The sequence below is a fragment of the Pongo abelii genome, chromosome 8, assembly GCF_028885655.2.
Source record: "Pongo abelii isolate AG06213 chromosome 8, NHGRI_mPonAbe1-v2.0_pri, whole genome shotgun sequence".
Taxonomy (NCBI): domain Eukaryota; kingdom Metazoa; phylum Chordata; class Mammalia; order Primates; family Hominidae; genus Pongo; species Pongo abelii.
The window spans coordinates 34,647,324-35,625,334 of NC_071993.2; the positions used below are offsets into that span (position 1 = coordinate 34,647,324).

The 978,011-nt window shown below is 41.4% G+C and overlaps 1 protein-coding gene, 2 long non-coding RNA genes, 2 other non-coding genes and 2 pseudogenes across 40 annotated transcripts; 4 read left to right on the plus strand and 3 right to left on the minus strand.

Moving 5' to 3' along the window:
• Positions 1-84,872: 84,872 nt before the first annotated feature.
• On the minus strand, positions 84,873-797,888 carry PARD3 (par-3 family cell polarity regulator). 34 transcript variants are annotated; one of them, XM_024253526.3, is made up of 25 exons: positions 797,738-797,888; positions 674,524-674,625; positions 495,109-495,289; positions 448,040-448,218; positions 427,973-428,104; positions 379,535-379,626; positions 377,042-377,125; positions 362,255-362,380; positions 360,664-361,046; positions 356,286-356,425; positions 353,207-353,335; positions 350,803-350,841; positions 338,449-338,637; positions 337,522-337,692; positions 327,863-328,013; positions 321,578-321,767; positions 317,295-317,356; positions 316,132-316,176; positions 311,010-311,237; positions 298,126-298,357; positions 265,178-265,288; positions 250,783-251,025; positions 106,641-106,761; positions 94,907-95,034; positions 84,873-86,877 (listed from the first exon to the last, which is right to left on the minus strand). In XM_024253526.3, exons 1-25 carry the CDS (start codon positions 797,855-797,857, stop codon positions 86,484-86,486), a joined length of 3,972 nt encoding a protein of 1,323 aa, XP_024109294.2. In that variant the 5' UTR covers positions 797,858-797,888; the 3' UTR covers positions 84,873-86,483. The 34 variants fall into 34 exon arrangements, with proteins under 34 accessions (XP_024109294.2, XP_024109286.2, XP_009243532.3 ...); XM_024253518.3 differs by having other exon boundaries at positions 317,208-317,356; XM_009245257.4 differs by having other exon boundaries at positions 317,205-317,356.
• Positions 457,168-471,800, minus strand: LOC129048424 (elongin-B-like; annotated as a pseudogene).
• Positions 797,889-835,233: 37,345 nt separating the features above from the next.
• On the minus strand, positions 835,234-871,797 carry LOC129048426 (uncharacterized). Of its 3 annotated transcripts, XR_010141398.1 has the most exons (6): positions 871,601-871,797; positions 868,643-868,733; positions 851,834-851,909; positions 846,610-846,793; positions 844,236-844,354; positions 835,234-835,515 (listed from the first exon to the last, which is right to left on the minus strand). It is a non-coding gene; the product is annotated as an uncharacterized LOC129048426 (long non-coding RNA). The 3 variants fall into 3 exon arrangements; XR_010141397.1 differs by lacking the exon at positions 851,834-851,909; XR_008510761.2 differs by lacking the exons at positions 844,236-844,354; positions 846,610-846,793; positions 851,834-851,909.
• On the plus strand, positions 871,739-887,605 carry LOC129048428 (uncharacterized). Its single transcript, XR_008510763.2, has 3 exons — positions 871,739-872,013; positions 873,800-873,992; positions 887,423-887,605. It is a non-coding gene; the product is annotated as an uncharacterized LOC129048428 (long non-coding RNA).
• A 22,013-nt stretch (positions 887,606-909,618) lies between these two features.
• On the plus strand, positions 909,619-909,725 carry LOC112135387 (U6 spliceosomal RNA). Its single transcript, XR_002916668.3, has one exon. It is a non-coding gene; the product is annotated as a U6 spliceosomal RNA (small nuclear RNA).
• A 20,826-nt stretch (positions 909,726-930,551) lies between these two features.
• LOC112135299 (U6 spliceosomal RNA) lies at positions 930,552-930,656 on the plus strand. Its single transcript, XR_002916601.1, has one exon. It is a non-coding gene; the product is annotated as a U6 spliceosomal RNA (small nuclear RNA).
• A 20,780-nt stretch (positions 930,657-951,436) lies between these two features.
• On the plus strand, positions 951,437-952,660 carry LOC100438293 (peroxiredoxin-2-like; annotated as a pseudogene).
• The last annotated feature ends 25,351 nt before the right edge of the window (positions 952,661-978,011 follow it).

The following is a 978,011-nucleotide window of genomic DNA, read 5'->3' on the forward strand; positions in this document are numbered from 1 at the left end:
CAGAGACTGCCAATGGTCCCCCAATATCTCCTCCTTTACTTAAGAGAATGCCCAGTTTTTGACGGCATGGACCATTGTAGAATGAAGAGTCATTTCCCAGCCTCCTGGCAGCTGGGAGTGACCATGCGACTAAGTTCTGTTTAATGTGATATGGCAGAAGCGACTCATTCATCTACAGGATCATGCCCTAAAAGGGACAGGCATGCCCTCCTCTTTCTCTTTCCACCCCTCCTGATAGCTGATATGCAGACTGGATGGTCAACCATCTTGGACAGTACAAATAAGAATGATGAATACTTTAGGGATGGCAGAGCCCCTAGACAGGAAGATCCTGGGTCACCCTATCAGCCCTGGACATGAGATGGAGAAATAAACTTCTCTCTTATTTAATCCACTATTTATTTATTTATTTATTTATTTATTTATTTTAGAGAAAGGGTCTTGCTCTGTGACCCAGGCTGGAGTACAGGGGCACTACCGTGGCTCATTACAGCCTTCAACTCCTAGGCTGTGATGATCTTCTTACCTCAGCCTCCCAAGTACCTGGGATTATGAGCATGAACCACAGCACCCCACTCTAATCTACTTTATATTGGTGGCAGTTAGGGCAGCTGGATATTATTTCCTACTATTGCCAGCTATTTCCCAGCACCATGTAAATACATACCCTGGTAGGTACTCAACTCAGATCTGAAGTTCCTAGAAGTCAAAGACTAGATGTGCTCAGTTTCTGGCGTGAATGTGAAAAGTGTAGTAAACGCTGGAGAAAGAGTTGAAGGTGATTATGGCAACTAGCAGTGCCTCTGCCCGGCCCTCCTTCCCCACCTCATGGGGCAGCTGGTACCTGCCTTCCTCCTGGAAGCAGGCCTCTGCCCAGGGCTACCTCATTTTTGCCAGGGGATAAAAGGCACTGGCTGCCTTGGTCTCACCAAGGCTGTGCTGCAATTGAAATGAGCTTCCTCTTGGACAGCTTGTTTTTTTGTTTTTTTTTTTTTGAGATGGAGTCTCACTCTCTTTCCCAGACTGGAGTGCAGTGGTGCAATCTTGGCTCACTGCAACCTCCACCTCCCGGGTTCAAGCGATTCTCCTGACTTAGCCTCCCAAGTAGCTGGGGTTACAGGCACGCACCACCACACCCTGCTAAAATTTTTGTACTTTTAGTAGAGATGGGATTTCACCAGGTTGGCCAGGCTGGTCTCGAACTCCTGACCTCAAATGATCCACCCACCTCTGCCTCCCAAAGTGCTGGGATTACAGGCGTGAGCCACCGTGCCTGGCTGAGAGCTAGTATTATTATATAAGGCACAGGTGTGGCTGCTAGGACACAGCAGAATGATAGGGCCTTCGTGCCACTGTGCCAGGCATGAGTGTGGGCAGTCCTAACAGCAGGACTGACACTTACACCCCAATACCCCTCACCTTGCCCCTTACCTCCAGTGTCCAGCAATTAAAAGGTTAGTATATAACTTCTGGCTAGCAAAGCTCCCTGGGAATTTGATTTGAGGCTAAATCTAGTGTCCATTCTTATGTATTGGGCTGTAAGTATGTGAATAATGAAATATTTCAAGTCATCTTTGCCTGTAGGTGCTGGACAATATTTTCCCACCCACCTGCATAATCAGGCCACCTGAATTGTCACAACCATGTGTCCTCTCTGTTTCTTGCCTGTTTTTCTGTGTTTCTATTGGAACTGGAGCCCCATCCAGTCTAGCCTGACACCCTACCACATTCTTGCAAATTATCTTTCTTGCTCATTGGGCCCTACCACAATTGAAAACAATTCCTAATTCCATTCCCCTGCCTGCCAACTTGACACATACAGCCATGCACAGCCCATCCAATGAGAGAGCCTTGACTGACACCTGCCATAACCACACTCATGCATGTTCTGTGGATTGTAGTTTAAGCTGTGCATTGAGAAGACTTGGGCTCAAATCCTACTTCCATCAAGTAATGAATGTGACCTTAGGAAAATTAACCTTTTTTTTTTTTTTTGAGACAGACTCTCGTTCTATCGCCCAGGCTGGAGTGCAGTGGCGTGATCTTGACTCACTGCAACCTCCATCTCACAGGTTCAAGCGATTGTTCCACCTCAGCTTCCTGAGTAGCTGGGATTACAGGCACCCGCCATGAGGCCCGGCTAAATTTTGTATTTTTGCAATTTTGTATTTTTGTAATTTTGTATGTTTCACCATGTTGGCCAGGCTGGTCTTGAACTCCTGATCTCAGGTGATCCACCTGCCTTGGCCTCCCAAAGTGCTGGGATTACAGGCGTGAGCCACCGCACCTAGCTGGGAAAATTAACCTTTCTAAGGCTCAGTAGCTTCATCTTCAAAATGAACAGAATAATGCTTGCCTTATAGAGTTGTTGTGAGAGTTGAATGGCACATAGTAAGCATGTAAGAAATTATAGCTGCGTGCAGTGGTGCATGCCTGTAATCCCAGCTCCCTGGGAGGCTGGGATGGGTGGATCACTGAAGGACAGGAGTTTGAAGCCAGCCGGGGCAACGTAATGGAATCCTGCCTCAAAAAAAAGAAAGCAAAGAAAGTCCAGGTGTGGTGGGCATACCTGTAGTCCCAGCTGCTATGGAAGCTGAGGTAAGAGGAACACTTGAGCCCGGGAGGTTGAGGCTGCAGTGAGCTGTGATCACGCCACTGCACTCCAGCCTGAGCAACAGAGTGAGGCCCTGTCTCTAGGAAAAAGAGAAAGAAGAAATTAATCCGTTTTGTGGAGCATATATTCAAATGGGGGAAAGATACACATTTTAAAGTGTTTTTTCAAGATCCTGGCAAAGAAAAAAACATTTTTTTTTAAAGAAAGTGTAGCTTCATGACCTGAGCTCCCCCTCCACCTGGCCACCACTCCATGGTCACTGAGCTGCTTCTCAGCAGTCAGGCAGCCTCTGCGGCTGAGATCTTCTCCTCGAGCCATCTGGTCCTGGCCTCTGTCGCTGGTCTACCTGGCAGTGTTGCCAACCCCCCACGTGAGTGTGCTCAGTGCCACCCATACCCCGATGACCTAATTCATGGAAGGCCCCCAGTATGTGTTTAAGGAAACAGTGAACGAGAGAATGAATTAAGTACAGTGCTGGTATCCAGTGTTCTCAAAGATGCACCAAATGTCGTTTCAAAGCAAAAATCCATCCTGATTGCTGCAGGGAAGGCGCAAAGCTGGTAAGTATGGTGGCCTTCACCAAGGGGTTCTCCATCCTCTGTCCCTCACTGTCATTGTCAGAAAGGACGGTGTGAGTCGGTGGGCACATCATCTCTTCATCGCCACACTCACAGTCACATGCTAGGCCTACCAGGAGGGAAGATCACGCTTGCTTCTCAGTTCCTGGGGTTGACCTGATGCGAACACTCTGGTGGCCTCTGCAGTAGGCATGAGTCAGTTGAAGCAATCTGTGCTCTGCTCCCCAGGTGGGACTGTCTCCTTTCATCACCCTGTGGTGTCCTGTTCCGCCAAGGGGCCAGCCAGCAGGAGAGGAAGAAGGGAACAAGGATGTGCGTGCCACCATGAGTCCCCTGCTAGGAAAGAATTCCCAGGCCCTGGCACAGAAGCTGGCACCAGCTGCTCCTGTCCTGGGAGCAGCCTGGCCTCTGAGAGCAGAGAAAACTGAGAAAGTAGCAGGAGTGGGAAACTTACAACATAGCACCTGCCCCATGGAATGAGACAGGGCCCCACTCGGCCACCACAGTGTGTCAGCCCTTCACGCTGCCCTACGGTTTAGAACAAAGACAGGTGTTCAGGTGGCTTTGCTCCAATTATCATCTCGACCTTGCCTTGGGGAGCTGTATAAATAGCTGAAAACATTTCTTTTCCCCTTTTAATTTTTTTAGAAAGAAAGGGTCTCGCTCTGTTGCCCAGACAGGAGTGCAGTGGTGCAATCACGGCTCACTGCAGCCTTGACCTCCCAGGCTCAAGCGATCCTCCCCTGTCAGCCTCCCAAGTTGCTGGGACCACAGGTGACTGCCACCATGCTCGGGTAATATTTTTTACCTCTCTGTAGAGACAAGAGCTCATTAAAGCAGGCCAGGCTGATCTCGAACTCCTGGGCTCAGGCAGTCTTCCTGCCTTGGCCTCCCAAAGTGCTGAGATCACAGGTGTGACCACTGTGCCTGGCCTCTTTTCCCCTTGCTGTTCTCTATTCTCAAGTGTAAATGTCAAGTCTTGAAAAGAATTTTCATCATTTTACAAAGAGGTGATAGCTGGGTGTGCTTATAGTCCCAGCTACTTGGGAGGCTGAGGTGGGAGGATCACTCGAGCTCGGGAGCTCAAACCTGCAGTGAGCTATGATGGCGCCACTGCACTCCAGTCTGCACAACAGAGCAAGACCCTGTCTGTAAAAAAAAATTAAAAATTCAGAAAAATTTTTAACATGTTACAAAAGAAAGGGGGGTAGGAATGAAAATGATGTTAGCAACGGCTGCAGTGACCCAGGAAAAGTAAGCAATTTGGTGAAAGAAGGCTGAAGATCAAGATAGATCGAGCAAAGGGAAGAATTAATTCTGGAAGAACAGTTGATGGTTTTACATAACCAGACACACACAGGCCAACAACACCCTGTAGGGCTCACTGGTGCCAGAACCCGTCTGCATCTAGCCCTGCTTGTGGTGTCTACAAGAGACACAGATGATTGAACTTAAAGTTTGAGTGCATGATGGCAGGGTCAGAAATGCTATCAGAATAGTTCACAGTGATTTTTCTCCCATCATCTTTCCTATTTCGTCAGTGGCTCTAAGGATAAGCAAGTGTCCCTGGAGAGGTTCAGTCCCATCAGGTGTGTGTCCCTGAGCTGCAGGATTCCCCCATGGATGCTTACTCTCTTCTTACATCTCCATCTGCCCGGCCTTGCTCCCAGCACAGGGAATGTTCCTGTAGGACTGTACCCCGCAACCAGGCCTTGGCAATCTGGCCTAGAGGGCAGGCATGGCTGGAGGGCAGACAGGAGATTAGTGTGGCTGTGCAAGTGGGGTCTCCCTTGGGCTCTGCTCCCCTTAAGCCCAGGCCTGCATTGCAGAATATTCCACAGACTAAGCAAGTGATATACCAGAGAAGGAAGAGCCATTTATTTCAATACTTAACTTTCTTCACTGGATCAGTAGATTAATTGCTGGTGCATATTAGCCTTTTTCTCTGCGTTGTGTTACACAGACTCTTTAAGGATAAGGTGCTCATCCGAGTCATGGTGACTTTTGCACAGTGCAGAGCAGGGTGCCAGGGATATATTGGGATTTAGAGTTTGAGGGTGGATGCATGGGCTTTGAGTCTCTGTTTTTGAGTCTTGTTCCCCAACCTAACCATCCTCTATCTATGAAAATGTGACTTCCATCTGTGGCAAAGGAGCATGAAAGTTTGCCAAAATTTTCCCTGCTGCAGAGCTTCTCTCTGGCCAAATATGACTCAATCGAGTCTTAAGCAAAAGGCCTGGAACGTCTGTCACTTCCAGAGGCCTCATGCCAAGCACAGGATGTGAAAGCTCACTTCTTCCTTCTACTGCCCACTTACACTGCACAAGAGAAATCTCGCCTCCACTCTCCGGTGACCTTCCTCTCAGAAGCACAAAGGCATTAGCTCACTTTGGGCTCAACATTGCCAGCAGTCACAGATTTCTGCACCATGGTGTCTCCTCTCTTTCCCTGGAGGGAATCCCAAACTTGCTCTCACCTTGGAATATTTTTGGGGCCCTGTGAACTGGATAGGAATGGCAAAAGGACTCAAAGTAGCTAGGCTTCCTGCATTTCCTTCTGAACCTCCTTGCTACCTCTAACTTACACTGGAACACTAGACATAGAGCCAGGGCAGTGTCTAGCACATAGAAGATGCATAAATGGTTGTTGAAAGTTTGGGTGCAAAGACATAAACTGTCGTGGATTTTCAAGTGCTCATGAAAGATTGTTAGACGGCCTTTCCTGCAGGATACCTCCTGGAATCCTGTTAATTGGATTATTCTCGAAGCATGGATAACAGCACAATAAGTAAGTATCTTATACCTAAGATATATCCATATAGACAAACAACTGTTAAAGAATTACTTTCTCATCATTTCCATTAAACTCAACTAATGTCAATTATATGACTTCTCTACACAAAGCTCTATGCCAGCTGCAAGACCAGAATGAGAAGGACAGAGCATCTGTTTTCAGGAAGCACAACTCTATTGCAAGGATGAGTTTACCAGGCCAATGGCTTCCTGCTTAGTTAACAGGTTCTCAATGCATCTTCATCATGATGAAGATGATGAAGATGGCTATCTCCAAAGTATGGAATTGTGTCAGTATTGATGTGAGGCTGGCTCTATGCTTTGAGTTTCTATGTAACAAACTGCAACTAACTTAGTAAGTAAACAAACAAAAACCTAGTTTAGGAATATCTTTCTGTTACAAACAGCAAAGCTTCAGCCAATCATAGGCAGCTAACTGATCACCCCATGCCCAAACAAGGTAAATGCCTAGCTGTAGCCAATTAGATGATTTCTCTACTTTGCTTCTCTGTTCATCCTATAAAAGCTTGCTGGTCATGCTGCTGAGTGGACCTCTCTTCTGGTTCTGAATGCTGCCTGATTCATGAATTGTTCTTCGCTCTGTTAAATTTAATTGTCTATGCTGAGTGCAGTGGCTCATGCCCAAAATCACAGTGCTTTGGGAGGTTGAGGCAGGAGGATGACTTGAGGCCAGAAGTTCAAAACCAGCCTGGGCAACATAGCAAGATCCTGTCTCTACAAAATAAATAAATACATAAAAATAAAGACATTTAATTGTCTAATTTTTTTAACAGACCTAAGTCTTATAACACCCACTAGCACGATTGTTCCTGGAAGTGGGGATGGTGGAGGGAGGCAGGGTCAAGGTTGATATAGGAAGTGATGTTACCCTGGGCTTTGAGTGAGAGCTAGGGTTTTCCTAGATACCAGGTATGTATGGTGGGAGTGGGGGTTGCAGGAAGCAGGGTTAAGTGAGAGTGCAGAAGAGCAGACTTTCCTGGCAGGGGAGATCCTGAGCATAGCCACAGAAGAGTGAAGACACGTGAGTTCTTTAGGAGCAGTGACTAACCTCACATGCCTGCCTTCAGTGAGAGGTGTGTAGGGGATGAGGAGTGGCCACAGGGGCTGGAATGACACAATGGGCCTCATTAGAAATGGCATTACTCATCATGCTTGGGAGGCGTCCTAGAAGCAGGTAGGGTTCCCCCACCCAACAATTTTATTTTATTTTGTTTGTTTGTTTTTGTTTTTGTTTTTTGAAATAAGGTCTCACTCTGTTGCCCAGGCTGGAGTGCAGTGGTGTAATTAGAGCTCACTGCAGCCTCCAACTCCTGGGTTAAAGGGATTCTCCTGCCTGACCCTCTGGGGTAGCTGGGACTGCAGGTGTGCACCACTATGCCTGGCTAATTTATTTTTTGTAAGGATGGTGTCTTGCTTTATTGCCCAGGCGGGTCTCAAACTCCTGGCCTCAAGCAATCCTCTTGCCTTGGCCTTCCAAAGTTCTGGGATTACAGGTGTGAGCCAGCAGGCCTGGCCAAGATTTCACTTTAGAAATGATGTGATTATATCTGTGTTTCAGAAAAGCTAACCCTAGCAGAGGCATTTATTTCACCCATTTTAAAACTATAAGAGATTAAGTATCTGCTCTCTTACCTCCAGTGTCAATATATTGATATTGATAAAAAAAAATGGCACCATTACAGGGAAAAATAAGATGCCATCAATGTGCTTGTGTAAAAGGCTGTGCTTTACAATTACCCTGGCCCAGAGGGACCTTCAGCTTGTTACCGAGCCCAGCTGAGTACAGGTAGGAGGGGAGTCTTTTTCCCTTTCATTCCCAGGATAGGTGTCCAGAGCCCCACCTCCTTCCTTAAGCATTTGCAGGGACATTTTCAGGGAGGTCCCCGACTTGAGGCTAATCAGAATGCAAAGCATTGGTGGAGGCACAGACAGGCCTCCATCAGCTGAGCAGCCATGGGTGGGATGGTGGGTGTGGCTCACCCTAGGAGAGGCAGAACATCCATGAATCCTCTTCCCGACTGCCTGGTCTCATCTCCTATGGGGCCTCCAGACCTTCACTCCATCCTCCCTCTCTTCCTGGACCACCCTAGACAGTTGTGCAGGAGGCTGAGGAGAGGGAGGATGAGGTGAGGAGCCATGTTCTTACTCATAAGATTCTCTCACAAATGAGTCCTTGCCTTTCCCATTCAAATTTCATTAAAAGTCCAGAAAGAGGCATCTTTTTCTCTGCTTTCTACTCTCATTCCCACTTCGAGATCAATGGTTACAGAATCGTCCCACAGCTTGAATGAGGGTGAGAATAAAATGGGAAATGGAAAGACTGGAGAAAATTGATATCATATTATTATTCTCCAGCAAAAGGATTCTTGGAAGGTTATCAGGTTTTATTAACATGTCTACTTCTTACACATATGAAACGCAAAATTCTTGAGATTCATCAAATGCTTTCCTATGGGCTTTTAAATGTATCAAAGTCACCAGAGCACAGGTATTGATAGACTAGGAGCTATTAGTAAATCCATCCAAATCTGAATTAATGCAGTTGTATTTCACCCAGATACAGCTTCACAGTCCTTATTATGGTCATTGACCCACCTGGCTAGTTCCTCTTCCATGGTGTCACTAAGTAATTACGCTCAGAAAGTATTTTAGATCACCTTTCTAAAAAACGAACTCAAGATAGATAATTTACTTCACCCCTCATCTCTAAATCTTAATCCAGTCTAAGCATATTCATATCTCTTTTAAATTGTCTCTTTAGTCTCCTTAAGCTTTCTTTTTTTTTTTTTCTTTCTTTTTGAGACAGTCTCACTCTGTCACCCAGGCTGGAGTGCAGTGGTGTGATCTCGGCTCACTGCACGCTCCGCCTCCCCAGTTCACGCCATTCTCCTGCCTCAGCCTCCTGAGTATCTGGTACTACAGGCACCCGCCACTAGGCCTGGCTAATTTTTTGTAATTTTAGTAGAGACGGGGTTTCACCGTGTTAGCCAGGATGGTCTCGATCTTCTGACCTCGTGATCCACCTTGCCTCGGTGCCCCAAAGTGCTGGGATTACAGGCGTGAGCCACCACACCCGGCCTAGTCTCCTTAAGCTTTCTAATCTCTTTTTTCAAAAAAAAAATTGCTCAGTTCTGAAAAATGTCTCTCCTGGCAGCATACCTGGTCTTGTGAATTCTGTCCTGGATGCCTTCCGACTGTGGAGATTCCACCACCTGGAAACCACAGGACGGGTAACCCCACAAGGAGCTTGACGTCTTCCACATCCCTGAGATACCGAGCATGTTGGTAGAATCTCCAGAATGCCGTAACACTGGTCTCGCATCCTGTTTTACCCACTAGTGTGAAGGTGTCAGAAGGTTTTATATCTGTCATACCAGATGACATGGTCTAAAATGTTTGAACAGGATCACCCTAAGGGTGGTCCACCCAGAGATTCCCAATGACACAAAAATTGTCCTATTTTAAGATGCACTCACAGCATGACTGGGACAACTTTTTCTTCACTTTTAGCCAAATCTTAACCTTGGATCTTCACTAAGTCCAGAAAGGACTTTTCCAGGAGTCATCAGAAGCTAGTGAAAGAGGCTATTGGAGATTCTTGCCCTGCATTTATTTTTCTAGACCTAATATGTATATTTTTGAAAACATATTATTCCACCTGGTCATCCAATCTAGGTTTTTTTTCTGGTGATCGAATGGTTTGGGAAAGATGCCCTTGACTTGGGTTCCATTCATTTCTCTCAAACCTCAAAGGATTATTATTATTATTTTAGTATGCTTGTCACCGTACAGTGGTTTTTGCAAAATTATACATAAATGGAATCAGTTACTCACATAGTATGGTAACAGGTAGGAGTTCCCTTAATCCCTTCAAAACACTATATATGCAAGAGTGAGTGGGTGCCTGTGTGTGTGTGTGTGTGCGTGTGCATATGTACAATTTCTTTTTTTTTTTTTGAGATGGAGTCTCACTTTGTCACCCAGGCTGGAGTGCAGTGGTCCAGTCGCAGCTCACTGCAACCTCTGTCTCCAAGGTTCAAGTGATTCTCCTGCCTCAACTTCCTGAGTCACTGGGACTACAGGTGTGAACCACTGAGAGGTGAATGGCTACTGCTATAGGAACTGGAATAGCTGGTTTATCTAGTTCATTATCCTACTACCACACACTCTCAAAGGATTTCTCAGACAGTTTGCAAGAAATAAAATCTAGCCTTACTTTATAATCCCAAATAGACTCTTTGGCAGCAGTGACTCTCCAAAACCGCCGAGACCTAGACCTCCTCACTGCTGAGAAAGCAGGACTCTGCACCTTCTTAGGGGAAGAGTGTTGTTTTTACACTAACCAGTCAGGGATAGTACGACATGCCACCCAGCATTTACAGGAAAAGGCTTCTGAAATCAGGCAACTCCTTTCAAATTCTTATACCAACCTCTGGAGTTGGGCAATGTGGCTTCTCCCCTTTCTAGGTCCCGTGGCAGTCATCTTGCTATTACTTGACTTTGGACCCTGTATTTTTAACCTTCTTGTCAAATTTCTTTCCTTTAGAATTGAGGCCATCAAGCTACAGATGGTCTTACAAATGGAACCCCAAATGAGTTCAACTAACAACTTCTACTGAGGACCCCTGGACCAACCTGCTGGCACTTTTACTGGCCTAGAGAGGTCCCCTCTGGAGGACAGTACAACTGCAGGGCCCCTTCATCGCTCCTATCCAGCAGGAAGTAGCTAGAGTGGTCATCAGCCAAATTCCCAACAGCAGTTGGGGTGTCCTGTTTAGAGGAGGGATTGAGAGGTGACAGTGTGCTGGCAGCCGTCTCTCACTCTTGGCGCCTCCTCGGCCTTGGCGCCCACTCTGGCCGCACTTGAGAAGCCCTTCAGCCTGCCGCTGCACTATAGGAGCCCCTTTCTGGGCTGGCCGAGGTCGGAGCCGGCTCCCTCTTCTTGCAGGGAGGTGTGGAGGGAGAGACGTGAGTGGGAACTGGGGCTGCGCGTGGGGCTCTCGGGCCAGTGTGAGTTCCAGGTGGGTGTGGGCTCGGCGGGCCCCACAGTCAGAGCGGCCGGCCAGCGCCACCGGCCCTGGGCAGTGAGGGGCTTAGCACCTGGGCCAGCAGCTGCAGAGGGTGCGCCAGGTCCCCCAGCAGCGCCAGCACTGTGCTCGAATTCTCGCAGGGCCTCAGCTGCCTCCCCGCAGGCAGGGCTTGGGACCTGCAGCGCACCATGCCCGAGCCTCCCCAACCCTGCTGTGGGCTCCTGCATGGCCGAGCCTCCCCAATAAGCGCCGCCCCCTGCTCCATGACACCCAGTTCCATCGACCGCCCAAGGGCTGAGGAGTGTGGGCACATGGCACAGGACTGGCAGGCAGCTCTGCCTGCAGCCCTGGTGCGGGATCCACTAGGTGAAGCCAGCTGGGCTCCTAAGTCTAGTGGAGACTTGGAGAACCTTTATGTCTAGCTAAGGGATTGTAGATACACCAATCAGCACTCTGTGTCTAGCTCAAGGTTTGTGAACACACCAATCAGCACTCTGTATCTAGGTAATCTGGTGGGGACTTGGAGAACCTTTATGTCTAGCTAAGGTTTTGTAAATACAGCAATCAGCACCCTGTGTCTAGCTCAAGGTTTGTGAATGCACCAATCAGCACTCTGTATCTAGCTAATCTGGTGGGGACCTGGAGGACTTTTATGTTGAGCTGAAGGATTGTAAATACACAAATCAGCACTCTGTGTCTAGCTCAAGGTTTGTAAACACACCAATCAGCACCCTGTGTCTAGCTCAAGGTTTGTAAATGCACCAATCACTGCTCTGTGTCTAGCTCAAGGTTTGTAAATGCACCAATCAGTGCTCTGTATCTAGCTAATCTAGTGGGGACTTGGAGAAATTTTGTGTCTAGCTTAGGGATTGTAAACCACAACAATCAGCACCGTATCAAAACAGATCAATCAGCTCTCTGTAAAATGGACCAATCATAAGGATGTGGGTGGTGCCAGATAAAGGAATAAAAGCAGGCTGCCCGAGCCAGCAGTGGCAACCCGCTCGGGTCCCCTTCCACACTGTAGAAGCTTTGTTCTTTCGCTGTTTGCAATAAATCTTGCTGCTGCTCACTCTTTGGATCTGCACTGCGTTTATGAGCTGTAACACTCACCGTGAAGGTCTGGAGCTTCACTCCTCAGCCAGTGAGACCACGAACCCACCAGAAGGAAGAAAATCCAAACACATCCAAACATCAGAAGGAACAAACTCCAGACACGCCACCTTTAAGAACTGTTACACTCACCATGAGGGTCTGCGGCTTCATTCTTGAAGTCAGTGAGACCAAGAACCCACCAATTCTGGACACACTACCATGCCCATGTAATTTTTGTATTTTTAATAGAGATGGGGTTTCGCCATGTTGGCCAGGCTGGTCTTGAACTCCTGACCTCAGGTGATCCATCCACCTCGGCCTCCCAAAGTGCTGGGATTACAGACATGAGCCACAGCACCCAGACAGAATTTATTTTTTTGATACAAGGTCTCACTCTGTGGCCCAGGCTGGAATGATGTAACCACAGCTCATGGCAGCCTTGACCTCCCAGACTCAAGGGATCCTCTCGCCTCAGCCTCCCAAGTAGCTGGGACTACAGGTTCACACCACCACACCCAGCTAAATTTTTAAATTTTTTGTAGAGACAAGATCTCACTATGTTGCCAGGGCTGGTCTTGAACTCTTAGGCTCAAGTGATCCTCCTACCTCAGCCTCCTAAAGTGTTGGCATTACAGGCATGAGCTGCAATTTTTTCTTTTTTTCAGATGGAGCTTTGCTCTTGTTGCCCAGGCTGGGGTGCAATGGCGTGATCTCCACTCACTGCAACCTCCACCTCGTGGGTTCAAGTGATTCTCCTGTCTCAGCCTCCTAAGTAGCTGGGACTACAAGCACATGCCACCACGCCCAGCTAATTTTGTATTTTTAGTAGAGATGGGGTTTCACAATGTTGGCCAGGCTGGTCTAGAACTCCTGACCTGAGGTGATCCACCTGCCTCAGCCTCCCAAAGTGCTGGGGTTACAGGTGTGAGTCACTGCACCAGGCCTGCAATTTTTTTTAACCTAAAATCTCATCATTAATAAATCACCCACTTGGAATTAAATGTGTGTGTGTGTGTGTGATTTTTGAAGAGTTTTATTTTTAGGTGTACCTGTAATAGGCCTACCAGATTAAGTCACTCTTTCTGCAAGTATCAGAACCCCCTGGACTATTCTTTAAAACTGCAGCTTTCTGGGCCTTTCCCCAAGCCTCCTAAATCAGAATCTTTGGTGGCAGGGGCCACGCATCTGTGTTTTTAATAAACGCTCTAAGTGATTCTTAAGAACCCTGAAGTCTGACAACCTCTGGATTAAATAGTAAGAGTAGCTATCATTATTCTAGCATATGTAGTCTCTCCACAAAGTAAATAAATAAATTTAAAAAAAAAAAAAACTAAAAAGAAAACTAAAAAAACACCGTGGTCTATCAAGACTTGGTCTTTCTGTCAACTTGAATTCAAAGAAATAGTCTTGCCAGAATCCACAAATACATTTTTTTAGAATAGATTCAATGACAGTGACAGGGCGTGATTTTTAAAGAATAATTTATACCAAAAAGATTCCTAATAATCTTTTGCAGGCATCTCTCCTGCTTCTCCAATTTCCTTTTTTGTTTGTTTGTTTGTTTTTGTTTTTTTTTTTTTTTTAAGACAGAGTCTCTCTGTGTCGCCAGGCTGGAGTTCAGTGGCACAATCTCGGCTCACTGCAACTTCTGCGTCTCGGGTTCAAGCGATTCTCCTGCCTCAGCCTCCCGAGTGGCTGGGACTACAGGCGTGCACCACCACACCCAGCTAATTTTTGTATTTTTAGTAGAGACAGGGTTTCACCATGTTGGCCAGGCTGGTCCCCAACTCCTGACCTCAAGTGGTCTGCCCACCTTGTCCTCCCAAAGTGCTGGGATTACAGGCATAAGCCACCACGCCCAGCCCCAATTTTTCTACTTTCAAGGAAAGAAAAAAAAGCTATTACAAATCTTTCCTTCTTATGCATTGAAAAACAAAAGTTAAAAAAAAAAAAACTTTGGGTATTTGAAGCAATGTGAATGGAGCTGTATATTAAATATTATAGCTAGGTGCAATCATAATGGTGTGGTGATATATTTGAATGTCCTTGGTCTTTGGAACTACATAAGCCAAAGTATTTAGGCATGAAGTGTCATGACATCTTAAACTTACTTTCAAATAGCTCAGAAAAAAGGCATATATATGAGTATGTTTTTACATATATGCATATATGGACACATATACACATAAATGTATGTATACATGCATATGTGTGTGTGTGTGAGAGAGAGAAAGCAAACCTGGCTATGGCCAGGTATGGTGGCTCATGCCTATAGTCCCAACATTTTGGGAGGCTGAGTGAGGAGGATGGCTTCAGGCCAGGAGTTTGAGACTAGCCTGGGCAACATAGCAAGACCCTGTTTCTACCAAAAAAAAAAAAATAGCAGGATGTGGTGGAGTGCACCTATAGTCCCAGCTACTCAGGAGGCTGATGTGGGAGAATCACCTTAAGCCCAGGAGTGCCACTGCACTCCAGCCTGAGCAACACAGCAAGACCCCATCTTATAAAAAAAAATTAGCAGGGCATGGTGGTACACACCTGTTAGTCCCAGCTACTTGGGAAGCTGAGGTGGGAGGATTCCTTGAGCCCGGGAGTTCAGGGCTGCAGTGAGCTATGGTCACACCACTGCACTCCAGCCTGTGTGACAGAGTGAGACCCTACTAAAAAAAAAAAGTAGCTAAACGATGATTGGTAAAACTAGGGTATTTGCTCTGGTTTTTTTCCTTTCAACTTTTCTGTAGATAAAATTTTTTTTTAATAAAAAGTTGGGGAAAAACAAATCTCTTTCTGTTTTCCTTGCTGCTCTCTCCCCTACCTCCCCTGTCCATTCCCACATCTCCCACCCTCCAGCTGGAGGTGACCACCACCTGCTTGACTATGTCAGACTCTTTGCCACCACTGGGGGACCCAAGGGTGATGTATTTCCCAGGTTTCCCTTGCAAGCCACAGAAGTAAGCAGATGTCTCCCCAACCCCATCTCCTCCCAGAATCTGACTAATTTTCTTTTTTCTTTTTTTTTTTGAGACGGAGTCTTGCTCTGTCACCCAGGCTGGAGTGCAGTGGTACTATCTCAGCTCACTGCAACCTCCACTTCCTGGGTTCCAAGGACTCTCCTGCCTCAGCCTCCTAAATAGCTGGGAATACAGGCATGCACCACCATGCCCGGCTAATTTTTGTATTTTTAATAGAGACAAGTTTGGACATGTTGGCCAGGCTGCTCTGGTCTCAAATTCCTGACCTCGTGATCCACTCGCCTCAGCCTCCCAAAGTGCTGGGATTACAGGCGTGAGCCATCACACCTGGCCTAATTTTCTTTCAAGAAATCCTAGCAACTATGAAATTCTCCACCTTGTAAAACATGGGGTATGCTACTCCATGAGTTTCCAACTCACAGTTGACTGAAAAACTCCAGGGTGTTTAGCAATCTCAAGGTCCTAGAGAAATGTAATTCTTCAGACAGCCCAGGGCACTCTTGGATCCAATTCCATTTTTAGGTGAATGCATAGAGGAAGCATTGGTATGGTATTTTTGGCCTCGAAGGGCTATGAGAATGTGCAAGAACAAATATCTTTTATTTACCACTAAACCTGCTCATCATTGAAATTCCTTCTCCTCCAACCACTGTTCTCTAGTAAAGTATTAGTTTTGGATTTGCTCACACCATCCTTAGCATGAGATTGTTATACAAAAACATGCTTGATCAGCCAGAGAGGAGAGCTTTGACGATGTTCTGGGAAGCCTCTTGGCGTTGGCATCTGCCAAGAGGGGTGCCCAACCTCCTTGCAATTGCAGCTCTTCAGAGAGCTCACACGCAATAGGCCCTGAGCCCTCAAAGTCAAGTAGGAAGGTGAGATGCAGCATCCAGCAGCCATTCTGGGGTATTAAGTAAAGCAGGCAGCTGGAATTTCATAGAGTTTATTGATGCTAAGCAAAGCCTCATTAGCAATTCCATGATAAATGTCACTGGAGTTAAATGCCTTCTGGTTATGTGTGAGATATCAAAAAGCAACACCTCAACACAGAGCCATGCTGAAGGAGGTGGGTAAGGGGAGGAGGAGGAGGGTGGGAATCCTCCACCAAGGAGAGGAAGCAGTAATTAAGATGGAACACAGAACTTAAATCTGAATAAAACAGACACTCGTCTCTTAGCCGTACTTTGCAGAGAGCATTTCCTATTCCTTAGTTGAAGTGAGAAATCAGAAACTAACCATGGCAAGCCAAATAACTACCACCCAAAGGTGCGCAAGTCCTACTCCGCAGAAGCTGTGACTATTACCTGGCAAAAGGGACTTTGAAGATGTGATCAAATGAAGGCTCTTGAAATGGCGAGATGATCCTACACTGTCGGGTGGACTCTGGAATCACAAGGGTCCTTTTAAGAGGGAAGTAAGGAGGTCAAAAGAGAAAGAAAACCATCTGGCAATGGAAGTAGATAAGAGTGATGCAGCCACACAGCAGGGAAGGCCGGGAGTCTTTAAAACCTGGAAATAGGCCAGGCGTGGTGGCTCATACTTGTAATCCCAGCACTTTGGGAAGCCAAAGAGGGTGGATCACCTGAGGGCAGGAGTTCGAGATCAGCCTGGCCAACATGGTGAAACCCCATCTCTACCAAAAATACAAAAATTAGCCCAGTGTGTGGCAGGCACCTGTAATCCCAGCTACTTGGGAGGCTGAGGCAGAGAATTGCTTGAACCTGGGAGGCAGAGGTTGCAGTGAGCAGAGATCGTGCCACTGCACTCTAGCCTGGACAAGAGCAAAATTCCATCAAGAAAGAAGAAAGAAAGAAAGAAAGAAAGACAGAAAGAAAGAAAGAAAGAAAGAAAGAAAGAAAGAAAGAAAGAAAGAAAGAAAGAAAGACAGAAAGAAAGAAAGAAAGAAAGAAAGAAAAAGAAAGAAAGAGAGAGAGAGAGAAAGAAAGAAAGAAAGAAAGAAGAAAGAGAGAGAGAGGGAGGGAGGGAGGAAGGAAGGAAGGAAGGAAGGAAGGAAGGAAGGAAGGAAGGAAGTGGATCTCCTGGAATCTTCAGAAGGCATCAGCCCTGCAGACACCTTGATTTTAGAAGTCTGACCTCCAGATCTGTAAGAGAATGCATTTTTGGTGTTTTGAGCCGCTAAATTTGTGGTAATTTGTCCTAGCAGCAACATGAAACTAAGCCACCAACCATGTCCATGTCTATTGCATATGGTTTATTGCATAATGGCTATGTTAAAGTTAGCTGGCTGGGCGTGGGGATTCATGCCTGTAATCCCAGCGCTTTGAGGGGCTGAAGCAGGAGGATTGCTTGAGCCCAGGAGTTTGAGGTCAGCCTGGGCAACATAGTGAGACCCTGTTTCTACAAAAAAAATTTTTAAAATTAGGCTGGAGTAGTGGCACACACCTGTAGCCCCAGCTATTTGGGAGGCTGAGGTGGAAGGATTGCTTGAGCCCAGGTGGTTGAGGCTGCAGTGAGCCATGATTGTGCTGCTATACTCCAGTTGGGGCAACAGAGTGAGACCTCATCTCAAAAAAAAAAAAAAAAAGGCAACTGATAGCAAACTGCAGCTCTCATTTCTCAGTGTAAGTTCAGTATTTCTCATTAAGCCCCATATTTTATGTTTTCATAAAATTTTCCATTAATGAATTCTTTCAAGAAGTGATGTAAGCTATAGAAGGGTTATCTGGAGGTTGTCAATCCTGCACACCATAGCAATCCAGGCAGGCTCTGACAGTGAGAAGAGAGGACTCCATCAGTGCTCTCTAATGAGGGCATCGCCATCTTGACTGCAGAGCCCAGTCTTGAGATCCAAGAACTGGGGGGAAACCTGGAGGCAGCTTAATGGGGTGTCAAGGAGGCCAGTGGGAGGCAGTCTGATGTAGCAGAAACACAGCACTCATGCATTTGCATCTCAGCTCTGCAATTACCAAGTATGAATTCTGAGCTTCTATTTAATCTAAAAATCAGAAATAGGCCAAGGGTGGTGGCTCACACCTATAATCCCAGCACTTTGGGAGGCCAAGGTGGGCAGATCATTTAAGGCCAGGAGTTCGAGAGCAGCCTGGCCAACGTGGCAATACCCTGTCTCTACTAAAAATACAAAAATTAGCTGGGCATGGTGTCCGGCACCTGTAATCCCAGCTACTCGGGAGGCTGAGGCAGGAGAATCGCTTGAACCCCGGAGGCAGAGGTTGCAGTGAGCCAAGATCACACCACTGCACTCCAGCATGGGTGAGAGAGCAAGACTCAGTCTCAAAAAAATAAAATAATAAAACAATAAAATAAAAATCAGAAATAATAATACTTACTGGCCAGGCGCAGTGCCTCGCACCTGTAATCCCAGCACTTTGGGAGGCCAAGGTGGGCAGATTGCTTTAGTTCAGGAGTTCAAGACCAGCCTGGGCAACATGGCAAAATCCTGTCTCTACAAAAAATACAAAAATTAGGCGGACATGGTGGTGTGTGCCTGTGGTTCTAGCTACTTGGGACACTGACGTAGGAGGATCACCTGAGCCTGGAGAGGCTGAGGCTGCAGTGAGCCATGATCACACCACTGCCCTCCAGCCTGGGTTATAGAGTGAGACCCTATGTCAAAATAAGAAGAAGAAGAAGAAGAAGAAGAAGAATACTGACTAGCTTTCTTGAGTGGATGAAATTAGATGATGGAAGCAAAGTTCCTAACATGGTAACTATTACAGTTATTGTTTGTTAATAATAGTAAATGACTTTCCCAAGTCCATACAGAGTGTTTTTGTCCAGAAGAGGATGTTGTCTCTGGTGTCACTTCGCAACACAGTGCATTCTAGGACACCAAACACGACACCATTTCAGGGTTCGCCAGGCTGCCTTTGACTACCCCAGAGCTTCTGTCCCCCTGGCTTTCTGTCAATTCCATCCTTTTTCTGGCCACCCATGACTGCTGCCTGGATTGCCCTTGGTCCATTGAGTCAAACATTTGTATGATGCAAGCTGCATGAAGTGTGCTGAGAGATTTGTGCTGAGAGATTTGAGGGAGTGGGGAGGGACTTGGATGAACAAGACAATGCCCCTCCCTCAAGGAAATGATATTTTAGTGGGTCTAGACAAGAAAAGAACGGACATTTGTGATGTAGAATGAGTGAAGAGCCATCGGAGGCAGAGTGAGGTGTCATAACCATGCACCAGCAGATGAAAGGCTCCCCAAGGAGAGTGCTAAATGAAGTAGAGACCCCTGAGACCCCCAGGACCATGACAGATGGTGGAGGGACAAGGAGTATGTTATAAAAGCAAGGAGCAGGGACATCTGGGGCCTGCCTGGACCAAGGGCATGCTGTCTGCGTGGATGGAATTTAGGGACATTGTGGACACACTTCCATCCACTCCACTCAAAGTGTGAACACCCCCATCTCAGTCAGGACAGTTCTGCTCCATTCTTTACAGTCAAGACAGAGTGCTGAGAAGGGCGGGTTTTACTTGATGCTCAGACACTTCTCTCTTCCTCGGTGTAGCCAACAAGTAAATACAGAGCTGATTTTCTTTTTTCTTTGTTTTAAAATTGTTTTTAGAAATGGAGTCTTGCACTGTTGCGCAGGCTGGAGTGCAGTGGCACCATCACAGCTCACTGCAGCCTTGAACTCCTGGGCGCAAGTGATTCTCCTGCCTTCACCTTCCAAGCAGCCAGGACTACAGGCGTACACCACTGTGCTCAGCTAATTTTGTTTTTTATTTTTTGTACAGACGAGGTCTCACTATGTTGCCCAGGCTGGTTTCAAACTCCTGGCCTCAAGCGATCTTCCTGCCTCAGCCTCCCAAAGTGCTGAGATTACAGGTGTGAGTCACTGCACCCTGCCCAGAGTTGACTTTCACTCTTAGGAAAAGAATAGCTTGAGCTGCTTCTCTTAGTTAAATGATTGTAGAGCCAGCAAGTTCCCATCGGTGTGAGGAAAATGCAGAAGAGACACGTTTGTGGCTGGAGGAAGATCCCAAGAGGCCCCTTGGCATAGACAGTTCTGCAGAGGGGGTGTGCCAGCGTCCAGGGGGAGTCTAGGCCCTTGGTGTCCAATTCAGAAACTCTGATAAACTGGCTGGCACAAGCCAGGGGAGGGACCCTGACTGTGGTCTGTGGCTGGAAAAGACCCAGAGGATCCCAACAGGATGTTTACAAGAGGGAAAAGGGAGCCAAGCACAGTGGCTCACACCTGTAATCCCAGCACTCTGGAAGGCCGAGGCAGGATTGCCTGAGGTCGGGAGTTTGAGACCAGCCTGGCCAACATGGCGAAACCCCATCTCTACTAAAATACAAAAATTTAACCGGATATGGTGGCAGCACCTGTAATCCCAGCTACTCAAGAGGCTGAGGTGCGAGAATTGCTTGAAGCAGGGAGGCGGAGGTTACAGTGAGCCGAGATCGGGGGGTGACAGTGAGACTCCATCTCAAAAACAAAACAAAACAGAAAAAGAGGGAAAGGGGAAGTTCTGTGCTGGGAACTGGGGCTCAGCAGGGGCCAGGCCAGCATGGAGCAGCATTTTGGAACAAATGCCTGGGAATGTGGGCATGAATGAAAGGGGCGGCCTTCCTAAAGCCCAGTGAACTTGGGATATACAACCGAGACACACTCGGGATCCAGGCCAAGCTGTCAAGCAGAGGAGAGCCGTCCATCAGGCATCATTGCAGGATCACTTTTCCCAGTGACAACTACCTCATTCTGAGCACAGAAGCATCCGTGCTAAACAACCGATCAGGCTCTCAGTTCTTTCTCTGCCTGCTGTTTGGAAGCAGAGCCCAACTTTTTTTAAAATTTTCATTTTATTTTATTTTAAGTTCCAGGATACATGTGCAGGACATGCAGGTTTGTTATATAGGTAAACGTGTGCCATGGTGGTTTGCTGCACCCATCCACCCATCACCCAGGTATTAAGCCCCACATGCATCATTAGCTATTTATCCTGATGCTCTCCCTTCTCACCCCGCCAACAGGCCGCAGTGTCTGTTGTTCCCCCTGTGTCCATGTGTTCTCATTGTTCAGTTCCCACTTAAAAGTGAGAACATGTGGTGTTTGGTTTTCTGTTGCTGTGTTAGTTTGCTGAGGATAATGGCTTCCAGCTTCACCCATGTCCTTGCAAATGACATGATCTCATTCCTTTTTATAGCTGCATATTATTCCTTGGTATATATGTACCACATTTTCTTTATCCAGTCTATCATTGATGGGCATTTGGGTTGATTCATGTCTTTGCTGTTGTGAACAGTGCTGAAATGAATGTACAAGTGCATTTATTTTTATAATAGAATGATTTATATTCCTTTGGGTATACACCTATTAATGAGATTGCTGGGTAAAATGGTATTTCTGGTTTTAGATTTTGAGGAATCACCACACTGTATTCCACAGTGGTTGAACTAATTTACACTCCCACCAACAGTGTAAAAAGCGTTCCAATTTCTCCACAGCCTTGCCAGCATCTGTTGTTTCTTGACTTTTTCATAATCTCCATTCTGACTGATGTGAGATGGTATCTCATTGTGGTTTTGATTTGCATTTCTCTAACAATCAGTGATATTGAGGTTTTTTTCATATGTTTGTTGAGCCAGACTCTTAAGACTCCCTGAACCCCCAACATCCCCCGATGCTGAAGGTGATGGAAGTGTCTCAAAGAGAAAAGCTTAGGCTAAAACTAGTGATAGGTTATGCAACTATGCGGAGAAGTAGAAGAGTGTTTATCACACAAGTACCAGCTGACCAGAAAGATCCTGCCATTCCCATAGGTACTGGTCGTGTGAGTGGAGGTTGCAGCCAGGCCGACATTTACATGTACACCTGCACCAGTCTCATCACTGTGACATGGTGACTTCCTAAGGGACTCTGGGTGTCAAGCATGCATGTTCAGCACGGAGGGTGACAGCCACCCCAGCTCCGAAATGCTTTCAGAGGAGAATATTGGCGAACAAGCACTTGTTAAACATCTTCAGAATCTTTCCTATAACAGGATCTACGTGGATTTTATTAAATGCCTGAGTAACACCCTCATCCATTTGTCTCATTTGTATTCAGTCCTAGATAGAGGTCCCCTTCTTCCATGGCTTGTCACATATTATTTTTTAATCAGATAATTTAACATCCAAAACTTCACTGGTATGGAAGAAAGCAGAGAAATGTAAAGGAGATCAGACTGATACCAGTTGGTCTTCTGAAGTTCAAGCCCGAGCGCTGAACTGAGCATCTGGCTACATTCTTTGGTGTCTCAAATTCACTGAGGTCAATAACCATCCTTTCTCATGAGCACTCCTCATTTCCAATCTGTCTCCCCAACTGCACAACTTTGTGTGATCAAAGAGGGAAAGATGGCTCCTCAGATGGACCCTCAGAGAAAGATAAGATCAGGCCCACAGGGAGGCCAGCCCTGTGTTCCTTCCACCTAGATGGTCACTGTCAGAGGATGCACAGGGAGTGTGGTGACAATGGCCCAAGGCTACTGACCTAGGAGGCCGTGTCTTCCATTTTGCGAGGGAGACACTGGCAGACAGCTGCTCCCAGTGTGTTTGTGTGTATGTAAATATCCACACACTCATTCTGAACTCCAAGAGCTGTCTGGCCATCTGCCACAAATGCAGCTTGCATCCCGATGATGCAGCCCTGTGTCACAGATGGAGATGGGGCAAGCACCGTGTACCAGAGTCTTAGATCTGGGCACACAGAAAATCCCAGAACTGAATTTCAGAGCCTTTGAGGTTTTCCCTTCACACTATTACAATAAATCAAAACCACAATTCAAATTAAATCTTGTCTCATATTTCCATTGTTCTAAATGGGGCAGGAAGACCCCAAAGTGTTATTAACAAGACAAGGTTGAAAATGCCCAGACAATAGGGTGTCCAGATACCCTTTCTCTCTCTTACCCAAAGCTGTTCTCCAAACACAACCAATAACTCTCCCTCTCAGATCCAAATCAGCAGCCCATTGAAAAAGTTCCTACTTCAGATCTCAGAGACAAAAGTGAATAGCCAAGTAGAGTCTCAAATAAACCCTATTGTCCTTCTCCCACCCTCCCTCTCTTCTTTCGACCTCAAAGCTTTGCCGTCTTAGCTTTTCCATCTTTCACTGGATTCTCAGCACTGCTGTCTTGTTTCCATAGAATCACAGAAGTCAAAGCTAAAAAATACTTTGCGTATTTCCCTTCACACAAACCCCCAAGGGCAAAATGTTACCAAACTCCTACTCTTAGATCCACAACAGACTTTTCTGCTGGGAGCCAGGCGTAAACATGGAGTCACGCGTGATTATTGAGTTCTGTCATCCACACCAGAAAACAGCAGTGGCAGGAGAAGGCGGCTGCGGGAACATTTTCTCCTTCCAAAAGAGCTTTCATCACTCTACTTAGCTTTCATTTCTGGCTCAAGCTTAGAAGCCTCCAGTTCAGTGTCTTTCTAGGCAGTCTTGTGGTCCACTCTATCACCAATAATGCAGCACCTACACCAAGCCGAGGAACACACAGAGAGACGGCTGGGGCAGAAGACAGAGAGACAGGAAATCTCCATGCAATTTGGTCTTGTCTGTGCCCCCATGGGGTCTTGGGCCCAAGCTGTAGTGCCCAAGCCTATGGCAAGCAAGCAGGAAGGCAGTTGTTCAGGAGATGACGATCATTCAGAGCATCTGCCTTGGAGCATCATTTAGTTTTGTTCAGCACCATTCACAAGCCCGCTACGTACACGAAAAGATGTAAAGAGGCATAATGTTCCATGGAGCGCTTTTGTTGAATGCCTGAGTTATCACCCCCCTTTCGGGGGTGGCTTCTACCCATCTGAACACCCGGGAGGTCTGCTTGGCCCCAAAGTCCAAGTTTCTCGGTGTTAGTTTCAAATGCCTTACAAGCCGTACCCCCAACTATCACCAAGAATAAGCCCACAGAAACCTGAGAAAAGACTCCCTTTTCTCAGTGGAAAGTAGCTTATCTTTGTCTGTTTCAAAGTTGGTGCTAATTGTAATTGTTGACTGTTTTTGTCCTCTGATTAGAGGAAGACAAAATCCAGTTACCAGCCATCCCTTCCTTCTCCCAGACCAAAGTGTGCCTACCTCTTGTGCCATTTTGGGGGGGTCTGCTTGGCTAGTTAAGGTGACCAATTAACCCATAAAGCAGTATTAATAAAGTATGAAGATTTTTTATGTGCCCCAGGGTGCATTTTAACACCTTCAGTATCTTGATACTAAAAGTGCTGCCTAAAGATAGAAATGTAGGGCATTGAAAGCTAACTAGTGAGAGCAATATTGAAGAATCCAGTATAATGATGGTAGATGACCATCAGCTACTCGGCAGGGTCCTGTGTTCAGTCTTAAACAATAGAATTGGCAATATCAACTTGATTTTCCACAAGTCTTCACATGACATCATCAGTTTCACGTCACAAATGGGAATGGTGGGGCTCTAGGTGATACACCAGACAGATAGACAATAGGGACATGATAATGGCCCCAGACCTTTCAGCCTATCAGTCAGGCAATGGTGGGCATGTCACATGGCCAAGGACAAGTCTTTTCTGTTGGACCAGCTCACCGGGGCAGCTTGGTCCATTGCCCCTGTCAATCAACAGAGTGCGGGTTCACACACAAAAAACAGGTACTTCATCATGAGCTGTCCAATTTCAAAACGATAGTCATTTTCTCTCCACATCAGTCTGAAAACCAGCCCCATTAAGGATCATGATCAGACCATATTGATCACTTCTCTAAGCATCTCTTCAAGGGACTTCTCTAGACATACTTGACTGAGCTGGATTTAATTTAAGCACTTTGCTGTCCACAAATTCTATCAGTTTAGCCTTGTGAAAATTAGGACATTATGGCTCCAGCTTCCCTAAGGAACTCTGAGCACTGATGTTCTCAATGCCCTGCACCTCCCCTGCTTGGGAACGACCACCCCTCCTTGCCAGGAGAACCCGGAGTTGCTGGCACCTTCTCATCCATCAAGCACGCTGTCTTGCTACCCAGATATCTCTCCTGAAAAGCAATGGCCTACAGAGTGAAAACTAAGGCCATATGCCCAACACTCTTAACACATTCCGTCCAACTCTGAGAAGCAAATTTTCCATTTACAAGGGGAGAAGAATGAAGCCACTTGAAAGAGCCATATCCCCTTCTCATCTAGTTTTTAAAAAATCATCTTTGCACAAAGAAATGACAAGTGCTTGAGGTGATAGATACCCCAATTACTCTGACCCATTATGCATTCTATGCCCATCTCAAAACATCACATGTACTCCATAAATATATCCATCTACTATGTACCCATAAAAATTAAAAATTTTTTAAAAATCATCTGTTGCCTCCAGAGAGGGTCATTCTGGCATGCCTGCTGGTCTGATTCTGTGAGTCATTGACAGTGGGGCAGAGTGGGAACTAGGGATATGCGGAGGAGATAGATTTTCAGCCCCTTTACTTTCTCGAAACTATTTCCTCTCGTCATGTGAATGGAATTTTTAAAATGATATCTAAAGCACAGTAGGAAAATAATGTAAATCAAGTGCTAGGAAATCCTTCCCTCCAGGCACCATTCAAAAACCAAACTCATTTGAGAGAAGTTCCAGGGGTTCGGAACAGTTGAGAGGGGGCTTGCTTTAGCCTTGCTGGATGACATCAAGGCAAGAGATGAGAGTGTGCGGGGGATCAGCGCGGAGGTCCTGAGCTCAGAGCAGGAGCTGTGAGTCAGCCTTGGAGACGCCCACTGCAAACAAGCATTCAGGCTTGTCGAGATGATTTCTAGAGGTTAAGTGTAGGTGGATCTCGTGTTTCAGATGCTTTCAGCGTATTTTGTCGTCTCATTTGTTCCATTAAGGTTTATTTAAAAGAAAAAAATCCAGGAAGCTAATGTCAACAACTAAGAGAATTTTGTAAATATCATTCCTCCCACTTCAAGCAACATTGCCTACATCAATGCTCACCCATACGTTGGTAATGCTTTTGAAAGGAATTATGTGAAGACAACAGTCTAAAGTTCCTATTATTGCAGAAGGCTTTTACCAAATATCTGCTTTCATTTTACACTTCTGAACACAAGGAACCAGGACCATGCTTTTAAGTGTAAGCCTTATTCTGAAATGGATGAGTAATGTTGCCAAGAAACCAAGAAGCCAGTGGGCAGCAAAGCAGAAACGTGATGTGGAATAATGACTTCTGTGCAGTTCCTCACACTTATATAACATCTTTCCCTGCATCCATGGGGGGCAAGCATGTATGCTTAAATAGCCCACCCAAAGGGGGTAGAAAACTCTTAAACAACAATAAGAGCAGAGCGTTCCTCTAAGGAGGGTATGGTTGTAGTGAGACATCAAGAAACAGTCAGAGGCTGGGCATGGTGGCTCACGCCTATAATTCCAGCACTTTGGGAGGCCAAGGCAGGTAGATCATGAGGTCAGGAGTTCAAGACCAGCCTGGCCAACATGGTGAAACCCTGTCTCTACTAAAAATACAAAAAAAAAAAAAAAAAAAAAATTAGCTGGATGTGGTGGCGGGTGCCTGTAATCCCAACTACTCATGTGGCTGAAGCAGGAGAATTGCTTGAACCCAGGAGGCAGAGGTTGCAGTGAGCCAAGATCTCGTCATTGCACTCCAGCCTGGGTGATAAGAGCAAAACTCCATCTCAAAAAAAAAAAAAAAAAAAAAAGAAAGAAACAGCCAGACATAATGAAGAGGCTGAGTGAAATGGTAGTCTTTTAGATAACACTTGGATTGAAAAGGAGCTGTGGTTTTTGTGTTTCTCACTTAAAACCAGAGTGTTATTATCCTTTACCATTGCATCAGCAGGAAGCATTGAAGGTTGTGAAAGTTCTTTTGGTTGGTTGGTTGGTTGGTTGTTGGTTGATTGGTTGGCTGGTTGGTTGGTTGATTGGTTGGTTGGTTTGTTGGTTGGTTGATTGGTTGGTTTGTTGGTTGATTGGTTGGTTGGTTGTTGGATTTGGGATACAGAAGCAAAGAAAAGGGAGGAGAAAAAGAGCAGTCAAAACGCAGTTGATGAACAGTGTGCAGCTAGGAAGGAAACCTCTGCTCCTGGTGCTCCACTCAGAGAAAATAAAGAGTGCTATTTCACTAGGACCACAGCAAAAGCATCACAGTGTAGTACGGAAGTTTCTGTCTCATCCTAAGGATGGGGTTGAAGCCAGCTCAAGCTTGGGACTGTTTCAAACTAACTGAGATAATCTTTCCAACTAAGAAAAGACTTGTAATCCAAATTATAAAATGTGGTGTGGCCCTTCCTCTTCCCTCCCTTCCCTGAACTATGTAGTCTTAGAGCTATCAGGTGGGGTAGAGCAAGGGTTGGAGTGAGGGAGCTGCAGCGGTCCAGAGTGATGAAGAGGCCAAAAAGGATGAGGAGGACATCTTTTCAGATGGGTCACCTGCAAAGGGTATCAAAGCCCAAGCAGGGAAGGAGGGTGTCCTCCCTTGGAGGGCAGTGGTAGGGGAATCAGTAGGGGATCACTGTGTTCAGAAGTGTAAAATCAAAGTAGATGTTTGGTAAAAGCTTTCTGCAATAATAGGAACTGTTAACTGTTGTCTTCACATAGTTCCTTTCAAAAGCATTACCAATGTATGGGCGAATGTTGATGTAGGGGTGAGCCTGGGTGGGGTGAGGGGATCTCTGTGTGGGGATGGCTTCAGTAAGCACTGGAAACATACCGAGGAATTGAGCAAATAAGAAAACAAGCAAACCAAGAACAAGAACAATTGAGCAAATAAGGAAACAAGTAAACCAAAAACAAGAACAATGGGATTCAGGTTTTTCGCTGTCAAAAGAAGGAAGTTATAAATATGTAAAGAGAGGAACTGGAACTGAAAGTATTGATATGATTCCTTGGGATTTTCAAAATAAATGGATAGATAAATAGACTTTGATATAGATGTAGACATGAGTATAAAGGTAAATGTATATATATGTGTGTGTGTGTGTGTGTGTGTGTGTGTGTGTGTGTTTGCATGTACATACACTGATCCCCTACAAACATATATACCCTGTCACTCTCTGTCCACTGACAGGGTAACATTGCAATAGTAATGGGCACACCCAGCACCCAGAAGTTGGCCTCTAAATACCTTCCTCCTCTGAAAGGAACCAGGGCTCCTTGGGGAAACGGATGATTCCATGGCCAAGGTAGGAAAAGTAAGAATGAGTTGAAACATCTAATTGTTCCAGAAAAGAAGGAAGTGTTCAAATAATAACTGGGGACAATGAGTCACAGAAGCCAAACCTAGGGCATTTAGAGAATCAAAATAATGTTAAAAATGGATCATAACTGATATGGTTTGTATCTGTGTCCCCATCCACATCTCATCTTCAATTGTAATCCCCAGTATTGGAGGTGGGGCCTGGTGGGGGGAGATTGGATTTTGGGGGCAGATTCTCATGAATGGTTTAGCACCATCCTCTTGGTGCTGTTCTCATGATAGTGAGTGAGTTCTCATGAGATCTGGTTGTTTAATAGTGTGTAGCACCTCCCCACCCTCTTACTCCTTCTCCCGCCACATAAGATGTTTACTCCTGCTCTGCCTTCTGCCATGATTGAAAGCTTCCTGAGGCTTCCCCAGAAGCAGAGGCCACTATGCTTCCTGTTCAGCCTGTGGAACCATGAGCCAATTCACCCTCTTTTCTTTGTAAATTTCTCAGTCTCAGGTATTTTTTATACCTGTCTGCGAGAACAGACTGAATAGATTGATACAATAACTTAATAAGTAACAAAGAAAAACAGGAATCTATATTGATAAATACGAATAGATTGAAAGTTTATGGAGCAACAGTATACTTACATAATTCCTAGTTCCTCTACTCAAACCGCTTACTAATTACAAAGGGTAAAAGAATAAATGTGATGTGGAGGAGTCCGATAGATATCATAACCAAGTATCGAAGTCAACCTCGCCATTAATGGGACAAATTGGCTGAAGTTGTGTACCTCCTAGTAGGATGCATTAAGAAGAACACAGTATCATCTCTGTGATATTTCTGCCAAAAATACATGATCAAAATCAAATCATGAAAATGCATCAGACAAGGGTCATTCTACATTCATCTGGCCTGTAATCTTCAAAAATGTCAAGGTCCTAAAGTCAAACCAAGACTGAAAAACTGCTCCAGACTGCAAGACTACGGTGACATGACAACCGAACACAATGCCTGACTCTAAATTCTATCCTTCTGCTATCCACATCCTTACTGGGACGACGGGTAAAACTGGAATGAGGTCAGAGGATTCAATTGTAGAAATGGATCTTTTTTTTTTTTTTTTTAAATCAAGTTCTAGGGTACATGTGCACAACATGCAGGTTTGTTACATATGTATACATGTGCCATGTTGGTTTGCTGCACCCATTAACTCGTCATTTACGTTAGATATTTCTCCCAATGCTATCCCTCCCCCGTCCCCCCACCCCACGACAGGCCCCAGTGTGTGATGTTCCCTGCCCTGTGTCCAAGTGTTCTCATTGTGCAATTCCCACCTATGAGTGAGAACATGCTGTGTTTGGTTTCCTGTCCTTGCGATAGTTTGCTCAGAATGATGGTTTCCAGATTCATTCATGTCGCTATGAAGGACATGGACTCATCCTTTTTTATGGCTGTGTAGTATTTCATGGTGTATATGTGCCACATTTTCTTAATCCAATCTATCATTGATGGACATTTGGGTTGGTTCCAAGTCTTTGCTATTGTGAATAGTGCCACAATAAACATACGTGCACATGTGTCTTTAGAGTAGCATGATTTATAATCCTTTGGGTATATACCCAGTAATGGGATCACTGAGTCAAATAGTAAAAAATATATCATTTTTAACATCATTACTTTGATGATTGCATTATGATTATATAAGAGAATGTCCTTGTTTGTAGAAAATACATATTCAAGAATTCAGAAATCAGGTGGGCATGGTGGCTCACGTCTGTAATCCTAACACTTTGGGAGGCTAAGGAGGGAGGATTGTTGAAGCCCAGGAGTTTGAGACCACCCTGGGCAACACTGGGAGGCCCCAGCTCTACAAAAAATTTAAAAATTAGCCAGCCTTGGTGGTGGGTGCCTGTAGTCCCAGGTACTTCAGAGGCTGAGGCAGAAGGATCACTTGAGCTTAGGAGGTTGAAGCTGCAGTGAGCTATGATTGCACCATTGCACTCCAGCCTGGGTGACAGAGCAAGAACCTTTCTCTAATAGTAATAATAATAATAATAATACAGAAATCCTGGGGCATTTTGTCAACAACTTAATCTCAAATGGTTCCAGAAAAAAGAAAGTACTATGTTTGCAACTTTTCTGTAATTTTGAGATTGTTTCAAAATTTCTTTTAAAAGAACCTTGTAGGGAAAGTGAATTCTACAGGGATTTTGCATAAATTAACACAGCAGTGGGGCTTTCTGGATAGTGATTTTAACCCAACAAGCATAACAGAATTGTCTAGGGAATTTTTTAAAACACCCAGGAAGAATCATCTGAGTTTAACTGCTTTCCTAGCTGAGTGTGCTCTAGTAAGGAAGTTTTGACATGGGGTCACAGTGCTGGCCCATGGCTATGTGTGCCTCTTGTTACAAGGCAAGGGAAGTTTCTAAAGGAAGCTGGGCGAATGTGAAGAAGAATTTGCCATCTCTCCTCCTATTGATATGGTACCAGATTAGCACATAAGTCTGATAACACCCTTCGGAACCTACATGGTTAATTCTAAAAGTTTCGGTCAGAATAACAGCAGGTGCTCAGTCAGCAGCAGCCATTGTCCTCACTGCATGCCAGAAACCCTAACAGTGGTGTCCCAAATCCTCACAATGACACTGCAAGTTGTGTATCAAGGGAGTTATAATGACCCACTGAGTGATGAGAACCTGCCCACCTGAGACTCAGAGAGGCTGAGGCTCTTGCTCAAGATCACACAGCCAGAGGGACAGGTGCAGTGGTTCATGCCTGTAATCTCAACACTTTGGGAGGCCAAAACAGGAGAGTCACTTCAGTCCAGGAGTTCAAGACCAGCCTGGGCAATAAAGTGAGACCCCATCGCTACAAAAAAAATTAGCCAAGTATGGTGGCATTGAGAGGTGACAGCGTCCTGGCAGTCCTCACAGCTCCCGCTCGCTCACGGCGCCTCCTCTGCCTGGGCTCCCACTTTGGCGGCACTTGAGGAGCCCTTCAGCCCGCCGCTGCACTGTGGGAGCCCCTTTCTGGGCTGGCCAAGGCCGGAGCCGGCTCCCTCAGCTTGCGGGGAGGTGTGGAGGGAGAGGCGCGGGTGGGAACCGGGGCTGCACTGGGTGCTTGCAGGCCAGCGCGAGATCCGGGTAGGTGTGGGCTCGGTGGACCCCGCACTCGGAGCAGCCGGCCGGCCCCACCGGCCCCGGGCAGTGAGGGGCTTAGCACCTAGGCCAGCAGCTGCTGTGCTCAATTTCTCGAGGGGCCTTAGCCGCCTTCCCGCGGGGCAGGGCTTGAGACCTGCAGCCTGCCATGCCTGAGCCTCCCCTCCGCCCGCTCCGTGGGCTCCTGTGCGACCCAAGCCTCCCCGACGAGTGCCGCCCCCTGCTCCACAGCGCCCAGTCCCATCGGCCACCCAAGGGCTGAGGAGTGCAGGCGCAGGGCGCGGGACTGGCAGGCAGCTCCACCTGCAGGCCTGGTGCGGGATCCACTGGGTGAAGCCAGCTGGGCTCCTGAGTCTGGTGGGGACGTGGAGAACCTTTGTGTCTAGCTCAGGGACTGTAAATACACCAATTGGCACTCCATATCTAGCTCAAGGTTTGTAAACACACCAATCAGCACCCTGTGTCTAGCTCAGGGTTTGTGAATGCACCAATCCACACTCTGTATCTAGCTCCTCTGGTGGGGACTTGGAGAACCTCTGTGTGGACACTCTGTATCTGGCTAATCTGGTGGGGACATGGAGAACCTTTGTGTCTAGCTCAGGGATTGTAAACGCACCAATCGGCGCCCTGTCAAAACAGACCACTCGGCTCTACCAATCAGCAGGGTGTGGGTGGGGCCAGATAAGAGAATAAAAGCAGGCTGCCAGAGCCAGCAGTGGCAACCCACTCGGGTCCCCTTCCACACTGTGGAAGATTTGTTCTTTCGCTCTTTGCAATAAATCCTGCTGCTGCTCACTCTTTGGGTCCACACTGCTTTTATACGCTGTAACACTCACCGCGAAGGTCTGCAGCTTCACTCCTGAGCCAGTGAAACCATGAACCCACCAGAAGGAAGAAACTCTGAACACATCCCAACATCAGAAGGAACAAACTCCAGACGCGCCACCTTAAGAGCTGTAACACTCACCGCGAGGGTCTCCGGCTTCATTCTTGAAGTTAGTGAGACCAAGAACCCACCAATTCCAGCCACAGCATGACTGCGGAGGCTGAGGCAGGAGGATCACTTGGGCCCAGGAGTTCGAGATTGCAGTGAGCTGTAATCGTGCTACTGCACTCCAGCCTTGGTGACAGAGTAAGATCCGATCTCGATCAAAATTAAAAATAAAAAAGATAACAGCTAAGAGTGTTGTTACTCCTTTCTCTTCCTGACCCTGGATAGAGGCAGGATAGCCCTCCCCCCAGGCATTTTTCACTCAGCTGAACAAGACTCCTCACCGCTTTGATGGTAAAGACCTAGAGGGAAAACATGGAGGGATTTTTGGTGTTTCAAGGATCAGGAAAAAAAATCCCTTCTCTCAACACAGCACCTCTGAATAGGGCAAAGCTACTGCAGTGCCAAGACAGTGTCACTCTCCCAACCTGGGAAGCAGACTAGGGGTTAACCCTTCCTTTGCCTGCTAAGGGGATCACCCACTTTCTCTGCCAAGAATGTGACTGGGAAGAGAAGCTCAACAAAGAAAACTCCAGCACACTGGAAACCAGAGTCCTCCTGCTGTCCCGACCATGTGCAGTGGGAAGAGATGCACACCCCTGTCCCCACCTGCCTGTGCTAAATGTCCTCTACCTTCTCCTTAACTCCCATAACCAGCCTCATCATCACAGCAAATGTGATTAGGCAACTTTTGTTTGGTTGGTTTTTTAGAGAGAGGATCTCACTCCATCACTCAGGCTGGAGTGCAGTGGCACAGTCAGAGCTCACTACAGCCTTGAACGCCTGGGCTCAAACAATTCTCCCACCTCAGCCTCCCAAGTAGCTGGGACCACAGGCGTGCACCACCTGCCCTGGCTAATTTTTTTTAATATTTTTATAGAGATAGAGTCTTGCCTTGCTGCCCAGCCTGGTCTTGCACTTCTGGCCTCAAGCAATCCTCCCATCTTGGCCTCCCAAAGTGCTGAGATTACAGGTATGAGCCACCGCGCTCAGCCTATCCTAGTAATTCTAATGCCTGGACGTGCAAGGTCTTTATATAGCCCCTGAGCAGCACAGAATAGCTATGTTAAATTGTTTGCAATTTTGTGAGATGCACTATATTTACATGAACTCTTAGTAAATTTTCATATGAAAATGTTTATCATTCCTACTGAAATGTATATGAACTGAACGCAACTGGATTTCAGCCCCTGTCCCCGTGTCTTAATTTGATAAACAAGCAATTACCCTTAACACAAGCAATAGGACTTTGATCAGCTTGAGTGTGGGAAAACTTCCTCAAATGAGTAAGGGAAGCTAATATATGGACATTGTAGGCAATATAAAATGGGCAGGAATGCACAGATTAAGTGGTGGAAAATAGATTCACTTTCAACAGTTACCTCCAAGAGGTGAATGGTCCAGTCCATTCACACATTTCACAAATATTTACCAAGAATCTGTTACATATTGGGCACTGGCCTTTCCTCTGAGTATACAGAGATGAACATGACAAACTGGGGACCAGTGGAGTCCCTTCCTCAAAGAAGACCAGCTCGGATGAGGAGTCAGGGAAGTCCAGCCAGTTTGTACCAGCAGAGAATCAATTGCTCAGTCAGTCACCCTGCAAACATTTATAGCTCACACAGTGTTCAAAGCTGGTGTAGATGGCTCATTTCTGGCTCTTCCAGTCCCAGTGCCATTCAGCTACTTAGGTTTTTAGGCAACGTGGCCACACACAAGCACTTCCTTTGGCATATGTAAAGGAGAAGGATGTGAAACTCTCATCTTTCTTCCTCTCAGTCAACAATACAGAAGTCAGGAGCTGATGATTACAAATTCTATCTCAAAGCGGGGCATGGTGTTGCCAGACACCAGCCATGTAAGCTTTGGAGTTGTACAGGGTCACTAATTGAAAATCAGGCATTCTCGTTTACTCTATAGCAAGCTTGTCCAACCCACAGCCCACGGGCTGCATGCAGCCTGGGATGGCTTTGTCTGCGGCCCAACACAAATTCATAAACATTCTTAAAACATTATGAGACTTTTTTGCAATTTTTCTTTAGCTTATCAGCTATCGCTAGTGTTAGTGTATTTTGTGTGTGGCTCAAGACAATTTTTCTTCTTCCAATGTGGCCCAGGGAAGCCAAAAGATTGGACGCTCCTGCTCTGTAAGAAAATGCACATCGCCTAAATAGACAGCTTTAAAAAATATCCTGGAAAGGAAAACTAAGAGTGACCCCCCCTTCCGCAGTCTGAAGAGAGTGAAAACCCACCACCAGCTGGTTCCCAGGGCCAATTAGCTGGCCAGCTTGTACCCTGTCTGAGTGCAATGAGGCAGCCTTCAATGAATTCCACTATTTTTACGGCAAAGACAAACTTCTAGAGTTGTCTGGGATTTATTTCAGGCCCTCTTTATGATGGGAAAGTAAAGCCTCCCTATTTGTACAAGCCACTGCGTGTTTACAGAGAGATTCTAAACAGACTGCCAACCGGAGAGCACAGGGCTGGCCTAGTTTTAAAGAGAATCTTAATTAGTAACACCAGCAAAAATCCCATTTGGACCAAAATTTCATGTTCTAAAAGTTTTCCTCTCAACTTCCCTAAGGCTTATGGCTGACTCTTTATTTCTGGAACAGTCTAGTGAAGAGGGAGGAAGAGAATCCAAGATCATACATTTATCTCATTATATCAAAGGAAAAATTTCAGACGACTCCAAAGTCACAAGTTGGAACATGAGAACGAAACCTTATAAACGTTGCTAAGGCCAGGCCTTGCATTTCCTTGAGAAATCTGTCTGTGTTAGGAACAAATTCACCAAGAGCCTTTCTCTGCTTTCCTGGCCACGCCACAGTCGGGCCTTCAAATTTGGTGCCAGGAAGAGCATCTTCATTTAGAAAACACATCTATTGGCTGGGCACAGTGGCTCATGCCTGTAATCCCAGCCCTTTGGAAGGCTGAGAGAGGCAGATCACTTGAGGTCAGGAGTTCAAGACCAGCCTTGCCAAAACAGTGAAACCCCAACTAAAAATAAAAAAATTAGCAAGGGATGGTGGTGCATACCTGTAATCTCAGCTATTCAGGAGTCTGAGGTGAGAGAATCACTTGAACCCAGGAGGTAAGCGTTGCAGCGAGCCGAGATCACGCCACTGCTCTCCAGCCTGGGTGACAGAGCAAGACTCCATCTAAAAAAAAAAAAAAAAAGAAAAAGAAAAAAAGAGAAAAAAGAAAGAAAAAAGAAAGAAAGAAAAAAGAAAATGTGTCTGCTTTCTAGGTCAGCATTTCTCTAACAGGAATGGGGGCATGAACCACCAGGGGATCTTGTTAAAACTCAGATTTTGATTCAGGAGATCTGGTGTGCATCCTGAGAAGCTACACTCTTAAGAAGCCCCGAGGTGATGGCTGATAGTCTGGTCCATGGACCACACTTTGAGTAGCGAGGTTCTAGATGATGATTGTGAGGCTGAAAACTCAACCACGTTGCTCAGAAGTGATTCCCAAATAAAGTCAGGAGGAGAATGCGATGCTGTAAAACAGTGATTGGGCTGAGCAGCCTAGGGAGGAAGGCACTGTGGCTCCCAGAGACCTCAGCCTATGCACGGCCTCTTCCAGCCTCTCATGGGAGATGAGACCCAAAAAGATGCCACCTGATGCCTGGCAGAACCACTTCCAAAGGCTTTTCCCCATGCTTGCTCAGTGTTGCCCAAATCTTATGCTGCCAAAGGACATGGAATCCATGGAATCCCAGGAGCACTTTAGATTTACTACAGTCTTGCTTTTGGGACTTTCCTCACTCTTACAAATTGGCAGACTTGCCTGACCCCCTTTCTGAGCTGAGCTTTTTTTTTTTTTTTTTTGACACAGGGGCTCACTTTGTTACCCAGGCTAGAGTGCAGTGGTGCAATCTCGGCTCACTGCAACCCCTGCCTCCCAGGTTCTAGTGTTTCTCCTACTTCAACCTCCCGAGTAGTTGGGACTACAGGTGCTTGCCACCATACCTGGCTAATTTTTGTATTTTTAGTAGAGACAGGGTTTCGCCATGTTGTTCAGGCTGGACTCAAACTCCTGACCTCAGGTGATCCACCTGCCTCGGCCTCCCAAGGTGCTGGGATGACAGGCGTGAGTCACTGAGCCCACCACTGAACTGATCTTGGACAAAGGGACTCTGCTTGTCCCCAATTTAGCAGGGCTTGTTATGAATAGTCCTCACTTAGGACTTGGGGCTGCTGGACTCTGTGGTTCTGAGAAGACATCTGGTATCTTCTCTGTCCCCCACACATCACTGATTAGTGGGTTGCTACCTGATTCAGCTTTTTGAATAAATATATTTTCTTAGAGGAAGCAAGGACTAAGATGGAGGAGGTTAATTAAAATATAACGTGGGGGGAAAAAAAACAAGAAAAATGAAAACAACCACTCATGAGTGTGGTTTTTTTGTTTGTTTTATTTTGTTTTTTTCATAGAAACAGGGTCTTGCTATGTGGCCCAGGCTGGCCTCTAACTCCTGGGCTCAAGTGATCCTCCTGCCTCAGCCTTCCAAAGTGCTGGGATGACAGGTGTGAGCCACTGCACCTGGCCGTCATCAGTATGTTTGATGAAAGAGTAGAGTGTGAAACTGCTGGCTGAGATTGGCTTGGTGTTCTGCTTCTATAGGGTGCCATGCAGCCTTCTGTTTTTCTTACATTTTTGGGCCCCCGAAAAATAATCCCAGTTGTGAGGAGGTGGGCCTGCCGTGCAGCTGAAGCTCTTCATTGCATTGCCAATGAGGATGGCTCCTCCCTTGACATCCCAGTTCTTACTAAATCCAAAAACATTTTCCATGTGTGGGAAGGCCTGGTGTGGGGACAAAGGCAGATCCAGGTTCAATGTGAAATGTTCTGAGCACTACAGAACCTGGCTTCTTGAAGTGTGGTTTGAGGACCAGCAGTATTGGAATCACTTGAGAACTTGCTGAAAAAGCAGAATCTCTGGCCCCACCTCCAATATACTGAATCGGAACCTGCATTTTAGCAAGATCATCACGAGACTTTCAAGGGCATTCATGTTTGAGAAACACCGCTGTAGAGTTCCAATGTTTATGGAATCTAACATTTTGACAACTCTCATTTGAGGCCAATTTGTTTGCTCAAGGAACCAGTCCTGAATTAAAATGAACTGGCCACATAGCTTGCAATTCCATCCCATAATCTCTAGTTTGGAAAATAAAACTCAAGTGCCCTTCTTTCAGAGACATTCTTCTAAAGAAAATGAGGGACATGTTTGAACATGAATGGACATTCTCAGTTGTCTTTAAAACATTTTCTAGGACAGACTAAAAAAGGTCCACAAATTCTGCTGCATGGACCATAGCTGATGGATTGTATTTTACTCCACCTCATGTTACATTTGTGGTATTATACCCAAGTCACTCAAAGAGTCAGAGCATGGGCTTTGTTCTGTGTCACTGAGTAACAAGAGTAAGTATACTTCCTCTTCTGCGTGACTGTCTCCAGTCTCTTACTACAATGATCTTTCTCTTCTGCTAACCATTACTGAAGCACTTCTTCTATTAGTCATTTTCCTGCTCCAAATTATAAATAGAAGTGGCTTTCTATTTAGGGGAATGATAAGAAGGTTATTTTGAACGAATCATTCTGCTGATAACGATAAAAATTTTCTGACTAAAATAAATAAACTACCTTCTTAAGGATATAAGATAGAAAGGAACCCATATCCCTGAGAGGTACATGGGGACAGAGCACTTTTGCCTTGAGAGCACTAGCTAATTTGGGAAAACAGGAATTTCATTCTGATCAGTTTATGGTGAAAGAGGGCACAGATCATAGTTCAGAGTTCATGAAGGGTAAAGTGGCTCCAAATAAACTGGCACACAAAAGAGGTACACTCTTAGGATAAGAGTGAACCAAAAGTAACCAATCCTTCTTAAAGATTTGCATCCAGACTCATATTATCTCAAGTTTTACACTTGGTTTAAGTGCCTGAGACTGGAAGTAACCCCAAGCACTTTGCAGAAGCAAACATAAACCCTCTACAGAGGAAGGGACTTTTAGGCTAGACCTCAAATTATTCCTAAACATAATTTTCAAGTACAATGACCAACACTCAGTCAAAGATAATGAGGCAAACAGAGAGGGTGGACACCATAAGCAGGAACTAACAGAAGCAAGAGCTTTTGATATTAGAGTTGTCAGACAATAATTATGAGCACAGTGTTCATTATATTAAAAATCAGAAAATGTTATCTAGAATGCAACCTGGGGAGATAAAAAGATAGAAAACATAGAAATAAGATTAAGAGGCATAGAAAACAAACTGAAATATCTAATATAAATTTTATTTGATGTCCCAAAAGGAGAAGGAAAAGAAGAGGGAAGAACAAATATTAGAAGAAATAATAATTAAAAAATTTTAAGAATAATTAAAGATACTAAACTACAGATTTAAGGGGTACAGTAAATCTCAAGTAGAGTAAATAAAAAGACTCACACATCCGAAATAGGAATGCTTTTACACTGTTGGTGGGAGTGTAAGTTAGTTCAACCATTGTGGAAGACAGTGTGGTGATTCCTCAAGGATCTAGAAGCAGAAATACAATTTGACCCAGCAACCCCATTACTGGGTATATACCCAAAGGATTATAAATCATTCTACAATAAAGACACATGCACATGTATGTTTATTGCGGCACTATTCACAATAGCAAAGACTTGGAACCAACCCAAATACCCATCGATGATAGACTGGATAAAGAAAATGTGGCACATATACACCATGGAATACTATGCAGACATAAAAAAGGATGAGTTCACGTCCTTTGCAGAGACATGGATGAAGCTGGAAACCATCATTCTCAGCAAACTAACACAAGAACAGAAAACCAAACACGGCATGTTCTTACTCATAAGTGGGAGTTGGACAATGAGAACACATGGACACAGGGAGGGGAACATCACACACTGGGGCCTGTTGGGGGTTGGGGGGCTAGGGGAGGGATAACATTAGGAGAAATACCTAATGTAGATGACGGGTTGATGGGTGCAGCAAACCACCATGGCACGTGTATACCTGTGTAACAAACCTGCACATTCTGCACTTGTACCCCAGAACTTAAAGTATTAAAAAAAAAAACCTCACACATCCTTACATCATAGTGAAACTGTGGAAAACTAAAGGCAAAGAGAAAAATTTAAAACAATAAGAGAACAAAAGACTGACAGCTGATTTCTCAAAAGTAACACTAAAAGCTGACAGCCAATGGAAAAACATTTCACGTACTGAAAAAAATTACCTTCAATGTAGAATTCTGTAGCTACTACAACAATCTTCCAAAAATATGGGTAAAGGAAAAAATAAAAACCTGTCAACAGCATACTTGGAGAAGGACCAGGTTTTGTGGGTTTTATATTTTTTTGAATTTCCGATCTGTTATAGACTTGAGTTTTTGGTTTATACCTTGTTCAACAAGTCAAGTAAACTGATTGTGCACTTGAATATTGCAGCAATGTTAAATTGGTATGCAAGTTAGACTCTCATTTTCTGTACTTATGGTGAACTGGTAACAGTTTGCAAACTTACAACCATTCCATGGATCACACTTTCAGTAAAAAGTTTTAAAGGATGCCCTTTAGATGAAAGGAAAGTGATCCCATATGAGTGAGCGGAGATACAAGAAAGAATAAAGAGCCAAGGAAGTGATTGATCTTGTTGAGTTCACACAGGAACAACATCACAGCTCCTTTTAAATAAAGTAAAGCTTGGTTAGCCAAGGTGGCTCATTATAGAAGTTTTGTAACCCAGCTTTTTACATGTGGAAGAAAAGAGTTAATCTCATTGCAAAGAGAGAGAGAGAAGTTTCCTATTCATTTTAAGATTAATACATTGTGTAATGATACACACACAAACTGTTAGGGCTGATTACATTTCCATGACAATATAGGTAGCCGTAAAAAACCACTTAAGAAAATTGCCCCAGAAAAACCTGCTAAAACAAATTTTAAAATCAACTATATTTTCTCTTCAATATGATCATGAATAGCAAACTAAAACAAACTATGGCTAGAGTGACATAAGTTATGGAGTTCTCAGGATGAGATCCAATAGGACATGGCAGGATCAGGAGCAATGCTTCTATTTTGATTACTTTCATAAATAATAATGTGACAGTATAAAAGAAACATTTACAACCCACATCCAGTATTCTTCAAAACAAAGAGGGCTTAAAAATAAGATTCTCATTGCTGACTGCAGAGGAACTGATCCTACCAACTAAATCAGAACCTGGTACTCCACTATTTCATGTTCTTTATATAAGAGTAGCAAAAACATATGTATTTGAATCTTGTCATTTCCTCTCCCTGTCTGAACTTATTAATTTATTTTCTTTTATCTTCATACAGTATTTTCATTCCCTATTCCTCATTAAAACCCATGACATTGTGTGTAATGTGTATATAGTCTCACAGAATACATATTGTTTTTTGTTGCACTGGTATTTTTATTATACACAAATGGTGTTGTATTGTACATTTTACAAATCCGGTGGCACCTTATTTTATCAACTCAGAGTTTCACAGAAGTTAAATTGACTTTTGAAGTCAAATCCATCCCTCCTCCCAGGATGGCTTTCCCCTACATCATGTATGATGTCCAGGCTGGATGCCTAGGCTGGCTTCAATACTTGAGTAGTAGGAATTGCAGCTTTGTAAGGGGACAAATTCCATAATGACAAAGTCAAAACCATGAGTGATCTGATATGGTTTGGCTGTGTCCCCACCCAAATCTCATCTTGACTTGTAGCTCCCACAGTTCCCATGTGTTTTGGGAGGGACCCCATGGGAGGTAATTGAATTATGGGGGTGGTTCCCCCATACTGTTCTCATGGTAGCAAATAAGTGTCACACAATCTGATGGTTTTTATAAGGGGTTTCCCTTTTTGCTTGGTTGTCATTCTCTCTTACCCTCTGCCATGTAAGACGTGGCTTTCACCTTCTGCCATGATTGTGTGGCCTCCCCAGCCACACGGAGCTGTGAGTCCATGAAACCTCTTTTTCTTTATAAGTTACCCAGTCTTGGGTATGTCTTTATCAGCAGCATGAAAACAGACTAATGCACAGTCTCTTCCTTCCCCGGGGATGAATGGGCTACCTGAAATGCCACCCATGGTGTTGACTCTGCACCAGGACCCGCTGCAGCATTGTGGCACAGCAGATGTCTCACCAGGTGTCATTCTGCCATCTAGTTTTCTGGGCTTAGATTTAGGAATTGGCTTTTTCAAGACATACTACCTGGCCTGATCTTTATGAACTTTGCTTCCCTTGGGTCCATTCCCTGTTCAGATGTCCTCCTAGGCTCCTTGGCTTCTCCTGCATTATGTTTTGCCTTCCAGTGTCATTTCCATTCTGGCCCCTTGCATACCCACTCCTCTTTGTCACTATTCCCTGATGCACGCCTGTCGCTAGAATCAAGCACTCTCTTCACCATCCCACCCACACATCTGGCTTGTGTGAGGCCTTTTAGGGCTTTGCTAACACTGCCCTTTTCTTCTAGCACCATTTCCTGTCTCTCCTCCAAGAACCAGGGCAATTTCCACTTCCTCTGTGACGTGTTAGAGACACAGACCAAGGGAGGGGACAATTCCATGATGAAAAGTGGCTGAGGAAAAATAGTCCCAATATAGGAAGGCTAACATAATACGGGGCTATAGCTGTTCTTCGTTGGACACAGCAGATTCCAACTTTAGTTGATTTAAATTATAAAAGAATTTAATATAAGGCTATAGAATATATCCTTGCACATAGAATATATCATAAAATCTAGAGAAGCCAGGTATGGTGGCTGATGCCTGTAATCCCAGCACTTTGGGAGGCTGAGGGGGGTGGATCACTTGAAGTCAGGAGTTCAAGACTAGCCTGGCCAACATGGTGAAACTCCGTCTCTACTAAAAATACAAAAAAAAAAAAAAAAAATTAGCTGGGTGCAGTGGCAGGTGCCTGTATTCCCAGCTACTCAGGAGGCTGAGGCAGGAGAATTGCTTGAAACCAAGAGGCAGAGGTTGCAGTGAGCTGAGATTGTACCATTGCACTCCAGCCTGGGTGACAAGAGCGAAACTCCATCTCAAAAAGAAAAAAATAGAGAAAAGATTTGGCAAACAGGCTGGCAAGCAGGAAACAGAGCCAGGTGTCCCACAGAGCCTGTCATCGGGCTGCCGCATCACCACTGTCACCAGGACATGCCCAGCACCACCACTGCTTCCAAGCCAGGCAGCACATCTTCCTGCTGCACTCATCATTCTTCAACTTTGGCTCTGTCTTGGATGCACTTCCTCAAAGTTTTTTATTATTTAGGGTTTGTTTAAACTTTTTTGTTTCTTTCTTTTTCCAGACAGGGTCATCTTCCTCTGTTGCCTCGGCAGGAAGGCAGAGGCATGATCATAGCTCACTGCAGCTTCTAACCCTGGGTCTCAAGCAATCCTCCCACCACAACCTCCCAAGTAGCTGGAACTACAGGTACACACCATCACATTTGGCTAATTTTTTTAAAAAATTTTTTGTAGAGACAGCATCTTGCTATTGTTGCCAAGTCTGGTCTCAAATTCCTGGGATCAGTTGTTCCTTCCACTTTGACCTTCCAAAGTGTGGAATGACTGGCATGAGCCACCCTACTCAGCTCACTTCCTCATCTGATTGCCAGGAGAGCATCTGATTGATTGCCAGGCCTGGATCTTCTACCTGCACCCCATTATCCAGGAAGTAGGGAGAGGGAGTAAGTGGCCCCTAAAACATTGTGAGTCACAAGTGAGGTACCTCCTCCACCCAAACCTCACATGATCAGAAAGTTGAGACTCTAGACAGCCAGAAACACATCATTCACAGCAGATAGTTTAAAAAGTTGATGGATGCGTCCAAGATGGCCAAATAGGAACAGCTCCGGTCTACAGCTCCCAGTGAGATCAACAGAGAAGATGGGTGATTTCTGCATTTCCAACTGAGGTACCTGGTTCTTCTCATTGGGACTAGTTGGACAGTGGGTACAGCCTATGGAGGGTGAGCAGGGTGGGGCATCACCTCACCTGGGAAGTGCAAGAAGTTAGGGGATTTCCCTTTCCTAGCCAAGGGAAGCCCTAAGTGACTGTACCTAGAGGAGCAGTATACTCCTGCCCAAATACTGTGCTTCTCCCATGGTCTTCGCAACCAGCAGACCAAGAGATTCCCTCCCATGCCTGGCTTGGTGGGTCCCTTGCCCACGGAGCCTTGCTCACTGCTAATGCAGCAGTCTGAGATCAACCTGGGACATGGGAACTTGGTTGGGGGAGGGGTGTCCGCCATTGCTGAGGCTTGAGTAGGTGGTTCTATGCTCACAGTGTAAACAAAGCTGCAGGGAAGCTTGAACTGTGCAGAGCCCACTGCAGCTCAGCAAGGCCTACTGCCTCTATAGACTCCACCTCTGGGGGCAGGGCATATCTGAACAAAAAGCAGCAGACAGCTTCTCCAGACTTAAACGTCGCTTCCTGACAGCTCTTAAGAGAGCAGTGGTTCTCCCAGCACAGCGTTTGAGCTCCAATAATGGACAGACTGCCTCTTCAAGTGGGTCCCTGACCCCCTTGTTGCCTGACTGGGAGACACCTCCCAGTAGGGGCCAACAGACACCTCATACAGGCGGGTGCCCCTCTGGGATGAAGCTTCCAGAGGAAGGATCAGGCAGCAATATTTGCTGTTCTGCAGCCTCCACTGGTGATACCCAGCGCAACAGGGTCTGGATTGGACTTCCAGCAAACTCCAACAGACCTTCAGCTGAGGGGCCTGTCTGTTACAAGGAAAAGTAACAAACAGAAAGGAAGAGCATCAACATCAACAAAAAGGACATCCACACCAAAACCCCATCTGTAGGTTGCCAACATCAAAGACCAAAGGTAGATAAAACCACAAACATGGGGAGAAACCAGAGCAGAAAGCCTAAAAATTCCAAAAACCAGAATGCCTCTTCTCCTCCAAAGGAACACAACTCCTTGCCAGCAAGGGAACAAAACTGGACATAGAATAAGCTTGATGAGTTGACAGAAGTATGCTTCAGAAGGTCAGTAATAAAAAACTTCTCCGAGCTAAAGGAGCATGTTCTAGCCTATTGCAAGGAAGCTAAAAACCTTGAAAAAAGGTTAGACGAATGGCTAGCTAGAATAACCAGTGTAGAGAAGAGCTTAAATAACATGATGGAGCTGAAAACCATAGTACGAGAGCTTCGTGAAGCATACACAAGCTTCAATAGCCGATTTGATCAAGCGGAAGAAAGGATATCAGTGATTGAAGATCAAATTAATGAAATAAAGTGAGAAGACAAGATTAAAGAAAAAAGAGTGAAAAGAAACAAACAAAGCCTCTAAGAAATATGGGACTATGTGAAAATACCAAATCTATGTTTGATTGGTGTATGTTAAAGTGACAGGGAGAATGGAATCAAGTTGGAAAACACTCTTCAGGATATTATCCAGGAGAACTTCCCCAACCTAGCAAGGCAGGCCAACATTCAAATTCAGGAAATACAGAGAACATCATAAAGATACTCCTCGAGAAGAGCAACCCCAAGACACGTAATTGTCAGATTCACCAAGGTTGAAACGAAGGAAAAAATGTTAAGGGCAGCCAGAGAGAAAGGTCGGGTTACCCACAAAGGGAAGCCCATCAGACTAACAGTGGATGTCTTGGCAGAAACTCTACAAGCCAGAGAGTGGGGACCAATATTCAACATTCTTAAAGGAAAGAATTTTCAACCCAGAATTTCATATCCAGCCAAACTAAGCTTCATAAGTGAAGGAGAAATAAAATTCTTTACAGACAAGCAAATACTGAGAGATTTTGTCACCACCAGGCCTGCCTTACAAGAGCTCCTGAAGGAAGCACTAAACATGGAAAGGAACAATCAGTACCAACCACTGCGAAAATATGCCAAATTATAAAGACCATTGACGCTATGAAGAAACTGCATCAATTAATGGGCAAAATAACCAGCTAGCATCATAATGACAGGATCAAATTCACATATAACAATATTAACCTTAAATGTAAATAGGCTAAATGCCCCAATTAAAAGACACAGACTGGGAAATTGGATAAAGAATCAAGACCCATCAGTGTGCTGTATTCAGGAGACCCATCTCACATTCAAAGATGCACATAGGCTTAAAATAAAGGGATGGAGGAAGATCTACCAAGAAAATGGAAAACAAAAAAAGGCAGGGGTTGCAATCCTAGTCTCTGATAAAACAGACTTTAAACCAAAAAAGATCAAAAGAGACAAAGAAGGCCACTACATAGTGGTAAAGGGATCAATTCAACAAGAAGAGCTAACTATCCTAAATATATATGCACCCCATACAGGAGCACCCAGATTCATAAAGCAAGTCCTTAGTGACCTACAAAGAGACTTAGACTCCCACACAATAATAATGGGAGACTTTAACACCCCACTATCAACTTTAGACAGATCAATGAGACAGAAAGTTAACAAGGATATCCAGGAATTGAACTCAGCTCTGCACCAAGCAGACCTAACAGACATCTACAGAACTCTCCACCCCAAATCAACAGAATATACATTCTTCTCAGCACCACATCGCACTTATTCTAAAATTGACCCCATAATTGGAAGTACAACACTACTCAGCAAATGTAAAAGAACAGAAATCATGACAAACTGTCTCTCAGACCACAGCACAATCAAATTAGAACTCAGGATTAAGAATCTCACTCAAAACTGCACAATTACATGGAAAGTGAACAACCTGCTCCTGAATGACTACTGGGTAAATAACGAGATGAAGGAAGAAATAAAGGTGTTTTTGAAACCAGTGAGAATAAGGACAAAATGTACCAGAATCTCTGGGACACATTTAAAGCAGTGTGCAGAGGGAAATTCATAGCACTAAATGCCCACAAGAGAAAGCAGGGGAGATCTAAAACCAACACCCTAACATCACAATTAAAAGAACTAGAGAAACAAGAGCAAACAAATCCAAAAGCTAGCAGAAGACAAGAAATAAGTAAGATCAGAGCAGAACTGAAGGAGATAGAGACACAAAAAACTCTTCAAAAAATCAATGAATCCAGGAGGTGGTTTTTGGAAAAGATCAACAAACTAGATAGATTGCTAACAAGACTAATAAAGAAAAAAGAGAGAAGAATCAAATAGAAACAATAAAAAATGATAAAGGGGATATCACCACCAATCCCACAGAAATACAAACTACCGTCACAGAATACTATAAACACCTTTATGCAAATAAACTAGAAAATCCAGAAGAAATGATAAATTTCTGGACACATACACCTCCCAAGACTAAACCAGGAAGAAGTTGAATCTCTGAATAGACCAATAACAGGTTCTCAAGTTGAGGCAATAATTAATAGCCTACCAACCAAAAAAAGTCCAGGACCAGACAGATTCACAGCTGAATTCTACCAGAGGTACAAAGAGGAGCTGGTACCATTCCTTCTGAAATTATTCCAATAATAGAAAAAGAGGGACTCCTCCCTAACTCATTTTATCAAGCCAGCATCATCCTGATACCAAAGCCTGGCAGAGACACAACAAAAAAAGAGAACTTTAGGCTAATATCCCTGATGAACATCGATGTGAAAATCCTCAATAAAATACTGGCAAATCAAATCCAGCAGCACATCAAAAAGCTTATCAATTACGATCAAGTTGGCTTCATCCCTGGGATGCAAGGCTGGTTCGACATACACAAATCAATAAATGTAATCCATCACATAAACATAACCAATGACAAAAACCACTTGATTATCTCAATTGATGCAGAAAAGGCCTTCAACAAAATTCAACAGCCTTTCATGCTAAAAACTCTCAATAAACTAGGTGTCGATGGAATGTATCTCAAAATAATAAGAGGTGTTTATGACAGACCCACAGCCAATATCATACTGAATGGGCAAAACCTGGAGGCAGTCCCTTTGAAAACCGGCAGAAGACAAGGATGCCATCTCTCACCACTCCTATTCAACATAATATTGGAAGTTCTGGCCAAGGCAATCAGGCAAGAGAAAGCAATAAAGAGTATTCAAATAGGAAAAGAGGAAGTCAAATTGTCTCTGTTTGCAGGTGACATGATTGTATATTTAGAAAACCCCATCATCTCAGCCCAAAATCTCCTTAAGCTGATAAGCAACTTCAGCAAAGTCTCAGGATACAAAATCAATGTGCAAAATTCACAAGCATTCCTATACATCAATAACAGACAAACAGCCAAATCATGAGTGAACTCCCATTCACAATTGCTACAAAGAGAATAAAATACCTAGGAACACAACTTACAAGGGATGTGAAGGACCTCTTCAAGGAGAACTACAAACCACTGCTCAAGGAAATAAGATAAGACACAAACAAATGAAAAAATATTCCATGCTCATGGATAGGAAGAATCACTATCATGAAAATGGCCTTACTGCCCAAAGTAATTTATAGATTCATTGAATTTCTTCACAGAATTGGAAAAAATTACTTTAAACTTCATATAGAACCTAAAAAGAGCCCACATATCCAAGACAATCCTCGGTAAGAAGAACAAAGCTGCAGGCATCACGCTATCTGATTTCAAACTTTACTACAAGGCAACAGTTAACCAAAACAGCATGGTACTGGTATCAAACAGATATATAGACCAATGAAACAGAACGGAGCCCTCAGAAATAACACCACACATCTACCACCATCTGATCTTTGACAAACCTGACACACAAAAGCAATGGGGGCAAGATTCCCTATTTAATAAATGGTGTTGGGAAAACTGGCTAGCCATATGCAGAAAACTGAAACTGGACCCCTTCCTTACACCTTATACAAAAATCAACTGAAGATGGATCAAAGACTTAAACATAAGACCTAGGACCATAAAAATCCTAGAAGAAAACCTGGGAATACCATTCAGGACATAGGCATGGCCAAAGACCTCATGTCTAAAACACCAAAAGTGATGACAACAAAAGCCAAAATTGACAAATGGGATCTAATTAAACTAAAGAGCTTCTGCACAGCAAAAGAAACTATCATCAGAGTGAAGAGGCAACCTACAGAATGGGAGAAAATTTTTGCAACCTATCCATCTGACAAACGGCTAATATCCAGAATCTACAAAGAACTTAAATTTACAAGAAAAAAGTAGACAACCCCACCAAAAAATGGGCAAAGGATATGAATAGACACTTCTCAAAAGAAGACATTTATGCAGCCAACAGATATATGAAAAAATGCTCATTATCACTGGTCATGAAACGCAAATAAAAACCACAATGAGATACAATCTCACACCAGTTAGAATGGCAATCATTTAAAAAGTCAGGAAACAACAGATGCTGGAGAGGTTGTGGAGAAATAGGAATGCTTTTACACTGTTGGTGGGAGTGTAAATTAGTTCAACCATTGAGGAAGACAGTGTGACAATTCCTCAAGGATCTAGAACTAGCAATACCATTTGACCCAGCAATCCCATTACTGGGCATATACCCAAAGGATTATAAATCATTCTATGATAAAGACACATGCACATGTATGTCTATTGCAGCACTATTCACAATAGCAAAGACTTGGAACCAATCCAAATGCCCATCAATGATAGACTGGATAAAGAAAATGTGGCACATATACACCATGGAATACTATACAGCCAAAAAAAGGATGAGTTCATGTCCTTTGCAGGGACATGGATGAAGCTGGAAACCATCATTCTCAGCAAACTATCACAAAATTGGAAAACCAAACACCACATGTTCTCACTCATAAGTGGGAGTTGAACAATAAGAACACATGAACACAGGGAGGGGAATATCACACACCAGGGCCTGTGGGAGGTGGGGGGCTAGGGGAGGGTAACATTAAGAGAAATACCTAATGTAGGTGATGGGTTGATGGGTGCAGCAAACCACCATGGCACGTGTATACCTATGTAAGAAAACTGTACGTTCTGCCCATGTAACCCAGAACTTAAAGTATAATAATAATAAAAAAATTAACTTATTCTCAGCTGGGCACAATGGCTCATGGCTGCAATCCCAGCACTTTGGAAGGCTTAGGCAGGCAGATCACTTGAGCCCAGGAGTTCAAGACCAGCCTGGGCATCATGGTGAAACTCTATCTCTACAAAAAAATACAAAAATTAGCCAGCTGTGGTGACACGCACCTGTAGTCATAGCTACTCAGGAGGCTGAGGTAGGAGGATCACCTGAGCCTGGGAAATTGAGGCTGCAGTGAGCCATGATTGTGCCACTGCACCCCAGCCTAGGTGACAGAATGAGATGAAAGAAAAAAAAGAAGAAAGAAAAAATGAAAGAAAGAGAGAGAGAGAAAGAAAAAGAGAGAGAAAGAAAGAAGAAAGAAAGAGAAAGAAGAGAAGAGAGAAAGAAGGAAGGAAAGAAGAAAAAGAAAGAAAGAAAGAAAAAGAAAGAAAGGAAGGAAGGAAGGAAAGAAAGAAAGAGAAAGAAAGAAAGAAAGAAAGAAAGAAAGAAAGAAAGAAAGAAAGAAAGAAAGAAAGAAAGAAAGAAAGAAAGAAAGAAAGAAAGAAAGAAAGAAAGAAAGAGAAAGAAAGAAAGAAAGAAAAAGAGAAAGAAAGGGAAAATTAGCTCAATCTTTTTGAGGCCAGGCCATATTTCCCAGTCCAATTATGTAATACACATCTTGGCAAACTTGTGAAAACAATCTCAATTCTCTCAAAAAAGGAATGTAAAATATTATCAATATCTGATGAATCTTAAATGAGAAATATCCGCAGCTTGGTGGAAACAGGGCTGCAGCTCCTGCTTCTCTCGTGGTGAAAGATACCAGGTCAGGTTGTGAAAGGTGTCAAGAAACACAGGGAGCTGTGATCACAAAGATGTCTCTTTCATCAATTTTCTTTCCTAGCTTGACTGTGTGAAGACCTTTTTTCATTTCAGAACTCTTGCATGATTCTTTCCAAGGGCCTAAACAGTGACGACTCACTTGCCATTTCTAATGAGGTCAAGTCTCAAGGCCATCCTGTATGAAGTTAAATGTCACTCTCACGAGTATACCCAGAAATATCTCCTACCACTGTCTGTACATTGCTGTGGTCAGAGACGCTTCCAGCTCTGTCTTGGTCGAACAGCGTGGGGGGCAGCCCAGTGAGCTATTATTGGAGAGGTAGCTTAGGAGGGGACCAGGCTCTGGAACTGGGTCTTCTCACACAAGTGGAGCAGGCTCAGGCACCTCACCAGCTGGACAAGTGGGGAGGAAGGAAAGCAGGCTAGTGCAGGGCCGAGTTCACAGCAAGGCGGCTCTCCAGCCAGCAGCCAGCATCATTCTCAGCAGGTGAGAAGAGCAAGATGCCACAAAGACTGCTGGGTACTTAGCCAGCATCCAGTCTTCCCTGCTTCCTCCATGACTGCAACGTGCCATTCAGTGTGGCCATGCGCCCAGGAGAAAGCCTGCACTTCTCCCTGCTCCTGCAGCTAGGAGTGGGCAAGGAGATCTATGTGCAAATCGTTGAATGGGATTTCTGAGAAAGCTCCTCTACGGCTGCTATTCCTTCCCTTTTTTCCTGTGTGGAATATGGACCTCAGAGCTGCAGTTCCTGCAGCCATCGTACTGAAGATACCAGAAACATCCTAGAGATAGGAGGAACTGGGGTCCTCAATGACTCCGTGAAACCAACATGGCTGTACTGGACGGCTCACCTTCAAGCTTTCTTTAATGGGAGCGAATGAACGCTTCCTCTGTTTATGCCGTGTATTTGGGTCCCTGTGAGCCCAACAATCCTCACTCTTACTATGGACAAAAAGAGGCACAGGAACAGGACATTCAGAGTCCCAGGCAGGGAAGCAGCTGCACATGCTGGGGAGGAAGGCCAGTAAAGAGTGAGGTGTGAGCCACCACCCCGCATGCAAGGGACCTGGGCTGCTGGTCATGTTGTCCAGATGGAACTTTGTCCAGGGAAATGGATGACATCCAGGTTCCAGAATGTGTACACAAAACCAGAACCGAGTTCCAGGAACAAATAAAAGCACAATTATGAGGACCAGCTAGGGCCTGATGTCAAAGCTGCATGAGCAGCAAAAGGGATTTGGTGCCAAGTTCTTAAACCCTTCTAGCCTAGAGTCAGGAAGGGTGTAGAGAGCCAGGTGAGGGTCGGCATGTGGGCGGATGTCTCTTGGCTTCGGCCATGGTAAGGGTGAGGGAGGATGCTGAGGAATGGCAAGGCCACAAGAGCAGGCTCCCTCCCTCCCCTCTGGGATGGTGAGGAGCCAGGTACTCCCAGAGGGGTGAGCCCAACAGGATCTCCTCCCATGAGAAGCTCCATCAACCTCTGTCCCCATCAGATTCCATGCCTCAAACAGGACTGAGACAAAGGAGGGAGACAGCAAGGAGCTCCCTACTGCTCACGGAGAGTCAGAAGGAGGTCCTGGGGTCGGGCAAGCTGCTGACTATGCCAGCTCCTGCTCTTGGAGGCACCCATGGAGAATTCTCCATCAGTGGCCCTCCTGTAGTTGACTCCTGTGGGGACAGGTCCTCCTGAGGGCAACTGAATGTTTCCTCAATGTGTTAATTGAGAAGCTGCAGCTGCCCATGATACTAATCTCTATGAAAATGGTGCTAGAGACCTAGCACAGTGGATCCTGCCTGTAATTCCCAACCCTTTGAGAGGCCAAGGTAGGAGGATCCCTTGAGGCCAGGAGTTCAAGACCAGCCTGGGCAACGTAGTGAGACCCCATCTCTATAAATTTTTTTTTTTTAAATTAGCCAGACACAGTGGTGTGCAGGTATAGTCCCAGCTACTCAAGAGGCTGAGGTGGGACGATTGCTTGAGCCCAGGAGGTCAAGTCTGCAGTGAGCCATGATTGCACCACTGCACTCCAGCCTGGGTGACAGAACAAGACTCTGTCTCTAAAAATAAATAAATAATAAAATAAATGGTGTTATAAGTTGTGTTTTTGTCCCCCTAAAATTCATACGCTAAACCCTAATCCCCAATGTCATGGTATTGGAGGTGGAGGCTTGGGAGGTGATTAGGTCATGAGGGTGGCGCCCTTGTGAATGGGATTAGTGGCCTTATAACAGAGGCCTCAGGGAGCTCCCTTACCCCTTACACCATGTGAGGACACAGAAATGGCCATCTATAAACTAGGAAGCCTGCCCTCACCAGATGCCAAATCTGCAGGTGCCTTGATCTTGGACTTCCCAGTCTCCAGACCTGTGAGCACTAAATTTCTGTTTGTTGTATAAGCCACGCAGTCTATGGTATTTTTGTTATATCAACTCAGACTTAGAATAGACAAACACAAACAGCTTTAAGGTGAAGGACATTTATTATTTCCCTTAGCAAGAGGCCTAGAGATAGTTTATTTCAGGTTTGCTTAATTCAGCAAGTCAATTTATTTCAGGTTTGGTTAATTCAGCAGGACAATAAGTCATCCATCATGTCCATGCTCAGTTTACTGACCTTGCCCTTCTGCCTTGTCCGAACTGTCCCAAATGGCTGCCACAGTCTACAGTGCCATATCTATATTAAAGAGGAAAGCCTTTCTCATACTTTCCCTTGTATCTAATTGGCCCAAATTGAGTCATATGACTGCTGCAGGAGGGAATGCCAAAATAAATAGGCAGGGCATGTTTTCAAGTCTTTGTGAGAAGTGGCTTCTGCCAGCAAAGAAGCAGGTTGGAAATGGATGTTAGCAGACAATAAGGGTTGCCTACCATGGAGTTGGCAGGCATTGTTCTGCAAGAACAGCCTACACTGAGGTCTTGGGAGCTTCCTAGAGCCTTACATCATGAGAATTTATCTACATACTTAACAAAGATGACATCGAAATAATAGTTTTTTCTTCACCCAGTCTTGAAGGAACTGCCAGGCAAGGTGTGCTAAACTATCATTGGCCAAGGGGTGGGCCTGTGGTCTTGGCACTAAGAAGGGATGTCAAATGTCACAAGCCACTCAAAACTCTTGCATCTGGTTGGGCATGGTGGCTCATGCCTGTAATCCCAGCACTTTGGGAGGCCAAGGCAGGCAGATTGCCTTGTTCAACCAAGTTCTGAATCTCAAACAAAGTAATAAAAATAGAGGAAATGATGAAAGATACAGTATTCAGACTCAGCTGTCCTTTAGGCTCCCTCATACAAGTCCTTCCAGATCCCTGGTTGTGCAGATTTTTTTTTCTTTTTTTAGGTATGTGAGCCACCCAATATCGTTTAAATAACTCCTTTCAAATTAGGGGCAGCAGTGTTGCTGTTGCTTGCAATCAAAGAACCCTGGCCACCACAGGTGGAATACAACCTGTGACACGTGTTTGCAGGGAGGCAGAGGCAGGTATAACTCCCATCTTGTAAAAACACAACTCTAATTCTATCCACTAAAAGATTTTTAAAAGCCAATTTTTGAACTGCTTTTCTTTTACTCAGGCCACACTTTTAACACTGAAATCAGCCCCTCAAGGTGAAAAACAAAACATCTACTTGAGGTCTTATACTAAGCGACAGCCTCAGCTCAACCTATGCTTACATCTGATTTCTCAGCAAATAGATATGAACCCAATCTTGCAGCTACATGCTAGAAAATTGCCTAGCAAACAATGCATGAAACTTCTCTGTCTCTAAAGTAAAAGAACACATTAATTTTATCAGGGCATTCAGAGCTGGGATTATGTGCCTGCCTCTCTCAATCGCCCCCTAGAGATTTAGCCAAACAATGTCTCTCAGTTGTGAAAAACAAAATAGAAAGCAATTACTATTAGGAATATTAAACTTTACTCTTAGCTTTTAAAATGACACTATAGTCCTTTTTCCAAAGAGTTCTTCAATCAGGTATTCGCTCTGTACTGCAAAAGAAACCAAGGATGCCTCTGTTAAGCAGGGATTATGAGATAAGATCCATAATAGACATCCAGCCTTATTGAAGTAACAATATTTCATTACCCTGCATCAAACTAATGCACCATTATAATGATCTGATCATTAGAATAGTGGTTCATTCAGCCTAATAGCCCACAAAATGTCAGCCTATAAAACAAAGCTGAGCTTAGTTATAGGCACAGATAGCCCACTGTAGGGCCATATCACAGACTGGGGAGAGAGAATCTTGTGTCTGCAATCACAAATCAATGCCTCCACGCCCTGGGAGGAAAATCTGGAAAGACACTTGTGTATTATGACATGCCTGTTGTGAGAAGTGGCCTGATTGTCACTTGGGCGCTGTGCTATTCTCTTACGTCTGCATGGTATATTATCGTACTATAGCCACTCGACCCAATGTTCAATTAAAAGAGGGTTTCTTAGCAACCAAAACAATATTATTGTGCTGTCAAAGGAAAAACACCAGATTAGCAGAAAATCCCGATTCCAAGTTCTGAATCAGGACTTCCGGCCAAACACATGCTCTGCCCTTGACTCAAAGAGGCCTCCACAGCCAACACTCCCCACAGGGCTCTCCTCCTTGGCCACAACGGCATCGCTGGCACCGTGTGGCGCGTGGGTGCCGAGTGAGGCACCAGCCCCAGTGCTGGGCCTGTAAGTGACCAGGTGGGGGGTGTGGGAGGCCCAGAAGGAGCCATCCCAGAAGCACCCGCTGTACGTACATTTACTGTTGCGGTGCAATCTGCAAGGCCCAGCTTGTCCCGGCACCATCCTCGGCCGACCTGTACGTTCCCTCTTTTAGAGGAACCCCCCTCCTGTGCTGCTCGACATCATTTCAGGGGTATCACAGGATGTCCTTGGAGCTCTGCTCTTTAAACAGCTTGGATTCCTCCCCTAAGAGCTGGCAGCCTTCCTTATCCCACGAGAAAGTTGCTGGAGCTACATTTGGGAATGACTCTGTCTGGGAGGATGGACATTGCCGAACCGGGTTCTGTGCAGGAGGGCCTGTGGAGGCTCGGTGGGGAGGGAACGACTGAGTTGAGTCCCCATTTCCCTTCCCCCATCTGCCACTCTCAGCTCAGGGTGTGGGGTGCAGAATGAGACAGATGCCCTCGCTCTAGGACTCTTCGTTGAACCCTAAGTTTGGTAAGACTTCCCTCCCAAATGCTGTCACAATAACCTGTGTGTATTCTTGTGATTTTCATTCACTGTAGTAGCACAGACCACGTTATATACTAAAAATGCCCAGAATTTCTGCTTTGTGGGGATGAGACTTTGCCTTATTCACTGCTTAACTCTTACATGTAACACAATGCCTAACAGGGGGAAAAAAGGTGAAAAACATTCAATTCGCTTCACACACAGCACAGGAAGAGTGTGTTGCCGGGGCCACAGGGGTGCTCTTGGCCTCTGAGAGTTTAGAATCTAGGAGAAAATGAGGATGAAAGTATGGACTCCAGGGAAGCAGGGGCTGGCGGAGAAGTTCAGCAGGCGGTTGGGTGAGCTCCCAAGCTGGGGAAGGGACCAAAGCCTCCAAGTGAGGAGCCCTTCCCAGGCAGTGCCTCTCCCACCCACCAAGCCCCAGTGTTGGGTGTTGGAGGAAACAAAATGTGTTCCTCTCTTCCCTTCAGAGGAGCCCTATAAATGCCGGCTGCTTAAATTTTCACCTATGATGTTTTATGTCTCTCTCTGTTAGGCTGCCTTTTAAAACCCCAACTCAAAATACAAAAATTAGCCAGACGTGGTGGCACACGCCCGGAATCCCAGCTACTCAGGAGGCGGAGGCAGGAGAATCACTTGAACCCAGGAAGCAGAGGTTGCAGTGAGCAGAGGTTGCAGTGAAGGGAAGTCCTTAAATGATCACATTTTAAGTAACACAGCCCCTCTCCTCAGCCAGGTCATATTGGACTATACGTGGACAACTGATCCACAGGCAAGCCAGTCTCTCTACTGATCAATGGCACCTGCCTGGAAAGATATAAGATGTGCTAATCAGATTCTTTTTGTGAGAAATCTGAACTGTGAAACTGAATCAAATTAGCAGCAAGAATCATATCTGAAAGGGTGCAAAGAAAATGCTCCCAGAACACGGGAAGCGCTGCTTGTTTATTGAAGGGATGAAAGGCACTCTGAGGGAGAGTCATGGCCAGCCCATGTTCCAAAGAAGCAGGAACTAAAAGGTACAGACCAGGTGGACAACATGGCGACCCCCTTCCAAACGTCAGCTCGAAACATGCCATATTCTTGATACATGATGCTGCTACTATCAAGGCTAATCTTCAAGGTCTTCCTTCCAGACAAGCAGTAGGTTTTGTTAGGAAGCCCCACATGTGGCATATTTTCCTTCGAGGGTAGATTCGCTCTTATCCTGGCGTTATTTATAGCCAAGTCTTAAGCTTACTGTTTGTGAAACAACCAGCTGAAGAATATAACGAAGCCTGTCCCTGGGATTGAACGTGCAGATCTGCAGATCAGGGGTTTGGACAAGGACATCACTGTGGTCTTCTCAAGAGCCACCATGGGACATTCTGCCACTGTGATACCCACCAATCCCTTCCCTTCCACACTGTGTCTAGATATGAAGAAATACAGGAAAATTTTCCAGGAGGATGAGACCCTATAGAAGGCAGATGCTGGGAAACTTGATGAAAAGCTTAATAAAATTTAGAAAATGATGCTTATTGCCAGCAACATCAGCAGGACTATGTCATCCCTTGACATCCCTGCCCCCGCCTCTGTGTTCTGGTCTTGACCTCTGGATTGCAGGCCATCTTTCTGTTACAGTACTGATTCTTCCTGCCAAGGGATGGTTGAGTTACTTTCCCAAACATCTCTAACTTGGGTTGTGGGACCCACATGCCAAATTTCAAAAGGAACCCTCACCCCGGGAATATGTGATTGCAAACATCGACTTTCCATTTTCTGATTTTCTCTGTTAGCGGATTTCCCAGTAAGCCTCGTCTCTGGAGGCACATACGTACAAACACAACAGCACAAATCGAACCAAAATTCCCCTAGAAGAAGAAAGCCAGGGAACTGTGGAGAGAATACCAAAGACAGCGATACAAGTTGCTTTGGGTGGTTGTAATAGAGGAAGTGGAACAAAGCTCGTGGTTCAGCACCTGGAAAACTGCAGCCCTGCCAAGTGGCAAACCCAGCCACTGTGTCTTCTGGACAGATGCATCCGGCACTGCAGAGTTTCTTCATCTTCCTTGGTATTCGCTGCTCGTGACGTTTGGGTCTGAGGCTGAGGGTTGGGATTTGATACAATAATCTCCCCTGTTTTGCAGGCATGTCATGGATACACGGTTACTCTCTCCATCACCACATTTTCAGATGCCTATAGAAAGTGTCAGGAAACATTAGGTGGAAAAGGTTCTGAAGTGAAGGCTGGTCAAAGGGAAATGGCAGGAAAGAGGCTTTATTTGCCTGTCTGGTCTCCCAGCCACTGAAGTCTGATGGTGCCGTTGGATTCAGGACAAAGCCAGTGGCTGGTGAGGCTGAAGGAGAAAATGCGTGCCAGGCAGGCTCTGGGACATCGTGTGAGCTGTTTTCCACAATCCTCTTCCCTGCCAGATGCATGCATTTGAGAAGGATTTGGGTTCAGCAAGGTGAATGGAATTCAAATCTCTTGTGGGAAAAAATGATAAAGGAACAATGTCTATAGTTCAACGCCTTCCCAAGAAGAATTGTTCAACAAAAGCTGCAATCTGGGCTCCATGCTAGAAGGCCATATCACCACCAGAGGTCTCAGCGTGGCCTCACAGCACAAGCTACCATTGAGGCTGCTCTTATTCTAAACTTGTCCAAATGGAGCTGAGAGAAAAGCGGGTGACCTGGTGGCCCCAGAAGTGCAGGACGGTTGGGGGCTTCTGTAACTGAATGACCAAGTCTCTGCACTCTCAGAACATTGACTTCCTTCACTCTCAATGTCAGATTTAAAAAATACACCTATGAGGATGTAGAACTGGAACTCCCATACACTGCAGGTGGGGATGTAAAATGGCACAACCACTTTGGAAACAGCTTGGCAATTTCTTAAAAAGGTAAACATACACCTACTGTGAAATTCAGCTGTTCTACTCCTAGGTATTTACCCAAAGGAAAGAAAGTTCCTTCCATGCAAAGGCTTGTATATGAATGTTCGTAGTAGCTTTATTTGTAATAGCCCAAATCTGGAAACCTCCCAGAGGTCCACCAACAGTAGATAAATAAATTATGGGGCTGGGCGGGGTGGCTTATGCCTGTAATCCCAGCACTTTGGGAGGCTGAGGTGGGCCAATGACCTGAGGTCAGGCGTTCAAGACCAGCCTGGCCAACATGATGAAACCCTGTCTTCACTAAAAATAGAAAAATTAGCCAGGTGTGGTGGCACGTGCCTGTAATCTCAGCTACTTGGGAGGCTGAAGTAGGAGAATCACTTGAACCAGGGAGGAGGAGGTTGCAGTGAGCCAAGATTGTGCCACTGCACTCTGGCCTGGGTGACAGAGTGAGACTCTGTCTCAAAAAAAAATGAATAAATAAATAAATAAATTATGTTATATCCGTGCAGAGGAATAACACTCAGTCAAGGAAGGAAAGAACAATTGATATGATACGGAAGAATCTCAAAATAATTATGCTGAATAGAAAAAGCCAGACCCCCCAAAAAAGTACATACTATATACTTTTGCTTATATAAAGTACTAGGAATTGGGCTGGGCATGGTGGCTCATGCCTGCAATGCCAGCAGTTTAGGGTGCTGAGGCAGGAGGATTTCTTGAGGCCAGGAGTTCAAGACCAGCCTGGGCAACATAGCAAGACCCCATCTCTTTAAACAAAAATGATTAATTAATTTAAAAATAAAGTTCTTCACATGGACACAGGGAGGGGAACATCACACACTGGGGGCCTGTTGGGGGTTGGGGGGCAAGGGGCGAGAAAGCATTAAGACAAATGCCTAATGCATGTGGGGTTTAAAACCTAGATGACAAGTTGATGGGTGCAGCAAACCACCATGGTACATGTATACCTATGTAACAAACCTGCATGTTCTGCACATGTATTCCAGAACTTAAAGTATAATAAAAAATAAAAATTAAAATAAAATAAAGTACAAGTAGACATTTAAAAAATAAAAAAAATAAAGTTCTAGAAGGTGAAGGCTAATCTATATTGACAGAGAGCTTACCAGTGGATGCCTGGGGATGGGGTGAATGCCAAAGAGGCATTACAAAGGAGCACAAGGAAACTTTGGTGGTGAGGGGTGTGTTCATTTTCTTTATTGCAATGGTGATTTCACAGGTGCATACACATTTCACAAGTTACCAATTACAGCCTTCAAATGTGTGCAGTTTATTATACATTAGTTGTACCTCAGTAAAGCTGTTTTTAAACATATGTGTCTTTCACACTCTTCCTGGAACTGCCTCCTGTTTATCCTTAAGACTCAACTTCAGCATCTGTCACCTTCCTGAGGAAGGGTTCTTGGCCACGGCTCCTTCTCTCTCTCACATGTTCACTCTGCTTAGGCCTCCTCTATGTTTGCCTGTTTCTCTGTAATAATATTTATTAGAGTGTTCTCTAATGACTGATTGGAGTGACGAAGGATGAAGGACAGGGCTTCATCTTTTAGATGTATCCTTGAAAACTGCCATGGGGCCAGGCATATAGATGCTCAGCAAGTGTTTGTTGAATGAATGAATAAATAAAAGAATTTTATAATGCAGGAACACAAAACCAAATACTGCATGTACTCACATATTAGTGGGGGCTAAATGATATGAACTTATGAACACAAAGAAAGAAACAACAGACACTGGGGTCCACTGGAGGCAGGGGGTTGGGAGGAGGGAGAGGAGCAGAAAAGATAACTATTCCGTACTGGGCTAAATACCTGGGTGACAAAATAATCTGTATCACAAATCCCCGTGACACAACTTTGCCTGCATAACAAGCCTTCACATGTACCCCTGAACTTAAAACAAAATTAAAAAAGAAGAATTTCAAAGTATTTAGTTTGAATCTTCTAAAACACTAGACACCTCCTTTGGGACAAAATATATGCTTAACCTTCAATAAACGATGGATGGATGGATGGATGGATGGATGGATGGATAAATGGATGGATGGATGGATGGATGATGGATAAATGGATGGATGAATGGATGGATGGATAGATGAATGGATAAATGGATGGAATGATGGATGGATGGATGGATGAATAGTTAGGGATCTAACAGCCTAACCATACCTCAGCCTGAAGCATCTGAGGCCAGGAGTTCAAGACCAGGCTTTATTTCCCTATGACCTAGAGTTAGCTTCTGAAATCTCCTCTTGAACCCTTCCCAATAAACAGAGCGCCCCCAGGCTAGCAGCCCAGATGCCCTGCTTCCTCCACATCAGGCATGCTTAGGCTCAGTCCACTCCAGAGCCCTGGCTCAATCTGTTGTGACATCAGGACTTTTGCCAGGCCTTTCCACAACAATACTTCACCTGGAGAATGTTCTACTTTGTCATGGTGCTAAGTGCGGGAAAATGGAATAATTTATTCCAGTTGGATGCTTTCTTTTCTTTCTAATAAACCCCAATTTCCCAAATTATAATTAAAAGAAAAATATTAGAGCACAAATAGCATCATAACATTGAATTGCTGTATTTGGTGGACTTTTTTCTCTAAATCCACATCAATAGGCAATTTAACAATAGGAGAAATCTCAATGGCAGTTCAGCAGATGAAATTAACACAGTGCACAGCTCTGGACGGAAATATTTCTTTGCCCATGTAATTGCTTGCAGCCACCCTTGTGTAAAAGCCCCCACCAGATTACAGGATTTGTTGTATGTAAATTGAAGACTAAATGGTTGGTAGCACCTTTCAGCTCTGCAATGCTGGAAATGAGTTTTTTAATAGGAAATTAGATTAGTAATATTTTAGTCAACAAAAATGTGGAAAAATTCTGCATAAAGATGAGAAAATTATTCATGCAAAGAGACTTTTAGAATCAACAGTGAACAATTGTTGAAATTTGTAAATGGTTACTCAAAAGAATTTCTCTACCCTTCCGGTCAAAGTTCAGGGCAAGAGAAAAAAATGATTTTCTTCATACCTTTATCACAGGATTCCACCACAATTAATAGTGCGGATAATGATAGTGCAGTCCCTTTTTCTACAGCTCCCTATAGTTTGCATGTAATCTGGAAGTTTAAATCGGTTGCAGGGTAATTACTTTGCCTTCTGCAGCCTAATGCACTGGTGTGGGCAAGGATGCTTCCTTAGAAAGTTGGCATATTCTGGAAGCCTGGAAAGTGAGAGGTGGAGGTTATGGGGAGGGCGTGGGCTGGGGCAGATAGAGTAGAATCTGGGTATCTGACCTTCCTTTTTCTAGCCAATGCACCTGGCTGGGTTCTAGGAACCAGGGCTAGGCAGGCCTTACTGTGATTCTAGGCCAAAAGTAAGGAGAACATGGAACTAGATCTTTCTGTCTCACGCTAGGAAAGCTGGGGTTGGGAACCCAGTACAGGGCACAGTCCCAGACAGAGCAGTACTTACAGGCCGGGTCACAGAGGCCTCAAATGCCATACTAAGGGGGCACATCAGAGGGTTCTTTTTCAGGGACAGCACCCAGAAGAATCCCTTGAGTAAGGATCATGGTTAATGGAGTGTGAAACTCTTACAATTAGGGGATGGCTCTTTAGGAGAATACATGGCCGGGCACGGTGGCTCACGCCTGTAATCCCAGCACTTTGGGGGGCCGAGGCAGGCGGATCACTTGAGGTCAGGAGTTCCAGACCAGTCTGGCCAACATAGTAAAACCCTGTCTCTACTAACAATACAAAATCATCCAGGTGTGGTGACACATGCCTGTAGTCCCAGCTACTTCGGATGCTGGGACAGGAGAATCACTGGAACCCAGGAGGCAGAGGTTGCAGTGAGCTGAGATTGTGCCATTGCACTCCAGACTGGGCAACAATGTGAGACTCTGTCAAAAAAAGAAAGAAAGAAAGAAAGAAGAAGGAAGGAAGGAAGGAAAGAGAGAGAGAAAAAAAGAAAGAAAGAGAGAAAGAAGGGAGGGAGGGAGGAAGGAAGGAAGAGAAAGAAAGGAAAGAAAGGGAAAAGAAAATTATGAATACTCCATTAGGCACAAGGTCTTGGAAGGGGCTCTGGAACTTAAGCTTCCTGAGTTACCCTGTGAGTCCACCTCTACCCATGAGACAAACTGTAAAGAGGCCGGGAACATTGTATGAAGCTGCGACCCAGGGCTGGGGAGAAAACTACACCAAGAGGTGAGTGGTTTTACTTCCCCGTGGTTGGGTAATGTAGAGAAAGCAGGCAGTGCACCAGTGTCTGGGGCTGGTCCCCAGAAAGGAACCTACAACTGGCTGGAGGTGGCCCATTCAGCCCTTCTCCACCGGAAGCTAGGACGATGGTGCGTGCGCCGCCGATAGGTACGGGCCTTCTAAGAGCCGAGCTCCTCCTTCAAAATGGACACTCAGAGACCTGTACTGGCTGGAATCAAGTGCCCAGGGAGCCCCAAAACAGGGCTTCTGGCTCCCTCCTGCTTCACTGGGGCAGCTCTCCAGGGATGGCTCTGTCCTGTGCCCAAGGCTGGAATGCCTGAAAGAGAGGGAGAAGGGTCTGAGAAAGCAGCTCACGTGAGAGGGAAATTTAGCAGCCAGAGCCATTGAGAAGTGCTGCCAGCCACCCCACACAGCCAGTCCTCAGATTGCTCCGGTTCCATGTCTTAATTGTCATAGTGGAGAGCATTGACTCTAGGAAGAGCCACACTGCCTAGGCTGGAATCCTGGCTCAACCACTCATTAGCTGTGTGACCTTGGACAAATAACAGGCCTCTCTGTGCTTGGTTTTCACATCTGTAATCTGGGTACTGTATTAACATCTACCTTATAGGGTTGTTGTGCATTAATGTCCATAAAGCACTTACGACAGGGTCATCATAAATAGAAGCGATTATTATTCTTATCTGTTCCCTTTTAAATGACGATTATGCAGACCAGTGGATCTCCAGTGTGGTGTACCGTAGCATCACCCAGCAACACTTTTTAAAGTAAACCTTTTTTGAAATACAACGAGCAAATGGGGAAAAAAAATATACAAATCATAACTTTGCAGCTTAGTGCATTTTCTCAAAAGTACCTACCATCCAGACCATGAACAGAACATGGCTGCACATGCAGTACTTTCATAAATGCAGATTCTCCTGCCTCTTTCTAGAATTTCTGATGATGGAAAATGGTCTTAGAATTCCCAGCACCAGGCCGGGCACGGTGGCTCACGCCTGTAATCCCAGCACTTTGGGAGGCCAAGGTGGGTGGATCACTTGAGGTCAGGAGTTCAAGACCAGCCTGGCCAACATGGAGAAACCCCATCCGTGGCCAACATGGAGAAACCCCATCTCTACCAAAAATGCAAACAATTAGCCAGGCGTGGTGGCAGGCGCCTGCAATCCCAGCTACTCGGGAGGCTGACGTAGGAGAATTGCTTCAACCCAGGAGGTGGAGGTTGCAGTGAGCTGAGATCGTGCCACTGCTCTCCAGCATGGGTGACAGATTGAGGTTCCATCTCAAAAAAAAAAAAAAAAAGAAAGAATTCCTTGCACCAGGAGGCATGATGGGGAGGCATTTAGAAGCAGCCTGGAACAGGTGTCTTTCCTAAGTTGAACAATTCTTCCCTTCTCAGCCACATCTTGGAGGAAGAGAGGGGTGAGTCCCGGGTACCTGGGGGCTGCACCAGGTCAGGTGCCCTCCCTCCCAGCTCAGCCTGCCACCTGGGGGTCCCGCTGGCCGGGCGATGGACAAAGTGCAGTGCTAGCCACTGCCTTTGCAGTGGGCAATTTACTTAACCTGTCTTAGAGACTCAGCCTCTGTGATATGAAGATAAAGTACACCTTGCAGGCACTGTGAGTAGCAAGTGCGTTGGCAACTGCATCACGCCTAGTCAATAACTAGTACTCAATTTCATTTCCATTACTCCATGCTTTGAGATATCTCTTGAACCTCTGCAAGAAAGCATCGTCCATCCTGGCCTCTTCCCTAAAAATTTCTGGCTCTTCCAGGTCCCCTTCACCCCGCAAGACTCTTCTTTGTGGCTTTCCTTTCTGATCTCTCTCTTGTCTTGGAACCCACCACTCACTACATTTCTACATCTAACTCTGGAGTCCAGTCAATTTAGCACTTTAATGAATATGGTCTTTGATTTTTGGCTAACTTTTTCCTAATTCTTTCATGTTGTAAATGAATTCTCCTCCTAAACAGTTGGCTGTTTCGAGGTAGGGGCTGTGCCCAATAATTTTTTTTTTTTTTTAATATTTGGCACTGTTTATCCCATGGTACCTGCTCAACACTTGCTGAGTTTATTTGAATTAGTTCTCATCCCTTGATAAGAAGGAAATTGATTGGATCATGTTGTCTTTCTGTGCCACCATTAGGCAGGACTTGCAGGATTGACAAGTTGACAGGTTCCCAAAGACTCTGGACTGGTTTTAAATTAATTAGTGAGTCAAGAACATTTCAGGGAAGCCTGCATGTGGAAAGCACTGAGAGGGAGATGAAGAAAGAAAGTGCAGTCTTCGTCCCTCAGAAGTTGACAGATCAGTGAGCCCAATAATGCGTGAACACACAAAAGAGTTTCCAATGAAGAACCAAACACGAGTGCCCCACGGGAAGCTGGACATGTCACCGAAGAGCCCTGTGTGTCAAGAAACCATGAGGCTGGAGCAGCCAGGGAGAGTTTTATAGAAAGGAAATAGAAATTTAGGTCGGCATAGTGGCTCATGCCTATAATCCCTGCACTTTGGGAGGCCGAGGCGGGTGGATCACTTGAGGCCAGCCTTTTAAGAAATTGGGTTGGGGCCAGGCGCAGTGGCTCACGCCTGTAATCCCAGCACTTTGGGAGGCCGAAGTGGGCAGATCAGGAGGTCAGGAGATCGAGACCATCCTGGCTAACACGGTGAAACCCCTCTCTACTAAAAATACAAAAAATTAGCCAGGTATGGTGGCACGCACCTAAAGTCCTGGCTACTTGAGAGGCTGAGGCAGGAGAATCACTTGAACCCAGGAGGGAGGTGGAGGTTGCAGAGAGCTGAGATCGCGCCACTGCACTCCAGCCTGGGCGACAGAGCGAGACTCCGCCTCAAACAAAAAAAGAAAAAAAAAAAAAGAAATTGAGTTGGACATTGAGGGGTGAGTAGGATTCAAGCAAGCAGAATGGCTGGGGATGGGGAGACATTTCAGTCTGGAGTAATGGCATGGACCCAAGAATCAGACAGAAACGCAGGATGTGATAGAAGGGGAAGTTCAGGGATGGGATGCGATGGGAGAAAAGGCTGGGATGGTTAAGTCTGGCTCATAGAAAGCCTTAAAGCCAAGCTAAGGAAGTTGGATATTTCATCATAGACCATGAGAATCAATGAGACTCTGGGGCTGCAGAATGTCTTGATAATGTTAATTCTGAGAAGGGCGGGTCTGGCTTCAGGGTATAGCCCAAACTGGAAACTCCAAGTATAGCTGGCCCCGATTCATCTAGAAAGTTACCCCATGGCCACAGGACAGCCTGGTCCTGCCCACCAGGGACTCTTCAGGGTACTTCACTTTTCCCGTGTGCACCCACACATGGACATTTGTCACTCACTCACGTTTGGATATTCCTTCTACATGCTGGCCTTTCAGGAAGGCAGCCCCTCTTGTTGCAAAAGAAACAAAAACAAAAGCAAGAATGAGCCATTTGAGAATTCTTGCAACATCTGTGCAAGCTGGGTAATCAACAAATATTCTCTTACCTGGGACCGTATCCTCACTGAGCTGCAGAACCAGGAAAATTAAAGAACGAATCGATTTAATAGGTTTTTTTAGTATGTCCCCCCAGACAGTACCCAAGTATTCCCCACAGTGTAGAATTAAGTTACTCCAAAGTACAACAGCTTCCTGAGAAATCAGATAATTTTAATAATTTAAGGAATTTAGGAAAAATAATAAGCTTAAAAAACAAATTATGATTTGAAGTTATTTATGCAACTTCCATAGAAACACGTTGGGGAATTCACTCAGAAGCATAATGAACCTAAAAAGCTGTCAAAGTAAACATCCCGAATGCATCTCCCTCATCCTCAGGAAGCAATGATATTGTCACTCACAGCAGGCCCCAGGGTGAGCTGGCTCTCTTGGGAACAGGAATGGTGGTCTCTGCTCATGGAGGAGGAGTCGAATCCATAAATCTGGAAAAATTGTTGGGAATGGGGTCCCAGGCTTGGAGTAGGAGGTTCTGATCGAGTGACAAGAAAGCAAAGCATCCCATGGTGAGTTTATACAAAAGGCTTCAAGTGGAGGAGACGAGGGAACAAGGAAAAGGGGATCATGGATGGGCAAGGGACAACATACCAATGGTCTTTCTGGGACACAGATTTTTGTACATCCCTTCTAAGCCCCATGGACAGAGAGTGACTGCAAGGAAAAACAGGGAATACTTTCCCAAGGGAATTTGTGAAGAGTCTACGAATCTACATTCCTTTTTATTTTTTTTATTTTTTGAGATGGAGTCTCGCTCTGTTGCCCAGGCTGGAGTGGAGTGTAGTGGTGCAATCTCGGCTCACTGCAACCTCCACCTCCTGGATTCAAGCGATTCTCCTGTCTCAGCCTCCCAAGTAGCTGGGATTACAGGCACCTGCCACCACACCCTGCTAATTTTTGTATTTTTAGTAGAGACGGGGTTTCGTCATGTTGGCCAAGCTGGTCTGGAACTCCTGACCTCAGATGATCCACCCAACTTGGCCTCCCAAAGTGCTGGGATAACAGGCGTGAGCCACCACACCCGGTCAGAATCTACATTCGGAGGATGGAACTAGGCAGTTGCATTACCAGTTAATCCTCCTAACAACCCCATGAGGTAGGAATTATTGCTGTCCCCACTTGATGGTTGCAGACACTGAGGCTTGGAGGAGTTAAATGACTCACCCAAGATTAGCCGGTCAGTGGCAAAGCTGGGATTCAAAACCAGGTCAGCTGACTGTGGAGCCCACGCCCTTAGACTGGGCACTAAATTGTGTCACAAGCAAGGCTGAGAACAATATTATGCAGAATGGAGGAGATGAGAGGGAGATGGGGCACCCCCATGGGGCAACCTGGGCTCCAGGACACCAGGGCCTTGAGCAGATGCATTGCTGAATCCACAGAGGGCACCTGCTATGGAGGCCGTGCCTTCTTGGGTGGCAGATGGGGGTAAGGCAGGCCAGAGTGAACAACACGAGAGAACCAAGGGGCCCCAGAAACACTGGGGGCTGAGCATCTTCAACATGCAGATGGTATGGAAGAGACTGGTCAGGAAAGAGACAGAGGGAGAAGAGGGCGTGGCACCAATCCTAGAGGAACTCCAATACTTCAGGGATGAATGAAGGGAAGGGATCTCAAATTCAAAAACAGGAAGGAGAGGGTCAGGATTCCCTCAATTCAGCTTTATTCAAATATGTGGAATTTCATGAGGGTTAACTCCCCAGTGCACTCAAGAGCACAGGAGTATTTGCCTTCTTAAGTTTCTCTACTTCAGACTCACACCAACATCTCCTTCCCCATAAGCTCTCCTCCTCTATTACCATTTACAGGAACATTCCATGTTTGCTTTAAGCACAAAAAGGAAAATGAGAAAGACTCGACAGCAAAAGAAAAAAAAAAGTATTCCTTTAAAGCTTCATGCAAAGAATTCATTCCACAAATATTTATTGAGTGCCTACTATGAGAAAAAACCCAGGAGGTGCCAGATTAATTTCATAGTCAATTAATTTCACGAAGTTAACCTATCAGAAATGATGGATATTACTGCCCCAGGTGCCATCTGGGGATGGCAGAGTGTGATCCAAGCCTGAAGTGCACTTGAAAAGATACAGCTGAGCTGTTTGGTCAAACCAAAGAATATTGGAGCACTGGTGACCAAAGAAAGACTTGCTTAGGGTAGAAGTAAAACCAAAGCCAGAAATAAACCTAAAACACAAGACTGGGATTAGACGAATCCTCGAGGTTAGCTGAGTGAAAAGATCAATATGGGGGAATGCAGGCAGCGGAATCCTGCCTCCCAGCTAGGCTGAGAGGAAGGACACAGGGTACACAGGGGATATCAAAGGGCTCCAGCTATTTTTAAAAACAATAATCCAAAGTTTCATCTGGATTTAAATGGATCTGAGCCCTATGGCATGTGGGAAAATCACTTTATAAGGTGTTGCAATACCCCTTTGGAAATCTTACCTTCAGATTCACCAAAATGGAATGTAATGTGTGTCTCTAAAAATCCTGGTAGCAGTGGGGCTTTTTTCTCCCCAGCTGATGATTCCATTTTCACAGGAAGACCGTAGATCTTAGCAAAGAAAACTCTATAAAGAAAATGGTCTCAGAGGAGATGCACAACGATTAAGTCAGGGTAGGGGAGACAACATCTGAAAGGAAAAGAGAACAATAAAGGATCCATTAAAGTTACGCTGTGGCAACAATCAGAAAGTACATTCTGGCAACAGATACTCCTTAATGTAGAGATTTCTTTAATGTAGGCTATTAACCATGCCGCCCACCTTCGGCCTTTGTTCTCCTTTGTAAGAGACTTTTAATCAGAGAGGGAATAGCATTTCCTCCCCTTCAAGGGTGATCAATACTCACACTTGTGCCAAGAGGCCATCTGCCAATGCCAGCCTTTTTGCCAGTCTCTCCTGGACTCAAAAGGAAAGTTGGCTGTCCTGAGCAGAAGATGAATCATAGATGGTCTCCTAATGGCCAATATTATTAAATAGTAACCATGTGGCTCTAGACACCTCTGCCTCTTGTCAGCTTAGGATTCAAAGGGCAGCATAAGCCCCAGGCTCCCATCCCTTGTCTCATCTCCTCATCCTTCCAAGGATAAGCTGAAAAACTTGCTTCCTCAATTCCCAGGATGTGACATGAGTTCTCTGTGTCTCTGGCTCACCGTCAATTTGAGCTCCAGGGAAAAAATAATCATCTCAGGAACACATTCTGGAAAAGTGGTGGTTTGGCCACAAATGAGAGGAGAGAGCCCTCAGGAGGTCCACCCTGTCAAGAATGTCTGCATTCCACAGAAAGTTCGGGTCCTCTTCCTCCCCTAGAGTCTCGCTCTCCATCCTGGATATCAATCAGCAGACATTGTGAAGGTCCTTATTTCTGGTATTTGTAAAAATTCAGCTCTTAAGCAATTCTTTTTCTGATTAAACTTTAAAATCTTTCAAGGCCAGTCAGAAAAGATCAGACCAAGAGTTCATCAATGCAAGAGAACCCTCACTTGGTCTAGCCACTGAATTATGCAGAAGAAAGGGGATGATCAGAATGTAAGGCTGTGGTTTGACAGCAGTCCTGTCCATCTAGGGACCTAGAGAGAGGCACGCCCATCTGTGCTTCCACAGGCAGGCCAGCCAAATTCAGCACTACAGCCATGGAATTCAGTTCCAGCCCCTCTCAGCTGTGGTCTGAGGGCAGTCCTGCCTGCCCAGGGACTTGCCAGGAAACATACCTGTCCATGACTCTGGAGGCAGGCCTGCAGACCTTGGTCTCAGCTGTAGACCCCAAAGCAGCCTGCGACTCAATCCCAGTCCCTCTCAGCCATGGTCCAAAGCAAGTACTTTCTGCCTAGGGGCCTATCCAGTGGCTCAGGGAAAGCCCTCCTGGAGACCCAGAGGAAGTCACACCTGTCTGTGCAACTAGTAGGAGGCCCGCTCTCTGCAGAAGCAGACTGTCATTCCAGCACCAGCCTTACTGACCAAGGAACTGGAGGTAGTCCAGTCTACCCAGAAACCAGATAGAATCCACACCCACTAGAGCCCCTGGTAAGAGGCCCACCAGCCTTGGGCCCCACTGAAGACTCAACAGCAGCCCCATGACCAGGTTCCAGGCCCACTTGACTGCAAACCTGGAGGCAATCTTCTCATCCTGGGTACATGAGACAAAGACTTTACCTATCAAAACCAGACTGTAAAGACTTGAAAAGGTGTGGCTCCTTCAGATTCACAGAAACCAGTGCAAGGCTGCACAGATAACAATCAAGTTACCACCACCAATGGAGACTAATAAAGCTCTAATTTCTGGCACCAAAGAAATGGATATCACTAAATTGGCTGAAAAATAATTCAAAATAATCATCTTAAAGAAGCACAATGAGATCCAAGAAAATGCAGATAGATTGCTAAATGAAATTAGAAAAACAATGTGTGAACGAAATGAGAAGTTTAATAAGGAAATAGAAACCATAAAAAGGAACCAAACAAATCCTGGAGCTGAAGAATGTAGTGACAGATCTGAGAACTTCAATAGAGAGCTTCAAGAGCAGATACAATCATGCAGAAGAAAAAATTAGCAAACTCGAATATAGGTCATTTGAAATTAGCCAATTAGAGGAATGAAAAAGAAAAATATTGAAAAAGAGCAAAAAAAAAAAAGCATAAGGGACCTATGGGACACTATCAAGCATATGAATATATAAATTATGGCAGTCCTAGGAGGAGAAGAGAGACAGAAAGGAGAAGAAAGCTTATTTTAAATTATACTGTCTGAAAACAACTGAAATTTTAAGAAAGATATGGACATTCAGATGCATGAATCTCAAAGGATCCCAAATAAGATAAACCCAAAAAAGAACACTCTGAGACACATTATAATCAAATTGTCAAAAGCCAAAGACAAATAGGAAATCTTGAAAGCAACAAGAGAAAAAACTCATCATGTATACCGGAACCCCCATAAGGTAGACTTCTTGCCAGGAACCTTGAAAGCCAGAAGGGAGTGGGATGAGATATTTAAAGTATTGAAAGAAAAAAATTGCCACCTAAGAATCATATGCCCAGCAAAACTGTCCTTCAGAAAAACTAAGGACATTCCCAGACAAATAAAAGCTGAGGGAGCTCATTACCATGAGACCTACCTTATAAGAAATGCTAAAGGTAGTTCTTCAAATTGAAATGAAAGAATGCTCAGTAACAATATGAAAACATATGAAAGTATAAAACTACTAGAAAAGATAAATACATAGTCACATTCAGAATAATACTGTAATGGTGGTGTGTAAATCACTTTTAACTTTAGTATAAAAGTTAAAAGACAAAAGTATTAAAAATAACTATAGCTAGAATAATTTGTTAACAGATACACAATATAAAAAGATGTAAAATGTGACATCAATGGCATAAAATGTAGTGGGAAGTAATCAATGTGTAGAGTTTTTGTATGTAATTGAAGTTAAGTTGTTAGCAGCCTTAATTAGAATGTTATAAGATGTTTTATACAAACCCCATGGTAACCATAGAGAAAAAAACTTCTGGTAGATACACAAAACATAAAGACAGAGTAACCAAAGTATACCATATAAAGGTTTAACAAATCACAAAGGAAGAGAGCAAACTAGAAGAAAGAAACAATGAAACTAAAGAACAGTCAGTAAACAATATCAAAATAACAATAGTATTTTGTTACCTCTTAATAATTACGTTAAATAGAAATGGATTAAATTTTCTAATCAAAAGACACAGAGTAGCTAAATGGATTTAAAAAACAAGATCCAATAATACACTGCTTACCAGAGACTTATTTTAGCCTTAAAGACACACACAGGCTGAAAGTGAGAAATGAAAAAACACATTCCATGTAAAGGCAAACCAAAATAGAGCAGGGGTGGCTATCCTTACATCAGACAAAATATACTGTCAATGAAAATCTGTCAAAAGAGACAAAGAGGGTCACCATATGATGATAAAGAGGTCAATTTGGCCGGGCGCAGTGGCTCACGCCTGTAATCCCAGCACTTTGGGAGGCCGAGGCAGGCGGATCACGAGGTCAGGAGATCGAGACCGTCCTGGCTAACACAGTGAAACCCCATCTCTACTAAAAATACAAAAAATTAGCCGGGTGTTGTTGCAGGTGCCTGTAGTCCCAGCTACTAGGGAGGCTAAGGCAGGAGAATGGCCTGAACCCGGGAGGCGGAGCTTGCAGTGAGCCAAGATCTTGCCACTGCACTCCAGCCTGCGCAACAGAGTGAGACTCTGTCTCAAAAAAAAAAAAAAGCTCAATTCATCAAGATAAAATAACAATTAGAAATACATATGTATCCAACATTGGATCACTTAAATACATAAAGCAAATTTTAACAGAATTAAAGAAAGAAAGTGACAACAACACAGTAATAAGGGACTTCAATATCTCACTTTCAGCAATGGATAGGTCATCCAGACAGAGAATCCGTAAGGAAACAGCAACTTGAATAACACTCTGGACCAAGAGGATCTAGTGAACATATACGGAACATTCCATCCATTAGTGGTATAATACACATTCTTTTCAAGTGCACATGAAACATTCTCCAGGATAGATCTTGGGCCACAAAACAAGTCTTAACAAATTTAAGGAGATTAAAAATCATCTCAATCATTTTTTTTTCTCACCACAATAATATAAACGAGAAATCAAGAACCAGAAAAATTTTGGAAAATTCACAAGTATGTGGAAATTAAACAACACAGTCCTGAACAACAAGTGGGTCAAACAAAAAAATCAAAAAGGAAATCAAAAATTATCTTGAGACCAAGAAAAACAGAGACACAAAATACCAAAACTTATGGGAGGCAGCAAAAGCAATGGTTAGAAAATTTTAGCAATTAATGTCTACTTTAAGAAAAAAGAAAACAAGGAAACAATCTAACTCCACACCTCAAGAAACCAGAAAAAGAAGAGGATAAACAAAGACCAAGTCAGCAGAAGAAAGAAAAAAGATTAGAGCAGAAATAAATGAAAGAGAACAGAAAGACAAGAGAAAAGATCAACAAAACTAAGAGCTGTTTTTTGAAAAGATAAACGAAATCAATACAACTAGCTAGACTACCAAGAAAAAAAGAGAAGTCTCAAATAAATAAAATTATAAATTAAAAAGAAGACATTGTAACTGACAGCAAATAAATACAAAGAATCATGAGAGACTAGTAAGAACAGTTATATGCTATATATGGGGGTATATTCAGAGAAATGTGTTAGGCAATTTTGTCATTGTGTAAACATTATAGAGTGTATTTACACAATCCTGGATGGAATAGCCTACTATACACTGAGGCCACATAATATAGACTAAAACCTGTATATCTTATTACCATACTGAATACTATAGGCAGGTGTAAGATAATGGTAAGTATTTGCATACTTAAAGAAAAGGTGATGAATTGCACTACAGTGTCACAATGGCTATGAAGTCACTAGGCAATAGGAGTTTTTCAGCTCTATTATAATTTTATGGGATTACAGTCATATATGGAGTTCATCAATGATCACAACATTGTTATGTGGCACACCACTGTATTGAATAACTTAGAAGAAATTGATACATTCCTAAAAACAGAGAACCAATCAAGACTACATTATAGGAAACAGAATATCTGAACAGATCAGTAACAACTAAGGAGATAGAATCAATAATCAAAAGCTTTCTGACAAAGTAAAGCCCAGAACCAGATGGCTTCACTGGTGAATTTTACCAAGAGTTTCAAGAAGAATTGATGCCAATCCTTCTCAAACTCTTCCAAAAAACTGAAGGAAGAGGAACACTTCCAAACTCGTTTTACAAGGCCAGTATGATCCTCATACCAAAGCCAGATAAGAATGCTACAAGAAAACAAAATTACAGGCCCATATCCTGATGAATCTAGATGCAAAAAATCCTCAATAAAATACTAGCAAACCAAATTCAACAGCACATGAAAAGAATCATACACCATGTTCATGTGTGATTTATCCTTGAGATGCAAGGTAGGTTTAACATACACAAATCAATAAATCATATACACCATATTGACAGAATAAAAAGATAAAAATCATATGATCATCTCAATGCATGCAGAAAAAGCTTTTGACACAATGTAACATATTTTCATAATTTAAAACTCTCAACAAAATAGATATAGAAGGGATGTACCTCAACACAATAAAAGCCACATATGACAAGTCTGCTGCTAACAGCTCTTCCTCTAAGACTTACCAGGAAGTGAGGGAATCCTCGGTTCTTGCCTAACCTGGAAGAAAAAATTCAGCCAAGAGATGCATAGCAAGGGTTAAGCAGCAGAGTTTATTGAAGGAAGTTAAAGTACATGCCTAGAGAGCAATGGAAAAAGTTCCAGGCTGGTCCAGCTGGAAAAGTCATAGTAGCATAGTAGCAGTGTTTATTTAAAGAGGCAGTAAGCTCTGAAAAATGAGAGAGTAGGCTGCACAAAAGAAAGAGCCAGCAGCCACTAGTGCTGGGGAAATGCCCTTCATGAGACTCTTACATGATTATTCATGAAGGAGCATGAGGAGGTGTCAACTTACAATCCTGTTTCAGGAGGTCCCTTTGGGCGCACATGCTCTGTGGTTGTACATGCCAGTATACACATCATGTGTCTCATTAGCATTTAAAATCTCCATCCAGGGGTGTGCTTTTTTACTATTATAATGAGCAAAAGGCTATTCTAGAGTGAGTTTTTGGAGGAGTGCATGTGCTTGTCAATGGGGAAAGTCCTTAGCATGGTTACCTCCAGCTAGGGCTTGATAAATCCCCTTCAGGGCTGGAGGAGCCCCAACCACAAGACCAGATGTGATCTTGTCCTTTTTGCTGACTGCCAGTGGGCAACATCTCCAAGACTTCTTTTCCCAGGGGGCTCCCTGGGCTGCTCGTTTCTGGCTATCTGCTACTCTAACAAGATCAGGAACAAGACTCAGGTGCCCACTCTCAACACTTGTATCCAACATAGTACTAGAAGACCTAGCCAGAGCAATTAGGCAAGAAAAAAAATAAATCAAAAGCATTCAAATAGGAAAGGAGGAAATTAAATTGCCTCTGTTTGCAGATGACATGATTGGATCCTGGCTCCTGCCATGTGGTGTTCGCATCTTAATTCAGTCCCCACTCCTCCATGTGAACACTTAAGTTCTGTGTGAGGTTGCACACTGGGGTCATCGGGGCAGGCTCAGTTTCCATGACCTTTAACCTGAGGGTGTCCATGGCAGCTGAAAAACGATTCAGCTTTGCTACATAATCCAAACACTTGGTAATAACTTGTTAATATTGGGGTTATTTCTTCCCTTTCTGTACACACACAGACACACACACACATAAACACACATATGTATCTAAACACACACATTTACACATATACATGCATATTTGTGGCCATGATGAAGGCACAATTTGATATTTTAGTATCTTTTATTGAATATTATATTGTGATTATATTTCTATACTGGTGGAATTCATTCATAAACATTAACTTTAATCGCTATAATATACTACTACATTCTATGCCATAATTTCCTTAGCCATTTCCCTAGTTTGGGATGTTTACATCCAATTTTTCTGGCCTATAAACAATATTTTTTAACAGCTTTGGGCATAAATTTCTATCTACCTTTTGAGCTTCATCAGCTGTATTCTAGAAAATGAAACCTCAGGGTCACAGGGGATCAAGTTTTTGGGATCTTGATATATTGCCAAATTCTTGTTGGATTTTCAAATCCTTCAAGACTCAGTTTACAAATCACTCCTCACAAAACTGTCTTTTTTAATCTTTTGAGACAGGGTCTTGTTCTGCCACACTGGCTGGAGTGCAGTGGTGCAATCATGGCTCACTGCAGCCTTAACTTCCTGTGCTCAAGGGATTCTCTTGCCTCAGCCCCCCAAGTAGCTAAGACTACAGGCACGCATGACCACACCTAACTAATTTTTGAATTTTTTGTAGAGATGAGGTCTCCCTATGTTGCCCAGGCTAAGTGATCCTCTGGCCTTGGCCTCCCAGAGTGCTGGGATTATAGATGTGAGCCACAGCACCTGGCTTCCATCTTAATTATGTCTCCTTTCCTTATTATTCCATCACAGCAACTCTGTTTTCACTGCTCTTGTCACAACATAATGTACTCTATCTAGTAGTGTGTTTACTTAATTAATGTTTGCCCCTGCCTCTGGACTGTCATTTTTATGAGAACATCAAGGTCTCTTCGTTGTTGCTATAGTTGTGGAGATGGGGGTTTCGCCATGTTGCCTAGGCTGGTCTCAAACTCTGAGCTCAAGTGATCCACCCACCTCAGCCCCCAAAGTGCTGGAATGAAAGGTGTGAGCCAGTGTGCCCGGCCCAGGGTGTCTTTAGTTCACCGCTGAATGCCCAGTGATGAAGACATTGTCTGGTATATTGTAGGCCCTGAATGAATGAATGAGTGATGTCTATCATCAAGACACAGACACACAGCAGGGAAGCGGGATTGGGAATTGGGGCTGCTATGATAGGTGGAGTTATGACAGCCACCTCTAGGCACAACGCCCACAGGCTCCCGGTGAGTCCTGCCTCAGCTCCTAGGGGTGGGCAGTGTTTAGAGCTGAGCGTCTGCCTCCCCTCAGAGACCCCACGACACATCCTGCCCCACGCCCCTTTCTGCTTCAGATGTCAGAAGGAAGCCCAAGACCTCTAGGTCCCATCTTTAGGTGGTCTCACCTCCCTCAGGGATTGCGCAGCCCCACCCTATTCTTGCCCTCACTGATGCCTGCCACCTTCCCAGTGGTGGCTGCTGGAGGCTCCCCCAGCACATATTTGGGGGTTGGAAATGGGACAGGTGTCTTTCTTACTCCCGTTGACACTTCCAGGTCGTCGTTCTTCCTTTCTTAGGAATGCCTCCCCTTCTCCCTCGAAGCTTGTAATTAGACCATGCTTTATTTCACTCCTTCTCACCGTCTCCCATAGGCTTGCATTCTGTGAAGGTTTTAGCATTTGAATCGCTGTCTTGCAACCATATTTGTTGTTGATGATGATTTTGGTGTCCTCCAGCACACTGGTCTCCCTGCTCCTTGACTGCCTCACTCTCTATCTTGCCTTCTGCCTCGTGCCCACCACCGTGTCCCAGGCCACTCCTACCAATGTCACTCCTGCCAGTATTCCCTCCAGAGTCTCTACTGAAAGCACCCTAGTCTTACACAACACGGATCCCCCAACTCCAACCCATCTGCTCCTTCTCACATCCTAGTCCTGAATCCTGCTTTATTTTCTCTGCACCAAGCATCACTGTCTGAACGTTACACAGCCTGTCTATTCCCCGTTAATGTAAGACTGGGTTATTCCCTAGTGAGTTTCCAGCATATACATGGCACCTGGCCTACAGCAGGAGCCGTGAATGAATGAATGAATGAATGAATGAGTAAATGAATATGAGATAATTATTTTCCCTAAACTGACTGCATATTCTACATAGTAAATTTCAGGCCACATAAAGTGGCATCTTAAAAAAAAATCAATATTGGCTTCTTTGTGGCCTTACAATTACCTTGAAGAAATCACACACACAGGATATCTCTGAGTATCAATTAGTCCAGTGGGAACCACTAAAAGGACTTAGGATACAGAGCAGAAGATACCAGCGTAGTCTGCAGAGTAACCAGTCCGAGATTAGAAGTCCCTGATGAGCCATCCCCGAATGAATGGAGAGAACATTTCCTGGCTTACGGGAAGGAGAGCCAGAGCCAAGGGAAGTGCCTTGTTCAGCTGGATTAGTTATTGGAAACTCGTTTCCCTAGGCCAGCCAGTCCTTCCAGACACTGAGAGTCTGTGGCTGTCTAGTCTCTTCTCCAGGGGCGTGGGATCACGGGAGATGGGCCTGCTGCATCAGCTCCTGGCTCCTGCCTTCCGGCCCCCGCAGTCCATTTAAAGGCGCAGTGGAGGAGAAGCACCCGTGCTCTCAGGGCCACAGCCGCAAGCCAGTCTTAGAGAGCTTCCAGAGACAGGCCCTCCAGTCCTAGTCGGCTTCCCCAACTCTGCCTCCATGCTCTGAAACTGACCCAGAAAAGCAGGCATGTTAGCAACTGGCAGTGTTTCTCTCTCAGATACGGGAACTGTGCTTGATTAGGATCTTGAGTGAAATGAGCCATCGTTTCATTGGGAATGTCTCAGAGCTCAAAGTTTCTTTCTATGTATGCATAATTAATATTTTACCTCTTTGAAGATAAATTTTATCTATCCAACTCTGTAAATGGATCATTTCCCCTTGGCTATTACTATGTTGTCTCCTTTCCCAAAATAAAATAAAATACAAAGACAAAATGGTATGTAAAAAAAAAAATCCTCGCTAAAAATGATTTACATTTTTATTCCCAACATGAAAAGCTCAAGAATGTTTTTAATGCTTGTCCAGCTTGAAACCCGCTGCAAATGTCTTACAACATTTTGTAACAGGCTTTTCCCATCTGTGCTGAAAGCAGCTGATGATTTAATGCAAATTGTTATTGTTTCACAATCTCCCAGCGATCTTTTCTATTTTGGATTAGCATCCGAGGTCTTTTTTTTGCATCTGCTACAGAAGCCTGCCTGTGAGGAACTGGCGTTTCGTTGTGGCCATTCTGTGTTCCGCAGCGCCCTGCTTTCCTTGTGTTTCAGATCCTCCTCAGTTTCTAACATTTTCACTTAACTCTTCCTTTTCTCAACCTTGAAACCTGACTTAGAAATGAACCCCTTCTGGTCTGAGGGTCTTAAACACTGAAGCACAGGAGGCAGAGCATGAAACCGTGGTCACCAGCAAGGGAGCCCGGGAGGCTCTGCACATCCACATGGAAGCCTGGCTAAAATGTCTATTTCAGTAGACTTTATAAATTTATGACACCCAGTGCCTGAAGTGTGAATGAACCATTATATGTATATGTGTATAATGTGTTTGCATACATATATAATATGTAATTTTATAGTATAAATAGTATTATGATTCATAAAATATTTAAAATTAAAAATTTTTTTTACACAGAGTCTCATTCTGTTGCGCAGGCTGGAATGCAGGGGCATGATCTTGGCTCACTGCAACCTCCACCTCCTGGGTTCAGGCGATTCTCTTGCCTCAGCCTCCCTAGTAGGTGGGATTACAGGCATGTGCCACCACACCCAGCTAATTTGTTTTTTTTTTCAGTAGAGACGGGGTTTCGTCATGTTAACCAGGCTGGTTTCGAACTCCTAACCTCAAGTGATCCACCTGCCTCGGCCTCCCAAAGTGCTGGGATTACAGGTGTGAACCACCATGCCCAGCTTTAAATTAAAAAAAAAAAAAAAAATTGTTTAAAGACATGGTCTTGCTCTGTTGCCCAGGCTGGAGTGCCATGGTGTGATCATAGCTCACTGCAGCCTTGAACTCCAGGGCTAAACCAAACCTCCCATCTCATCCTCCCAAGTAGCTAGGCCTATAGGTGCATGCTGCCATGCCTGGCTAATGCTTTTTTACTTTTTGTAGAGATGGGGATCTTGCTATGTTGCCCAGGCTGGTCTCAAACTCTTGGCCTCCCGCTTGGCCTCCCAAAGTGCTGGGATTAAAGGTTTGAACCTTTCATTGTACCCATAAAATTAATTTTCAAAGGATTACTAATTTTGCAATTGTTTATACATTATGTTGTACTTATTTTCCCATCAACGAAATGTACAATGACCATCAAGTAAGGCATTCAAAATTGCCTAAAGTCAAATCTTTTATTTGATAAAACCTTTGTATCACAAGTAGGGGTCACAGTTGGGACAATGAGTTTTGGGTTCTGATTGAGCCACTCATCACCTGGCAAGTCTCAAATTCTTGGTTTCTCAGTGTCCTCATGTGTAAAATTGAACTACCATTTCTCTAGCCTGCTTCCCAAGGTTTGGGGACTCAAGAAGAAAAGATGGGAATGTTTTGCAAATTGTAAAGTGCTACACAAATAAATCGATCAAAAAAAGTAAGAAGCCAGGAGCGGCTTGTGGACTTTGTGGGTTCATATTTTGCGGGAATGCTTTGGTTGCTGGGACCGGAATGGGGGCCCCTTGGGCCTGGATAGAAGTCAAGCCAAGCAGATAAAATTAAAGCAAGTTTGGAAATGGAGTTCCAAGTCAGGGTATGTGCACAGCAAATTCACTTTGAGGTTTTACGAGTTCAAAGGTTTGCTACATTCCAAAACACCCCACGTTCTTTGGCGAGCCCTAATCTGACCCCTCTCAGGGTTGTCAGCCAATGTTTTTACCCATTTAATTATAACATTATAAACAACTGCAATGGATACGTTGCTGCTGACAACTCGAGCTGGGTAAACGCAAGTCAGATATGAACTGAACCCTGAAACCAGATCATTAGCCCGGGTCACGATTGGTTTAGAAATTTGTGTTGCTTTCCTTCTGTCACTTGCCAGCAATCTATGGCACTATCCCCCCTCATAGTTAGCAGTCAGTTGGGCCCAGAGCCATGCGAAGCTGTTTTTAATGGCAAAACCTTCAAAGTTGTACTTAAAATATTTGCATCATAAAATCCCTCATGGAAGCCAAACCTCGGTTTCAGAAGGAACCTTCTTGCAAGCGGGGAGACTGCCTCCAGGGAGCGAAGAAGGGCCCCTGCTCACGCTCCTTCCTCCCACAGACGATCCGCTGAGGCTGCTGACACCCTGCAGGATCCGATCATTGAAAGGCATCCACAGCATCTAGGAACAAACTCGAAATGGCTTTTCTAAGCCAGCAACGGTGTGAGGTGACTCAGCAGTTCAACGTGCAATTCGGAAAAAAGGTGTTTTCACACATTTAATTGATCCTGTGAGCAAGTAAGTGCTAAGCAGGAAAGATGAGGAATTGTTCAGCTTCACAGCGGGAAGACTCAGTTCCTCGCCTCCTGCCCTCTGCCCCCGTGACCAGTGTTAAACAGACCCATCCGGAGTGGGGCAGGCCAGCGCAGATACAATGTGCTTAAAAAACACACAAATCGGGAAATAAAAACTGATGATTTAAATTGGAGCTCAGAAAGGGGAAAAAAATATGAGAAAAAGCGGTTATCTTCTTCAGAAAAGGATTCTCGATCTTAGGGGATCCAAATGGAATTCTTTAAAGGTGAAATTCCCTGTTGCGTCTTAGCCTTTTTTGGCTAAGATCAAGTGTGAAAGTGAAATTCCCTGTGATGGGGCTTATGATGGGGCTTAACTGAAGGCAACGAAATTTATGGACAGAGGACATCCATAGGCTTTTACTTTGCTGAATGGAATATGAAAGTCTAGGAGAGGAGAAGGATGCGTGCTGGCGAGAAAGATGCTAAATTCTGGAGACAAGAACCCATCTAGCTGGGTGTGGTGGCTCACCCCTGTAATCTCGGCACTTTGGGAGGCTGAGGCAGTGGGATTGCCTGAGGTCAGGGGTTTGAGACCAGCCTGGCCAACATGGTGAAACCCCGTCTTTACTAAAAATACAGAAATCAGCCAGGTGTGGTGGTGCACACATAATCCCAGCTACTTGGGAGGCTGAGGCAGGAGAATCATTTGAACCTAAGAGGCTGAGGTTGCAGTGAGCTGAGATTGCACCACTGCACTCCAGCCTGGGCAAGGAAGCAAGACTCTGTCTCAAGGGGAAAAAAATCCTTCTATGTGGGATGCAATGAGAATCTTTCCTTTCCCCCATAAGCACCAAAGCAGAATATCAGTTTCTTGTTTAAAAAAAATTCTTTAAAGCTTATGTTCAGAATTACAACCCTCATCCCTGACACATTTTTAAAAAGTCAATTTTATTCCACAAGCTTTTGTGATCTAATCATTACTCAGAGCTGAAGGTGGTTTTCCATTAAAGTATCTCCGTCACTCTCACTTTCTGACCTGTGAACGTTCTTATTAGCTGCCTTATTAAGATGATATCCTGTCTCTGAAGAAAAGATTATCTCCTTACCTGACATGTCATTATCCAAGTAATCTTTGTTCCCTCCTCCCCACCCCACAAGAAAAAGCTGACTGTTAACTAGACATTTAAATGTATGGTACACTGTGCTATCGGAAGGAGGACGTTTCTAATGGAACGTACCTGGAGGCGGGTAGTTGAACCTCATGACTTACTCTTCCATGACTAGCAAACAAAGCCAGAAAATAAGAACTACCTGCCTCATCCTAGATTGCTTTCAGAAACACCTGAGCTTTAAGGACTCATCGTATGAAATAAGAAACCCATTAAAATAACCAAATATAGAATGACATATGCAAAACTACATTCGAAAGTACAAATGCGTGCACTTTCTAATAAAAAATACTGGAGCAGGGCAGCATTCTTGACGACTGCCGTATGTGGGTGAAACAAGGGCAATGGCATGGACAGAGAAGCCACCGGGATGCCTGGTCTCCCACCTGCTGTCTCCTCGCTGTGATACTTCTTGTGGCCAACGATCACAAAGAAGATTCCTGACAAAGTGGTTTGCTTATTTTCCACCCCTTTTCAAACTCCATGAAACAGAAAATTCACTGGGTTTACCCTCTCTCATTAGATCTACTGGACTTCATTGGCAGAAACCCAGAGAAGTTGGGGTCCTGCTCTCCACCTGTTCTGGGACAGCCCTGTGAATTGTGGGGTGCTTTTGTAACCCAGGGTCCCCGGGTTTTCTGGGAGCCTGTGGAAAAGTGCCCACTGGTAACTGTTGCACCCTGAGTTCTCCTTGTTTCACAAAAGTTCCAGGAAGCAGCCCAGACCCAGCAAAATAAAAACTAGTTGGATCCAGAGGTGCCTAGTTGGAGGGAACTTTGGTGAACTCTTCTCCCTACTGCACTAAACACCCCGCCCAGGGAGGAACTTATTTGCCATTTTCTACCCATGCGAAGGATGTAGAAGCATGATCAATGACTGTCCCTGCACCACCCTTACTTCACCTCACAGGGGTGGCCAATCTTTTGGCTTCCCCGGGCCACGTTAGAAGAAGAATTGTCTTGGGCCACACATAAAATACACTAACATTAACGATAGCTGATGAGCTAAAAAAAATTTTTTTTTAAATTGCAAAAAAGAATCTCATAACATTTTAAGAAGGTTTATGAATCTGTGTTGGGCCACATTCAAAGCCATCCCGGGCCATATGTGGCCCTTGGGCTGCAGATTGGACAAGCTTGACATACGATGACTCAGCTCACCAGCCCAATAAAAGCTGTTTTCACCTCGTTCAGGGAGGTACTGCTTTTGGGAACTATCCCTGGTGTCCTCCTCACGCGTTGCCAATAATAAAACACTTGGTGAACTCCTCCTTGGCTGTGGTCATTGGACCATGAACCACCAAGTGATTGAACCCTAATACTTTGACCTTTGAGCTGCCCTCGGTCTGACCACAGAAAGAGAAGGTGGATGGCAGTGCTTCAATTACATATAATATAGATATGCTATGCAGTATTATTTTTATAATTTCTAATACAAATGCCTATATACTGTCTTAATGGACTAAGAGTAGAAATGATGCCATAGTGGAGACCGTCTTTTCCAAAGGACAGGTGAGTTCCCCTACCTCCATCTCATCTGAGAGCGGGCTCCAGGGTCTCCCTGGCTCCCCTTTCATGCAATTTTTGCTGGGCAGATCCCAGTGCTCATCTCTACAGCATCCGGGCCAGCTCGTCCTTGGGACACGCCCTCCTAGGGGATACCCTTGAGTCTTAGCAAAAGGTCCTGAAGCCAGGAGGCTGGTCTGCTGAGTCAAGATTGCTTCATGGAGCCTATTTTGACTTCTCTGTGGACCATTCCTACTTCTCTTCCCAGTGCCACTCAAACTGTCAGTTTTAACCCACAGGTCCCTTTGTGACTTGGGTCCCCACAACATGCAATTATTGCCTCTCCTACTCTGCTGTCTGCTGTCAGTTGACACAAATAAGCCATGTGTTTTGGCATTAGCAATGGGCCTCCTGCTCAGGGAGAAAATGAACAAACCTGTCCATCTTCCCTTTTCACTTCCCACACCTGGCATGCTTGAAAGAACCAAAGAGGTGGTATTGCCTCGGCTTGCCATGCACCCCTCATTCCTAATCTCGAGGTGATAGAATTCGGATGTAGTGACAGGATGAGGGTTGCTATGACAACCCACTGATGCTAGGTGCTCCATAAGAAGGCATTTTTGACAGGTCCTCACAAAGCCTGCCATTTGCGTGGGGATCAAATCTCCTATATTTGTGCACAAGACATACCTAGGGACGTAGCACCCTTTATGCCTTCAAAATGCCACACGCATTATTTGTGGGTGTCCCTCTTAAAGAAACAGCAAAGCCTTACTTTGTAATTTGGGAAATAAGAACCAGGTTTGTACTGGAAGTGGACTCGAATCTGAACCTTTCTCTGGGCTCACAGGACTCAAGGCCAGGACTCAATCAAAACATCTGGCTTGCTAGGATGATTCCAAGGGTGCAAAGGGCAGTCATGGGAATATCATGTCGCTTTCTGCTAATTTTTCATTCATTTAGTTTGAGCTGTACTGGCTCCTTCAATTCAGAACTCCTCAGGCTTCTTCAGGCAGCCTGGGCCTTGCAGTGGACTCATGAAGGTTCTTCTCTCTCCCCTTCCCCTCTCTTCTCAGGTGCTCAAGTATGCAATCAACCACCAGTTCCTGTGTTTGCAAACTTCCCACTTTGAGACTTCCAACTGTAAGACTGTATATTGTCTTAACGGACTAAGAGTGAGAATGATGTCATAATGGGGACCATCTTTTCCAAGGGACAGGTGAGTCCCCCCTCTCCATCCTTATCCAAGAGTGGGCCCCAGGGTTCTCCTGCCCCCTTTGATGCAAATTTTCCTCAGATGTGAGGAAACTTCCAACTTTCTCTAAATATATATAAAAAAAAAATCACATCTGTTAATACACCTTTTAAAAAACCCCAGCTAGGCAAGGTTGCCCAGGAACACCAGAGACACCAAAAGAACAGGAAGAAATATGCCTTTTATTAGGAGTCGCATATGTACAGAGAAAGCTGTTTCTCACAGCTCAGGGGAGGCTGTGAGAAAGAGCCACTGTCATCCAAAGTCACCGCGCGTACACTGGTAACACCAGTTAGACACCGCCGCACATGATTAAGAAACAGAACCATGACACAGAAATGCAGAAGAGACACAGGTATGTGTGTGGACACTTCATTTCTAAAAACAAGTCAACACAAAAATACAATGTGCCAATAAAAAAAAAATAGACATATCCATACATGTCTTTTTTTCTGTTTTTAAAGTGAATACACGGTATGCTGAGCTTTCACCTCCAGCTTTTTTCCACATCGGGATTCACAGGCACTTTAGCACCCCAGCCATGGTTTACAATACAGGATGTTCAGAACAATGAAGGAAGATGGGAGCCACCGAGATCCCCGAGACCCACACACACACTCAAATACTGACGCGAGAGTGAGCTTCCTGCCACCACCACTGTGGGACCCGAAAATGTTCTGTGTGCGATGTGTAACGGCTTTTCTTTTGTCTTTTAGGTTTCATGGCAGAATTACTTAGGAGCGTGGCATTGCCAGTCAGACATGCAGTGTGTGGATGCATTAGACAAGCATCAATTGCTTCTGACTTAAAAAACTGTAGAGAGCAGATCAAAATGACTATCTGGCTTATCTCTGTCCCATTCTGTTTCCTTCCTGACAAGCTGTCAGAACAAAAACTAATTAAAATAATGACTGGGATGTACTGGGCCATGAGCTCTTCCTAGGAGAATTTCTTTCTTAGCTCTCCCCTCATGATAGACACAGGGCCAATGGCAGGCCCAGCTTCCCCCGGCAGGAGCCACTCCTGTCTCCCACGTTCCCCACACAGAGCTGTGTGACTCAACCCACGTGTCAGGAACAGGACCGAACAAGCGTATGTATAAACGCAGACCAGGATCATCACTTTATTGGTAATGTTGAGTTATAAGGCAGTTACAAAAGGACCCTGGCCATGGTGACCAAACAATGTTGGACTATGGCTTAGCTTCTGTAATAGGATGACCGACTCTCCCGTCACAAGGAGCTGAGAAAGGAAAGAGAAAACCACACTGATGACAAAGTACGACAAATGGCTGTGCTGTGAAGTACCAGAAAGCCCCAATTTTTGGTGTATGTCGCCCACTTTTCCTCCATCAGAGACTGAGATGTCATCCCATAGCTAAGAGAACTTAGGGGGAGAAACAGGGCCGCACGTCATCCTCCACTTCAGGTGAATTTGTCACTGCAAGTGGTGCAGGGATGTTACAACCAAGCCGCGGACAACTCATGAGTCGGGCCGAGATTCCTGGTACTGTGGAGAGGCGCAGAGCATATGAACGCCTCGAACAGATGATTGTCACAGGGTGGGAAATCCTTCCATGACACAGACACTTGAGACATAGTGGCAAAGACATTAAGGCCTTCCATTTCTTTGCCTACACCGCTTAAAGGCACTGATACCAACAACAGAAATACTCCATAGTACCATCGAGGTTTTAAAAAAACTCCCAAAATACAAGTCTTCATAGGAAAATGTCTTTTATTGCATGACATGAAGCATCCGTTCTTTGCGTGCTCAGGAATAGAAGGGCCTCCCTTTCTCAGGAGTCTGAAGTCTGTTCAGCCTCGCAACCTGAGAAGGGGAGGGGGGCACGTCTTGCCGGAAGGGCCCCTTGGAAGGGGCGTAACTGGGGTCCTGGACTTTCTTATACGAGTCATAGTTGCTGGGCCCCTCGGAAGGAGGCTGCTTCTTCATCTGCTGCTCCTTCCGCCTCTGTTCCTGGCGAAGGAGCTCCTGAGTTTCCAGCATGACCCTGGCATTGAAGCCGTGTCCTCCCAGGTAGCCGTTCCTGGAGCCTTGGTAGCTGGAGTACCTGGGGTTCTCTTTGGCACTCTGGAAGCCTTCCCCGGGGGAGTAGTTCTGCTCCCAAGAGTCCTGGGAGACCGAGCTGGCATTTTTCCTGCTTTGCCTAGAAAGCAAAACCCAAAGATTAGTGTGAGGGTAGGAAGAAGGAGGGAGACAGAGGAAAGCGGGGCAGGATGGGATGGAATATGCATTTTCACGTTTCAACAAATATTCCTGTTCTCTCATCACATGCCAGACACTGCGATAGGGGCTGGAGAATTCAAAAATGACTGTCCTCAGCAAGCGCATAGTCTTAGACAACTAAACTAACAACGAGTCAACAGGAGAGAGAACTAGACGGTGCAGCTATTTAGAAACAGGGTCATCCTCCTGTGTCTGAGAAGGTTGTGTCTGTTCTGCTTAGGGTACCAATATCTCCTGCAATTTAGACACACTGGCAAAGTATAGAAGTATTAGAGGTTTGGCAGCTTCCATGGTAGGAATAATGGCTCGCTTTAGAACATTACAATTCAATTCTAAACAAGCACAACAAATATTTTACACAGCTGCTACCATAATGCCAGAAGCACTAGCTAATATGAAGTACATGTAATGGATTACAGTATGAGTTCGGTTATGAAAGATTTAAGTCTAGACTCCTTTATGATAAAAAATGCAACAGGCAGTCCCTTAAAGCTCTGGCTTTCGAGTTGTGTATGTCAGCAACTTACACTCTCTGGGATACCTGCTCATCGAGATTGGACGGGCAGTCCGGAAGTCTGGAGAGTAAGCACTATTTTCTTATACATTTACCTTCACCAAAGGCCAGGGTGACCTACTTAACTTGCTTTCTGTCGCCCCAGGATAGGCAAGTAAATCAGAGTCACATGGAAATTTCAAATTCTTCCCACTTCTGCAACAGAGTTGGGCATGATTTCCAGGAAACATTATTGTTTTGAAACATCTTTAATTTACTATCAAGTCTCTAGATGGTTTTATGAATTTACAATAAGATTGGCTATGATGAAGTAAAACAATTCTGTGCCAGAAAGGAAGACATGCCCTAATTTTTTTGCCTTGAAAATGGAAGAGGGGGAGAGACAATTGAGTAATAAAACAAAATATATTGCTCCATTTATCAATAAGAAAATCATTTGGCGACAGTATATATTGCTCAGCCCTCTCCATCAACACACACAACACGGCTGAATGTTCACAAAGACTTTCACGGAAGGAAAAGAAGGTCTGGGAAGCCACTGCATCTCCCGCAGGAATGATGCAATTTGCATTTTTGAACACTCACAATTGCGTCAATATGGTTTGGAGTGAAATGCACCCATTTTCCATATGGCCTAAAATGGAGTTGGGAACATTTTCAGTAAGGAAAATGACTGTAATGTCCAGCATCACCTCTGGCTATGATGATGACTGGATGAGCATTCCATAGCATGTCTATCTGGGTCTCTTTTAACGGAAGACTGCACCATTTCTACAGTCAGCCCAGGCAAGAATCCTTAGATGTGATGGAATAGTTTATTTGCCTAAAGCACTGATTATCTTCACTTAAAAAGTCATAAATTAATCTACCCAGAGACAAGACTGTTGGAAAATGCCGGCATGAACCCAGGGATTTGACATTAATCATGAAACTTTAATTAAAACAAGGAACTTGTGACTGATATTACAGCAACAAAAATGGGATTCCTTTATGAGTTATCAGTTTGAAGATAATCAGAAATAGGCTGCAGACATTTCACCTCTTTTTCATCCCTGGCCTACTAAGATCCACCAACCCCCTTCCTCCCCAGCTTCATGGAGCCCCAGGCTTCGCTCTACGGCAGCTGTGCACCCTAAGTGGATTCTGCATCATCCCCGGAAGACACAGTCTTTCTACATTTAAACAGGGAGAATTCACTAAAGGTTTGTTAGGGATGGAAATTACAACAATGTGGGAGAACGAATTTTTTGTAGCTAAAATTTTCTTCAAATTAATCAGTGCAGAGAGAAGGAAGCAGACTGTCCTGAGGTCTGAAGTAAGATATGTGGGTAAAATGCACATAAGACAGACAGACACACACACATGCACACACACACAATTCCTTGGTAAGGAAGTTAGCAGTATCTATATGCTCTTGATTAAGGAGAGAATGAGAAATGCGCTAATTGTAGAGACCAACGGAAGGAAACAGACAATAAGAGTTTCCTGCACTAGGAAACTAGGCATCCAGGCAGCAGGGCAAGGTGGGAGTGGCTTAGGCTCAGAGCAACGTAGATTCAGATCCTGAGCCTGCCACTGCCTGGCTGTGTGACACTGGGCGAGTTATGCTCACTGGGCTCAAGTTACCTTACTTATGAAACAGGCATAATCTCTAACCCTGAAAGGTTGTGGGGAGAAAGAAATGAAATAACACATGTAAAGTGCTTAGAAAAGTGACTTGCACTCAGTAAGTGATTGACTAATAGGTCCCGGAGGAGCAGTTTGAAGACAAAGTCACTCGGCCTTCAAAGATTAGGCTCTGAGCTTGGGTGTGGTGGCTCAGGCCTGTAATCTCAGAACTTTAGGAGGATGAGGTGGGAGGACCGTTTGAGGCCAGGAGTTTGAGATCAGCCTGGGTAACATAGTGAGACCCCATCTCTACAAAAAATGTTTTGAAAAAATTAGCCAGGTGTGGTGGTGGGGGCCTGTAGTCCCAGCAACTTGGGTGGCTGAGGTGGGAGAGTTGCTTGAGCCCAGGAGGTCGAGGCTGCAGTGAGCCATGATGGTACCACTGCACTGCAGCCTGGGTAACAAAGTGAGACCTCATCTCTAAAAGAGGAAAAAAAAAGAAAAAAAGGCTCTGGAGTTAGGGAGGCATCTTTTTGACCAAAGAAGAAAATTGTTTTTAATTTAATTTAATTATTTTGTTTTTGAGACAGAGCCTCACTCTTTTGCCTAGGGTGGAGTACAGTGGTGCAATCTTGGCTCACTGCAACTTCTACTTCCTGGGTTCAAGCGATTCAACTGTCTTAGCCTCCCAGGTAGCTGGGATTACAGGAATAAACCACCACACCTGGCTCATTTTTATATTGTTAGTAGAGACGGGATTTCATCATGTTGGACCAGGCTGGTCTTGAACTCCTGAACTCAAGTGATCCGCTGACCTCAGCGTCCCATAGTCCTGGGATTACAGGGATGAGCCACTCTCCCGGCCAAAAATTGTTTTTTAAAGTTAGCTTTCCCTTCCTTGGTTGGAGGAATTGAGTAGAGATGCCAAGACACAGAAAAGCACAAGAGGAGAAAGGAACCCTTGCTAAGCGAGGGCAACTTCGGCACACTGCTGCAGAGATCAGAGGGAAGCCCGTGTTCTTCCCGCTGTCCTGTGAGCCCTTCGCTAAGGCCACGGGTAACAACAGCAACAAAATATCAATCTCCTTTCACTGAATTTCTTTATAACCAACACATAGGATTGTTTGGTCCTGCAATGAGCCCCTGGACATTGCTAAATCCACTCAAAGCACTTACCGTGGTTTGGCAATAACTATCACTTAAAGATTATCACCTAAAGATTACAACCACCTCCAACATGGCCTGGAGACCATCAGCATGGAGAGGACTCAAACCAAAGATCTGATGCCCGAGGAAAGCCATTAAGCCACCAGCGTGAGGGGGACACAGACAGATGGAGGAAGACAGAGAGAGCGAGGCTAAGAAGTTGGGAAGTAGATTGGAGACATAACAAATGGGCCTCGTGGAGAGAACGCGGGAGGGTGCAGAGACACAGCTTGGAGGGTGAGGTATACAAAGTTTTCAAGGAAGTCAGACCACAGCAGACAGGGAGCCGAGGGAGGGGAGAAAGATGAAGAGGAAATGGAGAGGCAGGAAAAGAAAATGAAGGGAAACACCAAACCAAGATTACCTTACGTCTCTCTACCAGTGCCTGTGACTACACATGCCTCTATTCCATTTGGGGGCTGCCTTTTGGATATTAAGGAAAGAAACTAATTTAGGAATTAAAAAAAGATGATGTCAAAGGGTACAAATCTCAATGACAGAGAAGCAATTTTTCTGTTTGTTCTATTGCACAGCATGGTAGGTATAGTTAATAACAGAGTATTGTACATTTCACAACTGCTGAGAGAGTAAATATTTGAGGTGATGGATATGTTAGCTAACTTGATTAATTGAATTTAATTAATTCTTTTATGCTGTATTCATAAATCATAACATCACTTTGTGCCCCACAAATTATACAATTATAAACTGTCAATTTATAATTTTTTCTTTTTGAGACGGAGTTTTGCTCTGTTGCCCAGGCTGGAGTGCAGTGGTGCGATCTCGGCTCACTGCAAGCTCCGCCTCCCGGGTTCACACTATTCTCCTGCCTCAACCTCCCGAGTAGCTGGAACTACACGCGCCCACCACCACGCCTGGCTAATGTTTTGTATTTTTAGTAGAGACAGGGTTTCACCGTGTTAGCCAGGATGGTCTCGATTTCCTGACGTCATGATCCGCCTGCCTCAGCATCCCAAATGCTGGGATTACAGGCGTGAGCCACCACGCCCGGCCTATAATTTATAATAAAAAATAAATTATTTTAGAAAAAGAAAAACAAACAAACAAAAATCCTACTCTGATTGAGAACTGAGTGTGGGGCCACCACACAGGTCCCTTTTCCTGCCAACTAGTGTTACCACCTAGCCAGTGTTTCTCATTGACATTCCAAAATGTAACTTGAATTCTGTCCATAGAGTTTCTTACTTACAGTTAGAATTTACAAACCACTCTTTCTCATATACATGCCTCTAATTCAAACCACCTTATCTAATGCAACTGATACAAAGCCCAGACCATTTGTTTTATTTTATGCTCCACTTTGTAACTATACTTTTTTTCTGTGTGTAATCTTTTTGGTTTCTAATGCCATACCAACTTGTTGAGACAAAACTCTGTTAATTGTCAACATCCGAAAAGCAGAGGTCAAGTGTCTTTGAAGAATATCACATGTCAGAAACTTGGACTTGACTCAAGCTCATGGAGGTGGCTGCAGTCCCCCCTGACCTCCTGTTTGCTTTCTTTCCCTTCCTTCAGATCTCTGCACACACCCTGCTGCAGAGTGGGGCTGCTTTGCAAGGCATCAAGCCGGACGCAGGGTTCTATGTTCCTAATCTCCCTCACAAACAGGAAGATTCCCATTGATAAATTGTTCTCTAAAGGAAGATAAGAAGATACTGCAGAAGCCTACCAGCCTCCGCTGCCCAAACTTACATAACTCTTTAATTTGAGGATGTCTGCTTTTCTCATATCTAAATAGGATAAAATGACTAAAAATAGGGAGCTACAATTAACCCAGAAGGAAAGCTGTAGTTATTTAGGGCAACACTAAATAACAGCGGAGGCACTAGCGGTAGCGGCTGCAACCCTCCTCTGCGTGTAAATATAGATATCTCTACCAGGCGCTTCCGCAGAGAGAGGCGGAGAAGGGAAGAGATGTCGGGGCTGAGAGTAAAGAACGGAGAGGAATGGGAAGGTGAGGACGAAAGGTTCAGCCGGAATGCATGAACTACTTTGGAATGCAACCAGGAGAAATTCAGTGGAAGCACCTGCCTCTGTCTTTTGCCTCTTCTGAGGACTGGGACCCAAGTGCCCCTTCTCCCTCGCAACTGCCCTGCCTTCCCGGCCCGCCCACCGCTGTCTCTCCCACCTCCCTTTCTCAGCCCTTGGCAGCTCCCACGTCACTGCTCTCATTATACACACTTTGTTATGTTTCTCTTTCAATCCTTAGAGACACTCTCAGGCACGGCCAAAATATATGAAGCCAAACAATTGGCCAATAAAAATAAGAACACAGCCCCTGCCCTGACAACACCATCCACACAAGCTATGAAGTGCCTTGGCCCACCCATGTGGTCATGCAAGCAGGGCCATGCCAGGTGGGCCAATTCGTCCACACTGTCAGCTCACTCTTCTGATGGCATGCAGCCACACAGACTGGCAGGCAGTGGGGAGGGGGCAGGGGGGTGGCGGAGTGGGGGATAGGGTGGATTTTACACAGACGAACCTTGATGTCTAATTCTTCAAGTGCTTAGGCATTTGATTCACTGGGTTGATTCACACAGTGACCACCTCCTAAATGCTGAGGGCAGGAGAGCACTGAGGGGAAATTTGCACCTGTTAATATCCCAAATTTGGGGCCAGGCGTGGTGGCTCACACCTATAATCCCAGCACTTTGGGGGGCTAAGGTGGGCAGATCACTTGAGGCCAGGGGTTCGAAACCAGCCTGGACAACATGGCAAACCCCTTCTCTACCAAAGATACAAAAATTAGCCAGGCGAGGTGGCACACGCCTGTAATCCCAGCTACTTGGGAGGCTAAGGCATGAGAATTGCTTGAGTCTGGGAGGTAGACGTTGCAGTGAGCCAAGGCTGCGCCACTGCACTCCAGCCTGGGCAACAGAACAAGACTCTGTCTCAAAAAATTTGGGAACAGAAGCCCTTGATAGCAACAGGCCTTATAAAATCATAGTTTAGGGCATGGGCAGATTCAGGTTTGAATGCTGGCAAAATGACTTGCTGGCTGTGTGAGCTGGGGGAAATTTACTTACTCTGAGCTGTTTCCTTCTAAGATAAGATTATCTCAAAGGTCCTATAAAGACCGAAACTTTAATGACTCTTACCTAGAGCAGGCTAAAGAACCTGGCAATTCTCCTCTTTAAAGGAAAAAATAATTTAGTACTCAAAGGGGTTATATATAGTCTTATGGATTGAAAAAGAACAACTGAATGAATAAACTGCTACAATAGATGGCACTCACCCCCATGGAGACTCATTCACATCCATGTCCCCTTGGCTGACCTGTGTCCATGTGGTGAAGTCCCTTGTGGTTGTTACAGTGATTATTTAACATGTAAAGAAATTCATCTTTTTGAGACAGGGTCTTGCTCTGTCACCCAGGCTGGAGTGCAGTGGTGTGATCTCGGCTCACTGTAACCCCTGCTTCCCAGGCTCAAGCGATCCTCCCATTTCAGCCTCCCACGGAGCTGGGATTACAGGCATGTGCCACCACGCCCGACTAATTTTTGTATTTTTTGTGGAGATAGTGTTTTGCCATGTTGCCCAGGCTGGTCTCGAACTCCTGGGCTCAAATGATCTGCCTGCCTCAGCCTCCCAAAGTGCTGGGATTACAGACCTGAGCCACTGTGCCTGGCCAGGACTCATCTTTATTAGAAATTGATCAAGATCACTCTACATTGGTCAGTCAAGATAAGCATTTGTCTCCTAACTCCCCAAAACTGTTTTGCTCAAAGTCAAAAGTCTACCTGATATCAACATGGCAAATGAATCTTTTCCCACTTAAAATATGTCTTTGTCACTCGATTTTGAAATACAGCAACAAATGCCTATAAGAATTGTGACTACAGGAGTCACCTGTTTTGGGAAGTTTAAAAAGCTGAATATTTTTCGACATTTTTCTTCTTTACTATGCCTGGAAGAAAAACTTTGATGGAAAAATAGTTACTATTTCAATGTACTGGCACTCAGTCATCCTGAGACCCTTGTGGGCCTTTGTCGGAGAACTGGGCCAAGGCGTCTCCCCTGGGGAGCAGGCAAGTAAGGGTTTCTTGCTTGGTTCCCAGCTAACAAGCTCAACATCCCTGAGACCCTCTAAAGTTAAACATGGGTGACAGCAGTGATGATGGGACAGTAAGAGAGTGAGGTTTGGAACCACGGATCCCACACAACCACGGTGTATGCGGCACTGACTCTCGATCCTTTTATGGAGCTCTGGATTTATGAAGTATCATTTATTCTAATTACCCTATGTGCTAAGCCAAATAGGGGTTATCTTCCCATTCTTCAGATGAAGATATTGTCTTGTCCACAAAGGAAGCAGGAGAGCCAATACTAAGAAGCCAGTACACCAGTTGCTTCACCTTTTTAGGGAGCTTGTGGGTGAAAATACTGGCACCTCCTGCAATGGGCATTTCCCCTGGCCTCGCAGTACGACAGTCCCCACGCTAAGGAACAGTAGCCACCGGACATTTATTGGTTCCTCTGTTGCTACCAGGGGCAAGCTGGAGAGGCCCCAGTGACTTGGGAAGGAGCGCGTTCCTAAAGGGTGGGGGATCTTAAAGGGCCGGGGGGGATCTGGAGACTCGGCCAAGCGTCCTCATACCGAGGCAGAGAGCTGTACTGGCGCTGGGCCTGCTGGGAGCTCTCGCGCTCCTCCTGCCGCTGCCGCTGCATCTGCACCTCCACGGACACCGAGTGCCGCCCGCTCTGCGTCGCCGGCCGTGCGTTCGGCTGGAAGAGGAAAATACAAGCACATCGTTAACCAGAAAGATCTGTACAGATCACACAACTGGTTGACTCCATTTCGATTCTTATGAATTGACTTTGAAAATTTTGAAAATTCTGTGATTTGTTTTTCAAAATTGTTTCTTTGAGAAAAGTGGCATACATATATTTGCTCTTATGAGCCCACAAACACTCAATTTTCTTAAACTGTGATTTTGGCTTTGGTATGTGGTTTAAATTGAAGAGAGCAAACTTTCTAGTCTTCTTTAATTTTTTAATTTTTTTTTTAGAGATGGGATCTCACTCTGTCACCCAAGCAGGAGTGCAGTAGTGCAATCATGGCTCACCGCAGCCTTGAACTTCTGGGCTCAAGTGATCCTCCCACCTCAGTCTCCCGAGTAACTGGGACTACAGGCACAGGCCACCATGCCTGGCTAATTTTGTTTTTTTTGGTAGAGATGGGGTTTCCCTATGTTGTCATAAGACACCATTTACCTCTCTCCAGAATCCACAGAGCAGATACAATGAGAATGAGGCTCTTCCAAAAACTAGAAGATGTTCATGCCAAAAAAATAAAAAAATAAAAATTTGCTACAACTCTCAAAAGTGGGAAAGTGCAGGAGTGCACACTTGTGAGGTGGCCATGTTGATGAATTTTGGGGGGTAGGTATATATTTCAGTTTTACAGCAGGATACAGTATAGCTGATTCCCCTTTTACTAAAGGATGACAGTGAAATTTTAAGCCAAGATTAGTTTAAACTAGGTACCAACAGGTCTCCTGCAATCCACAGATGGCAGCCAAACAGGGAACAGAAATGCCTATCAAAAGAACAAACCCAAAAGCTAATTGCTACTTAAATTGGTTATTAGGTAATGCATTTTACCCTAGTTATTAGGAAATGGTAATTTACCTAGGTTAATCATCCCCTATATAGAACATTTCAATCCTCCTAACTAAATACTTTGGTTAGCACTCCATTTCAGGAGTTCAAGACCAGCCTGGGCACCACAGTGAGACCCTGTCTCTACAAAAAAATTTGAAAAATTAGTCACGTGCAGTGGCACATGCCTGTGATCCCAGCTACTTGGGAAGCTGAGACAGGAGGACCACTTGAGCCTAGGAGATTGAGGCTGCAGTGAGCCATGACCGTGCCATTGCACTCCAGCCTGGGTGATGGTGCAAGACCCTGTCTCAAAAAAAGAAAAAAAAAAAAGGAAAAACAAAAAGGAAGAAAAGAAAAAACATACTTTGGTCAGCAAGTCATCTGGTGATTGGTGCTTCTCACCGAAATCAGACTACTGAACGTGTATACTGCATTGTATAGATCAGGTTTCTGGGATGCTTCAATTTCTCACTGACAACGGTTAGCTTACCTTCTAGATCTGTCCTTTTGAAATAAAAGTAGCTGTGCTCAAAATAGACAATAATGCCTCTACATTTACGAAGCATCCCAATGGTTTGTCACAGCATCAGCGGTAGGCCCCTTAAGTGATCCTTTTCAGTACTGGCCACCCTCAGTTCCCCCTCTGTTATGCAACATTGTGCAACAGGCATAGTCTAAGTGAGGAATGTCTGTTAGAAACAAGTTATTGATTTTCTTTTAGAGTTGAAAGCTAATGGTAGACTTTGCCCTGATAATGATTTTCTAAAACAACAGAGTCTGAGCGTTCATTTGGCGAGTTGTAAGATAACAGGTAGCCTTGTTACCAAAAGAATGGCTCCTATGGTTGGCTTTGGCCAGCACAGAAAGAAATCAAGCATCATCTATTGTTCTCTCTTTCTGCAAAGCCAGCACAACCTTACTTGTTGATAAGCAGTAATGAAGCAATATACAGGACAAACATTTCAAAGCATATGGGCTTAGTTAGTGAGCATATTAAAAATATCCCGATACAAAAATAATGTGTGTGGAGATTAGGCTTTACAATACCCCAGTCTCTACTAGGGGCTTTATAACCACACTCACTGGAACAAATGTGTGTTCAGAGACCCGCTTCACAACACCGTTCAAATAACACATCAGTGAGGACTTCAGCAAGAAAAACACTTCACTGAGCGAGTTCTGCTTATGCAAACAATTGTTCATCAACTGCATTAAAAGAGACAGACATTTTTTTCCATTACACTTGATGAGGCTGGCCAAAAAGGAAACTAAGTTGTTTTCTTGTCACGGTGAGCAATGAGAAGCTTCAGATAAACCACTGGACAGAAAGAAAACACTACACCATTTCCTTTACACCCTCAAAAGAACCACATTTTCCTTTCCTTTTCACTCAGTGTAAGCTATGTGCATGTGTCAAACAGTCTTGAAAGATCTGGCATTCTGCAGCAGGATTTAGTAACCAGCTTTTTAAGCTCGTGCTGTTCTGTGACAAGCTGCTTGTGGAGATGTGAAGGGAAATTGCAAGGTCTTGTAGAAATTTCAGGTGTATTTTTAAGTTGTTTCTCCCATAGGACTGAAAATTTGATTCTGACAGAGAAAAAAGAAGTTGAAGGACTTGTTTTCTCTGCTGTGTGTTTCCTGACACTGTTCACCTCAAACTTTACCAGCTACAAGTATCTAGTTGGATCTGGATACATTCCAATGATGACATTATCAGCATATGGGGTCTGAAAACTTAAAAGGAGTGAATGAGTTTGGGATCGGCAAACTGACATATTTCATACTATCATGCTCACCAGGAAGAAACGTAAACATTGGCCTCACCAGTAATATTTTACTCCATTTCTCTTTTCAGAACTTGCAAAAGGGTGGGTTACTAAAGAGAATCACTCTTACCTTTAAGATAAAACTAACAGGTCACATATTTCAAGGAAGACTGCATACATGACCAGCCCAGAGCAACAACTAAATAAGCTCATCCTGGCAAGTTTGACACTTGGCCTGAATAAAAAATCACCCCTCTAATTCACAATTTAAATGAAGACCTCTTAAAAACAAAAACTGGATGAACAGTATTACAGTGGCAATCTCGGATTTTACACACTGTGGCTTCAATCCCTATGGCAGGAACAAAATAATGTATCTGAGTCCAAGCACAAAAATAAAGTGAAGAAAAGAGGTAATTTGTAACCTCACAGAGAAGTGTATGTTTTCAAATAAAATATCATCAACAACCGCAGTGACAAAGTAACACCCACATAGGGAAATACCTGCGCAGGCATAATTGTAATAACTCTGGAGATTCACCAGAGAAAAAGGCGAAGCTCTGTTCTAACAGTGCAAATTACAAATAACCCTGTGATGAAATTGGTTACAAGCAATGACCTTTTAAATAAAAAAACAACCACGGCTGCCAGGGCCATAGTAACAATAGAGATTGTTAGATGGAAATAAACACATGAGTATACATTACACAGGACGCTGGAGAGCCACGATACGTGAATCTCTTCATGGCCTGTGTTTAAAACCACAAGTGAAAAATATGTATTTTTTTTTTTGTAAATGGACTACAAAGTACTTGTCTTTCTCACAGATTATAAAGGGATAATAGTTTGAGCTTGAGGAAGCTCTACAATGTTGGTATCATTTAGTAGGGTAAAATATAAAAAAATGTTTTCCAGAGTTTTTTTTTTTTAAACATTTTTTGTTTTTATTTTAGAGTCAGAATCTTGCTCTGTTGCCAAGGCTGGAGTACAGTGGTGCAATCATAGCTCACTGCAGCCTCAAACTCCTGGGCTCAAGCTGCCCTCCTCAGTAGCCAGGACTACAGGTATGCACCACCATGCCTGGTTAATTTTTTTTTCTTTTTAATTTTTGTAGAGGCAGGGTCTTGCTGTGTTGCCCAGGCTGGTCTTGAACTCCTGATCTCAAGTGATCCTCCCACCTTCGCCTCCCAAAGTGCTGGAGACTACATGCTTGTAATGGTCTCATACGGTGTTTTATGAATTAAGTCTTTAAGCATTTCTCTTAATTAAATAAAATCATTGCTTCAAAATAAAAATAGAAAAAAATGAAAATACAAAACAAAATATTTAATAGACAGTTAATAGAGTAAAGAACAAACATGAATATCCACAGTACAAAGTTTCAGTACTAATTAGAACTAGGTAATATTGTAAGACTTTGACAGCTTAATATGCAAGTGTGCTGCCACTTATGAAATAAAATCATTGTTATATTAACGTATACATAGAATATTCAATAATTTCAAATAATCTATCATTTTTCTTCTTATAGGTAAGGAAAACAGTGTGTAAGTATGTGTGGGTGTACACGTGTATATATATATCCACACACATATATGTAATATTCTTATAAAGGATCATTTTGAGCAGATTTTCTCCTTAAATTATGAATGATAAAAATCTGTAAAATTTCGTATGTCCAAGGGCACATATAGAAAACAAAAAATAAAATACAAAACATTCGAGCACTTTGAATGAAAACCTGTGATGAAGATGATGGTGAGAATGATGCTGATGACAAAAAGACCAATGGCATTCCCTTGAGATTCACAATCCTTACTTTAGCAATTTACATGAGCTGTGACCCTAATAGGAATTCCATATTCTGATAAGAGTAGCAATTTAAAGATTTGGTAGGGAGCAGAAATCATTTTTATGCCATTAAATCATGTAAAGAGTGTGAACTGTTGACTCTGTTGAAAAGTGGCCAGTGCTAATATTGGTAATTATTTTCTTCAGTAGACTAATGTACAACTTTTAATCAAAACAACGTTAACTTTTGTCTACCCATCCTGCCTTCTCAGCCTTCCGCACCCACCCACACATGCCATAATTATGTAACTATTGACTGAACTCTTGTGGGTCTTGAATGTTGAAAAGCTTAATTGCTACTAAGGACGTGAGTAATGGCTGAAAAGACTGCAAAGCACACCCGTTTCCCTCATGAAGTTTTTAGAAATGAATGTTTTAGTCTTAATTGTATTTGTCTTCACCTCATCTTTCACACCAGTGCTTAGATCTTTTATCCCCGCCCCCATCTTAAGCAATAGGAACACTGAAAATAAAAAGGTTGCTCTACAAAACAAGCCAGGCACTTTAGTATCTAGGCTAATGGCAACCCAAGGTAGCTTCAGGAGTTCCCACCACACAAGGCTTCTGAGCATAGCATGGCCATGAGTCACAGAGCCTTTGGCTGAGGAACAGGTCACAGGGCAGAATAAAGTGCTGACTTTGCGACAGTACAGAGGCTCTCTCCATCTGTGACGGGCACCTCTCTGCAGATGGCTTATCTCCAGGTCTATTTCTTTTTTTCGAGATGGAGTCTTGCTCTTGTCGCCAGGTTAGAGTGCAATGGCGTGATCTCAGCTCACTGCAACCTTAGCCTCCCAGGTTCAAGTGATTCTCCTGCCTCTGCCTCCTGAGTAGCTGGGATTACAGGCACCTGCCACCACGCCCAGCTAATTTTTGTATTTTTAGTAGAGACAGGGTTTCACCATGTTGGCCAGGCTGGTCTCGAACTCCTGACCTCGCGATCTGCCCACCTGGGCCTCCCAAAGTGCTGGGATTATAGGTGTGAGCCACCGTGCCCGGCCCTCCAGGTCTATTTCTATGGGAGGTGACTTCCACCCAACTAGAGCTAGGGTCATACTCATTTCAAGGCTGTCAACTAAGGCAGCATTTTTTGAGTCAAGGCATGGAGGCCGCTATGAGAAAATGACAGCGGATACTTTTTAAGTCTTAAAAAAGATGGAAACGAAAGGAAAACCACCATTTTCTGAAATTCCCCAGGCACAGGGAGGCAATCTAGTGGTACAGAGTGGCTGTGTGCTGTGATTGCCTTGCCAATTAAAGCAGGCAGAGCCCTAAGAGGGCAGGGAGAGCTATTAAAGTCTGAAACAGGAAAAGGGAGAAAAGGACAGATTTTGTTATTCGTTGAAAGACGGACAGCTAGGAAACAAGCAAGCTTGAGGGAGAAGAGGATATTCACATTGCAGAGTATCAATTTTCTACCTGAAGGACTAAACTCTTTCAGTCACTCCCAACCTGGGATGGAAAGGATTTAGCAATACAGCTATTATTAAAGGCTCCATTATCCCATCTATCAATCGTCTCAGCCAGCAAGTCTCCTTGTGGGCAACACTCAGGTATCTGCAAAGTTTTTATGGCATACTGTACTTAAGTCTGCAGCCTGCAATTTAGTTCTTTTAAAAGCAACACTAACTCCTGTCCATATCGAAGCTCTGTGATAATAACCTAACCTCACCTATTGTTCCATTATCTTAAGAAAGATTTAAAGCAACTTGCTGCTTTATTTATGTTGCACCTGGCACTACGTGAGGAAGAAGTTGCTTTTTCTTCTTCTCTTGCTCAACTTGGGAGAGAATTCACTTCAATTATGGAGCTAAGGAAATTTTCTGGGCCTCTGCTCATCTAAAGACCTTTTGTGCCACAAATCAGCTCCCTCAGGCCCAGACATTATTTTGAACAAAGGCCCAGGAACAGGTGCATTCTGTACTGCTAGAGCTTATAGAGAACATTTTCAAAATAGGTGGATTGAAAGGGCTACTTGGATGAATTTTCTGCAGCATCCCGCTCTGTATGTAAAGTAATTGGTTTACATATTTTTCTATATGACACATCTGGCTGCACTTTGTGTGTGGGCATTTCTAACAAGCATGACAATTTCAACTAATATGGGCTCAGTTGTACACATAGCTTGAAGGTGAGTTTGTGGTTCCTTAAAACTAAAATGATTACAAACCATTCCAATGAATGAGATCATGGTCCTATCCCTTCCAAATACAGTGACCCTTCAAGGTCAGAATACATAAGAGAAGAAAAGGATTCCAAGATGCAAAAAGCTCATTTTGTAAAACAGATAATTAAAACCATAGACCAAGCTACATTTTAAACAACTGAGCAGCTCTTCCTAAGGTAACCATAAGAATTGGTATGAAAATTAATACACTAAGTAGAATTCCAGTCACTTTAAGCTCATTTACATGATCAGTAAAATGGAGCAAGATCTCAGTTGCTTGAAAATGAAAACAAACAAAAAAAAAGAAAAGGTCAACTTGTGACCCATAATTTAGGAAATTATTCCATTTCTAAGGTAATCAGCCTGTCATCCAAATAATTCCCTGCTCACTCATTACCGGAAACGCTAATACAAGCCAAGTTGTCTGTCTGAAGTTGCTATGGCATTTTGATATACAATAATTTGGTCCATGACCTTCAGTAGTTGAGTTTCCAAACGTACAAGATTTTTTCAAACATTTTCCCTAACATGATTGTTCATATTAAGTAGATAACATAGAAATGCATTCCAGCCTATTCACTGTTCCCATTCAAAGTTAAAATCTTATAAAGAAACCAAAACGAATTTCAAATCATTTTCACTTTTTCCAATGAAAAACATCTAGAACTAAGAAGTAGGAAACACTCATTTAGCCTCAAACAAACCTGGAGGTCTCGCATGTGGATACAATGTCAGAAACCAGAAATAAACTCATCAATCTGAGTTCTCAAAGACATATGTCTGCTTCTCTGTTATATATTTAAAATATATTCCAACTTCAAAGAGGGGTTCTTTCAAGCCTTTTCTGACCACCGCACTCTGATGTGGTCCTCAACAGCTCCGTGGTTCTCAACACCCCACGCACACCCCTAGCCTACCTCTGCTATATGGTACCAAGTACTCCTTTATTTTGTATCAATTCCACTGGAGAGTTTGGAGGGCATTTTTTCTTTTCGATCTTTGTTCTCCCATACCAACCACAATGCCTGGGACATAGTAAGAACTCAATGAATTTGACGAATTAAGTAATTAGTTAAAGAGTAAATGTCAAGATGCTGGTTTGGAATCCACATTCCCAGGCAAAGTCAAATGGCGAACACTGCTCCTCATGGCATGGTATGGAGAATGATAGCTCAGGCGGGGCTGTGTCAGGTTGGAACTGTGTGCATGTGTGTTAACTATTTCCATATTCAGCTGCTGTTTTCTCCTTCAGCTTGACACCATGCTCATTACTCTTTTCAGCCTCTTTGTGTAAATATGCATAGTTAAGAATGTATTTATCACACATCACAAAAGAATCCTGTTTCAAGAAATGTAGTAGGAATGGATTGAGTCAATTATGCCAAACAATATAAGCAGATTAACATAATTCTGTCATGTTGCTACATGGGAATGACTCAATTTACTTGATCATCTAGGAAAATGAACTAAATACCTTAGAAAAATGCCATTAATAGTAATATTGTTGCAGAAGACAATTAGAGATTTTCCAGGGAACTTGTTTTATAACCCCCCAAAGTTAGGCAAGAATTGATTTCATGAGGTGCTTTTATACCTGGATGATGATCCCACATTGCCAGTTGCCCCATCTTCCTCACCTGAACTAAGTTAAAGCTCTTCAAACTACAGTTGACCCTTGAACACCATGAGTTTGAACTCTGAGAGTCCACTGATACACAGAGTCTCTTCTACCTCTGCCACCCTGAGACAAGACTTACTCCTTTCTCCTCCTCCCCTGCCTACTCAGTCTGAAGACAATGGAGAAGATCTTTACGATGATCCACTTCCATTTAATGAAAAGGAAATGTATGTTCTCTTCTTTATGATTTTCTTAATAACATTTTCTTTCTAGTTTATATTACTGTAAGAATACAGCATATAATACATATAACGTACAGAGTGTGTGTTAATCAGCTATGTTATTGGTAAGGTTTCTGTTCACCCGTGGGATATTAGTGTAGTAGTTAAGTTTTCGGGAAGTCGGAAGTTGCATGGGGATTTCTGATTGTGTGTGTGAGGAGGAAGGGGGATGGCCCTCCAACCCCCATGTTGTTTAAGGGCCAACGGTAGTACTGCTTCTCCCATTTTTTCCTCTTTGCCTCTCTTCCACAAAATTAATCTTCCTCAAACTCTAATTTGGTCACTAAATCGCTTAATGAGCAGCATTTATAGGTTTCTTGCTTTATGTAGAGTAATATATTGTGAGTATTGGGTTTCAGGACCAAAAAGGACCTGAGATCGTCTAGACTTTAGAACAGTGATTCTCAAAGTTGAACTTGTTTCAGAATGAGTTGGAAGGCTTGTTAAAATACAGATTCCTGGGCCCCACCCGTAGAGGTTTAGATCTAGTAGGATCAATGCAGGGCCCAAGAATATGTATTTCTTACAAGTTTCTAGGTGATGCTAAAGGTGCTGTTCTGTGGACCACACTTTGAGAAGCTCTGATCTTCAGCAGCAGCTAACAGGATCCAGCCTCTATAGTCAACCAGAGGGGTTCTACTTGCATCTGCTTTACATTTAGCTTCTTCTTAAACTTTCATTTCATCAAAGGGTTTAGTAACTGACATCCAATCATTTATTCTTTCTTTTCTTTTTTTTGATTCAGAGTCTTGCTCTGTCGCCCAGGCTGGAGGGCAGTGGTGCAATCTCGGCTCACTGTAACCTCTGCCTCCCCGGTTCAAGTGATTCTTCTGCCTCAGCCTCCTGAGTAGCCTGGATTACAGGCATGTGCCACCAGGACTGGACAATTTTTGTATTTTTAGTAGAGATGGGGTTTCATCATGTTGTCCAGGCTGGTCTCGAACACCTGGCCTCAAGTGATTCGCCCACCTTGACCTCCCAAAGTGCTAGGATTACAGGCATAAGCCATTGTGCCTGGCCTGCAATCATTTATTCTAATCTTGGTTGAGAGATAAGAAAACTGAGGCCGGGAGAGCCAGGCCACCTGGCTACTGGGCCAGTGTTCTTTCCTAGCACTATTTCTCTTCAAACTTTCAATCTAGCATTGAAGGCTCTTCCTACATTTCTACCTTTAATCTCCCCTTCCCTTCAACATAACCAACCTCTCAGTTCCACATCAGCTGGGTAGTTTACCCTTCCTCAAATAAAATGTTCCTTTTTTTTTTTTTTCAATGTCAAGCCTTTTTTTTTTTTTTTCTTTGAGCCAGGGTCTCACTGCAGTCCCAACCTCCCAGGTTAAACAATCCTCCCAACTCAGCCTCCTGAGTAGCTGGGACCACAGGCATGTGCCACCACATCTGGGTAATTAAAAACATTTTATTTTATTTTTTTGTAGAGATGGGGTCTCCCTATGTTGCCCAGGCTGGTCTCAAACTCCTGGGCTCGAGCGATGCTCCCACCTTGGCCTCCCAAAGTGTTGGGGTGACAGTATGAGCCACCATGCCTGGCCTCCAGCCTTTTATAACACCATTCTTCCTTCTGTCCTACTCTTCCAAATATCTAGTAAATTATATTCCCAACACTTTGTCTGAACTGAACTTGTCAACTTTATGGACACTAATCTCCGCTCTACTTCTGTAATTCACATGCAAAGATGGCAGGCCTTAGACCTCAACATCGTCTGAACTATCGCCTCTACTTCCAAGATCCTAGAGTCCAAAAAATACACTGTTTTGACCACAACCTCCTAGGCTTCAGAACCCCTAGATCCTGAGCCTTCTTGCACACTGCTAGGCTGTGAGGCTAATCCTTCCTTGAGCTATACTTGCCACCCCACCTGGACCACACAATGCTTCCCCAGTGTCCTTGGTAGGACTCTGGCACCTGCCTTGGCTTTCTGCCATGTCTATCTTCCAATGCCCACTATAGAATTAATCCACAAATTTATTCCTTCTATTCCCAGTCCTCTAAGCACTGCTGGTTAGGTCAAATTACCATGCTGCCTGGACTTCCTAATACCCCATGCTAGAGTTTCCTACCTTAAGCAGCTTATTTATTCACCTCTAACAGACTCACTCTCAAGTCTCCCAAAGAGATTCTTCAAACTCCCCATCATCTCAAAAAATCTGCCCCAACACCTCCACTCTCAGAAGTGCTGTCATCTCTAGGATGAGACACAAGATCAGAACACAGTTCTGGCATTGAGAAAGCCATCTGAAGTTTTTTCACTCTGGTGGCTATGTGGAGGATGAGCTGGAATAAGATGGATTCAACAAATACACAAGGGGGATGCAAAAGATTACAGAATCAAGAATTACTAGACCTGGCACAGTGGCTCACACCTGTAATCCTGACACTTTGGGAGACTGAGGAATGAGGATCACTTGAGCCTAGGAGTTCGAGACCAGCCTAGGCAACATAGTGAGACTCATTCTCTACAAAAAACTAAAAAATTAGCCAGGTGTGGTGGCACTTGCCCATAGTCCAGCTACTCTGGTGGCTGAGGTAGGAGGATTGCCTAAGCCTAGGAGTTTGGGGCTGCAGTGAGCTATGATCGCACCACCGCACTCCAGCCTGTGTGACAAAGCGAGACCTCATCTCTTAAAAAAAAAGAATTACTAAACACTATACTTTGTACATTATAGGCACAATGGAGAAGTGTTAAACAAATTAATTTTGGCTCTGATTCTGAGAAAATGTATCTATAGAAAAATATTTACTAAATTTAAAAAAATGCTTAGTTGAGAGTGAGAATACTTTTGCTATGTCTTGTCATAAGGCTAGTGAAACCTATTAGGCAATGGACAGATGGTGGAACAAGATATAAAATGAAATTAGCAATGATGAAACCCAGATGGAAATGAGGAAAAGGTCAATATGTTAAAGGTCAAAGGAATTTGGCTCCATCTTGTCTCGTTTCATAGAGCATTGAGGTCATAGCTTAGTGGCCTTTGCTGCAGGGAAGTTGTAGGACCATTCACCGTGCTGAAGAACCAATTACTTACCCAGGGTTGCTCAAAGCTATAGGTCCGTCGACGATCTTCTACATCTTCATCCTGCTTTGCTTGCTGAAATTCTTGCCTCAGACGCTGTATCCGATCATGGTTGCTAGGAGTTGATCTGTTACTGAAAGAGAGATGAGGCAGCAGTGAATATCCTTCAGAAATATTATCTGTGAACTGCAGTTGCTAGCAAAACATGGCAACTTACTGTGAAATGATGCCATTTAAGAGAAAGGGAATTTTTAAAACAATATGTGGGCATTTAAAATATGTTTTCATTTTGGTTTTAGGATTAAGGCTTATTGAGGTATTTTAGACAGATATTCAAGACGGTAAACAATATTTTTAGATATATATTTTTTTTCTTTAAAAGCTTCATTTCCCTTCTGTAATCTGGCAAGGTGCTGGCAGGGAAGTTTTTTTGGAAAGGACATTGCATTAAAAGTCAGAAACAACAGGGTCTGGTCCTAGCTTCTGTACCTTCTTAGACTAACGTACTTAATGTTTCTAAGCTGAAGTTTTTTAAATATATGAAGTAGAGATAATAATTTTACTCTAAATATCTGAGTTGTAAAAATCAAGTGAGAGGACACCATGAAATATAGCTGCACAAATGTACAGCAATATTTTCATAATACGAAGTTCCTATTTTTGAGTCATCAGAGGTCTATAAATAAAATGCAATTCTCACAGCAAAAATGAAAAACATTTTAAAAATAAGTTCAAGTGATAGTTTGATTTAACCAGTTACTTAATAACAATACGGCCTTCTTTTTGTATAGTACTGAATTTTGTTTTATTCTCAGAAATACCTTATAAGATAGGTGCAGAAGGTAGTATTTCACACACCCACCCACCCACCCACCTACGCACACGTTTACAAATGTAGTAACTGACATTTAAAGAAGATAAGTGGTTTGTTTGGGGATCTCCCAGCTGGCCAGTGGGGAAAGTGAGACCAAAATCCAGATTTTCTGGCTCCCAGTCCAACCCTCATTTCACTATGCCATGCATATCACTTTGTAAAACACGTATCAGGCTCCAAAGCTCTTCATTTGTAAAATACAAATTTTAAAAAGAGTGTTTTCACAAGAGTAATAGAGATTGATGACCAAAATTAAATCAATCGTAAATCTCACAGCACTTTTGGTCTATGCCATTCACTAAAGCAGTAAGTTTCATCCTATCAGTGACGTGGATGGGAGACAGGGAAATACTGGGTAGGAGAGGGCGGTTCCTCAGCAAAGGTCCCACCCTCAAAAGTCTGGAAACCCATAACCCTAAATGGGAACAGGCATTCCTGTTTTTGCACCCAAAAGTTGCCTTTTTGGCCCACCACGCCCCCCTATCCTGTACCCATATAAACTGCAAACCCCAGGCTCCATGAACAGACAAACAGAAGGGCAGAAGAGTGGCAGAATGGTGCGGCAGAGAAGGGAGATGAGAAGGAGCATCTGAATGTCAAGAGGAGTTTGGCTGGGGATGGCTGGAGAGGAGACTGGGCCACTGGATGGCCAAACTCCAGGGGAAGATCATCTTCCCACCCCATCCCCTTTCCAGTTTCCCATCCATCCCACTGAGAGCCACCTCCATCACCCAATAAAATCCCCACATTCACCATCTTTCAAGACCATGTGTGACCTGATTTTTCCTGGATGCCAGACAAGGGCCTGGGTACCAAGGGGGGCACTGGGCTGGTTAACACTTAAGCCATCTGCAGATGGAAGAGCTAAAAGAGCACTGTAACATGCCCACTGGAGCTTCAGGAGCTGCAGGCACCCACACCTAGACACTACCATGGGGCTGGAGCCCCGGGTCCCGTACCTGCGCATCTGCATGCTCCCCCTCCCCTAAGGGGTTCGGGCACACAGCAGTCGAATAGACAAGCCACACACCCCTGTTTCATGTCCTGTGAGGGGAGTCAGGGAACTCTCTCATTTCATCAGGAAAGCTATTTAAGACCATCAGGCATCTACTGTCTCCACAACAGAACATCAGACTTCTTCAGGACAAGAACCACATCTTCTTCTTATCATATATACCCTCCAAGCTGCTAGCAGAATGGAAAGCTGTAAAGCTATTAGGAAGACCAGGTCTCTTCACAAAAGCATGTTGCCCTGGTTACTCAGTGTGTGCCAGGGTTCTGCTGGCTGCACCCCTCCTGGGTGATGTGATTTGTGAGAGGTAGCTTGGAAAGAGAAATTCTGTCACAGTAGAGTACATAAAATTCTCAAACGGACATAAGTCTACATATAATTCCACATATTTTGAAGAATCCCAAAGGTTTAAGCATCTAAAATTGAACATGTTCATGTACAGGATCATCATGTTAACATCTTCTAAAAATATGGAATAGTCTTTCATCATTTAACATATTGGGAGGGGTCCCTGTACCTTCATGTATCAATTTCACTAAAGCTTCTAGAATATACTGTCAATACATTCAATTTGATTATTTTCTCAGTCAATAAAAGCTTGTCTTTCTTTGCTTTTCTTCTGACAAATCTGAACTGATTGGCCTGGAACATTAAAGGTGAACAGGTCTGTAAACTGAGCTGCTTCACGACACAAGGCTTCAGTCCACGTCACTTCAAAATGCCCCTCCACACTTTTGAGACAGGCAGGTTGTTATTCCTACTGGCTTTAAAAATATATAGTGTCCTATATTGTCGCACTCTCCAATCTAAAAAGCACTCTATGTGAAACCGTAATGGTGTAGGCATGAGTGAGGATGGTTACCTTCATAAGACAAAAGAGACAGGAAAATGGGCATTCCTGAATCTCACTGCCATTTTTCCACCTGTGCTTTTTTGTTCCTGACATACTTTATAGCTTTTATGGGAGGATTATAGGAGGTTTGACTCACAAAGTATTTTACAAATCTAACCAGAAGTATTCTTCTGTTATTTTCATGCAGCACAGAGAGTTTTAAGCCCATAATTATTAGGATCATGAAGTTGAAACCATTGATAAAAACTGACCTCCTACTATTTGCAATTCACTGAAAGTCTGTTTTCCCGACAAAGGGAGTTGACCAAGTATCCTCAATGTTAAATTCTGGTGACACTGGTGTTTTTCACAGCAAAAGATAAGTTCTGGAAGTCACTTCTGCCCTTGTTTCCAAATCTGGGGAGCTAGGCGGACCTTTGGTTTCACCCTCTTTTCCTCTGTTCTTTCTCTCCCAATACTCTAGAGACAGCTGGCTGACTTGTCTGAGACTGGCAAAACCACTTTAATGGCTGAAGTTGGAAAACAGGCTGCAATGGTTTTCATGATTGATGATGATTTCCAAAGACTGGAAGACCGTCAAGCCCCCTTGGGGAACAACAATTGGCAGTCTGAAGGTGAAATTCTGGCTTTGAGAGATGAAACCACTGCAACTGCTCAGTTCTGTCTCTCAGGCCAGTCTATAATAAGCCAATAATTCAAATTTGGACTTTTAAAGTTCTTGGTGAGCTCTTCTGCCAAGAAAGCTAAAGGAAATTTTAAATATTCATTAGCAATAGTGACTCATCCCTACACATCCTAATCAACTTATATTTAAGTTCACTGCCAACTTAAAGTTGGTCATGATTTTTTTGTGTGAGAAATATAATAAAAATACCATCGGAGTTGATCAGATGGGTGAGACAATAAAACCCTTAATGAAGAGTCAGAAATCCTAATCTACAGATAGTCCACATGAGTGGGATCTACACAGGGATGCTGAGAGGAACAGAGAGATACTTTCTGTATAAAACATCCACACAGACAGCTATAAGACAGTTTTAGTCCAATACCAACACTCAGCCTCCGCCGACACATTGGCTTTGTACCCAACTGGAACTTAATTTCATGTTCTAACTAAATGAAGAGGGGTTGCTTTTGGTTCAGTAGTGATCTGGGTTTTGGTTTTTGTTGTTTTTTCCTGACAGGTTTAAGGAAGGGTACCTAGGATCACACACTACAGAGATTCCTAGCCCAGCGTGCACAGAACTATGTGACCCTGAATTATATGGAACGTCCATAATTACTACGGGGATTGCAGTCTTTGATGTCAGAGGCAGACCATGTGGTGTACAAGGCTTCTACATCTTCAAATTGGATACTACTATGTGCTTCCCGAATGTGGCTAAGGATACCCATTCAGGCTAAAAGAAGCAATAAGCCTATCTGCAGGGAAGCACCGAAGCCTGCCCCGCACCTGTGCCCCACAGGCATGCCAACTCAACCACTTCTTAGGTATGATGAGAGGGAACAGCAACCTTACAACAGCGGTTCTCATCTATATGCACTGTGTATATGAGAACCATTCAGAGAGCTTGTTAAAAAATACTGATTGCCAAGGCTTGCCTTGAGAAATTCTGAGTCAGTCTAGTGCAGGGCCCAAGAACTTATACGTATACGAATTCAGAACATACTGCAGGTATATGGACAACACTCTGAAGACAATGCCTGCAGTTAGTAGACTACTGCCATGAAGGGATGCTGGCCTGGTGTTGCTTCTTATTTAAGAGAAGCTGGAAAGACAGTTTTCTCTCCCAAATTTAAAATGTTCACTTACTTTACTTTTGAAATTCTAGGTAAGCCAAATAACAATTTTGTCCATTGGTGGCTAGCCTGTTACCACTGGTTCACATTCTGCAGACACTGCCTATTTTATCTGTTGCTTCTCCAGGCTATTTACTTTCATTGCACCAAAATAATAAGGCTGGTGGTCCTCTAGTAACAGTCCCCCAAAATATGTTAAAACTGATAACCAGGCACTGTCCAGATAGTCTTGTTTCTCCTAAACCGTCCCCTCCTTCCGAGCTGCCTAAGCCTGAACCTGGGTATCCTTCCTTGCAGGCTTGAAGTCTCACCTATCTATTCAGAGGAGTATATGCTGAAAGAGAGGAGTTTGTGATGTGACTGATTAATTCTTCATGGATTAAAAATACTTTAACATTTGCATTTTTAATTATGCAAAAGGAATCTGGAAACCTGGAAGAGATTAGTTTTAAGATCCAGAATTCAATGGAAGGGAGAAGTAACCACTCTTTTTTTAAAGTAAGGTGGTCTTGGTATACACTATGCTTCCCATAGCAGGGGGGAAAAAAGGAAGAGAGAAGATAGACAGGAGGAGGAAATGAATTGTGACAGGTTCTCCACATTGTTCAGAAGGCAGAGATGATTATAAACTCTGGTACAGGAGAAGAAAAGCTGCCAAAGAAGAGAGGAAAATACAGTTGCTCAGGTTTTTCTTTCTTTAATACCCTCTTCTTTCCCTTCCATCTTTCCAAATTCTACCAGTAAGTCTAAGACATCAATCCACTTCCTTGCAGCCTTTCCTCACTACTCCAGCCCATGTTCATCTCTTCCTTTCAGTTCACCTGTAATTGTCCCCTGACCCAAATACTGACTTACAGAGTTTACCAGAATCGGCATGTGTATGGGTTTTTCTCTCTTAGGTTTGTGCCTTCATCATAGCCATTCAACATGTACATATCTTGTATGTCACTTCCCTGTGGCAGAACAAATTGATCAGCAAATATTTGTGATGGATGGATTTAAGGTGGCCCTAATGTCCATACCTTCTGGGGTTCACACCTTTATGCACTCCTCTACCCTTAAATGTGGACAGAACCCACACTTGCTTTTTTTTAAGATTTAATTTGATTTTAAGTGCCAGGATACATGTGCAGGATGTGCAGGTTTGTTACATAGGTAAATGTGTGCCATGGTGGTTTGCTGTGCACTTGCTTCTAACCAATGAGAAATGCAGCAGTGATCATGCAGTGTTTGTGGTTACAATCGTGGTGTCCCTCTTGCTTGCCTCTGTCTCTCTCCTTGCTGGTACTGAAGTCGCAAGGAGCCAAGAATCCCACAACTGCATGGAACAGAATGCTGTCAACAATGATGGAAGCAGGGAAGCTGATATTTCCCTAGTAGAAGCCTCTATGTGAGAACCCAGTCTGGCTGACTCCTTGATTGCACCCTGAGGGAGACCCTGAGCAGAGGATCCAGCTCAGTCATGCTGGAACTCCAGGCCCACAGACACTGTGATATAATCAATGTGTGTTGTTTTAAGCTGCAAAGTTTGTGCTACTTTGTTTTGTAGCAAAAGAAAATGAATACCCCATTGTTGTTGGCCTTGGCCATGTGACTTGTTTTGGCCAACAGGATATCTGTGGATGTGACACAAAAGGAGTTTGAAACTGATTGTATGCTAGGTGTATTCTTTGTGCTCCTGACTTCTACCTTAACAAGAACATGCCCACAGTCTAAGAGACACATGGAGTGAATATGAATCCAACCTGCAGCTTAAAGTCAAGCCCAGTGGAGCCTGGGCTAGATCAGCCAACCCCTAGCCTCTCTGTAGATGTCTGAGCAAAAAATAAATGCTTGTTATTAGAAGCCACTAGGTTAGGCAATTTGCTATGTGACAGCACTGCAGCAATAAACTCTCTAGACCTCCCTCCTCAGACCGCCCCCACACCAATACTACCACCCCATTACTTTAAACAGCATTATGGGGGCTGTACATTCTTGTTAAATTCAAGGAAATAAAGTATGGACGGATTTAAGGTGGCCCTAATGTCCTAGAAACACATAGGCCCTGCCCACAAGTGGAACCAAACAAATGCTGCTTGTTGCAAAAGCATGTTGTTAGAAGAGTGGAATAAAAGACAGGCATCACATTTTATGAGCGAGTTTTACCATGATCATTCATAGAATTAGTCACTGCAAAGTTCTGGTCTCTGGGAAAAATTGCACAAAGTAAATACTATTGCAGAAGATGTAACTGAAAAATGCTCACTGCCAGATCTTAATACATGAAACCAATCAAATGTGCTTTCCAGTGAATACCAGTCTATAGTCAAGAATGTCCCACGGAAATCTATTCAATTGCTTAGGGTGATACCTTTTGTCAACCTCCCCACTACTGCACCCAAAACACCTCACTAGGGCTCTGTGATCTCTGAAAGTCAGCCTCCTGAGAGACCAAGGCAAGAATGTGAGTGCTTTCCTGGAGCCTGGTGAAAATATACCTGCCAACCAGGTGATTCGGTAAAACTGAACTCAAGGGCTCATTGCTGGTTTCTCTTTCTGGCAGAGACTGATGACCTGCTGGGATCTGGGTCAAACACACAACTCACAAAAAGATAATCCCCGCTAATATTTGATTTACTTAGTTTGCCAAGAGCTCAGGACTTAAAAGATGCCCTTCAAATCCACTACTTACAAAAGCATAGGTACATGGTAAAGATTTTTTGTTAACCATATCAGCTTATATCATCTGGCCATTTTCCTTTTGCTATCTACTTCTCAGCCCTAGCAATTTACTTTTTGGCCTATGTACAAAATTCTATTCCAAATGCTAGTGAATTTCACACCTGCACTTGGCATCCAATTACTGCAGATGAAAAAGGGACATTATTCTTTTCCCAATTAAAAAAAATTCAAAAAGTTAATTTCCAAATTGTATCAGCAATCCTGGAAATAATGCAATACCACACTCAAAAAAAAAAAAAAAAAAAAGCTTTTTCCTATTGATACATTTCTATCACTCTGACAGTTTTCCCATGTACACATCACAGGGCAAAAAAAAAATTCTATAGTTCTGCTAGCTGCCAAGCTCTCTGCTTAAGAAAATCTTTTCTCTTTCACCAGCCAGCATTCAAAGTCCTACAACTTAAGAAACATCATCATGGTCTGCATCTCAGCACACATAGAAAGGAGAAGATAGTAGGTTAAAGCTTCTAAGACTCAATTCATTTATACTCAAAGATCCTATTTTCTTGAACCCTGACTTTTCCAAGCCTTGATGATGTCTTTGGGTAACAACGCAATCTTCACAGGAGGTTCTTGCATTTCAGTCCCCTCATTTAAGAAAAATTTATCTCTTTACTGACTCCCTTTATAGTTCCACAAGCGGAAGAACTCAAGATCCAGCCCATTAGTAAAAAACCCACTTTCCAAGAACATTGTTTCGTCTTCACTGGAGAAAAATGAGAGCGCTTTTTCCTTCCTTGCCCAATTACTAGTTCTTCTTGTATCCTGGGAAAAAAATAATCTGGGTTATTTTACTTGTACCAATGGTTAAGTCCAAACTTCAGCTATTTCATAGATGTCATTTAAAGCAGACACCAGGACTGGAGTAGGCAAAAAGTGACTCCGGGAGAAACAGATGTAGGGCAGACCTGTCATGAAGCCTTAGTAACAGGCAGCCAGCAGTGACCACCAGCGTCTCAGATCATTAACCAATGTCTTACTGTGATGTCATGCATGGATGTACAGAGTTGTAATCCTTTCAAAACAGACAGACTGTCAGCATGACAAAGTGGATACAAACAAGTTCTTGAACTGGGATGACTAAAGCATTGGGGGGATAAATGTCACTGAACTAAAAAGGGATCCTATGATACAGAACTACCAGATATTGACACCATTCAGAGAGGCAGGTAAACAACCTGCTTCCCACTTAGATATTTTTCTATACTGATTAGCAATTCCATAAAATATGCCTGATCTCTAGATAAATAGTTCTAATCTACAGATGTCAGAACTGAGTTCTTAATTGCTGTAAATTAGTGAGCAAACACAGGTTTCTCATTAAACCCATTACACCCTGTATGTTAAAATGGAACACTTGTCATTTGCTTTTGTTTTTTGTTTTTTTGGGAATATTTTTCTCCTGGCTTTCAAATCAGGAGCATTCTTGGTAAAATCCTAGATATAAACAGTGAAGCAGAGACATGGTCAGGATATGTGTGGCAGGTTCCTGCCCCTTGAAGTGTTCATTCTTGGAGAAAAAAAAACTTTAAATCGCAATGGATTTGTCTAAATTTTAATGATGAGCAGTATTGTGCCTTTATCTTTGCTTTCTTAAGAAATAGTAAATTGATGTCACCCCCTGTGAAAGCGTTTGCACTTTCTCCCACGGTACCTGTTCAAAGCACACGGTGTGCCTCCTGTCGCCTGTATCACCTGTAGTTTGTGAAAAAGTATTAATTGCTAAATTAAGAGAGAAGGGAAAGAACAGACTAAAATATCACAGAAAAGCAAACTGTGAACTTTCAAATTAGTTAAGCATGAGACCAAGCTGGCTAAAAAGACTGTGGCTATTCACTATGGCTCTGTCTCTCAGGCTGGAAGACTTATGAGGAATGGAGGAAGGGTGGGAGAGTTAAACCAAGAAATGTATCAATTATCAAACTACAAATAAAAATAGCTCCTCTGCACAAGCTTCATTAAGTTTTATCAGCAAGTATCTTGGGGTTTTATACTCAAATCACAGGTCATAAATTCACAGTAAATCCCCCATATGTTCACCAAACACCTGAATTCAATTTCTCTTCTGGTTGTGAAGTAGGAATGTGGTGCCCACATTAATTATGCATGCAAAGTTAGTTTCTAACAAGGGCCGCTTTTTTTTGTGATGCTTAAGGGTATTTATAACATCTGAAATTTTGGGATAGATCCTTCTTTAATCTTACCACTTGTATACTAGTATGTAAGTCTAAACTCTCTTTTCCAAATTTGAACATTGAAAAAAATTATAGTTGGTAAATATCTTGTTATAGTCTTTGCATTTTTCTATGATAATCCCAGACATTTATGATATTGCACAAATGGCCTTGATACTGACTTTGAGGTTTTTAGACAAATATTTCTGTGGTTATGTACAAATCACCCTGAATTATAGAGAAAGTCTAAACTGAGGCTAAGTGGCTATATTTATATATGTCTATGTATACATGTGAAATTAACTACTTAGGAAATATCATGTCATTTTCAGTTTATTTTCACAGTTTTACTCATCATCTGTAATATAAAAAGAATTATGAGAAACTCATGCAAATCCCAAAGGTACTCACTTTGCTCAGCTGATAAAATTCATTTCCAGATTCTGACACCCATGATTTGTTGTCCATTTCACACCAATTTCAGTATAATAAATCATAACAAATTAAAAACATACAGCTATGTTCTCTGGGTTAAAAAGGTGGTCTCCAAAGCTGTTAATCCTGCATTTGCTTCTGATGTGATAGTTCCAGTTCTCCGGATGCTTTATGGATCACAGGGAGGTCGTCTCTCCATCGGAAAGCCTCAGGACTAGATCTTACTCCGAGTCCCTCTGTGGTCTCTGGGTAACAGGGCTACCATTTTATAAGCAACAAAACCTCAGGAATGTACCCCTCGCCCTATTTTATTACTTTCATCACTCTTCCTTATTAGCTTGTCATTGGTCTCAGGCAGGAGTAAGAAAAATTTAGTTTTACTTTTTGAGGGGAAGTCCTCCAGCAACAGAGAACACACACATGCACAGACATACAGAATTTCAAGACCCAACAATAAATACACACAAGAAAGCCCTAGGTAGCTGATCTTACCTAGTGTCACAAAAATGATCCAAGCCGGTTTCTACTCAAATGGACAGCTGAATCTATCACAGCCATACCTCCAATGGGGCATCTGCTGAAAACTCAGCACTAAAGTAACACTGCTTAGCAAGTTTTTAAAAATTATCATTGTCAAACTAATTATCAAGGTTTTGGTTTAAGAAACCATATTCGAATAAGAGTGACTATTGTGAGAATGTGTGTTAAGAGCTTTAAACCTCAAAGATGGTGGACTTCCTCAGGACCCTGTGAGGTACGTGGACAAAGAGCAGGGGCTGAGGTCTGGGCCTCTCAAGTCTCTTGACTCTCTAGCAGGCAATCTTAATATAGATTTAAGCAAGTAAAAGATGAGAGAAAATGTTTTCAGGGTATACCTATGAATTTAAATGCATTTTAGAAAATAAAATGTTGGCTGGGTGGCGGGGCTTATCCCTGTAATCCCAACACTTTGGGTGGCCAAGATGGGAGCATCGCTCTAGCTAGTAGTTTGAGACAAGCCTGGACAACATTGCAAGACCCCATCTCTAAAAAAAAAAAAAAATTAGCTGGGTGTGGTGGTGCATGTAGGCCCAGCTACTTGGAAGGCTGAAGCAGGAGAATTGCTTGAGCCCAGGAGTTTGAGGCTGCAGTGAACCATGATTGCACCACTGCACTCTAGCCTGGGTGAAAGAGCGAGACTCTGTCAAAGAAAAAGAAAGAAACAAAGAAAAGCAACAAGGGAAAGGAAAGGAAGCGGGGGGTGGGGAGGGAGGGAGGGAGGTAAGAAGGAAAGATGGATGGAAGGAAGGACGAAGGAAGGAAGGCAGGCAGGCAGGCAGGCAGGCAGGCATCATTTTTCTTGGCACAATGCAAGAAAGCAGTTATAATGGTTAATGCCCAAAGTGCACTTACTTTTCATAGTATGATTTTCTTGAATTCTCTAACAAATGGCAAGGACGTGTAAGGAATTCTAATAGGTTAGGGAACTGAAGAAACTTTGTGGATTATATTATTCATTCAATAAAACCACTGGGGATACAAAGTTTAGCCAGTTGTGACCCACAGTTGAAGTCTGTGCCTCAAACTAAAATATACATTTTAGGTGTCTGATTAAAGAGCAAATGAAATTCAATGTTACAGGTGAAAAATCTTGACAAACTAAAAAGAGTGAAAAACAGGAATACATTATAAAAATTTGAAATAAAGGCTGGGGGCGGTGGCTCATGCCTGTAATCCCAGCACTTTGGGAGGTCAAGGCAGGTGGATCACGAGGTCAAGAGATCAAGACCATCCTGGCCAACACGGTGAAACCCTGTCTCTACTAAAAATACAAAAATTAGCTGGGTGTGGTGGCATGCGCCTGTAGTTCCAGCTACTTGGGAGGCTGAGGCAGGAGAATCACTTGAACCCAGGAGGTGGAGGTTGCAGTGACCTGAGATCGTGCCACCGCACCCCAGCCTGGCAACAGAGCAAGAGTCTGTCTCAAAACAAAAACAACAACCAAAAACTGAAATAAAAAGGCAATGGAAATTAAATTACAAAACCTGATGGGTTTTGATGACACAATAAAATGATTATCATGTTCTTCTTTATATTAGAAAGGTTTTATCATTCAGGCATAGAAACTAATTATAGAACCATTATTTTAATTCTTTAATCATGAAATGATTACAAAGAATTCAAGGCGAACATTTTCTTTGTTTTTGCTTTCTGTCTTTAATGACAGCATAATTGCAAAACACTATACGAAACTAAGCTATGTTTTTTTAAAAGAAAAAATTCCAGTGCAATGCAGTACTTAATTCTAAATCATGTCGTAATTCTAAATCATGGGTAAATTCTACAGACTTTCTTGAAATGACTCAGAATATTAAATAATGTAACCGGAGATATATCACCTGTAAGTTTCATAAGAGGCTAACTCTGAAACTTCTTTGAGAATTAGAATAAAAGTAGTGAAACATACATCTAATAACCAGTTTTCTAAAAAGAAACCATTAATGAACAGTTTGTATTACTGTTTTTAAAACATTTTAAAGATCATTAAAATATTCTTCCTGATTGATTTTTTTACTTCTATTTATGCTCTTGATGAACTTCATAATTATTCATTAATAATTTTCTGAGCTTTTTTTTCTATTTACAACTTGGCCATTATTTATCTGGAGAGAGGGAATAAATGACATAGAAATGTTAATTAATTTAACTTCTCATTTCAGATTTAAATTATTATATTAGGAAAACAAAAACAATGTGACCATATTGGTTGGGAGTTATTGATAGATTTTGAAAACTGGAGTTATTGACAGATTTTGGAGTTATTGATAGATTGTGAAATGGCTTGCAACATTCTTTTGTCAATTACATTTTTTTCAAAGTAATATTACATGCGCATAGTTTATATTTTAAAATGCTAAAAAGCCTTAAAAGAAACTTCTGCTTCATCACATCTTGTCTCTCTGACCACCCAATCCCAAGACTTTTAAAGCTTTCAGTCATTTTCTATGACATTTCTTTTTAACTCAACCTGAGATACTCAGAATGAATCAATTGTAATTCCTGGTTTGTGATACACTCTTGCTAGTGATGGTTTCATTGCTTACTTTCATTTAGTTATGATTTTCAGTGCCATGCTCAATATTATTAAATGTAAGTTGCCAATATGAATCTATTACACAAAGCAAAAGCTAGGAATTTAATAATAATCCATGTCTAACCAAATTCCTCTGGTATTTAGATATTTCTGAGTAATATATTTATATCACTATCTCCTGATTTATTACTGTTAAACACACCTGTTGACTTCCTACGAAGGTAGATGAAGCATTAGCTCTCTTACACTCAAATCCAAATTCTGACTCCAAATTCCCATCTTCCACATCTTCCCAATATAATTATAGCAAAATTTATATGAAAATGATTTTTCAATCTGATTTTTCAGATTTCCAGGAGAACAAATCTATCATGGCTTATTAAGCCCAATTTTTTTCCTGGAGCCCTCTAACCTCAAAAGCTCCTACCGCATACTCCAATCTGGGCTGCCTGCTCCCTGGTTTTCTGCACAGCAGAAGTCCTGGGGCTTGTTAAAGCACACATTCTGTAGCTGCCTAAAAGGGTATTAGAAGTAAAATATTTTGCATTTGCATGCTTTAAATGTATGTATTCTATCATTACCACGCACTGACAGTTTGGCTAGGTATGGAATTTCAGGTAATAAAACATCACCCTTCAATATTTGAATGTGTTGCTCTATTATCTTCTAGCTTACAAGATTGATGTGAAGAAATCTGATTATATTCTGATTCTCAACCCTTCATTGTGTGTGTGTGTATGTGTGTGTATATATATATATATATATATTTTTTTTTTTTTTAACAGGATCTTCTCTTTCTGGTATTCCAAAACTTCACAATGCTGTGCTTTTTGAAAAAATTGATTTTGCTCAGCACTAGGTGATTCTTTAATCTAGAATCTTAAGTTCTCCAGTTCTGGAAAAGATTCTTGTGTTATTTCTCTAATAATCTCTCCATTATTATCTCTGTTCTCTCTTTCTAGAAATTGTTTTCTTTAAGTGTTGGACCTCCCAGAATGAACTTTTCACTTCCTTTCTTTCTCACTATACTGCTCTTTGTCCTATAGCTCATGTTTTCCTTTATGGGAAACTTCTCAACCTCATCTATCAAGCCTTCTATTGTATTTCTTAATACTGATATCGTATTTATTATTTTCTAAGAGTTCTTTCCCATTTACTCAATAATCCTTTCAATAGACTCCTGTTCATCTTTGATGGTTTTAATATCATTTCTATTTCACAGAATTACTGTTTATAATTCCTTAATATCTTTCTCTTCTCTTAATTTTATGTTTCCTCCAAGTTCTTAAAAAAAACAAACAAACTTTGTTGTTTTGGACTCTGTCTTCCACAATTATGGCTTTTCTGAAATGTTTCACATGTTTTTCTGCCCTTTTATATTTAAGAGTGAAGCACTAAAAAGCAGATTAGTCACTGTGTGCTTCAGGGGGGTTTATGAAATGGTGGACAGGAAGGCTGGGCAGAGCGTCACTTTTTTGGTTGGGAATTCTCATGACAGTGTATACGGACTCCTTTTCCAGGGCAATTCCATGTCTTCCAAAGAGAATCTAGCAATCTTCGGTGCGGGGTGCATAAGCTTGATTCTTGACATTCCAGTGTGATTCTGTCATTCTATATTAACTATGCCCATTTTCACAAAAATAGAGTTACTATTTCTATATCTCATTCTGTTTGTTGTTTTGGAGTGATTTCCAAAAGGAAAAGAGGAAGAAATAGCTTTACTCTCTAATGTTAGACTTTCTAATTTCTGTTATTCTTAATTCTCAATTATTTTCAAATAGCTTAAATATCTTTTCAAGAATAAAACTGGTACATGGATGCTTATATATTTTTTTAAGTAGATGAAAGACATAGATGTAAATGTTCCAAAATGGTAACAGCTATTGGTTATAATTACAGAATTATATCCACCACTTCCTAACACACTTTAGGAATAATTTCTGTATTACTTTTTTACAATATTTATGGTTAATTTGGGGAGTACATTTTTAAAACATTGATTTTGTAATCTACAAAGCTCCAAATACAAATACTGTTGTAAAGATTTAACCAAGTCCTCCAAACTTTTCTCCCAAGCACATGACATGGTGCTATACTCAAACTAGTTTTCCTTTCTTTGACATGTGATGAAAATCACAGTTTGGCTTTAGTTTTTGCCCACATTTACTTCTGCTGGTCAATGTGGTGACTGTGACATACAATTTTTAATCCTCTGTTTCAATCTTTGCTGGTCTTCACTCTTCGTTCTCCTGCTAAAGAGTGACCAGCTCCTATTCTGATCTCTCAGGAGTATCCCACTGATGCTGGTGACAAAGAACGTTTCCCACTTTTCCCACCGCATGCTCCTATCACCGCTATGGAAGCGCATGCCTCTAGAATACAATTTCAGGCTCCAGTACATCCCCACCAGTAGATATCGTAGTTTTGTGGCGAAGGCGTGCAAATCGATACAAGTAAACTGAACCTGATATATAAGTTCCTGAAAATCACAGTCTTAGAAGAACCAAGTGGTAAGCTGATTAGCCAGAGGTTTACTGAAAGCCTTTTTTGTTTCAATCCTTGTGTTTGAAAATCCTTCTTTCTAGAAAGCAATAAAGGTCTCATCCATCTTGAAAAGAAGGAATAATGAATATTTAACTTAAAAAAAAAACTCTTGAGATTTTCATGACTCATTGTTGAGTACTTTGTAGAAAAAAAGGATGAAATTGAGTTCTTTTGCTTTCTCACTATTTTTCTGACAGACCCCCCCCACCTCACCCCAATAACAGCACTTTTATAGGTATCCACCTCTTGTTTCTAAAAGTGTAATTTGGAAACATATTGGCTAACTGTGGGTTTGCTTGGTTTCTAGCTAATTGAGACTTTATTGTATTGTTGCTTAATACATGATTTTAAAATTATACTGCAGCTGATTAAAATGAGAAAAATATATCTTTACTATTGTGGCTGAGTTTTTTCTTTTTTTCTCTAGTTTAACTTTTTTTCCTCTCAATTTCAGGGATTTTCAAACTTCTAAAACAAAAACATATCAATATTTAATTCCAGACTCAAATTCCTTAATACATGGATAAAAACCTTTTGATCTTTATAAGTTTATACATATAGTAAAATTTTCTCTTTATAATGTCTAAATTTGTCTCTACATAATAAAATTTGTCTCACAATGATATCTACTTTAATTTGATACTTTACTAACTTTGTTTTGGAAAAAAATCCCAACTTAATATGATTATAGATTTTTAAAGTATTTGTCTTTCTGTTTATATATATAATTTTTTAAAAAAATCTTTCAGCTCCTATGAAAGGGCTGGGAAAACAGAGTACCAGTATTACCCAGCCAAGGTGCTGCCAGATCATGAGCACAAGGGCCAAAGGTCATAGGAATTCAGGTGCACATTTCAAAACCACCTGGTGCCGCAAGACTCAGTAAGGAAGGGGGCAGTGCCAGCTTCTACCTGAGGACAGAGGAGAAAAGAATGGAGCAAAGCATCTGCTAAAACTCAGCATGATCCTTCCCAAGCAGATTGGAACACTGTCTTGCCTGTATTTTATACTTCCGACTGATGTCCAAGTACTGGTGTGTAGGGAAACTAAGCCAAGACCAAATGGGACTAATGATGTGTTCGGAAGCATCAGAAGCCCAGAATGAATAGAGAGAGATACTGACAAACACACTGACATACATACGGACACAGGCATAGATTTAGATATAAATATCAGCAATTGTCTAACCCAGCCACTTATACTAAAGAACCGCTTTGGGATTCCTTTTCTTGAGCTGGAAAAGAAAAGACTTAGAAAATACATACTGAAATATTAGCCACGTTTGCACAAGCCAACCACCTGACATGCAGCCACATTAAGCCTCAGAAGTCACAGGCCTCCACAGATACCGTTTTGTTTTGTATTTTCTCATATTGTAATGTCTCTACAGACTAGCGCTGATATTGTTTCATTTTGATATCATAATAGTGTCTCCATGGATTTTGGCTGACATTTTGTTTTGACATTATGTTACAACAGACCTCCACTGACATTTCATTTTGTCACCACAACATTGTTTCTATAGGTTTCTGCTACGTTATTTTGTTTTGACATTAAAAATGACATCTCTGTGGTCTCAGTGCAACATTGTCTAGAGAACTTTTGGAGAAGGTATGGGGGTGCATGAAATAGATAAGTAAAGTGGCATCATGCAGAACATTTAATGAAGTTGAAGATGTTTTCCATAGAGATAAATTTATATGATACTTAATATTTGCAACATTGTTTCCAAGTCCCAGGGTTGATTACAATATGGATTCAGTTAAGGTGTTAATTCTCTGTCTTTCCAATAAAAGGAGACCCCACAATCCCTTTTATATGTCAAAAACTTCAAAGAATTAATCCTCTATCCCTCTATTGCCAGAACCAAGTTTTTTTTTTTGTTTTTTTTTTTGTTTTTTAATGAATATGGTCTGAATTTTGTGTTGCAGAACTGTAGGAAGTATTTACGAAGTAAACAACTATAACCCTTTTAATTGTTGAATTTAAGAAACCATTGATCGTGACACATTTTATAAATGGTTAAGAAGACAGAAAATGCTGTCAATTAAAATGCCATTGTATAATAAGTATCTTGATATCAGGGATTTTAAATTGTGAAAAGCTGAATCTTATAATTGATTAAAAATGGTGATGGTATGTATTAAAATTAGCACTACCAGAAACAGCAATAAAAATAATTGATGACCATTTGAGTATTTTTAAATAAATAATAGGATAAAAACATGAATCTTAAACTGATTTTGCAGTTTTAGGTAGAAATCATCTAGTGATTATCCTGAGAGAAGTTTGAAACAGACTTCCCCCTTTCCTGGTAGTCTCCTCTTTCTTCTTGAATTCACAAAATTCTCTATGAACATTTTACTATTTGTAATAAGACCAAGCATATTGACCTCTAAAGCTGCATACTTCTAAATTCTATTAACTTAAATCCCAGGAAAATATCTTTACAATGTAATGATATATCTTCAGATTTGACCAAAAGCCAATATGACAAATGGTCATAATAGGAACATTTCTGTGTCTTTGCAAGCTATATTAAAAAATGTTATTTGATTTGTTATATAATTTTTCTTCTATAATGTATATAGACTTCACAGTGAAATTATATAGCACAATTTAATGCCAGAGAAGGTGTTGCTACAGATGATCTCACATTTATCAAAGAATTGAGCATAAGAAAATTCATGAATCTCAAACAAGTCTTCGTTTGAAAATGCTTATTCTGTTTCACAATTTATCTATTACAAGTATATATGTTAAAAATACTCCTAGAATTCAGCACTAGTGAAAGTATTCTCCACATAAACTAACATATTTCCTCTGATCACAGATTAAGGATTTGATGTTGTTCTTTTTGCCTTGGCTGCCAGGAAACTCTGAGATTAAACTGATGTACAATTATAATTACTCAGTCATTCCAATTAGGTAGTCATATCAATTTTGTAATGTTCTTTTTATCATTTTTGTGTCCTTGTAAACTTCATTTGAACAGCTATTTTAAGAAGCTGCTTCAAATAATTTTTCGGAAATAAGTTGGTCTTAACTCATAGAGGGTCACAATGACCAATTTGTTAAGTATGAAATATAAAGCACAGAGTTTCTTATCCTATTTTGAATAATTTCTTCTGATACCCCTTATAGAAATAATCATATTGGCTTCAAGTATATGTGAATAATATGAGATGAGATACAAGTAAACATCTAATCCAGTGCTGACCACAGAAGAGGCACTTCATAAACACTCAATACGATGAAGAATAAGGACATCTAGGGAGAGACATAGAGTGGGTCATTAGAAACCCATGCCTGCAGCTCAGGAGAGAAGTGAAACTGAAGATATAGCTTTGGCAGTCATCGACATATACACAAAGTGTAATGTAAGTCATGGAAGTGGACGAAATCACAGTGACAGAATATGGAGAAGAGGGCTGGAGATATATGATAAACCCAACCAACAACATTAGAAAATAACAATTTTTACTTTTCATAGTAGTTGAGTCACAGCAAGAGAGAAGCAAAAAAGAAGCCTGGCTTGCTCATGAAGTCAGGATCTTGTGGGATGTTACAATGTGCTGGGTTTGAGAGCAGTATGTGAGGTGACGTGCTGGACTCTGCCGCAAAAGATTCATTGCTGGGAGCAGGTGGGAGATCTGAATCTCGCTGCTCCCTCCAGCTGGGCCTCAGGCTTGGGGATACCTGGGCTACGGCACGTGAATCTGCTTTGCTGGTGAACAGTTTTCTCAGGGGCTGCAAATCCAATTACTTCTATGAGTGCTAAGGTTTCATTAGTTACAAAAAACTCCAAAGTAAATTAAAAATTTGTTTAAATTAATAAAATATGACAGCTCTAATGTACTGTTATCATAATTATCCTCTCCAAGTCCATCTCTAAGACTAACCTTCCTACTTCCTCAATGTGAGATGAATACCTGCTGTCAAATACATGTTTTGTCCCTTCTATAGTTTGGTTAGATTTCTCATGAAAAGAGGGAAAGAAATTGTATCCTTCTCTTGACCAAGTTCACCATATCCTCAGGATTTCTTTGCAGATGAACTATTTAGTTAATGCAGTTTCTAAGGCCCAATGAATAGTATTCTGAAAGAGATTTTTCAAAGAAAGCTGATTGGACATCTTCAATATACACCAATACTTTCCAAATGAACAAACAAAAACTTTGTAAGCTTCATTTTTTTTTTTTTTCCCTTATAACTTAGGACTATGATTCTGTGCAGGATTTAGAAGTAATTATCAAGTTAAAGATGTAATTAAAGATTTCACCAAGAAATGTAGTCTGATTAATGACAACAAGGAGCCAAAGGACAGTAAGCTTTTTGAATTTTTGAGAGAAAAGTCAGGATTTGTTATCAATAACTGTGGCTTTAGTCAATGTTTGGAAGATCAAGATGTTTGGCACTGCAGAGAAGAGAGGGTTTTTTAAAATTTTATTTTACAACAGTTGTAATAAAATCCTTATTCTAAAAACATGAGTGTATATATGTACAGCTCCAAATTTTCCAATTAAAGCTTCAGTTTGATGTATACATTTTTTTATCCATTTTGTATGCATTAGGGAAAAGGCTGTGAGACCACACTCAAATTCAATCCATAAACGACATTGTTCACATCTTGCCAAGTCATAACTGATGTTATAAAGGGTTGAAAAGCTTCAGTTTTAAAAAATACAGGCATCCTCTCCTTTTCACCACAATGTGTTCTTAGAAACCACATCATAAAGTGGATCAGATTTTCTCATAGGAGCAATATTATAATTGGAGGTTATGTTTCTGACCAAGGAGTTGGCTCCATCATATAGCAACAATGGATCACACAGGCAAAGATATAATATCTCTAAATCTTTATAGTAATTTTAATAGTAAAAGTAGATTGCAAGTACCACAAGACAGCTTTAAATATATTCTGTTACTTATTCAAAAGACCTCAGGATTCTATAAAATATACATATATAGTACTAAGGAATTTTTAGAACTTTGGCAAATGAACATGCTAATAACTAAATATTATAATACTTTTGCCTTTTCTTAAAAGACCTAAAATGGCTCTGCAGAGGTCTTAGATCCGAGTTCTTGAAGAGGACGAAGGATGTCTTCTGGTTAAACTCTAATTTTACCCCAGAGACCCAATGTGCTTCTTACGTGATTTTTCACAAGATCTTTCTTTTACTTTGGAAAAATTTCCCTGTAGCTAGCAGGGACTTAAAAAAAAATTCCATCAACCTTAGAATTACAGTCATGCATTGTTTAACAATGCAGCTACATTCTGAGAAATGGATTGTTAGGCAATATCATCATGTGAATATGATAAGAGTGTACTTACATGAACATAGATGATGTAGTCTACTACACAGCTAGGCTGTATGGTGTAGCCTATTGCTACTAGGCAGCAAACCTGTACAGCATGTGACTGCACTGAATACTGCAGGCAATTGGAACACAATGGTATTTGTGTATCTAAATATATCTACATACAGAAAAGGTACAGTACAAATGTGGTATTATAATCTTATGGAACCACTGTGATATGTGCAGTCTGTCATTGACTGACATGTGGTTATATGGCACAGAACTGTATTCCAAAATGCTAGAGCCAGGTCACAGATTGCATCATTAAGTACTTCAATGTGTGCTGATCTCTATCATGGCATCTAATACTTTATGTTTTTTTAAAAGGATTATTCAATCATTTCCCAGATAATTGATAGAACTGGCATAGAACAGTATCCAGTCTGTACTTGGATTGTTTGCTTTCCTGTTTTCCCGTTCAGACACTGGCTGTACATAGCACTGAATGGAAGGTTAAAGGCAGAGAAAAGTAAGATGTAGGTGTTAATTATATGTTGTGGAATGAGTGACAGAATTAAAGAGCATTCCAATGATAAGGTAGCTTTGTGATTATCAGGACCAACCTCTTCGCTTTACTGATGAGGAAACTGAGGCCCAGAGAGATCCAGTGACATGACAAAGCTAATAAACTAGGCAGATGGCTGACTTGGAGCAATGCAGAGGTGTAGGTCCCTGCCCAGGACTACTTCAGCTTGGCTAATATTCTAACATTCAACTGCTAAAGTCTTCCTGATTCACAGAAATTGGGGGAAAACTTTTTTTTTGAAACAGTTTCCTTCTATCACCCTGGCTGAAGTACAATGATGCAATCAAAGCTCACTGCAGCCTTAAACTGGGATCAGGCAATCCTCCCATCTCAGCCTCCTGAGAGGTCACAAGTGATCCTCCCAACTTGGCCTCTTAAAGTGCTGGAATTACAGGTGTGAGATACTGCACCTGTCCAGGAGCCATTTTAATCTGTGTCATATTTGAATTAGGGGAGAGCTCTCCCTCACACACACACACATACATACTCATGTGTGCACAGACACACACACACACATATAATAAACTTTTAGTCCATAATATTCTTACACTGACAAAGCCATCAAAATGGGAAGGAGAGGGGAGAACAGCAGCATAAGTGGCTGGCAGAGGTAGGGAAAGACCAGCAAGAAGAAAAGAGAGAAAGAGAAAGTCAGAGAAAGAGACAGGGAGAGGAAGAGACAGAGAGACAGAAAGTCAAAGAGGGAGTCAGAAACAGAGACAAAGAAAAGGAGTCAGAGAGAAAGAGGGACAGACAAAGAAAGTCAAAGAGAGAGTTAAAAAGAGAGGAAGAGACAAGAAGTCGAAGAGAGAAAAAGAGAGATGAAAGTAGTAAAGAAAAAACAGTGTACCCTATTCCTTTAAAAGTCAGGGTAAATTTCTATCTACCCAGCCAAGGCATATTCTACTTACATGGACCTTCAACCTATATCTGTCTCTCAAACAGTTTGCAAGAAATAACGAAATCTATTCTTACTTTACAATCCCAAATAGACTCTTTGGCAGCAGTGACTCTCCAAAACCACTGAGGCCTAGACCTCCTCACTGCTGAGAAAGGAGGACTCTGCACCTTCTTAGGGGAAGAGTGTTGTTTTTACACTAACCAGTCGGGGATAGTACGAGATGCTGCCCAGCGTTTACAGGAAAAGGCTTCTGAAATCAGACAACACTTTTCGAATTCTTATACCAACCTCTGGAGTTGGGCAACATGACTTCTCCCCTTTCTAGGTCCTGTGGCAAGCATCTTGCTGTTAATCGCCTTTGGGCCCTGTATTTTTAACCTTCTTGTCAAATTTGTTTCCTCTAGAATCGAGGCCATCAAGCTACAGATGGTCTTACAAATGGAACCCCAAATGAGTTCAACTAACAACTTCTACCGAGGACCCCTGGACCGACCCGCTGGCACTTCCCCTGGCCTACAGAGTTCCCCTCTGGAGGACACTACAACTGCAGGGCCCCTTCTTCGCCCCTATCCAGCAGGAAGTAGCTAGAGCGGTCATCGGCCAAATTCCCAACAGCAGTTGGGGTGTCCTGTTTAGAGAGGGGATTGAAAGGTGACAGCATGCTGGCAGTCCTCGCAGCCCTCGCTCGCTCTCGGCGCTTCCTCTGCCTGGGCTACCACTTTGGCAGCACTTGAGGAGCCCTTCAGCCCACCGCTGCACTGTGGGAGCCCCTTTCTGGGCTGGCTAAGGCCGGAGCCCACTCCTTCAGCTTTCAGGGAGGTGTGGAGGGAGAGGCGCTTGCGGGCCAGCTGGAGTTCCTGGTGAGTGTGAGCTTGGTGGGCCCCGCACTCGGAGCAGCCGGCCAGCCCTGCCGGCCCCAGGCAATGAGGGACTTAGTACCCGGGCCAGTGGCTGTGGAGGGTGTACTGGGTCCCCCAGCAGTGCCAGCCCACCGGCGCTGCGCTCGATTTCTCGCCGGGCCTTAGCTGCTCGCGGGGCAGGCCTCGGGACTGCAGCCCACCCATGCCTGAGCCTTCCTCCGCCTCCGTGGGTTCCTGTGCAGCCTGAGCCTCCCCGACGAGCGCCGCCCACTGCTCCACGGCGCCCAGTCCCATCGACCACCCAAGGGCTGAGGAGTGCAAGCGCACAGCGTGGGACTGGCAGGCAGCTCCCTGCAGACCCGGTGCGGGATCCACTAGGTGAAGCCAGCTGGGCTCGTGAGTCTGGTGGGGCCTTGGAGAACCTTTATATCTAGCTCAGGGACTGTAAACACACCAATCGGCACTCTGTATCTAGCTCAAGGTTTGTGAACACACCAATCAGCACCCTGTGTTTAGCTCAAGGTTTGTGAGTGCACCACTCAACACTCTGTATCTAGCTGCTCTGGTGGGGCCTTGGAGAACCTTTATGTCTAGCTCAGGGATTGTAAACACACCAATCAGCACTCTGTATCTAGCTCAAGGTTTGTAAACACACCAATCAGCACCTTGTGTTTAGCTCAAGGTTTGTGAGTGCACCAATCGACACTCTATATCTAGCTGCTCTGGTGGGGCCTTGGAGAACCTGTGTGTCAAAACTCTGTATCTAACTAATCTGATGGGGACGTAGAGAACCTTTGTATCTAGCTCAGGGATTGTAAACGCACCAATCAGCGCCCTGTCAAAACAGACCACTCGGCTCTACCAATCAGCAGGATGTGGGTGGGGCCAGATAAGAGAATAAAAGCAGGCTGCCCGAGCCAGCATTGGCAACCCGCTTGGGTCCCCTTCCACACTGTGGAAGCTTTGTTCTTTCACTCTTTGCAATAAATCTTGCTACTGCTCACTCTTCGGGTCCACGCTGCTTTTATGAGCTGTAACACTCACCGTGAAGATCTGCAGCTTCACTCCTGAATCTAGCGAGACCACAAGCCCACCAAGAGGAACGAACAACTCCAGATGCGCTGCCTTAAGAGCTGTAACACTCACCGCGAAGGTCTGCAGCTTCACTCCTGAGCCAGCGAGACTACGAACCCACCAGAAGGAAGAAACTCTGAACACATCCGAACATCAGAAGGAACAAACTGCAGACGTGCCACCTTAAGAGCTGTAACACTCACCGCGAGGGTCCGCGGCTTCATTCTTGAAGTCAGTGAGACCAAGAACCCACCAATTCCGGACACAATATGACTATAAAGTAAACCTGATACTATTTCTTATTTCACATGGGACCAGCCAATTGAAGTCCTTAATGTACAGTATTACTAGATTAGTACATTTGAGTTATAATAAACAACAAAAAGAAACCATCCTTTGGCCATTTAAATTCAGATCCCCTCAGAGCAAGCCAAATTTACATAACTCCATTGTCCACACTGTATCTTTTATCAGCAGTCAGTTTAATTCAAAAGTCTTGTAGAAAAGATGAATTAAATATTCATCAGAGTCCAGAGAATTTTAAGCATCTATTCCATTATCTTAAATGGAACTGCAGACAAAACGCCAAAGCGAACCTCTTTTTTCCCCCTTACCCTTCAACATAATAAGCCTTTTAGTGTTTCCCCTTATGGTGTAACTCACACCAAATGATGACACTATTTACAGTATCTTCTTTAAAAGGGCATAGCTCCTATGCTTATTTCAGTTAAAGCCCTTGTGCAATTATGCTTTCAAGAAACAATTAACAGAGGAAAAAACCATTTCCCTCACTCCAGCCTTTTTAGAATTGGGAAGTGAGTACCCTTTATTACCACTAGTGGCATTGAAGTAATTATTTAATGTTAAGGTTCAATTCCTTGGGTGTAAATTTTGGTTTTAGTTGACACTAAAAAGAAACATCAATTTATTAGGAGATAAAACTTGTTCTCCAGTAATGGAGCAGCTGCATCCATAAATTTATTGCAGTTTAATGTTCTCACACATAAAAAAATTAGAGTTTTCTGACGAACAGACTTTGCCACTACATGATCATGTGTATCGTGGTGAGGATGGCCTGTGAGACGGGAAAGTACAATGTGAGGCTTCTGTGAAAAAAACGGCAGAAATGTAAAACAATAATACTACTAATAATACGTGTTGGGCAAATACAAGTGAGACCCTCTCCTCCATCCATGAGTTTGAATGAAAAGAAATGCTGCAAACTTAGTAGTCATGGTGAAACCCCACACTGCAGCTTTCCTGGCAACAGACTCACTTAATGATGCCTGGAATGAAGCCTGCTCAGATCCTGAGCAAGGGAGGATACAAACACCTTCTCTTTAAGATAAGCATCACCTGATTTTCCTCATCAACAAGGAACAACAGTAGACAGGTGAGCAATTTAAAAGTAATTCCTATTGCTGAATATCTAGGTCATACTTGCCCTGTAGAAGACTAAAGCACATTCACGGAAGATTTTGTTTCTCCCCAGACAGTGCCCTCATCTTTCACATACCACCTCTCACGTTTCGAGAGAGAGAGAGAGAGAGAGAGATTTATTTCTTTGCATCCATCCCTTCCCCTCCCCGGCAACACTATTCTGCCAATGTAGTAACTACCTCCAGGTGTTGAAACTCATGGGTTGTGCCTGAGCATGTTTCTTTCCCGGTTAATTTGGGAAGACTGATTGAGACTTAGAACTACTATAAACATATTTTTGTAATTTGTAGTGACAATTACCATTGTTATTTACTAAGCACCTACTACATGCCAGGCATTATGCAAATTGTTGAGAATACAGAGGTGTGACAGTGGTTCCTATACTCAATGGTCAGGTAACAATAATAGACAAGCATTAAGTGATAAAGTTAGCATATGCTTTTTGGGGAAAATAAGAAGAGGGAGTGATCATTTCTTAAGGAAATGGTAGAGACCAGGCCAGATGCATTTCCATAGGTTCCCTAAATTTGGGCTGGGTTTGGAGTGAGGAATAGAATGAGTGGTGGTCAGCCTATGTGAAGGGAAGGCAGGTTTAAGAAGTACCAAGTGGTTTCAGGGGTCTCTGGACTGGGGACTGATTATTCTTTTAAAAGAGGCTGCTGAGATGTCCAAATAAACAAGACAGATCGAACACATCTATGCAGCCTCGACGCTCTTCTAAAACCCCACCAAAATGCCAGCAAAGATATAAAAAGTCTTTAAATCACTCAGATAACAAGAATAACAATAGAGGAGACTACAGCAAATGAAAGATAACATTTTAGGAGATGTAAGGCTAATGGATGGGGCTTAGCATATTGGAAAATATAGAACCCTAAGCTTACATGAAGGGATAGAGTAAACAAACGGCTAAGTGTTGGTTCAGCAGAACCCCATAAAGACTTGGGAATTGGAGGTACTGCGTACCTCTGAAGAAGGGTGATGGGTCAGGGCAGAAGATGAACCTTTGGGCATTTTTGCTTTTCAGTTTTTTTTTTCTTTCATCATCTTCAGAAACCACAAGCCCTCTAAAAATGTGTGTGTGTGTGTGTGTGTGTGTGTGTGTAGCATATATATTTATATTAATTTTATTTTGCTCTCGTGGCAGCAACAACAGGATCAATGAAAGGAGCACAGTGGAGCAGTGCTGACCATGGGGGGTCATGCAGGTGCTCTGTGAATTGAGCATCTATTGCTGGGACCACCGTATTCAGAGGCAGGAGGCAGATGCAACACGGTCCACTCACAATGCACAACCTGTGGCTTGGTTGACTTACAATAAGCAGTACAAGAAACACAGCTATTTAGCACAGTCTGAGAGGTCACAGCTCCCACCTGATCTGGAGGCTGCTCCCACTCTGATAATTTTAAGACAGTACTTTCAGCAGGAAGTGGGAAGCCTATGCAAGGCATGTCACCTCAAGGCTACAGTTAAGTATTAAATTGGATGACTGATTCTCATATTTTTCTGATTATTACTGTTTTTAGAGACATAATCTCACTGTCACCCAGGGTGGAGTGCAGTGGTGCAATCATAACTCACTGTAACCTCGAACTTCTGGACTCAAGCAATCTTCCTGCCTCCGCCTCCCAAGTAGCTGGGACTATAGGTACAAGCCACTAATTTTTTCATATTTTTAGAGATGGGGTCTTGTTATATTGTCCAGGCAGGTCTCAGACTCCAGGGCTCCAGTGATCCTGCTTCCTTGGCCTCCCAAAGTGCTAGAATTACAGGTGTGAGTCGCCATGCCTGGCCATGAATCTAATATTTTTATAAGGCAGCCATGTGTTCTAGATTTTGCTGAACATCACAATTTCCAATACTCTAATGCTCATAAAGAGACTGCTCATGGTCAAACTATAGGTATAATTTTTAAGTTTTTTTAAGTTGGAACAAAATGGTCAATAGGGGGTAAGAACTTGAAAGGGTTTGTTTGCAAGTGCTCCCACAAGAAAACTCAGAAGCGATGAACAAGAGTCACCACTGGGCGCGGTAGCTCACGCCTGTAATCCCAGCACTTTGGGAGGCCAAGGCGGGTGGATTACAAGGTCAGGAGTTCAGACCAGCCTGGCCAAGATGGTGAAACCCCCATCTCTACTAAAAATACAAAAAATTAGCCAGGCGCGGTGGCAGGCACCTGTAGTCCCAGCTACTCAGGAGGCTGAGGAAGGAGAATCATTTGAACCCGGAGGGTGGAGGTTGCAGTGAGCCGAGATCGTGCCACTGCACTCCAGCCTGGGTGACAGAGTGAAACTCCATCTCAAAAAAAAAAAAAAAAAAAAAAGAGTCACCACTTCGCTTGCATGAGAAAGTTCCTCATTATACCCCCAAGTCAAGCCCTCACTAAGAGCGCGGCTGCTAGCACTTGCTGGTCCCACTTTGAGGAGCAGCCTCCCAGAGCTCACCCAGGCCCCTGCAGCTTCCATGCTCTTCTCATGAGACCAAACCACTGCCCAGACACTTAGTAAATTCCTTGTATCTTTGGTTTACATGAAAGGAAAGAAAGAACAGCTTCTGCTCATTTCATCTTACTATAAATACCCAAGTGAAGAAAAAAGGTAACCATGAAGGCTCATCCCACTCAATTTATTCCTGTTGGCATTCTTTCAGTGGAAAAAAGGAGGGGGAGAAAAAATCTTGCCCTTGAGTAGGAATGCAACATGTAAAAACCTGTGCTGAATCATGAACATGATTATTGTATGAGAAGATTCAAACTGAATTGTAAAAACCTCATTTTATAGCTGCTTAAAAACCCTGAGAATAGTTGTACATTGATCTCAGCAAACATACAAAAGAACATGCGTTATCAAGGGCAGAGATCTGCACACTTGCTAGGGAAGACAAGGGTGATGCGGGGGCAGAAGATTCTGGCTTGGACAAGGCAAGGTTCCAAGGATGAAAATATCCTTCTGCTGGCTGAGTCAGATGCATCCACACATCTGAGTGCCCTCTGTGCTCAGCTGTCTTAGATTCACGCTGCGTTGTAGCTGTTTGTTTACTGGACTTGCCTCTCTCCGGAATTAAGAAGTCAGATTTTGAGGGCAGGGAGCCAGTCATATTCACCTTTGTTTCCTTAGCCCTGATGCCAGTGTCAGACAAGTAAGTGCCCCATGAACTCGAATAAATAAAGACCTCTGATCTACATTGTCCAGCCATGTGCACCTTTTTCTCCCATTTTTTCTTCTTTTACAAGTATTTATATTCTCTGCACCTCCTAACACAGATTATCATGAGTCCATGTACAATAATTTTCCCCATAAAACTAACTAGAAAGGATTCCCTATTCCCAAATCTGCAAATTTCACAATAAAACTGTTTTGTGTGTGATTCTTCTACCAAACTTGTGACTCATATTTAAAATCTGAAACCATCATCTGCTTCCTATAGAGGGTTCCCTATTCCCAATGACACATGCCTAAATGAAGCACTTGTTTTTCATGGTTCTGATACACATAAAATGGTGACATAAAACATATGACAAAACAAGTATAATACTGTTATGGAAAGAGATGTTGGAAAATTAGAAAAAGAATTCTGTTTATTGTGTTAACTACAATTCTAACCCAGGATTTTTCAAACTTTGACCACAACCTACAATAAAAGTGACATTTCATGTAGCAACCAGTACAAATGTACATAAATATAAAACTCAACAGATTATGAAATAAAACCATTTCTATTTCCAATATACTCAAACATTTTCTATTCCTTTTACCTCATTCTCTTTAAACATTGCTGATGTCAGCCTACTCAGACAATTTCAAAGCCTGACAATGCAAGGTAACTCATGCCTGTAATCCCAGCACTTTAGGAGGCTGAGGCAGGAGGATCTCTTGAAGCCTAGAGTTTGAAACCAGCCTGGACAATGAAGCAAGACTTCGTCTCTCCAAATAAAAAACAAACAAACAAAAACAAACAAACAAAAACCACAAAAGAGAGAGAGAGAAAAGACAAATTAGAGTCATCAAGACCCATGAGGTAGGAGACAACTTTTATGGGAGGCATTAAAGAACCTAGAATCTTCTGAAGTCATCTCTCTCCATTTCTTCTCTCTTTGGCATCTCCACTCCTGTGGTTTTCTTGGATAGCTTCTGTGTGTTTGATTCACGATTATCTTCCATTTCATGTTACCCATGAAATGGGTAAGGCTAAGGCTAGGGTGAAAGCTAAGCAAGACGCAGGGTGGAACCCACGAAGATCTAAAGAAGCGACTGCTGCCCAGACCTGACTGGGTCAGTACAACTTCATTCTGAAAGGCAAGAGGAAGACTTCCAGCCCACCTATAAGAAACTGGGTCCTAAGCCCTGCCTAGTGAGAAAGAGTGTGTATATGGCAACTATCTCTGTGATGATTCTCCTAGAATACTGTCCAACACCACTGTCTGCCATGATGGAAGTGTTCCATATCACTAGTTACTGTGGCTGTCACTAGCTGCAAGTGGCTATTAAGCACTTGATGTGTGACTAATTCAACAAAGGAATGAATTCTTAAATTTATTTAATTTTAATTAATTGAAAGTTAAAGAGCCAAATGTGGCTGTGACTTCCATAGTGGACAGACATAGCCCTTGAACCTATCAAAGATGGGTAAGAGAAGTGAGGTTGAAAGGCTTTGGGACAAGTGAGAATTTGAAGACATTGATGCTGGCCATATCTTTCCATCAGATATTTCCAAGGATGAAGATTGAATTGCAGCATTTTGCATTCTCAAATCTTGAAAAACAAACAAGAATTTATGGAACCAAACAACCACAGAGATTCAACTATGAAATGTATTCACTGGTAATAAACAATTCCTTTCAACTAGAACTGCAGTGAAAGGTGCTGTAGAAACAGTTGCATATTCTTTTAAGTTGAGGGGAGGCAAGAATCTAGTTCATTCTAAAGTTTTGGAAAGACCTAGGTTTTAGATTCTGCATTGTCACTGATTTGCTGAAGACCTGGAGGAGGTTATACGTGTTCTCTTTAGCTTCTACAGCTACTCATGGGCTGTTGAGTAGCAAATGAGTTGGTGTAAGTAGGGAAAGCACTCAATGCTGTGGTTTATGGTGGTTATTCACAACAGTCAATAGTGTGTGCACTCAGGCAGATTTGCAAATAACTCTTTCACTCTGCCTTAGGATAACTACCCATTAAACCACATAGGTAGAAAGAAGGCCAAGTTTATTCATTTTACATCCCTGTAACTCCCAAGAAATGTTGAGGTAATCAAAAAATTGTGGGAGATAGGATAATCTGAATAGCAAATGTTCCAACTTCTAACATCTAGGCAACTAGTAAGTCCTGAAAGCTGGAATATGGCTGGTCAAAATCAGAAGTTCTCTGAACTAAAAGACAGTTTCGACAAGGTCCTTATCCATTAGCGTATCTACAACAAACAAAGCTAATGTAGCTATTTAGCACTTTCTATACATGAGGCTCTATTCTAGGCACTTGGGCCTCACAACGATTCTAGTAGGTGAGTACTATTATGCCCATTTAATAGATGAGGTTAAGAGAGAGAAATTGAAAGCTTAAGTAACTTGCCCAAGATCAACAGCTACTAGGAAACAGAGCTGGAATTAAACAGAATGCACACTTTTCATCACTGCATGAATCTGCCTTGATATGAGGAGTGGACTCTACGAGGAGGGCAGTTATCTTAACATTTTCATCCAGGAACTTGTGTTTAAAATAAGCATGTTAATAGCATCAAGGGTGCATTGGAAGAACTGAAAAATCATAGAGGACTAGAGAGAAAGTAGATAGAATATTATCAAAAGAGACTAAAGTATTTTAACATTTTGGAGTTATTTAATATAGGGGCAATCAGTTCCTTATGTCTTATTAACTCAACAAAATAATCAACGCAACACTGCAAATAGATGGCCTAGAACCATAAAGTAAGGTTCAGTTATCATTTGAATGCACTGTTAAGAAGGCAGGGAATCATTAAATCCTAAATATAATATAGGGAAAAACTTTGATTCTTAAAAGTAGTAAGTTTTGGTTATTTGGATGATTCACTGTATTGAGCACATTGCACACTCATGCAGAAGTAATAAGGTTTCAATTAACAAAGCAGATTGATCTCAATGTCCTCTAAGCACTAATACTCAAGAGACAGTATATAGCTTTGTACAATCAGTAGGCACCAACACGTCAGCCTTCAAGAGAACTTCAGTTTCAACACTGCTGTTGATTACATTTTAAAAAAATGTGCTAAAATAATGGGCAATTGAAACATTCTGAAATTAGATCTAACACAGTGAATAATTGCTGTGCAAGTCACACTACATTTTACAGACTGTGTTCTTGCATTAAACAAGATGCAGAGATTGCCTTTAAAAGGTATAATCTTCTATAATCTTTTTTTCTTTTTGTTGGTGCTCAAAGCAATTGCTTTCCAATGGAAAAAGAAAGCAAGAGAACAATGGTGCACATCCCCAGACTTCTTATTTATTTATTTATTTATTATTATACTTTAGGTTTTAGGGTACATGTGCGCAATGTGCAGGTTAGTTACATATGTATACATGTGCCATGCTGGTGCGCTGCACCCACTAACTCAGACTTCTTACCAACATGTAAACTTTGACTGTTCACAGTATGCAGTTATTGACAGCTGGACTAAAGGACAGTGTCGCCATTAATTTACTGCCATCTCATCTGAAATGGAGTGAAGTGCCCTTAGAACCTGTTTCTAGTACCTAGGTCTAACTGAGGGAGCATGCAGAGGAAGATTTAATCATCCCATATGAGGTTAAGTTTTAGGCCAGTGCCAACTAGGAAGAAGTATTATAGTTAGAAGAGACTCAAGGCCAGGTGTGGTGGCTTATGCCTGTAATCCCAGCACTCTGAGGGACTGCTTGAGCCCAGAAGTTTGAGACCAGCCTAGGCAATATAGTGAGACCTCATCTCTACATAAAAAGTTTAAAAAATTAGCCAGGCATGGTGGTGCACACCTGTAGTTCCAGCTACTTGGGAGGCTGAGATGGGAGGATCACTTGAGCCCAGGAGGCTGAGACTGCAGTGAGCCAAGACTGTGCCACTGCACTCCAGGCTGGGCAACATAGTGAGACCCTGTCTTGAAAAAAAAAAAAAAAAAAAAGAAGAGAACCGAGTTAGAATTAGCATGAAATGGGGAGGAGAGGGAGTGGGGAGGGAGTGCTCAACTGAAATTCAATGCTAAGAGAGTAAAGAATGGATTAATTCAACTATTTTAACAGTGTACAGTAAACATTACACTGTTACCCAGTGTAATGCCTACATGACCTAGGTAAATTTCTACCTGCCTTAATTCTGCTTTACTTTAGGAAACACCATGCCTGAAGTCAAATCCCCTGCATAACCAAACTGGCTAAGACTGGTGGAAATCCAAAGATGCTGGCTCACTTGACCTCTGAAGAACCTCTAACTTCATTATAATCTAATTTTCATGCTAAATGACACTTCCACCAGCACCATGACGGGTGACAATCACTATGACAATAGCTGGAAAAAAACATAAAAGAACAAAAAGGAAAGTGGCAACTCTGGTTCCAAGAAGTTTGCCGTTCATTTCAAGACATGAATATTCCTCCCTTTGCTTTTAGTGCCCAACCCATTCATTAAAGATGCCCTATATCTGTGATTTCCTGGCTCTCACAGGCTGAGAAGCTGATCTGTGATCCAAGCGCCCACTCAATTCCATGGCCATCCAATTAAAGCCTGCACTGCTTGACACTCGCTTTCAGTTTTGTGTACTAGCTTTGAAGCACCAAACAGGGAAAGAGCCCATTTGGGTGGGACCAGCTTTGTCAGTAATATTAGTGTTATGCCTATAGGAAATACAAATATGAATGAAACATAGTCATTGTAGTTGGAAATGCATGATATATATGTACATATGATAGAGGCAGGAGGCAGAGAACTCTCCTAGGCAGATAGGGAAGGGTCCCTGAAGAATCTCCGACCCACCCCGCAAGTGTTTATACCACATGTTTTGTGCAGATAAGGCAACCTGCACAGGGAGTTTGCCTGAACATGCCCAGAGCAGACTAAGTGACCATATGCACACTGGGGGGAAGGGGTGGAGCCACCAGGAATTCAAACCTTATACAAACAGGGAACCCAGCACCATCAGCTTGGATATATAGAAGCCCTCACATTCAACTGTTAAGGGGGGCAACTGGCAACCTGCTTTCAGGACCCCTCTTTTTGCTGAGAGCTTTCCTTTCTGTTTAATAAATTCTATTCCACTCACTCTTCGATGTCTGCATGCCTAATTTTTCCTGTTCATGAGACAAGAACCTGGATCTAGCCAAGCGAAGGAGTTTAAAAAATCCTGTGTCACATACACATGTGAGTATGTATATACACATACTCGTGTTATTATATGCATTTTGGCAGTGCCTACTATGCTGTGTGTTATGCATAAAGTGATCACTAGAAGAGTATGTTTCCTGTCCTTACAGAACTGTGCTAGTAATAAATCAACTAGAATTGTGTTATGTGCTGGGAAAGAGAAGAGAGTGTAACTTGATTAAGCTAAGCTTGCTACATTCACCTGAATTCTGATTTTGTGAACTAAATGGAAATGACTAGTAAGGAAACTCCATAAAAATTTGACCTGATAGGCTAGAAGGGCCCCACAAGGAAGGAAAGTGTACTCTAATGGGCAGTTAAAGGAACCAGCCTGGCCACACACTTCCAACAGGACTGTGAGAATTCAGACCCACTCCCTCAACTCCTGGAGGAGCTGCCCAGATAGATGCCACCGCCACACAGGAATCTGAAACCACATAATTTCAGGGCTGGACATAGTTCAAAAACCAGCAAGTAGGGTTCTGAGTGAATGCTCTACACATATAGGTAGATTATTATATTACATTACATAATTACATAAAAAATAATTACCTAATTACACTAGGTAATTATTTTTGACTTCAGAAACAAATGACTTGTCACCACTACATGAAAGACAATGGCGTTTCAGTCCAATACCCTTGGTAGGACTTAGAGTGGCCACCACTCCTGGGAGGGAGTTGAGTATTCACCTAGGAAGTTAAGTCTTGGGGAGGAGGCTTGTGTTCCTGGCCACTCCACAGCCGGGGGGGAGGAAACACCCACAAGGCGTGGGAGAAAACAATTAGACTAAGATTAGAGCCATCCAAGTTGGAGGAACCAGATAAGGCTTCTTGGGTGAGGTAGCGTAAATGCTGGTTCTTAAAAGAGAACCAGAATTTGAAAAGATGAAGAAAGGGCATGAGATGAAAAGATAGCATAGGCAAAATGTTGTAGTTAAATAGAAAGGAATGTCGGTTTGGCTGGGACACAGAACACTCAATCACGGAAAAAGAGAAAAGAGTGGAGATCACACTAGAAAGAAACAGGGACAAAATCCTTTACAGCGGAACTGGGAACCATTAGCAAACTTTTTCTATAAAGTCCCTAATAATAAATATTTTTGGCCTTGTGGGCCAGTCTGTTGCAACTACTCAACTCTGCCATCATACTGCAAAACTGGTCACAGGAAATGCATAAACAAATAGCCCTGGGGATCTGGTCTGTGGGCATAGTTTGCAAACCCTTCTGTCAGAGAGATGTGATCTGCTCACACACCGCTATGGGGGAACTGCTCAGGCAGAAGAATGAGAATCCAGGATGTTTTGCAACAAGGATCTACTGAAAGAAGGAAGGAGTCCAATGAGTAACATTAATACTCTGAAATAATGAATTCTTGTTATTCACATCAAATGGCTACAAGAGCAATGAACACCTGAGGGAACGAGGTAACAAAGAGCAAAGTAACTAAACTGGATTCATATTCCATTTGTTAGTTTAAGTGATTATTATTATTTTCTTAATATGTCAAGAGTAAACATGCACAAAATATGGTTAATTAAACCACCACACTCATAGTCTTGTGAAGAACAGTGAGTAATACGGACATTGCGCGAAGCGGAAAAATAAACAGCTACTATGGGAATTCAAAACAAAGAGCCATCAACTAAGGAAGAAAAGGAAGAATCGGCCATAAAAAAAACTGCTTCTGTTTTTGTATCCACTTTAAAGATGAATAGGAAAGTTTGTTTATTTCCAAGGTGAACTTTAATCAATGAACCGTTAACATCATTAAATACACTGAAGCATGCGCACCATTTACTTCTGCAAAGGGCAACTGTATGCAACTTCTGAATGCAACTGCCCTCATCATTCTTGTAATCTCCAGGAATTAATCAAAAATGGCAAATTTCAGGTCATTTGATATGATAAGAATACATTTATAACAAATATATTTTGTCACATCTGTAAATATTCCAGAAAGGAAAATTCTAAAGCTTTCAACTAAGAGTAGTATTTGTTGAACTATTCTCAGCAGAATATGACAACGTAAGACAACAGAATTGTGATCATAAGCAGGGGTCTGAATGAACCAGAGACCAGTCATTTCTTTTTCTGCTTTGAGAAACATTTAAGCAGATTCCAATGACAACTTTTGTGGATGTGTTTTATAGTTACAGCAGAAGACGACATGCAGTTTTCCTGTGCAGAAACAATCTAAAACTGAATTGTACGTAAAGTTGTTCTTTGTTCAAAAATCAGAAAGTACTACTTGTAGTTTCCCTCCTAGCTGGACGCACGCACATACAAACATACACAATTATTTCCATAGTCATTTTTGGGGATTAGCGAAAACAAGCAATAGCATTTCTGAAGCACACTGACTAAACGTATTCATAATAGTAATCAAGTAATCAAGTAATACTGAAAAGGTTCTCAAGAAATCACCTGGCCTTGACCCGTTACTTCAGCCAACTGCATGTAAGATAATTTAACATTGATACTAGACTCTCCTTTTTTTCTCTTAAAGATTCTTTGTGGCCCCTGTCAGAAGACTACCCTAACATTTCATTATCTTCTAAGATACAGACTAAAAAAAAAAAGGTTCCTTTAATTTCAACTAATTTCTCTTTATTTGGGTCTCTGGAGAAACGGGGAAAACTTGTCAGACTCATCCTTATAAAACCCTTTGCGTCTCTGAGAATATGAACTAGGTCTCACCCAGTTTTCTCTTTTCTGAGCTGAAATGATCTCAATTTTAACTTAGGTGGAGCGTCACATCCATCCCTTCAGTAGTGTCTGCTGAGCTGGCCAGCTTCTTCACTTCCCTTTTGAATGTGGAGGATATTAAAAATTTTACTGTGGCCTGCCATCACTATCTCTAGCATGCCAGAACATTCTTATATTAAAATCAGGAAACTTCAAAATTTTAAGAGCCAGAACCATGTGTTTACTGGAATTTTCCTCAATGTCTAGCATTTTGCAAGGTGCCATTGGGAGACAAACCTCCTCGTGCCCCAAGAGGAAAAACCACTTTGTTCTTGCACAAGGCTAATGCACAGAGCCAGTTCCACCCCTCTCTGCCTCCTCAACACCCAACAATTTGGCCTTAAGCTCCCACTGCATTCTCAAATGATGTTCTAACAGCTTAATAGAGTGAGTGGCCTGTTTTGGTCTTCATATTTTTTGCAGAACTTGACCCTGCTGGCTCTCCTTTGTTGACTAAAATGTTAATTCTCCATGTTTGTTGAAGAGCTACCCAAATTACTGCTCATCTTTTACATCTCTTTGTTTGCTCCGTTCTCATTCATTGGCTGGTATATCCCATATCAACGGCCATTTTCATGCAGTGAAATCTACCTCATCTAAAAAAACACAACAATTATTCTAATCACCTGGTAAACGTTTCACCCGAATATGCTGACAACATTTTGAAATACACATATACAAGAAAGAGTTATCTTTCTCTCTAACCTTCCTCTATTTCTATTATCCCTTTATCGGTTAATGCTATCACTATTCTGTTTTTAAAATCAGTCACTTGTTTCTTTCTTTCCCTAAACCTTCCCTCAAATTCACTGAGCTGGACTTACAGATACGAAGTACTTTATTGCTGATAAAATATGAAGCTTTGAAAAAGTTGTTCTATTGGAAAAAAATTAATTAGAAAACAAAATTAAATTTAGCAATAGACTTGGTGTGTTCCAAAGCATGGACTATGCTTTCTTAAGTCTTGATGGGTGTTAATTCTTTCCCTGAGTCTCAAGGCAAAATTCCATTTGACCCTGACACAAGCAAACACCAGAAATCTCACTTGCATTAAAAAAAGCTCAGGCCTGGGCGAGGTGGCTCACACTTGTAATCCCAGCTCTATGGGAAGCCAAGGCAAGAAGACTGCTTGACGCCAGGAGTTCAAGACTAGCCTGGGTAACATAGCGAGATCCTGTCTCTACAAAAAATATATATTTTTTAATTAGCTGGGGGATAGTGGTGAGCCTATAGTCCCAACTACTCAGGAGGCTAAGGCGGTGGGGTAGCGGGGGAATTCCTTGAGTCCAGGAATTTGAGCCTACAGTGAACCATGACCATGCTGCTTCACTCCAGCCTGGGTAACAGAGTAAGATCCTGTCTAAAAAAAAAAAGAGCTCAGAAAGGACTCTACACCCATGTACCCTGGCTGGGACTGCCCGAGGCCCCTTCCTTCCTCCAGGATGAGTGTCCACTCACAAAACACCAAGCAAGCACACCCACAACACACACAATAGCCAACCTATAATTCTCCTTAAATACTTCTTTTTTAAGAACACCAACTAAACGAGAACCTTAAAGATTGTTGTAAGGTGTGTTTTTTCCTCCATTCCTCCTTAAGGAAAGGTGGCTGGCATGATTCGGCATCAACATTCCAAATATTCTATCTGAAACTATACACTCTGTTGGAGTCATTATTTGCAAAACAAAACTATCACACTAGTAAAGGGAGTGATTTGTGAGAACAAATTAAAGACGCATGACCAATTTGTCTGGGCAGTAATGATGTAAACCTGCTGTACCACTAAAGATTTACACCTGCTGCAGCGTCGAGCTTGGATTTTCTGCTGTCTAAATCTGCTGCTTATGGGCCTGGGTCTGTGTGTCTGAGGCAATAACCTATCAAGGAAATCTCCCACTTATCCACAATGACCAACTATATGCTGTTCACTAATAAGTATTCATATAGAACTTACCTCCAAAAAGTTTGACTATAATAAATTATCCTTAGCTCAAAATTACACAGAACACCTCAGGGTCACTGTGAACATCAACCATCGTTGCATGGGTCTGCCAGCATGGGCATTTTGGTGTGTGATGGGTTACTATGCTAGACTGCATGCTACGCCATGCACAATTAGTCTGCCGGTAATGCATTTTCACTTTAATGGTCTACACTAGGAACAGCACTGCGTGGTTTTTGTGAAAAGGTGCTCCATAAACGACAAGACATTTTCCTTCTCTGAAGAAATATGAAACATAAAATAAAAAAAAAAACCCCAAAGCCCCAAAAACCCTCAAGTCCTGAAGTTACTTCTGTGGTTAGCAGCAGAAAATGGCAAAAGGTAATATTTAGGTATATGTAAGGAAGAACATCTGAAATGAAAAAATATGAGAAAGCGTATGGAAAGCAGAACCGAATAAAATAGAAAAACGTTTTGCTTAAGGGTAGTTTTTTCTTTGCTATATGCTAAGCTTATTCTATCAACTTCAGCCAAAATAACTTGTTTATGCTTGAACATGTCTCTGCTCTAGGAATGGAAGGTCATTTTATAAGATGTATTTAATTTCTAATTTGTTTTCTAATTTAATTATTTTGATAGCTTCTCATTTGTGTCCTCTGATACAATAATTAACTCTTGATACTAATTGAAATATCCACTGACCCTATGTCCCCAAATCATGGACTACCATGAACAAAAAAAAGGGTGACCTCTGGCCTTCATGTTCCCAGGGGTGCAAGAGTGTTATGTTGAAACATGAGTTTTTTTTTTCTTGAGCAAAGGTCGTGTCATAGTAATGGTTTGATATGGTTTTATTCTTTTCTTCTTTCTTTCCTTAATGAAAAGGCTGCATATTTGATAGAACTGTGACATTCATTTTATAGCTTTGGTATCTGTTGCTGAAATAGTGTTCTGAGATGTGAAGCTTAAATATTTTATGAAAAATACCTCCTCCAACAGAAATGTTAATAATTTAATATATGATAAACTACATATGAAGTTTCAGAAATAGTTATTTAGTGGTAGTTTTATAGTTGATATGAAAGCCTAGTAGATCACTCCCTTGCTGCATACTTTGATTTAAAATGGCAGTTTTTCTGCAGAATTATCTTAGTATAAAACATGTCACTAATTTTAAAGTGACTTTGATTATTTTATTTTTTGCCTTTAATCCAGAGAACTGAGAGCCTGTTGATGAGTGATGCCAACATGTCTTGCCAAAGCATGATTTTGATGTTAAATATTCAAGGCCACACATCGCTATGTGGTTCCATTTAGCCAATACTTCCTAAGACACTGGTGGGCCTCTCTAGGGCAGGCGTGTGATTTGGTAAGTCATCGGGAGGGCAAGGAGCTGCGCTCTGATGTGTCCTGACAGGCTCTCCCCGCACAGCATTCATTGGCTCTGAGGCAGTTACTGAAAAGAGCAGCTATAATCAACAGCTGTGTCCTGATGTTTTGCCAATCTGTGCTCATAAAACATGATGTTTGGTAACATATTTCCAACACAGTTTGCCTTTGTCTTTTCAACACCAAAATTCCCACTTCTGTATTTTCTTTCATCTAAGAATTTCTAAATAGTTTGAGGGCATTAATTATGCCATACAAAATCCTCTCACAGTAATTATTGATGTTCCTGCTTCCTAATTATGTGTAATACCAACAAATCCACTTTCTATACTGGATTGCACCAACACTACCTAGAAATATCTGCTGCCTTGTTGCCAAACAAAGAGCTCTCAAATGTAGAGTACAGAATCTTCTCTGCTCTGCATCTTGCTTTTGCACATTAGATTTTGGTGCTGAGCTTCTCTATGTAAAATGTCTCTTCTGTATACAGTACACACTTTCCCCTTTGAATAGGAATTAAGTTTACTGGCTCCATTTCTTGATCAATTTCAGACAAACCGGGGCTAGGTATATCAAAGACAGGAACAGCTGCTAGGAAATTCAATTTCTATGTGTTGTGCATTGCAGGAAATACAAAGAAGATCTGTGCAATCTTTACTCTCAAGATGCTTACAATTGCACAAGAAGATAAAATATAGAGCACAGTGCAAGAATAAGTTCCGTTTTCCATGATGGTGACAAAAAGAAACAGAAAATAGCTTGGGAGAAGACACGCAGGAGAGCAGGAGATGACAAAAGAAGCTGGATATTCTGGTGATAAACTTGGAGTTGAAAGTTCATCCCTTAGTTTTACTGACAAATATAATGAGAAACTTGAAAACCCTAAGGGGATGATACATGAGCCAGGGGATGGACAGAGAAGAAAACTTTGAGGTGGTCAGCTGTTCCTCCTCACTACTAGGGACCAAATGGAGAAAAATGGGCATGTGGGGATTTAGATGAGAGAAAAAGAATACCTTTCTGACAGAAAGACTTATTAAACACACAATGGAACAGGTTAGAGAAGGAAACGATGAAGATGTCATCTGTGAAAGTCTTTAAAACTGGGATATAGTTTCAACAACCTAAAGAACGGAGTGTAGGATGGCACGTATAGACTCGTGGAAACCACAGTTAAGGCATTATGGCATCAAGTTCCAACAACTGAAGGAAGGTTCCCTGGATACCTCAGCCTGGGGTACTCTCTCTAAGAATGATGGCCATAGTGGGCCACCAGCTTTTTTTACACAGCCTCCCCTGCCCTGCAGGATGTATCTGCAGGGTGCCCAGCAAAGACGAGCCTAGACTGTAACCAGTGAAGCAAGGCTCAGCTTCTGTGTGACATGAGATGACAACACTAGATTCACTTGCAGAATCCTTAACATATACTCAATCCACAAACTCAAGTTTGACATTATTAGACGTTTATAGCTTTTCAGAGCTAATTCAGGATACTTTTGTTGTTGCTATTTTTTGAGACAGGGTCTCACTCTGTTGTCCAGGTTGGAGTGCAGTGGTGCAATCATAGCCTACTGCAGCCTCCAACTTCTGGGCTCAAGAGATCCTCCTGCCTCAGCCTCCCAAGTAGCTGGAACTACAGTTGCACACCACCACGCCCAGCTAATTTTAAAATTTCTTGTAGAGACCAGTCTTGCTATGCTGCCCAGGCTGGTCTAGAACTCTGGTGTCAAGCAATCCTCCCACCTCAGCCTCTCAAAGTATTGGTATTACAGGTGTGACCCACCATGCCTGGCCCTTAGGAAACTTTTTCAGTCATGGGTCTATTAATTCAATAACTTCATTGAGTGCCTCATCTGAGTTAGGTGGTAGACACAGAGATGCACAAGACAGAGACTACCCTGGGGAAGACTGGCATGTAAACAGTTAATTATACACCACTGTGACAAACATTAGGATAGAGGTAAGCATAGAGTGTGTGGGAAGCACAGATTGTAGACACTGACCCTAGACAGAGGGGCCCAGGGAAGGACCACAGACAGACACTGGGTTGATCCTAGAAGGAAAGAGGCAGCTGATGCAGGAGGAGAAAAGCCTTCTTTCTAGATAAAGGGCATGGCGTGATTAAAGACATTCCATGTCACAACAAAAGAGGATTATGAGAAAGCCTACAGCAAGAGGGAAACTGGCAAAAACACCATCTAGACTAGAGTTCTATTTGCCTTCTACTGCCAAGGTTGCTTTTTAAAATATTTAAGTAAGACCTTCAGCCTTGATTAGTGCATCTGTCATATGAATATGTATTTGCTGGCTCCCTGGAATAATGTGCTAGACGCGGAATTCAAATGCTCTTTCATTTACCAATGGCTACTCAGAGCTGTAATCAAGCCAGGTCGTCTTATCTAAACAAACTCACTAAATTTAGGGATAGATGTCTAAATAGAAAACATGATTAATTTGACCATTGTTTTCCTCCACCATAAACACTCACTCTTTATTCATGACATATAGTCTCATATGTATACACACGTTTATACACACTATCCATCCATCAAAAAAAGATGGTATCCATACAATCATTGAATGTATAATTTGACAAGCTAAAACTCAAGCTTTACTGAAAGGCAAAAAGAAGGTTAATGGATCTTTTACATTCGCTGGTTATGCATCAGCTCAAACTGAAACACTCAAAAAAGATAATCGAGGTTGCCTTTTTCAGTTCATCACACATAGAGGCTTTTGCAGCATCATGTTCAGCAATTTTTCCTCTCACCTTTTGTCAACATTGTTAAGACGCTGGCTAATACTAAATATGGACAAGATCTCTGCTGGAGCCCAAAAGCAAAAATTCCACAAAGTGATATTAATTTAACTTGTAGAAGTAAGGGAAAGAAATGTTAATGTATGTTTAGCAAAAATATGGATTTTGACAATGTTTCAGGAAGTGTGTGTCCACTGTTTCAACGCATGAGACTACATCGTCCTCCTACCCCTCCTGTCCTCCCTCAGATGTTAGAAAAGTTATTCACAAATACAGTCTGCACAGTCCTGTATCAAGATTCAGAGTCCTCAGGCCAGGTGCGGTAGCTCACACCTGTAATCCCAGCACTTTGGGAGGCCAAGGCAGGGTGGATTACCTGAGGTCAGGAGTTCAAGACCAGCCTAGCCAACATGGTGAAATCCCATTTCTACTAAAAATATAAAAATAAGCCAGGTGTGGTGGTGCGTGCCTGTAATCCCAGCTACTCAGAAGGCTGAGGCAGGAGAATCACTTGAACCCAGGAGGTGGAGGTTTCAGTGAGCCAAGACTGAGCCACTGCATTCCAGCCTGGGTGACAGAGATGAGACTCCATCACAAAAAAAAAAAAAAATTCAGAGTCCTCAACCCAACCCCCAACTTCTCTGGGTCTTTTCAGTGACTTCCTCCCATTTCTCTTTTTCTCAATCTCTCTACCCTTGTGAAAGATTTACTAAAAAGAGATTTTTTTGGACAGGCAATTGCTGTTGTAACGCAACCTTCTCAAGGGTTAAGTGTAAATGAATCAGAAACATGTGGCTTAAATTTCCCACAAAATTGAATTCATATGGGCTTAGATATAAAAGGGAAAATAGTGTTTTCCAAAACATGACTTAAGTTTTGAAAAACTCAAAGTGCTGGGAAAATAGTTTAGGTATTCACTAAACTTTTAACTATGGTCAGAATCACTCATCCATAGTACTATAAAACTTCATTCTACTAAATAATGTGTCATGCTCAGAGAAAATTGCATCTGTAGAGATTAAACACCCACCTTCACAATTTTGTAAAAAGCTCCAACATAACAGAATGAGAATGGAACACTAAAGGCTTAATGCAAGTATCTGAGACGAGTGATTTCTACCATGTAATGTGCACATGTGTTATTTAGGGATCTTTTAAAAATGCAAATTTTGATTCAGCAGGTCTGGGGTGGGGTGTGAGAGTCTGTGATGCTGAGACTGCTGTGCATGGACCACATTTTGAGTAGCAAGGACTCAGATCCCCCATGCTGTATGTCACAACTCACTGCACAAGTCAGTTTATGCTCTGTTACAAATCTTCTGAGATTCATCATTTGGTGACAAAAAACAAACAAACAAACAAACAAAAACAAAAAAAAAACAAAAAAAAAACACCCAAGCGAAATGACATAAATGAGAGTTAAAATATCCTGCTAAAAAGGTAGATAATTGCTGTGAAATTTACATAACAATATTCACTGATTAGAAGTAATGAGTAATGTATTCATTATTACATATGAACAATGAGAAAACAAATAAGAAACAGTAAATATTCATCACTACCAGCTCTGCTACTAGTTTATATCCTACTCCATCGGGAAATCCTTTTATGAAATCTTCCAAATCACTTCAGACATCAGAGATATTGCCTGTTTTGAATTCAAGCACTTCTTTGTTTACCGCATGGCTAATTAGTCAGGAATCATCTAGCCCTATTGCAGGCATTAATTTTGCACATATGGATGCCTTATTTTCACAACTACATCTGAATCTCTGTGCGGGTATGGGCTGTGTCTTCCTCCTTCCTAAAAACCCCGAAGTCTTGCAACATGGCTTCCTGGTTGACTGTGAAATAAACTGTACATCCTGAATAACCAGACAGAGTACTGGCAAACCTCAGCTTGTAATATTTCAAGGCCATGCAATAAGCAAACCCATGTCCATAGTAACAGGATTTGTGGTGTTCAGGTTGTAATAAATGCAGTTCTGTTTGTCAACGGGGATCAAGAGTTGAGGACAGGAATGAACTTTGGGAGCTGCATACAAAAACATCCAATGATCTGAGAACACATTTAATAATACTTATCCACAGGCTTGATGTAAATATTGTAACTTTTTTCCTCCACCTGGCCCATTTTTCATATATGCAACTTTATAGGGATCTTGTTAAGATGAAGAATGCTATAATTTTCCTCTTGAGTAAACTGAAGTATAGAAGAAACTAACTTTTACATATACCACACCTGTATACCACAATGGCAAAGCTAGGAAAAGTGTTTATCAAACCCTCCAACATCCCAGCCATCATTCTCACTTTTCTAAGAGGAAGACACTGATTTGACTGCCTCCCTAAGGGCAGGTCATCACCAGCTTCTAGAAAATCAGCTTACACACTCTGCTACTGAATAAGCCACCCAGTCACTGCCCTAAATTTCCACATCAGAGCTCCTGGCTTCATTTGCCAAACACCCAAGGAAAATGAAGAAGTTTAACTGGTGAATGTGGCCCCAAGAATTCTAGCTATCATCTCCCATCTCTGTTTTGAGTTTTTCTACAGCCAAATCCCAAGGCCCTAGGTCCCTATCACCAAGGGAGCTTTACCTAGACACTGCTGCACCCCCAAGGTAAGAACTGATGTGATTTCCTCATATCAGCGTGTTACATGGTTGGTCATGAAAGCAACATGTGCTGACTGGTGGATGAACCGTTAGACCTCTGTGTCAGGGATGTCACCAAGCATAACGATGCTTCATTAGGAAAATGTACTTCAGCACACATGTGGCCAACTAGAAACACACTTAAGTGCTCTATTCTAGTGGGGCTGCTCAAAACAGATTTTCGGAAAGATACTACCATCATAAATTCATCCGGTTAGAATTAACAACTATATGCATGAGTACTGCGTTAGGTTGAGCTTGAAAAGAGTGCAAGTGTTTTTCCCTTACTTTTTACTGAAGACACTTGCAATCTAGATGGGAGGATAAGATGTACACACATAAGCAGGTAAGTAGTTTACAGAGCCAAGGATCCCAATGCAAGAGATATTATGAAACTGTATTCACTACAGAAAAATGCTTGTGTTACACATTGAAGGTCAGGAAAAATGTGTAAGAAAGGGGAAGAGCATTCAAGCTTGGGAGCGTGGAGTCCTGAAACCCTGGTGCTTAGTGCACAGTGAGGCCACCTGTCTGGCTGGCATAAAAGGGACAGTATCAGGCAAAAATTTAGGTTGTGGATGAAGTGAGGAAGTCATCAAAGAGCTTGGGTTCTATCCAGAAGATGACAATTTTTCAAACAATATTTCTCAGAATTCTATGAGGCACAGAGGTGCCTCAATATTCTCAAAGATTGATATTAAGAATAATTTATATGTGGTGACTTTGACCTTAAAATAAATTTATACTAGTAAACTAAAATTGTTTTGATTGTTCTTCTATATTATGGGTCTATATAAGATTTTATTGGAAAAAAATAATGACACTGATAATGGGAAACCATCTTTTTAGTTATCATAGGAAAAACAGTATCTGTTATTTTATTTATAATACAATTCGCTTCAAAATTAATTTACGATTCACTGTATTTTTTTTCTTCTTAAGGCCAATTCATTGTATTTTAAAATTAATATACATGCTTATTTTGACACCTGGAGTTCCTCGCAACTAGAATGGGGAAGTTTTTACTAACATCATTATTAATTATATCAATCTGGCTGCATCCCATTATATGATGAGAACTAATTAAATCGGAGCATGTACCATTATGGGATTTAACTGCACATGGTAAAAAAGAATCATTTGCCTTTATATACACAAAACCCACATTAACTTCATGGAGAGCTAAGCATCGAGCAGGGCTGGCAGATGATGTGCTTTTGTCCTTGAAGACTCTGAAGATAGATATTAATTTCAGTTTTGCAACTCATTCAGAAAATTGCCTGGATAACTTGGGAAAGCCCTGTTTATGCTTTCTGCTAGTGTGTGTGTACATGTGTATGCTTATGCCTGTGTCAGAACCCAAAGAAACCACGCCAGCCATAAAGGAAATTAAAAATAAACTTAAATATGCTTCCATATGCCAATGCAGGGGCCCCAGAGACTGAATCATAAACTTGCACATTTAAATTGTCTACATGAATTTTTGACTCAAAAAGTATACTACGCAATTTTATCATCACAGTCACATAAAGTAAAATATATTTTCACCTGGGGAAAAATATTCCTTAGGCAAGCAATGGGCTATTTTATTTAGACATTCAAGTATCAGACAATTTATAATATGAATGTTCTGGATTTTAAAGAGGCTAATAAAGCAAGTACTTTCCCTTGTATTAGAAGGAAATACAAAGTGAATATTATAGGATATAGGAAAGGGAGTTTAAAACAATCAGGTTTATGGGATGACTGAGAATTTTAAAGTAAAATTATATGAACAATTTAAGTGTTAAATCCCCACATGTCAGTTTATTCAAACCCACTTATATTGCTAAACAGAACAGGTGTTTACGTTCCTAAGCTACCTGCATCATACTCATAACAATCTCTTCCCTTCTTACTGAATTGAGGCAATTTTCAAATGGTGACTTCAGTCACTCAGCATTCTTCACACACTGAGAACAGTTCACAAATAGATAAATTAGTAGGTAATTAGTTTAGCAAATACGTTTCTCTAAAACTTTATTTCATATTTTTGAACTAAAAGTGATCATTCTAATTTGACATGATTTTTACCATAAGGTGCCAGTATAAAAAAAGGAGGCTATTATCATGCCGCTAAAATTACTAGGTTTTGTATGCATTTGGGCTCCCTTCTTTGACGTATTAGAGCCAAGAAAATGAAAAGTTAAATTAATTTAATTTTAATTTCAATTTTAAAAATTGTCCTACAATAAAATGGCAGTCACCGACTTCTAAGCCAAGAGGATGCAAAAGGAGAGATTTTAAGTCAAATATGTAACATTATTAAGAAAAATTGGAATGAGTATAAATAAAACGGGGACAGGGCAGAAAAGCACAGGAGATTAAAATTGTAGACAGATGTGCTTGTTAGCAGAAAATCCACTTGTTTATTGAGAGACAGCCTCAATTAGCTGACGGTAGAAGTAGATAATGTGTTTATTGTTTCCACTTTGAGGAATAGTTTTCTTACGCATTTCCAACCAAAATAATGGCCCCAGCGGTGTTGACTTTGTCTCTGGGGCAGCTCCTGCCACCTGTACCATTCGCTATAATCTCCACTCCCGGATCTCAGGCTTGCCAATCATTCTCTTCAGCACCATTAGAAAGAGGCCTGGACTTCTGGGGTAAGAGACTTAGGTTTTGGAAAGGCTGGTGCAGTCAGATCAGAAAATGACTACACTTAAAAACAAACAAAAAATATAGCTTGCAAAGGAGTAAGCAAGGCTGTGCTGTGGAGATCAAAGTCAGCCAATGGTAAAACCCTAAATGACAAAGCCACTGAACTCCCAGGGCTTTCCTTGGTTACAAAATTGTCAATGGAAAGTGCTTTCTAATTGTGCACAATCAAGAGTGTTTTTCTCTTTAAAGTCTTTCCTTAGGAAAAGCAGGTGTGTGTGTGTGTGTGTGTGTGTGTGTGTCAGGGTATGTGTGTGTCGGGGTGTGTGTGGTGTGGTGTACATGTGTTGTTTGTGTGTCGGTGTGGGGTCTGTGTTTGTGTGTGTGTTGGTTTGGATGGGATGATTTACCCTCTCATTGAAGGAACCTATACTATTATTTTGCTTTTATTATAAATGTCTTGGTCTTACAATTTAAGGCTAACATATTCAGGTACGCTGAAGGCAAGAAAGAGCAAAAGGATATATAATATTTTAAAAATATGAAATATTTCAAATTTCACCATAGCCCAGCAGATGTGGAAGGTAGTAGCAAAAAATAACCCATGTGCTGTGCACCGCTTTGACCCCATGACTTTTCCAGCCCCTCCTCATCTCCCTATGCAGCTCCTGTGCTATTATTTTTTTTTCCATTGGGAGCAAACCTCTTTCAGAGCTTTGATTTTCATTCATGATCTGATGGAATAAGATAAAAGATTAGACATATACCCCCCAAATCAGTTTGACAAGTATTCATCAGCCAGATTTCAAAATGTTTAAGAAGGAAACCCTCTACCTTAGACAAAGTAATTAAGAAGAAGAAGAAAAAAAGTCATTCTTCGTTCTCTCCGATTTGGTCTGCTCACTGGGTTGCTAGCTTTCAAGTCTGACCTTTCCTTGATATCCACTTATTGTCCCCAAACCTCAACCCACTGGGCAATTAGAACGCAAGACTCACCTCCCAGGGCTGCCTCGTTTTAGTAGAATGCATGATCAAGGAGTTCTCTTGAAAGAGCAGGAAGCCCACGCCAGTCAAGAGAACATCACAGGCGCTTTAAAGACTGGTGCCTGCGAACCGCTCGTATCCGCCCTTCCAGTTACCAGAGAGACACCAGAAAGTGGGGGTCCTCGCTTTCCTTGGCCCTTTCCCCTTAATCTGCTGCACGTGTGTTTCTTTTCCCTGCTGAGGACTTCTGGCCCTCAGCCGTTCTAATTTCTTCAAGTGCTTCTCACCTTATAAAGTTATTGACACAAATTACTATCACTGGTCCAGAGACATACTATTGCAGGAAAACATAATCTAAAATATATATATCAATGTCTGCATAAGTATTTTCTACTGACTTAGCTGTAAAAAAATAACATATATACAGAAAAGGTTTATGTTTGACAAAAGTAACCTAATTGGAATAACACACTTTTGGCTGCAAATCTCTGAAAATCATGCATTTATTAGAGACAAGGGGATAAAAGATGCATTGTGAATAAGCTAAGCCTTCTCTAATAAAATGAACACTGACACCGATGAACTTGCCTCTGACATAATTACCTACAGCAAAGTTGGTTTCTTTTATTCATAAATCCAATTTCAGCAAGCGGAAATCCTAAAATTTCAGCAACAAAAGAAAAGATGAATTTAGATCAAGACATTCTAGGGATCAAGTCAGCTTGGTCAACAGCCCACAGATCTCTTTGCACCAGACCACAAAGATGGAGGTGCCAACATTTTTTAATCTTTTCAAGGCAAGATAATGACTTTTAATGTCCCTGGGCAAAAAAGAAATGCAGGAGGGATAGCATGTTTCACAAACATTGACCTTTAGCATAAGAATTTATCCCAAGGAAAAACAGGGATAAGAAAGGAAACCTCCTGGATCCCCCTCAAAATAGCTCCTCAAAATCTGCAATCACAACGGAGAACAGACTGGTCCTGCCACCATTAAACTCATCACAGAGATGCTAAACCTTTAGGCACAGGGTTTGGGACCTGCAAAGGAGTAGACATTTGCCAGCTCCAAGAAAGAAAGAAAGCTCTGTGGTAGAATGAAAAAACAATTTGGTGATAATGGATATAATAATTTTAACTTCCCATAATTTGCATAGTGGTCACCTAATAGAATGCTTTCATAACTTTAACAAGGACCAGAATATTATCTTAACTGCCTTACCAGTGATGGAATTGAGGTTCCAAGAAGATAAATGACTTGGTTAGGATGTGACAGGAAACAAGAATTAGTGTCAGGACTTGATGCTGAGTCATGGCTGACGGCCTCTGCAAGTTCACCCAGACCACCAGGCAAACACACTGACCCTGCCCCAAATGCCTCACCTCCCAGGGGAACTGAGGAAGGCAGAGAAGAAAGCAAGGGAGAATACCAAAACACGGAGAAAAGATGTCAATATTTCTCCCTGTCCTTCTAACACAGAAATAGCACATAGGGAATTCATTTATAGCACACGCGTGCGCACACACACACACACACACACACACAAAATTTAGAGACTGTATTTTTAAATTTATTGCAGGTCAGAGGCCCTAAATGGAGGTATCTATAACTAGCAAGGGGCTCTGGAAGGATAGCCCTCCAGTGGAACATTTCTGCTGTGTGAATGCTGCTCTTTCTCCAAATACCCGTGGATAAACTGCCATTCTTCTATTGGGAAAACAAGGAGCAGAGAATGGTTTCCTATCATCATGGTAATATGAGATACCTGAGTGTTTCAGTGGAGGAAAAGCAAAGCTTCATATAAATCAACTCAAAATGTAAACATACCACTTAAATATTAATCAAGGTAATTATAGAAAAATAGTCCAGAAAATCGCTGTAACAATCCAAGATAAATAAATGTCCCTTCGCTAAAAAGAAACTCAGAACTCACTTGTTCATAACCTAACTTGACTTTCTTTGCACAACTCATACCAAATACCATATGCTTGGCTGTATCTGTTTGAAATGAAATTATCTAATTTGAATCCAGCAAAGCTACACAACATGCATATTCAGGTTTATGAAAGGAGAAGACTGAGTCCAAGGTAAAAAGCAAATAAAATAATCACAATATACACCAAGCTGAACCATATTATATTTTAATAGAGCAGGTTTCTCAACTATGTCCTTTGGGAAAAAGCAAAAGAGGAGAAAGGGCACATGTGCAGGTAGCAGGTATGCTTTAGGTGGGACTGTGGTTAAAATGCCCTACTTTTTTTTTAATTTTTAATTTTTGTGGGAGCATAGTAGGGGTATATATTTATGGGGTACATGAGATGTTTTGATACAGGCATGCAATGTGACATAAGCACATCATGAAGAGTGGGGTATCCATCCCTTCAAGCATTTTTTTTTTTTTTGAGACGGAGTCTCGCTCTGTCGCCCAGGCTGGAGCGCAGTGGCACGATCTCAGCTCACTGCAACCTCCGCCTCCCGGGTTCAAGCGATTCTCCTGCCTCAGCCTCCTGAGTAGCTGGGATTACAGGCACCCGCCACCACGCCTGGCTAATTTTGTGTTTTTAGTAGAGACAGGGTTTCACCATGTTGGCCAGGATGGTCTCGGTCTCCTCACGTCATGATCCGCCTGCCTCGGCCTCCCAAAGTGTTGGGATTACAGGCATGAACCAATGCGCCTGGACCCCTTCAAGCATTTTTCCATTGAGTTGCAAACAATCCAAATTACACTGTTCATAAAACTCCTTATTAATACAGGATAGCAATAACAGAGGCGGAGAGATTAGAGAGGCTGGTTCTGGGTAACTGCAGGAAGGAGAGTCTCTCTTGAGTGGTTTGAGACACCATTTTGCTGCGACAGCATGGTCACAACTTGAGAAGAACATAAAAATGATTTAACACATGAAAAAATTATTTAACCATTTCATTTGACTTATACTGTAGTAGAAACATACATGTGTGAACATAAAAACCTCAAAAATTCACATACCGTTAATTCCTACAACTTGGAAAGAGCTAGACTACTGAAATTGGCTTTTCTACTGATTTATAAAGTTTTGTGCAAATTTGTGGAAAATCTAAATCAATGGGAATCTAAGGAAACGACTGCCCTCGTGTCTTGCTGGGAGGAGGAGTCTAAGTGCTGGCCTGCTTGAGCTCTCTAAAGAGAGGGGAGTTGAGTCCTAAATGACAAGAAGGACCTCTCTATCATGAAAAAACAGAACTGCAAACAGAAGACACAGCAAGTGCAAAGGCCCTGGAGCAACACCCAACGCGCTTGTGGAACAGAAGCAAAGCCCAATATTTTTGGTCACCAGGGGAGCAACAAACACAAACACAGGTACTTATGACTAGCTGTGTGTCCTGAGGTGAGCTACTTTACCTCTCTGAGCCTTAATGTAACATGGGGCTAATTACTACCATCTTGATAGACTGTTATGCTGATATACAACTGACACACTATACCTGTGCAACATTACTGCTAACACAATATAAATATTCCTGGCTTATACCTGTATCTTTTAAGGAGAATATTCTGTAGTGGATTTTCTTTTAACAGGTCATTAACTTCTTGAGGTACTTCAAACAAAAGTGCAAAGACCAACAACAACACCAGACCAACTATAAACACTGATCAGCCAGCTCTGAAGCCTTAACTCAGTGGGAAGCTATGATCCAGTTAACAAAAGTTGGGTTTGTAAATCACTGTTCCAAAATACATATCTGTATAATGACCAGTTTGCAAGTTGAAAAGCATTCATATGCAAAAACTCAGAGGGATGATGATATTGATTTTTAGTCTCAGAATTTCCCCACCAAGCCATGTAAAGTGCTGTAGAAGAAATGAGTGAGAAAACATAAAGGATGCTTTCAAAAGGCAGATACAACCCAAAGTGTCACATCACCACAATCTGTCATTGTTTCTCAATATGCATTTAGTAGATACATACACAGTTTTCTATTCTTAATATTTACAAATTTCCTCTGAAATTAGTTAACACTAGAGGTCTCCTGCTTGTAACAGCAACAGGTAGCCAGTCATCTTTTTGGAACCTGCTGACATCTGGTTACATGAGATTGCTCTGAAACTTCATCATTCAGGAAGTTCCTGCAGGAAACATTGTGTTTGACCTCTATGCAAATGACTCTCTGGACTTTCAGAAATCGCTACTGACAGTGCATCTGATGCCTCCAATAAAGACATAGTTCCAAATTTTAACATCAAGATTCTTCCAAGGACAGGGTAAGGATAGAGGGAAAAGGTGCACAGTTGGAAACAGGACTCATCCTCAGAGACTGCCCCAGTTTATCACATTAGGGTAAACCGAAATGTGTCAGATAAGAATTTGTTGAATTTACTTCGGCTAACACTGCTCTCTTTCTGAGTCTATACGGCTGATGAAAAGCCAGATGTTTTCAATCTGGAAAGCTTAACACTACCGCACAGCAAAACCAGCTGGCAGCAGCCTGAGAGAAAGTGCATGTCTTGCTGGGAGGAGGAGGAGTCCCAGTGCTGGCTTGATGGTCCACAGACCAGACAGAGCTCTCCTGCCCCCGGCCATGCCTACCTTGCTATTCTGACAGGCAGCTCCAGCAAGGACTGGCCTCATTAGCATCATCTGTCCTAGAGTTCAAAATACTTGAAGAGAAATACTGATACTTCTTTACACATAGATTTCTCTATGTATACTAGTTAACTCGAAAGTAACCTAAAAATGATTTAACAAAAAATGATCCACTTCATCCAACTTACACTTTAGTAGAGATGTATGTGTGTGTACATAAAACATCTCAAGAATTCATATACCATTCATTCCTACCACTTAGAGCTAGAGCGAAATTGGCTTTTCTACTAATTTATACATGGTTATTGTGCAAATTACTTGAATTTTTGGGACATCTAAAAGAATGGGAATCAATTTTGGAAAACACCTGCTATATCCAACTTCTGAGGACCTGAAAAGTAACCTATCTGTTCCACTGTGATACCAGCCAAAAGATTACGAACAAATCTTATCTATTCAGTAAATGCAAACTCCCTCAGTACCACCAATAAGTGGCACTTTGTTGGTTTAGCTTCAAACTACATTTCTTTAAAAAAAAAAAAAAGTCATGAATACCAACAGTCCTTTAATCTAACAGGCCCGATTTAGTGAGACGTAACTATTGGTGTAAATGGGTTCTCTTATGCCAGGTCATTACTCTCCTCTGTGCACAGTGTCTTTCTCATCAGAAATTCAAATATATATAGCAATGTTTACTCACAAATTACATCAACATTGCAAAAACATTTCAATTATCCTAACATTTATGTCAGATGAGCAGACTGGGGAAACAAAAAATACATGATAGAGAATAAAGAAAGTATCACTGAGCCACTAGACCAAGAGCAGGGAATTGCTTTTCTCATATATAAGCCTTTGGGGGATAACCCCCATGTCTAACGGGGAGCAAGAACTCAAAAACTCCTATCTGTCAAATAAAGCAGTGATTGAGTGAATAAGTCAACGCATGAATGAATCTCTGAACTATTAACACAGCAACAGAAATACTGATTTCTAGTATGATCCAGTTGCTGCGTATCTTTTTGAGACAGGGTCTTGCTCTGTCGCCCAGACTGGAGTGCAGCAGGGTGATCACAGCTCACCACAGCCTCCACTCCCCAGGCTCAGGCGATCCTCCTAATACAGGAGTTATTAAGAAATAATTTTTAGGCAGATAGAAAGGGTAAAAGGACTTCTTGATAAGGGTTTTTCTTTTTAATAAAAGCAACCCCCAAACTGTTTCTTTTCTAACAGAAAGGCAGCTTGAAGAGCCAGGCTGGCAAGCTTTAATACGCAAATGCGGGTGAGTAGAAACTGGGTCTACCCAACACGGCCAACATGGCGATTCCCGCCCTCTTCTCTTCACCAGGTGTACCGAGTGTCATGGCCACCTGCAGATAACACCATGTGTTCAAAACATCATGGTGCTCTGCATTTGCATATTAAAAGTCTAAGGTGGGAGGGCCAGGTTTTCATGGGGCTACATAAATAACACACCTGGTCAAACCAATCCCCTGGGCCCTATGCAAATCAGACACCATCTCCTCCAGCATCCGAATATAAGCAACCACTTTTCTGCCGTACACTGGGTTTCTCTTTGTTCCAAGTCCCCCTCCCTTGTCTCTGTATGGGGGAGCTCTTCTCTTCTTTCTTGCTTGCCTATTAAACTTTTCCCTCCTTAAAACCACTCCACGTATGTACGTGTCGTTAATCCTATCAGCATGAAACCAAGAACCCTGGCGTTCCTCCAGTCATCGGAGCCATATCACTCCAACTTCAGCCTCCTGGGTAGCTGAAACTATAGGTGTGCGCCATCACGGCTGGCTAATTTTTGTATTTTTTGTAGAGACAGGGTTTCTGCTCTGTTGCCCAGGCTGGTCTCTAACTCCTAGGCTCAAGCAACCCACCTGCCTCAGCCTCCCGAAGTGCTAGGATTACAGGTGCGAGCTACTGTGCTCAGTCTGCACATCCTTTTATACTGGGAATAGTGAACTGAGTCCAGACCTTCACGCTGAGGTTTCCGACCAAGTATAAGCAGAGCTTTGAAAATGAAGAGGCAAACAACAGGAGAGGAACTGAATTGCTAGTTGGTAGCCTTCACCCATGGTCATAATATCCAGGTTTGTTTCCCACACAGTCTGATCAACATTCTCCCTTTGTTGTTCTTTCTCATAAAAATTCCACTCAACCTCTTCAGCTCCCAAGCTCGCAGTGTTCTCTAACTTGCATATCCACTCTATCAAGAATCACTGGCCCTCCTTCATGATTAGTTACTGATGGCACCCCCTGGCTCATAGGGGGTTTAGAGAATTAATTAATGTTTGCAAAGTGCTTGTAGATCCACAAGCCGGGGGGTATTATATAAATGCTAATTATTAGCATTATTCTGTTTTCCAATGGGGCAGACTGCCCAGAGCGTTTATTCATGCCTTATAAGAAAACCAAAGTCTCTTTAACTAGGTCTTTCTCTGTTCAAGGGATTGTTGATTTACAACCCCAGCTCACCAATGCCTGCACATCATCCTGTGTTCCAGGCCTTTGGGTTTTTTTTTTTTTTTCCCCTCAAGGAGCTATTTTTATGCCCTTGGTTCTTATGCTCAAAGCCTGCAAAAGAGATCAGAACCTACCACGAAAAACACATCCCATCTCCAGAAAGGAGCTTCACATCTCACTTTCTCATCTTTTGGAGGAGATAAGACAGAGGTCTTGACTTTTAGAAAGTTCACTGTATCCCTTGGTGGGACCCTGGGAGGCCCTGGCCAAATTCTACTTTGAGTGATGACATTCTGCTCACCCCAAGCTCTGTGCTGCTTCAGTTGCACAGAGGAGTATTTATTGCTACTTCCTGCCCTTGAATGTTTTGCAGACTTTCTCTATTCTGTTTAAACAAATGCTGTGTTTCACCTGTCAGAGCCCCATCCCCTGGAATAAAGGAGGCCCAGAAATCTAACACCACAGCTATCACTTTTAGGGCCTAGACCCCTGGTTTATTTTGTTATGTAGATTGGATGAACTATTAATATATCAGGTTTACATGTGTAGTTTCTGTCTTTATCTCTGTTATTTGCACTTCAAACCTGGAAAAACAGTTGAGAGGTTATGTAAGCATTGTCCTGGGTCCTGATCTGCAAATTTCTTTGCCAACTTTTATTGGTCTTTGAAAATTGCATTCCTTTGTCCTAAAGAATGCTGTCTTTCATATCCTGTCATTAGCATTATACAATGTTAGGAGCCAATTTGTCATATAGATCTCCAAACATACTTAAAAAGAGAAAAGGGTTTAAATTAGTCTTCATGTATATTAAAAACAGAAAAAGACAAAAGGAAAAGACTGAAATCTTCTAAAGTAATTCCTTCATTTACTGGATTTTTTTTCTTTTTTCTGTTCATGGGCTCATATCTCAACAGTTACTGGATATTTATTGAATTTTATATGCAACACAGACACGGCATTTATCTTTAAGATATTTTTTGCCTCTCGTGTTTTAGCTCCAAGACATCTAAGTCACTTTGGTAGAAAGAAGCCAGGGCAGGCAGTGCCCACACCTCCTACTTGAGGCTTCATTTCTGAACTAGAGCAGTTACAGAGAACATCACAGGACCCTGAGTAGGCAGCCAGGTAAAATAATAAAACTGAACAAAGTAACATCTTCTATATTATATTATATTTGCATAGGAATATCCATATTACACATTATATTTTAGAGTTTTACAGTTTAAAAGGTGCTTTAAAATGTGCCTCCTTTAATTCTCACAATCCCAGGGGTTACGTATCATCTTCATCTTACAGAGAGGAAACCTTTGCTTCCAAGGAGTTGAGTGGCATGTGTAAGACTGCAGGGCCAGTGAAGGAGCTCAGCCTGAACTTGGGCCCAGGGAGCAGTCAGGACTTGGAGAAGGTTCTCTCTCTCACCCTGCAGCCCAAACAACGAGCAGGGGGAAGGCATCACATGGGGGGAGGAGATGCAGGGAGAAAAGGAAAGCTCAGGCCACGAGGACACAACTTCCTCAAAACCCAGCCCTAAGGCCGACGTGGTGGCTCACGCCTGTAATCCCAGCACTCTGGAAGGCTGAGGTGGAGAGATGGCTTGAGCCCAGGAGTTCAAGGCTGTAGTGGGCTATGATTGCACCACTGCACTCCAGCCTGGGTGACAGAATGAGACCCTCTAAAAAAAAAAAAAAAAACAAAGAAACCCAGCCTGCCTCCAGGATGCTCCCCAATCAGATTCCCAAACACTGGGATTTTCAGGTGCAGGCTGGAACATTGTCCTCTAATGGTTCTGACCCTGAATCTCACCTCACTGTTGGACTGGGAGAGCCATTCTGGAGGAAGTCATCACCAGGACCACAACCAGTTGCAGACTTTATGTATCACAGTTTCTTGTTTTCCCTCTGATGAGCCCAGAGTGAGCTACCATTCCCAGGGAAGAATGAGGGGAGCAGTTGGGGAGCAGGAGGAGGACATAAGCAGTAGCAACCTCAAAGGGCCATGTAAGATGCCATCCTGTGACCCGTCAGCCTCTCCTTCCTCTTCCCTGGGTGCCAAGGACTCAGCCATCTGTCTCTGCCCACAGACCTTCTGGTGTCAGCCCCTCTCTCCTATATTCTTAATGGCTGAAGTCTCCCCTCTCCACTTCAACCCTTCCCAACAGGACTGTGACTTCCTAAAGGCAAAAGCAGGGCTTCATTTTTCTTGGTCTTCCCTGTAGAGGTAGCTCCAAGCCAGGCATTCCAAAAATGCCTACTGAATTTGCTCCTGAAAAATCCCAAGTCAAAAACCTCCCTTTCCTCTCTCCCGCTGTTTAATTGATAGTATGAACTCACAATTCAGTGCTTAAGAGCATTACCTTCTGGAGCCCCAGCACTGGCCCAGCTGTGAACAATGAGTGGTGTTTCAGTTTATTGCTATGTGAAGTCTTGGGTCCAAGTTTTGGGGGTCCCAGGGGTACATGGGGGTAGAGAGTGGAGACGTTAAAGAACTGCCCTTGAAAGCTGCCGAATGCCTTCAAGTTTTACCATTTAGAGATGCTTTAATAGCAGCAAGAGACAGAGTACTGGGCAAGAAGTATAACAGAGCATCTCAGTGCTATTGAAGGGACTCCACCATGACAATGCAGGGAACTGTCATTTAAAATTTCCATCTGTTATAAACATGTCTAAAAGTCCCAGGCCAGAGGCCACACATTCCTGTACCCACCACAAGTACAACAAAAACAGATGCTTGGAAGCTCCACTTTGAACAAAGGCAGGCTCATTCCTAGTGGTGATTAATTTCTTCTACATCTCCTCTCACAGGGGGGAAAAATCAAACCACAATATTCATCAAGACATTGTCTAAAAGGGCAAAACAACAAATTCCATGCTAGAAAGCCTTAGTACAAGCAGGTCACAAAGCATCTAAACAACAGTTTAGGGGTGATGTAAATTTAGCCCCTAAAATGTTTTACAACTTAACCTCCTTTCTGTGATTCAGATCTCCTCATGTTTTACGGCTAAATTGACTTACATGACATTCACTAGCCACGTTGGCGAACTGTTTTCCAACTGAATGGAGATCAGTAACATGTTCCTTCTTTTTCCTGGGCAATGTTAATTATGCTCTCTAAAGGAAAGCAGCAATGCTTTGATTTTAAGGTATTCCACTAAATTACTTTAAACCAACATAGTCAATCTAAGATGAACAATAAATTATCTCTACCGTGGCGATGAAAAACTTCCTGTAACCCTTTCTAGGATGAGACAACTAGTTGTCTGGGTAAATATGGCTGCGGAGGAACGTGGAGCTGCAGATAATTAAAGTGCCTTAGAACACTCGCCAATTGATTTTCCTCTTGTAAAGGTAGCTCAACTGAAATGTTCAGCATAAATCATGTGTTAGAATTATCTTCTGAACTAAGAGCTGAGAGCATATTGATTAATAATTATTTGCACTAACAGACTCAACTAAGGCAATATCATCAATTACCTCAAAAAATTGGCTCAGATCAATCACAATGGAATCGCCTGAGTTGGAAGACTCATTGTCTTTTGTTTGGTATTTAAAGAGATCAACAAAGAGGCAAGGAGGCTCTTGAACAGAGTCCTAAGTAAGCACTGCTGGGTTGGTTAGAAGCATTTGCGATTACTTCTGAATATTATATTGATGTAGACCTTTTTAACTCAGGAATGTGTCTCCCACACTTCCACTGAGTGGGAGGTCTTTAGGGTAAACAAACGTTTTTTACTTATGATCCAGGATAACATGCGGAGTCTAAGGAATGCACTTCTGATGACAAAACACAAAGACACCCGGGCCAGAAAAGAATTGCCCAGGATACCCACCAGCCAACAGTACACGCACATACAAGCTTTACGTACACCGACACACGTGCATGCACACCCAAATTCATTCACAGAATAGAAATAATACTATTCTGAATACCAGAAAATACTTCAACCTAGTTTCACACAATTGAATGTGATTTGGAATGAAAACATCACTCCAAAGGGTTGAAGAATTTGGGGCTTACATTATCATCCTATATTCATATGGCAACTTAAAATCGCTATTTTTTTTTTCAGCAATGATGTTCAGTTCCGATTTTCCAACTCCCCAGAAGATGCTCCACTCTCTTGCCACCATGGCCATTCTAAGAAACAAATCTGACCACAGCACTTCTCCCCTCACACCCTTCCCAACACAGCATGCACTCTGCAACCCGGTATGAGGGGCCTCTGCTTCATTCCAGTCAGTCCCATGGCCCCCAAAGTGTGGTCTATGGACTCCTAACGGTCTACAAGATCCTTCCAGTGGTTTTATGAGGTCAAAAGTATTTGATAAAAATACGAAGACATTTCTTGGCTGGGAGCCATGGTTCATGCCTGTAATCTCAGTGCTTTGGGAGGCTGAGGTGGGAGGGTTGCCTGAGGCCAAGAGTTCAAGACAAGCCTGGGCAACATAGAGAGACCCTGTCTCTACAAAAATAAAAATAAAAATAAAAAATAGCCTGGGCATGGTCCCCAGCTACTTGTGAGGCTGAGGCGAGGGGAGGAGCCCTTGAGCCCAGGAGCTGGAGGATGCAGTGAGCCATGATAGTGTCACTGCACTGCAGCCTGGGTAATAGAGCAAGACTCTACATTACAAAAATAAAAATAAATTTTAAAAATGCTGCTAAGACATTTCTTTCCTTCTTTATGGGGTTAACACTTTGTTAATGATGCAAAGTGGTGCAAAGGCCACAGGGGAGGGGGCAAAACAGCTGGCAACTTGGCACAGATCAAGGCAGCCAGTGTCACCAAACAATACTAGTGGTCACTGCATTTGCCCCTCTGAGCACTTGAAGGAAAATCAATGCCAGCATCACTTAGGCATGCCCTGGATGAGGCAGTAAGTATTAATTTGGTAAATCCTGATCCTGAGTAAGTATCTTTTAAATAGTGTTATGAGAAGGCAAGTACATGTTTCCATGACCTACTGAAGTATGATGTTTGTCTCAAGGAAAAGCACCCGTGCAACTGAGTTGTGAGCTGAACTAGCCACCTGCTTCACAGAACACCACTTTTCCCGAAAAAGGACAACTGACAAAAACCTGTTATTCAGACTTAGGCATTTAAAAAGCCATTTTCTTGAAAATGAGCAAAATGAGCCTGTCCCTTTGAGGAAAACCACCGACGGTATTTGTTGCCAATGATAAAATTTGAGCTTTCAAGTGAAAATCAGAACTTTGGAAAACTTGTATCTACCATCATGATTTTGATGGTTGCATAATTAAGATTTCTGTTATATTTTCTTATTGTATGACAGAGTGTACCATCTGTTGGAGGATTTGCATAACTCAGTGGTCTCATATTTTCCAAGTGACCAATGCATGGTATAAGTAAAACATTCATGGGCAAAAGGGCTATTTGAGGTACAAGAGAGATGAGTGGTTTTAAGGTAGCCGTAAGGAAAGTTCCCTCAGGTTTTAGGTTTCACATTACAATATCTAGTAAGAAACTACCACTTGTCAAGTTTTGATCCAGAAAAATATCTGCAATTAGATTGTATTGTCTTCACAGACATTAAACAACACAATAAATCAGACTGACTAAAGGAGCAAAGAGGAGAATCTTGTCTTCCCTTCATAAGCCAGACACAAAGAAATTTCTAAAAATCTAAGACAATGCCACTGGTCTTACAATTTTTTATTCTGCACAGTTATTTATATAAAATGTATCTTATAATAATACTTAATAAGTTCATTATTGTTGATTTTGAAGGAATAAATGATTTTTAAATTTCCCAGTTTACATTTCAGTGGGAAATATCAACAGATATTTACCCAAATAATAAACTAAATGCCCTTTGAGGTTCTCAACAGTTTTTAAGAGTGTAAAGGGATCCTGGGGCCACAAAGTTTGAGAAACACTGCCCTAGTCTTATCTCTGGGCACCTTCTCACCCAACACAATTTCTGCCCTTGGGAGCCCATGGCCTAAACGGGAGATACACCAGGAAACAACCCTTTAGAGTACTGCATGATAAATGCTGTAACCAGAGGCCTGGAATGCAACAAAAGAGAGCGTGACAAATTCAGCCTGGGAGGGTGAGAAAAGAAAAAACTCTCCGAGGAGTAGGAAAGTGAGTAGGAGTTTTCCAGGCCAACTTGGAGGATGCCGGTGGGGAGGAGCAGAGAAAACAGCATATGCAAAGGCACAAAAATATAAATGGCAGCATAGTATCTCGCGGGTCCTGTAGTTCAACTAGGCTGGTGCATGGAATGCGGGGAGGAGAGGAGACATATGAGTGCAATGTTAGATAGAGCCCAGACCCCTTAAGACAGAACAAAAGTTAACAAGGGAGCATCAGAAAGGCTTTAATCAGGAAATGTTATGTGAGATTTGTGTTTTAAGAAACAGCTGTTTCATCAATGGTGTGGAGAAAGGAGTGAGGAAGTATGTGATGAGATGGGAGAGCAGCTAGGAGGATACTGCATAAACTCAGGTAAGAAATAAAAATGGCCTAATGATAGCATTGGCAATTTGCAAGGAGAAGAGGGCTGATAACGGCATCATTAACCAGGAGAGATTTAGAGCAGAGAATAAGCCACTATAGAGGAAAGTTATCGAGCTGAATTTGGAATATGTTGACTATGGTGAATGTGGGGTATCCAGGAAGTGGGCAGCTAGATGTAGTCTGTGCTATAAGTAGAGGAATCACTAACCCAACCAGTCACTGGCTGAGAGGCAGCCACTGAAAGTATCAAGGAATCAAAGAGGGAGAGGAGCTCTATTTGACTGGAAGGCATCAGGCCCAAGTCCCATAGGAGAAAAATCTCCTGGCCCAAGGAGGAAACACCAACTGTGACCCTTCTGATTAAACCTCAGTGGACTTGCTGGATATTTGGAAACAGATGTCACCAGCCAGAAGATGCTTTTCAATTCACAGTCCTGGATGGTTTGGTCTGTGCTTCAGCCTTGGGGGTGGGGGTGAGGATGGGGTCTGGGAGCCTAGAGGGAGGGAGGATGAAAGAAGTCTGGCACTGATTCAGAAGGATTCCTGGCCCTGCTGAAGAGACAGAGCAGATCCAACTCCCCAGTGAAGAATAACAGTCTCAGCGTCATTTTCTAATTCCCCAGCTCAGACACAGACAGGAACTTCAGATTAGGGAACCTGAGTCTAAGAGAGAATTTGTACACTGCACATGATCAAAACTTAATGAATGATTTCTCATCTGTGAGGCCAGCAAATAGAGACAATAGGCTTAGAGGCTAAAACACGGGCTCAGCTGAAATTGGAGGAATATGCGATCTGGTAGAAAGCAAGAACTCTCACTAAAAGAAGTGGAGCTCAGTGGAACACTTCAAAATCAGGCATTCTGAAAACTAGCAAAAACCACTTTCCTGCTTGTTTTTTGTTTCTTTTGTTTTTTTTTTTTTTTTCCTTTTTGAGACACGGTCTGGCTCTGTCACCCTGGCTGGAGTGCACAGCTCATTGCAACCTCTGCCTCCTGGGCTCAAGTGATCCTCCCACCTTAGCCTCCTGAGTAGCTGGGACTACAGGCATGTGTCACCATGCCCAGCTAATTCTTGTTTGTGGGTTTTGTTTGTTTGTTTTTGTTTTGTTTCGTTTTGGGTAGAGACAGGGTTTTGCCTGTTGCCCAGGCTGATCTCAAACTCCTGGGCTCAAGAGACCCTCCCACCTTGGCCTCCCAAAGTGCTGGGATTACAGGCATGAGCCACTGTCCCCAGCCCTGCTTGTTTTTCTATCTGTCCTTTAGGTTCTTGTGTCTGGGACAGAAACAGCACCAACCTTAGAAGACAGTTTCTGTCTTCTCCACACAGATCTTGTATTTCTTCAGTACTTTGCTTGTTGCTTAATGCTTTGTAAAAAAATTTTTCATCTACTTAAACAAAAGGCTTCTAAACTGAGACCAAATTCCTCTCCTCCTCTTCTGTTCCTGGCACAGCTGGAGGTTGGACTGGACTCACATGGCCCCAAAGAGTAAAGGTGACCTCCTGGACGTCAGAGTGCAGTGAGGCTGTTGATGGCACAGGCCGGCATCCTTCCTGTCTTGCTCCTAGAATGTCCTTAAGATCCAGGGATAACTAGATGGCTGTGATCTGTGTTATCTCCAGGCTTTCTAAGAACCCATGAAATCCAAGTACCACGTGCCATGTCTATGAATGGGATAGAAATAGTGATCCACACATCCACCCACTCTCACTCTCAAATTATCATACCCGCCTCTCTGTTTTTGAGGTGAAGGCATTAAAACTAGAATGTATTTTTATGGCATTCCAATTCTTAGCTTAAACCCAATTTTAAAGTTTAACTGAACCAGGGCAAGCCCCTAAAACTGACTTTTGGAGCTTTGAAGGAAATGGAAGTACCACTAAGGACAAGCTTCTCAGAATTATACAAAACACCTTTTGAATTAAACAAGTAAATTCTTTCCACTGAAGTATCTAATTTGAATTTAAACATTTCTTTACATGCTACCTTAATTAGATGCACGTTTCTCTCAGCATCTTAATTTTATGCATTTTACACTTCTAAGCAGCTTGCTAGTGAGGATTGCTTATTTGCATTCATTTACATACAATTTGCAAGAAATGTTGAAAAACCTAGAAAGGGAGAGATTGTAAATTCATGGATTTTTCCCTAAATAAAAATGTCAGTTCTATGAAGAAACAAACAGTGCATTTTTTTCCCCTTGCTTACCTATAGTACTTTCAAAACTACTTTTAATATTTGTATACACAAAGAGATCCATTTAATGAATATTGGAATAGGAAGATTTTCCCCTGCAAGTTAATAACAATGATGAAAAAGGCTCCAAACTTCTAACAGCCTTCTTACCAAGAAGATGAAACATCCTCAAGCAGATGATGCCTCCTGACAAATATTATTTGCAAAGTGCATCTTCTCATACAATAAGGACATATTTGATCAATTCCGCTCTAAAGATTCATTCCATTTAAAACCTATTTCTTTTAGCAATGGGTAGGTTATTCTGTATGACTTTCACTTCAGTTAACTGGATTTTCTGCACTTCCCTCTCTTCTCTTCAGCTCAAATTTATATTCACAATAATTCCTACCCATCCTTATAAGAGCTCTAAGTGAAGCTGGAGGACCAGCGTGGGCCACCCTTTATGACAGAAAATTCAGTTGGCTGTTTTTCAGAGATGGAGGCTGTTGATACTTTCCTGGTTTTCAATGCCCTGAATTTTCTACTAACATCACAAACTACGGGGTGCTCCTCCTCCTGTGACCTTGGGCATGGGCTTGGACAGGGCTCTGGAAATAGATTTCCTATAGCAGCTGCTTCTGCAAGGACTGCAGAAGAAGCAAAACGGTAGAAAAGCCTCCAACATTAAAACTTTATCTCTCCAATTTCACTGGAACATGGCAGGGAGCTCCCCCACCCAAGCTTCATAAATAACCACTGCACTTCCAGAAGGCTCTCCCTCTACATATTGAGAGTAATTTTAGGTTACTGCTCTGAGCTCCACAGAAGAAAGTTGCTTCTCCAAAATAAGACATACTAAGCAAAATTTGAGTTGTGACATTCTTCTAGCTGTAAAATAATGTTATCCGGCAGATGGAGTTTATCCTTGAGAAACAGTTGAAAAGGCAGACGTGGAAGTTGCCCACCCAGAGCAGTAACAGGAGGCATACCCACCACCGTTTCAGAAAGCTCCTGACACAGCACACAGCAGGTTCAGGAGCTGCCTGTGTGGCCCGAGCTGCTCTTGTATGTCCCTGTGCCTCACTCCTCCTGACGTAAAACCAAGATCTCACAGAGAAAGCAAAAAACAGATGCTGCACTTGAGATGATCTCTCTAAAGTAAACAAATTAGGGAATTTATGCATCAACTGTGGTTTCTGGAAATCAGTTGGAACTGTTTCCTAAAATAACTCAAAAAATCACTATGAACACCCTGGAATATGCCAAAGCTTTTTTTTTTTTTCTTAAATTAACACTTTTTTTCCCCTCCATGTTCAAGGCAGTGTTAGGTGGATAATGGGGAGATCGACTGAAGATGAAATGTATGTTATTATTCATAGTCCCTGAAGGGGATCAATCTCCGTGCTTAAAAATATTTAAGAGTTTCTTAGATAGTTATAGTTTGTTACTTAACAGTTTATAGTTTATGAAGAATACTTACTAGTTTACTGTCATTGAATACTTAAACTATATAGCTGAGGTGATTACATGTATTAGCGAAAGTAAAATTTGATGAACTTTATCTAAGATAAAATTTCAACTTCTTTTTACTTATAAAACAGATGTGCCACATCGGGCCTGGCGGAATAAGCCTGCCCTGATTTTGCACCTTCCTATCTCAAGATATACCAATGTAATTTCTCTATGTAAAATTAACAGGAGAATCCAAATTGCTTTACTTCACAAATAAATATGCCAAACAATGTCTCTTAAGGAAAACTGCAATCAATAATTAACAGAGTAGCTGCAAAATAAGTTGCAAAAAGTTGAACACAATCCAATGTTTATGCTTTCTTTAATAAATATTCATCTTTTCTAATCCTAACTTCAAGTTAAACTTAATTATTTTTGTATGCCCATTTTCAGACTTGTAATAGGATCCTCAGGGCTGACAGGGGATTTTCTTTACCACACTGAGCAAAGTGTCTACTCTTTTCTTTGTTGTTCAAGTAGTGCCTGGCACTTAGAACTGGCATTCTGTGCTTATAATGAATAAAGTGCACATGCACAGAACGCCTGCTACAAATACACACACACACACGTACTAAAACGAGTATTAACTGACAACACACGGTAACATGCTAGGTGCTTATCAGAGAAAAATCCTTTAAACTGACATAATCAAAAGAAACACATCAAAGGCAAACACTTCTAGAGTGCTTATGTATTGGACAGGAAACACATTCTCCATCCTCAAGAAATCAGCTTCAGTTTAAGAGACAAGATGTTTACATAACTAAGAATATAAGGCATCATATGTTCCAAGAAGAATGAGAAGGGACAGAAAGTGACATAGAGGCAACACTGAAAGCATGTATTTAGAGTCATGTGGATGGGCACAAACATCCCAATCCAAATTTTAGGAAGAGGTATGTGATGTCTTCAAATAGCACAGGACAGGGTGTATCATTGCAAACCTGAAAATCTTGCCACTCGCTAGCTATGAAAATGAGGCCAAGCTCCTTAACCACTACCTCAAACTTTAGTTTCCTGGTACGGTACACGTGGATAACAGTGGTAACTCACAGAGCTGCTGTGAAAGTGAAATGTTGTGAAAACTAAACCCATGTAAGGGGCTTATGCAGTGCCTGGGGCACAGAATATGCATTCAAGAAATATTAGCTATAATAGAATGGTTTACTTTAAACTTACTTCACCCTTTCTTAGCCCAATTATTCATACTTCTGCCACGTAATTTGCTCTCATCATGACTCTTCCTATCCCTTTAATCAATTCTGTTGCTGGCCTGTGAGCTCCTTTGTCTACAGCTTTCTAGAAATAAGTGACCCAGACGGAGTTCTGTATTCCTCTGCTCTGCAGGGTTACGTGGTGTACAATGACCACATCTCCACTTTGTGACATAATACATAATACCTTTGAATAGAGTGCATTAAGCTCCGCTTGTTAATACCCCATCAATTCTAGTTAAAGAGCACTCTCATTGGAGAGTCACTTAAAAAAATCACCTTTATTCTTAATATCTTGGAATCTCCTTATATTGCACTGGTTCTTATGTTGATGACAATTTTTGATACCATACAGGATGGTCCTAGCTCCCATCTTAAATTGAACAATGCTTGAAAGAAATGATTTCACGACAGTAGCATTTCTTGTTACTTACTTTTGACTGTACTGTCTTTTGAGTTACAAATACTTTGTGCCCTTTTCTTTTTTTCTTTTTTGAGACGGAGTCTCGCTCTGTCGCCCAGGCTGGAGTGCAGTGGCTCGATGTCGGCTCACTGCAAGCTCTGCCTCCTGGGTTCATGCCATTCTCCTGCCTCAGCCTCCTGAGTAGCTGGGACTACAGGCACCCGCCACCACGCTTGGCTAATTTTCTGTATTTTTAGTAGAGACAGGGTTACACCGTGTTAGCCAGGATGGTCTCTATCTCCTGACCTCATGATCCGCCCACCTTGGCCTCCCAGAGTGCCCTTTTCTGTTCTGTTCTGATTCCTAGTGCAGGTAAGAAGGAGACCAGCCCTAAGGCCTGTGTCTGGGTGAGAGCCCACGAGGTGCCTCCCATGCTAATTCTTTTGATACTGACGTTACTATGAACTGCAAGCTTTGTCTGTCCATCCACCTCACGAAATGGCTGGTGGTATCTGGAGGCCAGGGAGGCATTATGCTTTGCCACCCTGTGCCTTCCCATCTGCACCCACTACATGAGCAATGTTCAGCTCAAAACCAAGTTAAATTAATTTGAAGAATGCAGGGTCTTCAAAAATTGTGTTCTCCCCCCGATTTAAAGTGTGTGTATGTACACACACTTAGCTCATAATCTTAAACGATTTATCACAGTGACCAAATACCATCTATTTTTAGGAAAAATGCTTGCTTGCTTCTCAAGATTGAGTTGGCTTCTGAGTATTCACAGATGCTCTTCATGTGTTAACTACTCAATCTGAGGGAACTGATTGGACCAGGCTTGGAATGAAACCTTCCCCCTCCTGGTTTTTGTGCACGAACTCCTAGTTCAGAATGAACACTTAGGACTACACGTTCTCCTCTCAGAAGAAACACAGGCCACCCGCCCATTCCCACCAAACAAACCTCCTCAGGAATCAACCTCCAAGCTTCCAGCATGTGTTCCTTTGTCAAATCTTCAACAATGTAAACATCGTTAATTTGCATTTAATGACTTTGGGACATAAAAATTGTTCTATCCCTTGTCTCTTACTTAGACTAGGTGTATGCTGCGTGAGCTAATAAATTCAGGCCTCTAGGTTACCTTAAAATATTTTTAACACAAGTTAACTAGTGCTTCGTTTGAATTCTCCACTATATTTTGCTGGGTAACCTTTGCTCCTACTGCAGGAGGTGAGCTGTTATTTATTTATTTATTTTGAGACACAGTCTCACTCTGTCGCCAGGCTGGAGTGAAGTGGCGTGATCGCAGCTCACTGCAACCTCTGCCTCCCAGGCTCAAGTGATTCTCCTGCCCCAGCCTCCCGAGCAGCGGGGACTACAGGCACATGCCACCACACCCAGCTAATTTTTGTATTTTTAGTAGAGACAGGGTTTCACCATGTTGGCCAGGATGGTCTTGAGGTCTTGATCTCTTGACATCGTCATCCGCCTGCCTCAGCCTCCCAAAATGCAGGCATGAGCCACCGCGCCTGGCCGAATCTGCTGTTATTTAATAAGAAGCTAAAAGTGAAAAATGGTTTTCGGACTTGCTATTCACATTGCACCTTCTAACATTAACAATGATAACAGCAAGATTCAGAAATTAAAGTTGTAAAAAATTCAATAAGCCAAGCAAATAGATACTTTCTAGCCAATTTTAAAATCACTTCATTTTTTGATCTTAAGGAACCATATTAAATTCAGGATAATGCAGCTATTTTAAAAAGAAGATAAAAATCACACATAATGCTGGTGATTATGAGTTTCACATTTTTGTCTTTTTTTCTGTAAACAGTCAACATTCACTTAGTGACTCAGCAAAAGACAGATTTATCATATTTCACTAAGTTCCAACCTGGTACCAATTTTAACTAAAGTTAATTAAAAATCCAGAAGAATGCCTATCTGAAATCACTAACTGGTGTGTGTGTGTGTGTGTGTGTGTGTGTGTGAAGAGATAACTGGAAGGATGATCCTAGAAGATGTCAGTGGGAAGTGGGGTCATTGTTATTTTTTCTTTATACTTTTCTGCATTTTAGAATATTTATAATGAATGCTGTCATCTTATTTTAAAAGTTAAAATTATTCTATTTTGATAGAAAATTTTCACTACCTGTCATTTTGTTTTACAACAGTCAACTGAACTGCACCTTGATGTCCTTTATAGATTACAAAAATTGCCCCAGTCAACGCCTTAGAAAGGTGTCAGAAAACAGGCAAATACAGAGGGAAAGTCAAACAGTCAGACTTAACCCCAGGCCTCCCCTGTATTTGGGACTGTGTCACGATGGGTGATCACTAATGTTCAGGAGCCCCGCTCCATTGTGGAACAGCTGTAACAACGTCAGACCAATCTGGTTCAACTTTTATGCAACCAAGCTGTGAGTTGCTTTTCAGTTGCCATGGCCTCTCAGGTTAAAGGTCACAAAACCTGGGCATCCCTAGATGATCCAAGCATGCAACCATGGGCAGAACCTAAGCACTGGGACCAAGGAATGGGACTGAATTAAGAAGTGGACATTACATGGCAGGATCCAGGATCCAATAAGACAGAGCTCTGGCATCACCCCATGACAGGATCCAATCAGATCGTGCCTCCCAGCATCACCTCATCTCAAAATCCAATCAGATCAGACCTCATTATCCTATGCTCATAAAATGCAACCCAGGCCCCAGCTTTGGGAGATAGATTTGAGCATATCTTCCTGTCTCCTTGTCAGTCAATTCACAATTAACCTTGCTTGCTATAAAAACCTAGTGCTTTGGTGTTTGGCTTTCTGTTGTGAACAGGCAAACGGACCCAGTTTGGTTCAGTGACAGGGCTTAGCCTGGAGAAGCCACAGACATCTCACACATGGAGCTGGTGTGAGGACTAAGGGGTAATTGCCCTAAGCTGACAATCCGCAGTGGCTGGTCAGTGAAGGCAGAGCTCAGAGTTAACGAGGTCATGGCCATGGTTTCATGAGGGTGACCACGGAGCTTTGTTCTGCCCTACAGCCATGGGCGGCACCCCAAACCCCAGTTACCTTCAGCAAAGCCTCACCTGCTGTGTTAAGCAAATCTGAAAAACCTGAATAAAAGCATGAATAGATTTTTAAAAAATAGGAGTATCAAACATTTACTTCCTACTAGTTATGGAGCAAGAGCACCTCCTTCCTACTTTCAAGAATAAAGGATGCAAGCTTTCCCTTCTGAGCAAGTGATTAACGAGAACCGGAGAAATCAGTAACTGGGCCATAAAACGAGGCAAGTTCCTCGTTAGAGCAATTTCTACCTGGCTTCTCCTAGGTTCTTTAGCAACAAAGACTATTCGAATGTGTTACAACTGCCCGACCCAAAAAAAAAAAAAACAGAATACCACGTCCATGAAAAACGGTTTAGTGATTCCAGGATATTGTGTTTTACCCTGAATTTGGTAAAGTAGAGGAAATCATCTTGACAGCCATGAAGCACGATGGGTAAGTGAAGATCATGGTCGAGGAAAGTGGATTTTTATAAATGAACTATCTTTGTGAGCTATGATCATGTGGATCTCGGTTACAAATAACAATCGTAATCACAATTGATCTCTAGCTATGTTAAGTGGCTTCAATTCATTATCTCAGTTCATCCTGAAAACAACCTTGTAAGACAGGGAGTTTTATAATTCTTCTTTCATGGAAGAATATAGCTTATAGAGTTTAAGTAACTGGTATAATGTCACCTAGCTAATCAGAGGCAGGAAGAGCAAGACCCGAGACTGCTGACTTCCAACACCTCTTAAGCAATAACAGGAAAAAAAAAATCTTCGTTTTCCTGCAGAGAGTAAACTTATTGGGGGATGGCTGATATTTGTGGTTGCTGCCCAGTGGAACTTTTGCCAAAGACTGAAGAGTTAACAAACCCTCAGGAGAGGCAAGAAATGCAAGTCAGGAAATGAATCTGCGGCAGCAGATGGGGTCTATCTGCCTCCTTGCCTCATCTCTAGTTAAGGAGTCTTAGTCTGTAGCAGAAAGAGGAAACTGTTGCCAGCCCTCCGTCCATCCGTCACATGGCTTAGTACCTACTGAACGCTGATAAGGCATCAACAGCACATCAGTGATGGTCCAGCCACTCACTAGATGGACAGTAAAAAATAGAGGACTAGCTGCAGACACAGAGTCGTGACAACAGGAAAAGGAGGGGACAAAGCATTAGTTACTAGGCTACTGGCTCTCTCCACTCTAGGGATATTGCTGCATTATGGAACAAAAGCTCACGTGCAGACGCCAGGGCTATAAGAGCAGATGGTTTTTCAGCTGGCTGCAGTGGTCGACACAGGAATCTCAATGAATGTAGCTGTTCCTGCATCAGCTTCTGCTATTTCAGAAACAGGGAAGACACTGAACAAACTGTCTGGCAGCTCCTTGGCAACCCCCTGCCCCCCCACTGCCTGCCTTTCCTCCCTCCAATGTATGTGTGAGTGCCTGTGTATACATGCAGACACACACACCTGCCAAATTATCTTTATAAACTGTATCTGTTTACAGGGAGGCCTCTTGGAATACAAAAGGCATGGGATTTAGAGACAGACAGAACTGGGTTCCAATCCCATCTCTGTCACCATGTACTATGGGCCACTCTGAGTCTTTAAGTTCTCATCTGTCGAAGAAAGATGCAGTCATGTACTTTGGGGGAGCTCTGAGGATAAAGGGAACCAAGGCAGGTTACTGAGCTAGCAGTGTGGCATACCGCACTCAATGAATGCTGTTCACTAATACTTCTGTTCGTTGCTGCTTCAAGAAAGGCTAAAAAATCATTTTATTTCCACTGAAAAACTTATTGGAAGAAAACAGTATTCTCTCATTATTTAAAAGCAGTATTTTATAACAAGGGCAGATCCTTATCTCAGCATAAAAAGTTTATTTAAATAAATTATGAAAAAATCAAAGAGAACTATAAATAGAAGGAAATGAAAAGCCATCTATACTAAGGGCATAGAATGCTTTGGAGAGAGAAGTTTCAGTTGCTGGTTCATCTCTTCAGAGTGCTGAAAGTGACTCTTTCAAAAGGGGAGCCAAGTTTTAAAATTTTATCTTTAAATTAACATACAGTAAAATGGACTTTTTTGTGGTATGCAGTTCTGTGTGTTAAAATTCAAAGAGTTGTTCACCCAAAAAAGCAACTCTAGGGTATGTTAAAAAATAAAATGAATTTTAACACATCAAGAGATTCATGTACCAACCACACCATCAGGATACAGAGCTTCCATTATCGTAAAAACTAAAGGGAAGAAACGTGGTTCTGTTTCGCAAACATTCACTGAGCACTCACTTCTGCTGACCCTTGTGCTGGATACCAGGGAGGAAACACTGAATGACAGGATCCCCGCCCCAGTGCACCATTGCTCTTGGAGAGAAGGATCAGGGGGCTTGCAAAGTATTGTTTTTTGTTTTTATTTTTACTATTTTTAGCCAGTCAGATTTTAGCAGTGGGGGTTAACACCAACTTTTGTGACACTAACATTAATAAGTTCTGATAACTACCATCGAACCAGCCTATTTTTATCTTTTTTAGAGACAGGGTCTCTCTTTGTTGCTCAGGCAAGAGTGCAGTGGTGTGATCACAGCTCACTGTAGCCTCGACCTCCTGGGGCCAAGCAATCCTCCTGCCTCAGCCTCCTGTGTAGCTGGAATTACAGGCACATACCACAATACCTGGCTAATTTTTAAATCTTTTATACAGATGGGCTCTCACTATGTTGCCCAGGCTGGTCTTGAACTCTTGGCTTCAAGCAGTCCTCCAGCCTTGGCCTCCCAAAGTGCTAGGATTATAGGCGTGAGGCACTGCATTTGGTGAAAATATTTTAAGGACTTCTGAACATATTCATTACATATACCTTCAACTTTTTACAGATAAGAGGTGTGAAAGAGCTCACTGAGATTGAGAGCCACTCTTTGGAAGAGGAAAGCATCATTTCTAGTCCAAATGTCACACTGCATAAATGACACAGGCATGTTAACAGAGGTACAGAAAGCTAAGTGACTTCACCACATCACACAGATGATCAAGAACCAGGCAAGAGACTAAAACTTTGCTCAACATATCTGAGAACTCAATAAACCATTCTCTTCCTTTTACTCCCTGTTGCTTTTGCAAAGGGTGGCATTTCTTATATGCATCAATATAGCCAAATTATATTCTAGAATCTATTGTTTATACGAGTTTATCTCCAATTTAATAACAGAAGGAAAAAGAAGGGTTTAAGTATGTGCTTAATATGTTACTTTCCTGGCAATACTTGAGGCAAAATACATGAATCTATTTCCCTTACTGTGACACACAAATGGCTCAGATTCAGAAAAAAATACAATGATAAACCCTCTCAGTGACGACGGCTGTACTGAGCTGGCTGTGATTGAGAAGCAGCCACAATGTCTGGCATCCTGAGAGGCTACAGCTTCAATTCACTGAGGTCTGCACTTGAACACAACCAAATGGCCACAGTTACCTTTTGCTAATGCCCCCACACCAGCACCCTAGCCCCACTGCCAGCTGCAGCCCCAGTGCACACATCCCCAGTTTCTCTCTCTGCCTGTGCCAAGAAAATATGATGGTTTAATTTTGAAGGTCGTTTTATGGCAATTTGGAGTGTGGGTACACTGCAAGAGAGAGAGAGCTCTGTTTCTATTTGCCTCTGCCAATAGACAGAAAAGCAAAACACTTCAATCTATACGCCAAACCACTGAAGAATGAAGGCAAAATGGATTAATCACCCATAGCTCATACAGAGAAATTCTCATTCTAGACACAGATCAAATGAATGGCTGTTCTGAGGTTAGTAAAGCTCCCACTGACTCCCAGCCTTCTGCATTCATCTGCAAAGCTTCTGAAGCTTTCCAAATACAGTTGTTGCTTGGTATCTACGGGGGATTGGTTCCAGGACACCTTGTGGATACCAAAATCCACAGATGTGCAAGTCTATTATATAAACTGGTGTCGTATTTGCATATAACCTACCCACATCCTCTGTTATACTTTAAATCATCTCTAGATTGCCTATGATACCTAATACAATGCAAATGCTATGTAAATAGTTGTTACACTGTGCTGTTTAGGGAATAACAAGGAAAAGAATATCTGAACATGTTCAGTAGAGATGCAATCATTCATTCATTTTTTTCCCCAGGTATTTATGATCTGTGGTTGGTCAAATCCATCGATGCAGAACCCATGAATGCAGAGGGCCGACTGTATATTCAGAGACAAGTACCACCAGGAATCCACACACCTGAGTTCTATTGATCTGTCAACGCCTGGTTTTGCAACAGCAGAAGATATACTCAAGTTATAAAATAAGGGATAATGTGAAGACATTTTGTTCATGTGCAACGGAAGTTTGGGAGATACCTAATATCTTTCAAAGAAGGTTCTAAATGCCTCAAAGATGCCTTTCATGTTATGATTACAACTCAGTGGCAGCTAGATTGTAGTTAGAATTTTCCTAAGTCAGAGTTCTATCACTTGATTAGAGGTTTCTGAATAGTAAATGTGTCGACTAAGTCTAGATCTCACTTAGCAAATGGAAGGTACATAGAAAGCTAAGTACATCAACATTTACTGATAGTGTTGACAGTATTGATGTTAATGACAACATATTCCCTTTTCAAAGAAAGTTGCAAGTATTGTGTGGAACCTCTATTAACCTCAATAAGGAAGGCACCAAGTTCAAGAGGCCGAAGGAGAGACCCAGAGCAAGCGAATGACACATGGGGTTTTATTAGGGGATTACATACAGGAAAGAGAGTCCAGTGGCAGTGGGCTGGACAAGATATCTGCTTTACATATGGTCCAGTGGTGGCAGGCTGGACAGCATAACCTCACGGCGCAGTGTTGGCAGGCTGGGTAAGAAAACCACGACCACTTGCAAACAGGATGCAGTTTATACAGCGTTTTCACTTAACACCCTCCCCTTAACGACCTCCACCTCGCAACCTTCATTTAACCCAAAACTCAGGGCCCCAATCCTCCATACAGCTTGTGTTCAACAGAACAGGATGGGGGCTCAGATGTTCCTCACAGACAAGGAACGAATCTCTGGGTTGGCTACTCCTGGATGCCCTAACTTGGAACACACATTCAGATGCATCTGCCATACAGGATCATCCTAAGGGTGTGCTTACGTTATTGCTATCAGATACATTCCCCCTATAATAACAGGATCTGAATTCCTTTTCAAATTATCTTTCTTGATGTAAACACGAGACAGCATAAGATTTTGAACTCGTGGTATCTATATTATGGCCTCATAAGCAGGAATGTGTAACTTCATGAGTAGAACACTTGTTTATTTGGCAAAATTTGGATGTGCTTCTCTTATACCTAATTACAAGTCCATTAATTTTTATAATCATATTAAAGAACTCCAATAAAACTTTCAATGACTCCAGGGGAAGGTAGTTTTAGACAGTCAACCGTAATTAAGTCAAACGATTGTACCTGCATCATTATAGCAACTATATGGAGTAATTTGAGTCTAGGGATGATTATCATCAAAAAAGTTGGAAAACAACACACCGTAAACCTTTGCATCATAAGCACATTTCACCAACATCAGCCTCAGGGCTCTAGTGAAATCAGTTAGGTGTGTTATACACCTGCTGGAAAAAAATCTTTGATTTTGTATTTCTCAACTAAGAGACATCTGATGCTGAAGTCACTGGGACTTTCAGGTGAGAATCAGCAGGAAATGAGATCTTTAACACCTGTTTGTTGAACTTGCCTAATCTGACTATATTTAGCCTGTTATGCTGACATCTGAACTCAATTGATAAATATTCCTATGATGGCCTAAATTCTCTTAACACGCTAGATAGGCCGGGTGAAATGAAAAATGTTTTCATGCGTTAGAAAACAAATTAATAAAGCATTCAAATCCATCTGCAGTGCTTTTAAAAAATTATTTTAAGAAAAACACTCTCCTCTGTTCACTTTATCAGTTTTCAGAAGTCAAATCCACAAACCTTAATCCCGTATGAGTGCGGTAAGGTGTCAGATGCAAAGGCAAGCAGAGGGACTTGAATTTTGAAAGAAGAATGCCAGGCTCTAAGAAGAGGAAGTGGGCGGCCAGGAAGAGGGTGAAGCGATGTGCGTGGTGAAAGCCCGGGAGCTGGAGAGGAAGGGGATGGCGGCAGCAGAGGCTGGGCCTGAAGATGGGCAGGGACTCACCTCCTGCACTTCCTCTTGCCCCTTCACTTTCCTAGCTTCCTCTGGGGTCGAGAAAAAGCCACATATCTTAGGATTTTGACTTGCTCCTGCTGTGGCCATTGTGGTTGGCGGCAGGCAGACCACCACAGCGTATGCTCCGGATACAGTCCCCCCATCCCCTGGGGCTGGGCATCTGATGGCTGCTGCCACTAAACTACAGCACTTCATGGCTGAGGACTGATGCTGATGTTGGGAGGAGGGGCAGCACCTGTGGCAGTGTGGGGTCTCGCCTTCTACCTCACTACTACATCGAGGTCTTGTCCCATACAGCCAGAGAAAAGCAGATCCACCTGGATCATTTAAAAAACCCTTTCACATGTATAAATCACAACAGTCAAGTATAATTTGACCGCCTCTTCACTTAAGACCATGGAGGGGAGGAGAGGCACGGTGGGAGGTCCCAGTGCAGGTGTGGAAGGTGGCTGCTGGGCCAGGAGGAACAAGAACAGTGGCAGTCAGTGGCACAGGCTGCTTGCTGGTCCAGGGCTCTAGCGCCCCTGGCTATTCATTGCACATCTTCAGCACATTGGGGTATGAAACTAGACTACAGGTCTCAGATGTCATTCGCTATGGTGACAATTTCAGCAAATCCAGCACAGGTAGGAAATAGGAAATGGGTGGCGTTTGCCTGGAGTGAGCCCCTTTTATGGCCTTCCTTCTGCTACTAAGATTTGTCAGCTCCTATTGATGCAGGACAGGCAAGCCCCAAAACTGGGGCTTAGCCCAGGAAGGTTCTTGGCTTCACTCAGGAAAGAACTCCAGAGACAGTTGGTGATAGAAGAAAACAGCTTTATTGAGGACATAGTGTTACATCTCCCTGACTGCTCCTGCAGAGCAGAGCTACTCCCTGGGTAGTGGGTGGAGAGAAGCAGCTCGGGGCAGTTCTGCAGTCATGTTTATACCCACTTTTAACTACATGCAAATTAAGGGATGGGTTATTTACAAATTTCTAGAAAAAGGGTGGTAACTTCCAGGTTGCTGCCATGGAAAGCAGTGGAAATTTCCAGGTGTTGCCATAGCAATGGTAAACTGACATGGCACTGGTAGGTGTGTCTTATGGAGAGGTGCTCTCACCTCTTCTGTTTCAACCAGTCTTCAATCTGGTCTGGAGTAAAGTCTCGCCTCCTACCTCACTACTAGATCGAGGTCTTGTGCCATACAGCCAGAGAAAAGCAGTATCACCTATAATTCCACAGGATCAATCCTGGACTCTAGATTACACAGCTTCATCAACTGACAAGCACCTAGCTGTCACTTACTGTGTGCCCAGCTTTAAGCCACCATCTGCCATGGTGTGTGCTGGCACACAGGTATGCTCACCTGTGTGTTTGGTTGGGATGGGTGAGGGCTCTCTGCTTACAATTTAACTAGGAAAACAAGACTTATCAAGCCTACATCAGCAATTCACGCCTCAAACACTTCCTCCTTTATCTCACACAGGGGCTCATGATGAGTTAAGATTCAGTATTCTGATTATCTCCCATTCAAATGGTTGGTTGTTTTGTCACTCTTGGGTGGGGACAAAAAGGTAACCAAATATATTTTAAAAATAAGCACAGCAGCAAGTGTTTTCAATAAGCAACCCTCACCCTAACTGCTGAGAGATGGAGCTGATTTCCTACATCTCTCAGCATTAAAGTAATTGAATGCAAACGAGTCAGGACACAGAAAACTGAAACCCCAGCCGTGGGGTTCTGGCAAAAGCATTTCCAATGGTGGGAGTAGAACAACTGTCCCTGGTCCTCAGATGGAGTGTCAGAGGTCACTACAGGCTGGGACACCATGGATCAAGTTTCACTCACTTCAGGACAAAGCAAGTTACACAAATAAGGCATAGAATCATTCAAGGGTTAAATGCGTACACTACCTTTTCTTTTACCAAGATGATATTTTCACCCTTTTTACAAATCCCCAAAACCACCCACTAATGAAGAGACACAGTAAACTTTATGGACATTCCAATTGATATTTACCAAGAGTTTCGTTTTAAATCTCTTAATCCCTATTTTAAATAGAAATAACCAGCATGAATCTAGTTTTTAAGGTGACACAATTTTCTTTAGAATGAACAACATCGAGGCTTTATTAGAAAACCCAGAATGACTTGATTTTAAGAAGAATGCCTCCGGTCCTTTGTCAGAAAATAGACATTTTTCTGTCAAAAGAGGCTGTTATCTAACTTTCTGTAAAAGAGAAAAAAGTAATGAGTTCTCTCTGGATAATATATGCCTGAACTTCTCATGCAAAGAACACACCTTTTTATTTCTCAAAGCTTGAATACTGTCTGTGGTGTAAAACAATTGTAAGTGCCTTTGCTAATTAATAGGCTGCTTTAGCTACAAATCAGCAGAATTGCATTTTTTAGAGACATAACCATGAACACATGATTTACTTTTTTTCTTACGTGTCTTCTAAAAAATAAAAGTCTCTGTCGTGGACACAAGTCAAATCAGGTTATCATGAACTACTCTGCAAAGTGTAAATAATAACACTCATTAAAGAAGAAGTATTTCAGCGAAGAAAAGTAATTAGCAATAAGGATGGTGCCTAAGTGAAGACCGTCTGCAGGTGGCCTGAATGGGGGCAGCAGAACCAAATTATAGAGGCTTTGCATAACTAGTTATCCAATTGTTCAATAAGAGAACAGCACTATTAGTGACTTCTCACCTAACGTTACTAACACGTCTCTTCAATCTTATGAATCCTTGCCAGGACCACCAGGGGAATGCCAGCCTTTCAGTACGTTTTTAACAAGGCTGTTTACTAATAGATCACACCTCACGGCACAGGCATCTATAGTTGATTTCTTGTGAAATCATTTTGCAGAGGGTTAAGGATGCAGAGAAGAGAGGTAGGCAAAGATGGCTACAGCAATGTGTTAGGTGTGACCCAACGGTCCCCTAGAACTGCTCACGCAGGGCAAGCGTTCAGGAAACAGGAGCTGTACCACCCAGCTATCAGTCTTTGTGAACCTCAAGGAGCCAAGGGCCATCAGAATCCTAGGCGGCCAGGTAGCTATCAGCATGGTGTGGGGCAAGCACTCTTGAGGTCCTCTCAGACATTTAACAATCAAGGGTTTTGATGTCATTGAAAAAATTAAAAAGGGAGCCCACAGTTCTTCAGTGAATATTAAATGTTTGAAATCTCTATAAATAAACAGACATGTTAGAATTACTCCAAGAATTTAAATACCTCAAGTTCTTTAAGCTTTCAGAAATATACTTGTCTAATAGATACATTACGGTGAAAAGTTAAAGTAACAGTATTTGAGAATGACCATTTTAATGCAAACTAAAATTTCACACATAATATTCTGACTAGGAATAAAAAATGTACGACAAAGCAAACTTTAACTAGAGGGAAAAAGATGACTTCAGATTTTCTTTCTACTTGGGTGACCTAGAATCCCTTCTTCCTTTAATTCTATTTCTTGGGTCAAGAGATGAACAGCACTTTCACTGAAAAATGCACTGGTTGTTTGAATGAGAAACAAACTTCATTTCACAGGAAATTTCTCATCAAAAATCTAGCAGAATATTTAGTTGGAGGGTTATTTGGTCATCAGGAGCAGGTGCCCCCAAGGATTCTTTTAATGTCATGCTATTAAATATTCTCGACGTGAACAAGGCAGAGCTGATGTGGAGATGTCATCGGGGGCAGTATCGGAGTTTGAGCGAGGAAGAGAATTGCTTCAAGAAGCCAAGTATAGTTGATTCTGTCTTCTGTGAGATAAATGATATTAAAATTAATGTTAGATATTAGTGTGTCGTGGGGGGCAGTCAAAAATTAACACCTTTTATAAATGGAGAAATATATTCCTCAATTCAGTTTTCCTAACCAAGAGCAAAGAAACGGGTCAGAGAGACATAGGTTCAAATCTTGGTTCCCACCAATTACTAGCTATGGGGTCTTGGCTGAGTCACTTCTCTAAGTTTCTACGTATTCTGTGAACTGTAATGTGGTTTTTTAATAAAGTGCTCACCTCACAGGGATGCTACAGAAACCAAATGAGAAAATGCATGCAAATTCTTGGGAGAGAATGCATTTAGTAAATGTTAGCTATTATTAGTTATCATTAACATTATTATTTTTATCACAAAGTTGTTGTAATGATAAAACTGTATCAGGTAAGATATTTATGGATAGAAATCCAAAATAAGTCACCACTTTAATATTTATATGTAAAGTTAATCCTCAGTTACCAAAAATCTTACCTAGTGGAGATAAGACTCATTGAATTTCTAACATGTATTTTATATGCTGTAAATTTATAAAATTAGCCATACATTGCAAGGCTAGGAAGTTTTAGAATTCATACCAAAATGTGAACATGTGAGTGATACTGTGTCTTTATGAAATGTGCTCAATGCGAGGCCAGGACTAAGGACTTCCCAACATATAACATATAAACACCTATCTTCTCTGTTATCATAACCAATGCAAAAACAGGTCATGTGTGCACTCACACATGTATTGTGCATGTATGTATGTGTGTGTGGTGCAGGTGGTGGAGAGAAGAGGAATTGGAAGAGTATGAGGAATATTTGAGTTTTCTTTCTTTTATTCAGTAAGTTTGTGGTTTAATTCTTCCGTGACATGTTAACATAAATCAGAACCACTCTTTCACTAGTGAATTGCCCCACATACTTTGCATTTGGATGTTGGTTGAGACATTTAGTGGGCAGAGTGGCGATGGGGAGTATTTCTTTTAGACACCACCTTCTGCACTGGAGCCTGCTGGCCTGTGGAGTATACATAACAGCTCAAGGTGTTATGACCTTTCTACTCACAAGGAGGAGAGATACATCCAGCGGTACAAAGTGGAAATAATTGATCATTCTCTCCTGATTGACAAAGTAGATATTAATGATCAAAAACTTGATACCTGGGAAGGTGCTCAGACTATTCAACAAGAGTGACTCTAACTCTGTGGTCTCCTAGAGGAAGTTCACCACATCACTGTCATCACAGCCACGGCCTGGACTTGGTTCTCAGGAAATAGGGTGTCTGGGATGATTTCAACCATGTAATTTCTAGGAAAACTAGAATTCAGTGCACAATGGTCATTTAGGAATACAGACAATTTCTTTCTGACTTGACTTTTCAACACAGTGTGGTGGTAAGGGGTTGGCTGCACACTCTCCTATGACCCTGTGCCCTCAATATTAAAGGAACGTACTGTTTTTCACCTGTTCAGGTGACACCTACCAATCATAAGGGAGGACAGGTGACATGTTTATGGGCTTAGGAGGAGTGAGGAACTGTGTCAAGGTCTTTGCATGTGTTATCTCATTAACACGGATTAACAGAACCTACTTCACTGGGTTGACATGAGAATTGAGAACAGATACACAGCTCTTCAGCCTATGACAGGCTCATGAAAAGCACCGATAAACATTCGCTCTCTTCCCTGGACCCTTCATTCTTGCATTTCTGTGAGGGCAGAGAAATCACTTCCAACCAAGAGATGTGGAAATGTGTCTAGGGTCGTAAAGATAAGAAAGGGGTTGCATAAGGATTTGGGCCCAGTTCTGGCCCATCTGACCCCAAAGCTCTGGTAGGCCCTTGCCTCTGCCAAGTCACCTCCTACAAAGTGTGCGTTTCTTCTTTCAGATCACAGTTATGCCAGCGGGAAGGGAGTGAGGATACACTTACAAATGCTCAGAAGTGAGTGGGGTGTATGCAGAGAGAAGGCAGAAGAAAAAGGGAAAGCAGGAAACGACAGAGGAAAGGAGCAAAGTTCTAGTTAGAAAATGGAGGCCGGGAGTGATGGCTCACGCCTGTAATCCCAAAACTTTGGGAGGCCGAGGCAGGCGGATCACTTGAGATCAGGAGTTAGAGACCAGCCTGGCCAACATGGTGAAACCTCGTCTTCTAAAAATACAAAAATTAGCTCAGCATGGTGGTGGGCGCCTGTAATCCCAGCTACTGGGGAGCCTGAGGCAGGAGAATCACTTGAACCCTGGAGGCGGAGGTTGCAGTGAGCCGTGATCAAGCCACTGCACTCCAGCCTGGGTGACAGAGCAAGACTCCATCTCAAAAAAAGAAAGAAAAAGAAAAAGGAGTAGAGATGCCTGTTCCTCTCCCCAGGAGTCTCACTGTGAGCATATCAGTATCTCCACCGTCCCTGGGGTTATCCCAAAGATCTTCCCAAGGCTCTTTCTGGTATTTGGGGACACTACACTTCCTTCTTTCCATCAAGAGAAAAGGCCACTTTTTGGTATATCACGTAAGATGTTACTTCTTTGGAATCTCAGAGTGCTGTAAGCTTTTTTTTTTTTTGCTCCCATATATTTCTGCTCTATTTTGCTTCCATGTGTATTTCTGCCCTCTCCTCCCATTCTTGTATCTACTAACTTAAGTATGCTCAAATCCCTATTACCCTAATTTAACTGATGATGCTATCAGGTGATCCATGCTGGGGAAATCAACACTTACCATCATGACTCCTCCCCCACCCCGTGACTTTACTCCCCTGTGTTCCCACAACTTCTGCAGTAGAGATTTCTGAACCGTCTCTAATAAAATCATTTCAGAACTTGAAGTCCTGTTATCTAGGTCATTCTTCTGGATCTGGTGGTTGTCAACACCTCTCTAAGCAGGCTTCAGTTTTTCTCATCTTTCTAGCCCGACCCCTGACAGCAATGTCTGCTAGCTCAAATTGGTATTGTTATTTTGTGTTCTGCTCTTTTCCCACAGCTTTGTTTCCATCATTCAAAAGTCTGAATACTCTGCTAGGCTATGAGGGCACAGATATATTGAGAAAAGGGTCTCACTTAGGGAAATAACTCCCAACGTGTCACCATAAAATGTTAAAAATACAAGGCAGACAAGACCAGGACTGTACCCGGTGCGCCCTATAGCCCCTCGTGGAGTAGGGAACAACGGGAAGGTCAGTTGGGGCAGGCGGGGGGTTCTGAGGGGGGCAAAGGCCGCAGAGGTGGATGGAGTTCTGTGGAGCAGCTTGAAAAGCCATTAATAAATCAGGAGTTCAACCTGGTCAGAAAACCCTTACATTGAGGATGAACTGGAAAAAAAGAAACTCACGATTAAAAACCAGTTCAGAGGTCTTGCAAACATCCAGGAGAGTCTAACTTATCTTCACCAGCACTGCCACCAAACCTCAGGCTCAGAGGCATCATCAGAACATTCTTCTCAAAGCCCCTTCATCTTTCTTCATCTATTTCACTCTTAAAATCAGCTTAAGTCACCCTAAAAATTCACTGGCTTCTCTTTGCTCTCCACACTGCCTTAGGCCTTTCCAAAGCTTGCCCAAGTGTTTTATCACATTATCTTAATCTGTTTTGTGTTACTATCACAGAATACCTAAGACCATGTAATTTACAAAGAAAGAGTTTTACTTGGCCCACAATTCTGGTGGCTAGAAGGTTCAAGATTGGGCAGCTGCATCTGGCAAGGGTCTCAGCCTGCTTCAACTCATGGCAGAAAGTGAAAGGGTGGTGGGTGTGTCCAAAGAGACCACATGGCAACAGAGAAAGTAAGAAAGAGTAACTGAGGAAGCCAGACTCCTTTAACAATCTGCTTTGCTGGGAACTAATCCACTCCCACCAGAGCAAGAACTCACCCCTATAGGAGGGCATTAATCTATTCATGAGGATCTGCCTCAATGACCCAACCACACCCACCACGCCCCACCTCCTAACACCACCACACTGGGGGTCAAATGTCAATATGAGTTTTGGTGGGGATGAACTATATCCTAACCACAGCGCAGCTGAAGCCAACCTTTATTTCATTCTCACTTCTTACATTCCACTCAGGCCTGGAAAGCCTCTTGGTCTAACTTGACTCAGTTAATGATTAAATAAATGTTTACAGACAATTATAAGGGTTTGGTTTCCTATTTGGTTGTGTGGGAGGTGTAAAGATAAAAGAGAGGCCTTCAAAGGGCTCTCAGTCCTATAGCAGAGATAAGATGGCTACATAATACCAGGGATAAAGGCGAGGTAAAACCACTGCCTGGCAGCAGAGGACAGGAGGCGACGTGGGCACTGCTGCTCCACAATTCATGAATGTTTCGTGTGATAATGACAAATGATTGACTTTTTTCTGTTATACATTTTTCAACTTATTTTGATTTTTTGCAGGGTATCTTTTTATATTAATTCTTTTGTTTGTTTATTTTTTAGAGACAGGGTCTTGCTCTGTTGCCCAGGCTTGAGTGCAGTTACAGTGGTGTGATCATAGCTCACTGTAGACTTGAACTTCTGGGCTCAGGCAATCCTCCCACCTCAGCCTCCTGAGTAGCTGGAATGACAGGTGTGCACCACCACGCCCAGCTAATTAAAAAAATATATTTTTTGTACAGAGGGGGTTTTGCTATGTTGCCGAGACTGGTCTTGAACTCCTAGCCTCAAGTGATACTCCCGCCTTGGGCTCCCAAGCACTGGGATTACAGGTGTGAGCCACCGTGCCGGCCTTGTATTAATTCTCATGTGTGGATGCTTTTGATTAAGTAGAGTACCTAAATGTATAGCTCTTCAGGGTCCACAAATTGGAGGTGGTGGGTGTTGTGATTTCAGAAAGTCCTAATAACGTTATTGCCATTATTAGTCTGGCTATACATGTGATTCTTATCAAAAAATTTAATAATTCTTCTTGCACATCATCATTGACAAGCTAAACTGACCACAAAGGCCCTTATGGTTTTGAGCAACATAAGCAACATGGGGTGGTGATGCCCGTTTCTGGGCACATGGGAGAGAAAAGCAGCTGAGGAGCCTCCCTTTGGCTCTTCCTTGCAGACACCACCACCAATACATAAATGAAAAGAAGCGGCTCATGCCTCTAATTCCACCACTTCGGGAGCTCAGGCAAGAGGACTGCTTGAGGCCAAAAGTTTAAGACCAGCCTGGGCAATGTAGCAAGACTCTGTCTCTGCAAAAAATAAAAAAAATATATTATTTTAAAGTGTGGTTGTTTACATCGGGTTAATCATTGTATAACGGATATCTGAAAGTATCATACAGAGAGGAGGACCCTCTTTCTCAGGAGAAGCATAACATCAGAAGTGACATTTTGAAGATAATTAAAAATTTACAAAGTCAAGACATTTCAGTAAAGAAAGACTATGAGAGGAATTCTCAGTACTTCGAAGAGTCTAGGCCCCTTGAAAAAAAACCTAAAATGATCAGGCCTGGTTTCCTTTAAGGGTGAGATGCAGTCAGGAATGTAACACGGCTAGTTTTGTTAAGGGTTGTCAGATCAACAGTAATTGCAGTGGCCCATTTTGCTTATTAGGGCCCTCTCACCTATTGGCATTCTGGGCACCTTGCATCAATCCTGCAATAAAACCAATTAAAATCTCATTAAAAGATAAAACCTAAAACTTTGCCAATAAATGCTAAATACACTTTAAATACACTCATTGTGCCTCATTCTTGGAAGGTATAAAATGGAAAAGAATGGTGTGAATGTTGCAAAGGCTTATTGAGGACAGTACCAATCTCAGGAGGTCAGCCTGGAAAATACAATTAAGTTAGTAAACTGTGCCCAGACTTGTCAAATTTCCAGGTCTGGTTTCCATCAGTACTGTATTTGAGGGATTTCCTAAGTTTTATGTGAAACTCTGTTTCTATCTGTAATAAAGTAAGGGAGATATTTCTGAGATAAATATGTATTGAAAAATACATAAAATGTCATGATAGGCAAGCTGAAATGTCACTTTCAAAACTCTATCCTTTAATCCAATTCATAGCACATATGTTTCACAAGAAAGCGTGGAATTTGCTCTGTGAACATCTTTTACAGAAATAAGAAGTTACATTTTAAGCATGAAACTTACGGACAACTTGCATGAACAGAGCTGACCCATCAAGAATTTTGAAGAGTTCCAACTCCATGGATTATAAAAATGTCTTTTATTTACACTCTTCAGAAGTACATAAACATAGGCTTAACTTCTGTCCTTCTATAATGTTTGTAGGACTGCAAGAGGTAAGAATCTTCTAAGGAAAGCCATATTTCCTTTAATCAAAAAAGATAGCAAATTATATTGGCAGTTAAATGAGTGCTTAGCAAAGAAGTGTGTGTGTCACATGCAGGCACAGGTGGATGGAGGAGGGTGTATTTAAAAATAATACCTAAAATACTGCTAGCATCCAAAAATTCAAAACAATTGTCATTGGGTGGTGACATTTGTGGTTTGCATTTGCTTTTCTGTATCGTATACACTTTTTGCATTAAATATATAGTCGTTAGTATTTAGAAAAATTATTGCTCTATGAAAACAAATAAATGGATATTAGAAATACAAAGAGAGTAGCTGACTGAAACTACTTGATTGGTCCCAGAGAAAAGAAAATACCCAAGTTAGATGGTTGACATTTATTTCTTACATCAACTGCATTCCCTCATTTGGGCACAGCTGATGGTCTAAGATGGCGCCACAACATTCTTGATGTCCTGCTACGCAGTTTAATATTTGTATGCAAATATTTAAGAAACATGCACGAAATTGAGCAAGTGGGATATACCACTTTAACAATAAGCATTCATAATGCTATTTGTACGACTACCTGCAGAGAATAACACTGGATGATCTCTTTGGAAATTTTATAAATGGAACACTGTCAAATTTGTAAGCAACATTTTAGACAGCAAATATGTTGCTTGGATTTTAGCCGTCTTAAACACTGCAAGCGGCTTAACCTTATCTCCTAGTGCCACTGCCTTCCTGGAGTAATTGATGCTTGGAGTCCCCAATTTCACATAAACCAAGACACTGTGTTATTGTATACAGCAATCTGACTGCTGGCAGAGACAGGAAACTGCACTGAACCCAGATCAATAGACATGTCAACAGTAAGCTGCTTAATCTAATTCAGCCTATCTCATCTCAGGGCACAGAGTTTGCAATTTTGCTGTTGGGTCCCTCTGGCAGGAAATGGTTTGGAAAGTTTAGTCTTAAGAAGTTTAAGTGATATGCTTATCCTTCAGGCTCTTGAATGTTTATTCAGCAGAATAGCTGCTTTAAATGTTTTATAAATGGCAGTAATGTAAACAAGGCATGTCTGACTTCCCTCACATGTGAAAACTATAATGGTGATTTCCTTGACTATGGACATAAAGATTAACACTACAGCCAATTACACTTTAGAGGAAACTGCTTGGGTCCACATTTTTAGCGAATGCCATCTTTAAACTCTGTCCCCATCCCCATCTTCATTGAATGACATTCTTCTGAGAAAAAGAAATGCTTTGATTTATATAAATATTTGTCTCTTTAACTATATTAGACAAATGACTTCTGTGGTTATGAAACCTCAAACGATTACCCATCAGAGCATCATTCTTCCTCCTTGGAACAGTGTGATAGTGTGGGTGATAGGAAATGGTGGGTTGGGATGGGAGACACAGTGTGAAATCCAGTAACTCTGGCCTGCCTTAGACATCAGCATCTCGGTGGGAGGATGTCCACTCACTGCTTCCCTGTCCCTGGGTGCTCTCACTTGCTTGTTCTTGCGCTGTCTCTGTCTCTCTCCAGGAAGGGAGAACTAGACCGTACACGTCATCACTTGGAAGATAGAGAGTGTTAAATACCTGATACTGCTCACAGCTTTGGTGCAAATTGTCCTTGAATTATCAAAAAAGGAAGGGTACATATCATTTTCTACCCTTGTAAAAACACTCCCTTTGTACAAGTCTCAATACTTGTATGTGTAAGGATAAGCTTTTAGAAAGGCTAATTCATTATCACTGTCATCCTTAAAATGACCATTACAGAGGTGTAACAGGTGGTGCGATCCCACTTCCTGGATAAGGAAATGGAGGGCCGGTGTGTCAAGTGCCACACCTTAGAGCAGACATCAGACTACAGGGATAGACGGGCATGGAACCATGCTCATGGCATGCACTGAGACAAAGCAGTGCATGAGGAGAAGCTTTGTAATCATGAAGTACAGAGGCAGTCATGCATGACTGTGGCCTAAGGGTGAGATGCTTTTGGATTTTGAATTGTGGGATATCTATTCAGCTCATATTTACTGAATTCCTATTGCAGGTCAGGCTTTGTTCTAGGTACTAGGAACACAATGTTGAACAAGACAGGCAGGATTCCTCCCTCTGCGACTCTAAAGAGGGAGGCAGACACCAAAAGGTACATAAATAAGTAATATAGTTTCAGATATTGATGGACACCTTAAAAAATATAATGAAGTCATGAAGAGTGACAGTGGGAACTGGACACACTGGGGGGCAGGAGCTGGCCTCTGAAGACGTGACATCTGGGCCCATGTTTGTGACCGATGCCAGAATACTACCTCCTTTCCACAGGCACCTCCCTGCATGCCCCTACATCCCTGAAACATCACTCACAAAGGAGATTCAAGACAAGGAAGGAACACCATACGCACCTGACTGTTGGTCTTTTAACCTTCAAATGCTTGTAGTTTCCAAATTATGCTCTGAATCTCAGGACTTCTCAACCCACTAGACTCTATTCTGGAAAATTCTATGGAAGTCACATGACATCTTTTCATTCTTAGTGTAGGAGTTGGAGGAGTCGGCACACAGGACCACACTTGGTGCTCTGTCATTGTTTGCTGAACGAATAAATTAATAAATAGGACCAGAAAAATCTCATAATCAACTTCTGTTAACTAACCATCATGAAAAAATAAGCTACAGATGATCACCCTGAAGATGCAAGTTGTGAGAGTATCTCTAAGCACCATTTAAAGCAGACTAGCTTCTAACCACTCCGTCCCCATCCAGCCCTCCACAAACCTACTCAATTCTGAGACGTGCCCAAGTAACAGACTGACTACTTAGCAAATCACTGGTAAAACTGGGAAGGGCAGGAAATACTTTGCCATTTGGGGCACTTCTTCAAGGGAAAAACATAATTTTTTTTTAAGTTTTCAAACTTATTTTAAAGAAGGTGGTGACAGCAATGAAGAAGTTGGAAGAGGAAGAAAAAAAGAAGAATCAGCCATGAGTTGAAAGATGGATTGGAGAGGTCACGGAGGACAGGAGATGGGGAAGGCATGGGAAATGGGGAATGGGAGACGGCATGGGGGAAGAGGGATGTCGTGGGGGGTGGGGGATGCAGAACCAGAAAGAGGAAGAGAAAGGTGAGTAGAAAGGGTGAAAACCTGACTGTTCTATAAACAGTGGCACCTGAAAATAATAGCCCATCAAGGTATTTTAAGATCAGATCCGCATTCCAAGTCCATCAACCAACACCGAATAAATAGTTCAAATCATCACGGGATTTCAGGATGGGCCAAAAGTAGCCATAGTATTTAAAAGCCTAGAGCAGGAAGAAGAACCCACTTTCAATGTTCACGCTAAAAAGTCAAAATCCTTTAAAGGTATAGGAATTATTAGTTCACTTTTTCAGCTGGGCCTGCCCACTTTATGTCAAAATCAAAACGAAAAAATCTAGTAACCCATTTTCTGGAGTTCTCAATAATCTCAGCCTCCCTCTTTTTTCAAGGTCAATCATACAAGGCGGTCTTAGGAGGCTGATATCCCAACTGCGGCAGAGGGGCCTGGCAGTAGGAAGAGTTGCAGAGAACGCCTGAAACACTGAGAAACAAAATACTGACAAACTCCATTAGCAGAAAGAAAATAACTCCAGGAAAAAAAATGGTTCCATTTATTATGGTACATATTTTTAAATTAAAGATGAGGAAGAACCCCCACAAAAGATGCCATTAGCTCTTCCACTTTAGCGGGGGTATGCACCCCCCTCCTAATTATGAAACAAAGCACACCTTCATGCACCTGGTGATTTTTCTATGCAATGGCGTAGTAGAATGTTCAACAGGGATTGTTTTAATAGGGCTGGTAATGAGATCTGGGTGAAAAATCTCTCTGTTAATTTAGCAGGCCTCCTGAGATGTAAAATTTCTAGTTTGCAGGTGTTTCGAAGTTCCTTGCCAAGCCTAACCTCAGCCTGCCCCCTGGTTTTGATGTTAGGATTTAAATGTCACCTGTAAATCTCTTAGTCATTTTGTTCCCATCAAAAATCACTTCTAGTCTCTTCTTGCCTCTCCACTAGTGTGAGTCTATTTTGATTTGCCTGGTACTAACTAAAATGCTACTAAATTTGGCACTGTACTAATCTATAAATTTTGAAAGCAAGACTCTACAGAGTTTAAACCCTAAGATCTTTCCAATCAAAGGCTAGGCGACCTCAAATGGCCAGAATGGAATGGAGCAGCTGCTGTCATTTCATGACCTTTTTGTTTTACGAACACATCAGTCCCTGTAAGCCTACTTAGATAAATGACTTGCAAATTAAAAGAAACATTTTTATGATTCACTGCAGTAGCTTGCTTTTTGGGATACAAGGTTAAAAGTGAACAGTAAACCTTTTAAGGTTATTGAAACTAAATTATTAACGCTGGGTTTCACCTTCCTTTTGTCCTCTTTATGGCATTCTTCCTAATTACTCACTGCAACTCCACTCCTACAAGTTGTAAATCAAATGAAAAAATCTTTAAAGCACAGAAACACCTGATTAAAATATTCAACCATAAGGGAACAACAGAGATGACGGGGAGTGACATCCTGCATTTTTAAAAAATATGAAGCTTCTGATAGCTTTTGAAAAAGTATGTTGTGAAAATTGCACTTTCATCTCCGGAAGTAACCAAAAGAACAGTCCCACGTTTGAAATCCATTTGTAACCTTCAAAATAATGAGCACTTTTCTCTACTTGGATCGCACCTGGTGCCTCACACCCAGAGTGCATTTTACCTGTGCGATTTTGTGCTCAAACAAGAGCTGTTTCAAAGAGGGCTGGTGACTCCTGGCGGAGAGTGAAGTTTTCCTTCAGCCCTCTGAATAGGGGGTGATTGACAAAGCTCTGAAACCAGAATACAGGCACCCGAAATGCAATGGAGGAATGCCTAATTTCACCTTACCTACTCGGGGCCTCAATTTCCTAAGCTGTGAAATGGGGGTGACGGCACCTTCCGCTTAGGTCCTAGTTGGGAAGATTATGTGCACTTCTCAGCACATAGTTGGTTCAATAACATATTCACAGTGGGGACTAATGTGCTACATATTTCATAAAAGTATGGTTCTATGATTCCCCAAACAGTTTGAATTAGTTAAATGGATTCTGACTAATAAAGCCTATCCAATCCCACCTCTTGGTACCCACGCATTACATCTGGGATAGCCACAGGAAAGCTATTGAATGTGAGGAAAGGGCTAGGAATGGGAGCGGGGCCACCTCTGGGAGATGGACTGGTCACTTCAAATGGCCTGATTTAAGGGGCTCCCAAAAGCAGTGCCATCCCCAATATCTTCCCTTCCTGCAGGGCTGGGTGAAACATCTGCTGCGAGCAGGACCTCCTCCGTGGGTGTGCAACCCTGACAGGCACACAGAGCCCATGCATGGAGGGGCTCTGCTGTTCCCGTCTTGCCACTCTCACTAATTTATCTTTGAACTTGTGTAAGTGAAGTCTGATGGGTTAAAGGCACACGTGCATGGTGCATGGGAGAGGCCATCCGGTGATGTGCATGTCCACCGCTTTCCTTGTAGCCCCATTTGTATGGCCACCCTTGACGCCCTATGAGCGCAAGCTTCCCACAGACCAGGGAAGCCTGGGAGTTCCGCAGAGGTGCTGAGAGCCTCAGGAGACCACTCTTTCCATTCAAAGCAGGACTTGCCTTTTTTTTTTTTTTTTTTGATAAGTAAAAATTGTAGCTATTTATGGTGTACAATATGATGTTTTGATATATGTATAGGTGGTGGAATAGCTAAATCAATTAGCATATGCATGACCTCACGTACTTATTTTTTTGTGGTGAGAATACTTAAAATCTACTCTCTTAGCAATCAGAACTTGCTCTGAATGCAGAAAGAAGGCAATGGCATTTTATAAAACATTAATGACCAGGGAGCCCTATCCGTTCCTTTCTTAACAAGTGTGTTATATCTCTGTTAGTCAACCATTTACACCAAAGATGACATAGAAAGAAAAAGATCAGGCAACCTATAGTATCCTTTCTTTTAGTCCTTCCTTACTCATCAGTAAGCCAAAAATCAAGGGCGTGGGTACAATGTCCATGTGTAAAGAAATGAGATACAAACCGCTGAGTTAGTTTTGTGTCGTGTTTCACCATTCCATTAATGTAATACACATGCATGTATAAGCTATGAAATACAAGTTATGTCATTTCAGTGATTCTACATACCAGCTAAATGCTCTTACATTTGCTTTAAAACTGACGTTCATCACAACAATGTGAATACACTTAATGTTACTGAACTGTACCCTTAAAAATGGTTAAGATGGTAAATTTTATTAAAAACCTCTAGCAGTGCACTATATAAAGATGAATGGTAAAATTCATGCTAATGATTTAAAATTTTATTTTATTTTTCTTAGAGTAGCATTCAAATAGCAAATTAAAAACATCATGACAAGTCAGGAAGACCACAGAAGAAAGAAACATGCCTTTTATTTTAATACCTTTAAAGGGATTTTTTCTTGCGCTCTGAATAAGGGGCCCAGCATTTTCATTTTGCACAAGACCTCACAAAGTATGTATTAACGGCTAGCACTGACCAGGAGCCAGTTATTTGAGTTGGTCTTTGTCCCTGGAGTGGCATAAGGACAACTAAGGCTTGCCCGGGAAGGATTAGGACTTTCCCCTTGCCCTGCGGAAAGCAGTCCCTCCTACTAGGGACTGACAGCATGAGGCCCCAAATGGGAGACCCCTTCAAGATCTAGGAAACTTCTATGTACGTACCTGGCTGCTCTCGCAGTAAATGTGAAAACACAAACAGCAGCAACAGCAGAAGCTTTTTGGCGTAACCAGGATAGTAATAAACGGAGAGAGAGAGAGATCCATCTGGTGGTGAAGGGAGAGTGTGGTTCTCACCTACGTGAAGGTACCCCAGGTCTGTGAGCGTCCCCAAGGTCCAGAAAGCACTTGCCAGATGCTCAGAACTGGACCAGCACTTTACTTAATTTCTACCTTCAAAGGGAGGTTTTCTGCTTTATCAGCCCTGGTGAATCTGCTGCCTCAGTTTACAGAGTCACATTGCTCCTCTGTATTCCAAATCACAGCACAATAAATCCAAGAAAGGAAAACAAAAACAAAACCGCTCTCTTAAGCATTTGCTAGCTTTGACCACACTCAAGACACTCTCTGCTCCTATCCTTGCCTGGCCCATCCGGCTCTCCTCTCACCTCTCTGGGCAGCACTCCTGCGCCTATTCAGCTGCTGAAAACCTTTTCGCAGGTGTACCATGTGCCCGGAATTGTTCAGGCCTTCCCCTCAGTCATCTCATTGGGAACTCATAGTAACCCTCTGTGTTCTGTAAGTCCCATAGTTGGAAGAGAAGCAGGTTCTGAGAGATGAAGCTGGACCTGTGGGGTCGGAGAGCAGGGGCAGAGCAGGAGCAGAGCAGGAAACACATGGGGCCTGCAGACCACACTTTCCCATCACCTCATGGGGCTCGCAGGGCAGGAAGAAGCCACCAGGCAGGGTTGGAGGACGGGACGTTACACAAGACAACTGGCCCAGATTCTGCCAATATGCCACCATCAAGAGGGACATAAAAAGGGGAAGGGTGGGAGAATGAACGTTCCAGGTGAGAAGAAACTGAAAAAGACATGACGGCCAAATGCAATGCACACAATTTAACTGGATCCCAGATCAAAAACAAACTACCCCAATTAGGGGAACTTGAAAACAGGTTATATATTAAATACTATTGAATCAGTGTGTTTCTTTATTGTTGGGTGAGTTTCTAAAAATAAACAAGGGACACAGACTCATCTCAGGAGACTGCTTAGCTCTTTACATGGGGGAAGGCGAACAGGGTGAGAGATAAATTTGACCATATCCACAATGTGTGGTTTATTTAATAAGAACTCTGAAGGATAAAAAACAATCAAGAGATACCATATGAGCTACAGACTGCTACAGAGAAATTGTATGGGCTTAGCATAATCAAGTTCATGTCAGCACAGAAATAGCTGAAAACAGTAATAATGACAGCCATCTATTAATAACTTCTTATGCACAAGGTAGGTCCACCCAGCCTCTATATATTTCCTCTTTAACCTTTGTAACATCTCTGTGAGACATGTGTGAACACCGCTTGTATAGAATGGGAAACTGGGGCTCAGAGACCATGTCACACACTCAAGGACACACAGCCAGCAGGTGGCAGCCCCTGGAATCTAACCCAGGTCTTCATGGCTCTAAATCCCAGCCTAATCACTTTTCTAACTGACATGTTTTAAACTACATCAGAGGTGAGACAATAAAGGCGGATATTTTAAAAGCTTGTTCTTAAACCTTGAGCGTGTACTTGATCCTTACAGTTTAATATGGTTTAAACTCCTGAGCAGGTCAGCCTCAGGAGGGAGAAGTCGTCTCATTCTGACAGCCTAAGCCAGATCCTATAATCATCAACGCCCTTATATTCCTGTCTCAAAACAACAAACTTTAAGAGATTGACCTAAAAGCTTTTCATAAGACATAGTTAAGAAGATCAGTATCTGAATACATTGCTCAATGAATCCTGCTTAAGTTGACAATATGGAAAGATAACTTCTCAGCTGGATTGGCAAAAATCTCACAAGATTTTGCAGAGGTACATGGGGGAATTAGAGCAATATTTCTTCTTCTTTCATCAATGTTTTAAGCATATTGAAACTCCCCCTCAGGGGAAGAGACCAGGTGTCACTCGAGTGTGCATGTGTCTTCCACAGGGCACAGGGCACAGAGCTTTACACACTCTAAATCCTCAATAAATATCTATGGAGAAAGGAGACTAGATTCTCTCTCACCTGAATATGCAGAGATAAAAACAAACTCCAGTGCAGCAAATTTAAGATAACTCTCTAAGGCACTTGTTGTTGTCACATCTGTGAAGTAGGAAAACTTAGGTGCCATAACAGGAAGTGCACAGGGCAGGCAGAGGGACAAGTGCCCATCTCTGCAATCAATAGGGGGCTGTGAAACCCTCGGCCAAACAAAGCGCAGAATGACTAGGAGTAAATAGCAGAGGTGGAACTGGTCGCGTGTCTGCTGTCATCTGAGGGTTTCCAGGTTTTCTTAGACATGCTATTTCATTAGGCCTGGAGCACTTATCCATCATCCTGTTCAAGTCCCATCAAATCAGTGTCCCTTTTTATATGTCTATCTCAAAAAGCTACAAAGCAGGTCTACTGAGTATTGTCAGCTAGAATGATTTATTCCTTTTCCTGAACAAGCTGGTTCCCTGGCTCTATTTTCATTGTTGTTGTTGTTTCAAATGCTTGAGTGTTTTAAATTTTGAAAGAGAGACAGAAAAAAAGGAGACCAAGATTTTCAAGGTTTAGAGATGTTAATATTTAATCAAATTTAACCAAAAATATTTTAGGTCCTACTATGTTTCAGCCACTGAAAACACCAAGATGAATAAGCTCATATTCCAGTAGGGAACACAGACATAGACACATCATGACAATACTGGATTTCATATTCAACAACAGACAAATGTACACAGAGATAAGTAGGAGGAAGCTGTATCAGAGTGGAGAAGAGAGGACATGGAAAGTACCACAGAGAGCTTAAATATCCAAGATGGGTTCCGGAGGACAAATGGAAGTTCACCAGGCAGACTCCCCTAGTTTGTTTTTTCTTTTTTTTTTGGGACAGAGTTTCACTCTTGTCGCCCAGGCTGGAGTGCAGTGGCACGATCTCGGCTCACTGCAACCTCCACCTCCCGGGTTCAAGTGATTCCCTTGCCTCAGCCTCCCAAGTAGCTAGGACTACAGGCACGCGCCACCATGCCCAGCTAATTTTTGTATTTTTAGTTGAGACAAGGTTTCACCATGTTGGCTAGGCTGGTCTTGAACTCCTGACCTCAGGTGATCCACCCACCTTGGCCTCCTAAAGTGCTGGGATTACAGGTGTGAGTCACCATGCCCAGCCAGACTGGTCTATTTTAATTATCGGTTAAAACATACACACATGAGAGCAAGATAACTTGAGTTTCTTACCTCATCTCATATACAAAAATTATCTCAAAATGGACCATAGGCATGTATATAAGAGCTAAAACTGTAAAACTTCTGGAAGAAAACATAAGAGAAAAATCCTCATGGTTCTGGGATAGGGAAAGAGTTCTTAGATATGACACCAAAAGCATGATGAAGGAAAATAAAGTTGATAAATTGGATTCATCAAAATTAAAAACTTTAATACTTCAAAAGACAATAGTAAGTAAATTAAGAAACAAGCTACGTTGTTGTTAACGTTGGGCATTAAAAAAATAAAAAATACATAAACAAGTCCCAGACAGGGAGAAACACTGGTAAACCATATATCTACTACAAGACTAGTACCCAGATCTATAAATGACTCTTACAATTCAGTAAGAAGATAAGCAATCTTATAAAAATGGAGGCAAAAGATATGAATAGTTTACCAAAAAATAAATAAAATGGGCTATTAATCAAACAAAAAGACGTTCAACATCATTAGAAAAATGCAAATTAAAATAATAAAATACCACTTCACACTCACTAGGATGGCTATAATAAAAAGGACAGACAATAGGCTGGGTGTTGTGGTTCATGCCTGTAATCCCAACACTTTGGGAGGCTGAGGCGGGTGGACTTAAAGTCAGGAGTTTGAGACCAGCCTGACCAACATGGCGAAACCCCGTCTCTACTGAAAATACAAAAAGTAGCTGGGTGTGTTGGCACATGCCTGTAATCCCAGCTATTTGGGAGGCTGAGGCAAGAGAACTGCTTGAACCCAGGGGGCAGAGGTTGCAGTGAGCCAAGATCGCACCACTGCACTCCAGCCTGGGGGAAAGAGCGAAACTTTGTCTCAAAAAAACCAGACAGACAATAAGTAGTATTGGTGGAGATGTGACTATATTAGAACTCTCAAACATTGCTGGTGGGAATGTAAAATGATCCAGCCACTTTGAAAACCAGTGTGGCAATTTATTAAAAAGTTAAACATAAACTTGGCATATAACTCAGCAATCTCACCCCTGGGAAATAAAACGTGTCCACAGAAAAACTTGTATGCGCAAGTTCATAACAGCATGCTTCATTGTAGCCCCAAACTGAAAAGCCCAAATATTCATCTACTGTTGAATGAATAAAAAAAAGTAGTATATCTTATAATGGAATACTATGAAGCAAAATAAATGAAGAAACTATTGATACATACAACAGCACGAATGCTAAGTTAAATGAACAGATGAATGCTAAGTTAAAGAATCCACATGCATAGCAAAGATTTCACGAAGACTCAAAAGCAGTTGCAACACAAACAAAAATTGATAAATGGGACCTAATTAAAGAGCTTCTGCACAACAAAAGAAACTATCAACAGAGTAAACACACAACCTACAGAATGGGAAAAAATACTTGCAAACTATGCATCCGACAAAGGTCTAACATCTGGAATCTATAAGAAACTTAAATCAACATGCAAAAAATAAACAGCTCCATTAAGAAATGGGCAAAGGACATGAACAGACACTTCCCAAAAGAAAACATACATGTGGCCAACAAGTATATGAAAAAATGCTCAATCAACATCACTAATCATTAGAGAAATACAAATCAAAACCACAATGATACCATCTCACACCAGTCAGAATGGCTATTATTAAAAAGTCAAGGCTGGGCACGGTGGCTCACGCCTGTAATCCCAGCACTTTGGGAGGCCGAGGAAGGTGGATCACCTGAGGTTGGGAGTTCAACACCAGCCTGATCCACATGGAGAAACCCCATCTCTACTAAAAATACAAAAAAATTAGCTGGACATGGTGGTACATGCTTGTAATCCCAGCTACTCGGGAGGCTGAGGCCGGAGAAGCACTTGAACCCGGGAGGCAGAGGTTGCAGTGAGCCAAGATTGCGCCATTGTACTCCAGCCTGGGCAACAAGAGCGAAACTCTGTCTCTAAATAAATAAATACATACATACATACTAAAAAAATAACAGATGTTGGTGAGGTTGTGGAGAAAAGGGAATGCTTACAAACTGCTGGAAGGAATGTAAATTATTTCAGCCACTGGTGGAAAGCAGTTTGGAGATTTCTCAAAGAACTTAGAACTACCATTCAACTCAGCAATCCCATTACTGGGATTATATATATACACACACATATATACATATATATATATAATTTATATACCCAAAGGAATATAAATCATTCTACCATAAAGATACATGCACGCCTATGTTTATTACAGCACTATTTACAATAGCAAAGATAATGGAACCAGCCTAGTTGCCCACCAATGGTGGACTGAATAAAGAAAATGTGGCACATATACACCATGGAATACTAGGCAGCCATAAAAAGGAATGAGATCCTGTCCTTTGCAGCAACACAGACGGAGCTGGGGGCCATTATCCTAAGGAAATGAATGTGGAAACAGAAAATCAAATACTGCACGTTCTCAATTATAAGTGGGAGCTAAACATTGAGTACACATGGACACAAAGAGGGAACAACAGACACCAGGGCTTACTGGAAGGAGGAGGGTAAGGACTGAAAAACCACCTAACCACTACTATGCTCACTACCCGGATGACAAAATAATGTGTACACCAAGCCCCCACGACATGCAATTTGCCCGTGTAACAAACTTGCACGTGTACCCCCGAACCAAAACATAAAAGCTGGAAGAAAAATAAAAAAGAATCTACCTGCAAAAAAGTATACATATTAATGGTTCCATTTATATGAAATGTCCAGAAGAAGCAAATCCACAGAAGCAGATAAGCTGGGGTGAGAACACTGCTGGAATTTTTGTGGATAGAAATGTTAAAAGACTAGATTGTGGTGACAGTTGCACAACTCTCTGAATTTACTAAAAATTATAGACTTGTACACTTTAAACGGGTGAATTATATGATATGAACATTATACTTCAATAAAGCTGGTATAAAGTATTGGTTAGAATGAAAATGGCAGAGGAAGATACGGGATTTTAGGCAGCACAGGAGCTGAATCGTGTTCAACAAAATTGCTTAAATGAAAAAACAGACCCTGTGCTCCCAAATGCAAGCTGAGACATCCCCTCCACCATGTGAAACTCTTTTCATCTGTCCCTTTATTACGCACGTGTGTTTCTGAGGCAGGTTAACTCTGGGATTATATTGAATCTTCTCTCTTTTTTGCTTTTTATTCCTGTAGTCACATATCTCGTCTGAGATCACACTTCTTTCCTCTTTATATCCAAGTTACTCCACCACCCTGGTCTCTGTTTCTCCTGAGTGGAGGGCTGATAAGGACATCATGACAGTGTTTCCTTATCATTTCCTTCAGCCTCCAAACCTCTAGCACCTGGATCCCCTGTCCCTTTGACTCAGTCCTCACAACAGCCACACACCTAGCCAGTCAGCTTCTCAGCATCAGCTATATGACTGCTTCTACACGAGATGCCTCTCCTCCAAATACAGCTTAAAAAATTTTCCTCCTCCTTATTTTATTTAGAGACAGAACCTTGCTCTGTCACCCAGGCTTGAGTACAGTGGCATGATCACAGCTCACTGCAGCCTTGAACTCCTGGGCTCAAGCAATTTCCCACCTTGGCCTCCTGAGTAAGCTGGGACTACAGGTGTGTACCACTATGCGCAGCTAGTTTCAGAATTTTAGAATTTTTATTGTAGTGTAGAATTTTATTGTAGTGATAGGGTCTCACTATGTGACCCAGGCTGGTCTCTGAACTCCTGACTTTGAGTGATTCTCCCACCCTCACCTCCCAAAGTGCTAGGATTACAGGTGTGAGCCACATCTGGCCCCAACTCTTCTTTTCAAATACATTCCACAACTATTATGCCTAAATATGCCTCTTTAATACTATCATTTTGCTCTTGTTCATACATCACTTGGTAATTCTTCTCTAGTTGAGGTAGGGGTGTGTGTGTGTGTGTGTGTGTGTGTGTGTGTGTGTGTGTGTGCGTGTGTTCAACCTGCTCAAAAACTCGAGGTCACAAACTCTGTTCTGCCCCATATTTCTTATGTTTTCAGCACACCTAATCACTTTTTGTTGTTTTCGTTGCTGGGCAATGAATGAACAAGTAAACAACCAAAGGAGAGAATGAGTGAAGTGCTGATGCAACAAAGAAACATTTCTTTCATTTTATTCATCCGATTTGTGCATTTTAGTACCTTTCCTTACATAAAAGTCTTAAGTGAGAATTATTCATCTAGCTTTTGTCATGTGGCTCTCAAACGAATTCCTATTTGCATTTGGACAGCTTAAAAACACTGAAGCTTTAGTTCATATTTATACACTTGGGCAGCAATGAGGTGCGACAGAAAAGGCAAATACATTAGTGTCAAATATGAACAACCTTTCCTTACCCAGCTCTGGGGAGGCCCTGAGCTGAGGAAACAATGTGGCCTTCTGTTTCTATTTAATACATTGAGCAACCACAAATCAAAGACTAACCAATAAATAAATACATACCATAGAACATAAACCAACCTGGCCACAGAAATCAGGAAAGCCTCAACATGTGGATTTCCTGAGCAGGGAGAAACACACCAGGGCTTGGTCCACCCAGCAGCAGCAGGTACTACCTGGAAGAGCTGTGTGCCTCTTCCATCATCCCCTTCTACCTCTACTCCAGACCTCTGCATGAAGGCAGCTTCCGTTCTAAATTCACATTGGTAAAGTTAAGTATTTTGTCTATATTTGCCAAAAAGCAATGTACAAAGACATCTCAATACAGCCAATATCTAGAGAAGAAATACACTGAAAGTTTTCCATACCTAGCAACTCCCACTAGTCACCTGAATATAGGTCTGGACTGGCTCTACCTCCTCCAAATTATTTTTCCTTTAGTCAACTGAATACTGAGGATGTCTTGTCATATTTTGGCCTTTTTCTTCTCAATGCAAACCAACCACCAGGAAAACTGGAAACTCTTTTTCTCTCCATTCTAAAATAACAAGTTTAGAGAGTAGAGAGGAAACTGTACAACTGGCAACTTAAAAAAACAAAATAGGGGCTGGGATTGGTGTGGTGGCTCACGCTCATAATCCCAGTGCTTTGGGAGGCTAGGGCGGGAGGATCACTTGAGGCCAGGAGTTTGAGAGCAGCCTGGGCAACACAATGAGACCTCATCTTTATCAAAAAATTTAAAAATAGCTGGGCATTGGGGTGAGAATACAGTACCAGCTACTTGGAAGACTGAGGTGGGAAGATCTCTTGAGTTCAGGAGTTCAAGGCTGCAGTGAGCTATAATCGCACCACTAGCATTCCAGCCTGGGTGACAGAGCGAGACCCTGTATCTTAAAAAAGAAAACCCCAACTCAAACTCAGGTTACTCCAGTTGTATCCAAAAGTGGAGGTTCATCCTAGCCACAAAAATTTCTCAGTTTGTCATATTTGTTTTAGACATCCACATATATATATACATGTTCAACAAAATTTATTAAAATAGCTTTATATACTCTATTCTTACAGGAAAAAATATATGCATGAGATATTTTTCCTTTTGACATACACTAGTGTTATTAATATAATCTTAGGCAAAAAAAAAAAAAAAAAAAAAAAAAAGAGCTTGTTCATGAACTATTTGCTACAAAGAATCAACTTTTGGTTCCTGAACTATATTATTTCCAGAAGTCACACTACTGGAAATATATTAGTTACCTCTGAAAGTCACAAAATTTCAATCAATTTCAGAATGTCAGGGCTGTCTATGGCATATTCCAAACCTCGGCATTCAAAGTGGCAGCTGTGGCTTACAGATGATCATCTTTCAGGTCCATCTCTAACTGACACAATTTCCACAGGGAAATTGTGCCGAAAACTTGTGCCGAAAACTTGTATGAGGCAAATGTCTTCTACTGAATGTCTCTACCACTCTCCCTGAACAGCCACCCATTGTTCTCTGACATGGACAGATTTGCTTTAAATCTTCATCTTTTTTTTTTTTTTTCTCTTGAAGCTCTCTTGCTTGTTAATGCCCTGACCTTGGCATCTGTGCTCAGATGACAGCTAATGTGATCTGCTCCAACAATGCCGACTATTGGCAAGGAACATAAGCAGACTCAGTGATGTCATTGAACTCATTAGGGATATATTTGACATTCTGGCCCAAGAGAACATACTTATTAAACACAACCTTAGTGATCATCAGTGTGGCCTGTTGATAGTAAAGTAAAACAATACATGTTTTGTCCTCCTATAAAAATAGCACTTTGACCAAGAAATAGGCTTTCTGTTCTTATCTCTTTAATTACAGCAGCAAAGCAAACTAACAGATGACTTACATACCAAGAGATAATAGGCCGAAACACTCAGTGCTATGTTAGGCACTTTATAGAACTCGAATAAAGGTCCAAATATTACTCAATCATTAAGCAAATACTTCATTTTCCCAATCCTGGTTTGAGAGCAGAGTCAGAGGTTAACGCTGCTGAGATAATATTACCAGACATGTCTTATAGGTATTCAATAGCAATATCTAAATTATACTATTAGTCCAGATATGAGATATTTGGGGACTGATAAAACTCACAAAATGTTTCTTCCAAGGACTCCAATCAATTGCAATTTTATGACCCTATCTATTCGGTAAAGATGACTTGACCTGGATATGACAGACAGGAAGGGGAGCTTGAAATGGTTACAGTAACATTTCTGATCTTTAGCATCACAGCAAACACCTAACAGTTTAGGAAACCTGCTAAAACGCTGCCATGTGGGCTTCTCTTTAGACCTCATGAGAGGCAAACCTTTAATCAGGACTTAAAATCCCAACAACTTATCTTCTGAGATTTTTCAAACAAGATGACTTTTATACATGTGAACGAAATTTTCCTCATTTATAGAACAGTATGATGGAAGAAAGTTCAACACGAAAATCATAAAGTAATGAATATTGTGCAATACAAACAAGAACTTGGTCCCCAAATTACAATATAGAGAAAGTAACTGGGAAGGGTAGGTAGGATTATTGCCTCATGGCAGGTATAGTCAAATGTTTTCCTTTTTTCTTTTAGAGACAAAGTCTTGCTGTATTGCCCAAGCGGGAGTGCAATGGTGTGATTGTAGCTCACTGTAACTTTGAACTGCTGGGCTCATGCAATTCTCCCATCTCAGCCCCACAAGTAGCTAGGACTACAGGCACATGCCATCACGTGTGGCTAATTTTTTAGTTTTTTGTAGCGATGAGATCTCGCTATGTTGCCAAGGCTGGTCTCAAACTCCTGGGCCTCCAGCAATCCTCCAGTCTCAGCCTCCCAAAGCTCTGGGATTACAGGCTTGAGCCATCATGCCTGGCCCATCCTCAAATGTTAATTTTTTTTTTTTTTTTTGCCTAGCTCCAAGTAGGCTCTGAACTGAGGAAACAATTTGGCCTTTACATTCCCTTGGACTCTCTGTGTTAGAATGGAGTGCCCTTGCCTCCCGTAAACTCTTCAGCCTACTACCCCATCAGGCATGTAGCCAGATATCCTCATGTGGCTAAATCCATGGACATCATTCTGTTACATCTTAAGCATCTCTTAGCTCCGCTAGAAACAGTGGACCGCTGCCTCCTTCCTGTCTTGGTTTCTATAGGACTGCATTCTCTTGATTTCTATTATTCCTGCTACTCCATCTCAGTTTCCTTTGCTCCTTCTCGCTTCTGTACTGATCTCTCAACACAGGAGATTCCCAAGGGCTCAGAACTAGCCCTTCTCTCTCTTCCATTCTCTCCCTAGATGATATCATCCATTTCCATGGTTTTAAATACCATCTGCATGTTGATTTCCACACCCATAACTCCAGCCTACATCTTCTCTGTCCACCATATTCACATATCTATCCATTTGCTTAACATCAAAAACTTAGCATGTTCTAAACACCTACAATGCTCTAAGCCTGTTTCTCTTACTTTCTCTATCTCAAAAAGCAATGCCCCAGATATTTAGTTGTTCAAGTCAGAATCTTGCCAGTCATTTTTTATTTCCTACCCAATAAGCATCAGGTCCTATAGGCTCTAGGTTTAAAATCTCTCTCTCGTCTATTTATTTCTATCCCATCCCACCTCCTAGTGCAAGCCTCCATGATTCTGTCCCAGGACTGCAGCAGCAGCTCCCTCACACAGGCTTCCCTGCCTCAAGGCTGCCCACCATGCTGGGTATTCACCTACTGTCTGTCTCTGAGCTCCAAGGTGGCCCTTTACACTCTGCACTGTGATGTGGGAGCTGCCTTCTGCAGTTATTATCTCCAGTTACCCCTGTGTTGTCTTTTTCTTCTACTTCCAACACCTGTGTAACCAAGCCCCTATACTAAATCTCATCTGTTTGAAGTACCCAGTGCAATTTCTGATATAACTACTGATATAGAACTACTTTGTAATCAATTTCTGATATAACTACTGATAAAACTACTTTGGCTGATATAACTACTTTGTAATCAATTTCTGATAGAACTACTGATATATAACTACTTTGTAATCAATTTCTGATAGAACTACTGATATATAACTACTTTGTAATCAATTTCTGATAGAACTACTGATATATAACTACTTTGTAATCAACTTCTGATATAACTACTTTGGCTGATACAACTCCTTTGTAATCAATTTCCCTCATAAAAGCCATTGGGGTGTTTCAAAATTATGAATCAGACTATGCTCACAATCTAAAGAACACTATATGGCTCCCCATGACATCCGGAATAAAATTTCATATTTTAGCTTTGCCTCGGTAGGTTCATCTGCCACATACCTCTCCGATTTCTTCCCATACCACTCAACACACTGTAGCCACACTGACTACCTTCTAGTTTCTGGCCCATGCTAAACATCTCCCTGCCTTTTGCTTTGTCCACATAGCTCCCTTCTGCCTGGGTGGCTCTTTCCTCCCTTCTCTGCATGAATGACTTCTTTGCATCCTTCAGTACTCAGCCAAATGTCATCTTCCCAAAGAAATTATTCAGCACCTTGATTATGCTCTTATCATAATGTATTACAAAACATTTATTCATTTATTTTATTTTTTAGTTAACTCCCATCTCCCATGCTAGAAAAGGCAAGGACTTTATTGAACTCACCACTATGTACCCAGCACAGTGACCTCCAATATATATTTGCTCAATGAATGAATGAATGAGTAAATGGATATCATTCTTATGTTTTTGTAAATGAATGACTTTCAAATACCACAAATAATTGGTGAAAACAGAAATAGCTCTCTTTCTTATAAAAATGATTTTGCAAGGCAAATTGATAACATACATGCACTTCATGAAGAAAATAACTTAAAAATACTAGTCCATGGTGGATTCTTTAGAAATTGCTTTATTTACCAAGTTTTGTGCTATTTGTAAATTTTCCTTATCTATTTGCCAAAGCAATTTCTCCAAGGAACTCCTGTGAATCTGACAGTAATTAAGTTACTATTAATTTTTAAAAAATATTCTACAATTCAGATTACTAATTTAGTTAGGTCTTTCTCCTGCTTAATGTGAATTTATTAAGTTTTGCCATATTTTCTTCATTCATTTTTTAAAGGTAAAATTATTATGTTATAGAACTATAAAAATTTCTTAAATTACTAGGTTGAAATTCCCAACAAATCTTCCTGGAACTATAAAAGCTAATGCCAGGGCTGAAGCATCTGAGAGATTTGCAGTCAGCCCAATTCTGCTGCTAAACATGACAATGACTTAGGTGAGAATCAGCTCATAGGTTGGTAAGATTCTAGGCATGCTTCCAGAGTCGACCACATTGACTTTTTGTATAACCTCATTCAAATTGTTTGCCCTTGTCATGTTCTCTCCTACTCACAGATATTTTTGTGATGGATATGGCATTATTTGCAATTGGTGGCTATTTGTGGATAATTTGCTTTTTTTCCCCAATTCATCTATGTGTTTATAAAACGCCACATTAACTACCACTGAGGTTTAGTTACTGAGTTCTAATTACTGACATAAACAAACAAATGTGTGTGTGTGAATGTGACTGGCATGAAATCGGATCTTGCAGAGTTCTGACTAATGATATCCACTTGTGGTCTTACTGGTCTGAATGTGAGTCAGGGATGCATATGTATGAAGAAGGAAGGTTGCAATAATTGCTCTGGCTTTTGCATGTCTTTTATATTTTACATTGTACTAAATGATTTTGATTTGTTCTCAGAAAATGTCTGACAATATCCAGTTCAATGCATTTTCCAGTTGAAATGTTTCCAAACATGGTATTTCTCTCTAAAAATATCCAACCATATAAGTATATTCAAACACTTTTAAAAGTATTTGAATTAACAGAGATACCAAGAAAACTCTGTACAACTAAAAGGGTGTCACTAGGACAATGTCATCTTCTCTATAGCTGGTGAATGCCAAATGTTGGAATCAGAGTTTAAAAAGACATTGGAGATTATACCTAATCCAACCATCTATTGAAGTACAAGGCTAGTTTTGGGGTATGTGACGGCTATAATATGGGTAACCTACAGCTTATGATCTAAGGAAACGGGGAGAAAGAGCACTTACTGGAGGGATGATGACTAAATTTCACAATCTTCACAGCCTACTGTCTGTCCAGTGATATAATATCCATCAAAGAAAACTGCATCTGTAGTAATAGACACCATTTACTGGACTAAACACAGATATTAAAGCTTATTTTTTTACTTCCCACTCTTATTCCATTTATTTCAGTTTCCAGGGCTGCCTGACCGGGACTACTTTAATACCACCTTTACTGAAGTTTTCCACAACTATAATAAAGAACACGTAACACATTTGTGTCAATACAGGACTAAAGATAACATTTTCCGATAATGAGTATATGACAAATAACTAAAATCTTTAATTATAAAAATATTCTTTTCCTTTTAGCGAGGTAGAAACCTTTTGTTGCACTATTGTTGTTTTTCCTGTTTGGTATTATGGAAAAATTGTCTTGCAACCCTGACCGCCTTGCAACAACTAGTTTACAGGAAGGAACAGACCTATACCCATGCTAGTGCTCAAGATGGAAAATGTTAACAGATGTCCAAATCTATTAAACCAATGTGAAATTTTCAAAAGTTTTATGGGATTCAATAAGAAATAATGTGGGGCTAAAGAACTTCACAATTCTCTTAGCACCAGTCAAGTCTATTCTCCTATAAGTGTGGATGACTGCAACTCTTTTCATCAAGGGAGTGCAGGGGTAGAGTGAGAATTAGGGTTCTTAAAAGGATTGGGAAACTAAGAATAATTTAGCTCTTGGAAAATATTATTCCCAATATTTATCAAAGTTGACGTTAAAATAACATAAAATTAGATCCTCTACAAAAAGAGTGTTTAAATTTATCCGAATAACAGAGAAGCTGTAACTGACAGATGCTGAGGTCAAGACATCTAGCCTTTTACAGCTAATACAAAACCTATTACAGCCCTCGGTACACATTGCTGGGTTGTGAGAATGAGCATGTGTCTGTAAACTCTTAACCACAGATTAGAGGCTTGCTTCCTGAGGGTTTTTAGTTTCTTTTAAACAGATGGTCCAAAGTGAGGATGAAGGAAGCTGTTTTGATCCATTGTGTAGGTACAGAATGTTATCTTTGTTTTGTTTAAGCACTACACTGCCTAGAGTTAAATAATTGGGTGAAAATTCTCAGCTTTAACTTTGAAGCTAGAGCACATGGAGACAAAGTGTTTGATAATTTTCCTTAGTGTATTTGCATAAATGTTTACTCTCCTGCAAATATGAATATAAATACAACTATTCTTATTTATTTAGTTAAGGGTTAGGTGTACTTCTATACACACTGTATATATATTTTTAAACAACCATGATAGTTTTTTTGTAGAAATAGGAGAAACGCTGCTGTTTAATAAGTTTAATTAAGGATGGGGGAAATACTCATATGTAAATTTCCATACGATATCTCAAACAGCTTTCAAAAGGCAGAAAGTAAATCTTCCTGATACATCTTTTGATTATATAAACTATGAACATATACAAGTGAATATAACTCTGAAATTTTGATTTACTCAGGGACATTTGATTGTGACATTATTCTGATATGTGTTATAATCCCACATCACATTGTTAAAATAATAAAGCTCAAAGTAGTACTTCTCCATGTACGTAGGATTGGGAATTAAGCATGTTGTCTTTGTAAACTTAGCATTTGAATGAAGTATTTTATATGCCTCTCCTGGGTTGGCTTCACACTGGTAAACGGTGTTTCATCAGGCCAAATGATGGGAAGGGTGGTCCATGAATTTAGTTTATGAATACTGACATATTTCAACCCACAAATAGGAATATAACATTGCATCAAAATGGAGCAAAAAGAGAAAAAAGCAGCAGCCAATAGGAAAATCTAGATGAATTAAACAAAGGCACTTAACTTAATAATGAAAACCCCTCCAACTGACAATGTACTGTACTCCACCTCTAGCCATTGAATTATTAAAATAAATGCATATTCAGATGTTTCCCAAAGATGCTTTCCTTCTCTTTCAGATTCAAAAGAACGCCTCTCTAATCCAATACAATTCTTTTCACGCTGCATTTCAGCAGCTGTCTTTCCTGATTTCTAATCAAAGCTGATGATAACTGGCTTTGGCAACAGACTGTAGTATCCCAAATGAGTAATTAAGGCTATAAATGTGCTCACTTCTTCCTCAAAACCCAGGGTGCATTTCATAGCCTAACAGATTCAGGCTCAACAAGGCTCTCCTGGTTGTTTTAATTTGGTCAGAATTTTTAGTACATTAATAAAAGAATAGCTGAGGTTCTGTGTTAGCATTTTTCAATAGCTAGTTCCCCTTAAAAAATACAAATGTCAGTAGGGCTAACAAACTCCCCTAGTCCCAAACATCTCCCACTTACAGGGGTCCCAGACAAAGAAGGTGGTAGCCAACAATCAGTTTTGACTAAGAAAGAGAAATACATGCCATTAAAAAAAAAGCCTAAGAAAATATTTTCAAAATCACAGACAACGCTTTTTAAAAAACCATGCAGTGCTGAACACTTTAAAATCTTCTCAGAGAAACAGTGGTGACAGGAATAGACGCTCACTTGGAAGATGACTCTAACCTGAAGGAATATGTCTCTCTCTTCTAACTCACTCCACCTCCTATAAGAAAGATTCTGAGTAACTCATGAAATGGAGGAAAAACCTAATAAATCCACTGTGTCAACCTGATTAAAAATAAGCAGCATTTTTTCCAGCTTTTAATAACTGCACTGTACAGCCATGAATATACATGGTTTTAAATATCCATAACTTCAGAATAGAAATTTAACACTGACATATTTTATTTTAAACTTTTTTTTCTTCCTCATGCCACCAGTTTAAGAGCACTGACATATTTTAAAAGGAGAATAGACCTTCATTAGAAATACAGATGGCTATTTTAAGAAAATAATCTAAAATAAGAGAAACAGTTCACCATTTCGGAATTTGTTTGCTTACATGCTTGACATGATTTGTTTTAAATTAAATCGAACGTTTTATTTAAGGTCATGTGAATTCTTAAAGATAACTGGTGAATTACTAAGCTCTGATAGGCCATTTCTTTACTCTGACACCATCCTGAGGCTGGCAGCCCACTGAGTGCTGAGAGGATAAGCAGAAAGAGAATCTGGAGAACAGCTCTAGGCACGGTGGACGATGGAAGGGTGCTCACTGCCTTCTTTCTGAAACAGCCTGGTGGAAATCAGTACCAAAAGCGGAGCCTCTGCCTTGAGCAGAGGGCTCAGGGGAAGAAGTGTCAAGGCAGAGGCAGACACAGCCTGAGAGAAGTGGGCTGAAGTCTACTGTCAGATGGAATCCTGGCTCCCCTAAGATCTTTCTGCTAAAACCAAAGTTTTTAAAAACTGGGGTTTGTGGGCCTGGTATGGTGGCTCACGCCTGTAATCCCAGCACTTTGGGAGGCCGAGGCGCGTGGATCACTTGAGGTCAGGAGTTTGAGACCAGCCTGGCCAACCTGGTAAAACTTCGTCTCTACTAAAAATACAAAAAATTAGCTGGGCATGGTGACGTGTGCCTGTGATTCCAGCTACTCAGGAGACTGCGACAGGAGAATCACTTGAACCTAGGAGGTGGAGTTTGCAGTGAGCCAATAAAATGCCACTGCATTCTAGCCTGGGCAACAGAGTGACACTCTATCTCAAAAAAAAAAAATTGGTGTTTGCCTTAAGTAGAAATACCCTACCATCTTTTGATAATATTATCTGAAAATGAAAAAATATGAGTATTTTTAGAGTTTAAAAATATTTTATTGGCAGGAAATAGGACAGATCATGGACATCAATCATAGTTCATTTTAAGTTGTTACAAGATAGTAGGAAATTGGATAAACAGAAACAGCAGCTAACAATCACTGAGCAATCCTATGTGACAGGAACATTCTCAGTGATTTAGCGTATGACCCCCATCTAATTCCTTTAGGTTGTTTAAGGTACAATTATGATTCCCTTTTACAGACCAAGAAACTGAGGCTTAGAGGTTAAGCAACTTGACCGAGATAAATCCATAAAATGAAACATCATGTAGCCACTTAAAAAATGTTCTCGTAAGAGAATACTGCATGGTCTGGAAAGATGTTCGTGACTTATTAGGTAAGAGGGCACATTACTAAAGAGTTATGTAGAGTATGATTTTATTTTCAGTTCTGAATAAGTACAGATGTGCAAATAACTGTATGTGTCTAAGCATATACTCTAAAATATTAAAAATTATTGTTTTGGGGGCTGGATGATCTTTTCCCTTTTCTAAGTTTTGTAAGTTTTATACAAAAAAGTATCACTTTCATATTCAGACAATTTTAAGCTTTAGTCAAAGGGATCATTCTATTTTTGTATTCAATGATAACAATTTTCAGGAGTTTTAGTTTTTCAGAAGGCATGTGAAATTTTAAATAGCAAAATCTTTGACAGACAGGCTTTTAGTTATAGCTGCCTTGAGGTAAGGTGGGATTTTTGGATTTGGTGAAAAGAAGTTGCTTTAAAAACAAGAAAGAGGAAGCACCATAAAGAGAGGGCTTGTTTTGCTTCCCGGTGGAGCCTCTCTTCTTGGTGGCACACCCAGGAGTCAATCTCCTTCTCCCCAACCTCCCCCTTCCTGTCTCCGGAGTAAGATTTTCTGAGGAGAGGTAAACAGTCCCTCCCACCAAGCAGAGTTCAAAACTGTAGACAGAAGGACCCAGAGCAGACAACACGGACAGAAACTGGCTGAGCGTGCACCGCCAAACAAAGAAACGCTCGGGGGTGAGGAGCCCACACCCTGCACACACACATCCATGAAACCAGTGTCAACTGAGCAGCCACTGTCTGCCAGCCGCTGTTTTGGGGCTTGTAGACACACAGCTTTAGAGGACAGATGGGGTCTCTGCTCTCCTAGAGTTACACTTAAGAGGGCAGAATCAGAAATAGAAAAACACAGGGATGAACAGGGCAATGTGAGATATGGATCCATGTATAAAAAGCATTCAAGAGGGACCACGTGCTTGAGAGGACGTGTCTGTGGTGTGGCTTGGCTTGTGCTTTAGAGGGGACATTGGGGAGCCTGGATAACAGGAAGATGCCAGTCATTTCAAGATCCAGAGCAGGACACCCAGCAGACGAAATGGCAAGGGAGGGGCACTAGCAGCCTAGGACTCTACATTTGGCCTAGTCAAGGCGTGCAAGGAGGCCAGCGTGGCTGGACGGTGAACACTGGGGAGCACTGGTGGAGGGGAGGGTGGTGGGAGACCTGGTGGTCCTGGTGGGCCTCAGCAGCGGGAGGGCACAGGGTGTCTGGTGTTCACAGAAGTGAAAAAGCAAAGACAGGTCCATAAAAAGAGAAAAAAGGAAAAACACAGAACAGAGAAGCGGAAAGCAGCACTGTAGTAGGCAAAAGAAGAAGGAAACAGATTGAGCTCTCAATACAGAGCAACACGTCTTAATCACAGCTGCAATGAAGGGCCATCAAGATGTTCCACAAGAACCTGAAACGAACTGCACAATGGCCACAGGTGCACTCCAGGGTACTACCACCACTTGAGCCTGTGGGAGGACATGGAATTCAGGAGGGAGCGAGGTCTCAGTGCCAACGCCAGAAGAAATGGACCCAGATGTCCCAGACCACAGCATTCTTACCAGGTTCTAAATAAGCGTGATCAGTACTTCAACACTCAAATCACATTTGTCTGGCTTACTCTCAAACAGCTGTATCTGTTTAACTCTCAAGTCAACATGGTTATAACTATCTGTATTGTGCATATTGAGTCTCTTTTTTTAAAAAAAAAAAAAATCTCTTCTCATTTTAAGTCCAAGTAAGACCCTTAACTAGGTATCATTTAAACAGAAATACGTAAGTCCAGGTATACTTATGATAACCAGCTGGCATGGTCAAGTGTAGTCTACTTTCCAAAGTTGCTGTCATATACATCTTCGCATTTGAATTCACTCCTGGAGCTCATGGGAGAGGTCAGTACACAGGGGTCATTATAATCATAGTGGAATATAACACTCTGGTACAGCTTTATGTTTTTATGCATGCTTTCATATATATAATTTACTTGATCAGTCTATCTTCCTTTTTTAATCGGAAAACAAGGTATGATCATGCCTGTTTATGAATTTATTAAAAGGCTACTGATAATCAGGTGACCTTGTCCAAGGCAGCACTCCTATTTAAGGACAGTGGCCCCTCTAGCCTGCAGGTGTCTAAATCCACATCACATGTGAAAGGACATCCGTAAAAGGAAAGACGATGGTAAGAGGCGACTACCTTCATCTGCACCCCTCATCCCCAGCGCCACACCCCTAGACCAGTTCAACTCCCGTAAAATGAGGGGTTGTTAAATCATGCTCCTTCCAGCTCTAAAATGGCAGAAATATATGATTCTAAAAGTTTGCTTTTCAACATAAAGTTTAATGAAAACCAATATTTCATGAACAAAAGTAGCACGTCAAAATATCACTACCTCTCCATGAGAAATGATGACCACTGTAAAGACCTTGTGAAAAGTACGCACATTAAAAATTAAACACTTTGAAAGGTGGAGGCAGGCAAATCATTTGAGGTCAGGAGTTCGAGACCAGCCTGACCAACATGATGAAACTCTGCCTCTACTAAAAATACAAAAAATTAGCTGGGCATGGTGGCACACACCTGTAATCCCAGCTACTCGGGAGGCTGAGGCAGGAGAATCACTTGAACCCAGGAGGCAGAGGTTGCAGTGAGCTGAGATAGCACCACTGCACTCCAACCTGGGCAACAGACCAAGACTCCATCTCAAAAAATGATAATAACAATAATTTATGGAACCAATTCTCCATTTGTAGCCACAATTTAAGAAACAGGAAAATCCATTTGCATTTCTATCTTGTTAGTATCTGTGTTATGCTGGTGTTAACTAATAACATACAATATTTAAAATTTGTGTTACACACAGAACCAATTATAATTACCTAGTGAGAAAACAATTTTATATTGGGAATCTAAAAATAATCTATTTTACCACTACAACAGATCACACATGTTATGAAATACTACTGCCAATTAATGTTACGGTGGTTCACGTACTGACAGTTCAAGTTTGAAATGCTCTCATCCCACCTGATGCCCACATTCAAAACACAGGACCTGGAAAACACTAGATAGATGCAAATCATCCTTATGCATATGTAACGTATATGAAGTACATTGCCCAATATGTCACATTCAGAGATTATTTCATTTTGTTTACTCCATAGATGGCCCACAGTTTTTACAGATTAAATTCCATTTAAAATAAACTCCAAGTTGTTTTCCAATATTTTATGATGTGCTAAAATGAAATGCTTCTTCAAGTAACTGAACTACTCATTGAAGTCTGAAGATCTACTTACCGAAAGAATTTTTTAAAAATCATAATATGGCCAGGCACGGTGGCTCACGCCTATAATCCCAGCACTTTGGGAGGCCGAGGTGGATGGATCACGAGGTCAGGCATTCCAGACCAGCCTGGCTAACATGGTGGAGCCCCGTCTCTACTAAAAATACAAAAATTAGCTGGGCATGGTGGTGCGCGCTGAGGCAGCAGAACTGCTTGAACCCGGGAGGCGGAGGTTACAGTGAGCCGAGATCGTGCCACTGCACCCCAGCCCGGTTGACAAGAGCAAGACTCTGTCTCATATATATATATATATATGGATATATATACACATATATTTTGTCATCAAATTTGACCTGCACCATAATTAAATATATGTATAATACTGCAAGCTGTCACTATGCCAAATGTTTTAGCTAGTTTAGATCATTCATCCTGCACAACAACCCTACAAGATAGTGACTATAATTATTTATTTGTATACAGTTACCTAAATGTACAGATAAGAAGAGAAAGGTGTTAAGCTTCCCAAGTTCTCAGTGCTTAAGTTTGAGAAAAGAAAAATTCCTTGTCAGTATTAGTTTTTCCATGTGGCTGATCAGTTAAAGAATACCAATAAATTGATAAATGTGGTAATAAGCTTAATATTTGTTTCTATTGCACCTCAACTTCAATATTGCAGTACAGTAACAGGATGTTACTTCAGACAATGTCTAATTACCAGTACTTTTGCTTAGAATTTAAAACTAATTGAAGTAAGTTTTGTTTAGTATAAACAGACATCTCAAAAGAGGCTGATTAAGGGATAATATATTTCTTACTCAGGAAACATTTAAAGGAAATCAGCAAAATGTTGCATCTAGTTAAACATAGTGCCCAGTCTTGCCTGAATAACTGCACAGGAAGAAAACACAAAGGAACAGAGATAGTGAAGGGCCTCGAAATAACCTACACACTTTGTTTCCTTTTGATACCTGTTCTTGAATCCAGCAGTATCAGGAGGATATTATATCATGACCACTGGCTTAAGAAATTCACCAAGAAAAAAATGCAACATTATCAATTCTAAATTATGGTTATTTTTGAGGAAAGAAGTCCTAGCAAAAAATTACAGTGTAATAATAGATTTGTAAAGTGATATATTCTGTCCCATGTCATTGATATGTTACTAAAAATCTTATACAATCTAATTTTAAAAATTGAATCATTTTTACATGCTGAGTTCACATGCTATATAAAGGAATCTTCTTAAATAAATGAATCGAGTCATTAAGTATCTTGAAGTCATCATTTTTCATTCATTCATCTTACATACTGCCTTTAAATTCTCCAAAAATGTACACACGCATTTGGAGGGGATAAGGGTGAATGAAGTCATGGTCCTTATCCTTATCTCCTTAAGATAAGTTCTTATTTCCTTACAGGAGAGCTTGCCTTGTACACAGTGACCCCACAGCCCTATGTATGAGACTGTTTTCTAGCAGCAGTGTGAGTCCTAAAAACAGATCTCAGGAAATGCCTTAATGACTTCCCAACATCACCAAAGAAGATGTCCAGAGAACACAGGGAAAAGTACAAACTGTGCAAAAAGTGGAGGGGATACAGATAGCTTCTAACAATCCTGTTTAGACACCCAAGGAAGTCTTAGCAGACACAGAAACTCTGTCAGATCTGAGGATGGGAAGAGATTCATTCCAACTAAAAGTACTAAATTTGCAGAAAAGATGGCATTGGAAAATCAGGAGAGGGCTGCAGCAGGACGTTCCACACTGATGAGAAGGCACACGTCACAGGGGTAGGAAAATGCTAGACGCAATCTGGGATGGGAAAGAGCCCTAGGTGACTAGTTTCGATGAGGATAAATACTGGGGATTGAGTCAGCAGTGCTTCCCTAGATTGAGAATGCCACACCAAGTAAGCTGGACTTGATTCTGCCGTCGTTCTTTGGAGAGGGTGAGTGAGGCCACCCTGACTAGAATTTAGAAAGGTAACGGACAGGACTAAGAGGGATCAAGGGGGCTGAGACGGGTGTGGACATGTAAATGCTATGACTTCATTATGCCAGACAAGGGGTAATACATCCCTGAAACAAAACAAAACAAAAAAAGGAATGTGTGGAGAAGAACTGATCTGAGAAAAAGTATAGAAATAGAATCAATAACACTCCGGAACTAGGTATGAGGGCTAAGGACGGAGAAGCAAGAAGAGCACAGGAGATGGGCAGGGTGCTGGTGAAAAGAGCAGAGAGACGGGACACAGTGGCAGCCACGGTCTGGATAATAAAGACCCTACCAGACCTGTCCCCATTGCATTTGTGATGCTGTCAGGATGCCCAGAGACATGTGTGCAGAGCCAGGCCTGGTGTGTGGCACAGAGCGGCGCTACTACGGTGTCAATGGAAATCATACCAGTGACAGCTGAAGACGTGATAGGGAGAAACCTAGACAAGGGAGTAGGCACATGAGAATGACAACAGGGACAAATGAACTTCCCAAAAGGTGGGGATCAGCAGTGAAGACACAAGAGAGCACTAGAGACCAAGGAAGAAGGGTGTCCTGTAAGTCAAATGTGGACACATTTTCGTGATGGCCTCCAGATTTGGCAATTTTGTCACCTGAAAAGAATCTTCTTTAGTAGAGAGGGGCTGAAGCCCATTTTAAGGGGTTTAAGAGTAAGAATGAGGTAAGGAGATGGTAGAAGCCTTTGGCAGAACAATTGTTCAAATATATTTTAAGGGATTTCTACTTCCAGCAATAAGAAGACACAGTAGTCCAGAATTAACTTCCTACTATAAGCAAATAGAAAACTAGTCAAAATATAGGAAACAACTATTTTCAGCAGGAATTGGGGGCCAAGATGGCTAAGACTGTAACCCCTGAGAAAAGGAAATAAAGAAGGGGTGCCCCACCATCACCTCGGCTTTCTGGGTACTGCAGTGCAGGGAGCAAAACCAAACCACACTGCAGCCACCCTGAGCTGAGGGGACAGAATTAGGAATTTGGGAGGCTAAGGTGGTCAGCATCTTTAGATAGATGATCTGAGAGGAGAGAGCTACACAGAGAAAGAGCTCCAGAAATCAGCACGGGCCCTCTTCAGTCTTTGATTCCCACCCTGGGCATGAGTAAGGGAAAATCCTATAAGCCCAGACAAGAACAACTTCTTTGAAAAGAATAAATACCAGGCAGCCATCAGATGAACAACTGTGGGCCCCCTGACAGTACCCACGCAGAGGAAGAGACTGCATTGGCCATGCTGGCTGAATACCCTGGGTATTCAGTCAAGGAGGGCTACGCCTTGGAAATGGGGCTAAATTAGGCCTTAGAATGAAGGTTACTCTGAAACTGGTCTAAAAGTGATTAAAAGGCAATTTAAAAATAAAAGATTAGCATGTAACTTAACTGCCTGCCAGGAAAGATCCAACACACACAAAATACAATGAAGCCAGGTGTGGTGGTGCACGCCTGTAGTCCCAGCTACTCAGGAGGCTGAGGTGGGAGGACTGCTGGAGTCCAGGAGTGTGAGGCTGCAGTGAGCCACCGCACTCCAACTTGGGTATCAGAGCAAGAGCCTCCTTCCAAAGAAAAAAAAAAATGAAACTCAAGCCCTCGGTAATACAAAACGTATAATGTCTGACATCCGATAAAAAATTATTAGACATAGAAAGGAAGAGGGCAATGTGGCCACAATCAGGAGAAAAATCAATCAATAGAAACAGACAGGATAGACATGGTGGTTCACACCTGTTATCCCAGCACTTTGGGTGGCCGAGGTGGGTGGATCACCTGAGGTCAGGAGTTCGAGACCAGCCTGGCCAACATGGTGAAACCTCATCTCTACTAAAAATACAAAAATTAGCCGGGCATGGTGGCAGGCACCTGTAATTCCAGCTACCTAGGAGACTGAGGCAGGAGAATCGCTTGAACCTGGGAGGCGGAGGTTGCAATGAGCAGAGATCACGCCACTGCACTCCAGCCTGGGTGACACAGCGACTCTGTCTGAAAGGAACAAAACAAACAAAACAAAAAACACAAAAACAGACCCAGAAAGGACATTGATGATAGAATCAGAAGAAAAATAACTTTTAAAAAGATGCTTCAAATACATGCTAAAGAACATAAAAACAGGAACATAAAGAGGAGAGAAATGAAAGATACAAATATTTTGATGGTACCAAGGAGGCTTGGGATGGAATGAATACTTAATTCACTGATTAGATTGAAAGACAACTAATACTGGTTACATTGTTTCATTGCTAGATACAGAAATTGGTGGTATTTTGACTCAGAATGATGTATACATTGGACCTTTTATTAAGAATCGGAAAAGTACAGTCATCATCCTTTAAACCTTAACTGTTTTTTAAAAAAAAGTTACAACTAAGTACTACTATACTCCCATTTTTTACATTCAAGCATTACAACGTCATTCAAAATAATGTAACCTGTACTTTGTACTGATAAGTAACTGATTGACGGTAGTCCTACACATTTTTAGGCATCCCCAAGCAAACTAGGTACATTCCTTTCTAGATCATTTCACATACCACTTGCCTACAGTTCTTTGATGCAACAAATTTCCAATGACTGATGAAAGATAATCTGCACTTTATCCCTTAAGATGGGTGTTTATATCACCAAGAGCTTGGAAAATGGATCAATTCAAGATAAAACATTTTGCTAACAACTTTCATGGTTCACTGGCAAAGAAAAGAAGGCTTATTAGCTTGGCACTCCAGATATGGCCTTGTCCATATGGTAAAAAAAAAATACCAGATTTTTCAAAAGTCAATCAAACCATTCTGGCCTAGCTATTAAAATAAACAGCATGGTCAATAAAACTGGTGGTGTTATTTAAGTCCATCTGTTATCTCCCAAAAGACTGGAAGAACATTACTATCAGAAATTGAATCTGTATTTCTCTTTCAACCCCAATAGCTTCTAACACAGATCATGATGCATGGCAAAAACATATTCTCTAAATATAAAAATCAGGACACAGCTGACATATGGTCTAACAATAGGACAAAAAAATGGAAATACAGATGAATATAATGAGGCTCACAGAGGTCAGATAACTTGCCCAACATCCAAGTAAGTGGCAGAGCCAGGATCTGAATCCAATGCCTCATGCGTCTGTCTACAATAGCACCTCCCGGCACCAGCACACACCTGCACACACAGGTAGAACAGTGGCTGTGAAGCCGCAAAGGCAGGCCGAGATCACAAAGTTAAGGCCCAATGAAGAGACAGTCTATACTGAAAACTTCTTCCAGAATCCTGAAGATCATCATAAGCAAAGAATAGTATTAAAATTCTTACTCACACAAAGCAAGCCATGTTAACTCCAACACACACACACACACACAAAGTGTTAGAAAGCACTATCAATAAATATTCCAAAGGTAAGCAAAATGTGAAGAGTAGCCTTAGTTAACCGGGGATTGATAATTTTAAATGGTGGTTAAAATCTCCTAACATATAAGAGTTCTTTTAATTTTCCATCAGTAGATATTTATATTGGTGGCTCCTGAATTTTTTTAGACTTGTGTTTGAAACAGAAATCTAGGGGTAAGGGAGACCAGCATTATGTTTCATGGAAAGTATCAATAAGTTAATAAAAGGTCTAGTCCAATGAATATACTTACACTTCTGAATACATATACATCTACATCTACCAAATTTTTTCATTTCTAATTTTTAAGAATAGGCATCTCATTATGTTGCCCAGGCTGGTCTCAAACTCCTGGCTTCAAGCAATCCTCCCACCTCAGCCTCCCAAAGTGCTGGGATTACAGGCATGAGCCAGCATGCTTGGCCTGCATTTACCAAGCTTTTAAGGACACAAATTTATTCCTTAACATTTAGCAATTTTTACTCAGCATCAAAACTGGCACAGCTAGTGAAAGTTAATAATATGCACTTTCTACAAACCATTTAACATGGTTATAAAAGACAGACATGCAGCATTTCATAATCTGGAAGAAATGAAAAATACCTATTTACACATTTATCTATTTTCTTTTCTCATTGCCAGCATCAGCCGGTCAGAATTCCAGTCTGTGCTGGGTATATTTTTATGTTTTAGATTAGCTACTCTCCCAAAAAAAACTAAGATATAACTGTGTTTAAAGACAGGTGCCTGGAATTTTGGCGTTTAAGAAGTTCCAACCATATGTCCCCCACCCTGTATGGTCTGTCTCTGGCTCTGATCTGATCATTCATATAAAGTCAAGACACAGTTTAAGAAGAAGAATGGCTCTTTTCTGCACAAGCATCCTATTAATCTGAGGGCCCATCTCTCAACTTCTCTGCATCAGAGCCATACTCCCTAGGTGGCAGCACAGACGCCTGGGATAGCAGCCACTACCTGAGTCCACCAGGCACGCTGCACATCGGAGGCCACGTGCTAGGCTGCATCTAAAGCAACTAGAGAAATATTTTGAAAATAAGGTATATGCATGGATAGCGATCTCATCTGGTGAGCATGCCACACACGAGATGCTTTGTTCTTTCCAATTGACGGCATACTCTAAGAATGTGGCCAAACTATGTACTTCCTGCCTGCTGCATACAATAAATCCATCTTAACTCTCAGAACATATGAAATAGAAAATTTACACATTATCAGCTGTTGAAAGAATTAAAGAAAACTGCCTACACACACACACACACACACACACACACACACACACAGCTTTCCACAGCCTAGAACTCTTAGCTTTAAGTACAGTTAAAAAAAGAAAAAAAAAAGTTGGATCAATTAGCAGGCTTCTGAATGTTGGAAATATCTTAACAGTGTCTCAGAGATGAAAGAGCATAATAGAGAACGAGAAAAAGAGAGAAAGTTAAATTATGTCTGCAGTCATAATGAATCAAAGCCCAGAAGGAGGTCCGCAAATCAGCAGGTTCTAATGAAATATTAAGGTAAGTGATTATTGATGAAAAATGAATAAGGCTTTTTGATTTCAGCAACCTTTAAATCACACCTAGCTAATTAAAACAACTCAAATGCATTCATTTATTCCTTGACGGGCATTTAGCTATCCTTGGGTATACAGAGACTTCATTTTAGGAGGTATGTATGTAGTTGACCCCAGGTAAGTGGAAAAAATGTGCCAGAAAAAGACATCCTCAGTAATAAAAGAAAAAAAAGGAAGCCCCTTTTCAGATTTTGTTTATCATTTCCAAGCTGGAAAAAAAAAAAAATCACTCAGGATATTTCCTGTTTACCATAAAGCAAACATCAATAATAGTACACTACATATTTATTAACATAGAACTTGTTTTAATTAATTATCATATAATGATACAAGGCATTTATAATACTAATATTATGCAATTCTATGGCAGATTTTATTTAAATATATCATAGAGCTATTGAAGACGGCCTTATCATTCCCCTCCACACTTCCAGGAGGAAAGCAGTTCTCTCTTAAGAGTGAGAATTATCCAGGTTGCATCACAAGCTCTGGGAGAATCTGACTCCAGGCCTGAGGCCTGCACGATCTTCAATCACATCCTCTAATATCATAAACCTCTTTCCCCTTAGTCTCCTGTTATGGAAATTAATCTTTAGCTATTCAAGTGAAATACTATACCAAATTACTAAAGATTAAGATGCTTCCTAATTACAGAAATTAATCAAATGTCCATAACCATGCCCATTTTAGCAGCAGTATGTAAGGTAAAGAGGTACAGACATCAGCTGTATCATAAAATACAAAGGTGACAAATCTAACTTAAGTGGTGTTTACACATAAAAGATGCTAAAAATAAGATACAGAATCCAATATCATACCCACACAAAACCAATCTCCGTGGCAAACCTTTTAGCTTTGAAATGCCCTTAGAACTCAAGAACAAAGACGACGGTGATGGTAGTGGTGGCATCATACTAATATTAGCAACTAACACTTATGGGACTGCTCTGTGTGCCAGGCAGTGTTCAAAGTGCCGTACATGTAGTCATTCATGTCATGCTCACAAAAAAACCCCAGTGAGGTAAGTGTTATTATCCCCATTTTGCAGATACAAGAAGTAAGGCACAGAAGGTTAAATGGCAGAGCTGGGATGTGAACTTCAGCTGGCTTCAGAGCTTGTGCTCTTAAAAATACCTACATCACATCTTACCTTATCATCTTATGGTATGGTGTTGTATCAAATCCTCTTTTTCTTTTCCCCCTCTCTCTCTCAAAACTATACAAGTTCTATGAAACCTACAAGAATTATAAGTTTAACATACAATAAGCAAAAGGGACTTTAACACTTAAAATGTTTAACTACATTTTGCTGACAGAAACTCCAGGTTTCTTTTCTAAAAACAGGCCCTCTCTGCTCCTACACAGCTTACAGTCTTATCACACATATGTCCCATAAACTGTCTTTGCTGTGCTGATGAGGAGTTTGGTTTATCCATTCCTTAATTTGTTGAACATATTTGAATGTCTGTGTGGTAGAACTTGGAATACAGCAGTGAATGAAACAGACAACAGACAACACCCCCTGCCCTGCTCCAAAATGCAACTTCATTCTAGTTGGAGGAGACGGATGATAACATTTTTAAAGTGCATTTATGCTGCATCATAATGCCATAAGGACTAGCAAGAAAAAGGAGGCAGGGAAGGGAGTCAGGGTGTGCCGGGGAGGGGGAGAGGAGAGCTGCACTTTTAAATTACCTGCATGTGGTCACGTCAACTAACTCCAGTCACTGCGTGGTGGTGCTGCCTGCCTGCCCCCAGCTGCTGTGCTTTGGGGACAGAGCCAGGCCCCTCAGAGGCAGCTGAGGTCTCTACAGGTGTGTGTTCCCGAGAGCGTGACATTCCACGCAGAAGCACCTCTGACTCACTCCCTCCTAAGGACTGAGGCTCCTGTGACGTCCCAGAATTTGCCTGGGCTGCCAACCAACTTGTTATCTCCTGGTCCTTCCTCTCCCTTCCCAGCTGCTCTCCTTGGAAGCCACACAGGCAAACAACCCTGATGGCCATGGGCAAGCGCTGACACAGTCCAGAGAGGGTACAGGAGAGACAGTTAATGGAAAAGGGTGCTTCCTGTCTGCACACACCTGTCTTTACAGTGATGGGGAAATGGCAGCGGCCCTTGCTGATCTGTGTGTCTCAGCCCTGCATCATCCCGATACAGTGGAGTTTATCACCAGTGCTTGCAGGAAGCATCATTGTTTATTTTACCATTATTCTGAGAACACAACTTCTGTGAATATGTATGTTTATGTGTGTGTATATATATATAACTTTATATATATGTGTATGTGTGTATGTATGTCTATATATATATATATAGGCATAGTCGTTTGTTACACATTTTCAAGAACGGACTAGATATAAAAGTGGGGAAATGGTGCTCTCATGCCCTTGCTGTAAAGGAAGTCATAGTGAACAATCAGAGAACCACCTGCACTTTTAAAAATCAACTGACATACTGTTTCAGTTATAAATGCGTAGGATGTAGGCAACTGTGAACCTGTTGGTCTGCAACAGTGTTCAGCAAGGGTAACGCTATATTTACATCCAGTTTGCCTTGATCTGGTATAAAAGCTGGAAATCTTATTAAAAAACCAAGACAATTCAAAGATGTGCTGGTCTTTACAAGAAACTGTGGGAGTAGGTTTTAGATTTGTCTGTTACAAAGAGAGACTAATGGAACTCTCCAAGATGCAAATAAAATTCCTTACAAATAAATATGAGAAGGAAGGTGTGGACTCAATCATTACTTTAAGACATCTGTCTGTGTATCTGAAATGGCCTAGTAAGGTAGTTTGTGTCAAGCAGGTGCTCAACAGATACTGTCCTTGACTCACATTAGTTCTTTCACCCCTGATGCTCCAGCAAAGCCTACAGGCCCTAGCAATACTGTAAATCATGTGTCATTCACATTCATGAATGGCCAAACCAAGAATGTTAAATTCCTCAAATGCTTAAAACTATATTAAAGACATTGATATTCTGACAGACCTACTCTGGAACTGATCCATACAGTCACAATCACCACCCACAGTGATGAACCATGGTACCTGAGGCCTGAAGCCATCTGGTTGCTACCTTGGAGGGTCTGCAGCATCTCTTCATGGCCTGGGTCTCCCTCATTATCCCACAGGTCTTAAGGCCTCAGTTACCTGAGGTTTCAGGACACCATGAGTGTAGAGGCTAAACAATCCTTAATTGCTGAAATATCACAGAAAGTTTCAAAGAATCAGACCACTCAGAGAAGACACAGCAGTCTGCCAGTGGCTTTTCAGGGCAAGAGGTACCTAGGAACTTTCATAGTAAAGTGTCCATCATATTTAATATTTACCAGGAAGATATAAATCCAGTACCTTAACTAGGTCCCCTGTCTGTCAAAACTAGGTCAGCATGTTGTCACTTACAAGTGGGACCTTAATAATGTGGACACACGGAAGCAGAGTGTGGCATGACGGGCAGCAGAGACTTGGAAGCGTGGGAGTGGGAGGGGGCTGGATGATGAGAAGTTACTTGGTGGGTACAGCACGCACATTGCTCCAGTGATGGGTGCACTGAAGGCCCTGACTTCCCACAATATAATATACCAATGTAGCAACACTGCACTTGTACCTGATGAATACAAACAAATTAAAAAAAATTTAAGGCCGGGAGTGGTGGCTCACTCCTGTAATTCCAGCACTTTGGGAGGCCAAGGCAGGTGGATCACAAGGTCAGGTGTTCGAGACCAGCCTGGCCAACATGGCGAAACCCTATCTCTACTAAAAATACAAAAATTAGCCGGGCATGGTGGCACGTACTGTAGTCCCAGCTACTCAGGAGGCTGAGGCAGGAGAATGGCGTGAACCCAGGAGGTGGAGCTTGCAGTGAGCCAAGATTGCGCCACTGCACTCCAACCTGGGCGACAGAGCAAGACTCTGTCTCAAAAACAGAAAACAAAACAAAAGAAAAATTAAGACAAAGTTACATTTGTTATAACATCTATGATCTCTCTTTTTGTCATTGTAATTGTGTAATCAACATTTAAAAATAGTGACGAAAGGTGAGAATTAACATCTAGGTAGGTAAATGTGTGTGTGTGTATGTGTGTGTATATATAAAAATTTAGCTCTTTCCCATTTAGGAATTCAGGATGCAGCTCAAGCACACCACCCCTTAGAAGCCCATCCTTCCTTAACCCGAGTCAGTCTCCTTAGCATCCTATTTAATTCTTATCACTCTGTACACAATGTATTGAGTGTGGTCTGCTATGTGATACCAGGTGGGGTGACCCTGAGGGGTGAATAGATCTTACTCATTTCCACCCCTACCACAGGCACCTACCACAATTCTTGGCCCATAGTCACCGCCAAATTGTGGGGAAGTGAGTGATCAGTCACAAAGGCTGCCAGATACACTGACAGACAGATGCCTACAAGAACTCTGGGCTTGTGCAAAGACTTTAAACCCTTGACTATTTCACAGGGCTGAAACATACAGACCAAAGGAAAGAAGGAAATAGAAGGAAAAGAATAACTAGAAGTCTGTATCCTCAATCAGCTTTAGTTTTTGTTACAAAGCAGGTATTTTTTAAATTATGCTAATAGCTTGCAAAACCCCCAAAACCCTCCCCCACAAATTCTGTTGCAACCAAATTCTAATAATTTACAATTTAAATCATTTTTTAGGTCTCCCTCCTTTCTGCCACAGACCACACAGTGACTTCGTGAAATAGAGAGAAAACCCTCATTCCTTAAGACTCTTGGCTGCCAACTGCCAGAAAAAAAAATCACCGGAAGTGTTCCAATCCACGCTGTAGTTTTATAGCACCCCTTGGAGTCGTATTGTCTGTACCTTGCTCAACTGGTCTCTACAACCTCAGCACACCCCAATTCCATTTGCATCCTGCCCTTCCCTTCTTTAAAAATCCTAGGTAATAACAGAATTAAAAACAAACTTGAAGTTAAATTTTTATTTTACTACTGCACTGCCTTCTAAGTATGTGATGCAGGTTCAGTGTATTATATAACTTTCAAAAGACTAAAAAATTATTGCTTTTCAAACTTTCTGCCTGGCAATGAATGACCTGTTAAGTAATCAAAGCGGAGGCCAGAGAAAAGAGGAAAAAGATATCTGTTATGTGGCTGTCATGCAGATTTATCTGGAGGGAACTGTTTCCAGGTCATGATCATCAGTAAGTTCTGAAATGGCAAACTTTTTTCCTTTTAAATAACACTTTTCTTCATGGAAGACGACAAACTCTTATTTTTAAAATATATTTTCACAATTCCAGAATTATATGAAGTCAACATGAAACTATAGCAGTATTTTTCACAGAGGTGATTTATAATTATTTTACATGCCACTATTTGTAGCTTTTGAAAATTTATAAAGAAACTTACTTTTCCACTATTAAGTACATTTTTCTATATAAATTTGTAGTATAAATAAGATTTTAAGGGGATTCATTTGAGGGGATCTTAGAATAACTACTTTCTATTCCAATGGTGTTGGAATCAACACATGAATCACATCAAAACAAAATTTAAGCAAATCTGATTTCAAAATTGGAATTAAAAACAATCTATAGTAGAGTTTAAAAAAATAAAGATTTACTAACTGAAGCAGTGTAAGCATTTCATCTGAGTTGCTGGATACACTTTAAAGTTCAGAATATCATATCTTTCAACATATTTGCTAATTATTCACTAGTTCAGACTTTATATTATTTCCTCTACTTAGACGGACATTATCAATCAATTCCAAGTAGTGAAGCTTTTGTCCGAATTTGTGCACATCAGGAAATCCTCTGGCCTCATGAACTTGGTATTTACCATTTCATCTGGACAGTCTGCAGCTTTGGTCATGAGCTGAGCTCCATGGGCTTCTGCTCTGTTGTTTGTTCCACACCTGGTCAGGCCCCAAAGCCTGGCAAGGTGACCATAGCCAGAGCAGGGCCAGGCTGGCCTCTCTTGGAGGCAATCAGTACTTTCAGTTAAAACAAAGGTGATAAAGAAGTGCAGTCTCAGGCTAAGATCAGTTTCTTGCCTGTAAGTGATATTTAATTTACATTTATAGTCTGTAAAAACAGTTAAGCGGCAAGAGACATCCACCCACCTCACCAAAAGGAATCACCTTGGAGACAACTACCTGGTCCCAAAGCATTTTGTTTTAGGAACAAATATTTTCAAATCCCTGTATTCTTAAAGAGTCAACACAAGACCCCCATATAGTCTATGGAATAGAACTAGTAATGAAAGGCATAAACTGATACAGAAAATTCAGTTTAAAAATAGCTGTGAGTTTTACAGAAATGTATATATACAATAATCTACATTAATTCACTCTAACATTGGAGCCCATTTTATGCAATGTCAAATGCATAATCAAAACAGTTATTACATAGCCATAGAACAAATGAATTATGTAGTTACTTTCTGTTCTGTAACGATACAGTAAGTTTATAATTTTCACATTTCTATGTACACACCTGTTTTAATGAAAAATGCTAAGGATATCTCAACTTGCTTGATTGGAAAAGAAAACAGGTATCTTTTAAAATCAACTACTGCATCTCCTTTAGTTACACAAAATCAACCAATGGGGAAAAAATGGAAGAAGAAATGAAACAATAAGAGAAAGAAAGTAATCAAATAGTTATTTACACCAAGGACTTAGGGCACCCAAGGAAAAGCTCTAGAACATCTGGGAAGTTAATTTAAAACTAGATTGTGGATTTAGGGCTCGGTAAAGTCTCCCAAGAAGTTGAAAATGCATCTCACAACAGAACTCCACATAAATCCTCATGAATTTTTATTAATAGTTGATTGATATTCCATCCTTATGCAGGAGCAAGGAAGAAAATAACACAAACTTAAGATCACAAAATATCAACAAGATTGGTACTCGAAGCCATGGGTTTGTGCTGTCTAAAGGACAGGAGAACCAAGCGATGAGGTCGAAATAAAAAGATGAGTTATCTTGCCAAATTGCACATGAAGCAGGATCTTGGAGCTTTTGTTAGAAGGCTAAAATCAAAAGAAATCCCAGGCAGCTCCAGGAGATTTTGATTATGGAATGGCCTAAAATCTCTTTAAAGACCTAAAAGTTCAGTGGTCTACGAAGGGAAAGACATTAAAACAAAAATGCAGATACTCTGCTGGAGGATTATTTGCCTGCTAACGACCAAAGTCTAAAACAGTTTTCACTTATCCCCATATTTCTGCAGAATATTTAAACTTCCTCTAAGGCTAAAATAAATATATAAATAAACAACCCCCATTACACATTACTTCTACAAACAAATTGTGGTTTCGGGCAATGTTAATCAACAAAAAGAATTAAACAAGAAGTCTTTAAAATTAGCCATGACCTTATTTATGGCTTCATTACTTTCAAGATTTCATTTGTTGGGTGGTTTATGTCACCTCAGCCTTTAATTTCATTGCTGCATCTCTAACTATATTAGAATAGCTTAATGGATAGTGATTGCTTGTTTTTAACTCACCAAAATGTAACATTTGCAAAATGTATAACACCAAAGAGCCACGTAATTCACCCATGTATTAGACGCAATTGGATTTATCCTTTTAAACTCATCCTCTAGTATGATGTGAACCAATATGACACAGTCTGATATAATTAGCCTGAGATTGGATGTCTTACAGGCCCATAAATACCATACTGAGGGCTTAGACTGCATCTTGGAGACAATAAGCCACAGAATTATTTTAAGCAAGGGAATGACATGGTCATATTTTGTTTCAGGTACAAAACTCCAGGTACTGGGTGAAATATGGACTTGTGGAGAACAAGACTGGAGATGGGAGAGGAGTCAGGAGATGACCATCAGTATCCGTGGGCTGCACAACGGGAGAGAACGATGTGGAATTACTTATAGCGGCAAATTGGTAGGGCTTTGTCTCTGACTGTCATGGCGGCGGAGCAGGCTACAAAAGAAAGGCTCTGGCTTGAGATGTGTGGGTTGTGATCGCATTTGCTGAGATTAGGCTGTTGAAACTAGAGGAGGTTTAGAACGAAGAATGATGAATTCTGTTTTAGATCGGTTGGGATCAGGTGACTGACAGGCACAGGAAATGTGCATTCCCAGCTGGTGTGCTGGAGAAATCTGGGGCTTGTAAAGAGAGAACTGGGCTAGTGAGATCAGGCATCATCATGCCTAATGGTAGTGAAAACCTTAACCAAGAAAAACATATAGGAAATAGCAGTGGGCCAGAGCTATTTCCCTAGGGAATCCAAAATCTAAGAGGAAAAAGTAGAATAGAACCTCTAAAGAGACAGCTAAAGAATAGTTCAAAAGGGCACAGTGGCTCACATCTATAATCTCAGTGCTTTGGGAGGCCAAGGTGGGAGGATCGCTTAACCCAGGAGTTCAAGGCAGTATAGCAAGACCCTATGTCTACAAAACACAGTGAGACCCTGTCTCTACAAAAAATAAAATTAGCTGGGCATGGTAGCACCTACCTGTAGTCCCAGCTACTCGAGAGGCTGAGGCAGGAGAAGCGTTTGGGCCCAGGAATTTGAGGTTGCAGTGAGCTATGATTGCACCACTGACTCCAGCTTGGGTGACAGAGCAAGACTCTGTCTCTAAAAAAAAAAGGACAGTTTCAAAGGAAAGAGAAAACAGTGCCACAAAAACAAAGAGAACAGAGTTTCAGGAATGCCACAGAGTAATCTAGAATGCAAAGGACTCAAGTTTCATTGAATCAGGCTTCTAGGAAGCCATTAGGAAACAAATACACGATGGGTACCTGCAACAAATCACCACAAGTGTATTGCCTTGAGACAACACACATTTATTATATTATAGTTCTGGGGGTCAGAAGTCTGAAATGGGTTTCACTGGGTGAAAATCAAGGTGTTGGCAGAGCCAAGTTCCTTCCAGAGGCTCGAGGGGAGAATCTGCTTCCTCGCTTTTTTTCCAGCTACTGGAAGCCATCTGCATCCCTTGGCTCGTGGTCCCTTCCTCTGACTTCAGTCAATAGGGCAGCATCTTCAGTTCCTTCCTGACTCTGCCTCTTCTGATTCCCTCTTTCACTGATAAAGCCTTGTGATTACACTGGGCCCAAAAGGATAATCCAGGAAAACCTCTCCATTTGAAGGTCCTTTTCGCCTTATGAGATAACATTCACAAGCTCCAGAAATTAGGGCGTGGGCATCTTTGGGGAAGCATTATCATGTCTATCATACAATGAGAGGAATGAACCAGAGATGTGGGAGACAAGATATGGCAGTCTATGTCAAATGTATTAATAATCCTTCAAGAAGTCTGAATTAGAAGTGAAGTAGAAAAATAGGGAAGCAAATAGCTAGATGGTAAAAAGGGAATTTTTCTTTTTTTCTTTTTGAGAGACAGAATCTCATTTATCGCCCAGGTTGGAGTACAGGGTCTCATTCTGTTGCCTAGGCTGGAGAACATTGGTACAACAATCATAGCTCACTGAAGCTTCGAACTCCTGGACTCAATGATCCACCTGCCTCAGCCTCCCAAGTAGCTGAGACTACAGGTAGGTGCCACCATGCGCAGCTAATTTTATTTTTTGTAGAGACGGGGTCTCACTGTGTTGCCCAGGCTGATTTCGAACTCCTGGGCTCAAGCGATCCTCCTATGTCAGCCTTCCAAGTAGCTGAGACTACAGGTGGGTACCACCATGCCCAGTTAATTCTTAAATTTTTTGTAAAGATGGGTTTTCGCCATGTTGCCCAAAGTGGTCTCAAACTCCTGGGCTCAAGCAATCCTCCAGACTCACCCTCCCAAAGTGTTGGGATTACAGGCGTGAGCTGCCACACCTGGCCAATTTTTTTCTTTTTAAACAGTATGGTAGACATTAACATGTTTACATGGAAGTTCCAGGAGAAAGGCAGAGGCTGAAAACGGGCTCAGAGGAGACACTGACGGAGCAGGTGTCTTGAAGGGGTGGGGCTGGGATCTGGAAGACTGTTTAGAGAGCTGACCTGGAAGGAAGAAAGGTGATCTTCAGCTATTAAGGAGAGGCAAGTGGCCCAGGCACAGATGTGGATGGGCTAGAGGTCTGGAGCTGAGTTGTGTCGTGTCAAAGGGAGCAACAAAGTTTGGAAGAGTTGCTAACATGAATGGAGAAGGAGCTAGCCAAGGCCAGAGATATTAGTAGACAGCCAAGGACACTGAGATCAGGCCCAGGTTGGATGGAGCACCTTAATTAGCAAAGGCACCAACTTGCAGAACTCACATTACAATGAGATTGACTACCTTCGAGAATTACTTTCTCACATTTCAAGAAAAGCAGAGGTAAGTAATACTAAGCAAACATAAATAAAGTGGTATTTGACTTTTTCAGTAGCAAATACAACTTTGTTATATGACCCAACATTTCTAAAAGAGCATATGTTTAATAAGTGCCTATATCTAAGAAAATTAGTTTTGTTCTGTGTTTGCCAGGCTTCCCTTTGACGCAACCGGATTCTGATTTTAACGGGAGGGGAAACAAGTTCACAAAGGTCTTTTCTTTTAAAATCGACATTTTTCTCTTTAGTGGTAAAATGCATGCAAAAAGCATGTGATTATGGTATTTATGTTTCCATTAAGGTGTCCTCAGCAAGCAGGGGGAGTCTAGCCTACTATTTTCTTGCTATTTAGATTTATAGTGACACAGTTCGTATTTTATTCCCATTATATTTGAGGACAACGCACTCCTGGTGGCAAATGATTGCATAGTGACAGCCAGCAAATGTCCATTAAAGCTGTCTTTCTGTAGAATATTTAACTACAGATTCTGGTCTCTGGATATAAAAATACAAATTGCATGGTGTCCTCAAGCAAATAAAAAAACATTATTGACCAGGATTTTATCATTTCTTTGTTAAGAATTTAAAGTGTACTAAACTTTCCAAATTAGAATTGTGTAACCTATAGGAAAAGAAACTTTCTGGTGTCAAGAAACACTGAACATGGGCCAAGCATGGTGGCTCATGCCTGCAATCCCAGCACTTTGGGAGGTCGAAGTGGGTGGATCACTTGAGGCCAGGAGTTCGAGACCAGCCTGGCCAACATGGTAAAACCCTGTCTCTACTAAAAATACAAAAATTAGCCAAGCATGATGGCATGTGCTCGTAATCCCAGCTACTCAGGAGGCTGAGGGAGGGAGGCGGAGGCTGCAGTGAGCCACGACCACACCACTGCACTCCAGCCTGGGCAACAGAGTGAGACTCTGTCTCAAAGAAAGAAACAAACAAACAAACAAACAAACACTGGACAGAATGCAGTTTACGAATATGATACCTGCAAGATGACCTTTTAAAGAAAATGATTATTTGATCATAGATGGACAATGGCCATTATAAATGCCAGGATAAAGCTGTGTCTGACAGAAATGACAAATTATTTCACAGCTTCACGGTTAACAGTAACAAACTAACTCATACTGGAGTTCCAAATTGTTTTTTTTATTAGCCCAAGAGTAATATTTTCCAAAGGATGGCTGCATCAGAGTCAACTGGGGTACTTGTTAAAAATGTGGGTTTGTAGTCAAACTACATCTACTGAATCAAAATATCTATGAGGGGAGGTCAGGATCTGTGAGAAGTGCTCCAGGGTCTTTCTACATATGCTAAGATTAGAAAAACCACTGTTTTAGAACAAAGCCTATTACAGTTTTGGTTTTTTTTTTTTATGTTTTTATTTTTTAGAGACAAGGTCTCACTCTGTCGCTGATTCTGGAGTGCAGTGCTATGATCATGGCCCACTGCAGCCTCAAACTCCTGGGCCCAAGCAACCCTCCCACCTCAGCCTCCTGAGTAGCTGGGACTATAGGTGTGTGACCACCATGCCTGGATAATTTTAGTGTTTTTAAGAGACAGCATCTCGCTGTGTTGTCTACGATGGTCTTGAACTCCTGGCCTCAATTGATCCTCCCACCTCTGCTTCCCAAAATGTGGGGATTATAGATGTGAGCCACTGTGCCTAGCCTTTACAGTTCTTAAGATCATGACTCAGCCTTGCCTGTCCCTCTAAGATATAACTTGATGTAAACAGAAATGCCAACATTTTAGACAAGGTTTGAGACGTTCAAGCCGCCCTATTTCCATGGAGTATTGCAAACTCAGACTCAGTAAGAATTTTATGAAAGCAAACCATGAGGAACTTCAAAGAATTTCATGCAAGTACAAAATAAAAACCTTCAAATTACCAAACCAAAGGCTGAAATTGATTGAGGTCAGGTCCTTATACCATGACCCGCCTGTCACTCTCAAATAAGATATTTCATGCTACCCAGCATTTACTTTATTCTAAATATTTATATTATAGAAGCCATCTGGAATGCTTTATCCTGAATTCAGTAACTCCTAATTTAAAGAGAAATAGTTCATGACGTGACGTAATTTATGGAGGACACTTAGGAGACCAAGCTATTTAATGAAGGAAGTGGCATCAGCAGAATTGCATTCCCACACTCCTATATCTATGTTAAGTATAAAGAATCAAACCTGTCTTTATTGATTTCAATTTCATTCCTTGCTTGTTTCTGCATCTATGTGGCGATGCTGAAAGCATATGTGCTTTCCTGAGAGTAAAAGCCCATTTCCTAAGTAATAGTTGCAACAGCAAACAAATAGTGCTTACTACAGACCATGCTCAGTGTGAAGTGCTTTATATGTCATTAACACATTAATCCTTCCCAAACCTAATGAGGCAAGTACCATTATTATCCCCATTTTATAGATGAGGAAAGTGAAGCAGAGACTTTACACAGCTGATGGCAGAAGAGCCCAGGAGGAAGAGCAAAGTGGCTCACGCCTGTAATCCCAGCACTATGGGAGGCTGAGGCAGGTGGATCACTCGAGCCCAGGAGTTTGAGACCAGCCTGGGCAACACAGCGAGACCTCATCTGTACAAAAAATAAATAAAAATAGTTGGGCATCATGTCATATGCCTGTACTCCTAGCTACTCAGGAAGCTGATGTGGGAGGATTGCTTAAGCCCAGGAGGTTGAGGCTGCAGTGAGTCCAAATCATACTCCAGCCTAGGTGACAGAGTGAGACCCTGTCTCAAAGAAAAAAAAGAAGAGCCCAGGATCAAACTCAAGCATTCTGGCTCCATAGTTCATTCTCTTGTACGTTACACTCAACTGCTTCTTACTTTATAGCAGGATTGTTGGTGGAAATAGGAGTTATCAGAGGATAGCAGTGTCTTAAAGAATTAAGAATAGTTGCTGGCAGACATTTGACTGGTAAAATTTCTTTAATTAGATGCATAACAAAATGAAAGGCAGAAAAGTTAATTGAGCAACACTGGAGAATACTGCTCATTACTTATTTTCACAAAATATTGTGGAAATTATTTGACCAGGGGATAGTTCTCCAAAATATACACAATCTTGATCAAAAGACAATGATTCCCTTTGGGCTCTTCTGTGCAAAATTCATTATACAGATGGTCCTGGACTTGCTATGATTCAACTTAAGATTTTTCAACTTTAGATAGTGCAAAAGTGCTAACTATTCAGTAGAAACCATACTTTGAGTACCCACACAACCAATCTATTTTTCACTTTTAGTACAGTACTCAATAAATTGTACAAGATATCCAACACTTCATTATAAAATAGGTTTCATGTTAGAATAGATGATTTTGCCCAACTGTAGGCTAATGTAAGTGTTCTGAGCATGTTTAAGGTAGGCTAGCTAACCTGTGATGTTTGGTAGGTGAGGTGTATTCAATGCATTTCCAACATGTTATTTTCAACTTATAATGAGCTTATCAGGACAGAACACCATTGAAAGTTGAGAAGCATCTGCATTCAGAATGGTTTTTGGCTTCACGAAATAGAAACCTGATTGCAGGTAACTTAAACAAGTAACAAATTCACTTTTCACAGGTGATAAGAACTAGAAGAGCTGCTCACAGGACCAGACTGCTATCCTCTTCCTTCATGTAGCCTAAACCTTTAGAATCAGGGAAAATGGTAAAGGACAAAATGAGTCAGCCCCACATCACTCAGGAAAAGACTAGCTTTATAGGAAGTCCCCACTCTAGGTCCGCTCCTCACTTAGGAGTCAGAACTACGTCACATGGTCACCTCTTAATGCAAGGGAGCCTGGGAAACTTTTAGCTAGGCACTCTGCTAGCCAGAAAAAAACTGGGATTTTTTTTTTTTTTTTAAAGAGACAGAATCTTGTTCTGTTGCCCAGACTGGAGTACAGTGGTGCAATCATAGCTAATTGCAGCCTCAAATTCATAGGTTCAAGTGATCCTCCTGCCCTGGCCTCCCGAGTAGCTGGGACTGTAGATGCATGCCACCATGCCTGGCTAATTTATTTTTATTTTTGTAGAGACGGGGTCTCACTTTGTTGCCTAGGCTGGTCTCAGACGCTGGGCTTCAAGCAATCCTCTTGCCTTGGCTTCCCAAAGTGCTGGGATTACAGGTGTGAGCCACTGTGCCCAGCCTACGCCAACATTTTTGTGAGTTTTAAGCCTTGTTATTCATATCAAACACAAGGATAGGATCTGCTTCTTTTTAGCATCAATCCAACATGAAAAATCAACAGTAGTAACAGTGACACTGTGACTACAGCCTACAGTTCATGTGATAATAAAATTAAACAGACATGGGACTATTTCTAGACATAGCATGATGCTATCTTATAAAAAGCATTTTATAAGTAATATGTGGAAATTGAGAAAATGTCCCATTTTGATGCCAAATTCACCACATTTAATGAATCATCCCTGGCTATTTCCATGTGGAGCTACCAGATCCATATTTCTGACTATAAGATCAATTAAAATGATTAAGCAGTGAAATGTAGAACACTGCTTCCTCACTGAACAATGAAAATCCCAGAACAGATGCAGGCTACGCGTCAGACTGTCAACTGCCTGCATTCCCATGAAATCCAAAAATTTGAATAGTAAAGGTCATTGGACGCCAATTGCAAATTTTGGTGGAATTTAGTCAGTTGACAGGAGTTTCTCTATTGTGTCTATTCTTCATACAGGAAATAATCTCTGCGGAGTTCCAAGTTGCATGTTTCCACTTGAATAATTACTTTTCAAAAACGTTAGTATAAGCATATTCTAGATCTTCTTACAGGTGTGTCATTTCACTGTCTGAATTTGGGTTTACACACATGAAGGCACTATGGAATGCTATTTTCACTGTCTCCGGTTAATGACAACAGAAGCGGGCTTAACTTCGTGCACACATGATGCCCCTGTGGGAGGTGCAGGCCAAAGGCTGCTGAACAGGAACATACAAAAGAACTGCAGAAATTCAACAGAGAAAAGGGATGGGCAAGACTGTGGGGGTCGGCAAACAAACCCAAATGAACCTGCCATGGAGCAGCCACCACCATATTCATGATTTGTGCAAGAGTTTAGATTTAAGAAACATTATTAGCCACATTAAGTTAATGTTGTTCATTTAAATGTAATGGCTTTGCCATTTTGTTTGTATTTAATTTGTAAAGATGTTTGGCTTTATGGTTGTATAATGGTTGTCAACAGAAGGAGTTTAGTCCTATTTTATTTTTACACATATTTAAGTAACATTATAATCAAAACAATTTAGTTCAATACTGCAGTAGCAAGAGATTGTCTTTCTATTAAAAAAAAAAAAAAGAATTCCTATACTCCTCAAGTCTGAGAAACACTTTTCTATATAGCTTTCTCTCCGACAGGAACAGACAATGGAGGTGATACCATGACATCAAAGCCAAATTCACATTCTGTTAAAGGTAGGTGAAGAAGTGCTTTACAGGTATGATAATTCCCAACTTTTTGGATTAGTAACATCAATCTTTGTTTAACGGACATCTTATTATCTGCAAAAATAATAATTACAAAAAACTAAAGTTTCCATAGTCCTTTTTCTTTTTTTTTTTTGTTTTTTTTGTTTTAATTTCTGAAGTATTTATTGATCATTCTTGGGTGTTTCTCGGAGAGGGGGATATGGCAGGGTCATAGGATAATAGTGGAGAGAAGGTCAGGCGATAAACACATGAACAAAGGTCTCTGGTTTTCCTAGGCAGAGGACCCTGCGGCCTTCTGCAGTGTTTGTGCCCCTGAGTACTTGAGATTAGGGAGTGGTGATGACTCTTAAAGAGCATGCTGCCTTCAAGCATCTGTTTAACAAAGCACATCTTGCACCACCCTTAATCCATTTAACCCTGAGTTGACACAGCACATGTTTCAGAGAGCAGGGGGCTGGGGAAAAGGCCATAGATCAACAGCATCCCAAGGCAGAAGAATTTCTCCTAGTCAGAACAAAATGGAGTCTCCTATGCCCACCCCTTTCTACACAGACACAGCAACAATCTGATCTCTCCTTCCTTTCCCCATACTTCCTCCCCTTCTCTTCAACAAAACCGCCATCGTCCTCATGGCCCGCTCCCGATGGTCGCTGTCTCTTCGGAGCTGTTGGGTACACCTCCCAGACAGGGCAGCCGGGCAGAGGCGCTCCTCACCTCCCAGACAGGGCGGCTGGGCAGAGGCGCCCCTCGCTTCCCAGACGGGGCCGCCCAGGCAGAGGCGCTCCTCTCCTCCCAGACGGGGCGGCCGGGCAGAGGCGCTCCTCACTTCCCCGACGGGGCCGCCCGGGCAGAGGCGCTCCTCGCTTCCCAGACCGGGCCGCCCGGGCAGAGGCGCTCCTCAGTTCCTCCCAGACCGGGTGGCAGCCGGGCAGAGGCGCTCCTCACCTCCCAGACGGGGCGGCCGGGCAGAGGCGCTCCTCACTTCCCCGACGGGGCGGCCGAGCAGAGGCGCTCCTCACTTCCCAGAGGGGGCGGCCGAGCAGAGGCACTCCTCACTTCCCAGAGGGGGCGGCCGGGCAGAGGCACTCCTCACTTCCCAGACGGGGCGGCCGGGCAGAGACGCTCCTCACTTCCTCCCAGATGGGGTGGCGGCCAGGCAGAGGCGCTCCTCACTTCCCAGACGGTGTGGCGGCTGGGCAGAGGTGCTCCTCCCTTCCCAGATGGGGCAGCCAGGCAGAGGCGCTCCTCACTTCCCAGACGGTGTGGCGGCCGGGCAGAGGTGCTCCTCCCTTCCCAGATGGGGCAGCCAGGCAGAGGCGCTCCTCACTTCCTCCCAGACGGGGTGGCGGCCAGGCAGAGGCGCTCCTCACTTCCCAGAGGGGGCGGCCGGGCAGAGGTGCTCCTCACTTCCTCCCAGACGGGGTGGCAGCCGGGCAGAGGCACTCCTCACCTCCCAGACGGGGCGGCCGGGCAGAGGTGCTCCTCATCTCCCAGACGGGGCGGCCGGGCAGAGGTGCTCCTCATCTCCCAGACGGGGCAGCCGGGCAGAGGTGCTCCTCACTTCCTCCCAGACGGGGTGACGGCCGGGCAGAGGCACTCCTCACCTCCCAGACGGGGCGGCCGGGCAGAGGCGCTCCTCACCTCCCAGACGGAGTGGTCAGGCAGAGGCGCTCCTCACTTCCCATATGGGGTGGCGGCCGGGCAGAGGCGCTCCTCACTTCCCAGATGGGGCAGCCGGGCAGAGGTGCTCCTCACTTCCTCCCAGACGGGGTGGCAGCCGGGCAGAGGCGCTCCTCACCTCCCAGACGGGGTGGCCGGGCAGAGGCACTCCTCCCTTCCCAGACGGAGTGGCCAGGCAGAGGCGCTCCTCACCTCCCAGAGTGGGCGGCCGGGCAGAGGTGCTCCTCACTTCCTCCCAGACGGGGTGGCGGCCAGGCAGAGGCGCTCCTCACCTCCCAGACGGGGCGGCCGGGCAGAGGCACTCCTCACCTCCCAGAGTGGGCGGCCGGGCAGAGGCGCTCCTCACTTCCCAGAGTGGGCGGCCGGGCAGAGGCGCTCCTCACTTCCCAGAGTGGGCGGCCGGGCAGAGGCGCTCCTCACTTCCCATAGGGGGTGGCAGCCGGGCAGAGGCGCTCCTCACTTCCCAGATGGGGCAGCTGGGCAGAGGTGCTCCTCACTTCCTCCCAGACGGGGTGGCGGCCAGGCAGAGGCGCTCCTCACCTCCCAGACGGGGCGGCCGGGCAGAGGCACTCCTCACCTCCCAGACGCGGCGGCTGGGCAGAGGCGCTCCTCACCTCCCAGAAGGGGCGGCTGGGCAGAGGCGCTCCTCACTTCCCATATGGGGTGGCAGCCGGGCAGAGGCGCTCCTCACTTCCCAGACGGGGTGGCGGCCAGGCAGAGGCGCTCCTCACTTCCCAGATAGGGCAACAGGGCAGAGGCGCTCCTCACTTCCTCCCAGACGGGGCGGCCGGGCAGAGGTGCTCCTCATCTCCCAGACGGGGCAGCCGGGCAGAGGCGCTCCTCACTTCCTCCCAGACGGGGTGGCAGCCGGGCAGAGGCGCTCCTCACATCCCAGATGATGGGCGGCCGGGCAGAGGCGCTCCTCACTTCCCAGATAGGGCGGCCGGGCAGAGGGGCTCCTCACATCCCAGACGATGGGCGGCCAGGCAGAGACGCTCCTCACTTCCTAGACGGGGTGGCAGTGGGGCAGAGGCTGTAATCTTAGCACTTTAAGAGGCCAAGGCAGGAGGCTGGTAGGTGGAGGTTGCAGAGAGCCGAGATCACACCACTGCACTCCAGCCTGAGCACCATTGAGCATTGAGTTAGCGAGACTCCGTCTGCAATCCCAGCACCTCGGGAGGCCGAGGCAGGCAGATCACTCGAGGCCAGGAGCTGGAGACCAGCCCGGTCAACACGGCGAAACCCCGTCTCCACCAAAAATACAAAAACCATTCAGGCGTGGCGGCGCGCGCCTGCAATCCCAGGCACTCGGCAGGCCAAGGCAGGAGAGTCACAGGAGCCCGAGGCAGGGAGGTTGCAGCAAGCCGAGATCCCGGCAGTACAGTCCAGCTTCGGCAACAGAGGGAGACCGAAAAAAGAAGGAGAGGGAGACCGAAAAAAGAGGGGAGAGGGGGAGGGGGAGGGGGAGGGGGAGGGGGAGGGGGAGGGGGAGGGGGAGGGGGAGGGGGAGGGGGAGGGGGAGGGGGAGGGGGAGGGGGAGGGGGAGGGGGAGGGGGAGGGGGAGGGGGAGGGGGAGAGGGAGAGGGAGAGGGAGAGGGAGCCCTTTTTCTTAAAAATATAAATTATGTCTCTCCTGAGTTGGAAGCATCTCACAAATTATCTAATCACCCTTCTGGGGCACAAATGCATAAAAGTATCGTAAGTCTGACAGCTGCTGAGGCTGTGCTTGAGTTAGGATGAGAGGGGCTTTTGAATACAGCAATGTCTAAGATGTGATTCTGAATTACTTACTGTTTGGTGTAACTCGTCCTCATGACTAAAGTCTCCTCCAGAATGTTTTGCTGAGTGCATTTTGGCAGAAATTAGGAGGCTGAGTATCAGTTTGGGGTTAGCACAGTGCAGGGTACAGACTCCAGGTGGGGATGCTGGAGTCCAGAAACAGAGGCTGTTCTGAGCATGTAAGTGCGACTGAAAATTTGCAGACATTTACATGCAAGATTTAGACTCTTGTAGGGCACTATGATTTAAACTGGGGTTTAAAGCAACCACTTCTGGGCCTCAGGAGCTGGGAAGACAGAACCCATCTGACTCCTGGCTTTGATGTCACGTGGGACTTCTGAGCTGTGTGAAAAACTGCTATGTGGTAGTCTACTATTTTTCAGGTTTTCAAAGTGGATGTGGAAGGTGCTGAAAATGATGAGTGCTTTTATCAACGATCAATAATATGTCAACTAATTTTTTTTTTTTTTTACTTCCTCCAAAAGTTACTAACTGACAACACCAGTATTCTGGTGTCCTTTCTCCCAGGAAAACAATTCCAATGGGACATTCATGGCCTTCAAATGCTGTTTGACCTTCTATAAGCAGCATTCACAAGTATGGCAGAAACCAAGTAAAAGCTTTAAAGAAAATGTCACTGTCACTGATAATAATTGTATTCTTTGGATCCTGACATATCTGTGGTTAGATAATAAGCAAGTGAACCTTCTAGGTGATCACAGCAAAGGGGTCTAAATAAACCATATGCCTCCTATGTTAATTTACATTATTCAGTCAATATAGTCAATATCAAACAGACCTACAGATTTTCATAAGACCATAAGGAAAACCTAAAACCCAACAAAAGCAAAACAAAGCAACAAACCAAATACTCTGGCTATAGCATTTCACCTTAAGATCTGGCTTCACATTTGCTGTTTTTAAAAATACTTCTTCCTGGGTTTGCCTGAGAATTGCCTGTTGCATCTGCAAACCTCTATTAAAAACAGCTGGAAGTAGCTAAAATAGAAACTGGGTGCAAAAGGTAGCAACCAATAACACATGGATGCTATGGATGAAGTACTTCCCATACATCTCTAGCCTTGTGAGGGTTCTTACAGTGCCATCCCCAGGACCAATGGTACCAGCATCAAACCTGGACATGGGTGAGAAATGCAAATTATTGGGCTCAACCTCAGACCTACTGAATCAAAATTTGGGGAGAGTCCATCAATGTGTGTTTTAAGAAGCCCTCCAGGAGATTCTGACACACACTAAAGCTTGAGACCCCCTGGTTTTAATGAAACCTGCTATTCATAATGTTCAAAGCCCAGTTCCTAAATAGAGCAACACTTACAAGAAACCACTATAAGAGATGATGGGCTGAGTGTATCATTTATGAAAATAACATGCATATGTCTGATATAAAAAGAAATGATTATTTGTGAACTAAACTCCTCATGGTGCTTGAACATACAAACGAAAGGGCAGTAAAAGATCGTTTAAAATTGTTTCAGTTAAAATTTTAAATAAATATATAGCCATTAAAACACAAATAACATGCAAATCAAAACCACAATGAGATACCATCTCATACCAGTTAGAATGGCAATCATTAAAAAGTCAGGAAACAACAGGTGCTGGACAGGATGTGGAGAAATAGGAACACTTTTACACTGTTGGTGGGACTGTAAACTAGTTCAACCATTGTGGAAGACAGTGTGGCGATTCCTCAAGGATCTAGAACTAGAAATACCATTTGACCCAGCCATCCCATTACTGGGTATATACCCAAAGGATTATAAATCATGCTGCTATAAAGACACATGCACACGTATGTTTATTATGGCACTATTCACAATAGCAAAGACTTGGAACCAACCCAAATGTCCATCAATGATAGACTGGATTAAGAAAATGTGGCACATATACACCACGGAATACTATGCAGCCATAAAAAATGATGAGTTCATGTCCTTTGTAGGGACACGGATGAAGCTGGAAACGAAACCATCATTCTCAGCAAACTATTGCAAGAACAAAAAACCAAACACCGCATGTTCTCACTCATAGGTGGGAATTGAACAATGAGAACACTTGGACACAGGAAGGGGAATATCACACACCAGGGCCTGTCATGGGATGGGGGGAGGGGGGAGAGAAAGCATTAGGAGATATACCTAATGTAGATGACGAGTTAATGGGTGCAGCACACCGACATGGCACATGTATACATATGTACCAAACCTGCATATTGTGCACATGTACCCTAGAACTTAAAGTATAATAAAAAATAAATAAATAAAATAAAATGAAATAAAACACAAATAACAGATAAATAAATACTGAAGCTGAGGGATACCCCAAATATCCTGACATGATCATTACACATTCTATGCATGTAAAAATTACTCACGTGTATCCTATAAACACATAAAATATTATGTATCAGTTAAAAAATACAGTTAACATTGCACTCCTGTGTGCTACACTGATATACATAATTCAGACCTGTGGTCTGTGGCTGTTAATAAGCAATCTGTTATACTACACTCCTCTTCTCATTTACCAATTCTTTCATATTATAAAGTTATGCCGCCTAAAAAAAAAAAGTGATCCATCTAAATCATAAGTGGAACAAATCATGTCATTCCCCATCTATTTAATTGACACACCTAGAGGCTCTCCTAGCAATAAAAGGACATATCACTTAAGTAGAAGAGTCATAATTTTAAGTTTGCTTTTTATTTGAGTTATAAAGTAGAGGTTGGTTCTCAGGTATAAAACCATCTTCAGAACAAAATGAAATATGTTGGAATCATTAGAAAAGCCATCAAAACCTCTGCTGATCCTTCCATTAGGTTTCAATTTGTGTAAACTCAATACTTTTAGACACAACAGCTTTTTAAAGGCCATTAATAAAAGGCAATTCTGGTTTGAGGATTGATGAATGGTCTACTCCCTTGTCAGAAGCTGTATAAAAGCTGATTTGGAAGCAATACCATGATTGCCCCTGGTGCCTACCTGTCTACAGGTGAGGGTTTGGAATTCCGCGGCTTCTTGACTTGGGCATACAAAGCATCCATCATATGCCCTTCTCGTGGGCTCTGAGGTCTAGCGTTGAGAGCCATGGAACCTTCATAAGAAGAAACTCCCCCATACATCAACTCATCATCACAGCCAAATGTCCGATGAAAATCTTGAATTTCAGCATAGTCACGCTCTCGAGCTTGTCGTTCCCTAAATTCTCGAGTTTTGGCTTGAATCCTATGAAATCAGAACAAAGTTGAAATAAGAGAAATCTTTCCTTTTCTAGGAACTGCATATAGAAACATTCATCAAAATATGTTGTAAAATATATTTTATTTCTTGCAGCTATAGAAGATCAGTGGTATAAATGATAGGTCATACACATTCTAGATTGTTAAGTAATGCTATGGATGCTCAAAAAGAATAATTTTAGATGCCCTTTGTTCATGTCAACAAGATTGCAGTCATAATTTAAATCTTTTTTTTTTTTTTTTCTGAGACAGAGTCTCACTCTGTCCCCCAGGCTGGAGGGCAGTGGCATGAGATCTTGGCTCACTGCAACCCCCACCTCCCAGGTTCAAGTGATTCTTGTGCCCTAGCCTGCCAAGTAGCAGGTATTACAGGTGTGCACCAACACGCCTGGCTAATTTTTGTATTTTCAGTAGAGATGGGGTTTCACCATGTTGGCCAGGCTGGTCTCAAACTCCTGACCTCCAGTGATCCTCCTGCCTCAGCCTCCCGAAGTGCTGGGATTACAAGTGTGAGCCACCGTGCCTGGCCATAATTTAAATCTTAAGTTTAAATTTTCACTTATTAACTAGCTTTAAAAACTCACAAGGAACAGATCATTTCTGGCCTCTACTTGGATATTACTCATGAATTTGTTTAAGGCAAGAAATAATTTTTTTAACGTTACATACACTTTATATATGAAAATATTTATATGTAATATATATCTATCTTACTCATTATTAATACACCATAAACATTCAACCTACTATGAACCTTAAACACGAATCCACACCATAACTCTTCATTAGTGACAAAAGAGGATCTCAGCTTAATGACATCGACTCTGTCATTTTATGGGATGCATACAGAAATGGAGAATCCTTAAATTAAGGACTAGAAGGCATGTATCCAATCAAATTCTGAAGTAAAACTTTCCTACATTACAACTAAGAAACAAACCTTAAATGCTCACCTTTACTGAAGTTACATTTAGTTTACTATGATTTTATTAAACTATTTGGTACAACGTCCTCTTCAACTTATAATATATTGATATAATTTATGCCTAAGTCAATCTTAGTTACCTGGAAATAATTTTAAAATCCTCAATAGAATTTTAATGGAAAAAATATCTCCTTTATATACTTACAAATTTAAATATACACTTAAATGCAGTACAATCTTACTTCTATAAAGCAACACTTTAGACTGAATTTAATCTTTTATTGCAGTTATTCTTTTCATGTTTGAAGTAGACCTCTGATAGCAAAAACAATACATAAACATATATTCAAAAGAATCCAGAAAAGATACCAAAATCAGATAAAGACAGCAGCAAAGAAAAGGAAGAAAGAAAAGAAAGCTATATAGGCCAATATTCCTCATGAATAAGAAAGCAAAAACCCTTAATGAAATATTAGTAAATGAAATTCAGCAATATATAAAAGAAATTATACACCATGACCAAATGGTGTTTACTGCAGAAATTCCAGCCTGGTTCAATATTCAGAAATCAATTACTACAATCCATCATATTAACAGATCAAAGAAGAAAAGTTACATGATTGTATCAATTGATGCAGAAGAAGCATTTGATAAAATTCAACACCCATCATGTCAGAAAACTAGAAATAAAGTGAAACTTCCTAAACTTAAGAGCATCTACCAAAAACCGACAGGTTCCATCATGTAAATGGAGAAAGACTGAATGCTTTCCCTATGATAAAGTAAGGATGTGTGCTCCTACCACTATAATTCCACATAGTGTTGGAAGTTCTAGGCAATGCAATAAGCCTAGAAAAGGAAATAAAAGTACACAGATTGAAAAGGAAGAAATAAAACGCTTCTTACTTGCAAATGACATGATGATCTGCAAAGAAAATTCCAAAGAATCTACAAAAATCTCCCAGAACTAAAAAGCAAGTTCAACAAGGTCAGAGGATACAAGATCAACATGTAAAAATCCATTGTATTTTCCATATGCTGGCAATGAACACATAGTCACTGAAATTAAAAATGCAATGCTATTTATAATCCCTAACAAAACAAAACACACAGATACACATCTATAAGCCAAACTTTAGTTTATGTAGATCTGTGTAAGATAGATACGTTGAAAACTACACAATGCTGCAGCAAAAACAATTCAATGTAATAAAATAGTTTTTTCAACCAATGGTGCAGGAGCCATGAGATATCCATAGGTAAAAAGAAAAGGAAAAATACATTTCATACCTTACTAAAAAATTAACTCAAAATGGGTCACAGGTTTAAATGTAAATGTAAAAGTATAAAACTTAAGAAAAAATGTAAGGGATTCTTTAGGAACTAGTGCGTGGAGAAGGGTTTTTAGGACTAATACCAAAACCATTATCCATAAAACTTTAAAAGTATATACATTGAACATCATCAAAATAAAAAACTTTTCCTCTGTGAAAAGCTCTAATTAGAAGATGAAAAAATAAGTACAGCCTAGAAAAAAATATTTGCAAGGCACGTATCTGACAAAGGACTTACATCCAGGAAATATTTTTTATAACACTCAGTCAGCCTTCTCGGCTCATACCTGTAATCCCAGCACTTTAGGAGGCTGATGGGGGCGTGCTGCTTGAGCCCAGGAGTTCTAGACCAGCCTAGGCAACACAGTAAAACCCTGTCTCTACAAAAAATGCAAAAATTAGCTAGGCATGGTGGCACACACCTGTAATCCCAGCTACTCAGCTGAGGTGAGAGGATTGCCTGGGCCCTGGAGGCCAAGACGGCAGTGAACCATGACTGTGCCACTGCACTCCAGCCTGTGTGACAGAGCAAGATCCCGACTCAAACAAACAAACAATCAAACAAACAAATAAAAACAAGCAAACAAACCCCTGAAACCTCAACAATGAGAAAACAATCCAATTAGAAAATGGCAAAAGACATGAAAAGATGTTTCACTGAAGAGGACATATGGATGACAAGCATGTGAAAAGACGTTCTCCACCACCAGTTAATAGGGAAATGCAAATAAGACCATGATGAGCTATTACTACACACCTGACTGGTTAAAATAAAAAACGGTGACAATACCAAATGCAGCCATGAATGTAGGGAAACCGGGCTTCTCATACATTGCAGTTGGAAATTTAAAATGGTACTGTCACCCTGGAAAACAGCCTGGTAGTATCTTTAAAAATTAAACATATACTTATCACACTGTCCAGCAATTATGCCTCCCGGTACGTATCCCAAAGCTGTGAAAACTTATGCCCAAGCAAAAACCTGTATGCAATTGTTCATTGCCAAATATTACCTTATTTGTAATATTTAAATATTGGGAACACCCAAAATAGCTCACAATGGGTGAATAGTTAAAAACAAAAAAACAAAAAAACTGGGGTGTGTCCATATCACAGAACATTACTTAGCTGTACAAATGAACAAACTAGTGATACATACAGCAACTTGAATCTGTCTTAAGGGCATTATGCAATGTGAAAAAAACCCCAGCCAATCTCACAGGTCATATATGATTTCACTTATATAGCATTCTCAAAATGACAAAAGTATGGAGTCGGTGAACAGGTTAGTGATGGCTAGGGGTTAGCTACAGAGGAAGACCTCTGTGATGAAATAGTTCTGTTTCTTTACTGTAGGAGTGGCTACACTAATGTGCACAGGTGATGACACAGAACTACACACACCCTATACCAATGCGAATTTCCTGGTTTTGATGCTGTACTACAGTTATCTGACTTAACCACTGGGGGAAACTGGATGAAGGATACATAGGACCCCTTTGTATTATACTCATAACTTCCTATGAATCTAAAATTATTACAAACTTAAAAGTTTTTTTAAAGACAGAAAATTGTCACATAGCATTACAAGCAAACTTTGCATTTTCCTTGTTTCTTTCTTGTATCTAGTGTATCACCATCACCCGACTCTTGTTTTCCAATTTTGAATACAGGGGATCAAATCTGTCTGACTTTTCTTCTCTCCCAGCTATAAAAAGTACATAAATTCACCTAGCTCAGTGTTTCTCAACAGGACCCAATGACATTTGAGAAGGGGCTATGTGTCATCATGTAGGACTTTTACCAGAACTGGTCACAGCCACATGTAATCCAGCAGTGTCCCCATGGGGGCAACAAAAACTGCTTCTCATGTTCCCCAAAACTCCCTAGGAGAACCTTATTTCCTGAGGTGACAACCAATGACTTTCTTAACTCATAAGTGAATATTAGGAAGTTAGAAATTTTTATCAGGACTGTTCTAGATTCTAGTAACTCTAAGACTACAGGTTCCACAGACAGAATACCCACAAGAGAAACAGCAACTCAAATTCTAATGTCAAATTTAGCTAAAATTCTACTAGACATTTTTTTAATTTTTACTCCATTTATCCATTTAAGAGCAATTATGACAGTTAAGGATGCTATTATAAAAGCTGGTTACCACTAAATACTAGCTATCCATAATGGAAAGTTGATAGAAGTTAGGAGATAATTTTATTCTTTGCACCATAATGTCTTTTTGACTCTCGATTTGACCAGAAATCACTAGCAGAAAGAGGAAAATGAGTTCTTTCTTACATTCAATGGGATATTAATTTGAAACTCAATTATGATCACTTATCTGACAACCCACTATACTATGATACTTGGTCACCATTCGTCAATCACTTAATCATAGGTTAATATCCAGGGTGACTAGGCATTCACATAAGTCTTGAAGTTTGGCAAACTGAAGGAGTTTGAAGGAACACAACAGACCTAAGTATAATTATATAAATATAAAGCTGAAATTTCTGAATTTGGAGAACCTCCAAAAATCAAAGAGAATGACTCAGACTGATTTATTAATGACTAAACTCTATGATACCTGAAGCTCAATTTACTAAAAGTGAAAAATCCAGCTTACCTATGTCAGAAAATGCATCCCTCTTAAGAAAGAAAGCTATCAGAAAGAGAATAGGAACACACTCTTTTCAAGGGAGGCATAAACCTAAATAATCTCCCCAAACTTCTTGCACATCAGTTTCATTATATTACTGATAGGTTCTGGATTTGAATGTTCTTTTGTTCCAAATGACACAGAAAATAATATTAATTAGCGGTCAGTTTCTAACAAGTCAATCTCTCAAAAGAAGTGCTCAGCAGCATGAAGTACTATTTATAAAGCCCAGATCTTAACTGCCTTCTTTTACCCAAATTTGTACATTATGACTAATCGCCACTAGTCATTGAGCCTAATAAACGTTAAAGCCCCATCTGTAGTACCTTCCAGAAGCACTGATTTTTTTCAAGGCTCCAATAATGAAGGAATTCTATTTGTATTGCTTATCTTGTCATCACCAATAATGTTGTCCCCAAAATTCTAAAACTAGCATCACTGCTTTCCAATGTGGCAGCTTACACTGGTGATGAAAACCTTAGAATAAAACTATAGCATACGTGTGGTCCACCAGGTAGAACTACTGCCGCAAAAGGCTAACGGATCTGGTCAGTAGCCTGAACTAATGCGCATTCTCAAGTTCATTCTAGAAATTAATGCTAACGAGGCTTGCTGTACAAATAGCACTTTAGAGTAGACTTTTGAAACTAGGCATGCACTGTGATTTTCATAAATTTTAGTGGCAATTCACAAGCAAAATTAACAAAAGACACAAATGAATTTATTATATTCTTTGATATTTGAATGTCTTGTTTACAAAGTGAGAAAATGAACTTTCTAACACAACCGAAAGGTTATATTTGCATGTTATGTATTTCCACTCTGTGAAAATATATATTTCAGTAAGAAAATATTTGGCTCAGGAAGAAAACATGTTTGGTGTCCTCATAAAAATAACATGACTTCTTAAAGAAACTTTGAAAAGACAGTGAGTTATCTTGCAGTTGAGCCCTTAATGGATCCAGATGGCCAGGGCTATAAAAGCATACCCCCTTTACTCTTTTATTGTGACCCTGAGGTCACAAATTATTTCCAAGATGTAAGAGTCACTCGTTTTTCTGAACAGTCAGATTGTTGTTCAGCATTCTCTATCCCATTTATCTCGGGCCAAACCTCAACAATGACAGAAGTAACTGATTAGTCCAAAACCCAGCAAAAGACATAAATGTCTATTGCCTTAAACATTTCAGTAAGCCCTTCCTGGTTCTAAAAAGAACTATTCTGAAGTTCAGATTATCACAGGCAGTTGTACCACCTGACATTGATGGACAACATTTATACTGTTTCCTATCCTTGAAAATTGAAAAAACAAATTCAAACAATTAAAACCTTTTATCAAGTCATTTTTAACTTAATAAAGAACTTATCATTTCAACTTGTTATGTTCAAGCATAAATACATCTTTCCTTTTTGTAAAAAAAAATAAAGTGTTCCATTATGATAATGAAATTGCCTTGAACCTGCATAGAAAATAATACACAAAATAATGTAATATACTAAATAAAGTAATAAGGTTAATTTCTTTCCTGCTGTCACTAAATTCATGCTAACAGTCTCTCTTCAGCTTGACATCAATTAATGATTTTAATTCCAGGCTCTTGTCACAGTGTTCACCACCCTTTTCTCTAATTAAAATGGATGATGCTCGATGAAGATAACACACACAAGACTTCTGTTTTTGTAACATTTCTATTCATTAGTATTTTTGCTTTTACAATAAATGGCTTTTTGCAGTAATTGCAGTAGAATAAGATGAAAGGAACCTTTTATGAACATAAAGTCTAGTCTTTATATATCCAGAAAAGGTACCAGGTATGGGAATAACCACCGAAGTGACCAAACTCCTTAGGATGGAAAACCAGTGGTGTCCTTAAACCTCTCAGTTACATACCAAATACCTCCATTCCCAAAGCTATGATGCTGCAACACATCTCTTTTTTCATGGTGTATTTTTTTAAAGACTACAAGAAATAGAAACTGTCTTTTAATGATTTTTAATAAAAAAAAAGTTGTTATGTCTACAGAAGATAGAATATACTAATATTAGTTTAACAGAAAAAATGTTTTTAATAAATTTCAGATTTCTATGTATCAGATAGTTGTTGACTATCTTCAAAACAATGTTCAGGATCTTGAAATCAACTCTTTTGGGAAATATTTTACCCCCAACTTACTGCACTGCCATCCAGAAGCCTCATTCTGGGAACAACAGTTCGTGGATCTTTTCCCAACAGTATTTCTTCTCTCAAAAAGTCAGTATTATAGAAATTGATCAAATAAAACGCAAATTCACGGCGAAATGAAATTTAAGCTACAAAACAACTGGAAAGAATCGTCTGTTGCAAAAGCAGTTTTAGTCCACTGATGGAAGGCTTTATTTGGCCCTCAGAGTACTTCAGCAGATGGCAGACTTCAAAAATACTGCAGCTCAACTCATCCATCCTTTGGGTGATCCTCCCCCTGCCAGGTGAATCTAACAACTGCCCCCTAACAGTAGATAAGCTGCCAGTTTGGTGCCTATGCTGAATTCCCAAAAGAGAGATACTATTCCACTAAATTTCTTACCCTGGTAACAGTTCCAATTTTAAGTGGGATTTTAGTATCTTTGTCATATTAGGGTAAAAGTTGATTGAGAAGAAAGGACTTCCATATTCTAAATGAGCCCTGAAAAAAATTTTCTTGAGTGAAAACAACTGTTTTAAAGGTACACTTCCAATTCCAGGGAAGAATGCAAGTTGCTGAAATACATAGTGGTCTCTTAGGATAGGTGGGAGGGAAAGTTAACTTGCATCCCTCAATGCTAAAATGAGATGAAACCGGTTTTAAAATACAAAATGGTTAAAAGTTGAAAAAGAGATAAAAGAAAATATTAACAGGGAGACTGCTAACCACTAATACAATCACAACTTGTAAAGAATCCAGGCAGTTAAAAGACTGCCCACCTTCCATAAGCCTTTGTGCCTAGGGGGAGAGAGACTGAAAGTGAGGGTACAATTTTTCTAGTTTGCTAAATTATACATATTCTTGGGAATAAGATCTAGCTCCCAAACTGCCATCTCTATGAAGCAGTCACTACTAACTCCAGCCCCACTGATCGTTCCTCTTCCCAATGCTCTGTAATCATCTATTTTAACAATTGATTATATTGTCTTTTCCCCCTGCCCAGAGACAGGGGTCTTACTCTGTTGCCCCAGCTGGAGTGCAGTAGTATAATCATAGCTCACTTCAGCCTTGAACTCCTGGGCTCAAGACATCCTCCCACACCAGCCTCCTGAGTATCTGGGACTACAGGTGCATACCACCATGCCCTGCCCTGCTAATTAAAAAAAATTTTTTTAGGGACAGAGTCTTGCTATGTTGCCCAGGCTGGTATCGAACTCCTGGCCTCGTGTGATCCTACCACCTCAGCCTTCTGAGCAGCCTTACATCAATTTTTTAATGTTAACATGCTTAAATCTTTTTCTCTTAACAAAGGTAAGGGATCCCTGAGAGGGAAAAAAACATTTTAAAATAGTAATTTTAAAAAGACTTATAATATCTGATATGGTTTGGCTGTGTCCCCACCCAAATCTCATTGTGAATTGTAGTTCCCATAACCCCCACGTGTCATGGGAGGAACCAGGTGGAGATAATTGAATCATGGGGGTGGTTTCCCCCTCCTGTTCTCGTGATAGTGACTTAGATCTCACAAAATCTGATGGTTTTATAAGGGGCTTCCCCCTTTGCTGGGCTCTCATTCTTCTCTTTCCTCCCGCCACGCGAAGAAGGACGTGTTTGCTTCCCATTCTGCCATGATTGTAAGTTTCCTGAGGCCTCCCTAGCCCTGTGGAACTGAGTCAATTAGACCTCTTTACTTTATAAATTACCCAGTCTCGAGTATGTCCTTATAGCAGCATGAGAACAGACTAATATACTGTCTGATACACTTAATATATTGTGAAACAACAAAAACAGTTGTCTTATACTGACTAATAAAACACTAGAATAATATTTCCCTAACCAACAGACACAAACACATCTCAACAGATACTCACTCAAGTCATGTTCAGGCTTTCATGGGTATTAAAGCACCTACAATTATTGCCAATGCAGAGAGATGCTCTTAAGCCAAATATATCTAGGACAGCTCTCATCAGAAAGCAAACTGCATTTTCCTACTTCATTTGCAGTATCTGTCAATAAAATCAGTTTCAGATATATAGTATGCCTAAGGCTTAATTTTCCTCAAGTATTCATCTATATTTTTCCTTTTTTTTTTTTTTTTTTTTTTTTTTTAGAGACAGGCTCTCACTCTGTCACAAAAGCTGGAGTGCAGTGGCGCAGCTCACTGCAGCCTTGAACTCCTGGGCTGAAGTGATGCTCTTGCCAAAGTGTTAGGATTACAGGTGTGAGCCAACACACCCAATCAAGTATTTATCGAAGTAGTTAAGTCCTACAAAGCAGGTTAACAGATTCTTAAAAATTCTCATTTACCTATGCAATAAAAAATTTAAAAAAAACTTGAAACTTAGCCTATTGATTAGAATTGACTTTTCTGAAGGATTCACGAGGTCAAAGAAACATGAAAAATGCTGCTACAGGATAGAAAAAATGTTTCCCATAAAAGGTTAATTTTTAAAAGGCAATCTTTGCATGACAATAAGTGATCTAAATGCAAAGATTATTGTTAGGAAAACAAACATGTATCACCTGCTGAAAAGGATCCTACCAACTGAGATGACAAAAAGTTCAAGTAATTACTCAAAGCAGGTATTACTGAGAACAGCTGGTAAAATTAGAAAGAGAGGAAACGGCATGCAGAAAATCCACATAAACTTGCAAAATGACACACCAAGAACGGGGAGTATCCCACTGAAGGACACAGATAGTTCGATGGTCTGGTATTGAAAACACAAGGCTTTGAAAGATGATTAGAACATTGAATAACGGAAAGTTTCAGATCATCTATTTCCTAAGGAGATTTATAAATATTCCTTCTATATTGGGAGGATTTAATAAGAAATTAATTAACTTTGACATATTTCCACTAGAAGCATTCAGTATCCCTGGAAATGTTCCCAAGCACAACTTACTATGCAGATATAGATAATAATATTGTAACAGCATTCAATGGCTGAATAACTACAAAATACAAGCCAGCTAACATTATAAACCTCATTTAATAGAATGAATAACATGAGGAGAATATTATTTGAGAGTTGGGAAATTTGGCCAGATAGCATAGCTAATATTTCATGTTTTAGAACATCTTTCCTTCTTTCTGTCCCTCTTTCCCATTTGTCTGTTCACACAGACCCGACCGTGATCCAGAAAACGTTTAACATGATTTTCTAAGAATGCATAAAAATGCAAAATAAATAAAAATAAAAATAGATGTCAATTTCTTAAAAGTACATAGGTGTGGAAAATGTGTACTTTATAGGAAAAAAAATGATTAGAATGACACAGACGAGTATGTTAACAGTGTGTTAATACAGATAAATTTTTGTGTTCTGATTGTAATTTTATGGGTTTCTCCCAAATTTTTCTGTAGTTTTTAGTATTAGAATAAACTTAGAACTAGAGCTTAAAAAGGTAAATTTTTTAAACAAGTGAGAAAGGTGGGAAAGAGAAAACTGAAAAAGGAGGAGCAGTGGTAAGCACGTACTTTCATAAGTCCACAAAACAGAAGCCAGAAAGTAGAGACAGGTTACAACACTGCTTTAAACTTGCTCACAGTTCTGGAAAACAATCAACTCCGGCTTCTACAGCCAGTTAGAGGAGTAAGCTGAACATGCCTGAACCAGGAGTCAACGGTCTTTACTTGCCCTTGGTGTTTCCCCAGTGACTCGGAATGTTGCGGGATGTCAGTATTCCAGAAAAAGCAAAAGTGAGGGGTTGAGAGGATGTTTTGAGAAGAAATAAGTTTGGAGAATGGTGACTCTCTGTTCCTATCTTGGTGACTCATAATGTACATGAACTTGGTAGAATTTTGAGAAATAACAGAGTAGAAAAATACGCATATACTGGTTTAAACAAGTGTTTCCCAAACATGTAAATAGAACACATTCTCTGCTGCTGAACACTGGGCAATCCTGTACCACATAGTGTATATACTACCATTTAAAAATACATGGAGGTATCACTGGAGCAAAAACAACAGAAAGCCAACATGTTATTTGTGATGCTTGGTCAACAGAGAAATCTATCACTGGGTTTTGTATGAGAGGCTAAGTAGACCTGAAGTTACGTAGATCACTTAATTGGAACATGTTCTGTTTTGAGTTTGGAGCCTAAACCTTTCAGGTGGTGGAAATGAGCCAGTAGAGGCGCTGTCCCTAGGCATGCCTGAAACACAAGTCAGAGGCACGAAGCACTGAATTCACATTTTTGCTTAGTTTCTCAGTCTGTCTCCAATGTAGCCAACAGCATCTCTGAAAAAATAGGGTACCTAGGTTCAGTGCTCCAGAAAGAGAAGTCGAAAATAGCATGTCAGAAAACCCGTTAACTTCCCCCTTGGCATCATGCCCAGACTCCCCGCTTCTCAAGAAGACCATACTCATGGAGGCTCTAGTCTGAGGCAGGGCAGGGCTAGTAGAGCGGAGCACAGATCCATACAGTGATCTTCCTAGTCCATTTCTCCCATATGGATGGCATTTACTCAAGACCCAACCTCACAGTGCTGGTAGCAAGTGACGGAAAGGGAAGGAAGTTAGCAAGAATGAAGTCAAACTTAATCTTGGACCCTGCTCAGTACAATCTAGTTTATTGTCACCATCTAAATAGATCTTAACATTGAAGAAAAAACATTTAAAATTATATTCATAGCCCTTTTAGTTTTCCAATATTTATATCTTGAGCAATATTCAGGATTCACAGATGTATATAGGCAAAAAATGTTCTGGTTTGTGGACAATCATAACTCATGGGGGAATGTTGAGTTTTCTATTTTTATATGGAATTAGCCAAAATAATTTTTGGAATTCAAATAGCTACAGTGGTAAATAATAACCTGAGAGATATTTCACTACTAGTCAGCAGTGAGGGAAAGGTTCTAAGGAGAATATAAGTAGTGGTTTATTTATTTTTATTGATTCCTCCAGTCAAAATTTTTTCAAGGAAGCTGCAGTTTCCATTCTCAAAAAGAACACTGCCAATACCACAGACAGAACAGAAAGAACGACATATGGAAGAAGGCTTGCCCTATTAAAATACAAGTGCCAAACCTACTCCACTTCGTAGTTCAGTCCATTTCTTGCATTCACTTGCTCTATTACAAAATCCATAAGTTTAAATAAAACATACTTGCAAAAAGTTGTTATTGAAATACAAAGTATAATAATTTTCTTAAATTATGAGCCTAATTGATTTTTTTAATGGACCATTCACTTATTCCTTGACCCTGAAAGATTTTTATTTTAGGCCTCCTGTACATTGTAAATTCATTATGATCAACCTACTTCTCAGAAGTATTGCATCATTAGAGGTACAGAGATGGAAATTAAAAGCAAAACTGAGAAGTGAACTGTGCCTCAGGCAAATTAATAATACAAGTGAAACCATTATGTAAAAATCATTGTTTGGCTGGAAATATTTGACTAAGCATCATAAAAGTATTTTGGAAAATGTTGATAGAATTCTGCATGGAAACATAGCAGTCACCTTAAACTGCAAAGAAGAAATATTTAGAAGATGAAAAATAGTACAGGATTAAATTATCCCCTGTGGCAGGTATCAAGATATAGGGGAGGTATAAGGTTTCCGTCACTCAGATTACTCTCTAAGTAAATTACATATTTGCCTGTGGATGAATTCTGAGTTCACACACTTACCTGGTATAGTCTCCTCCTTTAGGGAGACGAAACTCTTCTAGGATAGAAGTTTATACTTCTGAGTCACTAAATGCTATGGCACACACACTAAGGAACACTATGCACCCAAACCCCAAAATAGTGAGTTTACTAATAAGTTTGGGAATCCCAAAATTGATGAGGATTAGAAAGAGTCCTACAAAGCAAGGTGAAATGATTTTTTTAAAATAAAAATTGAGGAAGAACCAGCAGTCTTGCTTCATAAATTCAAAATCCATATTTTTTCCCACATACATTTTCTACCCTGAAAAGCTACAGAGACTCAGAGTAACCATTCTACTCAAGAAAAACCTCAGAGGTATTAGAAGGATGAATGAAAAAATACCCAAACACTAATCTCTTTTAAATAAAACTGTTGTAGGATACTATTTTTAGTTATTTCATTCATTAAGTATTAGAGTAAAAGCATGCTAGCTTTAGAATTATGGTAGGAATACTGGACTTAATCTTAAAGATGCTGGGCTACAGTCCTAGCTATGGACAGTACTTAGCATTATAACCTTCATCAAGGTGCCAGAAACTCACTGAAATCCCAGATTATTCAAAGTAAAACAGGCATAGTACCTCTCACTGTGGCTGCTCAGAAAATGAAATGTGATGACAGAGAGAAGCTCACTGTGAACCTGTAAACTCTAATAACAAAAGTGTGAGATGGCTTTCTCACCCCCTGGAATTATAATGAGAAAAATTCTAATCACTTAGAAAAACGGTTTTCAAGTGCCTGCTTAGAGTAACTCTTTTCATTCCTTTCATTGGTCTTTAAGTTCTCAACATGGAAATGATTCAACAATAGGTAACAATCTATCCGGAAGACATGGAAAACTTAAGTGGAAAATGTCACAAAATGTGAAGATGGTAAAATAGAAGGAGAATCAAGAAATAAGTGTCAGGTTTGAAAGAAAAACAACATAATGAATAACAGCCTCCTGAATTCTTATTATATTTAAAATGTGATATAAAAATTCGGAGTTTTATTTCCAGAAGAGTATTTCTTTAAAATTATTATAATATACTAAATATCCATATATCAGTGAGGCAGGATTTTAAGTACTTTTTGTGTTATTTTTAAAAATCATAAATTCAGTATTAATGTTTATTTATTCATCTAATATGCTGTTCTATTTCCTATGCAAAAGATCTTAACTAAAGCAATTAAAATCCACTTTGATGTCACAAATACATATAAGGTTTTTTTTTTTTTTAAATCTCTCTTTACAATATATTCACCCACAACCATCAATATTTGGGTTGATACAGGAAATATAAAAAGTAATTAAATGTAAAATCTTTACATTAAAAAAGAAGAAAGTAGAAAGAAAAAAAAAAAGAACCTCTTTCTAAGGAGATTTAATCAAGTAACTGAAGTCTACCTCTCCTGCTCCTGCTTCATTCGTATCCTCTCCTCTTCTGATGTAAAGGATTCCTGTATTTTTATTTTACCCGTTTTCTCAATCTTGTCATCTTTTCGATGTTTGCCAAACCTGTTAATAACAAAAAATTCTAACTTGTCAATATATACAAAATGAGCTTTCTTTTGTTTGTGGTAATGACATATACCCAATGAAATGAACGTTAGCTTCTTCAAAACAGGGACCAGGTGTCTTCTGCAGTCAGTAGTTTGGGTCAGGACTAGTATTTTGAATCAGATTATTTTATTCATTTTTAATTAGAACTTCCCAGAGAAAACTCTTGAGGGAAATGATCTCAATAGCAGTTTTTGTTTTAGCAAAACAAAAACAAACAACAAGAGTTGTGGTTTATCCTTATTAAACAATTAATACATCTGTAGGACTAAGTGCTGAATACTTTAGATGCTAGAGGAAGAAAGATCTGCATTGGAGTGGGTTTTTCTTAGGACTAAAGAATGATAATCCACAATCATCTAGTTAATAATCTTTCCATAAACAACTATTCTTTATTTTCACAGCCAGGCTTATTGGAAACATTCATCATAGTTTAAAAACTGAAAAAGGCCATCTTTGCAAGGTTTAAAGTACAACGGATAATTTACGCTGCACTTTAATTAAATTGAAAGGTTTAACGTATTCTCATCAAATACTCTCCTAAATGTGATAAAAAGCAATTGCTGAATGTGGCATCTATGACTTATAAATCCACATCTGATCAAAAACAAACACATGGAACAAACCCATTATTGAAAAACAGTCCACACAAACTTCTGCAGATGGGTGCCGAGCTCTTTAAGAAAACACTAACATTATTCTCTTCTGGCATCCAAAATATCCCAGTTTGATACTCAAACTTGGTATCAATTTCTTTCCCTGCTCTGTTATTTTTCTCTATAAAAGACCATATTGCCTGGAATGCATGCACTCTATATCCATAAGCAATCTTCATCTGTAATGCACTGGTCACCAGATGTTTCAAAAAAGAAATATTTTATAGACAGTCACACAACTAAGCATTCAGAAATAATTAAAGTATATTGAGTATTTCTTTCTGAAGAATAACCGCAATCTGGCTTACTGTGACAATTTCATATCAAAAAAGAGGGTCAGGCCCAGTGGTTCACACCTGTAATCCTAGCACTTTGGGAGGCTGAGGCAGAAGGACTGCTTGAGCTCAGGAGTTCAAGACCAGCCTGGGCAACATAGCGAGACCTTGTCTCTACTAAATATCAAAACAATCAGCCAGGTGTGGTGGTGTGCACCTGTAATCCCAGCTACTCCAGAGGCTGAGGCAGAAGGATTGCTTGAGCCTGGGAGTTCGAAGCTGTGTGAACCATGATTGTGCCACTGTGCTCCAGCCTGGGAAAAAGAGGGAGACCCTGTTTCCAAAAAAAAAGAAAGAAAGAAAGAAAGAAACAGAGAGGAGGAAAGGGTCCCAAAGTTGACATAAAAGAGAAAAAATTATTTCTATTAATGGCTTGGTTGATAGCATCATTTTTTTATTAATACAAATCTGATTTGAATTAAAGTCTTGTCTACATTTGAATTAAAGTATATGTGGGCATACCTCATTTGTTGATTAAAGTAACACTATGTTTGAAAAGGGTCTCTAAATATGGAAAAGCAAGTATTCTTAAAATGTTAAAACAGAAAAAAAGTAAAACACCACCACCACTACTTTAAAAATTACATATATTATTATACAGTAATCAAAAACTGGCTGTAAATTAACTTTATAAAGCAAATCTATCCTTAAAATTAAATTTTTGATCACTGCAATTGCAAAAAAGAAAAAGAGAAAATTCTCCAGAACTGAAATCCAGAATCTGACCACATTTCACAAGGTATAAAATACATGCTATGCATTTAAAACTAATAAATACAAAACATTAAAAATAAGACTTTGCACTATTTTTGTCAATATATCAATAATACCTCAGAATGATGCATAATGATGGGCTTTACAGAATGAATGAATAAATGAAAAAATATTAAAAACTGATACATCTCAGGAGAAGTCAACATCTAAAACTTCACACTCATTCATCAGACAAAAATGTATTGAGCATCTACCATGCAGTCAGGGCTTATTTGGGACACCCAGGCTATAAACAGTAAATAGAGCACATTAGGTCATTTCAACTGCCATAGAGCTTCTACTGCTTATACTCAGGTAACGAATTAGCATATAACACATCAGAGTGCTCAGTGCTAAGGGGGAAAGCAAAGCAGAGTAAGGAGACCAGGAGTGATGGGGAGGGTGATGGCCTCTCTCCTAAGTGAGCAGAGATCTGAGCTAGAGGGAGCCAGCCACATTGGCATGAGTCAGCAAGGCAGAGGAGCAGGCAAGCGCCCAGGCCCTGAGACACAGGCAGGCTGAGTGTCTTTGAGGAATGGCAAGGGCAGTGATAGGCTAGAATGGGAGAGGAAAAGAGAACGCAGCAGGAAATGAAGAAGAGTAGCATCAGGGGCCAGACCACATGGATTTTGGATTTTACTGAGATGACATGAAAAGCCACTGAAGGATTTGGAACAGAGGAGCAGCACTGGTGACATTTTAACGACCCTGGATGCAGTGTGAAGAACTGCAGTTGAAAAGCTGAAACCAGGGAGAACAGTCAGGAGGCTATGGTGATGAACCAGCTGGTGGTGGAGGACAGTGAGAGAAGTGCTTAGTTTCTGGACATATTTTGACAGCAGCACCAATAAAATGTGCTGATGGGGAGGTTATGGACGTTAGGGAAAGAGAGTCACTGATGATTCCAGCGTTTTAGGCAAGCAACTGGAAGAAAGGAGTTACCATCCAGCAAGACATACAGGGCCAGGGAAGGAAAAGGTTTGGAGGACTTGGGGGTGAAGATGTCATAACAGCAAAAATTCAAGGGACAGCATAGGGCTGGATGGATTAATCTGAGTGTCAGCAGACAGCATTTAAAGCCAGGGCATTCGCTTCAGCCTAGAAGTTCTGCAACACTGAGGCATCTCAAAGTATAAAATGTACAAATCCTAACTTCCAGAAAAGTATAAGTTCAAATTTTAATACATCATTTTACTTATAATGAGGTATTCCGAAGGTAAACCATTTTAACCATTTAGTGTTTCTGTTCATAAATCTTTCAAATGATACAATGTTGCCATGTTGACTTACTGATTTTTAAGACACTGTGCTGGTTCACATTCCTACATCCCAAATGATAGAAATACAACTCTGCACCATAATTGAGAAACACCATGCTGTGACACAGAGAACAATCTATTCTCTATCTGTACCAAAAGGTACAGTTTAGTCTTTAAGAAATAGTGTACATATGCTCCTTAAGTTAGTAATGGTGAGGAAAGATTTAGATTGGTTGATTTTGCATGTTTTAAAACAGTTTAGATATTTTCAGCCAACACCTAATGTTGAGTTAATTAGCTATGTTAAAATCTTTGTAGAAAATGGTATTGGTCCTACATTGTAAAGGTTTCAGTTTGCCCACGTAGTCTCATATATATATGAACTCAGTCAATCAACCTTTAACTTTTTCTCTTAAGTACATATGACATTTTTTAAAGAGTAGATCCCTGATTCATCCTTAAGGATTGCATATTTTCCCACCATGTTTGGTATCAAAATATTAATTAGTTTCCTAGACCACCCCCTAATCACTGAAATAACTATTTTATTATTTGTAAATGTATTACCAAACTGTTATAATGCACTTTCCTTTTTTAAGAGTATAGATTTGGCCGGGTGCAGTGGCTCATGCCTGTAATCCCAGCATTTTGGGAGGTTGCCGTGGACAGATCACTTAAGGTCAGGGGTTCAAGACCAGCCTGGGCAACATGATGAAACCCCGTCTCTACTAACAATACAAAAATTAACTGGGCATGGTGGTGCACGCCTGCAGTCTCAGCTACTCAAGGGGCTGAGGTGTAAGGACTGCTTGAGTCCAGGAGACGGACGCTGCAGTGATCCATGATTGTGCCACTGCACTCCAGCCTGGGTGACAGAGTAAGACCTTGTCTCAAAAAAAGAATACAGATTCAAGATTAATGTATGAAAATTAAAGAAACCATAGGTAAAACGTTCATAGGTCAGAATTGGACATTTCTTTTAGTAATTGCTTTAGCTAATAAATTACGTGATTTCTTTAGGGTATACTATAAAATCACAGCATATTACTTTATAATTGGGGCAAAAATGGATCACTCACAGCTGTAATATTTTGACAAATGAAATCAACTGTAAATAAAAAATACACCAGCCATTCTAAAATGTAAAAAAGCAAAAAAAGTATCTATACCCATATTCACCCTAATAGCCAATATTACTGTACTTCCTAATTTATAGTTGCTTAATTCCTGAAAAGGGGAGGCAGTCATTGAAAAATTTCACCTATACATATACTCACAAAGACAGTTTCACAGCTGAAATTGGCAATCAACCTATGAAGACAATCACTTAACAGCAAAATGCTCAAAAACCTGGAAGATATCAATTATTTGTATGTTATCTTTTAAAAGCCATGGATGAATGTCAGATGAGCCACCTTCCAAGAAAAAGCATAGCTGAAGAAATACTGTACTAATGGTTTCTCCAGGACCAAACCCATTCTCAGCACAGAATCGGAGTTTTGCAATCTGCTCTGACTCACACAAATGTTCAAAGAGAAAACTTTACTACCCAGCAGGTGTCAGGCTGAAAGGTAAAGTGGCCACCTACACTGGTACCTCAGGAAGAATTTGCTAGTCATGCCTTAAGTCATATTAACATAGAAGAACGACCTTCTTTTTTGGAGACAGGGTCTCACTCTGTCACCCAGGCTGGAGTGCAGTGGTGCAATCCAATCTCAGCTCACTGCAACCTCCTGGGCTCATGCCTTCTTCCCACCTCAGCCTCCTGCATAGCTGGGACTACAGGTGCATGGTACCTACCATGCTCAGCTAATTTTTGTATTTTTGTTGGTAGAGATGGGGTTTCCCATATTGTCCCTGTGGGTCTTTTTTTGGGGGGAGGGTGTTGGGGGACATAGGCTTTCTCTGTTGCCCAGGCTAGAGTGCAGTGGCACGATCTCAGCTCACTGCAACCTCCGCCTCCCAAGTTCAAGTGATTTTCCTGCCTCAGCCTCCCAAGGAGCTAGGACTACAGTCATCCGCCACCACACCTGGCTAATTTTTGCCTTTTTAGTAGAGGCGGGGTTTTGCCATGTTGGCCAGGCTGGTCTCAAACTCCTGGCCTCAAGTGATCCCCACGCGCCAGACTCCCAAAGTGCTGGGACTACAGGTGTGAGCCACTGCATCTGGCCAGATCTTAATAATAATAATAATAATAACAAAAGTAGAGGGATAAAAAGAAAATACCTTTAAAATGTTGAGAGAAATGAAAAATTGCTTAGTTGCTTAGAGGTAGTGCTGCATTAGGAGTGAAGGTACATTTTTTAAAAATGCCACACTCCACCAGAAACTCCTTCACAGAAAGATGCAGTGAGCTAACCCTGTCTTATTCAGAGCAGAATTGATTGTAACACGTTTTAAATGTATGGCTTTCTTCATAAAGGACACAGCAATGTCTTCATTCAGCTAACGTAATCTCAAAGTTTATCTGCTAAATGGGTTTTACAATAACGCGTTACAAATGAGATCACTGCTGTCTGCCAGATCAGCCATATGTACCATTACAGTCAACAATGATGGACAAAAACTGAACTTGAGGATGAATGGGGAAAGCAAAAAGCAAACAAAATGACAACAAAAGATGGCAACAAATTCTATTGTTTTTATAATGAAATAAATGTCATTGAAAAGTAACTACTGGCAAGAGTTTCCTTGCTATTAAAACCATCATTTGGGTTTTCAGCAAAGCCACATAATTCTCTCTGCAGTATAAATACTACTGAAATATTTTACTATTTAAATAGTAATATTTCTGCTGCTACCAAAATTAGAGGTCTTTAGAAAAAAATTACACGGAATAATAATGCATAGCATCCTGCGATAAATAAAAATACAATTAATTTTGTAATGAATGTGTTTTTCCTAATACCATACTTTGAAACATGATACAGTGTTTTAAAAAAAGTCTTAAAAATCTGCCGCCTATTTAAAAATAGATGAACAGAATATCCGGAACCAATTATCTTGTAAGGTTTAGGAATAGTCTTTAAAATAAGTTTTTCTTCAAAACACCCCACTGAAATGTCACCTAGAAATCTGTTATTTCTCACTGCTAATTACCTAGGTCTTCATGTCTAAGAAGTCTTTGCTACACCACATGTCTATTTACCCAAAGAAATTTGTAGGTTATGTGATACTGCTTGGCTGGGGAAGAGAATTTAAAATGAATCAAATATGAGTTCAATGTCGGCTACCAGAAGCCACATATCCTCTGCAAATGCCCAACTCCTGCCCTGGAGTGGTCAATATAGACACTAGTTCAGTATTCTGCCTTGTGTCTGCCCCTCATTTCTACATATTTGCACTATCACATGATCCATTCTGTCTTTTTATTCAGGAATTCATTTTTTCTTTCTAGAACCTTCCTGTTGTTTTTCAAGACCATGTGTTTGTACAGCCATTGCATAACCTGTCTTTGACCATGGCCAGCTGTGGTAATGCTGTCATTTGTCCCAAAGATCCTTGAGAGATTCCAGCTGCCCAATGAGCTGGCCTCAAGATCCTGTACAGCAAAAGCACATACCCTGTCCTGTGTCATTCCTGTGTCTCAATCCAGTTCTCTGCATAGTCCAGAGCACATTATTCACTCAAATCAAAACAAACCCATGAACTTTTCATATCATTCCTCTATTCCTCTGAGTCATACATCACCTAAATGGTTTTTGATCCAAGTTTCTCTGGGAAACTTTTAATTGATTCTCGTACTTTTTCCACATTCTTGGTGCAGAACTAACTTCCCTCAACCAATTACCCTGGTCTCTAACACAATAACAAACTTATTTTTGCTTAAAGTTCTAATAGGTAATTGCTCTAGATTTTATTCAAAGGAAAAAAAATCTAGCCATATATCTTTGTAGATTGTCCTACTACACTCTTGTCCATATGCACTGAAGATGTATGTCCACATGTTTCTGAAAATCAAAGAAGATTAAAAATCCCACTGCAAGCTAGGACAAGGGATCAGTTCAGCTTGTAGCTGGTTCAAAAGGTCTTAATTGGTCTGAACTTGGATACGCCTAAGAGAAAATGAAATTCCAAGACCTATGAAGTTCACTTTGTGTAATTCCTAAGTGAGACATAATTATGCACTTGTTGAATGTTCTTTTGATTATTTAATTACACTTAGCTAGAATTTATTGAATTCTTATTATGTGCTTTATCTCACTGATTCCCACAACCAGCAAGCAAGACAGGTGTTATCATCCTCATGCTTAGGGGAAACCTCAGTAAGCACAGGGGCTTGAAGGATTTGTCAGGTCATATAGTGAGTGAGTAGTAGCAAAGCTAGAATTCATACCCAAGACACTTTTTACCACAGCCAGACACCTCGTAAGCTTTAGGAACCAAAGACAGTGACTCTGTGCTCTCACACTGAAAGTAGCTGGTTAATAAATCTACGTTTAAATAAATGAGATAGGACTGGGTGCACTGGCTCATGCCTGTAATCCCAACACTTTGCGAGGCCAAGGCAGGAGGATCACTTGAAGCCAGGGATTCGAGACCAGCTTGGGCAACAGAGCGAGGCTACCCTCTCCACCATCAATCAATGAGTAAATCTTGCATTGCCGGTGGAAATTAGGTCCAAAGGACACTGTTCCTGAATAGAACTTATCTTGGAAGGCCAGGGATTTGAAGGCAAGGTCAGGAACTGCTCCTAATCATTGCAAAGGATCAGAAAAACTGCCCACATACCCATTCACAGGATGCTGCCAACCTTTCTAAATGCAGTGACACTCCAAATGTCAAAATCATCTGTGCTGGCATATGCAAATACTGTCAGGCAACAGCAGAAGCACGTCAAACTGCCCAAACCCATTCAGAGGGTAAAATAACAAGGAATTCACTGCATGCAGTTATCATTTGTAATGACGTGCTCATGGATTCTGGCCACATTTTTTGTACCTCAGCCACCATTTTACAAATGGGAAAAAGAAAAAGAAAATAAGTCACTTCTAATATGTCCTTCCTGTACAGGATCCTACATATTTTAGTGTCATTTTAAGAAATCGCTACCATGAAAGAGTACTGATTTGCTCAGCAGTAGATTGTGGCAATGCTGGATGAATCAGCAAAGAGGAGGTTGATTATGAAAAGCAGAAAGCTCCTATCTAGGCAAAAAAGCATCTTGGTAATCAACAATGATGAGAGAGGAGCCTTAGAAAGGGTACATGACAACCTGATAGCGCTTTTGTAAGACAGGATGCTGTTTTAAGTTGGTGGAGTTTGGCAGAGGTTCTCTTTAAAAGGAAATTCACAAACTTGAGAATAATTATTTGATTGTGTACTTTTCATCAGTGCCAATCTGATTAGATTTAATAAAATAAATTTGTATTGCTTGGCATCTTGGGAAAAAGAGGTAACTTTATTATTATTATTATTATTTTTTTTAAGAAAAAGCAGCTTCTACTTAACCAAGCTAGAACAACCTTTAAATGTGCAATGCAACCTTAATGAATAACATATCCCTTTCAGGACTCCCATTAAATGTCCTTATAAGTGCACTCCTACTCCAGCATAGCCTGTGTTAGCTAATCAAGGATGCACTGATATGCCTTGTAACCTGACACTTCAGAAATCCTAGAAGCATATGGAACAAGGAAATATTAAAGCAATAGATGAGGAACTGGAAGTAGGGGGGACACAAAGGGAACCCAGCACAAAATCAATTTTGACTTTACAAGAATCACCACAAACTCCACAGATCTAAAAACCAAACAAATAAACAAAAAACTGTGGGACTCAAACGTAAAGATTTAAGAGAAATAAAAGCAAACACAGTAATCCTTCAAAACACAAGATAAATACACAAATCACTGAAATAATGTATATAATCTATACTTAAAGCCATTCTAGAGAAATGAAAGAAGATGAGTGAAAGCATGTCTTAATTATGATGCTGAAGCTTTTTGGACATCAACTAGCTCATAGACAAGAAGACATAATTTCTGTGGCAAAATATTCCCTCTTTGCAAAAGATATACCTTTGCTTGATGCACTTTATTTTTTTTCAAATTATACCCACACAGGTAATCAAACCACACTAACCCCATAACCCCAAATACCCAAATGCAAATAATAATCAAATTATATTTCTGTTTCCCCCAACTAAATTGACTTTATTATAAAATATATACAAACATACTATATATATACTTTAAATATAGTAAAAGCACAGAATTCTGATTTTTCTAAATGCTTAATTTGGCATTGAAATCAGTCATGTCCACTTAAAATGATTTTGAGAGTGCCTTTCACACAACTACTTCTGGGGATCCTTTCTTTATGACTATACTCCTAATTCCTGCGCTGTTCATTTTAATGCATTATTGTTTCATAATACAATACTACAAATTGCAAATTACATTTGGCTCAAGGAGTGATTATGAAAAATACTATCACTGCTGCCTTTGCTCGAATAACTCTGATAATAATGAGAGATTGATTGAGCTTTAAGCAGCCCAAGTGATGAGAAGGGTCAATTTGAACATTTCTATTAAGCTTCTTTTGTTAAACCCAACACTTTGCCAGGTCAGAGGCAAATAATCATACTCTACATCTGGTTACCATGGTTTTCCTTTTCCTAAAGCAAGGGAACAATTTAGTAAGTGGTACTGCCCTGAAGGCAGTCCCCATAAGAAATGCTAATGAGACCTAAGTCACAAAAACACATCCATTTAAAAGGGCACTTGAAGGAAGAAAAAGGAAAAGGTGGAATGATATTTCACTATACACCTTTCTCTAGGGGGACAAACAACAGGAGGTATTCAGTAACAAAGATAATAATTCGGGTTGCCATCTGCCTAGCTAATCAAATGGCTATCCAGGTTGTAAATGCTTATGAGGTAGTACAAACACGCACAAGGTAAGGATATCTTTTTTTGAGTTATAAACATCCACCCTCAATTAAATATGCATTGTCATTCAAATTCTATGTTTCAACTACTGACAGGAAGTGATACACATACGTACGTTACAGCAACTGAAACACCCTCAAATATTTTCTTACCCTTGTATGTTCATAGAGCAGACTAAAGTCACAGACAAATAATGTGATCATTAAAGTTTTGGGATTGGTGGTGGGGAAGCCCCAGGCTCTTTGCATAGCTCTGGAAACTGAAAGATTAAAGCTTCCCTAAAGATCTCATTATCTGTAAAGTTAAGGTGTCCGTCAGCACTTTTTTCTGTTGATTATTGGAAACAATTTCTTTTGATTCACATTTCTTAGCAAATGCTCTCTACAGAGTAAATTAAGAGGTGCAGATTTTCTTTTTTTTTCATCTTTAAGTTAATTCGCATATTCAGATTCTACATTAGGGAGCTGACATGTTTTTAAGGCCCAATAAAGGGCTCTGTGGACAAACTGCTAAGAATTGGAGACTAAACCTAATTCTTAGAACAGGAAAAAGATTCCCACAGAGGGAGCAGGTTCAAGTCAAGAGGCAAACACCCGCCATCTACCTGTGTCACAATGCCCTTTTGAAGAAAAAGGGACTAGAGGTCACATATTTGCTTAAAATCACCATCTGTGCAGCATGCCTGTATCCTGGAGAGTTTAACACACAGAGAAAGCTGGGCATGGTAGATCACGCCTGCAATACCAGCACTTTGGGAGACAGTGGCGGGAGGATCCCTTAGGACAGGAGTTCAAGACCAGCATGGGCAACACAGTGATACCCCACCTCCACAAAAACTCAAAAATTAAAAAACACATACAGAAAATGATGGTGAGACACCAAAAAAAATGTCAATGGCTCTCTTCCAGAAAAGATCCTTCACTCTTTGTGCTGTGGTTTCTCTCTACCAGGATGTGCAGCACTAAATATTATTTATGACTCAATTGTGGTTAAGAAACCATCTGAAATCCTGGGGTGGGTGAAGCAGCAAGGGGTCAGAACACGGAGATGTGTTGTCTCATCTCCAGTCTGAATGCTGCTCATGTAAAAGGGACAAGAAATTCGGCAAATGTCAAACCAGCACATTCTCCCTTATTTGACCCAATAGTTCAACAAGTGTCCAAATATACAACTTGTTGATTTGTACACTGGCCTGGAATTCCTCTCATCCCATTTCCATCTTCTCAGAACTGTCACATCTGCACTGCCTGCTGTGTGGTCTCAGTCCCTAGATGGGCTCGCTGGCCATCACAAGCAAGGGTAAAGTTCTGGGGGAAGCAGATCCTGTTTATCCAAGACGGCATCCTGGAACTGAAGGCAATGCTTCATCATTGCCTTCAGTCTCATTGTCTGAGTCTCCTCCAGTCAGAGCTGCTTTTGCAGGATATCATTATGTTGCTTTTCCCTGGCTGCAGGTGGAAACTATCTTGTCTAAACTAGTGTGTATACTCATGACGTATTAGCAAAACTCACTTCACTGGGGACAGTATATACACAAATCTCAGAGGGTAGAAATAACCTATATATCTTTTTTTAGCAAAGGAGTTCAGAGACTCTATTGAGGAAATAATTCAGGCATAATTAAGGGCAGAAAACCCTGTGAAAAGGAACTTAGCGAACAACATGAGCAGACAGATGTACCCTGCCTTAAAATTTCAAAAGCCTTCCATACCCATTCTTTCATTTAGTTCTTAAAATGAAATGTGAAGAACGTGGAAAGAAGGAAAACTGAGGCTGATATGTTTAAATGCCAGAGGTGGTGGGGCAGGATGGGGCTGAGCTAGCTGGGTTGGGCAGGGAAGGCTAGAAAGTCTAAATCTCAAATTCTCTTTACTACAGTACACTCATCTCTCTCTGATTTACCTCCACTGCTTTCAATGACTAGGTTCTTCATTTAGATTTACACATTAAGAGTTCATGAAGTAAACTATATTATATTTTAAAATAAGTTATTGACGACCCAACTATTAGCCTTTGCACAAAGAACATGTTGGACTAGAGACAGGGTCTTGCTCTGTTGCCCAGGCTGGAGTGCAGTGGTGCAATCATAGCTCACTGCAGCATCAAACTCCTGGGTTTAAGAATTCTGCCGCCTCAGCATCCTGAGTAGCTGGGACTATAGGCACGTACCACCACACCCAGTTAATTTTTAAATTTTTTGTAGAGACAAGGTCTTGCTATGTTGCCCAGGCTGGTCTCAAACTCCTGGGCTCAAGGAATCCCTGTCTCGGCCTCCCAAAGTGCTTAGATTACGAGCATGAGCTCATACCTGACCAACTCATTATTTATTATACTAAAATTATATTAAAATAAACTTTATAAAGATCACTATGTAAGAACTTTTAACTAGACTGTAAAATACTTGGATGTGGGAAATGTAACTTGGACTCTTAAACGTCTACCAAAATGCATGATGTGATTATTTCTCAGTACAGAGTAACAATCAGTACATGCTGATGGTGGATAGGCTTGAAAGCATCAGACATAAAAGTATCAAAGCATTCCATCTAAGTCCCAGAAGACAAGATCTAACATGCTAGAACAAGAATACTTTGGGGGATATTTTCAAAGCAATCAGAAGAGAGCTAGGCACCATGGCATGTTCCTATAATCCCAGCTACTTGGGAGGCTGAGGTCAAATGAGTTTGAGAACAGCCTGGGCAAAGAGCAAAACCATCTCTTAAAAACAAACCAACCAACTGACCAACAAACAAGACCTACAATACTAAAAAGACACGAAGGTCAGTACAACCAACATTAAAACACCATGATAAACTGCCTCACTCAGCCTGGACATTGTGGCTCACAACTGGAATTCCAGCACTTAGGACTGCTTGAGCCCAGAAGTTCAAGACCAGCCTGACAACACAGTGAGACCGTGTCTCTAGAAAATATGCAAAAATTAGCCGGGTATGGTGGTGCACGCCTGTCGTCCTAGTTACTCGGGAGGCTTAGGTGGGAAGACTGCTTGAGCCCAAGGGTTTGAGGCTGTGGTGAGTTATGATCACGCCACTGCACTTCAGTCTCAGTGACAAAGCAAGACCCTGTCTCTAAAAAATAAATAAGTAAATAAATAAGAGCTTAACTCTAAAATCAGAAAGACTTGGGGTATTTGATGTGTGATAACTGGCACTATTAAATTATAATAAAACTACTGTATAAAGATAGTAACAGCAAAGATAAAATGCAATCATTTTTTAAAACACATAGCACACTGCTGGCAGAAATCATCACTGAATATGTAACTGACACTATTTCCTAACAAGAGTATCTAAACATTCATCTCCTCCTCCATTTCCAGGTAGCTACTCTAGTCTACCTCAGTTTGGGAGCCCATGACCATTTCAGTGGTAGCATTTTCCATCATTTGTGGTCTATTGTGTGTCTTTTTGGTTAAATGAAAATGATCTGGCCAGTGGTGGTTAGTCTTGGCCAGCACAATAAAGTAAGGGTGGACAGCAGCCCAGAGTTACAAAGCAGCTGCACTTTCAGAGGCCCGAGGCCACCTGGCTTCAGAGCAGCGAGCTGGAGAGGCAGGTGCTGAGAGCTGCTCACCCAACATCCGTTCTCTTCTTTCTCCTTACTAGTAAAACCCTGATGTGGCTGGGAGAGGAAATGTACCTATTTGGGATCAAACTACATTCCCCAGCTTCCCTTGAAAACAGGAGCTGAAGATAAAGGACAGTAGTTAAGAGCATGGCCTCTGGAGTCAGAATCCTAGGTTCAAATTCCAGCTCTGCCTCTTCCTAGTGTTATCCTGTTAACTGGCTGTGAAGGGCAATTCATTTAACCTCTTTAAACCTCAATTTCCTCTTTGGTAAAATGTAACCATCCTCACAGATTTATTGTGAAGATGAAATGAATTATTCAGCCCTGTGTGTTGGCACATAAAAACACTAAATAAATATGAGCTATTTTATTATCATTGTTATCCTTAATTTCTGGTTCATAGAAACTGATGAGTGGCACTTCTGGAAAAGATCCGGAGAAAGAAGCTGACTTAGCTAGAGTTGTAACCCTGAGAGTTGTGATGCTGAGGATAGAAACGCATGTGAAGACACTCGCGTTCACAGCAGCCTTATTACAACAGCTAGTGTGCATCGACGTGGGAATGGATAAACAAAATGACGTATATACATACAATAAAATACTACTCAGCTTCAAAAGGAAGGAAATCCTGACACACACTACAACACGGATGAATCTTGAGGACATTATACTAAGTGAAGTCAATCAACAGCAAGAAGATAAATACTGATTCGGCTTATATGAGGTAGCTCAAGTAGTCAAACTCACACAGACAGAAAGTAAAGTGGTGGTTTCCAGGGGCAGGAGACGAGGGAACTGGGGAGATAGCGGCTGATGAGTACAGAGTTTCAGTTTTGTAAGACGAAAGGCGTTCTGGAAATTAATGGTGGGGGTGAAGTGCACAACAATGTGAGCGCGCTTACTGCTGCTGAACTAAACGGCTTTAAAATGGCTATGGTGGTAAATATTAGGTATATTTCACCACGATTTAAAATGATAATAATAATAAAATACAGATTAAGGATGGTTGAATAAAAAGGAGGTGGTGACGCTGACAACACTCTGAGGCGACCATATGATCTTTAGACTTCCAATCCCCAGACTTAATGAGAGAAAATAAAACTCTGGCTTGTTTAAGCCACAAGTATTTGAGTCTGTGCTACAACCAAGACAATTTCTTACAGATCGAGGCATGGAGATAAGCAAGCAAGGAGTGTCTGCTTTCATCTATTTGGCTTCCCAGTGAGAGAAAATAATACATCCTTTGTAACATCTTTGGAAATGCTCCCATCATCAGATCAATACCTAACTTGTTCAGTCTTATAGTTCCCAACAACTGATTTTGCCAGGATGGTACCCTCAAAGTCAACCCACAGTGGCCAACAGAGTGCGAGGAGGAGCCCAGTGCCTCCCAAAAGGCTAAGAGCAGAACTAATTGAGACAACTGCAAATAAACACCAATAGATATTCAGGCCAAGGCTGCTATTCCAGCTGACAAAGACTGTCAGTACTGAAAACAAAAGGAAAACAACAATCCATGAGTCAGAACTGATTTTTATTTTCTCTTCATTGTTTCTGACGCTATTTGGGTGCCCTCCAGTTGGTGATGGCTTCACGCACTTTCTATTATGTTGGCTGTTAATAAGTGCTTTCTCTCTAATCAGACGGCTGTCCACCAGCTGTGTGTATAGAAAACGGTGGAAGACACTTCTAAAGGGAGAGGTCCTTTTCCTTTGCTGACCAGACTAAATGGAAACAGGATAAAAATTCTACTTTTATGACTCAGATAATGTCCATCTTATGAGATAAGTAATGTTTAAAGAAATTCTGTCAAATAGACAGGAGTGTAGCCAAAGAGTAAAGCATAGAACTTTGAGAATAAAAGATAACAAGAACTGCATGGATAAAACTAATTTGAATGTGGGACCTTCTGAAAAAGGAGTTCCATGGGAAAAATGCTATATAAATTTTTCTGTTTGTTCATTAAAATTAAGAAAGATAAAATCTTAGTGGTAACCCATTTAAAGACTGTAATGGTATCTATTACCAAAATTACCAAACAATGGCTAACTGGTTACATGGTCTACCTTTTTAAAAATAATAGTTAGTTCATAATACTTTATTACTGAAAATATAAAAGAAAATCAAAATTGTGTCACAGTAGGAAATACATATAAGTCTACACTTTTCTGGGAAATACACTTTCAGAAATAATTCCAGTTAAAATGTTTCTGAATGCAATAACCGGAGAGTACATAATACACAGAATGACTCACGAAATTAAAAATGCATGTACGAATAAAAAGTTCACATCAATAGTTTGAACATACCAAGGACTTTATGTCCCTTTGGATAGACATGAAAGATGGACACTGTTGCCCTGAAAAAACAAAGATATCTGCGAATCATAGTATATTACAATTTTTTTTGGAAGTCATGGGAATAGAAGCATTCACGAATCTTGGAAAAACAAACCCTGGGAAAACACAGTCCGGAAATGTATTCAAGTACATAGTGGGGGCTCCTGATTATGTGTTATAATGGTTAAATGTCACAATATTGGAAAAGAAAAGCTTCCTAAAAAGGTAATTTTGGCCAGGCATGGTAGCTGACACCTGTAATCCCAACACTCTGGGAAGCAGAGATGGGAGGATCACTTAAGATCAGGAGTTCAAGACCACCCTGGATAACAAAGTAAAAAACCATCTCTACAAATGAATGAATGAATGAATGAATGTGCATGCCTGCGGTCCCAGCTACATGGGAGGCTGAGGCAGGAGGCTGCAGTGAGCCGTGCTTGCTCTGCTGCACTCTAGCCTGTCCAACCTGGGTGACAGAGCAAGACCTTGTTTAAAAAAAAAAAAAAATGGCAGGGCTGGGGGCAATTTTAAAGCTTGGACTTTGACAAAACAATTTACTGACTATAAGTACTTTTCCTGTTCTGTAAGCACGAGAGAAGACTGGAACTAGGCAGCTAATTTAGAGTAGCTAACACGAAGATCCTTAACCCACAGATACCCCTAGGAATGTCGTGTTCAGCAGGACAACTCCCAACATACAAGAGAAAGGCAGAGACAGTGAATGACAGTCTCTCACCACGGAGGGTAAGAAGTGATCCTACAGGCAGCAAAATCAATCACCAAACTTATTTTTCCTGCAACTCTTATTTGTTAAGTATTTACTTACAGATTAATTCCTTATATCCTAATAGCTACAATCCTTTGTGAGAATCTGCAATTAGGATTCACCTAATGTCACCTAAAACGTCATTTCTATTGCTCAAAAACTATGGAAATCTGACACAGGTTTTGTGCCTGTGTTTGTATCACAGTGCCACGAAAAAAGCTCTGCTTCTTAAAACAGGGATATGCGATGTTCTCAACTTGAACAAGCATTAGCATCAGCGATGCTAGCCACACCTGCATCATATAGAAACATTCAAGTATATCACAGAGTGCTGGGTAACCCTTCAAAATAGGTCCAGTTGACACCTACTGACTAATCACTCCATGTAACCAAAGACCAGGACTTTCTGACCTCTCAGCAGGAACAATGTTGACCACATCATTCTAATTAATTAAAAACACATCCTTGCTTTAATGGCTTTAGTGACCGCATTCTTTTGGTTTTCCTCCGCTCTCTGCAGTGGCCTCTTCTCAGTTACCAACAGCTCCTTCCTCTGCCCCACTCCTGCCCTGAGCTCCAGTGATATTCAAAGGGGCCACCTTCTATTACTCCTTCCCTGTATATGCACTTCCCAGACCATCTGTTCACTCACACTGCCATGGTTGCAAGCACCACCTGACATGTCTTTGATTTCCAAATCTCTACAGTGCCAGCCCTTCCCCCTCTTCTACCCTCCAGTTACCTCCAGGTAGACATATCACAGGCTTATGAGACGCAACATGTCACATGTCCTCCAAATAGGATCCTCTTCTAGTATTTACTAGTCGGTGTGTGACTATCCACTCAGCTGACCAGGCTAAAACTGTGGCAATTCTTTCTTATTGTTCTTTCTCCTTTCTTTTTTTTTTAAACATCAAATCAAATAAGCTAGTCCCCTAGAGTCTACCTGAGAAATACATCTATATGTCTCTGTCCCTACGGCTACCTCCATCACTGGCCACAATTTTTACAAAAGCTGCCTCACAGTTCCTGACATCACTCTGGTCTAGCCGTTCAGTTCATTCTACACACTGTGGTTAGAGGAATCTTTTAATTTTCTAAACACTGTAAACTTTATCAAGCTATTCTCTTGAATGGCTACCCACTATCATTGGGAGCAGAGTCAAGCCATATCAAGAGTCATTTATGAGAGGCCACCTGCCTCTCCAATGCCTCCAGGTTCCTCATCCCACCCTCGCAAACTGAGAGGATTTCCACCATCTAAATGATGTTTTTCAAATTTTGTTTTGGAACTCACTAAAGACCTGAAATTGATTTAGTGGCACTTACTTACCATTGAAAAAAAAATGAATTGCAGAATATTAGTATCAACAGCAGCAGCTAATACCCACAAAGTACTTACTTTGTACCAGGAGGAGTTCTAAAATGCTTTGTATCTATTAATTCCCATTAGCTTCAAAACAACCCTGTGAGGCAGGTACCATTATTATCCACACTTCACAACTGAAAAAAGTAAAACACAAAGAGGTTAATTAACTGGCCCCACATACAAGGTTGGTGAGCATACAGCTGGGATTTGAACTCAGGACATCTAAATTTAGAGTTTAGGTTCTTAGCCACTACCCTATGCTGCTGCTCAATAAATATATCACACTCCATCACACTGAGAAGGGCAGGTATCACTTGTTTTGTGAAATGTTTATTTTAGCTATTTGTGCCCATACCTGTACACGAGGTTGCAAGGTAGGATGTATTTCTTCTTACAGATGATATCACAAAAGGTTAAATCCCACTGATGCAAAACACTCCTTTTTCCCCTTTGAGTTCAGAGAAAGAAGTCAAAACCTCTTTCAGACCTCAGTTTTAATGTCATTTTTCAGAAGAAGGCAGATGGCTTCTAGTCTGTGCTAGGCCCATTTGTGGCAAGTTCCCATAATTTTCCCATCTCCCTCTCATGAGGTCCTGGAGCAGGACCTACTTACTCAGTGACTGTCATGTCTCCTGTATCCACCACTAAATCCCCAACACCTCTAACAGTGCCAAGGATGTAGTAGGCACTCCAGTAAATACTTGTTGAATGTATGAAACAAATGGTTTTACCACATCTGCTCCACAACCAAGTTTAAAAAAAAAAAAATCCCCCTGCCCATCGTTAGAAACCATCTTTGCCAGGTGAGCAATAAAACGTTCAGAATTTATTTTACTGCCCAGGTGAATTTTTCTTTTGTGTGTGTGTGTGTGTAAGGCAGGTAAAATTTTATGTGAAAGTGTTCTACCTCAGTGATTATCAATGCTTTGCCACTGTGCTCAAAGTAACATCAGGCAACTGGCTGTTGCTACGGCCTAGAAAGAATATCAAAGGAAAATTTCCATCCTGTTAGAGTACGTACTTGCAGTTGATCTAAACTTTACGTTCTCAAAATTGTTCCAGAATCAAGATATCCTGAGATAAATTAAACAGATGTCATCACTTTCTCAATTAAGGAAATGATTTTATTCTTGACACTGAGATTAAGACCTTCATTCCAAAAACAAAAAAGGAAAATCTTCTTACTACTATAAAAGGAGATAAAATTTTTAAAAAGGAAAGAAATCTGAAATTCTAGGCATTGAAAAGTTCAACTTGGGATGTTTTCCTAATAGCTAAAATCAGCTATGAAAGCAGGAATTCGATAAAACGTCTTTTTTTTTTCTCTCCACAATCTTCAGTTAGCGGAAATTTACAAAGGTCAGGTTTGAGGATCCCAGACAGATGTGAGACAGGTGATGCTGAGCTTGAATAGCCTCCCAAGGAGCAAAGCCCTGAGAGGTAAGCCTGTGTACCCGCCAAGGATCAGGCAATTGTGATCTGGGCGGCACTGACAGGGCATGGGTTGAGGTGGAGAGGAACACAAGGAAACAGGAATGAGCAGAGGATGCAAAAACTGCTAACACAGTCTGCGGAAAAGAAGAATGACCTCATAATTGTTTTGATGGAGAAAAATAAGAGGCAGCAATGGTGGAGCGAGATAGAGGTACAAGGTGGCATGCAGTAAGGAAAGGGGAAAATGAGGGTGGGAACAGGAAGAGGCAGAGAATGCGCAGGACAGAGCCACCTGGAGGGAAGACAGCCGGAGGAAAGAGGGCATTGTTTTAAAATCATCCTCGTTTGTGTTCTGGAGCAGGAACAGCTGCCATTGCATCTACACAGACAGGTTTGAGAGTCTGTGAAGAGGGAGAGGAATGAGACAGCTGGTAAGTTTTTCACTAGCAGTAAAAATCCTTAAGAATTATTTTGGTGCCAGGCATTGTGTTCCATGCCTGTAACCCCAGCACTTTGGGAGGCCGAGGTGGGAGAATCACTCAAAGCCAGGAGTTTGAGACCAGCCAGGGCAACAAAGTGAGTCCCCATCCTTACAAAATTAAAAAAAAAAAAAATTATTTTGGGAAGAGAAGAGACCATAGACAGAGAAAGCTATAGAAATCAAGTAGGAATAAAACGTGAAAGTCAGGTTCAAAAAATACTAACTTCTGCATTTCCAAGCTAGTAACACGTGAGTGCCTTTTTCCATAGCACTCACAATAGCAATGCCATGTCGCATAGCAATCGTGGCTCCCACATAGGTTTTAGGGGTGGCAAAACCTACCCGGAAGGGTAAGAAGGCTCAGGTGGTGCAGGAGAGTGTTAGGAACATGGCCTTTGAGGTTGACCATTGTTCAAATTCGGTGTGACTCTACCACCAATTACCTTGTGACCTTGGTAAGTTCTTCTCCAAACCTTTATGTTTTAGTTTCTTCATTCATAAAACAGGGCTAACATTAGTACCTTATAGGGTTATTATGAGGTGTAAAGGGGTTATTGAAAACAATGTTCTCTGCAGTGTCCACCAGTATCAACATGCAATGAATGAATGCTGACTGCTAGCCACAGTACTGGCTACATGAGAAATAGCTTACTGTTTGCCTTAAAAAGTCAGAATGACCAATATACCACCTAACAAAATCAGAAATGGAATAAAAACTGATAATAGATCATCCTCTAAATTAGCCAGGAGAGTGGAAATTGAGAAACCTTAATATAGCAAGTTAGAAAAATTTTGTAGTTGGTTTCCATCATTTTAAAGTATCTGTTCAGTTCATTTCAAAGTATCTGTTCCTTTGTATGAGCAGAGACTGTAAAGTTCTTCCTTTATTTCCTTTTTTTAAAAAAAGACTAACATTGTTAGATAATATTGTCATTATAGAAGAAATGGAAGGCACAATATAAATATTATAAATGTCATGGGAGAAGAAACTAAGAAGGTGAGGTTGTCATCAGTCTGTCAAGGCATACCTCAGATTCCAGGCCTCCAGGTGTGGAGTGGGCCCTGGTGCCTCTGGAGAAATGTGTGGATACCTAACAGCGGTAGTGAAAGGGAAAGCCCAAGAGAGCCTCCAGTGGGCGAGGCAGAGGTTGTCTGTAAGCGGCCCATGGCTGGGGCCTTCAGAAAGGAGGCCTTCCACCTGCTCATTTGCTTTGCAGCAGCTGCCCACAAAGCTTGTAAAGAGTAAAACCAGTGTTGACTTCTGTAGAAACAGAATCTTACACAACTCCTAGACTCTGATGTTTTCAGGCATAGGCAGACATGAAAGGGCAATTTTAACACAAACTCTGCTTAGATCTATCACCACTCAACTATACAATCCTCAGCCTGAAAACAGGGAATTGCCCAACATGGAATACTTAATCTGGTAATCATAATTATCTTTTTTGACAGTCGTATGTAGAGAATACTTAAATCATGGCTGCGCACGGTGGTGCACGCCTGCAATCCTAGTAGTCTGGGAGGCCAGGCAGGAGGATCACTTGAGGCCAGGAGTTTGAAAATACCCTGGGCAATAAAGTGAGACCCCGCCTTTACAAAAAGTAAAAAATAATAATAAAAAAAAATAGCTGGGCATGGTGACATGCACCTATAGTCCCAGCTACTCAGGAGACAGAGGCAGGAGAATCACCCAGGAGTTCAAGGTTGCAAGGATCATGTTACTGCACTCCATCCAGCCTGGGTGATAGAGCACCCAGGCTGTCTCTAAAAAAATTTTTTTTATTAAAAAAATTCAAAATTAAGCTGGGCACGGTAGCTCACGCCTGTAATCCCAGCACTTTGAGAGGCCCAGGTGGGCGCATCATTTGAGGTCCAGAGTTGGAGACCAGCCTGGCATACATAGTGAAACCCCATCTCTACGAAATTAGGTGGGTGTGGTGGCTCATGCCTGTAATCGCAGCTACTTGGGAGGCTGAGGGAGAACTGATTGAACCCAGGAGGCAGAGGTTGCAGTGGGCTGAGATCACGCCAGTGCACTCCAGTCTGGGCGACAGAGCAAGAATGTCTCAAAAAAAAAAAATCAAAATTAATCTTTTTTTAATTTACAAAAATCATCTATGGCTACTTTTAGCAGAATCAAAGAACTCAATAATAAATCGGGCCAGGCGTGGCAGCTCATGCCTGTAATCCTAGAACTTTGGGAGGCCAAGGCAGGCGGATCACAAGGTCAGAAGTTTGAGACCAGCCTGACCAACATGGTGAAACCCCGTCTCTACTAAAATTACAAAATTAGCCAGGTGTGGTGGTGCATGCCTGTAATCCCCGCTACTCGGGAGGCTGAGGCAGGAGAATCCCTTGAACCTGGGAGGCAGAGGTTGCGGTGAGCTGAAACTGTGCTGCTGCACTCCAGCCTGGGCAACAAGAGCGAAACTCCATCTCAAAATAATAATAATAATAATAATAAACCAAATACCATGATGTAGATCCAAGGAGCATGAAAGGCTGCTCTTTGGGGACTGTGTGTGCAGTCACAGGTATGTACATATACAAAGGCAGAGACGGCAGTGACACTGCCTTCCAAAGATGGGAACGCCAGCACTGTCCTGGTATGAAGACTTGTCATAAATTGCAAAATTACCCCCAACAGACGTTTCCAGCATACACTATTCACCACTGATTCCAAAAGTTTTTTTTTTTTTTTTGGTTTTTTTTTTTTTTTTGAGACGGAGTCTTGCTCTGTCCCTCACGCTGGAGTGCAGTGGCGCCATCTCGGCTCACTGCAAGCTCCGCCTCCCAGGTTCACGCCATTCTCCTGCCTCAGCCTCCCAAGTAGCTGGGACTACAGGCACCTGCCACCACGCCTAGCTAATTTTTTTTGTATTTTTAGTAAAGACGGGGTTTCACCATGTTACCCAGGATGGTCTCCATCTCCTGAACTCGTGATCTGCCTGCCTCGGCCTCCCAAAGTGCTGGGATTACAGGCGTGAGCCACCGCGCCCAGCTCAAAAGTTTTATTTATTCATTCACTCAACACTGTTTTAGTCTGGATTTAATCACAAGCAGACCCTGGGACAAGGATTCAGGACAGTGGTTTAAGGGAAGAAACACTTGGGAGAGAAGTGGAGATGCCACAGTGGGGAAGAAAGGCTGTTACAAAGGAGTGTTACTGAGCCTGTGACACGGTGGGTACGGGGAACACAACCCCACAGGCAAACTCTGGGAGCAGGGTAGGGGCTGCTGCCTCTCGACCTGAAATGCACACAGGAATCCCCAGGGTTGTTAAGCTGCACATTCTAATGTCAGCAGATGTGGGCAGGGCCTGGGATTCCACATTTCCAACAAGCTCCTGGTCTGAGGGTGAAGACTGCAGACCTTATGACTTAGTGCTATAAACCCAAGGGCCATGGGGACTGGGGTACATTTACATTGGCGTTGAAGGCTGCTCCAAGGTGTTATTCCTGGACACATCCAGCAGGCCCAGATGGAAACACAGAGCCGCCTTCCAAGGCTTCAGAGAGGCCTCAGACACAGAGGCAGAGAATGGCCACTGAAGGGGTTTGGCAATGGGCATCTGTTACACTTACTGGGCACTGATGATGGACGCATCATGCAGTCTGCCAGGGATAGAGCAGGGGAAAAATGGGTTTTCTCTGTCAATGTCAATGTATATTTACATCAAATGAGTGGGATCTATCATATCTCAGGTAGGAGTGCAAACGCGAAAAATGATGCCAAAAAGTGGGTTAGAAAAGTGTCAGGGTGGGAAGGAGCAGAGTTTGCAATTTTGGCTAGACTCTCTAAAAAGCTGACTCTTGAATAAAGATGTTAAAGGTGCAAAAGTGAACCTAGGAATACCTGAGAAAAGCCTATTCCAGGTAGAGGAAGGATCAAGGGAAAAGGCTCTAGTGGACCCGGTAGGTTCAGAGAAGAGTAAACTTACTGAAGGAAAGAGCGGTAGGGACAAGGTCAGAGAGGCTGGGATGGGGGACCAAGTTCTGTAGGGCCCTAAGGATTTGGCTTTTGCTCTGAGCGGTGCCGAGGGCTACTGGGGGGTTGAACAGAGGAGGGAAAAGTGACTTCTGGATGTGGTGGTGAGAATAAACTGCAGGAAGCAGGGGTTGAGGCAGGGAGCACAGTGAGAGGGCTACTGCCTAAGCCAGGAAGAGAGTACACGGAGCTTAGACCACTGGGGCACAGTAGCAGCGGCGGGGGGTGCTGAAAAGTAGGATTGCAGATGTGTACCAAAAACAGAGCTAATGGACTTTTGCTTTTATACATTCATAAACTGCTTGTGGGGCATAAGGGAAAATCAGGTGTCAAGGATCACTCCAAAGCTTTGGATCTAACCAACTGAGAAGACAGAACTGCCATTATCTGAGAAAGGGAAGGCTCGTGGGAGCAGTTTGCAGGGAGGGGGAATCCAGCAGTGAGTTGGGAGCGTGTGAAGTTTCAAGTGTCTGGTTGATCTCCAAGTGAATGTGTCAAGAAGACGGTTGAAACTACAAATGAAGAGTTCCAAGAAAATATCCAGGCAGGAGAGGTGAATTTGAGAGTCATCTGCCTATAGGCTGTATTTGGATCACAAAGGCTGTTTCCTGAGAATATCAAAATTCTGTGTTATCAAAAAGAGAGAGAGAGAAAAAAAAAAGGACTTTGGACTGAGCCCTGGGGCACAAGAAGACCTGGAGGACAGAGTATGGCACAGAATTAGCAAAGGAGACAAGACAGGGTAGGCTGGGGAGGTGGAGGGAAAGCTGGCAAAGGTGATCTCAAAGGAGAGCCATGATTAACATGCTGGGTACTGCCAGTGGACCACAATGAGGGATGAAAATGGACCCTGACTTCCCTAGGAAGAGGGAACTGGTGACCTGGACGAGAACAGGATTTGTTGAGCAGAAGGGGTGAAGGAGTCATTGAAGCAAGTTCAAGAGAGAATGGGAAAAAAGAGACAGCAAATATATCAAAGGGTCTGCTGTGGTGGGCACAAGACGACATGAGATCATAGTTGGAGAGTAAGTAGGGCTAAGAGAGAATTTTCTCTAAGATGGAGGAGGTGATAGCATGGTGCAAAACAATGTGAATGATCCTGTAGAGAGAAGAGCAATGCCAGGGGCAGTGGCTCATGCCTCATCTCAGCATGCTGGGAGGCAGAGGCCAGAGGACTGCTTGAGGCCAGAAGTTTGAGACCAACCTGGTCAACAAAGTGAGATCCCACCTCTACATAAAATTTAAAAAGTAGTAGGCACAGTGGTGCACGACTGTAGTCCCAGCTACTGGGAAGGCTGAGGTGGGAGCATCACTTGAGCCCAGTAGTTCAAGGTTCAGTGAGGCATGATTGCACCACTGTACTCCTGCTGAGCAAGACCCTGTCTCAAAAAAAAAAGAAAAAAAAAAAAGGCAGTCACAGATGGATCAGATGGATTTAGAAGAGAGAAGAAATAATCAAAAATTGTTGGGGCAATGTCCTGCAAGAGGGAAGAGAGGACCAGAATGGTTTTTTGGGAGCTTGGCCTTGGCTTCCAGCATGGGATGGAGGTGGGGGCAGAGGTTCAACCATCTCCCCCACCCCCCTAAGAAAAAAAGAGTAGTCATGGATGATGCAGAAAGAATTAAGAATTGCCTGCAAGAGGCAAGAGAGGACCAGAATGGTTTGGCTCTTGGCTTAAAGCATGAGATGCAAGTGGGGAAAAGGGTCAACCATCCAAAAAAAAAAAAAAAAAAATTGCAAGCAGAAAGGTTAATAGGAGACCTGGTTATTTCACTATGATCCAAAATTTAATCTGATTTTAGTCTTTTACTTCTAAATTGGCTACTATTAAACATAGGTCAGAAGAAAACCATTCAACACTCAATTAGGAAAGAGGTCCCCCGGTGAATTCTTTAAAAGATTGTCAGGATAAAACAATTACCTTTATATACTAATTTGTGGCTTGATACAAGTACATTTAGGAATAACATGTACTTGATCTATTATATTTAATGTAAACAATATGGAACGTTAATGGTAACAAGTAAAAGCATTCACAAGGAATATTTCCAACATATGTTGTGGTGAAGATCATTAGCTGAGCTTGTCTTCTAAGTGCATTTTTCAATGGTGCGATAGTATTTATTTACCCTGTGTTATTAGAAAGTGAATAGTCAGTAGCCTTCAATTTTCATATCAATTGCAGAAAAAAGATTCCATTTTCCACACAGCCTGGAATTGAAATTGACTTAGCATCTCCGAACTGTCAAGAATTTCTTTTGCGAAAAGGTTTGCTTTACAGAGACTATAAAGCAGGTGTCATCCTTGACACCTGCATTCTATATTCACGCCACAGGTCTATGGAAAAGAAACGTTAAAGAATGTCAGAAAAGGTCTGAGAGAGGCCCGGCCGTCATGCTTTGTACCTCCTCAGCTTCCTCTGCATTCAGCCTGGGCGCTGTGGATGTCAGAGGTTCTCTATTTAAAACTGCTAACCAGGAAAAGAAGAATACTTGAAGAATATGATATCAGCTACCTTAGAACTTGTCTTTGCTAGCAGGTCAGTTGGACATTTATTTTCCTGTGTTAAAAATGGGAACCTGTTTCAATTCAAATTAATAGAAGCATACATTAAGTCCTTAGGATTTACAAATTCAGAACTCATTCCAAGGAAACCTCCCAGGGTGTATAATCACAAAACAGAGCTGTTCTTTGTCCAGGTGACAAACAAGAAAGCAAATAAAATTATGTAAAATCTCACTGTGTTTCATTTGGAGAAGCATTGTTTTCTATGTGCTTACTTTAACTGCATTTCTTAAATCATCAGCAGATTGCACAGGATGCCACTTGATGTACCAATATGAAACTGGTTAAATTAATCCCCATGGCAGTTAGGCCCAAGTCATAAAAAACTAGCATGACAAATGAACACTCTTCTGTGTGTCTCCTTACTAGAACTGAGGGCTTTCACTTGGGCAGGGGTGAGGGTAGAACTGCAAACTGCTTTCAAGTCAGAACAGAGGTCAAACCTTCTCACAGGCACTCAACCCCATCCACAATACCCTTTATCAGATGGTTTTCAAGACTTCGGTTATTTATTTTTATTTTTATTCTTTTTAATAGAGACAGGTCCTTACTGTGTGGCCCAGGCTTGTCTCGAACTCCTGTGCCTGGAATTACAGGTGTGAGCCAATGCACCCAACCCATGTTTATTTTCAGTAAGAATGCAATACTAACATTTTCAGGAAAAAGAGTTAACTAAACGTACAGTCTCTGTCTCAAATCCTGGGAAGCCATGAATAATGAAACTGTGAATTAAGGCTTCTTACGAGAGAAGGCTTCAAACGACAGTAAGGACCATTGGAGATCCACCTGCACTAGCATTGGATCTGTGATTCGAACACTTGGCGGGGCAGACTCTTTCCAGAAACATTTATGAAAGAGTGTGTGCTCTCTCGACACGTGGTCTCAGCAAACCTTGGGATTACTATGTGCCAAAGTAGCTCTGCTTTTTTCACACGGGAAGAACCTGCTGGTTCAGCCATCTAAGCACAGAAATTTATTTTCCTACACCACCACACCCTCCAAACCACCCATTTTTGGTCTAAACTCTGTAATCCACAAAGGGACTGAAACTTTTGCCAAAAAGGCCCTTTCAAACTGGTCCATCTGGTCATGAATCTATCTGTTGTATCTTATCCCTGATGGGTGACTGTACCAGCCCACACACCTCTTTGCCTCTGCCCTGCACCACCTGTGACATCTGCCTGTGTCCCAAAGTCACTGGTGGTTACACAACACAACCAAATGGGTGGTGGCCCTTTATAGAATCTTGAAAACCCTGATTCTAATATCCAATGGGTGTGTGCTGATGATTTCTGAATACGCCAGCAGTGAGAGGACTATGGTTTTCCACTATGAAAAGGGGCCAATAAAGAAAGAAAAGAGAAAAAAAACACGTCTCTGCCTTTTCAAGCGTAATTTAAACCCCAAGCTTGAAATCAAGATCCAAAAGTTCCAAATGGATTAATAAGGAAATTACTAAACCATCAAACTGCTGATGTCGTAAACAAAATTCGTCAACAGCCACTAAGAATTCATTAAAAGTAAATTTATTGTTTGTTTAAAAAAAACAACAACTGTGCAATATGTGCTGTTCAAGACATGTTTTGAATCGCTTTGTTGTTCATCTCTTCTCGGGCTTCAGTTTGGCAAGGCTAAATGAGAGACACGGTACAGACACACAGTTAGTACAGGTGAGGAAAGCAACAAGAATCTGTGTTTGTTCTTTTCTCAAACGCCTAAGATGTATAATCCAAACTACGACATTCAGTTTTTAAAACCTGATCATGTTCATTGTGTTCTGAAAATGATCATATTCTAAAAAGGAAAAGAGAGCAATATATCTGATTTCAACCAAACAAGGTTACAAACTAAATTATCTATTTCCTCTTCAAAACTGAATAAAACAATGCTTCGGGGACCCAGGTAATCATTTTAAATGTAATTGGAGGATTCAATTTTAATGGTAATATTGCAACATTACTTTTGCTTTAGCTTTCTGCAGTGATAGGTTCTCAGCTATCACATATGGACAACAGCTAGAAATAAATCTGAGACATGTACAATAAGGTCACGTCTAAGAACCTTCAGTTTTAGAGTACATACAATTCTGATATTCAAATGATAACAGTTCCAATTTTGCAGCAAAGCAATATCAAATTACACTTACTCTAGAGCTCACAAAAAGAGAGCACATGATTTTAACTTCTTAATATCTGAGAATACAATATTTTATTATCTTGCTGGTTATTTCAATTTGGAGATTAAAAACTAAGGCAAAACCATGTTGCTTAAGAGGGCTGCTTTCCTTTAAAAACGAACACATTTAAAACATTAAAAAACATATCTCCCTCCTCCTAAAGTACATACTCAATTTCCTCTTTCATGACAATTTCATACAATTGAAGAATTCTCAGAAATATCTTCCAGTATTAAATTTGAATAGCCGAGTGTCTGAGAATCAAACATACACAGACTCAAACTTTGTGCTCCCCGCTCTGCTCTGCAATCTGCACACAGAATGATTACATTTACAAGTCATGTTTACCTGTTTTGTAAGCACACTCAGGTTTCTTAGATACAAAGCCATTTTAATTAAGGTGATAGAAGCTCCTTGTGTGCAAAAGATGTAATATGTATGACGAGAAATTAATACAAACAGGAAAAACTTTGCATTTGTTATTTGATTCCTTATAGATTTAAATTTCTGATTTAAGACTTGCATTAAGGCGGCTTTTGTAGTTCATATACTCCATAATTTATAAACAGAAGAGTGATTCATATGACTCACATTCTTTCCTAGAGCTGTTTATCAATAATTAAATCATCTTTGTGACTACCATTCAATGTGTGAAACGGAAAACCATGCTATCTGTATATGCCAATGACTAAAAATATCTACTCAAGGTACCATCATTTCCTCTGGTACAGTTTTTAAAACAAGGCCTATCTATTTGACTCTCATCATATTTAACCAAATATCATAGACAACCTGCTGGGGTAGGAATAGTATATGAGTGGGGGTTGCAGGGAGGCAACAGGATGATGGGGGTAGGACAGGATGGTAGAGGGAGAAGAGCCTGTGAGCCTGTTTTTAAAGGAAAACATATTATTTCCTCAAGCAGACTAAAGAGAACAAGCTCATGTGCTGCTATATTTACCTACAAAGCTAGACTCCCAGTACCGAATGTCCCTTAGCCTTTTGTTTTCTGAGCTACAAGATAGAAAGAAAAGCATCACACACACAGACACACCCCTACTTTATACTTCAGGCCTGCATGGTCCTCCATACTTGAACCCTCTTGCAAACCGTACTAAGAAATATATATGCACATGCATGTTCTGATTAAGCTGTTTAAAAGCAGCACTGCTAAGGAAACCACGTCCTAGTTTTCTTAAAAGAACAAAGAGAAATCAAGAGACCAATTTTTAAATCTTACTGTAGTCCTCTATGTTGTTAGGAGAAAAAAAAAAAAAGAAACAAACGTAAAAGAATCAACCTGAGGGTATATTCATCTCAAACAATCAGATCCAGTAGGTACAGAAGGAAGGTAGTTTAAAAGAATGTTTTGAAAAATCTAACAATGCTTTAAGAGTCTTCTCAAAGACTAATGACTATCCTCATTGTGTGAAGGAAGGATCAAGAGCCAACATTCAATAACAAAAAAGCTTATTTCGTGTTTAATATATTATTCCGAACTTGTATTCAAGGGGCAATATGTGGCAACCCATTGGGAAAGGGCTGGTGCAGCGGCTTGCAATCTGATAGAACCCAGCCGTGCCCAGGGGCACTAGACAAGATGCTACTACTCTGGTCACAGGTATTTAGATTCACCGTGGGGTGCTATGTTGCTCTGCTGGGAGAAGAACTCTGTTTTGTGGAATTCCATAGACTTCCTGGTGTAAACACTGCCACCATGGCAAATTTTCAGCTACCAGCATGATGTCACTAAACACGGGGCTGGGAAAAGCTGCACAGTCGTCATTATATAGTATTAGCCCCATATCCATGCCATAAATGTAAGTAATTTCAAAAGCAGAGATCATAGTAAAATATAGCAAAAATAATTAGGAAGTAATGCATTTTGAGTATTACCTTTGCTTTTTAGATAATGTATTTAATTTTTAATAATGGCTGTGTTTGACAACGAGCTTGCAAAGTTTCTAAAAATTGATCAATTGGCTCTCACCAGCCAAGGTGGGCTGATTCCAATAAACCACTGATTCCACATACCTAAAAAACTATGAATGTCTGTTATTTTCTTAACAGTCATTCTTAAACACTGGGAGAATATCAGCCTAATTTTTAGGGGGGAAAGAAAACCTTCGGCCCCTGCACCTGCATATAGAATTTTATTTCCAAGAATATGCAGGGTCAACTTCTTTACCATAAAGCTGGCTTTCATTATAGGTTATGGGTAAAGGCTGTAGATACTGATCTACAAAAAGCATCATGTAATGCTTGATAGGACTCCTAGAAGAAAGAGAGTTGTGTGGTGGTGTTCTTCAATGTCCCTTAGAAACAATACACATTTCTCCCACACTCTGCTCTTCTGGCCCCAGATAGAAAGCTCTACCATAGGCCTTTCTTCTGGAGTTGCAGGTTACAGAAAAGGATCACTTTTAATTAATGGAATTCTAAGATACTAGAACTATATTTTTTATTCCAAGACCAGAACAGAGGACTTAAACAGATAAATGTTGGCCAACAAATGAAAACTAACAAGCCGTTAGAGCTTTCAGTAAGACATCAGGAAAGCCCCTGGAAGTGAGAGTGTGCTACAAGTCTCAGGGGAAGGTTTCTCCCATCTTTAACCCTGTAATTTGAAGAAGACAGTAGTACAGATTCTTTCCATGTTAACTGATGGGCAGCAGCCTTATTTCTGTGCACTGTGGAGGTGCCAGTTTATGAGCTGTCAGTCTTCACATACGGAACAAAAAGGCCCTTGGCTAACACAGAAACTGAAATAAAGTGGCAGTTAGAGCAATTTCTTCCTGTATGATTCTTGAACACAGAGTATAATGAAGAAACATGATCTGACTGAAAATGCATTGGGGGGGGCCCTATATAAACTAGAAAAACTCTAATGAAAAACTATGAAAATCCCACAGTTCTGAAGCACTGAGAGACAGAAATCTAATCATATTGAAAGAAAATACTGCTCATAGGCCAGGCTTTGTGTTAATGTAAGTCTAGAGTTAACTCTCCTTCTTCTATGCACTTAATCAGACATCTACAGAACACATCTGTTGAGCTGCATGTGTAGCCTTCAGGCTGGGCCATGGTTCCTCGACTTTCCAGGTCTGACTTATCTATAACTCCCTGAGTTATGGAGGTCAATTTCAGGATTGTAAATCAACTAATTCTATGAAAATGAAAACTATTGTTCACATTTTGCAATTTTTAAAAAAAGTTTTTTAAAAAGAGGGGATCCATAATGCAGGATAACTACTTTTTGAAAAGTCAAACGGCTGTGCTGTATGTTTTCAATTTTAAACCATCACCTTGATATGTTTAGGGGTTTAATTTATGGAACAATCAAGCAATCTTTATATTTAACATTAAATGCCTGAATATTATAAATCATCTTAGATGAACGTTTATGGGAGAGTTTCAGTGCAACTTCTGAACAACTTGTCACTTTTATTGTATGGCAATGATTTGTAAAAAATGATATGCTAAGTAATCCTAGAGTATAATTTAGGGGCACAAAAACAACTGTCAAGAAACAGCCAGAGACCACATTTAATGAAATCTTTACAGACCGAAGTAATAAGTATTAAATTAATCAACACAGCTTAAATGAAGCTCTATTTGTAACTTTTTTTATTAGACTTGTTATTAATGAACCTTTAAATGCTACCACTAACTTGAGCTCTAGGTTTAAATTTAAATAATGAACCATTGTTCACACACAAAAAAGAACAAACACTGCTTTAATAGCCCTTTGTCTCAACGGGGCTTTCACTCTTACGCATAACTAAGATACAGACATGTCCCTCCTACCTCTCAACAATTATTTACATGGTTGGCAAGATATAATCATTTAGGCTGCTAAAACAGTCTGAAAATGCCTAACATGAAATCCATAACAAAGTAAAAATGAAGTAGGAAAAGATTATACAAGAATTTTGGTTGATTTCAAAGATAATGTTTTCAAATCTGTGCTTTCAGTGCTTTTATTTATTTATTTATTTTTTTAGAGAGAGAATGGAATGATCTGTTGCCCAGGCTGGATTTGGAATCCTGGGCTCCAGCATTCCTCCCAGCTCAGCCTCCCAAGTAGCTGGGATTACAGGTGTGCACTACTGTGTCCAGTTTTTAGTACTTTTTGCTAAGCTCACACTCCTGTATGCTTAAGGAGATTCTGGTTTGGGATGGTAAAGACTTACCTGAACATGTCTCCCAAGCCCTTCAGCATTCCCTTCTTGGCTTTCATTTTATCCTTCTCCTTATCTCTATCTTTCTTCTTTTCTTTTCCAGTTTTATCCTTTTTTCTATCAGTCTTATCACCTTTCTCTTGGTTTCCATTCATTTGTCTCTCCAGAGAGTGGGAAGGCTGATCACTGGCTGTGGATACAGACTCTCTCCCTGATCTTGAACTTTCTTCTGTGTCTTCTTCCACTTGGAAGGAAAGAAAAAAAAATAGGGACACAGTGAACCAAGGCAACAAAAATAATAAAGCTAAAATACATTCAAGGACTTTACTTTCCCACACTTTTACTGCAGTATGGCCCTGCCAGCAACATGGATTGCAATGCTGTTTAACTTTGAGTAGAATTAAAATGGAATACGTGATGTGGATGCCTCCTATGTGAAGATCGTGTGCCAAGTCAGTAGTAGCAAAGCAGCAGCTTCCTGGTGGGATGCAGATGCACCCACAGAAACACCCTCTAAGAATCAGACTGTACACTACTGGGGGGTCCAGCAAGACCTTGTTATACAGCACAGACCTCTAAGGGTCCCGTGTACTATATTTGCAAGATGAAAAGAAAGAAAACAAGCAGCCCTTCCCAAAGTGCTTCCTTTCTTCTTGGGTAAGAATAATGCAGATACACTCTGGCCCCTCATTAATTTGCTGGACTACACCATTCAATGTCAGCACAAGGACTTCTTTCCTTAGGCTCCCAACATATCCTGCTCACACAGAAGAGCAGATTATTTTGGCTTATATCTACAACAGATCTGCACAGCCTCTGTAACTTTTCTTTGCATAAGGCCAACATCAGAAGTAAATGCTACTATATATTCTAATCCTAAACAATCTTGCATGCCTATCTGTGTCATGGCAGCTGAACAGACGCAGAGGGAGCCATGAAAATGAGTAAATCAATAAGCCCACTTCTCTGGACTTTGCAGATAAAAGATCTACTTAGTGATAACAACATTCCATTCCTTGAACCAACACTTCGTAAGCACATGGTCCAAGGGCACTTCAATACCCCAAACTTTCTGCAGCTGAAAGAACGACAAGTAACTGAAGTAGGTCTTCCCCTACCAGAAGAGCTTAAACATTTCTCTATTAAGTAAGAAGCAGAGAGGCACATATGAACATCCACTCTCAGAAATCTTTCTTTCAAGACTGGTCACCTAAGGTTCTCCTCCAAATATAATGAGAATTATAGGGGCCATAAGGTTAATTACTCCATGAATTCTTAAGTCATTTTTCTTTTTCCAGCATCAAAAAAGAAAGTATAGATCATTATTTCTGAGTTTCTTATAACAAAGAGCCAAACAGAATGGTTCGGCCTCTTCCCAAACTTTTGCAAAGAACTGACCTCCAAATCAAGTTAATATATCCTCAGTAAAATTCAGTCCTTCCTCTCCACCAGCAAGGAGCACTTTCAATAGCAATACACAATTATCATGGGTATAATAAGGCCAGCTAAAAGGGTCCCAATATCTTAGATTTCTGCTATTAAACCCTCACAAATCTGAAAAGAGACTATCAAATGATGGTACAGCTATGCCCAAGTAACACAGTTGTGTTTTTTTGTTAAAAAGCCAGCTATTTGTCATAATGCAAAAAACAAAGCTCAGAATTTTTATTTTTTATTTTTTTTATTTTTTTGAGGCGGAGTCTCGCTCTGTCGCCCAGGCTGGAGTGCAATGGTGTGATCTCGACTCACTGCAACCTCTGCCTCCTGGGTTCAAGCCATTCTCCTGCCTCAGCCTACCGAGTAGCTGGGATTACAGGCGCCCACCACCACGCCCAGCTGATTTTTTGTATTTTTCGTAGTTTTGTATTTTTAGTAGTAGAGTTTCACTATGTTGGTCAGGCTGGTCTCGAACTCCAGACCTCATGATCTGCCTGCCTCGGCCTCCCAAAGTGCTGGGATTATAGGAGTGAGCCACTGCACCCAGACTTTTTTTTTTTTTTTTTTCTTGAGATGGAGTTTCACTCTGTCACCAGGCTGGAGTGCAGTGGTATGATCTCGGCTCACTGCAATCTCTACTTTCCAAGTTCATGTGATTCTCCTGCCTCAGCCTCCCAAGTAGCTGGGACTACAGGCGCATGCCACCACACCCAGCTAATTTTTGTATTTTTAGTAGAGATGGGAATTCACCATGTTGGCCAGGATGGTCTTGATCTCTTGACCTTATGATCCACCAGCCTTGGCCTCCCAAAGTGCTGGGATTACAGGGGTGAGTCACCGTGCCCAGCCCAAGCATATAAATGACTTCAGAAAGGTTAACCTTCCTCTGTACTGTGAGTTATCTCATTGTAAGCCATTGTCTTCCTCCAAAGGACATGGTGGCTTTTAAGAAAATTTGCTCCTTTTCCTCTCTATTAAGATATAAATAGTAATTGTGCAGGTTTATTAGAAGAAGCCAGTTACAACTAGAAGGACATAGTGAAAATCCATAATCTTACAAATAATACTGAGTTCAGGCTATAATTTTTTGTGATGTACGCAGTGCAGGGAAAGAATATCCTGGCAGTTGACCCAAGGGCTTGCTAATTATGTGTAGCCTTTTCAAATGAGAGCTCCCCCAAAGAATGTAAATATACCTCAAGCAGGGTTGTAGTGTGTTGCTTAATGTCCTTGAACATGGCTGTGTTCTGCTTGTGAGCCAGTACTTCAGCTCTTTGAGATATGGGTGTGGCCACAAATGTGAGATAATTGACCAAATAATTACAGAACAAGTCCCAAAAGTTCTCTGGAGCTATAAAAACCTAGGTCTATTGGTATACTCAAACTAGATAAACGGATGCTAGTGAATTTTGTATAATTCCTGCATGGAAACCTCCTTTCACCTATACTTCCAAAGCCCTTTCTTTGTACAATCTTTTATTATTGCACTTCTCATATGATATCACATACATGTCTCCCTCCTATTCTCTAAGCTCCTCAAATGAAGACCGTGGGGCAAACAGCAGCTGCTCATAAATGGCTGCGTAAATGAAAGACTTTTGGTAAAAACTGACTTGTGACTTTCTCCTGACCAAACTTTATCTAATTGCCAGGTATCACCAGTCCTCTGGCTTTACAAAAATGCTTACTGTTCTCTCATCAAGCCTGACAAGACTAGCCACAATCTGACTACGGTAACACTAGGTAGGAATGCTCATGATATTTGGTTTAGCTCTAATTAGTTTCTGGTATATTTTCATGCTATTATTGTTAGTGCTATATGCATCATTTAATAGATTTTACAACCCTCTACAATGTCTGAAACTATAAACAGAAAAATGAGCTCAATAAATGTAAATGATTTAGTCTTCCACAGCAACCATTATCATAAATCATGAATGGAACTATCAGTAGCGATTCTGTTAGTTTTCTGCCTAATAGTTTTGGCAGAAGTTCAAGGGGCATATGTCGGCTCTTGGCTTGGGAACAGAATAATGGCAGTGCCTTCACAACTCACTATATGCTGAAGTCACGTTTGTTGCCAATTCTTTTCATATTCAAAATAATTTTCTGGTGTATGTAACACAACTTATTTTCTAAAGTATGTGAAATAAAGTAGTATGAAATCAATTATTAGCTTCAGGTTTTGTAACCTCATTTTATAAAATTAAAAGTCCTACCTCTGTTTCCTGCCCCAAGCCAGAGGACTGTTTAAAATGATACTTGCACATCGGAGGATTCTTTATGCTTGTTCTGAACATTCTAAATTAGATAATACATTATCACAGAAACTCTTCTGGGGGTGTACTGATTTAACTAATCCCTTCAAATGCCAACTAATTAAAAATATTTAGCAATATGTAGCTTCATATGTACAAACATAAGATGTTCTTTTAAAGTACTGAATTATATATACTTCAAATTCTGAAATTATTTGATAGAGAAAAATCTTTATCCTGCTTCTATGCAGAAATATTGTAGTTTCAAAAGCTCAAATAAATTGGTTACACATGCTTAATTTTTGAAAAAAATATACATATTCAAAGTCACTGATACACTAGTCAGATTTTAGGTTTTAAAATAAATCTGTACATTTAATACTAGCTTTATAATTAGGTACATAAAATATCTTTATTTCCTTAAACTAAGAAAACATGCATATAAACAATTTTTCAAGTAAGAAAAGTACTAGTAATATATCAGCAATAAATGGCTTGATCTATTGTGTTCATACAGCAAATTACAAGGTAAGAACTAATCATAAATCTACATTTAGATAATGTACTATTTTAAGTGCTATATACATTTCTTGATTTTTTTCTTTAATTTTGCTCATTTTGACAGACTATTTGCTTTCCTTTTGCAGATAGCCTACACAAAGAGAGATGATTATCTCCTGCCAAACAAATAGAAATTTCCATTTTTGACAACATTTCTGCTTGTTTAAACCTGCTCTACGCACTGAACTATCAGCTATGTTTCCATGTGATTACCTATAAAGATGCGTACTTTCAAGTTTCTTTTTTTAAAGAAGCTGTAGCATGAAGCTGCTTATTTCTCTTTAATGTGGCACAGTCATTCTGCAATTAAGACATACCTAATTATCATGTTTTCAACAGATGCAAATGTAGCTCAATTAAAATTCTAGTCCATGTTACAAATTAAGTCACTCAACTCTGAAAGGTATCATGTTAGGACTGGATCACCAACAAGTTTGGGAAAGATCGGGCATTTACGTGTTAATGATGATGGAGAAAATGACTTTGGGTTTTCATTGAAGCACAAAGTTCTGCAGCTTCTGCCATAAATAATCTATTTCTATCTAAACTTTACAAACATTTTACAGTCAAGGTTGACTCAAAGCCTCAAGGTCATTAGAGTCTATTTTTTCCCCCCATTGAGAAGTGATGCTACTGTTGATACTATAATGATTTCTGTTGGCTGCTTATCCAAAATCCATTTCTCCTTTTATTCTTCCTAATAGAACTCTGTGTCCAGGAATGCAACCTAGCTCCAAGGGGTAAATTCATTATTAAGTTTATGGATGCCATACCCCCTGCAGATTTGCCAGTCCAAGGTTATCAGACCAAGAATGGCCCGTTGAACTCAATGGACATATTCCATGCTTAGGGAGAGGGCTCATTCCCTTCTGTTGGACAGGAATAAGACATTAAAAGGCCTCTGAGCCCTAAAATTACCCTATGGATAGCTGAATTATGGAATTATTTTGTGGGTAGCTGACTCATGGATAGCAGAGCAGAAGGGGCAGAAAAATGTTGGGTCTTTGGAGAAATCTCTCTGAAGAACTCTAGAACTCAAGTTATGTAGGAAAATGTATTTCCTTATTGTTTGAGTTGGTCTGAGTTGCACTTTCTATTACATACAGCTGAAAGCATCCTAAAAGGTACACTGCATAAAGCAAGTGTTAGAGCAGCTGTGGAATATCTATTGTGTTATTTGTCTTAAGTGTATAATTTAGCAGTAAATATCATTTTAGGTAGCTTTGGCAATTTTACTAGATTTAAATAATTTGTTTAGATTTGCTACTAGATTAAAATGAATTGTTCAATAGGTATAAATAGAGATATACAAAACGAAAATAACATAGTATTACTTTTTATTTAAAACTCAACAATACTCTCCTCTGAGGGAGAAGCCCCAAGAAGCATCATTAAATACTCACTGAGCAATTAAATGAAGGACTGAATAAGCAGCCAACAATATGAAGAACTGCCCTTTGTTGCACCCATTTAACTATGAACTACCTTAGAATTAGGAATACTTAATAATAGGAACACAGATTCTTGAGCAATTTACAGTTTATATTGAAAGATAAAGGATGAAATGTAAAATTTCTACACAGGATGACTCAGTCTTCACAAGCTATATTCTTAAAACAAAACTTTTAAGTTAAAATGAGACATTCAAAATAGAAAATTTCACTGGATTTAGTAAATCCACTGACCACTACCAATTTCTGTTAGTGTTAGGTAAAAAGGTAATACAACTAAATGAGGACTGGACTTTCAGTCACTGCAAACTCCTGCACAGGAATCAACAATGCTGGGGACATAAATATTGTTTTTATTTCTTATTTTGGCGGAACACTTTGACTTTGGAAGAGAAAGAAAGATGTAGGAAATGAACAGCTAGTGATACACAGATGGTGTCGAATAACAGGATCTGCTGTTCTGGACTCTGACTTTTAACATTAGAATGATGAGCTCTTGGCAACAGAAAAACTTAGCTTTTTCTGAAAACCGAAAAAATAAAACCACACACACACAAAGCTGGCATGAAACAGGAAGACTTTAGAGCTTTTAGACCAATACATGCGGTGAGAATAATAACTGATATGATGAAGACTGTGAGGAGGTAAAAAGCTATGAAGGAATCAGGTGACATTTATTAGTGGTATTGCAAAGTGGTTTCAGCAACTGGGAGAAAGTTCAAATAGATGACTCCTCAGACACTCTACTCTAAAAATAGCTGTATTTCATTTTTTAAAAACCTTTCAATATATGTGGGTGAAGGAAGAAAAACAATAGGATCACTCTTTTAAAGAGTTATTACCAAAAACCTTTCTTCACTTTTACGTGACATTCTAAACTTCTCTTTAGCCCATCCCCAACAAATGAAGCAGGTAAAATGCTCCCACAGATGATGGTAGAATGTCACCTCCATTATCCCTCCCTTCCCAAGACAATGTTGCTGAGCAGGCACAATGAGGGTCACACCCTCAATTTTCTGAACCTTTGCAAATTCACTTTTAGTGTCCAATTGATTTTAACATTCAAATGACGGCCCACAGTGGATGCTGTTTTCTGTCCATGGGGACAATTTAAAATGAAGCTGAAGGCTTTTTAAAAACCAATTCTGACCGAAAGGGTTGGCTACACAATCGAAATGACAGCATTCCTAACCCTACAGTTGGAATTGCCACTAAGAATTTTATTTTAATCAAGGAGTGAGCTTAACGTACACAACGTCTGTTTGAATAACATACAAACTATTATTTATGGTCAAAGAAAGAGATTTCAGGCCACTGCTCAGACTCTTTTAAGTGAAACACAAAAACTAACAGCATAAAAATGTTTAGAGATTATAAAATAGTGAATGGCTAGCAATGCTTGCCTGCTCCCCAAAAGCGAATGTTCTTAACTACCATGAAACATAATCTATATTGAGTGATCCGCAAAAATTTCCTGATGTAAAAAAAATTATTTATACTAAAAAGTCTCGGATGCACTGTGTAGAATCAGCTGGAGCTTAAGAGAAACTAGATTGTTGGGGGAAAAGTTTCTTGGAGAAGGAAGATGACAGTATAATATACACACATTAGAGGGTTGGGGAAGAAAGAAGATACACGTCACGAAGTGTGCACCGCATGGCACAGGCAAGGGTAAGCACGGACACTTGAGGGGCTGTGAGAGTCAGAAGGTGACTGCAGAGCTCACTGGGCACATCTAGAGACAGGAGGCCCAGTTGGGAGACACTAACAATACCTTCTGATATTAAATAACGAGGGTCGGGCCTGGACTGCAAGTAAGGGGTGAGATTAGATTACATGTGGAAAGATTAAGAAAGCTTGGTAATGGAGTGGTGACACAGTGAGACAATGATTCCAAGTTTCTGAGCCTGGAAGTGCTAATGAGAGAAATCACAGCATCATCATCCATCTTTGTGTGAGAGATGCTAAGCCTGTAAACAGTTTCTTCCTTTGCTCTGGTACTGCCAAGCATCATCACTCACCTGGATTATTGTACTACTATCACAGAAATGAGCTCCTTGCCCTGACGTTACTACTTATCATCCCATCCCGATAAGCCACCCTCTACCCCAGAGTCCCATCATATTATTTTATTTAATTCCAGTTACTTGGGAGGCTGAGGTAGGAGAATTGCGTGAACCAGGACCTGGGAGTTGGAGGTTGCAATGAGCCAAGATTGTGCCACTGCACTCCAGCCTGGGCTACAGAGTCACACTCTTTCTAAAATAAAAAAAAAAAGTTAGAAATAAGGATTCTATCATTCAAAACACTTCAGATGTGAATATTCATTGCACTTTCTGCTAAGTTACATTTTACCTAGAAAAAGAAATGTAAGGAATACCTTTGGTTATTTCACAACCATACACCCATACTATGATCAGAAACCTCCTAAAAATTAATCAAAGCTCCCTTTCTTAAACTGCAGGTTAAGTATATGTATCATTTTATTTGCATAAAATGATGTGATAGGTTATTCTTCTTCTTAGCATTTTAGAACAAGTATTTTTATAGATCAACATCCAATTATCCACTAAAATAGATTAACCAAATAGGAAACAGTTTACAAAGTACTCTGACTTTGAAATCTGATCCCAAATTCTTCCACAATAGATTTACTGTAATCCACTGTTTTGCTTATGATAAAATTATACTTAGTTTGCATTATTTTTGCTGAAATAGGTGGTGATGAAAGGTGGCTAGAAGTGGGTAGAATACTGAGAATAGAAAATCTGAGATATCAAAGGCAATATGTTATTTCATAGCTAATAAAACAATAACAAAATTCCCCTAGAAGCTCTCATATTAGTTGATTTAATAATGTAAATTCAGTTTCTTCAAATTTCATACTGAAAACCTAAATTATGTGTATTCTGGAGCAGTGCTTTTCTCCTATCTCCTAATAAGAGCTCTATAGGAAAGTAGGCAAGCTACCTACTTCATGTTTGAAGACAATGCCTTCATGTTTGCAAGGCACAAAGTTTGTCACATTTAAAATTCTGAACTTGATATATCTTAAAATCAATAGGTACAATTAATAGGAGATATTTAGTTTTGCTGTTTCACTTCCTCAACCTTAACAAAAAGCTGTTACAAAACTGACTGCAGGGCTTACAATTTCTGGCAACTTTTAATTATGAAAAAGTAGAATTAATGTATTTTTTAAAAGAAAACAAAGCAATCTTACTGCATGCATTTTCTTGGTAGCAATAGAAACTGATTTATCACAGGGAAAATAGAAGTCGCTTGCTGAGAGCCAGGCTGGGCATGTAATTTGCATAGAAGAGGGAGCAGATTGTCAATGCCCTGACCTGTCAAACACAGGTAGGGCCTCGGAGATAATGGGTCCCAGAATACAAAGCTCCATCTTGATCCAGACAGACGCACACAACATGGAGACGCCAGATGGATTAAATGAGAGACAAAAATGCTGGCTTCTGCCATCTCCACAGGAAGAACGTAAGTGCTGCAGAAGATGACAGATACCAGATACCACATGGATCCCACCCCAGTCTCTTGGCCCCATTGCTGTGCCCATGCCATGATTTCCACACTGCTGAGAAGAGGCCAGCCTCTTCAGTGCCATGAATACAGTCACTGGGGAGGTGCTCGACCCAACTGACAAGAGCAATCAACCATGCCTACGCCTACGTGTCTTACTTGTAAAGAGGAAAAGTGCCACATGATGATAGACACCAGAGCCTGCAGCACGGTGCAAGGAGCTCTCTGTTCCTGCTGACCTCCATAACTAGCTTTTCCACAATGGCCCAGTCTCTAGCCACACGTTTCCAGGGTGCACTGCATCCTCAGGAAATGTCCCATGTGACAAAAAGACCGTCTGCCTAGACGATGGTCCTCTTTTCAGATCCAGGTTCAAGGGGGATGTGGCGTTTTAATTTCTACGGGCAGCTGTAACTGAGTCGGACCATTGGGACAAGAAAGAACTCACTTCCCCTGAGGCCCACTTAGCACAGACAATGGAGGATGTTGGACATGCAGCCAGGGGACACATAGCTAAGGGACAAGCCCAGAAAGGCAAAAATGCAAGAGCATAGCCACAGAGACAGCAAGTCCAGAGACTCCGCTGTGCAGGTCCACAGGCCAGACGCTGAAAATGGTGTGGTTAGGAAGCTGAAGGAGGGCTAACTGAGCCGGCCTTCTTTCCAAAGCTGGAGGCAGAAAGTGCCTTCGCGTCTTCAGTTTTACGTAAGCTGACAGCCACCAGCAGTAACACCACATTTGATAGACAATTTTTTTTTTTTTAAACAAAAACAAAGAGTTTGCTGGAGTATTGAAGATCTAGTGCATACAAGGTCCAGTGTGGGATACCTCACTCACCCACTCATCGATTTGGCAGACATTCATTTAATTCTATGATTTGCCAAGCTTTGTGTTTGGTAATGCAAGATGAAAATAGATGGGGTGTTTTCCACATGGGCCTCGCAGAAGGTGAGGGGGTTAGCATGCCAGATGTAGGGCAGTGAGGGGGTACATAGAATCATGGAATGTTAAACTAGGAGGGACTTCGGAAACCAACTAAACCATCTAAGCCAGAACTTTTACAACTTTTTCCTAAATATTCAAAAACACCCTTTTTAAAAACTAAAATTTACGAAGGATCCCCATGTACAGAAGTGAGTAAAAAAACTGTCAAGGTGGTGTTGGGGGGAAGGTGATGTGATGCTGGTGGCCTTTCCCACTCTCCAAACCCACTGAGGTACTGCTCCTGACCAGAGATCACAACACACCAGTTGAAAGTCAATTATCTAGTCCAAATCTTCAGTTTTACAAATGAAGAAACTAAAGCTCAAGCAGCTGAAGTTTTGACTAAAATCCCAAATTACTTAGAAGAATGTAGAGGAGGATGCAAGTCACCTGAATTCCACTTCTGTGTTCATTCCACCCTATAAACACGATTTCAACAACCAAAACTGGAAAAGTTTGGAATTTACAATAGTTGCCATTCATTTGCCATATGCAAAGTTCAGAAAACTGGTATATAAAAAATACTAAAAACAGGACTTTTGAAAAATACAACATTTGCTGGTTGTAGGTGCAGCGTGTTTTAGGGCACCTGCCACACGTGTATTTCCCAGGTCTTGTCCAGAACTTTATCTTTGGTCTGCAAATTGTAATTTGCCTATCCATGTGTTTCATTTCACTTTTTTTCTCTGAAGGACAGATACATGAATGAACTTTAATATACTGTTATTTCTCATTTTGTTTTTTAAAAAATAAGTTTATATAGGGACAAAATCAGATGCCCATGTTGGTGGGACACTCTGGAGGCTGTCCCTACAGAATTAAAAATATACCTTATATTCATATGTATTCTATCTCCTGTTATTTGAAATGAGTGACATATTGTAAGAGCAAACTGCATTTTTTAAGGAAAATTAAATAACATTTTAACCAGAACAAGAAAAAAGTTCAAAAGCATCATCAATTACAGATACTTAAAAAATATATATCAAGGGGCCAAAGCATAGTAATTTTTGATTAAATATACACCCAAGACAGACAGAAGCAAGCTCTATAATTGTCAAGTAATATTGATTAGGATGGCAAGGAACCATTATTACAAAGGGAAAAAACTCAATAGGGTCGAAAGCTTATATGACTCAGGATCTTGGAGACCAGGTTTGGCAGCAAAAATAGTAAATATGCTCTTCATCCTGCAAGAATGGGCTGCATATATTCACAGCCGGGAGGAAGAGGTGGGCCTGGAGAGGACACCAGGAGGCTGCAACTGGGTCTGGAGAGGCTGACCTAAGGAAGTTCTGGGCCTGGAGAGGCCGCCAAAAGTGGAAAACTGGGCCTGGAAAGGCCCAGTTGTGAGGAATCTGATCATAGTGAAAAAAACTGCCTGGATTTAGATGGAGAATCAGGTGGAGGCGGAGAGAAGTGTAGCAATCCTCTAAGTTATGCTTCGCATATTATATTATGACAGAAATATTCATCTTCCCAAACACATTATATGTATAAGCAAAATACTTAAGTTTTTCCTTATTCTCAAAATGTGATCTTTGTTACTTAAAACTCTTCTTCCCACAAAAGTCTTCCTTAGGTATAAGTAATTTACAATCTACACAAATCATCTCTGGTCTCTGCTTTAGCTTTATTCTATGGTCCCTCCAACTATTCTTACAATAGTTTGATGAGTGAGTCACATTTGAGGTTAAAACACTAAAAGGTAAATTAGTAGTTATGAACAATGTAAGATAATCAACAATTTTCACTATTAGGACTCCTAAGCCCTTTTGCTTCTTGGTAAATATATCAGTAGAATTTTTCCATTATTTTTTAATAGAATGGTTACTTCAATATAAGAAATGTTTAACTCTCTGGAAGGACATATTTGTACCTATCTATAAATTTATTTTTTATTCAATAAACCAAGGAAAACATTCATATTAACCTTTGACTTTTAATAATCTTGGCTTTATATATTTTGCAATTTCAAAATATATACACACAAATATAGCTTGCTAGTTTAGTTATAGGAAAGCAAGAGTAATTCCTGAAAGCAAAAAAAAAAAAAAAAAATACGTTTTTAAGATCACAGATTATTACAGATACTCAATGGAGACATCCTATTTGAGACACTACAAAGTAGTGATTTTCAAACATTTTTATCTCAGGATGACTTTACACCCCTGAAAATTATTAAGCATTCCAAATAACTTTTTTTATATGTGGATTATATCTAGCAACATGGTACTGAATTAAAACTGGGAAAGTTTTAAAATATTACTTTTTAAAAACAAGCAACTTCTTGTTAACAGAAATTACATTTTTACCAAAAAATATATATATTCCAAAAGAAGTGAGAACGGCACTGTTAAATATTTTTTCAAAATTTTTAGTTTAATATTGGCCTATAAGACAGATTCTCATATCTGCTTCTGCATTCAATCTAATGCAGTATCACAGGACATGTGGCCTCCAGAAAACCCCAGTGTATACTTATAAGAGAATGTGAGTAAAGGGCAAATAATATCGTCTTCTGATTATGAAGTAAGAGGTTATTAGACCTCAGAGATCTCAGAGATTCCCCTGAAGAGTCTTAAAAAACCCCCAGAGCTCCCTGGAGCTCACTTTAAGAAACAGAGTCTAATTTTAATTATTATTCTTTCAGCCATTATAAACTTACAGGTCTCCATGCCTTCATCATCATCATCTACCGCAGGTTTATCATAAGATTTGTCGATGGCAGCTCTGAAGCTCTCATTGCATCCCCTGCCTCTGATTATCCGCGGCCGTGGACGATGGAAAGGAATATCCCCATTCAAAGTCACCTCGGCAACTGCGGTCTGCAGACTCTCTAATGAGCTTGACTTCTTCAGACCCAGGGAAGGACCCACATCTCTGCTGGGAGAACCTGGGAGGTTTACAAAAAAAAAAAAATGTTAGTGTGAACTAGTGAAAAGTATGTACCTGAATATGCACTGTCGAAAACTTCAGGTACATAACAATTATTTGCTCAATGATGAGTTCTGGAATGTAGATGGAAAAGACAAAGAATAAATGAAGTAATAGTTGCTAATTTTTATTTTTCCCAAATTTATACTAGATTTGGTCTATTTTCTCTCTTTGCATTAGGAAAAACTCTAAGTCTTTACTTTTTAAAAAAAAAATTCAACAGATGAAATTGTTGTCAAATCGTTTTGCTCCAGTAATAGAAATAATCTAAAAGAACCAGAATAACCTGGAAGCTCATTTGAAAAGCAAGGGAAGATGAGGAGAAGGCTAAGGTAAACAACCAAGAATAAGCTTTGCACTTAATTAAAATCTTTTTTTTTTTTGGCAATTTAAAATTATTTAGAACAGAAGCTAGACATGCACATCAATGTGCTCTGTCAAGTCTCTTCCTTGTTAAACTGCAGACCCACAACACTGCATAAGGAGTAAGACCACGGGGGCCAACATGTCACCAAAACAGTTAGGGCAACCTGGCAGCAGGTAGAAACCCAACCCTGGGAAATATGGATATTCTATAGAAAGAGTAACACAAGCTTTGAACGGAAACATTACATAAGGGCTGTCTCTCAGAGGGAAATAAAAAAGGAGAGACTGGATATGAGTACTTCTATCTCTAGGCCTGGGAACAATATGTTTGAAAAACAGGTGATGGACAGAAGAAAGACGACTTAGCAATTAACCAGAACATTTCATGAGGATGACAGGGACAAATTCCGGGAATTAAAAATTCGGCTCTATTTCCTGAGGATCTAGGGCAGAAGGACCCAAGATAATACCAATAGTACCAAGTTGTGGAAGGCAATCAAAACTGATTTCTTTAACCAGGTAAGACAGCCTTATCCATCACTGCCTGACCTGACACTCAAAGGTAGACTAATTTAGCTTCCGGATGACTGAAATACCAGCTCTACACCACCACCGGGGCAATCCAGGTTATAGAACTGGTTCTTCATATATACTGTCAAAAAGACAGGTGAAAAAAATAGAGGGTAGGAAAAACAAAATAGTTTATCTCTGCATGGGGTCATCAGCCCATATGTTGATCATGTTATTACCCAGAAGACAAATAGTTGTGACATAGGCTTTCCACAGCTCAGAAAATAAAACAGAATTAAAATTACACTGAAAGACTCAAAACAAAATTTAATTTTTTAAGATTCACTGATGTTACATGAAGCTATTTTGGGTAAGAATAGATATGTTTAAAATGTAGCACAAACAGGAAGACAAACACATGATTCTAATGAAGAAATAATATTCCACAAATTGTTGTGCTGGAAAGAAAAAGATGTCATATTTAGCTTTCTCAATGCAGGTTTGTCTATATTTCTTTATTTTATGACAAAAGTTCATAAAATTTATTTCCTTGAATGAGATCCATCTTACTTTTTCTGGTTAGCACTACAATTTTTGACAACTGCATTTTCTAAATTACTCATAAAAGTCATGTCATGGGAAGGAAAATGAATTTTGTCCCAAAAACCTACATAATAAGAAATCAAGGAATAAAAAAGAATGGGAAAAGATCATTCCTGGGCAGGGATATTTACCTTTATAGTTTCTAGAATTAGCACTGGAAAGATCCTTTTGTGAATAAATGCCTATCAATTTTCATAATTTACCAGCTATATTTGGCTTCCATAAACGTGTATTGGGCAAATGTTTGGTGCTTTCTTGAGTTTATTAAGGATATGTGTATGTGTGTATGTATTTGTATGTGAGTATATATCATGAATAAAGATTTCATGCTTCCAGAAAAAATTCTCATAAAAACATCATTTATATATATTAAGCTTTTCTTTATGTAAAGTTAGCTGAGATTTTACTTAGTGTACTGACAGCAATAAAAACTTAAATAATGAATTTCAGAAATGGCATGAGTATGCATTAAAATTGAGTGTCCCTAAGCATAAACACAGGCAAACTTGGAAAGAAAAACAATGGTCAAAGTATAATTCAATAAACGATAATTTTGTAAGCGCAATTCAGAGCTTACCTACCTATTTGTTTCCCTAAATTCATAACACTCTGAAATAACCTTTTGGCAAACTGTTGACCATTGTGGATGGTGGGCCCTGAGTTTGTGGAAGGTCAATGAACTACTCTCTGTATATTTATGTATAGATGAAAACTTTCATAATAAAAAATTATACAAAATGTCAATTATCTACAACTTCTGAATCTGTAACACAGATCAGCAAACTGTGCGTCAAATGTGGAAAATTTTACTGGAACACAGCCATGCCCATGTATTTATATATTGTCTATGGCTACTTTCATTCAACAATGGTAGAATGTAAAAGTTGCAACAGAGATCTAAAATATTTACCATCTGTTCCTTTACAGAAAAAGCTTGCTAACTTTCGATTTATAATACGAGTAACATACACTTTAGTACTATATTTGACCAAGAAACTATAACAAAGGTTTTGAATGATATGTTAGGATTTCCCAGTTAAGTTATTAAAATTCCTAACACATTGATTCAGTCAAGTGCCTTTAGAAAAAAATTAAAAGGATTCCCTAACACTACAAACTTAGCATTTTACTAGTAATGAAAATTGAAAAAGTCTTTTTGTACATAAAATATATGGAAAAGACTGTTTTTATTTACACCATAAAAGTCAGTATCTTTTGTCTTAATTTTAAAACAATATTTTAAGCTCTTACTTTACACAAATCTTTTAGGTCATTAGCATACTTTGCTAATCTTTATACTTCAAGAATGAAACCATTAGAAATCCAATTTTCTTCTTATACCTGTTCTCCCTTGTTATAATTTGTGGAGAAATATTTATCCCCAAAATATGATACAAGATTCCTAAATCTGGGAAAAAAAAGAGGGAAATCATAATCATACTACTTTCCTAGATCTGTTTCCTATTCCTATTTAGTAATATCCCTCTTGCCAAAAAAAAAAAAAAAAAAAGAAAGGAAAGGAAAGGACGTCTTTTGCAAGGGGCAGAGGGAAATGTAATTCAATTTTCATTATGAAAGGCTTATGGCTAGGCTAGACAGATGTTCAATGCTAAAATGCCACTATGATTCTCCCAAAAACCTTTGGACTAATCTATAAAATCATAATCTTTCTTGAAAACTCAAGTGAAGTGACAAAAGAAAAATAAGTGAAAATCTTTTCACTCTCTAATATTAGGGGACAGGGACATAATAAAATATCTACTTTAGGTATTTTATTCATTTAGATGTAAAATCAACAGACCAAGTATTCTGACATCTTTGTAATAGCTTTTTGCCCCAAGATTTTCTAATTTAATTTGGTAGAATAGACTGCACAAAGTGCAAAAAAAAAAAAACAAACAAAAACCAAAAAAAAAAAACAAAAACCAGTTCTTTTTCTCTAGAATCTAGCACAGTTTGATTTTTGATTAGACTATAAAATCTGCCTTGAAACTTATGTAATGACTTTCCATGAAAGTTATCTAATGCATTGAGTTATAACTTGGATATCATTATGTTGTAGATCACAATAAACTGTCCTTTTCCTTATAGTAGCTGTGAGTTGGTTAAATTAAGTATTTTTCTTATTTTACCTAACTGACATTGTATATGAAGTCAGGTCCTTTAACCTGAGCAGCTCAATTTGGTTTTTATGACTGTTTACTTGGATCAGGATTATTGCTTATACTGCTAACTCTGAAAACTAACTACTATTTTACATATGTGAACTATCCCATAACATTTCTCTTTAGCTCTGATTCAATAAACTTTAGGTTTCATAAGAACAACAAACAACTCAGTAAGGGATAAGGCTACGGTTAATTGTCTTGCAATACAGTTAATCTTATGATTTATTAGATGTCTTTTTTACAATCTCTTATACTCCAAAGAATATAACTCCAACCATGTCCACAATAATTTTTACATATATATATGTGGGATACACACTTGTTAAGCAGGCTAAAACTAATTTACTACTGCAAGTTAAAAATGCAAATTGAAGCTAATTAGTGCTAAGTAGTGTAACTACATCATACTGGATACAGATTAAAACACTATTCCAAACTTATAATAAGTCATAAATGGTCAATTATACAAAGCACGTTAACTACACTTAAAAGACTTTCCTGTGATTACTGTCATACAATAACATAAAAATCAAAATCGATGACTATAATGCAATCCCAGTTCAATATAATCCATTGTTTCTATGGAATGATTTGGCAGTATTTTAGAAGTAACGAATTTAGAACAAGCTCACAAAGTTAAGATATGAAGCCATATGCATTATATAGTCTAATACAACGTCAGGTTAATTATAAGCTAATTCCAGCATCAAAAAAAGAATACGCTTTTCTGAATGACTAATGATAGTAATACCGGACGTTGTCCTACGATGAAAAATATTTATATTGGCACTATTGTCTTTCAAATCAAAATCACCACTCTGAAAATCACTTTTTGGATGTTAACCTAGACATCACATAGCTGACTTAAAAACCTAGGAGTCTACCATAACAGATCATGTTTGCAGGATTTTGATTTTTTTAAAATTGGGATAAAACATCCTTACATGAATATAATTAAGAAAATCTAGGTTGTTTCTAGCCTTTTTGAAGCAGTAAATTATATTACTATTTAGTAAGTACACCACTGATAAATTTCTACTAACAGAAAATATTTCTTTTCTTATGTAATTTGATTTCTCACAATGAAAACATCTGCGTAAGACTGGAATATGTATGTTTACATGGCATATGATTGGCAGCTCTATAATTGTGATAAGCTCTGTGGGCCATGGTTTCTATGGCAACAGTCTAACTGTCCATTCTTACCTGCTTTCTGGTCATCCACTGTACTGAGTTTAGTCTCGTCAGCTACTGTTAAAAGGTAAATGTATAATGGTTAGCCCAGTTAGTTCCCATAGCCCATCATGCTTCCACCATTCCCAGATCTTTTTAGTTAGGTGACGATCCTCAGCTAATATTTCATGCAAATACTATGAAACATCAAGCAAACATTCATAATCAAAAAAGGAGGAAAAAAAAGCAGTGTCTCCATGCAATATGCCAGTCATTTCATTTCACAGACATGTGTGTTATATGTTAGCATATCATAATTAGCCAAGGCAATGCATCACCAAATTTTTCTTTATGCATATGATAAATTAATGCTTTTAGTCTTGGAATACAAACAGCCACCAGAGAACAGCATAAGTTACAGTTGATTAACAAAGGTTTTAAATCATTCAGTGTATAAATATAATTAATTATTTTACTTTTTTTTTTTTGGTGGATTTGGATTTAGAGACACTATCTGATTGGTGTTTGAACAACTATGATTATTTTCCTCCTCTCATTTGCTCTTAAATACTTTCTATAATAAATATTCTCAAATTATTACTTTGATTAAATGCCTTATCAAAATATGAAAGCTTCCAATAAATAAACCTTAAAGAACAGCAATGAAAGGAAGACATCATGAAGTAACCAAATTCTAGACATGGATTGAGATAATGGTTTCTCTCCAAAATTTTCTCTTCTAGTTCAAAAATCCCACAACCAACCAAATACAATTTCAACGAAATTGGTTTTAAATAGCCAAAGTGTTAAAACATTTTATTTTGTAAAATAAAGATACATGGACATAGCATGATATGCACATGTGTTTGTTTCCATTCTCTTAAGAAAACATATATATTAACATATTGCATATTATGTAAACATGCCACTTACGAGTAATATTGTTATCTCAAACTGGGAGAAAAACTAATTTTTGCCAAATTGCCACATTTCACATTTATTTTCTCTATTGCTCAAAGTAAACAGACATCTGCTTGGGACCATCAATTTTATCCTGAAAGCATTTAAACCTTATTTAGATAAAGATTCATGGAGATTGTACTCACTACCTAAATCCATGCTTTTTGATTTTCGTGTTTTAACGAAATCCAATTGACTGGCATCTGAAAATTGCTTTGTGCGTTTTTCTGACATACTCTGACGTCCAAATCCTTCTCGTTGAAAAGCAAGAACTGGATCAACATCTGGACTCAAAGAGCTGGAGTGAAGAAAAATATAAACATAAAAATATTTACTAAAAATAGCACACATCCATTTTAGGGAGGTTCATACATACCTGCAAGTATAAATATATATATGTATATTCCTCAAGAAAAATTGAACTAAATAATACAATACAGTCCATTAAAAAAAAACTGTGGCTGTATAGAAGGTGACAGAAAAATACAAAATTAATTTAACATTTAGAGTAACTCTTTCTCCATGTGAATTTTCTCCTTCTCTACTTTCCTCTGTGTTTCTTCACTCTACTTGACAGTACAGAATTACTTCAAGGTGATCATAAAAAATGAGCCTGATATTAGAAAAATTGAATTTTTCAGGAAACCTGTCATATATTATACACAAACACTAGCAGTGAACAAGTGACCATATAAATTGTAATTAAATAGAAGTTTCAAAAACAGTATATTCTAGCCTTATGTATCTTTTATGTTGTTTTAAAGAAAAAAAATATGTCACTATGGCATGCCATTTCATAAGGCTGCAGTTTCTCTGAAATATTAAATCAATAAAGAAACCAATTCAACAAACATTTATTAGAACCTATTCTGATTAAGGCATTGTGCCAGGTACATAGGTCCAAATAACAGATAAGAAAATCCCTGTACTCTATGAGCTCATAAGAAAAATACTAAACCAGAAGTATGAAACAGATGCTGAGGATGCATAGATGAGTGAATAAACAGTATATGAGAATCAGGAAGAACCTGACTAAGTTTAGATGACATTTGATTTGGGTGACACCAACACAGTGGCTCAAGTGGGGATGATGAGGAAGCATATGGCAAATCCCTGGCAACAGGATGTCTTCTGAAGTGTTCCTCCAATGCAAGTGGTTGAAGATGTCCCAGAATCACTCCTGTTTGTAAAAATCTGTGAACACATTCTAAAGTGCTATAAGGTGTTCTAGCCACAGTTCATAATATGAAAAGGGTTTTCTCTGTGCTGGGCACATTGGGTAAGTAAGTATACTAGCTCTACTATATCAGGTCCAGCCACCTTGCCTATCTGGTCAGGTGAGAGAACATCCCTCTACAGCTAACTGAGCACACTAAAAACGCCCAGGGCTCCTTCCACTGTCAGCTGAATTTATGATAGTCTTCCTCGTGTTTCTGATGGAAGCAAGCTTTTCTAACCCTTTATGGTCTTATAAGAACTATCATTCATACTAGTAAAAAGACAATCAACCTTTGGATCTACATCAGAAATGTAGTTGCAATTTACTGTGAATGAAATGAGAGTTGGCTCTTAAAGAGCTATGGTAAAAGTTTGAAAAGTAAGATAGCAGGCAAAAGCCCTGCCACTGGGTAGGGTGACTTGAAATGTTTGGAGCTCATCATGTATTAAATATGCTCAATAAAGAGAATAGTTGTCTCATTCACTTAAAAAGCTAATGAGAGAATTCAGCAACCTAAGGTGAAAGCCCCATTTAAATTGCTAACTACTAAACAAGTCAGTCATCACCCAATGAAGACTATCTCAAATTATCAAATACAAATTATGATGACAGACATCTACCCTCCGATGCCCCTTCACATACTACTATGCTTTGGTGTAAATGGCTTATATGATGACAGCACATACACCCAAGTGAAAAAACACACTTCTAGACGTAAAAAATCCAAACCCATATGACAAGTAATATGACACAATCTTGCAGCAGCAAAATCTAAATAATATATTTCCAATAATTCTTTTATATATTGTCAGTGGATCTCTTCAGTCACTCTGTACATGCTAACTAATTCTTTTTACCTCTTCTAGAATAATTTAAAATTTCAACTCCCTACTTGGGAGGCTGAGGCAGGAGAATGGTGTGAACCCGGGAGGCGGAGCTTGCAGTGAGCCAAGATCGCGCCACTGCACTCCAGCCTGGGCAACAGAGCAAGACTCCGTCTCAAAAACAACAACAACAACAACAAAACCTCAACTCCAATACTGCATCAAACTTGTGAACAGAATGCATTTGAAATACAGTGTTAGTAGAAATAAATTGCTGGTAAAAGATTTTTCAAAGAAATACAAATTGTCACTGTCAATCTTGCCTGAAAACCACATATTGGTGCATCTTTAATTTTATATCCTCTAAAATTATGTTACTATTAAGATTAGAATTTGCTGTTATTTCCTTTCCCCCAGAAACACATTATTAATGTTCTCTCAATTGATTAATGGATTGAAAATAGTATATTCTAAAAAAAAAAAAAGAAAATAGTATATTCTATAAGTAAACAAATAAGTTTAGCCATTTGACATAGCCTTTGACAACTGTGCAGTAAACTACAGATACAATTTAAAATGTCAAATGAGTTTGTGCATTAGTAAGAGTCTTAAAATAACTAAATATTCTTAAACTATGACAAAATTAATTCTTCCCTATCAATATTCCCATTAAACTTATTTCAGACACAATAAACAGTACACTGGAATATTTAACAAGTTAGATTGCAGGAATGACAGCTGATTCTTTAAAGAATGTAACCATATCCTGACCCCTAATGTTATTAAAATTCCAGTTATTAATCCTGTCTTATTGGCCTTTTGTTTTCATAGCATTTTCATCAAGGATTAGAGAAGATATTGTCAGGCTGGAAAAGCTTGCATTTTCTGCTGTGATTCAGAACAGCTGGCATTCTTGTTTGGATAACCCTTCATTCATATTATTTTCTTTGCCCCACATTCCCCACAGCAAAATTATACAAGTCCTCACCATTTTGCAAATCCCCCTTAGGGAAATTAACGCCATAATCTATCGCTTCTAGTTATTTATCTATTTTCACTAATATACTGCTTTATAAGGCCCCAAAGACTATGACCACCTCCACAATTTCTCATCATGGTAGAGATTTAAAGGCTTTTGTCCCTAAGATGAAGACTGCGTCTATCTAATCCTTGATTTCTCTGTTGTTACTTTCATTTTCAGAAAGAGATATGAGACACAGCAGTCAATGTAACACCAACTGCAGATTTCAAATGGGTTTTTACTTTATATTGTAGTCTTCCCTTCTATGTTTAACCAAAAACCTCATTCAAAGATGGGCCATTATCATGCAGGTTTGAGTGTAGTTCTATTTTTAAATCCTGTACTTTCAAAAAGAGAATTTAAAAAGAAAGAAATGAAAAGCTAGAGATGAACTTTTCAAGGTCCCAAATAAGAGGTGTGATTTATTCTAAGAGAACATCTTCATAATTAACAGATAAATGAACTGTATTTTGTGTGTTCATGTGGAGAGTCAGGGAAGAGGACTGGGGGAGTGGTTCACTTTGTTAAGATCATCACTAAAAATGTTAACGCAAATAAATGCCAGTCCCCTAGACACCTCCTATCTAATATTTAATGTTGACACAAGCCAGAAAAACAGCAGGAAGCAGGAATGGCTAAGTGGTGAAGAAACAACACCATAACATTTAAATATGATTTTGCTGATATATTCATAAAAGACCCCAGAGAAAGGGCAATGAGAAAATTCTGGTACAATACTTCACATAGTTTGTGTTAATTATCACTACAACCTTGCGAGGTCATCCCCAAGAGGAGCTTTGCTTTTGCTTATTGATGTATATAATTACTAGGCATAAACATTAAGGCACACATCCACCTTCATGAGCCACACATTGGCTCAGTAGTATCAAATGGTTTCTTCTATTTTGAAAGACACAGGAGAAAAAATAGCAGGGAGTGCCCCAGAAGTCACTATGTTAAAAGCAATTACAAAGCATTTTAAACAGTATGGTTATAGCGCTCTGAAAAAAAAAAAAAAACACTTTAAAAAAAGCCTCCTCCCACTCTTAGAACACATCAACTCTTAGTTTTGCAAAGTTATCTAATTGTCGCCATCAATTTAGGGAGTTGCCAAGAATTTATTTATTTAATTGAAAAACAATGCATCAAATTAACACAGATGTGAAATAAATCATAAACAGTGAAAGTGAAAAACAAATGAGCACGGTTTTTTGATTGGTAGTAGTTTTGTCATTGTTTTGGTTATATTACTGACTATAGCTCTTGAAGGCTAAAACAATTAAATTTACAGGGTTGGGGTATAATCTTTTATTAAAAGAGCATAAGTATATAAAAACCATGAAGACAGAGCATGGCTATTAAAAAAATGATTAACTGTATTTAGCGGTAAGCCACTTAAACATAAAATGGGACTGTAATTAATTCATGTTTTCCAACCCTGGACGATGAGCTTACCAGTCGGCTGAATCACTGATTGCAGCCTTGGCCCAAGTACCAGCATCTGCCGTCACGAACCCCACATCATCATGGGAGCTGGAAGAGGACTGGTCAGAGAGATGTGGAGGAAGCACTGGCAACCTGTCATCTTCTATAATGACAGTGTCATCTTGGGGCATATTCACTGTAGGGGACAGCTGGTATTTACCTGTCCAGTGAAAAAAGAAGAAGAGAAATTCTAGACATCGATCAAAGTGTTACATCTATTAATTTTAATACTTTGCTATATTAGTCTAACTTTCCACATATCTGCTCAACCTGGTAGAACAAAACAGAATTTAGCACATTTATTTTTCATAAATGATTGTCAAACAGAGACCTCGAGTCTATTACTACCTCTGATGCTACAACTATATAGCTCAGGGCAATGCATGCAATTTTTCTGGTTTTAAGTTTCCTAAAGCCAAAGATACTCTCTCAAATGTCTTCTAATGTGAAAATGCTACATGCATTCTAAACTGTGAATGTCCTTTGAAAAATTACCAGGAAATTTACAAAGCCCCATTAACTTGCATTGTTTATTCATTCATTCACTGAGCAACTGCTGCAGAGCAGGTACTGCAAGACACAGTCTCTGTCCTTAAAGGACGTATGCCCTAGTGAAGGAGAAAGAATTACAAGCAGTGATAATTGTATGGTGGTGTAGAGATGAGCCCAAAGCCATTCACTTGTGTTGTAATTGCCTGGGTTACTGGGGGTAGGAAGTGCTGGAAATCTTGGCAAAAGCTAACATGAGAATTAGGTTTTAAATGGTCAATATTATCTCTTCTGCCAGAAGAAATGATGATATTTATTTTAGATAGCAACAACATCATTATTAAATGCATGATGGAGAAAAGCCCATGATGCAGTCAGATGACACTTAAAAGATGAGTATCAACAGAAACAAAGCCTAGAAAAGGAGAGACACCTGGAGTGATCTTGATGCAAAAAATTAGGATCTGAGTGGCCAGAGGTTTTTCAGGCCATGACTGAGGATGTTGGGATGGCATACACAAGCGTGAAGGATTTTTAAAAGTCTGTATTCTATTGTTCTAGACATTTCAGCAAAGGAGCAAAATTTATTTAAATTGCTACATCTTTTCAGGATAACCCACAAAAAGTAAACTTGCTGGGGATTTCAACTGCATTCCTCATTTAACATCAACTACACTATTGTAGTAATACTGTAAGTTCACTGAAAACTCTTCTCAGCATGTTACCAAGAAAAACTTTCTACTTTGATTTCAAATGCACCCATTTTGACAAACTATGAAAATTAACAGCTTATATAAATGCTAATGATAAAAATGTAAATCAAATGTAATACTTAGCCATTTCCCTTACCTGAATTCAAATTACTCATTTATTTCTAATACAGTGTTAGAATATTAGGATAGAAACCTGTTCAGCAAAAGTATCATTCATCAATAAGGTGGGACTTTCTAGCACTATTAGCCAAAGAAATGTTTCCTTCTCAAGACATACTTTTTTTCTTCAAAGTATATAGAATTATAAAACCAGTTACCCCAATGGACAACTCACCACTGATGAGGCATGTCACAATATTAAATACCAAATCCTCACATGGGCATAATTTATTAAAAGGAAATATTACAGTATAATCATAGTGCATTCATTTTTAAACACAAAACTAAAACTTCTGGTTTTACACAATATATTCTGAGAGATGGCCTAATAAGCAATATGGAACACTGAAAGGTGCATATGATTTTTTTTGTAATCTGTTGTTCTGAGTAGAAATATACCTTAACTGTTGTGATACAATATTGTATACATAGATAAATGGCAAGAAATCTTCCTCATAGTAAGAAAATAATTTAGCATTATTTTTCTCACCCATGATTTGAAAGGCTAATATTTCACAAGATTTGAAAACCCATATTTTCCATTTAACATGCTTGCCAGGAATATAGTTTTGGGTTATGGCTCCAAGATTATACCAGGGTAATGGACAGCTAAAAAACTTAACTACATATTCTACTAAGCTCCACCTAGACAATACAACGATCCCTTAATTATGTTTTCTAGTAGCTGGCACATCATAAATGTGAAACCTTCTATGACTTGAGAAGGCTTCAATTTATTTCTGATAGGCAAACTTTCCTCTTTCTTCAACTAGTTAACTAGTGACCTACAAACTAAGTAAACTACTCAGTATCTTGTAGAGGAGTGAAACAATGAAATACAAAATGTTTGTTTACTAAACATTTATTCATTGGCAAATTTACATAGAAGGTAACACCACACAGGATACTAGAGGAAAACTGTGCCAGTGACATGACTCACAATAAAAACATTAATGTTCCATTTTTCTGTGTCAAATTGCTAAGATAAAAATGTTCTAAATATGTCTTCTTAAACTCACCACATATATATGAATATACAAACTACTGAGATAAATTCTAAAATGGATAAAACAGATTTGTTTTGTTTTAAAAAGAAAAATTATTCAGCTAAAAAAGTTGAGAAATAGTTGAAGTCCCAGGCTTACAAATGACAATGTGTGATGTCTTTTACGAAATGGATGTGCTGGTTAAATTAGTTATGCCGATTATCCTTGTTGCTGGTTTTTTGTTTTTTTTTTTTTTGATATGGAGTCTCACTCTGTTGCCCAGGCTGGAGTGCTGTGGTGCGATTTCAGCTCAATGCAAGCTCTGCCTCCTGGGTTTAAGCGATTCTCCTGCCTCAGTCTCCCCAGTAGGTGGGACTATGGGTGTGCACCACCACATCCGGCTAATTTTTGTATTTTTCGTAGACACCGGGTTTCACATGTTGGCCAGGCTGGTCTTGAACTCCTGACCTCAGATGATCCACCTGCCTGGGCCTCCCAAAGTGCTGGGATTACAGGCATGAGCCACTGTGCCCAGCTGCCTTGTTGCTGTTTTTTATTGTTAGTTAAGAGAGACCAAACATTAGAAAAATGTTTAAGGCTTTTCAAAGGAAGAATCCTATGTAGGCAGCCCCACTACAGGTTACTTTCTGATGAATGTCCAGGACTATTACAAAATCCATGATTGTGGAAATTCTGTCAAAAGAGATGACAGTTAGAGAAATCTTGCCTTTGGTCACAATCCTGGCTGACCCCAACAGAAGCTAAGGAAATCCTAATCAGGTGTGACTCATGATAAAGAAAAACATGCATCCAAATTTTGGTTCAGAAGTACAGAAAGTGTGCAACTTCTGTCAAGTTAATTAATGTATTTGCTCCATAACTCCCCGACATATAAGGTAAGTCGGTTGGAGTATGTGGTTTGAAGGCTGTTTTCAAAGATTTAACGTCTTTGATTTTTTTAGTCACCATGGGTGCCAGGATAGAATAAGATCTGGAGACTTTCGAATAACTGCTTACAGATGTAGATAATTATACATTGATACTAATAAAGAATGAAGATCTCAGCATTCCCCAGAGAGGGCTATTTTTAGAAAAAGGAAATAGCCAAAAATAAAGTAAAACAAAAAACATCATGGGATATCAGGACTTAGTTCCTTCATCTGTTAAGTAGGAAAGTGTGACTGATGACATCTGACATCCTTCCAACTCTAAAGGCTCTTCCTTTTGGGGTGTATCTTTTAAAAGCCTTTCTTCAGGGACGTGTTCACACAGGAATGCATCACAAAGCCTCAAAGCTCCGTTTAACCTAGAGTTCTACATAGGGGATTACTCCATATGAAAATTCAACCTGTTAACATAAAATTAATAACTCCCTAAGGTAATCAGCCAGAATTTCAATACAAAGTTCCTTTTGTATCATAGCAAATCATGAAGTAAATACCTCAACCTCCACTAATGTCTACAAAGGAGTGATTCCAAACATATAGAAGACAATCATTAACCAAACAGTCTGAGGAATTTCCATGCACCTAGATACTGTGCAAATCAATAAACACTGTTGTTACTGGTTTAGGCGAATGGAAATCCAATGTCCTAATGTCTTTGGAACTATGGAACCCATGACTCAGAAAAACATAAATCCAAATTTTGGTTCAGAAACTGTGTGATTTGTCAAGTTTCTTAATTTTTTTGCCCCATACCTCTCCTAATGCCTTGTTTGGGCATTCTGTTGGAAGGCAACATCTTGAACAGGATTTCTAACTTTAAGTGGTAACTAATTTCACAAATCGCACTTGATTCTTACGGCCAGTGATACTAGAATTAGGACTGAGAAAGAGTGAGGAATTTTCAAATTTGCAAAACACAAGATGAATCAAAATATGCATATACACTTGTCAGGGTAAAACTATTTAGAATCCCTAGTTCCCGGTACAAATTGTAAAAAATTATCTTAAGAAAATATCCAAATCATAAAAACATCAATTTAGCCTACCCTTAAATAGTAATGCATTTGTCACCCCCAGCCCAAAGTGGTAAAAGGGCATACACATCACAAAACACAGAACTGGGAGAGAAGTTACTGCCCTGGGGAAGCATCTGGAGTTTTAAGAGTTCAGTATATATCTAGCAGAAGAGGAAACAATGTCAACTACAATGCAAACCGAAGAGGACTAATGAAGCTATAGCTAACAAAATCAGGGCAACAGACTAGGAAGAAAATGGCTCTTCAACTCATATATACAGCATTTCAAAAGGTCACTAGCTGAATTTAGGGATTTTTTTGGTTTGAGTTTTAGTTTTAGTTTTTCGCCTTCCTCTGAAGCATCAGGGGTTGGAGGCAGGACGCAGGTTACAGGAACTGGTGGACCAATGGTCTGATTCAGTATGGCATGTCCTATGTTCCTATAATAAAGGGGAAATTACAGCATATCACTTTGTGTGCACACATATCTAGGGACACATGCACACTCTCTCTCTCAAGGGGACTGAAATTTCATCAATAAAAAAATAATTTAACAAAGATAAAGATTTATACCAAAGCCAAGAAAGTATGGAAAATCCAACAGCAGTGAAGAGAGTGGTAAGTAATAAGCAAAGATTTAAAAGTGATAAACTATGTACAAAGCCTTTCACCTGACAGGTGTTCAACCCAACAGGTGTGGCACTCTTCCCTGACATTCACTTATGCCAAGCATGTAAAAAGAAAAATGTTGACAAAGTAACACCAGAAAGCTGGCTTGTCTAAGTTCCACATGTAACAAGATAAGAAATTACATATTTAGCAATTTTTCTAAATTAGAAAGCTAGAGAGATTAGAGGAAGAAAAACAGACAATTCTACCAGACATGTTTATGTATGTTTTTGATCATGCCCAGTAGAAAGTTCTTTGAAGGCAGAGATTGCTTCTTACTCATCTTTGTATCTACAGCAAAAGTATATACGCAATGTCTTGCCAATAGCAGGCTTTCCATAAACACCCACTGATGAATAAATTACTGTTTCAATGAGGCTCCATAATGGAAACTTGAATTGTATTAAATCTGCATTAAATGTACTCAAAATGGAGTTAAATTTAGGGTTTTACTTTAAATGAGAGCCTTGCAAAATATACCAGTAATAAAAGTGTTTTATGTCAGGTGTTATTTTAATCAAAATGGCTTCTTGTGTTTTAAATTTGAAAATTCTCACAAGCTAATCGCAAGATGAGCAACTCAGTAAATCCAACCACTCCTGTGGCAAAGCAAGTCTTTATTAACTGGATCTGTTAGTAGAAAGCTGAACTGCTGCAAAGCAAGTGCTAATAACCTCATTACCCACCGGGGGCCATGCAGATAGGATGGTACTGAACCCAAACAAAGGATGCAGAAGACTAGTTTCGTGATTTTAAAACTAAAGCTTCAGAAAAGTAAAATACAATTAAAATACAGTAACATCCTATTAAATACAAACCAGATACATGTGAATATTTTACATATGTGTGCATATATCTGTATATAAATATTTTTTCTCCCCCTCCAGGCAGTGCCACTGTGAATGATATGTAACTGTTGAATCCTTTTTGCCACAAGCCATTAAATTTTTATTTCTTTTTAAACATAGCTTCACATATTATCTCAAGTAAGTAAAGAATATCTTGATCACTAGAAAACATTTCCATATGATCCCTTTCTTTTTGGTTGCTTCCTCATGTTACAGGATCTAAAAGTCACTTAATGGATTGATTTACCTCTTCACATGAACACTTCCTGAATGATTTTAATAAACCTGTTCTCTTTTCTCTTGAAAACATTATTTTTATTTACATTAATATTACACTAATATTACATTAATATTATACCAATAACCTCTCAGTAAACCAATGAAAGCATCAAAATAAGATGTGATAAACAGAGTTTTACCTGACTCACCCATTATCCTACTGAGGGCAGCATTTCTGCTGGGCGATTCATCAAGCCCCTCAATCCCACTGTAGAGGGAATGGGAAATTCTTCGTTCTCTATCATCCAGCGCTGTTTCAACAGGCAGCTCAGGTCCAGGGGGGCTCCCAGGTGACTTCAGCTACAGAGTAACGGGGATGGGGGCAAAGAAAAATCAGTACCTGGAGGCCCATTAGCAGCACGGAAGAATTACAACAACTTGCCCAAGGCCTGTATCCAACTGGGTACCAAATGAACTAGAACTTTTCACCCTGTACCAAAATAATTTGTGATGACAGCTCTGCCTAATGACCAACTTTCTGTGCCACTTTATACCATGCCTCCCATGAAGTTCTGTCAGATTTCAACCACTGGAGGAAAAATATGTATATTTAAGGCATTTTTAAAATCAGAGCTTGTTGTTTATTTTTCCAATTTGACTGTTAGTGTCTGTTTAAGTCAATTTAAGTTACAGTGTAATTCAGAATTCTTTACTAGATGTTACTCTATAAAAGGCGTGCTTGATCAGAATGGAAGCTGCAATTTAGCTATAGGTCTTATACTTATGGTATGTAAATACATCTAACAATTAGCACACATTTTTCCATGTGTGCTGGTGGAATTATTACCTACTCTACAAGACCTAAAGACGCTATCAGCTCAGGTGTCTTGAACAACACACTGATTTTAAATTCCTCCTGCTAGAAATTAAGAATAATCATGGTATTATCTTTACTGTAATGTTTAAGTACAAGACAGTAGCTGCAATAATCACTTTAGTAGTGTACAGAACAATATGAAAATCGGGACCAAATATTCTAATAAAGCACACAAAGATAGGAGGATTTCAAAAACATATACAATCTAATAAATAAGCAATGAATGTATGTCAATTTTGATGACAATAAATTAAAATGGTATCGGGCATTTCTTAAAACAGCTAGCTGTGTCTAGTAAGTCATATTTTACATAAAAATAATATGAGTAAGAAATTCATGTTAGTAAGGCCTTCAAACAAATCTGTTTTAATGAAGAACAAAGTACATTTAACTACAATCCTCACGACGCAGACTGTGAGGCTCACCACAAGGACTGGTATCTCTTGATGCTTTGGTGTTAGACAGACAGGGAGGGCCAATGTGGGGGAGTGGGCAGGAGGGCAGCACCACACAGCACAGCAAGAGAGAAGGCGCTCCTCTCACACATGAAACCACAACTGTCGCACTTCCTTCAGCTGAACAAATTATTATTCCTGTTAGAAGCTATCATCTGTTTAATATAAATGAGATATTTAATGAAGTTCCGAATTGTAGACTTATCTCTCCCAGTTTGATAAGCACTGGGGAGATTTAATGCATTGAAGGGTCAACACAATTACAATTGGAGGCACGTCAAACTGCAGGAGAATAATAAACTTGCAGCTCTAGTGAATTAGACTCAATAAGGTTTAAATTGTGAAATGAGGATTTGTTTTATTAGGTTTTTTTTTTTTAAATTGTAGATTACAACTGACAGCTTTACTGAAAAGTAAATTAAATATTCAAGGTCTCTGATGTAAAGAAATAAAAGAACAGTTTCTAAAAGAATGTAATGCCTAAATTCCAAGAGACTCTGGGAAAGTAAAAAAAAAGCTAATAAAACGAATACTCTATACCATTAAGAACAAGTATGGTTTTTAAATTAACACACACACTAAAAAGTATACCTACATAAAGACTTGCTATACAAGACTCTATAAACAAATCCTGCTTACTATACAACAATTTATCAACAGACAGATAACATAGCCTCAAGCTTGCCTGAAAAATGTATTTAATTGAACTGTATAATGCTGCAATTTTCTACATGATAAAACCTTTATAAAACTTCTTCTTGAGAAATCCCTAAATATCCCAAAAGGCTATTTTAAAATTTTATAAAGCCAAATAAAAATTCCATTAAAAAGTAGTACATGCAGGTTTTCTAGAGAAAAACAGTAAGACGTCTGTTCAGAAAAAAACCAAGCACTTGAACATTTTCATAGGAAAGATTCTCCACCTCCCCTACCTCTCTACCCATATTTAATTTGCATCTCAAAAGACAGATTTAAATGAAGACATCAATAGTTGACTACATAAATATTTAACAGAAGATACAATGGCTTTTAATTTCTTTTAAAAAAACTGATTGGGGTTACAGTTTTGTTTTAAATCTTTTGATGATTTTTTGTTGTTGCAAGAACACCAGCTTAGGAAATAGAAATGTGTCAGAGGGGGCACCAGCGGCACTGAGGAAGAGAGGCAACCCCAGTGGTCCTGGGAGAATGGCTGGCCTCTGCTCCCCCAGCTGCTCTCACTCCCTTGCAGGCTCCTTATATTAAAACCTTATTAAAATTAAGCTTCAGTTGGGCACCGTGGCTCACGCCTGTAATCCCAGCACTTTGGAAGGCCGAGGCGGGTGGATCACGAGGTCAGTTCAAGACCAACATGGTGAAACACCGAATATACTAAAAATACAAAAATTAGCCAGGCATGGTGGTGGGCACCTGTAATCCCAGCTACTCGGGAGGCTGAGGCAGAGAATTGCTTGAACCCAGGAGGCAGAGGCTGCAGTGAGCCGAGATCACGCCACTGCACTCCAGCCTGGGCAACAGAGAGAGACTCCATCTTGGCAGGGGGCGGTGGGGAATTAAGCTTCATTAGAAGAAGAAATCAAAGTAAGCACAACTGTGATTTTCATTTTGTTGTCTATTTGTGGTTTAATGTGCAAAAATTTTCTTGACTCCAACTAAATACAGAACCCTGTAGCAGTGGCTGTTTAGCCCCTCAGTTCCATCCCAAAGAAAGTCTTTCTACCTATTAAAAAACAAAAATAGCTTTAGGTTGCAGCAAGATAACCCACACTCAGTAGGAGTGTAAAGTGATACAGTCTTTTGCTACAGTAACTTGGAAATATATTACCACAGGGCAAAAAAAAAATCTTCTTTTTAACACTTTGAACAGGCCTTTATTTCATGTCGTGGTCACTATCCCAAAGGAAACAATAAGCTAAGTGAATAATGAAAATTCATGTGAATTTATCTGTAGGGTTTAATAAAATCTCCGTTTGTTGTGAGTATGCATTAGCAAGTCAAATAGTGTCTTTCACCTAAAGAAAATGTATCCCACCATCTCCACTGCAAACACTGAAAAGTTCGTATTGGAATGGCCTTAACCACCTTCAACAAACCTAAAACTGGATTCTCGCTGGTGATTGGCAAGATCATATTATTCAATATTTCAGGTTTTTTTTAGCATATTGTATTTTATCCCCAATGCCTAGCGTAGAGCAGGCACTGGTGGAATAATTAGATTAATAAATTCATTCCTAAAAGTGAGTGAGTCATATTTTCTTTAAAATACACTACCTTATGTGGAAATAGGCTGTTAAAACTGAGGACACGGCATGATGTTGAAATTAAAAGACATTTAACCTAGATTACAAATATACATTCTGGAAAATATTAGCTTCCAGAGGACAGGTGAACATAAAGCAACTAATGAAAAGACAGATTTTAGTTTTGGAAGAGAGTGAAGGAAGATTAGAGTACAGTTTCACATTCTCTTTTCAAACAGGACCACATTTATTTTCCTTCACATCCCCATGAGGGCAATGGCAAGAATCAGAAATGTGAGGTAGGCTCCTCAAGTCAGCACATGGCAGAACCAGAATTTCACCGATTACATCAGATTGTAAAGCCCATGCTTTTATTGTACACTACTTCCCAATGCAACCGGGATATAAAGTGCCTGAACAACACAATCACAGTCAATTAGATCCACTCATCTGTGTAAGAGAAACAGACATTTTGCTTCTAAATTACTTTGCCACCTATGTTGGCCTTGCAGCCATTAAAGCAAATCATTTGACCTCTTTGCATTTATTTCTTAATACAGAAAATGAAGAGATTCATAAATGATACCTTAGGTCCCTTTCCTATTCTAATATACCTTTCTCATTCTAAGAGGATTAAGCCTAGAGAAAAAATTCATTTTAAAGAAGTCCTTGATGACTAAATCCTCCAATATGAGGTCTAAGACAGAAAGCTCACCTGGCGATATTCTCTACTGGCACTAAGAAAAAGCTTTACATAAAATCGCTTCTAACATGGATATAATAAAATGCCTGGAAGCTATGTTAAATTACAGTAATTTCTACAAATATTAATGTCCTTAAAATATTTAAAAATCAGCATAATTCTCATATAGAGGCTATTTTCAACACTCAAGGAATGATGCCTGGCGTTTACTTCCATTCCCCTCCAGTCTCGTTTAAAAGTCTTCAACAAATGTGTCCTTTGGGGTAAGTGAAAACAATTTTTCTCTTCTTACTTTGTGTATTCCAAAACTGAAACAATGGAAAAGAATGCCGGGACTCAGTTTTTCTCTAAAAAAGTGAAACCATCCTTTAAGGGCTTTAAACAATGGGAAGTCATCTCTTTTTCTTTGAAGAAAGAAAAAAGAAAACAAATAATGATTGCTTATACAATGTTTTTAAGTGTAGTTAAGTAAAACCATTGGATCTATGAAAAGAACGAAAGCAAAAGAAATAAAAATTACTGCCCTCAAAATCATTTTGTTTGCCTTGTCTGAGGGTGACTTTGGAATTTCAGTTTCTAATACTAACAAGACCTCTTTTCTTCTTCTTCAAAAAAAAAACGGTAGTGGGTGCCTCCAGTCCCTGGCTAACACGGTGAAACCCCGTCTCTACTAAAAAATACAAAAAATTAGCTGGGCGTGGTGGCGGGCGCCTATAGTCCCAGCTACTTGGGAGGCTGAGGCAGGAAAATGGTGTGAACCCGGGAGGCGGAGTTTGCAGTGAGCCAAGATCGCGCCACCGCACTCCAGCCTGAGCAACAGAGTGAGACTCTGTCTCAAAAAAAAAAAGCCAGACTCTCCAGGGTTGCTCTTCGTCATTCAGCCTGTGCTGATGTGTCAGGCCTGGGTTGGATACCAGCAAAGGATACATAGGAAAGTGGTAGATGGACCAAGCCCTGGCAGTCTCAGAATCCACAATTCCAGCAAAAGAAAATCAAAGAGGAAACCATGATAGTGTGACAGCTGCTGGGTGAAGGGGAGTACACAGGGCTATGAAAATGCTTTGGAAGAGAAAATGGAAAATGAAAGACTGTGTAAGTCTTTGCTAGGATGAGGGGCGGATAGACTCAAGTGGAAGACCTAGAGGTGTAAAAGAGCAACCCATGTCTGAGAAATTACCAGAAACACTGAGTAGCTAGAGCAGAAAGTGCTGCAGAGGCTGTAGGGCACCGATGACAATCAGGCATGTCCCAGTGGGCCCCATGATGGAGACTGGTTGATCCTGGAGATGTGGAAAGCCTCTGAAGGGATTTCAGCAGGGACTGACGTGATCAATGTGTTCTGTAGAAAAATTTGCCGGACTGCAGTGCAGAGAATGGGTTGAGGGAGAAAGCCTGATTGCAGAGAAACCCCTCAGGGAGCTGCAGCAGTGAGCCTGGTGAGAGGATGAGGTCTGAACTCTGGCAGCAGGAGAGGGGAGAGAGGGGAGCGGCTGAAGGAAGAGAGATTCTAGGCCAGGCGCAGTGGCTCACAGGTGTAATTCCAGCACTTTAGGAAGCTGAGGCCAAAGTATTACTTGAGCCCAGGAGTTTAAAACCAACCTGGGCAACATAGTGAGATCCCATCTTTAAAGAAAAAATTAGTTGGGTGTGGTGGTGCATGCCTGTGGTCCCAGCTACTAGGAAGACAGGTGGCAGGATTGCTCGAGCATGGGAAGTTGAGGCTACAGTGAGCCGGGACTACACCACTGCACTCTAGCCTAGGCAACAGAGCGAGAGAGCAAGACTCTGTCTCCAAAAAAGAAAAGAGGGAAATTCTAGAGGTAGAAGCAACAGGCGACAGGCATAGTGACAACATTTGAGAGGTCAAGGGTGATCCCAGATCTCTGCCTTCTACAACAGAAAGAATGTGGTGCCTTGTGAATTAGGTGCCCATAAGACATACCAGGAAATATTTCCCTAGGCAGGTGGACAGAGGGATCTGGTGCCAGAGTGGAGCTGTGAGCTGGAAAGAGGATGATAGTACTCATCCTAACAAGTGGTTTCAGGCGGCAAGGGAGTGGAGATCAGCTAGGGAGCAAGAGCAGAGTAAAAACAAACAGACCTGGTGGGGCGCAGTGGCTCACGCCTGTAATCCCAGCACTTTGGGAGGCCAATGTGGGCAGATCACAAGGTCAGGAGTTTGAGACCAGCCTGACCAACATGGTGAAACCCCATCTCTACCAAAAATACAAAAAATTAGCTGGGCATGGCGCACACCTGTCATCTCAGCTACTCAGGAGGCTGAGGCAGGAGAATCACTTGAACCCGGGAGGCAGAGGTTGCAGTGAACCGAGATCGCACCACTGCACTCCAGCCTAGGTGACAGAGCGACACTCCGTCTCAAAAAAAACAGACAACAGACCCAGAGGAACTTTGAGAGACAGGAACAATGAAAGAACAGGCAGAAAAGAGGAACACTTAGAGAAGACCCGGAGTACGGCAGCAGAAAACTAGAGAGAACAGATAGGAGACACTTTGAGAATGACATAGTGCCTGCAGATTCCTGAAAGGCTAAGCAAAATAGGCTAAGAAATAGCTCCCAGAGAATGTCTCCAATGTGCCCTGTCGCGACTAATGTTAGGGAAATACAGGGCTTTAACATAATACCTAGTGAAGGGAGCTGACAAATAAATTTAAAGAAAACATATTGGACCAGGTGAGGTGGCTCATGCCTGAAATCTCAGCACTTTGGCAAGCTGAGGCCAGGAGTTGGAGAACAGCCTGGACAACACAGCAAGACCCTGTCTCTACAAAAATGAAAAATAAAGAAGACATATTAAGATAATACACAACACTTCCATGTATAAGAGAAAGAAAAATGTGACAAAGAACAAAAGATTTTCTTTTACACATTCTTACCTTCCCTAACTAGAAATTAAATATGCAAACCTTGGATTTAAAGATGAGATAGCAAAATACAGTTTTCTGATTGGCAAAGACTGGACTATACAGCTGAGTAAAAGACCTAGAAAGAAAACTCAGCACATTATTTTGGTTTGAGATTTGTTCAGGACAGCATGATGCTCTATGCTTATATCAATATTTACTGTAACATAATTTACACATACCCTCCCAGTGTGCAAAGGAGAAGGTTTTCCTAAGGTAATGCATAAGTACAACAGCAGAAAAATCATGCCTTATGCCTTATTGGAAACTGAATTGAGATCTTCTGTCTTCATGTAATTCTTTAGTTAAATCCTATCAATACAAAAGGGTTCTTGCTAGTATTACAAAGATAGCACAGCACTCATAAGATTTTTTTGATATAATTGCTTTATAAGCTTATGCTGTCCTAAGAAATAGTAATAACCAGCAATGTATGAAAATGATACCATAAGGAATATTGAATATTAAAGTCTATTACTGTCTATTGCAGCTGTTTCCTTACTTAAATCATATTCATTCACAAAAATTCATATGGAGAAGTGAATAAGACACAGAGATATTTCAGGGGGATTCCAATTTCATGTCTCTTACAGGACAAGAGGGAATAAAATCAGTGCTTTTATCAAAACATTTTCAGGCAGGTACAGGTTTACTTTGTCACTGTTTGGGGGGAACAATAGGGAATAATCTGAATCAGATAAAAGCAGACCACTGATCTTCAGTTCATTTCTGCAATTTAAGTCCTCCTATAGCATTCAATGTTTTCTGTGAAGGAAAACATTGAGAAGGTGTTAAAAATTTTAATTGGCCTCTAAAAGACTAGGGTGATATGTTGTCCAGTAGAATGCATGCCATCTGTCTTATTCACTGCTATGTCCTCAGGAACTAACACATTTTCTGATACACATAAGATGCTCAATAAATATCTGTGGAATGAAAACTGTCCTGTGTAATGGGAAAGTATTCAGGTGGCCAAAAGAAAAAGGCCTAAAAGAGAATGCTATGTTTTGTAAACTTACAGTTGAGACGTTTTCATATAGTGCTTTGTGGGACTTAAGTTAAAAGATCAGCTAATGATCTTGCGATGAGTAAAAACTATTATTCCATCAGTCCAGGAGGGACAGAAGAGAGAAAAAAATATCAGTCCAGCATCCTACTGTGAGGGATTAGCTTTTATATTTATCTTACATAAATGAATGTTTGTATGTCCCACTCTTCTCCATTCTGAGATTTTTTAGTTAAGGTTACCGTTGTTCTCTTGATATCGCAATTAATTTGTTGATTACTGTTAACTCATTCTACATTTGGCAAATAAAAGTAACAAAATAATTCAGTGGTCAGTGATCTTTCAGAATACGTCACCTCTATATTGACTACCAACTGAGCTCGAGAGTGTATTTTCTTTGTAAAATATGCTTGTATCATAGGTTCAGATGAGTGGTCACTGCAACCTGAAAAGTGTGCTTTATAGTTTATTAAACAGAAGTTTAAAAATTAAGAAAAACACTTAAACAACTTAGGTATAATTTTCAGTTTGTATTATTTGCTAATCATTTTATCTTAGTTGATCTTAAAATGTGGGAATCTGAACCCTGATTTAAGAAAAACTTCACATTTTCAACAGCTCATTTTGCACATGGGCAAGTCTGACCTATTTTCTACAGATGGCACATAATTTATAATGGATCCATGAAATTTAGTTTTCAAGCTCCAATATTATCAAGTCCACATATAGTTTATTTTTAACTTTCAAATGTCCTATTATACAACAAAGCATGTTTCTATACAACAAAGTATGTTTTTCCATTATTTGGGAAAATAGATGATCCTACCCTTCAAGAGAGGATGCCCTGTGTCCTCTTCACTCCTAATTCCAAACTGCAACATACATTTAGAACAAGCAGAGTATAATACAATACGGATCACTGAAAAAGGAGGCATTCAAAGAGAACAGACTCAATCCCATAGAGAAACAGAAAATGAGGACTGAAGAAAGAGAGGGAGGTATACGCTATTGATAATCTCACAAGAGAACACCATCATCTAAGAAAGCCAGACTGTGGGCCGGGAGCTATGGCACGTGCCTGTAATCCCAGGACTTTGGCAGACTGAGGCAGGAGGACCACTTGAGCCCAGAAGATGGAGGCTGCAGTGAGCTGTGACCACAACACTGAACTCCTGCGTGGTCAACACAGTGAGATCCTGTCTCAAAAAAAAAAAGAAAGGACAGGGAAAGAAAGACTGTTCCTACTAGGGGCTTTGTAGGAGGCATCCCATTTTAGATAAACAAATGAATAAGCAACTGTTTCTCTGCATGATTCACCTCCCAGGCATAACTCTGCCAACTAGAAGAGAAACTGTTGGCTCTGAGAAGGAAGATGTGACCCTGATTTCAAGAAAAAAATTCAGTTAAAGGGGCTTTTGAGATCCCAGTGTTTCCTGCTGAGTTGGCAATAGGAGTATTAATATCCACTTAGGAATATGTTGATCACAAGAATTAAGAACACAAATCACAATCCATCTACAAAATAATAAAACTACAACAAGCAAAGATAATTTATAGTCTTTTGAGGTAAGGTCCTGGAACCTAACACCCTTTGTCCAAAATTAGGACAGAAATGTAGTTTTATTACAATTTCAGATGCTAGCGCTTTTTTGCATTTCTTACCTCATTGCACTTGCTTATTCTCCTTGCAACAATAAGCTGGATCATTCCTCGTTTATTGCCTTCAGTAGACATAGACCTTCTTAGGGTTTCCATGGCATCTTGGTTTGTCTTGCCCAACAGGGATTCTCCATTTACTGCTATCAGTTGATCATTCACCCGAAGCCTTCCATCCTGGGAAGAAAACAGGTAAAAATAAGTGCTATTAAACAGACTGCTATAAAAGAAGTAGCTTTTCCTTTAGTTAATAAATAAAATAAAAACAAAGCAAAAAAAAAAAAGAGTGGGGAGCTTTAATCCTAATGGATTATGCCCAATTGAACGCTGGCATAATAACGTCTAAGCAGCTATTGTGGCCTGTGTCTATTTCAATCATTTATACATTTGTAAATCAAGTCATTATCATAATCTGTTTACCAAAATAGCATACTAATTCAAAGGACACAAAGTGATTACTTTCTTGCTTCCAGAAACACCCATAGAGGTTATTTAGAAACCAAGACATGTAAAAGCTCAAGGCTATTAGACAGTTGCAGAGAACTGTACCCTAACAAATGGCCAGGAAATTTTCTGTAGGCTGAGAAATAGAGTAAGTGACCCACAAACAGGGGAGGGGAGGGGAAAGATTAACGTCTACTATACGCCCATTCTGTGCCAGGACCTATGCCAAGTCTTTGCATTGATTAACTTCATTTAACTAGCATGTCAATGGGTTGTATGTTCTGTGAGAGAAAAAATGAAAGGTTGAAGTTATGGACTCCATCCCCACGTGACACGTCACTGATATATCTCCTAGTTGTTTGATTGTGAATGTGGGTACCATGAAGAAATGAGAAAACTTCTGTTAACTGTATATGTTTTCAAAATAGGAACAGGGTTGAAATTAAAATTTTTATTAATAGGCATACGCATGGTAAAATTGACACTCACTTTAGATGCTGCTCCTCCATTAATAATGGACTTGACAAAGATTCCCAAATCTGCGTGGTTCTCTTTTGACCGGTTACCTTTCACACTGACACCAAGGCCGGCAGATCCTGAATCATTAAGTGGGACTTCAAACGTCAGAAATTCCCTGGTGCCATCAGGTGTGAGAACAATATCCTCATCTTCTGCTTTCTAATAGGGAACAAAATTGCACAGCACATTATAGTCCAATGTTTCTTTCTCTAAGTTATTTTTAAAGACTGCTAATGAGCAGTTCCTTAATCATAAGAGGCAAAATATTTCCATGAAGGTTCCACAGCAAGATCCATGAAAACACTACATCTGCACCCACTCCAGAAGATTCTTGGAACCAGCTGTTAATATTTTTATATAGCAATTATTCAATATTGAACCAAACTTAAATCAGATTTGAGAAAGATAGAGGGAAAATGTAGTGGAAGGACTAAAGACTAGTAGATTTCTAGAGTTCAGGATTTTTTTGGTCTAATTATATATTCTAAACAACAAGAAAAACAGTAACAATGGGAGTAAAAATAAATATAATTCATTTATCTCTCTTTTTATGAGGAAATTCTGAAGTTATCAATATATTTAATGTTCACTAATGGTGTTTATTCACAAAAAAATAACAAATCCTGATCATACAAAATCAGCAGAAAAAGGTATATGGGTTCAGAGAGCCTCTAAGGAATTCTAACATCAACATCTGTGAGACAAAGTAGAGATATACTACATCACAGAAAACTTTTCCACAATACTGTAGCATACATAATATAGCTGGTAAATATTATTCAGGTTAACTTGTTTAATTAGTTATACATCAAGATTTAACTTCATAGTCACCAAGTATAGAAGGAAGACTTTTAAAATAAAAAACATTTAGGATATACAAATTATTGTTCACCTCCCTTAAAACAGAGGAAGAAATGAAAGCTTAATGTAGAACTGAATAAAATGCATTAAGATGACAGTCTGTCATTAAGAAAGGCTACACTCCAGAAGAAGAAACACTCAGCCTTCTGAGCTCCTCCTCCTCAGCAATCCCGCCCATGACCAAGATTTCCACCATCTCTATACTGGTCATGTCCAAATCAGTAAGGCCAGGATGCTTCTTCAAGCACAAACTCTTGCTCCAACCACATAACGGACATGTGGCACAGGCTCTTCAAGTAAAAACTGAATGGCACATCTAGTCCTACAACCTATTTCTCCTCCTCTTTTCCCACGTTTGAAATATTTCTCCAGCATCTGTTTAATCATTCAAGCTTGACTTATCAAATTATAATTGAAGAATAAGAAATATAATGGTACACAGATATATAGGAATATATACTTTAGACAGATTGTGCTTTTACAGAACGTTCAATAACACAAAAAAAGTAGGTGACTGCATCCTACCAAATTTTTGAAATGTCCTAATAATAAAAATCAACCCAAGGAATTTGGAATTCAAGGAAATTTGGAATGCAAGGAATTTGGGGCATAAACATGCAATCTTAGATGTCTCAATTAGATAAAATACATTTTGAGAGTACACTATCTGTAAGTGAATTTTTTAGATCATCATAAAATAAGCAATATGGTATTTATAAATCTTTAGACCCATAGTAATGTGATGTTTCTAATTTACAAATAGGTAAAGTTAACATTTTATGGTAGGACATCTTTGTGCTATCTCAAAGGATGGCCTGATAGTTTTTAAAGACAAGTAACACTTCAATTACAATAAACTTGCTAATGGGTTAAAAAAACATTAAAACTTATATAATGAAGGACTCAAAATAAGAACCTGAAAAAATACAGGGTAATAGTCATGTTAACTATGCAAAGTAAATACATTTATGATCAAAGTCCAAAGCCTTAAGCCTGCTCATTATAAAAACTAGATTTAAAATATTCCCAGGCTGGGCGTGGTGGCTCACACCTGTAATCCCAGCACTTTAGGAGGCCGAGGCAGGTGGATCACGAGGTCAGGAGATCAAGACCATCCTGGCTAACATGGTGAAACCCCATCTCTACTAAAAATACAAAAAATTATCCGGGCATTGTGGCAGGCGACTATAGTCCCAGCTACTCGGTAGGCTGAGGCAGGAGAATGGCGTGAACCTGGGAGGTGGACCTTGCAGTGAGCGGAGACCACACCACTGCACCCCAGCCTGGGCGACAGAGCAAGACTCCGTCCCATAACAAAAAATAAAATAAAATAAAATATTCCCAGAGAACAATTTTAGCTCAAATAAAACCAATGTATTGTGGGCAAAAAAAGAGCAAATATATCAAATACTTTGATACAAAAGTATCTTTATATACATGCTTTGCTCTATAAACATGAATATTCAATACACTTTTTATTTTGGTCCATGTAGCTCAAAACAAGTGTTTTTGTTGTTTGCTTTTTTGAGACAGTCTCACTATGTCACCCAAGCTGGAATGCAGTGGTACAATCACTACTCACTACACCTTTGACCTCCCCAGGCTCAGGTGATCCTCCTACTGCAGCCTCCAGAGTAGCTGGGACTACAGGCACATGTCATCAAACCGGGCGAATTTTTGTATTTCTTTAGAGATGGGGTTTCATCATGTTGGCCAAGCTGGTTTCAGACTCCTGGGCTCAAGCAATCCACCCGCTTTGGCTTCCCAAAGTATTGGGCTTATGTGCCCAGCCCCTTGAAACATTTACAGAGTACGAAATAATGACTGTGTGGGAATGAACTGCGCTACCTCAATATAAAATCTTTATTTATACTTTACAAGAATATAAAGTATGGAAAATTTTGACGTTTAAAATACAAAACAACATCAATACACACCATAGTTCCCCTTGACTTTAAATTTGGAGGTTACTGAAATAAAAAATTATTCTGTCAATCAGTACTTATAAGCCTGGAAAAACTACATTTGAAAAAATGGAAAACAAGAATATTCTTTCTATGGACACATCTAAGTCTCATCATTCACTATGCTTACTTGCTTTAACTCTGGAAGGTTCTTAATTGTTACTTTCTGATTTGAATCTTCAGTTGCCTTTTCAGTGTTTACTGAGTTTTACATTTCCATAACATTTTACCAAGGCTTACAATTCTCATATTTTTCCTACTTGAAAGATCAGGATAAGGAGCTGGCTGCATATATGAAGAAAAATTTTAATCAAGTTGCAATATTTTCTGATTGCCGAACTCTGAACCTGTTTTAAAAAACAGCATATTCTCCAGTGGATAGTTTCATTTATTATAACAACTGCAGAATGGGAATAATCTTTTTCAGCTTTCTTATCAAGTCTTAAGTCATTATTATCATTAAGAACATTGATGTGAAACATTGTATGTTTCATGTGATATTCCATTATTAATCCATTTGGCTTTTGACATAGACAGAAATTAATGCCAGCTTTTAGAACTTAGTTCTCTGGCAGAAAAATGTTTTTTAAAAATTTTGCTCTACAAAAATCATTTGAAACGGTATATTACTGAGAACGTTCATAAAGTCAGATAGTATAGGAATCTCCATATTCTGATGTAAAATAGAAACTAACTTTCTATCACCTTGCTATTCCATCCAAATTCTGCACCTTATCAAGTGTTTCTCGAATTAAGATCTTTCTACAGAAATGCAAAAAACGTCTTTTCTTTAACTCGCTCCTCATGTCATCTGTGCACAGTCATGTCACTCAAGCACACCTGCCTCACGCACATACACGTGTGTATACCTCAAGTGATTGTTTTCAGCAATAAAGCCTGTCAGTTCTTCCTTTGCCCATTTCTCCATTACCATTTGTTGTCTTTAAATGCCCAGAATAAAAGGGCACCTTTGCTAAGGAACCTGCTGAATGGGTATTGTGAAAGCTACTTACTATCCCACCCTCCAGAGAGCATCAGAAGAGATGTACATTTCTATCTGCAGTGAGACAAAGAGTCACAAGTGGGCACCATCATGGCCCCTTTTTCCTTCTTCCCCAAATAACAGTCCAAAAAACTGAGAATAGAGCTGGCCTATAGGCCCGAATCCACAGTTAATCTGCAGCAAAGGTGTTATCTATAAAAAAGGAAATAAGAGTTGATTGTGTTAAGCAGCAGAAAAACAATCATGGGAAGGGTAATCTCTGAGCCGCAACAAACGAAAATTTGGATGAGAATGTACAAAATATTGTGAAGAGAGGCAAAAGAAACATGGTCTGTGCACAAATGATAGAAGACCATAAAATTATAGGAGTGAGCTCAATAGCCGATTTTTGGCTTTGTAACAAAATATGTGACTCAGGAAAAGTTTTATCACTCTACTATAAATCATTAATTTCTCTCAAGATCTGCCCTTATCTACAGAATTATCTTTTTTTTTTTTTTTTAAGACACGGTCTTGCTCTGTCATCCAGGCTGGAGTGCAGTGGCATGATCATAGCTCTCCATAACCTTGAACTCCTGGACTCAAGCGATTCTCCCGCCCTCGGCCTCCCAAGTAGCTAGCTGGGACCCCAGGGCACACCACCAAGCCTGACTAACTTTTTCTCTTTTTTGTAGAGATAGGGTCTTGCTATGTTGCCCATGCTGGTCTCAAACTCCTGGGCTCAAGCAATCCTCCCACCTTGGCCTCCCAATATGCTGGGATTATAGGCAAGAGCCACCATGGCAAGCTGAATTATTAGCAAATAGCTAGTAAATTAATGCACAAATCCCTAGTAAATTAATAACAAAAAGATAAGCAGTCTGGATCAAACAGGAAAAGGATGTAAACAAGCCATTCACTAAAGAAAGATGAGCAAACCAATAAATAAACCTCCAAGTACAAGGTTCAATCTTACTCGCAAATCAATCAAAGGTTATCAAATTGCTCCATATATTTTCTTTAAATTAATGATATCCAACAAATACTGCTTTGCCATAGAACACTAAAAAATAAATAAAAATAATGATATTTAATACTGGTGTGGTGAAATGCGCATGTTCTTGCACTGCTGGTGAATGTAAAAAATGGTACGATATTTATGGAAACCAATTTGACAATGCTTATCTAAACCTTCTACAGTTTGTCTTTTTCTTAAGCTAGAAATATTACCTTTAGTGATATGGCCTACAAAAATAGTTGTGATCACGTACCAAGATTTAACTGTGAGGATATTGTTTTAATTTACAATAGCTAAAAATTGACATGTATGACAGTAAGTCAGGAAAATTAAGATATATCTACACAATGGAATGCCATTCAGCTAATAAAGTGTCTTAGCAAAATATTATGTAAGACAAAAAAGTATTTGTGACTAAGAAATTGAGTTTTACCCTTTGGGCTTCCATAACTTCCAGTACACCCATCAAAAACCTCCACAACATATTTTTATGAATTAATGTCTGCCTTCAAATATCACTAGAAGCTTCACAAGGTAGGAATTTATGTCAGTCTTCACTCGTGCCTGGGGCATGACATTTATTAACAATAATAGGATATGTGGCTGGGACATGATACATATTAGTTAAATAGGTAGACAAGAACATCTTTTTACTTATTTATTTTTTCTGAGATGGAGTCTTGTTCTGTTGCCCACGCTGAAGTGCAGTGGTATGATCTCAATTCACTGCAATCTCGCTTCCCGGGTTCAAGCAATTGTCCTGCCTCAGCCTCCCAAGCAGTTGGGACTAAAGGCATGAGGCACTACGCCTGGCTAATTTTTATATTTTTAGTAGAGACAGGGTTTCACCATGTTGGTCAGGCTAGTCTGAAACTCCTGACCTCAGGTGACCCGCCCGCCTTGGCCTCCCAAAGTGCTGGGATGACAGGCATGAGCCACCAAGCCAGATCAAGAAAATCATTTTAAAAAATACATTATCTTTGGCTAGGCTCACAGACAGAAATATATATTTAAAAAAATACATTAAAATGATGACACTGAAGTCACAGAATTACAAGTGATTTTAATTTTCTTCTACACATGACTGAATTTTCTACAGTTGATATGCATTATTTTTACAATACAAAAAATCCATTGTATACCACTTCTTTAATTCTGCTTCCTCAAAAAAACACTGCATGGGGGAGGAGAAATTGGTAGAGGGTTATACAGATGGTCCACAACTTACAATGTTTCGACTTAATGATTTTTCCACTTTTGATGGTGCCCATGAAACCATTCTGTTGTTCACTTTCAGTAGAGTATCCCACAAATTAGATAAGATATTCAACACTTTATTGTAAAATAACTTTGTGTTAATTATTTTGCCCAACTGAAGGCTAAGGTAAACCTTCTGAGCACATGAGGTAGGGTAGGCTAGGTTACAGCGTTGTAGGTTAGGTGTATAAATGCATTTTCATCGTAACAATATTTTCAACATACAGTGGGTTTACTGACAAATTTATGGGGAAGTAACCCCATCAAAAATTGAGGGGCACCTGTATATGATGGGCAGGGGCTGCTGCTGGGGACAAAGATGGGCTATGAATGAGCACCTTAGGACAGCTCTAAAAAAACAACCATGCCATGACAGTAAACCATCATAGCGTCACGCAGAACAGAAATTTTCATAGACGTTAAAGACAGAATATACTTATTCAACAAACAGAGATTAAATAATATGCAGGTAGGTATCTGAGACAATATGAACAACCATTTATATTTTTAACTAAGAGAAAGATTTTTTAAATGGAGAAATTATCATGGTTTTTAAATTTTTCTTAAATTTAAGAGCCATGATAAACCTCTTAATAAAAGAATAACCCTCCAAAGAGACTCCAAACTTTCCTTAAGTTCCCCATTTTAATTTATCCCATATGTGAGATGAACATTTCTGTATGTTATTTGTGCTGATATTATAAAGTTCATTATTCTTATTAATAAAGTTCAAATGTCATATCTGGCTTTATAATGCTCTTTTCTAATTTGAATGGTAGATGCCAAATACATTTTGAAAGACTTTTAAATTTTTTGCTTGGTAAAATAATGCTAAGGAAAAAATGTTTTGCACAATTATTAATCTCTAATGTTAACTCCCAAAATACTCACCCAATCAAAGAAACATCAGACAAACTCAAATTGAGGGACATTCTCAAAATAATCTGCCCCTTCAAAAATTAAAAATTTGCTTGGAGTAATTTGTTGTTGAGAAAATATTAACAAACGTAATAGGTTAAAGGAGATTAAAGAGCCATGAGAACTTAGTGCCATACATGATCCTGAATTGGAAACAGGACTAAATTCTATTCATACTTGTATTTCATTCATTCTCTCATTCACTTATGATATAAAGAACATTAATTGGGACAACAGATAATACAATCAATTTAATCATTTTCGTAACTATAACACAGTTACATAAGAAAATGTCCTCCTTCTGGCCAGGCGCAGTGGCTCACGCCTGTAATCCCGGCACTTTGGGAGGCCGAAGCGGGCAGATCACGAGGTCAGGAGATCAAGACCATCCTGGCCAACATGGTGAAACCCCATCTCTACTAAAAATACAAAAATTAGCTGTGTGTGTTGGCATGTGCCTGTAATCCCAGCTACTCGGGAGCTGAGGCAGGAGAATTGTTTGAGCCTGGGCGAGAAGGTTGCAGTTGAGTCAAGATCGAGCCACTGCACTCTAGCCTGGGCAACAGAGTGAGACTTGGTCACACACACACATACACACACACACAAACAATATGGCAGCCTACACTTGATCTATTAATATAACTGTTAGCAAAATAAACCTAATAAGACCCATGCTTAATTTCTAGCTCATTAAATTTCTAAGTTGAGACTCTAACCTTTCTGAAGTTAGCCTATCAAGATGGCTTCTGACCTTCAAAAAAGTTCCTAAAGAATCCCCAATGTATCCCTGTGGTTTCTGTAGGGAAAGCTCAATAACACTTTCTAGAATGCATTTTGAATTCTTGATAAGCATGTGGCTGGGCGCAGTGGCTCAAACCTGTAGTCTCAGCACTTTGGAAGGCCATGGTGGGTGGATCACTGAAGGTCAGTTCGAGACCAGCCTGGCCAACATGGCGAAACCCCGTTCTACTAAAAATACAAAAAATTAGCCAGGCTTGGTGGCGCGTGCCTGTAATCCCAACTACTCAAAAGGCTGAGGCAAAAGAATCGCATGAACCCAGGAGGCGGAGGCTCCAGTGAGCCGACATCAGTGAACTTTGTTAATAAAGCAAGACAAATGCATTCTACAAATAAAAACAAACAAAGACAAATATGATAAAGAACTACAAAATGGGAGAGAACACTAGTTCCGGTTAGGGTAAGCCTCACGAGATAGGTAGAAGTCAGTAGGATTAGAAGTTGGCGTCCGTATGGACAGGCAAAGAAGGTGAGAGCAGGCCGGGCGCAGTGGCTCATGAGTGTAATTCCAGCACTTTGGGAGGCCGAGGCGGGTGGATCATGAGGTCAGGAGATTGAGACCATCCTGGCTAACACGGTGAAACCCTGTCTCTACTAAAAATACAAAAAATTAGCCAGGCATGGTGGCCGGCACCTGTAGTCCCAGGTACTCAGGAGGCTGAGGCAGGAGAATGGTGTGAACCTGGGGGGCGGAGCTTGCAGTGAGCCAAGATCGCACCATTGCACTCCAGCCTGGAAGACAGAGCAAGACTCCATCTCAAACAAACAAACAAACAAACAAAAAAAAAAAGAAGGTGGGAGCAGCCCAAGTCAGGAGAAAGTATTTGCAAAACTGGTCACTGGGCTGGGAAAGGACAGAAGTGGCCATGCAATAGTTAATGGAAATCAATGGTACTAAACGCGTGTTCTAGGAAAGCCTACGTATCAATCCATGAGCAATGTAAAAAAAAAAAAAAAAAAAAAAAAAAAAAACATCAACGAGATCTCTTCCCACTATCTTGACTAATGAGATGGCATCTAACCCTGGATTTCTTTATTACTTATTTATTTTTAAAAAATTCAGTCATAGTTTATCAACCTCCAACATGGAACTCATACTGTATTACCTGAAACTATATATGTAGCTTAGCTTTTTTTATTTTTCCCTCCTCAACATACCAAGTCGCATTAAGGAGAAATAAAATCTGCCCTGCAGATTCTGGTGTCAGACAACCTGAGTTTGTGGCTGGCTCCAAGATGTGGCGTGTCCTAAGGTTAATTCTTTGTTCCTCCCCTTTCAATAGGATAATATCACCAACTAAGTCAAGCTTGTCCAACCTGAGATCTGTGGGCCGCATGTGGTCCAGGATGGCTTTGAATGTAGCCCAACACAAATTCCTACCTAAACTTTCTTAAAACATTATGAGATTTTTGTGATTTATTTATTTATTTATTGGCTTATCTGCTATCATTAGTGTTAGTGTATTTTATGTGTGGCCCAAGACAATTCTTCTTCCAATGTGGCCCAGGGAAGCCAAGATATTGGACGTGCCTGAACTAAGTCATGGACATTGTAAAGATTAAATAAGATAATCCACATAAAGAGTTTCATACAATAACTGATGAATAAATGCCAGTCATCGATAGGACTGCAATGTTAAGCATTAGAGATGAAAGAAACTGTCTTCTATTTTTTGTAAGCCTGTATAAATCACATATAGTTCCTGACAGAAGTAATATATCTCCTGCAGGAAAAGAAAAAGAATCATAACTGTATGCACAGGTACCATTCCTGTGGTTTAAAGTGGATATACCATGATTTGCTCCAAAATCAACCCTGAGAATGCCCAAAATGAAAGTGAGCATTGGACTTGGATTTGTGGTGAAATCATTAGTGCTCCCCTCCTCCCCATTTCTAGGCATTGACAAAATAGATAATTAAAGATTTCACAGACCTAGAACCTAAAACAAGTCATTAAGAAACACTAATAAAAAGAGCAAAAGCCTATCATGGAGTTTTCCTTGAGCAATACTATGTGCCAAGAACTAGCAATATTCAAAAAGCCTAAAACAGATCCTTGGCCAGCAAAAGGTAGAAAGGCAGAGACTGTGTCCCTGTCAATTTCTTAAATTATCATGTTAATATTAAGCCTTTTACAACTCAAAATGATACTGCATACCTGGAGCACAAACAGAGGCACAGATGTGAGAGCACGCATAAAAAATTAAGAAACAAACAATATTTTAAACTAAACTACACTTTTAACTTTGTTTGGGAAACTCATATTAGAAAAAAAAGTCCAAGTGTAACTAGAAGCCAGACACATGTAAAAGTATATATGACTTCCTTTTTTAAGGTGACTCCCAGTCACCATGTCATGCTACCATAAACACACAGCTTGTGAATTGAAATGCACCTTGCATTTCTTAACAGAATACCACATCAAAAGATGCTTCTTTCCCTCTGGTGACTGAGGAATTCACAGCCGATCATCAGTTTCCTCAACACGACTGACTACATGTTTTTTGTTGTTATTTTTAACTTTTTGGTAGAGATGAGGTCTCGCTATGTTACCCAGACTGGTCTTAATCTCCTGGGCTCAAGTGATCCTCCCAAAGTGCTAGGATTACAGGTGTGAGCCACTGCACCTGGCCCTGACTACATGTTTTGAAAGAACATCCCTATCTTTACTACTTAAAGCATCATTTTCCATCTCAGATTGTCTCAGACATTAATAGATTAGTTTGTGTGCAAAGTCATTGTGTTTTCCAAAATATTCTATGATACTTATCCTAAACCATAAAGGAATAGCTCTTCCCCTAAGGATCACATTGTAAATACCTCCTCCTTTTGCATTTATTCTATAACTATTTCATGGTACAGATACAAAAGGGGTGTGTGTGTGTGTGTGTGTGTTTGTGTGTGTGTGTAAATGACTGTGGATCTATTTTGTTTTATAGATCTTTTCCATTTATTTTGAGATATGGTGAGAAAAAGCTAACTTTTCTAAGTAAATGGGCAATTGTTATAAACACTACGTAAACTATCCTTTTAAAGCTACTAATTTGAAGTGCCATCTTTAACATACATGCACATACCTATACACATCATGTTGGTTTCTGTAACCCTTAATCTGTTTAAATGATCTATTTGTTTACCCCGATAACAATGCCATGCTGTTTTAGGTATTGTAGCTTTACATTATACTATGCCACAATTATTGTCTTTTCAAAGAGTAGTATAAATTGCTATTGTACCCCATTTTATTATTTAGAATCAATTTGTCCAATTTCCCCTAATCTAACCTACCCCCAACACATAAATATCAGTGTGATTTTGATTAGATATAATTGCCCTATTTATTTTATAAGCCAAAAATTAAAGCTAGGAATTGTCTACAACACATACTTATTAATGTGGAATATTCTCAAGGTTGTTTACTGATTTTCCTCCAAGATGTAATTTGTCACCTGTTTTTAGAATTGTGGAATATTTATAGGAGGATCACTTGAGCTCAGGAGGTCAAGGCTGCAGTGAGCCATGAAATATGGTGAGATTCTAGATTCAAAAAAAAAAAAAGAAGGAATATTTGTAAAATAACATTAGTTCAAAGTTGCCTGTTTATAAAGCTGTACAGAAAATGAAACCTGTTTATTATGTTATTTAAATTCATTATTTTCTTACTTTTTTCAGTCAACAATGTAAAAATTTTTGGAAAGGGACATATTGACATTACCTACTATGGAAATGACTTCACTAAATTTTCCATTTACAATAGTTTGAGAGTGAATGTTTTTGTGCTCTGTTGTTTGATGTAAAAAGGAAAAAAGATCCTGATTGTTAGAATTTCTACCTTGTCAATATAAAATGCCCTTTTTACTCCCATATAGCGCATCATCACAGAGACTGATAGCGCAATCCTTCCTTTTATTGTGTTAGTTCTGCCTGCTGGAACTAAGCTTACTCTTTTATCCCCAGTCTGTCTCAGGACTTGTTTTCTTAACAGGATGCAACTATGTTTGTATTTTAATGTGAGCTGTGAGTCCTTAACTTTTGTTAAATTATCTCTTTTATAGTTATTCTAACAACTATGCTTAGCCTAATACTGACACATCACTTTAATTTTCCTGTGTATACTTTTTTTACTGTATTCTCTTAGCCCTCCCTTTTTTTCCATGACTGAATCAAGTTTTTTAACTTTTCTTTCCATTTTGTGGCCACTTATAATTTAGCATTTCACAACTCATGAAATACTTTGCATATATGCCAAACAACTAAGCTTTGGTCCTCATTTTGCAAGTGAATAGGAAGTCTCTCTCTCTTTTTTGCGTCTATCTGACCAAAATTAATCACAAAATATACTCCATTTGGGGTGGTAACAATAAGTCACCTTAAAATAAGACCACTTTGGCATTTAATAAACCCATGTATTAAATATTATGAGCCAGGAAAAGGCAGGACAAGTAACTTCATATTAAATTAGTAAGAAGTTAGTTCCATGTATCCTTCCAACATCTCTGCATCCTTCAAAAGACAAAGCTCTTACCGTTTCTTTTGGAATCTGCATCTGGCTTGGCTCTGCATTCTAGAAGAATTGAAGAAAAACATAAATACAGACTGACCAAAGCCATCTTCAACACACAGGGACACAATGATTTATTTTAAAGAAAATTTTGTTGATTCTTAAAATCCACAAAATATATAAAGGGTAATTATATGATGGCTGATGTAATGCTCTGTCTTCCAACCTTTTGCTGATGTGTGTGTTTATGTGTGTGTTTTAAGAAATTTTTCTAGATATACATTTTTACTTGCTCATTCACAGTACATCATGAATTTATTATCTGGAGGAAAACAAGTCTCACCAAACTGCTTTCCTAGTCATGGCACTGTTTCTAATTTTGCTTTAAAATTTTCCCAATCAAATCAAAGTTTTAAGATATAGAATCATTTGATAGCTAGACCAGATAATAACAGTTTGAACCACAGTCTGAACCACAGCTTTATACTTTAAAATGTTGCACAGAAAATAAACATGATTTTTTTTTCATATAATGTTGATTTGCCTTAATTATCTAGGAACTTACAAGGATGATTTATTAAAAAAAGGCACCAACTGATAAAAGTATTTAGATTTAGACACACAGAATTTAAACACAGACACCCCAAACAGAGGAAAATAGTTATGTCTACTGGATTCAAGATTATTTTTAAATGCCCCCTCCCTTTAAATTTTCAGGATTTTATTCTCTTAAATTTTGAAAAGCAGCTGCAACATGCATAATAGACTGACGGCCTACTGGCGTACTCCTTAATGAAAAGCTCACAAGCAATAAATTACATAACCAAGAAAAAAAAAAAAAGTAGGTAGCAGAAGGGAAAAACAGAAGCCTGGAAGATCAAAATTGGACAAGAAGAACCTGAATAACCTTAAGCTGGCTATATGCTGGCACTAACTCTGGAAAAGGCTGCTTAAGAGCAGTGTCTAAGCTTTGGCAATCTAATAATGCTAACTAGTGCACTCCGAGACACTGAGGAAGAATTAAAGCTTCAGCAAATCACATGGAAAGCTAGTTTTTTTTTTTTAAGTGCTCATTTACAATTTAATAGAGACATCTCCAGATTTAGGATCAGGTGGCATTTTAAGCACAAAATTGGATAACAGTGGGGGGAAAACGAAAAACTGAATTTAAATTGAGAAATAATGCATTAAACATTTTTAAATATAAAGAAGTTTTCACAATTTATTCAAAATCTACTTAAGACAAAAGTGTTCACTTTTCAACCCTATCACAGTCTGAAATTTCCACAAAATCCACATTAAGTTTTAAGAGCTGTGTATAACCAGGGGATAAGATATTATGACTAAAATTTATTTTCATTTATAATATTTATAGAAATAGTTTATATAGAGAATAAAATATAGTTATTGTATTTATAATAAAATATAAATTTTATCATAACACATCCATACTTGAAGACACAACTTAAGAGAATTTGGGCTATATGATAAATTTGGAAACCTCGTTTCTAAAACCTTGTCACTCTAGATTATACAAATTAATTTTTGTTTAGAGTTAAGAGCTAGATGAAAAGGATGTATTCCAAAATGATCCAAGTAGAATCTGTTTTGAAATATTTAAAATACCACTCGTACTTGAAATAAAACAATTTTCTTACCACATCAAAAGACAAAGGCAACTCCTCCAATTATGTCATTTTTATATATAAATGAAACCTAGCACTTTTGCAGAAAACCACTCAGAACTATGTACATTTAAGACACTTATTTCATTCACACCAATACCATGTAAATACTCAGATGTATTAATGTATGTATGGAAAGTGAAGGAGATAGGTTGCAAAAGTTGTAAATGCCTTTTCATTTCCTTCATTTATGTCATCCTAAATAACATGACCTATATTTGTATAATTAATAGCCATGAGGCTTATTGCCACTTAGGTCTTTTTATATTTAATAATAATTTTTTTAAAAAGGTCTTCCTTTTCATACAACAGTAAGGAAGCAAGCATCTATTTGGCTTACTGACATGTACTATGAAAATGTGAAATATGAAAATTTGTCATATGCAGTGTGGAAGATGGCAAGCTTTCAGCGACAGTCTGTGGAGTGACAGTTCTGAAATAATCGGCGTCTCTGTATTCAGTCAGTCCATCTGAGGGTGTACAGTGATGAACATTTGATGCCCTTGAAAATATCCCTACAGTCTGATGTTTAAGTACTCCTCCAATCATTACTGACGATATCCATTTCTGAAACTAAGGGAGTATTAGAGAAAAGAATGTTTGTATTCAGTGAGGGCTGAAAGAAATATAAGATCTAGAAACTCCTCGGAAAATGTCTCAATAAACATTTGCCATCAGGCAACTAACCCAGACCCCTGGCCACTGCATATCAAAAATCTTTCATCTACTCTAAATTTACACACCAGTTCCCTTGGGTGGAAGGCGTCTTCCTGGCGAAAGACCAGAAGGCTCACAGTTCCTTCCATCTTGGTGCTTCTCAACAGGGAAACAACTTCCTCTTGGGATTTGCCCACTAAATCTACTCCATTTACCTAAAACAAAACAAAACAAAAGTTTTCAGCTGTAATCCTGTGGAAACAACAGGAAAAAAAAAACACACACACACACTCTAGGACTAGCCATATCTGCTATGGAACATAACTCATTGCATGCACAATTCTGCCATGATCTGGGAACCACTAAGGTTTTGTGACTAATAAAGAAACTAAGACCAGATATCTAGAAGTAAGAGAGGAAGTGGTCAATCTTTAAGTGTTCATCATTAAACCCAAAGTGACAATCACCAGGGCATTGACAAGTACCAAGTAATATTTCAAAAATGTCAAGTTAACACAAAACTTACTGGCTTAGAACAGAGATATTTTGATAGCCTTGTGCATCATAGGTTTTCTTATACCAAAATAAAAAGGTGTTGCTCTTATAAAGGGTAATAAAACCACACCAAAAATATTTTGGTACAGTATTTTCACTTTCAATGAAATTTTACTGATAAATATAAATAAAACACTTTACCTCTAAAAGGTAAACATTAAAGAAACACAACTACAAAACTATTTTTTAGCATGGAAGCAATATTTCAACTGAAATTTTTTCAATGTTATGAGAGAATTCAAGCAGGAAAAAAATTTAAAACAACTTGTTCTTAGGGAATCTTTTATCTAACAGGAATTATAACATCATTATCAGAAAGCACTATATACTGCATAGAAATGAGAGCATATGTTTCCTTTAAAAGGTATTCTACATTTTTCTCTTCAGACAAAAAAGACATTTTGTCCAAGGCAAATAAGTTTATAACTTAAATTGCAGTATCAAAATTTTCCTGTAGTTAAAATATATTTCAGAACATTTCTCCTTCTGAAAACAATCAACCTCATATAGCTCAAGGTACTACTATTAAGGAATTGCAGACAGAAGGACTGAATTCAAGTTCCAGTGGAGACTCTTACAAAATAAAACAAGCTACGACTGCACACACGGGCTAACGTACCACTCAATTTATACCCCAAGGACAAGCGGCCTTTTCAGGATGCAGGACCCTAAACATAATTTGTACTCAAACAAAAGAAAGTGAAAAAAAAATCTAGACAATTAAGTCACTTGATACTTTTTTCTTTGTATGATTCTAATTATCTGGACACTCAGAGAAAATGCACATAAGTATCAATATTGTATAGCTACAACTGTAGATACTAGAAGGTTGGGCTTAAAGCATGCAAAAATGAAGTTTTCATTTTAAGACAAAGATGACAGCTATGGAAATAAAGCCTAATTCGAAAGACATACAGGTTGCAGGTCTTTCTCATTGCTTTAAAGTAAAAAGGTTTTTCTGATATGTTGAAAGTAAAGCGATTATGTGATAAAAGAAAAAAGTGACTCAATAATAAAGCAATTATCTTTAGAAAGAAAGAGGGAAAGAGCCAGAAAAGGGCAGACATATTTTTCTGGACTCAGAAGACAGGAGGACTGAATTCAAGTCCCAGTGGAGACTCTTACAAATAAAACAAGCTACAACTGCAGACGTGGGCTAATGTACCACTCAATTTATACCCCCAGGACAAGTGGCTTTTTCAGGAAGCAGGACCCTAAACACAATTTGTACTCAAACATCTGTTATTTAGCTTCTAACAGTGCCTATTTAACATACGTTGTCACACGCACAGGACCAAAACAGTGGGAATAAAATTTAAAGGATCTAGGCTCCAAATGTAGACATGGAAAAAAATACAGACGGTATCCCTCTCCTCCCCTGCTTTACAAAAATTCTTTAGGAGAACTCAATCTGGAGAGATAGAAATCATATATGAAACTATAAGAAAAAAGGATAGTGTGGTAAAAGTTTACCCTAGCATTAATATTTGAATACTAGTTAATTAGGAAATGCAGTATCTGCTAATAAAAATAGACTATATTTTCTTTAAAAAAACTAAGAAAAATGGTTAAAAACATATTTTTCCATTTTCTCTTTTATGTGCAAATCATCACACAAACACAAATTATGTATGTTAATGTATTTCCAAGGCAGCTTCAAATACCAATGAACCCAAACTCATAAGACATAGAAAAAAAATTCAAAGACGATTTTCCTTTTCTTTCCTGACATTTGACTCTTATGACTCAATTTATTCTCCATGCTGCCATTTCAAGATTTCCTTGCTCCTCTTATCAAGACACACTATTTTCATTTATTTCATCTGTCTCTGTTCTCAATACATTTCCATATTGCCAGACATAAATATAAAGCCATTTAGAAATGTAACCTTACAGACATTTTATATGACAAAATGTTACCTCATAAACCAAATGTCTGAGTAACTAAAAATTTATAACTAAACTAAATGGGGGTGGGCATGGTGGCTGACGTCTGTAATCCCAGCATTTTGGGAGGCCAAGGCAGGAGTTGAAGGCCAGCCTGGCCAATGTGGTGAAACCCTGTCTCTATGAAAAATACAAAAATTAGCCAGGCATGGTGGTACACACCTGTAGTCCCAGCTACCAGGGGGGCTGAGGCAGGAGAATCACTTGAACCCAGAAGGTGGAGGCTGCAGTAAGCTGAGATTGTGCCACTGCACTCCAGCCTAGGTGACAGAGCGAGACTCCATCTCATAAAAAAATAAATAAATAAATGGAAAGATAATTTCTCATCAGATAACATGGAAAAAAGAGCTGGGCACGATGGCTCACACCTGTAATCCCAGCACGCTGGGAGGCAGGAGGATCGCCTGAGGCCAGCAATTCAAGACCAACTGGGGCAACATAGCAGGACTCTGCCTCTACAAAAAATTTTAACAATTAAAAAAATATATATATAAAATAACATGGAAAATCTAAACGTAAAACAGAAACACATTTTGTGATGCATACTTCTGCTAAAATGTATATAACTGAATTTCATATTTTATGAAAATGTTTTTAAAAGTTGGCTCCTGGAAATGGAACATTTCAAGAATTAGGGAACATCCTGCTGGGGAAGTCACTTACCTCTATAAGTCTGTCCCCTGCCTTAAGTCGGCCATCCTGAATAGCTGCCCCCCGGGGGAGAATGTTTTTCACATAGATTGGAGCTGAGCCGCCTATTGTTACATCTCTGGAAGTGATGCTGAATCCCAAACCTTCTGTACCTAGGTATGTGAAGGGGAAGAAAAGTAAACAAAATGAGATAATCTTGAATTTTACAGGTGTATTGCACTAGTATACTCAACCTCAACTTGACATTCTGTAACTTTCACAATGGTCCACATTTCTTCTAATACTTTAAAAGTTATAATAAATTTTTCAAAATAGACTAAATTGTGGAAGGTTTAAATGGTTTACATATCAACAGTTATTAATCTATGAAGAAACAGCAATCTTCTCAAAGACAGATGAAAATTAATATGTAAATATGACTGCTAAAAGTTTTTAAATCAATGTAAATCTTTGAATAGGAAATTCACTACATGAAGAAAGAAAAAAACTTCTGTTAAGACCCACAGTACCTCAAAACTCAAGTATTATTGTGCAATAATGACATCCAAATTTTAAGGGTAGGAGGTATGAGCAAGGGAAATGAAAATGTCCAGGGAGATGGAAAAGAACAGTGAAATGAGAGATGTCTCTAGATAGAGGTAATGGAACCTCCCAAAATCATAATTATTCAAAGCAGTTTACTAAGAGGATAAACCATGAACCAAATTATCTTTGCCTAGTTCACTTCTAATTCACCTAAATCTTACCATGTATATTTCCTTCACAACCCCCCACTCCCAAACAAGGCAAATTACTCAGTGAAGACTCCATCTCAGATCATGGCTACCAAATCTGGGGATCATATTATGCTTAAAGGTACTAAATTAATGATGCATTTATAAATTACTCTGATGATTCACAGAATTTAAATTCTCATTTCTTTGGCAGCTTTCTTGACAGGCAGTCTTACATGCTCAATACAAAGCAGAAAAGCGTTTATATGTCACTAGAATCAACACGCAAGAAGCCAACATGTGCCCAGGAAAAACTGGGAAGATAATGATACATTTCTAATGAATCACATTTTTACAATAATGATTTCTACCCTAAGCTTTTTTAAAAAGTTACTTCTTAAGATATCAGTTTCCATTTCAGTTAAAATATTGTTAAGGCAAATGCTTGCTCATTATGGGAAGAATAAAGAGATCTGTAAAGGTGAAAAATCTAGAAAAGAGCACATTAATCTGATACATCACTCAGTATAAAACTGTAATGAAAAGTATAAAATATAAGTGAATAAAAAATGGGTGAATAAAAATGTAGATTAAAGAAACATTAAAGGAGAAATAAAGAAAACACTCCATAATTATTCCTGTAGCAAAACCTACCACAGTTATTCTCAACATCAAACAAAGCATTTATTTACTTCTAGTCTGAAGTCACTTTAGGGTGCCTGGACTATTAATATTTCTGATGTCTTCCATGCTGAACACCTGAATGGCATATTGTCTATATGAAATGTTTGTAATTGCTCTGGGGAGATTTTTCCATATGTCTGCTTTCACGAAACTCTAATGACTTGCGATAACATTTATTAAGAAAGAATTCTTAATTACTCTCCTTTTGCAATACTAATTTTTTTGAACTATGAATGCTGACTGTTGTAGGAACCTCAATACTATTAAAATATCAGCAATAACCCCTAAATCTGTAAGCTAAAAGTTCAGGCAATGACCTTTTAAGGAAAGATAAGTAGATATCAATTTTCATTTAACAAAGCCAACAAAACATTCTGCACTGACTGAAACAGATTACTGACCTTCTCCTCTGACTTTATTAAAAAGCTAATTTCTACAAAAGAGCAGGGTATTTGAGAATACCAAAATGGCAACAAATATTAAGAAATCATAATTATGGAAGCAAGTACACTGAGGCTATTCTGTTGTCATGTTATATAATATAGCTCCAAAATTAGGCCAAAGAATCATTATACTGACATCTTTTTTTGTACTAAGAGTTGATCCCAGTTTTTGAAGAACTGCTGCCACTCAAAGCACATTAGCTCACTTTGAACTGAATGTGAAGTTTAACACTGACACACCCTATGTTTTTAATGTACTTCACTAATAAATGTAATAACTGGTAAGAAAAAAATCTGCTAGCTACAAGGAAAGCCTGTTCAATTCTCCCACATTCATTATTATTAAAATATATGCATTTAGTCCTAATCAAAGATAATCAGCATTCTTCCCCACATTTATAGTAAACATAATTTTTATATAAAATATTTGTAAGTATTGGCAGCATGCACAAGCAGCATGTGCTTTTCGTCATACATTCTCACAGCTGGTAAATTCAAATCAAGATAGATCTATGGGACTCCATATCATTAAGATTACTCAAGGTCTGAAAAACACTTAAAACCATTGTTTCTCCTTACAGTAATTAAGCATAGTCTTTCTAAATTAGCTTGTGTAAATGCAATCATATTTTTCATTAAATGCTATTAAAATAATATCTGTATTCAAAACAATGGTACTTTTAATGGCAAATCACCTCATTTAAAAAGTTCATGTTATATCATGATTTGTCAAGTATCCTAATTTTTGAAAAACCATAATTAACTAAATGAATATTGCTGTATCAGTGTAAAAAGGAAAAGATATTTATGAACCAGTATCTTTATGACAATGGTGAAGCAAAATACTGTACCTTTGTTTAGAGATCTCAAGCAGAATTTTATTTTTTATACAATTCTATTTGTGGTTTTTGATATGTTTTTGGTTAAAAACAAGGGCCTGTCATTTAAGTAGAGCAAAAGGAGGAAAGAGGATGTGATATTTCTCTCATTTAGGAATTGACAGAGCTAAAGGGGTTTCTGTTGATATGACTCTGTGTTTGCAATGAGGCAAGCTGTCAACTCCTGATCATGTCAACCAAGTATTTAGAGCTTAAAAGCCAGTAACCAGAAATAAGAAACTTGAGGTTCACATAAAGTTCACTGAAAGAATATGAGTTAGAAAGGAAACAGCAGTCTCAGAGTTTACAACCTTGTAAATGCTACCCCAAATGTAAAGAAGAATGGTCTGAATATCCGGATATGAAAAACATTCTAGTAAGAATCTGTGGCCAACGGCCACATGACCTGAGGAAATAATGAACCTCTCCTGGAATCATTTCCATCCAACTATAAGAGTTGATGGTTGAGCCTATAAAAAAAATAAATATTGTTTATAATAATACCATTTTGAAAGATATGATTTAAAAATATATCAAAATGCTCAGCTAAAATGGATCAGGAACAGTAAAAGTGTATCTTGGTGCCTGGACGAAACATTGGGTGAAAATCATAATGTCAAGTTCAATAGTTTGCACTCAACTTTGAAGGAGGCAAACTGCAAGAACATGCTCTCTATACAGAGATCCACTGTATACAGGAAGGGTACTAAAATACATAACGGATGGAAGATGTATGAAGAATCAGCAATCGCCATCATGACTTCCACATCACCATAAGAAAGAGAAGCAGGCCTGGACATGGTGGCTCACTTCCATAGTCCCAGCACTTTGGGAGGCCGAGGTAGAAGGACTACTTGAGGCCAAGAGTTCCAGATCAACCTGGGCAACATGGCAAGACTCCAACACAACAAAAAATTTGTAAATGAGATGGGCATGGCAGCACGTGCCTCTAGTCACAGCACTTGGAAGGCTGACGTGGGGTGTTGCGGGCTACGGTGAGCTATGACTGCACCACTGCACTGTAGCCTGGGCAACAAAGAAAGGCCCTGTCTCAAAAAAAAAAAAGAAAAAGAAAAGAGAGAAAAAGAAAAGAAAAGGAAAAAAAGAAAGGGAAGTAATGCAGTAATACAAGAAAACAAAAGACAAGAGTCAATGGCCTGGCTTCTCAGCAACCTACTATAAACTCCTGGCAGCCTCAAACAAATTGGTCCCTCCCAACATCAAATACTGAGATTGACATGCACTACCTCTAAAGTCCTCCTTGAGGGCTGGACTTAGACAGCAAATGGGGCAGTCAAAATGGTCAAATCCTTACTATTGTTCTGCATTTTGATATTAATGTCCTGAAGCCATTTTCTTTCACAATCAAAAATTTTACTACAGTAACTGCTATCTTCTTCTCATAGACATATTTTAAAGTCTTATTCTCTGCACTTTTACATTTTAATTTCTACAGAGCAAAATAAACCTGAGACATATAAGAAATACAATTTTAAATATGTTAAAAGGTAAGTAACTTTAAAAAATCTATCAGTTCTTTCACAAAATAATTAGATAAGACTCAGAGTGCTTTGGGTTAGTAGGCTGACTTTTAAAATAAATTCCATTTCTACCCTTGTGTGTTGCTACTAAGAAAAGAAATTCCACAAAACAAAAACAGGATACGTCGTACCTTTCTTAAGCTGGATATTAAGCCTCTTGCCTATTTTTTTGGTGTTATAACCACTGCTTACAGTCGTACTAAATACATTCTGAGATGCCGAGGCCGGAGCGGATGGTGGTTTTCCCGAGGGGTGTGCGCTATGAGGTAGTCGTGAGTGAGAGTCTATCTGCTCAGGCGGGTGGTTCAGTCGGGGTACTCTCTGCACCGTGTGAAGCCCTGCACTGTTCACACTCCTGTTGTCAATATACTGGCTGTCAGGGCTAAAACGGCTTGAATAGTAATTGTTCTTCTCACTTTGGGATAGTTGTTCATACTGCTCTTTATTTGCTGCAGGAACCACATGGAACCAAATGATGGGTGTACGCATGGCTTGGCGAAACATATGTTGTGCTCTGGGTTTGAGAAAGAATAGAAAATTAGCAAATTAAGACTGGCAGACTAGAAGATATTATGAGCTTAATTAAGTACACTAATTAAGCAATAAGAACTGACAGGCTGTTGAAATTGAAAAGCAAAATTCTAATAACCCATTTATTAACCAAGTTTGCAGCTCTGATCTATGAATAGCTGTTTCTTCAAATATAAATTTCTCATTCTCTCAATAAAAATAGAAAAATTATCTACAACTACAGATAAAATTCTGTCCTCTCGATTGTAAATCATTAAACATGTTTTAAGTACAACAGAGGTATTATAATTTCAATAACAGAAACCAAATGGAACCTTCTCTCTACAACATTGTCTAATACAACTTGTAGACATTACAAAATAATTCCATTTAACTTTTCAAAGAAAGACAGAGCTTTATAATTATATTTACAATCTTGGAATGGGTTAGATGTGTATTTAAAATTTTTAAAATACACACACACACACACACTTAGAAGACTATAGAAAGTAACTATTAATTATTTATTAAGTTGGTATATGTAAAAATCTCAAGAACAGCAATCCACGCTCAATAATTCAAAATGTTGACAGCTGTGGGTCACAGTGCACCCATACAACCAGCCTGGGAAGCAGCTCTTTCTCATGCTGGTTCCCTGGTCAGGACCTCAAGTTCTTAAGAGTTCTGTTTGCTCCTGCCTTGTTTTATAAGAACTGGCCAACTTTTATGTTTTTCATTGACTAAGGGCCTGAATCAAGATAAAGTGTATCTGAATACAACCCAATATTGTATCTGAATACAACCCAAGATAAAGTGTATCTGAATACAACCTCAAGAGATACAAACAGCTTTACCTGCTTGTCTGTATCTAGAGAAACTGTGTGCAGCAAAGGTGGACGGGTGAGTTAAAGTATGATAAAAATGGGCACACTGTCAATTTTCCAAAAGGGGAGGAACCAGCAAAATTGTAAAGTTGAAATGGGGGCCATACTACTTAAGAAGAGCTATATCCATCAGAGGACATTTTGAAATATAGTCTAATGGTATTAATTACTTTGAATATGTTTAAATTTTTAAAAGCTAATGGCAGAAAATATTCCTCTCCAGTATACAGACTGAGATCACAGCCATGTTGTTTGAAGCATTTCAAGTGACTGCACTCTGTTGTGCCTAATGCAAGTAAGAACAGAAGTGCAGTGAGCACACACTTACTGTTCAAATCTTCTATTTCGAAGGTCGCCATCATTAATCCTGACAATGCAATCATTCTCATGAAAAAGATTTTCATGTTCAGCTTTACCACCTTTCTCCAATCGTTTTACTAATAACCCCAGGGTTCTGGAACATTAAGAATGCAAATGATTACACATGTAATATCTCCACCATGCACACTGCCCTACCACTTTAATGCTGTTATTATATTTACAAAGATTGCCTTACAAAGGAGCATGTTAAAAATCACTGTTCATACATTTTTAAATGACAGACAAAAACCACAACAGTTTAAATGACATGTAAAAATGCATCCCTTCCATAAATGTAAAAAATCATTTTCTGGCTGGTCAGTACTATGTTTCGAGAACAAGCTATAACACTCTCTCTGTTTACAAATGCCCCAAACAGAGCCCGCCTAATGGTTGAGTGGGTATTGCAGTGTGGAGGATGGATAAGCATGTATTTTTGAATGGCTTGGGCAATTTTCTGCTTTAAGCCAGCTGGTACGCTAGCTTAAAAGACGTCTGCAACTCCCATCTTTCTGTGAAAGTAAAGGTAATGAGGAAAAGCTAACCTCATTGCACTGCAGGTTTGAGAATGATAATAGGAAAGATTTCAGAAATAAAAGAGTTTCCGTGCTTTGCATGTGAATTTGACAGTGCTTAGTATCGTGAATTTCAAAACCTGTTAGGTCTCCCAAAAGCAAGTCATTTATTGTCAATATTCCCATTTGGAAAAACAAATGACCCAACAGAAAAACGTCAGTGAGAGGTTCAAATAATGCCAATCACCATTCATCTCTTCCATATATGTACTCACTCAGGTTGAAAGAAAAGTGTGAATGACCTTTGAGAGACCCCCTACTTGCTCTAGAACACTAACTTCATAACTGACAGGACATTCTATACAGACTGGGACAAATAAGAAATACTTCTTTAAATCACAGTATAAGCAACAGGGGTCTTAACCTAGCTCTGATTGCTGCTATTTTTATTTTTTTAGTCTTATTTTATTTTATTTTTTTTGAGATGGAGTTTCGTTCTTGTCGTCAAGGCTGCAGTGCAATAGCATGATCTTGGCTCACTGCAACCTCTACCTCCTGCGTTCAAGCGATTCTCCTGCCTCAGCCTCCTGAGTAGCTGGGATCACAGGCATGCGCAACCATGCCCAGCTAATTTTTTTGTATTTTTAGTACAGCTGGGGTTTCACCATGTTGGCTAGGCTGGTCTCAAACTCCTGACCTCAGGTAATCCACCCGCCTCAGCCTCCCAAAGTGCTGGGATTACAGGCGTGAGCCACCGCACCCGGCCTGACTGCTGTTAATTACTTGATGGCTGGCATAAATTTTGTATCATGATATTAAAATTTTTATATGAATTTATTCTTTTTACTTCCAAAATTTGTATTTTCTTTCAAAATCCTAATAAAGAGACAAAAATGCCTAGACAGGCACTAAAATTGAGAATCCAGTATAAATTAAAATTGAAGACACCCTAATTTTCAAATAATGTCTATATGATTTCCAAGAGAGTTACAACTTGCAGTCATCTGTGTATGTTTTCCAGTAGAAATATACCAAAATAGATAGCTGCTACTTCTATACTTTTCCAGTAATTGTTTTATCTGTTCTATGGGCATTTATCATATTCTTCTGTTATATACATACCTTATCTCTATTAGTGCATTGTAAGCTCCTAGCAGACAGAGAACATAAGATTCGGCAGTTCAAGCACTGAACTAGTAGTAAGGTCTTGATAAATGACAACTGAATGAAGGCATGATTGAGATTAGCTGAGGCAAACAAGTCTATTTCTATAAGCTTTTTGCAAAATAGGATACAAGTGAACAGAATTAGATTCAGATCCTTTCTTCTTGAAAGTATCATTTCTACTAAAGATACGACGAAACCGAAATAAATTAAACTCAGACAAAAGTCCTATTTCACTTGTTATTTTGCAGTTTAACATTTTTACGATATTTATAAGGTCACTGATTAATTTCATTCCAATTTTTATTAATAAATATAATAAGGTGGCATTATACTAGAGTCAAGCCTATCAGCTTGCAAGAATTGTAATTTTAGCAGTTGAGAATCAGCACCTACTAGTGTATGAGTCTAAAAATATTAGTGACTAGTAAAAACAATATTATGTAGGTAATATTTAGTTACTTATTATCATTTATTGCAGTTATATAAAGACATAAAATTATCTCAACTCAAAGGTAAGAATAAAGCACACTGATTTACCTTCAGGAGCAACTTAACTCTTAGTTCATATTTAGGAGAAAGAGATTCCATAATATACCAAACCAAAAATTAAGTTATTGTTTAAATGTGATCATGTCCATAATTTATCTCCCTAGGATTCCCTATTGTTTGTTTCTATCTGCAACTGAACAAAGTGTTCTATCATAGGAATCAAAGGAATTACTGGCCGGACACAGTGGTTCACGCCTGTAATCCCAGCACTTTGGAAGGCCGAGGCGGGCAGATCACCTGAGGTCGGGAGTTCAAGACCAGCCTGACCAATATGGAGAAACCCCCTCTCTACTAAAAGTATAAAATTAGCTTGGCATGGTGGCAGGCACCTGTAATCCCAGCTACTTGGGAGGCTGAGGCAGGAGAATCGTTTGAACCCAGGAGGCAGAGGTTGCGGTGAGCCGAGATCGCACCATTGCACTCCAGCCTGGGCAACGCGAAACTCCGTCCAAAAAAAAAAAAGGAATTATTAAGATATATCTATGATTCCGATGAATGAAGAAGATTAATACAAGAAATTAAATTAAATCACAGTTATTGGTACCACTAGAATATGCAGAAGATATCTGACCACTTCACTTTCAGAGAACATCTTGAAGGAAACGATGTCTCAGTCACCCACAGGTAATCATAACAGAACCACATGTGAGGTGCCACAGCTGTAGTTAAAAGACACCACTATAAACCAAACACACTTTGGAATGTGTATGCTTTCAGTCCTTGCAATAAAAATATGCCCTACCAAGACTCACTCCAGTTAATGAGTTTTTAATTGGTGAAATCATAAGCGATTTCTCAATATGACTACAATATTACTCCAATATAAGTGACTAACAATTAGTATGTTTTTATGTATTATATTTTGTGTAATCTAAAATAGTCCATAGAAAATTTTTACAAAAAAAAATATATAAAGTGTCTTCAATGGAAATTACTTAGCAGTTAATTAGCACTGATCATTTATTTAAATTTATAAAACTATCTTGGATACATCCTTTCAGTATTTATGACAACTTAAAACAGTGCAACTTATAAATCCTTTCACTTTAATTTTTTTTGAGACAGAATCTTGCTCTGTCACCCAGGCTGGAGGTATACTGGGCTCAATCACAGCTCCCTGCAAGCTCAAACCCCTGGGCTCAAGCAATCCTCCTGCCTCAGCCTCCTGAGTAGCTGGGATTAGAGGTGTGTGCCACGACCCCTGGCTAGTTTCTTTGTTTGTTTTGTAGAGTTGGGTTCTTACTATGTTGCCCAGGCTGGTCTTGAACTCCTGGACTTGGCCTCCCAAAAGTATTTGGATTACAGGCTTGAGCCACTGTGCCTGCTGAAATCTGCTCTTTAATTCTAGAAGTAACATCAATAATTTTTTTCAGATAAGTAGATGAACAGATTTATATTCATCTCATAATTTTTCTGTTTTAAACCTATGTGTTTTTTTCTGGTAATCATTCTAGACTAATAATCCAAAGTAGAAAAGCATGTAATGTTCTATTTCTTGAATGGTTGTCTTTCTAAATAAGTCCTCATCAATGGCCAAATGCATTAGTAATCCTAACATACAGTAGAAGTTCTACAAATCATAAATACACCACACACGTACAGAAAATATAATGGAAATTTATTAACTGAGGCTTCAGCAACCAACATTGTTATAAGTCATGAACACCTCAGATTCCTTTCACTCAGTACTAGAGACCTGATGGGGGGCTGGGAGTTAGAGGGAGGAAGAAGACTGCAGAAGAGAAAGAACATCACCCTGACTGACACAGCAAGAGATCAGGGAATCAAGGGAACAGACTGAATTAAGGTGAAGTTAGTAGCCTGCTGATTTCTAAGTACTTAACCACACTATTAGAATCATTCTCTCAAAAAGAATGGATTAATTTAAAAGGAAAGTGGTACAATCTGCAAAATTATCTCATTTACTCCACTAGGTGAAAATGATTGCAAAGGAATGGGAATGAACTATCAAAAGAAAAAAAAGTCACAAGAAAATCGAACTGATAACAGCTAGACTGAGAATGAAAAGAACCTCTGAAGGAAATCAAAAGTAGTAAGAAGAGACACTTTCCTGAAAAATGTGTGCTCGCAAGCAGATGCATTTCCATAGCCCTCATCTGCAACTTAAAGCTATATCAAACAATATAATTAAAAACAAATTTTAGGGATATATTTTGTAAACTCAACTAGAAATCAGAATTTGTTCTAAAGTAATAAAGAACCAACTGCCTATGGTATGGCTGCTGCAACAGTTTTATTAGAGAAAGTAATCAAAGCAAATGAAGTTCTAAACATTTTGGCACGTCAGCGTGCTGGTAGAGAGAACAGTGTTCCCTCTTGGCAGCTAATACCAGAATTTCTTATTGGGGCAACCATGTTCCATCCTAAGAAGAAATCACTTTGCAAAAAATAAAAGAGGTAGGTGTCAGGAAAGGAGGCATTGGAGTAAGCTCTATTTGGGGAATGGTTCCAAGAGCAGAACAACCCCAGATTGGTTATGCTAGGACAAAAGACATAAGAGAAAAGAGTTGGGCATTTATTAGTAGGGTGGCGCAGATTTAAAAAGAAATGACTATAGGGTTTAGGGTTATGTGAAACAGAACCTCCTCTACCTTCCTTATGAATCTAAGGTAAACCCTACTTGGCTTTATGCTTTTCAAGCAAATGGATTTTTCCTGATGGAGCTGAAACATCCCCAAATCTATTCCTCTTCTAGTTTCCTATATTTTCTTCAAAATTTGAAAAGAAGAAAACACTACATCCGCTGCATACAAATATCACTTCTGAATAATTTTCCTAATACAAAAGTATGTTACACGCATATTTCTTTCAAGACTTCATCGTTTTTGAACAATGTTTCTTAAAAAAAAAAAAAGACAAGCAAGGGTACAGTAGCACAAAGCGAGCCATTGAAATGCTGCATCTTTGTACATGATTTTGGATGCATAATTAGAATGTAACTACTTAGATTATACTAAGGATTGCACCACTACATTTTTACAAGGTTCATTAGCCTAATTATACACTTAATTAAAACAAACGCAGTCACACATGTTAACATTTTCAATTCTAAGTATAAATTACAACCAATGATAAAACTGAAAATAAGTAACAAATGTTTTATTGACATCCAAATTGGCTGAGTAAGTCTGAGTTTTGCGTTGATAATGTAAACTACCACAACTGCCACCCAGCTGTATGGAAATGATTATAATTCATCTTAATAAAGGCTGACACAGTATAAACATCACAACGGTAGGGAAGGCAGAATATGAGTGGGCAGAATAGGGTCTCATCAACAAGAACCGCTCAGCTCCCTGAGTACAGCCCATGGGGGGCCAGCAACTACCTACATGAGCCCAGAAAGTACTGCCACTGAAAGCATGAACACCGAAAGGAGAAAGTTTAAAGGAATGCCAAGTTAAAACTTTAAATCTTAATTTTTTTTTTTAGAAAAACTTCAATGAATGAGATAAATCAGGCCAAAAAGGTAAATAAAAATGGAGAATTCCTTTAGATTAGAGCAGAAATCACAGATGTCATATTGCTATATATAAAGAGACATGATTCATGTAAGAGTAAACTGCAACTTTTTGCTCTAAAACCAATGCGTATATTACAGTTCTTTATTATAACAAATGAGTCTGCAGCTGAGAATGCACAATTGAAAACTTTCAGACAAAAGACTATTGATTCAGCAAATAAAGTTAAATTGCGTTTTTTTCAAAAGTAATTAAATTAAAATTGAGTACTCAAAGTTCAAGAGCATATTTATTCTCAGCTAGTTCGTGAAGTTCAAATTGACTGTAATTCTTCATTAGCATATGTACCCAATTAACTAAACAAATGTGTATTGGGATTCTCAATTTTACGATATAATAGTAAATTTTCTCCCAGATTCATGATGTAAGAGGAAAATGATCACTTTCTCGATTGGGTAGACTAACCACTACCTACCTAGACAACCAGAATACCAAGCACCACTGGAGGGAATTTCAAGGCACATAACAAAAGATAAATTGAGTATAAAATCTCTTCTCATGATTTGATCATTCTTATTAGCTGCCACTGCCAAGGACCTTGCTAAATGATTTACATACATTTTCTTATTTAAACCATACAAAAGTCATGATTCCTATCCTTCATATGTAAGGAGTAGGGCTAAGTGAGGCTAACTTGCCCAAGGCCACACTGAGCGAGGTATCCTTACCCAGTCCTGACAATCCCCGTGCCAATAAAACGAGGACAACATAAGGTCAAAGTCAGTCACTGACTGACACAGAGAAGTAATACAAAATTCCCAACTCCAAATCTGGGGAAAATAAATTGTGTTTTCAATACATAATAGAGCAAAAAATGATAAAGAATATCTTAGATTAACAAAAGGGTATAACAAACAATATAATTTTTTTGTGTGTGTGTACACATTTAGTTTTATTGTAACAAAGCAACTTATACACTTTTAACGTTTAAAACTGAGCATCATCTTTCCTTTCCAGCGAAACAAAAAGAAAATTTAAAAATAAACAGGAACAAAATTACAATAGAGAATGTCAATTCCAAATAAGATCCTACAGGTTCTGCTGATTCCCCCATTGAGTGGCAGGGCTCAAGTCATCATTAGGAGAAAATTTATTTTAAAAGTGTCATCTTAAACTGCAAGGATGTCTGTCAAATATCACAATTAAACATGCCAAAGGAGAGGCCATGTTGTCAAAATGCCCACTTAACCCACTCAAACATCTCAAACCCACCCTTTGCTGACCTTCTATAACCTCATTTTTTTTTTAGTTTTTTTTTCTTTTTTTAAATAAGAGAAAGTAGACAGATACATGTTGGTATATGCTAACTGTCCATATTCACAGAGAGACACAGTGTACCCTCTGAGCCTAATATACAGAGAAAGGAGGAAAAAAGCTAGAATTCTATGCACTACTACACAGGGGCCTAGCACCCTCCAGCTTCCAGCAGAGCTAAGGGAGCAGGTTTTTCTTTTTTCCCCACAGAGCTCGGTGGTGTTGATTCCATACAGTTTTTGTTCAGACAGGAAGAGATAAAAATGACAAATAATATAATTATAATCATGTAAATCTTAGTTGAGGGGAGAGTGAAGCTCAGATTCTGCTGAATTAAATGGATGAGTACGGTATGTCTCAAGACCATCCAAAGATGTTTGACTACTAGTCTTGTAGACAGAGAAACATCAGTTTATATTTGAGGGGGAAATTATTCAAGACATGAATGCAGGATGTAAAAAACAAACTTTTATATTTCAGTGATTTTCTGAATATAGATTAATTACAAAATACAATCTGCATATAGATTATTTTAATCATCTTCTAATTAATCTATATTCAGGATTAAACAGAATGCAAATAATAATACTTATGAAATACATATTTTCCAACAGGGTCACTTTTATTTCAACTCAAAAACGCAAAACATTAAAAATATTCTCTTAGTGGCCAGGAGTGATGGCTCACACCTGTAATCCCAGCAGTTTGAGAGGCTGAGGTGGGAGGATCACTTGAGCCTGGAGATCCTGCCACCGTACTCCAGCCTGGGTGACAGAGTGAGACCCTGTCTCAAAAAATATAAAGAAAGAAAGTAAAAAAAAGAATAAATCAATTTTAAAAATAAAAAACATTCTCTTAGAGATGTGATTTCATTTTTCACCTTCATGATGGAATTTATGGACAATAATGTAACTAAGCAAATAAATAAAGAGGGGAAAAGTCATAAAAATAAACTTTAACACAGAAATTGAAGAAGCTTTTTCCAAAGGATGTTGACACTTCACCTGATATTCTGAATACTGTATTGAAGATAAACAGATGAAAAAAATTATTTGGGATAAAAATCAAAGTTAATCAGACAAATCAAATGATGGCAAATCTGTAAAAAGTAAGTTGAGAATAAATTAATAAATAAGATATCTGCCAACATGAGTCAGTAGCAGAAAGCCAGACCCACACCCAGAGTCCCTTCATTTCCCTCACCACCATCTTCACAGGGCCTGATTTTCTAACTGTGAAACTTTAGATTTTTCCTTAAGTCTTATGATTGACAAGTAGATATTAAGAAGGATTGTTCTGTGAGTACATACTGTGAGTAATGAGAGTACATTCTGTGAGTAATGAGAGTACGGTAAATGGGCTTATATGGTTTTTTTCAACTTCCCTTCTTCCTGAGACTCAAGGACATGCACTGCTGGGAATTAATATGTAGTTACAACAAGAGGCTTTCTTATCAAACAGTAAGTGGAAATCAAAATCCTGTACACTCTTGTCCCCCAAAGATATGAATAAAAAACAGAGGTGAAGAAGTTTTAGACATGAAAAATACTAGAATGTAAAACCATCATGGCAGCCATTTTTATTTGTTTGGTTCCCTAGGGCAAGGGCTGACAACTGCAGCCTATGAGTCAATTCAGCCAGCAATCTGTTTTTGTAAATGAAGCTTTGTTTATATCTTGTCAATGGTTGCTTTCATGCTACAACGGCAGATTTTCTGAGCCATGATGCCTAAAATACTGATTATCTGACCCTTTACAGAAAGTTTGCAAATCTTTGATCTGAGATATCAAAGGCACCAAAAATGCTAACTAGTAGATACTAGATCTTAAAAAAAATAAAAATAAAAGTGTATATAAACACCAACATACAATTACTATTTTCACAAGGAAAAGTAATGTGAAACAAATTTAAGTGCCACAGACTTAAGAATAAAGGTAGATGTAAATAAGTGAGAAATGTCCATTATAGAAAAGATCCGGGCCAGGCAAGGTGGCTCATGCCCGTAATCCATGCACTTTGGGAGGACAAAGCTGGCAGATCACTTGAGCCCAAGAGTTTGAGACGAGACTGGGCAACATAGGGAAACCCCATGTCCACAAAAAATATAAAAAATTAGCCGGGCATGGAGGCACTTGCCTGTAGTCCCAGCTGCTTGGGAGGCTGAGGTGGAAAAATCACCTAAGCCCGGCAGGTTGAGGCTGCAGTTGAGCCACTACTCTCCAGCACAGGCAACAGAGTGAGAAGCTGTCTCAAAAGGAGAAAAAAAGATCCAGAGAAGAAAACCTTAGGCCGGGTACAGCCGCTTACACCTGTAATCCCAGCACTATGGGAGGCCAGGGTAGCAGGATCACTTGAGGCCAGGAGTTTGAGACCAGCCTAGGCAATAAATCGAGACCCAGTTTCTACTTAATTAATTAATTTAAAATGTTTTAGCCATAATTGTTTTCCATAGGGGAAAAGAGTTAAGAGTATCTACTTTAAGTTAGACTATGAAGCCCAAGTAAGAATAGTAGTATTTTTTTTTTTTTTTTTTTTTTTTGAGATAGAGTCTTGCTCTGTCACCCGGGCTAGAGTGCAGTGGCGTGATTTCGGCCCAATGCAACCTCCGCCTCCTGGGTTCAAGCAATTCTCCTGCCTCAGCCTTCTGAATGGCTGGGATTACAGGCGCGCACCACCACGCCCAGCTAATTTTTATATTTTTAGTTGAGACGGGGCTTCACCATGTTGGCCAGGATGGACTCGATCTCTTGACTTCATGATCTGCCTGCCTCAGCCTCCCAAAGTGCTGGGACTAAGGTGTGAGCCACCGTGCCCGGCCTATGCCTCAGCCTCCAGAGTAGGTGGGACTACAGGTACCCATCACCACACCTGGCTAATGTTTGTATTTTTAGTATACATAGGGTTTCACCATGTTGGCCAGACTGGTCTGGTACTCCTGACCTCAGGTGATCTGCCCACCTTGGCCTCCCAAAGGTCTGGGATTACAGGCATGAGCCACCATGCCCGGCCTTATTTTGTTTTTGTTTAAGACAGGCTCTCACTCTGCCATGCCAAGCTGGAGTACAGTGGCATGATCATGGCTCACTGTAGCCCCAAACTCCCAGATTCAAGTGATCCTCCCACCTCAGCCTCCCAAGTGACTGGGACCATAGGTATGTGCCAGCACACTCGGCAATTTTTGTATTTTTTGCAGAGACAAGGTTTTGCCATGTTGCCAAGACTGGACTTGAACTCCTGGCTTCAAGTGATCCTTCCACTTCAGCCTCCAAAAGTACTGGGATTACACACATGAGCCATCATGTCCAGCATCAAACACAAAATCTTATCATTTCATGGGTCCAGTCCTTATTTTAGCACACAATTTTATATGTTGCTTTTTATATACTTAACATTATATCACAATCATATATCTATTTCATGAGAAAGTGTCAGAAATACTTCTTAACACCATCCAGGCCAGGATGTATCATTACCGTTTCTTTGTTAATATAGTAACACCATACCTAATATGGATAGTCATGGGTTCATTTGCTCCTGTGCTGATTATGCTTCACTAAGCAGTACCTATGGTCCTGTAGACCAATACCTACAACCAGGTTCTAGAAATATTAAAAAAGAAAAAAAAAAAAAAAAAAAAGCAAGGTTCTTCTGCCAAAGGTAATCACAATTATTTGGCATAACCTTTCTGAAAACAGTGGCATTTGTGGTTTAAATAAAGAGATTATGTTTCCTATTTGTTTTTCAGACAGAGTCTCACTCTGTCACCTAGGCTGGAGTGCAGTGGCGTGATCTCGGCTCACTGCAACCTCTGTCTCCTGGGTTCAAGCAATTCTTGTGCCTCAGCCTCCCATGTAGCTGGGATTACAGGTACCTGCCACAATGCCCGGCTAATTTTTGTATTTTTCGTAGAGATGGGGTTTCACCATGTTGGCCAGGCTGGTCTTGAACTCTTGACCTGAAGTGCTCCGCCCGCCTAGACCTCCCAAAGTGCTAGGATTACAGGCGTGAGCCACTGCGTCCAGCCGATGGTTCTCATTTAAATCAGGAGGAAATGAAATGATATGGATGAAATAAAAATTGATTCCAAAGTAATGAAACATTTTAGGTAAATGTTTTTCTACTAAGAAAATAATTTTAAAAAAGGAATCACTGAAGTAATGAAACTGTGAATGAATAGTTATAGATGAGGATCAGTTGACTTTATTTTTGAATAACATATACAAGGAAATAACTCAAGAAAAACATCATCATGGGGAAGATAATATTGTCTCTCTACCTATTTGTCTCTATTTCTAAATATCAGCAGGTAGTCAACTAAGGCAAGGGTTGGAGGATGAGCTAATTGTCATTAATGCCCCTGATTGAAAAACATTCAACCTAGTCTAGAAAATAGCTTTGAAAGTAAGCAGTGCAAGACTCTTATTTTAAAAAACTTAAGCCAGCCGTGGTGGCTCACGCCTGTAATCCCAGCACTTTGGGAGGCTGAGGCGGGCGGATCACTTGAGATCAAGCGTTCCAGATCAACCTGGCCAACGTGGTGAAACCCTGTCTCTGCTAAAAATTCAAAAACTAGACAGGCATGGTAGCACATGCCTGTAGTCCCAGCTTCTAGGAAGGCTGATGCAGGAGAATTGCTTGAACCTGGGAAGCGGAGGTTGCAGTGAGCCAGGATCTCCAGCCTGTGTGACAGAGTGAGACTCCATCTCAAAAAAAAACAAAAAACAAACACAAAAAACCAACAACAACAACAAAAACTTCATCACACATCAGGCCACAATAAGATCTAAATGGCTGTAAAAATCTAGCATTAACTTCACAAGCTTACATTACTATTTTCCTTAATGACATTTGATATTTGAGGTGGTCTGGGTTGTGTTCCTTCTCTTCAAAATATACAATTGGTATTCTGCATTATTCGTTAGACGCTTTGACTTTGAAAATCTAAATGAGAAAGCAATACTGACATGTATTTGTCACTTTTATAAAAGTAAGTATTCAGTAACTGTTATTCAATTAGTTATTCTCCAAAATTGAGAAGGCCCAAGAATGACTGGAATTTTATATAAGGGAAGTTATCTTGGAAATTTCTACTTATCTATCATGAATATATATTATTGTATTCCTACTAGATATATGTGCAATTTCTTAATTTCACTTAATTTCTTCCTTCCTGCTACACTACATTGCTTAATTTACTCTTGCACAAGCCACCCTGAAGTTGACACAGCTACCTTTACAAGCTATCACCACATTTAAAATCATCTTCCACAACAAGCCATTTTCAGTTACCTAATTCAGACCATTCTTCCCCTATCAGCTCACAGAGCACCTATTATATAACTATATCAACATTTATCACATAATTATAATTGTGTGATTTCTTGGCTATCACTCCATCTAGACTGCAAATCTCTGGAGGAAGAACATATTCCGTTCATCTTTGTTTCCTGGCACCTAACACAGGGATTGTCACAAGAGAAATGCTTGGAAAGGTTTCTTATGAAGTAACAGGAATCCATTTCTGAGCATTTCTGAGAATGAGGAAGGTGGGGATCTCTGGGTTCTTGGAGATTTGTATCTGTCAATCTGAACAGACCACCTACTTTTTCTCTCCCATTGTTAACCCAACTGTGAGGAACCATGACTATCAATTCCACAAGGAAGCTTAACCATGTAACACAGGTATTGGAGAATCACAAACTATTTCTGTTATGCTTCCATATGAAAATTGGTGATGCCTAAAAAGAGGTTATAAAGAATATGTTTTTCTTAAATCTCTTTGTCTCTGTGAAAATCTCTGTGCACGACTTTCTTCATTAAGTGCCAAACTAACAGGGCTTAAAAATGACTCAGCTATAAAAGAACTTCTAGTTCTGCAAAGACATATTTGTTTTCTTGAATCTGTTTGGTGTATCAAAACTAAATGCCATGGTAACCAGAAACTCTGGTGGATTTTGTGAAATGCCTTCCTTTGACTTAATCTAGATAGTAAGTTTATTTTTCCATCTTACTCTCCATTTGCTTTAGGCTTTTCATCTGTTCACTTTACCCTAATATCCTTTCACAGTGAGGTAGAAAATACGCAATAAACGACAGAAAATATAGTAACATGTAATTGAAATGCTGGCTCAAAGCTGGTACAGACACAATTAAATCTCATTTGTGATGAGTTATGTTTCACGGGCATTTTAAGGCATATGCATATTGGGAAGCTATAATCCATGCATTTTACCTTATCTTTCTTTTCCCACTCAGGAAAGAAATGAAAACAAAATTTAACTTTTGAGGTAATTTAGAACTCAATTTCTTACACGAAATAAAGGCAAGGCCATGTCGAAAATAATATTGTTTAACTATAAGTTATTTCAAGAAATTTTAATGCTTCTCTAAAGTTAAAAAAAAAAAAGACTTTTAAAGAGAATTAAAAAGTAAAAGCAGCCACAACTCTGTGAAGATAACACCACTCGAAAATTCCAGGTGAATTTTATACCTTGTTATGTAACACTATCATTCAAGCCTCATTCATATTCCAGCAGAGTTCTAAGTCAAGTTTCAGCTTTAGAACATTGCATGAACCATGAGAGATGAAATCTGAACTCACCACAGTTACTTACACGTAACAAGAAAGTACTACCATTGTTCAATACTCATTTTAAAAAATAAAATGCTTAGTTTAATCCCACACATCTATCTTTTACAACACCCTAGATGCCTGTAATTACTTGACAACAGTTTAAACTATGTTCTACGGTCTCAGTCACTGCTATAAGTCTACCCTCCAACTTCCCCACTTTTTCTCACCATGTAAAGAAAGTTAAAATAAAAAGAAAAAAAAATAAGGTGATAACAATAAAAGAAATAAGTTAAAAATTAAAAAGCCAAAATAGTTCATAAATATATTTTCCCAGGTAATCATTAGAGAGCAAGTAAGAGAAGATGCAATGAAATTAAACAAGTTAAACATGCACAAGTTCAGACTCATGGAAAAGGATGCAGTGCACCTCACTTGTCTATGACAGAGGTCTGCCAAGCCTTTGTTGGAAAATCAATTCATACTATTTGAATACATTAAAACCAAAAATATCACAACAGTCCTTTCACACACAAAAAGGAACAGAATCAAGGAAACGGATATAACATTTGAAGTTTTTAAGGATGCATGTTCTGTAAAGTAATGAAGTTGAGATTAACAAACAGTACAACATTTTTAGACTCTGAATGTTCAGAAATCTATGGCTTGACTAATTTTTTAAAATTTCATATTAAAGGTTTTTAACAATAAAAAAACTCATGAAATTGAAGAACTAAATAAACACAAATTTAAGCTTAAATCAAATTTAAGTCATCTAGATAATTTTTATTGCATTAAGCTTTCCCAAAGAAACTGCTTTTAAGCTCTCCTTAACGTTGCAAATCCATCTGGAGTTCTGACTTGAAAGTCCATCATCAATTTACAGCAAAGTAAAATGTTTGCTTGAGTGTGATGAACAATAAATGTATTAGGATAATTCAAATGCAGTTTCTTCACGTTCCTCCAAAACCTCTCTTCATCAGGCTAAGTGCTTTCTGTGATTATGACATATATATAGGAATGAAGGAGCAGTTGCCTCCCAATGAGAATGTTTCCTATTAAGCATATGCTAAGTCAACACCACTCTCTATCTGAGCATAAATGAAGATAAAACACTCTACATTATGATTCAATTAAAAACCTCCAAGATACGTTACCTGCCGCCTCGAGCACTGAAAGGCACTACATGGATTCCCAGAGGCCCTCCATCGTTGGGGACTTCTACGAGCTTTACCATATCACTGTGAGACAACGATGAATGAGGGAGCATGAACGTGTACTGTAAACAAACCAAAACCAAAACAAAACAAAACAAAAAACTGCAACAACACAGACACACAATAAACAACAAAAGAGAACAGAACAAAAATCCCACCAAGTGCACAGGCATATATATACATATTCTGGAATATAAGCATGGTGATGAAGGCAACATTAAACACTACATACCTGAACACTAGTCTGATGGCATGGAGGGAGAGCAATCATCAGAGATAACTACATTAAAATGACACAGAACATTTCTCTTGGACCGACCCTATTCTTCTGTGTAATACAAGTTTATGTCTTTCAAGTCAAATCTTTAGACTTACACTGAAACTCTTCCATCCCAACACTTATGTCGAGGACTCTAAAGATTAACTGAATAAAGATGTTGCAGCTACCAAGGACTCTAAAGATTAACTGAATAAAGATAGTGCAGCTACAGAACACTTTCTAATTTACAAAGTGCTCTTTTATATGTCACATCATTAATCCTTCCAACAATCCAATGAGACCAAAGTTTTCACTCCTGTAAGTGACAGTCCAAGGGAGATCACCATTGTCCTTACTGCTCACTACTTCATGACAATTCAAAGTCACTATTTCCTAAACCGCTATAAGAGTGCTGCAAGTACAGCTTACAAAACTCCTTTCTCAAAGCCAACAGGCATCTACTACAAATCAAATAATTTTCATAAAATTGCTCGTAATTAATTTTCTTTTTAGAAAGGGAGTCTTGCTATGTTGCTCAGGCTGGCCTAGAACTCTTGGGCTCAAGCAATCTTCTCGCCTCAGTATTCTGAGTAGCTGGGAAGCTATGAAGCTATTTATATTATATGACATAACATGAAGTTACTTCCATTCCAAAACTATTCTGCATAAGGAACATAACCTTACATAATGTATGGATTTGTCAAGTCTATGAATCTTTACTATTAATAAAATAAAGCCTGAGTTTAATGAAAATTGGTATAGACAATGTAATTCTCTAAACTATTTAAATGAGATTTTGCTTTCTTTGTAGATTTTTTCATATATACATATTACATCAAAGGTCTAAGCAGTATTTACCTAACAACCAATATCTGGAAACAATACTTCAATTAAATATCTATTTTAAGCCAGCTGGAAAACAATCAATTATTACCAATGAAATTTCACAAAGATCACAATATAATTTTATGTGATGGAAAATGCCAATTTTTCAATTATGTTTCCAATATAAAAACCTGAAGTTATCCTACGTACTATGAATGTCCTGCATAAAGACAGGAATATTAAGCAAACCAAAATTGAAAATATGTGCACAGATTTAATTACATGCACTAATTAAGACAACATAAAAATTATGCCATACTGCCAAATGGTTAAATGGATTTTTTATTACTTTTATTTTTTTTTTACCAAATTTCATAAAATTCTATTTTGGATACTGATTATCCCATCTGAACACCTATCTAATCATTGGTTTGTAAGCTAAGAATAGCATAACTTCAATAAACTGATTTCATCCCACAGTCTAAACAGAACTATGGCATGGCAAGTACTTTACTAAATGTAAATACTCAGCGTGTTGGTTGCCATACATTCAAACAGCATCTGATCCTAGTGCCTGCTTAATCTCACTCTCTTGGAAGACCAAGAGAAGACAGAATTAAGTCCATGAATGTCAATGTCTATATCCCCAACTTTTGCCCAAAGTCAAAGAAAAAAATCCAAAATGACTGCCCTCCCTGCTCTAAGCTACCAAGGAAACAAGTCCTGAGAATGCCTACCATTTACACGTCAATATTTAAAATAATCAGAACACTGTGGAACAAATAGGAGATTTTTCTTTGTCCTTTTACACTTAAAATCATTTTCAAGGTCCCTAACCTAGGACCTCCCTTTTTCATTAAATATCTTGAGAGATTCTATTTCTTCAAACAACAATAAATACATACATATACACACACTATAATAATTAATGCTAACATGATCTAACTAGTTTTTCAAGTATGTCCACAAATTTTTTTAATTTAGCAAAGTGAAGAACAAACACATGATCAAAATATTGACACACAAAACAATCTGAAAAGAGTTATGGTGTTTACAGTGTTATTAACATGATAAACATCTTCAATCAAATACTATTTTATATTATAATTTAATAGTATTTGCCAGGGCCTGAAACTCAGGACAGGTACACATGAACTTCCATGCTATACTGCTTACATTACATAATTAACTCAAGAGATGAAAGATGTTCTTTAGAAAAACAAATCAATTCACAGCATGTTTTTAACTAAGCACAAACATTCCTCATGCCATATGCTGTCAGAATACTTGCTGCAATTAATGATGCTACATGTATATTGCAAATTTAGTTGAAACCATCAGTAACTTACTCCAGAGAAAAGTTGGGTATATGCTCCAAACCCGTGTCAGCATGTCCAACAGGTTCAACACGACTGTTATCCTCTTCTGTCCCATCCTCATCCTAGAGGCAGCCAACACAAAGAAAAGTACACTCTGTGTTAGGTTTCTTGCTACAGTGTGAAAGGAAACTGGATAAAATGGGAGTCTAATAGGCATTATGATCTTGGTAACTGTTTCCTCTAAGAAGGATGACCTTTAATGATAGGATCAGTGTGTGTTGTAAAAAGCTAAAATTGAAAACAAGAGTCTCATGAGATAGTGTATCCCAGAAGGTGAATAAGATATACTACTGGGATAAGGAAAGAAAACAAACAAACAAAGAAAAAAACTTATCTTTATGCTAATTTTCTTATCTGGTCATTTTTCATTTCTTTTCATGTATATTTTAGGAAGTAATTATATATCACTCCATTGTTACAATGTATTGATAAACAAATATACATGACATTGGAAATGCATGTCTGAAAACAGCTTCCTACTCAAAACAGTTAAAACAATTATAAACCATAACCATTACCAAAAGCTTCAAAGTCATATTTCTCAGTTCTTGATTCCTACTAACACAGCTTGTCAAAAGGAACATGCAGTGGTATAGCTCCAGATTTTACAGCCTTCATCCCGTAAAATTTCACATAAAGTTACCCTAAGCCAATCAACTGATTATTTAGAGGTATCTGTAAAGGCATTAAGGTCTTAGCCATAATGGACCACTTTCGTTTACTTCTGTGCATGAAGGACCAAACAAAAGGACAAGCAAAAGTAACAAAGTACTCAGCCCCCATCCTCCTATGCTTCCTTTGACAAAGGCAATATTGTGTACAAATTGCTCCAATGTGTTGCAGTAATTCAGTAAGCGTGCTGGTGTTTACACATGTCAGTTTACTGAAGTTATACTATTCTTAGCTTACAAACCAATGATTACATAGGTGTTCAAATGGGATAATCAGTACTCAGAAAGGTGCATGTGGAATAAACGTGGTAGTTCACAAAAATAAATGAAAAGCCACCCAAGAATCTACCTTCATTTATAATCTCAGCCACTGTCTTTTCATTAAAGAGTTCACTATTATTAATAGTTAAAAGTTGGCTTTTCAAAACCATTTGAATAATGATAAAGATACCTGACTGAGATCAATGGACTTACTAGCCAGATTAGAACAGTTAAGAGATCCTCAGATTCTCCAAACACAATGATGGAGACATAGTCTTTGGCACCTAGTAGAAGCTCTGTAAATGTTTTGCTAATTAAAGTAAAATCATGCCTAGGAATCTCTGTGGTAATATGTTCCCCAAATGCAACTAAGTAAAATGTATTTAATCTATTTCTTAGAGGTTTATATGTATAATTTGTGTATACATATAATTTGTTAGGTTGATCTTTTCTATTACATAAATTTGACAATGGTGATTTTATTGTGAACTTTTTTCAACATAATTCATAGGTACACACATTGGGAACTTACTAAGCCACCTACATTAGGACAGGAAGTCCAACAATGAGAACAATTTTATATTTTCAATCATGTTATTTGAGAGACTCACAGTAGAAACGTGTATGCCATCAATAGGAACAACAGATAAGCAAGAGTTACAGGTTCAAGATACAATGTCAAACAGTATATTAAATCATTGAAGAGATACTAAGAGAAGGCAAAGCAGGCAGTAAGGCCCAACTGACATTTCCTTTGCGAATCTATGAGAAATAGAAACTAAAGGCACCAAACTTTTCTGTGAGTCGTAGCTGTGCTCTGTGCTTTGTGGATGGTGGAGCTCTGCATGAAGCCAGGCTATTTGATTGATGATGCTGTGTCTTGAGAGGCTCTAATATGTACTTCTTAGTCATCTATCTCCTTTAAGCACCAGCACATAATACATTTCAAAGGTTAACCAGCATCTTGAACCTGCCTGAGAACTGCACTTGGAATGTAAACACGAACTCCCAAAATTATGCTTTTCCAATGGGAGTGGGTGCAGGAAGGAGAGCAAATGTGATTTGTTTATAAACCAGATGTAGGACACAAAAATAATCTTACACATTACAGATCTCTTTTTCAGGATTCATTAATAATTTAAGGACTACTGAAATGCCACCAAGATGTATCACCACTTGAAACACCTATGTTGCACTATGAAACAGCCACATAAATGAAATGCCCCAAACTACAATGATAAAACAGTCACTGATAATTCACACATTGTTCCCACAGTGGCCATTATCAGGCACCTAAGAGCATGGAGAATATTATTTCATGAAGCTACATACGGTGTCCAGTTTGGATGGCAACATTCACTGCCCTGAGGCTGAGCTGCAGTTGCTGTGGAACCTCAATTTAGATTTTCCCAGTATTTGGATGTGTAAATTATCAGCTCCTATATGGTTTTATTCTGTTGTCTGGTACTTTTTTTTTTAAGCTGTGACTGAATGTAGTTACTTTTAGCAAGACCTATACACTGAATTCCATTATAACTACAGTAAACAAAGCTGTTATTATGTATGTCAAATCAATATTTAAGAACTATACAGTATTGGCCGGGTGAGGTGGCTTACATCTGTAATCCCAGCACTTTCAGAGGCCGAGGTGGGAGGACCACTTGAACCTAGGATTTCAAGACCAGTGGGGGCAACATGGTGAGACCCCGCCTCTATTTTTTTCTTAAAGTAAGAAAAAAATAGAACAATATAGTATCAATTTAAACCGTGCCAAAGAACTTTCAGATAAGACAATACAGCCATTTGTTTTTTTTCTTTTTCCTTTCCCTACTTTCCATTTCACAGCAGAGTACAGACATTAAGAGCTTGGGTTCAAGAGTTAAACAGACCTGGGCGTGAATAGCAATTCTATCATTTGCCAATTTTATAACCTTATGCAAGTTATGTACCTTTCCATGTTTCTATCCCTTCTTCTGTAAAATGTGAACAATAAAAACATCTTCCTTGGCTGGGCTTAGTGGCTCACACCTGTAACCCTAGCACTTTAGAAGGCTGAGGCAGAGAATGGCTTACCACCAGGAGTTCAAGACCAGCCTGGGCAACGTAGCGAGACTCAGTCTCTACAAAAAACCAGGTGAGATAGTGCGCACCTGTAGTCCCAACCACTGGGAAGCCTGAAGCAAGAAGCCTGAACCCAGGAGTTCAAGGCTGCAGTAAGCTATGACCATGCCACTGCACTCCAGCCTGGGCGACAGAGTGAGATCCCAACACACACACACACACACACACACACACACACACACACATATACATACACTTTAAAAACTCTTTCTCTTAGGACTATTGAGAGAATCAGTACGAAAATCCTCCATATCACAAGCATTATATGGTGCCTGACACATAGTAATTACCCAACAAATGGTAATTTTATAAACATTATTGAAGACAGAAATAGATAATATAGAAAACATACCTTGATAAATCTTTTAGGGCAATTATGTACAAATATACGACATTTTAAGAGTATATACATGTATTCATCTATTCATACACTGTGCCTTGCAAAATAATTTAATATGAAACATATTACTCGATCAAATAAAAAACACATTATTTATAATTTAGAAACTTGCTGACACCTGATATTTACTGTGCTTTGCTATATACAAAATATTTTCATTGTAAAATGTCTTTAGGACGAGTAAAGAAACCAAGAAAAAGAAAACTAAATGCTATATACAATCAAGTACGTGGCAAGAAGAAGAAAACTCTATGGGGTGGTGGTTGAAGACATTTTCAGAGAGAAAGTAGATGTAAAAAAAGTAGGAGGGGTCTAGGACTTTCACCCTACCTGAAAGCTATAGCTTCATCAACGCTGGCAGAAGGCAGAAGATTCCTGGGTCACAGACAAAGAACTATTCACGACTCATAGCCACACCGTTAGCCAGAGTATCATCCTTTTATATACAGGTTCCTCAGCTAAGATTCTCACAAGGTGATGTGAAGAGGATCCAGGGACACTGGCACACACAGAAGAATCCTAGGCTTAGGGAACCCGAATCTTTTATACAGACAGGGAGTATCCCTGCTTGCTGCTGTCAGAGGAGATCCCATGCCTATCTTGCTCTACAAACATCCTTGAAAAGATTGTCCACAATGAAGACATCTGTTCTGGTTTTTTTATATATATATATATACCTTCTCCTCTTAGATGAGGCATCTGTACAAAATGCCAAGAGAACCATGAGGAGCTATCTCCAAACTGCAGAGTTTAATCAAAGGATTGACAAATGATGTGGATGATTGCTAGCAGACTAAAACTAGGAATATTATTAACAAATGATCTATGATAACAATGCCTTCTGAATAGTGATATTAAATTCTATTAAAAGTCATATCTTCTACACTGAAAAAAAATTCAGTGTAGAACTACATGCTCAAAAAGATCAAGCATGAAAGATAAAAGAAATTTTGAGACTTGCAAAGAAGATCTTTATTTCCTTCGCATGAACACTTTCTTATATAAAGCTCTTTTTGGATGTGCTCCAGCAAAATCCAGAAAACACAATAAGAAATCAGTCAGAACCCAAAGGAAGTCCTAGAACACGGGAGAAAGGGCAGTTTAAGGAAGCAGAAACCAGGTCAGATAAGAGCAGGAGGATGGAGAGGTCTAGTAAGTACATCTCCATGAGAAAAAAAGAAACTAATAATTGGTCTGATATCGTTCTAAAAGTTCTTTCATTCCTCTTTAGTTTTTCTCTTTTTTTTTGACATGGGGTCTTGCTATGTTGCCCAGTTCTGACCTCAGACTCCTAGGCTCAAACAATCCTCCAGCCTAGGCCTCCCAGAGAGCTGCAACTACAAGTTTGCACCTCCTCCCTGGGCTCAGGTCTGATACTTTTGAATATTTGAAAAATAAAAGGCATCTTGACAGACCTGACACAGAATGCAAAGGGAAAATCAAAAATATATACAGAGAAAACAAAGCAACATGAAAAAAAAAATTGCTCCAGGAGAAAAAAAATCTGTAGAAGAGGAAGTATAATCAGAGTATCCACTTGGTTACGCAATGAGCAATTGTCACATTGCCACGTGCTGTGACACTGGGTATTGACTGAACTTAGACTCTGGATGTAACAGCATTGAGAGGATGGGAACAAGAAACTAGAAGCAGTATAAAAGGAACAACTCTCATCTTCCATATGGCAAGTCAACAGATGTCAGTAACTGGTAATCAGGAAAGAGCAACATAAATATATTATTTAGAAACATGGAAGTAAATATCAGAGCAGACATTTAGGGAGAAAGACGGGAACAGTGGCGCAGAGAGGCTATTCGTTTTTATGATAAGTCTTTTAGCATTATGTCTTTATTTTTGTTCTGAAATGCCTGCCAAGGGGGTGGAGGGGCTTCTCGGGTCTAACTAACATGCAGACTGTCAAGGCCCCCACAGACTGCCTGGCATTGGATTGACAGTGCAGGGTGTAAGGCAGGAGACCCCACTTGCCAGCAAGGCTGTATCATGCCTTGTTTTCCAGAGGAGTGTGCACCCAGCAGTCCTCACAGCTGTGCAGGAGCCATTCTCTTGGGGGTCTCTAGCAGACAGCTCAGGCGTGGTGACTCACATCAGGAGGTTGCAAGAGCTACCACGGCTGAAAAGCCTTATGCCCCAGAGAAGCCAGTGTCTCTTGGAACAAAGCAGTCATAAGCTGCTTCTCAGATATTTATAGTTTTTCAAGTCTTGATACGATTTACCAATCAGTGGTTACTTTTGCCATAAAAAGGCAGTTGACATACTACCTTTATTAGGTTTCCAGAAAAGGAAGGCCAAAAAATAACTAAAGTTTAACGTCTCATGCAGAAATTGGAAAAGAGCCAGGCACGGTAGTGTGCGCCTGTAGTCTCAGCTACTTGGGAGACTGAGACAGGAGGATCACTTGAGCCCACGGAGTTCAAGGCTGCAGTGAGTTATGTTCATACCACTGCACTCCAGCCTGGGCAACAGAGTGAGTCCTTATGCCTCAAAAAAAGAAAAAAAAAATACAAAAACTTAAGCGATCCTACCGCAAAAAAAGTACAGGACTTGTAACTAGAACACTTGAGACTAGAATCCTGCCTCCATCTCTCACCACAGAAAACAGGAACACAAATGTTTACAAAACAAGAAATACAAACCATACTGTCTAATTCAGAGGAACACTATAAAACTTAGTCTAGAAACCAGTCATCTGTATATCTACATTCAAACTCTGAGGTCCAAGAAGTAAATATTTTGGATATTTATCACTTGAAAGAAAAGCCTATATTTATAATTTTAAAAATGTTTTATAAAATCTTAAAGTTATACTTCTCTACTTAAATTTCCTACATATCTATCTTTGATTTTTATGTTTAGAAAGCACAAAAAGAAAATGAAAATTCTCATGGTACAATTTACCATATTTTCTGTCAAGTGTTTTTAAAAAAATTATTCGTAACAGTAAAATATTGTAATCAGTTCAAATATATTGCTAAAAAAACACTCAATTAAATGTTCTTTTTCATACTTTTTAGAATCCCTCCAAGATTTTCCTAACTTAATGAGAGACATGTTAACTATTAGTGAGCTATGGTATCCTAGAGAAAATATTTATTAGGATGTTGACAGAGTGAATTAAAGCACTTTTTCTTTGGATTACATTTGATGAAAAATAATTCCAAAGGGAATCTGTTTCCAAGTCTCCTAGGTATCACAAATAGGATTCCAGAAGGCGTTCGTGTTAATGTCCCAACTACTTGATTAACTGGCCGAATCACCAGGAAAAAGTAATTTCCCATCATATATGGAAAACAATTGAAAACATCTGTAGGAGAGAGGCCTTCACAATTCAAAATGATAAATCTATAGCAACCTTCCAAAGAAATAAAATCAGGAAATGTGTAACACAATTTTAATTCATGATCATTATATTCTGCCAGAATAAAAACATTCATGAAAAAAATGCAAATACTTTTTAGAAAAGACAATATTAGATGATATAATAATATATAGCAAAAATAAGATATTTTAAAATTAAAGCTATTCCCTTGTAGAGGGAAATTAATAGTTGTTAACAGTTTTAGACAAAGTCCAGTTCCTTATAACATAAACTATGCTCTACTGAACAAAGCTCAACATCAAATTATTTAGGATTCTATGAAGAATTATTCAGCGCCTGTGATGTAATTACTGTATATGAGCGTCATCCCCTCAACCAGATTCCTACTATTCTTATCTCAAGCTAGTACTGATCAAATGTAGTATTTAACACAGTCCATGAAATTTCCATTTCCCAGAGAAATGAAATGCCTCCCGTCTTGATACATATACAACATGACTCCATACAACCAAAGGCAAAAGAAGACCAGGTGGTGCTGATTTATGAAAGCTATCTAACCACAGAGAACAACAAAAAGTATGTATCTTTGTACCAGTTCCATGCATAATGGAATCTTAAAATGCAGTTCCAATATGTAAGTCTTCTCATTGATTATTAGAATTCCAGAGCATGGAGGAATCTTCTTGGAAGATATTTAGTCCAACATCCAAAAGTACACTGCAATTTGTCTTCACATTCTTCTTCCATTTTGCCTGTCATCAATGATTCGCACAGGAAGATTTACATATTGACGCTTATTAAGAATCACTGAATCTAATAACTAGTCCCAGCACCTCACCTGCCGTCATCTGCTGCATTCCTACACATATTTATCCCAGATGACCACTCAAGCAGATACCACCACGCCAGGAACACTGGCACCGCTTGTTTTGCACGAAGGGCATCTGCACTGCTCAGGGTTCTCCCACCACACACTAGTGACCAAGTGGCCACCCTCTAGTTGACATGATTTTATTCAGACTAATCAATCTCTTTTCAGAAGTGGCTTGCTTACCAGAGTAACACTTATTCTTCTTTTGAAAATAAAACTCATTAGCTATGTATTTGTTGCATTGTCCTTAATTCCCAGTAGATGACACAAATGTGAAACAAAAATTAAGATATTAAACAAATACAATAATTTAAAGTATTAAACATGTTATATTTGATATGGCAGCTGAGCACAGTAATAAAAAAACATGGATTTTGCATGCAGAATCATTTTGACAAGTTACTTAACTTCTCTGTGCCTCAGTTTACTCATTTTTAAACTGTGGAAAATAATAGTATCTATCTCAGAGTTTCCATAAAAATCAAATGAGCTAATTGAAGTACTCAGAAAACTGTCTTGTAACTATTAAGGGCTAACTAGGTGCTCAACACCACCCTCTAGATAAACTTAAAAAAGACAATGGGAATTTGGTAAAATATTTGTTTTAAAAAATAAGTGTCCTTCATCTTCTATGGCACAAAAGGTCAGTTAGAGTGATTAAAGAACACCAGGCTCTCCAGGACACTGTTGTACTGATGTGAGATGATTTCTGTCTTTTCCTCTTACCTTTGGTGTTTACTTCCAGCTTTTTTTTTAGATCATATAGGTTTTTCTTTTCTTACATAGTAATAATAAAATATAAATATTTAATGTATCATTTTATTGCAATCATTAAAGAAACAATTTTTAATGATTCAATATTCTATCGGGTAAACATATCATCATTTCACAATTCACTCATCAAAGAACATTTCAAATCCAGTAACTGACAGATTTCTAAATAAAAACATTTCAATATTTAGGATTCACTTCTTTGGAGGAAGTCTACAACATAATGTTTCAAATGGCATGATCATTTTAAGGTAGCCAGTATCAAACTACTTTCTAAAATGACCAAGCCAACTGATATCATTACCAGCCTCTTATTAACCTGTTCATTTCACAACTTTTATTTTCTGTGTTGGGAGACAATTCTCCATTTGTCTCTTGCAAATCTGCATGTCTTACAAACAGAGACACTGATTGCTTCTGTTCTGGACTTGCTTTTCAAAGATATCTGTACAGAGATAAGCTGTGGGAGACAGAGACAGTGTCTCCCTCCAGGGCCAAGGGGAGTGAGTCTTGCTTACTGCCATTATAAAACATTCCTCAGCTCAGAGTCCTGTCCTGTAACATTACCCATAGAGCATGCAGGCATCCATCTGGGCCCAAGGGCATCACTTCCATAGGTCTAGGGAGTAAGGAGAACTGAACCAAATATGCTGATGCTTACGTTGCATGTTGTGCTAAGAGTAATACAATTTCTCATCTCTGACCTAGGAGCCTCATGTCTTCTGTCAGCAACCATGAAACTGAGGCAGGCTAACTTGTTAGCTTGCAAGTAGGATAAAATCTTAGATCCTTCTCAGTTCTTCGACAGCTGCTCTAATAGACAGAGGTAGGGGAGGAGGGAGATAGAGAGATAGACAAAACGACACACATACCCCTTATTCCCCTTAATCTATCAGCAAAAAGTCTTGCTGCTATTCTAGCTGGAATTTAAGATTGCAAGTGAGATTAAAGATATCATAGTGAAAGTTAAGTTTATATGTCAACTTGACGGGGTCCCATGACATCTAGACATTTGGGCCAACATTATTCTGGGTGTGTCTGCTGGGGTGTTTCTGAAAGAGATTAACATTTAAATCAGTAAACTGAGAAAAGCCCAGTGTCCTCCCTAATGTGGGTGAGCATCATCCAATCATTTGGAGACCTGAATAGAACAAAAAGGCTGAGGAAGAGGAGTCCTGCCTGACTGCTGGGCTGAGATACTGGTCTTTTCTTGACTTTGGACTGAAGTATCAGATCTTCTGGGGGACTAGAGCTGGAGGCATTTGGGCTGATCCTTACACCACTGGTTCTCCTGGGGGTCCTGCTTGGTGACTGCAGATCTTGGGACTTTTCAGACTTCATAATCACATGAGCCAATTCCTTCTAGTAAATGTTATACGTGTGTATATATCTAAAGACACACATATCTAGATAGATAGATAGATAGATAGATAGATAGATAGATAGATAGACAGACAGACAAATAGAATCTCCATTCTACCAGTTCTGTTTCTCTGAAAAACCCTAATACAATCATATTTGTGGAATGATTACGTACACTCTTTGCAAGTTTATCTATCAGGAGTTTTTCTTCTATGTATTTTAACAAAATCTTTATAAGCTAGTCGTGTGTGTGTGTGTGTATGTGTGTATTTCCTCCTTTTTTAAGAGACAGGGTCTCATTCTGTCACCTAGGCTGGAGTACAGTGGTATAATCACAGCTTACTGCAGCCTCAAACTCCTGGGCTCAAGCAATCCTCCTGCCTCAGCCTCCTGAGTGGCTAGGACTAAAGGTGTGCACCATCACACCTGGCCAATTTTTTAAATGTTTGTACAGACTGGGTCTCAGTATGCTGCCCATTTTGGTCTCTAACTCCTGGCCTCAAGTGATCTTCCCACCTTGGCCTCTCAAAGTGCTAGGAATACAGGCATGAACCCCGGCCCCAGCCAAACTAGCCATTAATCCCGTAGATATCATATACATTTTACCAAGCAATGGCATGTTTTCATTTTATGTAAAATGAAGATGCTCATACAAGAGAATAACACTTTTTAAAAAGCGATGTACTCTCTTCATTCCTTTCCTTCCGCTTTAATAAGGACCCACACTTTACCTCCCGTTCCACCTTCCTTTTCTCCCAGCCCCAGCAGACATCCACTATCTGCACTAAGGTGTAACATTTAGAAATATTTCTTACCAGAAATGGTCTTGAGAAAAGAACTGTTTAAAAGTGGTGACAGCACAGAATGTCCATTTCAACAAACTTATTACTAAAATATCTTGAATCAGAGAAATGAATTAAATGCTGGGAAATCATTTCATTAGATTTAATAACCATATCATTTGCTTTTGATTACACAATTTGGCCCAATTATGTTAGTACTTTTGGTTTCCTCAGGTTCTTCCCTTGGGATATAATTAAATCCGGGATTCATGATTTGCAAATGGACTAAAAGAACTTCAGCTCCTTTTATATGAAACATTTTCATATCAATATTTACCAGAAAGAGATGCCTTCAGAGAAAGAGACATAACAATTTTTAGAAAAATGATTAAACAAATGATACATAGGACAAATAAGAAATAGAAAATACAGAAGATATTACTTTCATTTACAAAAAGATTTGAAATATTTGTTGAGGTCATACTGGGGGATCAGAACTGTTTTACTCTTGAAACGTTTACTCTTAAAATGTTCAGATAAAAGAGGATCAAGATGACTGCTTATTTGTTCTCCAAATAATAGACTAGGGTGAACTGGGTTACTAGTAACAGAAATTTTCTCTCTTGAAAAAACATTAGGCAGTACTTCAGATATATATATATATATATATATATACATACATACATACATACACACACACACACATATATATAAGACTTTGTAACTGATAAGAAACTAAAGTCAATTTTAAAATACCGGACTGTAGGTGTAGTTTTAAAAACCATAACACCTATGCATTAATACCCGACTCCAGAGCATGGATGTATTTAATTGTGTGTAGGAACAATGGACAGTACAGTCACACAAAGACAAAGACAAGGAAAGTGGGTTCAGAAGCCTTTCACACTTTTCCTGGAAAGTCAGCTCGGTCTTTTGTTATTCAGATTAGCATTTCAAGGGCCAGCTCTACCTTTTTTTTCTTTTTTTCTACTTATTTGAGAAACCTTTTGAATACCAGATACTATTTCCTATTCAAAACCCTGAATCTGTCATTAGGCAATCTCTAAAATAAGTCTCATAGCTCTTTTATCCAGATTCTTCTTAATCTCTAAGGGTCCCGAGTTACCTGCCTCACAGGTCTCTATCACCACGCTGAGTTTCGCAGGCTTAGGTCTGTCCCTTGGACATTAACTAGGAAACCCACTCCTCATGTGGCCAAAGCATTTTGGCTCTGTTTTCTATCATTCTGAAAATCACCCCTATATATGAGGAATTTTTTTTAAATTGGAATTGCAAGGGAAAGGGGAAACAAGTTGATGACTATAAATATTCTTTAGAGTAGCAAGTCAGATATTAGTAAAATTCTACCCTAAAAGAATCATTAAACCATGAGAAAACTTGTGACACTAGTAATAACATTGCAAATGTCAAAGTAGTTGAGTTAAATAATTGACAAGGTCAAAGAGATTAATAGTTAACGATCTCATTTCTTCTGACAGTGTAAAAGAAATCCCATCTAGCCTGGGCAACACAGTGAGACCTTGTCTTTACAACAAAGAAACACACACAAAAAAACTGGCTTGGAGTGGTAACATGTGCCTACAGTCCCAGCTACTCAGGAGGCTGAGGTGGGAGGATCACTTGAGCCTCAGAGGTCAACACTGCAGTGAGCTATAATCATGCTGCTGCACTCCAGCTTGGGTGACAGAGCGACTCCAGCCTGGGTGACAGAGCAAGAACCTTGCTCTTAAAAAAAAAAAAGAGAGGGGGGAGAAATAAATATCATCAATGTACAAAGTACAAATCATACTTAAAAAACAGAAGCATGTCTACTGTACCCACACGCCCAAGAAGAGCACTGCTACGGCTCAGCTGTTTTCTCAAGGCACTTAAAACCCCATGACATTGCTAGCCATAAAACATCCTAAAGGAACACTCAGTCGGCCTTGCAACTCGGATAGGACTGAGAAGTTGAAAAGGATCAGTTTTAAATCACATCCTCGGGTCAAAACCCTAGGGTTTCTATAAAAGCTGAATCTACTGACCACAGTTAACAACAATCTGGCTGGGGGTGGGCTCACACCTGTAATCCCAGCATTTTGGGAGGCCAAGATGGGCCAATCGCTTGAGCCCAGGAGTTCAAGACCAGCCTGGGCAACACAGCGAGACCCAGTCTCTATTAAAAAAAATTAAAAGAAAAAAATAAACAATCTATTGTATATTTCAAAATAGAAAGTAGAGAGGACTTGAAACATACCCAAGGTGATGAACATGCCCAGTACTCTGATCATTATATGTTCTATGGATATAACAAAATATCACATGTATAAGTATTATATATTTAGAAAAAAAATTTAAAAAAAATTTAAAAAGCAACGTCACTAAGTAAGTACTGGGAAAAGGAAACTGAAAAGACCTCCCCAAGTGCCTCTATATCATAACTCTTCCAGGGACTCATGGAGACAGGAATGGGGGTGAGCAGACCAGACAAGCAGATGCAGACATGCAGATTCATCTGCAGTAACCAGAAGTTTGATCTTACAGGTGAAAGACAAAAAATCAATGCAAGGAACAGACTGTTAAAGCCATGACTAGGAAGAAGAACCACCAACTTCTGGAGGAATAACCACCAATGCGTAGGAACTGGTATGAAGAAATGAGAGAACCAGGAGCGTGCTAATAAACATCTAATAGAATCTCCACAAACAAACAAAAAAAAGGGTTGGGGGGGGAAGCCCTATATGTAGTATTTGTTGATACCTGTTGCACAAACACTCCCACCCTGGCAACCAATATAGTGTCACTGAACACAGAGCTGGGAAGACACATGCACAGCCGGCTCAGGAGAAGGGAGAAGTCAGCCAAGTGAATGAAGTGGTATTTGAGTACCATTAGAAAGAAAAGAAAGAGTTCCTAGAAGATCAATAAATAAGCAAAATCAATAATATAAAGTATCAACACTCTGAATGATACTCATAGTTGGCCAGATTATTGCTTTTATATGTATTGTTTTACATTCTACAAAGCCTATTCATATATCACATGTTTAAATGTTACTTGAACCAACAAATGAAATGCTATCAACCAATGAATTTATAACAAACCAGTCAAACAGCAAAGAACAATTCTTATCTAAAAAGGAACCTGAATTGCATAAAAGACCAGTAGAAAGGGATTAAACACCACAGTGCCTCTGCTCACGGTATGGCACCTCAGTGGGATTAAGGAGACACTTGGAGGGGACACAGCTTGGGGTGCAGTGTATAGGTGGCACTGCACCCCCAAATCTACCCATCAACAAAGTGGTCCTGAACATAGAATTGCTATTTGGTGTTTCACAAGTATACCTATTAAGTGCACACATACTGTCTGGAGAAAGCAGTTTATCTTATGGATATTATACTTAAATACCAAAAACAACTTTACATGGAGGGTACCTTCAGAGGGTAAAGATAGGTAGGAGGACAGAAGGCATTAACTGAGTGGTCATAGATTTAAAAGCCTTCATGAATCTGCCAGACACTATACACACGCTGTTCCTATTCTAGGAATAGAGAACTGCAGCTCAGAGTAGTTAGGTAATCCATCTCCTGTCTGTGCTATCAATCCACGAAGTCTACGTGTATGTAGGTATACCCTCCTCAAAAGAGAGCTACTTAAGAATAGGACACACCACTTGTCAACAGAGTGCAAAATACACATTGCCAAAATCACAAGATGTAAATGGGAAATAGAGTTTACTGGGGAAGGTGTCACAGGTAGGGAAGGAGCAGAGAGAGCCCCACAATAACCCAAATCTTGTCATGTCACAGTCAGCTATGCTTTAAGCAGACATAACTAGACTAGATGCACTCTTAAAAGAGGTCCAGGAGAGTGGCTCGTTTCAGTGACACTTCACACCAATATAAGGAGGGCAGGGGGAACTTTGCAGAGAACATCACTAACAACAAACTACATGAGTTTCCTGCTCAAAATGAGACCATGTCAGAAGAAGGCAGTCAGAAGAAGGCAGCCTGCAGAGACGAGAGGTTCTATAATAACTGTGAGCAAACTCAGCTCTTCATTAGGCACCTATCAGGGCCAGGCTTCCCTCAGGCATCTTTGCACCTACAGCATCTAGCTCAGCCCCTGACTCTAGTGTTTAGTTGTCCAGAATGCACTGGATTACTAAGGGAACAACCTGATGCAAAATGAAAATGAAAACCTAGCCAGACACTGCCCAGTATTAACATCAACATCCATTTGCTAGAGATAGAATATGGAAGGTGAGACTATGAAGAAATAGAGGTGGCTGCAAATAAAATAGTGTACGAATTTTGTGACTTTAAATACCTTTAAAAAAGATCATATTACAACATGAACTGCAATGGCCAGACTGAAATGTCTTTGCAAAATTGTAACAGCAGGAATCTGACATACTTGACTTCATCTTGCTTCTAACCTCCAAGCTGTCCTTCATCATTCCTGACCATAATAGGCCAAGCTAACTTTGGGAGGAATTTAGTTTATAGTTTAACCTTAAAGCAAGGATGATAACAGGGGACCCTTTACTCATAACTCAATAGATCCTGTGGTCCCACCCAGAGGCATGAGGAATGGTTCCCACACCCCTGTGATTTCACTCCTACCCAATCAGCTGCACCCATTCCCCAGCCCCCTGCCCACCCAATTGTCCATAAAAACCCTAAGCTTCAAGCCTTCGGGGAGACTGACTTAAGTTATAACTCCAGTTCTTCAGCATGAACCAGCATTGTGTCAATTAAACTTTCTCTACTGTAATGCCGTGGTCTCAGAGGACTGATTTTGTCTGTGCAGCGGGAAGGAAGAATCCATCAGGCGATTACAGTATTCAGGTAAGAATGAATTCACTCTGCAGTTTTAAAAAAGCCACAGAAAAGAACATGGATTACACTGCATTTCCTATGCTCAAAATTTTTATTTGGGAAAACTTCAGACCTCAAGAAAATTGAAAGAATATGCTCAACATTATATCCCCCTCACCTATGAACCACCAACATTGTGTCTCCTCTCTAATGATTTTTTTCTTATTTTTGAGTCATTATGATTAAGTTGCAATTGAAATTCTTAAAGGTGATTTGAAGGTAATGGATTAATTATTTTCAAAATAAAGAAAATAATTTCGATTGTTTGGGTTTATTTTGAACTTGAGGAAATTTTTGAAAGGAAATAATGAGTGCATTTATCTTAATGGTTTTCAATTACCAACTGCATTTACTACTGTTCAGCTTTTCTGACTTTTCACCACAAAAAGGAGAAAATAGGCTGAGCCTAAATTCCACAGGTACTTTTCAATGTGGTACAAAGAGAAATACCCTTCCTTAACCAAGTTACCAATGTGATTTTATAAAAAATTTCCACTGAGTAAAAATGACCAATGACCCATCCAGAAAAAATAAAGTTCCTCTTTCAGAGTCTGGAGAAAGTAGCAAGACAAGTCTAAAATAAAATTTTAGAAATTAAATATACAACATCTTTTTTCAGTAAAAGCATATTCATAAAAACTTAAGTTCATAAAAATAAATCTATTTCAGAGCTATTCATTTTCAACAATTTGTCCTAACTCTGAAAAAGGAGTGTAATTCTATACTCTAGAAGCAAGAATAGTGAACTTTGAAATTTAAAAAGTAAATTTTAAGTGTCTATCATTTAACTTTTCAAGACAGTAAAGTGCCATGGATGATTATATTATATATTTTTTATTTTCAGATATTTACTGTTTGAGACATGGTCTTGTTCTACCACCCGACTGGAGTGCAGTGGCTTGATCTTAGCTCAATGCATACTCGACCTCCTGGGCTCAAGTGATCCTCCCACCTCAGCCTCCTGAGTAGCTGAGAGTGCAGGCACTCACCACCACACCTGGCTAATTCTTATATTTTTCTAGAGATGGGGTTTCGCCATGTTGCCCAGTCTAGTCTTGAACTCCTAGACTCAAGCAATCTGCCCACGGAGGCCTCCCAAAGTGCTGGGACTACAGGTGTGAGTCACCGCACCCAGCATATATTTTTATTTGCACATTTACCACATTTCCAATGGGAATGTGAAATAACTGTTACTCTGCAAGCCTTAATCTTTTATCTCACAAACATGAGCAAATAAATTACAGGTCTACTTAAATATTCATGATTATTAATCTTTAGAAAATTACCTAAATCTGTTTCAGAAATGTTTAACTCACTAGTCTTTATTGAGTGACTAACTTCAAATCACTGTAGCTGACATAAAAACATTTGCCTAGTGTGTTCCATTTTCAGAAGGCAAGTAACTCCAACCTTGTCCCCTGAGAAAGTTTTAGAATTTCTGTATTTTTTGAAGACAAGGTCTTTCTCTGTCACTCAGACTGGAGTGCAGTGGCATAATTACAGCTCACTGCAGCCTCCACCTCTTGGGCTCAAGCAATCTTCCTGCCTCTGCCTCCTGAATAGCTGGAACTACAGGCACATGTCACCATAACCAGCTAATTTTTGTATTTTTTGCAGAGACAAGGTCTCACTATGCTGCCCAGCCCAGGCAGGTCTCGAACTCCTGGGCTCAAGCAATCCAACTGCCCAAGCCTCCCAAAGTGCTGGGATTACAGGCATGAGCCACTGCACCTAGCCTAGAATTTTTAATAAAAGACATGTGTTCATAAAATTAAATTTAAAAAACAAAATAACTGTTGAATATTAAAATCTTAGAATTTGTCATCAAGTAAATTATAAATAAGAGCAAAGGTTCAGTGTCGAGGGGAGAATGGATAAGAACTAATGCAAAGAAACAGGCCGGGTGTGGTGGCTCATGCCTGTAATCCCAGCACTTTGGTAAGCCGAGGCGGGCGGATCACCTGAGGTCAGGAGTTCAAGACCAGCCTGACCAATATGGTGAAACCCCGCCTCTACTAAAAATACAAAAACTAACCAGGCATGGTGGCATGTGCCTGTAGTCCCAGCTACTTGGGAGGCTGAGACAGGAGAATTGCTTGAACCCAGCAGGTGGAGGTTTCAGTGAGTCGAGATTGTGCCACTGCACTCCAGCCTGGGTGACAGAGCGAGACTCCGTCTCAAAAAAAAAAAAAAGAAAAGAAAAGAAGTAATGTGCAAAGAAACATTATTTAAGGCAAGGAAAACCAATCCATTTCAGTTTGGAGTGTATGTACGTCTATTTAGAAAATGTTTTAAATGTTAGGGAGTTACTAGGCAGTATTTCTCCATTATTAAGTAGTTTCATAAAATATTTAATTAGTGGTAAAGTATATAAAATACAATATTTCACCCTACATTTCTATTCCAACTCTCCCTTCAGAAAGAATTAACCATCATTACAATTTGGAAAACAATTCTCTATTATTTTATATATAGGCCATATCCATATATTCAAGTGCAATTTTTCACAAGAATTAAAACATACAAATTACGTAAAACTTGTTCTAATTACTTAACAACATGACTTGCAAATATTTCAATACCTAGGAATTTATTTTTACCTCAACTGTATTGACTGACTGATTGATTGAGACAGAGTCTTGCTTTGCTCTGTCAGCCAGGCTGGAGTGCAATGGCACAATCTTGGCATACTGCAGCGTCTGCCTTCTGGGCTCAAGTGATTCTTCCACCTCAGCCTCCAGAGTAGCTAGTACTACAGATGCATGCCACCACACTCGTCTGATATTTTTAAAATTTTTGTAGAGATAAAGGCTTACTATATTGCCCAGGCTAAATCAATTTTTTAATAGCTGCAGAGTATCCCCAGAGTGCAAATATAAAATCATTGATTTAGTCACTCCTCCATTAATGGACACTTAAGCCTATTTCTAGCACCCTGTTTTTACTGCTACAATTAGCATCCTTATTCACGTGCAAATATTTCTGTAGATACGTGAAGCGGGATTTCTTTATTCCTACTTGTTTTAGTAAATTATTCACTCTGATCAACAGCATTCAAACTTTTAACAGTCAGTTTATACATAGGAGACAGATGCCCAAGATAAGGGTGTATGATCTTGAAGAGGATGAAACAGTTAAACAAGTAACTCAGAGATCATGATCCTGGAATTCAATGGGCCTCACTATGTTTGCATCCACACAAGTGTTCCTGCTTTTAAGTTTACTGAATATGCAGCATTATGGGCAACTACTTAAATGACTGACGACGGGAGTCCTCTCTCTTGATGGTCACTACCTAATCAACTTTGTTACATATTTTACATGTACATGTACAATAATTCTTGTAGAAATTAATAAAAACACATCACTTGCATGCACAAATAGAAGACAAAGACTACAATGGCAATTCGTACTGTGTATTTATAACAAATATGTAAGCATTAAATCCCACTGTTCGGTTTCTTTTCTCAAATGGCGACGTTCAAAAATATATGCATGTTAACATGTTCAGAACAAATTTTAATAATCTTCAATCTGTCATTTTAAACTGCAAAACAGGCCAGGAGTAGTGACTCATGTCTGTAATCCCAACACTTTGGGAGGCCAAGGTGGGGGGACTGCTTGAGCCCAGGAGTTTGAGACCAGCCCAGGCAACATTACAAGGCCTCATCTCTACAAATAAAAAAAATCAGCCAAGCATGGTGGTGTGCACCCATGGTTCCAGCTACTCAGGAGGCTGAGGTGGAACTGCTTGAGCCTGGGTGGTCACGGCTGCAGTGAGCCATGATCATTCCACTGCACTCCAGCCTTGGCAACAAAGCAAGATCCCGTCTCAAAACAAAACAAAAATGAAATGCAAAGCATAATTTATCTTTCCAAAATGATCCCAAGGAAAACTGCACACTGAACTAGCATTTACTAGTTATTAACGTATATTATACAAGTTATTGTACTGGTTATTAATAATTATTATAACTAGTTATTTAAGTAATAAATTATAATAGTTAAATACAAAATATAAGATTATTTAAATAAAATAATAATTAGTAATGATTCGTTATATTAGTTATTAATAATTATACTAGTTATTAATGTAGATTATACATTTCTATGGCTCATAAACAACTGAAAATGAGCATCCATTTTTTTTCATTCAACTTAAAAGCATAGGGATCACTACCGCTTGAAGTAAACTTTGGGTCCGGTCTATTAAAGTGAAAATCTGCTAAAAACCATGAACTCTTTTCCTAGCTGCAAGCTCATTAAACAATACATCTTATTTGTGAATTCAGACGAATTATCACCCTGAATCATTCACTTATTTATTCAATTATTGAATGCCTATGATATGCTTAGCGCCATCCCAGGTGCTTAGAACAGATGAGTGAACAAAACAGAAAAGATTTCTGCCCTTCTGAAACTCATATTTTAATAGGCAGGGAAAGAAAATATACAATAAATGTAAAGAATTGTATGTATGCTAGTGCTATTAAAAATAAGTAAGGTAAGGAGACCCGGGAATATAGAAGTTTGGAGAGGTGGGGATGTTGCAGAGGCAGCAAGATAAAGTTGTAAAACAGAGGTCAGAGAAGGTCTCAGTGAGGAGGTGAAATTCAAGTAAAGACTTGAAGGACCCAGGAGAATTAAACAAGGGGATATCTGGGTAAAGCAATTTCCAGGCAGAGGACCAGACCAAGGGCCCTAAGGAAGGAACAGATTTCACAGACTTCCCACAGCACATCCAGGGACACCCACTGTCACCCCTGGGAATCTCAGTTTATGAATAATCCACTTTGTCTATGCAGTTATAATTCAGTAGATAATATCATGGATTTGAAAGTTAGAAAGGCTGAGATTTAAAGCCAAGGGACATTTACTGAGTGACCTTTAGCAAATAATATGGCGTTCATAACTCAAGTTCCTCATTCAGAAAACTGATGTAATAATGCTAACGTCTACCCCACAGGATCTGTTTAAGAATAATGTATATAAAGAACTTAGCAGGGTAAAACTCAAGACATGCTAGTTCTTGTCAGATATGAACCCAAAGCACAGGTAACAAAAGCAAAAATATGCAAACAAGATTGCATCAAACTAAACTAAAAAGCTTCTGCACAGCCAAGGAAACAATCAACAGAGTAAAAAGACAAAGCATGGAATAGAAGAAATATTTGGAAATTCTGTACCTGGTAAGAGATTAATATCCAAAATAAATACAAAAAAAAAAACAAACCTCAAGCAACTTAACAAAAAGAAAACAAATAACTCGATTTAAAAATGGGCAAAGAATCTGAATAGACATTTCTCAAAAGAAGACATACAAATAGCCAACAGGTATATGAAAAATGCTTAACATTACTAATCATCAGGGAATTGCAAATTAAAACCAGAATGACATATCACCTTCTACCTGTTAGAATGGCTACTATCAAAAAGATGAGTGATAACAAGTACTACAGAGGACGTGGACAAAGGGAACCCTTGCATTCTGTTGGTGGGAATACAAATTAGTACAACCATTATGAAAAAAGGTACAGGGATTCTTCAAAAAGTTAAAAATAGTGCTATTATACGACCTAGAAATCCCACCACTGGGCATGTATCCAAAGAAAATGCAATCAGTATGTTGAAGAGATAGCTGTACTCACATGTTTATTACAGCACTATTTACGTTAGCCAAGATATGGAATCAACCTATCTTGTTGTTTATCAGCAGTGTTTATCAATAGACCCTGAATAAGAAAAATGTGTAATACACAGATACATACATATACAAACACACACACACAACAAAATACTATTCTGCCTTTAAAAAGAAAGAAATCTATTACTGTGGCAACATGAATGATAGTGGAGGACATTATGTTAAGTGAAATCGGCCAGGGACAGAAAGACAAATACTGTATGATCTCACTTATTGTGGAATCTAAAAACACTGAACTCATCAAAGTAGAGAGTGGAACTGTGGTTACCTGGGGTTAGGGGGATGGTGGGTGGGGTTGTGTTGGTAAAAGTATACAAAATTTCTATTAGGAGGAATAAGTTCAAGAGATCTACTGTACAACATAGTGACTGCAGTTAATAACAACATACTATATACTTGAAAACTGCTAAGAAAACAGATATTAAGTGTTCTCACCACACAAAATAAACGAAGTATGTGAGGTATTACATGTCTTAATTAGCTCAATTTAGCCATTCCATAATGTATATATTTCAAATCAAGTCAAGTCGTGCACAATATATACATTTTTGTCAATTAAAATTTTTATAAAATTTGAAAAGGAATAATTCTTGTAATTAGTTATTAACCAAAAATTACCCTAAATATAGCACAATGATTCACATATACACAATACATACACAACTGAATTTGGGCATGTTTAAAAAAGCTAGTAATGTTATTACTATTATCAAAATTGTTTTTATGAGAACCAGAGTTTCAAGTAGTTACATCAAATTATGCAACAACTACCTAGGTTTTCCAGACCACCTTAAAATCATAGTGGTGTTTTTCAACTCACAGAACCATTATTAAAGTTCAAATATTAACAAACTGGCAAATTTATAATCACATGGGGAATTGAAAAGAAATCATGAAACTCTGGTCCAATTTTTATCTACTTATTCATAGGAAGTCCCCAAGCAATATTATTCCAGCAAAAGCAACTCACCACAGACTGAAGATTAACCCTTAAATTCCCTTTTATTTTTAAGGTCATATATATTTTTATATTTGTAAGTGTTGTTATTGTATATTAACATCTTACCTAATATAATACAAACATAATAGAAAAGTCAAAGAGCAGCTAACAATTGATGAACACTTCCATTATTTTCTTACATACAGCAATGCATGCAGGGGATAAAAAATAAAATCACCAGTCATATCATTTTCTCTAACAAACAAACATAAAGAGTTTCTTAGCATGAACAGAGATTTTAGTAGCAGAATCCCCTGGGATAGGAATCAAGACCAATGTTATTTAATACATTCATAATAATCTGTTGGAAGAAATAGGCAACAAGATGTATTCCAGTAACAGAAAACCATTTAGGTAAGTAGAAACCAGAAACTCTTTGAAAGACTCCAGAAGGAACTAATCAAATATGAAGCATGATGAAATTTGGCTTAGTGATTCAAGTAATCAAGATTCTAACTTTAAATTATTTATTTATTTATTTATTTATTTATTTATTTATTTATTTTGAGACAGAGTCTTGCTCTGTCATCCAGGTTGGAGTGCAATGGCATGGTCTCAGCTCACTGCAACCTCTGCCTCCCGGGTTCAAGCGATTCTCATTCCTCAGCCTCAGCAGTAGCTGGGACTACAGGTGCGCACCACCATGCCGGACTAATTTCTGCATTTTTAGTAGAGACGGGGTTTCGTCATGTTGCCCAGGCTGGTCTCAAACTCCTGACCTCAGGTGATCCACCCACCTCAGCCTCCCAAAGTGCTGGGATTACAGGGGTGAGCCACCGTGCCTGGCCTAACTTTAAATTTTGAGCAAAAAGACCTATTACATGAGCAATGGCTCTCTCCTATCAGCAGTCAACTGGGCAAAAATCTCCTTTACTATTTAAAAAATTAAAACAAAGAAGGTTCCTCTATTTCTCTTAGCATTCCACATTTTATACCTCCCATTTTCTTCACAGCCTCCTAGAAACCTGGGGCATGTCCCTCCATTCTACTGACATTGCTGTGAGCCATTTTTAATGTCTCAATCATATAAAAATCACATCTTAATCATGACCAAGACCAATTTTTTTTTATTCTACCTCCTATCTTCCAATTTTTTTCTGTCTCTACTGGAATAGCCTGCACTTAGAATATTTTTGCTCACCCTCCTAAGCGTTCTCTCTTTTGTCTCCCTCTTCTCAAATCCATTTTCATTATACTTTAATGAATGAAACATTCATTTGGAAGCAATGTGACACTCTAGATCCCTTCTTTCACCAACTTTGCCTCTTAATGTTATACATTTGGATACTTTCACAACCAGAACCCAATCTAAGTGCTATGCACTCTGGCCACTCACAAGCAACTCTCAACACATCAGATTACTCACAAACAAAAATTCCACCAATTTGCTTTTCTTTTCTTTTTTGGAGATAGGGTCTCGCTCTGTGGCACAATCGTAGCTCACTGCAGCCTCGAACTCCTGGGCTCAAGGGATCCTCTCACTTCAGCCTTCCTAGCAGCTGGGACTACAGGTGTGCACCACTATGTCCGGGTAACTTTTTTACTCTTTGTAGAGATGGGGCTCTCCCTATCTTGCCCAGGCTGGTCTTGAACTCCTGGGCTCAAATGATCCTGCTACCTTGGCCTCCCAAAGTGCTGGGATTACAGGCGTATGTCCCTGTGAAAATAGGTGGGGCTGGGCACGGGGACATGCTACTGTAATCCATTTTCACCTAAACTCTGACTTTTTGTCAAGGATTTTAATCCCCTTCTAGTTTAACTCTTACTGGTGCTTCAAAGCCTAAAGTCAATACTATTTATTCACCCAAAGCAGCTTTAGTGTTTTGGGCAGAGTACCCAAATCTCTATTCAACTGTCAAAGTCACTGAAACGTTCACAGATGCTTTACATCCACCTATATTACTTCATCATAAACACAACAATGATTCCAATCTTCTGTGGACCCAATAAACTATCAGGTGTCTGAGAACAGAGTTGAATTTTTTTTAATCAATACTGAACACCAAAGCCTAGAGTCAATACTAAAGAAATATTTAACTGAGCAAAAACAAAATGGCAAATTTAGTATTATATTTTCAACTGTACAAGAAATAGGTTTAAAAACCAGAATCAACTGGTTTTTAAATTGTATCTCTATCACTTACTAGGTAGGTAACATGCAAACAGTTTAGTAAAAGGATGAGTTTTCTCACCTTTAAATGGCAATAGTAATGCCTGCTTTACCTACAAGATCATGAACACTGATATTTAGCACAAACTTTGGTACATGGTGAACATTCAGCAAACTGAGTTTCCTCATTACTCATAGCATTTTCAATATAAATGTTAAACAACTGAAAACACAGTAAACAGAATCCATCCACTTTTTGCATGTGCTTGGTGGCTCACTTTACACTAAAATGTCCTTTTGGAGAATGGTATTTTTTTGTAGAAAAGAGATAAGGAATAAAGAACCAAAATAGTTACAGTGCTATAGAATCCACTTCTATAATTAAAAAGTAAGATAAGCAACTTAAGAACGAATAATTACATGATTATTTCAAAAAATTTACTTGTTAAAATATTTCTAAATAACAGTACCATATCGGCTTAAGTTTAAGACTAATATTTAGTGGCAAATATTTGTTCAAGTGAATGTCCTTTTTCTTCACAAGTACCTCAGTGTTAAAAATGTAGGAGACCTTCAGTAAGTTACAGTTAAAAGATGAGTCACAACCAGAAAAGGAAGTAGAAGAAGAGCAATCCCAGAATCCCAGGCATGTGGATGTTGCGGGAAGTCAGGACCCCGAACAGAGGGACCAGCTGAAGCCATGGCAGAAGAACATAAATTGTGAAGATTTCATGGACATTTATTAGTTCCCCAAATTAATACTTTTATAATTTCTTATGCCTGTCTTTACTGCAATCTCCAAACATAAATTGTGAAGATTTCATGGACATTTATCACTTCCCCAATCAATACTCTTGTGATTTCCTATGCCTGACTTTACTTTAATCTCTTAATCCCATCATCTTCGTAAGCTGAGGATGAATGTCGCCTCAGGACCCTGTGATGATTGCGTTAACTGCACAAATTGTTTGTAGAGCATGTGTGTTCGAATAATATGAAATCTGGGCACCTTAAGAACAGGATAACAGCGATTTTCAGGCAACAAGGGAGACAACCTTAAAGTCTGGCTGCCTGTGGGCCGGGCATATTTCTCTTATTACCGAAAACAGGTAAGAGAAATACTGCCGAATTCTTTCCCCCGTAAGGAATATTAATAATTAACAGCCCTGGGAAAAGAATGCATTCCCAGGCGGGGCCTCTCAAATGGCCACCCTGGGAGTGTCCGCCTTATGCAGACTTAGATAGGGATGAAACACGCCCTAGTCTCCTGCAGCGCCCCCAGGCTTGCTAGGATTAGGAAATTCCAGCCTGGCAAATTCTAGTTAGACTGGTTCTCTGCTCTTGAACCCTGTTAAGATGTTTATCAATGACAATGCATGCACAGTGGGACATGGAAGTTCATTAGTGATTCTAGTTTCGCCCTGACCTTGTGATCTCGCCCTGACCTCCTGCCTTGTGATCTTTTGTTGCCCTGAAAGCATGTGCTCTCTGTGAGCCACACCCTATTCCTACACTCCCTCCCCTTTGAAAACTGCTAATAAAAACTTGCTGGCTTTACGGCTCGGGGCATCACGGAACCTGCCAACATGTGCTGTCTCCCCTGGACACCCAGCTTTAAAATTTCTCACTTTTGTACTCTTTCCCTTTATTTCTCAGACCAGCCGACACTTAGGGAAAATAGAAAAGAACCTATGCTGAATTATCGGGGACAGGTTCCCTCGATATGTGGAGGTGACGAAGGGGTAGGGGGAAGTGGCAACTACATAGCACAGAGACAAAGACACAAACACCCCACATCACCATGTAGAGGAATGGGGGAGCTGGACAGTGAGGTGGAATATGCAATGGCAATAGGCAAATGCTACCTGAGAGAAGGCAGGTAGACCAAGGCTCTTGCAAGGTGAGCAACTCCCAAAAAACGACATCATCCCATAACAAACCTCCAGCACTTCCCCAGTCTTCAAGATAGAACAACTAATTAAGGAAGCATCTCTCCCAATTCCCCTGACTCTAGTGATAATAAAAATTTTAAAGCAGTATGACTTCTAGGATTCTTATGAATAAGCCTAGTCGTAAGAGACAATGCAAAGAGACCAATATAACTAAAAGCTCTTCATCTACTCACAAATACCTACTCAAAAATTGCTTTATTGCTAAAAATGTCTTAAACCAGGTGTGGTGGTGTGTGCCTGCAGTTCCAGCTAGTTGGGAGGCTGAGGCAGCAAGATCATTTGAGCCCAGAAACTCAAACCCAGTCTGGGCCTCATAGTGAGATCCCATCTCTAAAAGAAAAAAGAGGCCTAAAATTATATAAGTTGTCTTTATTTCAAACATTTAAATTTAGAAAACTCATTTATATTAGTGCACAAATTAATTCTTCAAAATACAGTTGAAAATGATGTAGCCCCCTTCACTGTTCAGAAAGAAGAAGACAATAGCTATGTTTTCTCTGGAGTAAAGAGGTTAGAGCCCTGCCAATGGGACAAAAGGGCCAGGAAGGATTACAAAGCCAGTGGTTTTGCTAATTCAAATCACTGGTGGGGTGACAGAATGTAAGAACTATTTATTTCCTACATTATAAACTAAAGGAAATCATGCAGAAACACTAACGCTAAATTTCATGTAAGCTTGCACAAACACACAAATATATACACACATCCAAAATAAAAGTATGAATCAGTCAAGGAAAATTTGTTAGCAATGCAAAATGGCACACCAAAGAAAGAAAGAACTCTTGCCCAGACTGGAGGTAGTAAAGAAAAGAATAAACAATAAACAATTATTTTTAAAACCACAGTATGCATATGGAAATTTTTGTAGAAGTCATAGAGTAGAACGCTTATAAATTCAGGTTGTAAATGAATTCACATTGAAAACATCATACAAATTAATTCCTTTTATATTTTAAAGCCAAAAGTAGGTACAGTGCAGAACTTGAAAAAGACTTAGTTTCTATGAGAAGAAAAAGAAAATAAAATCTCAGAAACTGGGAAAATGAATTTTTATATCCCATGTATGCTGGATAAAATATTCATGAAATGAAATGATATTTAATTTTATATATATATTATATAGTCATCAATGAAGGTTTTAGTGACAAAGTTACTTCTGTCTAGACACCTCTTTGAATTTAAGCAAAAATTAACCTAGATGAGAAGCATTAGAACCACAAGTAAATAAAAATCTTTTATTTTTTTCCTTTTTTTGAGACAGGGTCTCACTGTATCACCCAGGCTGGAGTACAAGTGGCATGATAATAGGTTACTACAGCCTCTACTTCCTGGGCTCAAGGGATAATCCTGCCTCAGCCTTCTGGGTAGCTAAGACTACAGCCCCACTCTAACCCAGTTTTGTTTTGTTTTGTTTAAAACGGAGTCTTGCACTGTTGCCTGGGCTGGAGTGCAATGGTGTGATCTCGGTTCACCACAACCTCCGCCTCCCGGGTTCAAGCGATTCTCCTGCCTCAGCCTGCCTAGTAGCTGGGATTACAGGTGCCCGTCAACATGCCCGGCTAATTTTTTGTATTTTTAGTAGAGACATGGTTTCACTATATTGGCCAGGCTGATCTCAAACTCCTGACCTCGTGATCTGCCCGCCTCGGCCTCCCAAAGTGCTGGGATTACAGGCGTGAGCCACCGCGCCCAGCCTAACCCAGTTATTTTTAAATTTTTTTATAGAGATGGATTTTCATCATGCTGCCCAGACTGATCTCGAACTTCTAGGCCCAAGCAATCCTCCTGATTTGGTCTCCCAAAGTGCTAAGATTACAGGAATGAGTCACTGCGCCTGGCTATAAAAATCTGTTTTATTTATAAAAAGCAGCTTAGCCGTAATGCTAGTACTTCTTAGTAAGATATTAAGAAACACCTTATTGAAAGTGTTTACTATTCGAGTACAATCTGAGAATATGCCAACTGACATGTTCTTAAATTATTGGCTATATGGTATTTTTTCTTTTGTTATCAAAGGATTTTAACCATATGTATGACTACATGAAAAACATAACCATCTAACACATATGAGAAATATAAAGATAATACTGATTATACACTACAAATTTTTTCTAAATTTTAAAAATCCTAACCTAGAATATCTTATAATAGAATAGACTACTGTATGTAATTTACTTATATTATTCTAATAAGGCTTTCCATTTTAAGCAGCAAGTTGACTTCCTAATGATAGAATATGACTATCAAAAATTTGTAGCAATCACTAGGATTGGATAAGCAGCGAGAAGAAAAATAAATTTTATATTAGGCTTGCATGAACTAGCACATGGTAACTAAAATAATGATTAATATTGAACTATATTATTTTACATTATCTTTACTGAAGTCCATGAAATCGGTTCCATCATCTACCATTTTGCAAATAAGAAAACTAAAATAGGAAACAATCAATGATGCCAAAGTCACACAACTAAAAGAAACAGAAATTTTAGCTTTTTCTGGGTCAAGAGCATAAGCTGTCCACTATGGTATTAAAGCTTCTGAACAACTGCATAAGGAAGAAAGAGGCAATTTCCCCAATTATCCAGATGAAGAAATGGAGGCTCACAGGGGTCAGGCTAATGAACGTCTCAGAAAGTCAAATCTAGGCCATCTGATTGTAGGCATATTACACCACTTCCTCACAGGGCGTGACACACAGGGAGCACCGCAACATCTTTTACTCCACAGAAATGAAGAGGAACATGTAGGTCATGTGATAAAAACTGATTGGTGTTTTCTAGACAGATCATTAACTGAAATAAATAATTTGGATTTCCACAAAATTCTACCACACACTTTCATTTTTGGATATCAGTTTTCATTAAGTGACCATTTTAGCCCAGGTTGAGGCCCCTCAAGGAAACTACAGATTAAGTAGCTTACTCCAGATTCCAGTTAATAAGTATGATGCTGAGATCCATCTTGGGTCTGCACATGAATGACACCCCTGATCCTACCCCTTCATTTTCAAGCAGAGTGTCATCTTAGTGTGAGCATCAATACACATGTGATCAAAAACAGAATTAAATAATGAATGACACAATGCTGATTCAAAAAGTGGGGGGAGTCTAGCATTGTAGGAATATCTGAAGTCAGAAGGAACAGAATTGATTTTAAAGGAAGGCACAGCAGTCCACCAGAGCACAAAATATGCATGAGATCATGGTAGGAGATGATGCCTAAAAAAGTTAAATAGAAATTTGTGTCGGGCGTGGTAGCTCAGGCTGGGTGCAAGGGGCTCACGCCTGTAATCCCAGCACTTTGGGAGGCCAAGGCGGGTGGATCACCTGAGGTCAGGAGTTCAAGACCAGTCTGGCCAACATGGTGAAACCCTGTCTCTTCTAAAAATACAAAATTAGCTAGGCATGGTGGTGTGTGCCTGTAATCCCAGCTACTTGGGAGGCTGAGGCAACAGAATTGCTTGAACCTGGGAGGCGAGGTTGCAGTAAGCCAAGATCACACCACTGCACTCCAGCTTGGGTGACAGGAGCAAAACTCTGTCTCGAAAAAAAAAAAAAATGCCGGGTGTGGTGGCTCATGCCTGTAATCCCAGCAGTTTGGGAGGCCGAGGCGGGTGGATCATGAGGTCAGAAGATGGAGACCACCCTGGCTAACACGGTGAAACCCGTCTCTACTAAAAAAAATTAGCCGTGCATGGTGGCGGGCACCTGTAGTCCCAGCTACTCGGGAGGCTGAGGCAGGAGAATGGCGTGAACCTGAGAAGCGGAGCTTGCAGTGAGCCGAGATCATGCTACTGCACTCCAGCCTGGGCTACAGAGTGAGACTCTGTCTCACAAAAAAAAAAAAAAAAAGATTGCAGAGAACCCAGAATATCAAGATAATAAATTTGATTTAACTTAAATCAAAATACAGTAGGGAGTTTTCTGCATGCTTTTAAACTTGCAGGTGAGGCAATCCAAGTGGCAATTTGGAAGACTAAGCAAATAGGAAAACGCAGGATTGATTTCAAAAACGAACAGATGGAGAGGGAGACAAATATTACATAGGTCTAGTCAAAAGGCATATGGCTGAAATGAGAACAGGTGCTGTGAAAATAGAAAGATATACACATGCACATACACACACACACACACACAGGGGAGTAAAGGTATAATATATAGTACCTGGCACTAGGTAAGACTAAAAAATTAGAGAGAAGATAATAAGAGAGTAAGTTTGAAGCCTGGGAGACACAGAGCAAAATTAAAAGAAACAAGAAAAGAATGGCCAATCATAGAATTTTCTGGGTGTAGGAAACACCAGAAATTAACTACTCATGATTTCACAGGGGTAAGGTAATTCTGCACACAGAGGTTGCTATATATGGCCCAGATCCATGGACAATGAGGTTCAGAACTGGCAGTTTCAAGTCACATTGCCCTTTTTATTAGGGACCACTTCCCATCTCAGGGAAAACATAAAGATGGTTTACCTTCACCCATGTTGAATCTGAGTGATCAAAAAGATATCTAGACAGTAGTGACCAGCCAGTCCTTGCAGGTAAGCACAAGTCTGAAGGAATAGGAAGAGGAACTAAAGTAACATATAAGTTCACCAAGGAAGAGCATGTAAAAACCCATCCAGAGAAATGACCAGCACTCATGGAGGTAGAGCAAAAAGAAGAAATTTCTATAAATAATATGAATGAGCTTAGAAACAGAATGTCAGAGGAGTGAAGAGGGAAGCTTCTCCAGGGTGCCACAGATCCAAAGTGCTATTTCAGCCATTTACTAACAGCAGCGGGAAAACTGCACATGTACCTTAAAGTACATTTAAAGTACCTTAAATAAAACATTTACTTTCAATAAAAAATTTCTCTGCATATTTTACCATTTCAAATATATTTAAGAAAATAAGACACAGGATTCTACCTTTTATTAAAATCTACAACCAAAGGAATAACAGTTAACCGTTCAGTAATAATGTGTAATCTAACATAACTTACTCCCAAGTCAAAAGCAAAAACTTAAAAATTCAAATAGTCATTATATTGAGCCACAGAAAATACACCAAGTCACTGCCTAAGTCATGTCCAATATTAGACAACTAAATTACCAAAAAGTTTCACAGATTGCTCAATGGAAAAACCTCTTAAAAATAACAAATACATTATTTTATTTGAATCAAGACCTATTTTTCTTGGCCAACCTACAAAAATATGTTTCTCTTTCTAAGAGTTCAGGACATTAATACCAAAGTCTCAGCCAAAAGTTTATGAAAGTATTACTGAACTGGATCTGTTTATGATTATAATACAAAGTTCTCAGGAAAATTAGTCCCCCAAGGGACTTAAAATATGAGTAATTCAAAAAGCCTAGATTTCTGCTGATATAATCAAACTAACATTCCTTGCCCTCCCCTCAAACTTTCTCCAATTTAATCTAGAGGAGATTCTTGAAAAGTTAAACATTCAATGTAAGAAAATATATACTATCTATGGAATAAGATATTTTTTATCAAAATGGTTGCTGTAAAAATGTTTTAAGAGAAGAACATTTCCAGATATACAAATTACAAGCAGAAAGCCCTTTATAATAACAAATGTATTCAATAAAAGCATGGTTACGCTAGGCTGCAAATGTATGTGACAGAGACCCAATGCCTCCACACATTGAGTCATGCCTCCCTCGAAAACAAAGCAAATTAAAAACTCAGAGGAACAGATATGGGTCCTGCCCTCTTTAAAAAGAAAGACATAATTAAAATGAAATTTGGAAAGTGCAAGGATGGGGAAAGAAGAAGACACTATTATGTGTGCCTCACATTGGTTTTGGCAGGGATCAGGTATGGCTAAGAATAATGAGCTGAAGGAGGCAGGTGGCAGGAGATCAGAACAGCAGACCCCAGGCAGGAAAAAGGGAAGAGTTGGCCAGCATGTTCAAAGAACCAGAGATGCAAGAACAGGGTAGATCTGGAGACTAGAGTGAGTTCAGCAGGGCTGCTTAACCTGGGAATGCACCCTGGAAGCAGCTGCAATCCACATGGTGAAGGAACATCAGGAAGACTCAAAAAGGACAAAAACACCAATATCAACCCTCACACTTATAGAGCATTTCATGTGTTTCAGCTACTGTCTTAAGAGCTTTCCATGACTCATCTTATCTCATCCTCACAATCCTTTGAAATATGTCACAATAGATCATGAAGCTTGCTCTGACACTTAGAAAATTCAGGAGCTTGGTCAGCATAAGACATGCTGTACAATTCCAATCCAGGTTGCTGCAACTTCAAGCAGCTGTTAACCACTTCACCCACGGTGTTCCTGGGTATGGTCAGAGCCCCAGAGTGTGTCAAGCAGTGCTGCTGACCACACATCAGTCTAGCCACAGTGGACAAAGATATAAACAGGGAGGAGGGCTGCAGTGTTGTATAGTGACCCAGGTGAGAGCTGTTGACAGCTTGGACTTTGGAAGTAGTAATGAAGATGCAGAGGGACGAATGAATTTAAAAAGACAATTGCCAAGATTAGAGGCATACAGAAAAGAGGAGGAAAAAGTAAAGAACACCCTAAATATCAATGGCTGATAAACGGTGCAATACCAGGATCCTGGACTGTCTTCTCCTTAGTGAAAATAGCCTCAAAATAACATCATAACTATCACATTCACACAACAGCACATATTCACATTCACACGAGGCTTTGCTACGAGCTGCACAAATTCTATATTTATTTTGATCAAGTATAAAATTAATTTAATTAATTAGAACAAGTTGACATATAAGAGATAGAAAACCAAAATAAATAAAGGTATCAGAGAATGTTAAAAGACATTTAAACATTCTGTCATTCTAAACACTCACATGCAATTTCAGAAATTCCACATTGGTGTCTAATATTAATTTAATACTTATTTATCCTGTGTATACACGTGCATAGCTGTTTCTGGTTTACATTTTGATATTACAAATAACAGAAAAAAAAAAAAGGAAGTCACTGTGGCTATCTCTGGTACTTTCTGTTGTAATTGCAGATGGCAACACTTCATCATCTCAACTTCTTAAACATCAGAAAGGGAAAAGTTTGGAAACATCAAGAACAATCTAAAATCAGTTGCTTCCTAGAGTCAACTAATCAATATATCCAAAGACACAGAATTATTACCAGCCAGGACTTCCAAATACTCATTTAAGCCAATAAATGATGGAACAATGAAAGAAAGAGAAAGACTACCAGATCCGAATAGGTAGTAAAATAATGAGAATACAAATTGCCAACAACCTTTCATGGAATGAGAAAGGTTACAAATGAGACACTAATATCTGTTGACTAAGCCACCAAATAGACCAATACCATCAACAGAAATCTTGTATCTTAAGAAGGTGTGCTTTCTTCAGTGAACCCAAGCAATCGAGAAAAACATAGTATGTTTATGTTTGGCAAGAAGACCACATTCATTCACAAACGTTTAAATACTTCACATAGGTGGCTTCTATACTATCATATAACATACAGTCTAAGACATAACAGGAAAAAAGTTAACACAGAAGTAAATTACAAAGCACCCCACTTTGGGATATACTAAGGGAAGAAAACACTATTCTGTTCAGACAGAATTTATGGGAAAAAGTTACTGTTGAGAACACAGCATAAAACTCTTACTTTTCAAGAAGCACTTAGTGAACCACCCATCTTAAAAAAAGAAAATCTTGTCCTTTTTCTGTCCCCGTCATTCTACTCATTTTCATTCTAGCAAAGTATGCAAAAACAACAACTATCAAATAGGAGATAAGAATGATCAGGGGTAATAACTCAATTCTAGTTGATAATATAAAAATATGAATCAAATACGAGATTTAGAATATGAAAAGAATACACAAGTTATGCCAAAGGTAAGAACTTTCAGAAAGTCTCATTTGATTTATGTGCATTTCACAGTGATTGACATCTGAGCAAGTGCTAAAGAATTGAACTCCATGCTCTAACAGAGCAACAAGAACTCAACTCCCTCCCCAAGATGTCCTTTTCCTTAACTGTTGTTTATTTGTTGGAGGAAATGGGAAGGTTTTGAATGGTCTGTGCTCCTAAACAGTATAGGAAGCCCACTTGCAGCCTGTATGTTGGCCAACTGCATCAACAGCCTTCTACTTTAGAGAATGTGTAAAGGGAGATATTTTAAAGGTATAACTGCATACAACATCATGTCACAATGTGAGGTGATAGAGTGAACAGGGTCTCTTGGGCATTGCTAGTGGAGTGCAACATGGTACGATGTCTACTGAGGTCAGGTTGACAACATCTATCAAAGTTACAAATGTATATAATATTCCTGTACAATGTGTAAACGCACAATTTCATTTTTAGGCATATATCTGTGAGAAACTCAATACAAAATGACTTATCTATAACAGGTTATTTACTGCAGTATATTTATGCAACAGCAAAGGACAGTAAATAACCTCAATGCCCATCAATAAACATTGGCCCAGCTATCCAAAGGAAAATTATCAAAGTGTTTCAAAAATGGACACCTTTTATGTGTCAGTCTGTAACGATTGCCAAGCTATATTAAGAAAAAAAAATCAAAGCACAGGATACTGTAGTAGTATTTATATAAAAAGGTGAAAAGAGAATATGTTTTCATATTTGCTCATAAAAGCATGGTACCATTTGAAAGGAGCCAGAAGAAACAAATAACTGTGGCTGCATACGAGGAGGAGAGCTAGCTAATAGACAGTTGGGGGGAGGGAGACTACTATTTTGCATATCCATGTATAATGTTTGATTTTGGAACTATGAATATATTACCTTTGCAAAATTCAAATAAATATTTTAAAAATTAAAAAAAGAAATAATGTTATCAAATTAATCCCCCTATAGTCTGAAAAGTTATACTGTATCCCATGGGAACAGGGAAGATTAGAATCCTGTGTCTCATACAGATGTCTAATGCACCCTAATGATAATAAGGAATAGGGACACCTATCATCATCAACTCAAAAAAACAAAAAAATCCTCTACAGCCTGTATAGGGTATCCTCACACCAAGATACACTCCAGTGACTAAGAAACTTTTTATGCAATACCATAATGAAGAATATTTCCTCTGTATTTGAAAATGATTTCCAAAGCTCAAAATAATTCTCATATCAAATGTCAATTTCTACCAAATATCCATGTACAAAAAAAGCTTTACTCAGAGAACTGAGGAAAATACTCCCCAAAAGCTATATACTAGGTATTACATATTAATGGTAGATCAGAATTTGTAACATCCATGTTTTATATATTGAACATGTAAGCAAACATTCATTGTTCCTAGAATAAGAAAAAATTCATCTCCAAGAAAAAAATTTTTCCAGTTTGGGGTCTTAAATTAACAGTATAATTTATTTTCATTTGAATAAAAATGAAAAACCCCTGGACTCTCTGAAGAAAAAAATTTTAAACAGCTAAAATCAGCTCGCAAACAAATAAAATACATAATATGTTATGGAGGGAATATTTAACTATGTTATGTTCAAATCAATTGCCTATAAATTATTCAATATAATCAAATGGTTTGTTCAAATATTGTTTTTCCAATTTAACAGAAAACTTATGTCACTTTAGTTATATAAACATGAAGAGTTATTTAATATTTCCTGATAATTAAACATCTTAAATATTTAATTAAATATTTTTAGAGCTAATAGAGTTAACAACTATCTTGGGCCTATAAGAACAGTTTTTTGGCTTTTCCTTTTGTCCCACAAAAATCTCACACAAGTAGCTCATAGTATGTCTTACCCTCTGCCCCCTCACTCCCTCTACAAAGCCTCTGGAGAGCCAGTTGGCTTTCCCAAGGCTAGTGTGATCAGCGGTGATAGAGCAGACACCACTGGGCACAGGCCAGCGGGGACAGACTGAGCAGGCTCGTCTTCTAACACTGAATCCATGCTCAGCTACAAGACATTCTTGAAGGAAGTTCACAAACGATTAAACTTATGCACAAGAAAGGCTGTGCTCTCCATCATATCAAGATTTAAAAAAATAGGAACACTGCATTACTTTGAGAGAACTTACATTTCCCCCCATTTCTTGGTCCTTTAGTTTATAATCATTTTTTTCTTTTTGTCATATGCAGATGCTAAGTTATAAGCAATAATGTCATCAAAATAGTACAACTATTTATGAGGTTTACAAGTGTACATGTCTTCATCAAGTTTTCATTTATTTACCTATAATCTACAGTTTATAGCTCATAATTAATGAAAATCACAATATCACATTATATGGCATTATAAAAGAGTCAATATAGTTCACCCAACAAAGATCCACCCATAATACATGATATCAGAAAACGTTAAGGACATTATGAACTTTTTCCTTTCAATTTATTGAAAGACTATTTACCCAAACGTATATGAGGGTTCACTAGGAGCTACAGTAAACAAGATAATGCCTGGGCCATTTTAGGACAGCAAAACAGACAGAAAGATAAAAAATAAAAAAGAAACAAAAGACAAATTTAGATTCATAAATATCACAGAGAAAAGGATGGTGAGCAAAGAGACAATAATGGAAGGCTGCAGGGATATCACCCGCCATTAAAGGGGGGGATGGAGGAAGGTCCCTGAGGGGAAGACAGGTGACTGCATGAAAGCTAAGTGGGAACCAAGTGTGTGAACTGTGAGGGCGTGCAAGCCAGGCTAGTGCCACAATGAGACAGGGGTTTGCCAGGGAGGACTGGGGTTGGTTGAGTCTATCGGCTGATAGGAAAGTTCTAGCAGAGAGAGAGAAAAACAAGAGACATTCACGACTGCGTAGACAGGAGATTATGTGCATGAGTCTGTAGACAGGAGATTAATACAAAAGCAACGTCCTAATACTGGGAAGGTTTGGGAGACAGGATGAGAGTGAAAACTTTGATGTTTGAGAGGTCAGGGAAGCTTCTGCATGCGAGGAAGGGCAGGGCTGTAAAAATGGTGGTGGGAACCAGGCTTTTATTTTTTCAATGGAATAAAAAGCTAGGTCAGAAGAGTTAATGAATTACTTCGGAGAATTAAAGGGCTTACTAAAGGTAGGAAAAGAGGTGGTGCTTCTCTAAGGGTTAAACTTAATTCCAACACATATCAAGACTGCAATTCCATCTTACGATTTGGAAATGACAGTAACTTGCAGGGGGGGGAAAAAAAAAAAAAAGCTCAGTCTTCCAACCTTGTGAAGTTATGTATTAAAAATAAAAACATTTTTTAATTTTTTTTTTTTTTTTTCTTGAGAGAGAGTCTCACTCTGTTGCCCAGGCTGGAGAGCAGTGGTGCGATCTCGGCTTACTGCAACCTCTGCCTCCCAGGTTCAAATGATTACCCTGCCTCAGCCATCTGAGTAGGTGGGATTACAGGCGTCTGCCACCACACCCAGCTAATTTTTTTATTTTTAGTAGAGACAGGGTTTAATCACGTTGGCAAGGCTGGTCTCAAACACCTGACCTCAAGTAATCCACCTGCCTCAGCCTCTCAAAGTGCTGAGATTACTAAAAATAATAACATGTCAAAAGTATTACGTGCCTACTACAAAGGACAGTAATAACACGGACACATGAAATGAAACCCAAAAGCCTACGCCAACCCTACCCCAATACCATACTTTAATTTCTTTATAATTTGTTCAGCTATTTAAAAAGATCATCTACAATCTCCTACTGCCATTAGAGCACAGAAAAAAATAAATAAATAAATAAAGGAAAAACATGGCTCATATATCTACAGAAGTCACAAAAATACTATAGGGCAATATACCCAGGCCTCAGTGGTGGGAAGAAAACATACAACCATCGGACAAAATGTTTGAACACTGAAGACAGGAATTTTTTAGGGCCATTTCAAGACCATGTTGAAGGTAACTGGGAAAGTCCTGGATAGAAATAGATTAAATAGCTAGATCATAAAATTCCAAAATTAAAAATGACTTATAAAAGTGCTTCAATTTCTAAAAGCAGGCTACAGTGAAAACAACACATTGTAGGCTGAAAATGTTAATGCAATTTCATAACCAGTATTTTTTAAAGAATAGCAGTTGCACAGCTCACGGAACGTAGATGGAACATGGAAATACAGAACAAAATTTCAAAAGCAAATGACATACAGACGGGCGGGAATAAAGAAAGTTATAGTATAAAGCATGTATTCCTTCCATTGTCATATTTAATCACACGGCTCACAACAAAAATCTTTAAGACTGCCTGCAATGAAAATATGCAAAGGCACCTGAAGGTCAAAGTTAAAAATGAAACTGTATCTTTATCTGTAGTGCAAGCTCTAAATGTCTAGTTCTAGCAGCAGCAGTATTCACAGGTAAGAAAACTATCAGCTCCTAACAGATTTCCCCTGAAGGTTAATCCACACACCACCAAAGATTTTTCACTCAGTAAAATTTCTAACTTACTTCCCCGCTGCTTGCACGCTTTTAGCTCCATAGGCCAAATAAGCAATAAATAAAGACAGTTGTAAAATTTGTTTTAAAGGAGAAACTGATGAGTACCCCCATTCAACTGCACAGCCCAGGTCCAAAAGCAAATGAGCGATGCTGTGCCCTCCAAACTCCATTCATATCATGAAGGGACCCAGATGCTTAGCAAGTGGCCAAGCAGAAGCTCTCATAAAGATACTTAGCATTCTTAATGGTATCCTTACATTTAATCTTATTAAAACTACACACATTCGCCAAAAACAAAAGAGAACAAAAGGAATGGAAGCAGACATAGAGATTAACACTGATGTCATTTTTGTGTCACATTATGTTCTTCAGAAAAGAACCAGAGATGATTTTAAAAGGTTAAATTTTATTCTAATTCTGATAAGATGCCACAGAAGCAAAAATCAAATTGCGAAATGACGATGGGAGCATTAGAAATACACCAGGGATGAAAATAAACCACCCCAGCATACCAAATGGTACTTCCAATACACAAGGAGAAAAATAAAATTTAAGAAAATGAGATACCCAATACATGAGGGAGTTGTTGAGGTGTAACCAATAAATATAATGTTACCTAAAAAGATAGGAAAGAAAACATCTTATGAGTGTCCTCAATATACAAGAAACTGGGTCTGCACTGGAATGTGTGCTGTGTCACTTCAGCTTTGCCCACAAAGTTAACATCTGCCAAATGGGTATGATTTTCCCTATTTTGTATACAATGAAAATGAAATTTGCGCAGTTTATCTATCTTTGATTATTTCTATACAACCAGTCTTAGGGGTCAGAAAACAGGACACACTCATTGGAGGGGCAGGTTTCCAACCCTGAAACATGCTTCCCAGACTCACTATGTCTTTTGTTGTTAAATATATGGAAAAGTAAAATGCCATCTGGTACTCCTAAAAGTAACCCTGCACATGACTGGAAGCTCCCCAGAAAATGTGTGTGTCCTTCTAAGAAGAACATCCACCAGAGCCCCACACTCTGGTCCTGTGCTTCCACTGCGGTTTCTAGTCCAGAATTCTTGGATAATAAAAGCAGAAAATATGTAGGGATCATGGAAAATAATGTGTCCCATACATATAGGGTATTTTGATCATTGTTTTTTAAAAAAATAATTTTAACACATGTGTTAGAATACCAGGCATTCTGTCATCAAAGCACAACAAAATAATCTGCTACTGGCATTAATATATCCAGGTAACAAGTCTCTTAAAAGGTTGTTTTGGTTTTATTTTGGGTGTTATGGGGAACATAACAGATTTATCTTATAAAATAAAAGCTCTGGTATTTTATAATGAAAAGTAAATTTAATTTTAAAACAATCTTGATGTTTTTAGTTTCTACATTTGGTGTTGCTAGAGATAAACATGATTATTTTGCTTCTCTACAAATTTTATGAAGGTTTGCCAACTGGTAAATAATATTAATAAATCCCTTCCTTTCCACAGAACTTTTAGAATTTGGAGGCAAGGAGCTTAGTTTATTTTTAACCAAATAATATGAACAATCATTTGGATCCTCATTGACTACAGGCTACAGAATTAACAAACCCAAAAAATCCACATCTAAATTACTATCTGGCAGCATCAGAATCTATCCTTAAGTCTCACCAATGATAGCAGATACCATGAAGCCCTATCTATTCCTATATCAGAATTTCTATAGCTCTTCCACGGTTTAATGCTGTGACCCCTCAGTCATTTCCCTGACCGATCTGAAGCTGTTGTAATCAGATTGCTGAATAAACCACCACCTATTGTAATTAAGAAAATATAGGCATTGTGGGGAGCCCCGGTGGCTCAGGCCAGTTGTCCTGGTGCACAAGGAGGCGAGGCTACGCATTCGAGGCCAACCTGGGCAACATTTAAAAAGCCTCACATCCATTAAAAAAAAAAAAAGAAAGAAAGAAAATACAGGCATCATGGCTCACACCTGTAATCCCAGTACTTTGGGAGGCTAAAGCAGGAGAATCACTTGAAGCCAGGAGTTTGAGACCAGTCTGGGAAACATAGCGGGACCCCACCTGTACAAAAAAATTTTTTTAATTAGCCAGGGGTGATGGTGCACATCAGTAGTCCCAGCTGCTCAGAAGGCTAAAGCAGGATGATTGCTTGAGCACAGAAGTTTGAAGCTGAAGTGAGCTATGACTGCACCACTGCACCCCAGTCTGGGCAACAGAGCAAGAACCCAGCCTCTTAAAGGTTAAAACAGAAAAAAGATAAGAAAACATTATCACTTCATACTCCAGAAAACACCTTCTTTATGTCATCTGGATAGTTCTAGATCTCAGGGAAATGAGAATTTTTTTTTTTCACTTAGAAAAGGCACTTGGGCAAGGAAGGGGATTTTCTTCTATGTAGGCAGATCAGGGGAAAAAAACAACTCTGGTAAGTCATGTGGACACAGGAACTACAGGTTGATCATCCCAGACACCCACCATTTTATAAGAACAAGCTAAAACCTAGGCAAAACTTACTTCCACAATTATATTGACTAGCCTGGAGAAAAATGCATTTTTTAAAAACTGCCTCCATAAAACCTGGATATGCTGAAAAATGTTTCTTCACTAGTTTTTAAATTTACTTTTGCCCTCAATCTTCAAGAATTTGGCTGTAAATTATAATGAAAACAAAAAATTAAACTCATAGAAACTTACCTTTTCAAATAATTTGTGAATATAACTTATATATTGTTTATTGTATTAGTCCGTTCTCATGCTGCTGATAAATACATACCCGAGACCGGACAATTTACAAAAGGAAGAGGTTTAATGGACATACAGTTCCATGCGGCTAGGGAGGCCTCACAATCATTGTGGAAGGCAGAGAGGAGAAAGTCAGGTCTTACATGGATGGCGGCAGGCAAAGAAAGAGCTCGTGCAGGGAAACTCCCATTTTTAAAACCATCAGAGTTCATGAGACTTACTATCACGAGAACAGCATGGGAAAGACCTGCCCCCATGATTCAATTACCTCCCACCAGGACCCTCCTACAATACGTGGAAATTGTGGGAGTTACTATTCAAGATGAGATTTGGGTGGGGACACAGCCAAACCATACCATGTATCATGTGAATATTGTTTATAATACATAAATATTCTGAAAAGTATAAAGAAAAAGCATCACAGCTGCAGAAAGTGACAAAGGTACATAAAATAAAAAGGAAAAAAGGTATCATCATTGCTCCCAAAACTCTGGCCTCTGAAACTTTGAGAATTGACAATGGATGGTGGGATTCCTTTGTGGCTGCCAAAGGTATGAAAATGACGTACACATTGGCATTGTGTCTTCATCAACAAACATTTAAGTTAGTTTTCCCTCCAGTTTGCCTCAGTTTGTATTATCTCCAATTAAATGATGTTTTTCTTGATGGAGAGAGCCCTAAAACATGGAAAATACATGGATTTTGCTCTAAAGGTCAGGGTAGTCATTCCCCTATAACAGAGCTTAAGCAGCGGCTGGAACGTGCCCTTGTGCCTCTTTGCTGTTTCTGCTAATTGGGCTCAGGCCTATTCATCAAGAGAAGGTTGTGAAAATGGCAGGCTCCCAATTAGCTTATGTTTTCCTTAAGGTCCCTCTACCTTCTGGTCCTAAATTCTTCCATTCATGTATCACAAAGTTCCTGCTGTCTCTTCTGTGGAATTTATTAGTTGCAATAAAGTGTGGGGATATAAGAACAAAGTCAGCTTATGACCTATTATCTGCCAATATCAAACTATATTCTATGCTGAGTCAGGGAAACAGTTACCATTAAAAAGGAATTTGAACTTCTTAAAACACTGTCAAACATCAAAACTAAAAGTGTTGTTGTTTTTTGTTTGCTTGTTTCTTGAGTGTCAGAGTCAAAATTTCAGAAGCATAAAAATGTGTTCAAAGTAAGACAACAAACCATTTAGTCTCCGAATCTTTTGTTTCCACTGAGATCTCCCCTCTTATGTCAAGATTGACATAAAAGGATGCTTAAGAGATACACAGTCCTCTAACTTGTGAGATGACTCTGATGCAGGATTCAGCTATGGGCTATTCTGAACAAGGTGATTAGTCACTGAAAACCCCGGCTACTCTTTTTGGAAATCATATTGTGCTTGCTGCTACAGACTTCTAATAAGACATATAACCTATCTTTTCTTATTGAAGTAAAACTAACCAATATTCTTATAGAAAAAGATGCACTATCCCCGTAAGTAGGACCAATACCACCCAAAGAATAAGACACCCCAGACTTCTAGAGAGGCCGGCTAGCTTAGCACTTTAAAGCACTCTTTTGCCTTTCCATTCCTTCTGCTTATTCCCACTGGTAAAGCTGATAAGGTCATAACTGCCTTCAGAAACAGATAATGAGAGATAAGCACTAAGTAGAAAACAGAGCAAAAACAAAACCACTGGAGGCACATAAAATCTAGAACTCTGCTGACCTCGCTCCAGACCACACAACTAAAGGAAGATGGCCATCAGTTCTACCCTGGTGTTCCCAAATTGGAAAGGCAGAGGGTTTTTTTTTTTTTTTTTTAAGCATACAAAATATTTTTTCATCTACATGATGCAATCCTCTTTATTATATGTTTAATAGCAAAAAACTAAAGAGAAAAAGAAAGCCTCAGAAGAGACATCAGGTCATTAAAGTCAGATGACTTTCTGGGAATGGTTAACAGAATAAATCCATAATTAAATGGGAATAGTTGGAATAGATTTCCAGTGTATAAAGCATAACCTAAGATTCCTCTTCTGCACAAACAATAGTGCTTACTTCTGAAAAAATTTGAGAGGGAGTTTTGTTTTGTTTCTGTGGTTCTCGTCCTCTTTGATAGATTTTAGTTTAATTAATTATTCTGCTGGATGTGAAAACATCAATGGCTTCTACTCTTCTAGTATACAGTCTCACTCAAATCAAATTGCAGGAATGGAACATCATTTTTTTACACTTATGCCAAAGAACATGTTTTTAGACTTAGGTACCCTCTCAGTCTACACAGACAACTAACTCAAATAACTTCAACAGAAGCAAATCAAAGCTTGGTCTTTGGTGTGTGTGGCTTCTCAATGCCATCCCTTTGGCTTAAAAAGAAACTATTTTTACAACAAAATTACAAACAGGTCTACAATGACAATAGAAACATATAAGTTATATCTTTATGATATAATTAAGTTGCATCATATTTTAGAAGCTCTAGGCTACCAATCTTTTTCTACCAATTTTGCAGTATTTAAAAAAAAAAAAAAAAGTCCTATTTAGCATACTCAGCCAACTTCTGGTTGTCACTCCCCACCCCTGCCCACATAGCCCTTGCTTGACAGATCTGACTGTGTGCAGTGATGGGAAACTGTGTTTCAGGGAAGGTAAACAAGGGAGCTCCCACCGCAGCCCCAGCTCCAGGGGTCAAGCTCTATCCATCGAAACCTGTACTGGTGCTTTTACTCCCTTTGATTTTGATATGGGCAGAAGAGTAGGGCAATTCCAGCCAACAAACATGATTAGGGATCTGTCAGGAGGTTATTAGGAAAAATGTATTTGCTTTTACAAAGAGCCACAAAAAGAAGACAAAGGCCCTGTTCCCCTTCCTCTGTGCAAGGATGTGGCTCTGAAAGAAAAGGACAAGCTAGAGCACAGAGCTAAGGTGGCCTTCAGGAAGGCTCCCTGAAAAAATGTGAGTGAGATTGCTAAGCTACAGAGTTAACTCCCACATATTCCCTAGCTCCAGACTTCCTGCTACATATATGCCAAACATTTCCTCATCCTAGATTCCAGGTTGTCTGTTATCTGTCCTATTATATTAATACGTTGAGTATTTCTAGGTACCAGGCCTGATTCTAAGCCTTTGGCGGGTATTGTATCACTTGACACGGCAACCCCTGAGACAAGGTCTACAATTATCCCTATTTGCTGGATGAGTAAACTGATGTATGGACAAGTAGAGTAATGTGCCCAAATCTCATATACGGTAAACAGCTAGCAACCAGTCAGTCTGACTTCTGGGTCCATGAGAAACTATCTAAATCTTAAAAACATTTATTTCAAAGTAATAATAAGATACTAATATCAATTAATTTAAAAATCTGAATTATGTTGAGAAAATTATGTTTCCTTCATAGAACTGCCATGGCTGTTTTATTACTTAAAATTATTTCCATCACACAATGTTTGTATGCTAACACTTAATATATGATAAAATTAGGACATTTCCTGTGCCATCACGGTGTGCAAGGCAAGCTGTCCCTTTTTGCTGTTTCATATTTGAATACCCTACATCCACAAAGTTACTTTAGGATCTTTATACCATAAAACATAGCCTGAGATGAAATATGTAAAACACTTATGATTTCTTTCTACAGCTGTCATTAATCTAAATTGAAAAACAATTTATTCCAGTATTTAGTCAACAAAATTATTAATAATTTTAAAAATTAATAAAGCAACTAAACTCTCTGAGTACCCACCTTGTTTTCTATCCATATAAACTTTTTAAAGAAAATAAGTGACTAACTAAACAAACATGGCTTTTTATTAAAAGCACTGAAAAATGCTCAACATCACTCATCACCAGGGAAGTATAAATCAAAAGCAAGGTAGGACATCACCTCACACTGGTAGGATGGCTGTTATCAAAACATCAAAATACGGCCAGGTACAGTGGCTCACGCCTGAAATCAGCACTTCGGGAGGCTGAGGCGGGTGTATCACTTGAGGTCAGCAGTTTGAGGCCACCCTGGCCAACATGGTGAAACCCCATCTGTACTAAAAACACAAAAAATTAACTGGGCATGGGGGTGTGTGCCTGTAATCCTAGTTACTTTGGAGACTGAGACAGGAGAACTGCTTGAACTCAGGAGGTAGAAGCTGCAGTGAGCTGAGATTGCACCACTGCACTCCAGCCTGGGCAACAGAGCAAGACTCTGTCTCAAAAAAAAAAAAAAAAAAAGGCCAGGTGCTGTGGCTCACACCTGTAATCCCAGCACTTTGAAAGGCCGAGGCGGACAGATCACGAGGTCAATAGATCAAGACCAGCTTGACCAACATGATGAACCCTGTCTCTTCTAAAAATACAAAAAAAAATTAGCCGGGCGTGGTGGTGGGCACCTATAATCCCAGCTACCCAGGAGGCTGAGGCAGGAGAATTGCTTGAACCCAGGCGGCGGAAGTTGTGGTGAACCGAGATCGAACCACTGCACTCCAGCCTGAGCGAAAGAGCAAGACTCTGTCTCAAAAAAAAAGAAAGAAAGAAAAGAAAAAAGAAAGAGAAAAAAAGTCAAAATACAAGTGACAACGAGGATGTGGAGAGAAGGAAACCCTGGTATACTGCTGGTGGTAATGTAAATTAGGACAGCCTCTATGAAACAGTATGAAGTCTCCTCAAAAACTTAAAAAAATAAAACTACCATATGATCCAGCAATTCTGCTTCTGCATATATATCCATGATAAATAAAATCACTATATCAAAGACATATTTGCAATTCCATGTACACAGAAGCATAAATTCACAATAGCCAAGATATGGAAACAACCTAAGTGACCTACAACCGATGAATGGATAAAGAAAATGTGATATACACTGCGTGTGTGCGTGTGCGTGTGTGTGTGTGTACACATAAATGTATAAAATGGAATATCATTCAGCCTTTAATAAAAAAGGACATTCTGACATTTGTGACAACATGGATGAACCTAAAGGGCATTATGCTAAGAGAAATAAGCCAAACAAAGAAAAGACAAAATCTGTATGATTTTACTTATAAGTGGAATCTTGGAAAAAAAAAATGAACTCATGCTAACAGAGTACAATGGCAGTTATCACAGGGAGTGGGGTGTGGAAAAGGGAAAAATATTGGCCATAGGGTAAAAACTTTCAATTGTAAGATGAATGAACTCTGGAGACCTAATATATAGCATGGTGAGTCTAATAAACATATTTTATACTTGAAATTTGCTAAGAAGCTAGGCACAGTGGCTCATGCCTATAACCATGACACTTTGGGAGGCCAAGACAGTAGGATTGCTTGAGGCCAGGAGTTCAAGACTAGCCTGGATAGCAAAGTGAGACTGTCTCCACAAAATAAAACATTTTTTTTAATTAGCTGGGCATGGTGGTGTACATGTATAGTCCTAGCTACCAGGGAGGATGAGGTAGGAGGAACACTTGAGCCTAGAAGTTCGAGGCTGCAGTGGGCTATGGTTGCACTACTGCACTCCAGCCTGGGTGACAGAGCAAGACCCTATCTCAAAAAAATTAAATTAAATTAAATTTTAAAAAATTTGCCAACAGAATAGATCTCAAGTGTTTTCACCACACATACAAACAAAATTATATCTACGTAATGTGATGGATAAATTATCTTTTTTTTTTTTTTTTTTTTGAGAGGAAGTCTCACTCTGTCGCCCAGGCTAGAGTGCAGTGGCGCGATCTCGGCTCACTGCAAGCTCCGCCTCCCAGGTTCACACCATTCTCCTGCCTCAGCCTCCCGAGTAGCGGAACTACAGGCACCCGCCACCACGCCCGGCTAATTTTTTGTATTTTTAGTTGAGACGGGGTTTCACTGTGTTAGCCAGGATGGTCTCGGTCTCCTGACCTCGTGATCCACCCGCCTCAGCCTCCCAAAGTGCTGGGATTACAGGCGTGACCACTGCACCCGGCAGATAAATTATCTTGATTGTGGTAATCATTGCATTAATATATACATATATCAAAACCTCATACTGTACCCTTTAAATATATACTATTTTTATCTGTCAATTATACTTCAATAAAGCTGGGAGAAAGCACAATCAAAATTATAAAACACTGGGATTCCCTACTACAAAAAACCCATTGTGAGTCAATAATAAACAACTGAGGCATTAAAAATATAACACTGAAAGAATTAACTCATCATGGGGTGGGGGGAGGGGGGAGTGATAGCATTAGGAGATATACTTAACGCTAAATGACGAGTTAATGGGTGCAGCACACCAACATGGCACATGTATACATATGTAACAAATCTGCACATTGTGCACATGTACCCTAAAACTTAAAGTATAAAAAAAAAAAAAGTGGAAAAAAAAAAAGAAGTAACTCATCAGATACATTCTGAGTCTTCATATGAAAGGAGGACTTTTCTAACTGATGCAACAACGTTGTAAACAGTCATTCTTTCCAAGTCAGAAAACAATTATTTCTGAGTGGTAAACAATCCTGATTTCACGAATTGTAGGTGGCTGCACTGCACAGTGAAACAGATAACTCTAAAGACTGATAAACCTAAAATAGGTCCTCGAAATTTATGAAGAGATAAGTGCCCAAACATGACAAAATACTGCAATCTAAATTCTAAAACAACACCATAGGATATATTCCTCTCGTACAGTGAAGTTAGATGCAACAGAAAGTTTTAATTTGTGTCTTCAGATCCTTCGACTTATTGCCTATCAAAGAAAAGAAGAGCCTTGAAAGTCTACTCACTAACAGCATGATTCTCTGCCAAACATCTGTGCCTCTGCAGCATTACAAACTCTAAAGCCCTGAACCTTCAGAATCTACTGCAAATATTCATAACTGCTCACAATAAACCTGTGATCAGAGACCAGCCAGAAATATCCTGCATTTATGTTAGATAAACTCTGACACAGAGACTGGTACTTAACTAAAGTTTGTTAGAATAATTAACTTTTAATCATCACCAATGATTGAGATGGGAGAAACATCTTTGGGGTATGGGACAGGATGTTACAGCAATGACGCACATAAAAGGATTTGTCATGTTACCTGTTCTTGTTTCTCCAGCCACTTGCCCACCATTGGGTGACTGGCACTCAGAGACGAGCGAGCATTGTCTCTCTGAAATTGGTTAGACCAGTTACTAGTATCCCGTGGGAGGCTTCTGTAGTTTTCATCTTTCTATTCAAAAAGAAACAAAAAGGTGTCTTGTAAAAAACCAGACCTTGCAAATCAGTAATGCACCTGGTTTTTCAAAAGTAGCAGAAAAATGATTCTACATATTTAAAACATCTTTCCAATCCTATACAAAATAGCTGATTGAGGACATTCCACCCAGATTAGACCTCGGAATTATAACTATGTGCCGAGGATAGGCAAGTCTAATAATTACAGCAGGAAGGGTGGCACACACATGGCACACAACAGACAAAACACTACACTTTGCACTCCTACCCAAATCGATCACCTAAACCAAGTAGGTACACTGAAAAGTGAAAAGTACTTCCATACGAGACTTTCACTCTCTCTCAACTATGGCATTTTCTCTTCTTTCCAGTCTCATAATTAAATTATGAGGTACCATCTTAATTCATCAGAAATGCTAAAAATAAGAAAGATTAATAAATTTGCCCTTCAAAGCCTTATGGTTTTGTGATTTTTGGATAAGAGATTTAGATTATTCACACTGTTTCTATTACCTACTTTACAAGATAGTAGTCAGCATTAACTCAAATATGGGAAAAAACTGGCCTATCACAATTATTTGTTACATAACAGATACGTAATTGTTCACTGTGACATGGATATGACAAGTGATGTTTTTACATAAATAAATATTTATCAGCTAAGTTTTTAATACTCCCCAGAACAACCAAATGCTACTTGATATTTCTTTCAAATAAAAAATTATAATAACTTCCTTTGGCTTATGAGCTGTAAAACTTCATTTCAATGTTCTGAAAAGAAATGAGAAAGCTAGTATAAACTAGGGGAGTCAAACTTTTTAGTTCAACGATGAAATCTAAATCATCTCCTACAAGAACAAAGTAAAATATTACCTTCAGTTGGATCCACTTAACTCAGTATACCAAGTTAGAAGAAGTACTAACATATTATCCTTAGTAACACTGTTAAGAGTAATCTGGCTATAAGTATTATATGCGTGATTGATACTCACTCTTCATGTGCTAAACTATATGAACACCCAATACAAACACAGAAACAAAAAAGTGCAATATAATAGGTTTGCAATGTATAACATTTAGTTATAGATCAGGATACTATTTGCTCTTCCTTCATGAGTTCCATCAGGGAATAAAGCTTAAAAATGAATTGATAGTCTTGGGTTTATGTCAATATATGTTCAAACATATGTTCAGACAAAAGGAAATTGATAAACATTTACCAACATAAACTTTGACATGAAACTTTATAAACTTTAAGAATTAACCTGCAAGAAATAAAATCTTTAAAAACCCAGTAGCGAGATGAAACTTTAGCAGCAAGTTTTTTTTTTTTTTTTAATAGAAATGGTAAGGTGAAGACATGGACAAAAACTAACTAAGGAAGCAAACTAGAAACTAACGTTCACCATATCTCAAGATACTAAGAGTCTCTCCTTAAAACTTACGCTTCAGAAAAAAGGAAAGGAAATACCATTTCATATGATAGTCCATTGATATACTGATAAGCTTATTCTGATAAGAATTTCTTATACTAATAAGAAATTCAGATAAGTCATAAAGGGTAAACTTATTAATGACAGAACTTTATTTATTAGTGACAGAACCTTATGTGTCTAAAAAGAGAAGGAGGAATTAAAGTACACTGAAATGCAAGTATAATTTTTATGTCAAAAATAAAAATTGAGGCTATCATTGACTAGGGACCAGGCTTTCATACTCATTTCCCACCATTTGAGGTGATTATTACACCAACTGCTTACTTAGAAAATGAATTATTAACCCAAAAGTATTTTTAAAAATCTACCCTCTCTTTTCAGTAGGAACTGTACTTCAGAGAAATCAACAGTACCAGTTGATGAGGGGAAACTTGTCTTTTCAGAAGAATGCCAAATAATGGAAATAGAACTAATAACAGAATTAGAAATATGACCATTTTCAACTCCTAATGAAATAATTAATTCAGGCAAAGATAATCATACTAAAACTATTATGTTAAGAGTTGACAGATAACTGGATATTTGCATAGCGACAAAATATCACTTGAAAAGAAAAACAGTCTACTTTTGAAATGAAGAGATCAGGCTCCACACAATTCTCACCTTTTGGTGTCTGGAATCCAGTATGCTACTGGTACCCACCCCTCTGCTCCTTCCTGAATCTATGCCATTTTTCCTCTTCCCGTAAATGGTCTTGTTGGCTCTATGGACTGCTGATTATCTCTCTGGACAAGCTCAAAAAGTGCACAATTTCACCACGTCCTACCCTGACAACTTTTAAGCACAAGTCACGAAAACAAAACTGTTTCCTGAATTCATGATCTCAGTTTCCAACAAGAGGTCCCAAAGATACCTCGAAACTGAGCTCCCTATTTTGACTCAGGCACCGTTCCCTAAAATATTTAGAATTAGCTTTACTCTCTTTCCTCCCTCTTTGATCTCCACAGCTTCTAAGTCTTATTGATACAACATTTTTGCTGATTTTGGTCCTTGGCCATAAACCTAGTTCAGGATCAAGTTGTCTCTTACCTGAAATTTTAACAGTGGCCTTCTAACTGGACACAGGCTCTGGCCATATCCTCTCTAACAATGTTCTGCACCACTTTCTGGCAGAGGAGTTTCCTAAAACATATGTTGGATTACATCAAACCTCCAGCAAACACTATAGGTAGACCAGAGGGAATTTCAGACAATGGTGCTTGCTGTACCACACAAACTTCTTCACCTTCATTCTTGCTTTCTTTGAGACCTGTACTTCCAATATCATTTCTTCTATAGAAATACTGAACATTCTTCAAAGCCCAGTTCAAATGCTACTTTCTAAGAAGCATTCCCTGATTCTCAATAGAACTAATCATGCCATGCTTTTTGTTACCACTCTGTTCTAATTTTAATTATGGTTCTAACTTACAATTTAGCTAATTTTTTTTTAATTTATAAAAATTGATATTTCTAATCTTACAGGGAAGCCTGGGCAGATCATCATTCACCTTTAAACCCAAGCACTTAGCGCAGTGGATTACACCAATGTGGATGACTTTTTCATGAATATTTTTTATGTTCCCTATTTCACATGGTTTCAGAATCCTGGAATTTAAAAAGAACATTTTGATAAGTTGTTTTAAAAATTGTTTAGGGAATGCTTCAAAGAGGCATTAAGATAAACTTTAGTAAAATGTATTTTCAGTGAAATGTAATCACTGTATTTTTAGATTTATACTAAAAGATGTATACCACTGTTATATGCCTATTTCAATTTCATGTCACACCTACAGCATATGATGTCTGTGGCAAATGTGATTATTTCCAATTGCACAGAAAAAATAGTACACTGTTTCTCCATGTAAGTCAATTATGACATGCAGTACCTGCAGCACAGCAACATACAATAATCAGATTAAGAGAAAGAATGGCTGAAGATGGCAAGGTCTGCACTTTTCCACTGCACTTGAAGAATTCTACAATTTTATATTTGCAGAATCAACTTTGAGTTCATGGATAATAAAACTAAAACTAACATTCACTCTCATAACAAAGCAATTTTCCTAATTCATGTAAAATCAATAATGAATCCATATATTGACTTATGTATAATGTATGAAAAGTGCAGTTATTTACAGCAATCTTGAATTATTATCAATCAATTGAAGAATTTTTAAAATACATTATTAATTCCTATCTACATATTTGTTATATTTTTGACAGCATCATGCAGGTCCTACTAGCATTTCAGTCATGTTTCTTCCTCCCAGTCCTGAAGTCTGGAGACAAATCTAGTTCACCATCTACTGCATACAATGTGTATCAAGTGCATACAAGGACTGTAGGCCTGTAAAGCTGTGTATCTGTATTTATGATGGAAAGGTATCCATAAACATCGCAGCATACAATGTATTAAATATTTTCTACAACACAACTTATACTAGATACCACTGTCCACTGAAATATACATCATGCACTCTATTTTCAATTTGAAAATACTTGCTTTAGTGTAAATAATTGTTAAAATATGGCAGTCATAACCAATCTATTCAAGACTATATACACTCACTTATGAATCAAATTATAACTACAAATGAAAAATTTTAAATCAAATATACATAATTCTAATGATTATAAAACTTACTAATGGCATAAATTGTTAGAGTTATTACTTTATCTAAAAGATCATACAAAAAAATGCCATAAGAAATTACTCTCCCTTTTTTAAATTATAACTTTAATCCTCCACTTATGAGGCTGCCCCAAATAGCTGCTCAGCTTTGTGCTAGGTGGGAAATTTTCCTTCTTGCCAGGGAAAAACAGATGTTCCTGCTGTGATCAGTGATTTTCCTTATCATCTAAATGTACTGCCACAGCATCAGGTGTCAAAAAGCCACTCCGGCTGGGAAATGCATATTAATTTGCTGCTCCCTGGTAGCGGTATCCTGGCTACAGAGAAAATCTCTTTCAGGGTAAGGAAAGTAAGTGTCTTCTCCCACCTTAGCCCTCCCCAAGCTTATTACAATTCAGGAAAATCATATAGAGCCCACCCAATGCCTTGAGATAGAAGCTCATTCCCGGCATACTAAGCTGCAACTCCAAGGCTTTATCTCCCAGAAACAGCTATTTAGCTGTTGGTCAGATTTCTTGGCAAGACTATATCCGTGTGTTGCAGAAGTCAGAACTGGGGTTTCATGAACATTATAGAAGTCATAAACATTTCTGTGTCGGCACAGGAAACCCAACTATGTTTCCACCTCGTTTCAGTGCAAAAATCTCAGTTTTTTTAAGAATTATGAGAAATCATAGCATATTTTGAAATACAAAATACTCAATGCATATACATTTCATTCAGAACCTCTATGCATCATATGGTTTCAAATATTCCCGTGTGATGTTAAGATTTTACATTTCCCACATATTTCAACTCTGCAATTATGGTAAAAGAGAATTCAATGTTCTGCTTAATTATTTCTCCAGGAAATGACACACAAAAAACAAAGGGAACTATTTTCAGGATATCTAATCTGAAATTAGGAGACTGAAGTAAAATTAATAATGATGTCTTAGAATAATTTTTTTTTGAGACAGAGTCTCACTCTGTTGCTGAGGCCGGAGTGCAGTGGTGCAATCTCGGCTCACTGCAAGCTCTGCCTCCCGGGTTCACACCATTCTCCTGCCTCAGCCTCCCGAGTAGCTGGGACTACAGGTGCCTGCCACCACACCCGGCTAATTTTTTGTATTTTTAGTAGAGATGGGGTTTCACCGTGTTAGCCAGGATGGTCTCAATCTCCTGACCTCGTGATCCACCCGCCTCGGCCTCCCAAAGTGCTGGGATTATAGGCGTGAGCCACTGTGCCCAGCCAGAATAATTTTAATTACATGAAGCTTGCTAAAATTATCAGCAATCATATTATTGATTTAATGTAGCAGACTCCTTACTGCCTTTGGGGCAGGAGTTTATCTTTTGTACCTCCTTATGGCTACACCAGAGCATGACCTTGGAAGCAATGCCATAGCTAAAGTGTATGAGAAGATAACAACCAGAAGGTGATCTGTAAATATGATCTGTACTTTCTGACCTTCATTCATTCATCTTCTAAAAAATAAATAATAACAGAAAAAAAAAAAGAGACAGATAAGGGTGAAATAAAATGACTCACACACACAAAATGCAGGCTTAATCACCAACTTGTAAATGAAGGCAGAAAATTCGGCAGTTCCCACTGGTTTAAATAAACTAAATGCCTATTAAGACTTTTTTTTAAATAAGGAAACCTAGAATTTTATTCCAAACGCAGTATTCATTATCATTTACCCTAGGTGCATGTCTATTCCTAAGTATAATGAACTAACTAAAAAAGCAATATTTGAAATCCATGCAAACCAACTTCCTACATGTAATGCTTAATGTTGTAGAACTGAGGCCAAGTAATCTGTTCCTATATTATCTGTAATTTCTAAGCCAGTATCCAGCAATTAAGTCAGCACTGGTACATGTATAACATCTTACTTTTCCTTTTTGCTAACAGGTTTCCTCACATTCTTAATAACTACTAATGAGAGGTGTGGAAAAGACAAATGAAAGAGTATGTGTTTATAAAGTTTTTATAACAGAACTATGGCAAGACAAAGAGGAAACTCAGACATCCATACATTTTTGTCAAAACAACCACATTGGGATCATTAGTGATAATTAATAGTTTGCTAAACTATGGTGGAGTTTGCAACCAGAAACACTGGTCAGAATCCAGAGATTTTGAATGCCAAAAGACATATTGTAGCACCTCTTTAGCTCAAATTACTTAAGTAATATTTCATTTTTAAATGTCAATTTTCTTTTTTTTCTGAGACGAAGTTTTGCTCTTGTGGGCCAGGCTGGATTGCAGTGGCTCAATCTCGGCTCACCACAACCTCCGCCTCCCTGGTTCAAGCGATTCTCCTGCCTCAGCCTCCCGAGTAGCTGGGATTACAGGCGCCCACCACCATGCCTGGCTAATTTTTTGTATTTTTAGTAGAGACAGGATTTCGTCATGTTCGGCAGACTGGCCTCGAACTCCTGACCTCAAGCGATCCGCTCGCCTCGGCCTCCCGAAGTGCTAGGATTACAGGTGTGAGCCACCGTGCCCGGCCAATTTTCTTTTTCAACTGAGTTAAAGTTTTGAACAGGAATAAGTAAAAAAATTTGAAAATAATTTTTCCAAGCAAATTAACTATCCAACAAATTAATAATATACAAAATAAAATATCCTAACATATATATCAAATTTTTACTAGGATTTTTCCTTTGAAATGTTAAAGGTATTATCCATAGTTCTTAAAACTCATTCTGACCTGAAAAATGAACTATATCATTCTTCACATTTGATAATGTCTTTTCCAGTCATTCTGATACATACTCAGTATCTTCTAGATAATAAAATTCATTTAATTTGGTGAGAAACTCAAGAATTCTGAATATGCCAAAAAATTTTCACGGTGGAATTCTAATATAGAAGAATTTCTATATTAGAAAGAATTTGAAAATTACAACTAAGTTTCCAAATACAATTCCTGTCACGGCAGCAAACCCTTCAAGTCGATACACTGACAAAATCAGAAGCATGACATTTTAGTTTTAAGTCATAACCTATAACTGGCCAGTATCTTGTTAACAGTCTTATCAAACAAGAAAAATAATCGCAGGAGTATGGATCTGTATCAGGCTATGAACATAAAGGGATCCAATATGAAAAAGGATTGGTCAAAAATCTCTCCTGGAGATGCAGGTCTGATCAAACTAAAACGGGTATGGATTTCTCTGAAGCCACCGGATCTGTCCAGAGAGCCAACCAGGGAATCCAAGGAGAAGAAAAAGATCAGCAAAACTCAACCACATCCAGGGTGCTTGTTTGAACCAATTTTCTTGGCTGTTCCTAATCCACTTTGACAGAGAAGGAAGCCGTGAAAAATTTTGGATACAGCATTTTAAAGCTGGAAGGAACAAGCTAAACAACAGCCAGGTTAACCTCTTACTGACTGAAAGAAGAAACAGGGATCTGGAGAAGTGATAACAAATAAATTGTGGAGATGAGGATGACAACCCATTCTCATGGTTACACCTACCCACCTCAATGCCCAAATTCCACTCACTCAATTTCCTTTTTCCTTTTTTGAGATAGGGTCTCACTCTGTCGTCCAGGTTGGAGAGCAATGGCACAATCTTGGCTCACTGCAACCTCCACCTCCCGGGCTCAAGCGATCCTCCCACCTCAGACTCCCAAGTACCTAAGACTACAGGTGCAAGCCAACACACTCAGCTAATGTTTTAACTTTTTGGAGAGACAAGGTCTCACTATATTGCCAAGGCCGGTCTTAAACTCCTGGGTTCAAATGATCCTCTTGCCTAAGCCTCCCAAAGTATGGAATTATAGGTATGCACCACCAGCCTAGCCTCTACTCAATCCTGAGTAATAAAATTTCCAACTTCTCATTCTTAATCTAACATGGAACCATAGTTTAGGCGGCTAATGACAATAATTTCTGACATCTAGTCACTGCTACACAAGCATCCCATCACATGGGACGGTATTTCTTGAATTCAAAATGATGATATAATCTTTGATCACAAATTATATTTTCATAGAGATGGTTGGTTCACTAAGAAATACTATACAGTGTTAAGAATAATCATACGTAAAATGTTGACTTTAAAATTGTCTCATTTCATTCTTAAAATAATTTTTTTAATTTTGTTTTAATTTTTTTTTTTTTTTTTGGGGAGACAGGGTCTCACTCTGTCATCCAGGCTGGAGTGCAGAGGCACAATCATAGCTCACTGAAGCCTCAACCTCCCCAGCTCAAGTGATCCTCCCACCTCAGCCTTCTGAATAGCTGAGACTATAGGCACACATTACCACACGTGGCTAATTTTTTTTATTTTTTGTAGAGACTGAGTCTTACTATGTTGCTCAGGCTGGTCTCAAGCTCCTGGCCTCAAGAAATCCTACCATCTTGGCCTCCCAAAGTGCTGAGATTACAGGTGTGAGCCACTGCACCCAGCCTCAAATTATTTTACAATACAAAGATCTGATTAATTCCAGGAGCTTGAGACTGTAGTGAGCAACAGCTGGACCACTGCAATCCAGTCTGGGAAACAGAGAGAGATCCTCTCTCAAAAAAAGAGAAAATCTCTTTCCAGGTATAACTTAGATTATCTTCTTTATCCTAGGAAAACATGCAGAAAGAGGTGAGGAAGAGATAGATGAGGGAAGTTTAACGTTTATAAAAAATTACAAAAATGTTGTCCACTCTTGGGACTCTGAGGAACTGAAGGACAGAGCCTAAAGGAAAGCTGCACGAGCCACAGCCTCCACTTGCTTTCCTGCACAGTATTTCATAAGGGCCATTGTGGCTCCTGAATTCCCCTAGAGCCACCAGCATTCCACTATCAGCAATGGACAGGAATGGAGAACACGGGACCACCATTTTTGACCTATACTCCTTAAAACAAGAAGGGTGAATGTGTGAAGGAATAAATAAATAAATAAATATTTCAGGTCCAATTAAATCTTGAAGATCTTGACTCACTTTCTTACACAACACTAAACATGAGAAGCAACATTTGACTAAAGCTGCTTAACTCTGAAAAACAAATTTATATTGAAACAATTTTAAAACATTTTAGAAAGTGCTTAACTTTGAAGGCAAGAAATACCCAACGACGTTTCATTTTCTTTCAAAAATGCTCAACTCTAAACATGTATGCTCCAAAACTAAAATTATAAGTAACAATAGCATTTTGCATCAAGAGTACTATGCAAAATACAAAAAGAAGGAAACAGATGCTAGAGAGAGAGGGAGAGATAGTAAAATACTTACAGCGGTTGCCTAATTCCAAAACACCTACAGTCTTATACATTATTTAGATGTGCATCATAAATATTTCATATTTAACTAAATATTTTTCATCTGAATTTAAAAACAAGTGTATATATACATATAAATAAATTACTACAATTTGAAAATGAAGAGATTTACATCACATATGACTAGTCTGACAATGTAAAATAATTACCACTTTCTTCCATTTTTCAGCCCACAATCCAAACTCCAATGGACTGGATGGATGAGTAGAAGAATTGGGTAATTTCTGTGAAAGTCCCTAGGTACAGTCTACCTTAGCTTTCCCCTTAATTGTGAAAGTGCCTCCTCAGGTACAATGTCTCCACAGATACTTTTTATCTTAATGTAGAAAGTGCTTATTTTCATTTATCATAATCTTATCCTACATATTGCTTCTCATACAGTAATGACTTTTGTGGAGAATTACATTGCCACATGGGAAGCATTTAGAGTAAAGAAATGGATGGCACAAACTTCTAAAGAACTGAGTTCCTCTCTACAACCACATCAGCAGAAAAAGCATGTTCTCTAAAAAGGATATTAATACTCAAGGAAACTATTTCTGTCCTCCATTCATGGCTAAAAACTACAATTTTAGAAAATGTGATTCAGGGAATTTGAGTAACGTCTATTGAAACCTTACTCTCCCCTCCCCCCCCCCAAAAAAACATAATCTAACTAAAGTGGAAATAAAACAGATATTGCAACAAGATGCCCCCAATAAAAATTAAAGACAAAAGTGCAAGTACCCAGCCAAGAGAATTCAGCACATTTATATCACAACTTTATCATTTAACAGCTGGTTGCACTATTAGGTGTATCATTTAACAGCTGGTTGAACTATTAGGTGAGTTATTTAAACTCTCTAGGGCTCTACTTGCTCATCAATAAAATGGGTACAAGGCCGGGTGCAGTGGTTCACACCTGTAATCCCAGCACTTTGGGAGGCCGAGTTGGGTGGATCACAAGGTTAGGAGATCAAGACCATCCTGACTAACACAGTGAAACCCCGTCTCTACTAAAAATACAAAAAAAAATTAGCCGGGTGTGGTGGCAGGCACCTGTAGTCCCAGCTACTCGGGAGGCTGAGGAAGGAGGATGGCGTGAACCCGGGAGGCAGAGCTTGCAGTGAGCCGAGATCATGCCACTGCACTCCAGCCTGGGAGACACAGCCAGACTCTGTCTCAAAAAAAATAATAAAATAAAATAAAAATAAAATGGGTACAGCAACAGTACCTACACTTCTGGTACAGGTATAATTAAATGATATATAACATGTAACACACCAAGCATGGCATAATGCCTAGGAATAGCAAGTATTCAAAAACAACTTGGTTATCATTAGTGAAAATATTAAAACCAAGAAAACAGATAATGGCTTATAGGTAAAATAGATGGAAACCACTTCTACTACCAAATTTCAAGAAATGTTGACTGGAACACATTTCTCCAAAGGCAGCCCAGATCATAACAGGAGCAGGAATATATGCAAAATTAAAAGAAAGGATGTTTAAAGCCCTTAGAATGCAAAAAGGTGCTCCAGTTGCAGCAATCCATCTGATACTCTTTTTGTTAATAACAGCACCTGAAGGGACTAGATCTAACTTCACAACTCAAAATAGGTTGGCTTATAAGCTGAATTATAAAAAATTAAAAATAGAAACTAGCTTTAAAAAATGAAGCCAAGCACGGTGGCTGATGCCTGTAATCCCAGCACTTTGGGAGGCCAAGGCAAGTGGATCACCTGAGGTCAGAAGTTTAAGACCAGCCTGGCCAACACGGTGAAACCCTGGCTCTACTAAAAATACAAAAAATTAGCCAGGCGTGATGGTGGGCACCTGTAATCCCAGCTACTGGGGAGGCTGAGGCAGGAGTATCACTTGAAGCCGGGAGGCAGAGGTTGCAGTGAGCTGAGATCACACCATTGCATTACAGCCTGGGTGACAGAGTGAGACTCCATCTCAAGAAAAATAAATAAATAAAAAGATGAAATGAGACCAAACGAGATTAAAATATTTTTCAATGTATACAGACTATGAAAAATTTTGTTCCATATAATTTAACCAATGATACTCCTGGTCCTCTCCCCTAAGTCAAGACAATCAGGTATAACATATTCATTTCCCTCTGTGATGTGTGTAACTTTAAGGGCACACAAGAAGGCTTCTGACTTTATTCAGGATTTATACTCCTGCAGTGGTTTGTGAACTCTAAAAATATCGCATCCAGGCTCCAAAATTTTATCAATAACACCTTAGGATTTTATCACTTTGAACACAAAATATTTAAAGCATATGAAGGCAGACTGTATTCCTAATGTAGCATAGAAAAAGATGAGACTAGGTTATCAATAACTCAGTGAGCCCAGCCTATTGTAGAAATGATTAATAACCATAACTGACTGAAAGTTCGAAAATGTGCTGCATTCAAATTAAGATATTTTAATACACAAAATAGAAGGGTAAAATGTATAGTTATAGAGACCTCTAATAGGAAATACAAATGTTGCAGCAAAATAGTTTAAAGTCTACTCTCAGCTGGATCTCCCTTGAAACTAATGCCGCAGAAAATTAAAGAGAGCTACAGGTCTGTTACAGAGGACATGTGATTCTAAAGAACTATCTCAGCTCATCCTTTAAACTTTTGGATGGTTACCATAATGCTGGAAGCTACGCCTGGCTCACAAATAACCAAACGATAAACAACTTCTTCTCAGCAGCCAACTGGTCAAGTGTATTTTGTGGTTTAAAATAATCTTCTTCAAATCCAACAGAACATAAAGGGAAAAAAATAAATAAAATAAACTTTTAAAAACGTAATTTAGAAATAAAATAGTGCTTTCAAATTTACTAATATGACAGTTGGCCTTGTAAATTAGAAAGAATAAATGAGGAGAAGCAGAAATAAGAAGTCAAACTGGTGCGGGCACAGTGGCTCAGGCCTGTAATCCAAACACATTGGGAGGCCAAGATGGGAGGATCACTTGAGCCTAGGAGTTCAAGGTCAGCCTGGGCAACATAGTGAGACCCCATCTCTTAAAAAAAAAAAAACAGCTGGGTGGGGTGGCCCATGCTTGTAGTCCAAGCTACTCCATGGGCTGAGATGGGAGGATCACTTGAACCCACAAAGTTGAAACTGCGGTAAGCCATGCACTGAACTCCAGCCTGGGCAATAGAGCAGAGCCAGACAGTGGCAAAAGAAAAGGAAAAGGAAAAGGGAAGGGGAAGAGGAAGGAGAAGGGGAAGGGAAAGGGGAAAGGGAGGAGAAAGGGGGAGAGGAGGGGAGAGGGGAGGGAAGGGGAGGGAAGGGGAGGGAAGCGGAGGGAAGGGGAGGGAAGGGGAGGGGAAAGAGAAGGGGGGAAGGGGGAAGCAGGGAAGGGGAAGGGGAGGAAAGAGAACAGGGAGGGGAAGGGGAGGAAATGAAACGGGGAGGGGAAGGGGAGGAAAGGGAAGGGAGAGGGAAGGGGGAGGGGAAGGGGAGGGAAGGGAAAGGAGAAGGGGAAGGGAAGAGGAAAGGAATGGGAAAGGGAAGGGGAAGAGAAAGGGGAAGGGGAGGAAGGAAAAGGGAAAGGGAAAAGGAAAGGGAAGGGAAAGAGAAGGGGAAGGAAAGGGGAAGGGAAAGAAAAGGGGAAGGGGAAGGGGAAAGGAAGGGAAAGGGAAGAGGAAGGGGAAGGGGAAGAGGAAGGGGAAGGGGGAAGAGGAAGGGGAAGAGGGGGAAAGGGAACAGAACAAGAAAGGGGAGGGGAAAGGGAAGGGGAAGGGGAAAGGGAAAGGAATGGGAAAGGGAAACGAACGGGAATGGGAAAGGGAAGGGGAAGGGAAGGGGAAGGGGAGGGGAGGGGAGGAGAAGGGGAAAAGGAAGGGAAGGAAAAGAAGAAGCAAAGAGGTTTTGAAAGGAATGAAGGAACACACAGAAACAGTAGACAGAAACATTGTTTTCATTAAGGCTTCTATCCAGAAAAATATTTCCAGTTCTATTTTTGTATTAATAGTCAACATCCAATATTAAATGAGTTGTAGGACTTTTAAAAGACTCAAAATTAATTTTTCATTTGAAAATGATAAATTTGTGCAATCTAAGTATGAGAGGAAGTGAAATGTCACAAACCCAAATACAGCAAATGTACTAGATTCTATTCTGCATTCACTTAAAGAAAAGATATCTCAAAAAAAAACATTATACAGTCATGTACCCCATAACAACGTCAATGGACCACATATACAATGGTGATCACATAAGATTAAAATCCTGTATTTTTACTATACTTCTTCTATGTTTAGATATGTTGGATACACAAATATCTAAATATGAATGCACCGTGTCCCAGCTGCCTATTCAGTATAGCTGCATGCTGTATAGGTTTCCAGCCTAGAAGAACAGGATATACCATGTAACCTAGGTGTGTTGTAGGCTACACCATCTAGGTTTGTGTAAATGCACTCTATGATGTTCACACAAGGATGAAATCGCCTAACAATGCAATTCTCAGGATGCATCTCTGTCATTAAGTGAGGCATGACTATATTCCTATTTGCTCTCCCTTAAAATGTAACCATACTTTGTTTTCAGCTAGACCCAAGGTTCTGCGGGAAAAAAAAAAAAAAAGACCGAGCCCTGAAAACCACAGAAGAGCTTTAAGGAAGCACACAAATTTTCTGGAGTGGGTAAAGGAATCTGTTGGTGTGAGTAATGCCTGTGTTTCATCTCTTGGAAGTCTACAGGTAATTCTGATGCACACCCATGTAGAACCTTTAAGCTATCTAGTAAGACAGTAAGTTCTGGAACTCAGGAATAGTACCAGCTGCTTGTTTCCTTCACCACCACCCCCAAGCCTCACTCCTATCCTATCTAGGACTTCTCAGAGCATTTTATACATCCTAACTACTTCATACTTTATCAGCCTAGAATTTATGTGAAACAATTACTAATAGCTTTAAAAATGTTCATCTCCTTACCAAATAAGTCTACTTGAGGAATCCAGTCAAAGAAAATAATCAGAGATGTCAACATAAATTGATATATAAGGACATTCTCTGAAGGGTACTTCTAAAGGTTACTTATAAAAGCAAACAAAATTGGCAAAAATATAAATGTCATACAACAGAAAAAACCATCAGATAAAGTTAAACATTTACTATAAAAACTCAGCACATAATATAACATTATGCAAACTATCCATATTTATGAGGCATAGGAAAATTCTCTCAATACAGCAGAAATTGGAAACATTGCAGGAAATTAAACTATACTTGGATGGTTCCCCCGGTAATAAGAATAGCCAACATCTGTATAGAGCCATGCTCCACAGAAGTCCTGAAGTTAATACATCAAAATGTCATTACTACTCATCTTCAAAATTTCAAATTACAATCATCCCTCAGTATCCATGGGGGACTGGTTCCAGAACCCCTTGCAGATACCAAAATCCACAGACGCTGAAGTCCGTTACATAAAATGGTGGACTACTGCACATAACCCATGCACATCCTCCCATATAGTTTAAATGATCTCTAATGACTTACATGACCTATTACAAAGAAAATGCTTTGTGTAAATAGTTGTTATTCTGCATTATATAGGAAATTAGGACAAAGAAAAGTTTCTACGTGTTCAGTACAGAGACAACCATTCTTTTTTTGTTGTTGTTCCAAATATTTTCAATCTAATCTTGGTTGAATCCATGGATGCGGAACCCATGGACACAGAAGCCTGATGGCATTTCCCTGCTTCTATATACCCTTCATTACTGTACATATGCAAAGAGCAAGCTATATTACTGTCAGGGAAAAAAGGGGGGTTGGGGAACCTTGAAAAATACTTCAAAAATGTTTATAAAAATAATTTCCTGAACTTAGACAAAACATCTCACCCTTCTAATAGAAAGAAAAGCGAGATGACAAAGACAGAACTAAGAAAGCATCTCTTACAAGAGGTTGTGTGTATCAGGTGTATTGGAAAGATACCAAACATGCTAAGCAACTAAACCAAACAGAAATAATAAACCCAAGGGGTAAGAAACATTTCAAGGTCTCCATTTAAAAAATCAAAAGAAAAGGAAGCTAATGATGCCAATGCAATAGGTTCCCTTTATTACTTTCTTCCCCTTTCCCTAATCAGGTGAGAATCTCTTTTGGAAACTTGTCCAGACCTGGTTTTTATACTAAGTCTACCTATGTTAATTGTTTAGGGGGAAATATAATTTACAAAAACAATGCCACTCATTATTTAGAGGGAAGGAACAATGGCTTGTAGCAACTGCACAGTGAAATAGTCCACAGTCCTTATCCCTGGCACTGCATGGAAAGCTGATTCTTCTAAGAGCTCATTACATCTTTCTTGATGGGATGAATCACATGCTCTCCACAGACTAGCTGGCCTCTTTATTCACAGCAACACTGACTTAATAAGGAAGACCGAAGAGGTGGCAAGATGATTTAAGTATTCACACCGATTGAAATACTCTTCCTCAGGATAAAATATTAGCCACATGTAACTCTCAAATGAAAATACAGCCTCTAGCAAGAAACTTTCCACACAAAGTATGAGCAAAATGTTCCCTAAAACAGTTGCAAAAGGTAGTCAGCCACAAAATACTGGACACAAAGGTGAGTATTTCAAATAACTCTGAAAAAAGCCACAACTCCCTTACCCTCTCCATCTCACTTCCAAATGAAAGCATGAAAGATTTTAAGAAATCCAGAAGCCTATCTAGGGGACCCTCGGCCTCTTCAGGCTCTCAAGCAACTGAGTGTCATCATCATCTCTACACCCTGCCCACTAAGCCTAACAGCGGAATGAGATTATGACCACTATTTCAACAAGGAAGACTCCACCTCTCATTTGTGGTTTTTAACCAAAGGAGAGAGTTTGACATGACGGTGCTCTAACATATCAGAATACAACTTTCCTGCTTAGAAACAAGATTCTAATTGATTGGTATCATTATTCTAAAATAATTTACTCTGCTCATTTAACTTGGAAGAATATAAACCACTTAACTACATAGATGAGTTGTTTAAGAATGTTAACTTATTTTAACCACTAGAGATCACTAAATCAGAGGGCTATGAATGCACAACTAATTTATTTCCACAATTTTATACAGAAAACCTGAACCACTACAGACTCATAAGAATTTATAACATCTTAAAGCATGAGAGCATAGGTAAGCTCTCATGGGCTTAACAGAAATAAATAAATAGAAGGCTTTGTACCTAAGCAGCAAGTATGCTTTCCTTCCTTCTGAATATTGAAAAGATGAGAAGGCTTTTTATAACTGAAAATAAAATGCCGTTTAATCATATTTATATATGAGCTCTCAGACTAAAATACAAACAGCATAAAATGCAGACAGCAAGATTAGTATTTGAAGAGTAAAGCCAATGAAAATTCAAAATACTAATTCATTACACATTACTATTCAAGTATATTGTATGCAAATATCACTTCATCTAGAAATATATATGTAGATCAAGGCTTTTCCTATGGGAAAGTATGGGCATCTGGCTACATTAAATACTGCTCCATATAAGTAAAAACATTGTTGAATATTTAACAATTTTTAAGATAAATATTATATTTAAGGATGTCTCACAACACTGACACTTAGAATGTGAAAAAAAGAGAAAGAGCATGAATGTCCAAAATCAAGAGAAAACAGAATACAACCTACACTGAAATGTTTTACACTCATTAAAATATTTATAATAAAATTCACACCAGGGAAAATCCCTATTATATGAAAAATAATGTTGAAATAATCAGGATGCAAATATATGAACGTAGCATGACTCCAACTTGTGTGTGTGTGTGTGTGTGTGTGTGTGTGTGTGTGTGTGTACTCGTTGTTGCCGGGTTCTGGAGTTATGAATAATTTTATTTTGTTCTATTCTACAAGTTTGCCAAATTTTCTACAATGATAGAAGCATGCTATTTAAAACAATGTCAGGCTGAGCATGGTGGCTCATGTCTGTAATTCCAGCCTTTGGGAGGCTGAGATGGGAGGATCATCCAAGTCCAAAAGTTTGAGACCAGCCTGGGCAACATAGCAAGACCTCGTCTCTAAAAAAATTTAACAATCAGCCAGGTGTGACGGCTAGTGCCAGTAGACACAGCTACTTGGGAGGCTGAGGCAGGAGAATGCTTGAACTTGGGAGGTAGAAGTTGCAGTGAGCTGAGATTGTGCCACTGCACTCCGGCCTGGGTGACAAAGCAAGACCCTGTCTCAAAATAAATAAATAAATAAATAAAAATTTAAAAATGAAACTGCGTCAGCTAGGTGGATGTGGTTAATTGGCAATGAGGGTTTCAGTGCTCTCCTAACGTGTGTTCCTGTGCTGTAGAGGTTTTAAGGCTAATGCTCTATTTCCCAGACTCTTCTGCAGATAAGGGTCTAGATACAAACTGAACTCCACCTACTCAGACTCAGTAGCATGAGATTTTAATAGTGGTGTGAAACAGAATTTTCCTGGGCTGTTATGACTGGCAGCATTTCTAGGGTGGGTCTCCAGCTTCTCAAGTGACAGAAGCAAGGTGAGTACACCTGGAGGCAGGGTGGTGTGTAGTGTGTAGTAGGCAGGCTCCAGTGGGAGAAGTTCAGGCCCCTGGACGGCAGCACCTCCTTCACCATGAAAGCAGGGAGGGTAGCTCCACAGGCAAGCCACATGTTTGTTACTGCATAGTTTTAAAGGTTCTCCAGGACCACCTAGGACCTGCTCTGCAAACCCTTCCAGTGATTTTGTGAGAAAAAAATTCTAAGTGATAAATCCCTTTTGTTCAAAAATGTTTTATGATAAAAACAGGTTCTGTTTGCTGCAACTGAAACGGACTCACAAATCCAAGATGTTGAATGACTTGAAAAGAAACTTCAGTATGCTTCAAACAGTTGAAAACCTAGTTAAAAAAAATTTTTTTAACTGCCAACTTGACTTGTTTACACATTTGTGAATATCCATGTAAATTAAATTAGGTCTATTCTAAAAAAAAGATTAACTGCCACGAGACCCACTGATAAACTGGATTCTGCTTCTTTGGATAGTCTACTGCAAGATAAAGTCCTCAAAAATTTCAAGCTAATCTTAATGAGAAGATCTTCCAATGTGGCTCCTCAACACATCTATAAAAACAAAGTATTTCAGGAGACTAAGCCTAACAGTTAAGTTCATAATTCAAAAAAATCAGAAACTAAATATACTCTTTTTTTCAAGTAGATTCTTCTCAGTTTAAACCTATGTTTTCCATGCACTTTTTTTGTCACTTGACCTACTACAGACAGTAGTGTACTGAAATGCAAAACAAAGTTGAAAGAAATATTTAAAACAGGTATTTTTATACCTATGCAAAGAATAAATCAAGCAAATATCAAGCTACATCCTTTTTCATCTTACGTGATTAGTATTATTTCGACATTTCTCAATATATACTGTGCTAACTTACTGGCTGCACCGAAAAAATGTTTATTAATTCTTTCAACAGAAGTTTATTGAGCATCTACAGATTCGAAAGTGAAAATGACAGATTCAGCAAAAAGCACATTAAATAAGAGGTGAGAAGTGTGATAAAAAGGAACAATAAGGGTTCTGACAAAGAGCATCAACATTTTTTTTTGTTGTTGAGATGGAATCTCATTCTGTCGCGTAGGCTAGAGTGCAGTGGCGTGATCTCGGCTCACTGCAACCTCCGCCTCCTGGGTTCAAGTGATTATTGTGCCTCAGCATCCTGAGTAGTTAGGATTACAGGTGCATGCCAGCACACCTGGCTAATTTTTGTATTTTTAGTAGAGATGGGGTTTTGCTATGTTGGCCAGGCGTGCCTTGACCTCCTGGCCAGGAGTTCCACCTGCCTTGGACTCCCAAAGTGCTGAGATTATAGGTGAGAGTCACCACGCCCAGCCAACAAATTTTTTAAAACAGACAAAACAGGCTAAAATAAAGTTTCTTTATTCAGATTAAATAAATTAGGTCAAGGACTAAAATAAATTAGGTCAGGGAAGAAAGTATTATGAAGACTAGACAACACATTTCCATTTACAAGGAGACTTCGGATAAAATGATCAACTGGGTAGTCAAACTAAATTACCATGAAGTCCACTTTCATCCTTAGAAGTTCATAATGTTCTAAGTTCCTTAATGTACCTCATGAACCAATATAAATATTTGTTTATACATGTGTCAAATATCCCTATAAGAACATAGAAAAAGCAAATAAAGAGGCTGCCTGTGAGGAGAAATGGGAGAGGAGACCAGGAGACACAGCAAGAAAGGGACTTCATATGGTACACAATGTGTTGGATGTTTTCATTTTTAATGATATGAAATGGAATCTATTCAAAAAATAGATATATTAATAAGTGCATACCATACATGGCATGGATTTTCATCAGAAAATTCAAGTGTGATATAAAATAGGAGACTATCTGAACTTTGATATGAAAGTTGGTACCACACTCACAAAAGGCCATCATGAAGATGCCCTGGAATCCAGTGGTTTACCCAAGACATGACACTCATCATGGACACCAAGAAGTCAGGAGGGGCAAGGGACGGCAGCAAACAAGCAGAGGTGGTTACCTTCCTGTCGCAGGTTTTAGGACTCCCAGCAGTGTTCTGCTTGAGGAAGCCAGCTGTTGTTGACCAGCGTGTGGGATTTTTCCTTGAAGGCTCTTCAGAGGAAAAATTATTATCACTGACAGAAGTGGAGAGGCCAATTAGAGCTGGGTCACTACTGCGTCGAACATGAAGAGGCATATCTGTAAACACAAAAGCACTATGCTGAAAAATAAGATACTAACGTTGGTAAACTACATGTTAGGAGAACGTAGGGAAATCCTAAAGATTAAGGAACAGAATTACACTTTCATAAAAGGGGACAGTGGGTCAGTATTCTAAATACAAATTCCTTTAGGTCCTTTAAAATACTACACGGTGAAAGAAATGTGATCAAGTGTCAGTTCCGAGCAAAACAGCCCAGGTTTGTATTTGGACTTCACTCCTTGTTATCTATGTGGCCCTGGCCAGGTTGCCTAACTGTTCTCTGCCTCTAGTCCTTTCCAACTCAAATGAAAATAAAACAGTACCTCTTTCATCAGGGTAATGTAAGGACTAAATAATATAAAGGGGTTAAACAGTGCTAGACATATAGTGTGTACTCAGTAGACAGTAATATAATAACCATTACTGTGATCATTACCCCAATATTTCTAAATAATCATCATATATATAATTTTAAAAATAATGAATCTAAGCAAGTAAACAAATTTCATCTACCTTTTAATCATATCTACTGGAATAAAAACACAGAATCTATATAGTTAACAAATAATTTATTGTATATTTCAAAGTAGGTAGAAGAGAGGATTTGAAATGTTTCTAATACAAAAAAAGATAAATAATTGAGGTGTGAATATCCTAATTACCTTGATTTGACCATTACACATGGTATGCATGTATCAAAACATCACATATTCTCCATAAATACATAAAATTATGTATCAATTTTTTAAAATCTATAGAATCTAGACATTTGGCTGCTCTACTGAAAAATTTTGTTGAATAAAATGTTTCTTTTGTTCAATAAAGTATTATCAGAAAGTGTGGTGCCCAAATATATTATTTATACTTAAGACAGAAAATACTCAAAGCACTATGTTAATCTGCAGGTAGTTTCTGTCATATACTTACATATAAAATTACACAAAAGGTAGTATTTTAGCAAATGTATTTGCATAGAAGAGCTTGCTTGCAATTGCTATAACAACATCAATAATACACTCAGGTGAACACTTGTATCATTATCAGTAACAATGAGAACAGCCTGGCAAATATGATCACTGTCACAGCAGAGAAGAAACAGAATTAAAAATGCAAAGCAAAGAAGAAAAGAGTCTGCAATAGCTGCAATCAGAACTAAAAGTTCCACTCAGCAACTGAGTGAAATCACTCAAAAACATAAGACAAAATTTAAATTATGTTTAGAGTACTCTGTTTTTAAAAACTAGGATGTAAGTATTTGTTTTAAAGCCTCTAACAATACAGCTTTATTGATTGATTGACTGATTGACTGGTTGAGACAGAGTCTGGCTCTGTCACCCAGGCTGGAATGCAGTGGCACAATCTCGGCTCACAGCAACCTCCGCCTCCTAGGTTCAAGTGATTCACCTGCCTCAGCCTCCCAAGTAGCTACAGGCTACTACAAGTGTGCACTACCATGATAAGCTAGTTTTTGTGTTTTTAGTAGAGACGGGGTTTCACCATGTTAGCCAGGCTGGTCTTGAACTCCTGACCTCAGGTTATCCACCCGCCTCAGCCCCAAAAAGTGCTGGGATTACAGGCGTGAGCCACCACGTCCGGTCTAATGACACAGCTTTAACCATGAAGCAGTAAACTTATCATTTACTCTAGGAGGGATATTTTTGAAACACTGGTGCACTGGTCAATGGTAAAGATATAGAAACCTTGAGGATACCAAACTAAAGACAGGCTATTTATATACAGTGAAGGCTGTATTTAAACCACTGTCAATCCAATAGTCTCCAATGTGAAAGCAAATTAGAACTTATCAGAGCAAACAGAAGCATATGAAACATAGTAATAACAAATTTAACATGGACTTCTACATCATGAGGATTCAATAATAGTAACACAGTCTGAGCAACATTACTAGAGCAAAAATTTAGTCAACTCCGAATCTAATACTTTGGTGGCTATCTTAATGTGCTGAGAGAAACATAAACATGAGGATTTTAATAATTTCTGGATTTTAGTGTCTGTAAACATTCATGACAACCTTTGCTCCTTATTAATTTACACCCCCCAAAATAAAAATAAACACCAATAAGAACTATATAGTCACTCTTAGAACAAGGTCGCAAAAATACACATCTAAAAATTGATGTGCATTAATATTACAATGCCTTTACTATAAGGAAAGTTCTCTACCAAGAGGAAGCAAAATTTCCAGAATCATCAAATTAAAAACTATAAGCAAAAAAGCAACAAAATGGAGAGAGGTGGGCAGGAAAAGTCTAAAAACTTTTAGACAATGTTATTACTTAGACACAGATTCTGTTGCTTTCCAATTACAGGGTTAGTTATTCAGCTGTTAAGTACCTCTGTACACCTCAATTTCTCTCCCTCTTCTGTCACCCGTCTGTATGTAAGTCTACAAGAGGCACTATTAACTCAGAAGAGGAGGCCTTTAAAAAATAGCACAAACATAGGGCCAAAAGCAGTACCCAATATCTATGGTAAAATAATCAAATAAAAGTATATTCCAACCTCCCCAATAAATTCAAGGACTGAATTTGCTTGGTCACAATAAAACTGCTTGCCCTACTTGTGTTTGAAATTTTCCTCAGGAGAATACATTGCGTACATGATTTTGATTAAATAATTAAGACCATCTTCTTAAGACTAGACACAAACATTGTGTTAATGTGTTAGTCTGCAACAGACAGACAAAAATAATTAGCATTTATCTCTATATACCTGTAGCTCTTGAAATAAAATATGGACTGAGGGAAAGAGGGGATTTGAGAAGAGGAAGATAACAGAGGGAGCTCCAGACCCTGCGGGATGTCTCTTATGGTGGGTGATGGAGCTCATGGATAGGGTGGTGTTTGCATAAAATGCAATGTGAAGGCTGCTACAGGGAATGCTCTATCACGCAGCCCTTCTTGTGAGTTCTTCCAACATTAAACTTTTTGTTTGCATTTCAGCAATATTGATAAAATAAATTAAAATAAATATAGTCTGGATCTTCTATTTGCACTACCTCGTCACTGAGTACTCCCATGCAATTTCAGGTGCCATGTTTACATTTATGTCCACTGTCAAATTCAGGAAGGAGTCCTAGATTTGATTATCATGCTGATGAGAAAGAACAAAACCCAATAAAAGAAGTCAACGAGGCCAGGTGCAATGGCTCACACCTATAATCCCAGCACCTTGGGAGGCCAAGGTGGGAGAACTGCTTGAGGTCAGGAGTTCAAGACCAACTTGGGCAACACAGTGAGACCCTGTCTCTACAAAAAAAAAAAAAAAAAAAAAATAGGCAACTGTGGTAGCACTTTCCTGTAGTCCTAGTGTAGGAGGCAGGACTTGACTGCAGAGGCAGGGCTTGGACACCAGACCAAACTGAGGACTGGCTAAGACAGGGCTGGGACAGAAGCAGTTTTCCATCAAACACACTCACCAGCTGTCATGTCAGTTTACTATTGCCATGGCAACACCTAGGTGTCACCTACTGTTTCTGTGGTAATAACCTAATGTCCCAGTTACTACTCCTTTCCTAAAAATTTCTGTATAAACTTCCCCTTAATCTGCATGTAATTAAAAGTGAGTATAAATATGATTGCAAAACTGCCCTGGGCTGCTACCCTCTGCCCATAGAGTACCCCTGCTCTGCAGAAGCAGTCACAGAGCTGCGACACTGTTGCTTCAATAAAGCTGTTTTCTTCTAGCCCCAGCTTGCCCTTGAATTCTTTCCTGGGCAAAGACAAGGACCCCCATGGGCTAAGGCCCACTGTGGGGCTCACGTGTCCTGCATCAGTCCCAGCTACTCAGGAGTCTTAGGTGGGAAGATCACTTGAGCCCAGGAGTTCAAAGCTGCAGTGAGCTGTGATTGTACTACTGCACTCCAGCCTGGGCAACAGAGCAAGGCCCTGTCAGTCAGTCAGTCACTCAACAGCATTTTCTCATCACTGGATGGCCAAATGACATCATAATGATGTTGAAATCAAGGTTTTCTTATGGTTGGAAGTGCTGTAAGACCTGAGTCATCATAGTACATAAAGGCAGCATAACCCAGGTCCAAATAAAAAGGCCCTATGCCACCCCAGGGCAGGTCTAGGTTCATACAGCCTACAATTTAGACTCGGCAAGACTTCTTCATCCTCACAATGATGTGCTTCTATCTGATGGATCTCTGTTACACATCTGGATGTGTATTGGTTTATGATTTCCTCTTGATTTTATGATTGCATGAAAATTATAAGGCATTTTTACAGAGTTTTCACACACACATACACACGTGTGCACATACAGTTTAGTAACATTGCACTAGAACCCACCACTTAAATGGAGGGGTCTGAAATTTTTTTATTTAAATAAGGCACTACATTAGACACATGGAAAAACATGTGACCCACATCACAGATGAGTAAGCTGAGGCTCAGAGAGATGACATGAAGAGTCAGTTTTCCAGCCAAGACTTCAGGCTCCTGAGCCAGTGCTCAATCACAAATCACAAATTATGAAATCAGATCTATTAAGCTCCATTCCTAGCTACCTATGGATACAAATGTTAGTTTGTTTTTTAAAAGAGAAGAATTTTGTTGTTTTCCTAGTAGAATTATGCACTGAGAAATCATATCCTGATTTTAATTCATAGCATGATTTCATTTTGGGAAGAGGAAGAAACGTTACATTAGCCATAAACATATATTGTAAGAGACATCCAAATTTCAGAAATGTTAAGATAAGAAAAGGAAAAAAATCTATCACTAAATGGAGGAAGTACTCCATATAAAATAGGAAAGCATGCCTGTAAGGAAACAGGACTAGATTCAGTAGTTCCCAAACTCTGATCTCAGGGCCCTTTCACACTCTAAAAATTGATGACCTCAAAGAGTTTTTGTTGATGGGAGGGTGGAGCTAGTGATATTTACCATTTTAGGAGTGAAAATGAGAACAACTTTAAAATATGTATTAATTCACTTTAATAATAATAAAACCCATCACATGTTAACACAACTCAATTTTATGAAAATTGTATTTTATAAAACAAAGCACATTTAGTGGAAAGAGCAGCAATGTCTTACATTTTGCTTAAAAGAAGACATCTGGATTCTCATATCTGCTTCTGCATTCTCAGCTGCCATATGAAAAAGTATATAAAGGAAAAACAGAACTTCACAAATATGTAGCTGGAAGAGGGAATAATATCTTAATAGCTTTTCCAGAAAATTTTAGATTTTCTTCTATGATACCACACCATAACTGGACCAGTGGTGGTTTCTCAAAGGTCAGCTACAATGTGAATGTGAAGTTTTCTTTCTTTGTTACATTAAAATCTATTTGTCTCACATTTTGAATTAAACTTCTACCCCCGAAAAACCCCATAACATTAGTCATTTGGAAAACATTAGTTACTGAGTTATGCCAGTCTTCCAAATGTTGATACATTTCTTTATTTCAGAAAATCACATGTTAATATCTCTGCCAATTTAATCAGAAATATCTTTATGTACTGGGAAGCAGTCATGCTCACAGTGGGACATAAGCTTTCCAAAACCTAATTTTACCTAGAAAGTTTGAATTTTATCTTTAGCAACAAATATTGCCCATTTTTTGTGTTATAGCGACAGGCTTGTGTCACTCATTTTTAATAAACTCTCTGCCAGACACTCAGGTCTGAATAACCAGTTTTTCTGTCCGTATTTCAAATGAAAACGCTGTTCCATGAGAAAACCTCACCATGTAAATCAAGCCTTCGCATAAAAGTATTTCTCAAGACAACCACTGAGAAGCTGGGTGCGGTGGCTCACGAATGTAACACTAGCTACTGAAGGAGGCTGAAGCAGAAGGATCACTTGAGCCCAGGAGTTCGAGGCCAACCTGGGCAACACAGTGAGACCTTACCTCAACAAAAATTAAATTAAATTAAAATTTAAAAAGGAACCACTGAGCTTCCATATGTTGAAGTGTTTTATGCCTACATATCACACGAAATGTTAAATTGTATATTAAAGACTCAGGTTTTAAGTAATTAATTTTGTTTCTTCATCAAAAACAGTGGGTGAATATGACTTTTAAAGACACTGTGAGTGTGTGGGGTAAAGAATACATTTGGTGCCACTGTCTTGATTTGTGTCAAGTGATCTCTACATTTTTGCCCCTCAGGGCCTGGGCACCACTGATGTTGATGTCAACTCAGTGAACAACACAAAATCGGTTTTCATAATACTCTGAAAACAGTACTGCACTTATGGCCTTCCTGAAATGATCTTAGTGATCCCTTAGGGCCCAGAGACCACACGCTAAGAACCACTGGCCTAGACCTGTGATACTGGCACATCAGTCACCTCTCTGGGCCTCCATCCCTAATTTATAAATTCAGAGGCTGCATTGCTGGGTTTAGAAGTTCCCTTTAATACCAAAAAGGTGCGAGTACACATATGTTCATATACCCCCAACCAGTGATCATCCACCAAACCTCATCCTGACAGAATAACAATTTATGAAAAATGTACTAGAAAAAAACATAAAAGCACTGCCAAGCAGTCTCAGCAGCCATGCTCAGGGTAGCTCCCAACAGGTCAAAGTATGACAAGCAACAGAGTTCTAGAGAATGGTGCAGTAGTAGCCACAAATGGCATGAGGTCTTTTCACGAGTTTCACCTTATTTTAAGGAAAGACATTCATATAAATATGTGGCCTTATCAACAAAATGAATCATGAAACACAACTGCCTGATTCATCTAAAAGTTCACCTAAAAGGTTTCCCACCTCTAACTGCCCTGACTAATATAACATTGCATAAAGAAGGTAATTTTGCTTTGGCCTCGGATGAATAAAACACAATCTTCTCACCTATGATTTGCTACGTTTCTGGGGCCCATGGCCTATTTCAGCATTATTAATAATCTGATGTAATTTGTGTTCATTACAGTAATTAGAAATAATAGGAGCTTCTCATTTAAGGTAATTTGGTCACATTATGGCCACTCCTTATCTCAAATTTTAGCAAAATTTATGCATTTTAAAATATGATAAAACTTTCTAATCCCATAATCTTCTGATTTATTTAATACATAGATTTTCAAAGTATATCCTCTGAAATATTAAAAAGAAAATTCAAAGACAAGGATCTTCAATAATTAAGCCGCTGCATGAAGCACAGAGCGACTGGTGCGATGTCACTGAGTCCAGAATGAGGGTGGAGACTGTTTGATGTGTACACTGCTTTGAAGAGGGGATAAAACAGCAATAAACCTTCACCACAAGATCTGAAATTCTCCACGGCACTAATGCACTGTAAATATTGATGTCTCTCTCTAGGTAAGGTGCCTTTTAAATAAGTGGAAGAAATGGTGATCTAATTATGAATTAGAGCAAATACCAAAGGGCAGACATATACATTTTTAACTGTTAAATATCCCACCCTTTCTTCTCATCAACTTGCCCAATGTCTCTCTTCCTTCATTCTTCAAGTCATTTTTCAACTATTTAACCACTTAAGGCAATGAATAAACCTCTGCCAAGAAGATAGGCATAAATCATCAAGGTATTTAATCGAATCTAAATATAATATGCAGTTACATGTGTGCTTTTAGAACTTATGATACAAACAGCAAAATTACTCTTCATGCAAAATGAAAACTGTCTCTCTCCCATCTTCAGGACAATTATACATTTCCTAAAGAGACATCTAACCATGGGAAGAACCAAGTTATTATCACATGCTGTGGGGATACAAACCTGTCATCACAATTGCAAAACCAACCTTCAGATATGTGTTACTCTTTTTCATAAAGGTATTTATCCATATTTCACTTATTTCCTAGAATCTTTGGAAGAAATTTGTGGAAGGCAGGGCAAGAAATAAGCTTTGAAAAGCAACAAATGACTCAGAGAGAAGGATATAAAAATGAATCTTATCACCTTGTTATTAAATATTTTTTTCTATATAAGCAATAAATACAGGATACTACGGTTGGAAGATGCTTAGTGATAAACTGAAATATTACATTTTACAGATAAGTGCAATGAGCACCACATACATAGTTTAAGAGCTAGGTCAATCGCTATACTCCAGGAAGACCCAGCTGCATCGGGAGTACTTGGTAATTGACTCCGTGTTCTGTGCAATTCAGATCTGATCACATTGCTATCCAGACAAAAATAAGACACATCAAAAGTACAAGATGCCTATATGTTGCACTTGAAACAACAGGAGATTTAATGGTAAGTTTAAGATACATTTCTGTGGATAACGGGATGTTTTCAATGGTTGCACTGAATCCAACACACATAAGGAGGGAAAATAAAGTCAAGGGGAAAAAATATATGCAATTTTCTTTTGAGACGGAATTTCACTCTAGTTGCCCAGGCTGGAGTGCAATGGTGCGATCCCGGCTCACTGCAACCTCCGCCTCCCAGGTTTAAGTAATTATCCTGCCTCAGCCTCCCGAGTAGCTGGGATTACAGGCATGCACCACCACGCCCAGCTAATTTTGTGTATTTAGTAGAGACAGGTTTTCTCCACGTTGGTCAGGCTGGTCTCAAACTCCCGACCTCAGGTGATCCACCCAACTGGGCCTCCCAAAGTGCTGGGATTACAGGCATGAATATATGCAATTTTCTAATGACATATTAATGTTTCCATCCAAAAGCCAAGCATTTTTCTGAGGCATATTAAATCTATACCATTACAATTCTCACTCTGAAACTGACAATATAACCACTCTGATCAAAAATCTTCTAAACACTCACCTGAGTACAAGAGGAAATCTGAATAAGATTGTATACATTTTATATAAAGGCTGTATATTAATGTTATATAAATGTTAATATTGTGGTTGTGACAGAACAGGAAATTTTCTCAAAATCTTAACATTCAAATGAATCTCTCTGTATCATTTCTTATAACTGCATGAGATTCTATAATTAGCTCAAATTTAATTTTTTTTTTTTTTTTTTTTTTTTTTTTGAGACAGAGTCTTGCTCTGTTGCCCAGGCTGGAGTGCAGTGGCACAATCTCGGCTCACTGCAAGCTCCACCTCCCGGGTTCACGCCATTCTCCTGTCTCAGCCTCCCGAGTAACTGGGACTACAGGCGCCTGCCACCACGCCCGGCTAATTTTTTGTATTTTTAGTAGAGACGGGGTTTCACTGTGTTAGCCAGGATGGTCTCTATCTCCTGACCTCGTGATCCGCCCACCTCGGCCTCCCAAAGTGCTGGGATTACAGGCGTGAGCCACGGCGCCCAGCCTTTAAATTTTTTTTAAAGCACGAAGAGTTAAACAAAATCCCAGGTGCAAATTCTCAATGTCAAGGCCTACCACAATTGAGACTTAGGGTAGCTTCCTAACATTACTTCCGATAATATTCTTCTTATCACCCAATGTTTAGCCCCTACAGCCACTGCCGGTGCCCTGTAGCCTGTCCACACAGACAGCTCCCTGAACATGCACCACAGTAGACAACTGCATGGCGCACCAGTGCTGCAACTTCCATTATCAGGAACCTTTGCCCTCCTCTCCACCCACTTCAGTGTGTCCCATACTCTACAAGTCCTCCTCAAATGACAGCACCCCCTCCAACCCATCAGATCTAGTATTTGTGTCCTGGCACCAAGTGTTTTGCGGACTCAGAGAGGGGTCTCTGAGGACAGTTTAGCAGAAAGACTGTTTCTAATATATGGCAGGATTAAGGAATGACAACAAAGGGTATAGTGCCCTCTGCTCACATGAGGCAAGGGGAGCTGTGACATTCCCCAGAGGGCCACAGCTACACAAAAGCCGCAGCCAGGAAGGCTGAATAAGCCTGCCTTTTCCATCTTTCCACTTCTGTCAATGCCCTGCTGCTGCAGTCCTTGCAGGCACAAGGCAGATGGCATAGAGCCTGGACAGTCAGTGTGAGGGGCTGGCCTCTTGGCATATGGAGCAGAGCACACATAGGTGTGGAAGATCAAAGGAAACAATCCAGCTCAGACGTACTAGTAAAATTCCTCTGCCTCTTTCTCCTACTGCACCTTGCTTCTCCTTTTTTGTTTTTTTAAAGACAAGGTCTTGCTCTGTCACCCAGGCTGGAGTGCAGTGCAAGATCACAGCTCACTGCAGCCTGGAACTCCTGGGCTTAGTGCTCCTCCAGCCTCAGCTGCACCAGTAACTGAGACTATAGGTGGACACCACTACTCCCGGTTAATTAATTTTTTATTTTTTGTAAAAACAGGATTTCACAGTGTGGCCCAGGCTGGTCACAAACCCCTGGCCTCAAAGTGAAACTCCCATCTCAGCCTCCCAAAGCCTTGAGATTACCAGCATGAACCACCTCGCCCAACCTGTTTCTACTTTTAATAGCATCGGCCAGTTATTCAACTAGAGGACAAGTATTGACTCTATTCATTTTTATAACACATCCACTCTAGACACACACCCCAACAAAGTAGGAACAAAATGTTTTAAAGTTGGCGAAGATATATCAGTCAGGAACAAAAATACTTCCCAATTCGTTTTTTAAATAGATGTATTCCAATATTTTATTTTTAAACTTTTATTTTAGCTGCAGGGGTACATCTGCAGGCTTCTTTTCCTTTTTCTCTTTTTTTTTTTTTTTTGAGACGGAGTCTTGCTCTGTCACAAGCCTGGAGTGCAGTGGCGTGATCTCGGCTCACTGCAACCTCCGCTTCCCGGGTTCAAGCTCTTCTCCTGCACCATCCTCCCAAGTAGCTGGGATTACAGGTGCCTGCCACCACACCTGGATAATTTTTGTAATTTTAGTAGAGATGGGGTTTCACCATGTTGACCAGGCTGGTCTCAAACTCCTGACCTCAGGTGATCCACCCGCCTCAGCCTCCCAAAGTGCTGGGGTTACAGGTGTCAGCCACCGCGCCCAGCCCCTGCAGGTTTCTAATACAGGTAAATTTTGTGTCACAGGTGTGGTGTACAGATTATTTCACCACCCAAGTAATAAGCATAGTATCCAACAGTTGTTTTATTTATTTATTTATTTATATCATCACCCTCCTCCCTTTCCCTCTCCCTTTCCCTCTCTCCACCCTCATGTAGGCCCCAGTGTGTGTTCAGGGACTCCTTTCCTTTCATCCCCAGGGTAGAACAGAGTGGTTAAGGGGCATAAGAAATGGACATCAGAGGTGAAAAGCCTTTGACTTCTCTCTTCCTGCCTCTCAGGCGAGAGGGAAGGACCTGGCCTGAGGCAATGATGTAAATGACCAGCTACTTATCAAAACAGGCATTGGCTACTGAATCCTGTGCATAAAAATGTACTATTCCCAGGTCCTTTGCTAAGCCAGTACAGTTCAGGGGAAAAGTTAGTTGAGCCCCTGCCAGACACATTAAGGAGTGATCTGGCCACCCAGAGAGCAAACGGAAAGCAGTTCACAACAATGACTTTTCCTCTGTTATATATATTTCGGTGTCCCTATTTTGCTATGGTAGAGATACCATCTGGCTACTTCAACCAATAAATATTTGATTAGCATCTAACTAGACATCATTATCCTAGTGATTTTCAAAACTAATAAATATGGGGCCAAGATGTTGAGAGTCATTTACTGTAGAAAAGTAGAAAAAAAAAAAATCACTCTGAAGTGAATCCCATTCTGACCATTCATTCATTCATTTATTTGAGACAGGGTCTTGCTCTGTCTCCCAAATGGGAGTAGAGTGGTACAATCCTAACTCACCGCAGCCTTAACTCCTGGGCTCAAGCGATCCTCCCGCCACAGCCTCCCATGTAGCTGGGACCACAGGTGCCCCCCACCATGCCCAGCTACAGACACACACCACTATGCCCTGCTAATTTTTCTTTTTTTTTTTTTTTTAAACAGCACCTTACTCTGCCTCCCAAAGTGGACTGCAGTGGCACCATCATTGCTCACCGCATCCTTGAGCTCCTGAGCTCAGGGAATCCTCCTGCCTCAGCCTCCCATGTAGCTGGGACCACAGGTGCCCCCTACCACGCCCAGCTAATTTTTTTATATTCTGTAGAGACAGGGTCTCACTTTGTTGTCTAAGCTGGTCTTGAACTCCTGGCCTCAAGTTATCCTCCCGCCTCAGCCTACCAAAGTGCTGGTACAGGCATGAGTCATCATGCCCGACCTGGCTAATGTTTTTATTTTTTAAATTAATGGGTCTCACTATATTACCAAGGCTGGTCTCAAACTCCAGGCCTCAAGCAGTCCTGCTGTCTCGGTCTCCCAAAGCGCTGGGATTACAGGTGTGAGCCCCTGCCCCAGGCCTCTGACCATTCAAAAGGGAACAAATCCTCTAACAGATTGCTACTCTCCAGCGATTGGCTCAGGACAGGTAAAAGGCAAATGTTAGTAAATGTCCAACAGGGACAGTTAGAAGAGTACTAAATAAGATGAGAAGCCCAGATGAAAATAACTAAAGGTATTTACACACCTGGTACCAGAAACTTTCACTGAGAGAGTATTATGGAATTATTTTTCTGGATTCTTTTTGTACTTTCAGAAACATACCTTAATGAGCAATGAGGAGATTGAAGCTGAGACCAGGGGAATATAAGGTGGAAAGAAACTGAGAGAAGAAAAAAGAAGCAAGTTAGAGGGAGGATAGAGGGGCATGTGAGCAGGTAAGAGTGAGCTATTTTCCTTAAAATTAAAAAAAAAAGTAAGGTGCTGTGGCTCACGCCTGTAATCCCAGCACTTTGGGAGGCCAAGGCAGGTGGATCACCTCAGGTCGGGAGTTCAAGACCATCCTGACCGACATGGAGAAACCCTGTCTCTACTAAAAACACACAAAAAAAATCAGCCAGGTGTGGTGGTGCATGCCTGTAATCCCAGCTATTCAGGAGGCTGAGGCAGAAGAATAGCTTGAACCCGGGAGGCAGAGGTTGCAGTGAGCCAAGATCGCACCATTGCACCCCAGCCTGGCCAAGAAGAGCGAAACTCCACCTCAGAAAACAAACAAACAAAAATGTGTTTCTCTTGCAGATGTTAAACAAAAATGAACAAAATATGAGAAAGAAAAAAGACACTTTGGGAGGCTGAGGCAGGTGGATCACTTGAGCCCAGGAGTTCAAGACCTGCCTAGGCAACATAGTGAGACCTCGTCTCTACAAAAAATACAAACATTAGCTAGGCACAGTGGCACGCATCTGTGGTCCCAGCTACTCTGGAAGATGAGGCAGGATAATTGCTTGAGCCTGGGAGGTCATGGCTGCAGTGAGCCCATTTCATGCCACTGCACTCACACCTGGAAAACAGAGTGAGACTCTGTCACCAAAAAAAAAAAAGAGAGAGAGAAAACAGAAAAAAGTGGGGAGGCTTATGTTATTGTTATTTACAATATTGTTTTTCCTCATACATGTGCTGAGCAGGAGATGTGCTACCTTTCTATTTCCATATGGCCAACAGCCCCAGCTAGAATGTATGACCCACAAGGGGATAGAACGTATCTTTCTTCCTCACTGTCTCACCCTCAGTGCCCAAAACAGTGCCTGGAAAACTAAATACGGTTGATTCTAGTTTTGCACAATAGTTATGTTATATAAAGTAACTGTAAACACTGAATTAGCAAATACTCAACCATTGCTCCTAGGAGAACTACAAGGTTAGGTAGAGCCTGTGACCACAAACCTGTTGTTCACCATTCAATACAGGGCCTTACCTTAGGTGTGATCTGTATAAAGACATCTTACTTAATATATATTGTTGATTAAACTCACGGCCAACAGGACTATAACTCATACCTGAACAAAGCTTACCCAATACAAGTATTTTCTCCGGAAGGTGTATCACAGGCTAACTGTGCTTAGGAATGCTAGACAGCATGTTGGTCTTATGCTTGGGCACCATTTTAACAGCAAAGTCACCAGCAAAAAGCACGAAAAAGATGGCACCAAATAGCCCATGAAAAGGACACTTTTTTAAAATATGAAAACCAGAGCACGAAGGCAGTTTCCCATTCTTCAACCTCAACTGGAAACATATTAGTCAAGTGACTCAAACTGTTTGCATCCAACACATGTTCATGAATGAGCACAAAGGTGCCCCGAGTATTAATTTAGGAGCTACAAATAAATTTTAGCGAACAGCTAAAATCACAAATATGGACTTCACAAAGCATGAGAATTTTAGGTAAATATTTGCTAAATGAACGACTCTTATAAATCTTTAAAGGAACTATACCACTCCCTCTATCAGATTCCATTCCAGATACTGCTCTTGTGCTTTTTTTCCTCATAGGCAATCTTTTGACAGGAGTGTGCTGTTTCATTGCTCCTCTCCAGTACTCAACTAACATAGTTTTTGTTGTTGTTTCTTGTCGTTGTTGTTTTGCCAAGAGTGCCATAAACGTCTTTCCCTTTATCAACCCATATTTTTGAGCTCCATGTCCCTAGGATCTCATAGTATACAACATAGACCTGGTCTCTGCCCTCGTGAAGTTTTCAGTGCCCTGGAGAAGGTGGACACGATCCAGCACTTCAGTGTGATCCTGCTGCTTCATAAGTACACAGCACTACAGGAACATCTAAGAGAGGCACTGTCTTTAAGAGCTTTAGCAAAGACTTCAAGTGAAAAATAACTGCTAAATTTTACCTATGAACCTTTTGCATTCTCCTGCAGGCCACCTCTTGTGGAAAGTCTCTGACCACTCCTCCACAAGCTCCTTTCGTGGCTGCCAGATTGTGTCATTGTGTTTGCCACGCTGCCCTCCTAGGTTTTAGGACCTTCTTCCTCATTGGCAACCCACTCCTAGACAACCCCACCTTTCACTGTCATATCCACAGAGGCCAGGCCCTTAAAAGTATCTGAGACAAGTCTCAATCAATTTAGAAGTTTAGGCCGGGCACAGTGGCACACATCTGTAATCCCAACACTTTGGGAGGCCAAGGCAGGCAGATCACCTGAGGTCAGGAGTTCGAGACCAGTGTGACCAAGATGGTGCAACCCCGTCTCTATTAGAAATACAAAAATTAGCCGGGCGTGGTAGTGCACACCTGTAACTCCAGCTACTCAGGAGGCTGAGGCACAAGAATCCCTTGAATCTGGGAGGCAGAGGCGGCAGTGAGCCAAGATCATGCCACTGCACTCTAGCCTGGGAGACAGAGCAAGACTCTGTCTCAAAAAAAAAAGTTTATTTTTGCCAAGGTTAAAGATATGTCCCCAACACAGCCTCAGGAGATCCTGAGAACAATTGCCCAAGGTGATTTGTTACAGCTTGATTTTATACATTTTAGGGAACAGAAGTTATAAGCAGACATCAATCAATACATGTAAGGTATACACTGGTTTAGTTTGGAAAGGTAGGACAATGAAGCAAGGGATTCCGGGTCATAGATTCAAAGCTTTTTGACTGTCAATTGGTTGAAAGAGTTAGGTTATTATCTAAAGATCTGGAATAAACAGAAAGGAGTATCTGGGTTAATATAAGGGGTTGTGGAGCCCAAGGTTCTTACTATGCAGATGAAACCTCCAGGTAGCAGGCTTCAGGGAGAATAGATGGTAAATGATTTTTAATCAGACTTAAAAAGGTGCCAGACTCCTTACGAGAGAGATTTGCGAAGCCATTTCAAAATACATCAAAGAAATATATTTTGGGGTAAAATATTTTGATTTCTTTAAGGTCCAGCTACCTGTCATTTTGTTATATATTTTATTGCTACAAAGAGACTATAAGGTGGCTGTTTTAATGTTTTGGGTTTTTTGTTGTTGTTTTTTTTTTCTTTTGAGACGGGGTTTTACTTTGTCACCCAGGCTGGAGAGCGGTGGCAGGATCACAGATCACTGCATCCTTGAACTCCCAGCTCACACGATCCTCCTGCCTCAGCTTACCAAGTAACTGGGACTACAGGTGCACGCCATGATGACTGGCTAATTTTCTTATTTTTGTAGAAACAGTGTCATGTTGCCCAGGCTGGTCTCAAAATCCTGGGCTCAAGCAATCCTCCCGCCATGACCTCCCAAAGTGTTGGGATTACAGGCGCGAGCCAGCCTGTTTTAATGTTAATGCTGGTCAGTAATACCTGAATTCCAAAGGGAGGAAGGTATAAAAAGGTACATCCAATCCCCCTTTCCCATCATGGCCTGAACTAGTTTTCAGGTTTACTTTGGTATGTTCTTGGCCAAGAATGGGTCCATTCAGTGGGTTAGGGGTCTTAGAATTTCATTTTTTGTTTACAGTCTGTTTTGGTTTTGTTTCAGGGCAATGGTGGTGGTGCCTGGCCAGATGAATGGGGCAGGAGGAAGAGAATACATGAGCAGAGAAAACTGCAGGTGCAAAAGCCGGACACTGAAATTCAAGAGAATTAAAGAAACTACAAGAAATTCGGTATGGCTGTACCAGTGTGATTGGAAACAATGTGACTGGAAGGTGACAAAGCAAGCAAGGTAGCTCTGGATGAGGCAACTCAGTGTCTTCTAAGTCAGAGACTGTCAAATGTTGATGTGCAGAGAAACCACCTAGGAATCTTGTTAAAGAGCTTCAGTAGGTCTGGAATGGGTAGGATCTGAAATTCTGCATTTCAGTGTCCTGGTGACATCAGTGCTGCTGGTCTGAGTGACCATTACCCTTTTGTGACTCTGAGCAACAGGGCTATGTCATGCTATATACACATAATTGCTATATATAAAATAAATATATTATATATGTACACATATATAATTCAGCTGTGATTTTTAAAAATGTGAACTTCATACTGGCAGTCACGGATCCTCATCATTTCTCAGCTTGATTTATTCTATCCCTCCAGGCTTGGCCGTCTCCAAGTCATCCTCTACAAAGCACTCATGATACCTTTTCTAAACCACAAATCAGACGTCATAACTCAGAATTTTCGGTCTGCTTGGGGCACAATACCATTAGAGTACCCTCTGTGAGCTGAACAATGTCTCTGAATCCTTACACTCAACTGGAACACTCTGCAACTACAGAAGGCCAAAGAGGCTTCCCAGTTCTCTCTTCTGGGCCTCTTCTCACCCACTCTCTTCTCTAAGGTCGGCCAGGCAGGCACTGCCATCTCTGAGAAGTTTAACAGGTTTCTACAGCCTAAGTGAAATCATGCTTGATTTCACTTGTTAGATCTGGTACTTTCTCATCTGTCTGCCTCATTAAATTCTGTGATTCTACCCCCAGTTTTTAATCCAGCAAAGGACACTGAGAAAATGTTTGTTAAAGTGTTACTGTATAAATAAATTAAGAAAATGAATGATTTCCATCTAGAGGTACAGGACTTCCATCTATCTCTCTCCTTTTCACATTGATTGTCTCAAGTATTCAAAGGGCAATCTCTGTAGCAAAGAAACAATTACAGATGTTGGAAGGCCCCAGAGAACAAAAAAAAAAGGGTTTTCTACCAGGAAAAGGACAAAGAATTGCCGCTTCAAATACTGGTGATAAACTCCCTGGCTAGAAATCCCATCCAGGTTTTACTTTTTTTTTTTTTTTTTAACTATTAATTTTGCACTATGGTCCTTCATGCAGTGCTGACTCCCTTATGAGAATATCTGAGTGGGAGTCAATCTAAATTAATTCTTCACATATAATTTTATAGGTATATCTACACCAAATTCCTCATATCACTTCCATTTTACCAATTTAGTTCAACAATCATGTAATTAAATTTTAAAATTATAACTTCATCTAACAAGTAATTTGTCTTTCAAAAATTGACATTGACTATTGATTGCACTGAAGATATTCTCTAAATGCTCAATGCCCTCTCCTTTGACATTTGTCTTCTATTATTTTATTAAGGATTCAAGTACAGCAGTAACTGTCAAGCACTATTTCCCCCATTTCTTTATTATAACCTTTACTCCACAATACTATATAAAAGCGTAATCTTTTTCTCTTACCTGGGGACTAGCAATTTGCCAATTTCATTTGCCAGTTTTCTGTCACCTCAGGATGTGCGTTTGAAGCTCCTGCACTTTACAAGATTTTATAATTATCCCAGTGTATGTTGACCATCAACAATTACTTCACAGCAGCAAGCCTCTCTACAACTATGAGGTGTTAAATTCCACTCTAATCTCCATACTTCATTTTTATCAAAGCTGGGCTTTTCATCTTGCACATGAATTTTTTATTTTTATTTATTATTTATTTTTTTATTTTTTTTTTTGAGACGGAGTCTCACTCTGTCACCCAGGCTGGAGTGCAGTGGTGCAATCCGGACTCACTGCAGCCTCAACCTCCCAGGCTGAAGGGATCCTCCCACCCCTGCCTCCTGAGCAGCTGGGACCACAGGCACTGGGATGCACATGAATCTTCATGGTACTAAAACCCTTTTTTTTTTTTTTTTTTTGCCCCCAACATCTAAATCTCTTTTACTGGGGGAAGTGGGCCTCTCACGGACAGGCAGAGTGCCCTCTGTGCATGGCTTGCTCATGGGCACTGCTTCCTGTGTCCTGGGGCTTCCTAACCATGGGATGGGCAGGGCCTCAAGGGCGTCGTCCGCCTGGAAGCCCGGCAGCGCTGTGACCGGGGCTGTGGCCGTACACTTTGGCTGGTGAAGCTACACTCGCCCAGCGTCTTGCCAACATCCAAGAGCTGGTCATCCTTGTACAGCTGCTGAGGATGCCCTCGACGATGCACTTCAACTCAAACACCATGCTAGACACCCTGGCATCTGTGAAGATGGTGATGCAGCGGCGCTGGATCATGAGGAACACGCTATCTCTGCGGCCACCTCTCCCTTCAGCACACATGAGCGGCCACGCTCCGCTGGGTTCCCAGCAGCCAGCGCCCACAGCCCAGCATGCCATGCGCGGCCACGCTCCGCTGGGTTCCCAGCAGCCAGCGCCCACAGCCCAGCATGCCATGCGCGGCCACGCTCCGCTGGGTTCCCAGCAGCCAGCGCCCACAGCCTAGCATGCCATGGGCATGGCCCCCGCCTCTTGCCCACCCCACTAAAAGCTTTCTAAGGAGGTTTAAAAAGTCTTTCTTTCAAAGACAAATATCTACAGCTGGGCGCAGTGGTTCAAGCCTGTAATCTCAGAACTTTGGGAGGCTGAAGTGGGCAGATCATGTGATGTCAGGAGTTCTAGACCAGCCTGGCCAAGATGGTGAAACCCTGTCTCTACTAAAAATACAAAAATTAGTTGGGCGTGGTGGTGTGTGCCTGTAGTCTCAGCTACTAGGGAGGCTGAGGCAAGAGGCAGAAGAATCGTTTGAACTGGAAGGCCAATAATCCCTCCAGGATGTTCCATTCTGGTGAGGACAGGACAAAGAATACACATGTGAACATAGACTATGCCATGAGGACATCAGTGCTAGGAAAGAAAATGAAGTAAAGGATCGGATGCTGCCGGAAGTTGAAAAGCTTTATTTTCTACAGGGGGCGTATGACGGAAGCACTTTAAAAACATTCAAATGGCTCATTATCCACTTCTCTGTCTTAACTGTTCCAGTTTCAAATTAATTCCTTACCACACAACCCTGTACACACTGGCGATTAATAAAGCCATTTGGCACCAACTGGTTGCTCCAAGGCGGCAATAAGACTTCATGGCTCTGAAACATATGGCTGCATGTCTGTTTATATTACCTTCAAAGTGCAGACATCTTTCATAGCTAATCTAAACCATTCATTCTCCTCCTTAAGGAAAGATCAATGTAAAAGTAAACATGCCTTGATCATTTATAATAAGCCAATTAAGTCTGTAATCACTAACATTTGTTGAGCATTTACTATGGGTTATGTATATGCTAAGAACCTTAATGTCATGACTGATCAAATTCTCAGAATAAGGCTATAAAATAGGTTCTATTATTATTCCCATTTTATAGGTATTCCTATTTTACAGGTATGAAGACTTGGTGTTACAGAGATAAGATATCCTGGCAAAAGTTAATCTAACAATAATTAGTGGAGATAAAAATCCAAGCCTCAGTATCAAGCCACAGAAAACATGCTCCTATCCAGTATGCATGAAATCCAGGAACACCAAGAACTGAAAGAAAGAGACTCTGGCTTATTTGCACCTTTCTCACCTACATCTACCATCACTGCCATCACACGGTAGGAGTGCAGTAAATGCACATTAGCTGAACTCAACCACACTGCAAGTCAGAGCTGGAAGAAAAGACACTATTCATTAGACAATGACTCATCTCGTGCTTGGATCTTGTAATCGTTCTTCACAGGGAAAAAGGAAGACCATGAAAAAAATTTTAAGAATGAAATAAGTTCCCTTTAGCTAAGACAAGCAAAGAGAAAATTCATCACAATTTATTTTATTATTAGGGGATTTGTGAGAAGAAATGGGGAGTGGTACATTGAAGGAAGGGCACCATACAGAGAGAGAGAGACAGAGAGAGAGGGTATGCGTACACAAAACAAAATGCTCGTGCTTCATATCTATGTCAGGAACATTTACTGGGATTAACAGAAATGCGTTGGGTGCCCTTAATCTACACATTCACAAAGTATGTCACTAACGTCTTTGCCTCCCGAAAGTGTTGGGATTACAGGCATGAGCCACCATGCCCAGCCTGTCAATACAGTCTTGTATATTTTCACCAAGAGTCTTCCCAGTCAAACGTTTAGTCAATTTAAGATAATATCCTTAGCACTCAGTACACACTAACTCTTTCTTACATACACCGCTCCTATATTAACCTCAACAAAAAGTGGAAAATCCAGGGCAGTACTTAAGACCTCCCCATCCAAATGTCACACTTGTTTGTATACTCTTTGAGTTATATATGTGGTTCTAACACTTCACCAGTCATTAAAATGATGTGGGAATACTCTGTAAAATGCTGGTTCCAGGATGCCCATCAGAAATACTGAAATTTGGTCTAGGAAGAAGCCCAGGAATTACTTTCACAAGCTCTTCAGGTCATTGTAACATGCAGCCAAGACTGCTCTAGAAGAGCAATAAGAAGAGCATTGCATATCAGCCCTAAGGGACCTCATGAAAAATACAGATTCTGAATGAATAGGTCTGGATGGGGCCTGAGACTGCATTTCCATCAAGTCCCCAGATGATGGAGTCACTAGCCACACTGGCTATTTAGATGCAGCTCCTCAGTTACCCTTGCCTCATTTCAAGGGCTCTACAGCTTCATGGAATTAGTGGTCACAGGATCATGCAAAAACACATCTCTCTGAACTTTTTTTAGTATTAAGCAATGTTATTAATTTTTTAGTATTAAGCAAGGACACCGAATTTAGCTAGAGAAAAGTATAATTAAATAACCATTAATTATATACTCTCAGTTCTATTAACTTTTAATCACTCAGAAAAGATCTGAGGGATTTCCACTACTTCTTTCTAACTTGAAAAAGTTATATAGAAATAATTGTTTTTCTACTTATCAAACATAGGGCAAAATAATCTGCATTTTCTAACACCTCTTTGAATTTTTTCATGAAATATGTTTATGTTTGTCCCTCTTGGGAATGATAACACATGCACATGACTCCCCAAGGAAGTAAACAAATTTACAGAAGCATTTTTTTATTAAAGTGCTATCTTTAGAACTAGCTCACTGTGACAATTCAAATCCTACTGCAAATTTGTATACAAAACAGGAAATTTCAATAACAATCAAGGAAAACAATAATTCTCTATTTAGCATTTTAAGAAAACCAAACAAATGCTTGGCTGCTTTTTAATTGAGGAGATAAAGCACTTTAATATTGATAAAGCATTTCTGTTATTTAAGTAGCACTTTTACAACTCTAAAGCCAAGAACTTTATCCATAACTCTGCCAGTCTGTCAGACAACCAGGCAAACAGAATTCAACCCAGTTGTGGTTTCCTAGGCAACAAGCACAGATAGAACCACTGGGAAAAAAAAAAAAAAAGAAAACAAGAAAAAGCATCGCAGCATTTCCAGTAGGCTTAAGAAATGCATTTTAATTGTCAAAATGTCACAGACAACAATATTGAAAATCATTTCCTTGGAAATGATTCAAAGCAGAATGCCATTTTCATTACAGCAAACGAGGTGTGGAAAAATAGAAAAATTAGATTCCCTTCCTTTGCTCTGAATTAAGTAGGGATGGTGATCAATCTTATTTGATTTTACAAAATGTATCTACATTAGTACAGATTTCTAATATGCCTCCTTAGTTTTCTCTGCAAATATTACCATACATTGATTCAACATAAAAAGAAGAGTCATCCAGGGTGACAGGCTAGCATAGGATGAAGCATGTGGCTGAAGATCATCTGCTGCAAAGACAGGCTCGTACCTGCTCAGGTCTTAATTCACATGGTAAACCACACATTTCAAAACACAGATTCAAACAGAACAAGGCTGTCCACATTCACGCGCGGCTCTAGTTTCCTCATCTATAACAAAAAGGGCTTACCTTCTATCTTAAAAACTTCTGGCCCTAACAGCTTTTGATTTTTAGAAATAAAATATAGAAGGGCTGTTCTGTCTAGAAAGACTGCTTACAAAATAAATACTATATTCTAAAGCATTTTAAAACTTTTTCTTTATAGGACCTAAATATTGACAGTTAACCTTTAGAAAATAATATTTGAAATGTCCTACCACATGGCTATTAAAATGTCTAAATTTTACGCCAGCTTTTGTAACCCTGATGGCATTTACTCTTATATCCTTGTCAGAAACATTTACTTGGATTAACAGAATGTGTTGGGTGCCCTTAATCTATACTTTCACACAATATGTCACTATAATCTTGTGAAATCATCTGTGTTTTCTTCCAAAGAATCTTTTCAGTCAAACGCTTAGTCAATTTAGAAACTTAGGTCGAATTGATTAAGTAATTCAGTCAAAACTACCAATTTAGTAGCTGCAGGCAAATATCGCTAAAGCGTTTTTCTGATAATTCGCCTCTCAATGATAGGTAAATTAGGGAATGAATAGCAAAATGGGAATTCCAAGAAAGAAAGTGTTTACCATTTTTTCTGTCTACCTTGTATATCCACAAAGCAAGATTAATGTATTATAATTCATTTTTCCGAGCCAACCACCTGCCATTGAACTTCATTAGATCAATGTTAATGCCTTAGTCAATCAGTTGCACTACTGGAGTGGTCTTGAGTATCTGGCTGCATCTGTGCATATTTCCCTTTGTGATACATACTTCTCCTCATATAAAAGCTAGTACAATGCAAGACATGCAAGTTATAAAAGAATAAGTTGATAATGCAAAGCAAAGTAAATGCCCAGAAATGGAAGCACATGCATACATTATCTTATTCCAATGTCTTCAATCAATTCAAAAAAATGTGACCTGTCTGCGTGTGGCACAGGGGATCTCTACTCCTGGCTCATACCATTGCATGAGAGAGAATTATTAAATTTTCAGGAATTTCTGAGAGTTGATGGTTAAATAAAATTATTAAAAATTATAATACAGGCCAGGCACGGCGGCTCATGCCTGTAATCTCAGCATTTTGGGAGGCCAAGGCAGGCGGATCACCTGAGGTCAGGAGTTCCAGACCAGCCTGGCTCACATGGTAAAACCCCATCTCTACTAAAAATACAAAAGTTAGCTGGGTGTGGTGACAGGCACCTGTAATTCCAGCTACTCGGGAGGCTGAGGCAGTAGAATCACTTGAACCTGGGAGGCGGAGACTGCAGTGATCCAAGATAGTGCCATTGCACTCTAACCTGGGCAACAAAAGCGAAACTCTGTCTCAAAAAAAAAAAAAAAGAAAAGAAAAGAAAAGAAAATTATAGTACATAAACTTCCAACTAAATTATTTTAAAACAAAGATAATACTCAAAACTCTTCATGTTCTAATTATTTTACTATATTTTATTAGTATCTACACACATGATGCATCTTCTCCATCTGTTATCATGGAAATATCATATTATGGTTTGCTACCATGCATCTCATCCCAACTCAACATTCAGTGACATCAATTTGGTAGCCTGAATCTGGCCATAATACTCATATTTACACCATGGAAATGGGAAAATGTGACAAAGCCAGGTTTCTGTGGTTTTCAGAGAGCTGGCTATTAAACATTTCCCAACACAGCAGTGGATCTAGAGAACCCACAGAAATTCCCTACTCTCCCCTAGTCACCAAAAATACATGGCGCTACAAGATTATGTAGCAACTCTATGGAATCCAGAAACACCTACTGAAGAAACTGTTACCTGACGAGATGGCTATGGCATAAGAAAGGTTAGACAGGAGAGCACCAAAGAGAAGTTTTACCAGACAAAGAGAAAAGAGAGTGCCTAGAGTTAAGCAGGAAGAAGACTCATCCAAGAAATTCAGAGGCCCAGCGTGCTAGTCATGAGGTAGAAGAGACAAGACTGCAAAGACACAAAACAATTCTTATACACTTGAACAAAACATACCAGTATTCTTAACTGTACTGGGAAGCTACTGAAGGTTTTTAAGCATGGAGGTAGAAGGAAGAGAGATGTGAATTATTAAATGATCACACTTGACTAAACTGGAGAATGGATCAAAAGACTGCCCAAGAAAAGATGCAGAAAAAGTGACCAGAAAGCAGGTCCAGTGCCTCCAAACTTTCCTGATAACATAGCCCTGTTAGGAAAACCTTTCCGGGCATGCAGCTGTATAGGACTTTTATTTAATGATCACTTAAATGCTCAATTCCACTAATAAAAAATTATTAAACATATACAAGGAATAGGAAATTTTACAATGTGAGATAATAAAATACAGATATGTTAAGTCCTGATTTTTTTAAATAATTGTTGTTCTCCTAATCCCCATGTTGATCAAAGGTCCCCATTCGTTTTCCACACCTCAATGGTTCCGCATCACACTTCACAGATCACTGATGAAGCCAGCTTTGGGAGATGAAATGTAGGATGCACTGGTAACAGGACTGATAAGGTCTGCAGAGCTGGAGCCGATTCCACTGTCAGGGAAGACCAAGCTCATGCTCAGACATTCCGCACTAGGAAAAACCTCTTCAAAACTTAGCACCATGCCTGTGACCAACTTCCAGCCCCCCACCCCAATTTGCCTACTGAAGACAACACAATGGTTGAGCCCAATTTCCTGGCACTCAATTTCGCCGGGGGCAAATAGAAAATGTTAAACTCATTGAGATGCCATTGCTTCCTAACTATTTGTACTCATAAACAAAAAAAGCAAAAACAAAAAACAAACAAAAACCCACAACTCAACACAAGCACAGTGGTCACTGTGTTCTGGCATCCTACTGCAGACAAGCAGATCTGCCCATCATTGCTTCTCACACCTGCCAAGTAAGACCTCATCCAACACACAGTCACAGTGCCCACAGAAACGTCAGTCTACAGTTCTGTAAGAAGTTCATCAGAGTCCAAATAAAGGAAAAGCTGAATTGGCAAGGAGAACCCACATTTACTGGTACTCTTGGAAAGATTCATCACTCAGATAATCAAGGGTAGACTCACTACATTTTCAGACATAGCTCTGAAAACTGAATTTAGAGCCAGGGTGCTCCTGATGTTAACTTACTTTTAAGCATTTGCAAAATAAAAGCAATGATTCCAAATAGTGGTCTCTGAATACCCTTTCCCATTAATAGGGGCAAGGCTACTTTTGAGAAATGACTGATTCCAGGTATGGGGCAGAAAATACATTAGAAGAGCATGAAACACACTGTCACAGCAGGTGGTGAGGATGCTGCTACCAACAGCTCTCAGGTCAGCTTAGAGGGGTCTGGCTATTCAAATGTGGGGCAACTGAAACATCAGTAAGAAGAATAATGCAACTGGCTGCAATAATAACTATGTTGATGTTTGTGAGTTCTTAATGATATCATTTAAAAAGAAAAAAAAAACAGTAAACATGAACCGTGAGGATGTGGCTCTATAAAACCAACTTATTTTTTCTGAAACCAATAAAGGAAGAGGCCAGCCATGGTGGCTCATGCCTGTAATACCAGCATTTTGGGAAGCTAAGGTGGGTGGATCACTTGAGCTCAGGAGTTTGAGACCAGCCTGGGCAACATGGCAAAACCTGTCTCTACAAAAATACAAAAATTAGCTGGGCATGGTGGTATGCACCTGTAGTCCCAGCTACTTGGGAGATTAAGGTGGGAGGATGCTTGAGCCCAGGAGGTCTTGGCAGCGAGCGAAGATTGCATCACTGCACTGGGTGTCTAGCCTAGGTGACAGAGTAAAACCACGTCTCAAAAGAGAAGAAGAAAAAAAAAAAGAAACAAAAAACTGATAAAGAGATGAAATTAAGCATTTGGCCTACACTTTCCATATGAACTGTATACCTCAGAGTAACTGGCAAGAATAGCTGAGAAGGAAAAGTTTCTGTTTATAGAAATATTCCCCTAATAAATAAAGGAATTACAGTAATAACAAGTAGACAGATAAAAGATCCAGGTAATCATTACCAGGGGCTGCTCACGAAATGATGAACAATCACACTCCCGCCATCTGCTGATGGAACCATACAACAATGTCTGGAGATAATATTATTACAAATTCAAATCAGAGTTATATTAAGACTCTACATCCACCTATCAGTTTATAAGAAACACCGAGGTTATAGAACATGGTAGCTACCACAGGGATGGATTCAGCGAAGTCAAGACAGGAAGAAGCTGCAGGAGAAAGCAAGCCCGATTTCAATGCAGAAACTGAAACACATGCACAGGGGTCAGGCAGGAGGAACAACCTACAGATTAAAAGAATCCGAAGAGATATATCAATCAAATGTAAGGTGTGGATTTTGTGTGGATTCTAAACCAGCCAAATATAAAGCAACATTTACAAAACATTCAGATATTTTAATAACACTATTACATATAGCATTAAGTATTTTGTTATTAAACAGTACTATTTTTAACATTTCATGTTTTGAAAATGTATACTAAAACATTTTCAGAAGAAGTGACATGAGGTCTGAAATATGTTTCAAAATAATCCTGTTGGATGAGTTCGTAGGAGTATAGATGCAGCAAGATTAGCCATAAATTAATAATTGTTAGAGCTGATAGTTGAGCTGTGTGTTTAAAATTTTCTGTAATAAAAAACGAAATAATGTGATCCAGCAATGCAGAAGATTATAAAGACTAGTGAAAAATATCTAATGTAGTAACACTAAATACCATTGGTCTTCCTATCTGTTAGTTCCACATTCATGGATTCAAACTGAATCCACGGATTGAATGTCAACATATTGGAAATACTTGAAAAAGAAAATAAAAATAACAAATAATGCAAAAATTAAAAATAACGCTAATAAAAACAATATAGTATAACAACTATTTATATAGCGTTTACATTGTATTAGGCCTTATAAGTAATCTAGAGATGATTTAAAGCATACAAGAGGATGTGTGCAGGTTATATGTAAACTATTACACGATTTTAAATAAGAAACTGAGCATCTTCATATTTTGGTATCTGCAGGAGTTCCTGGAACCAACCCCCAAGCAATACTGAGGGATGACAGTGAGAGCTTTTCCCCACAATTAAGGTTATATTTTTTTAAAGAAAAGCTACCTAAAGTCACACGTTCACCATAATAATTTCTACAATATTTTCTGCACTACAGTGTAATAAATCTCTTTAGAACAGGTTGTGCTGACTTTATACAACATTCATTGAGAAGAGGTATGGTTTTACTGAAAAGAATTGCTAAATCAAGCCTCCTAAAATGCTGTTCCTCACAAGCTAAATGAGCTAGGAAGCAACATGAAATTTAACAAGATGATCAGTGGGTCAAGATGTGGCCTCAACTCAATTTACTTAGATGTGCTTTGACTATGAAAAGAAATAACAAATACTATTGTAGTGTGATTTCTTCCATCTTTAAAAAAGATGAAACGCATTTAACTATAATAAAGTTACAAATGTAAAACAGTTGCATTTTACCCACACATACTTAGATCTTGGAAAATAATTCAAGGGGCAATGAAGCAATATACAAAAACCGTGACGAAGAAATGTAAAGAAGTGCTTTCCCCCCCCCCCCCACCTCCTCAAAGAAATTCTTATATTATTTGGTTTCCTTAAGATATATTACTATAAGATGTTCAAAAAGATTATATTTACCAATAAGATTGTAGGTAAGCAGGCAGAAAAAAAAAACAAAAATTTCAAATATGAGTAGCATAGAATCGAGAAGCTTGAAACCCACAGGAACTGACAGCAAATTATAAGAAGCAGTCAGATGTAGAAAGAGACACTTCAGTATTTCTCAGCTTCATTTGATTAATAATTCTTTTAAAAGTCTAAGGGAGATGCACAAGTGTGGTATGTAGGTATTCATTTCAAAGACAGTGTTTAGGAAAATAAATCTAGAAAATAATCCATGGAATATAACATCTCATTTATTTAAGACGTATTAGTCACTGTCCCATGAGTTTTATACACATCATTCTCATTTCATACATGCCATTTATGTCATGCTTTATTCCTGCTATGAATACTTGAAGTAAAAAGGCCACTATCCCCTGGGCACAGTGTTGCTCACACCTGTAATCTCAGCACTTTGGGAGGCCAAGGCAGGAGGACTGCGTGAGGCCATGAGTTCGACACCAGCCTGGCCAACATGGCAAAACCCTGTCTCTACTAAAAATACAAAAATTAGACAGGGGTGGGGGTGCACGCCTGTAATCCCAGCTACCTGAGAAGCTGAGACACAATAATCTCTTGAACCCAGGAGGCGGAGGTTGCAGTAAGCTAAGATTGCACCACTGCACTCCAGCCTGAGCAAAACAGCAAGACCCTGCCTCAAAAAGAAATAAAAAATAAACAAAAATTAAAAAGCCTACATTAATACTCACTTTCCAGCCAATAAATAAGGATAATCACTTATGTGTGAACAAAGACAAATAAAGGTAATGAATCACTGCAACACATACACACACTCCTACCTTTTTTAGACACTTAGAATAGCACCAAAGTAATAGCCCTGACTCTTGCATAAGAAAGTATAACACATATATCATCATTTTCATTACCAATAGATGGTGAAACATCATTTACTGTAGATGAGTCCAGAGGAAGACATACAGCAGCCAAGTTCCTGAGAATAAAAGTACGCCCCCAATGGTTATTCAATTTGTTTAGCTCAAGATTTTTTTCTCTAAGTACCTGTTCTTTTGTTTTTTAAGTTGATAAGGAATAATATAACTACAAAATTATAGCTAAATCATCCTCTTAAGCAATAAAGCTTTGTTCTTAGATTTTAACAAAATGCAGCAGTCTAGAATACTTTGACAATAAAAAGAGCATATGAAGATGGATGATAAATTAAAAACCAAATAGTTATTGTTTCAGATGTGCTTTCAGTAGCTATGTTTTCTAATCAAGGGTATCTCCATTTTCTACGATGATAGTCTATTGCTCTGGACACTCAGCAAGCATATACCAGGTGAGGATACAGACACAAAAAGTTATTTGTGAGGTTTCCATATAAAATTACAACCTTGGAGAATGTATACAAATTGAAACAGATTTTTTAAATTGCATCCAGTGGAAAATAGTGTGAAATATTTTCTCAGTGTTAAAAAAAAAAAAAATCCCATTAAAGGAATATGCTAAGATATGAAGTACACATTTAAACATGGATCTGTTGAAATTTTATATTTATAACATATGAATAGTCTTTTATCATGCTGCATTATCTAGAACCTGAAATGAATTAAGCATACTCTCTATTTCTCTTAGCCAACTCTGCCCAAGACCATGCGGCCCTTCCTTTTGATGTCCACTGCTAGTTTGACAGGGCTGAGAAGAAAGGAGAGTCCAGCCATGTCTCAGTGTCTGTGGGAGATTGGTCTCAGATGCCTGAGAATGCTCAAGTCCCGGATATGACATAGCATAGTATTTGCATATAACCCACACACACCATCCAGGACACATTAAGTCATCTCTACATTATTTATAATACCTAATACAATGTAACTGCTATGTAAATAGTTGTTATACTGTATGATTTAGGGAACATCGACAAGAAAAAAAGTCTGTACATGTTCAGTACAGATGCAATTTTTTTCAAACATTTTCAATCCATGTTGGTTGAAGCCATGGATATAGAACACACAGGCACAGAGGGCTGACTACATACTTGTTGAATGCAAAGCATCAAACCCGTGCTACACACACACAGGGATGATGAAGATGTGATTCTGACTTTATAAAACCTTATGTGCTACAGAGGTCTGGAAGTAGCTACAAAATAAAGCAGAATGTAGGACACACACAAAACTAGAAAAGGGTGCTATGCTTAAGAAAATTTTAATTATCTAAAAGATTAGTAAATGCCCAAGAATGCACTTTTTCACAATCGTAAGAAGAAAGTAAGTTGTAAAACAAAAATGGCCTTTAGGTCAATGTGCTCATGAAGACTCATTAGAACCAATCTTCCACCATTTTTAAAGTCTCTGTCCAAAACAGAATTATTAAAAATGTCTAAAATAGGCCAGGCACGGTGGCTCACACCTGTAATCCCAGCACTTTGGGAGGTCAAGGTGGGCGGATCACCTGGGGTCAGGAGTTTGAGACCAGCCTGGCCAACATGGCAAAACCTCATCTCTACAAAAATACAAAAATTAGCTGGGTGTGGTGGCTCATGCCTGTAATCCTAGCTTACTCAGGAGGCTGAGGTGGGAGAACAGCTTGAACCCAGGGCATGGAGGCTGCAGTGAGCCAAGATCACACCACTGCACTCCAGTCTGTTATGTTCCAATAACAAAAGTTACATAAAATAACATAAATTATAATAACATAAAATGAATACAGTAACATAACTTGTGTTACAATAATTTAATGCCTAAAATTAAAGTAAGTCATACAGAAGGGAAGAGGAGAGCTTGAACAAGAGAGAGTACCAGTGAAGAACAAAACTTCCTAACATGCACAATATTCACAACCTATACATAATTTTTCTCACCAAAATTTCACATCTACAGCACTAAAAAATTACTATATTACTTTTAATTGTGCAAAAGAGCCAAAAATAACCAATTTGTTACCACAGATTTTTGTTTTTTATCAAGCAACCACGATTATATAATTGCTAGAGTTTTATTTGTATAAATATTGCCCCATATGGCTCACCTAAATAAAAAATGGTCTCAAAGAAATACTCACTGATATAGTTTGGATACTTGCCCCCTGCCCAAATTTCATGTTGAACTGTAATCCCCAATGCCGGAGGTGGGGCCTGGTGGGAGGTGTCTGAATCCTGGGGACGATTCCTTCATGGTTTGGTGCTGTCTTCATGACAGTGAGTTCTCAGGATATCTGATCATTTAAAAGTGTGTGGCACCCCCCTCTGCCCGACTTGCTCCTGCTTTCGTCATGTGACGTACCTCCTCCCCCTTCAACTTTCACCATGATTGTAAGCTTCCAGAGGCTTCCCTAGATGCCAAGCAGATGCCAGTGCCATGCTTCCTAGAAAGCCTGCAGAACAGTGAGCCAAGGAAAGTTACCCCAGTCCCAGGTATTTCTTTATAGCAATGTAAGAATGGGTGAATACACTCAGTAGATCATTACTGTTCATTACTTTCCTTCCCAAAATACTGAAATCAAAATGATCAGCCCATTAATATCACTGGGTCAGATGCTCATTTCATATTATCATGGAAGATGATCTATTTGTAAAGTGCATTATTTTCACACTACCGTAAATATTTAAATGTATGTAAAATGTGGTAGGCAAAATAATGCCCTCCCACCCCCCTCCCCACCAAAAAAAAAAAAAAGACGTCTACATCTTAATCCCTAGAACCTGCCATGTTACCTTACATCGTACATGTGATTAAGGTAAAGACCTTGGCATCAGGACATTACCCTAGTGGTATGTAATGAATGTTGTGTCTACCAAAACTCCAGAGTGGAAATCCTAATCCCCAAGGTGATGGTATAGTATGTGGGGCCTTGTGGGAGGCTGTGTCCTCATGACTTGGATTAGTGCCCTTATTAAAATGACCCAATGGAGCTTGTTTGCTCCTCCCACCATGTAAAGACGTATTGAGAAGTAAAGATCTATGAGAAGGCAAGCCTTCACTAGACACCAAAACTGCTGGCACCTTGATCTTGCACTCACAGCCTGTAGGACATAAGAAATGAGGTTTGGTTGTTTATCAGCCACCCAGTCTAAGGTATTCTGTTGAAGCAGCCTGAATGGACTTAGACAGTGGGCTCATTTGGATGATCCTGAGTCTCACTCAATTCAAGACTATGTAGTCACATGAGTCTTAAACGTGGAAGAGAAGGTCAGAAGGGAAGAGTCAGAGAGAGATGTAACCATAGAAGAAGGGTCCACAAGGTACAAGGTTGATAACGCTAGAGATGGAGGAAGGGCCATACACCAAGGAAGGCAAGTGGACTCCAGAATGTGGAGAAGGCAAGAAAACAGATTCCCACCTAAAGCCTCCCGCAGGAAGGCAGCACTGCCAACCCTGGATTTCAGCCCAGTGAGATCCACACCAGACTCTGACATGCAGGACTGTAATAAACTCTTAAGCCCTAACATGGTGATGATTTGTTATAGCAAGAATAGACTAGTACTAATTGTGTGTGTAGTGATATATAGACATAGACACACACACACACACACACACACACACACACTCAGAACTACATATACCCTGCTTTCCAAAATTGGAAAAAATAAACTATACATTAGACTTGGCGAGGTGTGGTGGTGACTACCTATAGTCCCAGCTACTGGGGAGGCTCAGAGAGGATTACTTGAGCATGGGCAACATAGCAGGATCCCATCTCAAAAAAAAAAAAAAAAACAACAACTTTGATTAAACTAATTCCCCACTTTTGAAGAAAAGAGAAGACAGATCTTACACAAGGGAGAGAAGTGAGGAAGGCAGAGCTGGTGACTTCTCTTCTGGCAGAAGCACAGACACAGGCCCATGCATATCCCTGCCCAGCTGGCTTTCCTCCCCCTCCTCATAAGGGATCCAACTGAACCATGGATCACAGACACATACTCCGAATTAAATGCAGTCTTGTGCATCAGTGTCCTTGTTTCTGCCTCCCATTCCCAATTCCCTTATTCTGGTTATTAAAAAAAAATTGGCTATTATCAAATATTAGTAGATACTCATGTACTACTTAGATAAACTGATCACCAGCTGGTTTTTCTTGTTCTAAGCCACAAATCATTAGGCTATAACATCTCTGCCAAGCAATACAATATTCTTTTCCAATTCATTAACACAAATTCTGTATTTTAAATAAATACTTCTCAAGCTGTTTTAAATAACAAATTAATGAATGAGTCGGCCATGGCTCAAAATGACATTTTAATTAAATGTGATGATAGGTTGAGTACCCTAGCAGTTCGCTAAAATGCCCTTTGCTTACACTTTTTCCATATTATGGTTGGGCAGAGGCATCCGTAACTGATCTAACTGTAATTTCTCATCTTAAACATGGGATCTATCTTTAAAAGATAATTTATTTTTCTTAAATTACATGCTATTCCTATAATCCTTCCATATATAACCTCACTAAATATCAGCTCTGTGTGTGCATACGTATATATGTATTTGTATATACAGACATTACATACTTTTTTTAAAAATTACTACCAAAGTACTACTAAAAAGACAAGAAAAAGAGGCTTTGTGTGATATGGTAGAAACACACCGCAGGATAGACAATAGGCTGCTGTGATGGCTATTACATATTCACCCTTTCCTCTGTGAGGAGGAGTGGGAAAGTGATTTATAGTGGCTGTTTAATCCCTAGGGTAGAAAATTTAAGGTGCAGAAAACTTTCTACAAGTTTTAGAGAGAACATAGGTAGAAAGGCATTCTATGCTGGGAATACACAGTGTGCCAGTACACAAGAATAAACAGGTTGATGGTTTGGATTTATGAGAACAAGAAAGGAGAAATAGTAGATGATGTCATAATGCTCCTTTTATAGAGTTACACAAATCATTCATTTCATATATGGTTAACTGCTTTCAAATGCCAGTGAGAAAAGTAGTTAAAGCAGGGATCAGTTCTGAGACATGGAGATTTTATAAAAACGAGCTTTACTCTGGGAAAGTGCTATCATCAACTCATTCTTGAGCAAGACTATGCTCACTGCACTTCCACGTTCACAAGCCATGCAGTGCACACACTGGAGCCCCAGATTTTTTTTTTTTTTTTTTTAAGAGATGGGGTCTCACTCTGCCACCTAGGCTACAATGCAGTGGTATGATCACAGCTCACTGCAGCCCGAACTCCTTGGTTCAAACGAGCCACTTGCCTTGGCCTCCTGAGTAGCTGTGAGCCACCAGGTACAGCCATTTTTATTTTTCACTCTTTGTAGAGATGGGATCTTACTATGGTGCCCATGTTGGTCTTGAACTCCTGGCCTCAAGTGGCCCTGCCACGTCTGCCTCCCACAGTGCTGAGATTACAGGCTGAGCCAATGTGCTTGTCCCCAAGATTAAAAAAAAAAAAAAAAAAAAAGAAAGAAAAGTATTTGTTGATATGTAGGCAATAAATTGACAAATAATAGTTTGTAAATTACTAATTTACCAATCAATATAAATAAATTGAGTAAACACAAAATAACACCATGAATTAATAAACTGATTTAGACTTCTTTTTTTCCTTTAAAATGTAGCCCAGAGAGAGACTACTAGCTGTCCATTCCATGGAAAAGTTAGAGGTGAGAATCTCAGAGGCACACTTATCAGCACCTTGCTGGCTTGTGGGCAGCTTTCTCTTAGTCACTGAAAGAAAAAGGAGTCACTGGTTGGGAGTGACTCAGAAATTCTGAGATACGAGGCACCTCTCCAGCTGGGTAGAGGATCTAGGCAAGAGCAAACAGAACTGGGGACACAAAGCCACTGCTGACACTAAAAACAACGAACAAATAAATAAGCAAATGTATTCTCAAGAAGTATAGGAGAGATCTATATCAAGTGCAGCAAGAAGAGGGGAAACGATTATATCTGCCAGGCTTTCATGCTGACAAAATAATCCACAATATGGGTCTCTGTGTGACATGCACCAACAGAAAAAAGAACCCAAATACCTGGTTGGACTGAAAGATAAAAACAAAAAAAAAGAACTCTTGTTTATTGACCAGTGTACAATCTAATCTTGGCAAATGAAACAAACACTTTCACGCAATTATTTTCTCCATGTAACACACGTCTTATTACCATTTGGAAATGGGATTTCTTGCTTTGATTTAAATAGGCTTTCTTAACATATTCACAGCTACATTCCCATTACAAATTTTCAAGTGTAAGTAACTATTTCTGCTTCCGATAAACAGGTAACATAATTAGGCAAGTAAGGCTTATTCCCATGCAAAGGTAAGAGTACCAGGCAAGACCTCAGAGTCAAGTCAAATATAGTCAAGGGTAAAAAGAAGTGAAGAGGGAAGAACTGGGCAGTGGGGAAATCTTTTGTGTGGGAAAAAATGAATGTGTAAACCTGTTCTTCCCTAAGATTTCATCAGGTTTTGAATGATACAGAGAGCTTTGTGCACAGGGCGTCCAGTAGCACATGGTTTGGGTCTAATTTCAAAGGTAAATTCTGGTGAAATCTGTGACTCACGCCATCCTAAAGGGCCACATGTCAAGGCTCTGTGGATACCCTACAGGCAGCCCTGTGGACCCCCAACAGGTAAGCCTTTCCAGATGAATGCCAGGCCAATGTCTACATCTGATGACATGTGGCAGAATACCTCTAAAAAATAATACTTCCCCGGCCAGTGGACTGTGCCAGTTACTATTATAAAGTGTAAAATAGTATATTACACACGTGTAAAGATTTTTAATTTCAGGCGTCACAGAGATGCAATTAAATACATGGGCCAAATGTTTATTCTGCTTAAAGACAACTTAGAAATACTGATGCCAGGCTGCATGTGGTAGCTCACGCTTGTAATCCCAGCACTTTGGGAAGCTGAGGCAGGCTTGAGGTCAGGAGTTAGAGGCCAGCCTAGCCAACATCATGAAAGTCCATCGCTACTAAAAATACAAAAATTAGCCAGGAATTGTGGCAGGTGCCTGTAATCCCAGCTACTCAAGAGGCTGAGGCAGGAGAATTACTTGAACCCAGGAAGTGGAAGCTGCGGTGAATCAAGATGGCACCACTGCACTTCAGCCTGGGCAACAGAGGGAGACTCCATCAAAAGGGAAAAGAAAAAAGAAATACTGATGACATGACAAATAGGAACTGCAAAGATGCTTGGGCCCCACCAAAGTCAGGAGTTTGGAAATGCCACAGATCTTGAGGGGTAATAAGTACTCATACATTTTCAGCAATACCTCTGCTTGTGTTGAATTTGGAGACCTGAGCTTCAGTTATGCCATGAGTACAGAATATGTTATTATTTTACATCGAGCCTCAATTTCCAAATGGTAAACATCAGGAAGGTAAACTGGGAAGTTTCCTAAGGAGCTGTTACACCCAACAGATTTAAGAAAATCTTTCCCAAATCTCTCCTATACAATATATTGATGGCCTCAATGGGGAGAAGCCATGTACATGTCTCAATTTTCATGAGCCCAATGGGAGCAAAAGAATTCCTGGGTAACGCAAGCAGATATAAATGACATGATACACTGAAAAGAGTATAATGTTACCTAAGTCTGCTCCAATGTCAAGTCCACAGATGAAATGTTTCAGTCCACCGAGGTGATCACTTATATGTTATTAATGTGTTAGAAAACCTAATATTACTTATGTCGCTATGTATGGAAAATATATCTTGTTCGTGTTTTATGGATGAAAAATGTCAACAAGCAAATTAAAAAATAATTGTACAACAAAAGTCACCATATGTTAATGGCCATTTAATTGGAAATCTGAAGGATAAAATAAATTTCATTGTGATTGCAAATATCAGTGAAAAAGAAGATTTTATTTGTGTTATTTAAATATAGTTCTTTCTCTGGAACACACAAGTTGGTTCACAGTGCACCTGCTGCTGCACTACCGCTGCCTGACAGCCTGTCTTATCTGCCAAATTGCTCATTAGGTTTGGCAATTTTCACCTGCGCCTCCAGTTTATATTTCAGCAGGGAATACACATCAGCCTGCTTTTACCATCTTCTGCAGTGAGCTTCCAACACCCCCACAGTAGCACAGTGTCCCTGATATGCAACCCTCCAAACACATCTTGCATATACACCATTATTTTTAAATGCCAATACAGCTCCCAGTTTTCTAACCAAAACTACAGGAGAATATGCAAAGTAAGCCCTGTATTACAAATACTAAGATGACCAATAATTTACTTAATTTTTTAATGCAAAAAAGAACACATAAACCATATAAACTTAATTTCTTAAATGCTCATCTTAAGAGAGTATTTCTGAGTGGGACGCAGGGGACAAGAGGGCAGAGGATCCTCTTCCAATTGGCTCTGACCCCTCCAACCTTTGTTACAGGTTGGTAAAAAGAGTACTCCAATTTATCAATAAACAATAGAGGTAACGTGGTAACGGGAACAAAGAGGTAGCTGAGAGTACTACTCAGCTCTCTGCCTGTGCCTGATTTTGCTGATCCCTGCCAATGAGCACTGTGACATTCAGATCGATTAAAAAAAAAAACAAAAAAAAAACAAAAAAGGAGATACTTTGTGGGCAAAAAGCACCAAAGATATAAAACAAAATGTCTGAAACCCCATAAAACAACTTCTGATGGAATACTGTTTTTCATTTTGCAGAAGTAAAATATTCACCACCAACCCTGCAATTAGCTAGAAAATTATAATAATTACAGCAATTTTGTATCCCATCTCCAATCCAATTAATAGATATATGACCTTGTCAACATGTAATAATCAGATTGCATCTACAACAAAACTGGATGGGTTTTATATGCTGAATAGAACTTGCACAGTAAGAAGGTAATTATTTGAAATACTGAGAATACCATTTGTATGCCATGCTCCAATTCACAAGTTAAAAGGAAATACAATAGGAATATTATTTCTATTTGCAATATGTATTTAAATCAGATCCAGAAAATAGTACTCTGATACCAGCAAATGTTAGGAGGACAGATCTCTATACCAAAGGTCTTGGATATTCTAGAAAGACAAAATCAATCTGTATATTCTTGTTAAGAAAAAAATTAAGAAACCAAGAAGTGGGAGGGGGCACTAACTTAGGCACAAGCTTTCTATAACAATTATTGATATTTCTTTAAGGTCTCAATGTTAGGAAGATAGTAAAATCTTATCAGGTAATTAAATACCATCATTTCAGACAAATTTCCCAAGTAACGGATAAAAATTAACTAAAATTAACATAGCTAATAAAAGGTTAAAAATGACAAAAGACTTCAAAGGCAGCAAAAAAAGAAATGTAATAAATCAGATACTTTGTTTCCCCAAATTTTTATAGCAATACTATTTCCAGAAATTTCACCATTCCTCGGGCTTACATCATTTTCAAAGGAAACTTCGTTCTTCAGTCTAGATCTTCCAGAGGAGATATTTTAAAATTTGAATTGTGAGGTAAAAGGAATCTAGCCATGACCTAAACCTGGGCTACCCTCAAATATCTGACTTCTACAAAAAGTCCTTGGGAATTGAAGAAGAAAAAAAATCATACAGTGAAAAAGTCATACACAAAATATCACCAGCCTTGGACTCAATGATTTGCACCTGAACTGTGTGACCCTGAAAGCTTTAGATCTAAGCCTGATTTCTTAATATTGAAAATAAAGACAGTTAAATGTGTATCACAGACATGGTTCCAATTTGACTCTGTAAAAGTTCCACTCCATCTACCTAAGGGGCCAGTAGTGTCCCATTCCAGAATACATGTCCTAGTTACTTGGGCTGAGTAACATCTCAACCCCTTTACACATCCCCAGGAAGCAAATCTGCACTCAGGAGACATGATCGTCCACACCATTCCACAACTCTCTGTTAGTCTAGTGCTTCTCCTGTGTCACAGGCTGCATTAGAACTGTGAACATTATCTCATTACTACACAAAACCATCCTGAGGCAGGTACTCAGAGAGGCGACCAGTGTAATTACCTACTAACCTTGCCCAGTGTCCAAGATGGTGTGACTCCCTTTCCTGTACTATTTCTGAAATGTAAACACTCTATATTACAAAGGAGTATCTGCATAACAAGCTCATGTTGAAAGCATAAAGTAGAATATACTCCCATGACGTATAATATACACTCAAACTTATCAAAATCTGGGTGGGGGAAAAAACCCCAACAGTTATGTAGAATATCTAGTAACCAGTTTCCTTTAGAGCAGAACATGCATCTGCCTGGGAGCGTGCGAAGACCTTCCGAGAGATACATTTTAAGGTATCCCATGTCAAGCTCTTCGTGTTCAATATGCATCATTCCCTAAAAAGGTTCTACGAGCCTGAAAACAAGGGGGTCAAAGTGTAATGTGGTTTCTTCCCACCCAATTCTCCATGGTCAACAGCCCCAAAGCCAGTATGTCCATGAGGCAGTGTCCAGGGCCACAGTAAGTTTAGAAGCCCAGGATAGTGTTTTATTTTCCTTTAAAATCAAAAGAGAAAAACAAATTTTTAGAGTCAAAGAAAATGTTTTCACCTTTTTCTCACATCAGAAGAAAATGATACTCTTAGGGACCATGAAAATCAATTCAATGATGCATAAAATGGAAAAAGTACAATATTGAAATATTTAAAGTTAAATAAATTTTATGACTGATATTACTATGGTGAGGGTGGCCCATGATGGCCAAAGTGCCCAGAGTCCAGGAAAGTCATGATGGTGTCCTGAATAGCTCTTCTGCTTTGCAAAATTTAAAAAACAAACACACACACACATTGAAAAAATGACAAAACAACAAAAAAATAAGCGTCACCTGTCCTGAATCTTACAACTGATGTACAACTGTGCATAAAAACTTCCAGGATGACAAAGCACAGTTTAATACAGCAGCCTCAAGGCTGAGAACATAAATGCCTCTGGATAACAAACACTTTTGCCACTCAACTAGTTTCTAGATCCCTCCTTTCAACAAAAAAGAAGGATATCATAAGCCAGTTTTCAGCTCATTGATATATCTACAAAAATAATTTCTGACAAAGGATCACTAATTGGTGTTTAGCATTTAACTTGGAGGGAATTAGAAGAACTGAGTAATACTGATGTAACAAAACTTCATTTACTCCCTAAGTTCTGACTCTCCTTCCAACGTAGGAACAACCAGAGAAAGCCAAATATGAAATTCTAAACAATCACACCATATATGCCCCTCTTCTAGGTAGCCCACCTGCAGCTACCTCATGCCAGCAGTTTCCAATCAGAGCACACCCAAGCCTTCCCATTTCTCCATGCAAAAGCATTCCCACTCCTCAGCCTGCCTGGGAACCTCTGTCAAAGGCAAGTCATGATAGCTGCCCCCTAACTACAGCAAGCTCTGAATAGCCTTCACCTGTTCTCATTTGGATGTTCTTCACTTATTTCCACATTAAAAAGCAAAATGTTACATATTTGTATATTTGTGCTATTTTGATCTGTTATATACTAATAATCACAGAGTACTATATTTAAAATTTTAATATACTTTGTTTGTTGCAAAGAAATAAGATGACCAATAAAAATACTCAAGCCTAAAAAAGATTAGGTTAAAATTCGGTGCTATATGGAGTGGGGAGAAAAAGTTCAAAGAGAAAAGTAATTAAACAAACCTTCAAACTACTAAGAAGTGCCTTGAGTGTGTGTTTCCTTTATTTTTTTTAAAAGTACCTTTATTAAGGATAATTTTGAACCAACATATAAAAGTAGACAGAATAGTATACTGAATCTTTAGGTAACCCATCCCCTAGCTTGTACTACTCTGAAGAAAATTCAAGAGATATTATATTAATCATAAATAACTCATTACATACTACTAAAAGGTAAAGGTTCTTTTAAAAATCATTTCAATAACCTTATTGCATCTAAATAATTCCTTACTATTAAATGCCTAATTTGTGTTTTATTCATCAGCACACAAATGTCATTCTTTGTATTAAGCTTCATTTAAATCAGGATTTAAATAAGATCCAGACATTATGATTGGATGTTACATCTCTTAAAAGTTTCTAATAACTTATAAATTCCCTCTCCATCTCTTTCTGCCCCTGCAGTTGATTTTATTGCAGAACGTGGGCCATTTGTTTTACAGTTTCCCACCATCTTGACTAGGCTGATTGCACCCCTATCGTGTTCACATGCTTCTCAGGGTTCTGTATTTCCTGTAAATAGGCACTTGGATTTAGAAGTCTGATCAGATTCATGATTAATTTCTTTTGTCAAGACTACCTCATAGGAGGTGTTGTGTTTTTTTCATCAGGAGGTATACAATGTTTGGTTGTCTCTCCTTGATTATTATTTTTTAATGGTGACTGTCTTAGTTCATTTTGTCCTGCTCTGACAGAGTACCTGACACTGGTAATTTATAAAGAACAGCAATGTACTCTCTCACAGTCCTGGAGCCCAGGAAGTCCAAGATCAAGGGGCTGGCATCAGGAGAGGACCTTCTTACTGCATCCTCACATGTAGGAAGGTGGAAGGGAAAGAGAATGAATGCAGCGCCCTCACATGACAAAGCGACAGAGTAACCCCAATACTTCAAGCTCTTTTTATAGTAAGCTATTTTTATGTTAAACTCTTCTTTTTATACTAAGAAGTAATTTTTAATACATATATACAAAGTGATTTCTTCTTCATCCTCTATTTGGTTATACAGTGATACCACTCATACGAAGGATATACAGAACAGATATCTTTTTTTCTTTGTGACAGAGTCTCCCTCTGTCACTCAGTCTGGTGTGCAGTGGACAATCACAGCTCACGGTAGCCTTGATCTCCCAGGCTCAAGAAATCCTCCTGCCTCAGCCTCCCGAGCCACAGCGAGTGCAGTCACACACCACCATGCCCACCTAGTATTTTGATTTTTAATAGAGACGAGGTCCTTTATAAATTACCAGCCCGGGCTGTTAATTTTATCTTTCTTTGAAGTTTTCCAAATAATAAGCAACTTTATGACTTGAACACCTCCCATTAGGCCACACCTCCCAACACTGTTGTACTAGGGATTACATTTCCAACATGTAAATTTGGGGGGACACATTAAGACCCTAGCAATGATCAGTACCTAGATCCATTATGTCATCAGAAGTTGCAGAATAGTAATATTCCAATGCTACCATTATGTCTTCATTTATTAGCTGAAATACTTACATAAAAAGCAAGTATTTGGATATCCCGTGAAACCACACTACAAGGAAACGTAGAATATAAGGTTTCCAAATAATAAGATGGTTCACTGGTAGCCTTCTCCTTGCTTGCTGGCTTCTTTATTATCATTATACACTCACGCACGTATTGCTGTTGCTATCTGTATTGATGCTCCCACTGTCCTGTCTTTGGCCAGCAGGAGCATCGTGTTGTCTCCTAGGCCCTCTGGCCCACCCTAGTAATCTTTCGTAACTGCCCTATTTTCTGATATGACGGGATGATCCAGGATGATCCCATACATTTCCTGTACAGACTCAAATTCAGGCATTTCTCTAAGAAGCTCTGATCCCCTCAAATGAAAAATGCTATTTCCAGAGCATAGTCTGGATTGAGAAATGCTGAGTTACTGGGTTGGTCATTGATTCTAGACCTTTTCTGCGAATATACACAGGAGTCTTTCTTCCCTCCAGGTTCCTTTTTTAAAAACTAAAACATATCAGGAATTAATTATGACATGTCTAAACTGAGGACTATCCATTTTTTGTTCATTCTGCTTTGACTTATATCTGTACACTTTTTCTTCTATACTAAGAATACTGGGTACTCAATGACACCAGGAATGAGAAAATTAGAGTATTATAATTTCCCATCTCTTTCATCCTGTAATACCCACCCAAAAATCTAAGATTAACAATACCAACAACAAACAGTTTCAGGGTCCTTGTCATTAGGCAATTCTTTTTTTCCTTAGGATACATCTCCCTTTGTTTGTACAAATTCCTTTGATTTAAAGTTAATTGAAATAGTTACTCGTTATATTTAGGCTACCAACTAAAAATATATTTACGGTCAGATATTTCATACTCATTTTTTGTTTTTAAAATTAAAATTTATTAAGTGTATGAATATTAATATTCATTTGAAATGTTTACTGTAAAAATTAAAAATTGATCATTTTATAATTGTGTAAAGGATGATATAGTTCCAACCTCAAATATACAGAAGGAAGTAGTATGCATCTAGTTTCTATTTTACTTCCTCCATCCTATTCTCTCCCTTCTCCATAGGTTGGTTAGTTGGTTTGTTTGGAGCCAGAGTCTCATTCTGTCACCCAGGCTGGAATGCAAGGACATGATCTCAGCTCACTGTAACCTCCACCTCCCGAGTTCAAGAGATTCTCCATGCCTCAGCCTCCCGAATAGCTGGGACTACAGGCGTGTGCCACCACGCCCAGGTAATTTTTTTGTATTTTTGGTAGAGACAGGGTTTCACCATGTTGGCCAGGCTGGTCTCGAACTCCTGACATCATGATTCACCCGCCTTGGCCTCCCAAAGTGCTGGGATTACAGGTGTGAGCCACCACGCCCGGCCTGGATTATCTTACTTAACTTCCTCATTTCTTACATTTTTATTAACTAGTAATCACATGTTTGTCTTCTAGTTAAAGAGTGTTATTCAGGATATTGTTCAATATACTGGAATCAACAAAATGTTTCTCAAGTTTTAAGTTAACTGCTATTTTGACTATACAAACAATGATGTATTTAATTAAGGGTTTCTAACCATGGCACTACTGACCTCTGGGCTGCAGAGTTCTCTGATGTGGGATTGTCCTGTGCTTGTAAGGTATGTACCAGTGTCCTTGACCTCTACTCAATGCCCAACTCCACTGGTTCTCACAACCAAAAATACCATCAGACACTGATAAATGTTCCTTAGGGAGAAAACACTTCTGTGGTTGAGGAGTAATGATTTAACTAAATCAGAGTTCTCTCTGTATTTTCTACAAAAAAAGCTCAAAGCTAAATTAATGGCAGCTTCTAGGGAAACATAAAAAGACCTCAAGATGAGAATTCTATCTATGAAAACCATCTAGGCTTTATCTTAATACCCAAACTTCGTATCCATTTTTCTATGGAAAAAAAATACATACTCTATATATTTTTCTCAATTTACACCAATTCTTTATGGAACAAAGGGGATGAGTGAATTCATTCATTGGAAAACATAGGAAAGTGACCACTCCTTCTTTAAGGCAAAAATTAGAAATTTATTTATCTAAAAAAAAAAAAAGCCTCTATGAGTCATGTCCCCAACTAGTGTCGATTATCCTTCAATTAAGCAAATCTCTACATATTGTTGGCTTCTTTCTTTTCATATCTGTAAATAGTCAGACTACCATATACCACTAACTATAGCTCCTTGATAGCAAGCGCTAGGCCTTATTAACTCAACCCTGGACTCACCACCTAGCACAAGGCATGGCCAGTGTGGACAAATTCATCTTCTATGTCTGAATGAACGTCATTAATGCAGTGTGAAAAATCACCTTGACAGGTGACTCATGTGTGATGCATTATGTTCACATAGTTATGGACCTGTGTATAGTAGATGCTTAACCCAATGCCTGCCAAAATCTGAAAATCTAAACCTTAGCATACCAAAATGAGAACAAGAAAATAAGATCTGCATATTCTCCCACTGGTGGCTGCAAGACAACACATATGCTTCAAACGTAACTTCTTTTTCTCAATACAAACAAGATAAAAAGAGATATTTGGGGTTTAAAACACCATTTAAATTTTAACACATAAGGCCAGTCAAATGTGGATGGTTACGTGTTAGAAATTTTGTTGAGTCCAGAGGAGTCAAAAGGTAAAAATTGATGGAAAGTATGTTAATCAAATTCATAAATCAACATAAAGAAATTAACCTTTCTTCTAATATTTTTTATGGTGCGACTATATTAAAGCTACAAATTGCTTTAGAAAAGATACAAGTACAACACTACAATAACACAACAGAAAGTTCTGTATTTAAGTATATACATTACAGTGTTATTACTCAAATAAAGACACTATTTTCCAAACTTCTGATATCTGAATACCTGAACTACTATTTAATTAAAATTTTCCGTGAGTCAAATTTAGGCAGCCTACATTGTATACACAGGATCATTCCAAGCAGATACCCACTAAGTCGTAGGCTTAATGAGCTAGTAAAAAATCAACCAGGGTAACTAGTGTACCACCTACACATCATTTTGTATACGCCGCATGGTACATGCCTCACCTTTTGAAAAACACTGCCCAAAGCAAATCCAATGTAAGAATTTTTAAACAGTATATCCTAGTAGTAAACAAAATTATTTTCACAAAATTAGTTTCTTGCATATGTGCATAAATAAACCTAAATCTCTTGCATATAAAAAATATTCAACTAAAACAACTTATAGGTTCTGTTCCACCCCAAGTATCCTTGGAAACATCTGTCATTGTATCTGAGTCCGATCTTGTCTGGATGATAGAAAGCAATTGTAGGAAGTGGTTAGCACTGGTCTGTAGCTGCACGCAATCCTCTAGAGCATCACTTACATATCCCATCTTGAACTACACCTTCTAAATTCTCTACACTCTGTATGGCGCACTTGTCCTGTGGGTTCTGATGGGCTAACAGATCTCTAACTGTTAAACTGCTCTTCTTTCCTTGTTCTCTTTATATACACCTTCAAGGGACAAGAGAAGCAGAAGTAGTTTGTAAACATCTAGAAGCAAATTGCCAAATTACTACAGATTGCTATCAATGCAAAAAACGTGAATTAGGATGCATTTTTAGAAGACTAAATTATATATTCTAAATATTATCTACCTATATTCTATATCTTAATTATATATATATTTTATTAACACATATTATTACCCATCTGTTTATAAATATCTACTGAAGACTACCAATCAGTAAATACACATAAGACCAAATTTTCTACCTGAAAAAAACTGAAGTGTTTCCAAATAGATGTACCTAAAAAAAAATAATCCTTTTTTTTTTTTTTTTTTTTCCCCTCTCACTCTGTTGCCCAGGCTGGAGTGCAGTGGCACAATCTCGGTTCACTGCAACCTCCATCTCCAACCTCCAATCGTTCAAGCAATTCTCCTGTTTCAGCCTCCCAAGTAGCTGGGATTACAGGCAACCGCCACCACGCCTGGCTAATTTTTGTATTTTTAGTAGAGATGGGGTTTCACCATGTTGGCCAGGCTGGTCTCAAACTCCTGACCTCAGGTGATCCGCCCACCTCGGCCTCCCAAAGTGCTGGGATTATAGGCATAAGCCACCCCGCCCAGCCAAAAAATCTTTTAAGCTTATACATTTATTGAAATTGATCTTCTAACAACTGCTCAATTACAAGATTATACAGCTATAAACACTAAATATTTGTAGCAAAAATACCTGACTTTTATGAGTACCTTCCAAGAATGGCTAACAGAACTCTTCAGGCAAGTATCCCGGATCTGGAATACCCAAGGTCCTAGGATTCCTCATACAGGACTCACTATGTCCATATTCCCCTTCCCTAAGGAGGTATTCTAATCACTGCTCTCCCAAAACCCTGAAGATAACTTTGACATGGCGGTCTCTTCTTCCCCAGCTCTTCAGATAAAGTTCAAATAATATAAATGATGGTTGTAACAGAGTTGACTGTAATGAATGATGCCATGTTTTGTTTCAATGCAAAGCTCTTTGGTCATTTCTACTTGTTCTAGCATTCAGATAAACATATGGAAAGGAAAATCCAAATAATTTAACTTGAACTATTGTCCTTATTTACAGTTAGCGAGTCACGGAAAGTCTACTAGTCGAAAGTAAAGTAAGCCTAATCTATTACAATGTAAAGAACTGTCTACTTCTCTGGCAAAGGACATTTGCCGGGGTCCTAAACTTAATTTTTGAAAAAAACAGATAATTAATTCCATTTACAGGTCATGGATGAATAACAAAAGTTGGTATTCCTGTAAATTAAGATGAAACGGAAGAGAAGAAAGAGCTTTCACTTACTTGCTCGAAGGACTGAAGGTGTGACCTCAATTTCACTTGTTGCTTGGTAAGGCTGAAAGGCTGAGACATTGTTGGTGCCAAGCTCACTACCAAATATCTCTGGGCTCTGGGTACCCGTGGAACTGGCACTGGTGCCATCACCTCCGTGATGTGGATCCTGCTCATCAAACACTGCTACCAGCTAGAAATGAAAGGTAAATGTGCACTTATAAATAAAGGCACTTAATTTACTACTGAAATTTTGTACTATTTTGACATAATTCTATAGTGCAAAAATACCGATATAAATGACCCTAGAATGGTTAAGTTTTAGGAAGAAAAACCTCAAAGAAACAGTGTTTCCCTAAATTTTGATGCTTTACTTGTATAATTCTAAGTCGTACATTTCATATTCAAAAGTCTATGGGTGAAAAAATAATAAAATTGTTTGCTATCACAGCATGCTAAGTCAGGAATAGATATAAATCTTCTTAAAAATATAGGATATATATTTAAATGGAAAAGAAAAATGCAAAAGAGTGTGTGTATATATATGAGTATACATATATATCTGTGTGTGTGTATACACACATAGTATGAACTACTATTCACATAAAAAGGGGATATTAAAAACTAAACATGTATCTTCTCATTTGTGCATAATATACATGCTAAAGACAAAGTGTCATACAAATATTCTAGTTAGTAAATTTGTTTCTTTAGCAATTCTTACTCTACTACACCCCTCCACACACACACAAACACACACACACCAAGAATGAACAAAAAGTGCAAATATTTTTGATAATGAAAGCAGATGTTTTCACAGTCAGAAGTTACAGAGAAGAAAAAGCTAGAATAAACTGGTGTTCAGAATGGAATCCAGGACATCAGTATGAGCTCAGTTTTTGTTTGTCTGTTTTGTTTTGTTTTGAGATGGAGACTCACTGAGATGCCCAGGCTGGAATGCAATGGCATGATTTTGGCTCACTGCAACTTCCACTTCCTGGGTTCAAGTGATTCTCCTGCCTCAGCCTCCCAAGTAGCAGGGATTACAGGTGTATGCCACCACACCCAGATAATTTTTGTATTTTTGGTAGAGACAGGGTTTCATCATATTGGCTAGGCCAGTCTCAAACTTCTGACCTCAAGTGATCTGCCCACCTCAGCCTCCCAAAGTGCTGGGATTACAGGTGTGAGCCACTGCTCCCAGCCAAACTCACAGTTTTTATAAGTACATAGTTAGGTAAATACACAGACAAATGGGTAAGTATATCAATAAATGTTAATGAATGTGTGAGTATAAAGAGTTTCCAGCTCTGTCCACACAGAGATCCTAGAAACAATGGCATCCCCAGTGCCACTGAGCATGCCTAGTACTCAGATCATGGTTTCTAATACCATTCTCCAGTTAATGAACAAGCGCTCCTTGAAAAATGGTTGATTTCAGGGCTGTGGTCAGGGAAACACATGGTAAGCCTGGAATGCCTTGTGATGTCAAAAAGGGGTACTCAAAAATGATGAAGGCACATCAAAGGGAAGCAGGTGTCAACCTGAAGGGGCTCCCAATGGACAAAGCTGAGACAACTGACAAACTAAAGAAATCATACTAGCATTGGATCATTATCCAAAGAATAAACTAAAATCCATGAGTCCATAATGATATAAATAATTGAACAAATAAATGGTAGAGAATAAACAGCTGTTCCCTGCTGTAGCATTCCAAATAATAAATAGAAGGAATGATGGCAACAGAAATCATCATTAGGCAACCTCCACAGTAAAAATTGTTCAGGTAAAATCTACTAATGGATGTTAACATTAATGGGTGTGAATATGATAATAAACAGGATATTTGCATAGCTCAAAATGTCTCCCCAGAAGAGTCATTTTGACTAAAAAGCAAAACAGTAATATCGTTGAAGTGGAGAAGCTTGGCAGCCACTGCTGTACCCAGGTTAACGTCATTCATAGTAAAATGCAGCAATATCAAGTACCATCTGATAAAATGCATGTATATAACATTACTTTTGTGGAAGTATATAACATTACTTTTGTGGTATTCTTGCCAAAAATGTATAACATCCATCTAATTATGAGGAAACATCAGACAAACCCAAATTGAGGGATATTCTGAAACATAAATAAGGCTCCCCAAAAGTATCAAGGGTCATGAAAGTAAAAGAAAGAATGAGGAGAATGAGGAAGTTGTGCAAATTGGAGGAGTCTGAGGAAGAATGAGAACTACATGCAGTGGGAGGATAGAAAAAGGGCATTAGTGAAAAAATAGGCAGAATTCTAACGAGCTCTGATTAGTTGACAGTACTGACTCAGTGTGAGTTTCTTTCTTTTGATAATTGTTCTATGATTATGTAAAATGTTAACATTAGGGACAGATGAAGCGTATATGGAAATACTCTGTAACTATTATTCCAACTTTTCTGAAGTATAAAATTATTTCAAATTAAAAATTTTAAATGTTATAATATTTTAAAAAGCTATAAAAATAAAAACGTACTCTATGTCTTCTTATAACTAATACAGTTCTTAAAATGCTAATATACTTCTTATAAATCCCAAAGCATAGGCCAGGCGCGGTGGCTCACGCCTGTAATCCCAGCACTTTGGGAGGCCTAGGCGGGCGGATCACTTGAGTTCAGGAGTTCAAGACCAGCCTGGCCAACATGATGAAACCCATCTCTACGAAAAACATAAAAAATTAGCCGGGTGTGGTGGCACGCTTCTGTAATCCCAGCTACTCGGGAGACTGAGGCAGGAGAACTGCTTGAACCCAGAAGGTGGAGGGTGCAACGAGCCGAGATCCTGCCACTGCACTCCAGCCTGGGAAACAGAGCGAGACTCTATCTCAAAATAAATAACATAACATAACATAACATAACATAACATAACATAAAATAGAAAATAAATCCCAAAGAGTAAAAAACTTCTAAGGATCCACAATGGCTGCCACCTTGGAGATTCACCCTTCAATCCCACACCTAGCAACTCAGCTTAGCCTTCCAAGAAAAGAACCATGACTGGAACCAAAATGAACCCCTCTCCTGCCTCCAATCCAAGCTTTTTCAAGGCCAACACTTGTCTCAGGTCAAAAACAGAAATGCCAATGTACAGAATATGCATAGGACTCATAATTAGAACGCTCATTTTATAAATCGCTTTGTCATTTTGAACAAATGCTATTTCCGTGAACATTTATTTATCATCGATCCATTTATCATCGACACAACGAAGAAAACCATTGTACAGTCACAAAGAGACAGGAAGCTCAGAAACCTGCTGACGTATAGATAGAATCAGCTGATTAAACAATCTGGAAGAACCAGTACCAGGGTTCATACCATACCAGGGTAACTAGTATGAAGAAATCACAGTAGGATGAATAATTGGGCCACTCAACCTTATAATGAACAACATAAATCAGAAAAGAAGTCCTTAATAGTTACAAAAAAAATGGAAAGGTATGCATACGTATACACCAAAATATCCATATATAGTAAAATCAGTTTGTTTATCTGACAGTGACTTGCAAGTGTCTGCCTGTATTAGAGACACAGACATTCCAACAGATTAGGGGTCAATCGGCAAACTTTTTCAAAAAGAATAAGACAGTAAATATTTTTGGAGCTGTGGTCCGTACTGTCTCTTTCATAACTACTCTACTCACCAATTATAGTATGAAAGGGCACCCATCCATAGACAATACAAAAACAAATGACTGCGACTACATTTGAATAAAACTTTATTTATAAAATAAACAGGCCAAATTTGGCCCATGGTCCCCTAGTTTCACAACCCAGCCCATCTTTCTAGTAACATGCAATTTTAGTTTCAGTTTGAGCAATAAAACTAAAAGTCAAGGTACCTTTGTAGCCCCAAAAAACTAAAAATACTCATTTCAAGCTCTGCATGAGGATTTTGGATTGCTACACTTGATTTTAATATCATCATACTTTTCATAAGGTGTGTGGCTTAATATGCATTTTGAAGATATTAAGTTTTGACATTTTGGTGCTTAATTGGAAGCAAATGAAATTCATGTTTTGTTATTAACTTTTCACAATGATGTGTTCTCTCAAGAATCGAGTCCTTTCTGCAAACTGAAAATAGAGATTGAATATTACAAAGAATGAGTCTTTAAATGCCACACATGATGGAAGAGCTTATACATATATATTAGTTTCAATAATTATCTCCAGCATTTTTAGAAAACATTATAGAGAATCACAGTTGGTGATTTGCAGTATGCCAATAACATACGATTCCACAGCTTTCTTTTAAACCAAAATTTAAGTGCCAGGTCCCAATATGAAATAATTTTATGTTAAACTGGGAAAGATATATAATTTTAGAAAATCTACTCTATAAGAATGCATATAGTAACACAGGAAAAAAAAAAAAGGTGGGGGGGAACCTTCACAAAAAAACTGCATATTAAAAATCTCCATCATGCCCTTCAAAAAGTAAAGGAAAAGTCTTTTAAATTTGTGAAATGTTACTCAAATTCTAATTTAACGGATGGAATCTTCACTGCTGTCCACAAAGCAGATCATTTTGAAAGTTCATTTTTTCCTTGCAATAATTATTAATCTCTCTTCTCTTCCATTCATCTATCAAGTCTCCATGAGAAAAGAAAGGTAGAATTTGAATAACACCTACAATAGCCCAAGTAGAAATAAACTCCAAACATTGTCACCCACTTTCCCCTACCTCAGGACAAGTCATTTTAACTATGAAACATCAGAACCCCCCAACAGAAAACCTCTTATAGAAACAACACACAGAAATGCTTATAAAACCCTTGGATCTAGGGAAGTCCCTTTAATAGGTAAAATTAAGACCTGAAAGCCCACAACTGCATGTAGCAAAGTGGCTAGCAGCAATAGAGAATCAGAGAAAGCTACATTCAAAGCCAGCTCTGACCTTATTTTTTGGGTAGCTGTTGGTAAATCCAGTGGCCTAACAACTCCAGACCTTACTCTCCTCATTTGGAAAAAAGGATGGTGGTTGTGGGTAGACAGAATAACGGTCTCCCCAAAGTTATCCACGTCCAAACTCCTGGAACCAGTGAATGTTACCTTCTATGAAAAAGGGACTTTGCAGACAGAATGGAGGTTAAGAACCATAAAATGGAAAGATTATCCTTCATTATCCAGGTAGAGCCCCATCTAATTACGTAAGTCTGGAAAAATGGAGAGCCACGCCTGGCTGCGGCCAGAGAGAGACGTGATGATGGCCAGAGAAATACTACACTGCCCACCTTGAAAATGAACAAAGGGAGTCATGAGCCAAGGAAAGTAAGCAGCATTTAGAAGGCAAGGACATGATTCTTCCCTAGAGCCTCGAGAAAGGAGCATGGTTAACACATTGATTTTACGGCATTCTGACCCATGTCAGCCTTCTACCAAGCAGAATTGCCAGGTAATGAATTTGCATTGTCTTCAGCCACTTATGCCTGCTCTGCCAGATGTGGGACAAATAAAGAGATAAGGTATACAACTTCCAGAACACAAATATAAGCACATTTATTATGAGCTTTTATTAAATTATATTGTGATGGTTGATAAATATGTTCTACTTTTGTAAATATGAGAATTAGTTTCAAGAGTAAAGAAGACTGATGCAAAGCTCAATCGCTGTGTCTTGGATCTACACCGGAATGGTAAGGGGAAAAAGAACACGGAAAGAAGACAACATGCTAGAAAATGCATGTTCAATATAGATATGGCACAAAATGACCTTCCACAGACGCTCTACATCCTCCTCTAGAGGGCCCCACAGAAACACAAAGTCGTTTTTATTATTTCACTTAACAGGAAGCAAAGCTGAGCCTCAGAGAGATGAATCTGACTAGCATATAAATAAATACAGAATAAATTTGAGATGGGAAATCAAGTCAAAGATCCTATTTTCTCCGAATCTTCCTGCTCTGGAGCATCTAACATATCCACTGCACAGGCCACTGGCAGGCTACAAACTAAGATTATCTGCAGCCCTCTGAATAGGATTCTGTTCATTTTTGATTAATCAAACGTAACAACCTGCCTTTACCAAATTAATGCAATTTTGATGACACCACTTAAAATTTTTCTGAACATATCTGAGGGTAATGAAGATCATCACAGACAATTCATCCTGCTGATGCCATCACTCAGTCTTAAACAGAGGGCTTAAAAGGATCAAAGAACTTGCAGATTCTACCCTCATACAGGAAAATGAAAGCTGATTTAAGCCAAGTCTAAGTGAAATTTCAAAGACCTCTAGGCTCAAACTCCACACACCCTGAGAAGCCATTTTATTGTGACACCCTGTGAGCAATCTCTCACTTTCCATTGCTTTCTTCATGTATAAGCTAGACATATCCAGGGAAAGTCAATTATGATGGGTGTCATTGGATACTCAATGTCAATATATGGAATTGTTTTCCTATGAAATAAAGACTTTTAATTCTTTTAAAAAGTCATATATTTTGGCCCTGGATAAAGTATAAAACATGTTGGAGAATACTAGAAACAAGAATAAACTTGAAGATGCCTCCATGACCCTCTCTTCATCTAAGAAACATGAGCAGCCTCCATGAGTCAAGCCAGATCCAGCGGCTTAGTCAACAAGAAGCACAACACAGAAAGTGCGTGTTTGAGAGACAACAGTGAGATGTCATGGCAGATGTGCCTATAAAGAAGAATGTGACAGAAGAGAATAGAAAGAAAATTCAACAGATATGGGAGAACTAGAGCACAATGCAATAAATTTCAAAAACTTAACAATAAAACTAAAGGAGTTGGAGACAACATGCATTTTTTAAGTTTGAAGTGAGGCTGTTCCATGATGTATAATTCTAAACTATCACTAATTCAAAAATCACTTTTCCTTTCCATAGTTTATAAATTATAGATTTCTATAATTAGGATCATACCTACCAATACATTTAAATTCTTCTGCCCTTTCACTCAAGGATATCCAAAAAAATTATAAATTAGATCAAGTATTTGAGTTTCTGAATTCCCCTTTTTCTATCTCTTATTTTTTTTAAGATTTCATTTACACTTGTCTCCCATAAAGCACACTTGATAACCTGTAGCACTTACATAAAAGAAAAACTAACCAAACACTAACATGCTTGTGTAGATTATCACAGAGTATTATCCAACATAAGAAACGGAGCTAAATGAGATCAATCTTTAATAAAGCCATTTCCAACAAAATATCATGCAGGGGAGGGCAGAACATTCCCGCTGCTTCCTGAATAACTCAGGAGGCCACCACCATCATAAGCTTCTATCTGTCAATTGCCAAAGGGAGACCTGTCCCACAAGAGCTAATGCCATCCTTTAAGAAGAAAGTACTTCTTGAACACTCATGCCTAATAGAGATATTCCACTGTATCTGGAAACCACAGTGAAAGATATTCACCTACGATACTCCCTAGCCCTGATGTTTACATTTCAGAGCTGAAATTTAATTCTGTTGTCCCTCAGGGTGACACAGTCTATCACCCACTGAGCCTTCAGACTAATTAGATTCCCAATTTAAGACTTATGTTCAACTAATAGCCTTGAGTATGTCAACCACAAACCACAATGAAAATATGCAAATCTGTATAGCCATCAGCTAACTGACCCACCTGCCAAATATAATATAACTCCCTCTTGCTCTACTCTCTACCATGAGTGCCACTGTTACACTGGTACCCACCCATGAGGTTACAACTATATTACACTACTGCTTAAGTATTAATAAAAAGTAGGATAGCACAGTAAGACAGAACAAAATAATTCTGAAATGGGCTAATCACATACAGATAGGTTGACTCCAAATTGGAGGAAGTGGCACGAGTTGTGATTTTATCATGAACACATGCAGTGTTCCCTCAAAGAGAACATGGTAAGACTGGCAAATGGGCAAGATGAATAATCTCAGAAGCAAATGCAATGATGTAGTAACTAATTATTATGTAGACACAACAAAAAGGGAACTAAAAATCAATTTGTAAGCTTTCTGATGACTGAATTTACTTTAATGACACAGAGACAATACTAAATCCTTAATCATTCTCTGAGCCTTACTTGCTAGCATGGTTCATTAAAAACTCATTTAAACAGAGCTAGTGTTTAACTGGACGAGTAAGCAAAAGGATATATTTGAACCAATGATGTTTTGTAATCATAGTAATACAAACTATACCAATAAAAACTCGCTACAGAACAAGAATCTCGAGCTTGCCATTGGAAAACTTTAAATGTTATGCATGCAAGATTAATTCCACGTTTCATCAGCATTTTAAGAAGTGTATATACTGTCTGATAAGAAAGACCCAAAACATAGAAAGGAACACTAAAATACCATGAGCACATTAAAGACTAGCGAATGTTCCTACTGGCTAAGCCAAGAATGGCAAAGTGTGGGTAGACTTTCTCCTACGCAGTACCAGGAAACTCGACCTCAAACCCATCTCAGGCTCTAGCCCCATGGTTTTTGATATTAGAGCAGTACCTCACCTATGGGTATATGTTCCAGCCTTGCCACTCTGCCAACCTTCCAACATATCTAAGAGGGAGTAACGTGGAAACAGGGGTCAACAGCATGGTGTTCTAAACTGTGAACAATTTAGCTTGACAATTCATATGTTTACGTGTATCCAGAAATGCCTGCATTAATAAATGATAAATAAGAGAATCCCTCAATAGTAACTCTTTAAATTAACAACATAGTCTGCAGTAGGGATTTTGCTTAAAAGAAAAAAAAAAAGATTTTTTTTTTCTAAGAGGCGTGAGCCTCTGTGCCTGGCCAAAATATTTTTATTAATCAAAAGTCCACCAGGCATGGTGGGTCATGCCTGTAATTCCAGCACTTTGGGAGGTGGAGGTAGGCAGACCACGAGGTCAAGAGATGGAGACCATCCTGGCCAACATGGTGAAACCTCGTCTCTACTAAAAATACAAAAATTAGCTGGGCGTGGTGGCACACACCTGTAGTCTCAGCTACTCGGGAGGCTGAGGCAGGGGAATCGCTTGAACGTGGGAGATGGAGGTTGTGGTGAGCCGAGATCGCACCACTGCACTTCAGCCTGGTGGCAGAGAGAGACTCTGTCTCAAAAAAAAAAAAAATCCAACATCATGTAGGAAATAGGTCTTAATGAGATAAACCAAAATATCTCTTTCTCTCAGACACACACACAGCCTCTCTAAACTGTAATTAAAAGACAACCATCACCAAAACCCACAGCACCAATCACAATGTTAAACATTACTGAGCAAGCAACTGGGGGTGAAATACTTTCCACCTTCTTCCTACTCTCCACAAAACACCACTGCCTTCACTCCCAGGCATAAGTCACATCCTGAAATCTCCCCCAGTCCCTACGCTGTAATAGTCCCAGGGCATGAAAAGCTGCCAATGTGAATGCATAACCCAGAAACACAGCAGGACAGTTACAACCAGGCAGGAGCATACCCTGCTCTCCCGCTCCTCTGAATGTCTGCCTCCATTGGTGAGTCCACGAAAACAGAGCTGAGATCCTTAGTAGGAAGCCCCTTTCTTTCTAGTCTTTCAGAGCTGAGATCCTTAGTTAGGAAGGCCCTTTCTTTCTAATCTTTTTACCTCTTCAGCTAGCTGGATATAGTAAACCAGGGCCTGGTTCCATGGGTGGGGAGACCTTGTCTCCATACCCACACACCACCCTCAAACCCTCCTCCTGCTGTGCCACCAGCAAGTTACGAATGTCTAGATGCAGGGAAAGTAGGAGTCCCACTTAAGCTACAACTGCCTCCTCCTACCAACTTGTACATTCAGCTCCCTGCTACAGTTCATTTCCAGTGTTGTCAGAAACAAGGGTAATTCCGTCTCTACCATCAAGTAATACCATCTTACAGAACCGAGACATTCCCTCACTGGGCTTCCTTAACCCACCACTCATTCCATTGTTGAACTTGTAAAAAATGACTCATCACTAAAATGTCTTGCCATTCAAATCTGGTAAACTTTATACTTTATTTTTTGGCAATCAGCAGTGGAAAACTTTTCATTCTAAAATAGAAACTTGAAGGATCACTTCCTTAGTCCTAAATTTTGCAAATTATATGTAAAATGAGAAGCACTAGAAAAGAAAACTTGGCTGTGGCTTTGGCCAATCAATCAGAACTGGGAAGCAGTTAAGCAATTTGCACAAAGTCATGGAAAACTTCTCCGCACAATGTCAGGTCTAGAGATGATGCAGCAGGGGTCAGCACATCACCAGCCCTGGCATTTAAAGACACGATGGTATTTCCAACTCTAAGAACTAGCCTTGTTTCCAAGGCAACCTGCCCTTTGTATAAGGGACTCACTTGGGAGTTCATAATCCCTTTACCTGCTGACTTCACAATTTGAACAAGACCCTCAGCGATGACTTAGCTTCCATCTAAAAGTATCACAAGAAAAACTGAGAGCAGTTTAACTATTTTAAAGGAAGAAAGGAATTCAGATGATTCTATTAAGACATGGGCTGGAGTGGGGAGGGTAGATAGAGAAGAAAAAAGTGATTCAGAAAAAAAGAAGAAAGTAGAACTAGGAGTTGCTGCTTAACAGTGATTTATTTTCAAATTAAGATATATCAAACCCACTACTTCTGTTCACTTCAAGTTCTGAATGAAAGTCCAGGTGAAAATGACACACAATGAAAACCTCGAATTCATTCTGACAACCACAAACCAATATTAGCAAAAGATCAAAGTTCAATAAATTTGTTTTGTAAAATGTAAGGCTAATGTTACAGTACAAAATGACTTAGTTTAATTTGCATGCAAAAAGGAAGGGTGTGATTTTTAAATATCCACCCAGGGGCACAGATGAAAAACTTCATTTTCTGACTCCCTTTTTGCTACTCTCATTATTTCAACACCTTCTACAAAGAAGAGATAACGGTGTCCTTGACATTAGCCTAAATTATCTTCAGTATGCAATACAACGATTAAATTAGGCTCATTTTAATCAACTGGCAGGTTTATTCAAAAAGTAACTAAATAATAAAATTCTTTTTATCAACTCTTCATTAGTATAACCTGTTTAGCAATGTTTTTAAAAAATTGAACACAGAATAAATATGAATTGTGTGCCGATCTTTCCACCCCCATATTTGACAGGTAAAAGAAATAACTTGCAAGTTAAATATTCCCCCAATCCACAAATTGCTTTAATACTGAAATTTAATACCAATCTTCTGGAAGGTAAATACTAGTGCCATCTAATGGACTTAGTCAAGCACAAAGAGTTTAGAAATTTTAAGTTTTAAAGAAAATCTATTCTAAGGAAAGCCAAAGCCTCTACTTGCCTTCATTGGCTTCCCAAGACAACATGCACACAGGTGACCCAGAATAACGGAGATGGAGACACTTTATCCTGCGGTTTGCCAGGAACTCCACTCAGTCTGCTACCACAAGGTTGCTAATCATGAATGAGCTCTCAAGATGCGTCAGCCTCAAAGAAACAACTCACCAGCTGCATAGTCCTAGGTTAACTTCTTCACTTCTCTGGGCTCGGTAGTGATAGGTTTTGTTTTGTTTTGTTTTCCCCATAAATTTCATTTGATTATGACAAATTGCTTAGGATGTTTCCTGCAAGCAGCAAGTTTTTAAGAAATGTTACTAATATTTGAGTTTCAAGAGACTGAGGTAATCAAGAGGGGAAGATGAAAGACAACTAAGTTAAGCCATATAGACTTTATCCTGAAAACTGTGGCATTTCATTAACACACAGCAGTTTAATTTGCATTTATTCTGCACAAGGTTTCAAGGGGTATGGAGAAGGACTAGGAGGGTAAACACTCGTAGCTCATTAGTCCAATAATGAAGAAGTCATGAGGGCCAAGGCTAATGAAAAGGTGGTGAAAAGACAATCAGGATGTATAATTATTCAAATGCAGAATGGAGACTTATTTAAAAGGACATGGTATGTGGTGGATGGGTGCCATTATGAAGGAAAATGACAGATTTTAAGTGTCTAGGTTTGCGATTTGGGTGGTTGGGCAGAGGACAGGCACAAGGACAAACAAAGACAAAAGATGATGCATTCAGTTAGAGGGAATACTATCACATGCTCTCACCCAGTTCCTGGGACACAACTGGAGATGGGAGTCCATGGCACAAAAAAAAGTTTGAGGCTAACTACTTGTAATTGGGTGCCGTCCACACTTAGGTACAATTGAAGCCACAGGTTTCATCCAATCTGAATGCAGATCACCCATGGAAATCAGAACCCAAACCTGGGTAACTGCTGAGATTGCAGGTTCCTCTTCCCTTCCTCCAAACCACTTTCAAAGGATTTTGAGAACTGACTAAAGAATATAAATAAAATCAAGGAAACAGGGTTTCACAAAACTAGGGAAAGAAAAGTAGCATGGAATAGCTGTATCAGCAGTACTCAACACCACAAGAAGGCCCATGAACTCTTTCTCAAACAAGGACACATGTGCACTATCACTGCGGTGCTACTAAACAGGTGACCCCTGAACAATGCAGGAGTTGGATCCCCAGTACGCAACACCACAAGGAGGCCCATGAGTTCCTTCTCTAACAAGGACACATGTGCATTATCACCCCAGTGCTATTAAACAGGTGACCCTAGAACAATGCAGGGATGCAAACCCCCCCCACAGTCAAAATCTGAGTATAACTTTTGACTCCCCAAGAACTTAACTACCAAAGCCTACTGTTGACTGGAAGCCTAGCCACTATCATGAAACAGTTACACCTATTTTGTGTGTTATATGTATTCCACACTGAATTCTTACAATAAAGTAAATCTAGAGAAATGAAAATGTTATTAAGAAAATCATAAGGCAAAGAATATATATTTTTTTACTTTACTTTTTTTTTTTTTGAGATGGAGTCTTGTTCTGTCACCCAGGCTGGAGTGCAGTGGTGCAATCTTGGTTCACTGCAACCTCCACCTCCCAGGTTCAAGCCAATTCCCCTGCCTCAGCCTGCTGAGAAGCTGGGATTACAGGTGTGCACCACCAATCCCGGCTAATTTTTGTATTTTTAGTAGAGACGGGGTTTCACAATGTTGACCAGGCTGGTCTCAAACTCCTGACCTCAAGTGATCCTCCTGCCTCAGCCTCCCAAAGTGCTGGGATTATAGGCCTAAGCCACCATGCCTGGCAGAAAATATATTTAATAATCATTAAGTGGAAGTGGACCATCACAAAGGTCTTCATCGTCATCATCTTCATGAGGAAGAAGAGGAGGGGTTGGTCTTGCTGTCTCAGGGGTGGCAGAGGCAGAAGAGGTGGAGAAGGTGGAAAGGGAGGCAGGAGAGACAGGCACCTCTGTGTAACTTTACAGAAATACATCACAATTTCTGACTTTTTGTGTTTTTTTTTTTTCTCTAAAAATATTTCCATACAATACCAACCCTTCTTCCACTGTTGGATTTAATTACTGTACACATATCATAGAAGGGTCCATATTATAAAAGAAGTCAAAAATAGTCTTGAATAATCAGAACCCTTCTGTCAGATGGTGTAATTTCAGTTTTCTGGCACTGCTTCGTCTCTGTCTTCTTCCTCATGATCAGGCACTGGTTCGGAAATACTCATCTCCATCAAGTTATTTTCTATTAATTCCTAAGCTGTGGTATCTATGAGCTCTTGAATTTCTCTGAGACTGATATCTTGAAGTCCTTCATCCCCCACTATTTTGGTCATACCCACAATCTCTTTAATGACTTCCTTGACTGGCTTTGTTGTCGATTTTGTGAAGTCATTCACAATATCTGGACTCAGTTGTCTCCAGCAAGAATTTGTTATTTGGGATTTACTGGCTTTCACGGTATTTCTATCACAAGGAAGGCATCTTCATTGGTAATTCTTCCAGACCTTCATAATAATGTTCTATCAGTGTTCCCTTCCATAGTAACGACCATCCTTTCCAAAGGGTACTGTGTGTAATGAGCCTTACAGGTCTAAATTAGAGCCATTGTGTCTGAGGCAACTAGACTACTTGAACGCCTTGAACTCCTGGGGCTCTGGGTAGCCAGGGGCATTGGTCAATATCAAAAGAACTTTAAAAGGTGACAGTCCCTTACTGGCAAGGTACTCCCTGTCTTCAGGGACAAAGTATCAATAGAATAATCTGGAAAAGTGTTCCCAGTGTCCAGGCCTTTATGTTGTGCAATCAAAAGATTAGCAGCTGGTGTTTATCTTTTCCTTTCAAGGCTCAGAGGTTAGCAGCTTTGTAGATGAGGGCAGTCCTGACTGCCTCTGCTCAATACAGTTGAGTTAGCCTATCTCTTCTGGACTTAAATCCTAGTGCTTGATCCTTTTCCTTATTAATAAATATCTTCTGTTGGCATTTTTTCCAGCACTTTTGTCTGCATTAAAACCGTGTTTAGGCAGACACTCTTTCTCCTCAATGATTGTGCATCTGGAAACTTGTCTGCTGCCTCTTGGTTGGCAGAAGTTATTAATACTTTTGTTAGCTGAACATTTTTTTAAGCCAAGCCTCTTTAAAAAATTATCAAACCATCCTTTGCTGGCATTAAATTCTCCAGCTTTAAATCCTTCACCTTCTTGTTGCTTTAACTTGTCATGTAATGACATTACTTTTTCTCAAATCGTATTAGTCAATAGGTGCTTTTCCTTTAACCATCCTGCATCCACATAAAAGCTGCATTTTCAATATGAGATGAAAAGGTATTTCACAAAAGTACAAGGTTTTTGTGCCTGCTGGCATACCTGCAGCAATGGCTTCAGGAATTTCCTTTCTTGTTTTTTATAATGGTCCCTACACTGGATTCATTTATCTCGACATGGTGGGCAACTGTAGCAGCTGCAGACTTCAATCTATGGTACATATCAACTCTTTGTTGTAATGTCATGACTTTTCTCTCCTTTTTTGGGAGCATTTCCAGCATCACTAGTGGCACTTCATATGGGTCCCTTGGTGTTATTCAAGGTTTACAGTTTCATATTAAACATGATGAAAAATGCATGAGAATCAAGAGCAATTCCTTTTTATTGTGATATGCAATTTCCTGGGAAGACAAATTGCTCACAAGGAGATGATGAGCATCACATTGCACTTTAAGCAGACACGCACAACACTCGAGCTCACTGCAAGTAACAACAGGAGGGGGCTATGATATTACTACAGTAGTGCAGTCTGTGCTACAGTTAATTTTATGCAGTTACGATTTAATATTGCATCTTTATGGTTACTTACATTTCTCTCAACTATGAATAGCACCATGTACGTTTTGATAAATTTTAACTTCTTATAATAGATTTTTGTATATTTTATGGTTGTAAATGACAGGATATCTATATATTTTACACATTCATGATATATATTTTTAAATTTTTTTCCTTATCTCGCTACATAGTTCATCTAAAATTTTTAATATGCCAAATCTCCAAAAAATTTTCCAATATACTTACTGAAAAAGATCCATGCATATGTACACCCAAGCAGTTCAAACACAAGTTGTTCAAGGGTCAACTATACTTTTGTAACTATTATTTCTGAGTAGACAACTTTGCACCAGCTTATAAGGCTGGGCTCATCACGTGTTTTCTTTATATTTATTCTTTTGTTCACACCATGTGCCCGCTATGTGCCACATGGTGTGAACTGTGTGAAGTGCTGCTTATAGAACACTTTGTTAATCTAATAAAGCTACAAATGAACTTTCTCCATAAAAACATGCACAGAGTTGTTTCGTTCTGGATATACTTTTGGCAGATTCATAGATCCTTGCTCTATGAGAAATTAGAAGAAAAAATACATTTTCTAACATTCACTTAAATATCAATGAGCATTTCCTCAATTCTATTACATCACTCTGACACTACAAAGTTACATATTAGCAGAGTGTGAATTTCTTCTGAATATCTTCTAACTCTATTTTTATACTGAAAGATCTCTTCCAGTTGTTCCTACTCCATTTTTCTACTTTATGATACAGTCATGTCACTTAATGACACGGATACATTCTTAGCAATAAATGGTTAGGTGATTTCATTGTTGTGTGAACACCATACAGTATATTACATAAACCTGAAGGTACAGCCTATTACACACCTAAGCTATTATGTTACAACCTATTTGCTCCTAGGATACAAACCTGTACAAGATGTCACTGTACTGAATGCCCTACGCAACTGAAACATAATGGTAAGTATTCATATATCTAAACGTATCTAACCAAAGAAAAAATACAATAAGAATATGGGATTATAATCTTATGGGACCATCATCCTATATGCAATGCAATATTGACCAAAATATTGTTATTCAGTAAATGACCGTATAAATGTTCAAAGGCAGAACCTAAAAGTAAGCATGTTTTTAAGTACACCTGGACATAAAGATGGGAGCAATAGACACTGAATACTACTAGAAGGGGGAGGAAGGGAAAAGGGCATGCGCTGAAAAACTACCTACTGGATACTATGCTCACTACCTGGGTGGCGGGATCATCCATACCCCAAACCTCAACATAACGCACTATATCCATGCAACAAACCTGCACATATATCTCCTGAATCCAAAATAAAAGTTGAAAATATTTTTTTAAAAAAGCAATATTCAATCACTCTATATCAACTATAAGAGAATTATAACACGAGAATATCAAAAATATGATTGCAGGCAGGGCACGGTGGCTCACACCTATAATCCCAGAACTTTGGGGGGCCAAGGTGGGCAGATCACTTGAGCTCAGGAGTTTGTGACCAGCCTGGCCAACATGGTGAAACCCCATCTCTACTAAAAAATACAAAAATTAGCCAGGCATGGTGATACATGCCTGTAATCCCAGCTACTCAGGAGGCTGAGAGGAGAATTGCTTGAACCTGGGAGGCGGAGGTTACAGTGAGCCAAAATCACGCCACTGTACTCCAGCCTGGGTGACAGAGCAAGACTCCATCTCAAAAAAAAAAAAAAAAAAACAGACTATTGACCCAAAAGTACACTGTTACTCCTTGGATTAACACCATTTGCCCTAACCATCTACATCCACTAGAAATGGCAAAACAGTCCTTTGCAATTCTGTCTTTTGGCAAAAATATTTCAGCTCTAGAAAGATTCAGTACGTCGGCAGGAGATAATAAACACCCCCATTTCCATGAAAGGCTGCACTTCAATTTCCACATAGCCAACAGGTTAACTTTTGGAGGCAGATCTACTTGTAAGGCAACCAGTATCGCTGTGAGGAGGTCTTAAGACCCAGAAGGAAAAAATTAGCCAGGCGTGGTGGTGGGCGCCTGTAGTCCCAGCTACTCGAGAGGGTGAGGCAGGAGAATGGCGTGAACCTGGGAGGCAGAGCTTGCAGTGAGCGGAGATGGTGCCACTGCACTCCAGCCTGGGCAACAGAGCGAGACTCCGCCTCAAAAAAAAAAAAAAATAAGACCCAGAAGGAATGTGAATGCTGTGGAAATGCAGACAGGAGGAGTCTGTCTGGGTCAAGTCAATGGAAAGAGTTGAGTTCCACTCCAAAGGATGGGTGTGCCTCTCAGGCTGAAGAGCAGCAGGAGAAATTTGACGGGGCAGCCCTGGAGGTCAGAAGACAAAGATTCAAATCCACACATTTTCACTGACTAGTGGGTGACATTGAATGGGTCACATGAGCTCTCAGTGCCTCAGTTTCTGTTCGTCTAATAAATGAAGAGGGCTACAATGCCAACCACAGGAAGTTGCCATAAACTTCCGAGGTCATTATGAGCAAATGTGCCTGTATATGCAGACAGTAAACAAAATCACAGGCACAAAGCAAGTGAGCCCAAGGTCCAGCGGCTGCAGAACAGTGCAGGCAGTGGTTGATGTTGTTGTTGCTATCATTAGAATCATCCTATTTTAGGGCCAGTCATGGTGGCTAACACCTGTAATCCTAGCACTTTGGGAGGCTGAGGTTGGGGGATCACTTGAGGTCAGGAATTCAAGACTAGCCTGGCCAACATGGCAAAACCATGTCTCTACTAAAAAATACAAAAATTAGCCAAGCACGTTGGTGCATGCCTGTAATCTCAGCTTCTCAGGAGGCTGAGGCAGGGGAATTGCTTGAACCTGGGAGGCAGAGGTTGCAGTGGGGCCAAGATCATGCCACTGCACTCCAGCCCGGGCAACAGAGCAAGACTTTGTCTCAAAAAATGAATCATCCTATTTTGTTTATTTTGCAGACAAATTGTAGTCCTGAGCAGGATACCCAGGGTTTAAGAATAATATTAAGTGCAACAAAAAAATTATGTAACAATCTACATAAAACTCTGTATAAGTAGCTGCTTTGAATATGCCTACGTTTTAATCCCCATATGTCTTGAGGAAGTATATTGGCACGGGTAGAAGCAGGAAGAGATTAGGAGAATGGAAAGAAGAAATTCTTCTAACACATTAGCAAAAAGTGTTAAGTATTGGGGAAAAGATCAAAGGACTTATCGCCATCAGAGAACGCTGTCTTGGTGTGCCTGAAAATCCCCCATCTAAGACACAAAGGGAAAGAGGGAAATCAAAATGGATACCAGACAGTTCATGCAATGAGATGAGAGTATTCCAGCATCTTCCATGACCAAGAAGAGTAACACAAATTAAAACAGAGCAATATTAAAGTAAGACAGGTTTTGGGGTTTTGTTTTGTTTTTTGAGACAGTCTCACTCTGTCACCCAGGCTGGAGTGCAGTGGCGCAATCTCAGCTCACTGCAACCTCCATCTCCCAGGCTCAAGTGATTTTCCTGCCTCAGCTGGGATTACAGGTGTGCACCATTACCACCTGGCTAATTTTTGTATTTTTAGTAGAGACAGGGTTTCACCATGTTGGCCAGGCTGGTCTTGAACCCCTGACATCAGGTGGTCCACCAGCCTCAGCCTCCCAAAGTGCTGGGATTACAGGCGTGAGCCACCCTGCCTGGCCAAGACAGTTTTAAGTTAATGTTTAACCCACAATTATCTTTAAAAAAAATATTTAGGCTTTAAAAAGCCAAATCTGATTATAATTAACTCCATGTCAATGCTCAAAATTTTGTTGGTACAAAAATGCTTTTCCTTCAAAGACAATAAACCTACTGGACAAACACCTGAGCTGGTTTTTAGTAATAAATCTAGTCAGTACTGTTATTAATAGTGTTGTTAAAAAACTGAGAACGAGAGTGTATTCTGTCCATCAAGAGCTGATAAAACACTCCAAAAATAATCCCAAGTTCTTCACTACCGATTCATCACCAATTCAAAACTCTCGTTGAAAGACTTTGGTGTCTCTCCCACCATTCACCTTGACCTCTACTTAACACCTATGCTTCCACACATTGGAGCCACTGGTAGGACTTCAGTATAACAAAAAAAAAATTTAAAATATTCTAAGAGTTCTACTCACTCCCTCAAATATGCATATAAAAAGTACTTAAATCATTTAATGTTGTTATATCTTCAAATCTACAGTGACTACAGTGACTTCACTGAACAGAAGAAAATTTGGAGAAAAACTAAGGCTTCATTAATAATCACCCCAAATATCTATGAAAGAAGTAACAGTGCTAGCAGTACTGCTTTACAATACCAACATGTTTCAAAGACTGTAAGTAACATGTCACGTATCCAAGTGGGAAAAGGCCTAAGCTCTTTCTTTTATCTTTAATCTCTCAGTTTTCTAAAAACACTATTTAAAACCTATATAAAGATATTACAAGGAAATACAGTACTGAATCATTATTTCCCAAAAACCATCACGTTTTCTTGTAGAAGGTCCTGAAAACATCTCACGATCTTTAGTGTGGACAGTGTCCACACCAGAATACAATCACCAGTGTGAAATCTTGAATTATGGTTCTCACTATTCTTGGTTGAACCTTTGCAGTGGCACCTCCTGTCCCTTTGGGTTGGCACAGTGGCCTTGACTCATCACCCTGCTCTTCTAAGCAGAAGTCAACACAGTCAACACCTTGGACGGGACATAATTAATTTAAAACATTAAATTTTTGGTATTCATGACCAAAAGACTGAAAGAAAAAGTGATGAGGCCCCTAGGTGGGTAACTGAGCAAAATAAAAATTAGGGCTTCAGTGATAAACTTAATTGGGGTCAAAGTTAGAAATACAACAGGAAGCAACTTCTAAGTTTTGTTTTTCTGTTAAGAGACAAGGTCTTGCTCTGTCATCCTGGCTGCGGTGCAATGGGTGTAACTAAGCTCACTGCAACCTCAAACTCCTGGACTCAAACGATCCTCCCACCTCAGCCTCCAGAGTAGCTTTGACTACAGGGGCGTGTCACCACACCTGGCTTATGTTTTAATTTTCTGTAGAGACAGGGTCTCAATGTATTGCCTAGGCTGATCTCAAAATTCCTGACCTCAGGTGATCCTCCCACCTTGTCCTCCCAAAGCACTGGGATGAGCCACCATGTCTGGCCCGTATTCTAACTTTTTGATTCCTTCTCTTGAAGACCTAGTCAATTCTGAATTGAGTTATATTCTGGGTAAAGAAAAAAATGAAAAAACAATTTCTGGTGAAGAATGAGAGAGCCAATGACACAGAAGGAAATAAGAGCAGTACGACAAGAGGAGCAACCAGGATGCATCTGCCAAAGCCAAGGAGACACTGGGTGTTCACAGATTCGAAGTCCAACCAACCCAGACCTTGACTACACTGGGGTCTACACTTCCCACTAACAACTTTATCTCTGCAACCACAGAAATTACTGGAAATGTCTTAATGTCCCAGGAACTGGAAGTCACTCTGACAATAAAATCACTTTCATACACCAGTCCCCACAGACCATGGTAATAAGGAGACATGACAGCAAATACAAAGAAAAGCCATTGCTTAGACATCTAAAATCAGTTTTTATGTCTTTCAATACCAGTCCAAGAAAGAGAAACAGAAACTCAAACACTGACCACATTAGTGTTTATGGTGAAACACAACTCTGATTAGACAATTAACATCCAGGCTGCCTAAAACTAAAAGCAAGCTTCATATAAACAAACCACTAATAAGCTGTTGCTTCTTCTTTGGAAAGAGAAGGTTATTTATAAATTGCTGCCACCTAAAAACTGACCTGATTCAGTACTGTCAGACAGCGAAGTACACTTAGGCAAGTGGCAAATGACAAGGGGAAAAAAAAATCACCTCACAAAGTGTGACACCTCATCCTAAGTGTAATAAATGAACAAAACAGAATATTGCACAACAAGACTGTGAATTCTTTAGCCGAGATGCGCCACTGCACTCCAGCCTGGGCGACAAGAGCGAGACTCTGTCTCAAAAATAAATAAATAAATAAATAAATAAATAAATAAATAAAATGTAATGTTTATAGCTTCCCACTCATAAAAAGTAATACTAAAGAAAAACCTCTGAATTCGGTAAGTTAGGGTTCCTAGCATCAAATATTCCATGTGAGATCTTAAAAACAACAGGAACATCAAGAAATCAGAGCACCTAGCACGTATGACCACTCTGGGAGACAGTGGCTCAATTGCCTCTGTCCCTAATGCAAATTTACCAGCTGAAATCCTTCAGAGATACATTCACTGATAAACAGGCTACAATAGGTATAGAAAGATGTGGGTAATGACTGACTAGATTGTAACCTGTCTGAATCACAGAAATTGAAAGAAAATAAGCTTTGCCAAGACACAGAAGCCAAGATTTCAAGCACTTTGGGACATGCAGTTCCACTGCTGGGATGTTTATTCAGAGGTGGCTGTAAGTTTCACTTCACTCTTTCAAGTATGTGCTCGGGGGCTGCACACCAACCGAGGGAGTGAAAAGAAAAATCAGATCAATCTGGCATGAAGCACTTGGCGAGAAGTGGAGGCCAGACGAGCTGGGCAGAAAGAATGAAGTACAGGAAGAGTCACCGGGACAGGAGCCTTCTAGGAAGAAGAGGCTGCAGAAACGCAGGGGTGAGGCGCCACTCCGGCAGGGCACCAATGATCCAAGTAGGAGATCATGCTGAGTTTCTTCTCCTTCTCATTGTGAGAAAGCAAACACACAGGTTCTTCTAGACCTGGAACACCAACCTTGACTTGCAAACACAGTGACACAGATTCATGATGCCTTGTCCACAATTCCAAAATCAAATGATTCTCAAAATGAAAATTTTTTCATAAGTTTGTTAGAAGTACATTTGGTGGCAAAAGCAACTCTGAACCAATCCAAGATTATTCATAGTATTTATTTACTCAGTGAATATTCACATTTTGCTACAGAAATACCAAAATTTTGACTACAGGGTCCTGCCTCAGACATCACAGGAGGTGTTACATCTTATGACACATATTCCATATTACCTGTCTAAAATCTGAACTACTCAATATTCTAACATCCAGCCATAATGATTTTAGGTAAAGTATTGTGGTGCTCCCAGATGCTGGAGCCAGTGAAGACTGGCTCATTAGGACTCTTAAGTTTTCAGAAATTTTGCAAGCCAGTTATTACCACATTCATCATTTAAAAATTAAGATATATAAACTTACAGTTAAATTAAAAAGCAAAGTAATAAATAAGTAAAACTCAGCCAGGCGCAGTGGCTCACATCTGTATTTCCAGCGCTTTGGGAAGCCAAGGCGGGCAGATCACCTGAGGCCAGGAGTTTGAGACCAACATGGCAAAACCCCCTCTCTACTAAAAATACAAAAATTAGCCAGGTGTGGTGGCGGGCGCCTATAATCCCAGCTACTCTGGAGGCTGAGGCAGGGAGAATCGCTTGAACCTGGGAGGCAGAGGTTGCAGTGAGCCGAGATCGCGACATTGCACTCCAGTTTCGGTGACACAGCGAGACTCCGTCTCAAAAAAAAAAAAAAAAGTAAAACTTCCTATCATCTGTGTTGCATTTTACTACTCTGTGTGGCCTTGGATTGTCCTAGGTCTGTTGTGTCTACATAGTGGAAACACTATGTAAAAGTGTATGATGGTGTGTTTTCCAACTCCACACTCAGGGACACCCCATTGGCTTCCTGAAATGGGCCAGGGCGGGAGTGTGTACACCACAGAAATTGGCAAACACTACAAATCAGTCCCCACTCCTTCAGCCTCAGCTGAGAGTGGTTTTGAAACATTTTACTAACACACTATCACTTTAAGCTCTCTTGAAACCATACGCGACTACCTTCCAGATCCTCCTATTCAGAAAAGGAGTTCCAGAAAACCACACCGAGTGTGGAGGGCAGAATGGGGAGTCAGAGTCCCCGGAACAGAAGCCTCAGGAGCCACAGTGTCCTTTCCCAGGGTCGTGGCCCTCAGTTGCAGGCAGCTGTAAGGCTTCTTCACGCTGCCTGCCTCCTGCTTCCCAGGACATTCAATTACAGGTTATGCTGTCAAACAACAGCACGCATTAGAGCAGGATTGCTCTGCTGCATCCCCAGGACCTAGAACAGTGTCTTGCACATAGTAGGTACAGAGTAAATATCTACTGAGGGAATGAACAAATCCTCCAAAGCTCCCTGTGGTTCACAACACACTATATTTAAAAAAAAAAAAAAAAAAAATGCCAAACATAGTATCTGCTATACCTCGTCTTCTAGCATGAGAATTTATGGAAGGAAGGAAGATGGATGGTGGGGAGACTACTCCAGTATAAATACAAAGATGTAAGTATACAGTGTTTCCTTTACTTGGCCAGGCATTGTGGCTCACACCTGTAATCCCAGGACTTCGGGAGGCTGAGCTGCCCGCTCAGCAGATGGCTTGGGCCCGGGAGTTCGGAGACCAGCCTGGACAATATAGCAAGACGCTGTCTCTACAAAAAAAAAAAGGAAAATTAGCCAGGAGTGGTGACCGTTTGCCTGTAGTCCCAACTATTCGAAAGACTGAGATGGGAGGATCACCTGAGCCTGGGAAGCTCGAGGCTACAGTGAGCCATTACCATGCCACTGTGTTCCAGACTGGGCAACAGAGTGAGATCCTGTCTCAGAGGGGACCAGGGGTGTAATTTTTTTACTTTCTGATTTAAATAAGTTATTTTTAATGAGTCTGGAATCTATTACTTGCAATATTGTTTCCATGAGAAAATAAAGTTCCAAGTAACAGATTTTACAATGAAGTTTTAGAACAATGACCCATTTCTGAATTGGAGACATCAAGCTTAAGTATATAGTCACCATAGCAACTTTTTCAAGATCCAACATCCTTAATTTAAGATATAAGTAAAATTTTAAAGCAAAAACAACAAGCCATTCAAAAAATTCAATAATAAAAATATTCCATAAAGCCATACCGTGAATAGCAATATAGAAAATTGTGACTGATTTTTAGAAGACAAAGCCACGTTTCTTTTCCAATCTTTTTAATGAGGCACATGGAGGATGGTTTATTTATTCCCTAGGGAGAAACCTTCATCCTGTACATAACTGCAGTATAACTGATATTTCACATATGGTATTTGTATAAGAAACACAAATGCAAAGAGAAGGGAAGGACTTCCAGTGTGCTTAAGAACCAAAAACTATAAATGTTTCCTTTAGAGAAATGAAAATTTAAATCTCTCGAATCTGCAGTATGAGACACATAAAGCCATCTGCCCCAAGATACAATCTATATTCCTGAAAGGACAACAAAACTCTCTCATTCTATATGAATCTTCTGTATATGAATTCTGAATTCATAGGCAGCCTTCCATCTCAACCTTGTACAAAACCCTGAAGCCCAAGAAGGCACAACCTTTTCATGCTAACAGCACAACCTTTGTCTCCTGCTCATGTTTAGACCACACCTCAGAGAATCTGCCTTGTGCATGATGTGTCAGATTATAGGGAGGAGGCCCCTGGGAAGTGCTGGTGCCTAAACTGCAGCTATTTTTAAGTGTCCACAAATGCAGTGTCCACATCCAAGGAAAACAACATTTATTTAACAACTTTCATTAAAATTAAGCCAATATTATATGTATTTATCAGTACACATCCCATCCACAGAGAACCCAGAATAAGCAGTATTCTTCAATCTTGGTATGCCTCGCTGTAAGTAAACCCACATAGAGTCAAAATAGCTCATCTTTACCCCACATACATTTTTTGGGTGGGAAGGTGGGACGGGGTCTCACTCTGTGGCCCAGGCTGGAGTGCAGTGGCATGATCATGGCTCCCTGCAGCCTTGAAGTCCTGGGCTCAAGCAATCCTCCAGCCTCAGCCTCCCGAGTAGCTGAGACACAGGCGAGCAACACCGCCCCTGCCTTATGTACATTTTAAAGTGAAGACTAACTGTCACAGGAACCACCCTATTCAGAAAAATATCCTCACAAACATTTTTAAAGAAAAGATATGGAATGAATAGAATGGAACAAAATAAAATAGAAAATATCAATGTACACTTACAAAGCAGTAAGGTCGTTTGGGGTGTGTGTGTGTGCACACATGCACACGCACACACGCACACACATGCTTGCATTTACCTACTGGGCTGCCAAGTGAAACGTATTTTTTACTCTAGGGTAGTGATTCTCAATGAGGGGCAATTTTGCCCCCAGGGGACACTGGCAGTGTGTGAGACATACTTGGTTGTTACAACTGGGCTCAATATTATTTACCTCTCAACAGTATAGGTCAGGGAAACTGCAAAACATCCTCAATACACAGGACAGTCCCACACAACAAAGAATAATCCAGTCCAAAATGTCATTTGTGCAGAGGCTGAGAAACCCCATTATAGGAGACAACCAAAAAGTTAAAGGCCACTAACTGACCCTATACTTCATCCCTTCTGGTGATCACTCCTGTAGAACATATATGGATTTATATGTGCATTGCCTTAAGCAAAATCTGATAATATTTACAAAGTAAATGTAACAGTAGCATTTTAATGGGCATTGTTAAAACATGGTTACAAATAATTTTCTTCTGATTATAAAATATCATAGGTGCTCATTGCAGAGAACTGTAAAACTAAAAAAAAGCATAAAGCATTGTGTCACACAATTTTAAAAAGATGGAACAAGGCATCATCATTTATACATCATTGACCGGAAAGTGATACATTCCTGTGATATACATATTGTTAATAAATTCACTATTTTTCAGAATTTTTGTTTAAACTTCACTATTTTCACACAAGAACTTTAATGATAAGACAATTCTCACTCAGGCCATCAGAACATGCTTAAGAATGAGACGTTAGGGTTGACTTAAAAAATTCTAAGATGACATGAAAGTGTCCAAATAACTCAACATTTATTTGCATCCATGAACTTGGTTTGGATCCATAAGGAATATTCTGACCTTTTTTAAAGGCTTTTTTTTTTTCCAATTTAGAAAAAAAAAAGCAATTAGCCAGACCTGAGGGTCCCAGCTACTAAGGAGGCTGAGGTGGGAGGAACCCTGGAGCCTAGAAGGTCGAGGCTACCATGAGCCATGATCATCCCACTGCACTCTAGCCTGGGCATCAGAGCAAAACCCTGTCTCCAAAAAATAAAAATTAAAAAATAAAGAATTTTCTCATGTTTCTATCTAACATAAATAAAAGAAAATATTTTGCAAAATCCTAAAATATAAGCTAATAAACGAGAAGAGGACTGAAAACGGAAAAGAAGAAAAAAAGACCAAACCATGAAAAGACAGAAATCTACTTGCTGTTCACCATGCATACTTCAATAAACCAAAACGCAACTTAAAGTTCTTGTTGAACTTTTCTTGTGCAACCTGTTCCCAGGCAAGGCCAATATAATGGAAAACCGGAGACTGTGAAGAATGGAACATAAGCTCCTCTTTGCTTTTCAAACTATGGGAGATGTGCAACTATACAACAGAAGAACAAACTACAAAGTCTTAAGTTAGAAGTTTTGTCAAAAATATTTTTTTAATCACAGTCTAAATTTTAGCCATTATATTTAAAAGAACCCTAATTACATGCCAAAGAAAAGTGGGTATGCGCACTGTCACTAATGAGATCTCAGGGCATGTGAATAATTTCAGAAGCAGCAGCTAGTATCCTAGGATGCCTTTTGTCATCATTTGCATTAAGCTGAAATTTTATCAGAAGGCCAATTAATAGTCAATGTAATATTGTGGAAAGAGCACTAAATTAAGTATGTCAACACCATATATTCAGTACCTGCTCCTGTCTGGCACTCATCAAGAAAATTACATGAGTGAAGCTTAATTCTCACAGATGATGGCAGATCACTGGCAACTCACAACAAGACTTGGTTGACAATTCTAGTTACTTCAACATGTGGTAAAAATCATGACGTTAAAAGGAGCTCGGTTTCTGCAGATCTTTCACAGGGAGCTATAAAATAAATTAAAAAGGCTCCTAGCCTAACTTTTCTTTTTGAATTCTGCATCTATTAACACTTAAAATGTTTGGAAAAAAAAAATGTTCAAGTGAATAAAATTCACTAGAAACATAAGTAGTGTCCACATTCAAGGAAAATGTTTATTTAACAACTTTCATTAAAATTAAGCCAATATTATAGGTATATACTTAGGTGCTATCAAAATCCTCAAAAATCTAAATCATTCTATTTCTGAAATAACTAGGTCATTCTAGCTCTAAATTTCCTTAATAATAAAAAAACAATTCAAATTTAACTGCTTGGGGCATATGACACTATATAATATCAAGTTTGCCCATCTTAAATGTTATTTACTCAGGAGGTTTTAAAAGAAAGGGTTATATAATTTACTAGCTCAAAATAACACCTGCCTTTATAATACATTAACCCAGAGTTTCTCAAAGTATGGTCCCTCCCAGTAGCACCAGCATCACCTGGGAACTGTTAGAAATGTAAATATTCAGGCCCCATCAGTCCTGCTGAATCAGAAACTCTGGGGCTGGAGTCCAGAAATCTGTAATACCAACTCAAGTTTGGGAAACTCTGTCCTAACCTTATAGAGATGACAATTTGAGAATAAAGGACAAGAACAAAGAAAAACTACAGTATTTATGACGACTTGCTGTACCAAGTGACATCCATAAATTCATTTTGTTTAATTCTTACAGTAATGTTAGGATGTAGTAACTATTATTCTCATTCACACTGGAGCACCTCTTGCTTAGTGAAGTTAAGCAATGAAGCAGAGGCACTAAGAGGTAATATAAAGCCCACCACTAACCACTACTACAAGCCACAGGCAAGAACACTTTCTGCTCTCATAGTACCTGTACTGAGTTCGTGCACTCAACAAATTGCCAAAGAATTTAGGAAAAAAGGGGTTCTGTCAAGACATAATTTCAGTCTTCTATCACATGAGTTTCAAAACCCAACAAGCATAATGCTGTCCCCTCTTCAAAAAATAGGAAGGGTGTTAATGGCTATTTGATTCCTCTTTCATCAGATTTTTATTTAATTACCTGACTCAACAATAACCTACAAAACTCACCTTACCTAATCTTTGCAACCTGATCACCTGTTCCAGAATCAAGCAAATTTCCACAACTGGTTCATCTCAAACCAAAACTTCAACATTCCAAATCTAAAGAGCAAGGTCAGATGGTTAAGAACTTAACAGATAACCTGAGAGTAGAGTTTTCAAAGTAACATCTCCCTCAAACTCAGGTGTTAGGGCCAAACACCAGCACTGCCCCAAAGCACTTGTCAACAGATACAAACACTTGAACATGGTGTCAGTAAGAAATTTGTTGACATGGACGTTGACAGAAAAAATACTATAATTGCCTTACAAAAAATCATTTAAAACACCCTTAAACATACAGAAGAGGAGACTAATTAAACAAACCACTTTATATCCTTTTTTTGAGATGGAGTCTCGCTCTGTCGCCCAGGCTGGAGTGCAATGGCACAATCTCGGCTCACTGCAATCTCCACCTCCCTGGTTCAAGCAATTCCCCTGCCTCAGCCTCTCGAGTAACTGGGATTACAGGTGCCTGCCACCACGCCCGGCTAATTTTTTTTGTATTTTTATTAGAGACGGGGTTTCACCATGTTGGCCAGACTGGTCTCGAACGCCTGACCTCAGGCAATCTGCCCACCTCGGCCTCCCCAAGTGCTGGGATTACAGATGTGAGCCACTGCACCTGGCCTTTATATCCATTTTAATTAAAACCTATGTAATTATTAAAATATATATCCATATAGGCATAGAAAGGCAAAACTAGGCACCAAAACATTAACATAGTATATGAAATACTTAACACTGTAGAATTATAAGGGATGTATTTTCTGCTTTGCACTTGTTTTTCAATTGCTTGCGCTATAAGCATGTCTTTAATGTAAAAGTATACTTATAATAAAATGAAATTAGAAATACAATAAATAAAATATATGTTGTATGGGTTTAGAACCTAACAAATTACCAACATATAGTAATTGTTAATATTTTTTAAATGACGAAAAGTTGTCTTACATTTTGAAGTTAACACTTCATATAAACAGTTAAAATGTGGCAAATTTTAGGCCAGGCACAGTGGCTCACACCTGTAATCCCAGCACTTTGGGAGGCCAAGGCGGTTGAATCACAAGGTCAGGAGTTCGAGACCAGCCTGTCCAACATAGTGAAACCCCGCCTCTACTAAAAATACAAAAAATTAGCCGGGCATGGTGGCGGGCACCTGTAAGCCTAGCTACTTGGGAGGCTGAGGTGGGAGAATCACTTGAACCCAGGAGGCAGAGGTTGCAGCAAGCCGAGACTGCACCACTGCACACCAGCCCGGACAACAGTGTAAGACTCTGTCTCAAAAAAAAAAAGTGGAATTTTTTTTTTTTTTTTTTTGAGACCGAGTCTCACTGTCACACAGGCTGGCCTGGCAAATTTTATTTAAATAACTACTGAAAAATACTGAATGTACTAGATGAATACACTTTTATACAAAGAAAAAATAAGCACTGTGCAGATCATAGCAATTACCAATATCCACCTCATCAATAAGTTCCAGGGTTTCACTGGGTATAAATGTATAGTTTTAATTTTCATTGGAATTAACCAAACTGGCTTTCCTATTATTTCATAAATTTTTTAAGCTACTTAATGTATTCTTTAGGCTAAACACAATGAATGAGCACATTAGAATTTAGGACCATTCTAGAAGGACCCCTGACAGCCAGATAAAACACAGTTATTACTGTCAGGACACAAATGAAATAATCTGAAAAGACAAGGAATTGTTTAGCCCATCAAACACACAAAAGCAACACTTCTTAAATGTTTAGCTCACTCTAACAAGTTATTTTTTATAAAATTTAGTTTCTCAGTATTTGATAATAAGAACACAGAAATTTGCCTAGACCACAAAGGCTGATGAAACTTAAACCTTCATGCAAATTTATGGATTGTCTGACGTTATTGAACAGTTCATCAAAAAGCTAGAGGGACACTCCCTTTGTCAGCCTGTTCCCATTAGCAGGTCAATTCAATGAACATTAGCAATTAACAGTAATTTACAAGAGGAAATACTTAAAAACTGGATTACTAACTGTGCTTAGTTTCTTACAGACATACAAGCATTTAAAAATAGAACACTGGGGTTTCAAAATCACCTGCATAGCATTTTTTACAATACATTTTAAACATAAACAATATAAACAATCTGCCAGAATTATGCCACATCATTTTTCCCTTTGGGAAGGCTATAAATGTTACATATACCATATGTATTAAATAATTATGACTAGGGATAATCTTAGCACACATAAAATACGGGCATCATTGCCAAGAATTCGTCGAGATTTATTACACTGAGATATACAGCTCCTATGCTGTGTAAGGAAATGACATGTTTAACTTTAACATTACATAGAAAGGATCACTGAAGGCAGGGAAGTGGATCGTAAGTACTTGGGTGAGTTCCCAATAGGACAGGTTATCACTGAGTGCACTTTCCTTTTCTTCCCATGCCATGACCTGACATCTACTGACCAAGTGGTGACTCCAATTAAAATGCTATTGCTTAATGATGACAAAAAATGCACTGCACAGATGGAAAAAAGAAAAAAACATATTTCAGGCAACAATGATGCTTAAAAAATTTAAGCATTAAATTAACCAGCAAATTCTGGCCCTACGTGTTGATAACTACTAAAAAGCAGCCTACATTATGAAGTGTTAACATAAAAAATTCCCCATGATGTCATAAATATTGTTGTACATCAATGGGCTCTAAAAGCTAACCAGATGGTGACAAGCAAATTATACAAAGGTATGGACACCTTCGGGCCACTCAGCTTCTACTGATCAAGCACACAGTCTTTCCATTTGATTTTTTTAGGTTATAGCAGTTAGGCTACACTTCAGACATTGTAAGCAATTAACATTAATTAATCCAGGAAACTCCATTTTCTGTAGGTCATAGGCAGGCTCTTTCTCTCTTCATTTGTCCATCTCATTTCCTACAGAAGTTTCTCCACTGTTTAAAATAGTATGGATAGGCGGGCGTGATGGCTCATGCCTGTAATCTCAACACACTGGGAGGCTGAGGCAGGTGAATCACTTGAGGCCAGGAGTTGGAGACTAGCCTGGGCAACATGGCAAAACCCTAACTCTACTAAAAATACAAAAAAAAAAAAAAAAAAGAAAAAGAAAAAGCCAGGCATAGTGGTACGTGACTGTAGTCCCAGCTACTCAGGAGGCCGAGGCACAAGAATCACTTGAACCCAGGTAGCGGAGGTTGCAGTGAGCCAAGACTGCACCACTGCACTGCAGCCTGGGCGACAGAGCAAGACTCTGTCTCAAAATAAAATAAACTAATAAGTAAAACAGCGTAGTCGTGTATGAAGGATATTTTAAGATAACAGAAAAAAAATAAAATAGTATGAAACTAACTACCAGCTGGCATTAAAATTTCACCCTAAACACAGCAGTTAATCAATGAATGTGGTTTATGAACAACCTTCCTCGACATTCCAGTCTCTTCTGTGGGCAGACTTGCCATTCTTTTCTCTGATTCCAAGGAAAAGGCCAGGAACTAAATAAAAGGGCCACTGAGAAGGCAGCCTTTTATTAGCTTTAGTTTTGCAAATACTTTGAACAAAAATCACAGTCACTTCCTACAAGTATTTCTTTGGTCTCTATCATGTCCCAAATTCAATTTCTGTTCAGCACTCTAAAAAAACAGTCCACTTTCAACTACTCGGACAGGAATAATCCAGGTATATCCGTTCTTAGACCTTACATCAGCCAGGTCCAAACAAATCAAACAGTGGCTGCCCCAGCATTTCCAGAGAGTGGGCTGCAGCAGGAAAACAAAACTGCAACCAACAGGTAACTCAGAGCTCGACAGTTGCATTTCTGTGTGTTTGTAGCTGATATTTTTGCAAACAGTAGAAATCTTGTATGTTTTTTCATACAATTGTGATAACATAGATAATTCAGTATTCTGGAAACTGCTAGCAATAGAACTTGTTCCCATGAGAAATCCTCTGAAAGAGGAGCTCTGTGGGGATTATGGGTATGTGTTTCAACAGAACTTGGGTGGTTGCCTTTAAAGAGTACCTACAGTACCGTCTTATTTAATTAATATACAAAACCCTATTTTAAATAATTTTTTCCTTTGAAGGTCTTAGATTTTGATGGGCCTCATAGTCCAACATTAAAAATATGTAAAAACATTCTCTCATCCATAGTCCCTGTTTTCACTTTTCAGAGATGAGATTCTCTTCTCTTCTGAAGTCCTACAAAGTAGCCCACAATTCACCAACACAAGGTAAGAATGGGATCTGGTTTTTGTTTGTTTGTTTTGGCTGCTGATTCCATTGAGATTCTGCACTTTGTCAAAAGTTAGCCGGTCCCTGCAGCCCCACCCCATCCATGCAGTTGTATTTTTTCATGACACTGATTACCAGTTTAGCGACAAAACATTTATAACATACCCTAAAATACACTCAGTTACACATTGGCTAGAGTTGTATTTGGAGGGGTTTTGCCACTATTTTTAAAATTTTCATGCTACTATCCTCAAACAGGAATAAATTTCATTGAAACTTTATTTCAACCTGTGAAGTCACCATGTCTGTCTTTCGATGAGGCATACTCTCCCACTGTCTCCTTCTGTGGCTGAGGTGGGCTGTGTGCCTCTGAGCACACAGAAGGTAAGAAGATTCTGATGACAGCACAAGCATCTAAACCCTTCAAAATTTCCAATTCTCCTCCACGACCAGGCCCAGAGAGCTGGACAAGCAGAAACCATCCAGCATACAAATGTAAGCTCCAGTCAACAAGAATTATGCTTCTTTAATCACCAACAGCCTTGCTGGACCTTCTCACATCCCGGCCGACTACATTAAAAGAAAATCTCACAGGCTCCATGAGGTGAATCACGGTCCACTGGTTGATTCTTTCACAAACATCTGGAGCACGTGAATGTGCAAGGTAGGGCTGGATGCACACATGCATGGTGAGGAGGACACCATCCTTGCACGTCACCACAGACAGGCGGGTCACTGCCATGTGCCCTCCACCTTTTGTCTTTGAGACAGGATCTCACTCTGTCACCCAGGCTGGAGTGCAGTGGCAGGATCACTGCCTCAAAGTCCTGGATTCCAGCAATCCACCCACCTCTGCCTCCCAGGTAGCTGGGACTACAGGTGTGTACCACCACATCTGGCTAATTTTTATATCTTTAGTAGAGACAGCGTCTTGCCATGTTGCCCAGGCTGGTCTCGAACTCCTAAGCCCAAGTGATCCTCCTGGCTAGGCCTCCCAAAAAGTGCTTGGATTACAGGCATGAGCCACCTCGCCTGGCGTACCAGCCACCTTTAATGTATTGGAACCTATACCGCCTAGAAAAAAAACATCTTCCTTTTGAAAAAAACATTAGAATGCAAAATAAAAATTTTCAAGGAAATCATTGTTCAGAGAAGCTTAAGAAAAACAAATGTCCCTCTCCTCAGGGCTCACTTATTTTAAGTCACTCCATATTTGGAGATAATTAGGATTTCCTTCCAACCCAGAAAAAAAGAAATCTTTGTGCTCTTTTAACTACTGGTTTAAAAATAAAACAACAGGAGTATGATATTAAAAGACTTCACTTCAAAAACAGAATGGTTTTCATTATTTTAATAATCTACTCATTTTTCACCTATGCATTATTTTAAAAAACACATCTGCACAATCCCAATCCAAAACATCACAGATACAGTGTTTTGTATTACATATGCCCTTCACTTTCAAGCATGAGCAAGAGCTCCACTTATGCAGGTCATTTTAATGCCATAAGTAGTAGAGAAATTATCTCATATTTACCCAGCTCTCCTGAGTCCAGTTACAAAAATATACTAATTCTGTAAATGCAAAATGTATGCAAAAAAAGAGTAACCCAAAGCAACTGAAATCATCAATGAAACCTCATGAGAGTTATAGGACACACTGCTTGGCTATGAATACTTGGATATGAAAGTTCAAAGTCAAAAAATTTTGCACATCCGTATGTCAAAGGGGTAAGAAGAAAATGCTCATACCCCAAAGCAGTGCCCTGTTCAGCCCCTCCAGGAAGCAGGGTGGGATGCAGCAGGCCCAGCCACCAGCATCACCAGCTCTACCTGTGGACTCAAGTCAATTTTAACCAACATGACTGCTCAACCAATCCATCGAAATGCCTTAAAGTCATATACGACATACAGAGTCACTTCTTAACCCACTGAGTCCATCCACTCACTCAAATGAACACAAATAACAGACTCTAACAGGCCACCTCAGGGTCAAAGAGCCTAGGAGTTCACTGACCCCACCTTTGATTCCAATTGCAACAGCCCTTGGGCTGGAGGTTTATGGAGAGGGCTGAGAAACTGCCCCAAGCAGAAAGCCTCCTGCACCCCAATTCCTGCCTGGGACCAAAACTAAGCGAGAAGAATCCAGACAGGGGCAATAACGGGGGGTTGGGAGAGGCAGAAGGTTTCCCCAGCAATTAAGCATAGGTTCCAGCTCAGGCCGGTTAGGCCAGCACGTGAGGGCAGCGTGTGATGGGCACTGGGGGTGGCCATGGGGAAGGAGAGATGAGCAAAGCCTGTGTTCCCCAAAGGTTCTCTTAAAGCAGAGCATTGGATGACACCACAGGTAGGAGGAACTGTGACCTCACAGGAGAAGCCACCAGGATTAGTCAATGCATTTTGCAGAGACAAAAAAAATCTCATAGACTGGAGTAGCAACACAGTGTTACTGTCACCCCCAAAAGTTGTCTGTCTTGACCCTACACAAAAAAGTACTACCCAAGACTTGAGGTAAAAGGAAGATTCCACATAACAGTGCATGTTCAAAATTGTGTTTTAGGCAGTGGCATCTCTAAAAAGACCTCTAATCCTATTTCCCACTCAGTGCTTCAAAAAATAAATCTAACTTCAAAAAAAATCATCATTTATTATAGAGACAGAGTCTCACTCTGTCACCCGAGCTGGAGTACAGTGGTAAATCATAGCACTGCAGCCTCAAACTTAGGGCTCTAGCAATCCTCCCGCCTCAGCCTCCCTAGTAGCTAGGACTACAGGCATGGGCCACCACACTTAGCTAAATTTTTTTATCTTTATGTAGAGATGCTATGTCATCCAGGCTGGCGTTAAACTCATGGCCTCAAGTGATCCTCCCACATCAGCCTCCCAAAGGCTGGGACTACAGCAGACAGCCACCACACCCAGCCTACCAGTAATTTAAATCTAAATTTATGGCTAGGAGTAGTGGCTCACGCCTGTAATCCTAACACTTTGGGAGGCCAAGGCAGGTGGATCATCTGAGGTCAGGAGTTCCAGACCAGCCTGGCCAACATGGTAAAAACACCATCTCTACTAAAAATAAGAAAAGAAAAATTAGCCAGGCATGGCGTTGCACGCCTGTAATCTCAGCTATTCAGGAGGCTGAGGCTGGAGAATTGGTTGAACCCAGGAAGTGGAGGTTACAGTGAGCTGAGGCCTCACCATTGCACTCCAGCCTGGGCAACAAGAACAAAATTCCGTCTCAAAAAAAAAAAAAAAAATTTTAAATTTACTTTTCAGGAATCTAATTTTTAACTATTGCCTATGACCATGACTAATTTTAAGTTTGGAGACCTTTAATAAATGGACTGAAAAAAACACTTAAAATACCAAAATTACTATCAAAATACATTGGTGCAAAAGTAATTAGTTTTTAATGGCAAAAACCGTAATTACTTTTGCACCAACCTAATATAACAGTAACACCTACTGAAACTACGTCAATGCTCACTTGAAGTGACTTCGTCCTTAGATGAAGCAGCCACTTCCAATACTCAAATGCCCTATAAAATGATGCCACATAATGAACTAAACAACGTACTATGTGACTGTACTTAAGGACAGGCACATCCTGTGTGACATCCTGGCAAAGACTTAGCAGAACGGAGGTAAATCGCCATCGATCCACCAAGCCTGGGAAATAGTCTCCTCCATGGTCAGCAGCCAGGTTCAGAGTGGTGGAAATCACCGGAAATGACTACCTGAGTGCTGTGGTGGTTGCCAAACACAATTCCTAGGTCAGAACCATGGAAAGGGCTGGTTAAAGTAGGGCTTCCTCCCCAGTCTCTGAATCTGAGTGCACAGAGCAGAACCCAAGAAGCCATACAAAAATATGTCCTGGGTACTGTGATTGCCAGCAATGTTTTAGATTCAGAGAAGCTAAGGCCTTTGAAAGTCTTTTATTAATAACAAACAATAGAAATTGCATGACCAAGTGGAGGAATAACTAAAATTAGGGTATGGGATAAATAAATGGCAAAGTCTCAGCAAAACCATAAAGAGGGAAAAGGGGATAAACAGATGAGAAAAACTGTCTTGCTCAGCACAGCACACGCAAGGTACTGGCACGTTGGGTTCTCACACGCTAAGGAGAGCAAATCACAACTAAAGACAACTCGGGATGAAAACAGAAGCACAAAACAAAAAGCAAGCATGAGATACAAAAGCTTACATGAATCAAATGTTGGGGTTTTAGGAGAATGGTTTGGGTTTTTATTTTATTAACCCCCGTGGATCAAATGAGCTCAACACATAAATAAGCAATGTTTTTGTTCAAAAGAGGTCTAAGACACTTAACCCAACACTTACAACACTAAAAAGGATGCTTTGGAATTCTGCTGAGCAGACCCAGTGGCTGGCATCTTGAGGCTCTGATAAGGTAAATACTACAACCGCCTACTGCTGTTTTATGAATTTTACTGCTAGACTAGTGATGCATTTAACGCACAAATGCCAGCAATTCCAGGCCAGGATACAAAAATTTACTGTGGATGTGCTTTAAGTTAACGTTGATTCCAACAGTTTACATTCCATCAGCTATTCCAGTGCCAATTAGCACCTTAAAAATTGTGTGTAAATAATCGAAAAACATGTTAGCAATTAAAAGGAGGAAATAATTCCACATTAAAATCAGGAAGAGACTTTAGGTTAAATGCTAAAAGGCAACTGTATTCTCAAAACATCAGGTTTTCACAGCATAATGCAAAATGTTATATGCACTCTAAAACAAAAATGTAACATGTAGATCCTGTTTAAAATTCAGTAAATGCCAATTATTATTTACTGCTTTCAAAGCTAATAGGTTCTCTAATTGAATATAAGGTTTTAAACTTTGTGCATCATTAACTTATATTCCATGTTAGTAATGAAGTGTTGACAAATGCTTTCAATGTATTGAGAATCTGAAAGATTCTGAATGAGGGTAGCTTAAGATCTTTCTTTGTACCAACTTTTAATGAAGGCCTTTTTTAAACAACAGGAAAAGTTAAAATGTCTAGCACATGGTTTTAATACAAGCTTTATTCTTAAGTAATTTAAAAGGGAGGATATAGATTTCTCATAACTCAAAGACTTTAAATTCTATGGAAAATAAATCTAGCAGTTACAAATAAGTAATAGAAACACAAAGAAACTTTAATACTAGTTACAATTAAGGCCAATGACAACTCAGCGGCCTTTCATTAGGAATCGAAATCTCACAGTATTGGTGCTCATTTTTTAAAAAATTATCAAGCTTTAATATTGGAACAAAAATTATTAATATGAGGAATGGATATATTTATATTAAAATCAAATTAACTTTTCACAATGAGACAAACAGCCAAAGGCATTCACTCATGAAGAAATATCTAGACATCGAATACTAAAATACTGAAATGACAGAGTCTAGTATTTCAGAATCTATTACTTAATCGAGGGTAAGCAGATACAGTCTTTTAGGTACAGAAATTCAAGGGGATGGCGGGATGAATGCACAGAACACAGAGGATTTTAGGACAGTGAAACTATATTGTCTGATACTGTAATGGTGTCATTATAAATTTGTCCAAACCCATTGAATGTACAACACCAAAAGTGAACCCTCATGTAAGTCATGGACTCTGGGTGATGATGATGTGTCCATGTAGGTTCATCAACTGTAACAAATGTTCCACTGTGGTGGGGGATGTTGTCTATGAGGAGGCTATGCAAGTTTGTGGGGGAAGGGGATATAAGGACATTTCTGTACGTTGCACTCAATTCTTCTGTAAACCTAACATTGCTCTAAAAAATGAAGTCCTTTTTTTAAGGCACTTTGAATGTTACCTTTAAACACATGAACTACGATCCCATTCCATCTCGACAGAATAATACAATCACTTTTTTACTTGAAAATGATGGGAAGTTTTTCTTCTGTTTTGGAATTCACTTAGAATACAAAATCTTTTATACTGCCTGCATGAGAAAATGGTCCCCTAGGAAAATTTTATATCAGAAATAATTGAGGAACAAAACAAAACAAAAGAAGTACAGGATCACAGAATAAGTAATACTTCAACTTTTGCTTTAAATATTAGGAAACATTAAACCAAGCTGGATCATGGGCTGTATGCTTATCTTTTACATCATTATTTAATTGTCCTTATTTTTCTTACACCCTCAATATGTATTAGTCTTTTTTAATCCTATGTATCTTATAAGGTACCAGTTTATCCAAGCTCTGATGGTACCCTCCATTCTCTGGGAAATGCCACCACCCGCCCACACACCTACCTACCTACCCCCCATCCAAAGGAGTGAGCCCTGGGGAGGCACAGGTATCCTGGATGACTCCACCCTATCACCCACAGCCACAGCCACCTTCATTGTCATCACCCTGCACCACCTCCTTCTAGCCACCACTGATGAGATCAGGGTTGGACCCTTTGATCTAAGTGGAACCAACTAGATTATCTCTCCACAGAACTTGGAGGTAGGACAGAGAGAGAGATCTCTACCTGTGGCTAGAACTATCATAAAGAAAACTTAGCAACATTAGTCAGACAAACTGTAACAAGGAAATAGAGAGTTAAAGAAAGCAACTCAAGGGAAAGAATAAAGCAGAAGCCCAGAAGAAAGCAGAAATCAGAGACTGAATGGAGGTACTGCTGAAGTTCTCAATGTCTTTCTAGTTCTTGTTTCCCTTAACTTTTGATGCTGGTTGAGGTTATGAAGAACCCCGGCAGTACCGTTACAACAACGTTTTTCTTTTCTACTAAAGCTAAATTAATCTGGCTTTTGTTATATGAAACATCAAGAAACTCAAATGAATATAGTCTAACATCCTATGTGCAAGAAGAATTTAATAGACACAACTGTGCTACCACCCTTCCAATTCCTTTTTTTTTTTTTTTTTTGAGATAGAGTCTTGCTCTGTCGCCCAGGCTAGAGTGCAGTGGCGAGATCTCCACTCACTGCAAGCTCCACCTCCCAGGTTCACGCCATTCTCTCACCTCAGCCTGCGGAGTAGCTAGGACTACAGGCACCCACCACCACGCCCGGCTAATTTTTTGTATTTTTAGTGGAGACGGGGTTTCACCGTGTTAGCCAGGATGGTTTCGATCTCCTGACCTTGTGATCCGCCCGCCTCAGCCTCCCAAAGTGCTGGGATTACAGGCATGAGCCACCGCACCCGGCCCAATTCCTTTGCTTAAAGAATTTAGATGAGCGAAGTTAGTGTTTATTATTTTTTCTGCCCATGTCTGTTCCAGTCATGAACTTCAAGAGTTACCTAACCCTCCCACATAAAACCACACAAACCATTTCCTTTCCCCTAGTCCACTCTCCTGTACTGGGCTATGTTCTACACCCTAATTACGTATAAAGGGATACTCCTGTTCACAGATTCTGTATTCTCATACAAAACCTTTCTAGACACATAGATATACCTGATTCCACCCTACTCCCAAGCCAAGCCAGGTGAGATGTCCTATCCTTTAAATCCTAACAGGTGGTAAAGGAAGGTATAACTGCTGGGGTTATATGTTCTTCCTCAGCCAATAATAGCTCAGCAATGTTCAATGGACCCAAGGGTCCAGCCTGCAGAGTGTAATGTCAACCATGTAGCTGACTTTCTGCCAGACAATATTGACTCCATGATCTTTTTTTCTTTACTCTTGCCAAAGTAGGCCAGTCTTCCTGCTAGAATGTGTGCTTATCTCCAAGTATGTTGGTTTTGGGGAGAAAAATAAGTTATAACCAACCAAACGACTTGACAAGAGGGAGTGTGCTCTATTCACTTTTGTATCCTCAGTACCCAACACATCATACAGAATATGGTATATGCCTAGAAAATAGTTATCAAACAGAATAACTAGAAAATACAAAAGAGCCAGGGTCAGCAAAATCCCAGCATTTTGGGAGGCCAAACCAGTAGGATCACTTGAGCCCAGCAGTCTGAGACCAGCCTGGGCAACACAGAGACAGTCCCATCCCTACTGTTTCATTTTTTTGTTTTTCTGAGATGGAGTTTCGCTCTTGTTGCCCAGGCGGGAGTGCAATGGTGCAATCTCGGCTCATTGTAACCTCTGCCTCCCAGTTTCAAGCGATTCTCCTGTCTCAGCCTCCTGAGTAGCTGGGATTACAGGCTTTCACCATGTTGCCCAGGCTGGTCTCAAACTCCTGACTTCAAGCGATCCACCTGCCTCAGCCTCCCAAAGTGCTGGGATTACAGAGGCATGAGCTACTGCACCCGGCCTCCCAACTCTATTGTAAAAACATAAAATTAGCTAGGTGTGGTGGTATACATCTATAGTCCCAGCTACTTGGGAGGCTAAGGTGGGAGGACTGCTTGAGTCCAGGAGGTTGAGACTTCAGTGAGCTATGATCGTGCCACTGCACTCTAGCCAGCCTGGGTGACAGAGTGAGACCCTGACTCAAAAAAAAAAAAAAAAAAGAAAGAAAGAAAAAGTACAAAAGGTATCACAAAACTGTTACTATTCTTGTTATGATTTTGCCAGGGCTATTTTTCAATCAAAAGATGACCACAACTTTGGTGTTGCTGGCTGTATGTGCTAAGTATGGCTCCCCACACTCCTCTACAGAATACACTGAACGTTTCTCACCATGTTCTCACTTTGCATGTGGACTGCACATCTTTTTGCTAAAAAAAAGTTGAATAAGTAATTATATTCCCCATTGCAGCAACCCAAATGAATCTACTACCGCTATTTCAGAGGTTTATGTATGATCTACTTATTCCAAAACCAATTTGAGTGGATGCTGTTACAAAGTTTTCAGTAGCTACAGTTCTTAACAGGATTTCTGCTTCACTGTATTAGTCATAGGGGATTATAAGCAAGAATCATAAACTATCATATTGCTTTGATCTTCAGAATAATTGATAAAATACTTATCATTCCTGCTACCTCATTTCCTCAAAGTGTTAGGTCAACCATGATTGGGGAATGAATTCTATCTCCTTTCTGACAGCCCCCTTGACTCTAATTATACTAAATCTGCAAGAGGCTGAAGCTATATTATTCCAGAGAAAGTGTGCCTCAGCTTCCACTGCCGAATATCCCCTTCCCAGAAAATGTACACATTTACCTCTACTCCAATTATTAATTACATAAATGCACACTGCCGGCCCGGTGCAGTGGCTCATGCCTGTAATCCCAGCACTTCGGGAGGCCGAGGTGGGCAGATCACTTGAGGTCAGGAATTCAAGACCAGCCTGGCCAACATGGTGAAACCTCACAGATCTCAAACCCCGTCTCTACTAAAAATACAAAAATTAGCTGGGCTTCGTGGCATACGCCTGTAATCCCAGCTACTCAAGAGGCTGAGGCAGAAGAATCACTTGAACCTGGGAGGCAGAGGTTGCAGTGAGCCGAGATTGTGCCACTGCACTCCAGCCTGGGCAACAGAGTGAGACCCAGTCTTGTAAGTAAGCAAATAAATAAATAAATACTGCCTTCAAATCCACACATTTTTCTAGAAGAATCTTCATTAGAATTGAAAACTCTTTTTTTTTTTTTTTTTTTTTTTCAGAGTTAGCCTCTAAGGCCACCTCCTTTTGCACTTTCTGGAGTCCCTATGCCAAAGTACTGTGACTTTCTCATTCACCTGGACTTCCCCAAGTCTCTAACTTAGGCACCATACTCAGCCTTATATCTTAGTTAATTGTGGACGTGTCTCACAAGAGCTCAATTTGATTGAACTGATCTTATTGGCAAAGTAGTATTTTTCATTGATCCAAGATTCAAAGGCTTGTAGGCTAACTGATACAAAACTGTTGTGATTTTCTAAAACCCATGCCTTCGGTGGAATGTCTTGGCTTCTTATTTGTAACTGTTAAGTACCTAGAATTAGCCATGCATTTTTAGGCAGGGGTCATAAACAAACACTAGAGAAGTGATCAGAGATGTTTTTCATTTTTTTCCCAAAAAAAAATGAAAGAAAAAAAAGAAAAGAAACTACAAGCCACTAGGCTTTTCACAGTATTTCCTAAAGGAGAACCTAAACACTGAGATGTGAATTCTACCTGAGTTGCATTAGCAGTCAGAAGAATAGACATGCCAACAAAAGAGAAAACAAGACTGCTACCTTTTTAACATCCCAACACATCAAGATTCTCGAAGTGAATGCCCACTCATCAATGCCACAATTTCTTCTGTAAATCATTATTCCAGAGTTTAATAAATGGAGTTACTCACCCAACAAAGAGACACACAATAAGTGATGAAAAGGATGACTCCCAGGACAGCGATATAATTTGACCTTACCTACTTGATGAGAATAGAAGTGACTGTAACAACAAAAACGCACTTCTGAGGCTTTGACTGTTACCACTCATCAAAATGTAGAAGGGCACAATGTGTGTTAGTTAAAATGATCCTGGGAAATGAACTGAGATCGTTCACATTATATAGGGCATTTAAAATGAGTCAGTGAAGAGAGAAGCTTGAGAGTTCTTTAAGCAAAACATTTTAAAAGTTTGAACTGAAGGCTGAGATAGGACATATAATTATCTGCATCATAAAAACCAATAAATCTTATTGCACATACAATTTCAGAATAATTGAAAATACTGGTAAATCTTTGGCTTCCGAGGAAATAGAAATTATTTCTAAGACTCACAGGAGAAACCATAGCTAACCATAATTCCTAAGGAAGGTACTAAAGCCAAAAACAATTATTTTGTAGGAATTTTCCTTGACCTTCAGTTTCTAATGTTACTTTACTCTGAATTTTTATTTCAGTAGGTTCTATACAGGGGTGCTGGCATATATCAATCATATTTCTCAAACCCAAAACAGCTGTTCAGAACATCGCCGTGCAGAAAAAGTTAACGATACCATAGATACTTGTCTAAGCAGACATTTGTATATACATCAATTCTCATTCTAATATTTGACGAGTTCAGGGGGTTGTTACATTTGAAGGACTTGATGATGAAAAGAGGACACAAGCCCAATATAGACAATGTCACAAAAAAAACAAAACAATCTACTAAGTGAAAACACATTTGTTTTTTGGTTCTTCTATGAGATGCATTTTCACAATTATTTTACTAAATGTCTGTAATATTAACAACAATTTCTACATTTGAAAGTTAATGTCAACAGATGCAAGAATTTTATTTTTAAAATTCCAGAGAGACAAAGCCTTTTCAAGAATAGGAGCCTGTCTCCTGTAATTTGGGGAGATGGGGTGGTTCCGGAACAGCAGAAAGCATGGTGGTTCCACTGCGTTCATTTTAAGTCTTTTTCTTTTGAGACAATCGTGTTAAATAAATGATGATCACGTTTTCATGAGGTGCAAAGGATAGCTAGGGGAATAAATGTCAGCACCTCATCTGAATCTGGTGAGGTATTTGGAACTCAACATTTTCATGCAAAAATGTCAGAACTGTATTTCAAACTGCTCGCAGACCTTCCCTCTGGGCATGTGCACAGGTGAGGACTCCCTCAAACCACTATTTGGGATAAGCTTTTAAAGCAAAAAGAAATCCTGGTGGTAAAAACAAGCAGCCCTGCTACTCAGCGTCAAGTGTGCAGTTGCTGACATTCTAATCTTGAGAAGGGGAGAAGGGCCCAGGAAATATTATTCTGAATACTCCAAACGTGTGATGCAAATTATACCAACTCTATCTTGAGGGGTGTGAGGTGGGAGGAGGAATAAGAAAATCAAAAGGTCTCTAAAATCCTTTGGCCACCATCCCCGAACCTTTTTCTTCTCCAGGGAATGAAATGACTCCAGCCTTAAAATACAGTTTTCATCATGACAATTGTAAAGGTGAAATGATACGAATCTTATCTTGTTAAAGGTTTACCAACTGCTTTGAATTTTTCCTCTCAATCCCAAACCAGTATTTCATTTGTCAGTTCCAGTTTCCATTTATCTTTATACAAAGTCATATTCATTAAAACTGGGTACAGTAGGAAAGCCACGTTAAAATGTCGTTTTCCACAACAGATGTCTTAGGAAGCTGTAACGCACATTTAAAACTATCAACTCTCAGCCCAGTATGGTGGCTGACACCTGTAATCCTAGCACTTTGGGAGGCCAAGGTGTGCGGATCAATTAAGGTCAGGGGTTCAAGACCAGCCTGGCCAACATGGTGAAATCCCATCTCTACTAAAACTACAAAAAAATTAGCTGGGTATGGTGGCAGGCGCCTGTAATCCCAGCTACTTGGAATGCTGAGGGAGGTGGGGGCTGCACCGAGATCACGCCACTACACTCCACCCTGGGTGACAGAGCCTGACTGTCTCAAAAAAAAAAAAAAAAAAAAAAAAAGGCTGGGCAGGGTGGCTCATGCCTGTAATCCCGGCACTTTGGGAGGCTGAGGCGGGCGGATTACCTGAGGTCAGGAGTTTGAGACCAGCCTGGCCAACATGGTGAAACCCCATCTCTACTAAAAATACAAAAATCAGTTGGGCGTGGTGGCATGTGCCTGTAATCCCAGCTACTCGGGAGACTGAGGCAGGAGAATCACTTGAACCAGGGAGTCGGAGGTTGCAGTGAGCCAAGATCACACCACTGCACTCCAGCCTGGTGACAGAGTAAGACTCTGTCTCAAAAACAAAACAAACAAACAAAAAAACTGTCAGCTCCCATCTACCACATTTCCCCACCAAGTGGCATCAGCAGCGCCAAGCTCACATGCAGGGTTACTCTACAGGCCCAATCTGCTTTTCCATCTTCCAAGTTTCGTGTCAGAAATTTCATGGGACAATTCCCACTTTTATTTTCTTAGTCTATCATTTATATAAATGTTAAAATCTTTTTTTTTAAACCAAGCAAAACATAGTGTCAACCAAATGATACACCATCATTATCTGGAGAGAGGAGAGGAAGAAAGAAATATGGTCTTTTTAACTTATTAAAACTAATTTTTTTTTTTTTTTTTAATTCTAACTACAGTGTCTCGCTCTGTCACCTGGGCTGGAGTACAGTGGCTCCATCTTAGATCACTGCAGCCTCAAACTCCTGGCCTCAAACCGTCTTCCCACAACAGCCACCCAAGTAGCTGGGACTACAGGCATGTGTCACCACGCCTGGCTAATTTTTATATTTTGTAGTGACAGGGGTCTACCTTTGTTGCCCAGACTGGTCTCAAACTCCTGCCTTTAAGCAATCCTTCAACTTTGATCTCCCAAAGTGCTGGGATTACAAGCATGAGCCACCCCACCTGACCTTATTTATTGATTTTAAAAAACAAATCCATTTTTCTAATTCCATGAATATCAGTTAACTCTATACTAACCATAACACTACAATCATTCATTCTTCTACATATAACCATATTTTGTATCATCATTCTTTCAGCTACTCGGATTATAAATGTAATATTTTGATTATGGGCAAAAATGAATACTTTTTTTTGATTATCTAAAAGCCTGAAAATAAGGTTGAAGTCACAGGCTGAATAGAATTATGTACATATCACTGCATAAGAGCTAATGAAATATTTCATAAATCCTATATCCCATGTTTGTCTGTTTATTTGTTTTGAGACAGAGTCTCGCACTCTCACCAGGCTGGAGTGCAGTGGCACGATCTCGGCTCACTGCAACCTCCACCTTCTGGGTTCAAGCGATTCTCCTGCCTCAGCCTCCCGAGTAGCTGTGAATACAGGTGTGTGCCACCACGCCCACTAATTTTTTTTTTTTTTGAGACAGAGTCTCGCTATGTCGCCCAGGTTGGAGTGCAATGGTATGATATTGGCTCGCCGCAACCTCTGTCTCCCGGGTTCAAGTGATTCTTCTGCCTTAGCCTCCTGAGTAGCTGGGATTACAGGCGTGTGCCACCAAGCCCAGCTAATTTTCGTATTTTTAGTAGAGATGAGGTTTCACCATGTTGGCCAGGATGGTCTCGATCTCTTGACCTCATGATCCGCCCGCCTTGGCCTCCCAAAGTGTTGGGATTACAGACATGAGATACCACACCGAGCCCATGTATATTTAAAAAGAGCTAATTCATTGGGAAAAATTTTGCTAGTATGACAATATAAAACACCGTGTCTTGTATATATCATCTTTTCATAGATAAAATTCATACCTGTTTTCAAAAATAACTAGGGTAAATCAGTGTTAATGATAAAATAAGATTAACGGTACATCTAATATCCTGACACTTAATGCAAATAAAAAATTACCTGTCATAATGGGAAAAGCATAAACCTTTGGAGGATCACATACCTGCTAGCAGTTACTTGTTCCAGCACCTTCGATTACTGACCTTCTCTATGCATGAAATGAAGTTAATTTCAACCCCAAAGCGTTTTTTATGAGAAGTAAAAATGTTACATATGCATACAAAATTTATGTTTCATAAAATATCAATTAACCATCTCCTGACAGAGAAGTAATGTGTCATCCAATGTTAGCCTTTTAATTTATACATGAATATTGTTTATATATAAAAGTATATGATGCAACAAGACAAGGTTGGCTAACTCACTATCCATCCAACCTTCCTTCTTCACTAACAGAACCTTGATTTTCTCAGGGATCTACTTTTCTCTGGTTGACCAGGTAACTCACAGTAAATTTCATTCCATTTCAGGATTTGCTTAGAAAAAGGCAAAAGACACAGGTCTTGCTCGCAAGTCATCAGCAATCTTCTGAGGGTTTTGGGGATAGGTTTCCAGCTCAGGTAGTTGGAATGTGTGTGATGGAGCTGCTGTAGCCTCTGTGATTCGGAAAAGAGCTAGCCAAGAGGCAGAGAGGAAAGAGAAAGAGTTGGGTCCTTGCTAACATTACTGCGTTATGCAGTTAATTCACAGTCAACCTATTTTGTGATTATGCAACATACAGATCTTTTGTTGTTTAAATCTCTTTCGCATGGATTTTCTGTTACTTGCATACAGGTTGAATGAGTAGACATTTAGGATGTTCTTGTTTTGTGAAAATATGTAACCACATTTGATGATCTGTCTACAATTGCAAGCCATTAATATAATTTTAATGTATGTATGAAATACAATAATCAACACATCTCAAATGTTCATTCAACTCATTTAATTCTTAAAACAACTTTACAATGTAGGTACATCTCTTATCTTCATTTTAGAGATGGTAAACTGAGGCCCAGAAAAGCCAAGAAACTTGCCCAAGTGCACAGAACTAATTAACTTCTGGAGCCAAGATCAGGCAGACCAGCTCTCAAGCCCATATTCACTATGCTGAGCTATACTGTCTATAAAACGAATAACATTAAAATAACTTTAGACCATCAGTGATATTAATTGCTGGCCAGAAATCTAAGATCATCTAGTAGCCAAGTATACTTCATCATGAAAGCTAGTTTAATTATATCAAGATAGTTCTTCGTCTGGTCACTACAGAAGACCATATGGTCAGATAAAAGACAAAGGAGTAAGGCTTTTTTTTTTTTTTTTTTGAGACAGCCTCCCTCTGTCACCCAGGCTGGAGTGCAGTGGCACAATCTCAGCCCACTGCAGCCTCTGCCTCCTGGGTTCAAGCGATTCTCTTGCCTCGGCCACTCGAGTAGCTGGGATTACAGGCATGAGAAACTACAACCAGCTAACTTTGTATTTTTAGTAGAGACAGGGTTTCGCCATGTTGGCCATGCTGGTCTCGAACTCCTGACCTCAAGTGAGCCGCCTGCCTCGGCCTCCCAAGTGCTGGGATTACAGATGTGAGCCACCGTGCCCAGCCAGGACACTTTTATCTTAACTCTGTAAATAACTTCCTCTTTAACAACTTTGTGTTCCTGGTTCTTAAAATCCTCGTTTTTAAGAAGTGATTCTGATGCACAGTGTGCCTCGCACCATGGCTTTAGATAAGCTGTTTTATCTTTATGGCATTCACTTTTCAGATGTGGAAAGACAGTGGCCCCTTCCCTTAAGATCCTCTGGAAATTGACAACACTAATCAGATCACCAGGTTTTTTTTGAGGGGAGGAAAGCTTCAAAAAATGTGGAATTCAAATGATGGTGATAATTGGCTTTTCATAATTTGTTCCATTTTTCAAATTCAAGGAACAAAAAGTCGTAATTCAACTGATTTTCCATTGTGTCAAGAGGAAAATACACATCTTCATTTTTCAATGATTAAATACAGTCCAGCAAACTGGCAGTGATGATCCAACTCAATACATTCCATCGATCCTGGAGCCACCCCACTGATAACGCAGGAGGACGGATGTTCTTACTACATGAGGTCTGGGGCTGAGTCAACAATGTTTTGGGATGGGAATGAGGAATAATGTCCGGCCCTCTTACCACCACAACCAACAAATGACATTTTCTATTTTGCAAAAAGTATTGAGCTATTTTGTTTTTCTCAGAGACGGACAAACAGGGGGGCTTGTGTATTCCTGAAAGGGATGTGAAAACAACAGGAAGCACCTCTGTGGGACATTTCTACACAAGTCATTCAAAGCATCTGCAAAGAGGAAAGCCTTGCAGCCTTTCACAGGCTTAATCTTACAGCAAAACACAGATTTTTGACTAATTCCAAAAACAGATTAAAACCCTTGAAAATGAGATCACATTCATAACTTGGTCTTTTCTGACCTGCAAATGCAAAGATACCCCGGGGGGAAGGCCAGCCGGAGGCTCAGAGGTACAATGACTAAAATGCATGGTAAATACATTACCCTGGAAATGCAGCCTGAACAGCTGACCAAAAATGGTAAGAAGGTGGTGCAAAACAAACCAAAATAAAAATTTTACCTGTGTATTATCTCCACCCTCCCGCAAAAAAGCAGGTTTTAAATATGAGTTTTTTCTCTTACCTAAATGCACGAGAAATGTGTTCTTTTGCTTTTACAATAGAAAACATTACACAAAAGTCCCATCATAGTCGTATAGAGTTCTATCTAGATACCGACTAAACAAATTAACCAAAGTTTTTTTACAATTGGCACCATCCATTCCCACATCAGGCCAAATAAAGCACAAGACACTGATGTGACTGCTGTTGAAGCCAATATCGCTTAAAGATAAGAATATATCTTTAAGTGTTATTATTAACACTCTTTTTTTGAATGTACTATTTTAAAGAGTAAAAATGACAAGAATATTTCTAAAATGGTTCAGATACTTCCAGGATTTTTTTTTAAGTGTATTTTAAGATAACACATAACTTCTTTGACTATAGTCACTTCCTCTATAAAGACTTGGAAATAAAGAGGAGTATTGACAAGTTAAGAAAGACTGCCACATAGGAAACAAATAACAGGACATGCAATTTATAGCTGTTAGTATAGTGCACCACTCAAAGAAAACACGAGGTTAATGAGATCTTGTTAAGCCAACCATTCCTAAAAGGAGGATTGCTAGGTGACGTGCAATAGAGAAAATGATACTGAACAAAGTACTGATATCAACATTTATATTTGTATTATGTGATGTACTGATTCTGCATGTGTTCTAAAAATAAATACTAATCCACTATACAATTTTTTAAAAACAATGTCAACATAAATGTTCACTTCAAAAATAATGGTAAAGAATGGAGACTAATGAGACTATTTTATATTAAAATATTAAAATATATACATATGCATGTGTGCTTAACATACTGTGATTACCAATATTATAAACATTTAAACCGCCAAGTCATTTCTGAAATAGTTTTAAACCTTAAGAAAAGTTGAGTCCTTTGGCAGCATTTTCTTTTTACACAGGTTTGACTTAGCATCAAACAAGTAGTCTAGTCAGATTTACAACCACTCACAGGTTAAATTCATCAGCACTTCCTACAACTCCTTAATTAACACAAGGACAGAGAGATACAAACATCAGTTATGCACTTTGACAATTTAATCTAATTTAAATTTTTCAGTGGCTTTTAAAGTAGTAATGACATTATTCATTTAAATAATAAGATAAAAATTGGAAGATCCGAAACCAGCAGCTACAGCTGGACGTGAAGCTATCAATATTGTACCAAGAAGCTTTGCACAATAGATGTGACATGAACAATTTCAAAATTATCCTCCAGCCATCTGTCCTCAGAATCGTGAGATGTAATTGTTGTAGGCTCTAGCTAGCAAGCATGATTAGTTCACTACGAGGCACATGTCCTCGTATCCTATATCCAACAAAAGAGAATCTAGTTTTGTCAATGGGATAATGACTGCTCATGGGCGGGTTAAGGAACAAAACCAACTGTCTTCCATTCACTAGGCAGCTTTCTTCCTGTGGGGTAATCGAATATTCTGCTCTCTCACCTCTGCCTCCCAGTGTCCATCTGCAACCACCCTGAACCACATTTGAGTCTGTTATCCACGGTTCTTAGTGAAGAGGGAATGAGTTTTAGGAACAGCCTTCCAAAAACTGCATTTTATGCTGCTGGAAATATCACTGACCATAAAGGTAAATCGAAATTTACCCTGCTAAACTTAGTATTACAAGTGTAGTTGAAGTTTGCCACCATAATGATCACAGGTTTATATTCAATAAGTCATACAGTGATGTTTCCATTATTGGCAAACGAGATATCCTTTAAGAGGACTTAATTCATTAGGATTTTAATTAGGATTTTAAATACTTCTGTTTTGAATCAAAATCTTGCTCATTTTGAAAGTTTCTAGACAACAAGAAAGAAAACTGGTCTCTTTGACAATTTTACCAAAAAATCGCTACAAATTTTATTTCATGGAATTTACAGAAATAAGATATAAAAACCATAGGGATTTAATTTTTACAAAGACTACAGAGATTACATTCATTTTCATAAATAACAAAATTCTGAGTCTTAAGAATAATGATTTACACACTCTTGCAGCTGTGGGGTGGCAGAGCACGTGGCGTGACCTCCCCTGTTCTCAGACGCAGCTATTTCCAAGCTAAAGAACAGAGATGCTGCAGTCAAAGAAGAGCTAAAGTCCTGCTCCAGAACTTGCTGGCTGTTTGGCTTCAGGGCAAATTAACCTCTCTGAACTTCAATTTCCTCAACTGAAAAAAAAGATGCACTCAAATGTTAATTGCTCAATTCCTACTCTTCACTTTTCTAATAATACTGAATATGAAACACTTCAACTGGTAGAGACTTAACTACATTTTCAGTATATATTATTATCTCCAAATAAAAATGTTAATAAAACCATCTAAAAATAAACACCCACTAAGGTTATTGATATTCAAATCTAAACTCATCAAATTTTCCAAAGTCCTGTTCATGCTAAGTAAAAGTATTAAAAAATGTTTAATGCCAGATGAACTGTATTTTACAAATAATAATCTAAGAAATAACTTTATTTTCCTTCAGAAGCAAATCACTGTTGCACTCTCCTGAGTAAGCAAAGACAGCAGACAACATTAGCCGAATACAACATGAGAAAAATTGTATTGCATTAAGGTTTAAACATCAACATATGGAAATTGTAGGGAAACGCAAAATCATTCAACAGAATAATGAGGGTTTGGGGAGGAGCTGTTCATGTTACCACAGGACATTTACTATAGGATAATTTACAGTGGATATTTAATTTGGGTTTGATTTTTAAATATTTTTAAATTATGAGGGAGAAATTATTCACAAAGTAAATTTGCAATGCTTAAATATAACACTGTGTTACACGTGACTAATTTTTTTTTTTTTTTGAGACAGAGTCTTGCTCTGTCGCCCAGGCTGGAGTGCAGTGGCATGATCTCTGCTCACTGTAAGCTCTGCCTGCCGGGTTCATGCCATTCTCCTGCCTCAGCCTCCCGAGCAGCTGGGACTACAGGTGCCCGCCATCACGCCCGGCTAATTTTTTGTATTTTTAGTAGAGACGGGGTTTCACCATGTTAGCCAGGATGGTCTCGATCTCCTGATCTCGTGAGCCACCCACCTCGGCCTCCCAAAGTGCTGGGATTACAGGCGTGAGCCACCGCGCCCGGCCCCTAGTAGTGACTAATTTTCTTAAAAAGTGGAATTAAGTCAGCATGACTAAAGGATATCAAAACTTATTTTTTTAAAAATCTAACCTCAGGAAAAAAATGCTAAAGTCATTCACAATGAAGATTAAAGAATGAAGATTAAATGACCATTAGTTATGCAAGTCTTTTCTTCCTACTCAAGCAAAAAAAAAAAAAAAAGATTAGATTATAAGTATTTTTCATTTTGTTATTAAAAGCTGTATATCTTGCTAAAATAAAGAATAGGTGATTCCAATGTTATCATAAGACTTTTTTATTTCCCTCAGAGACAAATATTAGGCTCAGACAAAATTTTCTCAAAATAGAAAACTTAACATAGTACATCTATCTAATCCTATAATAAGTAAAGAAGTTTTAGTTTTGAATTATAAAAGTTGCTTACTCTCCCAGTTCTGGCCAAAATACTCAAATACATATATTTCAATTTCTACCCATTGTTGGAGTTATTTTATCAATGCAATACAGCAAATTCTGTGGTGTTCCAACTGTGCTTGGCAATGTTTGTCTTCTTACTGGTGAAGGTTGGGGTACCAAGGATTTTTCAGGAAAAATCAAGATGTATAGACTGTTTTTGTTTCCATTGAGAATTCTAATAGTTAATTATTGAGTTCTAAATTGTGAGAGACACACTAATATATTCTTACTAGATGAAGTTAAAATTGCCACTCCCCTATAGATATTAAAATGTTCAATTCTGGGATTCTATGAAAGATAACACAGAATAGACTTTTCAAAATTTTTACCCTAATGCTGCAGTGAGCCAACTGAGTTGCCAAATTCAAACTGCCAAGTGGGACTTAGGAGCTGTGGTCTGCTCCCCTCCAATTTAGACTAAAGTTTCGATGCTCTGGGAATCTGGATGCTCTTAAAAATCACGGAGAACTCCAGAGAGCTTTTGTTCATGTGGGTGAAATCCATGAATACTACGTATCAGACACCGAAAAGGAAAATTTTAGAAAAACAATAGAAAAGTGCATATTGTCACAAACACACTGTCAGACAGATGACACCCCAGCACATGAAGCAGCTACAAGGAAAATGCACTGTACACTCTAGAGGGAACAGGATTTAAAAGATAAATGACAGCATTATTATGAAAATACCTGTGACCTCAGTAAATCCTAAAAGGGTCCTGAGGATCCCAGGTGTCCCTAGACCACATTCCTGTAAGTATCAAGTGTTCTGATCATCAGGCATATAAAACTACTCTCCTGCAACAACATGTGGAAGGGGCAGAACTACACATATCAAGCACCTATGGTCCTATCTACAGAAATGTTTCGACTGGGCACAGTAACTCATGCCTGGAATCCCAACACTTTGGGAGGCTGAGGAGGGAAGGATTGCTTGAGGCCAGGAGTGCAAGGCCAGCCTGGGCAACACAGCAAGACCCTATCTCTACAAAAAAATTTTAAAAATTAGCTGGGTGTGGTAGTGCACACACCTGTAGTCTTAGCTACTCAGGAGGCTGAAGCTGGAGGACTACTTGAGCCCAGGAAGTCACAACTGCGGGGAGCTATGATCACGTCACTGCACTCCAGCCTAGGTGACAGAGGAAGACTCTGTCTTAAAAACAACAAAACAAAACAAAAAAAGTATCTTAATTGATAAAATTTTGGCAAAGATTTATATTTAGAATAAACTTCTTATGCTGCTGATGATATTAAAAGGATGACGATGATAAGAGCAGCTAACATTGACATGCATTGTTCTATGTCTGTTACATATATTACTCATTTGGGCTTTACAATCCTGTGAGGAGGATTAACCATTGCAAATCAGATACTATAAAACATAAAGTCACAAGGCTTCCTCTTCAGCATGACGTAGCAAAACTAACAATAATTCTAAATGTAAAAAATCTTACATATTTGGGAAATAAAGCAAACGACACACCAAAGAATTATAAACCAAAGAACAGATGGAATGGAAACTTTTGTTGAAGAAAGCAATGACTGATTCAATTAAGAATGCTAATATACCTAGTAAGGCTGAACCAGCAATTCAAGTTTTGAGAACACTGGGTTGTGAAATTACTCTTTTATTTAAATACAGGTATTAATATCTGCACCAATTTGATGTGCACCGCTTTTACAAGGTTAGCTATCCAGATAAACAAAAACATTAGTTTTTTGAAAAAAGTTACCTAACAAGCAAAAATAATGTTGGACTCTAGATTTAGTGGGAGAATACAAATATTATTATGCTCTATCTGGTAAGAAATTATTTGCCTTTGCGTTACCCAAGCAACTAGAATTTCTACAAAACAAGACATTTTTCAAATCGTGATAAATATGAACATTTGGAACTATGAATTACTAGATCAAGCAACTATTAATTCTAAATACCTTCTAAAATTCTCTTGTATCTTGAAAATATTACTGATGCTATAAGGAAGAAAAAGATTTGTTTCACTAACAAAACTAACCAAGACAGAAATTATTCCAAGTAAGATTGTGACTTGAAAAAAGCACAATGAGGCCGGGGAAGTGGCTCACACCTGAAATCCCAGCACTTTAGGAGGTTAACATGGGGGGATCACTTCAGCTTAGGAGTTTGAGACCAGTATGGGCAACACAGTGAGACCCTGTCTCACTAAAACCTAAAGAGGTGCAGACACGGTGGCTCACACCTGTAATCCCAGCACTCTGGGAGGCCGAGGCAAGTGGATCACTTTGAGGTCAGGAGTTTAAGACCAGCCTGGCCAACATGGTAAATCCTGTCTCTACCAAAAATACAAAAATTAGCCGGGTGTGGTGGGCGCGCCTGCAGTCCCAGCTACTCAGGAGGCTGAGAGGGAGGAGAACTGCTTGAACCTGGGAGGCAGCAGTTGCAATAAGCCGAGATCATATCACTGCACTCCAGCCGGGGTGACGGAGCAAGACTCTGTCTTAAAAAAAAAAAAAAAATTAAAGAGGAAAAAGCACACTGAGCTCAGATGAACCATTAAGTAGTGACTAAGTTAATTTTTGACTGATCAGCATCAGAACTAAAGGCGGTTTTGTTGCTCTTCATCTGTCATCTCTTACGCAGGCCATATGGCCTGATTTTTTTTTTCTTTCTAAAGCTACAGATAAAACATAACAACTATCTGTGGTATTAAAAGTGATAACGCAATTGTGAAACCTAATAATGAATTTTAACATAAAATCCATTTTGGTGGCAGAATTTTTTAAATAATATCTTATTTTCTATTTGTATCCTAAAAAGGTCTCAACGTTGTCTACCTTACATATTTTCTAGGGGACACTGCATATACAGATACTCCAAATTTTGAAGATTTAAAATAGCATCTGTACTTAACATCAAGAATTTCAAAGATAAGCCAGGTGATGGCTCACACCTATAATCCCAGCACTTTGGGAGGCCAAAGCGGGGGGATCCCTTGAGGCCAGGAGTTCAAGATCAGCCTGGGCAACATAGCAAGAGGCCCCATCTCTACAAAAAAGTTCAAAAAAAATTAGCCAGGTGTGATGGCACATGTCTGTAGTCCCTGCTACTCAAGAGGCTGAGGTTGGAGGATCACCTGAGCCCAGGAGGTTGAGGCTGTAGTGAACCATGATCACACCACTGCACTCCAGCCTAGGTAACAGAGTAAGACCCTGTCTCTTAAAAATAAGTAAGAATTTCAAGAATGTATTACAGTCTTCGCTAAGTAAGAATACACAGAATCGAGCAGGTGCAGTGGCTCACACCTGTAATCCTAGCACTTTGGGAGGCCAAGGCGGGCGGATTGCCTGAGCTCAGGAGTTCGAGACCAGCCTGGGCAACATGGTAAAACACCATCTCTACTAAAAGACAAAAAAAAAAAAATTAGCCAGGCCTGGAGGCATGCACCTGTAGTACCACCTACTAAGGAGGTTGAGGCAGGAGAATTGCTTGAACCTGGGAGGCAGAGGTTGCAGTAAGCCAAGATCACGCCACTGTACTCCAGCCTGGGCAAGAGAACGAGACTCTGTCTCAAAACACACACACACACACACACACACACACACACACACACACACAGAATCAGCCTCCAAGTACTGAACTATACTTGCTTCATGCACACACTCTTCATACAATGCCACTGTGAAGTATTCAACCAGGAGTTTGTCAAGAGGAGCTCTGCCACCCAGTGGGAGGTGTTTTGACATTGTGAAGGCATTTGTTTCCAGTTTAGTCATGCTTGAGCATTTACATACTGGATTGATATTTTTATTATAAGTTACACCCTTTGTATTTATCTTTTGAGAGCGAATTAGCCTATAATACAATACATCCTATAATGTTAATATTATAAATTAATACAGTATATTCTATAAGAATTCAGGTACTTTCTTTTTTCTATTTACCTATTATTCATTTATTTATATTTTCAGTTAGGTTATATTTTCTAAGAACTTTATTTTAGGATACCAAAAGATTTACAAAATATTGATTATAAAAAGGGGACACTGGATTTATGGGTTAAAAATCTTTACTTTAAACAATCAAAAGCAAATGATTTTAATTATCTTAATTGTGCCAATCCTTCCTAAACTCCTCCCTTGAATTCACAGTTTCACTGACAGACACATCTAGTCTCTCAGCATTCTGATCTGACCATCACCACATTTAGACCCTTGTCCATAATTCCTGTGTCCTCCAGGCCTCTGAACAAGCAATATAGCAGGATTCACTCCTCAGTGCTCCTGCTACCAAGAGGAGCATGGAAATCCTCCACATTCACCAGGAATCAAAGACACATGCAAAATCCAGAGTTACATGACTCGAAAATAGTGACCCGTCCCAATGCATACGCCTGAAAATCACCAAAAACGGCTTTCAGGCCTCACTCAGGCAGTTTAGTTTCCTCAAATGAAAAATGAGGGAGTTAAGCCCAATTCGCTCTTCTATGGGCTTTATTAAACTATGACTCAAGTATTTATGGCAGTGTTCCCTTTAGACAGAGAACCACGGAACCAAGATATAAGAGCTCCTTTTCCCTGTCCCTCAAAAAATACTCTTGGGAAAGAACAATCATAAGCCTGGAGGTCCTCTAAGCACTTTGGAATAAGAAACATTTTCAAAATTGTCAGCAAAAACTAAGTTCCTAAGCAGCCATGCAGAAATATCTGCTATTCTGGCACCACTTGCACTAATAATTTTATCCAGAACAGTTTCCACAAGAGTCTTTATTATGAACACATTCATAAAGTGGAAAAGATTACTGAAATGGTTCTCCCCGCCTCCCCCCCCCTTAAAGAGACAGGGTCCTACTCCGTCCCCCAGGCTGGACTGCAGTGGCCCAATCATAGCTCACTCCTGGGCTCAAGCAATCCTCCTGCCTCAACCTCCCAAAGTGCTGGGATTACAAGCATAAGCCATCATGCCTGGCCTTAAATGTACTGTTTCTTAATGAAAATAAAACAAAATTCTGAGAATGCACAAATTCTTAAACCAGATTCAACATCCCAGAATTTTTATCATATATTATATGTGAGGCTTAATATTACACAATAATGCATTATTCATAATTAAGACCAGTGAATACTAATTTTTAAGTCATCTTATTTAAAGGAAATTGAAATTTCAACACCAAATTTTAATTCGATTTTAAACTCTTGGGACATAATCACAAGGGAGTAGGCTTTATCTATTTTCCTCAAATTGGAAAAATTTGGTAGACGCAGAAATAATTTGGATCCTATCTCGTATTTCTGCACACAAAGAGCACACCCCTTAGGATAGGGTTAGCTTCTGTGTAATATGAAACCCCAGGCCAGACACAGGAACTCATATTTCATGTCTCCTAAGTTACAGGAGCAGCGCTTTCCAGTGACACTCATAGAAAATCAGGTATTTGGCCGGGCACAGTGGCTCATGCCTGTAATCCCAGCACTTTGGGAAGCCAAGCTGTGCAGATTACCTAAGGTCAGGAGTTCAAGACCAGCCTGGCCAACATCGTGAAACCCTATCTCTACTAAAAATACGAAAGTTAGCTGGGCATGGTGGTGGGTGCCTGTAATCCCAGCTACTCAGGAGGCTGAGGCAGGAGAATTGCTTGAACCTGGAAGGCAGAGGTTGCAGTGAGCCAAGATCACGCCATTGTACTCCAGCCTGGGTGTCAAGAGTGAAACTCTGTCTCAAAAAAAAAAAAGAGAGAAAGAAAGAAAATCAGTATTTAAGCCCTTCTCTGTAGGTTCTAACTGAGATGCACCAGGCACAGGCTTAGCCATCTTTCTTTCCTACTGACTCATAAGAACGAGTCAGGGAAATGTGCGTTGCTTCTTCAACCTCTGCAGGTGATGGTTATGTGCAGTCTTGAATGAATAAGCAGCAGACTCACTGATGTTTGACAGAGAAGTACAGGATAAGCCCTTCCCCACAAAGTCTCAATCTATTACTTTCAATGGGAGTCCTTGATAAAGTATAACAAAAGACACTATGCTTAAATATACACGTCCACTTAGATGCTGTGGAGGACAAAATCCTAAACAACATAATACAGTTCCGCTTGCCTCTGGCCTCTCTTCCTCACCCCAATTCTCGCCATCCCGACCTTCCAGAGGGGCTCTGTCTGCTTGCTTGTGCATTCTCTCATCAGCAATGTTTGTTTCGCCTTTTAAAAGTTGTTAATAGCCAAATCAAGGAATCTTTAAAAATAAATACAAGTCAAATTAAATCACCCATAGAAACACACTGCACTCTTTACATGTTAAGGCAAGAAATTTTTGAAGATGATCTGAAAAGAACAGCGAAAAAAGAAAAAAAAAAGACAAAAGCTTTTTTTGGACCATATAAAATTATAGGTAAGAAGATAACAGCTGGTTTCCATTTCACCCCTCTGCCCACCCCTAATTTAGTGTGTCACCCCCTGACTGCACTAATCAGAACTCTATTGAAGGAGATGGCTGTGTGAATTTACTGGGAACTAAAGAAATCACTACAGAAACAGTCTCCAACCCAAAGATAATCCTGTAAGCTGACCAGTGTCAAGATCTGAATATAAAACATACAAAACCAAATTTAGATACCTCTATGATATTTTTAGTTACAGTGGAATGAACATGTCACTGTATAGCTTCTCTGCATCTAATGCATAAAAATGAAAGGAAATCTAGTTTTCAACATCACACTCCCACTAAAACAACTTGCAATCAATTAATGTCATCAGCAGCAAAACTCAATTTTCTCCCCTGCGTGTGGGGGTGAACGTACAGAACAGATTGATAATTCCCGTTGAGAGTGTGGCTAAGTGTTTCTAAGCAACCTTGCTCCATCATCTTCTCTGACAAAAACAAGGGAAAGGGTTTGAACTGCAGGCTGATGGAGTTCTGAATACTAATGACTAGGCAAAGAGGAATGGTTCATTACTGACTTCAGGCAGAAAAACACAGGAGCAGCTTCGAGCTGTAAATAAATTCTAATTAAAACTTAGCCTGCATTTCATATACCTGAACTCAAGCCTACATATAAAGTTCCCTCAGTGACTATCCATTCATGTGAGATGAACTCATTAATACACCTGCAGAGTTTCAGCAAATGATGCATGTGTGTTTTCTGAAATTGGTTGGGGGAAAAAAAATCTTCCAAATATGTCCATTTATATGCTGTAGAATTTGCTTAATCCTCTTAGGAACATTTAAACCGACAACATTCTTAAATTAGCATCTCTGCCCAAGAGACACTGCACTGAAGCACAAGCACTGAGCTGCATGATGGCCCCGAATCAAAATTTAGAAACGTTTCAAACCGCTGGCCACTCGGCTGAAGACAACACAGTATAGCAGAATGAATCCGATTTGAATGAGAATCAATAATGTGTCTCTGCTCACACACCTTTCCTTCTGTCTTAATCCATCATTCTATCATTATCGTAAAATGAGCACCGTATGGCTCATCCCCTCTGTCTGTAAAATGGGGATGAAAAAAAAGTTCATCACTAACTCCACAGGACTACTAGAATATGTGTGAAAGTGTGCACATGCGCACATGTACACACGTGGGTACATAGATGGATGCATTTCTTTAAATTTTAAGATGAGGGCTTTACGCTGACCAGGCATAGAAATTCTTTATTTAATGCGTTAGTCAATGCTAGAATAAACTTTTTTTTTTTTTTTTTAAACAGACAGGGGTCTCACTCTGTCAACCAAGCTGGAGGGCAGGGGCACAATCACAGCTCACTGCAGCTTCAAACTCCTGGGCTCATGCGATCCTCCTGCCTCGGCCTCCTGAGTAGCTGGGACTACAGGAATGTGCCAGCACATCTCGCTACATCCGGCTATGTTTTTTGTTTTCTGTTGCTCTTTTTTTTTCTTTTTTCCTTTGTAGAGACAGTGTCTCAGTATGAACTCCTGGCCTCAAGCATCCTGCTGCTTCAGCCTCCCCAAAGTGCTGAGATTAGAGGCTAAGATAAGCTTTTTTAAAATGTGATATCTCCTCACAATATTCCAACCAAAACACGGCAAAACTTTGTGCTGAAAAAAATTTTTTTAAGTTTTGTACCTGAATCATCACATACTGCCATCCTTAAGCCCATTTATGCCTAGTGTTCCATTACTGGAACACCAAGCATGTGAGCGTTGTTTATATCCTACTGCTCAAAGTCATTGTCAAGGTCTGATTTTCAAAATTCAGAAACTTGCAACCTCAGGCATAAATGGGTTAGAACATGCCATTTTTCTTAAATAAGGAAGTATTCCCATACCAATGAGCAACAGAATTATCAAAGAATAAGTTTCAAAACAGCAACAGCAACTAACATTTATTGAGAACATAGTATATGCCAAGCACCACGGTTGTAATTTCCACACATTAGCTCATTTTAACCTGACAACTCAGAGGTGAGTTCTATTAGCCCATTTTACATATGAAGAAACTGAAGCTCTAGGTGGTCGAACATCAAGTACTTTGTGGAGCTAGAATTCAAACCCAAGCTCCCTTCTACAGAGGCTGCTGCGCCCTTACCAAGCCATAGTCAGTGTTTCCAATTTCTCAAATACACTCAATCGCTGAGGGAACACATTACCTACTTGTCTAAGAGTGAGTTAACTACCAGTCCTTGAATTATACATACTAACCAGACTTTTGTGTGGCTGAAATTTTTAATTTCTTCTTTTGTAATTAGTTCAGGTTGAATTTATACCACTTACAGGTAGAGGTGTTGAGGAAGATGGAGGGGAGCTAGATAGCCTAAGCATATACATTTTCAAGATATCTGCTTATTCAAAGAGAAAATTACAAGGCCGCACGCAGTAGCTCATGCCTGTAATCCCAGCACTTTGGGAGACCGAGGAGGGTGGATCACAAAGTCAGGAGTTCAAGACCAGCCTGTCCAACATGGTGAAACCCCATCTCTACTAAAAATACAAAATTTAGACGGGCACAGTGGCACGCGCCTGTAATCCCAGCTACTCAGGAGGCTGAGGCAGGAGAATCGCTTAACCCAGGAGACAGAGGTTGCAGTGAGCCGAGATCACGCCACTGAGCTCCAGCCTGGGCAACAGAGTGAGACTGATCTCCAAAAAAAAAAAAAGAAAAGAAAAGTATTAAACCAATATAGAGCATCCTTTTTCAATAAACCCCGGCACCTCTAAGCACTACCTTGCATGAGGATGTGCACCTCTGGCTCTGCTGTCAGGTGAGCCCTTCCGTAACTTCCCCTGCCCCTCCCAGGTGCCCTAGATGACCATAGTTTCCTCACTTGTGAATGGGCATTTGGTTAAAATCAACGAAAAAAATATATGTAAGAAGCCTAGTTCACTGTCAGACAACGTGAACTAAATAAATAAGAGCTACCATTGTGTGTGTGTGTGTGTGTGTGTGTGTGTGTGTGTGTGTTGACACGGAGTTTCACACTGTCTCCCAGGCTGGAGTACAGTGGCATGATTTTGGCTCACTGCAACCTCCGCCTCCCAGGTTCAAGCAATTCTCCTGCCTCAGCCTCCTGAGTAGCTGGGATTACAGACGCGCGCCACCACGCCTGGCTAATTGTTGTATTCTTGAGACTGGGTTTTACCATGTTGGTCAGGCTGGTCTCGAACTCCTGACCTCTTGATCCACCTGCTTTCCAACTCCTGACCTCGTGATCTGCCCACCTCGGCCTCCCAAAGTGCTGGGATCACAGCCTAGAGCTACCATTTTCACTACAGGAAAAAAAAAATTGTTTTTGAGATGGAGTCTCACTCTGTCTCTCAGGCTGAAGTGCAGTGGTGCAACCTCAGCTCACTGAGGTTCATCCGCCTCCTGAGTTCAAGCAATTCTCCTGTCTCAGCCTCCTGTGTAACTGGGATTACAGGTATGTACCACCATGCCTGGATAATTTTTTATATTTTTAGTAGAGATGAGGTTTCACCATGTTGGTCAGGCTGGTCTCAAACTCCTGACCTCAGGTGATCCACCAACCTCGGCCTCCCAAAGTGCTGAGATTATAAACGTGAGCCACTGTGCCCAGCCAGAAAAGCATTTTAAATTTTAAATTTCCAATTACAGCATGTTTGGCCAGGCACAGTAGTTCATGCCTGTAATCCCAGTAGATCACTCGAGACCAGCCTGGGCAACATGACGAACTCCTGTCTCTAGAAAAAATAAAAATAAAAAGTAAATACAAAAATTAGCCAGGCATGGTGGCATGTGCCTGTGGTCCCAGCTACTCGGGAAGCTGAGGTGGGAGGGTCACTGGAGCCTAGGAAGTCCAGGTTGCAATGAGCTATAATCTCACCATTGCAGTCCAGCTGGGTGACAGAGCGAGATCCTGTCATTCATTCATTCATAAACAAATAAATCAAGCTTGATTGAATCCCAAAAAGCATTTTAATATGTTTGCAGAAAACTGTAAATTATCTATTAACCATACTTTTTACTAATCCTGGCTGTGGGCCGTAAAACATTTGCCAAAAATTTGGTATCATCTCCCACATTTAAATTTTTAAGCTTGAAACTGTGATCAAGCTTGGTCACATAAAGATTTCCACCATAACTTAAAGAGTAACCACAGATTACAATAGCAGGGCCACTTAGAGACACAACGTATTATTCACCACAACTTCCGAAATTTCAGAACAATGACAGCTGCTCACACAAGGAAACGTGTACTATTTGAACTGGCACAATTTTTAGCTGACTCATAAGGTATGTCCTTCAATCCTCCTTGTCTGACTTACATGGTCTAACATATTAATCATTTAATTTCTAAAAGAAAATATAAAACAGATCAGTGTGTGAAGTGATATTGTTTTGTTTCCGCTTTTCTTTCCCCCAATGAAATACAGGTATCACGCTAAAAATTAGCTTAAGTACTTGAACTCATCGTAAGTAGCCAATGTTAAACATATCTTGATTTAGATTCCTTTAAAAGCTTATAATTATTGCACTGTTTAAATACAGCATCTTTAAATATAAATTAATATTTATTTGGGATTCTTGGGAAATTTGTTCTAGAAATTTATTTAGGTTATTTTTCTTTTTCTTTTTCTTTTTTGAGACGGAGTTTCACTCTGTCACCCAGGCTGGAGTGCAGTCGCACGATCTTGGATCACTGCAACCTCCACCCTCCGAGTTCAAATGATTCTCCTTCCTCAGCATCCTGAGTAGCTGGGACTACAGGCGCCTGCCACCGCGCCCGGCTAATTTTTTGTATTTTTAGTAGAGCTGGGGTTTCACCATCTTGGTCAGGCTGGTCTTGAACTCCTGACCTCGTGATCCACCCACCTCAGCCTCCCAAAGTGCTGGGATTACAGGGGTGAGTCACCGCGCCCGGCCTATTTAGCTTATTTTTCAAAGATTTTTGTTAAAAACCATTGCACAGAGTTATAGAATTTTTGAAGTGAAAGGAAACAGTATTTTAACTCAAGCCCTTGTCTGAAATGTGAAGATACTAACGCCTCAAGAGACACATCCGTTTGCCTGACTCCTACACTGCAAATCTAGAACCAAAATCCAGGTCTTTGAGAACCCAGGACTTGTCGTCTCTTGGTGTAGAGTTGAACCACAGTGCTGGAGGGGCTGTGAGAGGCAGTCTGGGAAAGAAGGGATTGCATTCGTTGTGGATGAGAAACAGAATCTCACAAAAACGATATTATGGGCAATCCCTCTTGTGTCTAAAAACTACTATTTAACATGCTTGACAACTGAAACACGCATGAGTTGATTCATTGGCTAACTAAAGGCATTCTTTACAACACAGCAAGCTGTTTTCACATTAGCTCTACAACTAAAGGAATGTTAAGAATAGGAAGCTGATATCAACTATTTAAAAATTTACGCCAAGAACCAAAGAATTCCCCAGCAGAAATATAAAGACTTGCTGAAGTTTCATTATGTGAATTTATTGCCAATTCAGTCATCTTAAAAGTTGTGCTATAAAACATATTGTCCTTTGCTGTTCCAAATAACATCTGAAATAAATAATAACTTTCTTAACAGTGTTTCTGGAATTTTCTTCCATTCTCCAAAGCCAATTTTTAGACCCTTAAAGAAATGGTGAGCTGGCATTTTGCCCATCATTCTCTAGGCAATTACCGGTTCCAGTAAAGAATAAGAGGGAAAAGAATTCACACGGAAAGATATTCTAGCACCACACTGCTTGCATTTCCTCCTGAAGACTTCAGAGATAATGTGAAAATTAAAGACAGCACAGAAACCCAGTGTTAGGATAACTGGTTAGAAAATGACTCATGGGAACAAATATGCTCACCAATATCCTCTTGTAGCCACTTGTCCACAAATCACTTCAGGTGTCGCTTTTATTGGTCTAAATGAATAAAGCAGTTCCTCTAACATATATATCTCTCCACATAAAGAATAATTGGTCACAAAATCATAACCGTTATAAACCAATTGGTACAGCCCCCAAAGCCATGAACTGGTTGAACTGAAGCATTCTCACTACTGATGTGTTATGCGCTATATGTGACACAGACTAAGCGGTGCCTACACCAACATCCACTGTTCTATTCCTTCATAAGGGAATTCTGTGTTAAGCTAGGCAGTCATGTGCTTACCTTGCAGTAAGCTGCTTTCGCATGAGCTTTAAGAAGTTAAAGACAAGAATGCTAATTGGTACCTCACAAAAGCATCCTAAAAGGGAAACCAGGTGCCCTTCTTCTTTCTTCCTTTCTGCTGCCTGGAATGTCAGCCTGATGGCTGAAGCTCAGGCAGCTACCCTGAACCATGAGGTGATTTGCTAAGAATGATACTTCAGGCAGACAAGTGTCTGCTTCTCTGACACTGGGGTTGTCAATACATACCAGACCTGGACTGCCAACTGCTTGACTTCTTTCACGTAAGAGAGAAACAAACTCTTAGCATATTTAAGCTGTTATTATTGTGAGTACTTGGGATTAAATGTGGTATATAACCCCAACTAATAAAGTAAAAAATTTACCAAAATGCACCTACAAATACTGAATAAATATAACAAATAACACGATATAACCATCTAAGTTTTTGGTTTAATGCCATGAAATTGAAATCAAATTTAAATATATGCCAGTAAAACAATGAAACACCAGGAAGAAAAAACAAAGTTGTCCTTTAAAAATGGACATCTAAGTGTTCTATTCACAAAAATAGACTGTCAAGAAAGCTGCTACTCTAAGTGTTAGGATCAGAAAGATACTACTCTAAGTGTTAGGATCAGAAAGATACATATGCTCCCTGCTTTTATTGGTATCTGTGGGTTTTAATTTTTGTCTTTTTGATTTTTTTTTAATTTTTGCCTTTGGAAAAATAAGTGAGACTGCTAGTCAAACCATTTCAAGTGTCACTTTTATTTTTAGAATCGCTATCCCTTATTTTCCTCTGCCTTCTTTAATGTTCCATCAATCAATCCAGCCTTCTAAATTGAGGAGATGAGGCCCAATCAATCTGCCTTTACATAGAGTTAAGAAACAGACATTAAAAAACAGAATGAGGAAACCTTATCTTCCAGAGGTTACTGCACAGATGAAATATGAGAATATATGTGAATCCACTTTGTAAACACTAACGTACAATATAAATGACATTAGTATTGATCTTATGTTAAAATAAGAAAAGAAAACAGACCATTTTCCCTACCGGAAGCAGAATGTTCTTTACAATTTTCTATCAGTTTAATGCTCCAATTTTTTTTCCTACAAAATTGAAGATTAAAAAAAAAATCAGTGCAAATTAAGAACTAATTTTAATTACTTCATCTCCACCTATTTAATTCATATCTATGATGCTACCAATTCTAGATATTTTATTAGAGCCTTTGGTATACATAAATCATCATTTATTAGAGCATAACAAATTTTTAGTATCACTCACATTATACGTGATACACAAATTTGAAGACACGAGGATGCCTGGCATGCCCTACTGATTATTCAAGCTATTGTTTTTCAAACTATTATTTCTTCCTAGCCTAAACTAGACATGCATTTGTTGACATGAGACTCTTTAACAAAAGGGCAACCCACCATTATTGCTTTAGAGACTGAAACCTTACCTTCCACTTTGTCCATGTAGACCTATTCCTTACTGCTTCCTAAAATGAGGAATGAATCACTGATGTTGTCTCAGAATATTACAATGCAAAAGTCTTTCTAGTGTAGTAAGGAGGAAAGAGTTATGCACTTGGCAGAAAGACCTAGGACTTTCAGTTCCATTTTGGCCATGGATTCTCTGTAAGGCATTTGGTAAGATATTGCAACATCTCTAAGGTTAAGCCAAAACACATGTAAAACAGAAAAAATGCTTTTAGTAAAGTGCACTCAGATGCTAGTTTCTTGGCCCCATTTCATCTCTTCTCAAGCTCCTGTGTACAGTACCTTGAAGAAGAGAGGTACATGGTGTCCAACTAATCGAGCGGAGTTTCCTAATAATTCACATGAAAACAAATGTTACCTCAATCAATTTTTATGTGTCTCTTTGATGTTTGTCTATTATTTTTCAGTTGAGAGACAAACCTTTTTTTGAAAACTTCCATTACTGCAGAAGTTCCTAGTTTGCCCAATCATAATGCCATCTAATGATGGCTGTCAATTAAGCTAATTGGGCAGACAAAAAAATAAGCTAGTCACCCAAGATTACTGTTGGATATGTTGTCATTATATGGAATAAAACACTTTAGGCTCATTAGGTTTTCCCCTCTCTTGATCCTAGGGATTTATCCATCCCCAGAAACATTAGTTAGCTTTTTACAAAGACATCTTTTTCATCTTTTGCCATTTTATTAAACTTGCATGTTTGACCCTACTGCTTCATTCTCAGTAACACTCATAAAAAACAAAAAGAAAACACCTCGTTCATGATGATCTGTAGATTTAATATATTGCTTAGCTAATTCTTCTAGATCATTAAAAGAAAAGATACACATTATCCTGTGGTTCTCTTCAACTTGATATGTTTTCAATTGCCACTAACTCTTGGACAGTTTATTACACATCTGACATTTCTTTATCTAATTCAGTTAGTTTGGTAAGATTTCAAAAAATCACTTACTCAAAAATCATGACATTTAACATCTATAGCCTTTTTAAAATTAAGTAATTCCATAGAGCTATCAAGGAAAGCAAGCAGGTTTTTGTATGATGATTACTACTTTAAATTCTTTAGTCCTGCACCCATTAGCTTATAGATGTTTACACATTCTTGTTAACGTTTATTTCATCAATCTATTAGGAACTGAAATTAAAGTAACTATGTTAATTTTAAAAAAATCTGCTAAACTTCATCTGCTAATTCTTTACTATTTCTAGTACTAAGGCTCACCACTTTTTCTAATTTTTCTTTTTTTTTCTTTTTCTTTATTTTGGCAAAACTCTGGAAGCCTACAGATTGTACCATCTCTGTGCACAGAAAGTGAAAATTGTGGTGCGTGGGTGTGATTTCAGAGGTTACTTAGCATACCTACTTCCTATCATTCAAATCACTCTGTCTGCACTGCTTATAGTCTTGAAGGCTTCTGCCTTTTGTAAAATCCCATAACATTAATTTATATACTTTTGCTAAAGGCTTAGAAAACTGAAAAGTATGTAAAATGAGAGGAAGGTGTATCTGCATTTGCTCATATAAGCATAAACTATCTCTAGAAGAACACACACAACAGACATACACACTAACAACATTGCCTCCTGAGAAGGAAACTGAATGGCTCAGATATGGTGTCATCAATTACATATTTTGAATTTTAAACCATGTGAATGCACCACTTATTCAAAAACTGCAGGTTATTCCAGACCTGAGAATCAAAATCCTCCACAAGATTTTTATCAGTAATTTAAAAAAATTACCTTCCCAAATCCTGTAACATTCAAATATCCATGAGAAAAAAAAAGGTAAGTCATATCAAGTAACAACTGCTACTTTAATGCAGATTAGTTTTCAGTCCCAACTGATGGATATGGAAATCCCTGAAAATAAAGATACGGGTGAATAAGGTAAAAAGAACCAAGAACATAAAAGAAGTAACCACCCTATGGAAACCTAATTATGTTCTTTGAAATAATTACTTGATTAAAGGAACTCACGGTCAAGAATTTGAATAAGCACCAAGAGGCAATCTAGTAGGATAAGTAGGAATAGACCTCAGACCATTTTCATCATACCTTGAGTTTCTTAACTGAAAAACATGTCTGTGACTTCCATAAGGGAACCTGCACAGCTCTCATAATGTAAAGGGAGGGGAAGGGGCAGAGAAATGGAATAGGTCTAAAGATGTATGACTGAGCACATCAGTGTCTGTGTTTTTATACAGATCAATTGACAAATCCACCTTATTCATCACTGAGCCATAAGAACACTATGGGGGGAAAAAGATACTTTGACAGCCTTTGGCACGGAAAAATGCATAATGATTAAAGAAGATTTTGTTTCTAGCCATATTTGAAAAATATTTGCTAGATGATTCTAAGCATTAAGGCACTCATGGCCGGGCGCAGTGGCTCAGGCCTGTTATCCCAACACTTTGGGAGGCCGAGGCGAGTTGGATCACCTGAGTTCGGGAGTTTGAGACCAGCCCTCCAGCCTGGGCAGAGAAACTCTGTCTCTACTAAAAATAAAAATTAGTCAGGCATAGTGGCACACGCCTGTAATCCCAGCTACTCAGGAGGCTGAGGCAGAAGAATCGCTTGAACCCAGGAGGCAGAGGTTGCGGTGAGCCGAGATGGCGCCATTGCACTCCAGCCTGGGCAACAAGAGCAAAACTCCATCTCCAAAAAAAAGAAGGCACTCATATAGGAGTGATATGGGACAAACTCATTTTTCTAGTCCAGTCAACTGGGACCACAGCCCCAAAATTGACATCCTAATGCCCAGCATGGGTACACATGGTAAATTAAGCAGAATGATAATATAAGCCACCGAGGCTAATGTTTATTTTTTTAATTGTGTTTTTTTTTGTTTGTTTGAGACATTGTCTCCCTGTCACCCAGGCTGGAGGGCAGTGACACAATCTCGACTCACTGCAACCTCCGCCTCCCGAGTTCAAGCAATCTCCTGTCTCAGCCTCCTGTGTGGCTGGGATTACAGGCACCTGCCAGCACATCTGGCTGATTTTTATATTTTTAGTAGAGATGGGGTTTCAACATCTTGGCCAGTCTAGTCTCAAACTCCTTGGCCTCCCAAAGTGCTGGGATTACAGGTGTGAGCCACTGTGCACAGCCTAAGCCATGAGTTTTACAATCTTGTACTATGATGATGATGATTGTTCCCCTCTGAAAAATGCAATGAATGTTGCTCCCAGAGTTAAATACCACCATTAAAAAGCAGGCACAGTGCTACCTCAAGGACAAAGGAGAATCATCATCATTGGGCAGAGAAATTCATGTGTCATACCCTAGATTCCTTTGAAACTTTGCAAAAGAAGGGCAAGTTATATATTATAATCACTGTGGTGTTGGTGGTGATATTCTGTGTTTTAGACACCAAGATATCTACAGTCTAAGGAGCAACTTGCTTTAACTATGTCTCCTGCATGCTAATGCTCCTCCATGCTCTGAGTTTTGTGCAAATACTATGTAAAACCATGACTAGTTAGAAGTATAAGGATTTTATCACTGGCCAATAAAAGCCATCATCTTACAAATCATTGCAGATAAGTGCCCTGAGATAATTTCCATCAGCACTCCCACACAGCTCAGGGCTGGCTCCGTGAGTGGTATCACCTGTATACTCACACAGGGGCCACAGCAGGTGCCTTGCTCTGCGGTGACCAGTTCAAAATTCTGAATCACTTTGCGGTGACCCGCATTTTCATTCTGCATTACTAAGATGAAGCAGGGAGCCCTCTTACGGGCCTAACCCCCACCCCCTCCAGGCATGGAAGTAAAGAAAAAGCTTGAGTTCATATGAGGGAAATTCCAGGCACCTCACTAGCAATTTGTAAATGAGCAATTTGATAAGAAGGTAACAGTTGCTTAAAACAGTAGCCAACAAAGTTAGAGTCATGAGATGTTTTGTTCTCAACAGAAATGTAAGATAACATCTTAGCATATGTTCCTTTTTTCAGAAACTTGGACCCCTACTAAACAGACCTGCTGGCATGCAGAACTCAGGTGAGAGAAAACTGAGGGCGGGCCTCTGACAGCTCTTCTTGTTCTTTGCTGTAAAGTCCGTGTGAGGTGACACAAGCCACAGCTAACATTCCTTTCTGGTGACCCCAAATATTTAAACAAAGCTTCTCTTCCTTAACCAACTGCAAATCTGAAAATTTTTAAATCTACCTATCATGTTTAATCACCTGGTGCTTCAAGAAAGCCCACCTCTACAGGTCAAAACCATGTACAACCTCCATGTATGAATTTATTACCGTACCTGTGACCTCTGCCTCCCTGCCTTTAAAAATCCCTACCTGTAAGCCATCAGGGAGTTGGGGTTTTAAACATGGGCTGCCCGATTCTCCTTGCTTGGAGCCATGCAATAAACGTCTCATTTTCTCTTGCTGCAATCCCGTTAGTGTTTGGCTTTGCTACAGACTGGTTCTGTAACACTGAACCTGCAAATTGTGCAGCCACTCCTGGCTCTATTCCTCAAGCTATGGTCTGAGGGCTGGCAGCATCAGTATCAACTGGAGAACATGCTAGAAATGCATGATCTCAAGTTCCACCCAAGACCTACTGAATCAAGATCTGCGGGACATTAACATAACCTCAAAGTCTGAGGGGTACTGCTCTATTGGGAATAATTCTACATTAAAATACAAAGTAGCACAGACTCCATGGCTCATGCCTATAATCTCAGTACTTTGGGAGGCCGAGACAGAAGGTTCATTTGGTCCAGCCTGGACAGCATAGTGATACCCTGTCTCTCTCTCTCTCTCTCTCTCTCTCTCTCTCTCTCTCTCTCTCTCTACTATGTATACACAGAGAGAGACAGACATAGAAGATATGTGGAAGATACATGACAAATGGTCCAAAACTCAACCAACCTGTGAGATTACAAAGTAATGAGTGGAAGTGAAATATTTTGCTCTATAAAAATCAACCTAAGAACTTGGTTAAACAGAGCCAAACAGAGTGTACCCTTAAATTATCAAGACCTCCCCACAATCACTTAAAAAAGTGTAGTACTATTATAGGTTGAAATGTATCCCCCAAAATGTCATGTTGAAGTCCTAACACCCAATACCTCAGAATATGACTGTATTTGGAAATAGTCTTTAGAAAAGAAATTAAGTTAAAATGAGGTCATTAGAGTGGGCCCTAATCCAATATGACTGGCATCCTTAGAAGAAGAAAGAATCTGGACACAGACACACACAGCAGGAGAACTCCATGTGAACATAAAAAACGACCATCTGCCGACACCTTGATCTTGGACTTCCAGCCTCCAGAGCTGTGAAAAAATAAATTTCTGTTGTTTAAGCCACCTAGTCTGTGGCACTTTGTTATGGCATCCCAGCGAACTAATATAGGTACATGTCAAAGAAAAAAAAAAAAAACAAGCATGTCGAAATACAGTTTCTTCCTTTTTTGGACAACATCTATGAACTCATCGTATCTTGTTAATCCTGAATTCACAGTTTTACCGGGGGGGGGGGGGGGGGGGTTAATCAAGTGTTGCATTTTTAGAATTCTCCAAAGGCCTTACATCAGAATACTCAAGTGATTCCATGTACAGAAGTCATATGTATCAGTATTTATTCATAATTTCTACTGCTATGCACACTAGAACCCGCATGCTAACAGGAAGCTGAGAATGACATGGACATCATCTGTAGTGATCCAAAACCTCCATTTTTGTTATTTATATAAAGATGGTGAACATTACCAATCCAGGATCATTTCACACACTTATTGCCATGAAATGCCAATTGCCAGTCTCACTCTGGGTCTTCCTAACATGGATATAATTATACCTTCTATGAAAAACCATCTCAGCAGGAAGTCCTTCTCAAGGCTCTTCTCTTTCGCTGCAGATGGGCAGTGGAGGGCTGTTCACCAACCACTCTTCAAATCTAATTTAAAATTAGTGCTAAAGGTGGGGCAGGACTCACAACGTCCCCCTGATGCCCTGCCGGCCAGCCCACACCAATGTCCACTCAAAGGATCCTTAAAATTACAACAAATCAAATGTGACTTGCATCTAATTGCTTTTCAGAATACATGAGGAATTGTTGCCTGAATGCCTTCTCCTTTTGTTTTCCCCTACTTCCCAACTTTTCCCTTGGAGGGAAAGGACAGAGAAAACACATAAGCATTCACTGAAAACTGTAATACTGTATAATCCATAGTTGATTGCATTTTCATTGATTCATAGTAAAATTGTTACTTATTATTTTAAAACAGGGAGTGGGCAGAGTGGTTGGAGATGCAGCTAAAGAACAGCAAGGGAAACGCCAGCTTTTGATTTTTGTGTTAGCCAAAGGAGAGGTCACGGTTCAAAGGCGCCTTGCCACTCTCTTCTTGCTGTCAGCTAAGGATCCCTGTCCAACAATGATCACACTTAGGGCATCCTTCCTGGTGTAGAAAGAATCCTTTCTGAAATGGTTCCTAAAAGAAGAACTGGAGATGGGCATGCCCAGAGTCTAGATTTGTCTTTTAGGACTTCTCCTATGGGAATCCTGATTCTTTAAAATGCGCAAGAGAAACCTCATAAACACTGTGTCCACAAGCAGCTGCATGAGACAGGCACTGCAGAGAAAGCATCCAGATGCTGGAAAAAATCTCTTTCTGTCCTTACTATGGCCGTTTATTAACTCCCCGACCTTTCCTTCCTCAGCCACTACCGACCCCACTGACACCTTGAAATGCCTCCTTCTGGCACAGATACAGGTCTGCAATGGCAGGACTACCAGGAAACAGGGCAGGAAGTAACACGGGAAAATACACCTGCACACCATTCTGTCCCAACCCAGAGGGCCCCAGCCCCAGTCACGAAGACCAGCTTGTTCCCAGACCCCCCATCACCCCCTCCCCACCCCACTCCACATCGTTCATCCACCTCTGGTAATGGAATACCAATTTGTGAGCCTGGACCTTCTTGCCAATAATAAATAAATCTTACTTTATGTGTGCCCAAACAAAGGGTCTCCATTACCCAGCTCTCAGTAAGTGTTTATAATTAGTAAATATGGTCTTTCTGTTTTCCTATTACATTGAAGTGGGGCTGGGTAAGGAAAACAGATACAGGAAATGAGGCCAAGGTGTCTTTAGCCATTCATTCTTTCATTCAACCAACATTTGAGTTTCTACCACATGTCGAACATTCTAAACACTGGCTACAGCAGTAAGCCAGACAAAGACCTTACTCACATGAGCTCACATTACACTAATAAGGTAATATCATATAGTAACGTAAGAATTAAAATAGGGGGATGTGATGGAGCATGACTTGTCGATCAGGGGAGACTTTTCTTAGCATCAAGACTGAAGACAAACCCAAGACAAAGAGGAGGCCACCTAAAATCAGGGGACGAGAATTCTCAGTGGGGAGACAGAATGCAAGGCCTTAATCCAGAAATGAAGTTGCTGGTCTCAAGGAGCGAAAAGAAACTCCATATGACCATAGTGTTGGTGGGTACGGTACAACTGGTGCAAGCTAAGCCGGGGGAGTTTTGGTCAAGGTTAGGAGTTTCTGTACTCATTGTTACTACACTTAAAATCTAAACATGCCTGCTTCCAGGATGAGCCAACACAATCATGATTATCACGCCCTGTCCTGTATGCAGCCGCAGGCCTCAGGTACAAGGGATGGTAATAGCAGAAAGCCACAACGGAGATTAGCAACGACTTCAAACACAGACAAGGATTTAGAACACACTCCAGTAGGCGCCCCATTCCAAAGTTCTTCACTCCTAGATTCCAAAATTTCTTTCCTCAACCTTCGGTCCTGACACAGACCCAAACTTTAGGTGCTCCTAACTAACCACCAACTTTAATTATTTATCCTTAATTCAAGCCTCCACAATATAGGCACAACTTTCTTTTCTGGACTCATGATGCACACCTCCCAGTGAAGTGTGTCACACTATTTGTTCATAACACTTGGAACTTGCCTGTAACACGTACTGATGTAATAAATTCTATTAGAACAGGTGAAACCTCCCTACTTTAAATCACCTGGGACACTAATTTTTTTCCTCTGTGAATGGTAACTGATACAAAGATACAGGTGAGGACGTGGACTGAAGAACTCACATGTCCCTTCTCCTAGAATGTAATATTAGAATGCACTCTATCCTATTAGCATTCTATTGGAAGGCTCCACATAGCACCCCATACAGAACACTGCCATCAAAAAGAGGACTGAGCTGGGCGTGGTCACTCACACCTGTAATCTCAGCACTTTGGGAGGCAAGGCGGACAGATCACCAGAGGTCAGAAGTTCAAGATCAGCCTGGCCAACATGGTGAAACCCTGTCTCTACTAAAAACACAAAAATTAGCCGAGCGTGGTGGCGCACACCTGTAGTCCCAGCTACTCAGGAGGCTGAGGCAGGAGAATTGCTTGAACCCGGGAGTTGGAGGTTGCAGTGAGTGGAGATCACACCACTGCACTCCAGCCTGGGCAACGGAGCAATACTCTGTCTCAAAAAGTAAATAATAATAATAATAATAACAACAACAACAATAACACATATTTCACAGAGAAGGAACTAAGCCTCAAGAGATGAAATGACTGCTCCAAGGTGACACAAAAGAGGCACAATCCATTCAGCTAGCCCTCTCCAGGATCTTGGAACCATGTTTTTCCCTTCTTCCCTTCCCATATTCATTCAATACATTACTGCATGCCTACCTGGGCCAGACACTTCTCAGACGCTACAGATGGAGAAGGGAACGACATGAAAGACAAATGGATGCTGCACCCATTGTTAAGCTGTAACATTGTAAAGGAAGAGGGTAGTGAGAAAGACACAAGTACATCATCAATGTGGTTTAAGGCAGAAATGTTACAGAGCAGAGCTAGATATTGCAAAGTGATAAAGGAGCTGTAAGGAGAAAAACGAAGGATGAGAAAACTAGTATTTGCACAAGAGGCACATAGTGTAAGTAATCAAATCAGATAAATTCTGCACCTGCTTGAAAATAAAACATTGGAACTAAATAGATACATCTGCGATTCCATGTCTACATATATATGCATATACATTTAAAGGATTTTTTAAATTCAACAAATATTTCTCAGTTGAGCATGAATTTATACCAGGTGTATAAAGCAATGTATAAGTTCAATGACAGACACAAATAAACCAGACCTATATTCACCAGTTACAGAGATAATACATATTTTTATGATATAGAATGTGCATCATTTCTAATCACCTATTTAGATTAACTAGGATGAGCTCACACACACACACAGAGAAACACAAATGCACCTCCCAGCATTCAAACCTATAAATCAGTGAATATCTCAGGGCTATTAGAAAACATTAATTCAATTCCTCAAGCTAAATTACATTTCACAATTTCCATCAATGGACTTGAATAGAACCTTGAGATGATTAATGTTTTATCAGAGATTACCCAGACAGGGGAACAGAGAGCCTGCCATTTCAAATTTAGAATGTTAGTTCAGTACCACCCGCACACGGAAGACATGAGCTACCATTCGTATGAGCATTATTATTTAAATTTAGTAAAAACTTGAAAAAGTGCAACTTATTTAGGAATTCATTTCTGTCATTTAAGACTCGATATTGTTCTCTTGCTGGAAACCAAGAGACCGGAGATTTCTGAGAAGCCTTAGAAATCCCACTGTTAAAAAAGATAACTCTTCTATGCTCTGGGCTCCAGAGAGGAATACTGGGGCATAGTTTTGCAAGACTCTGCGACTCAGCTGTTTGAAGCTAACCCATTTTTCATGGATTTACATTTATTACAGCCTACAACTATGACTTATGCCTCTCCCAAGCACTCAGACTATAGCTTCCTTTTGCACCTCAGAGAAAGCAAAGGTTTATTACTGTAATAGTCAATCATATGCCCTGAGGACAATACAGAGCACAGGGCACATGTTCTGTTAGTAAGACTTTCTGTTCAATCTAAGCATGCTCTTGGAAGGACCTAGTATGTGTGTAATCAATTTGTAAAAACAATGTCTTTGAAACGACCCACAGTTTCCACTTAATTTAATGACTATTACTTTTAAACTCATATTTCCGACTACCAGAAAGTCTTCAGGAAAGTGTGTACAGGCACTGCCGTTATGAAGTGAACTAAATGGGCTTGTCCAATATTTTTATTAACTGTGTGATGCACTTATACCAGTATACATATCCATGAAGCCTGTATAGAAAGCTTTTCAACTCAGCTCTCACCTGGCTATGCAAGAGACCAGAAAAACCTCAAGAATGGACTAAGTGATGCCAGGAATTATAACAACAGGATTATACTACCTGAAAAGTCCTGAAGGTAGAGGAGGACGACAAAAAGAAAATGGGCTTCAAAATAAGTCACCCAGCCTGTGCAACATGGTGAGACCTCAACTCTACAAAATATACAAAAATTAGCCAGGTGTGATAGCTCATGCCTGTAGTCTCAGCTATTTGAGAGGGTGAGGTGAGAGGATCACTTGTGCCCAGAGAGGTCAAGGCAATAGCAAACATCATACCACTGCACTCCAGGCTGGGCAAAAGTGTGAGACCCTGTCTCGAAAAAATAAAATAAAATAAAATAAAAATAAATAAAGTAAGTCAGATCAGGGCTTTTAACCCAGTTTTGGCATCTCCAATGTGGTACATCTTGCCCATGTGACTCTCTTAAGTTTCTCCATGTAGCACCTTGGAGTTGTTCTCCTTCTAAATACAGTAATGTCTAAAACACACAGGACATAGCCCAGCTACAGTAGACATGTAGCAAAGGACTGTTATAATGATTATTCTTAATTTACTTGACAAACAACCAAACTTGAGATTGGAGTTCCACAGTTCAAACACATGAATACTTTTTAAGGCTTAAAAGTCAAAACATTCTCTAAGAATATCAGGATGTCAAGTTCAGACTACAGTTTGTGACATTCTGTCTCCCTTCTTCCGTTCTAGGTTTGAAGAAGTCAAATTTGCCTCTCACTGAATGTTCAAGTCTTTCTTGTGAGATGGGGTAAGGAGCAAAGATTAATAAACTGAAACTACAACAGAAATTTCCATTGCAAAATATTAATGGCCTAAGTATTTACTGAGTATTCATTCAGAGTATTTGTTAAAAGTCATTTGAAAACGTAAAAATAAAAAAAATTTACATAAAACTAGAACTTAAGTCTAGTATAAAATGTGACTACATTCCATAAAGCACCTTGCAAGGCACAATGCCACCAATTTGGTTAAATTTCAAGTTGATTTCACTACCTTTTCTTATCCTAACGAGTACCCAGTGACACTCTACATGCCAATTACAGTGATTCTTTTCAGTCCTTCCCATCTGAAGTATTTCAAGGAAGAAGGGTGTCTGGTACTATAACCTTCTAGGAAAAACAATAAAGTTTCTGTATGCTGTAGTGGAATGAAATAAGCTTTTACATTGAAACAGACACAAAATAAAATTTTATTTTCACTTAGTTATTTCAAATATAAGGAATTCATTATTTAGGTTAAAAAAAACTACTCTGTCACAGTTTATACATTAGAATTTCCTTGGTTTTCTTTTTTCCTATTCTGCCTCAAATACTGAATAAATGAGGCCAGGTGCAGTGACTCACACCTGTAATCCCAGCACTTTGGGAGGCCAAGGTGGGAGGATTGCTTAAGCCTAGGAGTTCGAGACCAGCCTCCCCAACATTGTGAGACCCTGTCTCTATAAAAATAAATAAATAAATGGTGAAGATAAAAGCTTAATATTACCCTTGTACTGCATACCAACTTTTTCCTTGAAAAACAATGGAAGTGGGGAAGTGGATACTATATTACTCTTTAAGAATCAGACTTTGTTCAAATTATTGCCTTTGTGCCCAAGCTGTAATTCAAGTTAAATGTGACAGTCACTACAGATCAGATGAGATTCAGCATGCCTGCGGAAATAACCTTGGGAGCATTCAAGTTTGTAAGCAATATCCATCAAATCCAAATTTTTACTTTTTTTTTTTTAAGGAAATGTACTCACTTAATTGACCATACCTGCATATGGAATTTCCTTCTATCACAAACACACAAATGTTTAAAGCCCTTGTATTAGTCTGATCTCACACTGCTATGAAGAAATACCTGAGACTGGGTAACTTACAAAGAAAAGAGGTTTAATCGACTCACAATTCCACATGGCTAGAGAGGACTCAGCAAATTTCCAATCATGGCGGAAGGCACCTCTTCACAAGATAGCATCAGAGAGAATTAGTGCAGAGCAAAGTGGGGAAAGCCCCTTATAAAACCATCAGATCTCTCGAGAACTCACGCACTATCACAAGAACAGCATAGGGGAACTTCCCTCATGATCTAATCACCCTCCACGAGTTCCCTTCCCCAACACACGGGGATGACAATTCGGATTACAACTCAAGATGAGATATGGGTGGGGACACAGAGCCAGACCATATCAGCCCTGTAGAAAATGCCAATACACACTACAGGTGCTAACCCAATTCCAGGCACTGGGAGGATGAGACAGGGAAGGGCAGGGCTAGTGATTCCTTAGTGGAGCAATCTCAGAGATTGGCAGAGGTTTGCACTCACAATTTGTAATATATTACCTAAATCTTAAATAACTCTCAAGAGAGACTGCTAAGGAGAGTGGGGATTTAACTAGTTTTAGGCACATCAATAAGAAATTGCTCCCAGCTGTAGGCTTAAATATAGGGAGTGGAAATTTTACACCCCCGTGCCAAAGACATTCCAAGAATTTGCCTCACCAAAGAAACACTGAAAACTACAGAAGGTTCTAGGCTCCTATCAGAATGGTCAAGGAAAAGATTCTGGGTGTTACGTTGGAGCAGGGAAAACATTAGTACTGAAAGGCATTATCAAGAATATATTAGAGTTAAGAATAGTTGGGAAGGGTTTGGTGTTGTCAGTCGCCTTGGATTTGTGGTGATGGCAGGACTGGCATGGCAGCTGCTGCTAAGAGCACCTGACCTCCAAGAAGCATAACTGCACCTCCTCTTGTAGTATAATTTTAGTGCTTTTTTTTTGTTTTTGTTTATATTTATATAAAACATAATATTGATATACTGCTTGTGTGTTTTTATAATATATTTTTGGCTTTCAATCATCACCAGTAAGTTGTACTGACATCAATATCTTACTTTTTTAACTTTTTAAATTTTTATTTATTTATTATTATTTTTGAGACAGGGTCTCACTGTGTCACCCAGGCTGGAGTAGGAGTATCACAATAACAGCTCGCTGCAGCCTCCAACTCCTGGGCTCAAGTGATCCTCCCATCTCAGCCTCCCAAGTAGCTGGGACCACAGGTGTAAGCCACCACATCCAGGCAATATCTTGTTTAGAAAAATAATTTTCACTTTGCCATATTCAAAACATTGTTTCTAAGAAAAACAATTCTTAGAATTATTCTAATTTTCTGTGCATAGGGAAGATGAAGCTGAGGTAGGCAAGCTGGGGTACACATGTGGAGACCGGAAGAGGGGAAGATGAAGTCTCTGGGTATGGGGACCACACCTTGACCCTGGCTGACTGTCCAGTGAGCTGCACTGGGGGCATCACTGTCTCCAGAAGCAGGAGGGTGAACTGCACTTTCAGTCAGCAATTAAGCCTTAAATATCTGCTCTTGAAAGAAAAGTGGATTCTGATTTTTGCCACTGGGTATCAATTACTATTTGTTAAGATTCTGAAGTAGTGGCTTTCTCACAGGCCCTATACCCACCTCTATAAGAAACTATCAAGAACTCTGAAACCCTTTGTCTTTGAAAATTCAGACATTTATCTACTTTTAAAATGAGCTCATAAGTAACAACTGTTACCCATAAGTGTCTATCTGTAAGAGCTGAAAAGTATTCCTGAGCTGAGAACTGCAGAACATAGTTAATTATGCACATTCGTATCATCTACTTAGGACACTGAAGAAGAGAAGGAATTCTAATATGTTCTGAGGAACAAGGGATCTCTGAAGTTGCCCGCAGAATAAAAGTGCACCTAATAAATAACACCTACTGAAAGGAAGAACACAAAGACACAATTACAAAAAAAAAAAAAAAGATATTACAAATATAGGGAAGGTGGAATTTTAAATATAAATAAAATACTAAAACACAGAACTGGCAGCAGATGTCAGTTTGAAATTAAACTTTCAGCTTTATGACAAGGAATAGTCCATCCTTGATTTATATATCTTAGTATTCAAAGGCAAAAATAAATAGAACATTCAAGTACTGTTACACTGTAACTTTTCAGAGCACTCTCTTGACAATATGAGAAAGAAAAAAATATTTTTTTAAATCGAGGTAAGAGTGAATGTCTGTAAACAAGGCTCATTTTCCAAAACATTTATTAAGCTGAACTATTATTACACATGCTTCATTTTAAACCAGGACTTCATTAATAAATGGGGTTACACCCCATTACCAAATACATTTGAAAACTGGGGTAAACAAGGACAGGGGTTCAAGAGCCATCAGTAAGTCCTGGGGGTACCAGCAGTAAAGAGTTATAAAGAGCCTCTAACACAGGAGACAATGCTACTGCCATAGATCTGCAGTTACAAATCTGAACACTCAGATTTGGCATATCTTGGCAAAGCGTTCTCAAGACTGAAAGCCCAAGCCCCTCAGCACCATGAAGGATGGCCTTCCAGAGTCCAGCCCCTACCCACCCTGCCCTTGACGGTCCAGAACTGCACACACAGAATCCTGCCCCAGCCTCTGCCAGTGTGGATACCTCTCCCAACACCAGGAATATCCCTGCGCCTTCCCCTGCAGCTAAACTGACCCAATCAACTCAAGGGTCATGCCTGAAAGCGTTCCCCACTCTCTACAACCATCACCCGTCTCTCCCCACACTCCCCCAAACAAAACAAACCCCACAAGCAACCGCATCCCCACTTCTGTCATCAGCACATTCCGAAGATGACTCCATCATAACTCTTAGCATAAGAATGGCTTGGAATTTTCATCACTGTCACCTAATCCCTTCATAAACGCTAAAACTCATCTTACTCAGCACCAGACACATGAGGGTTAAACAAATGATAGCTAACCCTCACTTCAGCCAGACCCGATTCCACGATTCCACAGCTCTCTCCACCGTCCAAAATGATTAAATCACTCGGCTTTAAATACAGACATAAATCAATAAAATGTATATGAACAGTTCAATTCCACTCATTGGAAGATTATGACAGAACAGGCATTTATAATTAGAATTCAGACTGCCAGCATGGAACTGAGAAACCTAACCCCTACTAAATCTTACTTAAGAGACAACTCAGACTAGGAATGTTGTTATCTTCAAGTATTTGAATGAACCAAGTCTACATAAAATTCAACTTTAAAATTTTACTTTATGACCTCATTCAAATTAATGTCAGGAAAAAAATAGCCGACAACTGAAGAGATTCTCTCATTTTACTTTCATAATTCGAATGACCTTATGTGGGCTTACTTGGTTACTCTGCAGGTTCAGAAGTCCGGATCACAGACAGTAAGATCCACATTCAACCTGAGGTCTACAAGACAGCAACGCCCTTTCTTTCCACTACAACATGTTCATGAAATCATATTAAAGCCATGTTTTAAATTTACTATGGCATAACTAAATTTTCCTTTTAATAAAAGGCCTTCTTGGAACTTCTTTAATCTGATAAATGGTATCTACAAAGAAGCCTACATTTGTCAAACTGGAACCTTTCCTCTAGGCTCATGAACAAGACAAAGAGAGACACGCTACTGTCACCATATTTGACACTGTGATGAGATCCTAGCCAGCGGAACAAGAAATAAAAAAGAAATAAAAGGGCCAGGCTCAGTGGCTCACGGCTATCTATAATCCCAGCACTTTGGGAGGCCGAGGCAGGTGGATGGCTTGAGCTCAGGAGTTCGAGACCAGCCTGGGCAACATGATAAAACTCTGTCTCTACCAAAAATACAAAAAAAAAAAAAAAAAAAATTAACCAAACGTGGTGTCACGAGCCAGTAGTCCTAGCTACTCAGGAGGTTAAGGTGAAGGATCGCCTGAGTCTGGGAGGTGGTGGTTGCAGTGAGCCAAGATTGTACCACTGCACTCCAGCCTGGGTAACAGAGTGAGATCTCGTCTCAAAAATAAATTAATTAATTAATTAATTAAAATAAAAGGTATGAAGATTGGAAAGGAAGAGGAATAGTGTTGTTATTTATGGAACACAGGCAGAATGTCTGAAATGAAAAAAAAAATCAGTAATATCCAGTGTTAGGGAGGATGTGAAAAAACAGCATCCATGTGTCCACCAGAATATCTGTACATGAATATTGAAAGGGACATGTTCAGAGCAGGACCTTAAGCCAAGGAAAGGGAGGCAAGGGGACTGACTGACCCAGATACAGGCACTAAGGAACAGACTGAAAATCTGAAAACAATTAGTCTGAAAATGAGTCTTGTTTTTATGATCACCACATACTAGCAATTTCAAACAATGTCACAGATGAAAGACTCCTCCCCAAACAGTATCATTTTATTCATGTAAGTTCTAAATACTTGGTAGGGCTACCATCAAGTTTTGTTTTTGTTTTAATGTTTTGAGACAGATTCTTGCTCTGTTGCTCAGGCTGGACTGCAGTGGCACCATCACGGCTTACTGCAGGCTTGACCTCTCAAGCTCAAGTGATAATTCCCACCTCAGCCTCCCAAGCAGCTGAGACCACAAGCACGTGCCACCATGCCCGCTCATTTTTTTAATTTTTTTTTTTTTTTTTTTTTGTAGAAATGGGTTCTCACTATTTTTGCCCAGGCTGGTCTCAAACTCCTGAACTCAAGCAATCCTCCTGCATCGGTCTCCCAAAGTGCGGGGATTATAGGCGTGAGCCATTGTGCCAAGCCTAAATTTTAATTTCAATTTAAAATTCAAGGCCAGGCACAGTGGCTCACCCTTGTAAGCCTAATGCTTTGGGAGGCAAAGGCAGGAGGAGGATCACGCCTGAGGGCCAGGAGTTTGAGACCAGCCTGGGCAACACAGCAAGACTCTTATCTCTACAAAGAAAAAAAAAAAGCAAAAATTAGCACCAAGTATAGTGGCAGGGGCCTGTGGTCCCAGCTACTCAGAAGGCTGAGGCAGGAGGATCTTGAGTCCAGGAGTTCAAGGCTGCAGTGAGCTATGACTGCGCCACTGCACTCTACCTTGGGTGACAAAGTGAGACCCCGTCATTCATTCATTCATTAATAAATAAGTAAATAAAATTCAAATTAGCTTATTAGGTTACATGACACAAATATAACTATGTTATTTATGCTTTAGTGAACATTGTTTTTCACATGGAAGTTAATTCAGAAAACTCATTATAGAGCGGCCCGCCCCACAGGTATCAAGTCACAGATTCATTTCAAGTAAGTTCCTAAGAGTTGAGAACCATTCAAGCTTGCCCTAAGCACAGCCTGTTTCTCCAATCCCTGTGGCACTATGGAATCCTTCAGTTTCACACTACATTTGAAATTCATTAAATATCATTAAAAAATGATAGCAAAGTTTATTGCAATGATAAAGAAATACAACTTATTTCCATTCTGTCATTCTACATGGGCCCTTGGACTTTTTATGTGTGCTTAAAATTTTCAACTATGGAGACATCATTTGAAACTCACTAGTTTAATCCCCAGAAGCGGAAAAAAATTGCAATTTACTGTGAAATGAGATGTTTATGAAACTCAGGCAAAATTATCTTTTATCTGTAAGACATTTCCTAATTACTTGTATAGAGATTGTTCCTTTACATGAAAGAAATTTTTCAAGATTAAAATTATAAAAAAAAGAAGTGTACTTTGTCAAACTATAAGCAACAAAGATATTGACAAATCTCACTCTACTGTCTTACTGAACACGAATATATGGCAGAGATAAATTCTGAGAAAGTCGCTAATAAATTTGCAGAAGACTCAAAAGAGAAACTGCAATGCTGTTATTCATTACTGGACAGATCAATATATGTTTACACTTTTCACTTTTCAAAAAAAATTTCAATGTTACTAAAACCTATTAGTCCATTTCTTTTTTCCTTCTTAGTATTTATTTTTAACTGATAGAATTAAATATTGTAGATCCACTAATGGAAAACTTTCACTGAATTTCTCTTCTGGTGATTATTATTATATGTTTCCTGCTCTAATTATGAATGAAAATAATTTTGTTGTATACTAGGGTGGTGTAAAAATAATCCATGCTGGATGTCAACTACACTAGGTATGCCACTGATTTGAAAGAGCCCCAAAATGAAAATACTCTTAAATGTCCATCAGCACTAGAATGGAGTAAAAAAGAAAAATTGTGGAAAAATCACACGACAAAATACTGCACAAGATGGACACTGTTACACCCAACAACACAGATGAATCTCACAGATATAATATGAGAAAAGCAGCCAGCAATGAGAGAATGTATAATGTATGTATGTAAAATCTATGGTGTGAACATCGGGCAGGATATTGACTGGGAAGGCCACAGGCAAGCTTTCTGGATACAGAAAGTGTTCTGTATCTTCATCTGCGTGAAAGTTACATGGGTTCATAGACATGTAAAAACTTCTCAAGCCTTCACTATATATCCTCTTGAATTTTTTTTTAAAGGCCTCTACTGCCCACGTAGGCACACAATTAACAGAAAGCAAAACTGAGGTCCAAAAAATGTCAAATGTGTATGTAACATCATTAGTACTTAGAAGTTATTATAGATAGTTAACAATAGTTGACAAATAATAGTGCTGTGGTTTTGAAATTTCAAAATGTAATTATGTTCTATCCTTTGGAGTGATAGTTTGGTAGACAGCGATTAAGGGAAAGAAGAAAGTACAGTCAAATCCTGGAGCAGTGGACAGCTGTCAAAATTAACAGACATGAGGGAGTATACCAGAAAAATAAATGCGGTGCTTAGAAAATTACCTCTAGCTGGCAGGTTGTCAAAATGTCCCAGAATGAAGCAATAGTGCCTTGGTGGGCTGCAAGTTTAAATCAGAACCACCTGCCTGGTGCTCCACAGCCCTGGTGATAAGTTGCATCCTTGTGTCCCTTAAGAGCTCATCTTTGTCCCTGATGGCATCCGCCCTTGGCAGAGAAGACTTGATACATTCCAAGAGCCCCAGGGGTTAATGTTCTTTGCCCAATGACATTATTAACTTGCCAAAGTTCGATCTGCAAAGACTGTCTCTTCTGCCTAATTTGTTCCAAAATAATGTGAAGAGGAAGGCAAACAGTCAAGGAACACATTGAACAAGAGACGCTGAGATCAGGATGGAACATTTCATCTTTTGTTTGGGCAAAGGGGCTTCCAAGTCAATCAGAGTTCAATATGCAGACCAGAACCTTGATTAGGAACTCCAAACGACTCACTTCTTTGCCACGATCTTTAGAACCAGAGGCATGTAATAGTACGTGAGGCCATAATATTCATCCCAACATATTAGACAGGGAGTAGAAGGATCAGAGGAGGCAGAAAATGAGCACAGAATGAAAACAGAAAAACTGTACCAGGAAACATTAAATTTGCATGTGGTACAGCAAAAAGAAAAAGATGGGCAGGCAGTAAGTTGGTTTAGGCCACTGCCCTGAACTCAATGACAGACAGCAACCAAGGGCACAGCACACAGAGAAAACTGTCCGACACACAGCCAATCCCTCCATAACCAGATCCTGGAGTAAGGCGGTGACGGTCAAAGGTGCCTTCAGTCCCAGGTGCTTCCAGGAACAAGAAATTTAAAAACCATCCAGTTTTCCCCCCAAAACCTGCTACCTTAAAATCCTCTTAAGGGAGTAAATCCCCTCAGGCCACAAAACAGGGACCAAAAGCAAGGGCAAATGTCCAAGTGAAATAAACTGCAACCCATCAGTCAACAAGTACAACTAATTTCTTGTTAGTCTTCCCAGTTTTCAGAGGAGAAGGAAACTGGGTATGAGATGGTTGATACTGAGTGTCAACTTGATTGGATTGAGGGATGTGAAGTATGAACCCTGGGTATGTCTGTGTGGGTGTTGCCAAAAGAGATAAACATTTGACTCAGTGGGCTGGGGAAGGCAGATCCACCCTTAATATGGTGGGCGAAATCTAGTCAGCTTCCAACAAATATAAAGCAGGCAGAAAAACATGAAAAGGAGAGACGGGCCTAGCCTCGCAGCCCACATCTTTCTCCCATGCTGGATGCTTCCTCCCCTCAAATATCGGACTCCAAGATCTTCCGTTTTGGGACTCAGACTGGCTCTCCTTGCTCCTCAGCTTGCAGACAGCCTGTTATGGGACTGTGTGATTGTGTAAGTTAATATTTAATAAACTCTCCCTTATTTTTATATATATATATATAAAAAGATATATAAAATATATATAAAGATATATATGATACATAAAGTATATGATATATAAAATATAGAGAGAGAGATCCTATTAATTCTATATTACATATATATTTTTGAGATTAAAATTATAAAAAGTAAAAGTGTACTTTATTGAACTATAAGCAACAAAGATATTGACAAATCTTGCTATACCATCTACTGAATGCGAATATACAGCAGAGATAAATTCTGACAAAGTCGCTGATAAATTTGCAGAAGACTCAAAAGAGAAACTGTAACGCTATTATTCATTACTGGACAGATCAATATATAAGTTTACATTTTTCAAAAAAAATTTCAATGTTACTAAAACCTATTAGTCCATTTTTTTTTCCTTCTTTGTACAGTAATATTTATTTTTAACTGATAGAATTAAATATTGTAGACTCACTAATGGAAAACTTTCACTGAGTTTCTCTTCTGGTGATTATTATTATATGTTTCCTGCTCTAATTATGAATGAAAATAATTTTGTTGTATACTAGGGTGGTGTAAAAATAATCCATGCTGGATGTCAACTACACTAGGTATGCCACTGATTTGAAACAGCCCCAAAATGAAATTTTTATTTTATTTTATTTTATTTTATTTTTGAGACGGAGTCTGGCTCTGTCACCCAGGCTGGAGTGCAGTGGCGGGATCTCGGCTCACTGCAAGCTCCGCCTCCCAGGTTCACGCCATTCCCCTGCCTCAGCGCCTCCCGAGTAGCTGGGACTACAGGGCGCCCGCCACCACGCCTGGCTAATTTTTTGTATTTTTAGTAGAGACAGGGTTTCATCGTGTTAGCCAGGATGGTCTTGATCTCCTGACCTCATGATCCGCCCGCCTCAGCCTCCCAAAGTGCTGGGATTACAGGCGTGAGCCACTGCGCCCCGCCAAAAATACTCTTAAATATATATATATATATCTCCTATATATGTATATAGGAGGATAAACTCCCCTTTATATAGATATATCCTACTAGTTCTTTCTCTATATACAGAACTACATATATCTATATTCCTATACATATATAAAGGGAAATATGTGTGTGTGTGTGTGTGTGTGTGTGTGTGTGTGTGTGTGTGTATAGTTCTGTCCCTTTAATAGAACCCTGACTAAAACAGCGTATGTCTACAGATGTGTGCAGGTGTGCACAGGCACGTGCTCTGGGTGGAGAGAAAGGCAGTAGAGCACCACAAACTTAGGCAGAGTCACCAAGAGGAGGAGAAAGATGAGGCTGGAGGCGAGTGGAAAAATCATGCCTGCCGGATCCAGTTCCCCTCCTCAAATTTGCATGCTGTGGAGCATGATTTTTTATTTCTTTTGGTTGGTTGGTTTTTTCTGGGACTTGGAAAATAAAGAAGCTCCATTTTTATAAAAGTTGGAGTATCAGCCTGGCATGGTGGCTCATGCCTATAATTCCAGCCTTTTGGGAGGCTGAGGCAGGAGGATCACTTGAGGCCAGGAGTTCAAGACCAGCCTGAGCAACATAGTGAGACCCCCATGTCTTTAAAAAAAAAAAAAAAAAAAAAAGTCTGTCTATCAGTAAGACAGCTCTGGCTGGGCATGGTGGCTCATGCCTGTAATCCCAGCACTTTGGGAGGCCAAGGTGGGCGGACCACAAGGTCAAGAGATCGAGACCATCCTGCCAACATTGTGAAACCCCATCTCTACTAAAAATACAAAAATTAGCTGGGCATGGTGGTGCACGCCTGTAGTCCCAGCTACTCGGGAAGCTAAGGCAGGAGAATCGCTTGAACCCAGGAAGTGGAGGCTGTAGTGAGCCAAGATCACACCACTGCACTCCAGCCTGGCAACAGACGGAGACTCTGTCTTAAAAAAAAAAAAAAAAAAGGACAGCCAAACACAGCTGGAGCATGAGCATATAAGTAGCTGTCCAGATTTGTATATAGATGCATAAGATGAGAGGCCACATTGAGAAATGTGTTTCAGCACAAATCTTAATCTTTGGGGGCCCATCTAAGTTCCTGGAAAACTAGTACCAAGTTTTCTTCACTTTACAGATTTCAAAACTGACAGAGCTTCACCCTATCCCACCCACAAAGTCATTACTCAAGACCCATTAAAATTGTAAGAAATTCCGGCATTTTACAGATAAATGCACAACACAGGCAATATGTATTTGCAAACAACCCTCTAGGGTACACACAAATGTGCTAAAAAATGCAGTATTTCACAGACATATCAGAAATAAGAAGATGACAACCTCCTCAAGATGAGGCTTAAATGATGGATTTTGTGCCAACAATAGGAATTCTTAATGCATAACAGCTAGAAGAGCCACTGAATAATTAAGTAACTTCCTGGGATAATGAGAGGGAAAAGAGTGCAAATGTAGAATGAATGGATTAAAAAAAGGGATATTCTGTGTTTTGTACAAATTCTAATAATTACACAAATTCCAAATGACAGCTACCCTAGGTGATATCTGTTCATATGATCCTTTTTCTGTTGCAAATGTGTTGATAAAAGGCAGGAAAAGGTAAGTCCATCCTTTGGCACCTATAAGACACTTCCGTTTGCATCATGGACACACTCCTGTGAGCTCAGTCTGCAGTCTGCGGGAGGACCAAGGAAAACTTTAAAGATCTAGAATGTTTAGGGCTAAGTCAACTCCCATGCCATTCTGTTGTCTCATATTAGAATTAAGAACCAAAGCTTTGTGAGAAACATTTAGGTGCTTTTCTTTCACCTAACATCAGATCAGAGCAGGCTTTGTGGATACCACCCACCCTGGCATCAGCACAGATCTCCCATTCATTTATTTATTTATTTATTTATTTTGAAGCTCTATTGTCAATGTCTTGAAATTCTTAATTTTTGAACAAAGTGCCCTGCACTTTCACTCTGGACTTGGTCCTGCAAATCATGCAGCCAGCCCTGAGTAATCCTGAGTAAGAGTCTTGTTTGTTCTTAGGGGCTCACTCCTCTTGCTGGCTGCTCTCCAAACTCTTCCACATACTGACATGTGTCAAGCCTCTCGATGCTGCACAGTCCCAGCACAGGATGCTGCAGCCATCAGAGCAGGGGATTTCGGTTCTTCTGAATTCCATGCTGGTAAAACATACTAGAATTAAAATAGACTGACAGCCACCCACAACCATTTCTCCATGATTTCTGCCTTGCTCTTCCACAATTACTACCCGCACCCATAGATTCTTGACAATGTATACAGCGTAAGAGATAATACAAAAGCTGGGAAAGATGGAAATCATTGTATTCTCCATTACATATACTTAAAAAGGACAAAAAACCTTCCTAGAGCCATCTAGTTCTTAGGCAACACCACAATCAGCTCTCTGTATCCACGCATTACGCATCTATGAATTCAACCAATCTGAGATTGAAAATATTCAGAACAAAAGAATACAGTAAAAAAGAATACTTTTTTTTTTTTTTTTTTTTTTTTTTGAGACGGAGTCTCACTCTGTCACCCAGGCTGGAGTGCAATGGCGCGATCTTGGCTCACTGCAACCTCCACCTCCCAGGTTCAAGCAATTCTCCTGCTTCAGCCTCCCGAGTAGCTGGTATTACAGGTGTCTGTCACCACGCCCGGCTAATTTTGTATTTTTAGTAGAGACGGGCTTTCTCCATGTTGGCCAAGCTGGTCTCGAACTCCTGACCTCAAGTGATCCGCCCGCCTTGGCCTCCCAAAGTGCTGGGATTACAGGCATGAGCCACCTCACTCAGCCTACAAATTTTTAAAACTAGCAGGGTATAGCAACAATTTACATAGCATTTATATTGTATTAGGTATTACAAGTAATCTAGAGATCATCTACAGTCTACAGGAGGGTAGAAATAGGTTGATATGCAAATACTGCACCATCCAATATGAGGACCTTGGGCATCTTCAGATTTTCTCTGAACTGACTAGATAACCCCTGTTAACAGATGCATCGAAAGGCCCAGAACATGTAAAAAATCTTTACAATCCTAAGATTCCAGGAATGAATAAGTCATTCACAATTCGACTAATTTTGGACTCAGTCAGTATTTCCTCTAAAGCAATGGCATAAACATCTTTAAAACTAACAATTCTATTTAAAATTTAGAATCCCCAGGTACATTTTCACCTCAGTTATTTTTGTCAATTAATTATAAGAGTCTAAAATTAATTAATATTCACACAACATTAAAATAAGATTCCTCTGTCAAAAGCAGGCCAAAATTATTACCAGTAGATAAATATAAGCTCCAATAATTTAGTATGAGAAAGTCTGTAGGGCAGGTTTTGTAAAAACGGAAATTTCAAACAATGCAAGGCAAACACCACCAATCTCAATACTGTCAAGACTGTGGATACTGAAACCTGCTCTTAGAAGTATACCACACTCCTGAGATACTGAGCCAGTTGGTTAAGGAGCATAAGAAGAGATCGAGGTCTTGAGTACTTACTTCCCTCATTTTGTTTGTTTAGAGACAAGGTCTCCCTTTGTCACCCAGACTGGAGTGCAGGGACACAATCATAGCTCACTGTATTCCTGAACTCCTGGACTCCAGTGATCCTCCCATCTCAGCCTCCATAGTAGCTAGGACTATCTAGCCACCATGTCCTGTTATTTTTATTTTTTGTTTTGTCGAGACAAAACAAAAAACCTCTTGTGCAGGCTGGTCTCAAACTCCTGGCCTCAAGCAATTCTCCCACTTCAGCCTCCCAAAGTGCACCCAGCCTCTTACTTCACGCTCTTGATCGTGTTTTTAAAACCACCAGAAATTAGCAGAATGTTACAAAGTGCTAGGCAATCAACTATGAGACGAGAAAAATCATTTGACATTACCGTCAGAAAGGCTGGGAAACCTTCTGCAGAATTATTATTTTTATTAAGAGTAGTGAAATTTCTAGCTAGTGGAAATATACCAAAACTTATGCGGAGGCCAACTGTTTCAAAGTTCAGAATTTTATACCAAAGGGGCCTTTTATTGAAGCTCTGGTTATTCATGATAGATTCATCCACATCTACTCTAATCTCTGGTAGTATATTCCTACACTATTTAAAGTGCATTCTATTGGCAACGACTGGAAGTAATATTAAATATATCGGCTAGGGCATGTGGCAAGAAGGATGAGAGTCATTAAACTCTCCTGAAGTTCCAATCAATAATCCAGGTACCTAGCAAACCATCCAGGGAACGTGAAAGTTGCTGAATGCTCTTGATTAGGAGGTCACCGATACAGCTATTATCATAAGAAATGCTCTGATACATACAAAGAAAAACTGTCACTACATTCTGTCACTGTTCAAAAAATTTAAAAATGGCAGTACTCATCAAGAATTGGTCAGGCATTATGGGAACACAATACTCTAATATTAAACAGAAATCTAGGCTTAGAGCAGCTAGGAAGATGACCCAGTAACCCAAAAAGGGTTACGTGTGGACCTGAGTTAATCGAAGAAGGAAAAATAAGTATGCCTGTAACCAAGAATGAGTGTGAGGAAAATTCTCAGGAGCCAGTATGATCGCGGGTGAACTATGGAGTTCCTAGAATACGCTAGACAGATTAGGAGTTTCCTTTTTTGAAATACATATATAATGTGATTGCTGACAGCATTTTGTTTTATTTCAGTTCAAAATCTTTATTGTTTCTGAGCAAAATTAAACTGCTAAACATTGTGTATGCATGATTAACTAGTAGGTATACTCTAAGTTTTATAAAGTTTGATATGCAATAGAACAATTAGAAGTACCCATAGCTTTTGATTACTGAAAACATACAAGACCTATTTATGTCTGTAAAGTGTGTGTGTGTGGTGATGGGGAGAGGTGGGCGGGGGGGGAGTTTGAAATTTTCAGCTCTTAATGATTTTAGAAAGTAAGCAGCTCCCAGGGAAATACATTCATGCAATGACAGAAAAAGTAAGTGGCTTTCTTTTCCTTTTTAAAAAATACCTAGTTGCTGAAAATATTCTAGTCTTTGAACAGTTTAGCAGAGTTGAAACCAGTCTATGTTAACGACACATCCCAAACTCAGTCCCAAAAACAGATGAAAATCATGCACCTTGAGTGAGGCAGAATAAGGGCCAGTTTATTCTTACATGTATTAATGCTTCAGTGCTCGGATAAAGGAAAACTGTGATGGCTGGTAAAATTAATTATAGCTTTCAAAGGTATTCTCTGTTTACTAGCTACTTCTACAACATAAGGTAACATACATATAAATAAATGTTTTCCATCACAACTTTGTACCTTTAGTATGACATTTTAGAAACATGTTAGCTGACTTAGTTTACTAATCTTTGGTTAGGCATTACCTAACCATGTACTATCCGAACTGGAAGGCAGAACAGATCAAAACCAAACCATCAAAAGGAACGCAGAGCATACACCAAGGAAGGCAAGGAAAAGACACCTGCAGGAGTAATTTTGGGATTTTCTGATGCCTTTTAAATTTAATTTCAAATATGACCAGAAAAATTAACTTGACAAATCACAAGATTAATACTATTTTAGAATCTCTTCCTTCTGGACTTCTCATGAGGCAAATCAGAATACAATTATAGGCCTTCTAGGAAAAAATCTGGATCTTGAACCAACCACAAAAATCCCGTTGACTCCTGAGGCCCCATATGCAATCTCCCATAATGAAATGGGGGCGGGAGAGAGCTAAAAACTGCTGAATTTATTTTAATCCATGTACATGAAGATGGGAAATAAATGTGATACATTTCTTTTTTTTTTTTTTTGAGGCGGAATCTTGCTCTGTCGCCCAGGCTGGAGTGCAGTGGCACAATCTAGGTTCACTGCAAGCTCCGCCTCCCAGGTTCACGCCATTCCCCTGCCTCAGCGCCCCTCGAGTAGCTGGGACTACAGGCGCCCGCCACCACGCCCGGCTATTTTTTTGTATTTTTAGTACAAACGGGGTTTCACCGTGTTAGCCAGGATGGTCTCGATCCCCTGACCTCGTGATCCGCCCGCCTTGGCCTCCCAAAGTGCTGGGATTACAGGCGTGAGCCACCGTGCCCAGCTGTGATACATTTCTAATAAAGACACTGAAATGTAGTATGCATCTATTCATGCAGTATATAACCTATACAGAAACATAACCATAGGCTAGAAATGTGTGTATTTAATTGTATGTTTATGCCCAAGTGTTTGAAAGCTGTGTTTAATATGAAAAATAATAATAATTAAAAACAATTTTAACAAATCCTATTCCAAATATACCACCAAAATATTGAAATATACACATATTTTCCCTATCAGAGAGAAATTATTCCTTAGGAAGAGGACAACCATTTTGTTTTTAAAGCCTAATACAACGGAAGGTTAAATAAAACACTTAGGAAAAAGAAAAAATAAAAAGTAGCTCTTTACCTACTTTTTCCAAAGGATCGACATGGACGTGTAAAATGACAATCGTGTGAGAGGCACAATGTCTGGTGCTCTACATGCACAGTCCTTGCTCAGCATCTTAGGAATTTCACCCAACTTTGGCAAAGCCATGTGAACCTTGATGATTAATTTCCTTATCTGGAAAACTGGGGCAACAATTCTTACCCTAGAGGGCTATAGTGAGGTTTTATGAGCTAATGGCTGCAGAAAGCTTCTTAATGCTGGTATATAGTACCAGACACAATGAATAAAAACCATTGTTGCTAGTCATCATAGCAATGCTGCAAGATGGATATCATTATTCTCATTTTGGGAAAATATGAAGGTATAACTTATTTGCCTGTGAAATAATTGAGCAATTGTGGACTGGAAAACAGCTGAAGAGGTGATAAAGCAGTTGAACAGCCAATCAAATAAATAATGTTAGTTATTGTTTCTCTGTATCTTCAATAAAAATTAATCTTTTAAAAAGTTAACATATATAATTATCCACATAGTGTGCAAAACCTAAACCTACATAGGTGACCATAAATCAACCAAAGCTACAAACAGTACAAATATTAATAAATATTTCTACCTAAAGTCCAACATACAAAGTAACCCTTTTTTCCTGAATTTAAAGGCATGCTCAGAACTAGCCTACAATTGCTCAATCATTTCAAGTTATTTTAAAGCATTAAAATAAGTGTATCTTTGCACTTTTATAAAAATACATTTAAAACATAGCAAAGTGAACAACAAATCAAAAAAGCAAATTCCCCTCCTGATTAACCTGTGTGCACATACACACTGACCACCTGCTTTCTTTTTGATTCAGCTTTTAGTATCACCTTTCTTAGGGCTTGTTAGTGAATTGCAAAGATATATAAATTCTTATTTTCATTAGAAAGCGGCCCCAAAACACTTTTATGGCTTGAAATTTGAGCTCAACAACATCTGTGCAATTACAAAGTATATCTTGTAGGAATAATAGAGCTATGTATCATAAATACATACCAGTAGCCCAATGTTAAAATCATTAACTCTTATTTAATTACTACCCACTCTCTGAAATGCACACGGTCCGGCTTACAATTAATCATAATTATTCAACCTCACAGCACAGCCCCACACAGCATCCAGAGGATTGGCAAATGTGTGGCCTTCTTATTCATTCTGCCTATTATAAGAACAGAAAGAAAATTCAGACACAATGGCACCACAGGAAAAAGGGCAAACAAATTCATTTCCTGTAGAATAAAAAAAAGGTTTAAAACATAGTTTTCTCCTCCACATTCTCTGGAGATCAGCTTCCAAGATTCTCAGTTTATGGGAGAAACCAATTAGGGTGAATGTGTAGAAACCATTTTGCATCTTTTTCTAATAACTTTAATTTTTAAACTTGCTTTTTAAAATTATGTTGCACCACAAGCTATGAATTTATCACCTATTGTCAGCAAATCCTTTCCTGAACTAACTTATTCAAGATATAAAACTATAGCAAACATTAAGAATGTACTACCTAGGTTATCCTTATAGGAAAAGTTTATAAACAGGGAAACATGAGAACATGTATACTCATACATACATGTGTTTGTATGCTTGATCTAGCTTTCAAAGGCAAACAGCTAAATTCAAGGAAAGAAAAAAAAAGTTTTCCTACTGTAAAAATGTATTCCTTCTTGGGAAAAGTAATAATATTAAGTCGACCAACATAGAAAAGTAATGTGAGGCCAATGACCTCTCTCCTTTTGCTCTGCTACATGGGATGAAGGACTAAATCTCTCAGAGGAAGGACCAGGAATCTGGGAAATTATTTCAGAGTTGGCTCTAAAAACCAGCTAACCAGAGCAGAAGCTCTGGAAACTAAATTTGAAAATATCAAGAAGTTCTCTAACAATGAGTAGTCAGAAGATTAAGGGAAAAAAAGAAATAAAAGCCATAAATTTAAAAGAAACCAAGTCAGACATTAAAATAAGTGTCCTATTCTAGGGTAACAAGGCTGATTATGAATGATAAACAGTTTATTAACAAGTTATCTCATTGGACCCAGATCATTTCTTTCTTTAAATCATGTGGACATAAACATAACTAAACATAGACATATATTTTTAAATGTTTTAAATATAAATGTCTACATATTTTAAAACATTTTAGAGATGTCTAAATGTCTAACACATATTTAAAACATTTTTAATACTGGTTGATATTTTTGCTTAACTTTCTAAATAAAAATTAAGTACATTTCATATTACCCAAAGTGATCTACAGATTGAATGCATCCTTATCTAGACACCAAGGACATTCTTCACAGAAATGGAAAAAACAATCCTAAAATTTATATGAAACCACAGAAGACCTCAAATAGCCAAAGTGACACTAAGCAAAATAAACAAAGCTAGAGGCATCCCACTACCTGACTTTAAAAAAACGCAAAGCAGGCCGGGCACGGTGGCTCATTCCTGTAATCCCAGCACTTTCGGAGGCCGAGACGGGTGGATCACAAGGTCAGGAGATCAAGACCATCCTGGCTAACACAGTGAAACCCCGTCTCTACTAAAAATACAAAAAAAAATTAGCCAGGCGTTGTGGTGGGCGCCTGTAGTCCTAGCTACTTGGGAGGCTGAGGCAGGAGAATGACCTGAACCTGGGAGGCGGAAATTGCAGTGAGCTGAGATGGCGCCACTTCACTCCAGCCTGGGCAGCCTGGGTGACAGAGCGAGGCTCCGTCTACTAAAAACAAAAACAAAAAAACAAAAACCAAAGCTACAGTAACCAAAACAGCATCAGCATGGGAGTGACATAAAAACAGACACATGGACCAACAGAACAGAAATAAATCCACATACATGTAGCCAAATGATTTTCAACAAAGGCAAAAAAAACATACATACAGTCTCTTCAACAAACACCACTGAGGAAACAGTGTAACCACGGGCAGCAGAGTGGAAGTAGACCCCTACGTCTCTCAATATATAAAAATCATCTCTAATGGATTAAAGATTTAAATGTAAGGCCAAAACTCTGAAACTACTAGAAACAAACATAGGAAAAAGGCTTCCCGACATTGGTCTGGGCAAAGATTTTATGGCTAAGAACTCAGGCAACAAAAGCAAAAATAGACAAATAAAATTATATCAGACTAAAAGCTTCTGCACAGCAACAGAAGCAATGAAAAAAGTGAAAAGACAACTACAGAATGGGAGAAAATATGTGCAAACTATTCATCCAACAAGGGAGTAAAATATACAATATATAAGAAACTCAACAGACAAAAACTAAATAATCCAATTTAAAAATGAGAAAATGATCTAAATAGAGATTTCTCAAAAGAAAAATGAGAAAATGATCTAAATAGAGATTTCTCAAAAGAAGACATACAAATGGCCAAGAAATATATGAAAATATGTTCAACATCATTATTCATAAGAAAAATGCAAATCAAAACCACACTGTGATGTCATCTCACCCCAGTTAGAATGGCTGTTACGAAAAGACAAAAAATAACAGATGCTGGTGAGGATGTGGAGAAAGGAGAACTCTTCTTGTGCACCCCTGGTGGGAATGCAAATTAGTATAGCAATTATAGAAAACAGAATAAAGTTTCTTCAAAAAATAAAAAGCCTGTAATTCTAGCACTTTAGGAGGCAGAGGCAGGTGGATCACCTGAGGCCAGGAGTTCGAGACCAGCCTGGCCAACATGGTAAACCTGTCTCTACTAAAAATACAAAAATTAGCCAGGTATGGTAGCACACACCTGTACTCCCAGCTACTTGGGAGGCTGAGGCACAAGAATTGTTTGAACCCAGGAGGTGGACTTTGCAGTGAGCTAAGATCGTGCTACTGCACTGCGTGCACCCTGCACCCTGGGTGACAGGGTGAGACCCTCCCTCAAAAAAATAAAAAATAAAAAAAAAAAAGCAGAACAACCATACATCCAGCAACCCCACTGCTGCATATACACCCAATGGAAAAGAAATCAGCACATCAATGAGATATCTGCGTTCCCATGTTCACTGCAGCCTCATTCACAATAGACAAAATGTTGGAATCAACCTAAGCGTCCAGCAACTGATGAACAGGTAAAGAAAATGTGGTCTATACACACAATTGAATACTATTCAGGCAACATGAATGACCCTGGAGGACGTTATGTGAAGTGAAATAAGTTAGGTACAGAAAGATAAATACAGCATGTTCTCACTTGTACGTGGAAGCTAAAAAAGTTGATCTGGCTGGCTGTGGTGGCTCACACCTGTAATCCCAGCACCTTTTGGGAGACCAAGGAGGGAGGATTGCTTCAGCCCAGGAGTTTGGGACCAACCTGGGCAACACAGGGAGAACCATCTCTACCAAAAAAACAAAAGCCAGGCATGGTGGCATGGGCCTATGGTCTCAGCTACTCAGGAGGCTGAGGTGGAAGAAACATATGAGCATGGGAGGTCGAGGCTGCAATGAACCAAGATCACACCACTGCACTCCAGCTTGGGCAACAGAGCACCTGTCTCAAAAAAAAAAAAAAAAAAAAAAAAACTAAATTAAAAAGTTGTTCTTGGCCGGCGGCGGTGGCTCACACATGTAATTGTAGCACTTTAGGAGGCCAAGGCGGGGATCTCTTGAGGTCAGGAGTTCAAAACCAGCCTGGCCAACAAGGTGAAACCCCATCTTTACTAAAAATACAAAAAAATTAGCCAGGCATGGTGGCAGACACCTGTAATCCCAGCTACTCAGGAGGCTGAGGCAGGAGAATCACTTGAACACGGGAGGTGAAGGCTGCAGTGAGTCAAGATCACACATCATTACACTCCAGCCTGGGCGACAGAGCAAGACTCTGTCTCAAAAAATAAAAATAAAAATAAAAAATAATAATGAAAATAAAAAGTTGATCTCATAGAAGTAGAGAGTAAACCAGTGCTTACCAGAGACGGGGAAGGGGAAGGTAGGAAGAGATTGGTTAACAGACACAAAATTACAGCTAGATAGGAAGAATTAAGTTCTAGTGGTCTAAGGCCCTGTAGGGTGAAAACAAATACTAATGTATTATGTATTTTCAAATGGCTGGAAGATAAAATTTCTAATGTTCCCAATACAAAGAAATGAAAAATGTTTGAAGTGACTGATATACTACTTACCCTAATTTGACCATTACACATCACTTAAATATCACACCGTATGCCATAAATATGTATAATTTTTGTCAAAAATAATAAAATAATGTTTGAAGTACATTTCCATTTGGCTATAGATAACACAGTATTTGGTCCACAAGACCACAACCAAGTGATTATTTCTCAAATTAAACGCAAAGCACACACAGACTGAAGGCAAGGGAGACACGAGTAGGCAGCTTTCATGGGACTGGCTTCATAAATTTAAACTCACAAAAGGGATGCCTCCTTCAAGGAATAAAGGGCTACACTCTAGGGACTCAGCCTACAGAGATCAAAATTATACATTTTATTTATTTATTTTTTTACTTTTTTATTTCTCAGATTGGGTTAAAACTGAGAGAGAAAATTTTTAAAACATACAATTTGTTTTGAAATTTTAAAAGTAAGACATTTTAAAGTATTAGCTATAGCTTCTCTATACACTTTGGCACTCAACTTTATTCTGATGGAAAAATTACTTTCTTTTAATAGAGGACCCTCAAAACTATGACCTTACTAAACTATAACCACAGGGCTGTTTAAAAAATTAAAAATAAAGCACAAATCCTTTACCAGTTCCTCTGAAATTTGGGCTTCCTAATCTGTATTTAAATTTTTAAGAACTTTAAACATAGCTCTATTTATTAAGTGTTCAACGATTTTCCATTAACAATGACCTACACTCAATGAATGAATCCAAATAAAAAAGTCTTTTAACCTAAGACCTCCCAATATCAGAAGATGTGCAAGTCTCCAAGCTCCTTAGAAATTCTTAGTTTGCTTCAAAATAGTGACTCCCGCAAACACTGAAATAGATTCCTTTTCCAGCATACTTAAAATAGCTTTTCTTAACTCTTGGTGACATCAAGCAACATCTTGTACTGTGAAGTCAGCATGTAAGAACGCTTCCACAACAGTGGCAAAGTCAGTCACAATTCAAGTAAAAATGGGAAAGTGACATCTCCAAAAACAAAGTAATAGGACTCTGGTAAACATGCCTATCAATTCATTTTTAAAAAACTGGACCCAAAAAATAATAGACCCAAACTGAACCAATGGTATGTATCAATCAGGAAATAGATGAGCCACTTTCAAAACTTCAAATGTCTTCTTAGCTAGGACATCCTTCCTGATTGACTGTTTCCAGTGGGATTTCCAAAATATCACACTCTACACATCTAAGATCACACCACTTTCTACCCGTTCCACATTCCTGTCTGGCAGAGGCACTGGCTTTTTCCAACCCGTTGGAGTCGTGCACACCTCCTCCTCTCTCCTCAGTTACACAAGTGACTCCTCAACACTAAGGTAATATTTTAAGGTCAACCACAATATGATCCCAGTCTCCTTTCTGGTTTCACTTGGTGCCACTTCCCTAAGGTTTCCTCTTTGTCCTCAGAGCACATCTCGTGATTCCTAGAACTTAGCTTTCACTCATCGCACAGCCGCTCACTGGATGCTCTAGAGTTCACCAATATAGTCCCATAAAGCCTTTTTTTTTTTTTTTTTTTTTTTTTTGAGACAGAGTCTCAGTCTGTCACCCAGGCTGGAGTACAGTGGCATGATCTTGGCTCACTGCAACTTCCACCTCCTGGGTTCAAGCAATTCTTGTGCCTCACCTTCCCAAGTAGCTGAAATTACAGGCATGCACCACCACGCCTGGCTAAAATTTTGTATTTTTGGTAGAGACAGGGTTTCACGTGTTGGCCAGGCTGGTCTCAAACTGCTGACCTCAAGTGATCTGTCCGCCTCAGCCTCCCAAAGTGCTGGGATTACAGACGTGAGCCATCATGCCCGGCCCACAGTCCCATAAAGTCTTTATGGTGTAGCTCAACTCCACCTTCTCCTAAAAACTTGTGTTGTTCTCTCTTCAACTACAATGGTGACGCTGACACTTATGAAGTTTATTGGCATTCAAATATTTATCAATGAATAAATAGCTTAAATATCCTGCATTTTATTGTATAGAATTATAATCTGTTATTTGCCAACTTCTTTCTTTCTTCATTTTTATTTTACCACCACCACCACGAGATTGGGAATACTCCAGCATGGGTAGTCATCTCGTTTCTCACACTGCAGAATCTGTCTCCTGTGATGCTCACATTGTTATGGAAACAGTAGGTGCTCAAATATTTAATGGAGTCTCAGAATATAAATAGCATTTTAGGATCATCTGGTTTAACTACCAGTTAAAAATCTTTGAATGTCCTCTACAATATTTCTACTGCTCACCCTTTACCTGAACTCCCTTCCTCCACAGGCAGCCAACCTCACTGTTTGAGAGCTCTGACTTCAGGACACTGTTCCTGACACTGGCTCTCCAGCCTTCTCCCGGATACTGTATAAAATAAGCTTACCTCTCTCCGTTTCTGCATAATATAACAGCAGAATGAACCCTTATGAAGGTTCATCCCTTCATGCATTCACTCAACAAATACCCTGAGGCCAGGCACCTGGGATATAAAGAACACACACACCACCGCCACCTCCTCCGCCTCAGAGACCCCACTCTCATGGAGTTAAAAATAAGCAGAAAATATAAACATTGTTCGAATAATCACCCATGCCATATATGCACAGCTCATCAACCACTGGCATGTGGTATAATCTCACCTCCCCTTGGTCATTCTGGGTTCTTGCTCCCAAATGCCACCAATTTATTCAGAAAACATCACCCACCTCCCTGACAACCAAGATATGACTCCTACTCCTCCACTGGTAGCCAAAGCAGTGAACCCATGCCCATTTGTGATCCCAGATCCCATTTATAAGGTCCAAATTCACCATTCCTGGAAACCAAGAGGTTTTTTGTGATGTAGGAAGTATCTCCCTTCCTCATTCCCCCATCTGAAACAGGAGGACCCATTTTGCAAACAAAACATTTCACAAAACCTTAATACATAAGAGCTAAAGTCAACATTAGCATAAATTTATCTTTTAATTTGGAATGCATGCCCATTTCTTATTAAAAAGACAATCAAAGGAAACAACGAGGCTGTTTGATGAACAAAATAGTAACTGGAAATTGGGATGGAGCATTACATCAACCTTGAAATCCAATTTGTTTCTGCATTTCTGTTCTACTTACAAAGCATCAACTTAAACCTCTCACGGATAAACAGATAAAAAGCTCACCTTGCAATTTCAGGATGCTCTTTAATTAAACAGATTCAAAAGCTTGAAAAAGAAGTGGGAAATTTCTTAGTCAAAAAGTTGAATCACTAACAATGAACCAGCTCTCATTTTTTATGAAAACTGCAGGAGAAACAAGCACCCATTCCTTAGAACAGGCCAATAAAGAAAAAAGAAAAACCACATATGCACAAAAAAATACATCTTGCCACATTTTGCTACATGTGTTCTTTCATTATTACACAAGTGAAGCACCTACAACTTCCCTGGCACTTAACTAAGCCTAGTGTACAAGTGCAATTGCCACATACAAAAATGGTACACATTTACCAGAGTGGGCCAGTGTGAAAACCCAACCTTCCCCAGTAACAGTACATTGAAGAAACCTTTGAACAGAGATGGCAGGAGATGACAGCTCTAGTCTAAGGTTTGTGCAGAAAAAGATTTCACCTGGCAGGACACATGAAAGAATCAGTAGTTTCCACTTTTTTTGTTGTTTGTTTTTTGTTTTTGTTTTTTTGTTGTTTTTGGGGTTTTTTTGGCGGGGGAAGAGTCTCTGTCGCCCAGGCTCACTGCAACTCCACCTCCCAGGTTTAAGTGGCTCTCGTGTTTCGGCCTCCTGATTAGCTGGGATTACAGGTATGTGCCACCACGCCCGGCTAATTTTTGTATTTTTAGTAGAGACAGGGTTTTGCCACATTGGCCAGGCTGGTCTCAAACTCCTGACCTCAAGTGATCCACCCACTCTCGGCCTCCCAAAGTGCCGGTTCTACAGGCGAGCCACCGCGCCCGGCCTAGTTTCCAACTTTTAACACTGGAACATGACGTATTTGTACATTCCTAGCACTTCAAGAACACTCTTGGAAACCCCTAAGACAGAACCCAAACCCCACAGTTTACTGCATAAACTGAAAGAAAGAGCACTGCTACCTTGACACCTTTTAAAAAAATCATTACACTGATTATTTACACACTACACTTTCTAAAGGAGCATGGATATTGTTATTGTTCTCTACAAGTTTTTATAACAAACTACTTCAATAAACACATATGCAATTACATCATGTGCAGATTTTACAATTTTTTAAATATCAGATTTTTTTCTTATTAAACCAACTTCATAGTACCAAAACTGAAAAAAGATTGTGTATCCAAACATTATTTCACATAAAACGTATTTTGATAAAGTAAGTTTCCAAACCATGGTGCTCAGAGGTTATAACAGTCCATGTAAGTTGAAGAAAAAGAGTTATCAATCAATACGTGACTATCAATCATTTATTTAATCATTATTTAGTTTTCACACATCTTAAAATTCAGTAGAAGAACCAGCACTCATAAAGGTGGCCATTCCTATACCTGCCATCGATTACATTATTTTACTTAAATCAAGCTTATATTACATCTGACAACATTTCTTAAACAAGGCAACATTACACATCTATTAGAAATATACAGAAAAAAAGATAATTATAAAACTCAATTTGGAAAACATTCCAGGAACATAAGTCCAAGATCATCATTTATTCTGAAGAAACGAATTTGTTCAGATTTATACATTTTGCATGTATTTGATATAAATATTAATTCTGAATTTTCAAACTGAAGCTGGTTTAAATTAAAACTCAAAGCCTCAAGATACCATGAATTAACATACAAAGGGACATCAGATAAGCAAATTATTTGTTTCCTTCTCTGAAATTTCTAAAAATAATACATTAGAACTTTCATCTAAAAAGCTGGCCATTTCAATTGTTAGAAAAGCACAGGTTCAAAAATATTTGTCACAAGAGAAGTTATTCCTTGACGGTTGGGGGAGAAAGTCATTTCAGTGATAAAAGTGAGTTTGTATTTGTACGCAAGATTATCAATTCCAGTTAGGCCCCATCAGGCTACATGGAAACACTGAATAAATTACGGTTGAATGAATTTCTTGGAAAAACTTCAGTCAGTCATTTTCAGTTTCTTCACAAAAACAAGAAGCTTTTGGGAAAACAAGACGATTTTGTTAGGAGAAAATAAGGCCGAACAGTAATAGAGGTATCTACAGGAATCAAACTGTTCAATGACTTACACTGCCTGAGTTGGTTTTTTTCTTTTTTTTTTAGTACGCAGGGCATATTCCATATTAATATTATTTCTTATAATCCTCCTGAAATAATCACTATGAAGAGTGTAAAGTGGGTCTTTTCAGGACCTTTTTCCCCATGTATTTCTTTTTTTCCTGACAAATGGACTGTGGTGTTTCCCTCTCCTGGCCCCTCAGCCATGTATAAGAGCTGTAAGAGTGTACAGGTCACATGTGAAACTTCAGTGTTTCTGGCCCCTGAAGGCAGAGTAAGAAAAGTGATGAAATCGCAAAAATCCACCCTGAGAGTGCTCTACAAAGACACACAAAAGCATATGGGAATATAAGCTGGGCTTCGACAGTCGAAAGTGAAAAATGATACTTTCACGGTTGTGTCATTAACACATACAAGAGAAGCCCAGGAACACCACCGAAGCCTGTTCCCGCCCATGAAGGACCCGCATTTCTCCATGTCTGACATCCATTTATAGCAGACATGATTTCTGCAGACGAGTATTTATGCACATTAGATATGCATTATTTAATGGTACTACTACACCAAAATGGGAATTTTCTACGAATCTTTGAATAGGCCCTCAAACTCTCCTTCCCTTCAATAATTACGTTCAGTTTTAAATAACTTAAATCTTCAACTTTAATTGAAAACAAAGCATCTCTATTTAAAACCTCTGGATCAGAGTGTTTTACTGTCTTAATAAAACAAGTGACTGAAAGGAAGACTAAGAGAGACTTCCTATAGTTAACCAAGAGGAGCTGAAAAAGCTTTAACTAGGTACATCTCAGCAAAAGTAACAAACCAATCCACTCTTGAACCCCCTAAACCCCGGCTCCACCCACTCCAGACAGGCCTGTTTAACAATGTCAGTGCATGGCCAGGTGCAGTGGCTCACGCCTGTAATCCCAGCACTTTGGGAGGACGAAGTGGGGCAGATCACGAGGTCAGATCGAAACCATCCTGGCTAACACGGTGAAACCCTGCCTCTACTAAAAATACAAAAAATTAGCTGAGCATGGTGGCGCGCACCTGTAGTCCCAGCTACTCGGGAGGCTGAGGCAGGAGAATCACTTGAATCTGGGAGGCAGAGGTTGCAGTGAGCCGAGATCCACCACTGCACTCCAGCCTGGGTCACAGAGCAAGACTCCGTCTCAGAAAAAAAAAAAAATGTCAGCGCTCATGCAGCTGTCCTTGTTCTGCTGGTCCCAGGTACCAGCTGCCTGGTCTCTAGGAGCCACACGTGATTGTGTGCACACGGCTCCTATTCCACATGGTTTTTTGTTGATGTTTCCCATCATCTGCCAAGGAGACTCTAGAATCCTTCAGTGAAGAACTGCGTTTCATGACTGCATGCGTCTCCCACGCTAATGTCTGTGACCTTGTTCTAAGCAGGAAAAGGTATGTAACAAGTTAAACGGCCCTTTCTGCTGGGAAGGTAGCAGTTGGAATAGAAGCAGCAGCTTTGACCTATCAAGCATGATGTTTTGACCCTCATCCCACAGCTGTGAGGAAAGAACTTATTGAAAGAAAACTAGGTAAAAACACAACGAAAAGGATCTGTTGTGACTAAGGGCAGTCGTTTCAGACAAATCGATTTCTGCTCAAAGCCACAGAATCGGAATAAACAGTCCCTGTTCATGTACCCGGAGCAGAAACAGAGTGAGCCGTGTCACTTCAGGGTCGGATGAGGCCTCTGAGATGTCACAGATCCTTGGTGCGCTCAGCAGCTGATGTAGCCAGCGAGACCCAATGTCAGGCACTGAGCCCAGAAGCCAACAGGAGGAGGACAGGCCTTCATTCAACTGGCTCCTCTGGACCTCCCTGCAGACACAAGGATGATGGTGGAGAGGACAGGAGGCTGACACTGTGCCCTGCACAGGCCCCTCTGCAACACGGATCCCCAAGAAACCCCACAGTGCCAGCTGCTCAGCCCACTCTGATGTCAACCAGGTGAGGGCTGTCGGGGCTGCGTCCTCCAGGGCCCACATCCCACTGCAGCAAGACAAGGCCCCAGACAAGCTCTGAGAAAGCCTCCCATGCAACCCAGGTCACACCGCTGGAGAACCGGCTTCTCAGGGCTCGGGCCAGGGGTATGGGTCACCAGACCTCAACAAGCACATGTCAACAGCTCTAAGCCCTGGGCTGCAAAGACATACAAGAGCTAAGAAAGGTGACCTCTCACGGAGCCCTCAGCCCTGGACAAGCTCAACTGCTCAGCTTCCACAGGGACCTTCTTCCATATAACAGATTTGGGGGCATAAAAACCATGTTAACAGTCCCCAATGTTGTCAAGGATCTATAACAGAGAGTCAAAAACTGAGTGTGCCTATAGATTCTGAGGCCACAGCCTATTCTTTCAGGTTCTGACTGAAGCAGGAAAAGCTTTAAAATGTGCTTTCTAAGCAAGTAAGACTTTACAGTTCTCATGGAGGCTCCTGGAATTACTTTGTGAAATCAGAAAGGAGCTTAAACAAAACATTTACTGAGCACCAACTATGTACCTGGCAAATTTCTTGGTGTAAATCTGGGCTGCTGGTGAGACCCAACTCAGGGAAAGCCCATCTCCAGGTGCAGAAGCACAGCAGGTGCCTGTGCTGGCGGTGGGCTTGGGGACTCCACACACAGGTGGTTTTAGTCCATGCACTCAAGTTGACACAATGTAGCTAGAAAAGTACACGCTCGGTCATTTCCTGTTAATGAGGCCTGAGTGGAGGGTTTTCGACTTGAAAATAAAGGAATTGAAGGGATTCAAAGTAAGATGAAAAGTCAACTTCAAGGCCAGGCGCGGTGGCTCACGCCTGCAATCCCAGCACTTTGGGAGGCTGAGGCAGGCGGATCCCCTGAGGTCGGGAGTTTGAGACCAGCCTGACTAACATGGAGAAACCCTGTCTCTACTAAAAATAAAAATTAGCCAGGCGTGATGGCACATGCCTGTAATCCCAGCTACTTTGGAGGCTGAGGCAGGAGAATAGTTTGAACCGGGGAAGCGGAGATTGCGGTGAGCCGAGATCACACCATTGCACTCCAGCCTGAGCAATAAGAGCGAAACTCCACCTCAAAACAAAAACAAAAACAAGTCAACTTCACCAGAGCCCCATCTTGATGTGGGGACAGGTTCTTAAGTCTAACTCAAAAGAGATGCCGAGACCTTGCCTAATCAATATTCTATCTCAAAATATCTTCAAACCGCCCAGTAGTAAACAGATTGCTATTGTTTTGGTCCCCTCAAAGAGGAAGTAGCTGGCTTGTGTTCAAGGGTCATAAAAGACCACTCCCTCTTCCCCAAAAAGAAAGGAGGACCTGTAAACATTGGAATTACATTCAATGCAGCAAGATGCTGACCCTGGACAGCCAGGAGTTGGGACCAAGAGAAGAGCAGACTCACACCTCTATTTAATGCTCATTCTCTCATGTGTTCATGGAGTGGAATGGAAGGTACACTAGCAGCCCTTTTCAAGTCACTCACTGTCCCTGTGTATGTACACTTTCTCTCTCCCCCCTCCTTTCTGTGTGTGAAGTGTCTTATCTGTTTCTCTCTCTTTCTTTCTTTCTGACTCTCATCCCCTCTCTGTGTGGGAATACAGCTTGTTCTTTTTCACTTTCTTTTTGGGGAGGGCAAGGGATGGAAAGGAAGACAAAGAGAACAAACAATGTAATTGGACATTATTCTGTGATTAACTCATAACTCTACATTTTGGCATTACATAATCTCTGAAACCGCTCACAGGGCACATATTATATCTGTTATGACTAAAATGTAAAATAAAGAAGAAAATGCTGACTGCTTTGAGAGCCCTAACTCATATTTGGATGCAAACATCTGAAAATTAGCCAAGGAACTGACAAAACACACAAGAAGAACATGGTTATGACACTCAAATCTAACACAGTTGCACATACTATAATTTCAGGGCAAGCTTTCAAAAAACACTCCCTTCCTTCTAACCGCAGCCAAAGATATGAGTGATGGAATGTGCACATCCAAAGTGAAATGTCATAACCACCACGACCCACACCTAGGCCCATGCATAAGCCCAGGCGATCGTGTTCCAGACTTTCTAGGCTCAGAGGATGACACGTCATCTTCACCTGGCTATATTTTTATAAGACTCCACTTTCAAAGCCAAATATTCTTTTGAATTATATTGATCTGAGATACCCATCTTTTTCTTTTTTTTTTTTTTTTTTGGAGATAGGGTCTTACTCTTTCACCAAGGTTAGAGTGCAGTGGCACAAACACAGCTCACTGCAGCCCTGCAGCCTTGACCTCCTTGGCTCAGGGGATCCTCCTGCCTTAGCCTCCCAAGTAGCTGGGACCACAGGCATGTGCCACCACAACCAGATAATTTTCAATTTTTGTTTTAAACAGAGATGGGATCTCACTTTGTTGCCCAGGCTTGAACTCCTGAGCTTAAGCAATTCTCCTGCCACGACCTCCCGCAGTGCTGGGATTACAGGCATGAGCCACCGTGCCCGGCTGCCCGCCTATTATCAACTGAACTGTGTTCCCCTCTCCCGACAAAAAAATATGTGAAGTCCTAAACCCCAGTATGTCAGAATGTGACCTTACTTGGAGATCGGATCTTTATTGGATTAATTAAGTTAAAATGAGGTCATTAGGGTGAGCCCTAATCCAAGATGACTAACGTCCTTATAAAAAGGGGAAGTGTGAACACAGAGGCGGCCAGACGCAAAGGGAAGATGCTGTGCAGACACACAGGGAGGCGGCCAGGTGAAGGCGCAGGGCTGGACTGATGCACCTGCATCAGCCAGGAACAGGCATGGAGGAGGTTCTTCTCTAGAGCCTTTGGGGAGGGGGGTGTGACCCTGCCAAAGCCTTGATGCCAGACTTCCAGCCTCCAGAACTGTGAGACAATGAGTTTCTGTGTGTCAAGCCATCCAGTTCTTGGTACTTTGTTGTAACGTCCCTACAAAACTAACAGACCATACACAAGCCCTCTGACTGAAATAGTTTTAAGTGTTACGTGGGAAGATTACTAATTCCAGGAAGAAATGATGGGCAGAGGTGGGTACACACAGGTTGCCTCATCAGCTTCATGAAGAGTCCAAAGTTGCTGCAAGCCCTCTTGGTGGACAGAGTCTGCTTTCTGCTCTAAAGCCCAAGCAGAAGAGGTGCCAAGTTTACACGCTGTGCCCTAATCTGCCCCACTCTCCTGGGATTTGCACAGCCATGATGAGGGAACCAATTTACAATGAATGCAGGATGTTCACCCATGCTACGTGGGAATACTTTCCAAACTCTGGCAACTTCTCTCCCCAAATTCTTCCCTTTTCCTGTTGAGAGATACTGCACAGGAGCTTAGACAAGATTTTCATTTAGTAATAATGGGATGGGATGATCCATCCACAAGAAATAAGCTCAAGCACATACTCTGCTGTGTCTTTACTACAGAGTATTTAAGTAGTCAAATGCCAGGGACCAGTGATTCTGTGTACATATTAAGTAAAACCTGATTGGGAAATCTCTAATAGGTCCATTCAGTCAACATTTATTGAATTCCTGCTACAATTTAGGTGAAGGCTCAGCACATGCTTCCTGTAAAGGGCCAGAGAGTATGGATTTTAGGCTTTGCAGGCAACATATCCTCTGTCCCAAGAATCACCAATGCTCAATGCTGTCCCAGTGAGAAGCAGCTGTAGTCAGTACAGAAACGAGTGGGTGTGGCTGTGCTCCAATAACACAGCTGCACTTGGCCTTAGCCGTTGGGGAGATAAGGCAGCCCTGCCCTGGAGTGAGTGGCTTCATCACACCTGAGAGACAGAGGCCAGAAAGCAAAGAGCTTTGACAGCCACACTGCGCAGCACTGATGGGCCTGACCAGGACGGACAGAGAGGCAGATACACCTGTGTTCGGAGCAAATATAATTTTAGAGAGTGAGGCAGTGAAAAACTGGAAAACAACCAAAAATTAAAAAATGAAAAAAGAAAGTGGAGAGAAAAATGACGAACAAGAAACAAACAAAAATTCCACACATTACAGAGAGGAGTGGTTCACGACACCAGCCAATGTTGCAGGTGACATGAAAATTCCCTACATCCTTCAAATATGATTTTTTAAAATCCCTGTGAAAAGCCAAATGGCCTATAAATGGGTAAAAGAATAGGTCTTTAGGCCCTCCCCCAAAATGGGGAAAGAGGGGTGTTAAATTCTTCCTTCACCACGACCTCTACCAGCCATCTAATACTGCAGAGTTATGAGGTGAGAATAATGTACCCAATTGGTGCGGTAATGAAAAGTCCCTGGGCAGAAACACAGGCTCCATCCGCCCATACACTGTGGACATCTATTTTAACAAGCCTGTGTGTGATTTACTGCCCCGGACTCTCATATTAAACATTTTCAATATCTTTTAGCAGTTCGATAAAACCTGTTAAAATTAAATTCCAACCACAACTCACTCATCTACACCTTAGGAGGCAAAGGTTATACTAATGTGGTCTCTCTTTGTAGCCCTCGACAAGAAACAAAAGGAAGTCTTTCCGTCCGCATGTACAAAAGGAGTGGTCCAAAGGCACAAAGGGGGGTATTTCCTCAATTTACACATGTGTATGTGTGTGCATGTGCACACACACACACACGTTAAGGTCAATGAATCCAGATTTGGGAATAGGTTTTGCTGCTCAGAGTGTGGCTAACTGAAAACTCAAGAAAGATCACTTCCAATCTGCTAGACGAAAACCTACAAAGAGGGCCTCAGTTGCACATTTCATATGTATGTACACAGATTGATCGAAATTAATATTACATTGCATTATTTGAGACCCATTAAAAAGAGACCACCCAGTGGCTAATAAAACACTTCATCTGGTTGTCATAACCCTTTGTTTAGTGACTTATTTAAAACAATAAACACTAAAATATTCAAGACCCGCAGCTTTTATTAGGAGATTTTAAGACTGTTTTTGAGATAATCTGTCATTTTCTGTAGGTCAGTGGTCCAGTGTTAATTTTTTCAATAAGCAAATATTACAGATAGAATATGCATAGATATTAAATATATTTCATATATGTAGATATTTATCTAAGTATCTAATGTATAACAAAACAAAGCAAAGAATACATGCAGCTGTCTCCAACTGTGGTCAGCGAAACCTGGCCTGTATTACTGATGAAAACGTGTAGCCCCCACACAGGCTGCCTAAACTTACGGCCTATCAAACTAGAAGAGGGAGGGAGAGAGGAGATGGAGAAAGTGATCTAAAATCACCGACACAGCAATGGTACTCCTGGAGTTTAGAACCTAAAGCATTTCAACTCCTTGTGGGCCTGCACTTACTCAGCGTGGAGCTGGACCCTTGATCACCAAAACTGGAAAAACAGATTCCCTTCTGCATCCATGACCAGGCCTTGCCTGATTTCAAGGAGGTTTAAACGATGGTCAAAACACCCTGCCCAGATCTGGCAGAGACTCCTCCTGCAGGAATGCAGCTTTTCACATCCAGGTTCCCAACCTCCAAACACCCATGACCAACTATGGCCACAAGTCCCAACCAGAGCATCCTAGTCCACCCTTATCCTCCCTCACTCTCTCTCTCTCTTTTTTTTTTTTTCCGGAGACAGGGTCTTGCTCTATTACACAGGGTGGAGTGCAGTGGCACAATCTCAGCTCACTGCAACCTCCACCTCCTGGGCTCAAGTGATCCTCCCACCTCAACCTCCTGGAGTAACTGGGGACTACATGCACAAGCCACCATGCCTGGCTAATTTTTGTATTTTTTGTGGAGACGGTGTTTCACCATGTTGGTGTCTCGAACTCCTGAGCTCAAGCGATCCTCCCACCTTGGCCTCCCAAAGTGCTGGGATTACAGGCGTGAGCCACTGCACCTGGCATCTTATCCTCCAAGGCTGTGCTAGGAGGAGCAAACACACATAGTGATTTCTGTAAGCAGATTTATTTATTTATTTATTTATTTATTTATTTATTTATTGAGCCAAGGGGTCTCCAGGCTGGAGTGCAGTGGCGCAATCATAGTTCACTACAGCCTCAAACTCCTGGGCTCATGCAACCCTACCACTTCAGCTTCCCAAGTGGCTGGGGCTACAGGTGCACACCACCACGCCTGGATAATTGTTTTTTTGTAGAGATGGGTCTTGCTATGTTGCCCAGGCTGCTCTCAAACTCCAGGCCCCAAGTGATCCACCTACATCAGTCTCCCAAAGTGGTGGGATTACAGGGCATGAGCTACTGTGCCCAGCCTAGATTTTTCTTTTCCAGCATCCCAAATCCACAAGTCATCATAATTAGCAGAAGTGATCACTGAGGCAAAATGCCCATGTGATTACCTTTCCGGGTGTACCCACTCAGCCCCTCCTCTCCTGCCCTTCAACCATCAACCCAACATTTTCCCCTCAAAATGTGGTACAAAAACACAATCACATACGGCCTGAAAAGGTCCGTGACGTCAAGGCAAGTACACTGATTGAAGTAACATGAGAGAAAAGGGGTGCGTGTAGCGAAAACATTCTCAAGGCCAAGTCATCAGCCCTTACCCTTAGGAGGGGGCAGTGATTAAGAGGTGGTATGAGAGCCTCGTTTCTCATTTCTATAAGTGCCGGTAAAGGACCTGACCCCACTTCCTTACCTACTGCCTGCCCAGGTAAACTGATGCCTACAGCATCACAGGAATTGCCAAAATGCAGAAAACAAATCCTAAATTGCTCTAATTTCACAACACAAAGGCTGGTTTATGGCTTGAAATAATCAGGCAAATATATAATGTTCTGTCACCCAGGCTGAAGTGCAGTGGCACAATCTTGGCTTACTACAGCCTCAACCTCCTGCACTCAAGCAATCCTCCAACCTCCTGAGTAGCTGAGACTATATGCACATGCCATTATATCTGGTTAAATTTTTTATTTTCTGTAGAAACGAGGTCTTATCATGTTGCCCAAGCTGGTCTCAAACTCCTCGCCTCAAGTGATCCACCTGCCTTGGCCTCCCAAAGTACTGGGATTACAGGTGTGAGCCACCATGTCCAGCCGCTGAGGTCTTAATAGGTGGATGTTTTGGGTTTTTTAAGTGACAACATTGTCCATTTTTAGGTCTCTCGTATTGATGTTTAATTAGAAATATTAGCCTGAGGCCAGGCAGAGTGGCTCACGCCTATAATCCCAGCACTTTGGAAGGGGGAGGCTTTTGAGATCAGCCTGGCCAACACGGCGAAACCCCATCTCTACTAAAAATACAAAAATTAGCCAGGTGTGGTGGCAGGCACCTGTAATCCCAGCTACTTGAGAGGCTGAGGCACCAGAATTGCTTGGACCCAAGAGGCGGAGATTGCAGTGAGCCGAGATTGCGCCACTACACTCCAGCCTGGGCAACAAAGCAAGACCCTGTCTCAAAAAGAGGACCTCAGCAGTGGACTCCCTGCTGACTTTAGCAATTCCATTCCCTAGATCACCCCCATCCCTAATCCTGAGAACTACTCCCAGAATCCAGCGCCATCCTCTGTGCTAAGGAGGCCACCACAACCTTCACACGCCATTAGCCAGGGGACAGTGGGGCATCACTTTTCTCCTAAGTGAATCAGGCCCATGTAGAACAAAGGAATTAACTTTGGTTTTAAGGGGCTGGCAAAAGACAGACTAGAGAAGAACAGTACCTCAGAAGAGGGTATGAACAGTTCGATGTAGGTAAACACAGATAATACTGCCAACACCAGCTCCTCTGGCATCTGTACCAGGTAGATACAAATCAGAAATGCTGCTTTTGAGAGAAATTAGAAATGGGGTAGCTAAAAATGTGTATTTTGAAAACAAGAATCTTATGCAGTCAAAAGCTTATTATACTGATTATATATAAATACAAAGCATTAGTAGCGTACAGCTCTAGAGGATAAACCCACCAAGTCTTAACTTCATCAAAGCATCTGTAACATGCCAATAGATTCAAACAGAAGGAATCAATTATCATTCTGATTGTGATTTTTCTAATGCATGGTTGAAGTGTTTTTACTTCCCGTTGGCTTAACAGAGCTCCAGTGGCCACAGGTGGCTCAGGGAGGAACCGAGGAGGCTGTGCAGAGGCTAAGAAGGAGTCCAACTTGCAGGGCCAAAGAACGGAGCAGGGCTTTCATCCCCAGAGGCTCGCCTGACTTGGAGGCTCAAGATTTGAGATTTCTTAAATTTCTCTTGTATATTGACAAGTTATCATTGAGGTACAAAAGTGATGTTATTGTTTAATACAATGTGGAATGAATAAATCAAGTTAACTAACATTTCCATCCCCTCAAATATTCAACATTTTTTATGATGAGAACATATGAAATTTACTCTCAGCAGTATTAAAATGTACAGAACTCAATTATTAGCTATATTCACTACACCATGTAACAGAGCTCCAAAAAAAAGAATAAGAAATAAATCAAACCTATGCCTCCTATGTAACCCAGGCTTTGTACCCTTTGGTTACAATCTCCCCAACCCGCCTCCCAACCGCTAACCTCCCAACCTCTAACCCCCATTCCTCTTTGCTTCTGTGAGTTTAATGGTTTCAGATTCTGCTTATCCGTGAAAACATGCAGTATTCATCTTTCTGTGTTTGGCTTATTTCACCTAACACAATGTTCTCTAGTTCCATACACGTTGTCACAGATGACAGAAGTTCTTCCTATTTTATGACTGACTAGTACTGCACTGTGTATACATACCATTTATCCATCCGTCCAACGTAGGCTGGTGCCATATCTTAGCTACGGTGAACGGCGCTGCAACAAACACGGGTGTGGAGACATCTCTTCGACATATTGATTTCAAATCTTTCAGGTAAACATCCAGAAGTAGGATTGCTGGACCATATGGTAAGTTCTATTTTTAGGTTTTTGAAGAACTTCCATGCTGTTTTCCATAATGTCTGTATTAATTTATATTCCCACTAACAGTGTATGAGGGTTCCTTTTTCTCCACATCCTCACAACACTGGTCATTTTGTGGGGTCTTTTGGATAACAGCTATTCTAACAAGAGGGAGGTGACATTTCATTGTGGCTTCACTTTGTCTTTCTCTAGTTTTGAGAGTTTTAAGTAGAAGGCCATTACTGTCCATTTTAACCCCTATTCCATACTCAACTACATTGACCTGTCTAGTTCCAGCCTGAGTCCTCTGACCTGTCCCTTTCTTATTCAAAAGGTAATCAGTAACAGACCCAGGAAGCTACACAATGGCAGGAATAGATGACACTAGAAGATGAAGCTCCTTCCTAAAGGAAGCAGAACTGGAAGAGCACTATTTGGGGAGAACCCTGGGAATAGATCCAAGGCGGCTTGTTTGGAAACCCAGAAAAAATAGGGGAGTTGTGAGAAATTATCCCCTAATTACTAAGGAGCTGTTAACAGATGAAGTCAATCTACATTTGCTGATGCGGAAACATATCCAAGATATATTGGCAGAACAGTACGTATAGCAGGAAACCATTTGTGCGTGTGGGTGTGCTTAAAATGCTCATATATGTGCAGAAAATTTCTGGAAGGATGCGGGAAAAAAAAGATAATTGTGTTTTCCCTCCAGGGGAGGGAAAGAATGTGGCATTCAGGACATTTTTATTTATTTTCCAGTTTACACGCTTCTCCATTTTCTTTCCCATTAGCATGTACTACTGGTGTTATAACTAAACAAGAAATACTCAGGCTTTAAAGAAACAGAAGAAACTGAAAGCAGGATAGGTACAAGATTTTAAAGAATTGTTCCATTCAATAAGAAGGAAAGAAACAAAAACAGGGCAAAAAACGCTCTTACATGCACAAAGAAACAACTGAAAAAAAAAGTACCTTCAAATGAAACATGGAGACAGCTTTGGCTTTTTGCTGAGACCCTAAACTTGGTGCTTTCAAATGTATTACGGGCAGAATGAAAGCTGCAAAGTACCATTTCCAGAACTGGGAGCTTTTTCAGTTTGTTGGGTGATTTCTAGTTAAGATTGAAGCTGGAGTGCTGGGAACAAAAGGCATCAAAAAGCAAACGGGGAATCTGAACATGAATGAGGTGAGGGGACAGCCACGATGGCATCACCAGAGGTGAAGCAGGAGTCCAAGGCACAGTGGTGCTTCATGTCTAGCGTCCACCTAAAGAATGGCAGCCTCCACTGGGTCCCCAAATAGTCACTGTGTTTCAGAGCACACCCAGATGGCATCACGATGGCTCCACTGAAAACACTGCTCAAAATCGGAGATTCACTTCTAACATGAGGTTACAGAAAAATACATATTGAAGACATTTTCAAAGGAGGAGGAGAACTGGAGAAACGTAGCAATGTGTTCAAGCTCCATGGACAAATTCAAGGCTTCTCCCCATGGGTGCTCTCAGCCCACCATATTGCCAGTCTTCTGATTCTATTTGCAGAGAAATACTAAAGGCATAGGATCTCAAATAGGGGTAGCCAGAAAGTATTGGGCAGTAAGTCAGCTTCTGGATACCTGTCTGAGCGAGAGGTGCCAAGCATAAGGCTGAAGGCTTGGGCCCTAGAGCCAGAGAGTATGCATTTGGGGCTCAGCTCCTTTTCCCCACATGGGAAAGTTTCTTAACTTTCCTGCCTATCCTGAGGGACCTCAGGGGTAAGACAATGATGGCAGTGGTAAGGGGTCTCAATGTGACAGGGTTGCTACAGAACTAAGGGAGATAATAAAGCACTCAGAACAGCACCCAGTACGACTCAAATTTATACGCCTATGACTCTGAACACACCAACCAAGTCTGCTAAATGGTCCATTCCTTGAGGTTGGTCAACTGGCATGTAGAAAACACTCAATGAGATACTTGTTTTAATTTTTCTTCTTTGCTATTCATTCAATCTTAAAGGGTGATGTAGGAAGAGAAAAGAACAAGTGAGCACCTACCGGTATGTCCCAGAACTGAGCTGGACTTCTATAAATACAGTAGAACTTTCTCCTCACATTTGCTGTGTGAGTTGATATTACCCAGATTAATAGACAAAGTCTGGGAAGGTTCTGGAACTACTCAAGGTTGTAAAGCTGACAGTGTGTGGGCAGACTGGGTCTTCAACCCCAGGTCAATGAGAACAGAGCCTGGACACCTCCCATCCCATATTCCCTCCACAGAATTTTTTTAATGCAAGGATAACTTTTCTTAAGTAACTTTTCTTCTATTAAAAAAAGAGAGAAGAAAGAAAGAAGGAAGAAGAAAGAAGAAAGAAGGAAGAAGGAAGAAGGAAGGAAGAAGGAAGGAAGATGGAAGAAAGAAGAGAGAAGAAGGAAGAAGAAGAAGAAGCCAAGACTCTTCAACGGTTTTTCATCCCTTGCCTGAAGGATAGATTTATGCGTTTGCATGTGCCCAGGGCCCTCATCAGTTTAAACCAAACCAGGGCCAGCACTCCCTGTACACCTGCAGACAAACCCTCTCCTGCAATCCAGGGAGACCCACCCTGTTTCCACCCTCTTCTTCCCAAATCTCTACTTTCCCTCTGTCATCCAAACCCACACTGCTGCCTCCTCCATCTGGGCTCGGGGCTAACACCCCTTTGCTCACTGGCCCTTCTGAGGTCAGACATTCTCTGGTGTTAATTCACTGAGGGCCTCCTGCCCAGTCCCTCCACCCCACCGCAAAGGCCGCTGGTGAGAGGCTTTGGAAGCACAGGACACATGAACCCAGACAGTTACCGCACAGGTGCTTCTGCGGGGCGGAGGCATGGAAAATGAAAATCACACTGCACCTAAGTCACCTCACGAAGAGTCAAAGTAACCATGATGCTTACGATGGTGTGCTAGTTCCCGTCAAGCCTAATGTTGTCACCCAATTAGAATAAATTGACTTCCTTCATAATGGGCTCTGTCTCCGCGTTAATTTGACTGCATGCACTCTAGGGGAGGATTCATGCCTGGAGAAAAGGTGGGGCAGGGCGAGGAGGCCCACAGGAAAGACCCGACACCGTGACGGGCAGCAGGAGGGTGCACGGCTGCATACAACAGCAATGCACGGCTTATAAAAAATAAGTAAGCACGAAACAGGAAAACCAAGAAGGGCAAAGGAATTGTGCAGTTGCTCCTAGTATCAAAACCTTTTAGGCAAATGCCTACCGAGTCTTATCCATTCACAGCTCTGTTACGGAGCAAGAAAGTTGAGAATAAGGCATGAACTTAAAAGAAAGGAACTTAAAATCAAGATGACTGCCCAAGACATGTTGCACAACTGATATAAAAACAAATCTGAAAGTACAATTATACCCTATTGCAAGGATTTAAATAGTTAAGTGGTCAGTTTAGTGCCTGCTTTATTTCCAGAAATCAATAAGTAAAATAAACCTGTTAGCCAGGACTCCATCAGGTGCTATGAGCCCGGTTTTGTGCAAGATGGATAAAATAATCCATATGCCTTTATTTGCAAGTATTTTCCATTCTTTTCAAAAACGACAAAGCCAGCATGCAAGCTTTTTCCCAACTAACTCCTCTTATTTCCACGCCTCATAACTATTCAAGGGATGAAAGAAAAAAGACTCCTCATCAAAGGCCTGCCACATATTTTGAATGTTGTACAATGAGAAACGTCCCTTAACATGAGAGCTCGCCCCCATCCACAAGTGTTAGTTTTAATTACAAGTGATCCTGTGTATCAGGCCCTGCTGGAGAGACCAGTCGCAGAGGCTCCGAGAATTTCCCGGATCGTGCATTTGAATTCACTACAATGCTTTGTCACTGGGGGTTTCAGCATTCAGTAATAATGTGCTTTGTTCTCAAAAATGCCCCCCACACCTGCCAACTGAAAAGAAAGCCAAGGAGACCCTTGCAGGCTGGTGTGCAATCACGCTGCCCCCCAGTGGGCACTGCCGGTACAGCAGCCCTAAAGCAGGGCAGAGCAAATGGGGAATCAGCACCTCTGCATCAGGCCGGCAGTTTGGAAAGCACCTGGCATCAGTGAGTCAAAGGAGCAAGAGAAACAAAAACAGAAGTGAACCTAAGAGAAAAACCAAGTGATCTCTTCTAAAACTTCCATGCACATCAAATAATCAAGTTTGCAGGCGTGAAATATATTCAAAAGCCAGGTATACAGGCATGTCTACACAGTACTTAAAACTTTTACATAGGAAAAGCTGAGGCAAAAACAACTCTGTATCTGCAAGTGTACACATAAACAAGACACACGGATTGTGCACCCGCCATTCTTACAGTGGAGAAAACTGACAATTCAGTCCACAGAATATAATGGCTGTGCCAGTCTGGTAGACAAAAGAATAACCAAAAGATAATTTGGACGTTGTGGAGAGTGGACTAAAGGAGGCTGTGTGATTCTCCACTTCAAATGCAATCATTTCCCAGGATTCACAGCAAGGAAAGAAATACTTGAGATTTCAGAAAAATTAAAAATTCACAGTAAGTCATGAAGCCACCAATAAGAAACTGCCATGCTTTCTTCTTGGTTACACATCAAAAATCAAACATTTTCCCCTAAATTCATAAGTACTGAGATTTCCTTTATATAACTCAAATTCAAGGAGGAGAGGAAAAGTAGGGATCCAGCCACGTGTCAGTCCCCAATTAGCTAAACCATGCTAAGTAGCTAACTGCAAAATGTTCAGTACATCTAGGTAGCAGGAAACAGCAATATCTTCTGTGACACCTTACAAATGCTATTATGACACCTATAATAACTTTCATGACAACATTCTAAAATAAAATGTAACTATTTCCACATCACACTCAGACCCATTTCCTCTGGGAAGTGCAGGCGCAGGCTCACTCAGCTGCCAGCAAGGATGCTCACTCACAAACTGGCAGTGCCCTCTGCTGGACAGTCCATGAATCACACCCAAACAAGAAAAGTATTGCTTTCCATTTCTGGGTATTTTTAAATAAAAATACCACAAAACAGCTCAACTATTTATCCTTAATATAGTCCCTTCAACCTGTTTGGCAAAACCACGTAAAAATCTTATGCTTTCTGCAGGCTTGCTCTGATGCGTAAATCAGTTCTAAATTGAGTTCAATCCTCCACAAACATTCTTTGTCTTTGTTACTATATACGTATGATTTATAGTTCTCTCTCCGGGGAAATAAAATTAAGTTCTTTCACAATTCTTAGAAGAGAAATATGAAATACGGCTCTATGAAGTAAATTCAAAGATGACTTCTAACTAGGCCTAGGATCCTCATGCTATTAGCATAATGTCTAAAATTTCCTCTGTTCTCAAATTCATTCTAATCTATGAAAGAAGATATGAGTAGGCATGAAGATGTATAAAGATGATACCAAATTACACCTGGGTGCAGTGGCTCACACCTGTAATCCCAGCACTTTGGGAGGCCTAGGCAGATGGATCACCTGAGGTCAGGAGTTCAAGACGAGCCTGACCAACCTGGTGAAACCCTGTCTCTACTAAAAATACAAAAACTAGCCGGGCATGGTGGCACGCGACTGTAATCCCAGCTACTCGGGAGGCTGAGGTAGGAGAATCCCTTGAACACAGGAGGCAAAGGTTGCTGTGAGCAAAAGAGCAAGACTCTGTCTCAAAAAATAAAAATAAAAGTAAAAAAAAAATTAATAAAATACATAGGAAAACACAAGGAAAAAAAAAACACGTTTTTAAACAAACAGGAATGAAGCATTTCATGCCCTAGGGCACATCCCCATTAGTGTGGTGGAGAATGAGAATTAGATCTCAGCTTTACCACTCACTAATGGTCTTGGGGCTCACATCTTATTAAATTACAAAACACGGAAAACAGACTGGGCACTGTACCTCACACACCACTAATGCCACCACTTTGTGAGGCCAAAGCAGGAGGACTGCTAGAGGCCAGGAGTTCAAGACCAGCCCGGGCAACAGAGCAATACCTCATTTCTACAAAACATTTAAAGAATAAAAAATTAGCTGGTGGTACATGCTTGTACCTGCAGTCCCAGCTACTTGGGAGGCTGAGGTGGGAGAACTGCTTAAGGCCAGGAGATCAAGGCTGCAGTGAGCTATAATTGCAACACTGCACTTCAGCCTCGGTAACAGAGTAAGACTCACACACACACACACACACACACACACACACACACACACACATACACACAGTAAAAGAGCAGCTACCTCGCAGAGTGTTATGAGAATCCATTTATGTGAAGCATCTAGCACATGGGTTATACTCATTAAACACCATGTTACATACAAACATAGATAAAAGACAGACATGCCCTTAATTTCTCTCCATAAAACCTCCCAAGATTCTATATTCAGAACAGAAGAAAATACCAATCCCTCTGACTAGCAGTCTCAGTCTTCCTCTTGTACAACTGAAGAAAGAACAAGCGAGGCTACAGCAATGAGGGTGGAGTGCACCATGACACAGTGAGGCCCACAGCAACTGCACAGCACACCTGCCCCATCCCTGGGCCCGGAGGCTGCAGGAGTGGATCCCACAAGAGCAAAGGGTCTGGGCACCCTGAAACGTTCTTTAAAAGATTCTAATGCTCAGTGAAGCTGGAACTGAAAATCATATGCACCTTTTAAAAGGCAATTTTGGCTGGGCACGGTGGCTCACACCTGTAATACCAGCACTTTGGGAGGCCAAGACGGACAGATCACCTGAGGTCAGGAGTTTGAAACCAGCCTGTCTGACATGGTGAAACCCTGTCTCTACTAAAAATACAAAAATTAACTGGGCATGGTGGCATGCACCTATAGTCCCAGCTACTCAGGGGGCCTGTCTAACATGGTGAAACCCTGTCTATACTAAAAATACAAAAATTAGCTGGGCATGGTGGCATGCGCCTATAGTCCCAGCTACTCAGGGGGCTGAAGCACGAGTTCACTTGAAACCGGGAGGTGGAGGCTGTGGTAAGCCAAGATTGCGCCACTGTACTCCAGCTTGGACAACAGAGTGAGACTCCATCTCAAAAAAAAAAAAAAGGCACTTTTAGGGAACACAATTTGACAACACCTATCCAAATTTTAAATGCACACTCCCTTTTAGCCAGCAATGCCATTGCCAGCTATATATTCTGTGGGATGTATTCAAACAAATTCACTGCAGTATTGTGTTTTATGGGGGAAAAGAGGGACAGGGAGGGAGGGAATGTGATATATTAATAAACGTAATAATTTTCATCAAAAAAGGGTGGAATGGGTTTAGCATGTGTTTCTTGATGTTTCTCATCAAGAAATAAATCCGAATTATAAACTAAATTTTCAAAGGAAAATTTCATAAGAGTATACCTTAGTAGATTTGTTTAAACATTTACAATTTCCAGAACAATATACACACAAAAGTATTTGTGATTAATTCTGGGGAGTTAGGTGGGGGAGGACATGAAAGGCACTTCCAGTTTCTTCCCTACAGCCTTCTGTGATGTGACCTCCTTACCACGAACACACTTTATTTTATAATTAAAAGAACTCCGATAATGAACTCTTACTTGAATTAAACACACATCCAAGGAGGCCAACAAGGAAATCGCAGAGGCCAAAAATGTAAGCCAATTAAAATTAACCAGGTTCTCCCTCCCGGCACCTGCCCACACCCTGAGCTGCCGGGGAAGCCTCAAGGAGGCTGGAGCGGGGACTGGGGCTTGGCTTATCTTTGCTTCTTCAGCAGAAACGCACAGTCCTACCTGGGCTAACGTCTGCAATGGCGGAACCTGAAAGTATTTGAGACCTGCATTCTGGTCTTTGACTGAACAGTGGTCTTTACTGGCAGATTACATAACAGTAAAAGGCACTGCATGAAAAATCTCAGGGCCTGGAGGAAGCCTTGGGGTGTAAGAAACAGGAGGCCATTCTGCACACAGCCCCATCCCATCCAAGTCCTCACGGCCCAACACCCCCTCACCGATGGCCTCCGCAGGTGAGGCAACATAGTTCTCCACACGGTGGAGCACCGCGCACGGCTAGGTGAGCTGTGCCGAAGTTCATCAGCCCTGAGCCTGCCCCCATTCGTGAAACGGGCTGATGACCCACTGGCTGGGAGGCATGCGCCTCATGGGAACAGCTCAGTAGATGATGGCTGACAGACCATGGAACCCTGTCCTGCACGTGAAATACAGGTGCATGAGGCATCCAGAAGGGAGGGCGGAGGAGGGCGCAAGGGTGGAGGTGGCAGAGGAGAAGGGGCACGGGGCCTCTCCACCAGCTGTGCCTGACTAGAAACTCCCTGGCTGTGAAAAAGACTAAATGGTAATGAACACCTAAGGTCCCAGGGCCGAGGGGTAGCACTGGGACACTGTGCCCAGAGCCCACCGGGGGCACATCAGCCCCTGCAGGCAGTACCCACTCACCTGGGGCCCCTCGCCCTGTAAGCACGGCCCCTGTCCACCCTGGGCCCACACCTGGGTACACGGGATCCCCACCCACCCAAGGCTCATGGCCCCCATGCACACAGTCCCTGCCTTCCTGAGCCTCCTGCCCTGCCTCGCACCCTCTGTCATCCCCTGCTGCTTCTGTACTCTCCACCTCCTTCTCTCCACTCAATCCTTCCAACTACTACATCAAAGGGTCCAGCTGTCATGAATCTTTCTAAAAACATTCTTTTGCTTTCTACGCCCTCTCAAATGACAGCCCGCCCTTGACCCTCCTCTTCCCTGATCCACCCAGCCCCATCTGGCCCTGCCTCTCACGGCCCAACTCCTCGCCTTCCACTCACTCTGCACCCCCACACCCTGGCTCTGCCCCACCAGCCTGCTCCTCCTGAGACCCTGAGTCACTCCGCCTAGCAGAGAACTTTCAGGTCCTTTTGTCCTCCCCAGGCCTCTCCTGAGCCCCTAGTTTGATTACCTGCACAAACTGCAATTTGAATGCCACATGGCACCCCCACTCGGCATACCCCAAATTTGCTAAGTGACTGCCCAAATGTCTTCCCTTCTCTGGTACCCATGATAAACCCTGAGGACAGCTACCTAGATGGCCCCCTCCCCATGACCCCCACAAGAGCCCTTCCAATCCACCTCCCTAAATAGCATCTCTCAAATCTGGCCACCCTGCCCTCTTTCCACTGCTGGTCAGAGCTACCCACACCTCCTGCCTAGACTACAGGGCCTCTTACCTGGCTCCATCCAGAGCTACCCACACCTCTTGCCTAGACTACAGGGCCTCTTACCTGGCTCCATCCAGAGCTACCCACACCTCCTGCCCAGACTACAGGGCCTCTTACCTGGCTCCATCCAGAGCTACCCACACCTCCTGCCTAGACTACAGGGCCTCTTACCTGGCTCCATCCAGAGCTACCCACACCTCCTGCCTAGACTACAGGGCCCCTTACCTGGCTGCATCCACAGCTACCCACACCTCCTGCCTAGACTACAGGGCCCCTTACCTGGCTCCATCCAGAGCTACCCACACCTCCTGCCTAGACTACAGGGCCCCTTACCTGGCTCCATCCAGAGCTACCCACACCTCCTGCCTAGACTACAGGGCCCCTTACCTGGCTCCATCCAGAGCTACCCACACCTCCTGCCTAGACTACAGGGCCCCTTACCTGGCTCCATCCAGAGCTACCCACACCTCCTGCCTAGACTACAGGGCCCCTTACCTGGCTCCATCCAGAGCTACCCACACCTCCTGCCTAGACTACAGGGCCCCTTACCTGGCTCCATCCAGAGCTACCCACACCTCCTGCCTAGACTACAGGGCCTCTTACCTGGCTCCATCCAGAGCTACCCACACCTCCTGCCTAGACTACAAGGCCTCTTACCTGGCTCCATCCAGAGCTACCCACACCTCCTGCCTAGACTACAGGGCCTCTTACCTGGCTCCATCATCTACAGTGCAGCCAGATGACCTTATTAACGTTCAAGCCTGATCACTCGCCAGCAGACCTCCCGCTCTGTGGCTTCCCATTGCCCTGATAACTGACTCGGAAACCTTCATATGCCCAGAAGGGCCTTTGCTGAAATGCTCCCCCATCAGAGAAAGTGGACTGGCCTAAGACCCTACTCCACACATCCAGTGCTCTATCCTGCCCTGTGGACTCCGTCACACTGATCTCCACCTGAGGCGGCATCATCAATCCCCCCACAACATAAAAATCACAAGCACAGAAGGCAGCTTGCTCAGGAAGCTGGAATCGGCTGGGTCCTGCAGTCACTCAGCGTCTGCTGGCTGGAGGGACAGAAGGCCCCACGGCTCTCACTGCCTCACCTGGAGCCCCCTCGTCTTGTGTCTAACTCTCCCTTTATGTGTTCTGTGGGACAACTTCAGCTCCTAACTGTGCGTCCTCATTGCCTCAAGTTTACAGTGTGAGTGCCATCAGGGCAGGGCCTCTGTGTCCTCTGCCTCACATCTCCAGCCATAGCACGTGAACAGAACCAGCTCAACAAACCTCTGTCCAGTGAAAGTCAGTCTACGTGCATTACAATAGTGCCTCTATGGCCAAAATACATCAAAGCACCAATTACTCCCAGAAACATAAAACAAATAATAGAATAGGCATCAAGGCCTTCTGTAATTCTGTTAGTGCTTTGTTATGTATAAATATATTACCATACAGAATTCCTTTAATTCAGAGCATTACACATTAAAACAGCATCACTTCTCATGTAAATCTAAAATAAAATTATAGGTCAGATGTGGCGGCTCACATCTATAATCTAAGCAGTTTGAGAGGCAGAACTGGGGAGGATCACCTGAGACCAGGAGTTAAAGGTTGGCCTGGGCAACATAGTGAGACTCCATCTCTACAAAAAATTAGAAAATTAACTGGGCATGGTGGTGTGCACCTGTAGTCCCAGCTACTTGGGAGGCTGAGGTGGGAGGATTGCTTGAGCCCAGCAGGTGGAGGCTGCACTGAGCTATGATTGCACCACTGCACTCCACCCTGGACAACAGAGCGAGACCCTGTCTCCAAGTAAACAAATAAAAATAAAGAGAATTACAAAACACACAAGAGTGGAAGACTTCATGGAGGGATGTGTATGTGCCTTCGTGTGCACACATGTGTATGCGTGTTTTTTTCAGATTTTTAATTTACTGCTTGCATAAATTTTTTTGGCTGCAAAATACTACAAAGCTGTCCACTGTGACTGGATACTGAACTCTGAAACCAATATAACACAGAAGAGACAAGAAACAAAATTCAAAACTATTTATCCCTGCCTGCCCTTTGGGACTTCCAGAGTCAAATCTGCCAGCAACACATCTTAGTGCCAAAGACTGCAGCCCAGGGGAGACATCTGCCCTGCAGCTGAAAACTGATAAAACATGGAGAGGGACCCAAAGGACACAAAGTCTTTACCCAGCTCAGTGGGACTTTTCTAAGCTTAATATTTTAAAACTGCTTCATACAAGCAGCAGCTAAATCCCAAGGGCCAGCCCCATGCTCCGACAGTTCTCTGAAATGCTATGACATTAACTGCAGGCTTATTCTCTGGTGCCACAGTATGGCTGGTGCTGGCTGACATGGCCCAGGGCAGCTGCAGGAGGGATTTGTGCTCAAGGTTTCAGGCACGTTAAACCCTTCAACCACTGCCAGTGCACAGGAAATCCCAAAATTCTTAACTGGTGGCTGATTTCAAGAACAAATCTACGGAATAAGGACAAAAGATGTACCTTGACAGTCTGACGCTCATTTCTCAGGGTCATCGCTTAAGAGGTATAACAACTATGAAAAGCCTTTATGTTTGGGCACATCTTAGTGACTGATGGAGATTAGACCTTAATTTAGCACACACAGGTCTGCTAGGACAAGAGCATTCTCAGTGACAAAAACAGTGGAATTCAATTTCTCATATAGTTTATGAGTTGTAAGGAATTTAGTTGATGAATAACTAGTGGTAAAACTACATGTTTTTTATTTACTTATTTTAGAAATAGGGTCTTACTCTGTTGCCCAGGCTGGAGTGCAATGATGCAATCCTGGCCCACTTCAGCCTTGAACTCCTGGGCTCAAGCAATCCTTCTGCATCAGCCTCCTGAACAGCTGGGACTACAGGCCACCACACCCAGCTAATTTTTTATACTTTGTAGTGATGGGGTCTCACTATGTTGCCCAGGCTGGTCTCAAACTCCTGGCCTCAAATGATCCTCTCGCCTTGGCCTTTCAAAGTGCTGGAATTACAGGCATGAGCCATCACACCCAGCCAAGACTATTTTTATTTTATTTTATTTTGCTTTATTTATTTTATTTTTTGGAGACACAGTTTCACTCTGTCACCCAGACTGGAGTGCAGTGACATGATCTCAGCTCACTGTAACCTCTACCTCCCAGGTTCAAGAGATTCTCATGCCTCAGCCTCCCCAGTAGCTGGAATTACAGGCGCATGCCACCACGCCCAGCTAATTTTTGTATTATTAGTAGAGACGGGGTTTCATCGTGTTGACCAGGCTGGTCTCGAACTCCTGAAGTCAAGTGATCCACCTGCCTCAGCCTCCCAAAGTGCTGGGATTACAGGTGTGAGCCACTGCGCCTGGCCAAGACTACATATTTTAAATGAGCAAAATAAAGCCTATACATTATGCTAAATTTACTTGTGGCACTGGATTACTTATCTAATTTTCCAAAACAGGTATCTCTTAGCATCTGACCAGCAGACAGTATGGCTTAAAGAAAACAACATGAAATAAACCAAGATATGCAGAATCTAGAAGTCGCTCTGCAGCTTCGGCTGGGAGCAACTAAGTATCTCTGTAGGTGCCTGTTCTCGCTGGGATATTAAGAAACCAAGCGTTTTAAAAAGTAGACATGTGAACGAACGGAAAGGTTATCAGCTGATGAGCAGATTTTTAGAGCAAATTATTAAAATGCGTTACTATATCTGACATGTTCTAATTCTTCCCTGTTTTATTTTTAGATACCATCGTACTACTAAGAGTAAAACTCCAAGCTAAAATCCAAAATGGAAAAGAAGATCTCTTTAACTGATTAGCTCTTGGGAGAATCACCAGGAAAACACAGAACCAGGATAAGAGTATATGTTGTAGGAACTAGGCCAGAACCCCCAAAACATAGCGAGACGCAGGAACAGTCACAAAATAGCGTTCTTCACAAAACAGGCAAGTTAGAAATAACTGAATATATGGTTATCATATGTAACCGCTCACAGTCAAAAAATAAATTGTTTTACCTAAATAAAAACCATCAATAACTCCTCATTTTTGTTTTTGGATTAGTACAGATGAATGACTACAATTAGCTAAGCATTTTTTTGTAATCGTAATTAAGTCCAGGTACATGAAAAACAAACTCAACTCTCTGATGAATAATTTAGAAAATAATATACTTTATTACTGAAATTTTGCCCTAAAGCTTTCTCTGCTGTCCAAATAATTTCCCAACTGCATTTCAAATTAAACTCCTAAGTTTTCACCTCTCTCCCCAGGGTGTTTTTCTGCATTACAACATATTTTAATATGTTTAAATGATAGCAATGCTATAAAGTGTTATTTCTCACTGAAAACAGATTAATATCACTTCATACCTCAGAGAGCATAATAGTAATAAGGTAATAAAACAAAGCAGGATCATCACCACTAATAACCTGAGAGGGAAGTCCTGCTAAGACTTCATCTCTATCATGGAATATTCTGGTCATTACTTAGATGGGAGCGTTTCCCATATCACATCTCTAATTCAACAATTGCTTTTCATGTGCGTGAGACAGGGTCTCACTCTGTCGCCCAGGCTGGAGTGCAACAGCACAATCATAGCTCACTGCAGCCACCACTTCCCTGCCCCAAGTGATTCTCCTTAGTGATTCTACCTTAGCCTCCCAAGTAGCTGGGACCCACAGGTATATGCCACCACCCCCAGCTACGATTTTTTATTATCATTTTTTTGCAGGCTGACAGGGTCTCCCTATATTGCCCAGGCTTGCATGCACTTTTATATAATTACTCTCTTCCTCCCCAAATTTCCATATACCTCTGACGGTCTCACAACATGTTTGACATCAGAACCATACAACTCCCACTTGGGTATTTATTTTTTGGAAATGTGAACATATTTGCTTTTATTTCAGCAAAGAGCTTTATCAACTACTCATTCATTCTGACTGCTACAGTATGCTTTAAAGAAGGCTTTTTATACCTGGAACTTCAGCGTGTCTGTAGTTAACCAGAATCATGTTTTGAAGATCCATCCATTATTCATCCCTTCCTGTGAATAACCTCACAATGTTCATTATTTATTATAAACAACAAGTCATAAGCTGGAGTCTAAGCCCACGAGGGCAGGGGCTTTGTCTCCATTCACTACTGCATCCCAGCATCTGGAAGAGCACATCGCACATAGTAGTATGTACTCACTGAAGGGAGGAGCGGATGAGTTAAACAAGGAAGGTCACTTCGAAGTGTCCGTTTTGCACGGGTTTCGCAAAGCCAGCAGTCCCATTGATAAGACTCCACAAATTTAAAGTTGTTCTGTTTTCTAACACATAAATAGTACCAGGGCAGTAACAATGAAAACGTTAAGGACTTTTCAAGCCCACAGAAAATACAAAAAATCTGTCAGAGTTTATATTCCAAAAAGTTTTTTTTTCTAGTTTTTCTCTTTTAAGCTTTGTTGGGCTTTTGACTGCACCTTTTCTTGATGCAGTCAATGCACCACACTTAACGTGTAGCTCTTTTTTTCTATTATCATAACTTGAATTGCAGTTCTAATTATCTTTTACCTAAAATGCAAGCAAACATAAAGCTTCCCTTTCTATCTTCTAATCCATATTTGTAGTTGCTAAGGCTTATTTGAAAGAAATCGTAGGGTAGGTCAGTTTTTGCAAATATTCAACCAAGAAATGATAAATATATTTGGAAGCCTAGCTTTGTATTGTTTGAAGCTAGCAGTTGGGAGTAGGGATATTTAAGTGCGGCTTCCTGGGCCTAAATTAAAACTTCAGAGAATGGGATCAAAGAGGAGGGTGCAGTTAGACCCCTGACATTTCATTATTCTTCTCTGTACATGTAGATATGTGCCAATTCTAGACAGGAGTCCAACATACAAATAATATCTGAAGTACTCAGAAATCTGTTTATAAATAGAAATATCTTCTTCATCCCAGGATCGCCATGTGGCCTGCACATGAGTCTGAGGACTGCATTTGATTTATACAAACAGACTCAAACCTCGTCTTAAAATGCATATGTGAACCCCAGATGAAAACCTATAAAGCCCAGTTGAACTGCAGAGCAACTGTAATAAATGCAATAATGTTAAGTCAGCTTCAAAGACATTCTTCAAAGAAACTCCAAAAACTTTCATGAATGTTTTATAGTTATTTTTAATATTGATGTATTTCATCTTAAAACCAATGCCAAGAGCTGCCGTGAGTGGCTCATCTTTTCATGCTGGTGTGCTGCTTGGAGTCTCTGAGAAGACCAAAAATTACTTCACAATACTGCAAGATCTAAACCAGTGGCCCCCAACTTTTTTTGGCAACAAGGACCAGTTTCATGTAAGACAATTTTTCCACAAATGGGGGCTTGGGAGGATGGTTTCAGGATGAAACCATTTGGCCTCCACCTCAGATCATCAGGCATTAGTTAGATTCTCAAAAGGGGCGTGCAACCTAAATCCCTCACACACACAGGTCCGCTGACACCAATGCTGACCTGACAGGCGGCAGAGCTCAGTCGGTAATGCTCCCTCCCCTGCTGCTCACCTCCTGCTGTGCAGCCTGGTTCCTAACGGGCCATGGACCAGTACCAGACAGTGGTCTGCGGGTTGGGGACCCCTGATCTAAACAATACTACACAATGTGAAAATCTATGTCCTTGTACGTGACATTTTTAAGGAAGACCAGCAATCTCAGAGGGCCGGTCACTTCACACATCCTAGATGAACCAGGAGTCCTGCTGTTCTCTGGGGAATGGCCAGGATGAACTCACTATGGTCACTTACAAATGAATCCTCCAAACAAGGGACACCATCATCATCAGTTTTAACTATGGCTGTGGAGCTATGTCTGCTAAGCATTAAATGAACCAAGTTTGGGAGATTCCTGAACTTTGATGGATTTATAGCCCCAAAAGTCACAGCTGACAGACGACTGTACAAGTAGCCAGTAAAGGCCAGGCATGACATGAGCATACAGAGACATGCATCGCTTTATGACAGGGGCACACTCATTCTGAGAGACACGTGGCCTGGGCGCTGGGCTCACACCTGTAATCTCAGCACTTCGGGAGCCAAGGAGGAGGATTATTTGAGCTGAGGAGTTTGAGATTGCCCTGGGCAACACAGCAAGGCCTTATCTCCATAATTAATTAAGGTAAAACAGAAATGTGTGATTCAGGGATTTCATAGTTGTGCCATCAGGCTAGAGTGCACTTACACAGACCTAGAAGGCAGAGTCTCCTACACACCTAGGCTACATGGCATAGCCTCTTGCTCCTAGGCTACAAACCTGTACAACATGTTATTGTCTCGAATACTGTAGGCAACTGGAACACAATGGTGAGTATTTGTGCATCCAAACATAGACAAGGCACAGTAAAACATATGGTATAAAGGGTGAATGATGGTATGCCCATACAGTGCACTCACCATGAATGGAGCTTGCGGGACTGGAAGTTGCCCTGGGTGAGTGAGTGGTGAGTGAGTGTCGAGGCCAAAGGCATGAGTGTACACCACTGTAGACTTTAGAAACACTGCATGCTTAGGCTACACTACATTTTCTAAAGATTCTTTCTTCCACAATAAATTAAACTTAGATTACCGTAACTTTTTCACTTTATACACCTTTAATTTTTTCAACTTTTTGACCCATAATAACACTTGGCTTAAACACACACACATTGGACAACTGTACAAAAATATTTCCTTTCTATCCTTATCCTATAAACTTTTTTCTATTTTAAATTATGGTTTTTTACTTTGTAAACATTGTTGGGAAAAACTAAGACACACACATACACATTAGCCTAGGTCTACACAGGGTCAGGATCATCAACATCAATGTCTTCCACCAGCACCTCTGTCCCACTGGAAGGGCTTCAGAGGTGACAGCACACATGGAGCTGCCGTCCTCTGGGAACCTCCTGAAGGCCCTGCCTGAAGCTGTTTTACAATGGGCTTTTTTTAAAGAAGGATGACTCTCTAAAATAACAATAAAAAGTATAGTAAATACATAAGCCAGTAACAGAGTCAAAGACTGTCATGATCAAGTACTGTGTACTGTACACAACTGTATGTACTAGACGTTTATACAACCACAGCACAGTAGGTTTGTTCACAGCAGCAGCATCACCAAAGACACCTAAGGAATGTGCTGCAGGTCGACGCTATGACGTCACTAGACAATAGGAATTTCTCAGTTCTGTTATAATATGATGGGACCATTGTGGTTTATGTGGTCCATCACTGACTGAAATGCTTTTATGCTGCACGTGACTGTATTTGTATTTGCATGTGAACTGCTAAGCCAAAGACAGCACGTGCATCTTGTGGAGTGACGAACAGGGTGTGCAGTGAGACCTGTGTGCCTGGGCAGGGGGAGAACTCTAAAGATGAAGTGGATTTTTTTTTTAAGTTGCTTCAATGATTAGAGAAAGCCAGACAAAAACTGGGTCTTGAGGATTGCTCTTAGAAATTGTCTTCATAATCAATTCACACATGAAGGTACACGTTGCCAGCACTTAGGTCAGAAAGCACAAAAGAACACTAAAATGAAAAACCAAAAAGTGCAAAAAGAAGCACAGTCTAGCTGGGCGCGGCGGCTCACACCTGTAATCCCAGCACTTTGGGAGGCCGAGGTGGCCAGATCACCTGAGGTCAGGAGTTCAAGACCAGCCTGACCAACATGGAGAAATCTCGTCCCCACTAAAAACACAAAATTAGCCTGGCGTGGTGGCATATGCCTGTAATCCCAGCTACTCGGGAGGCTGAGGCAGGAAAATCCCTTGAACCCAGGAGGCAGAGGTTGTGGTGAGCCGAGATTGTGCCATTGCACTCCAGCCTGGGCAACAAGAGCGAAACTCCGTCTCAAAAAAAAAAAAAAAAAAAAAAAAAAGGCAGCATACTCGCTCACACTTTGGATGCACTTCACTTTATGGGCGAAGGAATCACAGCCACCCGCACAAGGCTGAGTGTGTGAGGAATTATGTGTTCCCAGCTTCACTTTCACAAAATTACATGGTCCCAGCATCACTTTCACAAAAATTAGATTTTTGCTCCAAATGGCAAAAATCAATATAGTCAAATACTTTCCATGTCTTCTTTCTGTTGTTGTAAGAATGACACACATGTCCTCTTAAGACTAGTCTTTCTCTCACATACTGAGCACTCACAACCCTTTGATACTCCCCTCTAAAGGGCATGTCACCGGCTCTCTCTGTGCAGAGGAAGAAGCCTGCACATAAAGAAGAGAAAGTGGGAAACGGACTTACACCAGGAATTGGTGAAGCCCCTTCCCTGCCCACCAGCCAGACATGGGTGTCCCCTAGACAGAGACTACTGCTCTGGGCAGGAAGTGTTGACGCTGAAGCCAAGGACTGCATTTTCTACAGCCAACCGCAGTCCCTGAAGAGGGGCTTGCAGTGAAGACAAAAACCATAAGCATTGCTGACAGATCAACAAAGGCCAGGCCATGCTGGTTGTTTTTTTGTAAGCGACGTTAATACAGTACGCTGGTAAGAGACCCGGGCTTTGCAAAAACTGTATCGTATTAGTTACTTAGACCCTTTTCATCATGGATGACAAGGAATTTTCTGTTTTTGGTAGAACAAAGTGGACAATCTGGCCACTTATCTTCTGCTCATGCTTTAGATTTCGACACAATTATTTTTTCCTAAGAAAGCTGTAAGTGAAATTCCCTTATTCCAGTTGTACCATACAATCACCCTCCTGGCAAATTTTATACTTCAGAGTGCAGTCACTTCATTGATTAATGACTAGCCCCGAAGAAGTTCCAAGAAGCAAGCACAGTATCTGTTCTTGCTTAACAAGCAATCCCCACTGTCAGTCGCAGCGTCTGACCCACACGGCCAGCATTTTTTCCTCCGGGTTCTCACTGAGCTCCCAAGCAAGCTGGCTGGAATTTGCTGTTGTTAGAGACAGGGTCTCACTATGCTTCCCATGCTACATCTGAACTCCTGGGCTCAAGTGATTCTCCCACCTCAGCCTTGAAAGCAGCTGGGACAAGAAGCGTGTGCCACTGCACCAGGCTCGCTGGCTGAAACTATGTAAACACTAGCTTCTCTCCGTGTGTGATTTTGGGACAGGTCGACTACTTTGCTGGTCCATTACCAGTCATCAAGAAGTATGTCAAGGAGCAAGGACAGAGGCTATTGGCTGAGATGAAAAGAATAATGGCCCAAGAAGCTTTCACATACGGGTGTGATGGGGAGAGGCGTCTTACTTTCTTAGGCAAGTCACATTTCACTTTCTTCCCAAGCTAACCACCAGAACCCAGAAAACAGGGAATGCGTATAGTTTGAGAAGTTTGCTGAGGGACCACTTGGATGCTGAAGCAAGCAGGGTAGAGATGTGATAGAAATACGACTCCAAGACAGTCGATATTCTTCAAGTAACAGACAATAGCATAGATATGGATGGATCAGCCTCACATAAAAACAATGCCCTTACTGAAATTTATGCTGTTTGGGGGATGGATCGCATCTCACTCACACCTAACAAGGAGATGACTGCCCTCTCGCAGTGTGCTGATGATTTCCCTAAAAGACTCCACGCGGAAAAGACAGGCATGCATATACATTCTAGAAAATGAAAATACGTTAGTGCAAGGCAGACTGCAACCATAACTAACAACTATGTGAATTCTTTAGTTATAAGAAGGAGCTTATATATAAAGTTAACAGTGCGTAAGTGGGTTAGGTTTTGGCTGTTATATAAAAATTTGCATTTCAAATAAACAATGAGTAGCTAAGGCAAATGGACCGATGAGCCCGGAGGACATTTAAACAGAAGCGCTCATTTTAATGACAAACCTTAGAGCTCTAAAGGAAGGGAGGGGGCACAGACTGGCAAAAAAAAAAAAAACCACATGCTTAAGAGAACAGTGTGTTATGTGTTAGCATGGATCACTTTCAAGGATGAGAAAGGTTTGGAGGGTCTTATATAAGGGACAGTAATCAGAAAAATGGTATTTTGGGCTGTTACAAGGACTGTATTCTTTAGGGGGAAGCAAATTACGTTCGAACATTAAAAAAAAGATAATATTTGAGAGTAGAACCCATTGAGGAAAACAGCCTGTTTCCGATACTAAAATGTGCAACATGTGATGTCCTTCTAGAGCCCCTGACTCACGTCATGGTCTCTTAGACAGCAAGGAAGAATCCCACTGGCTTCTTCCCTCACATCCAATAATCCTCTTTCCTCAGTCCCTCAACAAAAACAGGTTCATCACGTTTAAAGACTGAAAAGCCATACATCTTCACCTTTGCCCTTGTTTTGACAAACTTTCTCTTCTCTGAAGAAAAGAGAAAAAAATGCTCCCACAAGGAACACAAAAACAGCATGTATAGCACAAGATACCACACGAACCATGATGATGAATCCAGGTTTGCAAGGTAGAGGAAAAGACTCAGACCAACATCACAGTTTTATATAAAAATGCATTTGAAACTGCCAGGTGTGGTGGTGCACCTGTGGTCCCAGCTACACAAGAGGCTGAGGCAGGAGGATCACTTGAGCCCAGGAGCTCAAGGATGCAGTGAGCTATGTTCACATCTGTGAATAGCCACTGCACTCTAGCCTCGGCAACATAGCAAGACCTCGTCTCCAAAAAAAAAAAAAAAAAAAAAAAAAAAAAAATGCATATGAAGATGGGATTTCTGGCCTTGATCATTCCAGAAGACCCTGAGATAGCCTCAGCATGTCCACTGGCTTAGACTTTGCTCTTTTTGACTTAGATTACTTGGAGATGTGATTACAGGGCTGAAAGAGAAATGTTTCTGCCCATGTACACAGACATGCACACCAATTATGGTAAGATGCATGCTTGTACGTTGCTTCCCATTAAGACAGAGGCATGTTAACAGAAAAACTCACACCTTGTCTTTATTAATTGCTTGAATATTAAACTGACAACCTTTATACAAATATGAATGTAATCGCATGGCTCTAATGGGGACTAGGTGTAGATAAACACATTTGGTGCCAGTAAAATTGTTTTAAAAAAAAAAAAAAATGGTTCAAAGAACTACCGTAAACATTATTCCACTACTGGCTCCTGGGAAAGAATTTGCAAATACAAAAAAATGGCAAGAATAATAGCTAACATGTATAAGGTGATATCATATAACAATGTTTTCACCATCACAACATCCCATGCAATCGGTACAATTGTTATCATGATTTTACAGACGTGCTAAAAGGTTAAGTAACTTGCCCAAGGTCACACAGCCAATAAACAGCAGGGCTGAACTTTGAACTCAAGCCAACAGAATCCAAACTCTCTGCTCTAGAATCCAAGCTGCACTGCCTGCCTTTCTATGGAAAAATATCTATAACTTTCTACGGAATAGCACAAGTTCAATGGACGAAAAACAAAAATAGAGTTCCAGGCTCCACAAAAACTCCTGCATTGCTAAGTTATATCAAATAGCACACAAAAACCAATCACAATCTACTTCTTACTTCTCCATTTCCCACAACCCATTTGCCCTGCAATCACAAGATGCTCCAAGTTCACCTCTAATGTGGAGCTTTCAAGATCTTCCATCCTACAGCTCCTCCCAAGTCACTCTCCCGCAGACACTCTGCCGTGATATGGACACACACCGCAGCTTTCCACATCTGTGCTTTCCTTAATTCCGATCAACGTCCAAAACAATTTTGACCCCCACCTTTTCTAACATTGCCATCGGTCCGTGACTGCACACACCTGTTACCAACTTTCCCCATCTACACTCCCATTGCCTTACAGTAAGAACCATTAAATTAGCACTTAAAAATTACCTTATATTCTTGTTATGAAAACGGACGCGCCCAGGACAAATCCTTTTCTGAGTCCAACATTTCCACACACCATTTGCTGAGCACATCAACAATTTTTACAGTAATAGTTGCAATTCGAACCTGTTAAGGAAACAGCTACTCCCTTTATCTAGTATCAAGTGACTTTTATGTGCCTTAACATACTTGCTCTGCAATCTTACCTGTGTTATAGTGACAATTTGAAGACGAGGTTTGTTCAAAGGAAAAATAAACTTAACACCCTATCAAATCATTACAAACTGGAGTTCGAATTGTATGCAACATAAAGGCATATATGAGTTTCTCTTCTAGGGCCTCCATTTAGCTTTTTTCACAATGCACCTGTTTGTCTATAAATTGTTCTAGAATATTAGTTCACATTGATTAGTGTGTTTTATGTATAACACACAATAAGCACTGCCCTAGCCTGTGTTTCTCCTGATCATACAGGACTGTGGGTGTGTGTGAGATGGAGAGAAGTTCATGACATCGCAACCAACCCTGGAGAAAAGTGCAGAATGGGGAGGAGCATAAATTACCAGCACATGATTCATACTCCAAAACTCAACTCTGATGTCTGGCTTTCAAGACCTTCCATTTGATGGCTCTTCCCAAGCTATTCTCTACCAACCCCGCAGAAGAGGGCAGAATGCAGAGGAGAGTAAATAAGGGGATGAGAACGCTGACGAATATAGCCATTGTCCCTTCTTCAAGAGCAGTAATAAAGTTACCTTATAAGCTGTTTAACCAAGAACCTGGAGGATGACAACACAAAGAGTAGACACAAGGGGGAGCCAGTGGGTCCATCTTAAACGTAACTGGAGACCAGGAAATTGGGCTTTTAAGAACTTTAAATTCCACAAACAAGCCACAAAACGGGAATGAATGAAGTCTAAGAATAACAACAGATGCCATGAAGGAAAGTAGCAAAGAGCAGGAGACACTGAGATTTCTGGTTTTTAAATTCAGTTCTGAACTGAATTAAAAAACCAAAAGAATTTTTTTTAATCCTGTTCTTCAATGCGAACTCAAAAACAAACAACATTTGAAAAGGATGGCTTGGGAATGGCTCACTCACATACCAGCAAAATGTCAAAAATTTTTATGGTATACAAATTTGATGTGGAAGAAAAAAGTAAAGAGTAATTTTTAAAATTCCCTGCCTTTGTTAAACTTATTTAACACCACTGCCCCCCATAAACCACAAAAATTGTAATGTTAATGGGCTTCTCTTAGCTTCTCCTATATTGTATTCTATTTTTAACCTTCAAGATTAAAAAAACCTATCTGAAATGCATGTCGGTTCCAGATAAACTGACCTTAATTCCAGGAAGTGTTCTATGATAAATATATTGTCGATAAAGGTTTTAAATATTGCTACTAAAGATGTAATTATAGATGCTCAAGTTTTCATACTATTGAAGTACATTAATTAAAACTTGGCACAGTTGAAGGAAATCAGACAACATATGAAAGAAGAGTGACGTGCATTTCATATCGAGGGTAGCATAATTATTACTTTTGATAAAGATGTTTGGAAGAAGGCGAGAGCGCTGTGCCTGTAATAACCTTAATTATCATTCAATACAAAAGAACCAATCCATCAAAATCCAAAGGGATTTGCTTATTGTTATGCTTTTAGAAAGCTCATCAGGTATTTCCAAATGCTTCCTAATGACAATAATTAAACATCTGGTAATGGTGACCTACTTGTGGCTGCTGAACTTCCTTGGATAGTCTTTTCCATTAATTATGTACATGCTGGGAACTGAGAGAGAATTTACATTATGAATAATAACCCAGGACCGCAGGAGAAGTCAGAAACCGACAGGGGCAACTACCTGCTGTCCTCACTGCTATCTGTATTAAGGCCTTGTTAGCGCTCTTGTATTTGAGAACAGATGCTACATAAAAATTGCAAAAGCACCAAGCTAAGGCATGCATGCAATCTTGATGTAAACATGTTGTGAGGAAACAGCCTTCTAATAAACATTCATGCCTAAGGGAGAGAAGAGACAAGCTGTCACATTTTCTACTTTTGACTCTGTGTAGAATTACGATCTGATGCAAACTTTGACCCTAAACTTATCAAATAAGGCCCAGGTCTATTCTAGCCTTGGCAATAGCAAAAATAAGAAAAGCCAGATCACAGCTGGGCACGACGGCTCACGTCCGTAATTCCAGCACCTCTGGGAGGGCTGATTGAGGCCGTAAGTTTGAGATCAGCCTGGGCAACAGAGGAGATCCCACCTCTACAAAAAAAAAAAAAAGTCAGAAAAGCCAGATCGAGAACATGCACACTTTCAAACATTTCATAGTTCCTTAAATTTCAGGGTGAAATGGGAGAGAAAGGAACTGAGACAATGACGTTTGTATTGGCCTGAAATTCATCTGGTGATGAAATAATTATTGTCAAAAAAAAAAAAAGTCTACTTGGATCTATTTAACAATCACCTGATAACCATTTATTCTCATTGGATCTGTGTCCTTCTCCAAAGCCACATGATTTTAGTAATTAACACATCACTGTTACCTTTCTGCTTCTCAGTTTTTTTGTTTGTTGTTTTTTGTTTTGTTTTGTTTTTGTTTTTTGTTTTTTTTTTTTGAGACGGAGTCTTGTTCTGTTGCCCAGACTGGAGTACAGTGGCACGATCTTGGCTCACTGCAACCTCTGCCTCCTGGGTTCAAGTGATTCTCCTGTCTCAGCCTCCCAAGTAGCTGGGATTACAGGCACATGCCACCACGCCTGGCTAATTTTTGTATTTTTAGTAGAGACATGGTTTCGCCATGTTGGCCAAGCTGGTCTCAAACTCCTAACCTCGGGTGATCCGCCCGCCTGGGCCTCCCAAAGTGCTGGGATTACAGGCATGAGCCACCACGCCCGGCCGCTTCTCAGCTTCTTAAGAGATCAACAGCCGGGCGCGGTGGCTCACGCCTGTAATCCTAGCACTTTGGGAGGCCGAGGTGGGCGGATCACGAGGTCAGGAGATGGAGACTGTCCTGGCTAACACAGTGAAACCCCGTCTCTACTGAAAATACAAAAAATTAGCCGGGCGTGGTTGCAGGTGCCTGCAGTCCCAACTACTTGGGAGGCTGAGGCAGGAGAATGGCCTGAACCCGGGAGGCGGAGCTTGCAGTGAGCCGAGATTGCACCGCCGCACTCCAGCCTGGGCGACAGAGCGATACTCCATCTCAAAAAAAAAAAAAAGAAACAAAAAAAAAAAAGATCAACCACATGAGTGGATTTATTCAAATGTTTTTTTAAAAATGTGTTTTATACCTTTTGGTAAAGATGTAAAAATAAGTACTAGTACTAATAACTAGATACTGTTTTAAATTACAATATTCCTTAGAATAAATTCAATTTGCTGAATTCTGAATATTATTTAATAAATGCCAAAAATAAGATCAGGATCGAGTAAGGAAAACAAATCACAAAACAAATCCTTAATATAAGGAAGAGGGTGAACAGGTAACTGCAGCACACCTACCACCCGCGGAACTGAGGAAATTCGGTTATGAGAACCTGAAGCTTGAAGGCGGCACCAGGGGCAGATGGTACCCACCCTCCGAGGAGAAGATGCTGGGGGCTGAGGCTGAGGCATGAGGAGCTTAGCAGAATGACCTCGGTGCTGATTCCGTCAAGGGGGCCTAAAGATGTGAACAGAGGGAAAAAAATCTAAAAACTAGAAGGAACTGCCAATTAATGACTATTGCTGGGCAATGCAGACAGGAACAGGAAGCAAACAAGGGCCATGTCCCCCCTCCTGCCTGCCAGGCTCCAGCTCCCTCTAAAGCTCCAGGGAGCAGCTAGCAAAGGAGACGTCTCCTCGAAAAGCAGAGCACAAATGGCTGAACTGCAGCTGAGAAATAACAACTTAATCCTGGTGCATTCTGAGCCTCAATTTCCTCACCTATAAAATGGACAAAACACCAGAGCCCATTCACAGAGTTCACCACGTGTGTTAAAATAAGTACAGCACTTATAACTGTGCATGTCACAGAAGACATGCTAAATTTATATATATTATTTTCAAAGTGTTTTAGTTTCTAGAATTTCACTGCTTAGAATTTACCTACAAATTCCATGTTCTTAGTGAAGAATAACGCAATTCAAGAGCACACACAGTACTGGCTTGGTACACACCCTCAGGAATCAGATCCTGAAAGGCAGACCCAGCACAAAGTGAGGAACCAGGAGACCTGCACCTCCCAAGAGGCTCTGCCTCCAAGAAGCCTTGACACACAGGACAAACCAACACATGTCATCTGCCCTGAGTTTGCTCCACTAAATAACAGAGCAAGATAAAATTATTTCTAAGGGTTTTTTCCCCAGTATTTAAAAAAGTTAATTACAAAACTCTTTTTAGTTTTTTTAATGATCTAATTTGCCACACTTGCAAAAAAGTAGAGAGGATAATTTATTGAACTCCTATGTATCACTCACTCAGCTGTAGTAATTATTAATCTTCGCCAAAACTGTTTCATTGCTTCACTTTTTTTTATTTTTGGCTGGGGTATTTTAAAGGAAGTGCCACTCACGTTGTAGCACCCAGAGACCATTTCTTAATGGTTCATAGGATTATGCTAGATGATACATAATAACATGTAAATGAAGACATAATAGCATACATGAATAAAGGTGTATTAATTCTTTCCCTTAAGGTATACATCAGGATCACTTTTTATTTTCTCCCCACTGTGAATCAATTTACATTTTTAATGTAAAAGGATGGTGAAAATGACTCCACTGAAAAAGCCACCAAGCTCCACTCAGGATAATGCTATTAATTCTGATTCATACCACCTGACTCAGTAAAGCCTTACTTCTTTTCTTCCTGTAGTGCAAGTTAGGTACCTAGTTAGAACCTGTTTTACTAAGCCATGCCATCTAGGTTATAAAACACAAACCCAAGGGCCTTCAATGGTAGGTACTTTTATTAAAATTAACACTATCATGTTGCTTCCGCGCATGCATTTTTTTCCCTAGAAATAATCCATTCAAAGGTTATTTACATTAGCCACAAGCTAGAATTAGCATCTTCATTTTCATAAAATGAATTTACTAAAAAGTACTCAGAAATCTCTCAGAATTTATTTAACTTTGTGGAAGGTAGAAAACATATTAATTTAAAATGCATATGTTTTCCCCCAAATCTTCCCCTCTATTGTTGAAATAACCCATAACATCAATAACTCTAAGAAAACACAATGTAAACTGTAACCTAAAATACTAGCCAAACATAGCTACATATTACATGCAATTTTTCCCCCACTTCTCCCTCCATTGTGTGTATTTCTCTCCCAACTCCAATTATTGGGAGAAGATAATTTTATAATTTGAAACTATAATTTCTAAACATTTCCTTGATTTTAATTAAAGCTTATCACAGGACAGAAGTTTAGGTAACAACAAATAATATCTAGATAAATACTTACATTATCTATGCTTATTTTTCTCTAAAAAGGGGCAATTTAAAAGTTAGAATAAAATTTTAGTACATAAAGAACATCTTTAACAGAGGGGTATTTTCAAAGGAGCTTACATAGATGTATGTCACTGTGCACAGGGCTGCACTACACACCTGGGTTTAAGGGAGCCTCGGAGGGCATGGCCATGTACACAGCAGCCCTCATCACACGGATGCTGAAATGCACAGCAAAACCAGGCAAATGGCAATGCATTTCAGAATAAAGTGTATCTGTCATCCGCTCACTGACCTGAATGCACACTAATGCATGTGTGAATGGACAATTCTCAGGGTTAGAAAGTTTAAGTTCAGCAACCACTAGGCATCCCTTGGCTGAAGCTGCCAACACCAGATTCCATCAGTACCAAATAGGATAGCAATTCCTGCACAGCAAGAATGCAAGGAACTAAGGCACAAAACAGAAGCTATGCTTGACTGTTTCCAGACTGGAAAATTATTTTAAAATATCACACAGAAATATTGTGTTTCATTATAATTTTTTAAATTTTTTTTGGTTGTGTGCCAATTTATCCCTAATACTCGATACTACCACTGAGAAGCTGAATATACTGACATAATGAAATAGTAATGTAAATAAATGTTACTTTTTAAAAAATTGAATGGACAACATTCTTTTCTTTTGCACATTAAATTCGCTTTTTACATGGGGCAAAAACACTCAGATTATGACTAATGGAACTGGTAGAGATAGTTTGAGGATTCTGTGTAACAGACAGGTTTTCAGCTTTTGACATAACATAGCCCTTCAGAGCATCATGGGAATCTCAGTTTTTTAAAAAGGTCATTTTTAATTGAAGCTATAATCACTCTACTTGAGAAACAAGAAACAAAAAGATGCATTTCTTGTACCCAATGTGCTGACAAAGCTAACTCATCTATAATTAATAAACGAACACTTTATTATGAAACAATACAGAGTTTCAAATATGCTAAAAGATATGTACAAATAAAGTACCTCGGGACATTTATACAGTGCAAATGTCAAACTTTTTTATTGATCATGCCTGATGAGGGTCCCTTTTTTTCCCCAAATTTGATGAAAGAACATGAATTGGCTAACCACCACTCGATGGCCTGATGGGTTCATCAATACAAAGCAACCTGGTAGGAGAAAATCGGGCAAATCTATTTTTCTACGGAGGTTAGAAAAAGCAAGTTAGAGCTATTAGTAGAGCTGGATGTTTTATTGCATAGAATAAAGGGGGAAGAAGCAAGAATGAACATGACCTATTTATTCATCTGCAGCAAAAACTGGGCCTGGCTATGGTCCATCCATCGTCTGGCCTTCATCCAGATTCAGTGGTCTATAATTAAAGAATCACAAAGATCAGAATTGTTATCAAATCTTGGGCAAAACAGCTGTCAAAGGAGGGACCGCCCAGACAGTAAATGAGATAACAGAGAAAAGAGGCTCTGACTTTCAGACAAGCCCTTCAGTGTGGAAGGTAGGGCATTTTATCCAATCAATGTTAGATAAAGGTTCCCAATCATGAGTAGTGCAGCAGTCCAAGAAAGAGGCAGATTTCTACCCTGAAAGCCCCACTGGAAAGAAGATCCTGCAGCCAGATCCTGCACGTAAGCACCCTGAGGAGACGGTTAAATTCTGCTCCTTTGACCTGCAGGCCTAACCGTGAAGGCTACTACCAGGCAGGGAGCTACTTAAGACAACTGCTCGGCTGACATCTCGGAGTGCCTAAAATGAACTTCTGGCCCTTTCATCGGTATTCCTCATTCTCAAAATGTTCCCTTTCCCCAACATCACTGATCATCAGAAAAATGCAAATCAAAACTACAATGAGATATCATCTCACCACAGTTAAAATGGCTTTTACCCAAAAGACAGGTAATAACAAAGGCTGGCAAGGATGTGGAGAAAAAGGAAACCTCATACACTGTTGATAGGAATGTAAATTAGTACAACCACAATAGAAAACCATTTGGAGGTCCCTTAAAAACTAAAAATAGAGCTATCACATGATCCAGCAATCACACTGCTGGGTATATACCCTAAAGAAAGGAAATCAGTACATCAAAGAGATATCTGCACTCCTATGTTCATTGCAGCACTATTCACAATAGCCAAGATTTGGAAGCAAACTAAGTTTCCATCAACAGATGAATGAATAAAGAAAATCTGGTACATACACACAATGGAGTACTATTCAGCCACAAAAAAGAATGAGATCAGCCAGGTGCGATGGCTCGCACCTGTAATCCCAGCACTTTGGGAGGCAGAGGCGAGAGGATCACTTGAAGCCAGAAGTTTGAGACCAGCCTGGCCAACATGGTGAAACCCCATCTCTACTAAAAATACAAAAATTAGTGCAGCGTGGTATTAGATGCCTGTAATTCCAGCTGCTCAGGAGGCTTGGTCAGGAGAATCCCTTGAACCTGGGAGGCCAATGTTGCAGTGAGGTGAGATAGTGCCACTGCACTCCAGCCTGGGTGATTGTGAGAAACTGCCTCAGAAAAAAAAAAAAAAAGAATCGAACTGAAGATCATTATGTTAAGTGAAACAAGCCAGGCACAGAAAGACAAACATTGCATGTTCTCATTCATTTGTGGGAGCTAAAAATTAAAACAACTGAAATCATGGAAATAGAGAGTAGGTGATGGTTACCAGAGGCTGGGAAGGGTGTGGGGCTGGGAGCAAGTGAGTGGAGTTAATGAGTACAAAAATATAGTTAGAAAGAATGAATAAGAACTAGTACTTCCTAGCAGAGCAGGGTGACTATAGTCAAGAATAATTTCATTGTACATTTAAAATAACTAAAAGAGGCCAGGTGCAGTGGCTCATGCCTGTAATCCTAGCACTTTGGGAGGGCCAAGGCAGGCAGATTGCCTGAGCTTAGGAGTTCAAGACCAGCCCGGGCAACATGGCAAAGCCCCATCTCTACTAAAAATACAAAAAAAAATAGCCAGGCGTAGTAGTGCATGCCTGTAATCTTAGCTACTCGGGAGGCTGAGGCAAGAGAATTGCTTGAACTCGGGAGGCGGAGGTTGCAGTGAGAGGAGATCGCACCATTGCACTCCAGCCCGGGCAACAGAGCTTTGTAACACGAAGGATAAATGCTTGGGATAGATATCCCACTTAATCTCATGTGATTATTAGTCATCACATGCCTGTACCAAAATATTTCTTAGGCCCCATAAATATACACACCTAATATGTATCCACAAAAATAAAAAATTTTAAAAAAAAGTTCCTTCTCTACTTCCAAGCATCTGATTTTAGATGAACTTGGAGCTGACAGGCCCACTGAACACAGTGGGGTGGCACCCTGTTTATGCTTCAGAGGTGCCAGAAGTGTCAAACATTTTAAAGAAGCTGTGTCATTCTTCTATTCATCCACAAAACTTTTCATTTCCCCCTCAGTTTTTGTTATTCCCAAAGAATTCTTTAAAAGAAAAAAACAGAGCATGTATTCCGTGACCAATCACTGAAATTCTGAAGATGAGCTGCAGTAGCTGGCCCTTGGGTCTGGGTGCTGTCCTTCATGGAGCCTAGGCCTGAATCTGCAGTGTACAACGTTTAGGCGCCTCATTCGACCAGCCCTGGTGTTGCTTCGTCTTTTTGCCTTGGCACTGCAGTTCTGCCTTCTCTTGGCTTAGCAAGCTGGGGCCTCAGGGCCGCAGCAGCACAGGGAGTGTGTCCAGCTGCGATGTTTCCCTAAGGATGACACTCCCTTCCTCATCTCGTTTCTGCCGCCGAGACCAAAGAGACCAGAGGTGGGAGTTCTTTTTAATACATTTGGTTATGTCACTGTCTGAATCAATAGCAAAGGCAATCGGAAACCTTTTTCTTTTTTCTTTAGAGACACAGTCTCGCTCTGTTGCCCAGGCTGGAGTGCTGTAGCGTGATCTTGGCTCACTGCAACCTCCACCTACCGGGTTCAAGCGATTCTCCTGCCTCAGCCTACCAAGTAGCTGGGATTACAGGCTTACACCAGTAGGCCCGGCTCATTTTTGTATTTTTAGTAGAGGCGGGGTTTCACCATGTTGGTCAGGCTGGTCTCAAAATCCTGACCTTGTGATCCGCCCACCTCGGCCTCCCAAAGTGCTGGGATTATAGGCGTGAGCCACTGCACCTGGCCTTTTTTGAGACGGTGTCTCCCTGTGTTGCCCAGGCTGGAGTGCAGTGGTATGATCTCGGCTCACAGCAGCCTCTGCCTCCCGGGTTCCAGAGATTCTCCTGCCTCAGCCTCCCAGGTAGCTGGGATTACAGGCATGTGCCACCACACCCAGCTAATTTTTATATTTTTAGTAGAGACAGGGTTTCACCATGTTGGCCAGGCTGGTCTCGAACTCCTGACCTTAGGTAATCTGCCCATTTTGGCCTCCCAAAGTGCTGAGATTACAGACGTGAGCCACCATGCCTGGCCCAGAAACCTTTTTCTTAGTCAAATTAGCAATTGCTACAGTCTGTCATTTCAGACAAGGCTGTGAAGAGGTGTGTGCCGGACAGGTCTTAGCATGTAGAATGTTGAATCCCCTTCTCTGATTCACTTGTCTTCTATGCTGGCTTACAGAGAATTTGTAGACAGTACATAACTGCTTCCTGGTGCGTGTGTGTGGTGTGTGTGAAGACAGAGGGAGAGACAGGGAGGGAAAGAGAGGGGGAGAGGGAGGGGGATCCTACTGAATAGAAGCAACATAAGTAAAACCACAATTACAAAGTTTTTTTTTTAAATAAAAAAAAATCTGCCTAATTTTTCATGCCTAATACAATCAGTTAAAGTTATTAATAATAAGATTTCCAGAATGTGTTTATTAAAATAGCAATTCAAATAAGCTAGGGGATAATCATACTAAAAAAGAAATTCTAAGGCTGGGCGCAGTCGTTCATGCCTGTAATCCCAGCACTTTGGGAGGCCGAGGCGAGTGGATCACCTGAGGTCGGGAGTTCAAGACCAGCCTGACCAACATGGAGAAGCCCCGTATCTGCTGAAAAAACAAAAAAAATAGCCAGGCGTGGTGGCACATGCCTGTAATCCCAGCTCCTCAGGAGGCTGAGGCAGGAGAATCACTTGAACCCGGGAGGTGGAGGTTGCAGTGAGCCAAGATTGTGCCATTGCACTCCAGCCTGGGCAACAAGAGCGAAACTACATCTCAAAAAAAATTAAAAAAAAAGAAATTCTGGGCCTGGCACGGTGGCTCACACCTGTAATCCCAACACTTTGGGATGGCGAGGCCGGCAGATCACAAGGTCAGGAGTTCGAGACCAGCCTGGCCAATATGCTGAAACCCCACCTCTACTAAAAATACGGAAATTAGCCTGGCATGGTGGCGCGTGCCTATAGTTCCAGCTACTCAGCAGGCTGAAGCAGAAGAATCACTTGAACCCGGGAGGCAGAGGTTGCAGTAAGCCAAGATGGCGCCACTGCACTCCAGCCTGGGCTTTTTGAGACTTTGTCTCAATTAAAGAACAGCAACAGCACAGGAACAGAACAGGAACAGAACAGGAACAGAACAGAACAGAACAGAACGAAAAGAAAAGATTCTAGGCCAGGCGTTCACACCTATAATTCCAACACCACAGGAGGCCAAGGCAAGGGGCTTACTTGAAGCCAGGAGTTTGAGATCAGCTTGACAACCAAGTGAGACCCTGACTCTACAAAAAAAAGAGAAAATTTAAATTAGCCAGGCATGGTGGCATATGCCTGTAGTCCCAGCTACTTGGAAGGCTGAAGGCTGACGCGGGAGGATAGCTGAGCTCAGGAAGCTGCAGTAAGCCAGGATTACACCAGTACACTCTAGCCTGGACGACAGAGCAAGATCTTATCAAAAAAAAAAAAAAAAAAAGCCAATTCTCAAACAAAGAAAAATCCCCATTTAAGTAGAGAAGGTACATTACTGAACTCCGGCATGCACATATTCATACCATGCTGACTAATTACATGGCTGATCAAGCAGCCAGAAACTGACCCTGATTCCAATTACTATTGAGTTTCTTCATGATACAGAACAAAAATGTCTGAGAATCTCAAGTTCTCCATGCTCCTTGACAAAGCTTAGAAGTTAATTCAGTATTACCATTAGACTCTAGGTGGCACTCGAGGAATTGCTCAAGAAAACCCCGAGCACACTGCCAGATACTTAGGTCCGTCCTAAAAAGGATTCCTCATGTGTTGTGCTTCTGCTTCTGGACTCCTTCGCCTCACCCTCAGCCCTCCAGGCAGGAAGAGAGGGACAGGGCAAGCACACCTAACATGGGATTGACAGTTCCAAAACCTGAAGCCTTCAGTTTTCAATCTAACCTTGTTTGGAGGACCTAATTTGGAAACCAGACCTTGATTTGCACACAGAACCTTCCATCTCAGCTACACCTGCCCCTCAAAAAAAAAAAAAAAAAAAAAAAAAAATATATATATATATACACACACACACACACACACACACACACACACATTTCAGACCTTTTAGAATATTTCAGATATATTCTAAGCTTGGCTGGGCACAGTGAGTCATGCCTGTAATCCCAGCACTTTGGGAGACCAGGGCGGGTGGATCACCTGAGGACAGGAGTTTGAGGTCAGCCTGGCCAACGTGGTGAAACCCTGTCTCCACTAGAAATACAAAAATTAGCCGACGTGGTGGCGCATGCCTATAATCCCAGCTACTCAGTAGGCTGAGACACGAGAATCGCTTCAACACGGGAGGTGGAGGTTGCAGTGAGCTGAGATCACACCACTGCACTCCAGCCTGGGAAACATAGAACAGGTAGTGTATAACAAGATTATTGATACATAAGATGAGAAATAGGTTTGAAAATCCAAGAACAAAATCCAAACATTAAAATGAACAAATCATCTGCAGCAAATCTAGATAGCTGGTAGAAGTGATCTTTCTGTTAAAGAAATGCCAATAGGTCAAAAATAAAAGTTTCATTTCTAAAGAAAGAACAGACCAAACCCCAAGTGTCATTCCACAAGGTTTCACAAAGCACATTTATCAATGTCTAAAGCATCCCAGAGGCAGTGGTGGGAAGATCAATGGTGCCTTTCTCTGCAGTGGTGTTTACCATGGTGTTACTGATATTAGTGGAGGAATTTAAGGCTACAAAATTGTCACCTATTCATCACTGAACCATAAAAACACAATGGGGAAAAAAAAGATATTTGATAGCCTTTGGCACTGAAAAATGCCTAATGATTTAAGATGATTTTGTTTCTAGCCATATTGGAAAAGTATTTGCTAGATGATTCTAAGTATTAAGGCATTCATATAGGGGTGATATCGGACAAACTCATCTTTCTAGTCCAGGCCAGTGAGACCAGCCCCAAAATTGACAGCCAGCTTGAATAGGCATGGCAAATTAAGCAGAATATAAATATCAGCCACTGAGGCTAATGTTTATTTTTAAATTCCACAAGAAACAAATAATATTGTGATGACATTATTAAGGATAACACATCACACTAAGCTCCATTCTCCTCCGTGTGGCCTGAAGGAGAAATCATCTGCTGCTTTAATGTTCCGAAGTTACATAAAGGGGAATGAGAAGAAGGGATGTTCTTAAACTAGGGGAAGAGGAGGTGCGGTACACTAATGGTGCATGTCTCCTGCTCAGCCTTTAACTTCCTGCATGGAGTCAGGATGGATACGGATTGTCCTCAAGCGGCCTGAAATGGTCAAGGTGGAAAAATAAGAAAGACAGTAACTACTATGGGTTCACAAATGCAAGAAAAAAACAGCTAAGCAACAAATAATTCCTCATCTGCAACAACTACAAATGAAAACCATCAAGACTCCAGGACTATGTGCCGAGACAAGCCTCTTTTCTGGCAAATGTCTTGACCTTATCAAAAAAGCTCAGTAAATTTCTTGGCCTTATCAAAAAAGTTCTGTGGTTACTAGCATAAAAATACCTTCCTCTGGAGAACCCTTCTCTTTTCATTACAGTATTGTCTATCATGAGATTTTGTGGGTGCTCTCTACCTGATATAACCTGCTCAGTGCAACTGAATCATAGTTACTGCATCATATCAAAGTTTTGAACTAGGAGTCAGTTATCTATCACAGTTCACATTCATGTGAGTAGCTTCAAGAGAGTTCAAAATCCAGGAAGAGCAGAGAGAGGAAGATGAAAAACAGACGCCTCTCCTCCTCCAAACCTGGCTCTATAGCATTCATTATTCTGACTCCCACAATATATATATTCAAACACAGGAAGAAGAGAACACTCCAATGCCTTTTATCTTCAAAGTTATATCTTATGGTACATATTTAATTTTCGTTGATAAGCAAAAGAAGAAAAACTTGGCCAGGCACAGTGGCTCACGCCTATAATCACAGTACTTTTGGACGCTGCAGTGGGAAGATCGCTTGAGCCCAGGAGTTCAAGACCAGGCTGGGCAACACCGCAAAACCCCATCTCTACTAAAATTTTTTAAAAGTTTGTTTTTTTTTTTTAAAGAGAAACTTATTTGCATAATAGGACCTTCTCAAAGCAAAGATAGATTGGGTATTAATTCATTTCCATTCCACTCATTCATTCATTCAACAAATGTTTACTGAATGCTTATGAGCACTGTTCTAGGACATGGGGATATAGCAGTGAACAGAACAGATTAAAACAGGTGGGAATGCAAATTAGTACAACCTCTATGAAAAACAGCATGGAGAATTCCCAAAGAACTAAAATTACAACTACCATTTGATCCAGCAATCCCACTACTAGGTATCTCTCCAAAGGAAAAGAAATCATTATATCAAAAAGATACCTGCGCTCATATATGTATCTCAGCACTAGTCACAATAGCAAAGATAGGGAATCAACCTAAGTGTCCAACAACAGATGACTAGATAAAGAAAATGTGGTATATAGACACAATGGAATACTATTCAGCCATAAAAAAGAATGAAATCATGTCTTTTGCAGCAATATTGATGGAACTGGAGGCCATTATCCAAAGTGAAACAACTCAGCAAGTCAAATACCACACGTTCTCACTTATAAATGGGAGCTAAATAATGTATACACACGGATACAGAGTGTGGAATCATAGACGGCAGAGACTCAGGACGGTGGGAGGACGGGAGGGGGTGAAGGATGGGAAAGTACTTAATGGGTACAGCAACATATTGAATGATGGTTAAAAGCCAAGAATTCACCACCACACAATATATCCATGTAACAAAACTGTACTTGTATTCCTTACATTTACACAATTTTTAAAACATTAAAAAAAGAACAGAAAAAATTACCATACCTACTAACAAAATTATGCACCGTAAGAGAGAAGGAGGTGATAATTTGCTTGCAACAAATGAAAAGGAACAGGACCCTTCTCACAAAATACTTTTCACATAATTTAATGATTTGATGTTCTGAGTATCTGCATTAAAATGTGATTTAAAAAAAAATTGATCTAAGGTATCTGACACCTCACGTGGTCCTCAAACATAGGTACAAAAACATATTCCAAAAGGATGTATTTAAAATTTGGCTTTCAATCCTATGATAAAAGTAAAATTCTACTAGGAAGAATAAAAATACAGTACTCTTTGACAAAGCTACTTATGTGTCTAAAAGATTTATAGTGAAAAGGTTATTCAAAGTTAGATAACCAGAAAATGGCTAACATGAACAAAGTCACAGTTTATGTTAGGAGGGCTGAGAGATTCTTTATTAGTAACCAGGTTAGAGACTTGTATATTGACTTTTTAATTTTGACCCCAAAGCAGGTGGCTTATCCGTGCTATTATCACGTATAAAGACCATCTCTCTGGCCTGGGAATCTGAGCAGCAGTTGGTGGCTAGCCTCCCATTTCCATGCACACGCACCTCTGTTCAGCTGCAGGTGCTTCCTCAGAACTTGAGAAGCCTCAAAACACAAGGGACGCCTTCACGAAAGCTGACACCAATACCAGCCAGCGCGTACACACCGGCTCACCAGGCCGCCACTGGCTTCAGGCAGGTGATCTGCACCACTATGCTTCTGATTTCTTACTGGGGTGAGCACAGGGCATATGCTCAAATGCCACTGGCTTCTTTCTCAAATCTGTCACTAAACAGTTCTATTATCTTCATATCGCCTGGTGCTCTAGACTTCAGTTTCTTCACCTGGCAATGTTTAGGCCAGATTCACTTTGGGACCTTTGCGGGAGGGAGTGAGGGTACCTGACTAGCCCCAACCCCATCCCACCACCACTGAAGATTCTGATTCAGCGAGTCCTGAGTGGTTTCTGGGCATCTATGGGGTGGGATGTGTGAGTGTGTGCATGTTTTAGAGTATCTATAAGCACCTAGTGAAACCATGGTTAAGAAATCCTACACTAAATGACAAAGTCAAATCAAGCTATAAGAATTCAGGGTCCAATCCAATTCCATCCTTGAACAGTTGCAATCCCTTCCCTTGATCAAAGAACTTTGTTGTTGGTTTTGTTTATGCTTTCAATCTTGTTTTTAAGACACAAACAGGGAAGGAACTTGGATCATCATCAACCTGAAGTTGTGTGTAACTGGACCTCCCAGAAAAGACAAGAACACATTTCTACCTCCTCATTTTACAACTGATTACTTTAGCAACACATCGGCGGCCATCAAGATTTACTAAATTGAGACCAAACCAACTCCAGAGTCATCAGACAGAGGCAGATGAGGTAGCACCTGGCTAGAGAGATGGCGGGCACCTGTCAATGGCTGCTCTTGCAAAAGTTACTGAGACTCACAGTAAGAATTACAGCCTTCAAATCAAAAGAAATAAGCGTTTAGGCTGCAACACACAGCATAAGACAGTTGCTGTGGGACTTTGCCTGTGAATATAATTTCTGTTGCAATGTCATGGTTCCAATGGAAGTGGAGAAGCATTATAAAGAAACAGTTAACTGCTTTCTGCTTTTAAGAAACAGGTTTGAGTCAGGTAACCCAAACATATCGATAGATATTCTAATGATATAAAATGTTGATTTTGGTAGGGAAAAATAAAGTGATGCATGCAAGTCAAACTTTCACATTAAATAGGATGCATTTAAAACCTCCTTCCTCAAGTAATACATTCATCTAGGCCACAACGTTGCAATCTTAATTTTAAAAAAACTTTAAAATTCTTTGTCATTTCATATTAAAATACAGTAAAAAACTAAGAAATCTTATATGCATCACAGCAATGAATACAATCTTTCAAACTGCAGAAGAAAATTAAAATCAAGAAAAATACCAAGGAGCTGCTATCACCATACAAGGCTACAAGATAAATTTAAACATCAAGAAAAGCAGAAACCGAAAGGGGTAAAATGCTTGCCAAAATAAGATTATATGTATTTCCACATCAGGGAGAATTGATTCTCTTCACAGTTAAGTTGTTCTATCTATTGCAAAGATCAGCATTAACTGTACAATCTATACTTCTGCAAGAATTCAGAAGTAGCACTCCTAAGGTAAAAAAGAAGTAGGTCATGAATTACAAAAACGTGCTTTACAGTTTTAAAGATATAACTCTAAGATTTAAGATTTACATATCACAAAAAACTGGGTTTAGTTACATATGATTTTTATTCAAAAGGATAACCTTGGAGGCCAAGGCATAAGGATTGCTGGAGGACAGGCATTCAAGACCGGCCGGGGCAACACAGGGAGACCCCATCTGTACAAAAAGTAAAAAATTAGCCAGGTATGATGGTGCATGCCTGTCAGCTAATGGGAGGCTGAGGCAGAAGGATCACCCAAGCCCAGGAGTTCGAGGCTGCAGTGAGCTATGATCACGCTACTACACTCCAGCCTGGGTGACAGAGGAGGATTCTATTTTTTCAAAAAAGAATAACCTCTCTCCCTTTCACGACTGCCATTAGTATTTATGCATAATTTTTATCTTTCTCACCCACATTTAAGATCGAATACAACCCTGAAAACTTTTAAAGCACAAATTAACATAAATTACAGTGCAGTTGGTTCACAACCCAAAAAGGTAAACAAAAAATTTACCACCAGCTGAGCACCCACTCATTCTAACCAAGCAGCTACAGGTTCCCAGGCAGCATGCTCCATTCATTCTGATCTTAGAGAAACAGCTCCTCGCTGTGATCATTAATCATGTAACTAACAGTTCTCAATATGTACCATGTTTCCTACCTTTAACTGCATTATATCCACTTTGTATTAATAAACACATGAACGGCCCGGTGCATTGGCTCATGCCTGTAATCCTAGCACTTTGAGAGGCCAAGGCAGGAGGATTGCTTGAGGTCAGGAGTTCGAGGTTACAGTGAGCTACGATCACACTACTGCGCTCTAGCCTGGGCGACAGAGCGAGGCACTATTTCTAAAAACACATAACGCGTATGCTCCTTGTAGAAGAACTGTTGCCTTTCAGGAAATATGTATTAATCCTCTAACTATATGACCTACGTTTTTTTCTTCAAAATAAGCAATGGTTCCATGTTGATCCTCCTGTACTTTGACATCTGCTGCCTGCTTTACTTAGTATTATGAAGTGGCAAAAATTCTATCTGGAGTAAGGGATGTGGAATAAGGGTAAAGCTTAAAGACCTTGTCTTGCTTGATTCTTTCTTGATTGAACTGTATTCAGCAGTCTTTTTTGTTGTAATACCTCTAGGATGATAAATTCCATCCTCTCTCTCACCTATATGTACTTCATTTCTCTTGAACATCTAGGGCTTCAGTGATCTAAATGATTCTATTCTTAAATCCAACCTTATCTCAGCATAGTTTAAACTTGGCTTCCGTTTCTGGAAAAAAAAAAACCTTCATGGAGAACCGGGAAGCACTGGAAGAATTAATGCTCAACACACTGCATGATATTTCCTTAAAAATAACTAAGGAGAACCTGCTTCAGTCCAAATCAGGAATCTCTCTATCTAGGGAGATCATGCTTTTGGGAGAAAGCTTATTTGCCACAGATTAAACTAAAGATAGCAAAAACTTAAGGTGTTTTTTGTTTTTCATTTTAAACTAATATCTTGAGTACTGTGATATGCACATTTTTACCTAGTTACATAAAGCTAAACTTAATTATTTCAAAAATTATACGCTATCCTCGAAAATATGAATTGTATTTAAGTTGTGGAACCTCTCATTACTTGTGGTTGGTAAAGGAAGCCAGAACACACAATTTGCACAACACAAGAGTAACAAAAAATCAAGTTCCAGAATATTTTCATATTTACACAGGAAAGCAATGTCACAAACTTATCAAGAACACATTACTCCTTTAGGGCTGGGGTGACATTAGTAGCCAACACCACCTTTTCTGCTATGATTAGGAAACTAGTAATGAAGACAATCAACACAATACAAGTACCCACACATATATATTCTGTTTTCTATTTAGGAATCAAAGTTATTCTCTCTACTACAAACAAGAGACAGAGAAGAAAAGAGATCGAGACAGAGAGAGAGAGACAGGAAATTGAGACCAGTCTGGGCAACATGGTGAAACCCCTTATCTACTAAAAATACAAAAATTAGCCAGGCATAGTGAAGCATGCCTGTGATCCCAGCTATGTGGGAGGCTGAAGACTCACTTGAACCTGGGAGGGAGAGGCTGCAGTAAGCCAAGATCGTGCCACTGCACTCCAGCATGGAAGACAGAGTGAGACTCTGCATCCAAAAAAAAACATGAGGAGAGTTCTAATTCCCAACTTGTTACATATTCTTAGCAAGTAGTTTTCTAACACAGCACTTAGCCAGAACATAGGTATGTTTTAATATTTTTTGATGAACAGTTTTGTACTCAAAATTATCCTGGTTATACCTGCATTTCCTCATTAACAAGAAGTAGCACTGTCTATTGTACAAAGAACGACTGTATAAAAAGCACCTGTCCACAAGACATCCCCACCAGCTCCTTGACAATTTAACACTGCCACAGCAACACCTGAAAGTTACCACCTTTTTTCTAGAAATATCAGAATAACCTGCCCCTTAATTTGCATTAATTAAAAGTGGGTATAAACATGACTGTAGAACTGCCCCTGAGCTGCCACCCTGCACTCACTGCCTAGCGGGTAGCCCTGCTCTGCGGGAGCAGTCACAGAGCTGTAACACTACAGTCTCAATAAAGCTGTTTTCTTCTACCACCTGCACGCTCTTGATTTTTTTTTTTTTTTTTTTTTTTTTTTTGAGGCAAAATTTCTCTCTGTTGCCCAGGCTGAAATGCAGTGGCACAATCTCAGCTCACTGCAACTTCCGTCTCCCGGGTTCAAGCGATTCTCCTGCCTCAGCCTCCCAAGTAGCTGGGATCACAGACGCCTGCCACCATGCCCAGGTAATTTTCATATTTTTAGTAGAGACGGGTTTTCACCATGTTGGCCAGGCTGGTCTCGAACTCCTGACCTAAGGTGATCCACCTGTCTCGGCCTCCCAAAGTGCTGGGACTACAGGCATGAGCCACCGTGCCCAGCCCTCACTCTTGAATTCTTTCCTGAGCAAAGCCAAGAACCTTCCCAGTCTAAGCCCAATTTTGGGGCTTACCTGCCCTGCATCAATTTAACTATAATTCTACTGCAAGCCAATTTGAGTAGAACACAGAAAACTATAAAACAACACATCTTACTATGTTGTCTTCACACATGTATATGCACGTAATAGATATTATAAATCTCTAGATTGCTTAAATATAAAATCCACCCAATTTGCTTTGCTTCTTACCTTTTCTATCAAGGGGATTCACAATTACCTCAAGGCCTTACAAGATCAAGGCAGCGTTATTATGAGTTGTGTCTTCTATTAATACTTCCTTGAAAAGGAAGTCTTTTAACAGGTAACCTATAATTTATATCTCTAATTTACAGCTTTTAAAGCTTTTTTGTTGAATTTTTTTAAATCATCTAACTTTCTGAGTTAGCATCATTGTTTTTCCGCTGTGAAGCAACTTTGTCAGATTGTATCATTCTGATGGACTTCTACATCTTGGTTGTTATTTTCCACATAATCAAAACCTAGAAGTCAGTATACCGATTCAGATATATAGATAATAATAACCTAGGTGTCAAAGAAGATGATTGAAGTCCATGAACCCAGTCATACGGACATCTGGATGCATGAATTTCAACCATTTACTTCAAAAACCATGTTCTGCTTTTGCTGAGGCAGAAATTTCAATCATCTATGCTATAAACTGAACCTCTCACCCAGTGAGCTCAGAAAACTCCCCAATATATGATATTTCAGCTTCTCTTTTTTATTCCATTTAATACAATACCCCAACTTTTTTTTTTTTTTTGAGGAATGTGAACCAAAGTTTTATTTGTTCATTTCTTGCATTTAAAGTGCTCTTCAGTGACATCCTTGGCCTGAGATTCCTTATAACTTCCATAGTCCTTAACTATTACACAACTTCAACCAACCTTTCTACAGGGTCTTCTCTCTGTCAGTATTACAGAGGCCCACCCATTCCCTAGTTTCTTGTTTTCATCAACCTTAATTAGGCTAATCTGGTGTTCAGCACATGGGCCTCCACCAACTTAACACACACACACACACACACACACGCTCATCACAGTTGGATACAGGCACACAAAGATGGGCTTGGCACTTGTCTAAGGCTCTGGCTGCTCCGCGAATCTCACGTGTTGGGCCATCATGGACGAGAGTGGTCTTCAGCACCACTTGTAAGGCAGTGTTAACAATTATCACATCGCCAGCAGCAATGCCCTCCTCAGCCACCAATGCAGGCGACAGGTAACGAGTGAAGCCCCATCTTGAACGCACCCAAGCCTCTGCCTCCATAACTCAACAGCAGCAGGGAAAAAGCATGGTCTCAATTCTCTTGACAAATCTCAGAGGTATTATACTCTTATTCCAACTACATCTCCCTCCCCAAAGAAACGCACACAAAACAATTTTAAAACTTATGTTTTCTATGGAAACCTTACCTCAAAGTGATGCACAAAACTGAAATTATACGGCTGCTTAAATGTCACATCCTGGCTCCTAGCAGGGAAACAAAATGCTCTGAAGAGGGGATGGTTCCTGTTTGAGGGGGAAAAAGTCTGTCTTTCTTATCAGTGCTCCTTCCCACAATAAACAAATGATCTAGGAATTTTGTACAAGAAGTCTACCTGATTCTTCATCTACCCGCAATGTCCCCATCCACACACATCCTCCAAAAGGCCACATCTCATCTTTAAGATGAAAAGTAATTCCATTTTACCTGCCAGCTTAGAACTTAATAATTTAAAGGCATGTTTACAAGGACAGAACATCATCATTATCATCACTACCACTGGAACGACACACAATTAGACGTCGTTTAGGGAAGGAAGTTAGAAATGCTCGGCAGAATTTAATTAGACAAATTAGGTTTTGGCAGAGATCTCTAGGTCAACACCCTACTTCTATAAACAATGTTATGGAATTCTTAATGACAATACAAGGCACTCATTCTTAAATTCTCAATTGGCAAATACCAACACTTAGGCCACCACCCTCAGGTTCAAGCAGTTTTAAACTCTATGATTTTTCAAAAGGGAAGAGAAAAGATTCTGCCAACTGAATCAGCAACAATACTTTTAGGCAGTCTCGGAATTTCCTCATTCATTTCTGGTATTACTTTCTGCATAGTCTACACAGAAGGTTTAATGTCTTAAAAACAGGTTTTATTCTGTGTCTTTACTCAAATTACATTAATTTGAAGAAAATATCACATTGAAGAAAATCAGGTTTGCTGAAAATTCTTTACCAACAAACATCCAATATGGGTGGCAGTTTCTGCTGGAGGAAGTATGTTACATATAAAATAAAGATTTGGAATGTTTTGGACTTGATTTATTTTCAGTATTTCAGTGTTGTCCAATAAGGAAAATATAAGAAAGATGATTAAACTGGCCAGGCACAGTGGCTCACACCTATAATCCCAGAACTTTGGGAGGCTGAGGCAGGAGGACTGCTTGAGGCCATGAGTTTGCGACCAGCCTGGGCAACATAGTGAGACCCCCATATCTACAAAAAAATAAAATTAACAGGGTGTGGTAGCACATGCCTGTGGTCTCAGCTACTTGAGAGGCTGAGGTGGGAGGACTGCTTCAGCCCAGGAGATTGAGACTACCGAGAGCTGTGATCACGCCACTGCACTCCAGCCTGGGCAACAGATCTAGACTCTGTCTCAAAAAAAATAAAAAAAGAAACTAAAACTACAAGATTTAGCAGACATATGAGGACCAAAATAAGTGTAGAATTGATGACATATTAATTTTAAGTGTCCATTCTATAAACCATTAAGAGATATTCCCAAAACACATATCATTCATAAACTGGCCAGAATCAGTATCACACATTTGAGCTGAATTTGTACGAAGAGGGAAACAGTTCTGAAGCACCTATCTGTAATGCTGCAAGGCACCACTCTTCCCCGGGCAGGGGGACACAGATACCATGACTAACTCTCAATGGTTTCACAGCTCGAAAATCACAGTTCTAATGAAAGACCACCGGAGGGCACACATAACCCATGGCACTCATCCAAAAGTAAAAATAAAAAAGCACATTTTATGTGCAGTGTAATCTTTACTTTTTATCTGTTATTGTTGTTTGGTAATTACAAACTAGCTCCAAAAATATCAACATTAAGAAAAGGAATCTTTATAACACTGTTAAAAGATCCACTATATATTGATTGTATAGCCTAAACTTACACAGTCATATATCCCGTAGCTTCAAAGAATTCTTTTAAAAAAACGTTTTTTAAATTTATTTATTTATTTATTTATTTATTTATTTATTTATTTATTTATTTTTGAGACAGGGTCTCACTGTCACCAAGGCTGGAATGCAGTGGTGCAATCTCGGCTCACTGCAGCCTCAACCTCCCCAGGCTCAGGCGATTCTCCCACCTCAGCCTCCAAAGTAGCTGGGCCTATAGGTGTGCACCACCATGCCTGGCTATTTTTGTATTTTTTGTAGAGACAGAGTTTCACCAATTTGCCCAGGCTGGTCTCAAACTTCTAGGTTCAAGTGATCCACCTCCTTCGGCCATTCAAAGTGCTGGGATTACAAGCACATCCCACCGTTCCTGGCCCAAAGTATTCTTCAGAAAAAATATTTTTAATTCTGAACAATGTACAGAACTGTGAAATTATAGAAACACTAATTTGCTTTTATTCTATTATTTTGTTATACATGAAAATCAACTAATCCTTTTTAGTGAGATGTCTGGGTAACATCAGGGTCTCCATTAAAAGCATGTTTTAGTAAAAGATTCCATATGAGTAATAAGGATGTGCTAACATCACAACTTGTTAGTATTGCAGCATATAGTAATTTAAACACTTGCAATAAGTGAATAAACATAAACATTAATAAGCATTCACAAATCTGATAGCACAGAAAATATCAGTATGATTTTGAAAACAGAAAAATGTTCAAAAATTAATGAGGAAACTTTTTCAAAATAATATTAAGGAATAAACACAAAGAGTAAGCATGACTTTCAATTCCCACCACCCCCCCCCACCAAAAAAATAAAAATTAAAGGGGTGTTTTAAGAAAGTTTCTGTACCAACCTGCCTTTTGCTGACTTCTGAAGTGGCTCTCTTGAGGTTCAATGACTTTGAAAACCTTAGCGCCTTCACCGAATCCTTCCGAGAGGTCCCAGAAAAAGAGTAATACCTCTTTGCAGGTTTCCCGTTCGCTCTGTCTGCCATCTCAATCCATTAGGAAGACAAAATCCTCAACAGCATAGACTTCAAGACTAACTACAGAATAAAATGATCCCCAAATAAACAGTCCACCCAAAACATAAATAAACAACCTGTTTTGCTCAGTCCTCAAGGAAAGGGCAAAACCTCAAGTAAAGGGTAAAAAATGGAAAGCAGGTGGGAAATAGGGGAACACATTCCACCACCTAAGTAACCCCTCAATGGACGGCACAGACGGCATCCAGCAGTGTGGACTCCAGGTTCACCAGGGAAACCAGCTACGCCTCAACTGCACCAAATTAAAACTGCACCAGTCAAACAGGCCGGAGGTAGTCTGTCAAGAGTAAAACAGGGTGTAGCAAAACACCCTGGAGTCAGCAGGGTGTGAGAGCACACATCAGGTTCAAAGAAGTCTCTCAACGCATTCCTTGCCAAAATAGACAGAGGGCTACAGGATAGGATCAAACCACCACTCCTACTTCAAACCAGGAGCCCTCAGAGTGTGACTATTTTGTTAAGCTCTTTGAACACTCTTTTCTTCCAGTGAATGAGAAATGGAGTGATCAGATGCTCAAATACACACATTTTACTCAGAGAAATACAAAACAAAATAGTCACAAGCATTACAAATTAGGAATCTGGAACGCCACCTCCCATGTCACAGAAAGAGGAGGGAGGGTGTTTTTATACCCTTTCAAAAGGCAACAGGAACATCTTTCCTTCATTTTATCTCAGGTCTCACTGAACTGAAGTTGAGCACGAGAACAGGTCATGAAAATAAGACAAGTCATCTGTGCAGGAACAGGGATGGAACTGGATGCCATTATCTTATGTGAAATCACCAAATCAGACACCGCATGTTTCACTTACAAGTGGAAGCCAAACAGTGGGTACATACGGACACACAAAGCAGAATAACAGACACTGGAGACTCCAAGAGGTGGGAGGGTGCGAGGCATGAGGACAGAAAATTACCTTTTGTGTACAATGTTCACTATTCAGGTGATGGATGCACTAAAAGCCCAGACTCCACCACTACCCAATATGAGCGTGTAAGAAACCTGCACTTGTACTATCTAAAGATATAAAAATAAAAAAAAATTTTTTAAAGAAAGAAAACATGAGAAAATGGAGAAATAGGTCTCTAGAGAAAGTACTGAATACTATGAATATCTGCAATACAATTATACTTATAATACTATTAACACTAGAGCCCCACAAAACCCAATGCTTTAGGACACCTACAAGCCTAACCCAACGATTGAAAGACACAGTACGTTCAGGCCAGTGTGGCAGCTCATGCCTGTAATCCCAGCACTTTGGGAGGCCGAGGCGGGCTGATCACTTGAGATCAGGAGTTCGAGACCAGCCTGGAAAACATGGTGAAACCCCATCTCCACTAAAAAATTAAAAAATTAGCCAGGTGTGGTGGTGGGAGCCTGTAATCCTAGCTACTCTAGAGGATGAGGTAGGAGATCACTTGAACCCAGGAGGTGGAGGTTGTAGTGAACCAATATCACACCACTGCACTCTAACCTGAGCGACGGAGTAAGACTCCGTCTCAAAAAAAAAAAAAATATGAGGGGAGAAGGGAATGGGAAGCGGGAGGGGGAAAGATAAAGAAGAAAACGTTCAAGGTAACAAGAGGCATGGAATTATTTTTAAAAACACATACCAATCATTAAAGAAGCTACATAACCAAACAGCCTACACCAGAAATATACAGCTGGTGAATAATATAAACACAGAAAAATTTAAGGACAGCTGTATTTAACAGTGTTATACAATGCAATATTACTCAAAGTGTGGTCCCAGTATGCATGAAGTACAGAAATAGAGTAAGCTTTTGAGAACATAGCAACTTGACTGAGTAATTTTATATCTGTTAACTCTAATAACAGCTAAAATAAAGGCCCATAAAACACAAGCCACTTTATCCTAGTAATTTATTTGCATTGTATTTTAAAAGTATTGTTCTGCCACAGGTTGGAGGAAAAAAAAAAAAGCAAATCTAGTCCTTCACAGCGACAGTTTGAGAAGTAATTAGTCGTGTTAACTAAAGGTAGAAAGAATATTCAAGACTGCCTTTTTGGGGAGGGTGAGAAAGTCAGAACTAGCCCATCTGGAGGCTGACCTGAACACACCTCCTAATTTATCCAGCCTGAATATTCCCACCTACATATGGGACTTTTCTTGCTTTAAAAGTACATGGAATGCAGCTACACTAAGAAAAAAAGATACAAAACTTTACATACCTTATAGAACATGGAACACCACTGTTGTAGCTGCAAATATTTTGCTAGCATTTTCCTTTATTATATATAATATATATCAAATATATAGCATTATATGTGATATATAATATACATGTATAGTTTTTTATATTTTATATATGTATTATATATATGTATTTTATATATATGTATGTGTATATATATGTGTATAAATATATATATATATATTTTTTTTTTTTTTTTTTAAGTAAGACAAGGTCTCACTATGTTGCCCAGGCTGCCCTCGAACGCCTGGGCTCAAGCAGACCTCCCACTTTGGCCTCCCAAAGTGCTGAGATTATAGGCATGAGCTACCAGCACCCCAACATTTTCATCTCCCCATTTTACAACAGATCCCTAAGGACAAGTGTTCTCTATTTACTTCAATCTTTCAAGTCCTGCCTAGAATGGAACAGATGCTCAATAAATATGTGAGGGTTAGATGAAAGAAAAGCATGCTGTTACAGAAATGCAACTGCAGTGTCATCTCAACCTCAAGTTCCCAGCAGCCAAGAGATCCCTGTTGACACTACCCACAAGTGCTGATAACAAAATGCCTGATAGTGGACGGTCATCATTCGACTGTGCCCTTGAAAAGAAGTATCTCTTGACAATCTTTTGTAAGAAATTAAGTCAAGCAGTATACCACACATTCAGACGCAAGGAACTTCAGAATTCTGAAAGACAGGGTACAGATTTTCTAATTCTCTCATTCCAATGAATCTCTGATTTTATACTGTGTGCCTTTATTTTATATTAAATAAGCGCTTTCCTGAATGGCAGTCAAATGCCATCAAACATCAAATGGTTATAGCTGTCAAATTTCTTGCAGCTTTCCGAATCTGATTTCAGAACATATCTTAGAAACCATATGACAATTTATCTCATGTCTGAAGAGTCATTTCCCTTTGTGGTATTTCAAATTCAGCTGGTCATTTTTTTCTCAAAATTTAAATTTTATGTTACTCTTACTCGGATGTTGCAGAGTTCCCCTCCCACATTAGAGACTCTATTTCTTAATTTAAATTTATTGGTATTTTCCTTGGCTGAACACGGTGACTCACAATTTGTAATCCCAGCACTTTGGGAGGCCGAGAGGGGTGGATCACTTGAGGTCAGGAGTCCAAGACCAGTCTGGCCAACATGGTGAAACCCCGTCCCTACTAAAATACAAAAAAATTAGCCAGGCGTGGTGGTGCACACCTGTAATCCCAGCTACTCAGGAAGCTGAGGCAGAAGAACTGCTTGAACCCAGGAGGTGGAGGTTGCCTTAATAATGTATTGAGAATCCTCAAATTCTAACATACAGAAAATGAACAATGTATTTCTTACAACAACTATCTCTGGGCGCCAAGTATATACCATGCTCTCTATAAATTCATAGAAATAAAAAATAAGTGAAACTGATTACCTACAGAAACTTATTTCATAACACAAATATCTAGGATAGCCTGGTTTGTTTGCTCGCTTGCTTGTTTTTAAATCCTCAGGCCAGGTGTAGTGACTCACACCTGTAATCTAAGCACTTTTGGGAGGCTGAGGCAGGAGGATCATTTGAGCCCGGGTGTTGGAGGCTGCACTGAGCTAGGATCACGTCATTGCACTCCAGCCTGGGTGACAGACCAAGACCCATCTTAAATAAACAAACAAAAAGCCAGGCATGTTGATGCACATCTGCAGTCCAAGCTACTCAGGCGGCTGAGGTGGGAGCCCAGGAGATAGAGGTTGCAGAGATTGCATCACTGCACTCCAACCTCGGTGACAGAGCGAGGGCCTGTCTCGAAGAAAAACAAAACAAAACCTTAGAAGCGGTTATTAAAAGAATGAAGAGCCTAATTTGACAATGGTGGTGGTGGTGGTGGTGGTGGTGATGGTGGCCAACAATGGCAACCACAACTAACATTTCCTGGGACCTTATTTTTGCCAAGCACAAAACCTTAATGTGAATTCTAAGGCTTAATCTTAAACTTAACTTCATAATGAAATCATGTCCTTTGCAGCCACATAGATGGAACTGGAAGCCAACACCCTAAGTGAAATAATTGACACAGAAAGGTGAACACCGCATATTCTCATTCATAAGTGGAAGCTAAACAATGGGCACACATGGTCATAAAGATGGAAACAATGGACACTGGCAACTCCAAAAGTGGGAGGCAGGGAGAGAAGCAAGGCTCGCAAAACTATTTACCGGGTACTACATTCACAGTTTTGGTGATGAGTTCACCGAGGCTCAAATCCCATCATCATCCAATATACCTATGTAATATAACTACACATGTATCTCCTGAATCTGAAATTTAAAACAAACAAAAACAAAAAACTCATAAGACAGTTACTATGATTATACCCCACTTACAGATGGGAAAAATGAGGTAGGAGAAGTCAAGTAAAGACAGCGTGAAGCTGGGATTCAAATGCAGGCAGTGTGGCTCCACAACCCACCATATGAGATGCCCGGCACTTCCAAAGCAACAGAAAAGCACAGCGCGGCACACTAAGTTATCAAGCCCCAGCCTGGGATTGGTGTAACTGAAAGAGTGAGAGCCTCTGTCCCCTGACTCACTGGGTGGCCTCAGATAAGCAAAGTCTTGAGGGCTTTCCCTAGAAGGACTGAGGCCCAGCCCATCCTGTGCAGGCTGACCCCAAAGCTCCTACTGCTCGTGAGGACCCTCACTTCTCATGCAGGAGACCTGGCCCCCTCCAGACTCCTTTTCACTAACACCTCACAGCTCTACCTGTACCATATCTGGGCCCTGTGCTCCCACAAATTGATGAACTGTGGCCAAACCAATACCCACAAAACACTTAAATGTTGGGAAGTCATCCCTCTGAATTAATTAGCCATTTAGTGCTCTGCTTGGCAGCAAATTTAAATATTTGCTTCTTTACACTCTAAAATAAGCTCACTTAGGAGGAAATGAATAAAGTCATCTAGTTAATGAAGTCAATTTATATAAGTTATTTCATTTCCAGGTTATCAAAATCTTTAAATCATTCAGTTCCTATGCCAATTCATACTGAAGTTCAACAAAAGATGTTTCTATTCTAAGCTATATTTATAACTAAACCTAATGCTTCTTTCCTACTGGAATTAAGTAGAAATAGAATATGGAGTGGACAGTGAAAACGAAAACAAAACAGTGAACCACACACACTGTCCTCAGAGATGACCAGTACTGACACTTTTTGGTCTACCCCTCAAACTTTTTCTAAGGTATATAATTATTTGCACTAAAGTTAGATTACATTTGGTACACTGTTTTAAACTGATTTTTCACAAATTTATATTGGATTCACAGATTTATCTATGGTTAGTCCCAAATATCCAGCTGCCTAACTAACAGCTCCAAGACACTCAAACTCACAGAAGACAACACTGAACGTAATCTCCCATCCCCAGTCTGGCAACCTTGCAGCAGTCCCTACCTTGGTGAATGCCCCACCATCTCCACCCAGCCCAATTGCCATCAATTTCAACCTCCTTCCACAAAATCGGCAGGAGCCACACACTGCCTGCATTCGAATCCTGGTTCCAGAAAACCTGCTGACTGGCCTCTGCCTTCCATGCTGCCTCCTCATTCATTCTTCACACAGCCACCAGAGGGATATTTCTCAAATGTAAACCTGATCACTTAACACCCGCTGGTCTTTCACTTACATGTCTATAAGACTTTGCCTTGATAATATATATACACGCACATACACATATATATATATACATATATATATACACACATATATATACATGTATATATATACACACATATATATACATGTATATATATACACACACATATACACATATATATACACACACACACATACACACAGTATAGTAGCACTAAGCCCAATGCCTGGTACATAATAGGTGCTCAGTAAACTGAATTACCTAAAAATATTAGTCTGATTTTCTTGCAAAGGAAATTATTCCATATGCTATCTTTTAAATTATTCACGCACTCTGGTTTGAAAAACTTATTAACCTTTGAGAGGGAGAGGGAGGCCACCTAACTTTGATTCAATATTGAAACTAGGTTTTAATTTATTCCATTTAATCTTAATCTCAAGTATTCATCAAAAGACAGTAGGGTATGTATTTTTATGAATAAGTAAATTATTCCTTTTGATTAAGACAATAGAAAACACATTTCATAAGTTTTTCATTATACTGTTCTGTAAGTAGGATTTATGATAAGGTATGCCTTCAGAAAACACTGCTTCTTTAAAATGTGTATTTCCCCAAGACGGAAAGATTAAGATTCCTGCATTAAAAGCATGTTCTCCTAGGTTACATCCACTTCACCTGAAGGAAGGCAAGGAATTCAACAACTCACCTACCTGATCAGCAAAAAACAGTACGCTGGTCACCATGTAACACCCTAGGCAGACATCCTAATTCATGTTAACTTACGGAAATTAAGCCACAATATGCACAAAGGAAAAAACTCAGAGTAAACCGGTGGCTGAAACATTCTAAGGGAGTTAACAACTTAATGCACGTGATTCCCGCCATCATTTTTATTATTAGTATTTTTTTTTTTTTTTTTTTTTTTGAGACGGAGTCTCACTTTGTCACCCAGGCTGGAGCGCAGTGGGGCAATCTCCGCTCACTGCAACCTCCGCCTCCTGGCCCTACACGATTCTCATGCCTCAGCCTCTCAAGTAACTGGGACAACAGGCGTGCATGACCAAACCTGGCTAATTTTTGTATTTTTAGTAGAGGCAGGGTTTCACCATGTTGGCCAGGCTAGTCTTGACCTCCTGACCTCAAATGATCCACCTGCCTCAGCCTCCCAAAGTGCTGGGATTACAGAAGTGAGCCACCATGCCCGGCCTTTCTGCAATCATTTTAAAATTCGAGGTAGTAATCATATGATGCCACATCCTAACGGAAATTATACACATTTCTGGGATCCCCACCCTGCAACCCATCTCATTTTTGCATGTAAAACACTGAACTCAAATTAATTTCACATGTTTAGTAATAACTAAAATACTACTTACTTGAAATAAGAACACCTTAGTTATTTCAGATATCACTGCTTTTCACTAACACATAATTTACTTGAATTCCTTAAGTGTGAACTACAATTGTTACAAATGTAGTATCTGAAGCCCTCCTTCATTTAATATGTCTTGTTTTTACAGCTTGTAGCTCTGTGAAATGTCAACAAATTAGAATCTGGATAATAACTTACAACCTCGGTCCTTGTGCGTTAATTTTCCTACGGCTCTTTTCTGTCTTTTCACTACATACTCAAGTTGCTTTTAATATTTTGTAAATTTTAATGTTAAAGGAAACCAGCCATAGTTGAAAATTCTATCTACCAAAGGCACTTCCTTAGGAAACTTCAGTATGTATTAATAAGAACTCCCTTAAAGAAAAAAAAACAAAATAGGGCCAGGCGCAGTAGCTCACGCCTATAATCCCAGCACTTTGGGAGGCCGAGGCGGGTGGATGAACTGAGATCAGGAGTTCGAGATCAGCCTGGTCAACATGGTGAAACCCCATCTCTACTAAAAATAAAATTAAAAAAAAAATTAGCCAGGCGTGGTGGTGGGCACCTGTAATTCCACCTACTCAGGAGGCTGAGGCAGGAGAATTACCTGAACCTGGGGGAAGGAGGTTGCAGTGAACTGTGATCGCACCACTGCACTCCAGCCTGGGCAACAAGAGTGAAACTCCATCTCAAAAACAAAAAAAACAAAAAAGCCAGGCCAGACATGGTGGCTCACACCTGTAATCCTAGCACTTTGGGAGGCTGAGGAGGGTGGATCACTTGAGGTCACGAGTTCGAGACCAGCTTGGCCAACATGGTGAAACCCTGTCTCTACTAAAAATACAAAAATCAGCTGGGCGTGGTGGCAGGCACCTGTAATCCCAGCTACTCGGGAGGCTGAGGCAGAAGAATCGCTTGAACCCAAGAAGCAGAGGTTTCAGTGAGCCGAGACAGCACCACTGCACTCCAGTCTGGGCGACAGAGCAAGACTCTGTCTCAAAAAAAAAAAATAAACAAATAAAATAATAAATTAGAAAAATAAAAAATTATGAACTTTTTACATTAAAGCATGTTCCTTACCTGAAAATTCTGCCATACTTGTATTTCAAAAGCAAAAATTATTATAGCACATTTCAAAAATACCAATATAAAATGCCTAATGGGGCAGTAATTTTATTACCATAAGAGGCACCAAAACATCAGTATGTAAGTTAGAGACTATACACAGGGCAAGGAGGCTGGGGAAGGATGGAAATGTGCCCCTCTGGTAGCTTTTCCTCAGCACGTGGAGTTGTTGCCTGCCTGTGATCCCCAATAAGTTTTTTAAAGTTTCTTCTTCTTCCCAACATTTTTCTAACAGAGGAACTGGCCAAATCATCCCCTGGAAAGTCCCAAATTCTCCGATAAACATCAACAGGCTTAGCAGCCAGCAATCTCTGCCACAATCCTTCCCCATGCCTGGCTTCAGTATAAACGTGCAAACTCTTCAAACTGAGTTTACACAGCCATTCCATCCAAGACTTCCTCCACAAAGGGCTAGAAAGAGATAGTGCAAGGCATCTCACAGGGTCACCACCAAAACAGAACATACATGACATCATTCCTGCTCAAAGCAAAATTACATCCAAGAACGACAAAGGAAGTGCTTGATATTACATCTCTGAATTACCTTCAGCACCAAAGACAGTAAAAGATGACAACACAGGGAAGAGGAAGACTTTCTCCTGTTGATCACCCACACAAAAGTGTACTTCCCCGCCACCTACTGACTCCACATGCCCGGTCAGTTACACCTGAAATCTTTTTTTTTTTTTTTTTTTTTTGAGACAAGGTCTCGCTCTGTTGCCCAGGCTTGAGTAGAGCAGTGTGATCATGGCCTCATTGCAGCCTCAACCTCACAGGTTCAGTGCGATCCTCCCACCTCAGCCTTTGAGTAGCTGGGACTATAGGCCTGCACCACCACACTCAGCTAATTTTAGTATTTTTTGTAAAAACAGTCTCGTTAGGTTGCCCAGGCTGCTCTCAAACTTCTGGGCTCAAGTGATCCACCCGCCTTGGCCTCCCAAAGTGCTGGGATTACAGGCCTGAGCCATGGCACCTGGCTCTGAAATCTTTGTTTATGCCCCTTACAATCAGTCTCAGGTGACTGGCCTGCGCAGGAACTGAATCCCAAGTATTTTTATTCTGTGATAAATTTGGAAAAATTATCCACATTTCTAAATTTGCTGTACTACCCACAGGGAACAAACAGGAGTGGCCTAGACCCACTGTTGAGAACGAAGGGAAGGTCCTGAAATAATAAATGACAAAGACCAAACCAGACAGAGATTCACACAAAATACAGCTTGTCCGTCAGGAAAGCTCACGTACACAAACGCATGACAGCTGCTCCAAATGGTGGTGAACACAACATTAAACTGTTTCAGTTTTTGCTAATTGGGCAAAATGTCAATTGAGAAAACTGAGACTGAGATGCTAAGAGTAAATACGACATCACTGTTCCCTTACTGGAAAGCAGAAACACAGAGAAAGGACAAACAAAACAAAGTACCTTTTTACACTCAAAGAGATCTAGAGTATTCTATACCTTAGAAAATCAAACCTACTCCAAGGGGCCAGGGCAATATAATAGTACCATTTGAACAAATTTGGGTAAATCCTGGAAATGAGAACTGTATAGGCACTAACAGAAAACTTCCTCAGTGCTGTGCCCTGAACACTAATAATTAAAGGATAATGAGGAAAATTGGGGTAATTAAGTACTTGACTTTTTCTTTTGCTATCATTTAAAATACTGCCTCTTCCCCTCCATAAAAAATAAGTTTTTAATAATGTTACAAATTCACAACGACCAAGTATAAAATTTGCATCTTCAAGAGCATCTTCCCCGCTACAGAGGCAGAGCCATTAAAGCTGTGGTTTCCTAACTTAGTGAGCCTAAATAGCAGCAGGGGGCGGTGGGGGGGAGCGGGGGGGGTGGGGACTGTAAAATGCAGATGCCCAGGCCCCTTCACAGAGATCCTACTTCCCAGGCCAGGTATCTACATTTTCAACATGCATCCAGGGGATATTCACAAAACAGGACATTATTTTAGATACATGTTATTATTTAAGAGAGGTATAATGCTTGTTCTTTTTTTCTTAAACCAAAAAGCAAAACAAGTGTCAAAATCCTTAATTGGAGCAGCTGCCAAAAATAGCTGAAAACACTCCGGAATGATTAAATCAGGATCGAATGTCAGAGCCACAGAAAAGAGCCATGCGACCGACTGCATCACACAATCCCTCAGTCTGAATAATGCGTCCAGCCATGCCTGTGAATCTGGGTGAATTATGAAAAACTGGGTGTTGTGAGTCTAAGCTACTAATCATATTTCTTACAGTTTCAACTTACAATGGGCACTTTAATCTAGGAATGTCGCTCAACAATATTTAAATCAATTATGCATATATTTTAAAGTATTTCTGAACAAATAAAAAACGGCTTTAAAAGCTACTTCAGTCTACGGTATAAGGTGCTCTAGCATTTTTCTATTTGGAAACTGATTTCAATCAACATGATATAAAATTGTCTAAAGTGTTATTTCACCTATTAATGTTTAAAATATTTTTCTCAGGTTAAAGGACATTTTAATTTGTATAGGAAATATGATAAAAGATTCTAGAAAATATATTTTTATCATCAAATTCGCAGAATACAAAATCTAAAATGTCATTTATTAAGAATTGTATAATTTTAATATGCCACAATTTAAAAAGATCAAGCATAGTTTTGCCTTTTGCTTGGTTTTGTGTATAATGTAACAGTTAATTGTGTCGAAACAAGAGTGCATGATTTTCATTTGCTGAATAACACATTATTCAGTAAAGATCCAAAACAACATCATCCACCTTAACCTCACTGATTTTTACATTTTATTTATTTATTGATTGATTGATTGATTGATTGATTGATTGATGAGACAGAGTCTTGCTATGTCGCCCAGGCTGGAGTATAGTGGGCGATCTCAGCTCACAGCAACCTCCGTCCCCTGGGTTCAAGCAATTCTCCTGCCTCAGCCTCCCAAGTAGCTGGGATTACAGGCACATGCCACCACACTCAGCTAATTTTTGTATTTTTAGTAGAGATGGCGTTTCGCCATGCTGGCCAGGCTCATCCTGATTTCCTGACCTCAAGTGATCTGCCCACCTCAGCCTCCCAAAGTGCTGAGATTACAGGTATGAGCCAGCATGCCCAGATGGCCTCACTGATTTTTATAACAGCCCAATGACTGCAGAATACATTATTTTCAAGTACCCATAAAATGTCCACCAAAAAGGCCATATGCTAGACCAAAAAATATGTCTCCATACATTTCAAAAGACTGCAAAAATCATTGTGCTGAACATCTACATCACGATGTTCTACTGGCTCCAAACATAAACTCTGAGGGCATCTAATGTCGGCTGGAGTGCCGGGGGACAAATGGAAACAGTAATTGGTACTGCATAACCCTTCAGGCCTTACTACATTGTGCTGAACATAAATGAGTCCATTGAGTTCAGCATTCTCAGAAGCATTGAGATCGTACAGCCCCATAAATCCTACTTGTGCAACAACCAAACTTCCACAACAGGTTATTCCAAGCCATGCACCAGGACCAGGCATATCCCAGAAAACATGTTATAAGCCACGCCTCACTAGCTCTATGGAAAGGCACAAAGTCAAGGTGTAAAGCAGGATGGCACCACCCCGAGGGAAAACTTGTGTCTGTAAAAGTAAAAAGGAAACGTGGTGGAGAAACAGGCGTGTTCATCCCAGCTGCTCAGAGTACAGAGTGCCAAGGGGAAAAGTGCACAGGTGAGCACAGCAGCTGTCTCCATATTCATCTAAGTGTCCACAGCAAGTACAAAGAGACTGTACATGAATCCATACATCAAAACAGAGCCGGGCGCAGTGGCTCATGCCTGTAGTCCCAGCACTTTGGGAGGCGGAGGGAGGAGGAGCACTTGAATCCACGAGTTTGAGACAAGCCTTAGCAACACAATGAGACCCGTCTCTACAAAAATGTTTACATGAATTAGCATCGTGCGGTATCCCTATAGTCCTAACTACTCAAGAGGCTGAGGTGGCACCCAAATAGGAAGAGAGGAAGTCAAACTCTCCCTGTTTGCAGATGATATGGTTCTATACCTAGAAAACCCCAGTCTCTGCCCAAAAGCTCCTTGATCTGATAAACAACTTCAGCAAAGTTTCAGGATGCAAAACCAATGTATAAAAATCAGTAGCATTCCTACACACCAACATCCAAACTAAGAGCCAAATCAGAAACACAATCCCATTCCCAATAGCCACAAAAAGAATAACATGCCTAGGAATACAGCTAACCAAAGAAATGAAAGATCTCTACAATGAGAATTTAAAAACACTGCTCAAAGAAACCAGATATGATATAAACAAATGGAAAAATGTTCCACGCTCTTGGATTGAAACAACAAATATTGTTAAAATGGCCACACTGTCCAAAGCAATTTACAGATTCAATGCTACCCCTATCAAACTACCAATGACATTCTTCACAGAATTGGAAAAAAAAAAAAATAATTCACATGGAACTGAAAAAGAGCCTGAATAGCCAAGGCAATCCTAAGCAAAAAGAACAAAGCTGGAGGCATCACATTACCCAACTATAAACTATAGTACAAGGCTACAGTAACCAAAACAGCATGGTACTGGTACAAAAACAGACACATAGACCCAGGGAACAGAAGAGAGAGCCCAGAAATAATGCCACACACCTACAACCATCTGATCTTTGACAAAGCTGACAAAAACAAGCAACGGGGAAAGAACACCCCATTCAATAAATGGTGCGGAGATAACAGGTTAGCCATATGCTGAATATTGACACTGGACCCCTTCCTTACACCACACATAAAAATCAATCCAAAGGGCTGGGCATGGTGGCTCACACCTGTAATCCCAATACTTTGGGAGGCCGAGGTGGGTGGACTGCCTGAGGTCAGGAGTTCGAGACCAGCATGGCCAACATGGTGAAATCCCATCTCTACTAAAAATACAAAAATTAGCCAGGCATGGTGACGCACACCTGTAATCCCAGCTACTCGGGAGGCTGAGGCAGGAAAATCACTTGAACCTAGGAGGCAGAGGTTGCAGTGAGCTGAAATCACGCCATTGCACTCCATCCTGGGGTGGTAAGAGCGAGATTTCATTTCAAAAAAAAAATCAATTCAAGATGGATTAAAGAATTAAATATAAAATCTAAAACTATAAAAACCCTGGAAGATAACCTAGGAAATACCATTCTGACCATAGGTCCTGGACAAGACTTTATGATGAAGACAGCAAAAACAATTGCAACAAAAACAAAAATTGACAAATGAGACCTAATTAAAAACCTTCTGCACAGCAAAAGAAACTATCAACAGAGTAAACAGACAACCTACAGAATGGGAGAAAATATTTGCAAATTATGCATCCAACAAAGGTTGAATATCTAGCATCTATGAAGAACTTAAGCAAACTAACAAACATAAAACAACCCCATTAAAAAGTGGGCAAAGAGGCCAGGCGTGGTGGCTTACGCCTATAATCCTAGCACTTTGGGAGGCCAAGATGGGTGGATCACCTGAGGTCAGTTTGAGATCAGCCTGGCCAACATGGCAAAACCCCGTATCTACTAAAAATACAAAAATTAGCAGGGCATGGTGGTGGGCACCTGTAATCCCAGCTACTCGGGAGGCTGAGGCCAGAGAATCGCTTAAACCCAGGGGATGGAGGTTGCAGTGAGCTGAGATTGCGCCACTTCACTCCAGCTTGGACGAAAGAGTGAGACTCCATCTCAAAAAAAAAGTGGACAAAGAACAAGAACAGATGCTTTTCAAAAGACTACATACACATGGCCAATAAGCTTATGAAAAAATGTTCAACATTACTATCATTAGAGAAATGCAAATCAAAACCACAATGAGACACTACCTCACACCAGTCAGAGTAGCTATTATTAAGTAAAACAATACATCCGTGTGGTGTGAGAAATTCGAACAAAAAAATTAAAAGTCAGAAAATAACAGATGCTGGCAAGGGTGCGGAGAAAAGGGAATGTTTACGCACTGCTGATGGGAATGTAAATTAGTTCAGCCATTGCGGAAAGCAGTGTGGCAATTTCACAATGAATTTAAAACAGAGTTATCATTCAACCCAGCAATCCCATTACTGTGTATATATCCAAAGAAATATAAACTGTTCTGCCATAAAGACACATGCACACATATGTTCATCACAACACTATTCACAATAGCAAAGACATGGAATCAACCTAAATACCTTTCAGTGGTAGAGTGGATAAAGAAAATGTGGTACAAACATACCATGGAACACTAGGCAGCCATAAAAAAGAACAAGGTCATGTTTTTTGCAACAACATGAATGGAGCTAGAGGCTATTATTGCTAAGTGAACTAACATGGGAAGAGAAAACCAAATAATGCATGATCTCATGTGGACATAAAGAGGAAAACAACAGACAGCAGGGCCTACTTGAAGATGGAGAGGATCAAAAAATTAGCCTATTGGGTACTATGTTTATCACCTGGGGTGACAAAATAATCTGTATGCCAAACCCCTATGACACTCAATTTACCTATATAACAAATCTGCACATGTGCCCCTGAATCTAGAATAAAACTTTTTTAAAAATAAGAGGCTGAGGCAGGAGGATCACTTGAACCTGGGAGGTTGAGGCTGCAGTGAGCTATAATTACGCCACTGCACTCCAGCCTGGGTGACAGCCTGGGTCTCTAAATAAGTAAATTAAATTAAAACAAAAGACTACACAGCCATGTTGGCATAGCTATGGTTCATGGACACAGAAATATACATATGCTAACCTCAAAACAAAAAACTACTATTCAAGTCTCTTTATTTAAAAGAAAAAGACCGTGTTTCTATCTATCTGAAGAAAGGGAGGAGTCAGGATGAAAATCTCAAACAACAGTGATGAGCTCTCAGCAACAGCAGGATGGCAGGTGATTAATTCCTTTATATGTTTCTGCATTTTCCAATTTTTCCTCACAAGGAGTTGTGCTATTTTTACATAGGAAGTAACAGCAAGAGAGAGGGACCGAGAAAGAGAGGGAGAAGAGAAGAAAAAAAAAAGAAGGAAGAAGAAGAAGGGAGAAGAGGAAGACACTGAAAGATTGATACGTTAATTCATCCCTTTCTAATATTCTGGTGGAAAAAGAGCACCTGTTTAAATTCTTCATAAATCTCTGTAGTTGCCTTGAGTGTTGGAATTGAGCCACACAATAAATGAAAGATGGTACTCTTCATGTGGACTGCAGAAAAGGATTTCAGAGTTACCCTAAGCCTGGCTCACTCAAAAGCCCAAGAAGGAGAAATGGCACCAAGAAAAATAGCATCAGAACATAAGTCGGCAGAAAACTTCTGCTTCTGTCGCCCAGGTTGGAGTGCAGTGGCGCGATCTCGGCTCACTGCAAGCTCCGCCCCCCAGGTTCACGCCATTCTCCTGCCTCAGCCTCCCAAGTAGCTGGGACTACAGGCACCCGCCACCACACCCGGCTAATTTTTTGTATTTTTACTAGAGACGGGGTTTCACCCTGTTAGCCAGGATCTGCATTTTTTGATACAATGTATCCTGTGGCCCACAGGAGCCACATGGGACAAATTCCACCATGACAGGTGCAACAGTGAATCTAATCTTCCAAATTTATATAATATTTGGTATTTGATTTTTTTGTCTTATTTGAAATTTCAAGAAAACATTTAAGATATGCACCAACTCTCAGCCAGGCATGATGCTAACTGTCAGAAATATAGGTGTGAACAAGACACAACAGCTGTGTGCACCCAGCTCACAACTGAGGGAAAGAAGAGCAGGCCGGCGGGGAGAGGGCCAGGAACGAGAGGGAGCCCCGGAAGGAAGCAGAGTGAGTATCTGGGTGACCTTACCATCTTCTGACCTCACGATGTAACCTAGCTGGTTAAATATCCTGTGCTACTGTAGGGAGGTTTTAGGAGACAGTCAACCAGGCCGCTGCCTCCATACAACCATGCTGATGTAACTATGTATGTGGCTATGAGCCCTTCTGCAATTCCTTATAAGCCAAATACAAAAGGAGTGGCCAGGGCCGGGTGCGGTGGCTCACATCTATAATCCCAGCACTTTGGGAGGCCGAAGCAGGCGGAACATGAGGTCAGGAGTTCGAGACCAGCCTGATCAACATGGTGAAACCATGTCTCCACTAAAAATACAAAAATTAGCCAGGCGTGGTGGCGTGCACCTATAATCCCAGCTAGTCAAAAGGCTGAGGCAGGAGAATCGCTTGAACCCAGGAGACGGAGGTTGCAGTGAGCCGAGATCACGCCACTGCATTCCAGTCTAGGCAACAGAGCAAGACTCCATCTCAAAAAAAAAAAAAAGAATTTGCTGACTTCTACATTCAGAGCCAAACATCCTGTCACGCATTCTCAAAATGCTGAACATTCCTCCTCCCCCTCCTCTTCCTCTTCCTCATTCCTCTCAAGAGTACAGAAAAAAAGTGGGGTAGTGGGAGGGAACACTGAAGAGCAGTAGGTGGATATGTCCAGGAGCCAAACTCACAGACCACAGTAAAGACTGGGGAAGCACACACAGAGCATCGGAGCACTGACGGAGAAAAGGCCGAGCTTCCTGAGATCCAGGCCCTGCACAGGAGAGGCTGTCCGGGACACAAATGCCCACCGCACAGCAAGGCCGAGCTGAGGGCCAGGCCCTGCACAGCGCAGGCTGACTGGGACACACTCGCCCATTGCACAGGAACACGGTGCACCGCCCAGGCCACTGTTGGGATGGATCTTCTCTGGGCCAACGCTGGGACCAGAATGCAGAATGGCTGTATGTTATATATACGGAGATGATAAGGACAGGCCTGAGTTGTGAAGAAAGATGTTACATTTGGTTAAATTAAGGCAGAATATGGCACAGAAATCTTTTTGTGATATTTCCATTGTAAAAGTGTAGTTTTAAAACCCCAAAACCTAGTGTTAAGTCCCAGGTATCAAGAAAATCATTATACCTTGGTATTCAGGACAGTGAAGATTCATGATACTTATTATAAAAGAAAATATACTAGAGTGGGTGGCCCAAACATAATTTAAAATATGTGTCTAAAACAAAAAGGAAAAGAATCGCACCCGCTCCATAGTCCTCAAAAAAAAAAAAAAAAAAAAAAAAAAAAAAAAAAAAAAATGCATTCAGAACAGGTTCCCCAGGACTTGAACTCACTCTGTCTTTATCGTCTGCTACATCACAAAGAATGTCATCAAGGTCTAGTATTCCTCCATCTCCATGTTCCAAGCGATGCACCTGTATCCAGTAGTTTGGATCCTATATGAAAGAACAGAAACACTGAATATAGCAAGTTAGCATCACCAAAAGGGAATTAGACATTTTAAACTGTGATAACTTCCTGCCCATAAAAAGGAATCAACCCCATATCAACAATACTGCAATTGATTAAAAATTCAGGCAGCACCCTAAGTTTGGTATTGAGTCACTGCTCCTTTTATGATGGAGTGACTCATACACACTCTTTCCCTTTGGCTCTGATGCTGATACTCTATTATGATAGGAACTACACAACCCAGCAATATGTACTGCATAAGTAATACTGATTTCTCTAAAGCATACTAGATTTCCTATTGCCCAATATATGAAATAACTTATACTTATTAACCCCCAATGCAATCTACAGAAATATTCTAATAAGCAAACAGCATATATTATGTGTCTGAAGAATTTGTATTTTTGCTTATCTGCAAAAAGTAGGTTGCACACCCTGGTGGCCCAGTGTTTCTTACAAATAGGTCTAAAGATAGGGACACAGAAGGATGCCGACAAGACCATAGTGAACAAAGCACTTCCTGTGTGGTTTGAGCCTCTTTTTACAGAGACAAAATCACACACACACACACACACACACACACCCCTCAAAATTTGCAGTGGCTATCCTGCAGTGGGATTGAGGAGAAGGAAAAGAAAAGGACATCATTTTAAATTTTATACACTTCTATATGGTGTACGTATATTTTAAAATCCTTAAAACTCTGCTTTCAAATGATCTGAAGAAGAAACATAGTTGTGTGTTTCTGAACTTCTACATCACTTTCAGGTACACATTCAGATGAAAATATACTAAATTGCATGTTTCACCATTCCCTACTGCTTTCATTCTGCAACACAATTGCTATCCAGAAGTTCAGTCCTCCATTCTTCAAACCTAAAGATGATGTTTGATACAGTTCTTTCCTGAAGCAAAGATTGGAAGAGGGAGGCAAACGATTAATGAAGAGTTAAAATACAGATTCCTGGGCCCTGCTCCAGATCCACTGACTAAGACCCTGGAGCAGGGGTGCAGGGAGAACCCATATTCTTAAGAAGCTCTCCAAGTCCATCTCTAACAAAGCATGCCTAAGAATCACTGAAATGGAACACTTATTTTAAAAATGCAGAATGACCAATCCTTGTCACTTTTTAACCAGCACAGCAAGTAACTCAGACCTTAATCCTCAAAGTTATTAAACATTACCATTAAAACCATCTTGCAAGTAACAGAGTTCCTCTGCACCCTCATCTATCTGGACCTCTATGAAAGGAATCATTTATCTAGAACACAGAGAGTAAGTTTGTAAAACAAACACACACACACACACAAACATACACGTTGGCATCCTCTTCACTTGTGGGGCCTATTCTGACTGCACATGAATCCCAATTACAATATCATCCAGGAGTCCTTGGGACACCTGCCACTGAGACAGCTCCAGAATTTGGCATCTACAGATGTGTTGAGTCCCCAAAGAATGGAGTCCCAAAACCATTTACTAATGGTAAATGGTATTTTCTTTTCAAGGAAAATTGGAAATAATGTCCTGGGGGTGAATAAGGAAGAGGTGTCCCCTGGCCACTTAGAATAGCCACATCTTGCCCACCTCTTCCCACCAAGCAAGCTCAAGGGTGACCCAATCAACTTAAATATCAACTTTCGTTTCTAAAATACTTCCACACACACAAGCACACCGACCTCCAAAATGTGGCTTATGAAACCATTCTTTAAGCCTCCTAATCCTGTTCACTCCCTCCAGATGAGATCATTATCTGCAGCCTTTATATAATATTTGTAGCCACCCCTTGGAAATAAATCCGCACCTATGGACTTTCTCAACCTCATAACTTCATCCTTCAGAACTTGCTACATTTCCACCTTTTCCCCAGCACTTTCCCTTTCACAGCCTGTTAGGCCCTGCACCATTTTCCCCCAACTCCGTGCCCAAGGCCTCCAATGCCTGGACCCCACCTCACCCTCCAGGCCAGCCCTGTCCATCCATCAAGACTTCTCAGGCATCCTCTTCTCCTCTTTTCCTGACCATCACACCCCCAAAGCAGATCAGCAGTCTAACTCCAGCCCACTGTTTTCTTTTGTTTAGAGACAGTCTCGCTTTGTCATCCAAGCTGAAGTACAATGGTGCAATCATAGCTCAATGCAGCCTCCAACTCCTGGGCTCAAGCAATCTTCCCACCTCAGCCTCCCAAAGTGCTGGGATGATAGGCCTGAGCCACTGAGCCCAGCCTGTCCCACTGTTAATGTTCCTAAAAACCACAATCGTATGGAAGATAGAGTCAGGTGTCAAGCGTGAGCCTTTAAAGGCTGTGAATTATTTTTACACATGCAGCACAAAACCTTTTGTTGACCCTACTTTACCTTCCAGTTATTATACCAATTCTTTGATGATCTTCACAGCAAATTTTTTTTAAAAATTGTCTATGCTTGCTTCAAGCGTGTCTTCCTCCCATAACCCCATTCCAATCAGGCTTCCTCTTCCATCATATCCACAGCAGCCTCCACGATGCTTAACACAAAAGTCTGTTGTCTGTCCTCATCTTATTTGGTCTATCAGCAGAATATGTTACCCCCTCTTTGAAATACTCTATAAACTTGGCTTGTAATCCTCCAACTAACTGATCAAAGCTTTTCTAATTTTTAGAGTCAACAGTTGACTCCTGCCTCCGGAGGGGTCCTGACTCAACAGTCAGCTATGCCAAGCAATCATGATAACATCATGCCAAGGCAAATATCAGGCTGCCACTTATTAAATGCCACTCCACAAAAATGTGCTGAATGGATATGACATTTTGAAAAGAACTGAGCAGGAGATCAACAGTAACCCCAACAGAGCATGCTGCATTAAAAATAAAAAAATAAAAAATAAAACATATAAAAATGACCTCCTCCCACAAGAGTTTAAAAACCAGGAAGGATATTTTTGCCACTGAAAAATACAACTCCATAGAACAGTGGTCTCTTGGGAGATTTTAACTGGCAGCTTTCATACCATAATTCTCTTTCAATGAACAGAGGACTTGCTTTATTTTCAAGGGAAGAGTCCTGTATTCAGTAGAGAAAAAGAGCATACTTATTGATTCCACTTTGTGGTAGTTTGCATTAAAAAGTTTAAAATAATAATGGTAGGAATCTCTGCTGTCCAGTCCATAGACACTTAGAAATGTAGCTGAGCAAAAAATTGTGATAAGGTCCGGCATGATGGCTCATCTCTGTAATCCCAGAACTTTAGAAGGCCAAGGCATAGTGACCCACACCTGCAGTCCCAGCTAATTGGGAGACTAAGGCAGGGGGATCCCTTGAGCACAAGAATTCAAGGCTGCAGTGAGCTGTGATTGCACCACTGCACTCCAGCCTGGGCAACAGAGTGAGGCCCCATCTCTTAGGGGGAAGATAAAAGTTATGATAAGCCACTTTTTATACTACCAATAAACTCTAATTCTACAATAATTGTATCAGTCATTGGGTGAATAAACAAACATGACACAACATTCAATTAAGAAGAATGTTTCTCATTCAGGATATGTCCATTTAAAATAATAAAAGACTTAAACACTAACAATAATTGTGTATAATGACAACCAAAAGTCCATCACACACAGCAATAAATGAGGAGCAGAGTTCATCCATCAAATAGATGATCAAGCAGTGAATGTCCTCATGGGGCAAGGCTCCCAAGGATAGGTCCAAACCCACAGAAGAAACCTGGAGACAAAACCACATGAAGAATCACTGCTCTTATTCAGATAAAGAACATGAGCTTCACCTTGCCTAGTGCTAGACAGAACACTTCCTAAGACTAAGTTAGAATGGAAGCAGAGGTAATTCTACAAGATGCAAGTTGCAAGGAATGCTGAGGCCCACTCTACTCCAGGATGTGGTAAGAGAAAACAGTGCAAAGTCCTAAGGCGAGACTACCTCCTAGCCTACCTTCAGGAAATCTCTCAGATTCTATAAACAGCATCTTTATACTATGCAACAAGTTAATGAGCTTTTGTGAGTTATGACATGTATAATGCATAGGCTCCGCATATTACTCGCATGTGCAAATTTCAAAAAAAGTATCTGCAACTAGAAATAGCACCCTACTTTTGCATTAACCATGGCATACAGCAATGGTCAATATCCTGTCTAACTTAAGACCAGAAAAAGATCACTGAAAAAAATCTATGTTGATAAAAAAATTTTTGAGTATTTACTACATGCAAAGCATTGCATGAAGGCAAAGAAACAATCATCACCCAACATCAGAAATTAAAATTTATCTGTCAGGCCAGGCGCAGTGGCTCACACCTATAATCCCAGCATTTTGGGAGGCCAACGCAGGCAGGTCACCTGAGGTCAGGAGTTAGAGACCAGCCTGGCCAACATGACGAAACCCTGTCTATGAAAAGCATAAAAATTAGCCAGGCATGGTGGCGTGTGCCTGTAGTTCCAGCTCCTCCTTCTCCTGTAGTCCCAGGAGAATCACTTGAACCTGGGAGGCGGAAGTTGCAGTGAGCTGAGATCACACCACTGCACTCCAGCCTGGGCAACAGAGCGAGACTCCATCTCAAAAATAAAATAAAATTTATCTGACAAAACATAAACAAGTCATAAAAAAAGAGGTAGACCATGTGTTCAAAGAAAACTACACCAAAAAAAAAAAGTTTTGTGAATTCAGGAAGGAAAGATCACTCTCACTTGGAAAGTCTTCATGGGGAGGTTTTAGCAGAATCGGCTCTTAAATGAGCAGACCAGAGGGACAGGGCACAAGAGGAGGACCCTGAGCAGAGGGAGGGTATAAGCAGCAGGGAAGAGTGGCAGAGGTGATTCAGAACGCTATGAACACACAGATAAAAATGAAAGGGTAAAAACATCATATCAAAAAGACACACTTTTATTTCCTCCTGAAAGCCCACTGAAACCACAATACACATGTGGGGATTTTGTTGTTGTTGTTTTTTCCACGCATAATCCCACAAAGACAAAAAGAACAGAGGGAAATGAGGGAAACAGTTTTTGGAAGCTGAGAAGCAGGTGGCCCAGAGGCAACACATTTTGCAGAACCAAGAAAGGGAACCCCAAGGTAACTGTGGGGAAAGCCAGGAAGCAGCAAGACTTCCCCGACAGAGCCGGTAAGAGGCTCTGGAATGGGGAGAACCAAGAATGTCAGAACATGGGAACAGCGATGGGAAGAGGCCAGGCATGGTAGTTTATGCCTGTACTCCCAGCACTTTGGGAGGCGGGGCAGGGGGATCACTCAAGCCCAGGAGTTCCAGACCAGTCTGAGGAACGTAAGTGAGGCCCCATCTCTACAAAAAACTGGAAAAATCACCGAGGTGTGGTGGTGTGCGTCTGTGCCTATAGTCCAGCTACTTGGGAGGCTAAGGTGGAGGATCTCTTGTGCCCAGGGGTTCGAGGCTGCAGTGAGCTTGTCTCTAAAATATAATAATAAAACAATTTTGGCTGGGTGCGGTGGCTCATGCCTGTAATCCTAGCACTTTGGGAGGCCAAGGTGGGTGGATCACTTGAGGTCAAGAGTTCGAAACCAGCCTGGCCAACATGGTGAAAGCAAGTCTCTACTAAAAATACAAAAAAATTAGCCGGGCATAGTGGCAGGCGCCTATAATCCCAGCTGCTCAGGAGGCTGAGGCAGGAGAATCGCTTGAACCCGGGAGGCAGGGGTTGCAGTGAGCTGAGATTGCGCCACTGCACTCCAGCCTGGGCAACAGAGCAACACTCCATCTCAAAATAATAATAAAACAATTTTAATATAAAAAAAACAAAACAAAAGAGCCAGGCATGATACTGCATACCTGTAGTCCCAGCTACCTAGGAGGCTGAGGTGGGAGGATCACCTGACCCTGGGGAATTTGAGGCTGCAGTGGGCCATGATTGCGTCACCGTATTCCAGCCTAGGCACAGTCAGACCGTGTCTCAGAAAAAATAATAACAAATTAAAATAATAATAAATTTAAAAGATGGGAGGAAAAATAATACTGTCTGAAAGTCTGTAGTAATTAAAGCCCCAGCTTCCCAGTGCTTCCAGAGAGCACAGTGACTGCCCCTCCCAGCCCCTGGTGGCTCACTGCAGGCTCAGACAGCAGGTCTGGACTGAGAAACTAGAGGAGGAACAATTGCAGAGGTGCCTTGTTGAAAAGGAGAGGAGACAAGTGAATATTTATGTACTGATTGCAGAAAAATTCAGCCCTCTGCTTCCACTTGCTCTCAGAATGCCAGCCAGGGCTTACCCCCACAGGCTAGAGGTGGGAAGATCTTTCCCTGGGCCTCTGTCCATCTCAAGAGAAAAGGCAGGGGGGAATCTGGCCCAGTCCAGGGACCCCCCAGTGAAGCTCACAGTGTATGCCCTTGCCTGAACTCAGAGCTCTCAAGTTACCATTAGTGCCTTAAGTCAGAACCTACCATGGAGAGACAGACTTTTAAGAACACCCCAAGGATGGAAGAGAGAACAAAACACAACTTGAAAGAACCAGAGACTGTATAAAAAGATGCTATTAAAAATCCATCACTGATATCCTAAGAGAGGTCAGATGATGGTACATCCAGGTTGCAGAGGAAGATAAGAAGGGAGGAAAGCAAGAAAGGAAGAAACGTGCTGAGGGAGAATTTTTTTTAAAAAAGTATTTTGGAATTAAAATATGAAAAACAGGCCAGGAACAGTGGTTCACCCCTGTAATCCCAGTGCTTTGGAGGCCAAGGCAGGTGAACTGCTTGAGGCCAGGAGTTCAAGGCCAGCCTGGGCAACACAGCAAGATCCCATCCATACAAAAAAAAAAAAAAACCATAAAAATAAGCCAGGTGTGGTGGCATCCACCTATAGTCCCAACTACTCAGGAGGCTGAGGCAGAAAGATTGCTTGAGCCCAGGAGTTAAGGCTATAGTGAGCTATGACTGGGCCACTGCACTCTAGCCTGTGTGACAGACACTCTGTCTAAAAAAACTAAACAAATAAAATACTAAAAATGAAGAGCTCAATAGGAAAATTAAGAGAAGTTGAAAATATCTCCCCTAGGAAGTTGGAAAAAAAAGAAAAGACAAAGAAGATAAAAAAGGCTAATAATAAAATTAGACCAGTCAAGTAAGTCAAGCAACTGAGTAACAGGAGTTCTAGAAAAAGAGAATTGGGAAAACAGAGAAATAACCAAAAACAATTTCAAGTTAATTCCCCAAAATGACATATGTTTCTCTACATTAAAAAGTTCCATAGAGACCCCAACACAATGTATAAAAGCAGACATACACCAAGGCACATCAGAACACAGAAGAAAACAGAAGATTGGTGGCGGGTAGGGAAGGAGAACGTCCAGAAAATACAGCACAGGCCACAGTGAGGGACAAGGAGTCACAGCAATACTGGAATCCAGATAATCATCTACCAGTGACTTCAAAACTCCTACAAGAAATAGTCCCCCATTCTAGAATTCCATTTCTTGCCCAAATATCAGTAAAGTATGAAGGTAGAAAAAAGACCTTTTTTAGAAATGCAACGTTTCCAAAAACATTACCCCTTTGTAACTGGAAGATGTGTTCCAACAAAATAAGGCAATAAACCATGAATGAGAATGACATAGCATATGAAAACGGGAGACAATAACACAGAAGACAGCTCCCGGGACGACGGTGAAGGTGGATCCCAGATTCCAGGATGTCAGCTGCAAACCTGGAGCAGAGTGACCAGTCCAGACACCCCAAATGTGACCTCTTCAAGATGGCACTGAAAGAGTACCCAATGCAACTAAACACAGCAAGACACAATTTTAACAACTGACTAAAGCTGAGGCTAATTAGTAATAAATGTACAGAAGACCAACCAAAGGAAAAAACATTCCTCATTTCAGGAAAAACACAAAAGTTGTGAAGGAAAGAAAAGGTGATCAAGGTATCATACATGGTTCAGCTATAAGCAGCTTTAACAATAAAAATAATGTGAACCTAGAATATTTAATCAAATTTGTAACCATATTTGTAACAAAGCAGTCTAAAAAGTGTGTGTGAGAGAGCGAGGAGAAAGGCAGACACAAACACACACAAATAGACAGAGATCCTAGAAGTGGCTACCTGTGAGTGGGGGCATAGCACACATAGGGTAGTGAAATAGGGTTAAACCTTCCATGTTAACTCAATAGATGACAAACAACAAGAAAAGAGAAATGAGATAAGCAATTTACATAAAAATATTAAAGTAAATATCAAAAGAACCAGGAGCAAGAGTTGGAAAAGGCAACCTCTCCCAAAAAAGGCTCTGCTCTTTTTCATAACAATCCTAGTAGTGCTATCTGATCATGTGCACATGTCACGTTGAGAAACACGAAGACTAAAGAGAAACAAGTTTGAAAAGTCCTTTAAATAATAACCATGGCACACAGTTTACAGTTTAGCATCCACCAACCAGATTAGCCACATGATAGTTAAGTTACCAAGACAAATAAAGTCCTAGTTAGTGATATAACAAACAGAAACATTTCAATTTTTTGTTTTGTTTTTAAAAATGCCCCTCAGACTTCTAAAACACTTCATTTTAAAAAGTCAACAAAAGAGCACAATCATCAGGAACTATGCTTCTCTCTAGATTCTCTGAGTAACTCTTCAATTTATTTAAGCCAAAAACAAACATTTTTAGAATATATTCTGAAGTTCTGTTCTTAAAAAAAAATGAATCATTAGCACTTCAAGACAGATATCACACATGCAATTCTTGACTTTTCCTGATTTAATCAGCTTCATTTTTAAAAATGCTGAGTGGCCAGTGCAGTAGCTCACATCTGTAATCCCAGCACTTTTGAGAGGTGGAGGCAGGAGGACTGCTTGAGCCCAGGAGTTCGAGACCAGCCTGGCCAATGTAGGGGGACCCCATCTCTACAAATAAGTTTTTTCTTGTTGTTATTTTTGGTTTTTTAATTAGCTGGGCATGGTGGTGTGTGCCTATAGTCCCAGCTACTAGGGAGGCTAAAGCAGGAGGATCACTTGAGCCCAGGAGGTGGATGATACAGTGAGCTATGATCACACCACTGCACTCCAGCCTGGGCAACAGGTTGAGACCCTGTCTCAGGGAAAAAAAAAAAAAAAGCCAATCTTTTCCAATAAACTGAAACATAGGACCCATCTTCAATCTTGTTACAGGAACACTGCTAAACATTATACAAATGTTTGTGTTGCCTTCTCAATACAGGGAGAAGACAGACAGTCAGATGTCACAGCTGATGTTCAACAACAAAATAATGACCTGTATCACCACAAGGGAGGGACTAATATCTCATGCTAAGTACACTGCTCGGCCCCCATTCTCCACTCCAAACCACACCCAATACCAATGCCAAAACCTCAGCACCACAACACAAGACAGAGTAAACCACAAACCTGCTGCCTCCCTCGACAGGTGGATAGCTTCATTTATCGCATCAATCAAAAGTGAAAATGGAGGCATGAAACCAGGTGAAGTCCAACCTCAAGGAAATAACTTTCTGGCATTTAGTCTTATTAGAACTAGCACATAATTTCTCATGGGGTTACACATTATTCAATAATATGGGAAATCAGCCCATCGATGACCTCCGAGCTCTGACATGACTTTCATGCCAACACAAAGTCATGGAAGTCCTTCAACTCCTCCGCCATTCTACAGAAACGAAGGGAATGGCCTCAGACTACAGCGCTGGCACAGGACACAGCCAAGGCAAGAATGAGACAGCAGTAACCACCAGTTAGATCTGCACTGCATTTTACAGTTTTAAAAAATGCATTCATGTGCATTATCTCATGTGGAAAGAGGGCTTATAATTCCTATTTTCAGATGAGAGAACTGAGACTCAGAGAGCACAAATCGCCGGCAAGAGGTCACAATTCAGAAACGCTGGCAGCCAGGACTCCAGCCCAGGTCTGCTGATTTATTCCCAAGTCCTTTCTCGGACTAACACTGGCAGTTTCCAGTCTGAGGCATCAGGGTTGCTTGCCTTCTTTCCACAGCCCCTCCTCCCAGCCTCTTCTCAACAGCTTCATTTGTTAATATAGTACATAAAGAGAAGATCCAGGCCAGGTGTGGTGGCCCACACCTGTAATCCCAGCACTCTGGAAGGCCATGGCAGACTGCTTGAGTTCAGGAGTCCTAGACCAGCCTGGGCAATATGACAAGACCCTGTCTCTACAAAATACAAAAATCAAAACAAAACAAAAAAACTTAGCTGGGCATGGTGGCAGGTACCAGTAGACCCAGCTACTCAGGAGGCTGAGGCATGAGGATCACTTGAGCCTGGGAGGTAGAGGCTGCTGTGAGCCATGATTGTACCACTGCACTCTAGCTGGGGTAACAAAGCGAAACCTTGTCCCAAAAATTAATTAAAGTAATTAATTAAAATAAATAAAAAGATGAGGCCCATAAAGTATTTATTTTAATAAAAAGGGCCAGGTGTTGTGGCTCATGCCTCTAATCCCAGCACTTTGGGAGGGCGGGGCGGGAGGATCATTTGAGCCCAGGAGTTAGAGACCAGCCTGGACAACACAGTGAGATCTTGTCTTCACAAAAAATTTTAAAAATTAGGGCTGGATGAGGTGGCTCACACCTGTAATCCTAGCACTTTGGGAGGCTGAGGTGGGCAGATCACTTGAGGTCAGGAGTTTGAGACCAGCCTGGCCAACATGGTGAAACCCCATCTATACTAAAAATACAAAAATTAGCCAGGTGTGGTAGTGCGCACTTGTGGTCCGAGCTACTTGGGAGGCTGAGGTGGGATGATCGCTTCAGCCCAGGAGGTCAAGGCTGCAGTAAACAGTGGCATGCCACTGCACTCCAGTCTGGGTGACAGAGTGAGACCCTGTCTCAAAAAAAAAAAAAAAAGAAAAGAAAAGAAGAAAAAAAGGTGTGGGCTGTTAAAACCAAGTCTGAAAAGCCACTCCATGAAAAATTCTATTACATGTTCTAATCACATCATGATTTAAAGTGGTGGTTCTCCAAGTGGGAGTCCAGGCCAGCATCACCTGATAATACACTGGAAATTTCAATCCCAAGCAGGATACACCACCAAAAAAAAAGTCTCTGGAGGCAGGACCAACCACCTATTTATACATTTAAACTAGCCCTCCAGGTGTTTCTGATGCACACTGAAGTTTGAGAACCAGTGATTCAGAATGAGGGGTGAGAAAAGATCAGAGAGGAAGCTGAAACACCTTGTGCCTCTTCTATACGCTACGTTTTAGCCCAACAACTCGTGGGTTTGGTGCTTCTACCCAAACTTCGGAAATCCAACAGATGTTAGCTATTACATCTTTAAAATGGTTACCATGAACACACATACATATTTGTCTCCTATAAGCATACAGATAATCTCAGTGTTCACTGTCAGAGTCTGTTTCTCAGTGTTATTTCAACTCCAGGCTCTGTGCAGGGGACTGCTAACACCACATCTTTAGACCAGAACCCTCCCAGCACTCCCACTTCAAACATCCACCTCTCACTGCACCTCACCCTGGGAGCAGTCTGAATCCTCCAAGGAGCTTGTTTTAAAAGCCTGCCAGGAAATTTTTATGCAACAAACAAAAGAATATCCATTTGGGAATTACTTATGACTGGACAATGTTTTTATGGAGTCCTATTTTACTTCAAATAGATAAAGTTTATGTTCCTTATCTTCCCTCTAACACCAACTTCTTGCCTTCTTCATTCCTACTGATAGCAGCATCATCCTGATTTAACCTAATCAAAACATAACCTAACTTCTTCTTTACAGGAAATGCAGGGGATAGAGAACCAAGGTAAACGATACCATAAGGAAACAATCAGACAAATCCAGAATATGAGTTTGTTTTGTTTTGTCTTTACAACGCAATTGCACTGATCTTTAAAGGAAAAAAAAAAGTCCACTTCGTCTGGTATCTAAGTGTAATGTATGATCCTGGAGTGGATACTGCATCTGGAAAGAAAAAGTACTATGAAAAAGGAAAGGACAACTGAAGAAATTTGTCCAATTAAGTTAGGTAATGGAATCATACATTGATAAGTTTTCTAAATGTGATCATTGTACTACAGTTATATAACAAACAGTCATTTTTTGAAGAAATGTATGCTTAAGTAATAAGGGTTAGAAGTGTTATAATATTTGTACTTTAGTCTCAAATGGTTCAGGACAAAAAAATGCATACTATTACTAATGTGTATCTTTATGTTTATAGAGATAGAAAAACAATGTAGCAAATGTAAACAACTGGTGAATCTAGGTAAAGTATCAGTGGTGCATTTCACTAAAGTGTACATTAGAAATTTTTCAAGAGAAAATGTTAAAAATATGTCATTAAAAAAATAACCTGGGGACTTTTCTAGATCAAAAAGATTAAGGAGGAATATCCAAATTCAAGGTGCGAGTGATGTTTGGGTCCTCGCTGGGGTTAAAAAAGAAGTCACTGTAGAAGACATCTTGGGAACAATGAGGGAAATTTTAATATGAGCTCAGTATGAGATAATATTAGGAAATGATTCTTAATTGTCCATGTGATAATAGCTTCGTGGATATTTAAGGAAACATCCTTATTCTAAGGAGTTGTGTTCTGAAGTATTTAAAGTGCCATGTCTGCAAATAGTGCAAAAAAAAACATATACACACATGTACACATATACGTACATGTACACATGTACATATACATATAAACATACAGGTGAGAACCCCTAACCCAAAATGCTTGGGACCAAAAGTGTTTCAGATTTCCATTTTTTTCAGATTTTGGAATATCTACATGCACATGAGATTTCTCGAAGATGGGACCCAAATTTATACAAAAAGAGTCATTTATGTTTCAAATATGCCTTATACACATAACCCGAAGGTAATTTTATACAATATTTTAAATAATTTTTTACACAAAACCAAGTTTGTATTAAGTCCAAGTTTGTGTTAAGTACTTAGTGTGGAATTTTCCACTTGTGGTATCATGTCAGGGCTCAAAATGCTCCCAATTTGGGAGCATTTCAGATTTTCAGATGACAGATGCTCCACCTGTACACACACACGCAGGAATAAATATGTATTATTAGGAGTGCGAACAGGAAAATGCAAATCATCTCAAGTATTTTAAAGAGAGGGAAGTTAATACAAGGAACTGGTACAAAGATTTCTAAGAAGAATTGTGACTCTAAACCAGGATGGTGGTGCAGGCGGGGGCCGCCACACACAGGTTAGCAGTAGCAGGAAGCTATGACTACCCCTGGGCTGAGGGGGATAAGAGGAGGTAGCACCAGAGCCCAGGGCGGCGGAAGTGGGAGCCATGGAGGACTCAGGGGCAGGAGCTGGAATTTGGGGAGAGACTTGTTTGCTGCAGAGACACAGCCCAAAACAGAGAGGGAGAAGGGACCTACTTTGGGGCTATGTCATCACGGGGCCTCCTATCTCCCACCAAACCTCCCACTGGCCAAACCCAACCAGAGGTCAACTGACACAGCTGTGCTTTGTATGATTCTCTCAGCTACTATTTGAGTTTTTCATAACAAATTGGGAAACCAGATTAATTTTAAACAAAATTTAATGACCCAGGGTTCATGAGAATACAGGAAGCCAGCATTCTCACACACTGCTCCTGAGTATTTTGCACACATTTTTGGAGAGGCGGGGGGACAGGGAGGTAGAATTTGGTACCACGCATCAAAATGCTTAAAATGAAATATACCCATTGATCCAGAAATTTAAAATGTGGAGGAAGATACATAGTCAAGATGCAAATATTAAATGGGATATTTTAATATATAACAATAGAGAATGGGAACTAGCTATACACGCAAAAATAGGAAACAGGTTGAACACATTCAGTCAATGAAACACAACAGAGCAATTCACAATGTTGTTCACCGACTGTTACATGAGACTTTGCTTCATCCCTAATTTGAAGAATGTATTATCTACAGCCATAGACAAAAGAACTGCTATACACAACTGGCAGTGCTTGTCTATATTTCCTGGCATTCCATAATAAATATATATGTGCAGTTTTAAATATTTATCCTCTTAAATAACTAGTGAATACATTTCTTTCTTTCCCATCCCTTCCTCTCCTGTTCCCAATAAAATAATTACTGTCCAACTCACTTCTAGACCCCATCTCTTCAATCCTGTGCCACATCTTGCTACATTTATCTTCGCAAAATATTCCCTTTATCATGTGACTGTCCTGTAATATGAGTCATTTCCAATGACTCACTACTTTCTAAAAGTCAAAATCCAGTGTTCTTGGCCAAGCACTCAAAGCTCATCCCAAGCCGGTTTGTGACCAGCCTCAGCGTTGCCTCACCGTATTTGGATGTTCAATTGTTCTGTTCACTGATAAACCCCAAGCACCCAAAACAGTGTCTGAGACAGAGAAGATGCTCAATAAATACTGGTCAAGTGAAGAGACCCTTGTGTTTTTGTTTATTCTCTTCCACATATCTGCAAAGCTTTCACCCCCAGAGTTCCAACTACCCAAATTGTATGTATCTTCCCAAATCCAGTTTATAAACCATCCCCTTGGCTGGCACCCATAACCTCAGCACTCCAGGAAGCCAGGGCAGGAGGATCACTCGATGCCAGGAATTCAAGACCAGCCTGGTCAACATAGCAAGACTCCATCTCTACAAAGCAATTAAAAATTAGCCAGGTGTCAGGGTGCACACCTGTAGTCACAGGTATTCCGGAGGCTGAGGCAGGAGGATCACTTGAGCCCAAAAATTTAAGGCAGCTGATGAACTGAGATTGCATCGCCATACTCCAGCCTGGGTAACAGACCCAAACCCCTAAAAAAAAGTAAAAACAAAAACAACTCCTCCATGAAATGTGCTCCAACTCTGAAGTATTTACCTAGGCCAGGTGCAGTGGCTCACACCTATAATCCCAGCACTTTGGGAGGCCAAGACGGGTGGATCACTTGAGGGCAGGAGTTTGATACCAGCCTGGCCAACATGGTGAAACCCCGCCTCTACCAAAAATACAAAAAACTAGCTGGGCGTAGTGGTGGGCGTCTGTAATCCCAGCTACTCGGGAGGCTGAGGCAGAAGAATCACTTGAACCCAGGAGGTGAAGGCTACAGGGAGCCGAGACGGTGCCACTGCACTCCAGCCTGGGCACAGGACGAGACTCTGTCTCAAAATAAATAAATATTTACCTAGAACACATTTGTCACTTAATAGCCTATTTCCTGTATATGCATGGTAATTTTTTTATCTTTAGATAAGGTCTCCAAAGGCAGGGGCCATCTTCAGCTTTTTTTTAGCATAGAACAAAGAACAAAGCACTGTGTTGCATAACTAGTGTGTCCTAGAAAAAAAATAAAAATAATACCCCTATTGGGTATAGGAAAGAACTTACACAAGAGTTTCCAGGAGAATATAATCAACAAACACAGGCCTGTGCTTTCCTAGCTGCCAAAAGAAATGCGTGGACATGCCAGGCCATGTCAGGATCAACGCCCCCATTCACCCTTTATCCTGTCCCTCAGAGTTGGCTCAAGAAATGCTGTGTGACTATTCTAGGTTACATTCCAGGAAACATTTCAGATGTGGGGAAAGAAGACATCCAGACACTCTTCCCTTGCAATGAAAACGAACCCACATTGCAATATGAATACCTTCGTCCTCACCTGCAGAGGTGGGTCCCCAGTGTGACTGGCCAGGAATCTTAGGCAGAAGAAGTGAGCTTAAGCCCCGATAAATATCTTACTCATACCCCAGAAAAAAGAGGGCAAGCCAAAACTCACCGTGGCCAACCCAGTTCTCCCCACTCTAGTCCTGATGGATCTAAGAGTGTGGAAGGGTACGAACAGTGGGTAGTATTGTTACCTGATGAACTGGTAGACAGAAAACAGAAGGCTTTACTGAGGGAAGGTAGTGAATATGGAATAATCCAAGCCTAAGTCCCTAAACCACAGTGTGGACCTACAGGATATTCTGCTCCAGAACCCGAATCTGTATCTGCAAGCTTCACAACCATCAGCACCATGAAAGCAGGCACCTGGTGCTGCGCCCACCTCCTAATCCATTCCATTCCTTCACCCTCACTCTGATTACACAGCACTTCTGACATGACACCTGCTTTCCCATGTGACAATCCTGCAAGATCAATGTTTTCAACTGTATTTTGTAGAAGAAGAGACTAAGGAATAGGACACTTGACTTGCCTGAGATCAACACCACATAATGTCACAGTCAAGCACAGCTTAGGCTCAGACGCTAACCTGGAAATCCACATTTTCCCTTTAGGACACACTGACTCTTCCAAGAAGTTTGCCAAGGGGACACATTAGGAAGGGAGACACTGTCACAACACCCAAGATAAAAGACCTTTTTTAAGGGGGTACACATAGACATAAAGATGGCAACAATGAACACTGGGGACTACTAGAAGGAGAAGGGAGGGTGGGTAGATGGTTGAAAAGCTATTGTGTACTATGCTCACTACCTGGGTGATGGAATCAGTCATACCCCAAACCTCAGCATCATGCAATATACCCATTAACAAACCTGCACAAGTATCCCTGAATCTAAAATAAAAGCTGAGGCCGGGCGCAGTGGCTCATGCCTGTAATCACAGCACTTTGGGAGGCCAAGGCAGGCAGATCGCTTTAAGTCAGGAGTTCGAGACCAGCCTGGCCAACATGGTGAAACTCCGTCTCTACTAAAATACAAAAATAAATTAGCCGGGCATGGTGGCATGCACCTGTAATCCCAACTACTTGGGAGGCTGAGGCAGGAGAATCACTTTAACCTAGGAGGCGGAGGTTGTGGTGAGCCGAGATTGCACCACTGCACTCCAGCCTAGGTGACAGAGTGAGACTCCATCTCAAAAATAAATTAATTAATTAATTAAAAGTGGAAATTATTTTTAAAAATAAAATAAATTTTAAAATAAAAACCTTTTCTTCTTAGAACAGAAAAAAAAAAAACGGAATAGTGAAAGCTGTATCATCCACCAGGTAATATGCTAGACTGATTTCACTATGAAGAAGTCACACTTTGCACCACGTTGCCTATCACAGATAAACAATCTAAGACGCATTCCATTCCATACTCCAGGCAGTGCTAGATTCAAAGCTGTAGAAAGAACAACCAGGCCAGGTGCGGTGGCTCACACCTATAATCCCAGAACACTTTGGGAGGCCAAGGCGGGCAGGTTGCTTGAGGCCAGGAGTACAAAACCAGCTTGGGCAACACAGCGAAATCTCAATCCTACCAAAAAAATTAAAAATAAAATTAGTCAGGCATGGTGTTCTGCACCCGTAGTCCCAGCTGCTCAGGAGGCTGAGGTAGGAGGACCGCTTGAGCCCAGGAGGTCAAGGCTGTAGTAAGCTATTATTGCATCACTGCACTCCAGCCTAGGTGACAAAGAGAGACCCTGTCTCAAAAAAAGAAAAGAAAAAAGAAACAAAAACAACCCATAAACATAAAATAGGGTCACGGACATCTCCAGGCAGAGATCTGCCTTGAGGCCTCTGAGGCCTGGTAACTATTATATTGGGTGGTATTTTAAAAAAACTAACTAAAATGTTGAATATTTCTCTCCTATTTATAAAAGAAATAATCCAAAACAACCAACCTGGAAGAACTTTAAGGTTACTCATCCAGCCTAAGAGAAGAAAGACCTACCCTCTCCTGTTTACTTCTCCCTAGCAAACGAGATGTTGACTCAGACCAAAAGGAATTTTTCTGACCTGGAAAGAAAAGCCTCACTGAAACGTGATAAATTCTAAATGGCTCTGAATCCTAAAACCAACAAACAAAAACTTGACCCCGAAGTAGCTCCCCACTTCCCTGTCACATTACTTAATCCAAAAATGACCTGATTTTTCATAAAGAAAGGCTCCCAAATGACTTCAACATACAAGATTAATTCCTTACACCTGGCTATATGAAACCCAACTGCATCGGAAGAAATACTCCTACATGAATATAACAGAGTAGACTATTATTAGGAAAAAATGAACCCTGACGAAGGCCTTGCACCTACCTCTGATTTCTTCTCTGGAGCTATGGACAAACAGTTATCCAACTGCACCTCGTGGCATCTGTACTTAAATCCAGCACACCCCACACTGCGTGGGGTCCAAGTTAAAGTGCCACAGCACCCCAACATCCTAAGTGTGGCCCCAAGGGGTGGATGCCATACCATGGCACAGCTTAGATCACAGCCACTTGTGAGGACGGAGGAGCCTATTCCCAATGTCTCCTCAGGATTGCTGACGTCTGAGGTGGGGTTCCCATCTCCTTGCAGGATACTCCTACTTTTAGCCAAGGGAGGGATCTATGATGGTATCTTCAAAAGATTTCCATAGGATCACAGGGTGCTCCTGAGTCTCATTACCACAGACGTCTTTGTAAGCAAAGAACACACATCAATTTTTTTTTTTTTTTTTTTTTTTTTTTTTTGAGATGGACCCTCACTCTGTCACCCAGGCTGGAGGGCAGTGGCGCATTCTTGGTTCACTGCAACCTCCGCCTCCCGGGTTCAAGTGATTCTCCTGCCTCAGCCTCCCGAATAGCTGGGACTATAGGCACGCACCACCATGGCCAGCTAATTTTGTATTTTTTGTAGAGACGGCGTTTCACCATGTTGGCTAGGATGGTTTCGATCTCTTGACCTCATGATACACCCACCTCGGCCTCCCAAAGTGCTGGGATTACAGGCGTAAACCACCATGCCCAGCCTAACTTTTTTTTTTTTTTTTAAGAGACAAGGTCTTGCTCTGTCACCCAGGCTGGAGCACAGTGGTGCTATCATAGCTCAGTGCAGCCTCGAACTGCTGGCCTCAAGCAACCCATCTGCCTCAGCCTTCCAAGTAGCTGAGACTACAGGTACACGCCACCACGCCCAGCACATTTTAAAATTTTTTGTAGAGACGAGGTCTCGCTGTGTTGCCCAGGCTGGTCTCCAACTCCTGGACTCAAGTGATCCTCCTGCCTCGGCCTCCCAAAGTGCTGAGGACTGCACCTGGCCCTATGCATCAACTTTGAGGAAAGAATATGAGCATGGACTGAGCCATACACACAGGGGATGTACTTTCATATATGACAAGATACCAGCCATAAAGTCCACAGGATCTCCCTGTTGCTCAAACTTGTTATCTGCTTGTCTGTACCTCCTGGAAAGCCATCCCTACCTCTTCCCTTGCAGAAATCTTACCCACATTTCAGTTCCTGGCTGAAATGTATCTCTGCAAGACAACCATCTTCAATCCTACTTTTATCTTATGCCCAGTCCCCCCAAAGCACTTAAAATGACGTCTTGAAGATGTGCATGTTTTACCATTTATCACCATGGTGAGTCCCACAGGCCACAGTATGCATTCATTCCACAAATATTCATGAAGCATCTACCATGTGGCAGGCACGGAACAAGATGTAGGGTCATCGCAATGAATGGGCCCCACCCTCCTAGAATCTGTGGTCTAGCATATGAATCAACTAGAGCTCCCTCTTAAACATAGCCCCCACACCACAAAACATTCACTGAAGTCTGTTACTGGTTATCTCAAGCCAACGATCAATTTCTATTCCCTTGCTAACCTATTTTGCTTCCAAATCTACTGGCACTCAGATTTTTCTGAAAGGTCCTAATATTATGACTCAAGACTTTATCTAGGCCATCTGGTCAGTTTCAAATACAGACATCCATTTAAAATAGGAGAATTTTAAAGTACGGGCTCCAAGACACCTTATAAAATACACATAAAAGAGATTTTATACATTAATTCCATAAAATTCATAATTCCTTACATACATGATTAGTTCTCTGTTCCTATATTCCCTTATGAGACATTTGAAATGTAATGCCTGTGCCTTCAGTTTATTTATTTTAAGAAATTATGGTACATGGCGTCTCAGAAAAATGAAGTTTAACACAATACATTAAAAGAGAGAATACATCAAGCACAAATACAACTAGTCTGCACTGGTAATATTCCGTAGGATACTTTAAAGTTTCTGATAAAATCCTGCATGGAAGCATGGAAACAAATTAGCTGTATGGGAACTCAGGCAAAACATAATTACACAACTAGTAATTAAAGTGTGAAATGGACTACCTCAAACAACAATAAAACTAAACTATAAACTTATCAGATGGGAGGAGGGGACAAAAGAGCAAAGTAGGTTGTGAAGCTTGAAAGCAAGCTTGTCTAACCTGCCGCCCCATGGGCTACATGTGGCCCAGGATTTTTTTTTTGAGACAAGAGTTTTGCTCTTGTTGCCTAGGCTAGACTGCAACGGTACAATCTCGGCTCACTGCAACCTCTGCCTCCTGGGTTCAAGCGATTCTCCTGCCTCAGCCTCCTGAGTAGCTGGGATTACAGGCATACGCCACCACCCCCGGCTAATTTTGTATTTTTAGTAGCGACAGGGTTTCTCCATGTTGGCCAGGTTGGTCTCGCACTCCCAACCTCAGGTGATCCACCTGCCTCGGCCTCCCAAAGTGCTGGGATTACAGGCATGAGCCACCGCGCCCGGCCTCAGGATGGCTTTGAATGTGGCCCAACACACATTCGTAAACTTTCTCAAAATAATATCAGATTTTTTTCTGCAATTTTTGTTTTACCTCATCAGATAGTTAGTGTATTTTATGTGAAGTCCAAGATAACACTTCTTCTTCCAATGGGGCCCAGGGATACCAAAAGATTGGACGCCCCTGCTTTAAAGACATACAGATAAACTGTGCGCAGCTGGTGACCTGGGCCTTGATGACAAGGGCATCTAGTGAGTACAAGCCTTATCTATCAGTAGCCACAAAAAGCACAATAAAATGACTCTGTGGTTAAGTGGCCTGAAACTGCACAAGTCATTTCCTCTTTGTGGGCACCCAAGTCCTTTTGTACAGAAATGAAGGAGTTGGATGGTCTCTGGCGTTCCTATATTGCTCTACCAGTCTATGATGCTATATCAGAAAAATTAAACTCCAGGCAGCCTTTTTTCCACAAGCAGAAATAAAACAGCCATTCCTACCAACACATAATTAGATCTTGAAAACAACCCATAATACAAAATTAAAAGTACCTAATATCCTCTACAACATTCTGTGTTAAACATGCATTTATAAGCATGTTCCCCTGCAATCACAGAGTTCAAAGTTCTGTAGACACCATTCACCCAGAACAGCTTTCCAACCCTGAGAGTCTGGTGGAGGCGCTGGAAACACCATGAGCAAGCAAGGTCACAGTCCCACGCAGATTACTGGAAAAGCCTCCTAAGAGCAAGAAAAGTCAAATATGGAGAAGAGCATCCATGTGGCTACTACTGACTGGACACATTTCTATATTTACCATGCACTCTGACAGCAGCTGGGGATAGCAGGATGGCATGGTGCACACCACCAGTGAATTAAGAACCAAACACCCAGTCTGAAAATAATTGTGTTATGCAATAACAGCGGTACAGCCAAATCTATAATAAAACCCCTGTTCTACAACACTTAAATATCAATTTCGGGGCCAAGCGCAGTGGCTCACGCCTGTAATCCCAGCACTCTGGGAGGCCGAGATGGGTGGGTTGTCTGAGCTCAGGAGTTCGAGACCACCCTGGGCAACATGGTAAAGCCCTGTCTCTACTAAAATACAAAAAATTAGTTGGGCATGGTGGCACACACCTGTAATCCCAGCTACTTGGGAGGCTGAGGCACGTGAATTGCTTGAGCCTGGGAGGTGGAGGTTGCAGTGAGCCAAGATGGCGCCACTGCACTCCAGCCTGGGTGACAGAGACTCCGTCTCAAAAAAAAAAAAATCAATTTTGGGAGGCAAGTCATAGGTATATGAAAAGGTCACTAACAATACTCAGTTACGGAAATTGTAAGTGCCAACCAAGCAGTACAGGAATTGAGAAAACACAGAAAACACTAAAGACAAAGAACGCTTCATGAAGAAATGGTCATTTATTTTCAATCAGGAGAAATCTTAGGACAAAGGTGAGGAGGTCAAAACATGCACAGTGAGGAAGGGCACGGTGGCTCATACCTGTAATCCCAGTACTGTGGGAGGCCAAGGCCAGAGGATTGCTTGAACCCAGGAGTTCGAGACCAGCTTGGACAACAAAGTGAGACCACGTCTCCACAAAAGGCAAAATAATCAGCCAGGCATGGTGGTGCATGCCTGTAGTCGCAGCTACTGACAGGCTGAGGCTAGAGGATTGCTTGAGCCTAGGAGACCAAGGATGCAGTGAGCTGTGATCACACCACTGTACTCCAGCCTGGGCAACACGACAAGACTCTACTCTATCCCAAAAATAAAAATAAATTGGCCAGGCATGATGGCTCATGCCTGTAATCCCAGCACTTTGGGAGGCCGAGGCAGGTGGATCACCTGAGGTCAGGAGTTCAAGACCAGCCTGACCAACATGGTGAAACCCTGTCTCTACTAAAAAATACAAAAATTAGCCGGGCATGGTGGCAGGTGCCTTAATCCCAGCTACTCGGGAGGCAGAGGCAGGAGAATCGTTTGAACCCGGAAGGAGCAGGTTGCAGTGAGCCAAGATTGAGCCACTGCACTCAAACCTGGGGGACAAGAGCGAGACTCAAAAAAATAAATAAAAAATAAAAATAAAAATAAATTTTTAAAAAATGCATGGTGTATTGGAATAACCAGGGAAAAAGCCTAGAAACAATACACTCCTTCATAACTTGTGGTTTTGTCCTTATTCATCCTTTCTCCCCACAATATACTGATACATTGAGTTGAGCCAGGCACATATAAGATCTCTGCTAGGGGTAGACTAGGGCAGAGCCCTTTTCAGACCTGTCTGAAAAAAGCTAGCGCTCGAATCCTAACCTTCATGTCATCATTAATAGTGATGTTTGTTCTAAACAACCTTAAAGCAACGTAATACACCACCAACAGAAACAGCAAATGTAAATCCAGAATTTGAGGTTTCAAGGGAAAAAAAGCATTTCAAAAGGCCCCAAATAAATTTTAATTCTAAAATTTTAAGGATTATTTCATTTTCTTATATCCTCCCTCTACTTTTTTAAGTTAAATCCCTTCTCATCCCTCCAATCTTGTTTAATATTAATAGTTACTTAATACATTCCTGAGTGCAGTGCAGCAACACTTCCTGTTTATCAAAAGACTAAAATAAATAGCAGGTCAACAAGACTAGACAAGGAAAACACAAAACTCGTTTGACAACTGGGGCCAGAAACATGTTCGTATGCATGCGAGAGAAACAACCACCTACCTTTTTAGTTGGACCTGCTCGATACTGTACAGCAAGCAGATTATTTCAGTATAACCCTCAATCCATGCCCCTCTTGCCTTCTCCCCTCCAAAAAGACATTTAAAGCCAACCAGAGATTTGAGCAATGAATTTATGAACTTTAAGTTCAAGACTTTCAACTTTCATATTACAATGTAGCGATGAATATTACCAATGTGATATGATTAACAAAATTAGCACCTCCTCATATGTGAAATATGGTACTAAAGCCCATTATTGCTGAAAATCTAGGATGACAAACAACTCACAGGGCACCCATGTGGTTAGGTGGGTGTTTGTTTTGATGCGAAGCCTCCAGTTTTGTTCCTGTCTAGGCCTGTCCCACAGTCATCTGACATTCCTGCAAAAACTTGTCTTTATTTTGGATGGACACACTAGCAATGGAATTGGCGCTGAAATTTCAGCTTGTGGTGCAGGGTATGTTAGGATACAATTTCCCCCTGAAGTAAATACTGAAACACTGACGTGTGGGTTTGTTTTGCTTTTTTACTGTCAAAAATTTGCGAACGGGCACGGCGGCTCATGCCTGTAATGCCAGTACTTTCGGAGGCCCAGGCAGGTGGATCGCCTGAGTGTCAGGCATTCGAGACTAGCCTGGCCAACATGGCGAAACCCTGTCTCTATTAAAAATACAAAAAATTAGCCAGGTGTGGTGGTGGGTGCCTGTAATCCCAGCTACTTGGGAAGATAATTGCTTGATTCTCTGAGGCAGAAGAATTGCTTGAAACCAGGAGGCGGAGGTTGCAGTGAGCTGAGATCATACCACTGCACTATAGCCTGGACAACAGAGCAAGGCTCTCTCAACAACAACAACAAAAAAAGCCTTGGAAATAATGCCACTGTGTACTATGTCAAGAATTCTAGCCAGGCGCAGTGGCTCAGGCCTATAATCTCAGCACTTTGGGAGGCTGAAGCGGGCGGACCACCTGAGGTCAGGAGTTCAAGACCAGCCTGACCAACATGGAGAAATCTTGTCTCTACTAAAAATACAAAATTAGCCAGGCGTGGTAGCACATGCCTGTAATCCCAGCTACTTGGGAGGCTGAGGCAGGAGAATCACTTGAACTCGGGAGGCAGAAGTTGCAGTGAGCCAAGATGGCGCCATTGCACTCTAGCCTGGGCAACGAGAGCGAAACTCTGTCTCAAAAAATAAAAAAAATAAAAAAATAAAAAAAAAGAATTCTCAACCCACCTAAAATAAACATGATAAAGACCTAAGTAAGTCATGATAAAGACATCTGCCAGAGCATACACCACCAATCATAAAAACATCCCAAAATTATTTAGTAAGGCTAAATCTACCACAATTTACACAAAATAATTTGCCTTTAAGGATTTTCACTCTCAATTAAAAGGCCCAATGTTATGATGAAGTATAAGAAAACACTTTTCAGAATGATTAGAGGACACCTGGCAGAAAAAATGAGCTGCATTATTCTAGAAAGGCAATAGAAGTATGCTGAGAATGGTGACTCGTTTGTTCTAAATCTATATCAACTATTCAAAGTAACTTTGAAAAAGCTTACCTAAAGGAATATGATACAGAGGCAGAAACTGACTCGGTTATATATAAATCTTAAGCAATGTCACGCTCCTTACAAAGACCAACAGCAACCAAAAGAAATCAATTCCAGAACTGAAGAGATGAATTCTAAAATTAACAGAATTTTAATATTCAAATTAAGTTATTTCCTTCCTGTACCTCCATCCTGTCTTTGAAAAGAGTTGTGGAGCGAACAGGGCGTAAAGTAAGCTATGTGAAAAGAAAAACCACAGAGACCAATGCCACAGGAATGCTGAAGCTGCACACACAGGGTGTGCCTGGGCAGCCAGCAAGCAGAGGGGAGGGAGGGAGTCTGACCCTCTCCTCCAACCCCATCGCCAGCGAAAAGGCGATACCCTGAGAGGGGCTCCAGAGCATTCCCCAGGAGTGCCCGGCATCCACAGTATAAGCTGAGTAACCAGGGGGCTCAACTACTTGCAGGGTTCCCAAGGGAGCAAGACCCTGCTCTTCCACATTGCAAATCACACACAGTTCCTGTACAGCCATCTCCTGGAGATGTAAGATTCCCAGCTCTCACCAATTATGATAAAAATAAAGTGAGATCCATTCAGTTATCTGCTGGAAGATATAACTAAAGCACTAAATACCACTGTTAATCTGAGTTATGTGAAAAATATATATTTTGGGGTTACACCAATACCTTCAATTAAGCATGTACTAAATTATAACATACAAACTCTAACACTAGAAAAGCAATGGCTTTAATATTGTCTAAACAGGCTGGGTGCAGTGGCTCACGCCTGTAATCCTAGAGCTTTGGGAGGCCAAACCAGGCAGATCGCTTGAGTCCAGGAGTTCAAGACCAGCCTGGGTAACACGGTGAGATCCCATCTCTAAAAAAATAATAATAAAAAATACAAAAATTAGCCAGGCATGGCGCCATGCACCTGTAGTCCCAGCTACTCCACAGGCTAAGGTAGGAGGACCACCTGAGCCCAGGGAGTTCAAGACTGCAGTGAGACATGATGGTGCCACTGTACTCCAGCCTTGCGATAAAGTGAGATCCTGTCTCAAAATATGTATTTTTTGAGACATATATTTATATATTTTTATATATATACTATTGTTTTATGTATATATATATAGACTGTTTATCTAACTATATATAGATTGTCTAAACAGTAACAAGTAAGATTTGCCCGTCACTACACTGTCATTCACTCTTGCTATCTCCAGTGGTTATCGCCTGCACAGAAATCAAATTATAGTTTACCTAGTCCAAGTTTTAATAATAAACTGGCTCCATGCTTCTGCACAAGGTCACTATAAACTATAATCATAGAAAACATCCATGTATGTGTTTTGAAAAATGAGGACTGAAGAACCAGCCTGGCCACTTAATCTCCTGTGACAGCAGGGTAAGATCAGGCTTGATGTTCAGCATGGTACTCCCTGGGGTCGTTCCGTCTCACTCTCCAGGGCAGGACACTTTGGGCCTCACACTTCCTGCGCACACTTGCCCCACAATCTTCTTGCCTATGCTCTGAAAGCTGTTGACAGCCTTCATCTCAAAAACATTTAACTTCATATATTTTGCCTCAGCATTTAGAATATCACAAAGCATTTTGTAAGCCACCTTTCAAAACACAGTATCTTCTTTAGAAAGTGAGGGAGAAGGCAGGATATTAGTTTAATATTCCTTTTTGCCAAATACATATATTGAACATGATGAAATATTTACCAGTGTAACTATCTGATATCTAAGATTTATTTCAAAATGATGGAATAGAAATAGTGCGAGGGTACAGAAGAAACAAGATTGGCCAAAAATGTGAATTGCTTAAGTTGGGTGACAGGTACATGGAGGTATGTTATTCTCTTAACAATTGTAGTATATTTGAAATTTTCCGTAATGAAAACATATTTTTACAAAAATACATATATTGGCCAGGCACAGTGGCTTACACCTATAATTCCAGCACTTTGGGAGGCTGAGGTGGGAGATCACCTGAGCTCAGGAGTTCAAGACCAGCCTGGCCAACACGGCAGAACCCTGTCTCTACTAAAAATATAAAAATTAGCCAAGCATGGTGGCACATGCCTGTAATCCCAGCTACTTGGGAAGCTGCGGCAGAAGAACCTAGGAGGCCTGGGCAACACAGCAGGCTCTGTCTGGGGGAAAACAAAAAGAAATCATATATTGACTTGAAAGGTCAGAGGATGCCTTTGATTTACATGTATCCAATAAAACCATACAAGAAAAAGGCCATCAATGATAGCTGAAACAGCCAGCCAGAGAGACACACAGAAGCAAAGTCACTATGTTTATTATGCATTTCTGGTTGCTTTTTTCCTTAAAGAAGCATAGTGCCTTTGACTTCCATTTCTGACTTCCCAAATTTTAAGGTCACCTCTGATAAGATCATAAACTTCTTTGAGCTCACATCACCAATTATTTCAAACTCTGAAAAACCAAAACGTATTAGATATCAATCAGATCATAGTAATTAATCTCAGCTTTACGATGTCAGAAGACTTTTAAACTTCCCATTTTCCACAGCTTGTTCCCCGCCTGGGGAAAAAAACTCAATCACTTCATAAATCTGGCATCATCCTAGTACACTGTGTTTTAAAATATGCTCAAGTATTGATCACGGTGATGCAGCAGAGGAACTGCGGGCTTGAGCACACAGCAGGGATGCAGGACCAGGGATGGGGGGGCTTCTGTAGAGGACATCTGTAATCACACTCTGGGCTCACAATGGAAGGGTGCCGCAGGCTGGGAGCTGGGCTCCTTTCACTTTCCAGTTCGAGTTCTCTTGTCTACACTTCACTGGTGGATCTGTTACTGATATTAAAACCCAAAGCCACCAGCAGAGAGCACTCAATGAGCACAAGCTTGGTAATTCCTGTTCACTGCAGAGGGAAACAGGAGTGCATATCATTAAAGCAAGAACACATTCTTAATGGAAACTTCGTATGGAGCACGGGGGCAGTATAATCCGAAATTCACATAAACTCAAGTGTTCGTGAGAAATTAAGCATGTAATCCTAAAGATTCTATGAAATGCATCACATATTGTTTAATTATTTCTCTCTCAGGGTATTTTTTTTTAAAGTCAATGCAGTATGGTTGGAAACTGCATTGTGATCTATGGCTTTCTCCATGCAATTAAAATAGCCTTGCAAGTCATGCCCATTTTTAAAAGCTTATACAAGCACCTACTCTCTTGCAGTGGTGAAGATAGCATTGTAATTTCCCTTCAGTTCTCTTACATAACTAAAGAGTTTTTTGTTGTGTTTATAAGCTCATATATTGGCTAGAAAAAATTATAAATTTGCTGGTACATTTCTAAACTTGCTAGTAAAAAAATTAAGTTATATATAAGAGGCTGCCCTGTTCTAATCCCAATAAAGTATTTAAAATAATTTTACTATGATCACAGTAAACATAGCACATAGAACTAAAGGAAATACTATAGTGAATATATATAAGCTAAACTGGCTAGTTGTCATTAAACCCAGGAACTGGAAAACTGACCATGAAATATTTTTGTTTTTCTTTTTACTGTTATGTTGTATTATTAACTCAAGACAAAGGCAGGAGTGTAGGGGTGAAGAAGAGCTCTGGGGATAGGTCAAGTCAGCTGGGCTGTGCTACCACGGGCAGCAGCAGTCTGCAGGAGAAGCCCTGCACATCAGTCTACTGGATGCTGTAGCCCAAGTGACAACGACGTAACTGCGGAGCAAATGCTGGAGCAGTAGAAATGCCAGAGCTTCTAAAATCCACTCCATGAGCTGATTACTCACAAATATGAACGAAGCATCAGCTCATTCAGTACAAGCAATGGAGCCTAGGAATTAACAGTGAAGACTTGACATAGCTGGAGCAAATGACTTAACCTCTCTCTGCCCCAGTTTCCCTCATCTGAGAAATGTGAGTAACAAGAGTCCCTTACTCATAGAATTGTTAAAAGGATTGAATGAGTCAAAACTTTTTTTTTTTTTTTTTTGGTGAGACAGAGTCTCACTCTGTTACCCAGGCTGGAGTGCAGTGGCGTGATCTTGGCTCACTGCATCCTCCAACTCCCAGGTTCAAGTGATTCTCCTGCCTCAGCCTCCTGAGTAGCTGGGGTTACAGATGCCTGCCACCACGCCCGGCTAATTTTTGTATTTTTAGTAAAGACGGGGTTTCACCATGTTGGACCAAGGTGGTCTCGAACTCCTGGCCTCTGGGTGATTCACCCTGCCTGGGCCTCCCAAAGTGTTGAGATTCCAGGTGTGAACCACCACGCCCAGCCGAGTCAAAACTTTTCAAGCTCTCCGAATAGCTCAAGGCATTCAGTCACTGCTATGTATTCGTTGCCATTCTGATAAGCCAGGATTTTCACGACAGTCCCTACTTCCTCAACTGTGTGGACTGGTGTTATTCATCGTTAAAATCTACCCTTGCGGGGCACAATATCTAGTGTCAATCTATCTCAAAAGGGAATAAGGGAATACATGGTGGTTCTCAATCCTGGCTATTTCAGAAGCACCTGTGAGCTTTACTAACCACACAACACCCCAACGAAGACCAAGTGAATCAGAAAGAAACTCAGATGACAAAATGTCCAGCCAGCTTGGGGAGCTAACACCAGGACCGCAACTGAACAACAAAAGTTACTTTGCAAAAAGGCAGATACTTTACTACACCTAAAACGTTATTTGCTTGCTGTGGACTAGTTCTACTGTCTTGAGTGAATGCATTTGTGTGTTGTTGTTGTTTTTTTAATCCCCTGTTCTCAGTCATGTAACAGGTAACTGCAATATCTAAGCATACATGTCTTTAGAATGTCATTTGGTTAAAGTTCTTTCCAGCCTTAAGGGAGTGTAAAGGTAATCAATTAGCACCACAAGGATTTCTGCCTAACATGTCTTTTAATCATCAACAGATGTCATATAACTTCCTAAAGCTCTTGGCTATAACTATTTTTATACTTAGAACAAATTGAGTTAATGTTTTACTAAAACAAAAGCTTTCGCCAGGCACGATGGCTGATGCCTGTAACCCCAGCACTTTGGGAGGTGGGTAAATCACCTAAGTTAAGGAGTTCGAGACCAGCCTGGTCAACATGGTGAAACTATGTCTCTACTAAAAACACAAAAAATTAGCCAGGCGCAGTGGCTCATGCCTGTAATCCCAGCACTTTGGAACGCCAAAGCGGGTGGATCATCTGAGGTCAGCATTTCGAGACCAGCCTGGCCAACACGGTGAAACCCCATCTCTACTAAAAATACAAAAATTAGCCAGGCATGGTGGCACACACCCATAATCCCAGCTACTCGAGAGGCTGAGGCAGGAGAATCGCTTGAGCCCAGGAGGCAGAGGTTGCACTGAGCCAAGATCGTGCCACTGTACTCCAGCCTGGGTGACAGAGTGAGACCCTGTCTCAAAACACACACACACACACACACACACACACACACACACACAAAATTAGCCGGGCGTGGTGGCAAGCACCTGTAGTCCCAGCTACTCGGGAGGCTGAGGCTGAGGAGAATCACTTGAACCTAGGAGGTGGAGGCTACAGTGAGCCGAGAATGCGCCACTGCACTCCAGCCTGGGTGGCAAGAGTGAACTCCATCTCCAAAAAAAAAGCTGGGGGGGGAGGCGGGAGGGGGGGTCTTTTCTGTCTCATATGTATAAGGAAAGGTCAGCATTACATCTTTATACTTTCTCCTCTCTGAGCACAGACCTCTGAACTTCTCCTCTGACCACAGAGCCCTCTATTGTCGGCAACTTTCCACCCTTTTCTGTGGACAGGGAATCAAGTCCAGTCTTTGCTTTGCCAATAACCCGCTGGGTAAGCTCAGACAAATAAAAGCTCTGCCCATTCCCCAACCTGTGAAATAAAGGGAAAGTACACGATCTACAGGCACCACTGCTCTTACCATTACACTATCCTTAGAGCCCACAAAGCATCCATTCCCTCTGCACCCTGTGTGGTGGGGGGATTCCATCCTTCCAATATGTTTAAAGACTTTGGCTCAAGAGTCACAAGCTCATGAGCCTATGGGAGCCAGGCAGGTAAATGAGGGGCAGGATGAGTGGGTGCCTGCAAGCCTGAGAGCATGAACCCTATCTAAGGAACAGCTGCCACTGGCGGCATACAAGCTTGCTCTGGCCCAGGCTCCCCAGGTCTCAGGAAGCACTGCACATTCCCACGTTTCATGCAGCATCTTTTCAATTTCTCAGGCTGGCCATGACAGACATCATTAAAGCAATGTGTTCTAGCCTTCTCCCTGCAGGCAGGGCAAGCCTCGTAGGACCCAAAGTACATCAGTCCTTCCAGACTGCTGACACCTGCAAGCACAGAGAAGTACCACCTTGTACTCTGTAGTCAAAATTTATTTAACTGAAGCAAGTCTGAGCACAGCAACAAAAGAGATTGCTATGTTTATTTTTTTTGAACGACAACAACAAAAAAAACAGTCCAAGTTTATATACATAATGATTTATAGGCATTTTGAAGCCTTTAAGGTTTTCTTTCTGCTCCCGGTCTCCTGTCTCTCCATTCCCAATCATACACACTGTTGCCAGAATAACATTCCTCCAGCCCTGTTATGAAACCCCCGCCTGTTGGAGAATGAAAAGCAGGTTTCCCTACTGCAGGTGAAACACAAGTATGCAACCCCCTCCCTCCGCCACACACACACACACACACACACACACACACACACACACACCACTTCCATCCAACCCCTCCAGACTCAACCATTACCACATACTGGGCACAGGCCTTTTCGGCACCCGATATCTGACAAGCAACGTTCAACAATGTCAACCCGGAGACAATACAAGATCCTTGCAATGCATTCTGGATCAACAAGTAGGTATATTAAGTCTAATTTATTAGACTCTAGGCATTTCGAGGCTTCACAGTATGTATGATGGATCTGTAGGCAAGAAAAGCACAGAGTAAAAGCCCTTTATTCTCTATTTTTCTATCTAGTTAAGAATTTACCAAATTTACCATAAGTAATAAAATACTGTTTTTAGAAAACACTCAAATTCAGGCTCTTGAATATTTGACAAAATTATATACTGACAAATACACTTCAGGAAGCCTGTACATTAAATAGCAAATAAAGTATCTAAAGGATTCTGACGCTAAATGTCATTTCTGAACATTTTTGTAATTTAGAAAAATAGTCACATTAGCAGCCAGCTAGTCCCACATCTTGAATACTTTCACAGAATTGCAATGACGCAATGGCACTTCAGGGAAAAAAAGCACCAAACCTCTCTTCAACCCTGAAATGTGCCCTTAACAGATGAATAATAAAAATGGACAATATGTACCTCAAAGTACTCTCCACTTTAAACTGACACACTTGTGTTTGTCCTAATGCTGCTAACCAGTTTCCAGTAAATATGTCACATTATTGTCTATTTCTAAGTGCTCCCAATTTGGATGAAGTCATCCCAAGCAGCAGTAAAAGGCTTTTATTGCCCAGCAGAATACAACCATTTCTGTACTTGCCTTTTGTTTCTCATTACCTAGATGTAGCAATCAAAAAGTCCAAATTTTCAGGAGGCATATTAGTTTTTTAAATGGTTTCTCATATTTAATGTAATATTCTAGGTTTCATATCAGGCAAAATTCTCAAGTTATCCTCATGCAGCCATGCACTGCATAACATTTCAGTCAACAACAGACCGCACACGGACAGTGGTCCCATTAGATTGTAACACCATATTTCTACTGTACCTTTTCTAGGTTCTCGTATGTTTAGAAACACAACAATGTACCACTCTGTTCTAACTGCCTGCAGTATTCAGGACAGTAACATGCTGTACAGGTTTGCAGTCCAGGAGCAACAGGTTAGACCACACAGCCGAGGTGTGCAGTAGGCTCTGCAACCTAGGTTTGTGTAAGTTTACCCTATGATGCTCGCACAATGAAACTGCCTAACAACTCATTTCACAGAATGAATCCTCCTTAAGCGGTGCATGACTATGAATATAAATCCTTAAAATGCTGAATGCAGCCTACGCTTTTAAAGATATGATGCTATGGGCCAGGCGTGGAGGCTCATGCCTATAATCCTAGTACTTTGGGAGGTTGAGGTGGGCGGATCACTTGAGGTCAGGAGTTCAAAACCAGCCTGGCCAACACAGTGAAACCCCATCTCTACTAAAAATACAAAAATTAGCCAGGTATGGTGGCGGGTGCCTGTAATCCCAGCTACCTGGGAGGCTAAGGCAAGAGAACCACTTGAACCCAGGAGGCAGAGGTTGCAGTGAGCCAACATCACACCACTGCACTCCAGCCTGGGCGACAGGGCAAGACTCCATTTCAAAAAAAAAAAAAGCGGTAAGATACGATGCTATATAAAAAAGGATTGTTGTGAGAATTTGAAGGATTCTACATGTAAAATGGAAGCTAAACATCTATAAATGGTAGAACTTGATTTAATATAGAAGAGTCTCCTACAATAAATGAACCTGACAAGTAAGTGCCCCGAAAGTTTCCATTTAATTAAAAATCCACTAAGGAAGTTACACACACAAATTAACTTCATTATGCAGCGAGTAGTCTCCTGGAGGAGCCGGAAAAGTAATCTGACCGTGGTCCAAGGAGTTCCTTGTACTTCACTCCTGGCTGTTGTGTACGCATCTGTGATCCATCCCCAGGGAGAGATTAAATTTAAACAGACTGGAAAGAGAAGGAAAGATCCTTCCTTCCGATAAAAACACATCCAACATCACCTCCCTCCCCTAGAAATTGGGGGCTTTCAACATGTGCTCTGGAGAATTTTAATAGGTTTTATAGCCTGAACCAGAGCAAAAGAGCAATTCATTAAGAATTTTAGTGTGTTTCTTAAAATACTCAATAAAATAAAATAATGTCTCAGGGCTATATCCTCACCTAAAATATTTTATAAAGGCCAGAATAAACCTAATACCAAAATCAGACAAATATGTATATATCTTCTCCCTCATGAACTAAGGTACAAAAATCAGCAACAATATATCACCAAATTAAATCCAACAATATATAAAAAGAAGTGGATGGGCTACAAGAGCAACGCATCTACAAATCTCAGCTCTCTCTCTCCAAAATCCAATTTTTTTTTTCCTAAAGGATAAATTAACCAGACCTGGAAATTAATGAGTTTGCAGATTGAAAAGTTTTCACCAACTTTATACTGCACTGTACAGCTATAAATTTACATAATGCAGGACTACTTTTTAACAATAATACAGAAATCAGGGGAAATCAATTTTTAAAAACAAGATGAAGCCAAAGGCAGTATTCAAAATATACTCCATGGCCAGGAGCTCACGCCTGTAATCCCAACACTTTGGGAGGCCCAGGAAGGAGGATAGCTTGAGCCCAGGAGTTGAACACCAGCCTGGCCAATACGGCAAGCCATCGTCTCTACAAAAAAATTTAAAAATTAGCCATGTGTGATGATGCATGCCTGTAGTCCTACCTGTACTGGATAGGCTGAGGTGGGAGGCTTACTTGGGCACAGGAGTACAAGGCTGCAGTGAGCTATGATTGTACCACTGCACTCGGCCAAGGTGACTCTGTCTCCAAAATAAAATAAAATTGAAATTAATAAAAATTTAAATTTAAAAAATGTACTCCATTAGGTCCTGCAAAGCGAGTAGACGCTGTGAGGATTCCAGCAGCCTTAATGAGCGCATACACACAAGGAAAGAACCACAACTATTCATTTCTCTTGTGAAATTCTTAAACCAGCCCACAGTTTGACCCGGTTATATAGCTCTATTAGTGTAAGAACACAACTTTGTACCCCAAACTTAAGAATTTCACAGCTACAAATTTCTACAGGCAGGCTTTCCATATGATAAAGATATTTGTGCATACTTGATTAAGTCATCATTATAAGCATCTGTTGAATACGCTTTGAGCAATTTCTTTACGCTGTTTTCTCTCACCTTTATAATGATCTTTCAAATCAGAAAAAAAGTCAAAATATAAAATTAAGACATCTTCTTTTAGGAATTCTTCTATAGAGCAGGCCTGAGTTCCAACTTGCATGGCATAAAATGTATGCAAAGAAAATATATTCTGATATGAGACCCTCAGTTGCCTACAGACTTCAATCAACTCATTTGGAGAGCTGTTCATTACCTCCTAGGCTTTTCAAGTCTTATTAGTCTTTACACAATCCACTGACAAGGACAGCTGTAAAAGTTATACTTGCTGCTCTAGCGCTGACTAGACAAATTTGTAGTGATTAGCACATTACCTGAACTGTCATTCCAAGTTTGTCTGAAAGCAACACAAAAACCTATAGCTACACGTCCTATAAAATTGAAGTTCCTCATAAAATGACCACACTCTTGAGGTCATAAAATAATAAAAGTACTTATTTGCCATTAAAATCACAGAACTTTAAGAGACTGCAAAGACTCTAGAGGTCATCAACAACTGAGAAAAGTTAAAGTTCAAAAATCAGAAAGTAATTTTTTTCACAATCAAATAGTAGTTGAATAGCAATATCCAACGTTCCCATCTCCTAACTCCTTGTTCCACAGTCTCCTAGTTTTTTCATCATGCCACACACAGCTTACCAAAATCTTTATTTTTAATTTAAATCACAGGAAAGGCAAATGCTGTAATGAGTCTGCAAATATTTACAAGAGAGGATTGAAGAAATAAGCCCACTAAATTCAGTGAGACAAGTATAATGAGAAATAATCCCGAGGCTCATTTTTCTCAGTTTCTCAGAATTGATAGGATAACAATAAAACGAAGGGAAGAAATTTTGCAAGCCTAACTCTCAAGATGAATAGCTATTTGCAGAATGAATCACAGCTATTAATCTTTTCTTGAAAAATATATGACAGCAGGGTGTTTTCCCTGTCTCTAACTTTAAAAGGCTGGCTGCCAAAGGGCTATTCAATGAAAACATTACATACCATCATTAAGATATGCACTCTTTCAACCTGAGAACGCTTATTGAAAGGTAAGGAAAAAAAAGATATGCAATCTTCTGAAAACGTTAAACTACAAGACAGTCACATTAACAAAAGTACAGCTAAGCCCGACAATGCATGGTCTTCTCAAGTATATGCAAAAGTAGTAAAATGGAGACACTCCAGGGTAGGAGGCCTGAAGTAAACTGCACTAACCCCTTTGTCCACCCCCACCCATACAAATTGTCTTTGAAGTATTTTGTGAGGTATCTTGATTTTATTTTTAAAATACATACAGGCCAAGTACAATGGCTGACACTTATAATGGCACTTTGGGAGGCCAAGGTAGGAGGACAGCTTGAGGCCAGGAGTTTGAGATCAGCCTGGGCAACACAGCAAGGCTCCATTTCTACAAAAAAATTTTCTTTTAATTAGCCGGGCATAGTGGCATGTGCCTGTAGTTCCAGCTATTTGGGAGGCTGAGGCGGGAGGATTGCTTGAACCCAGGAGTTTGGGGCTACAGTGAGCTATGATCATACCACTGCACTCCAGCCTGGAGGACAGAGAAAGACAATCAATCAATAATAAATAACTAGTAATTGATTAATCGGTGATAAATAGGTAAATGAGTTAAAATTCATATAAAATTTACATTACGCCATAATATTTGTCTTCGCAATACGAAAGTTGAGCCTTCAGATAAATGGAAAGCCACCTCTGAGACAAACCCATACCTCCCCCAGCAATACTCACACCCAGTGTGAGGAACATACTGGAAGGCCACTACAAATAGCAACATGAGGGACAGCCATCAGGCACCAGGCAGACGAGGGACTCACGGAGGAGCTCCTCTATGAAGACTCCAGTCTAGTGTCTCTTCCCCACCTCCCACCTTTTCTTTGAGCTCCCTCTGTCTTCTGCCCTCTACAAGAAACAAGCTGATACTAAAATAAAGGGGTCTGGGAAAAGGAAACAAGAAGTTCACCTCTACCAATGGAAAACATAAAAGTCTCACTACTACAATGAAATATTTGCCTGCCTCTACTTAGACTTTATACCAAAGTTCAAAGTTAACACCGTTAATCACCATCCACAAAAGCATGACTAAGTAAGTCATGATTAGCTAGTCATTTCCTGATTGCAAATGGACGTAGAATTTTCCCACTATCATTGACAGTGACTACTAGAATTTGTTGAAAATCCCTTACAATCACTCTTCCAAAAATGCTTTAAGACAAAACTTAAAGTAAAATAAAAATTTTATTCACTAACAGCTGTCTAAGATTCCAATACAAACATAATTCTATGTTGTGATTAAAAAGAAAAATTATTCAGCTTAAAAAAAACAACTACATGACTAGAGTTTTGTTTTGTTTCTTTTGAGATTGAGTCTCACTCTGTCACCCAGGCTGGAGTGCAGTGGCACCATCTCGGCTCATCACAAACTCCTCCTGCCGGCTTCAAGCAATTCTCCTGCCTCAGCCTCCCAAGCAGCTGAGATTACAGGCGTGTGCCACCAAACCCGGCTAATTTTTGTATTTTTAGTAGAGACGGGGTTTGAGATCTGTGGGGTTTCACCATGTTGGCCAGGCCGGTCTCGAACTCCTGACCTCAGGTGATCCGCTAGCCTTGTCTTCCCAAAGTGCTAGGATTATGGGCGTGAGCCACCGCACCCTGCCATGGTTAGAGTTTTTATCAGGTATTTGTTCCGGAAAGCAGACTCAAAATTAATATAAACCATCTTTCTCAAAACTCCTAATATAAAGCTAACACCAATTCACAAAAGAAGAGAGTAAATTATGCTTCTGCAAAAGTAAAATCAAAGCTGTTTTTTTTTTTTACCATAAGCAGTCATAGAAAGAACAAAGCTGTTTTATACTTATTTCCCATTGACAAAATTAACCCCATACATAATAATCACTTATTCAGAAAAAAAAGTGTAAAGAGTAACCATATGGTTTTAATGTTTCCTAACCTCCTAATTTATTATTTAGAATGTTAAAACTTATTTCTCAGGTTCAAAAAAATCCTTTAAAAAACTTTTACCATAATGCCTTATCAGTATTACTCAACTACCAAAAAGTAAACTCAAGACATTATATCAACACAGTACTATAAAAAGGCACGCGAGTGATACACTTCTGCACTTGAAAGTCTGTCAAATTCCCATCATTGAAGATTACACATGTAAGAAATATATGGGGCTTTTTTTTTTTTTTTGGAGATGGAGTCTCGCTCTGCTGTTCAGGCTGGAGTGCAGTGGCGTGATCTCAGCTCACTGCAAGCTTCACCTCCCGGGTTCACGCCATTCTCCTGCCTCAGCCTCCATAGTAGCTGGGATTACAGGCGCCCGCCACCATGCCCGGCTAATTTTTTTTGTATTTTTAGTAGAGATGAGGTTTCACTGTGTTAGCCAGGATGGTCTCGATCTCCTGACCTCGTGATCCGCCCGCCTCAGCCTATATGGGGCATTTTGAAAACAAAAGAGAAAACAAAAAATTTCACACGCTGTGTTGAAACAACTGGCTTTCCTATTGGAGGAGTGTGGGGAAGAAATTAGGTCACTACCTTACCAAATACAAAATCAATCCCATATGAATTCAAGATTAGATTCTAAATGCTTTCTTTCATTAATTTTAAACTATTAGATATAAAAAGAGAGTATTTTTGCAATTTAAGGTGAGGCCTTCTTAAGCAAGACACTAGATGTTAATACCCAATAGCCAGAAAGTTTAACATTTCTGTACAAAGTATGGTATATGCCATTTTAAAAAGTTAAACAGCAGACAAAATACAGAAAATATATTTTCAATGTGTACTGCAGTTAAAGTTACTATTACAAAGGGCTCATGAAAAAAAAAAAGAAAAAAAAAAAACCCAAAAGCAAAATGGATAAAGTAATAGGAAATTCTGAGAAAAGGATGTAAACATGTGAGAAAACAGTAAAATTCCCTGGTGCTAGGGGAAATTAAGGCTATGATGATGTAGCACTTTTTGAGTATATCCAAATGGACAAGAGAAAATAATAAGTAGATAACCTAGTATTCATGAGAGAGATCAATTATCTTTTTTAGGGCAATTTGTCAATAATAAGACATAAGTTGTACATTTCTTTTGCTCTAGGCTACACATAGCTTCCATACACAAGAATAAAGCTGTAGAGATGCTATAGCACTAGTTATTTACAGCAGAAAATTTGAGAAAATATTCTTTTCATTAAAGGAATGAAGTTATGATAGTTTCATATGATAAGATATTATGGAATATGCAATAACGATTACAGGACTCCTCACTAGCTGCAAATTGAAATTCTGACTCAATCTGACATTGAACCCCAATACAACTAACCACATTCAAAGTTCTGTCCCTGCTCCTTGAATGATGTGTTCCCACACAACAGATCTGCTGCCAGTCCCAAAATCTGGCTTATATTAAGCATTCCATCTCCCTGACTTCATCAGCAATGAATATCAAAATGGGCTAACCTACCCACATGGGCTTCCTAATTTTTCCGTAAGAAAATAAAGTAGATATATGCAATGATTTATCTGAAAAGATTCTCATCAGGCCCTTTGCAGTATAAAAGGAAAAAAAATTTGAAACAATTAACCCCCCTTATTTTTTATTCCTTTTAAAGTAAGTGGCAGATATCAGTACACTTTGCCTGTAATCATTTCAGCAATGCAATATATGTACTGTAGTATAATCCCATTTTTAACAGAAATATTTTATATATATATGGTATACACTCCACTTGCGTAATGACACTTTTCTTGAAGTAATAAAAATAGAGTCTCACTCTGTTGCCCAGGCTGGTCTCAAACTCCTGGGCTCAAGTCATCAATCCTTCTGCCTCAGCCTTCCAAATTGTTCAGATTACAGGCATGAGCCGCCACACCAAACTTGTTACTGTTTTTTTTTTTTTTTTTCTATGGAGACAGAGTCTCACTCTGCCGCCCAGGCTAGAGTGCAGTGGTGTGATCTCAGCTCGCTGCAAGCTCCGCCTCGTGGGTTCACGCCATTCTCTTGCCTCAGCTTCCCGAGTAGCTGGGACTACAGGTGCCCACCACCACGCCCACTAATTTTTTGTATTTTTAGTAGAGATGGGGTTTCACCATGTTAGCCAGGATGGTCTCAATCTCCTGACCTCATGACCCGCCTGCCTTGGCCTCCCAAAGTGCTGGGATTACAGGTGTGAGCCACTGTGCCTGGCCTTTTTTTTTTTTTTTTTTGGTGATAGCGTCTTGCTCTGTCATCCAGGCTGGAGTACAGTGATATGATCACGGCTCACTGCAGCCTCAAACTCCTGTGCTCCAGTGATCCTCCCACCTCAGCCTCCTGAATAGCTGGGAACACAGACACATGCCACCACACCCAGCTAATTTTTTTTCATCAGCAGACAACGCTATAAAAGAAATGAAACAAAAATAGATCACTTGAATCCACACTACTGTCTGTGTTCACAAAGAAAGTGACAACTACACTGAAGAAAGAGTTATTTCAAAATGTTGGAAATAGGTTACTTTTTTTATTTATTTATTTATTATTGAGACAGAGTCTTGCTCTATTGCCTTGGCTGAAGTGCAGTGGTGCAATGTAGGCTCACTGTAAACTCCACCTCCCAGGTTCGAGCAATTCTCCTCAGCCTCAGCCTCCCAAGAAGCTGGGATTACAGGCATGTGCCACAATGCCCAGCTAATTTTTGTATTTTTAGTAGAAATAGGGTTTTGCCACGTTGGCCAGGCTGGTCTCGAACTCCTGACCTCAAGTCATCTGGCCACCTCTGCCTCCCAAAGTGCTGGGATTACGGGCATGAGCCACCATGCCCGGCCAAAATAGGTGACTTTAGACATCCCAAAAGGTCAGAAGCAACAAATTCATTTCTCCCTCCCCTTTTGTGGTTGAGATGCTCCACAATCCCAACTGAGAACAGCAAGATACAGTTACAGAAACAGAAATGAGAAAGCGGGTGAAGGGGAGAAAGGGGGACGGAGAGAAGCAGGGGTCTGCAGTATTGACCTGGTCCCAATAATACGGGGTGTTTATTTAGGTGGTTGAGCAAATAGTCAGTGAGGCCAAAGGTATCTCGTGCGTACAATGTGCCTTTTTAACAGGAGCCAAGGGTTATTCTGTGACTATGTGCTCAGACAAGGAGGATTTCCCACTTCTCCACTAACAACAGTCAGAAGCCGAAAGCTCCACTCAGGTGCTTGGCTACATTTTGCCTTAAAGGACAGGTGAAGTGGTGTGGTTACCTCAGCCCCAACAAGGACTGAGAAAGACATCTGCCCCACATTATGGAGCCGATTTCACCACAGAGGTGAAAATCCTATCCCCTCCCACAACGAGCATTCTATTTGGGGGAGGCAAAACCACAGTGCTCTGGTTTGAACATTTGTGTCCCCTCCACAATTCATGCCGAAAGTTAATCCCCAATGCAAGAGTAGAGAGAGGAGGTGCCTTTAGAAGAAGATTAGCCTTAGAAAAGGGCCCTCGGCCCCCCCACCACGTGAGGGCTCAGCTGCAAGGCACCAACCTAGCAGCAGAATCCAGGCCCACACCAGACACTGGCACCTAGTTTGGACTTCCCAGCCTTCAGAGTCGTGAGAAATAAATCCGTTGTTTTATAAATCACCCAATTTCAGGTATTTTCTTATAGCAACACCAATGAACTAAGACACACAGCAAACCAGCATGAAACATCTAGGAAAGTAGGAACACAAGAACACAGCACACCACGCTAGGGATGCCTGGGCCCGCAGATGGTTCTCAGAACTGCCGTTGAGAATACCCACAGCAAAGGGCCCATTAGGCAAAGGCCCAGGAGGAAGAAGGCAACAGCAGATGGGGGCGTCTTGCTGAAAAAGCTGAGACTCTGGACTGCCTCATACAGAATATGGGTCTTACTACAGGCAATACCCTCGAATATTTTCTACTCTATTCTTTCTCTGTCTTTAAAGCCAATTTTAACCTACGAAGAAATACAACCTCCTCTTCCCCCACTCTTGCCCCACCACCAAACACAAACACACATATGCTAGACTAACCATCCGACATGATACATGCATGTATGATTTTAAGAAAAACACTTCTAATAAGATAGCTGGAGGGAATGATCAGGATTTTATAAGCACCACTAGTCCTGGGAAAGCTGGTACTAGATCCGTCTACTCAGACAGGAAGAATCCCATTTTTGTTTGTATTTTATTTTAGAGATGGGGGCTCACTATATTGCCCAGGCTGGTCTGGAACTCCTGGCCTCAAGGGATCCTCCCGTCTTGGGGTCTCCCCAAAGTGCTGGGATTACAGGTATGAGCAACCTCACACGGCCTCAGAATCCCATTTTTAATAAGCTCCACAGCACATCACTTTACCTCGTTAAAATACCTCATTAAAATGGAAGAAAAGCCAACACGGGGAGACCCCATCTCTACACATAATTTAAAAATTAACCAGGCATGGTGGCACTCATCTGTGGTTCCAGCTACCAGAGAGGCTGAACTGAGAGGATCACCTAAGCCCAGGAGGTCCAGGCTGCAGTGAGCGAGCTGTGTTCACGCCACCGCACCGCACTCCAGCCTGGGTGACAGAGTGAGACCCTGTCTTAAAAAAACAGGGCAGAAGAGGTCAGGGGGAGGATAGGTGACAGAGTAAGTCCCTGTCTCAAAATAAGGGGACAGAAGGGGTCAAGGGGAGGAAGCCTATTGCCACTTCACACAAAGCACTGCTAATTTTATTTGTAAAATGTTTAGAGCACATTGTAGCATAAAACATAAAACCAGAACAAGCACAAATGGGGGTGTTCAGTAAATGGTAATGATTGATATATCTGAACAAAAGTTTACAAATGGATGTAAAGTAACACTTCAGCTAGCAGAAAGTAACTCACTTCCTCCCTTTTGTTTAAGGGATCACCTCCTTAAACAAAATTACCAACTACTGAAATGTAGGTAAAGTCTTTATTACATAAAATGAAGTTGACAACTAAATGCAATGTAGGCCTCTGGACTGGATCCTGGAATAGAAAGAGGACGCTAATTGAAAAACTGGTGAACAGCAAATAAAGTCTGAAGTTTTGTTAAAGTCAACGTTGGTTCATTTTGACAAATGCATCACAGTGATGTAAGATGTTAGCAAAGAGGATGAGGTGAGGGATACACTCTGTACTATCTTTGCAGTTTTTAATAAATCTAAAGTTATTTTAAAATAAAAAGTTTATGTTAAAGAATGACCGCACCAGAGGGCTGTTCAAGAAATGAGGAAGAGATCAACCATATCAACTACTACTGAGGAATCCAGCAAGATAAGCATCCACCTGACTTATATTAATTAAAATGCTGAAATCCCAGGAGTGCTGGGAGAGAGGCGAGGGCAGGGGATCACAGGAACTTTGTTGCAGAGTTGCAGAAGGCCTCCGTGCTTCCCTCTGTCCCAGAGGTCCTGTGATATCCCCTCCTCTTGCCCTACAAGCATCACGGTCCTATTGCTATGAACCACCTTGTGCAACCTCAGTGGTGCTTCGGAATGTTCTAGAATGAATCAGAAGATCCCCACAGCTTTCCCTAAACTTAGGAATGCATCCTAAACTACTGAGTTCAGTATGATATTCAATAAAGTGGGAGCAGGGGATAGAAAACGCCCTATGCACTGTCCTCTTAAATCCTGTGCAAGATTCTACACATAGAGGATCTCTCTGCACATACCACATAGAATGTTTTCTGAAGCTTGCTGGAAAATATTCCCTATCTCTGTCAAAGAAAGGGGGAAAGGATAAGTCAGGAGGAGGGCAGAACCAGAGTTGGAAGGCAAGGACAGCTGCTAGGGTTCACCCTCCTACACACTGACCCGCCAGCGACTCCATGCAAGTTCATGGAGAAGGGAAGGGAAGAGAGGAAAGGTGTCAGCTGACTTGAGCTGGGGAGAGAGAAAAACACAAAGGCGACAGCTGGTGAGAGCCTCCCGCCCCCACCCCAAGAGGAGAAAGGGAGGAAACCTGAAACCACTTCAAGAGGAAAAAGAAGCAGTCCCATTGTAGCTGGCTGCCTCCCCCAGTTCCAGCAGAGCCGGCCGGCTGAGAGACAGCCCCAGCCTGCTGGGAAAGCCCCCTAGGAGCTGAGCTGCCCTCCTGGGTTCTGAGACAGCAGTGAATTCAAGGAGACAAGGATGCTCTGAAGGCAAAAGGATAAAAAATGGATCAGTGCATCTGGTCTCCCTGTCAACAAACGTATCCTTCTGATGCCACCTCTTTCACGACCCAAGAATCTTTTGAATCCGTGGCAGCAGCACAAGACAATTTCCTTGACAATCACTGTGCCCATTCCAACAAAATGCGGTTTTCTATCGTCAGTGAGTGATAGGACCGTAACAGGTGTGTTCGGAGCTGGGCTGTTCTTCTGACTCCAGCCCCCATCTCCCCCTCCCACTCCTCCTACCTGTCAGCTCCCAGGGCACCCCAACTTTCACACCAAGCTGTTCTAAGGCTTCCAAAGGCCTCCCTCACCAGCCTCTTCTATATCATGTGAACAACAAATCACGTTCCCGCCCCTCTTTTCCTACTGATTCAGACAGAATGTTCATTCTGAACAACAAAAAACTGACATATATCTTTTGAGATCTAGACTTCACAGCATAAAAAAATTGATAAAGCCTACTAATTATACCAAGTACGGTAAACAGTGGTTAATTTTTTTTTAAGTGAAGCTTGACTAAAGTCTACTTACACAGAACTATCACTATATGAACAATATGGTAGGTAATGTTGGTGTCTCAAATAACTAACTCGAGTTCAACTTTTAACAAAAGTATAAATGCAAATAATTTGTTTACACAAGACTTTTTCCCCCTAAAACAAATATTATAGCTTATTGGAACTGGCCTATCTGTGGGTGAGCAGACCAACAGGCTAACAGACTATACTCAATACTACATCTCTAAAGGCAGTAAAATGCCAAACCTACAAATTGCCTATGGAAAAGTCAACTGCTGTGTTTTCGTCAACCAAATTTTTTTTTTTTTTTGAGAGTGAGTGAGTCTCACTCTGTTGCCCAGGCTGGAGTGTGGTGGTGCAATCACAACCAACTGCAGCTTCAACTTCCTGGGCTCAAGTAATCCTCCCACCTCAGCCTCCCTAGTAGCTGGACTACGGGCATGCACCACCACATCTGGCTAAGTTTTTTTATTTTTTGTAGTGGTAGAGTCTCACCATGTTGCCCAGGCTGGTCTTGAACTCCTGAGCTTAAGCGATCCTCCTGCCTCAGCCTCCCAAAGTGCTGGGATTACAGGCATGAGCCACTGTGCCCAGCCTATTTTTATTTATAAAAAGAAAATTCTGGGTAAAGAAGAAAGGGAATATCTAATTCTCATTTATGTGGGGTTTTTAGACACCAATCCATGCAGAAGCGACAGCCCCTGGGCAGAGGAGCGCAGCCATCTACAAATGGACCACAGACCAAAGAGAATGCCCCGCTGTCAGCACAAAAACTCTTCCCATGCTGGTCGGTGCCACTGTGATACCCGCCTCTGTGGAGCAAAAGATCCAGGGATCATATTGTCCCACATTGTGTATGGATTCAGTAGGCACTACTGAGAAATCTCTTATAGTTTAACAGAAGTTAATGAAGCACATACAACATAGAAAAATTAATAAAAGTTGATAAGGTACTTCAAAAAGACCATTACTGGTTTTTGTAAACTCACAGGATGATTCCAGATTTTGCAAGCATTAGAACATAAAATACCTAAAAATTTCTTAAAATGTATAATATAACAATAAGGTAAATTCTTAATAAGCAGGTTCAGCGACAATACTTAGAAGCAATGAGACAATCCCATCCCATTGCCTGGCACAGGAACTGCCTATTTAGTTTTCAAGGTGTATGTACTTCTTTTGTCTCAATCTCCCCAGCACAACCTTGGAAGGATGAAAATTCACATGGTATCTGTATGCTACTGAAACTTGGTTCTTCCAAGTTTCCTCCACTCAATTAAACCTCCAAATTACTTGCCTTTCATAACTATTTTTAATGACAAACTACAAACAATCATAGAGTTTACAAGGGCCGGAACTGGGGTGAGATCAGAGGCACTTGCCTCTGACACTAAATGTAAGGGGGGACCAAAATCTCAGTAGTCACGACAAATACCATAATGCAATAATTCAACAAAAGGGATTGTTCAGCTGGAGATCAACAGATTAATAGACGGATTAATAGAGATTAATCCAATCCACTGCCACAACAGATCTCCAGGTTTGCAGTCCTTGGCTGGATGGCCTCTACACAACACAGCTCCCAGGGGTGGTCTCCATCTCACAGACCCTACAGGCCAAGTTCTTTACTCTTCAGTTTCCGTGTTCATTAAGTGTCCTGGAAGCAGAACTGCATTATAAGATCAATGGCAATTACTCTGACCTAAAAAAACAGAGAATCTCATAGATAAGCTAATGAATCACATCCCAACCAACCAATCCAGGATTGATCTACCCACATCCTGTACTGTGTGGAGGCTTTTTAATACCAGTCACTACTAGGGAGTAAAGCGTCAAAAAGAGATTGCATTCCTTAATTTTGCATTGCTTGCAATTATCTGTAAAAACTAATTTTTCAAAAGAAGAAGGGAGACAATGCAGGCAGGCCTCTCCATATTGATAGTGAAGAATCTGCAATCACCAACAAGGCACAGCAGGCTACAACATCCGAAACTGCAGACCCTACGTTCCTACCACAGGCTCCTTCGCTGAAAGCAGGAGCTTCAGAGTCACACAGTCTTGGGTGCCAAGTACCACTCAGCCATTTATTAATATTGCCAAGCCTCAATGTCCTTTTGTATGAAAGGAACATAATATCTAATTCATTGGATTATAAATTCATATGTTGAAGGCCTAATAGTATGCACTGGACTTAGCAAATACTCAGTTAAATCTTATCATCTTCTTCTCATTATTATTTTTCCATTGTATCCTTCCCCAAACCAGAAAATCTCTAGGTTCCATGAAAATGTGTTCACAGAAAGAACCAAAGGCATGGCAGAGCTCCATGCCAGGCCACAGTACTCCTCTGCTGCTGTCTTCAACACCAGGTGACTGGTTTCCTAAGAAACTAGACACACAACTTGTCAACAGCGTTCGTCTTCTCATCTGCACTGCTCCCAACCAATGACCCAACACAGCTTTGTCATCTTGGGAGAGAAGGTGGTGGTACACCTTCAGATCAGCCGAATGTGGGACACGTCTATCCTAATAGGACTCCAACATAAATCAGCACCTGTCACACAGAAGACCACATCTCAACCTCACACTTATCTTTCAGAATAAATTGAAATCTACACTAAATTTCAGGTCCGAATATCCCATGCCAATTAATAGAGAGCACAGAATCACAAACACAAGTAACCAAACTCTCCCGTATCTAAAAATGCTTTCTCGAGCCACAAAAACATCCTAACTAGCCTTGACAGATTGTACATACAGCACTGCCGGTGATGGGTATCTGAACTTGAAGTCATTGTTCCATTTCACGTGAAGACTGAACCTGCACATCGGCTGTCTAAAATCAATGCTAAGGTTGGAGGAGGGAGAGGAAAAACAGGGTTGGTCTGAGAGCACACAGAAGCTGTGTGACTGCCCCCACAATCATGCCTGGCTGCAGCCCCCAGATAAGGGCATGGTGGGTCCTCCCCTGCCACCCTTCTCTGCCATATATAGCAGTGCTGGGCACCTGGCACAGACTCCCTTTGCACTCATGGCTGCCTGGAGAATTGCTCAGAGTAACAGCATGTCTCGGCTAGTTAAAAAGATCTCCAGACACTCTGAGCCTGTGAAAGAAGCAACAAACAGCCAGGCCCGAGCCAATCCAGATGACTGCTGGAGCAGCAAAAATCTCAGCTGTGCCAACTTGACCAGTCACCACGCTCCTCACTGCCCATCTCCCTCTGGCCACATGGCTCTCCATGGTGTCCCTTAGAAATAACAATAAACAGCACAACAACTTAATTTTATAGTTAAAATGCAACAAGCCAGACAGTACATTAGCCATTATCCATGCAAATCTTGAAATATTTTCCATGCAAAATCCCAAGTTTAATACATAGTCACCATTAAGAGGAATTCAACAGCAAGGATATTACATTTACCATCTCAAAAATAAAAAAAACTTTTTGTAAGTTAATCCAACATTTGGTTGTTTATGATTTACCTTCCAAGATTAAAAAACTGAAAGGCTTCTTTTGTCCCCAAGGGGAGAGACTGGCAGCAGCTTTGAGGTCTGCCTTCCAGCTGTTTTCGTTAGGTTTTTACAACTGCTAATGCCCAGCAACTAAGTGAGCATAAACAGGCATCGCTTACCAGCGTTTCACTGGAATCTCTTGATTAAACTTCCAAATTACTTGGCTTTGATAACTATTTTTAATGACAAACTACAAGGAATCATAGTGTTTACAAGGGCTGGAACAGAGGTGAGACTACAGGCACTTGCCTCTGACACAAAATTTAAGGGAGGACCAAAATCTCAGTAGTCAAGAGAAATAGTTTAATGTAATAATTGAACAAAAAAACTGATGCACAAAAATCCAAGATAAGCAAAATGCCAAAATTTTAAATAAAAACGACTCATCTGAGTGTCCTGTCTGATAAGAGGGAAGATTAGAAACCTTCTCTCCAGATGGTCATCACAATCACAGGGGACCCGAAGAGCTTCAGTGGACTGCAGGAAGTGGGTGCACACCCAGGAGCTCGGGTAACTAGGACCCTCTGCATCCTCGACCACCCCTTGGACCCTGTGGTCTCCCAGGAACCCAGTCTCTGGCCTGACCCCAGAAAAATCAACAGCAATAACCTAGCAACCAATCTCATCGTTTTACAAATAAGAAAAACAAGGCTGGTTGTAGTGGCTCACACCTGTAATGTCAGTGCTTTGGGAGGCCAAGGCAGGAGGATCACTTGAGGCCAGGAGTTTGAGACCAGCTTGGGCAACAAAGCAAGATCTCGTTTCTACAAAAAATGTTAAAAATCAACCAGGCTTGGTAGCATGAGCCTGTAGTCCCAGATATTCGGAGGCTGAGGTAGGAGGATCTCTAGAGCCCGAGAGTTGGAGGATGCAGTGTACTATGATCATGCCACCACACTCCAGCTTGGATGACAGAGCAAGACCCTGTATCTACAGAAGAAAGGAAGTAAAAGGAAGGAAAGGAAGGAAAGGGAGGGAGGAAGGGAGGGAGGGAAAGAGAGAGAGAAAGAGAGAGAGAGAGAGAGAGAAAGAGAGAGAGAGAGAGAGAAAGAGAGAGAGAAAGAGAGAAGAAAGGGAAGAAAGAAATGAATACATACACTCTGGGGTGTCGACTGTTGGAGGAAAGGCTAGGACAAGAACCTAAGCCTCCCACCCCAGGGCTTTGGGCATGCAATCCTCAGATGAACCATCACCAAAGGAAGACTCGGCAATGTGGACAGGCCTTCTATTGCTTAAAAAATTTTAGCTGGGCACAGTGGCTCATGCCTGTAACCCCAGCACTTTGGGATTACAACTGATTTCAGGAGTTCAATGCTGCAGTGAGCCCTGAGCCATGATCACGCCACTACAGTCCATATGATGTAAAGGAAATGGCACAGTAATTCTTAGAAAATAATTAATAAACAGCCAGGTGCGGTGGCTCACGCCTATAAACCCAGCACTTTGGGAGGCCAAGGCAAGTGGATCAACAGGTCAGGAGATAGAGACCATCCTGGCTAACACGGTGAAACTCCGCCTCTACTAAAAAAATGCAAAAAATTAGCCGGGCATGGAGGCGAGCGCCTGTAGTCCCAGCTACTCAGGAGGCTGAGGCAGGAGAATGGCGTGAACCCAGGAAGCGGAGCTTGCAGTGAGCCTAGATTGCACCGCTGCGCTCCAGCCTGGGTGATAGAGCAAGACTCCAACTCAAAAAAAAAAAAAGAAAAAAGAAATAATTAAGAAACACAGAAGCCGCTAAATGATAACTCTACTATCAAAAATAATTTCTTGGCATGGTGACTCATACCTGTATCTCAGCAGGAGGATCACTTGAGGCCAGGAGTTCAGGAACAACCTGGCCAACAAAGTGAGATTCTGTCTCTACAAAATTAAAAAAAAAAAAAAAAAAAAAAAAAAATAGCTGGGCATGGCAGCACACACCTACAGTCACCACTACTCAGCAGGCTGAGGCAGGAGGATTGCCTGAGCCCAGGATTTCAAGGTTATAGTGAGCTATGATCACCCAGCTGCACTCAACATGGGCAAGAGTAAGACCTCGTCTCTAAATATAATAATAATTTCTTAATACTATTTTAAAATAGTAACATAACTTATTTATTAAAGCCATGGAAGTCAAATGTCTCAAATTTAAGATTCTATGTACTTTTGCAAATATGCCCATAAGTAGCCCAAACTTGTAGCCAGCTTTATATCAAGTAGAAATAATCACAAGTATCTGTAATGAAAATTGTCAACCTCACTGTTTTCACTACTTTTTAAATGATAAAAAAATTATGAAAGATGCTCAAAAGAGCAGCTATGTACATACCCAATTTCCTTTCTGTGTTAAGTTTCTAGGTTTCCAGGAATCTCCTCTGAGAAACAGGAATTTATTTGCTTCTACTAATAAATCAATTGGAAATAACATAAAACATAAATAAATTTCTGTGACATTTTTACTAAAAGGGAGCCATATCTCCCTCTAGACAGCTGGAGAACAATCTTTCAGCCATGCCCAGGCGGGAGACCCTGACTTCTGCAGTGGACACCCAGGCTGCCGGGGTTCAGGGTCACCACATTTCTGCTCCTCGACCCTTCCCTGCGGGGATTAGAAGGCAGAGAAAGCAGCATTGGTTCCTGCTCTCATATGTGGTTTTGTGGAAACCCTGCTTATCATGGAAACCAAGTACCTTTAATTAAAGATATTTGCTTCTGCTTCTGCTGAGATACCGGTTTCTGCTAAGATTATAAAGAACAGAAATTTGTACATTGGAAATCAATGTAAAAATCTAGTGTACATTTTCTGACTGGTTTGCTTTTTTGGCTTTTTTTCTTTTCCCTTTAGCTTTAGGAATTAGGAATATCATTTGAGCCACGATTCTAAGGCAGCTGGGGCGGCAGGGGCTGCAGACAGCCACTCCAGAGAGAGACAGCATCTCTGGAGAAGACTAAGGTGGCAATTCGTTTTCCACGTGGAAATTCTTCTTGAGGATCTAAGCACCAGCCCAAACCACACAAGGTTATGTATTTCAATAAAGAGGCCATTTCTAAATGTTCAAAACATATTATTCTCCTACTTTAAAAAAAGAAAAGCAAAAATGGATTGCTAAATGCAAAGTCAAGTCCTCATAGTGGTAACTTTTACTGCCATCTTATCTCAACTAAAAATGAAAAGTTTTCATTTTCAACTACTCTTTGCCAATACCCTCTTCACTGAGCTTCAAGGGGCTTCCACGACACCCAGCCCAGCTCCCTCCATCTGAGTCTCTGAGAGCTGGTGTCATGGTATGCCCATCATGCCAGGTTCCCTCACAAGAGTTCATCTAATCAAAGCTTCCATGACTAACAACGATTTAAAAGCCACTTGTGAAAGATGTTGAAACATGTTCACATACAATGAATAAAGTTTGAAAACGGCTTTTATAGGATGGTTCTGGGACAGACACTGCAACTGGCTGACTCAGCATCCACTCCTAAGGCCCTCTCTCCCTGCCTTTCTTTGCCTACAGCGGCTGGAAAAGTAAAAATCTTGTACTCACTGGTCTAGGCTCCCCTTGTAGCTAGGCATGGTCACACGACAGTTTCCTAACCAAGGAGACCTAAACCCAGGCAGTCATGGAGCAGAGAGGGAGCACAGGAATGGACGTGGGGGTTACCACCATGACAAGCCACTTTGCTGTCCGGAACATCATGGAAAAAGTAGAAAATGTGGGAGGAGGTGTCTAGGTCAGCCAGCCATCAAGGGCTGCAATCCACATCTCAGCCACCGGAACCCCTCCATGCTGCATCACTTAGAAAGTGCTGCTCTTGGCCAGGCATGGTGGCTCACGCCTATAATCCCAGCACTTTGGGAGGGTGAGGCGAGCAGATCACTTGAGGTCAGGAGTTCAAAACCAGCCTGTCCTACATGGCGAAACCCTGTCTCTATTAAAAATACCAAAATTAGCTGGGTGTGGTGGCGTGCGCCTGTAATCCCAGTTACTCAGGAGGCTGAGGCGCAAGAATCGCTTGAGCCTGGGAGGCGGAGGTTGCAGACTGCAGTGAGCCAAGATCAGGCCACTGCACTCCAGCCTGCGCAACTGAGCAAGACTGTCTCAAAAAAAGAAAAAGAAGAAAAAGAAAGGAAAGGAAGCTTTGTTCTCAGTCACCTCCACATCCTCCCCTCCCACCCCTCACTCCTCCGTAAGCACTCCACACCTCAGACAGAACAGACTTGCCCTGAAGTCTGGAATCAAACCCCCTGTAGCAAACTCTTCGAGTAGCAGCATCCCCCTCTGCTCCCACTCTCTCTACCAGCAAAAACCTGGCTCACCTCCTCCACAACACTGGCCAAGAACCACAAGGAACAGCAAAGTGGCTTCATTCATGAAGACAGACTTGAGCACCTACTCCATGCTGCAGTGCAGGCACTGCACCAGTAGAGGTGGGTGATGGTGCCTTCTAATAAAATCCTATGACGCTGTAACTCAGGACACATTATAACATTCAGGCTTCCACTGCACTAATCACTAAGGACGTTCCCCTCAGTTGTACTCATCAACACCCAGAGTGCCCCTGGGCCACAGGCCCTTCACAGTGGATGTTATCTTCCTTATCTTTGTAGCACCTGTCAGACCTGATGCACAACTGGCTGTCAAATACTAACAGCATGAAGCGTAACCCATCAACCTGGGGGCTGAGTTCAATTTCCTCCCACTAGATTTGTCCATTATGTACTTTCCAAATTCTAGTCCTATTCTCTTGCTTCACCCCATATACTTTTGCTTTTATTTTCCCTTTATCTGTTTCCAAAATTATAAATATAGCAGTCACAAGTTCTTATGGTAGACCTTGATGTCCTGACACCAAAAATCATTATGATGAAGTCTCGCATATAGTTAGATGCTTCCTAACACCATAATTATTTCCCATTATTCCGGAAATGCTAGCCAGTGCAATTAAACAGAGAAGTAAATGTTTGCTACAAATACAGAAAGGGGGCAACATTATTATTTGCACACAATAAAACTGCATACTCGGAAAACCCAAGAAAATAACTTGAATTAATATACAACTAAGAGGATTCTTAGTTTTGAAGGTTATAAAAATGAAGGTTATAAAAAATATATAATAAAATAATAAACTATATATAAACTATAACCAGTTTAAAAAACATAATAAGAAAAAACTGAAAATTGCAATGTAAAGTTAAAATCCCTAGGAAATACTTAGCAAACATATAGAACTTATATGATGTATACAGAACTTTAAAAAGTGACAAAAAAGAAGACAAGTGAAAGAGCATTTAATATGTATTGCTGGATATATGTACTTCTTGGATAGTCAGAAATAACTACTTGAAAGATGTCAATTCCCTCCTAAAATAATATATAAGGCCAGGCGCAGTGGGGCTCACACCTGTAATCCCAGCACTTTGAGAGGCAGGAGGGCAGATCGCTTGAGTTCAGGAGTTTGAGACCAGCCTGGGCAACATGGTGAAACCCCATCTCTACTAAAAATACAAAAAGTTAGCTAGGTGTGGTGGTGTGCACCTGTGGTCCCAGCTACTCAGGAGGCTGAGGTGGAAGGATCCCTTGAGCCCAAGAGGCGAAGGCTGCAATGAGCCGAGATGGCACCACTGCTCTCCAGCCTGGGCGACAGAACAAGACCCCCTCTCAAAAAAAGTACACACACACACACACACACAAAACCCGCAGTCTCAATTTAAAAATTAACAGAATTTGTGTTGTTTTCATGGGATGGGTCCACTTTGGCAAAATGAGTCAAGGTGATAAGCTTGAAAAATAAAAGCAGAAAATTCACAAAAATTATGAAAACAAAAAACAATATGAAAGTACCTTTTTAGAATTAAAAACAGTTTGGGATTGAAAACAGAAGAAGAGAAAAAAAAACAGTATATATAATTCAGAAAAGGTCAAACATATTAATCTATGGAAAATAGGACATGTCAAGCAAAAGCAGAAAAGAGTGATTATTTTTAAAATAAAATGATCAAGAAATTCCATTTCTAGAAAGCTACAGACACACTTGTAGTACCAACATTACAGTTACATCCGCTCTCTTTCAAACACACACACACACACACACACACACACACACACACATACACCCTAAGACTATAGAGGACAGGAAAGCTACACAGAAGGCACCATTTACATGTTTACATTTACAGGAGAGGAGTGAGGAGTCAGGGGCAGGGAGCCTTATTTCTTCTCTGAACTAATTAAGTTTTATAAATGTTAATGCATTTTTAACGTTAATTTGGATTATTCTTGGTAATGACATACCAATTTTTATTTTACCATGTTGCCCAAACTGGTCTCAAACTCCTGGCCTCAAGTGATCCTCCAGCCTTGGCCTCCCAAAGTGCTGGGATTACCAACCTGGGCCACCTCACCTTAACCTAAATGTTTCTTTATGAGAAACTGGAATTGTGAGCCTCTTTCTTTAGCCTCTCAGCTTCCTCAGACTTTGCGAGTAGGTTTCTATAGGCCTGCCCACCAGAGAACAGGAAGTAAAGTTGGTTGTACAACTAAGACATAGTTTTCCTAATTTGTTAACCTAATGCTTTTCTCAGTACATGATAATTTAGTCATATTTTCTTATAGAATAACAATGTATTTTTGTGGGGGGTTTTCTGTGGGATGAGAAAAACCCAGCTTCTAAGGTTGCTGCAAAACTGTCACATACTGGTGGGTCAAGCTTACCAGGGAACAACTCATCTTCTAATCACATTAAAATAAGTATGTGCATTTTTTGCCTTTAGCTAGGAAAAAAAAAAAAAAAAAGTAAGATAAAAATTAAAAAGAAGTATGTGATAAAGGCCATCTCTATCCCATCCCCAGTTCAAACCTTAATGAGACAACTTGAAAATAACTTATTCAAGTCAGCATGTCATGCAGACATCACTACCAATTTGGCATTATGCACTGACTACTGCACTACTGACACAGTCAGCCTTTTATATTATTTATAAGCTTTTAAGACATTTAAATGCTCCTGAAGCCACAGCAAAAGCTAACAGTCTTGTGGGGAGAAAAAAAAAAAAAAAAACAGAAGCGAAGTCAAGAGCTGACTACTATGAAGACCAGCCATGGCACTGTGAAGTGTTTTTGTGTGATCAAGTGTAATCATTACATCAAATACTTGCTGCCTCTCAATTCAAAGAATATCTTTGCAAAATATTCAAGCAAAATGCACTTGTAAAGTGCATGTTGCATGCTATGACTTATATCAGAAGGCGGACGCTATTACCAGCCACACAACTTAAAGTGGAAAAATGGGAATTTAGTAATTAACAGAAGACAGTCCTTTGATTTGGGGTTATTATCTCCTTATGCAGAGACAGGGGCTGTGTGCAAATACCTCAGCTAAAGGCTAGTGTTTCAAGAAAGCCTATCCTTACCCTACCAAAATAATTACAGAGATTGGTCTCAAAGTCAGAGTGGAAATTCTTTTTCTTTTTCTAAAACTACCTGTTTTTCCAAATGCTCCATTCATGAGATGTTTTCTAATGGAAGAAAACAGCCAGGGCAGCAGGCGAAAGCCTCCTCCTTTAATGCACTTCAGTCATCTCAGCCTGTTGTTTCAGTTCCAAGGACAGGGCCTCAGGATTGGTCCCAAAAGCACCTCGATTCTCCAGCTCCAGCAGGGGTCCTGATTGCTGTGTGTACAAACGAAGTCTCTCTTCTTCATACATGCCCACATGAGGAGCCAAAGGGGATGACACTCTATCCATGCCCCAGGGGCATTTGGACTGACAAATGGAAAAGCAAACTAAGAGCTGGGGACACCCTTGGAGAAGCTGGCAAATAAGCTCCAGACAAACCTTGAAGAACAGGCAGATGACTGGTGCAAGCCCTGAATCCTGTGTGCCACGTCTGACTGTTGGAAGACACCAATTCATTTCGTCCTTACTATCCTACAGAAGACTAGACCACCACAAATGAAGCCTTGGAATACAGCCATTTAACATGGCAAAGGCCCACACAAATATTTCTAAAGACCTTGCCACATGGATAACACAGAAAGTAGCTCATGCTCTGGTGAATAATGCAATTTTGTATTTTGCTGATGCCTGTGAAACCACCCAGTGGGATAAAAATAAATATTTAGCCTACTTATTGATAAAAATATCCTCCCAGTAGCCCATCCCTGGAGGGCATGGCAGAGGGTTGTGTGAATTCTGGACATGCAGATGTTTGATGAATAAAATCCAAGAGGACACTGGTTTCAAATCTTCTTGTATCTCTAGACCAACAAATCTAGCCATGGAGAGAAGCAGAGAATCACAGAAAGGAAGAGCATGCCACGCAAAAGCCGGGGCTGCACAGGCCATCTCAAAGTATGCAGGGAGTCAGGGAAAGGACAAGGGAGAACACACAACCTTAAAACAAAAAGGAGCACACAGTTCTCATCTAGGATACTTTTAAAGTGGCTTCCCCTGAATAAGTGTTTTTTATGATAAGTAGAAAAAACAAAAATAGTCATCGTAGATCAGACAACATATGGAATTCTGGTTTTATTTTTTTTTTTTAGAGACATCGTCTCCTTGTTGCCCAGGCTGGAGGTGCACTGATGCAGTCATAGCTCACTGCAGCCTCCTGGGTCAGGTGATCCTCTCATCTCGGCCTCCTGAATAGCTGGGACTATAGACACATGCCACCATATTTGGCTAATTTTACTTTTCGTAGAGATGGGATCTTGCTATGTTATCCAGGCTGGATTTGAACTCCTGGCCTCAAGCAATCCTCTTGCCTCAGCCTCCCAAAGTGCTGGGATTACAGGCATGAACCACCATGCCTGGCCTGGAATTTTTTATACTGCTAGATTAATTTACTGAGAAACATACAAGCATCTATTTACCTTACCAATAAAAACACTTTCAAGTCATAAGTAGCTCTTTCTACAACCCTTGTCTTACGAAACATCACGTGCCTTGTCCTGTACTTTCCCAAATAAGCAAGTTCTTTAAAAGCAATAATCATATTTTACATTTACCTATCGTGTACACACCCACATGGCTACACAGGACATACTCAAATACTTTATTAATAGAAGGTCTTTTGTTGCAACAAATCTCTCCTTTTCATACCATAGATACAATTGTTAAAAGCCACTAATTTTTAAATCAGGCAGATTTTCTTTTTCTTTCTTTTACTAACATGTACAAATTCCAGGCTTCTCTGAACAAATTGGACAGGGTGAAATGAAACTATGCCAACCTCCAAAAACTATTTCAGACTGTGTTGGATTACAGACAATCCCCTGACTTAAACTATACACATACAAATACCTCATCAGAAATAATTCTAAGAATAACCTTCCTCCTGTTAATAAATGACATTTATGAGTAACTAATAACAGAAAGAGACACTTCAGCTAAAGCCATGATGTCAACAGTGATGAGAACATGAGGTGGGGCTTATAAGCAGAGACCTACATCCTTGACCACAAGGATGCAAGACTACGTGTAAGAAGTCCTTAAAACTTATGAGCAAATGGAAAGTTTTGGTCAATGTGAGACTGTCATTTTTCCAAGGTCCTTAAAACAGGCAGAGTGAGCCAAAAATCGACATTTTCAATGAGGCAAAGGATGACTGACAGCTTCAGGAAGAATTGCTGGGCCGACGCTAGGCACGGTGGCTCACGCCTGTGATCCCAGCATTTTGGGAGGCTGAGGCGGGCAGATCACTTGAGGTCAAGAGCTCGAGACCAGTCTGGCCAACATGGTGAAACTCCGTCTCTACTAAAAATTTAAAAAAACAAAAAAAAATTAGCCGGGCGTGGTGGCATGCACCCGTAATCCCAGCTACTGAGGAGGCTGAGGCAGGAGGATTGCTTGAACCAGGGAAGCAGAGGTTGCAGTGAGCTGAGATTGCGCTGCTACACTCCATCCTGGGTGACAGGAGAGAAACTCTGTCTCAAAAAAAATAACAGAGAAAGAATTGCTGGGCCGATCACAAGAGCCCAGTGCAAGGGTATGCCCTCCCACAGCAAATCTTCCTTTCATGAGGCTCAACCAGCAACTTGGGAGGTCATAACTTGGTGTCTGTCTATGCTCAGTGCAACTAGGATCTGGATCTGCTCGTAGTTAACAGATAACCTAAACTGGCCTCTGATGTTGGCATCTGATCAGCTTCTCAGCAGTTTTCTCATCAAATGATTTCCAAGAACAGTCTCTCCTCAAGGATATGGATACTCAAAGATTTGGCATTAAACTGGGAATTGAGATGAGGACTGGGAAAAAGAAAACATTCCATCCTAGGCGTATATAACATGCTTTTTTTTGCCATTTTCCCCTTCTGTCTCGATCAACCAATTACAAAACTAAAATGATAATGACAAATCAACAAGATAGGCATTAATGTTAAGGCCCAAGACAGGCTGTGCTTACCTGCTTCAAAGGCCACCGTATCTGAGAATTGTACCTACTGGCCCCACTTGCTCTAGTCCTGGGGACTAACAGCTTCCCCACAATCATGGAGATGCCCATGGTCCTTTACTCTGGTCTCACACAGGAGCACCAAACTTACAATAAGTTGTTAAACCAAACCAGCAGAGGGGCTAGGATGCTAATCTGGGTTGATATCACTGTACAGGTTGGCAGTACCCCTCACCCTCCTCCAATCTCCCCATGGCAAAAAAAAATGCATTTTTTTTTTTTTTTTTTGAGACAGAGTCTTGCTCTGTTGCCCAGGCTGGAGTGCAGTGGCACGATCTCAGCTCACTGCAAGCTCCGCCTCCCGGGTTCACGCCATTCTCCTGCCTCAGCCTCCCGAGTAGCTGGGACTACAGGCACCCGCCACCACACCTGGCTAATTTTTTGTGTTTTTAGTAGAGACGGGGTTTCAGCATGTTAACCAGGATGGTCTTGATCTCCTGACCTCATGATCCGCCCGCCTAGGCCTCCCAAAGTGCTGGGATTACAGGCTTGAGCCACCGCACCCGGCCAATGCACCTTTTTTGTGTGTTTTTTTTTTTGTTTTTTTTTTTAAAAAAAAAAGAGTCAGCTCTGTTGCCTAGGCTGTGGCTTAGTAGTAGTCCTGAACACCTGAGCTCAAGTGATCTTCCTGTCTCATCCACGAGTAGCTGGGACTACAGGCATGCACCACCACACTTGACTAGTTTTTTTACTTTTTATAGAGATGGGGTCTCACTATGTTGCCCAAACTGGCCTCAAACTGCTGGCATCAAGCAATCCTCCCGCCTCAGCCTCCTTAAGTCTGGGATTACAGGTGTGAGCCACCACACCTAATCAAAGCCATTCATCATTTTAAAGGCAATCTCTGTCCTTTGAACCAATAAAATAATCACAGTGCAAAGCTCCAAGTTCCTGGTGAACAGGCTGAAAAGACAAAAGGGAACACTGCTAACAGATTTTTCAACCACTGCTTTCTTCTCCGAAAATTTTATTCTTTTACTTTTCTGCGTGAATCTTAGTTTCAAGTTTTAGACTCAAATCACCAAAAGGTACTGTCATCCCCCTAAAAGAAAGGTTCTAAAGTCATAAACAAGATAAATAACATAATGTCTTAAATATTTGTGAGGAAAAGTTTCTCCTTGATTCCTCTGGTAGGTGCAATGTTTTTTATCCAAATCTATTTTCGAAGTCTATGACAGCATTTTGCATCTTTTTCTTTACTTTGAGCCTTCATTTATATTAGAACTTCCTCACATCTAAAATACATATTTCCATAATATCTGCACAGGAGGTTCAAACACAGTGATCATGACTGAAAATTATAGTTAATTATTAGTCAGCACTAAAAATAAAAAATTTAAGTTCTTATTCTCATCTAACACAGTATCTGGTTAACAGAAAGTTGCAAATAACTGTGAGGTGTGACATGCTACAGCCTGTCCTTCATCTACCTGTCTTTCCTTTTCCACTTCCTGTCTCTTCAATTGTCTTTAAGAAAACATGTCCTGGCAGGGTGCGGTGGCTCATACCTGTAATCCCAACATTTTGGGAGGCCAAGGCAAGCAGATCACTTGAGGCCAGGAGTTCGAGACCAACCTGGCCAACCAACATGGCAAAACCACATCTCTACTAAAAATACAAAAAATTAGCCAGGCACAGTGGCTCACGCCTATAAACCCAGCTATTCGGGAGGCTGAGGTGGGAGAATCGCTTGAACCAGGGAGGCAGAGGTTGCAATGAGCCAAGATCGTGCCACTGGGTGAGACCTGTCTCCAAGAAAAAAAAAAAAAAAGAAAAAAGAAGAAAATACATCCTGAAAACCATTGCAAATTCTATTCATGCCAACTAGGACCATGCCCAGGATTCTGGTCCCCAGTTAACTTCATCAGTGACACATTTTTCTGCCGCTGGTCATAAAATTCAGAGTAAATGATTCCCCATTTTGTCCTTGCACTGGAAGGACTCTGCTGATGATGCTTCAGTATACTATTCGAAAATTCTCCTCTCTTCTAGATAAACCTGCATCTGTAGACATAAAATGTTTGGGCATAAAATTTAATTTCCTAAACCAGCTTCCTTATTGGCAGACTTTGATACTCCTAAAAATGCATCTGTTCCTGACCCCTTTGCAAACACTCAAAGTATTCACTCTGTAATCCAATACTGGCCTAAACTATGAAATGCTAGAAAATGCTATAATTATCTACATGGGCCACTTTCAGAAAACCTCATGCAATCAGGCCTTAGTACTAACATGAGAAAAGCTAGGATAAACATTAGCTGAGTAAAGAAAAAGTTTTAAAATCACATCAACTTTTTTGGAGTATCCAACAATTTCCACATGCCATTGCTATATGTTATTTTACACATTCTTTTTAACAAATCCCTTCAAGAAAGGTAATATGCTCCCCATTTTACAGATAAGGAAACCCAGGTTCAGGGAGAGGTAAGCAATTTTTCCAGATAACACAGCTAGAAAGTGGCACAGCATTATTCCAAAGTCTTTCCACTCCACCACACTATGCCTCATAACCATCTGCAGAAGAGCAGCTTTGGAATGAAGGATATTAGGAGAGGCAAGTGAATTGTCATTGGGAAGTCACTGTGTTGCCCACAATTTCCTTCTTCCTCTATCACGTCACACTCTCTACAGAAGGACACCTCATGATGAGTCATTTTCTAGTTGGGGCACTCAAGCACTAAGGCCCTTCAACTTACAGACAGTGTAATATGGAAATGTGTTTTAATCCTGGAAGCACTGAGTTTGGATTAATTTCACTTTACTCATTCACAGAAGAAAAAAATTCCTAAGAACAGCTCCTACCTAAAATGCAAGAACTAGAAAAGTCCAAGCCTACCCTGTTAAAGGGCACACCTGGAAGCTCCTTAACTTGGTGACGGGTGACAAGGAAGGTTTAACAGCACAGGAAATTCCCCCATGGTATAAATTATACTAGGTGTGACTGAAACGGCTAAATTGGGTCATGATAGATGGTTGTGTCAGACAGAACAGGTTATGCAAACAAAGGCTATGACACGGAGGATGATTTTTGCTGCACAAAAAGAATAGAAAGAGGCAGAAGGAAAAAGCTACAGAATCATAGGCAGTGAAGATAAATGAAAACTAAAATAAATGAAGATAAAATTAAATGGCTTCCAGTAATCAAAATTCAGTACTGAAACTTTTAAAAAGAAAAGAAAAACTCAATACTGAGAATAGATACAACTCAATGAGCACTGGATATGAAGCACTTTTTTTTTTCTAATAGGAACCAAAGAAATATACTACAGCATAGAAAACTGGCTCAGAACAGGGTTTGCAATGGATTTTATTCACACTTGTAAATCTTTAAACTTAGGTCCTAAATGGTCCTATCACATTAGAAGAAAAACAATGTACATAATATTTAATGAATGAGTAAGCACCTACTAGATACACTGTGCTCTTGAGAACTGTTTCACAAGTGGCCTTGCTAAAGTAGAATATCACATTTTAGCTAGAACCACCCAAGTATTTCTAAAAGTGACTGATATCTATTCCATGCATCAGCAAAAGGGAAAAAGAAACTTCTAGAACTTTCCACCTCAAACATTTCACTGAAGGATGATGCACGTAGCAATCAAACATTCCAATTTTAAGCAAGTGAAAGAGAGCAAAGAAAAAGTATTCATATAAAACAGGAAGCGAGAGGGACAATTTGAGGCAGCCAATTCAATAGCACCTCATCTAAGGCCAAGGCAGAATTATTTTCAGCAGGCAACATGCTAAGCACAAGGATTTCAGCCAGCTTAACGTGTGTGCTGAGGTAAAAATACTACTGAAGAGGATTGTTGAATAAAGGCACCCACCATGGCATTTCACAAGTCACTTTATTCCACATGTGCAATAAGAGACAAACTGTCTTATGGCTTAATTTTTAATATCATGTGAAAAGCTCTGCACATACTGCTGCGCTTTCTGATTTTTGTCTACTTTAAATATTAGCGAGAACACTTATGAATCTAAAAATACTTCATTTTGGGGAGTGGAATTCCTTTATTCATATTTGCACATGACTTTACCTGTCAAAATCTTTCACAATGCCACTAGGTATATAGGTTTCAACAAGTTTAGTATAATTCCAATCTTAGCCAACTATATTATGTAAGTAAACTCAATGTGGGAGGCAGCCTCTAAAATGATCTCCCTATCTTCTGGCTTTTATGTCTCTGTGTAAACCCCTCCCCAATCTATCTTTTTTTTTGGCAGGCGGGTTGTGGGGAACAGCGGTGTAGAAACAGTATTTACTATGTTGCCCAGGCTGGTCTCCAGCTCCTGGACTCAGGTGATCCTCCCACCTTGGCCTCCGAAAGTGCTGCGATTACAGACATGAGCCATTATGCCTGGTCCCAATCTACTACTCTGTTTGTTTGTTTTGAGACAGGGTCTCACTGTGCCACCCAGGCTGGAGTGCAGTGGTAGGATCTCTGCTCACTGTAACCTCCACCTCCTGGGTTCAAGTGATTCTTGTGCCTCAGCCTCCCAAGTAGCTGGGATTACAGGCACCTGCCACCATGCCCGGCTAATTTTTGTATCTCTAGTAGAGAAGATCATTTCGCCTTGTTGGCCAGGCTTTCTAGAACTCCTGACCTCAAGTGATCTGCCCGCCTCAGCCTCCCAAAGCACTGGGATTACAGGCATATGCACTGTGCCCAGCCTCAATCTACTTCCAATATAATAGCAGAAGTGACAGGATGTTGCTTCCAAATTAGTTTATAAAGAGCATGTGCCTTCTGTTTTAGGCACTCACTGGCTCTCTCTCAGATTAGGAGCTGCATGTGGTGAGGAGCTGACACCTCCTGTCAACCACCACCTGAATAAGCTTGGAAGCAGAATGCCCAGCCCTACTCCAGCCTTCAGATGACTGCAACCTGAGAGAGACAGCCGTGGAGATCCAACTAACACACACCTCAAGTCCTGACCCACAGAAACTATGTGTCAGTAAATGTCTGGTTTTTAAACCACTAAGTTTGGGGATAATGTGTCATACTGCGATAAATAAATTAAATTAGATAAATTGGATAATTAATATATTTCTTTATATATGATCCTGTCACAGAACATGTAACATTATTTGGACATAAAGTTCAACCAAAAAAAAAAAAGTGGGGTGAAACACAAATATATTCAAGTACTTAGCCTTAAAAAAACACAAGGGGTCAGGCACAGTGGCTCATGCCTATTATCTCAGCACTCTGGGAGGCTGAGGCAGGCAAATCACTTGAGGTCAGGAGTTCGAGACCAGCCTGGCCAACATGGTGAACTTCCATCTCTACTAAAAATACAAAAATTAGCCAGGTGTGGTTGCGTGTACCTATAGTCCCAGCTACTGGGGAGGCTGAGGCAGGAGAATCACTTGAACCCAGGAGGCGGAGGTTGCAGTGAACCACAATCATACCACTGCACTCCAGCCTGGGTAACACGGCGAGACTCTGTCAAAAAATAAAAGGAATTCCCATTTGGATTTATTATCTTTCAAACACAAAAAAATATATACACATGTTCTGGTATCTAGGCTAGTTTAAAACAAAACAAATTAGATTGATTATTTTTCAGTCCTAAAAAGTAATTAGTAAACATTTTAGAAATATAGCCAAGTTATAAAATTCCTGGGAGATTTCCGGTGGCAAATAATGGCCTATTTCTTCTACTAACTCACATAAAATGATTCTAGCATCCCTCCCTTGATGATTAAAATGAGCAGATTAGCCTGGAGAATCAATGTTAAGCAAAGACAAATGCCTGACTTCCATTATCTTTTTGTAGTATTTTATGTTCTGTAGTGCACTATTCTTCTACAAAGAAAGGGCTATGGTGTTCTACTTAAGAAAACGATGAGTCCTAAAGGAACAAAGTACAGCCACCAAAATAATTATGTATGTCATGATAAACGAACCAGGGAGGAAGATGTGTCAAGGATGGGATTAGAAAAAGTGCTTCCACACATATAAACATAACATAGATATAAATACAAATACATATACATTAAATATAAATACAGGTATACGTGATTGGAACACAGCCACAAAAGAGCATTCAATTTTATGTCACGAAGCTATTTTGAGGTCCCAGTTTACACCCATACTTTTATTGACATTGAAATAAGTTGGTCTTTAAAAAAGAAAATCATATAAATAGAAACTCTAATGCTGTTTCCAAACCTGAAAGTCACCCAGGTCACTCCTACAACAGGTTCAGGTTCTAAAACAAAACCCTAAAACATTTATCAGCCCACTTTACTAAACAGTTTACTTTTTTGTGTGTGAGAAAGAGAGAGGGGGGGAGGGAGGGAGAGGGAGAGAGAGAGAGACAAAGAGACAGAGAGAGAGAGAGAGAGATGGGGTCTCACTCTGTCACCCAGGCTAGAGTACAGTAATACGATCACAACTCACTGCAGACTCAACCTCCCAGGCTCAGGTGATCCTCCCACTTCAGCCTTCCAACTGGCTGGGAACACAGACACATGCCACCATGCCTGACTTTTTTTGTTGTTGCTGTTTGTTTGTAGAGATGGGGTCCCACTAGGTTGCCCAGGCTGGTCTTGAACTCCTGGACTCAAGCAATCCTCCAGCCTCAGCCTCCCAAAGTGCTAGGATTAAAGGTGTGAACCACTGCACCCAGCCAAAAGTTTACTTTTTAAAAGGCTCTATCTATATGATGTTAAATACTTGACAAAAACTCTTACGTTCCACAAAATAGTCTTGATGTACTGGAGACTGGGAGTCGGGGAAAATGACTGTTGTTGATGAAGAAACCCTAGCCATTTGTGCTGGGCTGGCAGGACTCTGCACTCACAGTGAAGATGAGCCATAGACATGACTTCTAGGGTTCCCACAGTCAGCTACCAGCAAACCTACCGGCTACCACTCGAAGCGCTACATTTACTTTGCAAATACAATACACACCTGGGTATGTTTTAAGAATAAGAAACATTGTACATCAGACCATCAATATTATCACATGATTCAAATCAATACTCCATACACTGAGAATTTTCTCGCCGGTGGGGGCACTGAGGGACAGATTCTATCAGAAGGCATATTTGTTCACCATCTTAGTAGTTCTTAAAGGGGCAGAACCACTGCTCAGAGGGCATTTTGGAAATTCTGTTGTCACAATGACAGGAGGTCACTGCTGGTATTTAGTGGCAGAGGTCAGGGACCTCTAAACATTCTGCAATGTGTGGGACAGTCCCACAAAAGGAAGAAATTGTCTTCAATATCTAAAGGTCCCACCAGACACTCGGGTCAGAAATTTGTGTATAATTTTCTGAGCCTTGAGCTCATAAACACAAAGTATTTTTGCCCAGTGTTGACAGTGAATGGGCAATGCATTCCTGAAATAGTAACTTTCTAAGGAAAGGTCACTATTTTGAAGAGCCGAGGGCTGCAGCAAGGCTGTCTGTGATACTGAGTGGCAATGCCACCCAACTGCATCAGCTTGCCATCCTGTGTCCTCTGGGGGAAGCTGGGAGAAAGATACAGGGTCATTCCCTGTATCATTGCAACTTCCTGCGAATCTGTAATTATTTCAAAATTAAAAGAAAAAATAGAGATGTTGAGTCATATGGGGCTAAGAACCACCACCATGAACTTATCAGCTTTAAGGTAAGGATAAATGTCACCACTCCACCCCACCAAGGCCAAAGCAATCTTCATCTCATTTACAGCCCATTTCTAACCCATCACCTATAAACGAGACACCTGCAGCTGTGTCTAGCCCAAGGCCACCTGGGTACTCAGGAGAGACGGCATGTGGGTACTAGAACCCACATCTCCCAGCTTCCTATTCAATGCTTTTGCCACAACACAGATTATGTGATTTTCTGCCACCATGTATATTGGGTAGAAATATTCCCAAATACGATAATAATTTTTAGGCAGCACTTTCTTTTCAGAATTGAAATAAATTCAAATGACTTAATCTCCTCTCAGCCATATACTAATAAGATCCAAATATGTCAGTGAAGTCACTGGATTTTCACTTAGTTTACCAATAAATAGGCACTGGTTCCCAAGCTTTTATATATTCCATGGCATAAAAAGAAAATGGAATTTGTACAACACCATGGGACTACTCATACCTGGCTTCTTCAAGGACTAAGGTGCATCACCGTCCTGCATGCTAGTTGGGAAGCTGACCCAGGCACTGGTCATATATTATTGCAGGTTTACAATTCTCAAGAAACCCAATAGAAATTTCTTAATCAACAAGAGTTTGTCTGCAAGACCTTAAGGAAAATGGGCAACCTAGGATTTCTTTGAAACTTCTGAAGGAAGGCATTCTAAATGCAGGGTGCTCATTAAATATAAGATCTCCTAATTATACACTCACCTGACATGTTATGGCCAGCTTACGTACTTTAGCCAATGAATGCAATCTCCTTGAATAAAAAATGGTGGTTGGAAAATACAGTTTAAAATAGAATTCCTTAAGAGTCCTTCCTCATCTTTGAGTGATACACATAGAAGAATCTATAGGAAAAATGATATGTTTTGGGGGATTTGCTTTGAACTAATCCAGCAGGTACTGGAGGAAGTGGGGAAGGGAGTTACAGATAAACAAGACCGGCCATGTGTCTGTGCCGGCAGCTGCTGGAGCTGAGTGGTGGGTGCCTGAGTGCTCATTATTCTACTCTCTGCTTACTTTGAAAATTTCCATAATGAAACATTACTAAAAAAAAATAGCTTGGTGTGTGTTAAGGGTAGTGTGCTAAGAGGTAAATGGTGGGAACTGATGACTGGAAAGAAAATGAAGGCAAAACTGAGCCCAGGAGTGGGAGCAGGGTTTCCCTCTCAAGTTGGCTCTGAACCACCCTTTTCTGAGACAGCTCTTCTAGATAAGCACCTGGCTGTCTTGTGTTTCTCATTAGCCCAGAACACAGTGCTCAAAGTACTGTAAGGTGAAAACATTTATCTTCATAAACAGCCTGTACTGTCCATAATCTATGTACTTCACCTTCCCATAAGATGAAAAGTTTATGAAGTTAGGGTTAGGTCTCATCCTTCTCCGTGCCACCCACAGCAGGAAAGACAGCTATTTGCCAACTATTAGACTTTGGCATCCTCCCTTCCTTTTGGTATAGGAGAGCTAAAAGTATACATAGTATTGAGAGAAAGACACACCTGCCCCTTCCCCCAAAAAGACACAGTTCAAATTCAACGCACTGGTTTCTGGTACCTTTATCCAATACTTCCATCCTCAAAGAAAAATACAAAGTTTAAGGGTGAAAGCTCAAATCTAAGCAAGATGTCCAAAAACCCATACTTCCAATTTAAAGCACTCCATCCACACTATTTGTGTCCCAGGTAACAGCTAGTGCAACCCCCAGCTCAGGAGAAAGAAAGCTACACTACATAAACCAGGCATGGTTTTGAGTAGAGCATTTCTTCTTAAGATTTGGGCTTCTTCGGCCAGGTGCAGTGGCTCACACCTGTAATCCCAGCACTTTGGGAGGCTGAGACAGGTAGATCACCTGAGGTCAGGAATTTGAGACCAGCCTGGCCCACATGGTGAAACCCCGTCTCTACTAAAAATACAAAAATTAGCCAGGCATAGTGGTGCATACCTGTCATCCCAGCTACTCGGGAGGCTGAGACAGGAGAATCACTTGAACCTAGGAGGCAGAAATTGCAGTGAGCTGAGATCACACCACTGCACTCCAGCCTGGGCAACAGAGTAAGACTCAAAAAAAAAAAAAAAAAAAAAATTGGGCTTCGTCCAGCCTTTGTACTAAAAACAGGAGCAGCGATATCGTTTAGCGCTTATTTCTCAGAGAAGGAAGAAGAGACCTTAATGGTAGTATTAAAGCGGCTAACATCTCTGCAGGGATTGTGAGCCAGGGAACATTCTCAACAATTTTCATTTATCAACTCATGTGATCCTCATTCAATCCTAAAAGTAAGTACTATTATTACACACACACCCCATTCCACAGATGAGGAAACTGAGGTACTGCAATGTTAGGTAATTTGCCTAAAGATTACACAGAGCTGAATTTCAAATCCGGACAGCCTACCTACAGTCTGTGCTCTGAACCACCTCAATAAGGGAATCTGAAGAATCAAATGATCTTTTATTGAAATTACTCCTTTTAGTGTTATGAATCAACAGTCCATGTTAACAGTGCATTTATTAATGATTCACTGGTTACCAAGTCAATCAACACGTTGTACTTGCATCAGAATAAAGCATCATGGATTAACCAATACTAAATTATGTTTTATTACTTATATTTTATCAGACTTCTTAGTAAGGATCTGTGTAATCCTGTATGGGGGACGCGGGGGGATCACCCAAAGCTGACACTAGCAGGTCAGAAGTGGGTATTTGCCAAGGGAAACACTTCAAGGTACAAGAGCAGATTTAAAATACTCTGATTCAACACAGACATCTGCTCTGCCAGAAGCTACCATCTGCTTCATATCCCAGACAGCAAAACATTTCAATAAGGAAGTGTCAAATCTGACTCCTAATCAGGAAACAATTATCTACATTTGCTACTAGCCCCAAAGCTGATTCGAAACTCCTGAGGCAAAAGTTAATGGAAAAATCACAGTACAGGTACACATTCTAATGAGACTAGACATCGGCCAAGATTCCTACCAGCTCTAATATTTTAAAAATACTTAACTGACAAAAAAAAAAAAAAACCCACAAGATCTAAGATGAGAGATGTTGAGAAAATTTTCAGAGGAGGAAAAAAAGCAGGGGTATAGAAAACAAAGGCCTTTGAGGAAAAAATTCAAGGGACTCCCTGACTCAAAGGGACCTACCGTCAGACAACTATGCACACAATTACAACACAGGAACGTGGTGTAAGGCATCTTTAAGATAATTACAGTGACTTTCGGAGGCCCAAACAGGCAAGCACTAGAGCCTGTTAGGATGTTAGGAAAGGTTTTGTGGAAGAAACCAGCAATTGAGTTAGGTCCTAAAGAATCCACATGTCCTCAGACCTAGACTCAGCGAGAAAGGAGGCATTCCAGGGAGAAGAGGTCCCACAAGCAGCACATCCCTAACCAGGAGCTGCAGCGCCCAGGACTCCTGCAGTGTCATTCATAAAGATGGCCTGAGACAGTGGCTTGGAGCAAACTGGAGACAGAGGCTACAGAAACCCTCTGGAGTTCAAGCAATGAACACATATTCAGCACCTACTACGGGCCCAAGGCTGGGGATTCAGCATGAACTAGAAAAACCAAGTGCTTGTTATAACAGAGCTGGGATTCTAGGCAATGAGACAAAGTCAAACACGTAAGACAATTTCAGTTAGTAAGAAACACACTGAAGAAAATAAAACAAGATCATGAGATAGAGAGGGGCAGGTGGAGTGCCACCTGACGGCACAGCAGCTGGGAAGCATCGCTACCTGAGAACTCGCCATGTTCCTCTGAAAGGTGTGCTCAGGGCAGGGGAGACAGGAACACAGCTCAGGAGGTGCACATCCTATTAACTGGCCCTCACTGAGTGCCCAGAACACTCAGCAGCCTGACGGACTCCGTGACTTTTTAATTCAACCTCATTAATTGAGCTAATGAGAGGTTACTTCCAAAATGACTTTGGTATGCTGGTGGGACTATACAATTACAGCCTTTCTTCGGTTTGTCTGTTTGTTTTTTGAGATGGAGTCTTGCTCTGTCACCTAGACTGGAGAGCAGTGGCGTGATCTGGGCTCACTGCAGCCTCCGCCTCCTGGGTTCATGTGATTCTCCTGCCTCAGCCTCCTGAGTAGCTGGGATTACAGGCGCGCGCCACCACACTGGGCTAATATTTTTGTATTTTTAGTAGAGATGGTAAAATACAAAAATATTGTCTGGACATGGTGGCGCACCCTTGTAATCCCAGCTACTTGGGAGGCTGTGGTTGCAGTGGGCCGAGATTGTGACACTGCACCCCAGCCTGGGTAACAGTGAGACTCTGTCTCAAAAAAAAAAGAGATTTTTAAAGGGATGAAAATATAAAATGTTAAGCAATGAGACTCTAATCTTTCTATAAGAAGCATTAATTTGTTTTCAAAAACATATGTGCAATTTTTTCTTCTTTGAAACTATTTTTCAACATATCCTTATGTTGTCAGTCCTCACTTAACTAGACTTCAGTGCTCTAAGGATATTCTACTGTCCAAGTCCTCCATACATGAGTCTGCGAACTCCAAAAATCTGAGACAGGTCTCGGTCAATTTAGGAAGTTTATTTTGTCAAAGTTAAGTATGCACGCCTGTGACACAGCCTCGGGAGGTCCTGATGACAAGTGCCCAAGGTGGTCAGAGCACAACTTAGTTTTATACATTTTAGGGAAGCATGAGACATCAATCAATATATGTAAGATGAACACTGGTTCGGTCTGGAAAGGCGGGACAACTCGAAGCAAAGGCGGGACAACTGGAAGTTGGGAAGGGGCTTCCAGGTATAGGTAGATAAAAGATAAGAGACAAATGGTTGCATTCTTTTGAGTTTCTGATTAGCTTCTCCAAAGGAGGCAATCAGATACACATTTATCTCTGTGAGCAGAGGGGTGACTTTGAATAGAATGGGAGGCAGGTTTGCCCTGAGCAGTTCCCAGCTTGCCTTTTCCCTGCTTAGTGATTGTGAGGCCCCCAAGATTTATTTTCCTTTCACAAGCCCTATTACTCAACACTCTGAGGGTGTCACAGCAGAGTGAAAAAGAGAAGGGAAAACTTACTTGGCCCTGGCCCACTTTTCTTCTCTGCACTCTGGATGGTGGAGCCAGGCAAATGGTTTGGTCCTTGGCTGCCAGCCCTGGCTGAAGCCCTGCACACATGCCACTCCCTGCTGAGCGCACTCAGGGTGCGGCTCCACCCCAGGCATGGTGACAGAGCTCTGATGGGAGGTGAATATCCAGTTCCCAGCGCCGAACTCCAGTTCACGTCACCCTCGGTGCCCAAACTTTACCGCTCAGCTCACCTAAGATACTCTGCTCATTACCCACCCTCTCAAGGCCCGAATCAGTAAACTCCCTTGACTTCTGCCTCCTGCCAAAACTGAATGAATTCCATTATCCCACCACCTCTCAATCTCAAGCTGGTGTCACTGTCAGCAAACCTTCACCCTCCATATAAACAAGGTGGCCCCTTCTGCTCCAAGTCATGCTTTGCAGCTGTCTGCACAGGGCTGATGGCACAGCCAACCCCCAGGGCTTCTAGGATGCTGGCAGACCTCCATGGATACCGAGCACCACCGGTACGGCAACCACCAGGGCTAGGCCTGCCTACCAACACCCTGACCAAATCCGTCACAAGCTTATCTGCCCACCCCTATAACCACATTCTCACTGAAAATACTGCCACCAAATGGCTTAACGGAATGCCTCTGAAAACTGAACACCAAATCAACACTGCCAAAAAACGCAGTCAGCCCCGAATTCAGCCCACCTCCTCCCATTTATCCTCTCCAGGTGAAAATCATTACTGTAATTTTTTTTCTTTGTCTAAAACCATACCTCCCAGCACTTTGGGAGGCTGAGGCAGGTGCATCACTTGAGTCCAGGAGTCCGACACCAGCTTGGGCCAACACGGCAAAACCCTGTCTCCATAAAAAATACAAAAATTAGCCTGGCACATAGTGGCATGTGCCTGTAGTCACAGCTACTCAGGAGGCTGAAGTGGGAGGATGGCTTGAGCCCGGGAGGTCAAGGCTTCAGTGACCGTGATCATGCGACTGCACAACAGCCTGGGCAACAGAGAGAGAGAGAGACCATGTCTTTAAAAAAAACAAACAAACAAAAAAAAAAAACCAAGAAAACCATACCTAGTGTTCTTCAGTTATACACTTTTCTCAAATTCACACACACACACACACACAATTATAACCATTTCATACTTACAAGGGGTCCTTTCCTAAGTGACATTAATTCAGAATGTGGGGGTCCCCTTCTCTAGTACACCCTTACCATCAAACCAGCTCCATCTGGTTAAAATACAGCCCCAATTTCCCTGCTCAAAAATTTTCACTGGCTCCCAATGACTTCCTCAGTATTAGCTGATGGCCCTTCATCCAAGATCCTCCAGGACAGTCATTTCCTAGCCTTATCTTCTGCCCGCAGCCCACATCACCCAGCCAAATGTTTCCTGCTCCTTAGACACAAGTCATCCCTTCATGCTGTTCCAGTCACCATGCCCACACATCTGTCCTTCTACGAAGATCTAGTCAATGCCATCTCCTCCCAAAAGTCTTTCCTGGTTATGGCCAATCCATGATCATCTCTCACACCTTTGAATTGCAAAAGCACTTTCTACTGCTGATTAAAACTATCACTTTTTGCCTGGTATTCTAAGCATTCTTAAATGGATATGACACCTCAAACCCTCGGCTAGCCTGTAAACGCCTTGAGGGCAGCACCTCCAACCAAACACCCTGCACATAAAAGGGTTATCTGGATGTGATGAAGTAACTTGCTCCCAGACTTTTCATCCTAGAGGCCCTGAGGGTCAGGAAGAACTGTAAGTAAAAGGGAGCCATGGGCATTTCTAAGCAGGAGACTCTTGCGCTGGACCTGCATTCTGAGAAAATCAAGGTGTCCCAGCAGAGCAGAAAACACTAGTCTTGCAGTCAAGACTCACCTGCCACTTACAAGGTATGTGGCCTTGGACAGATGACTCTCCCACCAAGGACCACAGGAATCTAACCTAGAACTTTTGCTTTGAGAGTAAATTAGAAAAGGCAGATAAATTGTATCTTAAGTTCCAGTTTCCTAGGGGTATCACCTGCAATGATGTAGAGATTCCAAGACTCCACACAGGGATATGCCCTGTTCTCAGTTTCCATGACAGACCCGGAAAGGTGGGCAGCAAAGTGAGGCCATGGGTTTGCCAGCCCTGGGCCCTGTGATCTTTAAGGTCTGACATCATTGGATTTGGGGAGGCTTTGAGATGCTCCTCTGGGAACTCAAAACCCTAAAAGTCTATGGGGTTGTTCTGCAACGGAGATGCAGAACTCCCTGTGACGGAAGACAGAAAGGGAAAGAGGGAGAGACAGGATGAAGGAGAGAAGGAAGAATACTAACCTAGTATTAAAATTGGTCACTTGAAAACATGCAAGCCCTTGTGATTTTCATCAGGAAACTGCACAAAAAGTAAATTCATAATGTCTTTTAAAAGTCTGCATTCCTCTGATTAAAATATTCTGGCTGTTGAAAGCAAATGGTGATGCTAAATGTGCTGGGCACAGTGGTTACAGCAGGAAGAAAGATGGTGCAGCTCAGAACGTGGCTCTGCCTGTCCCTGTGGTTTGACTCAACATTGCTCAGCCTCCCCTCTTCATCTGAGGTAACAGCAACAACTATGCCCCCCGACACAGGATTATGGTGAGACTAAAGGGGTCCCATGTGTAGCATAGTACCTGGCACATGGGGAGTGAAGAGTGAAGGAAGGCTGGCTACGGTTATTATCACCATCATCAAGATCATGACTATGTCATTAGCAGCATATTTCTGTCAGCGTGTTAATGCAAAACAATTTTTTAAAACAGAAAAGTTACACAAAACTGAGAAAGAAAAATAACATTGGTCAGCCCGACCTAGTCTTACAAAATTACTTGCTGGCTTTTCTTTGGTGTCTAGTTTTGATGCCAGCCAAGGAACAGTTGTCACTAACTCTTTTCAATTTGGTGGTGTATCTTATGAAGCAATAGGTGCTTAGACAAAGACACACACATGTTCAGGCTGGTATACAGAAAATAACTGATCTGATAGAAATGAACATCCTGTGCTTTTAGGTAGAAACAAAGGAGTTTTTCAACAGAGTGAGCTCAGACCTTGTTTTCTGGAGCTTCAGAAGAATACAGCAAGTTAAAATGACACTTTTTCCTAACAGCTCGCCAGGATAAGCCAATGAAGATGGGTCACACCTGGAAACAACTTCCATCAACCCCTGGCAGGGGTAAGAAGTCATTCATGGATCCCTTTAACAAAGGTAAATACCAAGGAAGTTCTGCAGTCTGGAAGGTAAAGTGGCCTACATTCATCACGCCCAACAAGCAGAATGCAAGATGCATCCCTCCATGGGTTTCTGCTTTCACTCACAAATCCAGAATGCCCTGGTCAGTTCTATAGCAGAAAACCCAAGCTCACTGGGTGCAGTGGCTCACGCCTGTAATCCCAGCACTTTGGGAGGACAAGGCGAGCAGATCACCTGAGGTTAGGAGTTCAAGACCAGCCTGACCAATATGGTGAAACCCCGTCTCTACTAAAAATACAAAAAAAATTAGCTGGGTGTGGTGGTGCATACCTGTAATCCCAGCTACTCGGGAGGCTGAAGCAGGAGAATCGCTTGAACCCAGGAGGTGGAGGTTGCAGTGAGCTGAGACTGTGCCACTGCACTCCAGTATGGGGGACAAGAGCGAAAATTTGTCTCAAAAAAAAAGAGAAAAGGAAAAGAAAACCCATGCTCAACTCACAGTGGATTATAATGCCTGGCACAAAATAAGACACTCAAGCCCACTTAAATTGACTGACCAAACCAACTAAGTACAGCTGGATATAAACACAAGCCCTGTATATAAAAGTCTTGCACAGGGCACATTAGCAGGTTTGAAGCCCACCCTCTCAAGTCAGCTAATCTCTCTGAAACCCTACATGTCATGGCAAAATCTCCCACATCTGCTACTGAAGCATTTGCTAAAGGAGCTGGCAGGCAAAGGCAGTGCAGTCTGTGCTCATCACAGCTGTCAATGCTAAGGGAACCAGGGTGCAAGGAGTATTTTCACTACATTAAACAACTGACATGCATATTATGTATATGGCTTTGCTGTTGCTGCTGTGAAGGGTGCATGACATGCAACTTGAGCAAGTAACTACTTAAAACAGCCATGACAAACAGACCCACACTAGATCTTTGAACAAAGGAAATTATACTAAACTTGGCAAAAGTGGTGCCCTGACTCAATTATATTAAAAATGTGAATGGAAAATAATCCAAGTGATTATTTTAACAGAGCTTAAAAATGTTAGATTCAATATTCAGAAATGGACCTAACAACTCCACACATTGAGGACACAGTTTGAGTTTCAACACACACATCCTTAAGAATTCTTAATAAAAAGCAGTAATCAATAAGCTCAATCAGGCCAGCCTTTGGAAGATAGTCTACCAATACTTTTATTTATTTATTTTTTTGAGATAGAGTTTCACTCTGTCACCCAGGCTGGAGTACAGTGGTGCAATCACAGCTCACTGCAGCCTCAACCTCCCAGGCTCAAGCAATCCTCCCCTCTCAGCCTCCCAGGCTCAAGCAATCCTCCCATCTCAGCCTCCCAGGCTCAAGCAATCCTCCCCTCTCAGCCTCCCAGGCTCAAGCAATCCTCCCCTCTCAGCCTCCCAGGCTCAAGCAATCCTCCCATCTCAGCCTCCCAGGCTCAAGCAATCCTCCCATCTCAGCCTCCCAGGCTCAAGCAATCCTCCCCTCTCAGCCTCCCAGGCTCAAGCAATCCTCCCCTCTCAGCCTCCCAGGCTCAAGCAATCCTCCCCTCTCAGCCTCCCAGGCTCAAGCAATCCTCCCCTCTCAGCCTCCCAGGCTCAAGCAATCCTCCCATCTCAGCCTCCCAGGCTCAAGCAATCCTCCCATCTCAGCCTCCCAGGCTCAAGCAATCCTCCCATCTCAGCCTCCCAGGCTCAAGCAATCTTCCCATCTCAGCCTCCCAAGTAGCTGGGACTACAGGTGTGCATCACCACACCTAATTTTTATTTACTTATTTTTGGTGGGCAGGGGGTGAAGACAGGGTTTCACCATGTTGCCCAGGCTGGTCTCAAAATCCTCCACTCAAGCAATCCATTCACCTCAGCCTCCAAAAGTGCTGGGATTACTGGCATAAGCAACCATGTCCAGCCTACCAAATACTTTTAAAAATATATAAAGTACCTTAAGTGTTAGTAACAAAGCAATAAACAGGGTGAAATTTTCCAAAAAGCACAGGCAACACCATGAGAATGAATGTTGAAAAGGAAACTAATGTAATGCTTACTTGACCTGTTTTTTTAATTGATTTCTCCATATTCCCTTTATTTAAAATGCCTATTTAGAGATACTTCTCTAAAGGAGATATATAACCAGGAGGCAACCTCCCAAAGAAAGGAAAATTTCATTCTCTGCCCACAATTACCTTCTGAGGCAGCTTCAACTACTTTTGTTTCAAATCAGTTGGCACCAAATGTGACAGATACATATTTATATTTAAAATTTCACTAATCCATTCCAAAATGTTTTGCAGAATATTTTATTCCACTGTGTTCTCATGATTCAAAACAAAAGGAAGCCATTTTTTTGGAAGCTATTAAAATAAACCTTGCTAATTTTCTATAAAGTATTCTGAATTACATACACCTTGCTGAAAGTCACTTGGAAACACACTGTATTTTGCAGCTATGATTAAACTGTGTGGGTTTAACATTAAAAAGTACATCACTATTCAAATGTCAAGTTTATTCTAATACGGTGTTTTCGAAAACATTAATATTTCTATAATGCAAGCTCAAGAAAGGGGGAAGAGTACTCTTTTTGATGTTTCAGCAATAGGGAAAGCAAAGAGCAAACAAAATCTGCTCTCACAGCAATATTAAAATAACGCTAAAAACCAGGTGCACTGAAGTTCCTTCTCCACAGTAATTAATTTCAAAGTCTGTAATTTAAGTAGAAGTTACTTTCTGCAGAGCCTCCCTACTCCTGGTCCTTAACAGTCCAGAGGCATCAGCATCACCTGGGAACTTGTCTGAAATGTAGACTCTTAGGCCTCACCCCAGGTCTCCTGACTCAGAATCTGCATAATTACAGGATCCCCCCCGAGGGACATGCGTTTGAGAAGCATGGCTGTTGAAAAGTATGGCATTAAAAACAAAACCTTTCTATAAAATATCAAGAGAAAAACCAGGCCTCTCAAATGCGAAGTGATAAACACCCAACAGTCTTAGTGTAATATCCAAATGACAAATTTTGCACACTAAAACTAAGAATGTATGGGGCCTGAAAGAATCCCCTGACTTCGAATCAGGGCTGTTCCAAAAATAAGAAGAAGAAGAAGATGTGATTATCATAAAGCAGATCATTCTAACACTTTGAAGTTTCAGGAAAGTTCTAGGTTAAGTCCACAGTTTAGATATGCAAATTCATGTGCAAGTTACAAAGATGATTGCTGAGCTATAATGTTGAGTTGTTAATGAATGAGAAAAATGGAGCGAAGATTCTTATTAGGTGACAGATCTGTCTTCCTCACTGTACTGTAATTTTTCAGACAGTCACCTGTAATTCTTGATTGTTTAACATCTTTAAGGTTTTTGTGCCCTTCTCTCAGGAAAGAAAGGAAAAGAAACAGTAAAGAATGAGAAATACTAGCGATGAGAAAAACAGAACTCAGCTCACAGGGTAGCTGAAGACTGGCACAAAAGTTCTCTACCATGAATAACATCCAAACCTTTCTAAAAGAAGACATTGTAAAATCCTCCCTGAATCCTCAATACGTTGCCAGACAACCTCCAATCTTTAAACTATTTCCTTTCTCCCTTCTTGCCCAGCCCAAAAAGAAATTTTTAAGCCTTTCACTGTTCCTCTTACCCTTCTTCTGCCTGCCTCCAATCTAAACTGCATTTTTGCCTCCTCCTTCTCAAAGAAGCATCCATGTCTCTTGCATTTGCCCTTTTGAGTCCCACTAGCATCTTTGTTCAGACGCTCATCACTTCACTACCTATGCTATGCAAGTGTACTTCTATTCAGTACTGCAGACAGGTCGCCTGTCTCCCACCTCTCCGAATTAAATCCATCCTGCAGATCCCTGCCAGCATCGTCATCTTAAAATATCTTCCTAAAATACCATCGGAAATGTCATCTGTTGAAAACTTCACTGGGTCCCCATTTCTTAGAGAATAGGGGGGGCCAGGTGCAGGGATTAACACCTGTAATCACAGTGCTTTGGGAAGCCAAGGTGGTAGGATCACTTGAGGCCAGGAGTTTGAGATCAGCCTGACCAACATAGTGAGACCTTCATTTCTCAAAAAAAAAAAAAAGTTTTTTAATTAGCCACATGTGGTGGCATGCACCTGCAGTCCCGGCTACTTGGGAGGCTGAGGCAGGAGGATTGCTTGTAAGGATGCAGTGTGTTGTATTGAGACACTGCACTCCAACCTGGGCAACAGAATGAGATCATGTCCCAAAAAAGAGAAAGAGAATAAGGGAGACATTCCCAAATCTGCATGTGACATCAGCCTCACAACCTCTCCTACCTGCCTTGCCATGACTCCTAACACCTACCCTCTGAGCCACTGGCAAACTGTAGTTCACTAGAACCTGCATATCCGAGGTTGCTCAAGCTTGTTGTCTGACCTGGAATTTGTTACCCAAAGACAGTCCAATCTTCAAAACCAAGGCCTGCTTTTTTCGGGGAACCTCCCTTGAGCATACAAAGCTACAGGGCTCTCCATGTCCCAAAACTCCTGGGAGAATTCACATTCGCTTTCTTCTCTTGTACTATTAGGGAGCCACCATAGGTTCTGTCAGGGTAATGACTATGTTTTGAATCCTTTTATAATAGCAAACCCAGTAGGGGATCAACAAATACATCAGGGAGTAATGACTGGCTAAGCCTGCAACAAAAGGAATGTCTTCTGAGTTGGTGCTAACACCCACCCAAATATTAAGAAATTATTTCTTTTCTGGATAAGAAGGAAAATGAGATCCCTCAACGTGATTTTTTTCTACCAAATGTTATATTTGCAAAAGAAGTGTAACTCTCACTAATTTCTAAAACTTAGGCCTATGCCAATTATTTTATTCTAAAAGCAGAGATGAATCTTACTTTCTAAAACACCCTCTAAAATACATTAAGTGCTGGGACACCATGTATCTGTAAGGGCTTCACAAAGTACTTGGGATCTAGTAAGTGACCAACAAACATTTGTTGAATAAATGGATGGGGGTTTCCTTTTGCTTTGATCCATTTCTTATACAAAGAGACTCCGGTAAGCATAGAACTAAAGGTCCCAAATGAAAATGGAAGAGTTGAAGAAACTCAGTAAAGAATCAGCTCTAAGCAGAATTTAGCTCCTCCCCCATTTCTTTTCCCCATCCCACAAAAAGCAAATTTCATTTACTTATGAGGTTCTTTAGAAGATGCAAGTTTACATGAAAAAGCATCACTATACTGTGAATGACCAGCATGCCTTTGGACTCAAGTAACACTTGCCATAAAGCACACATATTAAATGCAACAAAAATGCAGAAAATCCACTACCAAAAACATGTGATCTTACTTACTTAATGAGGAGTAGATATCTTTGAAATAGGTGTACATGTGGGAAAGGCAGCAAATACTATACACTTTTTAAAAGTATACATCGATACATGCCTGTGTATATGATAGACAATTATGTATTGTCAACCTAAAAGCAAGAAGCTAGGGCAAAATTAATGTAAGTTGAGAGTTTATTTGAGCCAAGCTTGAGGACTGCAACCCAGCAGCATAGATTCCAGCTGCCCTGAATAATACTCCAATAAGCAGCAGTTACAAGTGGATTTTTAGGCCAGGCAAGGCAGATTTTCAGGAGGCCGAGGCAGGCAGATTGCTTGAGCCCCGGAGTTCAAGACCAGCCTGGGCAACATGACAAAACACAGTCTCTACAAAAAAACACAAAAAGTAGCCAGTCATGGTAGTGTGCCCCAGTGATCCCAGCAACTCAGGAGGCTGAGGTAGGAGGATTGCTTGAGCCTGGAGGCAGAGTTTGCACTAAGCTGAGATGATGCCACTGCACTCCAGCCTGGATGACAGAGTGAGACCCTGTCTCAAAAAAAAAAAAGTGGATTTTTAAAGGCGAAAGAGGGCACAGACAGTGGACTGACACACAGTTGTGAGGAATTCTCACTAGTTTACAGAAATAACATTGATTAGTGATTGGCTATACACTACAACTACAGGGTGTGGGTTATAGTGTCATTAGTAGACTACTTTATACCTACTTGCGGCAATAGCAAGCAGTTTCAAGAGACAAATATGTTATCCATGCATGGTGGCACATGCCGGTAGTCACAGCTACTCAGGGGGTCCAGGCGAGAGGACAGCTTGAGCCCAGGTGTTCAAGGCTGCAGCGAGCTATATGATCATGCCACAGCACTCCAAGCTGGGTGACAGATGAAGACCCTGTCTCAAAAAATTAGTAAATAAAAGAGATGACTACATAGCTAAAGGGGGGAGTAAGGTGTTACCGCTGTCTCATTTTAATGTCTCTCTGAGCCTGATCATCAAAAGGACTTGCAGCCGGTTACAGTGGTTCACGCCTGTAATCCCAGCACTTTGGGAGGCTGAGGCGGGTGGATCACTTGAGCTCAGGAGTTCGAGACCAGCCTGGCCAACATAGTGAAAGCCCGTCTCTACTAAAAATACAAAAAATTAGCAAGGCCGCCTGTAATCCCAGCTACTTCAGCCTGGGTGACAGAGCAAGACTCCATCTCAAAAATAAATAAAAAATAAAAGGACTTGCATTCCTCAAATAAAAGTTATTTTCTCATTATCAATTGTAAACCTGTTTTTAAATGTTGATACCAATTGACAATATCAAATGTAAGACAGTATCTTTGAAATCAAAGTAAATAAAAATGATCTAAAGCTTTAAAATGAGGAATATATGCCAGGCATGGTGGCTCACGCCTGTAATCCCAGCACTTTGGGAGGCTGAGGCGGGTGGATTACTTGAGCTCAGGAATTCGAGACCAGCCTAGCCAACATAGAGAAACCCTGTCTCTACTAAAAATACAAAAAAATTAGCCAAGCGTGGTGGTGGGCGCCTGTAATTCCAGCTACTCGGGAGGCTGAGGCAGGAGAATTGCTTGAACGCAGGAGGCAGAGGTTGCAGTGAGCCAAGATCACGCCACTGCACTCCAGCCTGGGTGACACAGCAAGACTCCATCTTTAAAAAAAAAAACTATTTCTACATGGTTCTATAGCTTGTATTCTCAGTGGAGCAAGAAAGCCTGTAATAAATACCTTTGCAAATACAGAACACTCAGCAGATGGAATCTGAACTTTAAAATATGCCCTTAACATGTTACTTTACCAAAATTACTTCTCATTCATACCCAGGCATCTTGGAAAGCTACATCCATTTACACAGCAAATGAGCAGTTTGTAGAACCGCACGGCACACCAAAAACAGCTGACACATCTCCTTAGATTTAAAACAAAGTCATCCCAGCATCTCATTTTCATCCTACCATAGCCTTATCTAATTCTTTAATGTTCTCTTTACTTTGATGAGGAATTTAATTATAAACAAAAAAAAAGAAAATACATCTATAAACGCTTACCCCACAACTAATAACACTTAGATATTATGTTAGTTATAGCATGTTTAACCTTGTTCTCCTCAGTGTTCATTTAATGTTTTACCTTTTTTTCACTTGGCCCAGTACAAGCAAGTTTCATTCTGCTATATAGTCTCTATAACCATTAAATGGCTGCATGTTGTTTCTTCTAATGAATAACCATGGCTGACTTCACCATTTTCCTGTTGTTGAACTTCTGAAGTTATTCTAATGGTTTCGGAAATTAAATAATGTGGGACTGAATATCCTTACCCATAATTTCAATTCCCTAGGGATAACTAGTATTACAGAGGACTGCAAGGGCATGAACATTTTTGTAGATCTCGATAATCATGCCAAATTGCTGTTCCGAGAAGATGCAGTCTTTTACACAGCATCACCAACAATGTCCAAATGCACCAGGCCACTGTGACTTTGCAGCGTCAGGTATGTTAATCATTTTTGGTTTTGCCAATTTAACAGGATATAGGATAATATTTTAACTTTTGAGTCTCTGAAGACTAGGTTTATTCGGTGCTTTTCTGTGGCTTTTTACTGGTTAATTCCCTCCTTTGTGAATTGCCCACTTGGGTCCTTTGGGCAAACATCCACTAGGCACTTAATGTTCTTCTCATAAATTTGATGGAGTCAAAGTGCCTCATAAGTGTTTTGCATTTTCAATTAGAAGCTTTCATAATATGAAAGAATAATAGAGACTTAATTCCATCACCTATCAGTTGGATAAATGTTCAGAAGTAAACCAACATTATCACTACCCCCAAGGACTCCCACCTGTGGGAAATAAAATGTGCTTTACTTTAAGCCAGTGGCTCTCCAAGTTATAAACACAGTCCACATTTCTCACCTATTACTACTTTCCACTAGAACAAACTCAGTGATAAAAGTGGACTATCACCACATAAACAGAGGGGAGAAAATACACACCTATTTAGAAACAGAGTCACAAATGAGTCATATTTTAACAGCAAAACATACCTGACTTCAATTCTCATTATTAGAAAATTATAACTCCAAAGCACTGTTGATGCTAAAAACACAGCACTACATCCTATAGATCTGGCCAAAGAACTCTCAACAAACTGCATGGAGTCACCTTTTAGGCAAGGCTTGGCTTCTAAAATCAAGGCTAAGGTTAAGACAAAATTATCCTTGAAAATTACCTAAATAGCACACACAGTAACCACATGTGGTTTTCTGAGTGCTGCATTACCTTTCACAAAGCCTAACCCTGCCAATTTTCCTGCAGCGTTGGAAGGGATTGCTGTTTCTATGGTTGAATACCAGAAGAAACGCATCTGGCCTGTATTTAAGGAGATGTTGCATGAAAAAAATATGTATTGTTAATTATTTTTAAGCAAACATTGAGACTTGAATTAGCATAAGTTAAATGCACATGACACAATGCAACTGTAAACTGATGATAAAGACAAATGAACTAATTTATAATTTAAAACCAAAACAAAAGCAGCAATTGAAAACCACAATCAACTCAAAACTACACTGATCTTATACCGATAAAACATCCTTCTCACAATTGGCTTGAATTAAAACTACCTGCATGCACATATGTCACTGCTTTGCAATCCTGCCAAGTACTAAGTGACATCCAGACTTTAGAATACTGAACTGAAATCATCAATGAAATCTAGCAATTTCACTGGTATCTGTATTTGATATAATTTTTCATTTACAGATAACAAATTTCAGTGACTCCTGGAAGTTTACCTAGTTATGAAGATGTATGGAATAGTAGAACCCAGTGGAGAATTTACATCCACACTCAAGGTTTCTCAGTAATTGTGCTCTGAAAGTCACTGCTTTGAAAACAAGTGCCAAACAGATAAAGGAAACAAAAAATATGAGCAAAAGTGGGGATTTTTTAAAGTCACAAATCCTTTCAATTTGGAGACTTACACAACATAGAAGCAGCATAGAACTCAATATTTCAAGCTCATATGACAGAGCAGCTGCTCAAAATATAGCAGCACTCTAAATTTATATACTACTGAACCAAGATTGACCACCAAAAGGAACAAATCAGTCAGGCATGATGGCTCACACCTGTAATCCCAACAGTTTGGGAGGCTGAAACAGGAGGATCGCTTGAGGTCAGGAGTTGAGACCAGCCTGGACAACAAAGCAGGACCTCATCTCTACAAAAAAACTAGCCAGGCATGATGGTGTGTGCCTGCAGTCCCAGCTACTTGAGAGGCTGAGACAGGAGGATCGCTTTAGCCCAGGAGTTTGAGGCTGCAGTGAGCTGTGATGCATGACTGCACTCCAGCCTTACAGGACCAAGGAGTCTGTAAGTCTCCTTACAGGACCAAGCCTGGGCAGGCAAGCAGAATGCAAGGCTGCCAGTTCAAGGTGCCCTTTGTCCAAACAATCTACTACAAGAGATGTATGTGTGAGAGAATGAAGAAATTTGGGTGCAAATATAAAGGAAAGCAAAGTCGATGATGTATTGCTATGAGAGTTTGTCACTTACTGCCTAAAGAAACCAAAGAAGTGGAGAGAACTCTCATTTTTTTTAACCACACAAATTTGTACAGAATCAAGATGTAAAGAGAAATCTGTAGGTATTATTCTAGAATTTAAAAGACATATCATAAGAACTCTTGACCCACCTCTGAAGAAGTAATAAGCAAAGCTATCATCCTCACCACCTTCATGCTTTTCAATTAATAACTTTGTTCATTTTCCAAAGTAATATATGGCCAGGCATGGTGGCTTACACCTGTAATCCCAGCATTTCAGGAGGCCAATGCAGAAGGATTGATTGAGCTCAGGAGTTCGAGATCAGCCTGGGCAACACAGTAAGACCTTGTCTCTACTAAAAATTTATACATACAATACTACAGGTTCATGGTTGAAATTTTGGAAAAGCATGAAGCCAATAAAATTCATCCATAACTCTGACCAAAAAAGAATTGATCAGTTAGGCAGCCAAGAACCCTGGAAGAAAGTGAGAATATAATTTTGGAACTAGTAATAAGAAGACAAGGGAACAATAAACCCAGCAGGACACCATCTCTAAGGTCTAGAGAACTAATTTTGACAAGTCCAAGAAAAATATACCTCAGACACCTACAAGAGATTACTATTTATGTGGCACAGGAGACACTAACATACGACAATCTGAGAAAGAATGGCATGATCCAAAGCAATTAATCTGACTGGCTAGGGAGCTCAGTTTTTAAAACAGCAGATCTAAACACTTCAGGGGCCAGCACATGGCCAGGGAGGAAACAAAAATGTGGTATGAACCACAGGGAACTTTGTCAGAAGACAAATCCAGAATTAGGTGAAGTTCTTGAACAATTTTTTTTTTATTTTTTAGTAAGCAGAGGAAGGACAGCAAGGTTTTAAGCTATATTTGGGGCCAGGAAGAGATAAGCTACAAATAGAATATAGCTCCTATTAACTAATCATATGCTTTCTTGGTCTTTCACAACAGAAGAATCTTCAAACTAGTGAAGGAACAACATTGTGAGCAGAAAATTAGAAGCCTCCTCCCATCCGAATTCCATTGGTGGAAAAAGAAAAAAAAAAAACAAGGAGACTATTTCCAAGTATTTTCAGTAGTGGGTTTTTTTTGGGGGGGGGGGGGGGGGCACTGGGAGTGGGGGATGGAGTCTCGCTCTGTCGCCCAGGCTAGAGTGCAATGGCACAATCTCAGCTCACTGCAATCTCCACCTCCCAAGTTCAAGCAATTCTCCTGCCTCAGCCTCCTGAGTAGCTGGACTTACAGGCATGTGCCAACACGTCTGGCTAATTTTTTTTTTTTTTTTGTATCTTTAGTAGAGACAGGGTTTCACCATGTTGGCCAGGCTGGTCTCAAACTCCTGACCTCGTGATCCACCCGCTTCAGCCTCCCAGAGTGCTGGGATTACAGGCGTGAGCCACCGCGCCTGGCCTTCAGTAGTCTTATGTCATTTCCCTGCTTTGGAACCTTCAAAGACTCCTGCCTGCTCACAAAGCAGGGACATCTTCCTATGTGACAAAGGACTCTATACTCAGTCCTTCAAGCCCCTTCCCTCCACCATCCCACCCTCTTCCCCTGGTGGACTCGGCCAGATCTGCCTCAGAAGTCAATTTCCCTGGCTGGTCTCTAACTCACCGTCAGCCTGAGAGGAGTTGAGAATGCCTTCCCTGCAGCCCCATGTCCTCACATATGTGTCTCCTACTCCATTTCCACCTTTGCGAACATTTTACACAACCTCTCTCTCCCTGCACAGGGGGCTCTTAGAGGGCACCCTCACAGTGCAGCACCAGGTATACAGTAGATGCTCATTAGACATTTGGATAATTTTTATTTTTTAGAGACAGGGTCTCACTCTGTCACCCAGGCTGCAATACAGTGGTGCAATCGCTGCAGCCTCGAACTCTCAAGCTCAAGCAATCCTCCCACCTCAGCCTCCTGAGTAGCTGGAACTACAGGCATGCACTACAACAGTCAGCTAATTTTTGTTGTTGTTGTTGTTGTTGAGATGGGGGTTTTGCTTTGTTGCCCAGGCTGGTCTTGAACTCCTGGGCTCAAATGATCCTCCTGCCTCAGCCTCTCAAAGTGTTGGGATTACAGGTGTGAGCCACCTCACCCAGCCAAGCATTTGTTAATTAATCAACTGATTCCCTGAGGAATGATGGTGAGTCTAGGAAAGAGACCAGAAAATTAAGATGAGCACTGCCCTGCCTCCGGCAAGGAGGCCTCTAGGAAAGAGACTGCTGTCAAGTTACCACCACATCCACGGCTCTTGAGTTAGAGCTTTATCCTCCAGCAGCCTTCAGAGGTACCACTGTCCCTCCGTATCCGTGAAGGATTAGTTACAGGATCCCTGTGGATACCAAAATCCAAGGATGCTTAACTCCCTGATATGAAATGGCACAGCATTTGCATATAACCTCTTGTATACTCTAAATCAGCTCTAAATCACTTATAATACCTAATACAAAACTCACTAAGCTCCAAGCCAATGTGTGTGGCTTTAGGCAAGACATTTAAGCTTGTGGTATCTCCAGGTGTTCATCTGTAAATGGACAGGGGAAATAGGGAGGAAGGTTGCAGTCTTCTGGATTCTAAATCCCTCGGGCCAAGGACAGAAATAAGGCAAAGGCTGGTTCAAATCCACTTGTTTGGCAAGTAGCTGGCAATTTCACTGTGCTGCCTTAACCATCATGTTCTCAGCTTTAAGAACTGGGCATCATGAATGAAGGGGAACAGACTTTGTCTGTGTTGCTAAATGGCAAACATGAATTAACAAGGGGGAAAATGCAGCAACAATCAAGCCAACAGAGCATTTTCCAATAAGAAATGTTATCCCCTAGAATTGACTGCCTTGAAAGGTGCCAAGTGCATGGCCACAGACAATATCCTCCAGCAGAGACATGGTGGAGGAAAATTTCTACACTGTTTAGAAGATCTACACATTTAGAAGGGACCTCGTAGGTTCCTTTCAACTCTAAATTCTATTTTATGAATTACATGACGAAGAAACTATATGTATGCTGAAAAGACGTGACAAATTATGTTTTTAATAACATTAAGAGCTTGCCAAAAAAAAGAGCTGGCTGTTTAAAATACCTGGTATGATTAAATAAATCTCATTTCACCTATCGTGTCCTTAACGTGAGGTAGACCAGTATTTTTGTTCACAAAGGACTGACAAACAGCAGCTAACTGAGAAAGTTGTCAGATTCTGACTTAGAAAAGTCTAGCATCCTTCAGCATACATAGTATATTTAGTCGTTCAGTATTAATATGTTTAAAGTTACAGTCACCATCCAAATAAACTAAAGCAGGCCGGGCACAGTGACTCATACCTGTAATCCCAGCTCTTTGGGAGGCTGAGGTGGGCGGATCACTTGGGGTCAGGAGCTCAAGACCAGCCTGGCCAACACGGCGAAACCCTGTCTCTACTAAAAATACAAAAATTAGCCAGGTGGTGCACACCTGTAATCCCAGCTACTCGGGAGGCTGAGGCAGGAGAATCACTTGAACCCGGGAGGCGAAGGCTGCAGTGAGCCAAGATCATGCCACTGCACTCTGGCCTGGGTGAAAGCGCTAGACTCCATCTCAAAAAATAAAATAAAATAAAACAAAAAATAAAATAAAGCAGCCGGGCGCGGTAGCTCACGCCTGTAATCCCAGCACTTTGGGAGGACGAGGCCCAGCAGATCACGACGTCAGGAGATCGAGACCATCCTGGCTAACACGGTGAAACCTCATCTCCGCTAAAATAAAAAAAATAAAATAAATTAGCCAGGCATGGTGGCGGGCACCTGTAGTCCTAACTACTCGGGAGGCTGAGGCAGAAGAATGGCATGAACCCGGGAGGCAGAGCTTGCAGTGGGCTGAGATCGCGCCACTGCACTCCAGGCTGGGCGACACAGCGTGACTCCGTCTCAAAAATAAAATAAAATAAAGCAACTATGCAGATATCACCAGCTTTTAAATTTTCTTCAAGAAACCCTCTGAATTCAGTCCTTCTGTGAAGAAAGATGCATTACCTGACACACACAGGCAGGCAGTGGAAGACATTCATTAGCTAGAACATTTCAATAGCAAAGCATGCAAAACTGCAAATTCCATCTAGACAAGATCCATGCCTGGAGACATCCAACGTGGCACTTTCAAGGAGACGTGCCCATTTCAAAGTCCTACACACAGGCGAATTCCTTGGTGATTTTCTTGGGTCTGTCTTCTCTGAGTCCCTTCTAGCTGTAGATCTAAATGCTCGGAAGTAAACAATGACAGTAATGCCACCGAGTGGCACCTGAAATCAACTGTGACTCTCTACCATTCCCCATCCTATTCTACTTCCCTCCATCTTCTTTCCCCGGAAGACGCATTACACCTGCCGGTAATCCCCATGGAAACTACTGTGAAGTCCATTTTAACTCTGCTTCTTTTGTATGAATGGTTTTAAAGTTGCTGAGACTTATTTCATTAAAAAAATTAATTTGCTCTTGACACAACTAACCTCACAAACTAATCACCAAATACCTTCCTGGTTTTCCATTTCTACCTCCTGACCTGAATGCTCTTTACCATGGAGATGTGGAGAGCACTGGCTGTAAGTCCAAGTACTGGTTTATGGCAGATGTCTCGGAGATCTATCTCAATAGCCCTCTCAAAACACGTTTGTAATGTTGTTGAATATAAAATAACAATTTACATAATAAGGTGCATACGCACCTCCTTTGCACCATTAATAACTTTTTGTTGGCAATATTTTCCAGGGATAAACGTCTAATTATTACAAGCCCGTAATCAGAAAAATGTCTTATGAGCGTGACATTCAGGAATTATTTCTTGGAGGTCATCAGGAGTTACAATAGGAGGAAATCGTGCCCTGCTGTTAAAACTCTACCAGAATTCATTAATAAAAGCACTGCTCAGTAGAAATGTAGTCTTTGGTCTCCTGTCTATTTTATCCCCAGGGACAACAGTACGCCCTTTCTTTTCTCTTGCCACAGTTTTTTACAGAAGCTGTATTTTTTATCATAAAAGGAGGGGAAGCTGCCATTCAAAATTGCTGTTATTTTCCTATTCTGTTTCTCTGGATAAAACAAGACTTCTAAACTAACAAAGGATAATAATCAGTGCGGAGGCAAGATACGCTGAAATAAGGAAATGCTGAAAACTAACATTCACCATGCCACACATAAAAAGCAGATGAAACTCAACATGAAAGCTAAACCTCAAGATATGACTTCACACAGCTATAACGGGAAACATAAAAGCAACTTGGGATTTCCTCTATTTGAAGGGATGCATTTCCGTTTACTTTGTACTTTCCTTGAATTTGAGGCAAGACATCACTCTCGCATCCCACGCATCTCAGCTCAGGCTCGGTATCCAAAAAAAGCTCCGCGCCTCTGGGGACCTGAGGCACCCCTCCCCGCTCTAGCCCGCTGGAGCACCCACATGTGCAGAGGCTCACACGAGCATAAATCAAGGGACATGGCTGACACTAAGCATTGCTGAGAGCCTGCACAGCTGCAGACGCTGCTCACAAGTAAAAGAGACATCCCTCTGCAGGAGGCAGCTGCGGTATTTCACTTGCCTCTCTGACCAGGACCCATGCAGTCCTTGGAAGAGCTGGGCGCTCCCTAGGGCAACTGGTATTTCCTGTCTGTTCTTTGGTCACTTCCCATTCTTTTTTACTGGTTTTTGGTGGTTTCCACATGTGGACAAATAGAGCAGAATAAAGAGGTCCGCCAAATTTCAGCCTCCTTTCACAGATGAGGCTTGGTTTAAAAGAAAAATGAACAAAAGAAAACTTACAAAACCAACAGCCTGATGGTACTTTTAGGAAAAGGTTAGTATGGTTCTGTATGAACGGTAGGTGACAGCTGGATCTGATTCTCTAAGTATACCAGGCCTTTTCCTACAAGACTTTATAATAACTTATTTGTTCTTAAATTCAGGTGGGGCCTCTGGGAGGAAAATAGAACAAAAATTAATTAACAATCAGCACTATACACAGAGTGTAAAAGATATAAAATATTGCCCCCGACCTAGAATACACAGTTCTGTGGGGCAAGACAGCCAAATACCTGAACCAATGAGAGAACACTGTGCTCTATCAGATAATCCAGACTGAACTGAATGGTCCAAATAATCACAAACATGCAGAGGGCAGTGGAAATGTTCTTGAACGTTTTAGACAAACAGAACTGTATAATTAATGGGTTTTTCCCTTCACAGTACATAAACATTCTGAAAGGTAGTACCTAAATCTGGCACCTACTGAGAAATGGTGACACAGCTGCAATGATTTTTTAGATATTTTTAACTTGTAAAGAGAACAGAGTAAGGAAGTGCACTTTGACCCAATTTTAACCATCTGTAATTTTTTTTCTTCCAATCATCCTAACTGGCTTCTAGACCCAAGTGCTAATATGACTGCAAAAGGAAAGCTGCCAACAAATTATGGAGGCCTGATTTAAGGACAGCATGTAACCTAAACACATTGCAGTCAAGTAGTGTGTATGAAGAAAGCTATGCCTGTAAGGAAAGACTGAAGTTCTAAGACAGCAGAGGCAGAATCCAGCCTCCCCCATTGGGCGCTGGAGCAAAGTTTTAGAAAGATTACCCAGGGAATTTTGACAGGGGACTGCAACATGCTCAGAGGCAGCCAGAGGTGCTCAACCAGCCTTAGGGCATATCAAAAAATCTCCAGTGAGAACTCTCCACCCTTCTTAATCCCAAAATGTTAAAATCAACTCCACGTCCATTCTTTTTAAATAACTTTAATCCTCACAATGACATCAAACCATTTTAAGCACTAACCACTCCACTTTTGGCTGATCGAAAGACTTAACAGTAGACATTATTTCCTCTACACATAAAACACTGTTACCTCTACCCAGCAATTTACAGAGATTAATTTATTTTTCTCCCATCCCCACTCTACACCAACTTTATTCCAAGAAGGACTTAAAGTGAGAATATACAAACATTAGGAAAGTTTTTTTTTTTTTTTTTGAGACTGAGTCTTGGTCTGTCACCCAGGCTGGAGTGCAGTGGTGTGATCTTGGCTCACTGCAGCCTCCGCCTCCCGGGTTCCAGCAATTCTCCTGTCCCAGCCTCCCAGGTAGCTGGGATTACAGGCATGCACCACCACACCCAGTTAATTTTTGTATTTTTAGTAGAAATGGGTTTCACCATGTTGGCCAGGCTGGTCTCGAACTCCTGACCTCAGATGACCCATCTGCCCCGACCTCCCAAAGTGCTAGGATTACAGGCGTGTGCCACCATGCCTGGCCAAGGTTTTAAATCTTATGTACTTTAAAACATTTTAAGACATGTTTGTCAGGGTGTCAAACCTTAAGATTTAGTTGAGTCAAGTTGAATTTTAATCCAAGGGACAATAGGTAAAAAGCATTAATTTGGGAGTATAACACACTGAATGACGCCACTCTTACCTAGAAACTGGGTTTCTAAATGCACTCTCTAAAACACATTTACTTGAATTTTTAAATATTCCTGATTGGCCTCCATTTTTATTTGAAATAGTTTTGCCTCAGGACATATTTTAATTATTTAAGAATATAAGTCCTCGGCCGGGCACAGTGGCTCACGCCTGTAATCCCAGGACTTTGGGAGGCTGAGGCAGGCGGATCACAAGGTCAGGAGATCGAGACCATCCTGGCTAACACGGTGAAACCCCATCTCCACTAAAAATACAAAAAATTAGCTGGGCGTGGTGGCAGGCGCCTGTAATCCCAGCTACTCGGGAGGCTGAGGCAGGAGAATGGCCTGAACCCGGGAGGCGGAGCTTGCAGTGAGCCGAATCGCGCCGCTGCACTCCAGCCTGGGTGACAGAGCGAGACTCCGTCTCAAAAAAAAAAAGAATGTAAGTCCTCTTGCACATTTATAATAAAAACAAGTGATTATACAGTTTTATCACAAAAATATAATCAACCACATCATAAAAACTTTAGAAAGAAAAAAAGGGAGAACAACCCATAATCCCATTACTCCAAAGCAAATACTATTACTGGCTTAGTATGTTGCCAAATCACTCAGTGCATTTTTTTTTTCTAACTACTTGGAAGCAGACTATATATGTAACAGCATCTCATTAAGTGGTTTTTCAAACTTTCACAGTTTTTATAACTATCATTCTGTCATTTAAAATCAGTATTCTAGGCCGGGTACAGTGGCTCATGGCTGTAGACCCAGTACTTTAACAGGCTGAGCAGGAGAATCATTTGAGTCCAAGAGTTTGAGATGAGCCTGGGCAACATAAAGAGACCACGTCTCTACAAAAAACTTTTTAAAAATTACCCAGGCATGGTGGTACATGCCTGTAGTCCCGGCTACTTGGGAGGCTGAGGCAGGAGGATTGCTTGAGCTGGGGTGGTGGAGGCTGCAGTGAGCTGTGACCACGCCACTGTACTCCATCCTGGGTGATGGAGAGACCTTGTCTCAAAAAATAAAATAAAAAACTAGTATTCTAAAAAGTTAATAGTATTCCAAGTCATAAAATATAAATAGCAATATATAAAAAAGTAAAGAAAGAAAACTGTACCCCATGTGAGACAGAAGGAGAAAAAAAGACCCACATGTTTTAGAATTTTTTCACATTCCCCAATGAAGATGCGAATACTAACAAGAGTAGGGCACAAAGTGGAGATAAACACTCTCCTGGTATTTTCCAATATACTTTTTTTTTTTTTTTTTTTTTTTGAGACGGAGTCTCGCTCTGTCGCCCAGGCTGGAGTGCAGTGGTGCAATCTTGGCTCACTGCAACCTCTGCCTCCCAGGTTCAAGCGATTCTCCTGCCTCAGCCTCCCAAGTTGGGATTACAGGCACGCGCCACCATGCCAGGCTAATTTCTGTATTTTTAGTAGAGACAGGGTTTTGCCATGTTGGCCAGGCTGGTCTTGAACTCCTGACCTCAGGCGATCCGCCCACCTCAGCCTCCTAAAGTGCTGGGATTGCAGGCGTGAGCCACAGTGCCCGGCCCCAATATACTTTTTTAAGGATTTTCTTCCCCTTTTTTTCCCCGTCTCTTCATCTCTTCTCATTTTGTGGAAGGCTGGGAAAGTTAAATATCCTCACACTGTCAAGCGGAAACATCACCGTTCATCAGCGCGAAACCTCCCTGCCGTGATGTACAACAGTCATTTTTCTAGCATTCATTCCCATTTTCACCGCTTAATGTGCTCTTCGAAAAGTTAGTGCCAGAAATCTCATCACCAAGTTTCCTCCCTGCCTTAGACTGCCGGAAATGGCTAAAAAGGATACTGGAATTTATTTAAATTAATTTATATGAACAAATATTAAACTGATTACTTAATATATGTGCTGCAGAAAAATTCTATACATGGACTACTAGACAAAGAGTTCTAAGGACGGTTACAGGGAAAATAATTGCTAATGCCTCATGCAGGAATGTCATTAATCTTTCAGTCTATGCAAAGCTATCTGAGATGTTATACTTTTTGTTTAAACACACAAATGAGATATAACTTTATCTTTTAAAAAATAAATGGTTTTTCAAATCTCAAAAAACCTCAATATCAAAAAACCTGCACATGTATCACACATTTATGCTTTTGAAACCCCAGAAATATAAATCCACAATTTTATATCCTTAATTTTGCATTTTGTAATTTATACTCTTGAAGTACAGAATAACCTTCTTGAAGTAAAAGCATTTTTTGCATCATACTTTTTTTTTTAGAAAGAAAAAGAGGCCAGGCACAGCGGCTCACGTCTGTAATCCCAGCACTTTGGGAGGCTGAGGCAGGCAGATTGCTTGAGCCCAAGAGTTAGAGACCAGCCTGGGCAACACAGCGAGACCATGTCTACAAAAAAATTAGCCAGGCATGGTAGTGCATGCCTGTAGTCCCAGCTATTTGAGAGGCTGAGGTGGGAGGATTGCCTGAGCCCAGGATTTCAAAGCTGCAGTGAGCCGAGATCACATCACTAACGTGCATTTATAAGGCACAAATGGGACAGGCTCATGTGAAGGTCTTATAAGACATGGGTGGACTGTGTGGACAGAGAGGAATTTATCTAGACATTAGGAAACTTTTGAATTTCACTCCACGTAACATTCCAGAGAAGAAAAAAAAATAATATTATACATTGCTCTTCAAACTATTTTATACAGAACCCTAGTTCAAAGAAGCACTTTGTATGTCCCCCTGAAAGTGTAGGACCAGTTGATGTAGTTATGTGTCATCTCCTGGGTGACAGACTGAGACCCTGTCTCAAAAAAAAGGAACAGTGTCTTCCCTGCATTTCTCCCCACCCTGCGCATCTTCCTCCCCTTCACTCGTGTGTGTGGTAAAGCCAATAATCAGTGACGTAATGTCAAGACAGAGGCAGACATACAAACGAAATCACATATGAAATACAGAACTCTGACAATTTACTTTTTCCCTCTCACCCAGCTAACTCATCTCTTTAGGCTTTGCCCATGAGGCTCTGTGGAAGCTCCATCTTGCAAATATTCTCAGCTGATGAGTCCACTCAATGCCCCATCCCAATGTCAGAGTTTCCACTACATGTTATTTATTCTCACAATGACTCTTCCTATCAAGTATTTTGTATTTTGGCCAAAGCTTTGACCCATAACTATTGACTAAAAGTGGTCAACAGATGATGAAGGAATAGCCCAAAGAAACAAAGAAATATATCCCACTAGATGTTAAAATACACGTTTTACAGCCTCTACGCCCCATAAGAGAAATAACAAGGAGGCTCTTAGGGATGGCAGAATTCCGCTGACATTTTGAACAGCCTTATAAACAACAGTGCCACCTGGGAGGACCGATCAGCAATTTTATGAATGGCAAATGCAAGTAACCACAGACCCAGGCATCTTATTACATCTGGGGATTAGAAAGAAATGGAATGTGCCTGCCAGCGTATGACAGGGACAGATCTCCATGAGATCCACATACTGATCCAATTAATGTTTCTATTTAAGTACTCTGTAAAGAGCCACTTAAAATTTATCCACTCCTGACACTTACTGCTTACTAGGGGCCTTTTAAAAACTGAAAAAGGAGTTTTAGGATCCTACATATATTTCTTTTCTAATATACATATATAGATTTGGTTTTCGGAAGGCCAAAAATGGCATGCAGAGTTCAAAGAGATCATTATTTTAGGTAGATCAAACAAAAAAAACTGGTAGATAGACAGTTGCAATGCTCTAAACACATTATCTAAAACGACTAGTCTAAAAATTAGCACCACATCCAGCTCAAAAGTCAAGTAACCAGAAAACTGCTAGATCTTTTACATCTTTTATCAATCCTTGGAGACTTAGCAAAAATCCCTATGAATCTACTATACACCAAGAATTTAAAGATGGGCCAGGCGCAGTGGCTCATGCCTGTAATCCCAGCACTTTGGGAGGCCAAGGCAGGCGGATCACGAGGTCAGGAGTTGGAGACCAGCTGACCAACGTGGTAAAACCCCAACTCTACTAAAAATATGGAAATTAGCTGGGTGTGGTGGCGGGCACCTGTAATCCCAGCTACTCAGGAGGCTGAGGCAGGAGAATCACTTGAACCCAGGAGGCGGAGGTTGCAGTGAGCCGAGATCACGCCACTGCACTCCAGCCTGGGCAACAGAGTGAGACTCCATCTCAAAAATAATAATAATAATTCCAAAATGGCAGAGTCTTAAGGAAAGACAAAGTACTAATCAGATAACCAGATGAAGTTACCCACGTCTGTAAGAAGGTGAGTAGCCAAGCAAGACTTGTCAAGGAAAATGCTAAGGGCAGATGCTCTTTACAGCTGGTCTCAGTAAGGCTGGAGAGCATTTGAGCAGCAGCACAGACAATGCTGCAGAGAGGTACTCAGCATTTTTATATCTCGTTAAAGATGGAAGCAATCCCTGAAGACTGAAAAAGCAAATTACATGTGTATGTCTTGAAGGGGAGAAAAGATAACCATCATAGTCATAATCCAGTCAGGCTAGCAGAAAAGATATGAAAAATGTACACACCAAAGGCACACAGCAAATGGGCAACCAACGTCTTTTTTTTTTTTTTTTTTTTTTTAACTTTTGAGACAGGGTGTCACTCTGTTGCCCAGGCTGGTGTACAGTGGCGCAACCAGAGCTCTCTGCAGCCTCGAACTCCTAGGCTCAAGCAATTCTCCCACCTCAGCCTCCTGAGTAGCTAGGACTGAAGGCACACAACCACCATGCCCAGCTAAATTTTTTTTTTTTTTTTTTTTGTAGAGACAGGGTCTTTGTTATGCCATCCAGGTGGCTAGCAAATTCCTGGCTTCAAGCAATCCTCCTGCCTTGGCCTCCCAAAGTGTTGAGACTACAGGCATAAGTAACCTCGCCCCAGCCCCAGCATGCATTTATAAAGCACAAATGGGACAGGCTCATGCAAGGGTCTTACAAGACCACGTGGACAGACAGGAAGTTATCTAGACATCAGGAAACTTTCGAATTTCACTCCATGTAACATTCTCAGGAAAGAAAAAAAAATTAATATTACACATTGCTTTCCAGACTATTTTCTACAGAACCCCAGTTCAAAGAAGCACTTTGTGTGTCACCCAGAAAGCGTAGGACCAGTTGATGTCATCTCCCAACTCAGCACTCTGCTCCATTAACTCGGAAGACTCTAAACACCAGATATAAGATCAGCCACCACCACCACCACATCTACCACACAGCCACTGCCTACCTGGGGCCAAGCTCTAGGTCCAGTTCTTTTTTTTTTTTTTTTTTTTTTGAGACAGAGTCTCGCTCTGTCACCCAAGCCGGAGTGCAGTGGCACGACCGCGGCTCACCGCAAACTCCGCCTCCTGGGTTCAAGTGATTATCCTGCCTTGGTCTCCCGAGTAGCTGGGACTACAGGCATGCACCACCATGCCCAGCTAATTTTTGTATTTTCAGTAGAGACGAGGTTTCACCATGTTGGCCAGGATGGTCTTGATCTCTTGTAGGTCTGGTTCTTTACATATGTATCTCTCATACAATCTTCAAGGAGAAGAGGGTATTACAGCTCCACTAACATATGATCAAAATGAGACTGGAGACTGCAGTCCTGGGCCCAGCCACTCAACAACAGCTGCAAAAACAGTGGCAGCACCGTCACCTACTGACCCAGGAGGTCCCCCTCCTTGGCAGAGGCAGAGAGCACTCTCCCATGCAGGCCAGGTGTACACTGGCACACCCCATCTGCAAAGCAAACTGGCCAAGTGCAGAAACTGAGGGCCTTGAAATGTTCATAATTTCCTATCCAATAATTATACTTCAGAAAACTTAATTTAAGTCAATAATATACACTAAGATTATTACAATATTTTAAATGGTGAAAAATGAGAAAATTAATTAACTCCCAACAATACTTAACTAGGTTAATACTTATATATCCACATAATGAAGTGCTATACGACCTTTAAAAAGCATTATGGGCTGGGCACAGTGGCTCATGCCTATAATCCCAGCACTACTGGAGGCCAAGGCAGGAAAATGGCTGGAGCCCAGGAGGCCAAGGCCACAGTGAGCCATGAAGAACTGTGCCGCAGCACTCCAGCCTGGGCGACAGAGACTTTGTTTCAAAAAGGAAAAAAATTACCAAAATTTTTGCGAGACATGGGAAGACACTGATAAATTAAGTAAAGTAAGTACGAACAACTGTGTATGCATTATGATTTCAATTATCAATATTTTTAAAAGCATTTGGTCAGGTGCCATGACTCACACCTGTAATCGAAACACTTTGGCTGGCCAAGACAGAAGGATCGTCTGAGGCCAGGAGTTCAAGATCAGCCTGGGCAGCATGGTGAGACCCTGTCTTTACAAAAAAAATACAAAAAATTAGCCAGGCATGATGGCATGTGGCTGTAGTTCCAGCTACTCAGTAGGCTGAGGCAAGAGGATCACTGGAGCCCAGGAGGTCAAGTCCACCATGAGCTGTGATCGCACCACTGCACTCTAACCTGGGCAACAGAGCAAGATCCTGTTACCCCTCCCCCCAAAAAAATAAGCATTTATATTTATATATGCACAAACAAACAGAAAGAATGCAAAGAAATGAAAGAAATGCTCTTTTGTAGATTATTCTGGGTGGCGAGAATATGGGTGTTTACTATCTTCTTTAAAATCATCTGTGCTGGCCACATTTCCTACAATAAGTATGAATTTATTTTATTATAAACAATTAAAGCTTAACATTTTTCAAGAAAACATCCAGTATGCTTGCTCAAACCAGTGTCTCCATGGCAGAATCCTGAGCTCTGGGATGCTGAACCAGAAACTATACAGACAATTCAGTGGCAGGAGCAGACTGTTTGAATCATCGGAAAGCTTTGAGTTGGGATAAAACTTGTCATATTCTGGGTTAATTATTGATGAATCTGGAAATTGCCTCATTTATTAAAGACTTATGTGCTTTCGAAGGTGGAGCAAGCAATTTCTAGACTGTAATGGGATTACTTATGGTGTTCTCAAAGGACAAAATCCAATAAAATAAATTGTAGAGTGTATTTGTTTAAATAAAACACGCTCACACATTGTCTTCTACTTCCTCTGCTGGCACTAATTTACCAATCAGTCTGAACCCCAGGGAGGCATGAACAGTAATGACGCTGATGCAGAAACAAGAGGAAGAAATATGCTAAAATTATTTCACTGGGAACAGCACTGAGCAGCCACAGCAGAGTAACTGAAAGTGACAGAGAATGGAAACTTAGCAACTCTGCTCTCCCCCCTGATAAGGCTAGCAAGCCGGGACTGAAATCCTCCTATCCTTAGGATGCTTCTGTTAGGGCCAGAACTGCTGAAAAACCAGCATCCATGCAATGCAGAGGCTTCAAGCAAATGAGAAGCTGAAGTACCAGGAAAGAGGAAAAAAAGAATGAGTATTCCCTTTAAAATGAAGCAAAAAATAAGTAAGTTATGGCTGAGTTGATAAAAAATTTTAAAAGATGAAAAGTTTTATTGTAAGATTTGTGTAAATATTCCAGCAAATGTATCCTAATGTAAGTAGGGTTTTTTCCTTAAGATTTACTAAGTCATACAAAAACTGACTGCATTTCTTTAATCTGTGAAGTTACATAAAAAAATCATTTAGCGCTTGAAAGAAACCAAAAAAATGGCCTGTGACCCAAAAATAAATTCCAAGCCTTTCCTGGAAATTCCAACAGTCAGTTATGGCCATCCCTTCCATCCCAGCCTGCTACACGCATGCACAGGGATGCACACGCATGGCACACACATGGGCGCACAAACACAGACACACACACTTACTGATCATTTCAGAGTATCAAAAAATACAAAATAACTCACTTGGAAAAAAAGACAAGCGCAGCCCAACTGTATTCTCAACTGCTTACTTCTCTATTCAGTTAGATAATAGGAAATATGACTGTTTTCAGTAAGAGCATTCAGAACCTGGCTAGACATAAACTATCACTGTGTAACATTCTACACTGCCCTGAGTGAGAAGCACTGACGCTTGTACCCGTCACCAACGAGCAGCAGCTACAAAGGAAGCCAACAGCCAACGCAGGCAACCCTGACAGTCCCAGGCAGAAGCCGCTGGCCTGAGTCTCATCACCTGCGTCCCTCTCGATGCTCCACCACGCTGCTGGCAGCCGCAAAACCAAGGCTCCAAAGCTCCCCAGCATCCCACTGTGGGCAGCGTCATCACCAAGCCCGGGACCAGGCCGGGGCCTCCTCCCCAGGAAACCGGCTCGAAGCCAACACCGAGCCCTGGATAGAGGACAAGCTCCTGAGCTCCTCCAAAGGATGGCTTCAGCCCTCATGTGAAGAGACAAGACGCGGGGACACGTGGCAAAGAAGGACAGTGAAAGAGCCGGGTCCCCACAGCCTCAACCCATTAGAGCCAGGCGTGGTGGTAAGTGCCTGGAGTCCCAGTGCCTTGGGAGGCCAAGCCGTGACGATCGCCTGAGGCCAGGGGTTCAAAGCCCCATCTCTACAAAAAAAAAAAAATTGTTTAAATTAGTCACTGTAGTCCTAGCACTTCAAGTGGCAGAAGTGGGAGGACCACTGGAGCCCAGGAGGTCGAGGCTACAGTGAGCTGTGATTGTACCACCACACCCTAGCTAGGGAGACACAGCCAGACCCTGCCTCGTTTAAAAAAAAAAAAAAAAATCAGGACACTGCCTGAGACCCTTCCCAGGGAGCCAAAATTATGGCTGTCACCTCCTCTGACCCAAGGACCTACAAACTGAATGTTTTGTTACACACGGACTTCCCTCTCTGCTTCCTGCTTTTTCAACTCCACTCCAACCTCTCCTGAGCCTCCCTCGGCCACCTCCCAGGATGCATCACGTGCTCGCCTCCTGACATGCGCCCACGTGCTCGCTCGCTCAGATATGTGCCCTGTTCCCGCCTCACGATGTGCGCCCACGGGTGCTTGCCCCGGACCTGTGCACCCCTAGCTCACCCCAGACGTGCACCCACGTGCTCTTTGCGGAGCTCTCTGGCTCCACCCAACGCTGCGTGGGAGACCTGTGGAGACAGAATGGAGTCTACAGGCTCTTCCCCGTAGAAAGAAAAGTACAAGGTCTGGCTGTGTTGCCCAGGCAGGTCTCACACTCCTGGCCTCAAGCGACGCGCCTGCCTCAGCCTCCCAAGGCACTGGGACTGCAGGCACAGCCACCGCGCCCAGCACCAGCTCTGTTTTTCTTTACTATAGCAGCACCCATTCTCCCATTATCAACAAGTCACAAACTCTACTTAGCAGAGTACAGCAAATGCTAAAATACACCTCAATATTCACTTATGTTTAATTATAAAAGATTAAAAACACTCAGAGTCACAAAGCCAGGAGTATTTCTTAATAACAGCATTAGTCGTGACTGCCCTGCAGTTCTCAAGTACACTGTTTTCCCACAAGGATGCATGTCCCCCTGTTCTGTCTACCTAAGAACAAGTCGCCATCCCCTGGAGCTGCACCTGCACCCAGGAGGTCTACAGTGACCTGTGCAGCAGCAAATTTGGCAGCAGGAAGCAGAGGATTCCAGGCACTGCTCATGCCTACAGGCTGCTGGGTGAACACCCTCCCCAAAGAAGGAGACTGCAGAAATCCTCCTTGATGGTATCAGCTCAGTCTCTCTTAAATGTTCATCCACTTTTAATTATTTACAACTAATAAAACATGTAATAACGAGGTCAAAATTATCGGAGTAACTTCCTTTCAAAAAGCACATGTTTGTACAGTGATTCTTTATATACCTTGAACTCGACATAATTTACTTTTGCATCTCCCTGGGTTGTGGGTGGAGAATCCGCAAAGGCACCATCTGGGCAATGCCTGGGGCTCCAGCAGTGGCACTCGGTGTGGCACTGAGAAGCCCAGGGTGGTGCAGACAGCCTTGAGCCCACCTGGGGAGCTGGGGGGCCGTCCCAGAGGCCACAAAGAGCTTTCTGAACAAAAAGCACAGCTCTGGCAGCAGTGCAGATGAAAAAATGGGGGGAGCCAAGAGGAGAGGGAAAAGGAGGGGTAGAGTATCCCAGGCCAGGGACAACTCAGGAACGCAAGGGAGCTGGAGGGCAGTAGGACTCCAGGGCAGCAGTGAGAGTCAGTTCTGCCACGATCAGGGAGAGGGAAGGAAGGGGTCGTGGAGGTAAAGGGAAGAGGGCAGGCTGGGGTCAGTTTTCAGGCTGATAAATTTGAATTCTACTTGGAAAACCACACAGAACCCATGGAGTTCTCTGTACTAGTCAGGGATATAAAAGCCATCCTTAGAAAGTTTACTCTGGGGAGGCTAGGCACGGTGCCTCACGCCTGTAATCCCAGCACTTTAGGAGGCCAAGGCAGCCAGATCACCTGAGGTCAGGAGTTTGAGACCAGCCTGACCAACATGGAGAAACCCCATCTCTACTAAAAATGCAAAATTAGCTGGGCGTGGTGGCACACGCCTATAATCCCTGCTACTTGGGAGGCTGAGGCAGGAGAATCACTTGAAACTGGGAGGCGGAGGTTGCAGTGAGCCAAGATTGCACCATTGCCTGGGCAACAAGAGTGAAACTCCGTCTCAAAAAAAAAAAAAAAATTTACTCTGGGGAAACGTGAAGGGTGGATCACTTCACATAAGACTGCAATATTCATGAACCAGGAGATAATCCGTAACAAATGGTGCCTGAAAAACTGTTTATTCCCAAAGCCTGATACCATCAATTAGAGGTAAAGTATCTCATTTTAAGAAAAATGGAATGAATTTAAGTAATACCACATTTACAGTGGACTTGCATCTTACTCAAAGGATAAGCTCTAAACAGCAAAGGTAAGCAAACTCAACATATGGTTGAATTATACTTGAAAACTCCATTCAATCTCCCGTAAGTATAAAGAGATGCTCCCACAATCGGTGGGGGGTCGGGGGTGGGGGGACTCATGAACAGATACCACACAGGGGACAAGGGTTTCCACTTGCAATGTCACCCTCAGTCCTGGCCACATACTCAGTACAGGGATGGTCACATAACCACCTATACCCTTTCCACTGTATGTTTCTGCCTCTGCTGAGGATGTAGACTTTTTAATCTATTACAGACATCCCTGCAATGTCATACCCCTAAAACTTCTCCCCCAAAAAATTTCACTTCAGAAAAATAACTGACTCTTCTTCAAATATGACATTTCTTTGATAAACAGTATATTATTACCAGGCACACAAAAGTTAATTTCTATCATTTTCCAAAATCTTATCTAAGAAAGGCAGATTCACAGAAGTTCTATCAGTAAACAGATCACTACAAGAACTGCCTTCTGAACGCTGTTCATTAGTAGAATGATGAAATTACTGCATTCCCACCTCTGTGTATGAACTTGGGGGTACTACAGCTTATGGATTTCACAGTATATTCCCATAAAGAAATGAGTGGAACCACTACTTTGAACCTCTTAGAAGATGCCACATAAACCTAAGATGTTATTATCATTATCTCTTTCTACCACATAGCCTGGGAAAGCTGTTAGATCTTTGGGCTCATGAAATATGAACACAAACGACTTCTTAAGTTTGTCAGCTTCAAAAGTTCAGGACATACATTTTATTGCCCTTGCCCAGATCAAGACAAAGATGACTTTGAAACATGACACATAACAATAAAAAAAGTTTGATGTTATATGTGATACACACGCATATGCACACACACATATCTATGGCAGAATAAAGATGACCACAAGGCCTTGAACACTCCTCACACTGACAAGTGGAGTCTGCGTGCCCGGCCCTGAACCTAGGCAGGCTTACTGACTAATTTGGCAAATAGAATACAGGGACAATAAAGCTGTGCTGTCTTCCAGGTCTAAAACTTGAGAGAGTGACAGCTGCTTCTTCCTGACTCTTGGGATACTGTCCAGGAGCCCTGAGCCACAGTACAAGAAGTCCAACCATCCGGAGGCCTCTATGCTGGAGACATCACATGCAGGTGCTCCAGTCAACAAGTCCCAGCTGAGGGTTGCTTGCACTGAAGGACACTGGCTGTGGGATTGATTGTGGCTTTGGCAAGATTAAAATCATGGCAGGTCCGGAGGGTGATGCCCAATTCCAGTTCCCTGGTAGTAAAACGTATTTCAGAGCGGGCATGGTAGTTCATGCCTATAATCCCAGCACTTTTGAAAGGCCAAGGGAAGAGCCTCACTTAAGCCCAGGAATTTGTGACCAGCCTGGGCAACATAGTATGACCCTGTCTCTACATAAATTCAAAAATTAGCCAGGCATGGTGGCACGCATCTGTAGTCCCTGCTACTCAGGAGGCTGAGAGGTGGGAGAATCACTTGAGCCCAGCATTTTGAGGCTGTAGTGAGCTGACTGCACCACTGTATTCCAGTCTGGGCAACAGAGCAAGACCCTGTCTCAAAAAAAACCAGGCATGGTGGCTCACGCCAGTAATCCCAGCACTTTGGGAGGCCGAGGTGGGCAGATCACCTGAGGTAAGGAGTTCAAGACCAGCCTGACCAACATGGAGAAACTCCCATCTCTACTAAAAATACAAAATCAGCCAGGCGTGGTGGCGCATGCCTGTAATCCCAGCTACTCGGGACGCTGAGGCAGGAGAATCACTTGAACCCAGGAGGTGGAGGTTGTAGTGAGCTGAGATCGTGCCATTGCACTCCAGCCTGGGCAACAAGAGTGAAACTCCATCTCAAAAATAAAATAAAATAAATACATAAAAAACAAAAAAGTCAACTCTTATACGCACACAGGTGGGATGAATTGACATATAGAGACATTGCTTTCATGATCTTACACTTCAAGTTAAGATCTTTAAAAACTCCAGCTGTGAAAGCAGTATACATGGGTTCTAAACTGTGCCTCATCTGTTAAATTCCCATGCTAATCCAAGTTCCATGGAAAAGCTAATGTCAACTCATCATGTGATCATTCAATTTGTACAATAAACTATGAACCTGGAAAAAAAAAAAAAAAAAAGTCCCAGCTGAGCCCAACATTCTAGTTAGTTACCCCCACCAAACACCAGATATATGAATGGAGCCATCTAGGACTTTCCAGGCCAGGTCATCATCTGCCAGGTAAATACATGCAAGTAACCCCAAGTGGCACGGAAGAATAACCCAGCTGAGCCCTGCCCAAATTCCTGGCCCACAAAATCATGAGATATAATTAAATCGTTGTTTATTTAAGCCATTAAGTTTTGGGTTGGTTATGCAACAACACCTAAATATAAACTAGGGTTCAAAAAACATTTTTACTATCAACTTCGGGTTAAGTGCTATTTGAAACTGCTGAATACTATTTTTAAAATTCTTACATGGACATTACTATCAGACACATTATGTCTTTAGAGTAATTTCTATCAGGTCTATAAAATTCAGTACTAGTCAGTTCCCATAGTTGCAGTAGATTTGAAGAAAATATTTTAAAATAGTATTTCAAAGAACTGCACTTTGCAGCCCTGAAAGTACCCTTGAAGAAATTATTTCCTGGCCAGATGTAGTGGTCACACTTGTAATCCCAGCACTTTGGGAGGCCAAGGCGAGTGGATCACCTGAGGTTAGGAGTTCAAGGCCAGCCTGGCCAAAATGGCAAAACCCCGTCTCCACTAAAAATACAAAAAATTAGCCAGGCATGGTGGTGCATGCCTGTAATCCCAGCTACTCGGGAGGCTGATGCAGGACAATCACTTGAACCCGGGAGATGGAGGTTGCCATGAACTGAGATCGTGCCACTGCACTCCAGCCTGGATGGCAGGGCGAGATTCCATCTCAAAAAAAAAAAAATAAAATAAATGAAATAAAATCAATACATGGACATACAAATTGTCAGACCCATGGTTAGGTTCATGAGGCAGAACAACCAGGAGCTTATATTTGCCAACAACAGCCAGGCCCACTGACAATCTGGTGTCATGAAGGGACTTGTTCAGTGGAACTGTTCCAAGGAGCTAAGTAAGTGGTTGACAAGGTCTTGCTCTGTCACCCAGGCTGGAGTGCAGGGGCACAACCATAACTGACTGCATCCTTGAACTCTTGGGCTCAAGCGATTCTCCCATCTCAGCCTCCCGAGTAGCTGAGACTACAGGTGCATGCCATCCCACCTGGCTAATTTATGTTTATTCTTTGTAGAAACAGGGTCTCACTGTGTTGCCCAGGCTGGTCTCAACTCCTGGCCTCAAGCAATCCTCCCACTTCAGTCTCCCAACATGCTGGGATTACAGGCGTGAGCCACCGCACCTGGCCAAAGTAAAGTCTAAACATGTAGAAAAGGAATCCCTTACCTACTTTGTGAAAGTGTGCCAACAGTCTTCTCTAATACTACTGCTCCATCCAACAAAAATGGATGTGTATCCACAAACAAGCTTGAAAAGCAACTCTTGCAAGAGAAGTATTCTGTCCGCTACTCAGAAGCCCTCATCTCTGCTTTACCCAAAACCAAATACCGTAGTTGACTGGTTTCTATATATACAAACACCCAGAGGACATAACCTGGCTCAAAGGATAACTCATATATTTTACTCAAACTGGCCTTTCCTTCCCCCATCTCATTACAACTCTACCGTGCTGTCTCTCACTGCCCTTCCTTAACCAATTTCTGTTTAGTAGAAGTGACTATTAGACTAGACATCATTTAGAGTCAACAGCTAAAACCTAAGGACGACCTTGCACATGTGTTGTCTCTGTTTCTACAAATAAAACTCAACAAAATTAACAGGCAGGAGAATAGAATGACTTCCAAAGTCAAAAATGAAAATATATCCAGCCTGGGCAACAGCACAAGACTCGGTCTCAAAAAAGAAAACACACAAAGACACAAAGAAAATATACAAACTGGGTATGGTAGCTCACCACTGTAACCCCAGTGTTATGGGAGGCTGAGGCAAGAGGATCACTTGAGACCAAAAGTTCAAGATCAGCCTGGGCAACTTAGCAAGAACCCATCTCTACAAAAAGAAAAAAAAAAAATGCTTAATGAGCTGGGCATAGTAGCATGTACCTGTAGTCCTAGCTACTCAGGAGGCTGAGGCAAGAAGAACACTTAAGCCCAGCAGTTTGAGGCTGCAGTGAGCCACTGATGGCACCACTGTACTCCAACCTGGGGAACACAGCAAGTGCAAAACCCTGTCCCATGAAGAAGGAGAAGGAGAAGAAGAAATGAGAAGAAAGGAGGAGGAGGAGAAGAAGAAAAAAAAAAACATGCCAGGCGCAGTGGCTCACAACTGTAATTCCAGCACTTTGGGAAGCTGAGGCAGGTGGATCACCTGAGGTCAGGAGTTTGAGACCACCCTGACCAACATGGTGAAACCCCATCTCTACCAAAAATACAAAAATTAGCCAGACGTTGTGGTGGGTGCCTGTAATCCCAGCTGCTCGGGAAGCTGAGGCAGGAGAATCACTAGAACCTGGGAGGCGAAGGTTGCAGTGAGCCGAGATGGCGCCACTGCACTCCAGACTAGGGAACAGAGTGAGACTCCATCTCAAAAAAAAAAAAAACCCACACATACAGGCTGATCCACTGTCACACAAGTGACCAGCCCTTGGGCATGCTGGCTGATCCTCTCAACTTGTGTTTTGGAAATTTCCATGCACAGTCCAAAGGCGAGCAGGGTTGCAAATCACATAATGCAACAACTCCAAAAGGTCTGGAGGTTGGCCTGGGCCAGGACTCCTCCACCCTGGCTGCACAGACAACCACCTGAATAGCTTCCTGAAGAGCTTTACAGAAACACCAATCTCCAACCCTGAACCAGAGACCTCACTCCCTTGGTTTATATGGAACTTAGGTATCAACATTCTAAAACCTTTGCTGCCAAGGTTAAGAGCAGTTGCTCTAGCACCAACTGGGGATGTCACTCAGGCTGAAGTGCAGTGGCGTGATCTCGGCTCACTGCAACCTCCACCTCTCGAGATCAAGCGATTCTCCTGCCTTAGCCTCCCGAGTAGCTGGGACTACAGGCGCCTGCCACCACACCAGGCTAATTTTTGTATTTTTAGTAGAGATGGGGTTTCACCATGTTGGCCAGGCTAGTCTCAAACTCCTGACCTCAGGTGATCCACCCGCCTCGGCCTCCCAAAGTGCTGGGATTACAAGCGGGAGCCACCATGCCCAGCCTCAATACAGATTCCTATACGGAGGTGTCTAGAATGGGCCCCGAGATTGACATTTCCAGCAAGTTCCCAAGAGATGCCAGTGCTGCTGGCCCATAGGCCACACCAGAGAAGCAACGGTCTTTGACAGCTAGCCATGCACCTTTTTTACCCTCACTAGCCTGAAGCTGATCCCAAAGGTGCACTTCTTCCCTGAACCCATAAGCCATTCAAGCAAACCCAAGTCAGGAAAAAACCCTGTTCTTCTCCCACGGGATCACTTACTCTTTCTTATGGAATTGCAGCATCCTAAAATGCACATCAGTTTGTCATGGTATAGCGATTCACTGTGCAGGCTCTGAAGTTAGAGTCTGCCAAAGGCAGCCAAGCCGGCTGGGTACAGTGGCTGACACTTGCAATCCCAGCACTTTGGGGAGCCAAAGTGGGAGGGTCACTTGAGCCCAGGAGTTGAAGATCAGCTTGTGCAGAAAAGTAAAACCTCGTCTCTACAAAAAAAAAAAAAACCAGTTAGCCAAGTGTGGTGGTGCATGCCTGTAGTCCCAGCTACTTGTGAAGCTGAGGCAGGAAGATCACTTGAGCCCAGAAGTTCAAGACCAGCCTGGGCAATACAGTGAGACTCCATCTCTACAAACATAAAAATAAATTAACTAGGCATAGGTGGTACACACCCGTAGTCCCAGCTACTCGGGAGGCTGAGGCAGGAAGAATCCTTGAGCCCAGGAGGTTGAGGCTGCAGTGAGCCATGATCATGCCACTGCACTCCAGTCTGGGTGATAGAGCAAGACCCTCAGTTGTGCAACCTCCTAAAAAAAAAAAAAAAAAGTTTCTTATCCTCTCTAGCCCCAGCTTCCTCATCTGTAAACTCTGGATGACACCAATATCACAACTCCATGAGATTAACATATACACATAAAGCACTGAGCCCGGCACATAGGGCCTGATATAACATGTGCCGTGAGTGCTTACCATTACTCTTGATAATAATGGTAATACTGGCCAGGCACGGTGGCTCACGCCTATAAATCCCAGCACTTTGGGAGGTCGAGGCAGGTGAATCACCTGAGGTCAGGAGTTCAAGACCAGCCTGGCAAACAAGGTGAAACCCCATCTCTACTAAAAATACAAAAAATTAGCCAGGCGTGGTAGTGGGTACCTGTAATCCCAGCTACTCGGGAGGCTGAGGCAGGAGAATTGCTTGAACCCAGGAGGCGGAGCTTGCAGTGAGCCGCGATCATGCCACTGCACTCCAGCCTGGGCGACAGAGCGAGACTCCATCTCGAAAAAACAAAAAATATAAAATAATAATGGTAATACTACCATTTTCTGACACCACTGTCTCCTGGATCTCCTCCTTGCTGCCTGAAACTCCTTCACAGTAAGCTAGGAATGAAAAAAAGTGACAGGTTTCACTGTTGTTCAAACGGTACCTTCCCAACAACCTCTCAAACTAACAGGCAGATAAATAATGCCCCTGATAAAAGCACCTCTTATGCAAGAGCTTTCGATCATGAGTCCTGACCTAAAAAGCTTTCTAACACCAAAAGCAGAGACTGAGCTGAAAATACCACTCCCCGGAATCTATGAAGAAAGCAGCTTCACTTCTCATCGGTAAAGAAACGATGCGGGGCCAAAACTCTTCTGCCTCGGACTAAAATCCCCCCTATTAAAACACACTAAGATCTGTCGAAAATTCTCCCAATTATTTCTCTGCAATTTTGTTACAAAACACTTGAGTATTCTGGAAAGTTTTTGAAAGCACCATTCATTACTTTCATTAGCAAAGCACAAAAACAAAGGGGAAGCGTGAAGGCAAGAGACAGACGCACATAAATACATTCCAATCTCCCGTGCTGCTAGGTCTTTTTCACATCCTGTAGGAAACTAAAACTTGGAATTTCAAACACACTCACATGAAAAAATGTTTACAAATAAATACAGGAAGGGATCAGAATCAAAATAGGAGTGCTGCCACTAGATAAGCTTTATTACTTCAATCACTGCTTAGCGACTTCCCTAAATACATATGGGGAGAGGGAAGAAACATTACTTTAATTAATGAGATGTTTAAGGTCTTCAAAGAGGAAAACAACCCCTTCAATACTGTGGTATGAAAAAGACGGATGAGAGGAAGTAGTCCTCTTGAATACAAAGCTAGGGTGTTGATAACTGCAAGTCTGACTTCATCCCACTGCCTGCCAAGCCCAGAATGTGAATGAGCCTTCAAGACGCCACTCCCTATTCAGTATGATAAATAGGTCAACTCCTGGGTGAAGTCTTCAGGTGATTGGCACTGGGTGCCTTTAGCCGAACTAAAGTATTAAAAGTTGCATCAATCTGTCAACCCTTACAACTACCTACCTAAGCAAAAGATGTTCTGTGTTCCTTTATTGCTGATTTAGCTGCCCGAAATCACCATCTTAAGATGCCCAAAATCACATCTTAAGAAGTGTTATGGGCACATGAATTATAGAGGCCTATATAATAAGGATTAGAGAAGTCACAAAAATGTCAACTTTCCTATTTATTTTATAACACAGATTATCTATTTGAGCTCCAGGGTATTCTCAGAACTATTACTAGTTAATAAACACTAAAGGCCTTTAAAACATCTCTGCATTTTATTAATACAGACAGTATTTACATTTTACACTTTTATCCTTTCCAAGTTTTAAAAGTATTTCTAATGAAAAATGTGTAAGTGATGCCTTTTAATGTACTTTAAATACAGCAAATAAATTTTATGTAATTTCCTTTGAAGCAGCAGTGTTGCAGCTGCAATTATTTAGGAAGTAACAAGTAGAAAGTCCTACACAGCTAAGACAGCTAGACAAACACAATTCTCCTTGACCTGCAAAAGAATCAGCTTAGACTGTTGGGTGATCTTTAGATCTTCATTCTTAGCTAAATGATGCATACATACTAACACCGGAATTTCTAAAGCACTTTTAGAAAAAAAAAAAAAGTAGCCCTTTAAAACAGACAACCTGGAAAAACAACACTTGATATCATAAACAAGAATCAAGCTGATTTTGTGAAATAGCCATTAAAATTTTGCCTAATCTATGTTTGAAACTTGAAGAGAAAGAAAAAGATCTAATACTAACAGAATCTATTACATGAAAGGGGCATTGTCTACAGTGAATCACTTAATCTCCATGACACCCTACAAAGATGACAATCCCAAATTACAGATAGGAGAACAGATTTACAGAGCTTGTATTATGTGTCAAAGCTTTGGTCTGGGGGGCCCAAACCAAAACCTGGAAAAGCTCTTCCATTATGGACATGTTTGGAGCATCCAAATCAATGTCACTGGGATTTTATTTCTTAAATTGCAGAAGGTTTCCTTGGTGACTTTTTTTCAAGGGAGACAGTTTTGCCACACGATTTCCCACATGTAGTGAAGTTCTAATGAGGACCAGATAAAACAATTTAGAAAAGCCTATTCTAGTGAGACTTAATCACTGGCAAACACTCCTGGTAAAAACAAAGGGACAGTACAGCTAACATGTAGTCCACCTGGCCTCCTACAATACCTTTTCACATTCTCTCTTTGAACCCAGACAACAACCCCACAAAGCAGGTGGTATTAAAAGGCAGGACTCCCGACCAGGCACGGTGACTCATGCCTGTAATCCCAGCACTCTGGGAAGCCGAGGCGGGTGGATCACCTGAGGTCAGGAGTTCGAGACCAGCCTGGCCAACAAGGCGAAACCCTGTCTCTACTAAAAATGAAAAAAAAAAAAAAATTAGCGGGGCGTGGTGGTGCATGCCTGTAATCCCAGCTACTTGGGAGGCTGAGGTGAGAGAATCAGTTGAACCCAGGAGACGGAGGTTGCAGTGAGCCGAGATCAAACCACTGCACTCCAGCCTGGGCAACAGAGTGAGACTCCGTCTCAAAAAAAAAAAAAAAATAGAAGGCAGGAATCACGTGCTCACAAAGGTACTTCCCTTAACTCTCCATAAATGTCTGGGAGAGATTCCTCTTCAGAATCCTGATCCATGATGTGCTGCTCTGATGTTTTTCCTTCCTAGAAGCAAAATACCTATCACCAAACTTTCCACTAACGGTGTTTTTGCAAACATCTGTGTGGGTCTTAAAACGTAAAAGATAAAAATGACCCCACCATAGAAAGTTCAGGAGTTGGCCAGGCACGGTGGCTCACACCTGTCATCTCAGCACTTTGGGAGGCCGAGGTGGGCAGATGACTTTAGGTCAGGAGTTCAAGACTCCATCAAGACCAGCCTGGCAAACATGGTGAAACCCCATCTCTACTAAAAAGACAAAATTTTAGCCAGGCTTGGTGGCTGGAACCTATAATCCCAGTTACTTGGGAGGCTGAGGTTGTAGAATTGCTTGAACCCAGGAGGTGGAGGTCGCAGTGAGCCGAGATCACGCCATCGCACTCAAGCCTGGGTGACAGAGCAAGACTCCATCTCAGAAAATAAAAAAAATAAAATAAAAAATAACAATAATAAAGTTCAGGAGTTTATTAGCATTGCAAGTGTCCTTGGAAAAAATATTCCTGATAAGATGTGCCTTCATAATTTAAAATATATTTATTTCATATTCCTCAACACGACAACTGCTAAAATGCCACCACCTTCCAGATGCAGTAAAAAATAGTTATCAATCCAAATGATGCACTTAGAGATCTACTTGATTTGTTTTTGTTTTTTTGAGATGAAGTCTCACTCTATCGCCCAGGCTGGAATGCAGTGGCACGATCTCAGCTCAATGCAACCTCTGCCTCCCAGGTTCAAGCGATTCTCGCTACTCAGACTCCCAAGTTGCTGGTATTACAGGCACCTGCCATCACACTCAGCTAAATTTTTTTGTATTTTTAATAGAGATGGGGTTTCGTCATGTTGACCATGCTGGTCTTGAACTCCTGGCCTCAAGTGATCCGCCCACCTTGGCCTCCCAAAGTGCTGGGATTACAGGCATGAGCCACTGCACTTGGCCAAGATCAACTTGATTTGTCTAGAAGATTTTTTTTCCAGATCTCTAACAAAGTGGTAAAGGTACCAAATCCTATGTTCAACATTAATGAATTTAGTGATTAGTCATATCCTGTGTTGTAGCACATCAGGAACCAATATCCTGCATATTTTACCTCCTTCTTCTGCAGGTGCTGCTGTCTGTAATAAAAGAAATCCAAGTTTAGAGTATAACCCTGCTGGGCAGGAATCTGGCTAACCATTATTCACATATGGCTTTGCACACTGGGTTTCAGCATTATAAATGACACATGTTAAATGCCTTTGTGGTGTAAGAAAATACGTTCCCTGGAAGAGTTGTTTTCGTTTTTCCTTTGTCCCTCAGACTTCTAAAGAGTTTAGTTTTTAATTTTGGACTTAACATTGGACTTAGAGAAGAAAATTAAAACACAGACATAAAATCTTTTTTCCAATTTGTATTGTCTATGTAAAAGAAATTGAACAAAAAAACCTAGTCTCATATATACCACCTACACAAAAACAACACTCCTTTCTTTGTGTTTTTAATATTAATACACATCTTTTGATTGGTTAGCAATTTTAGGTTTTTGAGACATAATATCAAGTTGATTTCTTAAGTGTTGAAGAAGGAAACACTGATTTTTAGTGTAGTCTATCTCAAAGAGGCTTTTTGAAACATATAAACCCTGTAATATGATTAGTTTTCTAATCTAAAGGGATGTGGTACAATCAACTAAAAGGGAAAGGCCAGGTGCGGTGGCTCACACCTGTAATCCCAGCACTTTGCAAGGCTGAGGCGGGCGGATCATGAGGTCAGGAGTTCAAGACCAGCCTGGCCAACATGGTGAAATCCATCTACCAAAAATACAAAAAATTAGCCAGGTGTGGGGGCAGGTGCCTGTAATCCCAGCTACTCGGGAGGCTGAGACAGGAGAATCGCTTGAACCCAGGAGGCAGAAGTTGCAGTGAGCCAAGACTGTGCCACTGCACTGCAGCCTGGGCAACAAAGTGAGACTCCATCTCAAATAAAAGAAGGGGAAAACCAGACACTAGAAAAATATACATCTGGAGTTCCAAAAACTGAAATCTTACACTGTCTGAGTAGTTAAAAACACCAAGATTGGGAGAATGTTGACTTGACTGTCATCTCTAAAATGACTTAAATTTCTACCACCATAAAACATCAACCCCAGAAATACACACGTATGTGCATATATATATATATAAAATACACTGTACAGTTCGTATCATGCAATATCATACATCTGTAATTCACAAAGGGAACTGTCTTAGTTACTTCTGAGCATGATGTGATTTACATTAAAAGATACTTATCTTGAGACAGTAAGAAATTCTGAGGCCGGGCGCGGTGGCTCACGCCTGTAATCCCAGCACTTTGGCAGGCTGAGACGGGTAGATCACGAGGTCAGAAGATCGAGACCATCCTGGCTAACACAGTGAAACCCCATCTCTACTAAAAATACAAAAAAATTAGCCAGGCGTGGTGGTGGGCACCTGTAGTCCCAGCTACTCGGGAGGCTGAGGCAGGAGAATAGCGTGAACCTAGGAGGTGGAGCTTGCAGTGAGCCGAAATCACGTCACTGCACTCCAGCCTGGGCGACAGAGCAAGACTCCATCTCAAAAAGACAAAAAAAAAAGAAAAAGAAAGAAAAAAAGAAAGAAATTCTGAAGAACACCCCAGACAAATTTTTTTTTTCTGTTAGAGACAGAGTCTCGCTGTGTCACCCAAGCTGGAGTGCAGTGACACCATCACAGTTCACTGCAATCTCAAACTCCTGAGCTCAAGCAATCCTCCCACGTCAGCCTTCTGAGCAGCTGGGACTAAAGATGCACACAACCACGTCTGGCTAATTTTTTTTTTTTTTTTAGATGAATCTCCCCATCGCCTAGGCTGGAGTGCAGTGTCGCAATCTCGGCTCACTGCAACCTCTGCCTCCCAGGGTTCAAGTGATTCTCTTGCCTCAGCCTCCCGAGTAGCTGTGATTATAGGTGTGCACCACCATGCCCAGCTATTTTTTGTACTTTAAGTAGAGACGGGGTTTCACTACTCTGGCCAGGCTCCAACTCCTGACCTCATGATCCACACACCTCAGCCTCCCAAAGTACTGGGATTACAGGCATGAGCGACCACACTCAGCCTATGCCTGGCTAATTTTTTTAAAAAGAGACGGGATCTCACTATGTTGCCCAGGCTGGGTCTTGAACTCCTGGCCTCAAGCAATCCTCCCACCTCAGCTTCCCAAAGCACTGGGATTACAGGCGTGAGCCTTCTCACCCAGCCAACCCTAGGCAAAATTTACCCTAACTCTCAATAGCATCCATTTGACCTGGAGAGCAAGCCCCGTCATTTCAAAGTTGGGGGGTTGGGGGGGAGGCAAAATATTCTCACAGCACGGGTGGGAGGAGTAAGAGGTCCTGGACCCCGTATAACCATCTAAAAAGCCACTGCACATCACTTATGGTCCCATGAGCACCAAAACCAACCGTGCAGAGCAGGAGTCCCTGCACAGCTCAGGGAACTGGCAGTGGGAGTCCAGCCCAGCACCTCTGAATATGAGAACATGGGGAAACAGAGGCTCACAGAGCTTGTAAGATTTGCCAAAGCTCAAAATTTCTGGGAGCCAAAGCCAAATGCTGGAAAGGCTGGTTCATTACGTGCATCCTTGGGGCATTCTCAACCTCCACTGCACAAAGGTAGCTGGCGAGCTGGGTAAAAGGAGTCTCTGGCTAAAGAACAACTGGTGAAGCCCTTAGAGGGGGTAGGGGGTAGCACACAGAGACCAGGGGACCTGGAGGCTCAGCAGCCAGGAGCTTACCAGACAGTCAACAGGACACACTGGACAGGCCTGAGAAAGCAGGGATTCCACACTATATGGAAAACTCCTGAAGACAGCCAGTTTTCATTTGAAGTGTTTTGAGCATCTCTGATACACATATATATGTCATTTTATGAAATGCTCAGAACTATAAAATACCTAAAAATGGAGCGTTGTTCATAGTGGCTTATGCAGTCTATTTCTCTAACATCTTTATTGACATATAATCACACAACCATAAACTCCATCCACTGAAAGTATACACTTGAATAGAACTGTGCAACCATCACCATGATCTCAGAATATTTTCATCATCCCAAAAAGAAACCTCATACCCATCCACAGTCTCCATTACCCCAAACTCCCAGCTCTAGCGAAACACCACTCTACTGTCTCTACAGAGCTACCCACTCTGGTCATTTTATAGGAACAGAATTATACAATATGTGGGCTTGCTGCTATGAACACTGATGTACAGTTTTTGTGTACACATTTTCATTTCTCTTGTGTGTTTGTGTGTGTGTATATATATAAAGAGTATATATAAAATATACACAGAATAGAGTACAGAGAGTATATACAAAATATACTGTCTTTAGGTGAAAAAAAAATAATTGATATTTAAAGTCACCTGGGTGTGGAGCTTGAAATTGTATTTGCAAGGACCAACATGAGTTGATGGAGAAAAAAGGAATACACAAAAGTAATATTTAAATGGCAAAAACCATGTAAAGACAGCAGGCCAGATGCAAGAAGGCACAGACCTATACACGAAAGTTATTTTAACTTTATTTACTAAAATTTTTATTTACTAAATAAGTTAAAACAAAGTTATTTTTACTTATTTGCTAAAATTTAGGCCAGGCATGGTGGCTCATGCCTGTAATCCCAGCACTCTGGGGGACCAAGGCAGGTGGGTTGCTTGAGCTCAGGTGTTTGAGATCAGCCTAGCCAACATGGCCAGATGCCATCTCTACAAAAACTACAAAAATTAGCCAGGTGTGGTGGCACACAACTGTAGTCCCAGCTACTTGGGGGGCTGAGGCAGGGGGATCGCTTGAGCCTGGGAGGTTGAGGCTGCAGTGAGCAGAGATCACGCCACTTCACTCCGGCCTGGGTGACAAAGACCCTGTCTCAAAAAAAAAAAAAAAAGGAAAAGAAAAAGAAAAAACTTGTAAATAATGACTAAAAGACAAAAAAAATCAGTCACCTTTCTACTTTATTCACTGAACTCGGCATTTACTTTGATAAAGATTTGCTTCTGTACAGAAAAGGTACCCAAAACAGGTAATTTACTGATGTCCAGCTCTACTGCCATTGACCTTGGTCCCAGCCAGGAATGCTGAGCAAGTGGCCAAGCAGGATGAAAGCATGCTGTGTGGGCTTAGCATGCCATCTCCCCCGATGGAAAATTACCTATAGAAAGCATCTTCTGGCCCAATCTTACATGTTTATTTCCATCCTTGAAAAAAAATATAGAGGGCTCTAATCATCTATGGGGAGCTCAACATCACCAACTTGCACCCAACTCTGTGGGGAAGTAGAACCTCCCAGGACAGACGGAGGATCTGTCTGTGGGTTTGCATCCAAGTGGGACTTTATTCCCTCCACAACCAATTCATCCATGTCTACCATAAGCCAAGAAGCGCTTCACATCTGCCAGATTCTCTCTGAGAATCTCAGATCCTAAACATTCCTACTTAGTCCTGGCACTCAGCCAAGCATCTCAACTGACGGAATCAGAGGCGCCAGACCAAGCATAGGTGTGTTCCAGGGCCAGATTCTCACACAGCCCTGGCCACCTGCCTTGAACCTCGCCCAGTGCGAATCCCAGGAGGGTCCTCTGCTTGATCTGAAAAACAAACTGAACTCCCTCAAGACAGCTGATAGGAAAGAGTAACTTCTAGGTACTCCAAACCTCATTAAATCTTAGTTTCCATTACAAGCTGTTTGTGCCAGTATGTCAAACACACCAAACCTTAAAGTCCTTTAAATTCATGAGTGCTGATGAAAGTCCTCTCAGCAGAAGTGTATTTTTTGTGTAAGACCAGAGTAACATGTTGATTCTCAACTTTGTATTTACTCAACATTCTGACTGCAATGCCAGACGCGGGCTATTCACTAAGACTGAAGCTCAGCCACCGCTTCAAGCATTTCACCCGGAGAAGAAAGGGCGCATGGATACACTTGAAAACCACACAGCACAGCCCAGGCATCTGAGTTGGTACAGGAGCTACACCCAGGACGTCCCCAGGAGAGGCAGCAGGCAGGGAGAAAGATCCTCTAGCAGCTTGGGCTGGAGAGCCCTATCTGGGCTCCTGCAGATGGCTATCTGGGCTAAGACTCACGAATGAGTGCAAGGAAGGGGCAAACGTTCCAGGCAGAAGAAACAGAAAATGCCAGAACGGAGGCAGCAAAGTGTATGTGAGTCCCAGGGGGTGGAGCAGCTGCAGAGGGAGTGGCTGCAGAGGGGTCCCTACAGGGACAGGCTGTGCTCAGAAGGCAGGACTTGGAGAACGCGGGACAAAGGCGCTTCAGCACCAGAGGACAATGTGACTTGAATTCTAGAAAGATCAGCCTTTCAAAAATGTGTAGTTTCTTTTTCCTTTTTGAGAGGGTAGGCAGAAAATGTTAAAAAAAAAATAAATAATAAAGCTGCTTTCATTTCACTATTTTTATGCTTGCCTCTATTTTCTTTCAATCTCTGCAATAGTACAACTATTTTCCTAAAAGTTTCAATACACTTGTAAATGAATAACATGCAGTCATACATTTATTCACAGAAAAATTCCATACCAACCACAAGATTTTTCATAAAAACCATGACTGTCATTATGTTACTAATCAACAGTCTCCCGCCACCAAAAAAGCACATTTTCAAAAGTTTCTGTCCATGAACTCAACTTTTTAAAAAATACAGGTCAAGCATCCCTAATTGAGGAATCCAAAATCCAAAACACTCCAAAATCTGAAACTTACTGAGCACCCACATGACGCCACACCTGGAAAATTCCACATGTAAGTACTTAACACAGACTTCTTTTCAAGCACAAAAATACTGCATAAAATTACCTTCAGGCTATGTGTATAAGGTACATAGGAAACATAAATTCTAACAATACATTAGACTTGGGTTCCATCTTCAACCTATCTCATTATATATACAAAATATCCCAAAGTCCAGAAAAATCCAAAATACTTCTGTGGTCCCAAGTATTTTGGATAAAGGATGCTCAACCTGTAATAACAACAGGTTGCTATGAAATCACTCTAAAATGATGTGCTTGGGGACAGAAGCCAGAGGCCCCAATAATCAACCCGTAATCAAGCCAACACCCACAGCTTTTACTTCCCCAGCCCACACACACATGCAACACACAATTTTGTTCTCCTGATTGTGGTGTTGCACGTCATTCAATCTAACATTCTTACCTATCCTTCAATGAAATCACATGCTGCGTTTTTAAGTAAAGGGGAAAAATCCAAGCAGCAATAGTGGGACACTTGGGAAAGTTCCCTAGGTGTAAAACTGCTTGGTGGATAAAACATATTGGTGATTCTATTCATCTTTACAGAGCAGCTAGTATGGGCTGGGTCCAGGACTTTCGAGTTTCCCTCTCATCATCCTGTTTAATACTTACATGAACCCTGCCAGGGAATATTCCACTTGAGATAATGGGGCTCCGTAGGGTTGGTGTACCCAAGGTTAAATGGCATGTAAACCTAAGTCACCAAACCCAATCCAAAGCTCCTCTACAGGCTGAGAGGAGGGCTATGAGGGAGGTGGAAACAGTGAGCAAAGGGGCTCCAGCACCTCCTCGCCCTCACTTTTGCCCTTCACTCTCTCCTTCCCCTTTTGGTCACTCAGCAACATTTATTTAGAATGAAATGCTAAGGAATTATCCATCCAAACCTCATCTAAGGTTGCTCAGGTCATCCTCCTAGAACTACTTGTTACCCTGACTCTTAGCTAAACACCACAGTCCTTCCTACTGCACAAAGTCTCAGGGTCTTGCCCTGGCATTCCGTCCTCCTCAGTTTGATCCTGACCCCCTGGGTTGAATGCCTGAATCGCCTTTGTCCATACTGCCTTCCTGGAATGCCCTCCCTTTCACTTCTCAGAATCGTAGCAGACATTCTGCAGATTCACACACCTAGACCCCAACTGCAGACCTCAGACCCAGAGCCCATCTGACTCTGCAGGCAGGTGCCTTACCCAGTTAGCAAGCACTGCCCTATACCAAGGTCAGCCTTCCCACCAACCAAGCCCAGTTCAAATCCTAGTGACTAAATGAGACTCCCACACACACCCCATAATGACACCACCCACCTCCAAAATCCAGAAGTGATTACCGACTGTATCACACTGGTGCCAATTAATGCTACCACCTACTGTTATTTATACTGTTATATATTCTTCCTGTCTCCCAGATTATACTTTTTTTGAAAATTGCACGAATTCAGTCTTATATTTTTTTCATAGAGCATGACTTTTTATACACAGCAGCCCTTCAACCAACCCCGCACTTAGCGCTGCAGCTCAGCACCATGTCCACCTGGAATCACAGGTGTCAGCTCGCAAGCGCAGAAGAACAGATGCAGACACAGTCCATCCTCACATCCTGCGCCCTCTTGAGAACGGTCCACGTAACGTGGTTCCCAATGTCTAGCACCGCACTGTCCTCAGCGAGGCTCCTAATGCAGATGGGTGGATGAGGATGAACAGCTATTCCCACCCATCAGTGATCACAACCACAAAAACATCTTTCATGAGAGGAAAAAAGAAATGTCACACATGACTTAGCGTAAGCCTTCAAATATCTACTCACTGAGGACATGTCTAGTATTAAATCATGACACTTCACTATCCAGAAAAATTGATTTGTGTAACCTGAAGAGAAAACAGCTCAGATGCAATGCCAGAAAATTAGCCCCACCACACCAGAAAATGTATACTGCAGAGAAAGCCTTCGTGATTTGAGAGTTGGGACCTTTCTCTTTTCCTTTTTGTTTTTTATTTTTGGCTTGGTTGGTTATTATACAAAGCCATAAACATGATCTGCCCACATTTTTCCCCACCAGATGGGAGTTCATCACGCCACATGTCACCTAGCAACCTAAATACCACTTCACAACTATCCAGCCACCCAATTCTTCACACAGAATTTCTCTTGTTCTATTAGGCAATACGGGTAAGGAACAGATAGAGAATAAAAGTTAAAACAGTGTTAAATACATATTAACACTTCCTCATCACTTAATATAGAATGGGAAAAGTAGTAAGAAAGACTAAAAATTAATCTTAATCATTGTCTAGCAATTTCAGAAGAAAAGCGAGAAAAAGGAGACCTAGAAGACACTCCAGCTCTGGCAACATTTGAGGGTCAACAATCTTGGGATCCAATGACTGAACTTGGTATACTGCAAAGCCCCCGTCAAAATTCACCTACAGAACTCTAAGTTGTACTTAAAGAGCATGCAAGTGTTGGAACCCCTGACCCATCTCTGACCTTCCCTCTCATCTCCAACTCCCATGTCACTATCACCCTCCCTTCCTTCAGCTCACAGGCCCCTTTTCTCTTTGTGACACCTTCCCAGACACCCTTAAGAAAACTGCACTCCCTTTTCTATGCCCTGTGAAACAACCACTGCTAATCTTTAATAACAAGGACCAGGTCCGTGACCAAGGCCCTGCACTCTAGCTACCCAGCATCCCAGAGGCCACCTCTTCTCCCCATGTCACCACCAGCTCCTTCACCTGGAGGACCGCGCAGCCTCTTGCTCAGCCTCTCACAGCCAGTGGGGTCCCTTAGATGTCCAGCACCCAGAACAGTGCCGTGGACACAGTCAAAGCTTCAGAATTTCTGTGGAACGAATGCCTCAAACAACTACATTTGAACTACTGCCAAACAGGCAGTTCAGCCTATGTCTATTTTGTGCAGGATGAAACATGGGACACAGTAGGTAAAACAATTTTAATCATATAAAATTAGTAAAGTGAAAGAAAATGTTGACCACTCTCTTCCTATTCAGGAGCCTAGACGTACTGCAGAGTGCATATTACTTTATTTCTCTTTCCTTGCACAATTTATTTTCTTGGTTTCCAGAGTGCCTGAACAATTTGAGTACTCTTTTGGAACATTTAAAGCATAAACTGTCACACATAAACAACACTTAAAAATGCTAAATGTCCATTTAGATGGTTTTCTTTCCCTTTGTCAGATTTGCAAGATAAACAGGTGCCCAATTCCTACTAATTTTATTTGATTTTCAATAAAAGAGTTCAACTGTAAGGAACATAATAGAGCTACTAAAGCCAACGTCTTCCATCCTTGTGTCGGGTCTCCAAACGTCCCCCAAAATTATCTTTAAAGGCCAAATTTATGCTATTTTTTCCAATATATACTAAAAGCAAAACAAAAGTCTAAAAAGCTTTTACTTCTTAACTTCTGAGAGAACTAAAGATGCCACTGGAGTACCCTGTGTACGCTCAATAGGGCTGTCCAAGCCACTTTCCAGCGTCATTTGCAGCCCCCAAGCCCACAGGGGCCAGGCCACTGTCGGGAACAAATGGGAAATACTGCACCCAAGCGAATGCGTTCCCCACCAAAGAGAGCTCTACTATAAAAGAAATATATCCCCGGGTGCTTGGGAGAAACTTCAGCGTGGGCTGTTGTCAAACACAGACCCAGTCGGTAAAACAATTTAACAAAATGCCTTTTCACTTCTGACACATAGTAGAGGAATGCTGTGAAGTGGAGACAATGTTATCAGTCCACCAGGAAAAAGGGAAATCCACTCAATTCCCAAGTCAGGCCCGGCTCCGCAGCCCAGCCACATGGAACCAGTCCGGGATAGGTAGGAGCTGAGGTCCTCGCAGGAAAACTTTTCATTCTGCGACTCTTCCAAGGTTGTGCTTTCCAGAGCCCAGCAAGTGGGATCAGCTCAGTAAATGTTCGCAAGCGAGTGCCGAGTGCCAGCGGTGGCCCTCCCGGGAACGCCTTCCCGACCCCGAGCCGGCGACTCCCCAAACCCTGCAGCCCCCGGACGCGCCGGGCCGCCCCTGCCGGCCCCTGCCAGCAGGGGACATGGAGGAAAAGACCCCCCGCCGCTGTCCCGCCCCCGCCCGAGGAAGGGAGAGGAGACAGAAGGCTCGCAGCCCGCCTCCGTCGGGAGAGCAGTCACGAAACTCTCCTCACACCAAAAGTTCCCACTCCCTGGCCTGTGCCCCCGGGGCCTGGGAGCCGGGAGAGGCCTAGGGCTGGATTTCCCGGCCCGCGCCCCCCGCGCGCTGGCTCGGGGCTTGGCTGAGTCTGCAGACTCCAGGGAGGCGCCCAGGGCCGGCCTATGCGCCGCTGCCCGGCTCGCCCCGCGCTACCGAGGCCGGAGCTCCCGGGCGGAGGGCGAGGGCGGGGGCCGCGGGACCCGGCTGGGTGCCCCTGAAGCTGCGCCCCGGCCCGCGCGGAGAACTTTGGCGCCCGCAGCCCGGGGCGGGGGGCGCCCGCGAGGCCAGCCCGGCCGCACTTTCCCTTTCCCCGCCTCCCTGCGCCTCTCCTCCCCCTTCCAGGAAGCGCCATATTGATCCCGGCGCCGTCCCCGCCGCCGCCCCCTCCCCGCCCGTGCCCCCGGCCCCTCACCTTGGCGATGGCCTTCCGGTAGCGGGTCACCGCCTGCTGGATGAGGCTGAAAACTTTCATGTGGCCGTCCCCGCACGGCACGACCACCCGGGTCCGTCCGAAGCACACGGTCACTTTCATGCCGCCGCCGCCGCGGGCGGGCCCGCGCCCCTCGCCGAGCGCAGCCGGAGCAGGCGAGGCCGGGACCGGGGACGCTGGGCGCGGAGGAGCCGCTGGGGACTCGGGCGCGCGGGCGGCTAGGGGCGCGGGCAGGCGGCGGCGACGCCGGGGGGCCGCTCAGCTCGCATGCCCGGCCCGGCCGCCCTCGCCTCGCCTCGCCTCGCCTCGCTTCGCCCGGGGCTTGCCTCGCCTCTCCCCGCCGCGGCGCCCGCAGCCTCCGGCCACCTGTTCGGCGTCTCGGCGCGCTCGCCGGCGGCTGCCCGGGGCTGTGTGGCGCTGGCGCTTGCTCGGGGCCGCTGGGGGAGGGGACGGCGAGAGGGGAGGGGAGGGGAGGGGAGGAGGAGGAGCAGGGCCGGGCACACAACACCGCTCACATGCGGCAGGGGGAGGCGCGGCCGGCTACCCGCGCGGGGCGGAGCGCAGGACCGCAGCCCGCGCCCCCGCCGCCGCCCTCCGGGGCCGAACTCCCTCCCTCCCTCCCTCCGGGGGCGCGGGACCCCTCGCCCCAGTGCCAGCCCGGGCAGGCGGCCGTCTGCCCCCACCAGCCCTAGCCCAGGCGTCCCCCAGCCCCTTCACCCCGCCCGCCCAGCACTCTGCAGGGCTGCGCTCGCCCCTCCTCGGGGACGCCCCTTCCACGCCTCCAGAGGTCTCCACGGAGCCCCCCTTCCCCTTCCTTTGTCACTTTTAATCCCATTCCTCGAACTGGAGGGTTTCGGGTGCAGGCGCTCCCGGGGAAAGCAGTTTGTGCTCAGCGCGGTGAGTCCCCCCTCACCGCCCCGGAGGCTCCAGCCCGAGCCTCTCCGCCCGCTGGGACTCGAGCCTGCAGCTTGCTCGGCTGGGTTTCTTCCCTGCCCGCTCCCTAGCTCTGCTGCAGGGCCGGCAGCGGCAGTTCTGCCTGAAACGCAAGAATTAATAGTCTGCTTTGGGGAGACAGTGGGGAAGCCGTGAGCGACCGGGCCTTTTCCAGAGGTCACTATTTACCTTGAAGTTTCCTGTTGACCCTCTGCTGACCCACCCGCTTAAATAGATTAGAACTTAAACATCGCAATTCTGATACATTTATTTCTTTGAAGTTCTGCAGCATAAGCAATCCTAACGCGAATCCGTGAACAGTCTATTACGACGCCGCGGAGAAATCTCACGCGGGGATCCCCACGATGTGCCCGCGCTTAACGCAGACGCCTGAACCCAGGGGAAGGCTGCGACTCCGCGATGAGTGACTTGCGGGCTTGAGACGTTCTAAAGGAACGTGGACCGAGTTAGGGAACGTAACTGAAGCTCATTTTGTCTTAGTTATGGACTATGAGTCCTTAATAAATGTATGTCATTATGTTTAAAGAATGACAAATGTCAGCAAAGAGTGGTCCCTGTCCCAAGCCCTTTCCAGACTATGTGAAATTATTTTTTGCCAGTTGTTTCCAAGGGACGTGAAAGCAATCAGGCTCCCCTGGGATGGCGCAGAACTTGAGCACTTAGAGCTGGAAGAGCTGGCGATCGACCACTCCACCTCCAATCTTAAAACAAGGAAACAAGACACGAGGTTCGTCCGCTTGTCACACTCCCTGCGCTTTGCAGCACCACAGCTGCCCCAGCATAGTGCAGTTTCTCCTAGGAAACATTGCCCTTCCTCTCCTCTCCCAGCCCTGGACCACCACTTTCCACCATCTGTCCCAGCAAATCAGTGCAGTGGTGTTAGCCCCATCTTACTCCAGGACATTGACCAAGGGCCAAAGTCACTTGCCCAAGGCGGCAGAGAAAGCTCAAGGCAGACCCAGAAATAGTCTAGGTTTCCCTCCTTCCACTCAGCCATGGGAAAGGCTCCTCCTACTGCTGTTTGGCTGCAGCACTAGACATTTCTAGCCAGTAATTAAGTTTGTGACAACGATGACAACTGTTGCTGTGGGTTTTTTGCTTCTTACATAGATACTTGGATCCACAACAACAATTACTGATAATTATAGGTGTTGTTTCTGTTTTCATGCATTGGGAGAGTATACTACTAGTTTAGAATGTATACTACTTTATTTTATTTTGTGTTTTTAAAATTTATTTATGTATTTATTTTTATTTATTTATTTATTTTATTTATTTATTTATTTATTTTGAGACCAAGTCTCGCTCTGTTGCCCAGGCTGGAGCGCAGTGGCGTGATCTTGGCTCACTGCAACCTCCGCCTTCTGGATTCAAATGATTCTCCTGCCTCCGCCTCCCGAGTAGCTGGGATTATAAGTGCCCGCCACCACGCCCAGCTAATTATTGTATTTTTGGTTAGAGACAGGGTCTCACCATGCTGGCCAGGCTGGTCGATCTGCCCGCCTCAGCGTCCCAAAGTGCGGGGATTGCAGCGTGAGCTACCGCGCGACAGAGAATGTACACTAGTTTTGATGCTACACTAGTTCAGAGGGGTATACTAGCTTAAGTATAATAGATTAGAGTGGGGCTTTCTCAAAATAATTCTAATCGAAAGTCATTTTTCAGTAATAACCAGCGTATATAGGACATCGCACTGATCTAGGTTCAGATCCATATTTGGCCACTTACTAGTGCCTTAGACACAACACTCACTCTTTCTCCAACCCGTTTTATCAGCTGAAAAGTAGAGAAGTAGAGCTTATCATATCCATATCCATCTCATAGATCTCATAGGTTATAAGTCAGTCTTTCTTTCTTTTTTTTTTTTTTTTTTTTTTTTTTGAGATAGAGTCTTGCTCTGTTGTTCAGGCTGAAGGGCAATGGCACAATCTTAGCTCACTGCTGCCTCAGACTCCCAGGCTCAAGCAATCCTTCCTCAGCCTCGAGAGCAGCTAAGACTACAGACAAATACCACTATGCCCAGCTAATTTTTAAATTGTTTGTAGAGATAAGGTCTCACTATGTGGCCCAGGCTGGTCTTGAACTCCTGTCCTCAAGCGATTCTCCTGCTTCAGCCTCCCATAGTGCTGGGATTACAGGTGTGAGCCACGGCACCCGGTCGTAAGTTATGAATGTTAAATAAAATAATATATCAGAAAACAGTACAACTGGGTATGGTGGCTCACGCCTGTAATCCCAGCACTTTGGGAGGCCGAAGTGGGCAGATCACCTGAGGTAGGGAGTTCGAGACCAGCCTGACCAACATGGAGAAACCCCGTCTCTACTAAAAATACAAAATTAGCCGGGCATGGTGGCACATGCCTGTAATCTCAGCTACTTGGGAGGCTGAGGCAGGAGAATCGCTTGAACCCAGGAGGCAGAGGTTGCGGTGAGCCGAGGGCAACAAGAACGAAACTCCGTCTCAAAAGAAAAAAAAAAACAGTACATGCTGCCACGCTGCCACATGGGAATGTATAGCGTAGTACAGTCCAGTTACCGTAATGAAGGCAGAGGGTAACAAAGTCCAACACAGGATAGCAAATGATGACAGTGGAGGAGGTGAGAGAGATAAGGAGGACAGGGAAGACCAAGGCTCAAAGAAATGACTAGCCAGGTGATACAACTTTCCAGTGACTGGGCTAAGACTACAACCAAAAACTCCAGCTCTGACTCTCAGGCCTGCACTCAATTCACTTAAATTTGATTCCACATGCAGTTAGTAAAGACCTTCCTTGCAGGAAGCACTGGCTAAATATTACAGAATTATAAAGGTGAGTAAAAGAAGGACAATCTAGAGGTCAGAATAAGATAGCTATTCCAGTAACTATAATTCAAGACATTAAATATTCAGTGCCAGCAAAGCATTTATGGCAGTACTAGAGAAGGGGGAAGCTTTCATCACAGAGATGACATTAGGATATGTGGGTAGCATTTTACGTACATCAATTCCTTTAACTATTCATACTTAATAAGGATATGGATGTTTTTTAAAAATATGATCCAGAGGATTAATAACACTGATTCCGCCAACCAGATAAAGCCTTACAGCTGTATTTAAATCTACCTAGTTTATCTAGATGCAGTGATTCCCTTTCTATTGATAATGGATGAAAAACTACTACTCTATAATTCTAGATGCCAGAGCCTTTGGTGTCTTGAGTCAAAATTCATGAAAATTTTTTTGTAATTCATAAAATTTCATGACACATTGGGAATACATATCCAAGTCCTCACCTGCCCAAATAGAGCCCCCTTCGAAATATTCCAGGGTTGCCCTCAACCAGTCCATCAGCAACCTTCACCAAAGTATCCACTGCCTTTTTTTTTTTTTTTTTTTTGAGATGGAGTCTTGCTGTTGCCCAGGCTGGAGTGCAGTAGCACGATCTTGGCTCACTGCAACCTCTGCCTTCCGGGTTCAAGGGATTCTCCCGCCTCAGCCTCCCAAGTAGCTGGGATTACAGGCGTGCACCACCACGCCCGGCTAATTTTTGTACTTTATGGTAGAGACAGGGTCTCACCATGTTGGCCAAGCTGGTCTCAAACTCCTGACCTCAAATGATCCACCCACCTCAGCCTCCCAAAGTGCTGGGATTACAGGTGTGAGCCACCGCTGGCCCTTCTCTGCATTTTCGTTCTCCTGTTCTGGTTCCCAGACACTGCTGGAAGGTATGTCAGCACTGCCCTGCTGAGAGAGCCCACTTTGCAAAAGCTTGAGTCCAGGCTGAGATCACCACATCTAGAAGCCCCGGTGTCACCCAGCCTCAGAATGCCAGAAAAGGCCCATCCCTGCAGAAAGCAAGCACCCATGTTTGCCATGACCCACCACTCAGAGCCCAAGTCCCCAGTCAAATATCTTCCTCCTTCCCAGGTCCCAGAGCTGAAGAATGAGGTAGCTTGTTGGTGAAGTCCATGAAAGTTGGCAGAACATGGTGGAGGCTGGCAGAGCTGGTGATATTAACACTCAACTCTGTTAAAGACAAATCTGCAGCAGAGTAGAATAAAGCCACCTAAGCCACTCACTTTCTGGCGGTCCACCTTGACTGGAGGCAGGATTTGGAGAGTCCAGTGATATGAAGAGGTGCTTCCTGGTGATGCTTTATAAATGCCAGTTCTAGCTGAGCGTGGTGGCTCATGCCTGTAATTGCAGACTTTGGGAGGCTGAGGTGGGAGGATCACTTGAGCCCAGGAGTTTGAGACCAGCCTGGGTAACATAGTGAGACTCCATCTATACGAAAGTTAAAAATTAGCTGGGTGTAGTGGCACACACATGTGGTTCCAGCTATGAGGCTGAAGGATCACTTGAACCCAGGAGTTTGAGGCTGCAGTGAGCCATGATCGTGTCCCTTCACTCCAATCTGGGCAACAGAGTGACACACTGTCTCAAAAAATAAAATAGGGCTGGGCACAGTGGCTCACGCCTATAATCCCAGCACTTCGGGAGGCCAAGGCAGGTGGATCACCTGAGGTCGGGAGTTCAAGACTAGCCTGGCCAACATGGTGAAACCTCGTCTTTAATAAAAATATAAAAAATTAGCTGGGCATTGTGGCAGACACCTGTAATCCCAGCTACTGGTGAGGCTGAGGCAGGAGAATTACTTGAACCCAGGAGGCGGAGGTTGCAGTGAGCTGAGATTGCACCATTGCACTCCAGCCTGGGCAATAAGAGTGAAACTCCGTCTCAAAATAAATAAATAAAATAAAATATAAATGCCAGTTATTTCAGCCTAATCTTTGAGAGTGAAGTTCAGAGTCAAGTTCTTCGGTGAGGCTTAGAGTGCTGGCCTTCTAGGTTGCTGGAGGAAGCCAAAGGTGCAGGTAGTAAGATTGCTGCTATTTTGGGGGAATTTCAGCATTTGAACCAGGATTCTCTGGTATGTAAAAGTCCATCCTGCCTTCCCTCTGAGGCAGGCATGGCTTTATCAGGAACATAAGGTACTGAAAGTTAATTGGATGTGGTGGCTTACACCTGTAATCACAGCTACATGGGAGGCAGAGGTGGGAGGATCACTTGAGCCTGGAAGTTCAAGACCTACAGAAAGTTAAGAATTTGGCCAAGCATGGTGGTGCATGCCTGTAGTACCAGCTACCTGGAAGGCCAAGGTGGGAGAATTGCTTGAGCCCAGGAGTTGGAGGCTGCAGTGAGCTATGATTGCACTGTTGGACTCCAGCCTGGGAGAGAGAGTGAGACCCTATCTCTATAAAAAGACACACACACACACAAAAAAAATTACCAAAAGTTTTCTCTCTCTCTCTCTCTCTCTCCTTTAAAAAACTTTGAGAATGGCTGGGCGTGGTGGTTCATGCCTATAATCCCAACACTTTGGGAGGCCGAGGCAGGCAGATCACCTGAGGTCAGGAGTTCGAGACCAGCCTGGCCAACATGGCAAAACCCTGTCTCTACTAAAAACACAAAAAGTAGGCAGGCATGGTGACAGGCACCTGTAATCCCAGCTACTTGGGAGGCTGAGGCAGGGAGAATCCCTTGAAACCAGGAGGTGGAGGTTGCAGTGAGCCGAGATTGCGCCATTGCACTCCAGCCTGGGCGACAGAGCGAGACTCTGTCTCAAAAAAAAAAAAAAAAAAAAAATTAAATGGCTCAAAATCTCAAATCCTGAAACAATCTGGATGGGTAAAAGAAACAGCTGGAGCCTATAATCCCAGCTACTGAAGAAGCTGAGGCAAGAGGATCATTTGAGGCCAGGAGTTCAAGGCTGCAGTGAGTTATGATGGCACACTGCAGTGTAGCCTGGGCAACAGAGTGAGACCCATCTGAAAGAAAGGAAGAAAGAGAGAGAGAGAGAGAAAGAAAGAAAGAGAGGAAAGGAGAGAGAAGGAAAGAAAGAGAAAGAAAGAAAGAGGAAGGAAGGAGAGAGAGAAAAAAGAGAAGGAAGGAAGGGGAAAGAAAGAGAAAGAAAGAAGGAAAGAAGGAAAGAAAGAAAGAAAGAGGAAGGAAGGAGGAAGGAAGGAGAGAGAGAAAAGAAAGAAGGAAGGAAGGAAAAAGAGAAAGAAAGGAAGGAAGGAGGGAGGGAGGGGAGGGAGGAGAAGAAAGGAAAGGAAAAGAAAGCAAAGGAAAGAAGGGGAGGAAAAGAAAGAAAGAAAAATAAGGAAAGAAAAAGAAGGGAGGGAGAGAGGGAGGAAGGAAGGAAAAGGGAGGAAGGAAGGAACGAAAAAGAAGGGAGGGAGGAAGGGAGGGAGGAAAGAAAGAAAAGAAAAGAAAGAAAGAAAAGAAAAAGAAGTGAGGGAGGGAGGAAGGAAGGCAGGCAGGAAGGATGGCCCTATCTGGGTTTCCAGCCTCAAACCTCTCCAGCACTGCCTCCAACCTACCTGGAGCAGGAAAGTCCTCTTCCCAATAGGTTCTCCGTAGCCAGACCTACGGGTGTCAGAGGAGGCGAGTGGCTTTGAGGCTGCTTCAGATGAGGCCCAGGGCCCCGGGCGCCTGACATTCTGTGTAATAATTCTGGTATGCTGTACCAGTGCACATCCAGCCCCAGTAATCCCCTGTACCTGATTTTAAATGGCTGACTCATCCCTCCCTGCTCTGTTAAGTTACCCTGTTAAGCCAGGAGTTCAATTTCAAAAACTCTCTGTGGTGCTTTGGAATTTCATTCGCTCAGTGTCGTGGCAGAGACACCATGCTTGTTCCAGCTGGGGAGGTTTACTTGGATGAAACACAAGGCAGTGGATCTGCAGTGGTAGATCCAGAATGCACAGAAATCTTTCGTTGTTGTTGTTGTTATTGTTGTTTTTGGAGGCAGTATCTTGCTCTGTACCCCAAGCTAGAGTGCAGTGTCACAATCATAGCTCACTGCAGCCTCGAACTCCTAGCTTCAAGCAATCCTCCTGCCTCAGCCTCCAAAGTAGCTAGGATTTCAGGTGTGTTCCACCATGCATGGATAATTTTTTTTAATTTTTTTGTAGAGATAGGGTCTTCCTATGTTGTCCTGGCTGGTTGTGAAGTGGTCCTCCTGCCTCAACCTCCCAAAGTGCTGGAATTACAGGTGTGAGCCACTGCATCCAGCCTTTCTTTTATCTATCATCTATCTATCTATCTATCTATCTATCTATCTATCTATCTGTCTGTCTGTCTATCTATAAAGATGGGGATTTAGGCCAGGTGAGGTGGCTCACGCCTATAATCCCAGCACTTTGGGAGGCTGAGGTAGGTGGATCACGAGGTCAAGAGATTGAGACCATCCTGGCCAACATGGTGAAACCCCGTCTCTACTAAAAATACAAAAATATTAGCTGGGTGTGGTGGCGCACCTATAGTTCCAGCTACTCAGGAGGCTGAGGCAGGAGAATCACTTGAACCTGGGAGGTGGAGGTTGCAGTGAGCCGACATCGCGCCACTGCACTCCAGCCTGGTGACAGAGGGAGACTCCATCTCAAAAAAAATAAATTAATTTAAAAAAAAAATTAAGACGAGGATCTCACTATGTTACCTTTCTGGTCTTGAACTGTTGGCCTCAAGCCATCATCCTGCCATGGCTTCCCAAAATGCTGTGATTACAAGCATGAGCCATCATGCCTGGCCTGGTCATCTATATTTTAGGATGACCTCCTGGTGACTCTAATGCACAGTGAAGTTTGAGAGCCACTACTTGTCTCAAACTTGTCTACCAATTAGATCCAAGGTATTGTAATATATTCAATGTGAGACCCTAGAAATCAGTACATAATTTTTTTTTTTTTTTTTTTTTTTTTGAGATGGAGTTTCACTCTTATTGCCCAGGCTGGAGTGCAATGGTGCGATCTTGGCTCACCACAACCTCCACCTCCTGGGTTCAAACGATTCTCCTGCCTCAGCCTCCCAAGTAGCTGAGATTACAGGCATGTGCCACCATGCCCTGCTAATTTTGTATTTTTAGTAGAGACAGGGTTTCTTCATGTTGGTCAGGCTGGTCTCGAATTCCTGACCTCAGGTGATCTGCTCACCTTGGCCTCCCAAAGTGCTGAGAATACAGGCATAAGCCACCTCGCCCGGCCCATAAAAAGTTCTTAATTCATGGGTTGAATAAATTATGTAATGGATGAATATATTATGTAATGGTTGAATAAATTATGTTATGGATGTTTGAACTTACAGTCATTCCTAGTGTGATGTGGGGCCTAGAATACTGGAAAATGAATTACATGGTCCCCTCTAGTTTTATGTAATTGAAATCAGGTTAAAATGAATGTCAAGAGAACATTTAGTGCAGAGGAAAGTATCTCAAAAGCTTTAAAGTGAACACGGAATGCAATGTGTGAGGTGGCCATGAAAGTGGAGAGGGTGGCCCTGTTTGCTTTGGACACACTAGTGTCTGCAGGTGTCTGTGTATATGTGAGTGCACACATGTGTGTGTTTGTGTGTGCATGTGTGCCTGCCAGCACAACCTCCCTTTGCTGCTCTGGATCCTCATGAGCCCAGCAATGGTGTGGAGCTGAGAACAATAGCCTTTCTTCCCTGCATCCTAAGGCTGGTGCTGAGGGTAATTCAGGCAGGGTGTCCCACGGAGCAAGTGCAGGAAGCAGGAACGGGAGCACTGGTGACCAGGAAGCTTTGTGGAATTGGAGGATTCTTGGAAGTGAGTGGCCGGAGGAAAAGGGTGAAAAGTATATTACGGGGCAAGGCACGGTGGCTTATGCCTGTCATCCTAGCACCTTGGGAGGCTGAGGTGGGCAGATGACTTGAGCCCAGGAGTTTGAGACCAGCCTGGCCAACGTGGTGAAACTCAGTCTCTACTTTAAAAATACAAAAATTAGACAGGTGTGCTGGCGCATGCCTGTAATCCAGCTACTCGGGAGGCTGAGGCATGAGAATTACTTGAACCCTGGAGGCAGAGATTGCAGTGAGCCCCAATCTGGGTGAAAGAGTGAGACTGTCTTAAAAAAAAAAAAAAAGATATCTGGGGACCTGATAGTGGTGGGCCTTTTGTGCATAAATTACTCTGTTTATTCAGACAGAGGTCTTTGAAGGATTTGGAGTACAAGACTGGGACTGAGAAAGTGCCTTGGAAAAGAGTCACATCAGCTAAAGTGGCATCCAATTCACCATCCTGGCAGAATGGTAACAAGCAGACATTCTGGGGTGGGGAGTGCCCCACCCCCTGCAGCTAAAGCTGGAGATATCAGGGCTCCCCCTGAATGGACAGCTGCTCCCCTCCCCGAGGTGCTGGGGCCTCCAGCTCCCTCTGCTGCCCTCCTTGGCGTGGCCACTGCCACACTCTCCACTGCGCTGCTGCAGCCTATCCCTTCTGCCCCAGGCTGGGACACCTTTCTGCTCCCCAAGCTCCAGGGTGAACCCCAAGCTTGTTCACCCACCTCACTGGCCACAGCTAGAGACCAAGGCGCCATGCTTCCTCCTAAGTCCCTCAGAAACTTTCCCAGGGGCCTAAAGCTGCCCAGAGTCAGAAATAAGTTGGGGTCTGTAAGCTGTGGCCCTGAGGCCACACATCCTTCCCAGTGTCCTCTCTTTGAATACCTGGGTCCTAACCCTGGATCCTGGTGCCTCAGCCACCTTCAAGCCTGTTTTCCACTGCAGCACAACCCCTGATTTCACATGCCTCCAAGGCATCCTTGTAGATCTTCCAGTCTTCTGCAGAAAATTCATTCCTTCATTCAACTTTTACTGGGCAATTAGTATTTTGTCAAGCACTATGTTAACTAATGGTGATAAAAAGATAAGATATAGTATCTGCCCTCAAGGATGTTCTCTTCCTGCAAGGAGGGGGCTGGAGATTGATATAAATAGGCCACTGTAATACAATATGTAGTTTACTACAGGAACAAAGACTAGAAACCTCTGTGGGGCAGGATGGAAATGGATTACAAACAGATTGAGGAGTTCCTCTAAGAAAGAATCAAAAAGACTGCAGGCTGGGCATGGTTGCTCACACCTGTAATCCCAGCACTTCAGGAGGCCAAGGCAGGAGGATTGCATGAGATCAGGAGTTGGAAACCAGCCTGGGCAACATGGCAAAACTCCATCTCTACAAAAAATACAAAAATTAACCAGGTGTGGTGGTGTGCACCTATAGTCCCAGTACTCAGGAGGCTGAGGTGGGAGGGTCACTGGAGCTCAGGAGGTTGAGGCTGCAGTGATTTTAGATAGCTCCACTACACTCCAGCCTAGGCGACAGAGTGAGAACCTGTCTCAAAAACATAAATAAATAAAAATTTAAAGATGAAACTGTGTCAACAAGGTGGATGTGGTTAATTGGCAATGAGCGTCTCAGCGCTCTCCTAACATGTCTTCCTGTGCTGCAGAGGCTGGAAGGCTAATGCTCTGTTTCCCAGGCTCTTCTGCAGATAAGGGTCTAGATACAAACTGGACTCCACCTATTCAGGTTCAGTAGCATGAGATGTTAATGGTGGTGTGACTGGGCTGTTGTGACTGGCCACATTTCTGGGGTGAGTGTCCAGCTTCACAGATGACCAGAAGCAAGGTGAGTACACCTGGAGGCAGGGCATAGTGTGCAGTAGGCAGGTTCGAGTGGGCGAAGTTCAGGTCCCCGGACTGCAGCGCCTCCTTCACCACTACAGCCGAGATCAAGCCACTGCATGCTAGCCTGGGCGGCAGAGTGAAACTGTGTCTCAAAAACAACACACGCACACACACACACATACACACACAACTGTAAAATGAGCAGATATAGAATAAAATGGATGAAGAGAACAAAGATAACTAAAGTTCAATACTGTGATAACAGGAAAATTATAGGGTCATTGACAGGTATGGAACTCAGTAGGATTATCAGGTTTTTTGTTTGTTTGTTTTTGTTTTTTTTTTTTTTAGATGAAGTCTTGCTCTATTGCCCGGGCTGGAGTGCAGTGGCATGATCTCAGCTCACTGCAACCTTCGCCTCCTGGGTTCAAGTGATTCTCGTGCCTCAGCCTCCAGAATAGTTGGGATTACAGATGCACGCCACCACGCCCGGCTAATTTTTGTATTTTTAGTAGAGACGGGGTTTCACCATGTTGACCAGGCTGGTCTCGAACTCCTGACCTCAGGTGATCCACCCGCCTCGACCTCCCTAAGTGCTGGGATTACAGGCGTGAGTCACCACACTTGGCTTAGAAGTATCAGTTTTAAGATGAGGAAAACTGTTAAATATGTAAAGATTCCACAGTTTATAGGGGAATGTGGAATATAGTTCAGAAGAACACTGTTATTGCAGGCTGTAATTGTATGGCTTTATTACATCATGTGCACTAGGGAATCTTGTGCATCCATTGAGAGTGGGCTGGGAGAATATTTTCTGGCAAGTAAATATCATTGTAGAACAGCACTCTGTATTGTGAAATGGAAAGAATATGAGACTTAAACCCAGAAGACCTGAATTTGAGCCTTCTCTCCATTGCCAGTGTGGTTGGCCACGTTAAGTAACCAATAATTATGACACTATTTCTACCTCTGTACAATGTGAAAAACTCAAGTGCATAACTCCGGGGTTGCTGTAACAATCAAATGAGGTGTTTTCTTTTTGTTTTTTTGAAACAGGGTTTTGCTCTGTCACCCAGGCTGGAGTGCAGTGGCATGATCATGGCTCACTGCAGCCTTCACTTCCTGGGCTCACACAATCGTTCCAACCTCAGTCTCCCAAGTAGCTGGGACTGCAAGTGCACACCACCACACCCAGATAATTTTTTAACTTTTTGTAAAGAGAGGGTCTCACTATGTTGCCCAGGCTGCTCTTAAGCTCCTGGGCTCAAGTGATCCTCCCACCTCAGCCTCCCAAAGTGTTGGGGCTACAGACATGAGCCACCAGGCCCGGCATCAAATAAGATTCTTAAATGAAAATGTTTTGTTAAAGGTAATACATTCTATAGATGTCAGTGATTATGGTTCCTATTTCATTTTTCAGCTTGCCCTCTTTCTAATATTTTACAAATGTCTTTGAAACGTCAAGGGCAGTGATTTTTTCCACTAATATTTTAGGGGCGCATGTTTATCATTATGGTTTTTCTGATTACAAAAATAATCATGCTCTGTTAACACAATTCAGGCATAATATAAATAGGAGAAAAAGTGAGTAACACCCATCCGCAACCACCCCCCCCCCGCCCCCACAAGAGATATCTGAAGTTTGCTACATCCTGTTTCCAGATATCTTCCTCTGTTTATGAACCTAGTCTCTCCATTAAGCCCAACAGGGAAATGTCATAGAATTCCACTTTATTTTTGTTTCCCTCTGCCTTTTTAAAGTTTATTCAGTGGAGGCTGGGCCCAGTGGCTCACGCTTGTAATCCCAGCACTTTGGGAGGCCGAGATGGGTGGATCACCTGAGGTCAGGAGTTCGAGACCAGCCTGGCCAACATGATGAAACCCCATCTCTACTAAAAATATAAAAATTAGCCAGGCATGGTGGCGCGTGCCTGGAGTCTGAGCTGCTCGGGAGGCTGAGGCAGGAGAATCACTTGAACCCAGGAGTTGGAGGTTGCAGTGATCTCACCACTGCACTCATTCTGGGAGACAGAATGACTCTCATCTCAAAAAAAAAAAAAAAAAAAAAAGTTTATTCAGTGGGGAACTTTCCTCTCTTGCTGGCTGGAAACTTGGCAGTCCCCTCAATTTTCTTGCTCAGAAGACTGTCGTGCAATCACAAAATACAGTGTCAAATCAGAAATGAGGTTTGAGATTTCATTCATCAGTTCAGCTTTCATTCAAAGACGTTTCCTTTCCTGAAGGTGGTGTGGTCTGCTCTTCTTTCTCTTTTATCCTCTTTCCCTCTTGCTTATTGGCAAAGTCAAGGGGGATGGAGAAGAGAAGGGAGGCCAGGCTTGGTGGCTCACACCTGTAATTTCAGCACTTTGGGAGGCCAAGGCGGGCAGATCACCTGAGGTCAGGAGTTTGAGACCAGCCGGGGCCAACATGGTGAAACCCCATCTCTATTAAAAATACAAAAAAATTAGCTGGGCGTGGTGGCTCGTGCCTTTAGTCCCAGCTACTTGGGAAGCTGAGGCAGGAGAATCGCTTGAACCCGGGAGGCAGAGGTTGCGGTGAGCCAAAATCATGCCACTGCACTCCAGCCTGGGTGACAGAGCGAGACTCTGTCTCAGAAAAAAAAAAAAAAAAAAAGTGTGGGGGGGTAAGATAAACAGTCGCAGAACCCCAGTTTTCAGTATTTACTTTGAAGATGCCTCCAAGGTGGGCTGTGTCACACTCCATTTAATATCTGATATCAGACCTTAATCATGCAGTAGAAAGTTACATTTTAACACAGTTCCATGTATTAACATATATGTAAATATATTTTTAAATAAAATGTTATATTATGGAGAAAGTTTTGCAATTTAATGTTTTCCACTTATATCTTGGACATCTTTTCATGTCAGTACAAACAGATCCACCTAATGAACGCAGAGTGTAATAATTACCGTGGAGAGCACAGACCCTGTAAATGTAAAGAAATTCTGTTGTGATTTAAAACTGCTTCTGGAAGAAAATGGTTATTTAACCTAGCTTTTGGCTTTGACAGCAGAAAGGAAGATGATGGCTGTAGGCCTGGGCTGGGCAGCAGTGATGGGTAGGTGGCGGGTGGTGGGTGATGGGTGGTGGGGCAGGAAGCTGGGGTAGTATGAGAGCATTCACTGAAGGGCTGTGATTAGAGTAGCTGCTCCACAGAGTGACACCCTGGTCCCTGGGTGCCCTGAGTATTTAAATAATGGGGTGGGGGCCAGGCACGGTGGCTCATGCCTGTAATCCCAGCACTTTTGGAGGCCGAGGTGGGTGGACCAACTGAGGCCAGGAGTTCAAGACCAGCCTGGGCAACATGGTGAAACCCCGGTCTCTACTAAAAATACAAAAATAAGCCTGGTGTGGTGGCAGGTGCCTGTAATCCCAGCTATTCGGGAGGCTGAGGCAGGAGAATCACTTGAACCCAGGAGGTGAAGGTTGTAATGAGCCAAGATAGTGCCACTGCACTCCAGCCTCGGCGACAGAGCGAGACTCTGTCTCAAAAAAACAAAATAGGCCCGGTGGCTCACGCCTGTAATCCCAGCACTTTGGAAGGCTGAGGCGGGCAGATCACAAGGTCAGGAGTCTGAGAGCAGCCTGGCCAGTATGGTGAAATCCCGTCTCTATCAAAAATACAAAAATTAGCCGGCTGTGGTGGCTGGTGCCTGTAATCCCAGCTACTCAGGAGGCTGAGGCAGAATTGCTTGAACCCAGGAGGCAGAGGTTGTGGTGAGCCAAGATCACGCCACTGAACTCCAGCCTGGGTGACAGAGCAAGACTCCATCTCAAAAAAAAAAAAAATTAATTAAATTAACATAATAATAATAATAATAATGGGGTAGGGAGTAAAAGTGCAACCCTCCTGCCTTTTCCAGGCCCTGGGTCCAGCTCATCATTGTTGCATGGTCCAAATGCATCTTGGAAAAGCACTTCTATTCTTCAGGCTCTTCCACTTTTCCCTTCTTTCCCCCTCAATGCTTGGGGTTGAGGGGAAGAGAAGATGAGTAGGAAATGTTAATAATTGCAGTTACCATTGAAGGGGGAAGGTGGGTGCTATTCAAGAGAAATACGAAGCAGCAAGAAGCTTGAATGAGGTGCAGCGAGAAAGGAAGCAAGAGCAAACACTTTCTCTCTAAATCATCCCCATTCTTTCCTTTCTTCCCCTACTTCCGCTCCACTACAAAGAGACGTGAGCAAAGTTATCTTAGCTCCAAAATTGCATACCTTGGGGAAGAAAAAAACTAACAAAGCGCTGTTCATGACCATTTCTTGCTCTATCCGACGTGGCTCATCAATGTGATAATAATTCATTAACCATCTGATTGTCAGAGGTTGTAAACATCTGATGCAAATATGCACGGAGTGAAATTGCAATCTCCTGAAATAGGGGGGTTTTCATGGAAACAACGTTGGAGAGCTGCTGTCATCACAGGCAGAGCCGTTGCGCAGGGAGGATCTATCAGTGTTAGACTGTTAAAATTGAAGAGAACATTTGCAAGCACAATGCAAGGTAGGTGCTTCAAAGAATGGTTTAAACATCTAAGGATTAAAAAAGGCCCTTGGGAAAACGAATCAAGCTAGGGGATATTTTTGTAAAAACAATTCTTTTTATAAGATTGTAAAATCAACCAGGAAGCAAAAACCAAATGTACAGTTGTGTCAGAAAAGTTCCTCCCATCTCCAATCATGCATTCTTGGTTTATTTCAAGACTTAGTCTTTACATCTAAATAAACCTCTTTTTATGTGAGACTACTGTTCATTTTTATTTTCTTTTTTCTTTTTTATTTTTTTTGAGATGGAGTCTCCTCGATTGCCCAGGCTGGAGTGCAGTGGCACGATTTTGGCTCACTGCAACCTCCACCTCCCAGGTTCAAGCGATCCTCCTGCCTCAGCCTCCCAAGTAGCTGGGACTACAGGCGCTCGCCACCACGCCCGGCTAATTTTTTTTTTTTTTTTTTTTTTTTTTTGAGATGGAGCTTCACTCTTATTGCCCAAGCTGGAGTGTAATGGAGCAATCTTAGCTCACCGAAACCTCTTCCTCCCAGATTCAAGCGATTCCCCTCCTCAGTCTCCCGAGTAGCTGGGATTAGAGGCATGCACCACCACGCCCAGCTAATTTTGTATTTTTGGTAGAGATGGGGTTTCTCCATGTTGGTCAGGCTGGTCTCGAACTCCCGGCCTCAGGTGATCCACCTGCCTTGTCCTCCCAACATGCTGGGATTACAGGCATGAGCCACTGCGCCTGGCCAATTTTTGTATTTTTTAGAGACAAGGTTTCACCATGTTGACCAGGCTGGTCTCGAACTCCTTACCTCAAGTAATTCGCCCACCTCAGCCTCTCAAAGTGCTGGGATTACAGGCGAGCCACCATGCCCAGTCTTTTCTTCATTTTTAATCATGGTCCTAAAAGATAATACAACGTTTGCATTTTACATTTTCTTTTCTTGATTTGTGCACACCAATAAACGCTGCTTAGACTTTTGATCCCCAAACACCTTGGGCACAGATGACATTCAAAGCCTAGTTCTGGGAACAAGCCTTCCCCATACCTACCCTCAAGGAACTGGAGCCCAATTAGAGGTGTGCCTGAACAATACCACCAGTGCTTTGGATGGCTTTCTGTGGGCCTGCCTCTTCTGCGCCGCAGTTTGGTTAAAGGTAGTGGCCTCACGTCCTCCATGTTGAGGCCACGGGATGCTGCCTTGGTATCCTGTGCCTTCTGCTCTGAGGCCACTGCAGTGCCTATGGCTACTGTAGAGACTGAATCAGTGTTGGGCACTGATGGGTCATGACGTTTACATTGTAACTGTCCAGCAAACTTTCATCCATCACCTGAGATTCACAACTCCATGTTATGGTTTTGTTGGTATTCCAACATGCGAGTGAATTGTCTACACATTGTGCACCCCTGGCTTTAGCAGTAATTCACTTCTGCTTTCAAATATGGGCATGTACCATCCACAGTTAACATCTGCTGGGTCAGAAGCTGTGACAAGTTGGCTGGGTGTGCTGGCTCACACCTGTAATCCCAGCACTTTGGAGGCCAAGGAGGGCAGATCATTTGAGGTGAGGAGATCAAGACCAGCCTGACCAACATGGGGAAACCCTGTCTCTACTAAAAATATAAAAAATTAGGTGGACGTGGTGGCACGTGCCTGTAATCCCAGCTACTTGGGAGGCTGAGACAGGAGAATCGCTTGAATCCAGGAGGCGGAGGTTGCAGTGAGCCGAGATTGCACCTCTGCACTCCAGCCTGGGCGACAGAGTGAGACTCTGTCTCAAAAAAAAAAAAAAAGAAGAAGAGGAAGAGGAAGAAGCGGAAGAAGAAAAAGAAGGAGAAGAAGAAGAGGAAGAGGAAGAGGAAGAAGAAGAAGAAGAAGAAAAAGAAGAAGAAGAAGAGGCTGTGACAAGGGGCTGTGTAGTCCAACTTCCTGTCCATTGCCCTCTTGTTGTGTGTTTGATATCTTCATTGTAGCATATTCATTCACTTAAGTGCTTCCAGGAAAAACAACCCCATGTAATCCATGCTTTAACTTTTATTTAAATTTTTAAAGAGTGCTTTTAACCCTAAAAAATCAGCTTGTTTTGTAGATAAGAACTGTTTTTTAATACTAATAAATCAAGCATTATCCATGGGGAAAAAAAGACATGTTTCAGGCCAGGTGCCATGGTTCGTGCCTATAATCCCAGCACTTTGGGAGGCCGAGGCAAGTGGATTGCTTGAGGCCAGGAGTTTGAGACCAGCCTGGGCAACACTGTGAAACCCTATCTCTACCAAACAAAAATAAAAACAAAAACAAAAACAAAAATTGGCTAGGCGTGGTGGCACATGCTTGTGCACTCCTGAGTCCCAGCTACTCAGGAGGCTGAGGTGGTAGGATCCCCTGAGCCTAGGAACCTGGGAATTTGAGGCTGCAGTGAGCCAAGATCATGCCAGTGCACTCTAGCCTGGGTGACAGGAAGAAAAGAAAAAAGACTTAGTTCATCATTATAATATGATATAACCTCGCTCTTCCTAAACATAAATTTTAAAGTTTCTCACATTTTTTGTTTCATTTTTCTAGATAAATTTCAATCAAATATTTAAAAAATAAATTCATATGAAATTTTATTCCCATTGGAAGTGGATTCCAGGAAAGTGTCTTCTTTTTTTTTTTTTTTTTTGAGACAGAGTTTCACTCTGTTGCCCAGGCTGGAGTACAGTGGCACAATCTCAGCTCACTGCAACCTCCACTTGGGTTCAAGCAATTCTCCTATCTCAGCCTCCCAAGTAGCTGGGACTACAGGCGCAAGCCACTGTGTCTGGCTAATTTTTTGTATTTTTAGTAGAGATGGGGTTTCACCATATTGGTCAGGCTGGTCTCGAACTCCTGACCTCAGGTGATCCGCCCACCTTGGCCTCCCAAAGTGCTGGGATTACACGCGTGAGCCACTGTGCCCAGTTGAAAGTGGCTTTTTATCCTCAGATAATAAAGGCCTCTTACGTGGCATACATACACAAAGAATAGCATATTTTTTAAAGCTTAGCAATGGATCATTTTCCAGGTTGATGTTAAAAATGGAAGGAAGGCTTTTTCAATCAAGGGTCCAAGCCAATAAAGTTCTCATTCCCTGGAGCTCTTCATGACCTAGATAGGAGGAAACTCAGTAGCAGTCTTAGCTTTCCATAAACACTTCCCATCACCCAGGCAATAATTCCACTATTGAGCATCTTTTCTGCATATCAAGCTCTTAGAGAATTACAAAGGAAATAAAATGTAATTTTAAAAAAACCCCACACATTTCTTGTTCTCAAGCAGATTGCAATACAAACACACACAGTTATTTATGAACTCCAAATAGTCTTCAGAAAATATAAAAACCTTAAACACAGCTTGCTAGAACTTGTCCTGAACAGCTCACATCTATTCCCATGAGACTTTTTGTTTTCAGGCAATGGTTGGTAGAAGAAAATAGTGCTTGCATTAACAATGGTGACTATTTTAGTCATGGGAGAAAAAATTTAATAATTTCAAATGGGGAAAAAAATGAAGCAGCTTCTAAACAGAATAGTGTGACAGGTGACTAGTATCTTGGCAACCATTAGATGCAACATAGCCAAGAGGTCCTCTGGTAAGAGCCCAGGGCCTGTGGGATTGTGGGAAACAGGGTGGAGAGGCATTGGAATGGGGGCTTGCGAAACCTGAGTCTGCGCATCATTGGGCAATCGAAGCACCTTGGCACCCACTAGTCCGAACTGAGATCCTAGATCTCAACATCCTCATTCATAAGAATCAGTAAAAATAGTAATTTCTTTTAGTCTGCGTGTTATCTGAGTGATAAAGTAAATAAAGCAGCAGAGTACCTGACTTATAAACATTTTTATTAAGCGGTATCTATTATTGCACCATGGTCATTGTCACTTTTTAAAATAATATTTATTCTGCATTTCAGAGTTACAGAAGAACCTTGATTTTTTTTTCAAAATAAAATTGTGGCAACACTCTGTTTAAAGTAACTCAAATTCTATGTTTCTTATCACTTTTTGTTGGGGACGGTGCACGGGGGGACAAAGTCTTGCTGTTACCCAGGCTGGAATGCAGTGATATGATCATAGCTCACTGAAGCCTTGACCTCCTGGGCTCAAGTGATCCTCCCACCTCAGCCTCCTGAGTAGCTAGGACTACAGGTGAGTGCCACCATGCCTGGCTTTTTTTGTTTTTGTTTTTGTTTTTGTTTTTTGAGACAGAGTTTCGCTCTTGTTGTCCAGGCTGGAGTGCAATGGTGCGATCTCGGCTCACCACAACCTCCACCTCCCAGGTCCAAGCGATTCTCCTGCCTCAGCCTCCCGAGTAGCTGGGATTACAGGGGCCCACCACCACACCTGGCTAATTTTTGTATTTTTAGTAGAAATGGAGTTTCACCATGTTGGTCAGGCTGGTCTCAAATTCCTGGTCTCAAGAGATCTGCCCACCTTGGCCTCCCAAAGCGTTGGGATTTCAGGTGTGAGTCACCGCTCCTGGCCAACATTTCACTCTATTGAATTATTCCCATTAGTGTACTAACAAGTTCTAAAATCTCATGGATTGAATGACAACAACAACAACAAAAAGAGCAAACACCTTCCCTTTACCTCCTCCAGAAAAATGCTCCCATTTTTCTGTTACTCTTTATTTTTCCTATTTTATTTTATTTTATTTTTTGAGACCGGGTCTTGCTCTGTTGCCCAGGCTGGAGTGCAGTGGCACAATCTCAGCTCACTGTAACCTGCGCCACCCAGGTTCAAGCGATTCTCCTGCCTTAGCCTCCTGAGTAGCTGGGATTACAGGCATGTGCCACCACACCTGGCTAATTTTGGTATTTTTTTCTTTTTAATTTTTGTATTTTTAGTAGAGATGGGGTTTTGCCATGTTGGCCAGGCTAATCTCAAACTCCTAAGCTCAAGTGATCGCCTGCCCTGGGCTCCCAAAGTGCTAGGATTACAGGCGTGAGCCACCATGCCCAGCCTATATCCCCCATCTTGAAGCATCTCTTCATCTCTTGGATTCCATAATATCATACTCTTCTCTTTCTTCTACTTTCTTACCTACTCATTTTCCTTCACCGTGGCTGGATGTCTGGAATCTAAAGAGTCACTAAACTTTGGAGTACCCCAAGGATCAGCCCCATTATCTTTATCATTATCTCATTTAGAGCAAAACTTTGTGAAGGGCTTCATCAGCCCCATTGTCTTCTCCATATCTCCTGGCTGCCTAGATAACCCACCAAGTCACATGGGCTTAAACAGCACCCACGCCTTTGTCTCTGCTAGAGAGACAGGTCCGTGGGCAGAGGGAAGGGTATAGTTATCTAGCCCCCACTTTCTCTCTGAATCCCAGGCTCCTCTTTCTGTCTGCTCATGACATCGACTCCTGGATGCAGAAAAGGCGTTTGAAACTGAACACGCCGAAAGAGACTCTCTGATACCCCATCCATTCACTTCCCCCAGACTTCTGAAACTCAGTAAATGGCCCCACTGTTCACCCAGTTGCTTAAGTCATAAACCTGAAAATCACCAAGTCTTCCCTTCCCCCTGACCTCATGGTTCGTTCATTGACTCCATCTGCAAACCTTCCCCTGAATCTGCCCAGTTGTCTCCAAATTCTTTGCAAGCACCACACTCTTCATCTTGATCATTCCTCTTCTGACACCTGTAGGTGGCCTTCCACCACACACAGAATAAAAGCTTTGCAGCATCCCAGGAGACCATGGGTGTTTTGGTCCCTGCCTTGTCCACATTTCTTCCCCACCCACTTCTCCCGACTCCTACACCCTGACACACTGGCCGGCCTTCTGTTCCTCTGTTCACCCTTGGGCCTCCGTACATTCTTTCTTTTCTTTCTTTTTCTTTTTTCTTTCTTTCTTTTTTTTTTTTTTTTTTTGAGACAGAGTCTCACTCTGTCGCCCAGGCTGGAGTGCAGTGGTGTGATCTAGGCTCACTGCAACTTCTGCCTCCTGGGTTCAAGTGATTCTCCTGCCTCAGCCTCCCAAGTATCTGAGACTACAGGCACCTGCCACCATGGCCAGCTAATTTTTGTATTTTTAGTAGAGACAGCGTTTTGTCATATTGGCCAGGCTGGTCTCAAACTCCAGACCTTGTGATCCGCCAGCCTTGACCTCCCAAAGTGCTGGGATTACAGGTGTGAGCCACCATGTTTGGCCTTCTTTTTTTTTTTTTTTCTTTGAGATGGAGTCTTGCTCTGTTGCCCAGACTGGAGTGCAGTGGCAGGATCTTGGTTCACTGCAACCTCCACCTCTCAGGTTCAAGTAATTCTCCTGCCTCAGCCTCCCGAGTAGCTGGGACTTACAGGCGCAAGTCACCATGCCCAGCTAATTTTTTGCATTTTTAGTAGAGATGGGGTATCACCATGTTGGCCAAACTGATCTTGAACTCTTGACCTCAAGTGATCCACCTGCCTGGTCTCCCGAAGTGTTGGGATTACAGGTGTGTAGCCATCACACCCGGCCAGCCTCCGTACTTTCTATTCCCTCTATTGGGAATGTTCTTCCCAAGGATTTTCCCAACGTGTCTGCTTCTTGTCATTAGTTCTCAGCACAGTTGTTAGCTCCTCAGACAAGGCTTCCCTGACCACTCACTCTAAAGGAACCCATATTACTGCCTATCCCACAACCTTGTTAATCATTTGCATTGCACACACATACTACTGTCTGATATACATATATGTACACATATATAGAGAGAGAGACAGTTGTTTTTTTTGTTTGTTTGTTTGTTTTTTGAGAAAGGTCATGCTCTTTTGCCCAAGCTGGAGTGCAGTAGCACAGTCATACCTCATTGTAGCCTCAAGCCATCCTCCCACCTCAGCCTCCTGAGTATCTGGGACCACAGGCACACACCATCACACCCAGCTAATTTTAAAATTTTTTGTAGCTGGGCGCGATGGCTCACGCCTGTAATCCCAGCACTTTGGGAGGCCCAGGTGGGCAGATCACCTGACGTCGGGAGTTCGAGACCAGCCTGACCAAAATGGTGAAACATGGTGCCCACCACCACACCCAGCTAATTTTTGTATTTTTAATGGAGACAGGGTTTCAGTATATTGGCCAGGCTGGCCTTGAACTCCCGACCTCAGGGGATCCACCCACCTCGGCCTCTCAAAGTGCTAGGATTACAGGTGTGAGCTATCGCGCCTGACCTGGAACTGCCTTCTCTGGCTGAGGTCTGCATTGTACGGTTGCCTGCACCCAGGAAGCAGCCACAGAGCCCCTACTGTGCACCAGGAACTTAACTGCTGAGACTGCAAATATGAATGTCACTCTGCCCCCAAGGAGCTCATACTCTAGGGAACAGAGAGACACACAGATGGTTGCAATCTGCAGTGGTCCTTTTAATGCCAGACAGGGCAGGATTGCTCGGAAGTCCTGGGCCAGGATACCCAGTTTTAAAAACTTTTCCTGGAGGTGGAACCACAAGGCTGACTCTGAAGGCATGAGCTGGGGATGGCCAACCAGACAGGGGGACAGCAGGAGCAACGGCTAACACTGGAGATTAAAGTGCACAGCAGGTGAACAGAAAGAACTCTGCAGAAAAGAAAGAAAAATCACAGAAAAGAGCTCAGTCTGCTTGTGTTAGATTGCTAGGGCTGCTATTGCAAAGTGCCACAGACTGGGTGGCTGTGGCCACAGAAACAGTGACACAGAAATTAATGACTGTCTTCTCCCTGTGTCTTCACATGGTCATCCTTCTGTGTGTGTCTGTGTCCTAATCTCTTCTTATAAGGACACCAGTCATATTAGATTAGGGTCTGCCTGAATGACCTCATTTTAACTTAATTACCTCTTTAAACACTGTATCTCCAAATATAGTCACATTCTGAGATACAGGGGGTTAAGATTTAAACAGATGAAGTGGGTGGAGGCAGGGAGATGCTGGGGCACAACTCAGCACATAAAATTAGTAAACAAAGGAGGACATTTTATCATGAAGACGCCAAGACCTCACATGACAAGAATGCCACTGAGGCCAGGCACAGGGGGCTCACGCCTGGAATCCCAGCACTTTGGGAGGCCAAGGTGGGAAGATCACTTGAGCCCAGGAGTCTGAGACTAGACTGGGCAACATGGTGAGACCCCCATCTCTACAAAAAATACAAAAATTAGCTGGGCGTGGTGGCACGCACTTGTAGTCCCAGCTGCTGGGAGGCTGAGGCAGGAGGATCGTTTGAGTCTGGGAGACAGCGGTTGCAGTGAACCAAGATCATGCCACTGCACTCCGGCCCGGGTGACAAAGCCAGACCCTGTCACACAAAAAAAGCAGCTCAGCATGTGAAAAGTCTCTCTTCCTTTCTGTCTCTCTTTTTTCTTCTCTCTCCGGCCCCCTCATTCTTACATCTCTCCTTCTCTCTCTTTCATATAATTGTATAGATATTCAGTTAAAAAATGATAATAACCATCTATATAACTCTTCTGTAAGAAACAGATACTTCTAGTATCTGTTAGAATACTAACAGAGTTACATATCTTGTTTTTTTCTTTCTTTTTTTTTTCAGACAGGGTCTTCTCTGCCACCCAGGTTGGAGTGTAGTGGTGCTACACGGCTCACTGCAGCCTCTAGCTCCCTGGCTCAGGTGATCCTCCCACCTCAGCCTCCTAAGTAGCTGGGACCACAGGCACACACCACCATGCCTAGTTAATTTTTTGTAGAGATGGGGTCTATATTGGTCAGGGCAAGCTGGTCTCCAATTCCTAGGCTCAAGCGATCCTCCTGCCTTAGCATCCCAAAGTGCTGGGATTACAGGCGTGAGCTACCACACCCGGCCTTAGAGACATTGGTTCTAAGTAAGCCACAGAAACACTGTGATTCTAAGCCCCTTCCATTCATCCTCTTTCCTGAGTTTCATGTTAACTGTCTCCCCTTTTTCCTTTGTTTTATGTGATAAGTACACATCCCTAAGCAACATGTTCCTTCAGTTTTGCCAATTTTATAAAAAGTGAAATCGTATGGTAGTATATGCTTTTTTTTTTTTTTTTTTTTTTTTTTTAGATGGAGCCTCGCTCTGTTGCCCAGGCTGAAGTGCAGTGGCATGATCTTGGCTCATTGCAACCTCCACCTCCCGGGTTCAAGCAATTCTCCTGCCTCAGCCTCAGGTAGCTGAGATTACAAGCACGTGCCACTGCGCCCAGCTAATTTTTGTATTTTTCATAGAGACAGGTTTTCACCATGTTGGCCAGGCTGATCTTGAACTCCTGACCTCAGGTGATCCACCTGCCTCAGCCTCCCAAAGTGCTGGGATTACAGGCACAAGCCACTGGGCCTGGTCGATTATTTTCCTTTATACTTAGTGCTTTTTGTGTCTTGTTTAAAAAATCGGTACCTACCTTGAGGTCATAAATGTATTCTCCTAATGGTCTTCAGAATTTTTTCATAGTTTTGCTTTTTAATGTTGTCTTTAATTAATCTAGAATAGATTTGTGATGTGTAAGGGAGCAATCCAATTTACCACTTCCTGTTGGATAGCTGATTGATTCAATAGCATTTATTGAATTCTCCATCCTTTTTGCACTGATGTGTAATGCCTGCTTAGGTATAAATAGATGTTCCATATTTTCATTAGTTTGTTGCTGGTTTTTTTTTTTTTTTTTCTCTTGAGATGAAGACTCACTCTGTCCCAGGCTGGAGTGCAGTGGTGCAATCTTTGCTCACTGCAACCTCCACCTCCCGGGTTCAAGTGATTCTTCTGCCTCAGCCTCCCAAGTAGCTGAGATCACAGGCATGTGCCACCATGCCCAGTAAATTTTTGTATTTTTAGTAGAGGCAGGGGTTTCACCATGTTGGCCAGGCTGGTCTCGAACTCCTGGCCTTAAATGATCCACCCACCCTGGCCTCCAAATTGCCACTGCGCCCAGCACCAACTGCCTTTATTACAATAACTTTACGATGATAAGTTTTCATACACTAAACCAATCCACTGCTTCAGTAGTCTCTAGACCACTCTTCACCCTTTGCTCTTCACACATTTTAGGATGGGTTTATGAAGTTCCAGACAGGGAGGGGCAGGGGAGACCTCTTGAGACCTTGATTTAAAATGAATTGATTAGAGCCAGGTGTGGTGGTGCACGCCAGTAGTCCCAGCTACTCCGGAAGCTGAGGCAGGAGGATCACTTGAGCCCAGGGGTTCAAGGTTGTAGTGGGCCATGATCACCCCACTGCACTCCAACCTGGGCAACATAGCAAAACCCCATCTCTAAAGAGAAAATAAAATGAATTGATCAATTTAGGAACAATTGATATTAAGTCTTTCCATTTATGAATATGATACAGCTTTCTATTTGTTTTGCTCTTCCTTAATGCAACCCATAAAAATTTTAAATTTCATAAAGAACTTGCTCATTTTGAAAGATTTCTCCTTTGTTATTCTAGTTTTGCTGCTACTGCAAACGGTGTCTTTTTCAAAATTACATTTTCTCACTACTTTTGCTAATGCATAAAAATGCAATTGGCATTTATGCATTGATTTTGTATTCAGCAATGTAGCCAAACTCTCTTATTGATTTTCATAATTTTTCTGTAGATTCTTTTGGGTTTTCTATGTGTATAATCATATCATCAATAAATAATATGTTTATTATTTTCTTTCTAATCTCCATGCCTTTTTATTTCTTTTCCTCACTGGCTAGGACCTTTAGCAGGATGTTGAATAGAAGGAAGGATAATGCAAATGTTTGTTTTGATCCTGGTCTTGGAGGAAATGTTTTAAACCTTCCACCATTAGGAATTAATTTTGCGACCAGGCGCGGTGGCTCATGCCTATAATCCCAGCACTTTGAGAGGCTGAGGCGGGCGGATCACTTGAGGTCAGGAGTTCAAGACCAGCCTGGCCAACATGGTAAAACCCTGTCTCTGCTAAAAATACAAAAAGTAGCCAGGCATGGTGGCAGGTGCCTGCAGTCCCAGCTACTTGGGAGGCTGAGGCAGGAGAATCACTTGAACCCAGGAGGCAGAAGTTGCAATGAGCTGGGATTACGCCACTGCATTCCAGCCTGGGTGACAGAGTGAGACTCCATCTCAAAAAAAAAAAAAAAAAGTAGATATTTCTGGCCAGGATCTTCATTTGTATTATGCAGCTCAGCCCACCCTTTCCTATCTGTGTGACACAGGCATACACCTCTAGTCACATTCTCTCACTCAGGATTGTGCTATTAGACCACGAGAAAGTGAGCCTGCTTCAGCTAGGGGCTGCTCCTGGAGGAAGTTGGAGCTGTGGGGGTCATTGCTGTAGTGGGAGCTGTTTGCAAAGAAAGAGGAATACAGAGAGGGGGAGACACTGTTCCCTCAGGCATTTAGGGATATATAATTCCGGTCTTGTACAAACTCTACTGGGGAAAAAAAGCTGGAAGTCATCTTACTCATGTATTGAGGTTAGCAAAATATTGATATCAAAACCAGAAAGGATAGTGTGAAACAGGAAGATTGCCCGTCAGTCTTACCCGTGAACATGGATGCAAGAGTCCTAAACATTGCTGAGTGCAACAGCTTATGTCTGTGGTCCCAGCTACTTGGGAGGCTGAGGTGGGAGGATCCCTTGAGCCCAAGAGGTTGAAGGTGCAGTGAGCCATTATCACTCCACTGCACACCAAGCTGGGCGACAGAGCGAGACCCTGTCTCTAAAAGAAAAAGGAAGAGGTGGGGCGCGATGGCTCACACCTGTAATCCCAGCAGTTTAGGAGGCCGAGGCGGGTGGATCACCTGAGGTCAGGAGTTCCAGACCAGCCTGACCAATATGGTGAAACCCTGTCTGTACTAAAAATACAAAAATTAGCTGGGCGTGGTGGCACGTGCCTGTAATCCCAGCTACTCGGAAGGCTGAGACAGGAGAATGGCTTGAACCCGGGAGGCGGAGGTTGCCGTGAGCCGAGGTTGCGCCACTGCACACCAGCCTGGGTGACAGAGCAAGACTCCATCTCAAAAAAAAAAAAAAAAGGAAAGAAAGAAAGAGAAAGAAAAAGGAAGAAAGAAGAGTCCTAAACAATAAATGAGCAAGTACATCATAACCAAGTTGAGTTTACCTGAAAGGTCACTTAACATTAGAAAACTGATTTGAGGCCAAGGTGGGAGGATCACTTGAGCCCCAGAGTTCAAGACCAGCCTGGGCAACATAAGCAGCCCCAGTCTAAAAATAAATAAAATAAAATAAAGTAAGCTGGGTGTGCTGACACATGCCTGTAGTCTCTGAGGCAGGAGGATCACTTGAGTCTGAGAGTGACAGAGTGAGACAAATTTATTTTGATTAATGTGATTCACCACATTAACAAATTAAAGAACAAAAAGCATAGGGTCATCTGCATATTTGCAGAAAATTCATTTGTAAAATTCAACATCCATTCATGATGATTCTTAGTAAACCAGAATAGAAAGTAGAAAGGAAGTTGCTTGTAGAGCAAAATTAATTCCTCTGTGTGTGTGTGTGTGTGTGTGTGTGTGATGGAGTCTCACTCTGTTGCCCAGGCTGGAGTGCAGTGGCTCAATCCCGGCTCACTGCAACCTCCACCTCCCGGGTTCAAGTGATTCTCCTCCCTCAGCCTCCCAAGTATCTGGGATGACAGGCGCTTGGCACCACACCCAGCTAATTTTTGTATTTTTAGTAGAGATGGGGTTTCACTATGTTAGTCAGGCTGGTCTCAAACTGCTGACCTCAAGTGATCTGCCCACCTTGGCCTCCCAAAGTGCTAGGATTGCAGGCGTGAGCCACCACTCCCGGCCCAGAAACGTCTACTTCTGTAAGTGTGATGAGAAATGAGATGAAACAGCAGCGACTGCACCCCAGCCCTGTGTGCTGTGTGAAAGAGCTGGGGCTTTATCTCACTCCAGCCCTGTGCACTGTATGAAAGAGCCAGGACTTTATCTTACGAGTGACGTGGAACAAGAGAAACCCTTGCATAATGGGTCGGATTGCGATGTTAAGTATACCAGTTACTTTGGTGGCCCTGTGGAAGGCTGACCCAATGAAGATGAAAGTGGAAGGATGAACACCAGCTCAGAGGTTGTTGAGTATTCCAGGAAAGAGTTAGCGAAAGCCTGATCACCCGGGATTATAGGACCAATGCATTGGTGGACATAGATGAAAAATATTTTGGAGTTATAATCAGAAAGTTTTGAGATGTACTGGGTTAAAGGGGTAAATGTGACATAAGAAATATGTATTTAGTGTCTATCCCCAGTTCCTGACACAGACCCCCCAAGACCCTTGTAGCTTCCTGAAGGATGGGGTGACAGGAGCAGCTTTCGTTATAATATTTGGTCTTGGTCCCTGGTTCCTGACACAAGAACTTCTAAGACCCATATGGAATCTCCAGAGTGATGAGTGTCCTTTTTTATGCTCATGAGGTGACTGGGGTACCCAGAGCTTCAGGATGAGTCTCTGGCTGCTGGAGCTACCATGTGGTTAGCGGATTGGAGCTTTCAGCCCCACTCTCCAGTCTCCAGGGAGGAGAGGGCATCTGGAGATTGAGCTCAATCCCCAATGGCTAATGATTTAATCAATTATGTCAATGTAATGGAACCTCCATAAAAACCCTAAAAAACAGAATTTGGAGAGCTTCTGGGTTGGTGAATGCATCCATGTGCCAAGAAGGTGGTACCTCCCTCCACAGGGACAGAAGCTCCTGCACCCGGGACCCTTCCAGACCTCACTCTGTGCACCTCTCCATTGGGCTGTTCATATGTCTCCTTTATAACATCCTTTATAATAAACCCATCATAGCAAGTAAAGTGTTTCTCTGAGTTCTGACAGCTGTTATAGCAAATTATCAAGCATGCAGAGGTCGTTATGGGAACCCCCAATTTGTAGCCATCAGTCAGAAGTCCTGGAGGCCCTGGACTTGAGATTGGCATCTGAAGTGGGGACAGTCTTGTGGGACTAGGCTCTTAACTTGTGGGGTGCAATGCTAACTCCAGGTAGATAGCATCAGAATGGAATTGAAATAAACTGTGCAACATCCAGTTGGTGTCTGCAGAGTTGGAGAACTGGTTGTTACTGTGGAGGAAAAAAAAAACCGCACACATTTCTCAGAAATGTCAAGAGCATAGAAACAGTGTTTTCTTTTACTGAGAGAAAAGGAAAAGTCAAGGATATTTCCCCAGTCATATTCTATATATGGTGGCAGACAATGTCCCCACCCAAAAGACTATAAAAGGAAAAACTAATTAAATAAAAACAAATAACATACACAGACTGGTCAATTTGTCTTAACTGGTATAGATTTGTTAACCTGTATAGAATGGGATCATGTCTGTAACTTTTACCATCACCAACTTTTATGAAGGATACTGATGATGTCAACCTTTTATATTACATGTTTGCAAAGTACAATATCTATTCAATGTAACCACATAGATTTATTTTGCAAGGAGTCTTGAAAAATAAATGAGTAGGCCAGATGCAGTGGCTCACACGGACGTTGCAGTGAGCCAAGACTGCGCTACTGCACTCCAGCCTGGGAGACAGAGTGAGACTCTGTCTCAAAACAGTAAACTAAACTAAACTAAAATAAAATAAAAATAAAAATAAAAGTAAATGAGCAGTATTAGCACCATCATTATCCATTATCATCAATACCACCAGTCTTCTTTTAGAATTTTACTAAATTACTTCAGTCAACTTAAAACTTGTGAATTATGTTGTAAAATATTCACTATTGAGGTTATACTTGTGTATTTGGATGTGAAGGCATGTCTAGCTTTTGTTTGTTGTTTTGTTTGTTGTTCAGACCACAGCACTTTTCTCAGCTTCATTTTTGTTTTTTTTTGTTTGTTTTGTTTTGAGACAGAGTCTCACTCTGTCACCCAGGCTGGAGTGCAGTGGCGCAATCTCGGCTCACTGCAAGCTCCGCCTCCTGGGTTCACGCCATTCTCCTGCCTCTGCCTCCCGAGTAGCTGGGACTACAGGCGCGTGCCACCACGCCCAGCTAATTTTTTTGTATTTTTAGTAGAGACGGGGTTTCACTGTGTTAGCCAGGATGGTCTCGATCTCCTGACCTCGTGATCCGCCAGCCTCAGCCTCCCGAAGTGCTGGGATTACAGGCGTGAGCCACCGCACCTGGCCTCAGCTTCATTTTTGCTCTTGATGTCTGAAGGAGTCAAGCCAGTGGTTTCTGAAGTCCTCTCTGAATCAACCAGTACTGTCTGAGAGTGCCTCCCCTCTCCCCCACCCCCATCCTGAGACTACAAATACTTAGGTGGCCGTAGCCATGTGGTTTTCTTTCTTTTTTTTTTTTTTTTGAGACAGAGTCTCACTCTTGTCATCCAGGCTGAAGTGCAGCGGCACCATCTTGGCTCACTGCAACCTCTGACTCCCAGGTTCAAGCGATTCTCCTGCCTCAACTTCCCGAGTAGTTTGAACTACAGGCACGCACCACCATGCCCGGCTAATTTTTGTATTTTTAGTAGAGACGGGGTTTCACCATGTTTGCCAGGCTGGTCTCAAACTCCTGACTTCAGGTGATCCGTCCACTTTGGCCTCCGAAAGTGCTGGGATTACAGGTGTGAGCCACCGGCCTGGTCTGGCATGTCTAGTTTTATTGCTCTGCACGTATGTCACATTTTAAAACACAAATTGAAAGTTGGTGGCAACCCTGCAAGTTTATTGGCACCATTTTTGCTAACATTGTGTCTCTGTGTCACATTTTGGTAATTCTTGCAATATCCCAAACTTTATTATTATTGTTATTTGAGATAGAGTCTCGCTCTGTTGCCCAGGCTGGAGAACAATGGCAGGATCTCAGCTCACTGCAATCTTTGTCTCCCGGGTTCAAGCTATTCTCTTGCCTCAGCCTCCCAAGTAGTTGGGATTACTGGTGTGAGCCACCATGTCTGGCTAATTTTTGTATTTTTAGTAGAGACAGGGTTTCACCATGTTGGCCAGCTTGTCTTGAACTCCTGGCCTCAAGTGATCTGCCCACCTTGGCCTCCCAAAGCGCTGGGATTACAGGCATGAGCCACCACGGCCGCCAAAAGTGTATGTTCCCTGTCTCTCTCCTTCTCCTCAGGGCTTCCTATTCTCAAAGACACAACAATATTGAAATTAGGCCAATTAACCCTACAATGGCTTCTAAGTGTTCAAGGGAAAGGAAGCATTGCCTATCTCTCACTTTAAATGAAAATGCTACTCCAGTGAACACACAAATGATAAGGCTAAACAGCTTTATTGCTGATATGGAGAAAGTTTGAGTGGACTGGATAGAAGATCAAACCAGCCACAACATTCTCTTAATCCAAAACTTAATCAAAGCAAGACTTTAACTCTCTTCATTTCTGTAAAGACTGAGAAAGGTGAGGATGCTGCAGAAAAAAAAAAGAAAAAAAGAAACTAGCAATGGTTGATTCATGAGGTTTAAGGAATAAGATATTTCCACAACATTAAAGTGCAAAGTGAAGCAGCAAATCCTGATTTAGAAGCGACAGCAAGTTGTCCAGAAAGTCTGGCTAAGGCCGGGCATGGTGGCTTGTGCCCGTAATCCCAGCACTATGGGAGGCCAAGGTGGGTGGATCACCTGAGGTCAGGAGTTTGAGACCAGCCTGGCCAACATGGTGGAACCCTGTCTCTACTAAAAATACAAAAATTAGCCAGGCATGGTGGTGTGCACATGGAGTCCCAGCTACTTGGGGGGCTGAGGCACGAGAATTGCTTGAACCCAGAAGGAGGAGATTGCAGTGAGCCAAGATCGTGCCACTGCACTCCAGCCTGGGTGACATAGTGAGACGCCATCTCAGAAAAAAAAGAAAAGAAAATTTAGCTAAGATTACTGAGGAAGGTGGCCACTCTAAACAAGAGATTTTCAATGTAGATGAAACAGCCTTATATAGGAAGAAGATGCCATCTAAGACTTTCATAGCTAAAGTCAATCTCTGGCTTCAAAGATTCAAAAAATAAGCTGACCCTCTAGTTAGGGGCTAATGCAGCTGGTGACTTTAAGTTCAAGCCAGTGTTCATTTATCATTCTGAAAATCCTAGGGCCCTTAAGAATTATGCTAAGTCTACTCTGTTCATGCTCTAGAAATAACAACAACAAAGCCTGGGTGACAGCACATCTGTTTACAGCATTAGCTGTGGCAATTTCTTAAAATAAGACAGCAGTTAAGTTTGCACATTGATCAACTCTTCCTTTCACAAAAGATTTCTCTGCAGCATGTGATGCTGTTGGATACCATTTTACCCACAGTAGGACTTCTTTCAAAGTTGGAGTCTGGACTGGGCAGTGCGGCTCACACCTATAATCCCAGCACTTGGGGAGGCTGAGGCAGGAGGATCACTTGAGCCCAGAAGTTTGATGCTGCAGTGAGCTACGATCACATCACTGCACTTCAGCCTGGGACACAAAGCAAGATCCTGCCCCCCCCACCTAAAAAAAAAAAAATTGTATTCAATCCTCTCAGACCCTACCACTCCTTTATCAACTAAATTTATGGAATATTCTAAATCCTTTATCATTTCAACAATGTTCATAGCATCTTCAGGAGATTACATCTCAAGAAACCACTTTGCTCATCCACAAGAAGCAATTTCTCATCCACCCATGTTTTCTCATGAGATTGCAGGAATTCAGTTACATCTTCAGGCTCCAATTCTCATTCTGGTTCTCTTGCTATTTCTACCACATCAGCAGTTACTTCCTCCCCTGAAGCCTTGATCCTAAGTCACCAATGAGGGTTGAAATCAACTTCTTCTAAACTCCTTTTCATGTTGATAGTTTGACCCCCTCCCATGACTCATGAATGTTCTTTTTTTGTAATTTTTTTTAGAGACAGAGTTTCATTATGCTGCCCAGGCTGGTCTAGAATGCCTGGACTCAAGCGATCCTCCTGCCTCAGCCTCCCAACATGCTGGGATTACAGATATGAGCCACCACACCCAGCCCATGAATGTTCTTAATGGCATTTAGAATAGTAAATCCTTCCCAGAAGGTTTTCAATTTACTTTGCCCAGATCCATCAGAGGAATCACTATCTATGGTAGCTATAGCCTTACAAAATGTATTTCTTTTGTGGTTGTGGTGGTGGGTTTTTTGAGACAGGGTCTTGCTCTGTCACCCAGGCTAGAGTGCAGTGGCACAATCTTGGCTCACTACAGCCAGCCTCAATCTCCTGGGCTCAAGTGATCCTCCCACCTCAGCCTACCAAGTAGCTGAGATTATAGGCACACACCACCACACCCAGCTAATTTTTTTTATTTTTATTTTTTAAAAGATAGGGTCTGCCTATGTTGCTCACCCTGGTCTAGAACTCTTGGGCTCAAGCAATCTTCCCATCTCAACCTCCCAAAATGCTAGGATTAGAGGCATGAGCCACTGAGCCCAGCCTTTATTTAATTATTAGTCATTCAAAAATTACTCCTCTTGGCTGGGTGCAGTGGTTCATGCCTGTAATCTCAGCACTTTGGGATGCCAAGGCAGATGAATCACCTGAGGTCAGGAGTTCGAGACCAACCTGCCCAACATGGTAAAACCCTGTCTCTACTAAAAAAACAAAAATTAGCTGGGCGTGGTGGCGGTTGCCTGTAATCCCAGCTATTCTGGAGACTGAAGCAGGAGAATAGCTTGAACCCAGGAGGCGGAGGTTGCAGTGAGCCGAGATAGCACCATCAGACTCCAGGCTAGGCAACAAGAGTGAGACCACATTTCACAAATAATAATAATAATAATAATAATAATAACAATTACTCCTTTTGAAAGAAAAGCTGAAAGATTTGGGAATATACTATTGGGAGAGAAGCAATGTTAGATCAGAGAAGACATGCTGTTTGCAGGAAGACATCCTTGGGAAGGCTGTGTTGACCAACACATGGAGGGGAAGAGATCTTAGCAGATATTCGGAAATGTTCCTTAAATCAGGGGAAGATTTGATGCTGTAATTGGCGATATAAAAGAGGAATATGATTTTTCCCCTAAAATTAAAGACGCAGAGATCTGGATTATAAAATTGAGGTCTGGGGCCCAGGTGTGGTGGCTCACGCCTATAATTCCAGCACTTTGGGACTTTGGGAGGCCAAGGTGGGCAGATTGCCTGACCTCAGGAGTTTGAGATCAGCCTGGGCAACATGGCAAAAGCCCATCTCTATTAAAAATGCAAAAAATTAGCCAGGCATGGTAGTGAGCACCTGTAATCCCAGCTACTTGGGAGGCTGAGGTATGAGAATCGCTTGAACCAGGGAGCCAGAGGCTGCAGGGAGCCAAGATCATGCCACTGCACTCCAGCCTGGGCAACAGAGCAAGATTGTGTCTTCAAAATAAGAAAGAAAGAGAGAAAGAGAGAAAGAGAGAGAGAGAGAGAAAGAAAGAATAAAAGAAAGAGAGAAAGAAAGAACAAAAGAAAGACAGGAAAAGAAAAGAAAAGAAAAGAAAGAAAAAAATAAAATTGAGGTCTGCATGCACTTCTATATCCTTAGACCCAATCAAGGGGACATAAAATAAATAAAAGATAGCAATCTAATGTCTTAAGAAAACTTGATGGAATTAAAACTTATGAAAATTGGTAAGAAAATTTGTTTTTGGTTTTGCTTTTTCCAGAAGTATCTACTTTTACTAAAGGAGAACCTTCCTTCTGCAACTGCTGAAGAGGCTCCTCCTAAAGTTACACAAAAATATTCAGCCGGAGTCATGATAAAATGATCATCTGAAAAATTCAAGTAGGAGATGACCTGCTTTCTCCTGGGAGAGATCCTTCTAAACTCACATGTGGCATAGGAATAGGCCTTTCGGATATGGCCATTTCATGGTGTATTTCCCCACACATTCAAATCAGATTCAGATTTCACATTTGCATTGTCTGAGAGGCCTCATCAAATAGAGTGATGTCCACATGAAAAGAGGCTTCATCTCATTCCCTAAGGATTATTTTCACTAACTCAGCTAAATTTGAGATAGACACAAATTATACAGCCACATTTTTCCATGTTAATCATAAAACATTTTCCAATAGGAAAAATAACATTTTTATAAGAACCTAAGAATGCCATTGTAACTTTGGCTTTCTACTAATATAATTCAGCCATGAGCTAGCAAATATACAATTTCCGAATTACCTGGGAGGTTGTCTGAGATGATTATTAAGAGTCTATGGCTCTAAAATTATGAGCTGTTTTGAGGTTTTTTTTTTTTTTTTCTTTTGAGATGGAGTCTCGCTCTGCTGCCCAGGCTGGAGTGCAGTGGCACGATCTCGGCTCACTGCAACCTCCGCCTCCCGGGTTCATGCCATTCTCCTGCCTCAGCCTCCCGAGTAGCTGGGACTACAGGCACCTGCCACCACGCCTGGCTAATTTTCTTGTATTTTTAGTAGAGATGGGGTTTCACCGTGTTAGCCAGGCTGGTTTCGATCTCCTGACCTTGTGATCCGCCTGCCTCGGCCTCCCAAAGTGCTGGGATTACAAGGCATGAGCCACCTTACCTCAACACAAGTCTCTTTAAAAAAATGATAGCACATCACAGGCTGCAATTTGTGGCAAGATAATATGCTTTTATCTATCTCTTTACTGTTAAGCCTGTAGATATCTAAACGCGTTATCATTTACATATACCTAATTTTTTTTTTTTTTTTTTCAGTTGGAGTCTTGCTCTGTCACCCAGGCTGGAGTGCAGTGGTGCAATCTCGGCTCACTGCAACCTCCACCTCCCAGGTTCTAGCAATTCTCCTGCCTGAGCCTCCTGAGGATCTGGGACTGCAGGTGCTTGCCACCACACCCAGCTAATTTTGTATTTTTAGTAGAGACGGGGTTTCATCATATTGGCCAGGCTGGTCTCAAACTCCTGACCTCGTGATCCACCCACCTCGGCCTCCCAAAGTGCTGGGATTACAGGCGTAAGCCACCGCGCCTGGCCTCTGATTGTTTTAAATACATAAAATTGCCCTGAAAAATTAAGGCTGTATAAAAATTAAGAATTAAAAATTTATATTTGTAATGTTATGGCCTGGGTAATTTTGCCTCATACTATCTTCTAACCTTTTTTTTTTTTTTTTTTTTTTGAGACAGAGTCTGGCTCTGTCACCCAGGCTGGAGTGCAGTGGCACGATCTCAGCTCACTGCAAGCTCCGCCTCCCAGGTTCAAGCGATTCTCCTGCCTCAGCCTCCAGAGTAGCTGGGATTACAGGCACCTGCCACCACACCCAGCCAATTGTTGTATTTCAGTAGAGATGGGGTTTCATCATGTTGGCCAGGCTGGTCTCCAACTCCTGACCTTGGGTGATCCACCCACCTCGACCTCCCAAATTACAGGTGTGAGCCAACACATCCAGCCCATACTACCTTCTTTTTAAAAATGATTTTTAAGTTGCCTCTGCAGTAGGCAGCATGTCAGTCTCATAAAAATATTTTTTACAATATCATAGCATGGAGAAAACTTGAGCATAAATACATTTTCATTAAAAATATCATAATAGCTTATATTCTCTCTTAAAAGAAAATGTAAATTTAAAGTTCTCCTGAAGGTAATCTTTTTACTCTCCTGCCTTTAAAAAAAAAAAAAAATCTAAACTAATTTAAGGTTCTTTGGCATGAGCATTAATAATACTGAATAATGTATGTTTTAAAATAAAAGTTTTATTTTGCGTGAAAGAAGGCTTTAGTATAAAATAGTTTGACCTGTTAGAAGAGTATTACAGGAAACTAAATGCAGGGAAATCAAGGAAAAACTAAATGTGAATACAGGAGGCTGGAAGGTCAGTTGTATTATCAGGAAGAGCTGCAGTACTAAGAGGTAGATCCTGGAGCCAGACTACCTGGGTTTGATTCTGTCTTTGCCACTTACACCCATGTGACCTTGGCCACATCAGTGAACTTTGCTGAGATTCAGTTTGCTTATCTGTAAAACAGAAATAATAATAAACACCTACCTCATGAAATTGTGATGAAGATTCATCAATAAAATACGTATTCGTTGGCAAAGTGTCAGCATGCATTTGTTCATACATTCATTAATTCATGAAACATTTCATGAGCATCTTCTCTGTGCAGGGCACTGTTTTAGGCACTGTAAATGCATCGGTGAACAGAAAAGATCAAAATTCCTGCCCTCATGGAGCTTACATTCATGTGAGGGGCAGAGACAATCTGGATATGTTTTGAAAGCAGAGAGCTCAATAAGGGTCAATTATTATTAGTAGTATTATTATTACTGTTATTATTACTTGAGACAGGGAGTGCAGTGATGCGATCTCAGCTCACTGCAATCTCCACCTCCTGGGCTCAAGCGATCCGCCACCTCAGCATTCCAGGTAGCTGGGACTAAAGGCGCGCACCACCAAGCCCAGCTAATTTTTTGTTAGAGACAGGGTTTTCTTATGTTTTCCAGGCTGGTCCCAAACTCCTGGGCTCAAGTGATCCTCCCTCCTCAACTCCCAAAGTGTTAGGATTACAGGCGTGAGCCACAGCACCCAGTCATTATTATTACTGAGGAAAAGAACATAATATACATGACAATCATGTAGACAGATTTGTATTGATTTGTTGAGTTAATGAAAAGTTGTATTTAATAAATAATTAAATAAATATATATTATTTAATAAAGCCTATGCATCTAATTGAAGAAATATTCAGTTCCCTGTTCCTATGGTAACTGAATACACATTAGGAACCTGTGAAGACAGCTTGTTCAAATGCAGAAGTGTCACACCCGCCCCCTGCACCCCCTCCACCAACGTTCTCGAGGCTCTGAATGGCTATGCTTTCTCAGCTTCTTTTCTTTCTTTTTTTTTTTTTTTTTTTTTTGGCGTGCAGTGGTGCCATCATAGCTCACTGCAGCCTTGAACTCCTGAGCTCAAGGAATCCTCCTGCCTCAGCCTCCAAGTAACTGGGAATACAGACATGTGTCATCATGGCCAGCTAACATTTAGACATTTTTGTAGAGGCTGGGTGTGGTGGCTAACGTCTGTAATCCCAGCACTTTGGGAATCCAAGGCGGGCAGATTGCTTGAGGTCAGGAGTTTGACACCAGCCTGGCCAACACAGTGAAACCCTATCTCTACTAAAATAATGTAAATTAGCTGGGTGTGGTGGTGGGCACCTGTAATCCCAGCTACTTGGGAGGCTGAGGCACGAGAATCCCTTAAACCTGGGAGGCAGAGGTTGCAGTGAGCTGAGACTGCATTACTGCACTCCAGCCTGGGCGACAGAGCAAGACTCTGTCTTAAAAACAAAACAAAAACAAAAAAAAAATTTTGTGGAGACAGAGTCTCACTCTGTCCACTCTGTCCCCGAGGCTGGGCTTCTCAGCTTTTCAAGACAAGGCTGCCTCATCAGACCTCTGCTCCCTCACATCACCCGTTTCATCCTGGGGCTCATCCCACTGTGTTCCTCCAGGTTACACACAGCCCCTGAACTCTTTTTTTGTTTGTTGTTTTTCTGCTGCTTCCTGGATTTCTGTCAGCAATCCAGCTTCACAAATTGCTTGGCTGAGGTTCATATTTGCCGTCTTCCTTTGAAACTGTGATTCACAGTGTACACCCTTTAAACAGAATCCTCTCAGCCTGCAAGACGAAAAGCTTGTTTTAAAAACAAATTGCAGAACAGGCTGTCTACCCAGGGTTTTCACGCTGCATGCTCAGATGCGCAAATATAACTAAGAGGGCACATTCAAAATCTCTATTTTTTAAATGAGCCAAAATGTTTTTAGATGCTGATCAGATGGTGATGTCACTTTGCACCTCCAGGGTGCCCAAGACAAATCCAGTCAGCTGAGAAGACAAACTTTAAAATTAGAGCTTGATAAGGAAGACAAGAACGTGTTGACCATCTTCAAAGTAGGCTTAGAATTTGTCTAAGATATATTCAAATTGGATGTTTTGATTTATTATTTATTTATTTATTTTTGAGATGGAGTCTCTCTCTGTCACCCAGGCTAGAGGGCAGTGGCATAATCTCAGCTCACTGCAGCCTCTGCCTCCTGGGCTCAAGTGATTCTCTTGCCTCAGCCTCCCAAATAGCTGGGATTACAGGTGCCTGCCACTATGCCTGGCTAATTTTTTTTTTTTTTTTTTTTTTTTTTTTTGAGATGGAGTCTCACTCTGTCACCCAGGCTAGAGTGCAGTGGTGCGATCTCGACTCACTGCAACCTCTGCCTCCTGGGTTCAGGAGATTCTCTTGCCTCAGTCTCCTGAGTAGCTGGGATTACAGGCATGTGCCACCACGCCTGGCTATTTTTTTGTATTTTTAGTAGGGATGGGGTTTCACCGTGTTAGCCAGGATGGTCTCAATCTTCTGACCTTGAGATCTGTCCACCTCAGCCTCCCAGCGTGCTGGGATTACAGGCATGAACCACTGTGCCTAATCCTAAATTTTTATATTTTTAGTAGAGACAGAGTTTCACCATGTTGGCCAAGCTGGTCTCAAACTCCTGACCTCAGATGATCTGTCCGCCTCGGTCTCCCAAAGTGCTGGGATTACGGGCATGAGCCACTGTGCCCTGCCTGGACATTTTCATTTAATAAGAAAAGGTGGTGATCATGATAGGCTTATAGGATCATTGGTTTATAAATTTCTTCTTTTTTTTTTTTTTGAGATGGAATCTTGCTTTGTCACTCAGGCTAGAGTGCAGTGGCGCGATCTCGGCTCACTGCAACCTCTGCCTCCCGGGTTCAAGTAATTCTCCTGCCTCAGCCTCCAGAGTAGCTGAGACTACAGGCACACACCAACACACCCGGCTAATTTTTGTATCTTTCGTAGAGACAGGGTTTCACCATGTTGGCCAGGATTGTCTCGATCTCCTGACCTTGTGGTTCACCGGCCTCGGCCTCCCAAAGTGTTGGGATTATAGGCATGAGCCACCACACCTGGCCAGTTTATAAATTTTTAACTCTAGACAGAGCTTATGGTTACCGCTTCTCCTCCCCATCTCTCATGTGTAGGAGGGAAAGTGATTAACATTGGCCTCTTGGTGTTATTTAGGGAATTCAATAAGGTAATGTAGGTTGGCTGGACGTAGTGGCTCATGCCTGTAATCCCAGCACTTTAAGAGGCTAAGGTGTGAGGATTGCTTGAGTTCAGGAGTTTGAGACCGGCCTGGACAACATAGCAAGACACTACTCCTACAAAAATAATTTAAAAATTAGCTGGGCATGGTGGTTCATGCCTGTAGTCCCAGCTGCTTGGGAGACTGAGGTGGGAGGATTGCTTGAGCCCAGGAGGTAGAGGCTGCAGTGAGCTACTATGATGGCACTGCTGCACTCCAGCCTGGGTGACAGAGCAGGACCTTGTCTCAAAAACAAACAAACAAACAAAAATATATGTCAACAGTACCATGCCTGAGCAGAGCAATTCTTCAACAAATGTTGGCTGTTATTGTTATTTTCTGTGTAGCTGAGGCAATGTGCACCTGCCTGAGGAGAAACGGGGGGACAAAAGCCTGGTGTTATATCTATGACCTGTCTACCTGCAGCATCATAAGAACCCCTGGCTTCTGGCAGGGTGTGATAGCTCATGCCTGTAATCCCAGCACTTTGGGAGGCCAAGGGAGGCAGATCACTTGAGGTCAGGAGTTCAAGACCAGCCTGGCCAACATGGCAAAATCCCATCTCAAGCAAAAACACAAAAATTAGCCTGGTGTGGTGGCACGCACCTGTAATCCCAGGTACTCGGGAGGCTGAGGCAGGAGAATCGCTTGAACCCAGGGGGCGGAGGCTGCAGTGAGCCGAGATCTCGCCACTGCACTCCAGCCTGGGCAACAGAGGAAGACTCCATCTTAAAAAAAAAAAAAAAAAAAAGAACCCCAGTCTTCTTGTAAATTATTTCCCACTGTTTCAGAGAACCCTGCAGGAGCATCATGAATCTGTTTTGAGAAGTGAGCCCTCTTAGTTGCTCCAACATTGATGTCGTTTTTCCTGAGCGTCCAAACACTCTGACAATGGCCACATGCAGCCCTACTTATCTGCCCTGGACATAGCCAGCCAGGTCCTCCTGAGGCCACCAAAGCCTTCTACCCTTCACCTGCCTGTCAGGATGCCTTAAGGAGACATGCATGGAGCAGGACTTTCACTGTTACCACCTGTTCTGCTCAGGGTTCCAGCACGTATTCCATCCCCTCCTATCCGGGCCCTTTTCTCTTGCCCGATGTCTTCCTTCTGCTGAGTTATTTGCCTGGGGTGGCCCTAGAGGATCTGCCCAACCTGTTCTCCAAAATGCCGGAATGATTCAGACTTTCCCTCCCTCCCTCCCTCTCTCCCTCCCTTCTTCCCTCCCTCCCTTCTTTCTCGAGACAGGGTCTTGCTCTGTCCACCAGGCCAGAGTGCGGTGGTGCAATCATAGCTCACTGCAACCTTAACTCTTGGGCTCAAGCGATCCTCCTGTCTCAGCCACCCAGGTAGCTAAGATTACACCCATGTGCCACCATGCCAGGCAATTGTTTCGTTTTTCGTAGAGACAGGGTCTCACTATATTGCTCAGGCTGGTCTCAAACTCCTGGCTTCCAGTGATCCTCCCATCTCAGCCTCCCGAGCAGGGTGTTCATGGGTCCCAGATCCAGCATGGCACTGATGTTTGTGTCAATTAGGACAGCTACTGCCCCTTTCTGTACCTCAGTTCCTTCTCTTTTAAGTGGGGATAACCATATCCCTGACAGGTTTCACAGTAAGGATTAAATGAAACAACTCAGGTAAAGTGGTGAGCATGGCATCAGGAGCAAAGTCAGCTCTCACCATTGCTGCTTTTATTATTCCCAGATTCCTATCGCCAAGAGTACAATTCCAGGCAGACTTCTGGCCAGCACCATCCTCTGCAAAACTGTTGCTCTTCCCTCCTCGCCTTTATCTACCACAGCAAGATCCTGCCATTTCTAGCCCAGAAACACCTTCGGAGTCTACCTACCCTCCTCTCCATGCTGGTTACCATTGTCTTCCTTCAGACCTTAACAGACCTTATTGCAATGGAAGCATTGCAATAGCGTCCTAACTAAACACGAACTCCTATCTTGCCCCATTTCCTTCCCAAACATTCTACACATTGCAGAGATGTAAAGATAGCTGACCTGTTCACCCTCGCCGGCAGGAAAAGGCAAAAACTCAACACACTGGATAGACATGAAAGGCACTTCACAATCCCCACACCTGCACCCTCAGACTCATGGGGCACCGCTCTGCCCTGAGGGCCTCTTGCTTTCAGGCATCTGCACTGTTCTAGGTCTGTGCAATGAATCTCATCACACTCCGCTGACTGTGTGGGGTTTATACCGTGGCCCCTCACTCAAACAAGTCATTCTGTAAGCTTCTGGGGCTGACCTTTGGCTCTTTGTCTTGGAAATGAGCTCATGATCCCTCTCTGAGTCTGGGCACCTGAGTAATCACTGCCCTTGCCTTCTACTCAGCTCGGAGGGACATGGCTTCTGGGGCATCTCTACCATCAGAGAGAGGATAACATAACCTGGTCACCCAAAACTTCTCATCCATCTGCTCAATAATCCAGTGTCTCTGAGCTGGGTGTGATGGTGTGTACCTATAATCCCAGACGGTACTCAGGAGGCTGAGGTGGGAGGATGGCTTGAGCCCAGGAGTTGGAGATCAGCCTGGACAATGTAGCAAGAGACTCAAACAAAAAGAAAATAATCCAGGGTCTTTGTTGGCTGTTTATTTATTTATTTTTTTTTTTAGACAGTCTTGCTTTGTCACCCAGGCTGGAGTGCAGTGGCGCGACCTTGGCTCACTACAACCTCTGCCTCCCAGGTTCAAGTGATTCTCCTGCCTCAGCCTCCCCAGTAGTTGGGATTACAGTTATGTGCCACTGTGTCCAGCTAATTTTTGTATTTTTAGTAGAGAGATGGGGTTTCACCACGTTGGCCAGGCTGGTCTTGAACTCCTGACCTCAAGTGATCAGCCCGCCTCAGCCTCCCAAAGTGCTGGGATTACAGGCGTGAGCCACCGTGCCCAGCCCTTGTTCATCTTTTTATATCCAACTCCCAAAAGACAACACAGTATGCTGCTATGTAAGTTCATCAAATAAATATTTGATGAATGGATGTATGAATGGAAGCTGTGGTTTTTGTTTTTCTTTTTCTTGCAGATAAGTCACAATTCCAAGACCCAGTAGTCTGAGAAAGTAGAGAATAGTAGTTTTCCAAAGGGCAAATTCCCAGAGATTTGAAACAATTTCCCAAATAAATCTAACACTGATAACCTCAACTATCAGAAAATGTCCTTAATTCTCTATTTTGCTTTGTGTGTGGAGATCAAGTCCTTCAGCAGCTAACAAGAAAGACCAGATACACCAGAGCCTTGGAAGGTTGCCATCCAATGTGAATCTAAACCTCTGGGCTGACACACCAACATGCAAACATTCCTGCTATTATATAGCGTTAGTGAACAAACTGAGGCCTTGAAAATGAATCTCTGGGTAAATGTGGAATAATTTCTACCTATGGCCCATCCTCAACAGAACGTAGTAAGATTGTGCAATGCAAGAGGTTCTTAACCTCACTGTGCATGAACATTATTCACAATATATTAGTAGTAAATATATTTAATGCTGGCTAGTCATGGTGACTCACACCTGTAATCCCAGCATTTTGGGAGGCCAAGGTGGGAGGATCACTTGAGGCCAGGAGTTCAAGGCTGCAGTGAGCTATGATTGCATCACTGCACTCCAAACTGGGTGAGAGACCAAAGCCCTATCTCCAAAAACAACAACAAAACACATTTAATGGTTACTATGAGACAAGCATTGTGCAAAGTGTTTTATATGCAAGAACTCATTCAACTGTCATACTAATCATGACATATGACATGGGTTCTACGATTAACCCCACTTACAGATGGGCAAACTGAGGCACCGGCACAGGATTTGACCCCAGTCAGATCTCGAGCCCCCACTCATAACCTTATGCCAAAAACAAAACAAAACAGAACAGAAAGTGTTTTTGAGAACAATATTTAAAATGTCTTCATATTGTCTCCTACAGTATTCTTTTCTAAAAGGAACATTCCAAATAGTGTGTGGTCTTCAGACCTAGAATCTCTGCAGCCCAAATTCTGGCTGACTACTCACAGAAACACATGAGCAGCCATGAGTATGGGCAAAAATTCTGCACTGGCTGGGCGCGGTGGCTCACGCCTATAATCTCAGCATTTTGGGAGGCTGAGATGGGTAGATCACCTGAGGTTTGTTTGAGAACAGCCTGGCCAACACGGTGAAATCCCATCTCTACTAAAAATACAAAAATTAGCCAGGTGTGGTGGGGGGCGCCTGTAATCTCAGCTACTCAGGAGGCTGAGGCAGGAGAATCGCTTGAACCTGGGAGGCAGAGGTTGCAGTGAGCCGAGATTGCACCACTGCATTCCAGCCTGGGTGACAGAAAAAAAATTGTGCCCAGACCTCAGTGGTCTCCTGCTGTAACTGAGGCAATGCAACCCGCTTTGTGGACAGGGTAGGGTGGGAGACGTGAAAGCACCAGCACTCCTGGGTTTGTCTGAGGGCCACTCTGGATGACCACCGCAGATGCAGGTCTCTGGATGACCTGTTTCATGGCAGTGGGGCTGTTGGACAGAGTGCCCACTCTCCAAATCTTACCAAATTATCCCCTGCATCTGCCTGTTTCTCTCTTTATATTCAGTTCCTTTGAGAAAAATGTCCTTTAAAAAAAACAAACAAACAAACAACTGAGATGGGGTCTTTGTTGCAATGCCCAGGCTGATCTCAAACTCCTGGGCTCAAGTGATCCTCTCGCCTTAGCCTCCCAAAGTGCTGGGATTACCATCCTGAGCCACTGCAGCCAGCTAACAGAAAAACTTTCTACCTGCTTCTTCAATTCATACTCAATGGCCTTCACAAAAGAGCAAGAAAAATAAAAAAAGTTAAAGGGTCTCCCTGCCAAGGATGAAGACAGAGCTCCAGGGGCTTCTGCAGAGGGAGAGGGGCTGAAGATTCTAACGTGCATAGGAGCCAAAATAACAACAATATCAACAGCTACATCTTCCAGACTATCTTTTCTTCTTTTTCCATTTCCTAAAAGTATAACTGCAATACTTTATCTTAAATGATATTTATTTATCACCATCTATATAGTTTTTGGAGGCTGGGCACCATGGTTCACGACTGTAATCCCAGCACTTTGAGAGGCTGAGGTGGGCAGATCACTTGAGCCCAGGACTTTGAGACCAGCCTGGGAAACATAGCGAGACCCTATCTCTACAAAAAAAATACAATAATTAGCTGGGCCTGGTGGCGCACACCTGTGGTCCCAGCTACTCAGAAAACTGAGCTGGGAATATCACTTGAGCCCAGGAGGTCAAAGCTGCAGTGAGCTGAGATTGTGCCATTGCACTCCAGCCTGGGAGACAGAGCAAGTCGTTGTCTCAAAAAATAATAAATAAATACACAAAAATTAAAAGACAGTTTTTAGGGGTCCCCCAAACCCAATTTTCCCATTGGATAAAACCCAAACAGGATATAAATGCATGGAAGAGTTGAGAAGCAGACCCTTATATTTTCAAAACAAAAAGTACCACCCTTGACTTGGTTTGGAGAGCAGATATGAATCTTGGAGCCCTCTCTGAAGCTGGCTCCCTTCTCACGGGCGTGGCAGGCCTTGCCTTCTGCACTTACATGTCCCAAGAGGCATCAGCCTGCCTGCCGAAATCCGAAGCCACATAATGTCAACACAGTACTCCTGTGTAAATATCTGGTTCAGGGAAAATGGCTTGAACGCTTGTACAACCAATTTTCTGGCAGGCAGTGAGATGAAAAGGAGAATTAATGCGTGCATTAAAATAATTTCTTTTGAAAACCCGAACAATCGCTGTGCATCCTTCATCACAACACACACTAAATGGCCTTTTCCTACCGCCCTTTCTCTCTCTCCAGGCATCCTGCCCACCCCCAGCTCTTCTAATAAAGAGCACGCTAAGTCTTTAGCTCTGCTGGCAGGGAGAATTAAATTGCTATTTGCCACCTGGTGTTGTCTTACTTAACATAATTCCAAATTGCGCTTAAACCTCCCTTTGGAACTCAGAGTTTAAATACTAGAATGAAGGAAACAAGAGAGAAAAACAGAAGAGAAAAGTGAGAAAATTTACATAATTTGCAAACACTGTCTTTTTAAGAGTGTTAAAACAGTAGTCTTTTTTCTTCTCTCTGCCTTTATCTTTTGTTCGTTATCTCATTTGTTTCCTCTTGTTCATCTTTCTATCCTTCAGAATTTAATCAAAGAAAAAACGTTTCTTCCCATTACAAAACCATACTCGAGTTCAAAATGGGGTACTCTGAGTGTTTTAAATAGTTTTTTTTTTTTTTTTTTTTGAGTCTTGCTCTGTCACCCAGGCTGGAGTGCAGTGGTACAATCTCGGCCCACTGCAACCTCTACTTCCCGGGTTCAAGAGATTCTCCTGTCTCAGTCTCCTGAATAGCTGGGATTACAGGCGTACACCACTATGCCCCACTAATTTTTGTATTTTTAGTAGAGATGGGGTTTCATCATGTTGGCCAGCCTTGTCACAAACTCCTGACCACAAGCGATCTGCCTGCCTCGGCCTCCCAAAGTGCTGGGATTACAGGCATGAGCCACCATGCCCGGCCATTTTTAGTAGAATTTTATCCCAGAAGCTCTGTGATCCTGTCCATTGTAACCCTGTTTTTAAGTTTTCAGGGTTCCTTTCTTTTCTCCATTTAATTTCTTCTTCTCCTCCTTTTTCTTCTTTTTTTTCCCCCTCCCCCCGCAGAGTCTTGCTGTTGTCCAGGCTGCAGTTCAGTGGCACGATCATGGCTCACTGTAGCCTCAACCTCCCAGGCTCAAGAGATCCTCCCACTTCAGCCTCTCGAGAAGCTGGGACTACAGGTGCATGCCACCATGCCTGGCTAATTTTTTATTTTTTGTTGAGATAGGGTTTCGCCAGGTTGCCCAGGCTGGTCTCAAACTTCTGGGCTCAAGCAAACTGTCTGCCTTGGCCTTCCAAAGTGCCGGAATTAGAGCTGTGAGCCACCACGCCCAGCCCATTTAATTTATTTGTTCAGCAAACACTTTGTTGAGAATTGATTCTTGTTTAGCACCATGCCCTTTTCTTTTCCCAGTTTTATTTCTGTTTAGCTCAATTATCAACTACCAAGGCAGCAGGATCATAAAATTCAAGAGCTCCCTCAACTGCACAAAAGTCCACTCTTTTCAACTGTAAGACATTCTTCCCTCTGCAGTTTTTTGTAATATGAAGGATTTTAATTAGCAAAAAGTTTTATAAGACTTTATCAAATAACAAATACTTAATTTTTTTTTCTTTCTTTTTTTTTTTTTTTGAGACGGAGTCTTGCCACCATACCTGGCCTATTTACAGGCATCCTGTTTAAGAGATGTTTCAGGCCGGGCGCGGTGGCTCACGCCTGTAATCCCAGCACTTTGGGAGGCCGAGGCGGGCGGATCACAAGGTCAGGAAATCGAGACCATCCTGGCTAACATGGTGAAACCCCGTCTCTAATAAAAATACAAAAAATTAGCCAGGCGTGGTGGCAGGCGCCTGTAGTCTCAGCTACTCTGGAGGCTGAGGCAGGAGAATGGCGTGAACCCAGGAGGTGGAGCTTGCAGTGAGCCGAGATTGCACCACCGCACTCCAGCCTGGGGGGACAGAACGCAAGACTCCGTCTCAAAAATAAACAGAAGAGAGACGTTTCAGGCCAGGCGAGGTGGCTCATGCCTATAATCCCTGCCTTTGGGAGGCTAAGGCAGGAGGATCACTTGAGCCCAGGAGTTTGAGACCAGCCTGCGCAACATGGCAAAACCCTGTGTCTTCAAAAAAATACAAAAATTAGCCAGGCATGAGTGCATGCCTATGGTCCCAGCTACTTGGGAGGCTGAGGTGGGAGGATCACTTGAGCCCAGGGGGTTGAGGTTGCAGTGAGCCAAGATTGCCTCATTTCGCTCAAGCCTGGGTGCAGAGGGAGACTCTATCTCCAAAACAAACAAACAAACAAAACAAAACAAAACAAAAACCACATTTCAGATGTTTATAATTCAGGTGATCGTATTCAGCTTAGAGGGAGAAGGCTTAATGTTAGTTGGGTACTAAGTGCAGACAGATGAAGTATCATTTCCGTTGTCCTCCCAACAGAGCAGATCCGTATCCCTCTAAATAAAATGGTTGAGAGAGAAGAGTCTTGAGTTTTGCTGCAGCAAAAAACTAGGAAAAAAAAAACAAACTCAATTTGAGGCTCTAAGCAAGGAGCAGCAAAATGTTGAAAAGGTAATTAACATTTGTATTCCAAAGAGCAGCAGAGAGCAGGTTAGAACAGATGGTTTCAGAAGTCATAAAAATAACCTAGGACAGTTTGTAGGTGGAAGAAAGAGCTTACTCCACGTGAGTGACAAGGTACTGTAGTAAATAGTTCATTAGCGTTTTCTGTTGTCTTAACACTTGCTTTAACTGGGTAGTTTGGGCATTAATAAGGAGATGGCTCGCGTATTGTTATCGTGATGAATAACTTCTTCGAAAAAAAAGTAGTCGTAAATGTAATGAGTGGTGTATCCTTGCCTGTCTGTTCACGGCATCTGGAAGTAAATCTAATCCCGGTCAGAAACTATCAATAAAACAGTGGCAGTTAGCTGCCAACAAGCCATAGAGCCGAAATCTAGCCCTACATGAAGTGCTGCAGAGTGAAAAATCTCACACACACAAAAAGTGGTGCTTGGTAAAAGGTAAGAAAACAAAATATAACAGGAAAAGACCCATGAGTTAAAGCCATAGTTATAGAAAATCTAGTAGAAGCACTTGCTTTCCAAAGGCTGAGCTCCAGACAGCAAATAATTCACTGATTTTGGAAACTTTCCAAATAACAAAATGTTCTGTTTCAGAAGTGTCTTGAGCTTTTAGGAGATCAGAATAGAGAAAGGCTACAGTGCCCATTCAGGTCTCGCTTTGTGTTTATGCTGAATAAAAGTTCTCCACAGGAGAATACTGAGTCTCTAATAAGATAGGATGACATTAAGAGAAAACAATTTTATTTTTATTTTTTGAGATGGAGTCTCGTGTTTTTGCCCAGGCTGGAGTGCAATGGCATGATCTCGGCTCACTGCAAGCTCCGCCTCCTGGGTTCAAGCAATTCTCCTGCCTCAGCCTCCAGAGTAGCTGGGACTACAGAGGCCCACCACCACACGCAGCTAATTTTTTGTATTTTTAGTAGAGATGGGGTTTCGCCATGTTGGCCAGGCTGGTCTCGAACCCCTAAACTCAGTTGATCCTCCTGCCTTTAATTTTTTGTATGTTTAGTAGAGACAGGGTTTCACCATGTTGGCCAGGTTGGTCTCGAACTCCTGACCTCAAGTGATCCATCACCTTGACCTCCCAAAGTGCTGGGATTACAGGCATGAGCCATCATGCCAGGCCAAGAAAACAATCTTTATTCCCATTTAAGAGAGCTATCTAAGTGTGTTTAATCCTTATTTCAAGTTAAGTGCTTAGAGTTGGTTGTTTTTCTATACAAGCAATTATCTTACCCTAAATGCTTTCCTTCACTGTGTGTGTGTATGTGTATTTTTAGAGACAAGGTCTCACTCTGGCACCCAGGCTATAGTGCAGTGGCACAATCATAGCTCACTGCAGCCTCGACCTCCTGGGCTCAAGCAATCCTCCCACCTCAGCCTCCTGAGTAGCAGAGACTACAGATGTGTGCCACCAAGCCCAGCTAATTTTTAATTTTCTTTTGTAGAGCCAGGGTCTTGTTATGTCACCCAAGGTGGCCTTGGACTTCTGAGCTCAAGCTTCCACCTGCCTCGGGCTCCTAAAGTGCTGGGATTACAGGTGTGAGCCACCATGCCTGGCCCATATTCTTTATTTACAAAGAGATTTATAAAACAGTTAGTAATAAGACATGGATTGAAGAATTTGAAAACCTAGGAGACATTTATCAAGAAAATTCCCCAGGATTACAGTAACTAAAGTGCAGTTAAGGCGAAACAGTTCTCAAGTTGTTTATCACCACCTACTAGGATCCAATCCCTTTTTTTAAAATTGCCAAACCATTTGACAATGTACAGATGCTATTTTATTTATAAATTTGGTTATTCTACGGGTTGTTAAATTTGATTTGCAATATAATCATAGTAGCAAAAAGTCATACTAGTTTTGTATTTGATAAAGAAATATTTTAATAGTAATTATAACAGCATATGATAGTGCTTTACCAATAATACTGAAGACTTCTGTAAATTTTGGAAAAACAAACTGATCATGTTGAAAAATTAATGCAATTCAGGAAAGAGTTAAAAACCCAATATAGTGTTAATTGATCCTGACAATGATTTATTTTTGCAGTTTGCACAGAGCCCTTAAAAGGAGATATTTCTTGAAGGATGAATAGGGATTTGGCAACTGAAAGCAAGATAGCACGATGCTCTAGCAGAGGGTACGGTGCAGGCAGAGGCACGGCCATCAGGAGAGGCCCTGGCCTTTGGGAGAGGGGCTCCAGTGACCAGGGCATGCATTGTCTCTATCTCTGGGGGTGCTGGCTCATGCAGGCTTCACTGAGTCCTATGAGAAATGGAAGAATGGTATTCTATTATGAAAGAAGGGCTGGGCGCGGTGGCTCATGCCTGTAATCCACACTTTGGGAGACTGAGGCAGGCGAATCATTTGAGGACAGGAGTTCGAGACCAGCCTGGCCAACATGGTGAAACCCCATCTTTACTAAAAATACAACAATTAGCCAGGCATGGTGGCACGTGACTGTAATCCCAGCTACTCGGGAGGCTGAGAAAGGAGAATCACTCAAACCCAGGAGGTGGAGGCTGCATTAAGCCAAGATCGCGCCACTGGGCAACAAAGCGAGACTCCATCAGAAAAGAAAGAAAAAGAAAGGAAGGAAGGAAGGAAGGAAAAAGAAAGAGAAATGTAATAATAATGATATATCCTAGAAGGAAAACAAAAAACAAAAAAGCCCCATGTGCTCATTAACTTCTGTCTGCCTCTGTAGATCCTCTTGCCCGTGTTCACCCTGCTCTGTGCCCTGGGAGGGCTCCCTTGTCTTTCAGTTTCCTGTTGGGCTGAACCAATGGGAGTGCCGCCAGGGGATCGGTGGTAGGAGTGGCTAGGGACCGGCTGCATGGGTTCCCTGTGGCCTCTACTAAATGCCACAGTCCCCTTCAGAAAGCCCTCTCCAGGCAAATCCCTATCTGGTACCCAATAACTATTCATTTCCCCTGCCTCTATAGGCCTAGGAATAACAGCTCCCTGCGGTTTACTGTACAACCAGAGTTGTGCACAACCAGAGTATACAATGCCAGGTAGTGTGTACTCTGCTAGGTCTTATGGATTTCCTTAAAATTTGTATTCAACATTGTAAATAATCCCTTTATTATATTATTCTTTTATTATTATTATTTTTTGAGACAGGGTCTCTGTTACCTAGGCTGGAGCGCAATGGTGCCATCATATCACTGCAGCCTCAAATCCCTGGGCTCAAGTGATCCTCCTAGCCTCCTGAGTAGCTGGGACTAGAGGCGTGCACCACTACGCTTGGCTAACTTAAAAAAAATATTTTTTGCCGGGCATGGTGGCTCACGTCTGTAATCCTAGCACTTTGGGAGGCCGAGGTGGGTGGATCATGAGGTCAGGAGTTCAAGACCAGCCTGGCCAACATGGTGAAACCTTGTCTCTACTAAAAATACAAAAATTAGCCAGGTGTGGTGGCAGGCACCTGTAATCCCAGCTACTCAGGGGATTGGGGCAGGAGAATCACTTGAACCTAGGAGGCGGAGGTTGCAGTGAGCCAAGATCACGCCATTGCACTCCAGCTTGGATGACAGAGCAAGACTCGGTCTAAAAAAAAAAAATTAGGGGCCAAGCGCGGTGGCTCATGCCTGTAATCCCAGCACTTTGGGAGGCCGAGACGGGCAGATCACCTGAGGTCAGGAGATTGAGACTAGCCTGGCCAACACAGTGAAACCCTGTCTCTACTAAAAATACAAAAAAATTTAGCTGGGCTTGGTGGCAGGCGCCCGTAGTCCCAGCTACTCGGGAGGCTGAGGCAGGAAAATGGCGTGAACCGGGGAGGCAGAGCTTGTAGTGAGCCAAGATCATGCCACTGCACTCCAGCCTGGGTGACAGAGTGAGACTCTGTCTCAAAAAAAAAAGATATTCAAATATTCAAATCACAATAGAAAGTCTTGCTTTTGTGCTAAGGATATTGGCAATGCAGTTCAAGGTTGAAAAGAACATTATTGGTTCAATTCAAATGGGCAGATTAAAAAAGTAATAAAAGAAAGAATATTATTGGAAGGAATATGGATTGTATTCCTTCAAGAGATTCAGAATATTACATAGAAGTTTCATGTATGCTTCCTTGTACTGATAATTCAGAATCCTAGGAACAGAGGGCTTGTAAGGAAAACATAGAAAATGCACTTCATCACTGGTGGGGCACAGTGGCTCACGTCTGTAATCCCAGCACTTTGGGAGGCTAAGGCAGGTGGATCACTTGAGGTCAGGAGTTCGAGACCAGCCTGGCCAACATGGTAAAACCTCATCTCTACTAAAATATAAAAATTAGCTGGGCATGGTGGTGGGCGTCCATAATCCCAGCTACTCAGGAGGCTGAGGCAGGAGAATCACTTGAACCTGGGAGGCGGAGTTAGCCGGGATCGTATCACTGCACTCCAGCCTAGGCGACAGAGCAAGTCTCCATCTCAAAAAAAAAAAAAAAAAAGATCTGCTTTGGTGTCTGCCACAGGCAGACGCCGTGATTTGCTTACTCGGTACCCATTACTACTTTTTCTTCCTTGCTAACACAACTCAAATTTGTTGGGACACCAATATTTCAGCCCTAGGCTATAGACCATCCTATACCTAGTCTAATCATTACAAATCAATGTTTTCTACTACTGTAATCTCCCTAAAGCTAGGGATGCCCATATGCCCATATTTAGCCAATGACACCTAAATGAAAGTCTACAGGTGTGGTTTAGAGCGAGGTCTCTCAGCCTTGGCACCACTGACATTTTGGGGCAGATAATTCTCTGTTGTGAGGGGTTTTTCTGGGGATTGTTGAATGTTTATATCATCCCTGGACCCTACCCACTAGACGACAATAGCACCCCCTTAGTTATGACAACCACAAATATCTCCAAACATTGTAAAGTGTTGCCTGGAAAGTAAAATTGTCCCCAGTTGAGAACTACTGTTTTAGAGGAAAGATCTTGCCTTGCTGATTAAAGGGAACTAATGTACCTGGTACCTCCTTCTCTCTCCTTCTTCCTGCCTTGAACAGGATGTGAGGATTGCAGCTGCAGTAACCATTCTGCAACTGTAAGGAAACAGTCAAAAGTTTCTCCTTGAAACCGTTGCTACTTAGCAGCGATCACCTATCCTTTGATGTCTTATTATGTGAGGGGGGAAATGCTCTTTATAGTTAATGTCACTATAGCAAAACTTTCTGAACTTTGAACCAAACACATCCTGTCTTAGTCTGTGTTGCTGTAACAGAATACCAGAGACTGGGTGATTTATAAAGAAAAGAGGCTTATTTAGCTCATGGTCCTACAGGCTGAGAAGTTCAAGGGCATGGCCCTGACTTCAGACAAGGGCTTTTGGGCTGCATCATAACATGGTGGAAGGTCAAAGAGGAACAGACTCATGCAATGGGCTGAACACAAAGGACGCCTGTACTTTATAACAACATGCCATCGTGGGAACAAGCCCATTTCTGCAAGAACTGATCAAGTTTCATGAGAGTGAGAACTCACTACCGTGAGAACAGCACCAAGCCACTCACAAAAACAGATCACCCATGAAACAAATGCCTCCCATTAGGTTCCGCCTCTTAAAGTTTCCACCTCCCAATGTTGTTACATCAGCAATTAAGTTTTTGTTTTTGTTTTTTCAGACAAGTTCTCACTATGTTGTCCAGGCTGGATCAAACTCCTGGGCTCAAGCAATCCTCCTGCCTCAGCATCCTTAGGAGCTGGGGCTACGGCAGTTAAATTTTAACATGAGTTTCTGTGGGGACAAATCATATCCAAACGATAGCACATTGTGCTCAAGATATTGGCTATGCAGTTCATGGCTTAAAAAACATTATGGGAACGAGTAGAGACAGTGCATATAATAAAGTATGTATAGTGAAGCAGTACAATTGTATTTCTATTTAAATTGAAATTAAAACATTTATAATGGGCCAGGCAAGGTGGCTCATGCCTGTAATCCCAGCATTTGGGAGGCCGAGTTGGGCAGATCGCCTGAGCTCAGGAGTTCGAGACCACCCTGGGCAACATGGTGAAACGCTGTCTCTACTAAAATACAAAAAAATTAGCCAGGCGTGGTGGTGTGCACCTGTAGTCCCAGCTACTCAGGAAGCTGAGGCATGAGAATAGCTTATGCCCGGGAGGCAGAGGTTGCAGTGAGCAGAGATCCTACCACTGCACTCTAGCTTGGGCTACAGAGTGAGACTCCATCTCGGAAAAAAAAAATGACTTAGAAAAATATTTAATACTTGAAAATAAATCTGATGAAAGATGTACAAAATGTGTACATTGAAAACAGGAAGGCCGGGCATGGTGGCTCACACCGTGGATCACCTGAGGTCAGGAGTACAAGACAAGCCTGGCCAACATGGTGAAACCCCGTCTCTACTGAAAATACAAAATTAGCCGGGTGTGGTGGCACATGCCTGTAATCCCAGCTACTTGGGAGGCTGAGGCATGAGAATCGCTTGAACCTGGGAGGCAGAGGTTGCAGTGAGCTGAGATGAGGCCATTGCACTCCAGCCTGGGCAACAAGAGCGAAACTCCATCTCAAAAAAAGAAAAAAAAGAAAAAAAGGAAACAGCAAATCATTGCTGAGAGAAAAGACCCCCATAAATGCGGAGATAAATCATGAGTTCCATAGTGTTGAGATGTTCGCTCTCCTCAAATTGATCTATAGATGTAATGCAATCCCAATAAAAATCTCAGTAGTCTTTATTTTTAGAAATTGGCAGGCTGATTCTGAAATTTTATAGAAATGCAAAGGAGCTAGAATAACCAGAATATGTTTTAAACAATAATGTGGAAAACTTATGCTACCTCATTTCAGATCTACTATTACGCAATCAAGGCAATGTGGCATCGATGTGAAGATAGACATATAAATTAATAGAACATAATAGAGTCCAGATACATACATACACACACACACATATATATGGTTAATTGATTTTGATAAGTATACCAAGCTAATTCAATGTATCTTGTTGGTCCAAAGGTAATTCTGGTTTTTGTGATTACTTAATAGTAATGAAAAGTAATGGCAAAATCCACAATTACCTTTGCACCAACCTGATAGAATGCATAGTCTTTTCAGCAAGTGGTGCTGGAACAACTGGATATACCTATGGAAAATAAAAAAATACCATTGAACTTCTAGTCTCCTATTTGGCATGTAAGGAGATTAAAAGTGACCACTCCGTCTTAAGTAAAAAGCTGACCAAGTGGAAAAATCAACAATTCTTAGATTCATAAGAGAGGTCACAGGGCAAACAGGTGACCCTGTTTGGAGAGACAGATGGACACAGAGAATCACAATTTACTGGGGTAAAAACCTGCATGGGGACCAGTGCTGGGGTAGGAAAACCTAAACTATAATTGACAAATTGCTGGAGGCTCACTGTGGACAAGTCTGAGTTAAAACTGCAGGGACACCCAGTCACTGGTGATGGGGGGCACACTTTCGTGAGTTCAGTTCTACCAGGCTCTCATACTCAACACTAGAGAAAAATCTCCTTGTGTTTCTGGCAAGGGGAGAAGGAAAGAAACTATTCTGAAATACATGAGAGCCATTCTGTTCCTACACAAATATTTATTTATTTAAGACGGAGTTCCGCTCTGTCACCCAGGCTGGAGTGCAGTGGTGTGATCTCGGCTCACTGCAACTTCTGTCTCCTGGGTTCAAGTGATTCTCCTGCCTCAGCCTCCCAAGTAGCTGGGATTACAGGCACACACCACCACGTCTGATTTTTGTAGAGATGGGGTTTCACCATGTTGGCCACGCTGGTCTTAAACTCCCGACCACAAGTAATCCGCCCACCTTGGCCTCCCAAAATGCTGGGATTGCAGGCAAGAACCATCACACCCAGCCGCCATTCTGTTCTTCTTAACATCACCTGCCGTCAGGGGAAACCATTTTATCAGAGCCTAACCTTCTTGGGTTCTATGAGAGCCTAACTAACCTTGGGAAGAGAAACACCCAACTCGAGCCCACTCCAATCATCCTGTCCCACCTAAGGAGGGAAGGTGCTGAAGTATTTGTGAAGTTCACAGTCCAGGGGCACAGGCTCACCAAAGGACTGAAACCTAATCATAGGTCTATAGAATGCTTCTCCTCTCTCCACACCTTACCACCACAAAACTAAAGGCCTATTTACCATCAGTCATTTTACTCAGTACAATACACCTGGCGATCAAGAAAAAATTACAAGCCATACTAAAAGAAAACAGTTTGAAGAGACAGAACAAGCATCAGAACTAGACTAGGCAGAGATGTTGGAATTATCAGATTAGGAATTTCAAACAACTAGGATTCATATGCTAAGGGATCTAACTGGTAAAGTAGACAGCATACAAGAACAGATGAACAATGTAAGCAGAGAGATGGAAAGTATAAGAAAACAAAAACAAAAAGAAAATCTAGAGATCAAAAGCACTGTAACAGAAATTAGGAATAAATTTGATGGGCTTACTAGCAGGCTGGACACACCTGACAAAAGAATCTCTGAGCTTGAAAACATCCCAGTAGAAATCTGAAACTGAAAACAAAAAGAGACCGAAAAACAAAACAAAACACGGAATATTCAAGAACTGTGAGAAAACCACAAAAGGTATAACATATACGTAATGGTAATACCAGAAGGAGAAGAAATAGAGCTAGGAACAGAAGAAATATTTAAAACAATAATGATTGAGAATTTCCCCCAAATTAATGTCAGATACCAAACCACAGATCCAGGAAGCACAGAGAACAGCAAGCAGAATGAATACCAAAACAAAACAAAATGAAAAATACCTTGGCATACCATATTTAAATTTCAGAAAATTCAAAGATGGGCCAGGCATAGTGGCTCATGCCTGTAATCCCAGCACTTTGGGGACGCCGAGGTGGGTGTATCACCTGAGGTTAGGAGTTTGAAACCAGCCTGGCCAACATGGTGAAACCCCATCTCTACTAAAAATACAAAAATTAGCCAGGCGTGGTGGCTCACGCTTGTAATCCCAGCTATTCGGGAGGCTGAGGTACAAGAATAACTTGAACCCGGGAGGCAGAGGTTGCAGTGAGCCGAGATCGTCCCACTGCACTCCAACCTAAGCAACAGAGCAAGACTCCATCTAAAATAAAAGGAAAAAAAAAGTAAATGGATGGAAAAAGATGTACCATGCTAACATCAATCAAAAGAAAACAGGAGTCGCTATATTAGTTTCAGACAAAGCAGACATCACAGCAAGGAAAGTTTTCAGGGATAAAGAAGGACACTACCTAATGATAAAGGGGACAATTCTCCAAGAAGACATAACCATCTTTAACATACTTGCACATAACAAGAGTCAAACTACATGAAGTAAAACTAATAGAACTGCAAGGAAAAGTGATTAATCCATTATTATAGTTGGAGACTTTAACACCAATCTATCAGAAATATGTTCAGCAAGCAGAAAATCAGTAAGGACATGGTTGAATTCAACAACACCATCAATTCACTGGACACAAGGGCAACTACTGACTACTTCATCCAGCAACAGCAGATTACACATTTTTCTCAAGTTCACATAAAACACCAAGACAGACAGATTCTGGGCCATAAAACAGTATCTTAACAAAATTTTAAAAGCAGAAGTCATACAATGGCTGCTTTCTGACCACAATGAAATTAAACAAAAACTTAATAACAAAGATAGCTGGAAAAATCCCAAAATGCTTGGAAATTAACACATTTCTAAGTAACACGAGAGTCCGATAATTCTTCAAGACAAAATTTTAAAATATTTTGAACTAAATGAAAATGAAAACACAACTTATCAAAATGTGTGAGATGCAGTAAAAGTAGTGCTTAAAGAGAAATAAATAGCATTGAATGCATATATTAGAAAAGGAGAAAACTCTATAAGCATTTAGCTTGTATCTTAGAAAAGTAGAAAGAGCATTAATTAAAGAGTAAAATTAAATCCAAAGTAAGCAGAAGAAAAAATTAATTACAGCAGAAATCAAGGAAATGAAAAACAAGAAATCAATAGAGAAAATCAATGAAACCAAAAGCTAATGCTTTGAAAAGTTCAATAAGGCTGGGCATGGTGGCTCACACCTATAATCCTAGCATTTTGGGAGGCTGAGGTGGGCAGATCACTTGAGGTCAGGAGTTTGAAACTAGCCTGGCCAACATGGTGAAACCTCGTCTCTACTAAAAATACAAAAATTAGCTGGGCATGGTGGCAGATGCCTGTAATATCAGCTACTCAGGAGGCTGAGGCAGGAGAATCACTTGAACCCAGGAGGCAGAGGTTGCAGTGAGCCAAGATCACATCATTGCACTCCAGCCTGGGTGACAGAGTGAGACTCCGTCTCAAAAAAAAAAAAAAAAAAAAAGAAGTTCAATAAAATCGATAAGCTTCTAGCCAAGTTAAGAAAAAAAGAGAACACACATTATTAACGTCAAAAATGACATATTTCATGTATTTCATAGACATTAAAGGATAATAATGAATGCTATGAACAACTCTATGCCCATAAATTTGATAACCTTCATGCAATGGACCAACTCCTTAAAAGACACAATCTGCCAAAACTCATACAAGAAGAAATAGATAATCTAAATAGGCCTATATTTATTTTTAAAATTGAATCAATAGTTGGTAACTTTCCAAAACAGAAAGCACCAGGCTCAGATGGGTTTAGAGGTGAATTCAACAAAACATTTAAAGTGGAAATTACACCGATTTTCTATAATCTCTTTCAGAAGATAGAAGCAAAGGGAATACTTCCCAATTCATTCTGAGGCCAGTATACCTTAATGCCAAAACTAGACAAAGACATTTATTTACGAGAAAACAACAGATCAATATCTCTCATGAACATAGATGCAAAAATCCTCAACAATGAGATGCTTGGTGGTCTGTGGTTCCGGAGCTTCCTCGGGACGTCAGTGGACTGGCTGAGGGGCAAGGTGAAAGTCAATTAAGAGACTATCCAGCGGCTCCTTGAGGAGAATGACCAACTGATCCGCTGTATTGTGGAGTATCAGAACAAGAGCCGGGCGAACGATTGTGTCCAGTGCCAGCTTGTGTTACACAGAAATCTCATTTATTTGGCTACCATCGCAGATGCCAGCCCAACCAGTACTTCAAAAGCAATGGAATAATCTTTCAAAAGCAATGGAATAATCTTCCAGTTGGCTGTTGTGAGTAGTAATTGAATGTAATCCATCTCTTACAAAATGGAGACAGGATCTTTACCAACTCAACTGCTTAAAACATGAATGACACTTCTGTGGCTCTTTTTAAAAATGTGAAAACGTGGGCAGGGCGTGGTGGCTCACACCTGTAATCCCAGCACTTTGGGAGACTGAGGTGGGTGGATCATGAGACCATCGTGGCTAACATGGTGAAACCCTGTCTCTACTAAAAATACAAAAAATTAGCCGGGCGTGGTGGTGGGCGCCTATAGTCCCAGCTACTCAGGAGGCTGAGGCAGGAGAATGGCGTGAAGCCAGGAGGCGGAGCTTGCAGTGAGTTGAGATCGTGCCACTGCACTCCAGCCTGGGCGACAGAGTGAGACTCTGTCTCGAAAAAAAAAAAAAGAAATGAAAATGTGAAGAAAGCTACCAATTAACTGTATTCTCAATGTAAATATTTTTAAAATAATTAAGCAAATCCCTCAATAAGTTGAGACCAGATGTCCTCTTTCCTGAACTTGGAGCATATTTGGATAACTAAGACATCACTGGCATGTTCAAGCCTACTTTTTAGTTTCAACCTGAAGAGGAAACTGAGTAGGTGTTGGGCAGGAATTGGTGAGACTCCTTGACTTGAGACCTTGCTAAATGGACATGTATCTGCGTGCTCCTTCCTAACAGTTGTAAATGTGGTCCCCCGACTGCGGTTTTCAGATTGCTTTGAAATAAAGCTTAATTTTCTACAAAAGACAAAAACAATCCTCAATAAAATATTAGCAACTTGAGTGCAAAATGTATTTAAAAAATTATACACTGCAAGCAAATGGAATTTATCCCAGGTATGCAACACTGGTTCAATATTTGAGAATCAATGTAATCCATCACATCAACACGCAAAAGAAGAAAAATCACGGCTAGGCACGGTGGCTCACTCCTGTAATCCCAGCACCCTGGGAGGCTGAGGCGGGCAGATCACAAGATCAGGAGTTCAAGACCAGCCTGGCTAACATGGCAAAACCCCGTCTCTACTAAAAAATACAAAAATTAGCTGGGCATGGTGGTGCGCACCTGTAGTCCCAGCTACTCAGGAGGCTGAGGCAGGAGAATCATTCGAACCCAGGAGGTGGAGGTTGCAGTGAACCAAGATCACGCCACTATACTCCAGCCTAGGCAACAGAGCAAGACTCTGTCTCAAAAAAAAAAAAAAAAAGAAAAGAAAAGAAAAATCGATCAATAGATGCAGAAAAACCACTTGACAAAATCTAACAGAAATTAATGAAGTTCTTTATCAACTTGATAAAGAACATCTACAAAAATCCTACAGCTAACTTCATACTTAGAGGTATGAAACTATCCTGCTAAGATCAGGAACAAGGAATGGAAGTCTCCTCTGACTACTCCTTTTTCAATACTCTAGTGGAAGTCCTAGCTAATGCAAAAAGACAAGACTTAGGTAATAAAAAAAATACCGATCGAGAAGAAAGAAATAAAACTGTTTTTGTTCACAGATGACACAATTATCCATGTAGAAAATCCAATAGCATCGACCAAATAACTGGAACTAATAAGTAATTCTACAAAGTTTGCAGGATACAATGTTAATATACAAAAGTCCATTGTTTTTCTATTACCAGCAATAAACAAGAGAAATTTGTTTTGATGTTGTTGTTGCTCTTGTTGTTGTTTGAGACTGAGTTTTGCTCTTGTCTCCCGGGCTGGAGTGCAGTGGCGCAATCTCAGCTCACTGCAACCTCCACCTCCTGGGTTCAAGCGATTCTCCTGCCTGAGCCTGCCGAGTAGCTGGCATTATAGGCACCCGCCACTACGGCCAGCTAATTTTTGTATTTTCAGTACAGACAGGGTTTCATCATATTGGCCAGGCTGGTCTCAAACTCCTGACCTCAGGTGATCCACTCACCTCAGCCTCCCAAAGTGTGGGGATTACAGGCATGAGCCACCGTGCCCAGGTTTTTTTTTTGAAATTTGAAATTAAAACATATTATGTAGTACCATTTACATTAGCACCCCCAAAAGTAAAATACTTAGGTACAAATCTAAGAAAACATGTACCAGTCTTATGTGAGGAAAACTACAAAACTCTCATGAAAGATACCAAAGAGAAACTAAATAAATGGAGAGATATTCCATATTTACCAACAGGAAGACTCAATATTGTCATGATGTTAGTTTTTTACAACTTGACTTAAAGAGTTAACTCAATCCCCCATCAAAATATCAGCAAGTTATCTTGTGAATATCAACAAACTGATTCTAATATTTATATAGCAAAGCAAAAGACCTACAACAGCCAACACAATATTGAAGGAGAGAACAAAGTTAGGAGGACTGACTCTCTCCAACTTCAAGACTTACTACAAAACTACAGTAATCAAGAATGTAGTGTTAAATTAGCCAGGCATGATGGTGCATGTCTGTAGTCCTGCTTGCTACTTGGGAGGCTGAGGTGGGAGGATCACCTGAGACCAGGAGGTCAAGTCTGCAGTGATCATGCCACTGCACTCCAGCCTGAGCAACAGAGTGAGCCCTTGTCTCTTAAAAAAAAAATTAAAATTAAAATTAAACAAATATTAAATAAAATGAAAAAGTAAAGATTGTGTGGTATTGACAAAATGATAGACAAATAGATCACTGGAACAAAGTAGAAAGCCCAGAAATAGACCCACATAAATAGAGTCAATTGATCTTTGGCAAAGGAGCAAAGGCGATACAATAGAACAAAGATAGTCTTTCCAACAAATGCTACTGGAATAACTAGACATCCATATCCAAAAAAAAAAAAAAAAATGATTCTAGACACAGACTTTACACCCTTCACAAAAATTAACTCAAAAAGGATCATAGACCTGAATGTAAAATGCAAAACTATGCAACTCCTAGACAGTAACGTAGGAGAAAATCTGGATGACTGAGGCTTTTATGATGACTTTTAAAATACAACACCAAAGACATGATCCATGAAAATAAGAATTGATAAGCTGGGCTTCATTAAAGTTAAAATTTTCTGCTCTGAAAAAGACATGCCAAGAGAAAGAAAAGACAAGCCACACACCAGGAGGAAATACTTGCAAAAGACTTATCTGATAAAGGACTGTTATTCAAAATACACAAAGAATGCTTAAAACTCAGCAATAAGAAAACAAACAGCCCAATTTAAAAATGGGCAAAAGACCTGAACAGATGCCTCACCAAAGAAGATACACAGATGGCAAATAAGCATATGAAAAGATGCTCCACATCACATGTCACCAGGGAAATGCAAATTAAAACAATAATGAGATACCACTGCACACCTATTAGAATGACCAAACTTCAGAACACTGACAACACCAAATGCTGGTGAGGATGTGGAGTAATAGGAACTCTCATTCATTGCTGGTGGGAATGCAAAATGGTACAGCCAGTATGAAAGGCAGTTTGGCAGTTTCTTATAAAACTAAGCATTCTCTTACCATATGATGCAGCAATCACACCCCTTAGTATTTACCCAAGGGAGTTGAAAACTTATGTCTACACAAAAACTTGCACACAAATGTTTATAGCAGCTTTATTTTTAGTTGTCAAAACATGGAGGCAGTGAAGATGTCCTCAGTAGGTAAACAGATAAATAGACTGTGGTATATCCAGAGAGTGGAATATTATTCAGTGCTAACAAGAAAGGAGCTAGCTGGCCAGGCACAGTGACTCACGCCTGTAATTCCAACACTTTGGGAGGCCAGGGCAGGCAGATCACTTGAGGTCAGGAGTTTGTGACCAGCATGGCCAACATGGTAAAACCCCATCTCTACTAAATATACAAAAATTACCCAGGCATGGTGGTACACACCTGTAATCCCAGCTACTCGGGAGGCTGAGGCACAAGAATCACTTGAACCTGGGAGGCGGAGGTTGCAGTGAGCTGAGATCGCACCACTGCACTCCAGCCTGGGTGACAGAGCGAGACTCCATCTCAAAAAAAAAAAAAAAGAAACGAGCTATCAATCCATGAAAATATATGGAGGAAACGTAAATGCATATGAAGTGAAAGAAGGCAATTTGAAAAGGTCACATCCTATGTGATTTCATCTATATGACATTCTTGAAAAGGCAAACTCTTGAGACAGTAAATAGATCAGTGGTTTCCTGGAGGCAGAAGGAAGGGACGGATGAACAGGCAGACCAGAGAATTTTTAGGCCAATTCAACTGTTCTGTGCTATAATGGTGGATCCATGTCATTATACATTTGTCCAAACCCACAGGATGGGCAACACCAAGAGTGAGCCCTAATGTAATCCATGGATTTTGTGTCAATGTAGGTTGATCACGTGTGACAAATGTACCACTCTGGTTGATGCTGATAATGGGGGAAGCCATGCATGCCTGAGGGCAGAGGGTATATGTGATATCTTTGTACCTTCCTCTCAGTTTTGCTGTGAATCTAAAACTACTCTTTTAAAAAGTGTAAAAAAGAAAAGAAAAAACAGGCCAGACGTGGTGGCTCACCCGTTATCCCAGCACTTTGGGAGGCCGGGGTGGGAGGATCACTTGAGCCCAGGAGTTCAAGACCAGCCTGGGCAACACAGCAAGACCCCATCTCTATATTATTTTTTAAAATAAAAAATAACATTCAAATTTAAAAAAGCAATAAAAAACAACTTCAACCCTTTTCTTACACCATATACTAAATTAACTCGATCATAGACCTATGTATAAATGCTAAAACTATCAAATTTCCAGAAAAATCTCTCTCTCTCTCTTTTTAGACACAGGGTCGCCCAGGCTGGAGTGCAGAGGTAAGATCATATTCATAGTAGCCTCAAACTCCTGGGCTCAAATGATCCTCCTGCTTTAGCCTCCCAAGTTGCTGGGACTACAGGTGCACAGAAAATCTATTCTTGCTTGGAGTAGGCAAAGATTATTTAGATAGAACAAAAATATCAACCTACAAAAGAAAGGAATTGATAAATTGTACTTTATCAAAATTAAGATCTTCTGTTCCTTCAAGCCATTGAAAATAAAATGGCAACCACTGAGGAGAAAAAATATTAATATTTGCAACACATATATCTGACAAAGACCATGTTTCCAGAGTATATGAAGGACTCTTACACTCAATAATTAGAAGGCAAAAAAAAAAAAAACCCTTTATTTGCTTTTGTTTTTTTGAGAAAGGGTCTTGCTCTATTGCCCAGGCTGGAGTGCAGTGGCACAGTCATAGCTAATTGCAGCCTCAAACTCCCAGCCTCAAGCGATCCTCCCACCTCACCCTCACAAAGTTTGGGATTAATGGTGTAAGCCACTGTGTCTGGCCCCACCTAATTTAAACAAGGACAAAAGATTTCAACTGACTTTTTACAAAAGAAAAAATAGGAATGGCCAATAAGTCCATGGAACGATGCTCAAGTATCATTAGTCATCCGAGAAAAGTACATTAAAGCACAATGAAAACTGTACATACTCACCGGAATGGCTAAAACTAAAAGGACTGACCAAACCAAATGTTAGTCAGGATGTGAAGTAACAAAAACTCTCATAAATGGCTCGTCGGAATGTAAAAGATGGAACAAGCAATTTGGAAAACAACTCAGCAGTTTCTGATAAAGTTGAGAATGTGAGCCGGGCGCAGTGGCTCACCGCTGTAATCCCAGCACTTTGGGAGGCCAAGGCAGGGGGATTACTTGAGGTCAGGAGTTCCCAATCAGCCTGGCCAACATGGTGAAATCCCATCTCTACTAAAAACACAAACATTAGCCAGGGAAAAACACAAAAAAATAGCCTGCACCTGTATTCCCAGCTACTCGGGAGGCTGGGGCAAGAGAATCGCTTGAGCCTGGGAGGTAGAGGTTGGAGTGAGCCAAGATCACACCATTGCACTCCAGCCTCGGCAACAGAGCAAGAGTCTGTTTAAAAAAAAAAAAAAAAAAAAAAAAAAAAAAAAGAGAATAAGCTTATAATATGATCCAGCAATTCCACTCCTAGGCATTTACCCAAGAACAATAAAAACACATGTTCACAGAGACTTTTACATGAATAGTCCTAGCAGCTTCATGTATAATAGCCAAGAACTGTAAACAACTCACATATCTCCCGACTGGTGAATGGATACATAAATTGTGGTATAGACAATGGAATGCTACCCAACAACACAATGTAAAACATTGATGCCGGCCGGGCACAGTGGCTCACCCCTGTAATCCCAGCACTTCGGAAGGCCGAGGAGGGAAGATCACGAGGTCAGGAGATCGAGACCATCCTGGCTAACATGGTGAAACCCGGTCTCTACTAAAAAAATACAAAAAATTAGCCAGGTGTGGTGGCTGGTGCCTGTAGTCCCAGCTACTCAGGAGGCTGAGGCAGGAGAAAGGTGTGAACTCAGGAGGCAGAGCTTGCAGTGAGCCGAGATCGAGCCACTGTACTCCAGCCTGGGCAACAGAGCGAGATTCCGTCTCAAAACAAAAAAAAACTGATGCAAAAAACCACATAGAACAGTCTTAAAAATTCGCTGCATAAAAGCAGCAAGACACAAATGAGTACATACTATAGGATTACATTTAAAAGAAATTCTAGAAAAAGCCAAACTAATCTATAATATAGTTGCTGCCTGGGTTGTAGGGGAGTTGAGATTTTCTGCAAAAGGACATGAGAGAACTTTCTGGAGTAATAGAAATATTATTTCTTTTTTTTTTTAGCCCAAAAGTGAAAATATTGATTTTATTATCATTATTTTTTAGAGATGAGGTCTGACTGTGTCACCCAGGCTGGAATGCGGTGGCACCATCATGGCTCACTGCAGCCTCAACCTCCCAGCCTCAAGCCATCCTATCACCTCAGCCTCCCAAGTAGCTGGGACTACAGGTACATGCCATAATGCCCACTTAACTTTTTGTATTTTTTGTAGAGACAGGGTTTCACCATGTTGCCCAGGCTGGTCTTGAACTCCTGAACTCAGGCCATCTGCCCACCTGGCATGTGCCACACTGCATCTGGCCTGGAAATATTCTACATGTTGATTGTAAAGATGAATACACAAATGTACAAATGTATCAAAACTCAACTATTTGCACACTTTAATTGGGTTCATTTTCTTTGTAAGTTGATTTAAGGAAAGATCAGGTCTTGTCTTCCTTCTACTATATGGTTAGCTATGGAGAAAGCTCTACCCCTAAAGCAATGAGCTTTAGGGAGTGGCTGTGATTGCCCAGCTCTGACTGTGATTAGATTTTATTAGGGTGAAATTGTAGGGAAATTGATCTGATTGTAGATCTAAGCTACATTTTTCTTTTTTTTTTTTTTTTAGACTGACTCTTGCTCTGCTGCCCAGGCTGGAGTGCAGTGGTATAATCTCGGCTCATTGCAACCTCTGCCTCCCAGGTTCAAGCGATTCTCCTGCCTCAGCCTCCTGAGTAGCTGGGATTACAGGTGCCATGCCTGGGTAACTTTTGTATTTTTACAGGGGTTTCACCATGTTGGCCAGGCTGGTCTCGAACTCCTGGCCTCAAGAGATCCACCCACCTCGGCCTCCCAAAGTGCTGGGATTACAGGCGTGAGCCAGCGTGCCCAGCTAAGCTACACTTTTCATTATCAATAATAAAAGAGGTACCTTCAGAAGTACTATATAACTTGCTGATTCAGACATTTATTTCTGTCCAGATCCCTCACTCTCCTCACCCATGCTAGAATGTAAGCTCCACAAGAGCAAGACTTTTCATTTACTTTTGTTCATAGCACATAGTACATGTCAAAAAGATATGACAGATGCCTATCTGTCATCTTCTGTGTCTGTCTTCTCATTTCACTCTAAACTCAGAAGGGAAAGATGGCATTTATTTGTCTCCTAAAATTCCAACACTTTTTTTTTGAGACGGATTCTCGCTCTGTTGCCCAGGCTGGAGTGCAGTGGCGTGATCTCGGCTCACTGCAAGCTCCACCTCCTGGGTTCATGCCATTCTCCTGCCTCTGCCTCCCGAGTAGCTGGAACTACAGGCGCCCGCCACCATGCCTGGCTAATTTTTGGTATTTTTAGTAGAGACGGAGTTTCACCGTGTTAGCCAGGATGGTCTCGATCTCCTGACCTCGTGATCCGCCCGCCTCAGCCTCCCAAAGTGCTGGGATTACAGGCATGAGCCACTGCGCCTGGCCAACACTCTCCTCTTACAGATAGTAACAACAGCCTACCAATAAACCATAAATCAGCCAACATCTACTGGGTACTTATTATGTGTCAGTTTTACACAATGTGTAAAAATGTGTATATACATTTTATTTTTCAATCCTCATAATGACCTAATGAAATGGGTACTATTGAGATTTCCATTTTGGAAATGACAAAACCAAGGCTCAGATAGGTTAAGTGACTCGCCCATGGTCACACAGTTAGTAGGCGGAGAACTAAATTTTGATTCCGAGTAAGCGAATCCCAAAATGATGGCCCTACACACTACTGCTTTCATTCTTCCCTGGCTCCAGTCCATTGTCCTCACAGCAGCCTGAGCAAGATTTATGTTTAAAATCAGTATCTGGGGCTGGGCACAGTGGCTCACACCTATAATCCCAGCACTTGGGAGGCTGAGGCTGGCAGATCAGTTGAGGTCAGGAGTCTGAGATCAGCCTGGGCGACATGGTGAAATCACATCTCTCCTGAAAATATGAAAATTAGCCGGGTGTGGTGGCAGATGCCTGTAATCCCAGCTACTTGGGAGGCTGTGGCAGGAGAATTGCTGAATCCCAGGAGGTGGAGGCTGCAGTGGGCTGAGATTGCCCCCACTGCACTCTAGCCTGGGTGACAGAATGAGACTCCATGTCAAAATAAATAAAATCAACATCTGCTTATAAAGCCCTGCACAACCTGCCCCTGCCATCCTTTCCAATGTCATGAGGGAGCAACTTCCCCCTCACTTACCTCATGAAGACCATCGTGATCTTCCTTTGGGTTCATCACATGGCTTCCTGCCTCAGGACCTTGACACATGCTGTTTTCTTTGCACAGATCCCTCCCTCACCCCAACACAACTCATTCCTCAGGCTCTGTTAAAACACCACACTTTTGGAGAGGCTTCCCTGACCCCTCTTTTCCATATCCAAACAGACCTATTACTCTCTTTCATTTTAACCTAGGTTTTACAGCCACAGCACTTGTCACAATTTGAAGTTATCTTCCTATTTCTGGGTATAACTGGTATATCCTGCTTCACCAGATGAAGTGAAACTAATTCATACTGCCTTCTTCAAGTCAGAACTGGCTCTCGTTTCCACTTGCCACATTTCCAGGAAGCTCGTTACCTCTCTTGAGTTTTTCTCCTTCTATCACATTGCCCCAAAACTTCAGGGATTTACTTAGCTTGAAGGAGTCAATTCTGATCTCAAATAATTTGACAAGTATAAGATAGAGCCTCTGATCAGTTTACAAGTTTACTGGTTTTGTTTTTAACTGTTATTGCTCCTCATGTTGTTAAAAACTAGCCCCGGCCAGGCCCACTGGCTCACACCCGTAATCTCAGCACTTTGGGAGGCTGAGGCAGGAGGATCACTTGAGCCCAGGAGTTTGAGATCAGACTGGGCAACATAGTGAACCGCCCCCCATGTCTCTATAAAACATAGAACAATTAGCTGGGCATGCTGGCACACGCTTGTAGTCTTAGCTGTGTGGGAGGTGAGAGGAGAGAGGGTCGCTTGAGCTCAGGAGGTCAAGGCTGCAGTGAGCTGTACCTGTACCACCATAGTGAGACTCTGTCTCTAAATTTAAAAAGTAAAATAAATAAATAAAAATGAAATTGGATGGCTTTGAGAGACCTGCTGGCAGAGATAACACCTAGGGTCCTGAGGGGAAGCTCATGAGGAGGGAAGAGGTCTCAGGTCACCCTCCTGCAGCCGATGCTTTGAGGAGAAACAAGGAGTCAGCCAGTAGTTTACAGGTGAGCCCTGGGGAGACAGGTAAGGGAGTCGGGAGTCAAGCAGAGATGTGCTCTCTGGAAAAGCTCCCAGGGGGTAGTAGCTTCAGCTGGATCCCACAGCAGACTTGGGTGTCAGTTTACCCCAAACTTCTCTACACTCTGAAGTGAAAGGGACAGGGCCACAAAACTGATAGAAAGGAGTCTTAGTGGATCTGAGCAGAACCTGACTGCCAAATGCTACAAAGGGAAATCCTGCAAACTGGAGAGCGGGATAAAGCATGGGGATCTGGACAGTCAAGGTGGGTGTAGAAGGTGGGGGCCAGGGAGATGACCTTCGTCCAGTCTGGGGCTAAGCCACCCTTGAACCTGTCACCCAGACATGGTGAATCCTCTTCGGAAACCACTGCTGACCAGGTCAATATCTTACCTAAGTAGAACTGGAAGTCCCAGGGGATGAGCTGTGGCCCAAGAACAGGGGACAGTGTGTGAGCCACCATGCCTGGTGTGAGCCACCGTTCCTGGCTCTGTCTCCATTTGAAAGGTTCTAAAACACTGCATCTACCATAAAGCTCTCCTTTCATTTCTTCCCAGTAAGTTCCTTGGCCTCTATCCAAGTGTGCCCACCTCCTCCCTAAGGCTGATTACCAGGAGGAATTAGGAAAAGCAGCTTCTGTCAAGCCACACACACACAAATGCCTTTTTCATTCCTTGCCCTCGAGTCATGCATGCCCACTTACCCTCTCATGACCAAGAAGGGTTACCCAAGTGCTTCTTTCCAACACAAAGGCAATCTGCTCCCAAATAATTGAGAATGTCCCTAGAAAGAAACTGTGAGAAACTTTTAAATAGAGGCTCATTTCAGATTTTAAAAGAAAAGAATACCGTTTACTAAGTGTTCACAAGCTGCATATTGGTCTGCCTGGCTTAAGCCTCAGGTCTTCTGCTTTTTTGTAAACCCAGGGCTTCCCATGATGGGCATTCAATACGTATTTGTTGGATGAATGAATGAGTCACCAACTCCTGAATAAAACTATCAGTAAGCTAGGACAAGAGTTTGAGAACCAAAAAATTAACAGAATTATCTCATCATTGTATAAAATGCTGATCACTGGTGGATATGTATGTGTGCATATACATGCAATTTTACAGAAGTTTTCTTCTTTTTAAAGAAGAGCCCCTCGGGCCGGACACTATGGCTCATGCTTGTAATCCCAGCACTTTGGGAGACCAAGGTGGGTGGATCACCTGAGGTCAGGAGTTCAAGACCAGCCTGGCCAACACGGTGAAACCCCAACTCTACTAAAAATATACAAAAATTAGCCAGGCATGGTGGCGGGCTCCTGTAGTCCCAGCTACTCAGGAGGCTGAGGCAGGAGAATTGCTTGAACCCAGGACGTGGAGGCTGCAGAGCCGAGATAGCATCGCTGCACTCCAGCCTGGGAAACAGAACGAGACTCCATCTCAAAAAAAAAAAAAAAAAAAAAAAAAAAGCCCCTCCTTTGTATTTTGAAAGTCTAAAAAAAAGATTTCAGACACTCAAAATGGCATAAAAAGTAATATAAGAAATACCAGGAAACCCACTATAAAGCTTAAGAAATAACACGGCTGGGTGCAGTGGCTCATGTCTGTAATCCCAGCACTTTGGGAGACTGAGGTGGGAGGATCGCTTGAGCAGGAGGTCAAGGCTGCGGTGAGCTATGATTGCACCACTGCACTCCAGCCTGGGTGACAGAGCAAGACCCTGTCTCAAACAAGTAAAGTAGTAGAAACCACCTGCGTATGCCTTCTCACTTTCTTTCCCACCCGAAGGAACCACTGTCTTGAGTTAAAGAAACTTCCGCAGTCCTGGGAGGGATGGCTCAACATGCTTGCCTTTTCCTCTTAATCACAGGTGATTAAGCCAAGGTGGACACCTGGCACACCTGTGCCAATCAGTTTCTTCCTCCCAGGAATTTACAAATGAGAGCCTGAGCTAATTTGCTGTGATGAGCAAAACTGACAGGTCATGCTAATTCCAGGGCTCAGACTTTTTTCTAGGGGTGTGGCCATCATGAGCCCTGTGCAAGAAGAGTGTGAATAACTGGAAGGAAAAAGAAGACAGAGCAGACACACAGAGAAAGGAAAAGGAGGAGAGGAAAGAAAGAGGAAAAGAGGCTTTTTTTTTTGCCTTATTTCTAAATCATTTTCCAATTCCCCTCTCCACCCCTCTAAAGCCTGCCTGCTTTTGCTATTTCTGATTTGTGAGAGTTCTTTATAACCTTCCCATGACCTCCACTTTTCCTTGAACTAGTATGGGTGGATTCTATGATTTTTAACTCAATTATCCTTGAGATACACTTCCCCACCAAAAAAAATTTTTTATTCACTAATTACAAGTGGACAAAGTTCTTAGGATCATATAACTTATTTTTAAGTTCAGTGGTTCGATCCTAGCTCACTGCAGCCTCAAACCCTTGGGCTCAAGTGATGCCCCCGCCTCAGCCTCCTGACTAACTGGGACTACAGGTGTGTGCCATCACACCCAGCTAACTTAAAAAAAAAAAAAAAAAAAAAAAATTTAGAGGCTGGGTGCAGTGGCTCATGCCTGTAATCCCAGCACTTTGGGAGGCCAAAGTGGGAGGATCACTTGAGCCCAGGAGTTTGAGACCAGCCTGGGCTACATAGTAAAACCCCATGTCTACTAAAAATAGAAAAAAATTAGCCGGGCACAGTGGTGAGCATGTGTAGTCCCAGCTACTCGGGAGGCTGAGGCACGAGAATCATTTGAACCCTGGAGGCAGAGGTTGCAGTGAGCCAAGATCATACCACTGCACTCCAGCCTGGGTGACAGAGAGAGACTCTGTTAAAAAAAAAATATATATATATATATATTTTTTTTTTTTTTTCTTTTTTTAAGAGATCCACCCACCTTGGCCTCTCAAAGTGTTTGATTACAGGTGTGAGCCACCACACCTGGCCTTCTTTTTCTTCTACTTTTAGAGTCATAGTATTGCTTTGTTGCCCAGGCTGGAGTGGAGTGGTATAATCATAGTTCACTGAAGCCTCCAATTCCTGGGATCAAGCAATCCTTCTACCTCAGCCTCCCAAGTAGCTGGGACCACAGGTGTGAGCCATCACCATGCCTGGCTAATTAGAAACTTTTTTTTGTAGAGACAGGGTCTCACTGTATTGCCAGGCTGATCTGAAACTCCTGCTCTCAGAAGACCCTTCTGCCTTGGACTCCCAAAGTGCTGGGATTATAGGCATGAGCCACCATGCCAGGCCCAAAAAAGTTTTTTTTTTTTTCCCCTGAGAAAGGGTCTTTGCTCTGTCACCCAGAGTACAGTGACACAATCTTGGCTCACTGCAACCTCCACCTCCCAGGCTCAAGTGATTCTCCTGCCTCAGCCTCCCGAGCAGCTGGGATTACAGGTGCGAACCACTACCGCCGGCTAATTTTTGTATTTTTAGTAGAAACGAGGTTTCACCATGTTGGCCAGGCTACTCTTGAACTTCTGACCTCAAATTATCCACCCGCCTCAACCTCCCAAAGTGCTGGGGTTATAGGCATGAGCCATCATGCCCAGCCACACACAGTCTTTATCAAGCTTATAAAGTCAGAGATGTGCAGATCCCTGGTTACCTCTTTGACCTCATTGCACCATTCTCCCCATCCCGTCTTGGCCTGAAAGCCCCCTGCATCTGCCGTCCCTTACCATTTCCAGCACACCGTCAGGGCCTCTGCACTTAGAGACTTCAGCCTGGACTGCCCTTCCGCAGGTAGTTGAATGACTAACCTTATGCTGGTTCTCTGCTTAAAGGTCCTCTCCACCACCCTGTGGCAGACTGCCACAGTTACTACTTGAGACCGTCACTACGACAGTTACTACTGTTACTACTTGAGACCCTCATTACGTCATTAAGAGACTGAACAAAAGGATGAATGTAGAAATGAAAACGTAAGACAAAAGAAACTGTTTTAAAGGAAGCGGCCAGGGGAAGAAGAGAGCTCCCCGCTTCTAGTGAGCAAAGGCAGCAGCCTCTGGGCTTCTACAGCCCTTCGTATTTATTGTGTAGAAACAGCAGGGAGGAGGAGGTAATGATTGGTCAGCTGCTTAACTGATCACAGGTTCGTATTATTACTAACAGGCTTCAGATGTACCTAGTCACAAGAAACACTGCACGTGGGGCGTGACTGCCCTCAGCATTCCTTCTGGGTGGCAGATGCAGTTTGTCGGTCTGCCAACATTCTGCATTCATGAGAAACAGTTTGTTGCTTACTCATATAGCCTCCAGTGATATACTGAGTTGATCACGACCCTCAATCTTTCTGCCTCCAACACCACCCCACTTAAAATATCAGCCACCAGCCACCACTCTCTATTTCCTATCCTGCTCTACTTCTTAGCATTTATCATCACCTATGTGGCAGGAGCCAAAATAGGTGATAGCTAAAATCTCAGCAACTTGGGGTGCTGAGGCAGGAGGATCCTTTGAGCCCAGGAGTTGGAGGCTGTACTGAATTATGATCATTCCACTGCACTCCAGACCAGGCAACAGGGCAAGACCCCATCTCTAAAAAAAATAATGAATAATAAAGAAATATTATCACCTATATCTATGTCTATATGTAGATCTCTCTTTCTCTTTCTCTCTCTGTAATATATATTTTTTGAGACAGTCTTGCTCTGTTGCCCAGGCTGGAGTGCAGTGGTGTAATCTTGGCTCACTGCAACCTCTGCCTCTTGAGTTAAAGTGATTCTCCTGCCTCAGCCTCCTGAGTAGCTGGGATTACAGGTGCCTGCCACCATGCCTGGCTAATTATTGTACTTTTAGCAGAGATGGGGTTTCACCATATTGACCAGGCTGGTCTCAAACTCCTAGCCTCAAGTGATTGCCCGCCTCTGCCTCCCAAAGTGTTGGGATTACAGGTGTGAGCCACCATGCCCGGCCTCTTTCTGTATACATGTTTGTTTAGTTTGCCCCCCCACCACCACCCCCCACCATTAAATTGTAAGCTCTATGAAAGCAGGGATCCTGTCTATTTTATTCTCTGCTGTATCTGTGGTGACTAGAACAATAAAAGGTACTCAGTAAATATTTATAGCTGGAACAAAGCAAACAGGTATGTTTCAATGGGAGAGAAGAGGTCTGGTGTTGCAGAGGTAGAGTGAGTCCTTGTAGGGTCTCTCAGTTCTGCCACTAATCTCTAGCTGAGTGACTCTGCACAGGTTATGTAACCTCTCTGAACCTCTGTCTTCATCTGTCAAATGGTGATGATAACAGTACCTGTTCACGCCTGTAATCCCAGCACTTTGGGAGGCTGAGGTGGGCAGATTATGAGGTCAGGAGATCGAGACCATCCTGGCCAACATTGTGAAACCCCATCTCTACTAAAAATACAAAAATTAGCTGGGCATGGTGGCATGCGCCTGTAGTCCCAGCTACTCAGGAGGCTGGGGCAGAAGAATCACTGGAACCTGTGAGGCGGAGGTTGCAGTGAACCAAGATCACACTACTGCACTCCAGCCTGGCAACAGAGCGAGACTCTGTCAAAACAAAACAAAACAAAAGCACACAAAAAAACAGTACCTGTGAGCTACAGAAAGTTGTTGGGGGTATTAACTGGAGTCCTGGGTTGAATGAAGTACCTGGAAGTGAGAAATAGCAGCTATAGTGACTGTGTATTGTGTTAGCAGGGGAGGGGAGACAAGACTCAGAACCCGGATGCTTAGGGGAGGGCAACCCTCCTGCAGCAAGGGAGAGGACAAGGGGGAGGTCCTGGGCAAAGCTCAGCGGCTACAGGCAGGATATCTGGGCTGGAGGCACAAGTTGCTGGACTGGATGATGATAGCTGGCAATCCAGGTCAAATCTTTTCTTGAAAATCAGTTTTTCGTATCTCCCAACCTCATAGGGTTTCTCTGAGGATCAAGAAAATGTATTGCATACAAAGAAGCTCTCTTTAAACCGTAAAGCACTGCATAAAGGCTTTTATGATGATTTCCCAATTTTGCCCATGGCTGGCTGGATAAATACATACTCGTCCTGTCCCTCTCAGCAGAAGCTGCTTTATTCTCCAGAAACTCGTGTTCCTGGGGCCTGGACAGGTAGGAACATGGATGATTATCTGCATCTATCTCTGCTCCAAAGACCCAATTTCCCCCAATTGATTTTATGTTATTTTAAGCCTATGTTAACATGGGCTCTTAGCAGAACAAATGCACTTCTTCTATTATTCCTTTATCATATTATAATTCCTTTAGGAGATATTATTTACTTTTGAAAAATGGCTAGGTTTTTCTAATACAAACATTATCCTGACCTGTTGATAGAATCCCTTTGTTCAGTTTATGCTGTTAAACATATATATTACTTTGGCTCATTTTTACTCCTGTAATCCTCTCCCTTGTCTAACCTCCACAGCATCATTATGATATAAATTGTGGAACTACTTTCTTTTACTTACCATTATTCATGCCTTCATTTGATCATTTGTTCACTCAACAAACATCTATAGAGTGCCCACAATGTGCCAGGCACTGTTGTATTGAGGTTAAGCAGCTGACCCAACAGATTTAATCATCAGAACTACGAAGGAAAATAAATCAGGGGATGGGGTCGAGGGTTTTGACTATAGGGGTTTCAACATTAACCAGGGATGGCCTGAAAGGGCTCATGTGAAGATGACCTTTTTTTTTTTTTTTAAGCAATGAGGTCTTCCTGTGTTGCCCAGGCTGGCCTCAAACTCCTGGGCTCAAGCAATCCTCCACATCAGCCTCTCAAATAGCTGAGACTGCAGATGTGCACCACCACACTCTGCTCAAAGTGACATTTTTGTAACGATGTGAAGGAATTAGAGGACAGTTCCAGTATCTTGCAGAGGAAGTGGGAACAGCAGGTACACAGGCCCTGGGAAAATGAGTTGGGAGAGAAAACATCAAGGGAACAGAATGAGGAGGGGGCACAGTGGGAGATGCGTGCTCATGGAAGGGAATGTGCAGGGGGTCACTGTCAAGCCTGACTTTCTTTTTTTTTTTGAGATGGAGTTTTGATCTTGTTGTCCAGGCTGGAGTGCAATGGCGCGATCTCAGCTCACTGCAACCTCCACCTCCTGGGTTCAAGCGATTCTCCTGCCTCAGCCTCCCCAAGTAGCTGGGATTACAGGTGCCTGCCACCACACCCAGTTAATTTTGTATTTTTAGTAGAAACGGGGTTTCTCCATGTTGATCAGGCTGGTCTGGAACTCCTGATCTCAGGTGATCCGCCTGCCTTAGCCTTCCAAAGTGCTGGCATTACAAGCGTGAGCCACCACGCCTGGCCAAGACTGACTTGCTTTCTGAGTGAAATGGGCAGCTGTGCAGAGGTTCTGGTGTTAGGAGTGGCACAATCAGACCAACACTGTAACAGGGTCACCCTGGCTGTTCTGTTGGTGATAGTCTGAAGCAGAGCTGTTCTTCAGCCAGTAGGGACTAGAACCTGGCATTCTTTCTGCCTTTTTTTTTTTTTTTTTTTTCTGAGACAGAGTCTTGCTCTGTTGCCCACACTGGAGTGCAGTGGCATGATCTTGGCTCACTGCAACCTCCGCCTCCTGGGTTCAAGGGATTCTCCTGCCTCAGCCTCCCAAGTAGCTGGGATTACAGGCGCCCGCCACCACATCCGGCTAATTTTTGTATTTTTAGTACAGACAGGGTTTCACCATCTTGGCCAGGATAGTCTCGAACTTCTGACCTCAAGTCATCTACCGGCCTCAGCCTCCCAAAGTGCTAGGTTTACAGGCATGTGCCACCACACCTGGCTCTTCCTGCATATTTTTACAGCACCTTGGTCTGAAGGAGACAAGGGTGCACACAGGGAGACAGATCAATCAGAGAGCCATGGCAACCATGCAAATGAGACATTTGGGTGGCGGGGACCACGGAGGTGGCAGCAGATGTGGTGAGAAGTGGTCGGATTCTGGACATGTCAGTTATTATACTGGAAATGTGACTTCACTAGTATGACATCCATTGGGTTTAAATCATTCATACTGAACACTCAGAAGGCTAGCATTCATTATTTCCTGTGATTTTTCCTGTGATGTCTCATCCCAAATTCCACCCAACAATTTCAGTGAAGCCACTTTCTCCCACCTTCTGGACTCCACAGACGCAGCTCCTCTGCGATACCTTTCCTTCCTCAAAGGCCTGGCCGGGGACCCTGCTTCCCAAATGGACACTCTTCCCACGGTGTACCTCAGCCTCTGGCTCCCTAACCTTCTGGATTTATTTTTTTTCTTTTTTATTTTTTTTGAGACAGAATCTCACTGTGTCACCCAGACTGGAGTGTGTAGTGTTGTGATCTCGGCTCACTGCAGTCTCCACCTCCAGGTTCAAGCAATTCTCCTGCCTCAGCCTCCTGAGTAGCTGGGATTGCAGGCATGTGCCACCACACCCAGCTAATTTTTGTATTTTTAGTAGATACGAGGTTTCATCATGTTGGCCAGGCTGGTCTTGAACTCCTGACCTCAGATGATCCGCCTGCCTCGGCCTCCCAAAGTGCTGGGATTACAGGCATGAGCCAGTGCTCCTGGCCCCTTCTGGATTTCATTGACATTACAAATGCATGTGCTTTGACTTGAAAATGAAACAAAAATACCTTCATTTTCTCTCCAAAAGCTTGACTGGTTAAAGCTGATCAAGGGTGAAAATGGCACTTTAAAAGTCATCAACCTAAGTGTATAACCTAAATTATGCCATTGGTACACGAAGTGGAGTTTCTACATGAAACACTGTGATAGAGAGTGGAGCTGGATGCTGTGTCATGTTATCAGCCAAGCTGCTGTCTCCCCAGGACTGCAACCCTCAGGACACCACCTGGCATTTTGCTCTCAGTAGCTTTAAATATCCTTAGTGATGGTCTAACGCAACTCCCACAGGAACACTGTTTGCTGCTTTCTTTTGTAGTTCTCAGTAATAGGAGTCCTTTTTTTTTCCCTAACGACGAATGCACAACCTGATCTTGTGTTTTTGTTTCCCGCATTGCATGCATTTCATGCTGTCGTGTTTTGTGTTCTTATTTTCTAAAGATGTAGAAAAAAGAATAGACATCTACGGGTGTAAATACATGCCTATAAAACCATCCACTATCCTGAGGGTGGATAATAATAATACTACAAACTACAAAATTGATTATACGTCACTGAGTGTTGTCAACTCTTTACATTTTATTCCAGTATGTTCCATGAATAGAACCAGGAAAATTTTAAATCCCGATTAAACAACACTCATTTTCTGACCCAAACCAAACTGAGCTTCCTTTCCTGTTTCCCCAGAGAATATAAAGGGATACAGTTAAACTGCCATGGAGCCAGTGTTTTTTTTTTTTTTAATTTTGAGACAGAGAAAAAAAAATACCCAACAAACCTTTTTCCTTTCCAGTTTTGCTTTATATTCTTCATATACTTTTAATGTTGTTTTTGCTTATAGCAAACAAATATAATAATGATAATAACAGGCCGGACACAGTGGCTCACGTCTGTAATCCCAACACTTTGGGAGACTGAGGTGGGTAGATCACCTGAGGTCAGGAGTTCAAGACCAGCCTGGCCAAACCCCATCTCTACTAAAAATACAAAATTTAGCTGGGTGTGGTGGCAGGCGCCTGTAATCCCAGCTACTTGGGAAGCTGAGAACCGCTTGAACCTGGGAGGCAGAGGTTGCAGTGAGCCGAGACAGTGCCATTGCACTCCAGCCTGGGCAACAAGAGCAAAACTCCATCTCAAAAAAAAAAAAAAATGATAATAATAAAATCAACCACCTACAACCCACACTCATGTCATTAACCTTGAGTCATCCTGGGGTGACAGGGGGTGGTGACAATGAGTGTTCTACTTGAATCCTGTTCCATCACTTGATAACTTTTGGGTTTTATTTTATTTTTTTTTTAGAGATGGGGTCTTGCTCTGTCACCCAGGCTAGAGTGCAGTGGCACAATCATAGTTCATTGCAGCCTCCAGCTCCTGGGCTCAAGCAATCTTCCCAGCTCAGCCTCCTGATCCCTGTGGTCAGATGGAGGATACTGTGATTGATGAGATCCACAAGAAATGGGAGAGAGGTGATTCCCCTAAGTAAGTGATGCTTACAGAAAAATACAACATAGTCACCTCCATTCCAAAACCATAACCTCAACAAAAGAAAACATAAAGTCCACTGCTTGTGTGAGGTAGAAAAGTCCACCAGGGCCAGGCGTGGTGGCTCACGCCTATAATCCCAGCACTTTGGGAGGCTGAGGTAGGTGGATCACGAGGTCAAGAGATGGAGACCATCCTGGCCAACATGGTGAAACCCCGTCTCTACTAAAAATACAAAAATTAGCTGAGTGTGGTGGCATGCACCTGTAGTCCCAGCTACGTGGGAGGCTGAGGCAGGAGAATCTCTTGAACCTGGGAGGTGGAGGTTGCAGTGAGCCGAGATCGTGCCACTACACTCCAGCCCAGATGACAGAGCAAGACTCCGTCTAAAAAGAAAAAAGAAAAGAAAAAGAAAAATCCACCAGAACTTTCTTACTTAGACAACTTTACTTCTTCATAAGGTTGTTTGTTTTTGCTCATTGTAAATATTGTTCCATAATATAAGCAGCAGAGACTCAATGGTTAAGAATCTACCCAACTAAACTGTCAATCAAACAGGAGGCATAATAAGGACATTTTTAGACTGGTAAAGTTTCAAAATATTATGTCCTATGTACTATTTCTTAGGACTACCCTAGAAAACATGCCTCATTTAAATGAGGGAAAAAATTTTTTTTTTTTTTTTGGAGACAGAGTCTTGCTCTGTTACCTAGGCTGGAGTGCAGTGGTATAATCTTTGCTCACTACAACCTCCGCCTCCTGGGTTCAAGCAATTCTCCTGCCTCAGCCTCTCAAATAGCTGAGATTGCAGGTGTGCACCACCATACCTGGCTAATCTTTATATTTTTTGCAGAGACAGGGTTTCACCATGTTGGCCAGGCTGGTCTCAAACTCCCGACCTCAGGTGATCCACCTACCTTGGCCTCCCAAAGTGCTGGGATTATAGGCATGAGCCACTGCACCTGGCCAGGAAATAAATTTTTAAGAAAAAGATTAGGAATATCCTAGAGGATATACCTCATTTAAATGAGGGAATTAAAAAAAAAAAAAGACACAGGATGAAGACAGCAGGAAGTCCAGCACAGGAGGTGGAGAAGGAACCCCCAGGGTGGTGGGGAAGAGCCTCCCGGGATGACGGCTCCACAAAGAGCAACCAGGATAGAGGGGGAGCTGGAGGCAGGGGCGTGCAGGAAAGATCAAGAATTCTCAAGGGGGAAAAACAGTAAGATAACAATAAAAATAATAAAAATTATTCAACAAAATAAACAAAAGCCAATAGATAACAATGATTCTGAATTTATTAAGGGACTTATTGTGCTGTGTTGAGAAAGTTAGAAGGTGGCATAATAGGCAAATGTGAAACCAAGTGAACAAAAACTCAAATGTAGAAACAAAGAAGTTCAAATCCATTACTATCTCTAGGGGGGGAATAGAACAAGGCAAAAAATGTATTCATAGTATACTCAATGGCTCTGTTATGAAGAATACTATACAGATCATAAAATGCAAACAATTAAAATTAATTAAACAAAAACTGTGCTACAACCCTATTGATAAGATTGGGGGTATTGAAAAGCAATGTGTGTGTGGAGTGGAAAATAAATAAATGCTTTTCTCCACTTGCACCCAGTATAATTAATAAGTTGACATAGAGAAACTTTTCTATTTTTTATTTATTTTATTTTATTTTTTTGAGACAGAGTCTCGCTCTGTCACCCAGGCTGGAGTGCAGTGATGCAATCCTGGCTCACTGCAACCTCTGCCTCCCAGGTTCAAGCGATTCTCCTGCCTCAGCCTCCCGAGTAGCTGGGATTACAGGCGTGCACCACCAAGGCTGGCTAATTTTTGTATTTTTAGTGGAGATGGAGTTTTACTATGTTGGCCAGGCTGGTCTCAAACTCCTGGACTCAAGCCATCCACCTGCCTCAGCCTCCCAAAGTGCTGGGATTATAGGCATGAGCCACTGCACCCAGCCATTGCCCTTTTTTTTCAAATACACACTATTTGAAGTTTTCCCCCCCACTCAGAGAAACAATGTTATATTTAGTGACTTTCAGGTAATAACAGGAAGTCTCTTTTTCAGGTGCTAAAAGTCTAATCATGTCTATTCTGATATCAAAACTTCAGTCCAGATTTTGCCCTGGGTATATTGGACTGGAATATAGACACCTCCTTCGTAGAAAACAATGATCAAAACCCAAAAATGACATGAAAAGCAACGACGGGAAAGTCCTGGAGCACGAACGGAAGGTGACGGTGGCGGGTGAGGAGTGCAGCTGGAGTGCTGGTGCATGCAGGGAGAGAGCCAGACAAGCAAATCCCATCTCTGTGGCTTTTTGCCTGTGGCCGTGGGCAGTCCATGTAGCATGAAGGCCAGTAGACATGGCAAATCCACAGGCTTTCTGGCATGGGGAGCAAGAAAAATGAAGCCAGAAAACCATGAATGCTGAAGAGAATGACAGGGTCCCAGAGGGAAACGTTTAGAAATGGGATGCTCAAATTATATCTCTGACAGACCCCAGAGGCACACATATGTGAAACAGGCTTAAAGCAGCCCAGTTCAGGAAATTAAATCTAAACTGAGAACACAGCTACCATCCAAGAGACACTCTTCACGCTAAAATTTCCTGCTAACACAAAGGGGGAAAAACACGCATTGGAGAAAAATAACAGAATCCAGAATTTCCACAATTTAATATTTGAATTCCAGGATCAATCTAAAATTACCTGTCACATGAAGAATCAAGAACATGGAATTTGGCTGGGCACAGTGGCTCACACCTGTAATCCCAGCACTTTGGGAGGGCGAGGCGGCTGGATCACCTGAGGTCAGGAGTTTGAGACCAGCCTGGCCAACATGGTGAAACCCCATCTCTACTAAAAATACAAAATTAGCTGGGCATGGTGGCGTGTGTCTGTAGTCCCAGCTACTCAGGTGGCTGAGGCAGGAGAATCCTTGAACCTGGGAGGCAGAGGTTGCAGTGAGCTGAGATCGTGCCACTGCACTCCAGCCTGGGTGACAGAGCAAGACTCTGTCTCAAAAAAAAGAAAAAAAAAGAAAAAGAAAAGAGAAAATGGAATTCATTCTCAAGAAAAAAGAGAATCAATCAAGCCACATCCCAATTTGAACCCAGTTGAAACTCATAGACAGGATTTTAAAGTAGATATTGTAGCTACTGTCAGTGAAGTAAAAGACACATGTTTTCAACTGAAGAAAGTCTCAGCAAATAGAAAATCTCCTCAGAGGAAAGACTAAATGAAATGCAAGATAAGTCAATCAAAATTACCCAGGCCGGGCGTGGTTACTCACGCCTGTAATCCCAACACTTTGGGAGGCTGTGGTGGGAGGATCGCTTGAGCCCACGAGTTTGAGGCTGCAGTGAGCCATGATCATGCCATTGCCCTCCAGCCTGGGCAACAGAGCAAGACCCTGTCACACATACAAAAAAAGAAAATTGACCCCAAATAGTCATAGATAAATATTCTAGAAAAGTTATTGAACTTTTAATGAAATGATAGGCTTTTTTGGGCAGCCCAGCACACAAAAATCTAGTTATTTACAAAAGGGGAAAACTCAGGCTGGCCTTGGATTCCTTTGTGCACTATTTTAACCCATATTAAACAGTAGAACAACACTCACAAGATATTTAAGGAAAGAAAGGGACAAGAGTGGCCTGTTGAGCCTAACTGTCCTTAGGTGTGAGTCTAGAGATACAGTTTTTTGTTTTGTTTTGTTTAGTTTGTTTTGTTTTTGGGACAGTGTCTGTCACTCACTCTGTCGCCCAGGCTAGAGTGCAGTGGTGCGATCCTGGCTCACTGCAACCTCCGGCCCCCCCTCGCCACCCCCCCCCCCCACCCTGGGTTCAAGCGATTCTCCTGCCTCAGCTACCCAAGTAGCTGGGACTATATGTGTGCGCCACCACACGTGGCCAAGATGCAGAGTATATTGATCCTTGCATCATCCTTAAGGACACTACTAGAGTGTCTACTCTAGCTGAGTAAGAAATAATTGGAGTAATGAGGGTAAGATACTCTGAGTGGGTCTTGAATATCCAGAGCCACGGAACTAAGACTAAAACAGATGGGGTGGGAGGAGGGTGACAGAACAGACTGCAAATGGCATATGCTTGACAATGCAGAAAGGATGCTACCGACACAAACAGTGAGTGGGCAAATGAGGTAAGAAGGAGGATAAGCTCATGAACATGTCATCAGTAGTAACTGATCAGCTGGGCGCGGTCGCTCACGCCAGTAATCCCAGCACTTTGGGAGGCCAAGCTGGATGGATCACGAGGTCAAGAGATCAAGACCATCCTGGCCAACATGGTGAAACGCCATCTCTACTAAAAATACAAAAATTAGCTGGGCATGGCGGCGTGCACCTGTAGTCGCAGCTACTTGGGAGGCTGAGGCAGGAGAATTGCTTGAACCTGGGAGGTGGAGGTTGCAGTGAGCTGAGATCGCACCACTTCACTCCAGCCTGGCGACAGAGCAAGACTCTGTCTCAAAAAAAAAAAAAAAAAAAAAGTAGAAACTGGTCGTCAAAGGGTACCGTTTAAACCTGGTCCTTGGCCCCCTTGCCCTCAGATCCAGTCCTCACCCCTTTGCTGCTCTGATCAGTGTCACGAGAAGGCTGGGCCCTGCAAGCTGTGTTTCACAGCTCCTGTGTCTCCTGACTTTTTTCTGGGTCAGCCATGTCAAGACACAAGAGGATAACTGGAAAGTGACAGGAAGGAGAGAAGCTTGGGCAACATTGCCAGTAGCAGCTGCATTGCCTCTGGGGCTAAAACTCCTATCCCACAACATTTTTCTTTTCTTTTCTTTTCTTTTGAGACAGAGTTTCACTAATTTTGTATTTTTAGTAGACACCGGGTTTCATCGTGTTGGCCAGGCTCGTCTCAAACTCCTGACCTCAGGCCATCTGCCCACCTCAGCCTCCCAAAGTGTTGGGATTACAGGCGTGAGCCACCGCACCCGGCCCACACATTTTTCTTAGGTCACAGCTACTACCAGGTAACCCCTGTCCCCAAACAGTCACACCACCTCCTCCCACCCACCTAGAGGAAGTTATGGCTTTCTGGTGCCACTAATCTGTGGGTTCCTACCCAGTCTCATTTGGCTTCTTGACTCTTCTACCACCCATATAACCAATTTCCTGAATTAAAGTCAATCATTAGTTTTTTGTTGTTGTTGCTTTTTCTTTTCTTTCTTTCTTTTTTTTTTTTTTTTCTGTTACCCAGGCTGGAGTGCAATGGCGCGATCTCAGCTCCCTGCAACCTCCGCATCCTAGGTTCAAGCGATTCTCCTGCCTCAGCCCCCTGAGTAGCTGGGACTACGGGCGCATGCCACCACACCCAGCTAATTTTTTTCTTTTTTTTTTGTATTTTTGTAGAGACGGGGTTTCACCATATTGCCCAGGCTGGTCTTGAACTCCTGACCTCAGGTGATCCACCCACCTCGGCCTCCCAAAATGCTGGGATTACAGGCATGAGCCACCGCGCCCGGCCTAAAGTCTTTAAAACCTGAAGTTTTAAATGTTTTAGTGTAATTTCTGTTTTTCTAGATCCTGACTGATACTAAAATTGACAGCTCAAGTAACAAAACTGTAAACATATTAAAAGAACAAAGGTTGGCTAGGCACGGTGGCTCATGCCTGTAATCCCAGCGCTTTGGGAGGCCGAGGTGGGCAGATCACCTAAGGTCGAGAGTTCGAGACCAGCCTGACCAACATGGAGAAACCCCGTCTCTACTAAAAATACAAAATTAGCCAGGTGTGGTGGTGCCTGCCTGTAATCCCAGCTATTCGGGAGGCTGAGACAGGAGAATCGCTTGAACCTGTGAGGCAGAGGTAAGGGTGAGCTGAGATTGTGCCATTGCACTCCAGCCTGGGCAGCAAGAGTGAAACTCTGTCTCAAAAAAAAAAAAAATTTATCATTATAGCCGGGCGCAGCGGTTCACGCCTATGATCCCAGCACTTTGGGATGCCGAGGTGGGTGGATCACTTGAGGTCAGGAGTTTGAGACCAGCCTGGCCAACATAGTGAAACCCAATCTCTACTGGAAAATACAAAAATTAGCCAGGCATGGTGGCACACGCCTGTAGTCCCAGCTTCTCAGGAGGCTGAGGTGGGAGAATTGCTTGGACCCAGGAGGTGGAGGTTGCAATGAGCCGAGATTGTGCCACTGTACTCCAGCCTGGGCAATAGAGTGAGATTCCATCTAAAAAAATAAATAAGTAAGGACCGGGCTTGGTGGCTCACTCCTGTAATCCCAGCACTTTGGGAGGTTGAGGCAGGCGGATCACAAGGTCAGCAGATCAAGACCATCCTGGCTAACACGGTGAAACCCCATCTCTACCAAAAATACAAAAAATTAGCTGGGCATGGTGGCATGTGGCTGTAGTCCCAGCTACTTGGGAGGCTGAGGCCGGAGAATTACTTGAACCTGGGAGGCAGGCTGCAGTGAGCCAAGATCACGCCACTGCACTCCAGCCTGGGTGACAGAGCAAGACTCTATCTCAAAAATAAATAAATAAAAATAAAAATAAAAACTAAATTACAAAATAAAGTTATCATTATAAAGTTGTCTACTAGGAAAAATATACTAATTTTTCTAAATATACTAATATACTAATCTTTCTAAATATACTAATCTTTCTAAATATCAGAAGAACTACATATAAAAAACAAAGCAAAAGCAAACAGGCAAATTTTTAAAAAATGGAAAACAATATAACAGATCTAAGACTAAATATACCTTAGTCACATCTGTGAATACAAATGGGGTTAGCATCCCAACTAAGAGAAAAACATTTTTAAGTTAAATCGTAAGGCAAAACATAATTCTCTCTATCTGAAACACAACTAGAACAGAATATTGAAAATGAAAAGATGAGTAAAGCTGTATTAAGGGAGAGTACACCAGAAGAAAGCAAAGGTCATGGTTTTTTTGTTTGTTTGTTTGTTTTTGGCGCAGTTTCGCTCTTGTTGCCCAGGCTGGAATGCAATGGCGCGATCTCGGCTCACCACAACCTCTGCCTCCCGGGTTCAAGTGATTCTCCTGTCTCAGGCTCCCAAGTAGCTCGGATTACAGGCATGCACCACCACACCTGGCTAATTTTGTCTTTTTAGTAGAGACGGGGTTTCTCCATGTTGGTCAGGCTTGTCTCAAACTCCCGACCTCAGGTAATGCGCCCACCTTGGCCTCCTAAAGTGGTGGGATTACAAGCATGAGCCACCGCGACCGGCCAGGTCATGGCTTTAATTTAATTTTAGGTAAATTGGAGTTCAGGCCAAAAAAAAAAAAGATTAAGTAAGACCAATAAAACACCTTGTAATGATAAGGGTATGATTCACAGTGAAGATATAATAGTTATAAATAACTGAGTACCAAATAACAATGCAATGGCACTCATAAACTTGGAATTACAGGATACAAAAGGAGAAAGAAACAGAATCACGCTGGTTTCATTCCTGACTCTATACTATGACAAATCAAATTAATAAAAATGAAATCAATAATATAGAACTCTCATATAATCTATGTTAAACATGATAGTTCATATATATATATATATATATTCTCTACACATAGAGCATATTCTTATTTCAAGAATATTCAAGAATAGAACATTCAGGAAAACTGAGCACATATGAGGCCACGAAAAAAACCTCAATACATTCCAGAACGTAGAAATAGCATAGGCAACCTTCTTTGGTCACAATGCAATAAAATGATAAATTAATTTTTAAAAACAGATAACAAAAATTCCTTTTCGCCTGAACATTTTTAAAGTTTATCCTATATGAATTTAAAGCAATTCTTCTTAACTCTTGGATCAAAATATAATATTAACCTAAATCACAGGACTTCTAGAAAATAAAAATAACAAAAACAATACATTTTCCACACCTTGGAATCTATGAGATAGTGTTAAGGTAGTAGTGGAAGAGAAATTCATAGGTTTAAATACTTAAATAAATAATAAATAAAAACCAAATGAACCAAGCGTCTAGCTTAGAAAAAAAACAATAAAATAAACTGAAGGAATGTAGAAAGAATGAATTAACAAAAATAAAAACAGAACTTTCTAACTTAGTGAATTAGAAAACAGAAAAAAAAGAAGTAAACTGAATATTTGGGGAAAAGAATTAAAAAATAGAAAAGCACTAGCTAACCTAATACAGAAAAAAGAAGTAGAAAATGTAAATATACAAAATAAGAAAGACTAAGAGAAAAATAACCACGAAACTATATTAAATTAAAACAACCATAAGGAAATACTTTGGTTAACTCCATGAAAGTAAAATTTGAAAACTTGGATGAAAAATACAATTTTCTTGGAAAATAAAATTTAGCAAAATTGATCCCAAACAGAAAAAAAATCAAAGCATTCTGATTCTCATATAACAAAGAGAAAAAGTTGCCAAAGAGTTCCCTCAGAAATGCCCAACTAGTGTCACAGGGACATTCTAAGATACCTTTAAAGAGCAGGTAGCACTCAATTCTGTATAAATTGTTCTAGCATGTAGAAAAGAAGGAATATGCTTGAATTATTTTATGAAATATAACATTGATTTCAGAACCTGAGATGGCACACTTCAACCAAGAAAACTACAAATGCATCTCATGTATTAATGCAAAAATCATAAGAAACAAATAACTTTCAAAAAATTACATGGGAATAATTTGGGGACAATTTTGCGACCACTGTTTAGAAAATGCACACAACTTCGAGTCTGGACCAGTTGACTCAGGTGAACCCTTGGTGCTGGACCTGAAATCAGCCAATGGCCGTGTTCCTCTCCCAGATAGCTGCCCAGCACCACACACTTAACGCACATTCCTTCGTGGGTTCATTCTTCAGCAGGCAGCACAAGGCCATTCACTGCTCCTACTGCCTCTTTTTATATAGTATCAGAAAGTTCCAGAGAGACTGGGCACAGTGGCTCACGCCTGTAATCCCAGCACTCTGGGATGCCGAGGCAGGTGGATCACCTGAGGTCAGGAGTTCAAGACCAGCCTGGCCAACATGGCGAAATACCATCTCTACTAAAAATACAAAAATTAGCTGGGCATGGTGGTGCATACCTATAATCCTAGCTACTCGGGAGGCTGAGGCAGGAGAATCACTTGAACCCAGGAGGCAGAGGTTGCACTGAGCCGTGATCGCACCACTGCACTCCAGCCTGGGTGACAGAGCAAGACTCCGTCTCAAAAAAAAAAAAAAAAAGAAAGAAAGAAAGTACCAGAGAGTTCCAGAACCTTCTTTCAAAACTGGGAGATTCCTGGCCCTTATTCAAGAGGTCCCTCCTATGACTAGCTGCCTCCTCAGATAAACAACATTTCCAGTGATCTTTAATGGATGATTATGGGGTTCTGTGATGCCCTTAGGTGTAACATATTTGTGTATTTTTTGTTTGTTTTGCAGAGATGGGGTCTTGCTATGTGGACTAGGCTGGTCTCAAACTCCTGGGCTCAAGAGATTCTCCTGCCTTGGGCTCCCAAAGTGCTGGGATTACAGGCATGAGCCACCACACCCAGCCCATATTTGTGTTTTAATTGTGGACTTCCTTCACTTTTAGCTCCTTTAAATAAAAGATTCAGGCATTGGAGGTACTGTGTCCTGTTAAGAGGAAGGACACTGGGGTGGGGGGGCTAATAAGCATTTGGCGTCTCCCATATTACACAGTTTAAGTGACTTTTGATGGCTTCAACAGGCAGCCTGGCCTATTAGTACTGCAGCTGGGGACCCACATGGTATCTGGTATTTCTACCACAAGTTAGCTGAGGTATTTGTAAAATCAGCATATTCTTAGGTTTATGTTGTCTAAATCATGACTGCGAAGTTCCCAGGAGGAACTCGACTATCCTGTATTTCCGGGATTTCTCCCCTTTTCGGCTGCACCCAGTTGAGCACTTGCTTGTAAGCCCAGGTCTCCATGCCTAGAACTAATGGTTACCCCAAGGCCCTCTCTTTGCCCTGCAACTGGATGGAATGTATCCCATGAACTCTAAAGGGAACCCAGCAGACAGAACATAGCAGTCACTACCTTTAGAAGAAGCTTCCTCAATTAGTTCTCTTTCAGGCTGGAGTTACTCCCGGGCTGGGTCTCATCCAGCTTCAGGGAAGGGCTGTCAACCCTGACCCCTGACCCCTCAGGCATGGGGTTGGCTTCTGCAGACATTCCCAGGGCACCCCCTTCTGCCAAGCTTGGGTGTGGACGAGTGTAATTAATCGGGTCCTCACCACCAAAGCTTGTTCAGATTTGTCAGTTGGTTGTTTTTTTAATTATTCTGTTTGTCGTTCTTCTCACTGGGGCAGCGGGCTGTTTATCCTACAACACACAGGCAAAGGTGAGTCGTGTTAAATGCAGGGAGGAATTAAGGGAGAAGGATTTGGTTTGATGGGTAATTTTCAGAGGAAACGAAAATCAAGTTTATAGATAAAAACAAGGTAGGAAGCAAAGGATTGGGAGATTTTCAGCCTGTGTTACAAAGAATCGACTCTTGCTTCTTCCTAGATGCTGAGTCTACATGGATTAGAAGAGAGACGCTCACTTCATCCAGGACACAAAGAGAGCAAGCTTGCAGAGCACTTGCCCAGGCCTGCATCCGCCTTCCCTGCCTTCCCTCAGATGGGGCTGGTTGGTTGCAGCAGCCTTCACCACATTGGGTAGAAGCAGGGAGACACGCAAATTAGAAAACCAGGAGATTGTCACAGCAGATCAGTTTTCAAAATCTGGGCTGGACATAAACTGGAGTACTTCTAATCTGATCAGGACACCTAGGGCTGTGGCAGGAAGCAAATTCTATTTTTCAAAAGACAGGAGAATTGCTCTGAGTATCGTGATGGCTCGCACCACCTTTTCCACCAAAATTCCAAGACGCCTTAGCGTTGCTGGATATGTATTGTAAGCCCTGCAGCCTTCATCTCGTCCACACACTCTAGATAAAGAAATGTTAGCCGGAGTTTAAACCATAAGAACAGATATGACTGAAATGGACCTCATTTCATGGGAGATTCCCAGGTCAGATTCACAAACACATGGGGCGTCCTGGTGGATAAAGCTTTCCCCGGGAGACACATTTGTGAAGACTCTTGGCCCCCAGTATTGAGACTGATTCTGTGTCCTGAAATAACAACCCACTGCCGAGGCACTCCACTCGGAAGGGCATGAGAGCCTGACCTCTGAGGCTGAAATTACAGACCACCCTGTCAGGATGCACGGAGCATGTTGAAGAGGACGAAGCTGGTGCCCGACAGTTGACGCAGCCCAGCCTGTTGGCCACAGGGAGCCACTGAAGGCAGATCTCACGTCACGATCAGTGGCCTCTGCACGTCCCTATGAGGCTGGGGAAATATCAGGGACTGAGGCACTCCCACTTCATCTGCAAGGGGAACAAGGAAAGGCCATCAGTACCTTAACAAGAACAGAAAAGCTTCCAAAGCAAATTGGAGCATGTCACTTGGTGCGACGCACATGCCGCATGGCCAGCCACCACCACTCCCCAATTTCTCCTCTGCTGGGAAAGCCCTAGTTTTGTCATGGTGTCCACACATCTCCTCTAAGGCTCAGAGGCAAACCTCAGCATTTTCAGCCAGTTCTAATGGCTCCATTCCCCCGGGCAGTGATTTATCTAGGGACGTGTCTGTGCCCATTTCTGGCCATATGCAAAATAAGAGGGAATGGGGAGGGAGTTCTAAGAAATGTTTTCTGGTTTATAAAGAGTTAGGAGGCTGGGCACGGTGGCTCACGCCTGTAATCCCAGCACTTTTGGAGGCCGAGGCGGGCGGATCACAAAGCAAGAGATCCAGACTGTCCTGGCCAACATGGTGAAACCCTGTCTCTACTAAAAATACAAAAATTAGCTGGGCGTGGTGGTGTGCACCTGCAGTCCCAGCTACTCGGGAGGCTAAGGCAGGGGAATCGCCTGAACTCCAGAGGCAGAGGTTGCAGTGGGCCAAGATAGTGCCATTGCACTCCAGCCTGGACAACAAGAGCGAAACTCTGTCTCAAAAAAAAAGAAAGAAAGAAAGAAAAAGAAATATTAAGTGATTCCACATTGAATTCCTAATACAAAATAAAAGAAAGAGAAAAAAATATTAGGCAATATGAGAATAAAGAGCAACAACCATTTGTATTACATATATTATTTATCATACGGAAATGATCCTGCAAGTTAGATATTAATTTCTTTGGTTTGTATCTGAACAAACTCAAGTTCAAAGCAATTAAGCAACGCTCCCAATCTCACCCAGCCTAAGCTCATCTCTTTCCACTGTAGGCTTGTGCAGATATTTAGGCGGAGAAGAAACTGCACCACTAGTAAGACCTAAAACAGGCTTATCATTTGTTTTCCTTCTGGCAACAGGAAAAAGAAAATCTGTCCAGATTTCCAAATCTGTCCTCTGAATGGGTCTGTGCAAACATCAGGACCTAAAATAGATCTTCCAATAAATAGCACAAAGTAGGGGGGACAGGAGGACGAAGTACACCAGCCATATAAAATAATACTGTCCTCTGTTCCAGGAGCATTACATATATCATGTCATCTCCATCAAAGCAGACATAATGATGTTCATTTTCTAAATAAGGAAATGAGAAAGTTAATTCATTTCCCTAAGGTCACAGAGCTCTGAGTAACTGAACTGGATTGGAAGCCCTCTCTGTGTGAGGCCAAGGCCAGAGCTGCTTTTCCCTTAATTGCAGAGTACATGTGTGAGTGTGCATACATATGCACGTGTGTGTGTGTGTGTGCACTTGTGTGCATATGCGTGTATGGTTTCCAATTTTATGAGTTTGGAAATTTTCTGTATCAAGTAGAATATACCCATCTGTCAGAGTAAGACAGGAGTAAAAATTGAATTAAACGAAAAGTAGGACTACTAAGCAGGAGACCAAATTCTCAGCACCAAATCTCAGGCCCAACACAGGCACTTCCCACCTACCACTGCCCACTCTGGGGCAGCCCAGAAACCCTGAGTTCATCAGGACAGACCTTGGGAGACAGAGCACAGAACTGTAACCCGGGCTGGCAGAAACAACTCCTCCTCTGCTGATCCCCCAGCAAGGAGCTGGCTGCCCTCACCCCCACTTGCATTAGCTAACTTTTTCAAGAATGAATCAGAGTTTCAGATGAAGCTCCATAAAACTGTGGGCCGCTCTGAGACTGCAAATTGCTAGCAGATGTCTTTTTGGTTCGAGTACAGTCACATTCCTGCCAAGCATAAAAATGAGAGATTAGAGAACAGATCATTTTATTATCACATAAGGAAAACCAGCCAATTAAGCCTTCATGTTTTTCAGGTATATGTGGCATGGATTTTGAACTCTCCTGGCAAAAGGACCATATCTTTGATAGCTAAAAAGGCCTTGGCTCTTCAAGGTGAAGTCCTTTGCATCTGAATTTTATTCATTTAAAAACACAAAATAGGGTGTGTGTTTCTTTCTTTCTTTTTTTTTTTTTTTTTTTTGAGACAAAGTCTCGCTCTGTAGCCCAGGTTGGAGTGCAGTGGCTCGATCTCGGCTCAGTGCTGCATCCACCTCCTGAGTTCAAGCGGTTCTCCTGCCTCAGCCTCCCTAGTAGCTGGGACTACAGGCATCTGCCACCATGCCCGGCTAATTATTTTTAGTAGAGATGGGGTATCACCATGTTGGCCAGGCTGATCTTGAACTCCCAACCTCAGGTCATCCGCCCCCACCTTGGCCTCCCAAAGTGCTGGGATTACAGGGGTGAGCCACCGCTCCCAGTCAAGGGTGTGTGTTTCTACATTTATTACCTATCAGGGCAGAGTGATTTTCTTTTAAGCTTTATTTAAACATGCTACAGGCCACTCTAACATACTTTATTATTAAAATTTCATCAGAGCCTGAACCATTTTCTTATTTGTTCTTGTTCTATAATCATATGTAACAAATTACAGGATTTCAGCTGAAAGGAGGTGTGTGTGTGTGTGTGTGTGTATACGTATATGCTATAATTTTTCTTTTTGTGGGTAGTAGGTGGGGCTTTATGGTGCATATTTTTGCTTATCAGGCTTAGAGTGTGTTTGTCACAAAATTTCCATTTTAAGAGTACTTACTAGTCCGGTTAAACACTTGTAAAAATGTCAATGGTCAATAACCTTTTAAATGAATCAGCTGAGCTTGACTAGGGGTGAGCTTAATTTAGCAATTAGCCTGGCCAAATTGTCTGTTATTATACAAGAAAAGTTTATAATAAAGAACATGCCTCAGTATAATAACTTTTGCCAGGCACAGTAAATCAAAAACCATACGTCTGCTGAGTCAGCTCCAACTGCAGGGACGGCAGCTAAAAATGTCTCTGACTTACAGTGAAATTTGTATCCTCAATGTTTAACATTAAACCTAAAGACAAAGCCGGGCGTGGTGGCTCACACCTGTAATCCCAGCATTTTGGGAGGCCGAGGCGGGGGGATCACAAGGTAAGGAGATGGAGACCATCCTGGCTAACACGGTGAAACCCCCATCTCTACTAAAAATGCAAAAAATAAGCCAGATGTGGTGGTGGGCGCCCATAGTCCCAGCTACGCGGGCGGCAGAGGCAGGAGAATGGCGTGAACCCGGGAGGCAGAGCTTGCAGTGAGCCGAGATCGTGCCGCTGCACTCCAGCCTGGGCTACAGAGCGAGACTCCATCTCAAAACAAAAAACAAACAAACAAAAAACCTAAAGACAAACACTGAAAGTTCAAGAATACCAGCAGAGTTATATTTTCTCAGTGCAGTTCAAATCCATGAATCTGCTAGCTTCTTTGTGGTAGGAGACTATGAAGCTCATGGGAGAAAAAACTGGCCATATTTCTGAATAGTGAATTCAGCTAGAAACCAGCAGGCCTATAACACTTGTTTTTGTTTGGCTACACATGGCCCTGAGCCACAAAACATTGCAGAGCAGCCTGGGAGCTGCTACAAATGAACTCTGCTGCCCACCCCCTGCCAACCCCATGACATTTTCATCCTGAGGCTGTGAGTGTTTTGATGCTCCTCTGGTCTTAATCATACAACCCTTCATCACTCACAGCTGAATCTCTTAGATGAAATGATTTTCATTTTGTTTTTCTTTTTGTTTTGAGACGAAGTTTTGCTTGTCGCCCAGGCTGGAGTGCAGTATTGCCATCTCGGCTCACTGCAATCTCTGCCTCCTGGGTTCAAGTGATTCTCCTGCCTAAGCCTCCCTAGTAGCTGGGATTACAGGTGCGTGCCACCATGCCCAGCTAATTTTTGTATTTTTAGTAGAGACAGGATTTCACCATGTTGGCCAGGCTGGTCTTGAACTCCTGACCTCAAGTGATCCAATCACCTCAGCCTCCCAAAGTGCTGGGATTATAGGTGTGAGCCACCATTCCCAGCCGATGAAGTGGTTTTCTGGTCCTTTTTTTTGAGACTGACTTTCGCTCTGTCGCCTGGGCTGGAGTGCAGTGGTGCAATCTTGGCTCATTGCAACCTTTGTCTCCTGGGTTCAAGCAATTATCCTGCCTCAGCCTCCCAAGTAGCTGACATTACAGGTGTGCGGCACCACACCTGGCTAATTTTTGTGTTTTTCGTAGAGACGGCATTTCATCATGTTAGCCAGGCTGGTCTAAACTCCTGACCTCAGGTTATCTGCCCACCTCAGCCTTCCAAATGCTGGGATTACAGGCGTGGGCCACCGTACTTGGCTGGTTTTCTAGAACTTTAAGCTGGTTGCAGCACAGCCCACTCTCCAAATTTACAAAGCACACTCCCCACCCACCGCCCACTGCCCTCCCCCACCCCCTGCCGTCAGATCGATGCATTTACCCTTAGCTCTGCCACCAAGACCTAAGCAGAGAGCAGGGAGCCTATAATCAATCAACCAGCCAGTCAGTCAATCAGTCAATCTGTGTTTACTGAGCGTTTGCCAAGTGTCCAGCCCTTGCTCTCTAAATACCATCTCTGGAGATGTAAAATGAGTGAGCAGAATGGAAGTCCAAAGCATCACTATGAAACAGAAAACAGTATCTGCTGACTTTCCATCAACAGCCTAACTCAAAAATAGCACAAGGCCGGGCACAGTGCCTCACACCTGTAATCCCAGCACTTTGGGACCCGAGGCAGGATGATCCCTTGAGCCCAGGAGTTCAAGACCAGCCTGGGCAACATGGTGAGACCCCCGTCTCTACAAGAAACTTAAAAATTAGCCAGGCGTGGTGGGGCATGTTGGTATTCCCAGCTATCCGGGAGGCTGAGGTGGGAGGTTTACTTGAGTCAGGGAGGTTGAGATGGCATTGAGCCAAGATCACGCCACTGCACTCCAGCCTGAGTGACAGAGCAAGACCATGTCTCAAGAAACAAATAAAACAACAAAAATAGTACAAAATAGTGAGTGCAGTATGAGGAGGACATTCTGGGAAAGTTAAGATGTTCAGAGGTGAATGTGAGTGGACAGTGTGGTGATCCAAGCAGCCCCATCCTGGAATTAGTGGGACAAGGCATCCGGCACCTGCTGTGGGAACTCTCCCTCTGCAGAAAGGACTGCCTGGCCTTGCCCTTCCTGGCCTCTCCAGCTCTCCCATCACCACCAGAGCTCCAAATCCCCCACTCCAGGCCTGCCCCAGCCAAAAGGGACTTGGTGAGCTCTGCCCCATGCCACAAAGTGGTAGGATCTACATAATGTCTGAATGTAAACCATGGCAAAGAGGCATGACAAATACAAGATCCTAGGAAAGGGAATGGTTGAGAAGGCTACCTTGATGCTTCCGCTTCAAAAGTTTCTGTCTGGCCGGGCAAGGTGGTTCACGCCTGTAATCCCAGCACTTGGGAGGCTGAGGTGAGCGGATCACCTGAGGTCAGGAGTCCGAGATCAGCCTGGCCAACATGGTGAAACCCTGTCTCTACTAAAAATACAAAAAATTAGCTGGGCATGGTGGCGGGTGCCTGTAATCCAGGCTACTTGGGAGGCTGAGGCAGGAGAATTGCTTGAACCCAGGAGGCGGAGGTTGCAGTGAGCCGAGATCGTGCCATTGCACTCCAGCCTGGGCAACAATAGTGAAACCCTGTCTCAAAAACAAAAAAAAGTTTATTTTCAGCTCTTTGAAATAACGCACAGCTCTATTTTATTGTTGAGTTGTAAGAGTTCTTTATATAGTCAGGACACAAGCCCCTTATCAGATATGTGATTTGTAGACATTTTCTCTGATTCTGTGGGTTGTGAGTGTGAGTTGTTATTTCCCAAGGGAGGCTGTTTGGTTGACATTTAATTAACTCCTTAGACAGAATCCTAGGGGTAGTGTTAGACATTGTCATCTTCAGCCATAGTCTGGAAGTCTAGAATGTCGGCTTCTCGTTAGTGCATCTTCGTCCCTGACAGCCGACCACCTGCCTCATGTGAGGGATTGGCTTGTGGAATGATTTGGAAAAGAGAAAGAACAACTCATTTCTCTTGTTAATTAAAAATTATCATCTCATAGCTTCATCTTAATGTATTTTCAAATTAGCCTCCATATGGCCAAATTACTCTAGCATGATAAAGAAACTCACATGGTTGGCCAAGCGTGATGGCTGATGCCTGTAATCCCAGCACTTTGAGAGGCTGAGGAGAGAGGATTGCTTGAGCCTAGGAGTTTGAGACCAGCTTGTACAACATAGTGAGATCCGGTCTCTACAAAAAATTTTAAAATTAGACAGGCATGGAGGCTGAGGCAGGAGGTTCAGGTGAGCTCCCAAGTTCTAAGCTGTGGTGAGCTATGATTGCACCAGTACACTCCAGCCGGGGTGACAGAGTGAAGCCCTGTCTTGGGTAGGAAAGGAAAGGAAGGGAAGGGGAGGGAAGGGGAGAGGAGGGGAGGGAAGCTGGGCACGGGGGCTCACGCCTGTAATCCCACCACTTGGGGAGGCTGAGGAGAGCAGATCATGAGGTCAGGAGTTCGAGACCAGCCTGGCCAACATGGTGAAACCTCGTCTCTACTAAAAATACAAAAAAATTAGCCGGGCGTGGTGCCACATGCCTGTAATCCCAGCTCCTCAGGAGGCTGAGGTAGGAGAATCTCTTGAACCCAGGAGGCAGAGGTTGCAGTGAGCTGAGATCATGCCACTGCACTCCAGCCTGGGCAACAGAGCAAGACTCCGTCTAAAAATAAATAAATGAATGAAAGAAAGAAAGAAAGAAAGAGAGGAGGAGAGAGGAGGGGGAGGGAAAGAGAGTGAAGGAGGGAAGGAAGGAAGGAAGGAGCAAAGGAAGGAAGGAAGGAAGGAAGGAAGGAAGGAAGGAAGGAAAGAAGGAAGGAAGAAAGAAAGAAAGAAAAGCAAAGAAAGAAAAAAGAAATGCAGGCCAGGTGTGGTGGCTCATGCCTGTAATTCCAGCACTTTGGGAGGCCGAGGTGGGCAGGTCACTTAAGGTCAGGAATTCCAGACCAGCCTGGCTAACATGGTGAAACCCTGTCTCTACTAAAAATACAAAAAGTAGCTGGGCGTAGTGGCATGCGCCTGTAATCCGAGCTACTCGGGAGGCTGAGGCAGGAGAATCGCTTGAACCTGGGAGGCAGAGGTTGCAGTGAGCTGAGATCATGACACTATATTCCAGCACAGAGTGAGACCCCATCTCAAAAAAAAAAAAAAAAGAGAGAGAGAGATAAATGCACATAGAAAATATTACCTGGCCACCTAAGCCGATTTTGTTGATCATTTTGAGTAGATGATCATGTAGTTCAAATGGTAACCATTTCCTCAAGCATCTCGTAAGTTGAACCAAAAAGCAATATATTATCTGCAGAAATAGTACTAACATTTTCAGGAAAGTCACCTACTAATGATCTAATGATGTCTGCTTGCCTCCTTATGCCAGGCTGAAAACTTGTTTTACTTTTCCTGATAAAGAATATGCAGGAAAAGTCTTCATTTCCTGAAGATCTTCTCATCCAGTCTGCCATGAACACTCTGAGATGCAAACGACTTTGTGCCCAGAAGAAGCAAATCTCACAACTAGTGGTTCCCCGGCCAATCACATTCTTTTTTTCTTTCTTTCTTTTTTTTTTTTTTTTTTTGAGACAGAGTCTCGCTCTGTTGCCCAGGCTGGAGTGCAATGGTGCGATCTCGGCTCACTGCAACCTCCACCTCCTGGGTTCAAGTGATTCTCCTGCTTCGGCCTCCCGAGTAGTTGGGATTACAGGTGCGCACCACCACATCCGGCCAATTTTTTGTATTTAGTAGAGATGGGGTTTCACCATGTTGGCCAGGCTGGTCTTGAACTCCTGACCTCAAGTGATCCGCCCACCTTGGCCTCCCAAAGTGCTGGGATTACAGGCATGAGCCACCGTGCCTGGCCTACGTTCTTTTTTCTAATTGACAAAAACAATTGTATGTACTTATGGACGAACAACAATTGTATGTACTTATGGTGTACAAGATGACGTTTGCATATATGAACACATGGTGGAACGACTAAAGCTAATTAACATATCAATTTCTTCACATACTTATCTTTTTTTGTGGTGAGAACATTTAAAATCTACTCTATTAGCTATTTCAAACATATAATACATTGTCATTAACTATAATAATTAGTGCTTTTTGAAAAAGACAAAAGATTATGAGTAGTTTCTATATGTTCTTTTTTTTTTTTTTTTTGAGAGTGAGTCTCGCTCTGTCGCCCAGGCTGGAGTGCAGTGGCGCAATCTCGGCTCACTGCAACCTCCGCCTCCAGGGTTCAAGCGATTCTCCTGCCTCAGCCTCCTGAGTAGCTGGGATTACAGGCGCGCACCACCATGCCTGGCTAATTTTTTGTATTTTCAGTAGAGGTGGGGTTTCCCCATGTTTGTCAAGATGGTCTCGAACTCCTAACCTTGTGATCCACCTATCTAGGCCTCCCAAAGTGCTGGGATTACAGGGGTGAGCAACCGCGCCCAGCCCTGCACGTTCTTTTCCATTCTAAAAACTAGTTATTCATGGAAACAGGATACAACTGATTCTTAGGAACACTAATTACATCAGCATGGAAAAGTGTCTAGTAAGATGTGGGTAATGATGGAAGCCAAAGTGGAAGCTCAAGTAATCTCCATCTGAAGCAACTGTAAAACTAGAAAGGAAGCCCTCAGAATTTTTGGGGTGCTCCATGCAAAAAGCAAAGATAGGTCTTAGATGGTGAATTTATTTCCATATCAACATTTGATCACCTCATAAGGAGAGAAGATGTGGAAGAAGTACCTTTTAAAGAAAACAGAAATTCAGAAGATATGAAGTGAGTTTTCCCCTACTCCAACTGAATGCCAGGATTCCTACACACAGTGAAAGAGCTTTTACTCAGCAGGTTTATTATGTAATATGTGTTCAGAGTTCAGATTCTTAAAGGCAGAACGTAACAACCTCAGCCTATAAAGGTAGGTCAGACTGGATTAAGAAAATGTGGCACATATACACCATGGAATACTATGCAGCCATAAAAAATGATGAGTTCACGTCCTTTGTAGGGACATGGATGAAATTGGAAATCATCATTCTCAGTAAACTATCGCAAGAACAAAAAACCAAACACCGCATATTCTCACTCATAGGTGGGAATTGAACAATGAGAACACATGGACACAGGAAGGGGAACATCACACTCTGGGGACTGTTGTGGGGTGGGGGGAGGGGGGAGGGATAGCATTGGGAGATATACCTAATGCGAGATGACGAGTTTGTGGGTGCAGCGCACCAGCATGGCACATGTATACATATGTAACTTACCTGCACATTGCGCACATGTACCATAAAACCTAAAGTATAATAATAATAATAATAATAAAAGAAAAAAAAAAAAAAAAAAAAAAAAAAAAAAAAGGTAGGTCAGAAATAGCTTTTTTTTTTTTTTTTTTAGAGACAGGGTCTTACTGTGTCACCCAGGCTGGAATGCAATGGTGTGATCTTGGCTCACTGCAGCCTCGACCTCCTGGGCTCAAGTGATCCTCCCACCTCAGCCTCCTTCATAGCTGGGCCTACAGGCACTAGCCACCATGCCTGGCTAGTTTTTAATTTTTTATAGAGACAGGGTCTCACCATGTTACCTAGGCTGGTCTTGAACTCCTGGCCTAAAGCAATTCTCATGCCTTGGCTTCTCAAAATGTTGGGATTACAGGCATGAGTCACCATACCTGGCCAGAAGTGGCATTTGATGGCAAAGAGAGATACTACCTGGAAATCATAATATCCACATAACAAGTAGCATCTTTAATTTCAGTGTAAATGTGATTTCTTTGCAGCTTGGCTCAATTCCATTCAGGCCCTGAAACTGTTAGTCAAAATCAACTTGTTGAGCAGAGTTACATGTTCTGAGTTTCAATACTGCAATGTAAGAAAGAAAACAAGGACAGATTGATGATTTCAGGACAGCATCTGAGTTTACTCATTCCACATCAGAGCTGTCTGAAGATTGCCTCGGAGTGGCACAGTGTTGATGTTTCTGCCTGTGTTTAATTTCTTGATTTCACGAACAGCTTGGATTTTTTCAAAAGTGCTTCTGACTCATTCACATGTGGTTGCCTGACATAAGCCCACACACCATTTGCTCACAAATATGTCAATGACTGAATCCACCAAGAGCCTCGACCTGAGAAACCTGGGCCTAGATTACTGAGAGGATCTGTGGCTGCTTGTATACAGTCTTTCTCCCCATCAGCTCCATGATTCAATATCATATGTTAATATGGAATTCTCCCTTGTTAACATGCAAATTGCTTTGGCAAAGTGTTATGTTTGTATGGAGAGCTTGGAGTTAATGTCGGGAATTTCATTTTCTTTTTTTAAAATTTGTTTCTTTCTTTTTTTTTTTTTAGAGAGATGGGGTCTCGTTATGTTGGCCAGGCTCGTCTTGAACTCTGGACCTCAAGCAATCCTCCTACCTCAGCCTCCCAAAGTGCTGAGATGACAGCCATGAGCCACCGCACCTGGCCTTCTTTTTTTTCTAAATGCTGAAGTTAGATTCTACAGGGACCTAAAGGGAGTGTTAGTCCAAAGTCTTCTTTGCCCCTCAAAGATACTCTTTAAAAATCCAGTTCTTATCCTCGTAACTCATAAATACCAGACAGATGCAAGGTGCAGGAAGTCATGCCCTCTGCATCAGTGGATTCACATCCATGGATTCAGCCAACCACCAATCAAAAATATTAGGGAAAGGGCTGGGTGCGGTGGCTCACGCCTGTAATCCTAACACTTTGGAAGGCCAAGGCAGGTGGATCACCTGAAGTCAGGATTTCAAGACCAGCCTGGTCAACATCGTAAACCCCTATCTCTACTAAAAATACAAAAATTAGCCAGGCGTGGTGGCGCATGCCTGTAGTCCCAGCTACTCGAGAAGCTAAGGTAGGACAATCACTTGAACCTGGGAGGAGGAGGTTACAGTGAGCTGAGACTGCACCACTGCTAAGGCAGGAGGGTCACCTGAGCTCAGGAGTTGGAAAAATATTAGGAAAAATAATTGCATCTGTACTAAACATGTATAGGCTTTTCTTTCCTTGTCATTATTCCCTAACAAGACAATATTCACACATCATTTATATTAAGGTTTTTTGTTTGTTTGTTTTTTTGTTTTTGTTGTTTTTTGCTTTTAGAAACAGGGTCTTACTCTGTTGCCCAGGCTGGAGTGCAGTGGCACCACCATAGTTCACTGCAGCCTTGAACTGGACTCAAAAGATCCTCCCTTCTCAGCCTCCCAAGTAGCTGGGAGGGACTACAGGTGCATGCCACCAAACCCAGCTCATTAAAAAAAAAAAATTTGTAAAGATAGGATCTTGCTATGTTGCCCAAGCTGGTCTTGAACTCCTGGCCTCAAGTGATCCTCCTGCCTTGGCCCCCAAAGCACTGAGATTACCACACTTGGCCTCAAACAGCCCTCCTTGTCCCTGTTAGTCTAGTAACCTCGTCTAATAACTGTACCTCGTGTTTATTGACTCTCAGGGAATTGCATCCTCTTTTGAGACTATCTCATGTCTATGACTTGAGTTAAGCATCAGAGATGTTCTCTTTTCACAGAGCTAATAGTAAATTACTGGCAACTGACATTAAAAACATGACCCACACCCACCTCTGGGGAAGAGCTGCCCTGGCACTTGGCAGCCTCCTGGGAAAGGTAGTTGGGGTGAGAGTGTCACCCCCAGAAGGAGGTAGTGAAATGAAGCATCCATATCATACAGTGACGACCAGAGGAGGAGAGCTTCCTATATTCCTGGACCCCAGCCGTGCCTCAATTAGCAGAGTTTTTACTGGAGCCGCAGAAGCGTATTAACCTCGCGACCCCGTGACTTGCATAGAAGCGGGTTCTTTCTCCACACTTCCTGCCTCTGTGGGCGACGTCTTCATCCTTAATATCCAATGTGACATGAAATATCTACAATAGCAACCAAATCACTGACACCAGATGCGATGTCAAATGTTCTGCATTACCCAGTTGAATCGGGGCCGCCATCCGCACTTCCAGCTTCAGCCCTGGAAAATGACCCTGTAGGGTGCACTGGGGCTGCGGCTGCAGCTGTTACCTGGCAGCTTAGCTCAGGAAGCCCTCTCCTCTGCCCTTCCGGGCCGGCCAAGTTAGGGGCTCTCTGGGACAGTGACCCCCGGAGGCTCCTTTTCAGCTGCTGTCCTTTGTGTAGCATCAGTTGCTCTCCAGGGTTCACCACCTCCTGAGAGGACTTCACAGCTGCTCCAGGAAAGAACCACCCCCTCCTTGCCCTTTCTTCTCATTTCATTTTCCTGAGAAGTCAGAGCCATTCACCGCTCACTGCATAATCAGTCTTATCAAGATACTAATGAATTTAAGAGGCTTATTTGTCCCCTTGGATGTCGCTAAATGCCCACTGCTCAGAAATACAGCTGTGTCATCCTCTCTCAATTTCAATCCGCACTGAAGCTATGATGGAGCAGGAGCTTTGTTTTGCTTGGGGCAGCTGCCACTCTGTGACACACATCAAAGGGTGTGTGCTTCCACCCACATCTCCCAGGCACGCAGTAAGTGGCACTTCAGGGAGTTTGATGGAACCATCTGAGTAAGTACTTGTGTTTAATGAGATTCATTCTTCATGTGTTCCCACTAGCCGCAAGACAGTTTTGCATTTACCGGAATTGTAACACCATAACACTCCATTTTAATGACGGCCGATGGCAGCTGGCACCCCAGTTCACAGCACCAACTTTTTGTTAATGATATGCAATTGGAATATATTTATCCCCTATTGAGAGATGGGAGCACAGCAGCCAATTGGCTTGTGCTTGTCTGACTTAAGCACAAGGATTGGAGTAACAAGGACCCAGTTTTCATGACCTGTTATCTTTTGCTACATCCCAGGTCCCGAGAGCCTTGAAGACTCATAAATCCCCACTGAAGATCATGAGCCCGAGCATCTGAGAAGCAGCCAGGACTTTGTTTCTAATTATTTGCACAAACAGGCTCCTTAGGTTTGCATCAGAGGTCCTTTGGAATAAAATCAGACTTCAGGAGGATGCCTACAGGTAGGAAGAACATGAAGAAATTTCATTCATTCATTTATTCACTCAATAAACAAATTCAAAACAATAAACAATAAAGAAGCAGGCTGGGGCCAGACATGGTGGTTCACACCTGTAATCCCAGCACTTGGGGAGGCTGAGGCAGGTGGATCACCTGAGGTCAAGAGTTCAAGACCAGTCTGGCCAACATGGTGAAACCCCATCTCTACTAAAACTACAAAAAATTTAGCCTGGCGTGGTGACGCATGCCTGTAATCTCAGCTACTTGGGAGGCTGAGGCAGAAGACTCCCTGGAACCCAGGACATGGAGGTTGCAGTGAGCCGAGATCACACCACTCCACTCCAGCCTGGGTGACAGAGCAAGACTCTGTTTCAAATAAATACATAAAGAAAGAAAGAAATAAAACAAAGAAGCAAATATGTAGAACATCAGAAGAATAATCATGAAAAGAAGTAAATTTTGGTTAAAGAATGTTGGAGTCTCAAATTGATCAAGAGGATGTTTTTGTTACCTTAGGAGGGTTCAACTGGATTGCAATGATAAGAGAGCTGAAATTGAAAACATTTTAAAATCAGCAAGCCAACTCTAAAAGATCTCCAAGGCAAAGAAACCCTGACCTTCCCACAGTGATTTCAGCTCATTTTTAGACCCATTTAGTGTCCAAGATTTAGAGGCACAAAAGATCAGAATCTGCCTGTCCTGACATAGCATCCAGTCCTGAGAACAATGAAATGGTCACCCTCATTTGAATTTTTTTTTCTTCTTATAAAAATTATACAAATTCTGGCCAGGCGCGGTGGCTCACACCTGTAATCCCAGCACTTTGGGAAGCCGAGGTGGACGGATCACCTGAGGTCAGGAGTTCAAGACCAGCCTGGCCAACATGGTGAAACTTCGTCTCTACAAAAATACAAAAATTAGTCGGGTATAGTGGTGGGCACCTGTAGTCCCAGCTACTTGGGTGGCTGAGGCTGGAGAATTGCTTGAACCCAGGAGGCAGAGGTTGCAGTGAGCCAACATCATGCCACTGCACTCCAGCCTGGGCAACAAGTGGAAGACTCTGTCTCAAAAAAAAAAAAAAATATATATATATATATATATTCATTATAGACTGCAGTCATCATGTATAGAAAATGAAAAGGAAAAGAAAGAAAAAGAATTTAAAATGAAAAGTGAAAAGGGAAAGAAAAATAAAAAGTGAAAGAAAAAGAAAAAAATTGTTCATAATACCATCACCAAAAATAGCTTCCATCAAATATTGGTTACAGACATACATGCGTTTACGTGTGTTTACATGTGTTTATATTTTTCCCACATAAGGGTGAGCATACAGTATATCTCAGTCTGTTTGTCTTGCTACAAAGGAAAATCAGACTGGGTAATTTATAAAGAAGAGAGATTTATTTGGCTGGCAGTTCTGCAGGTTGTACAAGATGCATGGTGCCAGCATCTTCTTCTGGGGAGGCCTCAGGAAGCTTCCACTCATTGGGGAAGGTGAGGAGGAGCCAGTGTGTGCGGAGATCACATGGCAAGAGAGCGCAGGAGAAAGAGAGGGGAGGCACCAGGCTCTTCTTAACAGCCAACTCTTGAGGGAATTAAGAGTGAGAACTCACTCAAACCCCCCACCCCAGGGAAGGGATTAATCTATCCATGAGGGGCCCACCCACATGACCCAAACACTTCCATTAGACCCACCCACAACACTGGGATCAAATTTCCACATGACGTTTGAGGGAAGGACAAACATCCAAACTGACACCCTCCATTTTGTTCTATATCTTCTGTTTACATTTACTTTCTCTCCCATGCCACTTAACATCTGCACAGTCATTTAGAATTGTGGGATCATTGCCTAGTTTTCCGTGGAATAGATGTAGCATAAATAACTTTACCTAACTCCTGGAAGAAAGAAAAAGAATGTCAGGATGAGGGTAGAGTTTGTTATTCTGTGTTGCTTGGTCAGAATGCCTGACTGAAAGGCTGGGCTTCGTGGCTTGTGCCTGTAATCCCAGCACTTTGGGAGGCTGAGGCAGGTGGATTACTTGAGGCCAGGAGTTCAAGACCAGCCTGGCCAACATGGTGAAACCCCATCTCTACCGAAAATACAAAAATCAGCTGGGAGTGGTGACAGGTGCCTATAATCCCAGCTACTCAAGAGGCTGAGGCATGAGAATTGCTTGAACCTGGGAGGCAGAGGTTGCAGTGAGCCAAGGTTATGCCACTGCACTCCAGCCTGGGTGACAGGGCAAGACTCCATCTCGAAAAAAAAAAGAAGAGGTCAGGCGCAATGGCTCATGCCTGTAATCCCAGCACTTTGGGAGGCCGAGGCAGGTGGATCACGAGGTCAGGAGTTTGAGTCCAGCCTGACCAACATGGAGAAACCCTGTCTCTACTGAAAATACAAAATTAGCTGGGCATGGTGGCACATACCTGTAATCCCAGCTACTCAGGAGGCTGAGGCAGGAGAATCACTTGAACCTGGGAGGTGGAGGTTGCAGTGAGCTGAGATCGCGCCATTGCACTCCAGCCTGGGCAAGAAGAATGAAACTCCGTCAAAAAAAAAGAAAGAAAGAAAGGAGGGAAGGGAAGGAAGGAAGGAAGGAAGGCAGGCAGGCAGGCAGGCAGGCAGGCAGGCAGGCAGGCAGGCAGGCAAGCCTTACTGACAACAGGACACTGAGGATCACCCTGAAGGAGGAGGAAGAGTGGATAGCTAGTCATGCTGCTCTCTGGAGGAAGCCTGTTTGGGGTGGGAGGACAATGCCAAGGGCCCTAGGGCAGGACTATGCTTGGAATGTCCAAGAAAGAGCAAAGAGGCCACAGGCGAGGAGGTGAGACTATAGGAGACAAGGTCAGAGAGGGAGTAGAGGCCGAATGATACAAGACTGTGACCGGCGTCAGGTTGTGGGCTACTGCTGGGTGAAGGAGAAGCCAACAGTTTTACACAAAAGACAGACATGCCCGATGACATCTTAATGGGCTCCCCAGCTTCTGTGTTACCATAGACTACTATGGGCAAGGGCAGGACAGAGAGACCCGTCAGGAGCTGTACTAGTCTGCGAGGGCTGCCATAACAAGGTACTGCAGCCTGGGCAGCTTCAGCAACAGACATTTGTGTTCTTAACAGTTCCTGAGACTAGAAGTCCCAGATCAAGGTGTCGGCTGGTTTGGTTTCTCCAAGGGCCTCTCTCCTCGGCTTGTGCACGGCCACCTTTGTGCTGTGTCCTCACAGGGCCTGTCCTCTGTCTGTGCACCCCTGTGTCTCTTCCTCTTCTAAGGACAACAGTCATATTGGATCACGGCTCCACCATTATCATCTCCTTTCACTTCTTTAAAGGCACTATCTCCAAATATAGTCATGCTGGGGGTTAGGGCTTCTGCATATGAATTTTGGGAGGACATAATTCAGTTCATAACAGGAAGTGACTGCACTAACCCCAACAAGAGAGGACTGTGCTTGAACCCTGGTCTTACCAGTGGAGATGGTGAGAAGGAGCTGGGTTTCAGCTCTTTTTCTGAAGGCTGAATGAGACAGAACCATTTTTGTTCCAGCATTCATGAGTATCAAGAATGAGTGGAAGGAAGACATTAAATTGTGAATACTAGAAAAAAGAGTAATGAAGGGGTCAGGGGGCTGGAAGGAATTTTCTTTTAGCTCCTCTGTTTTTTAGCCTCTTAAAACAAGCCTGTAATGCAGTCTAACTAAAAGAAAGTAGAAATATGAAGGCATTTTTATTTTAATATAAAAATTTTTTAATTTAAAATTTAAAATTTAAAAAAAGCCTATAGGCTTTTTTTTTTAAAGCTCTTGAAATTTAAAAGTACAATTAAAAAATAAAGAAAGGCATTTTGTTAGCTTTTTATTGAAATACAATAAACTTTCAGTAACACGCACGTATCTTAAGTATACAGCTCAATGAGATTTTACATATGTGCACACTCACGTAACCACCTGTCATGTCAAGATATAGAACATTTCCGGTCATCTGGAAGCTTTGCTCATTGCCCTCTCCCAATCAAGAGCTCCCCAGAGGTAACCACTATCTTGATTCTAACAATATGAATTGGTTTTACCTATTCTTGTACTTTGTATAAATGGAATCAAGTGATATGTATTTTTGTGTGTCCCTCTTACTCTTTTCACTCAACATTATGCATACGAAGTTTATCCATGCTGTTTCATGCAGCTAAAGTTCATTCACTTTATGGGTGGTTTAGTATTCCATTGCATAAATAGACCACAATTTACTTATCTCTTTTATTTCAGATGAAGAGTTGAGTTGCGTTCACCTTTTAAGCATTATAATATAAGTACAGTTTCAATAAAAATTTCTATGTATGTCTTTTTGTTAGGCATATGAACTCATTAGGAAAAGCATTTCTTCTCATCAAGTAAGAAATAGTTCCCTTTCTCAATTAAAAAGTAGTCCTTTTTCTGGCTGGGTGCGGTGGCTCACACCTGTAATCCCAACACTTTGGGAGGCCAAGGCAAGTGGATCACATGAGGTCAGGAGATTGAGACCAGCCTGGTCAACATGGTGAAAACCTGTCTTAATTAAAAAAAAAAAAAAAATTTAAAGTAGTCTCTTTCCTTCTCTCTGTCCAGAATCTTGTTAACAACAAAAATGAACACTTTGGGACTCCTCAAGCATGATCACTTTCAGGATGGTGCTGGAGCTAGTTCATCCAAGCTCAGGAGAGCCCATTGTTAAGTTTTCAGGAATCTTGCAAACTGAATGCTAACCACAGACTTTATTAAAAGTAGATTTATATGCATTTCAATTAATTTCAAAAAAATCGAAGAGGAAAGAATACTTCCAAATTCATTATGTGAAGCCAGCGCTATCTTGATGTGGAAGTCAGACAGACACTACAAGAAAAGAAAACTACAGACCAATATTCTTGGTGAATATTGACATAGAAATTCTTAACAAAATACTAGCAAATAGAGTTCAATAGAACAACTAAAATATTATACATGATGACTAAGTAAGATTTATTCCTGGAATGCAAGGATAGTTCAACATATGAAAATCAAACAATGTGATATATGACATTAAAGATGTATGACACTAGCAGAAAACTGTGACTGGGTGTGGTGGCTTACACCTGTAATCCCAACACTTTGGGAAGCTGAGGCAGGCGAATCACTTGAGCGCAGGAGTTTGAGTCCAGCCTGGGCAACGTAGCGAGACCCTGTCAAAAAAGAAAAAAAAAAGAAAAGAAAAGAAAACTGCCTTAACATAATAAAGGCCATATATGAGAAGCACACACAACTAACATCATGTTCAATGCTAAAAGACAGAGAACTTTTTCCTTAAGATCAGAAACAAGACAAGGATGCTCACTTTCACCACTTTTATTTAACATAGTGCTGAAAATCCTAGCCAGATCAATTAGGCAAGACAAAAAAAAAATGCATCAAATTGCAAAGGAAGAAATAAAATGATTTATGTTCCCAGACAACATGATCTTTTAGGTAGAAAACCACAAATATTCCACCAAAAACATCTGTTAGAACTAATAAACAGATTCAAAAAAGCTGCAGGATACAATCTCAACATACAAAAATCAGTTGCACTTTTATATACTAACAATGAATAATCCAAAAGGAAATTAAGAAAATAATTGCATTAACAGTAACATCAAAAAATATATATATTGAGGAATAACTTAGCCAAGGAGGTGAAAAATGACACACTGAAAACTACTGCCAGTTACAGTGGCTCATGCCTGTAATCCCAGCAGTTTGGGAGGCTGAGGCAGGTGGATTGCTTAAGCCCAGAACTTTGAAACCAGCTGGGCAATTTGGCAAGACTCTGTCTCTACAAAAATAAAAATTAAAAAAGGTAGCCAGACATGGTGGTTTGAGCCTGTAGTCCCAGCTACTCAGGAGGCTGAGGTGGGAGGATCACTTGAGCCTATGAAGTTGAGGCTACAGTGAGCCATGATTACACCACTGCACTCCAGCTACCTGGGCAACAGAGCAAAACCCAGTCTCAAAAAAGAAAAGAAAACTACAAAACATTGCCAAAAGAAATTAAAGAAGACACAAATAAATGGAAAGATATACTGTGTGTGTGGGTTAAAAGGTGTAATATTGCTAAGATGTTGATATTAACCAAAGCAGTCTATAGATTTAATACAATTCCTTTCAAATCTCAAGAGCATTTTTTGCAGAAATAGAAAAACCCATTCTAAACTTCAGACACCAGGGTTCCTGAATAGCTAAAGCAATCTTGAAAAAGAACAACGTTGAGGCCAGGCGCAGTAGCTCACACCTGTAATTGCAGTGGTTCATGCCTGTAATTGCAGCACTTTGGGAGGCCAAGGTAGGCAGATCACCTGAGGTCACAAGTATGAGACCAGCCTGCCCAACATGGTGAAAGCCCGTCTCTACTAAAAATACAAAGATTAGCAGGGTGTGGTGGTGCACGCCTGTAATCCCAGCTACTCGGGAGGCTGAGGCAGGAGAATTGCTTGAACCCAGGAGGCGGAGGCTGCAGTGAGCCAAGATTGTACCACTGCACTCCAGCCTGGATGACAGAGCAAGACTCCATCAAAAAAAAAAAGACAGAGAATAAATAAATAAATAAATAAATAAATCTCATCTCTACCAAAAATAAAAAATAAATAAATAAAAATTAAAATTAAAAAAGTAGCCGGGCGTGGTGGTGGGTGCCTGTAATCCCAGCTACTCGGGAGGCTGAGGCAGGAGAATCACTTGAACCTGAAAGGCGGAGGTTGCAGTGAGCCAAGATTGCACCACTGCACTCCAGCCTGAGTAACAGAGTGAGACCTGGCAAAAAAAAAAAAAAAAAAAAAAAAAAACAAAGTTGGAAGTCTCACACTTTCTAATTCTAAAATTTATTACAAACCCACAGTGATCAAAACAGTATAGTCCGGCCTGGGCAACATGGCAAAACCCTATCTACAAAAGATACAAAAATCAGCCAGGCATGGTGGCGCACACCTGTAGTCTCAGCTACTCAGGAGGCTGAGGAAGGATCATGTGAGCCCAGGAGGTTGAGGCTGCAGTGAGCCAAGATTGAGTCACTGTATTCCAGCCTGGGCAACAGAGTGAGATGGTGTTTCAAAAAACAAAAACAAACTGTGGAGTATTGGCATACAGACAGACATATAGACTAACGGAATGGAATAGAGAGCCCAGAAGTGCTCATTTTGGCAGCACACATACTAAAATTGGAAAGATACAGAGAAGATTAGCATGGCCCCTGTGCAAGGATGACAAGAAAAATGAAAAATTATTTTAAAAAATTAAAAGAATACAGGGTCCAGAAATAAACTCTCATACATATAGTCCAATAGTTTTTAAATTAGGGTCCCAAGACTAGTCAGTGGAGAAATGAGTCTTTTCAACAAATGATTTTAGGAAAACTAGATATCTGCATGCAAATGAGTGAAACTGGACCCTTACACTATATACAAAAATTAACTCTAAATGAATCCAAGACCTAAATGTAAGACCTAAAATGATAAAACTCTTTTTTTTTCTTTTTCTTTCTTGCCTTTTTTTTTTTTTTTTTTTTTTTTTAGAGATGGGGTCTCACTATGTTGCCCAGGCTGGTCTTAAATTCCTGGGATCAGGCCATCCTCTCGCCTCAGCCTCCCAGAGTGCTGGGATTACAACTGTGAGCCACTGTACCTGGCCTATACAACTCTTAAAAGAAAACATAGGGAAAGCACTTCATGACAATGGATTTGGCAATGATCTCTTGGATATGGCACCAAAAGCACAGACAACAAAAAATATAGATAAATTGGACTACATCAAAATTTAAAACTTCTTTTTTTCTTTTTTTGAGATGGAGTCTCACTCTGTCGCCTAGGTTGGAATGCAGTGGTGCAATCTCGGCTCACTGCAACCTCCACCTCCCGGGTTCAAGTGATTCTCCTACCTCAGCCTCTTGAGTAGCTGGGATTACAGGTGTGTGCTACCATGCCCGGCTAATTTTTTTATTTTTAGTGGAGACGAGGTTTCACCATGTTGACCAGTCTTGTCTTGAACTCCTAAGATCAGGTGATCCACCTGCCTTGGCCTCCCAAAGTGCTGGCATTACAGGCATGAGCCACTGCGCCTGGCCAGATTTTTTGAAAATATAGTGGACACCATGTAACTAACACAGAAAAATTCTAAAGGAAATAAAGATGCTGAATTTCCAGATTTCTTTATAGGAGATTAAATGAAAAAATCAACATCCTATTATAGTTGCTGGAAAACAGATGATGGGTTTTGTTAGAAGAAAATGCCCTTGAACTTGAACCAAGGTAGTTGTACATAAGCCGCCTCTGTGTATCTGCCTTCAGTACTCAGAATTTATTGCCCTCAAGCTGAAGAATGTTAGGCTGGAGATGGCACTTTATTTATTTATTCATTTTGAGACGGAGTCTCACTCTGTCGCCCAGGCTGGAGTGCAATGGCGTGATCTTGACTCATTGCAACCACTGCCTCACAGGTTCAAGAGATTCTCCTGCCTCAGCCTCCCAAGTAGCTGGGATTACAGGTGCCTGCCACTACGCCTGGCTAATTTTTTGTATTTTTAGTAGAAACAGGGTTTTGCCATGTTGGCCAGGCTGGTCTCGAACTCCTGACCTCGTGATCCACCTGCCTTGGCCTCCCAAAGTGCTGAGATTACAGGCGTGAGCCACTGTGCCCAGCTGAGATGACACTTTTGACAGTAAACAGATAAGCAGCTGGATCCTACTCAACCAGAGCTATAACCAAAAAATCTTCCTAACAGTGAATGACATCACAGCAACAACAGCCTTTCTAGGAATTCTCCAATTCTGTGTTTTAGATTTTAGAGGCCCTAGGCAAAATAGTGAGAAAATTATCCTCAGAGAGCACCCCCACCACCATACACCATAAGCTCTTCTCCCCCAAAACAAGCTGTGTGTGTCTCCATTTCAGCACTTCATATGGGAGTCTATGCACCTAAGCCTCTCCTGTTCTGTCAGGAAGTAGGTGTTCCTGGTCCCTTCCCTGCTTCTCAAGGTGACAGCCAGCAAATGCCATCACTGAATCTAGACTAACACAAATTGTGTAAAAATATGGCCTCCTTTGGCCACATACTTACATACTGGCATTTGTATTTTTCTATTATTATTTTTATTTATTTATTTATTATTACTTTTTTTTGAGATGGCGTCTCACTCTTGTCACCCAGGCTGGAGTGCAGTGGCGTGATCTCAGCTCACTGCAACCTCTACCTTCCAGGCTCAAGCGATTCTCCTGCTTCAGCCTTCCAAGTAGCTGAGATTACAGGCACCCACCACCACGCCCGGCTGATTTTTGTATTTTAGTAGAAACGAGGTTTCACCATGTTGGCCAGGCTGGTCTTGAACTCCTGACCTCAGGTGATCTGCCCACTTCGGCCTCCCAAAGTGCTGGGATTACAGGCGTAAGCCACCATGCCTGGCCCATACTGGCATTTTAAAGCACCTTCTCCAGTGTCACTAACAAACCCTAGAGAAATACAGTTGATCCTTGAACAACACGGGTTTGGATTGCAGGGGTCCACTTACATGCAGATTTTTTTTCAATAAAAGTTGCACTAAGTGCGCCTGCCTCTCTTGCCTCAACTCCCACTCCCTCCACAACTTCTGCCTCTGCTACAGCTGGGACAGCAAGACCAACCCCTCCATTTCTTCCTCCTCCCCCTCAGCCTACTCAACATGAGGATGATGAGGATAAAGACCTTTACAATGATCCACTTTCACTTCAGGAATAATAAATACATTTTATCTTCTTTATGATTTTCTCAATAAGCTTTTCTTTTCTCTAGCTTACTTTATTGTATAAACATAGTATAGAATACTTACACTAAACATGGGTAATTGACAGTTCATGTTACAGGTAAGGCGTCTGGTCAACAGTAGGCTATCAGTAGTTAAGGTTTTGGGGAGTCAGCACTACAGGAGTTGCCAACTCAGCCCTCACGTTGCTCAAGGGCCAACTGTACTTTTTTTATTTATTTTATTTTTTTAGAGACAGTGTCTCGTGCTGTAGCCCAGGCTGGACTGCAGAGGTGCAATCACAGCTCACAGCAGCCTCAACCTCCTGGGCTCAAGCAATCCTCCTGCCTCAGCCTTCTGATTAGCTGGGACCATAGGCGTGCACCACCATGCCCGGCTTTTTTTATTTTTACTTTTGGTGGGGTCTCCCTATGTTGCCCAGGTTGGTCTCAAACTCCTGGGCTCAATGTATCCTTCTGCCTCGGCCTCCCAAAGTGCTGGAATTGTAGATGTGAGCCACCGCATTGAGCCCAACTGTATCTCTCTCTTTTTTTTTTTTTTTTTTTTGAAACAGAGTCTTGCTCTGTCACCCAGGCTGGAGTGCAGTGGCATGATCTCAGCTCACTGCAACCTCCACTTCCCGGGTTCAAGTAATTCTCCTGCCTCAGCCTCCCAGGTAGCTGGAATTACAGGCGCACGCCACCACACCCAGCTAATTTTTGTATTCTTGGTAGAGATGGGGTTTCACCATATTGGCCGGGCTGGTCTTGAACTCCTGACCTCAGGTGATCCACCCACCTCAGCCTCTCAAAGTGCTGGGATTACGTGCTGGCGTGAGCCACTTAGCCTGGCCCTAACTGCATCTCTAACGGTGGAACTCCCAACATTTGATGGGGATGTGAGTTAGGGACTGGGAGCAGAGAGATTTTGCCCTCCTCAAAACTGGGCAGCTGCCTCCTCCACCAGTGTTGAACCCCAGGGCAGTTCTGCTCTGACAAAGGCTGGAAGGCTCGACTGAGGGGGAGAGAGATCTGGAGAAGGGAGAGAGGGCACCTGCTTTTCCATTTTTGGCTGGGATTCAGTTGAAACAGTCTAGCCAGCCAAAGGGGCATTTGCTATTCCAATAGCTCCTTGGAGAATCCCAGACAGAGAGCAGCCCCTTCTAAATACTTGATCCGCCATTCCTGTGTGGGAAGTAGACAGCGAGAGTGCTATGTCTGGGAGGAATGCAATTTCCCTAAGCACATTCTCTGAGCAAAGTTTTCAAGTTTCATAGATTTGCAGTTTCCCCACATTGCAGGAACAAAGTGGTGGTGGCCCTGACTGTCATATTCTTGATCAATGGGCAGAACAATGGGGCAGTTCCTGCTGGCCTGTGTGGATTGTTAGTACGTGCATGGCACCCAGTGGTTCCAGCCTCAAGTAACCCAGCCCTTTGTCAGCTGCATATTGATAAGGCAGCAGAGAGCAAAGCCAGACATTTTCCCACTTTGGCCCATAAAGACACTGCCCGTGCAGTGGTCGTCTATGTTCTTAGCAGCCTGCAGCAGTAGAGTAAATTCTCCTCAGTAATGTTCTCAGCCAACTCTTTTCCTGGACTCATTTTTTCTTTGGTCCCTGCGCAGTTTTAGTCCCTGGAACATCTCATTTTAAAATGCATGAGGCAGGGCATGGTGGCTTGTTCCTGTAATCCTACTACTTTGGGAAGCCGAGGCGGGAGGATCACCTGAAGTCAGGAGTTCGAGACCAGCCTGGCCCACATGGCAAAACCCCGTCTCTACCAAAAACACAAAAATTAGCCGAGTGTGGTGGTGGGCACCTATAATCCCAGCTACTTCGGAGGCTGAGGCAGGAGAATGGCTTGAATCCAGCAGGTGGAGATTGCAGTGAGCCAAGATGGCGCCACTGCACTCCAGCCTGGGCAACAGAGAGAGACTCTGTCTCAAAACAAAACAAACAAAAAACCAAAATACATGAACACCCAGTGCAATGACCCATTCATCTTAAAAATATCCAACTGAGGAACAATGTAAATCTGTTATCTTCATTTTACAACTGAGGAGACAGACAGAAAGAAGGATGGTAATGATGACCATGATGCGGAACAGCAAAACCCCCTTCACGGCTCCCAGAGAGGGCAGGTGCAGCCATAGGTGTCCTCGGTAAACAGGCTCCGCCTCTGTCCCCATACACTCATCAGCCTCCACTTGCTTCCAGGCACCCTCCTGAACATACTCACCCTTTTAATTTATTTACTTATTTTATTTATTTATTTAATTTTTTTTTTTTGAGATGGAGTTTCTACTCTGTCGCCCAGGCTGGAGTGCAATGGCCTGATCTCAGCTCACCGCAACCTCTGCCTCCTGGGTTCAAGCTATTCACCTGCCTCAGCCTCCTGAGTAGCTGGGATTACAGACATGCGCCACCACGCCCGGCTAATTTTGTATTTTTAGTAAAGACAGGGTTTCACTATGTTGATCAGGCTGGTCTCGGACTCCTGATCTCAGATGATCCGCCCACCTCAGCCTCCCAAAGTACTGGGATTACAGGCATGAGCCACCATGCCCGCCCTTTATTTTAAATTTTATTTTAAAATTTATTTATGTATTTTAGGCCAGACGCGGTAGCTGAGTTTAGGCCAGTTTGCGAGGAGCAAACTGTGGCATGTGAAACTGAAATGCAGAAAGGCAGAGAAGGGAACCAGGTGTGCAAGGCCGGAGCTCAAATCTGGGGTCTTGGGGATGTCTATTATTTGGGTCTTGATGGCTGATGGCATCTGAAGGTGAGGATGCAGAGGAAGTCAGCTGGGAGGAGAGGGTGCTACGAGAAGAGAAGGCCTTCACCTGACCTCTGAGAGGAAGCTACCAAGGAGTGGCCAGAAAGACAAGAGGTGCAGCCAGGGAAATGCAGGGGACACCATCAGGAGGGAGGAGGAGAGGTAAGCAAGGAGGGGATGCAGCTGCCAAGTGACGCTGAAAGGTTGTTTAAGAGGAGACTGGGCCAGGCACGGTGGCTCACACCTGTAATCCCAGCACTTTGGGAGGCCAAGGAAGGAGGATGGCTTGAGCCCATGAGTTCAAGATCAGCCTGGCCAACATAGTGAGACCCCGTCTCTACAAAAATTACAAAAATTAGCTGGATATGGTGACACATGCCTGTAGTCCCACCTACTTGGGAGGCTGGAGTGGGAGAATTACTTGAGCCCAGAAGGCAGAGGTTGCAGTGAGCCGAGATCACACCACTGCACTCCAGCCTGGGAGACAGAGGAAGACCCTGTCTCAATGAAAAAAAAAAAAAAGAGGAGACTGGAAAAGTGTCCATTCCATTTGGGGCCGGGGCCATGGAGTGGAGATCCCACTCTGGAGGGGGAAATGGAGACAGCGACCTCCTGAGAAGTTTGTCTCTAAGGGGAAGTAGAGGCAGGGCTGAGGAGGGAAGGAGGTCTTTAAATGATGGGAGATAACACAATGGAGTTTGGATCTTCACAGGGACTTCTCAGAGGTGTGCGCAAGCCTAGGCTAAGGGCTTGGCATATCTGGGAATGCTGGTCTCACCCCCACCCTGTCATTCACGTGATGTGTGAGACCCTGGGGACGGGGATGGAATCCAGTTCAAGAGCCATGCTGCGGGGGTTTGGGGATCTAACAGACGCTCTGGTCACCAAGATGATGGTCTCACATTTGGCTGTCACTTCCTCTCACCTCCTGCCCTGTCAACTGCTAAGCACCGTCAATGCCATTATCAACATATCTTGTTGAAGACCCATTCCCTTTCCCAGTGGCCTGTCATCCTCTCGTGCCCAGGCGATGTGACAGCCTGTGAGGGTCTCCCGACCTCAGAGCTCACCCCCCGCAGCTGTTCTCCCTGCACCTAAAGCTCAGCTCTGATGTGCACCAGGACACTGACATAATGCACAGCCACTGGACTGAGTTTCTCAATTTGCAGAAGCGATGCAATCCTTTTACAGAAACCGTGAGTCTTAAGGTTCACCAATTTTTTTTTTTTTTTTTTTTTTTTTGAGGTGGAGTCTTGCTCTGTCACCCAGGCTGGAGTGCAGTGGCATGATCTCGGCTCACTGCAAGCTCCGCCTCTTGGGTTCATGCCATTCTCCTGCCTCAGCCTCCCAAATAGCTGTGATTACAGGCACCCACCTCCATGCCCAGCTAATTTCTGTATTTTTAGTAGAGATGGGGTTTCACCATATTGGCTAGGCTGGTCTCAAATGATCCACCCACCTTGGCCTCCCAAAGTGTTAAGATTACAGGCCTGAGCTACTGCATCTGGTCGGAAGCTGGTAACCTTTTATTTTGTTTTTTGTTTTTTAACAACTTACTAGTTGAACTTAAAACATGACAGAATCCCTTGAGTCCAAGAGTTCAAGGCTGCAGTGAGCTATGATCTCACCATTGCACTACAGCCTGGGTGACAGAGACCCCCAACTCTAAAAGAAAAAAGAAAATCAATTTAGCCCATTAGGAAAAATATATCTCACAAGAATCGTGACTTTTTATATGATGTCAAATGGAAAATGGGCTTCTTACAAAAAATTATTATAATATCTGTTTTGAGAAAAAGATATTCTGAAGTCTATTATTAAAAACTTCCAGAGAATATCTGAATTTTTTCCATTTTACCAACTTCCTTTTCTTTAAGCAAAACAACTAGATCTTTCCCCTTGCACAGTACATCTGTTTCTCATTCTGCCCTTTCTTCCTTCCTTCCTTTCTCTTTCTTTCTTTCTTCTTTCTTTCCTTCTTTCTTTCTTTCTTTCTTCTTTCTTTCCTTCTTTCTTTCTTTTTCTTTCTCTCTCTCCTTCCTTCCTTCCTTTCCCTCCCTCCCTCCCTTCCTTCCTGCCTGCCTGTCTGCCTCTCTCTCACTCGCTTCCTTTTTTTTTTTCTTTCTTTCTTTCTTTTTCAGAGACAGGGCAGGCCTGGTGCCACACACTGTAGTCCTAGCTAATCAGGAGGTTGAGGCAGGAGGATTGCTTGAGCCTGGGAGTTCAAGGCTGCAGTGAGCAATAATTGAGCGACTGCACTCCAGCCTGGATGACAGTGGAGAAACTTGATAAACACTACCCCACGCAGAAGATCGAGGAGAGCATCAGCAGTGAGAACTCATGCTCATAGTACATGGAACAACACTTTCCCTTCCTCTCAAAAACCTCAAACCCAATTGAATCATGAGCAAAACAGGCAAATCTTAATAGAGCAGCATTCTGCAAACACATGAGCAACACTCCTGAAAACCAACAAAGATTGGAGCCAGGCACGGTGGCCTGTCCCTGTAATCCCATCTACTCAGGAGGCTGAGGCAGGAAAATCACTTGAACTTGGGAGGCAGAGGTTGCAGTGAGCTAAGATCGTGCCACTGCACTTCATCCTGGGTGACAGAGTGAGACTCTGTCAAAAAGAAGAAAGAAGAAAAGAGAAGAAAAGAAGAAAAAGAAAGAAAAGAAAAAGAAAGAAGGAAGGAAGGAAGGAAATTAGGTGATCACATAAAGAATTTCTTTCTTTCGATAGGGTCTCAATCTGTCACCCAGGCTGGAGTGCAGTGGTGTGATCATGGCTCACTGCATCCTTGATCTCCCAGGCTCAAACAATCCTCCCTACTCAGCCTACTGAGTAGCTGGAACTATAGATGCACGCCACCATGCCTGGTTTTGTAGAGACAAGGTCTCCCTATGTTACCCAGGCTGGTCTCAAACTCCTAGGCTCAAGCGATCCTCCTGCCTCAGTCTCCCAAAGTGCTGGGATTTCAAGCATGAGCTACTGTACCCAGCATGATTTTCTTTTCTTTCTTTCTTTCTTTTTTTTTTTTTTTTTTTTTGAGATGGAGTTTCACTCTCTCACCCAGGCTGGAGTGCAATGGTGCGATCTTGACCCACTGCAACCTCCGCCTTCCGGATTCAAGTGATTCTCCTGGCTCCGCCTCCCAAGTAGCTGCGATTACAGGCACATGCCACCACACCCAGCTAATTTTTGTAGTTTTTAGTAGAGATGGGGTTTCACCATGTTGGCCAGGCAAGTCTCGAACTCCTGTCCTCAGGTGATCCACCCGCCTCGGCCTCCCAATGTGCTGGGATTACAGGTGTGAGCCACCATGCCCCGCAAAAAGTACTATTTCTGAAAATAATTTTTTGTTAGACATTTAGGCGTCACAAGTGCAGATTTCTTAACATGCATATATTGCACTGTGGTAAAGTCTGGGCTTCTAGTGAGCCCATCACCTGAATAGTGAACGTTGTACCCATGCATAATATTTCAACCCTAAGCTCTTCTTACTTTCCCACCTTTTGAGTCTCCAATGTCTGTTATTCTACTCATGGGTACCCATGGTCCAGCTCTCACTAATGAGAACATGCAATATTTGACTTTGTGTTTCTGAGTCATTTCACTGAATAATGGCCTCTAGTTCCATCCATCTTGCTACAAAAGACATGATTTCATTATTTTTTATGCCTGAGTAGTATTCTGTGACATGGGCCAGGTGCAGTGGCTCACACCCGTAGTCCCAGCACTTTGGGAGGCTGAGGTGGGCAGATCACCCGAGGTTGGGAGTTTGAGACCAGCCTGGCCAACATGGAGAAACCCGTCTCCACTAAAAATGCAAAATATTAGCTGGGCGTGGTGGTGCATGCCTGTAATCCCAGCTACTCGGGAGGCTGAGGCAGGAGAATCGCTTGAACCGGAGAGGTGGAGGTTGCAGTGAGCCGAGATTGGGCCACTGTACTCCAGCCTGGGTAACAGAGTGAGACTCTGTCTCAAAAAAAAAAAACCTAAAAAACTTTTTTTTCTTTTTTTAAAAAATAGAGATGAAGTCTGTGTTGCTCAGGCTGGTCTCTAACTCCCAGACTCTCTCGCAGCACATGCTGAAGTGCAGTGGCATGACCTCAGCTCACTGCAACCTCCGCCTCCCAGGTTTAAGCAATTCTCCTGCCTCAGCCTACCAAGTAACTCAGATTACAGGTGCCCGCCACCATGCCCAGCTAATTTTTTGTATTTTTAGTAGAAACAAAGTTTCACCATGTTGGCCAGGCTGGTCTTGAACTCCTGATCTCAGGTGATCCACCTGCCTCTGCCTCCTAAAGTGCTGGGATTACAGGCATGAGCCACTGCGCCTGGCCTCATTCTTATGTTTTCAGTTTTCTTGCTGCTGGTGCAGAATGACATCAGGCATCAACAGCTGAACTGCAGCCTGAATTCCCATCTCTGCTGGCTCTCCTGTCCTAAAGCCTAACATCCCTGAGGGCCTTCTGGCAACCTGAACGTGGTGGAGCTGTGGCGTCCTTCTCCCTGATTTTTATTGCAAAGCAGCAAGTAAGACACAGTCAGTAATTACCTCCCGGGTAATTGCACAACTTTTGTGTTGTGCCTCACAAGCCTGGTCTCCAGCCACTTACATACGTGCAGAATGGAGAGTCTACGTGATGAGATCTGCCACCCCAAAGGGCATGATTGGAAGATAACCGGCTGGGTTGTGCCAGAGTTTTGTTTTGTGATCTCCAAAGGACACAGCCTTCAGAGAGTTAGAACCAAAAGATCTTAAAAGGCCTTGACATTTGCATAACAAACACTGTTTATTTGTCTTAAATGTTTGGAATAAGTCTGTAGATAGAACACACCAGATTATTATTGTGTTTCTAGAGAAGAAACACATGGAAGTTAATTATGACTATGTAAAATTAAAAGTACCCTGCTGAAAGGTGACAGGGAGGGCAAGGGAGGTAGAGAGAGGTGGAGCCTGGAGCTGTTGCTTTTCATGAAGACTTTCTGTGGAATTTGGATTAAATAATAATAATAATAATAATAGAGGGCTGGGTGCAGTGGCTCATGCCTGTAATCCCAGCACTTTCGGAGGCTGAGGCGGGCTGAGGTCAGAAGTTTGAGACCAGCCTGGTCAACTTGGTGAAACCCCATTTCTACTAAAAAAAAAAAAAAATTAGCTGGGCGTGATGGTGCGTGACCATAATCCCAGCTACTTGGGAGGCTGAGGCAGAAGAATCGCTTGAACCTGGGAGGTGGAGGTTGCAGTGAGCCAAGATTACGCCATTGCACACTCCAGCCTGGGCAACAAGAGTGAAACTCCGTCTCAAAAAAAAAAAAGTAGAGACAAGGTCTTGCTCTATCCGCCAGGCTGGAGTGCAGTGGCATGATCATAGCTCACTGTAACCTTGAGATCCTGGGTTCAAGCCATCCTCCTGCTTCAGGCTCCCGAGTAGCTGAGACTACAGGGATGTGCCATCACATGTAGCTAATTTTTTTTTGCAGAGATGGAGTCTCACTATGTCGTCCATCCTGGTCTTTAATTCCTGGCCTCGAGCAATTGTCCCGCCTCAACCTCCCAAAGCGCTGGGATTACAAGGATGAGCCACCCACCACACCTGGCCTGCCTGTTTGGAATTTTTTTTTTTTTTTTTTGAGATGGAGTCTCGCTCTGTTGCCCAGGCTGGAGTGCAGTGGCACGATCTCGGCTCACTGCAACCTCTGTCTCCCGGGCTCAAGCAGCCTCCCAAGTAGCTGGGATTACAGGTGTCTGCCACCACACCCAGCTAATTTTTGCATTTTTAGTAGGAACAGGGTTTCACCATCTTGGCCAGGCTGGTCTTGAACTCCTGACCTCTTGATCCATCTGCCTCGGCCTCCCAAAGTGCTGGGATTACAGGTGTGAGCCACCACGTCCAGCCAAGCTGTCTGGCTTTTTAAAACCAGGTGCATGTAGCAATTTTGTCACAATTTTGACAAAATTAAGCGATATACTAAAAGATATTAAACAATTCATTTACACGCACCCACAGTCATATAGCATTAAAGAGAAAGCAACCTTTGGAGTCTGGGGACTGTATTCAAGGTGCTCTGTAAACATCCATTATATTCTGCTCTTATTCCTTTGCTGCCATTGAAGCTTGAAGTCACACCAGTTACTTAGCAGTCTGTTTGAGAACGTGTTCAGAAATGAGCAGAGACATTCATCAAGAGAAGCACATTTGACAGGGTGAGCTGGAGTCCATCAGACTTTACAACCAAGGGCTGACAGGAGCTGAGCCCAAAGACTGGCCTCTCCAGAACCATCTTTCCACCAAGGGAGAGGCTGGGAGGCAGCGTGGATTTGTCACACAGGCGCATTGTATTTTCTGGCCTTAAAGGAAGAAGCCAGCTGGGCGCGGTGGCTCATGCCTGTAATCCCAGCACTTTGGGAGGCCAAGGCGGGCAGATCACCTGAAGCCAGGAGTTCGAGGCCAGCCTGGCTAACATGGTGAAACCCTGTCTTTACTAAAAACAAAAATTAGCTGGGCGTGGTGGCAGGTGCCTGCCTGTAATCCCAGCTACTTGGAGGCTGAGGCACAAGAATCACCTGAACCCAGGAGACGGAGGTTGCAGTGAGCCGAGATTGTGCCACTGCACTCAAGACTCTGTGTCAAAAAAAAAAAAAAAAAAAAAAAAAGGGAAGAAGCTGGGGTTAATTTCTGGGCTGGAGCAAGTAGATGCATGGCAGGTGCGGACTGGGCCAGTCAAGGATACCCCTCGCCAAAGGTCAGGCAGCCCACTGGCTCTTCCATCCTCTTTGTCAAAAAGAGTATTTTTTTGTGATCTTCTAGAATTTTAGATGTATTCTGCAGAAGGCTCTTCCTGAAGGAGAGGATTCTGAAGCAAAAACTGTCCACGGTCTCTGCAGGGGATATTAGAACATGGTGTTCTAATAACAGTCCTTGGCTGCAGCCCGAGAGCTGTCAGGCTTCCTTCTGGGGGTCAGGGTGCAGTTGGCGGGAAGATGAAGCCGGCTTGGAACCGGAATGCTTTCTACAGGCATCCTGGGAACGTGCTCTCAGCAGGCCACCCCGGGCACTGGGGACGCATGGAACCGCTGCTTTTCTGGGTTGTTTCCTTTTTCTACAGGTGAGTCCCAAGAAGACCACCGAGGCTGTCAGAATCCCACAGACTTTTTCTCCAAGGGATAGTCAATCCCAAATGAATAGAAACTTCCCATGTTCCCACAGAAGGCTTTTTTTTTTTTTTTTTTTTTTTAATTCTTAGATTTTATTTTGTAGAGACAGGGTCTTGCTATGTTGCCCAGGCTGGTCTTGAACTCCTAGTCTCAAAATGTCCTCCCACTTTGGTGTCCCAAAGTGCTGGGATTACAGGCATGAGCCACCACACCTGGCCCATAGAAATCTTTTTAGTTAGCAGGTGGAAGGGAACAGGCTTAATTCTTTCCAAATAAACCCAAGTGTTCCAACTAATTTGTTTTAAAAAGCATCCTTTAATACGCCCAAACTTTACTTTTTTAAAATACTGCTATAATGTCGTTTTCCTTAAGGTTTATAAACACAGCATTCAAGAAGTTTCTTTTCCTTGTAGGATTTTGTCTACAATAAAGAGCATGCTGCTCGGGGTGATCATGTGGTTCAAACTGCCTGGATTCAGCCAGCTGTGGGGCAAATTAAAAGAGAGATGATACTTTTCAGAGTAAAAATCGGCCGGGCGCGGTGGCTCACACCTGTAATCCCAGCACTTTGGGAGGCCGAGGTGAATGAATCACAAGGTCAGGAGTTCAAGACCAGCCTGGCCAATATGGTGAAACCCCATTTCTACTAAAAATACAAAAATTAGCCAGGCGTGGTGGCATGCATTTGTAGTCCCAGCTACTCAGGAGGCTGAGGCAGAAGAATTGCTTGAACCTGGGAGGCAGAGGTTGCAGTGAGCCAAGATCACATCACTGCACTCCAGCCTGGGTGACAGAGCAAGACTGCATCTCAAAAAAAAAAAAAAAGAAAGTCTTGGCCGGGCACGGTGGCTCATGCCTGTAATCCTAGCACTTTGGAAGGCTGAGGCGGGTGGATCACCCGAGGTCAAGAGCTTGAGATAAGCCTGGCCAACATGATGAAACCCCATCTCTACTAATAATACAAAAATTAGCCAGGCGTGGTGGCACACACCTGTAATCCCAGCTACTTGGGAGGCTGAGGCAGTAGAATTGCTTGAATCCAGGAGGCAGAGGTTGCAGTGAGCCGAGATCACAACACTACACTCCAGCCTGGGTGACAGAGTGAGACTCCATCTCAAAAAAAAAAAAAAAAAAAAGAGTAAAAGTCTTTATTTAAAGACAGTTACGTGGGCCAGGGTGGATGTTCACACCTGTAATCCAAACGCTTTGGGCGGGATTGGGGCCAGGAGTCCAAAATCAGCCTGGGCAACAATGAGACTCTGTCTCTACTAAAAAAGAAAAAAGGAAAAAATTAGGTGGGCACAGAGGCACATGCCTGTAGTCCCAGCTACTCAGGAGGCTGAGTGGGGAGGATCACTTGAGCCTGGGAGGTCGAGGCTGCAGTGAGCTGTAATCATGCCACTGCACTTCAGGCAACAGAGTGAGACCCTATCTCTATAAAAATAAAATATAATAAAGACAGTAATGGTAAACCAATATTTTTTTAAATGCTTCATTTCAAAATACTGTGCTTTCTAAATAAAATCAAAAGAAATGGATGTTTATCCATTCGTTCAACATATATTTATGGGGCACTGCTCTGTGGAAGACACTGTTTTCAGCCTGGAGTACAGTTATGAATACATAGAAGCTGGGTGCGGTGGCTCATGCCTGGGATCCCAGCACTTTGAGAGGCCAAGGTGGGCAGATTGCTTGAGTCCAGGAGTTTGAGTCCAGCCTGGGCCACGCAGTGAGACCCCATCTCTACAAAAAATTTTAGAAGTAGCCTGGTGTGGTGGATTGTGTCTGTAGTCCCAGTTACTTGGGAGGCTGATGCAGGAGAATGGTGTGAACCCAGGAGGTTGAAGCTGCAGTCAGCTATGATGGTGCCACTGCACTCCAGCCTGGGCGACAGAGCAAGACTGAAAAAAAACCAGAGAGAGGGAGAGAGAGAAAGAGAGAGAACAATCTCTGCCCTCCTTGAACCAAGGCTTTCACCTTCTAGTGGCAGAAGACAGGTAGGAAATAAACAAACAAGCAAACCACAATATTAGATGGCATCAGTGCTATGGGAAAGAACAAGACAGGGAAAGGAGAGAAAGCCTGTGTGGGCATGCGTTTGTGTGTGTGTGTGTGTGTGTGTGTGTGTGTGTGTGTGTGATGGTGAGGTGGGATGGAGGGGCTGCAGTTCCAAGTAGGGGGTAGTCAGATAAGGTTTTGCTGAGGACAACATTTGAGCCCAGATAGAAGCGACACAGCTACGTGCAAATCTGGGTATGAAACAGCTGGAAGGCCAGCATGACAGGAGTGGAGTGAGGGAGTTGGAGTTGGAGGTGGTTGGGGAAGCAGAGGGGGTGGGGAAAGCAGGATCGCGCTGGGGGAGGGGAGCACAGACAAATCCTACCAGGCCCTGTAGGCCATTTCCCAAAGAGGATGACTTTTCTCTGGGTAAGATGGGGTGTTCTAACACAGAAGTGACACACCATCTTTTTTTTTTTTTCTTTGAGATGGAGTTTCACTCTTAGTGCCCAGGCTGGAGTGCAATGGTGTGATCTCGGCTCACCGCAACCTCCACCTCCCGGGTTCAAGCAATTCTCCTGCCTCAGCCTTCCAAGTAGCTGTGATTACAGGCATGCGCCACCATGCCCCGCTAATTTTGTATTTTTAGCAATAGATGGTTTCTCCATGTCGGTCAAGCTGGTCTTGTACTCCTGACCTCAGGTGATCCGCCTGCCTTGGCTTCCCAAAGTGTTGGGATTACAGGTGTGAGCCACCGTGCCCAGCCAACACACCATCTGTTTTAGCATTAAAAGCACTGTTCTGGGCCAGGCTCTGTGGCTTGCACCTATAATCCCAACACTTTGGGAGGCTGAGGCAGGGAGATCGCTTGAACCCAAGAGTTTGAGATCAGCCTGGGCAACATAGGGAGACGCTGCCTCTACAAAAATAGAAATTTAAAAAATCAGCAGGTGTAGTGTTGTGTGCCTGTAGTCCTAGCTACTCAGGAGGCTGGGGTGGGAGGATCACTTGAGCCTAGGAGGTTGAGGCTACAGTGAGCCAGGATCATGTTATTGCATGCTAGCCTCAGCAACAGAGCAAGACCCGGTCTTAAAAAAAAAAAAAAAAATGCTGGCCGAGCGCGGTGGCTCACACCTGTAATCCCAGCACTTTGGGAGCCTGAGGCAGGCGGATCACAAGGTCAGGGGATCAGGGCCATCCTGGCTAACACGGTGAAACCCCATCTCTATTAAAAACACAAAAAATTAGCCGGGCGTGGTGGCGGGCACCTGTAGTCCCAGCTACTAGGGAGGCTGAGACAAGAGAATTGCTTGAACCCGGGAGGCGGAGGTTGCAGTTAGCACCAAGATTACGCCACCGCGCTCCAGACTGGGCAACAGCGCAAGACTCCATCTCAAAAATAAAATAAAATTAAAATTAAAAAAAGCACTGCTCTGCTCTGCTGCTGTTTTGATAATAGAGCAGTCTTGAGAGTGTAGAATCCAAAGCTGGGAGTTGAGCTAGGAGGTGTTTGCTGTAATCCAAGAAAGACCACAGCAGCCTGAATCATGTTGGTGATAAGTAGTAGAAAAAATCTGAATGAATGTAGACTTGACAGGATTTAAACGTAAGATGTGAAAGAAAAAGAAGATTCAGGGACGATCCTACATTTTGGGCCCTGGCAATGTGGAAAAAAAAAAACAAGATCTCGGGACCCTGAACTGGCTATGCCAAAGGGAAAGTTAAGCTTGGGAAGTGAGTCATGCAAAAACTGCCTTCCTTTTGTCCCCGAACAGATAGCAATAGTAAGATGTAATTTTACATGCTTACTTTATCTTATGCAAAATGTAGATTTACTGAGCATGAGATGAATGCATAATTGCCATTTCCTCTGCTCCCTCTTTTCACGTGTAAAATGTAGATTCACTGAGCACTAATCAAAGCCTCAAAAGAATGTAAGTGACTACTTGCCTCATTACCTATCCTCCATCCATCCACATTTTTCCTTCTTTTTTTTTTTTTTGTTTTTTCTGAGACGGGATCTCGCTCTTGTCTCCCAGGCTGGAGTGCAGTGGCGCCATCTAGGCTCACTGCAACCTCCGCCTCCCAGGTTCAAGTGATTCTCCTGCCTCAGCCTCATGAGTAGGTGGGATTACAGGTGTCCAACACCATGCCCAGCTAATTTTTGTACTTTTAGTAGAGATGGGATTTCAAGACCAGCCTGGTCTCGAACTCCTGACCTCAGGTGATCCACCTGCCTTGGCATCCCAAAGTGCTGGAATTACACGCATGAGCCACCACGTCTGGCCTCTTTTTTCTTTTTTAAAAACAAAGTCTCATTATGTCACCCAGGCTGGGGTTGGAGTGCAGTGGCGCAATCATAGCTCACTGTAACCTCAAACTCCTGGGCTCAAGCCATCCTCCGATCTCTGCCTCCCACATAGCTGAAACCACAGGCACACGCCACCATGTCCAGCTAATTTTAAAATTTTTTATAGAGACGGGCTGTTGCTATGTTGCCCAGGCTGGTCTCAAATTCCTGGGCTCAAGCAATTCACCTGCCTTAGCCTCCTCAGGTGGTGGGATGTGAGGCATGAGCTACCACATCTGCCTGCCCCACTTTTTTTCCTTCCCTCCTTCTCCTCCTGCTCACTCCTTCCCATTTAAATATTTAAGTGCTTAAAACCTCTTTGGAAAAAGCACGGATCACAGATGCTCCTGTGACTTGTGTTTTTTCTCAAGCATATCCTCAACCTTGGCAAAATAAACCTCCAATTGATTGAGATCTGCTTCAGTTACTTTTTTATTTACAGCAACTATTTTAGTGAGCTCAGGCTGCCATAACAAAATATGGTGACTGGATGGTTTAAACAACACAAATTTATTTCTCACAGTTCTGGAGGCTGGGAAGTCCAAGACCAAGGTGCCAGGATAGTCTGTTTGTGGTGAGGACTCTCTTCCTGGTTTGCAGACAGCCACCTTCTCCCCTGTGTCCTCACATGGTGGAGGGAGAGCTCTGGTGTCTCTCCTTTTTTTATAAAGACACCAGTTCTATTGGATCAGGGCTGTATCCTTATGACTTTGTTTAACCTTAATCACCTCCCTACAGGCCCTATCTCCAATATGGTCAAATGAGGGGTCAGGGATTCAACATATAAATTTGGGATGGGAGACATAATTTAGTCCATAGCAGCAACTGAAAGGATGGACTTGCCATTTACGGAAATGAGAGGTCGGGTGAGAAGCGAGTTTTGAAAGAAAGAGCAAAAGGTCCATGTCGGACATGTTAGGCTTGAGATATCTGTTCATCAAGCCAGTTGGTTATAAAGTTTGGAATTAAAGGGACAGGTCTTGGCTAGAGGTATGAAATTGGGAGGCATCAGCCCATTGGTGGCCAGGATACTAGATTAGATAATCAGAAGTGGAGAGGACCCACAGCACCCTGACAGGCAGAGTTTGGGGTGAGGAGGACAGGACAAGAGACATAAAAGGAGCAGCCAGGGACATAGGAAGAAACGTAAGAGTATGCAGTGTCCCTGCAGCCAAATGAAGATAATTATGTAGGGAAGAGGGAGTGATCAACTGTGCCAAGGACCCCAGAGAGGTTAAGGAAGAGGAGGACTAGGAATTGAGTCTTGGATGTAGGGATTACAGGCACCCGCCACCACACTCAGCTAATTTTTGTATTTTTAGTATTTTTAGTAGAGACGGGGTTTCACTATGTTGGCCGGGCTTGTCTCAAACTCCTGACCTCAGGTGATCCACCCACCTTGGCCTCCCAAAAGTGTCCCGCCCATCTGAGCCCTCACCATTGTACTCTCTTCCCTGGGTTTTGTGAAGCAGGGAAACTGAATTTAGTCTTTCCCATAGAATCTTATATCATTTACATCTTGCTTCTGATATAAAACTTCAGTTGTAAAATTTTCACTAAGTGCCAGAAAATGTTTTCTTTTAAGGGACCTGTCTTTCATTCAGGGAAAGCATTTTCAAACTCTTCGGCAGACGACTTGAAAGGAGCTTCCTATGTCTGACTTCAGAGGCACTCCCAGCCAGGCGCAGCCCTGCCCTGGGCACAGACTCACTGCCTGTCCTCACAGAGGCCCTTTCCTTCCGCACCAAGGGCACCTGTTCTGAAGCTAACCCTGCTGAAGGCTGGGGAACAGTCACAGGTGTCGTAAGTCAGCATCCAGGAAAACAAGAGTCTGAGAGGAGAAAGGGCATGTAGGAAATGGAACCAGTCATTCTACTGTCTTTGACTTGGTACCTTTTCCTCTCTCTCTACTCCCATTTTTTGTCTTTTGTGGTTTGTGATACTTTTCTCTTTGTCTCTCTGGAGGCCAAGTTGACTAAAATCATGAAATGGGGCTGGTCACATTGGCTCACGCCTGTAATCCCAGTGCTTTGGGAGACTGAGGTGGAACGACTGCTTGAGCCCAGGAGTTCGAAACTGCGATCATGCCATTGCACTCCAGCCAGGGTGACAGAGCCAGGTCCTGTCTCAAAAAAAAAAGATAAAGAAAAAAATTCAATCTAGTCCAAGTTCCTTTCGCATAATAAACGGGGACTCTTGGGGCCCGGGGAGGTTATCTCACTTCCTCAGTCACTGAGCCCGCTCGTGGGAGAACCGGGTCTAGATCCAGGCTCCTGCCTTCACAGCTTTATCTGATGCCCCAAACCTGAATAAACTCAGCAGGGAGCGGTGGGCTGGTTCTTGAGGGGCTCAGAGGTCACTGCATAGGTCTGGGGTCACTCCAATGCCAGAAGCGGCCTGCACCCTCAGCTCACTCAGGGGAACACTTGTGCCATTTATTTTATTTTATGTATTTATTTTTGGAGTGAGGCCTTCCTTTGGGTGATATTTATTAGTAGCACAATTTATCCCGTGTCTACTGCATTGCATGATCTCAAGTGCTTTGCCTAGAGTTTCTCAGTTTTCACCCAAGCTCTGCAAAACTCTATCAGTTCTATTTGACACAGCAGGAAGTGTTAAGCAACAAGGTCAAGATCACACATTAGTGAGCGGGGAGGCTAAGAATGGAGCCTGGACCTGTCTCATTCCAAGCCTGCGATGGTTCCGTACAGACGCAGGCTCCACAAATTCGCACTCTCTCAAGACTGAGTGTAGACAGTGGCCAGTGCAAATGCACTCATCTCCCTGGAAAGCATGTATAACCGTGTATAACCACACGACTTGTTTCAACCAGTCATCACAGCCTCTTCCCAGTGAGAAAACTCACTTGGAAATGCAAATTAAGATGGGAAAGTTACTTATTGAACATAAAGACAGAACAAAGGAAACCCCATATCCTTAGAGGAACCTATTATCAAAGCGATAGCCTAATGAGACAGCAGCCTCCCTTGTAGGGCCGGCTCCCACCCCTGCCTAGCCGGTGGGAGGAGGTGTGTCAGCCTGCCCCAGTGACCACTCTGACACCGCGCATCACTGGAGCCACCTGGCAAGCTCTTACCCTGACTCTGTCCTTTGTGACCACATTTTCACAGCTGTGATTCAGTCTCCCTTCCCCAGTTACATTTCACAGGAGTCACAACTCAGGGCTCATTTTGTGGTGGGTACATTTTAATTGGTCGCTTTTTTTTGTTGTTTTGACAGAGTCTTGCTCTGTCACCCAGGGTATTGTGCAATGGCGCAATCTGGACTCACTGCAACCTCCAAAGAAACCACTTCTTAATGGAATCTAGGGATGGTCCCTGCACATCTCCAGACAATAGTTAGGCAGCATTGCCTCTGAGAAAAGATTAGCTTTCTAAATCTCATTTACTGTAAATGCATTCAAGTACATGTCAAAGACTTTGGACCTTGCTTGACTGGAATCCCATAGCCAACAGGAAATCCAATTTCTGTAGGTCTGTAGTAGCCACTGTTTACTATTGACACCCAGAGTTTTTGTTTGTCTCTTTTGTTTGCTTTCAATGATAGCATGTGCTTCTGTCACAACAAACAGCATTTAAGGGAAGACGCTCTCCTCCCAACCTTGACATCTGATCCTCAGTTACATATTGACATTTAGTTATTTTCAAATAAAGTGACAAACTGTATTCCAAAAAGTGATTATGTGCCTCCAGGTCTACCACAGACTTTTTTTTTTTTTTTTTTTTGAGACGGAGTTTCACTCTTGTTGCCCAGGCTGGAGTGCAATGGTGCGATCTTGGCTCACTGCAACATCCATCTCCCTAGTTCAAGCTATTCTCCTGCCTCGGCCCCCCAAGTAGCTGAGATTACATGCATGTACCACCACGCCCTGCTAATTTCGTATTTTTAGTAGAGACGGAGTTTCTCCATGTTGGTCAGGCTGGTCTCGAACTCCTGACCTTAGGTGATCTGCCCACCTCGGCCTCCCAAAGTGCTGGAATTACAGGTGTGAGCCACTGTGCCTGGCCCTACAGACATTTTTTTAGATGTTAAACTTCATGCTTACTTCGGCAACACATTTATTAAAATTGCAATGATACAGAGATTAGCACGGCTCCTGAGCAAGGATGACACGCAATATAAAATTCAAATGGAAAAAATGTTTAAGTTAATTCCATTTCTTATCTAAGCCTTCATTCTTCCTCTCATCCAGCTCTTGGCCCTAAGGTCTCCGTGAACCTGGAGAGGAGGCAAATCTCAAATCCATTTGGCATCCTGACAGTAGATCTGACAAAGGATTTAGTATCAAATGTAATTGAACTAATGGGCAAAATTCTGGTTTTTGATTAAGTTAGGATATTAGGATCTGGAGTTGCATTGTCTGATATAATAGGATGGATGAAAAGAGTCAAACTCTGTAAAATATTTGAAGAGATTTGTTCTGAACCAAATATGAGTGACCATGGCCCAACACACAGTCACGGGAGATCAAGAGAACATGCACCCAACTTGGTCGGGCTACAGTTTGGTTTCACATTTTAGGGAGACATCACAAAACATCAATCAATACATGTAAGATGTACATTGGTTTAATCTGGAAAGGCGGGACAACTGGAATCCAGGTTTTTGAAACCTGGATTACACTTACCTGGGTAGTGTCAGAGGCGTTTGAACAAGAGCAATTTCATCTTGAATATGGGCTGGGTAAAATAAGGCTGAGACCTACTGGGCTGCATTCCCAGGAGGTTAGGATACTCTAAGTCACAGCATGAAATAGGAGATGAGCACAAGACACACGTCCCAGAGACTTTGCTGATAAAACAGGTTGTGTTTAAGAAGTCAGCCAAACTCGGCCGGGTGCGGTGGCTCATGCCTGTAATCCCAGCACTTTGGGAGGCTGAGGCGGGCGGATCACAGGGTCAGGAGATTGAGACCATCCTGGCTAACACGGTGAAACCCTGTCTCTACTAAAATACAGAAAATTAGCCGGTCATGGTTGTAGGCGCCTGTAGTCCCAGCTACTCAGGAGGCTGAGGCAGGAGAATGGCGTGAACCCGGGAGGCAGAACTTGCAGTGAGCCGAGATTGCGCCACTGCACTAAAAATACAAATAAAAGATAAAAAATAAAAAAGAAGTCAGCCAAACTCCACTAAAACCAAGATGGCAATGAAAGTGACCTCCGCTCCTTCTCTCTGCTCATTATACACTAATTATAATACATTAGCATGCTAAAACACACTCCCATCAGCGCCATGACAGTTTACAAATGCCTGGCAACATCAGGAAGTTACCCTATATGGTCTAAAAAGAGGAGGAGTCCTCAGTTCCGGGAAATGACCACAGCTTTCCCAGAAAACTCATGAATAAGCCACCTCTTGTTTGGCATATAATCAAGAAGTAACGGCCAGGTGTGGGGGCTCACACCTGTAATCCCAGCACTTTGAGAGGCTGAGGCAGGAGGATCACTTGAAGTCAGGAGTTCAAGACCAGCTTGGCCAACATGACAAAGCTCCGTGTCTACTAAAAATACGAAAATTAGTTGGGCATGGTTGCGGGCGCCTGTAATCCCAGCTACTCGGGAGGCTGAGGCAGGAGAATCACTTGAACCCAGGAGGTGAAGGCTGCAGTGAGCCGAGATCATGCCACTGCACTCCAGCCTGGGCAACAGAGCAAGACTCTGTCACAAACCCTCCCCAAAAAAGAAGTAACAATAAGTATAAGCAGTTGAGCAGCCCGTGCTGCTGCTCTGCCTGTGAAATAGCCGTTCTTTTGTTTCTTGTTTTGTTGTTGTTGTTGTTGTTGTTTTGAGACAGAGTTTCGCTCTATCCCCCATGCTGAAGTGCAGTGGCTCGATCTCCACTCACTGCAACCTCCACCTCCCCGGTTCAAGTGATTCTCCTGCCTAAGCCTCCCAAGTAGCTGGGATTAAAGGCACCAGCCATCATGCCCAGCTACTTTTTGTGTTTTTCATAGAGTCGGGGTTTTGTTGTGTTAGGCAGGCTTGTCTTGAACTCCTTACCTCAAGTGATCTGCCCGCTTTGGCCTCCCAAAGTGCTGGGATTATAGGCGTGAGCCTCTGCCCAGCCTTGTTACTTTCCTTCTCTAATACACTTGCTTTCACTTTACTCTATGGATTCGTCTTGAGTTCTTTCTTGCACAAGATCCAAGAACCCTCTCTTAGGATCTGGATCAGATCCTTTTCTGGTAAGAATAGGCAGATTCAAAGATTTTCTGATTGGCAATTGGTTGAAAGAATTTATCTAAAGACCTGAAATCTATAGAAGGAAGTGTTGAGGTTAAGACAAGACAGTGTGGAGACCAAGGTTCTTATTACTCAGATGAAACCTCCAGGTGGGAGGCTTCAGAGAGAATAGATGGGAAATGCTTCTTATCAGACTTAAAAATGTGCCAGACTCTTAGTTAATTTCTCCTGGATCAGGAAAAAGACCTGGAAAGGAAAAGGGATCTCTGTAGAATGTAGATTTTCCCAACTAACAGCTTTGCAGGGCCACTTCCAAATATATGGAAGAAATGTATTTTAGGGTAAAATTCTTCAATTTATTTCAGAGCCTGCTGTCTATCACATTGGTATCATATTTCTACTAAGAGTCTGTTTGGTCAGTCTTAAGCTCTCTGTTTTAATGTTAATGCTGGTTGCTGTACCTGAATTCCAAAAGGAGGAATGTAGAATGAGGCATGTCTGACCACCCATTCCCATCACGGCCTGAATTAGTGTTTCAAGTTAACTTTAGAATGCCTTGACCAAGAGGAAGGGTCTGTTCAGCTGGTTGGGGGGGGCAGGCATAGAATTTTATTTTTGGTTTACAATAGCCACTAGTACTGGTGGCTATTTAAATTAAAATTGTTGAAAATATCAGGCCGGTCGCGGTGGCTCACGCCTGTAATCCCAGAACTTTGGGAGGCTGAGACGGGTGGATCACGAGGTCAGAAGATCGAAACCTTCCTGGCTAACACAGTGAAACCCCGTCTCTACTAAAAATACAAAAAATTAGTCGGGTGAGGTTGCGGGCGCCTGTAGTCCCAGCTACTCGGGAGGCTGAGGCAGGAGAAAGGCGTGAACCCAGAAGGTGGAGCTTGCAGTGAGCCAAGATCGTGCCACAGCACTCCAGCCTGGGCGACAGAGCGAAACTCCTTCTCAAAAAAAAAAAAAAGAAAATATCATAATATCATAACATTACAAGTTCAGTCCCTTGGTTACAGTAGCCTTATTTTTATTGGAAAGGGGTTCCGATTTAGACCCTAAGAGAGGGTTCCTAGATCTTGTGCAAGAAAGAATTGGAGGTGAATCTATAGACTAAAGTGAAAGCAAGTTTATTAAGAGAGTAAAGGAGGCCAGGCATGGTGGCTCACGCCTATAATCCCAGCACTTTGGGAGGCCAAGGTGGGGGAGACTGAGGCAGGAGAATCGCTTGAACCTGGGAGGCAGAGGTTGCAGTGAGCCAAGATTGCACCACTGCATTCCAGCCTGGGCAACAGAGCAAAACTTTGTCTCCAAAAAAAAAAAAAGAAAGTGAAGGAATAAAGCATGGCTACTCCATAGGCAGAGCAGTGGCACGGGCTGCTTGACTAAGCATTTCTATAGTTATTTCTTGATCGTATACTAAACAAGTGGTGGATTATTCATGAGGTTTTCAGGAAAGGGGTGGGCAATTCCCAGAACTGAGGGTTCCTCCTCTTTTTAGACCATATAGGGTAACTTCCTGACATTGCCATGGGATTTGTAAACTGTCATGGCACTGGTGGGAGTGTCTTTTAGCATGCTAATGCATTATAATTAGCGTATACTGAGCAGTGAGGACAACCAGAGGTCACTTTCATTGCCAACTTGGTTTTGGTGGGTTTTGGCCGGCTTCTTTACCACAGCCTGTTTTATCAGTAAGGTCTTTATGACCTGTATCTTTTTTTTTTTTTTTTGAGACAGAATCTCGCTGTGTTGCCCAGGCTGGAGTGCAGTGGCATGATCTTGGCTCACTGCAACCTCGCCTCCTGGGTTCAAGTGATTCTTCTGCCTCAGCCTCCCAAGTAGCTGGGACTACAGGTGCATGCCACCACACCCAGCTAATTTTTGTGTTTTTTAGTAGAGGCGGGTTTCACCATGTTGGCCAGGCTGGTCTCGAACTCCCGACCCAGTAATCTGCCTGCCTTGGCCTCCCAAAGTGCTGGGATTACCTGTGTGAGCCACTGCTCCCGGCCTATGACCTGTATCTTGTGCCGACCTCCTATCTCATGCTGTGACTTAGAATGCCTAACCTCCTGGGAATGCAGCCCAGCAGATCTCAGTCTTATTTTACCCACCCCCTATTCAAGATGGAATTGCTCGGGTTTAAACACCTCTGACATTATTTCAAGTGCTCACTAAGCACATGCAGCTCGTGTCTACCATCTTGGATAGATCAGATGTAGAACATGCCAACATTTCCATCGTTGCAGAAGTTTCTATTAGCACTATTCTGGAGGGCTCAGGAGCTGGATGGCACAGATGTTTTGTCTCCCCTGGAGATGGCTCAGGAGCTATTCTGAGCTTCTTACAGGCTTCTGACTCTCCACAGCTTCACCCCCAGGTGCTAAGCCACTGTTTCCTCTGCCTGGAACATTTCATCCATTCCCACCTCATACCCTTCACCTAACTCCAGTAAGGTCCCTCCTTAGAAATTACTCCCTCCAAGAAGGCATCCCTAACCCCCAAGAGTCTAGATCATGGCTGCTCATTTGGCTGTCCCCATGTACCCCCAGCCCATTTCCCCCATCACAGCATCACATCACTAGGTATTATAATGATGTGTTTATCTGTCTGTATCTCTCATTCATCCATTTGCTCATTCATTTATTGAGCACTCATTAATTGCCAGGCACTGTGCTAGAGACTGGGGATACCCTGGTGAATGAGGCGGGCATAGTCCCTGCCCTCACATACTATACAGTGTAAGGCAGGGGCCACAGCAGCCTTGCCCATAGCTTATTCCTATCTATGTGCTAGGCACATAGTAGGTACTCAATATATATTTGTTAGCAAAATAAATGATACATTTCTTAGGAATAGGCTGTTCTGACTCCTCCTTCTGAGTGAAGGCTGAGACACAGACAGTGCATGGAAAAAATGAAAACATGGCCGGGTGTGGTGGCTCACGCCTGTAATCCTAGCACTTTGGAAGGCCAAGGCAGGCGGATCACCTGAGGTCAGGATTTCGAGACCAGCCTGGGTAACATGGTGAAACCCCCTCTGTACTAAAAATACAAAAATTAGCCAGGCGTGGTGGCGTGTGCCTGTAATCCCAGCTACCCAGGAAGCTGAGGCAGGAGAATCGCTGGAATCCAGGAAGCAGAGGCTGCAGTGAGCTGAGATCATGCCACTGCACTCCAGTCTGGGTAACAGAGCAAGACTTCATCTCAAAAAAAAAAAAAAGAATAAAGAAAAAATGAAAACATCAAAACCTATGACTATGAAAGTTGGTTAATAGCATCCCCCCAAAATTCATGTCCATCTAGAATCTCAGAATGGGATCTTATTTGGAAATAGGGTCTTTGCAGATGTAATTAGTTCAGATGGACCCTAAATCCAACGACTAGTGTTCTTGTAAGAAGAGAAGACACACAGAGACTAATAGGGAAGGCCATGGAAAGATGGAGGCGCCAGGCGCAGTGGCTCCAGCCTGCAATTCCAGCACTTTGGGAGGCCGAGTGGGTGGATCACCTGAGGTCGGGAGTTCGAGACCAGCCTGACCAACATGCAGAAACCCCGTCTCTACTAAAAATACAAAATTAGCCAGGCATGGTGGCACGCCTGTAGTCCCAGCTACTCAGGAGGCTGAGGCAGGAGAATTGCTTGAACCCAGGAGGCAGAAGTTGCAGTGAGCCAAGATCGTGCCATTGCACTCCAGCCTGGCGACCAAGCAAAACTCCGTCTCAAAAAAAAAAAAAAAGAAAAAAGAAAGATGGAGGCAGAGCCGGAAGAGGTGCAGCTACAAGCTGGCAACATCAAGGACTGCTGCCTGAGATAGAAGTCAGCCCTTCTCCGGGAACCCGGGAAGGCTGGCGAGGGGGTCAGCCTTGGGGTCCACCATAGCCACCTCCTGCCCTTTCAGACTTTGGCATACACACTCCGCCTCTTTCCTGACCAGAGGCTGACATGGCCTCTGAAAAGCATCTAAAGGAAAAACTGTGTTCAGTACAATTGTACAAACGTAGCATACGGGAATGTCAGAAGCATTGTCAAAGCTATCACAGTAATATGGTGTATCCATTTTATATATGTTTCCAACTTCAATTCATTCTTTAATGTATTTTCATACTATTTCCCATCATGTAGGTTTCAGCTAACAAAGTGAGCAATCAAGGTGTTACTCTCCCAGTTGGGATTTAATATAAACTTCAATAATTCCTTCCTCCTCCCCAGGTAATCTCATGGTGGACCATGCGAAGGGAAGGAAGAGCTCTGGGGACAAGGGGCCTTCCCCAGGCCCTTCTGTTGCCTCCAGGATGGCAATAGAAGCAGTGAGTGGTGTTAGATTCTGGATCTACTCCAAAGGTTGAGCCAAAAGCACTTCCCGGTGAATTTGGATGTAGGATGTCTTTATCTCACAATAAAGGAAGGAGTTAAGAATGATTCCAGCCAGGCGCAGTGGCTCACGCCTGTAATCCCAGCACTTTGGGAGGCCGAGGCAGGTGGATCACAAGGTCAGGAGATCGTGACCATCCTGGCTAACACAGTGAAACCCCATCTCTACTAAAAATACAAAAAAAATTAGCTTGGTGTGGTGGCGGGCGCCTGTAGTCCCAGCTACTCGGGAGGCTGAAGCAGGAGAATGGCGTGAACCCAGGAGGTGGAGCTTGCAGTGAGCAGAGATCGTGCCACTGCACTCCAGCCTGGGAGACGACCATCTCAAAAAAAAAAAAAAAAAAAAAGATTCCAAGGCCAGGCGCGGTGGCTCACGCCTGTAATCCCAGCACTTTGGGAGGCCAACGTGGGTGGATCACCTGAGGTCAGGAGTTCGAGACCAACCTGACCAACATGGAGAAACCCCATCTCTACTAAAAATACAAACATTAGTAGAGCACGGTGGCAGGCGCCTGTAATCCCAGCTACTCAGGAGGCTGAGACATGAGAATAGCCGGGTGTGGTGGCGGGCACCTGTAATCCCAGCTACTCAGGAGGCTGAGACATGAGAACAGCTTGAACCCGGGAGGCAGAGGTAGCAGTGAGCCGAGATCACACCATTACACTCCAGCCTGGGCAACAGAATGAGACTCCACCTCAAAAAAAAAAAAAAAAGAACGATTCCAAAGTTTTTGACCTGAGCAAGTGGAAAAATGGAATTGCCATTAATTTAGATGACCAAGAGTGTCCGAATTTTTTCATGTAGCATTGACTATGTTTGTTTGTTTGCTTGTTTGTTGGAGACAGGGTCTTGCTCTGTTGCCCAGGCTGGAGTGCAGTTGTGTAATCATGGCTCACTGTAGCCTCCACCTCCTGGGCTCAAACAATCCTCCCACCTCAGCCTCCCAAGTAGCTGGAACTACAGGCACACACCACCATGCCCAGCTAATTCTTTTATTTTTTAGTAGAGGCAAGGTCTTTTTATAGTGCCCGGGCTGGTCTCAAACTCTTGGTCTTAAGTGATCTGCCTGCCTCAGCCTCTCAAAGTGCTGGGATTACAGGTGTGAACCACTGCACCTGGCCACATGATTTCTGAAAAAGTAATTTTCAGAAATTTTCCTTTCCTTTCATCCGTATCTGATAATGGAAGCTAATAATGAGGAAGAATAAAACATTACATTAAGAATATTCTCCAGTGTTTGAAGCTACACATGGTTTCAACTATATGCATCTTTTAATCTGATTTTTTAAAGTATCCTATTTCCCAAATGAAAATAGACATTTGCTTTTCATGACAACTGCAGAAAATGAAGTAAAATCTAAATCCCAGATCTTTCATTTAGTAATTGTCTGTCAGTATAAATGCAGAAAGACAGTAATTTTCTATCTTGTGTATTATACCTTGGGGAATGACAGTTCTTTTTTATTCAGGTCTAACTTCACATGGCAATAATACTGAAATACATTAAAAGCACACAGTCAGATATGATCTATTCAAAGAGGAAAGAAATACTTTTCTGAAATACGTTTTTTTATTCAAAAGACTATAGTCTTATTTTTTGAGAGTAAAATATAACATAATAAGACCAGGCGCTGTGGCTCACACCTGTAATTCCAGCACTTTGGGAGGCTGAGCCTGGAGGATCACCTGAAGTCAGGAGTTCGAGACCAGCCTGGCCAACATGGTGAAACCCCTGTCTCTACTGAAAATACAAAAAATTAGCCAGGCATGGTGACAGGCATCTGTAATCCCAGCTACTCAGGAGGCTTAGGCAGGAGAATCACTTGAACCAGGGAGGCGGAGGTTGCAGTGAGCCGAGATCATACCACTGCACTCCCGCCTGGGTGACAGAGTGAGACTGTCTCAAAAAAAACAAAAACATAATAGGACAATTCTTCAAATGATAAAGTGAACCTTGATGTACTTATACAGCTTTAGCTATGATTTTCACAAATACAAATAAACTATGCCAAATTCTAAGAGTCTATGTGGATTTATATGTTGGTTATCTACAGCTGAATCATTATTTAATTAATTTATTTATTTGCTCCTGCCCCTTCCCCAGCTGATTATCATTATTATTAATTTGCCAAATGATTTTCACCTATGGATCGGAAAATTGTATTTATTACTGTCAGAGGCGTTTGAACCAGAGCAACTCCATCTTGAGCAGGGGCTGGGTAAAATAAGGCTGAGACCTATTTTAGGAACTGCATTCTCAGGAGGGTAGGCATTCCAAGTCACAGCATGACATAGGAGGTCAGCACAAGATACGGGTCACAAAGACCTTGCTCTAAAACAGGCTGTGGTAAAGAAGCCGGCCAAAACCCACCAAAACCAAGAGGGCAACGAAAGTGACCTCTGGTTGTCCTCACTGCTCAGTATATGCTAATTACAATGCATTGGCATACTAAAAAGACACTCCCACCAGTGCCATGACAGTTTACATATGCCGTGGCAATGTCAGGAAGTTACCCTATATGGTCTAAAAAGGGGAGGAACCCTCAGTTCTGGGAATTGCCCACCCCTTTCCTGGAAAACTCATGAATAATCCACCACTTGTTTAGCATATGATCAAGAAATGACTATAAAAATAGGCAACCAGCTGGGAGCGGTGGCTTACCACGCTGTAATCCCAGCACTCTGGGAGGCCAAGGCGGGCAGATCAACCAGCTAGGCGCGGTGGCTTACTGCGCTGTAATCACAGCACTTTGGGAGGCTGAGGCCAGCAGATCACTTGAGGTCAGGAGTTCAAGACCAGCCTGGCCAACATGGTGAAACCCCATCTCTACTAAAAATACAAAAATTAGCCAGGTGTGGTAGTGGGTGCCTGTAATCCCAGCTACTTGGGAGACTGAGACAGGAGAATCACTTGAACCTGGGAGGTTGCAGTGAGATGAGATTGTGCCACTGCACTCCAGCCTGGGCAACAGAGCGAGACTCCATCTCAAAACAAAAAAAAAAAGGCAACCAGCAGCCCTTGGTGCTGCTCTGCCTATGGAGTAGCCATTCTTTTATTCCTTTACGTTCTTAATAGACTTGCTTTCACTTTACTCTATGGACTTGCCCTGAGTTCTTTCTTGTGCTGGATCCAGGAACCCTCGCTTGGGGTCTGGATTGAGACCCCTTTCTGGTAACATTACCGTTATACACATTATGTGTGAATTTCATGCATGAGTCACATTAATTATTGGTATAATATGCATTTTTACTTTTAATTTTTATTGACTTTTAATTAATATTTATTTTTTTGAGGCAGGGTCTTGCTCCAGTGCCCAGGCTAGAGTGCAGTGGTGTGATCCTAGCTCACTGCAGCCTTGATCTCCAGGGCTCAAATGATTCTCCTACTTCAGCCTCCCCAGTAGCTGGGACTGCAGGCACACACCACCACATCCAGCTACTTAGTTTTTTTTTTTTTTTAATAGGACAGGGTCTTGCTCTTGCCCAGACTGGCCTCAAATTCCTGGGCTCAAGCAGTCCTCCTGCCTTGGCCTCCCAAAGTGCTGGAATTACAGATTTGTTGAGCCAATGTGCCCAGCCTAATATGCAGTTTTATGTTTCAACTTTAATTCACTCATTAAACACTAAGTATGCCCTTTGGACTAGATTTCTGGGAACAAATACCCAAAACCTCATTAATTATATCCCTTGCTAACTTTTTCTAGCTGGTCTTATCAGTCATTTGAGTACTTCCTCCACCTTTAGCCATTTGCTCAGTCCTGAGACCCCTGAGCCATCCTGTCCACCATGACATCAAAAGCACAAGGCGAATGCCTGATTTAGCCCTGCACATGGGAATAGACTAGGTGGGCGCAGAGCTGAGCAGGGTGATCCCGGAGGCAAGAGGAGGGAAGAGCATTCTCAGTTAAGTAGAGGCCTTTCTGAAGCTCTCCAAATCTTATTTCCACTAGAAGTATCTAGAAGTATTTTCTCTCAGTTTTTGTCTTATGTTTATCTATCTTTTTTTGAGACAGAGTTTCGTTCATGTTCCAGCTCAGGCTGGAGTGCAGTGGCACAATCTTGGCTCACTGCAAACTCCACCTCCCAGGTTCAAGAGATTCTTCTGCCTCAGCCTCCCAAGTAGCTGGGATTACAGGCATGTGCCACCACCTGGCTAATTTTGTGTGTTTTTTTTTTTAGTAGAGATGGGGTTTCACCATGTTGGCCAAGCTGGTCTTGAACTCCTGACCTCAGGTGATTTGTCCGCCTTGGCCTACCAAAGTGCTGGGATTACAGGTATGAGCCACGGCATCTGGCCTATATTTACTTTTTTTAAACCAAGTTTGCTCTTGGATATTCAGTTTCCAAGGTATTGGCTTAAAATAATTATCAGGCCGGGTGCAGTGGCTCATGCTTGTAATCCCACCACTTTGGGAGGCTGAGGCAGGAGAATCACCTGAGATCAGGAGTTCAAGACCAGCCTGGCCAATATGGTGAAACCCCTGTCTCTACTAAAGATACAAAAAATTAGCCAGGCATGGTGGCGGGTGCCTGTAATTCCAGTTACTCAGGAGGCTGAGGCAGGAGAATCGCTTAAATCTGGGAGGTGGAGGTTACAGTGAGCGCTACTGCACTCTAGCCTGAGTGACAGACTGAGATTCTGTCTCAAAAAATTAAAAATAAAATAAGTAAAATAATTATCAACCTATTATGGATGCAGGTACCCCACCTCCTATGGGAGCAGACCCTTGCGTGTCTGAGCTAACCGAGTTCCGAGAATTATACAGAGAGGCAGCACACTGGGTTGGTGGGGAGCATGAGCTTTAGAATAAAGCAGGGTTGAACTTCAGTCCCATCCTTGCTGCTCACCAGCTCCATTACTTGCTGGACCTCCTAGTTCCTCGTCTGCAAAATAGCAAACCTGATCACTAAGGTAAGGAAGGATCTGCCATCCCACAGTAGGTACATTAACATCAGATTATTGCCTCATAATGTCGTTTGGAGGACTGAATTGATATTTGCTCAAACATCTTGTAAACTGTAAATTGCTATAGGAACTTTGTAGTAGCAACTTATTTAGGCTGCTGGGAGGCCCTTGAGGTGGAAGAACCTAGAAAAGGTAAATTGCTGTCTTCAGTCCCCAAGTGCCTGGTTCACTGCCAAGAAACCACTCCCGAACTCAGGTTGCTAACCTGGGCTGCCGGCAGGAGGAAGCAGCCGCAGAACGGAGCCAAGCCAGAGCCGGAGAAACAGGTTCCTGCCTTCTCCGCTGACGGCCTGAGGCTCATGCTCTAATCTGCAAAAATGGCAGAAGTCGCTGTAGTGTTGTAGAACCGAACTGGGGTTGGCTCCCTGGTGTGGTAAGACCAGATATTTATATAGACGTTGGTAGTGGGAGAAAGCAACGTGTTTATTTGTAGGCAGCCAAGTGAGGAGGAAAGGGAGTCCCCACCTTTTTGATGACTTGTAGATAAGGATTTTTTTTCCTTTTTTTTTTTTTTCGTTTTGTTTTGAGACAGGGTCTCACGCTGTTGCCCAGGCTGGAGTGCAGTAGCATGATCTCGGCTCACTGCAACCTCCGCCTCCCAGCTTCAAGGGATTCTCGTGCCTCAGCCTCCCGAGTAGCTTGGATTACAGGAGCCCGCCTCCATGCCCAGCTAATTTTTGTATTTTTAGTAGAGACGGGGTGTCACCATGTTGGCCAGGCTGGTCTCAAACTTCCGGGCTCAAGTGATCCACCCGCCTCAGCCTCCTAAAGTGCTGGGGCTCCAGGTGTCCACTGCCACTCTGGCCTAAAGTGGCTTTTAAGAAAAGTTGCCACCTAGAGTATGGCATGCTCCACACCTTGGCATTTTGCTCTTTGCTCTCCTGGCTCCACTGGAAGCTCAGCAAGCTCACAGGTTCTCTCCCACACTCTGACTCAGGTCCCACATCCATTTCCTCAGGGCTCCAGAGACAGTCCTCACCCCTGGGCCTCCCCAGGACCCTGGGGACACTATACAGAGAAGACAAATTGGAGACAATAGCCATGGCAGTCACAGGGTCTTCAACAGTGACATCAATTATATAAGGTTTCATGGCCTCACTTTCTCACTATAAAGCAAAGAATGCTGCCCATCTGGCAGCCAGGGAAAGTTCTGGAGTCGAGAACCTGGCCATCCCGTGGTGCTGCCTCAGTTTTTGACTTGGAGACTCACTGGGGCTTGGGGGAAAGCCAGTCTGGAGCTGCCTCCTCTTCCTTTCCTTTGACAGTGACTGAATGCCCCCATCACCCAGTTGGCCTCACCCATACTGGGCCACTGCAGCCCAAGCCTCCTTCCAGACTCCCCCTCCACCAGCTGGTGACAAACTGAAATGTCCCAGAGGAGCCAGTATGTGCTCCAATGGAAGGCCGTGTGGTTGTTTCCTACCTCTAGTGCAACATCCAGGCTAGAAGAAGCATCTTTTGTGTTGATTCACACATGTCCCCACTAACCTACTTATCAGAAAGTGCTCTCAAAGCCACAGAGCATTACCCAAATATAAAGTGGTATTTTGATCGCTGTGGCCAAACTGCTGGCATCCAAATGAGTTTTTCTGTAGGATTTCACAATCTTTCTCCTCCAAAAGCATGTGATTTTAGAGAGCACAAGGTGTGTACTTATTTTAAAATGCAGGAAATTAAAACGATTTTATTTTTGGAATTTCACAATAGCCCTTGGAATAATTCAAGATGCCTGGGGGTGTCCTAAAATCAGGGCTGGGAATCATTGATTTAACCACTTCAAAATTAGCATAAATAGGGCTGGGTACCCAGGGGGACTTGAAAATCTAGTTCGAATTTTTTTTCAGCACTCTATGTCTATAAACTAGCCTGGGCAAGGAAAGGTGGGGTAAGGAAAAAGAGAAGAGGACTGAAGATTTGATAAACATAATTCTCTGCTCTGGTCAGGGTCTCTGGGAACATTGTTTTTTCCAGTTAGTCATGAGGTTTTTTAAAAATGTAGTTCAGGCCAGGCACAGTGGCTCATGTCTGTAATCCCAGCACTTTGGGAGGCTGAGGTGGACGGATCACCTGAGGTCAGGAGTTCAAGACCAGCCTGCCCAACATAGTGAAACCCCGTCTCTACTAAAAATACAAAAATTTGCCAGGCATGGTGGTGCGTGCCTGTAGTCCCAGCTACTCGGAGGCTGAGGCACGAGAATCACTTGAATCCGGGAGGCGGAGGTTGCAGTGAGCTGAGATCGCGCCACTGCACTCCAGCCTGGGCGACAGAGCGAGACTCTGTCTTAAAAAATAAAAGCAAAACCAAAAAATTTAGTTTAGGCCAGGTGGGGTGGCTCACACCTGTAATTCCAGCGCTTTGGGAGGCCGAAGCGGGTGGATCACTTGACGTCAGGAGTTCAAGACTAGCCAGGCCAACATGGTGAAACCCTGTCTCTACTAAAAATATCAACAATTAGCTGGGTGTGGTGGCGCACACCTGTAATCCCAGCTACTCAGGAGGCTGAGGCATGAAATCACCTGAACCTGGGAGGCAGAGGTTGCAGTGAGCCGAGATCATGCCACTGCACTCCAGCCTGGGTGACAGAGCAAGACTATGTCTCAAAATAAATAAATAAATAATTCAATTTATTTTTATAGAGATGGGGTCTTATGATGTTGCCCAGGCAGGTCCTGAACTCATGGCCTCAAGCAATCCTGCTGCCTTGGCCTCCTAAGGTGCTAGGATTACAGGGGTAAGCCACCGCTCCCAGCCCATCATCAGCTTGAGGAGGAGCTTCTGTTTTCTCCTTTCCCTCTTAGCCACTAGAGGTACCCATGGGTGCAGTGCTTCTTTATCTTGTCTAACCCTCAAAGATGTGCTTGTCCAGCTCGCCAGGATGAACCCTGCTGCCATAACCCAGCCACCGTGAGTCATCAACCTGATGAAGTGCACAGAACCCAGAGGAAGAGGAGAGACCCACTTACACCCAGGGAAAGGGGAGATGCCTGCTTATACCCAGGTCTCCTGTTAGTGAGCTTCCTTTTAGCTCTCTTTCTTTTTTTCATTTTTTCATTTTTTTAGACTGACTCTCACTCTGTTGCCCAGACTGGAGGGCAGTGGCACGATCTCGGCTCACTGCAACCTCTGCCTCCTGGGTTCAAGCGATTCTCCTGCCTCAGCCTCCTGAGTAGCTGGGATTACAGGCACGCACCACCATGCCCAGCTAATTTTTGTATTTTTAGTAGAGACAGGGTTATACTGTGTTGGCCAGGCTGGTCTCGAACTCCCGACTTCATGATCTCCCTGCCTTGGCCTCCCAAAGTGCTGGGATTACAAGCGTTAGCCACTGCATCCCACCTTTCTTTTTTATTCTTGTCTTGATATTACTTCTTCAAGGATTCTACACTGCATAGTCTCAGGACACACTTTCAAGGGTCAGGAGTGGTCTCTAGATTCTCCCTCTCCTCAGTCCTGTCCGACTTCCCAAGGCAGGCCCAGCCAGGCACTCCCAGAGGCAGCCTCATGTGGGGTGAGGGCTCAGGCCTTCCCAGCCTCACTCCCTGGATGGTGTTGGAAGTGGCCAGCTGCTGATGCCTCTCAGGAGCCCTTTCTGGCTGTGCGTGCAGTGAGAGTCCAGGCCTGACTGACAGCCTCTGAGCTCTGGTTGCCCACCTGGCACCTGGGTCCCTGGCCACACCAGGATACAGTGCTCATTCTGCACTGGAGTCCGAGGCAGCTGGGGAAAAGGGGCACAGTGGCTGGACACAGCAGCATGCACCTGTAGTCCCAGCTACTTGAGAGGCTGAAGGAGGAGGATCATGAGTTTGACCCCAGCCTGGACAGTATGGCAAGACCCCATTTCCAAAGAGGCATCTTCCTCTGCCTCTCCTCTTAGCCATTTTCTTTTTCTTTCTTTTATTTTTATTTATTTATTTATTTTTGGAGACAGGGTCTTGCAGTCACCCTGGCTGTAGTGCAGTAGCTCAATCATAGTTCACTGCAGCCTCAAGCTCCTGAGCTCAAGGGATCCCCTGCCTCAGCCTCCCGAGTAGCTAGGACTGCAGGCATGCACCACCATGCCCAGCTAATTTTTAAAAAAATCTTTGTAGAGAGGGAGTCTCGCTATATTGCCCAGACTGGTCTCAAACTCCTGAGTTCAAGCGATCCTCCTGCCTCAGCCTCCCAAAGTGCTGGGATTATAGGCTGAGCCGCCACACTCAGCCCAATCTCTTTCTTTCTTCAGAAAGTGGTTTTTATAATTTGCAGCAATGTTTTCACTATGGAAGCTCTTTTCCCCAACCATCCATTTCCAAAAGTGAATTTCAACAGAAAAAACACAACGTACATCAGTCACCAACGTGCCCAGGGTCTAATTTGTGAATAAAAGAGTAACTAGACTGGGGTCAGGCCCTGTGTGCATTTGGGGTGTAGTGGGGGCTGCTATCTCTGCTGGGTGCCGGAGTGAGGGTAGTTAGCAAGTTAATGAGGAGAAAAGGACCTCATGCCTTTCCACTCTGGGACAGTGAAAGTGAATGTGGACTTGACACTGTATGGTGTCCCCATTGATCACTGATCTTTATTTTTTTATTTTTATTTATTTTTTTATTTTTGAGACGGAGTTTGCTCTTGTCTCCCAGGCTCGACTGCAACAGCATGATCTTGGCTCACTGCAACCTCTGCCTCCCAGGTTCAAGCAATTCTCTTGCCTCAGCCTCCTCAGTAGCTAGGATTCAAGCACACGTCACCACACCTGGCTAATTTTTTTATTTTTAGTAGAGACGGGGTTTCACCATGTTGGACCAGGCTGGTCTTGAACTCCTGACCTCAGGTGATCCGCCCACCTCGGCCTCCCAAAGTGCTGGGATTACAAGCGTGAGCCACTGCACCCGGCCGATCAGTGATCTTTATACCATTAAAACAAACAAACAAACAAAAAACTGTGAACCTCAAAAGTTAATTAAATGTGAAGTTGTTCTGGAAAGTTCTCCCTTGCCCTGCAGATTCCATTAAAAGCATTCCTGGCTGAGCACAGTGGCTCACACCTGTGATCCCCACACTTTGGGAGGTCAAGGTGGACGGATCACTTGAGGTCAGGCATTTGAGACCAGCCTGGCCAACATGGTGAAACCCCGTCTCTGCTAAAAAGACAAAAATTAGCCAGGTGTGGTGGCGCTTGCCTGTAGTCCCAGCTACTCCATAGGCTGAGGCAGGAGAATTGCTTGAACCTGGGACACAGAGGTTGCAGTGAGCTGAGATTGCGCCACTGCACTCCAGCCTGGGTGACAGAGTGAGAGTCCATCTCAAAAAAAAAAAAATTCCTTGCAGTTCCTCCTGGGCTTCCACTCTGTGTTCCGTGATCTGCCATCCAGCTGACATGGAAGCCAGACATGCCCAAGGGAGCGCCGGCTGCCTGTGGCCAGTTCACTCCAGTGTGGCCATTTTCACAGGTAACACAGACCCCTGCTGGGCTGATGCTGCCCTTTAGAGCTCTCTGTGACAAATGGTCCTTTCTTCCTACCCCTTTTCTGTTCTTTTTTTTTTTTTTTTTTTTGAGATGAAGTCTCACTCTGTTGCCCAGGCTGGAGTGCAGTGGTGCTATCTCTGCTCACTGCAAGCTCCACCTCCCGCATTCACGCCATTCTCCTGCCTCAGCCTCCCGAGTAGCTGGGACTATAGGCACCCGCCACCACCCCCGGCTCATTTTTTGTATTTTTAGTAGAGACGGGGTTTCACTGTGTTGGCCAGGATGGTCTCGATCTCCTGACCTCGTGATCTGCCCGCCTCGGCCTCCCAAAGTACTGGGATTACAGGTGTAAGCCACCTCACCCGGCCCCCTTTTCTGTTACTTTGCTTTCCAGGGCTGGTTCATTACAGAGGTTCTCACACCAAACACAAAGCTTTAGATTAGACAGGTTGTAAAAAAAATATATATATATATAAATATATATATGTGCATATATATATATGCATACATATGTGTGTGTGTATCTACCTATCTATCTATCTATATATATATATTATTTTTTTTTTAGCTGCCAAACTGCTATAAACATGCCACTAGGTGTATGCAACTTCTGCCTTCCTTCATGGCCACGTCTCCCTAGGAGGAATCTCAGCCAGCTCTCTGACCAAAGACTCAGTGCAATTTCAGAGGACTGCTGTTAGGATCATCAAGTTTCAAATGTTGATACAGATCTGGATCTTCAGGGCCCTTGGGAAAGGGGAAGTCAGGGGTATGAGCTTGTAAGAAGGCCCTGGGGAAGAAGGCACCAGCTTTCCAAAGGCCTTTCTTTCCTAATTAAAGACATAGCTTCCTGCCTACCCTCTACTTAAGTGCGGCAAGCGAGATGGCTTCTCTGCAGCCCTTAGAATAAAGGAGTAAGAAGAAAACCGAAGCTTCCGAGAATGTTCCGCCTACCCCTCATGAAAATGGCAATGCATCCTATTGCTTGATAATGCTAGAAGTTGGCTCTATTTAAAGATCACAAAGCCTTTTTTTTTTTTTTTATACTTTTTTCTTTTTTTGAGACGGAGTTTCGCTCTTGTCACCCAGGCTGGAGTGCAGTGGTGCAATCTCAGCTCACTGCAACCTCCACCTCCCAGATTCAGGCAATTCTCCTGCCTCAGCCTCCTGAGTAGCAGGGATTACAGGTGTGCACCAACATGCCTGGCTAATTTTTGTATTTTTAGTAGAGACGGGGTTTCACCATGTTGGCCAGGCTGGTCTCGAACTCCTGACCTCAAGCGATCTGCACGCCTTGGCCCCCCAAAGTGCTGGGATTACAGGCGGGAGCCACTACACCCAGCTTTTTAAATTCTTTTTATCAAAGTAATATGCGCACGTAGCCCAGGCTGGAGTGTGGTGGCGAAATCATAGCTCATTGCAGCCTTGAACTCCTGGGCTCAAGTGATCCTCCCACTTCAGCCTCTTGAGTAGCTAGGACTACAGGCATGCAACACCACACCCCGCTAATGTTTTTGTTTTTTGTAGAGACAGAATCTCACTATATTGCCCAGGCTGGTCTTGAACTCCTGGCCTCAAGCAATTGTCTCACCCTAGCCTCCCAAAGTGCTGGGATTACAGGCATGAGCCACCACGTCCAGCCTGCCTGTGGGCATTTTGTCTTTCTCCCTCTGTCCCCACTCTGACATCCCACCTCACATGCACAAAACCTATTCCTTCCACCCTTCTTCTGTGCTTATTCTTGGAAAAAGACACAACAAACCCATGTACACTCATGCTGGTGATAAGACTGTTACCTGCTCCCCAGCAAAGCCTAAGCTGTGGTCACAGTTACAAAGGCCTATGGAAATCCAGATTTTTGTGCATACTTTTCTGATTTTTGTCTGTTAAAAACCAACCAGTGTGTGTTAAAATACTTTGTTCTTGGGCAGCCTCTGGCCCACAAGACAGGGGAGAATGCCATGTGACAACAGAAGGTGGGAGGGACCTGTCAGAAGCCAAGAAATGCCAAAGATGGCCAGCAAACCACCAGAAGTTAGGCTGAGTCAAGGAAGCGTTTTCCTCTGCAGGCTTCAGAGGGAGGACAACCCTGCCAACACCTTGATTTTGGACTCCTGAGCTCGAGAACCAGGAGACAATAGACTTCTGTGGCTTTCAGCCATTCAGTTGGTGGTGTTTTGTCATGGCAGACCAGCAAACCAATACAGATTTGATACTTTATGTCCTCTGGCCGAAGGTCAGACTTTAAGAAGTCACAGGGAGGCAGCTTTGTGTGCCATCTTGGAGGCCGCCAGCTGGCAGGATGGCCCCATTCATATGGCCCGTCTTGCAAGAGGGTCCCAGGGCATTTAGGTCATTGAGTGAGTGTGTGCTCCCAGGAGCCAGCAGGGCATCTGGCATCACAAAGAGATACAGAAGTGAGTTTGAATTCTGTTTTCTCAGATGCCACAGCTCTGTTTGAGGACTCTGGCCCAGACTCTACTGGGGACTCACCTGCTGAGCCAGAATAAAAGTGCAGAAAGTGCACCCCAATCGCTGCCTCCCCCGAGCAGAGAAAGCCCATGGAGAGGGTGCTGGCTGGGACTCTGCCCGGCTGCACATGGACTCCTGCCTTCAGAATTGGCTTGGGGCTTTTGATAACAGGATTTCAAGGAGAGTGTCTGGGTTTATGGAAGTAGGGCCTCTAGACTGATAGCGGCTGCTGCTTCTTTAAAAAAAAGATATCCTCTCTGAGCTAGATTCTAACATCAAGTCAGCAGGCAGAACCATTTTAAGAGGACAGGGCACGGTGGCTCACACCTGTAATCCCAGCACTTTGGGAGCCCGAGGCAGATGGATCACTTGAGGTCAGGAGTTCGAGACCAGCCTGGCCAACATGGTGGAACCCCCATCTCCACTAAAAATACAAAAATTAGCTGGGCATGGTGGCGTGTGCCTGTATTCCTAGCTACTTGGGAGGCTGAGGCAGGAGAATCGCTTGAACCCGGGAGGCAGAGGTTGCAGTGAGCAGAGATCACGACACTGCACTCCAGCCTGGGCGACAGAGCGAAACTCCGTCTAAACAAAACAAAACAAAACAAAAAAAAAAAAAACAGGACAGGACAGATCTGCTGAGAGCTAGGGTCACACGATCTAGAACCCGAGCAGGGTCTCAAGTTGCACAGAATCAGGAATCAGGCTGAATTATTCCTCAGAGTGGACACAGAAGAAACCCAGGGGGAAACCAAGTGTGGATGTGTGGCTAAAGAGGGAGCAAGGCAGCCCCAGCGGAGCCGCGTGGCCAGATCCCAGGTGCGGGCAGAGCGGCAGCCGCAGGACTCAGAGGTTAGGCGGGTTCTGGAAGTGGGTGCCAGGCAGGGCGAGGCCCCGTGCACAATAGAGAGTGCCAGTCAAAGCAAGCGCACTGGGGACTTGTCCCTATGGGGAGTTCTCATGTTATGGCTCAAGGGTGGGGAGTTGGGCTAAAGAAGCAAGCTCAGACCAGACTGGGCACAGTGGTTCACACTTGTAATTTCAGTACTTTGGGAGATTGGGGTGGGAGGATGACTTGAGGCCAGGAGTTCAAGAGCAGCCTGAACAACAGAGCAAGACCTTGTTTCTAGAAGAAATTTAAAAAATAATAATAATTAGCCAGGCGTGGTAGTGTGCGCCTGTAGTCCCAGCTACTCCGGAGGTTGATGGGAGGATCACTTGAGCCAGGAGTTAGAGGCTACAGTGAGCCATGATCATGCCACTGAATTTGAGACTGGGCAGCAGAGTGAGATCATCTCTAAAAACTAAAAATAATAAAAAATAATAAGAAAATAAAGAAGCAGGCTCAGGCCAGAGAACAAGAGGAACGGGCCTCTTGTCTCCTCTGCATGACTGAAGAGAATTCTGCTCAGGTCTTTCACAGGCAGATGTGGCTGGGTAAATAGATACAGGGTGCCCAGGGCACTGAGAACGCAGGTCCACGCATCTGGTTATCCTGCATCTGGCCTTTGCCCATGGAGCTTTCAGTCATGGCCTCCAGTAACATGCACATTGGAAAGCTCAGCCCTGACTTCAAGGCCACTGCTGTGGTGGATGGCACCTACAGGGAGGTAAAGCTGTTGGACTACAGCACGTGGTCCTCTTTTTCCATCCTCTGGACTTCACTTTTTTTTTTTTTTTTTTTTTAAACAGAATCTGGCTCTGTTGCCTAAGCTGGATTGCAGTGGCTCGATCTCAGCTAACTGCAACCTCTGCCTCCTGGGTTCAAGTGATTCTCTTGCCTCAGCCTCCCAAGTAGCTGGGACTACAAGCACGTGCCACCCTGCCCTGCTAATTTTGTATTTTTAGTAGAGATGGGATTTCACCATGTTGGCCAGGTCAGTCTTGAACTCCTGACCTCAGGTGATTTGCCAGCCTCGGCCTCCCAAAGTGCTGGGATTCCAGGTGTGAGCCTTGGACTTCACTTTCGTGTGCCCCCACAGAGATCATCGCATTCAGCGACCATGCTGAGGGCTTCTGAAAGCTGCGAAGTGCTGGGGATCTCAGTGGGCTCAGTTCACCCACCTGGCTTGGATCAACATCCCCCGGAAGGAGGGAGGCTTTGAGTCCCTGGACACCCCTCTGCTTGCTGACGTGACCTGAAGTTGTCTGAGAATTACAGCGTGCTGAAAACAGATGAGGGCATTGTCTGCAGGGGCCTCTTTTTTTTTTTTTTTGAGACGGAGTGGCCCAGGCTGGAGTGCAATGGCACCATCTCGGCTCACTGCAAACTTCGCCTCTCCAGTTCAAGTGATTCTCCTGCCTCAGCCTCCCGAGTAGCTGGGATTACAGGAGTGCATGACCACGCCTGGCTAATTTTTGTATTTTTAGTAGAGACGGGGTTTCTTCATGTCAGTCAGGCTAGTCTGGAACTCCCGACCTCAGGTGATCTGCCTGCCTCGGCTTCCCAAAGTGCTGGGATTACAGCTGTGAGCCACCACGCCTGGCCTGCAGGGACCTCTTTATCATCTATGGCAAGGATGTCCTTCCCCAGATCGCTGTTAATGATTGGCCTGTGGGACGCTTTGTGGATGAGGCCCTGTGGCTGGTCCAGGCCTTCCAGTACACAGATGAGCACCCGGAAATTTGTCCTGCTGGCTGGAAGCCTGGCAGTGACATGATCAAGCCCAGCGTGAATGACAGCAAGGAATATTTCTCCAAACACAACTAGGCTGGCTGATGGATCGTGAGCTTGTGCCCCTAAAATGGGTGCCCTGTGTTGACCCAGGAAAGGCCAGATCTGCCCCTCTAAACTGTACAGTGTGGGACCCTGGAGAGCTAGACCAAGGCCTTCTCATGCCTCCAACTGGAAGCTGGTGAATAGTGACACCCTTCCCCAAACCCACCCAGCTGCACACAGGCCTAGAGATGACCAATAAAGTATTAGGGACAGAAAATAAATAAATAAATAAATTAATTAATTAATTAAATACAGGACGTCCAGTTAAATCTGAATTTCAGATAAACAGTGAATAATTTATAATGTAAGTATGTGCAAATACTCCATGGGAGGCCCGAGCATGATGACTCGCATCTGTAATCCCAGCACTTTGGGAGGCTGAGGCAGAAGGATTGTTTGAGCCAAGGAGTTAGAGACCAGCCTGGGCAACATAGAAAGACCTTATATCTGAAAAAATTTAGAAATTAGCCAGGCATGGTGTTGTGCGCCTGTAATTCCGGCTACGTGACAAGCTGAGGCGGGAGGATTGCTTGAGCCCAGGAGGTCGAGGCTGCAGTGAGTTGGGATTACACCACTGCACTCCAACCTGGGCAACAGAGTGAGGCCTTGTCTCAAAAAACAAAGGCAAAACAAACAAACAAACAAAAATTCAAATCAATCAAACCAACAAAAAAACAGATATTGCATGGGACATATTTATATACTAAAACAATAAATAATTCCAATGTACGTCCTAAAAATTGCATAGGACATACTTATACTAAAAAGTTATTCACTACCTGAAATTCTGATATAACTGGGTATCCTGCATTTTCATTTGCCAAATCTGGCAATCCTATCCCAGGCAACAAAGAAAGCACCTCAGCCGGGGGCAGTGGCTCATGCCTGCAATCCATCTCAAAAAAAAGAAAGCACCTCCTTCAGCATCACATTTTGCATCGACACTCAATAAATATCCACATCAAGGAGGAAAAAAAGCCACTGGGCTGCAGAGAAGAGCAGGGTTATTGGAACCAGCAGAAACATGGTAAATTAAGCTCCTCTTCCTGCCTCAAGCACTGAAGGTCATAGTGATGACAAGGAAACTCAACCCAAACAGCTCCAGACCAAACCCGAGGAAGTCGCAGGAGTTTTCGACTTCTCTATAATTACTACCCGAAGGCACCATATTGAATGCAGCTTGGGATGCCAGCAGCGTGGTTTGGGACGAGGCCCAGGGCAGTTTTTCCCAGAGCTATTATAGGGAAGTAGTCATGAAACAAGACGGATGTGCTATGGTTGAGAACTGCAGAGCTGACCCAAAATATTTCTAATGTGTGGAACTAGCTGGCAAGAGGAGAGCCTGAGAAAACAAAAAGAGCTGCTTGACTGCTTTGAAATGCCCAGATCCTCGAAGTGTGGCTTTTCCTCCATGCTACTAGCTGTGTTCCAACAGGCAGAGAGCCAAGGGAAGAATTCCAGTGGGGGCCATCTTGGCAGGCGCACAGTTTGGCCTTGACAGCTTCATTTGAAGGGCAAGACAGGGTGAGAAGGAGGGAGGGCCCTGGGGAATCGGGAGGCCAGAGGACAAGCCCTTACCTCTGTGGGGTGCCTCAGAGGGTCACCGACACTCACAAGTCACTCGCTTCTTGCAAAGACTGCCTGAAACAGGTACTATTTTCTCCATTTTACAGATGGGGAAAGTGATGTTTCCAAAGTTATCTAGTGGCTTAGAATTCAAACTCAACACTTTTGTTTTGTTTTGTTTTGTTGAGGGGGGAGGTCTTGCTATGTTGCCCAGGCTGGACTCGAACTCCTGGCCTCAAGCAATCCTCCCTTCTCAGCCTCCCAAAGTGCTGGGATTACAAATATGAGCCACCACTCCCAGCCTCAAACCTTTTTTATTTATACTTTTTAATATTTATAGTAAATATATTTATACTTTTTAATTTATTTTTGCATAGGTAATACATTCACACGGTTCAAAACCCAAAATATACTTAGGGATATAGTGGAAATCCTGTCTCCCTGGGCCCCAGCCTCCTGCCTTTCCTCTGCGGATGCCTTTGATGTTTTTCATTTCTTATGTAACCTTCCAGAGATTTCTTTTCCTTTTTTTTGAGACAGAGTCTTGCTCTGTCACCCAGGCTGGAGTGCAGTGGGCACAATCTCAGCTCACTGCAACCTCTGCCTTTCAGGTTCAAGTGATTCTTTAGCCTCAGCCTCCCTAGAAGCTGGGATTACAGGCACCCAACACCATGCCCAGCTAATTTTTTGTATTTTTATTAGAGACGGGGTTTCATCATGTTGGCCAGTTTGGTCTTGAACTCCTGACCTCAGGTGATCTGCCCACCTCGGCCTCCCAAAGTGCTGAGATTACAGGCATGAGCCACCACGCCCAGCCCAGAGAGATTTTATAAATACATATTTTTCTGCTTTTCTTTTTTTAGACAGATGATATTTACTATACACACTACTCTGCTATTCTCACTTAAATCAAGCTCTTTCAGTCTTGATCTAGTGCTCCATCTTTTATTATTATTACTATTATTATTTTAGAGACAGGGTCTCACTGTGTTGCCCAAGCTGGAGTGAAGCCATTTCTCTTACTGTCTCCTGTCTCTGAAGCGTGGGAGGAAGTAAAAGTTGAAAAACAATAGGAATGAAGTCAGTGGCAAGACCAGCCGGTGCCACTGATGACCTAGCCTGAGGTTAAAAGATTAACCACCCCCCCGCCCCCCACTCTAACCACATGTGCTCTCAACCATCATGACCCTTTCACGTGGAACCCCTTAGAGTTGTAAGCCCTTGAAAGGGCCAGGAACTCTGTCTTCGGGGAGCTCGGCTCTTAAGACGCGAGACTGCCGACGCTCCCAGCTGAATAAAAACCTCTTCCTTCTTCAATCCAATGTCTGAGGAGTTTTGTCTGTGGCCAGTCCTGCTACATTTCTTGGTTCCCTGACCAGGAAGCGAGGTGATTAAGGGACGGTCGAGACAGCCCCTTAGGCCACTTAGGCCTGCCCTATGGAACATCCCTGTGGAGGACTCTGACCAGCTTGAGCGAGGTGGATCCTGAGAGCGCTCCCAGGTAAGCAATTGCCCCGGTGGAACGCCTTATCACAGCAGTGTGTGGCAGGCCCCCGCAGAGGATCAATGCAGTGGCTGAACCCTGGGAAGGAATGGGCACTTGGAGTCCGGACATCTGAAACTTGGTAAGACTGGTCTTTGGAACTTGCCCACTCCATTTGAGTGGAAGCGTGGCCTGATCGCCGACGGCGTGCCTGTACCAGCACTTTGGTTCTTGTTTTTGACTTGGCTTGAATTGCTTGATACTATGGTTTTGGTTTTGGTTTTGACCTGGCTTGGATTTCTGGATACTCTGATTTTGGTTTTGATTCTGGCCTGGTGTAAACTGAAAAAGTGTGTGTGTGTGCCCTTTTTACCCATTCTTTGTTCTGTGGTGTGAGTGTGGTGTTTTGTCTTGAGGAAACATGGGTCAGACACAAAGTAAGCCCACTCCACAAGGAGCTATGTTGAAAAATTCCAAGGAAGGCCTTAGTGGAGACTATGGGGTTACTATGACACCAGGGAAATGTACAACTTTGTGTGAAATAGATTGGCCAACATTAGAAGTGGGTTGGCCATCAGATGGAAGCCTGGACAGGTCCTTTGTTTCTAAGGTGTGGCACAAGGTAACTGGTAAAGGATACCTAGACCAGTTCCCATACATAGACACTTGGTTACATCTGGTGCTAGACCCCCCACAGTGACTAAGAGGGCAGGGAGCAGCAGTGCTAGTAGCAAAGGGACAGATAGCTAAGGAAGGATCCTGCTCCACCCGCCCAGGGAAATCAACACCAGAAGTTCTGTTCGACCCATCATCAGAAGATCCATTACAGGAGATGGCACCAGTGATCCCAGTGGTGTCCTCCCCTTACCAGGGAAAGAGGCTCCCCACTCTAGAGCCCACAGTGCTTGCGCCTCCGCAAGACAAGCATATCCCTAGGCCACCCAGAGTAGACAAGAGAGGAGGTGAAGACTCGGGAGAAACCCCTCCCTTAGCAGCTCGTTTACAACCCAAAACTGGGATACAAATGCCCCTGAGAGAGCAGCAGTATACTGGAATAGATGAAAATGGTCACATGGTGAAGAGGCGTGTTTTTGTGTGCCAGCCCTTCACCTCTGCTGACCTTCTCAACTGGAAAAACATTAACCCGTCCTATACCGAAAAGCCACAAGCTCTAATTGATTTGCTCCAAACTATTATCCAGACCCACAACCCCACCTGGGCTGATTGCCACCAGTTGCTCATGTTCCTCTTTAACACATATGAAGGGTGGAGGGTGCTCCAAGCAGCAACTAAGTGTCTAGAGGAACATGCACCAGCTGATTACCAAAACCCGCAAGAGTATGTAAGGACCCAATTACCAGGAACCGACCCCCAGTGGGACCCAAATGAAAGAGAGGATAAGCAAAGGCTAAACTGATACAGGGAAGCTCTCTTGGAAGGATTAAAGAGGGGAGCCCAGAAGGCTACAAACATTAATAATGTCTCTGAGGTCATTCAGGGAAAAGAAGAAAGTCCAGCACAATTCTACGAGAGACTGTGTGAAGCCTTTCATATGTATACTCCCTTTGATCCCGATAGCCCTAAAAATCAGTGCATGATTAACATGGCTTTAGTTAGTCAAAGCGCAGAAGACATTAGAAGAAAACTACAGAAACAGGCTGCGTTTGTAGGGATGAACACATCACAGTTATTAGAAATAGCTAACCAGGTGTTTGTAAACAGGGATGCAGTAAGCCGTAAGGAAAACTGCAAAGAGAATGAACGTCAGGCCCGGCGAAATGCCGACCTGTTAGCTGCAGCAATCGGAGGGGTCCCCACAAAGAGGCAAGGAAAGCGGGGTCCTGGGAAAGAAACTCACCTTGGCTGTCAGAGTTTGCAGTGTAACCAGTGTGCTTATTGTAAAAAAAAAAAAAAAAATAGGACATTGGAAGAACAAATGCCCTCAGCTAAAAAGAAAACAAGGTGACTCAGAGCAAGAGGCCCCAGATAAGGAGGAAGGGGCCCTGCTCAACCTGGCAGAAGGGTTATTGGACTGAGGGGGACTGGGCTCAAGTGTCCCCAAAGAGCCTATGGTCAGAATGATAGTCAGGGGTAAAGACATTGATTTTCTTGTAGATACCGGTTCTGAACATTTGGTAGTAACCGCCCCAGTCACCCCCTTATCCAAAAATACTATTGACATAATCAGAGCCATGGGGGTTTCAGCAAAGCAAGCTTTCTGCTTGCCCCAGACTCGTGCTGTAGGAGGACATAAAGTGATTCATCAGTTTTTGTACATGCTTGACTGTCCCTTGCCCTTGTTGGGAAGGGACTTGCTTAGCAAGCTGAGAGCCACTATCTCTTTTACAGAGCATGGCTCTTTGCTGCTAACATTACCCAGAACGGGAGTCATTATGACCCTTACGGTTACCTGAGAGGAGGAATGGAGACTTTTCTTAACTGAGCCAAGCCAAGAGATAAGACCAGCTCTGGCTAAGCGATGGCCAAGAGTATGGGCAGAAGACAACCCTCCAGGGTTGGCAGTCAACCAAGCCCCCGTACTTGTAGAAGTTAAGCCTGGAGCCCAGCCGGTTAGGCAAAAACAGTACCCGGTCCCCAGAGAAGCTCTTAAAGGTATCCAGGTCCATCTCAAGCACCTAAGAACTTTTGGAATTATAGTTCCTTGTCAGTCTCCATGGAACACTCCCCTCCTGCCTGTTCCCAAGCCAGGGACAAAGGACTACAGGCCAGTACAGGATTTGCGCTTGGTTAATCAAGCTACAGTGACTTTACATCCAACAGTACCTAACCTGTACGCGTTGTCGGAGTTGCTGCCAGCTGAGAACAGCTGGTTCACCTGCTTGGACCTGAAAGGTGCTTTCTTTAGTATCAGATTAGCCCCTGAGAGCCAGAAGCTGTTTGCCTTTCAGTGGGAAGCTCCAGAGTCAGGTATCACTACTCAGTACACCTGGACCTGGCTTCCCCAAGGGTTCAAGAACTCCCCCACCATCTTTGGGGATGCGTTGGCTCGAGACTTCCAGAAGTTTCCCACCAGAGACCTAGGCTGTGTATTGCTCCAGTACATTGATGACCTTTTGCTGGGACACCCCATGGCAGTCGGGTGCGCCAAGGGAATTGATGCCCTACTCTGGCACCTGGAGGACTGTGGGTATAAGGTGTACAAGAAAAAAGCTCAGATCTGCCAACAGCAGATACATTACTTGGGATTTATTATCCAACAGCGGGGAGCACAGCCTGGGATCAGAAAGAAAACAGGTTACTTGCAATCTACTGGAGCCTAAGAGCAGAAGGCAGGTGACAGAATTCTTAGGAGCTGTGGGGTTTTGTAGACTGTGGATCCCAAACTTTGCAGTATTAGCCAAGCCTTTGAGGTCACAAAGCGGGGGACTGGGAAATTTTGAATGGGGATCCCAAAAACAGCAAGCCTTTCATGAGTTAAAGGAAAAACTTATGTCAGCCCCAGCCCTGGGGCTACCTGATCTGACAAAGCCTTCTACATTGTATGTGTCAGAGAAAAGATGGCAGTTGGAGTTTTAACCCAAACTGTGGGATCTAAAGGATGGCCCCCATGTTTGAGGGCCTTGGCAGCAACTGCCCTGCTAGTACAAGAAGCAAATAAGCTGACTCTTGGGCCAAACCTGAACATATAGGCCCCCCATGCTGTGGTGACTTTAATGAATACTAAAGGACATCATTGGCTAACAAATGCTAGACTCACCGAATACCAAAGTTTGCTCTGTGAAAATCCCCATATAACCATTGAAGTTTGTAACACCCTGAACCCCACCACCTTGCTCCCGGTATCAGAGAGCCCTGTCAAGCATGATTGTGTAGAAGTGTTAGATTCAGCTTACTCTAGCAGACCTGACCTCCAGGACCAGCCTTGGGCATCAGTAGACTGGGAACTATACGTGGACAGGAGAAGCTTCATCAACCCACAAGGAGAGAAATGTGCAGGGTATGCAGTGGTAACCCTGGACACTGTTGTTGAAGCCAGATCGTTGCCCTAGGGCACTTCAGCCCAGAAAGTTGAACTCATAGCTTTAATTCGGGCCTTAGAACTCAGTGAAGGTAAGACTGTAAACATTTACACTGACTCTTGATATGCCTTTTTAACACTTCAAGTGCATGGAACATTATATAAAGAAAAGGACCTATTGAACTCTGGGGGAAAAGACATAAAATATCAACAAGAAATCTTGCAATTATTAGAAGCAGTATGGAAACCCCACAAGGTGGCAGTTATGCATTGCAGAGGACACCAGCAAGCTTCCACCTTGGTGGGTTTGGGGAATTCCCACGCTGACTCAGAGGCTCAAAAAGCAGCATCTGCCCCCTTCTGGGCATCAGTCACAGCCCCTCTGCTCCCTCAAGCACCTGATCTTGTACCTACTTATTCTAAAGAAGAAAAGGACTTTCTCCAGGAAGAGGGAGGACAAGTGATGAAGGATGGATTCGGTTACCAGATGGGAGAGTAGCTATGCCACAGCTGTTAGGAGCTGCAGTTGTACTGGCTGTGCATAAAACCACCCATCTAGGTCAGGAGTCACTTGAAAAGTTGTTAGGTTGGTATTTCTACATCTCACATTTGTCAGCCCTTGCCAAAACAGTGATGCAGCAGTGTGTTACCTGCTGACAGCATAATGTGAGGCAAGGTCCAGCCATTCCGCCTGGCATACAAGCTTATGGAGCAGCCCCCTTTGAAGATCTCCAGGTAGACTTCACAGAAATGCCAAAGTGTGGAGGTAACAAGTATTTACTAGTTCTCGTGTGTACCTACTCTAGGGGTGGGTGGAGGCTTATCCAACATGAACTGAGAAAGCTCGTGAAGTAACCCATGTGCTTCTTCGAGATCTTATTTCTAGATTTGGACTGCCCTTATGGATCAGCTCAGATAATGGGCTGGCGTTTGTGGCTGACTTGGTACAGAAGATGGCAAAGGTATTGGGGATCACATGGAAACTGCATGCTGCCTATTGGCCTCAGAGTTCCAGAAAGGTGGAGTGGATGAATCGGACTATCAAAAATAGTTTAGGTAAAGTATGTCAGGAAACAGGATTAAAATGGATACAGACTTTCCCTATGGTATTATTTAAAATTAGATGTACCCCTTCTAAAAAAAACAGGATATTCCCCTTATGAAATATTATATCATAGGTCCCCTCCCATATTGTGGGGTCTTCTAGGCACTCCCCGAGAGTTAGGTGAAATTGAGTTACAGCGACAGCTATAGGCTGTAGGAAAAATTGCACAATCTCAGCCTGGATAAATGAGAGATGCCCTGTTAGCTTATTCTCCCCAGTTCACCCTTTCTCCCCATGTGATTGGGTATGGATTAAGGACTGGAATGTAGCTTCTTTGTGCCCATCATGGAAAGGACCCCAGATTGTCATCCTGACCATTCCCACCGCTGTGAAGGTAGAAGGAATCCCAGCCTGGATCCACCACAGCCATGTAAAACCTGCAGCGCCTGAAACCTGGGAGGCAAGACCAAGCCCGGACAACCCTTGCAGAGTGACCCTGAAGAAGACGACAAGCCCTGCTCCAGTCACACCCGGAAGCTGACTAGTCCACGCACGGCTGAAGCATGAGGAAGCTCATCGTGGAACTCATTTTTCTTAAATTTTGGACTTCTACAGTAAGGACTTCAACTGACCTTCCTCAGACTGAGGTAAGGCAAAAAGTTAAAACAGTCTTTCTGTTTAAAAGGGACTTGTGTGTATAATGCCACCCAGTACAAGGTATGCAGCCCAGGAAGTGACCAGACTTATGTGTGCTACAACCCATTAGAACTACTTAATCCCCATTGGAAAACAGGAGAGTATGTAACTCTAGGAGTCAATGGAACTGGACTGGCAGGAAGACCTAGGTAATTTAGATGAGAGTGAGAACTCCCACTAGTGAGTGAGGTTCTCAAAGGGGGGAATGAGGAGGGAAGCCATTTCTCTTACTGTCTCCTATCTCTGAAGAGCAGGAGGAAGTAAAAGTTGAAAAACAATAGGAATGAAGTCAGTGGCAAGACCAGCCAGTGCCACTGATGACCCGGCCTGAGGTTAAAAGGTTAACCCCCCCGCAACCACATGTGCTCTCAATCTATCATGACCCTTTCATGTGGAACCCCTTAGAGTTGTAAGCCCTTAAAAGGGCCAGGAACTCTGTCTTCGGGGAGCTTGGCTCTTAAGACACAAGTCTGCCGACGCTCCCAGCTGAATAAAAACCTCTTCCTTCTTCAATCCAGTGTCTGAGGAGTTTTGTCTGTGGCCCGTCCTGCTACAGCACAATCGTAGCCCACTGTAACCTCGAATTCCTAGGCTCAAGCGATCCTCCTGCCTCAGCCTCCTGAGTAGAGTAGCTAGGATTACAGGCATGTGCCACCATGCCAAGCTAATTTTCTTTAGAGACAAGGTCTCGCTATGTTGCCCAGGGCAGTCTCAAACTCCTGGGCTCTTGGCCTCTCAAAATGTTGGATTTTAGGATTATAAGCACGAACCACTGCACCCAGACTGCTCTTTCTTACCAAAAAAAAAAAAAAAAAAAGTATTTTCCCATTAGAAAATATAGTAAATTTGATAAATACAAAAAAAAGTGGAAAGAATAAAGTATTGTCTTTTGTCCTGCCCCACAAAGCCACCACTGTTAACTATTTGCTGTTTCACTTCAGACTTTGTTTGTAAATGATTTTGTATGGACTCTTTCTGCTATACCACAGTCACCTCTTGGGGCAGAACTAGGGACAGAAAGACAATGGGGCCAGGTGAGGTGGCTCACACTTGTAATCTCAGGAATTTTGGAGGCTGAGGTGGGAGAATCCCTTGAGTTTAGGAGTTCAAGGCCAGGCTGGGCAACATAGTGACACCCTGTCTCTTTAAAAAATAAAAAAATTAACTGGGCATGGTGGTGGACACCTGTAATTCTGGAGGGCTGAAATGGGAGGATTGCTTGAACGCAGGAGGCCAAGGCTACAGTGGGTCATGATGGTGCCACTGCACTCCAGCCTGGGCAACAGAGTGAGACCCTGTCTCAGGGAGAAAAAAAAATGGGAAGAAGAGAAGAAAGAAAGAAGCAAATATGTCCAGTGGGTGTGGGACTGATGTGAGCCAGGAGAGGTCAGCTGAGAAAGTTGGTGTTTCATCCATACTTTTGAGGCCTTTTTTTTTTTTTTGCCCCTAGTACCTGCACTGTGAAAATATAGATGCTAAGATGCCAAGATAAAGCCAGGGCTGGGTGTGGTGGTGCATGCCTGTAATCCCAGCTATTCAGGAGGCTGTCAGGAGAATTACTTGAACCCAGGAGGTGGAGGTTGCAGTGAGCCAAGATCATGCTCCAGCCTGGGTGACAGAGTGAGACTCTGTCTCAAAAAATAAATAAATAAGTAAAAAATAAAAAACAAAACTGAGAGCAGAGAAAAAATGAAGGAACTGACCATTTCAACACTGTGACAGGTGCTAGGACAGACAGCAAGAAGCACAGTAGGCTGAAGAAGCCCGACAAGGAGGTGGGAGTCAGAGAGGTGCCTGGGGGAGCCGCCCAGAGCTGAGCCGTAGTCAGCAGGTGATGGGTGGAGGGGCATTCCTGCAGAAGGGATTGCAGAAGTAGAGATAGTTTAGTGTAGTGGAGCTGGGAAGGGCCAGGTGTATAATGTACAAGGAATTTTGACTTGATCCCGAGGGTAACATGAAGCTCTTGAAAGTTCCAAGGCAGGAAATTGACACGATTGGATTTGCACTTTGACAATGACCAAGTCTGGCTGCTGGGGGTAAACCATTAGGAGTAGAGGAGGTGGAGGGGAGTCTGGAGATTGGAGAATTTGTTACGGGACTGTTGCATGTATCCCAGAGAGACAAGGCAGTGGCATGAACTAAGGTCGTAGGGATGGAGGGACATGGGGGGATTCTTAAGAGGCTACAGATATAGAAATCGGTAAGTGAGTGGGGATCAGAATGGCTCACACATGGAGGCCTGGGCATTTATTGATTCAAGATTCCTCACTGGCCCTCCTTTACAAAGATTTAGGCTTCTGGGCTTGGCATGGGGATCCTCAATGGCATCACTTCAACCTTGCTTTGTCATCTCTCTCTCTCTTTCCCTTCTCTACTTGTACTTAAAGTGCATTGGAATTTGGTGATTCCCTGGGCATGCTGTCCCTTCATCTCATGTCCTTCTCTTCACATGTGGGCTTCTGAAAGCATCTCCATCCTTCAAGCCCAGCCCGATGCCACATCTCTAAAGAAAGCCTTGGGATGCCAGCCCTCCCCTCCTTCCCACTACTCTTTTGTAACAAATCTTCTAGCAAGTTGCTTCTCCATCTGGGGAAACACTCACCACATTCTGCATTGTACTTTTTGTGGAGAGAAAAAAAAAGTACTTTTTATGGGTGATTTTTTTTTTTTTTTTTTTTTTTTTTTGAGACAGAGTCTTATTTTGTTGCCCAGGCGGGAGTGCAGTAGTGCGATCTTGGCCCACTGCAACCTCTGCCTCCCAGGTCCAGACGATTCTCTTGCCTCAGCCTCCCGAGTAGCTGGGATTACAGGCACATGCCACCACACCCTGCTGCATTTTTGTACTTTTAGTAGAGATGGGGTTTCACCATGTTGGCCAGGCTGGTCTCAAACTCCTGACCTCAGGTGATCCACCCGCCTCAGCTTCCCAAAGTGTTGGGATTACAGGCATGAGCCATGGTGCCTGGCCAGCTGATTTTTACTACAAAGTTAAAGCCTCCTCAAAACCTGACACCACACCTGTCTTGGAAGCTCAAGGAATGTTTGTCAAATTCAAATGAGCACTCCCCAGAAAACCCAAATTCAGAGCCAAGAAGGTTTGTGAAATAAAAAAGAATCAGGCGGGCACAGGGGTTCAGTTGGGGAAATAGACTAAAACAGTGAGAAGACCTTGAAGGCAGGAAGGACCAGCAAGGGTAGGGTTGGTGATAAGGCCATGACCTTGGGCATAGGATACAGGCTGATGCCCTGGTTTGAGGCCCTGGCTGTGTGCTGTGGTCCTTAGGATTGTGAGGGCCTCCACCCAGAAGCAGAGACCTCAGATGCTGTTAGACCCCGAATAGCATGGAGGGGAGTGTGTGCAGTCAGACCCTAAGCCTCTGGGTTAGAGAACTCAGAGGGTTTTCTGAAACAGTGAAATCCCATCATCTCCTTCCAGAATACGAACCATGCCTCCTCCTCTAAACTTCCCTGAACGTGTTTGTTTGTTTATTTGTTTTTAAGACACGGTCTTGCTTTGTCACCCAGGCTGGAGTACATTAGTGCAATCTTGGCTCACTGCAGCCTTGAACTCCTGGGCTCAAGTGATCTTCTTGCCTTAGCCTCCCAAGTAACTAGGACCACAGGTGTGTGCCACTACACCTGGCTAAATTTCTTATTTTTTGTGGAGATGGGGTCTCACTATGTTGCCCAGGCTGGTCTCAAACTCCTGAGCTCAAGCCATCCTCCTACTTCAGCCTCCCAAAGTGCTGGGTTTACAGGCATGAGCCATTGAGCCTGGCTCCCTGAGCCCTCACTATCAACTTTCACCACATGTAGGGCCCTGCAGTGACCACAGGCCAGGCTGCCACTGTCAGGAGCTCCCATAGCTTAGCCTCAATGCAACTCTTTCTAGCTGAGCATCTCTCTTTCAAAACAGAGGTGGAGGAACTGGGTGAGGAAGAGAACTGCATTGACAGGGTGTTCTAAGGACAATCCTGGCCTGAGTAGAGGTCTGACATTCTGAGTGTCACCTTACGAGCCATCAGAAACTAAGGTAAACCTTTGTTCTTCCCAGATCGTACCTTCTGAACAGAGAAATGAAGGACCAATTAAGAGAAGTTCCACAAGATGCATTCTAGATAAGAAATCTAGGGCCAGGCACAGTGGCTCATGCCTGTAAACCCAGCTCTTTGGGAGGCCAAGGCAGGAGGATCGCTTGGGGCCAGGAGTTTGAGACCAGCCTGGGCAACATTGCCTGACTCCTGTCTCTACAAAAAAATATTTTAAAAATTAGCCCAGTGTGGTGGTGTGCACCTGTGGTCCCAGCTACTCAAGAGGCTGAGGCAGGAGGATCACTTGAGCCCAGGAGTTTGAGGCTGCAGTGAGCTATGATCACTACACTCCAACCTGGGTGACAAAGTGTGAGACCCCATCTCTAAAAAAATCAAAAAATTTAAAAAAAAATTTTTTTTTTTTTGAGATGGAGTCTTGCTCTGTTGCCCAGGCTGGAGTGCAGTGGTGCGATCTCAGCTCACTGCAGCCTCTGCCTCCCGGGGTCAAGCAATTCTCCTGCCTCAGCCCCTGAGTAGCTGGGATTACAGGCACATCCAGCTAATTTTTGTATTTTTAGTAGAGAGAAGGTTTCCGTGTTGGCCAGACTGGTCTTGAACTCCTGACCTCAAATGATCCCCCGCCTCGGCCTCCCAAAGTGATGGGATTATAGGTGTGGACCACTGTGCCCAGCAAAAATTTTAAATAATGCTTCCTAGTACTCTGGGTATTATATCACAGAGGCCAGAGGCAGTAACTGGGAGAATGTGGGATTATGGAGTAGAGATAGGAATAATGGGAACAGAGGAAAGAGCAAGACCACAGTGAAGTGTCCCAAACCCTGCATGCCTCAGACAACTGCAGTCTCTGAGCCCCATCCTTGTGGCCAGGCACAGCTCAGGTCAGTGGGAACAAACAGTAAGTAAATAACTGTTAAGATAAGGAACCCTGGGAGAAGAGGGGGCACCCATCAAGAGGGCGAGTTGAAGATACAGGAATGGGAAGGAATCCAGAGCATGAGAGATAGGAAAATGAATCCCCCTCCTATTGCAAGAAAGAGGAGGTGGTGTGAACCAGGCAGAAGCTGGTAGGACTGCAAGTTTGGCGGCTGGAAACAGGCATCTCCAAATAAGTGCTTCTCTGTGCAGCGTGTTCACTTTTCTCTAGTTCACATGAAGCTCTTCCTGTGGCTTTGGTTGTTACTGGAGCCCATTCACTCACATTGCTGCACGTAGCTGGAGTTTATCTTCATTGCTTCCGATGAATACAATTTTCATTGCACCACTTATCCATTCTGCTGTTGATGGACATTTGAGTTCCTTCCAGTCTTGGGATATAACAAATAATGCTGCTATGTATATTCTTTTATTTTTTTATGTGTTCTTAAATTTATCTTTATTAATTTTTTTTTCTTTAGAGATGGGGTTTTGCTCTGTCTACAGGTAAGTACCATAACACTCAGCTAATTTTCAAAATTTTTGTAGAGATCAGGGTCTCACTATGTTGCCCACCTCTTTTCAATGCTATGAGCATATTTTGGGGGGGTGTATATCTCGGAGTAGAACTGCTGAGTCATAGGGTATGCACATTTTCGACTTTAGAAGACAGTGCCACACTGTTTCCTAAAGAGACTGTTCCAACTAACTCCCACCAGTAATGCATGAAATTTTCAGTTGCTTCACTCCTCAAATAGCCTGTTTTTAAAATTCTAACCATTCTGGTGAGTGAGTAACGGTATTTCATTGTGATTTAAATTTTTACTTCCCTAATTACTAATGAAGTTGAGCATCATTTCATATGTTTATTGACCATCTGGATTTCTGCTTTTATAAAATTCAGTCTCTTCCCAAATTTTCAATTGGGTTATCTGTCTTTTTCTTAATGATTTGTAGCAATTCTTTCAATATTCTCAGTATAATCCTTTTGTCAGTTACACCTGTTGTATCTTTTCCCAGTCTGTGGCTGGCTGGGCCTTATTTATTTTGCTCATAGTGTCTTTTCATGAGAAGTCTTTAATTTTAATGTAGGCAAATGTATTGATCTTTTTTTAAAAAAAAATAGCATTAATGCAAGATCATGAAATTCTATATCACCCTCTAAAAGCTTTATTTTTCTGCCTATCATATTTTTTTCTACAGCCTCTCTAGGATTGACTTTTATGCATGGCGTTAGATGGGGGACAAGTTTTGGGTTTTTTGCCCAGTTATTCCAGGATCATTTATTTTAAAGTACATCTTTTCCCCACTTCTTTGCAGTGACACCTCTGTCAAGAATCAATGTCCAGCCAGGCACGGTGGCTCACACCTGTAATCCCAGCACTTTGGGAGGCCGAGGTGGGCGGATCATGAGGTCAGGAGTTCGAGACCAGCCTGGCCAACATGGTGAAACCCCGTCTCTACTAAAGATACAAATAATTAGCTGGGCATGGTGGCACACCTGTAGTCCCAGCTACTCGGGAGGCTGAGGCACGAGAATCGCTTGAACCCAGGAGTTGGAGGTTGCAGTGAGCCAAGACTGCACCACTGCATTCCAGCCTGGGTGACAGGGTGAGGCTCTGTCTCAAAAAAACAAAAAAAGTATCAATGTCCATGCATTTAAGGATCTGTGTCTGTGCCCTCTATTCTGTTCTATCGCTGATTGTTAGACCATCACAGCATTGGCTTATTATTGTACAATTTTATAAGTCTTGATGCTTAGAACAGTAAGTCTTTCCATCTTGCTTTACTTCAAAGAGGGATCTTCTTTCTTTGAGATGGAGTTTCGCTCTTGTCACCCAGGCTGGAGTGCAGTGGCAAGATCTCGGCTCACTGCAACCTCTGCCTCCCAGGTTCAAGTGATCCTTTTGCCTCAGCCTCCTGAGTAGCTGGGATTACGGATGCCCGCCACCACACCCAGCTAATTTTTTGTATTTTTAGTAGAGACAGGGTTTCAATATGTTGGCTGGGCTAGTCTCCAACTCCTGACCTCAGGTGATCCACCAGCCTCGGCCTCCCAAAATATTGTTATTACAGGCATGAACCACCATACCTAGCCCTCTTTTGTTTTTTTTGTTTTTTTTAATTGAGACAGGGTCTCACTCTGTCACCCAGGCTGGATCACAGTGTGCAACCGTAGCTCATTGCACCCTTGAATTCTTGAGCCCAAGAATCCTCCTGCCACAGCCTCCTGAGTAGCTAGGACTACAGGCATGTGCCACCATGCCCAGCTAACTTTAAAAAAATATTTTGGCCGGGTGCGGTGGCTCTGGCCTATAATCCCAGCACTTTGGGAGGCTGAGGCAGGTAGATCACGAGGTCAGGAGATCAAGACCATCCTGGCCAACATGGTGAAACCCCATCTCTACTAAAAATACAAAAATTAGCTGGGCGCAGCGGCACATGCCTGTAGTCCCAGCTACTCGGGAGGCTGAGGCAGGAGAATTGCTTGAACCCGGGAGGCAGAGGCTGCAGTGATCTGAGACCATGCCACTGTACTCCAGCCTGAGCAACAGAGTGAGACTCCATCTCAAAAAAAAAAAAAAAAAAAATCAGATTGTCAAAAAAAAATCTCTTGAGATAGAATAACACTGCATCTATACATCAATTTAGGGATACCTATATCTTTACAATAGTGAGTCTTTCAGTTCATAAGCATGGCATATCTCTCTCCATTTATTTAGCTGTTTTTAGTTTCTTGAAAAGCTATTTTACAGTTCTCTATATAGGGATCTTACTCATGTTTTATAAGACTTATTTTTAGGTACTTTATATTTTTCATATCACTGTAAGGGGTATCCTATTTCAAATCATTTAACCAGCATTTGTAACTAAATTTTTGTATACTGACTTTGTATTCAGCAACTTATTAATTTTAATAAGTTCTCTGTAAATCTTAAAATATTTTCTAAGTACATAATAGCATTGTATTCAAATAACAGTTGGTCTCTTCTTTGCAATTGTTGTGCCTCTGATTTCCTTTTCTTGATTTATGACACTGGCCAAGAAATGTTGAATAGCCATGGTGACAGTGGATATCCTTATCTTGTTTCTGACATTAAAGAGAAAGCTTTCAACTTTGCCATTAAGTCTTTGGTATTCCCAGAGATTTACTAGGTCTGGCTGTGGATTTCTTTTTTATTTTTCCTGCTTGGATTTGGGGATTTCCGGTCTTCTGAAAACCGTGGCTTTATGTCTTTTGTTAGTTTTGGAAACTGTTCAGCTAAAACTCCTCAAATATTGCTTCTGCTCCCTTTTCTCCTTTATTTGTGGAACTCCAATTAAATCCAGTTAGACCAGCACTAATACAACCTGCTGAATCTGTGTCCATGCTGGGGCTATTAAGCATTTGTGTTATATACTGGTATGTGACTATTAAGCATTTGAAATGTGGTTAGTGCAACCGAGAAACTGAATTTTTACATTTTATTTAACTGCAATTAATTTAAATTTAAATAACCACATATGGCTAGTGGCTACCCTATTAAACAGTGCAGATTTAGAACCTTCCAACTCTGCCATAAATGTCTCCTGCTCTCTCCTCTGTATGTTCTGTCCTTCCCATCTATCTTCCAGTGCCCTTATTCTCTCTTCAGTTGTGTCTAATCTACTGTTAAACGCTTCTATTGTGTTCTGAATTTTATCTATTTTATTTTTCACTTCTAAAATTTCTTCTAATTTCTTGTGCTGGTTATCAATGTATTGCTTCTTGCCTCCAAATTCATCCTTTTAGGCCAGGCATGGTGGCTCACGCCTGTAATCCCAGCACTTTGAGAGGCCAATGCAGGCAGATCACCTGAGCTCAGGAGTTCGAGACCAGCCTGGCTAACATGGTGAAACCCTGTCTTTACTAAAAATACAAAAATTAACTGGGCATGGTGGCAGGCACCTGTAGTTCCAGCTAGTTGGGAGGCTGAGGCAGGAGCATCACTTGAACCTAGGAGGCGGAGGTCACAGTGAGCCGAGATTGTGCCATTGCACTCCAGCCTGGGCAAGAAGAGTGAAACTCCATCTCAAAAACAAAACAAAACAAACTCACCCCTTTTGAAACTCTGTGAAAGTGGATCTTGTCCTTTAAGTATTTTTTTCCCATGCTGGCAGACACCAAGGCTTTCTCAGTAGAGAATGACGGACAGACACTGCAGGTGAAGGTCCCAGTGTACTGGGCTGGGCAGGCTCCTGCAGAGTGCATAGCTTTTCCCGTGCAGGCTTCTGCAGTGAGTGCAGCTTCCTCAGCACCCAGCTCCAGCAATGCACCCAGTACTCCCTCCCCTGGCACTTTTGTAGTAAAGCATCTCATCTCTAGTGATGTCCTTTCCTGTGGACAGCTTTCCCCAGCACCCTAGGGCAGTGTATTAGTCTGTTTTCACACTGCTGATAAAGACATACTTGAGACCAGGCAATTTACAAAAGAAAGAGATTTAATGGACTTACAGTTCCATGTGGCTGGGGAGGCCTCACAATCATGGCAGAAGGCAAAAGGCACGTCTCACGTGGCAGCAGACAATAGAAGAGGGCTTATGCAGGGGAACTCCTCTTTTTAAAACCATCAGATCTTGTAAGACTTATTCACTGTCACAAGAACAGCATGGGAAAAGACCTGCCTCCATGATTCAATTACCTCCCACTGGGTCCCTCCCACAATATGTGGGAATTCAAGATGAGATTTGGGTGGGGACACAGCCAAATCATATCAGGCAGATTTCTAGCAGTTCCACCAGTGCAGCAGCTCCACAACTTCTCTGCCTTCCAGTGAGCCAGAGCTGTCCGTGGCCTCTCAACAGGGTCAGAATCTGAGCCCTGGGCATGGGCTAAGGTGCTCAATCTCAGCCCTGGAGTTAGCGACTGCTCTTCAAATCTACCAGTTCTATATTTTTTAGAGGCATTTACTTCTTACTAGTCAATCCCTTGCTACTCTAATGCTTTGGGTTTTTTTTGTTGTTGTTTTTTGGAGACGGAGTTTCGCTCTTGTTATCTAGGCTGGAGTGCAGTGGCACAATCTCGGCTCACTGCAACCTCCACCTCCTGGGTTCAAACAATTCTCCTGCCTCAGACTCTCGAGTAGCTGGGATTACAGGTGCCTGCCACCACACCCTGCTAATTTTTTGTATTTTTAGTAAAGATGGGGTTTCACCACATTGGCCAGGCTAGCCAGGCTGGTCTCGAACTCCTGACCTCAGGTGATCCACCCACCTCAGCCTCCCAAAGTGCTGGGATTACAGGCATGAGCCACTGCACCCAGGTCTAATCCTTTTCTAATCCTTTGTTATAGTAATTTTTTTTTTTTTTTTTTTTTTTAGACAGGGTCTCACTCTGTCACCCAGGCTTGAGTGCAGTGGTACGATCATGGCTCACTACAGCCTTGACTGGGCTCAATCGACCCACTCACCTCAGCCTCCTGAGTAGCTGGGATTACAGCCATACATCACCTGACCTGGCTAATTTTTGTGTTTTTTTGTGGAGATGAGGAGTTGCCATGTTTCTCAGGGTGGTCACAAACTTCTCAGCTCAAGCGTTCCTCCTGCTTTGGCCTTCCAAAGTGCTGGGATTACAGGTGTGAGCTACCGTGCCCACTGGCCAATAATTCTTTATATTACGTATCCCTGTTTAAATTACAATGTGTTTTCTCTCTTGTATTTGGACCTAGGCAGACATAATATTTTTTTTCAAATATGCAATGTCACTTTTTTTTTTTTTTTCCCTGAAACAGGGTCTCACTCTGTCCCCCAGGCTGGAGTGCAGTTATAGCTCACTGCAGCCTCAAATTTCTGGGTTCAAGTGAGCCTCCCACCTTAGCCTCTCAAAATGCTGGGATAACAGGTGTGAGTCACTATGCTCAGCTAATTTTAAAAACATTTTTTGACCTGGCGCGGTGGCTCATGCCTGTAACCCGAGTACTTTGGGAGGCCGAGGCGGGCAGATTACTTAAGGTCAGGAGTTCAAGACCAGCCTGGTCGACATGGTGAAACCCCATCACTACTAAAAATACAAAAATTAGCCAGGCATGGTGGTGTGACCCTGTAATCCCAGCTGCTTGGGGTACTGAGACACAAGAATTGATTGAACCTGGAAGGTGGAGGTTGCAGTGAGCCAAGATCATGCCATTGCATTCCAGCCTGAATGATGAGTGAGACTCTGCCTCAAAAACAAAAAAACAAAAAAACAAACAAAAAAAACAATTTCTGTAGAGACAGGGTCTCACTATGTTGCTCAGGCTGGCCTTGAACACCTGGGTTGAAGTGATACTCCTGCCTTAGCCTCCAAAATTGCTGGGATTATAGGCCTGAGCCACTGTGCCCAGCCCAGTGTAACTTTTTATAGTTATAGTTCCTTCCTGAAAATGTTGGTTTCCATCTCCATGAACATAATAGGCATAGTGAGTTTACAGTTTGTATCTAGTAGTTGCACTATCAGGAGTAGCTGTGAGTCTGTCCCTACTGTCTGCTGATACTGATTCTCATTATTTGGCCTTGTTCCCTCAAGCAGTAAATTGGATCTGATTTTGTGTTGGTCATTACAGTTTTGTTTTGTTTTGTTTTGAGACAGAGCTTTGCTCTGTAGCCCAGGCTGGAGTGCAGTGGCATGATCTCAGCTCACCGAAACCTCCATCTCCCGGGTCCCAGCTCAAGCAATTCTCCTGCCTCAGCCTCCTGAGTAGCTGGGATTACAGGCACGCACCACCATGCCCAGCGAATTTTTGTATTTTAGTAGAGACAGGGTTTTACAATGTTGGCCAGGCTGGTCTCCAACTCCTGGCCTCAAGTGATCTGCCCACCTCAGCCTCACAAAGTGCTGGGATTACAGGCATGAGCCACCACACCTGGCTAATTCTCTATTTAATCTTGTCTAGACTGTGAGTTACTTGAGGGCAAGTAACTCTTTATATCCGTGGTGTCTATCATGGTGCCTTGCACCTAGGAGACATCCAATAACTGCTATGTGAATGAAGGAATAGTTAAGAAAGGATTTATTCTGATTTCTTAAATTTTGACATTTCCTCCAAAAAGGTGATCTTATCTTTGGGAGCAAGAGTTCAATCTGTTTTTCAAGGCCTGAATCTTAAGGATTGAACCTACAGAGCCTGCTCAGGCTTGCCGTAGATGCTTTTATTCCTCTTTCTCATAGAGCTAATCTCTGCTTCACAGACAGCTTTTCTTTCCAGGTATTCATGTTTCAACAAGTCAGGAAGCAAATGATTTGACGTTAATTTGGTGTCAAAAAGAAGTCAGCCCAGGATCCCAAAAATAGATTTTAAAAAATCAATGCATGGAGATTAATTTACTTTAAAATACTGTAACTTTCTTTAAGATACTTTGGCAAGGATAATGTGATGTATGTAGGCGTGCCTGCATATATATGTGTGTGTGTATGTATGTATATGTATGTTCATTTAAGATACACTTCAGGGAAGTCAATGTCTTTAATCAGGAACTCGCTCTTCAAGAGTGGTCAGCTAACATTTCACCTTAAGGCTGCACAGCAGAGTCAGCTACCACAAAGGCTTCACCATACATACGTTGATCAATAGGAGTGGGGTTTTAGTAGCAAAATGAATGTCATAAATCGGTTTCATTTGTAAAATTAGTGGCTTGCTAAACAGTATGATGAATGTCAGAAATGGGCTCCTTTCCTACAAAGAAAACACCAAGCCCAGTTAGTTTCACAGGCAAGTCAACTTTTTTGAAAAATGTCATTCTAATTTTATAGATTTTCCTAGAGAGTAGAGAAAAAAAGATTACTTCCCAACTCATTTCATGAGGCCTATATAAATTCCATTAAAATACTTAGTATCCTTTAAAATCAGGAAGAAGACCAAGATCACCATGTCTATTCCATATATTCCGGCCAATACAAGGAAAACAAATTCAAGTCAAAGGCCTGAAAGGGAGGAAATAAAACTGTAATTATTTTGTGATTGTATGAATCCTCTCTTAGAAGACTGAATATATAAAGGAGAGAGTTTAGCAAGATGATAAACAGAAGATCCACATATAATATGTGACAATGCATTCTATTCACTAGCAACAATATTACTAATATTTTTAGTAATATTACGTCTCTACTATTTATTTCATTTATTTTACACTGGCATTTCCTCTCTTTAATGTTGTTGTTGTTTTTTTGTTTGTTTGTTTTGCTGATGTGATCACATCCTCCTTTATTTTACCTTTCCTACCTGTTATTTTGGAGATTGGCCAGCAAGTTGCTTTCCAGCTGGAAAGACGGATGGTGAGGAACCACTTAGTGATGCTGAGGAACTGACCCTGACTCCCACTCCCACCCCAAAGATGTGGCCTTCCTGGCTCTAAAATTGACTCAAGAAACGCAGACCCCCAAAATTAGATTTTAAATGTTCTCACCACAAAGATCTGGGCGTGGTGGCTCATGCCTGTAATCCCAGCACTTTGGGAGGCCAAGGCAGGCAGATCACTTGAGGTCAGGAGTTCAAGACCAGCCTGGGTAACATAATGAAACCCTGTCTCTACTAAAAATACAAAAATTAGCCGGGTATGGTGGCACATGCCTGTAATCCCAGCTACTCGGGAAGCTGAGGTGGAAGGATCGCTTGAACCTGGGAGGCGGAGGTTGCAGTGAGTCTACATAGCGCCACTGCACTCCAGCCTGGGCAGAGAGCGATATCCGTCTCAAAAAAAAAAAAAACGTTCTCACCACAAAGGAATGACAGTATGTGAGGTGATAGATATGTTCATTAGCTTGATTTAATCAGTCCACATCGTCAACATGTATCAAATCACATTGTACTCCACGAATACATACAATTATTACTTGTCAATTAAAAATAAAATTAGGGGCCCAGCATGGTGGCTCACACCTGTAATCCCAGCACTTTGGGAGGCTGAGGTGGGCAGATCACGAGGTCAGGAGATCAAGACCCTCCTGGCTAACACGGTGAAACCCCGTCTCTACTAAAAATACAAAAATTAGTCGGGCATGGAGGCGGGCACCTGTAGTCCCAGCTACTGAGGAGGCTGAGGCAGGAGAATCACTTGAACCCGGGAGGCGGAGGTTGCAGTGAGCCAAAATCGTGCCACTGCACTCCAGCCTGGGCGACAGAGCAAGACTCCGTCTCAAAAAAAATAAAAATTAAAAATAATATAAGATTAGGGCAGGTTCTGTGGCTCCTGTCTGTAATCCCAGTGCTTTGGTTGGTTGGTTGGTTGGTTGGTTGATTGATTGATTGATTGATTGATTTTCGAGACAGGGTTTTCCTCTTGTCGCCCAGGCTGGAGTCCAATGGTGGGATCTTGGCTCACTGCAACTTCTGCCTCCTGGGTTCAAGTAACTCTCCTGCCTCAGCCTCCCGAGTAGCTGGGATTACGGGCAAGTGCTACCACACCCTGCTAATTTTATATTTTTAGTACAGACAGGGTGATAGGGTTTCACCATGTTGGCCAGACTGGTCTTGAACTCCTGACCTCAGGTGATCTGCCTGCCTCGGCCTCCCAAAGTGCTGGGATTACAGGTATGAGCCACCGAACCTGGCCTGTAATCCCAGGGCTTTAGGAAGCCCAGGCAGAAAAAATACTTGAGGCCAGGAGTTGGAAACCAGCCTGGGCAACATAGCAAGACCCCATCTTTACAAAAAATTTTAAAATTGGCCAAGTATGGTGGCACATGCCTGTGGTCCCAGCTACTTAGAGGTTCAGGCAGGAGAACTGTTTGAGCCCAGGAGTTTGAGGCTGCAGTGAACTATGATCATGCCACTGCACTCCAGCCTGGGTGACAGAGGGAGACCCTGTCTCTAAAAAAAAAATGAAATAAAAACAAATTAAAATTTAAAGATCCTCATAACTAGTTAGATGGTACATTTAAACCTAAATAGATTAATACTTTTATTAAACATTAATGTCATAAATACTCCAATAAAAAGACATAGATTGTCACACACATACACACATGCATACAAACACACACACACAACAAGCAGCTTCCCATGTTTGTATCCATTCATTACATGGAAGTATTAAGGTCGTTTATATAAATTTTTCCTGAACAGAATGCAAGTTCTAAAAAATAAAGGGCTGTTAAACACCCTAGAATTAAACCTCTCAAATCAGGCAAGATTCTATCAGCACCAAAAAACACATATTTTTTAGTCCTGCATGATATCTTTAATTTATTAAGCTTCTGTGTCCTTGGCTAAAGAAATCAAGAATTTCCAGTGTATGGATGTGGAAATCAGAAGGGGGATGGAGCAAGGAATGGGTGTGTCATTCTGTCATTCCTTAACAGACCTGAAAAATGCAAAGTTCTTATGTAATTTTCCATATCACTAATGATTCCATTCTATACTGGATACACATAAACAAATATTTCTCTACTATTACCTGTGAAAAGAAAAACAAAAGCACAGTATGAAATATTTCTGTTCACCAAGACACTCCATTCCTTGACCGGTAAGATAAAATCTTAAGAATGCTGTAACTATCCTTCTGCTCCCTTACCCAGTATTGCAACACACACACACACACACACACACACACACACTCATTACTCGTCACGGCAATCTTGTGGTCTTCTTTCTGATTTACTTATTTGATTAGAGTTCTTCTGGAATATTTTCATCAAACAGAAGTAGGTGTAGGATTTATTTTCTAAATCTTGTGTAATTTTGAATATATTTCTTTTACCTTAACGGTTATATAGGCTGAGCACAGTGGCTCACGCCTGTAATCTCAGCACTGAGGGAGGCTGAGGCAGGTGGATCACTTTAGGTCAGGAGTTCAAGACTAGCCTGGCCAAAGTGCTGGGATTACAGGCATGAGCCACCGCGCCCAGCTCACCAGGATATTCCTTAAGTGTTTTATTAATCCAGATTGGAATTTGGTGAATTCTTTCACTTCGAATACTCAATTTCTTTTTAGTATGTATGATTTATTATTATTATTATTGGTTTGGTTTAATTATAGCTTCTCTTCTACTTTTCTTTTTAAAAAACCTTTCTAGGTATTTTATTGTTTACATGTAAGATTGTCTGAATCCAGACTTCAAATACTTTGTCAGTTTCTTCAATATTTCCATCTGCTTGTAATTTTGTTTTATATTTTGAGATTTTTCTCTCACTGAATCTTCTGGGCCACTAATTTAGGCTGCAACTATCCTCTTCTTCAGTCATCAACTGAAATTTAAAATGAAAAACTTGTGTTTCTTATTTCTTTTTCTTTTTTTTGAGACAGAGTCTCGCTCTGTCGCCCAGGCTGGAGTGCAGTGGCAAGATCTCGGCTCACTGCAACCTCTGCCTCCTGGGTTCAAGTGATTCTCCCACCTCAGCCTCCTGAGTAGCTGGGACTACAGGCGCGTGCCACCACGCCCGGCTAATTTTTGTACTTTTAATAGAAACGGGGTTTCACCATGTTGGCCAGGATGGTCTCGATCTCCTGACCTCATGATCCGCCCACCTCGGCCTCCCAAAGTGCTGGGATTACAGGCGTGAGCTACCGCGCCCGGCCTTGTTTCTTATTTCCACAAAGTATTTTATGCTGTAATAGAATCTCTTCTATTTTGGCTGAGCACAGTGGCTCACAATTGTAATCCCAGCACTTTGGGAG

What these genes read in the sequence shown, in the direction of transcription:
- PARD3 (XM_024253516.3), bottom strand. Translation starts at nt 797,857, where the DNA reads ATGAAAGTGACCGTGTGCTTCGGACGGACCCGGGTGGTCGTGCCGTGC. An exon ending in ACCTTCAGTCCTTCGAGCAA is followed by an intron (nt 448,219 to 495,108) that starts GTAAGTGAAAGC and finishes TTGTGTTTACAG; the next exon opens with ATATGCCTCTTCATGTTCGA. An exon ending in GAATAAGCAAGTGCAATGAG is followed by an intron (nt 328,014 to 337,521) that starts GTAAGAAATGCA and finishes GTTACTCTGTAG; the next exon opens with CTGAAGTCACCTGGGAGCCC.